Source organism: Rhyacophila brunnea, unplaced genomic scaffold (genome assembly GCF_057557595.1).
Source record: "Rhyacophila brunnea isolate RB1 unplaced genomic scaffold, BYU_Rbru_1.0 scaffold_6, whole genome shotgun sequence".
NCBI lineage: Eukaryota > Metazoa > Arthropoda > Insecta > Trichoptera > Rhyacophilidae > Rhyacophila > Rhyacophila brunnea.
Genome location: NW_028233276.1, coordinates 21,188,204 through 22,332,041, shown reverse-complemented (window position 1 = coordinate 22,332,041; position 1,143,838 = coordinate 21,188,204). Strand labels below are relative to the sequence as shown.

Here is a 1,143,838-nt window from a genome sequence, read left to right as displayed (position 1 = left end):
CTTGCCAATGTTTTATACATGGAACTCAGAAATATTGGGAACTGAAATAGGTACCTAATGGGTAAGGAGAAGCAGGCACCGATCGTGAGTGCGCAAGAATACGGAATAAACGTAAACACGTGTTAATACGTCATACGTCGTATACTGACAACTTTATTGCTCTCAGTCTATGCAATGACGCTTATTTAATATTGGTGTATTGACAGTAAGTTGCAACGTTGCCACTAAAATGCGTGGTTCATTTTCGTAGGACACTCACACATTCAAAACCCTGCATCAAAATGTACTGTATTGGGATATAGCATATCGGAATTCTATTTATTAATCTGTTCTGTGATTTTATAGCATGTTTCCACACTACCCAAAAGAGTACCTAATTAAAGCCATCGACTTTTTTCTGTGGACACGGCAAGGCGACTGGCTGAAACTTGTTTTATATTTATTTTTACTTGCTGAGTCACCAAAATTCTTTTATTAACCACTACCATAAGTTCGAAATACCTACCTATTCGAATGTGTATTTCATGTATCTAAATTGTTTTTTTAATACACACAATGTTTATACCTACGTAGTTTTTTTTAAAAATCACAATAATTATGTTTTCATTACGCCTAGATTCCGATGATACTAAATTATAATATAATATATTATAATAATTATATTGACAGTTTTGACTAAACCCATTATTATTCGAATTTGACTTTGAAGTCCTCGAGATAGGGTTTGCTCTTTCTTCTTCGCGTGAGGTTATATTCTACTAATCTATTTTCCTTTTTCTTGTCGTTGGTCATTCCTCCGTTTTCGTTTACTGGTCATACTCGCGCGTCTATTTTTTATGTATAGAGTTTGGCATCACTTTGTCTTCATTAAGGATTTGACTTTCTTACTGTTTACATGTTACGTCTGACAGTTCATTCTAACTATCAAAAAAAATATCTTGGACGAACGTTAAGTGATAGTTAAGTGAACGTTAAGTGATCAGTGATTATGGCGCAACATCTGAATGGCCGTGAGGAGGATATTCTAAAAGCAATGGACACCAGACGGCGCAGCAGAACTGCTACAGGAGGAAATGTTCAACGTACGAGCGTCGATTAAGATGCTGATGTTTGAGGTATCCTCGTTACGTACCGTATTTCAGCAGGGGGACCGGCAAGGAGTGGCACAACGCCCAAAAAAACAATTCTTGGCGGCCCCTACGGTCGTAAAGTTAGGTCTAAATGACAAGTTGCGTCGGTGCGACCACTCGTCATCAGCTAACCATCTGACGGAGAGGACCATCGCGGCCCTCCAGAATGCAATGTTTTCCCAACGGGACAGCTTCTGAAAGGGTATGCAAGTGTTAGAGGATTGGGCAACCAATCCTCAAAACATCATAACAGCGATGAGCCTGTACCAAAAAATCGAAGAGGGTTTTGGGGACAACGCATAATAAAATTTGCGAGAACATGACTCAGATCCTTACCGGAAGGATACCTTCACTCGGGAGGCACTATCAAGGATTCCTCCGAGCTGAGAGTCCCGGAAGGCCCTCGAACTCACATTATGGCCGGGGTACTCCCAAGGGGCGACGTCCTGTGGGAAGGGAGTTCTCCATCGGAGGTACGGGCTCCACCAGGGATCCGTACTCTAAGCGAAGGTGACCGCATCTGTACGAACAACAACATTGGGGGCCGCCTAAGAGACTTTCGGGGAATCTGGATGGCGTAGTGTGCCCCCCCCCCCCCAACATTGGTATAAATAATAGCCCCGCATACCTTTTGTGCGGATACCACCATTGGTAAGTCCTTCTTTACTTTTACGGAAAGATTTTCAAACGCAACAATCAGCAGAGATCGAGGACTTAAAGAACTCAGGGGTTCTAGAAGAAGCGGGTCAAACCCCCAGTTTTTTTCTCAACCCTGTTTCTGATCAAGAAAGGAGACGGGGCCCTATGCCCTGTTTTCAACCGAAAGCGTTTGAATGCGTTACTACAGCCAAAGCCATTCAAACTAATTCACCATTACGAGGTTCCAACCGTCTTACAAACAGAAGACTGGCTAGTAATAATATATCTAAGCCAGGCGTCTCTCCAGGTACCAATTGCTTCTCAACATCGTCGATTCGTTCGACTAGCCTACCAAGGGGAGCTCCTACAATTCACGTGACTCCCGTTCGTGCTGCCAACCGCTCCGATTATGTTGGCATCCCTGACCAATTGGGTCGCCGAATGCCTACGAAAGAATGGCTGAGAATATTCACTTACCTAGATGACTTCTTAGTAGCTAACCAATCCGAGAAACAGTCTCGGTTCAGGTGATATACAGGATAACCTTCCTACAGTCTTTAGGGTGGTTAATAAATATTAAAAGATCCTGTCTGAACCCAAGCTAACAATGAGGGTCCCTGGACTTCACGTAGGACACACACAACAAGCGGAGGTTTCTGTCGCTAGAGAATTGTGTAGCACTCCGTCACCATCTGCTAATGCAGGTACAAAAAGGCAGTTGGTCCCCCAGACAGGCACATATCCAATCCCTTCTGGGGCGACTCAACTTCACATCCTACCTCCACGAGGAAGGTTGCATTGCCGACGGCTACAACGCTCCAGTCATCAATATGGCCGAGGTCCCATCCTCGCCAATTGATGACAATCCCACCACAGGCCCAACGGGACATCATGTGGTGGCTCTAGGCGATAGGATCCTCAGAGTTGACATAACGTAGGTACAAAAAGGCAGTTGGTCCCTCAGACAGGCACATATCCAATCCCTTCTGGGGCGACTCAACTTCACATCCTACCTCCACGAGGAAGGTTGCATTGCCGACGGCTACAACGCTCCAGTCATCAATATAGCCGAGGTCCCATCCTCGCCAATTGATGACAATCCCACCACAGGCCCAACGGGACATCATGTGGTGGCTCTAGGCGATAGGATCCTCAGAGTTGACATAACGTAGGTACAAAAAGGCAGTTGGTCCCCCAGACAGGCACATATCCAATCCCTTCTGGGGCGACTCAACTTCACATCCTACCTCCACGAGGAAGGTTGCATTGCCGACGGCTACAACGCTCCAGTGATCAATATGGCGAGGTCCCATCCTCGCCAATTGATGACAATCCCACCACAGGCCCAACGGGACATCATGTGGTGGCTCTAGGCGATAGGATCCTCAGAGTTGACATAACGTAGGTACAAAAAGGCAGTTGGTCCCTCAGACAGGCACATATCCAATCCCTTCTGGGGCGACTCAACTTCACAACCTACCTCCACGAGGAAGGTTGTATTGCCGACAGCTACAACGCTCCAGTCATCAATATGGCCGAGGTCCCATCCTAGCTAATTGATGACAATCCCACCACAGGCCCAACGGTACATCATGTGGTGGCCCTAGGCGATAGGATCCTCAGATTTGACACAACGCAGGTACAAAAAGGCAGTTGGTCCCTCAGGCAGGCACATGTTCAATCCCTTCTGGGGCGACTTAACTTCGCATCCTACTTCCACGAGGAAGGTTGCATTGCCGACGGCCACAAAGCTCCAGTCATCAAAATTGTCGTGGTCCCACTCTCGCCAATAGACGACAATCCCACCACAGGCCTAACAGGACATCATGTGGTGGCTCCAGGTGATAGGCTCCTCAGAGTTGACACACATCAATCACTTCCTGACGACAGACGCGGCTGACACAGGCTAGGGAGCCCAACTGAATGAACACCCCTTATCAGGTACGTGGAAACAAGACCAGTTAGCATGGCATGGAATTCCAACAGGAAGGAGATGTTTGAAATTCAATCTCAGATACAATCAATCATAGGATCAGATCTGCTTCTGCAGACAGACAACAAAACAGTGGTGGCATACATCAACAACGAGGGCGGCACAAAATCTGTCACCCTCCTAAACCTATGCCGACAGATACTAGTATTTACCAGTCGAGCCAACATCACGTTTACTGCACAATACTTCCGCAGAAATTACAACTGCGTGGCAGATCATCTCTCCCGCAGACAACCCATTCCCGAATGGCACCTCATCAACACCGCAACCACTCCCTTGTTTCAAAGATGGAGTGTTCCCGTGGTGGATTTATTCGCAAGCGAAACAGCACGTGTCATTGCAACGTATGTGTCACGAGATGTTACAGACAGTGGCGCGCTGTTTCACGACGCCTTCAGCCGAGTGTAGGACTTCAGACTGGCGTGGATAATTCCCCCACCAAACATACTTTCACGAGTCCTAGCGCACCTGAACTCAGCAAAAGGGAAGTATTTACTAGTGGCACCGAGCTGGAAATAATGGTTTTGGGGAGTGGACTTACGAAAAAGGGCGATAGTACCTCTTTATACAATGCCTCACCTACATACGACACTAGTAAGTATGGAGACCAACCGTCCACCTCCAAGGACCCGGGACCTGTCCCTTTAACTATGGATAATTTCGGGTGGTGTGGAAATAACATCAAATTGAATGGTGGAAGAAAGGGCACTTCTTACTTCCAGATGGCGGCCTTCGACTCTAAAAACTTATAAACCAGCTTGGAACAAATGGAAGACAATGACATGGGTAACATGAACCTAATAGATCATAATAGCCCTCAACCAATGGAGTTGGTTAGATACCTAGGCTACATGCACAACATGGAGGGTTTGTCGTACATAATCATCCTGGTGCATAAGTCAGCCATAGCCACATTTTGCAAACCGATTAGCATTGTAGATATCAGCATCAACGTGGTAGTACAACACGTAATGTTACAGGCAATTTCAGTACATAAAACGAAACCCGTCAAACCACCGGTTTGGGATCCAGGACGAGTGGTAGTTCATCTTAGGAAAACAACACCGGTGGAGTACAACCTATTCGAAACCTCTCACAGGTACTCGGCTGCTTCTCGCATCGGAACGAAGGGTTCATGACCTTACACTACTCAGTAATAGCAGACAATGGATTAGTGGAAAAAAGTGACCACATAATTGTATGGCCAATGTTTGGCTCAAATACAGATACCGCCAAGCATCGTCGATCGGAATAGAAGCTAAGCGCTTCCACGTGTCAAAACATCGACCCAGTATTCTGTTTACGGAAACTCGTCTGCATGTCAAACCCAAGGAGAGGGGAAGGTGGGGATATTTCGGAATTATTTATATCTTCAAGAGGACCACCAAAACTAACCACCAGGCAGTGTCCGCTCAGTGGTGGCTTCCTTAAACTGTAAATATACCCAATAGATGATATTTTAAAGAGAGGTAACTGGCGTAGTGAGTCGACATTTCACGACAACTACCAGAGAACGATGAATACACCACTATCAGAAGCGGAAAAGAACCCATTAACTTCTCTATTCAACCATATACATGGAAAGTCACGATGGTCTATACCTCGTCAATGAATCATTATCACATACAGGAATTTGGCATACCCAACACCAGGTGATAACAAACAAATATCTCAAGGACTTCAAAGTCAAATTCGAATAATGAAAGGAGTTTTACCTACCAATAAAACTCTTATTATTCATGTTGACTTTGAAGTCCAGGTAACTTCTACCTGGTTCCTTGAGTCATATCATACTGTCTGTCAGATGTAACATGTAGACAATAAGAAAGTCAAATCCTTAATGAAGACAAAGTGATGCCAAACTCTATACATAAAAAATTGACGCGCGGGTATGACCAGTAAATGAAAACGGAGGAATGACCAACGACAAGAAAAAGGAAAATAAATTAGTAGAATATAACCTCACGCGAAGAAGAAAGAGCAAACCCTATCTCAAGGACTTCAAAGTCAACATGAATAATAAGAGTTTTATTGGTAGGTAAAACTCCTTTCAATATAACATGGGTACCTACCTAGATTTGATTTTGATACGAACTTATGATGTTTTTATTATTCGTCTGAGTGCACCTTTACTACAGTATATGGTCAGTACACTAGTCCTAGAAGCAGTGTTGCCAGCCCTACTATAATTATAGTATTTGTACTGTAATTTTGGTCCGTGTACCATGTACGATATAAAACAGGTATAGTACGCCCAAAATACTAAAATTTTGAATATCAGAAAAAATATGTAAAAAGTACTAAAATTTCGATATCTCCGTTCGATAAATTGGTGCAAGGTACTATATATCGCAATAGGTATAAGAAGATTTGGAGGACTTTCAAAAAAATTGCTCTAAAAACGTAAAAAAATCCCTTGACTGGTTTAAAATGAAATTTCTTGAATTCTTCGGTAAACAATTTTGGTCGGAAGAGGTACCTATCTAAATAAAAAGGGGGTCACAGAGTTTTTCAAATTCTCTGTTATTTTTTTTTGAGAAACAAAAAACCTATACATTTTCAACATATGACAATGCGTACTATATTTTTTCCCTAAATACTATAATTTTGGAGGCTTTGTACTATAATACCACTTTGAAAAGATGGCAGCACTGCCTAGAAGTATGTTTAGGGGTGGGAATTAATCGCACAATGCAATAATCAAAATTCACAAAAAAAAATAACTTTAACATTTGGAAAATAGTTTTCACATATATTAAATGATTTCACAAATAAATAGATGAACTCACATAAAATAGTTTGTTTCACAAAACAAAAATCATAAATCACTCATTGTAAATATAAATTCACTCAATTTTGACAACTGCACACATTTGTAAAATTGTTTTCACCGATAAATAATATATTGCACAAAGAAAAGGTAGAAATTCACAAATGTCAAACTAATAATTGTAGCAATACAATTTTATTAGAAAGCAATCGCAAAAATGATGCTTAGGTGTCAATATAATAAATGTTTAACGCAGTAATATAAATATGTATATATTTTATTTGATGTAAATCTACATCCAAATAACACCACCTAGGTATACTTATCTTTTTCGGTTCATCGATATAAATTTTGGTAAATGTGGCGCAGATGCCGTCATGAGATTGTATAAGTATCTTTTTTGAACTAAACCTAATCCACCCTAACCTATTCTAACGTAACCTAACCTAATATAACTTAATCTAACCTAACCTGACCTGACCTGACCTAACCTAACCTAACCTAACCTAACCTAACCTAACCTAACCTAACCTAACCTAACCCAACCTAACCTAACCTACCCCAACCTAATATTACCTAATATAATCTTAGTTTATGAGTATTTTAAATTAACAATTATTGGATCGAAAAGCCTATGCGCCGACAGAAAAAGATATTTATTATAATTGTCTACATGGAATAAACTGTTTTCGTAAAAAAAAATCATAAAAGCTCATGATGGCATCTGCGGCACAATTACCTAAGTTTTAATTAACGTCACTTTTTAAATAAGTATTTATAGTATTATTTGAATCTGAAAGTAGGTACCTAATACATACTTATGTTTTGCCAAAATATTGTTTAAAATCATTAATCCTAATTTTCATAGTGTTTATATTCTTTTGCGATTAATTGGGTTACAATAGAATATTGATACGTGAAGACTACTTTTTCCTTAGTGCAAATCGATCATTTGATTGTTGTAGTTGATTTGTGAATATCATCCATTTCCGATGTGACGAACATCTTTTTAAATGTTGTCAGCGCTTTGTGAAAACAGTCTATTCAATTGTGCGAATATTTATATTCCCCTATGTTTAGTAGTATATCAGTCTATGGTCCTAGTCAAACTTTGTCTACGGTGTTGGCAATAGACAAATGCTTCAGCGTAATATTGTCTATTACAGATTGTATACTGATTAAAATATCTGTCACTGACTGAAAATTAATTAATACATTTTGTGTTTTATATTTTTTTATACTAATTTACATCGTACATCAGTAACATGGTTTAATTTATGCCAGCCACATTATCGAGAAGTATGGTTTAAGTCATAATTTCTTTCATATTAAGCGCTTTAATTTTCTTATACGTAATATAGTTTTTAGAAAATGTTTTTTTATGTATTTTTCTAGAACGTCCGTAAAATGTATATTACAAATTACAATCGTGCTATACTCAGTTATAAAACTACACTAGTACGTGTATTTCTGTTAATATCTAGGAAATCTATTGAATGACACTTTTATTCAATATATTGATTTTTTGGCGAGGTCTTTTAATTTTGCCAGTAGATGTTAAAATATTATTTGAAAATTAAAATAAATAAATTATTACCCTTCTCAATGACTCAACTACTTTTTATAGTGTTCATAAATATATACGTAACATTAGTTTTTCTTGGGTGATTCAGCCTAAGTACTTACCTATGTTTTATATGCTAAGATTTTTAAATTTTAGATAAATTTAAAGAAAGTAGGTAGGTAATTACCTACCTCGATAATCATTTGGCAATATCAAGAAAATAATTTTGTAATACAGATATATTAATGCCATCGTATGATTGTTATCAAACCAATAATATCACTACACAAGGTTTTTTTTAGTGTTAGGTCCTAAATTATTTAATTGGTACATAAGAATGTCATGTTACCATCCACAGAATGTAGTGTAGATTAACCTAGAGTGTGCTATAAATGAGTTAACTCGCATCATCATTATCAGTATATAGTATGTTGTCTGTTTGTTTGTATGTATTTTCAAAACAATATTTATCATTTTGGCGTGAAAATATTCGCAAAAGTCCCCCTAGAAACATGCTGATTTAGTAAATTTCACAAATTTTCATAATTTTTTGCATACTTATTAATTTTAAAGTGATTTATTTTATTACGAAAATAGCCTGCATACGGGTACCTACCTAGTAATATTTTCACAGCGGTGAAAAGGTTTAAATGTATACTTGTATAATATAAAATTCTAAGTAGGTATCTAGCAAAAAGTTTAAATGCTACTTATAGACCTTTTCCACGACACAATGCTTTAGTGACTTATGCGGTTTCAAATATTAATTTATTTGTCATCTATTGAATACAAACCGAACTTGGTTATTACGAGGAAGATAGGACTGACTTAATTTGCTTGTTATAAGCATTACTCGTTATATTGTTATATAACATTTTTCGCACCACATTCTATTTAAGCATAGAACATAAGAAATCTGAAAACCATCGTAAAAATCCCCGAAACAAGCATGGCATTCATAAACTACAAAAGAAGTTGTTTATTGTAATGAAGTGCTTAGCTGCCTACATCACAAAGCTTGAATTTTTTACATGCAATTTCAACCATATGCGTAGATACTTTTTCAATGCTGTCGGCGAAAAAAACTGAGTATACGGGTGTCCACAGGGTGGTAATGATTTTTTTAACCATTCACCCAACCCATTGGGTAAGTGCACTGGATGAAACTTGTATTGAAAAAACAACATGTATTTTTTTGTCCAGCTGCAGAATTAAATTCGCAACCCATGGCTTTATAGAGGACTGCTTTACCAACTCACGCCATAAGTTTACTGACATATTAAATGACATTAAATTACATAAAAAGTTAATTAATAAAGATCGGTTAACGTAATTTAATACCTACTTTATGTTCTCCATATTATTATGACAAAGTATGACTTTTTATCATCTCTAATACAACCTATACTTATTTAATAAAATTCCTTGTTTTAGGTTTCTGACCACGCCAAAGCATGTTTCTAACATTTTTTGTTATGATAGCAACATGGTTGAAAGCGTGGCAGTTACGGTCGATCAGAACAAAACTTTTGGAGCATATATCTGCTGATTCTTGTGTCGTCTTTTATAAAGTACCAGAAGATATTGAAGGTTTGTAGCTTCTTCCCTATTCATTCACTGCTGTAATACAAAAAATACATTGGTACTTCCCCTGCAACTAGACATCTGACAAACACATGTATCCCTTTCCTTATCAGAATGGAGAATAGAAGTTAGCAGAATGACTTAATCCCACCATCACTGACTTTCAGGTGCGCACACAAATATTGTTCAGGTGGGTCCATTTTGAAAAAAAAATATAGGCGGGGTTAACAAAATCTAGCAGGTGTCACTGACTTCCACATTTACCCCGCCCGTAGAACACCTTACAATATACACTCTTCCAGGTACATTTCCCATACCCAAACACTTCGCACTTTGAGTATAGCGATAAACATATGATTGTAAATGCTGGTCTAAGTATATTGACTACAGTCATTATCCGTACATTATCACCCCTTTTTTTACAATGGTTAACAGCATGACCAACGCATCAATCGCGTTTGACTGGTCGATCGTACCATAGGCCCCATAAGAAAAGAACCATAAAAATGTTAAAAGCTATTAGCGAAATATTCAGATGTAATTATAATATGATTTCATTGTGATGCTGATGATTTTGTTACGCCTACGATGGCCGAGCGGCTTGCGCGTCGGCTTATAATATTGCGGGAACCAGGTTCGAATCCTGGGTCTGGGAAATTCACATATTGTTTTTCAATTTGTGTTTGAAGTCAGAGTAAGGACCTAATAGGTTGAGCAAGTGGCTAACATTCATTTCTCGTGAAAACAAAAGCCTCCACTCTGTGTAGGCCTATATGATCCTATAGGATCAGACATGGTCTAAAAAAAGTGATTTTGAAGGGGAACCATTCCTTCTAAAATTAACCATGAGGAAGCTCGCGTGACCTCGTCGTATTGAATCACTCGCGGCCAGCTGCAAGGGTGAGAGAAAAAGAATTTGTGAATCCTCGTGCATTAAACTGAGGTGTAGTTTACCCTTACCGTCGAGCGATAGGCTTTTGCACACGAGGAGAATGGTTTGACGATGAGTGCAATGAGTGACCATCTTTGTGATGGTCTAAGACAAGTAAATTATTTAATTTGGAATGTGTCCTCAGCCAATATATATTATAATATGTTTGTTTATGTTAAAAAATGACAATATGAGTGTGGCAGAGCACCGAAAGTTTTGATTCTGAATAGTAAACCACAGCATATTTGAAATTGGACATACCTATTCTACATATTCTTTATTATTCTTATAACTAGCAAAATTCTTAAAACATTGAAAATCATCCCATAGAAGTGATTGTGAAAGTGGAGTGAAAAATCAGCATAAAAGATAGCTTGTTTACATGCAACCAGACATAATTATAATATATCTCCTCACCTTTTTGACATTTTTATTTTATTGATTTAATTTATCAACCTTATAAATTTGAATGCAATTAATGGTAACTGTATTTTTATATTGTAATGTTACGACAAAAAAAAATGTACACATATATTAAAAAGTGTCCGGGGTCGCCCATGACCTATTTTTTTCCATACTTAAACTCTCTACTTCCTTTATATTATTTCAATAGCAATAGTTTTCACAAATACCAAAACATTAATATATACACCACAGCATTTTTTTTTGTATCTAGTAAATAGATTTTTGGTATTAGTATAGTCTAGTATAATATTTAGTGTTTGTCGGCTTTTAATTCAAAAATTACTGGACCAAAATCGATGAAATTTGCACAGCTTATCGACTACATTATTGATACCAACTTATTTCGATTTTCAAAATCTCCAAATAAACTTCTCGAATATAACACACTTGGAACAGAAGAGGTGAGGCATAGGGTTTGAGAAGCGCACACATAGAAATCAAATAAATTTTTCATCAATGATTTCCAATAATATGAAGTGAGGTGCGGGCAGAGATGTGTGTGCATATAAATCGAATAATTGATAAAACAAATTAGTCTATTTCTTCATTGTGTATTTCTGTATAATTTTCTTCCGTATCTTATACGGACATGGTAATCTCTACTTAGTAATGAATCAATTAACTGTGCTGTATCTAAATCAGTATTAATCAAAGGTATAATACCCAAATAATTATTTTTAACTGTTATCGTTGCAGAATGCTCCAGGGCCTGTTCATCTTTGTGCGTGGCTCCAAAAGAAGCTCACATTTCTGAAATATTAGAAGTAAATGGGTCAGCATGTGCTTGTTCCCTTCGCCCAACACCACGCCTCTGTCTTTCATCGTGGAGGGCTCCCCCCCTGTCTCCCGCACGCTTGGCTCTCTTGCCCAACGTCGGTAGGACTTCTATGAAGTTACTGGAATGCGGAAGCCGTCCTGGGACTTCAAGCAGTGCAGCTAGTGATTTAGAAGAAGTGAGCGTCCTACTCGAATGTAACCTCGGCGGCGATCATTCGGAAGAGATAAATATATTGCCTGTAAGTCATCAAGATAATGTTGAAAGGTCGTCAGTAGAAAATATTTGATTCCTTATTACAAGTCAAACAACATTGGCTCATGCTCGGAGGTTTAAATTGCTATCGTATGGCTCAGAATAATGCCAACTAATGGCCAAAGTGACAAATGAACTTATAATAATCTTAACAAGGAAGTGCCAGTAATGAGCAGAATCTTCATTTTTCATTAGTGCATGGTGAAATAAAATTTGTTTAATGGCCCACGTGCTCGTCGTAGGTCGAAATTGAGTTTTTATTGTATTTTCAAACCATGATCCTGGACACTCTTTAAACGTTGTAGATAATCTATTTATATAATTTTGAAGCCTTATTATCCTTTATAGTTATTTTAAACATTTGGTGACTGCATAAAGTATTTTTATTACATAAAATAGTATTCTTTTAAACCTCTCGCTCTAATGTTTCAGAATATAGTCATATTTCGGTACATAACTGTGCAGTGGTGTTAAGATTTTTTACATTTATTAATTTTTAAACGCATTTATAAAATCATTAGTATAATTTATTACGAGATAATTTTTGTAAAATATTCACGATAAAAAATTATGTTGATAATCTCTGTGATCCCAAATTTGACAAGAATTAGGCATTTTATTATTCAAAAAATCGGCAAGATTAACACATTTGAAGATGATTCTAAAGATACTTATTATAAGCTATGTCTTTGACCATTCAAGTGTGATAAACATTTTATGAATAATGATTGCTTTATAATAATTATTGACCTAATAATAAGGTAGTGTTTTTTTGAAATACGCCATTTCTTTTGTCATTCCCCAGTGGTTAAGCTACAACATACGGCCGTAGCCATAAATTGACAAACTATAATTAAAGTAGGGAGTAAAATTATGTTAACGCGCGTGTTTGAACATGTACCTAACCGAATTTTTTTTTTTTTTTTAACGGTACATGTTCAAACACGCGCGTTTATATCATTTTACTCCCTACTTCAATTATAGTTTGTCAACTTATGGCTACGGCCGTATGTTTTAGCTTAACCACTGGGGAATGACAAAAGAAATGGCGTATTTCAAAAAAACACCACCTTATTCTTAGGTCAATAATTATTATAAAGCAATCATTATTCATAAGATCTTTATCACACTTGAATGGTCAAAGACATAGCTTATAATAAGTATCTTTAGAATCATCTTCAAATGTGTTAATCTTGCCGATTTTTTGAATAATAAAATGCCTAATTCTTGTCAAATTTGGGATCACAGAGATTATCAACATAATTTTTTATCGTGAATATTTTACAAAAATTATCTCATAATAAATTATACTAATGGTTTTATAAATGCGTTTAAAAATTAATAAATGTAAAAAATCTTAACACCACTGCACAGTTATGTACCGAAATATGACTATATTCTGAAACATTAGAGCGAGAGGTTTAAAAGAATACTATTTTATGTAACAAAAATACTTTATGCAGTCATCAAATGTTTAAAATAACTATAAAGGATAATAAGGCTTCAAAATTATATAAATAGATTATCTACAACATTTAAGGAGTGTCCAGGATCATGGTTTGAAAATACAATAAAAACTCAATTTTGACCTTCGACGAGCATGTCCCCCCTTAATATATTGATTTAATATAATATTTAAGAAAATTTCTTCGAAGAGAATATAAATAATACATCGCTTGCCTCCTTACTCCAATGCAAACAAAAGCATTGAATTACTTTCAAAAATTATAAGATAGACTTATTTGTCAGGAGTGTCAAGCTTCAATGCTCTCTTTTCGTTTCAGACATGTGCACAAAAAATGTCAAACCGGTTTGCATGAGAGAACAAATCTATTTCGACCAAGGGTGTTTAACGGCCCACATGCGCCACGTAGGTCAAAATGGAGATTTTATGGTATTTTCAGACCATGGACATTTATAATTATTGACCTAAGAATAAAGTAGTATTTTTTTGAAACACGCCCACGCTGGCCGTGTGGCTTAAATGCCGGCCTATAGAGTCGAGGGTCCCAGGTTCAAATCCTGGGTCTGGCAAGTAAACATATTGTTTTTCAATTTGTGTATGAGTCAGAGTATGGACCTAATAGGTTGAGAAAGTGGCTGACATCCATTTCTCGTAAAAACAAAAATCTGTCAATACAAACCTCCACTCTGTGGAGGCCCATATGATCCTATTAGGATCGGACATGGTCGAAAGAATTTATATTGGCATTTCATTCCAGCAAAACGTTTAAGGAATGTCCAGGCTTATGCTCTGAAAATACCATAAAACCTCCATTTTGACCTACGTGGCGCATGTGGGCCCTTAAGAAAACTTTGCCTAGATAAATAAACCTTGAAACTTGAATGTGAAAAAAATTACATGCATGCATTGACCATTATGACCAAAAATGAAACATGGTCGACTGAAAACATTTGCATTAGGATGCAAATGTAGCCAGTGGAAGAAAATAAATTGTTAATTATTGTATTTATATTGATAGGCAGACAATTATTTAGAATATTTCGATGAACAGTCGGAAAAATAATATAATGGCATATCTGTATTACTTAATCCTCAAAAGATATAAATAATGCTCCAACATACAGAATATTAATTTTCTGTGGCTTTCATGCACACTAAAAGTATTGCAGAATTGGCTACAGACAGGTGTTATACTAAAAACTCATAATACTCTCTCTAATTAAAGTAAAAACTCAGCATGTAATGGCATTTGAATAGTTAAAAACCATGTACGAGTATGTCATTTCAGTGAAGATTTTATGAAAATATTGGCACACACTTTGGGACCCACTGCCATAATGTATACATTGTATAAAAATCATTATCTTGTATCTAGTTTTTTTAATATGTTATCAAAATTGTTTATTTGTTTAGTATCAGTGAATTAAAGTCAACAAAATAAATTAAATTGAATGATATTTTTGTATGCTGTATCACAAGATGACCTTTTTTTATCAAATATATTGCAACAATGTTGCGTTTTTATTGATTTGCTGATTGTTGTAATCAGGAGAGCGAACCGTGGAAAGTGCTGGCGTGGCGGGTGGCTGGATCTCATTTGGCATTGGCGCTTCGCGGTGACATTCCCAGCCTCGCCTTGCTAGCCTCCTCCTTCATGAGCTACGAGGGACCACTCCAAAGATTGCAAAGTGAGATATGGATACTTTTAATCAACCGACTACTTTACTAATCGGCATTAAATCATTTTTTTTAAATCCAAATTCAATCTATTTAAAAAATTTGCAGTCACGATTAAATATCTGTGCTAACATAATATATTTTATAATATAGGAACTTTTAGGGCTCAGGATAAAACAGGATCAAGCCTCATCACTAAGTAAAGAAATAAATATAAAATCTTGTTTTGGAAATTTTAAGTGTTTGGAAATACCGTAGTACATTTCACCTGCCGGCAGCCAATCGTTGACACTTTTCTTCCTCAAGATATTTTTTGAAATATTTTTAGATAAAAAAATACTGCAGACTAAAAACACCCTTATCGGCTTATTTAAAACAGTTATTTTACAAATAGTTTAGAGGCGATTCTTAAAAATGTTACCTATACTAAACTCAATTTTAACCAAAATGAGGGTTAACACTATTTTTATCCCAAACCTTCACATGATGAATGGAATTTTTGTCTCCGTCTATTTTTCTACTTATATTTTATATCCAATGTATATTCCACGAGAGCATGAAATGAATGCAGACGTTTTCTATTACATAGTTGTTATTCGAGTATAAGAGTAAGTTAACTAACTCCAATTTAATACTAAGTTTTAAAAAATCAATATGTTTTCAGCTGTGAAGTTTGAAGGAGCACCGATTCCGTTGACGGAACAGGAAAGCGTAACCGTTTCAAGGGCAACCGTTCACGGTTCCCCACGCCACAGAACCCGATTTATCTCGACCTTAGAAAACATTACCAATAATATACCAATTGAACCTTCACCCGTCGATCAGGCACCGAAGCAAAATCAAACGAACCACACCAAAGAAATAAGCATAGTCATACACAGCGATTCAATGGATATTACCGGAAATGGAAACATCGAACCTGACTGCGAGGCAGTCAAAAGTGTTCATGATGTTGCTGGTGGCGTTGCAATGTCTGAACATAAAAGCGAGGGGAATGGAGACATTCAAGAACACATGAAACAAGTGCCGCTCACTTCTCGCAAATCCGATTTAAAATTAGAACTAAACAATAAATCGCTGCCTGAAAAAGCGCAGCCGAAAACGGTCACGGTATCTAGTAAATCTAAAACTACGGTTTCTCATAAGAAGACCGTCACGAAGACCATGGGTAAAAAGGCAAGCTCCAGATCGTCTCTTCTCGATGAACCGATCTCGGCCGCAGAGAAATGCAACAAAGGCGGGGCTTCTTGTCCCATCCTGCCCACGGTGAGGCCGCCCAATGTTTTGGTTTATTCCGACAGCGCTGTCACCAGAGAGAATATTGCCAGATCGTTGAGAAGCGTCCTGGATTCCGATAGGAAAGTTATATTAATTTACTATGTTGTTTTGTTCCTACGCACGATAGATAGTATTTTATAATGTATGAATGCTTCTACAGATATGCCGTGTACTGCACGGGCGACGAGAGTTCATTGGAAGCAGCGGGGCCTGCCGGATCAGCTCTTCTGGTTGCTGGGGGAGCTCTTCCGCCTCGAGCGTCTGCCGCTTTACTAAATGCCCTGCTCGGAGGGGCGCAAGTTTTATCTCTTTGTTCCGATTTACTTCTCACTGTGTTGCCGTATTACCGTACTGCCGAGGTAGGTGCTGCTTTAATCTCTTATACATATTTCAAATATATGAATTCATAGTTATTGGGCAAATTGAAACTGGAAGTATTGTATGGCAGTTTAAATAGTTCATCAAATACACCTAGTATTAAAATAAAAGATAGATATTTCACCAACTCTCACTTTATTTAGGTAATGGTTATATAGATTTTACATATCGAGAAATATTCTGTAATTTTCAGGTGCGTGAGAGAGAGCTTGTTAGTTTCACATATGAAAAATGGCGGTCTGTAAAGTTACTCCATCACGTCTTCTGTTATCAAGCGTCACCGGCAAAAAGACAATTTTCCGCTACGCCTGCAACTCAGTAAGTGATAATTATTGTCATGAGTTTATTTTTAATTATTTTGTTACACACAGCAATGATATACCGGGGGTCCCCATTATCCGAGTTTTCACAGTTACGAATTTGCAGACAAATGCAAAAAAAACTATAAAAACACATAAAAAATACAAATGCAATAGCGCACAGTCGTCAACTATCCCACATTCCTACGCCATTTCTGTCTTGCTCATGTGTATTTTTCTTTTTAAACATGTCCCAATTAAACCCATTTACTAAGTAATTTTGGTCTCCATTTTAAGATTATTCGCTTTGAGAAGTATTTTTTCGGTACCAATTATTCTCGGATAATGAGGACCCCTGTACCTGATACTTTTCAATTTTATATGCTCTAGTGCAGATGTGGGCAATCCTTTCGCTAATTCAAAAATTAAAATATAGTAAAAAAAATCAGTAAAATAGAAACTTTCCTGGCAAATGCCATCTGATACTCACCTTCCTAACCTTTCCCAGAACTCTTTTTCTTAAAGGGATGATATCTAATAACACAGTTTCATGTGTACGATTTACTTACAAAAACCAGTTGTTTTTAACATTTTTTTCCAATTTCAATAACAATAATGTCAAATCTAATTTCTAAATGTTTAGATAGATTGATTTTTGCTCACTATATTTTGCATACATTGAAAAATGGGTAACCTATCTCTGTCCTAGTGTATTAAAATAGGAAAACCATAAATTATTATAGTTTATTAACTAGTATCACAGACAATTTTTTTAATATATTATTTTATTCCCACTGAGATGAAATGAAATCAAAATGACATTTAAACAAATAAAAATATTTTTTACAATGAAAAACATTTTTAATCCCATGTTCCATCATTTAGACATCAATTCCATTTATGGCTGGTCATGCGTGACCCCCATAATCATGTATTAAAAGATATACCTTTGTGACCACAGCTCAGATAGCGCAAAGGTTTATATATCCATAAGTAATAAGAAATAAAATAAAGTCATGTAACCAGTAGTCAACTAGAATTGATGGCATGTAATAGCACAACACTGTATGCATTCCAGTCCGACGGAATATAAAGGGCATGGCAATCATGTGCTGCGTGTGGAGGTGTTGGCTGCGGAGCAGACTTGGCACACTCCTTCGCTTCTCAGAGCAACCGATGACCACTCCGGAGGAACAGCGGTTTTCTCACAGGTTACATTCATTATTAAATTAAACCAAATATATTTTTAACAATCTTATATGTGTACCTAAATGTGTAATGTTAATAAATTAAAAACCGTTTTCTACCTATGACTGAGAAAGGGGTTAATAAGACGAATGATCAAATTAGTCACGCATTTTAGATTCATTTGTAGCCTGTTTAAAGAAATAGTATCTTTTCCAAAGTTACCAATTGACCTCTAATAAAAACTTTCTATGCCTCATGATATTACTATGGCAGTATCTGACAAGTTGCAGATTTTTAACGACACATATTGAATGGCTTAGTATTTCATAATTATTCAAACAGATGTCACTGTGTGCTTAATTTTTTCTTTTTCTTCTTTGCCCATATCCGCCCCTTAACTGGAGCATATGGACACCACGCGGCGCCTCCAAGAATCCCTGTCGCTCGCCAGTCTTCTTGCTTCGTTCCAGGTCAAACCAGCATCCCGTAGCTCCGCCGTATACACTCTGTAGATTGTATTTAGCGGCCTTCCAGGACGCCGGAATCCGGTCGGCTTGAAGAACAGGCAAGCCAGGTTAAAGTTCTCTTCTGGCATCCGCAGCACGTGGCCGAGCCAGGTCCAACGTCGCCTCTTCACTTTCAGCGTGATGAGAGGCTGCTTGGTACGTTCTCTTATCTCCTCGTTGCTCCTAAAGTCATACCACCGCACACCCAGTATTCGTCGCAAACATCTGTTTTCGAAGCTCAGTATACGGTTGCTCTGAGCCTTCGTAAGGTGCCATGATTCGCTACCGTAAAGCAGCACCGTCAGAATGCAAGCGTCGAATAGGCGGCATTTGGTTTTGACCGAGTACAATCGTGAGTCCCAGACATTTCGCATCGAGTTGAATGTTGCTCCAGCCATTCCCATTCGGATAGCGAGCTCTTTCTGCAAAATGCCATCTCCCGTGATGTGTACCCCCAGGTACTTGAAGCTGTCGACGCTCTCGATGCTCTGTCCATCGCTAATCAGAGGGAAATCTGGATCAGGACAGGTGCTATTGCACAAGACGTTGGTTTTCTTCGCGTTGATTTTCAAACCAACGCGAGAGGAGTTGTTATGCAACCTGTCGATTGTCTCTTGAATGCCCTCGATTGAGTTGTCGAATAGGACAGCATCATCGGCGTATTCCAGGTCGCATAGCTTCACCGTGGGGGTAACAGGTATGCCTCGGTCGGGTGGTATTGACTTCCGTAGTATGAAGTCAAAGAGAATGATAAAGAGAAACGGTGCAAGGACACAACCCTGTCTGATTCCGGTCGTGACCCCGAACCATTCCGTGACAGTGTCTCCAATTCTGACACAGCATTCGCTATTCTCGTGCAGGCTTTTGATTATGGCAATGATCTTGGGAGGGATCCCGTATGCTCCCAGTATCATCCAGAGGGAGGGGCGGTGCGGACTGTCGAAAGCCTTCTCATAATCCACAAAACAGCAGGCCATCGGACTGTTCAACTCATGGCTCTGCTGGAGAAGACATCGAAGGTTGTGGATTTGGTCTGCACACGCTCGACCAGGTAGAAACCCGGCTTGGTTTTTCCTGAGGACGTGCATTATTGGGTCCCTTATTCTCATCAAAATGATGTTTGCCAAAATCTTTCCCGGAACACTGAGTAGCGTAATGCCTCGGTAATTGTCGCAGCTTAGAGGGTCACCTTTTTTAAGAAGTGTGATGATTTCACCGTTCACCCAGTCCCTTGGGCAGCGCTCTTCTTCCCACACCTTTGTCATCAGATGAAACATAGGGTGCAGGATTGCGCTCAAGCTGTACTTGAGGAATTCAGGATGAATCCCGTCTCCCCCCGGTGCCTTTCCGTTCTTGAGCCTTTTCACAGCCGATTTTATCTCGGTGTGCGTGGGCGGGCAATCGGAAATGTCGGTCGCTCGGGGAATGTCCAAAAGTAAAGCTTCCGCAGATATGTCAAAGGGATCCAAGGGGGGTGGGCGGTTCAGCACTCCGCAGAAATGATTCTTCCAAATCTTCTTGACGCATTCTGCGTCAGACTCTATTGCTCCACTGGGACCACGAATGGCTCCGGGAGTCGGTGGTCGCCTGCCGCAGACTTCACGGGTGATTCGGAAGAGTTTCCTGGTGTCATTTCTGCTTGCTGCCTCCTCTGCCGCTTCAATTTGCCGGTTCATAAAATTGCGCTTGTCCGACCGCACGGATCGTTTGACTACCCTGTCTTGGGTCTGGTAGTCAGTCCGGCGGTCCTCGGTTCGGTCGGGGTCTCTCTCCTCGTCTCTCAGGGCTTTAAGCCTGGCTCGTTCACCAATTTCAACCCACGTTTCGTCAGACATCCACTTTGGCTGCTCACTCCTTCTGGTACCAAGGACGGTACGAGCCGACGACACAATCGCACTCTTTATGAGGCTCCAGTCCGCCTCAATGAGGTCGGATTCAGATTTGTGCCGCTCGTAGATACGATCTACACTATCTCGTACAGCAGTTTCGAAGTCGGTCCGAATTCTTCGGCGTCGGAGCTTCTCAACGTCAATTCGTTCGCACTTTGGAGGCCTCGCCTGGCGACTGAGTTTTACTCGGATGTTTCCAATAAGTAACTCATGATCGCTATGGATATCGGCGCCTCTGTAAGTACGCACGTCGAGAAGTTCCTTTCGGTGCTTCAAGCTGTATAAGAAGTGGTCAATCTGCGTCCTCGTGCGTCCATCAGGAGACGTCCACGTATATTTGTGAATGTCTTTGTGGGGAAAAACAGTGCCTCCGATTGCAAGCTCGTTCAGAGTGGCGAATTCTACGAGCCGCTCACCATTATCGTTGGGGTCACCGAGGCCGTGTCGTCCCATCACCGTGGGGCCAAGCACCGGGTCTGCTCCTACTCTCGCATTATAATCCCCCATTACAATCACGCGGTCTCTTCGGGGGATGGCGGAGACTGCCGCGTGGAGAGAATCGTAAAAAGCATCCTTTGTCTGCGCGTCGGCATCCTCAGTGGGGGCGTAGCACTGAAAGACGGTCAAGGAGCTACCAGGCGTCTTGAAGGAGGCACGTATCAGTCTCTCCGAGATTGGTTCCCATTTCACGAGGCAACGGGCCGCTCTCTTTGACATCAACACTGCCACTCCCTGGCGATGGTATTGCTCCTGACCTGAGTAGACAATAGAGTAACCCTCAATCAACTTTCTCCCGGCTCCTTTCCAGCGCACTTCGCTCAGCCCTAGGATGTCCACACCATAGGTGTGCATGATGCGTGTGGCGTGCAGGTCCTTTCCGGGGGTACGCAGGGTGCGAACATTATATGTCCCAATGCGCATACTCGAGTTGTTAGAGAGGATTACTCTACCTGTTTCATTGTCCATTTCCATGCAAGGTCGTCGTTTTACAGAGCCGGTTGTCGTCCGAGGCTGCTGTGTAGGTGTTTTGTTAATCTGTTTCGTTTAAGGAGGCAAGGTGATTAGCCCAGCGCTCCCGAGGCCTGAGCCACGAGGGCCCTGAAGGTCGGCTCGACCAGGTTTTTCTGTCGGGGATTTCCTTCCCTTAGCCAGAAGGCCAGTTTTATGGCGCCGGTCACTCGCCCTTCGCCCCCTGCTGTTAGCTACAGCGTACGCTGCATTGCCCGGAGGTCGCCACGGGGAGGCCAGCAGATGGGACTTGCTGGCAGTTTGGCATTTCCCAACTTTTGCTATGAACACATCTACTGGCGTCAATGTGTCCACTTAGATTATGCAAATCAATCGACAATGGCTAGTAATTTGAGTTTAAAGTCGGACGAGATTACCTGTGAAATTTGTATGTGCGGCCTGTCGATCACGGCCTCATAGAGTGAGAAAACTCGTTGAAGGCATAGAACCGGTTAAACATAGTCTACTATGGATTATTGAAAATGTTCGTTGAGAGTGCTCCATCCAAATATATTATTTTAAATTCCAGGTTAAAGTTTCGATAATTTTGAATTGCAATCGTTTCTATATCGTAATAATCATTCGTAGGTCCATTTGGAATTGGACGCTCGTGAATATTTGAGTACCGATGGCACGGCTGCGGAGACGGCGAGACTAGGGGTACTCCGTAAACTTCTGGGGGCGCTCGGCCTCACTACAGCTGCCTCGCCTCTCAACTTGTCACTCAACTCGGAGACGCTCTACACTCCTGCCTACTTTCTTGGGACATATGAGGTACGTTGCAAACTGTTGCAAACTTCAATTTTTTTGTTTTAATCTAAGAAACTATAAGATTAATATTGAGAGGAGAGAAAAGGTAAAAAGTTAGAATTAGGATTAATTCAGATAGCTAATAAATCAATAAAATAGACCTTTACCTTAAGTTTTGTTTTATGATAAACATTAAATTATTGAAATATTCTTGGAAGTTCAATATTGTTTTGTTGTAAAGATGTTTTATACATTTCAAAATGAAGGATGTCATTTCAAATGGGTCTAACATTTAATATAACAATTTACTTTATTGAACATACATGATTTGAAAACACCTCAGGGGCTACCTACTAGAAAAAATCTTTGAAAAAATATAAAAAATAGTTTATAAAACAATTTACCCTCTATTTTATAAATTGTAAAAGGTTTACCGACTTAATTATTTATTTATAATGTAGTCTGCAGGATAGGTTTGACACTTGTGTTGTGTTTAGAGACTTTTTCATTATAATTATGTTATTTTAGATATAGCAATACTAAACTATAATTACATACCTCTATAGTGATATGAATACAATGTTTTTACTATTTCCAGCTTATCAACACCCTCCCCCGTTAGTTTTAGTAAATATTGCTTCACAAAATTACAGGAGGACTCCATTTGTTTCCCTGCATTCAACATTTATTATTATTATGTATTACTATGTCTTATAATTTAGTTACGTAGACGTAGGCTTGTCCTCTACATTCCATTATCAATTCACATTCTGTAATTGAATATAACCTAATACACTTCCCACACAAAAGAATATACACATTTCGCAAAACATAATCGACTCCTATAACATTTTTCATATAAATGTATTTGTTTTGATTTGCGTAAAAGTTTTGCTGGTATATGTTCATTTTCACGAGTGTAGTAGGTTGTAAGCTCAACACCGATGAGCTATTTTTCTAATATTTCTCAAATCTTTAACATCACCGCTTATTTTAATATATTATGCATGACACAAATGTACTTTTCCTATTGCTCTCAATTTTAGTGTTTCCGTAAAAACACAATCGATTCATATATCTATGTAATTTACCTTTATAAATCAAATTGTACCTTGACTGCATACGTGACGGCATGTAGTCTATCTTGAAGACCTTTGAAGAAAGCTGGAAAATGCAATCAATTTTAAAGGTTTCGATAATATAGAATGAATTTTGTATTTAATATTTAATTGAAAATTCTACCTACGTATTTTCATCTAATACGCTGTCTTCGAAAGTGTAAATAGATTATGTTGTTAAAATTTTATTGTAAACCTGCCACCATTCAGAATCCGTATTTCATTGATTTATTTTAAACCGTTACTACAAATTGAGAGATTGAGCGATAAATTCAAAACACGGAATTGTGATCATTCGTGTCCTACATAATTGTAGCTTTAATAAAATTCTACATATTTGTGAGAGTTCTAAAAATTTCCTGTCATGATGGATGCATATATATTGAACGTTTTGTTATGTTTGTGTTGTTTGCACCGTAAGGAGTCGAAGGAATAGGTACTGTTACACTTTATCCATTATTATCCTGCATTTTTATTAATTATTTTTAGACTTTATTTTTTTTCCGTCTAAATTTTGATAAACATGTGTATGTATTTGATGCGGCAATATAATGTCAGAAGTATGTATCTGGGAATCATTCAGCCATTCGATATTCAACAAAACAGATGGTATTTTTATGTCATACTGACCAATATCAAAGTTTTGTCGATTATAATTAATGTAAAATTACTTTTATGCCATTATCTAATACAATATTCAATATTACACACATTATTATATCCATCTGTGCACAGCGAAAACTTGATTATACATAATTACATATTATGTCTGTTTAATATTTTTATTTACAGTAAATTTTCCACATTTACATCTTGTGACATTGCCAATAATCGGTCTATAAAATTGATAATATTTAAGACAAAATTGGTCATAAAGTTAATAATATTATGAACTCGTCAGAAGGCTAAGCCTACAACAAATTCGCATCATTGAGACATGTATAGGATACAAGATACAAATCCTACAAGCAATAATATATTCTTTGTAATTTATTCTTTGATTATTTTTTTAGAAAAACATCGCATGAACTCAGTGTCCATAGTTGGGTAGTTTTATTGATTTATTAATTTACATTTCATAGATGACATAGTAGTTTCGTTTAAATCATATTATATTATCTTTATGTAAATATTTTTATAAACTATTGTGTCTAGATTGACAATGGCTTAGATGTGTTTTTATTTTGATCAAATTCAATGTTTTATTATCATCAAAGAGCTTCTTTTGTCACAGTAAATAGTCAACAAATTAATACTGACCAATACAATGATATGTAATTGACTTATTTAAAATCTATTGATTTGATTTTTATCTTATATGTTCTTTCTTTTGTCTCACGTACATACCTCTACATTTATTTTAAATAAGCAATTCTTATTGTGCTGAATCTGAAGATACCTAATGATCGACGTACCAAATTCTTCCTATGATCAGAGATACCCGCCGGTTGCATTGTTGTGCGTTATTCTTTATTAGATGTATTTGTATCTGGCAGAAATATCTAAATATTTAGTTATAATTTTATTAGTATTTATTCCACATTATTATTGTATTCCACCTGAGACTTTATTTTTCAGTCTCAGATGTTAATATAATAATTGTGAATAAGTACTAATAAAATTATAACTAAAAGATTTGAAGCATTAGTTGTTTCTAATAATATGCCGTTCCATCAAGAAAACATATTTGTTACTGGTTATTTAATGAATTCTATGAAAGATCTTAAATTCATCATTTAGGTATAAGACTCGTTGTAAAAATCCATGCAAATTTTCTTTTTCATCCAATATTGAATTGTATTATACACGACATCATAATAAATTTAATATCTTATCTACTTTCATTAAAAATATAACACATTTATGTTATTAAATACTTCTTTACCAATCTCATTTGGAAAATTTTAATATTGTATTATTTTTTTTTAATGAATTGATTGAAGACATGATTGGCTTTTCCACATGGTATGGTGTAATTATTAAAACATGTTTTAATTTAGATGAAATTCTTTTAATTTCCAATTGTCGAATCAATACAAAATATTATGATTAAATTACCTTTTATAGATTATAGATAGTCTCATTATATAAATAACTGGTTCTTTCATGGAGAAAGTTGAATAAGCTTACCTGTATCTATTGGGAAAGTACAACATTGCTGTGTTTCATCAAATGAAATGGTTTTCCTTTAGCGTTTAGCTACAACACTAATTCTTCCATATTTTGTCAAAATCATTTAATAACACATCCATTAGTGATTAATGCATGCGATAAATAAGTTTTCTAAATTTACTGACATGTATGATGATAATTTTAAAATAACATGAATATTTAGGGCAGCTAATATATTAATAATTAACATTGTGATAAGATACGACAAATTATTTTATTATTCATTTTTACAAATTTAATAATGATAATAAGAATTTAAAATATCAATAAAATGAATTGACTTTTCCTAAAATGATTTACAATGCCCTTGCAAATACTTTGGCCATTTGCCATTTCATACTGTAATATGAAAAATACCTTGATGTGGGCAAAGATATACAAAATACAATATAATGTTAAATTTCAATTGATTTTATTTTGTTCGTTCAGTAGTCATCTGATGAAATACTACTCATGTCTTCTCGTTCATATTATGTTTACTCTATAACTCTTCAACGACAAATAAACAAAATTAACTTTTGTATAAATTTGTGACGTGGTTGGTTGTAAGGCTGGTGATTGGGAGTGGTGGGAAAGGCGTTTCCCCAATGGACATTTCCCCGCGTGATGCAAACCCGCGGTAAGATCACTCACCTTTATCCGAAGATTATACACTCCTTTCTTTCTCTCTCTTACTTAGCATCCCGCTTCCCTGTTGTTTTTCTCTCTCTATCTTTCTGTATATCTGTTATGTTTATTCATTGTTTTTTTTTTTTTTTAATTAATCTACGGCTGATAAGTGTGGCATCTATATTGCCGGGCTCTGTCTGTGCTTTGATAAGGAATATTGAATTTGAATGTACATATATAATTTTCAAACAATTTTTATTTTCAAATTATAATGAGATTACTCCTAAGATATTCAATGAGATTTCATCGCCTTACTTAGCAAACCATTTATGTAAAAATTGCCAAACATTTCATAATACAATTAAACCCTTCATGCTATTTGGCTGTCCGAAATATCAACACTGTACAAGCCATTTTTAACAAAATGACATTTTTTTTTCAGATAAGTATATATAATATAGCTGATAAATTAATTGGAACCCAGCTTATTATGTGGCGAAAGTATCTCACGGAAGGATATACATTTTTGTATTTCCTGAGCATTTTACCAGTTAGCATATATGTACATTGTTTTTACTTGGCAGCGCAGCTATACATAATAATTATCTTAGACATTGTATTTCCTCTGGTTCTGGGGGCAAAATTATTATGTCATAGTTTGACAAATGAAATTTGAATTCTACTGTGCGTACAGAATGCTGCTCTTTTTGTGTATAATTAATTGATTTTGTAGAAAGATGTCTTTGAAACATGCAATTTAATTGCTTAATATTATTATTTAAAACATTAAATAGTATTCAATATCAAGAATTTAATGAACTGAGAACTAATATAATGGAAATAAATAAGAAATATCAATGAACTTCTTGGCTGGAATTTAAAAACTATGATAAGTGAAATTCAGCTACAACAAAACTGACATAAGGACTTTTGTCTCGGAAGCACAGTTTTATGCTCAAGTTTTTTCATTATTTTGCACTTCAAGTTTCAATTTAATAACATCTCACTTCGGTGAATTTTTCCACATAAAAGGTTTCTAAATCGATTTTTTGCTATTATGTTATGGGTTAAAGTTTAAAGCATGAATTGAAACATTCGTGCATATTTTTTTATAATTACTAATACTATTACTTTCATATTAACATTTATCTCAATTCAAAAGAATTTAGTCACTTATGATTATCATTTATCACACAATACAATAGAATTAAAACATACCCAATAGTATTATGCTATTTATAATATTGACAGAATGATTTAAAATCTAAAAATGTCAGGGATTCTAGACAAATACTTATTTGGTTATAGTTTACTTTTATTAAAACATAATCTACAGTGGAACCCCGAATTTACATGCCGGGAATTCATGTTTTCCTGCTATTTCACCCGCAGTCCCGTCTCATTTTTGTACATTTAATTCCCAGCTTTACATTTTTATTTCTTGCAATTTACGCATGAAATATCAAAAATTCGATTTATTTGAACACATTCAATTCAATACTTCATCTCAATCATTGAAATGAATTCCAGACGCATGTGTGCATTTTTATTTATAAACATGTCTGCAGTGGCCAATGAAGGTTGCGACTGTATAAGTTTTTTTTTTGTTTACACATGTTCAAATAACATCTCAGCAAAGAAAATATTGTCAGTTAAAGAGGAAAGGAACATTCTAGAAAAAGGGAAAGCACACCTTGACATGATATTCTCTAAAGCATGTTTTTTAATATATTTTTTTTAAATTTCCAATAATTTACATTTTCTTTATAAGTATTAAGGTTTTTTTTGTCAGTCCCTTCAAAAACGTAAAATCGAGGTTTCACTGTATATGACGAAGTATTATTGAAAATGTTCACAATCTATTGAAAATAACCAGGATATTAAAAATAAACAATAGAAAACATATTGTACCTATTGCTATTAATTGTGTCAATATGAAAAACATTATTATAGATATCATTTTTTTCCCGTCACAATAATTAACAAAATGATCAAGACTGTTTTGTAGATCCAATGCAAAATTCATCATATAAAATGAGCTGCTCTCAGTTGACCGTAGGATATTTTTATGCACTCTAGTATCATATGAAATTTAATTAGCCATAGAAATAGATAAGATTGGAGCACATTATTTACTAAAAATAACTTTTTTAGTATCTCACTATAATATATAGATGAAATGTACAAATTGTGATATGAGTATGTATCTATTATTTTGTATGATAATTATGGAGATCTAATTAATTAATAATATAAATTATACGCTTTGAATGTGTCGATGTTTGCACGCACGTAGTTAGATCCACCTCTGTATAAGAGTCCTCACAAACGTTTGCATGATAATACTTCCAAAATTGCATTGCCAATGAATTTATAATTATGTGTTATTTTATTTTAATAGATGTTAATTTAAAATGCATATAATAAAAGTTACTCATCCATTGTAAGACAGCAAAATATATTTTATATTTAATTTTATTACGTATTGTAAGGGTGATTTTAGTTAAAAACAAAAAATAATTGTAAAAATAAATAGATACATCTCAAATCTTTCTTTCACACTGGCAATTTTTGATATTGTTTTATAAAAATAATATTCTACTTGATAATAATATATTGATGATGTCTTTAGTAGGTATTGTCAGAGATTTTATTACATTTGAATTATTTTTATGTTTATTTTGATGTCCAATTATAATAATATGCATGATTCCCATTATACACCCAATGCCTATAAGTATATATTTAATATATTACATTGAAAGAATTGGTATGTCAGTAATACCTGGCATAGATGGGATTTCTTTGATTGTACATTGTATTTACTGATTCGATTCTACACAAATATTATTATAATAAAAACTAAAGACAGACAATAAGAAGTTGTTTGCCGGCTGAATTTGGAACTAAAACCACCATTATTTAAAAACTATTGCCTAACTATATTAGACTTAATGACTACTTTTAGTTAAAGATCGTGAAAAGATCCGCCAAGTAATTTTTCTCGGTAAAACAACAGCCTCACTTGATGGCAACTGATATTGGCCATAGTATAGTCGATGGATGAAATTTTTACAAATAGATTATTTAGTCTGAATTGCGTACTCAAGATGTCAGTGCAGTACATTGTAACCCAATTGAAAAGGTTAATTTTATTTTCAATTATTATTTTATTCGTGGTACCTACATGTCTTTTCCTTAGCTATAATATTATATGTGAATATGGAATAAAAGTAAAATAAAATTTTATAATCGATAAAAAAATTAATTACATTTAAACCAGTCAATTGCGATTTCCATATTTTTCTCTCTTTAATTAATCTATTAATCGAAATGTTAGCAAACCTACAGTGGTGGTCATTTTGAAGTTGTATGCATAGCTGTATTAACTGTTGTATTGTAGCGCAAGCTGGAAGTGGCGGAGTCAGTGGGCGTGGGTCGACTGCAACTCGTTCAGCCCAAGGAGAAACCGCCCGCAGCCTCGGAGACCCTCACGCCTCTCCTGCTCCACGCTTGTCCCGATCATTTCTCTACTCTCGACTACTTCCAAGTGAGTATCGTTCTGCAGATATAAAGGTTTTTATTACACACAATCAGAGCTGGAAGTAGATCCGTAACTGAAACTTGGAACATTGGCAAACTCTTAATTATCTTCGAACTCGAACCTTCCATTCTGAATCTTGTGAACCCGAATCGGAAATCCATATCGCAAATCGGAACTCCTTAAAAATTCCAGGGGTTTTGTTGTTTTTAATGTTTTGTAATATTTTTATTAAACTATTTTTGGTCATCCTCTTTTATAAAAATAAATGTATTAATTCATATATTACCATTGTGCTTGAATAACCACAAATTGCGGTATCCACATGCCCCACGTGTTAAGGATATCTTGAAAAAATAGTGTGGACTTATATTTCGAGTTTTCAAATTAAAATAACCATAACATACCTTTAATGAGGTCATCATCATCATAAGGGCGTGACAACCCAGTGTGGGTCCTGGCCTCCTCCAACAGCTCCCTCCACCTGTCCCTATCCAGTGTGGCCGCTTTCCAATTTGGTACCCCCAGAATACGGCAGTCACTGGCAGCTCCATCTAACCAGCGAATCTTTGGCCTCCCTCTTCTTCTACGTCCTATTGGATTGCTAGACATCACTCTCTTTGCCGGTTCATTGTCATGCATACGGTGCACATGACCTAGCCATCGCAGTCTCCCAATCTTAATTGATTGAACTGCGCTGCGATCTTCGTACAGCCCATAGAGCTCAGCATTATATCTTCTCCTCCAATTGGTGCCATCCCTGATCGGTCCATATATACGGCGGAGAATTTTTCTTTCAAAGATGTTCAGGGCTCGTTCATTTCGCAGAGTTAATGTCCAGGTTTCCGATGCGTAGGTGAGCACTGGCTTGACAAGTGTCTTGTAAAGAGTGCTTTTAGTTCGACGAGATAGTAAGCGGGACTTAAAATGTCTTAACAGACCAAAGTAGCATTTATTTGCAGACATGATTCTCTTGTTGATTTCTTCTGTAATATCATTATGTCGAGTTACAAGAGATCCAAGGTATATGAAACTGTCGACCGTATCAAACTTGTATGCACCAATATCTAACTTTGGTGCGACTTCTCGTGGTGTGACATAGACAGGCATGTATTTAGTTTTTGCCTCGTTTATTTGTAAACCCATTCTTTTGGCAGAGGCTTCTAGTGCTGTGAATGCCTTTTTCAGCGCCAATTCTGATATGGCAATGATGTCGATATCATCAGCATACGCCAGCAGCTGCACAGGCTTAGTAAATATCGTGCCGCTGCCACGGGCATCAATCTTTGCATCCCGTATCGCCTTTTCTAGCGCAATATTGAAAAGAAGGCATGCCAGAGCGTCACCTTGCCTTAGGCCATTCAGTGATACAAATGGCTCGGATATTTCCGCTTGAAGCTTTACCCGGCATTGTACTGGTGTCATTGTCATCTCTACAAGTTTAATTATTTTCGTCGGAATTTCAAATTCCCGCATTGCTTTGTATAACCGGTATCAATTAATGCTATCATAAGCTGCCTTAAAATCGATGAACAGGTGATACGTGACCTTTAATGAGGTAGGTATTATTAATTGTAAGTGGGTAAATACCTACTTGTACATTCAATGTTTCCGCTGCAACCAAACCCAGAAAAATTTGGGGGTTGTAACAGCTCTGGATACAATGCTAATGACATTTCAGCAGAAGTGGAAGGTTATTATTGCATATTGTGGTTATTAAACACAAATCATCATGACATTATTAAATATGTCTCATTTTTATGTTGTGCTTTAGGAACTGCGCACAAATCATCTCGGAAGATTGGTTATATATTCTGAAGTCCTATCTAGTACTCAAGACATTTTGAACGAGAAGCCTCGAACGCACGGGCTAGTTGTTGTAGCTGATCGACAAACAAAGGTAAATTATAATCATGCCTGTAATATACTCAAAAAAATTAACAAAAACTAGAAATAAAATAAATGTTTCTGGAAATTCTTGACTAGTAAGATTGTTTTGTTGAATTTACTAGGGCCTTGGACGCGGTGGAAACATTTGGCTCAGTCCTCCGGGTTGCCTCATGTTCTCCCTGGAGGTCCACACTTCGCTCTCTGAGGGCCACATCTCATCAAGGGCTTCCTTGATGCAGCATTTGGTCGCTGTCGCCGTAGTCTCTGCCATCAGGGACATTCCCGGTTATAAAGATTTCGATCTTAGGTTAGTGATGTTTTCACTCATTGGATATTATGATTAAAAAAATTATTAATAAATTCAACATTATATAAAGTTACTATTTTTATTTTTCTTTCAGAATAAAATGGCCCAATGATATATTTTACAGTAGATCTGTGAAATTAGGCGGTCTTCTCCTTAACACTAGCGTTACTGGAAACCAAATGGTTTTTAACATCGGTAAGTTTGTAATTAATTTTTTATAACATTGCTCCTCAAATTGAATTTCATTATCAATATAAAATATTATAAATTTCATAATAGCGAAAATGTAATCATCCTGTTATGGTTCTTTCATATACACCAACAATGTATAATTCCTTGAGACTTTGATCATTACCTAGTTGTTTATAATATTATTTTTTGTGTATGTCACATAGTGTACTTCCTTTTCCATTTTTTATTAACGTTTCGGGCTCCGTTCAGAAACCAGTCTTTTTAGATATCTCTCATTTATTGCGAATGGCCTTTGCAGTGATCTCAAAACTTTGAGCAAACAAAGAAAGGAAAAAACACACAGTGACAGCCGAAAACAAAATTCAATGTTTTGACATTTTTTTTTAACGCTGCTACAGCTCTATGAGTTTTGGCCTCCGCATAGCTTTTATCCAATATCCTGGTCCTCAAACACCTGTAACTTCTTGGAATCACTGACTTAATAGATTCGTAACATGATATTGGTCTCACCAGTGTTTTATATGGGCGGCCTTTTGTGTTTCTTGATAGTCTGAAGGGTTTACGGTGACAATAAATACCTTTATAGCACATATTAGAGCGCTTATGATCTTTCTTTTAATTGTGACAATAACAGTAATCAATATTGTGATCCTTTGATCATTTCTTTCATTGTAACTAATTTTATCCACTAGCTGGCATCAATACAACAATGTACATATATAACTAAAATTGTGTTTGTGTTTTTAGGGATTGGCATTAATCTAGACAATGCGGCCCCCACAGAATGCTTAAACAAAATAGTAAAGGCGTTCAACAGTCAGCTAGCGCCATTGCAGCGTGAGAATCTACTCGCTCACATCCTCAATCGCTTGGAAGAGATGTACGAAACAATTCAAAAGACTGGAAACTTCACAGAGCTTTATGATCTCTATTATAAATATTGGTTGCACACGTAAGTGGAAATTAAACTATTCATTTCGGTTGGACAGCCAATACCATCCTGGCAACATGACAATGTGTAAATATTATGCTTGTATCTAATCAAAATCCATATGATTACAACCAAGAACATTATTTTTAATTACATTAGATAATTACTTAGAACATTAATCTATTCTGAATTAAAAATCTGTAATACAAAACATACAATAAGAAGAATTCTTGAATAGACTAATGTTCTTGGTCGTTCCCTCGTGGCTGAGGATCGTGACCACCCTAAAATTCAGAGATCTTCTGAGCAACCAAGACTCTCCGCCTCTTTCGGTTCTTTGCTTTTCTCGGGGCAGAGTGAAGTATGCCCCCAGTAAATACTTTCACATGATCATTCCAGTGCACTTACGTTCGTTCACTGCTTAGTCTTACCTTGAGGCTACCCAAAACCATTCTCCAGGTTATCCAGTCCACGAAGAATATTATGTCCGTCTCAGACATATTGTTGAGAGCAGTTGACTGGTTCATCCTGTGCTCTGTCCAAGAAATACAAAGCATTCGGCACCAACACCACATTCTGAAGGCATCATTTACCTTCCGCTCTCTTGCCCTGAGGATCCATTATTCGACACCATACAAAAATATGGAGAACAATAATGTTTGCACAAGCATCATTTTCATGGTAAGTAATTGATATTCCTCGATCCTTATAATATAGTGGTAAGAGGTGTCATTGCATCTTTCGCAATCTGTGTGCACCTTCTTATTTCTGCTTCACATCCGCCCTTTTCACTAATGGTCAATCCCAGATATACAAACTCGTCCAATGTTTCTAGATTTCGGAGTATACTTGCTGCGGGTAGAAGGTTGTTAGCCCAATCGATAACCATTAACTTGGTCTTATTCCTATCGATAAGAAGGCTGTATTTGCTACTTTCTTTCTATATCGTGTGTATCAGCTCTGTAAGTTCTCTTTGTGTCAGCAGTGATTGGCGTAGTATCATCTGCGATTGTTAATTCATGGAAAATATAATCCAATAAATTTAACCACGCACATCTCTTTCAAACAGTCTTCTTTATTGTCTATATTTTAGAATATTTCCATGTTTTTTTGCAGTGATGAAGAGGTGGCAATAATTCAGGAAGGAGTAAATGGCAGCGAGCCACTCAGCTGCCAGATTGTAGGACTGGACGAGAACGGTTACCTGGTGGCTTCGGGTCCCAACGGAGAAATCGCTCTTCGACCCGATGGTAACTCTTTCGATATGATGAGAGGACTCATTGCACCCAAATCTTCAACTTGAACATTATTAATTGACAATCTCCATTCATATTTACATTACATGTAAATTGTACGTAAACAGTTTTACATGTACATTACGGCCGTGAACATTTATTCAAGTAGCATTAAGACCAGATGACATGTTCTTCTTCTAGTATTTCACAGTGCGGTAATTTGTATGTATTTTAATAACATTTGCCGTTTATTTGAGATGCAACGCTTTTTGAGATTTGTAGACAGTAATGTTCCAATTAGATTGAATTAGACCATTTGACATTGATTCGTATCAAATATATCTGATAATAATGATATTTAAGTACTTACAAATACCTACTTACCTACCTTTGAATCATTCAAAATTCTTTCTGTTCTTATATAAGATGAACATTAATATCTGCAAACAAGCGTGGCATCTCAAATAAATGGCGGTTGTTTTTAAAATACATACAAATTACTACTCCGTGAAATGCTGGACAAAAAATGTACCATCCGGTCTCAATGATATTCTGCCATCTGTTATTTGAATAAATGTTCACAACTGTTTACATACAATTTACCGGACACGACATATATGTATATTAGTTATCAGTTATCAAAGCAGTAATAATAGTTATGAACATATATTTCGATCTTGAGTTTGAATGCTACGTATTGCTTTATATTTTACACTTGCGTACATATTATATAAATTTTAAAAACTACCTACATTGCTTTGCATAGCTAAAAATATATTTAATTTTGTGTAAAATTTATTTGTAGAGCAGTTTTGATAGTATCGGTGGATCGTTTGCTAATAACCTATCCTATATCGGTTACTGATAATGTATATTCTTCATTCACCTACATTTACAATAATTTCATGTATTGATTTCAAATCATGCCAATACTGCCTTGATAATTGGAGTTAAAATAAACAATAATGTATATCTCAAGAGTTCTAAATCATGCCTTCTTTAGGTAGTCCGAGAGATCATTAGATAGTCCATAAGATTTTAAATGAATACATTAGTAATAAAACTTACGAGCCAATTATTACTGCAACCTTTCCATGTTTAAAAATACAATTCCATTGTAATCTTATGGTGTTATGTCAAATTGTAGATGGTTATTTCAGTATACCAAAATGTGAGTTCATATTTGAAATTTCTAATATTATAGAAATAAGGGAATGGTTCAAAACCACAACGATACTAATAATTCACTATACTTAATACAAAATATGTCTAAAAGTGACTAAAAATTAAATCTTTGCAAAGTATGAAATTATGGTTGTGTTGTTGTTAAGAATACTTCAGAACATAAACACTTATAACATTGATTTTAATACGTATGTATCATGTATTACATACAATAAATGCAAATTTCCACAGTGCAATATGCTGCTCTCATTGTAAATGCCATGCTCACTTTTAGCAAGACATATCTTTGAAAATATTATGTATCGTGAAATAATTCCTATTCATTTTAATGTTTTAGCAATAATTTTGTTATAATAGTTTAAAATACATGGAATTGTTTTTCTTTTTTGTTAATATTCACTGAATATTAGTCAAGACTTACATTGTTTTACTAAAATCAGTTTTAAATTACATACATAAATTAATGACGAGCTTGATTAAAAATAATTGAATCTGATTACGATGAGGATGATGACTTAAAATTAATTGTGATTCCGTGAGTATAAATAACTACTTTTATTTCAGGGAATCATCAGTATCTAAAAACATTTTGCAGTAGATGTGCATTTTTTGTTACACACTATTTGGCACTGAGTATACATATTATGTATACTATGGCCCAGGTGCAGAGACATTGATAGTAATGCAATTTATAGTTAAACAAGAAATAAATGCAGCATGATGGTTTCTTGCATATTTTTTTTTTTTTAGAAATCCATGAGCCTCCCCGTAATGGAGGTTGTATTCACAGATATTTGTTTTTACGAGAATTAGATGCTAGCCTTTTGCTCAACCTATTAGGTCCATACTCTGTGTTCAAACACACATTTAAAAACAACAAGTGATTTGCCAGACCCGGGATTCAATCTCGGGACCCACAATAGCAAAAGTATGGAAACTGCACAATCGAAATTTAATAATCATAAATCCATACTTACATTATATAAACTATAAAATAATTAATAGCTGTACACACTTCGGATAGAGTAACTCTCTAGCATTCCGTCCAAAGGCATTTAAATATTTCAAGTGGTAACACCACTAAGCCTATTTATAGGCGAACCTGAATTTCAAGTTAATCTCTCGTCTGGATACTGCATGGCTTTTATGTATATATTTTATATAACATCGAAATTTTACAATCCATACTGGACTATTATAATGAAATCGAATAAGGTCAACAATCAAATCAAGTCAGATGTTTTTTCATATTGTCATCGATAATTGATAATATAAGTAAGCATACTTTTGTTTTTTCACTAAATCTACTTAATATTTTATTCATTTGAATTCTATATTCTTGATAAAAAGTTATTTTTTCTTGCGTTTCTAAATTTTGCTGCAAAATGTGGTGTTAGTCACGAAATATCCGATTTCGGCTTTCTGATGTTAGAAAAGTTTTTAGCTACATATTACAACCGGATGTAAATAAAAAGATATTTAAAAGAAAGTTTAAATCTTAAACCCAATTTAGGGTCTCTGCATCTTGCCCTATGTATGTAGTAAGTTATTCTGCCAATAGTTTTATGGCTATAATTTATTTTCAATTTTTAAAACAATTGAACCTCGCCATTAGCATTTCTTAAGCATGTAACATGTATGTGATTATTTCTTGCATTTAAATAATGTCGTTGTTGAAGTTGATACTGTCAACATTTTCAAGTTAAGTTTAACTTTAAATGATAGTCAATTCTAAAATAATGTTGTATTTTTCTGATGTTTCTATAAATGGTGTTATGAATAATATTCACTATATATTTTATTATAGTAAAATTATATATTTTATTTCTATAAAATTTGTTTTTTTAGAGATACCTAGATAAAATATAGTTTCATATTTAATCCGCTGTTATGCAATATGGAAAACAAATTTTAACTATTAACAATTTTGCTTATGTTTATATTCAAATTTTAATAGATATTTATTAAAAATTTATAACATTGCAACGCAAATAATTCATACTTGGTAATTGTTTCAATATAACTATATTTTACATGCATTATGCCACTAAGTAAATCCACCATATATTTGAATTATCAAAATGCCATGCCGGGTTCAACCTAGTTCCCTCCAATTTTACCTATGTAATGGCTGTTAACTACTTACACTATTCCGCAATTCTTAATTTTAATTAAAATATTTCTGAAGAAGAGAGTTGTTTAAGAAGGTACATAACTACTATATATAAATTTCTGCAATATATAATTATAAATAAGTACACCACATGCTTCCATTTCCATTACATTAAGTTTCATATTTTTAGGCACCAAAGGGCCCCAGCGCCAACTGCTTTGTTTAACAAACCAAAAATATTTGAATTCAAATTTTCGGCACATCTTCATGAAAGAAATTTTTAAATTAAAGATTTTCAATTAAGCCTTTCGAATTGATTGTTAACAGCTATTTTGAGCTGACCAGGATAGCCCATTTGTGCATTCCGTGGGTCACAATGATATGGTGATAGTTTTTTCAAACCTCTGAAGGTCCTTTTAGACGTCAGTGCTGTTATCCGTTCGGTCGAGGTTTCCGTTTTGGTTCGTTCAGTTTTGAAATGGCGGTGTATTCAGACGATCAGTTTAGTTATCTGTTCAGTCTCAGTTGACAGTTCCGTCGGGAAACTGCAATGTATATTTACGTATTTTTTGTCCACCAAAAATGACTATTATTTTTTAATAACTTTCTAAACATATTGGTTGGTATAATACAGTTCTTATATTTGAAGAATTCAATCGATATTAGAAAAATAGTATGAAAAATACAGCAACAGTAATTTACACGTCAATTTATCTAGCAACTCTAAAAACGGATACGATAACTGATGTAAAATCCATCCTGTCTCGTTTCCTTTACGGTTTTAGTCGGCCGCTTCAGTTTTACATTTACACATCAGTATAACTGACAGCTCGACTGAAACGGAGACTGATTGCACAACAAAACTGATTGTTTAAAAGCACTTTAAGCATCTGGTCAATTTCAGACAGGCAAAGTAAACATTTTAATATTGTTGCTTAATTAGGTGTGCTGTTCAAATTTTCAATGATTTATTGTTTAACTTTTATATATATAAAAATAAAAAACAGCCATTGATTATCCTTATCCGGAGAATTCTATTTCTTCATAAATATTTTTTTCCTATACTGATATAATAATCAAAGTACCTACATACTGAAAATTGTGATTTCTCGTGTCAAAACATTTACATATATATTACACACGTTAACAACTGACACGTTTGCCAAGTATGTTAAGAAATACAAACATTTTATTTACATAAATCATTAATATATTAACGAAATAACATACCAAACCAATTCAAAATACATACTGACTTATATACCGATACGTTGAATTGTTAAAATACAATAGAACTATGCTACGTTTTGTTAGTGACCTATTGAACTTTGACAAAGGTCGTGAGTATAAGGAAATATTTTTATAGAAATAAATATTTGTTTTTAGTCAAATAATAATGGAATTCTACCAAGAAAATGCCAACTCAGATAACTTCTTTATCATTTAAGTGTTGTAATGGCAAGCTTCTAGACTATCATGTACAACTTTTGTGAGTTAATTTTTATGATGTTTGTGTGTTTTAATGTTCGCGTTTTTATTGTTTTATTCTTTTTATTGTTGTTAACTATTTTTATTTGTTTACTATTTTTACTTGATCACTTGAAATAAGATAGATAATAAAATATTTATGTCTAACTGTTTAACTAAATTAAATGGGATTATTTATTGTTCAAATTATATTTGTGTTTTATTTCACCTACCCATTCTAAATATTGCACATTGTACTTAATTAAGGTGAGCAACGAGAAAAAGCGGAAGGGTGGGCCGACTGAGACAACCTGATACAGCATGAGTGATATGACACCAGACAATTTTCATATACAAATTAGAGAAGCTTACTTGCGCATATATCTATACAGCCACTGCTTACTGATTTTGTCTCTTCTTGGTGGTTCTCTTATGGCTGAGAATCGTTACCACCCTGAAATTCAGTCATTTTCTGAGCGACCAAGACTTTCCAATCCTCTGCTTTTCTCAGGGAAGTGAAGGCTGCCCCATTCGGATCTTACTATAGATGTCGTGTCAAACTACATACAAAAAAACTTTTGATTATCCCGAGCCTTTGCATAGTAAAAGATTCAGATACAGTCTATCTATGGGCTTGTTTGCACGCGTTTTGTAGTAATCATTATTACTGGCACTAATGCCGACACATATACATAGGCCGAATAATAATAATCATTAGCAAAAATGCCAGTGCGAGTGAATAGAAATCCATCCTATTTACTAATCGTTGGTACGAACCCCCACCATAATAACTCATACTCGCAATACATTAACCACTCAAATACTGTTCAGTGACAAATAAGAGCAGATGCATACTTTTTGTGACTACTGTAAACGCTACTCGGCATTATAAGTAACTTAGTACTAAGCTCATGTGTACAAGCAAAGTGTAGGTAAATTCAATTAAGTTGTAATACTCAAGAGACAGATGGCTTTGTTAGTATTTTTTACTTTTGAAATGTCTTTAGATGATTAAAATCTATTCATCTTAAGAAGTTAAGCTTTAAATAATCACTCATTATGTGGTCTTCACATCTGCGCATCTATTCTATACACAAGACTGCTTTCGGCCCGCTACGGCAGCTATCTAGGGTAGGAAAGTGTCTAAGTGTTAGCACTTATTGTAACAATTACACTAAGTTAGCCGCCTAAAGAGACAAAACTGACTATCTCGCCCTGAAATTTAGCATAGCCAAGAGAGGTGCTGTTAAAACATAGCACTTATTGTAACAATTACAACTAACTTATTGTAATTGTTACAATAAGCACTAATACTGCGATACTTCCCTACCCTAGATAGCTGTTGTAGCGGCCGAAAGCAGTCTTGTGTATAGAATAGATGCGCTGGTTAGGTAAAAGTTCCCCAAAATTTCATCACTACTTTAGAATCTAGATCAAACACATTGAATTAACATGTGATTATCGCCAGATTCTGGATTCGAACCTGCACCGACGGCTTCAGTGGCAACTATTTCACTGTGGGTTTGTTTTTATTGTAGAATGATGGAAAAATTAAAAAAGGTTATTACTTATGACATATTTTTATTTTTTACAAAATACATTACAAAATTTATTTTACAATTCAAAATTTCAAATAATAGTAGGTACTTGCTACAATTCATATTGTAGCCACGTATGATGGCTGTTTGTAATAATATCCTCTGCAAATCTTTTCTGAAAAAAAAGGATACAATCGGTGAAAATGAATTAGTTTTACAATTACAATTAAATAAATGGCCAGACAATAATTGTTCAAACATAATATATTATATAGTCGAAAAGTGAACAAAATGCATCTGTAGATGCGGTACGTATTCAGACAGGTATTAATGGAAATATTTAGTTTTGGGATGTACCACGAAGATCAACAAAAGGTACTTAGTTATTATTCTTTTAGGTTTGACAGAACTTTTGGACGATAACTTACAGGAGCCAAATAATTGGTCCGTAGTTAATATATCGGACTTACATTTGGATTACATGAATTCATTTCTCGCTAGTTTCCTCGAGTAAGACCCCAAGCAGGCGAGGACACCAGCAATACTTATAGACAAACCAAGGCAGAGGGCAACAAAGTCGCCGAAATCAAATCCTTGAGATGCTTCTGCGTATCCAACACTAAAAGTGCAGATAATGAAAAAAATCAAAGTATACATTTCGGTATTGCTTGGAAGTTCAATTCGATGTTAAATAAAACAATATTATGATTTCTCGAATCTCGTGAATCTGACACTCATCTGACAGTGACAGTCGAAAAGGCGTAGTGCTGCCAATAGTGACAAAACGAAAGATAAAATAAAACCACCAAACCTCTTTTGACAAGACAATAAATTTTTATATATAATTAATAATAATAACAATAAAGTACTGTGTTCATCTTAAGTAATTATATGAGGTAATATCAATTATTAATAATAATAGTTATCAAGGCTTTTTCAAAAATTCAAATTATGCTGCGTTGAATTATTATCAACCTAACATTCTTACATATTACCTGTAATAACAGCCCAAGTAAAAAAAACTAAAGTTAACAGAAGGTAGATAATAAAATGTTCAGATTAAAATTATTGCATAATAGTGCTTTAAATATCTTCGTCATGGATTAAAAAATCATGGTCACCGTATAACTAAAATAAAATATATCATCCTACTATTACAGCAGGACACTTTTTTGATACAATGTGAAAGAGCTTTTGTCCTGTGTAATGTTAGAGACTTCCATTTTGATATAGCATAATACACATTTAAAAACTCTTCCAAGTATTTAATTTTCAATTCAGAGCAGATTTAACTACAAATACAATACAATATTATTAATAATGATCTTTATTTTTTTGATTATAAAGCTTATAGACAAATTGTTCTGAAAACTTGTATGGAAAACAAAGATTTAATACAGCAATACTGTTATTATTCTCTGACTTGCGTAGCGATAAAACCATTCCAGTACCTAGGTGCAGCGTTGCCATGTCTACTGAAATTTCAGTAGATCTACTGATATTTTTTGCCAATATACTGAATTTTTGATTTTTTTTCGAAATTCATGAAATCTACTGATATTTGGCTATTCCCCATATTTTTAAGTCAACTGATGGTGAATTTATTAATAAAGTTGAAAAGATTTACGCACGCCTTTGTTGATTTGGATACACGCTTCTAAATTAACAAAGGACGCATTGTTACGCTACCCAATACTGGCATTTTAACCCACTGACATCATCATTGCTTAGAAAATAATAAATTAATACCTACCTATTATTATTTATTACGTAAAACGTCACACCATAACGTAACATGACTCATAAATCATTATATTTTAATGCTATGCTATGTGTGACCAGCAAAAATAAAATTTAATGGGGATGAACAATTGCATCATTGTTAAGTGATAAGCTGATAAGAAGGAAACCAAAGAACAAGAGACATTATTCAAACATTTCAATCATTGTTAGTACAAAGGGTTTTTGTCCACAAATATTTTTTTTAGAACGCAAAAAAACTTTTTTCTTCTGGTTTCAAATATTTTTCTTATGCACGTAAGTTCGAATAAATGATACTTTTTGGATCCGGCTCAGGTACATAAAGTAAATTTGAACATTTAATTTGGTTAGGTATTGATTACTGAATAGCAATTCTAAATTTTAGGTCAGGTTTCTAAAGAACCTTTCAGCAAGTAAAGGTGAATGTACATAATTATATGATATAACAATTTATAAGTCTTCCGATTAGTGAGAGCGCCACATGCTGATTTTGATATATCATTCAATATTTTTTATACTGTGGTGAGCTTAGTACTAAATTCGAAAACGGGACAATTTATGGTGGCATATCTATAACTAAAACTTTCTCATGATATTTAGAATGAAAATAAAACTGAATAAAACATCGCGAATGGAGAGATTTCCTTTCTATAATAAGGAATTATTTTAATTACACCAAACAATGGGATCTCGAAACTCGAACAAGGAACAACTGGGTACCTACCTAGTACCTACTTTTTATAGTTTTGTTTTCATCAGATTGTTTAGAGTTTAGACAGTCGAAAATGGTTTCTACTGTGCCCTTAATTTTCAGCAGTTTTATTCTAGCATTCTCCGATAGCAGCAGTTATAGCAATATTAAAATTATTAATACAAGTTCGTTAATATTGATACCTATTATTTTTGAACTTCTTAAAATATTTTTCCTGATTCATTTGTTATTCAGAAAACATTTTAAATTGTCCTTAGTAGTAATCGTGAAACCAGTGATATAAAAATAACTAGGTGCCTACTTAAGTTTAGTGATAAATCGTATTATAAACTAACATTATTTTGTGTAGAAAACAATAATAACGAAAACAAACAATAAATAGATGGTGATGAATAGTTTTATTATTGTTATTTTATTTCATAATTATTATTACAAGACCATAATATTCTAAAGTGCATCAAGGTCGTTTGTTATCTGCACAAGGTGAGTTCTTTCCTTATTTTTTAATCATACCTATCTGATATACTTATTGCATTTTCTAAAATCTACTAATATTTGTGTTTTCCATAATATTTGTGAGAAAATTCATGATTATGTTAATAGTAAACTTGACATGATTAATGCACTGAAATGAAATGAAATGCAATGAAAATTTGGAAAATAAGTTTGCAATGGAATATTTCTTAAAGCCCTCGCTAATTATTTTTGAACTTTCTGATTTTTTTCTAAAAAAACGAGACGTTAATTACCTTATGCGGTATTTTACTCTAAAAAAACGGGACGTTAATCACTTTACGTGTAATTTTTTGAAAATCCAGAAAAGAATTGGTCATTCAATGAGTAGGTATTCAGAATCTGAAATCTACTGATATTTTGTCAAATCTACTGAATTTTTTTGTCACATTCTACTGAAATTTTAAATTTTGACTTGGCAACACTGCCTAGGTGGGTAGTTGGTCAAAATCGCAATTGGAAACTAATTAGCGGGTCAAATACCTACCTATTTAATATTTCACTGCCGCAGCAGCCGTATATTTGATTAAATTCTCCGAAGGAAACAACTACGTACACGACATTGATCAACTCGTGAATACATTTTGCTAACTTTCGCCCATCTATAAACATATTTTCATTTGTTTGTGCTTTTGATTCACTATAAGCTATCATGGTGTAAATATGTCGCACCCCCAGTAAAATACTGTCGTAAGTCTGAAATGGGCGTTTTAGAGTTATGGATGTGGTTGGATTCGTATTTTTTTTTGCTATTTTAATAAAATACTATCGTATCTCAAACTCAAATAGTGTCGGAGAGAAAGCACTTAATACAGTACATTACTTTCCGAAAACTGTTGAATAGATAATAAAATAGTGTTGTAACTAAGTTACGACAGTATTTTACAAGAAGCTTTCTAAAAAACTAAAACAATACTTTTCAAAAAAATACTGTTGTAACTCTGTTTCTACAGGAAAATCTTGAGATACAGCGTAATTTTCTCACTAATTGCATTGATATTATTGTTCCAAAGTATTCAAACAAAAAAAAACTGAAAGCAGCAGAGGCAACAATTTTTGTTATCAACAATTAAATGGAAGTAAAATACAAGAAGTATGCAAAAAATACTTTATCAACACATTTGGGGTGAGTGAAAAGTACTGCTCCACTGCATGGAAAACAAGAGATCTTCTTTCCGGAACGCCAATTCCAGAACAAAGAGATCACAAAAATCACAAAAAAATTAGTGATGTTTAAAAAAATGATATAAGAGCTCACATTAAGTCTTTCCCAGTGATCGAGTAACATTATTTGCGTGCACAGACGTCCAAATTGTATTTAGATGGTAAATTAACAATTGCTGAAATGTATCGGTTATACAAAAAACAACCAGCTGACAGCAATATGCCATTTGGAAAAGAACACTATTATACGCATCTATATTTAATGACGAATTTAATATTGGCTTCTTTAAGCCTAAAAAAAGATTTGTGCGTTGAATGCGACCTATACCTACAATAATTCTTCACCACCAGATGAAAAAAAACAACTTCAAGAAAAATATGAGACACATCAACCTGGAAAAAAGAGGCAAGGGATGAAAAGATCAAAGACGTAGCAGAGTCCCGAACTAATGGCCAAAATAGCGTCATTAATGTAGCTGTATATGATTTGCAGGCTGTTTTACCGCTTCCTTGCGGAAATGTGTCAACTTTCTATTATAAACGAAAGTTTGGCAATGTACAATCGTACAGTCTATAATATCACTGAAAATATTGCAAACTGATACATGTGGGACGAGAGTCAAGCTGCATGAGGATCCAATAAAATTGGTAGCTGTGTACTCGATTACAATGCATGTAAAAAATATCACCACAATGAGCATTTTATTTTTTACAGTGACAATTGTGCCGGGCAGAATAAAAATAAATACATTGCTGCAATGTATTTATATGCCACCGGGAATTCACAAAAAAATACAACGATCTCTCATAAGTTTTTGGTCACCGGGCATAAACAAAATGAAGGCGATATCGTCCATTCTACAATTGAGCAGCAGAAAACCAGGGCTCTAAAAAGTGGACCAATATTTGTGCCCAGCCAAATGATTACCATTGTACAAACAAGTAAGAAAACAGGACAACCATACATAGTTAAACCCATGACGACAAATAATTTTCTCAACATGAAAAAACTAGCAGATGAAATCGGTAAACATTACAACACGGATGAAAATGTAGAAAAAGTTTTGTGGCAGAAGATTAAAGTTATAAAAGTAGACAGAGACTATCCATACATTATTTTTTTTAAAACCAGTTATTATGAAGAATGTAGGAAATTGAATGTTCGACAACAGCAAATAGGCAAACCGTTACCAATGGATGGTCTCAATATATCCAAAGCATATCAAGAGTGGCCAAAAATAACGACAATTAAAAAGAAGCATTTGCTTTCCTCTGCACCGCTAAACACCGTGAATTTTATTATGATTTTTTGCTTCTCTTCCAAGTGATGTTTAAAAATTAAAAATCGTATTTAAAAAAATTATTTTCCCATTAAATTAAATAATTAAGTATTTTTTTGTTGTTTTGAACTAATAATTGTATTTTTCTTTTTTTTCAATAAATCTTTAAAGATTGTACCATAACTTAATATTTTGAAAACCTTCCTTTACAGTGCCTAACAAATTAGTTGAAATTATTAGAGTGATGGTAGGGAAATTTACATAGAAAGTATTGAGTTGATTCAAATTTTACCATAAAATTGTCAAATATCCTAATAAAATACAGTCGTAACTCAGAAATATTCAAATATCTCCGTTTGTATATGTTTTAGAGAAAAATGATGAATACAGTTGAAAATAGATCATGTTTTTCCATAAAAATGAGTAATAATTTTTACATTCAGACTTTTCCTGTAATTACAAAGAATATTTGAAACTTCAAATGGCTCTCCTGCAAAATGCCAATTTTTGACTTACTACAGTATTTTACTGGGGGTGCGATGTATATAGTACGAAAACATCTTCTTGGCTACGCGTTAAAACTGTGAACTAACATGCTCCGCCCATTTTTAATCGCACTTCCATTATAAACTAATAAGCTCCACCCATTTAGTAAACAACAGCGCCTGGAAGCGTAGCCAAGATGTTTTTGTACAGTAGGTACCTACATAAAATATATTATTATATTTAATTTAATAATTAGTATATTATTTATTTTTTCTCTCCATACCAAACTATCTCGTTTCCTTATTAGTTTAATTTCTAAATTATAACATAATATCAAGCCAAATTATTTTACGAGATAATAACATTGTTGTCCTGTTAAAATCGATTGCCCCTTTTAAAAAAACTCTTCGTTGGCAAATTACAACAAAACTAAACTTTATTAAATTACATTTAGACATCAAAACCCGCAGGTTGCGAGTTTTCAATCACTGATCCTAGTGCTGCCATCCAGTGGCGCACCCAGGATTTATTATTGGGGGGGGGGGGCAAGGAGGAGAATGTAAATTAGTCCCATAGCCTCTTTTTCTTCTTCATATAAATATTTTTACATATTTTCACAATACACGGCGATATATTTGTACAGTTTCTCCTAGTTTTTATTAAATTGGAGGCATAGTGGCGGTAACCGTTGAGCGTGTCATCAGCGACTGGCGGATTAGAAGTGAACAGCGACCATGCTGGACATGTGTACCTAGTATGCTAAAAGATTACTTAAATAATATCGGCTGTGCTACCCGCTTACATGTATTGGTGCTGCCTAGGGGTAGCCACTCAAAATACCCACTCCTACATAAAAAATGTTAGTACCTACCTAGGTAAAAGTTGACGTACATATTATTATTATATTATCTTGTTGGTCGGGGCATATCCTGTCACAAGTTGTTTTAGTTTGCCAGTCAGACGTACAGTACAGTACTCAGTGATCAACGGTCATCCATATATTAAAATAAGTTTTAAATTATATTTGTTAATACATACTCTCTATTAGTATTGTGAAGCTTGATTAAGATTTGATTTTTGAAATTTGTAGATAGTTTTCATCTCACGTTACTAAAATAATTTTGATAAATAATATTAAGTAGGTACTATGATGTATGAGGTGGATTATTTATTGAAATATAAGTTCAGTACATTTACATTATTGAAGATAAACTAGAAGTGAAACGATTAGGACCTTACCAACCTAGTGATTTAGTTATTGTGTATGAACTAGTGAAACCAAAAAAAAATGACATTTAAATCGGAATGGTTTACTAAAAAAAACGTGGTTGACTGCAAGTGTATCCTTAAAAAGACTATTTTGTTTTCCTTGTTTAATTTTTGGTGGTGAAAGTGTTTGGGCTCAATCTGGTTATTCAGATTTAAAACATTTATCAGAGAGGCTAACTTCACACGAAACTTCGTCGTCTCACATGAAAAATGCTGTGACATTAAAACTTTTTGGTAAATCAAACATTGTTGAAAAATTAGACAGTGTATATAGGCGTAATATTCAACGCCATAATCAAGAAGTTGACAAAAATAGATATGTACTATCAAAAATAATTTCTGTGTTAAGACTTTGTGGTTCGTGCGAAATTGGAATCCGTGACCGCGATGAGACTTCCGAATCCTTAAAGCCGGGAGTGTTTCGCTCAGTGTTCCAGTTACTATGTGAAGATGATGTAATATTAAAAAACTATTACGAAAATTCGCCGTCATTTAAAGGGACTTCAAAAACAATTCAAAATGAACTTTTGGACTGCATGTACGATTTATATAGAGAACTCCTCAAAGAGTAGATACCTACCACGAATTTTGTTTCAATCCAAGCTGATGAAACAACCGATGTTTCTTGTAAAGCACAGTTGGTTATAATACTAAGGTATATTACTAAACTTGGGACGGTTACTGAACGACTTGTGCAGTATTCTAAACTAGTGGATAAATCGGCCAGTGGCCTGACAGCAGAAATAAAGTTAGTACTGAGTGAATGTGGAATCAATCGCGAGAAATTGATAGCTCAAACCTATGATGGGCGGCAGTAATGAAAGGTAATTTAAATGGTGTACAGGCACAGATTAAGGTTGATTTCCCATACGCACATTTTGTGCATTGCTGCGCTCATTAATTGAACCTTGTAATGCAGCAACTGTGTTCGAAAACACACAAGGAACTAAAAATATTCTTCGGTAATATTTCTGGGTTCTCATCATTTTTCTCAATGTCCACGAAACGCACCTATTTATTAGACAATGTTGTGAACCAGAGGATGCCAAGACCTAGCGCAACAAGGTGGAAATTTTCTGGGCGTTCATACGCTGTTTATGAAAATTTGAATGAGATGCGGGAGTGTTTTTTGAAATTTCAAGAAGATCCAGGGTGGGATGCGGTAACTTTAAGTGAAGCATGTGGACTCTTAAATCTTTTATACGATAGGTTATTCTGCTGTCTTCTTTCATTTTTCGCGCAAGTTATGCCGGAAGTTGACATTTTATTTCAAAAACTTCAAAAAGTTTCCATAGATAATATTTCAGCAAACTTAGCTATAACACACGTTAAAGCAGCCATATTAAAAATAAGAGAGAAAACGAATGAATTGGGAGACCTCTACGCTGATTTAACATGTAAAAGAAATTTTTCCGCTAGTGATTTAAAGCGCGTGATGAAAGAAGTATGCGATGTCATTGTTGTGCACGTCAGCGATAGATTTTCGAATACTGACCATCTTACCGCTGCAAGATTGGTGGATGTGAGATGTTTCAAAGATTTTTCAAAAAAATTTCCCGATAAAGACTTTGATATTATAGCGGTTAAATATTATCCATTTCTACTTTAAAATAAATTAAGAACAGAATTACAAATTCTCTATGGACATGACGAACTCACTAGTGATGTAAAATCCGCCGCTTCTCTCTTAGCGTCATTGGACGAGAATAATGTAAAAGAGATATTTACTGAAGTCACCAAACTTTTAGAAATTATTATTACGATCCCAATGACGACTTCAGAATCAGAAAGGTGTTTTTCGACGCTGAAACGTATAAAAACATCTTCAAGAAATACAATCGGTGAGGAACGGCTGAATGCGCTTTCCATGTTATGAATAGAAGACGAATTCAAAAAGTCCGTTCCTGATTTCAACAACAAAGTGATTGACCGGTTCGTCAAACTAAAAAATAGAAGAGTAGAATTTAATTATAAGACTATTTCGGACACAGGAGGCATATGAAGATGAAGTAATAGCTACAAAAGGTATGTTTTCTTTGAATTATTTATAGAATCTAAAGCAACAGCTACTATACAAAATAAATGACTTAAGTAGACACAATTAATGTTAGAATTCAAAATAATAATAAAAATAGAATATACGTTTTGATTGACATTAATTATGTATACATATATGTATTTCAATGATATTTCACGCCATCTGACCCCACTTACTAAAATATGCTAGAGCCGCCACTGATTGGCGGTCCTAAATTATTATCAAAAAAAATTGGGATAGCCATTAACTCTGGCTAGGGGCGATATTTTCTCTGGTGATGCCATAGAGCAGTCACGTCTCGAAGGGTATGTAGGTAATGCGCTGCTTAGGTGTTCCACACGTTAAGGACCGGCAAACAGACAATGAATAAATAGAGGATAATATAATTTTTCGAAGAACTGTTTCGTGGGAAAGAATTTCGCCTGCGGCGCTGACAAAAGATTTATATTATTTATTATTTGACTTGTCCTACAAAGACCTATAATATAGTCTGGCTGTTCAGACTTCAGATGTGCTCCAAATTTGCAATTGTTTACCCTTACAAGTAGAGCTGAATTTACCAAAGGGCTAAAGGGGCTACAGGTCCGGGACCCTAAATTAGTAGGTCTCTGGAACCTGAAAAATAATTTGAAATCACAAAAGAAGCTTGCAGCAAAGGAATACACAAATGTACGAGCTTCTAGAATTTTGAATATAAGAGCCCAATTATAAGAACATTGATGACAAATAAGTGATTTGCAAAAAAAGAGTAGGTATTTTACAAAAAAACTACATTTAATGTGGTATTGGGGGGGGGGGGGGTAATGTGTATTAGCGCAGGGCCCCTTCAAGCGTAAATGAAACCCTGATTACTAGGCATATCGCCCTTATGATATCCGAAAAATATCTAACCCACTTTGATATTTTTTGAATATTCAGCGCTCCGGCTCGTAAGATTTTCTATTTCGAGGGACAGAGGCAGTCCAAGAAGTAGATGGGCTGACGCCGTAGAAGTGGACTGGATTCATATAGGAAGACCCGGTAACTGGAGAAGTGTGGCGAGAGACCGGAGTGAGTGGAGAGCGATTGTGGAGGAGGCCAAATCCCACCCCAGGTTGTAGCGCCGTGGAAGAAGAAGATACCTGTAAGATAGGTGGCCGCGTGGCTTAAGCGTTGTACTATCACGCCGTGGGTCCCAGGTTCGAATCCTGGGTCTGACAAATAGACATATTGTTTTTCAATTTGTGCGTGAGTCAGGGTATGGACCTAATAGGTTGGGCAAGTGGCTGACATCCATTTCTCGTAAAAACAAAAAAAAATCTGTTAATACAAACCTCTACTCTGTGCAGGCCCATATGATCATATTAGGATCGGACATGGTAAAGAAGAGAATAATACGCGGACCAAAATTATAATACAAATACTATAATTATAGTACGGCTGGCAACACTGAGTCCTAGCTACAACGTTAAACTGTGTTGACAACAGTACTATAGTTATAGTACTATGTACTATATTTTTGGTCCGCGTACTATATTACGCCCAAAATAGTATAACTTAGAATATTGGAAAAAATGTTTGTTATCTTAAAGATTTAATTTCGATTAAATTTCGTAATAAAAGAAAATTTGGCGAGTCAAGTTGTCATAAATTCATCGGCAATCATTTTTGGTCGGAAGAGGTATTAATAGAAATGGCCTCGAAATTTCTCAATTTGTCCATATTCTTTTTGTGAGAAACACAACACCTAGATACATCGCACCGTGAGTGTAAAACCAAGGCATCTGCAAAAGACATATTTTGGATATATTAGGGTTTGAAGTCTTCGTTTTATTAGGACTAAAAAAAACCATAATATTTGGTTTATATCTACATTATATTGCATGTTCTTTCAGTTACTTCACTTTTACATTATCAAGTTCACGACTTTTGCAGCTGTTTTGCATTTAATCTCGAAATTGAAAAATTTGCTGATGCCATGTTTTACACTCACGGTGCGAATTTTCAACGATGACAACGTGTACCATAAATTTAACCGAAATATTTTTCTTGGACCCGTACCAGTGTTGCCATATTTTTTTATGCTGGTTATAGTACAAAGGCGTAAAAATTATAGTATTTCTGAAAAATATATAGTACAGGAACATTTTTCGTCTTAAATCCTTTAAAATTATAGTATTTTGGTATATTTGGCGTAAAATTATAGTATTTTACATTTTACGCGAAATCAAAATTATAGTATTGTACTATAATTATAGTACGGTTGGCATCACTGGCCCGTACTATAATTCGGCGACAAAAAGATGGCAGCACCAGCAGTGTTGCCAACCGTACTATAATTATAGTATTTGTACTATAATTTTCGTTTGCGTAGGTACTATGTACGATATAAAACAGGTATAGTACGCCCAAAATACTATAATTTTGAGCAATCGGAAAAAAAGTTGCCAATAGAAGAAAAACAACGCCAAAATAATCCGTGAGAAGCAAAAAAAATAATTATCCCCATGTCTATAAAAAAGGTGACGTTAATTACTTAACACAGCGATTTCTAAACTGGGAGGCGGAGTGTTGCAAAGGGAGGCGCGAAAAGTTTAACACAATTAATGTAGCCACAGGTTTCCCGTTTGCAAATGCATAGTTTATAGTAAAACGGCCGCTAGCTATAAACTACACAAAAAACAGTCCTATAAAAGGTTGTTTGCCAACCTTTCTGCAAATATGGAGACTAATTTTAGAATCCCTCACTTCTATACTATTGTGAAGCGCAATGGCTAGGTATCTCGTAAAAAAAATGAAATAAAAGGGTCAAATTAATCATAAACTTGAAATTTGAGGTAAATTTGTTTAGGGACGATAATTTTGTTGTTAAACTTGTCTATTTGGTTGAAAATTAAAAAAAAATCAGTGAATAAATCAATCCATGGACCACTAATGCATTCACTGATTTAAAACGACAAAGTGAAGGCATTCATAAAAAATTGGAGCTTAGGAAATCAAAATGGCTAAAAAAAAGTTCGCCATATCTCCATTATTTTTTAAATGATCTCTACGCCAGAGTTCTTGGTTAGTTTGCTAATGCACTTTTCACATTGTTTTATTAATAGCAAAAAAAGCTGCTTTGTTTCGGAGCTATTAAATATTTTAAATATATGGTTGAAAAATACTGACTCGGGAGGTCCGCTTCGGGATGTGGGGTCCATGATAGAATCCATTTGTCAATGAACAAAGATGAATTTGGCTTGACTATTGAAATTGACTGTGCTAATAAACAAGCACATTCGTCAAAAATTAATGTAATGTAAGTAGAAAAACCTTGTTTGTTGACTATTTAAAAAGGTGTCTGTATTATTTAATGAAATAAGGGGGGGGCGCCTAGATTAGATATTTTTAAAAGGGAGGCGTAGTAACATAAAGTGTGGAAACCACTAACTTATCATTTGAATTTTGTCTAAAAAAACAAGACATTAATTACCCTTCATGGATATTTTGTCTAAAAAAACAAGACGTTAATTACCCCACATTTAATTTTTTGAAAATGCAGAAAATTATTGGTCACTCAACGCGTACTATATTTTTTGCTGAAATACTATAATTTTGAAGGCACTGTACTATAATTCCACTTTCAAAATATGGCAGCACTGAACACTGGTTAAACGTCAAAACTTTTGTCCGACTAAAACTTGTCACTTATCGGAAGCGGGAGGAATCCCTCGAAGTTATTTCTCTTCAGTTTTTGTTCTCGTATATTTCCTTATTTTGTACAATTTTGCTCTATATCTGACATAAAGTGATGGAACTTCCACGAATATCGCGAGCTTTGAGGGCTCACCTGTCCCTAGCCCCCAAAAGACAGCTAAAACCGGCGCAGGATGTCCTTAAACATCGGCTAAACAAATCCAAACAGGATACCACGTAAGCTGAAAAATAATATAAATATATTTAAATTACTATTTAATATCGGGAAAATACCGATTTCTCTATATATACTTATAACCTAATAATATAGTGATGTGTGGCAGTTCTTCGAATAATTTTGTATCTGTCAATATGCCCATTGCCCTTCACATTTTATGCAGTTTTTCCAAGGAAGTTTTATATATTATTTAAAAAAATGTTTACATAATGCACATCCTACAAAGCCAGTGTTGATAGAAAATTTGTATAAACTATGTTGCTTTTGACAGATATCACAATGACATATTTCACAATATTTTCTGACATTTTGAAATTGTTGAGCAAGTCGAGCTTTATCAAGATAACAATATAATATGTCTGTTTGATTTTATCATATGACATAAACGAATATTGTAAGATTGACAATATATTTGGTTTCAATAGAAAAATAAAGCTAATGAGATTGAACAAAAATACTTCTTTCTATCACCGGCATCAGTGGCAAGGCCCACTGAATTCAACAAACATATCAGGCAAAAACTATACTGTGCTTAGTATGTCCCCGTAAATCAACTTGTAAATATGTGGTATACAGTATTGTTTTTTTTTCACTGAAAAAATGTTGGTCTAAAATCAAAAACTATAAAAAACAAAACCTAAGACTATTTCTGAAGTTCTGCTTTGTTTATACGTAACATAAGACCATGACCACAAAAACGAACAATATAGCAAACAGCATTTACCCAACATCTTGATAGGTTCTTTGACACTGTATTCGTGACCTTCCAACAAAGCTCTTGATAATGTGTCATAAGTTTGTCACTTTTTAATGAATTTTACATTTCGTTAGTGTTTTCTTAGTATTGTCAGTATAGCAGAGAATATAGTGAAAATATTGAAAAAATAGTCTGGCATTTTATTTTATTTTATTATTAAATACTGTATGGAATTTTTAGTAACTGCCAAAATAATCAAGTTGGTATTTAGATTATTTATTATACACAGAATTTAAGCAAATTATTGTCTACAATCCAGCCCTTTAGGGTCAAAGAAATGTATTTAAATGTTTAGCAATTTTGAGTCATGTACAAGTACTGGACATAAAATTGTTCAATGCGAGTCTCCTGATAACACTGATGTTTTTATAATTAGAATCAAGATACATTAAAACTGTGAATTTTTTGTCTCCTAGAACTTAAAACTATAAAAGTATTCATAAAATATAATGATCTAATAAAAATCTGTCTTCCAAAAAATTCTGTTTTTTTTTAAAATTAAAACAAAAAATTAAAATCTTTTTTATGCTTGATTATATTAAATGAAAATTATCAATACAATTTCATTCACCCACTCAATAAAAAATATCATTATAAAAATTCACTCGCAGAGGCCTTCCACTATTCGGCTGAGAGCCACAAGGCTAGATTTCAACATTTGGGTTGTGTGCGTTTAAAAACAACAAAATTTACCACATGATCAATATTTATTTTTATAGGGATTTTACAATTACAACAATGCACATATGACATGGGACTAAGGGATTCATTCGTTACACTGGAAAGATTGAAAAGAAATTATTTAACGGTTGTTGGAATAGGTCCCACTCAGTCATGAGTCAGACATTGAAGAAGGCCCTTGCCGTTTACCTGGGCTGCGGTTTTTTTGTATTTTCCTATCAAAACAGTTGTACTGGAACCTAATTTTATGAACTGTATTTTTAACGACAAAAAGTATGGAGTTTACAAAATTAATTAGTTATCTTGTAAAACCCAATCTCAATAATATGTCAGTTTGCTTTTTTTCTGTTGCACTATTATGTTAGTCACACTATTAACCATCGGCAAACTTTGACACATCAATTGGAGTCCGTTTAGCAACCAATCCTCATTAAAAAATCTTTTAAGATGTCTCTGGATTTTGGATATAAATATGAAGCAGAGGTGATGGTTTACTAATTTTTCTTTTTACCATTGATTAATGCAGGAATTTTGTTATTGTAGAGCTTTAATATGGAAGGATTTAAACACGCTAATCGCAAACGACGAAGAGTGTGAGAAAGGAGTACCAAAAATGCTACAGCAGTTACGATCGCTTACACAAGACTTGGTTGGACCGGAGCAGTCTCCTGAAATTGTGGATGACACTGCCATATTCCTTCTGAGATTGTTTCTCAATGAATCGATTGTTTTATTGAAGCATCTGGCGAAGATGAAACAAATGTTTGGACAGTTCCCGACATCCAAAGCTAATAAAATATGTGATGTAAGTTTAAGTAAATATATGACCGATACCATAAGGATACTCTAGAATCCTCTAGAACACTGCAATCACGATTTACTAAAAAATGTTTGTCTTGCGTAAATTTGAATCATAAACACCAAAATTATTATAATTATAATAGTCAGCGTTGATTTAAGCCGATAACTAGTAAACTATTGGTTGATTCTGAGATTATAATACAGCCAAATGTCACGACAGAACGTGGCAAAAAAATTTGGTTTTTCCGCAGTATTCTTTTTCTCGCTCTATGAGGCCGTGATCGACAGGCCGCACATAGAAATTTCGCGAGTTATCTCGTCCGACTTTAAACTCAAATTACTAGCCACTGTCGATTGATTTGCGTAATCTACAACATTAAACACACAGTGAATGAAATACGAAGCCATACATTATCGGTATTACAGTGATTTTAGTAAGACCTTCGCTCTACATTCAACGTATGTCGTTGAAAATCTGCGGCCTGTCAGATACTACCATAGTAATATTGTGAGGCATAGAAAAGGTTAAATACCACAACAGGCCCAGTGTCTAGTGTAATAGTACATAACATTAAACTACTATAACATGTACTTGTACATTAGGGATGTCAAAAAGTATAGATAATTTTTTTTTCATTATGGTACTTGCTAATGAGTGTTTTTGCTGTGGTCGATACTGATACCAGTAACAATACGATACCAATATCAGGTATAAATACTTTTTATTTCCACTTCCCTACTTGTGATATCAGTGGCGGCTCGTCCATATGCACTGCGGAACTGCAGCACCCCCAAGCAAATTGAGAAAAATGTAATATTATAATATACATAAATTTATGTATATTATATGAAAATATCAATATTATTAAGCGTGTAATAAGCTCGCCCGCGCAGCAATACATCCAATGTCCAATAATATTATTATACACCGCGGTAGGTACTTGATTTTGCACAGTACCGATTTCAATAGAATATTCTCGAGTGGGCGAAGGAGGGGCGCGGGCAGCGGTGCTTGCAGCTGCAAGCCTAATCGGTACTGCCGGTCAGACAGTCCGATTTCTGTATTTCTCCGTTTCTGCATCGCACGTGAGCACGCGCGCCACAGCGAGGAAAGAAATATAGCTATAATGATTTATTAACATTGTTAAAATTTATTTCTGCAAGCAATTTATGCAAAGCTCTTTATTATAATTATTAATATAATTAATTATTTATATTTAATTTTGATGTTAATTGTAAAATATAATCCAAATAAACATTTATTTTTATTTTTAATCAACCGCAGCATCCTCAAATATCTTATCCACGAGCCGCCACTGGATATAATAGTAAATTTATTACTTTGATTGTTTTCAGATTGTAATGGAAATATCCGCAAATATATCGCCCAGATGTAAAGAGGTTATAGAAAAAAATGAAATTGCATCTGGGGGGGAAACACCCAAAGAATGGGGTGAAAAGATTAAATGTAATTTTTCATCTACAATTCCTTATACGAGAGATACCTCACGACTATCGGATCTAAGACCAAAACCTTCTACATCTAGTAATGTAATAAAAAGCTTCACGATGAAGTATGACAAAGAAAAAGAAATGAAAGCGAAAAGTTTAGCTAATTCGAAGCCTTCAAGCTCCATCCAAAACTATTCAACGTACAACTCCAGAAATGGTGATTTTGAGGTACATATTATATCTATTTTATAAATTTAAGATTTATATATTCTAATAAACTATAACGCCTCCTACTTACTTCATTTATATTTTGTATATTTTTCAGTATGATAAATCGTGGCTCGACAAGGAGTTGGAGAAATTTTATTCTACCGGTAATCCGTGCGGAGTTTCTAGTGCTGAGTTTTTGGATTCCATCGTCACGATGTTGCAATCCGCAAAGTCTAATGATGAATTACAAAATGAGCTATTCGACCTTCTTGGCTTTGATCGATTTGAACTTATACAGACAATTCTTCAAAACAGATCCAATATCGTAAACAGTACATCGAAATCATCTGTAGCAAATGGTAATAACAATTAAGTCATACGACCTCATCATCACGTTTAACGCAAAATCTTTTGCCCCACGTATAAAATATGTCACTTTCATTAAAAAACAAATTCGTTCGAAATGGCTGATTTCAATGTTCTCAAGGAATTTTTTATTCTGAGAATAAAATGAGCTTATGTTTTCATGATGCTCTGCATGTTCTGCAACTGCCTCCCCGCATTTTCCAATTATTATCAATTCACAATTCATTATATAAGACCACATCTTAGCGTAAGGCCTCAGTGGCAGCGTTTTGCAGTGTGGAGCATACAGCGTGCATATTATATTATGAAGAATAAAGGGTATCTCAATACCTTGAGCTATGCAGACAATGGACTGCAGGAATCGCTGAAGAAATGTTACTATGACATTTTAAAGGAGTTACGATCCTCAACAGTCAGGAACACTAAAACAATGATATTGCATTAACAGCATATGATGATATTTATTTTTCAGATATCGACAAAAACCAGCCTCATTATTTGTGTCAAGTGACTGTTCAGTCGGAGCATGAGAAACAACAGTTGAAGCAACTTCGTAAAGATGTGAAGAAGTCTGGCAAAAATATGAAAAACATTGATGAAGATGATGAGGATTACAAATTTAACCCCGCTCAAATGAGAGCTAGACGGTAAGACTCCAGTGTTGTAATATATTATGTCTAATTCCAGGGTAGTGCATAGTTTGTAATTTGATTGACATTATTTAACATGTCATTATTTTGACAATAACAAGCTATTTTCTATTTTAAAGGCAAACAGCTTTAACAGCACCTGTCAACAACCTTCTTATGATGCCTAGTACAAAACTCGAAAAGCAAAGAGCTCTGCCGACTAGGATTCAATACCCAAATGTGTATGACGCCCAAATTCAAGCCAAACACATGGCAGGTACAAATCATCTTTTCTAAGAATAAAAGTTTCTTGGTAACAAAGAAAGAATAGAAACATCTACACTTCTCTGTTCTTCTAAATGGAAATTGCTTATTTACAAACAATGAAATGATTTCATAGAATTTAAATATTCAGCAAATTCATAGCTTACTACATTTATTGTGATATAAGAAAATATTATGATGATTCATGAATATTGTTTTGTAATCAGGTTTTATAGCCGATGCGAAGATGATGCTGCCGGAGGGTGTTGAAAGAACTGACAATAAAATGTTTGAAGAGGTCGTAATACCTTTGAGTGAACCGCCACCTGTGGAAGTCGGAAAAGATTTGGTTGCCATTTCTTCATTAGATGAGGTACCTACATAACTTTTGTGTATGTCTGTTGGATTCGAATGTCTTTGGGTTAATCAATCTATTTAGAATTATTTTACTGCAGTCTAAAATAACGTTAATAACTGTTTCCTGTGGGTTCGTTTCAGATTGGGCAGATGGCGTTCGAAGGCACGAAATTCCTCAACAGAATACAATCCGTTGTTTACCCCACGGCGTACAATACAAATGAAAATCTCTTGATTTGCGCTCCAACGGGGGCGGGCAAAACAAATGTTGCCATGCTGACAGTCGTGCACCAAATTCGACAGCATATTGAAAATAATGTCATCATGAGGGACAAATTCAAGGTAGGTTGTTTTTTTATAATATCTATATTAATATTGGATTAAATTCAGATGCATAAATTAAAATTATCTATCCTATAATGTGTGTTATTATTTTTGAATGTATAAACCAGTACATATACAATACAAATTTTATTACTGGCTATTAAATGAATATACTAATTTATTACAAAGTACTACATAATGATGTCAGCTGTTCACATTGTTTCGGCACGGTATTGAATTGATTTTTTTTTCCAATGCTTTTTAATAGTAACACAATCTGGGTGATCATAATTTGAATAGTAAAAAACTCTTGAACTGTATGTATTCATCCATTTTATGCAAAGGCATTCACAACTAGGGATCCCGAGCTATTTTCGATACCTATGAATCCCGGGATTGATAAACATAATCCCGGGATTTCGGGATTGATTTTTTTATCAATTTTTATGGAAAATAAAATAAAAGCGAAAATAAAACAGAAAAAATACTTTTAATAAAAAATAACTACATTAGAAATAAACTGAGTTTGAATGAAGTTTGATTTATACCCATGTGTAGGTTGCCGATTCATTTTATTTTTTCACATGCATTATTAAAAATGAGAAAGATTGGAAAAAAACAATGCTTCGTACTTTTAACAAAGTAATTCTACCATGATATCATACGTTTTACGGCAGTTTCATATTTAGCTGACTAATTATTAGATTTATGAAGCGGAAAGGCCATAAGTACGCCATGATTATTTGCTTTACTATTTTAAATATCGCTAATCCATTCATTATGTCTTTACTATCAGAAACAGCAATCTCATATTAAATTCACATTATTATTTATATTACAATATTATTTACTCCATTAAACTTATGTATTTCCAAGATTGAACGTATACAATATTAACAATAAATGTCTTAAATAGTATAAATTATACTAGATTTATTTTTGACCGATTTTATCAACGTTATTTGTAAATATAAAAATTTTATATTAATGGACAAAAAATGCCAATCCCGGGATTGTCAAATTGTAATCCCGAAATCCCGGGATCAGAATTTTGGCTCGGGATTGGATTCCCTATTCACAACATGCTTATTGATGACAATTTAATATAAGATGAATATAATATGATATGAGTTGACCGTTTCAAATTCAGTTTCAATATATCTTCAAACGAATGTAAAATATCTTCGCATGTTTTAGATTGTGTATATTGCCCCGATGAAAGCGTTGGCTGCTGAAATGACAGCCAGTTTCAGCAGGAAACTCAGCTGCCTTGGCATTGTTGTCAAAGAGTTGACTGGCGATATGCAACTGACTAAATCAGAAATTCATCAGACACAGATGCTGGTGACGACTCCGGAAAAGTGGGATGTTGTCACTAGGAAAGGCACAGGTATTACATTTTTTTTCCCTAGAGATATCATTTGTATGTTTTAACCACACCAGTAATACAGTAAAACCCCATTAATTCGAAATTGACAGGACCAAAAATAATAAAAAAAATCAAATTACAAGAAAAGGTTTTTTTTGTTGCAATTTTTTAACATTGTTTCTGTTTCCGAGATAAATTCATTCTTGATTTTATGAATTTTGGCGAATATTTTGATTTATGGTGAATTTAGAATTAACCGTTTTCGTATTAACAGGGTTTTACTCTATGAAAATTATTGGTTCCAATTCCTGCTGATACACATTCATTTATTACAAATTTAGTATCGTAGTAAGAAGTTTCATTGTCACTATAATCAAATGTCACCTAGTTTAATTTAAAATATAAATGTATTGCTGTGTGCATCCTAAATTAATAATTTGTAATGTCCATGATATTACTATGCCAATGACAACTGGTACTTAATTTATTTTTCAGGTGACATTGCTCTTACATCATTGGTGCGTCTTTTAATTATTGACGAGGTGCATCTGTTGCACGGGGAGCGAGGGCCAGCAGTGGAAGCTCTCGTTGCCAGAACTCTTCGCTTAGTGGAATCATCGCAGAGCATGATCCGTATTGTCGGACTATCGGCCACATTACCCAATTATATTGATGTTGCCACGTAAATATGCAATGTTTTAAATATTTAAATCATGTCATTTTCCTTAAAAATCAGATATAATAGTTTGGTTTATCACCTACTACTCAACAGCTACTCAACAGCTACTCAATTTTACTGAATATCATGTGAAAACTTTTCTATTCTATTTCTAATCTATAAGAATTGCATTAATAAGAAACGTACACATTCCAAAAATTTGTTATTTTTTTTCTACATTTGTATGTTTTTTTTTTATTCTCAGTTTTCTACGGGTAAATCCGCATATTGGATTATTCTTCTTTGATTCGCGCTTTCGTCCAGTACCTCTTTCACAGACCTTCATAGGAGTCAAAGCCACAAAGCCAATGCAACAAGTATGGATTGCTCAAAAATAAATTTTTTTTTTACTAAAAACTGAATTTTTATTATATTACTTGAAGATAAAATTTACACAAATTACAAATATTTATCAATCTGTCAAATCAAACAATTTAGTTATATTCCAATAATTATGATAAGTATGTGACAAACGCCATGACAAAGTTAGGAAACTAGATTTTTACATTTTTTCATTTGGTTCTGTTGACATAATAATTTATTATACTCTGAAGGAGGTTTGAAAGTTTGTCACTATGCTATGGAGATGCACATGTGTGCAAAAATTGTACAAAGCTCACTGTCAGTTTTGACTATCATAAAGTTAGCTGCATAATAAAGATATAAAACCTAATTGGCTGCATACCAATGTGCCGACCAATGAATGAATGGCTTTGATTGCCTTACATGAAATGTCAAAAACTATGAATCAGCCAAAGTGTGTCCTTTATAATATATCAATGCATTAATTGAGAAAAATTTCCATAGACAATTTTTTATCTATTTATTTTTAACATGATTTTTTCAGATGACTGACATGGATACAGTTTGTTACGATAAAGTAGTTGAAATGGTCCAGAAGGGTCACCAAGTGATGGTGTTTGTGCACGCTCGCAATGCAACCAACCGCACTGCACTCGTGCTTAAAGAGATGGCTCAAAATAAAGGGCAAATCAGCTCGTTCGAGCCGGAAGACTGTGTAGGATTAGTCGCCGCCAAGAGATCTGTCGCCAAAGGAAAGAACCGACAATTGGCAGAACTTTTCCCATACGGCTTTGCTTGTCATCATGCTGGAATGCTCAGAAGTGACAGGTATTGCAACGATTTAGATTCTTTTTACTTCTTCCATTGTGTTTCTTCCATGTCTAATTTTTGTTTTAAATACAACAAACTACAAAATTATAACGATTCTCGATATTTATGAGGTTTGCAAATTATTTTATTGTCAATCGGAATTATGAGGTTTTTGTGGATTAATTTTTGAAAGTCGTAGGTCAAAATTGAGTTTTTATTGTATTTTCAAACCATGATCCTGGACACTCCTTAAATGTTGTAGATAATCTATTTATATAATTTTGAAGCCTTATTATCCTTTATAGTTATTTTAAACATTTGATGACTGTATAAAGTATTTTTGTTACATAAAATAGTATTCTTTTAAACCCATTTTTTGAATAATAAAATGCCTAATTCTTGTCAAATTTGGGATCACAGAGATTATCAATATAATTTTTTATCGTGAATATTTTACAAAAATTATCTCGTTATAAATTGTACTAATAGTTTTATAAATGCGTTTAAATATTAATAAACGTAAAAGATCTTAACACCACTGCACAGTTATGTACCGAAATATGACTATATTCTAAAACATTAGAGCGAGAGGTTTAAAAGAATACTATTTTATGTAACAAAAATACTTTATACAGTCATCAAATGTTTAAAATAACTATAAAGGATAATAAGGCTTCAAAATTATATAAATAGATTATCTACAACATTTAAGGAGTGTCAAATTTGCAAATGTGTTAATCTTGCCGATTTTTGAATAATAAAATGCCTAATTCTTGTCAAATTTGGGATCACAGAGATTATCAATATATTTTTTTATCGTGAATATTTTACAAAAATTATCTCGTCATAAATTATACTAATGGTTTTATAAATGCGTTTAAAAATTAATAAATGTAAAAAATCTTAACACCACTGCACAGTTATGTACCGAAATATGACTATATTCTAAAACATTAGAGCGAGAGGTTTAAAAGAATACTATTTTATGTAACAAAAATACTTTATGCAGTCATCAAATGTTTAAAATAAATATGAGGGATAATAAGGCTTCAAAATTATATAAATAGATTATCTACAACGTTTAAGGAGTGTCCAGGATCATGGTTTGAAAATACAATAAAAACTCAATTTTGACCTACGACGAGCATGTCCCCCCTTAAGTGTGCAAGAGTTTTACAGAGGTAAGTATTCAATGATTCATACTAGCGTATACAATAAAGATCTCAGTTTTGACCAATATGAGATGACAATATTATAATTTGAATAATTTTGATTAACTAAAGAGCTCATACACTCAGTAAAACTACATATTATGTACCTCGAAGTTACCATCTTTGGATTTATCATAATTTGACAACACCACGGATTTTATGAAGAACAATAATTTACAGAACATAATTCTGACGCACTTCGTGCTAATTTAATTTTATTAAATCTTTTTTAGAAACCTGGTGGAAAAATGTTTCTCTGACGGTTATATCAAAGTGCTTGTATGCACATCAACTTTGGCGTGGGGTGTCAACTTGCCAGCGCATGCTGTCATTATCAGAGTAAGAATATATTATTTTATATTATTTACAACGGTTCTCACTATGTATTACAGTATTGAATAAAACTTTATATCTTTGTTATCACGATTTATATAATGGTTTTCCATCATGTTGACAGAACTCATTTAATAATGGTGGATGTTTGTTTTGTAGGGAACAGAAATTTACGATGCCAAACACGGGTCTTTTGTCAACTTAGGTATACTTGACGTGCTGCAAATCTTTGGGCGTGCTGGTCGGCCGCAGTTTGACAAGTCGGGAACGGGCATCATCATCACAGGCCACGACAAGTTGTCGCACTACCTCTCGCTGCTCACCAACCAGTTTCCCATTGAAAGTAATTTCATCAACTGTCTCGCTGACAATCTCAACGCTGAGGTAAACAAATATTTTGTTTCTACGGATTGCTCGAATGACAACATTAATTTCTCTCATTTTTTTGGCCACTCAGTCAGCTCGTTAATTTATTTGTATTTTATATGGTTACATAAGTAACCCTACAATATGTGAAACATAACATAAATTTCATATCAATTCAACAGGTCGCTCTGGGGACTATTACAAACATTGAAGAAGCAATCGAATGGTTAAGTTATACTTACCTGTTCGTCAGAATGAAGAAAAATCCTCAGGTGAGTTTCTCGTTTTCAAATATTTTGTTATATTTACCAGTGGTGTGCGGTAACTTTTGTTTGTAGGCAAGCTGAAAAAAAAATACATATAGAGGTACTTACATTACCTACTATATTTTTGTCTTCTTGGGCCACTAAAGGTTTTGTAACTGATAATATCTTAAAAGAAGGTGTAAGTTTAATACTATGTGTTTTTTTTCTTTCTCACCTAATTGTACAATAAGTACATAATACTGTCCATATATAGATATTTTATCGAGTATTTTTGGGCATGCTCCGCATCGACAGCCTCGCACGCTACTAATACGTACCTACAAATATATCAAAAGCGCATTATTATTTTGCGCAATCTTATTTGATCACCTTCATGAGATCATCAAAGTAGATTCAGTGTAGGTTTCTCTTCAATTAAATTGCAAATACTTATATATTTATATTTATTATATTTAATACAGAAATAATAAGAATTATAATGAAATGAAAATTATGTTTTTGAGATTTTCCTTTCAACAGCTAGAAGTTTTTTTGAGTCCACTCGAAATCTAAAGAATTTTGCGCTGGTTAGAATTGTATGTTGATAGATTTCCATGAAGCAATAAATACATTTTATCTTATAGATTTGTTTAATGTGTTTTAAATTGTTGATAGGTTTACGGGATTCACTACATAGAGGTTCAAGAAGACGGCAGATTGGAGAAAAAGCGAAGAGAGTACATCCGATCGGCAGCTATGGCCTTAGACAAGGCCTGCATGATTCGATACAATGAGAGAACCGGTGATCTTAGTATTACCGGTATGTATAATTTTATCCACTCTTCAATTCACAATCAACTATTCCAACTCAATTCATAACTGACATGACAACATTGAAAATATATGGCTGGAATTAGAAACTTTCACCACACCATTCATAAAAGATTTTTGTAATAGGTAATAAAGGTGAAGTAAGTAGGTACTCATGCATTGTTGATACCAAAGATGTTAAAAAAAAATCCTTTTCTATAGAGATGGAGCCAAAATGTATAAAATTGAAGCAAAAAAAGGACCGCTGGTATATGTACCTATTAAGCTACAAGTGACTGGATTACAGGTAGGGCCGTCTTTCGATACGATACCGATATCAGGTATCGATACTTTTTCTTTCAATATGACGGCCTTAATTGCAGGTTTATTTGAAGAGAACTTCACACTTCTACTTTGACATTCCAATATAATTTCAGATTTACCCAATTATGTAGTTAATTACATACATGTATCTAGGAGCGGCATGCACAATCTAAGATTTCGATCCTAAGGATAAGTCGCCGAAAAGCATGACTTAACTATAGACAATCCTGAGTATAGAGTTAAGGAATCCTTAACCATAGACTACTTTTGTTATGAACACGCCTCCTTCTGTATTACCATTTACCACTGACAGCTGCTGTCAAAATAAATTCGCATGTCTATAAAACAGTCCATACACTCAAATTCATTTAACAATGTATCTCAATATGGATATTGATAGTATTAATCGTTTGGCATGTACTTGCAGAATATTATTTTACTTTTATACGCCAGTCCGCAGATAGAAGGTGATAGAATGACACTTGACGCTAGTGTTACCATGTTAAAAAAATATCTTGCGGTGCCTGTGGAATCACGTATAATGACTTATAACGGGAACATAAGAGTATTATAATTAAATATTAATATGTATTTATAGTTATTGCATTTATAAAATGCAGTTGTCATATTTTTGTCATCGTTTAACAATTATAAAATAATTTACCTAAACTATAGGAAAGAGAATTTTTAAATATGGTATTATTTTCAATAGAAATGATCTTAACTAAGGACAATGTTTCTGCATAGTGTTTTCTGCTAAGGAAATTTTAGTTATGACAAATGTTTCTGCATTCCGCTCTAGGTGTTGAAATTGCCAAAATATGCCTTGAATATTATATAAATTTGTAGGATTGGATAGTATGTTTTTAAAATCGATTTCAATTTGGCATTTCACTCATCTCACACATTGCCGTATCAAAGCAGACATTTGAATATAAAATTTAACTATAAATATCTGAGGAAAGATACTCTCTCGTCAATTTTATGTAGTCGGCCAAAACCATTACTTTGACCATTATTTTTAATTTGAATAATCACCTAAAACACCAAAAAATATGTATGTCGATTATGTAGTAAACAAAGCAACAGACTTCAAACAAGAATACAAGTTAATACAATGACGCATACGATACTTTGATTAAAAAATGGAACTGTCGTCAAAATTCGTAATACGAAATACATAATAATTATGAGACTTCTTCTATCTAGAGTTCAAATTCACTTTGAGTTATAACATTTTTTTATGATTTGAGTTTTTTTTTTCAGATCTTGGAAGGACAGCGAGTTATTTTTATATAAAGTATGACACTGTAGAGGTATTCAACGAGATGATGAAGCCTGTCATGGGTGATGGTGATATTCTAGCGATGGTATCTCACGCTCAGGAATTTACTCAGTTGAAGGTATATTTTGTGAATATAATAAAATATAAAACTTTACACATTTGTAGGACATGGATTGTTAAATCAGTGATTCCCAAATAGGTTCAATGATACCGGTCGTTCGGTGAGAATTTGCAACTTTTAAAGATCATACAACTTGTCACTTTTATTGTAATTGAGTAAAAACAATGTCTCGTGTGAGTCTTTCACCAAGGATTTACAGTAAAGGATGTTGCACAGATTCATTGTTTTTCTTTTTAATTTCAGGTCAGAGATGATGAACTAACGGAATTGGATGAATTAACTTCCGACAACTGTGAAGTAAATGTAATCGGAGGAACTGAAAATCTACATGGGAAAGTTAACATTTTAATTCAGACTTATCTATCAAGAGGCAATGTGAAATCATTCTCTTTGATTTCCGATCTCTCGTACATAACGCAGGTATTATTAATATTGTAGCAAAATATATGAATACTGTTTATAATTTTGTATTGTATTTTATTATGTATTTTGGTGCATTGGCTATAATGCCATAATACAAAAATTTGAATGTATTTTTTTTTTGTATTGCAGAATGCCGTCAGAATCACCAGAGCTTTATTTGAAATTGTGCTCAGAAAAAATAATCCAATTATGGCCGGAAGGTTTCTCATACTGGCTAAGATGTTAGAATTGCAACAATGGGATTCCGAAAGTCCTATGAGGCAATTTAGAGGGCTGCCTTTCGGTATCATAGAGAAGATTGAGAATAGGAAATTGAGTGTTGAACAATTGCGGGAGATGGGCATCAGAGAACTCGGTAAGATATTTCACGGTTTTGAACCAATTTTAGTTCTTTTAATTACTAACATGTTCTATTATACGATACTATTCCTTTCGGCAATGTATTTTGCAGTATTTATTTCTCAGGTGAACTTTTACGCAATCCGAAAATGGCCCAAGAAGTGAAGCAACATGCCGCTGAATTCCCGTTAGTTGAAATGGAAGCCACCTTACACCCGATCACAAGAACTGTGCTGAAAATTAAATTACAAATCATGCCTAATTTCAGGTACTTAATCATTTCACAATGTTAAAGATTTTTTGACAGAATTTCAAATTACAGTTGCAATAGGAACTCGTTTTTTCAACTATTTGTAATAATTAAAATGTATTAATAAAGTTTGTTGTCTTGGAATAAGTTACACATTGGTGCAACGTTTATTTATAAACAGGATTACATTATGAACCATTGAAACAATTGTTCCATTTGCACAACTATAGATTCATTTTTAATAATGATTATTTGTTGGTACATATAAGTCCAGACTTGTGAAGGAAATAATTTTGTTTACTTTTGCTCAGGTGGAATGATAAAATTCATGGCAAAACTGCAGAGGCTTTCTGGATCTGGGTAGAGGACCCTGAGAGTAATTTCATGTACCATTCAGAATATTTTCTATTGACACGGAAACAGGTTAGTGGACAATGATTTTTTTTTTATAATAACCATTTATAGATGTTACACCGAATGTGCGAAATTGACTATTACATGAAATGGACAAAATTTTGGCTAATTTATGTAATAGTCAAGCCTGTTGCCTTATTCATGAATTAGGTAAATTTTCTGCTGAGTACATGAATTCGCCAGGGTATGGAATTCTTGAACTGTCAACATGACAGAAGGAAAAGTAAATTTAATATGGATGGTTTTATTATATTATTATTAGGTTGGGTTAGGTTAGGTTAGGTTTTGTAATTCTGAATTAAATTATTCAACCGAATGTCCATTTTGAGGTTAGCTATCAAGTGTCAACAAACTATCACAAACATTCAATCGACCATTGCACGATTGATACTTTGAAAATACTTTTCAATAAAATTCTTCCGTTATCATATTATAGTTCTAGATTTTTTTTGCGCATAGTAAATGGATATGAACGTCATTGTAGTTATTGATTGGTATATTTTTATTTATTTATAAAAAACAGTATTACGGCATTACAGCTATTGGCCAATGCGCCATAATACATAATAAATACAAATGTATAAAAATATCTTAATTACAAATAACAATAAAAAGACAGCATGTGTAAATATTAATGAAATATGATAATTTATACAATTATAAATTTAGCCTATTTAATACGTCCACAAACATTATATAGTTAATAAAAAACAAATCAACCTTTATGGTGCCATCAAATAAGCTAATTGCACGATACACAGCATCATGAAACACAACATCTGTCCTGCGACGAGGTATCTTGAAGACCGTGGAGCTACGAGTGATATTGGTGGGAACATGAAAATTAATATTTGCCAGTATATACGGATTGTAAATGAACCCACGAAGAAGTAAAAAGAAATGCTTTAAAAGAACAATCACTCTTTGGGTAGACAGGGATTGCATTGATAGCATACCCAGAAGAAAACGAGTCGGGAAATTCATTTTATTGTCATTATCATAAGGAAAGAACCCGTATGTTCTTAAATAGAGAAATCTAAGAAATCTATTGTGGACTCGATCCAACTTAATTGTGTGGATGGACCTATTAGGACTCCAAATAATGCTGGCATATTCAAGAATACTCAACACAAATGATACGTATAATGTACGTAGTACTCGGACGTTTTCGAATGATTTTGAAACCCTCATTACAAAACCAAGCATTTTGCTAGATCTAGTACTGATGTCAAGAATATGCTGATCATCTATTTTGACCATAGATAATATATGTACATATTGACCAATGCATGAGCATTTGATACATTTAGTTTAGTTGCAAAAAATACCACCGTAGCGCTACTATCTAATTTGTCCAATACATGAACAAGGCAGAAAAATTACTGCCGAATTCACGCACTCTCCAGATATTTTGTCTCATTCATGAATAAGGCAACGGGCTTGCATTTTTCATGATTTAGGCAAAATTTTGCCCATTTCATGTAATATTCAATTTCGCACATTCGGCGTAACATAGACATACATAATAGTTTATGTCAACATCAAACATTATTATAAAAGTACAATAAGTTATGAGCAGATATTTAAATTGATGTTAATAATAATAATTGGTGAATTAGAAATATATTATGTGCAACAGAATGTTTTTTTTTTTTAATTATTAGGTATAATATATTAATAACATTCTTTGATTTAAAGGTGTTTTCCCATGAGCCTCAGGAACTGGTGATCACCATACCATTAGTGGAACCACTGCCGCCACAGTATTACATCAGAGCTACTTCAGACAGGTAAACTAAGCTAAACCTCACCGAGCAATCCAAGATAGTATTAATAGATTAACCAACATATCCAAAGAAATGAGTAATGAATACTAACTTCTAGTAAAAGGTTTGAATTAAATAATAAAGATCTACTCAACCAAAAATGTAGATCCTTGTTAGTTTGAGAGGGATAGGAATTAAACTCGATTGCGACGATAGTATATGTCTTTAAAAATGATCTATAGTACCAATTTTCTAATACTTTGGTATTGTATTATGTATATTTAATTATCGTTTTCATTACTGTTCACTATTAATATTGTGTATCCACTTTTTACCAAATTAATATATTATTATACACAAAACGCCCGTTTACATCATACCGTTATGCTGTAAAAATATTGTATGTGTAAATAAAGTATTTGAGAAGATATTGCCTCATTCAAATACATAATATTATGTCCATTTCAACTTTTGCAATCAAATCTTTTCAATTCGATTTTCTGGAAACGTACAAAACTGGACTTGCAACATCTGTGCATAATAAGTATCTACATATATTTTTTATGTTCATTGATAGGTGGCTGGGTGCGCAAACATATCTTCCCTTAAGTTTCCAGCACCTCATCCTTCCAGAGAGCCATCCTCCCCATACAGGTATTTTTTATACGCAATATCACTCTGAATATTAAAACTATGTATTAAGCTTTTTATCATCATCAGGCCAGGGGCTGAACAACCCAGGATGGGTCTTTGCATCCTACACCATCTCTATCGGTTCCAATTCAGACTTCTTCAAATCTTTCATATTATGTAATCCATCTCCAAAATTTCTATAATGTACAAAACAAAGATGTTGTAAAAACGTTCATTTATAGATATGAAGCCTGAACGTATGAAAGTGAACACTGGGATCACTAATTTCCATACAAACTGAAAGGCTACAGATGAGTTTTATTTATTTTGCATACAAAAATGGCACTAATGTCAAACTGGAACTTGTACGGGGAACGAGTTTTGTAGGGAAACCACAAAAGGTTCCACCTGGAAGAAGACTCAACATTTTTGGTGCAAAATTTGTTTAACCATTGAATAAGATAAACACATCGTAAATTGTCCACAAAACTATCGTTACAATAGATGTTATTGTGGATTTAATTTTTTAGATTTGCTTGAACTACAACCTCTCCCAGTGACAGCCCTGAACAATCCGTCATTTGAAAGTCTTTACAACTTCACACACTTTAACCCGATACAGGGGCAAATATTCCACTGCCTCTATCACACGGACAACAATGTTCTACTGGGCGCGCCAACTGGCTCCGGCAAAACCATTGCGGCCGAGATTGCGATGTTTAGAGTTTTCAACCAGTACCCAAAGTGCAAGGTTTGTTTTTAAAACATCCCTTCTTTTTTTTAAATTCCTTTACTCAGTTTTTACACATCTTATTTAAGATCGTATGCTCAGAATCTGCAGGTCTCTTAACAAATTCTGATCACTCAACAGATTGTAAGTTAAATATATACACTAAATTAATGAAAAATACTCTTATAATTACTACTTCTCCCTGTCACATCCCGGCATTGCACCATAGGGCAAGCGCAAGTTCGCGTCACTTCCCTTGGTCCATCGCCAAGTCTCAGGCCTACCACTTTTATAATAATGTAATTAAAATGCAAAATTTTTTCTATAAATTGAATTATTTGAAATTTTTACAGGTTGTGTACATTGCTCCGTTGAAAGCTCTTGTAAGAGAAAGAATCAATGATTGGAAAGTTAGATTAGAAAGAAAAATTGGCAAACGAGTCGTTGAATTAACAGGTACGTTAAATGATATGTCTATACTTGAACGATTACCTTTTCCGTAGGATCCTAATATGTAAACTCTATCTCAAACAAACAGGCGATGTCACTCCGGACATGCGTGCAATTAAAGAGTCACACGTGATTGTGACGACACCGGAGAAATGGGACGGAATTAGCAGATCGTGGCAAACGAGGAATTACGTGAAAGATGTCGCCCTTATCGTTATTGATGAAATACACTTGCTCGGTGAAGACAGAGGACCAGTTTTGGAAGTTATTGTATCAAGGTAAATGAAATGATTTATTATTATGTGATATTTCATATTATACAATATTACTTGATTTAAATTAAATTGAAATTGATTCAACTTTCAAAATTTGATTTGTCTCGACATCATCCTGAATACTCAGTATGTATTGTCTCATGTAAACTCAATGAGTGCAATAAGAATCTATTGCACAGTTTTGCCTACTTGCCACTGTCAAAGTGTATCAATCACAATGGCCGCGCGGCTTAAGCGTCGGTCTGTAGCATCGTGGGTTTCAATTTGTGTATGACTCAGTATGGACCTAATAGGTTGAGCAAGTGGCTGACATCCATTTCTCATAAAAACAAAATCTGTTAATACAAACCTCCAGTCAGTGGAGGTCCATATCGTCGGTGTTTTGTAAAAAGGGCGAATCAACCATTTTGGCGAAATCGAGATTTTAATGAAAATACAATATGTACCCCACTAGCTTTGTTGTGTAAAAACGGCGAATTTTTATCTCCACAGAAAAGTACTTAAAAACGATAATCGACTAAAATTAAACTAATTAAAATTACGAAATAAAAAGCAAATGTGACATATTAGGCCTTTTAAAATATTATATAATAATACCTATTATAATGACAGTATTCTTTCTAAGCTTTATTATAAACTTGTTAGATATTTATAATCATCCACAGGTAAAAAACAAATAAATGTCAAAAGTTAAAAACCCTCCCCCTGTAAAGTAGCATTTTGGTTAATTCGCCCTTTTTACAAAACACCGACGATATCGTCTCTGTTCTGGCAGAACACACTAACTGGAGAATACTAGTTTTGAGTAATTTGACTTTGAAATTGTTAAAATGTTTGAAATGGTCTATCATGTGAGTTTATTAAGTAATCGTTAAAAGGATGACTTTAAAATAAAGACTGTTTATTTATTAAGAAGGTTTCCAGACGGTAAAGTTTGAAATAAGGAACATTTTGGTATAACTAACTCAATATGTCATTTTTTCGAATTAGTGTCTTCTGCCAGAACAGTGACGATATGATCTTATTAGGATCGGACATGGTCGGGAAAGTGTACTCAAATTGCCAATAAGTTTTTTTAAACAACTGCTGCTTGTATTATGTTTGCACTATGTAATATCTCGCTTAACAACTGAGAAACGTTCTTGGAAAATTTTCCGTAAAGCGAAATGCCATAATATATAATGAATCATTTATTTCCACACAATTCCGTTAATACATAAACATACATATATTTTTATGAACATAATACTTATTTCTGATATTGAGATTGTATATATCTAAAATGCTCTATGATTAAAAAAGCTTTGCTACATCGAAAATCCATATAACGAGTGAGCGGTCGATAGTGTTCTGTCTTAGTCATCAATTGAAATGAAATAATTTTGTCTTTGTTGCAGAACAAATTTTATTGCTTCACACACATCGAGAACATTAAGAATTGTCGGATTATCGACTGCATTAGCGAATGCAAAAGATTTGGCAAACTGGCTCGGCATTGGAGCAGTAGGTCTTTACAATTTCAGACCATCTGTAAGGCCAGTTCCTTTAGAGGTGAGACAAACTACTGCCAGCATATATCTTTCAAGTTACACTTTTATTTCTGATTGGTCTAACTAATGAATACTGCATCAAAAAAACTGAAAATACACACTGATACTATAAATATTCTTTGTTGTTTTCTCACTAAGGTTCATATATCCGGTCACGCAGGACGACATTACTGCCCACGGATGTTGTCGATGAACAAACCAACTTTCCAAGCTATCCGACAACATTCTCCATCATCACCGTCATTAGTATTCGTCTCCAGTAGGAGACAAACAAGGTAAATTAAAATTTTGGCCATGACCAACATATGTAATATCACATTTTACGAATTGTTAATAAACAATAAGACTGTAATATTAAAATATATTTTTCTGTTATAGACTTACAGCATTAGACCTTATATCCTATCTAGCGGGTGAGGATAATCCTAAACAATTCTTACACATGAGTGAACCAGAAATGGAACAGATTCTCTTAAATATTAAAGAGACAAACCTGAAACTGACGCTGGCTTTTGGCATTGGAATTCATCACGCAGGTTTGCAAGACAGAGACAGGAAAACTGTTGAGGAACTCTTTGTTAATCAAAAAATTCAGGTTAGCCCATAAAATATTCACAGTTTTTAACTCTCTGATTTGTTATACGAACCTACCATAAGAAAAACTGTTTCTACTTTTGTAGAAAGATACCCACATATTTTAAATACCTACTATTGTTTTCAGATTTTAATCTGTACCGCCACCCTGGCTTGGGGTGTTAATTTCCCGGCACATTTGGTTGTTATTAAAGGAACAGAATATTACGATGGAAAGTTAAAGCGATATGTCGACATGCCAATTACGGATGTATTGCAAATGATGGGAAGGGCTGGCAGACCACAGGTATTTTCTATCGATTATCATACTATCTATTGTTTTGTTCAATTGCGACAATTGTTAAATTTGTGCATCTCACAAATATTTTATAATCTTGGCTATAAAACCAATTTCCATTGGGTCCCTTTTTTTTATACTCATTCATTTAAAAATATTGCCCAACAGTGGAATAAGAGTGTTATAAGAATCCATATATTCCGTGAAGACGTAGGTGCAGATTTGAATCCAACGTCCAGCAATAATTTTATTACATATTCTTTTTTCAACATAGAAACAAGGATCCAATTGGGTTATTGGTGAAGAACTATTCATTGTTAAAAAAAATTAATATAACTCCCACTCTGTGTAACCCATAAGCTTGGGAGCAAATATGATTAGATGGTAATATTATGTACAACACAAATTGTTCATAACACATTTTAATTTTTTTGAAAAAATATAGGTACCTACCTCATATGTAAATTAAAATGTAAATGATGAAATTTATTGTGAAGTTAATATCTTGTAATATTATCACATCAAATAGAGTTTGTGTTGTTCACAGTTTTCAAGGTTAATTAAAGTTTAATTTGTTTTTCAGTATGACAACCACGGTATAGCTGTTGTATTGGTACACGATGTTAAAAAGAGTTTCTATAAAAAATTCCTTTATGAGCCATTCCCAGTAGAGTCAAGTATACTGGGTGTCCTACCAGATCACATCAATGCAGAAATTGTCGCAGGTACCAATAACTGTTACTTATTATTTATTCTATCGCCCTAAATTCTTTTCTTTATTCTCAAATCTGTTAAATATGTAACATCCAAAATAATTTAAAAATATTAATTCATATTTGTAATTATATTTCTGCTCCATGCCGAGTAAATATCTACAAACACATTATAATGTTTGTGTTGTTTTAATGTATAACAAAACACTTTGCTTCTTTCTACGTTGCTTAATGTTTTGTATTTAATATTTTCAGGCACGGTTCACACAAAACAAGACCTACTTGACTATTTGACTTGGACCTATTTCTTCAGGAGACTTTTACAAAATCCTTCCTATTATAATTTAGATACTTTAGAGCCTCAGGATGTCAATCATTATTTATCGAATTTAGTGCAAGGCGCTTTGAACACATTGGCGTCTGCAAATTGTGTAGAAATTCAAGAGGTATGATTTTTAACACATTGCAATATATTACCCAGATTAAATTAATATTTTTTTTATTAAAATGTACACCCAATCCTCTTTTTGCATGGTTTCGAAATAACACGGTTTAAAAAAAGTAGTGATTATTTTTTATTTGCACTGATTTTTTTGCTTTAACACGGTTTAAAAAAAACTAAAAAGAATAAAAATACGTATGTATGTATGTACATATTTATCAAAAAATTGCGTTGCAATGGACCGCACCCCACTGATGTATACATATCGCACCGTGAGCACCAAGGCAACTGGAAAAGACATATTTTGGATATATTAGGGTTTGAAGTCTTCGTTTTGTTAGCAGAAACAGAGTTTCTAAAAAAAACCATAATATTTGGTTTATATCTACATTATATTGCATGTTCTTTCAGTTACTTCACTTTTACATTATCAGGTTTACGACTTTTGCAGTTGTTTTGCATTTAATCTCGATTTTGAAAAAATTGCAGATGCATTGGTTTTACACTCACGGTGCGATATGTTGTCACCGGATGCCACCCAGATATACATACGTACATACATGGCCCCACTAGTCACAGTTCGATACAAGAGATGCGCCGCGTGCTTCGGCGTTAGTGTCATTAAATATTTCCAGCGATGATAGTGATTTACATGAACAGCAGTAAACGGGCACGTTTATTGTCAAGTAGCGACACTGAATAAATATATTCGATTTATTTTTGAGTTCAAGAATTTCATATTTTGAGTTGATTTTAACTAATGGAACCTATCTACCATTTTTGTATGGGTACCTTATCTTTTTTAACACGGTTTTGTTTTGCACGGTAGTCTTTGGAACGTATCCCCCGTGCAAAAAGAGGATCGGGTGTATAAATATAACATTTTTGTTGGTTTGTTTTCAGGATGATAGAACAATCAGCAGTACTTGGACGGGTCGTATAGCATCATACTATTACCTTTCGCATCAAACCATGCGTCATTTTTCAGACAATTTAAATTCTGATATGAAAATGGAAGATATGTTAAAAGTCCTTAGCGATGCTTATGAGTACAATCAGTTGCCTGTTAGACACAATGAAGATGGACTAAATGGGTACAATAAACTTTATTGTTTTGATATTACTTAAGATTATTTATACTTCATTACATTATTTCTTTATGTTCTGATTGTATTTGTGTATTCGGATAATCCACATGAATTTGAAGGATTTTGTTTTTTTATTTGCGGAAACTTTGTTATAAAAGTTTTTGTTAACGGTGGTAGATATTTATTTGTAGAAAAGCATTAACCAATATCTGCGTCATTGTTCAATACTATTTTTAAGTTGATTTTTTGAATATTGACTCGGTGAATTTAGCAGATGGAAAGGAATGAAGCTATGATACTGGATAAATGTTTTATTCTGTTTTATTTTAAATAATACTGAATACAATATATTTATGATGATCTGTTATTTTTTCAGTGAACTTGCGAAGCTATGTAAAATAGGTGTGGACCCGTTGACATTGGATTCTCCTCACACAAAAACATTCCTGTTGCTCCAAGCACATTTCTCACATTTACATTTGCCGTGTACAGATTATCTCACCGATCTCAAGTCTGTATTAGATCAAGCCATTAGGATATTACAGGTAAAGAGCTTACAGAATAATGCATGCCTGATGGTGAAGATATTCCCGTTTATCAAGTTTAATTCAGTAATGGAAACTATCAAGTTTGTTTCTTCAACCAACACTTCAATACAGGCTTATAACGTTAATGAGGATAGATGAGTTAACCAGATGGCTGCCAATGGCATCTTAAGACGCGAAATTTTCCGTGAACGGAACGCCGCTCATACAAAAATGACATCTTTAAACGGGATTTTACGTAAACGTTTAACGTAAATCAATAATTTTAAACATAAAAATAAGTTGAACACACAACGACATATATTGGGAATATCGTCACAGACTCAGAATTGAAACAGCTTTTTTCCGCTTTGCCGCTTGAAATGTAAATTGATTTTAATTTTTTATTTTTGCAATAAAATTCGCGGCATGCAAGTTACTGCCATACATGCACCTACCGGCAGTAAAAGGTTAAACACAAAAGTCGCAATGTTTCGAGACACTTGTTTTCATAACAAACATTTTATGAATAAAACAAAATATGTATGATTCTTTTAATTGATAGATATATTATGGATTATGTAAATATTAAGCATTTTTTTATATACATACATATATTATGTTTATTTATCCAATCTTAAGAGGTTATCTTATAACCCATTGCAAACAAAATACCAAAAATACGAATCATCAAAAGTAATTCTCGTCTGGTTTTTTATAATTATCTACTATATCTTAATAATATTTAACTATTGATATATGTAGCTATGATTTACTTCAAAATTATGTATATCGTTATACATCAATAATCATTATTGCATTATTCTGGGACTATTTCTATAGAAATGCGGAAGCCCCTCCCATTTTCGGCCTATCCGGCTGTAACGCTCGACCGCAAATTTACATGGCCTTGATATTTTAACACATGATTTTGGCAGGTTTTAGAACTTATGGAATGTGTATATATTTTTTGTTAGAGTTTGACCATATGTGAAATTTCTTTATGAAAATATCTAGGCATCTCATATTATGTCCATTTTGACTTTCTCAAAACAGGCAAAACTGGACATAAAACGTCCATGCATTAAACCTATCAATATTATGTGAATAGAAATATGCAAATACTTTACTACTATTTTCTTTCCTCAGGCAACAATAGATGCGTGTGCAGAACAAGGATGGCTGTCGTCAACATTGCAAGCGCAACTCGTCATGCAGATGATTATCCAAGCCCAGTGGTCAGACGAATCACCCCTCATTTCCCTGCCACATGTGAAATCTCATCACCTCTACCTGTTCCATCTGATGTCCAAATCCACCAATAAACCGTGCACGGTTCCAGCAGGACTAAAGATGGCATGTCATAGAAATTATGAGGGTCTTGCTACAGTGCTTAGACAGGAGTTTGAAGATAACCAAATTAATGAAATTCATAAGGTACCTATCTACCTATGAGTTATGTAATATTACCAAAAATCCAACCGTATTATGATTATAATTATGAATGCTGGTTTATTGCTATAGTGGTACCTAGGGATTCCAATCCCGGGATCCCGAGCTATTTTCGATACCTATGAATCCCGGGATTGGTAAACATAGTCCCGAAGATTTCGGGATTGATTTGTTTATCAATTTTTATGGAAAATAAAATAAAAACGAAAATATAACAGAAAAAATACTTTTAATAACAAATAACTAAATTAGAAATAAACTGAGTTTGAATGAAGTTTGATTTATACCCATATGTAAGTTGCCGATTCATTTTATTTTTTACATAAATTAATAAAAATGAGAAAGATTGGAAAAAAACAATGCTTCGCACTTTTGACAAATTCATTTAACCATAATCTCATACGTTTTACGGCAGTTTCATATTTGGCTGACTAATTAGATTGATGAATGATTTTCTTTACTATTTTAAATCTCGCTAACCCATTCATCTAGTCTTTACTATCAGAAACAGCAATCTCATATTAAATTCACATTATTATTTATATTACAATATTATTTACTCCATTAAACTTATGTATTTCCAAGATTGAAAGTATACAATATTAACAATAAAAATGTCTTAAATAGTATAAATTATACTAGATTTATTTTTGACCGATTTTATAAATGTTATTTGTAAATATAAAAAAATTATATTAACTATGGAAAAAATGCCAATCCCGGGATTGTCAAATTGTAATCCCGAAATTCCGGGATCAGAATTTTGGCTCGGGATTGGATTCCCTAGTGGTACGAGGGTGGGTCAATAATTCCTTAGAAAAAAGCATTAAAACAGTTTTTATTTTTGTATTTTTTTTTTATTTCTCAACATAATCTCCTTGGAGCTCAATACACTTGGTTAGACGTTTCTCAATTTTTTTTAAACCGTCAGAAAAATAAGTTTTCGGAAGGTCTTCAAAATAAGCATTTGTCCGATCGATGACTTCTTCATTTGAAAAAAAAACGTTGTCCACTTAGCCATTTTTTTAAGTTTGGGAAAAGGAAAAAGTCACTGGGGGCTAAATCTAGCGAATACGGTGGGTGGTCAACCAATTCGAACTTCAATTCTTCAATTTTAGCCATTGATCGTAAACATGTGTGAACACGGGCATTGTCCTGATGAAAGAGGATTTTTTTCCTGTTTAAATGAGGCCGTTTTTCTTCAATTTTGTTTTTTAGCTGGTCCAATAAAGATGCATAATAATTCCCTGTTATTTTTTTTCCTTTTTCCAAATAGTCAACGAAAATAATTTCACGTGCATCCCAAAATACAGTAGACATAACCTTACCAGCTGATTTTACGGTTTTCGCCTTCTTTGGACATGGTTTGCCTTCGCAATCCACTGCTTTGACTGTTCTTTCGTCTCGGGAGTATAGTGGTGTATCCATGTTTCATTTACAGTCACAAAGCGATGAAAAAAATCATCCGGATTGCGTTGCATGAGCGACAACAGGGCTTTAGAGGCCACCACCCTATTGCGTTTATTGTCGACTGTGAGCAAACGCGGCACCCATCTTGCAGAAATATTTTTCATGCCCAACTTGTCATGTAAAATAGAAATGACGCTACCTTTTGAGATCCCTGTAACCTCAATTATCTCACTCAACTTTAATCTTCGGTCACTTAACACCATATCGTGGATTTTATTGATCATTTCTGGTGTAGTCACCTCTACAGGACGTCCTGAGCGTGGTTCATCCTTTGTTGATGTACGACCACGTTTAAATTCATTTAACCAGTTATAAATAGTTGCAAGTGAAGGAGCAGATATGTCGTGAACTAAATCCAACTCATTTTTTATTTCCTTTGCTGTTAACCCTTTTATATTAAAATGTTTAATAACAGCTCTAAACTCAATTTTCTCCATTTTCCATTTTTCCATTTTCCACAAGCAAATTTTTTTTTTAAATGTACGAGAAATACACAACAACCCGACCAATCTGATTGAAACTTCGCAGCATACTGAATCGGTAGTGCCGCTGCATGAAAACAAACCGCTTACAGTACTAGTCGCGCCACCTGTCGGCTTTTCTAAGGACTTATTGACCCACCCTCGTACCACAGTAAAATTAATACAATCAGCATTATTCAGAGTAATGTGTTCTAAATTATTTAGTAGAAAATATTAGTTATTAGAATAGTAGTATTCAACAATAACTGTTGTGAACAGATTAAAAGGTAGTTTACAGAATAAATAATTCTGACAAATTAAAAGTCGAATCGTTTGCCTCTATTATTTTCATTTTATGTTAAAAGGTAATATGCAGTTGGCCAACGCTCAGTATAAGAATTAATGTTCGGGGAATGTGGAGTGACAGTCCAATGGAACAAAGCAGATTAGTTCCCCAACCCGCCAAGAGAGACGAATGGTTTGCCGTACATGCTGATCAGGTACATATTATCAGTTTTATTTTATCACGGATTTTTAAGATCATCTGTGCTTAAAACACTTCGCTAAAATAATTATTTAAAATAGTACAGAGGGTCCTTATTATTCAAGTCTGCGCAGTTACGAATTTGCAAAAAACACAATTAATAGTGCACAGTCGTCAACTGTCACTTTCAATCCCACACTCCTACGGTATTTCTGTTTTGTTCATGTGTCTTTTTCTTTTCTAAGAGTGTCCCAATTAAATCCATTTTCTAAGTAATTTTGGTCCCTGTTTTAAGCAGATTCACTGCCCGTGTCAAGAAAACACCTACATAGCATTGTGTAAATGTTAGAAGGTGGTTAACTGTAATATAAGAATCGTATTAAATGTAAAATAGAATTTTTAAATGGGTGATTTCATTTTAATTGACTTTGAATCCGACATGTAGGTACTCAAACCTTGCATGGGAAGAGAGCTGGCATAGCACATAATGATTTCAATAATGTCATATTTTAGGACTACACTCTGGTCATTGAGATGTCTCGGCACGGTGACAGACAGGCTGCGGTGCATTGTCCAAATTTCCCCAGGGGCAAAGATGAAGGCTGGTTCCTCACTCTTGGCTCCAAGGAATATAAAGAAGTACTGGCACTTAAAAGAGCCAATTTCCGGGGGTCCAAATCAACGCAACCAATCAACTTCTTCACTCCATCACGACAAGGTGAAATATATTTGGATACAGTACAGTAAAACTGAAAATCGCAAAAAAATTTTGAATTACGAAATGTATGGGGGGAAAATATCAAAATTTAAAAAAAAAAAAAACAAATTTTGATTTTCATTAATTTTGTTTACGATCATAGATGTGCCTACGAAATTTCCGATTCCATGTGTGTTAATGGGTCATAAAATGTCAGGATTATTTATATTACCTTCTTAAAATAAGTAATTTATGTTTTAAGAAAAATCACTCACAATTTTCAATGACTGGCTCATGAAAAAATAGTGTACTTTATTACGATTTATTGAATATTTTTGTATACCAGGACTCTGAAATCATTTCGAATTACGAAATTCGAATTAAAGGTATGGTTTTATATGAAAATCATGTTCAAAGGACTTTTTTTGCGAAAATTTTGAATTACGGCGAATTTTGAATTATCTGTGTTCTTATTAATGAGGTTCTACTGTATTGCCATTTTAACTTGGCTTATTATAAAAGTGGCTTGGTCACGGATGGGGTGGCGAATTAGTGGCCCGCAGTACAACAGTCGAAATCCTAGTTAATCAATAAATATATTAATGCTATAATCACTATAAACATCATCATTTTAAAATTGAGAATAAAACCATATTTTGGTAGTGTGTTGTTCGTGGTTATAGCACTTTTTCAATTTATTATTCCTTTTGTCAACATGTGTATTATACATTTAATTTAATTGCTGTCTAATGTTGTATAGTAAAATATATTCAGTAAACTTCCCATTGGAGTTTGCAATTGACTCATAATTTTGGAGAAATATTTCACCTAATTTAAAATCTTGATGCAGTGGAATAGTAGTAATATTATAATATGCCAATATAAAAACTGTGAAACAAAAGTAAAGTTATTCCTTTTTATGATATAAGTCTTGTGTACAATAATATCAGTGATATAGGCCTCTATATATATAGGATATGGTTTTAATCCGCCACTTCATTTAACGATATGAGTTAATATTTGTTATCCTTCTTATATTTGCAGGTCGTACAACTCTTACACTGTACATCATAAGTGACTGTTATGTGGGCCTCGACCAGGAGTATAATATTCAGTTAGATGTAAGAGAATCATTACCAGAAATAAGCAACTCGGAACATCCCATCTTACCAGAAAAATCTTAAGACTATTTTATTGGACTGAATGATGTTTAAAATATAATGCTTGAGAATTTCATGATTGTTCCTTGTATTCTCTGATGTTTCGGGTTGATTGCAGACTCTAATCTCAAGAAAAGAAGTGGATGAATTCTTCCATAAAAAATTATATACATTGTGACTATAATCGAGAACATTGTCTGCTGTGTTTATTCGGTGCTGTGATATTTAAAGAAAAATAAACAGTTTATTGGAATTTGTAGTTTTTTTTTATTTCCACACATTTTATTTCACACAATATGACGTATTATTTTATCAAAGACTTTTAAAAGTTAACATCTCTTTGTATTAAGGCATAAGAAAATATCCTAATATTTAGGTATGAATATCAGACGATGAGACAATAATTATTATCATTATGAAATACAATAGTCGAAAATGCTTATGAAAATAATTAATAACAATAATTCTTATGAAAATTTCAATACACCTACATAATATTATTGAAGGTTTGACGTAAAATAATTTTATTACATATAAATATTAGTACCTAGTCACTAGTGCAATGTTATTCAACAAGACATAATAATAAAAAACAATTTTAACAGAATACAACAAACATAAAAGATATACTTAATAATAATTACATTAGTAGGCTGCACAACCATACAAAGTTACATTGTTGAAGATACGTCTTGTAATATCTTAAAATGTGCTCTAGAAAGTATTTATACAAAATTGTTTTTGTTTGTTACAAACAGAATTTTTGATAAATTCGCTCTCCTTATTTTCGCACTAAAATAGTCTTTGTTATCAAATTTATTAATTACTATTTATAATGAAAACACTGGTTTTTTTAAATAAAAAAAAAGAATCTTTAATGTAAGCCAAATATGTATTCCACAAGTGCAATAAGTTTTATTGGACGGAGCGAAATATATGGAATGGTGCGGGCATCATCACATTACATCAAACAAATGAAATGCAGATATGTCTATGATATTATTTACAATTTCGTTTATTCGCAATATTATGGCATATGTATATAAAAAATATAGATAAAAAAAACAACAAAATCGGTCATTTACCCGGTTCAACTGATTCATAAAAAAATAGAAATTCTATACAAAGCATCGTTAGCTTTTAAAACACAAAAGATCTACATTGCTTGCAGACTCAATTGCCATAACAACAGATTTTAGACTAAATGTTTATACCCGATGAATACTTGATTGACTTTCAATCTGTTAGACCTGTGTTAAGCTATTTTATGAATAATTAAAATTATTTCGACTTCTCACACGAGTCTAATTGAAATGAAAAATTTGTGAAATAACTGAAGTGCTGAGGATCAAATGTGTACAAGTGACATGTAATTAAAAAAAAAAATACCTAGTCAGAAACAGTTATCACATCACCTATCGATGTATGAAACGTGTAACTGTTTTGAAAGAAAACATATAAGCATTTTATTCCCAATATTGGGGTACATAATATATCCCATAGACGTGTTGTAAGAAATGTTATTATATTCATAGCAACCATAATATATAATTTGAATGTTTTGTCTTGACTTGTCCTCCTTTAAACACTATAAACATAAAGAAATATCAATATTTTTTAAGAAAGTAACCTTATTTATAAAATAGTAGAAATTACATTCGTATATTTAAAGTCGATTTACTCAATTTGGATCACAGGTGCACTTGTAATTAGTTCAATCATCAGCAGCTCAATTTATATTTATTCAATACAAAATTAAGAATGTAGCATTCTTTTTATTGAAAATACATAACTTGTATAAGCTATTAGAAAAATCTTGGACATAGTGGGATTCAAACACAAGTTTCGCTCGCCGAGTGCTTTATCAACTAAGCCAGTGTTTCCCAACCTCCAATCCGCTACCAACAGATTACTTTCGGCCGGTCTGCAAATAATAGGTTGGGGAACACTGAAAGCTACCAAGTACATATTTTCAATCGAGGGTATTTTATTAAAATTGATAAAGACACTAAGCAAATTTGCAAGCGTAGATTTGATATAAAGGATAATAAAGAAGAAGACATATTAATAATTAGTCGCAATATTGTTAAAGACACTATTTCTGTTAATAAAATATTAAATTCATTAGTAATATGTATGATCATAAATAGTATCTCAGTTCTAAGAAGACGCTATCCGCAATTGTAGAGTAGTGGATGTCTACTCTGTAAAATTTTGCTTATGTATATTATTAAAGATCAATTATTTATCATCGCTCTTCGTATTCTTTTTAAAATAATCTGGTTAACCTGAATTTCTATTCCGTCTTATCAAGCTTCGTTTGCGCTGCGGCTATAATCATCTGTTGCTGTCGTTTCAAAATGTTATCTAGTTGATCTGAAAATGCATCAAATGAAAACTTCATTTCAAATCGTTTCCTCCCCGCCTCTCCCATTCTTTCCCTGAGGTTCGGGTCCATGACTAACCTCTTGATAGCGTTAGAGAAATTAGTAGCGTCGGCTTCGCACAAGAATCCGGTGACCTGCTGAACGATCGTCTCCATGGGGCCTCCCGAATTAACGGCGACAACGGGTTTACCGAAGAACATCGCCTCCAATGGTACGATTCCAAAATGTTCATTCGACGGTGTATATATAAGAACGCTGCAATTGTGCAGCAGTGACATTTTTTCCTCGTCTGATGGGGATTTTAAAAAGGTAATCTTGTGTATGAGACCGAGGCCGCAGGCTTGGTTGTACAGCTCCACATAGTGTTCGAGGTTTTCAAGATTAATTTTGTCATATCCTCCCGCCATTACTAAGTGAACTTTTTCCCAAACCTCTTCTGTTAAATTGTCTTTCAACAAATGAAGCGCTTGAATTGCTAGTCCCAGATTTTTTTTCCTCTCGTATCTGTTAATTGAAAGTAGTATTATGGAATCAGGCTGCACATTCAGAACACTCTGTATGTCTTTGATATCAGTCTTTTCGAAAAATTCAGTATTAATGGAAGGGTAGCAAATGTCAGGAACGTCAGTGATAGTTTTGAAAGCGTCTTTGTACACTCTTGCTGTATATTTACTGTTAACCAATACTTTGTCCGCTCGCGCCGTGCTCTTTTCTTCTACCCAATTGAGGGGGTATCGATAGAATTGTTTCAAAAGTCCGCCTCTAGCACTTAACAACTTATCTGGGTGATGGCAATAATATATAACTCGGAAGTTTTGTTTGGCCATCTTCAGAAATGGAATACAAACCGATATCAGGTCGCAGAACACCAAGGAGGGCTCCTCGATGGGAATTACATACCAAGCTAGATAAATAGCGGCGAACACCATTCGAATATATGCACACACGGCCTGAAACCGTCCGAAGATTGATCTCGGTATCCAATCTCCGACAACGGTGACGGGCAATGTCCCATTGCGGGTTTCGTCGAAACAGTGACTTGCGTCGTGATGATTTGTGTAGAAACTTACTTCGTGCCCTCTTTTTTTGAACGCGAGTGCGGCATCCACGACTAGTCTCTCAGCCCCTCCGATGCCGAGGTCAGGATGCAGAAATATTATTTTCACCATTTTAATTCACGATCAATCGCAGCTTTGCCAACATGTGTTCTGAATATTAATTGTATTTCGTATCTACTATTCTTTCACTTCCTTACTTGCGGCAGCGGCTTTCATCTTCGTTGCAGCTGGTGTCAAAACAAACATGAACAAACCTCAGAACAATATTTTTTCATGTGCTGCCAGCACTCACACACGTCAACATAATAATATTTTGATATCGGTAATTACCGGACATACCGCCGATTCCCTGGGGTAGGTACGTTTATTTACAGAAGTAAAATTGGGTTAACTTTGCATATCAATTATTTATAATTCGGAAAAAGAGTCTTTTCATTTTCAATGCGCTAATCATAGATGTGTACCTATTTTTAGTTTGGCAACTTCAGTTTGTACGCACACCAGTGCTGCCATATTTTGAAAGTGGAATTATAGTACAGACAGTGTTGCCATCTTCTTCTATGCTGATTATAGTACAAAAGCGTAAAAATTATAGTATTTCTGAAAAATGTATAGTACAGGAACATTTTTCATCTTGAATCTTTTAAAATTATAGTATTTTGGTATATTTGGCATAAAATTATAGTATTTTACATTTTTCGCAGAATAAAAATTATAGTATTGTACTATAATTATAGTACGGTTGGCATCACTGAGTACAGAGCCTCCAAAATTATAGTATTTGGGGATAAAATATAGTACGCGTTGTCATCTGTTGAAAATGTATAGGTTTTTTGTTTCTCAGAAATAAATAACGGAGAATTTAGTAGAATGTGTAGATTTTTCACCGCGGGCCGCAGGTTTCCAATTTTTCATGGTCAATATTTTGCCGCGGGCCGCAGGTTCCCCATTTTTCATGGTCGGCTCGTTTTTAAGGAAAAATATTTTGCCGCGGGCCGCAGGTTCTCTATTTTTCGTAGTCGGCTCGATTGCGAAATGGCAAATGCGAAATTATAGTACTTTTATATTAAATTATAGTACGATATTCAAAATTATAGTATTTTGGGCGTACTATACCAATTTTATATCGTACATAGTACGCGGACCAAAATTATAGTATAAAGCCTCCCCAAACCAAAGCGAATATTCGCGGCGAATATTCGCAGCGAATTATTCGCCAATCAAGCTCGTATTGGCTTACGGGACAGAGCACGCTTGCGCGACCGCCTTGCGTCTTGAGTGCGAATTTGCAGCGATTTTCGGGAACTCTGTCGACAGCGAATTTATTCGCGGCGGACAATTTCGCCAAGGGAATTAGTAAAATCAAAATGGCGAAGACATTGAGCAGCTGATCGAGTTGGTCCGGAAATATCCAATCCTTTATGATTTCTCTGACAGTGACTACAAAACATAAGAAAGAAAGATAAGATATGGGATGAAATTGGCAGGGAAATTGTAGAAAATGGTATGAAGGTCGTCATAATAATATTATGTAGGTATCTTTGTCTAACCAAAGTATGTAAAGTTTTTTGACAGGATGAATACGCTATTATAAATAAATAACTTTAATCTAAGGTCCCGATATTTAAAAAATACATATTATTAATTTGCGTCATGCACAGCCATTAATAACAGAAGCTTTATAACTTTGATTGTTAGTGCACTGACAGTTCTAACTTATTGCGATCGTTTGACGTTTTGGTTTCGACTTTCGAGCAGTCATATCAATAATGTTATAATTAGGTATCATGTACAATACCTACTTCATCGGTATCGGTCACGTAAATACCCATTTTATATTCGTTGATAATATTTTTTTAGGTTAGATAGGTACCTAGTCTTTAAGATTATTTTTTTGCATCTAACATTATGCAGCATAGCATTTCTATTGTAGCTAAAGATATAATATACATATAGGTAGATAAGTAGGTACTCCATGTCGTCATTGTGGTATTTTGTAAGGTTTTAGACCAAAAACCTTCCATACTACTTACTATCGGGTTATTTACAGTAGGACATACCTAGGTTGTGTTTGTTTTTTGATCTCAAGAGACCTCAATCACAAAAACGATATTATGTACCTATATACCTACTAGGTATATATTTCCTTTATTATGTATAGGTATATTGAGCTAATAAACTGGTTTTGCCTAGTGCCGACCGCGAACCAAGATAATATCTACATGTTCCATGTACCTACCTAACATAACCAATGTTTTCTGTTTCACATTAATTTGTATACCTACAAACATTTTAAACTTAATTGAGATGTTCTTAAACTTCTGTTCATGTAATATTATGTAGGAAGGTATATCTTGGTCTGCATTAGGCAATAAGATTAATAATTTTATGTGCATGTAAATATAAAGGTCAGGTACCTCCTCTAAGTACATAATATTATATTATCATCATGGATACCTACCTGAATGATGTTGGAGATATACTAATGCTTTGTGATGAATTTAATTTTAGCAAAGATCTTCAACCTTTCAACGTAGGTACAAAGCACCAGAAGAAATTAAAAATGAAACCGCCGGCATTAACAGGAATAAAATAATATTTCATCATAAACATCAGTCGGGGTCATTCCACTGCTAGATGAAAGCCTCTTCTAGCTCCTTCTACTATTTTCGGTCTCTAGTTCTTCGCTGCTACATACTTTTATTGTACTTCACGTGAACAAAGAGATCAACTAAGTGAAGTGTCAATCAACAAAAGTGGCATTTGTGCACAATGTTAATGAATTTTCCAAAACATTAAGTGTGATAATATAATATACAAGGATGAATAAGGCGTGGGCGAGGGCCAAGGTCCATTTTATGATTCCTCTATTGATGTACCTATTTTTATTAAGAAAAATGTTTGCCGTAGAATGGGGTGAATACTGAATAGACCCTTTTTAAAATTTCTATTTTTCTGCTACACATTATTCGGACAAATATGAATGACTTAAAACCTGTTTCTATGGACATAATCATACTCTAAAATATTTTTCAACTACCATTTATTATCAAACAGCCAATTTTGAGTGACGTCTCTTTCTATCCAGCGTTGGGGTGATTATAGACATGGCGGGTGGATAGAATCGAATAATGGTAATTTCCTAATGTTAAAAATGTAATTAAGTACCTACTGTACATTACAAATTTATGTAGGTACATTTAAGTATGTAAATCAAAATCAAAAATATAAATTTAAATGTTATACAACACAGTATCATGTAAGTATTTAAAAAAACATATACTTACATAAACATCTATTTATCCAAGAATTATTTGATACTTGAATCTGTATTTTATATACCATATTCGATGGATGTATGTGGTGTATTTTGTAAAATATTTGGTACGTATGTATTATTTAACTAAGCGTATTTAATTTGCTACGTGACCTGTAGCTCTTTTATAATCACAAATTATTGTTGAATGTTCCGAAAATGAGTTTATGTGCCGAAACAGCTGTCAAGGTAAATGACTCAGTTAAAGTAGAATTAACAAAAATAACTATATTTCAAAACCATTATAATCCATCTACCATATAAACACCATTTCAAGTAATAAAGAAATAAAAAGTCACCTAATTAAATAATATTATACTAGAAAAAATATACTATCTATATACCCACTTAATTTTCATTTAAAGTTGTAAAACGCCCGGTTACTAAATAGAGGAAGGACAGAGTCTTCTGGCACGACCGAATCACATTGGAACGGTGTTATTGTCATTTGAAAGTAACAATACTGACACCTAAATGAGTCGCCTGCACTGCCAGAATCATCTGAACCCTGTCTACCTATCTATATACAATTTATTGTTATTTTTTTTCATATTTGTCCATTTTATTACAATATCGTGTTACTTTTAAAGCTCATTGTAATTCTAATAATTATATAAATATTTTTCTTGTATTCTGTGCAAAAATGATTATTAAAACTTTCTTAACCTAAACCAAGTATTTTTTATTGAATGATCCTGCAAAAATATTCAAGTACAGTTAAGTGACATATTTTGTTTCGGTGTATAAGCCATAAATAAATATACATAAATTATATTTAATATATACATGTATACTGTATGTATAGCCACGGTTGGTCTTGCACTTGTTGCTGTAGCTATGCGATCTGGTGTGGTCCATTATCCAAAAACACTCAATCACATCCCTGGTCAAACAGCGGGCAGCCGTGTAGTGAGTCTGGCTGGCCTATGGTTTCACTAGAATGATTTCAATATACACAGTCTGTTAATTTGATTATGTTTTCGACTGAAAGTTGTAAAAATATTAGAAATCAGGATTTAAATAATTAAAAAACTGTTTCATTAAATATCATATTCATACCTATGCAAAATTTTGATTCCTTTGAAGTACCTATACAAAATACGGATGAATATAAACCAAACAAAAATATTTGTTACTGGTACTGCCATAGTAAAGTAAAGTTTAACATACTTCCCTAATAAAACAAAATTCCCAATTCTTGTCGTTCTGTAGATGTTTCATTTCAGTTTTTACCAACGATCCACTAAATATGAATTGGTCATAAACACTCAAAGGAAATCTGGCACTCACTGCCAGAATGTCCATGTCAGACATGTCAGATACCTGCATAAAAATAAATGTCATGTTATGATATTATACGTAATGAATATGAATGTATCAGAAACAACATAGATTTTATTACGAATTTCACATTTACAGAAAATTTTCTGCGCTCATTTTTGAAAGTCTCCAAGTATGACGGGTATATTCGCACATGGGTGCAGTTAATGCACCCAATGATTTTCGGGAAACCTGCCCTTTCTTGAAGTCTGAAATTAAAAAATATTTTTACCGACACAAAATAATATTCCCGTTAAATTCTTATTGAGTAGGTAATTTACTTGTTGTGTCTATGCGCAGTTACTCTAGTTACATGACATGTACATTGTAATATTGTATAAATTGATCAGAGGGTATCAACACAACACTAAAGACTGTCAGCGCTGTATGTAAGTATTACTAAGCACTGCTATTATAGCATCGGACACGTTTCCTATGCATCTGCTTACTGATGCCTGGGTCATTGCGCAGAAGACTTGGCCTACCCGTTTTTGGTACGCTCCCTCTGCGTAGAAACGCAAAATAGTCAAAACCTACAATTCAAATAACGGAGACATGTTATTTCAATAGCATATTACCTTCAAATCCTGTTAACCCTTCATGGTATATGCTTATTTATAATATGTGCAGTTATGAAACTGAGTAAATCTATCTTACCTATGAGCCATGGCAATCTTGCCCTGTTATAAAGTAAGGTTATATTAAATATCGATGTAATTTGTCGCACGCCATCTCATTATATCTTCAGCGTGTAATAAGCATTCAGAAGACGTGTACATTTTGTCAACACACAACTGTCACTTTGACATTCGTATATGTATTTAGTCTATGGCTGCATCCAATGCTGCCACCTTGTTTCAGATAATTAAAATACACTTTACGCAAAGTGGGTAAAAGTTGTAGCAATTCTGAAAGCGCTTTAGTGTACGTGTATTTTTTATATTTAATTCGTGAAATATTAATAATATTTACAATTTTAAATCTGGCGCGTAAATAAAATTATTTAGTCTATGGCTGCGTCGCTGACGCTTTGGTGTGGGGCCAAACGCGAAATTCGCATCAAATCCAAGCGGTAGCGACAGCGATAGCGAGGGCGTTGCGAATTCGCTGCGAATATTCGCTTTGGTTTGGGGGATGCTTAAATACTATAATTATAGTACGGTTGGCAACACTGACGCACACGACAAGCCTTGCCAACCGGACTATAATAAATTAATTATAGTACCTACAATATTATAGGTTGGTATCATTGAAACCGAATGAAACAAATCAAAACAAACCATAGACAATATACGTACAAATTGTATGAGTAGAAAGTAGAGGTGAGTTGGAAATACTGTCACCAGTTTGTGTAAGTACTCAAGTTTCGGATGAAACTACCCATACTAAGCATTTGTGGCCCAATAAACTTATTCCAAAAAACTTGTGATGATATCATCGCGAGTCACTGTTCTGTGCACTCGCCAGTTGGTTGACATTAAATGCGCACGAAAGAAATAGCACTTGATATAGGGATATATTTAAATTTATTAGTCTATTGCGTTCGAATGTATGAATAATAATAGGTCATAAATTTTGTGTCGCAACGATTGATATACTACTAGATGAGCAGTTCCCATACAAGTGTCATTTTAAAAATGTACCACAGAAGATATAACGAATATCGTCTTATAATATTTCCTTGTAGGTATAATGCGTTAAGACCGTTAACATGGATTCCCGAATTTCACCCGTATTGCCCTGGCTGTAAAACTAAATTTGCGTTCTTGGAATAGTGAACCTAAGGGTGTTGCAACGCAAAACAGACAGAGCAAGTCATCATGCGCTGACTATTAGTTAGAGTAAGATGCAAGCTAGACCGGGCTTACTCAATAAGTTTTAACAAATGCCGACTCGCTGAAAATCGGGCGTTATTTTAAGAAGTTAGTATATTATGATTCATCCAGTAGTATATCAATGGTCGCAGCACAGTGGTGACATGACGCACAGGCAGGCTTGTTATATACCGCTCAAAACATGTTTAAATCACTGTTATTCATTTTTTTAAACAATAATATTGTAACCTAACAGAAAAACAACTCGTAAATTAAAATTTTTATAATAAATGGGACTTTTCGACAAGCGGAGCTCAGCGTATTTTTAGCGATTATATTGAAGCCGATACACAGTATGAGTTCCCTGAGCCGATACGTATTTTAAATACTAATAATATGGAGTTGGTTTCAGTTTCAGTTGAGTATGAAACTTTTGTCGCATACGCACGCCAAACGATCTATATAGTATTCCAAATACTAGTCTTCAAAATCGACCATTTATTTCCATTATTCAAAATTCACAAAAAAATAACTTTAACATATCTGTACCTCAGAGGCAGACGGATGCAACTCCATTTTTGGGGAAAATGATTTTTTTTTTTTAAGAATCGTCATGCTAAAGGCTTTATTTATTCGAGGCAGAGAGATGGAAGTCCTAGTCCAAGATATGCATAGAATAAAGATGCAAGTGCCATACCTACAGAGGCAGAAGGATGAAAATCCAATAATCCACTAAGATAAAATTCTCTCAAACCGTCTGCAATATGTACTAGACGAGAACCAGCTAGGAGAACGAGCTTTAGAGGAGGATACAGCACTATGGACCATATCCAAGTCATCAGAGAAATCAGAGCGGTAACAGGAATACAAGCTGCCGTTATCCATGGGTTTTATAGACTATGAGAAAGGGTTCGATTCCATAAAGAAATTTTCAATACTCGATGCACTCAGAAATCAAAGAATCCCCGGGCGCTATATAAACGTGTGGCGTCCAGGACTTGAATAAGTACATCTTTTAACCATAGATTGCACGTGCCTTCAGCCGTGTAATGTCTTCTTGTTTTCTTAATTAATTTTACAGTTGTCAGTTGCGAGGTTACGGAAGTAATTATTTTTCAGCTTGAAAAGGATGCAGGTAACCCATGGCCCTTCCTTGTTTGCTTATGTCTCATGCTCTCTTTAACTTAAAAAAGTTATATTTATACCTATAATTTTTATAGTTTGTTTTATTTTGGCTAGGTAAATAAGATTCAAATCCACATTTAACAAAATATCTTTAGAGGCAGAAGGAGGCAAATCCACACTACGTTTTTTTTTTTTTTTTTTTTTAGATATAAAATTGTATTATATTTATTCCTTTCTTACATATTCCAGAAGTACTTAAATTTAATTAGAATAAAAAAATAATGATCATTAAATGTATATTTTCTTAGAAGTTATGAATATTCGTTTAAAATAAAAAATGTTTTTTGGCTCTCCTGAACAATTGGGTTTTTGGCACTTGCATCCGTTTGCCTCTGAGGTACAAATATTATGGAAAGTAGTTTTCACATAATATATTAAATTATTTCACAAATAAATAGATGAAATCACATAAAATAGTTTGTTTCACAAAACAAAAATCATGACACTCATCGTAAATATAAATTCACTCAATTTTGACAACGGCACACATTTGTAAAATTGTTTTCACCGATAAGTAATATATCGCACAAAGAAAAGGTAGAAATTCACAAATGTCAAACTAATAATTGTAGCGGCAATACAATTTATTAGAAGGAAATCGCAAAAATGATGCTTAGGTGTCAATATAATTAATGCTTAATGCAGTAGGTACCTAATATAAATAGGTATAAGTATTATATTCGTGCTGCTATCGTTCATATGTTATTTGATGTAAATCTACAACCAAATAACACCACCTAGGTAGGTATATCTTTTTCGGCTCATCGATATAAATTTTGGTAAATGTGGCGCAGATGCCGTCATGAGATTGTATAACTATCTTTTTTGAACCAAACCTAACATAACCTAACCTAATATTACCTATGATACCTATAATGTATGAGCATTTCAAATTTTAAAAACAATTATTGGATCGAAGAACGTATGCGCCGACAGAAAAAGGTATTTAGTATAATTATTGTCTACATGGAATAAACTGTTTTCGTAAAAAAAAAACATAAAAGCTCATGATGGCTTCTGCGGCACAATTACCTAAGTTTTAATTAACGTCACTTTTAAATAGGTATTTTCTAAGTGTTTGTATTATTTTACGATTAATTAGTTATGCCGGCGCTCCATTGGCACGCAAGTCAGACGATTTACAGTTTACGGACTTTTTTTTCGCGTGGAGCACCCCAGGTCTGCGGACTTTTTAATCCGCAGACCAGGCTCGTTGGATTTCAAACATGTTTGATATTTTACCTCCGAGTTGCCAGACTTCGTCCGTCGATCGCAATGCAAATTCGATTTGACATTAATACGCAATCATTCGGACCGCAAAAAAATCTGTAATTGTTTTAAACATTTTCATTGATTTATTTGTTAATTTACACATTATAAAATGAGAGATTTACCAATTATTTTTTTATTTGTATTTATGAAATTCATAAAAGAAAACGTAAATCTTGTGTTGTTTTCACTGCTATATTATTTTACGCAAGTCTACATATAAATAACACAAAATTATAGGGTTATCAGAAGACATTACGATAATCGCAATTTTTTACTTTTGACAGCTCGACTTTTTTATTCGTTCATTGATCAGTAGCAGGGCATAGACAAATCGGACGATTTATTGTCCTCGGACTTTTGGCTCGCCAATGGAGCGCTGGCATTACAATAGTATATTGATACGTGAAGACTAATTTTTCCTTAGTGCAGATCGATCATTTGAGAGTTGCAGTTGATTTGTGAATATCATCCATTTCCGATGTGACGAATATCTTTTTAAATATTGTCAGCGCTTTGTAAGAACAGTCTATTCAATTGTGCGAATATATTATTATTCGCTATTGACTCTGAAGTCCCTTGAGATGTTGATCGTTATTTTTGCTTTGTGTTCTTCTGTGCTGGCCTCTTTTTACCCCATTTTCTTCTCGTTTATTTATCTCTCTGGTTGCTTATCTTGTTTAGCAGGCTGGCATGACCGACGCTTCTATCGTGGCGTCCTTTGTCTTTGGTTATTCAATTTCATTAGTTGATTATTTTTTTCTTTTGTCAGAAGCGAAAAAATTTTGTCAAACGTTAAAGAACAGTTAAATTGTGAAATTTGTGCATTAACATGGAGCGTAATGAAGCCAGCAACGTCGCGGAGGAACTAGCGATGGAGACCGACTCGAATGAGTCGGAATTACTATTAGACAATCCAGTAGGTGAACTGAGGGCATCAGTAATGTCACTGGATAACAAGGTATCTCAGATTTTTTCAATCTTAGCCCAACAGGGTCTGCCTGCAGTGGTGCCTACTCCGCAGAGGCTGACGGTAAACATCGACTCTCCGGTAAGTTTTTTACGGCCACCCGTAAGGCCTGAAACAGCAGAAAAACCCAACAGGATTCCGTTTCCTGTATTTAGTGTCGTAGTTCAGGAGCCCGCTTTTCCGACGCCAGACAAAGCTCGGGTAGCGGAACTTACCAGACTCGAACTTTTCGACACAGATAATTGGGCGGGGGTTCGCTACGCTGAAACCCAAAAACAATATTTGGCGGCCCCGTCTTTCGTTGAGTTGGGACTCAACGATGAGTTACGCCCCTAAGATCGTTCATCGCAAACGATACATCTAATGGAGCGTACGATCGCCGGCCTCCAAAATGCGATGCTCGCGCAAAAGGAGTGTATTCGGGACGCGTTACAGCGAGTGGTCGATTCTGTCAGCAACCACACTATCGGTACGGCTCTTTTTGAGAAGGTCGTAAAGGAGTTCTGGACCTCTTCAGCACTCAACAAAGTGTCTGAGGACGTCACCCGAATCCTTTGTGGAAAACGGGCAGAGTTGGTTCAGACGAGGCGGAAGAAAATCCACTCCGTTATAAAAGACACCTTCACGCGAGAGGCTCTTAACAAGATCCCACCTAGCGCCGAACATATCTTCAATAAAGATAAACTGGCGGTGTTCCTAGAAAGAGGTGGGGGTCGTGAGAAGGTCTTCGATCAGACCACCAAAGTGGTTGACCAGGGCAGGGAGAGTCAACCTAGCACTTCGTCAGGTGGACACAAGGCCACCTTTCGGAGGCAGGGATACACGAGGAGGATACCACACCAGGTTAGGGGTGGCTTGCCGAGAGGCCCACGCCCATCCAACCGAGGTTTTCCCAAAGATAACCGAGGTGGTGCGAGGGGCATTTACCCTAGACGCAGGTGACCAGGTCTCCCTCACCACGTTCAAAGGGGGACGCCTCCAACATTTCCAGGAAATCTGGCAGGTCAAGGGTGCACCACCACCATTATTAAAAATAATAACGGTAACCCGTATTCCATTTATAAAGAAACCCCCTCTAATGATGCCTTCCGTATAATTCCAGAAGGATTTCCAAACGCGACAATCGCCGGAGATCACTTCACAAATCGCGAAACTGAAGAAATCGGGAGAATTGGAATCGGGAGTATTGGAATCGGCAGAACTATCTTCGAGCTTCCTCTCAACCCTGTTCCTAGTAAGGAAGCAAGACGGCAGTCAACGACCCGTCTTCAACCTAAAACGCCTAAACGGTTTCCTACAACCAAGGCCGTTTAAAACTGTTCCACCATTTAAAGGTCCCAACATTCCTGCAAAGGGAAGACTGGTTAGTAAAAATAGACCTAAGCCAAGCGTACCTACATGTACCTATAGCTATACAACATCGCCGGTTTCTTCGGCTAGTTTACCAAGGAGAACTCCTTCAATTCACGTGCCTTCCGTTCGGACTGTCGGCAGCACCAAGACTGTTTGCCTCATTAACAAACTGGGTGGCCGAACACCTCTGGGGAAAAGGTATGAGAATCGTCACTTACTTAGACGACTTTCTGATGGCAAATCAGTCCAGAGAGATTCTTCTGTCGCAACTGACTTATATGATAGATTTCATGCAGGCACTAGGCTGGATAATCAACAAGAAAAAATCTTGTCTGATTCCAAGCCAAGAGCGGGAGTTCTTGGGTATCACGTGGGATACTCACAACAATCGGAAATATCTATCAACAGAGAAGTGCACATCACTTCGTCACCACCTGCAATTGCAGATCCAAAAAGGCAGTTGGTCGCTCAGGCAGGCCCAACGCCTCCTCGGGCGACTCAACTTTGCAACCTTCGTCACTCCACAGGGGAGATTGCATTGCCGACAACTACAACGTACGAGCGCTCAATTATCAAGGAGCCACCCTCACAAAACAACATCGATTCCACCACAAGCTTGAGCGGACATCATGTGGTGGATTCGAGCGGTGGGCTCCTCAGGAAAGATTCACAGGGCAACCTACAATCACTTCCTCACCACAGACGCAGCCGATTCAGGCAGTTATACGAGTATCACCTATCAGGTACATGGACAAAACGCCAATCCACGTGGCACTCCAACCGAAAAGAGCTGTATGCAGTACTCTCAGCCATACAACTCCGGGAGCAAACGCTCAGGGGATCAGAATTACACCTACAAACCGACAACAAAACAGTGGTGGCCTACATCAACAACGAAGGGGGCACAAAGTCCGCAACCCTACTAAGTCTTTGCCGACAGATCATGGAAATCGCCAACCAGGCCAGTATATCATTGACTGCACAATATCTTCCAGGAAAATATAACTGCGTGGCAGACTCACGCAGCAAAACTATCCCAGAATGGCACTTAGTTATGGCGGCTACAGCTCCTCTATTTCAAAGATGGGGACTCCCAGACGTAGACCTGTTCGCGTCCAACACAGCCCATGTTGTCGCAACGTATGTCTCACGAAATCCGAACGATGCCCTTGCTCTGTTCCACGATGCCTTTAGTCGACAGTGGGACTTCAAACTAGCCTGGATATTCCCGCCGCCGAATCTAATTCCACAAGTATTGGCACACCTGAACATGGCAAGGTGAAAATATTTACTAGTGGCCTTACTAATGGTGGAAGAAGTGTTTTTGGAGCGCAGACCTACAGCAGAGATCACTGGAACCCCCCTACCCGATCCCGCACTTGGAGTCATTTCTAGTGGATACGGTGACAAACCATCCACCTCCACAAGTCCGGGACCTATCACTCCAGTTATGGATAATTTTGGGTGGGCAGAGTTAGTTTCTAGCTGGTCGGTAGAGGACAGATCACTTCTCACTTCCGGCTGGCGACTATCCACTTTGAAGACTTATAGACCTGCATGGGACAAATGGAAGACATGGTGCATGGCCAACACGATAAGCTATAATACCCTCGAGCCGATTGAAGTGGCTAGATACCTGGGTCACTTATACAATAAGGAAGGTCTTTCATATAAAACCATTCTTGCACATAAGTCAGTCATAGCTACCTTTTGCAAACATATGATCAGTAAAGACATCAGCAGTAACATAGTAGTGCATCATATGTTAAAAGCCATATCCACCCGCAAGACTAGACCTACAAAACCACCGATTTGGGATCCAAGAATAATCGTGGACTACCTCAAGAAAACAACACCACTAGTATACAACCTATATGAAGTTTCACGCAGAACAGCTATATTATTATTACTCGCATCGGGACGACGGGTTCATGACCTTATCCTACTCAGTGTAGCGGATAATGGCCTAGTAGATAATGGCGACCATATAATTATATGGCCAGTGTTTGGTTCCAAAACAGACTCATCAAGGCACCGCCAATCTGGATGGAAATTAAGCGCTTCCAGTTGCCAAAACATCGATCCAGTATTTTGTTTACGAAAACTTATCTGCGTTTCCAATGAGAGAAGAGAAGAGGGTGGTAATATTCCGGCATTATTTATCTCGTCAAGAGGCCCCCCAAAACCTGCGACTCGAGCAGTCATCGGAAATTGGGTGAAGTCAGTACTCGCTGATGCAGGGGTAAAGGAATCACCAGGCAGTACTCGATCAGCAGTCGCCTCTCTAAATTGGTTAGAGAATTACCCCATAGATGACATCCTGCAGAGAGGTAATTGGCGCCAAGAAGCTACTTTTAAAACATTTTACCAGATACCGATAGACACACAGACTTCTACAGCGGGGGAACAAAATATGTTGACCTCTCTGTTGCACCCAGATATCTCAAGGGACTTCAGAGTCAATGGCGAATAATGAAAGGAGTTTTACCTACCATTAAAACTCTTATTATTCTTGTTCACTCTGAAGTCCAGAGAACACCTACCTGGTTTCCTTGAGACATATCAAATTGAATAACCAAAGACAAAGGACGCCACGATAGACGCGTCGGTCCTGCCAGCCTGCTAAACAAGATAAGCAACCAGAGAGATAAATAAACGAGAAGAAAAGGGGGTAAAAAGGGGCCAGCACAGAAGAACACAAGGCAAAAAATACGATCAACATCTCAAGGGACTTCAGAGTCAACAAGAATAATAAGAGTTTTAATGGTAGGTAAAACTCCTTTCATTATATTCCCCATTATTCGAATTTGACTTTGAAGTACTTGAGATAGGGTTTGCTCTTTCTTCTTCGCGTGAGGTTATATTCTACTAATTTATTTTCCTTTTTCTTGTCGTTGGTCATTCCTCCGTTTGCATTTACTGGTCATACCCGCGCGTCTATTTTTTATGTATAGAGTTTGGCATCACTTTGTCTTCATTAAGGATTTGACTTTCTTATTGTCTACATGTTACATCTGACAGTTTATTCTAACTACCTATCAAAAAAAAATCTCTTGGACGAACGTTAAGTGATAGTTAAGTGAACGTTAAGTGATCAGTGATTATGGCGCAACATCTGAATGACCGTGAGGAGGATATTCTAAAAGCAATGGACACCAGACGGCGAAGCAGAACTGCTACAGGAGGAAAAGTTCAACGTACGAGCGTCGATTAAAATGCTGATGTTTGAGGTATCCTAGTTACGTACCTTATTTCAGCAGGGGGACCGGCAAGGAGTGGCACAACGCCCAAAAAACAGTTCTTGGCGGCCCCTACGGTCGTAGAGTTAGGTCTAAATGACAAGTTGCGTCGGTGTGACCACTCGTCATCAGCTAACCATCTGACGAAGAGGACCATCGTGGCCCTCTAGAATGCGATGTTTTCCCAACGGGACAGCTTCTGAAAGGGTGTGCAAGGGTTATTGGATTGGGAAACCAATCCTCAAAACATCATAACAGCGATGAGCCTGTACCAAAAAATCGAAGAGGGTTTTGGGGACAACGCATAATAAAATTTGCGAGAACATGACTCAGATCCTTACCGGAAGGATACCTTCACTCGGGAGGCACTATCAAGGATTCCTCCGAGCTGAGAGTCCCGGAAGGCCCTCGAACTCACATTATGGCCTGGGTACTCCCAAGGGGCGACGTCCTGTGAGAAGGGAGTTCTCCATCGGAGGTACGGGCTCCACCAGGGATCCGTATTCTAAGCGAAGGTGACCGCATCTGGACGACCAACAACATTGGGGGCCACCTAAGAGACTTTTGGGGAGTCTGGATGGCGTAGTGTACCCCCGCCCCCCAACATTGGTAAAAATAATAGCTGTAGCCAGCATACCTTTTATGCGGATACCACCATTTGTCAGCACTTCTTTACTTTTACGGAAAGATGTTCAAACGCAACAATCAGCAGAGGTCACTCTCGAGATCGAGGACTTAAAGAACTCAGGGGTTCTAGAAGAAGCGGGTCAAACCCCCACTTTTTTTCTCTACCCTGTTTCTGATCAAGAAAGTAGACGGGGCCCTATGCCCTGTTTTCAACCGAAAGCGTTTGAATGCGTTACTACAGCCAAAGCCATTCAAACTAATTCACCATTACGAGGTTCCAACCGTCTTACAAACAGAAGACTGGCTAGTAATAATAGATCTAAGCGAGGCGTCCCTCCAGGTACCAATGGCTTCTCAACATCGTCGATTCGTTCGACTAGCCTACCAAGGGTAGCTCCTACAATTCACGTGACTCCCGTTCGTGCGGCCAACCGCTCCGATTATGTTGGCATCCCTGACCAATTAAGTCGCCGAACGCATACGAAAGAATGGCTGAGAATATTCACTTACCTAAACGACTTCTTAGTAGCCAACCAATCTGAGAAACAGTCTCGGTTCAGGTGGAATACAGGATAACCTTCCTACAGTCTTTAGGGTGGTTAATACATATTAAAAGATCCTGTCTGAACCCAAGCCAACAATGAGGGTCCCTGGACATCACGTAGGACACACACAACAAGCGGAGGTTTCTGTCGCCGGAGAAGTGTGTAGCACTCCGTCACCATCTGCTAATGCAGGTAGAAAAAGGCAGTTGGTCCCCCAGACAGGCACATATCCAATCCCTTCTGGGGCGACTCAACTTCACATCCTACCTCCACGAGAAAGGGTGCATTGCCGATGGCTACAACGCTCCAGTCACCAATATGGCTGAGGTCCCATCCTCGCTAATTGATGACAATCCCACCACGGAACCAACGGGACATCATGTGGTGGCTCTAGGCGATAAGATCCTCAGAGTTGACATAACGCAGGTACAAAAAGGCAGTTGGTCCCTCAGACAGGCACATATCCAATCCCTTCTGGGGCGACTCAACTTCACATCCTACCTCCACGAGGAAGGTTATATTGCCGACGGCTACAACGCTCCAGTAATCAATATGGCCGAGGTCCCATCCTCGCTAATTGATGACAATCCCACCACGGGCCCAACGGGACATCATGTGGTGGCTCTAGGCGATAGGATCCCCATAGTTGACATAACGCAGGTACAAAAAGGCAGTTGGTCCCTCAGACAGGCACATATCCAATCCCTTCTGGGGCGACTCAACTTCACATCCTACCTCCACGAGGAAGATTGCATTGCTATCATTGACAAAGCTCCAGTCATCAAAATTGTCGAGGTCCCATTCTCGCCAATAGACGACAATCCCACCACAGGCCTAACAGGACATCATGTGGTGGCTTCAGGTGATAGGCTCCTCAGAGTTGACACACATCAATCACTTCCTGACGACAGACGCGGCTGACGCAGGCTATGGAGCCCAACTGAATGAACACCCCTTATCAGGCAAGTGGAAACAAGACCAGTTAGCATGGCATGGCATTCCAACAGGAAGGAGATGTTTGCAATTCAATCTCAGATACAATCAATCATAGGATCAGATCTGCGTCTGCAGACTGACAAAAAAACAGTGGTGGCATACATCAACAACGAGGGCGGCACAAAATCTGTCACCCTCCCAAACCTATGCCGACAGATAGGTACTAGTATTTACCAGTTGAGCCAACATCACGTTTACTGCACAATACTTCCGCAGAAATTACAACTGCGTGGCAGATCATCTCTCCCGCAGACAACTCATTCCCGAATGGCACCTCATCAACACCGCAACCACCCCCCTGTTTCAAAGATGGGGTGTTCCCGAGGTGGATTTATTCGCAAGCGAAACAGCACATGTCATTGCAACGTATGTGTCACGAGACGTTACAGACAGTGGCGCGCTGTTTCACGACGCCTTCAGCCGAGTGTAGGACTTCAGACTGGCGTGGATAATTCCCCCACCAAACATACTTTCACGAGTCCTAGCGCACCTGAACTCAGCAAAAGGGAAGTACTTACTAGTGGCACCGACCTGGAAACAATGCTTTTGGGGAGTGGACTTACGAAAAAGGGCGATAGTACCTCCTTATACAATGCCTCACCTACATACGACACTAGTAGGTATGGAGCCATCCGTCCACCTCCAAGGACCCGGGACCTGTCCCTTTAACTATGGATAATTTCGGGTGGGGTGAAAATAACATCAAATTGAATGGTGGAAGAAAGGGCACTTCTTACTTCCAGATGGCGGCCTTCGACTCTAAAAACTTATAAACCAGCTTGGAACAAATGGAAGACAATGACATGGGTAACATGAACCTAATGAATCATAATAGCCCTCAACCAATGGAATTGGCCAGATACCTAGGCTACATGCACAACATGGAGGGTTTGTCGTACATAACCATCCTGGTGCATAAGTCAGCCATAGCCACATTTTGCAAACCGATTATCATTGTAGATATCAGCATCAACGTGGTAGTACAACACATAATGTTACAGGCAATTTCGGTACATAAAACGAAACCCGTCAAACTACCGGTTTGGGATCCAGGACGAGTGGTAGATCATCTTAGGAAAACAACACCGGTGGAGTACAACCTATTCGAAACCTGACAGCCACCTACTCGGCTGCTTCTCGCATGGGGACGAAGGGTTCATGACCTCACACTACTCAGTAATAGTAGACAATGGATTAGTAAAAAAAAAGTGACCACGTAATTGTATGGCCAATGTTTGGCTCAAATAAAGATACCACCAAGCATCGTCAATCGGAATGGAAGCTAAGCACTTCCACGTGTCAAAACATCGACCCAGTATTCTGGTTACGGAAACTCGTCTGCATGTCAAACCCAAGGAGAAGGGAAGGTGGGGATATTTCGGAATTATTTATATCTTCAAGAGGATCACCAAAACCAACCACCAGGACAGTTATAGGGAATTGGATAAGGTCAGTACTGTTGGAAGCAGGGGTACAAGAACCACCAGGCAGTGCCCGCTCAGTGGTGGCTTCCTTAAACTGTAAATATACCCAATAGATGATATTTTAAAGAGAGGTAACTGGCGTAGTGAGTCGACATTTCACGACAACTACCAGAGAACGATGGATACACCACCATCAGAAGGGGAAAAGAACCCATTAACTTCTCTATTCAACCATATACATGGAAAGTCTCGATGGTCTATACCTCGTCAATGAATCATTGTCACATACAGGAATTTGGCATACCCAACACCAGGTGATAACAAACAGATATCTCAAGGACTTCAAAGTCAAATTCGAATAATGAAAGGAGTTTTACCTACCAATAAAACTCTTATTATTCATGTTAACTTTGAAGTCCAGGTAACTTCTACCTGGTTCCTTGACTCATATCATAATGAAGACAAAGTGATGCCAAACTCTATACATAAAAAATAGACGCGCGGGTATGACCAGTAAATGCAAACGGAGGAATGACCAACGACAAAAAAAAGAAAATAAATTAGTAGAATACAGTCTTTCAATCTCTTTGGTAGAATATAACCTCACGCGAAGAAGAAAGAGCAAACCCTATCTCAAGGACTTCAAAGTCAACATGAATAATAAGAGTTTTATTGATAGGTAAAACTCCTTTCATTATTCGAATTTGACTTTCATTTTTTATTATTTCTCGAACGTATTGGAGACAAAAAGATGGCAATACTGTACCGCACACGACACACGTCAGTTTTTAACCATAGATAAGGTTTTAGATTAGGTACACAGTTTTGACGTATTGAATTCATGTTAATTGTACCGGCTTTGTTAAAATTATTACATTTCACTTCTAAACATGCATTTATTAAATTATATCGTCCCCATATTACTGTGCGTAGTAATAATTGTAGCTGCTGACGATAAACCCAAGAAAAAGCTACAGATCGGTGTGAAGAAGCGCATTGAAAACTGCTCTGTAAAATCAAAAAAAGGCGATCTCTTACACATGCATTACACGGTAATAATACAATTTTATTGTATTCCGCTGTTACCGTCGAATCCATCTGATAAATTTATTATCTAAAAGCTGCTGTTTTATTAACTACCTAGAGAATTAGCCTTAACTTTTAAAACTTCTTTTTAGGGCACTCTTGAAGATGGCACTGAATTCGACAGCTCTCTACCTAGAAATCAGCCGTTGACATTCACTTTGGGATCTGGACAAGTGATAAAGGGATGGGATCAAGGGTTGATGGGCATGTGCGAGGGTGAGAAGAGGAAGCTCGTAATCCCACCAGAACTCGGATATGGTGCTTCAGGAGCTCCGCCAAAAATTCCTGGTGACTCAACTCTCAATTTTGAAGTTGAGCTGATTAAAATCGAAAGAAAGGATGAATTTTAATTTAATTAAATGTAATTTTTTTCAAATAAATATATTTTTGTAATCAGATTTTTTTTTAAATGATCATTGATGTTCTACTTAAATTACTTGTGTCACAAACAAGTTTTACGCTTTACATTCGTGATGGGATTTGTTTTATGAAAATATTTGGATTACTAATTCAAAACTATTTGAAATTGCAGATAGTTAAAATGATCTTGCATTTACAGCGATCAATCCAAAGATTCAGAATAAAAGGAGATTTTCCATTAAAAAATAATGAGGTAAAAGGCTATTATTGGTAGCTATGGAGGTCCTAGCAAATTGTTATGTATGCACACTCCTGTGGAAATCGATGACATTTCAGTTTTCCGATGAAAATTAATGGCAAGCCCAAAGTGAAACTAATGAAAACATTTGTTCATAAATATAATTTTCCTCAAGCCTTTAGATTATGATATCATTGTTCTGTTATTTCCGAGGTACAAATTACAATAAATCCTGTTTTTAAAGGTTCACCTTATTTATGAGATAGGACAGGGATGGCGAACCTATGGCACGTGAGATTATTTTGCATGGCACGCGAATGTTTCATTTTGAAGAGAAAAGAAATTACTATTTTATATATATTTAAATATATAAGTAAATTAGGTACTTAATGACGACATGGCAATGAGTATTTTATTTGGTTTTTCATATTATTTTCACCAATCCATGCGCAAATGGAAACAACGAAATTCATACATGAACAACAAATTGCATTGTATAAAAAATAGCAGGCAAATCCTTTTCCAGAATAATCATTACATTTAATGTGTACAATTGCATAGTCGGTCCTTAGGATCGGGCAATTAAAAATAAAAAAATATTCAATCAATGAAATTAATTATCGGCAGTCATTAAAATATAATAACTGCTTGTTATTTTGCCTCAAACATAATCTCTAAAACTGGAAAACCGTTCAGTGATAGAGAATATAATATGAATGAAGAGATAGGATGTACTTATAATTTCTGAAAACATAAAACAAAATTTAAATCCATTAAAATTTAAAATCCATCAAGTACGTACCGAAAGTTCCATACAACAAACGTGACCACCTAATACTCAGTTTTCAGAGTAGATGGTAGCACGGTCACACACGAAGTCGCATGATACAAGGCCATTTCAATGACCAATCAGAGCTCACCCATGGTCCAGCCAATCAACATTCGAGCTTTCGATCAGTCTTTTCAAATTTCATGTCAATTCTACATGATATTTTCAAAACAAAAGCAGTCGGCAATATTTTTCGAGTTGACATGTCAAGCAGTCAAGTGTCAGAATAATATTGCTGTTCGGCGTTTTTAAACCATATTGATAAAAAAGTTTTGCAATCCGATGGCTGATAAAATAAGTTAATGGGTAAGTCTACTTTTATTATATTAGTTTATAGGTATTATACGCTTGTATGCCATTTGAAATTTCTTTGCGGTCGTCGCACCGAAATAATGATGGTACTTACCTATTGTAATTTTCACGTTTGCAAATCTACCAACGCAAACATAAAAAATAGATACCTACTGTACGACAACAGGAAGTCGCCCGTGTCACTTATAGAATATTTCTCAGTGTATTTTTTGAGAAAACAAATCCCGCGAAATTAGGTTTTTAATTTATAACAATTCTATTCTCAGTAAGTAATTAATTTATAAATCTAATTATTGTTTGATAAGTATCAATAGAAAAATAATTTCACCTCATTACTATTATATTAGGTTAATTAATACAGCGTAATTATTGAATTTGTAAGGAAATCTATCATTGAACCCACATTAACTGATAATATTGCTGCAGGTATTTATGAATTAAATAATTAGGATAACACAAATTATGACTAAATAAGTAGAAGTGAAAGATATAACATATTCAATATTATATTGATGCACAGAAATAGTCAACCAGACCTTTTTTTAGGTACCTACCTGCTTTGAAAAGGGGCTGTATTTCTTTGCTAGGTAGGTACATATCGTCGTCATACAAGAGAAAGTGACCAAGTGCAAAATAGTAAATTGTTCAGGAGAGCCATTTTAACATTTGTAATCGATCTAAAAAATCCTTATATTGCATTCACATTTCTGATTATTTTTGTGGGTGTAGATATGATATTTACTTTTAAAATGAAATTATAATATTTGAAAAAATCACTTTTATTCTAGCTTTTAAAAATACGAAATGAAGTTGGTCAGTTTTACCACCCATGAATTAATGTAAAAATTGCAGATAGTCACTTTTCATTCTTGGAATACAGGTAAAACAAAAATGAAGTATAGGTATTTTTCTTTAAATTGACTTTATTTTGAGTGCATTCTGAATAGAATGGCGAAAATAGAATACAATTTTTTAATTTTCTATGGAAAATATACCCAGTTGCTTTACATGAAAAAGTACAAAAGTCACAAAAATATAAGTACATTAAAATAAATTTATGTAAAAAAATACTCTGCTTCAGATTGAGAATCCATGTTTGGTTCTGGTGCTCTGTCTGGCATGTTATTTTCAGCAAGTTATCTGTACCATCCATGATAATCACGAGAAATTGCTTTAGTATCACACAGCTTTACAAAATCTCTCTTTTTTAGCCTGGTTATATTGAGTTCTTCTTTGAATAAGTATTTTAATGGGGGAACAAGTGGTGGCCGACCTCGCCCAAACACTGACAAGGTTTGAACGCCGTCGTTATAATATTTTATGGAGAATGTGTCCTGGTCTGACACGCTCATACCGATTTTTCATTATTTTGGCAGCAAGTAATTTAAGATCTTCTTCGACCATATCAGCCCTTTAATTAGAGCATATGAACACAGGCACCTCCAAGAATCCCTGTCGCTCGCCAGTCTTCTTGCATTGTTCCAGGTCAAACCAGCATCCCATAGCTCTGTCGTATACACTTTATAGATAGTATTTAACGGCCTTTCATGACTCCGGAATCCGGTTGGCTTAAAGAACGGGCAAGCCGGGTTGAAATTCTGGTACAACGTTGCCTTTTCACTCTCAGCGTGATGAGAGACTACTTAGTGCGATCTTTTATCTCCTCGTTGCTCATAAAGTCATACCTCTGCACACCCAGTATCTGTCGCAAACATCTGTTTTCTAAGTTCAGTATACGGTTGCTCTGAGCCTTCGTAAGGTGCCATGATTTGCTAAAGCAGCACCGTCAGAATGCGGCATTAAATTTGGTTCTTAACTCATTCATTGCATATGGTATCGCTATTTTTATTTTTATTTCGTTGGGATTGAGCTGCTCTGAAAATGTTTATTTTTATACGATGTATAAACAAATAGATTCCAACTCACCTCTGAATTGGTTTTGACACATTTCCACCATTAATTTACTTCTACAGATCATTTTATGAATGAATTCTATCACTTTACAATGAGAGAAAATTGATACGACAAACGTTTCGTAAGAAATAAATGACTAACTTCACTACTACAGAATAACTACTACAAGGAAAACTGTCACTTGGTCATTTTTTATTGTAAAAGATTACAAAAAGAAATGACCATGTGCCTAATAGTCAATTTTGCTTGGCGAAAAATGTGCCTTAATGCAGATAGTCATTTTGATAAATTCGAGATAGTATGTTTCCAGGCTGAAATTCAGTTGGTCATTTTTTCCAGACAACCATTATGTTAGTAAGATGTCAAATAGTCAATAAAACCAATTTCGTAAAAAATGCACTTGGTCACTTTCTCTTGTATGACGACGATATTTTGAAATATTTGAACTAGGTACAAATACATATTTTTTTTAAATAATCTCAAATCAGATATACTAGGTATTAGGTACATTGTATGGCTGGGAACTTTGCTTCCAATATTTATATAGTTAAGTGTATGAATTTAATACCTATTGGTCAAAATTGGATAAAGGCTAATGTAGGTAATAATATTAAAAAATGATAGGTATTAATAATTACTATTTTTGGCATGTAAAGTATTGTGCTGACGATTGTTATATAGGTAACTTCTACAAAATCGTTTGCTATTGATTGGCTTTAAAATTACAGCTTGCTTCTAAGTATTTTTAAAATTGACTAAGAATAAAATTTATAATGACGCTAGATTTTACTTGGCTTGCTTATAGAATTAATGTAGGTATAAAAAATGCAGGATTTTATTTATATTAAGGGGTAGACTGATTCTATTAAATTTTGTAGAACTTGCAAAAGGGTAACTATAAATTTCCATACATCTAAGCTTACGGGCTAGAAATTTGCCTCGCAGTCGATCTGTTCATGTTTGCATGAATCAGCCCAATGATGATTCAGGCCTCATGGCCTTGGATCCTCTGAGGATGCCATGGTTTAGGCGGTATCAGTACGTACCCTCGGTTGATAGTATTAATATTTATTATTATTAAAAGAAAGCAGATTTGAAAAATGAACAAAAGAGTGTCGTATCCTTCAGAGCAGTGCTGCCAACTGTATAACTGTGTATAACTAATAAGTGTCATAAATGATCACTGAAAATTTTATTCACACTAAGCCACAACATGCAATTTAAAAGAATGATGATGAATAAATCATAGATGGTATGTATTGAGATTGGTTTATTTCATTTTTATACTTATTACATAAAAAAACTTAACACAATAAAGGCAGAAAACCTTTAAAACTAAAGCTTAAATCACACTAACCGATGCGATATCCACCAACTGTCTGGCATAATGGTCGGTATCATAGAAATGACAATTTGTATCTGTTGGACAGTCTGGAGTGCTATAAAAGATTTTATTCTTGCTGAACCAGTCTTGAAGACTTAGTCCTGTAAAGGTTTACTGACAATGGTCAAAAGGCAAACAACACGCGAAGTGTCATGTTGACGTTTGCCTTATAATTTTCAATAGGACATAATTTATTACTTGAACAGAGAAAAATATAGCAATCATTACAATTAGTAACTTGTTACTTGTCCAAACACATTCTTTTCGGTCTAACGATAGTTTTGAACACTAGAAACATGGTTTAATTATATACATCCCCATAATTTGAATCGTTGCATGTAAAATTTTTTATGATTGTCCACGATGATTGGCATGTACCTATCTCCGGCAATTACTAATTTGGCTAATAGTAGAAAAAAAATTATACATATATCTACCGCAATATTATAGAGAAAAAACTATTACAAAACTCATTGAAGCTGAAGTGGTGTCACAAACTCATTCAATCATATTGAATTTCTATAATACCGTATTTCCTCGATTATAAGATGTTTTTTCCTATTTTGACGTCTCTGAATTCAGGGTGCATCTTACAATTGCTGTAAAATTCCGCGGCTGTGATGAATGATCACTGATTACTAGTAGTGGAGGGGTCCCACGTAGACACGTTTGAGTTTGAATAAGATAAAAGTTCCTAATTACCATTTAAAATGTTGGCAAGAAGACTATATTATGATGCTGAAAAGAGAAGTTACTGTGTATGCAGAAGAGCACGGACACAGAACTGCAGGACGTAAATTTGAAGCGACGAATTTGAAGGTCGTAATAAATGAAGCAAATATTTGTTAGAGAATTGATTGACATTTTTTATTATTGGTATATAAAAATAAGGGTGCGTTTTACAATTTAGGAAATACGGTAATTGATTAGCAACAGATACACCATATTGGAATTTAAAACTACAGATCCTGTAAGTTAACTGATAATTCTAATACATGGTGGTGGTGACATAAGATTTTCTGATGGTAAGTTTATAGATAAAAAAATATTTAAGTAACTAATAAATATCTGAAAATATATTTCATTTTAACCAAATGTTTATCATTACATCAAATCAATAGGAAATATATTTCGTCTCTCGCTCATCCACTCATTTAATAGAAAAATCTATGCACATTTACACTTGTCAGCACTGAATCTAGAAATCAATATTTTTTAATTGCTTTTCGAATAAGCGCCATTCTTTGCTTGTGCGCCTCTGTTACGGTAGCACGCTTATAAGGCCGCAATTCATCAGTTCCAAATCCAGGAATCCACATGTTCCAGTTTCGCTCTGAATAAATAAGAAAAAGTAATATGAGTCATTAAAATAAAAAACTACACACCTGTTGCATACACCAGTGGCGAAGAAACGCCTGTTGGATGGAGTTGCGGTGGATAAACGAAAAAAAATGCACTGGAGTCATACTTATGGAAGCTGTAGTTAAATTTTGATTCATCCTCAGTAGGATATCAACATATTATATAACATAAGTATGTGTGCATTTTAAAATATGTGTACATTTGCATTAAATAATAAATATAGTGAATATTTTTAAATTTCTACGTTAAGTGGTGGTTTTGCTTATGCGATAATCGCACTGCATTTGAAGGCTCTGTACACTCTCAGTAATCCGCCGCTCGATTATCCGACAACTACTATAATCCGCCATTATTTTTACTAGTTGAAAGCACAAAATCAAGCTTTATAATTCGCCGGTATTTGATTGTCAATTTCAGTAGTCCGCTGCGTACAAGTATACAACGCAGATGAGACGGGTTTATTTTGGAAACTTCTACTTCGTAAAACGTACATTCATCGCGAAGAAAGTAATGTACCAGGGAGGAAAGTGCCCAAGGAACGCATCACAATTATGCCATGCTCCAATGCAACCGGGACACACAAACTGAAGCTTTTGGTCACAGGGAAAGGCAGGAATCCTAAGCCATTCAAGAATATCTGCCTCACTGAACAACTGGTTGTGTGAAGTGATTTACTGTTTAATATTTAGTTTAATACATATTTTATACATATTTATAAGCTTAGTTTATAAATATGTGTAATTTAGTAAATACTTGATTATGATTATAAATAAAACTGTAATTTGCTAGTACAAATTTCTGAAAAAATCTATTTTACAACGTTTTTCTTAGCTCGTATTCTTATTTGTCCGGTACAAATCTTGCAATCGATTTTTAACTAACTTCCCGACTAGCTAGACATTTGAAACTTTTAGAATATATCAGAACACAATGCCAATGCATTTTTTTAATACTTTTAGCTATCTTTAAGTAGAATTTATTTCATTTTCAGTTCGTTCTGTTTTGTATGAAAAGTTATTTTGGAAGAAATCTGTAAAAAGTAAAACTATTATTGGTTGCTATGTGTATACTAAATTATTAATATATACGTGCGTTACTATGGAAATCAATATGGACTGTCAAAATGACATTTCAGTATATTTATTCAGTATTTCTATCAAGTACAAATTTTTTTGATCGTTTAAGCTAGTCAAGTCAAGTTTATATGATTCAACAGAAAATTTTAAAACGTTGTATAAGTTCTTTTTATCTTGTAATTATTTAGAAATATGTACCTGTTTTAATTTTTACTTAGTTTTGTATGTATGCACTATAATCCGCCGCTTACACTAATTGGACACTTGTCTGGTTGGGGTGGCGGATTACTGAGACAGTACTGTATTAGATTATGTAAATATATTTTGACCTCACCGGGATCGAACCCAGAACTCCGGGATGGAAGGCCAGCGCATTACGCACTGCACCACAATGTATAATAATGAAAAAAATAATTGTTACAAAATCACTGCCATTTTAAAGAACCTACACATTCAAATCTGCAATGCAATCATCGCAGTGCAATATTTCAGCCAAAATTTACACTAAAATCACTGCCATTTTGATAGCATTGATTCAATTTTGATAATCGTATGGATAAATTTAAATTGAATTTTTCTGCGATGATCACATCACATAAGTAAAATCACCACATCATAATAATATATAATTATTATTATATTTAAAATAATGATTGTGACTAGACATCAGTGGCGAAGGGTGGAGGTAGGCTGTTAAGATTCGCTATAAATAGTGCACAAAAAATTTTGATAGTCATATGTATTTGTTTTTATTGAACTAAGACTACAATTTACAGATGGTGTTAGTTAGTTATTAAAAATCAATTACACCCTGCCTAAACGAAACCATAATAGATTTGGTCTAATTTGGGCGATACGACAAAATTGTGCACACTTTTTCATTCATGGTTATTTGTTTTTGTTGGATTAAAAATACATATTACACATATTGTTGGTTCATTTTTTTAATTCATTAAGTCCTGCGTAAACCAAACTAAAATAAATAAAAAATATTATTCTATCTATAAAATACTCATAGTTATGTATGATTTAATTGCATAATTTTAGATATTTTATATATAGACATGTATTTTTTGACTATTATCTATTATGGCTTGGTTTCTCAGGGATTAATTGAATTTTAAAATCTAACCAACGCTATCTGTAAATTGTAGTCTTATTTCAATGAAAACAAATATGTATGTCTGAAAAAGTTTAATGTGCACTATTTATGGCGAATCTTAACAGCCTACCTCACCCTTCGCCACTGCTAGACATATTGCCTTAGATTTTTTTAATCATTAAGTATTTATTTAACTTCTTCCCAATTTCTGATGATAGAACCATCTTTTGCTTTTATCAGAAATTGGGAACACTTGTTAAGCCGAGTTGAAGAGTTCTACATCAATCTCTACAGTGATGACACTGACAATACGACTATAGACTTAGATCTTCAGAGAAATGGAAATTCGGAAGACCATACTCCCGAATTTACATCCTGGGAAGTAACCCATGCTTTAAATTACATGAAAAGTGGGAAAGCCCCGGGGGAAGATGGTCTAACGATAGATATCCTCAAAAAAGCGGGAAAGGATGCAAATGAAGTGCTTGCACAATTGTTCACAGCCTGCATACGCAAAGAGGATGTCCCAGAGGCATGGAAAAATGCCAGCATTGTCATTCTTCACAAAAAAGGTGACAGAGAAGACCTAGCAAATTATCGTCCAATAAGTCTACTCCCTATTCTCTACAAGAAGTTCACAAAAATTCTCTCAAACCGTCTGCAAAATGTACTAGACGAGAACCAACCGAGAGACCAAGCCGGATTTAGAGGAGGATACAGCACTATGGACCATATCCAAGTCGTCAGAGAAATCATAGAGCGGTGCCAGGAATACAAACTGCCACTATGCATGGGTTTTATAGACTATGAAAAGGCGTTTGATTCGATAAAGAAATGTTCAATACCTGACGCATTCAGAAAACAAGGAATCCCTGGGCGCTATATAAATATTTTCAATAATATATACAGTAGCGCAACAGCATCTGTCAATCTCCATAAACCATTGCGCAGATTTCCTATCAGCAAAGGAGTCCGACAAGGTGATACAATCTCACCTAAACTATTTACAGCCACCCTTGAAGACTAATTCAGGCAACTTGACTGGAATGACATAGGGATCCCCATAAATGGAGAATACCTAAGTCATCTGCGCTTTGCCGATGACATAGTAATTTTCTCGCAAGACTCAGAAGACCTCCAAAGCTGAATGCAGGAACTCGCTGAAGTAAGCAGCAAAGTAGGTTTGAAAATAAATGTAACAAAGACGAAAGTCATGTTCAACTGCTTTGCGGGCCAAAAAGAGATCCTCATCAATGGCACTCAGCTCGAACAGGTGAAAAGCTACATTTATCTGGGACAACAAGTGTCTATAGATGGATGTATATTTGATGAAATTGTTCGCAGAGTAAAGAACAAAACGTCCGCAAGACCTAGAGGTCGCTGGATCGATGAAATGATAAAGTTCTGCGGAAGTACGTGGCAACGCAATGCACAGGACCGAGAGAAGTGGAAGCAGCTTAAAGAGGCCTTCATCCAGTAGTGGATAGATTCAGGCTAATGATGATGATGATTTAACTTCTTTGTATATAATTATTATTTTAAGTAATATTGCTAAATTATGTATACCTTCAAATTTTATTTTTCAATTTAAATCATAAACAATAATTATAGCCGGATTTCAAGCCACACATTTACAGTGAATAGTAAAAATTGACCGCCATTGATAAGCTGTTATTCTCATACAATTCTCTCTTAGCAAATATACAATTGCTTTTTTCTGGTTGGTATCGGTGCTATCTAACATATTAGCATATCTAGCAAGCTGATTCCTATAGATGTGGATATTTTTTTATCATGTCATCATTTTGGTTTCATACATTTTTAATTTTTCAAAAATGTTATGTACATGGAAAAAATATATTCATACCTAAATGTAATTGCACATCTTTAACTTCTACAGTCGGAACATGTCTATGCTTAGCAAGAAGACAAGCGGCATTCATTGTGCTATCGATGAAGTCATCGGCGAGTTGCAACAAAAGCTCCTCTACTTCTTCATCAAGCTGCTCCGTGGGGTCCACCTCCCGAACAAGCTCTTGAAGTCGGGGTCTCGTCACAATCTATGAATCAAAATATAATTTAATTCAACTTATGGTCTGATATATTATAAAATTTAATTGTTCAATAATTAACAAATTTAATGAAACAAATACTTCAAGATCTAGCTGTGGGGGTTAATATGATATTATTATCCAGTCTAAGTATTCTATTTGGAGTTATTAGAAACCAAGGTAACAAAGTCACACTTTACTATGGTTGCCATAACTTTTTAGACTCATTATTATCTGGATACACGGCCTGCTTGAATAGTGTCTGTTGGGATTGGAAATAAATAGGCCATCTTTATCTATCTCAGGGATTCTCAATTTGTGTGCCTGTGGCTTATTTTAGCATTTTATATTTATATTTGTAAGTATTGTAAAATTTAATGAGGTTGCCAGCAACTTGTTGCCAGTGTGGAAATGGCATAATATCCACTGTGGTTCATGTAGTGGCATTGACCTGGGCAGGAAGGCGATTCACGAATGAAGCAGTATCACCGGTTGCGCAACCTAAGCGCAAACCTGCTACAACGCAGTATATTAAATGTCAACTGGCGGTGTCGGGTACCGTGTGCATTTTAACTATACACGCTTTGCCGATAGAGGCGCTAGTAACTCTCCATTTGACTTTGACATATTATTAAACGTCAAAAATTTGTACGTAGTGAGCAGGCTGTTATTCTATTTTTTCTATCTTTTTACTTATTTTATAGCAATTTTGATGAGCTATTACGGCGTCTAACTCATATGTGGTATTTATTTATAGTTACTGAGATATTTAAAAATCTCTTTATTTTAAACCAAAGCTCACCACTTATCATTATACTCTTTAATTATGGTGCTGGAATTATATTATTATATATAATATATCAACGGTATAAGCCGCGTTGACACGGTCCAAGTACGATCCAAGTAAGACGAACTAATTAACTAAGTAACTAATTCAGGAAGTCAACACCCATGATAGAATTTTTTCCAGTTTTGGTTGCATTGTATTCCAAAACTCTTCTGTAAAAATCGTTTCCGATTTTATTAATGGAAATTTCTCGGTGTACATAGTAAACGAACCTACGAATAAAAAAAGACAAGAAGGAACATACTGATTCATCGCAGTAAAATCTGGCAATCAAATTCGCCATTTTGAAAAGCGACGATTTTTATTAGTTATATGAAGTTGACCTTGAATCTTTAATAAAATAATACACAATTAAAAGATTTTGAAATAGAAAAAAATACATTTCCAAGCTTTCAGCTGTGCTCACTCATGAATGTCATTTAGATAAGTATATACACATTTTGATGTTATCTTGCAAAGTAAACAGTTATCTGTTCTTTACACTATAATATGTACATGCGAATGTAATGAATAAATGTGTGAATGTGTACCATCGTATTATTTTCTCGAAATCATAAACATACTATAATAGTTTTTGAGTATCAACCTATGTTCAATTTGAATTTGGTTATAATAATAATATACCCGTAGATATATCAATAGTATGTTTGCTACGAAATCCACCCAAGTTATCAGTATGTACTTGCACAGGTTTGATTAAAAACTATTATGAAATTATCATTTTAAAAATAATACATATATTATTTTGCCAGCCCTGTTTTCTGATCGGCGGAACGTTGTCCAGGTGTTTATCAAAATAATAATAATGTTTCTTGAAATAAAATCTCCGATGATTAGTGATTTTTGCGAAAAGATCGATTTAAATTAACGTGCTAACGACGCCGAGGTCCTTTTTATACTAAATCATAATTGAACATCTAGGTCTTCAGCGCCCTCTTAACATTGATTAATAAAAATAATTGCAATTGAATTTTTGTGTTGATTTATTCAATTTATTGGATACATTAAATATATCATTGGTATACCTATGGTTGAACATGCGACTTAATTTACTTTGTAATGTTTATAATTGGATACAATTGCGCAACCAGCTGCAGAGCTTGACATTATTTTTTTCAAGACGTGCCCAAAAATGAAAGAAATGAAAATACCAGACTCGAAGTGTCAGTCTCGAAAAACTTTTACAACAATTTGAAAACATTTTCATGACATTGCTCTACTTTCGTGGATATTTTCAGGAAACAAATACCTAGGTATGTACGAAAATCGAGCTCTGCCTATATGGTATTACCATTATTTATTTACACAGTGATTCTATTTTGTATTATAATCCAGATCGATGGCTTTGCGTCCACCAATACAATAATCAAATTTATTTAAAATTTAATTGTCATTTAGTTGTAGTAGACGTTGTATTTTCTTACAACATATAAATTATTCACAGAAGCAAATAAAGACGTATTATTTAAACTAGCCGAAAACCCACGTTCGACGGTTTTATTTGCTTTGTTTCTCTCCTGTCAAATGTATGCAAACTAACCTGAGTAGGTTGATCATTGATATTCACGCTGTTGGATTTCCCGGCCGTTTGCGATTGGTTTCCCATTGGACTATGCTGAGATGGAGAAGCCTGCATTGTTGTTGATTGAATATTCGATCCTACTTGGTTTAAATGGGTTGCTGCTGAAGAATACTGTATTGCAGAGGACTGCTGGTTCATCGCGACCATACTAAACAGGAGGAATTATATAAAGTCTACGTATTCATATAAAATAAGGTCATTCTTCATAGAATCTGAAAGAATTTAAGTTACACTCGTTTTATTTATTGACAATTCTATAAAAATATTGTAGACGTTCAACAATAACCAACATTAAAAATGACAATCAGTGCAGTGCAACAAAGTCAAAATTCAAAATTTCAGTAGATTTCAGTGTTGCCATATTTTGAAAGTGGAATTATAGTACAGTGCCTTCAAAATTATAGTTTTTCGGCAAAAAATATAGTACGCGTTGAGTGACCAATAATTTTCGGCATTTTCAAAAAATTAAACGTGGGGTAATTAGTTAACGTCTTGTTTTTTAGACAAAATATCCATGAAGGGTAATTAACGTCTCGTTTTTTAGACAAAATTCAAATGTTACGCCTGTGGTTTCCAAACTTTATGTTACCACGCCTCCCTTTAAAAAAATCTAATCTAGGCGCCCCCCTTATTTTATTAAATAATACAGACACCTTTTTAAATAGTCAACAATGTACCTACTTACGAATACAAAAATTAAAAAAAATTAACAAGGTTTTACTACTTATATTACATTAATTTTTGACGCTTGTTTATTAGCACAATCAATTTCAATAGTAGTCGATCCAAATTCATCTTCGTTCATTGACAAATGGATTCTATCATGGACCCCACATCCTGAAGCTGACCCCCCGGGTCAGGATTTTTCAACCACATATTTAAAATATTTAATAGCTCCAAAATAAAGCAGCGCAGGTGCCTTTTTTACTATTAATAAAATAATATGAAAAGTGCATTAGCAAACTAACTAAGAACTCAGTAAATAGATTTTTGTTTGCTTCAATATATCTGGCGTAGAAATCATTTAAAAGTGAGACATGGCGAACTTTTTTTTTTGTCATTTTGATTTCTTAAGCTCCAATTTTTTATGAATGCTTTCACTTTATCGTTTTAAATCAGTGAATGCATTAGTGGTCCTTGGATTGATTTATTCACTCATTTTTTTTTTTTAATTTCAACCAAATAGACAAGTTTAACAACAAAATTATCGTTCCTAAACAAATTTGCCTCAAATTTCAACATTATGATTAATTTTCCCTTTTATTTAATTTTTTACGAGATAGCCATTGCTCTTCACGATAGTATAGAAGTGAGGGATTATAAAATTAGTCTCCATATTTGCAGAAAGGTTTGCAAACAACCGTTTATAGGACTGTTTTTTTGTGTAGTTTATAACTAGTGGCCATTTTATAAACTATGCATTTGCAAACTGCAAACCTGTGACTACATTAATTGTGTTAAGCTTTTCGCGCTTCCCTTTGCAACACTCCGCGCCTCCCAGTTTGGAAATCGCTGTGTTAAGTAATTAACTTCACCTCTTTTTAGACATGGTGACTATTTTTTTTTGCTTCACGGATTATTTTGGCGTTGTTTTTCTTCTATTGGCAACTTTTTTTCCGATTTATTAAAATTATAGTATTTTGGGCGTACTATACCTGTTTTATATCGTACATAGTACGTAAACTAAAATTATAGTACAAATACTATAATTATAGTACGGTTGGCAACACTGGTAGATTTTGACAAAAAATTCTGTTGATTTCATAAAATATCAGTAGATTTTAAAAATGTAGTATATTAGATGTAATTTAAAACTAATAAGGATAAAAATAACTAATAATATTAATTTCTTGTAAACAATGATGATATTAATGGGTAAAATGCAAAGAGATTGGTCTCTTTGGTAAAATGGCGCTCTTGGGTAGAGTTACAATGCTTTCTTCGTCAATTTAGAAGTGTAAATCGTGCGTAAATCATTTCAAGTTTATTATTAAAATAATCATCAGTAAACTTACAATTATGGAGAAACACAAATATCAGTAGATTTCTTCAATTTCGAAAAAAACTCAAAAATCAGTAGGTATATTGGCAAAAAATATCAGTAAATCTACTGAAATTTCAGTATGTTTCAGTAGATATGGCAACACTGAATCAACTGCACGTACCAGTGCTGCCAAGTCAAAATTTGAAACTTCAGTATATGGAAAAAAAATCAGTAGATTCGACAAAATATCAGTAGATTTCTGTTTCTCAATTTTCACGAGAAAAATTTCGCCGCGGGCCGCAGGTTCCCTATTTTTCATAGTGGGCACGTTTTTTTTAAAGAGAGAAATATCGCCGCGGCCCGCAGATTCCCAATTTTTCATAGTCGGCTGAATTTTTTTAGAAGAAATAAAAAAAGGAAGGAAAAAGAAAAGAAGGAAATTTATGACGCACGGCCAACTGACCAAACTGACGGTCCGATTTGATTTGTTTGATTCAGATTTACTGGAAAATTGAGTCAGTGCTGTCGCAAAGCAACGAATATTTTCATAAGTCTGTGGTGTCGTTGCTAGCATTTTTTATTTCCATCAATCTAGCATTTTTCAATTGGAACATAGCTCAAGCAGCATACATGAAAATAAAATTACATGAAAATGACGCCCAATATTGACACGGCATGAATTTTTAATTGTACTATAAGAATACTAATTATGGTCATTTGTAAGATGAATTTATAACCCTAAACAGCTGCTGTCAACATAGTTAATTAACTTAAATATCGTAGAATTAACCAAAAATGTTTTTAATACCATTCCAGTGGTACCTATTCAGGTAGGTAGGTACCTAAACGTGTGAACAAAGATCTAGTATTTTTTCTGGCAACACTTACTTTTGTTTGGTAAAACCACAGCTGCCCTACGAGTGAGATCAGCGATAGCGCACCTTGTGCATGCGAAAAAATTGTATAATCTCAATCAGGCTATAGTGGAATATCGGCATGTAATTTTTCAGTAAAAATGCGAATGCCGCATTTTCCATTCTAAAATTATATCTATAATTTCATCATGCAGCTCTTTATTAAAATGTGCATCATGCACTTAATACATAGTGATCATCTACCTGTCCTAAGTCTTTTGATTCTTTAAGATTAATTAAGAATAAAGTATTTTTCCTATGAACAACGTGCTCATCTTTTTAAGTTGACAAGATTTGTATTTGAAGTGTTTCTGTCAGCCTTGTATATTGGCTCGTCTCACTCTCCTTGTTATCCGGCCAAACTAACTATTGAACCTTATTTTCAATGCGATGCATGGTGCTATATTTCAATTAGGTAAATGTAAAAAATAAGCTCGTACTTACCAACCTTTTACGCATCATACCACTAATTATATTATTATCTCAGAACACTTTATAGGTATACTCTATATCTATAAGAATAGCTTTTCAATCAGGGTCTTGTAACAATCAATTGTCTTGTAAATTTACTTTTTGTGTTTCACTTGTGTACCCTTTAAATGAAAATTATTGTATATTATGTACATAAAAATATGGGTAATTAAAAAGAATCAGAAGCATATTATTTATTTGTGTTTATTAAACAATAAAATTATTGAGAAGGAAAATACAGCAACGAATCAAATCATTTCATTCAATTTAATAATTTACAGGGTGAATAATTAGATTATGTACATTAGCATAAAAAATTCCACAATGTTTCCATTAACTAAAAAATACAATAATTGTACAGTCTTAACATTTTATTTATAACTAGTACTTCACATTTTAAATATTTTTATGTAAAATATGTCTTTGGCAAACATTCATAGATCTTCCTCTTCAAAATCGCTAACCATTCAATCTGCAATATATCTCTTAAAATATGTTAATATGATCATCAATTGAACTCCATAGCGATCGTTACATAATGTGGCAAAATACCTTTTCTAGGTGTACAATCCTCCGAAGTTAATACAAAGAATATGAATGGACGCAGAATAAAAGGCATATTAACCCTCCAAGAGTGAGTGCTGCCATGCGATAATAGTAAACATTGCTCCATTAATGACCCGATCGATCAATAAATGCTTATGAATGAGAGTTGAGAATCATTAGAGAACAGAATTGAGTAGCTTAGTATCAAAGTGGGACAAACGCCACCTCCCACCACCACAAATCAACCAAAAGTATCAAAAACGGTAGTTTTCATACAGATTTTTGAGTTTAAAGTTGGCATGTGTACTTTTCACACATGTTTGCAAGTCTCCTGTAAAATTTTGTGAATGGCTCATGTCACACTTTGATACTAAGCTACTCACTGATCACTGAAAATAATATCAAAATATAATAAACATATTCATTAATTAAAAAAACCTACTAAAACCTTGCTTGCTAGATGGAGCTGCTGTATACTGGATGCAGCCACGATGGAAAGTATTGATGGCGAAAGTGATGAAAAGACAAATGAAAAACGTAATATTGATAGTGTGACCATGTTGGGTGCACTATAAGGCTCTGTCCAGCGTAGGCAACTCAAACGTATAACCGTGTGTGAAAATGTTCGTAGACAATGTCTTTTTTTGGTTATACATTTATATGGTTATACGTTTGAGTTGCGCGCGCCACTCAACGCTCCGCTGAACGCGCGTACGCTGGACGGGGCCTAAGATATTTTTTATACAAGGATTATTTTGATGTAAAGTATATCAAGTTATTATTATATTTTCTTAATTTCCCTTCCGATAAAATCTTGCCAAAACAATTCAGTAGTAAAGTTGTCATGGTCATGCGAACAATGAGGCGGGCAGAAGAACCACTTGATGTAAGTTAGGTAGTTTATCAGATTGCTGCATATTTATAAAAATAAATGGTGATGTATCATTACCGCTTCAAAGTCAATCATATATAGACTTTTTAAGAGGAGTAAATAGTTGTTAGCTATTTGCCCAACCCATTAAGTCCTCGGTCTGTACAGATATAATGAAAATTGATCGCCGACAAAAAACATTGTTAAATTATAAGGTACAGGATTTTTTAATATATTTTTTGTTGGCTGCTGTATTATACATTATACAGGAATAGATGTTATGACAAATCCATTGGTATAATAAAATTATGGGAACGTATATTTTACAAAACGTGATTAATGCAATACATATCAATGTAGTGTATGTAAACCTAAACGTTTTTTTGTTCTACATACATAACATTAAGAAATACAGTATGTACATTTACATGTCACAATTTCACACTTGTTTTCGAAGTAATCATTAACAGCACTGTTTTCCAAGTAGGTACACACCACCAGTGCAATATACCACGCTGTCCATGGTTACTTTAGTTGTTGCTTCAGTGATTTTGATAGTGAAACCACGGATGGCTCCATATGCAAGAAGATTTAATCGACATATTGAAAGGAAAAAGGACGTAATCCATACAAATCAAATTTTACAGGAGGCACAAAAATGTTTTTGTTATGGTTTTCGGTCAACGTTAAAATACAAAATAGACATAACCGTGAAGTGCATGATAATTAATAAATTGGTTCTTATATCCCTAATCTGATATTAATTATTGAGTTAACCAACAAAAATGATGGTAAGTAATTTTCTCATTTCACATACTTCTTTTAAAAATTGCCAGTTAAATTTAGATAATAAATCGGCAATTACAGCTTACATCCTTTGGATACAATGTATATTCAGTCGTATACGTCATTATGTATTCAATAAAACCTATATTGAAAAAACTGAGGGTTATGTCCTCTCTTTTCTAAAATCGATATGGTCACATCATTTATGAAGATATTGCAAAAAAAAATCTCATCCTTGGAGGTTAAAAGAGACATACTAAGAATAAATTTGCACTTGAGAAACAGAAAGTGCAGTGTTCACTACATACTATTACTGTTGTGGATAATAATGGGAATACCCTAGGGGCGGCATGTTATATAAAAGTATGGTGAAGCAGGCTAGTATGGTGAAAAAGTATGGTGAGGTGGGCTGATAATCAAGTTGCGGCAAAATTTCCACGTTAACATAATATTATATGGGTACGTTATAATGACCAAAGTAAATCCTCTGTGATGCGCTGCATTTTTTTTTATCGCGACACTATTTTTCGTAAGTTGTTGGCTATGGTTGGCCTGCTTCATTCAGTTGTATGAGAAAGTCGATTCTTTGCCCCTCTTTTTATTTAATATCTCTATGGGAATACCATAGGTAGAATGAAAAAGTGTTCTCTATTTATATTACAAATAAACCACAGTTATTTGACAAAATAAGATAGGAAATAGTATCAACTTACGAACACAAAATATTATACTATGCAAGTATTCCTCCCATTGAGGATAATATGGTAGATAAAACCAGCCATTGATTATACATTTGTAAATAATCGATACAACAATACATTGCATCACATAACAGTATAAAAATCCAATTATTATCTGTAATCTTGTTTCATTATTTCTGTTGCTACTATAAAAATATAAAATAAATATTGTAGAAAGCATAAAATAGATTTCGATAATAGATTTTAATAGATACTGAAAATTTCAGTCGCTCCTATACAAAATATATACAAAATAAGAATTCTGTAGTTATTGAAGTTTTGCGTTTCAAAAAATGTAAAAACATGAAAGATATGAAAGAAAATATTATGTACCAAGAGCCCGATGCATAGAATGTCGACGTTATATAAAACTAACGAATTACGATTGCTAAGAATATATGAGATTTACCAAACTGGTTAATAACATAGCAATGTTGCTTTTTGTGATCAAAATTGCTGCCATTTTTTTAAAATTACATGTTCATTAATATTATTGACAAATCCACAAATTCTACAATGTTTGTAATTCCCACATGTAAATTATTCATTCATTTTGAGTTGGTGTAGATACCTAATTGAATAAAATCTTGATTTGTCCGAAACTATATTATTTGATTTATGTTAACAAAATGGAATTATTTAACAGCATATAAAAATGCATAGACTGCGCTGGATTGGCCACGTGCATCGAACGCTGGAGGTTACCAGCAAGGCTGTCTATTACGCGTCCTCTAAGGCAAGAGAAGACCTGGATGGGCAAAACTGAGATGGCTGGACTGCGCCACAGGAGATTTAAGAATGCTCGACCAAAGCAACTGAAGTGCCGGCACTGGATAATCCAGAATGCTAGAAGTTTTTGATAGAGGTCATGACCCGCCAAGGATTGTTTTGCCATAAATGATGATGATGAATTATTTGACAGCAGCTGTCACTTTTGTTTAAATTTCACCGTTAAGGGTGCCACCTGTTTTATCATTATTTCTTATTTATCTGTAAATCACCTGACCAACGCATAATGGGATTTATTTAAATAGGTATTATTATGCATAAGGCCCTAGCAAATTTTTAAATGCTTACCTAGCAGTGAACTGACGAAAACACACTAGCATAAAATTTAGTATTATACAGTAAGAAATCAGTTTCATACAGTAAATGAAAGTAAAACGGATGACATATCAACTTTCAGTAGATAAAGAGCAAGATTGGAACTATGATTGCATGCAAACAATGTTATTTATATTAATTATTACATACATATATTTGTAACAAACAAAACTGCGACAATTCTAACAATGCTACACCTCTGTTAGCAAATCCCACAATGATCACTGCAGACAGGACAAAAGATTCTTATAGTAGGATGCACATTGTTAGATTAGTTGCGATGTATATGCAATATGCATTTCAGCACCGTACGATAGATACATGTGATAGCTATGATGTATAATTTCAGAGGCAATACTAAATAATCAGATAAAATCGCTCTGTACTACGTTTTATAAATTCACCTGACTAGTGTTTGGACCCTATTGGCGTATGTACATTAATTTTATAGTCACAATTGAGGGCAGAAAAAAACTAAATTTTCAAATCTGTTCATGGACCTATTAGGGGTCGCCCATGTATGAGTCACGTCCTGATGGGTGGGGTGATATGTGAAAAGAGAGATATGGGGATTGTAGAAAATTAAACAAAAAAAGGGAGGGGGTGGATTAAAAATTATGACATTATTAGACAGTGGGATACAAAAATTATGACAATAGGGGGAGGGAGAGTTCAAACGTGTGACGTCAATTATAGACTACCTCATACATTATTACGAAACTTCACAAAACATATTTTTTATAATGAAACACTGTTTGTAGTTAAATTCTATCAAATTTATTATTTTGCACAATATTGCAATTGAAATATCTTGCAGTTCCACATCTACAAACAAGATAGCGTAGCTTTGAGATTACGTTTTTAATTAAAATTGATTATGTATCCGTGTGTAAATGAAACAGCTTCAATCGTATTCATTGAAAATAAATAGGTTACGAACATTTTGACTGATTTAGTGCTGATAAAGAGATCATAAAATGTAAACGGGATAACATATCAATATCTCAAAATTGCGATAGTTATTTAAAATGGTAACAAAATTATTACTCTACACCTATACATAGTATTATATCGCAATCGATAACTTATTACAAAATATAACAAAATAATACAAACATTTACAGGGTTATTATTTCTTGTAAAAAATTCAAAAATAAGAAATATATGACCTAATCCTTCGAATGTTCTACACATTCTCCAAAACATTGATTTGTAATTGCACATGTACGAATGAAAAAAATTACATCATCAATGAGTTTGTAATCTCTAAATCAGTGATTCACAACCTTTTTGTCAGTGGACTCATTTATCCATTCTTTAATTGTTTGCTGGCCCACACAGTGAATAAGTATTGCAGATAATGATAAATTCTCACCCAAGTGGAGATATATTTGAATTTTAAATTAAATAGGTACATACCGGATATTTGAGTAACTCTGCATTGCTTATATTTATGTACAAGACGAAAGTCAGTGCCAGTGTTAGTGAGATCACTTATGTAGACTAGCATCGATAGGTTTCGTCAATTTGGACAGATCTTATCCCACCAGATTTTGCTGGTGTATAAATGTAGTCTTATCCAATAAATGCGTTGTCGCATGCAGGTATTATGCAAGTAGATAAACTAAAACAATTTAAACTAGGTTTCACTGAAAACCTAGTCTAGGTAATTTTTGGAGTAAACTGAGATTTTTTTATATATTTTTCATTGCAAATTGCATGGAAGGTCATAGGTTGTGCACCACTGTTTTAAATTGATTGAGAAAAATAAACTCTTTCGATTAACAAAAATTTGTTCCACATGTGGGATAATTTTTGTTAATATTACCACCTTAAAAAAACTTATCAATTAGGTAGGTATGTGCTTTCCAGAACAGAAAAAAATCCTAACTAAGGCCAACTGAATATGTTCACATTATAGATTCTTTTGCCGGACAACGCGTGTGGATCACTACAAATACTTTTTAGACTTATACATAATATTAGGACACTTTTACTGGCAAAGACATTAATTAAATTCACCTCACTGCTGATCGGTACATTCACAAGTTAGATATATATATATATAAACAAAGGAAATTCACCACCAAAAGTATAAATCTACATTTATGGCAGATTTCAATACTGCTCATGATTTTGCTAATACAATAAGCTAATAATATCATGTTTGATAAAACAGCAGTGAAGCGTCATCAATTTTAAATAGTTCGTAGTATTCTGTAGGGCACGAGTTTTCAAACAAATTAATTTTTTTACCACTAGCAGAAATATGATACAACTTTCCAGGACAAGATAAAAAAGGGTTGCTCAGCAGGTAACGTTGGCCTTCCATCGTGCAGAATCAAGAGGACCAAAGGTTGGATCTCATTGTTAAAATGTAAAGAATAACAAGATATTAACGAAGCACTGTCCATTTCACTGTGCCGCTATTAGCCCACTATTTGCACACAACCCTAATATAAACCCAAACAAAACTCATTTAATACTCGAATTACTATAATATAAAAATCATTATGAATTTTGTTCACATATAAAATTAAGGCTTCATTGTATCGCACAGTGGATGACAACTCGCTCACCACTCAGCATCACCATTGGCTTTTTGAAACACAAAGTCTTTGCCGGACAAGTTCATTATTCCGTCCTTCAAATAAAATTTCCATTTATTTCGGCTTCTTGTTATCTGAAAAATACAAGTAACAATTAAATTCTTTGTAACTAAAAAAATTGTATGTATGTACTACTGTTTTAATCATGGTTTTTCCGGTGCATTATTACGGTCTAAACAGACCCAAGATTAATTTTATAGATTCCAAAATCTGCGCGGTTTCCGGACAAGCATGATTAAAAATGAAATTAAGAGCGCAATGCAGAACCATCTGTCATAACTAAGACTTCCTTTGCTCAAAACACTATGAAGAATCACTAAACGTAGCCCGTCTTAGTTATGAACGAGTCGTCTATGGTTAAATGGCTACGTTCGCTTTTTCTATTGAAGATAGTCAGATCTTAAGATCATCCTATTGAATGATCAAAACCAATATCTACAGTAAAACCTCGTTAATACGAATTCCATGGGACCGAAAATCGAAAAAAAATTCGAATTACGAAATGTATGTGGGAAAAATATAATTTTAATTTTTTTTTGATTTTCATTAATTTCGTTTCTGATCATAGATGTGCCTACCGAATTGGGTCATAAAATGTCAAGGATTATAAAATTTTTGATTTTTTAAGAAAAGTCTAACAATTTTCAATGACTGGCTCATGAAATAGTATACTTTATTACGATTTATTGAATATTTTTGTATGCAAGGGACTCAGAGATCATTTCAAATTACGAAATTCGAATTAAAGGTATGGTTTTATATGAAAATAATGTTCAAGGGACTTTTTTTTCGGGAAAATTTCGAATTACGGCGAATTTTGAATTATCAGTGTTCTTACTAACGAGGTTTTACTGTATTGCATTAATGTTATCTGAATACGAATAATAAAAATTATTTCATAATTATTCACACTGACGTTTCATTTCGACATTCGATTTTACAAAATAAGACGCATGTACAGAATCAACGAAGGTAAAGGAGTGTACTGTAAAATGGGATGATTAAACACATAAGGGTGATTAGAAACAATTTCTGGAAAAAAGTTTACTGATCCACAAAATATATTAACGGTCCACATGCCCAATGTAGGTCAAAATGGAGATTTTTTATGGTATTTTCAAAGCATGAGCCTGAACATTCCTTAAACGTTGTAGATAATCTATTTATATAATTTTGAAGCCTTATTATCCTTTATATTTAATTTAAACATTTGATGACTGCATAAAGTATTTTTATTAGATAAAATAGTATTCTCTCGATCTAATATTTTAGAATATAGTCATAATTCAGTACATCCATGTGCAGTGGTGTTAAGATTTTTTAGATTTATTAATTTATAAAACCATTAGTAAACTTAATGTTAACATTATATAGTGAAATATTTACGATAACATATTATATTTAATAATTTCTGTGATCCCAAATTTGACAAGAATTAGGCATTTTATTATTCAAAAAATGGGCACGATTAACACATTTGAAGATAACAAAATTTAAAGATACTAATTATAGGCTGTCTTTGACCATTAATATGTGATAAACATCCTATAAATAATGATTGTTTTATAATAATTATTGACCTAAGAATAAGGTAGTTTTTTTTTGAAATACGCCATTTCTATTAGCATTTCCCAGTGGTTAAGCTACAACATAAGGCTGTAGCCATAAATTGACAAACTATAACTGAAGTAGGGAGTAAAATCATGTTAACGCGCGTGTTTGAACATGTACCTAATCGTATTCCTATAATTTATAGCTGTTTCATTGATAACAAATGTAAAATGATTTAGTGTTTCTATCCACCCCATTTTGAGAATGATTAGAAAGGTAAGCAAAAATGGCAAAATAAGGTTAAAACATAACAAGCACAATAAATATCAGTCCGAAAATAAGCTCTATGGCCCTCGACTCGTGGTTGAAATTTCTAACTTTGAAAATTGGCTTATATTTCATTGAGATACACATCGACAAACTTCAAAAGTGTTTCTATTCACCCCATTTTACATGACGTATGAGTTAATGACTGTTGACAATTATTGACATTATACATATATTTACATTACATTAAGTCGACACTGATGCAATGCGCAAGGAAAAGCCCTCATCTATGACCATGGGTTTACATTCAAAATGTATGTAAATGTATAATTATATCTGTGATATTTTTACGGATTCAATAACCAATGATTAACTTTAAAAACTTGCTTTTATTTAATTTTTATGTTTATTAACTTATTCGTTTCATATTAAATTCTATATATTTATAATCGTTACACTATTCATTATAAATTGTATTTTTACTGTGTATTTATGGTGCATTGGTCAACCATCGTTCTGTCGTAATACAGTTTTAATGAGAAAAAAAATAATTTAAATGCACTACCTTATCATATTGACAGACGACAACATTATCAGTGTCGAACATGTCGCTAGGGTCCTCCTCAGAGACATCGTCTCCCGAATTGAGAGGTTCTTCGTCAGCCACACCCTCATCTCCATCCTCCCCATCATCATCGTCACCCCCTCCGCCATCACTGCCTAGCCCCGATCCTGCTTCTGCGTCCTCATCTGACGCAGCTGCCCCTCCGCCTCCCGTGTCAGACATCTCGTCCTCTGACGTGTCACACGCTCCGTCCAGTTGCGACTTGCTTACCGCTGATGCGTTGCTCACTGCACATTTAAAATGTTCATTGTATTCATTCATAGAGCCAGGATGCATAAATATCGCCGTTAAGTTAACCTAATTACGCTCGAATCACGTATCGAAGTGCTGCCATCTTTAAAGTGACTCTTTCATTAAAAAAATGATAATTGCAATGACACTACATCAAACACACTAGCGGTTACCATTATAATTTTTATATGTGTATAAATATTATCCATTGACAACTGACATTCAGATAGATTGTGTTAATTATTAGAGCTCGTACGACTAGTTTTGGAATCCGCTTTATTCCAAACTGTCGATTTTACCATAACCAATAGAATTGTTCTTGACATTTGTTCTGATTGGTCCATAACATACATTGGGTTGCGAATGTTAAAAATTATGCCTAAATCACAAATTATCATTTGCCAGTCTTCTTTCATATTTTCTCAATTCAAATGTCACTGAAAATCATTCGAGATTATGTTTGGGTAAGAAATAAGTTGCTGATTGTAATTACGATAAGGATATTTTTGTTTCCTATTATTATTGCCTGTTCGAGATAAGATCATATGGGCCTCCACAGAGTGGAGATTTGTATTAACATATTTTTGTTTTCACGAGAAATGGATGTTAGCCACTTTTTCAACCTATTAGGTCTATACTCTGACTCAAACACAAATTGAAAAACAATGTGTATTTGTCAGACCCAGGATTCGAACCTGGGACCCACAATGTTATAGGTCACTGCTCGGCCATCGTGGGCGCCAAATCCTATCGGCTTATTGGTCTTAATCATGAAATCAATAATACATTAGAGAAAATTAACAGATATTAGATTCAAACCCGCAACCCACACTTTTATATAGGTACGATTCGTACTCAACACTTTTTCTGACAGTTGAAAAAGCTACTAGGTATTATCAATGGAGTTTTTATTAAATGCGTTTCATTGTTTTAATATTATGTAAAGTTAATATATAAATAGATACACAAAGTTTGGTTTTTAGTGATTAATAACATTTTTGCGAAGTTTTGTGGCTTCAAGACATAATCGGCAAGATATAATATTAAAAATGTGTATTTTTGTAGTTGTCAGTATATTAGTGATCAGATATCTATTTTGAATGTATCAAATTATTCGACTGCAATAATATATTCCCAGCGAATCATATTCCAGTAAACAACTCGCAATGGAAAAGTATTCAAATATCTATTCCCATAGTCTCATATTACATTACGACTGTAATAATAAATAAACTACTCGAATTTAATCTGCTGACTCCTTCAAGATAATTATGTACTAGAATATAATGTTTATGTATTACTTTTGACTGTATAAATAACGAAGAATGATTTATCAAAATGTCACTCGAAGATACGTAACCAGTCTGTTACCATCGCAGTCTCGATATCGCTTCGCTCAACATCTGATTGTACCGAAGTGCGGACCTCGGCTCCGTACCTATCATACGTACTGTCATTGTTATCTGAACTGCTGTAACATCTATTGTACCGACCATTACGCTGCCAATAAAACTCGCTCCTGCATACGCCATTTACGACTTCTTCATCATCATCCTACAACCTACCCCAAATTTTCTTCAGTTTTTAATAAAATTTTTACCAATAATATCAATCGATGCGCAAACGGAAATGTATGCATTTACAATAGATTAGATTAGATTCATTTAATCAGAGGTTGCAAACTAGTGGTGTAGTAGTAAAAATATTTTGAAAATAATATTTTATTTGTGTAAAAATTATACATAAAAGGGTTTACAGAAATATATCAAGCATATATTTTATTTTTCCTTAGTGTGTTACATCAGGGGTTGCAAACTTGTGGTGTAGTAATAAAAATATTTTGAAAATAATAAAAAACTTTTGTAAAAATTATACGTATAAGGGTTTATAGAAATATATATATATATATATATAGAAAAGAACCTCACCTGCGTTAGGAAGCAGACAGGAGTACGCGATGTAATAGACGTTTCCAAACAGTTGAAATGGAGATGGGCGGGGCACATTGCTCGCAGAAAGGACGGGCGGTGGACAAATGCCGTCATCCAGTGGTACCCAAGGGGCACGAAATGGCCCCAGGATCGCCCTAAAAGCCGCTGGATTGACGAACTGGTAAAGTTCGGCGGAAATACGTGGCAGCGATTTTTTTTTTGGGTTTATTTCTTATTTTGGTGGGTGGTTCTTTGCTTTGGGTGGGATTTTATTTCAGTATTTCATGTTTGATTGATAACGACACAGGACCGAGAGAGTTGGAAGAAGCTTGGGGAGGCCTTCATGATGCAGTGGATTGACCCGGCTGATGATACAGTATAGAATATTTGAAAAAAATTTCTTAGTGTGATATATCTTGAAGCATGGGATACACAGGCCCAAATTACAGTCGGGGCAATAATATCTCGTTTCTCTCCTCACTTTTTTCCCTTTATCATCCGTTTTGGAACAGCAAACAACACAGCGTTTCTTTGCATTTGCTTTACTATGCGTTGGCGGGATTGTATCAATAAAATGTCTCTCAGTAAGACGTAATGGGTTTGGAGTTGTGGATGGTCTTCCTCCTTTCGCTGAAAATTCTGGCGAGTGATATTTTTCTAAGTATTGATGAATTACTTTCACCCTAAATTTCGAATTACTTCCTTTTCCCCCGTTCTTTTTATATAAAACAAATGCGTTCCACAAAGCTTGTTCGAGCAAATGGAAAAACATTTTTTTGTAATATTTCTTACCCTGTTTCCGCGTAACAGGGCAGATTGCCAAATGTTGATCAACGCGGTCAACGCCTCCCATAGTGAAATTGTAGTCATTTGCCACAGTAGGACGTTGTTTACCCTGTCCTACATATATCATGGTGCAACTATGGATAGTGGAAAGGAAAAATACATCTTTTTTGTCCCTCCATCTCATCACCATCAACTTTCCTTTTCTGTAGGCTTTAGTGTACCCTCTAGTTACCTTCTTTGGAAATGAAATATTTTTTGGTACACCTTTACGCCTAAATCTTAGAGTCCCGTATGTGTCAGTTTTATTTGAAGTGAGTATCTCGGCTAATTCCGGCGATGTATAAAAATTGTCCGTGGTAAGACAGTAGCCCTTGTTCAGCAATGGTTTCATTAGGCTCATTACTACTTGGGATGTAACAGGGAGGTTTCGATATTGTTAATCAAAGAGAGTATTTTTTCCAGTGTAGATTTTTGTAGACCATGTGTATCCAGACGACGATTCGCACAGCATATATGTTTTTATGGCTCTATGTTACGACGCTACTCCCTGGGTAAACGTCAGATTTTTTTATTCAATATTTGAAAGCATCTAAGTGACACTTTTTGAGCATAGACAATCTTTGAAAAAATGCTATTATATGGGTAACACGCTATTATAACTACATATATAAAAATCTTTTACAATGAAAAATAGATTACAAAAATCAGTATAGCATATTAGAGTTCGCCAATGCATTTCATAAAATTTAAATAATTATAAAGTAACCTTCGACACAAAGACACTCGTGCTTAAACCTTCATATAAAAACGCTTCAAATAGGTAGGTAAGTATGCGAAAATAAGGAAAATTTTTCAAAATAATGTTATAGATAATTTAGCCATGTTAACTAAACGATATTGTTATTATTTCAGATTATTCCGACTCAAATTTAATCAATAAAATAAGAAATACGAGTGAGATGAAATGAGCCATTGAATGGCATTTATTTACTCTTTGATTAGTGATTGTTTTTATAAGATAATAATATTTATCCATAGTCAGTATTCCGTATTTGTATTCATTTAATTAAATGTATAATAAATAAAACAGGCTCCAGTTTATGAGCCCCAAAAACATTTCGCCTCCACAAACAAATGGCCCGGTCAAATAGCCTCGATAAAACGGCTAGCACTGATTGAAATTAAACGTCACTGGTTTTCATTAAAATGCCACTTTTCCTACTTAAAACTTACCTTTCGGCATAATATACCTATCATAAATATTCATGAAGCGTGTTTTCATATTACATATACCAAACTAACCTCATAATTTTTTTAAATCTTAATTTTCTCGGTTATGCTTTCAACCTAGGGGTAGACTACAACTTAATATATTATAACTACTATCTTATTACTTGTCTTGAAGGCCGACGAAAAAACTTTGGAATATGTAAATAAGTGTTTTATGAAACGTATCTGCATTGCAACCGTCGGCTTTCGTGGACGACATTAATTATTATTGTTTCAAAATTAGCCATTTACAAGGTTGAAAAAGACGTAGCTTTATTTAAAAAGAAATAAAAGCCAAAATATAATCAACGCTCGAAAGAAATAGGAACTTGCATATTTCATTACGCTTCGACATGATAACAAAATATTACTATATATTATTATTGAAACGATCAATCGTTATTAATCGGCCGTGGCCGGCGAAGGGATACATTATATATATTATAATATTCTGCCGATAACTTCACGTCGTGGCGGAGGCCAACCTTAGTCTATGGGCCAACCTATCAATATTGAACAGTATTGCAAGCTGTCAAAAATGGCAACTTATCGGCAGAATAATAATAAGTATGCAAGTAACAATGCCGGATTATGAGTACCAATTTCAGTTAATAACTATCAATCCAACCATCTCCAGAGTGAGAGAGAATTCTCGTGAACGGGATTCAATAAGGTATGAGAAATAATTTATCTGTGATATTGTACGTTTATTGATGGAAGAGAGGGGAAGACAACTAATTTGCGAGCATCTACATGAACATTATTCGCATTTATAAGGTTTTTTTTATCAGTATTGCCATTCCATAATATGTTTTAAGCTTACTAGGTACTTTTAAATTACATATTTGATTATATTGGAAATCACATTCATCACACGCAAATGGGTCTTCTCCTGAATGTGTAAGTTCATATTATGAACTTACACATTAGAACTTTAAGTTCTTTCATTGAATAAGTTTATGTAATTTGATAATGTTTCTGATATTTCTTCGATATACCTTCTGTTGTAAATAATGTAATTACATTATTCTATATACTGTAAACATCTCTACAGTCTTTTGATGTTGGGAAATTGAAAAATCAAGAGTTACGTATTTTTATCAACATAATGAATAGCTAAAAATACAATGTTCTAAAAATCGGATGATCTTGATTTTTTTTTCTAGCAAACGTATATAAGTAAAGACATCTTATCCGTGGTAAGCTCAAAATACCTAAACTATCGACTTACTAACTTTTGGCAGCAATGTATTGAATAGGTTGTTTCAGAACTCATAAACTTACACATTCAGTAGAAAAACCAGTTGCGTGTGATGATTGTGATTTGAAATGTAATCAAATATGTCATTTAAAACACCTTGTAGTCTTAAAATATGTTGAATGACAATTAATACTGGTGCACACCCTCACAAATGCGATTTGTGTTCATATAGATGCTCGCGAATTAAATTTTAAAGACACAATGACGCATTCTGAAGAAAATCTAATAAATGCAATGTATGTTCATATAGATTCTCGCGAATAATATGCGTACTTGCTAGACCGAGGATTAGAACCTGAGACCCTCGACGCAATAGGCCAACTCTTAAGCTGCGCCGGCATTTTTGGTGACTGGTGAAAAACCTTATAAATGCAATGTATGCTCATATAGATGCTCGCAACTTAGTCATCTTAAAAACAAACAAATGACCAATTCTGGTAAAAAACCTTTAAAATGCGATGTATATTCATATAAATCCGTGCGACTTAGTTGTCTTAAAACACATGAAATGAATATATACATATATAGAACATACTCGTGAAAAATCTTATAAATGCAATGTATGTTCAATTGGATGCTCGCGACGGAGTAATCGTCAAACACATGTAAAGATACTTAATGGTGAATAACCTTTTAAATAAATTGACTACCTATACGGAGCCTCGGCACAACATTATCTTAAAGTTCATAAAACGAAACATGAGAAAAACCATTTGCGTGTGATCTATTTCATTTTAAATGTAAACAAATATGTCATTTAAAAACTCATAAACGTGATGAATTTAAATATAAATGTAAACAGATATGTATGTCGGTACGTTGTTTAAGAACTCATAAACTCACACATTCAGAAGAAAACCATTTGCGTGAAACAATTGTCGAAGCCGTCAGAGGCAATAACTTACCTACAAAACTTCATTTGATATCGATTCTGAAGAGTATAATATGAAGTTTTTGTCTAACACTTCTCTCCTTACATAATACCTACCAGAACTACAAGCATACGTTGCACCATCTGGAGAAACAGAGAAAAAGAAAAAAATCATAATACCTATGCAAATATTATTAGGAAGAGTTAAGTGCCTGCAAGGTAACTCCTATATACAAAATAAATATAAATGTCATTCCAATATTATCTTTTGAAGAAAATATCGTTGCATAAAAATATATTGCATTTTTCAAAAATATGCATACCTAATTGTATTCTTATAACTTATTTATTTTTATTGCGGATCATATTGTTAAAAAACAGTAGGTACCTAAGAATAATTATTAATTACTGCTTTTCCCGTATGCAACTGACATTGATATATTCAAAATCATAAATAAAAAGATAAATGTTAAGAATGTTGAATGTTTTTGTAATTTTGACACTTTTGTGTAATCAAAATATCAATTTTAAGGTAGTCTATTATAAACTAATACATACGTCACAAGGTAATAATTTAATCACCAAATATAATTTATATAAATTAATCGAACGTTTTGACAATGCCCGTGTTTCCCAAGGAATAAATTCAGTTTACTAAAGTGGAATATTGTTTTGATTCCAGCCTGTTTTCACGCTGAAATGGAGGCCTTTGGAACAGATGATCAGAGCAGGATTACGCATTCGTATGGACTCGGGTGTCGACACGCCCGAGGACCCACTTCCTGGTCCATCTCGGACACAAAGGAGGTCAACAGAGTGACCGGTGTGGAAGAAGAAGTGGGTGAGGTCGTTCGTGGTAGGCGAGGACATGCAAGGCGTACCTAGTGCTCGTGTGACTGAATCGTGGTCAACAGCAGAATAAACTCCAGCACCTGGGCAGTTTACAGTAGTGTCGGGTTGGCTGGTGAAAAACATTAGTCTGTGGGACTATTCGCATAAATAGAGGTCTTCAACTTGAGTCAAGTCTTTGAATGGAAGGGCGAGTTGGTTATCTGTATAAAAGGAGATATTAGGTATCTTACATTCTTGGAGAGATAAGCCCATAGTGAGGATATCATCTATCCATTTCAGCGACATGATTTAGGCCCCAATTACAGAAATAAACGACAAGTATTTTAGCCAACGTAATAATAATTGTATTGTTAATTAGGTATTAAGTTAATTAATATTTCACTGTTCTCTGTGACCGTAATTATTGTCTTCGCTTATAATAGCGGTTATTTTTATTGTCTACGATTATAATAGCTGGATAGCCATGGTTGTCTATGCTCAAAAAATGGCATTTAGATACTTTCAAGTGTATAATAAAACAATCTGACGTTTACCCAGGGAGTAGCATCGTAACATAGAGCCGTTTTTATGCCAAATCTGGATCTTTTGAGGGGTATGTATTGTATCCACCCTAGTTTCCCCTTGTACAGCATAATGCTCTCATCAATTGCTACATTTTTTTCCGGTATGTAACTTTCCTGGAATTTTGTTTGAAGATATTGATAGACAGGCCAAATTTTATTTAGTTTGGGATTGGGGTGTGAAGATTCATCATATTCAGAATTATTACTAAAGTGAAGAAACTTTTTTATCAGTATAAATCTCCTATATGAGAGTGTTCGAGCAAAAAATGGCGTAAGAAATACAGGATTTTTAGACCAATACATTTTTTCTTCTGGTTTCTTTACTATGCTTTGGACTAAAATTATGACAAAAAAGATTCTCATTTCATTTTCTGTAGTCGGATGCCATAAACTTATGAGGCTGCTGGATGAATGTGGTGTTGTACTGATAAATTGCTCAGCAAATATGTTAGTTTGCTCCACGATCAACTTCAAAAGATTTTCATCAAAGAAGAAATTGAAGAATTCGAATTCCTCCTTATAGTTATTCATAAATTCGGGAACGCCAGATTTTTCCGTAAATTGAAACGGCTGCTGCGAAATGTCGTTTTCCGGATTTATGTCAACCCACTCCTGAGAACTTGTAGGAATGTCTTCTTCGACATCGCTTACATCGTCTTGCGAAGACGAAGAGTTGTCATCTATTGTGGTATCACTCCCGGAGGTGCTAATATTCTCATATTCACTCTCACTAGACATGTTTTACTGACTAAAAAAGTTCACTGGTAAAATATATGGGTTCAAAGTCACCAATAAAAAATAAATATCAATATACACACACAAAAAGTAAGTCAGTATAGTATTCACATAAAAATAAATGTCATTATTCATACAAAAAACAAATAAAACTGTACAGGAAACAAAAAACGCGCTTCAAAATAATTACGCACTAAAACGCATGTATCGCGCCCCTGACTCGTAGTACTAAGTTGAATGAACCTTACGAAATGTCTCCAAACGACTGCGCACGTCGACTAACCTTGAAGAATTAGCTGTATATGTGAATTGTATGTATGTATAAACCCATAAGCGTATCACGTTCGTTTTGTAGACATCGAGATGTATTTTTTTCTAAAGCGCGAACTTGATACGGGTTAGCGCGCCAGGGCTACGTCACAGAGCGCGTATTGCGTACGTTCAAAGAGGTCGGGCGGTTAAAGAACTATTTTTTAATTTTTGTCCTGCTTGAATTACTTGAAAAATTGCTCGGCACGTCAGACAGTCAAAAAATAATATTTGGGAAATTTGGGCACGTGTACGTAAAAAGGTTCACCATCCCTGACCTAGTCGCTTCTATATTTCTTTGATCAATATATTGATCGAGCTCATCATTTTCTTTCACATTACTGCATAAAATTTCCTGATGGTTTAAATGCAATAAGTGGAAATCGCTATAAAAAATAAACATACGAAAACTAGATTGCTGTCCGGATAACGCCGCATTGATATGTTGCTGCAGTAAGGTGGCTGCCAGTGGCTGAGGTAGGTTCATGGTGGCGGTGATGATAGGTCCGGTCAACACCTGCAAAAGAAATTGGGTTGACAAAATATCAGAGTATAAAAATACGCAATTAACCTTTCAATAACAGTTTTAAATACCCAGTGAATAATTAGTATTGTTACCAACACAATTCATACTGTATCTTCAAGGCATGTTATAATATATGTGGCTATCGATGGTTCCGTGAGAACCAAGCAGTGTCAGCAGAATCCATGACATACGACTCATTCTCAAATTAATAATATTTATTTTAATATTGTTTAGTCTGTGCATTTTCCTTACAAACATTTTTCACACAATCGAATTACTACTTAGTAAGCACTTTTTCACCTCAGCAACATTTATTAATGTTTATCATATTAAAAATGTATTTTCCCACCAAGTCCTGAAATACGCAGTGAAAGCATTTTCCATCGTGATGGGTTTAATAAAAAGGCTATCATGATGGAACAAATTTCACTCCGTATCGTCGCATCGAAGGCTAAACTCTCTCACTCCTCATTGTATCTAAACCGTGTAACTGTCATTCTGCTTCGGGGTATCTAATATTATGCAATATTGCCTATATGTACCCATGCAAACTGTACATGATAAACTGCAAATAAATATGCAATCTATATCATCCTCAGACTTCAGTTCTTCACCCTCCATCGCTCATCCACCTGACATATTGCCAAAGTGGTGATTTCAACTACATCCCCAAATATAATATGCTGTTATTATGTTTGGGACTAATTTGCCCATTTTGCACCGTTGGCACTGCCTGAACAGAATACAAGGAAACTGAGAGACAGCGTCTGAGCGGACAACACGAGCGCCATTTTTTAGATGTCTGCCTGTGACCCATGCTAGCTTTATTGGGGGCTAGGGGAAATATTCAACCATCTTCCTAGCTCCTCCTGTGTACATGATACTTGCTATAATTGTTAATGTTGTAATCAATTCGTATTATGATGATAAAAACATTAATTACTTACTTGATGGAGTTGATTGTTTTGTAGAGCTGTGGTCGGTATTTGCAACGTGAACACTCTAGGCACAGAACCTGGCACTCCTGCTTGTGCGGGTAACGTTAACTGCAAGAAGACAAATAATAGAAGATTTTGAACTATTGAAGGAAGATGTACATCAAACTCATTGAATCAAAACACTTGATAGTGATTTTCAGAGATGTTTTAATATAGTTGAGTAATTGGTATAACCATAGAATGGTTAATATTTTTATGTTGGCAGCAATGACTATATTTTTTATATCAGTAGTGAAGGATGGAGGTGGGCTGTGGAGATCTGACATAAATAGTACACACTAAACTTTGTCAGTCATATTGATTTATTTTCATTGGACTAAGAATACAAATGGTATTGGATTAGTTTAAAAGAATCAATTGAACCCTTCCTTAAAGGACCTAATACACTCTATGACGATCGGGCACATATATGTCAAGAGAGTTTTAGTGTCTATGATTATTCTATGCAATTCCGTTTACAAATAAGCAAATATATGTCAAAAAAATCTATGACAGAGGCGTGGGCATAGGGTCTATGACACCCGTATGTGCCAATCCTAAGCAAACCATAACAGATATTTTATAGATAGATGAATATTTTTTGTCTATTATGGTTTGGTTTAGGCAGGGTTTAATCGAATTTTAAAAACCACCTGCAATTTGTATTCTTAGTTCAGTAAAAACAAACAAATAAGTATGACTAAAAAGGTGTGTATTATTTTTGCTGGATCTATTATGGTTTAGTGGTTAGTCTAAACAGGGATTAATTGAATTTTAATAACTAAGTAACTAATAATTCCAATTGCAATTTGTAATCTTAGTACAATCAGTTTAATGAAAACAAATAAGTATGACTGAAAGTGTAGTGAGCTCTATTTATGTTGAATCTTCACAGCCTACCTCCACCCTACACCTCTGGTGTCAAGAAAAATCTTTTAACAGTCTGTATGACATTTTTATTAGTGTGGCTACAGATGAACCTGCAAAGCGAAATGACTTGCAGCTAATTTAATCATTAGTCTTAGTAACTTTATTATCAGCTTCACTTACATGTGACTGGTGTTTTGAGCTTCTTATACTACATAGATCAATTATTATGAGAAGTCTTTCTTACCTGTACAGGAACTTTAGTGAGTGGGTCATGAACCATAAGGTTGGGTTGGTGATTGGATTGGGTACCGGAGGCTCCCTGCTGAGAAGGCACGTTACTTGTACTATTTGAATTATTTGCTTGGTTCAAGTGGTTCATCCCCTGATTCGAAACAACGTGATGCTGATCGACTATGTTCACGGGTCCTTTCCTAATTGCACCTGAAATTAATAAAATATTGCTTTAAAATATATTCATTTATATGAATGTCTGCCCATATAAAACATAGTTGAGACCAGTATTGTGCTAGGGTTCAGAGACAAGGAACAGTCAGTGATACCCAGACGAACATTGTGTGCAATAGCATCTGACCTGATTTCTCTTGATTGGCAAGAGGCAGAACATCGGGAATGTTGATATTTTAAAATACTTGGAGGGGGGTACAACCTCAGCCTGCGGTGATTGTATAAGAGCGATCTATGCACCTCAGTTTTGACATAGCAATAGACAGTTTGCACTATGCTCCGAAACCGAGCTACAGAGTGATAGAAGACTGTTAAAAAACCCAAACTCCTTACCAGATTTATTTCCATTAGCTTTCATATTATTAGCTACAATGGGCGGGGGCTGGTGCTCCGGTGGTTCAGGATTCTGTTCCACCGCTTTGCTGGCCGTCAACTTCGATTCCCATAACTGCCGAAGCTCCTGAAGCACTTGCTCATCTACTCCATCATCCAGGAAGGTTTCCCTTACTCCAGATATCACGTCTTCGATCACCGTGTTGTAAAGTTTTAACTGTAAATAAAATACGTTTGACTTACCACTCACATCATGGGAGCAATATTAAAATACTCTGGATTGAATTATGAAATGGATAAATAAAAAATAATTTACATGTCGTTCAACAATGTATTTAATTCAACGAGTTAGTTTCAACAAACGAAATGTATTAACTTTATGAATAGGTAGGTAAAAAAACATGAATGTGGCCAGGTAGAAGTGAAATTTCTTTGGCCCCTCTTCACATTGGAACATGCATCCCGAATATTGACAGTGGGTGATCTATCTCATCCACTCACTAGCCAGCATTCTATTCACTATGTTGCCATGTTACTAACTTTAATACCTAAATCTACAAATATTTTGATCAGGAAATGATGACCAATAAAATAAATACATTTATAATTAAAATTTCGCACTTGCGGTAATTTACTGACTTATTTATTTTTTGACTTGAAATGGTAGTTTCTAGCGATGGAAAATACGTGACACGCATGCCTAACTTGACATATTAAAAGTTTTCTACGGCACGCCAAAGAATTCCTTTTTTTTTTTAAATATTCTAAACATTTATAGCGGAAAAATATGAAATCAAAGCGAAATCATGTCGATATATAATTATGTATATTGTGGGAACACTAGACAGTTAATGTTCTATATTGAATCATGATCTTTTATTTTAGTCAATTAAGGGTGGTTATGGTTTGCCATTTTACTTAAATGTTACGGTCACTTGTCATAGACATTTTTTGTTCTTGTTGTTTACAGAATTTGTGTTTTAGGTTTTTTCTTGTATTGTGCTGTTTTGGTTTTCTTTATACTCGTTCAGCAAAGAAAACCATTGTCAGTCAAGAGAAAATGAACAGTCTCAAAGACATAAAACACATTGACATAGGCACTAAACCAATTTGCGTGATTTTTTAAATTTATGTTTTTCCTCTACTTGTGTTTTTTGTCAGTTCCTTCAGAAAAGTAAAAAGGGGGTTTCAATGTATTTTCTTAACACTAGATGTCATTTAATTATGATCATCATCCATCGTCATATTCATGCTCTGCACGGTTGGACAGGCTGGCGGTTTGAACTAAAAGCGATTCACGCGCTATGCATAGTATGGATTCTGTACGTGGTGGTGACGTGACAACTTTTTCAATCAAACACATCGGCGACATTCATGCTGAGCAGCTTTCAACTTTGTTCAAAATCAAATTCAAATTTCATTATTTTACATATAATGAACATAACAAATTATAAATTCAAACCATTCACGACATGACATAAAATAAGTGTTAACATTTTTTTAAATAAAAATACAGAGAAATGTGAGTTAATAATACAATAAGTGATAAAATAAGAAATAAAATAACAAAAGTAAACGTAGATGGAAGAACACAGAGTGAACTATTGATAGACCCTATCTTAAAAATTTATAAAATAACGTCGACCTGCTCATGTAAGTGGAATATATCAATATTCTAAGCGATTTCATTAAACATGGTTATTAGCACTCCCTCAGCAGTTTATCGTGGTCGAATTACACAATATTACTGGCCCCTGTGGTGTTGTGACAAATTTTTGTTGCACTCGGTGGTGGGGTTAATGGATTTATTCTACACAGGGAACTCAAAATTAAAAGGGAACTGGCTTACCCTACTGGGTGTGGTATAACAGGCAACGGATCTCGAGTATGGAAAAATATGGGATAATATTAAAACACGTTTTAGAATTTGTTGTTTTCAATAGTTACGTCTGTATGATAATAATATGCATTAAAGTTTGTTATGTAAATGTAACGTGCATCCAATATTGAGTGCCGTCAGCATGCTTTGTTATATTTGGATTTTACAGCTTGACTGCCATAAAATACCCTGCTTCAAAATATTGGTCCATGGCGATGGCTTTTACATTCATTTTTATTTATTAACCTGGCACTCGCGGGCTATTGTAGTATGACGAATTCACTCTCCGCGGTGACGGTTTTTGTTTAATTTAACTTCTGTGTTTCATAATAAAAATGGTAATAAAAAATGAGTTTTATGGCTCTTTAGGCGCCTAGACATGTTCAGATTATTTTACAACATTAAAAAACCGTAATAAATCAGTCATAATGTCAAAAATATCCGAAGAAATTAATTCTATACAAAGACTCACCATTTAGAAGATTTCCGCCATTTTGTTTTATGTATATGGAGCACTGCAAGGCTTGTATTTTGTTATTCGTCACGCTCGTGCTTGACGCGAGTATAGAAACACTTCACAAATGGTAATAAAATCACACATAATGTTTTTTCCCTGAGTAGGGTCGTAAATATAGCACAATAATTTTAGACTAAACAAACTTTTAGGCAGACACTTAAACAGCTATTAAATATTATTACTGAGTTACATATTTATTTTTACTTTTCACATTTAAAATTGTTTTGAAGAGTGGTAGATTTTATAACACGGACTGAGACATAAAGCCACATTGCAAATACAACACATATATCTAGATAGAGATGTTTTTTTTTTATTAATTTTTGAATTTCCGCACACATGACAGCGTCTTCTGGGCTTTTTATTATTTGCCGTGGGCGGAATGTGTTCCGGCAAATGATCTGTTAAAGTTCTAGGTAACAACCTCAATGGATTTTCACTAGTCGATGGTCTGGGTTGTGGAGTTTTCGTGATTTTCACAGCGTACTTAGCAACTAATTGTTTTATCACGACTAACTGAAATTCTCCTAAAGTTTTTTTACTACCAGTAACAGATTTATACATATAGAATGAATTTAATAAATAGAGGTCAATCATGTGAAATGCTACTTTTTTGTACCATTTCACAGATTTCCTCATGCACGACAAGCTGCTGAGCATCATGTCGGCCTTGTCGACAGTCCCCATATTTTTATTATACTCTAAGATGCACTTTGGCTTCATAATGGGTTCTCTGGTTCTAAAATTAGTTTTACCGGTTGGACCGAAGGAGTCATCGTGCATGGTTGTAAGCATGTGGACATCTCTTCTGTCACACCATTTGAGAGCCAACAGTGGGCTTTTTGACTTTGCCTCTGTCTCCCCCTTTTTCAGCTTTTTGAAGCATGGCATTTCTTTGCGATTCTTACGTACAGTCCCACAAGCATTGGTTTTATTTTCATGGAGGTGTTTGAATAACTGTGGACCGGTGTACCAGTTATCGCACCACAACGAATGCCCTTTGCCCAGATACTCGGTCAGCAGCGTTGTCACAACAGCTCCGGAAATTCCAAAGTTTTGGCTATCCACTATGTCTGTCCCGTCACCACAATAAATAATAAAATCTAAAATATAACCCGTCATAACGTCACACAGCACGAACATTTTGATACCGAAACGATGACGCTTCGATGGAATAAATTGTTTAAAAATAAGTCTCCCTTTAAAAACAATAATGCTCTCATCGATACAGAGATTTTGATGCGGAATCATCGTGTCTTTGAAAATTTTGCGTGTATGCTCTAAAAGTAACCTAATTTTATTTAGTCTATCTGAGGTAACACTTGTTGGATCGGAAAAATGGAGCATTTGGAGCAATAACTCATATCGGTCTCTAGGCATTGTCTGACCGAAAATGGGTGCACTTAAAAAACAATCCGTACTCCAGTGTTCTTCTAGTGACAAATGTTTGTTTCGTGTCATGAGCATTGACACCGCAAAAAATGCATATAATTCTGATACAGTTGTATCGATCCAATTATGAGAACGTGATTTTGGTCCAAGTTCTTGAGTATTATATTGATAGTGAAAAAAAATGTTTGTTTGTTGGACTACCTTCAACATTATATCACGGTTTAAAAAATGTTCAAAAAAAAGACACTCAGGCGAAGTCTCAGTCAAATCGCTGTTTGCTATGCCGGATTGAAAATCATCAAACTCATACACGATCGGGACATGGGGTCCGGATGTCCATGTTCTCAAGTGTTCAATTGGCTCTTCTGATATATCTACATCACTGAGGTCAGATGGTTCAAATTCTTCTTCAGACATTTCGTAATCGGAGTCCAATTCCTCACTTAAACCAGCCATATTGAAGTTTGAAAAAAGTTTTCAACCAAACACTCACACGATAACAAAGGTAAAATAGTCCAAAAAAATATAGTCAAAACACCTTATAACAGTTTAATACACATGAATGGAATAGTTAAAAACACATAAACAATAACACAGACAAAATATTTATAATAAAATTCACACAATACAATAGATCGCGTAAAATACGTAATATTTTGTATGGAAAAACGACAAGAGCGATTCCTTGCACAGTCCTCTCACAACAGTGATATTACGCATACTGCGCAAACGCAGTAAAGTGGCGCGATGTTTCAAGCCAAAATTAAATGAGCGTAGATTGACGGCCTGTCGAAGGCATGTCAAACATCGAAGTTTTAGTATTGTAACATAATTTATTTGACAATATTATATATATGTCACCGTTGGTAATGAAATAAGGCAAATTATGGTAGAGATTTCAAAATCATGCGTCATGTATATTCTACATAATCGACCGGCGCATTTTTGCGTACAACATTGGCGACAGAAGCGCTGTAGCCCCGTAGTTTTGCGCAATTTCGCGTACTACTTTCGTGACAGAAGCGGGCGCCGGGTTAATCTGTTCTGTGATTCTACACTATTTTTGACTAGACTGCCACAAAAGGAGTTTGACTTTATTATTCAAATAAAATTGTAATAAATTGAAATCATACGAAGTAGTGATTGACAACAGGATGCCAAGCACTGGTGTGAAGTTGCTGGTTTCTTTCAACTGACAATGTTTTTCCTAGGAACACAATATTTGGTTATGTGCCGCAGGTGACCGCATGAGCATTTATCATTTTTTTTTTGCAGAAACAGTTTATCCCATGTAGACAATAATTGTCTGTACAATTATTATATTAAATACTTTTTTCTGTCGGCGGAGATGCTTTTTGATCCAATTGTTAATTGAAAGTTTGATATTTTCATACATTTTGATGCATCATTATCACACACTAAGGTTAGGTTAGGTTAGATCAGGTTGGGTTTGGTCTATAAAAAAAAGTTTTAAAAGGTCATGCGATATTTTCATACATTTTGATGCATCATTATCACACACTAAGGTTAGGTTAGGTTAGATCAGGTTGGGTTTGGTCTATAAAAAAAAGTTTTAAAAGGTCATGCGGTCATCTGCGGCACAATTATCCAATTTTTTTCTTGGGATAGACAACACTAATAATATTATGAATGACATTATCACATCTTCGTAGTAACATCAGTATTGCAACAAAGACATAAATTTTTTCGTTTGTAAGTAGGTACCCACACCTTATTCAAAAAGATGTTTCGTAAAACTTTTTGTGATATACCTACCTACCTATATATAAAAAGATTTAGACAAACATTGTTAGGTATGTATTACCTATTGAAAAAATATCCGAGGCATGAATTTTTGCGGCGTTGAAAATTACTGATTTTAGAGACGATTTGTTTTTTTAGCGGTTTACCTTTGTACGATTTCTTCACTGATAAAGACCTAGGGTACATACTTCGTAGTTACTGGAAAATCTAGAATAACGCTGTACCAAAAAAGTATAAATATTTTCACACTTTTCATTGATGTGAAAATATATTTAAACGGGTGCAGACAAAATACAAATCGGAATTCGGCGACATTACCAAGAAAATAATTATCGGTGCATTCGTCCTTATTCCAAAGGTGAAATCAAGGCTGTCAGATAAAGGTGATGTGTCAAGAAAATGACAACATATGGGATATACACACGGTTAATTGTATAAAGAATACTCACCACTGTTGTCTGACTTAGTGACATTGTTTTGATTTACGTCAATATAACATGAACAAGATTTAATCCACCTAATTCGCTAGTAGCCGGACTCGAAGGAGCCAGTCGCGATCGGATCACAAGCGCTTTTATACTTTCTCAAACGTTCCCATTCCACAATATGAAATGTTTCGTCACATCCGTATGAGCAAAATTAATTCAACTTCAGTTGGTCACAATGGAACGCGCTATTTGTCATAAATTTAAAAAAATACATTTTTAATAAAAATTTATGAACGTCAAATAAAAATTATAGATTAGATAATTATATTAAATAATATTTGAATCACACTGGAAAGATTATAATAGTTTTCCAATACCTGCCACAAATTTGTTTATTAAATTTGGAATTCGTATTGGTGTTTGATTTATTTGCTAGGTACATGTAACCCAAAGAGATTGAAGACTGGAGAGGAAACATGCCATCATTTATGTACTAAAAAATACGAATCGGAGAAAGACAGTTGGTATTCTGGAGCTGCTACTTAAAGTTCCTGTCGTAAAACAACATGACGGATATAATATTGTTATTCTCTTGATCTTGAAAGAAGTAAGATATTTTCGTCGACGTTTTAAGTAAAAAAAACCATGGTCTCTTGCAGTACAATATGATGCAAAACCAGGAGAAATGCCGACGTATCTTTTCACAGGTATTTATAATAATAATATTACATTATTCTTTACGTTTATTATCAAATGAGTGTTATATTTATTCTACGTTATTATTCGGAAAAAAAGTGTTTATTAATGGAAGAATACAAATGAGTAACAGCATTTCGGAACAATATGCATACTATTAATTATTTATACATTGATAGTTTTTCCTAAAAGATCTTTTACAATAACAATTCACAACTTTTACATCAAACGTCAAATGGTTGTTTATTGCGAAAAATCCAGGACCGTGTGCATAATATTTATTATTTTGAACCCAAAATTTACGATGTGTTTTTCAAAGTAAAAACTGTTAGTGCTAGTTAATGACATTCATTATTTACATAGATTTGATAGTGTGGGAAGCATTTTTTGGAAAATGATTTCATCAGAGGTGGACACATTATCCTATCATATAATCAAATTTTCAACATACCTACCTGTATTTTGTGTCTAATAGGTTTATATAAACAAGTAATTTTATACACAATATGTCAAAAACGAACCCATGTTATATTTTTATTTCATAAAATATTTTCAAAATACACATGTGTAAATAGGTAGGTAATATTATAATAGACTTTTTTTTTGTTTGTAATTAAGTAACTGTAATTATTTGTGTTTTTTATTTAACAGTTTTATCTAAAAAATAATGCTATGTTATTTTATATAGAACAATATGTAAAAACAAGACCATATTTCTTATTCCAATAATTAACCATTTGCTATTAACTGATTTGTGTTTAATTTTTCAAAATATTGTTTTTTGTGTTATTAAAAATAAAATACTTACTTCCATTTGCATTATTCTTTCTTACCCTGAATCCTAATAAAGTTTTTATTGCGGGAACTTTTTATAATGAAAATACGTTTATTATAAATTGGTTGTAAGCTGAAGTGTTAATAAAAAAATACTCAGTGGGGCGTTTTTATGTCCGAGTATGGCCCATTTGCAGCAAAGTGTACCTAATTTCAGAGAGATAAAACTTTGTCTCACAAAACGAGTACGCACTGACATTTGTGTGTTACCTCTGTGGGAGGAGTCCAATCTCTTTGACGTAACCTGATTAATGTTCAATATCGTTGCTTCCACTGCAAAATTACCTAACTGCAAAAATGTACTTTTACAGGAAAGTGAAAAAACCTTCCCATTTTAAAACAACACGGATTTTTTTATTTTAATAAAACACGTAAATCATGAATATTTTTTTAATTATCATTTAATTCTTAAAATCTTCAAAAATTTTAATAGTATAGTGACAGTGTTAGTTATGAATTTTTGCTTTGAAAACAATTGTCACTTATGGAATTTTGCACATGAAAGTTACTACCTAGTAATTACGATTTACATAATAGTTAATAACCATTTGTTAATACTTGGCGAAAAGAAACTAAGTATACCATAATTGAACAAAAAAAATATTTAAGAAATTCTTAAACACAACATTAGACGTCTTTGGTCTATCAAATATTAATGATCATAAAATAATATAAAAATAACAATGTTCTTAGACACTTAAAATAATAATTAATGGAGAAGTTTATCATAAAACTCCCAGCTGAATTTCGGAAGGACATTTTTCAAATCTTGAAGATGTTTGAATTTTTCTGGTTTAATTTTTATCTTTCTCTTGTACAATTGGGCTGGTCGAGTGTCTTCGTTTAAGGTTACCAATGGCTTTAATAATAGCTTCCATGAATCACTATAATTAAGTTTAAAGTTAAGACTACCAGCTAAATATTGTAAGCATCGTAAATCTGCTACTGTTGGGTCACCTCTTCTGAGACCTGGACGAATTGAACTGAAGACATTAACATCATCATAATTTAAAAAATAGTCATAACTTAAATACTGAACTATAAAGGGTTGAGAATTTCTAGCTTCTCTGCACACTCCCACATAGTCAGTTGGTAAGTAGATTTCCTTATTTTTAAGTTTTCGTTCAATTAGGCTATGACAGCTATCTACTTCCATTTGAGTATGACCTTTTTCTAAATAGTTATGCACTATTTCTAAATTTATATGGGTTAAAGTTAAACCAAGGAGCGCGTTTGAAAGAGTCGAGTTTTTGTTTTGGTAACCGCAACCATCTGTGTACAAAACTATTTTTTTGGTTTGGATGTTTGCTGCTATGTATGATTCTAGAAATTTCACAAGTATTGTAGAAAATATATTGGCAGTCAAACCACCTTCACACTCATCCCATAGGTAGCAAAAACAATCCTTTGTTACCATGTTATAAATAGTATAATTGTGGACACAAAGTTTGGTTTTATAATAAAGTGCACTCGCTTTCAAAAAAGGGGCCAGTTTTACAGCTTGCATATCGATAGTGAACATGGCTATCTCTGCAGGTGATTCCATTGCTTCTTTTTTATCTGCAGCCTTTGATTGTCTCGCTTCTTCTTTCTTTTTGATGTGTTCTTCGTATAGTTCATTGGAGAGGTTTGACTGTTTAAAAGCGCAACATAAATCGCACTGGTCCTTCTTTGGTTGGTAAATAGCAATGTTTTGTTTATCTATTTCACCAAAAAAGAATGATTTTTTCATCAGGTATGCACCCAATTCTATGCATCTTTCTTTATAAACTCTATAAAGCGACAATTTAGAGTCAAATATCGGCTCTAGATAGAGTTTAGTAGAGCTTGCCCTGCAATAATGAGACGGAAGCTTCGGTAGATCTTTTAAAAAATTTATCATTAAATCTCGCCCCCCTTCCATAATTGAATTATTATTGCGTCTACGTAGTGGAACCTTTGAATTAGATTTTTCTGTTTGCATACCATTTTTGCTAGCTGTAATCCAATTTGTGACAGTAGCTGGGTCTAAAGCAAATGTACTGACAAATGTTTTCTTACAAACTTGCCTTCTTTCTTTATCAATTTTCAAATAGTATACATGAGAATATTGCCTTCTTGACTCAAAGACAGAAGGACGCTTTGTAGGAATACTATCTGTTAAAGAGCTAATATATATTTTTTTCATATCCCAGTTCATATTTTCCCAAAAATAGGTAAACATTTGTTGCCTCTGAACATCGTCAAATTCATGGCAATGCCTGTTTTTAGAAGTCAGGCATTTCTTTGATGAACAAATGGGACCCATCTTTTTCAGTGCCTGGGATTCACTCAACAAGTATTTTCCATCACTTTGTTTTTTTAAACCGATGTATTCTTTTCCTTGCATTCTCTTTCTTTTGTTAGTTTCTCTTGCAGATATTTTTCTGACAATCGTTTCATTTTCCAAGCCAACATTTTCTTCTATATTATCAACACTTGGAGAAAAAATTGTTTTCTTCGGGGTGTCGTCATCGGAATTTGAATCATCCGAGCTACTGCATTTTGATGCAACCTCGTAATCGAGATCTAGGTTGAGAGATACGTCTTTCTCTATAATAATTTCGTTTGTAGAATTCTTTGAATTGTTACATTCTGGTGCAGCCTCGTAATCCGGATCTAAAGTGTCAGACACTCTTTCTTCAATAACAATTCCATTAGTATTTAATTCAATCTCAGGATCATCGTAAGGAAATGTATAAATATCATCCATCATTAAAAGTTTTTCAATATCAGTGGCAGACAAGTTATTCCCATTCATTATTTATGGTGCAAAATTTGATAACTGCAAAAAAAAATGGCGGTTACAAAATATTCTAACCTGCAAAAATCTGTAACTGACATGTTCAAGAAATTGTTATATTTAAACATAACTTGCTAGTTATAAGTGTATTTTGTGTGTAAATTAGTTTTATAAATACCTTAAATCTCTGTCACAGTTCATTTCCAGTTGTAAATTGTATTTATAATGACAATTTCGGAGTTTGAATGCAGCACCAACATAATACATCAACACTCTCAAGACAAAATGGCAGATAGATAATTTTGCAGTCACAAATGAGGAGCGTTCAGTTAGATAATTTTGTATTTGAATTTATTTAAAGAAACCATATTTTTGTTTGTTGTATAATTTTGCACAGACATAGGGGTTATTATTGCATACAATATTGTATCATTAGTCCAAATAGTGAAAATTGTCAGTTAGGTAATTTTGCAGTGGAAACAACGATATGAAAATACTAGGAAATACAATTATAACTCATCAATAATTAATAGTCATATGATTATGCAAGCCGTACGGCTACAGACAATAATAATATATTGATTAGACATGAAACATAGAATATAAAAGGCCATTAATAATAAAACGGTGAAAATCAAAGAGATCAGACTGTGGAGAGTGAACATATCACAATTTTCGTGCGAACCAATACGAAACAGAAAAAAGTCTGTTGGTATCACTGTAAGCTGCTACTTCACTATCGTTTGCTTTTGTGTTGTAAAAAACATGGCGGATGTTGTTAAATGTTGAGTATTGTATTTTACAAAGATTTCAGATGTTATTCGGCTGAAAAAGTGTTTATTAATGGAAGAATACAAAGGAGTAACAGCATTTCGGAACAATATAAGGTAAACGTACCAGTAGTTGACCATCTAAGAAAAATATTCAACAAAAATAACGATGAACGTTTAGCATTAGACGGAATGTTGGCAAAGCAAGTCTACTCATAATGGATCAAATGTCTTAATTAATATGACAAGACAAAATTAGGAAAGGGTCTGTTACAAAAAAATTGTGTTCAATTTTTCAAAGCCATGTTGCTGTTTTAGTAGTTGACCATCCAAAAAATTGAAAGTTCCAGTAGTTGACCACTATATTTTTCAGTAGTTGACCATATCTAATCAGGAGGCTTCGTGGCAAATCTGTCATCAGAGTTGCCTGACGGCTTCCTGTCAGACCACTCTAGCCCATAGCTACTTGAATCAACTTGGTAGCAATGGGCAGTTCAGTAACAAGTTACATAGGAGAGGATTTTGTTTGACAGCAGCCAATCATCAGCTTTGTTCGGGTAACAAAAGGTGCAAAATTAGTTACTTCAAAGTAAAAATACAAAAATATATTTATTTTAGCAACTAAGTACATACATACCATATAGTAAGGATTCCAATCCCGGGATCCCGAGCTATTTTCGATACCTATGAATCCCGGGATTGGTAAACATAATCCCGAAGATTTCGGGATTGATTTTTTATCAATTTTTATGGAAAATAAAATACAATCGAAAATATAACAGAAAAAATACTTTTAAGATTTATACCCATATGTAAGTTGCCGATTCATTTTATTTTTTCACATAAATTAATAAAAATGAGAAAGATTGTAAAAAAACAATGCTTGGCACTTTTAACAAAGTAATTCCACCATGAGCTGATACGTTTTACGGCAGTTTCATATTTGGCTGACTAATTAGATTTATGAAGCGGAAAGGCCATACACCACGATTTGCTTTACTATTTTAAATCTCGCTAACCCATTCATTAAGTCTTTACTATCAGAAACAGCAATCTCATATTAAATTCACATTATTATTTATATTACAATATTATTTACTACAGTAAACTTATGTATTTTCAAGATTGAACATTTAACATAATTAATAATTAATTAACAATAATAATTACAAGGTATAAATAACTTTTTATTTACAACGTTTTTAAATTTTCTGTTGAATTATTATGCTCAATATGCTCAAATTTGTACTTGATATGAAGTAAATAAAAACAAACACAAACAAAATATAGAATACTGAAATATCATTTTGACAATTAATTTTGATTTCCATAGTAAGTTGCTAGAACCACCGTCTTAGTAACCAATAATAGTCTTTAACTTTTTACGGATTTTTCTGAAATAACTTTCCATACAAAACAGAATTAACTGAAAATGAATTCAATTCTGCTTAAAGATGGCTAAAAGTATTAAAATAATGCATTGGAATCGTGTTCTAATATTATATTCTAAAAGTTTCAAATCTCTAGCTATTCGGTAAGTTAGTTAAAAATCGATTGAAAGATTTGTACCGGACAAACAACCACCGGACAGATAATAATACGAGCTAATAAAAACGTTGTACCTTAGTATACAAATGTCTTAAATAGTATAAATTACACTAGCTTTATTTTTGACCGATTTTATCAATGCTATTTGTAAATATAAAAAAAATATATTAAATATGGAAAAAATGCAAATCCCGGGACCAGTCCCGGGATCCCGGGATTGTCAAATTGTAATCCCGAAATCCCGGGATCAGAATTTTGGCTCGGGATTGGATTCCCTACTACATAGTAACGCATAGGCTCAGTACTTACCAAAATAAAACTTAACATAAAAATCCTTAGATATTCCAAATAAAGTCCAATTCCGGAATTAAATAAACATTACGAGTTTTGTTTACTTGTGTCCAGTGGCGGCTCTAGCATCTTTTAGTAAGTGGGGTCAGATGGCGTGAAATATCTAATAAGTACCTACCTTATCAATATTAATCAAAGCGTAGAAAACATATCTTTTTGTACCTATTACTTCATCTTCATATGCCTCCTGCGTTCGAAATAATCTTATTGCTACAAGGAAAACAAAATACTCTTTTCAGGATACACTCGCCGTCAACCATGTTTTTTTGGTAAACCGTTCGGAGTTAAATGCTTTTTTTTTGTTTTGATTAATTCATACATAATAACTAAATCTGTTGACGGTGACTGCTTGGTGAGGTCCTATTGTTTCACTTCTAGTTTGTCTTCAAATGTCAATGTACTTGTAACTGATATTTCAATAAATAAACCACTTCATTCATCATAATACCTAATATTATTTATCAAACTTATTTTACTAACGTGAAATTCAGCTATCACAACTAGTACTTTACAATTAATATTTAAGTAGTACAAATTGATATTGATTTAATTAACTGAAATAGCACATACCCTTTGTTATTATTATTCAAGATATTTTAAATTATTATAGTATGTATTAACAAATAATATATTTTAAAACTTAAGGAGATATATTACATATTTGATCACTTACTGGCAAACTAACTAATAAACTAAACCGGTGGGTCATGGGATATGAATTTACAGCCGACCGAAAAGTTAACTTCATAATATATTATAATAATAATACGCCCACTATTGCCTACTCACACATATGAAGGACCAGGTATCTGCTACGGTGTCCCCGGTCCAGCATCGGTACATGTCGGTACATCGGTACATGCACGATGATGGCACGTACAAAGTTGCCAACAGATGTACTTATTATTCAGCTTCCTTGTGAATTTTGAGAATCATAACTGGCAATCGCACATAGCATCTCATAATATAAAATTGCTTTGATTTTAAAGGGGCCACCCAATTTGGACCCCAGGTATATCGTTGTATTGTACTATGTAGGTAGAGCCAAAACTCATATAGAGCATTAGGGTTGGGCCAAGAAACAAGAATCAAGGATGGGCAAACGGTACAAATAAAATATATAATTAATTTATACTTAAGGCCATGCATTAGTTGAGGCACGGTCTAAAAAGATCGTTGCTAGGCGATGCGCGGATTGCGGGTGGCGGGTGAAAATGACGCCTGTCAAACGTAATATTATTTGTCATATAAATCCAACATACGTCCATTTTATGTTCTGTTTATTGTTCTATTAGTAACAATAATAATATATTCATTGACATGTTTTCTTTTTAAAGTAAATGGGTAACATTTTTAGTCATCTTTACACGATTTTAGAATTAATTGACCCGTCGCCATCACGCAGCAAAGTGACGTGGTTCCGGGTCAACATTCTCTCACTGAATGGCAGCGAGTCCAAAATTTCGTCGCGCGTACAGTTGAAAATTATTTGGCGTTTCACTGATGCGTCACCTTAACAAAGTCAATGTATTGTGGCAGGCATGTGTAACATGAATATGTAATTGAATATTAATTAAAGAATGATGGGGGGGACTGTCCCCTCGGTCTCTTAAGGTGGAGCCGCCCCTGCAGTTGTGTCGGGTCATTTATGTGGGATACTACCGCCTTCCATTCATAGCTAAGTACATCGGGTCGCTCTGGCCATTTCCATAGTCTTCCGCACTTTTGCATCGATGAAATAGTAGCTTTTACTTCAAAAATATGGACGATTTTCCCCGGGAAGTATTATAATATAATGTTCATTAATGACTTTCATAACGGGCAGCCATCGAGTTTTAGGCTTAAAGCTTTCATCACTAGACTCATGTTATTCACTCTCCGCTGAGTCTGAAATGCCAACACTTGGGTTAGAAGACTCAAAATAAAAACGCATTTTCTTCTTGACTGCTTTCAATTTCCCCATTTTTTTCTTCCTTTGCTTGCTCATTCAGTTCTTTCTTTATTTGCTTCTCTGCAGCTTGTTCTTTTTTCAACCGTTCCATTTCTTCTTTCTTCCTCTTTTTGTTTACGAAATACTCCTGGCACAGTTTACCCGAAACACTGGTGGGGTTTTTTTCCCCTTTTTGCTTTCTTCTTGAATTTTTCTTCCCCTTCACCGGGGAAAAAATGTCTCTTGAATGGACTACAAACATTTGATGGACCAGACACGGGTTCACTGGCGATTGCAGACGAAGTATCAAAACAAATCCTTATACCAGCCTCAGGTGCACTGGCGATTGGAGCAGTGCTCGAAATGGAAAATTTCACGAACAGGAACGCTCTATAATTTTCCGAAAAAAATATGCTTAATTTTTTTCGTTACATAACATTCGTACGTACTTTGGATGTATAAATGCAACAATAAACTTTGAACTTCTTACGTGGATGTATATTGAGCAAGTGGGCAAGGATTGTCAGCGCCACAGGAAAAAGAACCTCATCTCAACAAAGTATACCGTCAAAAATTGTATTATTCTTTATTCTTACTTTATCTACCACCCATATCAGCAGGCATGATACTTCTACCACCACTCGTCACTGCTTATAACTTATATTACTGTCTCATTTGGGATAGTTCAGTTTGTTAATTAATTAGACTTAAAAAAAACAACATATCCACATACCTACCATAAAGATTCAAATTAAAAATTAATTTAAATATAGCAAATTTTACAGATTATAGATTCAAGACGAGCACAGAATATTAAAAAAAATCAAAGAAATAGTATTAAAATAGTGTTTAAAAAATAAAGAAATAGATGCAGCAACTATTAGAAAAAATAGTAAGTACCTATACAGAGACGAGCAAATACAAAATTTATACAGTACATATCTGTACACCGATAGAGCTAACTACGCCATTTAATTATTTAAGAAGTTATAAAACTAAGAATTTGTAAACCGTTCACATAAACTCGTTCTCACGCAGGTGGAATATACCAATATCCGAAGCGATTTGGTTGAACACAGTTATTTCCTGCCCAATCATTATTAGCAATTGCAGATTAGTTCTGCAGTACAGTATGTAAGCATACTTAAGATAAATCAATCGGATAAAGCCATGGATGGTATCCACACAGCTTCAAACAAAGGATCCTCAAAGATTTCTTTTGAACCTTCTCCACCATAAGGGCTATTAGGCCATACCTACTTCTAAGAAAAGTTTCAAGCCATCATCACCAAACAACGTAATTATAGCATTTTAAATTACCAATGGTGTATCATTAATTATCGGCTTTTGAGCTTTGAGAATCGATGTCTCCGCCGAATTTTAGGGGCACATTGGTACGACCGCGTTACAAACACCCGAGTTCGTGAGCAGACACAACAGCTTTCGGTGATTGAAGTTATCACGAAGAGACGATTTACGTGGTTGGGACACATATTTCGGATGCCGCCAAAGAGTGCGGCACTTCGTACCCTTGTGGCACAGCCTCAAGGGTTCCGTCATCGTGGCCGCCCCTCCCTCACCCTGCAGCGGTCTGACATGGCGGGAGGCGCAGGAGTTGGTGATGGACCGAGGGAAGTGGCGCCAACTTGTGCTTGCCCTATGCCCCAATGTTGGGACGTGACAGGGTGGAATAAGAAGAAGAAGTATCATTAATTATATAAGATAAAACATGACGGAAGGTGCAACTCGAGTTGCTAAACACGATTCCTATTGAATAATATAAAATTGTCATTAATCAGTAGGTACCCACCTATATTCAACATTATAAGGACTAATATTGTAGTGTATGTAGGATGTACCTATATCATGGGCCCCAAATCGTGAAGCAGGCCCCCAGGCTAGGATCTTTGGTGGGGCCCCCTTTCCTGTCGCAATAAGCAGTATGTACGCGGTAACAATAATCTGTATATTTAGTGTTTTATTGTATATTTTAATACATCCATAGGAATTATGGAGATGTCGAGTATTGATATACAATTAAAAATGGTATCGTATAACCACATAACTTTAAATAATATTATTTTTTTTATTGACTTTTTTTTACTATTAAAGCAAATTTGTGATGTGTGTTTATCTCACTTATCTGGTCGATTCGCCTCGCCGGGCCCCTCCTGAGCCCGGGCCTCCAGGCTAGAGCCCTCTCAGTCCCCCCTTTGTGGGGGCCATGACCTATATGTTACAATGATGATGCTTTGGTTACCATTATTGTAATATACCTACACTTACCACCTCAGATTAAAGAACTTACCACCGTATTTATTTAATCTATGACTACCACCTAAAATTATTAGATGTCCGCACTGAAGACGTACCTACCTAATTTGTGAGTGTATTTTAAACTAAACGACTCAATCTATGATGTTTGTCCTTACTCATTATTATTGCCACGGTGATGAATGATGATTGATGATAATACAGAACAATAATTTATTATTATGAGAGTAATAAATTTTTAGGATATTCCTATTTTTTTAAAACAAATTTACAAACAAAAAATAACTAAAAGTTCTTTACATGGTAGGTATGTATTATTTCTATTATTTTTAAAGTAGCAAGTTACAACGTATGTAATTATAACACAATAGAAACGTCCCTTAAAAATAAACTAATTACGGTAGGCTATTCAATAGTTTCATACCAAAAACATTTTTGTAGGAAAATGGCATAATGGCATTCATTATTCATTGTAAAAATAAGGGTTTACGACACGTCATAAATATCTTTTAAGACGAGTCAATGTTGTTGAAATGATATTGAATCAGAAAACCCTGTTTCCACTGTATTGTCGATCTTAAATGCTTATCGGAGTGAATTCTTATTGTTTTAGCAGATTTACACGAAGTACCTACTACTTAATTAAGCCTTCATTAAATTTATAAATATCCACTCATATTTATCATTTTCAAAACGATAAAATTCTGATTGTGGCCACTGGCCAACAGAAATCAGTTTGGATACCAACGACAAAATATATATATATAATATATAGAAAGGTATCGCCTAGTGAGATGTTTAACGGCCCACGTGCTCGTCGTAGGTCAAAATTGAGTTTTTATTGTATTATTCATAAGATGTTTATCACACTTGAATGGTCAAAGACATAGCTTATAATAAGTATCTTTAGAATCATCTTCAAATGTGTTAATCTTGCCGATTTTTTGAATAATAAAATGCCTAATTCTTGTCAAATTTGGGATCACAGAGATTATCAATATAATTTTTTATCGTGAATATTTTACAAAAATTATCTCGTAATAAATTATACTTATGGTTTTATAAATGCGTTTAAAAATTAATAAATGTAAAAATCTTAACACCACTGCACAGTTATGTACCGAAATATGACTATATTCTAAAATATTAGAGCGAGAGGTTTAAAAGAATACTATTTTATGTAAAAAAAATACTTTATGCAGTCATCAAATGTTTAAAGTAACTATAAAGGATAATAAGGCTTCAAAATTATATAGATAGATTATCTACAACGTTTAAGGAGTGTCCAGGATCATGGTTTGAAAATACAATAAAAACTCAATTTTGACCTTCGACGAGCATGTCCCCCTTTAAGAGAACAAATTTAAATAATACAAAATGTTTTAAAAAACAAGCGATCATCACTAATAAGTATATTTTAGCGGAATTGTACGATTTAAATTACCAAATTTTATCATATTAATTTTACCACAGAAAACTCAATTCATTTGCCCGCAATAATATACGTGGGTATAAAATTAACACGGCGATTAGATGGCGATGAAAATAAATAAGTTTTATCACTCACAATAAAATATAAGTAATAAATTAGTAGGTAAGTAAATTCGCAATGCATATCAGTCAAAGGTAAAAGCGAGACTGTACTGAGATCGAGATGTTTCATACTTTAGAAATTATTATACAAATATGTAGGTGCCTACTTTATTTTTTATTGAATTTAAGTTATTTAAGTACAAAAGGTTTTCAAACAATGTCAGCAAAGGCACAATTTTTTGTACAGTTACTTTTTTCATGTAAGTATGCAATTATTTGGAGTGTTTAGACAATGTATTTAGGCACGGATGTATCGACACAAAAAAGAAAATTGAAAGAAATTTAGGGATGTCATAAATTTTATTTTTAACCCTTGCACGCCCGGCATAACATAACTTCGTTAATTTTTAATTTTGAGAAAAACTTTAAAAGATACATTCATTTATAATTATCTCAATCTAACGAACCGCAACGCAATTTTAAATTAATCCACGAGCCGGAACGGTATATTTTGGAATTCCACGAACCACAACGGCGCTCCGGTGCGTTCCTGTCCATTCCGAGCGCTGGATTGGAGATGAATCACCATCACAAGTCGTTAGACCAGCCACAGGTGCCCTAGCGATTGGAGATGAAACATCATAATAATTCATAGTATTCCAGGCGGTCAAAGACAACATATCATCGGATTCCTCTTCTTGCAATGCCTCATCGATGAGTCTGACTGGTTCAGGTGGAGTGATATTTTCCAACTCATTTTTTTACTTTTCTTGACAGTGCGAACAGTGACTTGTCATCTTGATCAGGTTCGTTGTTTTTGCGGAATGATTCAAGATTATCCTCATCAGTGTTTTTACTCAGGAATTGCAGTCCTATCTCTAAATACCGCTTGCGTTCCTCTGATTGCTTCCATTGAAGGCACACTTTCAGATTCTCCTGGTACTGTTACAGCTTGAGGGCTCAATGGACAAAGTCCACATTTTCGGAAATTTCTTGAAGAATTCTTTTGTACTTGTAGAGGACTGTCATTGGTGTGACAGCCCCACCGACACTCCCTGTTTATCGTCGGCATTTACCTGCTGGTACACTGTCTTGTTTCCTTTTTTGGCTAAGACCCTGCCCCCTAGGGGCGGCAGGTTATATGAAAGTATGGTAAAGCAGGCAGCTTATATATAAACAGTATGGTGAGGTAGGCTGATAACCAATTTTCGGCAAAACTAACGTTAACATTATTAATTATATGGGTACGTTATAATGACCAAAGTAAATCCTACGTGATGCCCTTCATTTTTTTTATCGCGTCGCTATTTCTCGTAAGTTGTCAGCTATTAATTGTTGGCCTGCTTCATTCAGTTGCTATGAAGTTGCCGTACTCGTAATATTATTTTCAACCCAAAATTTAAGATTTGTTTTTCAAAGTAAAAAATATTAGTGCTAGTTAATGACATTCATTATTTAAATAAATTTATAATTAATTTCAGAGTTAAATATATTTTTAAGAATACGTACAAATAAAAAAATGTATTTATATGAAGCATGTACCTCATATAGTATGTGTGGCAATTTTGTAATGTTATAATCGTTTTTTTTTGTATGAATATATTCATATAATATATTATGCAGGGCTTCTCTGATAATATTATGCGAAAGAGATGAATACCTATTGTAACTAAATATATAATCAAATTTTCAACATATACCTGTATTTTGTGTGTAATAGTTTTATATAAACAGTATATAATTTTATGTATAAACAATGTGTCTAAAATAAAACCTTGTTATATTTTTCTTTCATAAGATATTTTCAAACTACAAATACCCACCCCACATGAGTGAATAGATAATATAATTAACTTTTTTTTTGTTTAAAATTAACTGTGTGATTATTTTTCAACATAATATCTGTGTTTTGTATTTAACAGATTTATTTAAACAACAATAATATGTTATTTTATATACTTACTATGAACAATGTATAAACACAAGATCATATTTTTTATTCCAAGATTTACCCATTTGTAAACATGGACGTAGGTATTGTTATTAACCGAATGGACCTATTTAATTTTTCAAAATATTATGTATTGCTATTAAAAATAAAATACTTCCATTTGCATTATTCTTTTTTACCCTCAATCCTTATAAAGTTTTGTTGTAAGAACTTTTCATAATGAAAATACACTCATAAAAAAAATACTCAATGGGACGTTTTTATGTCCGAGTACGGCCCACTTCATCTGTATGCAATTGCCTACAAAACGTGCTTCAGTCTGACATTTACGTGCTCTGTCTGTAGTAGGCACCATGCAATGTCATTGGTAAAAATATTTTTTATAAGAATTTATTGATATGCGATCGTTCAGTTCCATCCAATCTCTTTAATCAGTTCAAGTGTGAACTAATTAACATGATAGTAATTAATGTACTCAATGAAAATCATAATTTTTCAGTAAAAGGTTTATAAAAAAAGAGAATTCTGTTACCCACAACAAAATTATATTTGAATTGCCGTATACGTAATGATGCTCAACATTAATTGAGTTAGCATTTACTTGGTAGAATTCCATTTTACAAGAAATGAAAATATAATTAATATAAAATTCTACAGGAAACCTGTAGAATTTAATATTAATTATATTTTCATTTCATGCTCAACATTGTGAAGAAGGCGCCATGAACATTGGCCGTCGGCCGACATAGGATTGCCGTCGACACAGTGTCAGTGTTTCAACACGCATCTCAAAGGCGCAGCATTATTTACCTAATTATGGTGTATTGGGTATTGAAGGGGAAATAAGATTTTATCTTTGGCAACTATATTAACAACTGTCAAAAGTTATTTCGTCTATGGTCAAATAAATCAGTTTCACCTAAAGTCAAAACAATATTTTGACAGCTTTATTTTATATTGTAGGTAGAAATGTCGGAGGTTGACGATTATTGGGACGACAGTGATGTGAAGGAGAAAGCGTTGAGGTTTGAAGATGACGAAGTAAGAGATAATAAAACGTATTCATTGCTCTTATGTTAAGTATATACATTAAAACCATTTATCCATATTGCCAAAGAGATTAATATTGGATACCAAGATACTACTTGTCTGTTTAGTTTTGAGCTTGAAGATAATATTTCTAAAGGTCTCTATTTATGGCACATTACCACAAGGCATAATTAATGTCATTGTGAACTATGGTAGCCATTAAGAAGAGGTAATCTTATATTCACTAGGTACCTGGGGCCCGATTTCCTAACTATCATCTCGTATGACACCAGACGACATGACGTAATTGTGGCGTCAGCCAATACACGCTCGAGCGGGCGGCATGTATTGGCTGACGTCACAATTACGTCATGTCGTCTGGTGTCACACGAGATGATAGTTAGGAAATCGGGCTGCTGAACACGCAATCTCATTGATTTTTCAGCGATCTTCTCAGCAATTCAGGAAACTGGGAGCAGAAGTCAGAGCCGGATTAGATAATACATCTACGATAGGAAGAGATGTCAGTTTCAATGCGCCAAGGCAGTTCATGCTACCGCTTCATAATATAATGTCCGATAAATCATTAGAGATGAGTAAGTGATCACAATACTTTATTTATCAATTATAAATATTGTAATGCCACATAATCAGAATCGGTTTCGTCCACTTTGAGAGCCTTCATCAACTGACAATAAACATATTTCCGAGAATAGAACATAATAAAGAAATCGATATTTCTCAACGAAAATGTTTTTTAACAAATGGGGAATTCAAAAATGTGACATAATTTAGATAGATGCTAAATGATTTAGTCACCAAGTGTGACAGTGGGAGAGAGAGGGTGGGTCAAAAATATCAAAAAACTTGTGATAGACGACCCGAAACTCTCTCATGGGAAAATTATAGAATGGAAATTTTAGATTAAATTATAGAATGTAGTTTTTTTATTTATGAAGAATCCATTCAATACTGTTTGCGAATAATAATTGTTCCATTGTTACCAGTTCAACCATACAAAAATTCTAATCACTATCAAATGCAATATGTACAATGAGTTCATGATGATCTATTCTAGTTATCTTTTCTCTTCTTAGTCGTTCCCTCATGGCTGAGGATTGTTACATCCTTGACATTCCGTCATCTTCTCAGCGACCAAGACTTTTCACCCCTCTCGGTACTCTGCTTCTCTCAAGGCAGAGTGAATGCTGCTCCCCAGTAAGCCCCTTCATATGGTCCCTCCAGTGTGCCAACGCTTTTTTTCTTTGCCTCCCCTGGAGGTTACCAAAAACTACCAGTCTCTCCAGATAATCTGGTCTGTGCACAAAATGTCTTTGTCTGGTTTGTCCTGTGCTCCGTCCAAGAAATACAAAGTATTCGGTGCCAACACCACATTTCGAAGGTTTAAATTGTCTTCCAATCCCTTGCCCTCAGAGTAAATGACTCGACATTGTACAACAAAAAAAAGAAAAATTCTAGATACGTATATATTTCCGTGTATAGCGTGAATATGTTGATAAGTCTAAAAACATCAATTCTCAGGGAAGTTATTTGTACGCTTGGCTTTCTATGGTAAATCAGATTATATCATTTTGGATGTTTTTAAATTTTAGTAAAATGTTTGTAAATTCGCAACAAACTAAAATTTAAAAATATTTCTGATTTACCACAAAAAACCAACCAGGTATTGTAACCTGCTTTGAGAATGGATGCTTTTAGACTTATCAACATGTTCACGCCATACACGGATTTGTAGTCCAAACTCTTCGGAATGGAAGTTATTTGTGTTTATAACTACGAATGCTTAAGTTTAGATTTCTGCTTGTAATATTCATCTCCTTAAATTTATTGCATGGTGTAAATTTGTTGCTTCACAATATTGCCACGAATTTGACTATAGAGATGGTTAATTAGAATTCATATTTAATTTTATTTTTCAGTTCTTTTAGCTCAATCTGGACTTTTCCCAACTAGTAAAAAAAATGTTACACCTGATGATTCTGAACAAATAATATCGATTACTTTGAAAAGAATTGTTGTTGGACGTCGGTACTCGTTTCATAATTACAAAAGCCTCAAATCCAAAACACACTTATTGGATGGCGCAATCGCAATAGGAGATGGAAATGCAATATTAGCGGTATGCTTTGATAATTTTTTTACTGGTTGAATTCTTGTTCAATAATTAATATAAAATCTGTATTTATTAAAATTGCATTTACGTGGTAGAACTCCATTATAGTGGTTTTAAAGCAAAGCTTAGCTTTAAGAAAGTCATCTTTCTGGTGACAAACCCATTTTACCGTTACTAGTGAATTGTAACCTGAAGGATCGTTCAACATCCACATATTCAAAATTGTAGAATTAACAAAAAAATTATATCCAGTGAAGTTCGAAATTTTTCACTGCGCTGTGGAGACGACCCTACGCGCAAAATTGTACAAAGCTACCTACTCACAGGTTTGACTTACCTACCGCAGAAATATTAGTGATAACAATACCTCATTGGCTGCACACCACCAATACCTATATGCCGACCAAGGAATTGTCTCAATTGCCTTACAAAGTATCAAAAACTGTATGCATCAAACCTATACAAATTTAGCTAAAAGCCTATCCTGTATAAGTAAATCAATAATTATTATTCAACCACAAGTAATTAATGCCAGGTCAAATCAAGTGAAATGAATCACTTTTCAAATTGTTTCCAATTCAGTTTCATTTGAATTGATTTATCACATTCTTTCAACCATATAAAATTTATGTTTTAATTTTAGGTTGTTCTTTTTCTTGTCCAAACACTAAAGAAGAAGTTGGTTTATCAGCTTTTTTCATCTCGGCCCACCGCTGTTAATCATTATGTAAACTATCTAATGACAAGATTAAAGACACATGATTTAACAGATTTATTAACGTAAGTTTACTTACCACTTACACAATCTTATAAACTGTGCCGAATCTGTTGTGACAAGTAATAACATATTTATTTTATTTTTAGGATGCTTGGTAGGAGTGGAGAAGCTGCTGTAAGATATTTTGTTTATTTTAATTTAAGTATTGAATAGGAAGTAATATCCATGCATGTCTTGAATATAGAAAATCATCAATGTTTACTACACCATTTTAATTTTAAAATGTTTAATTTAATATTAATGAAAAACCATATAGATTGAACCAAACAAGAGCATTGGCATATGATTCGTAAATTCCATGCCCAAACCTTTCAAATTGTTTGATGTGACTTTATTTAAAATTCTGATGATTTCATGGTTATTTATATAAACATAGTGAGCTAAAATGTAAAATTGTAATCATTTACTGTTATAATTATAATAAACTAACTGATAGCGGTGCGGTAACTTTCAGATCAAACAATACCAAATGATTATGCAGTCTTCAGCGTCTTCACCGGATTTCCTCTTAAATAAAGTGAAAAACCTTTTATCAAATCACTTTACACAGCCCGCTGTAGATCCAATTCAAACTAAGATGCTTACTAACTACATCAAACTAATCGGTTTGTATTTTTCAATGAAAATTTTTACGTCAACCTATACTTTACATTATACAATACATGTTTTTAAATTGCAAAGAGTAGACAACCAAACTTATTATTGGTACATTTTATGACAGTGGTGGCAAACCTATGGCACACCTCTGATTTTGATCGATGTACAATGCTTGAGACTACTGTAGCGAGAGAATGATTCATACGATCGGAGCAATGTGTCAATTTGTGTGTAAAGAACAAAACTAAGTAATACAGCAACAAACAATTCCATTTCTGTTAACAAAAATTGCTATACCAAATAAGAAACAAAAACTTGGTGTACGTACAGATTTCACTTTAATGTTAGGTTACGTGTAGTGAAAGTGTAGTGATCACTTAGCCTGCAGACATGATGACCGCCGGAAGAATGCGACAATCCAGTGGTATCCAAATGAACTAAGACAACCGAAAGGCTGCTCTGGGGTATGCTGGATTGACAAAGTATTGAAGTTGGGTGGCAACAGAGAACAAGAAACTGAGAAGAGTAGAGGGAGATTGATAAGGCCTTCATCCAGCAGTGGATTGAAACCGGCTAATGATGATACATGTATTGTCGAACAAGAACTTCTTGTCCACGTGTTAAAACTGTGAGCTAACAGTCACCTCTAGTGCAGCTAATCCCACTTCCGTTTTCAAATGAGGAACGCCCCCAAATTTATCATTTCATTTTACGCTCCCATGTGTACAGATCTATCAATTTACGTAATTTGAAGCTTTTTATAATAAATACGTATAAAACGTCTGGAGTGATGTTAAAATTATTATTAGTAAACTTTTGGCTTATTGCGAATAAGAAAAAGAGTTGTATCTAAAAGGAGAGCCGATACATTATTTAAACACGCCTCTAGCACACGTTGCCGCCATGACAGGTACGTCACTGAGAAGTCTTCTATATGCGACTACAGCGACTTCCTATTGTCGCCGATTTCTTGTTGTCGGACGGTAGTGGATTGATTCGATTGTCATTTATTTTTGAAACTTTTTTTTGTAGAATGGCAGAAATGTATGCTAATCACAGACTTGCACAACAAATCTGTTATCCAAAGCTTAGGATATTGTTGTGGACATCATTGGACGGATGGGGCTGGTAAAATTGGTTCTCCGCAGTCATTTTGTCAACAGCAACAGGTAATATCGCGTCAGCACTGTTTTAAGTTTATTGACAGAAATCAATACATGACAAACCACGGTTGTTTATGCATTAACCTGCTAATGGACATTGCTCTAGATACATGTTTGCGGAATAAGTCATGAACATGCAGACAGAGACTGCAATATACGCCCATATTGCAATGTAGGTAGAATTTATTTTTCAACCATATACAGTGTGAATATAATTATTGTCTGTGTGATGATATATAAGCGGACAAGTAACATATTATTAATACGGACAAGGAATGATAATTTGGGCAGCAAACGAGAAAGTGAGTTAATAATGCCCGCAATATCATCCATAAACAATAAACACATTAACTCCACCTACTTTCTGAGCATGAGAAAAAATTGCATCTGTGCATATCAATGGTGACACACTTCAACTAAATCATTAATTTCTCAATGAGACAAGAATACAATTTGTATGAGCAGACCCAGGTGTCTATGAGAAGCATAGTTTACGAGGACCCTTTCATCCTTCAGATGCAGTGTCTATTAGTAAGTCAATGTTTATGTTAGGTTTTATAAAAAAAATCCTAATCTTTATTACAATTTATTTTCTAACATTAAAACAAAATGAAATTAATAAGTAGGTATTATGTCATTACTATGAAATAAAGTAAACCAACAGGATAATAAAAAATTAATACTATGTATTGACTTTTAAATTTTAATTGATGAGAGTTTTGTACTATTCTGTAGTTATTCCTTCCTATAGATACAAACAGGGGCGGCTCTAACTTAAGGGTTCATAGAGATTATCCCCACATCCATATCATGTCAAAAATACACGTCAGATATTTTTATTATCAGACATAATATACCTACTTCATTACATGATTAAATGAACTACTTATTTAACTATTTATTTTATCCATCCAAACCAGTAGTTCTCATGTGTGGTCTTGGTGGCCGTATGCGGCGTATTTTGCTGCGGCCACCAGCTCTTTATAGAATAATAGTTCGATAAATAAACAACTACAAAAAAGGAACCTAACAATAATAGAAACCACGTTCATCATAGACAAATTAAAAACCACAGTGAAAAGTCTCGTCTCAGAGTTGCAAATGACAATTTTATCTTTTAGCGATTTCATAGAAAAAATTACGAACACAACTTCTAAATTAAAATTAAAACTCTTTCTTTCGTAACTTCGCCTTTTCAGATGATGACAAATTACTACAAACGAGATTAGCATCATTTTCAGTATTTAATTTAATTTAATTTAATTAACGTGGCTAACATTAAATATGCATTATTGGAAATGAGTCTTGGCCAAGTACCTAAAAACCATCTTAATAATACCACGGTTGAAAATTTTTGGTCAAAGTTATACGTTGACCAAAAATCAACTGAATTCAAAGAATTGGCAACAATTGCTTTATTCATATTGTCGATTTTTCCTACTGCTATATACTGTGAAAGATCATTTAGTGTAATGCACTTCATAAAAAAAAATATCGAAGCCAGTTGACAAATGTTAACTTAGAAGCAGACTTATATTGATCCATTTTTTTAGTGAATAAAATTTAGCTTTAATTTTTTCAGTCATAACAAAACTGAAATTTGGTGCGGCCACCAGACGTTTCCATAGAACTGTCAATGTCAATTGTGCGGCCACAGCTAAATTTCACGTGAGAACCACTGATCTAAACTCATCGCTATTTTATAGAGATATTTATTATTATTATACACATAAATAAAGCAATGATTGTAAATTACGTAATAACATAATGATATGCGGTATTAAAATAATAAATTAAATTTAATACGCTCTATTTCACGGTGACACCTATGTACAAATTGAGAAAGCTATGGCGTCTATTTTTCACTGACCGGGGGATGACTCGGTCAGTGCAAATCTCGTTCCATAAAGGATGCAAACTCATTAGTGTTAGTATACGGCATACGCATACTGGGTAGCGATTAAAATAACCCCTAGGTGAGTAAAAAAGCTCGCTGTATGTCGTTCTTCAAAACCGATAATGGTAAGTGTATACTAATCAGTATTGTTAATTAAGTTAATATTTTTAAACACGTTTTAGATGTGAGACTCAGATAATCATATTATTTATTCTGAAAAATTATTTATTTCCCAATAATTAAATCATATTATAAGTAGATTAATACATAATGTATATTATTAGAAAATAGGTAGATGTGTATATTTAATAATTAATGACTAAACCCCACCACCTAGAAAGTGGTTGAGCCGCCACTGGGTACAAAACTCTCATCAGTTAGGATTTAACAGAATTTATTGGTAAACTTTATAAGCTAGCTACATATATGTGTTAATTTATTTAGATCAGTAATCAACAATATGATTGGACTGCAGTAACAGTTCAGGCAATGCTCAAGAACTGGGAAGTCATCGAAACAATGTTTATAAAGAAGGTTTGTATGCAATCAACTAATTAATTATAAATGTTATAGGATCACATACTTTCTTTAGTACCTTTTAAAAACTATATTTAACAAAAATTAAGGCTCGTTTCATCAGTCAAATCATTTTTCGAAACAATTAAATGGCTATTAAAAATAAAAATCAAATTTGAAATGTAAGCTATTAGAAATTTCTAATGTATATGTACTGATGTTTTTTTCCGATGTATTACAGAATTTTCTGGGGCGGTCTACCATGTCTTGTAGTATATCACTCCCAAAGGTTATCGCCAGACTACACGAATTAGGTGCTAACTCAATTTTGTTGGGCATTTATTTAGACCACATAAGCTCTGCTGATCAAAGGTTGGAATTGGCCAAAAAATTCAAGGTAGGTCATTGTTACATAAATAATTGCAATTACTCCATAAATTGATTTGGAGTCTTAGCAACTTTTGGCAGTAACCCCACCATATCACATCCATAATCATCTTTTACGGACAGGTAAATTTGAAAATTGTAAATTTATTACTAACAAAAATGTCTAGTTACAAGTCTTAATTCTTTCTAAAATGAAAAGAACTTGCCAATCGAAGAATTATAGAATGAAGTTATGATAGTGAAGATTTAATCAACGATATAGATACAAAGACTTTCTTTTCTAAGACTAGACTTTCTTTAGACTTTCTAAGTCTAAATCTTCGAATCTGACGATTGATAAGACTCGAAAGGTTTTCTACAATAATTTTATTATATCTCAATTCAAATTATAGAATGATTTTGTTTGTTTTTCCAGGCTCATAGAACAGTGTTAAATTGCTTTGTCACTCAGAAAGATCGTCAGGCTCTGACACAGTATAAGATGACACTTCATCCTCAATCTGAAGAATATTTTCTTGCCGAAAATGCTTTGAGGGCATCTGTAAGTTCTAAAATTACTTTTCACCTCTTTATTTTTTATTATTAGAGTCTTCTTTTACTTCACTTTTGGTGTAAAGGCTTTTGCTTATAATTTTTCTCATAGCAACCAAATATTATGGAGTGCAAGAAAGAGAGAGAGGATAAAAATTAGGCAGATTTTTCACTTATTTGAAATTTGAGTAATTGATGCATTACAAAGTTTGAAAAAAAACAGCAAAATTGCAATTCCGCATTACTTAGGTCTTATAACACTGGCTATATTATAATGATATATAGTTATCCAATTGAGCTGAGAAATTGAAAAATTTGTTCTAATAGGTAAATGCCAAAAACCCTTGTATCATCGGTATGGCCCCTACAAGGAGGGGCTGACAGGGCTCTAGCCCGGGGGCCGGTCACACAAAGTCACTTTTTTACTTGAGTACTATTAAGATTATAAAATATGTGGTTGAGCGATGCGATTTGATGTGATATTAATACAGTTAATTGATACACTTAAATGAAAGTTCACGTTTAGAATTCGGGAAACGCTACGTAGAGCATCATACTGCCCTTGACTTTGGCGATAAATAGGGACATCTTCCAATGATCCTCGTCTGGGGGCATGCTTCAGGATGTGGAGGCCATGATCATCAACTCTAAATGCAATATCATGCAGTTCATTATATTATGGTGCTAAAATTTTGGAACATTGATAAACTTATTTATGATTACAGCCCAAATAATATTATTGGTTTTTTCCAAAGATGCTGCATGTAGAAGATAGAGCATTCTTTGATTCCTCCAACAAGATAGCTGAATTAGTTTCTTATATTTGCCAGTTGCTAGACAACAGACAATCCATATTGTTTTGACATTTGAAATGTTCTATGAAAGTTAAGCTGCGATTACATTATTATCACGTCACATGCTGTCACGGCGACAAATTTAGTCTATGGTTTCGTCATTCCGCAGAATATTTTGAATGATCACTATATCTATAAATTCAATTATGCAAAGTGCCAACTCTAATTTATTAGTATTTTGAATTATTATAAAATAAATACGAAGAGCAGGGGTTTTGACGCGAGTCGAAAATGTTTAGACATGCAGAACATAATAAAAAACGTTCATTGAATCATGGGGTTGGCAATATAGCGCGATACGCGTGAGGTGACCTCATTGTTCTGGCCATTTCGGCAGATTTTGCTAACTGACAATATTCATTTAAAGGTTCAAAATGTGCTACGGGATGGGAGCATCAGTCTGATAACATTTTAAATACCAAGTGCAACCCTGTTGGGAATTTTGCGAGATTGACTTGTGGCTGACTTAATTAGTAAACCATGGGTCCTTTAACTCATTTGGTGCTGACAACGCAATGCGACTGGCGTGTTTTCATTAGATGGCCATTAGATATACAGTATAACCCCTATTTTGCGTTTTTTAAGGGACTGAAAAAAAAAACCTATTTGGAGGGAAAATGTAAAAGGGGGGTATTGAAAAAAGAACATTTAAATTTTATGTTTCTAAAAAAATAACGTTTTATTAAAAAACAACATTCAATTTAAATTTTTGTTGAAATTTTTTTTATTTTTTATTAAAAAAATCATGTATATTAGTTTGTTGCATTTTTGTTTTTTTGTTATGTAATTCTCTTTCAAGACTATTTATAAACATTTAAAAGTGTCATCTTGAATATCATCAAAGCTTGTAAAGTAGGTTTTTAAGCCCCTGATGAACATCATTGCTTCTTCTTTTGTTGGAATATCAACCTCTTCTTCATCAGACAGTTCTTCAGCAGACAAGTCTGCTGGTGTTAAATGACTCAACAATGTCATTAACTTCCACCAAGTCTGATGTCATAACATTGGAGTCAAGGTTTACATAATTCTCCAGGGATTGGTCTGAAATCCTTTCCCAGCCTTCTATAACATCACACTGGATATTTTCATATATTTTGAATATTTCCGACGTAAATTGCGGGAAAGAAAAACGTAAATACATCGGGACTGAAAAAATTACGCGCAATTGCCGGGAAAACGTGAATTCGGGGCACGTAAAAACGAGGTTATACTGTAATTAACATGATATTTAAATGTGGTAATTAATTAGTAATTATCTGGTCAGCAGTGAATGTGATAATTATTAAGGTTAATTGCCATATCTTTTGGCTCCATCTCTATAGAATAAGGTTTTCTTCAACATCTTGGGTTTTTTCAGTTTCTTATATTTTCGTTGTAGGTTTGTGAAGAGGTCATAATCAAAATGTTTATACATCTGAATTTTGTTTTTTAGACCATTCAATGGAAAAACTGATCAAAACATACAAATTACTAATTTGAAAGTGGAGAGCGCCTTCCTCAATGCAATGAACAAAATAAATGGAAAATATGTGTTTTCATAAAAATGGAGATGACATTGTTTATTAATGGTACATTACGATCATTCCTGTAACAATATAGTTATCCATTATATTACATACTGATGTGATGACATATTACACTTATTAAATATTTTTTATATGAGATAATGTTGATTTATTTAAATATGTAGATAATATAATGCGACTACTGTAAGTGTAGTTACCCAATAATCAAATAATTGAGGGGATCGGGAGTAAATAATGTTACCTGTCAAATTAATATTAGAACGCAGATTCAGACTGGGCACTAATTGTTGTAATATTTTCCTAAGCAACTAAATTGGGTGAAAAAATAACAGAGAATGTGGTTTATTCATTCATTAGAATTCATCGAACATCAAAAGAATAAAAATATTTTTGTTTAAGGGGGGACATGCTCGTCGAAGGTCAAAATTGAGTTTTTATTGTATTTTCAAACCATGATCCTGGACACTCCTTAAACGTTGTAGATGATCTATTTATATAATTTTGAAGCCTTATTATCCTTTATAGTTATTTTAAACATTTGATGACTGCATGGAGTATTTTTGTTACATAAAATAGTATTCTTTTAAACCTCTCGCTCTAATGTTTTAGAATATAGTCATATTTCGGTACATAACTGTGCAGTGGTGTTCAGATTTTTTACATTTATTAATTTTTAAACGCATTTATAAAACCATTAGCATAATTTATTACGAGATAATTTTTGTAAAATATTCACGATAAAAAATTATATTGATAATCTCTGTGATCCCAAATTTGACAAGAATTAGGCATTTTATTATTCAAAAAATCGGCAAGATTAACACATTTGAAGATAATTCTAAAGATACTTATTATAAGCTATGTCTTTGAACATTCAAGTGTGATAAACATCTTATGAATAATGATTGCTTTATAATAATTATTGACCTAAGAATAAGATAGTGTTTTTTTGAAATACGCCATTTCTTTTGTCATTCCCCAGTGGTTAAGCTACAACATACGGCCGTAGTCATAAATTGACAAACTATAATTAAAGTAGGGAGTAAAATGATATTGACGCGTGTGTTTGAACATGTACTGTTTAAAAAAAAATAAAAAAAAATTCGGTTAGGTACATGTTCAAACACGCGCGTTAACATAATTTTACTCCCTACTTTAATTATAGTTTGTCATTTTATGGCTACGCCCGTATGTTGTAGCTTAACTACTAGGGAATGACAAAAGAAATGGCGTATTTCAAAAAAACACTACCTTATTCTTAGGTCAATAATTATTATAAAGCAATCATTATTCATAAGATTTTTATCACACTTGAATGGTCAAAGACATAGCTTATAATAAGTATCTTTAGAATCATCTTCAAATGTGTTAATCTTGCCGATTTTTTGAATAATAAAATGCCTAATTCTTGTCAAATTTGGGATCACAGAGATTATCAAAATAATTTTTTATCGTGAATATTTTACAAAAATTATCTCGTAATTAATTATACTAATGGTTTTATAAATGCATTTAAAAATTAATAAATGTAAAAAATCTGAACACCACTGCACAGTTATGTACCGAAATATGACTATATTCTAAAACATTAGAGCGAGAGGTTTAAAAGAATACTATTTTATGTAACAAAAATACTTCATGCAGTCATCAAATGTTTAAAATAACTATAAAGGATAATAAGGCTTCAAAATTATATAAATAGATCATCTACAACGTTTAAGGAGTGTCCAGGATCATGGTTTGAAAATACAATAAAAACTCAATTTTGACCTTCGACGAGCATGTCCCCCCTTAAGTAAAAATATCTAAGTTTCTCAAAATTAATGTGTAATTATTCACTGTTAGACACAATATTTCTATCATCAATTGCAGATCTGGAGATTTGAGAAATTCTGAGAAGAAATATCAATTTTTAAATAAAAAGATTTTTTTACCTCGTCTTAAGTCCACTATAAGATTGGTTTGTGGAATCACGTGAATAGACCACCAAACAGTGCTTATGTTGTATGTAAATATTATGTTGTATGATGTGTAAGGACAGCCTGCAGTGGTAAACCTATTATACACAGCAGAGTGTTTAATAAGTAGTATCGTCCTGGACAACAAGACCCTGTTTCAGATCCCAGTTGAATCTAATCTGGAACGGAAGGAAAACCTATATCTAAAAAAGCTCTAGACCTTGATTTGAACAGGAAAATGAATTTCTAGACTGGCTTTTTTAAAGGATTTTTTTTTCATTAAGGAATTTTTTATAGGAAAAGTGGTTGGATGAGTCTTAAAAAATGGCATAATGCTGCTTCTAATTAATATTTGTACTACTTTCAAATGGCATGCTACCTACTCATTATTATAAATATTTCTTTAGTTTTTTGCATCTAAGTAAGTACATATTCGTTTGCCACCATTATCAAATTTCTCGTAGAAATTTTACAGTGATTATTTTAACTGATATTAGTATAGGTATATCACCAAAGAATATGGACTATAAATAGAAGGACTCTTGTACCTGATTTCTATTATGACATTTGAAAATATTTTGTAAGCGCATGGAGCATGGTTAAACTCTACAAATGTTAGGATTGCTAGGTTACCATTCCGATTGTGTTACATTTGCAACGGCGTCCGTTTTTTATGTTCATTGTGATTACTTACTCGAGTGCAGTTATAAACGGATTTTACATGATTTTTCAAGTACTTAAATAATAATTCCGGAGTATAGTATTATTGGCTGCTTATCTACTCATCGTGACGGATTGTCTTTTTTGCAATTTGCTAAATAAATGTCATGGCAGTAGTGTACTGCAGATGAACCTGCAATGTGTAGTCAATTGTAGCTAATTTCAAATGTTCACCATTTCTCCATTTTTTTTATTGCTTTAATTTCATGGATTTAGGCTATAATATCTCTTATATGTTTTCAACATCTTTGTACATATATATCAGTAGTTATAAGTACTTTATTTTTTCTAATCTGGGAAAACTTATATTCGGCACTCGAGATTGGCGAAGAGTCACAAAAAAGGAATCGGGTGTGGGCAGAATTTTTTTTGGGTGAATAACTTGGTTTTAAACCTGAATGTGGGCTAATATTTTTGAAAGAAAAAATATTTAGATTTACAACAAAATATTAGTCACCGAAGAACATAATAATAAAAAAAGAAAGGGAACCTGTTTATGTTTACGTGCAAAAATATTCGTAATAGTGAGTGGTATGCAAATGGTGAATATTGGAGGTAAATTATAAATTAGGTACCGCATTATGTGCCTGTTAGTATTAATAATTGATTATTATAAATTTACAGACATATAAGTACCTATATATTTTATTTCCGCCCTGCCATGTCCATACATAAAGTGATAGTAACAATAAAATAATAAAATACAATTTCAAATGCAATAGTTGTTCTTATGCAATGATATGATACATATTGGTGAAACCTCAATAATTACATGCAATGTTTTTTTTTATACAAGCATAAGAGTTGACCAGTTAAGCAGACATATTCATTAGAAAAACCGAGGAAAAACTGCAACAAATACGATATTTCCGAATCGACAAGTAGAAAGTATAACCACCCAAAAATACCATGTTGGTGAGAAAACTGATGACTAGCGATTTACATCACATACTTGTTTTATTAGAAATTTAACAACTTAAAAACGCTCCAGTGAAAATCTATTTTAATGTGACTGTCATGCATTTACAATTACAAGATATTACCACCCAAAACCATTTACTGGTGACAAACCATTTGAATCAAATGCTTGTTCATATTATTGACGACCGTCTGGCTGACACATTCGCAATATTGCAAGTGTGATGAAGAATTGAAGATTCTTTCGCGCGCCACCAAAATTACCTCGCGTGCCATAGGTTGCCAAATAGGTGCCGGAGGACATCCCATTTGAATGAGTCCAAAACGTTCAAAAAGACATAAGCGCTTTTCACACGATTTTGTTCGTGGCTTGAGCTTGGGCTTCCTTCGGCATTTTGGGCACCCAACGAGCACACCTTTGCATACCCCAATTTTTCCCTCAAAATTACTTACTGACGTCTGGGATCAAAATTGCAAGCTCACTGACTGTCGGACGGCGATCTTCACCACCTTTATCATTGATTTTCTTCAACAAAACGTCACCAATTGAGGACCTCCTTCCTCTCCCCTCCTCATCATGAACACTCGTTCTACCACTCAAAAACTCAGTACACCGCTTCCTGACATTCCGCTGGTTCATCACATTACCATAATTGGATGTGAGACGACGATGGATTTCAACAGGGTGGACTCCCGGGTTGGGAAACCGAATGATTGAACGCACCTCGCAGGCGGATGGATTCGACAGCGGAGCGTCCATCTCAAAGGGACGCAAAGGTCATACCATATATTAGTCTATGGGTCATACTGAAGCAGCTACCGAGCCGGCTCACCTCTCGTGCTGCCATCTTTTGAGAAATAACATCCGCGTCTCCTAAAATGAATAGAGGTCTATAATTCTTGGACAACCGTCGTATGTTCATTTTGATTTCTGCATTAAATGTGAATTACGGACAATTTTTTTGATAATATCAAAGAGATTGGACATATTATAGAGAATGTACTATTTATTTACCGAAAACTTTTACCGCAATTTTTGCTTCTTTAGAATAAAAGAAGAAGAAATAATTTTTGTGTCAAATTAATTTCACATGGTTTATTCAAATAGCAACACTAAAATTCTAAACGTCAGTGGGATTAGTCAATTTGTTTATGACTGGCTGTCTAACGATTGTTAGTTAACTTTTTCGTGAAAATTACACGTCGAGGCTTTTCAACAACATACATAGATCATCTTATTATTAGCTGTCATTTGGGTAAGTTTTATATATTGAAACATTCTTGTTACGTGTCGCTTAAATAGGTCTCTACATGTGACTGGGTTGGTGTAGTAAATATGACAATTTACCATTTAATAATGTAAGATATAAGCTAATTAGACGAATAATAATGCCTAAATAAGCCTGAGCTATTAAATGTGGTGGAAAGACCCGTCTCTGCTGTATGGATGACATTTATATTCTTTAAAACCTCTTAAATATCATTTCACTTTTTGCACAAATCCTCTTCAATTCACACCAACAATGCTAATTATTGCGTCTGTCTGCCTTCTTCTAGTGCACGCAAATCCTCAAAACAAAATAAAGCTTTTGGAACTGGTTATAGTTTATTTAGTTAAATATCCTTTTCAAAATACATTATAACGGAATACATTTATTATAGATTAATTATAGGCTCACATTTTTAGTCAACATATTCAACAGAAGCCACAATGGAATTGAAAACTTAAAATATTTTAATATCCCAGTAGAAACAATTAATAATTTCATACCCCTTTGAGAGTTGTTTGGTTAAAAATCCACATGCGAATACGGTTTTTTCTCGATTTACTGGCGTAAAATTGAATTTGAATCCCATATCAAAGTCTCTAATAGTAGTTATCAACCTGAAGACCAATATTATTATAATATTATGTAAGTAAATAAATGGGATGATCAATTTCCAGGTTAATCCGGGAAATGCTGTTTACTGAAGATAAGTACAGTACAGCGTAATGATTGTCAAAAGATTATTGTTTATTAAATATTGACAATGTGGTGGTTTAAGTCTGGGTGACAACCAGTTAGTAACTGACGGGGTCCGATTGTAAGATGTTAACTACTCTCTGTCCGACTTGTTTCACCCGTCCTCGTCGCTGGTATGACCTTCCAGAAACTAGCCAGCAACACTTCAGATAGGCAGGATTATATATATATTTTTTTTCCACAAAACAATTAAATGTAATATTAGATATTTGCTGTTACTCTGCGTATTTAGGCCAGCAAACACTGGTTCTGGTATGTTTTCAAATACTCCAAAAAGTGTTGGTATCAAAAAGTATCTAATTGCCTACTTGATAAGTATCTAAATGCCTAAACCCATCAATATCTCAACTTGTAAACATAAGGAATTGCCGCACAAGTGTCCAAAGAGGTTTAATCTCTTTGCTAGTGTCATAGTTTTGAATTTCCTCGATACACATATTCTATTGAGTAGTGCATGACGATTTCAATACAGCCTTCTATACAGGACACTCATAGGAAGTGGCATGGTGTTTGTTGACTTTGGCAGGGCTGTTTTTTTTAAATTAATAACTATGTCCCTGCGTTTACGTACAAGGCAGTTGTTTGTAATTTTGAACAATCACAAACACCCGGGCTTTGAGAAAATCACATAAATATTGTGTCCTCACTGGGAATCGAACCCAGAGCTCCCGGATGGAAGGCCAGCGCCTTATGCACTGCACCACGAGAGTGGCAGAGCGGTTGCATGATACGCTTACACGCAGTAGTCTGCAGCTCTGTCATATGTCGTCATCAGAATATGAAAATTCTCTTGCAATGTTAAAATTACTTAATATACAAGAACTTCTAAATTATTGGGTTTATTCTTAGTGAAATTAATATATGTAAAATAACCCCCTTTTTCTCTATGTAAGTACTTATTTAACGAGTTAAATTTGTAGAGTAACTAACATAGATTGTGCAGTTTCATACACCTAGGTACCAAATTTGATTGACTATAATCATAAATGCAGTACTGGTATCCAATTATTTCTAAGAGCGGTTTTACATATCCGATACAAAGTTTACAATGTAACAAATGTACCCTTTTACACGAAGATACTCTTGTTTAGTAAGTAAACTCAGTATTGGATACGTGCATTCTCTGTATAAATCCACTCTCAATACCAATAAATTTCACTTTTGATTCAGCGTGGTACATCTTTTTATTAAGTATGGCTAATGCTATCCCATTGGATAGGTAAGAAGTGACTTGCCCTCATCCCGTCACCACCATGCTAGATTTTATTTTTAGAATGACTGTGGGTTCCATGCCTAATTGGAATGTATGACTACCATTCGGTGCCTACATGTACAGTCTCTGTGGCTCGCCAATCTTGATGCCGTAGTTAAAGATGTCAAAAATGTATCATTATGAATACTAGGTTCCGATAATACCCCTTATTCACCGTAGTGTCAGCTGAGAGGAGATGAACAATGTGTAACCGAAAAGAATAGTCCACATTTGGACAATTATCCTTGCGGGATTAATAGGTAATAATATTACTTCCGTAAAATCTATGTATTTAATATATTTTAAAAACTAAAGGGCTATGTAATGTGAATGTTGTATTGTTTGAGATTTTCATGGTTGTTTATTATCGTATTTGATCTTTAGGTTGTCACCATTTACTATATAGTATACGCTTTCAGCTAAATTCACATAGATTTGATGTATACAAATTTTTTGTCAGTTTGTAAAATATTCGGGGCTATTCATTGGTATTAACAGTATGCAGCCATTGAGGTGATGATTAGTATGGATCGGTTTTCAGCCAATGACGTTATATATTGCTATGATGCAGGTGGGAAATGTAGGATTTTTGTTTGTAACAGCATCTTATCACCATGTGTTCTTGCTTCTTCTTTCATCGATATTTCAGCCACGTTGCAGTGGCCATTCTCATTTTCTCACGATTCGTCTCTGTACCAAGCCTGAAACATTGTGGAAAGAACACAGTGATAATACAAATATCTAATACAATAATGTGAGTAGGTTGGTCATGGCCCCCACATACTGAAACGGGGCCACAGGTCAGGATCTTTAGCGGGCCCTCCTACAAATCACTAATATCAAAGGTAGTCTGACGCTCTACAGTGTTGTTTTCTAAATGGTGTTCGAGGTCAATAAAAATTCAGTGTATTTTTAGAGATTTTTAACACATTGAATTACGGAGTTGTCGAGTATCAACACACAATAATCAAAAATTGTATCGTACAACCATATATTTTAAAATGGTTATAGCGACTTTTTTTTTACTATTAGAGCAAATTTAAGATGTGCATTTGTTTCAATAATGTGGTACTCGATACTAGGTCTTCTGTGCTATGTGTGTATACTGTCTCTTCCCACAGTGTAGTATAATAAATTTTTCAACATACTCATGTTATAGGTATGAATAGATTTATTCTAAAACTGTATTCTTGCTTGCGATTTTATAGTACATACTGTTAGGTAAAGAACTTTCGCGGGGGTCAGGGTGTAAATATTATAGTATATGCCTGCAAATAATGAGAGATCCGTAGTTCTGCAGACTGCCATTTAGACATCAAACATACAATAGGTATGGCAATACTTAGTAATTAATTATAATTGAATTTTCCTGTAGATTCTCATTAGTTATGGCAATATTTGACTCATTATATTCGACTGAATAATATCTCTAATGTTTTTATAAAGGTTATTTTGACGAGGCTCAATGAAAACCAGTAATTATACATAAATTATTCATTTATTAGTAGTGATAAGTACACGAAACATGCGGAAAAACTTATACTACCAGAATAACATTACATACGAATAACATTGGTGTTAAAATTTATATAAATCAAAGTAATTTTTGCACGATCATTACTAAACATATCCAACGAAATTACAATGCATTTCACCAAATTGTATCCATCTTCAATGTATCAATTGATGTTTAGCGGATTGGTATAAATGCATTGTTGTTAAAATGACTGTAAAATAACTTAAAACAATTAATACACGCTGGTATTTTTTCAATACACACAGCGTACAATGGGTGGCAAAATGTATAGTTTTTTTTCTCGTCATTAATTACATACAGCGTATTGTCATTAGATCTTGTAAACCTCACAAATCCAAAACAACCATTTATTTAGAGGCAGTAAATAAATGCTGTCTAAAATTTATGTTCTAAATTTAAAAAAATGAAAATAAAGAACAAACTGTATTTATTAGGTTTATACCCCGTTTACACGTGCATAGTTATAAAATGTATGGGGAGACATGTATTATCCTGTAATTGGCAAGATTGCATGCATGAATCAAACAAGTTTGGACAGTTCTGAATTCAATGCGCAAGTGAGATTATTTTCGATCTGCGCCTGTGCAGTAGAGCGATAGGGGCAAACATGCCGGTAATAAAACGAATTACTCATTTTGAGCTTAAACGATTTTCAATACAACCTGTCAGATCGTACTATAAAATGACAACATCGCGCCTCGCTTACTCTTGAAGAATGAGAGTGGAGAGACAGTAACACTTTTACGTGTAAACAGTTATTGTCATGATAGTTTAAAATAAGCACTATTGCCGACAGTAATTCCATGCACGTGTACAGGCGCTATTACAATGTTTTTCATTGTATGGACACAATTTAGGATGTATTTGTGGATTCATCTTTGAAATGATAAGCGTGAAATAATTTTACATGTCAAATATTCGATAATACTACTTAATGTATTCAATAAAAATCTAATTTTTAATTAAAATGAGATTTACAAGATAAACCGATGCTATGTAAAACATTCAGTTAACAGCAACTGATAGAGAAACTATTCTAAATTACAGAATATTACTAGGTGAAAAATGTACAATAATTTATTACAGGGTAAATATGTCGTATCACACATTGTTGATATATATTTATCATTATGGAAATAGATTGAGATTGTCCTGACAAGAGCATTCTGAGGAATCCCTTTTTCTGTCAAAAGACAACATGCTTTTTTCCATAAAATCAACGCCATCGAATGAGAGCAAGTACTCTATAGAATTTGAATTAAAATTTTAATAGATTCAAGTTTTGTACTTTTCCTTTTAAACCCTTATTACGATCCAGCTTATGCTTACGCCTTAAACTAAAAGCATCTTCTTGCAGAGTGCACTCATCAATGGCAAATGTACAATAGACACAAAATACAGTTAATTACAATTTATATACCTAATTCATACATTACAATGTCTTGGAAACATTATTACCAGGTAAAGAATTACTCATGAAGGGAAAACGCCTCAAAAATGTCGACAAACGATTCAGATTTTTATACCATCGATATGTGTTAAAATCACAGAACATGCGTCTATTTAAGAAAATCTTCACAAAACGAATTTCTCTTGATAGAAATATGGTGTTCCTCATAATATTCTAGTTGAAACAGTTTACACAATGATAAATGTGTCTTTACGGTACGGCATATTTACCAATTACAGTGCTTATAAACAAAATCACAATATAATATTTCTTGTCATTATCAACGTTGACATTGAAATTTTATTATGGAATTAGAATTCCAAAGGATGATTCTCAAAATGTTATTGAGCCGGACTCGCCGATTGTTGCTGAGTCTCCAAATTCTTAATGAGTTGAGCGAGCCAGTGTTTTGTCGACTTGTCTTCTTGCAGACATATTGTGAAAGTCGTATCCCGCAGCTGGTCCGGTAAACACTGTCGCAAGGCCTCCCTCGCTCTAGGATTGTCTGAAAGTCTTAAATAACATCTCACAACGTGCTTCAATAGTCTCGCTGAGGGGTCCTTGGCGAGCGACAGAACCATTTTGCCAAGAATCATAGCTACATGTGAAAATCTGTCATAAGTTTGACATATATAACTCAATCCACTGTCGTCCAAAAGAATTTTTTGTAAAATGAATGTAGCAACCGTTTTAGAGAGCTCTGATCCGTTTTCCATTATGCGTAAGCACAGGGGAATAATTTCTGTTGACAGTAAGAATGTGATGACTTCTTGTTCGTCAGTTTTCACCAATGCACCAATCACACCGAGACTGGTAAGGCGTAAATATTCAAATGGCCTTGTTTTCGATACAGTGTGTAAGAATGGATATAAAAATAGTGGGATATGTGCTTGTAAAAATACTGATCGAGTCTCAGGGTGCGACGCCACACATTGCATCAATGCCAAGGCATTGCAAACTCGATTACTTTGATGAGCAGTCAGCGTTGGCGGAATCATAGCGACGTAAATATTTGTAATCTCTTGAAGTAACGCAGAGATTGTTCCGAATGAGTGCCATAGAACTGGCGCGAGATCTGGAACGACTTCCCGCTTCTTGCTGAGTTCCAGAAGAGCATTTTCTCTTGTTTTTGGACTGCACAATTCCAATACCCACTGATAAATTTTGTCCAGATCAGCGGCCGACTGTAGGTTTGCGGGACTCGGTAAAGTGCTCATATTTGTTGTGGTTTAATTCACGTAGTTTCATAAAATTGTAAAATGAAGCGATTTAGCAATTTTCTAATATAACAATTATTATTGGATTCCGGTACAACGAAAACGTAAACTCAGAAAATATACGTATAATGTCACCCAAGCACTCGTTTATCAAAGTGACGTAATCGCCGAATGGCGAGCAATGTAGTCGTACCAACGCACCAGCACAAATATAATGTTACCCGTACACAAAAATTTTTACAGAATAATCCGAATGTAATATTTGGTTATTTTTGTTTTTGGTTACCGCAAAAATATTTTAAGCATAACGTCAATTATTTTAAATGTAAAAATACATTTATTTAATTATTTGAACCATACCATACTTTTCGTAATGCATAAAAACCAGATTATTATTAATAGTATTATTGCTCTGAGATCCATATTTTGTTTTACACAAAGAGCAGTCGTCAATCTCCTTGGTTTTACATAATAAAATCAGATTTAAAATCGCTTTGGTTTATATTATGCTTTTCACTAAAAAGTACCTACTGCAAAATAATTTTAAATTCACGTTTTAATTTTTATGGAACAAATTTAACACTGCTAAAAATAATTCCTGTTTTTCTCCGAATTTATTTCAGCACTTTCAGCACTACACAGAAAAAGTTTTTTGTTTTGTAAAATGTTTAGTTTGGCATTATAAAATTATAAAGGCTGTCAATGATCAGATTGTTGAGAGACAATAACCGCACAACAATAAAATCGTGTTGCACCCACGAACCACTTCTTTTACATCATTATACAATTAGGTACCTACCTAGAATTTAGATCTTCCTTTCAAAGTTAATATTAAATAAACCTTTTCGCGGTACACCGAGGAAAAAACTTATGATGATCTAAGATTTTTTTCAAACTCGTTACTATTTCGGCTGAAAGAAATACCTTACCATTACATCACCATATTCGACCTTAGAGGATCATTTATGGGCCTCTGTAAAGAGATTTTTGTTTTTATGAGAAATGGTTGTTGGTCATTTCCCAACCTATTAGGTCCATACTCTGGATCCAAATATAAGTGTATTAAAAAACAACAAGTGGATTTGGCACAAACAGCATGAAGACATGGGATTCGAATCCGCGACCCACAACATTATAAGCCGACACGTTACCGCTCCACATCGTGGGCGTGAAAGCAATAACCAGATGTAATAAAGCATATTAGTGATATCAGTGGCGAAGGGTGGAAGTAGGCTGTGTAGATCCGACATAAGTAGATACTGCACACTAAACTTTATCAGACATACTTACTTATTTTCATTGAACTAGGAATACAAGTTACAGATGGTGTTGAATTTTAATAGTTTTTAAAGTTCAATTGAATCCTGCCTAAAGCAAAATGTAATATACATTACTCTTCTGCAACATCTTCTTGGCTACGCGTCTAGGCGCTGTTGTCGACTAAATGGGAGGAGCTTGTATGTTTATAATGGAAAGTGGGAGGAGCATGTTAGTTCACACTTTTAACACGTAGCCAAGAAGATGTTGCTGATGAGTAGATAAAAAATATTATTCTTCTGTCTATAAAATATCAAAACACTCAAATCATACATAGTTTTAGATATTTTATAGATAGAAGAATAATTTTTATCTATTATGGTTTGGTTGCGTAAGGCTTAATTGAGTTTTAAAAACCAACTAAGACCACCTATAATTGGTACCTATTCTAAATTCGACGAAAACAAAAAAGTATGACTGAAAAGGTGTGTAATATTTTTGTCGTAACTCCACAGCGTACCTAAACTATTATCGTTTGGTTTATATCCATCTGCAATTTGTACCTATTCTTAGTTCAATGAAAACAAACGAGTATGACCGAAGTTTAGTGTGCACTATTTATATCGGATCCCCATGGCCTAACTCCACTCTTCGCTATTATTATTAGCTTATTTTTTATAAACATAGGTATACAAAAATATTAAAATAAATACCAGAGAAATTTTTGAAAACTGCATAACTACAGGCAAGTTCCATGTGAAGTGAAGAAACCATTTCTTTACAAATGTCTGAAAAAGGTAGGACTTTGCCCTGTTGGTATCCAACGGTCTGTACTTTGCAAAGTTTATCATTTTTCTGAGTTCATTTAATGATGTGGGAATTTAATCTGGTACCATTTTTTACCATGAGAAACTTTAATTGAAAATGAGAGCTTTTAAATTAAACTTTCAATCTAAGGCACTATTTCCGCATTTAGTCCAAGCACTAACTTAATATCTGATGCAATGTGTTTGAAATTTGAACATATAAGGCCAATCGTCCTTTTAATTTGTATCGTGGTTATTTCTACACTTTGAGAGAAGAAACAACGAGAGACGGCCACCTACGGTAGCTCAGCTTCAAAGTGTCCGTCTCTGAAGTCGTGGATTGTGGGCTCAACCCCGCGGATGGAAAAATACTCCATGCTATTTTTTCAATGCGCTTGATTCAATCCAATGGCCCAGAGTTGGGTGAATGACTAAAAACCATATCTCGTAAAAAGTCTTGTTAATATAACCTCCACTTTGCGAGGCCCGTATGCCCTGTTAAGGAGCTAAACTTGTATATATCTTTACAATATTTTAAACTACAATATAAAATAACGGATAGTATTCGTACAGACTCAGGTAAACAAGTCGTTGCCATACCTGAATAACGTCGTTCAGCTGTTAAAACTTCCAATGTGACAAAGTTGACATTATACAGCATAGATAAAATAAATGTAGACTTGATTTTTTTTTACAAATCTATCATTTCGATACTAGGTATAGACCAACTAATATATCAAGTCTTCTACGTCACAGCGCTGCATGTGCTGCTATTGTTACGTTTCGTGGCTTTTGCGCGCTGATACTATTACGTCACGTTCTCTTTGTGTGTTGACTTGTCATAGGGAGTGCAGTTAAAGACATGTATTTTCTTTTTTGTGGTATTGAAAAAATCGGCAATAACCTTCGTGGTGGAAGTAGGCTTATGCTTAACTCATTTAGTGCTGACAACGCGACTGGCGCGTTTGCATTAGTTGGCCATTATATATAATTAACATAGTAATTAAAAATTAATTAGCAGGTCAGCAGTGATTGTGACATATTATAATACGTCTTGGGGGGTTGAAAAATAAAATGACGCTTATATTTACTGACAGCATTTATTTGTTGTCAAAGCTACAAAGTCCAAGCCTCTGGGTATGATAGGTGTGATGCAAAGAGCATATGTACAAAGTCTTTTGGATTTTTATTGTAATACATTTCATATGTGTCAACGTAGTTTCCACGTTTGACACTTCTAACTTGCATAAATTATAACTGATGCAAGTATTTTAGACATATTATGTCATTGAGACAAAGCCCTAAACTCCTCATTAGTACGCGGGTTATGGTCGGTTAAAGTTCACATACTGACGCAATTCGGGCATATCTTATACTCCACTTTCGTTTCTTTGCATCCCACATTCCCCACATATACGCGCTGTATCATTTTGATAAATACTATGGACCGGTGATTTTTCAACGGGGTATAGTTACTATCTGTTAAAAAATTGCTAATACTTTTGTACACCTCAACTCCAGAATTGCACTCCAAATGGGACTGATTTGAAAGACGTATTCAACATCAAAAATACTCCGATAAACGAATATTGTATTTGATAGAATACATATTTCTTTTCTTCAATAATTGACGTTGGAAAATTGCTTTGGTCATCTTCTTAAAAATATTTTATCCTCTTTTACTTTGAAAAATAACGCTCATACACACACTATTGAAATAGGTACTTACATAATATTGTAGAAATTGTTACAATGTAACGCTTTCGTTAAATAACTACTTCTCGTAGATTAGTATAAGTAGGTACCTACGTAAAAAGTTGTAGTATGTACATATTATGCAAAGGTTATTTATAGTATATCAGTTACTTACATTTAAAAGTTTACTTTGCTCTAGGCATAATACAATTATTTAATTTTTAAAGGTAAACTAATAATAAAATTGGTATTTGCATTTTGAGATTGCTGTACCTAAATTAATGATCACAATATTAGTCTAATCGATATTTTGATCGATTCAATATTATATGGCAAACAACGGAGCATTTACCTCATAACGCACGAAAAAATAATAATATAATAATTTGAAATATTACGCGGGAATCTTGTACCTACTTAATAAGCGTTTGTGAGTTGTTATTATTCGCGCCAGTCAAACACAGTGCAGTCGTGAAATGTCGTCTATGCTCGTAAGCTCGGATCGGGATGGACAGTGTACCAAATGAGGTAAATATTGCACAATTTACATAAAAGCACATTTATGGTAATTATACAGGTTATCGAATTGATTTTTTAAATTTATTAGCCGAGCTCGCGACATGCTCTTTCGGCCCGAAAACAATAATCACCGTGAAGTGACATATTATTTGGATTAGCTTCTAATTATTATTAGTTGCAATTATTGCGGATGGCAACTATCCTTTTTTCAGGTACCTGGCTGTAGTGAAAGCGCTTATGTTAGGTACCGTCTTCGCAAGGAGAAAGTTTAAAAACGCGCCAATTCCAAATGAAATCAACCGGGCTGCTTTGGTCAATCACTCACAATTATACATGTGCTATCAATATATTATTACCATCGTAACACTATAATATATTATACACTGATGGTTTTACTTAACGATGTGGTCTCATATAAACGAACAGATGATAAAAACACAATTTTGACAAAATTGTCACATCGGAGGTTTTAACAATCTAACGACGATAAGCGGTATGTAAATCGCGGAATTAAGGCGAAGTCTTCACTGAGCCTTTTTTAAAGAGGCCCCTAGCGGAAAAATACGAAGCTTGCAATTTGAGACATTTTTTTGATAATTTACAATTTCAACTATATTAATAAATAAATATGTATCTGAAAACATTAAAAATAAAAATATTTTTTATTTTAAGTCAAAGACAAACTTACAATTGTAAAAAATGTAATAAAATGTGAATTTGTTCTATCGGTCCGCACCCTATTATTGCATATATTTTATAGTCATATTTATTATTAAAATTTAGTTTATTAAGTTTTCTAAGCATCACCTAAGCGATTTTTGACAAATTCATAGTTTTATTATTTTTTATATCTATTTTAAAAAAACATCGATTTTTATAAAAAATATAAATGTGTATAACTTGAAATCCTTTTTATTTAGTAAGCGATGCTTAGAAAACTTAATAAACTAAATTTTAATAATAAATTTGACTATAAAATATATGTAATAATAGGGTGCGGACCGATAGAACAAATTCACATTTTATTACATTTTTTACAATTGTAAGTTTGTCTTTGACTTAAAATAGAAAATATTTTTATTTTTAATGTTTTCAGATACATATTTATTCATTAATACAGTTGAAATTGTAAATTATCAAAAAAATGTCTCAAATTGCAAGCTTCGTATTTTTCCGCTAGGTGCCTCTTTAAAAAAGGCTCAGTGAAGACTTCGCCTTAATGGAATAATTTACTATTATATTATTCTAGTTAAGTAAAAATGAATTTATTTTGTATTTACTGCAGGCTAGTTTGAAAATTTAGTTAATATGAAAAGTCATTTGCAAATTCATTACATTTTAATAGCACGGTCAGGATTTGCCATTCTCCCGTCGCAGGTTGTCAATGTGGGGGCGTCGCGACGCTGTAAAACGTTCCCTCCCGCAGTTGAAAGCCGGCAGCTTATGCCTCAGGACGCGTCGCGACGACGAAATATCATTAACACCGGTGTAAAGTGTTTACGCGCGTTAATTTCACTAACACAATAAAGACGAGATGCTCTTAAGTTCAACGTAATATTACTAATATAAAACAATGCACAGCTTAAAAAAAACTCTTTTAAGTTTAAATAAATTAGTTACGTTGTAAAAATAAATGAAAACACTCAGATATATTCATAAAATATTCCCAATAATCGGCATAAAACTTATCATCTACTACCTACAATATTATACAATATTTTAAATTCTATTTTTTCATTCATCATGGTGTCCTTATAACGTTATCAATAAATTACCTCATCGATTTATAATAGAACATCAGTCCGTGTGTTGTATGCAGATTAGAATATGCTCAGTTTTCTTTAATTATAATTTTGTAACAAGTACCTACGAACGTATATCGGTTGTCGGTAATTTTAATCGTCTGCAAGTAGGTATAAATACGGTAGGAGCAGAGATGTATTGATATGGCAGACAGGGCAAATGCTTAGAGCGGCGAATGAGTGAGGGCGCCACGCCGGGTGCCCATTTTGTTGACATTCTGTGAATTTTGTACGTGCATTTGACACATTGCTATGATTACGTATTATGATGACAACGACCCGTCCATCCAGTATTGGCAATGTCGACGAATTTCCTTCAGATCTGATTTAGCGATTTTTGAGCATTCGTTTGATCGGTTCAATCAAATATCTGTGTTCGCAAATATATAAACCAACTGGAAACTTTGTTAAAAGTGATCTGTGGAAAGTTTTTATAAATGAATACATTTCACTGTGATTATTTCTGACGCCTTTCCAGAATGCAGCTTTAGTAAAGTTTCAATAACTGAAGAATATGAAACTTTTAAATTAAGTAGGTAATTGAAATACTTTTGATATCTTACCGCAAAAAAAATATGGCCGCGTAACATTGAGATCAACAAAATAACGCGTTGTTAGTGGAGCATTACATACAGCAATGTTCCAATTTTATTAGATTCAATAAGACCATCAGTTGGTTATTGATAGTTATCTGACAATAACACTGTCATTATTTATTATCACATATTTGATAGGTACGAACGACTTGATACTTACGAGCACCTACCAGAATTTTGTATTTATAATTTACTATTACCTTTCTTTTGTTTTTCCTTTTTATTCCGATGGGTTTTATTACGTGTTTTAAAATATTTTATTTAGAGATGAATTTGTTCTCAATACTATACGGCCATATATTTCGGATATAACAACTTATGATGAACTGTAGTAAATCCAACTGCATATGTAGAAAATTTCGGATACAGTGCTCTCGAGCGTCGTATTTTTTGGGGGGTAATTTAAGCAATTTGCTTGCAATGCATAGATACTATCGATTAACGCACGTTGTTAATTATTGCGCTTCGGGTTTTAACGACGTCTGTGAGCGTAGAACAAGGAGAAAGATAATTTAGTATATGGAGATACCTACCGGAAAGGATTAAACACTTTCTAGGACCAACAATATACTGGCGAGGTTGTATATTTGGCTATAGTAAATTTAATTTGATGGTACTTACTCCTGATAAGACCGTGTTAAATAATTTAATAACTAAATATATACTATTACTAATACGTCCTGAGTGGCAGCGTTCGGTGTAGCGTTGAGCGTTTTGTGCAACTCAAACGTATAACCGTGTGTGAAAATGTTCGTAGACAATGTCTTTTTTTTGTTATACATTTATACGGTTATACGTTTGAGTTGCGCATAACGCTCAACGCTGCGCCGAACGCTGGCACTGAGGCCTCACACTAAGGGTGACCGTAATGCTCCTGTTAGTTAATTTGAATACTGAAATTAAATACATTGTATTTATTTTAAATAATTAACACATTTTTTAAATTGTGAATTTTTCAAACATTGATTTGTCACCTTATAAAAACGTATTAAATTATATTTTAGTAATAAACGTATTTACACGCGTATTTATTAATTATTTTTTTTTAAAACATTTAAAGGTATTAAATTAGAGTTTTTGCTAAAATCGTTACTCTCACCCTTAAATACGATTATAAAACTAGCATTTTATATTTTCTTCCTCATTGTTTTAAATTTTGAAGGGTGGGCTCAAAAAATAAGTCTAGCGTTGTCATAAATATGCGTATACACCTATTTAATACAACTACTTTTAAGATATTAAATCTCTATCGTTTTGTGTCATTTATTATGTTAATGTCATCCGTTGCGGCCCATGGTGACACGGTAGCGTTCGGAAGGTCTATAGGCTGGGTCAGATCCAGGGTTATTATGTGGCCACCGTTCCATCTCTCCCCACCCTTTAAAGTGAAATTGATCGTCAAATATATACATAAAAACACTCCTGGATACGAGAAAAAGCATATATAGATAAATACATTTACCGACCCGTTTGGACAGCTTGATTGGTTTGGTACCTACACAAAAATCATGGTTCATATCGTTGGGTATATTTTTGGAAAAAAAAAACTAATATTATAGCTCAATTTGTTTGGTACCTAGGAATCTGGTTGTTTTAAAAAAAATGTATGAACAACGATTGTCCCCCGAGGCAGATCGAATTTCAGAACATTCCGCCATTTTAAAAAGAAAACTTAGAACGGTTTTCTTTGGTGATATTATTATTGTTGAAAATGGAGGGTTTCTTCGACGAAATTGGCGGTTACAACAGCTATCAATGTACATAGACGTGGGGTGTGGACGCTAATATTAAATATATTTATTCAGTGGACAGTATTGTGAATTATGACAATGACATAACAGTGATTGGCCAATGCCACATAATACACACTACACAAAAATTATAAATAGTAAATTCAAATAAATAACTAATTCTAATATTTTTAGTAGGTACCTTTCTCACATTCCCATTTTGCCAAGACCGGTTTCATCTTGCGACATTATTATATTAATAAACCAATGGCTAAAAAGTAATATTGAATTTGTTTGTATCATTATCTCCTTTCGGACGTTGGGCACAGTTTGTAAGCATTATATTGCAATTACATCTGACTCGAAAAATCATAAATCCACAAGGGAGTTCTTCTAACTGAACATGGCTTACTCTCAATTTACTTGAGCAGTGTTTACTATAAATAACGCTTGACCACATTTACCAAAGTTGTAAATAAAACCGGAACCTTACCTTGGAACCCTGAAAATCCCTTAATTATCTAGGAACCAGGCCCCAGACCTCGGACCCACGACGCTATAGGCCGACGCTTAATCCGCGCGGCCATCGTGGGTCTGGCAAGCACACATATTATTTTTCAATTTGTGTATGAGTCAGAGTATGGACCTAATAAGTGGAGCAAGTGGCTGACATCCATTTCTCGTAAAAACAAAAATCTGTTAATACAAACCTTCACTATGGGGAGGCCCATATGATCCTATTAGGATCGAACATGGTCGAAAGAAGAAAAAGAAAGACCCCAGACCCTTGAATCAGAATTTTGAGAACCCCGAACCGAAACACTAGAGCCAGATTTTAGAAAATAGAAATTAATATAGAATTATACATTCCGACGTAATGTTTTACATTTTTTTACTAGTGTGGTTGAATACCTATAAATTGTGCTGTCCATTATTTTCTATATTATTATGGTAAGCAAAGCGTGAAGAAATCTATGTACTTTTTGAGTTTTGAAATAAAATAAAATATCCATAATATACGTATAATATAAACCAGGGTTCAGATTTTTCATTTGATGGAACCGAACCCCATTTGATTTTTCTGCAAGAATCGAAACATTAAAAAATGGGGTGCCAACTTTACACAATCAACATCTAATGTACGAGCATGCTCTTCACGGACAATGTTTTATGTCTAGAATCGGTTGAAAAATGCAGTATAAATGTACGGTTTTCAGACAATATTTTTTTCTGAGCATAAAGCATATAAATGGTCCATCTCTGCAGCATTATCTGGGAATGACAAGTACGACCTCTAAATTGTGGTCGACTCATTCAAAAAACGTTGCCCGAATAAGGCAGGCGTCATGATATGACTAAAACTGGAAAAATCGTGCGTACTCTGTCTCACTGTTAATATCTTTTCATGCCCCCTACTCTTTGTGACTCATAGTTTTTTGACTCACGTTTCCAAGTTGTGATAGTATTCTATTCCTTGATGACAGACGCCTTACGGAAACCCTTTTTTACCCTATTATTACGTATTACAAATTATAAGTATGTATGACTCAAGGGAAAACTTGGTAATATATTTTTAAAATTTTACTATTTCACGAGTTCTTACCTAATACCTAAAAAACGCACCTAGCTCCTTTTACGCAAATAATAATATAAATAAAGTTCAAATCGAACCCCTATAAATCCCGGTAAATTGCGATGTAATCTATTCGCATTCGCTATGATAATACTTTATATGGGTGTTTACTATCCCACAAGTGCGAAATAAATTACTGCGGGTTCATACTTACTATTTATAGTAAATTAATGTCAGCCGAAAACTACTTATGAGTATATAATATTTATATCTCAGTTATAGCGAATATACCAAATTTTATCTTACTCATTGAAATAATTACTTCTGCAAGTCGTTATAATATTGTTAAGAAAGACACCAACATATAAATAATATAACATTATATCCATATCATTGTAATTTGATGATTTTCTGCGGTCAACTCGGACGTTATCAATGTATTATTATAATTATAGTCCGTAGCATTAGTTCCCAATTGGTGGGTCGGCAGAGTTATAGGAAAGTAATATCCTCGCAACGAACCGGGTAGGCAGGGGGTGTTGAGAGACTTTTCGTATACACACTATGAGAGACGTAGTTTATTTTGTTGTCCGTCTAACTCAGAAGATAGTATACTCGAAAGGTCATGGTGTTAAACCCAAAAGTGGTACTTGATGGTAACCTAGCGCGTACCTCGGAACCGTTTGCGTAATTTGATATACACAGTTTATTTAGTGATTATACCTGAAATTCATACATGAAAATTTACAGTAATTATTATACAGACTTGTTTGTGATTCATTTAATTGTTTTTTTCAATTTAAGCGGAGTGGTTTGTTTCACGATAATATTGGATAACCATTCTCGTACCCAACGTATTTTTTTAAAAGTATAATCCACCTACGATACCTACCACGGAGTGTGTAGTAGGAAATTATTCTTTAGCAGATATCTTCACGAACATAATCAAAATGGTTAGGATTTTAAGAAAAAATCTAATAAACCTTGTTCATAAATAACCTGTATCACGCGAATGCGTGGCAGCTTGTTTTGTGATTTAGGGGTGGATGGTCGTGATTTCGTCGTCCCAATTTTGATTGACTTAACTAGTTCTAGTTCTTTTTTCCCTTCGATAATTTATTAAACACTCTCTGATTAAATATTTTATCAGATAATTATAAACAGAATTGTAAACCTATTCCTCATTGTCTCTAGAATCTTAAGTGGGTTTTAGACTTGTAGTCATAAGCGGATGTTTAAATTCCAATATTAATATACAAACATGATGAATTTATTCGACATTTCTTGACATGCAGACGGATTCAAATTGGAAATATTTTCTAGGAAACCTAGTATATTATGTCAAACGACAAGCAATGGTATATTATTGATGAAAATATATATATATCTTTCTATTAAAGTAAAGTGAAATTCGCTCAAGCTAAAGTGACACAATTACTATCGTCGTATCGGAAGCGGATGTGCAGCTTATCTAGGCGGAATAATAATTGTCATATTTATCGCAGTAAACAACTATGTTTTTTTTTTTGCCAAGAAATAGTTTTTACTTACGTTATCGTTTATTGTCAGCGCACTGTGAACCGAGTATTATTTAATATTTTATTATAAAACTCAATGTAGTACTTCATCCATATGGCTTAATACCAACTGGGACAGGTTTCGTCCTCTTAAGGACATTTTTCAACTTATGATTGTCGTGCGATATTTACCTTTATTTAATTGGTTTCTGTTGTTTTCCTGCGTTATTGAGTAAATATAGCATTTCATTAAAAAGTAAGTCTTCTTTGTCTTTAACAAATAGGGATTTATTTATTACCTATATCTTATTCGATTGACGTTGTTTTTGCAAAAAAAAAAAACGTATTGGCCGATAGTTGCAGTATTTTTTTTACAAAAATATATCGATCATTAATTTATGTAACAATATAATGTATAAATTGAGCTGTGTGGTAGAAAAACTGGATAACCCACAAAAGTGTGTTTTGGAGATAGTCGAGATCAAAGTTTTTTGGTTTTTAAAAATCATCAAAAATCGTTAGCAGTGAAAGACTGGCCAATCAACATAAAATACAAGTTGAAGGGACTATTTGCTTCATCAGTGAATATATTCAATAGGACATTATTTTCATTTCGATCAACAATTTCAACATAAGCTTGAGGTTCACAAGATTAGATTGTCACTACTTATTCTACAAAAATCACCTGGGTTTCTTCAATATGGAATTTTTAATTCTTGTATTGCTCCCAAGCTTCTCTAACGGCGGCCATATTGTTGTGGTTTGTCCTTTTTTTCAACTGTAAAGTGGGTAAATCTGGGATGTATTTTTGTGTATTAATTTGCGATTATATTGAGATTCACGTCACGTATTGTCACGCTGTCACGGGGACAAATTTAGTCTATGATTTCGTCATTTTGCAGAATATTTTGAGCGATCACCACCTCTGTAAATTCAATGATGGAGAGCGCCAACTCTAATGTTGAATTATTATTCACTCTAATTTCAATTAATTTTAATAGTTTCTACATATGCGTACTTTAAAATTACTTGCGATATTATATCCGTAGATAATATTTTGAACAGAACCCAACCTGCAGACCATAGATAATAGACAACATTATTATAGAAAATACATAGTGCTAACCACTAGCCGGTAAAAACAAAAAACACGTGATTTTGACATGGCTTGAAAATGTATAGGCATGTAGAAAATGATAAAAAGCATTCATTGAGTCATGCAGGCGTCGATGCAGTGCGATACAACGCGAGGTGACCACATTGTTGTTCTGGTGATTTCGCAGATTTTGCTAACTGACAATATTCGTATAAAGGTTCAAAATGTGCTGCGGGATGGGAGCATCTGCAGTCTGATAACATTTTTAAGACCAAGAAAAACGTTATCATACACCCTTTTCCCGTAGCGGCAGCTTACTGTGACGTCACGTGATAGTACGCGACGTGCATCTCAATATAATCACAACTTTACTGTCATCTACTAATATTTATGTTTTCACTAAAATCATTGATGTATATAAAGAAAAATCTTTAATCGATAAAGTAGTTGACTCAAAACATCACATGCTGTCAGATATCCAAATTTTCGACCACACCCCGCAATTGTAGTTTTGTTATATCGATAGAATTAATTTATTAATATTATATAATTATAAAAGGAGCATTATCTAAGTAAAAGTGGAATATAGGATAATATATTATTATGTGGTTATGATTAAACGAACTTTATCATGAATATTATCATTACATGTATGATTATCTTGTGGGTTTTCTTTCTTTTTAAATATTCTTCAGTTATTTTATACTAACATAGTATCTAAGTAGGCAGGTACTTCATGATTATTCCGGTCTACATGATTAATAACTTACGAACAGGTGAGTCGAAAGAGAACGCTCAGGTATTACATAGGTACTTTGTGGGTAATTAATTATTCCACTTTGCTGACGAAAATTTTGTAAATATGTAGGTATAATAAATCGAGTAGGTATTAGGATTAAATAATCACTTACCTACACATAAATTATTTATCAAATTCAACGACATACACATACCTAATAATTTTGATCGCTTCAACTTAACCAGAATTCATTAATGTAGTGTAAATTATGAATGGATACGTATATAGGTACTTTCGGTTGAAAGTTTAATTAATTTTGCACACAAATTCTCACACGATTAAGTGGGGTTGAATATTTGAATTGTACTAGAAATGAAAGGTATTACCAGTATTGCCACTATTGAAATCTTTTAAAATCTAAAAAATATATTGACTAACAAACTTTTAATTGCAGTGTTTTGTCTATGAAAAGACTGTGTATTGATTAAAACGTATCACTATTCAATGCGAGAAGTCATTGAAAACTTTTTAATGATGTTCGAAGCTATTTCGTTTTTGAATTGCATTCTACGACACCTTTGTATTATGCATAAAGGTGGTTAATAATTTTTATACCTATACGCAGTGTATTAAAACAAAAATATAATACGCCATAATGTCGAAGATGGTGCTAACACCGGAGTCCGTCAGAAGGTAAGAAACACACATAATATATAATTAAGTATATAGTTGCCATATTATATCATTTAAGCATATTTAATCAAAAAAATCCAATACAGCATATTATATTATACAACATAATACGTAGGTACTGTCTAAATTTCGAAAAATGGGGTACCTTTGGGAGCTAAATCTAAACAATCTGTAGACTTTGATGTGCGTGTTATTATTATGTACCTTTTTTCTTATTCTGGAAATTAATATTTCATGATTATATAATATAACATATTATGTATTATATTACTATCATTAAAGGGTATTAGGTATAATCGCCCGTCTTTTGAAATTGCCACATTTCAGTACGTCAGATTTAGCACATTATTTTTTTCTTTGTTCAATACTTGCGATATAACTTATATCTTATACATAAATAACATCATCTAGTAAAATGTGTTCAAAGTTTTTATCGGAGTTTGCAATCGACTTGTAATTTTTGAGAAGTTGCAACATTTTGCGGTCTGCATTTATTATGATGTATGTATTTTATGATGGTTTAATATAAATTATTATCGCAAGGTTCATTCTTTCCAATTATAAATAATACAAAATTAACATTGTAATGGATAAGAACAGACGCCTAAACAGTGAATGGCGTGAGTTCAAATTCCACACGGTCCACATGTATGTTTCCGAGTTTTTCAAAATTATATGTTCACAATTGATTTTCTATTTTGGAATCGTTATTCAAAATGTAAATCAGCTGTCTTACAGCACTTGTCTTCTCGTCGACGTGTAAACTGATAAAGTTTTTCTGTTCTTCGCGAACTATATTTTAGTGTTTCGCCAAAAAACGAAAACTATCATAAATCGTGTCGCGACTGCGAAAACAGAAAAAAAAAACATTTGAAAAATCTTTGAAAGTTTACGTTTTGTGAAAACAATCTTACCCATCTGCCTTGTTTTCACATCACGTGTGAGCAAAGTGAACACAGAGTAATACGATCTATCTATTGTATTATTCGTACATATTGTAATGATCAATTAATACATTTGTTGTAGTTTTTAAATATCGAATATTCTATCTTTAATTAGTGTGGTTCCAGAAATTTCAAACCAATTCTGTTATGTTCCAATTTAAAATTAGAGCAAATAATCAATCAAATACAATTTCATCTCACGTTCTTTTTTTTAATAAATGCTACGTTCATAATTGTCGTAGTTCGCAACTTTCAAATTGAGAACATGACAGATTGCGTTCTGTACGTGGATTTAAAAATTTAGATTTCGATCTCGTATAAAGTTATGTTCAATCAATCATCTGGCGAGTTGTCCATTTTAGGGTAAACAAGGTGAACACACAGCATAACAGGTAGGCAAAATGTATATTTCCTACCTTCGTGTATACAATTAATTATTATTTGACACATATTTAAAGTTATATTTATAAAAATTATGTGGGTAATTAATGATTTTTTTTTGTTTAATATACCCATATATTTTGTAAAATTAAAAAGAGAATGTTAATTGGTACATAATTAATTATTACCTGGTATATTGTAGCACTTTTACGAAGGAGACGTCTATTGAAATATTTAAAACCTATTACTGAATGGTTATCACCACAAATTGGAATAGCATATCTTAGACGTCATTTTTATAAATTTTCATGTATGCTAGCATGTTGCGTTGCCCCTTCTAAAATAAAACAGTGTAAATTCCCTCAACACAATCTTATTAAATTTGTATGCCCATGTTGTGGCCGCAACTGACATCAAATTTCCGATTTGTATCTTTTTGACTTGTTTTGTTTTTCAAAGAACAGATGTCACTCGTTCAATCTTAGAAATGACCATTTTCGAACAGACATAATCTTTTATCGGTGGAAAATCTTATCGTATCGTAGACAATATTGTTTCATTTGAATAAAAATAATGAAGTTTATATTTTTTAGTGTTGAAAATATTAGTTCAATTTACTATGAAAGGTTTGGGAATGTCCTTTTGCACCACATAATAAGATCACTGATTATAGCTTTAAGTTGTAGCTAATATTTTTTTACCATGTTCGATCCTATGAAGATCATATGGGCCACCATAGTGTAGGTTGTATTATTAGCAGATTGTAGTGTTTTGATAGTTAAAAAATAGTATTTGGGAAATTTTGGCTCACGCACATAAAGAGACTTGCCAACCATGATATAGGGTATCATCCCGGAAAACAAGTCTCTGTGCCGGAATTTTGAAGAACACCGGTGCGATTTTTCTTTATCTTAATTGGAAATCTTTGATACGTGAAAGCCGGTCGTACAGAAAAATGGGAAGAAAAGTGAAAAAAAAATCAATATTTAGAATCTAGGCTTCAATCATGGAAGCTGTAATGCTGGGTTTTACGGTCTGTTGGTCTGTATGAAGATTAAGGTGTGGTTCCATCAATTATCGTTCCATCGAAGTTATATATAGTTAATAGAGTTCCATCGAAGCTTGGGAGAGTACGTTGGATAGGTCATGTGCACCGCATGATCGACAATGAACCGCTAGAGAGAGTAATGTCATGTAGTCCAGGAAGAAGAGGCATGTCCAAAAATGGGTGTAGGTGGAGATTATGTCAATTGTCGTATGTTTAGGAAAGTTTCCACTTTGATTAGGGATGGGTGGAGAGATTTGTAGGAAGCCGACGATGATGACGTTAAAATATTTATGTTTTCAATTTCAATATTGTATGATTCCGTCGGCCATGGCGGTTTTAACAAGGGTAAAGCTTTTCCGTTTTATGCGCAAAGTTGTAATACGATATCGGTATAAAGTATAGGTACACATTAGAAACAAATATTATTACTTTAAAAATGTCCATAAACAAACGTTGCGCCTCGTTTACTTTCACCACGCATGCCCAGTCGTTTTAGTCCTTTATCTGCGCTGAAACATTCGGAAAATACTGAATATCAAATTATACGCTTCTCACCACCTCACCCTAGAGAGTAAGGTTTCCTTAATTAAAATTTCTCAATATTTTTTTTAGTACGCACGATTTTAATTAAATGTGTACCGAATGTTTTCCGCTTCCAAGGGCCGACGATACATAATATCATACTGTGTAGAAACAGAGGTTATTATACACTGCTTTACGGACTCGAAAGCGTCATCTTCCATACCCGCTCAGAGCGTATTATGGACACTCAGGGCACTGCGCAACGCCTCCAAGAATTCTTATCGCTCGCCAGGTCATGCTAGCATCCCGTATCTCCGCCGTATATACCCGTAGATGGTAGTTATTGTAGATCTTTTATGATTTTACCTTGTTCTTCAAACCAAGCCGTCACCATGACATCCTTTTTTGCGTTGTCCTGGATGATTAAAAAAAGGTGCATAAGCCGATGTATGAATAAGCCAGGTCAGGAGTGCTTAGCGGATGTTTTACTCACTGAACCCCACATTATAGTGTGTCGTGACACATTGAAAATCGGCAATCATCAACCGACAATTAAAGAAGATAAATATGTCCGCGAACAAATTGTATAAAAACTGTTTACAAACATTTAAAATGTTTTTTTATGTAAATGTTTATTTGTGTTCCGCCGCTGATAGGAAACATGTGAAATCCTTCTTTCTTGATCGTGACCACCTTTGAATTTTGTCATCCTTTAAGCGACCAAAATTTTCCATCCCTCTATTTTTTATTTCCGCTTCTCTCAGGGCAAAATTAATGATGCCCCCCCAGTCAGCTCCTCCACTTGGTCGCTCCAGCGCGCTGATGCTCTTCCTATGCTTCGCTTTCCCCGGAGGCCACCCAAAACCACTAGTCTCTCCAGGTTGTCCGGTCTATGCCGGACAATATGTCCAAAAAACTGCAGAATGCATCTCAGACATATTGTCAAGAGTCGTTCCTTTATCTGCAGTCTCTGGATGATTGCATGGTTAATATAACCACACACTTTTTAATGTTTCATTTGAAGTAGCAACGCGGGATCTCGTTGAATGTTGTTTTGATTAAAACGCGCCAATATGCACGATGTGGACTATATTAAATTTGATAGAAATGCTTGCAGGTGTGCACGGACATTTGTACGAGGGTGGGTCAATAAGAAAAAAGCATTAAAACAGGTTTTATTTTTGTATTTTTTTTTTATTTCTCAACATAATTTCCTTGGAGCTCAATACACTTGGTTAGACGTTTCTCAATTTTTTTTAAACCGTCAGAAAAATAAGTTTTCGGAAGGTCCTCAAAATAAGCATTTGTCCGATCGATGACTTCTTCATTTGAAAAAAAACGTTGTCCACTTAGCCATTTTTTTAAGTTTGGGAAAAGGAAAAAGTCACTGGGGGCTAAATCTGGCGAATACGGTGGGTGGTCGACCAATTCGAACTTTAATTCTTCAATTTTAGCCATTGATCGTAAACATGTGTGAACACTGGCATTGTCCTGATGAAAGAGGATTTTTTTCCTGTTTAAATGAGGCCGTTTTTCTTCAATTTTGTTTTTTAGCTGGTCCAATAAAGATGCATAATAATCCCCTGTTATTGTTTTTCCTTTTTCCAAATAGTCAACGAAAATAATTTCACGTGCATCCCAAAATACAGTAGCCATAACCTTACCAGCTGATTTTACGGTTTTCGCCTTCTTTGGACATGGTTTGCCTTCGCAATCCACTGCTTTGACTGTTCTTTCGTCTCGGGAGTATAGTGGTGTATCCATGTTTCATCTACAGTCACAAAGCGACGAAAAATTTCATCCGGATTGCGTTGCATGAGCGACAACAGGGCTTTAGAGGCCACCACCCTATTGCGTTTATTGTCGACTGTGAGCAAACGCGGCACCCATCTTGCAGAAATATTTTTCATGCCCAATTTGTCATGTAAAATAGAAATGACGCTACCTTTTGAGATCCCTGTAACCTCAATTATCTCACTCAACTTTAATCTTCGGTCACTTAACACCATATCGTGGATTTTATTGATCATTTCTGGTGTAGTCACCTCTACAGGACGTCCTGAGCGTGGTTCATCCTTTGTTGATGTACGACCACGTTTAAATTCATTTAACCAGTTATAAATAGTTGCAAGTGAAGGAGCAGATATGCCGTGAACTAAATCCAACTCATTTTTTATTTCCTTTGATGTTAACCCTTTTATATTAAAATGTTTAATAACAACTCTAAACTCAATTTTCTCCATTTTCCATTTTTCCATTTTCCACAAGCAAATTTTTTTTTAAATGTACGAGAAACACACAAACAACCCGACCAATCTGATTGAAACTTCGCAGCATACTGAATCGGTAGTGCCGCTGCATGAAAACAAACCGCTTGCAGTACTAGTCGCGCCACCTGTCAGCTTTTCTAAGGACTTATTGACCCACCCTCGTATCTTGGTCTGTATCTAATAAAACGTGATCAAGCCCAGTGGCAGCAACTTTTACATAATAATAGAACATTTTCATGTCTCAAAAATGAAGGGGGGAGGGTGTTGTGAACGTTGGAAATCGACAATGGTCTTTCTCTGGAATGACTTTTCCTTCAATATTATTACTTTCTCTTTGAGAGACGGAAGCTCCGTCTGTACGTGCGCTATCTCCGCTCTGCAAAGTACAAGAGTACGACAACATAATATCCTTCGTTATTCCAGTTTTGTTTCCTCTCTTCGGTCCCCTTAACATTAAACGTGCGGCAATAAGACGTTACGTATGAGATTTATATTACACTCATAAAAACCCCAAAAAAATGTTCACGTTTAGTTGATATACTTACCAAATTCAAATTTGCACTTGTGAACTAGTTAGGTATTGTGTTTACACTACTTGGCTAAGATTGAATCGTTAGCAATATTGTTTTATAAATCATAGAATATGTTGTAGAAACAATATTCAAATTTACGATCTCAGTCGATAATAAAGTAGGTACATACTAAAGTCACAAAAACAGTTGACATAAACTGATGTTAACTGAACTTATCATATTATATAGATTGTAATGTGTACCCAGTCAATATTAACCCTTTCAATCAAGCAGTTCAAAGATAATCTCTCAATTGAATAATCGCTCCTCGCATTACTGTTTTCCCGTAATATACATAAAACTACCAAACTAATAAAGCCACACTATCATATAATATTAAAATATACGTGAAACAATAAACAACCATAAAAACAATCTTGTGTTTATTAATCAAATATTTGTATCCAAATAAAAAAAATAAAGATAGTAGTTTGATGTAATATCAAATTAAAATACAATTGAAATAACGAACAACTGCAACTATTGGTAATTAACTACAATGAAAAAAAAATGCATTTTTGAAATATGATATATTTTATTATTACCAACGTCAAAAGATCTTCGTCCAAATCGTTTTCTATCAATTGGTAAAATCAATAAATTTAAGATGGAAAGCTTTAGCATACCCACAGAAAAAAAATAATAAGATTAATAAGAAATATAAAAAACAGTCGCCGTACACAAAGGACTTGAAGCCAGATTCCGTTTATTACGTTATACCTAGTGTTTATGTATATGATAAACGGTAATAATATATATTATGATGCAGGCGTAACTATTGAAAATATGACCGCCATATTTCTCTACACTCTAGAATTTTATCTTGGTACAGCCTCACCTAGAAGGCTACCCTCTTCTCATTAGTTTTATCTTTCCTGAACACACATACACCATTACGATTTGTAATGATATACAATGCTTAAACTCTTAAATTTCCCGAAATTAAAAAAATACTAAAACTGAACAGAATTTCTGTGGACTTGTAACTTACCTACCACTCGTAGTGCGTAGAATGATAGATGTATCATACCATTTATTTTTTGAACAACTTATATTGAAAGTAAATCTGATTTGATTTAAGTTTTGAACTGTTTCAATTGAGTAGCATATATTGAGAAATATTTCAATATTATATTACACGGAAAGCCATATGAAATTTTACCTTATAGTTTTAGAGTATCTACGTACATACAATGGGGTCAGCTAGTTTCCCAGCGAAGCACTCTGTTTATATTATAAATAACATTGTGAAGTCTCTTTATGAATATACTACCAGAGCATTGTTAGAATGTGCTCCAAACTAATTCCCGATTTAATTAAGGGATGCTTTTCTCAATATTTAAATTTGATCGTACTCGACATTCTATAAGGGTGGGTACTTAACGTCGGACATAAATATTTCCATAACCTTCGACATTTCAATGGTCCACCAAAAGTGAGTTGCGTATTACGTACAATTTGCGGTCGTAAATAAAGATTCATGAACAATCCACACGATATACATATTTGAGTATATAAATAAGTAGAAAAAATTAGTTGCACATCATGGAATTGTTGTTCTTTCTTTCTGACACTACATCCTCGGCAGCCCACTCGCTTTGATGGCCACCAAGTCACTTAAGTCGGGGTATTCGTTCTTGACCATTAAACGCGAGACGAATTGCAGGTTCATCATAGACGTTGGGTTATGATAAGTCTGACGACGTCTGGCTAATCAAAGACCTTAAGAGCTCATAAAAATAGCGACGTCGCCAGATGCTATCTTCGCTGATGGAGTCAAAGATTCTGCGTTCTAACATTTGTACCTTCTGGGAAGCACTGTCGGTTCATTATTGAATAGTTCTGCCAGGAATAAAATTCAAGTCACAAATCTTTTAATATGCGACGGTTACGGTTTGTCAAATTTTATCAGACTGACTAAAGACTTTGGTGAGTGACACATGTGATATGTAGATACACCGACGCAATATAAAGAATTATTGTTTTAAATCGAATTAGCTTTAATCTCAATGCGAAACAATCATAATTACACATTATTCAGCTGTAAAATAAATCTAAATATTATCATCCACCTAAAATCTAAACTGTGCGCCCGCACACAAGCTTTTACATGAGAAATTGATTTCCGCACGTAACTAATTGGGTTAAAATCGTACATAAAATCTATGAACTGAAAAATACATTGCTTCACATGAAAATAAGTTAGTACACGTCGACAAAGTGAATGAAGTTTTATTTGATGATCCACAAGTAATAAAATATTACGATTAAAAAAACTTCATTCTATTGAAATTACATTTTCGGCAAATTAGATTAAAATAATAATTAATAATTAAATTATATTTGCAACATTATTTGGCGCAGCTTGCTTATCGATTTAAAAAAAATATATTCCCACCTGTTAACTAACTAACACTAACACTAACACAACTAATACTTTTATTTAAAAAAACATATAACTTATTGGTTTGCGTCTACAATAATAGATTTCTTCTATACATATTGTATAAACGGGGTCGAGAACTGAAAAGGGTTAGAAAGTTGTGCACTAGATGCTTACCTACATCATATAAATGTATTATATTTTATATTGTATTTACGATTTTTGTCGTTCACCATCTTTCAGTCCTTGTAAATTCGTGTATGATTCTGATTTTACCCAGAGATTATTTTCACCGAAATTCGCACATTTTTAGTAAAATGCTTTAATTGGCTCAATGCCAGCTTCTCAAATATATATATGTACCTACTTAGTGAATTGTTCTGTTGATACGATAAAATAGTTTATTGCAAAAACGGCTCGTGTTACTAAACGTGATATCAAGATAATAAGTGGACATCGCTATAAAAGGCTCTACGTACGAGAGCACTTGACCGTTGAAGTATCCTCGAGGTTGTTCCCACGACGTCTCACAATTTGCTAAATATACAAATGGTTGTATGAAGAAATACTGTCATACTCATAAGTAGGCTTAAGCGTCAAATATATTATGATCACGTTATGTGCTGTCAATTACTGTCACAGTAAGTTTCCGCTACTGGAAAAAGCGTGTAATGTCGTTCTTGGTATTTAAAATGCTCCCATCCCGTAGTACATTTTAAACCTTTAAAATAACATTGTCAGTTTGCAAAATCTGCCGAAATTACCAGAACAACAATGAGGTTACCTCAGGTGCACCACGGTGCATCGATACCCGCATAACTCAATGAACATTTTTTTATCATTTTCTACACGCCTGCACATTTTAAACTCATGTCAAAATCGCGTGTACTTTGTTTTTAGTGATTTTCCTCTATGGATTTTCTACTAAGTTATTATCTATTATGCCTGGAGGTTGGGTTCTGTTCAAAGTACGTACACATAAAAAATGTTAAAATTAATTGAAATTAGTATGAATAATGAATAATAATTCAAAATACTAATACATTCGGGTTGGCACTCTTCATCATTGAATTTATAGAGAGAGTGATCATTCAAAATATTCTGCGGAATGAAGAAACCATAAATTAAATTTGTCGCCGTGACAGCATGTGACAGTACGCGACGTGCATTATAATGTATTTGAACCTTTACCATTCGTCCGGGTTTGAGAGTCCCTCCCGAATCTAGGTTTTAAATTTAGAAGGTATCTAAAGGTAATTTAAATAACGAATCACATGTATTTGATTCGTCGGAGCTTTGTAGCTTCATTGTAGAATAATTCTAATGTATATTAATTTAAAAATTAATCTTAATTTCCATGATATTATTTCTATTGACCATTTCCAGTTATACCTGCGAGCAGTTGGTTGCCTGTAGATAGATATTTATGATTATATGAGTAAAACTTTGTACGATAACTTTAAAGTTAAAACCACTGGTCAAAGTTCATAATATGAACAAATCATGTTCTATGTATCACACCGAAGGCAGCGGAGATTTGGTAAAACCACTGTTACCGCAATGTCGTCGAAACTGTGGATAAGCCCGCCGACAACGTTGTCTTCGAAATTTGGAAACGTTCCACCGATGTGGTACCTTATATTTTAAAAATGGCCGACGGTACAAGTAGCGATTGAGAAACGTCAAAAATTGTAATTGCAGCAATTAAGTTTCATGTTAATCATTAATTACCCAAAGGAAATTCTATCCCTTCCGCCATTTCTGCTCAGTAATTTTAAGGTCTGCCGCATTCAATAATTGCGTAAAATCAAACGATAAATTTTGTAAACTTTGAAAAATTCACAAACTTTTCTTGATAGGTATATTAGCTCAGTTTCCGGCCTTGATCTCTACGTTCCACAAATATTATGAAAACTAGCAACTACTACAAACATTAATTAACAATTAAGTGTTTAAATGAATTAAGTTGAATTATTTTTCCTCATAAAATTAATAGAAGTTGAACACTAATTGCATAATATTTTAAAATCAAAGCAATATTTATATTTCTTTTATTGTGTTAACTGTCAATATTTATATCATACCAAAACTTGTTCTTGGTGGGAGACTATGTCTAGTATATCTACATTCAATTATTATACAAACTTATGTGTACCTAATGTTTTGGCGGTATATTAATTTAATGCCCGTGCTACTTTTGAATACTTTTTTTTTGCATGTGTATGTAGGTATTGGACTTAGGATAAACTGAGAATTACGATTCACATATTGTATTCTGGGCAGTCTTTTCTTCGATACCTCAAGCAAATATAATATTATGAAGGTGGTATATGCAGATACTTGAAATACTATGTGTACAGAGTGTGCTTGTTTTTGTATCAAGAACTGAATTAATTGAGAATTGTGTTCTTTATGGTTTTTCAGGCAGGCGGCCCTTGCAGCTATGATGATGGAGCTGAGCCACTCGCTGACGCTGAACGAGGATGCTCTCCAGCAGATTCCACCGGCGAAGAGACCGCTATTCGTCTTCGAGTGGCTGCGATTCCTCGATAAAGTGCTGGTGGCAGCCCAAAAGGTAAGCACCCGTCAACGTCAACGTCAACGAAACTCACGAAATATAAAATAAAATAGATGTTCACAATCAAAATCTGTGATATTTTGGATTTAAAATACCTACCTGTTTTTTATTTGTAATATTTTTTCAATATGTACTTACAGGAATCTAACTTTATGTCTAGCTCATTTGACGAATGAGACAAAACAAGAATCAAATGCACTGAATGAAAATTTTATTTCACTCAGCCTGCGCCATTTTGTGATTATATTTTTATGATAATACTATGTAACCCTCAATATAAAATATTTTCGCATTAAAATCTCCAAATTTAGATTTTATGTTTTCTATTTCACGTGTACTCCGACATTGTACAATGTATTCCGTTAGCCATAAATTATAATTATTACATTTCTGACACAGACTCGCTTGGAAATTATATATCTATTTTCATTTTTCTGGCTATGGCATTGTGTAATCATAATATTTGACCATCATTTGTCGCATCAATCATTTTTGCTTGTTTGCGAAAAAATAAACATTTTCGTCTGTTGTTGTTGTATCAAAGGAAATGAACATTTCCCTGCAATTAAGAATATTCTATTACGCTAAACGCGATAGACGTTGCTCAAATTTCCTTTGTACCGTTATTAAATAACGTTTTGGTCATTTTATTTTTTCTTCTACAAATAAAAACACTTTCTCTGACCGGAGGCGTATTCCGCTGATCGAATTAAAACTCTTCTAATTAGATTTGTCTTGTTTTCTCTTGGTTAGAAATTCTGTGCGAGAAGGGGCGAACCCCTTATTTTACGTAATGCGTGGCATATATCAATCACTTAACGACGTTTAGCTTTTCAACTTACTTATCTAACTCTACCACCAGATAGATTCCCTATAATCGTTAAAGAGTCGTTGCAAACGTTGAATTATGCTGGCATGCTGCAGATATCATACTATCAATATGATTGACGGATTTTAATGGTTCAATGGTGTAAGTTGACTGAATTTGAAAACATACAAGCAAACTTAAAAATATGTAGTAAATATCAATAGCTAATACAAACCTACCGAACAATCTAAGTAAACAGATCTTCACGTAGACAGTATGACCCGGCAAATTTTCGAAATTCAACAAATTTAGCCTTTGTAGCGACCAGGTCGGCCCAACAGCAGCTGATTGATTGAACTGACTCGAACAGCTCTTCCCTTTTCGTACATACTTTAGTACATTCCCACAGGATGTGGTTTGCATCCTGTTTTTATTCGTCACATGTACTTGTTCAACGGGTAACAAGAGTAAGCTCGTAGCGCCTAGTTTCAGTTAAGAATTAACTGGTGTAATGGTGGATTTAAAGCCGTTATCTCTTTTCGCCATTTGATATTTGGGTAAAAATATATGTGTGCATGTGTTTGGCGAAGGCATAGAATTTTTTCTGCCAGACACATTATTTTTAGTATAAAAGCACTAGATTTAAAAAAAGGTTTCTTATTCAAATAAAAATGTGTACCGTTTAAGTCAATGGCTATATTAAGTATTGTTTCATATTGATAGCCATATCTGCTACACATTTCATTCGCAATATGGGATGAAGATTTAAGTGATTTTCAAGCATATTGTTTTGTGTGTACCATGCGAATTTATAGGACTCCCGCATATGAAGTTTGATATTGGTGAAATGTTACATTACATATTTTTACGTTACGTCTGACTTACTAGTAAAAAACAATCATTTTAGCTCTTTTTTTTATTATGTAGTGATTTAGCGTTAATATATAAAATTGTTCCACCGTCGTGCGAATATTAAACGAAGCTATACTTTTGAAATGCTTCTCTGTTTTATTAATGGGGTACGCTGAAACCTCACTAATTAAAAAATACTCAGATTACAAAAATGTGGAAAGTTTTAAGTACTTACATTTTTTTTTGTAAATTCTCCGTTGTCCCTGGACACGAGTTCGCAGAATTCGAGGGTTGAGAATCGTTGACTGATTGTTGCATGGTGAATATTCTAAATATCAGGGTACTGTTAATACGTACTGCAAAACTTAAATTTTTTGTAATAAAAATTTGAACCTTTAAATTTTCACTGCGAACCGAGAAAAGAAATAATTGCAATAGTAAATTTTATGAGTCTCGCTATCAAATACTACCATTTTTTTTTGAAATATTTTCGATTGATAAAATGAAAAAGCTTGCCCATCTCGAAATCAATTTTGCACTTATTATAAATTTACCGAAAAACCGTAGATTTTATATAAAACGGGTACTTACTTACTTTTCATGCGTTTATGGATGCCCGATACAGCTGACAAATGGCTCCTTCAATGGTCTTATTATTGTACCTGTGGATTGACTTCTTGTTTTGTATAAAACCAGTGGCGAGCGGTGACTTTTGATAGTGGGCATTCTGTTGAAAAAAAATGTACATAAACCTATTATATTATTATCTACTTAGGAGTTTGTAACTAATTGAACCTTGCCGCGAGGTGTAAATACCTTAAATATTTTTTCTTTCTTACCACAAAATCACACGAAAATACACATTCTTATAAATATACCCTATCTAGTGTTTCTGGGGATGATTTGCATTCACAGTATCTATAGACCGCATGTCACTGGTATTCACCACATACAATAATTTTGTTTGACTCACTTGTATCGAGTATGAGTACTGAGATTTACGATGTGTAATTATTATCAAAACTGTGTGAAGAGGGTGGAAAAGTATCTACATATGTATTGCAGGAACATGAGAGATGGAAAAATTGTGATTGGGTACAGGGGGTGAATCGTGATGAGCGGGGAGCAATTATTATAAATGATGATGAATTACCAACAAGTAAACGCTGAATCTCTTAGAAAGATTTATTGCATTTTACCTGGTTCAGTCTTATTTTAAAGTGATTAATTAATCGCACAAAATTCTCGGTCTATATTTTTTTAAATTTTCATATTATTGTTACTATGTCTATACGTTTCAAATATTCTTTTGTGAGTTGATACGTCAAAATACGTTCACAGTAATAAATAGTAAAATATCAATGAATGGTATCGCGTTAAGAACCGCCAGTTTTACAACAGTGAACAATCTTCATATGCGATCTTATATTCTAATTGCTGAGGGTCATAACCTCAATTGACTGAAGCAATCAATGTTCTTCATATACATATCACGTTATACTATAACTAGACAGTGCTGCGCAAAAATAATATTCCAGGCAAATGTATGCCACGATAATTTGTCGATAAAAATTGCTACTACTACTATTATTCCATAACTATTATTTATCGCAAGGACAATTTGATCAGTAAATTAATGGATAGAGCCATCACACAGAAAGTGAAAGATGTGATTTCGAATCCCTCACGGTGATTTTTTTAAAAGATGTACTTCTAAGAATTTTCAGAACCGAATTACATTAGATTTTTCCAAAGTATATAACAGTTCTGATTAATACTTACATAATAAACAGTAAGTTGTATGTATATAAAAATAACTCACTATAATCTACATAATTAGTTGCCTTTTTGATTTTTTCGTTATTTGATTAATTCTAGTAAGTATAGTTTTTTTGTTATAGTGAAAAAAAAACTCAAAAAAATGATAAAAAACTATGGCTGAGTTCCATTTTCATTAATATACATATATTTTTTTTATAAGATTCCAACTCAAATTTTAATTTAAACTATTGATGAGTAACGGAATTGCTCCTCACTCCACAAACCTCACGATTTTCACATTAAAAATTCTCGACCCCCCCCACTCAATTATATCTCGGAATTATTCCCTATCCCTCTCCCACATTAAAAAGCTCCATTTCTACCCCTACCAGTATTGATAATAGTGATAAAATTATATTAACTCAAACGTAGATTTCGATAATCATACTAGATAAAGCTCGCCATATGAGTGGAAACACTTGTCGTAAAATAATCTTTCCATGTGGCAAACTTATTTAATAAATTATAGTGAATCAAACCAGATAAACATTGAATCTCTGGGAATGCTGAAACTATTTAAGGCTATACTTCAGCTGGGGCTCGGTCTAAAACGATCGTGACTGCGCGACGCGAAGATTGTGCAAACGACGCGTGCAGAACAAAGCATAATTTGTCATAAAAATTCAAACATGCGTCAATTTAGTGTTATGTTTATTTTTCTATTTGTAATAATAATATATTCATTGACATGTTTTCTTTTTCAAGTAAATGGGTAACGTTTTTTAGTCATCTTTATACGATTTAAGAATTAATTCCCCCGACGCCATCACACAACAAATTGACGTGTTCACAGCTCGACTATCGCTCTCCGATTGGCAGCCAGTCCGAAATTTCGTCGCACCTGTAGTTGAAAATTATTCAGCCATCTCAAATAATTACTGTATTAAAATAAACTACAATTTAATATATTTGCATACATTCAGTTTTTAGAAATACGTTATTTTATTCATTATTTATATTTAGAGGTGGGGCTAATGATGTTCTTACGTTTGAACTATATGCCTCAGATTATGCCATGTATTACCTAATGAATCTAATGTGTCTTACTGAATTAATCAAATTAATGGCTAAGTAGTTTGTTGAGATATATATGTATAAGACGTGTCATATTACACGTATAGAGTGGCAGAATACAATATTTTGTATGAAATTATTCCCAGAAGCTTTTGTCAAATATTAAGCTAATCCTAGTTGAGCTTTTACTCTACCTTCTATTGTTGTTTGCTGTTGCGAAAACACTAATTCCATTCGATTTAAGCCTGAATAAACACGAAGTCCTACATCCACTTTACGGTATATTAGAATAAATTAGTTATTTCGTCGAAAGACAAATATTTTTCTACATTAATTTAGGCATATATGTATATTCTTTCTGTTTGTCTTTCGTCGTAGCTTTGTGACATAAATATAAACATTTTAATTAAAATTTATTTCATATTTGAATTTGTTTATACGTGTATATATAGTTACGTGATAAATGTAAGACGTTCACTACATGAAATTATGAACAAATAAAGAAAATAGGTAACAATGTACACATCAGATTATACTTACGTTCAGCAAAATTTAAACATAAAACATGGTGATAATAATAAAAAAATCACGATTATAAAAGTACGAACGACTCGGAACAGGGATAAATATGTCAACATCACGCATAAGTCGAAAAAAGACGCAGGTAATTAATTATCCCTTTCCTGATTACTGAGGATGACAGTCACTAAAATTAAATGCTTTCTTCTTCCATCTTGAGTAAGTTATTTTAACCATTTTTTGTTACCTGCTTTCTTCGGCGCCACTAGTAGGTAATCACCTTCTGTTCCATTTGCTTGGTTCTCTCGTTGAATAATGCGTTTCGTGTTGATAAATTAGTGATTTTGGTGGGTATGGCCATCCATGAAAATAAGAATATCTTTCGCCAACACACCTCGAATGATAAAATGAGAACAAGTAGTCTCAATCAGTAGCAATTACATTTTTTTTAATATGAGGTATGAGAACAAAATATATACAACTCCATCATATTGTATTAATACGTCGCAATAGCGTGAATATTCATCAAACGAAAATCCATATTCATAATTTGAAAACACATAAGAGAAATATATAACCACTCGTAGAAATCTTTTTCCCATGCGCCCCCTGGGTACCATAAAGAATGCTACATTCTAAACCTTGTGAATTATTCGTTTAATAAAAAAAATAGTTTATTGAGTGACCACAATGTTCAGATTTACAGATAACGATTTGATTTACCCAAAAAGCTAAGGAAATTACATAATTGTTCCACTTTGAAATAATCGCTTTTGTAGATTCTTTTGTGTGAACAATATTTAGAAATTACAAGAATGAATATAAAGTATGAAATTATACCTAGGTATTCTTGATCAGACGTCTTTCTTTTAATATCCGAATGTTAAATAGATTACTTTACCAAGCGGTTAAAAACCGAGTCTTGAAATAGAGTGTTTTGCAATGTTTGATAAGTTTCCATCTCACTTAAAATGCCAGCTTTTGTGTTCACCGAAGACTGTCGCGCTGAATTTCTAAGATTTGAGAATTAATTTCGAGCATTTTAGAATTTATTGTGGGCCCCATTGTTTCGAAATATGAAGGAAAAATTTGCATGGGCGCCGGGACTCGAACTGGGGATTTGTGAACGACTTTCGAAATATAATTAAATGCCTCCAACCTGTTTCCGAACAACGATTAATTCCGCTTAATTTATTCGTGAAAAATATTATGGAACGCTGTTAGCTTTGTGTAGTTACTTATTGAGTTTTGAAATCGGAAACTCTTGAAGTGTTTTACTTTCTTTAGAAGTGTAATTGTAAAATCCATCTTTAACGAGTTTTCATGACGTAGTGTAATTTTTCATTTCCCCACTGGAGTCATATTTTTTCAGTCTTTATTAAAAGTACTTATAACTTTTTGGCCAACATTTAAGTAACGACGCTGTTTCTACTTTAATTTTCATTTTATTTTTTAAGAAGATTTAATTTTTTATTTCAGTTCATCACAACATACCTACCTACTAATACATTTACAAAATAATTTAGTAGACACGAGATACTGTGTGTTAACTGCATTAGTATTTTTTTATAATTTTTCCCAATTAACATTTATATTTATAATAAAGCAGCAATGTATTAGCAAAGGGGTGTAGGACCTAGGTTATAATCCCGACAAAGTTCTACCAATCTACCAATGAGTAAATATATATATATAAGTATATATATAACATAAGTTAACCAGACATCGGTAACCCGACAAAAATACTGTCATGTTAAACGATCTACGTGAATTTATACATTTTGCTTCCACTTTTAATACCGAATATATCGGTAGTATCTGATTTTTAAAACCGGTATTCCGGTATGGAAAAATACTGGCATACCGGTTTTGAAATACCGGTATTGCAATCCCTAGTTGAAACTTAAAACTAACTTAAACTGACAACGTAGACTGACTTCACCGTGTATCCGTATAATAAATCGCCACCCAGATAATATTTTACAAGCGGACAGCTTCACAAGCTTATTAAAAAACTATTGAGTACCTACTTATCTACTGCAAATCGCTATGACAATATTACAAAACAAATTGTATATTATTTTGTGTCACCACAAATTACGTTGGATTACGTTGTAGAGCAATTTATACGGATTGAAAAATCTCCTTTAGAATCTATTATAATTCGAGTTTACGTTTTAGTAATTTTACTTTAAAGCAATTCGGCTTGTCGGAATTTTGATCGACACCCCTTACAAAGCGGGTATTCTAGTAACGTATTATCTGTTATTTCTCTCGAAATTTATATTTTGTATGGCAATAGGTAGGTAGACAAATGATGTCAAACAATTATTGCACTATATTAGTAGGCGCTCAAAAAATCTAATTTTATTGTCCCATTATGTATTATAAATTTAAACACTCAATGCTTTAAACAACAAAATTTGCCTATCTGAATGTTTAATAATGATTATAAATAATAAAGAAATAATAAGATAATAAAGATGAGATAATACACATTAATTCAGTGCAATTTATGTAAACTCACGTTAAGCTTAATTTAAAATACATAATTATTTGGTTCTCCCGAGTAAAGTTAGTTATTTTGTAGATATTAACATATTACGAATGAAGTGTTAGGTAATAAAAATATAAATATTTTGTCAGATTTTCTAAAATAGATACGTATCATTAAAAAATGTGTCAGCGTAATGTCAAGGTGCAGTCTGGCTGTATAGAAAAGCTCTTAAATGCCAGCGTAAAATAATGCAAAAGGTCGCTAAATGTTAACGGCTCTATCCGGCGATCTCTGAACAGCCATTCAAATAACACGAAAATGTTCAAAGCTTTCAATATTATAGTGTAAAAATGTCAGATTTGAAATTAGAGAACATTTTAGTGTTGTCCGTACTGTATAGATATTATTTAGACGTGCTGTAGTTTGCTGATGGACAACAAATTTAGCTTTTTGTGTTGGTAAGATAGAAAATCGAGAGTTTCTATTTTTTAAGCTCTGCGACCTTTGCTAATTTTTTTAACCGGAAAATTTATTTGAGAAATTCCGTTAAAAATACCTCCGATTTCTCGACTTAGTAGTGGTATCAAATTTTTCTGTACTAAGTTATGAATACAAATATTTATAGTAAACTCAATAAATATCTTAATTGATTATGTTGTTATTAGAAATGTCACATCAATTTTCGGTGTTTTCCGACATGGCAAATTCTAAATTCGAAAAACAAAATGACACGGCAAATAGAGGAATCTTGTATGGTCGAGTCCTGAAAGAAAACAAATGTTAAACATTATCCTATAAGTTTGACAGATAAGTACCAGTGTCGTGTTTTTAGATTATATTTTTATAGTAATTAGTGAGAAAATATGATTTAAACAATTTTTAACGCGTTTTTGAAAATGATATGTAGGTATATCTCTGAAAATGTAATTTTTTTTAAAAATATGAGCGATTTACATTGACGAGATTTCGGGAGTGCAAAATTGATAATATTAAAAAATCAACAAAGTCAAAAATAAACTAAGAAATAAGTGTGTTTTCCAAGAGATTTTAAAGTAATTGTAGCGATTATTGTAGCTTAATAATAATATTCTTATCATAAATATTATATCATGCATTGTTTGTTTAAATATTCACCACTGGGGAAGTATTACTATGTAAACTTGTAAACTAACTTTGAATTTATCGTGCTGATGGGGTTTCTAGTGCAATGAGAAGCGTATGCAATCCGCTAACAATGCAGACGTCTTCGCCGCATTATAGTTTTCATTGAAGTCACGTGGCTTGAGCCGCAATCAATACAACTTTCTCTGCTCTAGCGATCTCTCGTATGCCAAACTAATAGGACCAGCTGATTTCAAGCGTGTCGATACCTACACACGTACTTTTACCTAAAATAGATAAGTAGTTTCGATTCACCCCGTATAAAGAATAGAGAATTCGTATTTGGAAGCACGCAATTACGTAGTTACGTACAAAAATAAAGCGTAAGAAAAAATATTCTTGGTAGTAATAAATAATTTATAAGGCATTTATCAACAGTGATGTGATTTCGCCAGTTTCGCAACGGCTCGCAAGGGTATGTTGTAAGATATGCCTATAATGTACATATTTGCGAACCTGTTCTTAGCATCGAGACAGTGCGAAATATAACAATGTGTGTTTGCATGAAGTATTATTACAATAATGCAGTGATGGACAAATACTAAAAATATTTCCTGGGGGTTTTTTTTGCATTATCCCCCACATTAAACTTAATAATTTCGTAATTCTAAAATGTTTTCTTTTTTTCTGAAAGGAGAGATGAGTTATCAATTAGGTTGTTGCTAATGGTTTCTATGGACGCTACACCAGGAGATGTCACGGAGAGACAAGGCTTTCGAGATGTGGGTATATAGACGCATTCTCAAATATTCTTGAGGATGACAATATTTATGTTGATGTTTTCAATCGAATGGGAATGAACCGAAAATTTTGCGTAGCTAGGTCACGTTATGAGAGGACAACAGTATAGCAATCTCCAAATGACTTATCATCCAAGGCAATATGAACGTTAAGTGTAGCATATGACGACGCCGAATTTTTGGTTTAAGAACCTCCGTGATTGGCACGGATGCAACTCCACCGAACTGTTCCGAGTAGCAGATGACAAAGCAAATATCGCCCTGGTGGTAGCCGACTTCCGTGAGGGGATGGCACCATAAGAAGAAGAATAGTTTTTTATGTGCAGATACCTTCTGATCTAACAAAAAGTCTTGTTTATTTCTTAAATTGAAGTTATGAATAGCTTAGGGACTTGGAGACCCAAAGCACTGATTGATATTAAAACCACCGTGATAAAAAATAAAACTAAAATCATAAATTTCATCTATCATCGCACCAAGTAAAAACATCAATGTATTTCTTTCCTAGAATCACATCCTGTAACTAAAAATAATTATTACTGAGGATGACACATGAAGTAGTTGTTTATTTTTTATCTTCGTGTACGTACTTATCTGTTTGATTGGTTATGGTATAGGCCACTTTGATGTTTGTTGCAGGAATTTTGTTGTGCTTTCGGTAATATTGTATAAAAAAATGTGAGAAATATGCATCTTTTTAAATTGTATGACTAGTTCGAACTGTTTTGAGGCCATTCTTAAATCTTATGAATGGATTGCGTCAAATAAATCGCTGGCGGCTGTGAATCGCTTGAATATAATTATAATACCCGCATAATATGTTTGTTTTGTGAAAATGTGGAAGGAAAATTTATGAGAATCTTCTGTGAGACTTTTTTTTATTTTTACCACTGTACATGGGAACAGTACCTTCTTATCAGTAAATTATACGTAGAAAGTATCGTAACTTTTTGTTTTATTTTATCTATATGCATTATAACAAATTGTATACAGTAGACATAATATATTTAGTATTATATCGTATTATATATATTAAACGAAATAAAACTCGATCATTCTTCTCGAAAGTGAGTTTTGAAAAAAGAGGCTTTCAACATAGCACGCTACAAATCAAAGATCAACAGGGTCAGATAGTGGCAAACAAAGAGCAAGTGCTAAACATATGGAAGTCCCATTTTGAAAACTTACTTCAACGCTCTGTACCAGATGAACCTTTGGAATCGCCAGAAATCGCGACAGCAGAACCTCTTATACCGCCACCAAATAAGGCAGAGTTGATGGGAGCACTGAGTTATTTAAAGAATAACAAATCGGCAGGAAACGATAATATTCCATCGGAGCTTCTCAAGCATGGAGGAGAAACCTTTCTTAGTGCCATGCTTGAGCTACTGCAACAAATATGGGAGGAAGAAAAGATCCCTGAAGAATGGAAAGAATCACTGGTCTGTCCTATCTTCAAGAAAGGGGACAAACTCAACTGTGCAAACTACCGTGGCATCTCTCTTCTTCCTACTGCATACAAAGTTCTGTCGAACATTATTCTCGAAAGAATTCTACCATATGCCGAAAACATTCTTGGTGACTACCAATGCGGCTTTAGACGAAACCGCAGTACTACCGATCAAATCTTTACACTGCGCCAAATCTTTGAAAAGAAATGGGAATACGCCCAAGATGTACACTGTCTCTTTGTAGATTTTAAAACCGCATATGACTCTATTGATAGAGAAGCTCTCTGGAATATATTGAAAGAATTTGAAATACCGTCAAAACTTATAAATATAATAAAAGTATGCATGGACGGATCCAGAAGTAGAATTCATATGCAAGGTAGTATATCAGAATCTTTTGAGGTGACAGCAGGACTAAAACAAGGCGACTCCTTATCACCCATGCTGTTCAACTTAGCTTTAGAGAAAGCCGTTAGAGAAGCTCTGAAAGCAGAAGGTGGAGTTACCCTGAATGGGTCCCATAAAATATTGGGCTACGCAGATGATTTGGTGGTGCTCGGAGAATCTGAAGAAGAAGTCAGAGATATTTTCACTCCTCTGGAGGACACAGCGAAAAGGTTGAACCTACGAGTAAATGTGGGAAAGACCAAGTATTTGAAAATGACAAGAGGCATTGAACCCTCTGGAAACATTGGAATAAGAAACTCCTCGTTCGAGAGAACCTCTCTCTTCAAGTACTTGGGCTCCAACATTACCTCTAAAAATGAAATGTCCCTAGAGCTCTCTGACCGACTGAGAAGTGGAAATGCAGCGTACTTCGCGCTGAGTCGTCTGTTCAGGTCCAAAATGCTGTCCATCAAAACGAAATTCCGGGTGTATAACGTGGTCATCAAGCCAATCGTCATGTATGGATGTGAAACGTGGGGTTTAACAGAAAAACAAGAAAAGGCGCTCCAAGTGTTTGAAAACCGAATCCTCCGGAGAATACTTGGACCCGTCAATGAGAACCACCGGTGGCGCATCCGCACAAACGCTGAGCTCTTCGACCGATTCCAACCTAGAATCACTAATATTCTGAGGTCAAGAAGGCTCAGATGGGCGGGCCACGTTGTACGATCTGAAAGATCTAGAACTCTCTATAGGATTTACAAAGGCACACCAGCTGGCACTCGACCTCTTGGCCGCCCTCGACGGAGATGGGCGGACAACATTCAAAGGGATGCGGAAAGGCTGGGGATAGTCAACTGGGAAGAGAGAGCGCTGGACAGAGATTCCTGGAGAAACGTTGTGCAGTCGGCCATGGACCTGAACGGCCCCTAGCGCCAGTTTAATAATAATTATATCGTTGAGGATTGCGTTGCTTTTGTGTAGAAAACCCATCATAAACCATCCGAAATTCCCTCCATGTTTTCCATCCATTTCTTTCTCACCACAACAAATATACAAAACAAACCACAATATGGCCATTGTTTTGTTTTTGTAGTGTTCGTTTCGTAGTTTTGAAAATTTCGATTGACGGTGATTAAGTGATGCTCTGAATCGTTATTGATAGCAGTCTATGAGTGTTAACCGAACCCATATTAGGTATGCCGAATAATTATTCTTAGTAGTTAGCTTTCGAGAGAGCTTTTTTGTGCCGCAGAAAAAGTTTGGCTCACTCGTATCAGTGGAACGCGCATAAACATTCCTAACTACTCCAGCGAGAGTTTTATTCAGAGCTTTTCAAAATATTTTTTTTCGAATGTTTCTACTTTATGCCATAAATTTGAACTTTGGTATTAAATCAAAACGAGCGACATAAATATATTCCGGAAGAAGGACCAGGCAGTGTATATATTAGGGTTTACAATCTCGCTCGATTTCTTGTTCTGGAAACCATGGGTTGCATACTTTTTTTTATATAAAAATAGTGTATTTTTTAATTTAAAAAGATAATAAAGTTTATCAAAATTGCCATCAAATTACTTTTTTTAATAATCATGGTAGGTTGACGTTTGAAGATGGTTGACTCTTTAGCACGTGTTTGTTTTTTCGGAATCACAGGATCTGTAACTTTTAAATTTATTTTAGTTTATTTAACTATGAAACTTCTTCTCTATACAATAATAAAAGAAATGTTTTTAAAAGTATGTATTATCGTATTACTCATTTTGTGTAAATCACCAATCATGGGATAGTAATACTTAGTGACTTCTGTCCCAGTGACGTGAAGTCTATAGATGCAGAGCATGCTCAGAAATAATCGATAAAGTCTACTATATAATATGCAGGTATTGGTTGTGTAGTAAATTTTACATAACTTTAGTTCTTGAAGCTGATAATACTATGTTAATATTTATAGAGCTTAGAGAAACTCCCATTCCGCAATACCTACTTCAGGCCATAATCTTTCATCGGTCGTGCGCCAAGATTCAACTAGTTACAAAACCCTAAGTAGATAATATATAAGCAAATACTAACAGCATCTCCACTAGCAAAAATCACCGCACCCCACTGCTGGTCATAGTATGTATAAACTGTAAAGATACGATAGGTAATATATATAAGTAGATAATCTATTCGAACACGAAAAATATTATGATTCGGTTAAGTTACTCTTGCATTACAAAAATCTATAGAAATTCGACGAATAGTACAAAATAATCGTTTATCTAGCTAAAATACGAATAGAAGAAATAATAAAGCTTGTTATTACGTTATGTAGCTATTTCTGTATGCAAGAGGTAAACTATGGTATGTTCAAATTTGGTGAATTTGAGTTATTACTTTGTTGATATTTCATATTTAGTGCATTATAATTTAATACACTGAATAAGGTTTTAGCAACAAAGGAAAATGTTTTGAGAGGTAAGCAGATATTCAAGACCTTCATTTGCCTTCCAGATTCCGGAATGAAAATTTTTCTGTCATGACAAATATTGAATTAAGGTACGAAGATACCACGCAGTATGCTTTGCTCAAATGAACTCAGCATTTATTCCATGTCTTTGATCATGCATCTAATTTCCGAGCCATACGTCATGACTATTGGTACGATTGGTGTTTTGTATAGGATGCATTTAAAGTGCTCGTTCAATATTTTGAATCACGGCATCTCCGTTTAATAAAACGTTGCTTAGCACAAATAATGTCAAATCCATACACGTTAACAAATAGTATAACTATTTGATACTGAAATTACATTTTTATTCTAGTTATACACGTTTTGTGAATGCGTTTCGCGGGGTTATAGGTACATATTGTGTATTTAGATCTTATTAATTATAATATTACTGCTTTTGGTACAAAAATAACCTATAAAATTGTCATTTAAAACAAAATATGAACTTTCTAATTAAGCACTTAAGTATGGAATACAACCGTTAGCCTCCAAATGTGTTTGCTTATCAGGAATTTTGCGATAATCTCCCCCATTTTACCCGCTAATGAAAATATGGAGTTTATACATCTAATTAGGTCAAAAGCTAACAATGTGTCTACCCAAACCAACCCGACACCTTCCGTTTTTTTATGAACTCGGAAATGCAAAACGATTTGATTTATTTTATTCGTTTTTTATACAGAAGTTTTATACCCTTTCACGGTTTTGTGTTACTGCAAAAGCTGTATATAGGTTTCCACCGCGTTATAGAAAATGGTATTACAACGAATAGAGCTACTGCCTATTACAGGTTATATTATCAAGTTGAATGTATGTCTTCGTAAAAAATCGAATTTTCTCTAGACACTTACTGTTTCAACAGAATATTAATTAATTACTTGCATGTATGTGTTCTCCGGACAATTCGGTACAACATTGCTGATGGAGAAGGGTGAAAGGCGAGGTTCTTGCACTATACAATGATAATAAATTGGTTAAAAGAATTAACCACCGATAGTGTTACGCCCTAACATCCTCAATTAGGAGGAGGAGAGTCCATCATATGGCAGTGGATAAAGAGTAGCTTTGATGATGATGTGTGCTTTTTTTATAAAGATTTGTGAAACACATGAATAACCAAAACATCACGCTGTATTATGTAATATGTAGACCGGTGCAAAAGTGTACTCTGATGTGCTTCTTGAGTATTCGTATATATTGTGTAGTGCTTAGCATGAATATTCACAAAAACGATTAGCGGTCGAAATTTATGAAAGCTTTTAGTACGAGTACCGGCTGACTTTTAAGCTTTCCGGTGATCTTACTTTTATTGTTACAATTTTTGAGTCAACGTACCTCATTAGCCTAATTACCACAAAGTAATGAATGTTTGTAGTTTTAATGCCTATTAAAGAGGAGCACTAATGTAGTTAATGGTTATTAAGGATGAAAGGAGGCAGGGTAAATATTATCCGTCAACTAACAAGGGACAGAGGATATGACTTACATATTCTCCGCACTGCCACCTTGTTTGCCCTAGTTAAATCGGTAGCCGAATATTGTGCCCTAGTTAGGAGATGTATTGCGCATGTCGGTAATACATACATACAATTAACGCTGTCTTGTGGTTTCGTTTCCCTCTATTCCCCGCGCAGGCATACCGCGCTTACTGGCTTTTACATTCACTATAGCGGGAGGGTCGACAGGCGAGTGGTGATGGTCGGACGCCACATTCGGTGGTTAATGTCGACGCTGACATAAATGATTTAAATAATTGTAAGATTTTTGGTGTTTTATTAGATTTTCTTCCAACAATGTTCATGCGTGATACAGCGACTGTAAAATAGTATCAGACAGTTTTGCAGCATTCGCAACTACTCTTCGATTGTATTCCGTTGGAAAACCTTTGTGGACGGCCGGAGAAATGCCTGTTTTGCCAAATTCCAAACGATCAGCTTGAAAATGTCTGACACCGTGATTTACAGGTACCTATATGACGTGAGGAATTCCCACTTTATGATATTATACTAAATGGCGAACACTTACCCCATAAATATAGGCCTTATCCACCTACACTGAAGATTGATTAGTAGTGCCGATTTGAATCTCCCTTGCTTGTTTACTTCACATATTCACATATTGGTCACACTGCATGTAGATTAAAATATTGACTTGGAAGTGGATTATACTAATATTATCACGTATGCTGTATGTATGACGTATATCCATTATGGCGTGTTATATATGTTTATTGGTTGAACTCAAAGCGGTGTAATTTTCTAGACTGGGAATAAAGTTTAGACTGAGCGGAGATAAATTGTTGATGTTGTGATGCAGTAAATTAATCCACTTACGAAGTAATTTTAAACTTTTCACAGCAAGCAAAGTTTCCGCATTTTCAACACTATTCTCTACACGAGATAATTCGTACATGCTACATTTTTGTATGCATTGTTCGCTTCAGCCTTCATCCGTATTTACTCAGTAAGAACTACATAATACATACCTACTTGCAAACATATTCTATGGCAATTAGGACATTGGATACCGCGTACTTCCACCTCTCTCGACGTTTCGCTGCCACCTCAACCAAAGGCTTGTAGTTGTTCGTAGATTCATTTACTTTTAAAGTTAGATAGGTAGGTACTACGTCCCCACATCCTGAAGCGGGCCCCCTATTTATCACTGAAGTTAAAGACAGTTTGACGCTATGTAGGTAGGTTGTCAAATTTGATTTAAGTATAGCACACTACACTTTGTCAGTCATACTTATTTGTTTTCATTTAACTAAGAATACAAATTGAAGTTGGAATTGGTTAGTTTTTAAAATTTAATTAAAACCTGCTGAGACCAATATATAACAGTAGGTGGTGGGCTATGAAAACCCGACAAAAAAAATACACACTTGTCAGATTTCCTTCCACGGCCTACCTCCACCCTTCGCCAGCGTTTTTCAAAAGGTGTTCGAGGTAAAATTAAGCGTATTCAGTGTATTTTTAGTGTTTTTTTGTATATTTTAATACATACTCTTGAATTATGAAGTTGTTGAGTATTGACACACAATAATCAACAATTGCATTGCATAATCACATATTTTAAAATGTTAATATTCCTGAAGTAAAATAGCGCCGCAAGCGACTTTTTTACTATTACAGAACATTGCCATGTGTTTAACTCAGTTATCTGGTCAACCCGTCACGCCGGGCCCCCCCTGAGCCCGGGCCCTCAGGCTAGAGCCCTGTCAGCGCTCCCCTTTGTGGGGCCATGGACTACTTACAGCTACTATTTTTTTTTGTACGTACACATATTTTATTAAAAACGCAGAACTATATTTTTATGTTACCTTTATTGTTTCACTGGTGATGATCGACTACATGATTTAGATACTTTATTTTATTTTAGATAATAATTATATCCTTACGGATGATGTCGGCTTGTATCAACTACTGTTCAATGACGAGTAACCGAAACAGTTTATAAACTCTACTGTTTAGTTCAGACCAAGATACATATGCCCGTAAACAAATTATATAAATGTTTGGAATCGTTTACCGCTGTACAACAGCTGCACGTGCACAATCATTTGTTTGACACTCAACGTACATCTACATCTGCAAACATTGCTATGAAATTAGGCGTAGTTTGGACAGTTCATCTCATACTAATTTGCATGCTATAATCAATACAACTTTTTACAAGGCCACGTCTCGCTATTTCCGATGAAATAGTATTTTTTCCACCAAATATGGCCACATTTTCTTGTTTGACAGTATATTTTTTTTTATGCAATGCATATTTAACTGTCTACTGACATAATTATTATGTATGTTGGTCTGGACTAGACATGATACACTTATCTCTTCGAGCAGCGTTCGCAATCATATATTTAACAATACAATTGTGAATGTTGATGAAGAGAGTACGGACCAAAAATATCCGTGAAAGTCTCATGAAATAATCATATGTACTACATACTTACTTCATCCCGTTACCAAAGACTAACGTGTAAGCCCACAATCTCCAGTATTTGTAACATGGTCGTACCTACCGGTGTACCCCAAGATTCAGAAATCCATTTTCAAAGCAACAGTACCACGTTTCTCGGCCACACATTAGCACATACGCGTTGATATACCTGTATTACAATATTAATACGATTTGACTAATTATCTTATTTACGTGCTTATTTTGTGGCACCAGTTTCATATATTTTGCAAATATATTTTTTTTCATAATGCGAGATATCCACCCACCGATAAATGCGTGTAAAGAAAATTTATGATTCATAGTACTTACAATGGAATCCCTTCCAATGTTGCATGACTGTGGAATCTGATTCATTTCTGCCTTTGTTGTATATTTTTTTTGTTACATTTTTCTGGCATATCTACTTTTTTTTTGTTTCTTTGAATTGGTATTCTGTCGTATTTGGTATTGTGTCGGTAAATATTCCGGTTGGGTATTTAATTGATTTTATATATTTTCTGAATATAACTGAAATGTAATATGCAGAAAGCAGCCAGTCCAAACATAACACAGACTGAGATAAATGGGTACGTTTGTGTTATTATTTTAAACTTCACTATATACAGCATTATTATCTTTTTAAATAATATATACTCGTATATCTCTGTCAGTGTCAATAACTTTGCTGTAGTGTGACTCTTTTCTGAAAATCAAAGGTGGGTACTTATTGTTGTAGCAATCATGGGTGACATATTTTGTCAAAACAAAACAATTAAGAGAAATGATGGTCAGAATCTCCTCAATCATAACTAGATCAGTAGGGTCTGTTATGATTTGTTAATTGCGACAATGTCTCTTGTAATATATGGATTGCATTAGTATAGATAACAAGGGCAATCCATAAATCCTCACTTACTCATCGAGTCAATTACGCGACGCACTAATATCGTCACGAGTCCTTCACTCGACATAGTCAACCGTCATTCCACTCGAGTCCAGTCTCACTTCATTAATAAAATCAATCTCTTTATCACATCGATGTCACCAGTACATCCGTACCCGCGATTGTAACCTCATGCTGTTATCTTTATTATATTCTTGTGACGACAAATAAACTCTCCCCGAAACTTACAAGCTGCAACGACTTTATCTTCACTCACTTCATCATCCCCAAATTATATAGTGAAATATTCTTTATGGATTTGTAGAACATTTTTGTACGAAGGGAGATTGAATGATGTGTGCAGAATGTAGAGAAGGCATGTTACATCATGTTAAACACGATAACTCATTTTTGACCAATTGTGAATTTGTTACTTTCTGCATAACTACACTCAATAATTCTATGTATCGAGTACTATACTTTTGTGTTTTGTTTTAGTAAATATAACGTATTTCTATCAAGAAATGACAGTTGAAACTGTTCAAGTGATTTGCAAAGTTCATTAAGTACCCATAGCAATAGCATTGCGTGAATGCCGTTAAAATTTCCGGCCCGTTATTTGAAACCAAGTCAATTTTAAATAAATTTCCCGCGCTTTTCAATTACGCCTAAGTGATTTTATTATCTGGTAATAAATTTTTATGGGTTTCCCTTCGGAGTTTTCCCATCCCGCGCCGAAGGAAGGGAATAGCCTCATTTTTTGTGCAAGGGTCATTCCGTTTATTGTCGTTTGCACTCTACTCCCGCGTTTTCACAATCTTGTTTTTTATGTTTTTTTTTGGTTCCCTTATATTCGGTCCTTCTTTGATGCTGTTGTTATTATTTTCAATTCTAATGGTTGACTTCTAGGACGTTAGCCCTGGATTATTTTTCATCTCTCTTTCCACGAAGTATTTTGTATTAGGTAGTATTATTTATTAATGTCGTAAAAGTAGCGGCCGCTAACGGATTCTGAATAGAGATTTATGGAAGATGATTACTGTGACATCATTTTTTTCACATAGTGAACTGATTTCGTTTTTACTAAGCGGTGTCGAATATATCATAGAAAACAACATACAAAAGTGGGTGTATGATGTCTTTATGTAATATTAAAATGAAGCCGACTTGTAAATAGTCATAAATATAGGTATAACAGGCATGTCCAACTTGAAATAGGCTGTGATCTACTATCCAGTATCAAAACTGACAGTGATTTTAAACCATTCTTTCCAGTTGTCATTATTCAACCTTAACAAATGCATTATATTTTCCTGTGGACTTTGAGGTGTTAACAAATTAAATAACAATCACAAAGACTCAATTTAGAGTTTATTATATTTAGAGACAATTAAGAGTTTTGGTCTTCTTTTGGAAACTCATCGTTAAGCTATTCTCATATTATGAAAATAGTCTACTGCGTGACGGTAAATGAAATTTATGCCTTAGTTTAAAGTATGGGGATTCACATCTTCTCTTTCTTTTACTCCTGAGGTAGGCCGTGAAGGATACAATACGAATCACGGATATATAAATAGGAATTGTCAATTGTTCCTCTTCAAAACTCAATTCCTATGGGCCTATCGTGCTATCGACCAAAATCTATCGCGCGATTAACGCATCGTACGTCTATGGTATTGGTCGGTGAACAGTCGATTGCGTTGCGGTTTAACGGCTGATTGTAAATATCTTGAAAACTAAATAGAATGTACTTTATAGAAGACAAACACGACCACTAATATGTGTGGTGAAACAGTAATCAATTAAAATAAAACACAATATAGGTATGTAGTACTTACTCATTACGCATAATTTCATTATCATCAGGGCCGGCTTCGTTCGCTTCACTGGGGCATTGTCAACTCCCATTGACATCGACGAAACTGGACTTGATGATTATTATATTGTGTGGAATAAGTATGTACTATATATTGTGTTACATTTTAATTAATTCAATGCATTTCCAACAAGAATTGACAGTTATAGAAATTAACGAAGTAATTATTACCAACGGAGAGTGTGTATAGTCTGTTATGATCAGTGATGTAGTGAGTTTTTCCAGTCACTTGGTTATAGCTTTTTGCTACATCACGCTATATGGAATATTTAAATTTTTACAATTACAAATCAGGCGTGTTGTTTTAAGTATTTTTTAAATTTATAATAATTAGTATTATGTGCACCATTGTGGGAAATGCTATCTACGTGCTGCATGTCTCACATGGCAGGAGGAGCGGCACGTGGCGATCGACCGATGGGAATGGTACAGCCTTGGAGAGTCTGTCCAGATGACGCGATTAGACTCGTGAGTAATAAATCGCGCGTTTCAGATGTACCTACAGGTTCCGATGCTGTAGCGTGGCAGTAAGTAAGTGCTGTTATACAGTTGCAGTGTAATACCAGCGGAAACTTAACATTTTCATGCAGATTGGGTACTAGATTTCTTTTTTTACTAACTTGTATGAAAAGAGTGTGTTCCTCATTTTCCTTTCCAGTGTATCTTTATATAAAAAGGGAAATCTTGAAAGAAATTTTAATACCAAACATAAAAACGTGAACACACAGTATCTTTTTAACGTCAAGGAAAATGAAAGTAAGCACAAGTGCTGAAAAATAAGCCAGATTAGATAGAGACGGATGCCTACAACCTGTCACAAACCGTTGTCCAATTCGAAACAATTATCGCGTTTCATTCTTTACACTTTTATATTAATTCGTTATATTCGTTTATATTATTATTTTCTGCATAAATTTAACTAAACTTTAATGTAACTTTAATTAAACATAAAAAAATATAGCCGAGCTTTAAATCTATATTAGTATAATAGTAATAATAGGTATTGTTAGACTATATTGTCATTTGTCACTACATAATTAATATCATTTTATATAGTAATATATTAGTTTTGCCAATCAAAACAGCACTAGGAGGACGTACTGACGCTCTCAGTGTTTTCATAGATTTTCTATTCGGCGATAAGCGCCCTAAATTATATCTAACAAAAATCCAATTATTTAAAAAAAGTAGTCATTTGAATATATAGGGTTATATTTTAAATTGGACACTTATTTAGTCTTATTCCCGCCTTAGTGAAGGTCGAAAATTAAAAGGTATCTTTGAGTGCTTAGTCCAAATAATCTATAGACTTTGTAGGAAAGACGTACCATGTCTTTATGTTACCCTGTTTCCTCTCTTTTCAGAAATTAATATTATTTATTGACCACATAAAATATATTAATACCATAAAAGGGTATTATTGCAAATTGTTGTGTTCAAAAATGAGAATAAAACCATATTTAGTGCATTCGATCCCATGATTTCAAATTGTTATTTTGTGCATTTTATATTTTCAATTATAGCTATATTTTTGGTTATGTCGTTCTGTATTTTCCATGATAAATATATTTGTATTTTATGACAGTTTCATATACTATTATTTGAATGTTCATTCATTCCTATTCATGTTAAGATGAAAATGAAATTCTGAAGTTCTATTATAAAACAAGGTTTGATAATAGAACTTGATTTTATACAGTTGCCGACAGATCGACGATGACGAACGTGTTACAAAATTGTATTTCACAATGAAAATTATTCTTTTCTCTAATTTATTATTTTAGATTTTTTTAAATACAAAAAATGGACCTGATAAATAGATATTATTTATTATTTTTATGATTTGAATATTTTTATATGTAGTAACTAATTGTGAGAACTGTTGGTTTTGTTAATTATAAAGCTTTGATGTGCGCATATTGATGGGTTATAAGTGTGTAAGAGTTTTACATAGTAAATGTTATTTTAAAATAATAAAAATGCTAATAGTTTTTCGAACCATGGACCCTGTCCCAAACCGGTATCGAGTTTTTGAGAACGATATTTCCTTAATCGAAACATCTGTCAATATTTTTCGTAACCTATCAAACGGTATGTTTAAGTGTGTTTTAATCATTATTATGGAATGACGTAAATGCCAGTCCAATTGATGGAATACTACTGTATATGAAAATATACTTAGGCATTTGTTAGTGTCAAGTATGTATTATAACCGAGTATATTTTTTTTCCGACCATGTCCGATCCTAATAGGATCATATGGGCCTCCACAGGGTAGAGGTTTGTATTAACAGCTTTTGTTTTTTTACGAGAAATGGATGTCAGCCACTTGCTCAACCTATTAGGTCCATACCCTGACTCACACAAATTGAAAAACAATATGTGTACTTGCCAGACCCAGGATTCGAACCTGAGACCCACGGCGTGATAGTCCAACGCTTAAGCCACGCGGCCACCGTGGCTAAATTTATGGAGTTAATAATCAATACAGATTCAGTCTGGAATTGTAAATTGTAATCTATCACTCTTGTATCGGTAAAATATATAATTTAACATAATATATATTAGACGTCTTTAGAATTCGTTCTTGAAACTAGAGTCTACCCACTGAGAAGCACGTTCATACAAAATTAAAATTTATTGGCACTTTTATTCCTACGCTTGGTTGAAGTTTACAGGGAACGAAAAGCAACCGACTCTATATTATGAAACATTATTGTATATCATTACAGTTTGTTAGTTTTCTTTCAAACTATTTCGAGTGTCTACTCCAAAAACATGACTAATATATTGCCAAAACTTTATTTTACTGTATCGTTAATAGAAGAAATACGTACTTATTGTAATTATTATTATAATGAAAATAATATACTCTTAGTAGAGTTTATGTTACGTGTTTTGCATTATTTTTGAATTGTGAACAAAATCAAAAGACAATAAGTATTTACTAAGTTTAATGAATTTGGCCTGTAGATAGAGAAGACTTTTTATACTAAATCCGTTTTAGACATTTTGAAGTCGGTTCGATTTTCAAAACAAACGATTATAATATATTATTGTTGTGTTAGTAACACGTTCATTATTTCATTCTTCTATTGGCAGCGTCGAAACAAAATGGCGGCTCGTGTTCGCGTGGTTTGAAATTGGCGGTGTATTTAATATTTTCGGTGTTTTACATGGTTAATCATCTTACAAATAATGATCAATGTATTGGTTTTGGCTACCTACATAAAATTAAAGTATCTTTTCACGATGCAAATTGGCAAACAAATGTCATGGTAGAAGTATGAAGTTCTCTTCATATAACACTATAATGCTAAGTCACTTGTGGCTAACTTAAGCAGTAGAACAGAGATTCTTTTTTTGCTTAAATTTCATACATTTCTATAGAAGTAGGTTGTCAGTATCTTTGGCGTAGTTGCATTTAACGAATACTTAGTGCATTTTGGCCGCCCTGCGAAAACAAGCCAAAACCTGTACCCGGTGTTCAAATGGACTTCCAACATAATTTTTGCGGATGTACGTGAAAAAGAAACGAACAGCGTATAGGCCAAGAGGAGTGGTGTCAGTTTGGAAAGACCTTCACCTACCAGTGAATGATTTCAGGCTGCTGATAATGCTCTACTAACGTTTTAATGTTTGAGTGACGATATGTATAATGCGGACGGATGATCATAAATGCGTCATATTAAATTTGAACAATGTATTCTACAGCGTCCATTTTGTCCTGCGTACAATTTACTTACACGCCTATAAAATACGTGTACCTACTTAATAACGAAATATCACGGCGTTATCTACCTGTGTCAGACTTGTGATGAATAGTGGAATTTTGCGGATGTTTTCCCACAACAATGGCGATGATCGAAACCTACGAAAGAATAACAAAACAGTAGTTTAGCTAATAAATTATCCACCCTTCACAAGCCTCACAAATTTTGATCAGAATTCCTGCTCCGCAATGTGTGTAAAATTTGCCGTAAATTCTGTACTTATAAATTAAATGGGTGATATTTTGTTAATGTGTACCGTGTAGTATTTCCGATATATCCTTGTTAGTTTGAATTATATACATACTCCATCAAACGAGTGTTTTCCATTAGGTACGCTATTCTACGCGTCCAATGCGTAGCCGTAGCACTTTGATACAGGCGCTCGAGGGACGGTAAACGGCCGAGCACCTATCGCCGTCCCTCGTAGAAGGATTTTCGGTGCTACGGTTGTCAGACGTAGACCCCTTTTTGCATGGACTAATTGGATGATTTCACATATATAAAAGCGCGCTATGAATATAAAACTGTTTTGTTTTTATTTTGGTCAATTACAATTTTACCTCATGCCTCGTTATAATTTTATTACTGTTAATAGGTATAGCTTCAAAAACAATAAACAAGGTATTTTATATTATATTATGAACATCTACAATTATTGACCACTTGCGGACGCAGAGAGTTAAACTATTGATGTGTAACATGTAAGATTTGTTGTAATTATTTTGAAGTGCAGTTCAAACAAATAGTATACAATATTGTTTGTAAACTTATGCCGCTGCACGAATGCACGTTTACGATTGTTTGTTCGAAATTCAACGCATGTTCACATCTGCAAACATTGCTATCAAAATAAATGTAGTTTTGACAGTTCACATCGCACCAACTTGCGCGCTTTAATCAAAACAATATTCCGCGAGACCACGCGTTCCTATTTCCAATGAAACAGTAAAACATCTCGTAAACCTGACCACACACGCTTGAAAAATAATTTTATAAAAAGTTTGTAGTTTTTATACCATGTTTACTTGTTAAAGTTTGAGTATGGAGTTTTATTTAAATGATTGTATATTTTGTAGCTATATAAAAAGGTTTATAGGTAAGTCAATAATTGATTCCAAATAGTATTCAGTTTTCATTGATGATTAAATTTATATGTATTAAATTCTATTTAGATTTAGAGGCTAGAGTTAATTCAAAATGTCAATGTGAATGATGAATGCGGAACATTATTTACCTATAAAAAAATTATACCGCCTGTAGAGTAATGCTTCATAACTTTACACTCTGGCACTAGGATGAAAATTATATAATTATATTCTTAAGTTCTAAAATTCTAGTTTTTTTTTTTATAAATATATTATCTATTTTGTATTTATTATTACATATTATATTAATTCAAGTGAATATCATTTGATTCAATTTTATGTGAGCGTAGTCAGGCAAAGAGCGTAGTAAAAAGTGCAAAAAAGTACAAAGCTATAAAACGTACATATGCATAGATTTACTGGCACCAATAGCGTGTTAATTAAACTATTTATTATTAAATAATAATAGTTCCTTATTTAAGCGTAAGCAAGATTCGTTGTTGTTATTGTATGGTGATTTTTGATAGGTTGTGAAAATTGGTAAACGTTAAAATGCTCTGCCCGGTGTAGTTCGTATTTTTTCCGGGAGGTTCACCACTATCGTTCCACTGTTCCGCAAGTTTCAATATTGTGTGAAAGTTTAGAAGCCGTAATTTCGCAAACCGCGTTTCGCTTTACATATTGTATAGGATTATTTTGGCGTGAATCGTCGGGTTTTTCAATTAGAAGTTTTTTTTATCATAATTTCAAGATGTCTGGCGTCCCGCATACAAATGTACAAGTTGTTTCGTTAGCGCTTACATCGCTACAGCACATTTATTCAAAATAATTAATAAAAAGATAATTTAAAAAATAATTTCTATGGGATCCAATCACATAAATATGTATTGATTGTTGTTAAAAATATAAAATAATTTATCTCGTGATTTTTATTTATCTATTAGTTCACTCATTAGACAATTTAGATATCTGATATTGTACCTACCTAAGTATGTGTTTTAAATATAGAAGTATTTTAAAATGTCTAGTTTTACGGGTTAAATTATAAATTGATATGGAACATAATATACACAACAACGAATATTTTCAAAGATGATAGGGAATATATTTTGAGGGTATGTTACGTTTATAAATGTTTAGGAAAATACATAAGTAATTCAAACTAATTGCTTATTTTTATTAACTAATTATAACAAACCAATTAAGCTTTTGAAATTTCTTCGTCTTGGCGTACCTATTCATCACTCTTCTTCTTCTTCTTCCACGGCGCTACATCCCGGGGTGGGATTTGGCCTCCTCCACAACCGCTCTCCACTCACTCCGGTCTCTCGCCACACTTCTCCAGTTACCGGGTCTTCCTATATGAAGCCAGTCCACTTCTACGGCGTCAGCCCATCTCCTTCTTGGACGGCCTCTGGGTCTCTTCCGTTGGGGTAGCCACTTCGTCATGATCCTTGGCGCTCTAACTTCAGGCATTCTCTCCACATGTTCCGCCCATCGTAGTCTTTGGGACTTACAGTATATTATGATTGTTTGCTGTTCAATCAGCTCTTCCAACTCGTGGTTCATTTTTATTCTGTAGTTCCCATTTTCCAACGTGGGTCCAAAGATTTTTCGTTTTCTATTCATCACTCATCAGTAGTAATATTGGGTTATCTTCTTATTTCCCGTAAATATATCTGACAAGCATGGTTACTCCCACAGTCTATCTCTTTCAAAAAGTCACCCTTCGCCACTGACTCGTACATACATACCTACATTGTAGTTTTATTTACGTTTCGCTCTACACATTTGTGGGACTGCACCTGCCAGCTGTAGTTTTTTGTTTTATCAATAATGATAAATCTTTTGTTGGAAAAAGTCAATAATTATTGTCGATCCTAATATTTTATTACAACGTTTTTCTTAGCTCGTATTATTATTTGTCCGGTGGTTCTTTGTCCGGTACAAATCTTGCAATCGATTTTTAACTAACTTCCCGACCAGCTAGACATTTAAAACTTTTAGAATATATCAAAACACGATGCCAATGCATTTTTTTAAAAATACTTTTAGCCATCTTCAAGTAGAATTGAATTAATTTTCAGTTAATTCTGTTTTGTATGAAAAGTTATTCAATATGACATTTCAGTATTATTTCTATCAAGTACATTTTTTTTTGATCGTTTAAGCTAGTCAAGTCAAGTTTACATAATATGTATATGATTCAAGAGAAAATTTAAAATCGTTGTATATAAAAAGTTCTTTTTATCTTGTAATTATTTTTAATTTAATTTTATTAAATTGAAATACGTATTCACGTTTTCTTTATTTTACGATTGAATCAATTGATCGAATAAAAACGCAATTATCAATTTAATAAACGATATAATATATTTAAATAAACTATTTTTTATTCACTGCATAATACACACTATTAAGTGTTGTATTCGTTGTTGAACTCACATAATTCGATGAACTTTAAAACATACGTATTCGACAAAATATTGACACACCGGGGGACTCCAACCTGCGTCTATCGGATTCCCAATAAGTAATCTCGCAAAGTTTTAAAAAAAAAAGCTCGTAATTAGTAAACATATATTTCAAAGTAAATATCGACATTACGGTGGCAGCGCGGCTTAAGCGTTGGACTATCATGCCGTGGGTCCCAGGCTCGAATCCTGGGTCTGGTATGAACCTAATAGGTTGAGCAAGTGGCTGACATCCATTTCTCGTAAAAACAAAATCTGTTAATACAAACCTCTACTCTGTGGAGGCCCATATGATCCTATTAGGATCGGACATGGTCGAAAAAAAATATCGAGTCGTTAGGAAATATAAAAAGTCTTCGCCACTGGTTAACGCTATGTACCTAAGAGATTTAGGAATGGAATTTGTATCCTTTGTAAAGCCAGAAAAAGTTTTGTCGTTATTACGGATTTATAGTGTCTCTGCAATGCGAGTGCTGTCGATGCGATATTTTTGTAGCTATTTTAGAAAGTAGAACAAGATATGTGTAACTTTTTTTGTAATGTTTCCTTCCTTCACGTTGCTTGCTGTGTTGTTATGGGATACTTCAGCGTAAATAAATTGTGTGTTTGTAATTATTCATATCGGCACTGGATTGTTCAATACGGAGAAAATTCTTTCAGGAATCCAAGACCCGTCATGGGTTGAATTGCCAAAATGATGGTAAATTTGGCCGAGTGTGTGTCCTCATCGAAAATCAGCAAATAGTCGAATATGGTATATTAATAATAATTATTCATTGATTTCGTCCCCTTCATGCCCAGACACTCGACACCCTTATTCTAATTATGTATACCTAGCAGTAAAAACTGGTGAGCATTGTGGGCATGCCCACCTACCAGTTGCTGCGACCTGTTGCATCTACAAGTATTTCTGTATGTGTCGCCACTAGATATGCACTACGAAAAGAATTGAACATAACATTCCTTTGTTATGTTTCGTTACCATAAATAGCTCATTGAATTATTATATCTATTGATAGTATTTCACGATCTCCAGAATACGTGTATTAATTAAGGCGCTAAGTACCAAAATAATAAAAACTGACATTTTTATAGAATAATGTTCTACATACCAACGCCAATAACTTCAACTATAATCTAAGTGCCTCAAGCAAGTCAAAAAAATACAGCAAAATAATTAAACCTGTCGACGTTATAACTCCGTTGGCGTGTTTTATTTATAATGGTGTAAGTATCACTGCAGTGGTCAACGGCATTCAATATAAAATAGCTGACGATGGTATGTTGACACTTGCGAGTTCTTAATACCTAAAATTATAGAAACTGCCGTGATTGCTTCACACTGTAAAACTACATTTTTCAAAAGGTCTGCTTCATGAAATTTTACTGCAATGACTCGCTATTTTGTAACTACAGGCAATACTAGTTTTTGGTACTTAGAGCCTTATTTAATACACGTATTCATGACGTTGATAATATCAAATGATAAAAAAAAAATCATAACACCAGTTTATAGACGACGCGTACACCTTGTTGGAACGACATATTATGTGAACAAGAATTAGATAAAGTTTTCCAATGGCTTTTTATTTATTGTATGTAGTTTAGTTGCGGTTCACCCCAAAACTTTCGCTGGTAGAGGTCTACGACAAACATGCGTGTACAAAAATGTATAAGCGCGATCGCGCCATGAAAATAATAATTATTGTAGCTAGCCGCTCGTATGTATTGCCAGCCATATTTGCTCACATGTAATGGATTTCCTAAGGGATGCTGTTTTTCTCCCTTGTGGTTATCTTTATTTGCAGGGTTCTAAGAGGCACTTTTATTTCGAATTAAGAATAAGTACACGGATACACCAAAAGATGCTTTTTAGTCAGATGAAAATAAATAATGGTAATAAACTATTACTCTAATGTATTTGTAGTTTGAAAAGCCTTCATTTAAGGCATGATCCAGATGATTTAGAGTCTATTATGTATTATCTTTATTTGGAAGTACTTATATTTGTGAAAAAACGTTTTCTACAATGAGCATTAATAAATAAAACCTAAGATCAAAACTAACAGACAACCATATCGCATCTGTTTTGCGTATTCACATCACAAAATTTGAGCTTAGATTGCAGGACAAAATGAACAATTGCGTAAATCACATGGTGAAAAAAATAAATAGGTATCATTTTTTAGTATATTAATAAGAGTAATAATAATGTATATTTAGTTGAAAATATAAGTTTACACAAAGAAATATTTTCTTATTTTTTTGCCTTTAGTATGTTTTTTAAAAACAGAAAATATTTACAAAAAAAAGAGCAGGGCGGCCCGCCAAATATTTTTGATTTCAAAATTGTCCCTTTGACGAAAAAGTTTGTGAACCCCTGATCTAGACACACCAGAAGAGTATCGACGAATATTATATTCCCGACGTGTAGGTACGCGTAGTGAAAACCGATGCAAAATAACAAAATTTGTCACAGTTCATTAGCATATCAATAGTAGGTATTTAGTATATCATATACCTACCTATTATTTTATGGGTTATTGGGGTGTTGATCAAAAGTTTGTAATTTTTCCGGGAACTGTGATAGAATCTGTATACTAAATATATAATCTGTTTGTGATTGATTAGTGACTGTGTCAGGCCGGGAAGTGTTTGTGGCGTCCACTCCTCAGCTCTGTAATTTGGAATTACTATGGCACTGTGCTAGCGTTTTAGTTTCGTACGTGTGTAAGAGATGCACCTTGATTTTTTAAAGATGGCAATTGGCTGTAAGAATGTGCACGGTGTCAGGCAGTTTATTGGTTTCGTTGCCTTTTGTACCTATATACCATAAGGCGCATGAGTTCCAAAGTAAGGGCACAGTGTACCTACTAGTATTTTGGCTGTGGAACAAAGTTTCTTTGTTAATTCTACGATGGATAGTATTTTAGTGAAAAATAGGACATACCTATAAGTCTTACAAACTTGTCTCTTTGGTGTTAGCATAATTCTCCTTCATCATTGTGGGAACATTATGGATGAGGTTCGTGGTGTGAATGGGTTCCACCCCTCTGTGTACCCAACTTAAAGTTTGAATTCACGACGAATGTGCTTCATATGACAATATGTGACGCTTCTAACAAGAAAAACGCAATTACATTAGTGATATATATTGGGCAACCGGATAAGTCATGTTTCCAGTCGCAGAAGTGGTCATGTTTCCCATTAATCGCCACCTAAGTTGACGCTACGCACATGGTTCATTTGCTAATAAGCCACTTACATATTATGCGAAACGCAATTGCTTTTGTGATTCGTCTACACTTACAATCTACATGAGACGATAGTATACATGAAAAGGCATGATTGTAATGAAAGGATAGATTAAAGTATTTAAATATTTCAGTAAGTATACTTACATAAAATGCGAGACCACTGTGCATTATAATTATTGTTATACAATCCTTGGGAGAAAATTCAGGATGCCGTCTTTCTAATGAAAATATTCTGGAACCTAAATTAAAAAAAATGATAAATAGATTTCTAAAAAGATATTCATCATTTGAGATGCAGTACATAAGCAAAATTTTTAGGCGATTAAAATCGGCCATTATTTTGCTATCTTGCAATTTTAGAGTTTGAATTTTGAATAATTATTACAATTTTTTCCGATAAAAATACAAGAAACATATCTTGATTGTAAGTAGTTTTGATATATTATCTAATTGTATCTACTGCTATTTATTATAATAATGTACCAAGTATTTTTGCAGGGGAAAATAATATTCGTATCAGGGAACCCACTTTGAGTGATTCGTATCTAGGGCTAAGGGCCCTCGCGTACGTATTCGAATCGGGCCTCGCACCTGCTAGGACCGGCTGTGATGTTGACAACTCCAGTCAGGTCGTACTTTATTTTGCCGTCTCTATACAAAACTATTGTGACATCTCTTGTATTGTTCGACCGTGTACAGCGAATTTCTTATGTGTGATTGTGTATAATGGGTGTTTAGTGCTGTAGAGATAGTGTCCCTCAGCAATTATTCGTACCTACACATAATCTACTGCCGAATAGGGACCTGAGATAACATGAGAAGGCGGACACAAAATAATGAGCTTTATCATGTAACAGCAAAATTTTACGTTAGAATTTATATAATATTATAATTATTATCGTTGCCTATGATATGTAGTTATATATTGTAAGAAGGGTATAATCAAGGATGGTGAACGTGTGACAGTCGTGTCATTAAGTGACATGTGCGAAAAGTTAGAATTTTTGGATACAAAAGTTTCGTAATTTTTAAAACTAAATTTATCGAAATATACTTAATCTCTCAATATCTACTGGCTTGTTCTATCGGCGTCCAAATAGATCACACGACATTTTGAATAATATTTTAGTATATATTTACTCTTAGTTTTATGTGAAATTTTTCGACCATGTTCGATTCTATTAAGACTATATGGGCCTTCCTCCACCGAGTGGAGGTTTGTATTAACAGATTTTGTTTTTACGAGAAATGGATGTCAGCCACTTACTCAACCTATTAGGTCCACACCCTGACTCAACACAAATTGAAAAACAATATGTGTATTTGCCAGACCCAGGATTCGATCCTGGGAGCCACGACACTATAGGCCGACGCTTAATCCGCGCGGCCATCGTAGGTGAATGCAAAGTAATATTATTGCAGAGGTACTAGAAAAATTGCTATTTTGACTACCTTTTAGTAGACAACTATTTTCGTCGGGGAATTATTTCAAATCGAAATTAAAATATCGTTTTGGTAATGATTTGACTGACACGTCATGTTTTGATAAGTCCTCAATTATTGATAATTGGCATCAAACAAACAACAAAATTTGTTGTAAAATAATAAAAAGTAAGTATGTTTGTAATATTAATTCTATCGACCGAGGGTCCTTGATGGAATTTGAATTTAAATTTATTAGAATTTAAAAATTTTTGTCTACCTATTATATATTTGTACTACTACTATTTGTTAAATTATTTTTACATGTAATTTGACACATTTGTAGAAAAAGGATTGCCATCCCTGGTTTAGCTGATGATATTTCCATTTCTCTCATTCTAAATAGGTCGTTTTCCACCCCATAGCAATAACAATAAGTATAATTTTATATAAACTCAAACGTAATGACTAGAGGGAATCAGCAACTTGTTAGATTATAATAGTTTGCGTAATGCTGGTTGTAGACGACAGGCGAAAGTTTTGATCAATATGCCACTCAGGTACTATTTTATCATCCTTAAAGCATTAATAACTATCGCACAGCAAAACTTTCTCTCTCCAGTTTTCAGAAATATCAGTTTCTGTCAAGTTTTAGGCAAATTTTTCAGACTGCCATAAATTCTTCTAACTTTGACATTCTAACCCCCTGGTAGACTTATTTAAAAAGTGCCTATACTATATCATAAGTCCACAAAGAAGAAGAAGAAGTACTTAGCGCTTTAATATCTGTCTTGCCTTCGAAAGCGGGGGTTTCTTTTGTTTAATTAAGAAAACTTTTTCAATTTATAGGTATTAATATTGCCGAGTAATAATTCCTAAGTGATTTTTTTAACAACGTTAACTCTCTACTGTTATAATTAATAACAATCATCTCCATCAGATATTATATTATATACCCTACCTACGTACTATTAATGAATGGTGGAAATGGGTTGTGTAGATCCGACATAAATAGTGCAAACTTGGTTTGCTTTAGGCAGTGTTCAATTGATTTAAAAAAAAAACTAACCAATACCATCTGCAAATTGTATTATTACTACAATAAAAGCAAATAAGTATGACTGACAAAGTGTGCATTATTTTTGTCGGATGTTTACAGACTACATAATAATATCATACTATCATACATACTATCACTACTATTATGATAAGCTCTCATTTGCTGCTGACTAGATAATGATTTTTTAATTACCACCTTTAAAATGCACGTTAATTACATCCATCGGCCGCCTGGTCATTACGCGCCGGGTGCGTCTTCAGCGTCCAAAGTATTAATTGAATTTAAAAAATAAACCAATATTATCTGTAATTTGCATTATTAGTTCAAAGAAACTAAATAATTAGTATGACTGACAAAGTTTAGTGTGCACTATTAATTTGTGTCGAATCTCCACAGTATACCTTCTCCCTTCGCCACTGCTATGTACTTAGTTAGTTTTAATTGAGTGTACTTTTTTATTCACAATAGTTATTATGTTTCCACATCCGTCACTTGTAATTATGCGGTCTTCAAAATATCCCATTCCTCATTCACTCCTCTGGTGTTGCTTCATGCTGTCTGTCGTACGGCTGGGATTTTTTTTATTCCTCCATTGAATATTATTATGTACTATGTATGTATATAGAAGTTTGTATCGTTTCTAATTGTTGAAATTGTTTGAACAATTTCTAATTGTTTTTCCCATAGATTATCATTTTTTTCTGTTCCTTGTTCACATGCATCGCTTATCAGCGACTTGTTCTCTGTTTAACATTTTAAATGTTTTATACATATTTTAGACAGTTTTATACAATGTTTATTTCTTACGGACAAATGTATGCTACTTTAAGCACTATTTATGCCTGTAATGTAAATTGTTCATTGCATTTTAGCATTTGCTCTATCATTCCGCTAATTTTCAATGCAACAATGGTTTTATTTCTAAGTATAATAATAATTATTGCATTGCAGAGATTCGTGACTGTAAAGGGAAACCGCGGAAAGTTGAATAAGGGAAATGGGTGGGGTAACCAATATGACGTATTATTGTTTACGGTATTTTTCTCGTTGAGTTTTATCTCTAGTGACATTATTTACGTATATAATATACTATATACTTTCCAATAGGTATATTTAGTACTTTGCCTTGTATGCCCATTATGTTTTATGTAGTCCTGTCAAAATTGATTACACATTGACCGCCGAAGCGTAACGGTATCAATTTCATTTTATAAGTAGACAGGCGCGCATAAAGTAGAATATCCTGATTTATCGTGTTTATTAATAATAACAGTAAGTGAACATGGTATACTGCGACCAAACCGCATTCAGAAATACATAGTGTTCTACTGCATCTTGGTATATTATATCCACTCCTAAATTGGAACATAAGGACACAATACCTCCAAAAAGTTTCGTTTTTCAGTACTATTCTTGTGTCTTCCGTGGTCTAACCAGCCTTACAAAGCTTCGGTGTATACACTATACATCATGTGGATGGTAGGTAGTTTATTATATATATAGTGCGTGGTCTAGCCAGGTCCAACGTTGTTTCTCCACTCTCAATGTGAATTTAAGTGTTCTATGTGTGTATTAAAGTGTTCTGTCATTTGTATCGTCATTCAAATGTAACCCATCGTACCTAATTATCCAGGAAAATTAAATATCCAACTTGGTATTTCTGACACAGTAAACTATCACCCCTTTCTATTCTAAGCAACGTTCGTTGTCAGCTTAACAGAACACACTTACGTTCGTATTCATACACGTGACGGAACACTTCAAATACATTATCTCCTGAGAATGGCCTGTCTAATGAGCCCGAAAGTCGAAGGAATAAGGAGAAAGAACACACGGTGACAACTCGAAAGCTAGACACTATAACTGACAACCGTGAAAGTCTCCAGCAATCTATTATAATGTAAGATCAATCGTATATCTACCTTATACATATATTATTTAAAACACTAATTGTAATCACTTTGTCAGTCTAATAATTATTCGAGTATTGATCTGCCATTAAATTGGCTGTCCTCTTTTCTTATTGGCTAGTTAACAAGTAAATGGCTTAATAATGATTACTTTTACATATTTAAAGCATTCTGAATACTCCAAAGTGCCGCTACTGACGTTTTTTAGATACTAACTAGACTTTATATGGTAGGTAATAATGTATACAATTAGTAAATTATATGCCTTTTATGTAAATATGGAACATTGTATCGGAATAAACTATTTTACCGCTTGAAGTTCAACAAATAATTCTAACTATCTGAAGTACTACATTTTGTACTTCTTTAATATAATACGGTACGGCGGAAATAATGTTATTTTTATACCGCACAAAAGTAATAAACCACCGTAACGGCAAATATTATTGTAAACCGATCATGTGGATGGTCAGCTGACTGACGCTCAACATGGTTTTCGATCTACTCGATCAACAGTTACTAACCTCATGGAGTACACTGAATACATATCTCGTTCACTAGACAATCATTGTCAAGTTGATGCAATCTATACGGATATGTCAAAGGCTTTCGATCGAGTTGATCATGATATTCTTTTAACTAAACTGAGTGCAGTAGGCGGATCTATTAATTTTGTAAATTTTTTCAAATCTTATTTTTCGCATCGTTGTCAATATGTCGAGTACGCTGGGTGTGCATCTGAAGTCTTTCAAACTCTTTCTGGTGTTCCCCAAGGATCAAATCTTGGACCAATTATGTTCCTCATATTTGTCAATGATATAGTTAAAGCCATGGATGGAGTAGAATTTTTACTTTTTGCGGATGATTTGAAATTATATGCACCAATTCACAATGAGTTGGACTGTTGCATGTTACAGAGAAATCTCTGTTCAATTGAAAGTTGGTCAAAAAAGAATAAATTAGAATTTAATACTGACAAATGCTTTTGTATTACTTTTTCTAGGTCAAGAACTCCGATTAAATACAATTATATTATGTCAAAAAATTCTTTAAAACGTCAATCTGAGGCGAAAGATCTTGGGATAATTTTTGATTCTTCATTATCCTTTCACTCGCATATAACTTCCACGGCTCTACGTGCGAGTAAGCTTCTAGGATTCATCATGCGACAATCCAAACCATTCAAGAATCCTAATGTATTACGTACACTCTACGTCTCATTAGTGCGTAGCATTCTTGAATATGGGTCGATTATCTGGTGTCCTTATGAGGTTTCCTATAAGCTTATTTTAGAACGCGTCCAGAAGAAATTTCTTCGATGTCTTTATTTTAAAACATTTAACTATTTTCCTTTCGATAATTTATCATATGATTATTTTCCGACTGCCTTTCTACAAGGCATGCTTACTTTTCACTCTCTTGAATCTCGTCGGTCTCTTCTGCTGTTGAAACACTTTTGCCTGTTATCGCGAGGGATGGTTTCCAATCCTGGTGTCCTAATGAATTTGAATTTCCTTGCGCCTGTCAATTACCTACGTGGTCGCAGTCATGATTTATTCTGGATTGGAACCGTTTCCTCGTGTCAAGCCAATCAGGCACCATTAGCGAGGGGTGCAAGACTAGTAAATGCGCTCCCTAAAGATATAGACATTTTCAGTGATGTACTTTGCATTTTATTTTTGAAACTGTATTTTTCTCTATAAAATTGTATATTTTCCGTTCTCAAAAATTATATTTTTCTGTATTAAATTATACTTAAGTATGTTTTGATTATTTTTTTTTTTTGTTATTATTATTGTTATTATATATATATTTCTTTTTCTATATTCTCTTCTCTCTTGTGAGGGTAATGTTTGACTTATAATGTAAATCTCATGTTGTGTACGTCTTGAATTTAGATTTGTTATGTCCACAATGTTTTGTATTCTTAAATAAATAAATAAATATTTAGTAGATACATACATATTCTAATAATTAGACGACCAGACTTGCCAATTTATACCGATCGTCTTGTGCATCAACTTAAAATAACAAAAATTATTGAACGCAACAATTCAGGTACCAATTGGATCGTTTCGACGCTTGTTGATATTGATTGTTGGTTTAAAATGTAAGTATGCCAATAATATATTATATCTTGGCTGTAGTGGCAAGTCGCTAATTGTATTTACTATAACCACATTTTGTTTCGTATAATTATTTTCGGTAAAAATAATGAATAAAATCTGGTGGCAATTATTATGAAATCAAACGTCAACATGACAGCATTGAATTGACGGCATGCGTCTAGAGGTAGCACCCAACGGATTTGGATAGTTTTGGCAAGTCTCGGCAATTTTCAAAGCATTCGTTGGTTGCAGTCGTCCCGTTGAATTGGGCAATAATAGTTTTTTTTTTTATTCTATGTCGCTCACGACTTGACGTAAAGATTAAAAGTGACATTTTCTCTATCGAGTCAGATCGATGGGAGTCAGCGAGTATGCTCGAGCAATTTAGCAATTCGGTTCTCACTTTGCAGTACCTATACTTCATTATAGACTTAAAATTAAAAATATTGAAGTTGAAAAGGCTGTAGACATAATATAATAATTTTAACGTAGCAAGCGAGGCGATAATTTTGTAACTCAAATATAAAGTGGGTATAGATTTTTGAATTTTAGTTGCGCTCGAGAGGTAATGTTGATTTACGTAAAAATATTTTATAAAAAGGTCAAAATTCACGGTCGGAAAGAAAATCCGTTGATTTCATATATTTTAACAAGCTCTACGGAGAGAGGGTGCTGTAGGCTTCAATTATAAATATATTACATTTCTCAGAATTACGTTCTTTAAATACTAAAGTATGTCAGCGGACCATTGGAAATCAAATAAAATTATTCTTGATATGAAGGATAGGTACTTGAAGATTTTATTGTGAAAAATTAGTTTCAGGAATCTTATTTTATTATTTTATAGGGTTCAAGTTGGGGTCGATCCACTTCTGAATGAAGACCTCGCTTTGATCCTTCCATTTTTCTCGGTCCTTCTTCGTTGATTTTATAGGGCCTCTCCAAATAATTTGGAACCTAGATAGAGTGAGTGTTATACGATTTTTGTCTTAGGAATTGTTCGATTTTGGAATCAAACGTTTTTATTGGTAACATGTTCATGATTTTCTTCTTATATTAGTAGCCCCAAAAACAAAATGGTTTGAAAACTGCTATGTTTACATAACCTACGTATGAATTTCTTGGTGTTTTACGTAATCATTCAACAATCTGCCTACAATAAATTGACGAATGACTATTTTCCACAGGTACTTATTTGTCTAAAAGATCAATAAAGCGTCAATATTAGGTGAAAGATCTTAACGTTATTTTTGATTCTTCTTTATCTCTTCGATCTTATATCATCTCTATGGCTCTACATTCAACCAAGTTTCTAGGATTCATCATGAGACAAGCTAAACCATTTAAGATACTAAATGTCATACGTACCTACACTCTGCGTCTCGTTAGTGCGTAGTATTCTTGAATATGTGTTAATTATCTATAAGACTATTCGCTGCGGACCTTTTATTTAAGGCTATACTTCAGCTTTGGCACGGTCTAAAACGATCATGACTACGCGACGCGAAGATTGTGCAAACGACGCGTGCAGAACAAAACATAATTTGTCATAAAAATTCAACATGCGTCCTTTAATATTATGTTTATTGTTCTATTAGTAATAAAAATAATATATTCATTGAATGTTTTCTTTTTCAAGTAAATGGGTAACGTTTTTTAGTCATCTTTACACGATTTAAGAATTAATTTCCCCTACACAAAACAAATTGACGTGTTCACAGCTCGACTTTCACTCTCCGATTGGCAGCGAGTCCCAAATTTCGTCGCACCTATAGTTGAAAATTATTTGCCGTTTCACTGAAGTATGCTCTTAATATTTAATGACCACATTTAAATAACATGCTTATTATATCTAATGGCCACCTGATGGGCAACGCACCAGTTGCGTTGGACGCACCGAATAACAACCAAAAATTGCTAAATGTGATAAATATATCACATTAATCACTTTTCGTATTCAGGTAGTTAATTATTACAATAAGTTAACCATCTGAACTCTCTAAAAGTGCTATCTTTTAACAGCCCCTCTCTTAGCTGTGTAAACTTTTAGAGCGAGATAGAGTACGTCAATTACATAATATTGAGAATAGAGATGCCAGATGCAACTATTCTGAAAAATAAAAATTATAAATAGATCCCCGCGAGCTGTGCTCGAGTGACATTATTTACGTGTTTTTTCACTCTTCTGGGGGTAATGTTTATTATATTTATTTAACTTGCTTGATTATATCCAGTTATTTTTCAATTTAACTTTCATGTTGTGAACGTCCTGAATTCTGTTTTGTTATGTACGCAATGTTTCTTTAAAATAAATATGTACATTTTGAATTAAAATGTCTGATTTGATACTGCAATATGTGAAGGGTGAAATGTCTTATTAAAACTAACCAATCCTTCGAATTTAAGTATTCAATGCTTATTATTACAAATCAATGCTGGAGCTGGAGTGATTTTGGAATATTATAACCATTGCAGTATTGATAGTGCTGATCTTATAATAGATGGAATCACTGTTGCGTATAGTTATAAGATAGCTAAATAATGCCGGCAAAAGATTATTTCCTTTGCCAGTAATATTTTGCCTGTCTAGTTACAAATTCAAGTCATAGTTTCACATTATTTATGGAAGAGCGCGATAGTAAATGGCATGTCAGAATTGCACCTAGAAACAATACAGTGTTCTACTGCAGATGTACATTTTACCTGAAAAGAAATATGCGAATGCAACAACGTTCCGTTCACTGCAGCTGCTAAATAATGAAGAAGGTGATACCATGTACCTCGAAAAGAAAACTCACTATTTAGAAGTGAAATGTAAGAAATATCGTTAGAAGGTCTGTGTATAGTGTATATTATGTACATACAGGATTAACAAATAAGAGATATATTCACTGAACTTTTTTCTCAATAAGTTGATGCTGTATGCCAGGTTACACCATCTTGTTGGTATCAGATTAAAATCATCTACTTACTTCATGCCAGAAAAAATCAGTAATCATGTTTCTGTAGAGTTCTCCATTGCCATTTTCGTTTACAAAAAAATACGGCCCAATCCAGACAATAAACCGTACCAAACTGTTCATTTTTATGGATGTAAAGGTGTTTGAAGACTAGCATGTGGGTTTTCATTACTCCAAATGCGATAATTGGGCTTATTTACGAAGCGCCATTTAACCAAAAACGAGCTTCATCGCTGAAATTTTATGAACTATTAGTTTATTGTTTCAAGTTGCTCTAAAGCCCAATCAGCAAAATTTCGACGCACCAAATGATCATTTTATAAGTTTTTGTATTAACTGTATGTTATACGCCATCAAATGTAAATCTTTATGAAGATTCCATGTAGTGCCATAAGAAACTTCAAGTTCTTGAGGACGGAATATAATTAATTGATTGTTCTCGATTTTCATCCACATTAACAACATCGATATTTTCAGCAGTACATACGTTTATATTTTTGACGGGTTGGATTCTTAACACCACAAACATAACCATTTGATTCGATTTTTCCAATTAAATTGCGAACAGTAAGCTCTGTAGGTCAATTATTTTGACTATAAATTTCACGTAATGCCCGAAACGTAGCTCGAATAGATTCAGTATTGTTGTAGTAAATTTTAACAATTTGTATATGCTGTACAAACTGTGTATCTTTCTACGATGATTTGCCAAACATTACTGACACAAATATCAATTTAGGTGGGAATCAGAAAAAATGGCTGCTATGACGTTTTAAAAATCTATAGTACTATGATAATCCTATATATTATTATAAAGTGCAATGGGATTCTTCTAATATATAGAGCAATTTGGATTGATTGCCTATGCACTTGTTTTATAAGTGTATTACGAGCGTTTTGGGACTTATAACTTTAACGAAATGTCCACTGTGGACGAGAGCATTGAATTTATGATGTCTGGAAAATATGCTTTTTATGTTTTTAACAAAATAAAAATAGTTTTCCAAATATTATCGCGAGCGCTAATCTGGCTCCGCTGGGACGATATCGTTTTACGGACAAACATTTCTACCCGATCCGTATTTTTGCGGGGCAAAACTATTTACGTTTTTGTCGATTCCGATCCATATTGCGACTAGGCGCTATGACTCTACTTCAGGGGTCGGCAACGCAGCGCCGCGGAGGATTCACGATGCGCCCTCACTCGAAGAAACAAGGAAGTTTCAGGTATCCGCGAGGGAAATTTTAGAAGCCGTATCTGGCCACACTGCGTATGAAACTGACGTATATTTGACATAGCTCGCGTAATAATTTTATTGACGGTAGGTATATATTTAAATTTAGAAAAACGCTATATCTACAGATATGTGTAGTTGAATTTAATTTGTAAGTTGTAAACAGTAATCATTGTGTTATGACTGCGTTTGAATAATGTAAACATACAAAAATAGTATTTTGAGAGAGCTTCGAATTAAAAGCCATTGTGCAGATTGAATAACTACTGAAACTTTTCTCCCCCGGTTTTCTCCTATCCAGAGAGAGACAGACGGTGATTTAAAACTGAGCTGGTGTATATTTATTAGATATAAATAAATCATCATATATATTATCAGGTTAGCCGATTTTATTTAGACAGGTTCTTGATGAGATTTTAAGGACAGCGTAGGTCAAAATGGAGCTTTTGTTCTATTTTCAAAGCATGATCCTGGACACACCTTAAACGTTGTAGATAATCTATTTGTATAATTTTGAAGCCTCCATTATCCTTTTTATTTATTTTAAACATTTGATGACTGCATAAAGTATTTTTATTACATAAAATAGTATTCTTTTAAACCTCTCGCTCTAATGTTTTAGAATATAGTCATATTTCAATACATAAATGTGCAGTGGTGTTAAGATTTTTTACATTTATTAATTTTTAAACGCATTTATAAAACCATCAGTATAATTTATATCGACAGTATTATAGTGAAATATTTACGATAACAAATTATATTGTTAATCTCTGTGATCCCAAATTTGACAAGAATTGGGCATTTTATTATTCAAAAAATGGGCAAGATTAACACATTTGAAGATAATTCTAAAGGTACTAATTATAAGCTATGTCTTTGACCATTCAAGTGTGATAAACATCCTACGAATAATGATTGCTTTATAATAATTATTGACCTAAGAATAAGGTAGTGTTTTTTTGAAATACGCCATTTCCAGTAGTTAAGCTACAACATACGACCGTAGCCATAAATTAACAAACTATAATTGAATTAGGGAGTAAAATGATGTTAACGCGCGTGTTTGAACATGTACCGTTTAAAAAAAATCGGTTAGGTCAAAATCGTATTTAATAACCTATGTAAAATTTTACACTTCATAAGAACACCTGTAAAATATGTTTTAGTTTAATGAAATGTGGATGTTAATTGTTAGATATGTGAACAAACTATTTCTAAATATTAATGATAATACATTATTTTAGATCCCTTGTTATGCTAGTACACTCTGTGGAACTAGGATGATGTTAGTTTATTATGTATACCAGGAAAGTCGATATGAAAACACATTTATTTTGATAAGAATTTACACGAAAGCACATTCATTTTATATGGCAATTATAAACGTTTGTGGAATTGATTTTTTAACTTATTGGTGGGGCTTGTTTTGTTTTGGCGCCATAATGTCCGTAATCTTCCTCAATTTTATGCGCGTCTAACCGTCGACAGTGATTTTTAGTTAGTCAGCAGATTATCATAAAGGAGATGGCCATTCTGCTTATACTTAGGACTTGAATATGTGGCAATCTCAAGAATTTCAGCGTACGCAATATGTCAAGTTAGTTGATCACCTCTACGCCGAGTGTACACAACTACACAGTTCAAAATAATCGTAAAGGTTCGACGTACATCCCATATTAGTTGGTTTTACGGCCGACTCTTGCAAATATGTTACTTTCCCACCCTAGGCCCGATTTATCCCGAGGTACTTTATGTTATGTACTTACTTACTTGCGAAAATTACGAGATTGAGGCACCATTCCCGATTGCAATAATGTAAAAGTTTTCGCAAATTTAAGCTTATTTATGTGGTGTAGGTATATGGGAAAGTAGTGCCATATTAAAATGGAACAAGGTTCTCACGGTGAAAACTCTGGGTTTCTCCATCTGTATTTATGGTGCTTACTTAGAGGGTCATAAAATAAAAATAATCAAAATAAAGACACCATGTCTGTGAGATGTGGTGGCGAATACGTGTGCTTAAGATTCCACAGACGGTAGAGAAGATCTCCGTTCTAAAAGAATTAAACGAAAAATGCCAGATCTCTAAAATATGTTTTCAAAGAGTACTGAAGTTCTTTGGCCATGTAGTTAGAAGGTAAAACAATAATTTGGAGAGAGGCATTATCAGCGGATCGTCTAACCAGGTGAAAGAAGCTATGGGTCTATCAATACCATCAGCTATGCGGATGGCACAATGCTCCAGCTATGCATACAATGCTCCAAATCTATGAGATTTTCAACACTAATCCATCTATTCTATAATATAAAAAGATAAGCTAACATCTGCAAAAGTTTTTCTGTTAAAAAAATGTTAATGACGTCATTGATCTGAATCCTTCGTTAATGTATTCCCCATGGACGACTTCCCTAGATATAAAAAAATGAGTCTCGTCGATCTACTTTTTGAGATAATGGAACTTACATATCGCATTAGTGCGCATCGTCGTTTTGGGCGTGTAGCGAAGGCTGAGTGGGGGTGGCGGCGGGTGGTAAACCCCTTAGGCGTAGTGTAATATAGTATTACATATATATATATATATATATATATATCTATATATATCTTGTAATGTTTATGAGGAATTCTTGTAACCATTCACTTGAATCAATTGGGTCACGAGTCTCACAAACTGAAACAAAAACAACTTTTGAATTTGTGCCGGCTTCGGGAATCAAAATCGCGACCCACGGGTTTGGACCCGGTCGTTGTGCCACTACTTCACTACGCATTGTGTGAATCTCTGTTTCTATTACGGGGTTAGGTTATCATATCATGTTTATATAAGTTGGCCTTGTGTTAAGTTTGTAATAGATCTATTTTATTTCCTTCAAAAAAAATATGATACAAGTATTTTTTTCTGTAATGGTTTATACTTTATAGTATATAAAAAACTATTCTTTCGCAGAAAAGGTTTATCGTTTATACTGCACATAAATAACATTTTTTGAAGTTGATATTTAATTTTTTTGTACTCGGAATGTTAATGTGAACGAGCTATATGTTTTATCGTAAGGTAATTTATCCCGACTCTTTTCTGAGTTTCGTGGCCGTACGTATAAATATACATACCTAATACCTACTTTTCATATAGTTTTCCTACCTTCATATTTTACGCTCGGTATGTTTTTACGCTTTGTGAAGAATTAACTACCCACCTAAGGAAGTATTACATCAAAAGCGTATTGATATGGATGCCTACCTATAGTAATAGACCTTTGAAATATGTATGTAATTAGTTTTTGGCCTTTTTCTACATCTGTGGTGCCACAGACTGGGGTGGATCTTTGACCAACCCACACAGACTCCAATATTCTGTTTCTGGCTTCTACTCATTACTGATCAACCCTCATCTCTCTCAAGTCTTTCTGGATATTGTACACAAAGCTACCAAAATTGTCTTCATTTCTGTCGTGCCGCCTTAATTCAATTATACTTACTATTTATGTAATGAAAAATAGACAACGTTTCCTCAAATTAAACTCTTGCATTTATAGTTAGGGATTGGGGTGTAATTTAACAATAACCCGAATTACCTTTTATATGTTCATTTTTTTTTTAATATTCAGCCACGGATGGAAAACTTTGTTCACTGATTGAACTTTGTTCAATGTTTTCATTCATAGGGATTGTAATACCGAATGAAAACGTTAATACCGGCATTTCGGTAATTATTTCATATTGAATACCGGTATTCGACGATTCAAAATGACAAGCAAGCTCCGTTCAGAAACTTAAGACAAAGGAGGTTTTTAAACATATAAATTTTTAAACATTAATATAAAACCAAACAAGAGCTTTTTTTAAAAGCTGTTAGCGAAAATTTGTATGTGTTAGGTCCAAAACCAAAGTTAAAACAAGTGGAGGATTTTCTGTTATTTTATTTTGTCACATGATTAAGACATTTTGGAAATAGTTTTTTTCAATATCTGTGCTTTATTAATACTGAAAATACCGGTATTTTGAATGTTTAATAGCGGTATTTCGGTATCCGTGAATACTACGATATCTGTTTTAAAATCCCGGTATTGCAATCCCTTCACGTACAGATACGACTTCGACGATACGACGTTAGATGCACACGATGTTCACTTGATTATACGTTACCACAAATAGCAATAAGTCACAGGTTTGGTGTTTAATGCAGGGATTGTTTGGACATGGGGATGCTATGCGTAAATGTTGCAGGCCCGGCGGTCCGGCAGCGAAGGAACGCACAGGAGTATGAAGTGTCGCCGACCACGTATCGAGGTACCTTTTTGTAGACACAGCTTTGGATTACTATCAAATCTTGGAATTAATTGTTATTGCAAGTGATATGGCTACCGGGAATAACTTACCTACTAACTTGAAACATTATTAAGTTATATCCGATTTTGTGACTAATTACTTAGGAGTAGGCAGGTTTCAAAGATGCTATCTACTCACCGTTTCTCTCGCAGGCGAAGCCTAGGAGATTACAGTGTCGAACTGGCAAGAATCTATTGCTGTCGATAAATTTACATTTATTCTAGCGGTTATCGTCTATTTTCCAGCGCAGGTCTTTACGAAGAATATTAACTCAGTAGTGTATTTATTTACCTGTCTAAGTGAAATGATTATACTTAATAGCACTTTCACATTGGTGGTATTAAAACAATTTAATTATGTCGCCAGCGAGTTTCACTGAGTTAACCAATGATGTTGAAAAAAACCCTTATATAGAGATAGAGGTTAAATGTATGAAATTGAATAAAAAAATAAATATTATTATGGTCTACTCACTACTGATTAAGTTAATCGGATTGAAAGTTCTCATTTAAAGAGAACTTTACAGTTATATTATGATATTACACTGTACTTTCAGATTCACCCTATTAATAATTAATTGTGCACGTGATTCTATGTACAAATATTGCCAAAATAAGCCTTGAATACTTAAGAATTTGATAGTATATAATTAAATTCGACTTCATTTCGACATTTCACGCATCTCACATATTGCCGTATCAAAGCAGATATTTTAATATAAAATTTAGCTAAAAATACCCGTGGATATATACTCTTTCATTCACTTTATGTAGGCAGTCGAAAGCAATAATATATTGACTATCATTTTTCAGATGTATACGTATGTAAAACACTGAGAAATACGTTATGTACGAGTATGCAAAGAAACAGAAGAAGAAAATCCCCTTCAAAATTACCAATAAAGATTTGTATAAGCTCCTATCTACAGTCCAAATTCCTAATTGTTAACAGATATTAATTTATTAATTAAAATAAACCACAATATGTTGTTGGTACTTATTTTACAGAATTTAATAACGACCAGGACCGGGTTTGTCCGCTTCATCAGTTCAAAATGTCGTATAGAGATGTATGAAACTGGTCCCGATCAGTATTAAATTACGTAAACGTTCAATAATTGATTATGTAAATCTTACCCTCTGCTCTATACTTGAAATTGTATGTAAGTAGTTGAAATTGAATTTTTTTTCATGCCATATTGTTTTGAATTAATATTGATAATCAATGTAATATCAAACCTTATGAGTGACACGCATAGCCGTAAAAATGGCTATTGTATTCTGTGTTTATACAGGAAACATCCAAGATTTTGCTAATCGTTTTGTGTTATAAGATTATATACTGCAGATGACTGTAATTTTTTGGTAGTAGAGAAACCGACAAATATAACCGTCGAAATAACGACGAGAGTTTTAACTGCAACACTATAGAGTTAAATCTTTAATCTAGGTTTCATGGACCTCCATATCGTGGAAGTGTCTTAATAAACTTTTTATTATTTTCTTTTACGACGATTGGTTGTTAGGATTTAGATCAAGCCATTGGGTCCTTACTTTGATTGAAAAAAACCCTAAGTCACAATTCAAAATCGTCTAACAAAACTGTAAAGCGTCCATAGTTAATTTATGTATTGGATTTCAAGATTCTAAGTTTGTGTTGACTACACTTTGAAGAGTATTAAATCCATATACTTGTTGTCATTCAATGGTCTCGTACCAACCGTCTAAGTAAAAAAAAGCAACACTAGGGGAATACACCCTTTTTATTGAGTAAGTAGATAGAGGTATTTGGGGTTTGTTCTTTTTGTTTCGTGGTGCGCATACTGACGACCGTCAAAGACTGCGGTCCCGCGGGAGTTTGGCGAAATGCGCGCCCGGGAGATCCCCGAAAAGGTTTTACGTTTTACTTTATGCCAGGAGTTCGACAGCGTTATTGTCGCCGGCGATGGCATTATTATTATCTATTGATTCCGGCCATAGAGTCGATTTAGTTACTTTTGGGGCTTAGTCGCGAGATTCAGCCACGGTGTACGAGTCTAAAAAATAAAATCTATCTATTTTATGGATGGTTATAATTTTATATTATATGTAGAATTTAGTAAAATTTAGCCAATGTACGCCATGCTTGCGTTGCTCAGTAGCATGTGTATCAACATTGTAAAGGCCCAAAAACTGAGATAATCAGAAAATCGTACTAAGTAAGTAATAATGTAGCCTTCATTGGCTACACTGTTTTTGCTCATATAGCCTCCGAAAGTTTGAGAATGTATTAACATTTTAACAAAAAAAAAATAAGCCATTCGCCCAACATAATGGGTCCCCCTGGTATGGATTAAACACATATTAAAAAGGCAACATGTTTTTCGCTAGACGTGGGATTCGAATTTGCACCCACGACTTCAGGGACCGGCTCTCTACCATCTACTTATTTATCTTTATTAACACAACAATATTTTAGAAATCGTTAACATATTTAAATTGCACCTATAACCGATTTGACATATTGTATGTATTTATAAGACAGCTTACATCTAACTTAAATCACAAAAGAGAAAAGGGAAAATCATCTGAGTATAAATATGCTGTGATCAATCAAAAAGAAAATCGACTGTAGGGCTATGTCCGGTCAGACATATAAAGTCGTCAAAGCCGCAACGGATGGCTGACTTCGGAAAACATCATCTGCGCATGCGCCGATGCAACATTGTGCTATTTTATTTGCGACCTGTGTCGAGTCAAACTTGTTACATGCGACAAGCAGAAATTTCTTTTAACCAAAAATGTTTCACTCACGATGTGTGCGGCGGTACATTAGGTTACATGTGTTTTGTCGCTTCACGATTCACGTCGATAATTTCGACTTGCAGCCGAGACGAGTTTGTATGTGCGACCCGGTTTACAATCACTAATAATAAAAGCTCAAGAAAATGGTATACGTACATTAGTTTACGGTCAATATGTCACAAATACAAAATGTAGAAAAACACTGGTTTATTGGTTAGGCATGTTCAAGTATAACGTTTTTTTAATATTGTTTTTATGCCGCAAACAATAATTCACTAGCCCTGCTTCATTTCTCTCTCCATTCGCGTGACACAGTTTATGATATCATTGTTTTCACCCCCAGATGACGGGGTTGAAATATTTTGGCGAAGGGTTGGAAGATGGGGAGAAGGGCTGGCTATTTGTTCTCGATACGATTGAATATTTTATCAGATTCCTCATGCTCCCGTTTCGTTATAAATGAACCAGGCCTGGATGGCTTTTGGGATTTACCTTTTTGATAAAAAGTTCCTCTCGTATCGCAATGCGGTTACATCTATGACACATATAGTTAAATAAATAGGATTATGTTCAATAAAAGATAATTTATAACATAAATTAAACAATGATTTGAGAACAGTTGACATCAACACACACATTTATACGTTAAACAAGATTCAAACATGTAACTACTCTGTACGAAGAGATTATATTCCATGTAAATTTTGTGTAAAGTGTACACTTGACATATTAATAAAGTATTTTTTTTCATGGAATATAAATAGTAGCTGATTTTATAGTAAGACCTCATTAATTTACAGAATATTGATAGCAGTTAAGCATGTAAAATTTACAATCGCGTATTTAACTTTGTTTTTTTTTATGTTGATTTATTCAACTTGGTTTCCGGTACATTTGACTTAGTTCAATCCGCAGTACGTCAATTACTACAGTGTCTAATAATTGCAATTGGCTTGTTTATATCACGAATTATAAAGTGGGTACCAGTGATTAAGACTCGACGAGAATAAGAATATTTATCGTTTATCCTTGACTCATTAAAAAATAATTTGTTTACTATATTTTTTTAAACATACCGATTAACTATTCTGCTTGTGTTGTGATGAACTAATAAATATACTTATACAGATCTCTAGATGCTATAGTGGGATCAGCAACGCGGCGCCCGCGGGCGCCAGTGCGCCCTCGGAGAATATTTGATGCGCCCTCAAGATACCATCAAATTATAATACTGTCACTCCACTAACATGTTGAATTTCATAAAAAATGGGCAAGTTTAATGATTGAAATCTAAAGATGCAAGGAAAATAACACAACATTGTTGACATGATCAGTGTAGTAAATGCATGCATAAATGTAAATTGGCATTATTGAAGACATCTAATAAAAAAATCATTATCTCATTTCCCAAATCTTAAAAAAATTAAAAAAAAAAGAAGTTGGAAAAAGAAAAATCTATTTGTACATCATATTATATAAAGATTATGGATACTCTCATAGAAGACTTTGTGTTATTAGAACCAGCGGTGAGATTTTTTATAATTCCGTATAATATTACTGAAAATGATATAACCTAGTATGATTTCAACATCTTTTTGAACTTAGTCGAAGAGAACAGTTATCCTAATTTAAGACATACTGTACTACGACATATATTTTTGTGTGTCTCTGTTTTCTTACATGAAATGCTTAAAATCAAAATATCAATCAAGACACACAGACCCTCACCTGGATAATTGCTAAAGGACAGGTAATTTTAATTAAGTACCTGACTATAATAAGTTAGCTGAAGATTTACAGTGCCAAGTGTCGCATTGATTTTTTTTTTGCATAGTATGTATTCGTATATAAATATATGTACTTATGTATAATTTAATATAAGAACACCCATTTTAAAATACACAGTAACAATTAAAATTTATGATAATGTTGAAAATTTAAATATGTTGAATTGAAATTATTTAACTTTTTTAGTATATATATTTTGGATTTTTTATTTTAAAGCTTGAAATATCAGTTATATGTTTTTATGTAGATTTATGTCGATATGTATGTATCTTCTCTTAAATAAATATTAATCGATTGATTAAAATGTGTTTAATTTATAGAACTACATAATATTATAATGCACATTTCTGTGATTTTCGGGGTTATATCAAGATTTTATGTTTTATTGGGATTTTTAACAGTAATTGACTTTAAAGAAAATTATCATATATATGTATATAATATATATTATGCGCCCCCGGCTATGTTCATAATTTGTATTGCGCCCTTCGTGGCAACAAGGTTGCCGACGCCTGTGCTAGACTATTAAAATAATGTTTAAAATAAACTTAACTGTATCAGATAAAATTATCGCACAATACTTACGGTGATTGTATGTGTATTATATAGAAGTATGTAGAATCTCAAAGTTACTATCACCGCCTGGTGGTGTGAAGTGTGAAGACAAGGTATATGGTGGAAGTGAATGCAAGTAATAGGGGCATAACTCTAAACAGTTGATGTCTAATGAACAGTATGTACATTAATGCTATATTAAATTTCCCTTTGCTGTGGTTCAACTAATACATACATACATAATTTAAACAGTAATTACCTCATCTTCCCGATCTCACTGTTTGTTGCCTTACTCAAAATGATACATAATGTAGTTACATGCATAGTCATATTCATAACTGTTTAACAGTGTCTTGTTACAAATGAATTGTTAATCTTCGTAATAATGTCTGTAGGTACACCTCTTCTCTGTTTAGCCCGAAGGTAACATATTATATTATAAATTACCGTTCGAATAATATAATAATGCGTAACTAAATATTATAATTTTACCGAAAAAATATAAATAATCTTAATAAACAATCATTTTTATTTTAAGATTTTCTGAAATTGAAATAGGTATTTTTTGCTGCATTAACGTGATCAATATTTAGAAACTGGGCAATATAATATTATTATCTCGACACGATTTTTATAAATTTTCTTACTTACTATGATGCAATGTTAATGCAGGGACATTGAAATTGATTCGAATAGTGAACATATACAATTCTGTGTGAAGAGTAGGTTCAGTTGGAAAAAGGTAAGTGGGTAATGTGCATCTTCTTTTTTCAATGGACGTTATAGTTAATTTCGATCATTGGTCATCTTTGCTACCCCTCTTCCGAACGCATACGTGGACACCAAACTGATCTAATTCTTCGTGAGTTCTCAACCGAGGACAGTTTTTGGTACCTGTGTCGCTGGCATGGGCTGATTATGACCTACCAGTTGAGCTTCAGAAGTTTTATGAATGGGGAGAGTTTCGAACCGTAGTAACCACATAACAGTTTAATAAGATAAATATGCGACAGTCAGTCGCCGTGGATCATGGATTTGAAGCCAGATTCGGTTTATTAGTTTATGACCGACCGTCAGGCCATAAACGCAAGACATACAAAGCGTGCCAAGTGTCCTCAAATACATTTCCAATATTTAATGCGCGTTTTGTTTACGTGACAGACTTTTACATAATTTTATAATACGGACGCAACTATTGGAGATAACATATTATTATTGTTTAACATGTGTTTAAGTTTATCCCATATTTCTACACATTCGAGAATTCAACCTTCGTACAGCCTCACTCAGAAGGCAATCCACTTCCCATTATTGTTGTGTTCCTCGGGTGCAACTCATCCTTACCTGATCATCCATGCACCATCTTCGTTTACGGGCATATATTGTGTATTATGTACAAATAGATATTAAAAAAATCACTAAGAGGTTAGTAACTATTTGCATTATCATTTAACGACTTAAAAACAAAAAACAGCAGTTCCCATTTTCGTATAATGTTGGCAAGTCATTTTAAACGAATACGTTTTAAACATATCATTCTTATGGGTATAATTTTTGAAAAAAGTATTTTTAAATGTTGTTTGTATACCTAGTAATAATAATGGATAACATTTTATAATACTTTTTTAGAAATTAATCCTATAAGAGAAAAATAAGACAAATTTATTGACTCGCCAACGTTTAAAAAAATGTAAACTTTCTAGAGCCCGCACTTATACAGTACCTAACGTCTAAGGATGTACAGGAGGACCTCGACTTTCGCACATAATTGGTTCCTGAAAAGGTGTGCGAATGTTGAATGTTCGAAAGTAGAGGGAAGTAAAAAAAAAAAAAATTGTGTGTATTTTGAAATATGTATTTATCAAGTAAATATAAGATGTTTAAGAGACATGTTTAAGTGGGGTTTGCGGATGTTTCCCTTAAAAAGTTATCAAGAGTTAACTGTTTGCCACTCTTCTTTTTCTTATTTTAAATGGTAAATTATTAACTGCTGGCACGAAATGTAAAGTGAACCAATCTTTTATTATTAACGCAGTAAACCCAGTTTTTTTTTTAATCTTTATTTGATTACTGGAAGCAATTCTTTATCCTTCCCTTTCAATGCCCTGGGATTTTCTGGTTGATAAATTAACATTGGCATCAATTTTAAATCACCAGCCAAGTTTCCACCAAGAAGCAATATCAATCGGTTTTTAGAAGGTTTATGCCCAGGGGCAACTGATTCTTCCTTAGATAAGAATGTACGACTAGGAATTTTTTTCCAAAATAAGCCTGTAGCATCTACATTAAATATTTGGCTAGAAGAATATTCTCCATCTTCAATAATTTTGGATAATGAGGAAATAAATTCTCCGCGAAAATCAGCCGATTCTCCAGTGAATTTAATATAAACCAATCGTTACTTACTTGAAAAATCGTGTTAGAATCTTATTTTAATCTAGCCTTCCAATCTTTGTGCAAACTAAGAGCCTTCGCTTGAATAATTGAAATATTCAGAGGGACATCTTTTTGATGTTGGTCGTCGATCCATGATGACAAATATTTTTCCATTTCATCCATAACTATGCCGTGTCTTTTGGAAACAACCTTTAAAGATATATTCCCACAATTTTGAACGTATTCCTTAATTTTATTTTTATTTTTCAAAATTGAACATATCGTAGTAGACGTGTTTGTATCATACGAACGTCCGATTGAAGACAAAGATTCACCGCAATCAGAACGTCGTGTGAAGTTTATAAGTCCTTGATTTCTCTTTGTTCGTATCAACACTGCAGTTTTTCTGTTTCTCACTCTTGTTTATAAATCTTTAGGGTGAAATATTTCAAATGAATAAAATTAGCAAAACGCATAACATAACACGCCCGCACGCGCTCCTGCGCAAGACTAAATCCTAGCTAGCTCACAAAGTGACGAGTGCGAGCAGGATGCAAGTAACGCAAGAAATGCACTTGCTTGTGAGCGAGCGAGAAGGGGATATCTTAACCCCACGGCCAACGCGACGTTTTAAAAAAACCTTTTTTTTTTAAATGTGCAAAATAGCGAATTGTGCGAAAGTCGAACGTTCGTAAGTCGAGGTCCGCCTGTATTTAATTTTTTATATACCTAAGTAAAAATAAATGTGTTGAGTAGATACTAAATTTAACCAGAGATTGGTTATATAGGTACTTAATGCCATTGAAGCATGACTATGCTATCCTTGATTGATATTATTATTGTGATTGAATAATCTAATATGTAGGCTAGTAGGATAGATCCTTGAATCTAAGTAAGGACCTGCCCGTCTTCCTCTCTGATGCGGCCACCCCGTTGTAAATATCTCGTCAAGGTTAGACATTTATATTGCTTTGCGTTCGGTACTCCTGAGAGGATTTATGTTTTTCGTTTTAATGTAATATTTTCGGGGAAATCACATTTTCCGGCAAAATAAATCACCCTCAACATTTTCGTGGCCATTATTATTTTTTTCTTGTAAGTAAACATGTTTCGGCAAACACACCTCAAGGAGGCAGTGGCGCGCATTCACGTGTACGATGGCCATTCGACTGAATAAGATAGTACCATTTTAAGATCACATTTCAATATATTACAACAAGTACCCACTTTATCAATATAATGCGATTGTTATGTTTACTGACCGTATATTAACTTTATTTTGACTCGATATATGGATGTACACTAGGGCACGGATGGAGAACCTTTTTTTCTGTAAGTCTGCATATTGTATGCAAAAATATTGAAAAAATAGTCACCAAAAATGATTAAGTAGGTACTTCTAAATGTATACACTCGATATGCACAAATATATATATACAATTTAGAGAGATATTGGTTGTTTGTCTGGTGGCAAATTATTTAGTCTCAGTTTATAATTGAAGATTTTTTGACGATAGTTGAAGACGCGGCTGACAAGAGAAATCTACTCATGTTTTAGTCAAAGCATTACTTACCAATAAACTTTTTTTCCTTTCCTTTTGAAATAATTCATCGACGGAAATCAATAGGTTTTCGTGGTTATTTATCAAAAAATGATCAAAATGACGGGTTGCAATTTTTTTACTGAATAAACGTATGGGGTACCTAATTAGTTCCAGTATTTTAAAAGTATATTCTGCAATAATTATTACCCTTTTAACAAACATATTATTGCTAATGGTATATCGATAAAAATATTATTCAAATTGTCGCGTAATCTGTTTGAATGTCAATAAAACGTATTACCAGCTAAAGTAAATTTTAACTATCAGTATATTTTAGATGACTCAAGTATAACAATCTATTACAAACAAATTTCTAACTTTGCCTGGGTGTCATGTGACACGCATAATATAGATTCGCTACCCCTACCCCTACCTCTAGTAATGTTTTTAATTTTGTTCGATTAATTTTTCATTTAACTCGAAAAATACAAAAAAGTGATAATATCTGAATTTAAAAAGGACACTAAAATGCCTGCAAATTGTAAAGCGTTCATAATTATTTAATATTTATCGCAGAATAATGTCAACTTAATCATATTTTAAGATCTTACGAGACACTTGTTCTAATTAGTGTTTTTTTCTCTTTATGTAAAATTTCGCACAGACTGTTCATCATAATAAAAAAGAGTAGGTATAACTTAAAAGTTTTTAATAAAAAAAATACTTACATATCTATAAAAAATATTTATTTAAATAATACTTGTATCGATATTGCCTACCTACATTTTTTTGACAAGTCATAATGTATCCACCAGTTCCGTTTCATAATCGGGCTCGAGAGTTCTAATCTTGAAATGCCGTGTTTGAAAATTCTTTACCGAATTGCAATCCCTAGTGTGTTATGTAGTTTATGTTTATTTTTCCTGATCTCGAGACATCATAACAGTGTGGTCATATCCACTCCCATCACCCCTGTGTTTTTATCCACGAGATACGTCACCTCTAACCTCATCTGCTTTCATAAATCGTCAGTTAGAACTTTCTACCGTATTAGGTAGGTACTGGCTAAGCTGCATCACTTATTTTAGATACTCCACCTTTTTACGTAGCCAATTGGGTTATATATTTACAGTTTTCCTACTCTACTGAAGATCTCCACATTTCTAAGACACGGCGCCGCTGTTTCAAAGTTTACAAAGTACGACAGGTGAAAGCTGTTCATCGACATTGAAATGTACCAGGCAGTCAGTAAAGTCTTACGAACGTACTCCCTTGCAAAGCTAAGCAATGAAATGTTATGTTTTCAGTGATTTGTTTACCACAATAAATAAAACACAGCATATATATTACATATTATGCATTTTTTGTGATAAAATGTAATTTTGGCACACCAATGGCTTAACAAATCTGTGACGGGCAACATGTGTATTAAATCGGCTCCATGAAAAGAATATTTATTTTGTACAACGTTTTATTTAATGTCGGCTTGTACAATGCAAACACTTACACATTGTACATGCTTTGAATCGTGCCAAATTGTCAAAAGACCTTCGTGTGTTATTCACCTGTAAGTATAGCGATCCATTGTAGTTACATGGTTATTGATTCAATTTCAGATGTGTTGGCATTTTTCACTGATGCGTAGGGTTTCGAGATACGTTTTCCCATAAAAATGTTAACTTAATGAATTAAACGAAATACCTATTATGTTAATTATGTACGATTTAAAAAAAATAGTTAGTTATCAAGCTTTCAACGGCGTAAGAAAAGCCACGAGAATGAATTTAAAAAAAATTTATGTCGAAATAATAGATTTTATACAATACCAAAGTTGCGTCTTGCGAGTCTTGCGACATTAGATAATATATGCAATGTCGCAAATATGCAATATTCTATCGTTTACTAGAGCCTTGCGAGTACTATTTTTTTCGATATTCGATGCACGACAGAGTTCTTTCGCAATTACCATATTTGTAAGGGATCTTGGCATTGCGTTTGATAGTAAGCTGACATTTAGTAAAAAGGCACTACAAATGCTGGGCTTCGTCTTGCGTACTTACTGGGTCTTTTCAGATGTTACAGTACCTATTCAAAATTCTCTATAACTCCTTATTTAGAAGCCGACTTGAGAGTTTGTCTACCATAAAATGGTATTATTTTTAACTTTGTTCTTTGTTTAACATGAGATATTAAAATTATTCCTCTGTGAGCGATATATCCATCATAGTTAATTTTATATTATTGACACTTTTAAAACAACACTTTTATATTATTGAAGAATTATATTCGATATATTTTTTCTTATGGTTTGAAATCGGTTCGTAATTTTGTAGAAATTGTAACGTTTTGCGATCCGTATTCAGAACGATATCTATAATCTACGATTATTTACCATACCATAAAATGGGATTATTTTTAACTTTGTTCTTTGTTTAACATGAGATATTAAAATTATTCCTCTGTGAGCGATATATCCATCATAGTTAATTTTATATTATTGACACTTTTAAAACAACACTTTTATATTATTGAAGAATTATATTCGATATATTTTTTCTTATGGTTTGAAATCGGTTCGTAATTTTGTAGAAATTGTAACGTTTTGCGATCCGTATTCAGAACGATATCTATAATCTACGATTATTTAGTAGGTATGTATATATATTTTGTAGTTGTCTTTATTGTTATTGATTCTATCACGTATTCGTACTGAAATCTTATAATATAACGAATTAAAGTGAATTAGTTTTACATCACTTACGGATGGATTAAAATACGTTTAGTTGCACTAACTATCTGGTGACGTGTGTTTTTATTGTCACCCGAGGCTGTAATAGAATTTTCACGCGGAACTTATGCGGTATCTGCGCCTGCGCAGTTGAATGATAGTGGCGAACTTTCCGCTATAATAATTATATTAATTAATAATTCTAACTACACCGCGCAGAGCGTTTTGACGTTTTCCAGCCAGTGAAATAACAAAATTGTATGGTACAATGACAACAATGCGTCTCGCTTAGACCTTGTCCACATGGCGCGTTTTGACTTGTGCGCATTTCAGGTACATGTGACCTCATTGAGCCGTCCACAAGTTCTCGCGCCGTGACGATTGTCGCGCGCAGTCGAGGTACAGTGACCTCATTGAGGTGTCCACATTAACTCGTGGCGAGACTCGCACCATGTGATGCGTGAAGAATGGTATTGGCGACACAATCGACACTGTTTCTTATAAACAGTTATTATCGCGATAGTTGAATTTACCACAGCACAACAGTTTTTCGTATCTGTCAAACTAACTACCAATGTTGTATGTGATACACGATGTGAAATGAAATAAGTATTGTACTTATATACATATTGCGTACCTTTGTAGGTGCATAAGTAGGTACCTGTAATTCTTCTGATGTCTTTTAAAGTGTAAAAATACCAGTGCTTTAAAAGGATGCGATATTATATTCTTTTTTGGCGAAGGAAGACCTCGGTGAAATCATATCTCGCTTTTTCTCTCCGTTATTGTATTTTTCTCGTTTGTTCGGCATTTTATGTGTCTACTTTAAATTGTTACATTTTTCCATTTCACGCCGTGTTGCCTAACACGCTGTCAACCCCAATTAAAGATAAACCAGTCAGTGCTTTGTTATTCAATTATAAAAAAATAAAGTATACAAATAATTCAACATACAATTTCACTCCGGTTGTATGATGTGACAGACAACGCACTTTAGTATTTAATAAAAAATATATGTTGGTATTCATAGTATCTATTAGATATATATTTTTTCAAATTTGTAACCCCATATTTGTAGATAGGTGTTTTTTTTTCTGTCACTTTAAACCTTATTTATTGGTATACGTAATACGTTAAACCTCTAATTCATTTCGTTCAAAAGGATCAACAAAATTCTCGAAGCGCGATCAAGGAATACGCTTTGTGTATCCATTTAGTTTCTTTTGGAAACTTGAACAAAATGAACGCCTTTTTTAGTAAGTATATAGGCACATAAATATACAATACAATTGTTGTGATATGTACGGAATGTGGGTCGAATAACGAAAACTCACTAAACTAATTTATAGCTGTGGATTGCTGCCTTGTTATTTCCTATGTTAAATGCTTTTGACGTTACGATACAAAAATGTGGAATCGGTATTTGTAATTCCTTCTTAATTAAGTATTGCAATACACAGGTCATACTAATATAATGTTTCGGATTCGAAGACACTGCTTAAGATGAATGCGCCGTCTACAGACGCATCTAGTGGAAAAAAAGAACCTTGTAATTTGAGTCATTTCTTTGATCATTTACATTTAAAATTATAAACATAAAATTAAAAAAAGTTATCAGATGTGAATTCGTTAAAAAAATCATATACACACACTCAGGCTGAGAAAAGCATTGCGACCTCATCGGTATCGAACTCGGGGGACCCAGATGAGAGGCCAGCGCCTGACGCACTGGGCTACGTGGGGTTTATTGTTACATTTATTATTTGATGATCATGTTTATTATTAAAAAGTGGTTTATTCAGTTTTGAAAAAAAAAAACAAAATTTTGTGTCATGGACTAATTTATTATTAAAATCGCGGTTTCGTCTTCGAGCTTTGTCTAACGGTGTTAGCTGGCTAACCATAATAGGAAAGAATATTATCATTCGCCTCTGAATTCACCGACTTCGCTTTTAATCTTTTTTTAAAAAGAGAGTTAGTTAGGAAGCTGTACGGTCAACCCTTATTTAAGATAATAATAATTTGATGGACGATAAGGTAAATATCAGTGATTTTATGTACTAGGCACATTTTAATTACTTTTATTTATCGTAAAATCAATATCTGAAAATGTTGATGGGTTATCTGATGATGTCACAAGTAAATGTAGACCATTTTCGTATTAATTTAAATATAGCATAAATACCTATGATTTTTTCCATGTCATTTTCTATTTGGCTTACTTGTCGGCATTTTGTTTTGGATCCAGATTCCAAAACGTCGATACGGGAGGCCGCGTGTACCCTTTTCTCCCAACGACTGTCACATTATAAATAATAATATGAATATATCCACAATTGGCGGTTGGCGGGCATGGAATGGTATGAGGTTTCGCAGATATTGTCACACCGTTCAAAGGAAAATGAGTTCGGCCGAGGGACGGCAGTTATCTTGGTAAAATGTTTCACATTTATTTACATTTTCAAAATACAAAGGGGAAAAATAGTTACAAAAAGAATTGGACAGTGTTGTTGTTTTAAAATATTGTTCTTTCATTTGTCAGTGAAATCTGACCTTTTTTTAGTTTCCACAAAAATATCATATCTTATTATTTTTGTACTTCGCGATATTTGTTTTTAAAATTACTCCATCAAAAGCGCCATCGGTGTTGGAAGTACTTTACGCAAACCCCGAAGTCCTTGGATGGAAGGGGGTGGAGGCCATGGAGGGCATGAGGGGCCCTGGGCTAAAACGTATTGGGTGGCCCAAACTAATCAAAACGTATTAAAAAATGTGTCCACAGTCTCTTTATGGCTATATTCCATATTTTATATTTGGGTCTCGGGGCCTCTGTGCTAGCCTCTGTAACACTATGGTAAATCCTGCCCTGGTTACGATACTTTTTATTTTTGGAATTCTGTTATATTTGGGTTCATAGTTCACGTTAGTACTATTGACGCACATTGGTTGAACACCGACGATTTATTTTTTGTATCTTCATTATATTTACTAACCGATGTTTTGCACTTTTAAATTTGAGCATTTTTACGTCGCGCGGTAATTAACTGTATTCTTTATCGGTTGTGAATTTGCCAATGTGCATAGAAGTCTGAAGACACCGAAAGGCGAATCTCGGGTAGCAAAAAATCTTAACGGTAAGATATAAAACTCAATTAGAATTTAAATTCAAATTCAAATTCCATCAAGTATTAGTAGTTGATAGTATTAATATCTGTGGTCTTTGTTTAATGTATGAAAATTGCAGACGTGATATTATTACGTTATATATTTATCTCGATTTATCTGTCTGTAACACAGCACATAAGGCACACACTCTGTCTGCGAATTGAACACATTGAGCGCATCGACAAGAATTTTGACAGGTGACACTGTTATCTGTTATTTTTTTCTAGTTTTTATTCGAGTTCGAAATTTTAATTTATTCGTGTAAAACGATAAAATAGATTGCCCTCGTAAATTATATAAAACTAAACACCAAATACTAATGGTATGATGTATTGTGTCACTAACTGAGAGATCAGAAAACTGTTCACCTATCTCGAATTATCAATTTTGCACATGTAATAAATTTACCAAATGCAACAAATATACACGGCTACTTACGATTGTCTACCTATGATGTGTTTATGAATGTAGGTATATTTCAACTGGCAACCAATTTGAAATAGAATGTCTTCGACGTACCTATTGACCTGGCCTAGTCTCATTGCAAAGTAATTAAATAATCTCACTGAATTCTTGTTCTATTTAGAAATTATTTTACCACATTAATACCACATAGGTATATGCAGGGCTTTATTGTGTCTAAAATTCTAGGTTAGATTAATTTCGTTTTTGTGTACTGGCAAGTCTTGATCGTGGCATATATTATGTTTGATCACAGACCTAATATAAATAAAACGCTTTTATTGTGATGGTATAACTGTTCAATTTATTTTTACTGCTATTGGCACTAAACAATCAACATAATATATATGTACCATGTCCGTTTTCTATTTACCAAATAGTTCCACATCACAATATCTTGTTTTAGGGCTGTTGCGTGGAATATTTCCATAATGAATTCACATGAAACCCACCGGAAATATTAGGAAGTCATTAAATATTCATTGGAAGAAGAAATTAGGTCAGTAAACTTGTGGAAACGCTCTTTGTATTATAAATGTAACGTGAAGTAATATTTTGCTACGGAAGGAAAGTGGGGAATTTATTATTCTAGTAAGTATCAAATAGGTTACTTAGAAACATACTCAATTAAAATATCGATATAGGTCTATTATCTGCTAAACTGAAATAACCACGTGACCGTTAACTTTTCGTGAAAATAATCGATACAATTGATTTGCAATACCTACTCGTGACTATGAAGTACTATTTTATTGTATGTTTGTAGACAAATAAGTTAATGTCTCAATACTGTATACTAGTGTACCTATACTATGTTTTTTTTAACCATGTTCGATCCAAAGAAGATCATATTAATATAGACCTCCACAGTGTGGAGACTGTAAATTTAGATTTTTGTTTTTACGAGAAATTTATGTTAGCTATATGCTTAATATATTGGGTATCTGGGTATCAATCTGGGTTCAAATACATGTTGCAAAACTATACAATACAATAATCTGTACAATTATCTGTACAACAATCTAAATAATAATCTATAAAATAATCTATACATTACATAATGTATACAACTACCTACCGATGATAATAAAATCATTTATGGGTCTCCATAGAGTGGTAGATATTTGTTTTTACGAGAAATTTATGGTGGCCACTTGCTAAATCTGTTAGGTTCATACTCTGACTCCAAACACATATTGAAAAACAATATGTGTATTTTACCAGATCCAGGATTCAAACCTGGGGCCCAGGACATTATAAGTCAAGCCGACGTGCCCTCAAGCCCTCGGCCATCGTGGTTTTATGGTTAGACCTACGTTAATTGTTTATATCCGAACTGGGGCAAAATAAACTGAAAAGCGAACAATAAAATAAAAATAAATACATTTGAAACAATTGCGAATGATCTGAGATCATACATTAATCATTTGATTCTGAGCATTTATAAAATCAAATAGTTTCAAGCGTACGCATTATTATATTATTTTAATACAACATAAGTCAAAAACAAAACAAACTTATAGGCAATCTCATTTCGCACTGTCTGGGGATGGCTGATAAGTGATAATATTATCACACATAATACATCTATAATATGTATACTGCTTTCTATATAATTTTTAAAAATACCCATCTACTTGTTTTTCCTATTTATAAAAGAAAAAACGTTGTATTTTTAAATATTATATTTAAGTAAACAGTAGTGGGTAGTTGTGAGTTTTCTAAATGTATTGTTTGAGATTGTTTTTTTACTCCCTTCAGTAGTAACTTTCCTTAATTTCTATTCGTAATTTAATATTAAATTTATTGCGAACGTTTATGTATAGATAAGTACATAATATATTATTTTAAATAAAATATTTTTTATAATATTGCATTAAAATGCACCGGATTTTCTCATCAGCAATTGGATTAGCGCCGCCACCTGCGCCTCTAATTCGACGGAAAAGTTTCAATGAATAAATTTTCTCTAAGCATTTCCGCGGTTTTTTCTTATCATTGTTACGTTTCAATACATCCGAAAAATACACAAACATCAAAATTTATATCTACTCTATGATATAAAAAGATAAGCTAACATTTGCAAGGTTTTTCTGTCAAGTTTGTATGGTCAATTTATTTTACTTTCGGTACACATGTGCTAACGAGGTAACAATGCATTGTATTAACATTTTTTTAGGGGGCAGTTCGGTACCTCAAACATATGTTTTCCATACAACGTTCTTAAAAGTAACTTTTTTATGAAGTACTACGATCGGGCGACAAATCGTGTTTATACTCAAATACAACATAATTTTGTATTCTATCAAAAAATGTTAAATTAAATAATCAATGCAAAGGAAAATGAGGGAAAAAGGACCTTTGCGATCTCTCATTTTAATACAAAGTATGAAAAGAGATAGTGCTTATATATTGCGTCGAATTGGAATTTCCTTCGGCGAATTTTATAGGAAAACCGCGGAAGGATTTATCTGGAAAAAGATTATATCTTTGATTATATCCCTTTTTTCCTTTATGTGTGCAAATATATTATAATACGTGTGATTTAATACTTTAACCAATATAGATGACCTACTTTAAATGCGAGATAATTTTATTTATGTGCAGTCATGTTAATGTCTGTGATACGAGGGTGGGTCAATAAGTCCTTAGAAAAGCCGACAGGTGGCGCGACTAGTACTGTAAGCGGTTTGTTTTCATGCAGCGGCACTACCGATTCAGTATGCTACGAAGTTTCAATCAGATTGGTCGGGTTGTTGTTTTTTATTTTCGTACATTTAAAAAAAAAATTTGCTTGTTTACAAAAATGGAGAAAATTGAGTTTAGAGCTGTTATTAAACATTTTAATATAAAAGGGTTAACAGGAAAGGAAATAAAAAATGAGTTGGATTTAGTTCACGGCATATCTGCTCCTTCACTTGCAACTATTTATAACTGGTTAAATGAATTTAAACGTGGTCGTACATCAACAAAGGATGAACCACGCTCAGGACGTCCTGTAGAGGTGACTACACCAGAAATGATCAATAAAATCCACGATATGGTGTTAAGTGACCGAAGATTAAAGTTGAGTGAGATAATTGAGGTTACAGGGATCTCAAAAGGTAGCGTCATTTCTATTTTACATGACAAATTGGGCATGAAAAAAGTTTCTGCAAGATGGGAGCCGCGTTTGCTCACAGTCGACAATAAACGCAATAGGGTGGTGGCCTCTAAAGCCCTGTTGTCGCTCATGCAACGCAATCCGGATAAATTTTTTCGTCGCTTTGTGACTGTAGATGAAACATGGATACACCACTATACTCCCGAGACGAAAGAACAGTCAAAGCAGTGGATTGCGAAAGGCGAACCATGTCCAAAGAAGGCGAAAACCGTAAAATCAGCTGGTAAGGTTATGGCTACTGTATTTTGGGATGCACGTGGAATAATTTTCGTTGACTATTTGGAAAAAGGAAAAACAATAACAGGGGATTATTATGCATTTTTATTGGACCAGCTAAAAAACGAAATTGAAGAAAAACGGCCTCATTTAAACAGGAAAAAAATCCTCTTTCATCAGGACAATGCCCGTGTTCACACATGTTTACGATCAATGGCTAAAATTGAAGAATTGAAGTTCGAATTGGTCGACCACCCACCGTATTCGCCAGATTTAGCCCCCAGTGACTTTTTCCTTTTCCCAAACTTAAAAAAATGGCTAAGTGGACAACGTTTTTTTTCAAATGAAGAAGTCATCGATCGGACAAATGCTTATTTTGAGGACCTTCCGAAAACTTATTTTTCTGACGGTTTAAAAAAAATTGAGAAACGTCTAACCAAGTGTATTGAGCTCCAAGAAGATTATGTTGAGAAATAAAAAAAAATACAAAAATAAAAACTGTTTTAATGCTTTTTTCTAAGGAATTATTGACCCACCCTCGTATATATGTACTTCAACATGAAAACATTTATACTTACATAATTAAAATTGTACCGAATATGTCATTTATATTTACCTACTTAAAAACTTGCGAAATTATTAAAATCATTTGCGTTCAAGTCAGGGATTTTTAGTCATACACCATTTCCATAACACGCGTAACAGTATGTATGTATCTACAATTCTCCCTACCTACCTTCCGAAATTATTTTATTTATTAGGCTAATTTTAGTGTTGAACAAATGTATTAAAAGTATAACATAAATTAAACTTAGTCTGAAGCCACGCTATTTCTTTATAGTAACCAATCAATGAATATATTACCAGCCACCCACTAACGGAGGTCAGTCATCATCAGGGCGATCTTTACTTTATCATCTGCTGCCCGGAACAATTCGGTGGAGCTGCACTTTACCAATCACGGAAGTTATTTATCAACGGAATGCGGCGACGTCCTCTGCTACGCTTACCGTTGGTCTTTACTTGGGTGACAAGTTGGTGAATGCTAAACTTTTATCCTTACATGATAAATGGCCGAGGTATTGTAGTTTTCTGATTTTGGGACTACGCAAAACTACCATTCGATTGAGAACTACAACATTAGTCACCCGGTTAGTCGAAGGAATTTTGAGGATACGTCTATACAGCCACAACCCAAAGGCTTCAACTCTCCGCGACATATCCTGGTTTAGCGTACATACCATGCCATGCCAAAAGATTGAGAGAAAATAACGATCCATACGCAGTCTCACACCTAGGTTAAGGCCTGGATTCCTAAGGATGCGTCTCATTTTCAGAAAGGCACTTCTTGCCATCTCAATTGTAATTTTTATAATATGTTGAGCAGCTCCCATTTCTCATTGACCCATGTTTCTAAATATTTATAATGGTTCACACTTTCAATCGAGCTACGGGATTTTGGTTTAATCGTATTAACCCCGATAACAATAATGAATGATATTGTATGATACCAAATTAGCACTTATTTTCCACTGTACATAACGTAGGTACTCACACTGTTGAGTTTTAATTTGTTTAATGACTTGTTACGGCTGAATGTTGTCTCTGGTCTGATACCTACCGTAGGCTTTGCAATTCTGGCATTCCGCTCGGTTTCCTGATCCCGAAATAAAAATAATATCGGGAATATTTTAATAAATTCCCGATAAAAAAACTTTTGTCAACTAAGGATAGATAAAGTAGCGGTTAATTTATTAATACGATAAATACCGAAATCTCATATAAATTCCATTCTTCCTCTAACTTTCATGGGATTACGGCCGCGAATGTAAATAATATCCATAATGAGGTATTATGGAAGAACAATGTAGCTAGGCTTAATGTGATTATCGGGGAACACAAAATTGATATGTCTCGGCTTACCCTACCGGGTGTGGTATGAAAGATTTCGTATCTCGAGTGTAGAGAAACATGGGATAAACTTTAACACGTATTAAAGAAAATAATATTATTTTTAATACTTACGCTTGTATCATAATATGCATTAAAGTTTGTTACGTAAACAAAACGCGCATTCAGTATTTGATGATTGTCGGCGCTCGTTGTGTGCTTTGAATTAGGTCATAAAATAATAAAATAGCTGATCTGTTCTATGTTGATTATTGTTAAGGTTGTTGTCGAATGCACTTGCATAAACAATATTGCAACGCTTTCTCTTGCTCAGCGCCTGTGCTCGCCCCTCCGGCTATGTCTTGTTTTATGTCAAAACTATTGAACCTCACGCCAATATAGTTTGTTTATATAAAACTTCGCATCAATTATATCATTAATCAAGAGAGTGCGACACGTTGTTGGATATATACATAGTTTTATTTTTTGTTTTTTCAAACTAACAATTATATTGGGCGTTTTTTTACTAACCGCGGGATCGAAACCCCTAGTTATCGATCCTCCCACGACAAAACTAGTATCACCCGTAATAAAATTGAAACAAAAATGTGATATTACTTTTACGGTGTCACAAACCGAGAAAATGTCGTAAACTGGATTTGTAAAGCTTATCGGTTTTGTCTTGTCAAAATGCAACCCCCCCGTGGAAAATGGCAGAAGGTTCCGCGACACAGCGATGCAAGTTGTATTTTATTTCCCCCCCTATGTAATATTTCACCTGCCCTTAAGGGCGACATAAATATTGACATACGGATGTTTGTACCAGGTGTAAGGACACCCTTATGTTACGGTATGTACCTATAGCTGATTGGAAAACATTGAGCAATGAACAAAGTTGTTTTTTTTCCAAAACGTTTATTATTACGAAAAATGTTTTTGAGGTTGGCTACATTTTTTATTTTATGAGAATTTTAACAGTGAGATGTTTTGTCGCCTTATTATTTGCAAGTATTTTTTTTTTTTGTTAAATTGGATTGTGTATAGAATAAGTTATTAAAGGAAATTAATAAGTTACGCACGTTTCGATTCCTCGAGGTAATATTATATATTAATAATTTATAGGCGACCCATTTCATACAGTACTTTTGATTGTCATTGTAGTGCCAATTTTGCTTTTGCGGAAAGCTTTTTGCTCTAAAAGGCTTTCAATTTTATAAAATGACCCTTGTCACAATTTTAGCTTGTTTCTACGTACGTAGTATGTTGTATTCAATATTCTTATTGCTCTGTACGCACGGGTCGGAACCGGTATAATTGGTTCCGGTTCGGAAACTCCGCATTACGACCACTGTATTATATGACGCAAAAATATGATTCCGAAAGAAATGTCGACGAAGAACAAGATTATAAATGAAAGTAGATACCTCAGACAGCACAGATGTTTGAAAACCACTAGAGACGCTCATTATATACAAATACTATATTACATTAAGTAATATAATATTTCGTTGTAAATAATTACAATATAATAGTTTTATGTAAATTTGTTCATTTTAATATTCTGGAGATGTGTGCGTAGGTTTTCGTGGCGAATCGTCTATGTACTGTATTACTGTGATTTTCGGGGTTTCTCGAGTTGCCAGTATTTCGACTCCCCTGATGGGGGGGCAATCATACGGATGTGTTGCGTCCATCTGTGACTAAATCTGAAAATCACAGAAACGTGTTGAATTTTTGGTATGGTTTTCTACAAATGAAACACCATATTAATAACTATTTATTTATTTAACGTCCTGGCTTGGGTGGGGACTTCGTCACCTTTTCAATCTTCAATTCAGTGGGGTGCGAAAATTATTATCCGTCATGTTAACTTATTGTAACAATTAACCGCCTCAACACATAAATATGATAAACTACCGTTGATAGCCGCCGATAGCTGCCTTGTGTATAGAATTTACCCACAGATGTGCCTTGCTTTGCGACGGTTCCATAGTAAAACAAATTAGAAAAGCTCCAATAGTATTGATAACTACCTGTGGCATAGGTACATATAGTTATTGTTAGCGTTGTGACCAATTCAGTAGAATAATCATAATAAATTATGGTATTATTAATAAAATATAAATCATGTTAAATATAATTTGTTTGCTTTACAGTCTGACATCAAAGGCTGCCAACAAAAGCTGGTGGCACAGCTGACGGGGCTGGTGAGCGGAAATGGCGTGGAAGGTGCAGGTCCTGGGCCTCCCACCAGAAAGCTACTCGCACGGTGCCTGGCGACACTTTTCTCCGTTGGCGATACATTCCTGCTATTCGACACTGTCAATAAGTGCAATGATATCCTCAAGAACAAAGACGATTCACCGAGCTTCTTGCCTACCAGACTGTGAGTAAACTTATTTTTATCTCTCACTATATAATATATTATTATAAAGAAGTTGTTTTTTCAACCACGTCTCATCCAGGAAGACTGTACATACTATGATCCACATATTTTTCATGGTTCAGGTTGTTGGCTGTTCGATAATCTCCATTTAAGGATGTGGCCAGAGTAGAAGAACAGGAAAAAAATACGAACACCCATGTTCTATATTCATTTTTTTTTGTTGATTTCACTGTCATGCAATGAAGAATATCACACTCTAAGGCGATATTCAATTCCAGCCACATGAATTGTGAAAAAAACGACGTAAAATTTTGAATCAGGAGTCACACCGAGTGGTAACATGTCAGCCTATAATGTCGTGAGTATGGACCTAATAGGTTAAGCTGACATCCATTTCTCGTAAAAATATAAAATCTGTTATTACAACCTACACTGTGTGGAGGAAGCCCATACAATCTTTTTAGGATAGAACGTGGAAAAAAATAAAATTGAAAAAGAGTCGCAGCGTTAAATTAAAATAGTCCAAAATGAATTTTCATATGATTAATAACACTTGTTTGTTACTTTTTCAGAGCTGCAATTAGCTGCGTCGGTTGCATGTATGAAAAGCTGGGCCGAATGATGGGGAGGAGTTACGAGGAGACTGTTCACATTCTAATCAGATCTTTAAGAAGTGCCGAATCACAGACCAGGATAGAGATCATGAACACTCTTGAGAAGGTACAAGAGAAATTCTTTTTTCTTCTACTTTTTTCATATTAACTACCTATAACGAAGTATCATGATGACCAAAAGATTTTATCTAGATTGGGAAACCATATTTTTGTTATTTATTTCACATTTTCTAATCAGTGTGTATTAATGTAGTTGCAAGATTTATCAATAATAAATGAACCGGAATCCAATAATCCTTGATAAAAGAATCTGTCAAACACCTTAATTCTGAAAGTTAAGTAATATCCCGTTATTTGACAGCATTTCTTTTGAGTTTCTCAAGATCAGTAATGCATACGAGATATTTTTCGGTGGCGCAAGAATTTCAAAATGAACACCGGCCATGAGACAGTTAAAAATCAAACATAGATATTTTCTCTTGGGCGAAAAATCATGCACACCACTGCTCTAGATCAGTACTTCTCAAACTTTTTCATACCACGGGCCCCCAAAATCAGAAAACAAAAATCCTAGACTCCCCTCCCCAAAAATTTTAGTCTTTAGTAACCAACAGTACTTTATTTACCATTAATTATTGTTATAAGTACCTACATTTTTATTAATAATAATAGATTTCATCTACTTGCTTGTAAATCAAAAGTTCAAAAAAAAATGCAAAAATTAACTTAGAATTTATTACAGCTATACCTACAGCCTATGATAATTCGCAGGGTTTGCTCCAAAGTCACCGTTGAAAGACACGACCTGTATTTATTTTTTATTATCAGTAATGATGAAAATGCTATTTTGCATAGGTATGTTCTCGCAATTAGGAAAATATAAATTTTGTATAATATTTTGTTTAACTAAAAATCTAAATTACTTAAAAATATTAGTAGATTATTTATTCATATCGGATAAAGTATTGTGATCCCGTGAAAATTCGACCTCAAGATTTTGACTGATTTGTATCAGGTATCATTCTGAAATTCTGTTCAAATTCAATTCTGAAATATTTCGCGGCTCTCTGGCAGGAGCTCCAGGGCCCCCTAGAGGGCCGCGTCTCCCAGTTTGAGAAGTACTACTCTATATGGTCAATTTGGTAGCCACTAGCCACTATCAAACCTGAGTCACAAAGTTTATACTATATTATAATATATTTTGTCTTATAATATATTTTGTCTTTGTCTGTATCAGATGGCAGAGAGACAAAAACTCGTGAAGTTAATAGCTTGCATCTTTTATTCTATAGTTTATTTTGATTTTTTTGTCATTTTAAACATTATTACCTTACTGTCATTCGAGTGATGATTGCGTGTAGCTAGAAAAAAACTCAAATTACAGATTTATTATTAAGTATTTTCCTTTTATCTTTAAAATTGGTTCATCCTCTCACATAATGAGTGTAAGTTACAACACTTAAGTTGGTCAGAGTGGATAAATGTAGGTCATACATTATTGCATGTCAGGTGTGGTCTACGGGCAAAACAAACTACTCCGGCGAATAAAACTTTATGTACAGTTGTGTTGCCCCCTTGGGGACATATTATGTATTTTGTTCACTGCCTGGAATTAAATGGAACATCAGGAGTAAACTTATTCCACTGCTCTCTGCGTTTGCAGTGGAGACAGTTTGACAGAATGAAAAGTGTTTTCTATCTATTTTGCTCAATGCTAGAAATACATATTGTAGAATTAATTTATTAAATTATTTTTTATTGAAGACTGAATATTCACAAGATAAAAGAATGTTCTTTTTATTGAACATCTGATAATCCTCAGAAATATATTTACATAAAAATATTCTAGAGAAAAAAATAGGAGCGAATTAGATTCAACTTTTACTTTCTGGGTGATGGTTCTTATCCATTCAAATAATCTATTGCTATTTGGGGTATTTCGAATTACTTCAGGAAATTGCTACCAACTTTGTAATTTAATTTAACATAATCATATTATTGATATTAGCTGGTGTTAGGAATAATTTAAATTTTTGCTTATGACATCCCTGCATATGCTTATAAATAATAATAGATCATTGAAAGTGAAAGACACAAATTCAAATATCACCCAATTCAAATTATTTAAAAAAATAGGTTTGATTATAAAGTTTTTCAAAACTATGTATTTACAAATAAATGTATGTGGATATTCATTTCATAATATTTTTATATGTACTACTTATATAAAATTATCATTGAGAAGCTAAGCCAAAAAAGTTTTGGAAACTATGGTTAAAACATATTACTGTGATTTTTTCATTGTTTTAGGTATGTTGTGGAATGGGAACAGCAATCTCTAATGTTCACAAAGAGATATACAAAGCAGCTCGACAATGTCTGACAGACAGATCAATGCCTGTGAGATGCGCTGCAGCGGGTTGTCTATTGTCTATGATCGAATACGCCCCCTTTCTCTACACAACCGAGCTGGAGAATATGGCTGCCCTTTGTTTTAGGGCATTTGACGGCAGCACTTATGAAGTCAGGTTAGTTCATTGTTTTATAATTATCCGGCAATATTATTTGGACATAAGCAGTTTAAACTTCAATGAAAAGCTATCATATGCGAATTATAAAATTAAAAGTTAGCTTTAATTTTAAATGGGAAAGTTCTCTAAAAGTCTTATTGTTTTTTGTGCATTCAGAAAATATAATGGCATAACAGTGATTGGCCAATGTGCCACAATATACAAAGTAAAACACAAAACATCATCCCCATTATCAATCTATCCTCTGCAATTCTCCTCCGATCTGGAATTCCGATCGCTTGTGCATTCCTGCGACGCCATCCACCCGACGCATTTTGGGTTTTCCAATACTCCTCCTTCCTCTGCTCAGGCGGCTTTGGCTCGAAAAAAATCCAAGTTGGTCGGCTGAAGTCCATTCAATCAATATGACCAACTACAACCCGATACAATTATCAATAAGTTAAAGTAGCTATTTGATTTTCCTAATTACTTACTAATATCTTTGCAAAAAGAAGATATTATATCTATTTCCAGTACAAACAGCTCGACAGTTTTTTGCGAATATCTCAAAATAGCGGAATATGGAGGTAACCGACTTTGAAACTGATGACTTTAATTTGTAATAAAATTTATACAAAACATTAGTATGTACAGTATATATATACATGCAAACAGAAAAAGTAAATGTTGAAGCAACAAAAAAAATCAATTACCAAAAACGCGTTCACAAAATTGAAATAATTCATTAAAAAAGAATTCAATCTTAATTTCAAATAAGTTAACTGCACGTTAGACAGCATCACAAAATACTATGTTACTCCTGCGGTAAAGCAGATATTTTGTGCAACTGTTTTATAGATCCCTCTTATATCGTATGCTGTTTTTTTAGGTGTTCGGTGGCTGGACTATTGGGATCATTGATTGCGGCAACGCAAGCTGGTGAGCTAGCAAGTCTCACTGCAAAAGGTGCTGCCAATCAAGGTAAATTGATAATACATTATTTTCAGAATTGAAATACAAAATATAATATTAATGCTCTCTAAGTTCATAATATGTTCTTGATTATAAATTATTTTTTAAATTCCAGCTCAACTGAGTAAAACATCAAAAGGTGGGACGTCATTGGAAGAGGCTTTGAGCATTCTGATGGGTGGATTTTTAAGAGGAGGAAGTTCATTCTTGAAAGGCGAAATTATTAAAGCAGGGTCTGGAGTTAACCGGGAAGTCAGAGTTGGAGTGACACATGTAAGATTTACATATTGCCATATTATTTAGAAGTTTTTATATTTATATTACATGTCTTGGTGACAAACATGATGGTGAATTGAGGGTTTATGTCAGTTTAATCCAGAGCTGGAAATGAAACTTATGGAACCTGGAACCCCAAAATCTCTTAATTATATTGGAACCAGAACCAGATTTTCCATACAGCTATCGTGATCCCTTATCCATCAGAAATACTCTAATAGATAGCATTATGGCACTTGAAATCGCAATTGCATAGGGCAAATTCAATTACCAATTGGAGCTCATCCACGGCTTAGCCTTTTAGCACTCGGGCTGCGGGCTGCGAATAGCATTTTATATAATAATATTGTACAACAATGATTAGTTAAATGAAATTGATTATTGAATGGACAATAAAATTTGGATATGCTGTATTTCAAATGATATCATCATGTTTCTACTTTATTGATATTTCTGGGTATGCTCCACAACCACAGCGTGTATGGTTCATTCGCCACCCTGATAAACACCTTATTTTTGAGTTTTGAAATTAAAAGAAAATATCCATAATCCATCTTTTACTTTAGGATATAAATGTAGGTAAATATTAGTTTTTTTTAAAGATCCGTGCGACTGAACCATATTTAATTTTTCCACTGAAATCGAATCTGGATTCGAGTTCTGACAGTTCTGGATTAATATCACTGTAACACAATATTATTGACCAAAGTTTTAAGTAAACTACCCTTTAACAAAAATAATAAACACAAAAAATATCTCTTACAGGCGTATGTGATATTTATGCAATCAATGGGTGGCTTATGGCTGGAACGTAACCTGACAACATTACTCATGCACATCTTGGACCTGGTCGCGAATCCGAAGGCAGCAAGTTCACATGTGGACGCTGTCTATTCCAGAAAATGCATCAATTTCATCCTGAGAAGTGTGCTGGGCAAAATGCTTGGGGAAAAAGCCCAAGCATCCGCATGCAAAGAAATTGTCCAGATAATCGTTAAGCAGATGAACAGCATTGACTTTAATCCTGAAAACGCCAAGGATTGTAACCAGGAGACACTTTTTAGCCAACACCTGTTGGTGTGTGGATTAATGGAAATTGGTAATCTGATGCTGGGACTTGGAACGGCTGCTCAGAATCTCCTCACTGATCAGTCTCTCAATATTATTGAAGCTATTAGTGCTGTAAGTATGAACTATCACTAAATTAGTGAATGAATTTCATTGTTAACATTAAATATTATTTAAAACTGAATATAGGGTAAGAGGTACAATCGTGGGCCACCCTCCAGTGATGGGCCACTCAGCAGTAAAACACAAAAAATAGGTATTCAAAAACCTAAGTTATGGGTATTTGTTCCTTGACTCACAACATCATATACTTCGGTTCTAGCATATTATTTCCTGTATAGGTAGCAGGACTGACTCTATAAGTGACCATTTTGTATACCAAGTCACACGTTTTGCATTTTTTCTAACAATTGCTTAACTTTTTGTTAAGGAAATAACATACTTTGGAAGGTAAGATCTCTTTAACCATATTACTAATTATACTTTTTATTTAATAGTCGTTATGCTGGATATTCAAACATATAATTATGTTAAGTCTACGATAATTTTAAATTAAAATGACACATCTAACTGGGTGGCCATTTACTGCACTAAATATATATAGCAGTTGTATGATGGGCCGGGCTGGCCCATGACTGAAAAAATGGTTTTTTACTTTTAGTTAACTTTTTTATGCTAAATACAATATTTATAATGCACTATGGTATCTGCCGTTTTTATTTTTATTTTATTTTAATTTTAGACAGTCGTTGGCCACGTGGCCGATCACTGAATTTTTACTGGCCGATCACTGTATTTAGAAACATTTAACTTCCCATTTCTTTCAGAATATCAAAATACTGAATAATTTAAGTTTAAATATGATGTTTAAACAATAGATGATGCTGTTGCATACTTTTATAAAAATGGGGGATCACTATGTGAAGTTGCAAAAAAAAAGATCGGAGTGCCACAATACACAATACATTGGAAATATTTTCTATCCGAATCTGGTTACTCTGTGAATAGAGTTTCCTATATTATTTATCGAAAGGCTTAAGTCACATCTTATCGACCAAATTAGTGAGCTTTGTCTAAAATTTTATTTGAAATACATCTTATAGAACTATAATACTAATGCATCTAGGATTCTTCAGCCTATAGATAACTGTTTTCCCTCCAGTTAAAGCTGCAAAATATTGCAAAATGCTGTTTTCATCCTTAAAGATTTAACGAATGTAGTGGGCAATTAAACAGAAGAAAAGCTTAAAAATATTCAAAATACTAGCTGAGGTAAACAAATAAAACATTTTATACCATACCTACCGATTGCGGAAAAACTTAATCAAATTAAGTCATTATCTGACAACAGCAAGAGCATAGAAAATATAACCCAATTAAATGTATCTAACGTGTCAGTGCCGTCAGAGAATGCAACATGTAAATAGATACTGAACGCATGTAAGAAATAAATAAACATATGGTTAATATATCTACAGTTCTAATTCAAACATTATCATGGCCTCAGATACCAAAAATAAACAATAAACATGTTTTACAAAGAGTTCCATTCGCCATCACTTTGCAAAAATATAGAGATATTTAAGATCAAAAAATGGAAAACAAGAAAAGTGCAGAGGAAGATAAAAAGAATAAAGGCAAAAACCACACATTTTAATGAGGCAATTGAAAGTACAGGCAATTAAAAATAATAATGTTTAAAAAATGGCGGCCAAAATCGTTGTGCGATTTGTGAAATAATAATAAAACATCTTATTAAATTAGAATTTTCAGTGTATAAAGATAGCTTCCATTCAAAATCTCAGCAGGTCCATGTCCCAATTGAGATTGATGTTTTATTTAGTGACTCAGGTGACGAAGTATTCAACAGATAGGTCGATAATTTTCTAAGACCTTAGAATACACTCTCTGTCACTCTATCCTCTTTTATTACATCAACGGTGAGATAAAGGAGTATGTTTGTTGATTATATCATAAGATTAGACACGTTGATTCAATATTTTATTGAAAAATATGCCTTAGTTGTTTAATTTATGCAGAAAAAGATGGGTGGCCCATCACTGTCTGGAAAGTGGCCGATCACTATCTGAGCGTGGCCCATCACTGTACTTTTTGCGATTTTTTTTTCATTTATATTTTTTGTAATCACCATGTTTGGTATTATAAAATATGTACACATATATATCAATATACATGCTTTGTAAACACGAAAAAAATTGCATTTCAATAAAACCGCATTAATAAGCTTGTTCTGACCGATCAAAGCAAGCCATTCGCTTAACTGGCCCATCATTGTACCTCTTACCCTATTACAATTTTAATATTTTCATTGGTGCAGGTATTGGTGCATCCGTGCCATGCTGCAAGACTTGGAGCAGCGTGGTGCTTGCGGTGCATCTGTGTTGCCGTGCCGACTCACATCACGCCTCTAATCGACCGTTGTGTAGACGCTATTGAAACAATGAGGACAAGCCCTGAAGCTATTTCAGGTAATATTTTATTGTATGAATCGATGCATATACATAATTCCATGGTTGGTTGGTGAAAAGGAACCGTATTTTAAAATTAGGAATATTTCAAGAAAGTACTGAAATTTGATCACTATCACTCCGTATGCACTATGCGGCCACGATAATTGTTACCAATGCTAAAAAAATGCTGTGTAGGTATTATAATTAAGTAATGGCATAATTGAATGAGTTGTAAAAATGTTTTTTTCTCGTTTTATCAGGTTACAGTGCAGCGTTGGCAGCGGTGTTAGGTGCAGTACGTCTGTCTCCTCTGGGAGTGCCGCACAACCGAGGCAAAGTGATCTTCAACACTGCTGAAGAGTTACTCCGATCTGCAAGTCAAAATAGTCGACTATCTCTTAACAGAACACATGCTGGATGGTTGCTTATTGGAGCTATCATGACGCTAGGTAAGATTTTTTTTACTTCTTCTTTGTGTACGGCCTTCAATTTTTGTTTCTCACCAGCTCTTTCCAAAACTGTACAAACTGTTGGTAACCATATCCATATCATTCAATACAACCAGATTTCAAACAGTAAACTAATGTTTTTTTATGATATTCTTGTCAAATTGACTTTGATTGCTGACCAACAACATAATTGACCATTTCTTGATTTCTTATAGGAGTACCAGTGGTTCGTGGCTTGCTGCCCAGAATGTTGCTATTGTGGAGAAACAGTTTCCCCAGATCCAATAAAGAATTGGAATCCGAGAAGGCTAGAGGTGATGCTTTCACATGGCAGGTAAGAACAAAGATTAACCTAATCAAATTTATCAGTTTATTATAATTGTTTTCAATTAATGTGTATCACAGTAGAATTTAATTCATCATATTGTCATTTTAAAAGGAAAACTCACAAACCACAATATGTATTATGCTTTCAAAAGGAGATAATTAATGTAAGGCTTTCTTTATTTCTACAATTTCACTCACTGAGTTTTATCTTTTAAATGATGATGTACATATGAAACAGTTCATGCAACAAGTGTCTTTGCTTTGAAGTTATAATTTTGATTATGTTTTTAGGTAACGCTGGAAGGTCGGGCGGGTGCTCTGTCTGCTCTGCACAGTCTTCTTCTTCACTGTCCAACGCTGGCCACAGATGACGTAACCCGACGACTTACGCAGCCTGTAGAAAGTGCCCTTGCTATGCTCACAAAGTAAATACATATTAATATTATATTAACTAATAAAAATATAATTTTTCCTTTACGGTCCCATAAACTACGATTGATGTAATGTGATTCTCATGTGACATGTCAAATGAAATCATATAAATTTTTGTAAATCATGGATCGTCAGTTGAAATTAATTGAAATGTTTTGTTCAGCATCCAATCAGTCCTGCGTCAACATGGCCAGCGTCTGAAAGCGGCTGCAGCTCTAGTGCGTCTCCGTCTTTATTCGTGCCTCTCCCTTCTGCCCCCTGCCCCCGAGCCGTGCCATGCACCTCTGCTCCGGGCTCTGGTGGCCGATCTGGCTCTTGCCGACAGCGCTGCCAACACGGCCACTGACAAGAGAGGCAGGTCTCCCGACTTGGCCGCCTTGGGTATTGAGAGGGTCGCCGACACCGATCATGCAGATGTCGAGGATCAGGTAATATATAATTTGTCTCATGTGTCATTAAAACCAATTTTTGCTCTTCATTAACAGGATATGAGAATATTTTATTAATAGATTAGTTTCATTAAAAGTCTGAACGTGGCGGTAGGAATCTGCCACTTTATTGCAATGTGTGTATATCTTAATTTAATATTTTTGATGTGTAATTTTTACAGCTGCTCTCCTCAATGTCAGCGAGCGGGTCTGGTGCATTAGAGCATGATCCTTGCTGCCTGTACCAGCCACTTCCTCCCGATCAGACATGTCCCGGACCATTGCCTCTTGGAGTTGCTGTCATCGATATGTCAGTCATTCTCTTCGGTCTCATATTCCCCAGAGTGGCCAATAAACATAGGTGAGATTATTTTAGATTTAATCGGCAGCCAGAAAGTTAGCAATAATTTCCTAATATAAAAATTTATTGCAATAATCCAGTATATAAAATCAGTAATATGTTTGTTTCTCTGCATACTAAACGTTATTCATTGTGTTGGGTCTATTAAAAAAAGCCTAATGCAATTCGGGTCAAAGAAGCATACCTCATTTCTTTTTTACAGGAGAGCCCAAACACAAGTAAATGTACATTCCACTGACATTAACAAGAAAGTGTTTTCATGATCTTCATGATCTAAATATTAGATTATCTTTATATCTCTTTGTCACTTAACGTAATATGTTATTATTTTTATGTCCAGTAACATACTAAATAAATAAAATTAAGATAAGTATCTTTGACCCTAAGGTGCCGAATTTAAACCAACTGAATAATATAAAGCTTTTATCGTATTTTTAAGTACATAGATGATCTAATAACAATGTTATTTCTTTTTATTAAAATGTTTTATTCTTCTATTTCAGACTCCAAATGCTGGACCACTTTGCTGAATGTATTCGCCTAGCCAAGTCAACTCGTCAGGAAGCAATACAGACTAATGTATTTGCTGCACTGTTGGGAGGTTTGAGAGGATTAGCAGAAGCCAAGGGTCCTCTGGGTGGAGAAGATGTCAGAAAAAGTGCGAGCGCACTAATTATCGTAAGTCAGTGATTTTATATCTTTGTTGTTTAGCGGAACTTTTCAAACGTTTTGTAAAATTTCAGGGAACCCCTCCCTCTCTGGCTACCAATTATTAGGATCCAGAGTAGTCAATTACGAAATAAACCTGTAAAGCAGAATGGCGTTATATACCTTGGTATATTATGGCAACATTGTTTCTTTACAGGGAGGCTTGTCAAGCAGCAGTCCGATAGTGCGGTGTCTGTCAGGTCAGTGTGCGGGACGATTGGCGCAGACCCTCACCGCCCAAGGCACCTCTTCAAGTGGAGTGGCAGAGTCAGCCGCTGCAGCTCTCGCTGACTCTTTCAGTAGGCAGCTACGGGCTTGCCGGGCTGCCAGCCAAAGAACGGGTCTGTGTATGGCTCTGGGCGCTCTTTACAGAGCTAGAGGAGGTATCATGGGAGGCTCTGGGCAGTACGGGAGTGCACTTCCAGTGCTACTTGCATTGGCGCAAGATCAGTCAAGTGCCGATGTGCAGGCAAGTGTATTTAACCATTTAATATTTTCAAATCAATTTATATTTTTGTTTATTATTAGTTCATTAAGTTCACAACATGACATTGTCAAGTGTTATATACTTAATTTTGTTCATCAATATTGCAGGTGTGGTCTCTGCACGCCTTGTCCCTGATAGCAGATGCTGGTGGACCAATGTTCCGAGGATTTGTGGATCCTACTCTTACAATGGCTCTCAATTTACTCTTACTGGTTTCTCCATCTCATGAAGATGTGCACAGGTGTATCGGTAAACTACTGTCTGCTCTGATCACCACTATTGGCCCTGAATTGCAAGGTATGAAGTTTTTATCTTAGATCAGAATTATTCGAGATACTATTTGATTTCTAATCAAAGTGTAAAAGTGCAAAATGACAGTTTAAAATAAAAATGTTTTTTCTACTGGAAGATAATTGCACACTCGTAGTCTTCCAATCTGGATGTGGCATTATATTCAAAATCCATTTGTATTCATGACAATAACAACTAAACTGTAATTGTGATTGTTTGACTCGAAATAGGAAATACTGCATCGATCTGCACTGCACGTTCGATGTTCCTGTGTGCATGTGCCATAATGCAAGAAGTGGGAGCTCCGTCAGTTCAAGCCGAGGCTATTGGATGCCTTCAACAGCTGCATCTATTCGCACCCAGACATTTGAATCTTTCCACACTAGTGCCCACATTATGCGTAAGAAAAATTAAACTATTACTATTATTACTTGTTATTAGAATCAATATAAATACTATTTATAATGTCAGTATCAAATCGTCAGCTCATAGTTCCTTTGATACAGTTATGGTCCGAACTCATTACCATAATGTCACACGCTGTCACTGTGAGATAGAGATAAATCGTTGAGATAGAGATAGTAATTCACTATTTCTATCTCAACGTTTCGATGGTAATGTGTTTGGGTCATTTTGCACATCCTTTTTTAATCAGTAGGGCGGGCCTATTTATCAATATTGTAATTATTTATGAACAGCACAAGGTACAAGTGTTGCATACATAATGATATATTTTCTCCCGTGCCTCTTCTATTAAGTGCGGGGAATTTTTTTCACATATTTCATTTTGTCGGTGGGCTACTATATATGGCATGGTGTACTGTTTATTGATTGATTGTTAATTATTATAGATTAATGCTATTTCGCCATTTGAATACAATTTTCGAAAATCAACCTATACAATATACTGGCACCCTACAAGACTTTATTTTGCACTGTCTTGATAATTTTAAATATTATAGAATATGTAAATTTGATGATGATGAACTAATTAATAGTATGTACTTAAAATAATGGAAGCACTAAAGTACGATGACGTATATAAATCAAATACGTATTAAAAAATTCAGATGTATGTTCACATTATGATAATGTTATTCTTCAGAGAAATTTGTCAAGCAAGCACTTGGTGTTGCGGCGGGCTGCCATCTCGTGTCTGCGCCAGCTATCACAACGGGAGGCCAAAGAAGTTTGCCAGCACGCTCTAAGCCTTGTCGGAGAGCAGAATGTCAATGTATTGAACAGTAAGTCTACCAATTAATACACCATTGAAAATATATTTTATGTTGAGGTGTTTTCTATATATTTTTTGTCATTTTGTTTGGCTGCTGTGGTCTTAGCAAATTATATTAGTGATGTCCTCCCCTATTCACCCTTCTCTTCTTCATTACCACTTCACCATCGGCAAGATTCAAAAATTTATTCAAAAGCAAAAAAATTATACCAAAAGTTTTGTTTCTTTAAAGTTTGTCGTGGCCACTTCTAATTTATTACAGCTAACCAGTATTTCAAAAGCTAGTAGGCAAGTGTGGAGCGTAAATTGATTGAAAACGACATAACTTTTAGTATGCCATTTGCTTTGACTAGCAGAATCATCAGATAAATTTTCTGTAAAAAAAATTGTACTTCGATATGTTCCAACCAGTTCAGCATTACGATTCTCAGAATTGGCTTCAATTATATGGCAAAATATTTAGTGACATTTTTGTATAGAAACACTACATATTATGTTTATTTGACTTAATCTGAGCTGGTAGGCACATTTCATAAAAACTGGCATACTGGTATGTGAAGTCCACGAGTCGTTAATGCAATCAAGTAACAAAATTATTGTTAATTTGTGCTGAAATGCTTTTATAACTTATGATTTTAATATTCTGACACCAGCACATACAGTGGAGAGTGGTATTTACGTCTACTCCTGAATCCGTTGGTTGTTTCTTAGAATTCTTCGCCTAGCAAATCCATGGAATGGACTTAACTTGTTGACCGCGGAGCATTTAATTACTGTTTAATTACCGCATTTAAATAACATGCTAATTATATCGAACGGCCAATTAATTAGTGTAAAACAGGTGTACCGTCCGCGTGGAGAGGATTAATAGGTTGAGTAAATGACTAATAAATATTTCTCAAAAAAAAACTTCAAAATCTCTTTGGGAGGTGGAAAATTGTTGTTGATGTTGAATACTTACGTTCTCATTTTGTAAAATGATGGTATAAGTAATAATTCTTGTGTTATTTTAGATATCACCATAACGGATTCAGGCTTGCCTGGTACATTATTTGCTATGCTGGACACAGAGACAGACAGAACAGTAGTCCAGTACACTCACGATACCCTCACTTCCATGGTGCAAGTACTATCGGCTGGTCAGCTATCACAGTGGCTTTCACTTTGCAAGGCTGTCCTCACGGTTCAACAAGGTAACATATAATTTTAATGCTATTGACGAATGTCGAATGATGATAGACATGAATTCCAGATATGATCAAATTGCCGAATGCCCAAATTGATTTAGATAAAATTTAAAATATGTTTTCCTGTTCTAAAATAATGCATTTTGTAGGCTATGAAACAGATTGTAGTATTAATTTAATCGTTTCCATCAGAAACTACTGAAGAAACTCCGTTGGGAGACTTGGATGGGGACGGAGAGGGTGATGATGATCAGGCTGAGTTTCACGCTGACCAGCAGGTTGTTACGCACCCGCCAATACAGCCCAGATGGCCTACCAGGGTAAGATTGATAATATTGATTTGATTCTTCAAATATTTTTATATATCCACCTAATAAATATTTTCTTTTATGTTTTTATTATTTTCTGTCATATCACAGGAAAAATTTTGAATAATCATTCTCAATAATATGATATTAATTGACAAGTCAATAGTTTCGTAAACTAATGATTTAGTTATACTCTTCCCACTCAGTGTTTAAAATTGGACTTAAAGCTAACATCTGAAATGATATTTCTCAACTTCAAACATCCATAAAACACGAGAGAATGTAAGTTGCATCTTATGATATTCTTTCTTTCTGCATACTTGTGTTATCCACCAAAGCCTTTGGCCAGTGTGTTGAGATCTGTTGCACTTGCATTTTATCTCTGGGACTAATGTTTCTCTAGCACAGCTTAGGGATACGTTATTAAGAGAGCGGACATGATAAATTGGTTTCCCCACATTGCTTAATCAAATTAAAAACCTAAATAAAATTTTTCAACTGAACGAAAATATCGATATGTATGGTAAAAAGTTTGTGCATACAGATTATAAGAGGTTTTTACTGTGCATTCAGAATTTGTTGTGTACACATGCAACATAAAATTAGAAGGAACATTGTTTGGGGGAACTATACTTAAATGACTTTGTGTACATGTATGGTTTTGTTTATTTTAAGGTTTTCGCCATGGAGTGTGTGCAGCGAATAATGACAGCTTGCGAGACTGCCGGAGAAGCGCACTTTGATTTATTGCTTGCCAAAGAACAACAGCTAACCAGAAACAATGGTAATGCAACGTTACTATACCATTATATAGGTGTGTCGGAAAATATGCGAGTGGCATATGGTGAAATATTCTTTTTTTTCTCTTACAGTTGATTATTTGGTGTTACACCTTGCCGACTTAATTCGCATGGCGTTTATGGCAGCCACCAGCGAATCTGATCCTCTGCGCCTGGAAGGTCTTCGGTCTCTTCGCACAGTAATCACCAGATATTGCCGTGTGCCCGAACCCGAGTTTCCTGGACATCTTCTATTGGAACAGTTCCAGGCACAGGTACCCTATATTTGATATAATTATTCCTCCATTGAAATTCATACCAAAATAAAATTGTTACCGAGCTTGCAGTTGCAAAAAATGCAGATCTTTTAAATTCACATGTACATGTTTGATCCACGATATGGGTGTCTATAACTTATTCCTCCTCATTTTCAATAATATATATAAAACCCACCCCACGTATGAGAAATTCAATATTAAAAAAATAAACAAAAACAAAGGTAATGAAGAAAAACTTTCTTGTGAAAAACATTTTTGTGAAAGTTAAGTTGAAGAACAGGTTAATAAGACGACTGATTAAATTAGCCGCTATTCATTTTGCATTACGATTTATTTACCAGGGCCGCCCTGCAATAAAAATGCTTTGCTCGCCCAAAATAAATTTGTATACAGTGTTTCATAATTATTTAGATAAACAATTACATATAAGTGTCTAATTAAGTAACTGAAGCAAGACCAACTGAGCAGGTTGCTATTTTCTATTTTATTTATAATGGCAAGTTTGTATTACTCTTATCTATTATAGTAGTTCTCGTGTCATATGAAACTGAGAGGAGGTATCAGCAAGGTGGTCTATGCACACATACCCTGTCAAAGCAAGTATCAGCACTAATTGTCCAGGATGGATAGAATTTTTGGAGAACGCCATGAAACGTTGAGGGTTCTAGTGCCAGAAATGATAATCTCCCTAACAAAAAACATTGATTCTTAAATTATAGGTGGGCGCAGCATTACGACCGGCATTTTCTCCTGATACCCCTTCGCACGTCACCTCAGCCGCATGCGAAGTTTGTTCAACGTGGATTGGATCCGGAGTGGCTAGAGACCTTAATGACCTTAGGAGGTTTGACTTTTTTAATAGTATTACGAAACATAGTCTTATTTTTATTAGTAGATTTTCATTCCAACCATGTAGTCTAATTGCATGTTGCTCGAAAATGACAATGATTCAAATCTACTTTTTTAGGGTCCATCAACTGCTGGTGTCAAGTCTTCATAAACTGAATACAAAGTTGAATAACTCTGCACAACTCTACAATGAAAGCCTGGCAACACTGGAGAAACTTGCTATTCTGAAGGCATGGGCTGAGGTATGGCAATCATATTTAATTTAATATCATTTACTCAATCACGAAAAAAACATGGTTTTCAGTATCTTCTAAATATTTTATTACACGTTTGGGTAATTGTTTGCTCTAACTTCAAGATAGGTAGTCAAATATTTCAGTAACTAGCAAACTATTTTGAACTGCATTTAGTTATTTGTTATTTGTACATTGAAGAAGTGGCAGAATATACTTAAACTCTGAGATCTAACGTAGTTTTTAATTACCTAATTTTAATTTGATAAAACTGTGTTCAGTTGAAACCACTATGTATAAATATTTTAAATTGTCACTGGTTCTCTATGAAAATTGGACATTTTTATTTTTTTGCACATTCAACAATTGAGGCGCCTAATTACAAAAAGCGACAAGTCCACAATACAATATTTTCAGGAAACAACATTTTTATGTTTCAAGCTTCAATTATTTGTTTTAACGTGAGATTATTTTTTCCGTTGTATTCTATGTTGAAATTAGAACCAAATGGCAATTTATTTCAGCCGATAAACTCTTAAATTTAATAAATATAGGCAAAATAAAATTGGACGTAGCGCTACTTGTACCTCACTTTTTAATTTATTCCGCATAAGGCACATATTTCCGTGGCACTGTCATGAGTTTACCAGATGCTACAGCATGGGAGACGCCATTTCCAATATTGAACGTTCCCTTATTGGTTGACTTAAACACGCGCAAAATCAACCAAGCTTTAAATAATATGAAACACGGACTTGGCGCTTTTTGTAATAAATCGAGACTAAAATATTTTTTTCATAGGGTTATGTCGCGTTTTGGAATTTATAGATCAATACATATTGTGTAAGAATATACAAAGAATACATGCGTATTTTTTTCTCGATTTTGACCAAATGTGGAGTTATCGCTTTTTGGAATTAGACGCCTCAATTAATCTCCACCTTTTGTCCACTCCTAGTTTTACCATTGGTTGCGCGGTCGAATTCTTGCTCTTTACATATTCATGAATTGTTTTTTTCAATGTGTATTTGGACCCAAAGCATGCACCCTTTGGGTTGGGTTCACGTAGAAAAAAGTTTCATTCTGGATACTCATATGCAGAGAGTATTAATTTACTTGTATGACTAATCCAACGAAAAGGTTTATTAAAATTTTGTAAAATTATCCATCATATTTAGTTTCTATGTCATTAAGAAGTTGTTTCATTTCTAGGTGTATATAGTTGCAATGATCAGTAATGGAAGTGCTCCCGGCAGCGCAATAAAACAACTGGAAGACTTCCCGTCGGCTCTGAGCGCTGCCACAACAGATTTCAGCCAGATGGACATCAACTCTGACTCTCCTACCCAGATCGAGCAGCCCAACACAAAAATGTTGCAGGATGACGACTTTGGTAATTTCGAATTCAAAGGGGAGAGTTTGCTAAAGTTGGTGCAGCCCGAGTTGGAGAACCTCGCAGAGAATTGGTATGCTGCTCTGAAGGATCATGCTTTGCTGAGTTTACCGCCGGGTAAGATATTCTCCATATTTATTTTTATGGAATTTCACATAAAGGAAGAGTCTCAATTAGGAATAGTTACATATCTATTTTCTACTATTTTTAGAGTTTGGTTCTCAATTGCCTCATGATGGCGGAGCATTCTATACTGCAGATACAGTTGAAGGAGCGAGAGGACACTATCACGATGTTTGGCCGGCACTGTTACATGCCACAGCTCTTCATTTCAATAACCGGTCCAGAGAAAATATTGACCAAGGTTTGATGACTTTAATTTTTATATTTCACATTCGCATTATATCGCAGGCGGTGGTACATAGAACTTAAAAATCAATAGTTATATTAGCTTTGTCTTTTGTCAATTATTATATCTAATCATTTTTTAATCATTCAGGTAATACATTGAATGTATTGTATATATTCAACTATAAAACTTTAAATTACATCTCTTCATGCAAAATTCAATAACGCAGGTGTTAGAGGACAAATTCTTCTGTCACTGCGGCCACGATGAAATCACTTTGGAACGGTGTTTGTGTCATTTGAAAGTAACGATACTAACACCTAAATTAGTTGCCTACACTGCCAGAAGAATCGGACACCATTCTACTTACTATTTCCTTCACGCTGTCATGCTCCAGCATAGAGCAAGCACAATCTCACGCCACTTCCTTTGGTTCAGCGCCTCTTCCCAGTGAGACCTACAACGCGTGCATCTCTCTTGTAGCATCGTTGTAGAGTGATGGAATGTCAACTAAAATGCCGGACTACGTGCAGCTGTGCCATAAAGGCATGACGTGTAACACTCTCATGCGGCACGTAGAGCACATGTCCATGCCATGTAAAGTGACCATATCTGTCACTGTTGTAACCAAAGTTCAAGGGTCTCGACTTTTGAGTTTTGTGGGTACACTGATGCGGCTGTGTCATAATATATGGGTATTATGTAGAAGGATATTTATTGTTTTAATAATTTATAATTCGTTTTAGTTTCAGATACGAAAGAGGTGTCAATTGAAGCTGATGACCTCGATAATTTACCCAAATTGAAGTCAGATAATAACAATCCAGAACTTTTGGATGCGAATGACGAAAAGTTTCATTTACTTTTTGGTAAGAATAAAATAATTTTATTTCAACACATAATTCAAAATGTTAAAAATAGGCTAAAGAGATTTTCAATCAATAATATTATATTAAATTAATTTTGTTTAAAGGAATCTGTATGGAAGCATTATGCACGTCCCGTGATACTTCTCATCAAAATGCGATCACCTGTCTGCTATCTCTCAATACGTTATTGGACACGGCTTGCAACAGAACACGCCTCTTGAAAGATCGGTTAGTAAACAGCCAATCTAATAATTAATTATTATTGTTTATCTTAACAATTAATTGTAGTCATGTAAATTTGGTCTTCACATTTTTAATGTTACATTTTCTAGGTCCCTCGCTATTGAGTTGTGTCACGTGTTACACCGCACAGGATTGACACAAGAGAGTGCTCAGCCGTTACTTCTTGCTGCCGAAGTTCTTCAGTTGACTATCACTGCTGCTAAGGAAGATTTACAACGCCGCATGCAGGACAAAATCAAAGGTATATTTTTCCATGTGATGGTGTTGCTTTACATAGCGGGGTGTGGCACCTTTCGAAGACTAATAGCAATTGTATACCTAGTTTTGAGAACGGATACTTACGACGAATACTGATTATGTTATGACTTTGTCAGAAACAGGGAAATTTTGGGTTTGTCCACATGTAAGGTGTGCGATGCTTCATCTAAATCACATTCTTGAATTATATATAGTAAGTAGCCTAAGGGATGCTGCCATGGCCTGGGAAGACACATTTATGACTGGCTCTATAGTTATAATTAGTCTATACCAACAACTATAACGTATAGATGTATCGCGATGTGAGTGAGTATTACGAATTATTAGTTCTTCAAAGTGTCGTACCTAAAGTAATAGTTGTTGGTCATAGGGATAAGGATTCTTGGAAGTGTCGCATGGTGACCATATGTTCCACCTAAAAAGAGAAAGTAAAGTGACCTTGTTGTATGTCATGTTTAATTAGTAATTATTTTTTTTAATCAAATGAACTTCCAGATTTGTCTTGTGATGATAACACATCATCGAATGATCCGCCAGCGCTCGTATTAGAGACTGTTCAACTTTTGGGAGAAGGTGGACCGACGGGTGATTTACCGCCTGGAAAGTCTTTGCTGTTCTCCTGCCTCGAAGTCTGCCTGTGTTTGCTGGTGAGGCAACTTCCGTGCCTCAGTCCAAACAAGCCGAGTGGAAGTCCAATGGGACTGCCGGCCAAAGGGATCGGCCCGCACGGTCAGAGATTGGTCATCAAGGTGCTGGCCTGCATGGCCAATTTAACGGGGCTTGGCAGTCCACATGGTAAGTTCAGGAGATTATTGCATTTCTATCATATAATAGGGTTGCTTAAATCAAACAGAAAACGAATATTGCTAAAGGTTTTTTTTATCATATGCTGCTAAAAATGCTACCAACCCACAATGGTTTTCTATTACCTGTCTATTAATGCGATACTTTCAAATCGAAATAATTTTCAACTATAGGCGCGACGAAATTTTGGACTCGCTGGCACTCAGAGACCGAACGTCGAGGTGTGAATACGTCAATTTGTTTCGTGATGGCGACGGGGGTATTAATTCTTAAATCATGTAAAGATGACTAAAAATGTTACCCATTTACTTTAAAAAGAAAATATGTCAATGAATATATTATTATTGTTACTAATAGAACAATAAACAGAACATTAAATGGACGCATGTTGGATTTATGACAAATTATATTTCGTTCGGCATGCGTCATTTGCACCTGCGACCCGCAATCCGCGCATCGCCTAGCCATGATCTTTTTAGACCATGCCTCAACTGAGATATAGCTTTAAACATATTTCTCTTATCTTGCTGATGGTCAATGTTGTCTTGTAAGATGATATTTTATTTAATATAGATTTGTTTGTGTCCAGTGAGAAACTATCAAACTAGACTGGTGAGAAACGATCAAAGATTGGCATACCTCCTTGATTTTGAACTGCTATCAAATGACTAAAAATGTTGCCAAGTGTAGTAAATTTTTTATAGCATATCACTATTTTATAGCACTTGGTGAAACGAGTGTTGTATCTCTGGTTCATGATGAGAGCATCTATAAATAATAAAATATAGGTGCTTTTAAATAATGTAGAACTGATTTTTTTTCTATCCATAAAATGTTATGTTAAACAATCTGTCGAGGGAATGCGATGAGGAAGCAATGATATTCGTGTTCACGAAGTGACTAGTTAGGCTGTCGGGACTATAAAAGCCAGTGTGCCAATAAATGAAAATAATCTAAAAAAAATGATGAGGTGCATCTACATGTCACAAAGCAACACTTTTGACATGTAACATGTGAGTTGTAATTAGATATCACATCAGTTCTGACTGGACAATCACCGATTGCCACTTTTCAATAAAGCCAGAATAAAAAAAATGTCCCAAGTGTGATTCTATTGTTACGACATGCTTAGGAGATTAAACAAAAGACTCGTCGTTAGAGAAAAAATCCCAACCATAGTACAATATTTTTTACAGAAATTCAATGTAGGGTGCCTTGAAAAAATCTTTGTACACATAGGCGTTGTGAATTAGAAAAGTTTGAAAACCACGTTATAATGTGTACATACACTGACATGGTCTTATGTTATTCACAGGTGCTGTGGCAATATTGCCGACTATTTTATATCTGACGACAGGTGTCATCAAGGAGACCGGGCAGCAGGATAAAGTCCAGAACGGAACGGTCACTGCTGCAGTTGAACTATTGTCAACGATGGGCAAAGACAAACACTCGCAATATCCCGACACCAAAGAGCAATGGGGCTCCCTTATGCAAAGTGTTCTCGCCAAGATAATAGATCTCTCAAAAAATGGTATGCCAATAATTTATGTACCATCTTTTATTTATTATATTTTATCCAAATATGTTTGTTATCTAGATAAAAATTCTCTCTAGATAGACGGAAAAGTGAGGATAAAAAAATGCTACTAAAAGAAATGAATCAATTAGCTGCAAGTCATTTTACATTCATTTATTGCAAACTTCATACTGTATCTCTCGTATCTGTCAAAAACCGCAAGCATTTCATTTGTTAAGATTATGAAACTTGAATATGTTATGGTGAAGAATTCATGAAAGATCACAAAACCGTACAAAAGTAAATAATGTAAGTCACCACTGGATTTATTTGTCAGGGCTGCGTTGAGATATAAAACGCCATCTGACTAATATTTACCCTTGATTTTATCTGTAATCTTTTATTTCTCAGATGAAGAAGATGTTAAACTAGATGTGACAGTGACGATGCAGGCAATGAGTGCAGTTTTACCGTTTGCGCCGCCAACCCAGATGCTTCACTTCCCTTGCATCAATCACTTCAGGATGTGCCTGCAGAGTAACGATCCAACGGTAAGGCAATTAGTTCGATTTAAAAGTATTGTTGTTCAACAATCGTTCACCAACTGACCAGTTCATGAATTCATTGTAGCATAGAAATTTCATAAATTTTTCTATAGCTTTCTACTAGCAAGTTATCATATCACATGACAGATGTAGTGGTGTTTCATGACGCTATCAAACGTGTGTTTGTTTTATTCGATAGCATCATTTAATATTTTTTGTAACATAAAATTTTTATGGACATTTTTTTGTTGTTTGATTTGATCTGTAGTTTTCTCTGTTTATCTGCCATCCATACATACCTCTTATCATAATATTCATCTTGTATTTTCTTTACTTTTAATATTTTTAATTAATACAATGTATTTCCACCAAAAATTGACAGTTAACAAAATAAAAGAAATAATATAATACTCTAAATAGAACTCTTTTTAACCCTTTCGCTGCGAGCCATTTTCGCGGGAATTTATTTTCAGTCAAGTGATCTGTTAAAACGGTCACTACAGCTAAAACAGATCGATTCCAAAATTAAAAAATAGATTACTAGATGAACTATATATCAGTTATTCCAAATGCACCAAGAAATAAACTATATTCGTTACATTCTCACTAAAATAAATCGAAGAAAGTGAAGACGCTAAAAAATATCCAAGCTTTCCGCGTTCGCGCGTTCAAAATGGCGGCCGTCCACTCTTCACATAGACGGTTTCAACACATACTACCGAGCAATTCGCCGCGTTTGTATTTGTCATACACAGGGCTGTGCTGAGTACATGCTGTCGTAGTTGGTTACGGTCTATGACAGATATATTACTAAATCACTTGTGAAATAATCAGTGGGTTATCGCTTATCGCATTTAGTAAGTCGTAAACTCAAATTTTATTACCGTTTCAAATTCTGAACCTATATTTATTTTCGTCGCCATAAAATAATGTCATCCACTTATTCATTAGGATGTTTTGGAGAATAAAACACTAAAAATAATTACCGCACTGCTAAAATATTAATATAATATAATTTATGAGGCGCCGTCGGCTTTTTCATTGTACAAAGGGCCTGTCGAATAATCGCCAGGCATAATATGAGCATGTGAACAGAGCTAACACAGTTTTGTGGCACATAAAAATAAAAATTATTACCCATTATAATAATGTAAATATCAAATATGGAACAATGAACAAATCCAAACAAATTTACTGGAGAGCTGTGCATCGATAAAATATTTTCCAGCATTATTTCTTCGATAATATTATGTGGTAGTGACATTTTGGTGGGTGAAATAATTATTTCACTTATATTTATAATGACAAAAAATACTAAAAACAAATCTTCAAAATGTTTCTATCGAGATCACAAATCACTAAGAAAAAATACATAACACTAACGTAATCATAATAATTAATTAAAAGGTAAATAAAAATATTATCGATGCACACTTTTCGATGCATGACCAATGTTTTGTTTTGATAACCCTGGTGACGCAACTAGTACACCCGTCTTCGCAATGGCGCGCGATTCAAACAACTGAATAACGAGTGTTCTTTTCAAAAATATATTTCCTTGTGTTTTACTTGACATTTTTATGATCTGTTGCCTGATATGTCTACCTAAAGGTTTGAACTAATTTTTAAAGCATATTATCCACAAGTGTCTCTTCTAGTTTGGTCAAAAATACGAGATAAAGTCTATGGCATGTTTACATGCCATACGCAGTCTAAGGGTTAAACAGAAGAACGTTTGAAACTAGACTGGAATTAGAAGAGGCAAAGAACTGTTTCATAAGTGCAGGACAGAGAAATGATTTTGCCCAAATAATCGTCCACATTGATGGAACCTCATACACACAAGGATAAAGTAATATTTATAATTCCTGTGTATTGATTTATGGTAGTTTCGCGACTGTTAAAATTAGATTCGTAAACATAATGACTAGCTCACGAAGAAATACTAATATTGCGATTGTTTTATCAGGTGGTGATGAGGTGTGCCCAGTTATTGGGAGTGCTGTGGTCACTGGGCAGCGGGTGGGCGCGCGCCCTCGCCCCACCACTTCTGCGAGGACTCCGCGCCGCTCGCCGTCCTCCTTCTGCCATACATCTTCGCTCCGCTATCGCGCAGTTGACTGCCGCCGAAGCGCTTTTACCGTTCACGCCGGAACCTAATCGTGAGTTGTCGTTTTTAAGTTTTTACTTTGCTAATTGCTATGGAGTTTAGTAGATTATTTAATCCCTTACAGACCTGAAATAAAATCCTGTTTGTGTGTGTTTTGCTGTTGTTAATATATTATGAAAACTTATGGCCAGGTGCTTAGAGTCATACTTAACTGTCACATCACATTAGATGGCTGAAATCAAGCCATTTAGTAACTAGCAACTACTAAATAATGGTAGAATTGAGAAACACTAATGTTAGCCATTAAAATAATCAAGTATAATATACACAGAATTCAATGTATTATTATATTTTGTTTGAATTTTAATCGAATTCCGTCCAAATAAATTAAATAAGTACTATTGCTTGAATTCCTAAAAAACAAAAATCTATTGATACAACGTCTACTCTGTGAAGTACTGGTAATTATTCTTTACTTATGTTAGTTTGGATTATATCTCTGCATCTGGTCCTTAGTATGTTTCATTATAAATTGTCGAATAGGTCTTTTCATTGTTATCTCTGCATCTTTGGTATCATAGTAACCAAATGGTATTGTGTGCAATTTTATAAATAAAATGTAATTGTTGTGGAGGCGCAATAGGCTTCAATGCACATAGGCTTATCTAATAGAAGAAAGACAAACACTATGCAGTTATTGTGAGGCCAGTGCCAAAACAATTAAATTTTATCGTGAATCCTTCATTCATTATTATTTCTCGCTATGTCGATAAAGTTTGCGATGGTTAAACAATGTTATGAATTCAACGTAATATTATAATTAATTAAAACTGCACTTTAACCATGATCATTTACAATAATCCACTGAATCTATACATGACTGGACATAGAATATTTGTTGAACTACTCAAATCAATTCATCATATTGGGCATGTACCTACTATGTGAAAATTTAGCCGTTGTTTTGGTCTCGTTTACGTTAACCCATTCACTGCGTCCAACGCAACTGGTGCGTTGCCCATCAGGCGGCCATTAGATATAATTAGCATGTTATTTAAATGTGGTAATTAAATATTAATTAAAAGGTCCTCAGTGAATGGGTTAAAGTAATTAGATTTTGTCTATTTCCAGCATCATAATGAGAAATGTTAAATTCAATTTAATATGACGGAAAATAGATACAGATGAACAAATAATTTATAGCTTTTGTAAAGGTTTAAAGTTTAAACTATATATGTATGGGAATCGCGCTTGACATCTTTGCTGTAGATTTTCATTTATACCGGATCATATATTTACAACGTTTATATTACGATGAAACCCCCATTTTATGTTTTGAAGGGACTGACACAATCAGAACTCAATTTAAATAAATCGGTTTAGACATATTATTATGTCAATGTGTTTTTTCATCTTTTCGAGAATGTTCCTTTTCTCTTGAACTAATAATGTTATTCTTCGCTGAGGGGTGTAAATAAAAATAAAAACAACAAAAATTTACACAATCGCATTCTGTAACCTTGGTCTTGGGCATTGCAGACATGTCTATAAATAGAAACGCACACATCCATTTGGAATTCATTTTTATGACTGCCATGCATTGAATTGGATGTGCTCAAATAAATTGTATTTGTAATTTTAATATATAATTTTTAATATTATGTAAATTGCGAGAAATGAAATTGTAAAACCAGGAATTAATGTACCAAAATAAAATGGGACTGCAGAAACTACACGCAGATAGCGGCAAAGCGTGAATTCGAGCATACAAAATGGGGTTTTTATTTAAAAAAAATATCAAATGGTCATGCTTTATTCCTGATTTCTCATATTTTATTTGATTTTGTGAAACTATGTCATTAAACCACTACATAACAATATGTTTTTATTTTACTTAGAAGAATTGCTTAGCCAAAAAATGACTTAATATTATTAATAGATGGTTGTTTTGTTTTGTAAACTTCATTGTTTTTGAGTTCTCATTAGTTGTTGTTTTTGTTTTGCCACCACAGGAGATACAATGCGAGGCAAGTACATCATCTCATTTAATCATTATACCCCATTTACATATGCATAGATTTACTACTGACAGTATGTATGATCGCGGCCATAACAAGAAAATGCACATGTAAACATGTATTATCATGCAAGTTGCAAGATTGCATGCATGAATCAATCAAAAAAGTTCAGAGGTTTTTGAATTTTCACGCGACAGTTGGTATGTTTGATATCTGCGCGCCTGCAGTGTAGAACGATAGTGATAAATCTGCCGGTAAAAAAACGAACTACACCGCGCAGAGATTTATTTTGAGGTTAACCGATTTTCACTACCTACAATAATCCTATAAAATAACAACATCGCGTCTCGCTCACTCTTGAAGAATAAGATTGGCGAGACAGTCAGCACTTTTACGTGTAAACAGTTATTATCGCGATAGTTTAAAATACACACTATTGCTGCAAGTAAATCCATGCACGTGTACAGGCGCTATTTTCACGGTTTATAAACTATCATTTGCTACTACAAATAATATGTGTTGATTGATTGACCATACAAAAAGCGTCATTACAAAGTTTTACATCTGACTATAATAGATGTTTTTGGAAATAACAATTCTCCTTCTACCAGTGACATATGGTATGAACATTGTTAGAGTTGTCATTATCATCGCTGTGAGGGGTACTTCATGATCTTAATGGTTGAATTATCAAGATTGACTTATATTTAGTAGTTAAAAAATATTTCCCCCTTAAAATAAACCTAATGAAACAATCTTTTTAACCTTTTAGCAGCCCAGCTGATAATACTAGGTATAATCTCCAGGGCCCAAGAATTAAATAATATATAAAAAAAAAAATTATCAGTGGAAAATTTTATATCTAGCACTTACATATTATGAGACATCATTTGAAGTTCGTCGAAAGGGTTTTTCATTCATAATTTCACGAAAATGTCGGAAAATTTGCACCAAGGTTAGGGTTATCACAACACTGCGAATTTACAAGAAATAGTTCAAAAATATTTTTAAAAAATTCAAAAAAAAAATTTATAAAATTTATAAATTTTACAAATACACATTTTTTTTTGCAATATCAGTATTATTTTCACTGTCCACATAAACATCTTTAAAAGTTTTCTTCCGTATGGTAAATTTCGAAACACGGTTCAAAGCATAGTGCAATGTCACATTGCTTGCACACAAACCGCGTTTCCCTACGTTTCTTATTGTTTTTTGTATTATAACATACGTAACACCTTTTGGTGGCACTATTTTTTTTGTCCGTGGGTGGTATTTTACCCAGAAAATGCCTCTCCGTAAGCCTAGTGGGTAGCGGCACCTTCCGCTTCAAATTTGTCTTTGGATGTGTCTTGTGTTTTTGAATCAGTTGATCAATAACGTTCAACTGAAAGTCACCTAAGGGCTGTTTTTTACCAGTTTTTTGTTGGTACAATATATGCGCATTCAGTAATGATAAATCTAATAGATGGAAAAAAAGTTTTTTGTACCATTTCAGGGTTTTTCGTGATGAGTTTACGGATGAAAGCATCATGTCACTTTGGTCTACAGCGCCCATGTTTTTGTTGTAGTCCACGATGGACTCGGGTTTTGAAATAGGAATTTTTGTCACATAGTTTACTTTTCCCGTCGGTTTGAATACATTCTTGTGCACTGTGGTCAACATTGTCACGTCTTTTTTGTCTTTCCACGCCAATGCCATCATTTCGTCAGTGTGAAATGTCTCGGTTTCCCCTCTCTTCAATTTTTTTACGAATTTCGGCATCCCAATTCGATTTCTTCTCACGGTTCCGCAGGCATTTGTCCGGTGGTCATACAGGTACTTGAACAATGTTGGGCTGCTGTACCAATTGTCGATGAAAAGCGTATGTCCTCGTTCCAAGTACGGTTCAAGTAATGTCACCACAACGTTGCCTGATATTCCGATGTAATTTTTCTTCTGAATTTCTGTTTGTTTCCCTGTATAAATTATTATATCTAACACAAAACCAGTTTTACAATCGGCCATTACGAAAATTTTAATGCCGAAACGACTTGCCTTCGTTCTGATAAATTGGCGAAATAAAAGCCTCCCTTTGAAGAGAAGAAGACTCTCATCGATGCACAAATTTTGATAAGGATACAAGTACTGTTTGAAAGAAATTTTCAGCTCTTGCAAGACCTGTCTTATCTTGTACAATCGATCTCCGGGAATTTGGGTTTCATTATCGCTAAAATGCAACATTCGATGCAAGAGCTCAAAACGATTTCTGGACATTGATTCGGAATAATACGGTGAAAACAACGGTCTTTTGATAGACCAGTGTTCAGTAATTTTGTTGCGAGAATTACGTGACATGAGCATGCACACTCCCAAAAATGTGTATATATCGTCGGTTGTGCAGTCTATCCATCGTCGTAAACGATCACTTAGAACCGTGATATTTTTTGTAGCAAATTTAAATTGTTTATTTGTCTCTCGCACTATCATTTCAATAAAGAAAATGTGGATAAAACACTTGAAATAATCCATTTCAATTGCATCCGAAGCTAAACTATCTCCTTTGCATCCCGATTCAGTATCATCGAATGAAAATGCGCGCGGGTCAAATAAATCCGATTTCCACTCAAATGTCGGCCTTTCAGTAGCTTCGGATGTAGTTGGTTCATTTTCTTCAACTTCCAAAGTATCGTCAACTTCATCAACTTCGGAATCATCACTATCGTCTTCAGATTCAATCGTTTCTAAAAGATTGTCAATTTCACCATCTTCACAATATTCATCCATTTTGAATTGGAAAAATTGGTAAACTAAACTCGTAAATATAACACTTTTGTTTGTCCAAATTGAATGCAAAATATAAATAAAAATAGTCACAGTACTTAGTCACTCGACACTAATAAAATTTTCAATCTGAAAACATCGAAAATGTTTCAATTCAATAAGTATACTCGTAAATATAACACTTGTATACGCAAATCATACGCGAAATATAAATATAAATACTCACAACACTTCGTAACTCAACACAAATTAAATTTCAATAAGAAAAAATGCAAATTCTTTCAATTAGAACGCAAATCAGACTATCATACCGACGACCAATTATTACGCGATAGCGGTGCGAACTAATGAGTCAAAAATTTCTCAGTACATGGGAAGAAATCGGTAACCCTGAACGGGCCTCTCGGGAATCCCCTTTATTCTCGCGATGTATTTGACTTTTCAAACATTTCTGCCTGCAGAGCTTGCCCATAGATGTCAATACACGTATTAAAATTGAAAAAATAAATATATGACTCATATTAGGCTCAAAAACGGCGCGACGAGTTTCGCTCGTCACGGGCGCACGAAAGTAGACGCCCATGACGAGAACCACTCGTCAGTGGCTGTTAAAGGGTTAAGGAATTTTCGAAAAGATTTTGAATGATTATTTTTATTACGACAGTATGTTTAATTTAAAAATCATGAATAATTATTGGATTCAAGATTTACATTTTGCACAGCCTATTATTTTATGGATACTTAACTAATTCCATGTCTTTGAATCGTTTCGAATTGTAACTTCTTTTGTTGTTTTCAGTTTAGTGTGACACATGGCAACACATTAATTTGTTTGTATTCAGTGGTGTAGTGATTCTATTGGTTGAGCAACTTGATCAAGATTATGAAAGAAGAATGCTCTTTTTTTTCTTTAAAAAATGTTCATTTTAAACATCTTTCTACCTATTCCAAAAATATTATTTATGCGTCACAATTGCATATGAGGAAATTCTTAGTAGCTATAGCGCTCCGGATCAATAATTGTGTTGGCTATCATTCATAAAGTAGACTATAATTTATTTGAAGAATGTTTGAGACGTCGACGAACACAATATTAAAAATAAAACTGAATAAATAATTGAATAATTGTTTATTAATTATAGGTGTCCAAATGCTGTGTCTGATAGTGCCCATCTTGATTTCGTACTTGAGGGAGCCGGAGGAGTTGCAGACATCGTCATCCCATTGCAAAGCCCTACACGATTATAGCTTACAGTGGCTTATGAAAATTGGACCTAAATACCAACAGGCAAGTTCATTCACCGTATTACACACCGATTGAGTTTGTATTCAATACTGACAGATATTGGTGTCGTCTCCCAATCAAAAAAGTTAAATATTGTTGAAAAACTTACAATTATATTTTTTCAGGAGTTTAAAACATTGATGTCACAGTCTACAGAGCTGCGCACCAAATTGGAAAATGCAGTGAAAGCCAACCAACAGGCTACAAATAAGAATGCCAGGTTTATTGACAACTCTGCGCAGAATAATAAACCTGTGAAGCCTTCTATTAAATTGAAAACAGACTTCAGCAATTTCAGCTAGATGAAAAAAAAAATATTTTTAATTTCTTATATTCCTTTAATTTTTTTTTACTACGCTGATATTATTTAGTTAAGTCATAATTCTTTAAATATACCTACTTAAATAATTAGTTTAAAATTTAATACTGCTTTATTTTTAAGTTATTGATTTAACAGTGCAATAATATTTTCACTTGACAAAATTGACTCTTCTTTTTTAATTTCTTCATAATACGTTTTCGAATATTAACAGGAATTATTTTAATCTATTTTCTGTATTGCTTTGTCTTCTTTTTAATATAGATGGAACAGATTAATTATTATTGTGTTTTGTATGACAATGGTGTTTATTGAAGTAATTTTTATAATAAACATTAATTTTAACCTTCGTAAATTAATAAATTACCTAGTCAAAAAATGTACGCATGTATAGTCACGAACTCTCTTCCTTTTTAACTGTCTTCCATTTTATTATTGATCGTAACTTAGTGGAAAAACCGCAGGAAATTGTAAAAATTATATACCTACCTGACGATTTAAAAAATTACAGACCTTGTCAATTAAAAAAAAATAATTATTGTTTCCATAATACAAGAATTATTTGCGTAACAACAAAAACAAAAAAATATGATTTAATTGGTTTTTGTCATAAACAAGAATTATGCTAAAATATACCTTATGATGTGATGCAGCATGACTAAAAAAAGATTTTCCATTACATCAGAGGTTCTAAACATTTTCTATGCCCCTACACTCTTATAAAAGTAATAATATATTTGAAGATGAATTGGTATAATTTACACTTTCAAATCTAACTGAAAAGAGTTTTTCAGTTTGAGAAGTTGTGTGTAGATAAAATTTAATGAGATTTTTAATCCTGGCTTTCAATCATGAATTTGGTCAGGAAAATCAATTGGGCAATCTCTTTTTTTTCATCAAAGCAACAAATTCACATTTATTTCCAAGCAGTCATTACAAGTGCCCTGTCAATGACTTTGATTTCCTTTGTCATATTACCTCGATTTAGAACCCCTGCATTGCATGAACATTATCACATGATATAAGTAAAAAAATTAGGGAAATTAGGGAAAATTAAAAACAACGGTTTCACACAGATGGAGATTTTTCTACTTACCCATGGAAATCATTTTCATCTTTGTAAATTTAGATATTTATTAGTAATCATTTCAAAATATATGTAATGAATGATTAGTATTGCGAAATATTGATAGAGTTTTCCTTGACGCCGTTTTTCTTAATTTTTTTTTTATTTAGAAAATACGACAAGGAACTGAATGAAAATTTTAGTGATATAGAAAATTCTTAGCTGTAATATAGTTAGTAATGAATTATTTATTAATTGTAATGAACGGATCAAAATTGGGAATTGTGAATTCCGAAAGAAATGCACTGACATCTAAATGAATTTGGGTAGACTAGTGATAGTAAATAATTTATAACCTTACAAAAATGTTTACAAAACTGACTATTCAATATAAATATAATATACCTATATAAATATAGAACCATTAACTTGTTGTACGTAACGTAGTAGATTGACCAATATATAGAGATCTAAACCTTGTATTGAAACATGTTTTTATTGTGAATTCTAAAAGAAAAGGTAAAGCCTTTTTTGATTAGAGGAATCTTTGGGATAATGGTATTTGTGACACATTGATCAGGAAATTGAGAATATAATTCTTTATATGATGCATTTATTGTGGTGTTGAAAACACCCTATTCGGGTTGTAATACCTATGTAGTTATGGATCAAGCAACGTTTCTGTCAAACTGTGTCATGCAATTAACATAATTTTTTTTATATGCATACAATCAATATAATGTCATTTAACGACATAAAAATTGTATAACATAATATAGATGAATTCTTTATTATTACGCTTGAATCTTTCTATTTTGAGTTAAAGGACTAAAAGTCATTCTTAACATTTTTTTTTAATCCTATGCCGTTTGATTAGTTAATGTATAATAGCTAAATTACATGAAGTCACGCCACGCCGACTTGCAGTATCATGCCGATCATCTTCAGCAATCATAAATAACTATCTCAATGATTCAGGTACCAATTGATTCATCTCGGCACATGTTATGATCGTCTTATAACATTTATGTTTGTGTTGGTGATGTTTAAAATTGTCGGCAATAGTTATGAAGGTCTGGTAAAATTCGTGTAATTTGGGCGTGACACAGTCCAATTAATGGGCTTTTTATTTCTTTCAGTTGATTGACAGATCTTATTATATTGATGTGAATTAATGTGCATTTTGGAGAGCAATCATTGCGAAAATATGGGTAACTAATGAATACGAAATGGAATTAAAATGTTGAATGTGATGAAAAGATATATATAAACAATGTTTTATCATTTATTAAATGTAGTTAATCACTTAATCATGGTTTGATAATAATAATAAGATGCACAAATAGATTCCACCGAAACGTTAAGATCTTGTAGCTCTAGGAATAGAATTAATTAAATCCTTTTCTATTGCTTGTCTGTCATTTATTCTACGCGTGAAGAAGTTGTAACTCCTGTATTTTTATTTTGAACAACTTGAAACAAATTGTTATGCAGGAAATTCATAATATTAATCTGATAAATAATTGGTATTGAATGTGATTATATTGTTTGAATAAATTATTGTATGGTGGTGTTATGTTTATAATCAAAATGTTCCCTTCACACACATTTTTTGAATAGGTACCTAACTAAAATGTTAAAATATGTAGTTGAAATAATTTATTTTAAAATTAGATTACTATATGTAATAATTTTGTAATGTCAATTTCCAGCAAATGGGATTCTACTATTTTTCTTTATCTTTGGAAATGTGTACTTTAAATCCTGAAAAATAAATATATATACTTACGCATATTATTAATTAAATATAGCTCGTGAATATTTTAATTATTAAGTCATTCTCATATTATATAATATATTATTAACTAAATATTATTGGCTGACCGCATATAAATTTTGTCATAATCATTTGTTAAACACAACTGCACCTCAAAATGTTTTTTAAATATACATAGTATTTTTCTCAGGAAGGCCTAATATATTAAATAATAAATATTAATTTTTAATCCATATTAGTTCTAAGGAATACTAACTATAGAATGAGTATAGATGTCGAGAAAGCAAAGAAAGTCATATGGGCATAATTATATTATTCAATATTGATGTTTAGACTGACAGAAAATCTAATTTAGTGAATCATGTGAAAACTATGTTAATTTTTAATGTGTAAAATTAAATTGTGCATTATGGAAAGAATCACCATTATTGGGTTTCGTAAGGTACAGGTAATTAATACATAGGTATTAAAATTGTGTTCTTGTCCTTTTCAAGTTATTTTTATACCCTATCATTTGGAATTTTTTTTTATGTTCAGTTTTTTTTGTGTCTGTAATCACTGTAATTTGAAAAACAATTTTAATTTTCCATTTTAACATTCCTTAAAACTATCAAAATAATTTTTAATGCATTTGCTTTATGAGAACTTCACTGTTCTCAGTTTTTGTCTGTCGTAATTTCATATTGTGTTTCCTTCATTGTTTCATTGTTTTCAAATAATTTCTAAAACCAACCAAAGATTTTAGTTTTCATTTGTTGTTGATTTGAAATAAAATTAAAACAGGGTGTCTGTTGCAAGGAAAAAGTAACTATTATACCTATAAAATAATAAATTAACTTATATTATTATCGTAGTGTAATAAATATTTAAAATTATATTTAATAACAGATGAAATAAATAAATCATACACAAATTATTTTATTCAGATAAGCAATAAGTAATCAATTTTTGTTTAAAAATAGCCATTCATTTTGATTGTAAAATAATATGACAAGTTTGGCAATATTCCTCTATAATAATTATTATTTCACATGCATGTAAAAATAACATTATTATTTAAGTTTCAATAACAATCACAATGCATCTTTTTGTAATCAATTATTTTAGTCACCGAATAAATAAAATGTATGTTTGTAGTGTTTGATCAAAAAATAAATGAATTATGAGACTTGTTGAATTATTTTATTTATAAAAATCACATGAATTATTTATGTTACATTTGAGTTGTCTTCCCTGGATTCTGAAAATAAAAGAAATAGAAATTTTAGAGTGCTATAATATATTACTACACCATGTTCGATCCAAAGAGGATCAGTGGGTCTATTCTATACATATGGCAGCTATCGATGGCTAAAGTGATAAATATTATCACTATTTATCATATTTATGTGTTACAATAAATTAACTGTCAAACCTGTTTATCTCACTCTAAAAGTTAACATAGGCACGAGGGGCTGTTAAAACATAGCACCTTTTGACAGTTTAGAGTTTAGAGAGTTAAAAACGAACAAAATGTATATGAAAAAAGTGGACAGAAAAACACAAAACGTTGAAAGACTAATCGTGGCATTTAACACAATTAAGCCAACGTCCACTCAAAATGAGCTCAACATCAGGGAATTTTGTGTCTCAAAGGTGTACGCTATTGTCAGACGCAGCTATTGACAGTCTGTGTTTTTTGAAATTCTTATTTTAATAAGGTTTGTCTTCTTGCTTAAAAAAAAATTATTTTTTCAATTCAAAATTTCATCATTCCGGGAAATCCCGAATCTTGAGATTTTCTCGGGAAATACCTAACTCGACCGCTATGCCATTGTGGGTGTACAATTAGTCATCCATAAATAACAATATTTTAGGTATTTTATGACCCCTCATCTCCCTCTGTTACATAATCTTTTACCCCCTTTTGTGATGCCACATTTCATACAAACCCGCTATCCCCTCCATCCTCTTACCACGTCATTATATCACACCTTTTCCCCTCTAAGTTGTGACTTCACATATGGACCCTAAATGTAATATACTTCAATTAAAATGGTTCTATCCTTGTACAATCATGATGACCAATAAAACAGAAGTTCTACATTGCAAGTGTTTTCATAGATATAGAAGGAATGGGATTAACAATAATTATAATAAAATAATATATTTATATACCTTGCTGAGACAGCAATGCCATTGATGTCCCTCTCGACCAGATGGGAGGTAATGTCGCCAGAGTTAGATAGCCAGTGTGGCCAGGCATTGTTTGCGGAGCAGACCCTGTGATGAACTGAACTTCGGTGTTGGGTTTTTCTTCAGACTGATCGCTTTTCTGAAAATAAAGGTAAATTATGCACATTAATAGTTAATTAACAATATTCAACATGTCCTATTAAATCACTATAATTGCAACATACAATCTATGAAATATATGAACAATAATGAAAAGACTGTTTACTGGTGACAAATGAAAACTAAGATACCTATGTTAAAAACTTAAGTCATAATACAATCAAAATTTGGATTACTGAACTATACAAGATTAATAATCGGTAGTATCGGTTCAAGTAATGTTTATGCCAGCAATTACACTTCAGACATTTTACTGCACAAAGTTTGTATTAAAGAATGTCTCCAAATAATTAGCGATTAGCTATGATTTTTCGTGCAGTGTCAGTTTACGTCGTAAGTCGGAGTAAAGTATAAAGCCGGCTATAGTCTCGCATGTGTCACTGATAAAAATGAGTAAGAATTTTTAATTGTAGACTATTTTCTAACTAAGGGTGGAACTATTTTTTCGTACCCAAGTGACTGTAGGTCCCCCTTACCGCAGCCCTCTCCTAATATTGAATCATTCCATCTCACTCACATTATTATTATATCAAGTTCCAAGTTATTTATTTTTGGTAATCAATTTTTAATAATACCTACACACTAATAGAAATCGCCAATATAAATAGTTGCTGACATTGTTTTCCAGCCCCTTTATTTATACAAAACTCATGTTACGGAGGATTGTCTAAGATTAAGTGAAAAGCTATCATTTAATTTCCTTCGCTTCCTTGAAAGTATTAAATATCCTGTTATTCTTCGAGTATGGGTTATTGAGTTGCTTAAAGTGAACCAAACAATCATTGTCAAAAGGAAAGAAAGAGGACAGACAATGAGAATCGTCCAGGAGACAATCATTGATTGCAGGACGAGTACACTTTGCTGTTGTAGTGTGACCATTTGTTTATAGTTATTTATCGAGATTGGATATTATCATGTGTGATAATAACAAAATAATTTGTGCTTTGTCTATCAGTAGTTGTTTCATCACACAGTACTCTCTGTCTCATAAGTTGGGCGGACAGGGGACCATAAATCCCATGGAAATCTCTGTGGTGTCTGACTGAAAGTGGTTAAATTTCTGATGTATTATTTGAGTCGGTCTCAAAATTAAATGGCAGCTGTGTCCTGAATGTATCTTCAATTTCGACACTGTTTGTCATGGAGGTAGTCATTAAGCGGACAGAAGAGAGAATTTTGAAAGCAATTCTACAGACATCACAGAATAGAGCAAAACTAGTGAAATTTTTATTCTCACCGAGAGGATGCATTCTCAAATATTTATCGAATTACATAGTTTTTGTATGTTATAGTTATACCTTAATTCAATGTGTTGACCATAGGTGGAATAGAGTTTCTATAATAAAGCTCTAAAGTGAACAACATCTTTCAAGAAAAATGTATCTCATTCCAACGCATAAAGAATACATTCATTAAGCTTGGTAGATGGGTAAGCTACGAGGAGCATCTTGTATACTAAACTAGATGGCCAATTGTAACTGGAATGCCCACACTTCGGTGGTTGGAGGGTGCTAAGAAGGATGCTAGAGCGGTCGGAAAAGATACCTGGAGGCCACTGGCCCAGGATAGAGGGAGTTGGAGGAGGCTAAGATGATGATGATAATAAATTAACGGTGTAGACATCCTGAGCCAACACTTTTTTGTTGTAGATTGAATATAAAAATTGACCCGTATGATTCTACATAGGCTGTAAAAATAGCAGCGACAATCGACCTACGGAGTGTATAGGTCATGAAGTAGATATGTAAATCATGTCTATGTAGAGCATGTCTATGTAGAGCATGAGCTAGGCTAAGAAGCGGATAAATATCTTTGGAATTTATTTATCGGTTATAATCAGATCATTAGCCTCATGGACACCGTTTGCTTAACAAATTGCCACGTGCGCAACTGGTATAGTAAGAATGAGTCGAACGTCGCATAAACAAAACTCGCGCCATGTTTGACAAATGACGGCCTGTAGTTTCGTCGCCATCTTTATTGTCGGCCATTAATTACGCGGTGGGTGGCCGACGTGTTTATGAAAGGGATCAAAGTGTCAGCCCAGGTGTTGTCACCCTTTCGATTTTTCAAGAAGTTCTTCGGCGACGAATAAATAATTAGAAAATTATTTTCATCAATTTGTCTATGTTCACCAAATAAATAAGTTAATTAAAAGATTTATGACGGAGATATATGAATAATTACGAAGACATGAAAACATGGCACATTTGATAAAATTCGACAAGTTAATTAATAATTACCCAATCAGGAATAAAAAGTTAGATTATTAATTAATACCTACAAATATTATTTTTACCCGTGCCGGTCAACAAACTATCTATTGTTTTGCCAGATTTTTTTTGCGTTGCCGCGATAGTCGTCTGAAAAAGACTACCTATACAATATTTTCAAAAGCTTTATTAGTTTTACCACTATCACCATACATTATAAGAAACCATGGTGTATACACTACAAGCGTGTCTTGCCCTCTTCCAATAACTTTTTCTATCCTGAAGGATCCATTGCCGGCGCTTGTCAGTTGCTATTGTCTATTGAGTCAACAAGCTACAATTGGAACAACCTCAGAAACATACCTATTAAAACCTGGAAACATATTGGACCGAGTGGGATTACTCTGTGGGAATTCCAAATTATGTATGTTCAATAAATAGATTATTCTTAAACCCGATTCGTTAATAAATAATAATATAATTTCAAAAAATGATGAATAATGTGAACCAATTTAGATAATATAAAAAAAATAATGGCAATGACCAATAAATTTGATGGCTTAACATTTAAATTGCATGATTTATGTACTGGGAATTAATTTAGAAAATTACTATAGGTTAGTAAGTAGTCAATGATATAAAAATATAGAGTCCAGTGTTTCTCAACCGGTGGTCCGCAGAAATTTTCTGGTGGTCCGCGAATTTTCGACGTCCAAATAAAAGCATAGCTAAAAATTTCAATAACATCTTTAAAACCCGTGCACCTGCAAGTGTTTGGGTATTGTGTTTTTGTTCTTAAAACAGATTATTGGTTTTACGTGACGAAATCAACCGCGATCAAACGTTATTTACATACCTATTCGTATAAAACGTTACTCATATTTTCAGTGGTCCGCAGGTGTAAAAAGGTTGAGAAACTGAATATAGTGTGTTTTTCAGTATTGCCAGCGATGTCATTTTCAAAATTCAGTAGATTGAGAAAAATGTATAAACATCAATTATTTTACTTGATGATCAGTAGTCTTTAAACGTATTATTGATATCTTACAAAGTACCTACCTACATATCTTCAAAATATGTAATTGTGACCTTTAATCCAATATATATAATATGTATGTATATTATTAGTACATCTACTGAAGTTTCAGTAAACATGGCAACACTGGACCACTGTTGAGCTCGGTACAAAATGGAGGACGGCAAGAAATTAAAAAAACAAAATTATTATTGTAAAAAATATAAATAAAAGACTGAGAAGAAAGAAACATAAACGTCGGTATAAGCCAACTATTCTTGGTCAATTTTCAAAATATAACTTTTCTAAAATATTTTAAGCAGTGTTATTTTACTCCCTCATCTTTTTTAAAAGAATGTCCATAAAAGAATTGATATAAAACATATTTTGATAAAAACATCTTTGTCAAAGATCTTTTATAACATGGTAACTGTAATAAGTATAAATGGTATGTTTCTTATAGTGAAGAAATCTTGAATAGCGAATATACGATCGAATAATATAATATGCAAATATATTTTATTTACTCACAAACATGTATGTGCCACGAAAAATGTCACTGAATACGCGTTTGGCCTTTTGTCAAGCCGGAAATTCCAAAAATGTCGCGAGAGATTGATCTTGCGATTCGGTTTAAAAGGTTTCCATTAGCAGACTCATTCGCGCGTAAGAATTGGTTCTATTTTTTCCGAACGCCATTCGGTTGTATTTGTCGACTGAAAAGAATAATTAGGCAATTATCTGATATACTGTATTTAATCTGAATATGATTAAGAATTTAGGTACTCAAAATAATTATAGAGTTGGGCCCAGGTGTCGCACGTGGTCCAAATTGGGTTTTGTGGAATTTGCGGAATAATTGTAGAAAAGATATTTTTTTATACGTATGAGACTCTCTATTATTTCTTTATTATGTTAAAGAAATTATTAATGTTTTAAACCTCTCAATCTAAATCATCTATAATGGTGTATTCCAATCAATCTGTCACGGGGATAACTCAGGTGTGCCGTGAAAAATTATGGAAAACTGTAATAAGTGAAAATGTGTTATAATTTTGGTGTGTCGCGAAATCCTGATTAGTTTTAAAGTGTGTCTCTAACTGAATGTTGAAAAAACATTTATCTAAAGCAAAGCCATATTTTGAGACCGTCGTAATTAATATTATTTAAATGTTGTCATTAGCAAGGATTAAAGAAAGAGGGTGCAAAATAATATAACTTGTATTCAAAGTTGTTTCTTTAAAAATGACAACTATAAAAAAACTTGTACACATTTGTCTAGCTTAGATATTTATTTTATCTTATATAAAAACATTTAAGTATAATATACAAAATATTTATAATATATACACTATTTATAACATACAAAATATGTTTAATATACAAGTAAGGAGCTACATAGATTTTGATTCTAGTGTACAAAGTTTTGAGTAAATTCCAGTCCGTGGAAAAATAATCTCATCACATCTTGATGTATAAATTACGAGATACTGTGTATTTATAATATGTTTAGAATATTTTGCAATGGAATGACGTAAATATTCCATTTAATTGGCCATTGATGTGTCATTAAAAGTGTTATCTATAAATCAATGGCTGAATGATGAAGCAACTAAAACGTACTTAAACGCAATGAGAAATGTGCGGGTATAATTGTATTTATTTAATACATTCGTGAAAGCTGAATTGTACCTAGCTATATAATAAATGTATAATTAATTTAATATGGCTGTTTGACTTTTAACCCTTCACCTTGATAAAACTGCAGACTCCCTTCCAATATTGATGACTAGAGAAGGAGCACAGGAGACTGGTGAATGAGGCCAAGGGTTGAGTTGAGCTCCAACGCAACCGGGAGAAGTAGACATTGTTTGTCCGCAATTCATATTTTTTTTTCTCTGGCGCTACAACCCGAAGTGGACCTCGACCGCATCAAGCAGATTCCTTCACTGTGTCCGGTCCTCCGATATCTTTATCCTATGACGATGTTAGGTTCATCAAATAGCTTATAGATTTAATGATCACAACATCGTCATCAGATGCCATCCTTGCAAATGGGAAAAAGTATTATTTCGCAAGATTCTATGCCCAAACACAATTAAAAGCAAAAACGATACTTACCTATTTTACTACCACGAATTACATTTAGGTCAGACGAAGTGTAGGACTAAAAAAGTATTTATTTAGTACATCTGATGATGATCTTATTGCAATAAACAATAATTAATACATTGTGTTCGCTAGAGAAACAAGCGATGTTCAGTTATTATTATTAATTACAAGAAAATCAATCGCCCACATAACGAAATTACACATACATTACAGGTAGGTACATTTATAAAAAATAGTATATTTTATTCAATTTACCGCATTTGTTGTAGTTTCTCTTATTTTTTTTTTTAGTATGCAACATTTACATAGCTTTAATTAGGTAACTAGTAATTTAATAATTTAATCAGGACGAATCAGCTGTTGTAGCTCTCTGCAAGTGAATCTAAGTGTACACATATATTATTTAATACTAGATGCATGTTTTTTTTTAAATATGCATTCAATGAATACTCATTGATCGAAACTTAATAAAATTGATGAGCTAAGATTGCATTTTCAGTATTATTATAAGTTAAATTGTTGGGTATTTTAATAAGTAGGTAATTATTATTTAAATGTATGTAGGTAATCAATTAAAAATTCTAAACAATTTAAAGTATTTATATTTCTAATGTTTTTAATTGATATTACTTACAATACCTACTTGCTTCATTAGGTTTAATTCTTTTTTTAAACACGATAGTAGGTATGACGTTATGAGTATTGACATTAAAAATAGTCCCACAATGAAAATTTAAATCTACTGGCTCCGTGTACATCTTGCTTACAGAGCTTGAAAATGTTGATAAGGTTGCTCAATTCGAATTTAGAATCATTCAAAATTCAGTAAGTGGACCAATGCATATAATATATATATAAGTATACATATAGTATATAAAATCTGTTAAGTATTTTGAAAAAGGCTGTATGCAATGAAAGGTCGCGGATCAAACAGATGATGTGTTTTATAGAGCAGGGGTGGTTAGCTTGTTTGTTGTTGTGAACGCCTTTCAAATTCGTAAAAAAATAGCAAAAATCATAATTATTATTTTTATATGGGTTTTCACTATTATCTATGACTGCCTTTGTGAAAAGGGCAAATTTTTAATCAGCGTTAATCTACGTACGTCGATTTTATTGTCACCTACATTAATTTAAAATAAAAGAAAATAAATATTTTTTTTGGGATATTTATAAAGAATGTGAGAGAGGGAAAAATATGAAAATGTCATTGTGCTAAGATTGTGATAAGCATGTCCGGAAAAATGTATAAGTACATGTAGGTATGCAGTTGGCCGTATCACAATAATTTACCGTGAACTGTTGTATCGGAAGCCGATGGCCGTATATCATTGAGATAAAATTCATGCCTAAATAAAACACGTCAAAATGCGTAATAAAAACTACCAACATACAAAAAATAGATTGGTACGTAAATTAGATATTAATAAAATGATATCGTATATATTTACATAAAATTCTGAATGATTAGTAAGTATGTGCTCGTAAGTATCAAGCAGAACCTATCAAATACCTGATAATAATCAAATATTTGATACCAATAAATATCAAATTCCTCAAAGCGCACTGATAATGTGTATTTTTTGATCTCATTGCTATAAGGCCATCTATTTCCGGTACGAGAAGTATTGTAACAATTTTATTGTTATGATCTACATATTATAAGGCAAAAAATACGAACTAAAATGTCTCTCATAGTTAAAACGGCCGTCGGATCTCAATTTATTATCGATGTAATCAGAATTACTGTAGTAAATTTTACTATTTACGAAAATGCGAGAAGAATATCGAATATATTGTAAAACTCATTGAATTTCGTTATAAATATGATTATAAAAACAGATTCATCACGTTTGGCAGGTGCCGAGAGAAGTTTTTTTTTTTTTTTTAAATAAAAAAGCAATAAAATAACCAATAGCTCAAATCGGCTACCTGCAAAAAAAAACACGTCATTCAGAAGGTGTATTGATAATTATTAAGTTTAGAAACGGCAGCCTTGAGGCGAATAATCGCGCGTAAATTTAGTTGTAAGGGCACCCATCTTGGTAAATAAGATAGGTAATAAATACTTAGAAATGGCACCGGGGACATAATTATACGGCAGGCCGCTGGTTTGGGTCAGCGCAGTCACGTTTGCTTTGCCATCTGAGGTCATCTGCGTCCATCATCAAGCGAGACGTACCCCAAGCATCGTCATTGGATATGAATATGGTGTTTAAAAATGGTAATTTAGATTTTAGAAGGTGAACATATTATCTTCTGTACAGACCCGCCTCTTTCATACGTGCAAAATGTGCATTGCACAAAGTGGCCATTTTTTTTTATTTAAAACTTTCAACGTTTAATGACAGCTACGTTTAATAACGATAATCCTCTTAACAGATATAAACAATAATTTTCATAATACTATTATAGAAAGGAATGTATTATGAAGGTATATCGACTGAGCTCATTTACAATATTGCCCCATACAACACATGTGTATTTAAAGTTGGAAGTGCACTTCACAATACTTTAGGCGCAGGGATATGTTATACGTATCTAGAGAAATATCTTTGTTACAATTTAGTGTTTTTATTTGGGCAGCTAAGTCCCTAGGGGCAGGTCTGGTTCTGTTTATAATTTGATTGTTTATTTAAAAAAAATCAATACGTAATCACAGAAAGTCACACAGTTTTGTTAGTACGTTTTAGTAATATTTGCCAATGTCAATTAGATGCTAACTACTTTGTATGAAGTTTAGTATGAAGTATAGAAAATTAAAATAAAATACACATTACGATTTTTTAATCACCGTAGGTATGCCTACTAGGTACGAGTTTAAAAAAAAATATATGTGTGCGCAAACATTTGATTAATATCAATGTTATTTTTATAAAACACAAATCTTCCAAAACTTAAAATGGAGCTGCTAATTTATTTTTATTAATTCTATGTGGAAAATAATCAGATCAGTACATTTAAGGAGACTCAAAAGAGGATTGAGTTTTGGACAACTTCCTATGTACAATTTACTAATTTAGCGGAGTCAATTCTATTGGTACCTTTTCAAACCCCCCCCCCCCAGCAACTATTCGGAGATATTAATCCTTCACCTCTAGAAAAGACACAATAATTGTACGTTTTAATGGAAATACGCAGACATTACCTTATTTCTGTTAATTTAGGGATATTTAATACACAGTACGATATACAAATACCCAAACAGTGATCACTAACCATTATTAAAATATTAAATTTATTGGTGTGTGTAGTTAATAGGAATAACAATCGAAGTGGGCGTACGAAAGCTCAACGCATATGGAGATTTTAATAATGCAGATGAAGCGAAAAAATAAATTGCGCGGTCAGATGTCGCGGCGGTCGCTTTCCTGTGACGTCATGACACGTGACGCGTGACGTGTGACGGCATGGCGGGAAACATAAAGGGACCAACGACAGCGAAGCTTATTTACGGTTTTATTGTGAGGAGACATCTGCGCGCGCAGGCCTTCCTAATGAAAATATTGTAGACAAAACGGGAAATCCGCATTTAAATTAGATCAACACGTAGAATGTAGATTATAGAGATGAGCTTCAATGAAACGCACTATTAAATTCATTTTTAGTTTGTTTTGAATGCAATCGTTCTCAACAAAATATCCGAAGAAGGAACACAAAAATAAGGGAAGTGGGCTACCTTTGAGGTGTTATCAATTCTAGAGTGTTAAAAAATGTGGGATAAACTTAAAACAAGTGTTAAATAATATGTTATTTTAAATATTTACGTCTGTATTATTATATTTATTAAAGTTTGCCACGTAAACTTAGCATTTCTTGCACTTTATGGCCTGCCCGTCATTAAGTCATAAACCAAAACAGGCTACAACGACTGGCATTCAAATATCAACATTATTGACCTATTTAGTGGTTAAAGCGAAGTAAAACCATTATAATGATAGACCAACAAACACGAAAAGAAGAATAAAATGTATGTTATAAATATAAGAAAAGACATCGTCGTTTTCGTGTTTCTCATTGTTGAGGATCGCGACTCCTTTCAAATGTACCCCGTATAGATGATGGTATTGAGAGATAAGACACTGAATAGTAAAAAAATGCCTGATTATAATTTCAGAAAATTATTATCAGTTATCTACCAAGTCATAAAATTACCGTAGCCTGCAGGGTTAAAACGGTATGCTCTTGATCGTCGATGACAGGGGTAAATCAGATTCTGACATGGATAATCCAATGGCTAACAAAGAATCCTGGGAAAAAGGCAAAGATAAATACATATTGTGGAGATTAATATGTTACGCTTTGAAGCGAAAGGGTAACAATCTACGCAGAAAGTTAGTAACAATAACCTTGTACCTATATTTTTTGAAATTGTAAACAAAAAAAGAAATAATATAGAATCATATTTTACGAGGAAACTCTACTTACTAAATTCCTGATAATGTTGATAGATGATAGAGACATTTTGTAACACATTTGCAAAATAATTTTAAACTTACTTTTTTTTATGAGTAAGGCATAAAGTCCACTAAAGCGGACTTGCGGGGCGCTCGCGCATATTCTATGTAAATCATCGAAAATACAACGTAATCAAATACGCCAGCGCATACTGGATTTGACGACGCATTGTGCCCGCGTGCCCCATGATTCATCGTTTCTTGGCTTCTCAGCGATACGAATTAACGAAAATACAACGTAGTCCATTCATTGAACACAGCAAGCAAAATCACGCTCCTTGAAGCGTCGTTGATAGACGGGCGAGAAGCCTTTATTTAATAACAGTGAACCCATTGTTTAGTTTGCTGCGTGTCCAATATTTCGCTGGTAGAATGATGTCATGGTGAATATTAATTACAAGCTCCGAGAAATAATATAATATTTTTATTGCTTTGTTATGAGAGACGCTGAAATAATAATTATTTTGTGCTTCTTGGGCCCCTTATTACATAGGTGAAGGGTAATGCGCGGGTGGGAGGGGGCCTACTCAGTAGTGTGCGCACCGAGCGCTTTTTTGGTGGGCTTTATGCCTAAATGTTATTTCGTGTAAAACTTCATGTCCAGTCATAAAATATTATGTATCTACACTATCTATCATGCAAAATACAGAATTTCGGAAAGCCGCAAAAAACATACATATAAGAAAAAATGTTAAAACATCCTGAACTGACTACCTTTGCATGCCGGTCTATTGGTCTAGTCACTGAGCCACAGTATATACTGGTGTAATTCTTGCGAATTTTACGTAATAAAAAACATTCTAAACATTTGTCAACAAATGACTACCGTCTTTCTAATTTAAATATAAGATTATTGAATTTGGTTTATAGATAGCGCTAGGATTGCTTAAAAAGTTTCCTTGTGACGTCATTAAATCGTGTGTATATTCATCCAGTTTTAAATAAGTACATATATACATTTTAAATTACAATTTATTAGTGGCGTTCGGGCAGTTAAAGAAGCTTTTCAGATATTTTACGTCAGGGGCAATTATTACGTGATCGTAAAATAGGAAATCAACAATTTAAATGGTGATCAAAGTCAAGAGAGTTGTAATATAAATTTCACATGTTAATAATCATTATTTATCAATGCGGCAACAGGTTGTTTTTAACCTTTATCTTACGGCCATTTTAATATACGTGGCGGAATTAATATGCCAATGATATATGATAATATATGGTTGCCAACGTCTATTGATGCTGTCAAAAATAACGGAAAATTTGACGCTTGATTGATTTTTCATAATTGTTGTTTTCTTGTAACTAATTTAATATTGAGTATGGGTATTATAAAAAAATAATTAATCATATGTGGTCAAATAGTAATACGCCAATAAAAAATACACTGACTCCATTTAAACAAATATAAAATCTACACGAAACAAGTGGAGATATTATATGGGTTGGGGTGAAAAAATAATGGGTATGTAAGTGTGTTGCCTTCTGTGTGTGGTGGCGAAATATGTGATAAACTTAAACATTTTGGTAAAGAATAATTTATGTAATTTTCAATATCGACGTGTGATTCTGTCAATAATGACGACCAACGCATATATTCCATATACAAGGCTGCTATCGGCGGCTATCGAAGGTAGTTTATCATATGTATGTATTGAGGTGGTTAATTGTTAGAATAATTTAACCGTCTGAACTGTCAAAAAGTGCTCTGTTTTAACAGCACCTCTATTGGCTGTGTTAAATTTTAGAGCAAGATAGACAGTTTTGACGGCTAACTTATTGTAACAATTATAATACCTCAATACATACATATGATAAACTACGCTCGATAGCCGCCAATAGCAGCCTTGTGTATAGAATAGATGCGGAGCTATGTAATTTAAATCAAAATAGTAACATACATTTATTTTGAAAAAATCTGTGAATAAAAATACGATGCTCAGCGGGACTCGAACCCGCATCCATTAAATTAGTGCAAATGTGCTAAGTATACCGATTGAACGATGAGCATCATAATCCAAATACAATGAAATATAAAAAAAATATTTATTAACATCTTTAAGATCGTTCAAAATTTAGTTTTGACGTCTCTGTACCTATATGTTAATATACTTTTTGGTTTTTTATAGGTTTGATAAAAACAATAAATACTATACACGTGTATTTTTTACAACGTTTTTATTAGGTCGTATTCTTATTTGTCCCGTACAAATCTTGCAATCGATTTTTAACTAACTTCCCGACTAGCTAGACATTTGAAACTTTTAGAATATATCAGGACACGATGCCAATGCATTTTTTTAATACTTTTAGCCATCTTTAAGTAGAATTGAATTCATTTTCAGTTAATTCTGTTTTGCATGAAATGTTATTTCGACACCATTATCGGTTGCCAGGGGTCTGGGGTCCTAGCAACTAAATTATTAATATATACGTGCGTTACTAGGGAAATCAATATGAATGTCCAAATGTACATTTTTTTTTAATCGTTTAAGCTAGTCAAGTCAAGTTTATATGATTCAACAGAAAATTTAAACACTTTGTATATAAAAGTTCTTTTTATCTTGTAATTATTTAATATTATGTATGTTTCTGAAACTTTTAAAGTTATGAATTTTTATTAAAGAATGTTACATTCTTAAATCTAGTATATATTTCAGTTACGAAGTCAGGAAAATAAATCTAAAAAATTAAAATAAATTTTGGAAGTAGGGCGCGGAAGCAAAACGTAACGTAAAACGTTAGCAACGTATTAATGTGTTTGCTTTAAAATTAAACATTGTTCCCGTCTATCAATTCGGTCGGTTATAATATTCAAAATGCCAACTACACGTATACGTCACAACATAGAATAACAGTAGAACGAAATTATTGACAATGAGGGATAATACTGTCAAACCAAATATTAACGCCGGGCTGTCAATTTTGATTTAGTGCCGTTCCTCTCAGCGCTAATGAGAGAGGCACCAAGCAGCAGAGGTCTTGTGTGTCCGCGCCATCAGGTTTTCATCCCATTTTAGGAGTTCTTCGATGACAATCGGACATCTGTTGTGGCGGGAGTATGAAGGGAGCTGGTCGCTATCGATTTATTGACATCCGAGCCGCGATGCCACGGTGCAAGTGGATTGAAGCAACTTTACAATAATTGAGTTCACATATACATTCTTATTTGCACCTTGCATTCTATCATTGCAATAAATTTTTACAAGAACTATAGACGAAGTTGCTGAAGAAAACCATCTTTAATTAAGATGGAACCCAAAAATATGAAATTCAAGCTGAAAAAAGAATCAAATGCTAATGATATTAATACTATCGAGCGAAGGTACTTGATGGAATTTGAATTTATATTCTAATGGATTGAAGTTTTGTACTATTTCATTTGAGTCGTTTTTTGCGACCCGGATTTTGCCGTTCAGCATCTTCAGGCACTATGTACATTCATCAAAAGGACTCAACGAATACAATTAACTCTAACTTATATAACAAATCAATACAATAAAGTAGGTAAAAGTTTTATCACCTAGGATATTAAGTCAATAAAAATATATAACAAACAAATTATGAATAGTTGAAGTGTTTGTAAAAAACCCCCTACCTTATCAATACTCAATTATCAATAATCAAAAAACGACTGAAATGGGATAGAACAAAACTTAAATCCATTAGAATTCAAATAATAATGATTAAAAAATAAGCTAATTTCTAACCATTTTGCGGTGGTGATTTATTTGATGCAAAAATCACAATCGTGTTTTGAGATTAATTCGCATATTCAAGGTCGTGCTGAGACATAACACACCTGACATTTGCGATACAAAAATAAAAGATGATTAATTAATGAATTATCATTATTTAATTGAACAATCACGTAACTTACTTATTTTGAAATATATAGATAATCAATCGGAGCGTTGCACTAGAAATTTACAAGAATTGAAGACAAAGTCGTTGAAAAAAAAAGTTTACCCAAATTTTATATGAAATCGAAGCTGAAAATACGCTACGACTAAATCAGTTACACATTGTTTCAAATTGCAGATTAAATTATAAAAAATATCACACTCGTATTTTGAGATTTAATTTGCATATTGCCAAGGCCACAATAATAAATAAAATGCATTGTATTAGTGATACAAGCATAAGTTTTTATATAGGTACCTAACAAATCTTAATAATAAAACTTCAAATAAATTATACTTAATATGTAAGTACCAAAGTATGATAAGTTAACCTTCAACGTCTGAAGTGTATATGGTAGGAATAATGAATGGGATGTTTTTAGTTTATTTTGTGTTCAAGTATTTCGTCATGTGTAGGTATACGTAACTATCGATCGAACAAATCAATATATAGGTACTAGGCGATAGACGAACAGCCAAGCAGGTATTTTAAGTCATCTATTGAAATGAATATTGTCTTTTTTGGATAACGGTCAATGATTTCATACTATGACTATATTTGTATAGTTAATAAACAAATCATTGATTGAGTAATTTAAAAGTTACATCAATTCATACAGAAAGTGTATACGTAAAGGCGCATAATTATTTGTTTCCAGACGGGAACAAAATAAAATAAGAAACTAAGAGTTATTACCTAATTATTGAATAAAAAAACAGACAATTATAATTATGAATTGTCTAAATCAGACAATAATTTAATTTGATTTTGATTATTCATATTAAATTTGTTGCTGTTATGAACGTTTTTAAGGGTAGGCTTGTTATTTTTATTTAAAAAAAATACAATACGATAGATCTATGCCAGTTTTACATACCAACATACCTGTAACTGTTGTTGATGTTGACCATTCTACCATCCTCTCTACCCATATCCTCAGAGCAAACATTATTCATGAGTGAAAACGCGTTTTCGTGATTGAGACCGATAATAAAAATGCATACAATTCATGTGATATGATGTCACGCCATCAGCTATAAAAGGATAAAATTTAGCATTATGCATTTTTAATATGCATGACACCGATATCGGTTTAAAAAAATACAATATATGGCGCTTTAGGGCATATAGATAAGAAAACGATAGATAAGAAAACGTAGGTACCTACTATAACATTATACATTGGGACAAACTGACCGTCAAACCGGGACAATCCCGGAAAAATCGTGATGGTAATACCTATTGGTAATCCTATGTATGGGTACTTATATAACACGGCCGTCCTGTATATTATAAGAAACAGCATGATAGTTATATCGGAAATAGGTAATTTCAACGCAAGGTAACATGCGAAAACATAATATTACCAGACAATAATGTGCCGACTACCTACCTACATATCGACAATCGGAATCGAAGATTTTCATCATCAAACTAGTATAAACTATTATAAAATATGTCCCATTTCGTGTCTTTGACGCGTTAGGAACGTGGTGCTGGCGTAGACTGTTGAAGATATTATGAATGGAGTAGAAAAATCGCACCGTGAGTGTAAAACCAAGTCATGTGCAAAAGACATATTTTGGATATATTAGGGTTTGAAGTCTTCGTTTTGTTAGGACAAATAGAGTTTCTAAAAAATACCATAATATTTGGTTTATATTATCTACATTATATTGCATGTTCTTTCAGTTACTTCATTTTTACATTATCAGGTTTACGACTTTTGCAGTTGTTTTGCATTTAATCTCCAAATCGAAAAATTTGCAGATGCCTTGGTTTTACACTCACGGTGCGAAATAATCATACGATACCTACTTCAGGAACTGACCATCAGTAAAAATGTTTTCTTTCTGTCTGTGACGTATTGTAAAGTTCTTCGGGCACACTGGGGACATTTGTCAATACTATTAAATATAATGATAAAACGAACTTTTTTTATTATAAAAGTATCTAGGTATACAAAATAATAACAAAATTTTATTGTTTTAAATATATTAATTTACATCGATTGGTTTAGTTTGTGCAAGTAAGTAAAATAAGATAGTATTTTGTTTTGTTTGACGTACTATAATGTAAATAACATTAATAAACATGTATAAATAATCTTACAAGTAAAAGTTTCACATATGTACGCGTGTGTCGTTAGAGTGAAAATAAAAATAAGAACAAAACTTTTAAATTAATTATTATTCTGTGGTGAGGCACAACGGGTCTAAAGAGCGGCGTTGAAATAATGAAAAAGTACGGTGCGTCGAATAATTACAGAGGCTGTACAGCGGAGCGGAAACCGCAAGACGAAAAAATTGCATTCAGGAAATTGCAACTAAGAGGAGGGATGTGTAATTTGCGTTTATGGCATGGTGCCTTACCATTAATGCAAAAGTTGAATTAGTATTTGAATGCTAACTGACTATTTTAATTAGAAAACTGTATACCTACTTGTAAATCTACCTATATTTTGTAAATGTCTTGAAAAAAAATTACAATCTGTAATATTCCCTCGATTTTTATTAGATTATAAAAACATTGATTGTATTGTACTAATAGTAAGTCGTTGATCTCAATTTTCCCAGATATCAGTAATTTCCAATCCACGGGATCAACTAATCATATAGGATCTCAGACTTGCAAATCAAGTATCACATACATTTTAGTATTGAAACTGGTTGAATTGTATGTAAGTATAATTATTTAGTAAATGTTAAACTTATATTAGGTACCTGTATGAAATGCTAGTCATAAAGTTATAAAATAAACGTAACGGGGCCACGCGGATGATCGGATGTGTCAGGCTGGCGCAATCAGCAATCACCTTTGAAAGTCTTGCGCTGCAATTATTAACAGGTGCATCTAAACTAAACATTATCGCTAGCTGCAATGAAGCTAATTACCGCACACCTGTGGACGGGGTAATTTCGGTCAGTGATGTGATGCGCTAGGCCGTCAAGACGCGTAACACTCAAGCGCCCAAAACTAACCCCATATATATTTGCATATCATCGAGTGAACTAATATAGCTATGTACCTACTTGATCTTGATCTATATCGATCGGAACATACATACATGACAAGGAATGGGGTTTCAATAGCAAATGCTTGTAAAATATTGTGACAATGCTGAAGCTCGTTTAGATATAAATAAAAATTATTTCTATAGTTATACCAATTGAATATACCTACGTCGTCCGGTGCTCGAATTTTAAGATAAGTTCATCGTAGTATAAAAATCAAAGGATTGGAGCGGACTCATTTTTAAGATACTCCGTTCCAGCTCCGCTCCGGGTAAAAAAGTTTTAATAGGTATTATATACAAATATTCAAACATAAAAGAATAAGTAGTTTTGAAATAATTTTTAATATTCGTCTTTTTCATTACCTATTTAACAATTTTTTCATTATTTGCCTCTTCTGTCAAAAAAGTGAGGTTATTTATCACTCGGCAGTGTTGTCGTATTTCAAATAATTCCAGTGTTGCAAAGTGTCAAATATAATATTTTCATTGGATTTTAGGACGAAAATTTAACAATAAAAAATCATCCGGTGCAGTGGAGCACTACAAATTTACGGTGCTCTGGGTAAAACCCCATTGCTCCACTGCTCCGTGCTCCTGCTCCGAGCTCCGCCCCAACGCTCTGATACAAATACTGCATGATAGAATATCCTGAATATTGGTCCTCACTCAGCGGAAAAATTATACCGAAGAATAATATAATCTATTAAACTATTTTTTTTATTTAACGAATAATTTACAAGAGTTGATAACGTAACATTATTTTATTGAAAAAATACTATAATTTGAAATTTCAACTAGAAAAATCTTTTTGAAAGAAAGATAAGATTTTTTTAGTAGTTTGTTGAGGTGTTCTTAAATAATGCAAGAAGAAGATATTATTATGGTTAAAGATTTTATAAATGTTTTCGAAAAATCGTTTAATAGTTTAATAACACAAAAATACATTAAATCTACGAAATATTTAAAAAGCTTTCTCATATTTTGAGGAGAATTTATAAAACCATATTTTAATGATAAAATTAACGATAAAATAAATAAATAAGCTGAAGTCGTTCAACGAACTGTCCTTTTATATACTTTTTTGAATTGAAGTTTTCCTTTGAATTAAAAAAGACATTTATGTCACTATACAAGTGATAAACATTCATACTTATTGCTTCCATTGCTTCATTGCAGATATTCATATATTTAAGGAGCCGTATGAGGCTGCACTCACATTTCTCTAGTAGAGCAGCTGACTTTGTATACCTAATTGCCAATGAACCGATGGTTGGTTCATGTTGTTTTTTCAATGTAGTATTTGATCCGGTTCAAGAGCCCAATGGGTCGAGTGAATGATTATTAATTATATTACGTAAAAAGTTAATATAACACCCACTCTTGTGGAGGTCCATATGCTTCACTTAACATTACAATTTAATTTTATGAAGCTTCTTCCTGTGAGTCCAGGTTCCCCGATACCCTGCGTGCCTATTGGATAATCTGTTACTGGCTACAAGTAAAAAGCAGCCAATAGTGCATCGGATCCAATATAGTAGGTGTATAATCGCTAGGATGTCTTATTACACGTACGTTAAGTATTAATTGGTTTATCCAATTATGGCGTGACATGCCTGTAAGTCCATAAAAAGATTTTTCCGCTGTTTTCATGAGAAAACTATCAATTAAGGCCACTAAAGGTGACGAAGTTTTTTGATATCCAAAAGTTACACCACAGTAGTTAGGCATATAACTATATATACGATATAATAAAGAAGCATTTAATGCGATTTCTAAAAAATATAGGTACGGTAGATACCTGGTTAGTATATGTTTTATATATAGTACTTCTAATTTTTTAATTTCCATAATCTTTTTCATTTATTTATTCCGTATGTAGGTACATTAGAAAGAAAATATAATAAAAGCATAATATTAATAAAAATATAATAAGCGAATAGGTACATAATAAAACAAAACACAGATCATTTTAGTGAATAGAAAAACTATTCGAATGAGAATGAATCCTTCTTATTGAAGTAGTATTTTTCTACTGATGATGTAAGTATGTATGTACTTAATGTATAGCTATATAATACATATTAAAGTATTAACGCCATAACCCATAACTTCGGAATTAGTTTTTGCCAAGTTAGTACCTAACGTTTTTCTTTTTTTTTCTGTCTCGCCACTTCATTTCAGATTAGAATTTGGAACCCTCCGCAAACGCCCACGATTTATTTCTAACTATCGCTAGTCGTCTCTAGTTTCAAAGCCTTTCCACCATATTCTAGTCTCCGTCATACAGTCATTCCACGTCATTACTAACCTCCCTTTAAATTACTTCAGCTGATGTACTCACCTGCTCAGGATCAGGTGCCCTGTGATCAGGCATTCGTTTAATGTGAACAGCCAATCGCCTTTACGCCATTTAAGAATTTCCCAATGGTTTTTTTTTTTCTGTAGGACCCATCTTTTAAAGTTGATTCAAAGATTCTTCGCAATATTGTTCATTCAAAGACTGCTAACTTATTATCTTCAGTCTGGGATAGGTAACAAGTTTCACAACCATAAGTTCCATTAACCATATTATAGTTTTATATGTCAAGAGTTTAATTCTTCATCCCAGTATTTTCGACCGCAGAAGTCGCTTGTAAACGTACACGCAATACACAGTTACGATTAGAATATTATGAGCCTTAAAGCTCTATGAAATATAAGGTAGTTACGTACTCAGTTATATAGATATAGGACTTGGGGTAGAGTTCGTTGAAGCCGATTTTAGATAGGGCCAAGATCTATATAATATTATATGCTAGCTAATAATAATATTATATTATGTGAAAATGTTGTTGACAGTCTAAGCACGGTTGAAAACTTATTACGAGTGACGAATACTTAATAAGCGTCGATCCGCGTTCGATACTCGTTGTCCGGGGTGCGAATAAGCTATTATATGCAATAATTCCCTGCATTTAAGGTAAATTAGTACGGTTAGGTTAAGTGTAGTGCACTTTACACTTTCACATGTGTTTTACAGGGAAATAAATATTGTACGGTATTATGCACGCTATTCCCGACCATTGGTCCATTCAAGAAAATTCCAAATGGATTCATGATTAATTCAGTTTTTCACATTAAAACTACGCACATAATTGTTACGAGATAATATAATTACTGATGTACCTAATTACAATAGGTACCTAAATCTAGACTGTGAATCATGTACACTAGAGTAAGCGGCTTTTCTAGTTTCTAGTATGTGTGCGTAAGAAAATGGGACAAATGACTTAGAATGCCAATCTATAATAGGAACAATAACTAATCGAATCAACTGGTCTGAATTAGTAGATTTAGCGAAGTTGCCCAAAACTAGATTATTTTTTAGATTATTTGGATCACCTACTTTCAGAAGATTTGATAGTAATCTGTTAAGTCAGATGGTCTGAAGCCAGTTTGGGTAGGTATATATACCTAATATTATTAAAAAAATAGATGTGAAAAACTCAGAAAAGCGTAGTAAAAATGACGAGGCTAGATGTTAGCTATAACACCGCTGAAATATGAAATTTGAGTTACCGCATTTCCACCTGCCATGTATATGCAGCCGCGATTTGTACACGGCCGCCTTACATGACTCTATGAACTTGTCAGAATGAAAAGATTTTAGTGCCAAACTTTTTTGTCTCGAAAAGAAGCTGCACGGGACTGATGTAGCAACTATGCACCTTTGAAGAGTAATAATTAAAGCCATTACCCAAATAAAAAATATTTTGCTTCCAGTTTCAATACCCAAAATTTATCAGTATTTGAGCACAACGGATGAACGACTTCCAAATCCATTGAGAAACATACGCGTCGGAAGAGGAGACTTCGCTGGTGAGATAATGTGAGGATTGGCGCCAGTGAGCTGCTGCTTATTTGCGGTAACCGGACAAAACAGAACATCACAAAATAGAACAGTGACAAAACAGAACAGCCAGGGAAAAATAAAACATTCATATTAAATATTTATACATATTTCGTTTATTAAGTATTTAATCAATAAATAGATTCTAAAAAAAATAATGTTTTATTTTTCCTCTGGCTGTTCTGTTTGTCACTCTGTTTTTATCATGTTCTGTTTTGACACCGTTCTGTTTTGTCATGGAACCTTATTCACAACTGAAAACGGAGAGAATAGTAGCATTGAAGAAAAAGAAGATGTTTCGAGCACACGTTTCCACCTAACGAATTCAGTCTTAGAAACGTTGTTACAAAAATATAAGAATTAAGACATAATTTATTCATTCTTCTCCGAATTTGAGAGCAATAAAAAGTTATGATTTCTTAATCTGACAACGTATATTGAATTAAACATATTTACAACTTACAATATCGATACCGGGTAGCACTATTTAATGTTTTCCACGAAATGATTGACCTATCATTGTCTATGTAAATGATTGGTTTTAATAACGCTTATAAAATATTAATAATATCAATATGTCCGATCCCATATTTTACATTAATATAATGCGATTAAAATTCTGAACATTCAAGCGCCAAACGGGTTGAATGATAGATAATTATATGTTATGTTGATATGGGTATTTTATAGTGTTCATAATATAATACTAATATCATTGCTAAGAAATAAGTGTATTTATAATATTGTTATGACATCATACATTTTAAATACTTTCAATGTCATCGATTCCACTTAAGTTATGGAAAATCGATATGTAAGTACCTATTAAAGAAACTACTTGAAATCAGTGGCGGTTTTGGCGACGTGGAGGGATCCAAATTATAAATGATTGATAAATGAACTGATTTTGATGTATCCCGACATTAAAAAAAAATGTATTTTATTTCCGGGACCTCTAAATCACACATTTATACATATCGGTTCTATCTGTCAAAAGATACATTTTTGCGTAGGTACGTACGTATCTGTTTTATGTATTGTATTGATACTATCCGTGGCTTTATCCAACTGACTTTCTCTTAGGCATGCTTACATACTGCAGTCTGCAATTTAGAAGAAATCTTTATTTAGCTACGTATTTTTTTCGACATATACGAGGTATAAATGAGAACTCTGTCATTATGGGCAGTGTTGACCTATGTGTCCCTGATAACTATCTTAGAAATAGAGACCATCAGTTGTTTGTTCTTCCAAGGTGCGGAACCAACCTGGCACTGGTAGTGCCAATTGGGAGGGCGATAACTATGTTCAACGAAATTGCTTCGGGTGTTGATATATTCCACTTACGCGAGAATGAGTTTCGGTGGACGTTGTTTCATAAATTCTTAAAATAGGGTCTGCTTAACTCATCCGGTGTACTTCCTTGTACCTATCTAATTTATCTACTGATCTATCTTTTTTTTGTGTAATACTGTTTTATATAACTTTGTTTCTAAATGTCATGTTGTGAACGTCTTAAACTTATAATTTGTAATGTCCACAATATGTTAAAAAAAAATGAAATAAATAAATTAAATTGTATTACTTACACCTCGCAGAAGTTCATTGTAAATAAAAGCAATTTAATATTAAAACTATCGATCGAGTGTACTTGATGAGATTTGAATTTAAATTCTAATGGATTTAAGTTTTGTACTATTCCATTTGAGTCGTTTGAGTCATAATTTGTTTGTTATATTTTTTATTGTGATCCTTACTAAAGTTTTTACCTTGTTTATTGTATTAACTTAGGTATTATATAAGTTAGAATTAACTGTTTTCATTATCAGTGTGTATTTACCATTGGTGAGTGCGCATAGTGCCTGATGATGCCGAAAAGCGAAACCCGGGTCGCAAAAAACGACTCAAATGGAATAGTACAGAACATAAATCCATTAGGATTCAAAAGTAATATATATTTCAAACAGTTTCGGAGGCTCCCTTGCAGACTTGGTGGTAAACACGAGTGCCAGTAACACGAACGTTTAATGTAAAAGTAACCCTAATTAAAACATTTATATAAAGTAAATTACTGTAAATTAATCAATCCGAGATGATTCAAATATGTACCTATATTTATTTTATGAATTTTTTAAGCTGTGTGATATTATATGGATTGTAGAAAACGATGTGCATCATCATTGGGTTAAAGTTTAACCCTTAAGTTAAACCCCGCTGACGTAGTTTGCGATAGGTTTCACTAGTGGTCCATAATAACGGCGATGATGGTTGCAAAATCAACATATACAATAATTATTATCTGTTCTTCAACCAACATAATGCGAAAAAGTATAAGAATTTTCATTTACGATATAATGGTAAATCTATACGTAAAAGAATTATGTATGAATATAAAATTTGTATTAAATTTATTCATGACTACTCAAGGAGTCAATTATTCTCAATGCCAAATTTAATGCAAGTTCGTTTAATGAGCGTAAAATTATCTAGGCAGTGGATTAGAATCAATTACTATCAACGCCACGCGAGAAGATTATCAATTACATGTTTCATCTCGGATCAATTATTATTGAGCGTCGACACTTGATCAATTTCGAATTGTATTTATTTCTCTACAATAAGAAAAAAAAATCAAACACTTTCCATGACGTACGAATAGATTTAGATAGACAGAAGAAGGTCGTCGACGAGCTTTTTTTTTAACATGTTGATTCTTTTCGGGATATTAATTGAAGTATACACAAAATTGAAACGTCAATTAAATAGTATTTTAATCCAATGTCAAATGATAAAAATGCGATTGTGTAGTATTGAACATACATAATTTTGAAAACACTCATGAGAAAATAGCCATTATAAAAACCTTTTACGAAAAAAGTAAGACACCCGGAAGGAATCGAACCTGCATCTCTTGGGTATCGCGCCCTGTGCATTACCACTATGCTACGACTGCCATGCTTAATTGCGACACATTTTAACTATTGGTCTTTTTAATATCTGCCCATAAGCACTCCCCAAATTGAGTTACGGTAGGCGAACGATTTTTGTATTCTAAATTAAAGTATTTATTACTTTTTACTAACCGATGTCACGAATCATTTTAATATTTTCTGTTGTAACATACTTGAACTTGCTAATAATTTTAATTAACTATTTCGTTTATTCAACGAATAATTCAAATGATTTACGAATGTACCATTCTAATTATTGAACATATATAATTGTGAAAACATTCATGAGAAATTATAGTCATTAGAAAGTAGAAGAGTAGTATTGAGACTTCAAATAGTACACTTAAATGAAAGCTGAAGCTGAATAAGATGAATAATTAAATATTGGGGAAAAGTACCCCTCTCCTACTAACATACTACTTGCCGAAGCCAAGATAACATTACTAGAAGAAAGATCTAAATTTCTATGTAAAAACTTCTTGGTAAAATGTATGTCAAATCGTACTTTTAATATGAGATACAATGTCAATAGATTTCTACTAACAACTATAACGCGAGATCGTACTCGAAGAGATTTCAAATTTTAAAAGAAAGTATTCAAGCTGTAAATTGTATTGATCATCTGATTTTAAAAAGAGACTTCTACAACTTTTTTAATTATACCTATGAAGATATTATATATAACGTTTTAACTAATACGAAAATAAGAATGGAGCGGAGCTATCGCACTCCGATTCTCCCGACTTATTATTCAAGTCCAAATTCAGCAATCAAAATGTAGTCCAAATTTTTACGGATGGAAGCAAAATTCCCGATTCACCTTCCGTAGGTGTAGCAGTGTTCTTCCCCCAATCCAACACGTCGCTTAGCAAAAGCGTCCACAGATTCACTTCCATCTATACAGCAGAGTGCTTAGCCTTATGCGAAGCCACTAAAATTGCACTTAATTACAAAAATAAAAATATCAATATTTTCACTGACTCCTTAAGTCTGATTCACTCGCTCGAAAATCCAAATTTCAGCATCAAAACTAATGGCTACATTCTTAATATTAGAACCAACATTTTCAAATTTAGCAATATTAACGAACACGGTACAAATATACTGATATACTGGGTTCCAGCACATAAAGGAATTAATGGCAATGAAATTGTAAAATCAGATGAAAAAAATCCGTAAAATACCCATCAGAAAATATAAGAATTCCATACACAGATTTTAAAGCCCTGTTTAAACAAACAATGAGCGAAAATAACGGTAAATATTTAGAAAATTTTGGGAAAGAAAAGGGAACACACTACTATCAAAATTATTATAGTAGATCTCCTAAAACATGGTTTAGTAAACATTGTAAAATAAAGCGAGATGTAATAGTGACAATAGCTAGAAGCAGGACAGTGCATTACAGTCTCAACGAATCATTGTACAAAATTAAAGTGGTAGATAGCCCTCAGTGTCAGTGCGGGCATCCCACTCAAGATCTTAACCACATTGTCTGGTAATGTGATGCATATGACCAGGAGTAGGGATTCCAATCCCGGGATCCCGAATACCGGGATCCCGAGCTATTTTCGATACCTATGAATCCCGGGATTGATAAACATAATCCCGGGATTTCGGGATTGATTTTTTTTATCAATTTTTATGGAGAATAAAATAAAAGCGAAAATAAAACAGAAAAAATTCTTTTAATAAAAAATAACTACATTAGAAATAAACTGAGTTTGAATGAAGTTTGATTTATACCCATGTGTAGGTTGCGGATTCATTTTATTTTTTCACATGAATTATTAAAAATGAGAAAGATTGGAAAAAAACAATGCTTCGCACTTTTAACAAAGTAATTCCACCATGATATCATACGTTTTACGGCAGTTTCATATTTGGCTGACTAATTAGATTTTGCAGGTGGAGCAAGTGTTTCAAATATTTCTCGTAAAAAAAAAACAAAATCTGTTAATACAAACCTCTACTCTGTGGAGGCCCATATGATCCTATTAGGATCGGACATGGTCGAAAAATTAGATTTATGATGCGGAAAGGCCATAAGTACGCCATGATTATTTGCTTTACTATTTTAAATCTCGCTAATCTATTCATTATGTCTTTACTATCAGAAACAGCAATCTCATATTAAATTCACATTATTATTTATATTACAATATTATTTACTTCATTAAACTTGTGTGTTTCCAAGATTGAACGTATACAATATTAACAATAAATGTCTTAAATAGTATAAATTATACTAGATTTATTTTTGACCGATTTTATCAATGTTATTTGTAAATATAAACATTTTATATTAACAATGGAAAAAAATACCAATCCCGGGACCCCGGGATTGTCAAATTGTAATCCCGAAATCCCGGGATCAGAATTTTGGCTCGGTATTGGATTCCCTAACCAGGAGAGAGAGGTGTTAATGAATAAATTGGGAAAATGCAGGTTATTCACGATTAATTCGTTCCTGGCAAAACCAAATATTTCAGTTATGAAAATTGTACATGATTTTCTCCAAAAATGTAACGTAAATGTCAAGTGTATAGTGTAACAAAAATGTAATTCTGTATTATTAATAATGTAACTATTTATGTCTGTAGTTAAAAAAGTGTATGTATACTTTTGTTAACCATTGTAAAGCAGAATAGCCTTTCAATCAGAGAAGAGCTCAATTGCTTCCAAAAAAAAAACATGAATATGTATAGTTACTAACAAATTTCAAAGGAAACATAATTATTGAAGAAATTAAAATTACGTATAAAAAATTCTCTGTTCAAAAATATATAAAATTTACATAGGTTTCTATAAAATATTAATATAACATTAAATATGGCAAATATTATATTTAATACACAATGCCGGTTAATCGCACAGATAACATTTTCGCAAGAGGGCTTCCACGTCTGTCAGTGCCTCTAGATTCCAATTGTGTAGGTGCCCAAAATCGCCACTGGGTACAAAAAAATAAAAAAATTACGATCCTCAGTAAAAGTTACTCATACTTGACAGTCAGTTATTAGATTCTATTAATTTTAAAATGCTCATTAATTTAGACGATGACGAAATCATTTACTAAAATTTAAAAATGTATACATATTATAAAGAATGGATTATTTTGATGAGAATGGAGAGGACAAACCTAATTGATCATGGCCTTCATAAAAAAATCATTTTATAGCTTGTAAATACACCTATTTATAAATATATAATAGCATTCCATCAAGAAATTGACAGTAAAAACATTAATTATATACCCGTCATTCATTCTGACATGCAGGTGGTACAAAGTTTGTACTGTGTAATAGCCGGTTAGTTATATCAATACAATAATGATTAGGTATAACATGTAATTATGGGAGATGATCACTGAGCACCTGTGATCATATTAGAGAAAAGCTATTGATATCTCTAGCGTTGAGATTCGTATTATGTTGTGAATGGATATTTAGATAAGAGCTAATGAGTCATATTAACGAAGCAACAACTTTAATATTGCAAATAAAAAAATTGACACTAAAAAAGTTTTTAAATTAACAGGTAAAAGTGATCGGCGTCTTGCAAGTCTCGCATGGCAGGGGGTGCGATATATGACGATGTATTGAAGAAAATGGCACGAACTTATGTTTGTCCTATGCTTCGATACTGGAACGTGATGGGGTGAAGTAAAAAAGTAACGTAACAGAAATCTTTCGATCACATAACCAATAGGTACTAACTGAGATACATTTTAAAACGTAATACAATGATTGACCAACCCATAATACATACGTCATCTGCATATATATGAGGATTGTGTACTTTTGCATTATTTCTGAATTAATTTAACATGGTAAATATAATATTGTCATTTAATAAAAATGTCACACGTTGGATATACAGCGGAGTTATTATAAATATACATGTGACCAATAGAATTAGATATTAGTATATTAGAATGTAGGTATTTACCTATTGAATGTTTTTGACAAATTTACGTTACATTTTAATTATGTTATATTATTTTTGGATTTCCGTTTTTTGTAAACTATGAGAATATGAATTATTCGAGCCTATGGAACACACATGAAGAGATAAACGATATAATAATGTGGACGATGTAAATAAAACAACTTAATTATGTATTTTAATTCGAAACTGTCAATTTAAAAAAAAAATCTGTTTCTTAATAAATTATTTTTTTATTCAATAAATAATTCACATGACTTAAGAATGTAACATTCTTTATTGAACATACATAATTTGAAAACACGTCAGAGACATATAGAACAAATAGAAAAAAAAATCTTTTTGAAAAAGATTCAGACAAGCGCCTCCGTTAGTAATTCAAGTAGTAATTAATCAATACTACTGCAAAAAATTAACGCAATTGAGAAAATGCTTCAAAGAGAATTGTAAAAACAACTAGTTAATTTCATCGCAGTAAGTAGATCACATGGGCGCGTGTTCGAATCCCGCTTGCCGTCGAATTTTTAATTTTTCTCTCTAGTGATTAGGCATATATTATTTCTTCGAGGTGTTTTAAAATTATTATTGTATACTTCTCAATGAAATAATGGATTTCTTTCGGTCCCCTTTAATTAATTATACTAAAATCTCACAAAGTATCCTTTAGTTATAGTTTAAACCTAAACACTACGAATTGTTTCGTGTTTTGACTAGAATAATTTTATTGATCTTAGGATTATTTACATAAACCACGTATTACCTACAAAGTAAACGTGAGTGAGGCAGGCTGGCGCAAAATTACATGCTGTAAATTGAAAATTGCCATAAACGACTAATTTATGAAAGAAAATTATAGTAAACCTGCTAAACGCTGAAGATACTTCATAAATAAGGCAAAGTAACGGAGTGCGCACATAAATTCAGATCGACGACAGGCTCGCGTTGTGTTTGAATGTTTAATTTTCCATGCGCAGTATTTTCATCAAATCACATCATCAGATAGATATCTAGATAAGAAAACAGGAAAAAAATCGCGGTTTAATCTGTATTATCGATAGGTTGATTGCAAAATGTAATTGACCGGAGAAAAATATGAATGTAAATCGATCGATTACGGGCTACAGTAAATACAGAATGGAAAGTATACACTGTAACGTTGACTATATTCTGTTTATATAATCATCACGTATTGAGCACACCAGAATGTATTAATCGAATACATCAATTACTATATGAAGCGTATATTTCTTAAATTCACATATACTTAACATCTAGCAAAACATACGTAGGTACATAATATTTTATGTGTAATTTTAGAAACCATACAAAAAAGTGTTTAAAAATTTTATGACTAATATAAATCGACTAAATAAGAAGATACAGATAAATGCTGATAATACTATGTCAAATTTGATTTGGCCTATATTTATAATTGGTTAATAAAATTGGACCATTCAATGTTTTTTTTAATGTTATTCGTTATAACATAGGTATATTGAGTATATCGTTTATGTTTATAACATAGGTATATTGAGTTGTTTACTTTTTTTGAAAACCCCCAGAAACATGCCATTTAGAAAAAAACCTAGAAAAACCTTTGATTTTAAATTGGGATTTTGAGTAAGAGTGCGATTCGGAGTTTTCTTATCCATTAAGCTACAGATTCACCTGTCATTATTTTGAATAACTTGCTAATTACTACGCTACCTGGGACTACCAACTTTGGAATTTAAATCACTGATAGTATCTACTACCATGATTTAAAGTTGGCGTAAATTATAATCCAAATTTTAGTGGTGATGATCTTGAACTTACTATTAATTATTAATAAACATGTTTTGCAATCAATACTACTGACAATAAGACATATTATTTAAGGGCTATATTCATAGTCATAATCAGGTGTTTAATTGGCTTTAAATTATTTTTAATCTGACGCAATCGAAATGGCCGATTTAGAGGAAATGAGAAAACAAGCAATGTGTTTATTATTCTAGTTGGAACGTCTTAGTTATGCCAAACTTAACGATGACATCTCTGCATTTGGCCATAAGAATGTGTTATATTTAAAAGTAGTATGTATACACAGGCGTATTCAACATTGAACTCAGCAACAAAGTTTATACTTAGCGTAAAATTTATTTGCCTAGCGATAATTACAAGATTTAAATCTGAAAATTACTATTAAACGTTTCTAGAACAAGACGCCCGGAGCCGTGCGCGGGTCGCCTCTCGCCTGAGATATTGTAATTATTTACTGCTTTATCACAAACACGTCAAACCGACCCGTCTGCCGCGAACAAATCTTAATAAATGTTAAAAGGGGGCGGATCCGTGCAGGCTCCGAGAAAATATAATATATACAATATTTTTTTTAACGCGAAGCGTGTTTATTACTGAGTTACCGTTTTTAATCCGGATTAAGTGAACATTCATCATCAGTCAGGCTACTAGACGAATTTCTCTTCCAGCACTTTCCGTTGTAAAAAAATCTGGGGTTTATCTAACGCTAGTCAGCGGCTTTTACGGTGACCCTGTGATTCATCCATGCAATTTGTACTAGGGTACTAGTAGAAATAAGTACAACAAGAATTATTTTTCATAATTATCCAAACATACATGCGCAGTCAATTGTGGACCATTTGATGGCATATAAAATTATTTTGCTTACTATTTCAAGCCACACTAAGCCGGGTCTCACATCTAAACTCTCAGAATTGGTTTATGACTCAATAGCGGTCGGCTATAAAACACAAGAAAATATACAATATGACCACTATTGAATGCGTGTTTCGTTTACGTGACAAACTTTAATGCATATTACGATTTAGACGTACATGTTAAAAATAACATATTTTTAACGCGTGTTTAAATTTATTTATTTATTTCTCCATACTCGAGAATTGTATGTTTTTACAGTCACTCCCAGAAGGTAACCCATTTCCCTTATTTTTGTGTTACCTGGAAGACCCCTTTGAGACTGTTCACCTGGTGAATAATTTAGATTAAAACAGAAGACATCGCAATCCAAGACTCTTACTAACATCCTTAGTACCTTTAGCCATTTGTTTTTGTGCTCCTTGCGTTATGACGAATATGCACTATTCAATGTTACTCTTGTATTTTGCAGTGTTATTATATTGGTGGTATATGTTTTGCACGGTCAGTAAATTGAGTATATTATAAGTAACGAATAGGCAATAAACGTAAATACCATAGAGTCAAATAGACATCCAAAGATATGCACAAGTACTGATAATAGAACGAATTTGTAGGATACCATGAAGTAAAGTTAATTTAGTAAGTATATCCAAAATGTTATACATTTTAGAAATAACCAGTGGATTGTTTACATACCTTGTTAATCATCAGATACATCCAATACATTCTTTCGAAATGTTAAAAATAAACAAAATCAACGCCGACGAGTCAAATCAAAGAGGCTTTCGGGGTGCATAAAAACAAGATACATTAATACCGAATACCATTCGTCGAAAGCATATTTTTGTATGATCTCTCGAGATATTTGTGACTCAGATGTACAGAATGATACAAAAATATCGTGGGTACTACAACTAAAATTTATTATAGTTTTATAATAATTTATCATATTTTTGTGTTTGGATTCTACGATCAAGTTTAAGCTTACAAAATTCATTTTTAATTATTCGTTTTTTAATTTTGCTTTAGAACAATTCGCATAATTTATTGTATGTAAGTATATTATCATAATATTATGTATCTCAAATTTTCCGGGTTATTAAGAAACCAAATATTAGTCCAAATATTATATATAAAACATTGCTACAAGTGCTACAGTTTTAGGATGTAGATATAATCATTATAATCCACCAGCGATTCCCTTAAATTACAAATATTCGATGGAGTTTTGGGCCAGCCACGTGTTACATATTATACATGATAAAGGACAATACAGCACATCAACATTTTTTTGACTGGGAATGTCTTAGAAGGAGTTACCCAAAACTGAGATTGCGGTGGTTATCAAGGACAGCCTTAGTTTAGTGTACAGGAAGGGAACAAATGGTGTGGGAACTCAATGATGGCCATGACTTGATGATTGCAGAAATATTTTGCGAGCGCCGGTGAGTTATAAACTGAAGAAGAGGGAAAACATAGCTGAATGGAGGAATTTATTTGAGATGGTATGTTTTGTATATTTTGAGTACGTATCCATATTTTTTGATACAAGGTGTACATATTATATTCATCGCTCACCACTCTTTGCTATCGGTGGCCGAGTTGGGGCGATTATTTGTCAATGTTGGGGAATATCTCTCAGACACACGCATCGTGTTTCACGTTACAGACTTCCTTCTCTTCGGGACTTATTGATTTTTGTCGCCAGCACGCGACTTCAATAATTTGAGAGTTATACCGTTCCGCGACAATACAAAAATAATCTGAAGCAATATACTTTTGGTAAAAAAAATCAACATAAACGTGAGAACGAATAAAGACAGATATAGATGAAGAATAACAAGAAATTGGCTAATAGTTGGTAGAATATTGGTGAAGTAAAGATACAATTATGAGTTAAATAATATTACAGGTAGGTAGGTACCTAGTAATAATAACAACATATTACAAGTTGGAACATTTAAATAAAAGATGTGGGTTTACACATTCAGCATGGGTGATTGGTAATAGTGATATTTTCTCCTCTGTTGTGATCGACCCGAATAGAGATGATACGAGATGACACGATTTTTTTTTAATATTACGCATTCTTATTTAAAAAAAATTGTTGTAGGTACCTACTTTGGGTAGAACGTCGCGTTTTTTATTGAGATTAAATTGTTTTACTGTCGATTTGTGTCAGCTTTATATGTAGTTACAAGTGAAAGCTTGTTGCCATGGTCATATTAACCGGGCGGCGGATTAACCGAGATCAAGAAGGGGGGGGGGGAAACTTTTATCGCAGCAGTATAATGGTCGAGGAAATATTTTATAAGTATTTGAATTAAAAGCTGTGTTTATGCAGCTTCCTTTAATGAGAAGTACTAAGTGGTCCACAACTATTATAATATTTTTACGAATGATTCATTTCATATCTGCGAGTGTAATATATAAAAGTTTAACACATGCATTGACATTGCGTAAAAATATTATATGAAACCGGAAAATCGATTATCGGGGATTTTTTTCTCTATTTGAATTAGTAAATCAATAGTTAACAATTACGTTGCTATAGGATTGGTTTGTCGAATATCCGTTTTTTTGAAATCGACCTTTTGATGCAGAATGATTTTTTGTATCTAAATGGACCAGAACCATCCGTTTCTTTAAATCGCTTTGTTATGAATACAGCATTCATATACTGTAAAAATAACAATTTAAATACCTCCATGTATTTAAATATAGGGTAATGAACTTTCTTTTTCGTCTCCTGAACATTTGACATTTGGTCTATTCGACAAACCACTTCTACAGCGACAATAGTCAACTATATTATTTTTTACTAACGACGTAACGAAGTTTTTTTTATTTTTATTCACTCATTGTACTGTCAGTTAGATTTATAATAACTTTACTGTTTATTATTTTATATGGTAATATGAATGATTAATATAATTACCTATTGTCACGATGACAATATTGTAAATAGGTAGACAACGTAAGTATTCCTCAAAAAAACTCCATCAGGCAGTTAAGTGGTTTTTAAAGCGAGCCCAGTCCATCTCAGTGACGGTGTTGCTATCAAATCATTTTTATGTTACTTACATGTTTATTTTATGTCTCGGGATAACTTTTTTTGAATCTGCTTCTGTCGGCTGAAAAGATTGGCCACTAATCTCTTCGCGGAGGATGGTAAACATACTTCGCTTGTACCCTTTAGAGGAGCAACTCAAAAATATCATTGAATTTTTAAAAATAGTTTCACTTAGCTTTGTGGTAATTTTTTCTTTCTGTGACATAAACATTATCAGACGTCAGAAATGATTTCGGCCATTTTCTCTATGGGCCGATGCTATGAACAGATTGTTGAGTGCTAGGCTTAAAATGTATGTCTTTGAGATTATAAATATAAAGTTATGACGTTATTCCTCTGCCAGAGCCACGCTAACTAAAAATCCTCCCTTGAGCAGAGGTTGATATCTCTCGAGATGCCACATGGTGTGGCCAAATTATGCAAACTTTAAAGTCTTTATTACTTATAAATCTAAATAATAAATTGATATATACAAAGCATACACCATCTGATACAAAACCACAAAACTAAGGTGAACAAGTTTTATAGAATAGATCAAAAACACGTGACGAAAATCTGTAGAAACCATTCTAATCGCGATATAGGTCGAGTTAATTATTTATAATTACTTATCACATTTTTACAATAAACATCTTGCGGTACAGATGTACACACGTTAGCAGAATAAAGTACTGATGAATGAAAATAAATGAAGATTTGCGAATTGACCATTATTACAATGTTTGTAATTTCAAACACTTCCATTTGTATTAAGGCTACACCTTAGTTGTGTCATGGTCTAAAAAGATCGTGGCTAGGCGATGCGCGTATTGCGGGTGGCGGGTGCAAATGACGCATGCCGAACGAAATATAATTTGTCATATAAATCCAACATGCGTCCATTTAATGTTCTGTTTAGTTATATTACTAACAATAATATATTCATTGACATATTTTCTTTTTCAAGAAAATGGGTAACGTTTTTAGTAATCTTTACACGATTTAAGAATTAATACCCCCGTCGCCATCACGAAACAAATTGACGTATTCACAGCTCGACGTTCGCTCTCCGAATGCCAGCGAGTCCAAAATTTCGTCGCGCCTATAATTGAAAATTATTTGCCGTTTCACTGATGTATCGACATAAGATCTGTTTTCAAAATAATGAAATCATGAAGTGATTCAGGCAAAATCAGAATTATATCAGCAAGCAATCACATTTTTTTTTTTAAATATTTTTCACAGTGCTGCAATATTATGATGGGGATTCACGGAAAATTTAGCGCCCGGACAATTATTTCACCATAGCCGTAAAATTATGTTATTTGAGGAGATTTATATGGTTACTTCATTATTTACTTTATGGTAATAATGCTGCATTATTCAGTAGTAGTTAAAAATAAAATTCCATTGGTGTTACCCAGTGTCCGGGTAAGAACGGTGAATATTGCTATTATTATTCTTAAAGTTAAATATGTCAAATTACTAATGATACGTCATATAGCAGTGATTTGTAAGTTGAAAGACTCATATGGGTAAGTCGTGTAAGACGAATGGACATAACCGTCGTGGCATATCCTGGATAGCAGGCCACAGTTCGATTGTAGGACGGTATCAACAAGGAAGTGGTCGGTGCTGGAGGAAACAACTGGGGGATTGTGCTGCAGGATAAGAGGATATGGAATAAGTTATCGGTGCAAACTGCAAGCTATGATCCACCTTGCGACCCTGGGTAGAGCCATAAATGATGGTGCCTTATATATAATAATAAAGTCTGACGATTATCTTAATTTGATATTATAAAATTATGCAGACATAAAATAAAACACCACTTTTGATGACTCCAATATCACACCTATAAGAAAAATAATATCATATAAAGATAAATAAAAATGTAAATAAACTGACGTATTTTACATATTTTTCTAGTATCTACTTCTAACCTATATGTATATCTGTAGATACTTGCATTCACTGATAATATTATGTAGATTTACGTTTGAATTAACTTTAAATTGTTTCTGACATAATAAAAACGAAGAATCTCGCGTCGCTGTGATAAAAAGTGCCCCCATTTCACAGACCTCCATGATTATCATTTGTTGAGTGGTTATGTCGTCTCAATTTACATTTTATTGGTTAGAAGCATCTTGGAGGCTATATTAGATAATACGGGCACGCGCACACTGGTATGTGTGTACCTACTGTGTAATAGGTTACATTGCGTTTACTATGATGTCACAATATTAAAAACTAAATAAATTTATTATGTATGGTATGTGTATTATATTCATATAGAGTTTTAATTTGAAACAATTAAAACTATTATTTATTGGTTGGCAAGATTTATTTAGAGAATTAAAACTCACAAAAGATGAATAAAACATTCGTTTTCAAAGATTCATTGTTTACGTAGGTATTTGGTTGTAATTTTATTCATACTAGTTTTCTAAAAAATACGACGTCGAAATACGTATAGCAATTTAAAATCACTATTGAATAATATATTTTGCCCTCGTATAACATTTATATTATATAGTTTTATTAAAATTTAGTTACGGTTGGTAAGTTGTTTGTTTTCGACAATAGATACTGGTAAATATTATGCCGTTTTCAAAATTTTTAAAGAAACCAATTCTGATCGTTATTATTTTATTTAATAAGTATGTAATTTGTATGTTGTTTTGTCGGTTAATAAGAAGTTAATTTATATACTTACATATTCTAATTTTTAATCGTGGTATTGTATTAGTGTTTTTGCAGAAATACAAGTAAGCATTTTTATATCTAACACAGATATTAATTTTCTAACCACCTGATATGGAATAAATGTTATTTATTTTAGGAGGGCAGTATTAATACTTGTATATATAAATCTAAAATCAGTAAATTAATGTAGAGTTAGAAGAACGTTGATTTTTGAAAATAATTAATGTATTACCATTTTACAACAATCATAGTTTTTTACAAACAATTTACCACATTGTGTTTGAAGAAGACGCATAAATTAGCACTACGATTGAAATGCACAGCTTAATGCCTCGGCCTGAATTTACAGGCGTTGATTCGAATCGCGTTTTTCTTCTACTAATTTATGAATAATATACGACTTATCGTTATTTTCCTTTAAGAATTTTAAATGAGTATAATTATGTACTCAAAACTAATAGGTAGATATATTATGCAGTTATATGTATGTATTGTAGCTATTTAAAATTGTGACTGGAGTGTGCGTGGCGTCTAAGGATTAGCTACGAAGGTTTATGTAGTTAAGGATTGCGTCGGGAGGTCGTCGCGTTGACGAGGGACGGCCTCACACCGGATTAACCACATTTTAACAGGACAAAGGAACACTCACGCGTTGAGTATTTTTCACCGTTTAGCGGATAACGATACAGCTTATGTGCTGTTACTCAGATTCTGAGTGTCGACGGCCGAAATAAAACAAATGCCTATATGTTGACAATTTACAGAATTAATTGTAATGACTCATGTACTTACTCAAACACGCTTTAGTTAGTTATTTATTAAGTATCTATGAAATTCTCAATAATCTTTAATAATCTTGTACTAATATCAAATTATAAATATAAAATTTAGTAAAATTATTTGTTTATTCTTATGAATAATTAAAGATTTAAGAATGTAACGCTATTTTGTATTTAAAAAGAAATATGTAACTATTATACAACCAAAAGGATTCGAACCTGCGCCTTGCGGAATTCGTGCCCATGTGAGCTGACCACTAAGCTATGCGTGCCCTATCTAATTGCGATGAAGTTAATTAGTGTTTTTACAATCGGATTTTGTACCTATTTTAAATCAAAGTAGATATTGTAATTAACTTAATTACTAATCGGTGTCAGGATCACTCGAAATTTTTATTATAACGTAGGTACATGCACTTGCTAATAATTTAATAAACTGTTTTATTTGTTTAATGAATAATTTCACAGAATTTGTTTCTTGTTCTATAAGTTACCAGAGTTTTGATTAAAAAAAAATATTTATGCAATTCTTAGGTTCCAAGGTTTTCTGTTTAATACTGAACAGCTCTGGGAATGACAAGTTCTTAATTGATTACTGAAAAACCTGCACGATGCAGATTATCATTCACACACATTATGTTTACAAGTGAATTGTAGGAAATATTTCGAGGGTTTCGGTCCACCTTTGAACTCATCTCGCGAATTTGTCACGCGAGTCAATCTGGTACAATGTTTACAAATCCACGACTTGTCCTGACAGGAGTGACGGGCAGTGATGGCCAATCAATGGGAGCCGTGAGTACGTGAAAATCTCTTCAATTTTCAAAAAATCACGAGATTGAAATCGATCCCCTTTGTGGCACTTCGTGAATGATTATTGAAAAGAATCACGAGGAGATAAAGTGAGATAGAATGAATTTGAAAGCATGTGAAGCAACTCCTTTTGTTGCCCATTCTTCTTTTCATGCAGACCGAGTGGCGATTCATGACTAGTGTAAAGCTAACGTATCATGAGATAAATTTATGAAAAATGATATTTTAAATATAGGCATTTAATAAATTGACCACTGATTATTGAAGTATACACTTAGTGCATGCTTTTTGCCTAACTACTGTTATAAATACTGTATATTATAATGCTAACTGACAGCAGGGTTTGTGTAGGAAACCAATTCGGTATGTTTAGGATTTATGATATATACACAGGATTGTATCTATTTTCACCAAGTATAATATGACATATTATTTCCAGAGGTGGTGAAAATCTGAAAAGTTTAACCTATTAGTTAATTGAATAATAAACTAAGAAATAATACTGAATTATACAGTCGATAACTTTGTTGATGACTGTAGTAGCTAGGTTATCTAGGGGTAAAAGATAATCAGAATGCAAAATTGGTAACAGATAATTGACATTTAACAGTAAATTAATATTCAAAAAAACCTAAAAATATGTGGATATTATAATAACTTATTTGGATAATAAAGTATTTCAAGTACTATAAAGAAATTGCAGTGGGTACTAACATAATACTGATGAGATGACAGCATTCTCATCACGCTGATAGTGAAGAGGCGACGTTGGACCTGGCTCGTCCACGTGCTACGAATGCCTGAAGAGAAATTCAACCTGGCTCGCCTGTTTTTCAACCCAGCCGGATTCAGGCATCCTAGAAGTTATCTAAATCCTATATATAGAGCGTATAAATAGTATTAGCCGGAATGACGCAAGAAGACTGGCGAGCGAACTAGATTCTTGGAAGCGCCGTGTGATGTCCATATGCTCCAGCTAAGCGGTGGACATGGGCGAAAAAGAATAATACATACATATATCACTATTAATATATTGACCCAGTATTATACACGGCATACCAACATATTTTTCCAAACCGCTCAAATCTGGAGGTTTAAAAGTACTGTAATGAAATAATATACAAACGCAATCGATGGAATTGTATCCCACAAGTAAAGAAGTGAGTGAAGCCAGAGATTTTTTCTATATTTTCTACATGCAATTTAGCACGTGGAAATACAGCCTACGGTACTATTCTGCTGATTACGTTCTCGTATTTCTTGAAGCCTAAAACTATATCTGAAAATATGGCATAAAGTATCTTAGTTGTCAAGGTACTGCAAGCAATTATTAAAATAGTTTCCATGTTTCTTCTGCTGTATCGATCGTGAGTTACAGTCGTAGCATAGAGAGAAACTGAATGCGATGAAAATTCTATGAAAAATTACGGCGTTTTCTATCATTCAGCTACCTTTTGCTGAAGTAAGTGTTGCCGTGAATAAGGAAATAAAATATAACAAAAAAACGTTTATTCCGGTTAGCGGCCGAACCATATGACGAATTTGATCGTGATCGGAGATGTCGGTACTATAATGAATATTAAGAGTTTGATAATCACGCGTGATTATTGAGTTCTAATCTACAGAAGACGCTGCGTGCGAAAAAGTATAGATTGCCGTAACGAACTGTAAGAATAAGTACCCATTCATAAATTTAGAAAAACGTGAATATCGACTTTATTGCAGTATTATAGAAACATGAATGAGTTGTTTAATAGTTCACGAATTTTCAACAACTTTTTTTCCAATACTAATATAACTATTTTGTTCATGTGTTCATTTATAATATGTTTAATAGTGTATCCTATTTCATTATCATTATTATATGTAGCCCAATAAACCAGGGCAGGTCCTAGCATCAACCTCCCCCATCTGGCCCTATTCTGGGTCAGTGTCCTTCAGGTATCTGCGCTTACCGATATAGCACCTTTGTTGTCACCGTCCAGGATTCCTCTCGTCAGTTGAGCACTGACCATCCTTGCCACATGACCCATCAGAACCTACCAGGTTTAACGAATGCGGAGGTACATTCTTTTTGGAAGAGGCTGTAGAGCTCCAAGTTATGCCAATGCTGTTTAACACCGATCGGAAAATGATTGTCTATGATATTAGCTGTCTTTATAAATTTTATTCATAAAACTTGCCGAACAAAGAAAATTTCCCACTCCTTATTTTGGGTACGCTGTCTATACAATAGTTGTCTTTCAAATGAGTTGATTTTCTTTAGAAACATTTATTTATACTAATTTGTGGGTCCAATTACAAACTTATTCTCACTAGTTAATATGGTAATGCGTTTCTGCTATTTTTCTCGATCCAAAATAACACGGATATCACGCGGGATAATTCCGTATATAAGGTTGTCTACAATTGATAACACAGTGATAGCGGGCTAAAACACACGGCACTGCAGTCCGAGTACATCGATATGTTTTAATTGATTCCAAATGGTTCCGATTAGAATAAACAATTTGAGATTATAATCGGATGCATTTGGAATCAAGTATGACACGTTTAAAAAATATATTGCGGTAAGTACTATTCAACGAAACTTACAAGCACGCGGTAACTAGAAGTATACCTAATTGTCGTGCTCTATCTCGCTCTAAAATAATTAATACGGTCAAAAAATATCACGCGACAGTTCATAATCCCAGGTTAATCAACTGTCTGAATATGATACAGCATATTTTTATCACTTTTTTTTAATGATTTTTGAGTTGTGATATTACGTTAGAGTAGCCTTCCAATCAATTGTCTTTCTTTAATTATTGTGTTAACTGTCAATTTATGGTGGAAATTCATTGTATTTGTAATTTTATTAAAACTATTAATATAATACATTGTCTGTTTACACCAATGCCACTGATACCAAGACGACTAGTATATTATGTACAATCGAAGATACACCGGACGAATGTGGTGTTTCCTGACGCTGCCTATCGTTATAATCCCAATTATCTTCTGGCCAATACATCCTTGAAGGTAAATCATGTGACAATTACTTTCGAGACGATAGTCTTTAAACGAAACATCTGTGAATACTACTCAGGAGCCGCATAGAATTCTAGTCTTTGGTAAGGAGTCAAAGGAAGGAGAACCTCATCATACCGCTTCCGGATACTTTCAAGACAAGTCACCTGATTCCATTGTCTTCTTCCCTGAGGGCCATAACAGTTATAAAGCACCATTGAGTATTGAACATGTGAAGATTATAATTTTAATCTTTTAAACCTAATTTTCTTCTACGATTATTTGTACTTTTTAAGATATATACTGTAATACATTATGCCACATTGGCACAAACAACTTAATTGCCATGATATTTTATGGACAACATTGAGCTAAACAAGGCGGGTACGTACGTGTGTTGACTTATAGATAGGTAAGTTTTAAATTTAACGTATTTACATAAATACAATATAGAATTCGTTAAATAGTTTAAACTAGCTAGTTAAGATGTGATTTGAAAAGGTATGGCTTAATTTGGTTCGTTTTTAAATTGCCTAAACTTAAGCCATTAATTAATTTTAATGGCCCTGAATAGAACGGCAGTGGAACATGACATAAGACAATAGAATGCTAAAGGAATTAAAACGACTATGTATCCATGACCTTCGAAATATGTTACTTAACAGCGAAATGACAAGGCGTGCAAACAAACATATGTAAATAATTTGAATGTCATAAGTGTGATGATAAATGATTATCTATCACTTAAGGGGCAGTAATTGATTGCTACGCGGAAGACTTTTTTTATTAAAATATGCAATGTAAATTCTTAGATCCATAAAACGAATTTTAAATATTTGTTTTTTTGTAAATATGCAGAAAAAATATTTTTTTGAAAATTGTTGTTATTATTAGCAATATCTCCATATATCAACAAAGAATACTAAATAAATATAGTAGTATTTTATTTTTCGCTGTTTGCGAAGGGTTTTTTTATCAAGAGGTAATTAATTTAAATGCCAACAATGACTGATTGCCCATACGTTTGCAGACGAGACCATGCGTTGAGTTTTAAATAAATGATTATGTACGTACATTTGTGTAGTGGCAAAAGTTTATAAACCTTTGTATAATTTGTTTGCAGGCATATATATATATATATTGGTCTGGACTAGGTTGACGGCTACTTTATAGGTTCTAAAGATTTTAGAATTGGTAAGTTTTTTTAAAGACCTGTTTGTAATTATTTGATAATTTGCTTTATGAATAAATTGAATTATTTATTTTGGAATTGGATTTGATGTGAAATTAATGTAATTTAGCTTGTATGTTTTTTCCCTTTTTTCTAGTGGTTGTGAATTATTTTCCTATATTTTTAGTATCATATGATATATTAAACGAGACACACTGGCGACCGCCAGCTGGCTCTGCTAGTTATGTTAAATCATAACGGATATATCCGATAAATGTTTATATGTAACCATTCTAAATTCAAAACGTATTATTCTGATATCCACTTATTTTATAAAAATACAAGACATTTAAAAATGACAAAAGAATGTCGCTTATTATGTTACTTGCATACTATCCACTAATTTTATTAAAAAAAACGAACTTTATTCTTTGGTGTCAAAGAGTGTCATTTTATTTTTAAAACGTTTTTCTTAGCTCGTATTCTTATTTGTCCGGTGGTTCTTTGTCCGGTACAAATCTTGCAATCGATTTTTAACTAACTTCCCGACTAGCTAGAGATTTGAAACTTTTAGAATATATCAGAACACGATGCCAATGCATTATTTTCGCCATCTTTAAGTAGAATTGAATTCATTTTCAGTTAATTCTGTTTTGTACGAAAAGTTATTTCGACACTATCAGTCTTGGGTCCTAGCAACTAAATTATTAATATACTATATACGTGCGTTACTATGGAAATCAATATGACATGTCAAATATTTAGTATCAAGTACAAATTTTTTTGATCGTTTAAGCTAGTCAAGTCAAGTTTCACAGAATATTTAAAAACGTTGTATATAAAAAGTTCTTTTTATCTTGTAATTATTATTGATTGTTACGAATTTTAAAACCTATCAGAACAACTTGGGTGCCAAGAGAATTTTTAAAATGATTTTTCTATGTTATGTCATTCAGTTTCTTTAGATCTAGCTTAGATCTAAGGACTGTTGCTTATGAGTGGGTAACATAAACGTTATTTACTTATATACAAATTAATTTTAAATAATATTAAAAGTACAATATATTATGTATTTAAATTCCACTTAGTATATATACCAATTTTAATGTTCACTGCCGAATAGTAAGTCTCACACTATACCACATTTTTACTTTCATATCGAGTAGTTGCGAGAAGTTAGTATCTTATTATTTAATTATATTAACTTTTTTAATATCACGTTGTTAGATATTTTTTATAGTTCTATAAAATTAATTATTAATTAGTGAAGAGATACGACATTTAAGCAAAATTAAATTAATATCCATGCTTTCTAACATGAATAAAAAAATTAACAGCTGTCAAATGGCATGCTGATTTGAAGGAAAATAATACTTGAATAAAGAAGATTTTTTTTAATTTTATAAACCTACATATCATAAAGAAGCTGATTAATTACATACGCATGTAAAAAATACTAAAAATAAAAACAAGTATATTCTGACAGATTAGCCTTCTAAAATAAGCAGTAAGATATGTTTTTAAGAAAGGTTCTAATCAGCCTCCCGTGGATTGAAAAAACAGTGTTTCTTCTGTGTCGAAATATTTCCCTCGACTAAGGCATGGCAACATTGGTGTCGCAACTTAATCTCGCAATCTCGGATGGAAGTTGATCTGTGAAATTCCCGTCGTGTGTAACATGTTAGCGCGATTCTTCGGAAGCCAGATCACAATGGAGCGTGTATCGACCGCCCGTTTCCCATGGCAAATCGATATATGCTTCTCATCTTACGCTGAACACGGTGTCAGAAAATTTGTGAAATAACATCGAACGAATCATATATAATATAGATTATAGAGTGTGAGATAATATTGAATAATACCGCAGTAATAAACAGTCAATAAACATTGCGTATAGGCATCACAAAAAATATAAACATTGTAATAATAACAGAATACAGATTTATCTATGGGATAGAATTTATTTAGCGATGAAATTTAAAGATGGATTACGCGTGTTAATATCTTGTAATATCTTGGGGTTGCTGCCAAAAGTTGGTAAGGCGATAATTTAGGTATTTAGTGTTTATTATGTGTCTATATTACAAATATGTATGCTAGAAAAAAAATCAAGGTCATCCGATATACAGAATATGCACATAAATCACAAAGAAGTTACCAATATGCCTAATTTTAGAAGGCATGTCCAACATGAAATTGCAATTACTTCATATTTCAGACATACCAACTTTCGGCAGTAATTATATTATAATCATCTCTACTATATGCACCTGAAATCCTCCAGTTTATTAAGAAATATGTTTTTGTAAAACATTGTTGAGGTAGAAAATTTTGAAACAAATCGTTCATGATACATATTCGTTCTCAAAAATTATATTTTTCTGTATTAAATTGTACTATTTTTTGTTATTATTATTATTATTATTATTATTGTTATTAGGTATATATATATTTTCTATATTCTCTTCTTCTCTCTTGTGAGGGTAATGTTTGACTTATAATGTAAATCTCATGTCGTGTACGTCTTGAATTTAGATTTGTTATGTCCACAATGTTTTGTATTCTTAAATAAATAAATAAATACCTAGTAAGAGAGATCCCTCGGCAATAAAAAACAACATTAGGCGACGCGACTTTTCGAATACCCTGCAGTACACACAGAAAGGAATTCAAAAGATGTATTGGGTATTTTCCACGGTCCATTTTGTGGATTAGTATTGGAAAAAACACGACCGTTTTTCACGTTTTTCAGCAAAGCGGCCGCGTTATTCGAAAAAATTGCCTCCGCATTCACAAGATGACGGTCCAGTCAAGATAAGCGGCGTCAGAAATTAAAGCAATTTACAGATTTGAAAGAAAATGTTTCCCGAAAAAAAGCATCACTTACAACAATTTTAGTGTAAAGGCATCCATCCGACATCCATTGAATGCGGTCTTATACACAGTCAACAGATAAGGCGAGTTTCTCAAAAAATAGGACGATTAATGATATTATATAATTATTATCAGCTGGGGTCGATCCGCTGGTGGATAAAGACTTCCTCTAGGTCCCTTCGCTTCCATGTACACGTGGGTTTACGAGGGTCCCTGTGGTCGTTCTATGATCTATATGACGGCATTGTCCACCCAATGCACGAAATGTCCACTCCATTATGATTTCATCTACTTAGCGACCGCTACCACATCGCGTACCTACTTTTTTGGCTTCATTATCTATTTGTTTCTTTTCTGGTCCTTTTGTGTTATATATAAGTATGTTAATTTAATTTAAATTCAACAAATGTTTAACTTTAAAATAAAAAAAAACTTTTTTTTCATGATGAAGATAAAAGGGTAGGTTTATAATATTTTATGGCGGTGTATGCAGTGTTACGGACTATACTAGTGGGATTCGAGGGCGTAGATATATACCTGAAAGTGCGGGGGGGGTCCGCAGTTTCCCAGATCATCGTTATTTATTTATTTAAATAAAGCACATTGAGCACATAACAAATTATTAATTCAAGACGTTCACAACATGACATTTAGAATAAAAAGTACCAGCCGTACAGCCCTCACTATTGGTGCCTGGTGAGCCTGATATGAGGAAACAGCGTTCATCCAAAATAGGCCAAGGCTGCGACCACGCATGTAATTGACGAGTGCATAAATTCTTTCCAGACTATCGGAATTGGAAACTATACCACGTGAGAGCAGGGAAAAATGCTTTAAAAGCAGAAGTGACCTACGAGCTCCAAGAGAATGAAAGGCGAGCATGCCTTGAGGAAAGTTAGTCGGAAAATACTCGTTGGAGAAACTGTCAAAAGGAAAATAGTTATATACATTAAAATAAAGATGTCGAAGAAATTTCTTCTGAAAACGATCGAAAACAAGCTTGATATGAGCCAATATATACTGGTATGGCTATAATTATTTTTTCTGTCGTAAATAAATAGATAAAAAAGTCGAAGACATAAAAGTGATAGTATAAAAAAACGAGCTTCCGAGGCTTTCGAATGTCAGGTGGGTGATTTACCAATTAAGCTACCGACTCATTTAGTGTTCATGTAGATATTTTCTAATACTTAAATACGAATCTGATATGCTCCCAAATTCTGTTAGTAATATCTACCATATTTTCTCATTTAAATCAAGGTCATAAAATCTATCTGCGTGATTCAAAACTCTTACTGTGTGACCAGAAATTAAAAAAAACAGCAACATTTATTATAGTTTTATTTATGATACACTATTTCATATTAGATTAAGATTAGACCTATGTAGTTGTAAATACACTATGTTATTTTGCGAGAGTAATAAACAATGCAATACAAACTCTCAAAATTTGTTTAATGATGACATTCAATAGATAAGTCAAAACTAACAATACACCAAACAATAAGGTCAATTGACAGTAATATTTGAACCGGGATTCCGCGTTCAACTTTATGACGACCAAAAAAAAAACACAACGAATCTTAAACACGGACTTATCTTTATTTATCGCCGAGCCTATTAAATAAAAATATACTTTTAATTGCACACTATGCTTTATGTTGCATAATAATAAAATTACAATATCTGTTGACTTTACTTATTAAATTATAAATGCAAAAATGATAATTTCAAGATGACCAGAAAGTTTTACTAAATTTTCTGATCTGTTTTATTTGTTCAAAACAAATTATTAAACAAGTGATAGTACTGCTCCTTATGTGGGCAGATGCGTTTTGGAGTGTAACTTACTATTTGGTAGTGAATTTAATATTACACTAAATAGGACCCTAAATGTACGCCCACGGTGGCCGCGCGGCATAAGCGTTGGACTATAAAGCCGTGGGTCCCAGGTTCGAATCCTGGGTCTGGCAAGTACACATATTGTTTTTCACTTTGTGTGTGTCAGGGTATGGACCTAATAGGTTGAGCAAGTGGCTGACATCCATTTCTCGTAAAAAACAAAATCTGTCAATACAAACCTCCACTCTGTGGAGGCCCATATGATCCTATCAGGATCGGACATGGTCGAAAAAAAAAAAAAAAGGACTGTTATTATATTTTGAATATACATTATAATTTGATAGTCACGTTTATAAAATTTACTACAGCGATTAGGGATGGTTTAAAATGTATTATTAAATTTGTACTGATCGAAGAGAAGAATTATTTATTGTATTTTTTGTATATAAATATTAGATGCGGATTGGCCGAAAACTGTTCTGTCACAATATTGTGTTTAAACCATATTCGATCTTAAGAAGATCATAATATGGGCCTCCACAGAATGGAGGTTGTATAACAGATTTTTGTTTTTACGACAAATGAATGTTAGTTACTTGCTAAACCTATTAGGTCCAGACTCTGGTCAAAAGAGACAAAAGGAACATGTGAATTTTCCAGACCCGGAATCCACATTGCGAACGTAGGAGGAAGTAGTGACGTATTCAAAGTTATCATACTGAAGATTTCATGAACGATTATTAAGCCTTACCATTCTTTCATGTAACTCTTCAAATTAGCAAATTAATGTAACTTCATTCTTTCACGTAACCAAATTAGCAACATTAAAATGCATTCATTATTGTGGTCGGATACAGTACAGTAAAATTAGACATTATTTTTAATTACACAATTTAATAATGTTTTAAGATACCTACTGATTGAGAATCATCGATGACAAATGAATGTCTATCGAAACCATATTGAGTTGTGAGTCAGCCTTTGAAATACATAAGTAGGTATCCAATGCCTTGGCAAATTTGAGTATCTTTGCATTTAATTGTTCACAGGCACGCCCAATGTTATTTGGACCAGTTTTTTCTTGCTGTTGTGGTAACGCCCAAAAATATAAATAGTAAAAAAATACATTTACTTTAATTGTTTATAAACCTAACTTAAGAGCGGTGACATTGGTCATGTTAAAATATCCCTTTTACAGCTGTCTTCCATCAACTATTCGATAGACCCCTCTGAAATTTTGATAAAACATTCTTTTCAATCTTTTGCCGCTCAATTAAGGCGAAGTGTTACGAAATAGTATATTTACTAGAGACATCTAGCGAGAGAATATGAACATGGAATTTAGTACAATTGACTGATAATTAAACTTTAAAAGTGTTTTAATTAATCAATGCATACATAAAATAACAAAGAAAACATAATATATCTCCTCCTTGTGTCTTTTACTATATTGTATTGAATTCCATAATATATTATAAATTGCGTTTTGATCAAAGAATTTGGACTATAAGTAGAAAGAGTCCTAAACGTTATTTCTGTTATGACATGAAATTATTTAGCAAACGCGTGAAGAAGCATGGTTAAGTTAATAAACTCCACAAATATTAGCATCGCTCAGTTGGCATTCTGATTTTCTGACACAATGGCTGCCATTTTATATTCATTGTGATTACTTACTCGACAGAAGTTATAAAAAAACTATATATATAACCCAATGCCGAAACTATTTATCGTGACGGATTGTGTTTTTATACGCCCTGAAAATTGACAAATACATGTCATAATGTGAAGCTCTCTTCAAATGAGCTTATAATGCGAAGTCATAATATATAGCTAATTTCATATATGGACCAGTGGTCTATTTTTTGCTTCAATTTCATACATTTAAGCTATATCTCTATAGATTATAGAAGGAGGTATTCAACATCTTTAGTTTTGATCTATTTACATTTTATAGCTAGCAGTATTGCGTGCATTTTTTTGAAGCTGATATTCATCTAAATTTCAAAAAAATGTGATTTTCTTTATACATAATTAATGCTCTTATATGATCTTCCTCGTCTTAGATGGACAGCTCAATAATTGTAAAAAAATACCGAAAACAGTCGACGTATAAAAACATCTAAAACCTGAAGTGTATATTTTTAAGTAAACATGAATAGCTTAACGATCACAAGAAGGTAAGGATCGCGTATGTGCATAAATCAGTTAAATGTAAGTGAGTTTATTAGTCGGAAGTGTGAGAACTTCATTATAAATGGATGACCTTTTGGCGAGTGGCGAACTTAGAAAGCCAGTTGACCAAAATGTCATCGTACGGTACCTACCTCATAATATCTTATATCAAGTTAAAACTTGTGTGCTTTAGTTATTAATGCTCGAGTCAATTAATACAAAACCATACAAATAAAGATATAAACTCGCGTACAATGATATTATAAATTTGTTATTAACCACATTTTCCCCAAAAATAGTTAGCTGCGATAAAGATAAAATTTCTTTGGGATTTTGAAGGGAAATATTTTTGAAAGGGGAGCCAAGAAAAGTTTAATTAATTATGCGTAACAGAAAAATAAGGGCTAAATGAGCCTCATTTGATCACAGTATTAATAAAAGAATTAATTGAAATGACGCGTATGTGGTATAATTATAATATTATACTTATTACTTAGTCATAGATCCTTGACTTAATAGGTAGGTGATACAGTTTTTACCTACTTTATTGTATTAATTTATTATGTAAGTTAGAACTAACTATATTCGTTGTCGGTGTGTATTTACTTTTGATGAGTGCAAATAGTGCCCGAAGATGCCGATAAGCGAAACCCGTGTCGCAAAAATAACTCAAATGGAATAGTACAAAACTTAAATTCATTAGAATTATTATTGACAGCTGTTTCGTGTTCTAATCCCTCAGAGCGGTCTAACTAATATTCTCTGAAGCGCTTCCCAAATAATCCCAGCTACGGAGATGCAGGTTCGATTCCTGCGGGTTGTCTTACTTTTTTAAAAAAGATTTTTTATATTGGTTATAATACATTTTTTGAGAAGTGTTTTAAAAATTATGTAAGTAAGTCAATATATTATAATAATATGGAGTATCAAGTTAATCGAAGAACTCCTACTAGATCCGCTGATGTATGGTGAGATAATCTGAAGAACAGCTGCAAGGCGCCAAACTTACAAATGTCACGGCACCACTTAAGATTCCATTACCGAATTTGTGATACGAGACAATCAGAACTATTTAAACGGTTCACCAATGTAAGGTAAATGAACTATATGGATCTATATGGAATTTCGAGATTAATGTTTGTCGTTAATCCAACGGGCAACACACGAAATTATAGTCTAATTAAAGCTCCGTGTTATTTTTAGTTAGTTTTTTTTAATTCAATATTAATCATGCACTTAGTTTTTTGTACAAGGTAGTTCTTTCGTTCCATAAAGATTTTCAGGCTGTATTGAGAACTGTGTCATTATGTTTCTCCCTTAATTTCTTTAATGGCTAGAATTCGATATTTTGTGTAGTGTTCTTGTGTTGTTTAGTGTTTTTCGAAGTTAGGTCAATTTTTGGTTAGTTAGATTAATTTTGATATAAATTATTATTGACGCCAATAGTAAAAAAGTATTAAGAATAATACTGGACAGAGATATGCAAAAAAAACCATGAAATTCTGATGTACCTACTTTAATAAAAATAATATGAATATAATTGTTCACTCTTTACATTGATTATACAAAAATATACTAAGAAAGCCGACAAATACAACTAATTCTCACTCATTTTATTTTTCTCTATCGGAGCTATGTCCCAGGTTGGAATTTAGCATCCTTCACAAGTATATCGAGACCCTCGCCAATCTTTACCAATTTCCCAGATCGAATTTTCATTTCAACGCTTCAAAAATCTCCATGTACCCCCTATCAAAATTTTATAGTTACCTAACTAATTCCGAAAAAATGAATTACTTAAAAGAAAAAATGCACATAGGCGATACTATTTTATAACGTTTTTCTTAGCTCGTATTCTTATTTGTCCGGTACAAATATTGCAATCGAATTTTAACTAACTTCCCGACTAGCTAGACATTTGAAACTTTTAGAATATATCAGAACACGATGCCAAAGTATTTTTTAATACTTTAAGCCATCTTTAAGTAGAATTGAATTCATTTTCAGTTAATTCTGTTTTGTATGACAAGTTATTTCAACACCATTATTGGTTGCTAGGGTCTGGGGTCCTAGCAACTAAATTATTAATATATACGTGCGTTACTATGGAAATCAATATGACATGTCAAAATAACATTTCAGTATTATTTCTATCAAGCAGAATTTTTTTTGATCATTTAAGCTAGTCAAGTCAAGTTTATATGATTCAACAGAAAAATTAACGTTGTATATGAAAAGTTCTTTTCATCTTGTAATTATTTAATTTAACTTCCGTAAGTAAATATGTATATAACGTTGTACATGTATAACTCGGAAGAAAATTAGTGCGATCCTCGTGCTATGCTTCGTCTTCAAATGATCTTCAAGATGACCCTTTTGCCCCCCAAAACATTCAAATGCCTCCCCGGTGGGGCGTACGCCCCACGTTGGGAATCAATGGTCTACAGTCAATCGACCTCTTTAGCGGTCTTCAGCAGAGTAAGTACCTACCCACATGATAAGGATTTTTGGTGTCTTGACGTCTGGCATTCTTTAATAAATATGTTCCGCATTCTAAATTAAAAGCTTGTTACTTGCTACGACTAAAATTTCAACGGTCGGTAAAGACAAAAACTTGGTGGTGATTTTTCACAATAGCAAACACGCTAATAAATAGTTTAGTGTTCTCAATATTATGGCTGTCTTTGGTTAATAAACAGTTTATTCATTTTACTGTATCTAACAAGCTTAAAAGATATTAAATTAATGTACATATTAAGATCAGTACCTTTTCCATACACTGATACAAAGTATTGAATACAATGGCAAGTGCGTGGACGCTTTGACTACTACAACGCATATATTTGAGTCCACGTTCTATGCAATATGTAGGTACTTATTTAACTTAACCCCTTCGAATGAACATTTGATGACTTATTTACCTATCAACATAATCAATAATCTGTCGAAATATTATGAGAGCATTCTATCATTTGTTTTCTTTCGCGATCCAATTAAAAGAAACGATTACTTTATTTTCATGTCAGTTTATTTTTCAAATTTAGAATTTGCGTTTAGGTGTCTGTATTCTCTCATCTTACACATGTTGATACATTTTGCCCCTGCCTCGCTCTATCTTACTAACATGCATTCTCTCATGCATTACAGATAAGTCAAGACAAATATATTAATATGATATATTATGGAAAATAATTATTAAATAAAATTCTAATATCAAATTAAACGACAATAATATGCAAGACCAATAAAGTTATAAAAAAATCAGGACTGGTTTTGTCAGCTTTAATGGAAGATTGTCAATTGATAACATACTATACAATATTACAGAAATTTAAACATACTAACAAGTTTTAAAGTCAATAATTAAACGAATTTTTAAGAAATTCTATGTGAATAAATTAAAGACGATAATTCTAAGAATTTTTCTGTTCAACAATAAATCAATTAAACTTACCTAACTTTTCAGACAGCATGAGTGCATTCATATTTGGATAGGTAGGTACATAGGCTGCATAAAATTAATATTCATATATTATGTATATATAAAATGTCACGTAATTCACGTACCCATAATATTGTAGTAGCGAAGGGTGGGGGTAGGCTGTTAAGATCCGCCATAAATAGTACACGTTAGTCAGACGTATTTGTTTTTATTGAAATAAAACTACAATTTACAGATGTTGTCGGTTAGTTTTTAAAAATCAATTAAACCCTGTCTAAACCAAACAACAAAATAGTCTTGGTATACTTTGGACGATACAACAAAATTGTGCACACTTTTTAATTCATGCTTATTTGTTTTCGTTGGATGAATAACACATATCAGACGTCATTATTGTTGGTTCATTTTTATATTCTTTCAGCAATGCCTAAAACAAACTGTAGTAGATAAAAATTATTATTCTATATATAAAATATCCAACGTTATGTATGCTTTAATTGCATAATTTTAGATATTTTATAGGTAGACGAGTATTTTTTGACCATTACTAGGGTTTAATTGAATTTTAAAAACTAACCGACACCATGATCAAAGTTTGCAATGTGTTGTGCTGGCGACTATATCACGGACAAAATGTTGTCTCCATAGGTAGCTATCAAAGGAAATATAGATAATAAATCGGCTCCCAACTTAATATCGTCTCTGTTTTGGCAGAACATACTAACTGGAGAATACTAGTTTTGAGTAATTTGACTTTGAAGTTGTTAAAATGTTTGAAATGGTCTATCATGTGAGTTTATTAAGTAATCGTAAAAAGGATGACTTTAAAATAAAGACTTTATTTATTATACTTTGTTTATTTATTAAGAAGGTTTCCAGACGGTAAAGTTTAAAATAAGGAACATTTTGGTATAACTAACTCAAAATGTCATTTTTTCGAATTAGTGTCTTCTGCCAGAACAGTGACGAAATTATGTATTTAGAGAGTTCGGAAGCTCTTTGTCCACAGTCAGAAGATGGAAATTTTAGAGACGCTTTTCTGTACATCGTAGTCTTATTTCAATGAAAACAAATACGTATGACGGACAAGTTTAGTGTGCACTATTTATGGCAGATCTTAACAGTCTACCTCGACCTTTCGCCACTACAATATTGTATTATAACATATTAGATATTGTTAAATGATGAAATTGAATCAACAATAATACTTGGCGATTCATATTATATAAACTATAAATTGCAATTCAAGGGTTAAAATAATTGAGACGTTTGTATGTCCAAAAGAGGATAAGTTAATAGTAAGTCCATAAATACAAATAATTGAATAAAACATTACCGTTTCATATGTAAGATAATAATACTTAACCCGGTTAATAATATGACTTGTCCCGTTTTGATGCAAATACTTTATGAATGCACGCATTTGCCTTTAAACAAGCCAATAAATAAGAAAACTATTCTATAAACAGAAGTCGCATTAAAGAGATACATTGAAGCTATGTGTACACCTAGTAATCATATAACATTATCTAAAATTCATTTATGGATACATCATGTAAGAATGTCGACTACAAGACTTCCAATGGTTATAGAATAATATATTATTTAAATTGATTTATTATTTTAATTATTAAATAGGTACTAAACGCAATGAACATGGTGCACATTATCAGTTTGAATAGGAATTTAAATATTAATTATATTTATTGTTTATTTAATTATTTTTTTAGCTAGAAAGTATTGTGTCGAAAAATGGTATGAAAGAACACATAGGATGTTTGCCACCTAAGTTGCTAACACAATATTGATGTCCCCCCAATATAAAATATATTTTAATGGAAATTCAAGAAATAAAACAAATAATTAAAATAAATATTTTATTATACTTACTTACGTAGTAATAAAAATCATCTCATATTTTTGTATGCTGATATTTATACATCGATGGAATTAGCCAGCCACGTAAATACATGTTTAAATGATTAATAGCAGACAAGATTTTTTTTTACAATCCATGAAAAAAGCGCATTATAAGAAAATCCTTTAATGAGATTTTATAGCTTGCAGTCCTGGCCCCCTTTGTCATATGATGATTTTTTTTGGGAATATTCTATTTTTCAGGTTAGGTAGACTTTTGAGAGAATACATTTCGGTATTTTTCAGTAGCGGATTTTGAATTTCTGATTCCCCTCTCCTTATATCATAAAAATATATAGTAATTTCCCGAATACGCAGTAGAACTGCATAAAAATTTTTTTGATGCAAATTTTTCATTAATTTTAAAATATTATAAGTAGTTATTTTGAATGCAAGCTGTTTCGGTTCGGCTTAGATTAGGCTTCGGTTAGGCACATATTCAGAACTTTCTAAGACCTACGTACACTGAAATGACCGCTTACGATCACGATTGCCGTACGGTAGCGTGTGTGTTTAAAATGTTGTGGGTTCCGGGTTCGTATCCCGGTTCTGGCAAAAAATACATGTTGTTTTATTCAATATGTATTTGGACTCAAGAGTATGGGCCTAATAGGTTGAGCAAGTGGCTCTAAAAACAAAAAAAAATCTGTTTATACAACTTCTATGTCAGAATTTCTAGTAAATAATTGACACGTTTGGAGATAGCAATGTAGAGCAGTGATTGGAAAACTCGTAAAGGCTTGCGGGTAAACGTATTTAAATATTTTGACATGAGTCAGACATTCAAGCCACCCGCATCGTTCTTACGCCAGATGACTTTTTCCGAGCCATTTATCAATATAATTTATTTAATTAAACAATGGCATGAACAAGGGCTGGGGCGTGGGTGCCCACATGTTTTATTGCGCAAGCCTGGCACCGCTGGTCGAATGACATTCTGATAACGAACTGCGGACTGCCGTGATAACCGGTCAATGAGAGAGATATTTGACATGTGCTATGAATCACTGGACGTGAAAATAATATTTTGTAATAATTTATTATTGGTTCGCTGTTATATTCTCTCAATTCTTTTCTATGGTATGGCGGTGTGGACGCTAAACCAAGAAATGTCACGGAGAGTTAAGGCTTTCAAGGTGCGGTTGTATAGACGCATCTTTAAAATTCCTTGGACTGTACGGGTGACAAGTGTTGGCGTTCTCAAACTAATGAGAAAGAAGCTCCACCAGGTCCATGCAGGTCCACCGAACTGTTTCGGGTAGAAGATGGTAGAGCGAAGATTGTCCTGTAGTAGCCGATCTCCGTTAGGGGGTGGCGCAATAATGATACGAATAGTTCATTAGATTTACATTACGTACAACCCCATGTTCGACGTTGACAGGATCACATGGGCCTAATAGATCTTTGTTTGAACAAGAAATGGATGTTTGACAGTTGTTCAACTTATTCGCCAGATCCGGAATAAGAAAACGAGACTACATTATAAGTCAACATGTAGTATCCGTGGGCAATAGGTCAATAGGTATATGTAGGTCATGTCCTGAGACAAACTCTACTGCATTTGTCAACAAAAAAATCCCACACTGTGCGTGCCAATGATTTAGGTTTTATGTCGTTTTTTCAAATATTACGCGAGCCTGAAAAATTCTCCGCGTGCCTGACAAGGCACGTATCCTATACCTAAGTCGGCTCGCACATTGGAACTCGTCTCGCCTAAAAACGCATCGAATACGTCGATGTGACGTCATCGTCATTTAACGAAACAACATAACACGTGTTGCCAAATGGAGCTTCGCAGATCGATCGAATGCAACTGTTTCGTCTGAAAAAAACATCTGGCTGTTGCATTCGACATGTTGCATCCTTCTCGGGCTCCGAGTCGGTGGGTCGAAGTCACAAAGAAACACATGCGAATTGGTCATTCCTATACCGGCTCGCCGATCGCCGCATTGAAATATCAATACGTTTCGAAGGCTACGCGCGACTGTCGGTAGATAGATGTGCGAGGTTGTGTCATGCAACACTGGCCGCCTGTTCTCGGAAGCTTTGATTTATGGCGGTAAGGCACACGAGGCGATTTGTGATGTGCGAGCCGGCTAATGCTTAACACCGCTAGCCTAGAATATAGTAACCATGTTTTGAAATAAAATTATTTTTGTTAATATTATTTTAATCGAGCTATTTCCGTTGACAGCTGTTTCGGACTAGAAATTCATCTTCAGAACGGTTGATATATCTTAGTTATTACTAGTTATAGTTGACCGTTCCTTACAGTATGAAACATCTGTCTACGTAAATTATTTAATTTATTTATTAGAGAACATAGTACTGTGGCATTACAGTTATTTACCAATGCGCCATAATACATAATATCGATCGAATATGACTAGATTAAAGTAGAATTGACAAAAATAACTTTGTTACAAAACTAGTGTAATCGAGTTCTACCACGTAAACGCCAGTTCATCCAGCCAGCCAATTAGTTAATTATTAATTACTATTATTATCAATTAGTTCTTACTTACAATAACGTTAAAGGGTGTTTTGGATAATATTGAACATTTACGATTAACGATGACCAAAATCTGTGAAATTGATTTTAATATTAGGTTGTATTGCCCTGTAAAATGGACAAAGTTCAATGATAAATGATTCTCTGATACGTGTTCAAAACCGGAATTGGTGGATAGGTACTTGGCGGCATGCTGTGATAGACCAAGTATATCAGATAGACTGACAAATTTTGCAAACGGGTGTAGATTAGTCATACGCAGGAGAGATCTATACTTACTATATGGCCTACAAAGGCAAATATTGTAATATCCAAATTGTAGATATTAATTTTACAATGATTAAAATATTATTTATCAGTTTTTACTATAAACTTACTGAATGTCGTTTTTAATGTCAAAATCCCTCATCAAGAATAAAATAAACTTAAAGCTTTCTTTCTTTAGATCTTATATAATATGTTAAATTTGTAATTTATAGTAATACAATAATATTTAGCTACATAAGTATTGGGCACGCCCATTACGATATTATGTACTTAAACTCAACCGCAGCTTTAAGCTTAAATCAATAAACTTAAAGAAAAAACATATTTAATAGAACTGGTGAGCGACATGGATTCTTGGAGGCGTGTGGTGTCCATATGTCCATAAAAAGCGGACATGGACTAAGAAGAAGAAAACAAAAATATTATATAGATATTTACACAGTTAGTTTTATTGTATTTAATTAATTTGCATAAACAGATTGACATACGAATGTATCTGTTTCATGTATTATTTTTTAGTATTTGATGACGATTTTGGGGGCCCCCTTGCACGATTTTGCCTATTAGGATGTCCGATCCTAATAGGATCATATGGGCCTCCACAGGGTAGAGGTTTGTATTAACAGATTTTTCTTTTTTTTTTACGAGAAATGGATGTTAGCCACTAACTCAACCTATTAGGTCCATACCCTGACTCACACACAAATTGAAAAACAATATGTGTACTTGCCAGACCCAAGATTCGAACTTGAGACCCACGGCGTGATAGTCCAACGCTTAAGCCGCGCGGCCATCGTGGGTGTAAAACCCGTTGCAAAGATTTTTACAAAAATTATACTTAAAAACCTCAGATTGTGAAGAATACGCACATGTTTATGATTTTAAATTTTTTTAACGATTCCTGCAGTTTAAAATAGACCGTATTGTTCAAAGATGTCAAAAAGAGAGACAATCCTCAAAGATTAGGACCGGACGTGTGTAAACTGTAGAACATGATATTAAATATATTTTTTATTTGATTGCAATCAATAAGTAGCTAACGTATTACTTACTTGATTTTTTTTTTATAAAGTCCTAGGTTTCGAAAATAATTGTTTTAACGGAAACTTAAAACTTAAAACTCAACCGGAAAGTGTAATCGTATACTATTTTAATTAATACAGACATCTATTCGTGGTTGTTTCGATTAACTGGTGTAGTTAAATTCTGACAGTGGTTTCGCCACATCTTGTGGTCGAACGCGTGTCCCCACGTCGAGAGACCACGCCACGCATATTTGTCAAACTCATACACCAGCACTCCCGCAATTAACGAAGCATATCGATGACTGTCTTGAGATAGTACGAACCACTCTTCGTACCACGGCATAGAAAATCGATCCAGCTGATAAGGAGATGAATGATAAATTGATGCATGATTTAATAAGTCAATACCAACAGGAATCCGAGACACATATTCAATGAGGATAATCAATTCTGGTATTGAAATGTTAAGTGCAATTGATTGCATATGAAACTAGGAAAATCAATATGTACTTACTTACTTACTTTTTAATTGTTATACGTACGTATGTATGATTTAGTTATTATGTTCAATAATTTTTTCGTAAACATGAACAAAATCAGAATGGAGTTACGTATTTTTTTCCGACTTATACGAGGTGGGAATGTGTGACCCAGATAACTATATTGGAAATCGGGAACATAAGTTTTTTGTTCACCCAAAGTGCGGAACTAACATGTCATTGGTAATGCCAATTGAGCAGGCGATAGTTGTGTTCAACCAAATCACTTTAAGTATTGATATATTCCACCTACGTGAGTATGAGTTTAGGTAGACGTTATTGTATATATTCTTAAAATAGGGTCTAATTAATTAGCTCATTCGGTGTACTGACATTAAATTTATAATTTATGTATTTATTATTCTTTTTTAAAACCAATACGCTTAAATTTCTTTGATTTTTAATACTTTTTTAAAATTTATTCTGTCATGTTGTAAACGTCTTCATTTTATAATGTGTCTAATCCATAATCCGGATACTCTGGCTTCGATTCCCGGGGATGTCACAATATATTTATGAGACTTTCTCAAAGCATGGGTGTTTGTGATTGTTTCACTATGTATATACAACATACTGCATTCAAATAATATAATATGTATGCACAAAGTATCTGTGTAGGTAGGTACGTAGAAAGAAAAGGTTCTTGCAAAAGATCAGTGTACAAAAACTATTGTTATTAATGATTGTTGTTTGTAACAATCACGTGGTATACTACTATTCACCTTATGAAGGACTGCCGTAGAACTAATAACGATTTCAGTACTAGCGTAGACCCTAATTCAGGTAATTTAGAGAACTGAATTACAATATTATGAGAAATACAGTTTGACAGAATGTAAAAGAATGCAAGTTTGACAATAAATTGTAATACATACATTGGGCATACTACCATGCAAAGAAAGGTAGGTACGACACATTTTTACCATTATATTTATTATATTTATAACTTCACTTAATATTACTATTGATAATCGAATTGTTAAAAAACAAATAAAAATAGAGCGAACGTATGCGAAGGATTGTCCACCGACATCAAGTAGCGTAAGAATGCGTATCATGAAACAAATTGGGTAATTCCTAAAAAATCTGATGGTATAAACAAATACGTGAAACCTTTTCTACTAATGACTCTATGGCATAGCGTACACTGAAAAGTTCTAACTGACAAACAGATTCAAATTGTAATTCAATCAAGTACCTTCGGACGATAGTATTAATATTACAAACAGATTCAATCAGTCAACGAACTACGAGATTAACAGAAGTTTACGACACATGTCAGGGTTAAAAGTTCTCTATCTGATGTTGGGTTCCATTTATTAAACTAACTAAGGCCTAGCGAAGACCATAGTCAAGACAGTCTGTATTCAGACTTACCTATGTTGTAAAAAAAGCGAACACCGTTTTGACTAGCACATAACGCATCGTCAAATCGGTCTTTAGACCACGACAAATTTCTTGGTTAGTATGAAAATGGACGTCACAGAGGCTGCTGTCCTGAGAATAGTAATACGATAAATGAAGATGGTGTGATTATTGGATGCATTCTATATTATAGAGAAAGACTAATAAACGGAAAAATTTAAACACTTTACAGCCACTTACGAGATCATTCAAGAATTTTCCCGGATATTATTTTAGAATGTGTGTATCCAGGTTTGATAATTTGTTAAAATTGATCGGGTTTTACATTACTTTTCCACCTCATCCATTCATTTTTTCTGTTTGTTTCTCTTTCGTAAACATGGATTGCCAAATAGAGCAAGATAGAAAAATGTCTTTTCCCTGTGGACGCTCAGATACTTCTAGCAGTAAGAAGGCGGTTTGTCGTAGCTTGTGTGCTGTGACAAAGGGAAGCAGATAGCAGTTAGTCAGACTTGTCTGAAAACAGTTTCCATGGCTGCTAGACCATTTTGTCTATGAGACGTTTCGTCGTCGATGTGCTTATCTCCATTTGTTTTCATGTTCCGGACTGGACATGTAGACTGTCTAAATACAGTATTAACTATAGTCTGCACTAGGCCTAATCATTATGTATGCCACCGAGTAAGAAAGTTTATGAAGCGTTAGGGATGGAAAGGGTTAAACGTTCTCAAACACTTTAATGTAAAACTTACTGTTACTTGCTATAATAATTTGATATTTTACGACAATACAAGGCGAAATGCGGCAATTCATTGAGTGCGTTGGCGACCGGGAACGAATAAAATAATGGCCAGTCAGGTGGTTTATTACTTATTGCTATCTTTGTAATTGATGTGTCGGAGTGAATGCGAGAGACTCCGCTCAATACTTCACGGGGAAACAATTGCGCTTTGACGGCTACAAGCTTTCATAATGTTATCGCTTTGTAAGCGAAATTTAGCTAAGAATTAGATTAATAAAGTTTTGGATATATTTTGCAAGCAAAAGCGTAAAATGAAGCAAATAAGTGTCTCATTATTATATCAATCATGTTGTGTACTAAATAGTATAATTACACAACATTTTCAGTTTAAAATATTCTGGAAATAATCTTCACAATATATGAGAGGAAGAGTTCAACTTTCAAGAATATTACAAAAATATTCTTTATTGTAATAGTACCTACATTAGAATTAGAGCTCGACGATCTTCAGTTTTTTTTTAATTTAGCTAATTTGTAGAAAACTAATAAGACCTACAGCAATTTCAATATAATATAGCACCTTTTCCTCTCAATAAATAGATATTAAAGTATTTTTTATTTAACGAATAAATCGTACGATTTAAGAATGTAACATTCTTTATTTACCCGGAATCCGATAGATGCAGGTCGAATCCCGTCCGGCACTATATTTAAAAAAATCTAATACGTACGTTTTTAAGGTTTTTAACTTAAGCAAGTGAAAGTACGTTAAGACTAAAATTTGGAGAGATCCTGATGTCGGCTAGGAATTGGGTAAATATTATTACTTACCTTGATTATCACAAAAGCCGACAGCTGAAATTGACGAAATCTGACAGGCGCCTCAGTTGCACGGCTATTATTTAATTTCATCGTAATTATGTAGAGTGCAGGTGGGTAAAATGGTAAAGCACATTTCCCGGAATCCTATGGATGCAGGTTCGAGTCCTGTCCGGTATCATGTTTTTTGAAGTTATTTTATAATGGGTATGTTTATGGGGTATCTATAAAGTATGTATGTTAAAGAAATAATAATATAAACGTATCGTATTATTGCTTCAAAAAATACAAATAACATTTCATTAATTTATTTGAAATTTATCGAAATTAGCTCATAGTAAGCAGAATGTTAGAATATTTTCATTGGTCCTACAATTTGATGTGGATCCGAATAGGTTTCATAACAGTTTTTATTTTACGAGAAATGGTTATTTGCAACTTGCACATTTTGAAAAAGAACATAATTATAATTTGCTAACCACGGGATTCGAATTCGCGACTCGATATCACTCGTCCATTGTATTGCATTATGGATGAAAGATAATATATATTTTTTTTATTATATCACAATCAATTAAATTTAATAGTTTTCGGTTTGAGATAATTATCCACATGGTTCCACACTATGAAGTGATCCGAGAAGTTATGGTCGGTTTATACTGCAAACATTAAATAAATACTGTACAAAGCTCGCCAGAAGATACGCAATACAGCTTTAATGAATAACATTGTTTTAAATTACTTCATCCCCGTATGTTGTCCTATTATCGTATAACATAATTGAAATAAAGTCACGTCGCAAATTATAATGTACGAATAAATAATAGATCGGAGATAAAAACTGGACTGGTGTCATGTTGAGGAAACTTACACTTAACACGTTAAATATAATGTCCCAAACAGTGAGTAGACAACCATTCGTTGTCGACTCACAAGTAGACCGCGTTCTTTAAATCTTCAGTTTCAATAAAAACGTGAACAGGCATAAAATGAATCGAGCACGCATATAAGTGCATATACGATTTTTTATCCAGAGTGTTCTATCGCAATAATACATCGGTAAGATGTGTGAAGCGATGTATTATTGTAATCGTGATAAATTAAACAAAGCAGAGCCAGTTTGATTTATGTTTTAAATTCACGTATTTAGTGAGCCCCGTTGCTTCAGTTAAAATATTGTTTTAAGTCGTATGGAGAGAATATTAGGCGTGTCAATCACATACATCCATACATGTGATGGGTATAGTTGCTAGTATTACAATATTTCTACTTCAAATGAGTTAATCATTATGTCTTCTAGATATACAAGAGAAAAGAATGAAAACACAATGATACTTAATTAAAATAATACAAATGTTTTATATATATATATATCGATTAATTTATAACGATCAAGGTTAAATTAGGGAGTTCGTTAAGAATTCACGTAATTATTTAGTCGTTGATAGTGTTGCTAACACCATTCATAAAAAGAAATAATGCAAAATTTCAAAACTCCAAATTCAAAAAGTGTCTAGAACATGGTTTCCCAAACTATGGGTCGCGACCCACCAGTGGGTCGCGAGCGAATATTGAGTGGGCCCTCGCCACTGTATACATGAATTAAAAAAAATAGGAAGTGATAAATTTGATATGTCATTCATGAAACACTTGAAACTTTTATTATTGAAAACCAAGTGCAGCCTAAGATGAACGTACTGTCTGAAATTTCCAGTCATTTATCACTGTTAATAAATAACTATGACGACTATTTTGGGGTAGAGATGAAAAAGTTTGATTCGTTGCGTTGGATTTGTAACCCATTTCAAGACGACTTACCAACTAGTATGTCAACAAAACAAAGTGAAAAACTCATTGATTTATCAGAAGATACATCACTGAAAAATAGTTTCAATCGTAAACAGTTAACGAAATTCTGGCTCTCAGTTGCTGATAAATTATCCTTGCCTGTTCGATGAAGCTATAAAAATCCTCCTCCTCTTTACTACCTCATATCTATGTGAGGTCAGATTTTCGGCTATGGTTAACATTAAAACTAAATATCGAAATAAATTGGATATATGAAACTCACTGCGATTAAAAGTAACTAAAGTTGAAGTTGATGCTAAAACTGTAATGAAGAAAAATAAGAAACAAATACATCCTTCCCATTGAAATAACTTTGTAAAAAAAACCTTGCAGGTGTAGGTATTTAAGTAATATTTTTTTTATTTAAGTTGTGTTTCTTATTTCAACAGTCTTTCATTCATATTGGTAACACTTATAAAAAATATTTTTTTTTATTTCAATTAGAACAAATAAGATAGCATTAAGTAGTTCCACGACTCGCTACTAGGGAATCTGAGCATTACCAATATTTATGCCCTGACATCTAAGAGGTGGGTCCCAAGATTGGAAATTTTTGTTAGATGGGTCGGAGCCCAGTCAACTTTGGGAACCACTGGTTTAGAAAGCATTTCAAAAAAAATATATGATAATTTAATAACATTATTTTTACAAGAACAAAGAGAAAAGAAGAATTTGTTATTTTCCAACTGATAAAAATAATTCATCAACGTAAAAGATAATGCGAATAAGAAATTTAGTAATCATTTTCATCAGCCATCGTCATTAAAGGTCAGTGCCTGGAATACTTGGTATAAACCCTCCCTCTAGCATTCAAGTCATCCCCGTCTTCACAGTCTACAGTCTACTGAAAGCGCCGCCATAAAAATGGTAATACATATTTAATGTAGTAAAATGATACGTGGTGTATAGATGTATCAAATATAATATGTCCAGGTATGAAAATGTTATCAGCTTTCTACAAATTTTTGATTACATTGGAATTATAATGATCAATAACGGACGTACATTTTTTATTATAATCGTAAATTAGCCAGGCTAGTTAATAAATCAAATAATGACGTTTAAACAAACAAAAATGAACGAACATAACATATTGCATTGTAAGTATAATTTCAAAAAAAGACAACTGCTAATAGATTGATTCAAAATGACTATTTGATGTGTATTTACCGGTTTTTTTCATATTTTAATTAATTGATGCACGTAAAATATTAAACGGATTACTGCATTTATGTTTAGTGATGGGAAAAAACCGACACGGATGCAATCTTGGTGGTACGAGGGTGGGTCAATAATTCCTTAGAAAAAAGCATTAAAACAGTTTTTATTTTTGTATTTTTTTTTTATTTCTCAACATAATCTCCTTGGAGCTCAATACACTTGGTTAGACGTTTCTCAATTTTTTTTAAACCGTCAGAAAAATAAGTTTTCGGAAGGTCCTCAAAATAAGCATTTGTCCGATCGATGACTTCTTCATTTGAAAAAAAACGTTGTCCACTTAGCCATTTTTTTAAGTTTGGGAAAAGGAAAAAGTCACTGGGGGCTAAGTCTGGCGAATACGGTGGGTGGTCGACCAATTCGAACTTCAATTCTTCAATTTTAGCCATTGATCGTAAACATGTGTGAACACGGGCATTCTCCTGATGAAAGAGGATTTTTTCCTGTTTAAATGAGGCCGTTTTTCTTCAATTTCGTTTTTTAGCTGGTCCAATAAAGATGCATAATAATCCCCTGTTATTGTTTTTCCTTTTTCCAAATAGTCAACGAAAATAATTCCACGTGCATCCCAAAATACAGTAGCCATAACCTTACCAGCTGATTTTACGGTTTTCGCCTTCTTTGGACATGGTTCGCCTTTCGCAAACCACTGCTTTGACTGTTCTTTCGTCTCGGGAGTATAGTGGTGTATCCATGTTTCATCTACAGTCACAAAGCGACGAAAAAATTCATCCGGATTGCGTTGCATGAGCGACAACAGGGCTTTAGAGGCCATCACCCTATTGCGTTTATTGTCGACTGTGAGCAAACGCGGCACCCATCTTGCAGAAACTTTTTTCATGCCCAATTTGTCATGTAAAATAGAAATGACGCTACCTTTTGAGATCCCTGTAACCTCAATTATCTCACTCAACTTTAATCTTCGGTCACTTAACACCATATCGTGTAGTCACCTCTACATGACGTCCTGAGCGTGGTTCATCCTTTGTTGATGTACGACCACGTTTAAATTCATTTAACCAGTTATAAATAGTTGCAAGTGAAGGAGCAGATATGCCGTGAACTAAATCCAACTCATTTTTTATTTCCTTTGCTGTTAACCCTTTTATATTAAAATGTTTAATAACAGCTCTAAACTCAATTTTCTCCATTTTTGTAAACAAGCAAATTTTTTTTTTAAATGTACGAAAATAAAAAACAACAACCCGACCAATCTGATTGAAACTTCGCAGCATACTGAATCGGTAGTGCCGCTGCATGAAAACAAACCGCTTACAGTACTAGTCGCGCCACCTGTCGGCTTTTCTAAGGACTTATTGACCCACCCTCGTACATACTATCTAGTAGATAGATGCCTACTGTTTGTTTAGAGTTTAGGAATAAATACTATCCTTGAAAAGGATATATACTCTATACTCTATGGTGTATATAACATAATATCACGATGTATGATTGCAACTTAAAATATATGTGAAGTGGTCTAATAGAGACGTAATTACCTAGGTACCTACGAGAAAGTGTTTTTCAATACGCTTCTAAAAACATTAAAAACACCAGTAGCGAAGGGTGACTTTTGGAAAGAGGTAGGCTGTGGAGATCTGATAAAAAGAGCACACTTGTCAGGTATACTTACGAGAATAGTACGATATTTATTACTAATGAATTGGTACACACTAATAAATGATAACGACACACTGATTCAATGAAACTTCAAAAACTCATTGACGATATAAAAATGAGCGATGTATTTAAATTACGTATTTTTCAAAACATGTATACCCATAAAAAATCATCAGATAAAATTTATTTTTATTTATAACAACAATCTATACTTATTTATTAATATTCGATTAAACGCTGTTGATTTTTTTTAAATTATCTAATTATTAATGATTTTGGACAAAGTGCGCAGTCGTGACAACAATATTATGCGCGAATGTTTTAGGCTCTGCGATAGGAGCTTACCTTATTTCGTACAAATCAGCATACTTGCTGAGGTTACAAGACGTAGGTACAGTCCATACGAAAAAAATTTAGAATTATTTCACATATAATCGGAAATTTATTTACGTCGAGACGTCGCGGCGTTTATTATTTATTTACGGCGCGGCGCGCTGTGTTATATTTTTTAATACCTTTGCAGATTGTTTTGTAAACTGTGTAATACTGTAATATATTCCTACATATACGTCATCTCTCGTTGGCAAAATAAATTATTTTTATATAACATATAATAATGAAGTGATTAAGTATGTAAATATGTCAATATGCAATTAAAAAATATTTTTCTTAAGAAGGTAGGCTTTAAATAATCGCCTAGTATGGAGTCTTCGCCACTGAAAAACACAAATACTTAAATATTTTTATAAATTCAAAGATACACTAACAATTAATAATTAAAATGTTTTTTTGAGAGTTTTTGAATAAATCATAGTTTCAATACGTGTTTTTTTGGTTAATTCCAATTTGTTTTTTTTTAAAAATTCAAATTAACTTGAAATCATTTTTATTTATAACAAATCTAGGTTCAGTATTGCTACGATCAAAGCGCTCAACGAATACTTTATTGAATAACAACTAGTACAAGGGTTTTTAGGATGTTAAATTATCTTCCCTCCATTTGATGTTCATTCATGTGTAAGACTTGGCAATAGATAATGCCGGTATACCGGTTTCATAGCTTAATTATATCGACTGACAACTATAACTTGATGCGTACATTTGGCGCTACTGTTGCAATGCAACAAGTACCTACTATTAATTCTGAAAACCACCGCACCTGAAGGTATAGTTGTCAATCTCTACTCTACTTCCGCTGGAAAAATATAGTAACCAAAGTATCGTTGTTATTTTACGACCATCACAAGATATCGTAAATTTAGGGTGTGGCAGTTTCGTTTAGTAATTTGGCTTTGTGGATATTTTGCACAATTTAATGAGGTTACACTTCTTGAAACTTCAAAAGAAACTAATTCAAAGTAGGTATTTTTAATTACAGTTTCGTACAACACAATTGTTTAACGACTTCTATATATATTTGGAGACTACAGATTGTAGTTCTTAATTCGATCGATGGACAACTGTTTTACTCATTCTAGTATGTCAATATTTTTAAGAAATTTTCTGATACCCATAATATGCAGAGCTCGCTGGAATACCGCTATAACAAAAGCGAGAATACCGTTGAAAATAACGCCTTTTGTGTTTCTAAGACATTCTTATTTATTAAACAAATTGTAGTTAATTTTTATGGGCCTTGAATGGGCACGCAGATCACGCTTCTCCCAACCCTTTCCATTAAAAGTTTGTATGTACAGGCAGTGTAGGAAGCTTTTCAGGCTCCGGATCTAGTTTGACGGCTTTAAAGTGTTTCCTTTTGATATTATTCCACTGACATTGGCGTAGGACGAGGAACTCACCTGCTGAACGAGTGAGTAGAGATTGCTATGCCTTGCTACGGGTATCTCTACCTGCTACGAGTGCTGTAACTCATTTCTCAATCACTGAAAGGTGACACTTACCTATCTACATAATACAATACAAAACGTTTCCCGAATACAATGTATGTGTGTAAGCAATTAAGTATAAAGAAGAATACATAATACTTTTTAATAACATCGTATTATTTATTCAATAGATTTTTATTGCAGAAGTTTGAATAGAAGATGAAAAACTTTAAAACAATTTCAATAAGGACAAAAACAAAAATTCAAGCACCCTTATTACTAATGATTAAAAAATATGAATAATGAATATGAAAATTGAAAATAATAATTTGACACTATTACGATCGTGTCCAGAAAATTGTATATATTATGTAATTGGCAGTATTCACCGTGAAATGTTGTATCAGAAACCGGTGACCGTATAACATCAAGAAAAAATCCATGTAAAAATAAAACACAGTACGTAATAAAAACAGATATATAAGGGAATATAAATAAAATAGGTAGGGACATAAGTAAATTTTCTAATTTATGTCAATAAAGTCGTATTACGTTTATATAAAGTTCGGACTGATTCAAAAGTAGGTTAGCAAGTAGGTGTTCGTAAGTAAAGTCGAACCAATCAATATCAAACAAACTGTTTTTATTGAATCTAATAGAATTGAAACATTGCAGTTTGCAATACAATTTACGTGACTGTAACCCAGTGACGTCCCAAGACAAAATGCCGCCCCATTTTTTTATACTTACCGTATTTTTTATCACCCTTTCATGACACCAATATCTAAGAAATGGATACATTACTAACAAGACCTATATTTTAATTTAAATGTCATCTCTGATTCAATAGATAAATATTGCGAGTCCACGTTTTCAGGTAGGTGAATTTTAAAATACATGTGACAACTTCCCAAACTCGCGAGTGACTGGAAAAATATTTGGATACATTTTAAATTACGTAAGTATGTACCTATCTATATTTCAAATGTCATTCGGAAATCTGCGCATGTCATTGCTGATCACCAAGGACGCGACGTACAAGGTCAACGGAAGTAAACTAGACATCGCGAACCCAACAAAAAAAAAATTCAGTCCTGTTAAGCCTGTTATAGTAATTAATACACTTTGTTTCCAACCAGTGAGCTGATTTTTTTAATGGAAAGATATTTCCGTTATTACTAAGTTTAGGTAGCTATTTTCATATATACCTAATGATTCTCCTCGATATTCGGATCCTTCGGATGACTGCAGCCCCCAAGCGACGCTCAATCAGCCTAGCCCCACGGGACGTCACTGCTGTAACCTATTGCGATACCCACTTCGTTGGGTGCCGCTAGACTATGCGTCCTTGTGGCTCAACCGCACTGGTTCCGATTCTACTTACCCCGCAGTGCTGCTACAACAACGATTTACGCGATTCAGGTCTGATAAGATACTAAATGGTGTGGCACCGTATCGAGTTAAATGGCGCGATAGTATAGTGAACTAAGTAGGTAAGTAATAAATATGAAAGACAGGGGTGGGGATCGCGTGGTTGCGGTACGATACACGGGAGATTGGAGATGATTGTTACACTGTTCTCAACCACGGAACATAAGAAAACGTAGAAGAAGATGTTTGCCAGAGTTCATTAATTACTTTTACTATAAAGGTTACCCAAATAGTACCTACGCGAGTCAAATAATATAATAAAATGTTATAATATTAACCTAGTCATGAAATATGCACATATAATTGCTTTTTAAATGTCAATCAAACATTACAATCGTCAAGTATCGTTGGATTTGAATAAAATCACCCATACGTTTAATTAAACAAATTTAATATTACCTATTTTTTACATTTACATTAATTACAGGAACATTTTTTAAAAACGAATGCAATATTTATATTTTAAAATATGATGGGTATAATCAATACCGCAGCTTTGCGGTTAGTCAACCCGTTCAGTGCCGCAGGCGGAGGCGTACTCGAGACATCTCCTAAGAATAAAATATAAACAATGGCTCGGGCCAGACGCCTTGGCGTGAAGACTCCACCAAATAATCATGGCACACATAAGGGTTTCTTTGAAAAGATCTGGTTGATACTGTGGATTATCAATTGAACACATTTGCAGTACTCTCTCACATTTAATTGTATCTATTATAAAATGAGTAAGTACCTATACGCTATGTATTTCGTATATATAAACTGTAATAATGGCTAGGCCTACTAACTGCGCTATCGTGGACTGTAATTAGTGATGTATGTGGATGCTAGGGAAGAGAGGTTTAGATGGGAGTTAATCCAGGCGCTAACCTTGGTGTTGTTCGGCTTTATGGCTGGAGCAGATACCGGGTTATGCACTCACGCACTAGTATGCATATAGTTCTGTTTATCACTCGCAGGGTACACTGGAGTTTCGGGGTTAATGATGACACTCGAAAGGATACTCGGTTGACGAGTCACGTTGTATGAGTTTACGGTTGTTATATCACAACAGCTGGTATCACGCCAGGTGCCAGTTCACGGAGTTCGTAATGAGACTCGAATTGAATTATTGCTTGGACGACAGTAGGTATGACATATTTGTGCAGGTTTAAGAATTGGATTGGGATCATAATCGGCTCAACCATAACATATTTCACATAATTTATCAATGATAAGGACCGGTTTCTTCAGCTTCAATGAGACAAACTGATGAGATTAATTGAGTTTCGAATGTCACATTGAGTCTGACGAAACAGGTCCTAATCATTATGAAATGATGTGGTATAAGTTATGCGTATTCTGTTTTAGTTTAATTAATACGATGAATTTCCACCAAGAATAATTGATAGTTAACACTATTATAATATAAAATGATTTAATCAACGATAACGAAGGTAAACGAAAATAATTGTATTGTAAGATGAAAACAATGCAATCCCAATGTTTATGTCATGAATATGATCTTTCGGGATTGATCCGCAATGAAATATTTAATGTGTATGTATGAACTATATAATGAGAGTAAATTTCTGATGGGCAAGAGGATATGAGTTAATAAATTTGGACTAAATGACAAGGTGCGTGATCAGATTAGTCGGCAGTTTAGTTGAAACAGTGTTGAGACTGCCCAAAAAGATTGATTATGGTAAACGGACGTACGTACATACTAAATTATATTATAATGCATAATAATATGTAAGATAATTATGTAATGTAATGAAAAATGTACATAATATCGATTTTATAAAGCATCATTCAAAGGAATGACGGGCTGGACAAGTCGATGATAACGTGTAATTTGTACGTAAACAGTTGCACATAACGATTATGGCCGTAAACATTTGTTCAAATACCAGATGACAGAATGGTATTGAGACCGGATGACACGTTTTTCGTGCATAATTTCAACGAGCGGTAATTTGTACATTTTAGCCATATATTGTTTATTGATTTGTAGACAGTAATGTTCAAATTATGTATTCAGTTATAATTTAAAGACTTCCGAATCTCACATATTTAATATATCCATGGTAAAAGAAATCTAAATTGAATTGAGATGGTTAAATTTTCTTGCAAAAAAAACTCGAGAAACTGAAATTAACTTTTTTTATTATTCTTAGAGAGTTCTTGGGTTGAAATTCGTGGTTCTGTTCTAATATCAAAATTTGTCAAGATTAACTTCGAATAGGATATAGTACTATAACCAAGGCCTGAACAAAAACGATGCATTAGTGCGAGTGAGAAAGTATTCGGCACCCTTATAATCTCTGCGACACGCGCTAGAGTAAGATAAAAGGTCTACATATTTTTGAGTCAGTTTTCAAAAGTATCGCTGGCAAATCGTGGTGAATCGCTTCACGTAGCATCGATTATCTGCGAGTTCGTGTTGCTAAATTTGCTATTTTTTGTGTTAAACATAAAGTCAGTGGTATATATTTTTAGTTAATTAAGTAGGAAAGGTGGTTCTGCGTGTTGTATTAAAATATGGTAGCCGTACTGATAAGCAAGAAGATGGTATTACATTCCATAGGTAAGTTGATACATGTTCGTGACAATTTATTTGTATATTATTATTTATTTTAATATCAGTGACCTAGTGTTTCTTTAAAATAACTTAAATTATGGATATCTTTACCTAATGGTTGCATTTTGACCACTTAAAAATACTATATAACGTAAAAAAATATAAAATTATATTTTAATTATGAGCATCTAGTGCGAGCACTTTGGGCGAGCACTAGCGAAATGGTCTATGGTCTCGAATATTTGTAGGCGAATGCGTTCGCTCGCCCACAAACCAAACGCACGGCACGTAGCTTCATTTAGCAATGCAACGGGTGGCGTCTAGATGTATATATAGTCTATGACTATAACATATATGTCTTAATTGAAAATTAATCAATTTAGAGTTTAGACGGTCATTATGTTTTTACTTCGTCATTTTTGAATTAAGGGATTCTTGGGTAAATTTTATGCATGTGATGGGTCGACTGCGTGACACGTATAAATAAAAAAGTACACAATACACATAAATTGCTTTACGTTAGATCATTCTTAAAAAAGACTAAGAATTTGCTGACTTGATGACCCACAGAGAGACTTTCGAGCGTAGGCCTGGAAAAAGAGAGTGAGTACTGTCTCAAGTATAAGACCTGAATTTGCTTAAGGCTATTTTTTAATAGATTTCGTGAGTATCCATAGACAATATTTTTTTATTGTACCTACTAAAACACATTGGGCGAAGTTAGGGAATCGTGCCGTAACTTCGTCTATATAAAAAATAGTGATTTATTGTATTATTTAGTATGAAAAGGGTATTACTTCAATATAAATAAAATTAAACACTATCATTGTACATTTCATAAGATCTATAAGACTTCATATTGGTGGATATTTTGGTGGCAAAACGACTTTCTGTTAAAAAACCTGGCGAAGTTAGGGGGTTTTACGGTAACTGGATACAAGGGAGGTTGGTTGGGGCGGTATAGTCTGCCCTTTATTTTAGTGGTAAACGATATAAAAGAAAAACTTCTTCTATAATATAGATATAACCTAAATGTATGAAAGTGAAGCCGAAGAAAGGAGTTCATTCATTGTTCGTTGATAATGTTAATAAGTGGCACCATAGTAGCTTCAATGATCTTCATACGCAAACAACAAAATAAATAGTTTTATCTGGCACAAGAAAGGGATCTTGAACATACTCGTATTTTGCCAATATAAATAAAATAATGCAATGAGATGCCACAGATGACCGATTATTTATTAACCTTTTTATAGTTTACTTCTATGTTGAGCAAACATCAACCTATTGATTTTAAGTAGCTTACGATTTACGATTCAATAACGTTCGTAGTAAAGGTCTCGCAAAAATGGCTTCGTATTATCGAATATAGCACTATGTCAAAAAGACAGTTGATCATTTGCAATAAATCTCAGTACAGGATACAATAGCGCAAGACAGTGTTTCCTAAAGATAACACAGCTGCGGCTCGGTGTACCACGTACGTTTACTGGCCCATAAAAAACAACAGAAAATAGTTAAGTTAATTTTATAGCGCATTTATTGAGTGTGTTCGTTTCGTATGTAGTTGTACTATATATAAATTATATCTACAACTAAAAACATAAAGAAACTCGTAGTTAAAAATAGTGTTAGTCCGAGATACATAGGAAGTAGGTATACAAAAATAATCACAGAACAGTGCTAATGACTGACAGCCATAAAAAAACCTAATTAGTGGCGTAATATTGCATTCCGCAATCGTATTTGTTACCATTATTGAAATTTTGATTTCCCGATAATTATTAAAAAAATAAAAAAAATGGTAAAACAACGAAAACTGCACAATATAAATCGATAATCAATGTATTTAAACTTAAAACTCAGTGGTTAATTGAGTTAATTTGTGCATTGTGGATACAGTATACCTACAAGACATTAGGTATACTGAATTCGTATATTATTATTAACATGGTAATAAACATCGTATGGCGTGTGTTTATATTTTAGATGTCATAGTGAAAAAAGTAAAACGTAAGACTGACATACTTTCGTGTTGACATATATAATCGATTTTTAAAAAACAGTTTAATTATTTTCCGATTAAAAATGACACATTTCAGATATTCAGGCACACACATCACTAGTCGCGTCGTAAATAATATGTAGTTCGTCGATGAAATACAGGTAGCACCCGATATAATATGATAAGTATAAGAAAGCTTCAAAAACAATAATTATATATTTATTATTTATTGATTTGATGCTTCCAAGCATACATTTATAATTGTTTTAATATTATTTATTACACAGTTTTTTTAACAATTTAAAACAAATAGGTTTGTAGTCTTAATAATTATCCTTGGTTAGTTTTTGCACAGAATATAAAATCCGCTAGTCCGCATGTTATCATGTTTAATAGTAAAATCTGTCTGCATTTTAAAACTAATCATTCCCTCCAACGCCACCACACGTGATTTTGAACGTTTCAAAATAATGACATTCATATAATGCGACAAACCATTAAAAGTGATGCAAGAAGTATTATTTAGGATTATTTGACGTAAGTATGTAAGATAAAAAAAAAACAATACTTAATATTTTGCGACACATATTAATAATTAATATGAAACCAGATTTGTTTGTAAATCTGTAATTATTTGTATCACTGTTCGACCAGTTTTTGGAAGACATTATCTTTTATCTTTCGATTTTCCTCTATTTATGTTTTGTGAAGTTGGAAGTCTGAGGTACTGGGTCCGGGTACTATTAAATAAGAAATGCAGGCGTAAGAAATAAAACCGTCAACCATACACATGGAAAGTAAAGTATCGGATATTTTCACTATAAACGGTTGACCTTTTTAGCCGAACACCCCGGGCAAAGTCAACGCCGTGTCACAAGAGAGCAGGAGATCAGAAGGTGCCCATTGTTGGGTCAAGATGTAGAAATAGGCAGCCCCTTATATGGCCTCGTTTGTAAATGGTATTGCCACCAAATGCCGCGCTGCTTTTATGCCAGCCTGATACATTTCTAAATCATGATGACAGATGGGTGCTATGAAATACGAATAATTTATTCGCTTATATAGGTATGGGAATAATCAATCGTTGAACGAACGTTATGAACTAAAACTCTGTTTTGATGGATGGCGTATTGCAAAGGTTTTATGCGTTCGCGTTTTTATCACCAATAATCCTATTGCAATTGGGTTCAATATGAAAAGAAAGATGCTTTTGGATATATATAATTCAATGGCAAACGATACAGAGATATAAATTTATTTTATGGTAGCTGCGATATAATAGAATAAAAGCAACGAAATATAATAATGAAACGTACATTCATCGTGAATTTTGGAACTACACTATTTTCAATAGGTAAATACCTACCTACACCAACTTTAGGGAATCTAATAATCAAAAAACTTATTATTCGCATTTTTTCCTTAATTACGTATGATCTGCACAATCCCTATTATATATCACTGCAATTGTCCTCATTTCACTCACGTCCTGAATCCATGCGAACTTCTCCATATTAACTTACTGAAAGGCTTCACTGCCAAGTACTTTTAGAGAGATACCATCGACTTGTATAAGAAGTACACCGTGTCCGGATACTTGTACGTATGCAGTTCGCCGTATCACACTTCACCGTGAAATGTTGTATCGAAAATATATGGCCGTATATTAAAGACCGTCCAACCTCTTTCGGTACTTTATAGTACTGACATAAAATTTATGTCTAAATCAAACACGGTTCTTGTCTGTTTACACTTTACAGGAAGCCAGCAACAAACAAATTTTGAAAAGAGCTGATATACTGGATTATTTGTTAGGTTAGGTTTTCATTTTTTAATTCATGAATTTTGTCAAAATCAACGATGAACAATGAATTAATGTTCATATCGAATCTAATAAAATTGGAGACCGTATAGTGTACGGTCATCTCTTTCGGATAAGAAAGCTCACGGCGAACTGTGCCACGGTGAAATGTTTCACGTACAATTTACTTGTAACCATAATACACATGATACAATGATTATTTCATTAGGTTAAAAGTATTAAAACCATTAAAACACGCAATCAAGTAGGTAAGTCCGCGCGGACCTTTGTTACATAAAACATATATAAAAGGCTAAGAAAACTTATACATTGACATAAATTTTGCCCTGTAGGTATATATATATATACATATATAAATTCATCAGTGGCTATCTCACCATATCATGGACCAGTGTCATCGAGGTGGATGCAATGGCCGTTCTAGTAAACCTTGTTGACACAGTCCAACCACCGATGTTTGGGCCTGCCAGTCGATCTCTGACCGCCTGGTCTGTTATCCAGAATGCTCCTCGGCCGTTAGATAGTGTTCATTTCATTCGTGCCACGTGACCCGCTCATTTGAGTCGAATACGGAGACATATTCATATTGAAAAAAGATTAAGGTTATATTGTATACACCATTATCTTCCTTACGGTATGGAACCATATATCCTACGCAGAGCATTTCTCTCGAATACACACACGAAGGACACGCTCACCAGCCTCGCTGAGATTTTGTATCTGTATATTTAAACTATCAACGCATTTATCGCTTATGTCCCGTGTATATTATAACTTGGAAATCAGTACACCGGTACTAATGCGGTGATAACAATTTGGGCGTGCCTGCTGCTCTTGACATGGCCCTCATACAACGTTAACATTTTTTTTTGTTAATGGTGTTACTAATACATTACGAATTAAATAAACATACGACATTCTCAGTCGATACTGATACAATACGCAATGATACTGACCTCATCTTTAACGATGACTAAATTGGGCTATATTGGGTTATATTTAAAATGTCTCTTAAAATTTATAAGCATACGTAACTGTATGATCAGAATTTCCATCTGGTGATAGGTCTAATGGTAGAGGTCCCAGGAGCGCAAACTATCCGCAAATACCGTGGGTCTAAGCCAAATATGCTGCAGACATACATGTCGTGATTAAATTCCTCTTCACTATATGGGTGTGGATAAATCCAAACCGCTGATCATGTCGTTCACATCTGCGTCCTATATGCTTTCCCTGGAGGACTATCTGCTGTCTAAAGATGGACTAAGGCTTCATCGGTGCCTCTGTAGAGTTGTTGATAATATAATTTTATGTTACTGTGACTGTGGTTTGGTTAATGTATATCTGGATGCCGTCGACACCATGTCGCCATATGAGTGAATGAATGAATCATAATCGTACATATTATTTCAAATTCAAAATTATTTATTTTAAATATTATAATAAACACGATAAATTTCAAACTTAAAGAGTTCGCGACATGACATAACAAATAAGTTATAAAAATGTTGAACTAAAAATACAGAGTTAATATGAGTAACCGAGTAGACCTTATCTTAAAAACTTATAAAACAACGGTCATATCTCACTCTCAATTCAGTGGAATATATCAATATCTGAAGCGATTTCATGGAACATATTTTTTACCCACCCAATTAGTATTACCAATGGCAAGTTAGTTTTGAAACTTGGGAGAACAAACAACGGATGCTCTCGATTTCTAAGATAATTATCAGAGACACACGAGCTAATACTACCAAGAATGGCGAAAGTTTCCATTTACAGCGCGTATAGGTCGGAAAAATATAGATCACTTTTAAACATTAAACTACAGTATGTAAGCTTTAAAGAGGAATGCATAATCTTACTTCAATATGGTTCATATTTACATCCACATGGTTAGTATGAAAACTTGTATTATTTTTTATATCCGGCGATCAGGATTGTCAAGTAGCAAAATAAAATAAAACAGAATCCACAAGCAATCTGCATACAAGTTCATCGCTGTAATCTTTTCCAAAGTTCTAGTGTTTACCTGGAAAGCTGCGATAAAATGAATTCGCCACCCACGGTATTGGAAAAAGTTGCAAACGAGATAAAGGATCGTCGAAATCAGAAGTTGAGAACAATTGTCTACTGAAATATTAACCGAAAATAAAAATAAATCTTGTGTTTGAAACATTGAAGGAATTGAAGAAAACTGCAGTATTTTTTTTTTTAGAAAATATCGATATGGCAAAGTTTTCTCCTGTTGGCGATGGATGTGGGTTCAAGTTACATACGTTCAAATCTATTTATATCTCTGAAGCTGTTCAAAATTATGTAAGTATACGTATTTGATTAAAATGAAATTTCTTAGAAATTAAACGAATAATTTAATTAAAAATTGTTCACAATAGGTATATATGTCAAATAAATATATTATCTTGATTTATGTGTATAAAACAAATATATCGGATCCATATTTGTTAGTAAATATTGCCATGATTAAAATTTGAGTCAGAGGCTTAATTTGTAAATTTCGCCTGGGGTGAAAACGGGGGTTGAAGTTTTTTTAGGGATTTTTCGAATATTTATATTTATGAGGCTGTTATAAAATAATCTAACGCAAGGGAGTCGAATTCGCGACCCGTATATCACATTGGGCAGATAGCAATGCGGCCCTGCCAACTGAAAAAAACTGTTGACAAAGACTTTGGACGGAATTTTTAATGTTGGGAAAAAGAGCTGATCACAGTGAAGAATTTTTTTAAATATAGGTACCTACAACATATTTATGAGTGGGATTTTGGATAGAACAATATTTGGCAGGTAGATGTCATTTCCCTCCATTTTGGAAAGTGAAAAAACATGTTGTCACTTTTATTTTGTTGTCTGGTTTTTCGTCTGGATTTCAGGACTTGGAGGTGAACAAATAACACACCGGAATTGTTTTGGAAACGGAAAGGTATATTTACGTTAATATTATATAATAGTTACATTTTTAATAATTTATTTTATGCCGAGGACGAAATGTACGTGTTTGCGATTTGGCTGTTTGCAGCGTTCTCCGCCATCTTGTGTTTCGCTTTCAACGAGAGCGGCGACGTTGCACATATTGTTCAACGGTCATAGTCTATGGCATTGCCGGCTCTATTATTATTATTTATTTTCGTAATCAGCGCTTTACTATTTGTTGGATTTGATACCGACTCGGGCCTCTCCAGATACACAGAGACACCCCCAAATGGGGACCATACGGGGGTGTAACATAGAGTTAAAATATGTGCGACTCAGGAGAGTTCGTTTTCACTAAATGTGGCCGAACAAAATGTTGGATACATGATCTAAAATTCTAAACGTAAACCAATCAACGTCGTCAACTAATGTATAATTAATATAGGTAGATACATTGTTTAATGCCACGAGCTGTGGTGTTGTACTGACTTAAATCAAATAAGAAAAATAATCGTATATTCAAAAATATTATATAGTACCTATCTATAGTTTGTTACCACTGTCAGGTAAGAGACTTGAGCCGTGGTCCTGGTGTGTGCCGTACATACCACTAATTAGTCCATAAACATACCGATCGCTGATCAGCCAACGGTGATTACATATTTAGCTGAGCGCGCTAACAAAAACGCGAGAGAGATTTAAAATAAAAATAAAACAAAATAATAAAATAAAAAATAAAAAATAACCAAGACCGCGCGTGTAGACGCTCCATTATTTCGCATTTGTTCTTTTTATGATGATATCAGATTTATTTGTAGCTTGAATTTCGTGTAGGTACCTACTGGAAGATTTACACGGTGTATGAATAATACGCAAATAATTATGAAATGAAGGTAAAAAAATGGCAGGCGCTTAAATGTCAATTTTCTCGATAGAATTGTCATTTTCATGCGTAGTTTAATTTTAATCAATTATTATAAACGAGATTTTAATTTTGAAATTATATTAATGAATGGTAAATAAGGAAAATTTGCATAATTTAAATTCCGACACAAGCCAATAGTTTTGCTACATAACGAGAGTTTGGTAATATAACAAACTTATATTAAGTATTATAATAATTAAAATGAGAAAAGCGAATGAAATTATAATAAGTAGGTATATAGACTACCTATATCAGCGTTGCCAGATATAATCGGGATTTTTACCATGTGTAATAAAAAAAATAGTCGGGATTTAGGAGCAAAAAGCGGGACAAACTAAAAAACGCATAGTTCAATGTTTTTAATGTTTATTTCTATAATATGAATCATAAATGACACAATACAAACTACAAAACTCTTTAACTATCAAAATAATAATATAAAACAATATTTTTTCCCGACACTCGCGTATTTGTACTTGACTGAAGAGTTTCTTTCTGCCCCTTGACGCATTGGTAAAATTGAGCATATAAGTATATCATTCCTATTTTATCAACTGCATAGGACATCTGTTTCTTGCATCTGACCATTTTAAATTCATCTGAGAAAATATTCGTTCGATATAGTAATTAGATGCTGGTATGCTTAAAATAAGTGAAATTAGCTTGAAAATATTTTTATTCTCTTTTTCCGGGAATAACTTGAATACCCGATGCCATTTCTGTGCAGCTGAGTCTTTCGAAATTTTCGCAATCACATCAATAGAAGGTTTAAGCGAGTTAAATTCTTCATACATCAGGTTCATAATACGAGTATCTAATCCTCCATCACGCATCCATCGGGTTCTTTTGTCATAACCTAAACGTCTTATTTGTATTTGTTGAATAATCGTGAATTTAGTTGTCCCGCATGGGGAAATGTATTTTTTATTATAAAGCGGGACGTCTGACAACGCTAAACTAGGTATAAATATTATACCAGGAATATCATTGCTAGAAATTCGGTTTAGGGAAAATTAACCAACTAGAGATAAGTAACTACATTTTCATTTTAATGTAAGGGTTTTTAGCAGTTCCTTGTTTGAATTATGGTTGGTTATTCAGAAATTGATATAAAGAAAAATCTATTGGTGTTAGGTACGCATTTAATTGAGTATACACTAGAATCATTCAAAACTATGAAGGATACATCCCAATGTTATTAAAGATTATTTGTGTTGAATTGAATGTTCAAGGTTTATTAGGATACATAAATATTATGGATACAATTGACATTTATTTTTCAATATCGCAGTGAGCAGTTTTTTATAATAGCGTTTTTTTTTAATAAGATTGTGAATCTGTTAACGCGTGCAATTATGCGCATAGTCAAGTGCCCGGCTACGAAAAAATAATAAATCAGGAGAATGAAAATCACATTGATGTATTTAATAACCAATATTTTAGCCAACATTGATTTACTGTAGGATGACAATCTAGTTATGTTTCTTCCACTCATTTATATCATTAGTTCTTTACTGTCAACTACAGTGGTTTTCAAGCTTCTTTATTTCAGGGCAACTCTAGTTTATTAAGACTCTTTCATGGTGCCCTAAAAATATATATTCTGATACATTTTGTTATGCCTTGAAGAAATCAGCCACCGAAACACACAATACTACCATGCATTAAGATTGTTTGGAATTGTTGTTTTTTTCTGACAGCCTGCGGTGCCACGAAACGCTGCAGCACACGGTTTGAATACCACCGAGTTAATCGATACGCTTGTGGCCGTTGTATAATTAAAAAAGAAAATTACTACTTATAATACTTATATGCATAATTGTACCGACATAGTATAACAAATTAAGTAAATTGAACTAAGTATAGTAAAAGGAATTTGAGTAAAAAAATGATAATTATGACAAAAAAATCTCTCTAGATACGGAGCGCCACTGTTATGCGCCTATTGTTGAATATTTAATCGCAATTGTGATCGTCAGAATCCAACATAATGGAGAACAAAGTCGTTTGGTGCTGTGGTGTATTAGTTAGTGAGTATGTCTAATATTAAAGGTGGTAGGAAATCTAGCGGGTCTGAAGTCTAAGATCTACAGATAATATAAATATCACAGTTCAACTCATAATTTTATTTGAACTCGTCATATTTTGTGTCGCTCAGCTGTTCTCATGCCAATACAATTTATTGATCTAATACCCGAATGTCTCTTGCCGTTTGACCTCCACCCGATTTCTTTTTTTTTCTCGTTTTGGGTCGAGCAGCTGAGAAATGCGCATTTCGAAACGGTTGAAAAACAATTAAATTAAATTGCCCGGTGTTGCAATCATTGAAAAATAATAATAGATAAAATTTGCGTATTGTCTGGCTGATAAGAAGTAACACGTGGTTCATTACTGGCAGTAAATTAGTATTGATTTGAACATTTACAATGTGGTTTATATAACCCTATGCATATATACATACTTATTATATTATTGAGAATAGTATTAGAAATACTAAGCCGTATTGATTTGACACATGATAATGTGATTTAAATGATATATTACTAACTATAATTTAAGTTACCTACCTATTGTAACCTATTGTTGATCTAAAACATTTTTTTTATTCAATGAATCACATGATTTAAGAATGTAACATTCTTTTATTAAACATACACAATTAGAAAACACGTCTGAAAAATATAAAGGTAACAACTAGAAAAGATTTTTTTAAAAAATGATTATCAATAGTGCAAGTACGTTATAATACAAATTTGGAGTGATCTTGACGTCAGTTAGTAATTAAGGTAATTTATTACTATGATTCAAAATATTAAAAAATCCGATTGCCAATAAGTGACATAATTCAGAAAGCGCTTCAGAGAGTATAGTAAAAACCATTAGTATTTTTATTCGAAATTAGAGAAGACACGCATAGCATAGTGCAGATGGGTGCGAATCGAGAGAGGCGTAGGTTCGAATCCTGCTTGGTGTCATATATTTTTTAAAAAATTGTTTCTAGTGATTATATTATATTTCTCAGAAGTGTTTTCAAAGTATGTATCCTCTTGTTAATTCTTCAGAAAGTCTTACATATTATACAAGAGCTCATTGAAATATACATTTTTTGTATAATACAATATAATGCATCATTTTTTAATCTTAGTGGTGTAACCTTTGTATAAAATGCATAATCTCATTTCACTGTTTTATAAAACTCGCATGTAAGATATTTAAATGTGACATACGCTAATTCTGCATTCGAGTGACAAATAATATTATTATATCCATAATTTATTTTTCAAATAATGACGGGTTTAGAAGGATAAAACAAGAAATTATAAATATCTTGTTGGGTCGCATTAGTATAAAAATGCTATTTTTGTTAGATTACGAGTGTAGCATACCAATATTACTTACATATCAAATTATTCTGCAAATTCACATAGTTCGTGATAATCATCGAATATATAGTTTCATGTATGTATATGCATACATTTTTTTCAAATAAGTACAAAACATACACATTTAATAAAAAATATATAAATTCAATAAAAAAATATAAGCAAGTACAAAGACGTCAAAATAAAAACCCTGATGCCATACATAATATATAATATGTCAATATTGATAATAATACATTGGTTAGAATTGGTAAAAATCTAGCCTATATTGACAAAATTACCACATTGTTATGTAAGTATTACAAATTGCCCAGGCAAGTGAAAATTGTGTGTTCAAATTATTTCAATTAGTATGTATTTTTCTGAGGCATTTTCAAATTAGGTACTTATTAAATTTTGTGTAACATTATTTTATGGCTTAGCCCTTTGGCCAGTGTTTCCCAACCAGTATGTCGCGACAAACTATGATTCGCAAATATTTAGATTCGTATTGTGTTATTATTTCAAACAAAACTATTAATTTCACAATGTTGGTGTCACAAAATAATAATTGGTTTTAAAGTGTTTCGTTAACTAAACGAAGCACTTTTTAAAAAATCTTTTTACGGCGTACAATGATGCAGTATTTATTCACTTTTTGCAACAACTAATATCTTAATTTTAAATTATAAATTGTGGAGCGATTAGAATGTTTCCAGCCGTTGAATTGTTGTGGAGAGGTCAATATCAGCTGTTTGTTTGAGGTCCCCGAGTTTTAAACGTAAGTACTTTTCATTTTCCGTGCCTTATGGTTATGAATATAATAAGATGAATCACCTTCAATACGAGTTATTCCATGCGTCCATTGGAATATTTGTAGAGGCCATTGTATCGAAACGATTCGATTTTATCAAATTTCGGCCGTCATAACAATTATTCTGCGGTATTAATCGGAACGGCCGAAATCTAATTCCTGACATTCTCACAGACAACTTCTCGGACAATGGTAATGCGTCTTGTGGCCAACGGACGCATTGCCGGATTTATAATTCAGGAAACGTCAAGCTTTATATTTTGTTATGTTACAAGCGTCACGAGCATTTACTTATAACTCTTCAAAGATATAACATTAGTAAATAGTAGGCAGATACCTATGTACTATTTTTTTTAAGTACGCCCAATAGCAAACCATATGACATATTAAAACGAAATATTATGATTTTTTGACAGATGTTTAGAAAATAGTGACAAAGTATCGAGTTGCAAGTAGGTTCTTAAAATTCGATATCTTTGGCGATGTTTATTTATTTAGACATGCCTATATGATAATCTATCGAATTTTCCCAGGGATATGAATAATTTTATGTTAAAAAAATAGTTATTCAATTAAGAAAAATGGTACTTATTATTTTATGCGTGAAATACGTACGTTTTACAAAATTGTTTAATTTATACCTGATAAATAATAATAAATGAACGATGCTCCAAATCATATTAAAGAAAAGTTAACACGTGTGCGATGAGCGAATAAAATCTACACCAAGTTTTATGTAAGTAAAACATTATCAAGCTTACTAGTTTTGTCAACATTTTAATATTTTTAGTAGAAGATTTAACAACATTTTCCAGAATTATATTCTAATTATAGATTTAGCAAGACAGACGATAAGTATAAATAAAATTTTAGATGTAAGTATAACATATACATATACAAGTTGAGAAACGATACATTCTTATTTAATTTTTGATCTCGTGTTAATAATTATAACCTGTACTCAGCGGTGTACTGCTTAATAAAATAATACCTTCCAAAAGCACAATATTTAAATGTTTAGCTTTTTCTTTAATTTAACCGCTTTAAATAAAGGCTTTAAAAAATGTATTTCTTATGCTTACTCATTTCAAAATTCGACTGACTGATCGCTTATGTCGTATTTTTACGCCCAGTTTACTGGGTATGAATGTATATTATGTAAGTATATGTATATATATATTTAACTAGGTACTCTTGATTTTTTTCTCAAGTTAAAAATAAAAACAAAACTTTCTATATTCACGTGATTAAAAATTAATATATATGGACATGGTAACCATTTGCTTCCTTTCTTTAGTTAGAAGCAGACTTGAGAGTGGGTCTACCATTTGGGCCCCGCATCAGTTGAAGTACGGCCTTATGGTGGAGAGAGTCGAAAAGAAATTTTTAAAACTCCTTTACTTTCGGCTGTATGGATATTATCCGTGGCTCTATCCGACTGATTTTCTCTTAGGGATGCTTACATACTGTAGCTTAAAATTTAGAAGGGATCTTTATTAAGCTACATATTTTTTCAGATTTATACGCGGCGTAAATGTAAACTCTGCCATTCTTGGTGGTGTTGGCTTGTGTGTCTCTGATAATTACCTTAGGAATCGAGGGCATCCGTTGTTTGTTCTCCCACGGTGCAGAACTAACCTGCCATTAGTAATGCCAATTGGGAGGGCAGTAACCATGTTTAATGAAATCGCTTCGGATATTGAATATTCCACTTACGTGAGGTGAATTTATGTGGACGTTCTTTTATAAGTTTTTAAGATAGGGTCTATCAAAGTTCACTCTGTGTGCTTCCATCTACCTTTATTTTATTTATTTTCTTATTTTATTACTTATTCTCTGTATTTTTATTTTTAAAAATTATTAACACTTATTTTATGTCATGTCGTGAACGCTTTGAATTTATAATTTGTTATGTTCATTATATGTAAAATAAATTAATTTGGATTTGAATTTAATTTGATTTGCATGTATAAGGCCCCACTACACTACTGATATTTTTATAAACATATTTATTCGTGTAGTTTTTTTATTATGAGAAAGTTTTGCGTTTGTTTACAATGCTATTTTCTCACCATACTGTCGTAATTTTGTCAATACTGTGAAAGACGCGTGCTTAAATCGAAGGAAAATTATTGATGATTTCATTTCTTCGACGGCTGGATTTGAAAACACTGATTTAAAATATCATAGTAGGTAGACACTGACAACACTACCTCAGCGATGACAAACATAATGTCGGAGAAAAAAACATTCCTCTAAAAAGACGAACGAAAGAGGTCAACGATGTGAAAAGCGGTCACAGTTGATTGACAGATTGTATTGATAAGATTCTCAGATTGGTGAGAGAGAAGATCCTACGAAACTCACGAAAATTGAACGTTTTGCAGGAAAACTCAAGCTACAGCGACGAAAGTTTATCAACTATCTTCCACTAATGTCATTATAACAGATACTATATTTAAAAGCATGATGTCGAAATGAATACAAGTGAGATCTCAACAATTCAGGGTAATCATAATGTGTCTGCAAGTGAATTGAAAACATTAATTTAATACATTTAATTGATCATTTTAATTTTAAATAATCAATACGTAAGTAGGTATCTAAAAACATTAAACAGATTTTTGTATACAAATTCATAGTTTTAACGTATCTTGATTCTAATTTTAAAAAACATCGTATTTTATAGAACATATAAATGAATATAACTTTTATTGCCATTGATTAAAGCATCTTGACTGCATCAAAGCTCTAATTATATAAATTAAAAAAAGTTATACACACTTAATTTTTTATGAAAGTCGGTATTTAAATTAAAAAAATAAAACTAAGATATTTTCAAAAATAGTTTTTGACCTTTTAACAAACTTACTAAACTGTGTACTAATAAAAGTCTATTTTCCAAAAAACGAACATTTTATAAAGTTTTTTTCATTTGTAAGTTTATTTTTTGACAGCTTATCAGTAAAATGTATTTATTTGTAGACTTTTCTAAAAACCTTGCTACTTGCGAGACTTTTAGCTGGTAACGTGGTACAATTAAAGAACTAACAGTTAATCCGTTTTAGGCCAGGCGCACACGACAACCATTTTTTCACGGTTTCCATTTCAATAGTTACACGGATGTGTATATTTCCTTTACGCGACGTGAAAATTTACTTAGTTAATGTACAGAAAATAACTTGCAATGAATTCAATAAAGGGACCTTCGTAAATGAGTCTGCTCAGATACATCTGGATGTACTCCTTTACAAATTGTATTTCTTGGTAAACATTTGGATGTGATTGGAAAATGAATTTTATCTAAATCGCAATAAGGGTCATTATTGAAAATTTACTTTCATGCCTTTACAGCATTGTCGTCATATTCGGCGGGTATTGGTTTAAATATTCTTACACAGGTGCACATAAAATGAATTTATATGTAGGTAGTTGAAAAATAAACATTACCAATATTGCACAATTATTATTATTATTGCAAAATTTATGTTTATCTCTTTGACTCATTCTGCTAACGTGCCTGTTTCGTGTACATATTTCGTCGTGTAATGAACCTACTACACTCAGTAGTATCGAATACGTTCTTTATAACCACACCTAGTAATTGGTATTCAAGCCTTTTTATTTTCATTTGCTTGTATATGGTTTATACACCGACAACGACAATGACATCATAGAAGAAACACGGAAATTTAAGATGGTTGCTGTTTCTGCAACAAGGTGTCGCTATTGGGTATTTAAAAATATATTATACTATGCAGAAGTGTACTATATTACTAATTTATGGAACAATATGGTATCTGGTCAGTTTGATCTTTGATATGGATAGTAGTCGTTCTAGCATGCGCTTAAGAATTTATGCTGGAATTTATGAACACGTAAAAAATTTGTGCGACTTGCTCGTATAAGCAACACTATTTGTACTTGTTCTAAATAAGACGGTTATAATATATATGATATGTGCTGTGTGATTTTGGTAAGTACATAGCTATATTATAAGAAAAAAAACAACCTAAAATAGATTCATACCGTTGGATTAACTGCCTTAAGGTGATGTCTTTACCTACCTGTGGGTCTATTCTATGCTTATCGACCGCTAAAGTGATAAAGTGATAAATATTATCAAACTTACGGTAGGTTTGTATCAAAATATTAGCACTTATTGTAACAATTCCACGAAGCCGGTTTTTATTGTTGCAATAAGTGCTATATTTTAACAGCACCTATCTTGCTGCTGTTAAAATATCGCACTTATTGCAACAATAAAAACCGGCTTCGTGTAATTGTTACAATAAGTGCTAATATTTTGATACAAACCTACCCTAAGTTTGATACTATTTATCAATTTAGTGTTCGATAAGTATAGAATAGACCCACTGAGGCACCTAGCGGAAAAATACGAAGTTTGCAATTTCACACTTTTTTTTGATAATTAACAATTTCAACTATATTAATTAATACACATGTGTCTAAAAACATTAAGTCAAAGATACACTTACAATTTTGTAAAAAAAATGTTATAAAATGTGAATGTGTCACAGGACCCCATTTTATTATTACATATATTTTATGGTCATATTTATTATTAAAATTTAGTTTATTAAGTTTTCTATGCTGAATCTAAGAGATTTTTTACTAATTCATAGTTTTAATATTTTTGTTATATTTCTTACTCCCATGGGAACGTGTAAATATTTGGAGTGTGTATTATGGTTATGAATATAATGTCACGCTATTTTACGGTTCACTTAAAACTAAAAAAAAATCGTTATCAATAATGAATATAGGATTTGTTGGAATGGGCATTTGTCAGGATAGCTCACAACCTCGTCTACATATGTTGTCTACACCCACGTTATTGAGACAGTGAAGAACCCAATGGGTTGGGAGAATGACTGATAATTATTCGTTTAAAAAAGTTAATACAACCTTCACCGCGTAAGGGCCCATATGCGCCGATTAGTATCGAACGTGGTTATTTACTCATTTGCTACACATTAAATCATAAGCGACAGTGTGAAAATGTGTCTTTACTGAACTAGACGCATAACGTAGGCCGTTCAGGATTTTGTCATTGTTTCCACACGATCACTCCTAGAAGAAATTCATCTATTATTACAGTAGGTACGGTTGAAAGGGGGGGGGGGGAGAAACTGGTTTCGCTAAGAGGGGTATACGTAATAAGCAGCAGGTTAATGATTCAGTGTAGTTTTAAAAGGTTATTGATTTGGTTTATACGTGTAAATATGAACAGAAAAAAATAATTACGTTTATAGAAGGATCACGTCGGAAGGAATAGTTTAACTTTTTTTTAGGTAAAAAACAACTTTTATAAAGTTTTATTGAATGTTTAGTAGGTACCGCCCCATTGAAAATGTCACTCAGTGTTGGATTCAAACATCGAATAGATCTATAAAAAGATGGTAGCATTTGATTGAAAATGCATGTTCATTTTATTTCTTAATATGTATTAAATATACTGCAACTTCAAGTAGAATGAATGGTCGTACGAAGATGTCAAAAACCTCTTTCGAATTCGACATGTCATTGAATTACTTTATGCATGATTGAGTTTCATATGCAAACTACGAGTTTTTACCGTAGAAAATCATTACATTCGTACGCTGAAAAGAAATGAGTTCTCGCAGTTGATCGGGCGAATCAAGGAAAACATATAAAACAAACAAAAAATATTAACTATTCAAGATATTCGGCACTTCCTTTGTAAATACGTGTAGAATCGGGAAAAAAATAATGATAATTTATATTGCATACTTTTAAATTTACATTTAAATGTTTAACTCTATAGTACCGACATGTCTGCAACATTGTTACCGTCCCCAGAAAAGTTTGGATTTTTATTATTTTTTAATGTAAAGCTAATGCGAGTTTAGCGGAGTATATTAATTATACATCATCTGTGGAACAGTGGTAGATTATTGTATTGCGTCATCTCTGGATATTGTATTATGTCAAAATGGATTTATTATGTTTAGCGAGTACCTAACAACGAATAGTATAAAAACTTCGTTAAGAAACCTCCTCAAAACCTCGAAACCCTAGCCTAGGGGCCCAGCGTGGCGGGTCGACCAGATAAATGAGATAAACACACATCTTAAATTTGCTCTAATAGTAAAGAAAAGTCGCCCGCTATTTTACTGCGAAATTACCATTTTAAAATATATGGTTGTGCGGGGCAATTTTTGATTGTTATGTGTTAATACTCGACAACTCCATAATTCGATGTGTTAAAAAATCGCTAAAAATACACTGAATTTTATTTGATCTCGAACACCATTTGAAAAACGTCACAGTAGAGCGTCAGACTGTCTTTAATATTAGCGATAGATAGGGGTCCGCCAAAGATCCTGACCTGGGGGCCTGTTTCAGGATGTGGGGGCTATGCTCCTCAAGGTATGGTAAGTATACGTATATGTTAATATGGAGAACGTTGTAATTGTGTTTTGAAAAGTGTGAACTTTTATTTTATTTAATATTAAGTAGGTACCTATCTTTTATAATAAAATTCTCAAATTTCGAGAGATGAAAAGACATGAAAAGAAATGAATAAAAACTCGAAAGTGATGATACCATTGTTCAACAGGACGTCTTTGATATTGATATTTCGCACTTGTTTCATCCGATACAATATCCGCGGAGCTTTCCTGATGGTGCGTCTGTTATATCCAAAAATGTAAACATTGAAAATCTGGATGAGGAGTTCGACAGTAGGGTGAAGTCAAAGCATGGTTTTATGTGGCGTACCGATCGTAAAAACTAACCAGCTACGCTTTTTGGTTACGCGCAATCTCCACTCGATTGTTTTTTTCGCGCGACGCTGTGATTGGTAAACAAAAACAGGGATTTTCTCGGCGACATGATTGAGACGTCAAGACGTCGCGCGTGACCAATCGCGGGCGACAAATTCGAACGGTGATATTATTAAAGCCATTTTACGAGTGTTTGTTTTTCAATTTAACGACATTTATATGCCGCAATATACCTATACGCTAACGATCAACATGTAGACATGAATACAAGAGTAGTAGGTACCAGGGCTTCCAGTCCCGGATAGAATTATATATCCCGGAAAAAAAAAAGTTTTATATACCTACCCTAATTACTTTTTTCGGAAAATCTCAAATAATATGATAAATGTAATGATTGATGTCTAAGTACAAAATTTTACGCAAAAAGAAAACAATAATAATTGATAAATATGACGTAATTTTATTATTGCAATTACATTCTAAAGCGACTTCCCATCGTGTCTCAAGCGCAGGGTGTTTAACATATTTAATGTATACTTCCAGCTGACAATGTCCATTTAAAGCGGACGAAGCCTGTCCTGTTTAAGGGGGGACATGCTCAGCGTAGGTCAAAATGGAGCTTTTATTCTATTTTCAAAGCATGATCCTAGACATTCCTTAAACGTTGTAGATAACCTATTAATATAAATTTGAAGCCTTATTATCCTTTATATTTATTTTATACATTTGATGACTGCATAAAGTATTTTTATTACATAAACTAGTATTCTTTTAAACCTCTCGCTCTAATGTTTTATAATATAGTCATATTTCAGTACATAAATGTGCAGTGGTGTTAAGATTTTTTACCAACTTTCTTTAACCTAACCTAACCGAAAAAAAAATCTTTTTTTTAAACGGTACATGTTCAAACACGTGCGTTATCATGATCTTACTCCCTACTTCAGTTTTAGTTTGTCAATTTATGGCTATGGCCGTATGTTGTAGCTTAATCACTGGGGAATGCCAAAAGAAATGGCGTATTTCAAAAAAACATTACCTTATTCTTAGGTCAATAATTATTATAAAGCAATCATTATTCGTAGAATGTTTATCACATTTGAATGGTCAAAGACATAGCTTATAATCAATATCTTTAGAATTATCTTCAAATGAGTTAATTTTGTCTATTTTTTGAATAATAAAATGCCTAATTCTTGTCAAATTTGAGATCACAGAGATTATCAATATAATTTTTTATCGTAAATATTTCACTGTAATAATGTCGACATAAATTATACTGATGGTTTTATAAATGCGTTTAAAAATTAATAAATGTAAAAAATCTTAACACCACTGCACATTTATGTACTGAAATATGACTATATTCTAAACAATTAGAGCGAGAGGTTTAAGAGAATACTATTTTATGTAATAAAAATACTTTATGCAGTCATCAAATGTTTAAAGTAAATATAAAGATAATGAGGCTTCAAAATTATATAAATAGATTATCTACAACGTTTAAGGAATGTCTAGGATCATGCTTTGAAAATAGAATAAAAGCTCCATTTTGACCTATGCTGAGCATGTCCCCTACGGGATAGGAGCATTTGTCTGATAAGATTTGAAATACCAATCGTAATATGTTTCTCGTATAGTAACGGCGAAATTCGGTAATTAAACTAGCACAACGTAGTATGGAGAGGTGTATGTTGGCCATAACCCGCAGACAGCAAAAGAATGGAATGGATAACGCGACCATAGCTCACAGACAGGATGGCTGCTGGAAAGCTATATGAAAAACTCCTTCAAGCGAAGAACAGAGACTCGTGGAGGGTGGAGAGATTTAGGAGGCCTCTATACAGCAGACGATTGAAATGGAAATTATATTTTCTATAATTTTAATATAGAAGCTGTCAGTTTCTTAACTTTTTTTTTCAGACGTACACAAGGTTTACAACAATACGATACTTTTGACAAAACACAAGTAAATAGTAACCATTTTCAATCCCAACATTTAGGGATCAAGAAATCGATCGTTATCCCGGAATCGCAAACCCTAGTAGGTGCCATTAAACTTTAACATCTGTGTTGATATATCTGGTATAGTTTTATTACATAGGTACACATTTGAAAGTATCACACAGCCATACTGGTTTGTTTGTAAATAAGATATCCTTTAATTAAATTATTGTGACATATATGTTGTAATTAATTTAATTATCTCAGATACGTTCCTATTAGTACATAAATGACGTATTAGGAACCGGAACTAACATCTAGACAATTCTTATTGCATGTACGCCCGAGAAATAAGCGATGCTAGGGCCAAGCCACAGTTTGCGTATTTTTGCTGAAAGATGCAGTACCGTGTGTCATAGCACTAAGATGTTTGTTTGGTGACATTGGCATTTATGAAATAGGTTTCTAAATAGTATCCACTTGTAAATAAGCTGGATGATTGAAATTGATGTTTATGGACAGCGCCATAACACTGGTAGTACAGAAACATCCATTATGAGACCACGACTCGCGAACTCCTGTACAGGGAAGACTTATGACTAATTGAGTCATATAGTATAAAAGCAAATAATTTTGACTATACATATAAGAGCCTTATACTTACGTTATGTATGTTACGACATTTGAAATTATTTAGCAACTACATGAATCTTGGTTATGTTGGTAAACTCTACAAATATTAAAGTTGTTCGGTTGGCATTCCGATTTATTTCTTCAAGCACAATGACTGCCATTTTTAATGTTTATTGTAATTAATAGTTCTATTTCAACTAAATAACTGTGATTAACTATTTTTTTTTATTCAAACGAATAATTCACAAGATTTTAAGAATATATCATTCTGATTATTAAACATTATATAATTTAGAAAAAACACTTTCTGAGAGAGTATGTTATAACCAATAGAAAAAATCTTTTTTGAAAAAAGTAAGCCACCCGGCTGGGAATCGAACCCTGCATCTCCTACGGGTAAACGCCCCAACCGGCGCATTTTATCCAATATGCTACGGTGTGACATACTAATAGCGACAAATTTAAACTATTGGTCATTTGAATACCTACTCATTAGCGTTCTTCGAATAAATAACTGTGGTATAATTGGCTGCTTATTTACTCATCGTGGCAGATTGTCTTTTTATACGCCCTGAAAATTGGCAAACGAAACTCATAGCAGTAGTGTAGAACGCAATACGAAGACACTAGTAGCTAACTTAATCAGTGGAGCAGAGGTAGGTACATTTTTTGTTTTAATTTCATACATTTTGCTCCATTTCTATAGAAGGTTTTTCAACATCTTTGTATAAACAAGTATTTCATGTATGCGTATTATTTTATTTAGGTCTACGAGGTGGAAAGAACATCCAAGGATAGGTATACGAAGAAAATATAAAAAAACATAAATTATTAAAAACTTTATACGTGCCTTATTTAAAAGTGATATTTTGACAATTAATAATATTAATGAAGTCATCCAAATGGCCAAAATGTTCTTTATTAAAATCTTGCAACAAATCTTCTCAAAATGTTCGGCTATATTGAAGGACCTCAATATATAATATGCATGCATAATTTATTGAATGATAATTACCTATTTTTCAATGCGTGATGTTTTGTTCATAAGTACCTATATCATACAATTTTAAAATTAGAACTGCGCCGGAGACTTGTGAGGATTTCAGGTTTCATTTTTTGGAAAATGTAAAATTATATAAGTACCTATACGATTGGATAATTCTACCTCTCACACTAGACGACGCTTTTGTTTCTGTATGAAATGCCTGTTGTACGAGTATTATTGATCATTTCGATAAAAATTGAGCTTGCATAATTTTCGCCCAAATTAACGAAAAACTCGATTCATTAGACTGGAAATGGCATAGGTACCTACTGTAAAATCTCTTAACAAATTAAATATAGATTATATTGATGAATATTTTATTAATTATGTCTTTAAAAACAAATACTAAATACTACTTTGTTGTATCTAATTGAAATTATAAAATTTCCAAGTTCATTCAGAAAGCTCACAGCGAACGTTTTCGATTGAGTTGTAAGCTTTTAAACGAAAAATAAAAGCTCAGGAGTGCAAAGTTTTGATTTTATTTTTACGGCTACCGGGATACGCGTAATGTATTCTTAAGTGTCCATGACCGCAGGTTCGTCGTGAGACTGACCGCCGAATTCGCGAACAAAATAATAATTTATTACAGGCACAACTAACGCAGGACGAGTTGGAAGATAATAAATAATACACTTAGCAGGTAATGACAAACGGTGTTGATATACTGCATCTGCATAAAGCTAATAAAACATTAATAGAAGTATATAAATTATACAGAGAAAAAAATACGATAGTAACCGCAAAATCAGTTAGCCGGTTTCTTAATTTGTTTTACTGCATTTGGTAGACGTAGACATATTCGTTTTCATTGAGCGGATTGCTCTTGATTGTTCACTGTATTGGCGAAATCATATACTTAACTTATAAATTAAAACGAACTGGAACATATTAGCTATTTTATATGTTACAAACTTTTCCTCATCGTAAAAATATTAAAATTAAAAATGTAGGTAAAGAAACTTTTTTCAATATGCAGTTAGCAGTCACAGCTATTTTGGCGTTTTGGGATTTGGTCTAAAAATCTTTCATTTTTTTTTAAATAAAGTGAGTAATGCTTATCAGTTAAAGTTTAAATCATATTGGAAGATACGCTTTTCAAAAAAGTGAAAAAAAAAAACAACTGAATCCTTATATATGTTTATTAGCTGTCAATTTCAGCTTCATTTGCTGTTGAAAAGGCTTGCAATTAAGGTGCGCAGAAGGCGGGATGCATGCATTTATTGTGAATGGTTGATATCGCCGACAGTGTTTAAATCGCGCGTTTTGTGTCTTCTTATCTAATTCGATGCCTCTTCTATTTATTGTATATGTTTTTTTTTAATAATAAATATAATATGTTTTAGGATATCATAATATTAATTCACCATTCGAAATGCATGTTTGTCGATAATATAATATTGTGTTCGTAAGATAATAATATGATAATATGCACGTATCACAAAAAGGCGCATGACATGGCTTATGACATGTTTTCTGGATTCCGCTCGAGAGTGCGACAAGTCCCATGGATATCGTAATCGTGACCGACCATTTCTCCCTCATTCTGAAGCGATGCTACAAGCGCGATTTACGCTTTACAAGGATACACGGGATATGCTGCTGGATGGAATAAATTATCCTGTCAAATGATAGGAGACTAGGTCACGTGGCGGTATGCACTGACAATTCGAAGACTAAAGCGAGTATCGAGTGATATTTTAATAAGAATAGTATTGCCATTAGATTGTCATATTAAATACCCACTTTAAACACGGTTATGAGAAGTATGTATGTGAATAATTTTCGTAATGGCCACTTTCATGTAAAGTTATAATAACAAATATGTAGACATACAATATAAGAGGTCTCAGATTATGGCACTTACGTTTGGAATCGATAAAGGCAATGCTGCTAAACCAACATGCAATTTAGAATGTTCAAACATGAAATTAAAGTATAAATCAGTATGGTGCACAATAAGTACTGTCCGCCGGAATGGATACGCCGAGCGTGATGTAATATGGGTTATTTGATTTTATTACTTTAGATATTTTTTGCTGATATTTGCAGCTTGGATATATTGATTCAATAAAGAAAAAATCAAACATTGCTAGGCCATTAAATAACATATTATTTAAATAAATGGTTTTAGATTCAATAAAGGTTGTACAAATTAAAATTCAAGAATGGTTGCTTATGTATTTTGTTATGAATCATCGTAGGTACCCCTGCTTTTTCTTACATGGTGATTATATTACTACAATATAGAGATACTGGGTTGTTAGAATTAACGCTCGAAATATAAAATTTTACGAATCGGAGAGCTCGATAATTTTCCGGAAGTATATTTCCTAAATTGAATAGGATCGCACTTAATACATTTGTATTAAAATAACACAAAAGTTCATTACAGCTTAATCGGACCTTTATCGAAAATTTTGCGAACCGGAGCTGTGTTCCGGTCCGCTCCGGTTCTTTTCGAGTGTACAATAATAAAGATGATGAAAGTTTAGTGCATAATGTGAAATGTAAACAAGTTTATTTTGATAAATACATTTTAGTATGATTGCATTAAGTTCAAGTACGTACATAGTATCTTCATATTTTTCATTTTTGGGAGGTTATAATTGAGGCGTCTAATTACAAAAAGCGACAAGTCCACAATTCAATATTTTCGGGAAACAACGTCTTTATATTTCAAGCTTCAATTATTTGTTTTAACGTGAGATTATTTTTTCCGTTGTATTCTTTGTCGAAATTATAACCAAAAGGCAATTTGTTTCAGCCTATAAACTCTTAAATCTAATAAATATAGGCAAAATAAAATTGGACGTAGCGCTATTTGTAGCTCACTTTTTAATTTACTCCGCATAAGGCACATATTTCCGTGGCACTGTCATGAGTTTACCAGATACAGCATGGGAGACGCCCTTTTCAATATTGAACGTTCCCTTATTATTATTTTTTTTTTTCGTAGGGTTATGTCGCGTTTTGGAATTTATAGATCAATACATATTGTGTAAAATTATACAAAGAATACGTGCGTATTTTTTCTCGATTTTGACCAAATGTGGACTTATCGCTTTCTGGAATTAGACGCCTCAATTATTATAATCAAGTTTGTGGCACCAACAGTTTTTCCGTTTTATTTTTGTTTTCAACGCCTCTTTATTTATATTAAAAGCTCCCATATTGCTTCCCAGGCTACTGCTTCCCCTTGGATATGTCCAGCACCCCCTGGACGGTCATCGCCCGCTTTGGGAAACAATGGTATATACTATACGGTAAAATCCATAAATATAAACGCAGAGGTTAATCGCATTAAAATAGTGCTTTCAAAAAATAACAACAATATGATTATAATAAAACACGCCATTAAAATAATGAGGCAGAGTGACTCTTAATGCATCATAGACATTGAGGGTCTTGATAATTTTAAATTCCGAACATAATAAGCATGCTATATGGGAAATTGGGCGGAATGTACGGCGGGTTTACGATAATGGCAGCTCACGGCACCTCAATGTTGTAACATCCCATATTGTTGTAGTGACTGTCAAGGTATTTTAACCCAAGGCAACCAATCACATTACCATAATAATACAAATCGATTAGAAGAAAAAAAATCAGTTGTGAGACTTTGTTTATGTACCCGTAATAAGAATAAAAAATTCTGCAATGTAAATGTTGATAAAATTGAAGGTATGGCTATTTGATAACTAGCTATAGAAGTAATGATTATAGTTATTTGGTATGCAAATAAAAGTTTCGTTTAACTCCTGCAGTCATATATTAAGTACCTACTAAAAATGACGTATAATTTTATTTTACTCTATGACCTAACAAAAAACTCGTTATGCGAATTGTTTATTCACGTGAGAATATAAACGATCTGCTGTATTAAACTAAGACCCAGTAATAATTGTTTAATTGTTAATAATAATTTAACTACAAAATATTTTAAATAAAACCAAAGACGACGAAGAAACCCTATTTCAATAGAGATCAGCGGCGGAGATTAAATATTATTTGATATGTACGACTCGCAAAAATAAGTCAAATCGAAGAATTTATTTATCATTCTATTGAAAACACAACGTGCAATATAGGTAGGTGCTGGCTAGGGGTTTAGTACCTATACATAATATGATACTTTTGTAACTATTTTTGTCTGTCATAGTGTACGTGCGAAAATACGGTGCCCTTGAAATGCCCAAGTGAAAGGTGTGAGGGAGGGACCGATGACCATTTCCGGAACTAGCATCACGTCTTTTGGTATATATCATGATCGTCTCAGGTAGACGAATCACAAAAGAAACTGCGTTTCTAATATTATATATAAATGTACTTGACGCCCATCCAGAATCAGGTTTAGTGAGAAACTAGCGCCATCTTTAAATAATACCAAATAATCAAGTCTGTAATCGTTACTCATATTTTTGTATGGATATAGGTTATTAGCGCCGCGCTTTGGAGAAATCTAAAAGATCATTATTGAAAGCGAATCCAGGTGCACTAGGCAGGGGGGATGGGGGTTCGGTTCAGGATATACTGTATTCGTATTCATTGGAAATGAGCAACCAACCAAATTGCGATGTAAAGTCGCATTGTTCGTAGTTTTTCTTTGTAGGAAATGTTACATAGAAAATGAACTTCTAACATTGTTTAGAATATTTACATAATCATTTATATTTGACCATGTCCGATCCTAAGAAGATAATCCGCAGTGTGAAGGTTTGTTTTGACAGAATTTTGTCGTTTAATTTTGTCTCCACTCCAAATACTCCCAACTCCAAATACACATTCAAAAACAACTATGTGTATACTTGCCAGATCTAGGATTCAAACCTGAGACCCACGACATTATAAGCCGACGCTGTTAGCCGCTCGGCCATCAACAACAGTATCTACATCATAATATGTACGTACAATATTATAAAAAACGTCAAAACATGCAGCCATCTAGTTTGTGCTTCCAGAGTATAGGAAATGATTTTTTATATGGCTAGTATAATCTGAAGGTTAGTATTTCAATTACAAATGCTATGTAATCGCTGTAATACAAAATGTTTGGGTGCCGGACAAAATTCCGAAGGCCGAAATCCCGAATGCTGAAATCCCGAATGGCCGAAATCCCGAATCGCCGAAATCCCGAAAGCCTAAATCCCGAAAGCCGAAATCCCGAATACCGAAATCCCGAACGCTGAAATCCCGAATGGCCGAAATCCTAAATGGCTGGAATCCCGAAGGCCGAAATCCCGAAAAATAAAAAAATACAAACAGCAATAATTGCGCAATCTTTGCAAGAGAGACAAAATCCATTTTTTCTGCAAAATTGTCTCTCCTGCAAAAAATTGCGCAATCTGCAAAACCCATTTTCCGCAAAAATGGGTTTGTTTCTCTTGCAAAAATTGCGCAATCATCGGGATTCCGGCCATTCGGGATTTCGGCCATTCGGGATTTCAGCGTTCGGGATTTCGGTATTCGGGATTTCGGCTTTCGTGATTTAGGCTTTCGGGATTTCGGCCATTCGGGATTTCAGCATTCGGGATTTCGACCTTCGGGATTCCGGCCTTCGGGATTTCGACCCAAACCCAAAATGTTTATGTGTATACACCAATTTTTTTATGGAAAAGCAATAAATGTACAGAATATATTGAGAAAACCTTCTTTTATAGAGATGGAGCCTACAGTGAAACCAATAGCAGCAAGCAACCTTTAGCGTTGTGGTCACTATGCGTGGGCACGAAACCCGAGAGATGCAGGTTTGATTAATTCTTTTTTCAAAAAGAATTTTTCTATTGGTAATAATGTATTTTCTCAGAAGTGTTTTCAAAATTATGTATGTTCAATAATTATAATATTACATTCTTCAATCGTGTGAATTATTTGTTGAATAAAAAAAGTAATTAATTAAATGCAGTAGGTATGTTATTTTAAAAAAAAAGTGGCGATAGCTTTGCCTGTTAAAATACGAGTTCGCCCCCTGTCACTAACTTTCATTGAATATTTCAAATGTCAAAGTAACATTGTTTATTTGTTGCATAGCAATGGGCAAATATGTGACAATCTGATAATTACTTCAGCTATATTCTTAAGGGCTAAGGGCCAAAGAAGGCTCTAACTCTAAATGAAACATCTTTGAGCTATACATATTTTTATATTTTATTAATAACGCATTAAAAAACTATACACGGATGATTCAAAATAGTTTCGCTCCATGTTCCACGAATACGGTGAACTAAAATTTATTAAAAATTTCACGTTTCACGAAGGCGGGACAAAAGTAGGTATCAATGAGAATGAGTGATGAGAAATCACCAAAGCATTTGTCTGGAATTTAGTGTCGGAAGATCCAGGGTTTACAGATAGAATGGAATCATCAAGAATAAAGCAATGCACAATTTTCACAATCGGGTAGCGTATCATGTCTCAAAATTCAATGATAAAAACTGACAATCACACAGCCTGTCGGCTAGGTTTGTCCCACTTGGCACGTCACCAAGCCGCATTCGCACCGAATTTATGAAATGTGAACCTTTTTAGTGTTCTCGTGATTGTTTCATAAGGTCATTCGGCCTGTCAAGGGGTTGATGATTATGGTGGATTGGACTGTTCTTTAAGGGAGTACATCATTTATATATATGAGTATTAGCCAATAGCAGTGATTACGTCTGTACGTTAGTACAGAAGTTATTTTTTACAAACTTATACCTAACACACTTTTTACACAATAAATTAAATCGAACACATTTTATGAAAGTTGGTAAAAATATAATATCTCTGAAAAAAGCTAAGATAGACATATTTTTGGTATTGAATTCTTCAAAAGTATCGTATTTTCGTACATTTGGCGGAAAATTATAGTAGGTACTAACACTTACTATTTTAGATTTTGCGGGGAACGAAAATTAATACAACACTTTTTGTATCATAGTACGCTTGGCAAAACTGCTACAGTAACGACCCCGAAACGTCGAGGGAAAAAGAAGAAAAATATACGGAGACCGCGCAAAAACTGTTAATAAAAAATCATAATTAAATACAGAAACTTAAATTGGGTCTTAGATGTGGACGGGATCAAACATACTTTATCAATCATGCGGCAATCGTATGCACAGTTAAATGGTTATATCTATCACTTGAGTGTCTTATATTTAGATTATGGTATAATGTTAGAGTGCTAAAAGATAGCATATTCGAATCCAAAATACAACTATAAAACCTAGACTATACGTGGTGAGCGATAATATATTAAAAATAATTGCAATCTCACCAGAAGATGTCTTACTAACAAACATAATTTATTTCGCGGTCGTAAGTCTTAATTTCAAGATTATCTCCATCGATTCGTTTTTATGCCTCGATGGCTGATGCAGTATCCTTTACTATACTCAATACGTAGGTATTGGCTAAACCTTAAAAGCCTTTTTCGAATGATACATTAATTTAAAACAAGGTCGTTTGTAGGGGTTGCTTAAAATAGAGTTTTGAAAAAAATCCTTGAGCACCATTCAAGTCCAAGTTTACAGACAGAAAAATAATATCGTTATCGAAATGTAATTTACAAACAACATAATATATTACAACAATAGCAATATTTAACCAAATACTACTGTCGATTGAGGATACGTAGGCAATTGAATTTCTAATAGGATAGATAATAATTATTATTGATGCAAGTTTTATACATCTCCTTAAGAATGGTTTTGGCTACACGAATTTTTCCTTCCTGCATCTTGAACAAGCAACAGCAAGAACAGCAAACCATACGGTATATGTATGCTATGGGCGGTCTGACAAAAGTAGTGTACACTTTTTCAGTCATACTACTTCAGTCAACTAGTCAACAGACAATGACGGCGCGGGACACAGAGGAAAAACGCAACTACTAAACGGTGTAATCGGCGTAATTAATAGGTTTAAAATATTATTAAATTAATCAAAAGTATACAACAGTTACGAATTATTACACCAACCTTTTCGATGGTCCAACGGCTAACATGATATAATGTTTAAATAAAATCGACTGACTTTCGTGAGCATGATTATCCATAGACAATAGGATGCAGTCCATTTATTGACTAGAGCGCATTGTGTTGATTTATTATCTGCCATTGTTTTATTTTAACTGTTAGATATATTATGTTTGTTTGGTCCTGGGAAAATGTTCAATATTGGATATAAGTAAGTTCGACTTGACGACTGTCGGACAGCGAGTGCGCTCTGATTGTATTATAATATCTAGATCGTAATATGGATCATTTTGTATTTGCTATTATATTTCATGAAGAGTACCTATTTGTAGAATGGAAAAGCAGTGCATGACAAAATACATAATATGTGTACATAAAATTCAATATTTGGGTAGGCTTTGAAAATTATCAGTAATTGTAACTTGTTTCTACACAAAGAATTTGGAATACACTTAAGAACAAAATGGCAGCCAGTGGTGACGTTTTGCTTTGTATACTAATTAACGTATGGTATTTTATTATTCATTGTATAAACAAATAGTTTTATATTTGTAACACTAATTAGAGACATTCTCTCAGTGTGCCAGTGTCAGAGCGATACTGTCAAATGAATTTCGGAGCAGACTATGATGTGTAAAGCTTGTTAAAATGAAACGAGAAATGATTTGCATAGTGATTTAATTATTAGCTTTCTATCTTTTTGGTCATTCTCCATGGCTGAGGACCGTGATCACCTTGAAATTTTGTCATTTTCTGAGCAACCGCGATGTTCCACCCCTCTTGGTACTCTGATTCTCTCAAAGCAGATTGAAGGTTGCCCTCAGTAGGCTTTTTCACTTAGTCGTTCCAGCGCACTGACGCTCTTCCTCTGCTTCGCCTTCTCTAGAGGCTACCCAAAACCAGTCAGTCTCTCCATGTTATCCAGTCCACGTCGAACAATATGTCTAAAAAACTGCAAAATGCATCTCAGATATATTGTCGGGAGCCGTTCCTTTATCTGGATAATCACTGTAGGATGATACTCATCTCACACATCGTGATCTCCTGCAAACCTCCTAAAATTACCCGAAAGACGGAAAGATATATATGACTCAACTTCTTTCTCAAGATCTTAATAAAACTTCTGACGGTCTCTAAAATAAGAATATGAGATATTATACTGAAAGACGAAACGAATGGGTTATTAAGCAGACAAGAGTACGCGATGTAATAGACGTTGCCAAACAGCTGAAATGGAGATGGGCGGGGCACATTACTCGCCGAAAGGACGGCCGCTGGACAAATGCCGTCATCCAATGGTACCCAAGGGGTACGAAACGGCCACAGGGTCGCCCTAAAAGCCGCTGGATTGACGAACTGGTAAAGTTCGGCGGAAATACGTGGCAGCGAACGACACAGGACCGAGAGAGTTGGAGAAAGCTTGGGGAGGCCTTCATCCAGCAGTGGATTGACCCCGGCTGATGATGATGATACTGAAAGCAACACTTCTTCAAAAAATATAACTCTAGTCCGTCGCCTTAATATGTTAGTTTCTTGACTTAGATGATTCTATCCTCGAATTACAATAAAAGCAATGTTCGAATGAATAAATAGGACTGTGCGGAGGGTAAAAATAAATCAAGGAAATGGTTCGCGGTACAATTGTTCCGGTTGTGTTTGCGAAAGTCCGAGTGACATTTACAAGAAAGGTTACTTGAAATAGAGACTTGTTCGATACTTTTAAGTGTTGTGATAAGAAAATATTTTACACAAATAATAACAATTCACCGCGCAGTAAAAGTTTATAGCTCGAAACAAAGGAAAACTGTCCATTTCATTTGTCTGTTTATTAGAACCAAATGCCATTTATGCATTTTTAGCAAAACTTAGGTACTACTGTTATTAATACTAAGTATATGGAAATGCGCATTCTGTCGACGTATTGTACGAGTAGATATCTTAAATAGCTATACATTTGTTTCAATCAGTGATACACTTGTCTACTTGCAAATGAAAGATCAAGACATAATGCGACATGTTACATATCCAGACGTCAGTAGGACATTGCGAATTACGTAATTTATAATATAACGTAAGAAACTTGAGAGATTAACTTATTTCTAATGTAATATTGAGATTAAATCGATGAAAATATTGTAATGTAAAGATTTAGTTTCAATTTCAGAGAATGGCAAAGGTTTTTTATATTACTACATTCTCCGTAGCATATTGATACTATTTAGAATGCATTCATGTACGATTAGTCAATAAATTGAAAATCCCATCGACTACAATTACATACTATAATAATATAAATTAGATAATTTTGAATATTCATAGACTAATACCAAACATATATAGGATATATACTAAAAGTATTATTAATATAGTACACTACATAGTCAAGGCATGTGAGTATTTGACCAAAACAGCTGACATGATTTTTAGTTTTATATATTGTGCGGTTTCACGTGGTCGACAAGTTCGTCAAAAATCAACAGAAACTTCCCCGATTACTGAATGTAGCTACATAAACTTTTTATCGAGAGTCCATAGTGGACAACGCTTACCCATGTAATCACTAATAAAATGTAGATTTATTTGAATAATTCAATGTACACACCCGCAATGAGCAATATGATATAATTCAACTCATAATGCAAGAGAAGGCAGCAGAATAGTACGCATAATGAGATTCTCTTCATTACACAATTTCCGTAAGTGGCTCAATGTACAAGGGATCTGATTGATTGGCCCAGAATAGGGAGGTGTATCTACTGCAAGTTCGTTGCCAATCTTCGATATAAGGCAATACTAAGAGAATGACAATGTGCACTATGCCAGTATACAACTGACACATTATACAGTTACATACTTAAATACAGACATACTAATAAAAATGTAAAACCTGTATAAAATTTCTAAAATGTAAAATTTTCATATATTTTAGATCCGCATGTACGTACATCGTTCAGCTCTTTCAAAATACATACGTGTCCAGTAACTATGCAATCTTCAATGCAAAAACACAAAACAACACAAGAATATGGAGTTTAAAAAGCTGCAAGTCGGCCGGCATGCGTAAAGTCAGTCGTTTAGCGTCCGTTTAATTCAAAATCAATTAAACCGCGGAAACAGCTTGTCGATTCAAACGACAGGGCGGCAACTTCTATTCTATGATATTACAAAAAAGTATCAGAGACTATTATGTTAATCCGGGTTAGGACAAGCACCTCTTTGCGAGCAGGTGTTACTCGTATTTAGAGATGATATTTGGTTTGAATAGAGGTGAATAGATTTGATATCTAGTCAATATGGATGCGGCGCCGGATCAAGAGAGATGGAGCCGGTGGAGGAAACAAAAGGAGACATAAATCATGCAGATATAATAAATAATGGGACTTAGTGATACCTACTCCGCATTTTTATACACCAACCTCACAGATTCCATATTTATTCACCAAACCTATTATATCCTTGTTCTGTATCAAACACACGTTGAAAAACGACATATAATATATTTTTGGCAGTCAGTTTAGCTAACCTGAGTGACATTTTTTTCAACGTCCTTTTGATATATTCAGGCAATATCTCTATAGAAGATTATCTTCAATGTCATTGGTTGATTCGTTCATTGTTTACCCCTCAATAATTAAAATATGAAGGGAAATAATGTCAATTAATTTCACAAAGAGATAGTTGAATAATTCTAAATTGAAAATACTGTATGATACACTGCATTCCTAACACTGCTATTAGGTTCAAAAATGTTTTTGGCGTAGGTAAGAACATTTTTGATAAAACCTGAAAATGCTGTGACTGTTGACCATATATTAGAAAAGAGGTAATTAAATATTACATTTAAATATTAAAAATAAGTGTAGAATAGTACCATTTTAATGCTTTAAAAAATTAAACGTCTAATACGTATCAGTGCGGTTCAATCACGATTGAGTGAATATAATAATGAAATTTATTAAATTGACTCTGCCTTCGGGGATTAGGCCGTAACCGGCTTATGGCAGTCTGATAACTAGGAGCAGCTTCAATTAAGTCTATCATTATTAAGTTTTATTTTATATATTTCTGTGTTTACTTACAAATTTGATGAGTTATAAGATTTGTAACAAACTTTTTATCTGCCAAATCTGGCCAATTTCGAAAAGGCAGGCAGTACATGGTATCGTACACCACCATCAGATAATATAAATCGATACCAGAGCATTAGGATTCAGTCTACGTCTGAGGATGCTCGAACGTCTCTAAGAGACAGCTTTAACTATTGTAACTATATTACGCTGTAATTGTATTGATCTTTAAAAAAAACCGTTCTCCGCTACAATTTTGATTATTGGACCTGCCCTACACAAGATCACCATGATACACAGACGCCTGTTCGGGGCCTGTTCAACATACATCAAACGTAAGGTAAACAGGAACATGGAGGTTCCGCTAACCAGCGTCCAAAGGCCGACCGACGACGCCTGTAGATGTAACAATACCTATATTGTTTTTCAAACGTTGTGTTAAGAAACGAGCGAATTTCAATGGAACGAATAATACAGTAATAAAATATAAATATCTTACCTTAAACTTCACAAAGTCCAACTCCCTGACAGTGAGAGGCCTACTGGCTACCTTCACTTCCATCTGCAGCAGCTCCATGGTCTTGACCTCGTGGAATCCTGACGAGAGCAGAATGTCACAGGTTCGCTGCACCTGTTCGATACATGGACTGAAGCTGCAAAATCGCCCACCTAGAACGGATAGAGACGATTCGATGTGAGAACGTTTGTACGACAGTACAAAAAGTTGTAACCGAAAAACAAAATAATATTACATTGATACTGTTGAACCAGACCTCAAACATTCATTATTAATCGGTCCAAAAGATTTTGAGGTCTAGCGGATGATAAATTTCATAAAACTGTAAAGCTTTAAATATAGGCATTTTTAATTAACATGAAACGACTGTGACCGAGTCTATATTGGAAAAACTTCGTGATAATTTAGTCTTTTTGTTAAAAAACAAATCAGTTATCTGAAAACTAACCATTTTCCTAATTTGTTAATCACTTCATTCACAATATTCAAAACTTCATTAAATATAATAATTTAAAAATTCGTCATCGCGCTAATGAAGAGCTCAGAACTCCTAGAAATACAATGACAATATCAATAAGAATTACAACTAATTGCTGTCAACTCCTCACAATTTCTTATTCTTACTCAGTCTACTTGAGTGTAACTTCGAAATTTTATGAGCTGTCCCTTTCTCAAATTAATATACCTACCTCTTTTTCTACCACTCAGCTCGCATTGATACTATAATTTTCTACTAAGTTTTTACAACTATGTATTTTTTATATTATGTAGACGTCCATTGAGGCCAAGTAGAAAAAGGAAATCAAACAAACATATTTTGACTTATATTACTGACTTTGAGATATATTCTAATGGATTTAAGTTTTGCACTATTTCATTTGAGACGTACACACAGTGTGTATTTGCCTTTTGGTGAGTATACACAGTGCCTGACGACGCCGAAGGGCGAAATCCGGGTCACAAAAAAAGACTCAAACGGAATAGTACACAACTTAAATCCATTAGAATTTAAATTCAAAATCCATCAAGTACCTTCGGTCGATAGTATTATTATAGGTGTAGATAATATATATTTTACTTACGATGTAGTGAAGTAGGCACACACACACACACACATACTAACTACATGCATAAAGTATATTTAAAGTATAGTTGTTTATATTTATTATAAAGTTAATTTCAAGTGATAATGCATTTAAAATAAGAGGCGATAATAACAGATAAACAGTCGTATTAAAACCATTACAATACAAACCCTTTGACCTCTTTTGAAATCACTATTTAACATTTTCAATTGAAACAAGAAACTTGTAAATCTTGTAAGGCATCATTATGGTAAGGTATTTGAGTTATTTTACATTATTTGTGGTTAAACAATATAAACTTTGCAGAGTTATGTTATTATAATAGTAGGTACGGCATAACAACAAATCGACACAAGGACGCCACACAATAATGAGATAATAACGATAGCCTAAGATACAAAATAATAATTATTTTCAAAACGTTATAAGCCTTTATGGTATATATATATACTGCCACCTTGAAAAAATAAACCCGCCAATAATAAGAAGTTTTTCCAGAAGGAAAACTCGAATAAATCGATCGAGACTATGTTCTGTATTGAATTCATTTACGAGGCAAAATCGTTTATAATATTAATTTACACTTAGAAAATTAATTTATATTATTAATAATGTTGAGAGTATATACCTACATACTGATGAAGATTCGACATAAAACGATTACTTTACGGAAACAACTAGAATTTACTAAAGATAATAAATTGAAAACAACCCATAGATAAGTGACGAAAATATTATAACATGATAAATTATCCATACTTAATAAAATGTTTTTGAGATTGAGATTTAAAAGTTTCTATAACAATATTTAATTTAACATTACTTAATTTGGGAACACCTCATAACAGTGGCGAAGGGTGGAGGTAGGCTGTTGAGATCCGAATTTAATATAGCATACGCAACATAGACAGTCATATATATTTGTTTTCAATGAACGAAGTAAGACTATAATTTGCAGATGGTGTAGGTTAGTTGTCAAAATTCATTTAAACCCTGCACATAATTTTAGATATTTTATAGATAGAAAAATAATTTGTATTTGGTTTAAGTACAGCTTAATGAATTAAAAAAAAAATAACCAACACCATCTGTAATATTATGTATTCTTAATACAATGAAAACAATTAAGTGTGACTGAAAAAGTGTGCATTATTTTTGTCGGATCGCCCATAATGATATTAATTGACTATTAGTTTGGTTCAGGCAGGGGGGTTTAATTGATTTTCAAATCTAACCAGCACCATCTGTAGTTTGTATTCAAAGTTTAGTGTGTACTATTTATGTCGGATATTAACAGCCTACCTCCACTTTGCCACTGCCTCATAAACATAAAAATCAGAAAATTATGGTGCCGGACAGGACATGAACCTACATCATTTTAGAATTTTCAATTTAGAATAAATGGTTTAGTGTCCTTAATAAAGTAGATATGACATATTAATATCCAATATCATTCATTTTATTTTTATTGTTATTGAAATAATATTATTGGATGGATAATTCAATGTATTGGTTGATTATTTATGTCATCTTTTGAATTTGTTTTGATAAATGCCTGTTGTATAAAGATTATTTAGTTGAAAATGTCCCTCTGAGGCGGACGAAACTGGTCCAGATATGATTAATAAAAGTGGAAAAAGTACTATAAAAATTGCGTTTTATTAAATTAAATTAATAATACAATGTATTTCCACCACGAATTGAGAATTAACACAATAAAAAATACATACATAGTATACCATTATACAAATAATTTTACTAAGATAGATTGTCATATGAAACAGATTGAGCTGTCCGTCTCATCTGATAGAAACTTGGCATAAACCAAGAACGTTTCAACTTCTAAATTGCCCCTCGGAGATATTTGTTTAGTTATTCTGAGCGAATGCAATTTGCAATACGCAAATAAGCGATTTCAAAGATACCTACGTAAGTACAAATATGAAAAAAATGAAAATAAACAGCGGACGCCATGCGAAGATGATTCAATTGCTCATAAATTACTCTGTGAGAGTACATTTATTGGAAGTGGCGTACATTTCAATTCAATGGGGATATTAATTTACGACATAGACACATGATTGAGCTTTCTAATAATGTTGTAGGATGTATCTATACTATAATTTCGAAAATATGTTTGTTTGTACCGTCGTGTCGGTTTTTCTTTATACAAATCCACACGCGCAGTCAGATTTCGACAAAATTTGGATAGTGGACGGAGGCCGGCGAGCCGGAGTGCGTGGTGGAGGTCTCGAATTTCAGATTTTATCCGTTACACCCCGGGGACAGTTTTACGGTTTTTGCGGGAAATGCCGCCGCGTACAGGGCCTCGAAACGCGGAATTTAATGCTGCAACCCCCATTTTTATTAAAAATGTCGCTAGAATGTGTACATTAAAAAAATATTGGCGTTTATTTCAGCTCGATCGGAGGTCAAATGGCAAAGTTATATGCAAATAATTGTGTTATTACAGCCATCAAGAGTGGGGAGTAGTAAAAATTTATATATTTTGGCACCAAATGGAAAAGCCACAAATATTGTATATCGAAAAGCCCTGGAATGATGGAGGGGATATTTATATTATGGATGGATATTTATATTATATAGAAATAATAAATTGAATATGTACTACTTTTTAAGATATTTAAATGCAATACATGTATAAAAATATACTATATTATGTTAAAAATAATAATTTATAATATTATATTTCTTTATTTTTTTTAAATTTAATCCTTTGCACTCTACGGATTGAATTTAGAATTTTTATTTTCAAATATTAAACCTTTCCACTCCTGGGCAGCGCCGAGTGATATGGCTAGTTTTATAAAGATAACTCGTAGAAAATCGGAAACACCATATATTAAAAAAACAGTGACATTATTTTTTTAGCGTAATGCCTTGTTTACACATTCTTAGTATTCATCACTCTCATTAATGCTGTCATCTATATAAGCTACATTAGTAACAACGTCAATGCGAGTGAATTAGTAAGTAACTTATCCTACCGACACCCCTACGTATACGGTCAACTGTTCAGTAGTACGATTTCAATAAATTTTAATGACGCCACAACGCTAATATAAATGCTGGAATCGTAATTTTTTAGTTATACCTATAAAACATTGATTGGATTTTTGTTTTTTCGTTTTATTATCTTTAAAATTATTTAACAAAGACAATGAAGTCAAAATAGACAAAAACGCAGCTCCGACCTTTTAAGTAAGAGGTGACGCTATTTACTAATCGTTAGTACGTACCTCCACTATAACTCCAGTCACGAGTTTTCACATAATGAATAAGATTTTTTCTACAGCTACCAACCGGGAAATTAATGGGAACTGGCTTACCCTACTGTGTTACCGATTTTTTAATGTGTGGAAAAATATGGTATAAACTTAAAGATGTGTTATTTTCAATAATTACGTTTGTATCATAATAATAGGCATTACAGTTTGCCACGTAAATATAACGCGCATTCAATATTTGAGAGCTCTCGTGTTTTACTTGGGTATTATGGCTATGGTTTTTACATTTTTGTCTTATTGACCTATTACTTGGCTACCAAGCACAGTAATGTAATACAAAAAGATAATAAAAAGCCTTCAAGATAAAATGCCACATCATCTTAGATATGGACCGTCGAGAAGGTAATGAGACAATGTCCTAAATAAAAAGTCAGGTTTTTTTGTAGAATAACAATGGTTCTAGTTTTAATCCATATGCTTTGATAGACATCTATTTGATTTCTTTGCATATTCTGGGCACGTCAATGGCGCAATGATTACCTGAATTGGCTACAACTTGTTTATAGCCCCTCGTATGCGTCGAAGAGCCATCTTATCGATATGAACGAGTCTGCAAAAAAATGACAGCATGCGATCCTGATTTATCGCTACTAATCGCTTTAATCGCTGCTCGGCTCAGCACAGCGGATGACCTATTGGGCTTAAGCATACGATGGTTATGATTGGTGAAGGTGCAACGTCGAGGAAGTGAACATGGCATCCGCGTCACAAACAATGAAACCAATACTATTATATCGATGTATTTTTGATATTTTTAAAACATTCAGAAGTTATAAAAATACTAACTATAACCTGTGTAACAATATTACCTATTGATCTATAGCTGTATCGACGTAGATGGGATGATCACATTACCAATAAGGAGATTTTATGACAAAAGAATATGAATTATGATAAGATAACTTTTAACTACTACAAAATATAGAAAAGCTACATACTTCGGCCCTATTTTCCACGGAGAATGCAATGAAAAGTAGTGGGCAGTATTGTGTATTGGAATTGTTTAATAAAATGCCTCAATGTTTCAATTCTAGCAAAGAACACCAGCACAACTGCGAATTGCTTTTGCCGTACCCATGGTGCTACTGTAGATTGATTGAATGATGTTACATTGTACCTAGAGATGGGTTTCGGGAATTCCCGAGAAATTTTCGAGATTTTCCATCCCGAATCTCGAGAATTGAAATTTTTAACATTTCGGGAAATCCTGGATCTCGATAATCTTTTCTCGGGATTCAGGATTTCTTTACTATCAAATATTAATTGAAAAAAAAACGGTTTTCTATATGAAATAAGTGGACAGAAAACACAAAACATTCAAAGACTGATCGGTGCATTTAACACAATTAAGCCAACGTCGACTCAAAATGAGCGCAATTTTTGCAACATCAGGGAGTTTTATGTCTCAAAAGCGTATGCGATTGTCAGACGCAGCGGATGACAGTCTGTGTTTTCTGAAATTATATTTTAATAAGTAATGTTTTGAATTATTTTTGTTTTCCTACTTCTATTTTGTTTCTCTTCTTACATAAATAAAAAAAAATCATTTTTGTTTGGAATTTGTCTGTTTTTACACTGATTTCAGAATTTTTACAGGTTTTTTTTTTAAATTTCCCGATATCTCGAGAATTCTCGAGAATTCTTTTCTGGCAATCTTGAATCTCGAGAATTCAAAATTTCATCATTTCGGGAAATCCCGAATCTCGAGATTGAGATTTTCTCGGGAAATACCCAACTATAATTGTACCTAGTATAATCACGATTAAATTTGCACTCCAATACGGAGCTAATTCCTTAATGTGGATGTATACATATATAGATATGATGAATGAAATAATGATTGTCATTCAATTCCTAGACAATTGAGAATCTAGTTCGGCCTTGGGATTCAAATCAAACACAGATGTCACCAAATAGTTCTACAAACTAGAAAGAAAAAATAAACAGTACTTAAGCTACCATTAAATGGCTGAATAATGAGATGAACGTAGTTGTTCAATTATTATTAAGAAGTGCGTTCACAGTTTGCAAGAAACTCGGCGGGAAGTTGCGACATGCAATTTAATTGATACATTACATTAAATGTCTCATGCGAATTGCCTTTAACATTATAAGTGCATGTAATTAATTTGTAAGTACGCGGAGACATGTATTTATGAAGAATACAGGAACGACAACTCAGTATAGTATAATGTAGGTATTTAGTGTATGTTGTCATTGCTAATTACCATCTTCTTTTCTTTTGAGAAAATAAATCTGTCAATCAGGAGATGCTTGAATATAAACATAAGCAGCATTAGTCATAGACGTCAATCACACTAATTAAACGGGTTTCGCAAGACATTAAATTAACCTGACTCAACAATGTGATTGGACCTACTTTTATATTTGTAGGATGTTCAATAATATTCAAATTAATAATCAATAATTATTCAGCGATATATTGTTCCTGGAAATCGGCAGACATACAGCTCGAAGAGACAAATTCAAGTCATCCAGTGGTATCTAAGCTCACGTCAACACGTCGAATTTGTATGTGTGATTTGGTTGTCATTCATCAAACACATGTACAGTGTCACTAATTTATCTGGAGAATTGATGGGGGAGCCACAGTCGAAAACTACCAAATCAAGACTTGCAAATGAATAGAATTTGACAGTGGAATAACGTATTCAATATGGCGTTATTGTAATTTATTTTTTGTCCTCTACATATAAGTTTGTGGGATTGTAATTTAATGTACATATCATTGGTGCGACATTTTTGATAGGTAGATGAAAATTATCTGTTTGTCGTATGACGTAACAATTTCCAGTTGACATGCGCCGTAAATTTCGCATCAGTGAATGTGCAGATACTATTTTTCATTCGTTTCAGGTAGCTGCGTGACGAAACTGTCCCGGCTCTTCATATCCTTTGCCTTATTACTGAGGATGGTGAAATTACAAGCATTGCCAACAATTTCCTTCAATCTAGAGCGATCCTGCGCTGATCTTGTCGCAGCGTAACCTCCTTCTTCCGACGCTACCAGAGATCACTCCCTTCTCGAGGCTTCTCGGATCTTTTCTTACCACGTGACTGAAGAATTGGAGAATGCGCCTTAAGTAGTTGGCCAGGAGACGATATTGATTGTTGCCATCTCTGCCGGTTTTTATGCGCTAGCACCACATCTCAAACTCGTAAAATTTCTTCCTGTCGGACTCTGAAAGTCCAGGGTTCAATACCGTGTATTGAACATATTGGCGTTTTAACGCGTCTTTTATATGTGATTTTCGTGATACGATTCTTTCATATTTTATTCGCCTGATCTTCTTCTCGCAGCATCGATCACTCGTTCCAATTGGTTTAGTCTACCAATCCCTTAATACGATAGGAATATGACAGAACATAATATTATGTAATACAATTTACAAAATCTAAAAGGAATGTGTGTACCTACTTAGCTAATATAAAGTATACCACGCAATTGACACGATTCTCGACTGAAACACTCTCAATTAATTTGCTACTTGTATAATATTGCTTTGCTTATTGGTTTAGGTTTAACATTCTACGGTGGGACATTTAAATCACTTGAGTCAGATGAGTTAAATGCTCCGTTTGCATGTGATTATAGCTCATGAAAGCTACGCATTAGACTCTGTAATGATACGGATCTAATAAATAATTATACAGAGTGGGAAGGAAAAAACTGACAGAGTTAATGTAAGCTTAAGAAATTAATACGTTACTTATACACATAAGATGAATGGCGGTAATTTTGCATTATACCAACATCCATTTAATATGACCATTAAAAATATAACTATACTTATAAGAAATAAGGAATTTGAGTTGTTTGTTGTATTAAGTAATTTGCTGATGCCTATTGGCAGGGCGATAATAAACTGAGTTCAACCAAACCTGTTAACATTCATGTACTATTTAGCTAATAAAGCAATAGGTATATAGTAATACTATTCAAAGCTAAGAACGAGTCGATTTGAATACTAATATAGAATGGTAATTATCTATTTCGATAAAGCCGATGTGTTTTAGGCGAGTGTCACCCAGTGACAGTTGCATGAGAGAGTTGCCACGCGGGCTCGGCTGCGCCATCATTATTATGCAATAGTGTGTGTGTGTGCGTGTGTCGTGCGTTACAGACAGAATGACAGACAGTCAAATCGAGACAAATATAATATAATGTAATATGATATTTAGTTTACTTGTACCTTCTTTGTTAAAAATATATTTACACGTATTGCGCTAAAAAGCTCAAATACTTCAAGTTATCAAGAAACGCAACATTTCACATATTACATAAAACGTTGTTGAGGTCAGTAGTACGAGTTTACGGTTCAGAAACGGACATCACATGTTACATGTAGGGATTTGCTCATAGAATATTACGAAATATTTTAGGTCCTATCTACTAGGATAGCATCAGATGGCGATGTCCCTACGACCAGGATCGTAGGTCAATGATAAATCTAAGGTCAAATGGAGACCGGGTATTGTGGAGACGGATTGTACGGACGGACGGAGGAATTAAGGAGGTCAGGCCTCGATTTGGACTGTGCCGTCATATAAGAAGTAAATGTTTTCAGATTACATACATAACCTATGTGAACGCTGGGTAGGCCACGTGATTCGTATATATCAACCACCGACGAAACTTGCTACATATACCAGTCATAAAACCAGGGAACACAGAATTAATGCGAACTGAAAAACCTAACGGGTGTGCAAAGAATATGTCATTAGCAAAAGAATAGTCATTGGCGTATTTGAAGGTTACAACACATACTATTGCACGTATATGATTTTTAATTTTCGTAGGATACTCACACATTCAAAACCCTGCATCAAAATGTAGTGTATTATCGCGTATCTGAATTATATTTATTAATCTTTTTGTGCATAAAACGGATATTGTAGAAAGATTTACTAGCGTTCAAAGTAATGAACTGGAAAAGAAGAACGAAAGATCTGAAGAACACCAGTAAAGAAGAAGAAAATTAAATTGGAAACCAAAGCTAATATAAGAATACTACAAATAGTTATTTAACTTTTCAAAAGCTCACCCAGTAGGTATAAGCAAAGCGGATTTCTTTGAGCTAGTCCATAGAGATGCAAGAATAGAGATATCCGTAGATTTATTTTAAAGGTAGACGCACAAGAAAGGTAGATTTGATTAATTACGTTGGTTATCTCGACCGTAATCAGCACGCGTATTGAGAGCATGAGATGTGTCACTATATCATTTTAATATTGCAGATGCTTAATGTGAGTGGGTAGAGTATAGTTCTGTTAATTTACTCAAGGAAAACGGCATGAAATTATAATTGCATATAAGTCCTTACCATAGTACATTAGGGTTTTACTTTGAAATTATTAAAGAATTTAAAGGGAACTACGTCATTATATTTATTTGATTTATTGGATGAAATTATAACCGTGCAGTCTCGTTGTAAAATACGAAATGTAGGTACAGTTCAATACAATTTATCGAAATATTACATTTAAAAATCTAATAAAAACAATAATACGGCGAATTTAGATATCACTGTTACCCAGAAACATTCAGTTTTGAGTTAACTATACATTTTTATAACTACTCAATCCTCTATCTATTGAGTGGTAAAATTGTCGTATCTAAATTAAAATTCATTCTGGAGTTATTCACAGAAATACGATCTTATTGCTAATGAAATTATGCATATGGACTGAAGTAGACTGTAGTGAAATACTTACTTACTACAGTTTTCAAAGGCTTTATATTTATTAGTTTTAAGTTTGCCCTATTTATACAAATAATGTCAGCCTCAGTTTTTCAGTGTGATTTCTGGGCTCATTGTTAATATTTTCCGAAATTATCTTTACCTCTATCAAATATTCTATTTTATGTTTTATGGTTAAGTTTTTTTTTCCGACCATGTCCGATCCTGATAGGATTATATGGGCCTCCACAGAGTGGAGGTTTGTATTGACAGATTTTTTTTTTACGAGAAATGGATGTCAGCCACTTGCTACACCTATTAAGTCCATATCCTGACACATATAAATTGAAAAACAATATGTGTACTTGCCAGACCCAGGATTCGAACCTGGGACCCGCGAATTTATAGTTCAACGCTTAAGCCGCGCGGCCACCGTGGGTATAATGCTTTAATTATCTCAAAATTATGATTTTTCACATACTACTGCCTGGTTTCAGGATGGCGTTATATTTAAATTAAATGAATTTATTTTAACTTTGGGAATATTTCTAAAAAATAATAAATAACTCTATATTTTGTAGTATAGCAAATGTAGGTATACCTACGTACCAGTGGCGAAGGGTGGAGGTAGGCTGTTAAGATTCGCTATAAATAGTGTACACTAAACTTTTTTAGTCATATGTATTTGTTTTTATTGAACGAAGACTACAATTTACAGATAGTGTTAGTTAGTTTTTAAAAATCAATTAAACTGCCTAAACGAAATCATAATATTTTTTGTCTAATTTGGGCAATACGACAAAATTGTGCACACTTTTTCATTCATAGTTATTTTTGTTTTCGTTGGATTAAAAATACATATTGGACATATTGTTGGTTATTTTTTTGTTAATTCATTAAACCCTGCCTAACCAAACTATAATAAATAAAAAATATTATTCTATTTATAGAATAATCAAAGTTATGTATGATTTAATTGCATAATTTTAGATTTTTTATAGATATACATGTATTTTTTGACTATTATCTATTATGACTTGGTTTCTCAGGGTTTAATTGAATTTTAAAAACTAACCAACACTATCTGTAAATTGTAGTCTTATTTCAACGAAAACAAATATCTATGTCTGAAAAAGTTTAATGTGCACTGTTTATGGCGGATCCTAACAGCCTACCTCCACCCTTCGCCACTGCTACGTACATAGGTATTATGTATTGTGAATATATTTTTCTGTATCCATAGTGCCACTGCAGAAAGATTTACATAAGTATTATATATTGTAAAATGCAAAACAAATATTTAAGTTTGCTTTGTTTGCGTGAAAATGATTTCGTTGAGGTAACGTTATTCCTGCACCTGGCTAGCCTGTTCTTCAAACCAACGGGTTTCCGGCGTCCTGGAAGGCCGCTAATTACTATCTATACCTATAGAATGTCTTCGGCGGATCTACGGGATGTTGCGGAACGATGCAAGAAGACTGGCTAGTGACGTGGATTATTGGAGACGCCGTGTGCGGACATGGTCGAAGAACATTATATCTATATGATATAATATATAACCATTATTAAGCCCATATTGACATAACGCTCAGAAAACTGACAACCAAACCAAAGAAAACCATTACAACTGCGAATCGCTTTTTGCCGTACCTACCCATAGTGCCACTGCACCCGCGGATTGTTCATATATGACAATACGCAATAATGTTATGATTAGTGATTAACGAGATACGGTGGTGCGTATAGCAAAAAACGCCATAGAACCAACAGAATATAAAATCATTTTTTTCTGATGATAAAATATTCTTTGTGAACATTATACTGAAAAATGAATGAGGGAGGAGGGAAAACCTTCTGGCGTCATTTATGGTCTACTTATGAAAAATTCCATACAACATGTGGCTGATTTTTTGTCACCGATTCACGTCGTTTTTATGCAGAAATGTACTATCGGACCCTCGACGCTTTGGTGGCCTTAAATATACTGAGAAGCTTATTCCATCCGGTGATTGAATTGCAAATTCAGCCTTATCCCATCGTTTACTAATCACTAACCGTAATAGACATTATAATATATTCACAATGATAGCTACATCTATTGCTAGTATTGTTATCGTGGAAGTGTAGTGGTCTTTTGATGTACGCACAGTACAAAAACATTTGTAACGATTTGCTATACTTTCACTTGGCAAGGAAATGATTTGTTTAATATTCAATATGACTCTAAATCAGCTATAATGTCGGCCCATATCGCTGTACAAGACATTGTTGATTTTTTTTATATCACCGATTGAAGTCGCCGCTGAAATCAATTCTGCAAGGAATATACGATTATGTACATACATCAATTAAACTTTCCATATATCATTCGGGTATATCATATTATTTAATACTAGGTTTTAGAAAGCCCATCTAAAGACTTACACAAAATATCTAAATTATTGTTAATTACTACATACGTTATGCTGGTACCTATCTATTATTTAGAAACGTGTCTCAGTTATTAAAACAGATTGCATAAAGTCCCCATGTAAAGTTGGTAGGTATGTAATCTCATCATATTTTTTACCATTGCCAAGGAACATGTCTTCCATAGGTATGTAAAAATATTATGTGCACAATTAATATTTAATGAAGTCATCCAAATAGCTAGAATATCTTCTGAAACCTAATTTGAAAATACATGTGACAAATATATAACTACTAGAAAAATAACAACATTTAGCGAGATTCGAATCCGCGCCCCCAGGAATTCGTGGCCACGTGCCCTAACCGCTAAGCTATGTGTGTCTTATCTAGTTGGGACGATATCAACTAGCTGTTATTATAATTCTCACGAAAGCGCTTTCTAAATTACGTTATTGTTTTGGCAATAGGTATTGTTTATTATCCCACGATGGCCAAGCGGCTTGTAATTTCGTGATTTCAGGTTAGAATCTTGGGTCTGGCAAATAAGTAAGTACTCAAATTGTCTTTCAGTTTGTGTTTGGAGTCAGAGTATGGACTTAATAGGTTGAGCAAGTGGCTAACATCCATTTCTCGTAAAAACAAAAATCTGTTCTCGTAGTAGATTTTTGGGTTTCCACCGTGTGTCCTAATTCCTTATTTACTCGACGTTTCGGGCTCGTTGCAGAGGCCATTATCAAGAGATGATATGTTTTATGATGAACATGTAGTGTAGGTATGTGAATATAAACGTTGCTTTAAGAATGTCAAAAGGAATCCGATTAGCTAAGAGCAAACGTTGCTCAGAGTAATCTGTCAATCGTTACGACCAGGGATACCGGCTCGAATATTGGATTTTGCTGATAGTGCCGGAAGCCATGACGTTTTTAACCGTAATCCATCATCCCTATTAATATTTTCAGGGTTTCTATGGATTTCAATGGCCTTCTTTACCAATCGTGCGAAATATCCTTTATTCCGACCCAATATGTTGGTTTCAAGGAGACCCAAAAATCTACTACGATAAAAAACAACCGTGAAAGCCTCAAACATTATATAACAAAAATCTGTTACTCTCTGGAGGCTCATATGACCATATTAGAATCGGACCAGGTCAAAAGAAAGAAAGAATTGTTTGTTAAATTACAATAGGTAAATCTTTATGCTTGGAAAAATTTTCCTCGTTATTTAGAGGAAACACCATAATATATATATATATATATAACACCACGTATAATTGAATTATTTTCTATTTTTCTGAGCGGATGGCAGCAACGATACTTTTATTTGTTCATATGGAAATCTCAAATGAACGTGGTATTGCAAAATAACATACCATTACGGCAAATTTCTTCTTTATCATAAAAACGCAACCAAATTCGTACAGTGATTACAAAAACTTCAACGAAATCAATAAACAATATTATTTAATACGTCTGAGTAGGATTTGGCACTATATATTATTTGAACGGCGTAGCAACGTGCTTACCAAACCCTACAGTGCTGTACCTACTGATGGCGCATAACTAGAATTTGGCAATGCGGGGGGGGGGGGGGGGGGGGTAATTGAGATTTCCAAAAGCTACATCGTATTTCAAGACAAACTAGTCTTGCCTAACCGTGTCAGATAAGTAAGGGTTTACAATATGCAACTTGTTTGGGTGCAAATCATTAGTTATTTTTAAAAGAGTGTTTGATTTCAGATGACAGATTGCCAATATTGAATTGAATGAAGATGCCATAACCTAACAGTTAACAAAGCAACTACGCATATCTATTATGAGCATGATGCATTTACGATATGTTGTATATAATTTAATTGGCTCTGGTCATATATCTGTTGATTGAGTGAGTAATGATTACTCTTACCTATTTTTTTTAATATAATCTGGGGGTTTAGTATATTTATAAGGTTAGTGTATAAGTGGTAGTGTGTCCCTTATCATATATAAAAATAATATGTCCCTATAGAAATATAGGTATGCAGTATTTTTGACAATTTTATTGTTCACACGACTGAGTATAGTAATGAAACTTTGTACTATGGACATTGTACAACACGCATGCGCCGGCAAATGCCTGATCGATTGTTGACGCCGAATAGATGGACCCGGTAATCGAACATGGACCTCCGGTGTACCGACATATTATCGCACCATGTGATCGACCTATTTTTTTCTTCAACTAGAGAAAAAAACTTATTTATGGAACGTAGATAGGAATGTAATGAAGGGGAAGAAAACCATTTCATTAATTTATACTAAGTTGTTGATTATTATTTAGTTAAGATTTTTAGTCAAATATTAGATTTTTAAATAAACAAATATTTATTTTTACATAATATAGTGAACTTTACGAAACATAATTTAATAAAAAAAGTACATGGAAGTATCTACACAGAATGAGCTAAGTAGTAGACTATTAATTCTCTGGATATTTTATAAATCAGGAAATAATTTTTAAAAGTAGTTACTTAACTCCAAATAAAAATATTTTTACTGGCAATGCTAGATCACTTCCTATAGAGTGTTTTACATTATGTGATTTTTAGAAATCACTAAATTCAACATGAAATCGCTTAAAAATCACTCACTAGATATGGGACCAATTTTCAATAGTGGATAAATCCAATATGTTTATTTTCAAACAGCGTCAAATCAATTTCAACCAATCACGTAATTGCAAAAACTGAAGTCATTCTCTTTAGTGCCACGCATTATGAATTTGATAAATAAGATAACGTGTTTGTTTTATTCCTAGTAAACCAATGACATTAATGTCATTGTAGTAAACACAAACTTATTAGGAAAGATGATTGAAAATATCGCATTTTATCTCTTTGCAAAAAGTGGATTTGACTAAATATGAAAATTACCTCATGAAGTAAGATATCAGTTATACAGTTTGAAAAAGGTTTAAATTACAACAAAATAGTTTTTTTTAAATTTACTGAATTGCAAAGATCCAAAGATTCGAAAAAAGATCGATATGGCTGATTAGAAATTTTAAGTACCTTCGTATGGTAGTAAAATGCAGTTTATTCAGTCAATTTAATTACAAAAACCACTTGATATCATTCTGATACTAGCTTATTAATGATATAGAATACAAATTGACAAAAAAACGTTCTTTAATTAATGTTTTCGAATTAAAAGTAAGTAGTATGGTATGTGTATAATGCGTAAGAATTCCACTACCAAAGATCCTCGACATCTGCAGCGGATTCCAGCGACGGTCGTGGCTCGAACAGCTCGCGGCGTAGCGCGAGCCAGACGTCACAATAACTTGGACACAACTTATACCACCTTCTTACCTCTTCTTTCCTCCTTACATCTTCGGAGTATAGCACAATTCGACACGTCCGGAATCACTTCCTCAAAACGTTAATATGCACAAAGATTTTCTTGTCCACGGACACGGTCAGTGAATAAATTTGAATATAGTTTAAGGATCAATATTTGTACATTTTAGGAATTCTATCGAAATATAATACAACACATATGTTTGAGAAATTATGGAAAATTGACGTAGGTAGTAAAATAATATATATATAACATAATATATATTGATAATAAAATATTTTTTGGATACGCTTAGACCTCTGATTATGTAAAATGAACTACAAACTAAAGGCACAGACATTGGTTTATCCAGGGTTACACTTTTATTAAGGTGACAGCCAAGGCGATTTTTTTACCACCATGCAACGGCAAACTTTGATTATTGTGTGTCAATATTCGAAAACTTTATAACTGAAGTGGAGTTATTGAAAAATACAAAAAATCGTTAAAATACACTGAATACCCTTAATTTTACCTGGAACACCATTTGGGGAACGTTTCTGTAGAGCGCCACACTGTTTTTAACCCTAGCAATTAATAGGTAGGGGGCCCGACAAAGATCCTGGCCTAGGGGCACGCTTCAGTATATGGGGGCCATGGTGACAGACAGCATGCTTAAATATATGAAGGCGCATTTGGTAATTTCTCGACTACAATATACACACTGTGTGTGATAATTGATAATATATGAGCGGAAATGTGCGGACACATTGGGAGAATATTAGCGCATGTACACGTGCATGAATTTACTGTCAGCAATGGCATGCGACAATAACTGTTTACATGCAAAAGTGCTGATTGTCATGACAATCTCATTCTTAAAACGTAAGCGAGACGCATTGTCGTCGTTTAGTGTGGTGCTATTTTTGACAGGTTGTGAAAATCAAAATGCTTTGCGCGTGTATTTCGTATTTTTTTCCGGAAGGTTTGCCGTTATCGTTATAACACATGAAAATTCAAAAGCCGCTGAACTTTTTCGATTCATGCATGCAATCTTGCAACTTGCACGATATGTTTTGCATTTGGATTTTATTGTTATGGTCGCGACAATATGTACTGCCTCGTGTAAATGGGCTATTAGACAACAATGCTATATAAAGCAATACAATTTTGGAGTCTTGAGGCTGTATGGACTCGTAGCTCTCCGACTGATATCGATTCTTCTAGGTATGTTTACATGATGTAGTTTAAAGTTTAAAAGAGTTCTATAATATTATGTATGTACACATATTTTTTTCAGACTTATACACGGTTTAAGTAAATGGAAACTGCCATTCTTGGTAGTAATGTGGTCAAAGAGATAAATAACGCCTCCATTCTAGACGTACTATTATGTAAATGACGATATTTGATGCCATTCGAAGTTATAAAACAATTACCCCCTGATAAACTAATCCGGACATTTATCCCCGGAGAATATCCTCCAAGTAATAAACCATCAAATAAAAATTTAAAAAAAATATTTAAATAAAATTTCCTTGATACAACAAACAAAACATACAAAAACATATTAGACAAAATAATTAATACCTTATAAATTAAATTTAAAAAAAAATACCTACCATTATCGCCGTTCAATGATGATAGTTATAGTGATCGTGTTGTCTTGCACAAATTGCAAATTTTGTACCGACTATATTATTTTAAAATTGGTACTACTGTAACATAACCAATTATTTAGGTATATTGACAGAACATAGATTTAAAAATATAGCTGGATACGTCGGAGTTGTCCAGATGTTTCGTCATCGTATGATAAAAAAAATACAAGGTATGTTGGTTGGTGAGTTATCTGTGTCCGTCCTGAACCGGTCAGTCCGGTATAATCATTTATTGACAGGCGGTGATATACCGATAGATGATTTATTCTCGTAAATTGGGTGATGTAGGAAAAGAAAGTTTACGATGACTTGAATTGTCACAGATTGGTAGATACGAGTTTGTAAGTATTACACATTACACACAGTAAGTATAAAGTATTTTGTCTTCGCCAAAAATACTTTGTTGACATTTTGCTATAGATAGAAGAGAAGGCATTCAATCACTGTTTTTTTTTCTGGTTACTACTCAACTTGTTTTGACGACAGTGTTGCTAGAAACACATAAATATCACGTTACGTGAGCGGTCGTGGTATAATAATCAGAACATTCAACAATATTATGGGAATTGTCTGTTAGGTGGTACCATTTTAAACCACTAACATCAAAGATACGTGAGAACACGTGACTAAAAAATGTGTAATTTTCATAAAATAAAAAAAACTCAATTCGGCTTAAAATGTGATAAATTTTAAATAAAAAATAAAACAATATTTCAGCCTTTTTGCCAGTAGCGCATGCCTACCATGAGGTCATGTGACGTGATCGTTATGTGTTCCTGGCATTATAATCCGAGCCAATATATTGTATATGCTTGTAATTCGTCCGGATTTAGTTTTGGGCTGAGTCTGGTTGATCCAGATTAAATCCGGCGAATTGTTAACATATTATATAGGTCATAAGACGTAGCATAAGGAAGTACCTAGGCGTATAATACATATTATTTAAAAAATGAATAATACGATTAATTAATCTATTTACTATTCTGTATATCATTATCGAGTGCACTATATTAAAATATTATGGCGTCATTGTTATGGTATGTTACATATTATTTAAGTGGTACCACATTGTGCTATTATTGTGTGATTGATTGCAGAGGTCAAGCAGTTCCGACTTTTTTCTTTCGAATGGTTTGCATAATAATACCGTAATTACTGGGCCATCGAACCTTGGAATAATAATGTAACGGTGAGATGGAAATTTAGCATAATGTTAACATTGAATGCCAACTCCTAATGGTGGAGAAGTCCAGTAGGGAAGTGTGGTACATGTTTTGAAAGTGCCGCCAAAATTAGTGTTATTCCATTAGTTTACATTGTTTACAATATCGTAACATTTTTTTGATTTTTGAAAGTTGAGAAAGCTGTTGATAATAAAATTTTCGTGTAAGATTGAAATGAGTATAATACTGCAAAATACAACAAAGCGGTCCTGTTACTCCAAAGCGTAAAGCATTGGCTTCTCTTTTGGGGGATTCGCGTTCATTTCCCGGTGAAGTCACAATACAGTGACAATAGAGTGAAATTTCAGTATTCTATATTTATTCAGTATTTCTATCAAGTACAAATTCTTTTGATCGTTTAAGCTAGTCATGTCAAGTTATATGATTCAATAGAAAATTTAAAAACGTGGTATATAAAAAGTTCTTTTTATTTTGTAGTTATTAAAAATTTTCTTGCACTTATTTCGTTTTCTAAATGTCATCACACTCATCACTCATCGGGTAATTATATTTTGTTGTTGACCAAGTGATTATAATAAGTATACGGGTATTATGTATTACCAGTATACCCGGCAGTTATTTTTTTTAGATAAATCTTTTCAATATGAACACACATACTAATTTCCTTCTTTAATTACTTTACTGTATGTGTAGATACTGTTGCTATATAAAAAGAAGAATACAATAAAATTGTACTAGGTAGCACACAAAACATTACGTTATTTTGGTAAATAAACGTAGATTTATACAAAATATAATACAAATTTAGTCAAAATAATCAACTATACAGATATAATTATTACTTTATAATGACCAATTAATCACTCGGTTCGTAACATATTTATTTTTTAAGAGTGGCTTCTCCAATGAACCTGAAACTTGGAAATAAAAGGAGAACAAAAAATACACAGTGACAGTCCAACAACTAAATATAACGAATACATATTATTATAGCAGTGTTACGTCAGAATTTTTAAAAAAGTGTGAAACAAACTGACATTATTATCTCAATGTTGCAGTTAACTATACGTTCGTGTGGTAATTGCTTTATCGCCCAATTGTGTACACGTAAAAATAATAAACTAAAAATCCATTTAGAGAAGTGTTAACTAGATAAGCTGTATTTTTGTAGGTGCCGCGGGTAATTTGTTAATTCCCAAATGAGTGAAGCAATAGCATAACAACAGGCCTCTGAACTGATTTATATGCAATAATTGAGATAAAATCAGTACAGAAACGTTTCCAGGTGTTGTTTTCTTAAATATTATATTTAAGATGTAATTAATCACGGCGTGCGTTGTCAGTAAGAGGTGAAACTAAAAAAAATGCAGATAAATAATGATTATATCACTGAAAGCGCGGGGTAAGCACATTTGTGTTGATCAAAGATTACCAATTGTAGAATTTTCCAGAAACTCATGTATCACTAAAATAAATCTTGAGATTGTCATTGATTTAACTTTAATTTTATAGAGGATATTTGTATTACACCTCAGCAGTGAAGCGTGCCTATTGAAGGCTGAGATAGATAATTGAAAAATATCTAGGACAGCCATATTTATGGGATTTGAATTTGAATTATGTTTCATCTTCTGTATTTACTAATACAATTTATAGAACATAAAATATTATATTTGACTTTCTAATAAAAAGATATTTCACTTAAAAAAGACAACATGCATTAAAATAGATATTTTATAAAAAAAGTGATGCCCAACCGGGTTCGAACTCGTGCCAAAATATCTACGGCTTTACTGATGTTTGTAAATGAGTCATTCGAAACATTTTGCAATCTATGTACCTACCAGTGATGCCAACTGTACTATAATTATAATACAATACTATAATTTTAATCCTGCGAAAAATGTAATATACTATAATTTTACGCCAAATATACCAAAATACTATAATTTGAAAGGATTAAAGACTCAAAATGTTCCTGTACTATATATTTTTTAGAAATACTATATTTTTTACGCCTTTGTACTATAATCACCATAGAAAAAGATGGCAACACTGGTACCTACTTATATTTAACACGACGTCAATTTTATACGAAGATTTTGTGTATTACTATGATATAAATTTTAAAATAATAATATAAATATTATTTAGTATTGTAAAATAAGTTTAATAAAACCGAATTTCCATGTCCGACTTAAAATTGTTTTTTTTAAGGCGACAGAGTGGAAAGCACAACCCCTATTCAGAATACACAGAAAATAACCTAGATTATACCGACTAATTGGTAGGGCTCGAAATGGACCGGAGCGCCGTTCCGGTTCGTAAAATCCCCAAAATTATCGCTCCGTCTCGTGGAACAAATAATTTGATCGCCTGAGCGAGATAGGCCATAATATAACAAAAAATCTAACACGCTCTCTTCGTAAAATTTTCCATTTCGTATATAGGTAATTATTATACTTATAAAAAAATCAATAATATTTTCGGAATACATTTTCTTTTTTTTCCTTTTTTAAAATCGTGCATTTTTCTTACGATCATAGTAATAAGATACTGATGAGTAATAACCATACTATTTAAATCCGGATAATCGAAAATTTGTGTAGTCGAGGTTCTACTGTATGTAACAATATTTATTATGTTTTACCATGGGTTCAAACCATGTCCACATGATAGATTAAAAGTACAACGGCGAATTTACTTATCTCGTATGTTAAAAATATTTACTATGTACCTAGTTACATTATAATAACATGTAGACATAAACATGATCATTATTAATATCCCAGCCATATGTGTGTACGAATGCAACAAATCAGCGATGCTTTCGTTTGACATCTGAATTATTTAAGGCCGGGTCGGAATCCGCGGCATTTCGCCAGGCGTGGTCAACCCGTGGGCCGCGACCCGCCGCCGGCCACGTCTTATCTGCGAATCGTCGCCTCGCCGATGCGCTCGATTATTTACGATCGCTGCAAAGATTACCGGGAAGGCCAGGGAGGAACTGGTTTAGCGTGTGCCATGGTGGTCGAAACTACCCGATGATGATAAGAACGCTAATGAAGGTGCTGTATCCTAAATGTTGAAGGGATAATGGTAATAGCATGCGTAACTATTTTTTTTAATGAAACAAGTATCTTATTAAAAATTGATTTGGCATAAGTTATTATTTAATTAATAGAAGGAAAATTAGGTCGAAATAATTCATTTAACTAAGAAAACTGAGTGGTAGAGATGGACCAAAGAAATTGGCGAGACCCTTTGCTACTACTATTTTCTAAAATTGGAGCGTAACATGGTCAAGTAAGAAGGAAGGATTGCATTTTAAAAGTATATAATGTAAAAGTAAATTATCACTTTCGCTGTTAAGCGGAGTCTATTTATGGTATGGGGAATGGAGCCATGGATGCTATATTAACAGAGTTTTTACGATGAAAAGTTCGAAGCCCTTCGAGAAACCTATTATGCCCTTGAATCAAAGACACATTGAAAAAACGACGTATTTTTTTAATAACCGTCATACCTACATCTACAAAAAAATGATTATGCAAAATGAGGACAAGTCAGCAATAAAAACCGCAAGGAAGTTTTTAATTTAATACTGTTTTGACTGAACACATCAAATTAAACAATGTAGCATTCTTCACTGGAAACACATAATTGAGCTGGGTCGAACACAAGTATTTTGCTTGCAAGGTGATAGATAGGTTTGATCAGTCCAACGAGATTCATAATTTTGAAAGCGTTTTTCGAATAAATACGTTTTTAAGGCTTTTCCAAGTTATGTGTTAATAAGGAAATTCTTTTGTTTCCGAAACTTTAGATAGAAATATCCAATACATTTCAAATTTGTATAATTGACGTTACTTCAATCAGTAAATCACAGATTAAAAAAAGAATATTGAATATATCCCTTTATATAATGTAAAAGTAGGTACTTATATAAACAAAATAAAATGACTGAATCATATGATAACTGCCACGAAATGAAGTCCTGGCATTGTAAAATCGGTCCTGCAGACTGGTTCCGAAACGAGGCGCCGCCCTCGACGCCCACGCCTTAGGGCGGCGCGCCCTACTCCCTACGCCCTCGATGGCAGCCCGCCCAACATTTCATCTGGTCGCAGATTTTATCGTCAGCGCAGATAGCGAAATGCACCATCGCTGGTACATCGATGCCCTGGGCCAATTTCGGACGAGAGGGTTCAATATCGACGAATGGAAAATCTTGAAAGAATTATAGGGATACTTTTACAAAGGTAACAAAAATCATATATTTTTGGAATCGTTATCATCACTAGGCAGAATCGAGTCACTATTAGATGAAGGCATACCTAAGCTACCTTTAACTCTTTTTAATTTATCACATTTAATGTTTATATATTATTATAAATTGTGGATAAAAACTATAACTATTTTGTCAGCACGCTTTGTCCACCGCAGAGAACTGTAAGTTCTTAAAAAAAATTTCATTCATACAAAAAATATAAAGAATAATACAGTTTGTTGCTAAAAAGCAACACCATGCAATTAAATCTCTCGGTCATTGAGTTTTCACTATCACATATTTATTTTTTAATCAATTAGTCAATCTAGCAGGTTTTATGGCTATCCTGTACCCGTCTAGAGCTTTATGGGTACCTATCACTGTGAATGGAAATAACATGGAAAACAATAACTTTTGGAGTGTGGATTTATTTTAATAAAACAGTTAATTTACCCTGTGATTAGAATATATGTTTTAAAAACATATTGAAAACTTCTACATTGATAATAATTGATAATGTATTAATATATTTTATTCATTCCTCTTAAGGTTTCTTCTTCTTTTTAAGACTAAAACAGGTCACGTGAACTAATGACAGTGTGCAGTGGAAACATGAGTGTAAAGTGAAACAATCACAAACATCAAGAATATGAGAAAATCACATAAATATATTGTGGTTTTACCAGGAATCATTCCTGAAGCTCCCAGATTAAAGGACGGCCGCCTTACGCACTGGATTACGAGGGCCTTGTTATATAATAATACATTTGGCCTACAAACGATTTAAGTCTCGTAGATAGACACATTATTTTGTAACTACATCCTAATTATTTTATGCAATATTTACTATACGCCAAAAATTTTATATGAAATTAAGAAACAAATTAAAGAAACAATTAGTAGGTATGTAACATATTATGATTATAATAAAATGGAGTATACAATTACGATTATTTAAAATTTAAGCAATCCCTGTGGGTCTATTCTATACTCATCGACCGCTAAAGTGATAACGTGATAAATATGATCGAACTTATGGTAGGTTTGTATCAAAGTATTAGCACTTATTGTAACAATTACAATAAGTTATTGTACTTGTTGCAATAAGTGCTATATTTTAACAGCAGCAAGAGAGGTACTGTTAAAATATAGTACTTATTGCAACAATTAGAACCAACTTATAGTAATTGTTACAATAAGTGCTAATACTTTGATACAAACCTACCCTAAGTTTGATAGCATTTATCACTTTAGCGGTCGATAAGTAGGTATAGAATAGACCCACTGAAACGATTGCAATTTAGTTTCACGTATTCTTATTTATTAAGACTACGCGATAATACAATAATTATTAAGTTATGATTTGATCACCCCAAAGCGAAGAAGTATATAGGGGTAAGAAGAGTCATCTTATGAGGCCATCTGTGGCTGCCAGTGCCCTCCCACGGGGTTTTCAGACCACCATACAAAAACAGATACATGGGAGAAGAACTGATAAACGTTAAGAAAACAAAATTATAAATTATATTCAATTCTACTAGTTATTTTATTAATCGATAGCTATTTCGGCTGTAGTCTAAATACTGAGGTTCCAACCAAAACAGTTTTATCGAAAAATTCAACCCGTAGAATTTAATACTTATAGGTAATTTACATTATGATTTTGTAAACAAAAATTCTTAATTAATTAGTAAGTAAATTATTGAATTAAATACATTTTAAGAACCATTACTGTTTTCGTCTGTTATGACATCTTAAACTGATAGTATTTGACCTCCTTACACCAAGAATTAAAGGTAAAAAATTAAATGCCTACTTACCTATATTATTTTGAATACGAATTTGTTAATGATTTCATTTTGATGAGATTCTTATAACATTTTTAATACGGGTAGGTTCTTTTTAGCCGATAGTAGGTACCTAATAAAAATTGTTATATACAAATACCAACTGGGGATCATTATATATAACAGATTTTCTGTCCACAATACAATTTATATTTTATATAGTATTATTGCAGATCTCCAAGCCAACAACACATATTCCGAGAACTAGTAGTTAATGTCAGTTCGATAAATAAAGAAAGAGATAAATATGATATTATGTCCTATTCAGGCAGTTAATTATCCCGGAAAGTTAACTGTCAGGCGTGATATTTTTTAACATGGCCAGTCAAAACCGCGTTAACAGGGAGCTGTCAAAATAAATGACGTTGAATAGTAGGTACCTACTGCAAAATATTGGTAACGTGTCATACTTGATTCTAATCGGATGCATTTGAGTAATGTCGTGTAATATTAGTGTATATAATAATTGGTTTTTAGTTAAATAATTCTAACATCCTTAGAAATGACAATCTATCTATATGATATGAAAGGAAGAGTTGTTAGTATCACGTACTAAATGATTTTAGTTATATAGTTGAAAAGTAGGTTAAAAACAGCGACATGGAAAAGGCAAACGTCCAAGAATATTGGTTACAATGACAGAGAACGTGGCGGCTGTTGAGCTGAATGAAAGTGAATGATAAGAAGTAGTGTAGTGCAGATAGCTAAATTGGTCATCAACCTCAAAGGATAATTTAATAATTCCCAGGTGAGGTTGTAATCATGCATGTAAGATACGTAGGTGTATGTTTAAATATGAAACGCGTGACGGATCGGCGACCCGCGAACTATGAAGCGCAAATTAAGATATTCTCCATGTTGTGATGATACAACACGACATGGTCTAAGTGCCGTGAAGATTCTTGTCGGACGGATGATACGGCGATGTGTGTCGAGAATGTGGATTTTTACTCGAACGCCGGGTTTATATCATAATATCGGCGTTGATGGTAACACTGTTTGACATACATTATATGTAGGCGTTGAGGAAATTTCAGCTCTTATAAGCAAGATTTTGCACGAAAGACATAATTTTTAGGAAAATGCGTAAAACATTATTCTTTTTCAATTTTAATTAATGTAAAAGTCTACACTAAAATTAGCACTAGCAATTCCATAATACCGCATGATTGGTTGATTCCGAAATTCCGGAATAGAAAATGCTACAATCGTAGAGTATCGGGATTAGCTTTAATACTATTTGTATCTAACAAATGAATGTAAACGAATGACGAAAAATCAAAAAAAGGTTAGATTTTAAATACAACGATTTAAAAATAATTTAAATTACAAATTTCATTACAAACACTAATATCTCTTACAACAATATAGAATAATTCCTTTCTACTTAATAATGTCACTTTTATATTATCATTGATTGAGTGAACAGATATAAATACTTGTAGTTTGTAGGTATACATGTCCAGAGACGTCCATAGACAAAATGCCGCCCCTAGGCAGCATCAAAATGCCGCCAATTTTTTTTATACAGTTTTATCATCCTTTCATGACTCCAATATCTAAGAAATATGTTGTATGGATACATTACTAACAAAAGATATACTACTGAAATATACAAAATTAAATTTAGATATAAAAAGCGAATAATTAATTATAATATAGGTAATTATGTTAGACATTTACCCAAATCACCAGAAGTCTGAGCTTCTATTTGGTGGATATTTCTGACACATTTGGTTTGTACCATTTAGCAATATACAGATTTATTATTTTCACACCATTTTTACTGCTATTATTTATTGTACAACAATATGTAAACAAAATAATTTTATGTATTTCTATATAGGTACCAAATGATTCTCCTCGATTTGCCGCCCTTCGAGTAACTGGCGCCCCCAAGCGACGCTCAATCTGCCTACCCCCACGGGACGTCACTGTGCATGTCATAGGTCTATAAGAGCTCAAAAATGAAAAAAAATGAAACTCCGATCGTAAAAACTGTTTTATGGAATAATACAAAACTCTCATCGATTCGAATTTAAATACGGTTTCCTTCAACGATGTAAGTATTATTTTTTATAATTTATTTTCTATTTATCACATTTAAAATATTTATCTTCAATTATTGCATTACGCATTAATTTAATATTGCCATTAAATTTAGATGAGAATAGTCGAGTAAAATTTATCAAATATGATTCGAATGTAATACTTAAAAAATACTTATTTAAACTGTCATCAGAGTGTCTACAGCTACACTCTACACTTTTGTAATTAGATTTATTTTAAACATAGATATTTGTAAAAAATGTACGCAAGTAACGATTTTGAATCAACCCAAATCTAATAAGATTGAAATAATTGCAACATACCAATACTGGAGATAAAATTTAGTATGACGAGCAGGAAATGCCAATAAAAACAGTGTATAATTGCAATTATTATAGCGTCATCCGTAGTCATTCAGTAAATAGAGTTATTAGATTAGTGCTCCCACGAACACTAATAAATAATCGAATTGGTTGCAATAGTTTTTATAATAATTAAAAAAAATATATAATAAATATAGAGATAAGGTAAAAACTGTGAACTTTATCTGGTAAATATGTCAATTGGTCTCGCTTTATCGATGTGCCCACAAGTGCAGTCGACAGCGAAAACGTACATTAAACAAAATAGAATTTATAAAAACTCACAAGTTAAAAAAATGCTTCCTTCAAAACGTTTATAATTGAAATCAAACGCGGCAAGGTTTTTAACCGGCGAGATGCTAGCCGCAAATTGATTACGGGGCGGCAAATTAGTGACAGTATGAAAAAAATCTGGACATAAAATTTTGCAATAATGTGCTGTTTATTTTTTTAGACACTTCAGGATGTTATAGGTACTCAAAATGCAATTACCTAGACAATTTGCCATTTTTTCGCAGTCGATTCGACAATGCACTGAAAACGAAAATTTAATTCTTGTTAAGAAGTACATAATTGCAAAAATAAAAGTATGCAAACTACATAAGAGGTATCTGCAAAATTATAAATATCCGTAAAATTAACTCAATTAATAAAAAAAACCTACTTCGTAGTATCATCGAATGAATTATATTAAGAGCATCCATTCACCGATTAAAAGATGTTTAATAAGGATCAAAATCTAAGAAAATTATGAATGGAAACAATTGATTACCTACTAAGTTTATGGTTTACGATATTTTAAAATATATTTCACGAACAAAAGATTCTGTAAAGTACGAGAAATTCAAAGTTTCGTAGCCAACGTTCCCATTAATTTTCGTTTGTACCTATATGCGGATTACAAACTCATTTTAGGTAATTGTGCATAAACACAATCACTGCTAACCTTTCAATTACCCTTTAATTATTACATTTAAATAACACGTTAATTATATCTAATGGCCAACGACTCCAGTCGCGGTGTTCGCACTAAATGAGTTATCTCTTAAACTTAAATATTATTTACTTATTTAAAATAGTATTCTTTTAAACCTCTCGCGCTAATGTTTTAGAATATAGTCATATTTCAGTACATGCATGTGCAGTGGTGTTAACATTTTTTACGTTTATTAATTTTTAAAAGCATTTATAAAACCATTAGTAATTTTTTTAAGTTTGAACATGTACCGTTTAAAAAAAAATCGGTTAGGTACATGTTCAAACACGCGCGTTAACATCATTTTACTCCCTACTTTAATTATAGATTGTCAATTTATGGCTACGGCCGTATGTTGTAGCTTAACCACTGGGGAATGCCAAAAGAAATGGCGTATTTCAAAAAAACACTACCTTATTCTTAGGTCAATAACTATTATAAAGCAATCATTATTCGTAGGATGTTTATCACACTTGAATGGTCAAAGACATAGCTTATAATTAGTATCTTTATAATTATCTTCAAATGTGTTAATCTTGCTCATTTTTTGAATAATAAACTCATCAAATTATTATGATACGAAAGCGAAAATTGTATAAGCCCCGTTCCCGACTTAGTGTTTTATCTGTTATCGCCAGTATCGCACACTACTTTCTACAACATTTCAGTGTGCAGGTGGTGGAAACATTTATGTGGACAAATATCTAGAAGTATATTCGTAGCAACTGATTAATTATTGTATCTAATTGATATCACGTGAGATCCTCTTTGTCGAAAGCTACCATATTTATTATCAAATTAGAATGTATACTTATGTATTTTTAGACGTTCATAGCAAATTGAAGCGAACATTTTCTTCTTCCTCCGCTAAGACCACATCTAATATTTGGGCCAAGCATGTGGCTACCACGTAGGGTCACTCGCCTGTCTTCACATGTCATTCAAGCATCATAAATATCCACCATATACCACCTGCGGATAGTATTCAGCGTTCTTTTGGTAAGCTGAAATCCGGAATCTGAAAGGCAGATTGTGACTTTCTTGACTCATCCACAGGACATGGCCAAGGTAAATCCAAAGTAGCATCTTCCCCGTAGATGCTTGGCGAATCATCATTGTAATTTTTGTGTATTGCGTTATACCTATTGTGTACTATTTATTTCAGAATTTACCACAATCCACACCATAAGTGAATAATAAGTGAAAATAATTAATCTAACGAGACGTAAAATATATTACTAACTATAAATAAGAGCGTATATAATTAGGTAAACAATAATGACGTGTTTTAATTTGCACCAACTGAGTTAAATGCGACAATAGAAAAAAGTATTATCGGTAATTATATTTGAGTGACGTGTATTGAAAGTCAGATAACTTTTTTCTATCTTATTTGAATACCTAACTCTGATAATGCTGATGCAAAATATCTATGCGAAAAAAGAAACAATTCGGAAGTTCTTTCATCGGCTTTCCGACAAAGTCAAGCGCAGTTTTGAATGAATTGGCAATTTACATTAAAACACTTACGGAAAAACTAACAGAGGATTGAAGATAGTGACCTTTTTCAATCTGCATTAAATGAACGACATTAATTCTTTATTAAAATATAAAATTCTTGTTTATATAATCACAATGTTATGTATTAAAAAAATATTCAGTCCAATTAGAAGGTACTTACTATAGTTGTGGTTATGTGTAAATATCGCGTATGTGTTACGTGTATAGTTTACTGGGAAAGAAAAAAATTAGAGAGGATGAAAGAGAAAGAAAAGTTTTCTAAACCAAATTTTTGACGATTTTTATGTCACAAAATGACTTGTTGATACAGTCGTGAAAAGGCGAACTACTCGAGCATACGCATGACGGAAGCCGTTCGGTATTTTGTCACTGTTGAGTGTGATTTTACCAAGCGCTGTGTATGACGTTATTATGTTCAGTTTTTGATACGAAGGGGGGAGGAAGATGAGATGTTGCTACATAAAAAAAAACTATGAACTAATTATCTATGTAGCCACATATAAGAACTTGCCATCTCAAAAGTGAAGAGTTTGGTTGGGGTGTAATAAAATCAACTTCGGCAATGACTTAGTTATGAATCATTATAACCGAACCTGAATTATTCTAACTCACGTTTGAATTAGTTTCCATACCTAAATTTTGTTTATATCGAAGGGATCAACCCTTCGATATGAACGTAGGCTGTTAAGATCCGACATAAATAGTGCACACTAAACTAAGTCAGTCATACGTATTGGTTTTTATTGATCTAAGTCCAAGAATACAAATCGCAGATAGTGTTGGTTAGTTTTTAAATTTCAATTAAACCCTGCGTATATCAAGTCATAATATATAATAGTAAAAAAAAAAAATCTAAAATTATGCTATTATCTATGTATTATGTTTGGTTTAGGCAGGGTTTAATGAATTAAAAAAAACTAACCAGCACCATCTGCCATTTTGAATATTAGTTAAATGACAACAAATAAGTATGACTGACATAGTTTCTTGTGCACTATTTATTTCGGATCTTAACACTCTATATCCACTCATCGCCACTGGTTCATATAAATAATAAATAACTGTAGTGGGCTGTTTTCGAAAACGTTAATGTTTTTTTTTTCAATGTGAGTTAGAATAGTTGTGCATTTGGGTGACAAATAAGTCAATCCAAAAAAGATGAGTTATAAACTAGAATAATTAAACACTATTATATGAGGCATTCAATATAATAGTAGTCAAATAAAAACAGTGGTTGGTTCGAGTTTTTGTGGTATGCTGTGCGCTGAATGCCATTAAAAGCTCTTTACCGCGATGGACTGGTCATGTTTTGTAAATTTTCCTACATTGAGTCACTTATGAAGCGTGTAATTATATCGCGGCGTGTCGACTCGGACTGACTTTTTGTCATAATACCTCGCCGACGCTTTCGGCGCACGCGCTCCCGTCATAATTTAAAACTTTTTTAAATCTCTTGTGCACACGTTACCGGATAGACTAGTTCTAATTGAAGATGTTTTTGATTGAAAATAAAGAAAGGAAGGCGTACGCGGTAAATGAAAATATATACGTTGGAAAATTCAATAAAATTGTCGATTACGCCATAGTGCCTTAAAGCTCAAGACATGCTTAACGTTAATCTCAAAACGACTTGAACAAAAAAACTGTAAAAAGTATAACATTATATACATAATTTGAAAAAAAAAACTTCTGAGAAATATATAACGAATAGAAAAAATACGACTCCCAATAGGATTCGACCCTGCGACCCCCGGGATTCACGCAATCGCGATTTCGTTACGTTATAATAAACATCTGAAGTGATCCTGACACCGGTTAGTAACTAAGTTAATTCAATACTTTGATTTAAAATATAACAGCCGATTGTCAATTAACGTTATTTAGAAAGCGCTTCATAGAGCATTGAAAAAACCAGTACTTAACTTCGTCGCAATTATATAGGGTACGTATAGCTTAGTGGTCAGTACACATGGACGCGAATCTCGGGGTGTCTTTTTTCAAGCGGTTATATATATTTCTCAGAAGTGTTTCCAAATTTTGTTTTTTTGGCATTCAGAGACTTACTGCTTATGGGGAAATTTTGGTAGCTATTCGTTCCATTTATTAGATTTCTCTGGATACGACAATCTGGATCGTGCCCTGGAGTCACAGCATTGGAGGAGAGTGTTCTGCTACTACTCCACTGTGAGCGCTGTGTACTTTATTGAAACAATATATATTTCAATATATTACTTCATAATAAACAAAACATCTTATTCAAATATAAATCATTATACAGGTATGTATTATTTTACATAACAAAATTGAATAAACCACAATCTTTCTAGATCAATTTATTTAATAATAAAATAATAATTATAGTGAGTAATATAAATAAAGTGTTCCTTGATTGACATCCTTAAATTTTGTGTATATTCAGTATTGAAGAGCATGAAAGTCATTAAAACCCATTTAGTGCTGACACCGCGATTGGCGCGGTTTGGAGCAGTTGGCCATTTGATATAATTAACGTGTTATTTAAATGTGATAATTAAAATGTAATTAAAACTTCAGCAGTGATTATCATCTAACACCATCAATAATCTTGTTAGTAATAAATTAACTTGTTATTTTTGCTTTTTCATCGGCGGAATTTGGATACCTACGTAGTTGTCAAAATAATTCGCATAAGTAAGTCATTGACAGGTCGGTAGCTTAACGGATACAATCGCTCACCTGGACAATAGATGAGGTGAGTTCAGATCCCACTCAGGAATATGTTTATAACGTTTGAGAAAAAATATGTATTCAAATTAATTTAAAATAACAACTTACACTAAGAACAACTTTAAAATTACAAGATCACAATTTATACCACCAATGAACAATTAATTACCTCAGTAACGTTTAAAATCAGGTGAAATAACCAGAATTATGTTTGCGAATACTGCTTGAACGAATATATAAATTTAATAGGCCAGAGTTGATACGATAATTAAATCTCAGGTAATTAAAGTAGGTATGTAATGGAATAACCAATCAAGTTAACGCTTCATAAACATGCCGGGTCAATCATTAACTGTTTGCCGAAGATTATGAAGTGCAGGTAGTAAGTATAAACATAATAATATAACCCATGGAAGGCCAGTAAAAAGTATTTTTAAAATTAAGTTATACACTATATGTAGTCTACAGCAGTGTATCTCAAAATTTTTGGGCCTGTGACCTTGTTTTTGCCCTCCTCCTCGATAATAGTATTTCGGCATTATTAAAAAAAATATTACAACGCAGAAATGTAATTATATATTGTTTTATTTTTGTGTGTGATAAATTGACGTTTCCATTAAATAGTCATCCTTGTGACTAGTGAAAACTAGCAAGTTGTTTAAAGTCTGGTTGCAATGTTGTCAGTGACAAATAAAAAAGGTCGCCTCTATTCATGGTTACGAGATTTGAGAGTAGACGAGTATCTCGACTGAATTCAGATTCAACAAAAACATATACAAAATAAGCCTTCACCACGATTTTTCAATACTTTTCATCCATAATTAATTATTTTCGTTTTATTTTATTGACGAACTATCGTATTACTTTGCAGCTTTATGAGACTTTCTTGTAATTTAATTTCAATATTAATTCCATTCAGATTACATGGGTTTATGGTTTATCAAATTTTAATTGTTTTCATTGTTTTTTTTAAATCTATTTTTAGTTTATTTTTTTGGCCACATGACCCCCGGCTGAGAAATTGCTAAGTATAGGTATCTACCACTTAATAACATTGAAATGTCTGTATTTTTGTTCTCGTTTATTCCATTATAACTCAAAAACTGCGCTAGACGAATGTCGATGAAACGTACAATACATTGTCAGTATAAATTTAGTAGATTTTATCTTAATATCTTAAAAAAATTCATAGTTACAAGACACAACTGCTCGTGAAGTGATAACATAGCAGCGTTGGAACGGTGTGGTGAGGGTAAAAAAATCGCATGCCAATATCCGCACGTTGCCGAATAATGCACTTGGAATAAAACATTAATAACAAGTGTGTAAAGTGGGTTAATATCAGAAGTAATTGGGGGGAGATGAATTGAGGTGCGGGAAGAGGTAGCTTTGGTATTGTCATCGCAAGAAAGCTCGATTCGATATAAATATAAAAAAAATCAAGTTATTATACACAACACTTGAAATGAGGATTATTCCAAAACTCTTTGTTGTCAGTGGGGTAAAACAAGATATTGTGTGGCGAAAATAAATATATTTTACCAGTGCGCTGATTTTAGTGTGAACCATCACCATCTCGTTAGAAGATTTAAAATTAAAGAAACATGAAAGGGGTTTGTTATTAATTTATTATGATAACAATAATATGAAAGTAATGTGTGGGAAGCGAGTGCAAATATTTCTCCGAGGTGGTAAAATATGTTTTTACATCCGTAGACTTAAATCGTTTAAAAATAATGCATATTATAAACTGAGTAATCGAGTCTGAAAGGTATTAATATTATAACGAGTGTTTCAATAATACATAGCGTAGTCATGTATACTAATAATTAAATTTGAGTACTGTCTGAGAAATGGTAGGTACTTATATATAAAATATGATGTAATAACACACTTGCAATAATTCATAATGAGCGAGGAAAGTATTAGCGGTGAAAAGACAAGGTGCGGTTAGATGGTTGCGCGGCTAAATCCAACCGTTGTCAATCTTGTGGGGTCACTCAAGGAACTGAAGGAAATATAATGGCTGGTTCAACTCATTTCATTTTCCTTCGTTGCGGGTGAGTAGGGTTTTGCACGTGGCAGCGTTTGTGGTACAGCTTACCGCGATGTACCTACTGATTTTTGATAAGTAGGGTTTGGAGCTGTAGTCTGTATGGGTGACGTTGAAATGCGGTCGATAAAAGCTTCATCAAAGTAGGTACGAAAATTGTTTCTGCCTTGATTTCTAATAAGTAGGGTTAGGCAAGACGCGGCCGGGACAGTGACGTCAAGTGGTTAGTCGAAACGAAATATTACTCTTTTCAAAGCGCACATGCGCCGATGCAACATTATTCTTTTCTACCTGCGGCCCACGTACAGTTAAATTTGTTGCATGCGAAAGCATACTTATGTATTTTTAACAAAACCATCGCATTGATTGAAGTACATTAGGTTGCATGTTTTTTTATGAATGACAACTAAACCACATCGACAAATACGACATGTTGTGGTCGAGACTAGTTTTTATGTGCGACCGGGCTTATGTGCAGGCAAACTGTGATACTAGAAATAGTTTCAAAAACCTAAGGCACTCGCAAGATTTCCTCCCAGCACTACATACGCCAAGGATTGATAGAGATGTCGATAAAGTATAAGAATATAGAATGCAGTAGGTAAGGTTATCATGGCAAAAGTTTGGCGCCATTACTCGAGCAAGATTTGGAGGTGATAAGGTCCGGCGACAGGACGAGGCCCGCGTATCTCGCCACCCAAAACTTTACCCGTAATTAATACGAGTAGCCTTTCGAGAAAACAGAGGCGGATAAATGGGGCCCATGAAATTAATGAATACACTCGCTGATATTTTTATATTTATTTACTTGTACATGTTCTTCTACATATAAAAGCTCGACCAATATTTAAGAAGGCGTAAAGCAGAAATAGGACGGTGCGCACAGATTATGAAATGATGGTGCATGTTGGAAATAATGCGGAATAACCAAAAAAACCAAGGGATGAGGGAGACAGGAGTAGGCAATGTGACAGTGTGACAAAGTTTATAAGGACCGCCTAAAACTCACTGGATCGAAGAAGTCATATTCGCAGATGTACATTTCAGCAAAATACTAGTGATCGACAAGAGCGAAATAGGCACGATGAAGCCTTCATCCAGGAGTGGATTAACCCTGACTGATGATGATGAAGTTGATGTAAGTTTATAAAAAAGTGATATCGTTACGCAAAATATGATTAAAAGCCTGTATTTTTTTTTAAATATCGGAAAGCTCAAGTGTAATAGGTAATACGTTGTCAAAATTTTTGTTGAGATTCAGCGTATAGAAAATACAACACAAAATATTTGCTGAAAAATCTGAGACACCAGTAACCGTGTAGGTACACTAGCAATATTGGAGATTGGCGAGGCAGAAAAGAGCCAAGAAAATTCTGAATAGCTATAGGTATACATCGAATCACCCTGTAACTACTTGTCCTTAACCTATTAAGGATAACACAATAATAGTTATACTTTTCAATTAAATATAACTCAGATATTTTTTAATTGATAGATTTTTTGCTTACACACCATTATCAAGACTATAATTTTAATAATACGTAATTGACTTCAACGTAAATGTAATAAATGCGGCTATTAGTTTCAATGTCAATAGTCTCCATATTTCACCATTTTGAGATAATCGTAAAAAATCGTCAAGTACATATTAAGACTTAAAATATAATATTTTCTTTTTGCAAACATATTAAGTCAACAATTAGAAATTCCGAAAGAAAATGTCCTTAACCGTGTCCGGAAATTTGTACGTATGCAGTTCGCCGTATTACACTTCACCGTAAAATGTTGTACCTATCGGAAATATATAAAAATATTAAAGACCGCCTAACCTTATTAGGTTGTATAGTACTGAAATAAATTTCATGCATAAAAAAAACATGTGTAGCTGTCAGTATATTAGTGATCAAATATCTATTTTTAATGTATCAAATTATTCGACCGCAATAATAAATTCCCAGGACTCATATACCGGTAAACAACCGTTTACCTATATCAGCAGATTGATTAGCGATATTAAATACGGGATCGCAATGGAAAATTAGTCTAATATTCATTCCCATAGTATCATATTATATTATAACTGTAATAATAAATAAAATTCACAGCTACTCGTATTTAAACCGCTGACTCGTTCAATATATTTATGTACTAGAATACAATGTTTAGGTATTACTTTTGACTGTATAAATTACGAATAATGATTTATCAAAATGTCACTCGAATATACGTTTCCAGTCTGTTACCATCGCAGTCTCTATATCGCTTCGCCCAACATCTGATTGTACCGAGATGCGGACCTCGGATCCGTACCTATCATAAGTTTAGTATTGTAACATAACTGCTGTAACATACTAGTGTACCAACCGTTACGCCTAATAAAATTCGCTCCTGCATACATCTTCGACTTCTTCATCATCATCCTCAACACCATAACCTACGACACATCGACGACTCCCGACGTGATATGAACACGCATCGAACACCAACACATGGTTCATGTCGGTTTACAGGAAGCCAGCGGCAAACAAATTTTGAAAATAGCCGATGTACCTACCTACTGGATTATTTGTTAGGTTAGGTTTTGTTTTCTTTCTTGAATTAAAATAATGATAGCGTTATTATCAGATATTTGAAACCAATCAATATCAAATTAATGTTCATATTGAATCTAAGAAAATTGGAAAAAAAATATTGTCTGCAATGCTCCACGAACAACACGTAATTTTTTCATTTCGGTGGTATATACGGTCGTCCCTTTCCGATAAGAAAGCTCACGGCGAACTGTGCTACGGTGAAATGTAATACGTACAACTTAACCGTCCTTAACACCCAATTTATATCTACGCACTACCTACTAATATTACTAGATACTTTTATAAAGTAGTGTTGAAAAAGTGTGAAGAAATAAACTGGTTTTGACTTTTTATTATTAAGAAGTGTTTTTAATGTTTGTTTGAGTATGCATTGTTTAACAATGGTTAGTCCGCAGACGGTTATAAAATGTAGATTGGTCCGGTTTATTAGAAGGGCAACTTCCGATTCGCTATGTGATAAGAAGAGACCTTAAATAAATAACCGGTGCGATATGCTCCGTTTATACTTTGTTTTCTTACGTAAAGTTCAATATGTTTTTAACGTTCAGAGAGCTTTTAAAAAAGAATGCTTTATGTAATCAGATATGAAATCGGCTCAGAATAGTTACCATACTGGTATCATTATAATAAATTAAAATCAGATATGTTCGCAGTTTACGATTTAGGTTTATCATCAGCCGTCGAAAATATACTTCAGTAATGTTAGATGAGAACACATTTAATATAGTGTAACACATGTCCATCATGGTCTTATTCTTATTACCTTATAATAGGTATATATTTGTCTTGAATTATCTATAACGAATGTGAGAAATCATATGAAAATATGTAAACGAGAGCGAGATAGGGAGACGACATATTAAAAATACACATAAACTCAAATTGTAAATTTGAAAAATATATGAATATAGGAATCGTTTATTTTAATCGGGTCGTGAAAGAAAACACATGATATTCTCATAATAGTTTGACAGATGCTTACAGTGCAGTAATAATCATATCGAGTATGAGTATACATATCGAAAGTATTAAACGACATTACAATTAATTTGATCGACAAATAAGTATATTATGGTGCCGGATGGAAAACACGATTTTGAAAATGACATATCTCTGATAATGTCAATCTATACGAATAATCTCGAATCAAATGAAAGTAATATCGGAAATGGATAAATCGAAGGGAAAGTGTTAGTATAATAGGGATAGGGGTGCAATATACACAAGCAATCAAAAAATATGGACATTATGGATGAGGAAGAACCATCAGCCAAGCGTCGCCACTTGACAAATGAACGTGTTCAGCGAGGTTATGTCGGCGAACAGCTTAGGGTGATCTAAAGCAAACATTCAATGAACGAGGATTACGATATTTGACACATGTTTTTCATTCACAATATTGTGAAAAGGTAAAAGAGGATCGAATATATTAGTATGCCATTTTCACTTATATATTAAATTTTAGCGGGTACTTCCTAATATATAATATACACAATCAACATCACAGAAGCTTTAGACCTAAATGTCCAAAGGGTATTTTTTTAAGAGGCAGATCATTGTATTTTACACCGGCAGTTCATTTGGGTTCACAAAAAGGCGGTGGATTTCATATTTTACGTCGATCATCGACACGCGAGCGAGGAAAGACTTGGCGCTGCTGAGACGAGGGGCGTGTCTGCGAACGCATCGTCCACTTAGCACTTGTTAAGATTTTGCCGCTGATGGATTTTACCATTAACTAAATAACTTATGGCAAATGCAATACCGGTTATTGTGGATCACTGCACTTAATCAAAGATATTTAAATAAATATTTTAAGATATACTTATTATTATTTATTTAAAAAAATGTAAATGTAAAAGTCTATACGCCGTAAATAAATCGATGAGCAGAAATTGGGTATACCTACTGTCCCTGTGTTTCGACGTATGTGACACTGTCCTAATATATATATATATATAATTGTTTTCATTATCAGTATGTACATAGCTCTAGAATACTACAAAATATAAATAGCGCTAAAATTAAAATCCCACGGACGTCTATAAAAAGGTTACGTTGTATTGAAATGTTGATATGTGGTATATATTACGCTAAATTTTATTCGTGTGTGTCTGTGCGTGAGAAATGTCAAAGAAGGAGAGCATGTATTTTCCACCTATATGTCACCCTAATTAGGATCAAATAACCAGTATAACAAAAATTAGATGGTGGTAGAGTTTGTATAGTCACCATCTCAAAATTTTTAAAATGGATCTTTATTTTTTGGTGTATAAGTTACCTACTAGTAATAATAATATGTAAGTACTTAGTAGATATTATATAAGTATAGTAAAATATTAATTTCATTATAAAAATACGTTTTATAGGTACTTATTTAAAAATAAACGATATTTACATAATTGCTTCCGAAAATATAAACAAAACAATTTGAAATAAATCATAGGTATATAATTATTTATCTCAAAGCTACATATTTTGGCTTATGCTTCTATTAGTACTGAGCCAACGATTTATTTTACCGTTTATCAGAGATTGACGCATTTGTTTTGGATTCGAGTTGCTATGACTTCATTGCCTACTAAATACTGTTATTAAATAATAAAGAATTCAAATTCAATAGAATAACAACCCCGGTCGATAGTATTGGTTTAAAAAAATAAGAATGTATAAGAATCCGCATAATTGAATAACGACCAGAACCTATTCTATTCTATATATTGCTAACTAAAACAGTTCAGTAGTTGACATCGACCTCAAAATGGACAAAATAGGTTCTGATTGTTATTAAATTATGTGGATTATTAGATATTATATTTTTTATAAGGGTACCGAAAACGCAAATGATTTAATAATGTTTGAATAGGTACCTCAGGTGACGCGGATTATTACATTTAATTCGCATTAGTCATAGGTAAGCCGATAGCTCAATAATTGCCCTCATAGTCCAGTATGTAAGGTACTGGCTTCTCAGACTTAGACTCAGACTTAAGGTCACTATATATATATATGCTATTTTTCCAAAACCTGGGTGATTATGTGATTGTTTCAATTCTACTACTACACTGTTATCATTGGGTCTCGTGGCCTGTTGTACTGTTAAAAATAATATATATATACTGATAATATATGAGTTGCTAGAGTCATAAATCATGTTTTGCAATTTTGTCATTATTTAGTTAAATATACTAAGTGATTCTAAATAAAGAAAAAATGTTGACTATCAAAAGCCACTTTAAACCATGTGAAAATCGTTGATAAAGTTAATTGTTGGTATCATAACTTACATTTTTCAATGAATAATGTGAGTTCTGTCATCAAGGCCTATCTGGGGAGCTCTATTTCTCATAGTGTGCTGTGTGTCTGCAGCCTTAGGAGTATTATATATATTTAAAGAACATGTAAATAGACTCACTCACTCATTAATATTCAAGGGAGTTCAATACTTGTCTTTTAATTACAAAAAAAGTGCTCTGGTGTTTTTTTGCGATTATCTCAAAACCCGATTTTTGGAATATGTGAGTTATCTCGTCTTATAATGTCATTGTCTCTAGGCAACTCATATATACTTTTATTTTCGCTGATGTCTTTCCAATTAAATACTTGCTTTTTTATGTGCTTCCCTATTTTTTGCAATTACTTTTGTAGTATTTTATTCCCTTAATATAACTCATAGACATATTGGGTAGCAGACAATCATATTATTGACAAAAGCATTTATATGCAACCGCGTATTATATACACATTTTAGTTTTCCCATAGTTAAATGTGAATGAGAATATTATAAAACTAAGGCTAATGATACAGAACACATTACACAATTTGGTTTAATGTGTGTGGAGCGTAAGGGCCTACTGATGAAGTGAAATAATAAATAAGAACGGTTTTATCATTATATTGACTGGCAATAATAAATATTATGACCTTTTGTTGGTTAGACGTAAACACGCGTTTTACAACACACAATTAAGATTACCCACCTTAACGACTTTACATAGGAGTGAATAACTTACAAAGAGATAGCAAATCCACGACTAATATACCTAACCTACAAGATGTACGAAAAACAATTTATTTACTGACTTATTTATTGTTGATTCTAAAGAAGTCTCATTTGAGATCAAATGACTTAATCTTGAATATTATATGGAATGACTGTAAAAAGATGCATTTGCGAAGGGTGTCTGTTAAAAGTAGGTAGGCGGTGGTAGATCCTAAGACAGCCATATGTACAGTACTTACTTGAATTTGAATTGTTTTTCAGTATTTTACAGTCAGTCTTAGAGCCCCATGCAGAATCCAAGATTTCGATCTTAAGGATAAGTTGCCGAAAAGCATGACTTAACTATAGACTATACTGAGTATATAGTTAACGAATCCTTAACCATAGACTACTTTTGTTATGAACACGCCCCCTTCCGTATTACCATTTACCACTGACAGCTGCTGTCAAAATAAATTCGCGTGTCTATAAAACAGTCCATACACTCAAATTCATTTAACAATTTATCTCAATATGGATATTGATAGTGTTAATTCGTTTGGCATGTACTTGCAGAATATTATTTTACTTTTTATACGCCAGCCCACAGAAATACAAGATGCCAGATAGAAATGACGCTTGACGCTAGTGTTACCATGTTAAAAAAAATATTTTACGGTGCCTGTGGAATCGCGTATAAAGACTGATAACGGAAACACAAAAGTATTATAATTAAATATTAATATGTATTTAAAGTTATTGCATTTATAAAGTGCAGTTGTTATATTTTTGTAATCGTTTAACAGTTATAAAATAATTTACCTAAACTATAGGATAGAGAATTTTTAAATATGGTATTATAGAAAAAACGAACGAAGCTTTAAGACGAGGTGAACCATAGACAACATGATCTTAACTAAGGACAATGTTCCTGCATAGCGTTTTCTGCTAAGGAAATTTTAGTTATGACAAATGTTTCTGCATTCCGCTCTTAAGCACCGAGGTGAGTGGTTGCAAATAATCAGTCCCGTGCGGCTCCGTTCGGGACGAAATATGAGCAATTAAATATTCATTCTGTCGCAATACAGCACTGTGGAAGTTGGCCGTGCATAATCCACGGCTGTACAGACACGGCGGATGGAGGAGGGTGTATTGTACAAAAAGAAATATATTTTACCTTTTTATACCTAATAGATATTTCATTAAAAAAAGACATTCTAGAAAATTGTGTTATCACGACAGTCGGGCGTTTAGACCGCCAGACTACTTCGGCCGGGCGCGCCGAAATAAATATATATATTTTACTAAAATTACATCGTTGTACGGACCTGGGTGCCCATTAGGTTTCAATACCTATAAGCTTAGGTGATAGTATGCTACTGATGTTGACATTGTGTGTGTTTTTTACAGTACGTAGGTATGTGCTGTTTGGATGAAATGTACCAAATTAGTTGAATCCTTTGTCAGATTGTGTTGGTGACGTTAGTATAATAGCCGCATACGTATAAGTGCCAATAGCTACATGTTCGTCTAGGTAAGCAAGTCGGTAGTTAATTTATAATGATAATATTTGACGATATTCAACATGCTTTGTTTATCTTGCGTTTTATGCCCTGATCATTAAGCCATAAATCAAATCAGGCTTTAAAATCTTGGCCTATGGCGTCCGGGTTCCGCATTTGTATTTTATTAATCTGTTGTGTGGATGAGATTTTACGCTGTTTTAGTAATTATACAAAGCTTTCAGTCACCCTGTATTGTAATCGGTTTAGTTTGTGCGTTATCGTAACTCGAAGTATCCGTGTGACATGTCTATAATGAATGCAACGCTGAGAGATTTGATATGCCAATATAGCGAGAAAACTGATACTTAATAAGTGCTAAAATAGGAAACTGCAGACAATCACGCAATCTTTTTATACGCCAAGGTTTAATTAAATACTATGAGTTTATTTGTACCAAGATTTTCTGAAAATTAATGTACAGTACATTGGCAATTGAGTACGAATATTAAACAGAAATCTGACGTACATAGGTGTGAGAGATATAATTCATATTCGGCACGTTTGTGGTAAAACTGATACGTGCCTGAGGAAATGACATGCAAGCATGGCAGATGTATTTAAGTGAAGATATTACATATGTCAAAAATTTGACAAGCGACACGAATAAAAATATTCTTAAAAATATGGCTTACACAGTACACACTTTAGATCGGCGTTTCTCAAACTTGATATAGCTGTCACTGCGGATAGGTATGCAGGATTATGAAAAAAATGTTAATTAGTTTTGAGAGTTAAATATACACACACGATTTTATGTAACCGATGATATGCACGCATTGCATTTGTTCAACAGCGAACAATATAGTTAAATACTTTACAGAGAAAAATATGCATTATGATTTTTTGACTCATTTCTATTTACACATCCAGGCAGCAAAATAATGAATTATACTTATTTATTTTTTGAAGATATACCTACATAATATTTTCGGTATGATCAACCGCGATCTGGAAAATTATTTTTGCGATTAATACAACTTTACGTTTAAATTTTAAAGGATTTGGGAAGATTTGTTTTTGATAATTACTCTTTCAGATATGATGGGAAAAGTCACTATTATTTATATTGTGAATATAAATGAAGATTTTTAATTGAAATAATAAAGTATTCTAACAAAAATATTAGACACAATTTTCTGCGTGCTGATTTATAGATAGTTTTTATATTTTTCTTCTACGTAGAACGCCTGATTTAAGTATTTATCTTGGTGTTTTTATATTAGTTACTTGATAGATACCAAGTCTTTAACGATATTCTGGATATAATCGACTAAAGTGTGAGAATTCAATGTATTATAAGACATAGAATTAATAAAAAAATGATTGATGGTTTTAAAACATGATCTAAAGATCATAAAAGGTGTTAAAAGAGATTGATCTCTAATAAAAAGTAAAATAAAAACAATAATTGAACATAATATGAACTTAAATGTACAGAAAATACCAGCATTTACTTTAACATTAACACAACGGAAGATGTAAATATGTACAATGAAAGTTTCTTTAAAGAAGACGATAATAATTTCTTTGTCAGACATTAAGTACAACGCACGGCGGTTATATCAAAATGCGTATTAAAAAAGCGTCGAGTTTCCTTCCATAATGGGAACTAGCCAAACATGGCGGATTTTATTATTTCCCTGTTATCTTTTACTACAGAAATGCATCTTTGGAAATGGTTTGATAGCAAATATATCTGCAAGAACAACAAATTGCAATCTCCTAACACGGACGCTAAATAAATAAATGCGCATATACAATTGCCTATAGTCGATAAAGCTAACTACATATCGCGTAAGCATAAGATTGCTCACAGGAGAAGCTTGCTTATATAAGAATATTCATAAAACATATACTTAAGACATATTTATTAAATCTTATAAACATAACATAAATACCGTATCAAAATAACTTATCGTTGGTTAAGAATACTACACACACACACACACACACACACATGTGCACATGTCTTACTTGATTCTAAATGCATCCGATTAGAATCCCCAATTGGATAAAACTGCCAACTGCAGTGTCGTTTGTCTACATCCTTAGATCATAATTGTGCTTCGAGTTAATAGATTTTTGTTTTTACGAGAAATGGATGTTAGTCACATGCTCAGCATATTATGACCATGCTATGACTGGTCCTAACACACATTGTAAAACAAATTCGAACCCGGGACGCACAACATTATAAGCCGACACGTTACCGGTCGGCCATCATGGGTTACATATTATAGGTACTACATATACGTATAATTCGGAATCACTTGAAAAACAAATCTATTGGAAAAAGTCTTGAAAAAAAAAAATTGGCGGCGGGCAAGACTCGAACCTGTATCCACTGGATTCAGGCCAATGTGTTATACATATTTAGAAATCTGCATCATTAGTAGATTAGACTAGTAGCTATCCGACTGAAGTGCTGTTAGGTATCTAAATATTATTTCAATCCTAAGGCAGTGATTTAAACGTTTTTGGTTAGCAGAACCCTTGGAGCATTTCTTAAAATCTCGGGGAGGCTTAAAGAATTAGAAGGAGGATTAAGGGATAGATTAAAAAAAGAGATGTGTAAATCAGTAAGCAACTAAAGTGCAACCCAGAAGCAGACTCAAATTGCCGCCTATAATTTCTGATAAATCGATCCATGCAAAGAAATAGTCAAAAATTGTATTATTCGCAGTCCTTCCTTAAATTTCCGCTTTTTTATAAAGTGCTGCCTTTCAATAGCTGATGTTAAACTTTTCTTTACTCTATTACCAAAAAGGTTATGCGGATTCACGGCGGAATAGCTGGCACTACTCACAGAACCCGGTTGGGAATCACTGTCCTAAAGAGTAAAATTCGTGCAACTGCTTACATACATAATACAATTTTGGTATATTTTCGATGTAAATGTCTTTGCCACGGCATTTGTGAGGAAAAGAACAAATTAATAAATTTGCAAATACTACGTCACCATATTTACAATTTTAGTAACCTCTAGTAAATTTCAATAAGTAGGCACTATTGGTCGCAATACATGAATATTAGAATGTACAATATTTAATAGAATGACTTGGTAATTAATAAATATCGATAAGTCTCATGTAAGAATACAGCGTCGAGTTGATAGCTAATAATATTTATAGAAAAATAAGTCTTTATATCGAGAGCCGTTAAGAAAATACCATAAAAGGTAAGTTTATCAATGTGTTTTGCACGAGCCTCCATAGAACAACATAAAACACTTCTCTGAGAAACTTCAATCGACTATATAGGGTTTATGACAGCGCTATTAAACTGAGGGATCAAAAACAATCAAAGTCAACGATGAATTTAGTTACATTTTCCACAGAAATACACCCGTTCGTTATATACTAAATGGCATTGAGTTAGAAATATTTCAAGCCGAAGATAATGGAGCCTAGTTTTGGATAGACCACGTATTTTGCATATCGTTAATCAACAAACTTATTGTGCATTTGAATGATTTATTAAGGGTGTATTGATAGTAAAATTATGATACTTAGTAAAGTATATAATATAAAGCACACATTGTTTTTCAATTTGTGTTTGAGTCAGAGTATGGACCTAATAGGTTGACCTATTACACCCATTTATCGTAAAAACAGAAATCTGTGGTTTATGATACTATTAGGATCGGACATGGTCAGTATGTACACAACCAAACAAGACAAAAATCAAATAAACAAAACGTCACTCACCCTTGTTGTGGCATGCATAATGTTTTTTTTACAAACTATTCCGATTTCGTGATGATAAAGTTTTATTTATAATATGTAGTACCAAGATATATTAAAATGAAGTAGAAAAAAGTCTAATTCATGATTACATTAGCTGTAAGAAGTGTCTCATCAGCCGCATTTGACGAAAAACGCGGAATTTCAGGCCGTTTTAGATTCAATCACTCAATTCCATAAAATAGTGAGCAGATTTAGTGACAAAATAATCACCAATAAATCAATGATTATATAGACGAATAATGACAAAAATATTCAAAAGTGTACTTAACTGAACAATGCAAAAGCGTCAACACTAAATTTATTTATTTGTATTGAGATAAAAATGCCATGCATTATCGATACAGAAGGAAAACGTGTTTTTTATACAATGAACTGTTATTTGAAGTATTTACATGAGTAATTAAGTATAGGGAAATTTTTTGAATTGGTTCATTATTGACATATCAATTTCATTGGGTATTATTTATATAATGATCTACATAACAAAATATCAAATGCTTATTAGGCCGAGAATTTTTTTTGTAATTCACGTATTAAACTAGAGTATAGTATATCTTAAATAAAAAAACATTTTCGGGAAAATATAATTCAAGTTTTTCCATCGCCTTAATGTTAATGTATTTACTTACGGCTTCATTGTTTTAAGAATTTTGGGGTTCTGTTATAAACGGACTCAAAGTTTGAATCGGGCCTGACAGATATGATAATTTAGGTACACAATCAGTACTTAACTCAAGACATGCTGAATCTGAGGTACACAAATATATTAGACATTCCTACTATCACGAGTGAGAAGTTATTCGGTATCTAAAGATTACCAAAAAAGGCATGACCCTCACTTGAATATCGCTGATGTATACCACATGTCAGCGTTACCACGACCGGGTCGCGGCCGGATTTATAATGTCATGTAAATAATTTTCCCCGTCTAATCTCTTACACGCTACTAACTAATCTTTATCGCAAGTGCGGCGCACATTACGCTCGGTTTACACGCCACCACAGAGCAAAAATAAGGTGAGATCCTAGCCTAATATGAGAAAAACTCAGCTTCATCTAGGTATAGGAGGTTTAAAAATACCTCTACCAGTGCTTCCGCGATATTAATTATTGATATTATGTTTTCACACTGATGCGATAAATATAAACTCATAGTAATCTTGTTCTGGACTATATAAAATGATATCAAGAGATTTAATGTTTACCCACTTGGCGGCAATTAATTTTGAATTAGAACGTTATAATACATTTCATACATACATATCATTTGTAAAATGGATTATCACTTGGTTATTTATTACAAATAGTTAGGTATTATTTCTACGACACGCGTTTTGCGCACACGGTGAGATTTTTCAAATACGGGTCCCAAAATTTACATTTGAGTTTGGTCAAATATAAATATCAATACAAATACAACTCAAATGTAAATTTCGGTACCCATATTTGAAAAAACTTATCATAAGCTAAACACAATATGTTGTAGAAATAATATCTATATGTGTTGTTATACCGAGTGATAACCCATTTTATAAATTATTATGAATTACCACCCAGGTAAACGCCGAGTCGTTTAAAATAATGCATTCATCACTTCAGCATCATCTTCTGCCGGGGTTTACCTTAATTCCTTCCACTCTTAGTTCCTTAGTTCTTCACTGTCACGGTGTTGACTCTTTCACCCATTTCTACCAGCACTTTATAGTATTGATAATAATTATATTACATAAACAAAAAAATGTTAAATTTTGGTACTTTTACTTAATGAAGTGAACGAAGCACGTATTGTAAAATACTTCCGTATACATGCTTGCATTCTAACGGTGCTATTTTACTGTAAGACAGCCATGGTATTACAAAGATATTGATAAATAAAGGTCGCGTTAAGTTTATTTCATCCCTTTCTATCTTATTGCGTTGTCACGTACTTTCGCAGTGTAATTTACGAAAGTTTCACATACTTTGACGAGTTTATTGACATACGAAAAAAATAGTTAACAACATTTACTGTTCAGATGAATGATCCGCACACACGATATAAAAATGAGTGAGAACGTTGCTCCTGGGTAAGCTTTAAAAGTGATTTAAGTACACATACTTTCTAGGCGTCCTGTGAAGTTACAGATCGTTCCGTTATTTATAGCCGCAAACAAGATAAATAGGGAAGATTCACACGCGATAGCCGACGATGAATCACGAGATGTTGCCAAGAGATGAGAGCAGTAAGATAATACCGTTCGTTCTGCACTAAATTAGCCGGGATCACAATATCTGCGGACGGACAGCAGCCCAACTACCTCCCAGGGGACACTGTGTCCAATTTACACACGTCTACAGAGATTTAGACATTGCATCAACATTAACTAGATGCTATCTATCCATTGACACGAAGAAACTAAATAATCTTTGCACACATTAGGAAGAATAACATACTTCAAAATGTAGGAACCAGCAGGTGCAGATAAATACCACTGGTAAGTTAATTTAACTAACTTAAGCGGAAACCTTTCCAAATATTGGCAGACTTTAGAAACGCATACCTACCATTTAAACATTTCGTTTATTGACCCGCAAGATAAAATTGACCAGCAGTTTTGATACTTACATTAAATTACCACGTTCGATTCTAAGAGGATCATAATGGGTCTCCACAAAGTGGTGGTTGTATATTGTATCAACATTTTTATTTATATTTTTCAACATATTTTTTTGAGATTTTTTCTAACTGGTGTTTCCAAATTGTGTATGAAATGCATATTTCTGCAAATATATTATGAGAAAGGTAATGGAACTTACTTTTACAAATTAAGATATAACACATAGGTATTGTGTGTATTACTTAATTCATATAATTTAAAAATGATCAAAACCGGTTCGCTTGCTTATAACGATATTTATAAAAACTATTTATATATTATGTGTATAGTATATTAATAAATCGCGGAAATGTTCCGAATAATAAATAATATTTTTGATAATCAGTGCAAATTATACACATATAAAAGACACACAAACCTCCCAACCTTAAAATTATTTAGTAATTTATATGGAAATTAACAGAATTATAATTATTAATAAACATTAAAAACTATAGGAAGTCGGTATATCGTTTATAATTTTTTGTTAGCTTTATCGCAAGTTTTTAGTTTTACCATGCGTCGATGTCTCTATTTGACGAATCGTAGCATGATGATAATAATGGTTAGTGGGTGGGGTATTATGGTTTTTGGCATATTCGTCATAAATTTACAGAATATGGTATAAGATGGAGGAATAGGATACAATATACATTGTTAATTAATATTTTCGGCAGTAGTCAGAAGTATAATTACTATTGCTCTACCTTACTATAAGGGTTTTAACACAACAATTAGGAAAGGTTTTTATAACATGTAGGGATGAAGCTGTTTCAAGTTATATTGTATTAGCGATTAAGATAAAACATGTTGAAATTAATTGTATGTACTTTGCTAATAAACGTTTATTAGGCAGTCGTTGTTAATAATATTAACGAGTGACTACACTCTATAATGGTTTAGGTAGGTACTTGCCGTCTAAGATATAGTGATTTATCTACTGAGATACAAAGTACCGTGTGATGATCAGCTGTTATCGCTGCGTTTTAAATCAAACAATTGATCCTGGATATGTTCCACGCTCCATACACCTGTCGTCAGGTGTTGGGCTTCGCACCTTCGCGACGGGTGTCCGCGGAAACCGATAAAAAGCGTCGCAATAATAAAAGATGCTCAAACAAAATGTGTGGCGGCAAGGCCAAAGAGATATAGTTACATCTAGAATTAGGGATGGCTATCGATTCGAATCTGTATCGGGACATAAATATCAGTATTAAATATAAGGGAAGAGCTTTTTAAGTCCGTTCGGCCCTCAGTAGAACTGGTGAGCCATTGTGACTAGTTTTATACGAAGGAAAATTGCTCTAATAGATTAAATCATAATGGGAATCACGCATATTGTGGTGCACGTCAACCACGTTTATGGAAGACAGCGTCTAGGACACTCTGCATAACATAGAAGACGGTAGCAGTCGTTTCGCCATGGTATACATCCGCATAACGGGTGTGAAGGGAAAACAGGTGGTAGTGAATGTTAATATCAAGATAATAATACTGATATAATTTCTTACGTTCCATTGTTGGCGATTATATGAATGGGAAAATAATGTATTTTTAAAGATAATTATTGTGCTTTGGAGGGAGAATTTTAAAAAGGAATGTTTGGAAATATCGAAAAAATTGTGGATACGCCCTACTTACAAATGTTTCTAGCGAAGAATTTCAATGGACTTTATACCCATTTGCTTAAGATATTAAAATGGAACACCCTCCGATCAATTGACATCAAATACAATTAATACATCATTACGATACGAGTTTCATTAAAAATCTGTCCGAAAGAAAAATGCCGCTGCAATGATGAAATAGTTTCACGGAAGAACGCGGAAATCAAATGCTCATGATCTAAGAATGGAGTCGGCTTTGAGGGTTTGCGCTATTTTATTTTATCTGCATTAGGGGTACGCACGCAATCAAAAAAGTTTGGAGATCACTGATTTAAATAATAATTATTCACATGTAAATTAAAATAAAATGTTTTTCACCACGCATCGAATTGACAAACTACATCAATTGGTTTAATGTAAAAAAAAAACACTAATGTAAGACGTTGGCCAATAAATCTTTAAGTAGAAGATAAAGGAGTATTAATATTGTACATAAACATAACGTGATCTAAGCGTGAAAGATTACAAACTTTGCTTATTTATTTACATACACAAAATAGGAATTATTTTTTTTATGATATTGTGAAATACCAATATATGTACGTCTATTAAAGCTACGTATACAGTGACGTCCCGTGGGAGTAGGCAGATTGAGCGTCGCTTGGGGGCGGCAGTTACTCGAAGGGCGGCAAATCGGGAAAAATCATTAGGTATTATATATAAATAGGTAGGTAGGTACCTAAACTTAGAAATCACGGAGATACCTCTCCATAAAAAAAATCAGATCACTGGTTGGAAACAAAATGAATAAATTAACATAGAATGTTTAACCGGAGTGTTTTTTGTCGGGTTTGCGATGTCTAGTTTACTTCCGTTGTCCTTGGACGTCATATCCTTTATGACCAGCAATGATACGTGCAGATTTGAGAAAGATATTTGAATTATAGGCAGGTACATACTTACCTAATTAATTTATCCAAATATTTTTGCCAGTCACTCGCAAGTTTTGAAAGTTGTCAGATGTATCTTTAAATGTATCTGAAAACCGTGGACTCGCAATATTGTCTATTGAAGTAGAGATGGCATTTAAATTAGATTTAGTGGCATATATTTTGTTAGTAATGTATTCATACAACACATTTCTTAGATATTGGAGTCATGAGATGATAAAAAATACTGTATAAAAAATGGGGTGGCATTTTGGCGCTGCCTAGGGGCGGCATTTTTGCTAGGTACGCCACTGTACGTATATAATTCTTTCCGCACTCACCTTTTCTCGGGACCAGGAACCTTCTTTGCCTAGCAATCGATCAACATTCTACAGCGATACGATACTGTCAATATTATCGAAATATCGTAAGCATCCCTACCGAGAATCGTCTCCGTTGACAATTCGTCGCTGGAGATGCGTCGATTTTTCCTTGAGTCATGTCGGACGAGATGGTAAAAAAACATGTAACACGTGTCGGCGTTTCTTCAGTGACAAGTAAAGGCAATGACGCGATGGTTTATAGATCGATGTTGTCAATGTCATGTATTACATTGTAAACTTCAATATCATTAGGATTCACTGATCGCAGACTCGCTCATGGCAGTCAACGAATCGTTCAAATATTCATACTCCAAAAAGTGAGCTGCTAAGGTAAAAACCTTGAATGGTTTTTTTAAAAACAAAGTCTTTTGATTATTTTACGATATTTGAGTTACTTATATTGACAGATATTCATACTATAAACCAGCGGTTCCCAACCTGTGGTACGCGTACCACCGGTGGTATGCGAGTGGATAGTTGGTGGTACGCGAAAAATAATCAGTAATGGCGGGCATAAAAAGTTAAAAAAAATCAGTCATAAAAATAACATTTAAACTATGGTATTTTTTCTATAATTCATAATTTTATTTAATAATATACAGTACAGTTGTTAATATGTACAGTCGATGATCGAAAATCCAACAATCAATATCGTATTTTTGGAGTGCACTTTTAAATTTAGCGCGTTAGCTATCAGTAACTTGAGATGTCGCCGTCCGGTATAATATTACCGTGTTTAATTAATTTTATATACATATGTTTTCTATTAATATCGGTAAATTTTGGAAAAAATTGCCTGCGGCGCATTTCATTTTTTTTATACAAATAATTTAATTTAATTCTATGTAATTTTTTTTTTAATAAAAATTAGTTGTTAAAAAAAACTTCTTTAAATGTCCTGGTTTTGAATTTCGACAAGAAATGAGCTTCGGCACCTTTTATTAAAAAAAAAACATTGTGATAAATGTAAAGTTCAAATGTCTCATTTTTATCAGAAAAAATAAAACCTTTGGTATTTTAATTTCATAGTAATGGTATATGAGATCATGATATGATCTGATGGGCCTCCACAGAGTGTAGGTTGTATTAACATATCTATTTTTACGATTAATGGATGTTAGCCACTTACTCAACCTATTAGGTCTATACTTTTGTCCAAACACACATTGGAAAAAAAACATGTAAACTTTCCATACATGGGATACGAGCCCAGGACCCAGGACAATATAAGCTGATGTAGTAACCACTCAGCCGTCGTAGGTGTGCAGAATTTACAGTCGTATAATATCTATAAGTAAATCTACTCAACTTGTTAATTGGTGCTCTTGCTCTATTCTCAGCACCTGAATCGATATTTTTTACTAGTGATTTTTTTATATGACCGTGTGAGTTTCTATAAAAAAGTAACGTTAAACAACGTAGCAGTAAAATTTCTTATTTTCTGTATTGAAGGAGTCACCCTTACATATACAGAGTTTGTTCAATAACCAGGTATAGGTTATTGGTAATTGACGACACCTGTATAAAGTGTCATCGCGACTAAGATAAGGTGTGATGTTTTTACACCTAGCGTACAAGAAAGAGCACCACTGTTGATAAAGCCCATATAAAGAGAGTCTATTACAGTCGGCGACTTTTTACCAAGTAGGCAATAAAACATTCATTTGTGGTGTTTGGAAATAAATCAAAGGCTGCATCGAACATGTGTCCGCGGCGCTGTACCTGCGGGACATTACGAATTCAATGCGCGTCTCAAAGAACTGGGCGAGGAATCTGAAGATCTCGGCTGGATTATTAAATCAAGAGCAATAATTTATTGCCCAGGAAGATGTTTGATGTTATTAATAAAGATAAGTGTAATGTATGAACAAAGTGTTTGAGTATAACAAGATGGAGCATTATCAAAAAAATGTATTAAAACATTATGATGGAAATTTTTGTTTAAAACAGTTTAGTGTGGTAAATTTGGTTAGCCAAAACGAAATTAATATTAAGTTGGCTGATTGGAATTGAAATATGACGGTTTTTTGTAGCCACCATCTTGTTTTTTATGCCATACGTGTGATTGATCATCTAAATATCTTGGCAATGTTCTGATGAATCTATACACTTGCCTCTCTTGCCTATAAACTAAAATTCAATTTCATATTAAAAACCATTTGAGAATTTATCTATGTTAAAATTATTTCAGAGTAGTTATTTTTCACTGATCATAACCGCGTATCATCATTATTTATCAACCAGTGGCGAAGACTGGCGGTTGGACGGACGGAGGTAAACGATTATAACAAACGAATGTATTAAAAACACATTTCTAGGCACTGATAAATGTGTTATAATATTCTGCATAACCTGAATACACGCAATTTCTAATTATGATTATTATTGTATATTTATTATTATTGTGAATACATTTTACATGGTTTTTTCGAACGGGTACTCTAGATTTGTATGTGTGGTATGTCTCGATTTACGCGATATGGTTGTATATGGGCTACTACTACTTTATCCGGTTTTTCGGGGAAAATATCAATGACATAAAATAAGGGATGAGTCTACTATACTTTTAATAGGATTTTTTTTTCATATCCCTGACTGGTGATAATCGTAGAACCTTTGAAATATTCTAATTGTGTCTCTGTAGTGATATCTACATTCTGCCACACATATAGATGAACGTATTAAAAAAACCTGTAGCTTCCTTCTCTTGATCAGACTAAGTCCACCGTTCTACTTATTCCGCTTTCTTGCTACATGTTCAAATAACTACATAGTAATAATTAAACTGATATAATAAAAATGGCACGTATTGTCAGTACATAACTGGTTCGTTAACCGTACGATATAGTTAACAGCTAATAAGAATTAACACGTGTTAACTATCCGATAACGATATCCATAAGCAATATTGCAAAGTGTGATTCAGAATTACAAATTACAAGATTAAGGGCCGCATTAAGAATAAATTAAAAACGCGTTGCGTAGAGCTGACACAACTGGGGCGTTACAACACGACCGTTGTTTATGATCGACGAAATATATTTCAACATTATTTGAGTTTTAGTTAGTTACGAGCTGCGGACGCCGGCCGTAGCGGCTCGTGGAAAATTATTTGCACAACAGTGCGTGCACGTGCCATTTTTTCGCTGTCTCGGAGCGACGTTTCAAACTCAACAGTTTGCATAAAATGTCTCACTTTAGCTGCACGTTTTGTAAGCTGATACACAATATTGTAATTAAGCGGGAAACTTAATTTGTCAATCTGAGTTGGCATTGTTGAATGATAACATTGTTAAATGTTGTTTATAATAATACCTATACCTACAATAGGGATTGAAGATAACTGCACTGATTATCATACCGATCAATTTTCGACTGAATATAGTGGATTCGTTGGCAAACTTTATGAGTTTGAACTTGTTACCCGAGCAACATGTATATGTGGCGGAGAAGTACAGAATAAAAACCATAATTTCTGGAAGTGACCTGAAATGTGTACCGAAAGGAAGTCGGTCAAATTAGCTGTTGGCCCAGTCTGGTTCTGAAATTGTATTACTATTGGCAACCGGCTTTTCTGGTTGGATCTCTCAAAATTTTATATTTTAACGAATAATTCACGTACGTTACTCTTTATTGAACAAACATAATTTGGAAATAGTCTTGAATAATTACAAGATAAAAAAAACTTTTTATATACAACGTTTTTAAATTTTCTGTTTAAATATTATGCTCAATATGCTCAAACTTCTACTTGATATGAAGTAAATAAAAAACAAACAAACAAATAAATAATATAGAATACCGAAATGTTATTTTGATTTCCATAGTAACGCACGTATATATTAATAATTTAGTTGCTAGGACCACCCCCTTAAGCAATAATAGTCTTTTACTTTTTACGGAGTTTTCTGAAATAACTTTTCATTCAAAACAGAATTAACTGAAAATGAATTCAATTCTGCTTAAAGATGGCTAAAAGTATTAAAAGAATGCATCGGCATCGTGTTCTGATATATTCTAAAAGTTTCAAATGTCTAGCTAGTCGGGAAGTTAGTTAAAAATCGATTGCAAGATTTGTACTAGACAAACAACCACCGGACAATCAAGAATACGAGCTAATAAAAACGTTGTAAAGAATGCTTCATTCGCAAATAAATTATTTAAATTCGTCGTAATTTTAAAATTTTGGTATAATTTAATAATTGTATGACCAGTTTCAACTATTTCAAGGCCACCTTTTAAAACATTTGCGTCGAAGAAAATCGCTGCTGATCATATGGCATATAACAATGTAGACTGCACTGGATTGGCGATATATAAAAAATGCCTGAAGAGGTACAAATAAGATGGGCTTCTTACACATTCCCTGAGGGTAAAATAATATCTGGATGGCCGAAACTGAGATGGCTAGGATGTGTCATGTAAGGTTTTAAGATGATCGGCAAAATAATTTGCGTTGTCTCAATCAGGGTGTAGAGTTTCTGGAAGAACTCTAAACTTACCAAAGATCGTAGAGCCAATAATATTGATGCAAGGTTGCAATATTGAATCGAAGAAACTCGCGATATGTATACCATTTTTTTCGATTTATAGGTATGGCCTGAAAATGCAAACTCAGCCATTTTTGGCAGTGCTGACCTGTTTCCCCCGTCGTCTTGATAACCATCTTAGAAATCAGAAACGTCTCCCAAGGTGCAGAACTGACCTGCCATTAGTAATGCCAATTGGGCTGGCAATAACTGTATTCAACCAAATCGTTTCGGATATTGATATACTTATTCCATCTACGCCAGGATGAGTTTCGTTGAACGCTGTTTTATATATTTTTTAAATAAGGTATAGCTACTTAACTATTCGGCGAAGGTACCTACTTCCATGTTCTGTATAATTTTTGTATTTACATACTGCAAGTTGGTATACTGTTTTTCAAACTGTATTGCTTTTATTTCAATGTTTTTTAATACTGTTTAATATTATGTCTTAGTTTTTTTATGTCATCTTGTGAACGTCTTGAATTTGTAATTTGTAAATCTCACTATACGTAAATAAACTAATTTGAAATTTGAAGACTTTTAGTTATCTGAAAATAAATCTGAAAATTTGTGTTGTACTTAGGTATAATAAAGGTGTATCGCGAATGTATATATTATATTATTATTGTATGAAGTTTCGTCATAACTATAAGTTGATATTCTCATTTATAAGTTTCTTATCTGATAATCTTATTCTGGGAATTAGAGATACAATTTACAGCGCCGTTTGGTATTATGCAATTACCCTGTTGCATAAATTAAGAAGCTATCTATAAATGGTGATATATAAGATTCCATAATCCAAATATTACGATGCAATCATAATAATTATGATATTAGTAATTCCGTAATAAACTTGTAAATGTGTGCAGGAAATATCATTCCAATGGTTATATACGGGTAAATTCCGCTGAGCAACGAGCATTTAAGTCATTTCCGTGGCCCAAATGAAACGAAATTGCAACGCGGCGGTCATAAACGCCAGGAGATATATACGGTAGATGCACTAAAGAAACTTGTCTTGTAATCAGAACCGCACGGCGATCGATAAAGTCCGTTATTAGGAGAGCATGAAGGGTATAACGACTTCACATAGTTACGACATGAGAGATACATAAGAGCGAATTCACAGTAGAATGAATGCGAGAGTGCTAGTTTAAGTAACCACCTAGGCTAAATGCTGCGCGCCTGATACTATATAATTTCGATGTGACTTATGGTATTAATGCAGATGTGCTAATGACACCAGTATTTGGTTATATAAGAATATGCAATGCATCTTGATAACGATATTGGTTATTGGACATTGTAAAAGTACAAAAACAAAACGAAAATTGCAGATGCTCATTACTGACGACTTAGTTAGTTAAATTGTATTCCTTCATCCATTGTTCCTAGAAAATGTAATCTTCTAAGTAACTATTTCACTATTTCAAAATACTTAAAAATTGGTCATTTTACAGCCTTTTTTAATCATCATAAAATGTATGTGACTTTTCGGGGAATCCAAGGGGCACTACGCAATATTACGGATTTCATAGAGGGAGTATAGCCGCGGTATGAGAAAGACTAATAAAAGATTTAGCACTGGTTTAATAAAATCGATTGAAAAGAGATAAAATAATGTTGATAAAGATTTCATCGCAGTTAAATCTGCTGAGCGCATTTTATTTCCGCAGTAAATTGAATTTATTTCATTGCAGAGTAATAGGGTAATAAAATAAAACACTGACACCGATACTGACGTGACTATAATGTACGATTATTATTAGCAGTGCGTTTTATACGTTGATAATTAATTTATTTTTGAACCAATTGCGATACAGTTTTTAGCAATACCATTAATTATTAATTTAGTAGGTACCTTTTTTGACATATTATGCACTCATTAACTAACTGATGAAGTTTTAGGAGATCTGGTTGTAAAGGAACGAGACCGCTGCAGGAGGAGACCAGGAGTTGAGATGAAAGTCGGATTGGTGGATGCCCCGATTAATGGACGTTTTTATTGCAGTGTAAACAGTCGGAGTATGTTACTGGTCCGAGGTCCGAGGCTCAGTGGATGAGATGCTTTGCGGGGTGTTGCGGAGACTGAGATTTGACTGACACGAAGATTACTGATCGGACTGAGATTAAGATTGATACTAAGACTAATTCATCAACTATGACTCGCTATTTATATGCATGAATATTTGGTAAATTGCGAGTCTTTGTTGATGTAGTTTGCAATTGGGAAATTTGCTGGCCTCTGAGCCATCGAAGAATGTCACCCGTATAGATTATACTGACTATAGATACGAGGATTATCCGATAGTTAAATGACTTACTAATTCTTACGTTGTTGAAATAATCCTGACACGGCCCGAGGTCGTCGACCGCTTCAAAAATGTCGAAATATTACTATCTTTGGTTCTATTTTGGCGTAATAATATCCATGATAAATATACTCCTTTCAATGTATGTGTTTTCCAGGGTCAGTACACTGGCATACATGTGCGATTATTCCTCATTTTAATATTAAATGATTGCCAAAAGCTATACTGAATATTTGCATATTATAAAATTCATAACTATTCTACAACCAACATTTATGGCTGCAATTTCATAGCGCTGTATAGTATGTAGTGTATATGATTGAAGCTAGGGGTCGGGGGGTTAATAGATAATTTAGGGGGTCTACACAAGACTGCGTTCAGCCGCTACGGCAGCTATCGAGGGTAGGTTTGTATCGAAGTATTAGCACTTACTGTAACAATTACAATAAGTGCTATATTTTAACAGCACCTCTCTTGTCTATGCTAAATTTTATAGCGATATGGACAGTTTGAACTGTTTAGACGGCTAACTTATTGTAATTGTTATAATTAGTGCTAATACTTTGATACAAACCTACCTTAAATAGTTGCCGTAGCGGCCGAAAGCAGTTTTGTGTATAGAATAGATGCGCAGGATTATTATTCTATTCCTATAGTGTTACCCAAGTTGCCGCCAAAATGGAACTGAAAATAGTAATATCTCACGGCTTCGGTAGGGTTGATAATACCATTACATAATATTATACCTTGCTCCTATTATGAGTAAATGAGTTGGTGTAGTCATAAAATAACATTCTAAACATGTGGGTTTAATTGTAGGTGGGTAACAACTTGTGATATTAGATTTATTTGTGGTTGATTAAATAAAAATATTAATTTAGACTGGTGTGTGTGGGTGTGTAATGCGCGTGTGTTACACCCGGAGGCCTGCGAAGGACTGAACTCAAGCGGGACGCTACATATATTACATTCGAAAACAATATTATGCGTGTACGGCAGACAACGAATTTCTAGGATGTGATAAATTTGGATTAAATATGTGAAGGTCTGGAAGGATTCTATGAGAAAAAGCGAAGAAAATAGCCTGGGTATAAATGGAGTACGATGATAGGTACTCATTACTTAGACGTACTACATAAGTGCACACTTTAGTTGCAATCAAAATCGTTGCATTGGCCAAACATTATCATAGAAATATAATACAATATGCAATATTAGATAGAATGAGTGTACAATCCAGTTGCGCAACAGAGGTCAGACCCCAACGGCGATTTTGAATTAGTAAAAGCCACTTCTAACGGCCAGCCGTCTTGTCTTATTGACCCTTATTTTACTGAGTTAAGAACCAGATTACATTACAATCAAGACAATCAAACTATTCTACTTTATCATAATGGATATCAGTTGCTGGGACTGCGATTAAGTAGACACATTAACTATTTCACAATAGTTTAACTAAACAGTCATTAATGTTATGTGTTAGTCGGTGAAGTATTAATTCAGTGATCAGGAGATATCAGGATGTATCCCAGGATGATTAAAGAAAGATATTGGCAGAAAATCTACCTACGCACGTGGGGAACAAACCTTCTTCACAATCGCCCAAGGAGAGTAAACTATGTCCACTATAATATCTAGCCTCGCAGGCGAAGACGAGCATTAAAAAGTGGATAGCCCTATTCGGACGATTATCAATTAACTGTAAATACGAAAGTCATTCAAATGACCAGAATGTTTTCTAAAACAGGAACGATTTTCAGCGCGTAGTACGAATGAAACTAACGGTATTTGCATTTTGTTTTGTTTGTCTGTTATCGACTTCAAAATAATGTTTTTAAAATTGGAACTCAGGAAAAAATTGCCGTGCGCATTTCAGGCTTCATTTAATAAAAAAATGTAAAATTACATACAATATATTAATTAAATTATATTAATCATCATAATGGCTGTGTCGTAGTGTTGTATAATTTCGCACATTACCTTTTTGGTGTAGGTAAGCTGCAAATATTTTTACATTGAGCAATCAATCAATACATTTAGATGAAATTTAGATATCAGGAACGCGGGAGATTGAAATAGTAAACGCTACGAGAGTTGAAACTCGATGACTGGGCGTGTCACTGACTCACATAACAATGCATTTTATAATGGCATTCTGACCCTAGATGGATTAGATAAAAAAACGTTGTACAATATAAAATGTTTTTATTAAGGTGACTGGGTAGAAAAAAGGGAGGTCAATTTTGCAACTAATCGAAATAGCAAAGTTAGTTAGTTAGATCTATTGTAAATAGTTCAATCGGTAAAATATGTCTATCAATTTTTATTGAAACGTATACAGTGGCTTGATTTTTTCATTTTTTTATTGACATGACTTTCGTTTTGCATTTAATTTTCTGTACTCGATGCTACCAGTTATTTTAATATATTTTCTTATACATAATTTTGGAAACACCTCAGATATTTATACATATATTTGAATATTAATTAGTAATTACTATCGATCGAAGGTACTTGGTGGATTTTGAATTTAAATTCTAATGGATTTGTACTCAAATGGAAAAGTACAAAACTTAAATCCTTTAGAAAATTTATATTTGAGTTATTTGACCATATCCGATTCTAAGAAGATCGCATATTACCTAGGTTTCTACAGAATGGAGGTTTGTATAAATAGATTTTTGTTTTTTACGAGTAATGGTTGTTAGCCACATACTTAAACTATTAGGTCCATACTTTGCCTCCAAACACACATAGAAAAACAATGTGTATTTGACAAACCTAGAATTCGAACCTGGGACCGACGACATTATAACAGAGGCGTAAGCCGCTCGGCCGTCGTATAACTACTATCATGCAACTACTAGAAAAAAATTATAATCAATGTTATAAGTTATGTTATAAATATAAGTTTTTTTTAGAATTATTAATAGCCATATCCTTGCTTTTCCGTACAAGGTGGTGGTTAGTAATTTTGAACAATCACAAACACCCAGGCTTTGAGAAAAACACATAAATATTGTGTGTCCTGACCGGGAATCGAACCCAGGAACTCTCGGGTGGAAGGCAAGCGCCTTAGGCACTGCACAACGAGAGCCGCCTTATATAAATATAAGTTATAATAATACTATGAATATAAAATCTAGTAAGAGAATACAATATTATTTTACTCGTGTGAAGTGTCTATATATTTAATGAGTAAGTTTTTTTAACTGTCATCATAACAATAACGCATGAGAAGTATAATGAAATTATATGTGATCCAAATACGTCGACTAATCCGCATCGGATCAAGTCTCGTTAATCAATGTATTAACGCATTTTAGGTGGCATTGTTTCCATTGTTTGGCAGCCGTCGAAAAAAAAAATGTTATTTAATAGTCACAATGATAAGCGATACACAACGCTGAATGACAACTGAAAGCGGTATCTATTTATATTGTAATTAAAGACTACGAAAGCCGGCCAAACAATTACTATATAAATGCTTTTGTTATTGAATGTCATAATCGATAAGGGCTCAAACCCTCGGGGCATTAGAATAATAATTGTTATTGTGTCTTGTAATGGAATTTATTGTTACTATCTGGACCGCGGATGCTGTGACCAGTATTAAATATATGGCTATATGTTACATAAGGCACGAAAATATTTGTGACACGTAAATTAATATGCACGAAGTGATTGAAAGAAATGCTCGGTTTTTAGAGGATGATAATGGAATACAAGAAAATGAAAGCCAAAAGTGTCAGCCGGTTAATTTTTTTTGGGAAGATTCTGAGCACTTGGTGCGATGGTGCGAATGGTAAACACACATATTACAGCTGCAATTAGCTAGAGGTACATGCGACCTGTGTCATCCACAAATGACCGTGTTTGTATCATCAAATCCCAAGGGACTCGATTTTTTTTTTTTTTTAGGAATTGGTATTTCTGCCGATCTTGCCATTGTACCCAGTGATAAGGATTTGTGTGTACACGCAACCGTATAAATATATTAGTAAAAGCCGGGCACTCGATTCGTTTACACACGTATTCCGTATAATTGTATTAGTAAATTCCAAGCACTCAATTGGTTTATTCCCGTGTTTTCATTCAAAAACATTTATTCCAAATGGCAAGGTAACGTGACAGAGACTCTACGACACTCGAATTCATGAGCTGAAGCGTCAGTTTTTGGTGATGGATGTGGTCATGAAGAAGCGATTCACGTGACTGATACATGTGGTCCGGACATGGCCCGCACAAAGGAGGAGGGGGGGGGGTGACAGGGCTCTAGCCTGGGGGCCCGACGTGAGGGGTCGACATGATAAGTGAGTTGTGTAGATACACATCACAAATTGTCCGTAATGGGAAAAAGTCAACTCCATAGTTCAAGTGGATTTGTTCAACAATACAAAAAAATCGCTCAAAATACTGCCTTTTCAAGGAAGAAGGCAGTAACTGACTCTCATTCAATTTCGAGATAAATTACATAATGTGTTTGTACTTACCTACTGTGAATTAATAAAAAAACGGTGATATTTTTTTATTAGTAAGATGTCAAAATACGAACAAAGTAATAAAAGTAATAAACAAGCAGTAGGTAACTGCAATAAATAGGTGCAATGACTGCCTTTTTGCTAAGAAATGTGTAGGTATTATTTTAGCAGATATCCAATTTTTCACTAGGATTTTAACGTTATTTTAGTGATAATGCTGATTTTAAAGTGAACAGAATATTTAGCTTTCAAAATTACCTAACGGATGGCAATCATAACTCAATTTCACAAATTTTGCTAGTTACTGCCTTTTCCTTGGTAGGATAGAATACACCGAATACCCTTAATTTTACATGAAACAACACTAAGAAAACGATTCTGTAAAGCGTCCCACTGCCTTTGACTTTAGCGATGGGTAGAGGGGCCCGCCAAAGATCCTAACCTGGGGGCCCATTTCAAGATGTGGGGCCATGGCTCTGGAATGAGGAATGGCCGGATGATAAAGTTATTTTCCGCACATTTGTGATACAGCTGCACCCTGACTTTCAAAATCAATATACCATGCCGCAAATGTCACATGGAAATTGTGCCTGGTCTATTATCCGATGCTAGTAGAGTTGGCCCTTGTAATCCAGTGCGTCATGCACTGACCTTCCATTCGGGGTATTTCTGGTGAGGTCACAACATATTCATGTGACTTTATCAGTCTGGGTGTTTGTGATTTTTCACTTATATTACTAACTATACTACTGTTATTAGGCCTCATGACCAGCTATAGTGCTTAAAGAGATATATTCATGGCCCCCATATCCTGAAGCGGCTCCCCTGGCCAAGATATTTTGTACCCCCCCCCAACCTATCGCTAAGGTTAAGGGTCGTGCAATGTTCTACAATAGTGATTCCCAAATGGTATTCTATGGAACTTCAGGGTTACATGTAAAAATACAATGTATTCCGTGTATGTTTTGCAATTTTTGGTATTTTTAAATAAATTCACTTCAATTGTCGGCACTCAGCATCATGATATTATGCAGCACCCCTATTATCGCGACCCCTATTTCGATAGCCAAGTAACATGCGACCCTTTGCCATATTGGATAAATAGTCATTTTTATTACTCAGGAAACTAAACTAAAAATAATTATAAAATAAAATTCTACCCGTGCAATAGCGCCTTTTTTACTATTAAGGAAAATTTCTGGTATGTTTATCTCACTTAACCGCTACGTCGAGCCCCTCTTAAGGGTAGGCTAGAGCCCTGTCAGCCCCCCTTGTGGGGGCCATGTATATATTATATGTATAACAATTGATATATTACAGTAATATAAAATGTCATGTTTTTTATTCAAAAATACTATTGAATGGTTACCACACAGATAAATAAAGTGTTGATGTATGTATCTACTAGTTAGAATGTTTAGTGAGAAAATGGTTCAGAGCTATTTTGATTGAATACAGTGTACGCTAATTAAAACACAAAAAACGTTTCCGAGAATTTATGCTTGTGATATAAATTCATATTGCAAATTTGATCAATACATTGTAATACGTGTTATAGCAGCCACGATTGTAGAAAGTATTGTGACTGGCGAGGTATAATGTAAAGAATATCAGATATGAATTGACTAAATTAGGACTACAATGATATCAAATATGTAGTTATAATAATAAACAACAATTTTTATTAACGATTGATTATATATTATCATATAGGTAGGTACCGTTCATAATACTTTTAAATATTATGAATGCAAAGAAGAAAATAAATAAAACATAGATAGAAACAAATAATTACTAAAAAAATCGATTTATATGTATGGGTATATTTTCTGAAAGAAACTTTTTGATAACATTTTATAATGGTTTTGAATATTTATTTTTAATTCTATGAAATTCGTGTTATTTATGTTGACAGCTATTTAGGGCTATAAACAAATCCTCAGGTCTATCTAATATAACTGCATATTTATAATTAAAAATTGCATTGTCATCACATGGTCTCAGGATTGAATGATTCTATAACCAAACTATTTTCTTCTTCTTAAATTGTGGAGTGATGTATCAAAACATCTCCTTCGCTCGCCAGTTTTATTTTAATTTTTTATTTTTTTTAGTTTAGTTATTAAATATATAATTATTATAATTACAGTGATATCTAGTTAAGATGCCTCGAAGGCTAATTCGTATTGGATTATAATTGGAATTAGGTTGTATTAATACGTTACGTGTATGCCTCGTAATTCGGATAATAGATGTCTCTATGAAATCGCAACTTTTGATATGATCCTCCTTAACGCTTTCGCTGCTGAAGAGATAATGAGATTTTAATTGCCCCCTTTAAAATGCACGTTAATTACATCGATCGGCCGCCTGGTCATTACGCGCCGTGTGCGTCTTCCGCGTCCAAAGTATTAAATAACGAGTTTACGGAGTTTTGATCACAGCAGTGAAGTATGTGATATCAATTGGTGGATTGGGGGTAACTGAAAATATTCAAGAAGAATTGGGGAAGAAGTCATCTCAAAGTGAATAAGAAGCGATGGATGATATAATAAAATATACAAGTCGCCAGCGTAGATACAAGAAGAGGAATCGATGTAAGTAAAAGGCGACCAGGTTAGTTGTCAGGTAATACGTAATTGTTTCTCCTGTTGAGCGCATCGCCGCATCTGATCAGTCCGAGATCTATCAGCTGATAAATTAAATGCAACTCAGGGGTACCGAACATGTGATTCAAGAACAAAATATAGGAACAAAGATTAACATTTGAAAACTAGAAAAAAAGCCAAATGGTAACGTCACATTGTTGTATGTGGCGATATGCTGATACTGTAGGGACTGTTAGCATCTGTCTAACTAATATGGTAATATCCTATCACTAGTTAATTTTTTACACGACCCGATTAAAATAAACGATTCCTTTATTGCGTGGCAATTTATTTTTTAAATTTAGAATTTGCATTTACGTCTTCCCCCTTTCTCGCTCTCTCTCCTACACATTAACATAATGTTTTCTCTTACGTGTTACAGACATATAGATAAACCAAGATAAATATATTTTGAAAATTGAAGAAGACAATTTTAAGTTACCTATCTAAGCCGCGAATTTTAGAAAAAAATAGGAATACAATTTTGTGCTCGATCATAAAAGTAGGTATCATTATTTTAATACTGCAAGTTTTAATGATACTCATTTCATGGGTCTATTTACCTGACTCGGTGTAATTTTATGTATCTACTCGATTTGATTTAATTATGATTTTGGTTGTTTTATTATTTTTGTTAGTTTTTCCCCTGCAGAATTGGAGGTGGGGGTGGGGAAAATCTCTTCAAATTACGTAATCAATTCCGCGACCAGTCAGTATGTCTCAAGTGGGCAAGAAATACGTCCGAATGAACATGGTGTGTAAAATTACCACCTCCGCTCCCGTTATGTATATGCAGCCACGTCATAATAAACTAAAGAACAATATTCTTTAGGTTTTTGTAGAGACAGCGTTAGGTTATTATAGTGAAAATTATGGCACGGCGAGGCTTCAGGACCTTCAGGTACCCTTTGAATACTGACACAACAACAATACAACATATTTGTAGTTATTGTAACTCGAAATAGGATATACACATATTGTCTCATGGCGTATTGTTTTTTCAGTGTATGTTTGATACAGTTCAAGGACCAAATTTATTTATTACAACAAATCGAACATTGCGAGATATAAATTTCAGACGTTCTCAAAAATGCATTGGAATACAATTAATATATTCCACATACATACAGAATAAAAAAAACGTAATAAGTAAATATACGGAAAAGATCTGTTAAAATAAGCTCCATTATGTGATGAGTAGAGACCGGATTATATGCATTTGCATATTTAGCCCATTCTCACCGGTTATTGCATATTTTACCTAACATCTAGTGATGATGCATATTTTCGCTATATTTTATATTTCGAGGCCATCAAAGATGTAGTAAATGACTTCGATAGTGCAGAAGCTATGGCAATTTGTCAGTCCAAGGAAGTATTTAACGATTCTAGTATGAAAAAGAAACATAGCTGCCATTTTCCCGCATACATGCGAGTATTAAAAAGCTGGAAACTCAAGGTTTGGCGTTGACTGAATCTATTCAGTAAACAAATAAAATCCGCCGAAAGAACTCCGCATTGCCAGGGTATTCCCGCGTTAACTTTGTGTCAAATTGATAATTTTATAAATGGGACGGGTGAACTTTTGCCAGAAACAATAAGTGCTAACATAGCACTCAAATTCAAATACTGCCCAGTTACAGTTACCTCAGATGTGGACCGGTCTTTTCCTTAAAATATTTAGAGTGATCGAAGACACAATCTTACTAACGAACATTTGGAACAGTACATGATTGTTAACGTTTACAAGAGTAGGTAACAAAATGTTAAATAATTGTTAATTAATAATAAATAATTATCGTCGATTTGATTTTGAAATAAAAAAAAAAACTAAAAATTAGTATCTTTTTATTATTTAATGTTGCATATTTTGACACTTTTAGACACTTTCCATCCATATTTTAAACATTTTTTATACATATTTAAAGCTTTTTATATTGTATATAATCCGGTCTCTAGTAATGAGTATCAATCAATGGTGGACGCACATATGCCCTTCTTTGGAGCTACAATTATTGTGGTTTTATTTTTATTTACCTAACTACACTGTTACGCTGTTTATTCTTACGTGAAGTTAGCTAGGTGTACCTATCAGTTAATTAAAAAATGAATCTAATATTTAACGAAATTAGACTGAAAATGAGTAGTAGATATAGTTTACTTACGTAATGTTTTTCAGTATGATCAAACATAAGTGATGCCTTTTAGTAATAATTTATTTTATTCTAGCTCCAAAGTGCACACAGTGTTGTTTCTTCCACACAACCCAGAAATTTCTTGTTTCGTAATAACATCAGTGGTTGGCGACCAGTGAACCCGATGATGCTTGTCAAGAAACACAGGAGCGACAGTTCGTCCGTTTGTAAGCAGCCACCGCGGTGTAATTAATCAATGCAGAGTCATGTTGATTGGACAGTGAGACTAAACCTTCGATGCATAAAGCTTTACTTGTCAAATGTCATTATTTTAATATGTCAAATGGGGTTTTGTGTGAAGAAAATTCCATTGGATTTTTCATCCCTGTATACAATAAATCAACTATTACGTATAAGTATGTATTTTAAAAGTATAAAAGTATAAAAAAGTAATATTATTAAACACTAAGCCCGTTCGTACAAAGAAACTCGTCTTGACTGCAGCAAGTCGAATTTGATGATGCAATTTTGTTGCCAATCACAAAACACACGTAACTTAATAACATCATCATCAGCCAGGGTCGATCCACTGCTGGATGAAGTCCTACCCTAGCTCTCTCCACACTTCTCTGTCCCGAGTGATTTGTTGACACGTACATCCACCGAACTTTATGAGCTCGTCTATCCAACTGGTTTAAGGGCGTCCCTATGGGCATTTACTGCCTCTTGGGTACCACTGTATGACGGCATTTGTCAAGCGGTTTTCCACTCGCTGAGCGACATGTCCGGCCCATTGTCATTTCATCTGCTAACATAATGTACTGCCGCATATTAAATACGGCGCAGACAGAATAGCAAAATTTCGCATCGGCGCATGTGTAGTAACTGGTTTTTCATTCGTTTCGACTACTCGCGTGACGTCACTGTCCTAGCAAGGTCTCGCAGAAGAGAGTTGCAACATCGCGCCCAGTTTTGATTTATGACCGTATCCCAGTTGAGACGATATTCTATGCGCGACTGGGCTTACATGTTATGTGACTACTAGTATGGAATAGAAAAGTAGATAGAAGGTACTTATTCAAATAATGTAATAACTATGATTACAGTTTCAATTGTTATTTAATAAGTTTCAAACATCTGCATACGTATTTTGGACGAATCTAAATTAAATCATTTAACAGTATCGTCACTCACCTACAAGCCGTCTGATTTGGCTCTTTTAGATATTGAAGAATGCCTATAAATTTTGTAGCCATATCGGTGGTATGGTATATACGGATGTAAGCAAAATATTATATTACAAGCTATTTTCACGAAAGAAAACACTGTAGCAGGTAATATCAGGTAGAAAATAAAATATGTTAATTAATAAAATTAAATGCAATTTTTTCATTTGGCAATATTATAATCTAATGCTTAATTAGGTCTTTGATTTGATATATACAATAAAATCTTGTTTTGGAAAGAAAGATAACTTCATCAAGATGAAATTCTAATTTAAAAGAAGCTTGGTTAGAAATTGTCACAAAGACGACCAGGAGTATTGGAAATCCAGGAAGTGGGTGCTATTTTTTTTCTATATGATTAAATCGAATTAATTTGAAAGGAAAGAAAATATGCAAAAATTTCACAGACAGCGGTCTATAATTCGGACGGAAAAACAGTAATCTAAATATTACATCAATGGTATTTAGAAACTTTGAGAATATACAACTTTGTTATTTGATTTGATGTAGAAATTGTTAAAAAATATTATTTTAGCGTAGATATTAAATACATTAAGAGGGGAGATTTTTTATGGCTTTCTGAAAAAACCTTGACTCAAAGTGCATCCAATAGCATAATATTATTATAATGACTATTTTAGAAACAAAACATTATGCAGATAATGAGCTTTACTATAACTCCTGTTTTTTTAAAGTGGATTTTAAAAGTTTTTGTAATGAGATGCTTACAATAATAAGAATTGAATATCATAATATTTCTTCATGTAGTACATGGCATGTGTTACATACCTACTATATATTAATAATAAATAATCACGACCAATGTTGCAACAATGCGAATTAATTTAAATAAAACATCTTCCGAGCAAACAACGTTTGTAAATAATTCTACACTAAATCACTTGCATACTGTAATTTTGCTAAGAAACACATATCATTATAATATACAAATAAATTAATGCTCCGACCTAGAACGGCGTAACGCTGTTGTTTATTTCAAACATATAATTCCGAGTATTTATTGTTGGGCATAGAATCGAATCATATACAGTATTATTGATAATATATTCAATGATATAAGATCGATATCGGAACAATAATGATTTAACAAGCATCAAAACAAATACGATACTAGCAAAGGCCTGTTGTTGGACGAGCCCTATTACAATGCCTGCAATAATATTTTAATATAACCGTTCTCTCAACCGGATTATTATTATGAAAGATAAGAGATACATAATTATCTTATACCTAGCCATGGTCATCAAACAAAATAAAAGTATTGTATTGATATACATTAAGTATCTAGTGAATTTATCTCACCTTAACGTTCCACGATTGCATAGTGACAAATCACCTTTGAAGATGCACGTCGAGGATTCGAATTGTACATCTAGTAGAATGAGCGTTTTGAGAAGAAAATACTTGTCATATATTATGTTCACGTCCATTGTCATTATTTAGGAAGGGAAGCCATCAGTATTAATATTATTATTTATTGTATTTATAATATATATACATATATATATTCACAACTGCATGCATACTCACGTACATATGTATACACAATATCATGGCCCCCATATCCTGAAGCGAGCCCCCCTACCTATGGCGAAGGTTAAAGGCAGTGTGACGCTCTACAGTAGCATTTTCCAAGTGGTGTTCGAGATAAAAAAAAATAAGTGTATTTTTTTTTCGACCATGTCCGATCCTAATAGGATCATATGGGCCTCCACAGGGTAGAGGTTTGTATTAACAGATTTTGTTTTTTACGAGAAATGGATGTCAGCCACTTGCTCAACCTATTAGGTCCATACCCTGACTGACACACAAATTGATAAACAATATGTGTACTTGCCAGACCCAGGATTCGAACCTGAGACCCACGGCGTGATAGTCCAACGCTTATGCCGCGCGGCCACCGTGGGTGTCATTTGGGTATTTTTAGCAATTTTTAGCAATTTTTTAATACATTCACTTGAATTGTGGAATTGTCGAGTATCGACACAATAATTATCAAAAATTGCAACGCAAACCATACATTTTCAAATGTTACTTTTTTAATATTAGAACAAATTTGTGATGTGTGTTTATCTCATTTATCTGATCGACCCGACACGCCGGGCCCCCTTGAGCTCGGGGCCCTAGGCTAGAACCATGTCAGCCCTCTTATTGTGGGGGTCATGCACAATATACACAAATATATACATAAATACATAAATACAAAACTTACTTAATATTATACATCTTTCTGGGATTTAAAAATATTAAGGAGCATACTACTATGTAGGTTAACATCTATATTGATAAGGTCATCTCTGGAGTTGCTTTTGTTGTATTTGTTTATCTTGACTTGTTCCATGAGGCTGAGTCGATGGTCTTTGTCACATAGATGTACAGGTATATTGCCTTCGTTAGGAACTACAGAATATATGGCTATTCTCTAAGTCTAAGGCATAAATCCCACCAAAAAAGCGTTCGGTGCGCTCACTACTGAGTAGGCCCCCTCCCACCTGCGCATTACCCTTCACCTATGTAATAAGGGGCTCAAGGAGCACAAAATAATTATTATTATCAGCGTCTCTCATAACAAAGCAACAAAAATATTATTAAATTTCTCGGGGCTTGTAATTAATATCAGGCAGGCAATAACTAAACAAAGAGTTCACTGTTCTTAAATAATGGCTTCTCGCCCGTCAATCGACGACGCTTCGAGGAGCGTGATTTTGCTTGCCGTGTTCGATGAATGGACTAAGTTGTATTTTCGTTAAGTCGTATCGCCGAGAAGCCAAAAACGGTGACTCATGGGGTAGGCGGGCACAGTGCGTCGTCAAATCTAGTGTGCGCTGGCGTAATTGATTACGTTGTATTTTCGATGATTTACACGCCACTTGTGAAATTTTGCGCGAGAGCCGCACTCGCTCCGTTAAGTGGGTTTTACGCCTAAGAGGTATCTGGAGAATAGGGAATCCGCCTTACCTATTTGGCCGTAATAAATGACTCGTAACTGACTCAATTAAAGTAGAATTAAAAATAACTTTGTTTCAAAACCATTATAATTTAATAAGATTTAAATTTATTGTAAAATGCATTTTTAATTAATTCTAAAGATTAATTTATATATGCGAAATTAGCTAATACTCGCCGGTATGATAACTCAATGCCATGCAGTCAGTATTAACGTGTTTTCAACTGGACGTGTAGTACGCAGTCTTAACATAGCAATAATATAGATGGGATCAAATTTACACATGATCCTCGCAAAGAAGTCAAGAACCGTGGCTGGGGTGTAAGGGTCAATAGTTTATTGTCTTTCTTATGACAAGTAGCCAAGTCAACCAGTCGCTAGAGTCCCGCAATAAGCAATATTTTGAATTATGGCCTGTCAATGTTCGTATTTTAACATGCGTCGTTAATAATAAATGAGCGTTTGGTTAGTGATAAATTTATGATAATGTATAATTTCTTGACTATCGATTTACCGTGGTTGAATTAACCAGGCGGCAGATTAACCACGGTGAAAATAAAACTAATACAAAACTAGGCTTATTAATTTTTTTACAAAAAATTATAAAGTAATAAAATGTCAAAATTTATATTATGTATATGCCCATATGATGCATAAATGGAGCTTGTAAGAGGCACACCGAGGAGTCATGTAATATATTGTATGCCTCCCCCGGAGGAGTTTCAGCCATACACCAGGCCAAACCGGAAGTTATTGTGTGGATTGCCGGTTTCACTGTGACCTTTTATGCTACTAATTCTGTGCAAAATGTTTTACTTTCTTTTTTTGCTAGCGCCGTATGACTATATAACAATATACAATATATATGGTCACGATGGTAGAACGGTAACGCGTCGGCTTATAATGGCGAGAAACACGAATTCGAATCCCGGGTCTGGAAAATTCACATGTGATTTTCAATGTGTGTTTCGACATCTAATAAGTTAAGCAAGTGGCTAACACAAAACAAAGATTTGTTATTACAACTACCCTAATCTTATTATGATTAAACATGTAGGTTTATTATGTATGTGTATAGTGAAATAATTTTACAGTGTCATTATGGGTTCCTACCTACTGCAAAAGCGATCGCAGTTGTATTAGTAACGTGTGCTTGCACAGATACACCTGTATAATTCAATGTAACGCACTAGATACTAACGTACTAGATTTTATTCAAGAATTAACAATTGACACCATTAAAGTGATACTGATATAGAAAATTAAATAAAAATAAGTTTTAAAACACTGATCTTATAAATTATAAAGGATCAAAACGTCTATAATAGGAAGATGTTGAACTATTGCTTATCGGATTGATAATAATTGCACGATTCAACCCTTTCAAAATATGCCATTGTCATAGATCAAAGCTTTTTATTGTGCATTGTATCAGTGTCTCCATAAGAAAATATTATGAGGTATTTTTTCCATGTATTTTTATGGCATGAAAACTAATATACTTGATGCCAATTAAAAAAAATGTGCAGACTGAGAAAAATGCCTTATTGAAAACAATTCGTCTACCCGCATCGAGTATTGCTGATTTGAATTCGTCCAGGGCCTATGAAATCGCCTTGCAAAATATAGATCTTATAATTTGATTTAAATGTCTAATATTATAGGTATTATGTAGACAATGATAAATCAACCACAATCCTAATTCAATATATTGCGAGAAATCACTGCATTATTCTTCCCAGTGGGTCCTATTCTATACTTATCGACCGCTAAAGTGATCCAGTAATAAATATTATCAAACTTAGTGTGGGTTTGTATCAAAGTATTAGCACTTATTGTAACAATTACGATAAGATGTTTGTAATTGTTGCAATAAGTGATAAATTTTAACAGCAGCAAGAGAGGTGCTGCTAAAATAAAGCATTTATTACAACAATTACAAACATATTATTGTAATTGTTACAGTAAGTGCTAATACTTTGATACAAACCTACCCTAAGTTTGATAATATTTATCACTTTAGCGGTCGATATGTATAGAGTAGACCCACGAAGACTATATACACGTTGATATTATGATATCCGATCCAAATGTGTGTGTTCTTACATTTTTTTGTACATTTGCCCATCTGTTCTATACACAAGGCTGCTATTGGCGGCTATCGAGGGTAGTTTATCATATTTATGTACCGAGGTATTATAATTGTTACAATAAGTTAGTCGTCTAAATTGTCAAAACTGTCTATCTCACTCTAAAAGTTAACACAGCCTAGACATAGCACATAGCACTTTTTCACAGTTCAGACGGTTACCTTATTGTAACAATTAACCGCCTCAATATTTACATATGATAAACTATCCTCGATAGCCACCGACAGCAGACTTGTGTATATAATAGATGCGTTAATCCACTTCAAGGACACTGTGGTTTCAGCGCATGGCTAATAACTATTCCTCGTAAAAAGTCTATTAATATAACATCATCTCAATGAGTACCAATATATTATGTTTCAGAGGAATCATGGTAATTTTGATTTTCACTTTGCTTGATTATAGATAAAATGTAGATAGGTACCTATATAGAATTTGTAATACCGTTGCAATGAAATATAGTAGCAGACTGCTTAACATTACCTCTTGCAAATATGGTTCAACCAAGACAAAGGATGGCCATTGTCATACCAACTACCGTCTTTCACGCGCATGCGCGCCAACCTAGATAAGTCCATTAAACTTAACTGCTCCATTTCGCATTCTGCATAATACTTTGTTCTAGAATCTACACAACTTTGTACCACGGGGTATTGTGCTAGTGTTATTTATTTTGACAGTGGCAACGAACACCATCTGCGTTGGATTTGTCGGCTTAAATTTAGCTTTCAATATATATTTAATTAACATATCAAGAAGGTTAATCAAACGATAAAATACGGAATACGACATCGAGTAGTACTTACCAAAGAGTACAAATTAATCATGGGAATGCCCTGAAATTTGATAGATTGGCGAGTTGTTTAAGGTTAACGCATACGGATAACAATAAATAGAAAAGTGTACACCGAGCGAAATGGATTGTGCCTCTCAAAAGTTGACCTTACCGATAATGATAATATATTTCAGAAGGAATAATATCGCTAGCATATAAAATGACATAGCTACTATCAAGCGCAGAAAGGCTACATACTTCGGCCATCAGTAGTATAGGGTGGAGGTAGGATGCTAAGATCAGCCATAAATAGTGCACACTAAACTCTGTCAGTCATACGTATTTGTTTTCATTGAAATAAGACAACAATTTACAGACAGTGTTGGTTAGTTAAAAAATAAATTAAGCCTTGCATAATAAATAATAGTCAAAAAAATACTTGTCTCTCTATAAAATATCTAAAATTATGCAATTAAATCATGCATAATATTGTATTGATGTAATAATATTTTTTATCTATTATTGTTTGGTTTAGGTAGGGCTTAATGAATTAAAAAAAGTGAACCAACAAGATGTGTAATATGTATTCCAAATCCAACAAAAACAAATACCTAAGTATGAATGAAAAAGTGTGCACAATTTTGTCGTCTCGCTCAAAATATACCAAAAATATTAGGGTTTGGTGAGACAGGGTTTAATTAATTTTTAAAAACTAACCAATACTATCTGAACATTGTAGTATTAGTTCAATAAAAACAAATACGTATGACTAACAAAGTTTAATGTATACTATTGTATTGCTGATCTTAACAGCCTACCTCCATCCTTCGCTACTGTCAGCCATAGTTTCTGAAATGATATGAATGATATTATATTCCAGCTTATAATGTAGGGGGCGGTATACAGAAGCAAAGACGTAAGTACAATTATAGGTGGCCCGATGTCAAAGGGTTGGTGATCTGAGACGACTGGACTAGGAGAGAGAGATGTACCTACTGCAAGTTAGTCACCAACTTCCGATAGACGACGATACCAAACTATGATTCTATTCTACATCCACATTTTGATATTATTATAGTATGTGACAAGGAGTCTATTTTAAGTCTATGTGTCTTCTTTGTATGATTCTGAATAATATATAGTCTTACACTGTAAGAATTTTACGAAATTGCAAAAATGTTATAAAAACATCGTAAAAGATTTTTGGGATTTCTATACGTGTTCTTCATCTTTCTTTCCTCAACGTTTCGGGATCGTTGCAGAGGTTTTCACAAAGGAGCCCGAAATGCGATGAGAATCAAAAAAACATGATTTTGATCGTCAAATGTATTATGCATAAACAATCGTTACGTAGGCAGGTACTTAAACTTTTATAAATTGGTGCCAATATAGTGATAATAAATTTTAATACTACTATGAAGGAAAATTAAGAAGTATTTAAAATATTTGTTCTAACGACAAAACAATTAGATTGTAATATTAATATTATTGACTGAAGGTACATACTTGATGGAATTTGAATTTAAATTCTTAAGTAACTTAAATGGAGTACAAAGCTTAAATTCATTAGAATTTACAATTAGATTGTTCTCTAATCTGTTTCTCTAACGAATCTAAATATATACAGGTAACTTAATTGTACCTTATAGAATGATAGGTAATCTGATTATAAAAGTAAATATATGATAGGCACGTCTATCGATTTCCGAATTGATGGCATATCACCACGTTCTTGATCTTTAGATCAAGGTAGGAGATATAAACGATAAAATACCACGTAATTGCATCAAATTCTTGTTAGTATTCCCCGGTAAATGGCGTTTGCAATCAAACTACTCTGCGTCGGCTGGCTCAGGTGGTCATTAATAACGACAAAAGCGCGATAAAGATGGTCAATCAACGCGGAGGCTTCATTCCAACTTTAAAGCTCTCGTATGCAAAAGCTGCATCGCGAAATCTGACATGTAGAAATGCATGTCAACTTCAGATCCGGATTTACGAAAAGAAATATTTTTGTGCATGTATTTTCGTTGCCTCTTTTCTAAGTTAAAATACGGTAATAAGTTTTGATTTCGGTAATGGATATTCAAGATTTAATCCAAATATACCTATGTTATGTTCATACGGTGGAGGTTTTTTTAGGTAGCAAATAAGGTAACTTTTCATTTATTTACGGAAATAGGGTGAACTGGGTGGGGAGGTATGACAATATGAATTTTGTTACCATATGTTCACCACAGTTAAAATTTTATGAACCACATTAAAAAAATGAATTGACATATCATTATTTATTAGGTGTTACTTTAATATTATAAACAATATTAATTTTACCTACGTGGAAAACCATTATATACAATAAAACAATTTTACAATACTTTCATTTCCGTTACAATTTCCATTTAATGTACGAAACCGGTCCCAATTTTTAAAAATTACGTAGCTAGATAGATGAAGTATCTACGTAGGTATATTTAAAAAAAAAATATTGACGAACATAATGCTCTTAAAGTCCAATACGTAAAGCACTGGCTTCTTATCCTGAGGCTTCAGGTACGATTCCTGGTGAGATCACAACACATCTATCCAACATTCTCAAAGTCTGGGTGTTTCTGTGATCGTTTCTATAACTATTTTACTACTAAAGCACAACTGTCAGTGGGCCTCATGATCTGTAATATACTAGTGTTTAAACGATACGTAAACTTATTTTCCATTTGTGAATTTATATTCAAAGAATTTATTAAAAAACGGCTTGAAACCGAAACATACTAGTATAACACTGTAGATTTTGTACCTACTGTATAAAATAATGCTGATTTAAAAAAAAAATTAAACAATTTAAAAATTTAAAAACATACAACATTTGAAACTTCAGAAATATACCAAGCAGAAAAAATCTAAGAAAAAATATTGTTATTCAGTTTAATGTTTGGTGACAAAATAAATGTCCTATACATAACTATACATATGTTGTGTTATTTAAAATTCGGACAAAGTCAGGTGCCCAGGTGGTAGAATAAAAAAATATTAATTAAATTTATAATATTGGGTGGCGTGGTAAACATTTTTAAGCGTCCGTGTAATGAGACGTGTTTTCATATTTTCGTTTATTAACCTTACTTTTCATTGACCTCCTTTTAATCTTATTGTCATTTCTGCGAACAGTGAAAATTCTATCAAAAATTCAAGTCGAGAGCTTTTTTATATGTCTTCTTTATAAAAAAAAATTGCCACGTTTACAATGTGCTACGCCAACCGGGACGTTCTGAGAACCAACAAAACTTTCCTGCGTGCCAAACGTTCGACACCGCTGGGATAACTGGCATGTTTCTAAATTATGAATGTCAATAAATAATGATGCATTCTTTAATTTTCTATATTATTTATTGAATAAATAATATTTTAACAACAATTTGCATCATCCCTTTATAATCCTGGCCTGTGTTAATATTTACAATGCAGAGCGAGTTTTTCTCACGGCAAGAGTGACAGAGTGAAAAGGTAGTTGAAAATTTGCGAGCGGACCAAGACTGAGGACTGCACACAAATGAGGGGCGATAGACGTAGAAAGCTATTGGCACGTGACGTCAGTGACGACCAAACACTAACGTCGGACATTGCGTCAAATACTTTATTGGTGTATTTTGAAATTGACTAGCTAACTATATTTATTTCGTGATAAAACGTTTAGAATGAAAGAAGCAATCAAGAGGTAGAGTTATAGTAAGTAATCATTTGAGAAACAATTAATATACTTATATGACAGATTGCGATGATAAATATATTGATTGAAACTATCAGCTGGGCAGCAAAATTGAAAAATCATTTCAAGATAGTAAAATTAAAATGAGCAAAAATATCATTATTATAATATTCCATAATCATATTATATAATATCATAATATATATTTAGACATAATTTTGAAATAACTAATTCAGAAAACATACATATTAGAAAAAAAAATTACACCAATTATTGTATATTTACACTTTGATATTTGGCTGGATTTGTCTTTCTTCATACAAATCTTCTTCTTCTTGCAAATATCAATATTGACATGTTTTAGTAATGAATAGTCATTTGAGAATAATGGCTCATTATACAGCGTTTTGAACACAGATATGTAGAATATAAACTAGCATGCTTAGCTCTGAAGACGATTAACACAACTTGGTTACTGGTGCTATCATCAGCACTTCAATTAGATTAGGTAAATCACCATGTTTGATCCTTAGATTGTATTAATAGATTTTTGTTTTTACGATAAATCGACATTAGCCACTTGCACAAACAATTAGGTCCATACTCTAGGTATAAACAAACATTGAAAAGCTACATAATATGTATTTGACAGTGCTGAGATACGAACCCGGAATCACGACATTATAAGTCGACACGTTATCGCTCGGTCAATAACCTATATAAAAGTTTACAAATTTCGTTTTTAGACAATGATTGAGGAGTTGAAGATTAAAATGACCCATGTGCATAAATTGCGTAAATCGGCGTCAAAGCTAAATATGCAAATTTATTAATTTTATAATTTTCAACGTAAATCAGGTTTACTTTTAATAAAATTATTCATCATTCCGATGGCGATAAAAATATTGATATGCATTTATGGTTGTGTATGAAGGGGTACAAATCTATGCCATCAAAATACTAATCTTATATTATATAGAAGAATCATAAAAATGTTATCGAATATTAAAAATAATCATAACGCATGAATAAATATGCGATGTTTTGAAAACTGGTCCTCAATCATTTTGTCATTTGCACCCCTTTAATCCTCAGTTCCTCAAATATTTTGCGTGTTATACCATTATTAAGACTAGGTATAAACCGGCACCTTTTGTGTGTTAGTATTCAAATTAATAGGCTTCTACGTAGGTGGAGTGGAAAAGAAAACCAACAGAGATATATTGCAATGACCTTATTGTAAAATACAAAATATGTAGGTATATGAGATATTTAAAACAATGCCGATGCGGATAGATTTATACTTTCGAGAAAACGATACAATCACTTCTTTAATGCTCCAACTACTTACCTAAATTCAATAAAGGTGATAATGTGATCTGTTTGTAAAGTGACCTCTTTCCCGCGCATATAAATCCGATTTTAATTGGTCGTCTGGATTCGCGAATGGATATTTGATTACTCATTCGCGCAAGCCTTTCTTATACCCCCGTTTCACTACTTCACACATCATCAATCGAACATCTGACATGATAACATGTAAACAGAAGAGTTCTACCCATAGTGATATAAGTAGAAGTAACCGATATAATTAGGGATTGTAATTATATTGGTATTATTAAATTGAATACCGGTATTCATTAAAAACAGGTCAAGACAATTTATTGTTTCACGGTGCGTGAATTGTTTTTTTTCATTGGTGTCTACTTTTTGACAGTGATTTTTTTGGTTCATCCCAAATTCGGCTTAAAACCAAAGTCTGGAGATTTTTTAAGCTCTCCTTGCAAAAAAATGTATTCTATCTAAAACCGAAGTTGAGAGCCTTTTCGTCACATTTATTAGTATTTTTTGTTATTACTTCACTGATGTCAGTTGATTCAGTCATTTAGATAATATATACCTAGTAGTTTGATTTTTTCTGTTTTTTTAATACCGAAAATACGGATTTTAAAACAGGTATTTAAATATAAGCGATTGACGTGTAAATTGACTGTGAGTACAACAATTTGAAGGATATATTATATTATATAAGTAAGTATATTAAACGTTTGAAAAACCTCAGAATAATATTTATTGGAAAAAAATCTAGAGTTAGACTGAGAAGGATTCACATGACTTCATTAACTCTTTTATGTAGGTACTATTTCATTTGATTCATTTTTGCCACCCAGTTTTCGCCTTTCAGCATCTTCATGCCAATATAAAATTCTTCTTCTTCTTCTTTCACCCTGTCACGTCCCAACATTGGGGCATAGGGCAAGCACAAGTTGGCGCCACTTCCCTCGGTCCATCGCCAACTCCTGTGCCTCCCGCCATGTCAGACCTGCAGCACGTAGGTCGCTTTTGTAGCATCGCTGCAGGGTGAGGGAGGGCCGGCCACGGCGACGGAACCCTTGAGGCTGTGCCACAAGGGTACGAAGTGCCGCACTCTTTGGCGGCATCCGGAATACATGTCCCAGCCACGTGAATCGTCTCTTCGTGATAACTTCAATCACCGAAGGCTGTTGTGTCTGCTCACGAACTCGGATATTTGTAACGCGGTCGTACCAATGTACCCCTAAGATTCTGCGGAGACATCGATTCTCAAAGCTCAAAAGCCGTGACTCTTGAAGCTTAGTAAGATGCCATGTCTCACAGTCATACAGGAGCACAGGTAGCACGCACGCGTTAAACAAACGACATTTGGTCCTCACAGAATACAGCCTTGACCTCCATGCGACTCCAAGTTGGTTGAACGCAGAGCCCGCCACACCCATGCGGATTCCAAGCTCACTAGAAATACCACCATCATCGGCAACCGTGGCACCCAAGTACTTGAATTTGGACACCAGCTCGACGGGCAGACCAGAAACCCGCAGAGGAGTGTCGGCGTCGATGCAAGCAGCACTGCACATGGATTTGGTCTTAGCGGCATTCAGATGAAGACCCACACGCATCGAGTTCTCGGCTAGCCTGTTCACGGTCACCTCCAACCTCTCGATCGTCGAGTCAAACACGACTGCGTCGTCTGCATACTCCAAGTCGCACAGTCTTTCTTCGCATAGATCGCTTGTGTCATCATGATGTAGGCGTATCCCACTGTCGGGGCAAACCGTCTTACGCATTATGAAATCCATCATGATGATAAAAAGAAAGGGCGCAAGTACACATCCTTGCTTGACTCCTGACGTGATTTCAAAGAGGTCAGAGGATGTTCCGGCTGCTCTCACGCGACACTCTGTATTGGTGTAGAGAGCACTTATCACGGCGACCAGTTTCCGTGGGACACCATATCCTAGCAGAATTTGCCACAGAGATTCACGATGAGGACTGTCAAATGCCTTTTCATAGTCCACGAAGCAGCAGGCGACAGGTATATTCATCTCTTGGTACTGTTGCAGAAGGCTTCGGAGAGTTGAAATATGCTCTGAGCAGGACTTCCCCGGGACAAATCCACTCTGCTGCGCACGCAAAACGTCCAGCATGGGACTTCTAATCCTGTACAGGAGAATCTGCGCCAACACCTTCCCGGGAACGCTGAGGAGAGTGATTCCTCTGTAATTATTACAGTCTTGTGGGTTACCCTTTTTGTGCAGAGTAACAACGGTACCATCCCTCCAGGCTTTGGGGCACTGCTCCCTTTCCCACACCTCGTGCAGAAGGTCACACAAGGACGGCAATACAGCGCTCAGTCCGCAGAGCAGAAATTCTGCATGGATGCCATCATCTCCAGGAGCTTTCCTGCGCTTCAGTCTTTTGACAGCCTCTTTAACTTCAGCAGTTGTCGGAGGATCTTCACAGAATCCCGATGCAGTAGTGATTCCGAGGGCGGTGATCTCCGACGGAATATCGAAGGGATGCAATGGAGGTGGGCGATTCAGGACATCACTGAAATGTTGGCGCCATAGCTCCTGGACCTTTGCAGGTTCGGTGACTGTCACTCCGTCAGAGTTGCGTAATGCAGTGACCACTGGACGTTTCTTACCGCAAATTGCTCTGGTGATGCGGAAGAGAGCACTTGGATTATTCTTGCAGGCAGCAGATTCCGCATCCCGAATGAGGTCATCCAGGCGTCGGCGCTTATCGCGGCGGGCAGAACGCTTTACCACGCGGTCCATTGTCTGGTATTCCGCGCTGCGCTGTGGGTCGTATGTACCATTGTCTCGCAATTCTTTCAGGAGCTTCCTCTTCTCAATCATCTCCCATGTATGAGGTGACATCCAGTCCGGTCTGTGCGTATGCCGCTCTCCTAATGCAGTAGTTGCGGAGCTCATTATAGCATCCCGGAATAATATCCATTTTCCTTCCAAGGGATCCGAGTCGATGGAAGACGTGAGAGTTCTAGCATCATATTAGCGCTTCTGCAGCTCCAGCTCATAGGTTGCATGCACACGGGTACTTTTCAGTTTTTCCACATCGAGTCTGACCGTCCTTTTGGGTTTTGGGACTCGTTTGAGGTCTATACGGGATTTCCCGACCAAGAGTTCGTGGTCACTGTGGATGTCTGCACCTCTATATGTCCGCACGTCTAGCAGTTCATGCCGGTATTTCGCTTTGACCAAAATGTGGTCGATCTGGTTTCTTGTATTACCGTCTGGCGATGTCCATGTATATTTGTTGATGGTCTTATGAGGGAAAAGACTACCACCAATCACAAGACCATTCATTGAGGCAAAATCTACCAGACGGGAACCATTATCGTTCATTTGGCCAAGGCCATGTTTTCCCAGCACAAAGGGTCCACGCGAGGGGTCAGATCCTACTTTGGCATTAAGATCACCAAGGATAACTGCATGATCACAGCTGGGGATATTTCCAGCGGCTTCCGCCAAACTTTCGTAGAATGTATCCTTATCTGCATCGCTAGCAGCCTCTGTGGGAGCATAGCACTGCAGAAAAGTGATGGAGCCCGACTTGGTCTTGAAAGTAGCGCGGAGTAGACGTTCGGAGATAGGTTCCCAGCTGGTGAGGCACTTGCAAGCTTCCTTGGACATCAGTAATCCGACTCCACTACGTCGCAATGTGGCGTGTCCGGAGTACAATAGACGAAACCCACGAATAAACTTCTCGCCAATGCCAGTGAGTCGACACTCACTGATCCCGAGAACATCTAACTTGTATTGAGAAAGTATTTCTGTTAGATGCTTGGGCTTTCCAGGGACATTTAGAGTACGGATATTGTAGGTTCCAAAACAAAATCGTTTACCGAATTCAGGCGAGGTCGTCAAGATGGAAACGGGGGTCCGAGGCTTCCCTGTGCTTGGATTAATCTGTTGTTTTAGGGTGTGCAGGTGATCATCCCACAGCACCCGAGTTCACTGGTGGGGCTGCCACCTTAGGGCCCGTGAACATGCCCTGGTTTTCTGTAGGGGTTTTCCTTCCCGTAGCCAGAATGTACCAGTTTTTAGGCGCTGGTGATTCGCCTTGCACCCTCCTCTATCTGCTACAGCATGCTGCATTGCCTAGGGACCCCCACGGAGAGGTTAGAGGTAGGATTTGTTGGCAGAGCTATCATGGATAGTCGACATACTCAGCATTTCAAATGGAAGCACACCTGATCTGGCATCAAGGCATACCCCACTGAAGTCATACCAACCTTTGGTCCTAATAAAATAAATATAAAATAGAATACAGTTAATGCTGGTCTATAATAAAATAACGTAAACACATTATTACTAAGTAAAAAGCAAGTACAACATTAAGTGTTAGAAATTTGAAGTGTTTATGAATACAGTAGTACATTAGTTGATTCCCACACATACACAAAACAGTAAACTTCAATACATTATTTCTTAAGAATTGCCTATGTGACAATCCAAAAATTTGTTACGATAACTAACACCTATACGTAAAATTCTCAAACATTATAGATACCCACTGTTAATATATTTCGCAGGGTTATTTAAATGGCATTACTCATAAACAATGGAACTAGGTAAAGTGTTGGATAGTTAATAAAATTATGTATTGAGGAATTTCATAAAAACGGATTAATAGTGTAAAAGTACAATCCATTGTAGGTGAAGCGTATGCATCAAATGTGATACGAAATGTCAGGCTTTAAGTGGATATACATTAGTGGATCTATTTTATACACAAAACGGCTATCAACGGTAGTTTATAATATTTATGTATTGAAGAGGTTAATTGTTACAATAAGTTAACCGTTTAAAATCTAAATAGTCAAAAATTGCTGTTTTAACAGCCCCTCTCTTGGCTGTGTTAACTTTTAGAGCAAGATATATAGTTTTGAAAGATTAGACGTCTAACTTATTGTAACAATTATAATATCTCAATACATAAATATGATAAACTACCGTCGATAGCCGCCGATAGCTGCCTTGTGTATAAAATAGACCCATAGGTAGGCTTACGTCAAATCAATTAAAATTTATATTCAAATTTTATCAAGTATCCTCAGTATTTATAGTCGATGATTCATCAAATAATTGCGAATAACTACTATAGTATATTATTTGAAATATATTATTTTAATTGAGCTTTAATACGCAATGAATATATTTTGATATGTACTTTCTCGGTTGTAATGAATATCCTTTCCACCATGTATCCATGTAATCATAAGCCCGATTAGGGATTCATTAGAGAACAGAGGAGGTTGAGGATGCGTGTCTTTGGCGTCACGATTTACGGTAAATCGAATCTCGCTTGACTTGATTCCCTTTTAAATCGGTATTATACAAGTCAAATAAGGGAAAGGAATATGCTAATAACATTAGACAGTTCTGCTAAAGCAAGTGGATAATGGAATTAATATGAGTAGACGAGTCATAAAGAATTGCCTAGTAAAAGAACTCATTTTACTTATAACAACAAACACTTGATGGCGATTTATCGGTATTTGGTGTAGTTGAATTGGTAGCAATAGAAAAAAATATATTCTATAAGTTGCTGTATTGAGAGTTGGCAGCAATTTTTATCGTTCCGTTATTATATGCAATATGACATATTATGTTGTACGATGACCGTTATTATGTGGTGAAAAATTCGTGATGAATTATCTAAATATTCTAAATAACGATTGTATGGTGTATTTGTATTTGGTTGCATGTGTGTACTTACAATAATTAAAGCGGCTTATCTTTTCACAGATATTTAAAGATGTAGATGTATTATAATTCGAATGCATTGTTGAGGTTCAAGTCAAATATGTTTTGTATTTAAAATATTCAGTGCACTTTTTTCTCAATTGGCTCAACAATCCGGTTTGGATTTTGTCCGCCTCACGAAGGGGTTTCAGGACATTTAATTTTACGAGAAATGGATGTTAGCCATTTGTTCAACCTATTAGGTCATGTGAATTTTGCTAGACACACGATTCGAACTCGAGACCCTCAAATAACCAAGCAGATACGTAATTAATAAAATGTAAGTAGGTAGGTACCACACATTCATAACAAATTCACGTTTACCAAGATTTTATTTTGACCAACTTCACTTTCGTAAGGTTTTTTTCAGTCTTTATCAGAAACGCTATTTAAAATAAGAAATTTACTGCTTCTGTGAGTCAGTAGGTATGGGCAATCGGAAGGAGGGGGGGGGGGAATGCTCAATGAAGGATTCTACCAGCCTACGTGTGAGTCCCTTCTTTTTGAGATATTAGTAGGTAGGTACTTCGTTGACTTTAAATTGTAAAAAAAAGTATACAAGAATTTTCACGTAGGATCGTAATGTGAAAATTAAAGATATAGTGTATCTGCTGACAAAAAATAATAAAGGCATCATAATGACATATACGTTTTCAATACCTACTCTTCAGATTATTCAGGCACCACCTTTAATGATTTCCCTACAAAATCTCAATGCAATCATTAAAGTATGTATTAGAACTAAATGTAGGTACCTCAATGACATTATTAACAACGCACTCAATACAGTAGCTAACAAGTAAATTCGCGCATACGACATTCGCACATGTATATAGGTAGACGTCACGCAATTTCCATTATGCGATATCAGGCATCGGGAATTTATAGCAATATCACCTTTATTGTAATGACTAATGACGTTAGAACAGTGTTTCTAGTGTCAATGTTAATTTGAGCGAATCCGATCGAACCGAACTATTCGGCAGGCCCGACAAAAAGCATCGGGAATTTATAGCAATATCACCTTTATTGTAATGGCGTTAGAACAGATTATGCCATTCGGCAGACCCGACAAAAAAGTGAGTGTCATTTTTTCCCAGATGCTTCGTCCATACTAATGTCATTTGTCATTGAGGTACCTACACGCTTTTTATTTTTTCTCGACTATGGTGTGGTCGATCACAATCGTTTCTGCGATCAACGCGTTTTGTTAATATATTATGCATCTGCATAGGGTTTCTTTGGAAATCTTTGTTTTGGATGCAGTTTCACGATGAAAAAAATCCCTTCTCATTGTCAACTCGATGTAATAATGTGTCGTTGAAAGTCCGCAAGGAATGCAGTGAATAAATATCAAACGAGCTGTTTATTATCGACGATCACACATTGCTTGATGATATCGTAGAGTTATTTGTTATATTGTGTTTACGCAGTGCCGTGGACAGATACTACCGTTCAGATACTGTAATAATAATAATGACACACCAAAGACGTTGAAGCAGTGGCGAAGGGTGCCTGTTGCAGGCAGACAGGCTGTGATAGGTAACATAAAGAAAGTCCTAGGATAAACATATCTACATGACTTAGAATTGAATTTTGTTAATCTTCAGTACCTATTTTAGTGAATAAAAAATATTATACTTCACCTTTTTATAATAGATATTTCACGAAAAAAAGGTAGAAAATTCTACTGTCTCGGTAGTTCACCAATTTTCGAAGGGACCGTTTTCCATCGAACTCAGCCCGAAAAAAATAATGAATATATACACAAAAATACATCACTGTAAACATGTAAGACTTTTATATCCATGTCTGTGTGCGTATGGTTTTTACAATACATGTGTAATCGTTTGTAGTTAGTTGAAGCGTTTGTTAAATTGTGTTTGTGTTATCGCTCGTTACATTTATTGTTATCTACGTTATTAGTAGAATTGCTACGTGCCATCTGGTTGACAAAGTCGACAATAAATTTATAATAGGTACATGCCTATAGACAGATGTCGTTCGTAGAATATAAAATAATGAAATTATTATTTAAATAAGTACGCTGATAGGAAATTAAAATACATTTTTATGATAGGCTTTAAATAATCGCTCAGTATGGAGACTTCGTCACTGCGTTGAAGGAAGCCTTTAATAGAAAGCGGAGCTTGAATAGATTTAAGAAAAGCTAGAAATATACTGACTAATGATTAAATTAGCTACATTGATTATAACAAACTTCACATTACATGAAATCCCCCGTATCGTATCTGTCAAAAACCTCAAGAATTTCAGCGCAATTTTAGCGCCTTGGAGGAATAAAAAACGTCCCATCATAAGGTCGTATTTCTATTGACACGGGGAACAAATATTCGACCCATAATCAATATAACAACTTACTTGGCATTGGAAGATACTTGTTAGATATAACGCGGAAAACTCAAAAAAGAAACCAAAGGGTAAGCGGCATATAAGAGAATGCGATATGTTAATGATTGCTAGGCTGGTGAAATGGCAATGACTCGGCGAGTGAACAACCGTTGGATAAACGTCATAAAGTAATATCTAAGAGGTACTAAAGGACGACAATGACGCCCTGATATCCGTTGGATCGACGAACTTATAAAGTTCGACGGAAGTATGTACGTGGCAGCGAAGAACTAGAGACCGAAAAGAGTGAAACGAACTAGGGGAAGCATTAATCCAGTGGTGTGTCAACCCCGGATGATGATACTATTATGCCTACTACGTTCGTTTTATTGTATTTTTATGTAATCAAGAATTAACTGTATGTATGCGTTTTGGGTATGTTTTTACCATTAGTGAGTGAACATTGGGGTTATCGATGTAGGGTGTTAAGTTCCGACACATATAGTGCAAGCTGAACTTAGTCAGTCATATATATTTGTTTTCATTGAACTAAGACTACAAATTGCAGATGGTGCACGTTAGTTTTTAAAATTCAATTAAACCCTGCCTCAACCAAACTATAATACCTTCTTTAGGTAGTTGGGCGATCCGATAAAAATAGTGCCCATTGTTTCTGCCATAATTATTTGTTTTCGTTGAATTAAGAATAAGTACCTAAATATTAGATTCGTTATTTTTTTAATACTCATTAAGCCCTGACTAAGCCAAACCATTTATAATGTATGATGTAATGGCATAGTTTTAGATATTTTATAGAATATACGATTTTTTTTTGACTAATTATAATCTATTATGGCTTGGTTTGCGCAGGCTTTAATTGAGTTTTAAATACTATTTGCAATTTGTAATCTTAGTTCAATGAAAAGAAATACGCGTGACTGACAAAGTTTAGTGTGCACTATTTATGTCGGATCTTAACTACATACCTCCACCCTTTACTACTGGAGCCTGAAGATGTCGAAAGGGGCAACCCGTATCGAAAAAAACGACTCAAATGCAATAGTACAAAGCAAAAATCAATTAGAATTTTAATGAATTTATGATAGTTAACTGTGCGATAATTAAAAAAAAAATTATCAGTGCTGTCAAATGCTTGTATATTTATTATTCACAAAATATAATACGATTATAATATATTCTGTTATATCATTATATTCTTAAAAAAATCTTACTCGCGTTGTAAATCGATAGCTATTCGATACTATCGCGATGTTTTATCATTTGTTTATCGATCGCATATCAAATAATATTGTATGAACTTGTAGTACAGCACGGCTTGCGCTGGCTTTTCAGATATTCGATTGTAATCTTTCAGAGATATCTGTCCGGCTCATATTTTTTTTTCATCTTAGTTATTATCATTTCGTTTGAGATTCAAATTATTCGCCGTATCAGATAAGCGGGGGTTTGAATACGTCAGTGATGGATAACCGGTGACATGAATGGCGAAGTTTGACAAATTACGGAGCACGTCACTGAAGGCTATATTTCGATTTTTTTTACGAAAAAAAAATTGACGAGTAAACCTATGTACTTATTAGTTTTTTTCTGAATGTTACCCATTATAGTATAAAACCCGTTACAAAATATTTGCTTTAAAAAATAGACGATATAAGTACCTATATTTATATTATTGACGATTCTTTGTGCAAGCCCAAGGGGTTTTTATAAATTCGTTTTTAGTTAAGGAGGAACGTAATGCTACTGGCCGTAATTTAAGAAATATTTCTGATAATTATTCAATAGTCATTTAAAAAATAAATACGAGAAAAACCTAACTAAAAAAATAGTAACTTATTTCGTACGCAATTTTTTTGTGTTTCGTACATATAAGATAATGACAATTTTCACGAGAATTTTTCGTGTTTGGGCGTTCAAAGATAAACTAACAATTAAACAACCAGTATAAAATCTGCTTTCATTGAATAGCCGATTTGTATTAGTATTTATGATTATTTTGTCATTAAAATGTGGTTTACATAAAGAGATTTTTTAATTAATTCATAATATGAATGTAATTAAAACATAACATCGATTTAAAAAAAATATGTATAACTTAAAAAGTTTATTTAATTATATTGAATCGAGGAGTACAGTCATAATCATGGACCCCACATCTTGATTCGGATTTTCAGGCCAGGATCTTTGTATGACCCCCTATCAATTGCTAAGGTTAAAGGCAATGTGACCTTTTTTATCTATTATAACAAATATATAATGTAACTTTATCTCACACATCTGGTATTGATGCACGATGCCGGGCCCACATTAGCCCGGACCCCTAAGCTAGAACAATGTCAGCCCCTCTTGTGGGAGCCATGGTCATATTACTGGAACTTAATTCAATCATCTAGCTACAGCCCCCTAAAATCAGTTGGATTTCGAAAATTATAGTGGAAAGCTGCAAAAGCAACGAACTGAGATAAGTGAACGGTGCTTAGGGAGGCTCTTGTTCAGCTATACAACACATGCAGATAAAACAAATATTGCTGAACGGATACTCGTTGTATCCCGTAATTTATAATAATGTATAACATTAGGCTGCCAACAATTTGGTGACAATGTTATTAATGCGATTCAATAGATTTTAACGAGGAGAAAAATTTGTAACATAGAACGTTGTCCGATACGAATTTTCAACGGAATGCAGACAACACAGTGTCTTAACCAAAAACTAAATAAATTAATATAGTATACATGATATTATGACATATAAATCACATATTATTTTATAAGAATGACTCATAGTCACGAAACGATCCGTAATACGTCATAGATGTCACAAATAATCATTTTTGATATACTAAATCTTCTAAACGTACCTCTCTCTCTTATCGGTATATTCGTGCTGGGACAACTATTAATTGTGATGTTTTCTTTCTGAGTGAGTTTTTAGTAATATTTTTGAAATTTGACTATAAAGCCTTCGATCAAACGAACTAATAAATTTTGCGCAGAGACGTGATGCATATTTGGCAGACACGCCTCACTCCGACTAATTTTATGGATGAGAAAATAGTAAGATCAGACTGATGGCAATCAATAATGTTTATAGCTGAATCAAAAAAGAATGAATACTATTTCGACGTAAGTAAGAACTAATATTTCGATGCGAATTTGTGATATTTCATTTGACATGGCTTTTTAATAGATAACCTTCGCACATTCTGAATAAACGAAAAATCAAACAAATATTCACGTAAATAATTCCATCATCAAAAACATTCATTGTTTTATTTGATTGGCAGTCTAAATAGTGACACGATTATCGAAAGCCCATTTTCCTGTTTCACCGAAGTTTCGACTTACGTATTATGGTTTTAGAACAGCTGGATTAAAATAAGAATCAACAAATTTAATGGTGTATGTTGATTTCGCCCACTCAGTTTGAAAGTACGCAAGAATCAAGAATCACAGAGCGTCATGATGTGACCAGGTCTCTTGCATACTGGAAGCAATTATAGATATCCCACCAGAGATAGTCCAACGCTATTATTTGACATTCGACGGGACAGTAGCGGAGGATGGCTTTACAGATAAATAATAACAGTATCAAACAGATACATATAATTTACTGTAAATAGTTGCTTTAGTCATTCTCTCAAACTATTGAGTAGGTAGCAGTGGCGAAGGGTGACTTTTGGAAAGAGGTAGGCTGTGGAGATCAGAGAAAAAGAGCACACCTGTCAGGTATACTTACGGGAAATAGAACGATAATACGATATTAATACTGATGTATAAATACACACCAATCTCAACGTCACACTATTCGCCTTTTAGGCTTATAGATTCATATGAAAAAGCTAGACTACCCCGATGCCATTGTCAATGTCAGTTCATAAGAAAAGTAAGCCAAAATCATCTCGAATGAATCGATATTCAACACTCGCTAGACAACACGTGGCGCTGCTTGACACTTATTTTTTTATTTATTCTAAAATCTGACGATAGATAGCTCTCATTTTTATTTTTTAAATATTAATTAATTATTCTGACGATAGATTGGTACCCGCACATTTTTTATTTATTTAAATTAAAATACTTCTATATATTTTTCTTGGAAGGTAGGCTTATATAATCGCCTACTATAGAGCCTTCGCCACTGGTAGGTAGGTATAGGCACTGAATTAAAATACACCTGGTACATACTAAAAGCCTGTCGGATAGACGAACTCATAAATATCGGTAGATGTGCCTATGTGGCAACGAAGACTTAGGGCGTGAGTGGAAGGAGCTAGGGGAGACTTTCATCCAGCAATACATTGACCCCAATTGATGTGATATTCGGGGAAAAATAAATCCTTTAAAATATATTTTGTTTTTACCAAATCTAATAAATATAATCTGTACATATTTTACGATGGCCGAGCGGCTAACACGCGTCGGTTTATAATGTCGTGGGCCCCAGGTTCGAATCCTGGGTCTGTCAAATATACATATTATATTGCAATGTGTGTTGGAGTCCAAGTATGGATCTAATAGATTGAGCAAGTGGCTAACATCCATTTCTCGCAAAAACAAAAATCTGTTAAAACAAAACCTCCACTCTGTGGAGGCACATAATACGATCTACTTAGGATCGAACATCGTTAAAATATTGGACATTAGTTAAATACGCTAAATTAATCATAATGCATATTTGAAAATAATACGACACCCGGCATGAAAAGATTTTTTCTAGTGGTTATATATATTTCTGAAGTGTTTTCAAATTATGAATGATCAACAAAATAATGTTACATTCTTGAATCTTGTGAATTATTCGTTGAATAAAAAAAATAGTTAATATAACAATATGTACCTACCATAAAAATATTACCTATAATATAGATATTTTTTTCGATTTATTCATCAGTATGTCTGTAACGCATGAGAAAAAGCATTTATGTAAATGTATAGGAGGGAGCGAAATAGGGAGGAGACGTACACGTAAACGCAAATTCTAAATTTGAAAAATATACTGACGCAAATAAAGAAATCGTTTATTTTAATCGGGTCGTGAAAAATACAAATGACAGGATACCCTCATAATAGTTTGACAGATGCTTACTTTGCAGTAGGTACTATTATAGTGGAACAACATAGCCTTGAAATTGTGCAGATTGCGATGTCGTCTACTGCACACGAATTGCATGGGGTAAATTTAATTATTTTTACCATTATTATTTCCGACTGCTCTTACATGAAGCCTATTGCATCGTTTGCTCTCTGTCGGCGTCGCTCTAACTACGTCATATTTTCTGTAAAAAATATCGAACTTGATGCTTATGTCGTATGTTTATACTTATAGCATATTGTCACATCCAATAATGTTGACTGTAATTTTTTTCTAATGTTCTAATATTACTTTTGATACAGTGATTTGTAGCCGCCACTGTCATATTATAGCGAATTTCAAAAGTACACAAAGACGTTGTGCGATAATTAAATACGCCAAGCATTAAAGGCAGGCAGGTACCATTTGATATAGGCAAATAAGTGAGAATAGTGTCGAACAGTGCGTGGGAGTCGTATAAGGAAGACAGTCTTGGACGAATCTCCCCGATCGATCTACGCCCGGATTCGAACCAGGGACGATCGATTTGCAGTCGACTGTCTCTTGTAATCATCCGCGCTGTCAACAGCAAATTGATTGATGCAAAGATAGGAAACAAACAACAAGACAAGTATTCGTTGCATATTATTCTTCGAAAGGTTTTTGAATCTGTTATAAATATTATAAAAATTAGGTGCATAACGGCTGCTAATTGTTTAAATTATTCTCATACAATATTGATAGATACTAACAAACAGAGTAATTACATCCTATCCACTGATGAAACTCTCATTATGAAATCATATTCTCTATCATCGGATATTATCTGTAATTGTGAGTTTCTTTCCCAAAGTTGAACATTTCCGAACATTCTACATTGTTATGAGTAAGTAGAACGCAGAAGAAAAGACTAAATAATTTCTACTAGTTTAACAAAGAGTAATTACAAGATAAAAAGAACTTTTTATATACGTTTTTAAATTTTCTGTTGAATCATATAAACTGAAATGTCGTTTTGACACTCATATTGATTTCCATAGTAACGCACGTATAGGTATATTAATAATTTAGTTGTTAGGACCGTAGCAACTAATAATAGTGGATTGGATTACGGATTTCTCCCGAAATAACTTTTCATACAAAACAGAATTAACTGAAAATGAATTTAATTCTACTTAAAAAGTGCATTGGCATCGTGTTCTGATATATTCTAAAAGTTTCCAATGTCTAGCTAGTCGGGAAGTTAGTTAAAAATCGATTGCAAGATTTGTACTGGACAAACAGCCACCGGAATACGACCTAATAAAAAAATTGTAAAAATGGTCACCGTATGTATATGACATATTGCCAGTGGCGAAGGGTGGAGGTAGGCTGTTTGATAGTCAGACGTATTTGTTTTTATTGAACTAAACTACAATAATTTACTGATGGAGTTGGTTAGTTTTTAATAATAAATTAAACCCTGCCCAACCAAACCATAATAGTTTTGGTATATTTTGGGCGATACGACAAAATTGTGCACACTTTTTTATTCATACTTATTTAATTTCGTTGGATTAAGGATACATATTACACATATTGTTGGTTCATTTTTTAATTCATTAAGCCCTGCCTAAACCAAACTATATGTAATAGATAAAAAATATTATTCTATATATAAAATACCAAAATTATGTATGATGTAATGGTATAATTTTAGATATTTTATAGATAGAGTATTTTTTTGAATATCTATTATGGTTTGGTTTCGCAGGCTTTAATTGAATTTAAAAAACTAACGAACACCATCTACAGTCTTAGTTCAATGAAAACAAAATATATGTATGTATGTCTCCACCCTTCGCTACTGTGACATACAGGCATAATATTAAATTATTACACCTAGTGTTTAGGTGTATCCCATATTCGTCCACACTCGAGATCGGTTGCCTGTTACTCGACACCCGTTAGGCATTTAATTCCCATTATTTCTGAGTTCCTTAGTTTTTACTGACTCATGGAAAAACTGTTTTATTATTATGAGGTTTACAAGATAGGCAGACGCTACGATTTCTTTGATTTTTGAAACAAAGTGATAATGAAATGTTTACGTTTAAAGAAAGATATGTACGTATGTATTCGATTTAAAAATAGAACACAAAAAGCAGTTTGACAGAAGCGGACTAAGGAGATGAAACAATAACGTCAACTAAAAGAACAAAACGGCAAAGTCGATGTGCGTTAAGCCGTTTGACAGTTTATTCAAATTGTGGCGCGATGCTCGTTACGCGTCCGGTGGCGACACCGCCTTCATTACTCACGGCGGCCATTGCATCGTTTCCATCATTAGGCTGGCATAAATGGCGAAATTGCGGATATCAGTGTCAGGGATTGTTATGTTACAAAGAGCGCGCGCCTTCGCCCTGCTGATTGAATGACTTTCAGGTGGCATGACGGGACGCGACGGCCGCCGCGCAGTAAATGCGAGCGTCAAACATTTTGCATTGTTCCACGGATAAACATAATTCTCTGCAAGTATCTTCCGATAAGAAAATTAAGGCAGTATTACACAAAACCACTGCTACTTGAACGACTTCAGTCGTAATCGAAGTTCTAAAAGAATGCTTTTGACTTCATTGGATTACTTCTCTTGATTTCTCAACCCACAGAATGTCACTTCTCATACTTACTATCTATCACATACGAATCCAGTGATCTTCTATGGAGTAAGCAGGTGCATTGATTAAGGTCGACATATTCTAAGTTGCTATAAAAGCGAAGAACAGAGAATAATACAACCTTTGAGGGTACTTTCGTGGAAAGGAAATTGATACGTCTGTAGCGCTGGTGCGGTAAACCTAAACGTTAGTAGATGTTAGATGTAGATGTACCTAAACGTTAGTAAACGTTAGTAGAATAGACAGGAGTATAGTACTCGTGAAGCATTTATCTATTTATTATAGCCTAAAATAAATAATAAAATACAGTCTTATCGTTTTTTTTATAAACCTAATAAATCCAAAACATTTTTTTCCCCAGGAGATGATAAAACGCGTATAATTTACGTTTTAATATAAATAAAGAACAAACTCTATACAAAAGACGATTGTATTTAAAAGGTTTGCACGCTCAGTCTCATTGGTTTGCATATTTTTTCGAAGGTTTTTTGAATTAGAATTTAGAGGTTTGTGTGAATTGACTTATTGGTGCAAGAATCTTACATAGATGTATATATTTTTTAATCAAAATAGGATTCATGAATGTTATAAAATAGACGGATGTATTGAATTCTCAATCAATTCGAGATAGAAAGTGTGACGTGGCGGCATATTATTTGCCTAGCTAGAGACTCTAGAGACGCCACTATATAAATCGAAGACGGTGTTTATTAATTTTTAAAATTTTCTATCAATTCATTATTAATAAAATTATCTTCAAAAGAACCAAATATTTTCCAAAAGTCGTAAACCAGATGGATAAATTGCTAAACTTTGAGTCTCATAAAGAAACATTTGTCAAAGTATCGACATTCCTGAATTGAATTGAATCCCTTATTCTCGTTTTTGACTAACATGTTGAAAATTCACTTCTAGGTCGGTACTAAACTTCGGTAAGTTTCTATTTTTAATAAAAAAAAAAAATATTAATCATCTTTGCATAATCGTAGGAAAATCTGAGGGTTAACCAAGAATAAAGAAATCCTTCGCGAGATCGTATTGTTGTTCGTCGATGTAATACGGTCTTGTGACAGGGGGGGATTTTGAAAAGACAGCCTAGGATACCAGGTCGGTGGTCGTCCGTAAGACTAGTTTTAGCCATGTCGTACTATAGTAATAATATGTAGAATAAATACTCTAGTTTTTTTTATAATAGCAAATTAACTAATAGTTTTTCTCAACATTAAAAAAGACACCCGCTATCTATCCACTTGTGTGGTAAAAAAACGGAAAACCAGAATCGGCTATTGAGTATTTACACATTGACATGAATAGACAAGAAGCTCATATCCGAAATAAGTATTTTGCAGAAAATGAATTACGTATCACATCTTTCGGAGTAAATTCACATTTGAGTATATTCATAATAGAAACCTAAAATTCCTAAAACCAAAAAGCCAACAAGCGATGTATGGGGCGCTACGGGCGGCCGAATACGCAATAATTCAAGATAAGTGTGACGAGTTTGAGTGTATACGGCGTCAGTCCAAATATAAACAAAAATTGAATTATATGTGTGAAATTAATAATAGGTAAGTAATTTACGATTATCACTTGTGTATCGGTCTAGTATGTTTAGTGAACTGGTTAAGCTTGCGTTATAATTTTAGTCTTACCGTAGTAGAATGTTTGAACGTGTTAAGTCGGCTTACTCAAATAGAAAAAAAAATAGCTTGGGGCCGAATTATATTTCAGCACACTGACGAGTGGCGACTATACACCTCGCGGCGGTCCTGTTAGTGTTATATGTGAACATACGATACACAATTGAAGAGTGACATTCCAAACCGGCCTAAGTCTAAAAATCTGATTTTGAGATAATCATATTTTTGTGATTTGCAATTTACCTCTTAACTTTTCGGTACTATAATGTTTGGCAATTTTATAGAAAATTCAAAGACTCGAAAACATAGTATATAAATAACTTTAAAAAGTATAGTAAAACTCCAAAAAAATTCATTCAAAAACTGACTTTTTTTTCAAAATGGCCCTAAGTCTGTACTAAGTACAGTTTGGGACACAATAAAATAAAGTTTAGTGTCTTTTGTGTATACAATTATGATTGTGTAATAGAATGTGGTCATGGACAGTTCTGTTGGGATGATTAATGAATAAAAATTATATAAAATTTCTTTCACTTTGATGCATTTTTTGATAAAAAGGTAAACATTGTAACTTTTACAGCATAATAATATATTATATAATAATACTACAATGTAGGATCATTTTCAATAAAAAAATAGTTTACTGATGTGCACATGAACTTATAAAACACAAATTCTCTAATATTTCGTCTGACATTTCTAATCTGACGTGTTACAATATTATATTATGGCCGCTTGAAGCGTAAATGTAGCAAAAAGAGTTCAACTGCGCATGCGCATATATCCTTAGGCCAGTTTGGAAAGAATCAACCGTTACCTTAGTGCTGTTTTGAGAAAAAAGGCACATTTCGACATCAAATTTAAGAGACTTAGGATTTTTAGTGAGAATATAGATCTCAGCACACTCTATCGGATTCCATCAAAACATGAAAATTTGTAATTTTGGACTAAGGCCGGTTTGGAATGTCACTCTTCAATTATTAGAAGACGCATAGGAAAAATTATGACCATACTTTGTGCCTATGGTTTCTTGGCATCTTCTTACTCTATATCGTTTAATGCCATGACCTCCAAATATTACATACCAACAAATACTTCTTCGATCCCTCGCGCAAATACACTCCTTGAAATGATTATTTTGGTATTTAAGAGTGTTGTTTCTCTTACCTTTCTGTTTTAGAGCTTTAACTGCATGCGGAACACCAAGCCAAGGATGAGGAAGGTCCAAAAACACTGCGTCAGCCTTTCCATCAAGTTCGTCTCCAAAACCGGTCATGCAAACGTCACGATGTTGGGCCTAAAGAAATGAATATTTTTGGTGAATTATTTTTAAGTAAGTAGTAGTGATCAATAAAAACTTTAAAAAAAGTTAAATGACCATTTCTGGTATTAGTCGAAACATAGAGGTATCGACAATGGAGGTTATATTAATAAACTTTTTGCTAGGCATTCACGTAATTCATTGGTGCCTTACTCTGGATCAAATTAATATTGAAAAAAAACATGCCAGACGCGGGATCTGCACCAATGACTCACGGGTTCAGACGAGCACACTTTGCCACTACTCCACCGTTGGTGTAGATTTTAACAGTTATTATTAATATATAATTTTTAATCATTTTAACAGCTGATATTAGAATATTTTGGAAAGAAAAAAATTACATACCGTGACAAAGTTACCAATGCCGTGATTTTTGAACTCTTCCCCAGCAACTTTTGCTCGGTTTTCGTGAAAGTCAAATGTATACAGATGGCCTGAAGGTTTTACAGCCCTGATAAATGCATGGGACAGTGACCCACTTCCTGTTCCTAAAACCAAAAAAAATAATTTGCTCATTACTTTTTAGGTAGGTATCAAAATTTCCTAATATACCTGAGTGACATATCCAACCCAAGGGACTTTGGGTTGCCCCTGTGCAACTTCTCAAAAATTGGCATAAAAAATTTTTCTCTACATACTTATATAATTTTTTGGTGTTTTTATGTATTTTTTCTATTTTTCTTATGATTGCCTACTACTTAATATGTGTTTTTCTTGTTGAACTATTTTCAATAACTCTCCAATATATTTTTTATATCTGTACTTAATTGATCTAATTTAATTTGATTCATTATTTTTGTGTCTGTCTATAATTGGGTTAATCAATATTCTTTTATTCTATATTCTCATTATACTTATTCTCTGTGATCGATCCTGTTGGTTGACCTAAATAAATAAAAAAAATAACAAAATATTTTTAAAACAGCATCCCTGCAAGGAAAGTCACCGCACACTGCTGATATTCACCTCTATTGCACATTATTATTATTGCAATGCAATATTATTCAACGACTTCTCCTTACCTGCTTCAATGACGACGCTTCCAGGACATATTTCCAATTGGAAGATGATCATACTGATATCTGGTGTATAAATTATTTGAGTTCTGTGTGGAAGTGTGAGCGTCCATAATTCTGGTGTTGGTTGAAGAACGTGAGCCCAACCTTTTGAGAGTTCAACCTATTTAAATTAAAAGATAAATGAGTAAGCAATTCAGATCAGGTTTATAATATAGAAGTAGGTAGGTATATTTAATTTTATTAAATACATAAGTACCTACCTACATTTTTTTCTGCCGTTGATTATGGGAAAATTAAATTAATTAGGTCAATAATATTAAGTAGGTAGTACCTAGTTATTATAATCCATAAGTAAGCGGTGAACAAATAGATACACATGATTTATCCATATTATGATTTAAATTTAAAGTTCATATTGACATTATGTTAGCCCATGTAAAAGACTCTTTTATTTCCTTTAGATAAACTCAATGCTTAAATAGATGAGAGATTCTTTCTCAATTGCCACATTTATAATTCTACCATTTTACAGATTATTTTGTTACTGGAAATGGACATTACTTTTCTTAATGGTAATTATATTTCATTGAATATAACCAAGAATTCTTCCCTATGAGAAAATAGGCGAAAGGGATTAATTTACGTAAATTGAACACACATTAAAAGTTTAGAATGCATACAGTTTTAAAAATACTTTTTAACTTACTTTGCTTCCATACTTTTTGCCAATCAAGTTCTTCACTTTCAAGGCACCGAAAGCAGTCTGGAAAACATTTTCTACCATCACTTCTCTCTTATTTTTTATTTCTGGATACACATCAATTGCGTACATTGTGTTACTCATGTACAAAATTACTGTGTCGCCTTCGTCAATAACACCTTTGTTCCTTGCAAAACTCATAGTTTCTACTGTGTTGACACTTGGAAACTTAACCTCAAAATTGTACAAGTAATATATCAATAAATAGAGCGACAACCGCTAAAGCAATTGTTAGCACGGTAAGTTGACGCACTTTTTAAAGCATACAGATATTTTTAAATAAATAAACTGATTAAATTACAATATTATGTTTGTTAAATCAGCACATTATTTTGACAGCTCTAAGTCAACCACAAACAATAATTAAATGAGCGTCGAGTGAGCTAGTGTTTCGCTCTGGCGGCAGCCGCGAGAAATACAGATTTCATTGTTTGTGGAACGGGGAACAGAAATAACCTCAAATTATTGAACTGTTGACGTTTTCAGTTTTCCGTACAGAAATACTAGTTGTGAATGTGAGTTGAAGTGGTCAAATTATTTCATGCACTGCCGGAGAAAATGAAAACGCAAATATTTGAACGCAAGTAAAGCGTAATGTGTAGAAGCTTCGTTAAATCATTATAAATTACGATGCGTAAACCATTTGTAGTTGTAAAAATGGAAGCTTCAAAGACAACGAGCAAAACCAGCTCGTTGAAAGCTCTTCTCCTGAAGGCGTGGCGTGAGAGATGGACTGACTTGAGATGGGGAATAAACATCAAAACCATCCTGCCTAGAGGAGTCAGCGGGGATGTTTACAATTTGGCGGATTGCATTCTTCAACAGGCGATGGTGGGATGTGGTGCCAACCAACTTGTCATTTCGTATCTGATGCATTCTCTCAGCGCTCAACTGGTATCGTACGCCGCTGTACTTCAAAGGATTGCTAAGTTCGACGCCTTTCACAAGCCTCACTGCGTTGTGAGTCTCCTGGAGTTTGTTGAAAGCATTTTGGATGGTGTCACTTGCAGAGGAAAACTAGAAGAGGGACTTTTGGCTGCTGCCGTTCTTTCAATCGTTCACTGGCTTCTCCAAGTCTACCACTACACATTGTCTAAATATCCATCGTCTGTCCCCACTCATTCTCCTTATTTGGAGTTATTTGATAAACCTGCGTCTCTGTTAAACAGCATCGTTAATTCAGATTTCTTAATTGCAATGCTATATTTAGCGAAACAGGAAGATCAAGAGCAATATGCAGATGTCATTAAAAAGTGTCAAGAAATTAATTCTCTCATGAACATGAATACACAATTCAAAGCCAATGTTTCTATTGATGACTCTCTTAAGAAATTGTTTAATCTGGAAGTTGATAAATTCTCTCCGTTAAATGATAAAGTTGAACCGGTGACATATTGCTTACAAGCTCTTCTCGCTGTTGAGCTGCTAGCTAACCCCAATGCTGATACACAAGTTTTTGTGAATGAACTTCTCATGGTGAAACGTATAAAAGGGTATTCGATGTCACGACTTTATTGTGAGTTAATGCGCGCATGTCTTATATCGCTGAATGACGTCAGCGGGAGTCCATCCAAGCAGTCCATCTGGGGGGCTTTCACTTTCTTAAAAGTGCCTCAAATCATTCATCAGCTTCACGCAACCGTACGGAATTGTGATGATAAGTCAGATTACAGCACTGAAATAGTTGAGGCATTTGAAATGTTACTACAGTATACACCGCTGCTCGATATCCTGGACTCAAAGTGCTCATGTAACTGCATACAATCCTTATTAGACGGTCTCGTAAAATTGTCATTGGTGTCCGAGCAACATCTTACGTATTTTAGTCAGAAGAGAGAAGTCACCAATACTAGACTACAAAAACTGGAGCCTTCTGGTTTCCAAGGTTCCATACCGACATTTATAATGAGAGCCGAGCCGACTCTTGCAGGAATATTGAAAACAATGAGTGCCGACTTTGTAAAAATACAAGACGCTCTTTATAGCATGCTTTGTCAAGTTCTCAGCGGAAAAAGCTTGGAAGTCATACTGGCAGTAGCTACTGTTGATGGAAAATTGAAACAGTTTGTGTCTAAACTTATTAAATTTAATGAATGCTCTCTACAAGTTAGCGGAGACATCGGCAAAGGTTCTCAATCCAGAGTGCTATTATTTGATATATCATTTTTAATATTATGCGCAATTGTTCAACAATACGGAGCTGAAGCAGTATTGGAAGAAGGCGGGGACTCATTTTTCGAGCAGTGGGTTAGAGATTGTATGGTGGAGAAAGGCGTTCCGAAGTCTCCTGATCAAATGCTTCAGAAGTGTGATCTCTCCAAAGTGGATATACTCATTCACCAACTTAACTCTAATGATTTTGATTTCAAGATCAGTCCGATGAAATGTCACGACCTTTGTATCAATGTCTGCGGGGCGATCAAAGAGGTTTTGTTTGCTTGGGAACAAGGATCGTTGTCAGCCACTGACGTTAAAAGAATTTTGGACGCTTTGAAACTGAAAATGGCATCGTTAGCTGTTTGCGCCTCTGCTTGGCTGTGCTCATACATGCATATTGTTCACCAAGACGCCCTTCTGAAGCCTATGAACATGGTTCAGCAGTTCTTGACACCGCTCAGTGAAATCGAATTGGCTCAAAGCGACAACTTGAACGAACGGTCCGTGTTGATGTTTCAAATAATCAGAAAAATGCAATACGATGTCCACCCCCCGACAGCTTCAAAGGCGAAGATTTTATCATTTAGTCACAATATTGTGTCCCGTCAACCGATATCTGAGCAGCTTCAATCGGTGTGGGATGCGGTGAAAGACAGAGGCTGGTTGCACATCGAAGCCACTCACATATTCGAAAGTCTCCTCAACACAGGGGGACCCATTTGGTTTGTTACAAATTTAGTAAAAGAAGTTTTAAAATTCCGCTACCAAGAAGACCTGGACAGAGCCATCGACTTGGCTTTTGCGATGTTTCATTTAAACATAGAACAATGTACGCAAGCTTTATTACTCCAAGTTTTACCTCAGTATTTGTACAATAGCCAACAGAGCGAGGAGCTTGTCGAACCGCAAGCGTCATACTTGGCAAAGTTATGCGTGTACTCAATTTATGCGGCACTCGAATTCAGCCATTCGAATCCGGCTGCTTTGAATTCCCGAAAGCGACCGAGATATGAAGAGGCGGAAGATATTGAAGCGCTCTGCCCGACGAATAAAGTGAGACGTCTGAACGATAACACCGCTGAAAGCAGCACATTGTTTGCGAGTACATTACCTATGCAAGGTGGACAGAAGTCGGTGATTTTGAAAGAGCCGCTCCAGTCAGCGCTGCAGGACTTGTATAAGACTTTCTCGCAGCTGGTCGGCCGCGATGGAGAAGTTTCACCTCAAACTCACTTCATATTCCAATTCATGGTGTTTATGGTTCAGTGTGGTAGGGATCGAGCACGTGTCGTTCTTCAAGGAATGCCCAGTGATTTAGTGGCAACATTAGTGAAGTCTTTACCTGAACTTTTTAACACTGGACTCTTGTTAAGGTTGTATGATGTCGGTACGATAGGTGGAAGAAAGGCCACGGCGAGAGATTTATGTATATTACGGAATATGCAGCTTAGACCAAATTAATTAAATGATTGCATTGTTCTTAGAGTTACTGTTTTATAACTAAAAAGTGGAATGTGATTGTATTATATGTATGTCCATTGTCATTAATTTATATTTATTGACATATTTTTTGTTTGCTTGTATCCATATGCATATAGGTACCTAACCAGACTTGTTTTAATGATTAATAACCATCATTAATCTTTATGTTTTGAAGAAACTTTAGATATACATATTTTTTGTTCTTTGCATATAAGTAGTTAGGAGTTGTAACTATTGTTTTTTTTAAGTATTGTGGGACTATTCTCTTATATTGGTAACTAGTTTTCCTTTTTTTATAAACTAGTGAAACTGAGCGATTTTTTATGAGCAAGGTTTTGGTTGATAGCAATAATATCAAATGTAATTAGTTACTAATTTAGTATACTTACTTACTGACTACATAGAGCAGTTTATACGAGGTGAGTGACTTTTGTGTGAACAGTTCTCACACTAGTAAGTAATTATTAAGGTTTGACAATTTTTTAGGAGACAATCATATTTAACAATTTAATTTTGCCTGAAGTGAAAAGCAATGTCATTTAAACAATTTATATTTACTTAGGTAGTACATCTGTTAGAACATAATATTGGTAGTCATGTGCATTTTTTTTTATTACTATTGTACTGAGAATCAAAATTGAATTGAGTACCTTGGTATCAAAGTAAGACAAAGGCCACCTCCCACTAAATTCATGTTTCAATTGATTATGGTAGTGCAAGTGATGCTTTTTTCAAAAAATCCACCAAAAGTATAAACAACGGTAGTTTTCATAGAGATTTTTGAGTTGAAAGTTGATATGTTATATGGAAAACGGACACTTTTCACACATGTTTATGAGTCTCCTTCAAAATTTTGTAAATGGCCTATGTCTCACTTTGATGCCAATGTACTCAATTATCGACATACTGGAGCATGAGGTACAGATGTCACTATTTAGAGATGTACAATATCTTTAAATGCTCTTGAAATTAAAGTAAGTAATAAGTCTTACGGTACATTTTTTTGAATGTCCTATTGTCTCCACTATTAAGTTTTTTTTTTAAATCTATTTTACATTTCATCGATGTCTCTTAAACCCTTTTAAATTGTTACTAAGTAGATGTGTGATGTGAGTTTAATGCGTGATTTAAATCTACCTTAAAAATAAGTTTTATGTTTTTATATCACTTCAGTAACAGATTAACAGAGACATCGATACGTAATATAATTGAGTAGTTGTCACAATTTACCTACCTACAGTGATATTGCGGAGTTGTATAGTTACACCAATACTTAAGTGTTTAAGGCTACAACAATCTGTACGTACTTTGATCATAATATAATATCACATGTCATCTATCGAAAATTATGAAAGCAGATCGGCAAATTATATAGAGTGAGAGGCTTTTGCATTTTATAAACCGTCAAGCAAATTTAATAGTTTCTATGCTGTTATATCATATATTACCATTTTAAGTAATAAAATTGAATTTTTATATTTTACCTATATTACATTTTAAAAACTACCTTACTAAGTAATACCATCGATTGGCTAAATTCTAATTCAAATGATGAAAACCAGACAGAGTCACTGACTCATGTTAGTCAATTGTCATGATTGAACATGAACAACTTATCGGTTGGTAATATTATCATTCATATTAATATCAAGCGTTACAGTGTGTTTCTGATAAATGGTTATTTGTGCTTCATATATTCATCAATTTATATTTAATACCATATTATTAATATTATTATTTTATTAATTCCATTACGTATGATCAGTGTGCACTATTTTTCAGATCACCGGAGCTTAAGTACCTCCTTCAAAATTTCATTCTTTGTTACTGGAGTTAGGTTTTATTGTTCTATAGTAAAACCTCTCACCAGTTAAATGCTTCCATGTTCTGGTTATTTTAGTATTAAGTTTTAGCAAATCACTTAGATAAACAGGTTTAAATTGTTTTAATTGTTTTTTTTCTTTTTTAATGTATTTTCTGTTTAGTTGAATGTTTTTATCTGAAACGTGGCTGTTGATCAATAATAATATATATATCTACCAATCATTATCCTTCAATCGTGACGTGCTGTTTGGTATTTGGTAAAAAAATTTGTAATATTTATAATCTTGATTTATTAAACGTTTAACAAACTGGAGCGTCTTTTATGTGTATGAAAATCTTCTATCCTTTTAAGTATCACTTATTTATTTACCTATTGATTCAAGTATTTCTACAAATTTAATATATTATTATAGGAGCAGACTTGTATAATATTTTTGTAGTAATGATTTTAAATTTTTGATATCACTCATTATAAGTGTTGCATGGGAACAAGGAAATTAAGTATATAGAAAAGAAACAACATATTATTACAAATTCATATGATGTTATCATTAATAATTATCTCCTAAATTGAATACAAAAAATAAAATAGGCACTAAGTGCCTAAAAATAGAAAAAGAAAGTGATTGTGCAGAAAATTTCTATGTGCCATCATCGCACATATTCTAAAATTCTGCCAAAAAAATATATTAGAGCTTCTATAGATATTTAAAGATAGTTCTGGTTGTAAGAGGTAGCTGGACTATTTTTAAAATAGGCACTAAGTGCCGTTTGGTTAATATGAGAGTTGAGACTTAGTTCCTCGTTTTCGATATAGAGCCTGGCAGTTGGTCTTTATTTTAAGAAATTAGTGTTGCGACGTAGTGCTTTTCTAAAATATCGTTCAAACATGTTTTTCTTACAATGTTTAATTACAAATTGTATTTATTTGTCTTCTAAGGACATTAAGATTGTATGTTAAATCTATTGAGATGATAATAAAACAGTACTTTTGTGAAAAATAACGAATTATTCACTAAAACCCCTACATATCAGATTCAGCGTTTTGGTACTTAGTGCCTATTTTATTTCATGTATTCAATTAGTCCCTTTCACAGACAAATATCAAAGAATTATGTACATTTTTCTTTGTCGAATATCAACAGTCAGAACATAATATTATCAATTCAAAATATTTTTTTTCAATAAACAATAAGAGAATTGTCAGTATGTAGGTAAATGTTTTTCAGGTTTCAGGATGACATGGGTAGTAATCATAATAATATATAAATAAGATAATAGTTTTGATTCATTAAAATTTTATTCAAAATTTACAAATGTCAAAAAATAATTAAATAAAATATTTTTATTCCTAAGCAATTAACATAACATTTTATAGGTAGGTACTTATATAAATTCTTATATTTTTATTAAATTTCCATACTTACCTATTTAAATAACATTTTTATTTATGTTTATACACTTAGTCCATTTACAAGACCATTGAAATCTGTATTATTGGAAATATCATTGAAAGCTGTATTATTCGAAAGACCATTGAAAGCTGTATTATTCGGGTGGTAAGTAATAATGGGTATCTCGGATATATGGATTTTGCCTTCATTTTATTTTTACCTTTCGATTGATTTTCAGGTTTCAGGTCAGCATAAAAACACATGGCATTATGGTTACTTAGGCACTTATATTGATCTTATAGTAATAAACTTTTTGTACTGGGATTTTATAATCAAAAAGTACCTACCTACTGGAATACAAACTTCATGCTGTTAGAAGTTTATATTCTCAAACGAGAAAGTGAATATGTGAAGACACACAATGGTAATATGAGATAGGTAAGTAGTGTTTGAAATTAAGTAATAATATCAGACTGCTTAATACCATCCTGGAAAGCAGGGCCAGCATGTAACAATTGCAAAAAAATATATTTTACTAAATATAGTAGAGATTTTTATCAAACACAATAAGTTATAAAATATAATAATTTAAAACCTCAATATAATAATAATTAAGTACCATTCGATAACTTATAATCTCTAAAAGGAACACTTTTCATCTTATAACAACAGATTTTTTTTAAATTGGCACATATTTATATACAATTCATATTTTCCTTTTATTTTTGGTTTATACAAAACAGATGTTACCGGATAATTATTGCTAACTTTTAAAATTTAAGATTTTCATTTCATAGAAACTAAATTTATAATTTACTAAATAAACTTACAGTTTGAGATTTTTTCAGGTACAGCAATGATTTTATCGATTTATTGTTGTGAATGCCTATTGGTTATTCCTCTCGTACATAATATATTAGGTATTATTAATGTTTACAAAAAATCAAAACAAACGGTTACGGATTTTTGCCCATATAGCGAAATCAATAACCGTGTTAGTTTTTTCCATATGCACATATAAGACCAAATTAATATATTACATATAAATATATATTTTTACATAATAATCTAATATAAAAGTTTACACTGTTTACAGGGTGGGGATTATTTCAATTCAAACATAATTTTTAAATTGTATCGTGTAGTCATTACCTATACAATTCGTTCAGGATCGCTGCAATAAAACCATACTTACTAAAAAAAATATTACCAGGAACAATCAGTGATAGCCGGGTATACTTCTAGGCCTTGTTAACATAATAAACTACGTAGGTATCTACTATTAACTATATTATCAAAAGTTGACTCAAATATTTTTCAAGTAAAAGTCTCATTCATTTAGTACACGTGTAAATAAAAGTGAAATGAATTGCCTACATTATAATAATTAATTTCTTTTATTTTTTAAATTATTTTTAGACGTAGGTACTTAATGGCCTAAAATAAATAAATTAAACTTATTGTAATGGTACAGAAGTAATGCCATATTGTTGAATAGTATTTGAATATTTTGTCGATAATTTAGATAAAAAATAATGTTCATCACAGATTATTTTATCCAGACTCCACGAGGCGCCGTTGGTTGCCTGATGCTAGGACGTAGAAGTTCCCGGATTGTGAAGATTTCTTGGGCTTGGATTATTATCTAAAAAAGAATGAGATTAAAATTTACGAGGTCTCACGACTTATAAATTGGGAGCCAGTAACCCGAATACGATATTGACTTTATACAATACCGACTACAGTCAGTGGTGTAGATAAGTAAAACATCTAAGATTATAAATCTAAAATGAATAGGTTTTAAAAACTAGCACACAATAATTTCATCTAGATATATACACACTGGTCACTGCCAATTAAATTTTACGTGATACAAAGTTATTTTATTTTTAGGTATGTGAATATGAAGGAGAATGAAATAAATCGTTTGTAGATAAAACATATTAGCAAAAGATAATACAATAATAATATGTTCTTTAATTTTTGATTTTAGCTAACAATTATTACATAATTGGGAACGTAGATGTAAATGCAAGTACATACGTATGTATTAAAATTGTCTGCTTTTGATTGCATAAAGGTCATTATCGATTGCCTACAAATGGTTACTAGTGTTACTTCTTAACTATACAATAATGAATGCGGTTCTACTCACCAGTTGATGGCGCTTCTGCATCCATCCTGTCAATAGGCTCTGGAAGCGGTAAAACAATTCTTGGCGGTGGTGGAGGCTGCAGCGGAAACAATCTGTGCTCCGGCCATTGCACCACACCAGTTGCCAAAGCGTCCTCAGGCAGGCCATGATATTGCCCATGCGGCACGTGCTGTTCCGGAGACCAATCGAAAGCAAACACAGCCTGTTGGTGGCCATGTCCATAGCCCCCAATAGGTGTTCCACTTGGAGTAGGAGGTGTCATCGTAGCATCCCATTCCTGTCTTGACAAATCTGGGACTTTCTGTAAAGCTGCTTCGGACCAAGGTGGACTAGGGTTCCATTGGTCTATGAGATCCGTGGGGTCGGAAGAAGCTGCTACGCCTAGTTTTGCGATGTATCTTCGAGATAACGACGAAGAAGAGTTTGTAAGTGCCATGAGTATGCTTCCTCCTCCAGAGTCTATTATGGCAGGAGAAGGACACGGTGACACGGGCGTTAGTTGGTGAAGCTTTGACGGGTTTGGAGAATGCGATTTTCGTTTGGGATGCGGTGTAACTGGAGACAATCGCACGTCTTCTATGGGCAGGTGTTGATATCTATAGAACAATACAATTATTATAATAAATGAGTAAGTTAACCATACAATTTTAGCATAATACCTATACTGTGACTGATGCCTATAGATAATATTATAGCTTGAGAGATACCGTACATACGAAGGAGATAAGGTCGTGGTACAGTTCTGTTCTATATAGAAAGCGAGAGCTTTTCTTAGCTTCTCTTGATTCTAAACCTTTCTTCTAGTTATGCGATATCAAAACAAAATGTACATCTTCCTTCTTTCCTCGAGCCCGAAACGTCGATGATATAAGGAAGAAGTACACACGGTGGAAACCCAAAAATCTATTACGATAAAAAACAACGAAAGCCTCAAACATTACAAAAGAAAATGATCAATTCCAGTGTGCGGCACATATGGATTGAAATATCAAATATTTTTTGGTCATTAATTGAACACCCTCATTAGCTTTATCAGTAGATATTATTAATATCATTGGTCACAGGTAGGGGTTGCAATTTAGATTTAGAATTTAGAATCCGAGATTAGATTTTTATATATAGGTATTGTGACCATTTGGCCTTTAATTTAGACAACTAACAGTCCAATATTTTCTTTTTAAAATTCTCATTTTTCTTCTATTTAGAATTTCATGCATATTATATTCGATGTAAATTTAGCCCTTAAAAATGAACCCAAAGGAAAATAATCGATTGGCAGTCCGTAAAAGTAAAAAAAAACAATGCTAACGGATCTGATAATATACTCTGTATCCAGTCAGATAAATTTATGATAATATAATGCTCGTAATGTATATAATATTTGTCAATTATTATTTAAAATCGCTTTTCTCACCTGTCATCCAGGTTATGTACTGAATAATCAACTGGTCCTGAATCAGCCCTTTCGTAAGGGAAACCAACCAAATGGGGTGCGGGAGTAGGTGGAGCAATACTCTGCCTGCCTCCATTGATGAATGCAGGGACTCCTGGATGGAGCGGCTGCTCTCCCATCGGGGGTGGAATGCTTTGTCGTACCCCATTCAAGAAGGGAGAAATACCCGGATGTGGATGAGGGGGCGGAAGATCCGCGCTGTTTCGCCCAGTTACATCATATCCGGCGAGGCCATATTGCATTTTGCTTTGGGCACTGTAGTAGTGATACAGCCAGGGGTTGGCCCGCATTATTGAGGCTTCGCGATCACTGCAGAATAAAAGAATAACATACAAATATTATTGCATTAATTTAAAATCGTAATTCCCAACCTTTATCAATAGAATCTAAAAAGTTAACCTACAAAATATAGGTGCGTTTACAGGTAGGTAGTGGCATATCTAGGCAATGTGCGGCCTAGTAACCCTTAAAGGAGATTCAAAATGCCACATCCTATTACTCAAGAGTCTCATAAATAAGGGCGCATTGGTTATAAGATAACTCGCCTACCAAAAATTTGATATTATCTTTAGTTATCTTAATATACCTATTTCACGGCCTCTACATCCTGAAGCAGGCCCCCCTACCAATCGCTAAGGTTAAAGGCAGTGTGAGGCTCTACAGTAGCATTCTCCAAATAGTGCTCGAGGTAAAATTAAGGGTACTCAGTGTAGTTTAGCGATTTTTTGTATTTATTAATACACCCACTTGAATGATGGAGTAGTCGTCAATAATCAAAAATTGCATCGCATGATTTTAAAATGTTAATTAATATTCTTGAAGTAAGAGAGCATTACTATAGCAAATTGGTAATGTGTGTTTATCTCACTTATCTGATTGACCCGCGACGCCCCCCCCCTGTCAAGCAAAGCTCAAAGCCCTGTCATCTTTGTGAACCTTAAACTATTGTGCTATTACTGTAACGTTATCTTGCAAATTTTAAATACTTTGATAGAAACAAAATGCACGGTGCGTAGTAGGTGTTGATGTCCATTACTGCCTACACTGCCTACAGAATTCTTTATTACGTATTTTCATTCATTGCAATTCGAATTCATCTCCGATGTAAAAAGATTTTTTAACTACATTGCCAAGAAGGTTTCACGTTGTACTTTTTTTGTTGTTCGCTAACTTTTGCGAAAACTAGTGTCAAACATTGAAGGCCACACTGGAAAAGATTCTAGACCACTGGATTATCAAACCAAACAGTTATGAATACTATTTTTAAATACTATTGACCGTGGCAGCATTTTCGTTCTCAAAAAATACTGTAAAAAAATAACACTATCTGCCGATCTGCGTAAATGTCAGAAAGTAGCTGTGTTTTCGGTAGGTACCAAAAAAATTTCCCAATTTCAGTTATTTTGTTTATTTACATGTATACTGAGATAAAAACGGTTCTCATTACTCGTAATGGATTTTATTTAAATTTTCACTACGTTCAATGAGTTTCAATTACAATTTTCTGGAATTTTCCCATTCATGTGGCATTTCCCAACACATTGTTCTTGATTGATTTAGCAATATTCTACCAATCGCATGTAAACAAAATAACGATTTGCGCTACACGGTAAATAATATGCACAGAGCTCGAAATTGACCGGTGCGCATTGGAGCGCCGTTCCATTTTATGAAGTCCCTAAAATTACCGCTCCGTCTCGTGACTGTTTCAGCTAGGCCTATCTAGCTATATGTTACTAAAAAACACATTATCTTGTTATAAACTATACATTATAATTAGATAACTAGGTATGTTAATATTTTTAATAAATTATCGAGCGCTCCGGTTCGTAAAATGTTCCATTTCAAGCGCTGAATACGTAATGTATTAAAAAATATATGAATATTCTAAAAAACCTTAAGTGTACCTACATATTATTCGACCCCTGAGTGAAAACCGTATTTGTGCGCGTCGCGATTTTCTCTTCTGCGGCCCGCAATATATTATTGCGAAATTATGCGATGATTGCTTTATGAGTGTTATTACAGCGGTTGGATGAAGTCGTACGTTAGGGCCGCTGTCAATAGATTGTGATGCGTGGGTGACTTTCCCATGCACTCATATTTTACCATATGCCAAACATACAAACATAAAGAGCCGATTACATACAATTTGATTTATATATTTGAACATCGCAGCAGTTGCAGCCAACACTAAATGGTTGCGTTGAAAAATAATTTTTTTTAACCGAAGAAGGCGTGTATGGTAAAACAGTGAGATTTTTATTCCAGTATATTTCGTTTGACATATAATAGGTTTTATTTTTATTATTATCGTTTTGAGTATGGGTGTATATCCCAAAAAAGCTACCAACATAAATAACTTAAATATCGGAGAATTGACAAGAAATGTTGTGTAACTTATTATAATAAAGATCTCGTGACAAAAAAGACAGAAGAATAAATTATCACGTTTTCATGTCAATAATATTTTTATAGACTAACAATTAATAATGTTGCCAAATCCAAGAGTAAAGGACAGTTTGGTAAGCATGAGTTATTTATAGGGCCAGATAATTTGGAATGACACCTTTTGTGCCCAAAAACTGCGTTAGAAAGAGTTATTCTATGACGATGTTACGACTATTTTTTAGTAGGGTTGTTTGTGGAAAATATAATATGACTATATCAATAGAATTATACTTAGCACAATGTATTCTCTAGTATTGTTGCAAATTGACTGAGTTTGGGAAAGCACTCTCGTATATAATAATGGTACCTATATATAATTTAGCTTAGAATATGGCGCGAATATATTCAGAAGACGGAAATTATGCAGGTTCAGGACAGTGTGTTCGTATATTGGGTATTTAATTTGTGAAACTGATCAAAATAATTGAAAACTTTAGAATATTTTATTGCATTGTAGAAATTAATGCATTAAAATAGGAAAATAACACTTTTGGGCCATGCTTAAAGAATAATAATTTGAATAATTATCAACGTATCGTTTCTGTAATGCACATTATTTCTATCTTGAGAAGAGTGCTAGATTCCGTTATGTTGACTACATTAATTTAGAATATTGTATTAAATAAATATATATATATATGTATATATATATATATTTCCCAATAGGTATCAGCTACGACAAAATAAACTAGTCATGCGTTACTTATTAACAATTAATGTATGTAACCAAGAATTCCGTAATTCTTTTTTAAGGTCTGCATTAATACATACAATACGACAAAGTCGAACGCATAATTTTTACTTCGCTAGCTTTCGGGAATCTCTGTAAATTTAGATACATGATTATGAATATCTTGTACATAAAGCATAGGAGCATTTATTTTTATAGCTAATACCTAGTGCATTATCAATTAACACTTTGACTAGATTGCAACCAGATTTTTGCGCTCAGCGATCTCAATCCTACTCTTTCGTTCTTCGGATGTTTCCGTCATTATTTTCAAAAGTCCACCTCTTTTCAAATTGTTCAATTTCGTAATAGCATCCCGGTGTACTGTTTGACTTAAATGCCTTTTTAAAAGATACAACCTTCATTCAATCCACTTCTTTCCAGACGTGAATTATTCTCCTTGCATATTTGCTGTGAAGCATATTATGCATTTGACACAATCATCAGCTGTTTACGAATATACAAATATATCAGCAATTCTTATTTATTGCATTGAATGAATTGAAGATGGCATTTCTGTTTCGACGATTTCAGAGAGCCATTCAGATTTAAATTTATCGCAGGATTTCTTCTTAATGTTCGCATTTCAAATCCACTCCTTTTTGACATTTTTATGGGATAAGTTTTCTACAATCAATAAATATAATTATTATACTATATACGTAACTGTGCAAGCAATCGTATTGTACACTTGAATTGTTTGTTACGTACACTGAACGCACCTGTAGTTATTGCTACAATCTGACAAAGGAAAATTTATTTTACAATATTTTTGTGTGAGGTGAGGTGGTGTATTGTGTGAAAACATGTGTGCGGTCACATTTTGGTAGGTGTGCGCGCGCACACGCGCACACCTTAGAGGGAACATTGGTCACGAGTAAATAATTAAATGTAGTAGGGAGAGATTTTATTATTATTATTTGAGGCTGCATACGGGCGGCACTGACTAAGATGTATGATATAAATTATAGGTACATTGAAAACCAGAAAATATGGATAATAATAAATTTAATTAATGAAAGCTAATTAAAAAAATGTCAATGTACGCGTAATATACCGTTGGTATTGAATGGAAAACAATTCCACAGAGTGTGGATATGCCTTTACCGAGAGAGTTTCGAACAAAACCATCGTTATGCTGGACATTTATAGAGTATAAGTGACTTGTCTGGCAAAGTAAACCAGCTTTAATAATAGGTTTTAAGAGAAATAATATGATTTCTCTATTTAACTGCCATGAAATATGAAATAATAAGCAAATATTTATGTGGAGTCTGATGTGTAATAACACACGTCTTCAAAATGGCAGTTAAAATAAGTAATATTCACGTTTTATGTACGATTTGATTGATTATTATTAATAATTTAGTAAATGAGTAGATAGGTACCTATCTAAAATAATTTATATAAAGCATATATTACGTCTCTACCCACTCTTTCTGTAAGAAATGATAAATCAATCAATGCAATGGAGTATTATTAAAAGTCAGTTTATTTTAAAGTGAGCGATTCAAAAGATATTCACAATTTCTAATTAAGATTTTACTTGGTGGTACCTAATATCACTCCCCTCCATATTGGCGTGTGTGTGTGAATTTTTCAACTGTCACTTTTTGTTTTGTTTTCTGGTTTATCGTCTGCGTTTTAGGATTTGGAGGTAAATAATTGATACACCGGAATTATGATGGAAAGCGGCGAGTTTATTTACGTTAATATATACTATATGGTTACATTTTTTATCATTTAATTCTACGGAGCGCAAAATGTACGCGTTCGCGATTTTACTGCTTGTCGCGATCTGCCCGCCAAAAAAAAAAAACCGTTGGACTCGCGAGCTGTGCACAATGCGACGTTGCCATACGTGTTTTTTTTGGACAATGTTGCCGGTCAGATATTATTTATTAGTGGTATTATACATTATTTAATTATTTTCGCAATCAGCCGTTATTATTTGTTGGCTTTGATACCGATTCGGGCGTCTCCAGGTACACAAAGACACACCCAAATGGGGACCATACGGGGGTGTCACAAGCGCACCTCTCTGGAAAGGCCCGAATGGGGTCGGGCCAACTAAGGGCTGATTACGATAGCGTGTGTAACTGGACAGTGCGGTGGCTTGATAAGGGGTGGTTGCGTCTCTAGACGTTGAAGGATCGAAGCCCCACCGGTACGTCGGCGGCCGGAGAGACTCGGATGCAGCACTGTAGCATAGTGGTTCGCGGTTCCCGGGCCCACCGTAAAGCTGCTGAGAGGAGGGCGTCGCGCCCAGCCCTCTCAACACCCTCGGACCGTCGGCAAACGGAGAGTTTCGGATGCAGCACTACGCCGCTTTGTGGGCGTAGTGGTTCGCGGCTCCCAGGCCTACCGTACGGGCGGATGCTGAGAGAGGACGTCGCACCCAGCCTTCCCAACAGCGACCGTCCGAAAATCAGTCGATCCCTCACGAAAGTGCATACCGGCACATTACTCGACCCCCTTTTTTTGCTCGCTTGCCCTGCCGCGGCTATCGAATTACACGCACTGCACTGATATTATACTAATATAATATGCGAAAACTTAATTTTATACTTAAAATGGCTTTAAAGTTTATAAAAATAATTTTAAAAATATATCAGGGGCCGAAATGGACCGGAATGCCATTCTGCCTCATACAACTGCTCCGGGTTGTAAAATTTTCCACTTCAAGCACTGAAATAACTTAATATACATCGCTTCCAAACACAAAACACTTAAAACTAACTAATCTATGATGCTAATGGCTGAGGATGCTGCTTGGCTGCTTTCCGCTGATGGAGGCTGCTTTGCTCAGCTGAAGAAGGCCGCTTTGTAGCTCTCTTCATCATGGTGCATCTGGGCCAGGGCTGATTGCAAGGCTCACAGACACGCTGCTGTTGACGAAGAGGGCTCAAGCGGCTGATGATGCAGGGCATTTGATGCCGTTTTCCCTCGTTGGAGCCAGGGTCTTGCCCGATACACTCGTCCGTGGGCCAAGTTCGCTGGCGGATGCAGTTGGTCGGGAGTACATCGGGAGCCATGACTTCGCAATCCGGGTGTTTCTGCTCTTTTCTTCACTGGCTTGGCTTTGGCAGCATCCTCTTTCTACTGCTTATTATTATACTTTTGTTGAGCGCCACCAGAGGCAAGCCTCTGGATGTTTCTTCCTCGCCGTTTCCTATTCCGGTGTTTGGATCTCAGGGTGTGTGTTCGGGTGAAAGAAATTCCACCTGCTTCTTGATTCCAGACGATCAAAATCAAGAAGCGTAGTCCCACGTTGACTGGGGCCACTTATCACTCCCCTCCATATTGGCGTGTGTGTGTGAATTTTTCAACTGTCACTTTTTGTTTTGTTTTCTGGTTTATCGTCTGCGTTTTAGGATTTGGAGGTAAATAATTGATACACCGGAATTATGATGGAAAGCGGCGAGTTTATTTACGTTAATATATACTATATGGTTACATTTTTTATCATTTAATTCTACGGAGCGCAAAATGTACGCGTTCGCGATTTTACTGCTTGTCGCGATCTGCCCGCCAAAAAAAAAAAACCGTTGGACTCGCGAGCTGTGCACAATGCGACGTTGCCATACGTGTTTTTTTTGGACAATGTTGCCGGTCAGATATTATTTATTAGTGGTATTATACATTATTTAATTATTTTCGCAATCAGCCGTTATTATTTGTTGGCTTTGATACCGATTCGGGCGTCTCCAGGTACACAAAGACACACCCAAATGGGGACCATACGGGGGTGTCACACTAATTTATGATAATTTATAAAATAATATGTCTAGCATTAAGTATTCACCACTGGATGACTTCACACACCATTCATCAACTTTTTTTAAGGTGAATATTACATAGGTATAACAGATTAATAAGATACAAATTTAAAGATAGTCATCAAAGACCAAGATATTGAAGGCAAATTTTATTTAAGACTTGATTAAGTAATTACTTCAGGCCATAAATATTTGTACTACAAAGTTTCCAGAATATTCATAAATAGTACCAGTATTGAATGCGAGTTTCGGTTAACATTAATTCATATATACGTAACTATGGAAAATAACACATTCTTTAATACCATATTTCTTTACACTCGAGAAATGATCATTGTTACTACAATAATTATACTACACCTAGAAGGTAACGCACTTTCCATTATTTCTGTGTTATCTAGTGAATACCAGGTGATTGATACCGGTAGTCCCAGAAGTACCCGACCTTGCGTATAGATAGCAGTTGTTGTTTGAAAATAATAACCATGATAGAAAGTACCAACTTTATAAAGCCTAAGATTGAAGTTTGACGACGCTACGTTGTTCAGTAATTATTTGTCAGCCATAAACAGTGAACGCTCCCAGTGAATTTGTAAACATGGAAAAAATTGGTCATAGTTATGTGATACAATACTTTCATTTGAAAGGCTTCAGTCCAACCAATATCAAAGCGGCGCTAGATTCTACTCTGAGGGTGTCTGTTCCTTTGTTTACAATAGTTACATTTTGGGTGGCTGAGTTTAAACGAGGCCGTATGAGCTGCCAAGACGAACATCGCAGTGGTCGACCAAATGAGGTGACCACGCCAGAAATGGTAACGAAAATCCACAAAATGGTATTGGATGAACGTCGACTAAAATTGCGTGAGCTAGTAGACATGGTAGGCATTTCAAAAAGTGTTGTACATCACATAGTGACTGAAAATTTGGATATGAGAAAGCTGTGCGCAAGGTGGGTGCCGCGATTACTCACAATGGAACAAAAACAACATCGTGAGGATGTTTCAATCGAGTGTTTGGCGAAGTTTCACAGCAATGAAGCAGAGTTTTTGCATCTATTCATAACCATGGATGAAACATGAATCTATCACTTCACACCTGAGACGAAAGAACAGTCAAAACAATCGACTGAAAGGGGAGAATCGTCTCCAAAGAAGGCGAAGACAGTTCCATCTGCAGGCAAAGGCATGGCGTCAGTTTTTTGGGATGCACGTGAGATAATTTTCATTGATTATCTTCAGAAAGGAAAATCAATCAACGGCGTGTATTATGCAAACTTATTGCAGCGTTTGAGTGATGAAATCAAGAAAAAACAACCGCATTTGGCGAAAAAGAATGTTTCGTTTCATCAGGATAATTCGTCAGTTCACACATCCGTTATCGCGATGGCCAAAATCAATGAGTTAAAGTTTGATTTGCTTCCTCACGCACCCTATTCGCCAAATTTAGCCCCCTCGGATTATTTTCTGTTTCAAAACTTGAAAAAATGGCTCGGTGGTAAAAGATTTGCCAACAATGAAGAGGTGGAGTCTGCGGTTGATGGCTATTTTGAGGAGCACGACGATTCTTACTATAAACAGGGTATCGAAGCTATTGAACATCGCTGAGAAAAGTGTATCGGCCTAAAAGGAGACTACGTAGAGAAATAAAAAATAGTGTTTTCTCTGTTAGGTCGGGTATTTCTGGGACTACCCTCGTACGCTTATATAAATGTATTCATAACAAATCACACGGAAATTAACTAATACTCACGCATTCGAGGTGCTAGTGATAATTTTAGTTGCACTTTGTAACATTTTTTTGAATGTTACATTCGTAAATCTTGAGCGATTTTTATAGAATAAAAAAAATAGTGTCATTAATAATAAAATTCATTAAAGGTCTTTCAACAATTTATAATTAATGCGAATGTAACATTCAAACGGATGTAGATATATTTTGAAATTATGTTTTTTGTGAAAGATACTACATTAATAACTTATTATTAAGTAAGAATTTAATTAGAAACTATTGGGTTGACATTAAAGAACCCTTCTCGGTTGGGCCTCAATACCTTGCATACTCTTGCAGTGAGGAAATTATGTCACTATAATATGGCACTTATCCAAATACATGACGATAGAAACACTAGATTTCAGAAGTGGGTAACCTTATCGGTGCGTCTGTAAGAAGATACGATTCTCAGTCGTGGAGATACACGGGATGAACTTAAACACTTGTTAAAGAATATTTTATTTTCAACATTTACGTATGTATCATCGTAATATTATATTAATGTTTGTCATGTAAACAAAACACGCATTAAATAGTGGTAATATCTGACGATATTAAGCGAGTTTTTCATTTCTTGCGTCTTACCACTATGTTTACTAAGTCATAAGCCATATCTGACTTTAAATTCATCGCCTATGGCGAATGACTTTCGTATTAAGGACCCAAGTGTGTCACATACGTCAAAATAGGGATTTTAAGGTATTTTCAGAGTATAAACCTGGATATTCCTTAAACGTCGTAGAAAACCTATTTATATAATTTTGAAGCCATATTATTCCTTTATAGTTGAAGTATTTTTATTACATAAAATAGTAATATTTTAAACCTTTCGATCTAATGGTTTCGATTTTAGAATATAGTCTTAAGTCCATCCATGTGCCATGATTTTTTCACTTTTGCAAATTATTAATAAATTTTCAACGCATGAATAAAACAATTAGTAAAACTATTGTTTAAAAAATTATATAGTAAAATATTTCCGGTAGAAAATTATATTTGAAATCTCTTTGGACCCAAATCTGACACAGATGCAATATGAAAATGCAATATGGGATAGAGACAATAAAAACTTTTCTATTTCGTTAGCAAGCACAAGTGAGATGTAAAATAATGTCGTTTCAATTTAAAATTCAGTTAAATAATAATTGTCACTAATTCGAAGGAAAACACAAAAAAATCTTGTACACACTTACCCCCTTAATGTTATAACAATATTAATATTCACACGGTGCTGATTCGTCAACCGAATTATTGCACTGAATTAAGAGTAAGGTGGGGGTAAGTATGAAAAAAATTATCGTCGGCCGATGATTTATTGCTCAATATACTTTGGATCACTTCATAATCAAAATATCGATCTTACCCGCCAGACCTGAGGTGCAAGCCGTCCAGTGGTAATAAATAAATAAATAAATAAATAAAATATAAACAACACATACCAATAATAATACGTCGGATAAATAATACAAAAAGATCGTGCTCGATCTGTGAAACTGATTGTGATGTTTAAACGTCTAATAAAGGTTTAAGGGATATTTATTATAATTTATTGTTAGTAGATAGCACTCTTTCACTCTTTGGTTGTCTCTGGTATACATTATCTACAAGCTGTTCATAAAATGGCCACATTGAATTTTAAAATTATGCTATTGCGCTACTAGTAAAATCTTTAGTAGTTCGAAATTTGAAAAAAAATCTTCATAAATCACATGCAGACAATATCATTATCAATTATCTAAAGAATATATGGGGGAGCCACTATCAAAAACTAACCAATCAAGAATTCAAGATCAATTCAAAATGGAGTCCATATAGTAGTTCGTAGTTCCATTTTTGACCGTTATTTAGATTAGTTTGTAGGACTGTACCTACCTAGCTTAGCCTCAAATTTTATTAATAACGGACTAATATATTTTCGAGCGTTTTAAACTGACATTTATTTTTTATAAAATACAAAATATTTTAGATAATCTTCATGCTTTTTTCTGTATAGTATTGCACGTCTTTCAACCACAAATGTTTTGGATGTTACGTGGGAATGTGATAATATGTAATTGTTGTGTGTCATATACAAATTCATGCATAAAACATCACTTATGGTGGCATATTTTTTTGCAATTGATTTAAGCAGTAATATATTTTATTATCAGGAGCTACCTACTTTTGTCGAGCTTCTTGAGAACAGCTGCTTCGTTTGGCTCAATATTTTTTCATAAATGTTTTCATATTTTACCTACCTATTTGGGGGCCCTGGGCTACAGTCCTTTTAGAATTTTAGATCAATGGTAAATCTAGCACTGGATACGAATCAAAGTAGTCAAAGATAAACATATAATTAAAAATAGAGCTGTTATAAAATATGCCTCAATAATACAATGAATTTCCACCATAAATTGACAGTTAACAGAATAAAATAATTAAAAATATAGTTTAATAAGTTTTCTAAAAGATAGAAGAGATTTTTTAATAACTCCTTTAGTATTTTTATATTTAATTTAGAAACATCGATTTTTCGACAAAATACAAAATACATATAACTGGAGATCTTTTTCACTTATTTATATCGAATCTAGTTTTTGTGTGGTTGAAATTTTGAATCACACCGTTTTAGTAATAATGACCAGTGCAACTCCACGTAACTGTTACTGGCAACAGTCAACGATAGAAAAATCGCATTAATGGTGGCCGACCACACATAAGGGATGACACACAAAATAATATGCAATGGAAAAAAATTAACTTATATGTGAATCACGTGATAATAATGTGATACTTTATGGTTATATTTTAAACACACTATAAATACCAGTTACAAGTACGGTGAGTACCTAAACTTCATTTGCACTCTTTGTTGTTATAGCGATCTGTTATTACGGGTATATTAATGTTATGAAGTGGTTGCATTGGAAATCGCACCATTTGTACTCATTTATGTTTATGGTGTGAAGTTAACCAGCCTGATTCTGAATAAACGGTTGAATTAATCTTCTTCCTATATAATTCACTGCATTATGATCCATTACTATCGAAAGACGTTTTGCCAAGCCGAGATGATTTCTTCGCGTCTGGAAAATTGTATGTATGTAGTTGACCGTATTACAATTCACATTGAACCCTTGTATCGAAAACAGATGGCCGTATAGTATAAAGATAAAATTCATGTCTAAATAAAACAATTAAAAATACGTTAGCAAGTTGGTGCTGGTAAGTATCATGTCGTACCGATGAAAAATCTGATAATATTGATAGCGTTCAATCGTCAATATTAAATTAATTGTCTTATTAAAACTAATAAAATTGGATTTAATTTTTTGATCTAAATACAACACTACACAACGCCATGAAACAATGGCAGTGAAATAATCATAGAAATATCCAGGTTTTGGGAATCACATATTATGTAGATATTAAATATAATGGCCTCACCGGGGTCGAACCCAGAGCCACCAAACGAGAAATCAAGTGAGTGAAATGTATTTGTATACGCCATATGTAATTATTTATATGAAGGTAGAGTATACGTTTTATACCTTTTTTGTCCCTTTTACTGCACTGTTACGCCTCTATCCCTGATTACCTCGCATAAAATAAGATCAAATCATATTAACTTGTATTAATATAATATGTAGTAATAAGAAAATAAATAGATAATAAATGTACAAAACATGTATATTACATCATTTTTATCCTAGGACCAGAGTGCAAAGTTATGAAGCATATTATACTTCTACATAACCGAAAATAATTTTGAGAACTAGTTTTCGATTTAGTATAAGCAAAGAATTACAATTTTTTTAAAGTTTCTTATACTTGTTTAACAATATTGGCACAGGAAAATGGCTAGGCGTGCTTAAAATAACTTTGATGAATAGCATAATAACTTTTCCCATATCACTTTTAATGCTTATGCAACGTTATTTTCATGACGTCTTTATTCAATTATGAAAATTAACGTCAAACTTTTATCGCAGCCCCGAGGCGACTCAGACGTCTCTGAAAAATATTTTCTACTTAAATATAAATTAAATATTTGTTAATTTGCAAATACAATATTTATGATGGCTGGATTATAAAATAAATCTCTAGCCTTCGGCAATAAATTATAGATTTATGTTAGGAATTCCGTTACCATTATTAATGTTATTTATCTATAATTTTAAAGGTGAATTGTTCATATTTAAACACACAAAGGTTATTGTTTTAAAAATAAAAATATCTACAACTTACTATTTATAGTAAGTTACTATACCCACTTGCATATATTTACATTTCAATTTTCGGTCGTAAGCGGAATATAATTAATATGGGGCAGCACAAAGTGGAGGTTATATATGAACTGATATTTTAGGTTACATGTAAGTTGTACGTATGCAGTTCATCGTGGGATACTTATTCGTGCGCCGCAGTACGTGAAACATGAGTTCGTATAACATTTTATCAAATGACGAGTTCTTCTGCGGCGATAGTTTGCAAATAGTACTGTTCCAATTAGATTAACCCATACCTAACCTAACCTAACCTAACCTAGTAAAGACATCTCATAAAATTCGCCACATGTTGTAGCATACGTACAAATATACTCCACGGTGAAATGTTCAATGAAAAACTCGTCATTTGATTAAATGTTACACGAACTCATGTTTCACGTACTGCGGCGCACGAATAAGCAGTGAATTGTTTACGTACAAATTTCCGGATACGGATATTTTATGGGTAACGATTTTGAACCATTCGCCAAACATATGGAGTGAAAAAAACATTGAATCATGTTATGTTGTTTATAAGATTAGTAATATAATGTTTTATTTCTGTCATACAGGCGTGTAGATGTTTTAGGTAGCCTGCAGGGAAAGCGAAATATAGGAAAGGTAGTGACCGAGTGAAAGAGCTTTTCATTCTACTATGAGAAAAGCAGAGGGCCGTTGGGGGTGGAGAGTCTTGGTCGTACATAAAATGGCTGCACTTGAGTGTGGTCACTATCCTCAGCCCAGACGGGACGACCGTTACGTTAGCCTGTGAACTTTACGGAAAAAGCGTTATCGAGGAATTATGAGAAATCAAATTATCTTGTAATAGAACGGTAAATAGGCATACACGTATGATAAAAACATATTATAGAAATAAGAAAACATGACGTAGTGACAAATTTCCCTATCCAGGATTCGACTCGTCCGGGTTTCTTAGTGAAGAAAATAAAAAATCATTTTGACTTTAGCACAGTATTCCACTTGCAGTACGATATTATTTTTATGTAGAAAATATATATACATGTAATAATAGTCTCGTCTTTCGAAAAATTGTTGACAAATGAAATTCTTGAGAATACGACTGTTTTTCACTATATTATAATGTATATTGTACGTACCATGTGTAAGTTTTACTTACTACCAGTATTAATACGTATACGAATGATATAGAACATAAATAATTATTATACCAATTCTATTACTTTTGAAATCAGGTTAAGTATGTTTATTAATTACCATTTCAAATAATAAAAAAATAATTACAAGATAAAACGAACTTATAGTTTATACAACTATTTAGTTATATACAACATTTTTAAATTTTCTGTTGAATCATATAAACTTGACTTGACTGGCTTAGACGATCAAAAAAAATTGTACTTGATAGAAATACTGAATAATGAAATGTCATTCCATATTGATTTCCATAGTAACGCACGTATATATTATTTATAATAATTTAGTTGCTAGGACCTCGTAGCAACCAATAATGGTATCAAAATAACTTTTCATACAAAACAGTATTAACTAAAAATGAATTCAATTCTACTTAAAGATGGCTAAAAGTATTAAAATAATGCATTGGCATCGTGTTCTGATATATTCTAAAAGTTTCAAATGTCTAGCCAGTCGGGAAGTTAGTTGAGAATCGATTGCAAGATTTGTACCGGACAAATAATAATAAGACCTAAGAAAAACGTTGTAAAATAGGTTTCGAATCTGGTTTTGAATAGAAAATATTCAACAGCTTGAGAAAAACTAAAAATTCTTGGGTATTCTTGAGAATCTCTAAAGACTGAGAAATTTACCTATCAACCTTTCTATCTAATTCTCATCAAACGATTAATTTTGTAGAATATCATACAGTTATATACCTAAGTTAAAATTTATATTAATATTACATGTATTGCCGTAATATAGATAAAAAAGCCGCAGTAAGTATCCTTTTAATCAACATATTAATCTATTTATTACAATGCCATCTTGTGTGTACATAACAATGATGTAATATTGATTAAAGCCGGTTTTGTTGTAAACTGAGACTGGTTCACCAATTTTAACGTTTAAATGGTAGGTATGAAAAATACATAAATAGTCTTTTTTGGAATCTATTGTATAATTTACTCTGTGGAGGCCCATATGAACTTATTAGGATTGGACATGGTCAAAAAAATATAGTTAATTTTTGCTGGCCCTCCCTCACCCTGCAGGCACTGCTTCAAAAGCAATCTACGTGCCGCAGGTCTGGCATGGCGGGATACGTGAGAGTTGGCGATGGACCGAAGTAAATAGCATGCACTTGTGCTTGCTCTATGCTCCAATGCTCAGACGTGACAAGGTGAAGTAAGTAAGTATAATTAAATATTGTTTAATTGTTGAGATCAGATATATAATCAAATTTGACATTAGAAATGTGGCAGTAATATATTTTAGCTGCGACGTGTTGTACAGACAGTAGCTAAAAATAAAGTAATTTGTCGAGTGTCTCGAGGCGCGGTTTTTGGTATCACAAAGGTAAGCGTTTAGCCTCCGCAGACTTTTGCGGTTTCGGTTCACACTGCATCCTCATCATAAGCCGCATTCACTCAGAGATTTTCAATGAAATCTAAATAATTATTACCCCAAGGACAGGGATTGTCAATCAGTATATTTTTCATCTTTTCTTTTCTAAAGAAAATTTCTGGACGTTTTTCCGGATACGTAATCTGTTGATAGTGTCATGATATTCACTTGTTTATTTTCAAACTGATTAAAGATCAGTTAAATAAAAAAAAGTTACTACAATATTAATCAATATATGTCTGATTGTTCATGGTTAGGTTAGAATGGTTAGATGGTATTACACGGAATTTGGTTAGCAATATTATGTCGCAAGTACACTTGGGCCTGAATCTATAATTTGAAAAAAAGCACTGTAGCCTAGGGCTTTTACATAATTGGCAGTAGCCTCAGAGCTTAAAATTTAAATAAAATTACAATATAATAATTAATTAGTATTTTTTATTATTTTCATGAATTAAACATTGATCAATTACTATGTTCATAACTTTCCGTCGGGATCACTATTTGTAATTTTTCATTATTTTAATTTGGCATGACGTCCAACTTCTAAGTTTGGTTTTTTTGGTATGGATAGATAATTGATTAATAAACACAAAACTGTTTTTATGGTTGTTTATTGTTTTATATATATTTTAATATTACATATTATGGCTTTATTATTTTGATAGTTTAATGTATATTGCAGACAAACACAGTATACGAAGAACGATTGTTTAATTGAGAGATTATCCGTAAACCGCTTGATTGAAAGATATTTTGATATTGACTACTCATTATATCTAATACAATATTATAATACGATAAGTTTGAGTGACGAGTACTTCATTATCGACTGAGATAGTTGGTTCTATATACACTTTCGCGAATGTCAATAGAGTATGTAAGATTATATTATTTTATTAGATTTTGATTAAATTTAATAACACGTGATTATTGAAGTCTCCAATACGTTCCAAGATCTAAAGGTAAATGGACCTTGAGTACATCTATTTAATTTGCTTATGATGAGTATTTTATATTGAGGAGTTTATTTAAAATTATATATACCGCAAAATAATATACTGATTCAAATGATTATAAAATGTAGAAGCAACCCTTGGAGTGGAATGGAGTTTGAATTAATGTTTAAATAATTACAAGATAAAAAGAACTTTTTATATACCACGTTTTTAAATTTTATGTTGAATCATATATCTAAACTTGACAATTCTATGTATTAATAAATACTTTTTTTTGTACTTGATAGAAATACTGAATAAATATAGAATACTGAAATGTCATTTTCACATTTCATATTGATTTACATAGTAACACACGTATATATTCATAATTTAGTTGCTAGAACCCCCTTAGAAATCAATAATAGTGTTTTACTTTTTACGAATTTTTTTCCGAAATAACTTTCCATACAAAACAGAATGAACTGAAAATGAATTTAATTCTGCTTAAAGATGGCCAACAGTATTAAAAGAATGCATTGTCATCGTGTTCTGATATATTCTAAAAGTTTCAAATGTCTATTTGTTCGGGAAGTTAGTTAAAAGCAAGACTTGTATTGGACAAACAAGAAAAAAATTGTACTGGACAAACAAGAATACGAGTTAATAAAAACGTGGTAAAAAAGGTGGTAGCGTATTATATATTGTATTCTATCATATTACTTGTAACGCCCACAATGGCCGCGTGGCTTAAGCATCGGTCTATACATAGCGTCGTGGATCTCAGGTTCGAATCCTGGGTCTGGCAAGTACACATATTGTTTTTCAATTTGTGTATGAGTCAGAGTATGGACCTAATAGGTTGAGCAAGTGGCTGACATCCATTTCTTGTAAAAACAAAAATCTGTTAATGCAAACTTCCACTCCGTGGATGTCCATGTGATCTTATTAGAATCGGACATGATCGGAAAAAAACACAATGTATTTAAAATCAATTCAGTTGCATTTTGTATTGATCATTTTACACGATTGATAAATAGTTAGTAATGCACTATACTTTTGTCAATAAAATTTGACAACATACGTCCATTGAAAAGATTATTGGTATTTTAGTCATATGTTACGTTTGTTCAATGTAATGATAATACATAATAGTTATATACCCCTGCTTTTAGAGAATAATGTACATTCTGGGTGGTTTGTTACGCGACAGAGGCGCCAAGGGTTTTCCCGACACGCCCACCCTTCTTGGCGACCGCTTCGCTTATAAAACAACGCAATATAGTATGCACATTGCAATAATTGTCTCTAGACGCCACACTTGCCATTACAATGTTATTGTATAAGTAGGTACATTAAAAAAATAGTGATAAATTATAAGTAATAAATTCATATGTTACTATAAGGGAGGACGTGCGCCGCGTAGGTCAACATGGAGCTTTTATGGTATTTTCAAAGCATGATCCTGGACATTCCTTAAATGTTGTAGATAATCTATTTGTTTAATTTTGAAGCCTTATTATCCTTTATATTTATTTTAAACATTTGATGACTGCATAAAGTATTTTTATTACATAAAATAGTATTCTTTTAAACCTCTCGATCTAATGTTTTAGAATATAGTCATATTTCAGTACATCCATGTGCAGTGGTCTTAAGATGTTTTACATTTATTAATTTTTAAACGAATTTATAAAACCATTAGTAAAATTTATGTTGACACTATTATAGTGAACTATTTACGATAAAAAATTATATTGATAATCTCTGTGATCCCAAATTTGACAAGAATTAGGCATTTTATTATTCAAAAAATGGGCAAGATTAACTCATTTGAAGATAAATCTAAAGATACTAATTATAAGCTATGTCTATGACCATTCAAGTGTGATAAACATCCGACGAATAATGATTGTTTTATAATGAAAATACCACACAAGCTCCGTTTTGACCTACGCGGAGCACATGGGCCGTTAAGTGGATCATTTATTAATATGAGCCTTTACAGAGTGAAGGTTGTCTGAACACACTTTTAACGGGGAATTGTTCTTCTTTCATTAATTGGGGACTTGTACTAGATTAAACATACCTACGTTGAACCAGGCGCGTAGACAAGGAGTTTATATTCGCGAACGAAAATAAATTGAAACAATATGGCATGATCGACACAACCGGACACTAGCAGTCATTATAATAAGGATATTTAGAGCAGGCGCATACAATAACGACTTGGGTGTTGTAGTAACAAGTAGGCAACCATCTACAGCTCAATGGTATAAAAACACTACAACCAAAAGATATGGTAAATATACTCGGTAAAGTACTACACTGGAGTCCGCAATTGAAGCGACGAGGCGCGGGAAGTAGTACGCAGGATAAGATTAGAAATCGTCGGCGCCAAGTTGTCGCATGCTACACAGTATATGTGGACAATGATTTGACATTTTTTGTCATGCGTATACAATAAAAATTATATATATATAATTCTATTACATATGTATTAACTCGTGACCCATGGCTTCAAGGATGGCTGCTTTTATCTATAGTTATTTATATATAGGCCACCATCGGTAGGTAATACAATAATGTGTAATAATAATATTTTTGCTATGTTTCTATACAAACTGTCTTCGTCGGTTTCGAAAAACACACACAGGTCAGGGTTCGATTATTGTTATGGACAGACTGACTCTTTAAGGTCATAGAATATTTGAATATAAAATCAGTAAACAGAGCTTCTAGAAGACAAGTTTTTTAGATTCGTGAAATTTTTGACTAATGAAAAAATTCTACGATCCGAATGAATTTTAAATTATAACCCCTTGTTCTATTATGATATTTTGTTTGACGTTCATTCAAGTTGTATTTGAAATTTGTTTGAGGAGATTGCCAAATGACATTAAAAAATTACAAACGTAGGTCTTCAATGTAAATCTAATGACACATATTAATTAGATATTTCATTTTTAGAGGTATTTGTATTTCTAATATTCTTCTGATACCGTACCGAAGTGTTAAGATGTTTCTCCCGAAATGGAATAACCTAAAAGGTACCCGTACAAACCTAGCGGAAAATAGTAAAATACAATCTTATTGACTTACCTAAATACTTGATTGGTACAGACGATGACAGGTTGTTGACTGTTCTCCATGTTGTCCTTCACCTGAAGTACGCTGTGAAGATTTAGCCAGTCTCCAGAACGTCTTTGCAGTCTGACAAGCATGATGCATGATCTATCTTGCTCCGATTGAGTTACTATAAAAAAGGAAAAGTAAATAATAATTATTTTTTAATATTAACATTAATTTAGGTAACATCAGGACTGATTGAATATAGGCAACAAGGCCTGACAGAAAGTTGGAATGAAACGAAGGAGGTTTAATACTAATATCGGCAAGCGTAGAAGAATGAAAGGTTTACAAGATTTTTACCACGTTTTTATTAGCTCGTATTCTTGTTTGTCCATTACATTTTTTTTCTTGTTTGTCCAAGATTTGTATTGGACGATTGAAGATTTTTAACTAACTTCCCGACTAGCTAGACATTTTTGAAACTTTTAGAATATATCAGAACACGACGACAATGCATTCTTTTAATACTTTTAGCGATCTTTAAGCAGAATTGAATTCACTTTCAGTTAATTCTGTTTTGTATGGAAAATTATTTCGGAAAAAAAATCGTAAAAAAAAAAACACTACTATTGGTTGATAAAGGGGTCCTAGCAACTAAATTATTAATATATACGTGCGTTACTGTGGAAATCAATATGAAATGTCAAAATGACATTTCAGTATTCTATATTTATTCAGTATTTCTATCAAGTACAAAAAAAATATTTATTAATACATAGAATTGTCAAGTTTATATGATTAAACAGAAAATTTAAAAACGTGGTATATAAAAAGTTCTTTTTTCCTTGTAATTATTTCTAATATGTATCCGTTTGATGCTGTTATGAATTATATACGGATCACACCATAGTATATTTAAAGCAATATAACCAGATCTCTAAATCAGTTCCATCTCGTTAAAAACCCTGTGTCCATATGGAATTATAAGTATTAAAACAAAAATATACAGCTGCGATATTTGAGGTTGAATTGTTGTCATCTTAAAACATTGAAAAAGTTTACCATATATGAAAACTAAGCTTTTAATCCAAAGTTTACCATAAAATGGAGGTATTGAAATTTGCAGTGAGGTTTTTTAGTCGTCAATACGCGGTATGATGTGAATAAATTTGAACATATAATTTACCTAGCATGCCACATAAATGCATTCACCATTTAGTAGAGAATTATTATAATATAATATCATCGCAATATTTTACACAGTTCTGACTTTGCATAGTCGTTAGAAGTTGATTTTCTATGAACAAAATGCATTATTGCTGAATATATGCGAGATAATTAAGATAAATGAATATCTTATTACGAGGTATAATTTATATGATATTAGCGATGATGATAACACTACATAAATTGCGACGATTTCCTTCATGCAACTTAAAATTCCTATTCATTTTAATGCATTAGAAACAAGCGAAATACGACAATTTGCAATAGAAATAGCAGTGTAGGCGGAGTAACCATTATATTGTGTACATTGTACAAAATAGTTAAAGACCTTATGAGAACGAACTAATCCTTCAGTAAACTCTACAAAAGAGCTTATGTTTTTTTTGTGAAATTTCAATCAAATTTGTTGTTGATTGAGGGACTGAAGGTTGAATTAGTATAAGCGATTATTGATATGCTTTAAAAACGATTTAAGAGCAGTTTTAAAATCATTACATATATATACTTATTTATTCGTGAAACATGATTGAGACATGAAATTGATTTGTATGATAAAGCTATAAGCATTTTGATATTTTCATTGAATTACATTCTACAGACTTCTGAGTATAATGCATATGATATTGCACATACATAATTTTGAAAACACTTATGAGAAAATATATTATAACCAATAGAAAAAAATCTTTTTGAAAAATAATTATGTTATTGTTTTCATATCGATGTATTATTTTTTAATGTTTCTCCTTCAAATAATAAAAATATAAAGATGTATCCATATTTAATATTGGAATAATAATATATTGCACCATTTGAGAATAATACCTCAATTACAGAATGTTGAAAACAGTTACGCAGATTTTCAATCGTATTATTAAGTACTGAATTTGGACGCCGCTGTATCGCTGAGTAATTAATGTAGACGGCTATTTCGGGCTACAATCCATCCTCATAATAGTTGAAAGATAACTTAAGTTACATACATACGTATAGAAAACGGAAAACGTTATTAATTCTTGATTTGAATTCTCGTGGTGCAGTGCGTAAGACGCTTGACTTCTACCCGAGAGTTCCTGGGTTCAATTCCTCGTCAGGACAAACAATATTTATTTATGTATTTTTCTCAAAGCCTGGGTGTTTGTGATTGTTCAAAATTACTAACAACCACCTTGTATGAAAAAGTAAGGACATGGTTATTAATAATTCTAAAAAAAATATAGTGTCAGAGTGTAGTACCTAGGTGTTTTCAGAAGGAAGAAACTTTGTACACGACAGTGGCGTAGTAGTAAGATTTTTATATAAGTACATTGAAATAATGTATTTTTTTTAAATAGGATACAAAAGATACTAGTGGGTGGGTGGGGATACATATAAGATACTAGACCGCTTTGTTCCTACGTACCCAGCTACTAAAATATCTTTGACTACCTATTAAAACAGTTTTAAGATAAGACTATCAAGTAGATTTATCCATGTTTTTGTTGAGTTGAAGTGTTTCTAAGATGGAAAAAAACCATCAAAAAACTCTTTTGTCTATATAATTTACATTTCAATGTCCTTGGCCATCTACATGATACGTTTTTTTCCTCTCCGTTGTTAGTTACCTTCATTAATCAACCCCCTTTTACTCATTTTAACCATCTCATTTAAGGTCATCTGACACTCCTATTACCCCGTAGCGGCGCATAACATAAAATACTCAAGAGTGGTTGAATGTTTTTAATCCTTGTGACATGACTTACTAGACTGAGTCACAAACTTTTATAAGAGGAACGAAATGAGATCACTTTACAATGTATGTAATAACAGTTATAAACATACTCAATGGAGTATATATTACAGTCATAACAATCTGGTTCATCTTTATTAATTATACTTTCGTAATCTTTTTACATAATATATAAATAAGTTATTTTTTACCATATTGTCTAATTATTAAAATGTCGTTGTTATAAGCACCTACCTATCTAGATGTTTGCCCTTTAAAAGATCCTCTCGACTATGCAACTTATTAAAACTAAATAAAATAACAATATGTAAGTAATGTTTTGTTACGAAATGCATTGTTGTAAGAAAACGAGGAACTTTACAATTAATGAATAATAAATTGTTTGTGGTATTCATTTTATTTACTATTACTGTTGGAATACTGTTAAAATAATATATTTGTTACTTCATTGATATTATTAATTATTAGTTAGTTATTTTATTACCAAAAGATACATACATATAAATTCGAAAATCACAACAAAAAAGAATACATTGTTGAGAGATTAATGAATAATACTTCTTAGGAAAATATTACGAATTTACAATACAAACCCTCTTGCAAATGAAAAACCTTTTGAAATATATCAATTAGAAAGATTGAAAGAGCAAAGTGGAGTATGTAAAATTTAAATCACTTCCAGTATGACATTTGTTCAGAAATATTTCAAATATTTAAGTATATATTTCTGAGGCTTTTCTAGGGATTGAAGAATACTACGTTCGTAAATCTTCTCGAACAAAATAATAATAATCTACCCTGGAGTAGGCTGGAATGCAACATTCACTTTAGAGTTCAACACAATTATTGTATTAACAGTGGTTTGTAAAAGTAGGTGTAAATAATGCAATTGATATATTTCAAACTAAATAATCATTTTTTTCAAGCCAAAATCAAAATTGTTCTTGGATCCCTACTTATTATAATAATAATTATTACCCGCAATATAATAAAAATAAGTAGGTTTGTTATACTGTACCTACTTATATTTCATATTATTATGTAATATAGATCGGATTGTTATTAAGATATTTGTATATGATTTTTTCTGTTAGACAGTTAATATGAGAAAAATCTGTTCTTTATATTATTAGTAATTATAAATACATATTCATAATACAAAATGTCTATGTTGTTAATAGCGTGAGAAATTTTGCTCTCGGTAATAATACGTTTGGTCACACTTAACCGCAGTTTTTGTTTTAGTTAGATTGATTAATCGTTCGATTGAACCATTAAATCGAAATAGTATACAAATAAAAATGAGAACAATTTCGCCTAATAGGTACATTAATTTATACTGCATATAAAATTATAAATTTTTATTATTAAGTTATTTATGCTATTTTGTTGTTGACAAAAGTATGATTATTGATGGTTTAAAGACTATAATAACTCGTATTCTACATAATGTCTCATCGTAATTTTATATCACATCTTGAGAATAAAATATTGTTTATCACACTACTGCATGTACTGGAAATATGTACAAAAAACTGACCTATAATATCATTATTATGAACACATGCTAATTTTTATGGTATATTCGGTTTTGCCATGTCTGTATCAAATAAATTAAAAAAAACAGTGTTATTTGTATTCGGTAAAATATCTTATATATCCATCAGGGGAATTCTGGAATCACTTGTAGATGCTAAATCTCGCAATAATTCGTAAGTGAAGGCTTGGTGTTCATAACTAAATTCAAAGAGCGGAGTGTCTAGATATGAAAAATGGATCTGGAAAACTGCAGTATTTGGCGGTTAGAGCGACGAGAAATTGTCATTGTCACCATAGATTTTATTACCCCGTCTCCTCCCGCCGCCTTAAAAATCAATAAAAAAAATATGGATATTTTTCAAAATTGACCTCTACAAATATTTTTTCTGTGTACGTGTCTGCTTATGTACGTATATGTACTTATTGATGCGATGGTGTTTATCTCTCGAAGGATTTGTATTATTTATGGTTCCTTGGCTTTTTCCGCTAAAGATAATCGTTAGGTATCCAATTTAAACGAAGTCGGTTAACAGTATGTTATTAGGGTTTAAATTGAGCTTAGTTCACCATCGAAATGTATTCGCAAGGATTCAATCGTAATGGCACTGCTTGAGTATACGTATCTATAATTTATAATTACGACAGTATAATAATTGCTGGGCAATCTAATTTTCTGTTATATAACAAATTAAATATTGTTTCTGCATACACATTTTAGATAATGAAGTGTTTGATTTCTTGGAGAGATATTTTAATTAACTTGAGTATACTTGGTAAATTATTCTACATCGACTGCTTGACAGAATATATGCAACATAGTGCTGTAAAATGAGCGCAATAACTATTTATAATAAAATTATGATGGCGTTATAGAGAATGTGATGATTTAAAGAAAAAGGAAAATGGCTACTTGTATAAATTAAACGAATTATAAATTATAATACACGTGAAACTAATTTATACAACAAATGTAAATTAAAAAAAACAATGTAATGATAAAGACATAATTAACATAACTCTGTAAATGGGAGATGGTGACCAAACTGCGTAAATGCTGCTATATTGATGAATTAATAAATTCTGGCGAAAGTGCATGCTATAATGTGGAAAATATCAATAGGTATGCATATAATAATCAGGGAATACTAAAATAAGGGAACTAGGCTGCCTTTCGGGTGCAAGAAGCTGTAAAATTTGAATGTGGAGAAATATGGGATAAGTAAACTATGAAATAAACAGGTGTTAGAGAATATGTTATTTTCAACAATAATGTCTATATCTTGTTGACCGTATTGCATTTAATTACTATTTAAATAACATGCTAATTATATCGAATGGCCAATTAATGAGGGCACAAACTAACGGGTTTGCCGTAGGAATATTGTATGATATATGATATAATATGAATTAAAGTTCGTTACGTAAACGAAGCACTTATTCAATATGTATTGGTAATATTTGAATACACTCGATGATCTTTATATTTCTTGCTTTTTATAGCCTGCATCATGCAATTAACAGAATTTGTCTTCAAAATATTGGCAAATGGCTTTCACAATCCTATTTTATATATCCGTTCTGTTGTAACGATGAACCAAGCTAGATTTCATCTATTAATTGGTGTTGTTGTTTTTATTTAATAAAACGCATTTTTTTGTAGTGTTTATTCCACTTTTAATCAATAGATTAGGACCGGTCCCAGTCCGGTCAGAAATGTCCCACTGAGGCGGACGAAACCGGTCCTAATCTATTCATTAAAAATGGAATAAGTACTACAAAAAAAATGCGTTTTATTAAATAAAAACAACAATACAATGCAGTTCCACCATGAATTGACAGTTAACAAAATAAAAGATATTAATTGGTGGACTGCCAATGCTCGTAGTCCAGTGCGAAGGCCCTGAGTCCGATTCTCGGTGAGGTCACAATACATTTATGTGATTTTCTCAAAGCCTGGATATTTGTGATTATTTTTCTTATATTACCAAAATACACTATTCTTTCACTACAATGCTGTAATTGGGCTTTATGGTATGTTGTAGTGTTAAAAAAGAAAAGAATTACTACCGTGAAATTATTAATGTGGTGAATATATTAAAATAGCCATCCTCAAAATACTGTATTGACTTTTGCGGATTAAAAATTACGTACTTACTAAGTACACTTTATTCTCTATTAATTTTTAGTGTAAATAGTGTATGTTATTCTTAAAAAATGGCATTTAATATCTAGCTACGTTTCTTATGAGAGTTGTTAATTAAAATTTAACATAAGTCTTGATAGGTACTTATTCAGAAAATTAGTTTAATATATTTTTTTTCTGTAATATGAAATATTATTATAAAGAAAATATTTCGGTAAAATCAAAAGTATCCATGCGACACGGGGAGTTATGTCGATCTGTCACGCGATGGCGCCGTTCGCTTTGTCTTCCTAATGGTGTATTATTATTTGGTTGTTGATGTAAGATGTTAGCAAAATGTAACATTAGTCGAAGCAACATCAAAGTGAACAATAGTAACGAAAAAAATATCTCCTCGTGTATCTATCGTCTTAATAAGCTGTTTTTTCCTGCTAGAGTTGCCAGTTGACCTTTGATGCATAAATCAATCGATTGCTGGCTGCTTCAAGATCGAATTCAGACATGAAAACAATGTTTTTTTTTCAATACACTAAGGCAAGGATATATGATTGCTAAATGTTTTATTTATACTACGAACATCAGATCTTTTAATAAGACATTTATTATTATTTGAAATTCGATGGACATTACACCAAGAAATACTTGTGTTATCAATAATTGAGTGAGTACTCTGTTCGATTAAGTTATGAATATTCTCAAATCATTCACATCTATCTATGATTCATGCGAATTATTTCTACTAAGCTGTCTAAATTATGTCACATTTTAACTCCCCTAAATTAAGGGTTAAACAAAAATTAATATAAAATTATAAATGAGTATAATATTTACACGGAATATTCTATTCTATTATATTTTCCTGGTTTTGTGACGTCACATTTTCGTAAACTTTCTTATTTCCTTCAACATAAATCATCACATTATATCATTATATCCCATCCATCATAGTAATATGAATGACCTCTTATACAGAGCTCGAAATGGACTGGAGCGCCGGTCCGGTTCATAAAATCTTCAAAATTATCGATCCGTCTCTTGTAAAAAATAATTTCACAATCTGAGCTAGATAGACAATATAACAAAAATATCTATCACGCTTATTTTTAAAAAAAATATACATAACATTAAATAACTATTTTTTCATTTTTTTTTCATTTATTTTTTTAACATATTGTGGACATTACAAATTATAAGCTTAAGACGTTCACAACATGACATTTAGAAACAAAGATATATAAATATAACAGTATTACATTAAAAAAAAGAGATATATCAGTAAATGAATTAGATAGGTACAAGGAAGTACACCGGATGAGTTAAGCAGACCCTATTTTAAGAATTTATAAAACAACATCCACCTAAACTCATTTTCACGTAGGTGGAATATATCAACACCCGAAGCAATTTCGTTGAACATAGTTATCACTCTCCCAATTGGCATTACCAGTGGCAGGTTGGTTCTGCACCTTGGGAGAATAAACAACTGATGGTCTCTATTTCTAAGATAGTTATCAGGGACACACAGGTCAACACTGCCCAGAATGGCAGAGTTCTCATTTATACCTTGTATAAGTCGAAAAAAATACGTAGCTAAATAAAGATTTCTTCTAAATTGCAGACTGCAGTATGTAAGCATGCATAAGAGAAAGTCAGTTGGATAAAGCCACGGATAGTATCCATACAACCTCAAGTAAAGGAGTCTCAAGAATTTCTTCTGTACCCTCTCCACCATAAGGCCATACTTCAACTGGTGCGGTGCCCAAACAATAGACCCACTCTCAAGTCTGCTTCGAACTAAAGTATTAAATAAAAGTTTTAATACCGTAACATCTGAAAAGACCCGGGAAGTACGCATGACGAAGCCCAACATTTTAAGCGCTTTGTTACAAATGGTAACTATATGGCTAATAAATGTCAGCTTACTCTCAAACGTAATGCCAAGATCCCTTACAGATGACATTCGTGACAGAACTCTGCCAAGCATCGAGTATTGGAAAAACAACACTTTTGAAGCTCTGGTAAACGATAAAGATTGCATTTATCAATATTGAATTCTAGTTTGTTACGCCTGCCCCAATTTAATACATTATCTATATCAAGTTGGAGCTGACAACAATCGTCCAAGGTGACAACTTCCAAAAAGAGTTTCAAGTCATCAGCGAACAACAAAAACGTAGCATTTTTTATTACCAATGCTATGTCATTTATAAAAATCGTGAACAGCAACGGCCCTAAGTTTGAGCCCTGGGGGACACCAGAAAATGTGTAAAAGGTCTGTGACTGATAAAGGCCGTACGATACGTATTGTTGACGGTTCCTAAAATAACTCCCGAATAGCTTCAAAAATCGATCCGACAATCCAATAAGTTGGAGTTTTTCCATCAGGATGTCATGATCGACCTTGTCAAATGCTTTCGAGAAGTCATCGTAAGAACAGTCAACCTGGTGGCCATGTTTGGCTATGCTATCTAATAATATGTTCGGCAAATTATTGAGCGCTCCGGTTCTTAAAATTTTCCATTTTGAGTGCTGTTCATATATAATATGTATAAAACTGAAATCATCTAATTAATGATATAATTCATAATGTGTTCTCTTATAAATAATTATTATGGTACATTTAGAAAGTTCTATAAAAATCAACATAATGATGTTATATCTGATAATGGTTTAAAAGTAGTTAAAATTAATTTCAATAATAATAAATTACCAAACAGAATTATTGTTAAGATTGCTAATAAATGTTTATAATAAGTAGTAATACTCGTAATATTGACGGCTCTCACGGCGGTGCAGTGCGTAAGACGCTGGCCTTCCACCCGTGAGTTCTGGGTGCAATTCCCGGTGATGACACAATATGTATGTAATTTTCTCAAAGCCTGGGTGTTTCTGATTGTTCAAAATTACCAACAACTACCTTTCACGAAAAAGCAAAGACATGGTTATTGGTAATTCTAAAAAAAAATAGTAATAAAATTACTCACTTAATCGATGTTTTACTTGTGCCTCTCTCATGCTTTCCCAATGTAGAAGCTGATACCATGACACGCCTTGCAAATCAGCCTTATCCCAGCCCAAATGCCATTCGCCGCTGTTGAAAAGAAATAATATTCATAGTTATAACCACCACAATGTTTCCAGAAAAGTAAGTTTAGAAGCTAGATCCTGGTTTCCTGCCCCCTAGAATGCGTGGTTTATATATCTCAGTAATAAATAAGTAACCCGTGAGATGATTTTTTGCAGCGCAGCATTTTTTTAATGATAATATGTAGAAGAAACCATTTGAAACCAGTGAGCGATTTCATATACCTAATTCGCATTAAGCCTCAGTGACTTTGATAGTCGCGAGAAGGAAATAAGGTAAAGAATTTCTGTAAGTCGCTTGTCGTTTGTGAAACCAAAAACAAAACCTCGTTAAAATGCTGATATTATTTTCAATCTTCCTACACAGTGTCTAAACCTGAACTTTCAGAGAATCCGGTAGGAAAACATTCGACGCGTACAAAAACGTGTCTATACTGGAAAAACTTGCCATCAAAGCAGGTCTTTCGGCTAACTGTAAAGTACGCTTTCTTCAATTTTTCGATCATATAGTAAAAATATATCCGAGCAGCCTGGAGAGTAGAGTGATCTATGGATGGAAACGTCGAAGAAAAGCGATCGAGATGCGCCTTCCAGATAGATCGACTGAATTAATAATTAGTGAAGTAGTAAGATCAGCGCAATGCCATTTTAGATGAAAGATCATTGTTGGCAATGCCTGTGATTTCAGTGATCATCATCCTCGGGAATGAGCCGAAGGATATAAATAGAACAATTAATAATATATTACTGTCCAATTAAGTATTATAGACTGAATTTTCAAAAGGTGAATGTAAAATTATTAATAACATTGAAATTCAAAAATGCATTCGTATTAAAACCTTGTAATGATATTAGTGCATAACAGAAATATTATTATCTTTTGGCTAACCTAAAAGGCAAACGAAACAACAACCAAAATATAAAATCGGTAGTGCTCATAAAATATAAATACTAATGTAGGTAGAAGATCAGGCGAGATGCTGCGCTTTACTCGACTTGTTTTGCATAAATAAATACGCTTAAATAATAATGACAAAAGTCATGTTGTACATATAAACTTATTCCTACAATGCAGAAGATGGCATGCCCATTGTATGCAAAGCGAGTTATCTGACGTATTCCAACAATTTTCGTCGTTTTTTTACCTCAGCATTTTCGTCGTTCTTGTGTTATTTAAAGAGCAAATACGATAAGTATGATGCGAGAGATGCGTCATTCGTCATTATTCTGTACAACTATGTAATGAATACATATATTTTTTAATATAATACCCCGTTTATACGTGCATGGATTTACTGCTGACAGTACGTATTATCGCGGTCATAACAAGAAAATGCTTGTATTATCGTACCAATTGCAAGATTGCATGCATGAATCAAAAAAGTTCAGCAGCTTCTAAATTTTCCCATTTTCACAACCGGTCAAATAGCACCATAGAATGACAACTTCGCGTCTCGCTTACTATTGAAGAATGAGATTGGTGAGACAGTCAGCACTTTTACGGGTAAATAGTAGTTATTATCGCGATAGTTTAAAATACACACTATTGTTGCCTGTAAATCCATGTACGTGTACAGGCACTATTATTCTAGAATTAATATTATTTTGATCTGTGTGATCCTAAATTCATTAATAGAATAATCAGCATAAATTAGAATCAGAATGAAATTATAATATAGTATAAACAAAACATTGAGACTTTACCATATTTATTATAGTTATTCAATGTTATGTTTTGAAGTTTTTGTTGGATTCATACTATAATATGCAACAATATAATATGACGGCACACTTCTTAACTACTTTCGGTACTCCTCTGGTCTAGGTTGATAAATCTATGATATATTATATATTATTTAATAATATAGTACTGTTTCTTTCCTATATTAGGTGGAATACCATCTGAATGGTGCAACTGAAGTACCATTTTTGGATGTTATCCAATAAGAAAGTTCTTTATCTACTGGTATTCCGACATTTTTTTATTCTTCCTGAATTAATTGTTATTTTATGATGTGCACGAACAGTCTCAATATCTGCTTGTTAGATATACCTACCTACTTATTATTAAATAAGTTTTCAGTAAGATTGAACAAGACAGGTATTATTCTTGTCCTGTAGAGCTGTTTTATTGTGACATTTATGTGAAGATTTTACGATTGTTTGTACGTCGTAAATCTTGTTATTTATTACTTTAGGTATAGTACATTTCATACCAGTAACAGTACTAATAATTAAATATACGAGGTGCGTTCATTATATTACCTACCGCAGCATAAAAAACAATGACAGTTTTTTTATGCAGCCGTAATAATTATGTTGACAGTTAATGAACATTGTCAAATACTTCTGCAACGACGTTAAACCTTTTGAAAAATATACTCCTAGTATCATAGGTACCTAGTGGTCTTCTAAAGTACTTTCGGCATTCACGAAACACCTCTCGTATTAGGATATGTCCAAAATGTCTCGAATTATTTTCAAACTGTACCCGCCGAGAGATGCATTTATAATATGTCCGAAAAATTTTCAGCCGCCTATCTATTAAAATTAAATCTCCCCATTTACATTTCTTTAGATGTTGGTTTTCCGGCTCGCGGCTAAATCAAGCAATTGCTTAGCAGGCTCATATGAGGATCAACTTGCCAAATTGTTACTTTGTATATCAGAATCGCACTGGGCTGAAACTGTGCGTGCCTGATCTTAAGACAAGTCACAATGTGCAAGGATTCGTTCCAATGCTTTCATTATTTTGTTTTATACAACGTAGATAATATATTGAACGTCCTGCGTATTTAACATTAACATAATAATTATGTCAAAAAGTCGTAAATCAAGCGATTAACATCTCATTTGACACCTGTCAACTACTGTAAATTACCATACCTAATAAGCAGCGGTAGCACCCATGTTGACACGTTGAACGGTCACTGCTTCAAATAAGATTTATTTTTTAAATTAAAAGTATACTAGCGGAACCAGTCAGTGAAAGCCAGTTGGCTCGCTAGACTTTGTATCCATCTTGGCGCAGTTTTATAGGCCTAATAAACCTGCCGACAGACGTCGATTTTCCCATAGGATGGAAATACTTTCATCTAGCATTGGATTAATACAGGTTAATAATTTGTATTAAGATTAATTAAATCAGATTGGACAAGCTTTCACCCAGCAGTGGATTAATCCAAGTCTATTGATGATAATAATTATATGAATGGGTAGTTAGGTATATAATATCACCAGCTGTAAAAGGCGTCCTTTAAAATACTTTGGACGCTGAAGACGCACCTGACGCGTAATGACCAGGCGGCCGATCGATGTAATTAACGTGCATTCTAAAGACGGTAATTAAAAAATCATTATCTAGTCAGCAGCGAATGAGTAATATTACTATATAAATAAATAATTGGGTATAGACTATTCATTTCGTTCGATCATTCAATACTAAAACAATAATTGTGAGCCTTTTCCATTTAAGAATTTTGACATAGGTATTACGTCCATTCTATTCTATACTATCCATTCGATCTCTTTCATTGCGCGTCTCTCCCATCTTTCCATGTCGGATTGTGAAACTTTTAATTACTAAATTTATCTGTTACCAAGACACTAACTTTCACATGCATTCGTGAGTACTGGAAGCACATGTTGGTGAAATACCCTGCGCCTGAAGTACTAGTGGGAGATTGTTCTTGAAAATTACATTCAGGCGTCAGAATGCACTCTACGCTTACTTGCCGAATAATTTCGTCATACATACTACCATCTATGGACACTTGCTCGAAATAGATGTGGTTGTATACCTGTTAGTTGGATCTTATTGATTACGATTGTCTTTGGTTCAATTAAATGATTCAACAGACAAAAAAGTATTAAAATTAATTCATGAATTTTATCAATAATTACATTTATTTAACCTTTGATCTTTATTAAGAAAATAATTATTTTTTTATTAGATATCTACATACGATTTATTTTGATTATATGATTATGATTGATATATTTCATGACTTAGATAATATATAAGAAAAACGTAGTTTTCTCTTGTTATTATTAGTTATTCGCTAAGTCTTTCTAAAATGAAATTATTGCACACGATAAGCCGTTCACTGATAGATATAGTTACATTATTGAAGAATCTTAAAGCAAGTAACTGTTTTTCTCTTGGAATGTAATGGTAAAAAATGTTGATTGACGTAAAAAGAAACTAATTTTGCTTTTAACACTTTAGGATGTGCAATACTAAAAAACTGAGTGCTCTAGATAGATGTGTAAAAAAGAGTTCTTAATAGTTTAATAATGTTCTTCTGTATAGATAACAGCTGTGTCTTGGCATGCGATTGATAATATTTTTTTTATCAATATCAATATATTACTACGTTAATTTAAAAGAAAATATAAATCTAAGAAAATGAAATGTGAAAGTATTTTTATACAGAGTCATTAAAAATATTAAAAAATATAAACAATATGCATAATAAGGGATAAGGGATTTATGCATAGTTATTCTTATGTACATTATTGGACTTATGTATTGAAATTTAATGTGAACGCATCTAAGTACATTCCATATTAATTTCCATTCCAAGTATATTCTAAGTATATATCTTAATAGATAAGCCAAAGTTTACTCTATTTATATTAATTCTTCCGATTGTGATAAAAGAAAAATATGGTTTTTTCGATATATTAGGTTTATTCTTATACAAAACTTTTAATCATGCACGTATCTTTTATACGTCATTTTATGCGGTTAATATATTCGGGAATTATGAGGTTACAATAGGTTACGTAAATTATAAGATAGTTTCAGAGTGATCTTCATCTTTATCTATTAGGGAGAGTCTATTGCCTCCATTTTCTAATCTTAATACATATTTAGTCCATGCGGCGTAGACAGTAGGTACATTACACCAAACAAAATCATATCGTAATGATCAAGTATCTAACTAGAGAATATAATAAAATATTGAAATAAGTGTATACTTAATAATTTAAAATTTCACTATAAATACAATTTTGTAAAACGGTTTTGAAAATTTTCTTTTAATAATATATTACTGACAACAGTCAATGTATTACTATATTAACGTAGGTATTTTTCAACATCAGAAAATTATTGTAACGTAACCTAACTTAAAAAGAATTTGTTACATGGATACGTGAATATAATCATTTTTAAATTGCGTTCTTAGCATTCTAAGAATTTGAATAATGTAATTATTACAATTTTTGTTGAACCAGTCTAGTGCCATGATTTGTTGGTATGTCTATAATGCGAAGTGTGAGATGAACTCACACATAAAATGATATGTATTAATATTCCTTCTAAAAAGTTGTTTTTGTGGTCGAGATCTTGATTAGAGAGAAAACTTAAAGTAAGTACATCATTATATTTATATCTTTTAACTTGCGATGAGACAGAAGTGTACTCAGAATAAATTGCCGATACTTACAAATTATGGATAGGTTGATATAGGTTCATATGGAACGTGTTTTTAATAATATAATTTGTAAATTATACGTTTTAAATTCAATAGCATATTTTTTTTAAATTCTATGTATTATAAAAATAAAATAACTTTGTTAAAATGTTTTATGGCTAGTAAAGATTGCATTTCTGGAGAATAGAGTTAGATAGAATCAATTAAATCTATGCAAAATGTAATTGAATTTGCATTAACAACAAAACGTAGGCACTAGGTATCTCACGTTTAGTAAGAATTTCTTGATTGATAACTAAATTTTTACTGTTTTTATTTATTTATATTAAATCCGATTTCAAAACAGTCAGAAGTTGAATGGTACATTTATGAGATTTAAATAATATGATTTATTGGTAAAAACAATACGGATTTAAAAAAAATCGTATAAAATAAATCTTGCAATTTCATTCGTATAATTATTATATATTTTCAACCCTATAATTTCTGGATCAAGAAATCAAGTGGGTTTCCGGTTGCGAGCCCTAATATTATTAACCATTTGCTCTACAATACAATATTTATACATTTTGCTCGCTTCCTGAATTCTTAACAGATTTTTGTTTGGAGAAATGATTTTTAGTCACTCATACAACATATTATGCATTTATATGCTATGAATGTTGGCCCACATCTAAAAGAAGGCATACATATTATGATTTGTAGACCCTATGGCATATTATGTATGTCTACAGAGTTTTGATGCGAAACTTTTTAAATAGTCTTTAGTTTAGATCCAAAGACACGCAATCGGTAGGTGTTTTAATTTAAATTTAATTATTTACGTTGCCAATAATATTTATTATTATTATAATTAACATATTATTATAAACATTGGCAAAAATCATACTAAATTTAGCGCCCATAGTGTAATATTATTTAAAATGTCTGATCTTTAATTTGGATATTTTAAGTAATACAGAATAGTATAAGAAACAGTCCGAATACTAATGCTTATTACTAATTCGGCCTGTTTACATGTCGTGGCGGTATTAGTGAGAATATTGATTACTAATGATTAGAACTAATAAGAACAAGCCTTTAGATTGGGTAGGGGAATTGATCGTGCGTGTTCATTGAATAGGTAAAAATGTGTACATTCTCATACCTTCAGAGTATGACTAAACAAAATTAACGAAATTATACGAACTATTATTTGTCACTTTATGTTTAAATATCTTTATACTCATTTACTTACATGTTTTCTTTGAGAAAAAGAAATAAGAAAAGAACATCTTAAGATCATTATTAAAAATTGTTAACAATAATTATTTATTTAATATTAAATAAATATTCATGTATAGTACGTTCATGTAAATAAGAATTCGCGGCGCTTAGTTGGTCCAACACTACACCAGAAGAGCACCGCTAATGACGTTTTAATGTTTCCCATATATCACTTTCTGACTTGAGATGAGGTGCAAAGTATTGAGTAGGTATGTGTTTTTTGCCATCTTCGGTACATGCCTACACCTCGAAACAGTATGGCAAATCATGATAATTACTTACAAATCTTCTTTTTATTGTTTTAAATGAAGTTTGTAAAGCACACATTATTATTGTTTTCTACACGCATTCCTTTCTTTTAAATGGTAAAGTATAATAAATTACAGACATATTATTTAGTTGTAGTGGATAAAAATCATGATGTGTGGACAGACAGTTTGCTATATTATATAAGTTTATATTAGCAAATATTTGATACTACTGAGTAGGAATTTTGTTTGTCTATCGAATAGAGTACGATATACAAACCACGTAATATAACCCACACTGTGTAAATGGCGTTAATATGCTTCACTGAGGAGTGAAAATTGTCATAGACTCTCATTTTTTACTTCATCATAAATCACGGACAAAACGCAAGATTTGACTATTTTTCTTACGATCATTATAAGATAATGAAAGATTTTTATTTTTTAGTCGCCGTATAAGTGGTATAATATACTAATAATAAGTGGCTATCTGTGAGAATCCATTCACTGCGGACCTTTTAATTAATATTTAATTACCACATTTAAATAACATGCTAATTATATCGAATGGTCACCTGATGGGCAACATATATATATATATATATGATTATATATTCAAAATATGTATATATTTGATTATATATGAAAATACCTCAGTAGGTCTATTCTATAAGCGGCTATCGACGATAGTTTATCATATTTATGTATTAAGGTGATTAATTGCTACAATAAGTTAACCGTCTAAAGTTTAGACTCTAAACTGTCAAAAATGGTACGTTTTGACAGCCCCTCTATTGGTTGTGGCTTTAGAGCGAAATATACAGTTTTGACAGTTTAGACGGGTGGGTTACTTATCGTAACAATTATAATATCTCAATACATAAATATGATACGCCTTGTGTATAGGATAAGCCCACAGATATATACATACTATAAAAATCTTTTATAAAAGAATGTTACATTCTTAAATTTCGTTAAATAAAATAAGATAGTTAATTAAAATTATTAGCATCTGCAAGTACTAAGTAACTAAATAAAAATAAAATTTGAAAAGATCCCGACACCGATTAGTAATTAAGGTAATTAATATGGTGGTCCACGATAGTCGAGCGGCTTACGCATCGGTTTATAGTGTCGTGAGTCCCAGGTTAGAATCCTGGGTCTGGAAAATACACATCTTGTCTTTCAATATTTGTTTGGAGTCAGGATATGGACCTTATAATTTGAGCAAGTGACTAACATACATTTCTCGTAAAAACAAAAATCTGTTAATACAAACCTCCATCCTCTGGAGGCCCATATGCGTTTTGCCCGTGATTAATGATGAATTTAAAAATGAAAGTCCATGAAAATTTTCACTCTTCAGTGAAGCAGACTATATATTTAGATTATATTTACACAGTGTGGGTTATATTAATATATATTTTTCACAAAGAATAGTTGTTAACCGTTTGCCTAACTTATTGGCTCCATACACTCGATCAAACACAAAACAACTATTTTTACCAATCACGTAGGCTAATTAAATAAAATTAAATAGATACACCTAAAATCAAAGTTTCGTATGCGAATGAGTTAATTTTGACTTAACTTAATATTATGAAATCGTAGCCTTTTGATCGAATTAACAGAGATATATTTTATTTTTTTTTCCTAATTGAATTGATATAATAATATACTTAGTCAAATTTAAAAAAATCTATCTTTTTTTTGATAATAATTATTAATGCAATTCGGTAAGGATGGTTTATAAAAACTAACTTAAATATTTTAAAGTCAGAAATCAATTAAAGTTTCAGTATTCTTACTTTTTGTCCACATGAATAATCTTCATATCCATGGAGTGGATGGTTGTGAAGACATTGGTGGCGCCTTGGACGACGCACTCTCTGGTCTCCGGCATGGCCACAGGAGCACACGCTGCCAAAAAAACTGGCTCGTTCCGGCTGCACAGTGGGAGGAATGATAAAAAATGTCCTCGCACTAACACCACCTAGAAAATAAAATTCAAAGTAAATTAACTTCGTATGTGGCGCCAATGTTTTGACAAAAAAAGACAAAAAAATCATCAGTATTTTGGATACTACAATTTGATCTTTGCGTTATGTGTAAACCTGGATTATTATTTTGCTTGTAGAAAGGTAGAAAATATTTAAAAATGCTGAAGAAGACATTTCTATATCTATAATCGATTTAACGTGTGGATGTTTATTTGACTTTGAATTTATAAAAAATATCCATTACGACATAGATTAAACAGCGGTATTATATTAAGAACGCTATATAGACCCTTGTTTAGAGTACCGGACCGACCCAAATTTGTAAAAAAAAAAATGTGATCATATTAGAACCTATGTAGTCTGAAAGAGATGGTATCACAGAACAGATTAATAAGTCAGTGGCCATGCACCTAGGTTTTTATGCAGGGTTCGTTTTATTACTTTAGGTCATAAAGTGCAAAGGGCATAAATCGCGCTGACTGCCTTCAAATATTGAATGCGCATTTAGTTTATTTGATAAAATAAAATGTATTACTTTAACTAGGTAGAGAAAATAACATATTATTCTTTAACAAGTTTTTTTTCTTCATATTTTTCAAAGTCTATATCCGGTAAGGTAAACCAGTTGAAAAGGAGGGATGATGTATTTAGAATTTATTTCATGATACTAGATGAAAAATATAATATAACAAGTGATAGATATTACTATTTATTAGAGACAAATGATTACATTTTTTTTATAGTGAGAATTTTTCGAGTTCTCTTTAGTAGTTCTGATGATATTATTATAGTCAGCATTCATTAGGTGAAGACGTTATCATTTTTTAATGTGAGATAAACTGTTTTATGCTTAAATTAAAAATGCGTATTGTTTAACTAAAAAAATGTAAAATCTGGTCTAATAAAGCCATAAGGTTAAAGGATTGTAAAAATAAACACAGTTATAGTACATGTTCTTAAAATGGCAAATGTTTCCCGTTTCGATTTCACTAGCATTAAAATAATTCCCATACATCACTAAAGTATTACAATATTATGCAGTTTCACTTATACAGATACTTATTCATTTGCCGCGGTGATTAGTGAAACCATATTCTCAGAGATCATTTTGTGAGGATTGGTCCGCAACAAATAAGATGACAATATCGTTTTGCGGTTACCGTTTATATTCTTTTCTTTTAAATACGACTGCTTAATCTGAAAACCAGCTAACTGCACTTTTGATCAAAAATTAGATTCTAATGGCATTTTCTTATAAAGCATGTTTTCTATGGTCACACAAAACTTTTAAACCAATAAATAAATGCGTTATCGTTCTTTACACAAAACAGCCAACTGCATTGTGGACTTGGTCATGCGTTGCTTAAAGGCCGTGCACTAAAAGACAGTAAATGAAAGAGCGAATACGAACATTACAACTTTTGAGAATGACGAAATTTAAGTTTAAAAAATAACCAAAGCATAAAAAATCTTGCAACTCTTCTTATTTTAGTATTGTAATATCCAACGGTGGTTTACCGCATAGAAAAAAATTTCACAGGGGGTCTAAAAACCTGCCAGCTTCTCAAACCTTCTCGTAACCTAAAAATACCGATGTTTGAGAGTACGGTTCGTGGAAATGCTTTAATCATCTGTAGACGATGTGCATGTATTTTTTTTTGTTGCATTCGTCCGTTTAAGATACTCTTAGTTAAAAATAAAAAGGTTAATTTGCATATAGTTTGTGACTTAAAGTGAAAGGTATGAGTCAGGGTATGGACCTAATAGGTTGAACAAGTGGCTGACATCTATTTCTCGTAAAAAAAACAAAATCTGTTAATACAAACCTCTACTCTGTGGAGGCCCATATGATCCTATTAGGATCGGACATGGTTGGAAAAAAGAAAAGGAGTAGCATTCTAAGTCTGCCTAAAGCCATTACTCTGACAATATACCCTCTTAAAAAAAATTGGTTAACGATTGATTTAATGTTACATAGTTTATGTTTTTTACAAATATGTATATAATTGATATCATGTCCTATTTATGCATGTTAGAAAATATGGTACTGTTCGGTAATACGGCATACAGCGGAAAACGCATTTTGAAAATACCCGATATACTGGATTATTTGTTAGTTTGGGTTAGTTTAGGTTGGGTTAGGTAAGATTAGGTTAGGTTAGGTTTGGTTAGGTTAACCTAACAAATAATCCAGTTTATCGGCTATTTTCAGAATGTGTTTTCCGCTGTATTCCGTATAACCGAACAGTAACGAAAATATTAGGTAGGTATCTTCTTTTATTGTATTAACTGTCAATTCATAGTAGAAATGCATTCTATTACTATTTTAATTTAATAAGACGCAAAATTTTGTATAGCACTTTTTCCACTTTTAATAAATAAATATGGACCGGTTTTGTCCACCTCAGAAGGACATACGGCCATCTATTTTCGCTACAATAACTTCATGGTAAACTATGATAAGGCGAACTGCATAAACATAATTTACATGTAACCGTATTATAATAAATAAAATGATATTAAAAAAAATATATACCTAATACTTAATCCACGTAGTATTAAGGATCAGTACCTACAGGCATACCTGGTCATGCTAACTTGTTATTTATAAAGATATTATAATAAATAAAATTATTTTGTTAAAATAGTTTTTACTTTCGGTGAGATCAGGTCCTATTATATATTGGAAATTTATGGGTTATATTACTGCGATGGCAAGCACACACAATCTTTAAATAATACACTCATCTCAATATCCGATATGCGGCACTAGAATTATTACATTGTTCATGATGCAGTCAATAATTATTGGATGCTGCCTTACTTATTGCACTATGGCTGCACAGTGATGCAACGTTGCATCATAAATAATGTTACAATATTGTGAACATCTCAGCTCACTAGTCAGGTGTCATTGGAAAGAAATCAACTGACATTTATTTTGGAAAATATATCCAGGTAAGGTAGACAATATTAATAATAAAGTCAAATTGATAATTAGAATTTAAACACATGAATGAAATGAGTTATCTTCTCAAATACACTAATTTAGTGCTGCATCATGCTCTAATCGAAACTTGGATGTGGGAAGCATCTCTTCAATTTTGCTTCTACTAGTAATGTCGAATGCAATTAATACTAAAGTGACTATTACTAATTATTACTGAACCAAAGAGGTACATAATGCTTATGATATTACTATTATTCAGACATAGCTGCGGGGTACAGAATTGAGAATACTGCAAAGAAACAAAATTACAGACACCAAGGTACACGCACAATGTTTCTTGATCTGTTTGATGTTGTGATTCCACAATAATGGTTTTATGTAAATATTGCTTGCAATTAATAAACCTGTCAAATCCGGGAAATTTGAAAACGAAATTACGTTAAAAAAAATCGGTGTGTGTACTTATGTACGCGTGTTAGAAGTTATACTTCTTTGGCGTAACAAAACAAAAGCAAAACTTGTGATAAACTAGATTCTTTGACTAGCTCTTAATTATCTTGTTAAATTACGCACTCAAGAAAAAAGACCGCTTATTGGAACGCCGTTGGTTTATTTCTATACACTTTTACTTATAATACTAAATTATATAATGGTTTCTCGTTGTTTTTTATTGCTAAAGTACCAACTGTCACTGACGTTTAATCGTTTGTTTACGTAAGGAATTGCAAATGGCCGACATTGAAGTTAAAGTCCCTCCACCAAACCCGCCCCGTACCACCCTCGGTCTTAATCGAGAGTATCACGGGACCCATCAATTGGTGATGTGAAGCATCTAAGAATTGGCCTGGGAGTGTCCTGGGAGAAGATGCCCAAGACTTAGATTGCTACGCTCAAAGTGAGCTCTGACTGAGTTTACTGAGTTTACTCTAATGCAAAGTGCCAGGGAGAGAAAAAGCACATGGAAATTACTAAAAAGAAAATGAACCTCCGACAATAAGAACAATTATAAACTATTATATAATACTGTATAATCGTCACGATTGCAGTATCATACTATGGCGTAAAGATAGTGCGTTCGGCTGATAACCGAACAATCGGTGGTTCGAATCCAATCGAGTGCGTTTTTTTTCGTGTGAAAAAATAAATTATGTGTTATATGTCACACGCCAAAAATACACTCTGATCTGATTTCCCAAATGTGCCAAAATAAGTATAACTTCAAAAATAAACAAAGTATTATTCTTTACAAAATTGTCAACAATCTATTTTATACGTGTTTTTTGTTTTTGTTTAATTGAATACCTCCAGTAGTCTGAGGAGGAGATTATCTTTATGAAAACGTACGTCTTTTTATATAGTGTTATATAAATTGAAAATAATGCAAATTGATTACGTTGCTATAATGCTACTTCTTAATAATTTAAAGTTGAGCCCAATTGGACTCAAGCAAGAAGCAACACGGCTTGCGTTAATTTGCTGCAAATTGAAGCTCAGTGGATCAACAGAGGATCACGCAAGATGGAAAGAAATCGCTGTAAAAGATTTAGTTTAAACGGTTGCCAGCCTCAGTAACGAGGCCAAAAAATAAGAAGAACCGACATATTAGATAGTAAGCCAGTAAGATCTGATCCCACGGCTTATTTTTGGAAAACTATAACATAAAAGGGGAAGCGGCGAAATACATTAAAATATTAACTTCATAATTATTGAAAAATATCTATAATTAAGAAAAAATACATGCAAATAAATTAAGAAGAATACCTACCCATTACTGTGTATTTGAATAATAGACATCAATATGAAAACAACCTCCCCTTTTCATAACTCTTCAGAAAAAATGAAATAAATTTTTAGAAGCCAATCTTTGTAAAAATACAAATTATTCACAATCCCCAAACGAAGACATCAGGGTACCACGAGAGTACAATTTTTGTTTTACCCAGTTTAAATAATGAAATTTCTTAAAATACATCAACGTACATTCTACAGTAAAAATAGGGCTGTATCTAGTGACGAGCTTTCTTCCTTTATTTTAATACTTCATCTTTGTCCTTCCAGAGGACTGGGAGTTTTTGTGTGTTTAATGTAGAAGAGATAGTTTTTTTTCAGATTTTCGAGTACCTCTTGTTTCGCATGTTGTTATTTAGCTCAATCATTTGCGTATCTTTTATTACGGCAAGTGACTAAAGAAACTCAGGCGTCTTTACCAAATACCATGTTTTCAATTTATAATAAGCATTACCGTCACCTGACCTCTCCTATCTTTTTCGGAGTGCCGGATCTGGGAGGTATCAGTACTTACACACAATCACTGCTGACTAATTATTATTATTTAATTACCACATTAAAATATCATGTTAATTATCTGTAATGGCCAGGTAATGCAAACGCGCCAGTCGCGTTGTTAGCACTAAATGAGTAAACAAACTAACGTCGGTATGGAAGCCCATATTTAGTATATTTAATTAAAATTGGTGCGTATAAAATTATGCAACTAGATTTTTTTTCAATATACATTGATCTTATTCATTGCAGGGAGAGCAGTGAGTGAGTTTAATGATAAATAATTTCAATGGACCATGTAAGACGAACAATCGAACACTGAGATGCGCGGTTTCTAAAATAACAGTGTTTAAGTTTTGTCACCGCTCCATATTACAAAGGTTATTATTTATATGTATAGAAATCTTTTGACGTTCTAATAATTATTATAAATTATAACGCAATCGTCTGCATTTGGACATCATATTTGTGTTGTAATATAATATGACACATTTACAGGCAACTTAAAGTTTTTAAAGTTCATAATATAATTATTATGGTAGGTATTTATTTATTTATATACGGTGCATGCACATATGAAACAAAATATATAAAATACAACTACAAATAAAGCACACAGAATAATAACAATGCAATATTACAGTCATCTACAATTTATACACATTACATTACATCAACATGTTTGATCCAAAGACAACCATAGTGGAGGTTGTACTACCACTAGTGACCACAAAAATGTATTGAGACCTCACCAACAATCGAAATCGGAACTCCTGAATTAAAAATCAGTACCTCACGCGTTGGACTACGAGTGCCTTCTACCAGTGAGTTTGATATTTATATACTGCCCTACTAAGTCATAAGACAGTGTTTTTGATTTTTGTGAAATGAGAATCCGAGTTCTCAACTAGTGTTACTCTTTTATTATGCAAAATTATTGGATTGTTTTATCATACTTTCTAAATAGACAGTGTATATTTTATATATATTGTATATATTTTATATAATATCCAACAATTGTACATAATATAAGAGCAACGGTAGTTTAAAACTTGGTTCTCATTTCACTAAAACAGTGTATTTTTCCTTAGCAGGGCGGAATAGATTTCTGGAGACAGTGTTTAATGAAATATTGTATTTACTTGCTCGGCTCCGGGTTCTAATCGCAGTGACGTCACAATGCATTTATGTGATTTTCTCAATGCTTGAAATTATATATTTTTATTATTAATGTACAACTACACTCCTTGCTGTACCTAGTGTTAAAAAGAATATCAAAAGTCATATGAGTGTAGAAGGCCAGAAAGTATTAAACTATCTATAGTTATCGGTAGTGGGTCAATAAACCATATTTAAAAGTCAACGGGGAAAAAAAAACTTGAAATGATCTTAAAATGGTTAATATAATAATAATCAATAAGCAAATTCTAAAGTTATAACAAAAAAACGGTGTGTGTACTTATGTACGCGTGTTTGAAGTTATACTTATTTGGCGTAACAAAACAAAAACAAAACTTGTGATAAACTAGATTCTTCAACCAGCTCTTAAGGCGAAGTCTTCACTGAGCCTTTTTTAAAGAGGCACCTAGCGGAAAAATACGAAGCTTGCAATTTGAGACATTTTTTTGATAATTTACAATTTCAACTGTATTAATGAATAAATATGTATCTGAAAACATTAAAAATAAAAATTATTTTTATTTTAAGTCAAAGACAAACTTACAATTGTAAAAAATGTAATAAAATGTGAATTTGTTCTATCGATCCGCACCCTATTATTACATATACTTTATGGTCATATTTATTATTAAAATTTAGTTTATTAAGTTTTCTAAGCATCACTTAAGCGATTTTTGACAAATTCATAGTTTTAATATTTTTTATATCTATTTTAAAAAACATCGATTTTTATAAAAAATATAAATGTGTATAACTTGAAATCCTTTTTATTTATATTAATATAAATATTTTATTTATATTTATAAAAATAATTGATTTGATATAAATAAAAAGGATTTCAAGTTATACACATTTATATTTTTTATAAAAATTGATGTTTTTTAAAATAGATATAAAAAATACTAAAACTATGAATTTGTCAAAAATCGCTTAGGTGATGCTTAGAAAACTTAACAAACTAAATTTTAATAATAAATATGACCATAAAATATATGTAATAATAGGGTGCGGACCGATAGAACAAATTCACATTTTATTACATTTTTTACAATTGTAAGTTTGTCTTTGACTTAAAATAAAAAATATTTTTATTTTTAATGTTTTCAAATACATATTTATTCATTAATATAGTTGAAATTGTAAATTATCAAAAAAATGTCGCAAATTGCAAGCTTCGTATTTTTCCGCTAGGTGCCTCTTTAAAAAAGGCTCAGTGAAGACTTCGCCTTAATTATCTCGTTAAATTATACACTTAAGAAAAAGGACCGCTTATTGGAACGCCCTTGGTTTATTTCTATACTCTTTAACTTATAATACTAAATTATATAATGGTTTCTCGTTGTTTTTATTTTTAATGTACTAACTGTCACTCTGAAGTTTAATAGTTTGTTTACGTAAGGAATTGCAAATGACCGACAATAATAAATTCGCTGCCTAGGCAACGGAACAATTTTAAACTATAATATTATACTGTATAATTGTCACGATTGCAGTACCATACCGTGGCGTAAAGGTAGTGCGTTCGGCTGATAACCGAATAATCGGTGGTTCGAATCCAATTGAGTACGTTTTTTTTCGTGTGAAAAAATAAATGATGTGTTACATGTCACACGCCAAAAATACACTCTGATCTGATTTCCCAAACACGCCAAAAGAAGTATCACTTCAAAAAAAAAAATCAGCAAGCTTAGGGCCAGATGTCGAGATGTCACTGTTTTTATATTGTGTCAGGATTGAAAAATGCTATTTATACACGTAGATCCCGAACATATTCTATTATAATATTCCGATATTATTTTGTACGCAGAACACAATATCTAACGCAGAAAATGAATTATGTGTTAGATAATATATTTAAGTACTTATTTTCGCAATTCCACTACTAATTACAGGCATCACTGGTCACTAAAAGAAAAATTTCTGTCGCTAAAAGTTAAGCTTGGGTTAAGATTATTTGTATGCATAGATAAGTATGACAAAGCATCTGGGCATTAAGAATCACTTTTCCGTTAAGATTAAGTTAGTGCCTAGTTCTCTTATTTTTTTGTAATTAAATTTTAAAGTTATATGTAGTCGTTTTATAATAGACTTTCGCAATAATTAAATGTTTTATTGTTGCAATCTGAATCGAATTCTAAAAATAAAGTCGTTGACTCAAATGTCTCATTTCACTTTCAAATAGTTGACAACTTTATAAACTAATCTGATGAAGCGTGCGACAGCTTTTCTAAATTAAGACGTTTTCTACTCTTCGAATTCCACAATTAATACATTACCACGGTGTTTTTTGACACAATCTTTTTCATGGATTTTTTAAAACTTTGTTACAGAATGTGTAATTAAAATGTATACATACCGTTAAATAAAAAAAAAAACGTATACTTTAGATACGTAATTATTTTATTTATATAATATACATTTTAAGAGAAATGCTTCTTGTTTGTTTCTTATGGAAGAGTTTGTGCTGTCTTTTAAACAGGTCAGAACGCTTTGTTGATTGCTGTAATTTTTATTTATATTTATATTTTTATTTATTCTTAGCTCGTATTCTTATTTGTCCGGTACAAATCTTGCAATCGATTTTTAACTTACTTCCCGACTAGCTAGACATGATATATCAGAACACAGTGCCAATGCATTTTTTTAATACTTTTAGCAATCTTTAAGTAGAATTGAACTCATTTTCAATTAATTCTGTTTTGCATGAAAAGTTATTTCGACACCATTATTGGTTGCTTCTGGGGTCCTAGCAACTAAATTATTAATATATACATGCGTTACTATGGAAATCAACATGACATGTCAAGATGACATTTCAGTATTATTTCTATCAAGTACAAATTTTTTTGATCGTTTAAGCTAGTCAAGTCAAGTTTATATGATTCAACAGAAAATTTAAAATCATTTTATATAAAAAGTTCTTTTTATCTTGTAATTATTTGTATTAAGCTAATATCATTTATTTTAAATTTATTCCTGTTCGTTTTGTCACTGAAACTCTTTATTCATTCGAGTAATGCCATGATAATTCCTCACACAATACGTTGCAATATTAAAGCTACCAGCATATTATGTAAAATAAATGAACGCGGATTCGGAATAATTACCTCTTTTACAAAGTGCATAAGTATAATCATTGTTCAACTAAATATATCTAATCGCATTATAATCGTACGATAAAATATTTGGACATATTATATTAGCATAATATAATAACAGTGATATGCTTGAATATGGAATTGACATATCCACCCTTATTACAATGTTGGTAAAGCTCATTTTTTAGTCACGCCCATCTGTATTTATCTGTTTATTAAAATATGCACATACTCGTCATTGGGTACTTTATCAACTTCATTAAGTGGTTATAAGGATTTCTTAAGACTTAAGTTTGGTGGAGCTACCTAGCAGTGATATGAGGCGAAAAGAATGAGCCGGAGGATGCGTTAAAAACATTATTACATCATAAAGAGAGTCACTAGATCTCAGAAACATTTGAATGTATTTGAATTGTCTAGTCGAAGGATAATTTTATTCAGAATTAAAAGTTTCACACCGTGGAATGGAAAACAGTACGTTAAGCATCGCGCGTAAAGATAAAAGGATGATTGAATGGATAAAGGAGCAAATGAGAGTGTGTGACATAATTAAGTTTGCAAAAACTCTTAAATGGAGATGGACCGGACACATAGGATGGCCGCTAGAAAAATGCAATAATTCAGCGGTACTCGAAAGATATGAGACGCCTAAAAGACTGCCCTTTCGTTGGACAAGTCACGCTAGATTGACGAAATAAAGAGTTCAGTGGAATTACATGATAGCAAAGAACAAAGAGCCCAGAAAAGTAAGCAGAGCTTGATAAGGCGTTCACGAAGCAGTGGACGGAAACAGGCTGATGATAATGTTGACGATGGTTATGAGACATACTTAGAGCCATTTTTAACATTATTTCTGGAGGTCTCGGTCTGAGATTTCTAATTATTTTTTATCAAAGCATATTTTTTCATTATATCATTATTTAATTATATATAACTATTTTCAGGAACAGATTAAACCATTCGATGGCCCTACTTGAAGCACCAATTTGAACCCAAAAATATTTTAAAGAAATTTAATATTAAAAACAACGGTAAAAACTTGAATTTTAAATTCTTTTATTTTTTAGTTGGAAAATTATTAATGAATACATCGATTTTTAATATAAAAATGTTGTCGCAAAGTTGACATTATTAATTATACAATAAACTAAAATTTACATACTACACTGTTTGTATCAGTTATTAGTAGTAGTAGTTATAGTAATACTTTCATAATTCATATAAGTATTTTTTAATTATATTGTTTTTTCTTTTATTTTATGTGTTTGTTTAAACACGTATTTACTTTTTGGTCTAAAATATTATAGTTCCTTGTAGTATGCCCCAGACACGTGCCTTTCATGCATTATGGATAAGGCAGTCCTGGTCATATTCTGGTGCAAAGCAAATACGTCTTCGATAATAATTTATCATCAGATATCATCCAATAATAAAGTGAAATCTTCATTACGGAAAGTATATCATCGGAAAATTCAAATAAAAAAATACACATGTAAGGAAATATTAGTGTAAAACGTTTTTAAAATGCATCTGGAATGCCTGATGAGTTGGGTGTAAAAACACTACCAACTGATAAATTTGACTCAGATCACGCCTTTGAATGCATTCTCAACAAAGAAGACTTGAGTAAAGTGCATAAGAATGCAGCAAACACTACCTGTGATACCATATGTTAATGCAACATCTTAATATACCAGAGCTGCAAGACTTGCGCATACTATTGCCTCACTATTACAATCAGGTCGATTTACATTTCATAAATAAATTCAGGCCGTGTTTATTTTTTGTTCCTTTCGTTTGTCATTTTGCATCAGTTTGCACCTACTTTTGCTGAGAATATAGTTGTGTCTTCTCCATTTAGCAACTCGGTAGCTTTTAACACGACTCAAAAATACATCGTGCATATTGTACACACTGTTACTATCATAATAATACTTCTGTGAGATTTTTAACCCGGTTATGATAATCATTTGAATCAGCCAAAACCAACCTTAAAAATGTAGAGTTTTAATACATGGCGCCAAAATATGACACATAAATAATGCAACACTAAGTAATGTAACCAACCACATTTATCGCTGGAAGTTGATTCCTCTGATTGCTATTTGTCAATGTATTCGATAACTGTAAAAAACGTGTACTCGTAGTATTTAATACACAATTTAAATACATTTGTTTGAATAAATACCTTGTGACAATGTGGTAAATTCAATTTTTAAAAATACCTTACCACCCCTAAACACACACTCTCACTAGAGACTGAAAAAAATAGCATGAAGTTCTCTAGGTTACAATATATTATGTACGAGCTTACGAGCACATAGATAGCATATTTTAAAACTAGTATTTTTTTTAAATTACATATTATGAAAAGAATACAGTTTTATGGATTTGAGAAAAGTAGCATTAAAGATGGCGTGACCATTTTAAATTTGGAACACGTAAAAATATTATTAAAAAGTATATGTTCCGAGTAGGACTTGAACCTGAATCGCTGTGCGAATCCGTTGGATTCCGGCCAATGTGCGTTACCAGTTATGCAATCTGCATAATTACAATCACGCTAGAATTTACTATAATCAATGCATTGGACAAGATCACACCTTGGAAGTATAAATGTGTTACGGAAAAATAAATACCACGGACTTGTAGTAAACTTGTTAGTAAATTTCTAATTCTGTTATTTTACTGGAGACGCATATTGTATGGAATCCGATAGATGCACTTTGAGTCTCACTCGCAACAGCCATTTTTTTCTAATAACTAATAATATCTGTACCTCAGAGGCAGACGGATGCAAATTCCAAATACCCAATTGTTCAGGAGAGCCAAAAAACAATTTTTATTTTAAACGAATACTCATAACTTCTAAAAAATATACATAGAACGATCATTATTTTTTTTATTCTAATTCAATTAAAGTACTTCTGGAATATTATGTAAGAAAGGAATAAATATAATACAATTTTATATCTAAAAAAAATAAAATAAAAAACGTAGTGTGGATTTGCATCCTTCTGCCTCTAAAGACATTTTGTTAATGTGGATTTGTATCTTATTTACCTAGCCAAAATAAAACAATTTATAAGTTAAAAAAATTTATGGGTATAAATATAACAAAGCAAAACACATTTTTTTTTAAATTTTATTATGTCATCATCATCATCACCAGCCTGAATCTATTCACTGCTGGATAAAGGCCTCGCTAATCTCCAAGCTGATTCCACTTCTCTCGTTCCTGTGCGTTGCGTTTCCAAGTTTTTCCGCAGAACTTTATCATTTCATCGATCCAGTGGCCTCTAGGTCTACCTTGCGGATGTTTTTTACATCTTGTATACCACTGGATAACTAAATTTGTCCAACGATTGTCCTTTCTTCGAGCCATGTTCCAGCCCATTTCCATTTGAGGTTTTTAGCAAACTCTATCACATCATTAATCCTTGTCTGTTCCCTTATCCACTCATTCCTTTTTTTGTCCTTTTGCGTTATGCCCAGCATGCACCTTTCCATACCACGTTGTGCTACTCTAAGTTTCTGGATCTCTCTTTTACTTAGGCTCAATGTTTCACACGCATGTGGTTACGGGAAGTACACACTGGTTGAACACTTTGCACTTTAGGCATTTTCGAAGAAATTATTCAGGCGGCCAAAAGCACTCCAGACTAGCTTTACTCTGCGAACAATTTCATCAAATATACATCCATCTATAGACACTTATTGTGCCAGATAGATGTAGTTTTTCACCTGTTCGAGCTAAATGCCATTGATGAGGGTCTCTTTTTGGACCGCAAAGCAGTTGAACATGACTTTATTCTTTGATACATTTATTTTCAAGCCTACTTTGTTGCTTACTCCAGCGAGTTACTGCATTCTGCTTTGGAGGCCTTCTGAGTCTTGCAAACTACTATTTATTGTTATCGGCAAAGCGTAGATGACTCACGTATTCTCCATTTATGGGGACCCGTGTCATTCCAGTCAAGTTGTCTAAATAAGTCTTCAAATGTAGCTGTAAATAGTTTAGGTGAGATTGTATCACCTTGTCGGACTTCTTTGCTGATAGGAAATGCGCGATATTTTATGAAGATGTTGTTGCGCTACTGTATATATTATTGAAAATATTTATATAGCGCCCGGGGATTCCTTGATTTCTGAGTGCATCGAGTATTAAAAATTTCTTTATGGAATCGAACGCTTTCTCATAGTCTATAAAACCCATGGATAGCGGCAGCTTGTATTCCTGTTACCGCTCTGATTTCTCTGATGAGTTGGATAATATGGTCCATAGTGCTGTATCCTCCTCTAAAGCTCGTTCTCTTGGCTGGTTCTCGTCTAGTACATATTGCAGACGGTTTGAGAGAATTTTATCTTAGTGGATTATTGGATTTGCATCCTTCTGCTTCTAAGATAGGTATGGCATTTGCATCTTTATGCTATGCATATCTTGGACTAGGACTTTCATCTCTCTGCCACTAATAGATAAAGCCTTTAGCATGGCGATTCTTAAAAAAACTCATTTCCCCAAAAGCGGAGTTGCATCCGTCTGCCTCTGAGGTACAGATATATTATTTTCAAAAACAAAAGCTGTGTACAATTCATTAAAAAAATAAGTTTTAATAAAATAAATTTAACATTTCTCTTTGAATTATCATGAAGCATGCAAAATTATATTGACTGTGCCCATTCTATGTTATCAACTTAGGTAGGTTTAATATTTTAGTCAATCAGTACTTTCGTTATTCCTAAAATCATTCATAAAATAAATAAAAATAATGATGAAGAAATATTTATTAATCTATATAATATGTTGCCAAAATTAGAATCTCTATGTTTAATTATTTATTTTTTAATACATTGGACGCTAAAGACGCACCCAGCACGTAATGATTAAGGTGGCCATTCGATATAATTAGCATGCTATTTAAATGTGGTAATTAAAAAGTAATTATCTAGTCAGCAGTCAATGTGTTTTAATCTAAATTTATAATACTATCGTATTGTTGAGGGTGGAACGGAATTTATTTTATTGTGTGTAACAGAAATATTAATTGTATACCCACCCGTATACAAACTTATTTTAAGAATTTATAAAACTCACCCTCACGTAGGTAGAACAATATCCAAAGCGATTTGTTTTGTATGTAACCATACCTTCAGAAAGTCAGTTGGATAAAGCCACGGAGTCTCAAAAATTTCTTTTGAACTCGCTTTGCCAAGTACTTTAACTGATTTGATGGCCAAAAATCGACTCACTCTCAAGCCGGCTTCGAACTCAGGAATTATAAAGAATTTTTAATATAGTAATACCCTATAACTAAATTAAAGGACGCAGAACGAAGTCCAGCATTTGTAGCACCTTTTGACAAGTGATAGCTGTATGAACGTCAGTATACTGTCAAGAATGGCCCCTACATCCTGAAGTGGGCCCCCAGGCCAGGATCTATGGCGGCCCCCCTACCTATCATTAAGGTTAAAGGCAGTGTGATGTTCTACAGTACCTAGTATTACCCAAGTAGTTTCTACGGAACCCCAGGGTAATGGGTATTTCGTGTATTTTTAGCGAGTTTTAAATAAATCCAGTTGATTTGTTGAGTTGTGCCACACCACAGCACTGATTTCGTCCTCCTTTTGGAGTAAATAAGTAACATGCAACCCTTCGCCATATAAAATATAATAAAAAGCCATTTTGTAAGTCAGGAAACACACTTAAATTAAGTACTTAATTATAAAATAAAATTCTACACGTAAATTATCATTTAATTATATAAATCATCATATCACACCAAATTACATCACGCAGCCACATATTTAAAAATGTTAATTATGACATTATTTTTTTTACTATTAGAGAAAAAATATGGTGTGTTTTTTTCACTTGGTGGTGGTTTCACGTGTGGTCGACCCGCCATGCCGGGCCCCCTTTAACCCCGGGCCCCAAGGCTAGAGCTCTGTCAGCCCCCCCTTTGTGGGGGCCATGCTGTCAAGTATAATGTTACGATAACTAGGTGATAGTATGTGATTTAAAGTACAAAGGGAAATAATAATAATTAATATGGCAATGAGATGTTATTTTGTCGTTAGTCTGACTGAGAAGTACAGTGCTTGACCTGCATCCTGTATGGTGTATCTCAAAGTTAATATTTATTAAGTAGGTAGTTATGAGTATCACAATGAAATAAATTTATAAATAAGAAACCATCGCCAAATGTGAAAAATAGCCTCATCCAAATAAGGAGACGTTCGGAGACGCGCAGATCTCCATAGCCTTGGAGGATTCGTAACAGTTACGATAATAATAATGTATGAAGAAAAAACGCGATAGCTGGTGAATGGAAGATCCGGCAGTTGTAATCGCAAGGTTATTAGGTATAGCTTTTTCTATTTGCCCGCACTGTCTAAGCTGTGACACGGTAAGGAGTAGGTATAGTACCTACGTAATTTCGATAAGTATGTTTTTATTTGATGTTAACATTATATAAATTAACATTGACTCATTTTAATTTCTTTATTAAAATTGTATTTATTAAGGAAACAAATAGTTTCATTTTGATTATAAAAATATGTATTAAATAATTACAAGATAAAAAGAACTTTTTATATAGAACGTTTTTAAAATTTCTGTTGAACCATATAAACTTGACTTGACTAGCATAAACGATCAAAAAAAAAATTGTACTTGACATGTCATATTGATTTCCATAGTAACGCACGTATATATTAATAATTTAGTTGCTAGGACCCCAGAGCCCTAGCAACTAATAATGGTGTCGAAATAACTTTTCATACAAAACTGAATTAACTGAAAATGAATTCAATTCTACTTAAAGATGGCTAAAAGTATTAAAAAATGCATTGGGACCGTGTTCTGATATATTCTAAAAGTTTCATATGTCTAACTAGTCGGGAAGTTAGTTAAAAATCGATTGCAAGATTTGTACTCGATAAACAACCACCGGACAAATAAGAATACGAGCTAATAAAAACGTAGTAAAATAAACTTAGTAGTTGGACGTCATACCAAATTAAAATAATGAAATATTACTAATAGTGATCCCATCCAATCAAAGTTTCACATGTCTAGCTAGTCGGGAAGTTAATTAAAAATCGATTGCAAGATTTGTACCGGACAAATAAGAATACGAGCTAAGAACAACGCTGTAAAATAGAATAGTGAAAAGCTATTGTCACCAGCAAAGTTTTCATATATAAATTATAATATAGTTACGCCTAACAAGAGAGAAAGTAAGAAGAACATAAATAATATAAAGAAATTGCATAAGAAAAATGAGGTACAGACCTACAAACTTATCTGTAGAATGGCCAAAAATAGAACTACAAACTACCATAGAACGCAATTTTGTAAATGTCATTTGAATGTTACATTTTGTCCAGTTACAAGTCTTGATTGGGTAGTTTTCGACAGTGGCTCCCCCATCCCATTCTTTAGTTAAGTTTGTAGGTCTGTAAGCTTTAAAATTGACGTGCTTACAAAATCGGTTTTGTATTGCTTCGAGAAGGTTTATGTATGTAACGTACTGTGATTCCACACGATAGAAGCAAACTCAACCATGGATCGAACATATGAGAAATAAAGTACCTTCAGAACATCAGGTGATCTGAATGGTTTAGAGATTCGAAGAATAAAACCTAGTAATTGTAATGCTTTGTTGACAGTTTTGATAATATGTGCGTTAAAATTCATCTTATTACCCATTATGACAACCAGGTCTCGTATTTTTGAGCTGCATTTCATTATCTGTGTATCTATTCGATGTATGTATTTTATCTATATTATTGAACATATTACTTACTTAAAATAAATTCAGGAAAATTATATAACTAATTTAATTGTAACCGACGTTTGGTGCTAGTCAAGCTTATTATCGATATTCTTGATATTATAGATAACGTCACTGTTTAAACGAAAATACTGGCAAGAGTGTGTGTAGTGAAAGATATGAGTGTGACTCTCACTTGGTTCAACCTTTTCGCTAGGATTTTTTTCTAATATGAAATTATGTTTATTCTTAAATTGCGTGTTTCTATAATAAAGAATTTAACTTACTTAAATCTTGTAAGTAATCAGTAGGTATAGAATAATTAAATAATAATCGTGTAAGTATATTGTTGTTTTAATTTAATTAATAAAATGCTTTTTCAACAACCACCAGGGGAGTATGGAGAAATATGGGATAAAGCTCAAAAATCGAGACCCTTGGGATATTGATTTGCTGAGGTATACGTGAGTGAGACACAATTATTCGAAGCTGACCAGAGAATAGAAAAATAATGAAAAGTGGCTTGCATTCTGGGTGAGGCTGTAACATGGTTTAAATCTTGGGTGTGTCAAAATGAGATAATCATAAAAGCGTGTTAAAGAATATGTTATTTTCAATTATTTCACCTGTCTCATAATATGCATTAAAGTTTGACACGTAAACGAAACGTGCATTTAATATTGGTAATAATTATTTTAAAACACTCGACGCACTTTGTGTTTCTCGAATTTTATTACCTGACATCATAGAGTAATACAGCTTTTGCCCATGGCGACTGGTTGTCACATTATTAATCTGTTATGTGATCAACACCGTTATGTTAACTCACATACTTCTTTGGTATCCAGATATACATAGAGACACATCAATAATATTGTATAAAAATAGCTAAGAAATCGCACTATATTTAGTATAAATTATTTAATCGATAAAAGCAAACTAATCATGTTTATACTGAATAGTTGATAGTAAAGCTGACAAGTCTTTAATATAATCTGAATCTGTCCTCTTATTCCAAAGAAACTGTGTATCTTTGCGATCCACTTCTCGTAAGAGTAAAGGCTGGAGAGTGGTGGTTCTCATATTTATGCAAATGGTCATAACATCTGCAGTAAAAGCTTGGCGCAAAACGGCACTTCACCAGATCATCCAATGTAGATAGATAATAATATACCATCAAGGATTCTCAATAAAAATGCGAGATTAAAATGACAGATATTTTCACAAATTTAAAATTTATTATAATATTGAGTTGTTTTCGTTGTTTAAAATTGAACTAGTGATTGTTTAAAATGCATTTATATCATATTTTGGTATATCTAAAGATTTTTACTACACGTATTTTTCTCACACATACTTGATAAAGGTCACCATGTGGTTTATTTGATTCATTGATATTGTGATATTACAGCTTTTATTTGGTGTACTACGTATTGATTAAACTTAAGTGAAATATTATAAAGTACAGAGTAAATAATATTATATAATTATGTACTTACCTATAAATTAACAGAGAAAAAAAAACGTCAAAATGTTTAATTCACAATGATTTATAAAATGTATTTATAGATACAAAAACGTGTTCAGCTGAGGTGGTAAAATTTTACATTAAAGTTTATGTAATAATTTAATAAAATTCAATACTGCGAGGTGAGGGTAGGAAAAGAGCTGCCATGAGAAAGGGATTGCTGATAAAATTTCCAAGCTGCAGTAAAGTAGAGGGGGTGAACAAAAATTAGGTACAAAATTTAATCATTTTTTTAATCTCAGAGAATACTATTTTTTGATTAATCACTAATTTAAAACCATACATATTAAGATTCTGGAATCAATATCATTTTTCCAGGGCGTCGAACCGTTTTTTTCCCGTTCCGGTTCAGGTAAAAAATATATATAACGCTTCGGTTCCGGTTTTCGTCCCGAAAAAAATAACAGTTTCCCGGTGTTCGGTTTTTGGTTCAGCTTCGAGTGGATGGCAGTGAGTAACCCAAAAGGAGTCCAAGGTCCAAGATCCAATACGTACTACGTGTTGCTCCTACGATAACTGAATGACAACTTAAGTAAAGAGATAGATCATGTAAATGCACGTGTTTGAACATGTACTGGACCAAAAAAAACCGATATTTTTTTGCGGTTCGGTTAAAAAAACGGTTTTTCGGTTTTTTATTTTTGCTTTCGGTTGGAAGCCCTGGTTATAACTGTATACCATTAATAAGTATACGCTTAATCCGACAATAGTATAATAATTATTGTCAAACTTTCAATCTTTAAAAATCAACAATATGTAAAAAAAAACCAATAATAAGAATCAGAATGATCATTCTGGCCGGTTTTCGGTAGGTAAGGAAATGATGAATAATATAGTAATACATAATATAGATTGCGACATAGAAACTTATCTTTTGACAGCTTTTCCTTAAATGTGTTTATAGGATCTAGATTCTAGAGCCATTTTAGCTAAAAAATATTTGGTTAACAAAAACATATTATAATACCTTATTCTGTGGCACCTACAAGGTATCTCAATAAAATAAATAAACATGTACAGGTAAGACAAAAACCATTTATTCGAGTGAATGAAGAAACAGTTTGGAAAAGGTGAATTTCTCATTTCGTTGGCAAGAGTTTCGAACTTCACTTTACCTCGTTTCTGATGCAAAATTATTCCGTTTTGACAAAATTTATATCTGATAGAGAAGGAATGGCTGCTGAGTAAGAGCGACACTCAACACTGGCAGAGGAGCATAGACGTAAGAACGTTGATACCAAAGTAGGTAAACGGTATTATTTTTAAGAACTATTTTTCATACAATATTATGTATCTAAGTCAAACTGCCGGCCATCATAATAGTTGTAGTATGTTCCTATGAATGTAATCAATATTATTAACTGTGTAAAAATCCCCACTGCAAAAATAACAAATATTATTTATGTTTCATTAATAAATGTTAACATGTAAGATTGTAAGGTATGTTTGGATCCATCCTATACAGTCCTTATTACGTAATTTCATTCATGCCCAACATTTGCAAGAATCTTAAAACAATATCTAAAAAAATATAATGTCCCTACAAAATCTACGAGTATCATTTTAATAACAACCAGAGAATATATTTATACACAAGGCGGCTATAGGCGGCTATCGAGGGTAGTTTATCATATTTATGTATTGAGGTGGTTAATTGTTACAATAAGTTAGCCGTCTGCGCATCTATTCTATACACAAGGCGGGTCTTTTTTGGCGCCGGTACAACTGGACGCCACGCAATTCGAAATTAAATAGACGTTTTAATTAATTATATATTTTGATTTACTAGTTGGTGAGATTTTAAATATGCATACGTAAATAATGATTTAATCGTTCATATGTTTAAGTTCCAACGAAAAACGAGTTTTTTTTAATTTTATATAAACCCTTATGTATGGTAATTCTCAATCCGCAATAAAAGAAACATTATGTTAAGAGTAAAATTAATTAAAACTACTAAGTAGTAGATAGAAACTGATTAAAATTCCTCATCTACGTTCTGTATACGTGTCTACGACAGTACGGCATCCAATCGTCCTGGCGTCCAGTTGTCCCATTCTCACAAAAGGCTGCTATTAGTATATCATATTTATGTATTGAGTTATTATGTTTGTTACAATAAGTTAGCCGTCAAAGCTGTCTATCTCACTCTAAAAGTTAACACAGCCAATATAGGTTCTATAAACTACCCTTGATGGCCACCAATAGTAGCCTTATGCATAGAATATGTGCTGAATCGTCAAAAAATACTATGTTTTAATAGCACCTCTCTTGACTGTGTTAACCTTTAGAGCGCGATGGACAGTGTTGACAGTTTATACGATTAATTTATTGTAATAACTAACCGCCTCAATACATAAATATGATAAACTACCCTCGATAGTTGCATATAGCCGCCTTGCGTATAGAATAGATGCGCAGGACCGGGTTTGTCAGCTTAGATGGACAATATCATCTGATATAATTTAAATAATTACAAGATAAAAAGAACTTTTTATATACAACGTTTTTAAATTTTCTGTTCAATTATTATGTTCAATATGCTCAAATTAATACTTGATATGAAGTAAATAAAAAACAAACAAACAAACAAACAAAAATATAGAATACTGAAATGTCATTTTGATTTCCATAGTAACGCACGTATATATTAATGACTAGGACCACCTCCTTAGCAACCAATAATAGTAGATTGGATTACGGATTTCTTGCGAAATAACTTTTCATCCAAAACAGAATTAACTGAAAATTAATTCAATTCTACTTAGAGATGGCTAAAAGTATTAAAAGAATTCATTGGCACCGTGTTCTGATATATTCTAAAAGTTTCAAATATCTAGCTAGTCAGGAAGTAAAAATTGATTTCAAGATTTGTACTGGATAAACAACCACTGGACAAATAAGAATACGAGCTAAGAAAAACGTTGTAAAAAGTAGATTTGCAATACATACGTATTGCCACAATAGCTGTGTCACCGGTCCTGAACATGAATTAATGTAGGAAAAGATAACATAGATAATATTTATGATAGTTTATTTAAAATTGACGACTTAATATAAGATAATTATTATATTATACAATTGGTTTTTATTAAAAATGTACTTATTAAATTATCTTAAAGGCAAATATCTCTCCTTATAAAGACAGCAATAAAGGTCATATCGGCCATCGACTTGACAACAATAATTTATTAACGTGATATTGTCCCGAAATAAATCTCAGTTTAGTTAGTCCGCCCCTGTTTTAAAAAAAGTACCGGAGCGATCAGGCCTCCGTCCAGTATTGCTCAGTAGCACCTCGGGCGATGCGAATAAATTTGCATCGATTTGGAATCACATTATTTTATATCGCAAAGATATGCGATTGGGTTAAAATGGCCGCATGAAAAAAATATTGCACCCCTCTAAAATAATGTGGCAATATATTTTGGTAGAATTATAAATTTTATGGAATATCAAATTATTTTGTCTTTCTTTTATCTTCCATCTGGTTAGTAGGGTCAAGGAAACTTATCTCAATTTCTAGCGATTTTGAGTATGTATGGTATTGGAAATAAAATAATATAATATTACATAAACTATTTTTTATTCAACAAATAATTTTCAATATTTAAGAATATAACATTTTTAAATCTTGTGAATTATTCGTTTAATAAAAAAAAATATTAAATTATTAGCAAGTGCAAGAACGTTAAAACAAAAAATTAGAAAGATCCTGATACCGGTTAGTAATTGAGGAAATATAATACTGTGACTTAAAATACAAAAGCCGATCTATTCTATACACAATGGTGTAACAATAAGTTAGCCGTCTAGCTAAACTTTCAAAATTGTCTATCTCGTTATAAAAGCTAACACAGCCTATAGAAGTGCTGTTAAAACATAGCACCTTTTGACAGTTCAGACGGTTAAAATATTGTAACAATTAACCGCTCAATATATACATATGATAAACTACCCTTGATAGCCGCCGATAGTAGCCTTGTGTATCGAATAGATACGCTGAGAGTATTGTAAAAACTATTACTTAGTTAACTTTGTCGCAATTAGATAAGACATGTATAGCTTAGTGGTCAGTGCACATGGGCGCGAATCGCAGGAGCGCAAGTTCAAATCCTGCTGGATGTCGGATTTTTTCTAGTGGTTATATATTTCTCAGAAGTATTTTCAAATTATATGTAGAACAAGTATTACTTAGATTACAACGGATACAAATATTGTTCAATACGTATCGCCTGAAAACACTTTTATGTTAATACCAGCGGAATGTAAATTTACATATGTTTAGACTGGAGTGGAACTGGAAGTGTTATATAGTGATGAAACCTAAACATATTAATGTGAAGTAGGACAAGAACTCAGAGTCTACAAATTTGGCCCGGGTTATAAGACGGTCCAAAAATAAAATATATTTAAAAAATCTAAATACTGAGTGACCGAGTAAGTAACATGCCACTTAACTAGTTGAATATTATTAAAATTTGCTTGACAGCCTGATGGTGTTTTAAAGAGTGTTATTGTGGGCTACGAATAAAATCAGCAATAATGAATGATTCCATAAACAATTAAATATTAATGTTCGATACAATATTTTAAGCATTCAGACATAACGTAAGGAAGAGAAAGAAAGCGAAGTCATCTTGAATTTTGTATTTATCTTAGCCGAGTATTGTTTTGTGTGCTGATGTTACCTTTTTGTCTTTGGGGTCTTCAAGGCCCAATGTTTGGATGTATATTTTTTTGCTTATCCAACATTATTAATATTTATATTTTTTTATCATAAGTCTTTATAAATCTATTTGAATTTGAATATACAGTATACACGTATTTGTTTTATTTAGTATTAATTTAGTTTTCTGATTATTTTATTATATCTTCAGTCTAACAGTAGTAGAAAATTGTATCAATAGTAAAAAGATTACAATTACATAAGTAAATATTGATAAAAGACTCTCGATAAGCATTTTTATTAGATATGTCATTGTCAACTATTATAAAATATAGAATATTAGAGACAGTCATTTAAACTAACAAATTTAAAGACAAAGTTTTCACATTTCTATTAAAAAATAAATGAATTAAATTTAGATGTTCAAAGAACTTGAGAGTAATCGAATTTAGGTAAATAGCTTGCATTCAATTAATATTAATATTTTAATTTAAGTTGTGAGGAAATTAATCATCACGAATTAGAAGACTAGAATTAGAAACTTTATGATAAAAAATACCCAATATTAAAACATATATATCCCTTTACTGCATAGTGTCGCAAATTTGCGACATTTCAAACTATTTCTATATAGCCAATGCCATCTGTGTAAATTATCAAATAATATCTTTTTTCGATGCCTAAAAAACTGTTTTACCATAAACATCCTACTATACCGATTTTGTTTGGATATTTCAAGAAATAAAGCATTTCTGCATTATAGTCTCTGCATTTCTGCTTTGACAGTTGACGAATTCGTATGTACGCGAAAATCCGCATTTGTAAATAAATAAAAAAAAATATACAGAAGATTGAAATAGGTTGAATAAAAATATCTACACATCAAATAAGGTGTGTACATTAGTTTTTTTATAATTGTTTTCATTTGGTTTTGTATTTTGTCATACTAAAATGTAAGATTTCCAAATGTCGTAAATCTGCGACACCACGCAGTAACATACAAAATTTAATGAAATTATTTTTCCTTCATTCACAAGGCATTTTGACACAAAGAAAAAATTAAAATTTTCAAAAAAAAAATCATGCAGTAAAGGGATATTATGACACGAAAAGGTAAAAAAAATGTATAACTTGGAAATATTAAAAACATACATTAAAATATTAGAAAAATTATAAAACACATATTGAACCAAATATGATTCGACCGTTTTCGTTTTCCGGGATTTTTTTACCTCTGATCTATCGACCCGAGTACCAACCTTTCATAGATAATAGGCAATCTATTATCTTTTTTTATTTAATCATGGTAATAAATAATATTACTATAGTGGAATAATTGAACATACGCAGATACAGTTTCTTCTGGTGCGCGCAAATCTAATTATTGTTAAAAATTTTCTTGCATCGTTTTATTTCGCTCAGCGTCTCTCTAACTACGTTATATTATTTTCTGTCAAAACTATCGAGCTTTACGGTTATGAGGCATAATTTTAACACGATTCATATCACAAATAACGTTAAGAATTGCTAATTTTTTTTTACGAATCTTAACATATGAATGTTTTTAGGGTTTCTAAAAATTTGTGTAGATTCAAGCTTGTATAAAAATAAGTTTAGGGAATTGACATTACCATATTAACGAGGGTTGAATTCAATAATAACTATTAATACTAATGTGCTTTTGCAGCTTTATCACATATACTTTATACCAATGCATTGCAATCTGGTTATACTGAAGATGTCCCTTGCAAATTCTCTTGAACCTTTGACACGGGTGTTTGAGGGAGGGGGTTCGCATTCAGGCAATGGGGACACAACAATGCGAAGATTTTTTGACGATATTTTTATTTTAAATTCACAAAAGGAACATGCGACATATGTTACGTAGTAAATACTTATGTGAATACTTAAACATGTATGTGCGTACAACAATGTCTGCTGCATTGTTCGATCCGTACAGATTGTGCCTTTTCCATTACGCGTTTAAAGATTTAAATATTGATTAAATTTCAATTTGAAATAATCCCTACAATACCCAAAATGGTCGACCAATTTGCTAACCAACGTTAAGAAATACACTTACTTGTATGTACCAACTTTATACTTTGAATATATTATTAATAAGTAACAGAGAATTCGAAAAAATATAACATATAATGCAATAATTAATTTTAATGTTGTTTCACAATTTAGTAATATCATCGCCAATAAAATATTTAATTTGTATTTTTTTAATTCGAATCAAATATCTATTAAAAAGGTGAAAAATCTAATGTACAGTGAAATTAATTATTATTTAACGGTATGTTACAGTCCATTGTAACTTGTAACTACTATAAAATGATTATTATCATTATGTACAATATGATATAATACCAAAACGAACTTTTATCGTCCGCATAGTATTAAAATTAGTTATCTATGTTTATATCTATAAACGATAGTCAAAAAAAATATAGAAACCATTTTTATAATATTTTTTATGAATATACTTTTATATGTAACACTACAAATCAAACATATCAATCATAATAAGCTATCTCTATAATAAATATAATCATACATAAGCTATCTCCAGCCACTATTTTTTAAAATTTTGTTATCTATTATTGGCCAAATCTTGGCATGCCGTGAATTTGTATATGCACCTGTATAATGTATTTTTTTACCACAGTTGACAAGTTATAAGTGGATCTTTTAAATCCATTTTTCGTTAATATAATACCCATACCATAGAGGCCCGTAAATTGTAATTATCGACGTATTTTATTTATACCTAGGTATGTATAGGTAACTATAATTTATTTGGTAATTTTATATCAATCATCAACCCTCATTCACCTTGAAACGGTATTAAAAAGAGTGATCTACGCTCTACAGGTCTTAGTGTGGTATGGTGGGAGACGTCGCATCATACTCATCACTCCATATGTTTGGCGAATGGTTCAAAATCGTTACCCATAAAATATCCGTATCCGGAAATTTGTACGTAAACAGTTCACCGCAGGACACTTATTCGTGCGCCGCAGTACGTGAAACATAAGTTCGTGTAACATTTAATCAAATGACGAGTTCTTCGTTGACCATTTCACCGTGGAGTATATTTGTACGTATGCTACAACATGTGGAGATGTCTTTACTAGGTTAGGTTAGGTTATGTTAGGTTAGGGTTAATCTAATCGGAACAGTACTATTTGCAAACTATCGCCGCATTTTGTAAGATACGTACAACTGTATTCCACGGTGAAATGCTCAACGAAGAACTCGTCATTTGATAAAATGTTATACGAACTCATGTTTCACGTACTGCGGCGCACGAATAAGTGTCCCATGATGAATTGCATACGTATGACTTACATGTAACCGGAAACGTAGGATATGGTGGTAGATCTAGGGTAGTCGCGTGATCTTGCGTTTGCCCTGCGCTCGGATACTGGAGCGTGTTAGTGTGAAATAGTAATATTAGTATTTAATATCAATATTTTAATTGAAATATACCATTAGTATTCAATATTACAGATATTCAAACTATAGTTATATAATATAATATACAGTATGGAATAGTTTATCGAATGTTTTGAACAATTTTCCTTACGGAATCCGAATTCAAACGATTTTATGATCACATAGGAGCGAGCGGGTTTCGCGCCTACTTGCTCTGCGCGTTGACTTCACCCGCCATTAGCATAATTGAAGTCTTCATTCCATTCGCTAACAATGACACTGTACAATATTGGCATAAATCACTTGTTCTTCGACGGGGAGACCTCGTGAGGACAGGGCACTGAGACGGTAGCTTCGTGCAAGGTAACCCTGCGATTTAATTAATCGGGTACCTACCGACTATGAACATGGTAAATGCTAACAATCATAAATTATTTTACAACAATATGTATGTAAATTTAATTATTGGCATGTTTTTGCATATAATACAATACATACTTACTAGTTGAAAGGTTTCCAATTATTCTTTTAAGAATTAGAACTACGTACATATTACGAGGATATACATTTAAGTATTACGATATTCGCTGAAGGAAATTACAGTTTAACGCAAGAACCATTTCTATATGAAAAAAATATAAATGCTTCCTGTATCAGAGTTTGTATGGTCACTTTTGTAGGTTTAGTCGCCATTTATGTGAAGTAAGATTTTGGTTAACATGTTGCATCAATTATAATATTATGGTTCATGATTAACGTAACAATGTTGTAAATTACGATTTATAAATTATTTGTAAAACGAAATACTAATTTGATAATATCTGTCATGTACGAATAAAATTTCAATTCTAAGCTCATTCAAGTTTTTTTTGTAATTGTTCTCTTATATTGGAACAAATTTGCTATATTACTGTCGAAGTTAAATACGAATAAACCTTAAAATTACTTTTTTTAAATAACTTGAAATTGATCTTTTTACGCTAAACGCTAGTGAATTTTCTTATACATCATGGAAGTTGGAAGATAAAGTGATATTGTGTTAAAACTGCTAGAACTTTAAATTGTACGCAACAAACTTGACGAAATCTACATCAAAAAGTTATTCATCAAGTCTATGCTATCAAAAATAAAGCTTAGACTTTTTAGAAAACTCACTTTTTACATTTTAGATTATGTATAGGGAGTAAAAAGAGAGTATAAAGTGAATATTTATAGTGTTTTTTGACAGTGCTGTAAAGTAGAGTAAAGTAGACACTTATTCTACAGTAAATATGTCAAAACAACGATTTAATATTGTTGTATGTTATAGTGTTAATGGCGAATATAATATAAGAGTGAGAGATTTATAATTATACATAATATCACTTCTTAGAAGTCAGTAACCATGATAATATAATGGTACCTAATACTATTTTGAGTTTTCCCCTTTTCCAACTGTAGTAAATTATTTTCTTATTAAATATTTTATCATGTATCTACGTATGTGATTAAAATGATGCCACAGTTTGAGGGCGTTTATTTTGAGCCAGGGTTAATTAAGACAGTCTCTGCGGAGTGTACATTTACGGGTCAGTGTTGGATTTTCTCGTATCGAGATACGTTCTCAGAAATTGTGCATTTATTTGCATTGACACTTATTTATTATGCTGGTGGTAGCCTCAAGATATGATCGGTTGATATCGGACCATACATGGACCGTTCTCTGTCATATGTTTATAAATCCAATGGATCTAAAAACAGACGTGTCACACTAATTACATGCACAATATTAGAATTATTAATAGATACATCATTATTTACATATCATAAATGTACTGAATTGTATTGAAAACTAATAAAATTATTTATTAAGAAAAAATATTTAAAAATACCCCAACAAAATATTATGTACTAAATTAGTATATCATCTAGTAAAAATATAAATATCTTAACAGTTTAATAATTAATATATTATGAAAACCTATATATATTTGAAATAATAACTAATTACTTTATTTATTGATTTATCTGTAACTCATGAGTGAAAACACACGTAAATGTGTAGGAGAGAGCGAGATAGAGAGAATACGTATTATTAGGTAAGTTGAAAGAAAAAAACAAATTCTAAAAATGAAAAATAAACAAAATCATATATTTTAATCGAGTCACGAAAGAAAATACATAAAAGAATACTCTCATAATAATCGAGAATGTTAACATACAGTGCTGTCATCTGTAATATTTTCTAGTAAATTATATTTGGTTCGAAACTACACTATTGTATTTTTTTTGTTATTTTTTAATGTTTATAGTATTAGTATAATTGTGTAACTCCTTCTTTTCTGGATACATCGGGCTCATTCAATCAAAGAATACTAATTATTATGTTCTTATATTGAAAAAATAAATTAAAATACTTATGATTGGATTATTCTATCATCTCAAATATAGTACACATTCGTTTTCGTAGTAAAAATGAATGATTTTTAATGAATAATTGTTAGTATCAGCAATATTATACTCACCCTTTGTTTCATTCAATTCTTCTACATTGCACATCAATTTAATAACTTAGGTACGTGTTTACTAAAAAATAATTGAACATAACTATTTAATACTTTTAAGATTTTAGATGTTAGCAGTAGTATTGTTTCATTATCATGGTCAATCCTATAATGATCATATGGGAGATTGTATGAGCTTAAAATAAAATTAAAAAACTACATGTAAATTTGTCAGATCCGGAATTCAAACCAATGATCCACGATATTTAAGTCTGACGTGTTACTGCTTAAAAAAATTTAAATCAACGGCCGCTGTCTGGTATAATATGTAAAGTTGCTAACCATCTCGATTTGACCAGGATTATTCCAGAAAACAAGGACCGAAAATTTGGAGGACATCGGTGCGTTGTGAGAAAAACTTAGAAAATGTTAGGAGTCTGATTTAATCTTGAAAAAAATCTCTAACATAGTAGTAGTTACCGTAGTAGTAAAGTACATATAAATTTTTCTTTATTAATATTTAGTTAAGTTATATTAATTTATGTAACTTAAGTAATATATAAAATTGAAAGAGATGATTGTTTATACTTAGGTATATTTAATAATATTTATAGAATAATTCAGAACCTTTTTTATGAATATATTCCTAAAAAAGTAATCGCGCATATTTTCACAACAAACACTTCTACACATCAATATAAAACAAGTAGATATTTCCTACCTTTTGGTCTCCAAAGCGCATTTGTCTTCTTGCATTTCTGGAAACATTCATTCTGCATAGGAACATTCTGTCTTCTCCATCGGTTGGAGTTTTGCATAATTCTGCTTGGACTGATTGCTGGTCTTGCTTGTCTATGATATCATACACGCTGTCTCCATGGATTAATAGGTCTTCCTGGAAACAAAAATAAATTTAAGCCATATTACATTTTATCACTGAAAAGGAAATATTATAATATTATGGTATATTAAGTCAGAATGTACTTTAATTTTTTGATTGTCATCACACTAATTATATTTATTTGGAAATTTCAAATCAACGTATTTCAAACATAGATAATGTATTGGTCTGAATCGTGAAATGAAAAAGATTGTTAAAATATTTGTCACATAAGAAAATTAGTTTTAACATCGATTTTATCGCGCGTTTCGATGCGATATCGATGCGTTTGTTACCATTGAGTAGAATTAAGATGTTGTGAGGAATTAATCAGATTGATATAATTTGAAAATGGGTAGAGAAGAGAGGCCAAAACTATATAGGTCTGTGATGTAAATTAAACTGATTAAAATTAATGAAATAAAAAACGTATTTTTTCCTTCCATGAGTTTAGAAATATTATACGGATTAATACGTCTCACAAGTAAAAAGACTAGTTCAAAATTGTTATATTATTAAACAAAATAAAACAAAAATAATATATTACAGATATTTATTTACTGAGATCGTTAAATAATATTATTCTAAGCCTTTAATATAGATGATAATAAATTGAAAGCATGAGGTATTGAATAACGAAAGTTTACAAGAGCTTTTATATGACTAAGAAAATATAGTATAAGTAAGTAAAAATATTAATAATTAATATTAAAATGAGATTTTTATTAGGGCATATGTGTAGCAAAGAGAAAACATGAACTCCCATGACGTAAAACGTAGAGCTTTCAAAATGTGGGCAGCATGACGAAATAATAACATGTCATTACGGCGTTCACGTCAAACGCGAGCTTTTTGGCGAAGTTTTGAAACGGTGTATTTTCAAGAATCCTGCTCGGTCCAGTTTATTATCTTCGTACTACGTTCATAATAATCTTATTGAAAATATCCAGTAAAATATATAGCTAAAAATCTTTATTGACTAATAAATTTATATCATTTACTTAATCGAAATGATTATAATTATAGAAACTACCACCATTCAGAACTCATATTTTATCATTTTGATGGATTCTGAAATCTTAGTGCGGTTTAATTAGGTAGTACCATTCACATGGTCACTAACGTTAATACAGGAACTTTATTGAAATATGTGTATTTAAATTTACAGTCGCCTTACGATATATATTTTCGCCTTCGCCTAATGCCGGGTGTGACACGGGGTAGATTGGATGATGGGTTTTATTATGTAGTTTTTTGTAAATTTTCCAGTATACGGGAAAAAAATATTACATCTTGAAACATCTATTGTTTACTTGTAGAATGGTGTTTTATTTAAATATAACGTGACTTAGTCACAATGAACTAATTTAATACAGGGCTAAACATTTGATTATTTGAAACATCATGATTATGTATATAGTGAAGAAATCTAAATACAATGTGCCATGACATGGTCGTTGCATACTTTAGCACTAAAATATTAACATGGTGTATATCATATTATAAAATAATATAATCTAATAAGTTTTATTCAGACTATATTATAAAAATAAAATTACAGGATTAAAAAGGCACATTAGGTATACGAAGGTATATACTAAGTATGTCCAACGCGTTGATCCCCCATAGTGATTATGTCGTGAAAACGGAAAAACCGTGTACATTTAGTTGTAATACAATATGATTTGATTGAACATTTCAAGAGTAAGCATTTAGCCATTTCTATTTTTTACTTAACCAGCTTACTTAAAGTAATTTTCAAATTAACCAAAAATAAACCCACGTGGCTTAGACACTTGATTCGTATTGCATCGCTTAAGACCTGCCGCAGAAATGAGAGAAATAGAAGGAGTTAATCACAAGTACACTTTGAGCACACTAGGAAAATGCCCACAGGATGACCAAAACTTATAATTTTCACGTCGAATGTGAAACTAAGCATTTCTTTGTAATGTTTAAAGATGGGTGTTATTGTTTAATATATAACGCCTTAATGGCATCAGTTAAATAATATTATTATAGTACGTTTATTTAAAATGATTGTAGGAAGTGGTTGATCACTACCAGTTTTGATATTAGATCTTGAAGTTGAGCATGCTTAATATGGAGAGTATAGATATACTGCGATGGTCCATCAACGTAAACACCGTGTACTTATCCAACCTTAGTTTACGCGGACGAACTTCAGTTGGAGAAGTAGAATGGACAAGTGCATAGATTTTGCCTTAATCGTCCGGGTGGTTTTCTCTTTGAATCTGCGACTTGCGAGCGTCAGGGATAATTATGTCTGGAGCTTTTCCAAGAGATGCCCTCCCAGTATTTATTTATATGGTAGAGACATACTCACCCAAACTGAGCGATAATTTTAAACATATTCAGGTATGTTCTTATAACATATATTTTTTTTTGAAAAATATTGTTTGTAACGTATTGTAAACATACTTAGTTACGCTGTTCGTCGGAGAGAAGCAAAGACGTGGGTAAAACTTTTTTTATAGAGATTGTGCCTAAATATATAAATGCGGAAGTAAAGAAAATTTACAATAATATACATTATCAGTGTGGAGTTCGGTAGTTTTGAAAATTCGTCATAATTGAAGAAGCGTCGAGTAAGAGAAAGTGTTGCAACAGGCTTGATGTAAGTAAAGTCGGCAATAAAAATCGTATGAAATCACATTCGCTTTGTGTAGTTTGTGCACAATAGAAGAAATTGCATCTAGAACAATTTTATTCAACCCATAATATGCATTGAGGGTTAAATTATTCCATTTTACAACGTTTTTATTAGGTCGTATTCTTATTTGTCCGGTGGTTGTTTAACCAGTGCATATCTTGCAATCGATTTTTAACTAACTTCCCGACTAGTAGACATTTGAAACTTTTAGCATGCTTTTAGCAACAATGCATTCTTTTAATGCTTTTAGCCATCTTTAAATAGAATTGCATTCATTTTCAGTTAATTCTTTTTTGTATGAAAAGTTATTTCAGAAGAAATCCGTAATCCAATCCACTATTATTGGTTGCTAGGGGTCTGGGGTTCTAGCAACTAAATTATTAATTTATACGTGCGTTACTATGGAAATCAATATGAAATATCAAAATGACATTTCAGTATTATTTATATCAAGTACAAAATTTTTTGATCGTTAAAGCTAGTCAAGTCAAGTTTATATGATTCAACAGAAAATTTAAAAACGTTGTATATAAAAAGTACTTTAAAATTAACTAAAAAAAACTATTAAAATTAATGTTTGAATTCTTAAAGGAAACAATATACTATTATTGGCCTCATAATTAAAAACTAATATTTCAATAACCTCTTTGATTTCAAGATAATTTGTTTCACACAATCAGCGAACCTATATAACAATTGACACTATTACATGTACAGATAATTAATTGCGAAAACAAATTATAAAATCTGATTTTTTTACACACGTAAGTCATTGTTTTATTAGTATTGCATATTTTGTTTTCCAACCTTTTGAACACCTAACATGTTCGACTTGTACTGAAACCAAAACATTCATATTTTAATACAAATATTTCCATAAATGCTGGTGTCAGTATAGACCGCATATTGATAACTAAATACACTGATATAAACATACACCGCACAGTATTATGATGTCACAGCTAGTCCATATTATATTACACAACTATCTATTACATACCTAAAGATTAATTTATCATATCTACAACTTTAAACCTTATGTAATTAAAAGTAACTATTATGATAGGCACTAAATGCATAAGTACTTTCTTTAAAATATGTTGTACTTGTTGGATTTCAAAAAAAAAATAAATATATAATATACCTAAAAATAATTATAAGTTGTTATGTCAATCGATTTTAGTGACCCGGGTTTTAATTTTCATATTTATATCTATGCGTATGTGTGGTTAATTATTACACCTTTGGGATGCAGGGTGTGTGTGAAGACTTGTAGTGTGGATTGAGATTGCGAGTTTGTTTACTAGCTTAAGTGCAATGACATTAGTACAGGAGTGACATTTATACACAATACAATAATACAAGATAAAAGCCGAATGAGATATTCAACCCGGGGCGCGGTCATACAGAGTGACATCTCCATTCAATTGTGATGGGATATTTATTGAAGCCTTTACAATCGAATAATGCTGACACTGAATATCCCATGAATTCCGTCAATCATTTTATTGGGTATTGGCTGGATGCATGAGAAATGCATACTTATTAAAAATAATAACTAGTTATTGAGGTAATCGTTCTTATTGTTTGTTAAGGAAATTCATGTGATAAAAAATATTATAATCGCCGTCAGCTATCTCATCAGGTAAGCGATAATTGATACAGCTGACAGCATGTGAAAATGTAGATTAAAATAATAATTATTGAATATTTGAGATCGGTTACTATGTCGCAGTTTTATGTGCTGACACATCTTGGTACTTACAGGACTCGTTGGTTGCCATATACCTATAACTGAAACATATTAGAGTTCAGTTATACCGGTTAGAATATATATTTTTTTAAATTTAGTTTACTATGAATATCAGTCGCTATAGCTTATCACTGGTGGATTAAACTATTTTATAAAAGCTCAAATGCCAGTCATCCGGGGGAGATTTACGTCATAATTCCGCGTCGGTTTGGATCGCTAATCACACGTTGCGATTTTATTTGATGCGTCTACTCGGTATCACGTGATACATAACTTCGGTATTGTACAAGAAGACTATTAAATACACGCGTATTTACAGGGATACAAAACGAGAGTGTAATTAAAACCATATTTTGACTGGTATTATTAAAAATGATTTAAGTGATGTGGCGATTTATAGAAATAATGTCTGAACCAGTTTTAGAGAAGATTATTTCTCATACTCTGGGAAAAATAAATTCTCCATACGTCAAAACAATGGTAATTATGGCTATCAATATTTTTTTCAACTCAACCTTAAATATAATTTTAGATTATAATTTAAGATTTGATAAATATGGCGGCCAAAATTTCAATTATCTAATAGTTATCATATGATTTGATTGATCTTCAGTTTAGGCATGTATTTTATGATGCTGAAAACTAATTCGAACTAAAACTTGATATTTGAAAAATACCAAGATGGCGACCAATATTAAAATTTCTGTATGATCATCTTCTGATTTGATAGATTTTCAGTTAAGTGGTTACTGCCAAAAGTTGGTAAGTCTAGAAATCATATTATGGAGTAATTGCAATTTCATGCCCTCTACAATCAGGCATAATGTTATATATCGGATGACTATTTTTTTTCTAGCGTACATATTTATATAATATAGACACATAATCCGTTGTAAACTATAACTACCTAAAATATCGACTTACGAACTTTTGGTAGCAATCCCACGATTTAAAGTTAATTAATTCCAATTGGAAGCCCATAAAATACCAAGATGTTGAAAAGTTATTGAATTATTTAATGAAATTAGAATAATTCATACCAACCTAATGATTTACTGAAGTATTTTATTTAGATGGTAGCAAATGCTTACAACGTTGTCCACCTAAATGTCAAATTATAATTATCAGTATAATTAGCATAATGTGAAAACACCATAATATTATATTGTTATACTAATAGCCAGATAAATTTTAAAGCATGTGATTAAATGGATTTATTTTATAAAATAATAATTATTTTTTATCTTAATATCACTTATCTTTTATCAGCGAAATCCAAAAGCCATATGGCTCGCGTTCATTATGAGAAAATTATTAATCCACATCTTAAGATAATGACAGAGTAAACATAACATCCAGTCTCATTGAGTCATTGCATTGCAATCTTTTGATATTACATTAACCCTAAACTACAGTTACAATGATGATGTTTTTTTTATCGACAATCATTATAGCAAAAATGATTTTTTTTCTTGGTCAATTGATTTTGAATAAGGCGGTCGAAATTAATGACCATTGTGTATTTCCACTAAAATAAATATGCAAAAAAAATACAAAACTAAGTAGGTACTTAATTGTACTATTATAAAATGAACTTTTAAGGGACGGCATCGATAATTTATTTAAATACAATAACGTGGTACATACTTATCAATTATTTTCTGAATAAGATAATGTTCCAGTAGTATTTTAAATATGCATCATTTGGAAGCATCTCCGAAACTTACATTCTTGCAAAAATCGTACTTTACCAATAATTGGTTTATTAATTATTGACCCACCTGGGTCCTACCTAATGACAACGAAATTAACCAGAAGTCATACCACTGAAAACGCTTCTCAAATTGCGTTAATATTGAGAATCTGATTTTGTGGTTTGGATAAAGGTACCAATAATAGGTACTTACCTTGATTCATAGCCGATTTGTAAGTTAAACATGAAAGACATTCTGTCATTATTTATTAACTAAAATACATACATAATGAAATATTGATTTATTTTTCTTGCACATTAAAATATCACATTATAAAGTGTTTTGTCTTTTCCAATTACTAAATAAATAAATATACTAGATTTTGGTAACTTCATGAAGCACCAATAATGGAAACATCTAGGTTTGAGAACATCACATAGACGTAATATTATGACCTCACCGGGAATCCAACCCAGAATCCTCGGTATGGAACCATAATATTGAACTACGAGGGCTTAAAGACAAAGGTACCTAGCTGGATTTTGTAAAAAATAATTATTTCTTCAGACGAGACGTTTACGATAATATGATACAACAGTAAGTTACTAACTTATGGAAGTTAATTCATGTATGTCTAAATGCAGCATTCGAAATGAAACATTTTGCAAACCGGAGCGTTTGATAATTTTTCGTAAATACCAACATATTTATGTAATTCTATTTATTTTATATAAAAAAATAAGTTTTTATTATATGCCTATCTACCTACTTCAGACAGTCTTATTGAATAACAGTATTTAAACTTCTGGCATGCAAGATAATATCATGCACATGTAACTTAAAAAAACGGTACAATTCGGTTATGAGGAATACAGCGGAATAAAAATACCCAATATACTGGATTATCTGTTAGTTTGGGTTAGTTTAGGTCAGGGTAGGTTAGGTTTGGTTAGGTTAACCTAACAAATAATCCAGTATATCGGCTATTTTCAAAATGCGTTGCATTCTTCATAACTGTACAGTACCAAAAAAAATATATAAAGTTAGTGATTTTTTTTTAAAATTCACGTATAATATTTATTTTTTTCACGATCGATCGATATTCTCATGAATTTCACAAACCAAATCCGCGTTCTGGTGCGCTCTGCGTGCTTCTGGTCCATTTCGACCCCTGTCTTGCTTGATGTCTTATACAGTTTTTAACGAGGCATATTAGAATTTAGCGTACAATTTATTACTGAAATTATCTATGCATATACCTATATATTATGTGAAAGATTGGAAAGTATAAAAATTATTCTTCTTAGGTAGTATGAATTTTTGGATTTAACAAATAACATAACAATTTAAATTTACACATAAAGCTTAGATTATATTCACATGTTTTTTTTTTTTTTAATAATCTATTAATAGACTTACAGCAGGGTTAAACTGGGAAAGTTTACGCTAAAAGAAGCTGAAGTGGGTGTGCCAGCCTGGAGGGGAACATGGGTGGGCGGGTTACCAACAGGGGGTGGACAGATGGAACGGATAAGGCTCGCTATTTGCCCATGGCAAGGCTTTGACGGAAATGGCATCACAGAGACGTGACTGTGAGGGTGGTTTCTGAGATGCATTACCTTGATGCAATTGCTATTTCCAAAGAATGCAGATAGGTATATAGTAAGGAGATACTATTGAATCGTATAGAAAATTGCAAATTTTTTTTACTGTTAAAAATATTATGCACGGTGGGACTCGAACCGCCATCCACTGGATTTGTGCTAACGTTCTTTACCTATTGTGCCACGAGCGACTTATTTAATCAAAGTAGAAATAGCTAGTATTCATATATTCTATTATAATAAGAGTACGCGATGGGATATAGGTCGATAAGCAAATAAAATGGCAATTGGCTGGATATGTCACTCGGCGAGTGGATAACCGCTGGAAAATGCCACAATACACTAGTACCCACAAGGACGCCCTGAAACCCGCTGGGTAGATGATCTAATAAAATTCGTAAACGTACTTGGCAGCGAAGAATTAAGGACCAAGAAGAGTGGAGGAAGCTACGAGTGGCCTTCATCCAGCAGGGGATCGAGCCCGGCTGATGATGATAATAATTAAAGTAACGGAAATATTTTAAATTTATTTAACGTTTATTGTGTTATAAAGTTTTATAAGAGACGTTAATTTTGTACTGTATTTCATGATGAATTGCCAATAAAAACAAAAGTAGTTAACCTATGTATTGACAATTAAAATTAAGAATATGGCTTGTTTTTATGACCTTAGCATAATTTTTATGGTTATGTAATATTTCACACATGTATTACGTACGTACTTAAAATAAGACGTTTAGATTTAATGCAATTAACTTTTAATTGTTTTGTTGGCCTTAATTGGCTGACATTCGATTTACATACTATTTTTGCAAAGGGTAAGTAGGTACTTACCTATTAATAATTAAAGGTCTATTGAATTTATGTTTAAACCAAGATAAAGTTCCGTGTATGGTTCACAAATTGTACATAACACCGATTATAAATTTATTACATACATTAGTAATTTTTATAGATCAAATTAATAACATATATTAAATAGCTTGCGTTGCTTATCAAATGAACGCAGTAGTGTACCTAGTGGCTTGTGCTAAAGTCATGGTTCCCACATCCTGAAACGGGCCCCCCGACCCATCGCTATGGATAAAGGCAGTGTGACGCTCTACAGTAGCGTTTTCCAAATCGTGTAGGTACGCGGTAAAATTAATGTGTACCTAGGTATATTTAGTGTTTGGTTTGTATATTTTAATACCTATATCCATTTGAATTATGGAGTTGTACTGTACAACCACGGAATTCGAACGAGCGGAGCTGTTTGCCAGGGTCCGTCCTCACACGGGCCCAATTGGTCATGGAGATCTGGTAGCAACCGAGGCCAACTTTGCAGCATTTGAGAAATTTGCAGCGTCGTATGGGGAGCGGGATAGTCCCGACTCTTCTGTAGACTCATCCATTTCAATTCGTGACACTCAGTATGCGGGTACACAAAGCACTTAACGCCAGTGGACAGTAGAGCCAGTCCAAAATAAAAATTTTCTTTCTTAACTTTCTTCTTCAAGCACTACGGTGCATGGTTGCAGCATCAGTCCCGTGCGGCTCCGTCTCGGGACGGAATGAGCACTTAAAATCACTTCTTTCAGACACGTTTAAAGAAACTTGCGGCCGTGCATATCCACGGTTGTGCATATATGACGGGTGGTGGTGGGCACTTTAAGGTATGTACATCCACTTAATTTAAAATAATAATAGTATTGGAAGGAAAAAAGCTTTTTTTTTTTACTATTAATGCAAATTTGTATTGTGTGTTTATCTCACTTATCTGGTCGACTCGCCTCGCCGGGCCCCCAGGCTAGAGCCCTGTCAGCCCCCTCCTTGTGGGGGTCGTGGCTAAAGTAATCTAGTTTAGCAAAAAGTTTAAGTCCACCATCATGTGAATTTAAACCCAAAGAATATGTCGTTTGGTGGAAAATATTCGGGCACCCGCGACTGACCAGTTCGGTTCAAATTTCGAAAGTAAAAAAAGATTTTTCATATTAGGTACATCTATTCTTACTAGATATTAACAAACATATTAATGTAGTTGTTTGTGTGTTGATTTTTTGTTAATATATTATTATATATATAAAATTCCGATATATTATGTTCATATGGAAACATTTCAAATTCAATACGTATTATTTTGATATTCACTCATTTTATACAAGATATAAAAAAGATGTAAATTAATGTAATTTAATATCTCACCTGTATACATCAATGCATGCATACTATCCACTCATATAAGATTAAAAAAGGCATATCCCATTTACTGTCACTTGCATACAAACTACGTTTATGTGACAATTTTTTCTCAAATGTCAGAACGTTCTATTTTTAAGACGTATTTTAATTTATTGGTTGGTATGGATTTTAAAACCTATCGGAACAGCTTGGATATCCTACGAAATGTATTATATCTGCCAATGTATGATAAAATTTTTATTCTGCTTCGATCTAATAACTATTACTTATTTAACACAATGGCGTGTTGAGTGGGCAAGCTAAACAAACTGCTTAAAAGAAATTAAAATAGACTACAAAAGCATAATATGCTACTATGTACATCGAAGTGATTGGACGTACCTGAAGTCATGTGATGGGATTATTGGTTCAAGTTCAGCGCTTATACATACATATTGTACGTTTTGATAAATCTCTACCCTGTCTCGTTCTGTCTCACATTTTCATATGTTTTCTCTCATGTGTTACAGATAATTCATTGCAAATATATCTAAAATAATAATGACATTAAGTATTTACATTCAGAAATTAGATTTTTTATGTTTGACATAAAACATGGCGAAATAGAATTTATCATTTTATTCTAATCATACAATGAATAATTTAAATTTCAAAAGTTATATCCGACCGCTAAATGTGTTAAAAGATGATTCGTAAGAAAGAATTTGAAGGACTTAGTCAAAATAAAATAAAATAAAATGACCCAAGTATGTAGAAGGCAGCTCACATCATTTTCATCACTTGTAAGTTGTAATCTCTTAACAAATGACCTATTTTTATTACTTCTTGTTACTAATTTGTGTACCCGGTTCAATAAATCCGACACAATTGCTTAACAGTCAGACCAAAATCTCCCGTTGAGGTTACTTTTATACAGAGTATTAATCCTTTACAGTTTACACTCTCTTACCACGTACTATAAGGCCATTATTTGCAATAAGATATACTTAATATATTTTATATATTACGTCAGACGTGCAACTATATTATATTTAATATATGTGTGGTGTATTACTTTTATCAAATAATATTATAATATGGTAGTGACTGACAGTTTTAAAAATATATTTATTATATTATTTTGTTGATAGATCCAGAAAGTTAAAGTTGCACAGTGTGGTATGGGGAGTTGCATGGTAAACTTAATGCGTAAGAACCAAAATTGGAATAATTGGATAATGGAATAAGCAAGAATAATATGCGATGTAATACAGTTTGCTACTACAATAAATGGAAATAGGCAGCAAATCACCCATCGGTAGCCTAGAGTAACGTTTAAAAAGTAGACCTTAAGGCTGCTGGATTGGCGACATAGTCAAGATAAAGGCAAAGTACATGCAAATCCACGATGGCCGTGTGGCTTAAGCGTCACCCTATAACGTCGTGAGTCCCAGGTTCGACTCCTGGGTCTGGCAAGTACATCATATATTGTTTTTCAATTTGTGTATGTGTCAGAGTATGGATCTAATAGGTTAAGCATGTGGCCAACATTTATTTCTCGTAAAAACAAAATCTGTTTATATAAAACCTCCACTCTGTGTAGGTCTATATATTCTTATTAGGATCGGACATGGTAAGAACACACAGCTGAGAGGAATGCCATACAATTTGAGAAGTTTTCATGAAGTATTGGGGTTGTGCTTCAGTCTGATGATGACAATATTAGACTTGCTAGTTTGAACTGGATGATGCGCCGTTTATTTAAATGTATTATCATAAAGAAATATTATCATTTATATAATCTTTGGGGCGGTCCTGACTTTTTGATAGATTTTTCTGGTTACGGTTTTTTGAAAGCTGCGTCAAAGTGTGAAATTTGATATAAGTATTATAAATTTCTTTTAAAAAATATGGTAATCAATTGAAAGCTGTAAATCAAAGTACGGGTGTCAAACAAAAGTGGTAGATGTTTACCAAGTTTAAAACCAGACTATTTATTAAAAGATATAATAAGGCACGGTCATACCTTTTGATTTAAAATAAATTATTGAATATAAGTATGCAAAAAGTTGATGCGTAATTTTTAATGAAGCAATATCTAATCAAAGAAGTAATTAAAAATATGAAGTCATTAAAAAGAAAGCAATCTGAATTACCTTCTCCTAACAAGTTTTCATTACAATTTCCGTCAAATAAAAATTAGTAGAGTAGGCATATGAACGTGTTGACTTCGAGACCATTAGGGCAAAAAAAAACACTTAGACTAGTAACACAGCGACCAGAGTTTTAGAGTCCAGACTACCGTTGTCACTGGGCACTGTTAAACTAAAATGATGATTAATGTTTTCTGTAATATGAAAGAAAGACCACAGTCATGGCGGTTTGTGTTGATGGTGCCGACATTAGAGACTATTTCGGTAGCCGCTCAACACTGGCCTTTTGTGACCCGCTCTCGGCGATTCGAAGCAATCGCTTTTTTTCAGTTTCTAAGTCTTCTTGTTCGACAAATTCTTCGCCGTATAAATACACCCTAAGTGAAATTCAATGAGGCATATTTCAAAGGGTAATATTGTAAGCTACTTCTTTCTTTCAATCCTAATCAACTTTTTTCCTATTTGTATCGAATTAATGTTTAAATGCGTCGTAGTAATGATGATAATCTAGTTTGACTTTGGATTATAACTAAAACTTAGTAAATAGTTTTTACCAATAATCATTCTATTATAAACGATATGTTACAAAGTTTTAAAAATACTACGTGTGTATTTATATCATTATAATGTACATAAGGCCCTTAATAAAACATCATTATATGCAGAATTTTATTTTTAATAACGTATTAATACTTTTTTTATGGGAAATTTATAGTATCTTATTTGATTTTAAAATTGGTACTTATATTAAAAAAATGATTATGCAAAATACTCTTTAAAAGCTTATTTATTTATTAAAAGTGATATCACGATTGCCAGTTATTTATAAAAATATGTTTTCACTGTAAAACCAAAAAATAAAATGAAAAAACTGCAAGATTAATATCGAAGCTTGATTAGATATTTAATAAAAAAGCTAAAAACTTATATAATTTTAAATACAACTAAAAAATAAAAAAAATATTGTAACTATGAATTATTAAAAATTCTTCGTTGTACCTTTGATGGAACTTTTTGTTTACATGTACGTTCATAAGAAGATTTTGTGGGTTGTACTAACAGATTTTTGTTTTATGAGAAATGAATGTTAGCCACTTGGTCAACCTATTAGGTCCATACTCGACGTCCAAACACACATTGAAAAACAATATGCGAATTTTTCCAGACCCGGCTTTTGAACCCGGGACCCGCGATATTATAAACGATGTTGTAACCGCTCGGCCTTCGTGGATGCGTATATAATTTAAAATTTATATCAAATATCATTTCGGTATGATCACAATATTGGAGCTTGATTTGATATAAATAGAGAGATTTTCATGTCACATCTAGAAATTTTTATTTTTTATGTAGGTACTTAAATTATGTTTAAAAAATATATAAAAAAACCTTAAAATTATGAATTTATTAAAAATCTTTTCTATACGTCAAAGAAAAATTAACAAACTAAATTTTAATAATAAACATAACTACGGAATAATTATTACGTTTTTTTTGTAAATTGTAAGTATATATTTGACTGTTTTTTTTCTTTCGAATGTTTTAGATATATATTTATTAATTAAGACACTTAAAATAATGTATATTCTCAAAAAATGACTCATATTGAAGGCTTCGTATTTTTCCATTATTTCCATAGGGTGGTGGTTCACCTTAACATGTAGTGAATTTATCTTTAAATTAACACATTATATTTCATATGATTTTTAGTAACTTGTATATTGATTAATTAAAAGACTATTAAACGTAAATAATTTAGAATACATTGTATGTAATTTACTTGCTTCGTAATTCGGTCACTAGATATCGCCAGTAGTATAGATACATTAGTTACACAGTTATTAGATACACAGTGGCACCATGGACAATGCTGGAGTTGTAGTGGTAATGCTAGCATTCAAACAGAAATTAAAACAAACAATTCCACTACAACCGCGGAACGCTTATGGTGCCACTGTATACCGATTTACCTTTAAGTACTACAATCCAGTTGCGAGGGGTGGAGGTAGTCTTTGACATAAATAGTGCACACTGAACTTTGTCAGTCATACTTATTTGTGTTCATCGAACTTGGAATACAATTTGCAAATGGTGCTGGTTCGTTTTTAAAAATCAATTAAACCCTGGCTAAACAAAACCATAATAGTTTTGGTCAAATCCCACAAAAATAGTGCACACTTTTTCAGTCATACGTTGAATTAAGTATACATATTAAAAATGGTGTTTGTTAGATTTTTTTTTAAATTCATTAAACCTGCTTAAACCAAACCATAATCGATAAAAAATATTTTATAGATAAACGAATATTTTTTGACTATTATCTACTAAGGCTTGGATTAGGCAGGGTTTAATTACGAGTTAATTAATATGAGTAGGTATACACTTAATGCCAATACTGCAGTACAATTTATACAAGTCTGCAGTAAATAAATTATTCTTATAATCAATTATTGTTATTGGTTACATTTTTTGCAGTCGTTTAAAATTGATTCATTTTATTATTGACAGCAATATTTTATACTTCATTAGATTATATAATAAATTATAAATGCTATTTACAAATAAATTAATAATAATGCTTGATTTTCAACGAGCTCAAATTAACGATTATATTAAGCACTTTTATATAAATATTACGACATTTAAAAAAATAGTTTAATTTATCATATAGCTCAGTATATTCCCATGCCATATTAGAGTTATGTATATGCGCAATTCATGGCTGTTCTCATACCAAAAATTCTAAATACTTGAATAGATAATTGTATACAATAAGCATAGAAAATCAAATTGAATAGTAGGTATCCGTCAAACGATTACCGGGCCATTTTTCTCAGCCCGCGGGTATATCTCAATACACAGATTAGTTATACAATGACGGATGTTTACAGTGGAACTAAACCACGATTTAATAATCTAATACTTTTATTATTCTAGAGCTCTCTAGATTTAGCCAGCGATTGTGTGCCATATTTATTATGTCTGTAGGTCCAAAAAGAATTCTATCCCTTTATCGTTCTAATTTTTAAAAAAAGTAGGGAATTTAAGAAATCGTGACCCTAATATTGTTCGATTAAGGAGTAATTGATTATTCCATTATACTATACCAATATCGTTATTTTTTCAGTTTAATAAAGTAGTATATTAAAGATAATATAATATTCCCTAAATGACCACCATATATTTTCCGACGCTCGGCTTTATGGCATTATTTGAATTGTGTAAATATAAGTTATATAATATCGTCACTGTTCTGGCAGAAGACACTAATTCGAAAAAATGACATATTGAGTCAGTTATACCAAAATGTTCATATTTTGAAACTTTACCGTCTTGAAACCTTCTTAATAAATAAACGGTCTTTATTTTAAAGTCATCCTTTTTACAATTACTTAATAAACTCACATGATAGACCATTTCAAATATTTTAACAACTCAACTTCAAAGTCAAATTACTCAAAACTAGTATTCTCCAGTTAGTGTGTTCTGCCAGAACAGAGACGATATAATCTTATGTTTTATCTAAAATTACAATGTGTTTGAAATAATCATTGATATTAAGCATGTTAGTAACTTCACTACATACTACATACTAAATTTAGTTTTAACAATTTTAGTATATTTTTAAATTAATATTGGGTACGTATAATACTTATATGTTACTAGAAAATATTACCAGGTGGTAGTAAAACCTGTAAACATCCTCATTCCTCAGCCTGGATGAGTATGTCTCCTGATTTTGCCAAGCATGTCATCGCTGAACCCATTCATTTATTTGCGGCGTCGCTTAGCTGATGGTTCTCTCACATCCGTAATGTTTATATTTTTTTGATTATTTGTGTATGTTTCTTAAGCTTTCAATAGGTTGAAGCACCCTATCTCTATTAAAATTACCCTTAAATCTCTCGGATAACGCAGCAATTTCTCAATATCCTAGTCACTGATACATTGTTACCACATTGTAACCATCTGCCAAAGTTTTATGAGAGAATCATTTGTTTTCTTTCACGACCCAATTAAAATAAACGAATTCTCTAATTTTTCAAATTTAGAAATTGCGTTTAAACATGTATGTTTAATATGTATTCCTCCTGTCTAGACTTATTTTACACGTCATTTTCATATGTTTTGTCTCATGCGTTACAAAAAATTTAAGACAGATAAATGTATTATAATATAATGTACCTAATTGAACGTATGGTGGAAATAAATATGAAAAATAAATCAAGCCTATCTATCATCAGCAAGATTTTTATTGGTCATATGAAAACCTGGAAAAACTTATGGGGTTTGGCCAGATCGAAGGTGCAGAACTGGGTATCGCTAAATGCCGAGAGAGGTAGTGCCAAACCACAGAGAAGGCTGGCAACCAAATGTGATGAGGTCTCAGTAAGTAAAAAGACTACACACATTTTATATTACAAAAAGCTATCAGTGATCTGATATATTCCCCGATCTGCCAGTGTATGTACACGACTAGTTTCAAATCACTATCTTCTTAATCGATACAAAATTGTCGCCCCGGGTTTATTTACAGAATTTTTATAAATACACCATTTACACTCGATACTCGCTTTTTACGATCCTAAAAAGGTTCATTTGCATAAACATGACTGAACCGGACCTGCACTAATCGTAATATGCGGATATTATATCGTTATTATCACATTATAAAAAATATATTTATATACCACGGCCAATGAACGCTGTGAGCTAATTAATCAGAAATATGACGTCACTAATCACGTATCTCTCTCATACTAGTTACCTATATTAATTATTAATATTGAACATACATAATTATTTTGTACACTAACACTGTATCCATCGAATTTGCTTTACCAATTATTAAAAAATCTTTACAATATCGTGCGAGGTGTTATCTTAAATTTCGTTAACATTGGTGATAATCTTTTGAGATTTTATTTCAAAGTATTTACCTTGATTCCTATATGGCATCAGGATCTTTGTGCTGGAATCAGGTTCGAGTTTCGCACGAGGGTATGTGTGATTCTTATTCTAATTTAATCTATTATGAACAAGCTTTGATGAGAAGAGACTTTCTCGCTTGCTGTAAGACGCCGCAAACTTTTTAAAAGGTGAGAAATGACTGAGCGATTCAACCGGAGGGTTGGACGGAAACGTCAAACTAAAAGGAGTTTTTTTACTTACTTTGTAGTAGGTACGTAGTGTGATGGAATATTTAAAAAAAATTAAAAAAACCTTTTTATTTCGTACAAACAAAAGTAAATGACAGTTAATTGACTATATCTAATGAATATATATATAACCTATGAATATATCTATTATGTATGTATATATCTATCTTTGATTGTATTATCTACTTATTTTCTAGTTTATATAATATTAATTATTATTATTTTTTATATTTTTGTATAATACATAATATATTAAGATTTTTTATGTTGTATATAATACTATTAGATAATGTTTATAAATTAAACAGTGATATGTAATTAGTTTGTTTGGTTTGTAAAAACCCCTCTTCGGGTGAAGGCCTCCTCTAAAGAGTCTTACTGGAATCTGTTTTTAGCTATTTGTAGCCAATTTGGGCCACTGTCTTTATGATGTCGTCTTGCCATCTCGCATGGGGTCTTCCTCTATAGCGTTACCCTTTTGGGCCATTCCATGAAGTATTATTATTTATTAATTATTTTTGTCCATCTCTCATCTTGTAGTCGCGCTACATGACCCGCCCATTTCCATTTAAGTCTTTGACCATGGATTAGAGCGTCTTTGGCTTTTGAAATGTTTCTTATTTTTGGGTGTCTTATTTTTTGTCTTTTGTTGATATTATGATGGAATATAACGTTATATAAAATATATATGGCCAAGTTGTTGCAATTAAGAATTAAAAATTACTAAGTAGTGAGAAGCTACATAAAAAAACTAATGGAAGATCCTGGAAAATCTTTTATTTACCAATCCATATACGTATTCCGGATCAAAATATCGATATATTTATATTAGGAGTATTTTGTATTTACTGGTACACGCTATGAAAGATAGGGTGGAGGTAGGCTGTTAAGATCTGCCATAAATAGTTCACACTAAACTTTATCAGTCAATGTATTTGTTTTCATTAAAATAATACTACAATTATTTACAAATATATGGTGTTGGTTTATTTTTTTTTAATTCATTATGCCCTGCCTAAAATATATTATGTAATATGTATTCTTAATCCAACGAAAACAAATAAGTACGAATGAAAAAATATGCACAATTTTGTTGTATAGACCAAAATATACCAAAACTATTATGGTTTGGTTAGGCAGGGTTTAATTGATTTTTAAAAACTAACCGACACCATCTGTAAATAGTTGGAGTTTTAGTTCAATAAAAACAAATACGTATGACTAACAAAGTTTAATGTGCCACCATTCGCCACTGATGAAAGATACTTACATTAAATGTATTTTTTTGGTAATGTAAAATAAATATTTGTGACTTTAAAAATAATCCTTGAATAATACTACTAATGCCTACGCATATACGACACTTTGGTAGTACGCAATGAATAAAAAAATCTTCTATATCTTACAGTATTAAACATTGTATCTTTAGTAATTGTAGGTTTAGTTTAGAGGGTGTATACGGACGTTGAGTTTTTTTACAAAGTTTATCGTTTATCTTGATCATTTTCCCTATTCCCTATGCGACCATTGACCTTGCATACTTAATAATTTATATATGGACATAAAAAACAGTTGTGTATTGCTAATTTAAAGACAGGTGCCATAATTTAAGTCTGTAATTAGCTTCCTTATACGAAATCGTCGTAATGACTTTTGACGATTTCTATGATGAAGGCAATTGCCGCATAATATTGAAACTGAACATATTATAGTCAGTGGTGTTACAGCGATAATAAAATCTGTTCATTTCTGTCAAAGAGCATAGTTTAGTAAAAATCTTAACCTTTTATAAACATACATATTTATATATCACTAAACTAATACTATAAATAATTACAAGATAAAAAGAACTTTTTATATACAACGTTTATAAATTTTCTGATGAATCATATAAACCTGACTTGACTAGCTTATTTATTATTAACATGTCATATTGATTTCCATAGTAACGCACGTATATATTAATAATTTAGTTGCTAGGACCCCAAACCCCTAGCAACAATAATGGTGTCGAGATAACTTTTCATAAGAAACAGAATTAACTGAAAATGAATTCAATTCTACTTAAATATGGCTAAAAGTATTAAAAAAAATACATTGGTATCGTGTTCTGATATATTCTAAAAGTTTCAAATGTCTAGCTAGTCAGGAAGTTAATTAAAAAATGATTGCAAGGTTTGTACCGGATAAAGAACCACCGGACAAATAAGTATACGAGCTAAGAAAAACTTTGTTATAATAATTATAGGAACCTCTCACGCAAAATGTCTCATTTTACAAAGGTCGTAATACCGCCATAGTACATAATATTATGTAGTGCTCATAATATCAGAACCATTAAATATGCACAGTCATGAACACCCCCGAATTACTAGTTATTTATAGAAATCATATTATTCAGAGACTTGACAAAAAGTTGAGGTGTATGTTTATTGCTGTGCGTATAAAGCTGTTTTTTGATAACGTGGTAGAACTCCATTGATTTCGGAATAAAATACAAAAGCCGATTGCCAATAGTAATGCCATTTAAGAAGCGCTTCAGAGAGTAATGTAATAACCATTAGTTAAAGTTCATCACAATTAGATAAGATACTTATAGAATACTGCCCTTCCCGGGAAGAAGGCAGTAACTCGCAAAATTTGTGAAATTGAGTTATGAATGCCATCCGTTAGATAATTTTGAAAGCTATATAATATTCTGTTCACGTTATAATCAGTATTATTACTAAAATACCGTTAAAATCCTTAGTAAAAAATAGACATCTTCTAAAATAATACATTTTTTTAGCAAAAAGGCAGTAATTGCACCTTTTTATTGCAGTTATTGCTTGTTTATTATTACTTTGTTTGTATTTTAATATCCTACTAATAAAAATTACCACCGTTTTTTATTAATTCACAGTTCTAATGTTTGAGAAAAAACACATTATGTCATTTATCTCGAAAGTGTGTGAGAGTCAGCTACTGTCTTCTTCCTTAGAAGGGCAAAATAATGATAAGTGCACGTGAGCGTGATTCCCGAGGGACGTATTTAAAAAAAAAGAAGCTTTTTTTCTATTGGTTATATATTTCTCAGAAGTATTTTCAAATTATATATGTATAGTAATAATAAATATTTTTGTTTGCCACTGTATATATATGTTCGTAATAGAAGAACTGTGCAGTTTCACATTCAATTTAGTTGAGGTCTTGTGCTCCGAAAATTGAAAAATTAATTCAGACGTATTCAAAATAATCAATCACCTGTGTTTCATATGAGCTTAACAGCAGGCATTAATTATATGAAATACAAATGATCGACTGGTAACGAACATATAGATTCTCATCACATAACACCCATATAAAGATACTACACGATAGAACATATTATCTAGGAGTAAGTTAATATTTGGGAATAAACATTTCCTGAGATTATTATTTTAATTTGTTATGTCGGGAGACCCAAGAGAGATATGTATAATTTATAAATATTAATTTTAAAGTTACAAAATAAACATAATGGTGGGGACTTGATATTTGTTTTAACCTCTACCATCCGCCACGTCTTCACACCCGTTATGTGAGCGTATTCCGTGGCGTAACGAACGTCGTTCAATATTGTGTGTCCCAGGAGCAACTTCTTAAGACCTATTACGGTGATCTATTAGAAAAAACTTTCTCCACCAAACAATAGTACATAATATATAAAAGAGTAGCGAAGGATGGAGGTAGGCTGTTAACATTTAACACACTAAACTTTGTAAGTCATACATGCGAACTAAGAATACATAATATTACGGATGGAGATAGTAAGTTTTTTAAAATTCAATTAAATCCTGCCTATATCAAACCATAATGCATAAAAAATTTGTTTCTATCTATAAAGTGCCAATACATGATTTTAGATATTTTATAGATAAATAAATATATTTTTACTCTTATCTACTATGGCTTGGATAATGCTGGGTTTAATTGAATTTTAAAAACTAACAAACACTATCTACACACTGTATTCTTAGTTCAATGAAAACAAATACGTTTGACTGACAAAGTTTTGTATACACCCTTCGCCACTGATATAAAGAAAATAAAGAAAGTCCTTGTCCCGGATCCCGGAACCTTAATTTTAAAGGGCACCAACCTGATATTAAAGACACGGAACCTTCAGAGAAAGCCCCACGAATAGAAAAATGGGAAGAAAAGCTAAAATTCCTAATTGGAATGGTTATATTTTCTTTTGGCACGTCCCGAATGTAACAAATATTTTTTATAAAAGTTCATATTAGTTTTTCATAAAAGTTAATGATAAAAAGGTTTACCATCGTTGATTTAGTAAATACAAGTAGTAAAATGTCTAAATTCGCCGAATAACTATTTCGCTAATATGAATCTTAGGTTTATTTCATATATGAAATTAGAGTCTGAAATTTTATCATATCTAAAAGTTAAATATTTTAGAATTACGTTAATTTATATTATTTAGAATGCAGATAATTTAATCCGATTGCTAATGAGTATACATTATTATATTATATGAGACAATGGTACTACTACCTATTGACATTAAACTTTTGGATTTCATTTATCCAAGCCGAAAAGTTCTGTCACAACAAAAAAAAAGACATAATAGCAGTAGTATTAAATAAGAGAAAAAAACTTACCATAGAATGTCCTAAGTACTCAGCCGCGTTGTCCGAAATGTAAAGCAGCTTGCCATTCTGTGTCATCATCATTAGAAAACCACTCAAGGCCTGCAATGAAGAGAAAAAAAATCCTTGAAAAACTGAAAAGAATTATTATAACTCATCTCTCAAAAAAATCGCACTGCTATTATAAAATGCCTTTTTTATATAACACAAAAGTGATAAAGTAATAACTACTTACGTCTAGAATTTGTCACACATAAAATTAAATATTTTGATAAATAAATTATATAAAGTACCGTAAAATTTCCTGAAATTAAAACTATTTAAATTATTCATAGTGATCAAAAATATTTTTTTTTAATTTTTCAATTTCGTGTTGCTGACAGCTATTTCGGAACATTCATCATATTTTTATCATGTCATCTCCTTAGGTTCGTTACCATTATTGATCATGTGTTATCCGAAAAGTTCGGTAGAACTGCACTCATATTAATCACGTAGGTTCTTATGCAAGGATCTTTCATTCAATAACAAGTTAAGGAATACTGTATCTTTGTCATTGCATTATGTGACCGAAGTACTGTAAGTTATCTGGTTTTGACATTACGCAGAACTTGTTGGTTTTTACCTATTCGATTGGAAACATCAACATTTTTCACCTGGTCAAGGAATTTTAAGGATGCGTCTATACAGCCACATATTGAAAACATCAACTCTCCGTGTCTTCTCCTGGTTTAGTGTCCACACAGTAGAAAAGACTGAAAGAACATAATAACGAACCATACACAATAATAAACCTAGGTTAAGGTCTCGATTCTTAAGGAAACATCCCATTTTGAGAAAGGCATTCCTTGCGATCCGAAGTATAGTTTATCTAGTAATTCTAGGAGACCAGTCTCAGGAGATAAAGGGTAAAATGAATTCATCGGTTACATGTTAACTCAATTAAGTCATATCACCGTTGGTATACTGAAATCATATGGCCATATAGCATTAATATTGCGTTATTATATATACTAATAAATTTACAGATTAAAATAATTTGTTGTAGAGTGCGTATAACCACATTTTTTAAAGTTAACTATACCGGTCCTGGTTCTTGTTATATAGTGTGTAATTATTATATTACTGTATCTTATTATTAACACCTAATACAATGTTCTCCCATCAATATTTGATAGTTAATACCATTAAATTGCACTATTACTTATAAAAATCACCATTACATAATATTTTGTTTACTGTATTGTAATGTATATATAACTTACTTAACCGTGAAATGGTCTAAGAACAATGCAATCTCAATACTATTTAGCCATCTATTTTCGGCACACCAGATCACGGTAACCTGTGTACAATTTTTCGGATCCGAAATTCATCATCAGAATGTTTGACATATAACCAACTAAAATTTTCACATATTGACATTATAATATTTATTAGAACTATAATGATAAATCAAATATATTATCCACAAATTGTATTATATTATGTGAACTTCATTCGTATTTAAATAAAAGTTGTTTTTTGTTTTATTATTGTTGATTTTAAATTGATTGTTGTTTGTCGAAATATTAAAGCGAATAAAAAATATCCAAATTATAGTGTATATTGCTAAATTTAATATAATCAAGTTTAATGCATAGCTAAAATAATCAAATTTGAATGGATGATGTAACATAAGTTGAAATTATTTACGTCTATACATACTAGTAACTAGATACATAACGTACTGGAATAAACATTAATTAATTCCACCATGAGAGAAGCTAAAGAATGTGTGTGTTTTGGATGTCAAACGATTGCTATTTCATAGTGGTTATGATCCTCAGCCACTAAGAATTAACAGAGAAATATAAATTGGCATTCATTACAACAAGTTGCAGTATATGCTATAGATTCATTGTTAACAGACTCTATTCTTATAAAAATTGTATTAAAATTCAGTGCTAACTTTATAATACAATATTTTATTTGATAATTCACCTGTTCAATACATTATTAAAAAAAACAAGATATCCACTACAGACACATTATTTCTACAAGAACAAAAATAATGATTGACCCACGTACCACAATTCATTTTAATATCCTTCCTATATCATCAAAATCATTGAACATTATCTAACTTATATGACGTGAGCTATTAAATTATATAGATTAAGAACCTGTACAATATTATAATATTATTTGCAATTAATTAACTTCTAAAATATTTACTGTTGGTTATTTCAGTCATTAATTAAATAAAAATAAACAAAACACTATAAGTACCCATATAAAATTTAAAGGGTAATTTGTAAAGGCTAAGTTTATCGCATTTTTCATTGAAAATGTATAACTTTGTAATTTTTCAAAAACGTAAAATTTAGAAATCATCTTTGACCAACCCAGTGGGATTCGAATGCGCAGATTTTGTTTAATGGGTAAGAGCTTGTCCAAAAATGTGTCTCGATATGGCGCGAGTGCGTGTAAATAGCTCAATGTGGTCACCTATACTTCGACCGCGCGCGACGAGTGACACGCGGCGATTACATGTGGACGGCTCAATGAGGTCATATAGTCACCTGGAATGCGCACCGGTCGAATCGCGCCATCTGGACAAAGCTTAAGGGCTCTGGCTATTATGCTATTGATTAAACTTCTTTTATGAGAAAGGTTTTTAGCCATTAGCTTAATCTACTGTCTTGTTATTCAGAATGAGAGATATATAGACAAAAATAACATGGTACCTAACTTTCTCAGAAATCAGAACTACTTCGCCACACGCATAAAATAGTTTGATGACAAAGCACCCGTGTATTTTTGTATGGTACCTAATAAAACAGTAAAAGTGGAGAATATGTTCTTCATGAGTCTGTACTTTTTATATTTATATATATTTATGGTAAGTACAAAACCGGTAGAATTTCATTAGAATTGTTTTAAAAATCCCTGGAGATCGAGAAAAGTTACTGCAATGATAAATTTTATAAATCTCTACCACCAAGTAGGCATTTAAATAGTTTGGATTGAAAAAGCTTACGGATCTCAATATAAATGTATACGTATCATTCGAAAATAGACAATTTTTTCTTAAATTAACCAAGAACCACAGATAAAAATTTAGATGACTCTTCCACATAGCTAATATAATATAATGAAAACGAAATATAATAATATATTAGGTATGAGACATTTATTTATAAAAAGCCGATAAGTCAACTTATAGTCAATAAGTATGTATCTCCGAAAACTGGTAAATGCAATGAAATTAAATACAATATACCTAACGAAGATAAAAGAAATCAATAAATTATCATTAAATAAATAAATGTTTTTAAAAGTTTATCGGCTAATATAAATATACACATTGTAGTTATCTTATTGTTAGATACATATAATACAAACATTAAAACCAACCCTGTATGTTTGTGGAGTTATTAGTATTTGAAAAAAGATGTTGCATAATAATTATGATTCTATATTTAGCTAGTTATGATCGATATTTGTTTTCGTAAAAACATTAAATCCTTCATAGTTTAGCTGTCAAAAATTATTGTATAAACAACAATGTATCACCGATCGTATACGGTAATTACAGTTATTGATCAGATTGTATGGAGGTTATATTAATTATTTTAACCCTATCTATTAAAGTCGTTAGTTTCCGTTCTCACGGCAGTAATAAACCCTTAGAGTTTGCCCCACCTACAAGGGTAGATTTCTTTCTACCAAGGGGTGGTGTATATCATATTCATTATAATTCAATATGTGGTAGTATTAAATATACCAAAATCCACATTTTGAAAATTATTAAAATTAAATTCTATTTTATCATTGGTATGTTTTCCGTAAATATGTTGATTTATGGATTTTTTATGTGTTTGGTAATATTGGGTCAAAAAAGCTAATTTTCGAGACATGTATCTTTAATAATGCTTTGCGGCTATCATTTACAAGCTCTAACATCATGTTCTGGAGGTATTTTACAACGTTTTTCTTAGCTCGTATTCTTATTTGTTCGGTGGTTCTTTGTCCTGTACAAATCTTGCAATCGATTTTTAACTAGCTTTCCGACTAGCTAGACATTTGAAACTTTTAGAATATATCAGAACACAATCCCAATGCATTTTTAAATACTTTTAGCCATATTTAAATAGAAAGAACAGTTAATTCTGCTTTGTATAAAAAGTTATTTTACACCATTATTCGATGCTAGGGGTCTGGGGTCCTAGCAATTAAATTATTAATATATACGTGCGTTACTATGGAAATCAATATGACATGTCAAGTACAAATTTTTTTGATCATTTAAGCTAGTCAAGTCAAGTTTATATGGTTCAACCAATGACATTAATATGGACGAAGCATCTAGAAAATAAAATGACACTCACTTTGTGTCGGGTCTGCCGGATGGCGAAATTTATATTTTAATATCGGTATCCTACGCTCAAATGAACATTCTGCTTGCAAGCGGTCTGGCGACACCGCTGGGTCTGCCCATACAAAATTTCTGACTGTCAGGTTTCGACTCCACCGTTATTATTATGTTACAAAATGCCAATGTGCCTAGTTAAAAATTGTAAAAAAATCTACTAAACACTCCAAGAAAGATGGGATATCACTTTGCATGTGTTAGTATTATTTATTATTTATAAAATGCCATTTTAAGATATTGATGAATGTTTATTCAATGCAATTGAATGACAGGAACCATTGGACAGTCAGTCGCCTGTGATTCGCTGGGCTCACTTGCGTCTAATCTCCAAGAAGTCGTAAGTAACCGAGAATCTGTTTCTAACGCAATGAGTCATGACACTAATACGCCATTACAATAAAGGTTATATTACTATAAATTCTCGAAGCTTGTATCGCATAATGGAACGGATACGTCAATGGTCACGTGACATCTACTTATACATCTGTGAATGACTTCCATGCACAATTTCTCGTGCGCGCCGGGTATGAAGTGAGTCGTCCATTTAATATGTCATTGGGTTCAACAGAATTTAAGAACGTTGTATATATAAAGATCTTTTTATCTTGTAATTATTTAGTATTTAGCAAAGACAACAAATGTCATTTGCAAAATTGACTGAGGTATTTCTATGTTATTTCATTCGATGAATACTGAATAGATACATACACGTAAGAGTTATCCAATAACTATACAATGTAGTGCAGCGTGGCGTAACATGTTGCATATTGAGTATATAACGCACAAAAAAACTGCAAAAGACACAAATGGATAAAGAGGTAGATAAACGTATGGGATGTAATACGGGTTGCATAAGCTGATAAATAGCAATCGGCCGGACACGCTGGATAAATGCTACTATACAGTGGTACCCGAGAGGCACTAAACGCTATAAGGATGCCCTAAAACTCCCTAAATCGACGCAGGAATCAAAAAGAGTGAATACGGGTAGAAAGGGCTTTATATAACAAAAACTAATTTATAAAACTGTTAAACAACCCAACTGAATAGGTCCACGATTGCAGTATATCACCGTAAGTTTTATAAATATGACAAAATTAGCCATTATTGTGACCAATTTGGACGGTCCGGTGGTCTCAACAGCTAACTTACTTTTCTCACGTATTTTTTCACAAATTTGTTGTATTTAGAAAATTTTCGGTGTCATACTGTCAACGTTTTGAGTTAGGTTTTGTTATTTAACACGCCTAATTACGCCTTAATGAGCTCCTCTCTTCCATGCACACTTTTAACTTAAAGTCGTGTAAATTAAGTTAAAGCACGCGTCTTGAGTGCGTGGAGATTTCAGTCTTGGGTAACTGCTTCTGTTCTCACAATAAAACTTAGGGTACCGTGATAGCGAGTGTGGTTTGGTGAGCCATTCATTTCAATGTATATTTTTTTGCCACATGTGCATATTGGATGAATGACAAAAACATGCTCATTGACCCTACCAGCGAGAGAGTAGATTTTATAATAATAATGTGCATTCATATTAATCAAGATTGATGGTATATAAAATGATAATCAATTAATATTTAATAACTGGGTGTTTCTTCAATTTGAAACTGATTACTATTAGCATATGCAATGCTTGGTTTTACTCCCCGTGTAATATTATCCAGGGTTTTATAGTGCAGGCTTATTAAAACATCTTTTAAGGCTTGCTTTACCGTTCTGCGGGTCGTGTTTCCCACGCGAGGTGCACACCGCGCCATCACACGGCAATGAAAAAATAGGTGTACGTAAAAAAAAGACTTAATAAATGTTAACTCCATATAATCATCTGACCACAAAGCGTAATCCATATATTTATATGAGCTATAGGTTTTCTATCTATTAATATCGGATCAAAATATCAACTAGTATAGGCAAGCGGTAACTAGTTTGAAAAAAATCAATCGATGGGAAGATTTGTTGTAGAAAATTCCTTCTTATAATAGTATAATAACACTTTTTTTTTAAAAGATAACCTCATTATATTACAAATTATGACGTGATAATGAAATTGCATAATATTGTATTGTTACTTATCTTTCCACTTAGAAAACAGCTAAGTAATTAATTTTATGTAAGCGTTTATGTTGTGCGTAATATGACATAATCCCAATATAATCTAAAGCATCAAAATGAGACGTTCACATTGTCAACGTAGTAATTCTCAACCTTTTTTACTTGGCGCAACCTTTGCAGTATTTGGTAAAATCTCCGGGAACCCCTATCCAATTGACACATATTGTTATAAGTGCAAAAGGGAAAATTACAGAATAATATATTAAATTAACACGATCGATTGGAATTTGATTTTATACGATTATTTAAGATTTGTACAACATAGTTCAATTGAGTCATTTTTTGTGACACAGATTTCTGACTGTACCTGTAAACATTTACCATTGGTGAGTGTGTATTAATAGTGCTTAGAGATACTGAAAGGAAAAGAGTCGCAAAAAATACTCAAAACTTAAAGAACATAAAATATGCGTTCGAAGCAGTAGACAGCCACATACTGCAAAATGCAGCTGTGAAGGAAACAATGACGTGTCATTTATCATTATTCCTAGTCTCAAATTGTACGTAAATCGAATACCTGCTATATTTAATTACTTTCCGTACGTATTAAAAACTGAAAGCGGAAACATGCACAGATAATCTATGAAATTTGCCTATATTGTATTATATTACTTTTATTTTTCAAGATATTACTGTTAGAAAGAATAATGATGCATTAGTATTGTAGTCCTAACATCTCATCATACAGGATCTGGCCTGCTGTCGGACTCCAACTTTCAACCTTTCGATACTTCTTACAGCGTTCAAAATGGAAACGATTACGAACCGGAGCGCTCGAAAATTTTCTAAAGTTATTAACATAGTTATCAAATTTTATTTGTATTTTATAAACATAAGTGTTAGATTTTTTGTTATAAGGTTTATCTAGCTCAGACGGTCAAATTATTTTTCCCACGAGACGGAGCGATAATTTTACCAATTTTTCGAACCTGAACGGCGCTCCGGTGCGTTCCGGTCCATTTCGAGCCCTGACTTCTAATCTATTTCATTTTAACCATAAATTGAATCACGCTGTAATCCTCTTTTTAAAAAATGAATAGCGTTTTTTGCAAAAAGTTATTGGATATTGGAACTCACCCTCTACCTCCTAATAACGGCACGCCAAATGGCTATACACCATCCTATGGTTTATCCAGTGCTCGAAATGGAAAATTTTACATACCGGAGCGTTCGAATTTTTTTTCGAAATACGCACTACACATTGCCTGCTGACTAGATAATTACTTTTTAATTACCACATTTAAATAGCATTCTAATTATATCGAATGGTCACCTAATCGTTACGCGCTGGGCGCGCCTTTAGCGTCAAATGTCCTAATTCTACGTTAATTAATCTACTAATTAACTAATTGCAGCATATAAAGGAATATTTATCTAATTTTATGTAGGTCCAGGTTCGAATCCTGGGTCTGGCAAGTAGACATATTGTTTTTCAATTTGTGTATGAGCCAGAGTATGGACCTTATAGGTTGAGCAAGTGGCTGACATCCATTTCTCGTAAAAAAACAAAATCTGTTAATACAAACCTTCACTCTGTGGAGGCCCATATGTTCCTATTAGGATCGTATAATATTTTTATTTTTTCCCGATACGACGCGACAATCTCGATAACATTTAAACTAAATCATAAACCGGAATTGCGCTCCAGTGCTCTACCGTTCATTTAGAGCCCTGGATTTATTATTAGATATATAAGTATTTAATTTAGTTAATTTTTTTACAAGTGCACCTAATATCAACACTAAGTCGTTTATTTTTTCTTCATACTTTTCTGTTAGGTACGTACGTTGATATTTTCGACATTAGTTTCCTAGTTTTTACTGATTAATATAAAATTTTAGCTAGTTATTTAATTACACTGTATAATTTTTAACATTATTTATTATTTTTACCTACGTATTATTATGTATGTATATTTTATCTGAAATAAAGTGAATAAACGTACAATTATTAGGAATCGTTAGTAGGAGTTATTATGATAAAAAGTAGGTATTTCATGTAATCTATTTTATGCAGCAATGGTTACGTCTAGACTCCAGGTTATTGCTATAATTTTCTATTGGTGTAATAATGGATGAAAAAATCTTCGTAAATCTTACTTAACGTTCGCGAAATTTGCTCTGAACATCGTTCATAACGGTTCACTCGAACCCGTTTTTGATTCATTTAATTGGTTCCCAAAAAGTCTAACTATATTATCTTAACATATTATTATTATTATTATCCTCAGGTGTTTTTGAATCCGGGAGGTGTGTCATTGTGAATTAGTGAATAATGGCAACTTGAAACATTTCAGAGAATAATTATAATTATTATTGCTTAATGTTTTAATCAGTAAGTAATGGGTGTCTCACCTTAGTGAATTAAGTTTTTTTTAAATCTACAGTGCTTAGAAGTTTTAAATATTTTAGTAATTTTGTGTTTATAATAATTAATAAATCATTTGAAGAATATACAACAATATTTATCTATCATTATAATATCGTCACAGTTCTGGCAGAAGACACTAATTCGAAAAAATGACATATTGAGTTAGTTATACCAAAAATTTTACCGTCTAGAAACCTTCTTAATAAATAAATAGTCTTTATTTTAAAGTCATCCTTTTTACGATTACTTAATAAACTCACAGGATAGACCATTTCAAACATTTTAACAACTTCAAAGTCAAATTACTCAAAACTAGTATTCTCCAGTTAGTGCACGATATGAAACATGATAAAATATTTTTTTCCAATTATGAATAAAATTGTATTATATGTACATTACAATATGTTAAAAACTAATATAATCTTTGCCGGTGGTATACGATAGAGATTGAAAAAAATAATATACTTATACATTTTTTTTGACCATGTCCGATCCAAATAAGATTATATGGGTCTCCACAGGATGGAAGTTTGTATTAATAGACTTTTGTTTTAACGAGAAATATACTCTGGATTTGAACCTGGGACCCACGACAATATAAGCCAACGCGGTAACCACTCGGCCACTGTGGGCGTGGTACATATTAATCACCGCATTTTTGCATTCAAAGTTTTTTATAATATTTTTTTCAAATGGAGTATTTTTATACAAAAATACTACTAAAAAGTACTCAGAGAATTTAAGCCAGTTCAAAGAATCATTAATGTTGAACACATTGTGCTATCTACTATTTTTATTTTATCAAAAGTTATCGCGATTTTAAAAGATCAATTTTTCGGACTTTACTATATATTTTTTAATATTTTTATATTAAACCATTATCACAAAGATACAAGATAAAGTAATATCGCATTTACGATACAGAAGACATCAATAATGACGAAAAATATGTGCTTATAACAATTACCCGTTTTAACCATTTTCTTACTACGGATTACGAGTAAGTACAAATTCCAAGTAGATCGGTGAAAAAAACATCTTGTTAATTTACTCAAGAATCAAACCCATAACCATCCAATCAATAGAACAACACAATCAACGTTGCTATATAATGGTTTCATACATTAAATATTTAACAGAAATATCAAATCATGTTAAATAATATAGACAGCGTCGTAAAACTATTTATGAATGCAAATGAAATGAACATTATGATAAGTATAAACTCAGGCATCTAAGTCATACGTAACAAATTAATAAAATATTGAGATTCATTACTACGTGCCTTATAATACGATATATAATAAATAATTTATAATTAATAAGTATAATAAAGTTTACAATCAGTGAGCGTATGGGGTGCTTATACAAAAATATTATAAGTGAGGTATTTATTCCTGAAGCTTAGAGGTATAGGTAAATTATTGAATATTATGTAAGTACTTCCTCCTTAAAGAAATATATCACAGAACAGATTAATAAATAGAATTTCGATAGGCTATATCCAATGCACTACATTTTGACGCAGGGTTTTGAATGTGTGAGTGTCCTACGAAAATAAAACACACATTGTAGACGTGCAATAGTGTATGTTGAAACCTTCAAATACACCAATATTGAATGAGCGTCAGTGCATAAAACGAGAGCAGTTGTCAGAATGAAATACAAGCGTATTTTTGACACGTGCTTAAGTTTATCCGATATTCTTCCACACCCGAGATCGGTTGCCTATTCCTCCACACCTGCTAGGTATTTCAGCTTCCATTATTTTCTATAATATATGTTTGACCAGTTTTGATCTTAAACAGTTATTAATAACAACGATTGTGTAGTGATAAACTGTCTCTAGAACTGATAAATATTATTTTTAAATCAATCTACTTACACAGTTATACATATTTTCTAACCGCCACTAAATTTCATTGTAGTATAAAGATGCCGTGAATTCACTCTATTATTGTAACTGTAAATTTTTAAATTGTAATATTTTAATTAATTTCTCAATATTCTAAGATTTGAGTGCGTATAAACAAATACCTCATCGAACATCTATTAAAAATTATTTCCAAATATGCAATAAAAATAATCGAGTTCAATAATAAACACGATCGATTAAAAGTAGAGCTGTTCGACGAAGAAAGAGTATAGTGCCCGAACGCGCCATATATTTTTTTATGGGTGCTTATCATAATTGACTGAACCACGTTATAGAATAGAGCCTTAGTATAGGTTGATCAAGTATTATTGTATTTTTTATTGTAATATTATATTTTCATAACTATACCTATGCTAATTATTATAATATATATAATATTTTTATATGTTTTTAATAAATTATGTAGGATCGACTGGAAGGTAAGAGGGGGCGAGGTAATTCCCTCTTCCTTCTAAAATGGAAGGACCAAATCAAGAGTGCCACAGGTTTCGTATAGACAAACACCCTGCGTGGAGATGAATGCCGAGCGGGATGGAGCAAAGCCGCAGAGAAGGCTGTCTGATAGCTAAATCATCCAGGTTATAATCCTCAGTCATAAGGTCCCGATAAAGAAGAGGATTAATAAAGAAACACACAATTTAATAACATTACATAAATATTAAAATATATGACACTTTCGTAGATTAACCGCAATGTAAATAAGGTTAATTATGTTGTATGATTGTGTATATTGGTACTAATAAATTATTATTCATAAAGTAGTATGTTGGTATCGTCATTGAATAAACTGTACAATAGTAATAGAATCACACGCCATATCTCGATTTGATGACTTCGGTGGGCTTGATACGTGCAGCAAGATTTTAAATTGACATTGAATGGTCATCAAGCTTGTAATCTTATAATGGAGAAAGTCATAGTACACTCTGGGTTGTCGGAGTCTAAACTTATGATCGCTCAAAGATTTTTAATTTCTATGTTATGATCTGTAATAAATTAAGTTAGATAAGCCGAGGAAAGATTAATACTAAACTTAGAAGAAGGCGACGACGCATTTCGTGGCTTACGAACCTGAGTGATTGGTATGAGTGCAACACCACCGAACTGTACTGGGTAGCATAATATGCTACAACAAAGATCGCCCTGATGGTAACCGTCTTCCGATAGGGTATGGCACGATAAGAATAAGAATAAATTAGGTAGGTAGGTGTATTTAATATGTATAGAAAATTGATAAAATTACAGTTGAATATTTTATTTGAAAAATTCCACTAAATATAATATTAGTTAAGCATTTTGTATTATAATAAAAATAGCAATAAATTGATTATTATTTAGGTGTTTTAATGCTATATTCATTATGTAAATTCGTTTGATTCCATTAAATTAAATCGATGTTTAATTATTATAAACATTCATATTAAAATACGAAATATCATGAAGAAGTAATTAAAAATATTAAACAATACAATAATATACCTTACACCTTACTTATTGTTATTTTATAGATAAAGTTTATATTAAAAAACTATGTTTTACACATTTTTAATGAATTTGTCGGGGTAGTACAGAATAAATTATTATAAAGTTATCCCGAATGACCTTGCCAATATGGCTATAATTTAAAAATGTTATATCTGAACCAACCTGTGTGAGATAATGGGCACAAAACAATAATTAGGTTCATCCCACCGTGGCGCCCCTTTAAGCTCATTTTTTTTATTCCCGCTGTGAGATCACAATCTGTAAATACGGCGTTATTTTTACCATCGGTTCTCCATTTCCATACATCATAATAATATTCACTAAAGTGTCAAATTTTGGTGCCAAAAACAACCGAACTTTGTAGTTCTGTTTCACTTTTTACAACATTTTTTGTTCTAAAATTTGTATTTTTGAAATTATAGTTCAGAATTTTACACACGTATGTCTATTAAATAAATCTTGCATATTATTTATTGATAAAAAAATATTAATAAGTTTAAACAAAAATATAAAGAGATCCCAAAAAAGTTCACACGGTATATTAATTCGCTATTTGGATTGACAAAAATGCATTTTTATTATTAAACGAAACAAAAGAAAAAAGGGCGTAATCCTCATTTTTTTCAAAATGAGATATATTGTATAATAACCATGTACATGACTAAATACACGTTGACGCCAATTTATTATCATAGTTTAGCTGCCAATTTAAAAAAAAAAGTAGAAAGTGAAGTCGGAAAACGACCGTCATATTTGTTGGGTTTTCTTTAATTAATATCAGATTAGGAATATGAGAATCAAAATATTATTTATCATGTACTTCAAGGTTATGTCTATTTTGTATTTTAACTAACAAAAAGTTTTTGTGCCTCATGTAAAATTTGATTTGTGTGGATTACGCCCTTTTCCTTTCTAAATTCGATATACATATTATGACATCATATTAGTTGGTATTATGATATGTATATTTGATTCAGAATGAGATGAAAAAGTACTGGCTATATCAGGAATTTTCAACATTTTTTAATTGTTCACCAATTTTAACGTTTTTTATGAATGAAAAATTTAAATGTTCATAAATTGGGATAACGAAATTAGTATAATATTTAACAGAAATGTTAATGTCTTAAGATTTTCATTGTACTATCTTTTCAATGAGTAAACAATAATTATTGCAACGTTTTTTGTAGGCCTGTTTATAAATATATGCATTATAATATAATATGCATATAAAATGATACATGATAAGGCCTCGATTAATTTGATCATAATATAATACTATAAGGTACAGAATACGTGCCGAAGTAATTTCTCAGAAGCTCTAACAATAACCCAAAATATCTACTTATTATGTTGTACGCGCCTAAAATTTTGGCAATGCGCATTCCTTCGCTGAAAATCGGTCAATCAAAATGAATGTATTGGGATTGGTGTTTTGTATAATAACGGATTTTTAATTTAGTTTTATTTCTGCACAATTGCATCCAACAGAAACATTCAAAGGTATTATTCTGTGAATTAGGTATATTAAACTTACTTAGTTTTACCTAATCATAATGGACACGAGAATAATATTATACTACATCAAATAAAATAACATTCAATCATAAATAAAACTAAAATGTAATAAAATATATTAACATTTAACATTACTTGTACCAAAATAAAATTGTTAAAACTTTGAGGACCGTATCATGTTGCGGAGTGAGAATCTCAGGTAATGTACACTGAGGTTTACGTACTCCAAACCAGTTTTTTTGAATAAATCATCATATATTTTAATATTGTTATTATGAAATAAAAATACACATGTTTTTTTCTAATAAATACATGTGTTATTGTATCAATAAATGTGAAGTCTCACTTAACTCGCATAATTGAATCTAGATTACATCTTTTATAGCCTAACTTTGAATATTTAATAAGTTTAATTCAATGTTATTTTAGGCCCAAAGTAAACGGAAAATATTTATCGTTGAGATATTAGCATATCAATCATTTGGAGGAATTTAATCGTAGAAATTATATCCATGAAACTTGTTATTTGTGGTGTCAAGTGATGGTCGACATTTAAATATTTTATTAGACACAAATTGCTTATTAATATAATTTATATACTTCATGCTAGTTATCTTATTTTATTAGAAGTGATTGCTAATATCATGTTTATTCATAGTTTTATGACATTAAATACTATATTAAAGATAAATATAAAACCGTATCAAATATTTCATGAATTTTAGTGAATATAATAGGTGAATTTGTTAAATGATTTAAATGCAGGTTATTAGAAAACAAAAATGTCTTTAAAGAATTTTTTATTACATTACGTTGCTATACAATTTATTGTATGTTATCTAGGTTATGTATTACTTTACGATATACTTTTAATAAAATTGTTTATCTTGTATGAAGGAATGACGACTTACCTGAAGAATTAATAACATTTGTATGTAGGCCTATACAGCACCTACATAATTAATCCATATTCGATCCTATGAAGATCGTATGAGCCTTCACATAATGGTGGTTGTATTTACAGATTTTTACTATTTACGAGAAATAGATATTAGCCACTTGCTCAACCTATTAGGTATATACTCTAGGTCTGAACACACGTTGAATAAAACAACATGAACAATTTTCCAGAACCGCAATTCAAACCCGGGACCCACGACGTTATAAACCTGACACATAACTACTCGGCTACCTACGTATTTATCGACATTACTTTTAAAATAGTCTAAAATATAGCTTTATCATCTGTAAAAATTTCTACGATACCTTGTTATAATTCGATAACAATAATGATATTATGCAGTAGCGTGTTCATATTGCAGCAATTTTTAGGATTTCACATTTTAGACTTCTTTTTCAATATTTTTTAGAGAGGGGTGTGTTTTTTAACCGACGAGTTATGGGATTTAAGCATTAGTGAAAAAAACGATCATTATGTGAAGTAAAAATAGTCATCGAGATACTTAGATTGTGGTGAAGTTTTATTTATAAAATATTATTTAAATAATTTATCAAACAAATATTTAATTATAATATTTGTACCAAACGACAAATATGTTAGTGGAACCTATAATAATTTGGTTACGTCTTCTTGACTTTTCACAATAATTTTATTTTTTAGACCCAAATTTGTATTAATCTTGATTGAAACTTAATTTTACAACGCGTTTTATGTTAATGAAAAAAAAACATTTTGAAAACGGTAATATAGTTTTAGTGATATTTTAAATAAATATTGATGGCATTTGCAAATTAATTTCTCTTAATCAATTATTTGTTTCTTTTTTATATTTTTTCCATTTCTGCAAATAATTTCCATTAAATAATGTGTTTCTAAGGTTATTCAAATTAAGATTTTTAAAAATTAATAGTAAACAAAATAAACCAATTTTGGTTTTCTTATTTTTTTTAATTTGCTGAGATTGTGGTGATAAAATAATAATTAATATTATAAATAGGTACCTAATGAAAATAAAGTATTATTAATTAGAATTCCTTGATCACTCAAAAATCAGTAGAAAATCTCCGTGGGATATTCTTTCACCGCAGTCGGGTGTGTTGGTGATTTTTTTATCTTATTCAAAGGTCAGTGTAGCCAGTAATTATCAAGTGTTGGAAACTATTTATTTTTTGAGTACCTCGTTTTCTATTCTTTTAGAGTTTACCGGCGATGAGAGATAAAAAGCGTATTATACATATTATTAATTGATTTTTCAAAGAGGCTGGTCCGAGACGGAACGGCTCTCAGTGTGGATTTATTTTTTCACACTAGCAAGGCGCGCCGATTTTTCGGATTAAGTAATGACTTATTATCCAGTTTTTGTTTGGATAATCTACCAAAGAAAAATAATAACAAACATTCCATTTGAATTATGAAGTTACACATGATTTACCATTGATGTTTGATTTAAAAGTGAAATTTTAGTTTAACTATTATAATATTACAATGTTTATCTAGCACAATATATTATATATTACTTATATATATTGTATTAACGCGAATTCCATTTAGAACACAATGTCTTTCATGATACGATCATTAGAAAGTCAACGTTCCTTATCAGACTAATATTTTATTTTTAAAATTATAATTTTCTTTGTTAACTCGCTAAAACTACTTCAAACGGTGGGTTTTCATTATGCATCAAGATTTGCGTAATACAAAGCTTTGTGCCATGTTAGCTAAAGTAATTTTAATTTCCCCGAAAATCCTTAATTTGACGTTCCTGTAATATTATTATTATGATATTTAACCGGTTAAGTGCCCAAAGCGTCTTTGGACGCCCTAATTACACCAATTCTTATGTTAATTACTATCAATTAACTAATTGCGGCATAGAAAGGATTATTAATTCACATGTTTCCTTTAAATGTGCCATTTATAACAAATACTTTAATCCACCTTGTTCACAATTACGTATATCTTCTATATAATATGTATTATTCTCATTGTATCTTCGTTGTTATTTCTTGCACTATATATAACTATCAACAATAACACCGATATATTATATCCGAGGTAGGGAGCTAAAATTTGTATCTATTTATTGACTGAAAAATCGCTAGTGATTCCAGTAACACAGAGCCGTTTATGGGGTGGCCCCGGTCCTTATTTAGATATTCATGAGAGAGTGCCTTGCTTAACTTATAAGATAAAAACAATCTCCCCCTACCCTCTACCCTAAATAATAACAATCGATAAATTAAATTAAAGCTTAAAAATGAATTAAATTTCATAAAAAATAATTACTATCTTAATTTGCAAAATAAACAGTTTTCGAAACGAAACAAAATTTACTGCCGTTCTTATTATTGAATTTAACCGTTTAGTTTATGTTTATAGTAGTATTACAAAACATGAATTTATAATATAAGATCTATCGGATCGCTGATGATTTTTTTGTGTCATTAAGGATTTTGAGGTTGATTCTTGTCAAATTTTAGCTCTCTACCTCAAATATCTACCACGTGTATAATCTTGATTAGACTATACAAAACATAGCGTCGAATATTTTCATACACATGCTGCTTGTAATAGTAAAATTATATAAAATTATTAATTGGTGATTTGACCATGGCTTTTTTTATGAATGAGTCATCTTGAACGTACAATTAATTTAAAATATTACGACAAATTAGTTATTCGTTCACTATAAATTATTATTATTAGTGATAATTTATTATAAGTATATACCTCTACAAATGGTTCACCGTACTAATTAAACTGCATGCTTACATTTTTTTTAGTTGCGTAGATGTAATTAAATTGATTAAAAATAATATTGTAATTAAGTTGATTAAAATTTACTGGTTTACATGATTGTTAAGCCTATAATGTTGTGTGGTTATATAGAAAGTATTAGCCTTGAGTATATGTATTCGATATACAAACAAATTAAATAAATTAACTGATATGTGGTCAACAATATATTGTAATAGTTATATGTCACAGTTTCAATTTTTGGCTATAAAATAAAGTAATGATGCAACTTTATTATTACATTCTTGAAATTAAATTAATATTATATTAAAATTGAGTATAAACATATGAACGTAAAGCTAAAAAAATACTATTAAATAATTTGCATTTAAAATTATTTCGTAGCAAACGTCACACTCGTACTCTGTATAATGTACTAAGCAGCATCAGTGATGAAAAGCATTGTATTGGTGGTCAAAGCTTAATATAAATTTTATTTTAATTTAGTTTTATGTTATATTGTTTGCAAGCTTATGCATTATTATAATTGAAATTTACTTGACCCAAACAAGGTCTGGTTGATGTTATAAATTTGAATTTTGCACTATTCACAAAACACGACTGAATTTATACCGAAAGACTAAAGTTAGAAATAACACGCAAATGTTTCTTGGATCTGTCAAAGTCAGTACTCATTTATATATTATATAATATCTCATTTAACTTATGCCATCAGAAAGAATTATTTAAAAATTGTACCCGAGCTAAGTGATTTATTTTATTAACTATTAAGTTAAACTCTGATATTCGAGTCTATAATTAAACTTAATTAGTTTTGAACTTGTGTTTTAAAGTAAATATGCTTGGAGAGATTTTCCCTACATAAATAATTGTTAATTATGATTAATTGCTAATTCCCTTGTAAATTGATCCAAATTTTTAATCTCTGTCGTCCATTCGAAAGTGACCTTACGTTCAACAGCAACAATATGTACATGAAGAAAATAAAATTCAGAATAATTGTATTTTTAATGATATTATTAATACCATATAGAGTGGAGTATATACATGGTTTTAAAATCTGAATATACCATTTTGAAAAGATAAACGTTACGTTCACGCATATCCACACGGCTTAGAGGTAAAGTGGATGCATCCAAAAACAACATGGTGCATCCAATTAATGCAATTTTAAAGTGGCATGATAATGTATGCCTTTGGAGTGTTTGCCATACGCCACAATGTCACTTCTTTGGCACAAAACTGCTTGCGTACAACACTACTATTATACATACATCAGTGGCGTGGTATACATTCAAGTCTTCCTGTTTTCTTTTTAATTGATATTTGTGTTGGTTTGTTGATTTAAATTTATGTGAATTTACGATTGTTTTTATTTCGGAAAATATATTTCAGACCAGTACGAAACGAATAATAAAAATATATTATGTAGGTATATTAAAAAACACAAGTTAGTACTAGATACATTTATTTATTATTAGTAAGAATCGGTTTCTTTTACTCCAAAGAACATTGTCAACTGGTAAAGAATGTACAAAAATACAAAAATTTATACTAATAAATTTGTAACATAATTATAACAAAAATAATTAAATTTCTAAGAATTTTTTTGTTCAAAACTAAATATAATAAATTTACATAGGTTATCAACAAGACATTACTATATTTAAATTAAGGTTTGTATAAAAAATGAGTATATAATAATTTATAACATTCACACCTGCAGGTTACCTTCGGATACCTAGGGAATCAAGTCAGATTTCTTGGCGGTTGAATTTAAAAACATAAGTTTCTACGTGATCACAATATTTTTATTTAAACACTTAATTTATATTAGACATTAAAAATAATAAATACAATATTTGAGTCTGTTATATTATAATACATTGTTATTTTTAATATGTACGTTGGTAATTAGACTTTATTGTTTTTATTTTATTGTTTACCGTGAGGCACTTCAAAATTAGCCAGTGCTTTGGGTCTTCAAGTCCCTAAGCCAGCCACTGATATTTACTGTCATTCATTTAGGATTCATATGTCGTAAGCATATTGCGAAAAGTGGCCAATTATTTTTTTACAATTTTCGTGCGATCATTGTGCTAGAAGATTATATTTTATTGGAATAAATAACCATGTTAATTTAGTTCCCAAAATATTTTACTAAATCAACATTAGCATTTTGATTACTTACTTACTCACGTAAATAGCCAGCTAACAAAACTCTTTATAGCTTATATTATAAATAAAATATCACATTGAGTTATTTTGTCCATAAAAAATGTAGTTTTTTTCATCCTAAATGTTTAATTTGTGAAAAGCACAAAAAGGCTAAACAATCAGACGTGGAATATGAAGCTCACATAAAAAGAAAATCAGAATAATAAAAAGCAAAGGAAAATGTTAAAACAAGAGCAGCCGTAGATCAAACCTATTACTATAACATATTATATAGATTGGGGGTTTCTCTTCCGTTGCTGATGATTATTTTAGTAAGCCACTGATCCAATAACGCAAAACGGCCTTATATCGCGTTTAAAAGTGATATAGATTAACATGCAATCAACGCATGCGTCCAGGATTTTCCTGTCGCCGCGCTGTAAGCCTGCCGTAACACCGACCTCCGTTTAAACATGACAGTACTCTACGATTTATTATATTGCAGCGTAATTGAATGAATTTTGTACAACACTACTTGCATAATGGAATTGCTTGTTCAGCTACCTATCTTAATAATCAAATTCCATCCGTTAGAATGCTTCCATTTTGTAACGCAGCGTTCAATTTACTAAACGGTGCTAACTATTTGGAATATGTTGTTTTTTCAAATGAAAAATATGTTTTTTATTAAGAACTATGGAATATTTTTCGTTGTCATAATTTAATAGTAGTAGTACAATATTAAAAAGTATGTACATTACGTAATTACATTTATTTATTATATTTTCCGTATAAGACTAAAAAGATTTAGCGTAAACCGTTACTTTACTCCTCTTTTTGCCAATATTACCTATTTCATCGTCATAAAAATTAACTAAAAGCTTTTTTAATGTTTCATTTATTTTATTGAATTAAGGCATATACAAATTAATATTGTTTTACAGCATAAAACATTTATTGATATCACACTTTATTCAAACAAATATATATACCTAATATATATTGGGGTAAAGTAGTTCTTTGAAGGGGGTTACTTTACTTCACCAACTTTAATAAGTTACGTGCAAAATATGAATATAAATACTACTGAGGTAAAATATTACAGTGTTATATGAATAGTTACACTTATAAGATAATATATTTATTTTATACACAGAATCTTTCAGAAATTTCAGGAGTGTCGTAGAATCTTCTATTTAAAATATTTCTCAACTCCTTGATGCCAAAAATGATGTCATTCTATTCATACATCATTTTATCCGTTTGGCTGGCCCATTTTTAGCTCTTAAATGACTTTTGCATTGCACTTATGACTGGTTTATTATATTTTATAACCGTTATCAACCCTAATCACTCATATATTTCAATTATTCAACAAAGCTCTGTTCTTCTGGCGTAAATTCAGTAAGTGCACCAGGTTTATGCTGATGTTATTCATTTAAATTATTAAATATGGGCCCGTATGTATGAGATTCCGAATTTTTTTATAAGCTAACCGATTTTACACCATATAGCGTATAGCACTGTTTGTGACGTAATTAATCTGACGTCACACGTCATTCAAAATGGCTGCTTCATCTGTCACTTTTAAATGTCATTTTAATAATGCATTCATTGCAACAAACGTATACTTGAGGCCCTCGTTCATTTTGTATACTCTGTAAAACATTTGCGAACTTTAAAAACAGTTCCTAGTCCTGCTGTTTATTCATTTCATTCATTCATTTTTTCTTATTCCGTTCGGACATATCATAATAAAAGTGATTGAAGTGAAGTTAGTCATAATATAACTGTATGTATTGCCACCAAATGGAAATGTTTACTGGTAATACTCCTATCCTTTCGTACAGTAGAATTATAAAATAAATGTGATAAAATAACTGATAAATTATTTAAAAGTTCATAATAATTATTCATTTATAATTATTAAATTTATATGGTACCGTTCGCACATTTTCAGACACATTTACAATTTCAAAATTTTAAATTCATGATGTGAATGAAATTTTATAAGTTTGCCATTATATGGACGCCATGACACGTAATGACGTCACATCATGACGTCGCTAACCAATGGATTACATTTGCACTCATGACTACAAATGAGCAATATTTAGCCTATAAAGTATTTGGGAATCTCATGCATATGATCCTATGGCTTTTGTGGAATTGCAAAATATTATGCTGTTCTTCTATGCGAGATTACTCCAGTTATAACGGCTCGAAGAGATTCATTTAACCTTAACTAGGCAGAGTAGAAAAGGAAATCAAACAATCATATTTTGACTTTTCTATATCGGGTAGGCTATTAAGATCAGCCATTATTAGTGCACACTGAACTTTGTCAGTCATACGTAGTTGTTTTCATTGAAATAAGACCACATTTTATGATGGTGTTGGTTAGTTTTTAAAATTCAATTAAACCCTGCATAACCAAAACATAATAAATAATTGTCAATCTATGAAATATCTAAAATTATGCAATTAAATCATACATAACTTTTGATATTTTATAGATAGAATAAGATTTTTATTTATCTATCCAACAATATGTGTAATATGTATTCTTAATTCAACGAAAACAAATAAGTTTGAATGAAAAAGTGTGAAAAAATGTGTTGTATCACCCAAAGTATACCAAAACTATTGTGGTTTGATTTAGTCATGGCTTAATTGATTTTTAAAAACCATCTGTAAATTGTAGTCAACTAAAACAAATACGTATGACTAAAAAAGTTTAAATGTGCTCTATTTATGGCAGATATTAACAGCCTACCTCCACTTTTCGCTACTAAATTACCTATGTATATAGATAGATATAAAATATTAGATAATCACAGCAGATCTTTATAAATAAAACATTGCCGAATACGTATTGATATAAATAGAAAATAATTTGTTAGTTTACAGATACACGACGATGTTAATGCGCAGTAAATCTTTATCAGTGTTGTTATAGCCGCTGTGAAATAATTGGTTTGCGTAACATAAATTGATTTAATTAGCATCCAAGTTGTGAAAAGTGAGAAAAAAGTCAGCACCTGGGTACGAAATAACGTAAGCTTAACAATAGTTTCCGGTCACGTATATCCGCTGGTAAATTAAAAAAAAAATAACTGGTGTGTCGAAATGGTACAAATAAACAAACCGTTGACGATCAAAAACAACCGAAAAAAGTTATGGCTATTTAATAAATTCGACGTGCCTCTTTGTATTTATTGGGGTAGGCTGTCTGTCGGCCCGGCTTTTTGATCATTTTTTTATTCATTTTAATAATAATTAAAATATAACTTGTATTTGATAAACACACTATTGGCTGTATCGGCTTGTGTTGTTAATTGCTTGATTTAATTCGTGATGTATTTGATACCATTTAGTTTAACCTTTGATCGTAACTTTTACTTGACCGTGTACCATAGTATTCATATAATACAGTGAATCAATTATTATAGATACATACGCGAGTAAAATGGAACAAACATATTTGCATCATATCTAAATAGAATACGAATATTATCAAAGGCAATTTTATTTGATGCAGACGATGCAATCGATTCATCAAAAGTTTAAAAAAAGGGTCTCAAAACAGTTAATACTGATCATACAATAATTAACAAATTATACCAAAATCTTAAAAAAAATGCGTAGGTACTTCTCAAAAATTTAGTATAAAATATTACCTAAACCATAATAATTAAATCCTTGCATCTAATCGAAGAGGCCTATATTAACATTAATACTGTTTCATTAATTGTATCATATATCATCACTGTTATTGTCAACTTAATAATATTTTTTATTTACAAGATGTGATTCTAGAAAAGAGATACATTGATATTTCTACTAGGTATCTACATTTTTATTTTATTGTTTATCGTGGGGGGTCTCGAAATCAGTTTAAGTTTCTAAACATACCACTGAGCATTGCGTTATGTATTGTTTAAATATATAAAATAAGTAAATGAATTAGAATGAAACAGAATAGAGTCTTCATCGTGCTTACCTGATACTATTGTTAACCGTAATAAAAAATAAGGGTAGCAGTGATAAGCTTATTTTATAAAAATTTCTCTCACTTTGATATTCATTTTACTACAGATACACATATAAATTATAATGAAATCAGCCCTAAACGAGGCATTTATATTGTACTGGAAATAACGGCTGCCAAAGAGATGGTACTCTACGTCAATTAAGCTAAGACGAAATACAAGTCTAAATTTATTGAGATCCCTTCTACTTCATAATTTTGTCAATGGTTATGAACTTGATAATGATAATGAATTCATAAGTCCATAATCCATAATCATGCATTATTCCTCATAACAACCTATTCATTAATAAGTTAGTAGAACAATTATAGTTGTAATTAGGCGTCACATATTGGTATAAAAACATATTAAAAATACTTTATAAATCTCTCACCAAACCAATATTATCCCACTGATTAGAAAAATCTAGGTTGTATTAAAGAAGAAGAAGCTTGATATATTTGAAAGCTCAGCATTGTCATGCGTCTTTGGAACCATAAAAGTCGAAGAGGCACGTGGCGAGAAAGGTACAACCATGAAATATGAGCGTAAAACTGAAGCTGGAGAAAATTTTCGCCCAAGTAGTTCTTTTCCATAGAGTGAAAAAAGGAAGGGGGGTCAGGAAACCCATACATACTACGGTAGATTGTAAGAAAAGACACAACATCCCTGAAGCGTCTGCAGTGGATGGAGCTTTTGGCAGATATAACTGGTAGAAACGTTTACTGAAACCAGCTAAGACCCACGTGGGTTGTAGTAATAATGATGGTGGTGATATTTTTAAATTAAAAATAAACTCCGGTTAACTAGAAATGCGTAGAAAGTAAGCAAAGGAACAAACATGCATAACAGTCTCTTTTTTAAATATTCAAATTAGATCAAATATGTAACTATATTAATATTTTAAATTTGAACAATGGTCTCAAGTACCTCAGTATTCTCTATTAATATCATATAATAAAATTTAAAATGTAGGTTGTTAAAAACCCCTCAAAATTGTGTCATTATTTTTATGCTCATATCTCAAAGTGAATGTGATACAAAGAAACACTTTTATCTTTGACGCACTCAAATACAGAACTACAGTATAATTTTACTCGAATTCTAGACGACTCAATTATTACATTTATTTTATTTTATATTTAATACATAAATAATATTATTTAAATAAAACTTGTGTACTATTGCTATGTGTGTACGTAATTTATTATAAAATACATAAAAAATGGATTATACTACCGTAAATGGTTTCTTTCTTAGTCTCTATCCGCATGAACTGCGAATCATTTCTATTTGAATTAAGTATTTCTGATTTGAAAAAGAATATTGGAAACTGAAATGAAAAAACAAAATTTGCTATGGTAGCAGCTGTCTATCAACCTATTTGCACGTGATCGAAATGATGCTATCTTTTTTAGTTTAATTCGATGTGTACTCTTTTAATAAAAAAGTATATTTATGAATGATAAAATCAATACCCTATTTTAATAAGGAAACAATTTAAAATTTTATGGTTTTGAGTTCATAATGTTATTTGATGTAAAAACGTCTTGTCTTTAAAATTTAGCGGAAAAGAGAGTCAAAAATTTCTTCAATGTGTCATAAAATCGAATAACCTTTTCTGAGATTAATCATTTATTCAATTATATAGTGAAATGCCTGGTTTAATTCCTTATTAAACTGTAAAATTTCATTGTGCATTGCTTAATTTCCACTAAACTAAATTTAATAAATCATATATTTTCTTCAAAATCAAGGTTTTAGAATTAAAATGAGAATTTCTGCAAAAATTTAAAACGCTATTTATTTCCTATCTTGGAACAAGACTTTTTGAGTTGTTTCCCTTTTGAAATATATAATATTTTTCAACTAAATCACTTCGGATATGTATATATTCCACCTACGTGAGGATGAGTTTAGGTGGACATTCTTAAAATAGGGTCTTTTCAGCTCATTCGGCGTATTTATAAATATTACTGTTACTTTCGTGATCACTGTCAGTTTTTTGATGGATCTCTACATTGTAAAGGCTTTCTATGGCGATTATAAAGGAATTGTTTACATGTTAGTTATTACTCTTTGAATATAATATGTTAAAAATGCACGTGATTGCACTGCTTCGACTTCGACTGCTTAATTTGCAAACTGGCTAACTCCATTTAGGAAAATTGTTCAGGAAGGAGAAAAAACATAATAATTTAACAATCGAGCAGAATTTAACAATTCTAAAACAAACCTTTTTACAAATAAGTTGCACTATGAATTATTACACTATTAGCTTCCCTTTTATATAAGAAAATTTATATAAATAACAAAGTTGTTCCATTTACGATATTGGAAATTTGGCACCTGCAGTTGATTGTTTTGTTTGAACAACAATAACGCATTTATTTAAAGTTTAGTTATTTGAAATTTTGTGTTAGCATAGAAAACATGCTTTATATCAAAATTCCATCAAAATCTCATTTTTGGTATAAAGTGAAGTAGGCTGGTTTGCAAATTAAGCAATCGAGTTACGAATTATTTTTTATAGGTAATTAATTATCGCCGGGTCATTAAATTGTTTATGGTTAACAAGCATCAGGATCTTAAAAACCTGAATGGTAGTGAGCGGTTACACTCGCTCCTACAACCCCATTGAATTTGCCATCTTTAGAAGTACACGTGGGAAGTGTTAAAAAACGTGCGCCGCTGTCTGTAATAGACTGTCTCTTTAATTGAAGCCTTAGCCATAATGAATTATTATTATACAGCTTAAGGTTTACTTAACACTTTATTTTACTTGCAATTTAATGTAAATACCTCAGAAAGCTTCATTACCAGTTCGGAATGATACCTAATATAAATAGAGTAACTATTTAAATAACTTAAAGATATTAAATTATTTTAATAGATTTAATTTTGTAATATTCTATTTGAGTCGTTTTTTTGCCACCCGAGTTTTGCCTTTCGGCTTCTTCAGGCATCAATGGTAAATATACACTGAAAAGAATCCATTAGAATTTTAATTCAAATTCCATCAAGTACGGGGTCGATAGCATAATAATGACATTAAATATTATTTGAATTTGCATTAAATTACTAGAACTCCATTATGATGGTTTCTAAAGTAAAATTTCGGATATTTGAGTGTACAGGCAAATCCATCTTCAGAACGATCCAAAATTCGGATATCTTTTTAAAATAAAATAAGAATTTTACTATGATTTTGAAACAAGTTGTGATATCAGATATTTAAGGTTTTTGAAAATTTGATGTTACTTTTGTATCAATGAATGATATTACTATTGTTTTGTTAATTTTACGATATACATACTTACATGTTTGTTGGATTAGGTAAGTTTAAGCCATTAATAATTTATTTATTAGATTACGTTTATTAATTATATTATTTAATTGTGAAAGAATTTAAAAAATGGATGGGAGGCTTCGTTAGGAAAGTAAAAAAATATTACCTCTTGGTTCAAATTTCTTTCAAAGTTTTCTCTATGTATATAATTGATTAGCCAATAGATCTGCAGTAAAAAAAATGAATCAATAATATAATATATACACAAATATTATATTAACTCTTAATTCTTAGTTATAAACCATTGTAGTAACTATAGTTATAATTTGAGGATAATCTGGACCATTTTACGGCGTTTAGACGGACGTCGACCAACATGTGTTTCATATGAATGGCTGAAGTAAAATACTATTTAAAACTCCTGCATCACGGCAGCTAGAAAATTCAGTAAGTATAAAGCTGTTTATAAAAACCTTTATATATTTTATTGGCTCTCTTTACTGCTTCATAATATATTATGCCAATGAGCCAAATACTCCCACGGTTCCCGCAATCAGCAATCAAATTGGCGACATCGCAGTACTGCACCGTTGAGGGATGGCCTTACCTCCGCGCTGACAATTTGCTAGCAGTAAACACTCAAAAGATCTATACAGACCTGTTCATATAAAGACTCCAGTTACTCAGACATTTTCCAATATCAGTAGCCAAATAAATCAATTAATGAACAGTATTTGTTTTTCTCATCATTTGAGATATGAATGTTTATATTACGCCTTGTTAATAAATATATAATAAGAATTTGATATACTGAATTAAGATAGAGCTTTCGAACAAATATCAAAATTAATTCGTGAACGAAGTCTTCAAATCCAATTGACGAGACATTATAGTGCTTGGTAGTTTTAACACGCTCTGGAACAGGTGTGCAATGTTTTGGTGGCCGTTGGCGTAATTTATTAGTTTGAGATTAATCAACGAGCTGTCGTAGGTATTTTGTATATTGGTTGTTTTTTATTGCATTTTTAGTTTTTATTTTTCAATTTGCTTATCGCGATTAAGTGCGTGTGAACTGATTTCGGAAACGATCTGATGGAAAACTTGACATTGGTGAAGATTTATTGTTTTTATTTTTGCACTTGGCGTAAGTAATGCAAAAACAACATTTACATTGCTTTTAAGATTGATTAAATACAAACAACATTTAAACATGTATGACGTATAATATGATATACAATACTTGAAAAAATATTGTATCTTTATTTATTAAATTCATAGTAGATACCTACACTTTAGTTTTTAAAACAAAGGTTTGTGACAATTTTTTAACCAGAAGACCATTTATAATCAAGGTGGAAGTGGAAAAAGTGGTGACAATGAATAAATGATACCCATTATTTGTTTTCAGATCAGATAAAAATATAGAATTGATTTGAAAAACAACTGTTAAGAAGGGTTTATTTTTTCATAGTTTTGTAATAATTTGATAAAAGTATATTATATTTTTACATTACTTACTTGTAAAATTTCCAACGAGAGTGAAAATATGCCACGACCTGGGATTACGCAAATAATAAATTGATCCGTATAAATTATAATAATTTGGGTTTGTAAAAGATTTATTTTGAAACAGTTTACCATAAGTTACACAATATTATTTTTTAAGTCCTAATAAAAATTGTACAAATATACGCAACGCAACTTAGTCCGGATTATTAGGATAGTGCTGATTAGTGAGTTAGATTAGTGCAATAGTGAGATACAGAAAATTTTACCAATATTACGTGAAATGTAGGTTTCTTTTATTCCTCCATCATATTCCGAAACCATATTAAACTTGTATAAAAAACAATTCTCATAAAAGTCTATTGATGTACCTTATACACTGTGATACAATGCCATCTATAATTAGGCTGCGGCACGAAATTGTGAGCATCTATAGTAGTGCTAGTTATTAGTTTAACTTTGAATGCAATGCGTTAAATGAATATATTCGTTTGTATATTTCATTCATACTAATCTATGTACCTTTTTTCAATATGCAATAATAAACATTTCTTATACACAGTTTACCATATTGCATTCAAAATATAAATAATAACTTGCACTAAGTTTAGAATTCGCAATTTTTTGCCGTGGTCTGACTATGTAGGGTATTGACTATGATCGGTTATATAGTTTACGGATATTAAAATTTTTATTAATTTATGACACAGTTTAAACTTTAATTCACTATTTATAAACGTAAAAACACATTACAATATTATAGATATATAAGTAAAAAAAATACATTCTTAGTTTGGGAGTGGAGTCAGATTTGAAATTGTTATATAGTTTTATAAGAAGCGATAAGTTAGTTACTCAGGAATGTCAATTAATTGCTTTCCGTCTGGTGAGAGTCGATAGTCTGATAATATATGATCCACTTAGAGATTAGAATGAAGAATTTGCAATATTTAAAACAATAATATGTTTTGTTCATAGAAAAAAAAATAATAACGATGCCTTCCATAGTATTGGTAAGAAATTATATAAGTTTAATTTTTCAATACAATATTATTAAATGCCTTGCGATGTGTTAGTGCGCTGCCGTGCATTATCATTCGGTGGCCGTATGCGTCGGGTATATACCCACTTGCTTATGCAACCGGCGATATATGTATACGAGTATACCCTATCCTCAGCCGGTGCTCCGTGATTTACGCTTCTCGCATACGCCCGCTCCAATAAGGCGATGTACTCTATTTCAATTTTAATTGGACTCTGTGTTAAACAATTTTGCACAACTCTGTTTTTGCTCTACCGGGCTCATTGTTTTGGCGATGTGCTAAGAGCGTCGCTGTAAGTGTCGATGGTGTGGCACTTTTGTTAAGTATGGACGGGGCTTTACCGTTAAATTGTTTTTTTACTGAATCAAAAATATATTTTAAAAATTTTAAAACTAAAATTTGGCCAATTTGATGCCAGTGATGAATTTTACACTACTTGTCAACACAATAATACATTAAATGATGCTTAAAATTCAAGTTACGGTATCTTCCAATACGATGTAACTTTTAACATATTATGTATGCTCCACCCTGTAATTTATTTTATTAATTAACCCAGTATCTTTTTCTGATTTAGGTAATAATGTTGGTATTATATGAACATATATTATATATTATCTTATATACACATATAAGAAAAATAGTGCAAGCTATTTAACGGCCCACATGCTCAGCGTAGGTCAAAATGGAGCTTTTATGGAATTTTCAGAGCATAACCCTGGACATTCCTTAAACGTTGTAGATAATCTATTTATATAATTTTGAAGCCTTATTGTCCTTTATGTTTATTTTAAACATTTGATGACTGCATAAAGTATTTTGATTACATAAAATAGTATTCTTTTAAACCTCTTGCTCTAATGTTTTACAAAATTGTCATATTTCAGTACATCTATGTGCAGTAGAGTTAAGATTTTTAATATTTATAATTTTTAAACGCATTTAAAAAACCATTAGTAAAATTAATGTTAACATTATATAGTGACATATTTACGATAAAAAATTATATTTTATAATCTTTGTGATTTCAAATTTGACAAGAATTACGCATTTTATTATTCAAAAATGGGACGATTTACACATTTGAAGATAATTATAAAGATACTTATTATAAGCTATGTCTTTGAAAATTCAAATGTGATAAACATCCTACGAATAATGTTTGCTTTATAATAATTATTGACCTAAGAATAAGGTAGTATTTTTAGTAGTAGTGTAGTATTATTTGAACATGTACCTAACGGTTTTTTTGTAAACGGCACATGTTAAAACACGCGCGTTACCATCATCTTACTCCCTGTTTCATTTATCGATTGTCAATTTATTGCTACGGTCGTATGTTGTATCTTAACCACTGGGAAATGGCAATAGAAATGGCTTATTAAAAAAAATACTACTTATTCTTAGGTGAATAATTATTATTAAGCAATCATTATTCGTAGGATATTTATCACATTTGAATGATCAAAAACATAGCTTATAATCAGTATCTTTAAAATTATCTTCAAATGTGTTAATCATGCCCATTTTTTGAATAATAAAATGCGTAATTCTTGTCAAATTTGAAATCACAAAGATTATAAAATATAATTTTTTATCGTAAATATGTCACTATATAATGTTAAAATTAATTTTACTAATGGTTTTTTAAATGCGTTTAAAAATTATAAATATTAAAAATCTTAACTCAACTGCACATAGATGTACTGAAATATGACAATTTTCTAAAACATTAGAGCAAAAGGTTTAAAAGAATACTATTTTATGTAATCAAAATACTTTATGCAGTCATCAAATGTTTAAAATAAACATAAAGGACAATAAGGCTTCAAAATTATATAAATAGATTATCTACAACATTTAATGAATGTCCAGGGTTATGCTCTGAAAATTCCATAAAAGCTCCATTTTGACCTACGCTGAGCATGTGGGCCCTTAAGGGATGGTTTTGTCCAATATTTTGATGTTGCTTACTAGATTCCTGTCAAATTTAACTCCCTTCTTTGCACCATGACCACGAATCAAATGGATTGAAATAATACTGAAAGGACACAACTGAAAAACTGAGATATTGAGCTTCAAGGTCTGTACATATATTCAGATAATTTATGTAAATGTTGTGAACATGAAAACTATTGATACAGTTATATGTCTTTTTTATTAATCAGTAATACAGTTGGTTCCTTTTCACATTGTGACATTTTTCATACAAACAATCACTAGAAATTATTTTACAAAAGGAACCAAAGGGTGATTTTCTTTTTTATTATTCCATATTACTTCGAAAAGTCGTAAACTATTTATTTATCATAAATATCAAACTGCAAATAAATATTTGTATATCTTTAATAAACTAAGCAAAATAACTTACGATAAAGATAGAGTACTCCATATCATCAAAGAAATCTTGGCCTCTTGCCTCTTGTATTACTTTGATACTGAGTATGACAGATACTTTGCAGTTGATTCCTTTTTCATAACAAAAATTTAGATGTTTAAAATATCTGTCCGTTAAACAAAATGAAAATAATGTAAATAAAATGGGACTACACCGAACGTAACATGGATTTTTTAGTAAATTGAAATTTGGGATATTAAATGTAGGACTAGTTTTCATTCACATTTCAAAATAATTAAAAACGTTAGTTAGGTCCTTTATGTTTATGTAATTCTAGTTCTTAGACTAACATATCGCACGCGTCACTTTTCAGTCTTTCAATATCATATTGGCGATAGGAAATTTATTAGAAATATAGATAGGTAGATGCGCAATATTATCGTAGGTATTAAAAAAACTAATTTCTCACGTTCTACCTAAGTATGCGCTTGTGAGATTTGGCTGGTTCCTTACCGACGATGTTGTATGGATTACGCCACAACGCCGACGACCTTGCCGTGGGAGTCTGGTAATGATCGATGACACTGGCATAGATCATTGATCGAAGACGATGATAAATGATTCACAATCTACCGGCTGATACATCGATGATTGGTTAACCAATTTTTAAAACAAACCTTGAATTCATATTTTTCAAATTGGTTTTCGTAATAAATCTTCAAAATCCGGCAGACGCTAAATCAAACATTTACCATTTTGAAAAAGAAAATTTTGAACTCTAGGGTCGTTTAAAATTAATTTTGGTAATTAAGCTTTCAGTTATTTGTATACACATTAATTATAAATTGAACATATATTTGACCGAATATAATAATAATATTATAATAGTAAGTACTTACTCGAGTTCAAATTTGACTGTAAATACTGGCTTAATGGACGCGGCATGTAAATATAATCATTGTTTATATTTTATTCTTTCCTTATATCATTGAAAAATAAACTCTACTTACATTGGAATACGGATCATTATTGCATATCAATGTTTATGTCTTCACAGCATTCTTGTTATATTTTGCGAATAGATTTCACGTGTGCATAATAATATGTTTTATTGTTTTTAATTAATTAATTATTAATAAAAATCTATTAGTTCATATATTATTTTCTTTTTAACACTGCAAAAGGCCTAAAGCCCTAATGACAGTAGTGTATTTAATACATATTATAAGTGAAACAATTACAAACGCCCAGAATTTGAGAAAATAACATAAATATATTATTGTGTCCACACCGGATTTAACCCGGAGCTCCAAGGTGAAAGCCCATCGTCTTACGCACTGCACCACGATATATTGTATAAAACATGGATTTGTATATAGCATATATATAGAACATATTAAGAAAATATGGAATATTTTTTATAGATAATATTTATATGTACCTAAAACTGAGCTCTACCTGTATTTCAATAAGGATGATCTGAAATATCTGGAAAAAGGACTCATATTTCTGTTCTGTAGATATATCAATGTATTCTGCTAATACGAGTACATTTCCAGGTGACAAAAAGGTGTGTTATTAAAAATGAACTCTGCCTACACTACAATATGTGTGATTATTATAAACTCGTGTCTTATGCCTTATCACCTTATCTGGTATGTCTACTTTAGTATTGAAAGATTGTCCTGGGACAAGGAATGCCTGTAATGCTTCAACTTGTCGATGGCAGGCCAGTTTATATTTAATAAAAATATAATATATATTTAGGTTATTTTTAATTTGTAGTTTGTTTCTAATATTTTAGAGAAATCTTTTGATTTATATATTTTTTTAATGATATATGTCATACCTAATAAAAAACATAAAAAAAATTCTCAAAAAAGTTTGCCTGGGCGTTGATTTCTAGCAAAATGTGTCGCTAATTTCAAAATCAGCCAAGTTCACCTTTAGGTATTTTTGATTTTTTTGTGAATTGTTGAAGAGTTACGGCTTTATAATATTTCTGCATTATCAAAATGTGGAATTTATTAAATTTAAATATTCTATACTCGAAATAATATAAACTTTCACCCTTGTGACTGTGTATTTGAGAAAACAAAAAGCTGTTTTTCTCCTATTCATCTATTATGGACTTGGCTGATTTTGAAATCTAGCGATACAAATAGTCAAGTTTTAATAAATTAATTTCATTGATAAACATGGTGCACATACCTTGGAAAAACCAATATTTGGAGTTGGTGAATGATGACTAATATCGAATCTCTTGAACACTGCAAAAAAAAGAGATACATGTTATATTTATAATAAAGGGAGTATATTTAAATGAGAAAAATTCTACATGTAAATATGTATTGATAACAATTTTTCAAAAAAAAAAAAAATCCATTAGCTAAATTTGCAAACCTCGGATAACGTAGTTATTACAATTATTTCAGAAGAATCATACGGTAGAAGGTAGCAGAAAACATCTCAGTTATATCCATACTAAAACTACCTTCATCCTATCTAATTACGATAAATTTAACAAGTTTTCATAAATCTAAAGCGCTTTATAAATTGCGTACATTTTAGTTATCGGCTGTTGTGTTTAGAATCGAGGTATATCAATATTTTTTCTTGTACATACTTACTAAATCCCTTAACGCACTTTAAATCCTAATTAGTTTAAAGTGTGTCGCTAACTCAAAAAGGGTGAAAAAGACTGCTTTATGGCATTAGCAATAGATCATATTATTTATAAAATGTAGATCGTTTGTATTTCTATCGCATTTAATTAAATGTATTTTTAAATATTAATTAAATATATGTAACAAAGAAAGTTAAAAAAATGTCTAAATGAGTTTTATCAATGAAGCAAAATTGCAGCATGAAAAAATACACTTGAAAGCAACACTGCAATTTTTACAGCGATGAATACGATGTAATTGCATCAAAAATAATCAAAATAATTACTTATAACGTAGCCAAGTACGAGTGGTGATAAATCAGTGTTGTGTACATTGCATACTAAATAACTTGTATCATAGAAATAATTACTTTTGTGCTGTAAATATTATTCACTATTCATTTTATTTAATTAACCCCGTTTCTGGTTGTCCATCTCGCAAAGTTGATTGATAAACAAACTAGCAGGGAGTCATGTAGAAAAAACGTCTAACAAATGATCACAATCTATTCTCACAGTATCACTTCGCATATAATAAATATATTTTTTATAACCGATATCTAATAGGTGTTCGTAATAGAATGCACTTTTTTATAATATAGGTAGGTATACAATGTGTTTTAATTTTCAACATTGGCTTTGTACTCTTGTTTTCAACAGTCTAATGAATTCTAATTAATGAGAGTTTGTACTATTTAATATAAAACTATTTTAATGACATGAGTTTAATTGTTTAACATATTATATATATCACTTATACCAAGTCTACTTTTTATAATGCCATCTCTCTAATGAAGGTCGACCACCATCAGAACTAACCTGCCATTGGTGATGCCAATTGGGAGGGCAATAACTCTGTTCAACCAAATCGCTTCGGATGTTAAGGACCTATATGAGGAGTATTAATTTGTAGGTGGGCGTTTTTTTATAAATTTTTAAAATAGGGTCCACTTAGCTCATTCGGTGTGTTTCCACGCTTTATAAATTTTGTACATTTTACTTTTATACTGTTTTTTATAGGTATTATGTATATTTCTTCTTTAAATTGTTTTAAAACCATTTATTTGTTTTTAAATGTCATGTTGTGAACGTATTGAATTTATAATTTGTAATGTTCACCATATGTAAAAATAAATTAATTTGAATTTAAATTTGAAGACGATCTTTGCTTTCTCATATGCTACCAGGAATATTTCGATAGAACTGCAATCATACCAATCAGGTATTGATATTTCTTTGGATAACATGTTGAGCAATGCTATATTTGTGTCCTTTCATAATGTGGCCGAAGTATTATAAATAGTTGTCTGGTGTTGATACAACGCAGTCCTTTCCTATTCATTTGAGAACGTCAATATTTCTTTCATAATACAGATATTTTATGTGGTTAATTGAATAACATATATTTTTAATAATATCATTAAAAATGTTTTTTTTCTGACTTTTGCCGCTCGCTGAATCATGCCGCACGGGTGTTTCGCACCACTAACAACCCCTCTTGAGGCGCCCCTGTACCCCTCTGTTTTGCTATAAATACTACTGTCATTGTGCCCAGAATATCCGAGAATGTGCTCCGAGAGGGAAGAGATTCTTAAGTTGATCCAACCAGCTGCTGGGCCCATAGGGGCAAAAAACAATTATATTGCATTAAAAAAATGCGGCATCTTATTGCGGACGTGAAAATGTTTTTACATAGTTTTGTTAATCCGTATTGTTTCAGCTGTGTTTTTTGTATCTTATATATTACCATTACATTCATTTATTTGTGTTAAGTTTTGTTAAGTTTGCCTTTCTCTGCCATGGCAGTTTTTATTAAATTACCTACGTCTTTCAGTAAAATCAGTCAAAGCTCACTTGAGAGCTGCTCCTGAGACATTCCCAGGCGTAAAAAACTGCTGATGCTTCACATGCAAAAGATGCACCTCGTGATACGCTCGATTAAAATCGACCGTGATGCAGGGTGAGTTGGTTTAGAGGGTTCCATATTTGTGTTATCATTGGGCCTATTGGCTTGTTGTAGTGTTAAAAAAATATATATGTCTATATATTATATTTAATGATTAAGGCTATACTTCAGCTGGGACACGGTCTAAAACCGTGAATACGCGACGCGAAGATTGTGCAAACGACGCGCGCAGAACAAAACATAATTTGTCATAAAAATTCAACATGCGTCAATTTAATGTTATGTATATTGTTCTATTAGTAATAATAATAATAATATATTCATTGATATTTTTTCTTTTTCAAGTAAATGGGTAACGTTTTTTAGTCATCTATATACGATTTAATAATTAATTCCCCCGTCGCCATCACAAAACAAATGGACGTGTTCACAGCTCGACTTTCACACTCCGATTGCCAGCGAGTCAGAAATTTCGTCGCACCTATAGTTGAAAATTATTTGCCGTTTCACTAAAGTATGCTCTTATATATAATAGTCGGCCCTGGTATGTAAGTATACCTAAAAATATGCAATAATGAAAATGCGTAAATCGAACACGTGACCACTCGTCCACCTAGGATGCCGACAGATTTTTCACGACGACAAATCATCCAAACAATACGTATTTTCCAGAGATTTCACGGCATTCTTCGGTACATTGTAAACCAGATAATCACGCTAATGCGGTTGTATAGAAAGAAATGTTACCTACCGCAGTGCTCTTTGATATTTGAATCAGATCTCAATAATAATTTCATATCTTTGTCTGGCCGCTCTGTTCTCCATTGTTGCTCAACGACACACACAAAGAAACTGTGATAAATTGCTGAGACTCACTAAACCTGTTGATAATGTTAGCAGATACAACATTATACTACACAGAAATCAGTTCGACTGTTCTTTAAAATGTATTGGTACTAGATATTAAACAATGATTTACGTTAAGGCAATGATAGAAAATCTAGATGACGTTTATTAAATATGTATATGTGATATAACCTAATCTAACCTAATGATATCGTGTCAAATTGAATAATATAGATTTGCAAAATTTTAAAATTATTATTAATCTTTATAATAAATCCAACAGTATTTGTCTGGTTCACATAATGTTAATTATGTTACATAACTTAGAATAAGTTAAAAGACTTAGATAATATAATTCAGGAATGCGTCAGAATTATACAAAGTATTATAAAAGTATTAGAAACATCCTCAAAAATAAATTGGACTGAGTGAGGTTATAACATACGTTTTTCTTGCCGGGAAAACCAATTAAAAGCTCCTACGCAATAAGTATATTTCAATAGGTTCCAAATTTATCAAGATTTTTTGTAATAGTGTTAGTAGTCTGAAGCTTTCCCAAATTTGTAAAGAAGAATGGTATATTCTTAATAAATGTGAATATTCAGTTATGACAACATTTGTTATAAGTAATACTATATAGTTATTATTGCAAATGTTCACTATTTCGGAAAATTTTTTGCTTAGAAAATCCATTAATGTATTAAAATAAGGTTTATTTACAAACAAAATATTGTTTTATCTACTGTAGATAGTTAATTATTACTGTTGGTGAAAAAACATTGCATATTGATAGTCTATAAATCTTTGTATGGTTGGCAGCACTGACAAAATATCACAATTGGATTTGAAGACCTTATTTATTTTTCTATTTTTGATGTCACATTTATTAAAGTGATGTATTATTAAAATCATCTGAGCTAATATATCAATAATTACGTATGTATAATTCTGATAAAACAAACACTATCCATTAAATAAAAGTTTATTGTCAAAAAGTAACGTTATGAAAAGCGATGAAGTTAATAAATTATTAAAAAAAAAACTTTATGTTTACGGCTTATTCAATTGATTCTGTTATTGTGTATTTTTTAACGTATTGAAATGTTATAAACGAGTTTCAAGTGAGCCACAATGGTGTATCAATTGAAATTCAATTGTTCAATTCAACATAATAAACTTTGTGTTTTGCCGTTATCGTACGTATTAATAAAATACTTACAATATTCAGGACTGTATTAAGTAATTACCATGTAATTGCATAGGTATTTAATAATAGGTATATATTACTATTTTGTTATAGATAAAGTGATCCATAAAAATAAACCTATGTACTTATACATGTTTAACTTAAAAAAAAAAAAAAAATGTCCCTCTGAGGCAAACGAAACCGGTCCTAATTTATTGATTAAAGGTGGAATAAGTAATAGTTTTATTAAATTAAATAACAATACAATGCAGTTCCACCATGAATTGACAGTTAACAAAATAAAAGAAATTAAAAAAAATAAAGCCAAAGATCATCAAAGCAATGAAAAAATAGTTTTATTTAAAACAAAACACAATATTATTCTATAATTTTTAATAACAATCAGAATTGGTTTCATTCGTTTAATATGATATTCTTCTGTTCAGTAAGACAACCATTCTGATCACTAATAACTTTCGTGAAATATTAATTATTATAACACGCGATAGTGCATTATTTTTGAATGTGTATTTGAATCCAAATCATGGGTCTAATAATTTGCGCAAACTTTTAACATCCACTTTTCGTAATAAAAAAATGTTACGAACCCTCTTTGTGAGTCAGCTTAGCCACCGGATTTTAGGATCAATGAAAGAATAAATGAGCATATTATTATTATTCTTAATATATTTTAATGTAAGAATATTGACTTTTATTATGTTGTACAGGAGAAAAACAAATTAATATTTAATCACAGATATAATAAAATATATTTCCTAATTTTAAGTCAGTAATAAAATATGATAAATTAATTGATGAATATTGTAACTAATTGGTCATCTTATTAAAAGTTCTCGAACATATCCGTTGACTATTTATTACAAACAACTTTCTTCATAAATTTCATGTTACGTATTAAAGTCAGTTTTGAGTTATGTCTTCGCTCTTAAAATTAAATATAAATCACGTAGATAATTAAATCTGTCAACGCGCTACGATTCAACACTGGCGTACTGCTCATAGAGCGATGAAGGGAGAAAAACGTAAGTACGAGTATATTATAAAGAAGATTCATAAACTGCAATAACATGTTGTTGAGTCGTTGATATTGAAAAATGGGCATATAGGTAAGGTGACCAAAATTAATTACGTTAATGTGTTAATATTATAACTGACAATCCATTAATGTGAATTTATAGATGCCTGATGTATTTATTAACCATATTATTGGATATGTATAATTTTTTTACAAAGATGTCTCTTACATTAAAAAAAAACAAATATGCTAGTGGCGGTCTATCTTTACATGCGATAGATGCAGAGCACGCCGTATAATTTTATTCTAAAGTCAATAAACTTTTCTTATGTTTATCATTAGATTATCATTTCTCATGTTTATTATGCTTTGAATTCACAAACAATACTCTAAATACATAGTTAAATTTAGTTAAATTATTTACTAATAAATATTAATAGATAGCAGTACTACCTGTCTCTTTCTTATAAGTTTACGTATATGTTCTGTTTTGATGTTTTTGTTCTGGTTTTCAGACAGTGAGAACTAATATTACAAGTATTCGTTCATTAAATCGATAGCTTGACAGTGTGATGACAATATCAGAATAAGTTAAGTCTAAATTAAGTTACATTTTGTTATGAAATAATCATAAACCCATTGTAAATGCGTCACCGTCATAGATGAGAAGTATAAAATGTCGGTTTTATATAAACCTACCTGTATGTTAACCTGAAAAATTTATTTAATTGGGATACTAAGACAAAAAATTCAGTTATTTTGAAGTGCATACGTTTGGAAAAAAACATTACAATTTATTTTTTTGCCATGAAGCATACTCGCGCCTAGTTAATATAATCTTAAATATTAGTTCTTGTACAATAAACCATGATTATTAAAAAAAAGTATCAGATAAAATTGCATAGGACATAAGTGTAGTAGTAATCAATTAATCAATACCTCAAAAGTTGACCGACTTTTTTATGGACTAGGAATGAATTAAATTCTGCTAATACAGTGGATATTGATTTTAATATTAATCTAATTTAGATCGCAACCAAAAATAATGTTGGTTTTGTTATACTTTAATATTAAAGTTATGGACTATTATTTTCTTTGCACAAAATATCATACCATTTGAATAAAACCACCATAGAAATATTATAGAGAGGATTGTTGTTCTAAGTGTGTATTTTATTCTAGTAGTTTTGTAATATAGGTTTAAAATAAAAGGCTTTATATTATTATCAACAAATTTAGTTATACTTATCGGGGAAAAAAATCGATTATATTTTCTTAAAAAATAATGTATTTTTAATGAAAGTAAAGGGGTGAGCGGCTCTTTGAATTACGAACGTGGACAGTTGAGTCCGCTGTCGTAGGGTTGAATTAATCTACCCTATGTTCATCGCTCTCAAATGTTGTAATACAATATGAAGGTATGTTAATCGTGTGTTACTTCTCAAATTAAAATTATTTAATATTTCCGTGAATACCAGTATAACGCAATGATTTCTTGGTTCATATAAAGATATCGACACTTCTCCAAGAACTTGCATCGTTGCCTCGAACCAAGTCTATTAAATGCAAGGCGTCGATAGCGCATACACGCGTTTCTGTAGAACAATGGGAGGGTAGGCAGTTCGAAGCCGGGGGGCAACTTTATTTGTATCAACCTATTTATGTAATAATTATTTAAAATACCCTATACTACGAAACGCCATTGTGTTTTGAATGTATCAATGTGGATTGAGATATTGTTTGAGCACATTGATAATAAATATATTTTTTTTAAATTGTCAAATATTTATTTGACTGCATATTATAATACATCAATATAATATTGTATTCAATAAAAAAAAGAACAAAAACAAATTTAAAAATCCAGCTTTCTGTCAAGAAAAACAAAAGAAGTGATGTTTACAAAACGTTCATTTGTTTAATTTTTTCATGCCGATCTAAGTGCTCGATAGTAACAAAAACGAGGGTTTGACGATTTTTGACATAAATTTCTGCGAAAAGTCGTGATTTGAACTTATATTTACGGTGCATTGCATATAAAATACAATCATAAATTGCATATCATTACAGCCAACTTGTCGTTTGGACGACTTTGATGGGTGAGACACGTGTATTAACGCATGAATGAAGACATGCCGTGAAAATGAACGTTACTTATGAGAATTCCGACTGGCGAGGTTTCTATCGGATGATATTACCAACATACTAGGTACCTTGGTTCAGCCAGGCTTAGCGTATCGCAGCAAAAGACAGCCGGGCTTGGAATACTATATTACTTTAGGCTACTGGGGTAAGCCCAAGATTGTGAAGACAATGATGATGATGGGTATTAATGATTTGTAATGACAGATACATGCTATTTTGTTGTTCAGAAACATGTTGTATTTTAAATATATTATTCAGTAACTAACAATTTTGTATATTGTATGTAATACTCGTATGTTTAGGCGTGGTATATGTGAAACTCTTTAAAACGGAGTAGTGACAATCATATGGAAATCACAATATTTAATCTTGTGAAATTGTGGTGTCTTACACTGTATTATAACGTGTACTATTACAAACATCATACAAGGTGTGCTATGTATTATAAATATATATTAATTTAGTAATATCACATTGGTAACTAAATCATGGAATTAGCTTAGTAAAAAACAGTGACTTGGGTATGTTTTTGTTTAATCTTAAAGATTTCTTTAATTTTTTTTTGATCCTGAAAACAATATAATTTTACTATTACTAGTGTAGAAAACTCGTCATATTTTGAATTTAGAATAGTTAAATAGGTTATTATTAATACTGACAGCACTATGCTCATTATAAACAAGTGGCAGTAAATCCCCTGCTGAAGTCTTGGGTCTAGGTTCAAATCACGTGACTGTCAAATTCAAATATTGTTTTTCTTTTCAATATGTTAAAACAACAGCTAACTTCAATGCGTCTGAAAAGTATAGAATCATTTTCCGGCGCCTTCTTAGTCCAACGTATAAGGCACTGGCTTCTCATACCAAGTACCTACGCCAAGTTTGATTCCCAAAACAGTGTGGTTACAATATAACTACATATATGATTTTTTTAAAAGTGAAATTGAAAAGTATCTACAGAATCAGAATCAAGAAAAATATTAAAAAGAAAAACTTAATAGAAAATTAAAAAATGAATAATTTATTATGTGGTCAATTAATTTCGTCTATCTATCTATACCTTTACTTCAGTACCTAAGGTATGGGCTTTTAATTCAGGGGCTCTGGATTTAATTCTCGGTGAGGTTAGAATATTCATAATATTTTTTCAAACGCTGTTGCAGTGTTAAAAATAATATATATCTATATTTTATATTTAAACCCATTACGCCGACGAATAAAAAAATACAGCAGTTACTATACATCAGCTGTTTAATTATTCAGAAAGATCAGTACATACTTAATAATTATTATGCTAAGTACCCCAAGTCGTGAATATCGATTGTCATCGCATTTATTTATAAACATGTATCAGGATATAATAATAAGTAATAAGCAACGAAGGCTGTAATTTAATTATTACTATCTCGCGTTGATCCGGTTTGACTCCTGCATAATATTAAATACAGAGTTCCTTTATCTTTCAATAGTCAATTAACCGCTATTACAAGCAATTAAAGTGCAACCAGTATGTACCAAAGAGTGACGTATTGTTTATTGAAATTTATTTGGTACAAAATCAAGTACAATAGATAATTTATTATACACTTAGATTATATTACTGATTATGTTCGTATTAATTTGCCCTTGTGCAATGTCGTAAATATTTATTAATATTATAGTTGCGACATATTATTAATATTAAGTAGGCACCTATTATTTTATACTAATAATTAAATTTAAGTGACACTGAACACACACAACATATATCTCTTTTAAATTTATATATTTTTTTATCACTTGGTATCCACTAGGTATAGATATTGTTTCCACGACAAGTGCTTTGCTTACTTGGTAAGCTTTTTCGTGTATGACTACCGAATATTATACCACTAATATTCCATTAATTATTAATTATCATGAATTACTACAAAGTAAAGGTTAAATCTTTTGAAACATTTTTTATTGATTATCTGTTCCGTTATAACTTTTAAAAATATTGTACTTAATAAAATTCATGAAACTTGCAGAAATTATAAACTACATTACCTGTATCAATTTGGTAACAATACAGCTCATCACTACCATGAATGGCAGATTTCACAATTACATAGCGTATAATAATTCTGATAAAGTACGTAAGAAATAGATCCCTTATAACTACAGTATTAAAATACCACCAAACTACCGGTTTACTGAACATAATTTGAAAACAGTTCAGATATATGTTTCGCTAGATTTCAAAATCAGCCAAGTCCATAATAGATGAATAGGAGAAACACAACTTTTGGTTTTCTCAAATGTACAGTCACAAGGGTGAAAGTTTATATTATTTCGAGTATAGAATATTTAAAATTAATAAGTTCCACATTTTGATAATGCAGATATGTTAGAAAGCAGTAGGTCTTCAGCAATTTACAAACAAGTCAAAAATACCTAAAGGTGGACTTGGCTGATTTTGAAATGTAGCGACACATATACTTTCATATTATAAAAAATCTTTTTTGAAAACAATCCAATTAAAAATTTTGAGCTACGGTTCAATTAAATAGTCGTTTTTCTATGAAATGCGTTCAAATCAAATTGCGTTAATTTTTGGCTATCAGTTTTTGTATTTTATATTACTGTATCAATTAAGTGCCTTAATTAATAACCAAATGTTTTCAAATTATGAATGTTGAATATAAAGAATGTTACATTATCAAATCTAATTTACTGTTTGTTTTTACAATTGAAATAAACTAACAAAAAAAGTTTTCTCTTGTATAGAAAGAAGCCTCCCACATTTTTACCGATTAAGTACATACCTATTATTATTTACAAATTGTATATTGTGTGCAGTATAAATAATGAATCATGTATATTAATCATATTAGGAGCGGCTATCTTTGATATTATACCGTTAATGAAGTTTAATAATATAGGATAATGTTTTTTTTATACCATGCCATACAACTTTGATATATCGACGAAACTTACTGTATTACATACTATGATTTATTATATCATATTGGCTAGAAAATTGTAAGTTTCAGACTAAGTATATTAAATTTATAGTATTCTTATGAAAGGTCAGGAACATAATAGACAATACTAATTTTGTTCTTTATACATTCTAATATTTCAATGTTGGCAAGTATTAAAAAAACATATTCCCAAATACACTTATTTTATCAATTAATATTTGGGTGGTCTGGAATTATTTTTGGCAACCTTTTTGCTTGGGCATCTATTTTTTTGACTTACTATTCGATGCAGAATAAATAGACATCTGGGTCTATTAAAAAGCTGTTATTCTTCGTAAACAAATGAATGCAGAATTGGTACACATTAACTATTGTACACTTAACTATTGCCACATACAATATACATTGTATATCTATGTGTGTTTGAAACATTAATTCTTTGTAGGTATTTTGCATTAAGTGTGCATATTTCATTTCTTTCATCTATTCTGCTTAGATATCTACTTCAATATTATCATTCCGTTGGCGGGTCTTGGCCTCCTTCAAAAACTTCCTCCATCCCAAACAATCCAGTATCAGACGTATCCACTCTGATATTACAATTATTATGTAAATCCTGAGTTACAGTGTAAGCCAATAATCTGTATCAATAATATAATAACTACTAGGTATAATAAATGCAATTTATAATAATTTATACCCTCTTATTAAAATTACATTTATAGAAGTACCTATATATTATATAGGTACATGTTAAACGATAAACTTGTTTCCAATTATTTTGAATACAAGTACATAATATAATTATTTGAATCATTTGGTTGGTATTAGATTATCAAAAGTCTTTCACATATGCATTTTAAGAAGAATGCAATTGTATAAAACTTTATAGTATAATAGTGTATAATTTTATCAAAGATTAGTCTATGATGCAAAATTTTTTGTAGTGCTACTGATGAAATTTTAAAATTCAGTAGATTGACAAAAAAACACATGTAAGTGTAATCTCACAACTATCTTTAAAAATTAAGGAAACGTGACCTTTAATGCAATATATATTCATATTATTATTAGTACATCTACTAAAATTCATTAAACACAACTACACTGGCCCAATGTTCTTTGACAGCTCATTACTAGGTGGCAAGAAATAAACCAAGAAAATTATTTATTGTAAGATACGAAAATTTTTAAGTATTATTATAATAGGTACTTATTCGCCACCCAACGTACGAGCTAATAATATTATATTCGTTGTTTATTATTGGAGATGAAAGAATGTTCTTAAAAGAAATGCTATCTTTATCAAAAATCTTTGATAGTCTAATACCGACTTATAATACTTTAATATGTGACTTCGTCAAAAATTATCTTTTAATACAGTTGAAACACAAAACTAAATAGTTATGCTACTTATTTTTATAATATAATATATAACTGTGTTATGATTATATTATATTTTGTATTGATACCGATATTGAAGCGTGTTGAAAACATGAAAAGAAAAATAATATATGTAATAATAAGTTCAACTACAAAATCTCCATTTGATTGTTGTTGTTTTTACAACTCTATCAAAACTTATTATCCGACAAAAAATTGTGAACAAAAAACCACCTGTTAAGCGATGCAACAAAGTTTTCACCGACTACGAAAAGAATGATCAAAAATAAACAGAAAAAAACTGCATCGATTACCAGTTTTGGTTGAACACGATTGTTGTACGGCATTTCTAAGGCAGTGATAATGAAACATTTATCCAGGGATTTAAAAAAATATATCAATGGTTATAAAGTTATATCTTTTTCATCGTTTTTAATATTGCCGATATGGAGAATTGACTTTTTTAATTGTCTTTAGTTAATTTATCGGTTTAGGTGTTGCTCCCTGATTTTTTTCTTTAATTGTGTTAATTTTCTATTTTGGTGGAAAAACATTGTACTTAGTAACTACTTTAATACAATTATATCTAAATGTTTTTTGAAAAGCTGGGTAATGATTTATTTTTTCCGAACTGAAAAATTATTAAAATTTTATTTAATTATCGTACATATCTATAAATAATTTTGCTTATAAAGTTTCTTAGTATAAATAGCTTTTTTATTAATTATTTATAATATTGTATATCTGAATCTGTAGTATTGTATATTAGTCATTGTACATCATTGTACATCATATATTCTGAATTAGTACAACAATTTTCTTATTCTCCTTTTATTCGTATGTATTCATCCGATTACGATAAAATTTTGATCAGTTGTTGTCGCACGCCCGCAAAGGTTTCTGAATTAGAAAAATCTTCTTATTCTTCTTCTATTCGTATGCGTTCCTATAAAATTCATTCAATTGCAATGAAACTTTGGTGAGTTTTCGTGCACACGCTCACAAACATTTCTGAATTAGAAAATCATCTTCTTCTTCTATTCGAATATGTTCCTATACCATTAATCCGATTGCGATGAAACTTTTGTCAGTTATTGTGCGCACACCAGCGAAGGTTTCTAAATAAGTATTAAATATATAAAATACAAAGTTTGTTGTTTGTTTGTTCCATCCAATTTTGAATTTTTTACTACATATTAATACTATTAATAACGTTTGCATATTTTGGATTCGGTTTTAATTTAGTGTTCTTTTGTTTAACCTTTACTCCTATTAGAATTACTTTCATATTGCCATATTGTATTACACAGATATTTTAATATTAAAAAGATAATTACTTATTATTATTTTTAAAATATCTAAGATAAATGTATCCACGAAGCGACCCTATCCGAAGCCGGGTACTTCAGCTAGTATCTTTATACAAATCGATGTTTATTAAAATAAATATAAAAAAATATTAAAACGATGAATTAGTCAAAAATCTAAACGGTCAAAAATTGAAAACTTAATAAACTAAATTTTAATAATAAATATGACTATAATTTATATAATGTAATAATAAGATATGACCCTGCAACGAATTCACATTTTATGACATTTTTTTACAATTTTAAGTTTATCTTTGAATAAAAAAAATCTTTTTAATGTTTTTAGATACATATTTATTAATTAATTCAGTTGAAATTGTAAATTATCTAAAAAAAAAATCTCAAATTGCAGGCTTCGTATGTTTCCGCTAGGTTCTTTGCTGACATGCCTCTCCCCCTTAAGAAATAGTAATCATATATTTTAAATAATTCTGTTCTCTCTAATAATATGGTAAACCAACGTATATTTATAAATATTTTCGGTGATGGGTAACAGTTTTTATATAATTTTGTGTTTATTTTTCATGTACTTTAAAAATATTACTGTTTCTTATATTTAGACCGAGAACGAATATTATACCATCTTGATGCAAGCAAACAAGTCATGAATAGAACAGTGATAACATGTTATCGAAGTAATTTTTTTATTACTAATAGAATCGACATTTAGCATTGTGTTTATCGCCACCATTGGCTTGCATTCTGACAGTTTTCCATCACTTCAAACTAAACGGTTGATAGCTCTAGGCAGAAACAATTTGTACTTCGACGGTAGCAATACTGTCGATTCTATCTGAACTAAAATCGCTCGGAATTTCATGCCATCAATAGGTTTAAATTGAACGCCAAATAGACAGGTCTGTTTACAAATTCAAAATAATTCATTTTTTAATACATGCACTTTTATAAATGCCGCAAACACAATTGTGAAGCATTGATATGTATATATTAATACATTACGTTTCACCAATAATGTAACTGTATGTATTCTGGATTTGAAAAAACATATTATTGAACGATGTTTAAAATTTCAAGCTTTGAAATCTAGATCTAATCTACATACTCATGGAACCGATGAAATAGTTACGTGTTTTAAAATATGGTCAAATTATGATGAAAATAAGATGTACTTAGTATTATTTGACACTTGGGTCGCAACAATCTGTTCTTTCATTCTCAATATTTTGAACTAACCGTAGAGAACATTCTTAACATATTATAAATTTATTCGAGTTCCAAAGAGTAAATGAAATAACTGTGAAATCTCAAGGAATTTAATTTAAGAATATAGGGGATATAATTTAATTACTTATCATGTCCGTTGTAATGGCGAATTTCAGGAATATTGTCTATTATTATTATTATTATGCAGTATTTAATGCAATATAAAAAATATTAATATTCTGCGTCAAGAGATTCACCCCTTTTGTTTTCTGTTAAAGCAAAAACGTGTATCTTCCATCCAAAAATTAACTGATACTTACAAAGTATCAGTTTTCTAATTTTACTATGCAAATAATAAAAAAAAATATTTTCTTGTCTGTGATTTTTAAAAAAAATAATTTTAAGGTAATTTTTCAGTATCTATATTGTGTTCAATATCATGATCATAATTTCGTCATTAGACGTCCATTTTTTTTAAACCGTGTTGGATCCAAAAAATATGGGCCTCTCCAGAGTAGAGGTTGAGTTAATAGATTTATGTTTTTACGTGAAATGGATATTAGTCACTTGCTAAACATATAAGGGTCCAGACACATAATGAAAAATAACAGGTGAATTTGCCAGACCCACAATTTGAACCCGGGACTGTCAATATTATTGACTTAACGGTATGACAAAATGATCTTAAATTAATTTTCAAAAATGTTTTAGAATTTTGCGGTAGGTTTCAAGATATCAATATAACGATTGAAATAAAAAGCATAATAAATAAATATTATGTAGGTACCTACTTATGTTTCGCCAATAATATCTAATAAAAGGCTTACAAATCTATTATTTACATAATTTTACCTCACAAACATACTTATTTATTATGCAGGAATTAAGGATTAAGAATTAAGGTAAGATTAAGTATTAAATAAGAATCAGACCTATATTCATCGGTTTTTCTAGATAAGCAATCTGCATCTTACTGCACCACGCCAAAATTTATGAATAACTATGCATCCGTGGTCTCAAATTCCATTACCATCGGCAACCATCTTTTGTTAAGACGATACTTCAGTGAAACGGCAAATAATTTTCAACTATAGGTGCGACGAAATTTTTGATTCGCTGGCAATCGGAGAGCGAACGTCGAGGTGAGAACACGTCAATTTGTTTCGTGATAGCGACGGAGGTATTAATTCTTAAATCATGTAAAGATGGTTAAAAACGTTACCCATTTACTTGAAAAAGAAAACATGTCAATGAATATATTATTATTGTTACTAATAGAACAATAAACAGAACATTAAATGGACGCATGTTGGCTTTATAAGACAAATTATATTTCGTTCGGCACGCGTCATTTGCACAATTCGCGCATCGCCTAGCCACGATCTTTTTAGACCATGCCTCAACTGAGGTATAGCCTAAATATTGACTAAGTTTGAATGGAATGTTCTCATAACAAAATTCTACTGTATAATTCAAAAGTATAAAATTAATATTATTTATAATACGTCCCAGAGATGGCGATACGTGTTCCAACTCTAACAATGTATGTTAATAAAAAATGCTGGTGCCGTACTTACAAATAAATGTTGTTTTACTACTGAATTTGCAACACCTGTATTATTGATAAAAATCTTCGTGGGAAAGTGCTACCGGTGTTACGAGTAATAATCAGCGTCGGGCGTGCTAGCTAGCGGGTATGACGGTCTACTATAATATATGTATTGGAGCTTTGAAGAGCTTTTATCCCTGGTACCGAGTTTTTTTTCTTACTTACAGATAATTTCGTAATAAGTACTGGTAATTTATAAAAAAAGTTAACAAACTACTCGGTAAATTCAACATAAAATAAAAACTTTTTATTTCTCCCTACCCAAACATTAAACTGAAATCTATTGGTTGGATGTATAGTTGAGTTACATCACACATCAGACCAGTCGCGAAGGGTGGAGGTAGCCTGTTGGTTAGTTTTCAAAATTCAATTAAACCCTGTGAAACCAAGCCATAATAGATAATAATCAAAAAATACTCGTTTGTCTATAAAATATCTAAAATTATGCAATTAAATCATACATAACTTTGGATATTGTATAGTAATAATAATATTTTTTTATGTATTATACTTTGGTTAGGCAGGGCTTCATGAATTTAAAAAAATGAACCAACAATATGTGTAATATTATGTATTCTTAATCCAACTAAAACAAATAAGAATGAATGAAAAAGTGTGCACAATTTTGTCGTATCACCCAAAATATACAAAAACTATTATGGTTTAGTTGAGCAGGGTTTATTTGATTTTTAAAAACTAACCAACACCATCTGTAAATTGTAGTCTTAGTGCAATAAAAACAAAAAGGTATGACTAACAAAATTTAATGTGCACTATTAATGGCGGATCAGCCTTCCTCCACCCTTCCCTACTGCATCCGACATACATCGTCCAAATAATAACTATTTGACTAATGTAAAAACGAATTATTTGTACTAAAAACGCTTAAAATTTATTATACATAACAAACAATATTATTACGCCCACGATGGCCGAGCGGCTAATGTGTCGGCTTATAATAGGTTCCAGGTTTGAATACTGGCTCTAGCAAATATACATTTTTTTTCAATGTGTGCTTAGAATTATTGCAGTATGGACTTAATAGGTTGACCAATTGGCTAACATCCATTTAATGTAAAAACAAAAGTCTTATAATATAAAAGCTTCACAATGTGGAGGCGCATATTATCACCTTCTTAGGATCGGATGATCAAAAAAGTATCTTCCTAACTAAATGAGATTATTATGTTTCACAAAAAAATACCTTAAAATTACAAACGATAATTGATTTTTAATGTAAAGTACTTATGCAAAAATATTGAGCAATTTAAAACGAGGCAAAGGGAACCCTTTATAATTTTCAACTCAAACGTTCAATTATTTAAGAAAAGTATCAGGAATGTATTTCGTTCGGTATCTTTTGGAATGCGGAGATTGTTTGGGAACAGAGCGAAATTTTGTTCCATTGTGGGAGTACAATTTTTTCGCATCCACTTGCACGAAATCTTTGAACATAATGTGCACGTATAGAAATATAGTCGTACAGTATTTCTGACGTAACAAATCGACAGAATATAATTAATTTTACACTACATCTATTCAACTTTTTTATTTAGGGATAATGTATCTGTTTTCGGTAACCGGATAAAACAGAACAGCCAGGGGAAAAATGAAACATTAATTTTTGTGGAATCTATTTAGGTTAGGTTAGGTTAGGTTAGGTCATTATTTCGTTGTACCTAGTCATCCAATCATTTTGAACATTTATTATTATATTGATTAAGATGAGATATCCTAAGCTTGCCGGCAATGTCCCGTTTATTTGAGGCTTTCCAGCGATTAGGAATGCAGAAATTAGGTATATAATTTGATTTATTATTTCGTATTGAAAATCTGTGCTATTAAAAATTTATCAACATAATAGAAATAGGACAATTTCAATATTAAATTTATATTTTTCCTGAAAGGTCATAGTTATATTTATCGTTGTTATGTTTTGTCACTGTTCTGTTTTGTCATGGAACCCTATTTTCACAGTGTTTGCTTGTATTTTCTCTGGAGTCTGGAAATATTTTTAGTTTTGACTAATCCCTAGAGAAACTTGTCAATACTGTACATACTTTTGTAGTTTTCAAACGTATGTCATCTTTGAAGTGAATACTGTTACAAACTCATACTTGACTTGCATTCATCGTTATGTGAGCCGTGTACCAAAGTATACCAAACTATAATTTACACTGAGATCTATTGCAGCCTAGCAAACTTAAAAACAAATAATACATTGAATATGCATTATTTGAAAACACCTTAGATATATTATTATACCTACTAAAAAACATTTTATGGATTCACGCGAATTAAGCTGATAAATTAAACTTAAATACGATGAATTCAACTAGTCGTTCTTACATCAATCAAATTGCGTTAAAGATGATTATCGCTTTTTGTGTTTTAAAATTAAGGTATCATTAATTAATTACTAACCGACGCTTGGATCTCTCCAAAATTTTTAGTTATAACGTACTTGCACTTGCTTATAATTTATAAACCATTTCTTTTATTCAACGAATAATTCATATGGCTGCAGGGTGTAAAATACAAGACACACAGAGAGCTTATACTTAAAATGAAATATGGTAACTGTTCGTAGTTAATGATTATAATATTATATTGAAAAATGACAACACGTTAATTAGTATGAATAAAATATGCGATCAAAATTTTCATTCAATTTCAGGTATAAGCAATAACTAGCACTACGATCAAAACTCACAATTTCGTGTCACGACATATAAACACGCATTGTCTCTTTCGGGTTTTTTTTCTATACACAAGGCGGATATCGACGGTAGTTTATCATATTTATGTATTGAGGCGGTTAATTGTTGCAATAAGTTAACCATCTAAACCTGTCAAAAAGTGCTATGTTTTAACAGCCCCTCTCAGCTGTGTTAACTTTTAGGGCTAGATAGACAGTGTTGACAGTTTAGACGGCTAGCTTATTTAAAAAACTATAATACTTCAGTATATTATATTACTATAATAAACTGTCGTTTTTAGCCGCCGATAGTCGCTTTGTGTATAGAATAGACCCATTAATGTGGTTTTCATTGTGAATTGAAATTATGCTTCTATAATAACGGGTTTGCTTTAATAATGCTTGCAATAATCCTACCGAATAAGTCAGGAGATTTCTATATCTCCGGTTCAGTTACTGGTGGTATTAATTGAGTAAATCTGGATGATCAAATAATCATTCAAATGATGATTCAAATTTTAAAAGTAGCTCGTCAAATTCACAATATACTGCCATGACAACTTAATGTGACAATACTTTTACACGTTGTGAAATTTTGTCCACCTCGTTTAGCGGTTAATACCCAATTAATTTAGATATATATAATTATTATTTTAACCTTGCTGAAACCTGTACCAACCTTGCTGAAAATAGTTAGCCTTTCTGACGTAGACACAAATCAGGGCCATCAGCTGAAGCTGCGAAAGCCTCTGTCTGGTGGAAGGGGGGAGGGGTAGCAGGTCTCGAAGGTTGGCAATTTCTGCATTAATCAAGTCCCTTCGTAGCTTGCTAGCACCCTTCGTTGATTTGTTAGTGTCAAATCTGTAACAATAAAAAATAAAATCTTAGTTTAATTACATTATATAATACGCACGCATGCGTATTTGTTGCGCGATCGCATAAACAGAATACATACGCACTTTCGTATGAATATTATTACCATAGGCCATTGAATATTGCTACATGTAGGACATATCGGGAGGCGCGAGAGTTAGCGATGGACCGAGGGAACTGGCACGAACTTGTGCTTGCCCTATGCCCAATGCTAAGGTGTGACAGGTTGATAGTAGAAGAAAAATATTGCTTTGATAATGATACAAAAACAGTATTATTATTAGCTAAATATTATTATTGAGTGAGTCGACAAGAATGTTCATAGGTGGCGCTGCCACCTGATAATTTTAAGCTAGCAATAGATAATCATTCCTTCTTCGTTATAACCTTATGAATGTGGATCGTGATTAATTCGAACGTTGTACTGTAACGTTCTGGATCAGCTTTCTGTAGTTTACCCTATAATTTTAAAGCTTTGCAGTGGATGTTATTGAGTTACGCAATTTCTTTACTTGATCACGTCACCTTAATGGTGTTTGCTCTCTACCTCTTTTATTTGGCGTATTACATAGAACAATTAATTTTACGAAGCTTTTTAGGCTACGGTAAACAGTAGGTAGGTATGTACGTCTAAATAATCGCAAAATATGAAACGGGCACACATTGGACAGTATTTCGCTGATGCGAAATTAGCGTTGGTTCTCTGTTTTGTCCAGAACACCCTTAATATTCATCTAAAACGTTTCGAAAATGTCATCTATCCTCTATACATTTATAATCATGACACTTTGTATGTGATATTATTTATGTATTTGCGTCAGCGGGTGTTTTTGCCTAGTACACAGCTTCACTGCTTATGAATTCATTACAAAAATAAATGAGTTTATAAAAATATAACATTATGAGCGGAGCTATTTGCCCGGGTCCGTCCTCACACGGGACCAATTGGACACGCAGATCTGATAGCAACCAATGCTAACTTTGCAACATTCGAGAAATTTGCAGCATCATATGGGGAGCGGGATAGTCCCAACTCCTCTGTAGACTCAATCATTTCAACTCGTGACACTTAGTATGCGGATACTCAGGGCGCTTAATGTCATCGGACAGCAGATCCAGTCCATTTTTTCTCTTTCTAAACTTTCTTCTTTAAGCATTAAGGTGCATGGTTGCAGCATCAGTCCCGTTCAGCTCCGTTTCGGGACAGAATGAGTACTTAAAATTACTTCTTTCAGATACGTTAATAGCATCATGGAAGGCGGCCGTGCATATCCACGGCTATACATACATGATGGGTGATTGTGAGAACTTTTTTTTATCTGTCTCGATTTATCTATCTCATTCTCTGTAACGCAGGGAAAGAAGAGAGGGAATGAATATAAAAATGTGTAAGGAGAGATAAAACATATTACGTAGATGTGTGTTAGAGAGGGAGAAAGGGTATATTAATATAGTCGTTAGATACGGCAGAGCATACACGTAAACGTATTGAGAAAAAGAGACAGGCAGAAGACATTAAAAGGGGTAAGGTGAGAGATGTCTGGTATGTAACGCATTAGCTGTCTCTCTCTGACGCAAATAGATTTGCACGCGAAATAGTTTGTGTTCACCTGATAATTTTTCTAAATGTACGTATACGTATATATTTAATCGTTTAAAATATAAATTTATGTAGTTCATAAATGAAATAGGTATAAAATTTAACAAAACATTATTGTTTATAAATCGACATAGTTTTCGAAACTATTAAGTGCCATTAGTATCAATTTATAAACGATTCAAACTTTAAGTGCTCGTTTTTCTTTCCCATATTCCCACAAAAGACGCGACCCCTAACCTCTGTCGCTTGTAAGTTTCCTCAATAAAAGTGAAAATTTACAACGGCCGACATTAACATATTTACAATACCACAGCAGCTATTAAAACATTATCTGGACATTGGTTGAAATAACGCGTCGGGGATAGAAATAAATAGCTCATTTTATGTTTATTGTTCTGTGGGAAAATTTTATCATTAGTTTCTTCGGATGTGATCTGAATTTTTTATCCGTTCTGATTCTCTTTTAGATCGATTGATGATACGTTATCTGTGAATTAGATATATCTCGAGTCAGATAATCTATCATAAAATTGTAGTGAAACTTTTCGAGATGATAAATTGCAATTCGAAGTTGTATTCTGATAAATAGTTCTGAAAAGATTTGGTTTGCTTAAACTTTCATATTACTAATATTAGAAGAATATATCATCATCAGCCTGAATCTATCCACTGCTGGATGAAGGCCTCTTCAAGCTTCTTCCACTTCTTTCGGTCCTGTCCATTGCGTTGCCACGTACTTCCGCAGAACTTTATCATTTCATCGATCCAGCGGCCTCTAGGTCTACCTTGCGGACGTTTTGTACTAGAATATATATTTTGTACATTTTGGAGGTTTGTAGAAGAATATATATTTAATAATATTTACAACATCTACCAACATATTACTATTATTCACGAATATGCTAGATATAGATTAATATTTATGAAATATTACAAGGTAAAATAACTGGTGTCCTAAAATTATAAATGCATTGCGAAATATGGACTTTTAATAAAATTATAGCACAAAAAAAAATATATATGAAATAACGCATAAGGAAATATATAACAGTATTGGCATTCTCCAGCTAGGTACATCCAATACCGTTTTCCTCCAATTTTCGAAGCTCAGTGTATTTAAATCAAACTCGATACTATATTATCCATCGTGGACGGCTCTCGTAGTGCAGTGCGTAAGGCGTTGTCCTTCCATCCGTGAGCTCCGAGTTTGATCCCGGTGAAGACAGAATAATATATTTATGTGGTTTTCTCAAAGCCTGGGTGTTTGTGATTGTTCAAATTACTAACAACTACCTTATACGAACAAGCAAGGGTATGGTAAATAAATAACAATAATAAAAAAAATATCTATCGCGTACGTGGTCAACTACCCTTTCGTATAACTTCCGACTGCCCGAATATCATTTTCTTTGTCATGACTCGTTTATCTTGTTAATATGGCTTAATCATAAGCAGTTTCAGAAAACTGCCTAATTTGATTAATATGAATAGATAGTTTTCTTAAAACGTTCTATAAATGAAAACAAGCGGGATGCATAGCTCGAAGAAATGAATATTTCACAAAATTTAAGAATGTAATAACTACTAGAAAAAATCTTGAAAAAATATGGCGGCGGATAGGACTCAAACATGCATCTATTAGTTTCCGGCCAGTATGCTTTAACAAAATTTGAGAAGCACTTCAGTTGCATGAATATGAGTTAATTTTGTCGTTATTATGTAGGGTGCTAGTGGTAAGGCACATTAGCTGGAATCCAGTGGATGCAGTTTCGAATCTTGCTGGCGCGATATTAGTTTCAAGATTTTTTCTAATAAGTATGTTTCTCAGGTGTTTCCAAATTATGTATAAGTATACTACATTTATATTTAATATTAAATATTAATTAATGAGAAGCTACATCATTGAAATAAGATAAATTTGTTTCTAAATTCACTTTGAAATGAAATTATTGTATAATTTTTATTACATGTAACATTACAATAAAAACAATTATATTTTTTTCTTGAAATGAAATGTCCCTAGAGCTCGCTGACCGACTGAGAAGTGGAAATGCAGCGTACTTTGCGCTGAGTCGTCTGTTTAGGTCCAAAATGCTGTCCATCAAAACGAAATTCCGGGTGTATAACGTAGTCATCAAACCGATCGTCATGTATGGATGTGAAACGTGGGGCTTAACGGAAAAACAAGAAAAGGCGCTCCAAGTGTTTGAAAACAGAATCCTCCGGAGAATACTTGGACCCGTCAATGAGAACCACCGGTGGCGCATCCGCATAAACGCTGAGCTCTTCGACCGATACCAACCTAGAATCACTAATATTCTGAGGTCAAGAAGGCTCAGATGGGCGGGCCACGTTGTACGATCTGAAAGATCTAGAACTCTCTATTGGATTTACCAGCTGGCACTCGACCTCTTGGCCGCCCTCGACGGAGATGGGCGGACAACGTTCAAAGGGATGCGGAAAGGCTGGGGATAGTCAACTGGGAAGAGAGAGCGCTGAACAGAGATGCCTGGAGAAACGTTGTGCAGTCGGCCATGGACCTGAACGGCCCCTAGCGCCAGTTTAATAATAATAATATTCTTTTCTTATCTGCTTTGTAGGTATAAAGTTTTATAACTTATATTTTCTGTCCAGATATTATAATGATAGTTGCTAAATTTGTATGTTGCGTTTTAAAAAAAACTCTTAAATCAGGATATAATTTTAAAACGTAGTTTTTTTTAGCTAGATCATTCTCTAAATAGTTGTCGTTATATGATTTTCAGAACTCACCAAATTCAACACTAATTTACTTAAAAGACCTACTAAAACCTGCGTCAAATTCATTTCAACCAATCACTTCATTGCAAAGGTAGACGTGATTTTGCTAAATGCCATTACATTATTAATGTGACCAAAGAGACGACGTTTTTGATTTTTTGCTAGTAACCACAAACTTTTTAGGAGTGATAATATCACATTTTCTCACATTGTCAAAAATATAATATTGTAAATAAAGTATTTAACTATAATATATACTAAATTATTTGAGAAATAGACAACAATAAATTCTTTTTTATATTATGTATATTTTAGAGCCCAAATAAAAATGTCGATTTTCGGAGTAAGAAAAATTCTTATGACAACTTGAAATTAGTAAGTTGTCAACTGTAAATATATTTATTACATACGATACTAAAACTTAATTTGACTTTATTAAGTATTTATTTAGAGACTAACCGATCAATTATTGATTCTTCTAATACACATTCCGAAGAAACATTATTCTAAATTAAATTGTATTAAAAGCCCTAACAATAATAATTTACAAGTTATTAATTACAATATTGTTCAAATTTCATGTAGAAGTCTGTCGAACATGTAGGTGTGTGTGTGGCCCTCGCCTCTCGCTCTTGATTAGATAAGGAATGTAATAGATCATGTAATTTCCGATTGTTTACGATCTAATAAATCATTTTGAGAGTATGGCCTATTTATATTGCCGCATTAGTCGTGTCCGTAAACGTTTTAAAATTGTTCTGTTTTATAACAGGATCTGAGTATTTTCACCTCCTTAAACTACCTATAATATGCATAGCGTACTATTGTTTTTAAAACTAGACATATACTTTGTTGATACCAGTGATACGGTTGATTTAATAGTTGGCACAAAATATTGTATTTATAATAATTTAAAAACAAAATTGTAAAACGAATATGTTTTATTTAAAAATTGAAACAATGATTACGTTTTAAATAAAATATTTTATTTATATACTTAAGTTATGCATTATATATTTATAAGATGTAATCGTTGTATAATTAAAAAAAACATGACAACCATTAATATACCTCGTATCCAGAAATTTATACGTATGCAGTTGGCAATATCAGCTTTACCGTGAGATGTTGTATCATTAATAGATCCGCCATAAATAGTACCTACACATTAAACTTTGTTAGTCATACGTATTATTTTTTATTAAACTAAGACAACAATCTACAGATGGTGTCGGTTAGTTTTTTATAAATTAAATTAAACCCTGGCTAAACTAAACCATAACAGTTTTGGTATATTTTTGGCGATACGACAAAATTGTGCATACTTTTTCATTCATACTTATTTGTTTTCTTTGAATTAAGAATACATATTACACATATTGTTGGTTCCTTTCTTTTAGCTCTGACTAAACCAAACTTAACAGATAAAAAATATTATTCTATCTAGTAATGTATGATTTAACTGCATAATTTTAGATATTTTATAGATAGAGGAGTATTTTTTGACGATTAATCTATTATGGTTTGATTTCGCAGGGTTTAATTGAATTTTAAAAACTGACCATCACCATCTAAACATTGTGAACATCAATGGAAACAAATACGTATGACTAACAAAGTTTAATGTACACTATTTCGAGTGCTTAAAGTCAGACAACGTTATCTACAAAAAAGTGTTTTTTTTTTTTTTGAGATACGTTATTTTACATTTACGGCTACATGATAGTCAAACAACGTTATGTCAATCTTTTCTAATTTCTTATTAAATCGTCAGTAAAGTTTAACGCTAACTACATAAGTTACCCTTGTTTTCATATTTTTTTAAAACTATCCCTATAAATTTTAACATCATCATAAGCAAGATATATGTACAATACACAATAAGTTATAAAATATTAACATTAGGTTTTAGATAAACATTTCCCTTGTTGAGTTACGAGAATCTAAAATAACGATTTTTGGCTCTCCTGTAAAGTTGCACTTTTATAGATAGTGTTGTTTGACACTAAGCCATCGATTTATGACGCATCTTAACAGCCTATATCCACTCTTCGTCACTGATAGATAGCCATATGGTATTGAGATTAAATTCAAGTCGAAAGTATTAAGTCATGTCTTAATTGTTTTACTGTTAGATATTTAATACTAATATATATTTAAAAAAAATGTTATTATTGAATCTAATAAAATTGAAACTTTACTGTCTGCAATTCTCCACGAATGACATGTTTTTTTGATCTTATATTATATTCGAAACAATCATGCAAAAATTAATATTTGGACAAAATGGGACTCAATTCTTTGTATAATTAAAATATATTTTTATTAGTTGAACATATATTTTTTTTACAATAAATACTAATGTTTTCTTTAATAAACAGTATTTGATTCGTTATAATAAATACACAATAAGATATTTCGAGTACTTAATCATTACACACTTTTATGAATGCATGCATACTTATATGTCTGCTTTCGAGATTGCAATTAATATTACAGGTATAAACATGACATTACGTTACCTACATTTAAAAAAATCTGTGTGTGTACTTATGTACGCGCGTTAGAAGTTATACTTCTTTGGCGTAACAAAACAAAAACAAAACTTGTGATAAACTAGATTTTTTGACTAGCTCTTAATTATCTTATAAAATTGCACAGTCAAGAAAAAGAACCGCTTATTGGAACGCCATTAGTTTATTTCTATACACTTTAACTTATATTACTAAATTGTATAATGGTTTCTCGTTGTTTTTATTTTTAAAGTACCAACTGCCACTATGACGTTTAATATTTTGTTTACGTAAGGAATTGCAAATGGCCAACAATAATAAATTCGCTGCCTAGACAACGGAACAAATCTAAACTATAATATTATACTGTATAATCGTCACGATTGCAATATCATACTGTGGCGTAAAGGTAGTGCGTTCAACTGAAAATCGTTGGTTCGTATCTAATCGAGTGCGTTTATTTTTGTGTGAAAAAAATTAATTATGTGTTACATGACACTCGCCAAAAATACACTCTAATCTGATTTTCCAAACGCGCCTAAAGAAGTATAACTTCAAAAATGAAAAAAACTTGAGGAACTGGATGTTGAATCTCTTATTTTCACTGTCTGGGTGAATGCTTTATCGCCTGAGCTACTAGCCTCATAATTACTCAGGCAATTTGCCAATTTCACTATTAAAAGTAACTATTATTTGATATTTACAAATTATTATAGTTACTTTAATCCATACTTTGGTATTCATTGCCAAAAATAAAAGAAAATAAAAAGAGTGACAGAAGTTGACTGTCGCAACTGAAAAAAGCTGTATTTTTAACTGACGACAATTACTGATCTTAACTACTTCTTATACTTACATATACCCCATTAAATATATATTTCTATAAAGTGTACAAGTATGAAGAAACTATGTAATTTTCAGTTAAGATATAGAATAGAAAGTGAGTTCAATCAGCTGATAAAGTCAATCATAAGAAAATTTGTTTAAATCATAATTAATAACTAATGAGTATCTCAGTCTTTGTTTATAGTAGACATGTGAGTAGAGACATTTGCGTATGATCTATGACCCTTGCCTTCTGGCGAAGAAATGGATTCTGTTGCAAATATTTTACGAGAAATCGAAGAGTCATTAGCGTAATGCAAAGTAATGGAAAAGCTATTTTCTTTAACACACAAAGATTCAGCGGCTTGCAAGAAACTTTATAGTTACCTACCTAATATCTATCATTAGAGGCACATTTTTATTAAAATAATAATTGTATTTTATTTAATTAACGCTCATAATAACCAAATAAACTGAACTAAAGACTAAACGGTTTTGGACAAAGATGATACAAATCGAAGATAGAGCAATCTTTAGTTCTCTTAACAAGATAGCTGAAGCAAAATAAATGTCGGTTTGTCATATTTCCCTGTTGCTATGCAACAGACCAACAACGATATTTTGATATTTAAAAATAATATTCTACAAAATTTAGTGACGGGGCGAATTCATGTTTTAATGGGTAAAACTATCGACAAAAATACGTATTACATTTACCATATAAAGTCCAAAGATACCGAAAGAAGTAACCTAATTCAAAGAAATCACTTCACATTCTACCAAATACATTTAGAATTTAGATTATAAAATTGATATGAAGTTTTTTTATTTCTTAATTATTGCTATCTCGTATTATTGATATAGGTACATTATAATTAATTTGTTTCACAATTTTATCTTATTTACTAGATTTTAAAAATCAACTTAAATCATAAATAAAAGATGGCTATGTTTTAATTTCCAAATAATTTATAAAGTGGGTACCTAATTCAGATTAAAACAGAGCATAATAATATGAATAATATTTTAAGTTATTTTAAATATATTAAAATACTATTTATCATCTTTTAAAAGTAGGTCATATGTTTAGTTATGTTTAATCGTAAAAAAAATAATTCAATGTAGGTACTATACTTTTCAAACCTTTCTGACCTTACCTCAGTTGTACTTCAATTTCATACATTTAGGCATCATTTACACAGAAGGTTTTTTCAATATCCTTGACTTTGGTTTTATTTTTGACTACATATTTGTTTTATTATTAATGTGATTAGATAATATTAATAATGTTTCATACACTTAGGCATAATTTCTATAGAAGTTTTTTCAATATCCTTGATTTTGGTTTTATTTTTGACTACTTATTTGTTTTGTTATTAATGTTATTAGATAATAATTATGAATGTAGACTTTCGAAAGGAAATTATTGTAGAAAATTTTCGAACTCAAACGGAATCTGGAGAATAAGACAAAATGACATCAAACTGATGTGGCTCAGGTAGGAAATATCCACCGTAAAAATAATTCTCATAAAACCTTCTGACAGGAAAAACCATGGCTCAGTTGGATTGATAAAGTAAAAGAATTGAAGTTGCTTGGAGTACCTACAGAATTATTAAGACATGCGTACGGTTTTAAGTTTTAATAATTTTATTTAAAATATTTTTTCCGACTATTTTAAATGAATTATGAAACTATTTATAATTTTAATACATTTAAATAAAGATGTGTGTCCAGAAACGCCACTGTCGAGTCGTCTCTTCATAAATGTGTTCTTAAACGAACATACGTTTGGAAAGCGCACTATGTGACCTATGACTTTACATACGATGAAAACATACAGGTTGGATAGGAAAAATAGTTATTTAAAAAAAAAAATGACAAATATTAATGATCGACGTTTATACATTTTGTCGCCATAAAAATATTAAGATTTAATTCATTACATAGTTTTTTACCACTCTCAAATGAATCACACGGACATTTAAATATACTTCATATTTCTTTGAAAATTGAGTATAACTTTAGATTAATAGAGTGATATAATACCAATCAAATTTATTGTTAGATGTGATTTTAAAAGTAACAACCCCTAGTGGTGGATTTAATGATGTAGAGGCCCGACGCATCGACTGATTTTGAACCCCCCCCCCCCCACGATAAAAATAAAATAAAAACCATAAATCTTGTTATCGAGGATGAATGACAGTGATGACATAAAATAATATTAGTGCTTTATTGTTTGTAAATACGTAGGTATGTGTAAGTTTGAGTGGTTATTTTATGTACCCCTCCCCATTTGATGTTAGTTGCAGGTATTTTGTTATGCTTTAGGTAATATTATATACTCAATTTGTGAAAATCCTCTTATTATCTCGAACATAATTTAATATACATTGCTGTAAACCACAACTTTAAAAAAATATCTGCATGTAAGGTATCAAGACAAAGCACCATTATTATTATTATAATAAACCTTTTCAACATGCATAATAACACATGTTGCCATTCCCTACTTTTGATAATCTATGGCTATGTATGAAAAAGAAATTTTATGGTTCATACAGAATTTAAAAAAAAATCTATGACTGTAAGCTATATGACAATAGTCAATATTTAGGTAAAGATAATTGAGAAGGGTAATAAAATTCATATCTCAGAATAATAGATCTAAATACGTAGCCATATTATTTGTATAAAAAAAATATTGATTCATCCATTAGACTGACGTCATTGAGTTTAATATACCAGACTAGCTAAGAGATGTCATGTTTCGTAAAATAAACACACGTCTAGAGTGAAAGACTTAAAAATGACAAGCAATTCCTAAAACTACGTTACGTACTCAAGCAAATATGAAGGGGCAAAATCAAATGATTGATGTCTTATGTTTCAGGTTTTAACTTTGATATAATAAATAATAATATGATTATTTTTTTTTGTTTCGGATTAAAAATGAATAGTAAGTCTAGTCTCATAGGCCTGAGTTGATTCGTATAAATAAACTTTCGAGTAAAGCATTTCGACAAAAAACTGTGAGAGACGTCTGCGTATTATTAATTAACTTTTTACCTATATGCGTAGCCATTTACGTACTGAAATGAAAACTTTCAGTATTAATTGTCGCTGTATGATTGGTTTGTCGAATAGACCAATGTTCAGGAGACGAAAAACAAATTTGATTGTCCTATATTTAAATACATGAAGGTATTTAAATTTTTGTTTTTACAGCATATGAATGCTGTTTTCATTACAAAGCAATTTAAAGAAAATGATGGTTCTGGTCCATTTAGATACAAAAAATCATTCTGCATTAAAAGGTCGATTTCGAAAAAAACGGATATTCGACAAACCAATCTATAGCGACGATTTGTCACGTTGATTACGTGTACCAACATATATTTAACTTTTATAAATATTGTATTGATATGGCGCATTGGCCAAATAGTTGTGTTGCATAATATTTTACGGAAATAAATAAATAGACACATCATATCCAGAGTTGAAGAACCGAACGTTAAAGGAACGTACAAAAAGAAGATTGGATGCTTTAAAAATGTGACTGTATTGGAGTAACATTGAGATATCCTGTCCTGAGCCGATCATATTACCAGAAAGTCAAGAAAACTTTTATCTACAATAGTTCGCCCATATTTTCTGTAATGAAAAGTATGCTTTTTCAGAGGGAGATAAAGAGCAGCAGAAGCGTGGGTTGAAGAAGACACTCTTGATTACACAACCTTCATAAGTGGCTTAATGTCCAAGGTGTGATACGGTGGGATATTAGATACGACTTAATACATCGCGTAACGATTAAGGTGGCCATTCGATATAATTAGCATGCTATTTAAATGTGGTAATTAAAAAATAATTATCTAGTCAGCAGCCAATGTGTTAAAGCACACTTGAGTGCATGGCGGCTTCAGTCTTGGGATATTTTCAGTCATAAAATATACAATTAGTTGACATCAAACGTATGGTTCTGTGATACGCCTGATTAAAACCGGGTGTGGCACGTGTGGGTGTGGTTTTGTTGTGCCATTCAATCGCCACTTCAATACCTTTTGATAGAGAAGTGTAGGTACTGCAAGTTGGTGGTTTCGATATAAGGCGGCACAAAAAGAAGAATAAATAAATATAAGATCGCATCTCAGGCAGACAATTAATTAATTCAAACAATATTATTTTATCAAATATATAATAGGTATCCATCAATAGTGTTTATAGATAATTAACCTTTTGTTTCTCGGTCTTTCTGTCATAAATGCAATATCCAAGTTTTACTTCTAATTGGTTAGCTAATTGATATTTACTCATAACTAAATTTAATAAATATTTAATTAAACGTGTATTAGGTATGTAGTAGCAACTAAATAAAAAAAAACCTTCCACGATATATACCAAACAACCGTTCTCTTTAAGCTTTATTATTATCTGCAAGTGTTATTTGTGTTTGCCGTGTGCGAAGTGCAATAGATAAAAATCGAATGTTCCCACGCTCGATTTACGTGTTCAGATACCGCAAGTATGTGCACTTTGAGAGGCTGCACCGTGTACACAGTACCTATCGAGTAGAGACTGGATACTTAGAACTTGTATTCCATCCAAAGTGTGTGAATGGTGTTTCGCTATAGAGATTAATGCAACCATTTTAGGCAGGCTACAAACGATGCCATTTGCATATGCCTTATTTATGTGCATAATTATATTTACGCACCGATCTTCGCATTAAAGACTTGTGCGTGTTAATGATCATATTGTATAAGATTAATATGCAGAAGTAATGTTTGAAGTGGCTGCACGATTTTACCGCGTACTTTGCCTAATTCGTATTAATAAACTGTACGTACCTACATAATACTTATTGGAGAACAATTATGGAACTATGTAAAATTAATATCATGTAATTAACCATACATAATTTGAAAAACTGTGAACTAACTCATTCAAAAAAAAAAATGATTAATTTGGTGAATGGTTACTATTATTATTGTGTCTTCAAAAATATGACGTTATCAATCCATATTCTCTTATTTTCGATTTAATTGATAGGAACAATTTCTAATATGATACTTTATTAAATTTGACAGATCAGAAATATTATGACGTCTTGCGCAATGACGTGACCATAACCGACCATAGTGACATTAGCTACGAGTAGGTATTATTTTGCTTGGTGAAATATTGTTTCGTGTTGTGAATTTCTTCCGTTTTCTATGTGACTTGTTGTCAAAACTAAGTTTACGTATATTTTTAAAACGTAATTCGTTATTTTTGTTTGGTATTATTTAGTTTATGTGAAAACTATTTTCTAAATTCTAGGGGATTTAAGTTTTGTACTATTCCATTTGAGTCGTTTTTGTGACCCGGTTTTCGCTTTTCGGCATTTTCAGGCACTGTGTACACTCACCAAAAGGCGAATAAACACAGACCCGGGTCGCAACAAACGACTCGAATAGAATAGTACAAAACATAAATCCATTAGAATTTAAATTTAAATTCCATCAAGCACTTACCTACCTTCGGTCGATAGTATTAATATTTTCTAAATGTTTTAATATTCATTGCTGATGAATTTAGACTAACCTGATGTACGATTAATTCCCACCCATTTGAAACACCTCAGATATAATATAATATTATATTTTATACGTACTAGAAAAATCATTTTTTTTAATACGACGCCCAGTGGGACGCAAACTCGCATGCACTTGATTTGCATTAATGTGCTTTAAAAATTGAGCCATATGGGTCCTATCTAATTACCACAAAATTAAATAGTAGTTTTTACATCATGAAGCGCTTAACAAATTGCTCTAATTTTTGGAAATCAAAGTACCAATTACCTTAATTGCGAACCGGTGTCAGCATCTCTTCAAATTTTGGGTATAACATGCTTAAAGTGCTAATATGTAATTTAATAAATTATTTTCACTTGGTAAAGCAATTGGCGCGAATCTAGTGGATGTGGGTACGACTCCCGGTGGGCGTAGTATATGTTTGTTGGCATACGTATAAGTGTTTTCAAATTCTTTATGTTCAATAAAAAAAGAATGTTACCTTCTCAAGTTTTGTCAATTATTCGTTGAAAAAAAATAGTAAATATATATAAATATACATGCGTATAATATTAGAGTGTAGGTACTACTTAAAAATATGCCCACATCGTAGAGTATATTGTATTCCATTATGTAATATATAATATATTATAAAACTAATGTGTCTTATAAATATGTTTCCTGTGCAATGACTTTTAATGCTGCGGACCCAAAAAATGTTTTAAGAGTTCAATAAAACTGCCAAAGCAAACATCTGGCGTAATCTTTACTCGCCATAATGTTTGTCGAAACCAAAATCTATGTCACAACATGATCTCGAACTTGGAATAGATTTTATCCTTCGATAATTTGCCATTAAAACGTAACACATTTATTATACTCACTATCATTCGGATAAAGAGCAAAATGGTTCTAACAATTATTTGCCTCAGGGTTCCGATTCTATTAACACATACAATTTCCCACCGGTGATTCGTATAAATGATATTGAAAAAAAATGACTAATGCATAAAAACGTTTCTTGATTTTGGACTTAGTTGAAATTGTTTATTTAAGCGACAGCAGTGACCATGTTATTTTAAAATATATATTCATCATTATCAGCCTATTTTAATCAACTGCTGGATTAAAACCTCTCCAAGCTACGTTCATTATTCTTGGTTATATGTTTTTCGGTGTCACGTAAGCGGTTTTTATATCGTCTTACAAAATATCTCGGGGATAGTATTGTAAGAACGTCTCTCGGATATCTGCAAGATACGTCGTTTTCTCCAAATTATTCTGTTGCGTAATAAGAAGGGATACGAATAGTATGGAGAGAAGAGTAAACTCTGGTGGCGTCGAAGAGTGGAGGTTGTAAGAACGTGCGCTTTCCATATGGGGCGCGACACCAGTAAGAAAGTGATTGAATCAACAGTAACTGGAGGATCATCTCCATTGTGGATGTTGATATAATTACATCACATACTCTCGTTTGCTCGCTTGTATATTATTCAAATCAAATTTAAAATCATGTTTATTTATATAATATATAAGAGAACATTATAAAATACTGACGATAAGAAATCATATAAAGAAAAGTATGTAAATGAAAATAGTTACAGTATGTCTTCTTTTAATATATTGTCAGTGTTGTTTATAGTTTGAATATAATAACGTAGTAAAAAAAATAATAATAGTCAATATTCTCCATACAGGATTTAGTCATATTATAGTATTTATTATAATACCTATACTTAGGTAGTTGTTCAATTTCAAACTAATTCGATCATTTGATAAAAAACGGTTTTAATTGTAAAGAAATACGATGCATGGTTACATTTTTTTTTAAATTGCAATATATTTTTATTTGTGCACAGTTGAATTGGTAAAGTTCTTTATTTAAAATATTTAAAGTATTTAAGGTATGATTATTGTCTTTTAATTTTCATTTCAGCATGGACTATTTTTGTTTAATAAAATAGCCAAAATGGAATACTGATAAAATAAAACTTTAACTGAAGAATTGGTTATAAGAACAATGTACTTCATATTTATTGTACGAGATTTTCATTATTAGGGTTGTCAAGGCCTGAACAAAAACGATGCATGAGTGCGAGTGAGAAAGTATTCGGCACCCTTATAATCTCTGCGACACGCGCTAGAGTAAGATAAAAGGTCTACATATTTTTGTGTCAGTTTCCAAAAGTATCGCTGGCAAATCGTGGTGAATCGCTTTACGTAGCATCGATAATCTGCGAGTTCGTGTTGCTAAATTTGCTATTTTTTGTGTTAAACATAAAGTCAGTGGTATATATTTTTAGTTAATTAAGTAGGAAAGGTGGTTCTGCGTATTGTATTAAAATATGGTAGCCGTACCGATAAGCAAGAAGATGGTATTACGTTTCATAGGTAAGTTGATACATGTTCGTGACAATTTATTTGTATATTATTATTTATTTTAATATCAGTGACCTAGTGTTTCTTTAAAATAACTTAAATTATGGATATCTTTACCTAATGGTTGCATTTTGACCGCTTAAAAATACTATATAACGTAAAAAAATAGAAAATTATATTTTAATTCTGAGCATCTAGTGCGAGCACTTTGGGCGAGCACTAGCGAAATGGTCTATGGTTTCGAACATTTGTAGGCGAATGCGTTCGATCGCCCACAAACCAAACGCACGACACGTAGCTTCATTTAGCAATGCAACGGGTGGCGTCTAGATGTATCTATAGTCTATGGTTGTCACCAATACTTTTTGAGTTGTCAAAACACGCGGTGATAATCCCAAAATCTATTATGCATTTTATTTTGTTGATCTAATTATCTATATTGAATAATTTATTAGTCACACTACTCTGCCATTCAGTGCAATAATTATTATGGTAAAAATTGCCTTTTTTTTAATAGATCGATGCTCTGAGCTTGTTAACAAGTGTATTTTTTAACTAAGCAAATAATTATTAACTATTGACTAAATGGATACAGTTTTATAAGCGGTAAAATGCCTCTTTTATTATTGCATTAGTAAAATAGCGATTCCAATGCTATAATGTTAGTATGCAATGTGTTAAGGTAACAATGCGATTCCTACCATTGTCTATGCATAACGCAATCAAAGACAACAACAAGTTAGCCTCCATTGTCGTTGTTTGGTTGGCACCAATGGAGGTGCGGAACTAATTACAACGGAGCTCGGTTGACATTTCGGCGGGAAAACGTTTATGTATCTAATTCGAAGATTGTCTATGGTTAGGAGACTGGCATTTATATTGTCAATACTTTGCTAGATGTAAAAGGTTTTTTCTTGTATACTAAATGACTCAATAAAATGTTTGAACTTTACCAGGGCGTAGGTATCTAAAAATACATTCAAAATATTTGCCAATGGCCAATGGGTGTTGCAAGTAATTATTATGATAGTTTTAGGCACTCGCGGTAGCCTACTGGTATAGCGGCTGTCTGTAAAATGTATGCTTCTAAAAGTTAGGTGAATGGCTAACGACTAATCTACTAAAGCTTTCTGATATAATATTTACTCTGCGAATACCTGTATGTTGTGGGAATGATACGTCGCAGACCATACGCATTCAAACAAAGTCTTGCGTTGGTTATACTGTATAAGTGTTAATAAAGAGCATATATTGAATGGGTTAAAACAAGAGAACACTTAAATAAATGAAGTGGGTGTGACTGTAAGAAAGTACAATTCTCGAGTGTGGAGAGATATCGAAAATTCCTGAACACGGTTAAAGAATAATAATATGTTATTATCGGTGGGTAATTAACTATTATTCACATTTTATATAAAAAATACATTATATAATTGAAATAACCATTATTATTTAGGAATTGGCTAATTATTAAAGAGAATAGCTTTTTGAATAGAATCTTATGCCACGCCATTAAACGTACATTAGCAGTTTATTTCCTTCGCAGCCATGAGGTGTACTGGTTTGGACTGATTGTAGAGTCACATTCACAATTGTTTTGGTTTTTTGAAAATTATGGGATTTTGCTACAAAATATTTTAGGCTTAATTGTGTCTTTATTAACGTCTCTATGCGCAATCTTCTAGATGAAGATTGCAGTCATTTTTTTATGTCCGCCTTATTCACAGCACCTACAAAAGATTGTAACCGCGTACCTACTATGATCGAAAAACTGACGTAGATTCTTCAGTAAAAATCCACCATACTCATTGTATTCATACAATGTGCCAAAAAAAAGAAAAATTGATCTTGTTTCTATTCTGATCTTCGTTTAATTATAGCCATCGCGTATATTTCTTTATTGAAATACTGTAGTATTTTTATTAACACGTATACCTAATGAAATTATAATATTTTGTTGTGCAATTTCAATTATTACATTAATATTGCCATATGACACTTTATTGAAGTATTTAATTTCTAACAATAAATAAGATTCCTAAGCTTTTTAAATCCATTAGTTAGGGTACTAAATCGTTATCTATTATTTCTTTCTATATTATCTTAACAATTTTATGTTAAACTCATATTTCAAAAGCTTCTATTATCTTTATTGATTAAGCGAAAGTTGATGACTCTGCACCATACAAGATAATAACAAAGTTATAATAATGGAATGATATTTTGAGTTCGTGTGTATTAAAATTCATTTAATTTACAACAATAAGAAAAAAATACTAATATTTCTTCTTATTCTTACTGATGATGTGTGGGTCTTGGGCTCTTTTTGCAAACTTCTTCCTTACAGCTTTGTCCAAACTTTGCTTTTTAAATCCAAAGCCTTATTATAAAATTCTTAGTTAAAAGCTAAAACAATCAATTGATTCTAAAATTGCATTAATTGTAAATACACCTTCAGTCTCGTTAACTATCTGAGAAAGAAGCTAAGTGGAAGATGGTTTCTCTGTTTTTCGATAAAGGGTAATAAGAACACCGGAGTAAGTTGGATTTCGTACACAGATTAACACTCAACTACCAAGAATTATGTTTTACAAAGGAAATAACAAATTTAGTAAAGTAACTAGATTTTCATTCGTTTAATACCGTAGAAAATAATGTTTTTTTTGGTATTTTAAATGAATACAATAGTTTATCTGAATAATAATTACTGTGGCATTCTACGCACTTTGTAAAAATATCTAAAAGGAGCAATTGAATCGATTAACCGATTTGCTTTGAGAATTATTTAGAGCAATGTTTTTTTTTCTTGTATAAGCATATATATTTTAAATATTTGTAAATTAAACTGTAAAAAGCAAATAGTGAAATAAAAACAAACTAAAGTAAAAAAAAAAAAAAAAAATCATGTTAACAGTTAGTTGAAAAATATATATAAAACGGACCGAAATTAAACTCCGATTTAATGCTATTTTACTAACAAACTTTGTTGGATTTGATAGTTTATGATTACACATACGATATCTATTTAGAAAACCAGCATCAAATGAAAAATCGAGATAACCAAATAATTTAGACTATGAATAGAATAAGCCTTATATGTTATATCTGTTAATTAAGTTAGAGAACTCCACAAATATTAACATCGCTCAGTTGCCATTTCGATTTTCTTACTCACGTAATATGGCGGAAAATTTTATTGCCCAATGTGATTACTTTTGCAGTTATAAACTGTTTTACAAAAAAAAAACAGGATTATCAACTAAATAATAATAGAGAAGTGTAGAATTACTGACCCCTCATCTACTTATGATGACGGATTGCTTATTTATAGGCTCTGCAAATTGGATAATTTGCAATAGTATGAAGTTATCTGCAAATGAACCTAGAATGCAAAGTGACGGAGATAGCTTAATCAGTAGACCAGTGGTTTCAAATTTCATACATTTAGGCTCTACCCATAATACATAAGGGGTATTCAAAATCTTTCGAGGTAGGTAACCAACTTTGAAACTGATAAATTTGATTAAAAATGAAGTACGCCTGATTTGATTGATGTATACAATGTGTGGTACCTACGTAATTTTTATCCAAATTGGACTTAAGACACTCTGGTTCTAATGCACAGATTTTGTTTATTCTAAATGTACAATAATCAAATTTAAAAAAATATGCGAATAATATCTCACGTAGATATTTAAATTATTATCGAATACATGACAAAAATTCATTGAGTTATTTCTTGAAATATTGAAGTACGTATTGAATGAACTAATGTTTTTTTATTACCGTTATGTCATATGTGCCAGTATATTAACGCTATTTAGAATATGTGATTAGAGCATTTTACGATGGTATGATCATTTTAACAAGTAGTCGTCAGTCGCATAAGTTGTTTGGCTTCAATCATCAAGTTCAAATGATTTAAAATAATATTGATTTAACACGATTTTCTCCATTACGTGTCTAGGCTTTCATTATGTTTACAAACACGGCAGATAGGGGCCGACACAGAATAGAGGTTTGTATTAATAGATTTTAATTTTTACGAGAAATTTATGTTAGGCACTTGTTCAAACTATTAGGTCCATACTCTGACTCCAAACACAAATTGAGAATCAATATATTATGTATTTGCCAGATTCAGGATTTAAACCTTGGGTCCACGATATCATAAGCCGAGGCGTAAGCCATTCGGCCATCATGGGCGTGGTGGGCATAGTGATTACAACTAATCATTAAAAACCTATATTTATAATATGTAATATGGAAGTCCAGATTATGCTCCCGCTTATGAAAACCAGGCATTACTTCGGATGAACACATTTGCATGTCTTGTCGCGTATTTAGTAAATACGTAATATGTTCTCTAGTACTATTACCAAGTATACTCTTAGTTTTTGAGTTAAGTTAATTTACTGATTCAGTAACATCAAGGTGATTCGTACTTTTATGTTTTCATGCATATAATATGAATAATGATTAATTAGGCATATTTTTTTTTACTAATTTTTAAAACTATAGACGTATCCCCTTTTTCTTTCGTGTATAGATATATACTTACTTAATTCTAAAGATACTTTAAGTTATTAATATATTATTATCTATCGTTTTATATCTGGTTCATGTAGCATGATACTTTTAATAGGTGAGTCACCCATTTTCAAAAATCATCTTGTCGAGTTTAACCAAAAATAAAAGGAATATGTAATTTTATTTCTTATTCAAAGTGGCACAAACATGTTCTATAAACATTTCCATAACTAGTATTTTGCAGTCAGTATAACGGTTGAAAAATATCACCCAATTTCAAAATGCATCTTGTCCGTCTGGTGGCAATGTTCAAATACCATCTTTTCCATTGTTCCAGAGTGGGTATTTTGAAACTTCTTTCGACCGTGTCCGATCCTAATAGGATCATATGGGCCTCCACAGAGTGGAGGTTTGTATTAACAGATTTTATTTTTACGAGAAATGGATGTCAGCCACTTGCTCAACCTATTAGGTCCATACTATGTGTACTTGCCAGACCCAGGATTTGAACCTGGGACCCTCGACTCTATAGGCCGGCGTTTAAGCCACGCGGCCATCACTCACTCTATAAATATGAAAAAAGGTATATCATGTTCCGTAAAACTTTCAAGTGTTTGATTGGATAAGCTCTGTAGTTAAAATATTAAAAGCACCCGCCAAATGGCCCAAGAAAAAAAATGTTATTCTTAAATGTAAAGGTTCCATACTTATTTTTTGTAAATATCTTAAAACAAAACAAAATGGACAAGGTAAATTTTGGAAATAGGTGACTCAGGTATACCTATGTGATCTTCCGTTCAAAAAATTTGAGATAACAACTTGTGACACAAAATATTTTGTCGACCATTCTACTGCATTATTATTTTAAATTTAGTTTTTGCATATTATAATTAATTACCTATGATTTTTTTAAATGATTATTCGATTTTTATTCTTCAAATATATATTATGCAAAAAGCATTTTATAGTATAACAATATATACGATACTCGCTTATAAGAAAAATCTGCCTTAAGACGTATTGTATTGCATAAAACGGTATTTAATATTCATAGAGGGAGATTCGAGGTGGATTAGAGATCAAAAGTGTATGTGGCTACTGCCGCTGAATTAAGATACTAAAGCGAAGAGAGTAAATTTGTTTTTTATACCTGTTACTCATCAAATAAATGTTACAGCTGGGTATTACTGCCATTGAAAATGTTTTTGTCATAATTCAAATAATTAGCCGGATTTAAAACTTACTGCGGAGATTAAATTTAGTACCTATCGATTTTTAATTTAGACATCTTAATGGAAAACAGAATTAGTAGTACCTCACTAATATGAGTTTTATTGCGGTTTCGAAAAAGAGTTCTTGTTCATACATATGATGATGATTGTTATGCAATTGAAATGCATATTTTCAAAAACCGATAAGTTCATATTTATGATCAAAATAAGGCCCACTATACGGTATATTTAGATTTTGGTGAAATGAGCACCCAAGTTTTAAACTACATTTTCTCTTATATTAAGTATGTAAATGATTAGATTGCTTTGATATAATCTCTAAATATACACTCTATTTAATGATTTTGACTAAACAATCCAATATTTTTACAGCGGCCACCAACAGGATGATATTCGCTTTCATATCTGCTACTTGTAACAGTTCGGTGGAGTTGCACTCGTACGAAACACGGAGGTTCTTAGGCCACGAAATGCGGCGTCGTCCTCTGCTACGCTTATCGTTGATTTTTTTCTTATTACAATTGCAAATAATATGTAATTAAAAAAATGTGAAAAAATAGTCGTCATGTGATATAAATAATCTTTAAACTTCCTCTAGTCCTACTACTTGAAATACCAAGCATTTTACTGTGGTTAAGTGAATATGAAATGTTAAGAGCATACATAAGTGAAACGGCAAATAATTTTCAATAGTAGGTGGAACAAAATTTCGCAGTCGTCGCCAATCGGAGACTGACAGTAGAGGTGTGAGCACGTCAATTTGTGTGGTGGCGTCGGAGGAATATATTCTTAAATCGTGTAAAGATGACAAAAAAACGTTCCGCATGTACTTGAAAAAGAAAACATGTCAATGAATATACCATTATTATTACGAATATAATAATATACATAACATTAAAAGGACGGATGTTGAATTTTTATGACAAATTATATTTCGTTCGGCTCGCGTTATTTGCACAATCCGCGCATCGCCTAGTCACGATCTTTGACCATGCCTCAGGTGAAGCAAAATAAAATATTAATATTTGTGTTATAAGTTCATAATGATTCGTGTTACGCATTAAAACATCAACAAAAAACAGACGTGAATATATATTTTTTACAGTGGTATTTATAGTAAGAGAGGTAATAGATTATTATTAAATTGCGGTATCCAATAAAAATTACTAACGTATCGATGTGCAATCGAAACTAATTAAAACTAGAATATTACTGCACAAGAACATTATTATATTGTTTTTTTAATCAAGGCGGAAACAATATAAGTAATGAACATTACTTACTCTGCGTATGTTTCCGCTATCAGGCGCTTGGATTAGTGTATTGAAATTAGTTCCAAGTACTTACTTATATTTTTTGTATCAGACGAAAAGTTTACCACTTACTTTCGGTATTCTAGTTGTACGAAGGTTAGAACAGACATCTTGACATTGAGAAGTCTTCACTTCAAAGGTCTAACTAAGTGATTCCATCTTTGTCGATGACTCGGCAGTTTGGGAAACTAAAATCGTTTGATGGACCCGATCTTACTTGTCGCTGGTAGACTTTTACTAAGCTAGTGCTGCTTCTAAAAACGTAAAATAAAACTAAGGATGCACGTGGATTCGTTTTATGATGTAATCTAAAATTATGAGAATTGAATTGATATAATTTCTTAATCTGGTTTGCTATAAAGTTTACAGATGGTTGATTTTTAATCTTGTTTTTTTTTTCATTTATAAAGTTTCGGTTGTTTACCGAAACGTACGGACAGGTCTGGTAAGAGGGTGACTGGACCGATTGAATTAAATTGAGCATCGCCTTTTGAGAGGCCCTCGCACCCTAAAGCGTCAATTACATTGAGCTACTTAACGAGCTGTTTGTTGGCGAATTTACAATCTGCCTGTAAAGTCGCACAGTGTAATTATATAACAAGCTAACAAGCAGATTGTAAGCAATCTACAGAGAAAAGTTGAAAGCTGGTCAACTTACACGCTACACGCTAGCGTGTGGGTCTACTGCGTCTGCGCAGTAGAGTGTAGTAGCAACCTCCTGGTAAAAAAACGAACTACGTTCTGTCAAAATAGTCGCTGGCTTGTGGTTTCTCAGCGAATGGAAAGTTTTGTGTGTCATCATCACAATCACAGTAGCTGAATTTCCCGTTTTTAAATTCGCCAACAAACAGCTCGTAAAGTAGCTCAATGTAATTGACGCTTAAGTGACTTCAGGCTATAATAATTAATTAATTATTAATAAAAAAGCAAGCAAGTACCTAGTTAAAAAGATGAAAATGTGCCGATATAATATATCGGGACATTATTATATTATATAAGAAAAATATCATTTTGATTGCGTAGTACCTACATAGTTTTATTATATTATCAAAGTATGCAGTAAATGTTTATAATACAGTTATCAATAGTAAGGACATTTTCAACTAAACTTATTAAATTGTAATACTATCCTTAGGGACCTTGGGCCTCACAGGTAATATAAGACGCAGATGCAGAGATAATATAATACGAAAATATACTATCTTATGGAGTAAACATTTCAATACGAAATTCCCTAGAAAAAAGTTTACCGAGTAGGATTCAAACTTAGGTACATATTTCACGGTCAGGGTGAGTGTTATTTATATTTTCAAAAATAATAATAAATAAATCTTAGATATTGAATTTAAAAAAATGATTATATTGATGTCTTTTTACTACAAGGGTATTTTTACAACGGCATTTATAATAAGGAAATGCTGAAGTATTTTATTGAATCTATACCTACTTAAAATATTATATTTTATTTATCATTTACTACTAATATACAATACTGATTTGTTTAAATTTAGGTTTATGTTTTTGTCGTTTCTGTTTAAACTTAAACAATAGTCATTTATTTGAATTACGAATATTGAGAAACCATCAGCGTGTGATGAGTTTTTCTTGTAGGGGTGCTTTTGAAACGTTGTATAGTTACTATTTACTACATATATGTACTAAGTGGTTTGTAACTAATTAAATATTGACATGCGTCGATGAATTGGTATTACGGAGTAATAGCATTGCAATATTCTATACATATTTACATACCCAATGTTAATAATAAGATTTATGTAAAAATTATTGTTCAGTAAATTGTATCATGCAATTCTACAATAAATACATCATATTTTTTTTACCATGTCCGATCCTAATAAGATCATATGAGTCTCTAGTAGAGTGGAGGTTTGTTTTAATAGATTTTTGTTTTTATGAGAAATAATTGATTTTAGCCACTTGCTCAACCTATTAGGTCCATACTCTGACTCCAAACACAAATTGAAAAACAATAATGTAATATGTATTTACCAGGGCCACGATATTATAAACCGACGCATAGGCTACTAAGACCTAGGCCGTCACGTGTGTTATTATATTCATTTATCGAATATTTCTGGGACGCTCTCCATCTTAAGAGCGTACATAAGTGAAACGGCAAATAATTTTCAACAGTATGTGGAACGAAATTTCGCAGTCGTCGCCAATCGGAGACTGACAGTTGAGGTGTGAGCACGTCAATTTGTTTTGTGATGGCGTTGGAGGAATATATTCTTAAATCGTGTAAAGATGACTAAAAACGTTCCGCATGTACTTGAAAAAGAAAACATGTCCATGAATATACTATTATTATTACGAATATAATAATAAACATAACATTAAAAGGATACATGTTGAATTTTTATAACAAATTATATTTCGTTCGGCTCGCGTCATTTGCACAATCCGCGCATCGCCTAGTCACGATCTTTTTAGGCCATACCTCAGCTGAAGTATAGCCTTAAGCATCTATGGATCGCACGTCACTTGTAGGTATTTTATACCCGATTCATGTTTAAATATACAATATTACATACATCTCTCCAATCCACGCATGTGCCACAATACACTACCTTATATTATTATCTGAGATAACATCGATATAAAATCTATGTACTTACTAGCGAAAACAACTGGATTTCGTGTACTTCTGGATTTTGAGTGTAGGGATTATGTCATGAACCTTAATTACACGTATAATAAATATTAATAAATTATGTGTGCAACATTTATATTAACCTTATAATTAGGTATGGAATAATTAAACTAATAAATTTATGAATAATAAAAATACCATTTACAATCACGTCATCAATGTAAGTAAAACATCGTTTTATTACTCATAAGAGTCATAATTTTGCTTTGCTCATATTATCTGTAATCTTAAATTTAATTGCTAAGCAATGTAACCTTGTGAATAAGTGATAAGTTGTGGGAAAATACGTTAGTGTAATGTGAATAATACTTTTAAATAAATATCTAGTATTAAGTTAAACGATAAAAATGTTAACATTTTAAATTTTAAACACTCATTTATAGTGAGCTTTCTCAAAAAATATGGGTCGTAAAGCTTATATGTGGTGAATACCAGGTAATAAACACATGTGATGTACAAATAAATAAACGGTGAATCTTTTGAAAAGGTTAACCTATTTTACAACGTTTTTATTAGCTCGTATTCTTATTAATTGTCCGGTGGTTCTTTGTCCGGTACAATTTTTGCAATCGATTTTTTACTAACTTCCCGACTAGTTAGTCATTTGAAACTTTTATAATATATCAGAACACTTTTGGCCATTTTTAAGTAGAATTGAATTAATTTTCAGTTAATTCTGTTTTGTATTAAAAGTTATTTCGACACCATTATTGGTTGCTGGTCTGGGGTCCTAGCAACTACGTGTGTTACTATGGAAAGGCTTCAAATTATTGGGTAAGTATATATATGCATTAACAGCAAGTATTTTAATAAAAAATCGAGCAAGTATTTTATTAAAAAGGTGGGAACTATTTAATATGAATAGCAAGTAAAAATGATTATTGGTAAGTATTATAATATAACAATGAAAGTATTTAAATTATGATAGGGAATTATTAAAACAATTTCCGGGAATTATTTAAATAATTAACGGTAAGTATAAATATCAATTTGTCAGTATAAAATCTATTTTGGACAGATTTTTTCTTTTACAGAAATAACTTATTTAGTAGCTTCCTTATTATGTGAAATTTAGTAGGACAGTATTGTTCTTTCTATCTGGCTCTCCAGAACAGATTGTACTATTAGAATGGTATTTCTCTATTATTTCATCCCTTACGCCCATTTAGTGTAGCAGCATTTGTGTATCTATAAAATGGCTCAATGATGCAATGCGAGTCTCCTGAGCAAGCTTCTAGTGCCTTTAAGATACTATTTCATTTTAACTATCGGCTGTAACTTAACTTAACTGCACCTTCTGAACCACCAGTTGTAGGTAGCTGTGTACACTCTTGATCTAAGCGCACTTCAAAGATATATGTAACCTTACCTTATGAGATTCAAACCCTTAATCTCTACTTCATCGCGGAGTTAAATAAATTGTAGTGTCTATTATATACATTTTCAACTTTGCATAATAACAAGACATACTTCAGACTTGTATAGTGCTTATTACATATTATTTTCAGTATCAGAATTAAATAATAAGACAGACTTCAGTTGTTTACAATAAATGTATTTCTTGTGTTCAAAAATTCACAATAATAATCAATTGTAACAAACATATGACAGAATAAGACGTTTCCTTCAATGATATATCAACTACATACAACCTATAACTAAAGACGACCGATGTCGATCAATGTGAATGATTGAAAATGATAATCTAGAATACACACCCAGTCAAACGATAACATAAAAATCTTTTCCTTTAATTACGTACAACCTATTACTAAAAACGTTTATGAAATTCATAAAAGAAAACATAAAATATGTGTTGTTTTTACTGTTATATTATTTTATGCAAGTCTACATATAAATAACACAACATTTTAGGATTATCGGAAAACATTCCGATAATCGCAACTTTTGACAGCTCGATTTTTTTATTCGTTCGTTGATCAGTATCAGAGCATAGACAAATCGGACGAATTATTAATTGTCCTCGGACTTTTGGCTCGCCAATGGCAATACGTTTCACGGTCTTGTTTACATTACATACTGTAATAAATTAACAATATTAAATTATTATCTGATTCGGCATTTACACTAATAGTAAAAATAATAATATACATATTATATAAATAATTAGGATACTTATTTATATATATTATTGGATAATAAGACGTTGAAAAAAACCTTTTTTGTAGTGATGAGTAAAAAACATGTAAAATATAAAAAATCCACGAACCCTAACTAATTAATTTAGCACACAATTTTAATTGAGATAAACTTAATATCATACTATTAATTATTGTTGTACCCAAACTGAGATTCATTTTTTTTTTATAAAATTAGACAATAATAGGTAATAAAAATGTACATAGTTTAAAAAAATGATTTCTGTAATATTTGTACTACCTACCTAGAAAACCTATATTTTTGATCAATTATTAATTTAATCATATTCGCATTTATTGTGTGAAATGTCCATCTAGCTCTTTTTTCTGCACCTCTGCGACTTCTTATTTGATCTTCTTTTAATAATAATATAATCATAAATAGTTTGTTCTTACCGATATTCATGAATGCATAGACTAATATACTTTATATGCGATAATGGTAACCCTAAAATGCCGTGCGCCCCATTGAATGTTTTTTACTTTTCATACTATCAAAATAATAATGGATATTGATTTTATCTATTGGCCCATGTCATTTAAATAATGATTATTTATTTTTACTACTGATTTTTGAATATTATTTCTTGCTGTACCATTATTTTACATTCAACATTAAAACTGGCGGGCTTATACCGATACTTTGAAATAAATACTTACCATTCATTTAAATTTCTGACAGTTGTTATTTAAAAACTTTTCAAAATTGTCTATTAATACTTGCTTGAAAAATGCACGCCCTATGGAAATCAATATGACATGTGAAGTACAAATTTTTTTGATCGTTTAAGCTAGTCAAGTCAAGTTTATATGGCTCAACAGAATTTAAAAACGTTGTATATTAAAAGTTCTTTTTATCTTGTAATTATTTTAGTATAAAATAAACGATGTGATGAAAATGAATCCATATGCTAGACAAAATTCTGCAAAAAACCGATTTTGGTGGTTGTTGACTTGAATGAAAACCCTGGGTAAGAGAATACAAAATAGTTAATTAAAATAAAATATTACTAAAAAATATAGGTTATAAAATTATTAAGATATGATAGTAACACACCCTCAATAGCACGACACAAATCTGGCTAGCTCACTTGTTAGTGCACGTACCATAGGGTGGTTATTAAATGTTTATAGTTTTTTTTGGAAATGTATACAATGTGAATTAAAGTCTTAAAGAAAATATTAAAATTTATTTATTTATTTTGTTATAAACACGGTTTTTTTATCATTTCAAACATTACAGGGTTACTACATTTAATTTTTATTAACTCTATATAAAACGGATTATTTATTTAGGAACTTATTTTTTGATATTCAATTGATAATTTTTATTTATTTAGTTATTAACTTGCACACCATAAAGGAGCGTGGGTTTTATACTATATTCCTAGAGGAGCCGAATCGAACTACATTACTACCTTATTAGAAGGACAGAATCGAACTCCCGCACTACTCATTTCGGGAGAGGAACTTTTTTAAGCCTCCCCCCCGCTCCTCAGAGGCACCAACTGATTAGCAGTGCGTCGCGCGTTATTACTTAACATTTAATTTATTATAAAATCATTATTCTAATCTATAAACAACTAGGTAAAATTATTCAAAGCATAATTACGGAAGAAAGCTACGGAGAAAGTTAAGTATTTAAGAAGTTATTTCAATTTCCAAATTATAAAAACATTGCGAAGAAAAAATTTATATAGGGATCTCCCGCCGAAAAAATTTCTTTCTTTGTTTCGAATCGGTGTGAGCGGTGCACACACACTATCAAAATAGTCCCGATTCACGCATATCGAGTGATTGACAGAATACGCAGTGCAGTGCGTGTATTATTTTAAATTTACAGATTTTATTTAAACACGTTATTTATTTTAAATTATAAAATGCAGCTACTGAATTTAATTATACAAAACTAAACTACTGAGTTTAATAGTAACCCTCTTCGGTAATTTTGCTATACATATTATTATATTTTAATGAATGCTTATATTTATTTATCGTAGTTCTCATTCTCTCCGGCATTCATCTCCTTTACAGTATATCAATTTTACATCTTCCTCACATACCAGTATACATAATTATTAATAAGATATTTCTTTATTTAAAACTTACGTGCTAGGTACATACCATATTATTGGAAAACATAATTAAACAATTTAAATATTTTCTTAATCTATTGACTCCATTCGTCACCTCGCATACTTGTTTCAATTTACCAAATTCTTCCCACCTAGTGTACACCAGTGCATACACAGGGCGAGGACTTAAACTGAAATAGAAAGATAGATTGATGATTTTCCAAGGGATTTTAGTTACGAGTTTTATAAAGCCGCCGGGGTAAAGATTAGGTGACAATGTTTGGGCCATCAAATATATATTATATTATCATAGATATTTAAACGGTATTTTATGTTGGTGTTAATTGGAATTAAGGTTTCCAAAAATAGGTAATTTGACAAAATTACGAATGCAGGTGCCAATATTACCGTGATTTTAAAAACGTTTCCGTTGCATAATCTTTAGTCAATTTAATCCTAATTAGGTAGGGTGTAGAAGGCTTAATTGCTAAACAACAATGGCTGGAATCTGGTAGATGCGGGATCGATTACTGCCCAGTACCATAATTTAAATTAAGCATGTAAAAAAAGAAAATATAACTATCGATGCAATTGGTAGATATACATAATATTATATTTCACGATAGATAGTGTGAATAGACTTGTTACGAGAAATAGTTATTTATTAGTAAATTTCAACGCATTGAATCTATGCACTGAATTAAATACTCATTAATTTCTATATTTATTTTAATAATATGCGTATTTTTCACGCGCGAGTTTCGAGCGTACTAGCTACTATATTTGAATATAAATATATAAACAACTAGGTTATCTAATTTTACCATATGAGCCCAAGACCCAATATAGTCAGGCTATGACGCGAAACTCAAAGCTTCGATAGTAGTGCTAGTTATTGCTCGTATTTAGAATGCAATTCGGTAAACTGTTTATAGAAAATGATGATTATTGCATATTGCAATACATGGTAGTAATTTCAATGAAAGATGCGATTGAAAATCTTATTTTTTTGCAAACAGTACGTTACCGCATTGCATTTGAAGATAAGTAATAACTAGCACTACCAGAACTACAGAATGCATACCACATCCTCTGGGAATGTGCTCCGAGAGGGAAGAGATGCAAAGTCGGTTCGACCAGGTGTTGGGCCATCGCCACAATGCCAATTATATTGCATTTAAAAATTTGTGGCGTCTTACTGCAAACGTGAAAATCTTTTCACATAGTTTTGTTTGTCCGTATTGTTTCAGTATAGTTTTTTGTATCTTGTATATCATTAAAGTAATTTATTTTTGTCACGTTTTATTCAATCGTGTCTTTCAGTAAACTCAGTCAAAGCTCACTTGAAAGCGCGGCGATCTCAGTCTTGGGTATCTGCTCCTGAGACATTCTCAGGCGTAAACAACTGCTGATGTTTCACAACCAAACATAGGGCCTCGTGATACGGTCGATTAAGACCGAGTGTGGTGCGTGGCGGTTTGGTTTGGAGGGTCCATTTTTGTGTTGTGTCCCTGTTCTAGACCAAACACACATGGACAAAAAATGTAATTTATGCTAGAGCCGGGATCGAATCCGTATAATGCTTAAAAATATCACAAAACTTAAATAAACAGGAAATAATGTACTTAGATATTTTCTGATAGGATAACGAAAATTTTATTTTAGAATCTCAAACCAGTTACTAAGTGATTAGAATATAAAAGTCAACTGCCATGCCGTGCTGTGATACTATGTAGGGTACTATAAATCAGAAAACGGTTATTTTGTTACATACAGCTTGCGCGCGCCTTTTAGTGCTTCATTAAATCATTCGATTATGCGACCGTGAAATAAGAATTAACTGCCTAATAAAAAATAAATCATAAACCCAACTCGAAAAGTGAAAATTGTTTAAACAGGCGATGATTTAACAAAATATACTGGATAAAGTCACGACAATAATGTGGTTTCTTTAATACACAGTGTTTTTGTTATCACATATATTTAAATATGTATTATATTATTAGGGTTTTTGAACACCGAGCTTAGAGGAACGAAGAAAATACAAATTATTCAGGTAAATAGAATATTACTTCTATTTCTTCTTCGTCAGGACCTCATCACAGAGGATCTTCGACTGCCGAACTGTTTTTTCAACAAGTTGGTCTCTCACCTCTTGGCATTATACGACATGCAATGACTTGTCAAAAGTCGGATTGGTACAACCAACAGAGGCATTTAATGTTTGCTTCAATACCCTGACGCGGCAGGTCTAAAGGATATGACAGCGTAGACGACACAAACAGGCACTAATTATCCGAATAGTTATGAGCGTTAGGCCACTAAAATTCGATACCCATGGATGGCATACAGTGGCAGTGGAGTAGGCTATTAAGATCCGGCATAAATAGTACACACTAAACTTTGTCACATATATTTATTTTATAGATAGAATATTATTTTTTGACTTTTATCAATTATGGCTTGGTTTACGCAGATATTAATTGAATTTTAACAATATCTGCAATTAAATTTGTAGTAATAACAATATGGAAATACATATAACTGACAAAGTTTAGTGTGCACTATTTATGTCAGATTTTAACAGCCTACCTCCACCCTTCGCCAATGATGTGACATGTTGCTCAAGTACATCATGTGAAATATGTTTGGATATACATATATATATCACTGTTCATTACAATAATATTATTAAATCTAAAATTGTATTACTTATCTAAATCATGCACATATTATATATATTTATTGTTGCTATATGAAGTAAGCATATATTAATATATGAAACACAGTATCAAACAAAAATTCTAATAGCTTTTATATAATAATTTGACAATTGGTATTCTTAATTGAATTTATACAATACATATTTATTGCAATATTAAAGTTGTCATGACAAGGGACCATAGGTGATGATTTCGTAAAAATCAATCTAGGCAATTCAACTAATTCTTCTCAAACACACAGTATGGAGTCGAAGTCCATGTAAAAGTTACACGTAATAACTGAGTGAGTTTAATATTAAGAAACTGCATGTGTTTACATTGCATTACTTGAATTTTGAATCGAGACTGTGTATAAGCTATTTTTGACTTGGGACCCCCGCGTGTGGTCATGTTGGAAGTGATTGACACCAAAGTGGACATGTCTTGAATACGTTTACCTAACACTTGCCTCCATTGTGGTGTGTATTTAATAAAAGAGATGAATGGTTTGTAAGAGTTATTCAATATATTTTTGTGTATTCATAATAATCATTCATTGTTGTAAAATATTCAAGTCAATGAAAAATTGTATCTAATAGTTATTGAATGAAGAAAAATTTAATATCGTTATTGTTAACTTTTTAATGACATATATTATAAAGAATATTCGAAACGTTTGCAAAAAAAATAGGCAACTACGATTTCCAAAGATTTTACAAAAAAAAATCAGTATTTTCAACAACTAAAAACGTTGGGAATTACTTTATTTAGAGCTTATATATTTTGTGATAATATTTATTTTATGTAGATCTTTGTATGTACAGCGTACTTACAAATCGCCCCCTTATAGCCAAAGAAACGTATCTCATTTTCTACAGGAGACCCCAAACACAAGTAAATTTACATTCCACAGACATTAACAAGAAAGTGTTTGCAGGAGATATATATTGACTTATCTTTTATCCATTGAATTTTTTGATAAGTTTCTTTGTCACTTAACATAACATGTCATTTAATGTCCAGTACCATACGTAACTCAAAATTGTTAAAAATTAAGATAGGTTTCTTTGACTCTAAGGGGCCGAAATTATATTCACTAAGACTCACCGTAAATAAATCGATAGTAGTTACATAAAGATGGATTCATATATATTTTTTGACCATATTCGATCCCAAGAAGATCATAATAATAGGCCTTCATAGAGTGGAGTTTTCTATTAACAGATTTTTGTTTTTATGAGAAATGGATGTTAGTCACTTGCTCAACCTATTTGATTCATACTCTGATTCTAAACACATATTGATAAACAATATGTGTTTTTACCAGATCCAGGGCTTAAACCCACGATATTATAAGCTGACGCGTGAGCCGCTCGGCCATCCTGGGCGTTTAATAATGATGGTTAAATCTACGGGGAAAATAAAAAGGAGATAAGTAAAAAATATAGAAAAATGAATTAATTATGATAATATAAGTAGGTATATATGCGTACAGGATAAAGGGGGTGAACATAATTGACGCTACTAAACTAGTGAGTGTCATAGTAGACCTTATACAAAATAACTAATATAATAAATAAGTAATAAACTTTTTTGACTCTCCTGAAAATTTGTGAATATACATCTCTTTTATCCATTCGCATACACACATTATAAAATGAGAGTATACGTTATAGATTTTATTTCGAGCGCAAAACTCATGGTAATCTGCAGAATATAATAGATATTATAATTATGTAGACCGTGGAAAACAAACTCTTGACACACGGCTGTATGTATGCAGGTATTCTACGCCTCATTAAGTGCCCAGATATAATGTACTAAAAAAAATGTATTCTTAGTATAATAAAATAATAGTAGGTACCTAATCATCTGTTTCTAAAAGTATAAAAGCTATACAAAGAAAAAGATCATACGAAATAAATATTATATAATATATAACATAGGTAGGTACTTACCGCAAAATAAATATTATATGAAAAAGAATAGTATTTTGTTCTACAACATTTACTAACAGGTGAAATGCGTAATATTACGACAATGCAATACTAGTTGCGAGTATGTAATAATAATAGGTATGTGAATTTGATATTTAATTTCATTATGTGGAAATTATTTTAAGTTTCAATAATATTTTCATTAAACTATAATAATAAATCACTTTAACGATGTCTGCGCTAATTTTGTGAACTTTGCTTTATCGCTTTCTTTTAGGCTGAATGACAGTTTGCGGAAATTAAAACGCAGGGTTGCCAAAAATATATGACATTAAATTATATTGTTTTTTTATTGTATTTATAGTTTACTTGTTGACACCATCATAATAATGTACAAGAAAGGTTTGTGAACCACTGCGTAATTGAGAATAAACTTAATGTAAACGAAGTCCCGCTATTTTGAAAAATTGAATTTTGCGCCATTATCAAAGCCCGATCAAAAATTTTACGAATGCGGTGAAGAAAAACAGTCCGTTACACGCCATACTTTGTGACGTCTTGTGTCATCAAAACGTATTCTTTCAAAAATGTAAACAAGTCATTGTTCAGGTACACCCCAAAACCCTTATCTAAAATTAAGTTTTATGTTTGCGTTGTATTTTGCTTATATATTTTTTTTGTAAAATAAATTTATTTGGGGAGTTTTCGCCTACACATAATTATTTTATTTTTATTATTATTTACCGCTCAAATGTAAGAATCAAAATTCTAATTCCTAATTTCTCTCGTTCATTCGAATGTGACCATAATATGATTAAATTGTCACTATGTAATCGAATATACATTCATTGATTGCAATTGAATGTGATTAATTATCTCCTATATATTATTATCCTTAGAGATTTTGGAAAATTCACTAACGGATCATTTAAGCGACATTTTATTGTTATTTTTACATCTTCACTTCGAAATGTGCGCTACCGATTCATCTACCATTTGAATTGACCACATTTCAGAAATTTTCAATGATTTTACAGGTACGTGACGTTTATCTCCGATATTTTCTTACATACCGTATACGATTTGCCATACTTCTTTTAACGCACAACAGAATGACGTCTTCGTCGCTTAAGACTTTCTAATCCTTTATTTGACAAACGAATTCGATTATTTTTATTCAAATATCGTAATGTAGGCATTGGCGCACTTTTTTCCGGTGAAAAAACCATAATCCTGGTACAATTCACTACGTGTAATATCTTTTGACAGAAGCGTGCGCCACTGTCCGCCATTTCATAGATAACATGATATTCCAAATTCGATTTTTTTAAATACTTCTTTGTGGCTGTTACGCGCTATTTTTTTTATTGAATAATTACCTAGGCTACTAATTTCCATAGATCACAATATAGTCATATAAAACTAACAAAGTTGCCATTGCAAACAATGAAAGAAATTAATACGAATTGTTATTGTTATCAAAATGAGTCATATTGTATAATATCTACCTATTTTTATTGTCCCTATCATCATCAATCTTGACCTATCCACTGCTGGATGAAGGCCTCCTCAGCCTTATTCGACTCCTTACTTACACATGAATTGTTATATTTATCAAAATCAGTGATATTATATTATTATCTACCTATCTATATATAATGCCATTATTATCACGAGCCTCAATAAATCCACTGCTGGATGAAGGCCTCTCTACGTTGATTGTATTATTGACAGTATTGAATTTCTAATGTTATTTATCTACATATTCATATCGTCATCATCATCAACCAGGATCAATCCACTGCTGGATGAAGAGTTCCGCAACCTGATTCTACTACTATTGGTTTAACGAATTTGTGATATTACACATATTTCTATCCATCTTATCATCATCGACTTGAACCAATCCACTGCTGGATAATGGCCTCCCTAGCCCGAATCTACTCCTTTCTGTCATATGAATTGCTGTATTTATCAAAATCGGTGATACTATATTTATTTACATATTCATATTGTCATCATCATCAACCAGGATCAATCCTCTGCTTAATAAAGACCTCCATAGACTGATTCTATTCTTTTTTGTCATATGAATTTCTGTATTTATCAAAATCGGTTATATTATATTTATCTACATATTCATATCGTCATCATCATCATCACATCGACCTGAACCAATACACTGCTTAATAAAGACCTCTCTAGCCTGATTTTACTCCGTTATGTCATATGAATCCCTGTATTTATAAAAATCGGTGATATAATATATTTTATCTGCATATTCATATCATCATCATCATCATCAACCAGGATTAATCCACTGCTTAATAAAGACCTCCATAGACTGATTCTACTCCTTTTTGTCATATGAATTTCTGTATTTATCAAAATCGGTTATATTATATTTATCTACATATTCATATCGTCATCATCATCATCACATTGACCTGAACCAATACACTGCTTAATAAAGACCTCCCTAGCCTGATTTTACTCCGTTATGTCATATGAATCCCTGTATTTATAAAAATCGGTGATATTATATATTTTATCTGCATATTCATATCATCATCATCATCATCATCATCAACCAGGATTAATCCACTGCTTAATAAAGACCTCCCTAGCCTGATTCTACTCCTTTCTGTCATATGAATTTCTGTATTTATCAAAATCGGTGATATTATATTTATCTACATATTCATATCGTCATTATCATCATCATCATCATCATCGTCCTGAACCAATCCACTACTTATTAAAGACCTCCCTAGCCTGATTCTACTCCTTTCTGTCATATGAATTGCTGTATTTATCAAAATCGGTGATATTATATTTATCTACATATTCATATCGTCATCATCATCATTATCATCATCAACATCATCGACCTGAACCAATCCACTGCTTAATAAAGACCTCCTTAGCCTGATTCTACTCCTTTCTGTGATATGAATTTCTATATTTATCAAAATCGGTGATATTATATTTATTTACATATTCATATCGTCATCATCATCATCATCGACCTGAACCAATCCACTGCTTAATAAAGACCTCCTTAGCCTAATTCTACTCCTTTCTGTGATATGAATTTCTGTATTTATCAAAATTGGTGATATTACATTTATCTACATTTTCATATCGTCATCATCATCAACCAGGATCAATCCACTGCTGGATGATGGGTTCCGCAACCTGATTCTACTACTATATTATACCTATTTCTATCGTCCTTATCATCATTGACCTGAACCCATCTACTGCTGGATAATGGCCTCCCAAGCCTGATTCTACTCCTTTCTGTCATTTGAATTGCTGTATTTATCAAAATCGGTGATATTATATTATATCTATTTATATTTCCATTATCATTATGAGCCTGAATCAATCCACCGGTGGATGAAAGCCTCTCTAAGTTGTTTGAATTTCTGTCGGTCATATGAATTGCTATATTTATCAAAATTGCTGATATTATATTTACCCATTCATAATATCGTCATTATCATCATGAACCAATATTAATCCACTGCTGGATGAAGGTTATCCCAACCTAATTCTACTCTTCTTGGTCATATACCCATTTATATCGTCATCAACCTGTATCAATCCACTGCTATATGAAGGCCTCTTAAAGCTGATTCCACATCTTTAGGTCTTATAAATTCCTATTTTTATCAGATATAATATGTATTGCTTCATTATTTATCAACATTTGTCTCGATATGAATGTCCCGCACCGGGAAACTATATTGTTCAAGGTTAATTTTTAATTCAAAATATGATTTTTAAAATATTACTCTATGGCTCCGAGCATTTATTTTTTATAGACAATGAAACAAAATAATGTCTAAATTTATTTTTTATGCTGCTAACCTTTTTCTATTATGTAAATGGGACCCGAAAGAGATTAATATTCGCGTTATATTGGATCGCTATTTATGATAATCACGATTGAGATGTATAATTATTTATCATATTTAAATGCACATACCTATACATATATTGTATTAAAATTAAAATGACAGTGGTAGCAATTGGCGATTGCCAGCTGTTCTGCTAGGCCTAGCAGCCTGAAATGGTGTCAGACGATATTGACAAGGCCAGACTCCAGAATAGACTACGCACATGACTCCAAATTTGTATTGGCAGTGACGACATGCAGATCGTAAAACTGACAAATCAGCTAAATTTTCAATTGTCTGACGTGAAAAAATCCATCCCGAAGGGTAAACTATGGCGCCGTCTATACACGCTTTACAATTTTTATATTAAAATCCAACACCAAGTCACTATGACGAAAAGCTGTCTGCAAGACCTAGCGAGACAGACTGGCGAGAGCCAGCTGGCTCAGCTAGTTACTTTTTAATTAACGATTTTTTGAACAAACTTAAGATTTTATAAGTTTATTGACATATAAAATATTAAAATTAAAGTCAATGTTTTATATTATATTTTTTATGATAGCGTAGTATATTGGTAACGTTGAATATAAAATTATTATATAAATACACATGTACCTAACAGTAAATCAGAATAAAAGGAAAATCTTCTAAAGATCGAGTCTAAGTCTAGTAAATAATTATATGACAGTGTATATAATAAAAAAGTTACAATGGTTACTGACTGCAAGTCATTTTATATAGTGGATTATGTTTAGAAAACTTCACACGTATGTTCTATTATCAATGCTTTGGATTAGTATTACAAGCCTATTTAAAAGAATGAACTTAATTATATACATGAAAAATCATGTAACATCTAAAATAGTACGAACCTTTGAAAGTAACTAATAAAACAATTCACCTAAAATGCATTATTTACAGGTAAGGGGTTATTTTGCCCTAACGTGGCTGTGGGGGACATGCTCGTCGTAGGTCAAAATTGAGTTTTTATTGTATTTTTAAACCATGATCCTGGACACTCCTTAAACGTTGTAGATAATCTATTTATATAATTTTGAAGCATTATTATCATTTATATTTATTTTAAACATTTAATGACTGCATAAAGTATTTTTGTTACATAAAATAGTATTCTTTTAAACCTCTCGCTCTAATGTTTTAGAATAAAGTCATATTTCGGTACATGAATGTGAAGTGGTGTTAAGATTTTTTACTTTTATTAATTTTTAAACGCATTTATAAAACCATTAGTATAATTTATGACGAGATAATTTTAGTAAAATATTTACGATAAAAAATATATTGATAATCTCTGTGATCCCAAATTTGACAAGAATTAGGCATTTTATTATTCAAAAAATCGGCAAGATTAACGCTTTCGCTGCTGAAGAGATAATGAGATTTTAATTGCCCCCCTTTAAAATGCACGTTAATTACATCGATCGGCCGCCTGGTCATTACGCGCCGTGTGCGTCTTCCGCGTCCAAAGTATTAACACATTTGAAGATGATTTTAAAGATATTTATTATAATTTTACATCAAATTATTGTATATAATATTATTTTAGATGTAAAATAGTTTTTTTTTTCTGTGTCGACTGAGATTTCCAGTGCTAATTTCATTGAATTTAATCTTGTTAAAAATCAAAACAAGTTAAAAAAAAAAACATACTTTATATGGGAACTAAGAAATTAGATAGCATACTAGTAGAGCACTAGATCGCCAACAAATTTTAATTGAATCCTGTGTAGGATCTCAATTTCATGTTTCCGTATATACTGGGAATAAGCAAAAAAAAAACATTTTAAAGGACATTTTTATAATAATACAATAATAAGGTGATGAATATACGCCAATTCGGAAACTTCGGAACACTTCTGAATATAATTTCATGGTTCTTTTAACATTAGTGCGTCAGACTGTAAACATAACCCTGCTTTGAAGTATCCATTGCAAGATGATGATGAATTATCAAAGAGCTGTCAATCTGTTTTTTTATTAGCCTACGGCAAGCACTATAATTTCAACAAAGTGCGGTTTTGTTAGATTTTCTATTATTACTTTTTATGGATGGCAATGTAAATTCAATTTAAAGATGATTGACGCGATGATACAATAATAGTTGTGTTTGGTTTTTTTTTTCATTGTAATAATAATTATTTGATGAGATAAGTCACGTCATTGTTTGGTAATTTTTCAAAATAAAAAAGAGAATATTTTCCTATAATTTGATTATCGACCAGCAATTATTAATTTCACAATATTTCATCGAAAACATCTCAAAATGTAAAAAAATACATAGGCATGATATCAAATATTCTATATATTTTCGTTATATATTATATAAAATTTGTTTGTAATTTAGATGTTGTGTACAGTGTTTGAAAATAATTAACTGAGATAATAATTAAAATAAATAAATCTACACTATTTGAAATGATAACTCTCTTCTAGCTTTCAATGTAGGTATTAATTTAAAATGATAAATGATACCGTGAGCTTTAATTACAGTCCTTTGACAATCTGATGATGTGTAAATGACTCTCAACACGGAAGAGATCTTAAACATTTTCATCTTTATCTCCCCTTTATAAAAATAACAATTCTAAATCAATTAACATTTTTTTTCATTTATTCAATTGTTGTTTTTATTAATAAAACGCAATTTTTTATGTGGTACTTATTCCACTTTTAATCAAAAGATTAGAACCGGTTTCGTCCGCCTCAGTGGGACATTTTCAACTGAATACATTTTTTTAAAACAATATTTATCAAACAAAATCCAAAGCGATAGAAATAATATAACAATAGGTACATAAATAATTATCTGTCCAATAATACCTTCCCAATAACCAATTTATTTAAAAGTAATGATGAATAATTATTAAATATGACCTCTGGCTTGGTGATAGATGAAGCCAGTGTTAAAAAACGCAGGGTTAAATTATGTTTTCTGGGAAGAGTGTTTTTTGTTTTCAAAATTTTATTTTCATGTATTAAATCGTACTAAAGTATGTTTTGCGATTAACGGCATCACATATACGTATGTGTAAAATGCAAAGGTATTTTTTGAATATGAAAATTTGATGTTTCAGGTATGTCCTAGGTATGAACCCTGGGTCTGGCAAATACACATATTGTTTTTTCAATTTGTGTTTGGAGTCAGAGTGTGGACCTAATAGGTTGAGCAAGTGGCTAATGCCCATTTCTCGTAATACCAAAAATCTGTTAATACAAACCTCCACCATGTAGAAGCCCATATGATTCTAGTAGGATCAGACACAGTCAAAAGAAAAGAGGAAACATTTGATAAAAGAACAAAAGCAGAAAATGCCTACACTTAAATAACCATCATGAGCCTGTGAAACCAGTTAATGCAGAAGTGGGATTATTTAGTATACTATCACTTAAGTACCTACTATCTTCTATTGTCATATTATATTCCAACACTAAACTTAAACGAGATTCAAAACCACCACACTCAATAATTGCCATTAACTACTTTTATACTAAATACTTCGCTAAATTCATATGTGACTTTGGGGTTATACGGGTTTTGTAAAAGTAATTAAAATACTTTGAAAAATATGCTGCATTGCGTCAAATGTAGTATCAAATAACACCGAATATGACACTACTTTGATTATAATTGAACTTATTTATACCACTGACTATCTTTTGAAAACGACGAATAGGTTGCATTAATTTATACGTGATTAATTTTCGTCATTTGAAATATTTAAAAAAAAAAATACAGTTTGATAAGGTGTGTAACGTTAACACATCACTCTATAAGCGGATTAACAGGTGAACAGAGCCGTTATTTTCCATTGGCACGCGACCATCTTCTGGTTTGACCAGCGGCATTCGTTTAGCACGATAAGCGTCTAATATGTCCCGTGCCCACCGAGACATCCGATAAAAAACGACTGCGATAATAATTAAATATATAAATAAATGTCCAGTGAGTTTTATAGTGAATATTATGTAGTTAACAACTCGACATGAGCCCGTATACTTTTCTAATATATGACACCGCTTTTTGTATCCAGTGGCTAACCAAGGCAAATACGAAAACTAGCTGTAATAATAATATAGACTAAAATAATTATTGTATATCCGGTATTCATATAATATAATTTAAATATATTTCTCATAATATAACATGTTAATATTATAAAACGTATAAAAAGTAAAGTTATATTCCAGAAAAAGTAGCACAATCAATTATTTAGATTAAGTTTTTAGATTAGGCTAGATGCCATGATACATTTATAGGTTAATTATTAAATCCACGCATCCAAGGCCTCTTTAATGATTTTTCATTTATGCAATACGAATTGAAATTCTACATATTTAGAATAAATTTAGTATTATATCATTTTTTAAAACTGTTATTTTTTAAATATTATTTAATGAGGTACCTACTGAGTTTTTACTACTGCTTCTTCACTATGTTCGATCCTTAGATGACCATATGACCTGGGACTCGAACCGGAGCCGCTCAGTCATCGTGGGAGTTTTAAGCGAATTAAAATATTTTATAATAAACGAGAGCAATAGGTTCAGGTGAGTTATCTCTAGATCGTTTGCAGAGATATTTACAAAAATACTGAAAGGAAAATATTTGCATTTACAAATACAAATTTATTTATTTTTTTTTAAATTTATAAAAGACATGAAAAATTATATTTTCAGAATGTTCACGACATGACATAAAAAAAAATGTTAACAATATTAAAATGAAATGAATGGTTAGTAAAAAGGTACATATAAGCACAATGAGTGAACATCTTAAAATCTTCGTCAAACTATTTTATCGAGCCCATTCATTGCCCTTTAAATTAGCATTGCCAATAAAAGGCTAGTTTTATACATTGGGAGAATAAACAACGGATGTTTCCTGTTTTTAAGATCATCAGAGACACATAAAAAGACCACCAAAAATGGCAGAGTTTCCGTTTACATTTATTTTAAGTCGGAAAAAATATCTAGCTAAAAATATAGATCGCTTCTAAACTTTAAACTACAGTATGAACTTATTCCACTATAAGGTCATACTTCAACTGATGTGGGGGCCTACTCTCAATCATTTTGTATACATTGCGATAGACACGTTGAAGTCACGTGACATAAAGTCAATAAAAAAAACATCACCATTCTTCGGCGAATAATTGGATAAATACGCTAAGATACGTGGCGCGCTGTGGCATATTTTTTTTAACATATGGTGCTGTAATTTGTAGGTATATATTTATAATACATTCTAACATAATATGTCGTTAACAAAAATAAATTATGTTTATAGAATATAAGTGTTTATTTAAATAAGTACGTGAATATGCAATTAAAAATTATTTTTCTTAATAAGGTAGGTTTTAAATAATCGCGTAGTATCGCGAGTCTTCGCCACTGATGGATAATCATATTAAGTTTATTTAATTAAGCACTATGATACTTTCACATTGCTTTTATAGACAGGTATGTTAGTTCAGATGAATTTAATCACTGCTGATGTAAATTGAAACATTAAATAGATAAACAAAAATCAAATTAAAAAAGAAAGTAATCTATTTTCACGTGAGAACTTTTATGATATGAATAGACATCAGGAGAAGCATTATTAATCAATATACTGGTTTATTTGTATTGAATAATTTCACTACAATTAAATTTAAGATACGATTTCCGTTCTTTAATAAGTTATACGAAAAGCTTTTATACACTTATTTATGTTATCAATGTCTTCAAGTAAAAACTTGATGGTGTATGTGTGATAAGTTAAATTTAGTAAATAAATTAGAACAACTATTTTACTCATTTTAAATCATCCAATAGTGTAACAGCTTAAAAATCAATGTGTTAAATTGTTATTATAATTTACTACCTACTTCAAATACTAATATACATCTTATCTTTTAAGGTCAATGGTTGTTAATTAAATTTTAGAAATAATTTAAAGAAAATTAATGAGAAGTTTTATTTATTATTGAATATTATAGATAACATCTCTATATATATAAAAATCTCGTGTCACGATGTTTGTGGTCGCACTCCTCCGAAATGGCTCGACCGATTTTTATGATTTTTTGTTATGTATATTTGTTAAGTATGAGAATAGGTCAACAAGTATATTTCATACCGCTAGGTGATTAGGGTATCTCTATCCAGAAAAAAAAATCTTTTATTTTTTTGACATTTTTTTTTTGTATTTTTTTTATTATTTGGCATCAAAAAATACCTATAACCCCAAATTTTCACCCTCCTACCCCCACCCTCCCATTTTTTAATCACGATTTTATTATTTTTGTATGAACAAATTTAACCGTCGTTCGTATTTCAAACAGAACGAAATTATTTATGTTGTTGAATGACAGATAGCGCTACGTCCGAGAAGAATTCAATAGAAGCGTTGCGTCATTTTGACATTTCATTCGGCATATCACAACGTAGTGCGTGCAGAATTTTGTACGATTTATTTTACTTTATCTATTTTTGTGTGCGTGTATTACAGTGCACAATGCCAGCAAGACGCAAGGGGGGCCATTTGGGCCGTCGAACGAATACAGCATTAAACATGCGAAATAGTAGAGCAGAAAGAACAGACGAACAAATCCAACAAGATAACAAAAACGTGCGTGTGAGCATGTCGCAATTGCGTGCATCTCAATCACAAGAGGCACGAGCTGAACGAAATCAACAACGACAATTGGAACGGAGCCAAGCGCGCCGGTTCGTAGTTAATACACGCGGAGCAAATGACTGACAACGCCAACAAGTGCATCGAGCATTTACATTCGCTTCGTTCCTTCATCTCGCATTCGAGTACGAGCCAGATATTGAATATTCCGCTCATCCAAAAGTGCTGATTGGTGCTATGGACAAAAATGTCCCCATTGTCATGCGCTCAAATTCAAACATAGTCAGCCGGGATGTGTTGCGCATCAGGAAAAGTGCAACTACCAGAAATTGAGATACCACCAGAACCATTGAATGGCTTGCTTATCGGCACGGTTCCAGATTAAAACCTGTTCCTGAAGTCCATTCGCACATTCAATTCATGCTTCCAAATGACTTCGTTCGGAGCAACAGTAATAGTTCACAACACTGCGGCAAATGGTCAACAATTCCATTCTACCTTAAAAATCAAAGGCCAAGTATACCGCAAAGTAGGCTCATTGCTGCCAATGCCAAGCAAACCACATAATTTTTTACAAATCTACTTCATGGGCGGTGAGGACATCAATCGTGTGGATGCATATTTCGGCTACAGTAACCTCAATTCGCCTAATGCCAAGCGCATCGTCGGCGAACTAAACGCCCTATTGAATGAGCACAATGAATTATTGAAATTCTTCAAAGCACACATGCATGAATTGCAAAGTGACAATCACGCTATTGTCATCAATCCTGATAAAACATAAGCTGGACAGCACGTGCGTCGACTCAATGCGCCTGTTGTTGACGACATTGCTGGAATCATGGTTGGCGACCGCACATCGACGCGAGAAATCGTGGTTCGAAGAAGAAACAATAATCTGGAGTTCATCGCTGACACACACCGTTTATACGACGCTCTCCAATATCCGCTAATTTTCTGGAAGGGACAAGACGGATATTGCATAAACATTAAACAACGAGATCCCGCCACAGGTAATTCATTCATTATGAACATCATTACTCATTTTGAATTGAGAAAATGAATGGTTGGTGTTTTTTTGTTTTTATCGGCGGTCATCGTCTACAGCGCTCCATTCCTCTTTCTTTCATAGATCCCATCCCCACACACTTACGATACATTCATATTTTTTTTTATTTAACAACCAAAATATTCACTAGAAATAATTTATATGGCAGAACAACGTTTGCCGGGTCAGCTAGTAGATTTATATAAATTTTGTAGCAAGTATTTTATTCACAAAATTCTGTTGAAAATAACCAAATTCAAATACCATTTCTTTTTTTGTGCCTCACCAGATTGCTGGTAAACAAATGTATATTATTCCCGGATATTCCTACTAACCCATAAAGATTCCATTCATATTACCATAGTAATTTATTGAAAGTATTAACTGAAGAGGTTTCCCGTTACTTGTCTGGCATAATTTAACTGTGTCAGTTACCTTCCCATAGGTGGGTTTTAAAACACTAATAAAGTAAACACAATTATTAACAGTAAGTACACTATATTGTAAAAGAATATTTTTATTACAATAATATACTTTTGTTAATTTTCTTAATCATCATTTTTTTAAATGTCAATCGTAAACCATACGGACGTATTTATTAACATCGTTGCAAAAAAGATAACTGATTCGCCATCCAATTATATACACTTGAAAGCTTTACACCTGTTAATAGCACGGCCAATTCGGTGGCGTACAAGTTTATTTTACTTAAAAGGGGGGACATGCTCAGCGTAGGTCAAAATGCAGCTTGTGTTCTATTTTCAAAGCATGATCCTGGACATTCCTTAAACGTTGTAGACAATCTCTATATATATAAAAATCTCGTGTCACGATGTTTGTGGTCGAACTCCTCCGAAACCGCTAGACCAATTTTTATGAATTTTTTTTATGTATAATTGTTAGGTATGAGAATAGGTCAACAAGTATATTTCATACCGCTAGGTGATTCGGGTATCTCTATCCAGAAAAAAAATTCTTTAAAGCTCGACCGATTTTTATGATTTTTTTTATGTATATTTGTTAGGTATAAGAATAGGTCAACAAGTATATTTCATACCGCTAGGTGATTCGGGTATCTCTATCCAGAGTTTGACAATTTTTTTTTTGTATTTTTTTTTTATTTGGCATCAAAAAATACCTATAACCCAAAATTTTCACCCTCCTACTTCCACCCTCCCATTTTTTAATCGCGATTTTAGTATTTTTGTATGAACAAATGAACCGTCGTTCGTATTTCAAACAGAACGAAATTATTTATGTTGTTGAATGACAGATGGCGCTATGTCCGAGAAGAATTCACAAGAAGCGTCGCGTTATTTTGACATTTCATGTACAAAGCGTTTTCCTAAACATTTTACCAACGACACGATCACAAATGTCGACGGATATCCAATATATCGTCGAAGAAATACTGATAATGGCGGACAATCATTTACGCTAAATATCAACAACGCAGACATTGACATTGACAATCGTTGGGTGGTACCATATTCGCCTCTGCTGAGCAAAACATTCAATGCTCATATTAATGTTGAGTTCTGCAGTTCGGTGAAGAGCATCAAATACATTTGCAAGTATGTGAATAAAGGCAGCGATATGGCTGTATTTCAAATTCAAAATACCGATGTGAATGCTCCTCGATTGAATGACAACGACGAAATAATGCGCTACCAAATTGGCCGGTACATCAGCTCCAATGAAGCTGTTTGGCGTATCTTTGGTTTCCCAATTCATGAACGGGACCCAGCAGTTATACATTTAGCCGTCCATCTTGAAAACGGCCAGCGCGTATTTTTCACCAACGAGACAGCATTTGAGCGTGCCATAAATCCACCAAAAACTACTCACCGAATTTTTCGAATTGTGTAATCGTGCGGATACTTTCGGTGCCTTTGCACGAACATTACTCTATTCCGAAGTACCTCGCTATTTCACATGGAATCAAACAAAAAATGGATGCCCCGCAAGCAAGGCACACCAATTGTTGCGTGCCCCGGCCTATTCAAATCAAACACTTTGGGCCGAGTATATACAGTCAATCCAAGGCAGATTGAGTGTTTCTATCTGCGACTCTTGTTGGTTAATGTCACCGGCTCATTATCATTTCAAGATATACGCAAAGTGAATGGGCAACAGTATCCAACATATAAAGATGCATGCCTTGCACTCGGCTTGCTCGAAGACGACAATCACTGGGACGATATGCTTGCTGAAGCAGCATTGGGCTGTACAGCAACACAAATTCGTCTACTATTCGCTATAGTGTTGACTACATGTTTCCCGGGACGAGCAGACACGTTGTGGGATAAGCACAAAGATTCAATGACTGACGATATATTGCATCGAATTCGTACACGGTGCAACGATCTAACGATTCCATTCAGTGACGCTATGTACAATGAAGCATTGATTACTATCGAGGATCTTTGCGTTGTCATTGCCAATTTACCACTCAGTCATTTCGGTATGAGTTCGCCAAATCGAAGTACTTCTGATTTAATGGACACCGAAATGAATCGTGAACTGCAGTACGATACTGCAGAAATGGCAGCGATTGTTACTCGCAATGTCCCACTACTGACTCATGAACAAAAAATCATTTACGACCGCATTATGCTGGCAGTTTTGGCGGGACAAGGTGGATTCTTTTTTTTTGATGCACCAGGTGGAACTGGCAAAACATTTCTCATTTCGCTAATTCTCGCCAAAATACGATCAAATAATGGCATTGCATTGGCTGTTGCATCATCTGGCATTGCAGCAACTTTATTGGATGGAGGCAGAACAGCTCATTCAGCATTTAAGCTGCCACTGAATATTCATAATAACCCAGACGCAATGTGCAACATAAAAAAACAATCGTCCATGGCCACAGTGCTGAAACAATGCAAAATTATCATCTGGGATAAATGCATTATGGCACACAAACATTCTCTTGAGGCGTTGAACAGAACACTCAAAGATATAAGAAACAACGACAAACTATTCGGCGGCACTCTGTTACTCCTTTCAGGTGATTTCAGATAAACACTTCCCATCATTCCACGTTCAACGTACGCTGATGAGATCAACGCTTTGAAATCATCGCCACTGTGGCGTAATGTTGAAAAAGTCCAGCTAAAAATAAACATGCGCGTGCAAATGCTACAAGATTCATCTGCTGACACATTCTCGAACCAATTGTTAGATATCGGCGATGGAAAAGTTGCTGTCTATGAAAATACTGGATGCATAAAATTGCCCACTAATTTCTGCAGAATCGTTGATTCGCAAAATGCTCTCATTGACCGCATATTTCCCGATGTACGCACACAATACATAAATCATGCGTGGCTAGCAGAAAGACCTATGTTGGCAGCAGCAAAAAATGTGGACGTTGACGATTTAAACTTCAAGATACAGCAGTCGTTGCCAGGCGATTTGGTATCATACAAATCGATCGATACAGTTTGCGATGTCAACGAAGCTGTAAATTATCCAACAGAGTTTTTGAACTCACTGGATTTACCAGGCATGTCAACACACCTTCTACGACTGAAAGTTGGATCTCCGGTTATTTTACTTCGGAATTTGAGCCCACCACGGCTGTGCAATGGCACGCGATTGGTCATTAAAAAATTGATGAAAAACATTATCGAAGACACCATTTTGAATAGCAAATTCCGAGCCGAAAATGTTTTGCTGCCACGAATTCCAATGATTCTTACAGACGTGCCAATTGAATTCAAACGCGTTCAATTTCCTATTAGATTGGCATTCACAATGACAATCAATAAGTCGCAAGGCCAAACGATGTCTGTTTGCGGCTTAGATCTGGGCACACCATGTTTTTCACACGGACAATTGTACGTGGCATGTTCTCGCGTGGGCAAACCATCGAGCTTATTCGTGTTGGCTAAAGACGGACTGATAAAAAATATTGTACACTCAATTGCTCTTCAAAATTAATATTGATTTTCTTTATTTCATTTTCCTACTTTAGGATAAAAAAATTATATTTTTTTTTCACTTTACATTTAACTTTTAAGAGATCAAACAATGAATATGTTATCGGCGGTCATCGTCTACAGTGCTCCATTCCTCTTTCTGTCATAGATCTCATCCCAACACACTTACAATACATTCGTTATTTTTATTTAACAACCAAAATATTTACTAGAAATAATTTAGATGGCAGAACAACGTTTGCCGGGTCAGCTAGTCTATTTATATAATTTTGAAGCCTTGCAAGGGAGAAGAGCGAGATGTTTTAAAGAATACTATGTTATGTAATAAAAATACTTTATACAGTCATCAAATGTTTAAAATAAATATAAAGGATAATAAGGCTTCAAAATTATACAAATAGATTATCTACAACGTTTAAGGAATGTCCAGGATCATGCTTTGAAAATAGAAAGAAAACTCCATTTTGATCCACGCAAAGCACGTCCGCCCTTAAATAGTTTCATGACTATGTTTTGTTAAATTATTAATCAAAGCTATTAACGATAAAATGGAATTAAAATAAAATTGCTATCTACCTGATATTTCTAGTACTCTTTCTTTCCTGTTTTCTATTCATACCATCTAGAAGGGTTCATGCTAATGACCACCTACAACCAATTCCTATAGAAAATATTACATTAATTCCTATATTATAGATTGATTCAAACTTTTCCGAGTCGCGATTCTCTTTTAAATTAATACCCAAGTAACATGTGCTTTTAACATGGTAAGTAAAATGCATTAAATATAAATTGACTGACTGCTTAATCTACAAACCGGCTAACTCCATTTGGAAAAATTGTTCAGGAAGGAGAAAAAACTTTTGACTGAAACGACTGCGGAAATTAAAAATTCCAAAAATACAATTGGAAATATTTTTTTTTACAAGTAATCTGCACTATGAATTAATTAACTATGTTAGCTTCCCTTTTTATGTAAATAAAATTTATATAAATAGCTGAGTTGTTCCATTTAAGATATTGGAAATTTGGCACCTGCAGTTTTTGTGTGAAGAACGATAATGTATTTATTTATAGGCGTAGGAGTTTAAAATTTTGTGTGAACATAGAAAATGCTTTATAACAAAATACCATTAAAATCTTATTTTTGGTCAAAAATGCAGTTGGCTGGTTTGCAAATTAAGCAGTCGAAATATTAAATAAATTTTGTGAATTAATCACGATATTATTCCTTGATTTATCTGTTTTTTTAATTAAAAACTAATTAATTTGTAATGTGATTTTAATTTAAATAATTTATGTTGCAGAACTAAGCCACATCTAAGATTGTTGGTAGATGGCACTGCCACTAAATATTTTTCTAGTTAATAAGTTATTGAAGGACATTGTCAAGAATTCATAGCTAAACTATGTGATTGATAGATTTATGGATGCTGCATGCTTTAAATATACGACAGAAGACAGCGACCATATTATTGTGTCCAATTTAGCTTATTTGACTTTGTTAGCACTGGTGAAATTGAGTTATTTTCGTAATCTGCAGATCCATTTATACTTCATTTATTTTAAACTATTATCAAATCTAAAACAATCACCGTATTTACTACAGATTAGTTTCGGCGACCAGTTGAGATCTTACCAATTCCAACAGCCAACGATATTAATTTTTGATATCAACGGGTGCATCTCAAGTGTTTAAGAAGCACCTCAAAATAAATAATAAAATTCTACACCACTGCTTGTGATTATTACAAAATATGAAGAAGTTTTATAAAACACATAGTAGGTAATCGTTAGGTGCGGTGATTAAATTGGATTGGTGCTGATATTGAGAAATGAGGTATCTAATTGACGGCAAACGTGCAAGGTGACGGTTAAAACACTGGCTACCATAATAGATTGTAGTTTCTACGAAATGTAGTTATCGATATAATTAACAGCAGTAGTCATCTGCAAGGTATTGAATCATCTAAATCGTTAATGGTTTTTACAACACTCAAAAATATTAACAATATTATTCTAGCAAATTTACCAAAGCATTAAAATAATAACATAATATTATGTTATTAAGAAAACTAAAAACACTTTATCAGTTATAAGTTTTCCTTAATTGTTTCCTGGTCCAAATTTCAAATAATAATATTTGACTAACCAATTTATAATAAAACAATAATTAATGTATTTTATATAAAAAAAAATCTCATTCTCTTTGTTCCCATCTTCTAAATATTTATGTAAATTATTCTTTGTTTATTGTACCTACATATAAAGCGTCATAGTAATCGAATGGAACTGTTTTAATTAAGTTGTTCTTAAGGGGGGACATGCTCGTCGAAGGTCAAAATTGAGTTTTTATTGTATTTTCAAACCATGATCCTGGACACTCCTTAAACGTTGTAGATAATCTATTTATATAATTTTGAAGCCTTATTATCCTTTATATTTATTTTAAACATTTTATGACTGCATGAAGTATTTTTGTTACATAAAATAGTATTCTTTTAAACCTCTCGCTCTAATGTTTTAGAATATAGTCATATTTCGGTACAGAACTGTGCAGTGGTGTTAAAAATTTTTACATTTATTAATTTTTAAACGCATTTATAAAACCATTAGTATAATTTATTACGAGATAATTTTTGTAAAATATTCACGATAAAAAATTATTTTGATAATCTCTGTGATCCTAAATTTGACAAGAATTAGGCATTTTACTATTCAAAAAATCGGCAAGATTAACACATTTGAAGATGATTCTAAAGATACTTATTATAAGCTATGTCTTTGACCATTCAAGTGTGATAAAAATCTTATGAATAATGATTGCTTTATAATAATTATTGACCTAAGAATAAGGTAGTGTTTTTTTGAAATACGCCATTTCTTTTGTCATTCCCTAGTGGTTAAGCTACAACATACGGCCGTAGCCATAAAATGACAAACTATAATTAAAGTAGGGAGTAAAATTATGTTAACGCGCGTGTTTGAACATGTACCTAACCGAATTTTTTTTTATTTTTTTTTAAACGGTACATGTTCAAACACGCGCGTCAATATCATTTTACTCCCTATTTCAATTATAGTTTGTCAATTTATGGCTACGGCCGTATGTTGTAGTTTAACCACTGGGGAATGACAAAAGAAATGGCGTATTTCAAAAAAACACTACCTTATTCTTAGGTCAATAATTATTATAAAGCAATCATTATTCATAAGATGTTTATCACACTTGAATGGTCAAAGACATAGCTTATAATAAATATCTTTAGAACCATCTTGAAATGTGTTAATCTTGCCGATTTTTTGAATAATAAAATGCCTAATTCTTGTCAAATTTGGGATCACAGAGATTATCAATATAATTTTTTATCGTGAATATTTTACAAAAATTATCTCGTAATAAATTATGCTAATGGTTTTATAAATACGTTTAAAAATTAATACATGTAAAAAATCTTAACACCACTGCACAGTTGTGTACCGAAATATGACTATATTCTAAAACATTAGAGCGAGAGGTTTAAAAGAATACTATTTTATGTAACAAAAATACTTCATGCAGTCATCAAATGTTTAAAATAACTATAAAGGATAACAAGGCTTCAAAATTATATAAATAGATCATCTACAACGTTTAAGGAGTGTCCAGGATCATGGTTTGAATATACAATAAAAACTCAATTTTGACCTTCGACGAGCATGTCCCCCCTTAACTCACCATTCATTATAACTGGATAGTTTTATTGCTATTTGTATTATTTTCTAAATGTATTTTGTATGTTTTATTGTTCATTTCTTGATTGTATTTATTTTTCCTTGTAATCACCTTTAATGTGACTTTCTACTGTTTGATTTAATAATGCTTTAAGTCTCCGCCTATTATTAAGATCATCATTTATTATGGAGTTCATTATTATTAATATTATTATTTGCAATAGTAAAAAAATAATTAATGTAATGTAAGTTCTAAATTAAATAAGATAGCGTTTACTTTATTTTAAGAGATTCAGCATTTTTTATATGGTGGTAATTTATAAAATAGCTACGTGGTATTTAGAACATATAAAGAATATTTGAGTGTATGCTATGTTATTATCATCATCATAGTGGTTCAACAACTCAAGGCGGGTACTAGCCTCCTCTAAGAATTTTACCCAATTCTGGGTTAGTATTCTCCAGGTGTCACCGCTGCAGCTCTGGCATCTCCGTTGACACCGTCCAACCACCGGAGTCTGGGCCTACCAACTGATCTCAGACCGTCCGGTCTATTCATGATTCCCTTCGGCGGTTGGGTACTATCCATTCTTGCTACATGTCCCTTCTCTCGGAGCTTTTATTTTGCCGAATACGCCATTCTTCTCCATTTAGTATGGATCCATATACCTTACGTAGCACCTTCCCTGGAATATATCGAATGTACTCACATTGGTTCTATTGACAGTCCAACACACTGACCCGTAGGTCAATGTTGGTCGGATCAGCATCTTGTACACATGATTTTTTGTTGGGAGGAGAGGATGCAAGATTTTAGCTGATTTTGAAAACCAAAATAGTGCCCGTTCGCTGCTGTAACTCTCCGTTTTCTTTCTTCACTTATGATATCCTTGTTGGTTACCAGAGAACTAAGCCCCGGTTACTGTGGTATACAAAACTGGCGACACATTCGAAGAGGTAGTCGTTGATTCGGAGGTCTGGAGAATTATTTACTTGGGTATTAAGAATGGGCATATATTTTGTCTTTATCTAGTTTATTTTGAAGCCCATGTTTTTTGCGGATGCTTCAGGAGCAATAAAAGCTTCTGCTGGCGCACATCTGGATATGGAAATAATATATATTCCATCCGCTTAGGCAATAAACTGTACTGGTTTATAAAGTATATTTCCATTTATTTCCACTTTTGAATCCCGCACAGTCTTTTATAGGGCAATGTTGAATAATATACATGTCGGAGCACATTTATAGTTTAATATAATGTTATTATAGTTAAAAATGTCACCTAAACTCAAACATAATTTTGATTTCCTACGCAAATTAATTGATACAACTCACCACGTGAGTAAAACGCATGTCATAAAAAAGATTTTCATATACCTATGGCGATAAAGCCGTTTAAAAAATAGTATATACCTACTTAGTGAAATTTCTTTTTAAGTTTGAATATGAGCTACAAATTCATAATGTCACTTTATGTCAATGTTTAATATTGCAATACTTGCAGTGTAATAAGTAATAACACCAATGTTGATTGAATAAAATCGCAATACCACTGATATGCTTATTATAAATCACAACGTTAATTTATAGAAATTAGCACTGCCTCTCTGATGTCACTCGTTACTTAGCAACTAGTTTGATATGACATCTGAACAGGCCATAAAGCCTTCTGCGAAGGCTGTATTGCGGAAACGCAGACAGCAGTATATATACAAATACTAAGACTTGTTCAGTAACACTTTGCTAATAATATTTTGTTAAGCTTTCGAATTATGATTCGCAAAACATATGACGTCATAGTATTATATAGGTGCTTTATTAAAATAATGTTGTTGGCTATGTAATGATACTTTATTAAAAATATAACTGTATTTGTATTTTTATTTATATTTTATTCAGTATTTTATTATCAAATCAATTCATTGTTGGATAAAGGTCTCTTCTGCCTTTTAGAAATTTTATACCTCTTGGTTACTACTGAACGACTAGATTTTTCTGTCCATTGGCTCTTTTTAGACCAATTGGTCGGTCAACTCTATTAGATCGCATAATATCCTTGTGTGTTTTATTGTCCAATTATTTATTATTGCTTAACCTTATTTACCTCTCCATATAATACTTAATTTATGTACAGTAATAACATTATTTAGATATATGTGCTTTAAAGCAGTGTTTTTTAACCGTTTTATACCTGCGGACCACTGAAAATATGAGAAATGTTTTGCGGACCACGAACGCAGAAATTAAAAAGAATATTATTTATTTGATACCGTATAATAACGTCTGATCGCAGTTGGTTTCATCACGTAAAACCATATATATATATTAACAAAAATGTGATGCAAAAAAAACTAAGGTACAGGTGCACGGGCTTGGAAGATTTTATTGGATTTTTTAGCATGTGCATTTGGACGCCAAAAATTTGCGCACCACCAGAAAATTTCTGCGGTCCATCAGTGGTCCACAGACCATCAGTTGAGAAACACTGCTAGATCGTAAAAAAATTATATACTTAAGTAAAACTCAAGTTTTTTTAAATTGATCTTTATGAAAAAGTAAAAACTCTTAATTTATAACTAACTTAAATAATTTTTCCCAAAATAATGAAACAAAAATGTAAAATAAGATTTTTCAAAATATATTTTACAAAATGAATATATTTTACATAATTATAGGTGGGCGATTTTGTTTGGATATCCAGGACGTTAAAATTTAATCGGTTTGAAGAAAATACAGGAAACATCTAGATATTGATTGACTATTTCAAAGTATATTATGTAGTTATTATAAGATTTCACCAATGTTGGAGATCTGAAGTTGGTTAGATTACGTTTATACTCTATACATTGAAGTATTAATTTAGTTAATAAATCTGACATAAATGAGTTTCTACTACCTACTACGAAATAACTTCATAGAAATTGTATCAGGAGATTGATATTTACAGTGTTGTTCAGATTCAATCGTATGAAATATCCATTTGTAATAATTATTTCAATCCGTCGATTTTACACAATTTTACATTGATTGCATACATTACTTAATAATCTAATCTAATTTAATTCCTAATTATTTTTTGTTAAGACATTTTTTGCGTGATTTAATGGCAATACCCGTTGATATTCAATTATATTTCTTTTCAACCGTCATTTAAATTAATTACCGAAAATACTAATCGCAAATTCTTTTGTCGGTTCTGCCATTGATAATAATTATCGTATGAAAATGTTCTTAGAATTCCATAGAGGTGCGCTGATCGATAGTGAATTAAATTAGACCAGGTCTTACGCGTTTTTTTTGAGATAGTGATTGTTCTATCAACCATATAATACGATCGCGTTTAAAAACCGATTCGTCTTCATCAAAACTTTTTTGTACTTTCATTTGCATTTGTGCTTTAACATACGAATGAGTAGGGTAACGAACGGTTGCCTTACATATTTCAGTATAAAAATAGTAAATAACCACAATATATTATAACAAATAGAAAATAAAATTCTACAAAATAATCTGAATTAATAAGTACTTAGTTAATATTTTATACCATAAAACTGTTTATATATTAAACATGCGATTAAAATTTAGATGCGTCTATGATTCTGTGAATGTTGAATGAATATAAAGATACTGACATAATGACGAATTACATATATACTCGTATATTGACTTACAGGACCAATATGTACTAAAAAAGATAATGTGGGAAAGGATACCAAAGCTCTACTGCTGACTACAGACGAGCAGCGGAGAACTCAGAAACAGAAAAATAAAAAACCAAAATACGATTTGAAATGCAGTGTCATCAATGAAGAGAATGTTATATTTATAACATAAATATGACATTATTTGATAGCGACCAAAGAAAATTTTCAATGCCCATATTTGAGGTTTCACGTAGTTGGAATATGTGTTCTGCATACCGCCAGAGAGTGCGACACTTCGTACCTTTGTGGCACAGCATCACGAGTTCCGTTGCAATAGTCAGCCCTCCCTCACCTACAGCGGTACTACAAAAGCGATCCACGCACTGCAGGTCTGGCATGGCGGGAGGCGCGAGAGTTGACCATGGACAATGTGCCTCAATGCTGGCGCATAACCGGGTAAAAGAATAAAAATAAAATATTAGATTAAAAGCTTTATTAAATGAAATGGTAATTTTACAAAAAATAGACCACATAAATTTATGAAAGAGTTAGGGGAATGAAAAAATAAAATTTAAAATATTGTTTATTACAATTCAGGATACAACTTGTAATGATACTCAGGATTTTAAAAAAGAACGTGGAAAATAACGAAAAAAATATAGAGTAAATGAGGAGATTTTCACATTTAGAAGTAAATGAAATAGGTATGGATTAAGAAAACATAAAAATCATGTTTGATCAAAACAGTTTTATACGAAAAATAATAATTGTTGAACATTCGCTAAACCTATTGGGTCATTGCACAGGATTAAATAATACACATGCGTTTTTTCACACAAACGCGGGTTCGAACCACGACTCACGGCTTCGTTTTTAACAGCCCACATGCTCAGCGTACGTCAAAATGGAGCTTTTATGCTATTTTCAAAGCATGATCCTGGACATTCCTTAAACGTTGTAGATAATCTATTTACATAATTTGCTGCATAACTGCAGAAAGTATTTTTATTACATAAAATAGTATTCTTTTAAACCTCTCAAAAACAAGACGATAGAAATAAAACAATTTTAAAGAAAATTGTCATAAATAATCTAGTAAATTTCCTTTCTAATGTAATGTTGCATGTGATAAATATTAATATTTCAATAATACATTTTTAATACAGTACATAGTATATTTCACTATACAATTAAAAAACGGGATACAAAAAATATATCGGAAAAAATGGTCACCATAAACGACAGAACAGACGTAATATAATGATAAAAAATCTATGTCTCTTTGTACGAATCCCAGCAGGGTACTTTTCAAGTCTAACTTGATGATCTAACAAACAAAATCTAATAAGAGACAGAATCAGCTTTGATTTTTTATAATGTTTATTTTTACATAAAACTTTTGTTTGTTTTATTTTATGAACATATTATTAAATATATAAATTAATTATACCTATATAATTTAGTTCTTTGAATATGTAATGTAACTATCGTAATTCGTATTACGAATTAGTGTATAGATTTAATAAAACTACCTAGGTACCTATTACTAATGTCATATGTTTCATTTCCTATTTGAAAGACAAAGCTTTGCACATTATATAAATTCCAGCTAAGTATTTCTTTTTAATTTTTCAAGTGCGTTCAAGTGCGAGGGTTGGAGCATATAAAAGGTTTGTATTTTATCCGTGCGCTAAACTCTTTTCACATTTCGAAGCATTATTTATATAATTCACGTAGGTATGTAGTTCGAATAGCATAGCAGAGCTAAGAGTCTAGAAGTCACATTTGCAGAAGTTTACACGACGTAGATTGAACAATCGTAGATCTTTAAATATATATGAACTCCAGTTGTTTAAGAATTACGTACTTACCTACATATATTTAAAACCAGACAGCACTGAACTTCCATATTTTTAGCAGGTGAAACCGTTTTAGAAAGATGCTAGTGCTTATGATGCTAGGTAAACTAGAAGCTACTGAGTAAGCAACTCATTTTTTTATTGTTTGGTGATTGGAAATTAGACATATATATTACAAGCATCTTTAGCCAATAATTTAGTATTTGCGGTGGAATCACAAGACTTCTCTCACCCCAAAAAAGTTAAAAGTGAAAAAATCTGCTATTATACTTCACACTATTATACTATACTATCATACTGGCAACTTTCACAAGACAATATAAGAGAAAAGAGTGTGATTTTTTTTAATCTGTAAAATTTAAAAAAAAAAAACAATAAAACTGTGACTTCTAGACTTTCAGCTCTAAGTTCGTATAGATATTAGTTGTCTTATAATATTAGTAATATTATTCAATAACGATGAGGAATCTACTTAATATAATATAATATATATTCATCCGTTAGTATTTGTAGATATTTTAAAATACAATGTTAAAATATTTACTATTAATAATCTAATAGTTATAAGTTAATAGTATTTTTTCAATTACTAACACAAGTATATACTTATAAAATACGTATCGTTAGTAGTTAGTTATACAAGAGGTATTCAAACAACAAATATTTATTTTAAAATGCCAAATTTACATAGCGCAAGGCAACAGTATAATATACCACTCAGATATAATCGAATTGCTATTTATATATTAAAAAAATACAAAATCAATATTGTCGTTGAAAATTACATAAATTTAATCCAGTAAGTACTTGCATACTATGATTGTTTAAATCTATTTACAAGCATTCTAACTATTCGGTCAATACTACGATTTATTCTAACGCTGTTTGGATTGTGAGTTATATTTTTGGATGAAACAATCAGACGTGGTATGCGTCTATGGACAGATAATGTTTTGAATAAGATGGAACATTCGAATTGAAAAGAATATATAAAGACAAGCGTGCTTTATGCAGGTTAGAATAATTTTTGAATTGTCTTGACTAGACGTTTTTGAAATAAGGGATAAGGTACAATATACGTTATCAATGCATAAGCTTGGTCAATATTTGGTTACTTTACAAAATAGATAATACTTTTACCTTGGACCCTTTTAAATATTTACGTTAGTACTTAATAACTTTTACCAACGTTACTAAATTAAAATTGAATTTATGTCCAATAAAAATTATTGGATAACGCGTTGAAAAAAACATAAAAAAATGTTAAAAGTATTCTTTGTATGCCTTTTAAGACACAAAATTCTAGAATTACAACGAAATGAATACCTATGAAACTGTTCTATAATGTACGTTCAATAAATAATGTTACATTTTTAAATATTATTTGTGGAATAAAAAAATAGTTAATTCCAATATATTTGAATTATTTATGTTGACAGACGTTTTGGGTTAAAAACCCATCTTCAGGTCGATCATACGATCACTCATATATGTATAATTTTGAAATACCTCAGATAGATACATATTAGAAAAAAATATTTGAAAAAATACGACGCCGGGCGGATCGAATTAAGATTAAAATTAAAAAAAAAAAGATTTTTTCTAAAATATTATATAATGAAGTACTCGTATTTACAGATTCTGTACGATCAATAAAGTATATTACATTCTCAGATCTTGTCATTTATTTATTGAATAGAACAAAGTTTTACATCTAATAGGTATATTATATTTTTTAAAACAATGAATAACTGTTACATCAAATTATAATTGTTAAATTAGGTGTTTTAATTTATGAAAAAATTCAACCTCAATGAGATCCTACGATACGAGACAAAATGTTGCCTTTTCAAACTTCTGGAGTGACGTCTTGTATCAAGTAAAGATCGAATAACATAATAATTCATATTGTTATATGACAAAATTTGTCCGATATACCTACGTTTAATTTATAAAAGGTTCAGTAGTGCATTATTTATGTTAATATTCAAAAGTAAAATAAAATAAAAATAAACAGACGACTTCAAGCTTATGTCGTAGGCCTAGTCCATATTTTTTATGCACTCCTATCCGGGTGAATTGTTAAAAAAAAAAAAAACGCGCTAGATGCTACCTTGGAATTGATTTTTTTGTTTTGATTTAACTTTCACGGTAATAATGGTTCTTTCAAGTACCAGCGCAAGAGGTCTGACGCACCACTACTAGTGTTAAAACAAATAAAAGCTCTGGATGATTGAGTGGCCGGTACTCTTTTTGAATAGTGATTTTTTGTATGTTGCATTAATTTAATACAACTATAATAATATAATATATTATGATAATAAAAGTTGCACCTACATTGGAGTAGTGGCAAAGTTTACGAATTTTAGACATGAGTCCCGTATTTGCGAATTATTGTTTATGTTATTGTTCCGATCAGTGTATAATGCGTATGGTAGGTGAATATTAAACTTTGTATAAAAACTATTCGAAGGGTGTATATAAATCTATCCAAATGTTTACATACATTTAATATTTTCTATTAATTGATTCTATAATTTAATTTAATTTTGCTATGGCCAAAATATTGTAGGTTTATAAAATTAAAAATGATATTGCGATGTTTTTTAAAATAAATATAAAATAATTAAAAATATGCATTATTCAAAAATTATTTCGCTACATTAGGGAAAACTTAATAAAATAAATTTGAATGGTAATCATAACCATAAAATATTAATTTGGTTCCTTTAACGAATTTACATTAATTTCATAATGTTTTTTGAAACTATTTTTATTTATATCGAACCAACCATGATCCAAATACCAAAATATAAATAATCATAAAAACAAACTGCAGTTTGATATATGAGGTACTCATAATATTTTAAGGTAGATGGGACCCTGTTGAATTTAGTACCAAAAAGGTTAATTTTATGTCATACAATATTTTTTTTGTATCAAGCATGCACTTACGAAATATTTTTTTTGGACCATGTCCAATCTTAATAAGATCATAATATGGGCCTTCACATGGCGAAAATTTGTTTTTACGAGAAATGGATGTTAGTCACTTGCTCAACCACACTCTGACTTATAACATAAATTGAAAAACAATATTTGTGTATTTTTGTCACACCCAATATTCGAACCTGGGACCCACGACACCATAAGCTGTTCGGCGTATACTATATAAATCCAAATAATATGCAAATCTTTTAAATCGTCCGACAACTTCATTTGTAAACTCCGTTAAACTATCTTATAGTAATACGAAACGTGTAATTTTACTTTGCGTATGAAATAACACGTATCAAAAATTATAGGTTCCAATCCAATAAATAGTATTAATGGTAGACATACCTACCTTGAGCGTACGGCGTATTAAAAATAAAACAAACTTGTATGTACGATGGCTAACACTTGCTATTGAAAGCTGCCAACATGTCACGTACATTCACAGTGATGATCAACCAATAAATTATACATAAAAATTGATTCATTTTTAGTAATCTTAAGTTTTGTCGGTAATCACAGTAGATACTGTTTGAGAATTTTACTAAAAGATAATATACTATGAAAATTTACATCGAGTTAGTTAGAGCGTAGAGGAAAACAAAAACAAACATTTTTCCTTCACGTGTGAATATTAATGTGTGCAGACTAGAGTATATTATAATACATATATTATATTAATATTAATACTACCGACTGAAGGTACTTGATGGAATTTGAATTTAAATTCTTATGAATTCAATCTCTGTACTATTTATTTCATTTAAGTCGTTTTTTGCGACCCGGGTTTTGCCTTTCGGCATCTTCAGGCGCCGTGTACACTGTACACGGCGCCTGAAGATGCCGAAAGGCAAAACCCGGGTCGCAAAAAACGACTTAAATGGAATAGTATAGAGCATGAATACATTAAAATTTATATATATATAATATATCCATATCCAGTCCTAGGAAGATCGTCAAAAAACAGGGAAAAAAACTACTGAAATATTATTATTAGTTTTTTTATAAATCATGGTGAGAGATAATGTATTTATCTAGCGCTAGCCTATATACATAGATTAACTAAAAATATGTAATATCGTCAAAAATAGCCATTATCTGTATTTGGATATTATTAAATTATTATAATAAAATTTACTGTCTAACGTGGTTTTACTTTTTTACCATGTCCGATCCTTAGAAGATCATCTGGGCCTTTATATAGATTGTATTAAACGATCTCTATTTTTGCTATAAATGGATGTTAGTTGTGTACTTGCTCAACTTATTGAGTTCATACTCTGGTCGAAACACATGTCGTAAGTTTTAAGCCCCATTATAGTGGAGTTTTTCCACGTAATGGACACTTTCATAATAAAGAATGTTTAAATTCAAATGCTCTTTGAATCAAATTTTCCTATGTTTTTATTTGTCTTAAATGGGTATTATTAAAAAATTCTGTGAGAGTTTTTAGATGAAACCTTATAACTGTCTGCAGCCATTTTTATTACCAATTAATTTTCAATTATCCAATGGAAAATTCATCTTAATAAAACAGAATGAACATATTTAAAAAAAGATAATGTTTTCGCCTAATCCTTGCATTCAAACTTTCATGCATACCTCCGGTATAACAATAATACTGACAAAAGACACCAAACCCATCGAATGAAGTGTTAAAGTAAAGTGCTCTACAAGACGTGAACGTAAATTAATAGGTAATTCAAAATTTATTAGTGTTTAATTCACCTCAGACAATGCACAATATAACTACAAGTAATATCCAGCCCTTTCTTTGCTACCCACCCATCCATACAGTCCACTTAAATTACAAACATAGAATATTATCACATATATATCATAGCTTTCCACTAAGAATTAATAATCAGCATACTATCTTATTATTGCTAATAATAATTGTATTTGACTTTTGGTTAAATTAAGAAATATTACAGGAGAGCTAATCGTACAACTTGCGATATATTAAACATTCGCACCGTGAGTGTAAAACCAACGCATCTGCAAAAGACATATTTTGGATATATTAGGGTTTGAAGTCTTCGTTTTGTTAGGAGAAATAGATTTTCTAAAAAAAAAACATAATATTTGGTTTATATCTACATTATATTGCATGTTCTTTCAGTTACTTCACTTTTACATGATCAGGTTCACGACTTCTGCAGTTGTTTTGCATTTAATCTCGAAATTGAAAAATTTACAGATACGTTGGTTTTACACTCACGGTGCGAATTATGATATCATTAAAAACCCACTAAAATACTCATTGTTCTATATAATAAAATATTTCACATGCATGCTAATTAATTGATTAACACACGAAAAGATTAATAATTAGTAGTACCAATCCATTTAATTACAATTTAAAATTACTGCAATTGTTCTGCTTTCATGTTTTTTTGTAAAAATATTTTTATTTTGATAAAAATAAAATGTAGACAATCACTACAATTCAAACACGTCCGAATAGAAGTCCGACAAACATAAAGGGTATAAAAAACAGAATTATGTGATGGTAGTGTAGCAACCTGTAGAGAGATTATTGATTGGCATATCGGTCCATTTTTTATGTACTTTGTAACAGATATTATTACACAATTTTATTTAAGAATATATATTATTATTATTATAAGATCCAGTTAAAATAACATTTTTTTTGGTTTGGAAAGTTCAGATGTCTAACTTTGATGCTAGTTAGAATTTTTAACATTGATTTTATAATGGTTGATTGTAAGTCTAAAGCTTTTTATAATTATCTGGGGTTACTGAATCAATTAAAATGTGTATAAATACAGATGACAGAGTGTTTGTGAAATAATCTCATCATAATTTGCTTTTAAAGTTATCAGTAGTGATTAAATGATTGACAAAATTAATAATCTTCATAGTAAACATCTTATAACTCATTAATTATACTCAATATAATAGTATAGTTGATGAGAAACTAAACATTCCCTATGACTATATATAGCTTTGCTCAAAAGTCTGCGTAAACTATGTCTAAATAAAACATATTTTAAAGGTATATACATTGATTAGTAAGTATGCCATATATATAGGTATATCATCATCATTGATAAGGATTTTTTCTTTAGTCATTATTATTGCCCCCAATTTCGCATAGAGTTCGGTTGCTATTTTATATTTTGATGACTTCATCATCAAAACTATCATACATTTAATCTAATTTATACTCAATATTATTATGTAGTGGTGATTTTCTTTGACGCAAATGTCGCAACTGATTCATCAGAAAAACTATACGGTCTCCAAATAGTTTAAATCAGTAAGATAATTATTAAATTATATCAAAATCTATATTAAATTTCTCATAAATAAGTGTTATTATTTTATTATTAATATCAGTTAAGATTTTACAGAACAAACGCTCAACTTTCTTTCAGTAATGTGCAAATATTTGACGTCTTGTGTGTTACTAAGAGACAGCAATTAAGGCAGAAATCGTTAATATTATATAATATCTACTTACATATTTTCTAGTTAATTTTGTGGACGTGAAATATTATTTTTTTATCGTAGGGGCTTTCACAATCAGTCAGTTCTATTCGATACTAAATGTGCCACTGTTATTATGTACACTACTCACTTTACATGAACTGTCAATTTTTGGTAGAAAGACACTGTAAATTAGAAACATTTTACATAATTTAAGATCATTTTGGATCAGTTTAATCTAATTTAATAAAATATTCATAAACATAATGTGGAATAAGTTTTATGTACATGTTCTGTTATTAAAATCTTAAGTAACTACAACTTTTAAGTTAGTCACCTGCAATTTGATTTTATTTTCTTTTACTTATTGTACCATGCTATATGATAAAAAAATCAGTGAAAAATACCCAGGAACTAACCGAAGTAACATTCTGCTATACAATATCGACTTCTTTGAAACTAAGCCGATTGTTAAACAAACTAGAACTGTTGTTAAACGGCCAAAAGAATTCAACAAACACTTAGCTAAGTATGTGGTCTACTTGTAAATATTTCCTTGAAAATTTACTGTGAACTTAATATATGTATACTATTTTGTATGGATACTATATACGTTAAATTACTTTAGAAAATTTGAATATAATCAAATAATGTACATTTTTATACATATACGAGTATGTCAGTATTGTTTTATACCTCGATTTATTTAAACAATATAATTTTTAGTGTCCACTAAGGACATGGCTTGCTGGAATATTATTAAATTTCAAATATAGAGCAGAATTAAACATTAAGGTATTTTAATATTTATTAGCAAGTCTAATAAAAAAAATATCATAACTATATAATATACTACTTAGAAAGGTTAAAAAGCTTATACTAATTTTTCGTTTATTAAAATTAAATATCGCAAACTTTAACGTTCGTGAAATAGTTCCAAAGTTTTTGACAAAAACATGCTCATATTTTTGCAAGTACATTTAATAAAGTAGTGTTATAAGATATACCTACGTAAATTATTTATTAAGTAGAATAATAATTTATACATATTATTGATAAATTTAAAAAATCTTACAAAGAAACATATTTAAAAAAAGGGTTGAACCATGTGGGAGGGAGAAAAACTGACATATTTCGCTATGTGCGTTTACGATTGATGCGAATTAATTCTAATAACTTCATTATCTGACATATTTCAAATTATACCAATATAACCTTGCAATTAAATTAACGTAATGAAATTACTAACATAAGTAGATGGTGTCCGGAGTTGAGTCTTACACCCCAAACCTTTTTTACAAATTTGAATGTTTATGAGGTGTTCAAAGTTACATATTTTCAATAACAAGATTCTCACTTTCTTAAAGCATGTGTAAATTCAGTATTCATTAAAATATTAATATAAATAACAATTATTAGTGTTTAATTTATGTACATATGTATATTATTGTATAATATAATGAAAAGGACCATTTTCATTCACCTAAAAGTCAGATACCATCAACCATATTTATATTTATTTATGCAAATGATTTGTGAAAAGCTATAGAAAACAAACAGTCCACTTCGAGAAAATATGATTTAACGTTATTCATTGTATTTAGTATTTACAAAGCTTCTAACAATGATAATACAAAGTTCATTTTTTTGGTGAGTTAGATTTTTACGTAGGTAGTTAATTCTTTTAAATTTTGATTTAACAAAAGAAAGACTCGTCAATCATAAAAATGTTTCTAACGATTCAAAGATACACTACAAGATTGACCCCATTAGATTAATGCAAGGAAATAATATATTTCACCTTTTTACGATTTTATGATTTCCTAATACCGCGAGCAATTGTCGACAATAAAATTAGTTTATGGAGGTAGCGGCGTTCAACTATTTAAATATTTTTATCAATTTAATTTTTAACATGTTGTGTCTTTAAATTTTAATGTTTCCATACATTTTGGCAAACGAAAAATATTTTTTGGTTTATTTTAGACGATTTATTTGCACACATTCAATTTTCATCATCCAAAATGATAATATTATACAAATATTATATATTATTATTTTCGCAAGATGTTAACTCCATGGTGGCCGAGCGATTATTACTGATAAATATATATTATATCCTACCGCATTTCAGAAAAGTCATAAATAACATGTCAGTATTTTCTACTTTTTTTTGTAATTAATAGTAATCAAACATATTATGTATTCATATTTAATTATTTACGAGTGGTGAAATTTATACATAATTATAAATCCAAGACGTTTACAATATAACTTGAAAAAACAAAGGAATAGAATCAGTATTACAACAGTACATGAAAGTACGTCGAATGAGTTAAGTAGATCTTATTTTAAGAATTATTCATAAAATAACGTCCACTTAAACTCATCTTCATGCAGCTGAAATATAGCAATATCCGTAGCGATTTGTTTGAAAATAGTTATTTCCCGCTCTTTTAGTATTTCGTATGGCAGATTATTTTTGCGCCTTGGAAAAATAAACAACTGATGTTCCCGATGTCTAAGATAGTTATCAAAGACACATAGGTCAACACTACAAAAAATAGCCGAGTTCGCATTCGCACCCGTATAAGTCGGGATAAAAATGTAGGCAAATATCTACCTCCACAAAAAGATGTTTTAAAAATCAATTTAGTTATCTATGTATGACACTATCTTTACGATAACTTAGTATACTAATGCTATGATTACATTATGATGCACGTCGCGTACTGTCACGTGACATCACAGGAAGCTGCCGCCATGGAAAAAAATGTGTAATGTCGTTTTTCTTAGTGTTTAAAATGTTATCAGATTGATGCTCCCATCCCGTAGGACATTTTGAACCTATAAAGTTTTAACGGACAATGTTCGTTTAAAGTTTAAACGAACATTGCCCGTTAGAAAAATCTGCCGAAATCACCAAAACAACAATGAGGTCACCTCACGCGTACCGCACTGTATCGACACCCGCATGACTCTATGAACGTTTTTTATTATTTTATACCTGCCTACACATTTTCGACTCGTGTCAAAATTGCGTGTTTTTTGTTTTTAGCGATTGGTACTATTTTATATAGTAATGTTGTTTATTATCTATGGTCTACAGGTTGGGCTCTGTTCAAAATATTATCTATGGATGCAATATTGCAAGTCATTTTAACGTATTCACACGTAGAAACTGTTAAAATTAATTGAAATTAGCATGAATAATCAATAATAATTGAAAATACTAATACATTAGAGTTAGCAGTCTTGGCACTCTCCATCATTGATATTATAGATATAGTGATCGTTAAAAATATTCTGCAGAATGATGAAACCATAGACTAAATTTATCGCCGTGACAGCATGACAGTACGCGACGTGTATCATAAAGCATTTGAAGCCTAACAGGTGTTTAATATATATATATTGCATGTAGTAAAATTAATATTCAAAAAGATATTTATAAAATTACGTATTTAATTTAAATTGATTTTAAATCTCAGATATTTGTATAATATTACGTCTGAATCAAATATGTACATACGTAGTGATGCTGTACTACTGAAATGATTGGCCATGACTGGTCGTGAAAGCTTTTTGATTCTTTAATGGCATCATTAATGACAAAAGTGATGTTTTGGGATGAATAAGTGCTTCACAAAGCGAGAATAAAAATACCTACCATAAACGCGATAAAAAACATAATAAAATAACCAACGCTATGTAGTTTGTTTGTTTTGAAGAGAAAAGTTGCAAATCATTATGGCGGAGATGTTTTCTAAAACATCCAACTTTTGTAATGATAAATATTAACAAAAAAGTGAGTTTACGAATAAACAGAAGTTTATAATATTATTAAGATGAAGCAATGGAATTGGACATAGTAGTATAATATGTAATTTGTTATATTGTATCGTTCATCCATGTTAAGAGAAAAATGATTAATTTTTTATTTTTAATGGCTACTGTTTTTTTCTGGCCAGTCGTTATTTAATGATGTTAGACTTAATGCTTTAGATTATTAATTATATTGCAGATTTTTGTATTGTACAAATTTTTTTAAATATTTAAAATTATGTTTTATTATATGAACACATATTACGATTATGGCAAATAGGGGTTTTAATTTGTAATTAATGCAGTTATAAAATCAGTATTAAGTGAACAATATCAATATAAACTATATTATGATCCATTGAATCTCATGAGAATTTTTATCTGATTTGGATAAATTAATAAGATTTTTAGTTTTTTCTCTTAAATAGTAGGATTGAAAATGGGCAACTTGGCGCCCTTAGGAGTAGCAAATCCTCGAGGACACCACAAAATTTGTGAAAAATTTTAAAACATGTTGGCAGCGGACAAAGAGGCCCAAATAAATATTTTGGAAGATCACAATAATCGTAAAGTGGACTATTGCAAATCAAAAGATGAAGATAAAGCTGTTCCTAAATGCATATAGGAAAAACCTATATGTGAGTTAAAACCTCTTAAAAATCAAAAATTGAAAAATTATAAAAAAAATAAAAATTGCATTTCAATTTTGAGTAATTAAGTCATATGTGTTTCAAATTTTATTTCAAAATATTAAGTAATAACCTCTCCACGATTTTTTTTCACTTCAAAAACACTTAAAATGCGTTTTTCTCAAAACTCGATTTATGGCACTTCTTTTGCTTTTGGGGCGACGAAATAATCTTACTACGTACTGTATTAAATTTCAAAACAATTTAGTGAAACCTTATTTAATTAGGGTTTACGTGTACCTACATACATTCATTTAAGTATATTATTATTACTACAGTATTATTTATTTAATTTATTAATGAGCAATATGGTTCATTCAAATAACTGCTGCTAAAGAAAAAAAATTATGTCATTCGATTACGTAGTAGGTAGATTAATACGATTTATATATATATATTTAACCCCATTCATAAATTATCGTAAAAAATATTAATTTACTACAGCGTCAGTCATTTTTGACAATATAACATATTTATAATACGCAGTAAATAATAATTCTTATGAAATGATCTTTGACACACCTTTGATGAAATTCTGTGGATGTATATTATTATTGTGAATAAACTCAAACTTTCGAATAGTGACTGATGGCTAGATAAGGGTCCGATGTGATTATTATGAAAATCATTATTTGGAGAAAATAATTAATTATTATATAAGTACTTAAAACAGTTACGTAGTTTTATTTCTTAAGGGATAATTAATAATAATAATTATATATCACAGAATATATTATACAAATTAGTTATCTAATTTATTTTACAAATAATATTAAATTGTCATTACCAGTTTATGTTTCATCTTTCAGTGTCATGAAATAAAAGAAGATAATTTTAAAAAACAAAATTACTTTTTTAATCTTATGAGATCTCCGAGCATTAGGGAATAGGACAAGCAAAGGGTCACGCCATTTCACTCAGTCCATTGCCATGTTTCTCGCCTCCCACCATCTGAGATTGCTTTTATAGCACCGCTGCAGGGTAAGAAAAGATCAGCTACGGCGACGGATCACTTGAGGTAGTGTCGTAATGGTACGAAGTGTCGCAGTTTTGGAAGTTTGGTAAGATGCTGTTACTCACAACCAACTAATTACCTTGCCTTTGTGGAGTATTTCCACGTTATTAAATTAATGTTTGCTAGAAATATTTTAGTTAAAAAACAGTACGCAAGGCTTGTTTGATTTATAATTAATTGGAATTGATAATATGGGTATGATATTGGATAACAGAAGCATTTGACATCTTTTCGCTCTCCATATCACGTTTATTAAGATTATAATATGTGTAATGTTTTTAAAACACAACACTTTTTCAAAATATTTATATATAAGTAGAGATAACGGGTTTCAATAAAATTAGTTGCCATAAAAGGAAGTAATAGTTTTTTTGCAGTGAAACTGTTTTTCCCTAACTATTTTACGTGTAACTTCACTTAATGAAAATCGAAAAAAAAAAACGAAAATTTAAGTCAAGCTACTTGCTATGGTAAGAACGGTGAGTTATTCTCTCTATGTCACACTTGCAGTAAGTATAAGGCAGTCAAGGAAATGGGTAACGTCTGCATCGCGCATTGTGGACAAATAACTTTTTGCTACGGTTTGAGTGAGGTGGATGAGTCATTAAACATAATATATCTATCAAAAAATTTGAGTCTACGATTGACGAAAAATTTATGATGATTACAATCAATCATTTACGTATCATATTATTGTTATTACAATCCGATAATTTCATTTTAAAATTAATATCAAAATGAATGTTTTTTATTAAAATGTAATTTTAAAATCTTCGTTTATTTCTTTGTGTCAAGTATTAGAATATTTCCAACTGTAAAATGATTGCTACAGTCTTTCTTTATTAATTTTTGCTATCTATCAACAAGTCATGGTACTTTAACAGTTGGTTTTTGAGATACTTATACCACATTCACCAAGTGAATTAATTAAAAACGCCCGAATCAAGTACACAACGAAATAAAAAATGTTTTCCTAAGTTTCGCTACCATCGTACGTATTCTACACATACAACTTACATTATTTAATTGTTAATATATATACATTCGTTAAGTCGTTAATATTTTAATGTTGATTATGAATTGAGATATACAATGTATTAAGAGTAACCCATCATTTCAATCGTAAAACCAGTTAAAGCTTAAGCGATTTTATTAACACTATTTTTAAATCTATTTACGTAAATAAATATAAAAATACTGTGAATGAGTCATCATTCGTCCTTAGTGAATCATGATCACTTTCATGACCTTGAATTAAATTCTCAACCGGAACAACTTTTATAACTATATAATATTATTTACTATACTCATATAACAATTTATATTATTTTATTTCGTTGATTCTATGAGACACGTGCATTTTAATTTAGATGTCGGATTATATGGTAAACTTATGATTTGAATCCTTCGAGATATTTAAAGTGGTCTTTATTTAAATAATCTATATCAATATTTTTCTCTCTTTAAAAAGCTTAAAAAAATATTATTTCAAGTATCATTGTGATTCTGAAACATATAATAATATTACATGAAGATAATGTGTTCCTACAGAAGAAAATGTAAAAAAAAAATATCGTGTGATATTACACAAATAATTTTTATAGAACCCTGCATGGCCCATCCCCATCCATCCCATATTCGATTAGTACCTACCAGTGGCCAAGGGTGGAGGTAGACTGCTAAGATCCGCCATAAAGAGTGCACACTAAATGTTGCCAGTCATATGTATTGGTTTTCATTGAAATAAGACTAAAATTTACAGACGGTGTTGGTTAGTTTTTAAAATTCAAGCAAACTCTGTGAAACCTAGCCATAAATCTATCTATAAAATCTCTAAAATTATAAAATTATGCGTTTAAATCATACATAATTTTGGGTATTTTATAGACAGAATAATATTTTTTATTTAATATAGTTTAGTTTAGGCAGGGCTTAATGAATTAAAAAAAATGGACTAATAATATATGAGGTGCCTAAAAGCAAAGGCAGCTTTCTACCACGTAAGTAGTTTTGAGAAAAACGTCAAAAACTGATAACAAGTCTTACAATTTAATTTAATCTATGTGAGCTATACATTATAGTAGAATATTGTGTTTCAAAGTCAATTTAACTTTTAGAACTCATTAATTTTATTCCATGACTAAGATATATGCATAATAAATTTCAAGAAGGCTGCATTTGCTTCTCACCCATAAAGAAGTCTGACTTTGCTTTTGACAACTTGAAAGAAAGACATGTTTGCTTCTAAGTTTTTAACTTGTCAGCCATGTTTTTTATTATAAAAATACTCAAAGACAAATATTGTAACTTGAATAAATGAAAAAAATCTTTACCTGCACATAAAAGAAACAAATTTAATAAAGTCATTTATTTCTAATTATAAGATATACCTAATAATATTACTTACAATGGAAAGGATTTTTTGTTTGTCAAATTGTAAGAATTACATTGTTCAAAACAAGTTTTGATGCTTGTCTTATTAGTCTTATACCTCGAAATTTTACTCATATTTCTCCTCCAGTTTTTTGGACATCTTGAACGTTTCCTAGATTTATTTGAAGCTATTTCCAAAGGGTGACTTTCTATCTTTCAAAATTTTGTAATTTAACACTTAGATTCACAATTTTAGCACAATAATCACGATTATAAGCCGCAGAAAAAACTCACACGGCAACCGCCAAAATGTACTGAGCGACCATTTTGTCACGTGACTTTTTGTATGGGACGAAACATTAAGAGTGAAGAATTCTGGGTTTGCTTCTGAAGCTAATTTTTAACAACGATTTTCTATTGAAAAAAGCCGAGTTTGCTGGTAAAACATCAGCTTACAACGTGCAGAATTTTTAGCTCTATGATTCTGCATTCATATGTTAAAAAGTCATTTTTTACAGAAAGCTGCCTATGCTTCTGACCCCCTCATATGTAATATGTGTTCTTAATTCAACGTAAACAAATAAGTATGAATGAAAAAGTGAGCACAATTTTGTCGTATCGCCAAAAGTCTACCAAAACTATTGTGGGTTAGTTTAGGCAGAGTTTAATTGATTTTTTAATACTAACCAACACCATCTGTAAATAATTGTAGTCTTTGTACAATAGAAACAAATACGTATGACTAACAAAGTTTAATGTGCACTATTTATGGCGAATCTTAACAGCTTACCTCCACCTTTTGCTACTGGTACCTGTTTTATGATAAAGATTTAATATTATAGAGAAATGTTAAAATGTAGTAATATTACTTTAAACTGATATGAATAAAGTATTAACAAATATCACGGTAACTTGATAATATTATTATCATGGGAATGTTTGGGCTATAGTTTGATTTGTGCAGAGATAAATAGTTATTTATCCATGCTCCAATAGCGAAATCATCAGACAGATTTATTTCATAACAAAATCCATCAGTTATCTTTACATGCTGAGATTTTCCAATCGATAAACTTTACTCATCGTTTATTCGTCAATCTCAAAAACCACTTAGTTTATGGGAACAACCTTGTGGGAATAATTCGACTCAATTTAATTAGCCTTATTTCGTCAAGTATCGAATTTTTTTTGCTCGAATGATGATTTATTGCTTATAAAAGCAAATATTAATGGTATTACATATCAAATGATGGGTCGGATGAGTTTATACCTTGCACAATAAACCATTGACGTACAATTTGGACAAATAATATTGTATATTAAATACATTTAATTAATTATACTTCTATAGAGAGAGTATTACTTACAAAACTATAATATATGTAAGTGAATTCGTTATCAAAATAGATCAATAACAAGATCGCAATTTTTTAACACGCATTGTTAAATGCTGCCAAAAGGTGGTAAGTCGATAATTTAGGTATTTAGAGTTAACAACGGATTATATATCTATACATAAATATCTATTAGAAAGAAATCACGATCTACCGATAATAGAACATGCACATAAAGGACAAAGAAATCATTATGCCTGATTTTAGAAGGCATGTCAAACTTAAAATTGCAATAACTCCGTAATATGATTTTGAGACTTACAAGCTTTTAGCAGTAACCCCACTATATATAGACGTAGTTAATTTTTTAATCAATTTATCTAAAATACACATTATATTATAATTATTTTGCTTATTCAGAAGTTCTAAGAGAAATTTGAGAAACACAACTTAATAAAAACCATCTCAATTAAAATAGGCTGGTCATATTCAATGAATGAAAGAGTTTGGAAAGATTTGAGAAGTCATCTGGGAGACCCAAAGGGATAGATTTCGGAGGATAGACAGGATTAGAGAAGACTACTTGAGGAAGCCAGGGCCCACCCCGGACTGTTGCGTAACAAGTAATGATGTTGATTCAGAAATACAGTATATATTATTATGACATAGTGGATCTTGACCAACATACTACAAAACATTATAAAAGTAAAAAGTATACAATATTTTTATAAATGGTTAAGTAGAGATAGTGCGTTGGAAAAAAAATGTAACTTAATAATCTATATAATATATTTGATACATTGCAAAAAATCTCAATCGTTTTTCACATTATATTAATTGGATGATATATAGCATCATACAATATTACATTCTTCCTGCGTTGGAATTTTTTGAAGACCCCAGGACGGGAGTGATATCTGTGGGAATAAATGTATTTCATGTGGCCATATTTTAATGCATACGTGTTAGCAAAATAGGACAAAAACGCTGTAAAAATATGAATACGAATTTAAGTAGGCATAATATATAGAGTCATTTTGAATCACAATCAATTTCAGATCCTATCCAATGAAATATTTCATTGAATATAATATCATATGAATCAATTAAAAATATAATAAAAAACATTTCAGAATATCTAGATACTTATTTCGTTTTGCTAATATAAAAATATATCCATATTATTCCATTTAACAATTTTTCGCAGATATAATGTGACATATTATTTTATTAATTAAATCAATGCAAGATAGAATGAAGAAGAAGAAGAAAATGGTTTTTATCATTCAGAAAACTCCGCAGGTGTGCACACATTTTGACGGTTAGATATGTAATAAATAAATAATAATGCGTACAAAAATATATAAAGTATTATTACAAGTATTTTAAAATAAGATTCAAAATAATAATATTTATTACCAACATATATTTTAGATAGTTACTAGTTAAGTCTTAATAATACAATATTAAAATTTCATAATACGGAGACATGATGAATTAAAAATATGTACTTTTGTATTTTTATAATACAATTTTTATATTTAATAAATCTGTTACAGAATCAGAACAAAAATGTTTTAAAATCGAATATGATTAAAGAACAACAAACTTATTTACACAAGTTTTTCTCATACGGTGAGAAATATATAAAAAAAATAATAACATCATTGGAAATACAAAATAATTTTATTTTGTAATGCCCAATGTAAAAAAAGCAGCAAGAAAAAATATATAAAAACAGAATATTTTTTCTGTTAATAAGTTTAATTAAAACTATTAATAATTCAAAAACTGCTACTTACGAGATGTCGAAAGCTTTTAATAATAATATTTTAAGCATTTAGTGGATGATCAAACTTTAACAAATCTGTTACTTAACGTTATTAATTAATTGCTGATTAAAACTTAAGGTTATGCCACTGATTATAGAAATAAATTGGCAAATCAAATAGGCAATAATCATTTCATCTTACCTTGTAAACATTTTGTAGCTCGTGTCAAAACGTTACCACTTGAAGTGTCCGATAGTTTTTGACGTTCTCATATTTGGCAGAGCACAAAAAATACACTCAGTTTATTTTCTTTATTCACTGTAAATAAATACACACTAGTCGATGATTTCACTTTTTAGCTTATTCTGTTTTTTTAAATATAAAATATGTGATAATAATTTTATTACACACATGGTGAGATTTTGATTAATGTCATTTTACTGTTTTTTACGTTATCTTTTCCTATTTTTCAGATAAGATACAATTATTAATTTGGAATTCCTCATAAATATCAACACTGCTCCTTTCAAAAAGCAATTTGTTTTATTTTTTTCGGTAATTCAAATATTAAATGAGGAATATTATGGTAGATGATTTCATATCGACTATGATTATAATCTATAATACAGTAAATATATATTTATTAAACTTTTCAATATCAAATAATATATTGAGTAGTAATTTAATTAATTATATAATACTGTATATATACAACAGTAAAGACTAATTCTAAACTAGATTATTTTTAATATCTATAAATTTTATTGAGAAAATTTTAAATTAAATATTTTTTTTATACAATCTGAATAATATAGGTATACAAGATTATACATATTAGAAGTATAATGTTATAAAATATGATAATATGAGTTTGAATCCCACATTGTTCAACTTTTTTCTAATATTTTGTTTTTTAATAGTTTTTAGTTACGAATAAATGGAATAAGTACCGTTGACACCTCATTAGTGGTGGATGGTTCACAGAGCGGAGTTTATATTGACAAACTTTTTACGAGAAAACATTGTTACCCATTTAACCATTTAATGGTTCCATGCTTTGGTGATTTGGAAGTATGGTAGCTGGTAATATTACGACATAGCAAGTGTGCACCAGTGGCAGCGGCCACGGCGAGGAGTCGTGATGATGGAGGTCGTGAGACGCCGCGACGTTTCGCGGGTGGCCGCCCCTCCCCGCGGCTCCCGGCCACCCCGTCACCGCGAAAGCTCCCATTGTTTTATTTTTTCATAGTGGTGGTGTTGGATTGTATTATAGAGATCGGTCGAAATCGAAAGTGTACCAACACAATGGATGTGGAAATTAAATCAATTTTGACACTTTCCTTGATGATTAACCGTAAGTAAAGCAACCGCCAAAGAAACGAATGAAAAAAATGCAGAAAAAAATACTAAATAAAATATTCATACAAGTTAGTTATTATTTATTTATAAATTAGTAGAATGTCAAATGAAATATCTCAATACATACTAGGTAAATAATATTTTATTAAAATTTATATAGAGTCTAATCTTAGATTATGATAAAATTCCGTATTTTATTTGTAATTATGCAAAAACCACTGCATGTATTTCGGTATTTCACGAAAAACCTAGGCACCAAAATTAATAGAGAGGTACTTTTGTAAACATATGACGTATCATTTGGTTTAATTTATACACACGTCGGTGGCTATCGACGATAGTTTATAATATTGATGTATTATCGTATAATAAACGGAAAGGCTTTGGTTAGATTTTTAAACTAGGCACCTATATGTAAAGTTTTTTCATCTGATATATTACTCGGTGATTGCCGCATAGGAATTATAAGCTTTTTGTCTTACTGGTAAGTGATTTGATGTATAATAATAATTGTTAGTTATGTATGATATTTAAAAAAAATATGGATCCACTCAATAATATCAACTCATTATTCATCACATATCATGGTATCAAGACTATAAAATATGGTAATTATCATATATTATGTGGTCAATTAATAACAAGTCATATGTCAATCTTAAAATATATCATTAATTAATTAGAGTATACGTTTTATAACTTTACACTTTTTACTACACTGGTACGCATCTTTTCCTGATGACTTCTCATAAAATTAGATCAAAATGATATTCACTTGTATTAATATTTGTAGTAAGAAATGAATAAATATGTAATATTTGTAAAAAAATTAATTTTAGAAAATATACATCATTTTCATCCTAGAGTCAGAGGGCAGCGTTATGAAGTGGCAACTCTACAACCAGGTGAATGTTGAATATTTTAAATGAAGGTGGTATATTATATAATTTGTGTTTTAGTTAAATTAGACTGATTTCGCCATAGGTTCAAAAATCTAAAATATTTTTATTATAATACTAAGAATTAGGTAGCAACAGATTTAAAACTCCCAGATAAGATGCTTAATGTATCGACTAATTAATGTTTTTTTTTAAATTTACTTCGTATGACATTAATTTAGAATATCTTAAAAACAATGCATTTTTTACCATGAATAAAAACTAAATAACTATGTTATCTATCAAACTATATATTATAAAATGAGTTAATTTAAAATATAAATATTTACATCGTAAATTGTTTGAAATATTGCTTGTGGAACAAGCTCGTTGTTATTTGAATGTATGGAGAAATAATGTGATATGCATTTCCAATCGTTGACTGTATGTATTGCAAGAAACGACACGTATATTTGTTTTCTATTCGGAAGTTTTACTAAACGATCGATGCGGCATAAATCAATACGACTTGGAAGCTCTCTCGCGCATGAAAACAGATATGAAAAACTAAGTGGATGCAGTGGATGTCATTTTCCATTCGGTAGTTGTTTAGCTAGCATAAATAATATTTTACGAAGAGATGCATTAAGATATTATTTTTATGTTTTATGACCAACATAATAAATATGGCACAAGTATTCACTTTTTATATTTTATATCTCATAATATTATAGAACTCAAGTTCCATAGGCACAATTCATATATATGTCCTATATTTTTCCTTCTGGGTGTAGTTGTAAGAATGTACAAATTTTGAGTGTGTAGAAATATGTGGGATAAATTTAAAAGCTTATTTTATATTTTAAATTTCATTTATTTTGTTAACTGTCAATTCATGGTGGAAGTGCATTGTATTGTTGTTTAATTTAATAAAACGCATTTTTTTGTAGTACTTATTCCACTTTTATTCAATAAATTAGGACCGGTTTCGTCCACCTCAGAGGGACATTTTTAACTATGATTCAAATTGAGTTGAAAATGTCCCTCTGAGGTGGACGAAACCGGTCCTAATTTATTGATTAAAAGTGGAATAAGTACTACAAAAAATGCGTTTTATTAAATTAAACAACAATTAAAATTTTTACCTGTAGTTCTTACTTTTAATGGTTTGCCCCTCATTAAGTAATAATACAAAACTGCCATCATAGTATTGGCTTCTGGTGACTGGCTTTCGCATTTCAATATTTTTAATCTGTTTTATGAGTTTTTCTTTTATTTCACATACATAATGGCTGAAAATACAAAATACGAGTCACTAAAATCAAGTCATGTGGAAAATATAAAATTTATATGGACTGAAATATAAAGTAGGTATTAAAAGAAAACGTTAATATTATGACGTATTTATCGTAAAAAATATATGCATATTTAATTTGACAATTTATAAATATATATTTGTTAATTTACAACAACAAAGCATAATATTGCAAACAGTAGTTTATGGGTAATATATAATTGATTTGACATTATTAACTTTTTCCCCAATCGCCAATAAGCATGTTTTCATTTTTCAAGAAAGAGTAAGCAAACATATAAATAATCTTGACACAAGTTAAGCGCAGGTTGACATCACGATTGGTCGTATGAAGTAAAAAAAAATACAGGAAATTTCATTCAAGGTGAAACTTTTCATTCCGAAGAGGCTATTTTTATATTAATAGCGTTTAATTTTTCAATGCTTTTTTAATGTCTATGATGACACTCGTAATAATAATATAGCTGGTAATCCTAAAAAGCTTTATTAATCAAAGTCATCGGATTACACAACGTTTATGAATACACATCACATATATACCAGTGATTAAGCTCATAGAAGTTAATCTCAGACATTTTATTAGCTGCATATCGAGTCGATCAAATGCTTGCTTGTTGAGAATGAAAGTACTGGGAGAACTCAAAATAATTCTTAAATGTACAGCACTTTCGTTACTACTATACTACAATGTTATAAAAATCTTATTTTATGAAAGTTTTGTACTGTTTCATATGAATTCTGTTACGCATACGTCTCATAATTTACATTGATTAGAGTTGTTTACTGTTTACTTACCATAGTCAAATATTAAAAGATCTGTTACAATATCAATTTTGGAAACGCAACGTGGCACAGAAAGGTGCATGTTGGGCATAACGCGAAACGCTCATAAATAAAACTAACGGATAAGGAAGCAGACAAAAGTATGTAATTCGATAGAAGTCACAAAGTAAATGAAATGGGAGTTGGCTAGATATGTCACTCGCCGAGCGGATAGATGCTGGACAAATTTCGTCTCAAAGGGTACTAAATGACTACAGAGATGCCCCAGACGCCGTAGAATCGACGAATTCATAAAGTTTCGTAGATATACGTGGTAACAAAGAACTAGTTACTGATAAGAGTGGAATAAGCTAGGGGAGGTCTTTATATAGCAGTGAATCAACTTCGGATGATTATAAAGTTTTAAATCAGCATTTTCTGTTGAATTATTATGCTCAATTTGCTCAAACTTGTACTTGACATGAAGTAAATAAAAAACAAACAAATATAGAATACTGAAATGTCATTTTGGTTTCCATAATAACGCACGTATATATTAATAATTTAGTTGCTAGGACCATTCCCTTAGCAACCAATAATAGTCTTTTACCTTTTACGGGTTTTTCTGAATTAACTTTCCATGCAAAACAGAATTAACTGAAAATGAATTCAATTTTGCTTAAAAATGGCTAAAAGTATTAAAAGGATGCATTGGCATTGTGTTCTGATATATTCTAAAAGTTTCAAATGTCTAGCTAGTCGGAAAATTAGTTAAAAAATGATTGCAAGATTTGTACTGGACAAACAAGAATACGAGCTAATAAAAACGTTTTAAAATACTAAAGCTATATCTACCAGTACAAAACCGAGATATTTTGTCAGTTTTGCATTAATTTAGGCCCTGAAAGATAATTCTATTTTTAAACGAAAAGTTTTCGACGTATATGGATAAATTGATGAATTTATAGTCATTACAAAATTATTGAAGATTATTTTCAACCGCTTATTCGAGTGATAAACTCATTTTATAAATTATTGATTCAAATTCAAAACGTACATATATTTACAAAAATACGATGAAACGTCTTATAAATAATATAATATGGAGGGATCTAGAATTTACAAAAATGCATTGTAAAAAAGTGAGTCATAGATTTTGAAAGCAAGGGAATGTAAGGAAATTGGAAGCGTTGAAATGTAATGTTGGCTTCACATACCTTGAATTCTTCGTACATAGCACAAAACAACCTAATCAATCACCTAGACTCTAGAGACTTGAAATAAAGGGACACATGTGATAATGAAAAGTGGTTATGGGTAGACTTCAGAGAAAACTGAGAAGAAGAAGACCGACAGTATGTTAAAGCGATTAAGTCAAGGATTTTACTGATGATAAACTGAAGGGTAGAGAGAATGGGTCATGACCGTTGGCCATGATTGAATAAAGAAAAAGAGATTAAATAAAATTGTCTAGTAGTGGCGAAGGCTTATTAGTTACAGATTAATAAATGCATCAAAACGTAATATAATGTAATAAGTATAAATTATCTACCTACAAAATGAGCTGCGTCATATAATTAACCAAAAATATTCGTGCGTTCAATGGTTGTAATCATTTGTAGGTATAAAAATGTATCATATGTTTTATATATAGTATCGTGAGGTCTACCGGAAAATTATCGAAGTAGATCATATAACTGTATGAAAGTTGATGGTTTTAGATAATTAGCCTTCAAACAAATAATTATTAATTAGATCATTTAAAAACGCTGTTTTTATTTGTAAATACATACTTTTACTTTTTTGTCCAGGATTTAATTAAATTAAAAAAAAACTTTATTCATCAGCAGTAAAATACCATATTATTATTATTACTTTCTTAAGTCTTGTAAGTATGACTGAAAAGTAACTACCTATGCACTATGGCCCGATAGCCTACATACTTTCAAAAGTCACTCTTCGCCACTGCTATCCTGTAATACTTTGTTAGGTATTTAGTTTCTGGTCAACGTGTATACGCCTAAAGGCCCGAGTAAATATAAAAATTACGTCATTATGTAATGATTACGCATGGCCCTTGTCAAAATAATCCGGCGCTGTCATCCATCAGTCAGATTGATTGGTGAGGTGATGATTATACACGCATATGGTGTGGAGGTACTTTTAAAGGATCTTCCTCTTTGATTGATCATTATTACGGGGTATCGCTTTAAGCTTGATTGAAATCAACAATCATTTAATTATATGGTATTTATTGGTGCCGCTCAAAGCTATCGTATGAAGTCTGTTAATTGTAGACATTTGTATTGAAAGTATTTTATGAGAGACATAAAATGGCGATATACCAACTATCTAGCAGTGGTAAATATTCGATACTTAGCGATTATAATATTTAACGTTGACACGTAAAAAATACTTTAAGATTAGACTTTACTAAACATAAATTATACTTATAAGTATCTAATGAAAATGCATCGTGAGAAACTAGTGTCACATTTAAATATATTGAGACTGAAATAGTAATTAATATTTGTTTGATTAGATTATTATTAGCGCATTCTTGAGAAAAATGAATAAATTTATGTAACGTAAATATTTAAAATATAGTAATTCGTTCATTTTTTAAGCTTCAGGCTTAAGGGTCGGGCCTATAGCATCATGGGTCCCAGGTTGGAACCCTGGGTCTGGGAAGTACACATATTGTTTTTCAATTTGGGTATGAGTCAAAGTATTACGGACCTAATAGGTTGAGCTAGTGGCTGACATCCATTTCTCGTAAAAACAAAATCTAATAATGCAAACTACCACTCTGTGGAGGCCCATATGATCTTATTTGGATCGGACATGGATACAATGGTAGTGCTAGTTATTGATCATCTTTGTAAGCAATACAGTTACATATTCACAATAAATGAAGACTGTCGATTGCATATTATTGCCATTTACTTCAATATGCAACAATCATCATTGTTTACAAACAGTTTACCATATATATTTTTTTAGAATTATTAATAACCATGTTCTTGCTTTTTCGTACTAGGTGGTTGTTAGTAATTTTGAACAATCACAAACACCCAGACTTTGAGAAAAACACATAAATATTGTGTTCTCACCGGGAATCGAACCCATAACTCTCGGGTGGAACGCCAGCGCCTTACGCACTGCATCACAAGAGCCGCCAAGTTTACCATATCACACTCGAAATATGAGCATTATCTAGCACTACCGTCAAAGTCTACAGTTTCGTCTCACGTCCTGACTATAGTGGTTTATGCTGAGTATGAAAGTTTACATGGATGGTATTATGGAAAATATAGCAGCTGTATAATAGTGATGACACATTGTTCACTGTCCTAGGGTGTATTGTAAATCTTTTTGTAACTGAATACGATATGTAGCCTTGGTTAATGGTATCTATTAAATACGTTTAATGAAATCAATACAAGTTCTACACCTCTTTTAATTGGAAATATCAGGTTTGATAAAAAGTTTTTTTGAGAATCTTACATTTTTGAGGTGCTAAATTTAAAAAGAAAACAGTATAATTTTCCATACTTTTGTAGTTAAAATATTCTATCTACAGATTAATATTTGAGTATTCATCTCAGGCACCAAAAATATAGGTTTAAATCTCATATCCGGAAGAAATCACCTTATTTTTAAATTTGTTTGATCAATCCATGACCCATTGGGTTGGGCAAACTTTCCACATACATACATTTCATGAATTAATTATATTCTATGAACTTATTAATAATTCTTGGAAAACATTATATTATAATATATATGTACTTAATACTATTTATAGTAATATTTCCCACATAATTTAATAGTTATCAGCGCTTTTTTATTAACTCCAATAAAATATTTTCAACCGAAAGTATTTCATCAGTTGATAATGTCCTATTGATACTGACGTAACCGGTCCTGACCATTATTCAATGAAGTATTAAGCAAAACAGAATTGTATTAAAAATTAAGTAGAACAAAATTTTAAGTAATATAATAATAATATTATAAACAATCAACTTATATAATATATATATGAGACTTTCTAGTTTATTTTTATTGGCTCTACGGTAGAGTAGTTGATAGAGCGCACGTTTCTGAAACCATACGGGTTCAAATCCCTAATCTGATGATGATTACATGTTTGCGTTGAGTCAGTAACTGATGGGTTGTTCGAATGACTAATATTCATTCCTCGTAAAAAAATCTGTTCATATAACCTCAACTGTGTATTAAAATAAATGATAAAAAGTGCAGTGAAACAGTAGTGCAATAGTAGACGTAAAATGATCACATAAAACCCAGGCTTTGAGAAAACCATATTAACATATTGTGACATCACCGGGAATCGAATCGGATGAAAGGCCAGTCTCTTACGCATATGCTCCGATTAGGAGTTAAAACGCTATATTAAATTTAAAAAAAATCGTTATTATTCTATGAAAGTAAAACATAATATCGTCACTGTTCTGGCAGAATACACTAATTCGAAAAAATTACATATTGAGTTAGCTATACCAAAATGTTCCTTATTTCAAACTTTACCGTCTGGAAACTTTCTTAATAAATAAACAGTCTTTATTTTAAAGTCATCCTTTTTACGATTACTTAATAAACTCACATGATAGACCATTTCAAACATTTTAACAACTTCAAAGTCAAATTACTCAAAACTAGTATTCTCCAGTTAGTGTGTTCTGCCAGAACAGAGACGATATGGTAATAGCTCAGGACTAGTTTTGTTTGCTTTAAGGTTCATTGTCAACGAACAAAACCTTTCATGATCGTTATTAAGTGACTGTTTTATTTGACATACTTACCTAATGTCTTTTCACGACTGATGAAAAAATGCCATGAAAGTGATTTAAATATTGTCATTATAAACAAAATAACTTCAAATATCATTCAGATAAAAGTATTCAACAATATTATACTTGATGAGTTGACAATAAGTATCGTGTTCATAATGTACATACATTGTACATAATTTCACTTTCATGAATGCTATATTATATATATATATATATATATATATATATATATATATATATATATAAGTTACAACTGCCTTTTTTAAGTTTTAAAAGTTGTAGGTACTTAATTCAAATCGTATAAGTAATTTGCAATGTTCGTTTGCCGACGGGTTCGCAGTTTTGCCGCGCATTTGGTTCTCTGAGATAAGCAACTATTTTCGTTTTAAAATAATATAATCTACTAAATTCATTTATATCACACAAATAAAATATCAAATTCTTTCAACTAATAATCAAATCTTTGTACAAATATTGATTTATAGTATATATTGTTTACAAAACTCTTGCAACTCCAGTGGTAATATAATATATTATATTTTGCTTTTCAAGTATTTTGATTAATTGAAATATATTTTTTTTCAATAATTCCTCTATATACTCCAATAAACCGATATACATGAGCCTAGTAGGCTTAGCTTACTTAGTTTTTGAAAACTATTTTAAACACGTATTAAACACTCTATTAAAATTATCATTCACATTTTATCTTTTAAAAAGTGCTAAAATATTAATTTCCATAAATGCTTAAAAATGATACTTATTTTATAAAATCTATTTTATATGTTTAATGTTAAAAGTATTCATTGAATAACTAATTTTTAACGTATTGTTATTGATTTCTATATCATAATATATGTCCTCAGAGTCAGTGTGCTTTAAAAGAGTTAAGTAGGTATATATTTAGTTCCTAAAGTATCGTATCTTTCAGAGTTAGCTTATTTTTATAATCTGTACATAACATAAATCTGACCTAAAACTAAAAAAGCCATAGGTTTATAAACACCAAGCGGCTGATAAATCTTAAATTGTGTTTTCTCGGAAGTGTTCTTTTTGGATTTGAGATACACTGACTTTCAGATACAGATATAAAAAACACGCTTAATTTGGAAAACAAAAAATAATGCCAACAACATTATAATATATTGGTAATGTAGGTATATATCTAGTAATGATTAATCAAGTCACATGTCTTTGATTATTTATGTTAACTATAAAATTATTTGATAAATGGGTTGAAATCAAAACCATTTGTTATTTAAACAGTAAAAAATGTCGGCAAAATTGCCATAAATTATGCAGTATTTTTCTATTCTATTTGTTTGGATCTATTACATTTTTCTTAATTTAATTTATCTTTACACACACTCACTCAAACACATACAACACACATACACACAGAGACACACGCAGTAGTACAGTATGACAAAATTAACGACGTCCTAATCATATGTATTGTAATACAACTATACATGGATGCGGAAGTTCCGAAGCGTGTTGAGAAAAATCACGCGGCGACGGCGCTTTTCGGAAACGGAAGTCGGCGAACCCTCCCGATTGGCGGCGGAGGCGTCCGACGTGCATCGCGGACTCCGCAACACTGCCTCACCATTTTTATCAACAAAGCCTTCGCGGCTGGAGGCTGGGCAAAAGCAATGCCTGCGCACTCTTTGAGTATCACTTATTCTTAAACGCATAATGTAGCCTCCAAGTATCATGATGATGTTGTGAAATAGTTGAGATGGTTTGATATGATTGTCAAAAACATACAACCAATTTAAATCTAGCCAGCCTATCAACCTTGTGTCGTTAAATCTTGTTGCAGAGCTTTCACTGTAACTTTAAATATGCTTTACTGGAATCAATACTAGAAAACGAATTGGCAATACCGTATAATAATATTACTCGCTAACAAAAAATATACTTAAAGATAGTTTTTATCATAAAACTATTACTTTAATAAGTAAGTATATAAGTATAACTGTTTATACAGTATTTTTTATTTGTGATAACATAATAATGTTTGGTTAATATTGCACCAACATATTGTTTATAAAATATATTTTATTCTTTGATGGTTTGTCTTTTATATATTATCATGTAATTAAAATAACATTCACAATACAAACATAGATTTGAAGCATTATAATTTTTGTTATGTCAGTAGGTATTCTTTTAATTTATATTTATTTGGTTCAACAGGTAAATAATAAGAAAAATGTAGAAAGGTAAATAATACATTTCATTTATTCAATTGAAACAATTTGTACATATTGACACTATCTAGCTTAGTAACGTTTTACATGTGCTTATCCTGCAATTTAGTAGCGATGCAGCCCTCAATTTGCTTATTGACAAAAATAGGGCTTAGCGGTTTGAGTGATGCGATGCCTTTGATGGGGCAGTTCAGGCCCTTATTTCGATGTTTAGAAAGAAATATTACTTAAATTAGCTTATAATTACCATAAAAAATAATCGATATATCAAATGAAACTTAAATGAATAATGAATTTGACGCCATTAATTGACAAATTAAATAAATGGTTTTTCAAACAAAATAATTATATTTTAGGAAATTTTAGCATGAAGAACCCAAAAACCAATTAATATTTTATTTTTTATTAAAATTACTCTAAGAATAAATACATTTTGACAATCGACTTAAAATTACATTATGCAAGATTGTAATTTCTATATTATTATTCTGTTATTATTAAACCAATATATTACGATTTATAATAAATATTATATGAGTAGCAAAAAAACATGAAGTGTATATTTCAACAATTGATTTACCATTAATGAGAATTATGTAGAAAAAATAGGAAGGTAAATCGTTAGATAAATAAATATTTCAATTTAAAATTTTGTGTTGATAAAATATTAAATTTTAATTAGGAATATTGTATATAATATACATAAAATATGCTTGATTTATTCACTTTCACGGTATAACGTCATAATTAAAATCAAAATGTTCACACTAAACCCATAAAATTTGTCCCATAAATAATATTTGAAGTAGTTACCAAATCTTTTTCGAAATCTCGTACATAAATCTTTGTTTTTTTAATTGAGCATAATGCATTACACTCAGGACCGTTTATGAGCGATAGTTTGATATTTATTGTTTTTTATATGGCAATAATTAAATTTGTTGCCAGTGACACAAATTTATTCAGCGTCAATGATAAATAGCGAACAATAATTTCACTCCTATTTGCATATTAGTTGGCCAGATAAATATTTGAGTGGCCGTTATTTATGACTTATTTTGTTACCTCGTTATTTTTCAGTATGACAGCTTTTACGACTGCCATACGAACTTTTTCATACCGTGGATGAGCATCAAAATTAAACATTATATTATAATGAAAAAATACTATTGTCTAAAATAATTGATACAAAGTATCTGTGGTTGAATCATAGTTTTACCTAGATACCATATGTTTTAAATAATATCTAAATCGTTATGTGCTTTTGAAAAGTAGATATCTTTGATTTTTTAGCATATCTACATGAGTGTAGTTTTAATAGATTTTTCTTGAATCGTTCATCTATACTACTATAAAATTATTTAAAAGGTTTTTTTTTATTATTTAGAAGTGATATAAATGGATACAGCATATTATATAAAACAGTACCACTAAAATGAACGTAATTGTATTAGGCTAAAAATCCATATTTACTAATTACAAATTACTGCTACTTCACTATATTACGCTTCAGCATTTAAATATATGTCAAGAACAAGCTCAATTTCTGGCGCAAATTCTTCTGTTCTTCTTTTCATACCATATCTGTTATCGGTCGTCAGCGACAGCTCGGCCATTTACTCCCTATTCATCGCTGCAATCGCTATAAGTAGGGATGGGATGCTTAGCTCAAACTAATCTCTGAAGTGCTGAAGCCAGGACGTTCTTCTTCTATCAAGATCTAGCCTACCAGAGGTCTTCTTTTCGATGATAAAGTGCAGAATTTCTCTCGAGATGCCACATGAAATAGCCAAAGTATGCCAACATTCTTGTTTTTATCTACCTGATTAGTTCTTTAGAATTTTTTATCCTCAATATCACCTCAACATTTGTAACTGTATGTTTCCAGCAAATATGCACTACACCCACATTTTAAAAGCTTCAAGTATAATATTATAATAATGTATGTTGTACACTAGAGGTTTTGCATATACACCAGGTAGCTATATAGGCCACATTAGACTAGCTGGAACGTACCCAATATACCAATCTTTAACATAAAAGCTACTTTAGTAAATTTTAAAATTCCTGGATAAAACTTGTATGTTGTCAAAGTGTTCCCAAGAATTGAGTAAGATACCATAAATCAATCCTAGTGAAGAATTTCATTCTATAATGCGTAGGTTAATAATTTTGAGTAAACTTGTCATTAAATAGAAACTAAATGAGAAAACTGTAAGTATATATATTATAGACAATATGTAAAACAGTGTAACGTCATTTTCAATTTTATATGAGACGTAATAACGTCCTAATGCAGCGTTACAAATAATATAAAACTAAAATGTATTACTTAGTGAACGTGATGCCTAACATCCGTATTATTCTTTCTATGGGATGGATTTATTTTTCTATGCTTATAAAAACAACTTAAAACAAGCAGAACCTTATATTATGCAGTCCTAATAAATAAATATTATTATCTCACGATGAAAAATATCATGGTCAAAATATGGTTACTCTAGCATACAATCTGCAATTCAAAATAATACATTGTATAATATACGTAATCAACACATTTTAATTACAATAAAATTAGTTAATTTTGTATGCTCACACAAATATTATCCAACTGATAATTATCTCATAACATATATTTACAGTTAACAATGTCCTTTTACGTACACATAACCGGTTTTGGTTATCGTTTATATACTTTAGATTTTGATTTTATTTTAAATACCATCATTATTATTTGTTTATTTATAGAATGCAATATTGTATTTAATTAACCTGAAGTGAAATTTAATTTTATTATAATATGTTTTTCGAAAATATAAAGACGCTTTGGATGTTCAAGATTTTGATCAGTTGATGGTAATCTCAGATCAGCATCTACGATTGGGGTTTAGCTTGAGATAATTCGACCATGTACTCGCATATAGTGTAAAGAATGAGATGGTTAGAATTATTAATTCTAATTAAGATAATTATTAACAATATACCTGTAGGTACTTGTATATAAAATTTATCTAAAGAATAATACTTAACAGAATTACGTGATTTACGAATATCAACAGTTTGCAATAATTTAATGAACGTAGGGCTTTTTAGCTCTAAAAATATTCATTATAAAATATAAACTTTAAAGTTGAATTGGCTCTAAAATGTATGATAAGTTAGTTACAAAACATATACTTTACTAATTTTCAGCGAAATCAAAGTTCTGTTCTGAAGTAAAGATATTATTATAATACATAGTTCTGAAAATAATTTCATGGTAAACCGTACCTAATTGAATTTCTGAAGATATTTATTACTTAGTCTTTTATCATACGTTATAACATATATTTGTTAAACAAGAATATAACGGCATGTATTATGTAATCAAAAATAAGTGAGATATATTATATACCCCACGATGGCTGAGCGGCTTAAGAGCCAGATTATAATATCGTGGATTCCAGTTACAAATCTTGGGTCTGGCGAATACACATATTGTTTTTCAATTTGTTTTGGAATCAGACTATGGACCTGATAGATTGAGCAAGTGGCTAATATCCATATCTCGTAAAAACAAAATCTGTTAATACAACTTTTATTCTGTGGAGGCCCATATGATCATCTAAGGATAGAACATGGTGAAGTAGTAGTATCTTCTATCCCTTTTTAAAAAATGTATTGGTAACAAAAAATCTTTCTGTTTAATTATTAAAGAAAATAAGAATAGGTATATTATTTTATGTTTTACATAGAATATTTTCTAAGTATTTTTGGTGACTATTTCAATTAAATGAAATATTCTAAATTAATAACGTAATAGAAATCGTGAAAGAGATACTTTACCTACGCCAATTCGCGAATCAAGGTCCCAATCAGTCATCGCATATTTTTTGTATCAAAACATCTTTTAACATTTACACAGCAATAAAACAAAAAAAGGAGATTTTCTATTATAAAAGATCCATTACCAAGTTATGATTGATAGCGTCATAAGTCTTAAGTCTCGAGTCTTTACAAAATGTAATCGTTAGAATAAAACCAAGAATACGATCATTCGTCATAATGGTTAGTCATAAGATTTTTGACCCCATTGAATAAACAACGTGACATAACTGCAAAGACAGATAGCTATAAATTTTATCATTTTAATTCTGAACCGTAAAATTGCGAGATCCGGTTTGAACCGAACACGTGGCTCGCCATTTTTTCATTCGATTTATTTTATTGTGGCCGCTTAGAATCAGACCATATTTTGCACGACGCAAAAGTGAGTAATATAAAAGAGAGACGCAAATACTATGACAGTAACAACATTTGCTTATTTTCATATGTATTATATTATTTCTCTCTCTCTTTTACGTATTACTTTATTTTTATATTGTTTATAATGTTTTATTAGATTTGTAAAAATACCAAGAGAGTCAAAAAACTGGCGGCTCTGCGCATCTATTCTATAACCAAGGCTGCTATTGGCGGCTATCGATGATAGTTAATCATATTTATGTATTGAGGTATTATAATTGTTACAATAAGTTAACCAAGAGTTAAGAACCACTCTAAAAGTTAACACAGCCAAGAGAGATGCTGTTAAAATATAGCACTTTTTAACAGTTCAACGGTTAACCTATTGTAACAATCAACCGCCTCAATACATAAATATGATAAACTACCCTCGATAGCAACCTTGTGTATGGAATTGATACGCTGAAGTCTTATCCAGGAGATCCGAGTTCGATTATCGATGAGGTCACAACATATTATGTGATTTTCTTAAAGTTTAGTTGTTCTTCTTCTTCATTTCATAATCTTCAATTGCTACAAGACTTACTCCAGAAGTTGGAAAAAACATCCCCGTTTTCCTTATCATGAAGAATTTCATTTAAATTGCATTTTAGTGGTAGGTAGGTATTTAATATCATTTTACAATTATTCGTCGAACATTTGTAAGCTGTGTCATAAAAGATCCCCCATTTCACTACATCGTCGTTAGTATACCCTACTTTAGTTCGAAGTCTGTTGAGGGCTTTCCATATACGGTACTCGGGACTAGCACCGGATGTTTAATGCTCTGATAGTCTTATCCATTATTTGAGACACTTGGAAGCTAATTTAGTTTTCCAAGCGGACAGTCGGTTGTTTTTTGGTGTGACATCAGAAGAAACATTGTTGCTTCTGGATTTTCACCTTATATCCAAATACTACATTTCGCTGGTCACCTTCTTGAGATGTATTCTCAGCGCGAGTTGCAGTTCGGATACAGGGAAGACGATTCCAGAAACAACTCGAAACTTTTTGATTGAGTTTGGCTCTAGCCACCCCGTAACATCCGACAGGTATCACAAAGTCCATCGTCAACGTATTTTATATGTGCTGACTAGTACCATATCGGGCAAAAGTAGAAGAGCTGAGACCTTGAGTGTGTGTGTTTGAGCTCTTCATATACTGCCGTAATTAAGTTGTTTCTGTGATTGTTTCATTACTACTATTAGACTACTGTCATATTGTTAATATTAATGTGATGTAGGTGTATGTGATGAGCGGCTTTAAAAAGGCAAGTCAATAATGTGTGGCTTATATAGCCTTATAAGATAATATTGATGTTCGGGGGGAATAATCACATATGTACGTCGAATTTTAAGATTTTTTAAATTGTATTTATTACATATTTAAAAATTTTCTAAAAAAAAAAAATAATATTGCATAAATCAATGACCCATTTTAAAATGATAATTTTAAAATTGGGGAATGATTTACTTGAAAAAATGTCACCCGACTGCGTCCTAAAAATATGTGATTGTCCCACCGTCCTTCGATATGTAAATTCTATAAAAAAGTTTTTAATCATTTATAAAACATAAAAAGATAACCGTCGTGGTCAACTGGTAAGATATCATTGAAATGCGGACAATATCAAATTTTAGAGGCATATAAAAAAAAAGAAACACATAACTATTTTTAAAAATTAGTAAAACCGCTTAAAAAAAATCAAAAAAATTAATAACATTAGACAAAAGTTTAGTACCTACTTTTATGTTTTTATGTTATATTTGGGGCGATTCTTTTTACTGTTATACCCAACATTAGTTTCAATATATTTTAGATGAATTTATTTGAGCAAAAGTCAGCAAATAATGATAGTTATAATTAATTTAGAGTAACCATACTTTTTTTAATATATTTTCCTTATAAACAAGGACTTTTGATTTTATGACATTATTTTATATTATTAAAACATCTATCTACACAATATTCAGGTCCCGGCTTCAATTCCTAGGTCTATAAAATTTACATGTTATATTTTCAATATGTGACCCAACGTATGGAACGACTGTGAAGTCACTAACATCCATTTATCTTAAAAACAATAATCTGTTAATTCAATCTCATCCCCATATCTCAGGCCCATATGATCCTCTTAGAATCAAACATGGTAATATATGTGTGGATGGATATATTCAAATCCTATATCTGTAAAATAAAATATTGTGAAATAGCATATTTTTTTCAAATTATTTGATTAGTAGCATCAAACAGTACATTCTGACGCGGGCATAAATAGTCGTTGTGGGCTTCAACTTCACGCGTTTATTCAACATTTTCATTACCTCTAAAATGTACCACAAACGTATCGATGGGCGAATAAATTTTCACCACTTTGCGGGTGTCACAATAAATATGTCGACGCACGTGCACGCGAGAAACCCGCCATCTATAAAGGAAGCTCGGTGTTGTCTTGAAGTAAAACATAAGAGGTACAGCCCACTTTATCACACGTTTGATGCCCCCCTCCACTTTTACTTTGATTTTTAGCGAATGATTTTCATATAGCAACGACTGACAGGAAATAATAAGTACTAACACGGTAAGAAGCAATTATTGGCGTCAGAAGCTTGCCCCTTGAGGCGTACACAAAAATATAATCGTTATTCCAAGTTATAACTTGTGAAGTATTTTTATTAATGATATTTGTATTAAAATTTGAAAGTAATGACTGTAAATTTTCAGTATAATAATATAATATATTTCATAACTATTTGCAGCGCAAGAACTCAAATATTACAAATAAAGAAAATTAAAACGGTTTCATAATAAACATGTATCAATTTATTATGAATAAAAAAGTGTTTTATTTTTTTACATACCTAATAATTATTATAACAATGACCGAGTGGCTTATGCGTCGGCTTATACTGTAGGAGGTCTCGGGTTCGAATCCTGGGTTTAGCAAATACACATATTCTTTATAAATTTGTGTTTGCAATCCGAGGATGTACCTAATAGGTTGGGCAAGTGGCTGACATCCATTTCTCGTAAAAACGATAACCTGTCGCTGACACATTCACTGCTGACCAGTTAATTACCACAACTCGGTCACTGCTAAAGATACGCCTGGCGTGTAGCAATTAGCAGGATAATTAAATGTGGTAATTAACTGGTCAGCAGTGAAAGTATATGTATCTAATGGCCACACGAAAGAGTTAATATAACCTCCACTCTGTGGAAACCCATATGATCATATTAGGTCCGATAAAATAAGAAAATAACCATAAATACACAATGATAGTCAGTGACGTCCCGTGGGGGTAGGCAGATTGAGCGTCGCTTGGGGGCGGCACTTACTTGAAGGGCGGCAAATCGAGGAGAATCATTCAGTATAATATATAGAAATAGGTACCTACCTAAACTTAGTAATAACGGAAATATCTTTCCATTAAAAATTGAGCTCACTTGTTGGAAACAAAATGTATTAATTAACATAAAAGGTTTAACAGGTGTGATTTTTTTTTCGGGCTCACGATGTCTAGTTTACTTCCGTTGCCCTTGGACGTCACGTACACGATGACCAGCAATGACACGTGCATATTTGCGAATTAATGGCATTTAAATTAGATTTAGTGGTATATATTTTGTTAGTAATGTATCCATACAATACATTTCTTAGATATTATTGTCATGAAAGGATGATAAAAAATACTATATTATAAAAATGGGGCGGCATTTAGGCGCTGCTTAGGGGCAGCATTTTGTCTAGGGACGTCACTGATGATAGTAACGTAAATATTTAACTGGTGTATAATCATACAGGTATAAATTATCTGTATCCTTGTTTAGTGTAAGAACATTATTTTTAATATATAATTGGTTCCATATTCAATAATTAATAATTGTATCATAATAAAGAAACTCAAAATCAGATGGAAAGATTAGCAGAAAAAGAACAAATGGCGGGTTGACAATGAAACCACCGAGCAAGAAAAGGTTCAGAACAATATAAAATTTCAAAAAATGTTTTTTAGTCGATATCTATTTTGGTTGTAATACCATTATTAAGATTGTGAGAATAAATGATTTGTCCCTGCATGAAAGAAAGAGACAAAATATTTTTTTACATTCACTCAAGACATTGTTTCAAAAAAATACATAAAATTAGTTAGTTATCATATTATTATGTTATTAGGATTTTACTTTATTTTCAGTTTTGTTTATATATTTTAATAGCATCATTCTATTATAGTGATATAACAAAACGCTACATTCTTCAAGTATAATATTTTATGCTAGCAAGTTTGTAGGAAATACTCATTTGCTTTCTAAGAGCCAATGTTCTCTGTCACAATTAATCACAGAAATTCAGTGGCGCTTTCCATTAGAGACACTTGGTAATTTAACTATTTTGTCCACTTTAGGTCAAAGCGTAGGCAACGAATATTATATCACTTACCATGTATAGTATCTGCTTAAATATTGTAAATAGGTACCAACACATTGGTTAAAAATATTTTTGTTCATCTCAATTCTTCATTTTCTAAAACTCACTTGGAAAAAATGATCTCTTTCTATATATATTTACTATTTGCTAATATTTTCTTTTTATATTTATGTACATTAAGTAAAACTAGGTACTTTAAAAAAATGATAATATCATGTAATGGATTTAAGTTTTGTGCTAAAAACTTTATGACCTACTTATCAAGTCAAGGATCACAGTAAAAAATAAAACAAACAAATTATGAATAGTTGAAGTATTTGTAAAAAACCCACTTAATTAGTAATAATGCATTCAATAGGCGTTCAAAACCCTAAATAATAGATAATTATATAACTACTCATAGGACCTATAAATAGCGTCGTGGGTTGCAGGTTCGAATCCATGGTCTGGCAAATACACGTCATGTTGTTTTCAATTTGTGTTTGAGTCAGGGTATATACCTAATAAGTTGAGCAAGTGACTGACACCCGTTTTTCGTAAAAACAAAATCTGTTGATACAAAATTCCACTCTGTGGATGTCCATAACATGATCTTATTAGGATCGGACATGGTCAAAAAAAAAGATAACTACTCACCAATAACACAATCAATAGGCGTATAATCGTAATTACGTAATCGTAATATTAATGAGGTTGGACATTAATATTTCATACTACATCAGGCAGGGGCACTAAACAAATTATTTTAAAATTTTAATTTTAAATTAATTTGTTATTGGAAAGGTATTATTGGACGGATACTTTATGTATCTATTGTTATTTTATTTCTGTCGTTTTGGATTTTGTTTGATAAATATTGTTTTAAAAAAAATGTACTCAGTTGAAAATGTCCCTCTGAGGAGGATGAAACCGGTTCTAATTTATTAATTAAAAGTGGAATAAGTACTAAAAAATACGTTTTATTAAATTAAACAACAATACAATGCAGTTCCACTATGAAAATTGACAGTTAACAAAATAAAAGAAAGTAATATGTAAATGGCTATGATTTAGAGTATTGCGTCACTGTACGGCTTTATTTATATTACAATTTATTTATTAACAAATATGTCCGGCGACAATGGTCGAGTGGCGAAGGTAGTAGCCATGCTGACAGTGCGTTAACGCATATTGTGTCGCGTGTTAACATCCTATAACTTCAACATCTCCAACGGTAATTCTCGCCAGTGCGCTTATCTTACTGGATTTCAGACTCGCATAAATATTTTAAACTAATCGAACGGCTTCCCATTGTCCCCCATGCTTATTGTTTTATAGATAACACATATACTATTGTGCAGTATTCATTATATATTCAAATATTTAGGTAAACATGTCTTATTCTCTCCTTCTAAAAAGGTTGCAATCGGCTAACGGTAAATTCTAGTATAATAAGTTTACTACATTACATTTACATCACTATGTTCGATTCTAAGAGTAGGTTGTATAGAAAGATTTTTGTTTTTACAGGAAACGGATGTTGATTTTTGATAAATTTAATCTGTAAGATCCAAACTTCTCTACTTCGATCACGTTCGCTACTTAGTTAGCATATGGACATCATACGGCGTTATCAAGGATCCCTATTGCTAGCCAGTCTTCTTGCATTTTTGCATGTCATACCACCATCTCGTAGTTCGTAGTATATAATCTGTGGATGGTATTTAAAGACATTCCAGGATGTTTGAATCCAAATGCATGCAAGGTAGGCCCCTTGTTAAGGGAAAAAATCCCCGACAAAAATATCTGATCGAGCTGACCTTCAGAGCTTTCACGACTGAGGCTTAAAATACACATAGATAAAACAATATATACCAGACTTGGGATTCAAACCCATCACTTTATAAGCCTAAACGTTACTGCTCGCCTTTTGAGGATGCTAAGGTAAGTCTATACATACATAATTTGGAACATATTATGAGTATTGGAAAAAAATATTTTTGAAACATTTATTTTGTACCAATTTATAAATTCTACATTCCATAAAATATCTGAAACCAGAAATGGGTACTTTTATGAGTACATACGTTTGACAATAATTACGCTTTTATAATATGTATTTATTAGAAAAATATCAACGTTAATGATGACCGAGCGGCTTGTGCGTCAGTTTATAATATCGTGAGTCTTAGGTTCAAATCCTGGGTCATATTATTTTTCAATTTGTGTTTAGAATCAGAGTATAGACCTAATAGGTTAGGGAAGTGGCTAACATTCATTTCTCGTTAAAAAATATCGGTTAATACAAACTTCCACTCTGTAGAGGCCCATATGATCTTATTAGGATCAGCCATGGTCAAAGAAAAGATAACTAGGAAAGATAACCTAACCTAACCTAACCTAACCTGACCTAACATTCATTTCTCGTTAAAAAATATCGGTTAATACAAACTTCCACTCTGTAGAGGCCCATATGATCTTATTAGGATCAGCCATGGTCAAAGGAAAGATAACTAGCGTTGGGGTATAGACGCGTTGGGGGAAAAAACAATATTGGCGTTATATAAATTAACACAGTTAAAAAAATACTCTTAACAGAATGTACCTATGTAGAATTCATTTTCCCATCACTTTTATTTATATCTTTCTATTTTTTTATTATGACAGCATAAAAAAATTATGACATGATTCTGGCAGATTAAAACTTGCGGCAGACTAAACATTTTGTGTAATTAAATATATTATTTGGTACAGTTCGGTTATGAGGAATACAGCGGAAAACACATTTTGAAAATACCCGATATACTGGATTATTTGTTAGTTATCCAGTATATCAGCTATTTTCAAAATGCGTTTGCCGCTGTATTCCTCATAACCGAAGTGTACCTATTATTTTTCCTGAGTAGGATACAATCCGGATTTCTCTCTAATTAGCGATTGAGAAAACATCAATTGTTTCTACACACGTGCGGGTATACATTACAAAATTTGGCAAATAAATCTCGCTATCCGAATGGAAATGGCTGGACCAACATTCAATTCGACAAATGTCAACAGGTGAATAACCCTGTGAAGTTGATATATTATTAGGTATATTTTTCCAATGAATATATAATGTATATGAAAACCATATTACAATTGAATAACGTATGCATAGTTGCACATAGTAACCTTTTTACATAAAAGCGTATCGGATCCTTGGATGTCTATGTAGGATGGCTACTTAAATACCGGTCGTAGAATGTGTAGTAAAAGACAACATCTCAGCATAGCAACACTGACCTGGTCAACGCGTTTTGTATTGTTTGTATCACTAGACAAACCATAGACACAATATTCTGATGTATTTTTAAAGATAAATGTTGCAAACGTATTGCAATTGATTATCAATGATTATAATCATTTGAGGCTCATTTTTTATCGACCATTCCAAAAATAGTGTATACCTTAGAAAAAGTATTTGGTAGTCGTTTGCATCAAATTAATCAGTCACGTCGCGTACGGGTAGGCAGATCATGCGTTGTTTAAGAGTGGCACATTAAAAAGGGTGGAAGGAATGAACAGATTATTACAACTTATGAGAGCAATGACGGTTTTTCAAAAAGTAGATGATGCGGTCGCTTCGTTATAAATTTCCAACATCTTAGTTAAAACAGTAATAGAAGTAAAAACATCCTGGAAAACTATCTTATGTTGGTATTGTAATAACCCAATGACGGTTTATCGTACAGAAAAAAAATATAATATATAAAATAAATAATGTATTAATATTCTCTTTGTACCTACTATTATTTTCCAACATATAACATTACAAAAAGATTTTTCTTTGTCTATTATTTGTGTATTATATACATTTTATTATTATGTTATCCAATATTATCATCAGCAGCAGAAGGAGTCAATCCGTTGCTGGACTGAAGCCTCTTCTAGCTCTTTCCAATCTTCTTGTTCCACAAAATTTTATTAGTTCGTTAATCCAGCGAGTTTTAGGGCATCCCTGTGGTCGTTTAGTCCCCTTAGATACCACTATATGACAACATTTTTAAACAATTGTACTCTCGCCGAGCCTTATATCCAGCCTATTGCGATTTCATATGATTTTCGACCTCTATCACATGACTTACTCTTGCCTGCCTCCTTGTCTATTAATTTCTTGTGCTCTAATAATATTTATGGGATTTCACTTACATTAATGATCAATGTTTTAAACCCATGTGTGAGTACTGGTAGCAAACATTATTGGAACACTTAACGCTTAAAAGTCAATGGGAGGTTACTTTTAAAGATATTATTCAGTCGCCCAAATCTGCTCCATGCCAGTTTTGTTCTGCGAGCAATATTGTCATACGCAACATCGTAAATTGACATTTATTATCCGAAATAGATGTAGTTGTTGACCATTATGTTTGAATGTTATTGATGAGAATCGTTTTTAGTTCAACAAATTAATTTACCATTAGTTTTGTTATTAAAATATTTACCTTTAAACCTACTTTGCGGCTTTCATTTTAAAGTTCCTGAATCCTGTTATGAAGGTCATTTGGGTCATTTGCGAAGACAACAATCGACTATACTGCAATAAAAAAATTAATGTGTGTTTTATGTTTAACTTTAAAACAATTGGTACCTATAAAAAAATATTTCAAACTTACAGCCTAATAGAAAAAAATCTCTGAGAGAGTTCTTCAACATTATAAAGAGCTAATGTAAATAAAAAAATTCTAATAACTTTTCTCAGTAAGATTTGCCAGTCAGTGACTACATATTCGGTATGGATGTTTTGAAAAAGGTCATTGGGTCGCGTAGGAGACTCCCGCCCGGGCTGGAGACTTGCGAGTCGTTCCCACGCCCACTTATTAGGAAAAGGCATCTAGCTGGTTTATTATTAGCATATATATACTGCATAATGCGTAGGTTAATTTTGATGCCTTTCAGATTGATTGATAAGATATTTCTGGGACTTAGATGTAACTGTCCGTTAACTCTATGCTAAATTTGTTTAGCTATATCTTATTTAGCTAGGAATGATAAAGTATAAAAGAAAATTAATCAGTAGTAAGTATGTACGACAAATTGTGTAAATAACAAGATTAATTGATTCACACTTACAAATATTATAGAATATATTTCACTGAGTTTAAGAAGATTTTCTTATTTATAACTATTATAAGTATCATAAGACATATATAATATTAAAATATTTATTAGTATTGTATTTTTTATATCTTAGTAAAACTTGTATTAACAAAACCATGGGTTTCTTTTTTACTTGTTCTAGTTCCGATTGATTCAATTAATTCATACGTTTTCTTAAGTTCATTGAATTATGCGTACACAGGATTCGTTGATTTTAAAATATACCATCTAAAGTTATAGATGATTAGTAATATTTTTATATTATAATATTACTTAGAAAATAACATTAGTTTTACTATAAAAAAACGATTTGAATAAGAAGTTTAATGTATCAATAATAATTACAAGATAAAAAGAACTTTTTACATACAACGTTTTTAAATTTTTTTGATGAATATAAATTTGACTTGACTAGCTTAAATGATCAAAAAAAATTGTATCAAAAGTATTTGTGTGATAGAAATACTGAATAATGAAATGTCATTTCATATTGATTTCCATAGTAACGCACGTATGTATTATTTAATAATTTAGTTGCTAGGACCCCATAGCAACCAATAATGGTATCGAAATAACTTTTCATAGAAAACAGAATTAACTAAAAATGAATTCAATTCTATTTAAAGATGGCTAAAAGTATTAAAAAATGCATTGGCATCGTGTTCTGATATATTCTAAAAGTTTCAAATGTCTAGCTAGTCGGGAAGTTAGTTGAAAATCGATTGCAAGATTTGTACCAGATAAACAACCACCGGACAAATAAGAATACGACCTAAGAAAAACGTTGTAAAAATACACACACCTTCATGTATAATAATATAATATAATATCATCTTCATGATCATAATTTGTGGCACTACAATACTTGGCTTCTTTCAAAAACTTCCTCTATTTTGGACGGCCCACTACCGATACTCTGCAGTCGCTTTGACCGAGTATTTTTCGAGCATCTCCCATGGCGCAGTCTAGCCATCCAGTATTCTCTTCCATCGGGAGTTGCGTATATAGCGCTCTTTGCTGGTATATCCTCCGGAATTCTTTGCATATATCCGATCTAGCGCAGACTGCATTTTCATTTATCACATAATCTTTTTGCTCCCATAAAGCACGAACATATCTTTATAGTGACCTCCAAATGCCACTTTTTTGAACAACCCCAAAGATTTTTCGTAAAACTCTCCTCTCAAAGATATCCATATTTATCTTATTCTGTTTGCTGAGTGCCTAATATTATAATCCATACGGTAATATTGGGTGCAGGCGAGTTTTATATAAAAGTGTCTTGTTTTCAGAAGCCTTTGGAGACCAAAATACCACTTGTTGACGAGATTGATCGGGCAATTAATTGCATCGCGTGTGTTATTAATATTTGTGAGAAGGGACTCTATATAAATAAATGAATCAACCGTTTCAAAAGCATCGCCACCAATTATACGGCTGTATTATCATTTATTGCACTGTGGAGATCTGGTATGTATTTTGTTTTTCTTTCGTTTATCCGGAGTCCCATGTTTCCAGCAGCTATCTTGACGGAACTAAATGCTTGTTTGAGGGTCTCTGATGACATAGATATTAATAAATTATGTTAAATAATGGTTTTTTTCGATGTTGGAAAACCTATAAGTCCCCAAAAAGGGAGATTTTATTATGTTATCTAAAAGTATATAAAATATTCTAATGATTTCGTCCGATGCCGATTTTACACAGGCCGTGGTACTGAATTACGAATTACGATGGCAGTGCTAGTTAGTGATTATATTTTAATCTAATGGTAACTTGTTTACAATAAATGAAGATTTTGGATTGCATATTTCGTTCAATATGCAACAATCATCATTTTATATAAACAGTTTACCATATTTCTTCCGAAGTAAGAGCAGTAACTGGTACTGCTATAGAAGTTTATAGTTTTATGTCATGACCTGACTATAACAGTTGACCTTGGAAATTCGCCATGCATTGCACTAATATTGTTGTAAAACAATGTCAATTCTTCATGGAGAAAATGCAATATACCTATGTAATGCTTAATTTACCTTATTTAATGAATATCTAGGCATTCATCACAGCTTAGATTAGTTTGCTAATGAATGCAACCGGTTTACATTTTTACCTAGCGCCTGCGGTGGCCGAGCGGTAACGAGTCGGTTTATAAAATCGTAGATCTCGGGTTTGAATCCCGGACTAGACAAATTCACATGCTATTTTTTCAATATATATATATAAAAATGAATGTTTGTTTGTTTGTCCCGTATGCGCTCTTATACCATTCATCCGATTGCGATGAAACTTTGGCGAATTGTTGAGTGCACACCTGCGGAGGTTTCTGAATTAGTAGGTACAACCATATTTTCTTCTTCTTCTTCTATCCTATCTTCTTCTATTCGTGTGCGTTACTATACCATTCATCCGATTGCAATGAAACTTCGGTGAGTTGTTGTGCGCACGCCCGCAAAGGTTTCTGAATTATTACAACCATCGTCTTCTTCTTCTATTCTAATACGTTCCTATACCATTCATCCTATTGTAATGAAACTTTGGTCAATTCGAGGGCTTAGTGTCAAACAACACTATCTACAAAAGTGCAACTTTACAGGAGAGCCAAAAATCGTTATTTTAGATTCTTGTAACTTAACAAGGGAAATGTTTATTTAAAACCTAATGTTAATATTTTATAATTTATTGTGCATTGTACATTTATCTTGTTTATGATGATATTAAAATTTATAGGGATAGTTTTTAAAAAATATGAAAACAATGGTAACTAATTTACCTAGTTAGCGTTAAACTTTACTGACGATTTAATAAGAAATTAGAAAAGATTGACATAACGTTGTTTGACTATCATCTAGCCGTAAATGTAAAATAACGTTATCTAAAAAAAAAAAACACTTTTTTGTAGATAACGTTGTCTGACTTTAAGCACTCGAATTATTGTAGGCATGCCCACAAAGGTTTCTGAATTAGTACAACTATCTTTTTCTTCTTCTATTATATCTTCTTCTATTCGTATGCGTTCCTATACCAAATTTGGAAAATCCATGCTTCTCACATGGACAGCTGTATGTGACCTGCTCACGCGTTGGAAAACCTTCTGATTCATTCGTGTATTATATGTTAAGATTCAGAACATGGACCTAATAGGTTGAGCATGTGGTTAATGTCCATTTTTCGTAAACAAAAATTAGTCAAGAAACTTCTTCATGAGGTGACCCAGGTCCACATAGAAGAGTAGAGCCACATAAAATAAGGAGTATTATTATTACATATATATATATTAAATTCTGATTGGGCTCTTGTTCTAACATGCATCAAAAATAATATATAACTAGATTTATATTGGTAATCATGAATTGTTTTTAAAATAATTTGATACCAAAACTAGTTTTAATCCAATAAATTATTGAATGCTACTTTTTGGTAATGATTTATTCATTATTAAAAAAAGATGCCAATATTGAAATCACTGTTGTGAATTTAAGAAATAAGGTAAAATATATTCTTTATAAAATCGTCGAGATATCGTCTTTTAAATCAACACTCAAGATGACTGTATGAAATTTTTAACATGGATCATCCTTAACAAATGATCGTCTTCGTATGTTGACAACACTATAATGGGCCGCAAATGGGTGTAACGTTAATTAGCATAATGTAAAAAAAGTGTATTTAAATAGATTTTTGACAACCGCACAATAAATAAAAATAGATCTAAAGCCTTCCAACCGGCCAGTTGAACATAAATCACTTCCAGCCAGTGGTACCCAACTGGTGTCTTGCAAACCTTTCATAGCCATGAAATCGCATATAAGTGCCCGTATAAAAATTCTCCCGCAATAAAAATGAAAACTGATACCTACTATCAAGATAAAAATACATAACTGATAATATAAAACTTTCTCCTTCTTCAATTATGCTACAATCTACATCGATCTCCGTATCTCTCCTTCAGTCATTCACCAGGAAAAACTTCCAGCCGTACCCCTTCCCTACACTCTCTCTCCAGTAAAATTTCTGTCTATCTTCCATGAAAATTCATCTAGGAATTTATTTGGTATGCTAGAGTCGCGCATCTGTTTTATTTGTTGATGTCGGGGTATTTTACCACGTTTTTTTTAGCTCGTATTCTTGTTTGTCCGGTGGTTGTTTATCCAGTATAAATCTTGCAATCGATTTTTAACTAACTTCTAGACTAGCTAGACATTTGGAACTTTTAGAATATATCAGAATACGATGCCAATGCATTCTTTTAATACTTTTAGCCATCTTTAAGTAGAATTGAATTCATTTTCAGTTAATTCTGTTTTGTATGAAAAGTTATTTAGGAAGAAATCCGTAATCTAATCCACTATTATTGGTTGCTAAGTTTTGTAAATTTTGTAAATAAAAACTCTTGCTTAAATAAAACAAAAATAAAAGGGTAGGTAATAGTTATAGTTATTTCTTGTTGGAAAAACATGATAATTAAATAGCAATCAATGCATAGTTTTATTACTACGGCCAGGGTGTAAAACAGCATAACTAAAAAAATCAATAGAAGCATTTTTGTGAACTCTGAAAAAACAGAATGACAGAATGAAACCAATTGTCATCCAGTACCTAACTAATAATATAAGTCATCCAGTATTACAGTCTGGTTTGTGTAATTTTTATCCTTCTTTTTAGAGGTGATTAAGCTTGTTTACATTATCCAAACATTTTCCAAACAACATTTGACTATATGCTTATATAAAAATGTATAGAATCTTATTAACTTCTTGAATCGGTAATAAAATGAAAAAGTTAATCGCATGATGCTTTTATATCCCGTCCACAGTCAACTAAAGTTTTATATTTTTGTCAGCTCAGATGTAAGCATTGTGATTATATCTTTCAATATAAATCATTTATTAATACCTACGTTTGAGATACCTAGTTAAATTAGCACTAATATCCCAAAGGTTGAAAGTCACTGGTTTGTACCATACGGTTTGGTGATCCAGATTAGTGGGCGATTTGCCTAAGGCGTCTGTGTTTATAACAAAACCGCCTGCCTCAAATGAATATTCATATATAATATTATATGCGATAAGTATGATATATACGACCAGGTGTTATTTTTACCTCGTATTTGTGGCTTTTATTGTGGAATCTCTTTTGTTTTTTTATAATACCCTCATAAACTGTTTTCGTTAAGTAATGACTCTTAAAAGCAATCTGTACTTACAAAAGTCATATTATAGTCATCATAAAATATGTTGTGCTCTTTTTTAAAACAAAATACATGATAATGGTTTCATGATTTTTTATAGACGTTCTTTTGTATTATTTTTCATGAAATAAGTTCTTAAAATTAGAGTACATTCATAAACCGGTAGTTACTAATAATGTAAAAAATTTAAATATATATAATCTGGTCCCAAGTTTTCAATATATTTGATCCCGAAAAAAGTCAGTAGTCAGTTTGCTAAAAGAACATATAAGAGCTTACAACCGAGTACCAGATATAGCAAATAAGCCCAGGAATCCAAATAGTTAATGCAGTTTATGTTTTGGGTACTCTTGAGGTATCCAGGAGACTAGATGAGATATTTTATTTATACAGACACCTAGTCTATTCAAATTTCAACAAATGTGTTTTATATAAAGAGTGCGATACTTCGTATTCTTGTGGCACAACCTCAAGTGTTCCGTCGGTGGTGGTCGGTGGATGGCCATCCCTCACCCTGTAACGGTGGTATAAAAGCAATCTACGCGTTGCAGTTCTGGCATGGCGGGAGGAGCGAGAGTTGGCGATGGACCTTGGGAAGTAGCGCAAACTTGCGCTTGCCCTATTGCCCAAGACTGCAGCGTGACAGGGTGAAAGAAGAGAGAATATTATATACGAGTATATTCACCTCTCATGACAACTAGTTATAGATACAGATTTTATTTTAGACTTTTAGTTCAAATATTTATTGAGCTTTGAATAGATAGATGTCTCTATAATTATTAAACTAAATACATTTTAATAATAAAACCTTCTGCATAGGTGATTAAAAAAATATAATACACATTGAGAGGGTACATTCATATTTATGTTTCTCATTTTTATAATATCCAGTATAATCATTTCATAATTTGTTGCCAAACTGATATAAAAATAATTATAAGATAAAAAAAACTTTTTATATAAGACGTTTTTAAATTTTCTGTTGAATCATACAAACTTATTATACTATTAATAAATACTTTTTTGTACTTGATAGAAATACTGAATAAATATATAATACTGAAATGTCATTTTGACATTTCATATTGATTTCCATAATAACGCACGTATATATTAATAATTTATTTGCTAGGACCCCTTAGCAACCAATAATAATGTTTTAGTTTTTACGATTTTTTTCCGAAATAACTTTCCATACAAAACAGAATTAACTGAACATGAATTCAATTCTGCTTAAAGATGGCTAAAAGTATTAAAAGAATGCATTGTCATCGTGTTCTGATATATTCTAAAAGTTTAAAATGTCTAGCTAGTCGGGAAGTTAGTTAAAAATCTTCAATTGTCCAATACGAATCATGGAAAAATAAGAAAAAAATTGTACTGGACAAACAAGAATACGAGCTAATAAAAACATGGTAATGAAAAACGTGGTAATAATAATATGTTCATTATGAAAAATTACAATGCTATAATATATTTTTTCTAAAGAAAATATAGAAATATCTGTATAAGAAAATAACAGATAAGGAAACGTTTGTTCATTATAAGTATTACGTTATTACCGAAGTTCTTTGACTGGCATGTAAATGGTTATCAGATGGACTTAGCTTATGAATACATTTTTATATGGACTTATTAAAACACTTCCGACTTGACCAGACCTCATAATAATATAACGTACGTAATGAAAGATCACATGCGATTATCCATATCTAGATACTGGTAAATAGAAAATATTAATTACTGTCCTAACGCATACTTTGTAAGTCAGATTTTATCTTTGAAATATTATCATTATGCCAAAGTAGCATAATACGTTTTGCCTTTGTTATGCTGGCATGTGGACTGCTTTCTGCCAACAATAATGATCTTTAGCATAATTAAAACGCTTAGCCAATTTAAATAACAGTAAACTATCTGCTTCTTTAATATTTTGAACAGTATAATATACAAAATTGATAATGTTAGACGCAACAGTTAGTGCCTAATTAATATTCAGTCATTATTATTGTTTCATTAAGCAATACGTTACTATGGGTACACAAGAAAGAATATTACAATATTCAAAATAAGTATTACTGAGTATGTACTTATATATATATATATATTTGACATCATTGCATATAATAATATAATATTTTATGTAGAAAAATTCATGTTATCTTCTTATTTTATTTTAACATTGTAACATGCAGTGCCGTCCCGCGAAGAGACGGCGAATAAGTCTACAAATCCATAGAGGTAATACAGTCGCTGTTTTAGCTACTTTCTATGTATCCAGGGGACTGGAAGAGGTATTTTATCAACCTTGAATTTCAATAGTTTTATAATTATTAGTTTATTGGTTTATACATTAATATAAGTATGTACTTATATCATTTAATTTTACACATTTTCTCACTTATTTTGTTTCTGTATATAATTTATATAGATATTATATTATAACACTCACGATAGCCGCGTGGCTTAAGCGCCGGTCTATAGTGTCGAGGGTTCCAAGCTCAAGTCCTGGGTCTGGCAAGTACACATATTGTTTTCCAATTTGTGTATGAGTCAGAGTATGGACCTAATAAGTTGAGCAAGTGGCTGACATCCATTTCTCGTAAAAATAAAATCTCTTAATAATAACCTCCACTCTGTGGGGTGTCATATGATCCTATTAGGATCAGACATGGTCGAAAGAAAGAAAAAGAAAGAATCTAATGTATTAATTATTTATATAATTCTTAATGTTATATAATAAAATGTAACTATTTGTTTCCAATAAAAAAAATCCTCATTAATAAAATATATTTAAATATAAACATTATCTTCTTTATCGGTACTTACTATTATTTTCAAACATCGTCTTTTGTTTTCAATCTTTGTCTTTTGTTTGTGTTTGTGAGTTATCTACATTTTGCATACAAACTATTTTAACCAACCAACGTGTGTGGGTCCCAGGTTCGAATCCTGGGTCTGTCAAGTACACATATTGTTTTTCAATTTGTGTATGAGTCAGAGTATGGACCTAATAGGTTGAGCAAGTGGCTGACATCCATTTCTCGTAAAAATAAAATCTGTCAATACAAACCTCAGCTCTGTGAAGGTCCATATGATCTTATTAGGGTCAAACATGGTCGAAAAATTATCATAATCAGCAGCAGAAGTTGATCCACTGCTAGATGAAGGCTTCTTCTAGCTCCTTTTAATCTTAGTAGTATTATTTATTTATTAATTCTTTGAGTAATTCTTAATCTAATATAATATGTAACTGTCTGTTTGCAATTAAAAGAATACAATTATTAGGAGATATTTATATATAAGATGAGTAGTTCATATCAAAAGAAAGACAGAGAATGGTGACCAATTGTATCGTATGATATTTTATTTCGGTTAATATTACCAATTGTTTCATTTAGAAATCATCATAAGTATCGATCGTTTTCGTGATATTTAATAACTTGGTTGGAGTCCAATATTGAAAATCTAATAAATATTTATGAGTCAAATGCCTGAAGCCGCTTGTCTATCTTTTTAAAACCTTCTTACGGAGGTGTGAAACATTTTTATAAAGCCTCTTTTATTATCATCTTATCGTAATACAACGAATTGATTGCCTCATATGAGAATTGGATATTCCTAATAGAGTTGTTAAAAATTGGGTAATAACTCTAATTTTGATTTATTTGATGATATGGGAAATCAATAACGACCTAATTTAGTTTAAAAAAACCGTTAAAAGATTTATGATTGCAGATAATATGAATAACTGGAATATAATATATAAAATTTGTATCAGTGACCATTTCTATGTTAGAGTGTATTAACTACTTATACCTACATTTGGAAGATATTAAGGCGTGTAATAGCCATTTTTTTCTATAAAGTATTGTATTAAAAGTCTTTCAGCGCTAAAGACGCGCAAGGCGCGGAACGATTAGGTGGCCACATTGGATATAATTAGCATTCCATTTAAATGTGGTAATTAATTAGTAATTATCTAGTCAGCAGTCAATGTGAATATGTTTTTTTACGAGAAATGGGTGTTAGCCACTTGGTCTGCCTATTAAGTCCTCACTCTGGGTCCAAACCCATATTGAAAAATTTAATGTGATTTTTTTACCAGACCTGGGTTTCAAACCCGGGACTTATAATATTATTAGCCGACACATTACCACTCGGCCATCCTAAGCGAACGATAATTTAGTGGCTAAATACTTCTGAAGATGCGTTTATAGTTCGATCTATCAACATCAATAGTAATTGACGAATGAACACACTATCTTTCAACACTATTTTGGGGCAACAAAAACATATTACCTGTAAAATTCCGCGATTTCATATTTTTTGTTATATTTTATTATCCTTGTGAATGGAAATCAGTCAACCCCGAAGACGCTTCAAAGTTTCGTAGGCAGTAAAAAGCTTTTTATTTTCAGCCGCTCTACTGATAAAGCTTTTCAGCCAGATTTTATAAACGAAATCTCACGTTAAATTAAAATCAATTACACGCCTAACTAAAAAAGCTTTAAATTTCAACGGTCAATTAACTTAGGCATAATACAGTTAAAACTAACAAAAAATATGTTTAACACCTTTATAATCAAACCATTTTATGTTAAAATAATAATTATTTAGAACTTTAAACTTGTACTAACCTGCGTATCTGACTTTCGGTAGCATACGTTATTTTCTTTATTTAACTGTCTCACCTTTTTAAAATCAATAAGTTACTACAAACAATTTCGTTTTATTAAGCTCCAGCATCAGAGCATTGGGTAAAACGAGTAAGTATCATTTTTTAACCCCTTGGGACCTTTTTTTATGCTAGACATGCGGCGCATAGTTTATACTTGTAGTCTCGCTGCAGTGATGGGATGGTAGTTCAATGACCACGATGACGAAAAATAAATTTAATTTTTAAACAAATAAGAAAGAGCTTTGAATCAGACTGAATAAAAAATATGTTTATTTTTAATCCGAGTTTCATTTAGTTTTTAAAGTAAGTATAAATTCAAGTAAACACTTAGAAAACTGGTAACTGCATTGCATTCTAAGATAATCACTTACTAGCACTACTATCGTAACTCACTATATAGCCTCAACACGACATAAGTATACTTATATGAACGATGTTAGTTTATGATTGAACCATGTCGGAAAACGCAACTGATTCAGATTTGCGCAAGTTTCTGCTAAAAACATATTCACTTACACCTCCAGCATATATTAAAATATTTTATTATTGCTCGCACAGTCAAAATACTTGTGCAATATTGCATGTATGTACTTGTAAAAAATTATAATTCGTAAGTATATCGCTGAAGTATGCAGTTACGTGTGTAGCAAACTTTATATAATATCAATGATCTACGAGTGCTAAAATATATCTTTGTAAGTCTATCATACAAGCGAGTGTTTTTAACTGTCAACATTACGGGTTTCATGGGTTACAGCAGGTTGTCTACAGTAATAATAGTTAAAACTTAATGATGGAAAAATAGGTTGATAATAGTGGTATCCTTTCACATTTATTTTCCCTTTAGCATTTACAACCTACTAATTAATTACGTATTGTGAATAAGTAGTATTATTGTTATGCAGTAGCGTATAACTAGGAGAAAATTTATTGTTTGATGTGAGTAGAGTTGGGTATTTCCCGAGAAAATCTCAATCTCGAGATTCGGGATTTCCAGAAAAGAATTCTCGAGATATCAGAAAATTTAAAAAAAAAACTGTAAAAATCCTAAAATTAGTGTAAAAACTGACAAATTCAAAATAAATATGTTTTTATATTTATGCAAGAAGACAAACAAAATAGAAGTAGGAAAACAAAAATATTTCAAAACATTACTTATTAAAATGGAATTTAAAAAAACAGACACTGTCAATCGCTGCGTCTGACAATCGCGTACGCTTTTGATACACAAAATTCCCTGATATTGCAAAAATTGCGCTTATTTTGAGTCGACGTTGGGTTAATTGTGTTAAATGCCCAGATCAGTCTTTGAACTTTTTGTATTTTCTATCCACTTTTTTCATATAGAAAATTGTTTTTTCAGTTAATATTTGATAATAAAGAAATCCCGAATCCCGAAAAAAGATACTTGAGATCTGGGATTTCCCGAAATGTTAAAAATTTCAATTCTCGAGATTCGCAATTGAAAATTTCGAAAATTTCTTGAGAATTCCCGAAACCCAACTCTAGATGTGAGTGATAGATAATCTATATAGAACTCACCGTGTCAACGAAATAAATTTCGTAAAATAGTGTTTCATATAATATAATGAATGCTAGGTTGTACTTACTGAATATAATGATAGTAATATTTTATTGCGTAGGTTTAAATATCTTGTAATTTAATAGATTGATAAATACTGTTATGGGCACCACAGTGTTTTAAGAAATTTGCAAAGTAACATCGCGAAATACTCTGATAGTTTATTGTCAACATATAAGTTCTTTTTTGATGACCAATTTCACGTTTAATCGCTCAAGATAATTGGTAAAGGGGCCGAAAAATGCGGCGTGAAATTTGGTGTTGCAATTATCTGCAAATTTTACAATGTCCAATAAACCTCCAGAAATTTTGACAACACAATTTAAATTCTTTTTTCTTTTACCATCTTGTATTTAAATACGAGGGTGGGTCAATAAGTCCTTAGAAAAGCCGACAGGTGGCGCGACTAGTACTGTAAGCGGTTTGTTTTCATGCAGCGGCACTACCGATTCAGTATGCTGCGAAGTTTCAATCAGATTAGTCGGGTTGTTGTGTGTTTCTCGTACATTTAAAAAAAAAATTTGCTTGTGGAAAATGGAAAAATGGAAAATGGAGAAAATTGAGTTTAGAGCTGTTATTAAACATTTTAATATAAAAGGGTTAACAGCAAAGGAAATAAAAAATGAGTTGGATTTAGTTCACGGCATATCTGCTCCTTCACTTGCAACTATTTATAACTGGTTAAAAGAATTTAAACGTGGTCGTACATCAACAAAGGATGAACCACGCTCAGGACGTCCTGTAGAGGTGACTACACCAGAAATGATCAATAAAATCCACGATATGGTGTTAAGTGACCGAAGATTAAAGTTGAGTGAGATAATTGAGGTTACAGGGATCTCAAAGGGTAGCGTCATTTCTATTTTACATGACAAATTGGGCATGAAAGATATTTCTGCAAGATGGGTGCCGCGTTTGCTCACAGTCGACAATAAACGCAATAGGGTGGTGGCCTCTAAAGCCCTGTTGTCGCTCATGCAACGCAATCCGGATGAATTTTTTCGTCGCTTTGTGACTGTAGATGAAACATGGTTACACCACTATACTCCCAAGACGAAAGAACAGTCAAAGCAGTGGATTGCGAAAGGCGAACCATGTCCAAAGAAGGCGAAAACCGTAAAATCAGCTGGTAAGGTTATGGCTACTGTATTTTGGGATGCACGTGAAATTATTTTCGTTGACTATTTGGAAAAAGGAAAAACAATAACAGGGGATTATTATGCATCTTTATTGGACCAGCTAAAAAACAAAATTGAAGAAAAACGGCCTCATTTAAACAGGAAAAAAATCCTCTTTCATCAGGACAATGCCCGTGTTCACACATGTTTACGATCAATGGCTAAAATTGAAGAATTGAAGTTCGAATTGGTCGACCACCCACCGTATTCGCCAGATTTAGCCCCCAGTGACTTTTTCCTTTTCCCAAACTTAAAAAAATGGCTAAGTGGACAACGTTTTTTTTCAAATGAAGAAGTCATCGATCGGACAAATGCTTATTTTGAGGACCTTCCAAAAACTTATTTTTCTGACGGTTTAAAAAATATTGAGAAACGTCTAACCAAGTGTATTGAGCTCCAAGGAGATTATGTTGAGAAATAAAAAAAAAATACAAAAATAAAAACTGTTTTAATGCTTTTTTCTAAGGAATTATTGACCCACCCTCGTATTATATAGAGAATTTTAAATTATATTGATGGTCTTTGTAGGTATCTATACTAATGTATTTAAACCATCATCTACAATTAATCTTGATCAACTACTGGATGAAGGCCTCTCCTTTTTGTCTCTACTCTTCTCTGTCATTAGTTTTTCATCACCACGTGTTTCCACTAAAATTATTATTATTAACGGAATCTTGGAGGTCTTTTAGGTGTTTTTGGGTACCACCGGATGGTAAAATTTTTTTAGCCATATTTTATTATTCAAAAATCTGACCTAACTATCTCCAATTTATTCTCCATGTATTGACATTATAACATTATGTTATACCAGGCCTATTAAAAACATATTTAAATTGTCATCATCGGCGGGGGTTGATCCACTTTTGGATCTCGGCCTCTTGTTCTTTGCTGCCTTTTAGATTCACCTAACGTTATTAGTTAATCTATCCAGTGTATTTTAGGGCATTCCTATGGTTGTTTGGTGTTCGTTTACCAAGTATGACGGTATTTTTTCAGCAGTTTTTCACTCGCTGAGTGACATGGATAGCCCATCGATATTTCATTTGCTTATTGGCCTCTATCACGTCGTATATAATAGTGTCAGATTTTTCTGACAGTGCAGGCGACTCATTAGATATCGTTACTTTAAAATGGCACTAACACCGTTCCAAAGTGATTTTGTCGTGGCCGCAATGCCATAAGAATGTGTCCTTTCTCTACACCAATGGTTTACAAACTGTATGTTTCTACGCTCCCCTTAAAAATAGAATATTGGTGCTCCTCTTTTAATTCATAAAGTAATTATACACATTTTTAAATGGTAAAAAATGTATAAATACAAAAAATAAAAATAACGTAATTGACAGAAAAATAACAAAATAATTTGTTTTTAATGCCTTGGGTGTGATTATTTATTATCAAAAAGTTTATCAAACCTAAGTCTCATTAAAAAGTTGAGGAGAGTGATAATCGTAGTCTTTTTTCTACTACTAAATGGGCAAAATATTTAGATTTAATTGCAGCTAATGCAAAAAATCCTCTTTTGCATAAATATGATGTTACGAATAGCCGCATTATTTGCATTGCTTTGCTTGACTAAGTATTATATTTTTCGCTTCGTTTCAATCAAAATTGAACTAAGATTTCACTCTAAAATGTTTGTTGCAATGAAGTACCTATCGTATGTTAATTTCATATTTTTTTCCTTTTAAAACGTATTCAATTGAAATTCTTGATCTTGTTCATCGAGAAATGGATTCTGTATCCACGAAATCTTTGTAGATCTTCTAAATAATGTCAAAACTGTATTAGCAACAGACAGCAATAGATACCCACGGTGGCCGCGCGGCTTAAGCGTTGGAGTATAAAACCGTGGGTCCCAGATTCGAATCCTGGGTCTGGCAAGTACACATATTGTTTTTCAATTTGTGTGTGTCAGGGTATGGACCTAATAGGTTGAGCAAGTGGCTGACATCCATTTCTCGTAAAAACAAAATCTGTCAATACAAACCTCCACTCTGTGGAGGCCCATATGATCCTATCAGGATCAGACACGGTCGGTATTAGCAAACCATTCAAGTGTTCAATATATAATTTTTTGTTTGCTCCAATACGCAAAAATCATTGAATAGTGGAAACAAGTCGAACATATTTTTTTGTAATTATGACTTCGTAGTTTACCTTTTTATGAATGCTTTCACTTTGTTTTTTTGAATCGGTGAATGCATTTGTATTGGTCTATTCAAAATACTCAATTTTCCAAAAAAAATATTAGTTATTGTTTTGATGGTTACTGCGACCAGCAGTTATAGCGGTAGTTTTATGAACTATGTAATTGCAAACTGCATACCAATAGTTACATTTCTGTTAAACTTTTCGCGCCTTCTTTTGCACTAGTACTTGTTTACCATTTTTAAAAATGACGCTGGTTTTTTATGTATTTATAATAATATCCTTCTGCAACATAATAAGAATTGTTACATGACATACATGTTTTGTTTTTGGTCATTGTTATAATCTACATCAAGTTAGTATTGCACATGTAATAAGTCAATCATTTTGTTTGACGTTTATAAATTGGTATACATTTAAGCCATTTACATGATATAAAATATAATTTAGATTTGCCAACGGCAGATGTGGGTGAACTGCCAACTTCAACCAATCACAACAATCTCAGTTGTGAATATCATTACGCTTGTATGATACCTTCGCGGTACATTTTATTCAATTGATCAAAATTTTTTATGGAATATTATATCATCGATACCCTGGATCTATATGGAAAAAACTTAAAATTTCAAGGTTTTAAGTTAACCTTTTCAATACCGGCAAAAAATAAATAGAAAACCCTCCCACACCGGCATGATTTCAGAAAAATCTTTCATTACATAGTGTTGTACTAAAATGCTTACAAAAGATATATTTATGGAGACATTGGAATACAACTCAGATTTTTTGACAATGCAATCAATATTTATTTATTGTGTTGTATTTTTGCCAGCATGATCCTTTGTGAAGAGGCACATTGCACTCTTGACAAAAGTATCTGGCCTCTCCTCGCCTCTTACTTGGCAGACTCGCGATGGATACTGTTTTTTTGCAATCTGTGGAATCACCTTCAGAGTATGTCTGGACATTATTCCACACAATCTATTATTGCCGGTGAATTCATTTAATTCGGGATTCGGAGTATCTGAACTGTCTCCAAGTGTCTCCAACTCTCGCCAACTGTCTGCAACTATCTCCAACTCTCGCCAACTGTCTCCAACTCTCGCCAAATGTCTCCAACGGAGTGAAACTGTCTTCAACTGTCTCCAACTCTCGTCAACTGTCTCCAACTGTCTTCAACTCTCTCCAACTTTCGTCACCTGTCTCCAACTGTCCCCAACTCTCGCCAACTGTATCCAAATGTTTCCAACTGTCTTCAACTATCTGCAATTGTCTAAAACTGTCTCCAACTGTCTTAAACTGTCTCCAACTCTCGTCAACTGTCTCCAACTCTTGCCAACTGTCCCTGACTGTCCCCAACTCTCGCCAACTGTCTCCAACTGTCTGCAACTGTCTCCAACTGTCTTCAACTGTCTCCAACTGTCTTCAACTGTCTCCAACTGTCCCCAACTCTCGCCAACTATCTCCAAATGTTTCCAACTGTCTTCAACTGTCTCCAATTGTCTAAAACTGTCTCCAACTGTCTTCAACTGTCTCCAACTCTCGCCAACTGTCTTCAACTGTCTGCAACTGTCTCCAACTGTCTCCAACTGTCTTCAACTGTCTCCAACTGTCCCCAACTCTCGCCAACTATCTCCAAATGTTTCCAACTGTCTTCAACTGTCTCCAATTGTCTAAAACTGTCTCCAACTGTCTTCAACTGTCTCCAACTCTCGTCAACTGTCTCCAACTCTTGCCAACTGTCTCCAACTGTCCCCAACTCTCACCAGCTGTCTCCAACTGTCTGCAACTGTCTCCAACTGTCTGCAACTGTCTCCAACTGTCTTCAACTGTCTCCAACTCTCGCCAACTGTCTCCAACTGTCTGCAACTGTCTCCAACTGTCTTCAACTGTCTCCAACTGTCTTCAACTGTCTCCAACTGTCCCCAACTCTTGCCAACTATCTCCAAATGTTTCCAACTGTCTTCAACTGTCTCCAATTGTCTAAAACTGTCTCCAACTGTCTTCAACTGTCTCCAACTCTCGTCAACTGTCTCCAACTCTTGCCAACTGTCTCCAACTGTCCCCAACTCTCACCAGCTGTCTCCAACTGTCTGCAACTGTCTCCAACTGTCTTCAACTGTCTCCAACTGTCCCCAACTCTCGCCAACTATCTCCAAATGTTTCCAACTGTCTCCAATTGTCTAAAACTGTCTCCAGCTGTCTTCAACTCTCGTCAACTGTCTCCAACTCTCGCCAACTGTCTCCAAATGTTTCCAACTGTCTTCAACTGTCTCCAATTGTCTAAAACTGTCTTCAACTGTCTCCAACTCTCGCCAACTGTCACCAAATGTTTCCAACTGTCTTCAACTGTCTCCAATTGTCTAAAACTGTCTTCAACTGTCTCCAACTCAAGTCAACTGTCTTCAACTTTCGCCAACTGTCTCCAATATCTCCGATTCGAAATTTTCCGAATTTTTCAGAAAACAAAATTTTTCTAAAAATTCTATAGATAGCCTGAAAATATTAAATTAATTACGGCCAGGAAAAAAACCGGAAATTTCCGGGTCCGGTATGATAAGGGTTAATAATGCCATTCAATGTAGAAAGAACTTATCTTTATAATTCAATAAAAAAAATCAAAAATCTCTTCACGGGCCAAAAAATCGAATGGAACCCTTTCTGGGATTATTCATTAATTCAATTATAAACGGAAATGTCTGAGTTAATTATTTGTTAAACTGTAAAATTTTACTCTGCATTGTTAAGTTCATTTGAACTAAATAAAAAATAAACACATTCCTTCAAACATCAATTCATCATCATCATTGAAATGAGAATTTGTGCAAAATTTTCAAAACAAGGTGTTTTGAGTTGTTTTCTTATACAACTAGGGTATCGATATGTCAAAGTTTTGGAATTAAAACGATGGAAACTGAATAATATTTGACAAACAAAAATAGTGAAAATAATTAATACTCTCGAATGATTTATACTTAAAAAAATAATATATTTAAAAAATAGAACAATTAGAATATAAATAGTAATTAAATAACTACTATTTATATTGAACACCATAAGGATACTTTAATAATCGGTGGATGGACGAATTCAAAAAGCTCGGTGGATGTACGTGGCAGCGAAGAACTAGGGACTGAAAAGATTCGAAGGGGCTAAGAAAAGCTGTTATACAGCAATGGATCTGCCCCTGCTGATGGTAATGACAGCATTATGGCGTAAATGGCAATATTTTACTCTTAGCGGTTCTGGTCATTATTTAATGTGTTAAGAACTGTTTTATGTTTTGTATTATAATATATGTCATTATTTTTAAGATTTATAAAAAAACATAATATAAACAATAATAATACCTATACCAGTCAATGAAATTAGTTGAAAGCATTTACTTGTTTCATTTATTTTTATTTATGTCGGAATAACGTATACACAAGAATGATATATTCTTTGATTGGGTACATACCTAATTAAAATAAAATATAATATTTAGTAGGTACATATTCCACACTATTGTGTGGAATAATAATTGGTTTTTTATATTGAATGATTGTATAGATTGCAAAGTAAAACATAATCATTTAGTAAACTATTTTTTTATTCAACGAATAATTCACAAGATTTTAGAATGTAATATTTTAAGTATTGAACATACATAATTTTGAAAACAATTTTGAAAACACAAAAAATGTATTATAACCAATAGAAAAAATCTTTTTAAAAAAAGTAAGACCCCGCAGCAATCGAAACTGCATCTCTCGGGTATCCCACCCGCCGCGCATAGATCATTATGCTAAAGCTGTCATACTAATTACGACTATTGGCTCTTATAATACTCTCTGAAGCGCTTGCCAAATTAAGCTACGAGCTTGGTTGAGAATTATGTGCATAAAATGGTCTACGAAACGCAGTTATTGAGGCCATATCACCGACCTTAAAACCGGACAATCGACAGACAAGTATAATATTTATTGTCACTGTGTTTACTTCTGTTTATGAAATCTTATTTTATTTCTTATTTTATTACTTATTGTATTATAAACTCACAATGTCTTGTATTTTATTTGAAAAACTGTTAACACGTACTTTATGTCATATCGTAAACGCTTTGAATTTATAATTTGTCATGTTAATTATATGTAAAATAAATAAATTTGAATTTGTATTTGAAATGTTACACTTTGTTGGACAGCATTCCGTTGGCGAATACAAAGATGTAGTACCTATAAATATTTAAATTAATGGGAAATGGCAGATTTTTCCACTTTACTAATGGGTCCTTGCGCACTGTGGTAGTCGATCGTAAAGTGCAAAATATTGCTGAGATGTGTTTACGACGCCAAGCTGCGTACCGACGCTAATCAGCCGAAGCCTTGGGCTAACGAGATGTGGTCGTAGGTCCTATTTGCCATTATTCCGTTCATCGACTGGCCTACTCAGTTAAATGGCACACTGTGGGCTATGATGACAAGACTTTGGAGGTATTTTAACAAATCAAAATAACAATGTAAGCCGCTGAAAACATTTATGATTCTATGATAATATCATTTCACAAAGACAAAAATGTATATAAAATATTTAGCTTTGGAATAGTTTAGATTTTAAATCCAAAAAGCTTTGGTTCATACTTAAATAATTAAGTTGCACTACACACCATTACAGTATCATAATATAAAATTAAATGCAGGGATTAGTGGTAGCGGCAGTCGTAATTGGAGGGTATTTATTAAAAATAATAAGGTCGTGGATGTAAAGCCGAAGTAATTTTTAAAAAGTTTTCGTACATAATATATTTTCATGTACATTTTCATACGGGTTTAGGTCGAAATCCCGAATGGCCGAAATTCCGAATGGCCGGAATCCGGAAGGCCGAAATCCCGAAAAATAAAAAAATACAAACAGTAATAATTCTCAACAACTCGAAAGCAAAAAAAAACTTAGTTTCCATTTTCTCCTGTAAAAAAATTATTGCTGTTTGATTTTTTTATTTTTCGGGATTGCGGCCATTTGGGATTTCAGCATTCGGGATTTCGGCCGTTCGGGATTTCGACCTTCGGGATTTCATCCAGCACCCGTCTCATACAAAAAGTATTTAATTACCCTTTTTTCATCATATTTGTAATAAAAAAATAAATCAACTACAAATAATAAATTGTGGTGATTTAAGAATGTTGTTGACAAAAATATAACAGAACGCAAAATGCATCAATTTTTAATGTTATTTATAATATTTTTTTCTAATTAATACTTTTATCTATTTTAACTTTCTGTGTTAATGTAAAAGTTACTGTAGTTGAACTTTGTCAATAATTTTATCAGGGCATCTAATTTACTATGCTCCATAGGTAGATACAGATACATACAATAAAGCAAATTTGTCACTACATCCTTCTGTTTGCTTTATTAATGAAGCAATTTCCAGCAGGTAGATCAAATTAGTTTGCGAATCTCCTCTACTGCATGATCAGACTATTTCTCTACTGTTTGTGCAAATATTGAGGAAATAATTAATCTAAACGTAAATCATCATCAGCTTTTAGTTATTTTTATCAGTTCTGATTAAAATATTATTATATTACCTTTTACAATGTTATGAATTTTAATAAATAGTGTGTTTTACATTACCTATCAAATAGTTGTAATGTTATTTATGTTAAGTAAGATTTTTGCCTTGTTATAAAAGCATTTATAAAACAATGATTTATTTCAATCTAAAGATGACACCGGGCGTAGGACGTTATTGATATAACCCCGAGCAACTTCGCCGTATTTGTAAATAACTTGCTGTATTCATATCTCACAAATAACCATATGGTTAGGCATATCGTTTATCTCGTGTGATTTCCGAGGCGCGAATATAGGATTTAATCCGTTTATAAATAGACAGGATATTCAAAAAATCATTGCAGGGATTATATTTTATATTAGGTTGATTATTGTTTTTTAAGTTTAAACAAAAGTTATTAAATAAACCATTTCTTTTATTCAACGAATAATTCACAAGATTTGAGAATTTAACGTTCCATATTTTAAAAATACCTCAGATATGTATACCAATATATGCACTAGAAAAAATCAGATTTGATATTTTGATAGGCAATTTGATAAGCATTTCATATCTACTAGTTTAAATTATCGTCATTAATTATAAGGCATTTAGTTTAATTTGTTAAAGCATATTAGCGCGATACCAGTAGAACCAGTAGACATACAGGTTTATATCCCATCAGGCGTGGTTTTTTTTTCAAATGTGATTTTTTCTAATAATTATATATCTGAGGTGTTTTCAAGTTATGTATTTTCAAAAGTTATTAAGGTGAATACGTTGCCTACCAGAGACATCTGGTGAATAAAATACGAAGCTTATAATTTGAAAACTTTTTTGACAATAAAATTAACATTTTATCGTGTTTTTTATTAATAAATACGTATCAAAAAACACTGAAAAGAAAAATACTTACAATGCATATTTTTCTGCTAACGAAAAAATCGGGGATCCTTGAATTTTGTTTTAAGATGCCGTGTATTTATAAAATACTATTTATTATATTATGAGTTTATCCATATTATTTAAATTTGATAATGATAACCGAATGCAAGTGAACTTAATATTCATGGGCAGTATAAGTAAAAAAATATATTATTGGGTACAATTTTTAGTTAACGTAAGAGGCGCATTTTTTGTTACTGTCCCGGGCACAAAGACACGTTGCTATGAATGCCCCTAGTTAGTTATATATTTTACCACGTTTTCATTAGCTCGTATTCTTGTTTGGACAGTACAGATTATTTCTTTTGAAGTACAATTTTTTTCTTGTTTGTCCAAGATTGTTAACTAACTTCTAGAGCAGCTAGACATTTGAAACTTTTAGAATATATCAGAACACGACGAAAATGCATTTTTTAATACTTTTGGCCAACATTAATCAGAATTGAATTCATTTTCAGTTAATTCTGTTTTGTATGTTCCGTTAAAATTCGTTAAAAGTAATATTTACAATCACTATTATTGGTTGCTAAGTGAATCCTAGCAACTAAATTAATAATATAATATATACGTGCGTTACTATGGAAATCAATATGAAATGTCAAAATGACATTTCTGTATTCTATAATATTTATTCAGTATTTCTATCAAGTACAATAAAAAGTTTTTATTAATATATAGAATTGTCAAGTTTATAAATGATTCAACAGAAAATTTAAAAACGTGGTAGGTATATATTATAGGTTCTTCTTATCTTGTAATTATTTACAGTTGAAGTTATTTTTATTACCTAGTTACATTTCTTCTGAAAAAATCAGTCTACCACGTATCACTCTTTGATCAAAGATATGAGGTTTCAGTGAATTATTAATATGATTGAGCAATATTTTTACAGTGCAGTAATTGCACGATCAACGTGTATTTATATAAAATATTGTATTGTATAAATGTAAAGCAATATAATATTGTCTAAATAGAGTTCTCGAAGCTTTCTACTCATGTGTCAAAAAGCTTTCAACAAAGGTTCAACTTGTAAAAACTTTTCTCATCGCCTGAATAATATTAACAATGCTTATGTTGGATTTTAAATGAATCGTTTAGATTCGTTTTTGTATATATATAATACATAATAACATTTTTTATATGCCAAGAAAATAAAAATATTTACAATGAAAACATTCCATTTCTAATGTTCTACTTATCGATTTCATTGTATATTAAAATTATTTATCCTACTGTCTGACAAGTTTTTCTTTCTAAACTAATGCTTATTAAGCTGTTCATTAAATTTATATACTGTTATTATATTTATATAATGTTAATTATTATAAAAACAAAACAATGAAATGGTATTATTTATATTCATAATTGGAATTTACTTAATATTACATATGTCAAAAATATGGTATTATAGTTTATACTTGCAGGTTATGTTATTTCATAAATATTTGAATATGAAAAAACGCTTTGATGTTTGCCTGATCTATAAACTTTTCAAACTTAAGTGGTAATTAATGATTTTGACCTCTTCTTTTTTGACTATTGAACATCTGACATTTCCAAATAACGAGATTTATATCTTCATTGTCGCTTCCGCATTGGCATTGAGGATCAATTTTTTAACTAAATGTGCTAGGGATGCTGCTAGATTGTAGTAATTACGACGAGTCATTAGATATTTTAAGCTATTTACATGTACGTACATGATGGATGAAAATATTCTTCAATACTGGAAAATTAATGACTTGCAATAATAAATACAAATATTTCCTGAAAGTCATACAAATACAATATTAATCATAATGATAAAAACCATTTTTTATAAATATTTTTTATTTTGCCTCAAAATAAATTATGAACTTTATTAAAAATGAAACAACCTTTCTTTTGAGATATTAAAGATGTTCTGTTATTATAGAAACAAGTTGAGATTAGATCCGTGGCCGTTATCTGAGATAGTAAGCTGAAATAAGGTAAGAATGTACACCTAAATTTCATTATTGATAAAGAAAAATCACCATCGAACATAATGGTGCGGGGTTTTTTTAGGGCGATTTATTTAGATGCTTTTGAAATCTCATCTGACTTAGCTTCTAATTATCATACAGTAAAATTTAACATTACAGTTAAGAATTAGAGCAATATTGGAATGGCCAGGGCCTACACTGGGTTTTAATTTATAAAACAGACATTTATTTAAAAATAAAAAATAAAAAGTAGAGGTAGTAAATAATACTTTCAATAATTGATTTTCCTCAAGAGTAGACATTAATTTCGAATAAACTTGATGTGAACTAGTGAACGATAATATTGGGTCTTTTAATATATTTTAATATAATATCAGCTTTATTAGTATGGTTGATGGTACTTTAAATGTCATCTGTGATTCCTACATAAATTGAATGTGTCCTTTCCGGGCTGACCTACCGCAACTTTTCACGCCGGCTGTGGATAATGACACACTTTAGGTGGCAGGAGGCTTCGCTCACATAAACATTATACAGCCTTCGTGTATTGGGATATTATGTGTAAGTGTGAAGAAACGTAATCATTATACGATCCACGCGAATTGAATGTAAAAATCAAATTATTTGTCGATTTTCTCCGACAATAGATTTTCATTATAACTCCTGTTATATAATACATAATAATATCAATAATCATTTCAGATGTAAATTTTTAAATCACTACTTACAGATTTAAATAACTATCTTTAATTTTATTCGTATAATATTAAGCAGTATCTTTTTTATCAGTTTACTATCCTTATATTACTCGGGTTATTAGGTATATAGTTTATTTTAAAATAACATTTTTTAATATAATACTTTGATTTAGAAAAAAAGGTATTGCGGTGACAATATGTGCGGTTACACAATTAAAATTTGATCTCTTACAGATATAATATCTTCTTCGTCACAAAAAAATATTGTCATCAATGTGAATTGTTCACCAAATGATTTTCCACAGTTACATATTTTTTTATTACTATAAGTTGAGTATAAGTTCCACAATCTTCTATTATATTTATTTGGCGGGAACGTATGTAATGAACAAAGAAAAATTACAATCTATAACGATGACGATTTTTGTTCGATCCAAATAAGATCATATGGGTCTCAGCAGAGTGGAGGTTTGTTTTAGCAGATTTGTTTTTACTAGAAATGGATGTTAGCTACTTGCCTAACTTATTACGTCCATATTCTGACCCAAACACATATTGAAAAATAATATATGTATTTGCCAGACACAGGATCCGAACCTGGGACCCACAACGTTATAGGCCGACTTTTAAGCGGCTCGGAAATTGTGGGTGTAATCGATGGATGACGAATTTACTGTGAGTTATTATTGGCTTAAATTATTTACAAGATGAATATTAAGCCTTATTTTCTTTATTCGTAATCGTAATCCATATATTGATATTATATAATCAACACTTTCCTGTTTTAAAGCGTTTTATTAATTTTAATTAGTATTTTGAAAACGTCTTTTGGATCAATATAAATTATAATTATGATAATATTATATCATTAATTTTAATCCAATAATTAATTAGATACTTATTAATAATTCTCTGTCTAACCCTTAATATGAATTGTATATTATTAAACAAGAATATTATGCTAAAATAAACAATGATCAATAATATATTTATTACCAAACATATTTTGATATGAATATATTACTTGCATTAATAATGATTACAAAGCATAAAATCATAATATAAAATCCATATGCCTATGCGTAGTGAAAATGAAAAGCAAAATATTATGTTGTTTCTATCAAGAATGCTTTTGTACGCGCTAAACGTTAATAATTTATTCTGTACGTAACAACTTATTTGTATGGAAAGCATTTTGTAATATTAATGTAAAACTAAAGACAAATAATATATTTTACCAAGATATATAATAAGCATTACATATGCACTTTCAATATATTAATTTATTTGCAGTATATACAGTCACCTTTCCTCTACTTATTTTTTTTTTAAATGCTGATTGGCGATTACAATCAAATACATTATAGCGCCTCTACACGTGCATGGATTTACTTGTATTAAGAGTATGTATTTTAAACTATCGCGATATTAACTGTTTACATGTAAAAGTGCTTACTTTCTCGCCAATCTTATTATTCAAGAGTAAGTGAGAAGCGATGTCATCATTGTATGTTACTATTTGACATGTCGTGAAAATCGGTTAACCTGAAAATGAGTCTCTGCGTGGTTTAATTCATTTTTTTACCGGCAGGTTTGTACTATTGTGCAGGTGCAGATATTGCACGGTCCAATAATTGTCGTATGGAAATTCAGAAGCTACTAAACTTTTTTGATTCTTGCGTGCAATCTTACAATTTTCACGATAATACCTGTATAGTCACATATGTTACACAATCTATCAATAGACAAAAATGTTTGCTTAGGTTAAGGATAGTTGGGTTAGATTTAACTACATAGTTTCAGTGCATATTTTCATCAATACATTTCAGAACTTTACAATATATTACAATAAAACATAATAGTATTCCAATTAATTACCCTATTTTTTGTAGTTAAGATTTATACAATATTTTTTTTACCAAGAATTAATAAATAACGCCATGAAGGTGACAAAATATAATACTTAAATTACCATGTATTTCAATTATTAACGTATGTCTGCTACAGACCCAGAGCAGATGAAGACCTCATGACGCTTCTAATAATTATTACAATTTGCCTGTCTCCTGGATTTTTTCTAAGCCGTGTCATCATCCCTTAAAATTGGTTCGGACTGGTTGAGTAATTTAGTAAAGTGGCGAGTAATTTAGTAACTAAACGTGTATGAACAGTCAAATTTAGTCGAGTAATTCAGTAAAATAATTTAGGTCGATCCATTTTATTTTATTTTTTCGACCGAGTAGCGACCCCCACAACCTCTCACTAAATACTTAACAAGCCACGAGACAAGCCTGAACACGCTATTGTTAGTCAAGTTCATTTGTTGTTGTAGATTTTCTTCCTCCAATTCTGCTAATATATGAAGTTATATTTTTTTTTTATTATAAAAATCTTAAAAAAAAGAATGTTAAAGGTATTCTTAAATCTTGTGAATTATCCGTTGAATAAATAAAAATGGTTCATTTTTGCTTTGTTACGTTGTGCTCTGTTCATTTTGACACGTCACTTACTAATGTACTGTTTTCGGACACTTTTCTGTTACTAAATCACTAAATCACTAAATCACTCATCACTTGACCAAATCACTCGACCAGTCCAAACCAGCCAACGCCACCAGATACACTATATGAATTAGTATTTAGTGACTATCCACGATACCAAAATTCAGTTAGATTGAAGAGAAGGCAGACCAGGTTGAGACCCTTCTTTATTTGCTATGTATCGTATAATACACATTTATTTTGGATAAAGTTTAACAAGTCATATATTATAATACATGTAGTAATACTCATTATGCTAAAAATACATGATAGTATCGCTCATACTAACGATCAAAATATATTGTGCAATGTTTTAATATAAATAATATGAGTTGCTTTTATATATTTTGCACCACGATAAATTGCTGAGTAATCTCTTAACAATTTAAAGATTATCTTCGTAAATCTTAATATGCAAAGCTTAATACTTGAAGTATAATCCTGAGCTTTATCAAAGCTTATATTTTAATACTCGTACCGTACAGATTTCATGATATTGACACATTATTTTACGAATAAATGTATAACTATCATATTATTGTGATTGCTCTCATTCCGTTTGAATATTTAACTAGTTGAATTAATCCAAATACACAATTTATCCTAATCCTATGTTATGTTGTGACCAATATACTGGTACGATATACTGGTTTATGACTTTATAATACATTAATTATTATGTAAGTGTAATTTTATTTTATTATTTTTATCAATAATATAGTATATCCTTATACAACAACTTTATATATAAGGTAATTCCATGTTTTGTTATCAGTTATAAATGGCACGATAATTTGTCATTTTTTAACAGTAGAAAAATCCGAAGAAAAACAGTGGATACCACTTATAATAATTAAATAATCATAACCTTGCCGGGAATCGAACGTGAAACCTCTTGTACAAGAAGTCAGTACTTAACGCATTGAAGTACGGGGTAATTATAATCCATATAAATACAAAGGCATTAAAGAAAAGTGAAGGTGTAGCAAAAAAAGAGTTTGGGCTATAAATAAAAAAATTTATATGATGTTATTTATTTATTTTTATAATGTAATCACATATCGTCAAATTCCACATATTGTATGATTTTCCTAGAAAACTTTCTGCTATATACCAAACAAATGAAAACACGATGACATACATTAAGACTTTGCATGATATAATCTTTTACATTATTTATTTACGTTTACATTTACGTTTTGTGTTGGTGATATATATAACATGTCTGCCACCATACAAGTGAAATGATACCAACAAAAATGATTAAACAAATATTGTTTTGTAAATATTATATCATTTATATATTGATAACAGTATATTATAATATGCGTCCTCTTATTTATTGAATATTTTTTGTATGTCAACAAACGTTGGCTGGTACTGATTGATTTTCCGTAGGTTTCCGTATGTTTCCGAGATTTTGACTCGGGAGTTCACCAACTTTGGTAGTTCTGTGGACTGAGTAGCCACTGTTAGTAGGGAGATATCAGGGTCGACTCTTGTCAGAGGTCGAGCTCTTCGCTGGATGGCTCCCGCGGTGGTCAACGTAAAAAATTGCCCACTCCTTCTACATATCATGTCTCTACGAGAGTCTCTTTCCCGAACCGCCTTGGAATGATATTGAAAATTCAGGGAAATAAAACTCAATTAAAATAAAATATTTTATTACAACTAATATAAATTATGCATTTAAAACTGTAATATTATTATAATCAATTTGTATTAAAGCAATACAATATTTATTCAGTTCAGTCAAATTATTAACAGTTAACACTATTAAATAAATTATTTAAAGTGTTTATTAGATAATATCTACTTATTTTATTTGAGATTTTTCTTAAATCTAATTGATTAAATTAATTTCTCTTTAAATATTTTTCCATTAGAATTATTTTTTAAACCCTTGATTTACTCTTTGGTATCTTCATGAAGTATACACACTCACTGATGGAAAATATATAATTGACACAGAATATCGCTACTTACTGTTCATATACTTAACTAATCTATTAAAATATTGTAAAAATAGATTATTCCTTAGTAAATAATTTTCCTAAGGCCTTGAAAAAATTGAAGAATGGGAAATTATGTACATATTGTACATTAAAATACCCATTATTGATACACTGAACAAATCTATTAAAATTTCATTGGTAGTAAGTATCGTATTCTTTATTACCGTACATCGTGAAAAGTATGTTTATTATTATTGTGGTAATATAATTCGACTGTAGAAAAGAAAAATGACGTAGCTTTCAAAATAAGTTTTATTGGATAATAACATTTTGTCCAAAGGATAGCTGCAACTGCCGATTTATTTTATAAATTTAGCTGACAATTAAAAAAAAAGAAGGAAATGATGTGGGAATAACGACTTAACCATAATTTTTGTTAAAATTGTTAAAAATCAATAATTAATATCAGATTAGGGATATAAAAACCAAATTACTAAAATTATCATGCAATTCAATGTAATGCCTATTTTATATTTTAACTTTGACCGAAAACCATAATAAATACGTTTTTATGCCTCCTGTAAAATTTGATTTGTGTGGATTACGTCGTTTTTCCATTCTACAGTCGATTAAATTCTATACAAATTAAATGATTTTATGGTATGATGTATACGTAGATAGAAGAATTTAGATCAATATGTGTGTAAAGGTTTATGCATCAAATAGAATACGTTTAAGGCTTTTTAAACATACAATAATGAAATATTTTATATTATTCGTTTTACAAATTTTACCAAAAATTTTAATGCGATTTGCTGTCATTTCATCACATTTTTTTCTGAGTGAGAGTTTGTTATTCTGGTCTTACCTCCAATTCTGTTGATGAACTTTTACCGAAATTTTCGGTTTTTCCCCAAACCAGCGCACCTTTTAGTGCAGCCTTCTTTTCACACAAAATAACTATTACTTATGTTCGGACGCCGGCCATGGGTTTACACCAACTTCAGAGCAAACCTTTTACGACTCGGGGTTAAGTCCCAGCACAGTGAGCGCATATCGAGAGAATCTGTGTTCGGCGATGATATTGCATCCGAGATGTGTAGTAGCCGTTCGATTGGCAAATAAATAAATTCGACAATATACAAAGTGAGCAAAAAGTTAGCTCCCTATTGTCTCCGCAAAGGCAAATCCCATGCAAGTTTTATCTCCCTTTGTCTTTTCTGCGTACGAGAAAAATGCAGCAAATATTTCATCTCCAAGGGTTATTCTGGAACAAATAAATGGTATGATACAGCCATAGAAAATATATACAAAATTAATATGGGAGCTTACTAAAGCTCATTCGTACTAAGTACAAAACTTTTTTTTAACATAAGATACGTAAATATACTGTTTCTAGATGGATTAAAATTTAACTAGTACCTACGCTATATTATTATAATTTCTTTTGCGATATTAGTTATCAATTATTCAGGGTATTCATATATCAGGAAATAAGATGGACATTGTATTATTTAAAATAAACCACAACACAGAAAAAAATACTATTATGATTTGTTTTAATTAAAACATTATTAAAACTGATTTAACATACACAATTCGGAATATTTCAGAAATATACCTATTACAAAAAAAGATTTTAATAGATTTTTTAAAACTCGATCTGGATATTTTTAAAAGCCTCATTTAACATTACATGACATTTTCTAGCAAATTGCGGTATATATCATCAACGTTTTATGTCACTATTTTGAAATGGGAAGTATGAAGTAAAAACTATTTGTCGTAACTTTTTCTTATGTAGAAAAATATCCCGGAGCTGGTTTTTTTACTCAGCGGCTCAAATATTAATGCCAAATAGGTCTCAAACCTATGTTCATCAGATTCTGGTCAAAATACCTAGCCAATCACGCTAAAATTAAGTGATAAATGTGTGTCCGAGACATTAGCGAATTTTGTCAATAAGAATTGTGACAATCTTGTGATTTTGAATAAAACTATTTTATTCATTAATAAGTAGGTACATTTTTTCCATATTCCTTTTCATCCATATTACTTTTCTATTCATTATAATACCGGTAATAGTACTACAAAAATAAATTATATTATGTTAGTTGAGTACCCCCCTGGCCACCTTCCGCAGCCCGACTGTTATGACCGATGCTAGAGCCCCTATCCACACTTTACCACACGCGTAAAATGACATTCTTTAAATGTCATTATTTCAAAAAGTAGATCGACGATACCCATATTTCCACTAGGAAACTGCTCGTGAGGAATCTATAAATGAATTTTTCAGATCGATTGGATCATTATTTTTTTGTGAAAATTTTAAAGTATTGGATCACACTCAAGAATATACTATCACCACGTTAGCAGCTATGTACTGAGTTTGAAGTCTTTAGGTATGCATACGGAAGTTTAACAACGTGACACAAAACCTAAAAAAAGTTGCAAATCTTAGTTTATCTTTTTATACATATTATAATAAAGAAAATTTAAATGTTCATTTATTTGAAATTAAAATTAGAATTACATTAATAATGATTAAATTTAATGATAGGCGAATAACAAAATTCTTTCCCATACAAGAATATCAAAGCTCATATTTTCAAATACGTAAAACAAAACACAAAATACAAATCTTTTAAAAGGTAGGAGTGGTAAATGGTCAGTCCTCGCCTTAATTATAGGGCCAGCTAATGAGATCCAAAGATAAAGAAGCTAGGTGTCTTGGGCGCAGGATAAGATGAACCCCATCACTTTACGACGCAGCCATGATAGCTATTATTATAACATGTCAGAATAATTTATTAACTGACGATAGATTATTTACTAACATCATGATAATTGTCAGGTATATAGCGGGGTGTCAATGTTTATCATAAAGCTATGGAGTAATGAATAAAGGTGTTTTATAAATAAGTTAGTGCCGATGAATACTGATAAATATCTTTAAAGTAATAGACAATTCTTAGACTTAGTTGTAAATCAATTAGTATGTATGATGTTCTATCGAAATAATAGTGTACCCATTCCTACTGTATTGAACATACATAATTTTGAAAATACTTGTTGTTTATATTGTTTTCTAAACAGTGTCGAATATCTACAACCAGTATATTGGAGCGGTGATGTACTATTAAAAATATTTATTTTACATACATATAAAGAATACAGTAAGTAACTATTTTTTTTATTCAACGAATAATTCACAAGATTTAGGAATGTAGCATTCTAATTATTGAACATACATAATTTTGAAAACATTTCTGAGAAAATATATTATAACCATTAGAAAAAATCTTTTTTGAAAAAGTAATTACTTCAATAGTTAATTAAAAATTATCAGCAAGTTCAAGTAAGTTACAACAAAAAATCTTGGAGTGATCCGTGACGTCGGTAAGTAATTATAAGTAATACCTACTTTGATTTAAAATACAAAAGCCGATCGCCAATGGTAACTCAATTCGGAAAGCGCTTCAGAGAGTATTAAGAGCCATTAGTTAAAATTTGTCGCAATTAAGTGTGACACCTATAGTATAGTGGTCTATGTGCATGGGCGCGAAACCTGAGAGATGCAGGTTCGATTCCTACTGGGTGTCTTACTTAAAAAAAAAATCTATTGGTTATAATATAATATTTTCTCAGAAGTGTTTTCAAAATTATGTACGTGCAATAATTAGAATATTACATTCCTAAATCTTGTGAATTATTCATTGAATATAAAAAATAGTTTCATACTGTATTATTTATACGTATGTAAAATATATATTTTTAATAGTAAATCACCGCTTCAATATAGTGGTTGTTAGCTATTCGATACTGTTTAGAAAACAATATACTTACTGCCGTCTTAACATATTATATTCGTTAAAGTTTAAAAAATCTATAACTAAGGTTTTCGACATGAAAATGCTTTTAATATTAAATTTATGTAACTATTGATGGAAAAATATACAAATCAAACTTATTATTAAATATATGTGTAATTCTACCAAATACATCTATAATAGTTGTGCAATGTAATACGTGTTATTGATAATTTAGGTGTTTTTAATTGTTTTAAATAATTAATACGTATTTAAAAACATTACAAAAAGTAAAAAATATTTTAAAAGTTAAAGTAGAAGAAGAAACCGTGAGGGGTGTAGAGTTTTGGTCGAACGGAAAATAGCTGCATTTTGGGATGATTACTATTATCAGCCATGAGGGAACGATCGTGAAGAAGATAATACTATTGAAAAATAATATTATCTTAACTCAGTGGAGAAACTAATATTATTAGTTATCATTTAAAATTGAATTGGATTTCGCTTATGATTACCTTTCAAATATGACAAACGAGTATTATTAGTACCGGTCAAGTATCGACACGTATCGCGAAAGCTGTAATCCAGATAAATTAGATTATAAATGAAGTAAAAGTTGTTGAAGATAAAAGCTGTAGGGTATAAGTACTTAAACTAGTAACTAGTTAATAACAATAATTATTGCTAAAGACTTTGTGCTAAACAGGAAATACTTTATCCATGGACCTTATGAGTAATTTAAAATGAATTTATTTTTTATTGTGCCAATAATAGTGGCAACAATTATTGTTGGAAAGAGGTAGGCGAAGGTTAACCTAAAAATAAGTTCTAGGACAGTCATACTTACGGTGCTTGAAGTTGAATTCTGCTTCAGCTATTTTACTCATATACCTATCTATTTTTTTAAATTTATAAAATATGCTATAGAAATATGTATGTTTGGCAATCACACCCACCCCGCGCTACACCCGGTCTTAATCGGGCGTGTTACGGGATCCTGCGTTTGATGTGAAGCATCAGCATTGTTTTATGACTGGTAATTTCTCAAGCGTAGTTACCCAAAAATTAAGTTGCCACGCACTTGTTTGTATTTTGAGTTTAAAAAAGATTTTAGAATTATTTATTATTAGAAAGATTTTTTAAGGGAAGATAGAAAGAGGGCTGATCCAGAGTCTTATGGTACTAATTCCAAAGTGAACATAGTTCTCAATAATGAGAATTAGGATGAAGACGAAGATTCATATTATGTAGGTAGTATGAAAAAAAAAAGATTAATGGGATCGCGCCAACTAAACAGTAAAATATGTTAAAACGATTGCCTTCTGATCCTTGTGTAGTGGATTCACATCACTTGGTATGGCTGCATTCACATAGTATTATTTTGCAGTCAATGTGTGTTTAACCTCAGCGCATCTATTATATTACACAAGACTACTATCGGGTGCTATCGGCGACTATCGAGGGTAGTTTATCACATGTATGTATTGAGGTATTATAATTGTTACAATAAGTGCTATGTTTAAACAACACTTTTCTTTTATTGTATAAACTTTTAGAGCGAGATAGACAATTTGACAGGTTAGACGGCTAACTTATTGTAACAATTATTATACCTAAATACATAAATATGATAAAGATACCCTTGAAGGTACCCTTGATAGCCACTGATTGCAGTATTGTGTATAGAATAGATACGTAAGGTTTGGTTAAACGAATGGTTAAAAATCAACATATATGAAAAAAAGAAAGTGTAAGTTTATACACTTCGTTACTTACTAATAACTTAAAATTTATTCTGAACAAAAATATCGATGTAATAATATTCATTAATTAATGTGCCATAGTTATTATTATTATTATTCTAAAATCATTTTTTTATTGGCTCTATAGTTCGATATGGGTTCCGAGCCGCCTCAGGAAGAGATTTATTTTCCGTGAAACAATAATATGTGAATTTCCAGATCCGGGATTCGTCACACCCGTATTAAACATAGGGAACATTTCAACAGTAGACAACGCCTGTATTTGATAATACATATTTTGTTCAACATATTGATGAATTGAAAGAATAGATCTCTTACAATAAAAATGAGAAGGTTAAGTTATTGTATTAGAGTAGCCAGATACATTAAAAATAAATATTTAAATTTACAAAAAAGGTAATATTTCGTTAATGACAAGAAAACTAAAATAACACAGAGAAAAATATACAAATTTGACGATTGATTTTCATTAATTTACATTTTTCTCTCTCTTGAACAATAATAATTTATAATATTATCAGATACCCAACATCTAACTTCTGACTTGTGAGCTTGTGATTTATCGACGTTTTTCGTTTCTCGAGATTGGAATATTCTCGAATTCAAGAATATTTTTTCTCTAGTGACATATTTAAATCTTGTTGTAACTCATCTGAACAAATCCGTTTGAGATCATATTATTTAAGACCCTTTTTAGCCAATTTAAGATTCAGTTCTCGAAGGATTTTTTTAGAATTACGTATGCCAAATGTTTTTTAACACTTTCAACTGCAACTTGCAAATATTTTATCCTTTTCAACTTTCTTACCATTTGTTATTTTTGCCTGGTAACAATTTCTCAAACTCAAAAAAAAATGGTTAATTCTCGTTAACAACGTCTAATTACTATTAATATTTACATAATATACATAATTCTGAAAAAACTCCAATATAATAATCCAATAAAATAGCCAATGGAAAAAATCTTTTTCGAAAAAAGTAAGACACCCGGCAGGATCGAACGTGCGTCTCTGGGGTATCGCACCCTGTGCATTACCACTATACTACGAATGCCATGCTTAATTGCGACAAATTTTAACTATTGGCCTAAGCGCTCTCTAAATTGAGTTACGGTAGGCAATCGATTTTTGTATTCTAAATTAAAGTACTTATTACTCTAATGTCACGGATCACTCCGATATTTTTCTGTTGTAACTTACTTGAACTTGCTAATAATTTTTAATTAACCATTTATTTTATTCAATGAATAATTCACAAGATTTAAGAATGTATATTATTTACAAAAGGTTTATTTTTAATAAATCTTATCAAAGGGTATTTTTTTTCCTTTTTAAAATCCATAATTATTATAACTAAAAAATGCAGTATATTTCTTAAAATGTATAGATTTAAATTTTTTATTTGTGGTGTAGGTTTATTTACAAAAGAAAATTTTTACATAACCTCTAAAAGACTCCGCGTCACAGTATTTATACGAGAAAACCGTTGTGTGCGCATGCTTAGAGTATAGCAATAATAATATTATTGTAATCATATTTATGGACGATTAGAATGTAGGATAAAGCTACAGCATAACAAAAGTGAGTAAAACTCGGAGTTTCAGTTAGAAAGAAGTGAAATTCTTGTGTTTATCTCGCAAAGTCTACCCACTTGAACAAACCTTTAGACATTTCTCCTACATAATATAATAGTATCTTTAGCTTACCGTTTCATGCACATGACTGTATTCTAATAAATAATAACGTATTATGTGTATTAAATATACCTACGAAAATACGGATCCTTTTTAAATAGATGGTAACTATTAGTAATTTATAATATCCATCCATTTTTACATGGTTAATTATATTTTAGTATATTTTATCTTCCCATGTATTTGCATTCTAATAACAATAGAATGCATATATAATAATAATAATAATATGTTATCACAACAATCAACCAAGATCACGCCGCCAATATAACTGGTTTGCATCATCACGTACACGTCACATTTAATTTTGACATCTTGCTACTTTCCATAAAAGTCATATGATTGTTGAAGTACTCACAATGCATTAGAAAACAACAATATTATAAAATAATAGTTGCATATTATAAAACATACGAATATAATATAAAGTTTCTAAAACATCTATCAACAAATAATAAAAAGTACCTTTTTTGCTATTCGTTGGATAAATAATTAGTAATTTATGATTATGTTACCTTTCATCATAATTTAAGTGTAGTTAATGGTCCACTAGAAATCACGTAACCTATGGTTTTGGAACATTACAATTTATTCAAAACATGTAATAGTAAATCTATATCTTTTTGTTTTGCAGTGAAAACAAAGAAAGCATTTTAAAAGTTTTCTATCCGGAAAATGATTTAGAATCTGATATCATAGAAAGTTGTCATTCAATTAAAACAAAAAACTTGTAACTTTTATTCCGTGACTAAAATTAATTGAGAAACGCTGCTCTATGGGATTTAGGATAAAATAAATTAATTGAAATGCTGATACAAGTGGATAATGCAATGCAACTACTAAAGTAATATTTTGATGAACTAAACAAAAATTATTATTTCATATGGTCGCACTAGCAGTAAGTAACACTTAGCTGGCCGACCTACCAAGCCACCCCTCCCCCTCTTATGCGGGCCATTTTCATGTTCCTTATAAAATTTAGAGGCATCTAAATAGCCATTTACTAGGAAACTTGCTCAACAAATTAGGTTTCTTTGCGTAAATCCAAACACATATTTATTTTTCGACTATGTCTGATCCTAATAAGATCATATTTATTATGGGCCTCTACAGAGTGGAAGTTTGTATTAACAGATTTTTGGGTACAGTTCGGTTATGAGGAATACAGCGGAAAATACATTTTTAAAATACGCGATATACTGGATTATTTGTTAGGTTAACCTAACCTAACCTAACCTAACCTAACCTAACCTAACCTAACCTAAATTAAACTAACCCAAACTAACAAATAATCCAGTATATCGTGTAATTTCAAAATGTGTTTTCCGCTGTATTCCTCATAACTGAACTGTACCGATTTTTGTTTTTACGAGAAATGGATGTCAGCCACTTTCTCAACCTATTAGATCCATACTATTCGTACGCAAATTGAAAAACAATAGATGTACTTGCCAGACCCACGGATTCAAACCTGGGATCCACGATAATATAGGCCAACGCTTAAGCCGAACGGCCATCGTGGGTGCTGATAACATTGAAAATATTATCTTTTTTACATTTTTTAGAATTATTAATAACCATGTCCTTGCTTTTTCGCACAAGGTGGTTATTAGTAATTTTGAACAATCACAAACCCCCAGCCTTTGAGAAAAACACCTAAATAATATTGTGTCCTCACCGGGATCGAACCAAGAACTCTAGGATGGAAGGCCAACGCCTTACGCACTGCACCACGAGAGCCGCTTTATATTTATGACATTGAAAAAAAAAAACAATATTTGCATTTGCCTTTGACTCTGCTACGGTATTTGTCAGATAAAAATGCATGAGTTAAAATTTGAGTATGAATATTGATATCAAGAAAAAATATGAATGACGAGTGAGTATGAGTGACGAGTAATCACGATATTACTATATTTTAATTACCTAATAGTGTAGTCAAAAAATATCGAAGTTTTGAAATATGAAATCCACGTTAGTATATAATGGGAAAGTAAGATATTATTTTCACTTACATTATTTACCATTAGGTAAAATATTTATATATATTACATAAATCAGAAGAGCTGGAAAATGAATATAGCTATAATAATTTTATATGATCATTATAAATATGATACAACAAGATCATTACAAGACACTGCCTATTCTGATGAGTTTTAGATGGCGTATGTGTTACAAAACACGTAATAGTTCTCACCCAATGGCGTTTCATTTTACTTATAATGTTTAAATTTAATGTAGGAAAGTGTAAGTTATACTTAGACGAGTGAGATCGTGCCAATTGTATAAAGGCAATCGTTTTAACAAAGTCTATACTTAAAACTGAGCTAGCCAAGGCATAATGAATGTATTGCCTATCATTTCGCACCACTGCCTTGTAATTGTATCGTGATTCGACCGGTGAGATAAGGAAATTTATCTATTTAGTTAATAATCCGTTATATTTCATTCCGTAAATCAATGAAAGTTGATTCTATTTGAATTGATTTTGATGTAATTCATTAAAGTCATAATGGAAATTTATGGAAGAGTGTCATTACATGTTTTTACAAACTAGAGGTGAGTTGGAAATACTGTCACCAGTTTGTGTACTCAAGTTTTGGATGAAACTACCCATACTCAGTATGTGTGGCCCAATAAACTTATTCCAAAAAACTTGTGACGATATCATCGCGAGTCGCTGTTCTGTGCACTCGCCAATATTGCGTTCGAATGTATGAATAATAGGTCATAAATTTTGTGTTGCAGCACATTGGTGAGATGACGCATAGGCTTAGACTTATGACCGCTCAAAAAAACATGTTTAAAATTTTTAAAAACATCACCAGCATTCATTTTTGTTAACAAGAATATTGTAACGTAACAGAAAAAACAACTCATAAATTTAAAATGTGTTTAAAATTTTATAATAAATGGGACTATCCGACAAACGGAGCTCAGCGTATTTTTAGCGATTCTATTAAAGCCGATACACAGTCTGAGTTCCCTGAGCCGATACGTATTTCAAATAATATTAATATGGAGTTGGTTTTAGTTTCAGTTGAGTATGAAACTTTTACGCACGCCAAACGCTCTATATAGTATCCCTAATACTAGTAAGTATTTTGGAACAAGTTTCTATACTAAGTATTTTTTATACTAGTGGTAAGTATACTTAGTTTTCAAAATCGACCAGTTTTCCCATCTCTAACATAAACCTACACTCTGTGAAGGCCCATATGATCATCTTGAGGTCGGACATGGTCAAAAAAAGAGTGTGACTATGGTCATCTAGTAACAGATTACTAAATGCAATTTTACTAATAATTCACTTATTCAATTCAATTTTACTTATCTAAAACAGTAAAATGATAAATAAATATTTTTTTAATACTTAAAAAAACTGTTATAAAATCTGCTTTCGCAAATGGATTGCATCTTATTATTTATTACATTTATTATATTATAGAGATTTTTAACGATACAATTTACACCATTTGGAAAACCATAGAAACATACTTATAAGAAAAAATATCTCCTCCGAGTGGGATTTGAACTTGCATCTATCGAATTTCGGCCATTTTTTTACCAAAATAATATGTACCATCTTTAATTGCAATAATTGGCAATATTATTTCATAATCAGGTTATTAACAATTAAAAGGTAGTTAGTTACTTTGATTTTAGACATCAGGATCTCTCAAAATTTTAGTGTACCCACATGATAATGATTTTTATCACAAACAAGATTTAGTGATGTAGTATTTAACGTATTAAAAACATTTCAAATACATATAATTATAACCACTAGATTTTTTTTTTTAAAAAGATTTATTCTAGTGGTGATATATATTTCTATGGGGTATTTTTGTTCAATTAAGAATGTAACATTCTTTTAAATCTTATGAATTATTCGTCAAATAGTTTATTAAATTATTAGCAAGTGCAAGTACGTTATAACAAATATTTGGGGAGATCCTGACACCGATTATTAATTAAGGTAATTAATAATTTGATTTGAAATTCAAATGCAGACTACCAAACAATAACGTAATTTAGAAAGTGCTTCTACCTTCTCTCTTCCACTGGTTAATTTTGTTGCAATTAGATGGGACATACATAGCTTAGTTGGTGCATAAATATATTTTCTATAAGTCGTTTAAAATTATGTATGTTCAATAAAGAATGTAACATTCTTAAAATTTATGAATTATTCGTTGAATAAACAAAATATTTATATTTAATATTATGTAGTATTTGATATTGAGGACAGGAATAAAATGTAGTTTGAGACGTTTGAGTTCTTGTGAATTGTGATTTTTTTTAATTATCCATAGTTTTATATATATTTTTGAATACGATACGATAATATATGAAAAGATATATTCAGATGAAATTCAAACTAAGTGTCATAAATGAATACCGTACATTATTCAGACAGCCATTTTTCTCATCATATTTTTGCAAAAGCTCCCCCGGCCAAAGTGGTCAAAGCTCATTGGCGTTATACCGACTCTAACAGTAGGGGCCCGTAACACATTTTTTAAACACCTCTGATTTATGTAAACACGTCTCCGTACAAGCACACAACGCTGTCCATATGTATCCCGCGAGATGGCTCACGCAGCGTGAGACTTGTGTGAAACACGACGTCCGGCGAAATGACTTTATACAATAAACTTTTACTTTGTAGGGCGTCGTAATTGTATCAAATACGTTTTCCGACGCAATGCACTAGAAATTGATCGGTGTACATTTTACAAAGCGTGTCATTGTTTTACATTTGCGTTTGGATAAGTGTATCATTATTCTGATAATAATATTATTCCTAAACATTTCTCTACTTAAAAGATTGTCGTTCGTATGGTTTTATGTATTAACATGTAAAATAATATTAATTTTCCACAGTTATTATTATTAAAAAACTCTTAAATAGTTAGTAATAAGACATATTTTTCCACAATTAGGTACGAAGCGTTTTTTTAATTAATGCTTTTTTGCGGGTGTCTGGAACCGGGAAATGATATCAATATCATCGGTATATTATACCAAAAATTGCACAGATTTATGAAATATAGATACTAACACTGACTTCGAATTTTGCGTCACGAATATACTTTTTGACGGTTACATTAAGCAAAAGGCAGGCAACTGAGTCCCTCTGTCTAATACCAATCATTCTCACTAGAGGTGGTGATAATCTATTTTATTGAGCGAAAATGTGCACGCATACAGTTGACCATATTACAGTTTACCATGAGCTGTCATATAGGAAATAAATATATATCCGTATAGTATTGATATCAAATTAATGTCTAAATAAACACTTAATAATACGTAATTAAAACCAACGGAATATAAGGTAAAGACAGGAGAAAATATCGCAAATATTTATTTAATAGCAAGTCGTACTTACCATATTAGAATCTAATAAAAATGCAATATTACTGCCCGCAATTCACCACGAATAACGCGTTATTTTTTTATCTCAATGCTATAGGTACAGCCATATATTTCTGGTAAAGGCTCACAATGAACTGTAGTACGTATAATTTACATGTAATAAATATAACATATCCACAAGTTTGTGGAGAATATTTAGCTGTCTCATGGCGGTATTTAAGTGATTTCTATTTATTGTTATCTACTGTTTTGTTAGTATAGTTAGTTTTTTTCTGCTTTAAAAACGACACACTGCGATAATCATAATGGGTAAATATAAAATTATTTTCCTTAAATGATAATGCCAATTATTCATCTTGAAACAAATAACTTTCTTAGTGTATGTTAGCTTTTTCACTCCTCGTAGTTAAGTTGTACCAATGAAATATTTATGAGGTCGTAGGACAGTTGCGCGCGCACGTTGGAAGCTCAAAATAACAAAGTGTCTCATGTGGGATTTACAGCAAAACGTTTTAATAAGATCTCACATACTTAGAGTGTACATTTCAGTTCGCCGAGAGAATTCAGTATATTACCTTTTATTTATATTTAGCGTACTATGCTGTGAGGTGACTGTTTTCTATTCTTATGAACTAATTAAATTACAATTCAATGTATTGAATATAACACACTATATTATTATATATGTTAGTTTAAATCATTTATTTATTTATACAAGTACCCTAGGCACACATATACATAATTTGACTTACTGAATAATATATCATATTTAACTAAAAAGATTTCCATTATTTCAAAATTTCTAGCTGTAATTATTTAGTAATTTAGTAAACTAGTCAAGATGTTTATCTAATTAATTGTTAAATAAATTGATTGAAATTTTAAATTCACTGATAAATGATTTCAGATGCAAATCAAATTTAAAAATTATCAACATGGTTTTAAAATACATATTATAAATAATTTAAGCAGGCATCTTTAGCATTGAAAAAAATAATATCAGTTATGTAAGAATATTTATAAACATGTAAAAATTTATTAATGTGTTGCATATAATAGTTAATTGTATTAAAATCATAATATTATTGTACATATAAAATTACATTATGAATTAATAAACAGCTAAACAACAACAATAATAATAATAATAAAAGAGTAAAACGGAATAGCAGTGAGAAAAGGTATAAAACGCAATGATATAAGTACATATAGTATACAAATCTATCGATATCCTAAGTTTCTTCTAGTATACAAAATATTATCTCCTTCAGTCTCCTGAATACCTCAAGAGTACCCAAAAAAAGCGACTGCATTACCACGTAGGATTTATGTGTTTATTCAATGTATTTAGTTTCTAGTGGAATAGTACTCATCCGTTTTATCAGTCAAGCAATGACCGATCTCAGACACACAAGGGACAGATACTATAATTTGATCTTCTTCTTATTGTGCCATCCCCTAGCGGAGGTCGGCCACCATCAAGGCTTCGCGTGTCGCAAGACGCGCGTCAATATCATTTTACTCCCTATTTCAATTATAGTTTGTCAATTTATGGCTACTGCCGTACGTTGTAGCTTAACCACTGGGGAATGACAAAAAAAATGGCGTATTTCAAAAAAACACTACCCTATTCTTATGTCTATAATTATTATAAAGCAATCATTATTCATAATAGATATCACACTTGAATGGTCAAAGACATAGCTTATAATTAGTATCTTTATAATCATCTTCAAATGTGTTAATCTTGCCGATTTTTTGAATAATAAAATGCCTAATTCTTGTCAAATTTGGGATCACAGAGATTATCAATTTAATTTTTTATGTAAATATTTTACTAAAATTATTTCGTCAAAAATTATACTAATGGTTTTATAAATGCGATTAAAAATTAATAAATGTAAAAAATCTTAACACCACTGCACATTCATGTACCGAAATATGACTATATTCTAAAACATTAGAGCGAGAGGTTTAAAAGAATACTATTTTATGTAACAAAAATACTTTATGCAGTCATCAAATGTTTAAAATAAATATAAAAGATAATAAGGCTTCAAAATTATATAAATACATTATCTACAACGTTTAAGGAGTGTCCAGGATCATGGTTTGAAAATACAATAAAAACTCAATTTTGACCTACGACGAGCATGTGGGCCGTTAATAATAATCAGGAACGGTTTCACCCACTTCCATATTTATATTATTTATACACGGCTAGTCCAACAACAAGGAGATGTATTTTATTCTGCATTCAGTTTGTAGATGTACACTCCTAGCAATGAGCAAGTCTCTTATGGCTCCGAAGATAACTTAATACTCTGATATAAAGGCCAGATTTGTTATATAGAAGTTTTGTAGAGCTTTACTTTTTCAAGTTTTAATAGGAATACTAATTACTAATATTCATAAAATAAACTATAAGCTTTTTGACATTAAAATAATTGTATTCAATAAAACTCATTGTTAATTTGAATAACTTAAACTGCACCCATGTTACACATCTCTGTTATATTCAATATACCACCGTATAGTTTCTACGAATGAAATTTATATCTCTGTATCTATTTGTACAGACATATTTATGGGGTATTTCCACGTTTGAATGAAGTCGTTCAATCTCCACATTTTTCCGAAAAATAATTAACTTCATTGTGGTCTCGTGCAAAGTGTCACTGAGGCCACCTGGTGATCAAGCCGTCCATTAAGAGGATGGCGGAGAGATAACCAACGCGAACTATAGCCTGATCAGGGGTAGATAGATTACTATAACGTTTTCTCGAATTTATTTATATGCTTATTATAATATGGAATATTTTTCTGATATTAATATTATTATTTTAAATTTTATAAAGATGTACATAAAATCTATTTAATTATTTTAAATTGCAGTCGTGAATGAAAAGTTTAAATGTACGTAAAAGACTAATATACTTAAGCTGACGATTCAAATTCTTGAGTTTGCTTGAGAAATAATCCAAACTGCAAGATAAAGAAAATAATAACCATGTTATATTGACAAGCCAGATTATCAGATAGATGGTGTGAAACGATTACTGTAGCTGTTTTCTTGAATCCAAAAATTACTATTTATGAAAAACTATTTATTTTTCTTATTACCATTATTGTCGTTCACCATTACTCCTGCGTTTTTATATGACATGCCAACATTCCGTAAATCTACTCTATTTTTTATTCTGAATTTAATAAATAATCCTTTTATAATTATGTTATTATATTTATTGAGACTGTATTAAGGTCCGTTACTCCGATCCGGTACTCAAAATACTTATTTATAATATTTACATGAGGCATATTTTATAGATTGAACAGCGCGGCGTTTATAACACAAACGGTACTAATAAAATATATGACCGTGATCACATACATGATGACTTTTTTATTGTTGCGACGGTAGGTATAGCTGAAAGCTATATGTTTATCTCTAAAACAAATTGTTGAGTGTCTAGGCATCTAGGAATCCAGACATACTAAGAAAAGTACGGGGTTTCGCGGTTGTAACGGTGCAATGATAACTTCATGTTTGTCATGAGAAATATTTATTCTTTCTTTCTCATCTAACCATGTCCGATCCCAATGGGGAGTAGAATTTTATATTAACATTTTGTTTTTTGTTTTTACGCGAAATGGATGTTAGCCATTTTGTTTAAACCTATTAAGTCCACACTTTGACCCCAAACACAAATTGAAAAACAATATGCATATTTGCCAGACCCAGGATTTGAACCTGAAGCTCACGACATTATAAGCCGACGCATAAGCCGCTCGGCCATCGTGGGTGTACAATATGTAATGAATAATATTATATTATAGATGTTTCTGTGCCTGAATAAATCAAAATACTAAGTAAATTGAGCAAAACGTAATATTATTAATATAAATATACAAATTTATACAGTGAGTATAATATTATTTAATTTGACATAGTTTTCTCCCCCTGCCCTGGTGGGAGGGTCTTTATTGCACTGGCAGTATATTTCAAAGCATTAAGTGAAACCCGCATTGAAACCGGCGGCGAGAATTGATTTACATAAATATTGAATTTATTTATTTATTTATTTCGCGTTACGCCCGTGATATAGTCACTTATCCCGCAACTCCACAAATGGATGGCGGTAATAAACATAATTTATCCCTGGTATGAAATCTGAAATGTTTCCACAGAGACACTCCTGCCCTGATTTATGAGCTTAATCTTTTGAGTGTATCAAAAATCGCTTTCAATTTGCCCGTTTGCGAGAACACATTGTCACCAATAAGTGGTAAAATAATACAGTGCGGCAAACACTTAATTCACAAATGAAAATGTCAATCTCGCGTTAAAACATTACTTAGTAATTTCAATACAATTCAATAAGACATTCTGGATCTAAAAGAAATATAAATTTTAATATTATACTCTTTTAATATTTGTCTTATTAAAACTCTAAAATTGATAAGTTGCATGGTCTATATGTGTCACCTATATCGTATAATATGTAAACTAAAAATACCACAGTTACAAAATTAATAATACGTAAAAAACATTAATTTGGTTTGCTAAGAAAATCTCAATTAATGGTTTAACTTTTATCAAATCAAATCATATTTTGATTTAATTTCCATGAATAACCTTGAGTCAGTGGTAATGATTTGTAGTAGAGATGGTACAACTGGTCGATTTTGAAGACTAAGTATACTTACTACCAGTATAAAAAAATACTTAGTATAGAAACTTTTTCCAAAATACTTACTAGTATCTGGAATAATATATAGAGCAGTGGTTCCCAAAGTTAACTGGGCTCTGACCCATCTAACAAAAATCTCAAATCTTGGGACCCAACTCTTAGCTGTCTTAGAGAAAAGAGGGCATAAATATTGGTAATGCTCAGATTTCCTAGTGGCGAGTCGTGGAACTACTTAACGGTGTCTTATTTGTTCTAATTGAAATAAAAAAATATTTTTTTATAAGTGTTACCAATATGAATGAAAGACTGTTGAAATAAGAAACACAACTTAAATAAAAAAAAATATTACTAAAATACCTACACCTGCAAGGTTTTTTTACAAAGTTATTTCAATGGGAAGGATGTATTTGTTTCTTATTTTTCTTCATTACAGTTTTAGTATCAACTTCAACTTTAGTTATTTTAATCGCAGTGGGTTTGATATATCCAATTTATTTCGGTATTTAGTTTTAATGTTAACCATAGCCGAAAATCCGACCTCACGTAGATATGAGGCAGTGAAGAGGAGGAGGACTTTCATAGCTTCATCGAACAGGCAAGGATAATTATCAGCAACTGAGAGCCAGAATTTCATTAACTGTTTACGATTGAAACTATTTTTCAGTGACGTATCTTCTGATAAATCAATGAGTTCTTAACTTGCTTTTGTTGACATACTAGTTGGTAAGTCATCTTGAATTTTTTTTAGGAATTATAAATAGCTGAATAAAATACCAAATTTATCACTTCCTATTTTTTTAATTCATGTATACAGTGGCGAGGGCCCACAAGATTCGCTCGCGACCCACTGTTGGGTCGCGACCCATAGTTTGGGAAACCGTGATATAGAGCGTTTGGCGTGCGTATGCGACAAAAGTTTCATACTCAACTGAAACTAAAACCAACTCCATACTAGTATTTTAAGTACGTATCGGCTCAGGGAACTCAGACTGTGTATCGGCTTTAATAGAATCGCTAAAAATACGCTGAGCTCCGCTTGTTGAAAAGTCTCATTTATTATAAAATTTTAAACACATTTTTAATTTATGAGTTGTTTTTCTGTTAGGTTACAATATTCTTGTTAACAAAAATGAATAAAAGTGATTTTTTTTTTTAATTAAAACATGTTTTTAGCGGTCATATAACAAGCCTAAACCTGTGCGTCATCTCACCACTATGCTACGACACAAAATTTATGACCTATTATTCATACATTCGAACGCAATAGACTAATACATTAAAACATACCTATATTTAAGTGAGCTCCTTCGCGCGCATTTAATGTCAATAATGTTGAAAGTCTACCAACTGGCGAGTGCACAGAACAGCGACTCGCGATGATTTTTTGGAATAAGTTTATTGGGCCACAAATACTACAGAGTATGGGTAGTTTCATCCGAAACTTGAATATACAAACTGGTGACAGTATTTCCAACTCACCTCTAATTTGTAGTATTTAAAAATAACAATTTTTTAGCTGCCATTGAGTATTTTCACTACTTGTAACTTATCAGTAAAATTGTAGTAGGTATGCATCTTTTCTAGAGCTATTTATACAAATATCAATGTGTCATTCATTTAATAAAATTATATACATTTTTAATTATTTTAATGTTTACATTTTAGCAGAAATTATTCTTCGTCGTCACCTCATGCTTAAATATAGTGATCTAGTCTAGATTCTAGTTGTCTGAAAGCTTTCCATACCTCCATCCTCCATAGATCCATCTCTCTCGTTATTCATTGTCACACATGTCCTGTTATATCAGTAAAAATCCTATAGAATGCCAAATTAGATAAGTCCATCTAACGGCAGGTTTCTCTCAGTCCACCCTTTGTCCTGATCAAATACCACGAGTCTTTTCGAAGTCTAATCCTCCTTGTGGGGTTTATGTTTAAGAGATTTTAAACTATTGAAAGTCTACCTTCAATCTGGATTTTTTTAGACATGAATTCAAATACGTCTGGAGTCTGTATACAAATTACTAGATAACATATTATTTAATAACTTGCAAATAATATTATTTTCAAGTATTAGATATTTTAAATTGAAAACCAAGACTATTATAATATTTAACCAAACAATTAATTTACCTAAAATATTTCTGTTTTTATTACTTATTATCACAAGTCTAGTTACAATACTGACACAATTTAACTTACAACAAACCACTTGCAATACTTACAAGTTGTAACATTTATAAAATAATCCCTCGATTAAAATTAGCAACAAGAGAATTAAACGCAATAAGAGAAATTGTGTTTTTGCCAGTTAAATGATCGAGTCCCTTGAACGAAAACAATATTTCTCAGTCATTATTATCAGAACAAGGTATCTCTCCAAGCATCGCGTGATAATCTCAATTATGTAAGATTATTTTGCAACTTAAATTCAACTAAGATAATGCATTTATCAGATAAAGGAGAAAATTACACAAAGCTGTTTTCATATTTCATACTTACAAACAGCTTGTACTCTTGATATTATTTAGACAACACACTGGAAACAAATGTGCTTTTATAAATTTAATAAATTTATATAAAATTATGTAAACATAAAATATTAATACTATCGACCTAATGTACTTGATGGAATTTGAATTTAAATTCTAATGGATTTAAGTTTTGTACTATTCCATCTGAGTGTCGTTTTTTGTGACCTGGGTTTTGCATTTCGGCATCTTCAGGTACCGTGTACACTCACCAAAAGGCAAATACACACTGACAACTTATTTAACTCCATTAATTCCCAATACGTTACCATTGTTCCCAGATTGGATGATTTTACACCTCTTGAGTGTAGTATTTTTATTGTTTCTAATTACTAATGATCTATTATTAGGTTTTGACGATTTATTATATGCTTAACGAGTGTATTATTATTGATAAAGTAGGGGTTTTTTACAAACACTTCAACTATTCACAATTTATTTGTCTTATTTTATGATCCTTTTTGTGATCCTTGACATAATAGGCAGTTTTATCTACTTTATTGTATAACTTATATAACTTTGAGTTAATAGTTTAAGTTATCAGTGTTTATTTGCCTTTTGCTAAATATACACGGGGCCTGAAGATGCCGAAAAGCAAAACCTGGGTCGCAAAAAACGACTCAAATGGAATAGCACAAAACTTAAATCCATTAGAATTTAAACATACAATATTTGGTAATTTTAAAGAAATTTTAAGCTGCTACCCTAATCAATAATCCAAATTGGAATTTTCAAAAGTTAGCAAAAATAAGTTGTCTAAAATATGATATTGTAACTAATCAATAATAATTATTTTATAGGAAATTATAATAACATATTGTGTTAATATAATATAATAACCTTTTCTGGTGCACAGATTTATAAGTATAATAATTACAAGATAAAAAGAACTTTTTAACGCGTTTTAAAATTTTCTGTTGAATCATATTATAAACTTGAAAATTCTATGTATTAATAAATATAGAATACTGAAATGTCATTTTGAGATTTAATATTGATTTCCATAGTAACGCACGTATAATATATTAATAATTTAGTTGATAGGACCCACTTAGCAACCAATAATAGTGAGTAGTAAATATTACTTTTAACGATTTTGTTCCGAAACATGCAAAACAGAATTAACTGAAAATGAACTCAATTCTGCTTAAAGATGGCCAAAAGTATTAAAAAAATGCATTCCTGTCGTGTTCTGATATATTCTCTTGGACAAATAAGAAAAAATCTGTACGGGACAAACAAGAATACGAGCTAATAAAAACATGGTAAAAATAGGAAGAAAACTTTTCGGTTACATTTTTGTTAAACCTCTTAAGTTATGTTGATCGCCTGACTTCTTTGATAAGAAGAATATATGTATACAATATATTAAGCCATGCTGTTTATATGATTATATTTTAATATTATTTAATTTCATTTCAGTATATTATAGCCTTACACTTTGGACACTAGATGTCTAGATACTTGCTTTCTCCGTTGCATTTCCGTGCTATATGTTTCACACCTTAATCATGTAGCGATATAATTGCTGATTTATCAGATATATATTTTATGATCTCGTTCTTGCCACGCATGCGCAACCTGCGGGATACCATTCAACCTACTAGAATGCACGCAACGCTAATAGCATGCATTATCAGTCATATGTTTTATGCCAAATGAAAACATCCCCTGAAAAGATTTCATAATTATCTAATTAAAATAGTTTTCTAATAAAAATAAATCGTTAAAAATTGTAGTCAAAAATCAGTGGAGCGCGTTAGCTTATAATGCATTCACATGTTATCCTTCTATCACTGGATCTCAACCTTTTTCACGCCATGGCCCTCTTTTGTAGTAGCCAATCGATCCCCTGTATGTTAGCATAAAAACATTTTAAATAAAGTGAGACAAAAATACAATTTACAACTTAATCTTGAAACATGTATAGCTCAGCCAAACATCAAAGCGTTTTGTGTATCCAAAATCATCATGTTTCTGACGGAATGTAACCTGCAAGTATAGATTCTAATACTACATAGCGGAAGCGAATAGGTAATATTATGTACTTACTTATTATGAATATGATGTTTTTTTTTAAATAATAATTAATAATTAATCTTGTACAAATAATATGTAACAACTATATGTATAGCTAAATAAGCCTCAGCTAAGATTTTGTAACTAAATAAAAATAATTGAAGTGTAACAACATATTGAAAATAAAAAATTAAAATGTTACACGTTTATCGCTTAATTATAAATCTTCTTCCACTATGTTTATTTTTGTATGTGAATTAACAATCATCCTATATATTACATATTTTTTTAATTCTCCAATATTGAGATATTTATATTGAAAACTATTTTGCTCTATGTACATATACCTATGTCAGCTATAGGTAAATCAAGAAAGCTCAAACAATTCAGCAAATAAACTTGAAGCCAGCAATCTATGAAAATATTCTGAAACAAGTCAATATTTATCAACAAGAGGAATGTAACATACTCGGGGGATGAATAAATGATATTAGTATCTAATTAATGAGTTAAAATGGTTAAATAATATTTTAAATAATTTTAAATGTTATTAAAATTTGAATGGATTCAAGCTCTGTACTATTCCATTTAAGACGTTTTTTGCGACCCGGGTTTCGCCTTTCGGCATCTTCAGGCGTTGTGTACACTCACCAAAGGTAAACACACACTGACAACGAACACTCTTAACTCTAAGAAGTCATAGTAAATCAATACAATAAAGTAGGTAAAAACTCCATTACCTACCTATCTAGTCAGAGGTCACAAAAAATATACAATAAACAAATTATGAATAGTTGAAGTGTCAGTAAAAAACCTAATTAGTAAAAACCCTATCTTATTAATAACAATACACGCGATAGCATATTATTATAATAAATCGTCAAAACCTAATAATAGATCATTATTCTTTATATACAATAAAAATACTACACTCAAGATTAAATGGAATCGTACAGAGCTTGAATCCATTAGAATTTAAAATCAAATTCCATCAAGTACCTTCGGTCGATAGTATTAATATTAAATGTTATTATTTTGTATTTTACAATCATCAGTCTCAGTTAAGCTACTCTGTATAATATATTATATTAATAACAATAATTATAACATTATAGAAACTCAAAATGTAAATTTTGGTAATCAAACTTGATAAAGCTCAGCACGTGAGCGAAATACATATTGTAAAATAATGTATGTTGAATACCAAGTAAGAAACTTATGTTTAAAATTATCACCGAATAAACGCTAAAACTCTCTAAAATACTGGGACATCATAAATTATTTTATTGTAGGTAACATAATATTAAATACCTGTTTATTATCTCAGTAATATCTGATTTATATGTATACATTAAAATAAAATATCATCTGTCGACAAGCAATATTATATAGATTCCCCTTTTCGATCAATACTCAATCAAGTTCCTTTGATGTTGCGAAAGTACTACTGCAGGAGTAAGTACGCAATAAAGCGACACGTAGAATTTGATAACACCTCAATAACATAACGATGCCTCTGCGAGAACAATAATATCGCTGATTTGTACAAAGTACTAAGTATCCGTTCGGAGAAATCAGATCAGAACCAAATGGGCTAACTACTTATTATTTATGTGGGGTGATTCAGGATAAAAAGTTATATTTTTTTCAACTGATTCATGATATTTTATGAAATGATTTTATTACTAAATGATATCTATTTAACTATACTATAAATAAAAATAATAGCCCCATCGCATAGTGGTAATACTTAAGAAAAGTAAAATATAGTATAATGCGTCAATTACATTGAGCTACTTTACGAGCTGCTTGTTGGCAAATTTACATTATGCCTGTAAAAACGCACAGTGTTATCATCGACCAAGCTAATAAGCAGATTGTAAACAATCTACCGAGAAAAGTTGAAAGCCGGTCAACTTTACACGCTACACGCCGGCGTGTGGGCCTAATGCGTCTGCGCAGTAGAGCGTAGTAGCAACCTCCCGGTAAAAAAACGAACTACGTTCTGTCAAAATAGTCGCTGGCTTGTGGGTTCTCAGCGAATGGAAAGTTTTGTGTGTCATCATCACAATCGCAGTAGCTGAATCGCCCGCTTTTAAATTCGCCAACAAACAACTCGTAAAGTAGCTTAATGTAATTGACGCATTAGACGATTAATATTTGGATAGAGATATTTTTAATAAATTTTGAATGTATTTTTATTTTGATCTGCAATGTTTTTTATACTTTATGGATTCTGTTGTTAAAAAATATGATTTTTTCAGTAACCTGCATTTCTATTCCAACATTATTTGCTTGAAATGATTTACTCCCAAGTCCCTGAATATTGTAAAATTACATTTATTTAGACGTCAAATTTGGACCATGTGGGGGAAACACGTGAATCGTCATTTTTTTATATAATATTTTATTGAATACAAAGTGGTTCACATGTATGATAAATTTAAGGAGATTTAGCAAAAGAGAAATACTAACATATTACAATAATTCATAATATTTTAGTATGTATGGATGGATTGGTAAACTAGCAAATAATATATTTGTCTGAGATGGCAGCATCAAATACCTTAATTATAAATAAAACTAAAATATTATCCTAATGTTGGTGTGTCTCTTTTATAAGTTATGTGCATACTATTATTTGTTGTTTTGTACATGATTATTCATCTAAATAATAACCAGGTCATTGAGAAGTTCTTCCTCGAACGATTTATGAGTGACTTTGAAGAGAGCATTTCATTTGTTATACCAGACGAAAAGGTATATAGCTATTGTGGGTGATGGAAGAAACAAATTATAAATGCATTTAAAACTAATGAACTCCATACAACGATTTTTTTTTATAATTTTTTGTTATTTAATTATTAAGAAGTTCAATTATTAGTATTCTTAAATTGTATTGCATAACAACTTATTTTAAGCTTTTGTGCTAATAATGTAAAATGTTTTATATCTATAGACTCGATACAGTACATGTTATATTTACTATTTTTTACGATTATAATCTAGTCAGTGAGCTTTGGATTAAAAACATATTAAAAAGAAACTTCTTGTGATTTTTTTTCTTGGCGCAGTATAAATACCATACACCTACCTACAATTTTAGCGGGCTTCTTCATTAAACTAAAAGACTACCAAAGATTAATTGTTTCATACTTTATCGTAGAATTAACATAGCTAAAGTATATTTTAAACCTATGAAGTAATAAATCTTTTGTAATTCAAATCACCCTTGGATTTGAGCAGTAGCTATCAGAATCCAATAACTTTTGAAAGGAGACGAGATTCAAATAAAGTAGCAAACGTACAGTGCAGCGCGATAATTCCAAATTGGACGTAAATGTGTCGGCATCACAGTAGCGTTCCTTTATATTATGATGGAAATCTATGATTTAAAATATATTGTGGAAAATAGAATAAAAGCACTTATGGTCAGTTTATTATGGATCATTGAGTAGCATTATACTATTTGGAATGATGCCTATCAGCCGTTGGAAAAAGTTTTTTTTTATTAATACAATAATCTCTTTTTATTGGTTATCGTATAAGAACTTTATCAGTACTTAATATATTTCATCGATTAATATTCCAATATTATCAATAGGCGTTTATTTATTCATTTCAATATGGAAAAAAATGTTTATAATAAATAAAACATTAATTTAAAAATCTCTGTTATATATTAAACTATATTCAGTTATATAATTAGGTCAATAGTAAGATGAAGGCAATTCATGATTTGAAAATGTAGTCTTATCACGGAATACTTCGCATTTATTGGACAGGGTACACGATAAACCCGGCAATCATTCAAACACTCCAGATAAAGGTACGGCTTTAATATTGCTCGACGCATCTAGCAGTTGGTTTGACATATTATTAATTTGGCGCAGACGAGATAACCTGGAGAGACTTGTGGTTTTGGGTAGCCTCTAGGGAATAAAAAAAGAGCGTCGGTGAGTGAATGAGTTTACTGGGAGTAGTTTTCACTCTACAATGATAGATGCAGGGAGACGTGAGGGGTGTAGAGTCTTGGATGCACAAAAAAAAACTGAATTTTAGGGTGGTCATGACCCCACCCCAATCATAAGAAAATAAAATTATTATTATGTATTATATAAAATTCTGCAAATTAAAGATTTTAAATTTAAACATTTGTGTATAATATGTATATGGCCGGGACACGTATTCCGGATGCCGCAGAGTACGGCATTTCGTACCCTTGTGGCACAGCTTCAGGGGTTCCGTCGCCGTGGCCGGCCCTCCCTCACCCTGCAGCGGTGCTACAAGAGCGACTTAAGTGCTGCAGGTCTGACATGACGGGAGGCGCAGGAGTTGGCGGTGGACCGAGGGAAGTGGTGCCAACTTATGCTTGCCCTATGCCCCAATGTTGGGACGTGACAGGGTGGAAGAAGAAGAAGTATAATATGAAAGATTGCTACATTGAATAATGTTACTGTATTCTACTTATTCTACTAAAACACAATATACCAATATATCAGATTTTGTAATTATTATAATTATACTTTTTTATGGAAATATTTAAGAATATACTAGGTATGACATTAATAACATAATAATTATGATATTTACAAATATTACTATTTTGAAAAATAGATTTTATTAATACTTCTACGATATCCATGAAGTATGTTTTTCCGTGAATATTTATTGTATTTTCAAATTATCTTTCATACATATATTTATTTTGAAATGTTTAGTTATGTATTCAAATTAGAATAAGTAATAATATCACAGTGAACGTCTTGACGATTAAATAAACATATAATTATAATAGGATGCCTGTTTCAATAATATATTTGACCCATTATAATTTAATTTTTGATACACCTAATGAAAATGTTAGAAACACCACTGTAAAAGTTGTAGGTCAGACTGTATGTGATTCAATTACTAATGGAGCGCGGATAACAAAAGAGATGTGAACTTTATCTCGTTCTCATTTTCAGATCATTTCAACATTTCGAATTGAAAGAATTATTGCCGATTTGATATTATAATACTTCCAATCGATTGATATAGATCAATAAAAAATAATAAAGACAAAACCATTTTGAAAATTATCTACTCGAGATGATAAAAAATAAAGATATTGCTACGAACATTATCAGTTTATCAAAAATACTTAAAAATAAAATATTATATAAGTTCAAATTGAAAGAGTCTTTTAGAGTTAACACAAACTTTTAAAATCATAAACGACTTCATTATACTTTTCTTTTCCTTTTTTTGTAAAATATTACCATGGTAATTATTATTTGAAAACTCAAATGATGGTAATAACTTTGAGTAAAGAAGCATTATTTATTATAATATTTTGATGTTTATCAACAATATATTTGACCCGGCTTAACAGAGTTTTTATAAGAATATTATGTTTATTAAGTTATCATATTATTTATGAATATTAAGTCTTTTTAATGAGTAAGTAAGTAAGTGGGGGAAAAACTGAAAGAAAAGGTTTGCTAACTAGCCATTTGGGATAATTCCACTTATCTAGATGGTATACCTAAGCTTAAAATAGTTCTACTTCTATAATACATACTTAGTGTTTGAAAACTGATGACGGCCTTGCTCATTTGCTTTGTCTTTAATTTATTTTTATTTTTAAACTCATTTTAGGGCCCAAGTTTTTCATTTAAGCCATCAAATTAATGACAAAAGAAGTTTAGTGTTTTTTGCGTAATTTTTAATACAGTACAGATTTATTAATATCATAAAAATACCCACATCCAAGAATCAGACATATATTTTTTATTGAAAATGGACAGTTATATCTACATGTTAATATATAACTACCATTTTGTTACGACTTAGTTAGACACTACTTACTAATCCAATATATGTTTAATTCACAATGGCGACCATTTTATTTTCCAGATTATTTAGCCAGTAAAATAAATTCTGAACTCTCCCACATTATGTAAGAAAATATATTATCAACAAATTCATCACATATGATTTTCGCTAACTTTTTACTTATCTAATATTATTAAGTACATATTATATTTATAATTTTATGACTCGGTTTAATTGAATACATTATAATGCATGTAACCCTACATGCTGTATTATGTATATAAATAAAGAGTGGTAAACTGAGCTATGGACGTTCAACGTTCAAAATGGCATTGAAGGATAAAATCAGATATTTTAAGATATCCGTCGGCGAACAAAAGTCATAGACATTGCCCAATGACAAACGTCTATTGTATCGCCATACATTAGTAGTAGTCAGCCTGATTCTTAATAAAAGAAAATTTTTAACGGTGTGAAATTGATGTTCTATAATGAAGACCTCAAACAAACCATTGAAGTATTGGAAGACCCTAAACTTAATACTGGATGGGCGGATAACGGTAGAAGACCCATCATTCTAAGTTAGCGGTAACTTAGATAAAAACCCAGTGTAAATACATATAAGTATAACCCTTATATCCTGCAGATTCTGCAGGTTGGAGAAGAGAAAAATTCATCAAATATAATATAAAAAAATGTATTTTTAAATATCCAGTTATGAAGAAAAAGTCTCGGTTGAAGTTGAAAAAATATGGTTAGTAACAATAAATACGACATGCAATTTCAATATCTTATTTTTGACATATGGCATGAAGAATTTTAATCGTTTTCGTTTTCCAATCAATATATTTGTATTGATTTATAAAAGGCTTGAAGATATGTTAGCAAATGATATGTCATGTTAGATTCGTAAAAAAGGAGTTTTTTTCTTGCATTCCATCACTATTTTCTTCTTATTGTGTTTCTCAAACCATTCGTGTAAATTATTGCCTACGAAATATGAAGGTATCAATATACATAAATATCAATTATTCGAATAAAACAAATAAACTAAACTCAGACAATATATTATTATAGTACAAATTTATAGTAGTTTAGGTTTAGACCATTTAATATTTAAAACAGTATTTAAAAAATGCTTTAATATTTTTATGTTTCTACACATACTTACTTTTATTTCAGAATTATTATCAAAGAAAAAAAAACATCCCTTTCTCTCCGGTCATTCTTCTACAGTATTAAACTACTTTATTAATAGCAATGCATAAATTATGAAAATAACGTATATTGACATATTTCACATAATTTCCATTTTTCATGAAATCTTATAATATGATTTCTAGTTTCCTCACTAAACTTAAACAATTTCAATGTAGATTTAATTGTTCCTGATGTCTAAGTTATTTCAAAACTAAGTAGAGACTTTAAATGGGTAGTAAATATTTGCAATACAAAATGATTCAACAATGCAGACAATATTCTGTTGTCAGCAATCTGTGCCTCTTTTAAAATTCGCTTTTATTCGATTCTAACTTAAAAACGCCAGCATTTATATTTTATAAATATTAAATACACCGTTTGGTAATAATAAATGAGTAACTGTAAGCAACTTGAAGTGAACAATTATAATAAAATACGAGTTGTCATTAATTTTAGACATAAAAACAAACCAAAATGTAAAAAAATACCCTGTAAGGGTTTGTTTTATTTTTTTGGTTTTAAATAAGCTTTAATAATAATTCTAACCAGTCTAGTTTAGCCCAGTGTATAAGGCACTGGCCTTTTCATCTGGGGTTGCGGGTTTGATCCTGGTGAGATCTCAATATATTTATGTAATTTTTCCGAAGTCTAGGTATTTGTGATTATTTAACTTCTATTACTCATTATACTACTGTTTTACTACACTACTTAACTGCCATTATGTTTCATGACCTATTATAGTGTTAAATAAAATAACAAGTCGTCAACCACCTTAGTTTGTATTCGTAATATCGAATCCGTTACGTGTATTTTCCATCAATTAAATGAAAATTCAATCGGGTACTTTTCAAATGAAAAGTACCCGATTTTTCTATGATGAAGTTTAATTATTAAACTGTAGTCACTTATCTAATAATGTCAATTTTTTAATTAGAAATGTTTTTTTTAAATAATAACTTAAATACATAAATATTTCTTTTACTCTAAAATATATTTAGTATAAAAATATATTTTAGAGTAAAATTATTGAGAAACGATGATGAGTGCGAGTGCTCTGAAGTTGCTCCCTACTATCAGGCGGTGTATGAAATCACTTTGTTTAGCTACATGTTTTTTATTCGCTCGGCTTCGCATCTCACTGGATATTATTGAGAAACTGTGTAATTGAATCAGATTGCATTTGATACGGGGCCCAAAACAAAAAGTTAAACCATCACACCTCAAAACTTACCGGCATTAGACAACAGTTTGGGAATATTTTATAAACAAACTTATATAATAAAAGAAAGCACACGAAGCCGATAGCCTAATTATTAATAAACATGTTATTTAAGTATGAATTTATGCGATACGATAATAAATTGCCTTACCTTCTACTCGCCAGTCATACACTATGTACTCTAGGGTAACCCCGTCTTACAAACGGTCAACTTTGTTTCTATGATGGCAAAATATCTCAGCTTTTATAAAGTTTATGGTGGTGAGGGAGAAGATCTCTTCCCACCAAAGCTTGGTCGTAATAGATTGAAACAGAAAAAATAATCACTCACAATACGTTACGCCACAGTATACGCCCGTATAACTGGTATAATGTAATGGTTGCTGGAGGAAAAATAAATAATTAACTAAATATGTAATTACTAGCATTTTGAATTCTCATTTTATATTTATTTTAGTTAAGTAAGTATATTAAATTGATTAAAAAATGTACTTTAATACAAGCGTTTTTATTTTGTTTTCAGCTATGCGTGAAAAAAAATACACAAAATCTTCCGGACACATATGTCTCAATATAAATGTTTACATAGTAGTTTATATCATATTAATTGGCACGCTTTAATCAAAACAACATTCGACCAGCTTCACATATTTGTGTAGCTAGATTTCAAAATCAGCCAAGTCCACCATTAGGTATTTTTGACTATTTTGTAAATTACTGAAGAACTACTACTTTCTAACATTTCTGCATTATTGGAATGTGGAACTTAATAATTTTAAATATTCTAAACTCGAAATAATATAAACTTTCACCCTTGTGACTGTGTACATGAGAAAACAAAAAGCTGTTTTTCTCCTATTCATCTATTATGGACTTGGCTGATTTTGAAATCTAGCGACACATTTCCCCTCTCCCACCAAACATCGCATGTGTATCAATATTGTAGCACAATGGATACCAAAAAACATGAACATTAATATTAAAATATTTTTAATGAATGTAAACAATGTTCGCAAAAAGTTTTATACAGTAGTTATTTGTTCGTGTACTTAGTTATCTTGGTTTGAATTAAGCATGATAAATAATAATGAAATAATATTACACAAATAATTATTGTAAAATGTAAGTCATAAAACAAATATTATTATATATTGAAGTAAAACAAAATGTTCATTCAAATCAGAAATATTGATCTGACTAGTAGGTTATATAAAAAAACAGATCACATAATATCATATTGGTTTTCATCATCATCGGGCCTGGATCAAACCACAGTTGTATGGTGGTCTTTCAATGCTGAATTCATTTTTCTTGATCTTGTAAATTATTTTACCGCATACTTCCACAGACAATTATTACTATCTCGTAGATCCAGTGGGAGTAATCATTTCTTTGTTAAACAATACAAAATATACACATTTTAGACAAATAATTACAAGATAAAAATAATTTTTATATATAACGTTTTTAAATTTTCTGTTGAATCATATAAACTTGACTTGACTGGCGATCAAAAAAAAAATTGTACTTGATAGAAATACTGAATAATGAAATGTCATTTCATATTGATTTCCATAGTTACACACGTATGTATTATTTAATAATTTAGTTGCTAGGATCCTCTAGCAACCAATAATGGTATCGAAATAACTTTTCATACAAAACAGAATTAACTAAAAATTAATTCAATTCTACTTAAAGATGGCTAAAAGTATTAAAAAATGCATTGGCATCGTGTTCTGATATATTCTAAAAGTTTCAAATGTCTAGCTAGTCGGGAAGTTAGTTAAAAATCGATTGCAAGATTTGTACCGGACAAACAACCACCAGACAAATAAGAATACGACCTAAGAAAAACGTTGTAAAAAAAATAACATGAACGCTCGGTAATATTCTGATTAAATATTACAAAAAACTTTGTTTACATATCTTTATGTGATACAAATATATATTATAATTGACTGAGTTGTGATCATATGGGTATATATCTGTTAAATCCGTACGTGGATAGGTTTATACTTACACAAAAAGAAATAAAGGTAGTTTAACAGTGAAACCGCTGGACAAGAAGAGGTTAAGACATTATGTACCTTTTGAGTACTAGATTTATTCTGTAATTAATTTTTTGAAATATGTGCTGTATCAATTTCCATTTATGGTTTTTATTAAAATTTATTGCATACCCTTGTTTCCTCCTTTGTCTAATTATTTCATTTTCGTCATTACGCGTTAGACCCAGCATGTATAATTCTAGTCTAGGCTGTGCCTCATTTTACAAAGGGTTAATATTTGGTATGCAATATATTATGCATTTATATATTGCCTTCAAATCATTGTTTTTAAAGTGACAAATATTTTGTAAAAGAATGTGCATATTGTTATTTCAAAGCGTAACCGACCATTTAAAAAATAAACTATTAAAATTTTGTAATATCAATTTTCCAATTATATTAGAAAAAATATATTTATCCGATATCATTTATTTGGTCCGTATTACGGGAAAAATGTGTGGGAACTGGTAAATTAATAAATAATTTGAGGAATTTTTGACATCAGACACAACATTAAGCGAAGAATCTAAAAACTTGCGTATAGAAAAAAAAGCGTCTCGGTTATATTATATGGGAGTAGAAAAGTAAGGATACCGCTTTACTTGTAATATTGTAGCTTTGTAAACAATAAACATGTCTTTTTTATTTCTAACAATTCAATCATTTAAATATCAACTGAAAGAAATATTTTTTCCCTTTTGTTTTCTTCCACTTTACTTTTCCCTCTGCACAGCTGTCATCCAAAATTGCTTGGTATCTTGCATTCTTCTTTAACATTCCAATTTTACCAAAATCTTTATTTAATGCAAAATATTACCACATTTTATTCAAGAAGATACGCAAAAACCATCGTAATATGCAATTCAGTGCCGCGGCCTGACTAAATACGGCCTTTATACTAGCCAGAAATTATTATTTAGTCTTGATAACAGATGACACTGAACATCTTAAAGAAGTGAAGCACAGGATGTAGCATAATATTATTATGAACAGTCATAACATAATATGGGTTTTGAGCTCTGCGTCATGCTTAAAAAGCCATAATACTGCAAGAGGCATTAGCGAGATATTCTTCTCTATGTTTCTGCATTATAGTATACGATTCTGTAGTAGTAGTTTTATCCGTGGCCTAGAAAGCCTCTAAAGATTAATTGTTTGGAGAAAATATGCCTGGTGTGATTAATTAAAGAAATTCACTAGACAACCGATATCATCCACCACGAGGGCTTCAGATGATAGGGGGAAGATTGATCCAAAATGTCAGTCACTATTCGTAGATTATTACGATCTTCATTCTTGTGAGTTTTGATGAAGAAAGCTTTTTTTGTCAAAATAACGATAGTTTTATAGAAATCGGCTCAATTATATTTAGAGAATATACAAATATGAAAAAACTAAATCACTACATTTTTTGATAAACCAAAAATAATTTGTATTTATTTATTACATAATTTATCCAATTATAAATATTTAGGAGGATTTAAGGAGAATTTACATTAAATATTTTCCAGACTATAAGATATACAAAAGTCTGATTATATGTGAGACATAGATTTGAACTGTCAGTATTTACCAGAAACTACCGATATTTTAGCGCAGAATATTGTGAATTCTTTTAGATTATCTTGCAAAGACTACATCTAGTGACGTCGCTATTATTATAAGCTTCACAAGTTGTTTAATGATCAAGGAGTTGTCATATTTATCATAACTCAACTAGGTACAGCGAAAGGAACAAGTACTAACAAAATATTTCACGTGTGAAGATCCATAAAAAACTAGTTAAGGAACGCCACGATTTTGGCGGCTTACTGATCTACAAGGAGATTTTCTAATGTTAGGAATAATCAAATGGATAAGAAGAGTGAAAGAGTCTTATTGAGGCTGTCAATGTTTACGTTGAATTATCATCTAGTAAAAAAGATATTTTGTAATATATAATATTATTATTTTAATCTTTTAAAGTACTAAAAAATTTAACTGAAAGTTTAAAACTAGCCTTATCTTGCCAGTTACTCTTAGACAACTGTAAAAAATATTTCATGATGTCTTTTAAAGTCTTATATTTGTTTTTTTTTACATTACAGCGTTAAAGAACACTTCAATCAATAAGATATTTAAGAAGTGAATTGAAGAAAATAGTTTGACTAATAAAAAGCTTTGTCGGCTTTGGTCACACCTCTAATACCTTCAATGTCATGGCTTCCTCCTACCAGCGGGGAGTTTCCCCTTAATTTAAATAAGGTTCTGTAAATAGGTTATTGATTTAATGATAGGTATTCTATGATATATTAAAAAATATAATAATAATTAAAAAGAACGACGATTATTTTTTCTCAAAACTTTTTTAACTGAATTAAAGACAATGCCTATACCCACTACATACATAATCAAATTGTAATACATATTAACATTAACTTAAACAGAAAGTGATATTATGGTAATTAAATTCCCCCTACCCCTCCGCTCCATAATGTATATGTATTATTTTTCTTACGGTAAATTCGGACTCACATACGGGGAATGATTCCAGATGAGATTTTCTTAGATTCAATCGATTCGTCAGAAAATTTAAAGGAGGCCATTAAACAGTTCAAAAAATCAGTCATAAAATTATGAAATTATAGTTAAATTATAAAAAGATCAGTATTTGTCACAAACTGAGTTATAAATATTATATCAGTCAGTTTTTCATTTTCAAGTTTATATAACTAGATTAAATTTATAACAGTGAATTTATAACAGTGATTTCCTATTTTTTAGTAACAAACAACCCTCGCCAAAGAGGAAGTTTTGCAACTTTCAAAATACACAAGTATGTATGGTTCTTTTGAGGGTAGTTACTCGTAATATAATATATTTAATCTATATATATTATATAAAACAAAGTCGGGTTAGTTACACCATTTATAACTCGAGAACGGCTGGACCGATTTTTATGATCTTTGATTTGTTAGATTTGTCTCTGCCCCGAATAGCAGAATAACTATTAAAATATCGGATAAATTACGGAAAAAATACATTATGAAGACAATTCATTTTCTCATACATTTTGACATTTTGAAAAATGACCTCGCGCATTCGAAAATAAAAGAAAATCACCAAAAATTTAAATCCATATACAACGATACATGACAGAAAGAATAAACAAGAAACAAATGAAAAGCGTTGTGTGCATTATCTATCCTATGACAGTTGATCTTTTTTACTTCTTCGACAGCGTCCAAAAATAAAGCCAAGGAAAAAAATTACATGATCTCATTACTGGTATTGCTCATTATTTACCTACCAATTTCAAAATCCATCCTTCGAACTTCATTCGACAATCGATCTACGTGAATAATCGAGCCGATAACCAGCTAGGTGTGCAAATAGCTATTTTGATCGTGATTTTCAAACGGTAAGTTGCCTTCGAAGATGTTCACTTTGTGAGGTTATCAAATTTGTGATTGTGTGTGCATCGATAACTGCTTCATTATGTAATTTTGAATTATGTGATTAATTTTCCAGTGTTTATCATTTGATGATTCGTCAAAATGCTGACAACTATTTGCTTCGATTTCGTCGATTGCTTAAAATCGAGACGGAGCGCCTTACTTTCATTCGGTTGAACCAAGCCAAACTGCGATCGGAGGAGTATATTCATTTACGCGATGTAATCAGCACCGTAGGAGATGCAGCTAATGTTGGTCGATTGACTATTCTATCGGCGATGTACATTGGCAGCCCACGTCATATGCATGAATATGCGCAAGATGCAATGAAATATGTTCGTCATTACGGTCGTCCAGATCTATTCATCACCTTTACATGAAATCCGAAATGAATAGAAATTGTTCAACTGCTACTCCCCGGACAAACATCAAGTGATCGGCACGTGTCTTCAAACAAAAAATCCTGTCGCTGATGAACTACATTGTTAAGCATCGCGTCTTTGGGAAACTCGATGCTGGATGTATTCGATTGAATGACAAAAACGAAGCTTGCCGCATGCACACATTCTTATTTGGTTAGTCGAAAGAATTTGACCAGACCAAAAAGATGACATCATATGTGCCGAGATTCCTGATCCCAAAACCGATCCAGACCTGCATGATATTGTAATTACTTAAATGATTCATGGATAGTGTGGCGCCATCAACCCCCCCCCCCCCCAATCAGCGTGCATGGTCGACGGCAAGTATTCCAAGCGTTATCCATGAAGTTTAATGGCAGAGACTATCACTGCCAATGATGGTTATCCACTGTATCGGCGTCAATCACCCAATGATAACGGTAGAACTATCACAACGAAAATGAAATGAAACGATATCGTGGTCGACAACACTTGGATTGTTCCGTATTTGCCACTTTTTTCCAAAACATTCAAGGCGCATTGCAACGTGGAGTTTTGCAATTCAGTGAAATCCATCAAATACATCTGCAAATATGTCAGCAAAGGCAGCGATATTGTAGTTTTTGGCGTTCAAACTCCCAATACCAACGATGAAATCACACACTATCAAGTTGGTCGATATGTGAGCTGCAATGAAACAATTTGGCGTATTCTCTCGTTCCCTATTCATGAACGTCATCCCACTGCTGTACATTTGGCGGTGCATCTGGAGAATGATCAACAAGTTTATTTCAACGCATCGAATGTTGCTCAACGTGCTGAAATATCTCCAGCGCCAACATTGACCAGTTTCTTTTCGATTTGCCAAAGCAATCCGTTTGCACAAACGTTGTTTTACTCTAAGATGCCACGTTATTACACTTGGAACGCTTCATCGAAGAAATTTCAACGTCGGAAGCAAGGCGATGCGGTTTCTGATCATCCGGATGTGCATTCTACTGATACTCTTGGTCGCATTTACACAATTCATCCCAAGAATGGCGAATGATTCTACTTGTGGTTGTTGCTGGTAAATGTTCGTGGGCCGACATCATTTGAATCACTTCGAACTGTCAATGATGTAGTGTGCCCAACATTTCGTGCTGCATGTCAAAAGCTGAATTTGCTTGAAAATGATACTCATTGGGACATGACAATCGCTAAAACATTTGTTTCTGCATCTTCAAGTCAGATACGCACATTATTTGCTATCATTATTTCGACATGCTTCCCATCGAATTCACCTGAACTGTAGAAAAACTAAAAGGATGACATGTCAGAAGACATTTTACATCGAATTCGTGTCATTTCAGGGAATCCTGATCTCGAGGTGAATAAGGAGATATTTAACCAGGTTTTCCTTTTGATCGAAGACATGTGTTACCTCATGTGCGGCAGTTTGTTAGTCAAGTTAGGAATGCCAATGCCACATCGTGGAGTGAATTACGCTTTCAATCTAGAATTGGAATGTGAACGTGAAAATGATCGAGATGCATTGAACTAATTAGTTCGAACGAATGTACTAATGTTGAACCCCCAACAGAAGGCAGTGCACGATACGTTAATGAAGGCAATTGATGATGGAAATGGTGGCTTATTTTTCTTCGATGCGCCCAGTGGAACTGGGAAGACATTCCTCATGTCATTGATTTTGGCCACTGTTCGTGTGAGATCCGAAATTGCTGTAGCAGTTGCTTCTTCCGGGATAGCGGCCACGTTGCTAAAAGGATGCCGAACGGCTCATTAAGCGTTGAAATTGCCGTTAAACCTTCAAACGACTGAAAAACCAATATGCAATATTGCGAAACATTCAGCAATGGCCACAGTTTTGGTAGCAAGTAAAATCATCACCTGGGATGAATTTAGAATGGCGCACAAACGCGCATTGTGAGAGATGCTTTGGAGGCGCAATGATTCTACTATCTGGCGATTTCTGCCAAACACTACCAGTCATTCCAAGATCGACCGCTGCCGATGAAATAAATGCTTGTCTCACATCATTGACTCTGTGGCGCTATGTGAAGAACCTTCAGCTGACGACAAACATGCGAGTTACATTGCTAAACGATCCGTCTGCCGAAGATTTCTCTAAGCAATTTCTGACTATCGGTAACGGCCGTGTTCCTGTCGACGAATCAAACGGATTGATTTCGTTTCCGCTGATTTTTTGCAATTTCGTGTCAACAATTGGTTGAGTGAACGAGCAATTCTTGCGGCAAAGAACAAAGATGTGGATCACTTAAACTTCACAATTCAAAATCAAATCGTTGGTCTACTGCATTCCTTCAAATCTATCGACTGTGTAAGTGCTCGGCCGTAGTAATTTGGCGGGCGTGGTGCGGCGGCGTCTTGCAAAACTCAAACGTATAGCCATGTGTATTATGCCCGAAAAAATACACTGTCTAAGAAAATTTTACACACGGTTATACGTTTGAGTTTCGCATGGCGGCGCGCCACCCCCGCGCGACCACTACGTTCTTGCACTAACAAACGAAGACGAAGCAACCAACTAGCCAACTGAATTTTTAAACTCATTGGATCTTCCTGGCTTCCCACCGCACAATTTACAACTGAAGGTTGGCTCGGTAGTCATCATGCTTCGAAATCTGAACCAACTAAAACTATGTAATCCATTTCATTTTGGTTTGATTTTTGCACATTTATTGAACTTAATTCATTTTAACTTAATAAAAAAATGAATTTAATTCAGTTAATAAGTTAATAATACAAGATTATTGATTCTGAGGCGGTACAAAGTTCGCCGGGTCAGCTAGTATAAATATAAATATAAAATCGTTAATATATAACATCGATGTAATTTTATTTACTTTTTTACTTAATAATATATCTGGCAAACTTTCTATATTTAAATATTCAACGTGATCTCGTAAGATGTGACATTTGAACAGAGTGTTAAGTCCATCAAAAAGTGATTGCATGAAAGCAATAAAATTGCACTAACCTATCATATTATTATATTATGTTTGTAGGGTTTGCTAAATATTCTGATATTTTTTTCGGGAAAATTCAATATTATACTCCTCTTTTTGTATATGGAGTGGATTTGGGCACCTGAATAATATCATCAAAAGTGACCTCACATTGTGTCTTAACACAATCACTGCTGACCTTTTAATTAATTTTTAATTACCATGTTTAAATAGCATGTTAATTATATATAATGGCCAGGTAACGCAAACGTGCCCGTCGCGGTGTCAGCGCTAAATGAATTAAGTCTATAGTGTTCAACCAATGTATACTACTAGTGCTCATGTATGCGTGTGAAACATGGACTCTTGAGTAATACAAAATTTAAAAGAAATACGAGTAGTGCAACATGGCATGAAAAGGTGCATGTTGGACCACAAAAGAAACCAAGGAATGAGGGATAGATTTTGCTAAGCAGATAAAAACGCAATGGGTTGAACGTTTCAAATGAATAACCGCTTGACAAACGCTGTCTTACAGTGATATCCGAGGGGCACTAAATGACCACGGGGATACTATAAAACTTGCTGGATAGAACAATTCATAAAGTTTGGTGCATGCATGTGGCAGCGAAAAATTAATGAGAAAGAAGGGAGTGGAGATTACGAGATGAGGTCTTTATCCAGCAGTGGATCGGCCCCGGTTGGTGATGAATTGAAGGAAAGTTTTCAAATTCACATCACTTTTGTTGACTTTGGCTCAATTTGTAAAATTGAACATTGGTGTCGTATTTTAATAGTGAACGTATCAGTGATATGTTAGATATTGTGATTTTGATGGGAAAGATACGTAGTAATAAAAGACATTGCATCGTTTTGAAGCAATTATTGACGTTGATAAAGCTGAAGAGACAGCCGGCCAACCACAACTCTGGTGGATTTAAGGAGAGGAAAAGAATCTTCAGACTCTTAACGTGTCCAATTAATGGTAAGAAAAGCCAGCTACTAATCAAAAAAACTAGCTTACTAAAATAGGGCTAACCCTATACCGGTAGAAAGTATACTCCGAACTTTAAGAATATCGGACGAGTTTGCATATTTGGGATCAACTATTAGTGAAATAAAGGCACACACAGATTGCGAAAAATACGTTGACATGCCTTACCACTATATAGAAGGATCAATGAATTTCAACTGCCATGAAAGTTATGTTTTTTAGTTAATTCCTTTTTTTATTCAACGAATATTCTTAAGAATTTAAAATTCTAATTATTGAATTTTGAAAACACTTCTGAGAAAATATATTAACCAATAGAAAAACTCTTTTTGAAAAAAGTAAGACACCCCACTCCACAGGAATCTAACCAGCATCTCTCGTTAGCCAATAGTAGATCAATTTAGAAATTTGTCGTAATTAAGTATGGTGCCTTTAGCATTATGGTCAATGTGCGTGGGCGCGAAACTCGAGAGATGCAGGTTCGATGTATGATGAAAATTATATTTGTGCCAACATTAGTGTTCGCAATTGTTTTATAAAGAATCGAGTAATAGAGTCTAATAGCAAGAGAGAGAAAAGCAATTGATGCCTTCGAAATGTGGTATTGACGTCGAATGTTATTTATTGGAAAGAGCACATGACGAATAAGTCAATCATCCAGAAACGCATTCTGCAGTTTTTTGAACACATTGTTCGGCGCGGACCAGATAATCTGGAGACACTAATAGTTTCGAGTTGCCTCCAGGGAAAATAAGCAGCGGAGAACATCAGCGTGTTGCAGTGACCAAGTGAAGTGGGACAACCTGCACTCTGGCCTGACAGAATCAGTAGACCAAGAGGGGTGGAGAATCTAGGTCGCTCAGATGAGAACTGAATTTTTGGATGATCACAATTCTCAGCAATGAAGGAACATAATAAAAGATGGGCAAGACATACTTCGGACTAAATTTATATTAATAATTATTATTAATATTAAACTAACAGAAATAGGTACTTACGCAAAAAAAAAATATATATATTTTAACTAGTGGTATATTTAGCAACCCTGCAACAAAAATATCTTTCTTCAGGGCGTTTAGCACCCAGCTCACTCTATAAATATTTAAATTAAACAAAAAAGCCATTATAAAAGTGCGAGAGTTGGTCCGAAGGGTTACAGCAAGGGGTCATAATGTCCATCATAAATCCCAAGCCACTTACCGTCTTGTCTGTTAAACACTTCTTCCAGGGATACCTGCAAATATTTATATATAACATATAAATTTAGTTTGCCTTCAAATTCTGTTCTAAATATTTAAAAAATATTTATTTGTTACATGTATGTGGAATATATCCGTAATAAGAAAATAACCTTAAAACATACCATGGACGATTAAAATGATTATTTAAATATGTATGTTTCTTTTAATTGGAGTCACGATCAAAATTTAAAAAAAAATCTCGTTTTATCTCATATTCATCCAATTATTTATATATTCTCTACCTGATTACTTGTACTTTTTATTCTAAATGTCATGTTGTGAACGTCCTGAATTAATAATTTGTTATGTACTCAACGTGTCTTTTTTTAAATAAATAAATATAATTTATAACTAATTTATAATCAAAAAAGTAATAAATTATTTGAAATTCTAAAGGAGACACTCCAGTTATATCGCATTATTAAACATTAGTGTTGTTAAACAATGTGTTCATTATTGTTTTTTAATGCCATAATTATTATTAATCTAATAGGGAGATGATGATGTAATAGTTTTTTTTAATTAAACGTATAATTTTGTATATCATGTTAATATAATGTAACATTATTAAAATCATATACCTACTAACAAAAATTATTTGAAATAAAATACGATACCGAGTGAGACTTAAACTAGCATCGACTACATTCACGCCAGTGTGCTTTACCAACCTTTTTCGTGTGGCAACTCATGTTTTCAATCTTAATTTGGTAAATCAAACACATTTAAAAGATACATAAAATATAATTTTACATATAGGTACTATATTTTTCTCACTTCGTCTATGCTTAGCGTTTACATAATATAATATTATATTCACAATCATTACATTTTCTGCGGCTTATCAATTATTATTACACTTTTATTTACTAAATTGTTTAAACGTTTAATTTATCTATATTATATTAATTTGATTTTATTTTATTATTCTCAATATACTGATAAATTTTCTGCTCCCTTGAAATGTTCACCCTTTCCACCGGTAACTGACTATTTTTTTTTATTTTAAGTGTTTTTTATACTATTAATTATTAGTTTTATATTGTAACTATTTCTTCCCATTTTTAGTAAATTTCTCTGAATTTTTGGTCAACATGATAATCGAATGTATTATATCTCCTGAGTATCATATAAAAATGAGTAAATACGTCAATTTTATATTAAATAAATAAATACAAATATGAAAATTCTTCCTAAGAAGGTTTAAATTATTAAAACAAGTGTAAATATTTCGTTTTTTTGCAATTAATATCTTTTTTAGTTTACTGTTAGTAGTTGATATTATAATCCTTGTTATAGCATTTGAGATGGAAATCCATGCTTTATAAAATATGTGTTTTTTTTTTGTTTTTTTTTTTTTTAAATAAAACTATATTTCCAATATAAGTGTGTTTATTATCAACAAAACAAACAATACAAGGTTCGTAAGTTATATATGTTTATAATATATAATATATACGTACTTGTTAATATACATAGTCATGAAATAGAACATTATCTACATAAGTGTTGAACTCCTCCTAAAAAAAAACTTCTCAAAGATATGCAGAATAGCGAAAGTTTTAGGCCTTTGACAATGGAGTAAACATGTTGAATATATATGCTATACTAAAATATATTACAAGTTTCATACTCGGCCGATATTATTAATTGACTCCATCTCAAATCTTTTTTATACATTTTCTTTAAAATGAGCTAGTCCTTTTCATTTATCTACACACACCCTACTTTTATACAAGTTATATTAAATATATATGCATATATTTAACCGTCATCAGCCGTTACTCGTTAAAAAAACAACACTTACATTTTTTTAAAATAATCATCTTTCGTGCGATTGTTTGAGAAAATAGAATTGAAAAATAATTTAATATTATTGTTTTGTTTGATATTAAAAATGATATTATGTGCATTGGCAAATAACATAAAAAATGTGAAAATGTGACACATTTTTTTTAAGATTTATTTATTATCAAAATATTTTAAGTAATTTAAATATGTAAACACTCTTTGAGCATTCATTTTTATGTATATTTTCGATGAAAATAACAAGCATTTTTACAACAAGTATCCTTGTTTTTAGCACATTTTAAAATTAATATTGCATTTGAAGTTAAATAAAATAATAATTATGACATGATTTCAATTAATTTATTTCTTTTTAGTGGAATTACATTTTTTGTCGTGTCATTTTCACTGCTATGAAAAAACTGATAATAATGACACATTAAAAATTTTCAACAAATTATCTTACGATATACACATTTCTAGAAAATTAACAAATCAATTTATTGTATCTAATTTAAAATATGATATCATGATATTAATTGTTATATATTATAACACCTTGTGCATTAAAAAGATATTGTAAACAACGGTTTTTTTTTTATTCTATACTGATTTTTTATATTCCAAAACGCATATAAATAACGGTTGTCGATAACATTTAACAAAATAGAATACAAAATATTATTATCGCTGTTCAATGAAACCAGCTATTTTATACTATTCAATAAGCGGCTTTTATTAATATTTCAACTAAAGTGTTTCAAATATCTTTTATTATTGTGTTTAAACAACTATCCTATATTTTAAATTACGTAATATAAACTTATATTTTATTAATTTTTTTAACATTACGCAACCGGTCCTCCCCAAAAGGTCAACATCTCAAATGTTTTTTTTTAATTAACATTATCTCTGTTGAAAGCCTTAGAATATATTTTTGGATAATTTTAATATTGTACCAAAAAAATGTTTTAGTAATATACAAATACACAGATAAATATAATTAAAATAATCAATAAAGCCTGATAAAAGCTATTTTTACTACATAATCATTAAATCTTTTATTTAAATAGCACGTATCTTTAATTATTTTGAGAAAATCATAATATATGAGTAATACACGTGTCTTAAAGTGTTTTAAAAAAATCAATAAAAGATAAGAAATGCTTATTTTTTTCTATTACAGTCCGCATTTTTTTACATATAAAGCTAATATAAATTTATTTCAATTAAATTCAAGGCAATGATTTTTTAAAAAAAAATTAAATGCCAAACCAATTTTTGTAGGCAGTTATAATTTAAACAAAAGATCCACTGTATAATTACATTTTTAATACAAATTGTGTTTAGTATTAAATAAATATGTTTTATTATCCTGGAGAATTAACAAAGATTGCATACCATATTTTTTTATAACAAAAATTATGCATATTTTTGTAATTGAGCATCAATTACATTGAGCTACTTTACGAGCTGTTTGTTGGCGAATTTACAATCTGCCTATAAAGTCGCCTAGTGTAATCATCGGACAAGCTAACAAGCAGTAAACACTCTACCGAGAAAAGTTGAAACCGGTCAACTTTACACGCTACACGCCGGCGTGTGGGCCTACTGCGTCTGCGAAATAGAGCGCAGTAGCAACCTCCTGGTAAAAAAACGAACTACGTTCTGTCAAAATAGTCGCTGGCTTGTGGTTGTGGCTTCTCAGCGAATGGAAAGTTTTGTGTGTCATCATCATAATCGCAGTAGCTGAATCGCCCGCTATTAAATTCACCAACAAACAGCTCGTAAAGTAGCTCAATGTAATTGACGCTTTATTGTTTTATTGTGTTAATAATTTCACAGAAAAGTGGAAGAGCCTTAATTTTGTAATGCTATGCAACTTATCAAAAAGCATCTGCTGCATACACATTTAAATTTTGAAATATTTTTTCGCACATACCATACCTTATTCTGATACATTCATTCTTTTTACAATAGACACCTATCAAAATAATTCGACCGAATGTGCCTAAGAAGCTATTATCATTACGTTTAACGAAAAATTCAAATAACATCGTGGATTTCAATTATTTATTTCTCGCCACAAACCAACGGTACAAGCGATGATATTTTCATCAAAAATATTAACAAGTAGCGCGTACGTTTAATTTTATTAAATAACTAACTATTACATTATTATCAACCTGATTAAATTTTGAGGAATAGTTATTACATAGTTATGATACATACAATTTCAAAATTGAAAATCTTCTAATAAACTTAACATTAAAATACTCATAATAACGTCTTGGTGATTTAATTTTCTGGTGTGAAGTTGTGAGTCGAAGTGGGGCCTACATGAAGTTCCCTAAAAGAACACGTAATTTAGTCAAAACATATTCCATATTTTTATAAAAATCAAAGACATCCAATGAGTAATCCAATGTCAGAAAATAATATGTTAGAATTGGTAAAATATAGTTTAAAGTAAGCTTTTACAGTATTCATAATTTAAAAAAATGAAGTTTTAATAAAAAATACCTTTTCAACACAAATATTCAGTTTTTCGTAAAATTAATCGATGCTAATATTATTTATAAAGTTAAAAGAACATGTAAATTATAATAATAAATATAATAAATATTAATAACAAAGACATATATTAATTATACCACATTGTTCATAACAAAATAATTTTGAAGATATAAAAGTATTACTTTTATAAAATCATATATATATATAAAAAGTCTAAACGAGTGTAATATAATGTAAAAAAATATTTTAACTTGTATTAGATGAATAAAATTAAATAAAATGAAATCACTGAAAAATATAACAAAAATAATGTGGGTGAGTACTTACTTTGATTTAAAACAAATTAGTTTTTTCGGAAATAAATAAAATAATATTTTTTATACAACCACATAAAATTTATGTTTCTACAAACCAGCAATACCTACATCTAAGACAATGCTTCAATTTAACATCGATATTAACAAGTACCTAACATTTATTTTTTGTCAGTTATTATAATATAATATTGTGATTTACAAAAAAAGGATATTTCGATGTTTTAAACTGAATGAATAGGTTATTTTCCTTTTCAATAGCATTCATTGTAAAATTTTATATAAATCACGATATTATATCAACTTTGAATGAGATGTCCATTTTGTCTTTGAAGGTTTATTTTAATTTGTGAACAAGAATGTGAATGAGAATATATTTGATAAATTGGTATTTTATTGAATTAATTGTTTATAAAATGTAATTATTCCATATAAGTATTTTTAATTTACTAATTAATGAGAAAATATTTCCTGTATAATGAAGTAGTATGATTGATTTGATTATGGAAAATGTAATATTATGAAAATATGCGAAAGGCCGTACGGTTTCTTTTTTTATTTTATATTATATAAATCACACAATAATATTTTAAAGCTTGACATTCAGAATTTTATATATATTTTTTTTTTCAAAAAATCTAGTTACTGTCATTCGTTGACAAACTATTGAATTCAATGTCACAGTATTCATTGATTTTATACAGCAACATATTATAAACAACTTAAACCATCTCATATATTATACTTTATTTTCAAAACTTTAAGAGATATCATTTTTATTAGGCCGAACACATATTTTCATTAATTAAAATGTTTTCTTGAAGGATTTTCTAAGAATCACCAGCATGGCATTTTAAAAATATGTATATAATTAATAATGTCATTGAAAATTTTCGTAACTCAAAAAATTACATAAATAATTTGAAAACATCAGCGGACGGGACTCGAACCCGCAACTATTTGACTTTGTTCAATGTGTTTCACGAATTGAGTCACCTGCGCCCTACCTAATTACGACTAAATTAACTAGTAGTATAATATACAACTCTGAAGCGAATTTAAAATTGCGTTAATATTGGCAATCGTCTTTTGTAGTTTGAACCAAGGTACCATTAATAGGTGCTTACCTTGATTCCTAGCCGACGTCAGTCTCTTAAAAATTTTATCTTAACATATTTGCACTTGCTAATAATCTTCAAATTATGTATTTTTAACGAAGAATGTCACATTTTATTGTCACACTTTATTGTAAAAAGATTATCATGAAAATTTATTCATAAAACTGTATATCCAGATTGACATTAGTGATATTATAGTAAACATTAAAAGTTTTACTGGCCTCTTGAATAATTTTAGGTTAGGTTAAGTAAGGTAACCTGATGTAACCATAACTGTTGATTCATCGAGTATCCTCGGTATTTTTAATTGAATTATGTAAAGTATAATAACTGTTTGTAAGGATGTGTGTATACTTACCGGTCTATGTTTGCATGCCACTTTGGGTGTGGTTACCGTTACTGACGTTGGTATCCCCGATAGCAACCTTAGCGTCTCCCAACGTCGGCATGCCGCGGTAACGCACTAATTCAACATTTGTTTTATGTTATCACCTGAAAGGCGACAAGCAGCGCGATGGAAATAGACACAAATGAAAAACGATTCAAATTTATTGGTCTATCGAGAATTGACATAAAAAATATATTGGAAGCTTTGCATGACGCGGTGGATGAGTGACATAATATCCACTTCTAAATTCAACAATAACGGATTTTCAAAGCCTGTCTCATAAATTTAGTCACTTATTGTTATGAGTTTTTGTTCTTAATTTAAATTATATTACGAAATGAATCTCGTAAAAAAACTAGTAATATTATAAAACGTCATTAATTTGAAAACTATTATTTTAAAAAAGGCTTTAATGAGGATGCTTCTACCTATCAGAGGCACCTAGCGGAAAAATACGAAGCTTGCAATTTGAGACATTTTTTTGATAATTTACAATTTCAACTGTATTAAGTAAATATGTATCTGAAAACATTAAAAAGAAAAATACTTTTTATTTTAAGTCAAAGAGTTACGTGAAAATGTGAATTTGTTACATATTTACGTACACAGTTACGTTATTTTTATTTCCTCGCACAGATTTTTGACTAATTCATAGTATTAATTTTAAAAAACATCGATTTTATAAAAATATAAATGTGTATAACTTGAAATTCTTTTTATTTATATGAAATCTTATTTAGGTATGGTATTAAATGATTTTATTGGCTTACTAACGCATAATATAAATCTTATCTTGTATTTACTGCAGTAGGTAAATTTTTAAGTTTTGAAGTGATACTTATATTATATTTTTTGTCATTCTCAATAGACTTGATACTTTGAAAAGTTTTTTTATGATCAAAAAGCGGCAGCCGGCGTGGAGAAACCGAGTATAAAAGTAACATTCACTTCGAAGTTTCCACGATAACATAACACCAAAGGACACAAATAAATCACATACAAACGGTACAACATATACCCGAGATATTCACCCCGGAACATAAAATACTATACAAATAATATTTGCAGGGAAGGAAAGCTCAGAAATGCTGTAGAGAATACATTTCAATAATTCGAAAGAAGATTGATGGATTTTTAAAAGGGGAATAAGAGAATCAGTTTGCGTCAGGGTGGATTCTAGGGGTTACAATCACAATAATTGTACTACAGAACAGCAATTACCCATTTAACATTAACGCCAATTCATTATCTGTAAACATCGAACATGCTTTAAAGACACATCTTCATTTTATTTTATGTGTCATATTTTTATCTAAATGTATGCAGCTATTGATGCATTTGTGAAAGTGTATGTATCGTATTCAATAACTAATCTCTTATTATAAATTATTATGCTATTGTCATTTTTTATAAATTATTATCAAATCATATAGATTTTTTGTATAGTTTATAGTATAGCCTTAGTGGCAACAATAAATTTAACATAATATGTATTATTTCGCTCTACCTTGATTTTGTATAAATAACACCAAAACACTTTATCGAATTCATAGTCAATTAAATATGTTTATTTTTTTACTAAAATAGTAGTAAGTATGCTTTTATGATTCCAATATTTATAGGATTTCTTTAAACTAGACGATTTTTTCTTCATTAAATACTTCCAATAATTTCTGATCTAATGATAAAAAAATGATAATAAGAATTTCAGAACAAAATCAGTGGTGTTCTCCATAAACACATTTCAACAACAATAAACTCATTAAATTCAGTATTATAAACAAACTAAATAAATAAATATTATGTTTGTGTTATTTAAATTATAAAAATACTGCAAGTTTAAACTGCGTTTATGGATAGCTTTGAGTGTGATTTTGTTTATATTTTTGATGGAGTCATTGAATACAATAAAACACATGTTAGTTTATCGCAGTTGAACAATATAATATCTAAAAGCATTTTTTCACTGGGTTAGTTTTGAGCACAATTATTATTATTATTTATAAAAAGTCTAACTATTGAATGCAGTGTGGGTGTAAATAATTTCATTGAAATTGTGACCATATTTTAAATTGTTACTTTTGTACCTGGTTTCCCCTAAATTTGCACAAATTATCCTAGAATAAAAAAGATGTCAATATTGTAGTACGGTTTGGGGAAATTTTGATATGGTTTTTTTGTAAATTTACTGTTAAATGTGGGCTCCATGTAAATTTATATGCCAGTAGATACATATACATCGGAGATTATGATTGTCTGAAACTGTTTTTTTTTTCTTCTTTTTATTAACGTCTATTTCAACACTGAATTATTTTCAATGCAATCATCATGCATTTATAACTTTGCATTAAATGAAACGCATATTTTCTTTATAGTTATATCACTAAAATACCAAAATTAATAATTAATGGGATAAGCATTTCCTGTATTGCATACATTAAAAAAACTATATACATGTAATACTTTATTCTCAGTTCTAAATTTCAACCGGTAATAGATTTAAACATAACAAAGTTTATTGTGTAGGTTTATATTAGATACTATTTAGTAAATAATGTAGTTACTTTATTTTGTTTACCCATGAGATGATTCTACTATGGATTTAATTTATATAATCATTTACCCTTTCCGGAAATCAAAAGATTCAGAAAATAGGTAAGTACCTACCGTACATGACATAAATCATTTATATATACATTTAAATTTAAGTCATAATTTTATTTCTTCTCTAAAACAAAAATCAAAAGTTATAGGAGAGTAATAACTTTTGCTTATTTTTCTTTAATGGGCTATACAATTTAATATAATAAAATGAAAAATTTGGGCAATAATTTTTTGTCTAACTTATGTAACAAGATAATATTAACGTCAACTATGGCAATTTATACGGTGATTATTCTAGCAAGTTTATCTTCGGAAAATATGCGTTTCGTATTAAATCAGAAAGTCTAAAATAAATACTCCATTGAATTTTCTACTGACAATCAAATACAGGTAGCAGTTACCTACGTTCATACAAAAACATTGGTCTATTTTTACTGTGTTTAACTATAAATTATATCAAGCCAATACATCAAAAGATATTTAAGTCTATAATTGAACTCAAATTGTAATTTAATTTTTAAAACGTACATAAGTATGGCGGTATATACATTATTTATTTAAAAATGTGAATATAATCAAATACAGTAAATAATACTTATTATTGTAAATTTTACTTTTGGCGATATCACATTTTTTTTTAATATTTTATTGTGGATTGTCTATCACAATAAATAAGTAGTTGAATACAGTTAGTCTAATAATATATTTTAAATAATTAGTAGTTATTTATAATAATATTCTTTTTTAAACATTTGGTAAAGCATGAAATATATTTTCATGTAAGGCAGATATTCAAATACGACGGAAATAATTGCTTTTAACACAGTACAAAGGTTTTCACATTGATTCATGGTAGACATTTATTAGGCTTTCTAATAGTAGGTATATAGACAATGATGGTTTCCATGTAAACAGGGAAGGTTATATAGATATACGCTTATAAAATGATATATAAAAATACTGATTATTTTTGTTACAGTTTATAATACAGACTTTTTTCATATTTAAAAGCTAAAGTTTTAGGTAGGTAAATAAACACTTTAAACAGCAGTGTTTCTTAATAGTATATGATTTGACTTAATATTGTTTACAATCAATATTTTCAATTGGGGTAAAAGATAAAAATACTGTACATTTAGAAAATTATTTCATTATGAAACATATTGAAATTTAAAATTCTGTGAAAATATTTATTTTTTAATTATTATTACCAACTGATCGCAATAAACCTTTTTCTTCACACATTAAAGTTAAAACAGATTTTTTTTTAAATTGTATTTCGTTGATACTCATATATAGTGCACATATACTATATGCCACTCTATGGTGAATTAAAGGTTTTTCTTGTCGTAAATATCATTGTATAAGCGTTAGGTGAAGCGAAATAGACAGAGGCGAAGCAAAGTTGCCAGGTCTTCACATAAACAAAACAACAGCAATTTGGAAAGTAGGTTGGTTCTATTACTAAGTTAAAAATAAATTTCTTACCAAACAGGAGTCCCAGTATAACAATGCCAATCACACCCATTATAATCATCATCTGAAATAGTCAAATACATTTTTAAATGATTAACTTATCACGACTGACAAAAGAGGAAACAGTTGTTTTAGTAGTATTCCAATGGATGTATAAATAATATGCCCTTTCACATGATAAAGGATGTTATTTATGGAAAAAGTAAAATACTTTTGAAATGATCGACTGTTTTCGAAAAGTAATAAATATTAAAAATTTGGTACATGAAAAATTAGTACCTATCCTAATTATTCATTTTCCGACTTATATAAGTTACGAAGTTGTAAAATTAACTCTTTTATATTATTCAGACAATCCCGAAGCCTCACAGGGCCAGCCATTGTGTGATTTACAGGTGAAGGTTTTTGTAGGTGACCCGGTGAAACACGTGTGAACACTTTTAATATGTGTTTATTTGATTTGATTTTATATAATGCTAATAAATGAACGTGTATGTAGCGGGGTAGAACAACTCGTGTGTGACTGTGTTGTGTTGGCAGTCCCGAGGCCTACCTTGGAATGACTTGAGCCGGGACGCTATATTATGTCAATTGAGAAAATCTATGCAGTATTTTATATTTTTACATCAATCAATATAAATATAATAATGTAGAATTTTTACTTGAAAACCACCGGGCTAATAGTCATAGATTTGATTTTATATAATGCTAATAAATGAACGTGTATGTAGCGGGGTAGAACAACTCGTGTGTGACTGTGTTGTTGACAGTCCCGAGGCCTACCTTGGAATGACTTGAGCCGGGACGCTATATTATGTCAATTGAGAAAATCTATGCAGTATTCTATATTTTTACATCAATTAATATAAATATAATAATGTAGAATTTTTACTTGAAAACCACCGGGCTAATAGTCACTTATATTATAACATTTATATCACTATGTTCGATCTTAAGATGATCATATTTTGTCTCCACAGAGTGAAGGTTGTAATAACAGATTTTTTGTGATTCTACAATAAATTTTAACCACTTGTTTAACCTATTAAGTCCATACCATGACTCTAAACACATATTGAAAAACATAATAACAATTTAAATTCTAATGGATTTTAATTTTTTACTATTCCATTTGAATCATTTTTGCGACCCGCGTTTCGCTTTGCCGAAAGAAATAGTAAAAAACTTAAATACATTAAAATTCAAATTCAAATTCCATCAAATACCATCAGTCGATAATATTAAAATAATAACAATTTGCTATTTGCAAGGGATTTGAACTTGGGACCCGCAAAATTATTAGAGGCCAGAGAAACAATAACCTATTACAATGTAATTTTTTTGCATAATATATTATTTGATGTTTAAAAAATTGTATGTGTTTGACAGTTGAATAATTGTGACACATATTAACATTACGTCAATTTACTTGTCGGGCTCCAATGCCCCTACAAATTAGGAGGTCCTAGTCTGTATCGTCTTTACCCCATGATAAATACGGGCCTCACAACATATCGCTCGCGATGGATATGTGACAGAATCACATGTCCAAGAAATGTTGTTTATTCATAATAAGTTTTGATCCAGATCATCAATATATAGATTGAGCAAATGGGTAGCATTGATTTATCTTAAAAAATCTGTTCAGAATTTTCATCCAAGATAGAGCCAATGAATATATTGTAATATACATTATTATGTTCATATCAAAGACTAATGAGCGTTGTTTACACAAATTAAATAGTTGAATTTGTTAATGTATTTTAAAGAGGAATAATTATTTATCCTATAAAACGATTGAATATGACCGGACTAATGAAATTCGATCAATAAATTATTTTTTTTATCAACTAAATATTGTTAATTAAAAATGTATTTATTTCACCTTTAGATTTTGCAGCCAAAATTTGTTTTTTAATTTTCCGGCCTGCTGTTCAAACTGTGACGCTCCTTGTTGAAGGGCATCTGAAAATTTCCACGAAAAAAACTGAATAAAAATTCAATAAAATAGTTAAATATGATATTATAGATACAAAATATTAGTCTTAGAGCTTTTCACTATTTACCACTTGACAATGTTACAATTATCAATCACACAAAAACATCGTCTCTCTTAGGATATAATTTAACTCAAAAATTAAACGAAATTAACAGTTTTATGTCTGCAGTGGTAATTTAAAAATATGTAATTTTTTCTAGCAGAACAGGCCATGACAATCATGCATAAAATTAGTGATATAGTAGAAGTACCAGTGAAATGATCACAAAAACACCCAGGCTTTGAGATAATCACATAAATATATTATTACCTCACCAGGAATCGAACCCAGAGCATCCGGACGAGAATCCAGTATCAATATTATTAAAAAATATATAATATTTTTACCTGCTCTGTCGTCCAGTTCTGATAACTTCTGATCACGTTCTAAGACTTTCTCTACGTTTGTTTTCATTATGTCAACAACCTGAAATTGTAAAAATATTATATTATTTATTTTTATTTAAATAAAAATGTGTGCAGTGAGTACAGGAGTGGACTGGCCCGGCAGTATACCGTGTAAATCCTAGTAGGATGAAGAGTCCCAAATATATTTTTTGTTAAATATTTTTATTGAAAATATTGAACAATTCTAACCAAACTAACCAAAATTTGTTTTTTTGTCAAAGTTTTATCATTATCCGAGTTGTTCAATAATCAACAACAAAAGCCATTTATCTTTATATATTCTTCTTCTTTTACCCTGTCGCGTCCTGGCATTGGGGTATAGGAAAGGCACAAATTCGCGCCAATTTCCTCGGTTCATTGCCAACTCTCGCGCCTCCCGCCATGCCAGACCTGAAGCGCGTAGATCACTTTTGTAGAATAAGGGAGAGCCGGCCACGGCGATGGACCCCTTGAGGCTGTGGCATAAGGGTACGAAGTATCGTGCTCTTTGGCGGCATCCGGAACACATGTGAAGCATCTCTTCGTGATTACCTAATTCACCGAGGTATGCTGTGTCCACTTACATTTTTATAATATTATACACATTAATAAAAGATATTGATTTTTTACGTAGATAAATAAACGTGCGTATATCTCTAAAATTTAACTTTAGGTGGATTGACAAGAAAAATTCCTGGGGTAGTCTCAAGTCCCCAATCAATCCTTGTAGGGTTAAACAAAAAATATTAAAAAAATATCCAAATTGATTTATTTTTTAATTCATAAATTTAAAATATTTTTTAATTATTTCAATTTTTTAAATGTTTTCTATTCAATATAGAAATATTTTTTATATTACATTTAACTTAATATTCAATAGGTATTAAACTATAGAAACTGCATCCATATAGTCGTATTAAGAAATATTGTATGACAAGTTTTGAGTAGATTAAATTAACCTCATCGACTTGCGCCTGCGTTTGCTGCAGTCTTCGTTGTGCTGCTATCTGTTGTGGTGTTCGCGGCCCCCCGATGATCTCCCCATCTGGCCCTGTCTCGGCCGCAGCCGGTGCGAGCCCCCCTTCAGCGGCCCTGAAATATACATCATCACATATCACTATATGACAAATCATAAATAAATTATAACCACAGAACAAATTAATATGATAGAAATATGAAAGCCAGTTACCATTGGCAAAAACTGAAGCCATTTTTTGGTTTATGACTTAAAACAGATAGGTCATAAAACGAAAAATATACAAAGCATCCGGAGTGTCCTTAAATATCATTAATATTGAATAAACGTTACGTTTACGTGACAAAGTTTAATGCATAATGATACAGATGATTTTAGGTTCCTCATCTCCACCCGTCATGTATGTATATCCGTGGATATGCAGGTCCGATTTCCATGATGCTTAAAACGTGTATCAAAGAAAAGATTTTACGCGCTCATTCTGCTATTTCGATACGTAGCCGCATGGAACTTATGTAGCAACCATACACCGTGGTGCTTAAAGAAAGAATTTAGAGAGAAAAGAAAAGGGTTGAACTGGCTCATTTAGTTTCGGTGACATTAATGTCCTCTGTATCCGCATTCAGAATATCAAGATGATTCTACGAAGGAATCGGAATCAATCCGATTAACCTGCTCTCCATACGATGCTGTAAATTAATCATGTTATTTTAAATATAACCTATTCTTTTACACGTGTTTAAGTTTATTTCATATTTATCCATACCCGACGATTATACCTTCATATAACCGCACCCATAACGTTACCCATTTATTGTATTGACTGATGAAAGTTATTATATTTCCCAGTTACTATTGGGCTAATTATGTTTTTTTATTAACGAATAATATGCTTATTACTATATTATATAAATTATTAAATGTATAATAATAGCAAATAATGATTAATACAATTTTATATCTACCAACTAGCAAGTATTATTATATTTTTTTAATGTGCCCATATTATCACTCGTAACTCTGTGGACTTCATGCTATTCTATCTTATGATAAATATGATGCTTTAGGATGCTGCGTATCGTGCGGATAAACTATTTGATAGCATCATTAATATTAATTTATTTTTCTTAAATTATTATTTTTAATTATTGTATAATTAATTTTTTCTGTATTAATAGTATTCACTATATGAATTATGATATATGGTCAATCGCAGTTGTGCCAAAATACTATAATACACTGCATAAATAAATAATCATTCAAATCTGCTGTATAAAAGATATGTGTTTAAATTTGACATAAGCAGGTACTTCTATAAAAAGTTTACTATATAAACATAATAATATCTACTGTTTTCTGTTTTAGTAATTATATAAAGTTTATTTAAAATTTTATAAGTAAAAATATTATAAGTAAAAGCTTATTCTATTTCGGTTAGATGACAAATAGATCATTCCACTCAATGAGTATTAGTTTTTTACTAGTTGACGCCCATAAATGTTTTCATTCTATTAGTATACACATCTATTTTAAATACTGCAAATTTCTTGATAACCAATTCTGATAATTATTGATAAAAGGGGCAAAAGCTTTCGTCAAATGGGAAAGTTCATTTTCATTTGACGTAGGCTAGTCAGTCTGATATTGAATGAAGTTTATGTGTACGTGAACTCAAGTAGATACTTTCACACCCACACACACGCGCTCATAACATCACGTTCTTGAATGAAATCGATATAAATGATACATATATTTGGCATGAATTAGCCTTTAATTAAGTTGTATTTAATAGAAAATCAAACCAATAATACGTTATGAAACTAAAATCAAAAAAATTGTAGTAATAAATTAGAATAAGTTTGAATTAAAATGAAAAAAAAATTAGTATTACGATTTCTTGTACTAATTTAAAAATAGTCTCAAGGTAAACCCCTTAAAATAATTATTATTTTATTTTATTAAAATATATGTATGAATTTTAGTTTCTTACATTATGTATTTGATATTGGTAATATTTTATGACAGAGTTAAAGTCAAATTAAATACTTTGCATCAATATAATAATGTAAAGCGTCTATGAAGAATTGTTACAAAAATAATTATAACGTATTTTCTGGTTATATTTAAAGAATGGTCAAATTACGAGAAATATAGAAAGAACGGTTAATATTTTTTATGTAATACAATTATTTTTGACTATTATTTTTCTGTTTCGAATTATTGTATTGGCGTTTTTAAATCTGTATTTATATTTTTAAATATTTATATAATTCAAAATTATTAAGAGTAAATAAGTAAATATTTGAATTGTTATGATTTATAACAAATTTGATTGATTATAACTTCAATCAGACATCTTTTTGTTGACTGCGTTGTTGAGAAATAACAGTTATGTTCATGTTTTAGTTAAATTTTCATATTACGGTGTTAAAATTAAAGTGACATTTATAATTCTATATCGATTGGCGGTCTCATAAAACACTCTACTTACATTTTATTTCAATTGAGCTGCTACTATTTTCCAATAACGCACAACGATGAGGTTCTACCCCGTGAAAATCACCAAACAATTCTAGCAGAACGATTTCCACTAGAAACTTCCCGGTTATGTGATCACTAGAGGGAAATATTCGAAATTAAAACTGAGATATCGAAACGCAAAAGTGCCTTACAGAGCAAACTGCTTAGGCGTTTACGGAAAAGAGTAGTACAGTCTACACAATAGGAATCGATCAACGCAGGCGTATGAACTTTTGCGAGCTTTTACACCTACAAGAAACCACTCGAGTTGTATAATTTGGCAAAATGTCATGTTATTATCATCATCATCATTTTCATCTGAAACCATATTCAAACAAAACTCTATATTTATATATATATAACAGCTTTTTAACGTTTTAAACCAATTTGATGCTAATTTTTTGATAAGCAATAATATTAACTTGGCTATCATTTATCTAGCTTACGATCATTATCTTTAGTTGCTTATGATTTCTTTGTTTAACATTGATACTAATTAGCAAAAACTCACAAGAATAAATAGTAAATTACAATTATCATCTTTAATATAACACACATTTGTCCATCCATTAACTGGTGATTATATTAACTGTACTTTTTACAACGAATAATAATTGGCACTAGATACAAACACGCTTTGAACTTTGAAAAATAAAGCATGCATTTTTCCAGCCGCAAGATGGAATCCACAACCAACTAGTTGAGAGGTAATCTTACCAACTAGATTACCGTGATTCACCAAAGTCCCTTTACTAATTTTTACAAGGACGTATTCAGTAAAAAACGTTTTTATACATTTTCAGTTTGATATGTTAAAACAGAATAGATTGTACTTTACCACTGTGGTTAACGGTATCATTGTATAATTTTAGGGTACTCTTATACTAATAATAGAAAATTTATATAAAATTATTCTTTACGTGTCACCTAATATATTATAATATTAAATACAATAAAATAACCTGTAGCGGCCTCAAAAACATACATACTAGAAAAATTGTTGAAAAAAATTTGGACCAAATATTGTTAAAAAATACATCTTTCGCATACTGGTGAGTGCTTTGTGCGACATTTTTTTGTAATTATTAAAAATAAAAAGTGTAACTATGGTTTTTTAACTTGGAGTAATACGTTATTATTTACAACTATTTATGTCAAAGATTTAACCTAATAACCATTATGTATATTGTTTTTATTTTTTTATTTAGTAATTAAAAATATAATACTTGCTTGCACTGTACATTTGGCGTCGGCGTCCATCCTGCGCATGCGCCGAGGCCTGCGGAGTAAGCAGTGAAGGATCAATAAGCTTCCATAGACCGCGCCTCTTGCCCCCGCCCCTCGCATCGCCAACCTTTAAGGGAAATGTCAACAGTGCGCGTGACCGGAAATAAGTCGATGGCAACACTTCGGAAAATCTCACCGGAAGTTGTATTAGGACAATATTTCGAAGTTTGAAATGTACACTAATTATTTTCATAATAGTACGGTCAACAAAATGGAATCATTGTGGAATTGGGATCATAAACTAAGCTTCTAATATCAGATAGTATGCCAATTTGTTTAGTTTCATAGTTATTACGTTTATAATATACGTGCATTATAGATCTGCTCAAAATACGTAATAAAGAATTCTGTAAAACCACATAGTCATGAAATCACATTTTTTTCTTTTATTACGTACCTACCAAATCAATTCTATGGATCTGTGTTTATAAGCACATAAGTGAAACACTGTTGTTTAGATAATATTATGTTATAAATATTACAAGTGTAAGTTATATATTTATAAAAAGTGATGAAAACACACACAATTTTGACTTTTGCAATTATTTAGAAAAATATTTATAGGAATACTGCATGGCTTATATTATTATTTTTAGTTACTAGTTAGTGAATGATTATTGTCTTTTTTTATTTTATTTATGATGTTTATGTTTTACACATTTATATATTTTTTTAAATAAATATAAAAAATATTAAAACTATGAATTAGTCAAAAATCTGTACGAGAAAAAATAGAAAACTAAATTTTAATGAAATATAATAATAAAATATGACGATAAAATAATAGAATGTAATAATAAATCTTGTGACAAATTCACATTTTATAACATTTTTTTTTACAATTGTAAGTTTATCTTAAAAAAATATTTTTCTTTTTAATGTTTTCAGATGCATATTTATTAATTAATACAGTTGAAATTGTAAATTATCAAAAAAATGTCTCAAATTGCAAGCTTCGTATTTTTCCGCTAGGTGCCTCTGCTGGTATGCCTCTCCACCTTAACATATAATTTTTTCTATTCACTTAATTTTACATGTTGGTTAATTTTCCGTGAACCATGAAAAATAAATCAACGTTTCAGCCTTTATTGTAGGGTGGGCGTAGGTAAAAAATGGCATAGCTAAAATAAATAATAATTGTTGACATCACGTCTCACAGAGTGGCATCGATCCGAAAGATCGTCGTATCTGTAGAAGTTCGTATACATACACATACAAATAGTAATGGGCGCACACCTACTTACAAAAGTGTAGTTACAAGGTCCAAGTCAACCCCACGGTTCACACAGGCAGTAGTGCAAAACATACGAAAGAGCATTTACACGGGCCGAGCGCGTACAAATCAAAATGAATACGATGGCTTCGTAATTACATAGATCATCTTAGATTGTGTAATCCACTCTATAATCCGAGCCAATTACTGCCCGCCCGGGACATTACGGCATTGTGGACCGGCCAGTGGCGCGACTGTGGGTTATTTGGTTTGAATATTTTGAAAAAATGCATATGTAATCTTTAAACGTTTTACATAATTATTTCAAAAATGATATCTGTATCCTTAAACCTACCGCCAATGTTGACAATCGCATTACAGTAGTAAAATCAAATAAATGCTTCATATGGAAACAATTGTATCAATTGATCTTTCAGTATCCCAGCTCATTTAAGTATAATACATAATCCTAAATGTCTATGCGGGAGAAATAATTAAGATATAAATCACATTGCCCGCTTTATGATTGTCAAAGACGAAAGCTACTTGAAAATATAAGTAGTCAAAATAATCAATTTCCACTTAATTTTCAGATGTTTATAGCTCAGCCAAACATCAAAGTGTTTATATGTATAAATGATTATAATGCCATATGGTTGATGCTAACATATCATATTATATTTCTACACATATCCATTATGAATAATATGTATATATTTTTTGTTTTAATAATCAATAATATTATATAGATATAATAAATATGTATAAGCGTACACCGAAATAAGCCTTAGATGAGACTTCTAGCTTAAAAAAATATTCAAATCCAAAAACAGTTTTGACTGATAATTATATATTGGAAAAAAATACATGTCTTATAAATGTTAAATTATATGATAGGTACATTAATTATGATAATAAAGGGACCCTTTAATATATTTGTATCTTTTTGAAACAGCATATTGATAAATATTTTCCCAATATATGAAAGGATTTAAGAATTTAAATTAAAATGAATATTATGATGCTTTTCAAAACATTAATATTCTTCATGTTTACATAATAGTTTGTAGTATGGTTTTAAATTTTTCAAATTCTTTTGATATGAAGTAATCAATTTTCGGAGGACTCTAAATAAAGGAACGGCTATCAATAATATGTCTAAAAACCATTCTGTATTTTTTCGAACATAGGTATTCGTATTATTCGTCATGTATCGGTGATTCTGGACAGACTTGTAGTTTTAGGTAGCCTTCAGGGATGACAAACCAAATTAAACGTACCGAAACGCTAAAGCAACCACGTTAAGGAGCTTATTAGGATAGCTTATATTTTTTATATACTTTGAGAATTGTGGTGTATTGACACTTCGGATGAATTTCGATATGTAAACATAGTAAAAACATTAGTCAAAAATAAATAAAAAATATATATAAATATTACAGTTAGACAAGTAAATATAAGTCTTAAACTTAACTATATAGATCGTTTGAATGGACTGTCAGCAATATATGGCATAATGTCATTGGGCGAATAAAGCCACTAGGAAGACTAGAAACTCAACTCGATATAAAAATGAGGTCTAGTAGGTAGAATCGCTAGTCTTCTCTCTAATATGCCTTTACGGTGTAAACATCTAGAGGCAATGATAAAGTAGCTATTTGAATTCTGATTCAATATAATTATTATATAATTAGTTATCTACTGCAGTTGAATAAATAAGATATTTTGATAATGAAGAATCTTTATTCCTAGTAATATAATAACAAATTTATTATAAAATAATATTTTAAAAAAAAACCTAAAGCAAATTTAAATATTCATAATGAACGCCACTGTTGAAAAAATATAAATACACAATACTATGGGAAGCTTGACCATACTTGTATTGCCTCCACATACGGTACATGGCAAACAGTGTAGAAGGGTTCAGCAAACGTGAATACATTTTACGTTTTTATAAATCACCATAATTAAAATTATTATTATAATATTAATAAATATTTTCATTCTATGGACATAATCTTGGTCGCATTTCACTTACTTATAATGAAAGATGACCATGAATAACTATAAACATGTACATAACACATAAAGTTTTTCTAAGCTGTAGTAGGTATAAATGTAACCGAGATTCTCACGGCTCTCTTGGCATCATTGTGATATAAATAGTTTTAAGAATATATGGGTGTCGTTTTTGAGGATTGATGAAATACCTATATTTAGTGTGAAGCATTTCAAAATACGCGTCTATTCTTACTGATTGTCTTAATTTTAATAACTCTCGTTTTAAATTCTTTAAAATATTCTTTAATAATAATTAATGTCACTATTTATGGTATTTCCCTCAAAATAATATATAAATAGTTAGGTAAAAATACAGATTACCATTCTCCCTTTCTACTATGCTTTGATATTAAAATGTCAACTGCAAGGTAATTTTTTTTTCTTTGATAGTATTTTGATGGTTCGCATGTTCTATAGTGGTAAAAATTGAGGATTTGCGATATCTTTGATGCCTAATGCAAAATCCAATTTTTCGATCGGATAAGTCGCCAAAAAGGATGACTTAACTCAGACTATACTGACTATAGAGTTAAGGAATCCTTAGCCCTAGACTACTTTTGTTATGAACACGTCCCCTTCTGTATTACTACTGACAGATGTCAAAATAAATTTGCGTGTCTATAAAACAGTCCATACACACAAATTCATTTAAAAATGTATCTCATATGGATATTGATAGTGTTAATTCGTTTGGCATGCATATGCAGAATATGCATACACAGTTTGCACATACGCAGAAGTATGAAGATAGAAATGATTTCGTTCAGCGACTTGACGCTAGTGTTACCATGTTAAAAAAATATCTTGCGGGGCCTGTGAAATCGCGTATAATGACTGATAACGGAAACTTATGAGTATTATAAGTAAATATTAATTGTGTATTTATAGTTATTGCATCAATAAAGTGCAGTTTTCATATTTTTGTCATCGTTTAACAATTACAAAATAATTTACCTAAACTATATGAAAGAGAATTTTTAAATATGGTATTATTTCCAATAGAATAAGCGAACGAAGCTTTTAAGACAAAGTGAACCATAGACAACATGATCATAACTGAGGAAGGTATTTCTGCATAGTGTTTTGTGCTAAGGAAATTTTAGTTATGACAGATGTTTCTCTTCTGCATTCCGCTCTTAAACATAATTTCGATTATAAGTCGATTTCAAATTGGAATGGAAAATTTTCTGAATATATACACTGTATATTTTTAATATTAATACTATCGACCGAAGGTACTTGATGGAATTTGAAATTAAATTCTAATGGATTTAAGTTTTGTACTTTTCCATTTGAGTCGTTTTTTTGCGACCCGGGTTTCGCCTTTCAGTATCTTCAGGCACAATGTGCACTCACCAAAAAGTAAATACACACTGACTATATTTTTATTAATACGGACTATATAATTTTAAATTTTTATTTAAAATATATGATAGTGTAATAATCACGGACATGACAATAATATTGTGATGTATCAAAATATCACTGAATTCTCAATTTTATACGCTGAAATTTACAATAATACCTTATTCTATAGAAAAGATTTTTTATATAACATCAACTTTTAAAGGCTCATAATATATTCCATATAGGAATGAAAAACTTAATTTACTATAATATACTGTGACAGTGACTGTGACTGTGATATAAGTGACATTTTTTTTAGTTTTTTATGGTTCAAGGATTTTGGGTCAAAGTGTACAAGAACGGCTTTATACATATGAGATACAAGGTATCGGATGGAAACCAAATATTATTTTTGCTTTAAAACACAGGCTTCGGATCTCCATTTAAAACATTCAAGGAAATGATGATCACTACTGCTTCTCAAGAAATATTCAGTTAAATGCAGATCAATAAGATTATAATGGGAAAAATTTTAAAATGTCGTGTCTACACTATACATCGCGATATTCCTTGAGCATAAAGATGTTACTTTTACACGAATATTTTATTACAATTTCTATCTCTCTGATAATATAACTACTGTAAAATATATATTGTGTCGATTTATAGTGTCATGGGTCCCGGATTCGAATCTTGGGTCTGGCAAAATTAACAATATGTTGTTTTTTTCAACTTGTATATTTTAGAGTCAGAGTATGGGTATAATTATTAGGTTGAACAAATGGCTAATATTCATTTATGTTAATACAACAGCCACCCTGTGAAGCCCTATATAAGCCTCATAGAATCAAACGTGGTGATGTAATGTAATGTAAAATATTATTTGAATGAAAATATTTCACTACATATATTTATCGTAAGGCCTGTATTAAATAAAACACTTAATAATAATTAATTAATAATAATTTAATTATAATAATTAGACAATAATAATATTTTGTCAATCGGTTGACTAAAATTAAAGTATGACCGCTTGTTTATAGCACCCATCTTTGTTATTATTTTTCAATACGAATGACATAAGCGTCTGACATATTTGCTATTGTTTATATTCTGTATCCTCTAAATATACTATTGGCGATATCTGCACAATATTATGTACTGATGAATTCATGAACTCTTCTTTTAATAATAACGATTCAATTCCATATTAAGAACCCATTTTAAAATTCATTTAATGTAGGTACTTATTATCGCCGCTCATTGTCATTTTATGCGATTAAAATTATACAGATTGGGCAAATAATGAATCATCACAATAATAATAATTAATGGAATCAATTTGGTCAGTTTATTACAGACTAGCGGTTTTTGATAAAAATGGGCTAAACTAGTTAGGTTTAAAAATAGACTTGCATTGCAGCTAATTAAAATTAACTAACTACTGAATATGAATTCAAATTTAACATAGCAGTATATAACTCCCAATTTACTGACAAAGATAATAAAATATGTTTCCTTTAAAATATTCAAAACTACGTAATTACCGTAATATTCTTACCAGTTCCCTGATTAAGACTGAAATATATAGATACGAGTATATGGCCTTAAAATGAAATGTTAATAAATTATCATCAATATGTTATTATATCAATAAAAATAATTAAAATCAATTTCTTTGAGTGTTATAAATGTGTAACATATTTCATATCATCAAAGTAATGAGAAACTATCATGAAATATTACTCTTCAATACCAACAAATCTCTATTCAGTGGCCTGTTTTCAAATGAAACAAATTTGAAGCAATCAACTTATTAATTGTTTATACTATTCGTCTTATAGCTTTATTTTCGTAACGTTAAAGTATATTTGCATAATAAATTATACTTTTATATGATAAATTAAATTTATTTTAGTGAATGTACAAATAACTTTCCACAATATTATAACGACATACTTATTGATACTTTCATACATCTCAACGTACGTATATTTAGAAAACTAATACTATCAATACTTGATGGAATTCGAATTTATTTAAGTTTTTAACTATTTTTTGGTATGAAAGCCTCCCCTAGCTGTTTCCACTCTTCTTGGTCCGTAGTTCTTTGCTGCCACATACATCCAGCAAACTTTATGAACTCGTATATCCAACTGGTTTTGGGAGCGTCTCTGTGGACGTTTAGTGCCCCTTGGGTACCACTGTATGACAGCATTATTTTGTCCAGCGGTTATCTTCTCACTGAGCGACAATCTGCTTAGCAACCTCTATCACATCGCGTACTCTTGTCTGCTTCCTTGTCCATTGGTTTCTTTGTGATCATTAAGCATTATGCTCAATATGCACCTTTCCATGCCACGTTGCGGCACACATAATTTTTGGTTTTCTCTTAGATTAAGAGTCCATATTTCATATGCATACGTGAACGTGAACGTTGGTTAAACACTTTCGCTGAATAAAAATTACTATTGATTGATTTTAATATAATAAAATTATTAATCTTAGATATTGTTAGCAATATGATATTGAGGTAAATATGAACAACGAAAATACTATATGACCATAACTGCGTAAGTATGACGTAATCAAATAAAAATGCTGTGAAATAAACTATATTATATTATTATAATTATAATATTTTAGCTACAAATAAGTACAAGGGAAATGATTATGAGACATAATAATTAAGAAATAAAATTCAATTTACAAATATACTAATAATATAAATAATAATCTATGTTAAATTTTGCAGATCTGCTGGATCCTTTTGGGAAGACAAGTGGGTCTAGAGAAAGATACTTCAAATTCCATGGACGTCCAAGCGCATGTAAGCCGCTATCCCAAAGGAGATAAACGAGATATTCATTTAAGATAGACTTGTGGCGTTATGCATAAGACACTATCTTAATTTATTTGGCCAAATTACTAACAAAAGTGCTGACAATCTCGACAGTCTAGTAATCACAGGAAAAGTCGTAGAATGAAGTTGAACTTAACCTTTGAAGGAAGATATTTATGTTATAATAATTTTTATACATACTAGTTCTATTTTTGGATTTTTTTGAATTTTAAATTTGAATTATAAAAAGGTATGCTATAATTTTCAATATATTGTCAATCATAATATTAATATAATTTCCACTTAAAAGTCAGGTCGTGACACGAAACTGTAAACTACGACGGTAGTTCTAGTTATTGCTCATAATTTGAATGCAATATTATAAGTTGTATATAAAAAATGATGATTGTTGCATATTGGAATAAAAGGAAATTATTTGAACGAAATATTTAATTAAAAAGTTTCATTTATTGCAAACAGGTCAACCCATTGCATTCTAAGATAATCAATAACTAACACTATCATCGTAATTTTCAGTTCAGTACCAAAACCTGAATATAGTCGGCTTTGTATTAATCTCAATAGTACCTATAAATGAGTTTAACACATCATGTATTAGATAGTTTTTTTTTACAACCCTATGCCTTAGATTCAAATAAACAATTAATTAATTATTGGGAAAAAATTTATATCATTAATTGAAATTTGCGAAAATATATACCTATTTAAGTGGGATATAATATCTTCCAATCCTGGTATTACTCACAATACTTCGAAATCGGAAACCATAGATAAGATACAACACGAGTCCCGCCGCCAGGCCTCACGTTAAACTTTTCGGTCTCTAGAACGTACCATGAGTTTCAATGATTGTAGTAGGTAGTGAAACAGTTGTGTATAAACCGAGATATATATTTACACATATTACACTCATTGAAATTATTTAGACAAACCATGAAGCGTATATATATCCATACGTTTCACAGATTTTACTGAGCGTGCTACAAAATTAAGCGAGCTTTGACTAAGTTTAATGAGCTTAAGAATGGTAGACTGAAAATGAGAATAACAACTAATATCAAAAATATGTATATACTTGCGCTTAAATAATATCCAAACGGAATTATAATCCTTACTAATCCAATGACAAGTACAATATTCTAATCCATATTCCATTATAAGTGGTATTATCATCAAGGAGGATCAATCCATTGCTGGATGGAGGCCTCTCCTAACTAATTGCACTCTTATCGTTTGGTATCATAAAAAAGTGGAATAACAAAAAAACGTTTAAAAAGTGTACAGTTTATCTTATTAAAATAATAATATGATTTAAATCGGACTACATTTTATATTACATATATTATATTCCGCTACTTAGAAATTAATTACCTTCATTTTAGTCGGGGTTTAAGATGAGAGATTTAGATCATCGCTCCGTACGAGTAGTGGGATATCCACTCATATGCTGGTAATAACCGAATCTATATTCTCACGTTTATAATATGAAAGTAGAATGATTCCATTTGGCAGGTCGACATTAGACTGACAGCTAAAAAAGGAACGAATATTTTACAGAGGTGAAACCAGGCATCTAATTTTATTATTGTTTTCATCGTATGTACTCCCAGCTGGAGCCAATATGGCTGCCGCTCCGAAGGTATTTTAAAATATGCCTACGAATATTTTTATTGTTAACCATTTTTGGAAAATATATTTAAAGATGTACATAAAATAATTATTCAATTATTATTTGTCCATAATAATACGATAAAAAGAAATATTTCTTTATAATTCATAGTTTTCTTAAATATAATTTAATATATATTTAACATTTTACGATGAGATACTTTTTATGACAGTAATTAATTCCTGAAATCTTGAGAATTACTATATTCAATAATTTATATTATTTTATTTTATTGGGGGGTATAGTAAATAGTTGTTATGCTGAGTCAACCACTTCAGCCAGGTTGCGTTTAGAGGTGTCGATGTGATATTATGTAGGTCTTTACAAAAGGAAACGTGCGTAAGCATTTATATCATTTTGTATAAAGCACAATTATTACACTTCTGGTGATATTACATGGCAGGATGCACAAAAGTATATTAATCTACACGTACAAGTTTATAATGGTACTTTTAACTTGATATTTTAGGAAAGGACGAGTGTCTCGCAATGTCTATATTATATATTGAAGCTCTCTTGACAACTAACGTTTTTGACGTTTTTAAACATAAGAGCAAATCGTTAATTGAAAATATATAAATAAATACGTACTAAAAACTTGAGCCAGCAGCTTAATTGTTATAACACTCACCCACCAAGCAATAAAATATGTGTATTTGACTCTCACTTGGTGCAAGATTTTTTCCAGGTTTTTTCTAATAGGAATGTTTCATCATTATTTTATAGTTTTCACTATAATATTTATACTGAACTCTGTAATATATTAATATATATCCAATACCGGTTTTGTCCTGGTGGACATTCATAATTATTGTGTTTAATTATTTGTGTGCTAAATTTATCAATAAAATATTAAGTTTGTACTAAATTAATTAAAAAGTTAAGTTAATTTATTATATATAAACAATCACGATGGTCTAGTTGGGAGTTTGATATCGCAGTTAAAAAATAGCATGACGTTTTTCAGTCAGTTTATGATTTGGGCGAATGTTGAATTTTGCTAACAACTCACTATTCCTCGTAACAAAAATATGTCCATTATAAACTCTATAGAGATTAATTTGCTTTTTTGTGAGCTTATTTTAGCTATTTTGCTTATTTTGTGAGTTAATTTACTTAATAAGTCTACGAGAGCCGATCGGCTAGGTGTTGATTTACAATGTCGTGGCTCTAAGGTTCGAATCCCGAATCTGGTAAATTTACATGTTGTTTTATACTGTGCGCTTGGACCCAACATCCATTTCTCGTACGGGTAAATTAAAATATTCTAATTTATTGTAATTCAACTTTTCTGGAGGCCTATGTATTTATGATCCTATTAGGATCAATCATGGTTATGTACTGAAAATGTGAATATTTTTATTTGACATGCTTATTTTTAATAATTTTCTATTTATTTAAAATTTAACTCAAAACCCTTTTCTGTATCTAAAGTTTGATAATGATCTTTTAATGATCAATTTATTGCAAATCCCTCTGATACTTTTTAAATATAAAAAAACTTGATCCACTTCTGATGTTTTTCATGAGACACCGCACGAGGGCATATAAAAAATATCTACCGTTAATTGATTTTTGTTAATGCTTTCGGGTTTGAAAGTTCCGCAGAAATTTTACCTCATGATTTATTTTGAATGCATCAATGTTATAAATCATGCACTTTGTAAAGTAAATAAATTTTCGTTCGGATAGGCAAATAAAAAAACCTAAAATTAATATAATATTATTTAAAAAGCAATTATATTCAAATGTGTTAGGTAAAAGTAATTTGTTAAGTTTTTTTGTTATCTATTTGCATAATAAATTAAATTATTTTATTGTAGATAGATTTTTCAATTATTTAAAACTGAAACTAATAAATTTAAAAAGTTCATTCAATATTTCTTGAGTAAATAAATAACATACTTTTATCTTGATTTTTGATGTAATAAAGCGGCCAGTTTTTCTCCAAACTCATGTTTTGTCTTATTTACGTGTATGTATTTAATTTGGTTATAAGTTTATACGACATTACAAATCGTAATAAAAATTTCAAATGAATAACAGCTATACACAAAATAAATACTATATTAAAATACAAATTTTACAGACAACTGAAGGGAAAGTTTTTGGTTTTGATAATGTATGGCTTCAAATAAGTCTCATTAAACTTGATTCCTTAGATCTTTCTAATACGTATATTTGTGAGGCTTTTTGAAGCTATTTTTTTTACAAAGTAATGGTTTTATTATTATATTAAGAAGAGCATGCTTTTGCGTAAAAATATATTTTTTAACATAAGCTAGCGTTTGTTATTAACTTTAATATTCTCAGAGTTTTTAAAATTTTAAAATTTATTATACGTTTAATAGTTTTTAGACGCTCGTTGAAAGGTCAATTTTCATAAAAATATATCGCGCGATAGTTAACCCGGATCTAAACATATTATACATTGCCCCATTATAACTAGAATAAAACTTTAAAAGGCTTATCAATAAATGTAATTATAGGCACATCTAATACGTAAACTATATAATTTGGAGCAAGTTTAATCCTCACGAAACACTTCAAATTTATAATATTCTCATGGATTTAATGCGAGTTTTATAATATAATAATTACACGTGTGCCCATCGTTGAAGTAAAATTGCACTTCCCCGCTAGAAAAAAGCGTGTTAATAACACATGTTTAAAATTTCATGATGTTACAAATAGCCCAAATGAGAGAACCAAGCCGTCTTTCACTTTAAATTGCATTGAAAGTTTCATAGTAATCATATTTTTTACACAGTATAACTGGATATACCTAATATTATAAGTTTCATACGTACTTGTAAATATATATCAGTAAGTACTAGATGCCAAACCGAAATTGAAATTTTTTTTCTTCGTCGATATACTTCTGTATTTATCGTTACACATTGCCAATATTTTTATTAATGTGAGTTTTGTAACAAAGTGGATAATATGTATTATGTCGAATATTACGAAATAAATAATGTGAAATGAATACAGTTTAAATTATCTTTTCAGTATAATTACTTTTTACTTTTACTTCAACAATAAAACATATTATTACATTACATTTTGTAAAGTACATAGAGAATTAATAAATGGATAAAAAATAATAATAATAAAAGAAGTAAGACAAGGTGTAAAATTAAACTATGTTAGTAAGTAATATAATATAAAAACCAAAAAACTAAAGATTTCTTCAGGAAAAAGGCCTCTCAAGAAGGCAAAGCAGAGGTAGAGAGTAGGCGCAACCAAGTGAAGGAGCTGATCGAGATGGGTTGAAAGTCTTGGTCACTTAAAAGATGATAAAATTCAATAATGGTCATGATCCTCAGCGATGAAGGAAGGACCAAGAAGAAAAAAAAACAAATAATATGTATATTATCTAAGAGACATTCGAATTTGCGGATTAAAAAATTTGGATTGGAAAATATTACTATAGTAATAATATGAATAATAATTTAATTAAGTTATATTACTTGGATTTTAAACATAAATTCTGGATGAGCTTATTACATTTCTCCAAGTCCAGTATTTTCACCTCTACCAATCACTGAGCATTTCAGCAACATATAACTTTTTTGTGAATGAAATTTTATTTAAAAATCTGCAGTTGGCAAAGTTTGCTGACAAAATAATTACATATAGTTTTTATTAAAATGTGTCACTGTTAATTTATAATATTGAATGTTAAATTTAATGTGTTCGATTGGAAAAATAAAGGTTGCCGTCATGCATTTAAGGATTAAGCTTGAGAAACATCGGCTATCTCTCTACGGTTACCGTTGATCTTACCTAGAATAATGAATGATATAGGAAATGTTATACTTCTTTCTCTAATCATGCGGCCTTTATATATTCGATACAAAGTAGAATTTCTCGGTCCTTTTCTATTTATTTTACGATGTCAACGTTTCACATATTAATATTATACGTAATTTTTAGGATATTATAATACATTTCAAATGCTTTAATTAGCTTTTTTTTATGATTTAGCATACATGGTTTAAAATAATTGAGAGGACATAATAGTGAAACATAAACAGTTGTGACAAAGAATTACTTTTAGAAGTAGGTTTACTATGGGCATCATAGTGCAAAGGTAGATACTTGTCAGTCATACTTACGGAGCGTAATTCGAAAATAATAATACCTAATAATTTATAATTATAAAACAACATTTACATAAATAGTCTTTTAAACACTACAACTAACACAGGTCATTAGGTCCAATGACAGTAGTGTATTTAGTAATAAAATATAAATAGTCACAAACACATAGGCTTTGAGAAAATCACATAAATATATTGTGACTTCACTGACAATCGAACTCAGAGCCCCCAGAAAAAAAGGCCAGTACCATACGCAATTAGACTGTGGGGCCGATATGAAGAAGAAGAAGATAGACTACCGGGCAGGTTACCTTTGGGAAAATTTAATATAGTTTATTAGTTAATAGTTAATAGTTTCAGGATGAGAGAGAGAGAGAGATCATCCGTCGCATTTTCTACTTAAGCGTGTCTAAGTCGTTTGTTTTTATAGTTTTGATAATCAATGGTGTTACAATCGAAATAGTTTGTAGAATTTAATGTAATTTATAATAACATTTTGTTTTACAATTTTTGTTTTTCCATCGATCCATATTTTGGCACATTATTGTATTGTAGGCTTTAGCATTTGTTTTCTTGACGGGTAGGCTCTAGCGCTGATAGAGGTGAGCGGTGAGACGAGAGAAAATCAAAGAGTCGCCGCCTTTCAAGATGTAAGTACATCCATCGCAAACTAACAACATCGCAGTTGATATTATACAGGGGCATTAAAGTGGTTCGATCACGTAAAAATAATAAATATCATATGGTATTGGCTCACAATACAAGGTAATAAAATAGATAATAGAGACTCTTCAATATATAATTTAAAAAACACAAGACGGTAATATGTTTCGTATTTTAGAAAATTATTAAACACTTAATAAGAATATACAAAATTTAAAAATATTACAAACATTTTATTAAAAATATATATCACTGTAATACCTTTGACCATGTCCGATTTTTAGGAAGATCATAATTATATGCCCCAACAAAGTGGATATTTATTGTTTTTACGAGATATGGATATTCTGTCCATATTCTGACTCAAAAAAACGCATTGAAAAACAATGTGTGTATTGCCAATAGTAGCTTGATTAAACCTGTCACCTTGTAGCATGGTGATTCATAGATAATACACGGACGGAGCGTAAACCCAAGAGATGCAGGTTCGATTCCTGCCGGGTGTCTTACTTTTTTCAAAAAAAGATTTTTTCTATTGGTTATGATATATTTTCTCATAAGTGTTTTTCAAAATAATTATGTATGTTCAATAATTAGAATGGTAAATTCTTAAATCTTGTGAATTATTCGTTGAATAAAAGAAATAGTTAATTATTCTGTTTTAGTTGTCACGAAGATAAACGATTTATTTCTAAGGGATGCTCTCTCTCCCTCACTCCAGTAACTAATTTGCACCTCTATTCTATACACAAGGCTGTTATCAGCGGCTATCGAGGGTAGTATATCATATTTATGTATTGAGGTATTATAATTTTATTGTTACAATAAATTACTGTCAAAAGCACCTCTCTTGGCTGGGTTGACTTTTAGAGCGAGATAGATAGTTTTAACAGTTAGACGGCTAACTTATTATAACAATAATTATAATACCTCAATACATAAATATGATATAAACTACCCTCGATAGCCGCCAATAGCAACCTTGTGTATGGTACAGATGCGCTAGAATAATTTCCTATTGCTTTGTATATTAGGAAAACGTATTAACTTAATTAACTTTACTTTTAAATATATTTTTACATGTTGCATGGTTTCCATTACCATCATAATATTCAGGCTGTCTACTCCTTGACATCTCTTGTTCTTTGCTACCATGTTATTCCGCTGAACCTAAATAATGTAAAAAAATAATAGTAGTAATTATCATTATCGTAAATTATTTAATTAAAAATCAGATTGGTGCAATTTAAATAAAATTTCCACTTGATGCAATTAAATTCTGAATTTCATACTAAATATACCTAATAAATATTATAATTTGATGAAAACTAAAATTGTTAACAAAATACATAATAGGTTTGTCCCACTTATTTATGTACTTATATACTTTTTTAAGAATATGGTTATGCATATTAGAATATGTATGGATATTATTAACTCGAGTTGCGTGATTGTGGTTCGCAACCAGCTATTAACAAATGACTCCCCAACGCAATATAATTGATTAAGCGGCAAACCTTTTTACTTCTCTTGAAACAATTCGCCGACCTGCCCTTGCCGACAGATGCTTACAGAATTAGTACAATGATGTTCCTTATTAATTGTTGCCCGTGCGGAAATAGCAATACAAAAGCATTCAATAATTTGTATGTTTTTATTCGTTAAAAATATTTTAAAAGAAAATTTATTCACCTTTTATATACCATTTAAAAATACTTTGAAATACATAATAAAATTTATTCTTTTAGATTTTATAAATAGTTAGTGATTTAACAATATTGCAACACTGACTTGTCCCTATTTTTGGCTAGTTATAACGCCATATCATCAATGATTTAGACATAATCCATTTACTGAAATTATATAGCCAACCTTTTACTGATATCTATATACCTTTCCTTGTGAGTGGGAGTAATTGTAATTTCTTCCGCTTTAAATATATATTAAATACTTATACAATTTTTGGTAATTGTGCCGCAGATGGTGTCATGAGTTTTTATAATATTTGTTTACGAAAACAGTTTATTCCATGTAGACAATTCTTTCTTCTTTCGACCAAGTCCGATCTTAATAGGATCATATGGGCCTCCACAGAGTGGAGGTTTTTATTATCAGATCTGTTTTGTTAATGTAGACAATAATTATAATAAATACCCTTTTCTGTCGGCGCCTTTTTGATCCAATAATTATAAATTTTAAATTTGACATTTTCATACATTTTAATGCATCATTATCACAAACTAAGATTATATTGAGTAATATTAGGTTTGGTTGGTTTGGTCTAAAAAGAAAGTTATAAAATCTCATGATGACATTTGCGGCACATTTACCCAATTTTTCCGTACTTGACTGTAGCAATTAGTTATCTTGAATAGTTGGCTCGTCTTAAAATCACCGTGAAAGTAGTGCGTAAAAGTGATCAATCCAAAACTTCTCACCGTACCTTGATAAGTCTCAAAATTTCTAATTGTTTCATCTCCTTAAGTTATTTTATTTAAATCCATCTCGATCCAAATCGACATAATGTAGCATCTAATCACCCGCCATACATAACCTAACACTTTTCGATACACACACACATTATATTTTTTAATGTGCGTTAGCAGTCATATAACTAACAATAATCTTCACCAAATATCTTTGAGAACATTCCCTGCAACTAGTCTGAAAAATTTATAAGAGAAGAAGAACTATAAGATGACCTCAAAATTAAATAAAAATTAAATTGTATTGTCTCTTTTCAGACAGTGATGTTGTGACAAAACATACCAATGATTTTATGTGGAAGAAATAGATATGTATCCGTAAAATTTATTTGTTGTACTGTAAGTGCATAAGTTTTTAATATTTTTCCTATTAAAACATAGTATCGTACCATACAAATTATTACTATGATTTTCTTTTACGTTTTTAAATACCTAAAAGTTTATAATAATCATATTATTAATTACTTCAACAGGACGTGACATACCCTGTTTATCCATGATCCTCGATAAATTGATACCGGGCACTCTCTGTATGACGTAATCAATAACCATTGGCCTCAGTGCCGGCGTTTGCCAACATTTTGCCTCGGAGCCAAATGTGTCGAGCCGGTGCAGTGTTATCGTATATTATTCTTGTGTATTTAATGTGAGACTGAATAGTTTTTACAATGGGTGGTCCATAAAAAATTGAATCATTTAGTTGGTGATAGCGGGTATTGTTAAATTAATCTAATCTAGTTTAGTACATAAACAACTTAATACTTATGTATATATATTTAGAGCTTAATTTACACTCAATTTATTGGTGTATAATATATTTTTCTTTTTCGAGGTTTCGTTATATTAAGGTTTTTGGATAAAAAGATAATAAGCTCATAGGTTCATTGTTGTGAAATGCAGAAGGCATTGGATTCCTGTATACCGGAGTTCATATAATATGTCCTATTCTCAAGTATGAATGTTTCTGTAATCGTTTCACTGCTGAAACTTTAGTACTATAATTATTGGGCCTCTGTTCCAGTGTAGTATTAATATATATGAATAAAATATTTGAAAAAATAGGCTAGGTTTCTTTTTAACTTAGAATAGATTGATATTGGTTACATACTTTCTCCAATATATATATTGAATCGTGTCCAATCCTAATAAGATCATATGAATCTCCACAGAGTGGAGGTTTGTGTTAACAGATTTTTATTTTTACGCAAAATGAATGTTAGCCACTTTCTTAACCTATTAGGTCCATACTCTGACTCCAAACACAAATAAAAAAAATATTATGTCTATTTTCTAGACTCAAGATTCAAATTTGGGACCCACGACATTATAAGCCGATGCGTTAACCGCTCAGTCATCGACTCATAGGCAGTGTAAATGAGAACTTTGCAATTTTTGGTAGTATGAACTGTATGTCCTTGATAAATAAACCTGATATATAATTAGGTCAACATTACACGTGTTCAACCCTATCGCTTTGGATAATGATATGTATATTCTACCTGCATCAGGGTGAATTTAGTGGGATGTGATTTTAAACATTCTTAAAATATTTTCTATGTACTTACTCATTCAATGTAGGTACTTACTTCCATGTACTTTTTGTACTGTACTTTATGTACTGTTTTATAACACTGCTTAAGTATATTTTTTTTTGGTTTTTCAAATCATGTTTTGAGCGTCGTGAATTTTAAATGTGCAACGTTCATTATAATATGTAAATAAATACATCTGCATTGAATTGATGAATTTCCTAGTCTGCGTAACCCAAACTACGCAATCAACTAGTATCTATCTTGGATAGAGGGGGACTTTTTATTTGAGTATATAAGTTCCATAGTCTACTCGGGCTGTTGCGTAATGAATTATGATGGCGATAGTATATATTTTGAATCGTACCACATTATATACTTATTAACAATATGAGAGATATATATTGAAAAAAATAAGTGTCATAGTATGTTATATTTGGTAGTTATTACTATATAACTGTCACATGTCTATATAATTACATTAATCACTTAAAATAGGAAAATACTTCGAACAAAATTAAATAAAATGTATTCATACATTACATTTTCATATTGATAGCTTTTTGCGACCTTGATTTTATCTTCCTTCATATTCAGATTTTTCAAATTATTGCCTGTACCACATTGAGTAATATATTATTTATATACATTTTATCTACAACAATGGTCACCAAATGTTAACGGTAGGTATTTTAAAATATCCTAAGCCATTTTTATCATGTTTTTATTAGCTCATATTCATGTTTGTCCGGTACAGATTTTTTCTTGTGCAGTACAATTTTTTTCTTGTTTGTCCAAGATTTGTAACTAACTTCCCGACTAGCTAGAGTCTAGACATTTGAAACTTTTAGAATATATCAGAACACGACGACAATGCAATGTTTTAATACTTTTGGTCATCTTTAAGCAGAATTGAATTCATTTTCAGTTAATTCTGTTTTGTATGTTTCGGAAAAAATCGTTAAAAGTAATATTTACTACTCAATATTATCGGTTGCTAAGTATGTCCTAGCCATTGATATACTACCAATGGTCGTAGCAACTAATATATTAATATATACGTGCGTTACTATGAAAATCAATATGAAGTATCAAAATGACATTGCTGTATTCTATGATATTTATTCAGTATTTCTATCAAGTACAATAAAAAGTTTTTATTAATACATAGAATTGTCAAGTTTATATGATTCAACAAAAAATTTTAAAACGTGTTATATAAAAAGTTTTTTTATCTTGTAATTATTACGATTTATCTGCAAGAAATATACTTACGTTACTATTTCCACTAAAAACGTTAATCGCTTTAATATCAATCGGTTTAACATGTTTTTGTTCTAACTGAGGTATGTTTTGATATTTAACTGCGTTTGCATCTACTCCAAATGGAAAATCAGTATCTTGAGAACCTATCAATAAGGAAGTATAGAATATTATATTATACATTAATTTTACATTAAGTATGTCCCCTCCTCCCGCAATAGTATGAAAAGTAAAAATATAATTTTATTTTATGATATAATCTATAGATGTAAGTATGTATTGTAATATGTACAGCAAATCTTAAAATTAGGTACTGATTAATAAATTTAGAAGACTTTATCAGAGTCCTAATTTATTATTATTCCTTAGATTTTTTTATAAACAATTTGCTCATAACTAATAAATTAAATATTACAATAAGATAGAAGTGGGATAATAACATATTTCATAATATAATGACATGGTAGGTTATACATTTCACACCCAATCAATTTGTGCTTGTTGGTGTAATGATAATCACCTCTAAAATAAGTTAAATTTCAATATATTATATCTTCCCACGTTGCATCTTTATTATATTATTATGATTTTATATTTTAATATACCTACTCATAAAATTAAATTTTAATATGTGTAAAAGGGTGGAGTATACTTTATAAAATAACATAAACACCATTATATGAAAAACTTTCAAAAGTGGCAAAATATTTGATTCTAAAAATATGGTTTAACACTCCATTTATTTAAAAAATATATTTAATCAAATATAATTAAATTCGACCACGATGGTGGCACGGTAACTTGGCCGCTTATGAAGTCGTGTATCTTGAGCTATATTTCCTGGTCTGGCAAAGTCACATTGTATTTTGTCAATGTGTGTTTGGACCCAGAGTAATGGCTTTATATTATGTGGATCAAATGGCTATCTTCCATTTTTCATTAAAAAAATATTAAGAAACCTTTTTGTGAGGTGACCAAGATCCACATTGATCCAGATTGTTGTTCAAAAAAATCTTACAGTAACCTAACCTCAACTATTCTTAGTCAATATCCAATATTTAGTTGGACCACATATACACCACTGGTTACTCCGTGTCGCTCGCTAGTTTCTTGCATCTTCTCAGATAATGCCAGCATTCAGAAGGAACCAAATAACAGTTGGTAAATTATAAAAGTATTTTAATATTATCTTATTACTTGTCAGCCAAGCGTTAACATATCGATTTATATTATCATAGACCCCGGGATTGAATCTCAGGTCTGGGAAAAATTACATGTTTTTTAATGTATGTTTGGGGTCAGAGTATGGTCTTAATATATTGAGGAAGTGGCTAACATCCATAACTCGTGAAAACAAAAAGCCGTTAATACAAACTCTACTCTGTGGAGGCCCGTAAGATTCTCTTAGGATCGAACATGGTGATATATTGTGTTGTTACTTATTACTTGTTACTGTCACTAAACATGATATAATTATAATAATATAGTGTCGATAACATTAAATTTAGCAGTCTACCTACTTATTTTATGGTGTAAACTTAAACAATTTGTCGTGCAAGATTTTTTTTAATCAATGTAAATACTTTTATCGGTTTGTTTCTGTGAATTTTTGCGGTCATTTCCGGCACTTGTTAAGATAGCGTAATATACATACTTTGAAAAAAAATCAATTTGTCAACTAATTTAATCACTTGTCTATTACATCCTAAGATTGAAAATATTACATGTTTTCCACTTATTTTATGCATTGGTTATAATAAAATGAAATGAAAATCATAAAAATAATTTTCAATATTACTAATTACAATTCTCTTCTTTTCGGGCATTCCCCTATGGGTGAGGATCAGACGTCCCTGAATTACAATCATCTTCTGAGTGACCAAGATTCTCCATCCTTTTCGGCCCTCTATTTCTCTCAGGAAAAGGTAAAGGCTACCCCCCAGTTAGCTCGTTCACTTGGTCTTGGTCACTCTAATGCACTTCTTTGCTTTGCTTTTTATAGAGGCTACCATGAACCACGAGTTTCTTCAGATTATATTATATTTCGCGCCAAAAAATATGTCAAAAAAATGGTCTCTTGTAGTATTTGGGTGATTGACTGGTACGTCCTGTGCTTTGTCCAAAAAAATCGTCCCATTCGGCGCCACCATATTTTAAAGGCATCAATTAATTGGTTTCCGCTCCCTTTACTTTCAAGGTTAATAAAGGCACTGGAAATCATACAAAAATAGCTAGAACACCAATGTTTGCACAAGCATAATTTTCATGGCAATTGACATTGTTTGATAACTTCGTAAGGTAAGACGTGTCATCACATTTATCGCAATCTGTGTGCGCTTTCTTATTTCTGCTTCACATCCACCTTTTCTACTAATAGTCGTTCCTAAATATATAAACTCGTCCGCTGCTTCTAGATTTCGAGTGCATTTACTGTCGGTAAAGGATTATAATTATTTAATTGTTATACAATTTATATTTTTTATGCATTATTAATATGCTAAACTGTGGCCTCATTTAAACGATGCAATAGCATTCATAGTTTTTTTTCTAATTGTGCTTAAAAAATAAATCATGTAACATTTTGTATTTTATTCTTCATCACTCCACCCTCATATAAAACGTTGGCAAAACACATAAAAGAAATAATATGTGTTATTATTGATTTGTGAAAATTGTACGTTGGCCGGCCTTATTGGGAAACGATATAATAAAAATGGGAAAGAGGCTATTGTTTATAATTTGAAACGAAATGTATTAACAATCATTCAGATCACCCACTGTCATTTCATAAAGCAATATTAGCTCAATCGGCGATGGATTATTTCATTTTTATCGGCGTACAGGCGATTGAACGCAAAAAGGATTAACAAACATTCGTTTCAATATTCCACAAATATAAACATCTAAATATACTGATGCTACCTGAAAATTAATAAATAAAAATATAATTATTGGTATCATTAATAATTGGAATTGTAATTATAAGGAATATATTATCGAGAGAAAAAATACTAAAAACACACAAGAGCTTTTTTTGCATTAATAGCTTTTAATATTGAATACTGGATATATACAATTTTGATTGTGTTATTATTTGTTTCCCCATGTTTGGCTCACCAGACAACAAATAACGAGGGCTGTGCGGCTGGTCAATGCACTGCCTTGAGAAGTCGGTAGACATTTTAGCGATGCAATATATATTTTGTTTTTAAAATTCTATTTTATTGTTTAATTTATATTTGTCTTGTCTTTTTTATTTTATTTCTTTTGCTATAAAATTATTTTTTTTATTGTTTTTTCTCTACTAAGTTGATTCACATGTACTTTTTTTATTCTAAATTATATGTTGTGAATGTCTTGATTTAATAATTTTTAATGTGTTTATTTTTAAATAAATAAATAAATATTTAGAATGTTCACAACATTAAATTTAGATTATAAGGCTTAAAATCATATACACACTTTTAAAAAAACTTCAGAAGAATACATTACATTAAGAATAGATCTTTTTTAAATATCGATATATTATAATACCTGGTGGGATATAAACCTGCATCTAAAGTATTTACGAGCATTGCCAATAATTATTATGAAATCTCTACCATACATATTCACGACAAAATAATTAACTTATAACTATGCATCCGAAGTGTAACCTTAAATCAATTATTAACAGAATATTTTTTAATTCAGCATAATATGATAGAATAGAGAGCAATATAAATAATTTATTTAGTTTTTCTTTCTTCCGGTTTATAAATATAAAATTTAATTGTTAATTATCTTGAAAATGTTTTTATTTCACGTCTTTTTTGATTTTCACTATGTCTACTAATTATATAAAAAAAGTCATCATTTTCTAATGCACCAATATAAATAGGACTCAACTGTGATGAGCCGAAAAGATTAAGTATTTCGATGCACTGAATGATTGATATACCTATGTGTAATTATATTTTGTCAGATAATATTTTAACATCTAAAAGCAAATACTTGGCATCATTAAGCTGTACATTAATTCTTTTCCAAACGATATATACCCAGCTCAATCCTCGTAGCAATACTTACTTAAAAATAAGTCTAAGCACACAATAGGGTAACTCTAATTCAGGGGTTGCTTACCATTTGCAACATTGTACAGTAGAAAATAGCATCACCATAATATCTCCGTATGACGTAAAAATAGTATTAGGGTGTAATCGTGGAACTCAGAAATGAAATACCTGATGGGTGCGGAGTAATAGGTAAGCGATCTCGAGTGTCTAAAAATATGGGATAAACTTAAACACGTGCTAAGAATACGCCTGTCCTCAGTTCCGGCAACTGCTTGCGTTTATGCACTGACGGTCATTCAATATTGGTGTATTTTAAGGTTGAAACACACACTATTGCACATCTATAATATTTGGTTCATTCCGTAGGACACTCACACATTCAAACACCTGCGTCAAAATGTGGTGTATTGGGTGTCTATCGGAAATATATTTATTAATCTGTTTTGTGGGTGTACTTTAACCGTCAAAGTATTATTCAATGTTATTTTACACACGCGCAATAATATATAACTTAAAATAATTAAACGTAGTATTCATTCCTATAAGTATATAGGATATATGTATGTGTAGTGTATGATGTATATATATATATATATCGTGTAAAGTTAAATTGTACATGAAAGTTTTGTGAAACTTCCATTTTTACTGTAAATTCACAAACTTACAACTTGCATCATTATAATAGATCTAAAATATATTTAACAAACTCGTCTAAATATTTTATATTAGTACAGTTAATTTTACTAGAATAAAAAAATATAAGTATAAAATAATTATTTCATTTTATAAAAGTTCAATAATTATTGCCTAAAATTAAAACAAACATTTTCGTAAATAAAGCAAATGAATCTGTAAAAAGTGGAGGTTATATTATAAACATATTTTTTATGATGAAAGTCGTTTGCCTAATCCATTGGGTCATTTCACTGGATTATACATACACGAGTAAAAAAACACAATATGCATAATATATCAGAATTAATTTCTGCTAATTATTTATTAGTGCTATTATGGCTTGCATGCCTTCAAAATAATAAATTTGTATGATAATAAATTGTAGAACGGGATTCTAAGTATTTAATATTTTTTTTCTTTTGTATAAAATGCACCATTGCTTTTAGTTGTACAAACATATTGATCATAATTTGATGATCATAAATCAGCTACGCATAATAAGATTGACGATCTTTTATTAAATTATTTTTATGTCATCTTTATTTGTAGCTGTAACATTTTACGCCGCTCGAACACCATTAGTTCTAGATCCATTCTCCGAGGTATGTATCGGCTGGTTCCGATAATCGACGCCGGGACCGTCCGTGGGAATGTTGTTGTCCAGCCTATCGGCGCACAGCTCTGGGGTCACGTGTTACACTGACCTTTAATCCGACAGCAAGCGCGTCCGCCCTCGTAGGGTTATCGATTCGCGCGCCAAGGGTTATCTATCACTATCGAAATCCATCATGGGAGAAGAAATCGCCTAGATCGGGAAATACCCTCACGATTCACATAAACTAAATCAATATTTTTTTGTAATAATTATTGTTGTTATAAATATTCTGGTACATGGCAACTTAGCAACTCTGTGGTATTTAATAATCTTGATAACAGATACTGTTTATAGAATCATTGTACTATGTGAACACAAAAACATATTGATCGTAACGTACTTTAATAATTATTTAGGTAATCTAATTCTCAAACTGAACATTAATATTTTTATTGAGTTGTTCGGCCGTTGTTTTTTTGGGTTTCATTTAAAATTAAGTGGAAAATCATTATTTTTTTTATTACATTTTTTCTTCTTATATAAATAATTCAATAGATAAGTCATTTTTTGATAAGGTTGAATTCATTTTCACTGTTGCGCGGCGCTACTGATATTTATTTTAGTTACGATTATTGGTAAATAGTTTCTAACTATATATTATAGAGGTGGCCAGTTTTTTGCACTATATTTTCAATATTTTAGTTTGCACAATTTGTGGCAATTGCTTTGTATTATAATGTTATACTATCATTCTTTTACTGTAGGTATAACGTAAACAATAAATAATCTTTTGATAATGAGACTTCAACACTGAATATTGTAGGTACTACTTTTAAGTACCTAGGTAACAAATACATTATTTTCATACCGCTACATTGTCAGTATTGCGTATATAACTAAATGTGAAAAAACCTAATACTTATAATATTATATCTATTATTAAAATATATAGACAATTAATATTACAATTATTATTAAGACATTATTGTGTATGTACTTGTAAATACGTAGCATATAATTAGTTCAACAATCAAGGTTTTTTTTTAAATCGATATTCCAGATTATGAGATGGCTCCTCACCTAATGTTTATAGCTTACAATCTTATAAAGATGTAAAATTATTATGATATTATCTTTTGATGTGGTAGGATTTTTTTTTTGAATGAAACACTATTTTAATCAAAATAATATAAACTTCACCAGCCCTGTTTCGGTAGAAGCAATCATGGGCGGTCGAGAATTGGATGGGTCATTGGTAATTGTATCACAGACGTAAAAAACTAAGGTCTCGTGCAATAATTTTAGTATTTTAAAGTATAATTACAAAATTGTTTTTAAATTATGACTATTCCTAAAAACAACATAATATTTTAATACACAATGATATATTTTAGAAAATAGCAATATAAAATATTGTCGAAATATAATATAAAGTATAATAGTAACATATATCAACATAAAATGTAACTAAAGATATCATACGATAATTAAGTACTCATCACTTGAACTTAGCATATAACATTGTATTCGATATAATGATTAGTCGATATCAAACCTTTCAATCAAGCAGTTCACAAATAATTTCTCAATCGAAAAATTGTTTCTCACATAGGTACTGTGTTTGTCCGCAATAGATATAGAATAAACCGTAAAAATTGTTTTGTGTTTATTAATTAATTATGCATCTTTTAATAAATTACACTTAGTCGTTGGACGTCAAAACCAAATTAAAATATCAAAAAACTACAAAATGGTGATCCCGACGGAAAGTGATGAACAACTTTACTATAAAAGTAAGCAGTAGATTTTTTTTTATAACAGAAAAATATGTAAAAAAAAGTGTTGCTGATGACATGGCATTCAAATATAAATACTCATTTCATTTCTAATTTTCCATAACGGAAAAACAACTTTTTTGAATTTCCATCAGTTATTATTATTGGATAGGCTATGTCATGTTCAATTAATTGGTATTATGCTACCCAATATTCTACCCTGCCGTACATATATATAAACATCGCATACAGTTCATGTTAATCTTCCAACTTTTTAATTGAAAACAAATAATCACACTTACAAGCTAAAATTGGGGTTACTAAATTCTTAAATTATGACGTAACGTGAGATATACAAAATATCAAAAAAAAGAATTTTAAAATAACCCTTTTTTGCTAACGGTATAATTGTATATTATATCATTGAAAAATAAATGCCATTTAAGACTAAAATTTTCAAAATTTCTTTATGGTATATTATTATTTTAAAATCGAACAAAAAAACTCCTAATTAAAGATAGAATTACAGATAAACAATGTTATTAATAATACATACTGATTGTTACAGAGAGTTGAGATTTTCTGAAACTTAGGAAAATTCTATTATAATAAACAGCGGAAATACCTGCGTAGTACTTTGTTGCGAACCCAATAAAACATTATTCCAAAGTTGACAGTTAGAAAGTAGTGAGATTAAAATATGATTTGTGAAAAGCAATAATGAACCCAATAATAATGATTTAGGTATTAAAAATGTCGAGATGGGGATTATTATTATAGTTCCCTTTCTATTTGAGTTATTTATGTTATTCATTGAATTGTTCTTTAGAAGTATTTCCCACGCCGTTATAGACATTTTATGACAGCATCTCAAATATTATTATTAACAAGACGTTTCTATTACGTCATATGGAAAAAAAATCTGTGGTTGCAGGGTAAAAGTTCTTTACTCGCGTTTTTACTAAATTAATATTTTAATGCCAATGAGTGTAGAGAATTGCGCTCTTTTTTGTGTATCATCGATTTTGTCACATATAAGCAAAATAAATAGATATTATAATTTGTAGAGATAGCTTAAATTGAAAAAATAATTTTTAACTCTAAGTAAAATTACTTATTAAAAACATTGAATATAACACAATATCAATGACTTAATTATACATAAATAATGTAGAAGAAATAAAAAAGATACACCAATTAACTTGTTAGCAAGAGTATTTTTAGAACTGTAATTTATTTCAAAACCGATTATCTCAATTACAAACCAACTGACACACCTTTACCCTGAAACCACAGAATTTTAAAATGCTTCAAAAATATACGTGGGATAAATATTTTGGATCGAGCAGAAGCTTAATACACATCTTTCACTTGGCATGTGAGTGCTCTAAATCAATTAAACTGCTAACTTCCTGATAATTACACTATCTGAGGTGTCACCAATTCATTAAATATGGGTAATGACATTACTAACATGATGTAGCATATTATATATTTATTTATATGGCATATATATTTTTAAACAAATAATACTGTATTTTAATGAACACTAATTATTATACACAAGACTTAATATTGCAGCATAAATTATAATGTATATGATTTTCGGTAATGTATATTATTTTGTTTTATTTAATGTTCTTTTAATTACCAATAATACACGTATATACCATTAAGTTGACCTAAAATATTGAAGATGAGTACCAATATATTGTTGCTTAATTAATTTTAAAGTACATTGGTACTTGAAAGGATAAGACCTCCCAGGTGGTGTTAAAACAAAGGTCAACGAATATACTATGCAATGGTTTAGTTCAATCGGTTCTAATTGATTATTCTTTGAAAATATGATTTACCTACCTAAATTACCTCAATATGAATGTACCTAATAAATAATCCTGCACATATGAGATTTAAACTGTTTGTTTTCTTATAAAGTTAATTTTCTTTTCCTGTTTATGCTGATTTATATAACTGCACTGGCGAAACAATTTTTTTTTTATATTACACAGCAAAATGATCGGTCACTTGATATTGATTGCATATAGATATTAAGTATTTAATAAGATAAATGTTTCTTTGATATTATAGTTAACTTCATTAAGTTATTTTAAAATTCTTTGTCTTACAAATAAAGAAGGGTAACAAATTATGGTGAATACTCCACCTACCTGAGGCACCTAATGAATATTATTATTTACGAATAGTACGATTTGAGATATTTTTCTGATAATTTACATTTTAAAGTATTTTAATTAATAAATACGTATCTAAACCAATTAAAAAAGTTTTTTTTTTATTTAAGAACACAATTTAAAAAAAAACATTAGAAAATGTGAATTCGATAGAGATTCCCATCTTAAACATTATATATATAATTTTGCGATCATGTTTATTATTATAATGTTGTGTATTTAATTTTCTCTAATGTATCTATTTTAAACTTATAGTTTTAATGTAATTTTATATTAATTTCAAAAAATATATCGATTTTTATTAAAAAAATATATATTGTTTTGGTATAACATAAAACCGTACCGAAATAAGACGTTCACATTTGGCATAAACATATAATGAAAAATATGAGATAATACATAAATATAATAAAACAAATTGTTGAAAAAAAAGTACAAAAAGTGAAAGTACAAGGAAGTACATCGGGTGAGTTAAACACATACACCTTAATTTAATAATTTATAAAACAACGTTCACCTAAACTCACTCACATAATGTGGTAAATTTTGATATCCGAAGTAATTTATTTAACATAGTTATCGCCATTACAATTGGCATGGTAGGTTAGTTTTGTAACAACTGATACTCTCGAGTTTTTAGATATTTGTATCAATTTAAGGGCGCACATGTCAATACTAGCAAAAAATGCACAGCACCACGGAAAACTTCTTATTTAAATTACATTATGTATAAGATGAATTCAGATGAATGGAACCACGGATAGATAGCATTGATAATATATTTATTTAAAAAAAAACATGACTTAGTCATCTTTCCATATAAAACTAGCTATTGATGAATAATCGATAATTGCAACAACAACAATTAAATGAATATTGGATCCCATTGATTGCAGTTCCAGGGGTCTCACATCACTCACAATGGCTCGCATGCAATCATCCGTGGTCTGTTAACTTATACGGCCATCTCTAACGTCGTGTCAATTGATTGCCGATATTCAATTTCGCACATTGGATACGTTCAAATAACTAATTACTCGCCGATCTGAGCGAGCAGTCATTACTCAAGCCAGCGATTCGCTCTGCGCTTGGCCGCGGTACATAATCGTAAGTTGTGCGCAGGTTAGCCTATAAATAAGCACACTTGCGCGCACAACCATCCGCCGCAGCTGGGAATCAAAAGCTCTATACTTAGATACTTTGATCCAGAGCTTCAAAGCTGAGTTTATAATCATAACATACCCGTAAGTACTATCACCATCATAATAATATTTAGACCGACTATTTTTTATAAATTTGAAATTTCGCACTATTCTTGTGGAATTACGCCTTATTTACATACATAATGTTGATCTATATAAGTATTGTTAATGTAAGTAATAAGTAATGTTACCGATGCTATTTATTTTCTACGGAACGAATAAAGTCATGTCAGGCTCATCGAATCGTTCAATCTGGTCGCCACACAAGTCAATTATTCGGCGTTTAGTAATTTTGCAGCATCGTTCTGCCAATGTGAAGATCACTTTACTTAAATTGTTTGCATAAAAGCTTAGTATTAGCTTTTCTTACCGATTAGAATTTTTAATTTTGCTTTTACGTGCTCCTTTATCCTATAGACATGTTTAACTTAAATTTACATATATCCAGTCAAAGCACAGTTAAGTGCATAGTGGCCGCCCACAACTGCTCCTAATACATTTTCACTTATATAAAAATTGCCGTTGCTTTACAACCAAACGTAGCGTCCAGTGATCGCCCGGTTAAGAACGGGTTATAGTACAGTGTGGATCTGGTTTAGTAGGGCCATGCGCTTTAACGTTCTTTTGAGCCTCTTCCAAAAAACAACTGCACAACTGTGTACTCCTTTCATGTTAATAATATAAATGTGCTTTTTCAAATGGTAATATTTGTTTAAAAAATAATGCTTATTGTTAGATTCCGACCGGTATCAATTGTTATATCACTCCCCGAGAAAAAATCCTGATCCGTAGCTTCTACCGTTCATTTTAAAGTAACTAAAGCCCAAAGTCATTATATTTACTAGATATTGATTATATCTACTTTATATGACTTCAGTAGACATTTGTTTGGATTGGATAAATATTTTTTCAAGATTCAATGTCAAGTGGACGAAGAAGGGTTTTACTTTTCCTGGTTAGATAGTTACTGGTGTTCACTACTTCATAGAAAGGTGATGCAAATATCAATGTGCACAAAAATCCTTACCCTCTTTGTTTTAAAAACCTTTCGTGTGGCATAAAAGTTATAATATCCTTAACCTTAAATACCTTAAAGTTACAATAAGCCACAAAAAAAATTGTTAAGTATTTTTTTTTTTTACAGAAAAATGATTATGATGATTATGGCTCTTCTCTATATCTGTTCAGAGCAGAAACAGATAGGAAATGGTTATCAAAATCATCTATGACAGTCAATAATAACGGGTATGGAATTGCAAACAGATGACAGATTTCTTTATTTTGCATCATTTTAATTTGTTTATCAGTTATAAAATAAAAATATTCAGAAAGTTCTGCAATTATTAGTAGGACAGAAAAAAAATTGACAATTTAAAATTATTAATTACATTTTTCTCAGATCTGTGTATTACATTTCTACATGCTTCCGCTGAACATTATTACTTATCAATTCAGTGGTTTCTATCCACCAGAACAAAGATAGTAAAATAAAATATACAGATATAGGAAGCCAGGGAGAAGACATATATTATGAAATTACTGCACTTTTAATTCATTAAAGTATATTATTTGTAATAATGCTTATTCAAATTAGGTTTAATGTTAAACATTCTATATAAGATGTTTATAGAAAATAATTATTTGATTGATGATTTTAATTGATCACATTTATAATACAATAAATTTGGTCTTGTGTTCTTATTTTCCGTAATATATTCTCATTCTATCGGAAGTGTAAGACTTTAACGTAAGCTTCACTAATGTATACTTTTAAGTACCACTTTCAATCTCTTGGTACTTACCGTCCTCTTACCATTGTATTTGTTAATAATCGCCTTGTATTCCTGCCTCTACTGTATTATTAACGGTTCCACTTTCGAATCTCGGCATTTCCACTTTGTCGTTTGATTGTCATCTAACACCAGAAGTGCATTCGCGAATGCGCGAACCATTATTCACCCAAGTTTATGTCATACACACCATTTCAATAAAGTGGCGTGCTAAATAAAATTTAAAATAAATTAAAATATCGTATATTATCACGATAATTTGCAAGGTATGATATTTTTGAAATTAAGTCGCCGAATATAGATTTTATTTTCGATAATTTTAACAAATAAATTATACATACATACCTTGAAGACACCTCAGATATATACCCACTAGAAAAAATTATATTTAAAAAATATATATAAATCTCGACGGGATTAAAACCTTTATAACCATTGGTGTCACGCCAATCTGTGCATTAACCAATTATGCTACGAGCCTCCTATATAATTACGACAATTTAAACTAGTAGGCCATACATAAAATTTCGTTATTATTAACTATCGGTTTATGCAATGGTTATACGGGTGCAAATCCCGTCGAGTTTCGTATTTTTTTTCAAATATGATATAAGCCTCTTAGGATCAAGCGTGGTGATGTAAGGTAATGTAAAATATTTTTTTAATTAAAATGTTGCACTACATATTATATTTATCGTAAAATCTATGGCGATATTCCATGAGCATAAAGATGTGCTATTACACGAATATTTTATTATCATCCTATCTTCCTGTTAAAAAAACGGCTATAAAATATAATGTATTGTGTCGACTTAAATATAATGTCGTGGGTCCCAGGTTTGAATCCTGGGTCTGGCAAGTATATATATATATTGTTTTTAAATTTGCGTATGAGTTAGAGTATGGACCTAATAGGTTGAGCACTGCGATTTTTTTGGCCGATGCATACAACATTGATATTTTTATTGAATTGAATTATATAAATTTAGAGATAGCAAACATTCTATCTAGTTTTGTCGATATTTTTGACCTTGTACATCATTCACGCGGGGGCAGTTTCTTCGTCTATTTCAAAGTTGTTTCATAAATATCATCAAATTTTATGTTTCGGATATTGTGGCCCCTATCAATTTCAAGTCCCTCCCTGGACTATAGCCCCTTTGGCCTTATTTTAAATGTAGCACTTTTAACCTAGCTAAAATGTAAGTATAGTTTTTTTTGGTACTGTTCGGTTATCAGGAATACAGTGGAAAACACATTTTGAAAATACCCGATATACTGGATTATTTGTTAGTTTGGGTTAGCTTAAGTTAGTTTAGGTTAGGTTAGGTTGGGTTAGGTTAGGTTTGGTTAGGTTAACCTAACAAATAATCCAATTTATCGGTTATTTTCAAAATGTGTTTTCCGCTGTATTCCTGATAACCGAACAGTACCTTTTTTTAACAATTCCATGTGAGTTCCTATGTTAAGTAAAAATAATGAACATTTACCCAAATAAGAAGACTAATATTTATTTATAATCAACGTCAATGATGGGGACTCTTTTATACTTCAAACGCAATATTTATTAGTAATTAAATGTTTTCGCTACGTGTTTTATATTTAATTACCTTCAGATCCATGAATATAAAGAAAATATGTTACTTACATAAGCAACCATTGATTTAATCTTATTTTTAACACAATGCTTACGGGCCCTTTTAATTAATTTTGTAATTAGCAAAAACACAATTTTGTGCGGCCCGTAAGCATTGGGTTTTAATTGTAAAAATTATTTTCAGACGATAATAAAATCATTATTTTTGTATTATTTTATTTTGAGTTTTAGAATAACTATATTGTTTTTTTCAAAACATAGATTTGGCAATCGGCTTAAATGCGTTTTCTCAAAACACTAATCATACATTTTTAAACTGTTAAAGAAAGTAAAGAAATACAAAATTGTTACACTTTCATCAAACAATAGTATATACTTCTTTTGGATAATGAAATTGAGTATAATAGTATGGCACTGATCTATACTGGTTAGCAAAAATTACGGTACACCACTGACTGTGCGTAGGCGCAGATAATTCCCCGCATTTTGCATACACAAGACATGCGAAATGATCATCAAAATTGGAGATGTCATGCACATTTGTTAACTCGGGCCAAATAGAGAAATCTTAATTCAGGTTTATCTGGGAGCTTAGCCATTTACGGTTACGTACGTATCAATAAAAACGAGTGCTTGCCTTTTCATATTTTCGTATTTGCTTATTCAATTCATAAGTAGTATGGAGTAGGTACTAGTAATTTTATATTCAATGGTAAATATTATAAAATGAGTGTTTATCTCAAAATAGTTTTATAATCGTAAACAACTTTTATTACATATATAACAGGAGTATCTGCCAAATATACATATAATGCTAAATTACGTTAAAAATGATATGCGTAGACCAGAATAGTACAATATGCAATGGTAAAATTATGGAAATTGCACAATATAAATCGTATAGTTAGTTGTAATTTTATTATACGTGTCAAAAAATCCCTACATATTTATTTGGTCATATCACAGATCTCCATGAGCGGAAAAATTGTATCGGAAAAAGGTGGCCGTTGAGATCAAATTTATGTATAAATAAGACACTTAAAAAATACGTAATACAAAAGAAAGACAGAAAAAAATAAGTAGGTAAGTAAGTAAATTAGAAATACAATCATATCATATAAATATTTATATAGAATTGAGATTCAAAAGTAAGTGCTCATAAGTATCAAGTAGTATCTATAGTAAATATCTGATAGTAGTGCAAGCGTTATTATCAGATATTTGATAACAATCAATATCGAATCAATGTTCTTGACATTACTGTCTGCAATGCTCCACGTAAGCGTGATTTTTTATCTCAATGCTACACGGCCCACGGTGAGCTGTGCTATGGCAAAATATAGAGTATACATTCTACAGCTTTTCACGTTTTTTTGCACTTTTTACTACACTAATACCTCTCTTTGCCTGATTACCTCGCATAAAATTAAATCAAATATATTAACTTGTACTAATATACGTAGTACCTAATAAATAAATAAAGACATAATATATGTAAAAAAATATTTTTAGAATATTTATTAAGTACACCATTTTCATCCTAGAGTCAGAGTGCAAAGTTATGAAGCATATACTCTACGTACAATAATTTACATATAACCGTAATAATTATCATCATTAAAGATTTTGAATAACATACGTATTTCTTATCTGAACACAACTTTGTTAATTTTTAGAACCATGTGCATATTATTATTAGGTATGTAGTTTGTTTTCAGTATATAACAACTCGGAATAATAATTATATAAAATATGAAATGGACAAAGTATTTTTACTGGAGTACTAGTACAAGTAATAAAGTAGTAAAGTATTTTTAACTAAAATCTAAGTATTACGGTAGACATAAGTACCTATCGATATTGTTATAAATTTTGTTACTTCCATAAAATTTACAGAGCTTCTTACACATTTTATTTCAAACATTTTGAATCTTTATTGCACTCCGTTAAAGACGAATAGGTCAATATTGAGCAATTTTATCTACACGTAATTATTATTTATGGCATACCAAAGCTCTGATATACATTAAATAGGCATCGAAAGCATTTAATAATATGTGCATACAACATAAAAAAAAACGAAAAGTTATAAGAAACCATATACTAAATCGTTTAATTTAAGAAACATAATAATATTTATACTCAAACAATATAAAATTTCAAATAAAAACTAAGTATTGTTTTTTAATTCAACGGTACCCTGCAATATTAAAAATAAGTTTTAATAATAATAAACATTTTTAATTACTATACATTTATAGAATTCTATAAATAGATGTCATACTAACAGACTTTTCACTAGGATTGGTTCTTAATTTGTTATTCGTCGAACGCAGGGGGGACATGCTCAGCGTAGGTAAAAATGGAGCTTTTATTGCATTTTCAAAGCATGATCCTGGACAATTCTTAAACGTTGTAGATAATCTATCAATATAATTTTGAAGCTTTATTATCCTTTATATTTATTTTAAACATTGATGACTGCATAAAGTATTTTTATTACATAAAATAGTATTTTTTTAAACCTCTCGCTCTAATGTTTTAGAATATAGTCATATTTCAGTACATAAATGTGCAGTGGTGTTAAAATTTTTTACATTTATTAATTTTTAAACGCATTTATAAAACTATCAGTATTATTTATGTCGACATTATTATAGTGAAATATATACAATAAAAAATTATATTGATAATCTCTGTGATTCCAAATTTGACAAGAATTAGGCATTTTATTATTCAAAAAATGGGCAAGATTAACACATTTGAAGATAATTCTAAAGATACTGATTATAAGCTATATCTTTGACCATTCAAGTGTGATAAACATCCTACGAATAATGATTGCTTTATAATAATTATTGACCTAAGAATAAGGTAGTGTTTTTTTGAAATACCCAGTGGTTAAGCTACAAAATACGGCCGTAGCCATAAATTGACAAACTATAATTGAAGTAGGGAGTAAAATGATGTTAACGCGCGTGTTTGAACATGTACCGTTTAAAAAATAAATAAAAAAAAATCAGTTAGGTGCGCTTACGAATGTCATAACAGAAATAAGATAATAATATATTACTCCATATGTTTATAGTCTAAATTGTTTGATTGGGACGATGTTCCTTTTTGCCATTTAATTTACAAGCTGACGTCTTCGCGGTAAATAGCTTGCTATGCAATGAGACGCACCTAAGTGGCCATCATTCTCTTTGCTCTCGTAATATTATTAACACATTTATTTATGGTATTTTATTCCACCACTGGCAAACTTAACGAAATCTGATAAACGCGGGCAGGGCACATAGCAGTTGGTCCATAACATTTTATTGGTTCAGCATTTTACACGACCATAAGCGAAAGGTTAAATACAATAAGATTAATATCTATTGTAATACTCTTTGGTCTCTACAGCGCGAAGTTTCTTTTTCTCTGTTTTAAATACCCGATCGCGGTGTGAAATATTACACTATAAAGCTCAAACGATAACGCAGCCGAGAGCTTTTGGTCCGAGGCAAAAGACGCGAAAGCTACATTGCCATCGATTACCTTTTAAAACAGAGAAAAGTGAGACTTTCAATATCAGTATTGTACGTGATGCTTTCTAATAGTTGTAAATTTAATATTTGTACTTTTAAATAAACTGGATTGAATAATTATAAACGTATTAAAATAACATGTTAATAAGGGTTAAGATATCGTAAAATTTGCGATAATTATAATACCGATGAACGAAATCACACAAAAGTGAACGGGTAACTGATTAGTTTCATGATTTCGAAACGAGTGGTTGTAAGTACCACCTAATATAACACATACTGACATAACCCAACGTCACCTAATCTATCACATATTTCGTGATTTATGATAGAAACCTATAAGTATTGCAATTATAGCCGTTTCAGGTAATTATAAATCTTCACATTATAATATTATTATCAGTGTTCATAGGAATATTACCATTTTCGTTTCAAAAAGCCGCATATATATCTTTTTTTTTAATGTATGTTATCTATATAGACTTTATTTTTTCGTAATTCTACGATATACATATATATATATATAGTCAGCATATGCAAAGATGGATTCATACTCCGAAATAGTTGTAAATATAAATAACTAAGATATCACAGAGTTAACAATAAAAACTTTTTTTCAAAACCTGGAGTTTTACCATGTAAACTAATTACTTCTCTGACGAGGAATAGTTCTTGATCATTATTTGATCAAACTGTTTATATTTTAGATTCAAATATTAGTTCTTTCACTAAAATACGTATTAATTTAATACTTTCATGTTAATCTTTTATTTATATATTTGTAGCAATCACACTACTCAGCATTACAAGGGTAACACTGCAATATTCATGTTTTGTTGTCAAAACAAAACCAAAGTGGCGGAAGCGATTGTCAGCATTTCCTCAATCATAACGTATATCAACAGTATTTATTATGATTTATTTAATTAAAATGACTTTTTTAATGTACTGATTTCATTTGATCTATAACTCGTCACCACTCATCCGTCACTCAACTCACTACTCCACTCGAGTCCGTCACTCAATACATTCACCTGCTTAACAGTAGATCGGTAATCGTCACTATCAGATCGCGGCTCGATCTGAGCGCAAGCTCATCGCAATCACTCTGCACCGGTAATCTTGCTCCGACCATTGTAACTCTCTGTACATCAAGACAATAAACATCTATATTCATCCACTACCGCTGCTTTTATCATCTTATCACCCCACCCTCTCCCTCTCCAGCCCCAAATATTCAAAAATTTCTTAGTACCCACATTAAATCATTATGAGAAATTTCAAGCTTTGACTTTTCTATATAATACAAAACTCATCGCGAAGAATATTCTGGTATTAACACAATGCTTACGGGCCCTTTTAATTAATTTTTAATTAACGTGTTAATTTGCATTTCAAAAGTAATTAGCAAAAACACAATTTTGTGCGGCCCGTAAGCTATGGGTTAAGTTTTAGTAGGTATCTAATTACAGAGAAGAACCTATATATGATCTTATTCTAAAATTTCCCTTCTGAATATCATTTAGACTTTAATTTGTATTGTAATTTTGTAATTTCAAATAAAGTATACCTTATTTTGAACTTTTTATTTTTTGAAATATTTAGATTAAAATATTTATAAAAATCTTATGTTGAAATATAAAAATAAATCTGGTCATCTTTAATATTGTCTAAAATGAATTATGTATGAAATATTTTATGAATGAAAACTTTGAATAAAAAAAAATATTTTTCAACCGATCCAGTGTTTCGTTGTAGTTTGGACAATTCTCAAATCTCTTATTATTACTGACAAGTGAGATCCTTATGCAAAGATCTAAATAAAAATTGTTTATTAGTTTGGCATTCATCTTGCAGTAAATTCTTTGATAAAAGATTAATTACTTGGATTAATAGCGTTGCACACTATTTCCTAAGATTTATTGCCAATAAGTAATACCATCACAGTATCAATATAATTCGACATTCTACTGTATCATAATAATATGTAATTGTAGCTATGTATATTGAATAAATTGTGTGTATATTTTTCTTAGTAAACATTAGGTGAAGTAAATATAACAATAATTACTCTGCAAATGCTTTTTAAACTGACTATTTTTCTCAAAAGAATTTATATTGTAAAATAACTTTATTTATTTATGTACCTTTTTATTTTAAATGTCATAATTATTCTAGATACCAAATGTTGTAGTGTTTTTAATATTTATATGGTAGGTATACTAATATTAGTTCTAAGAATCAGTCTAAAAATCAAACAAAACTACTGGTAGGTATTATGTGTTAAACTTTAAGCGAATATGTACGTCACTTACTATTTTATTATTACAACGTTTTCCTTAGCTCGTATTCTTATTTTTTCGGTGGTTCTTTGTCCGGTACAAATCTTGCAATCGATTTTTAACTAACTTCCCGACTAGCTAGATATTTTAAACTTTTAGAATACACCAGAACACGATGCCAATGCATTTTTTAATACTTTTAGCCATCTGTAAGTAGAATTGAATTAATTTTCAGTTAATTCTGTTTTGTATGAAAAGTTATTTCGACCATTATTGGTTGCTAGGGGAAGGATCTGGGATCCTAGCAACAAAGTTATTAATATATACGTGCGTTACTATGGAAATCAATATGACATGTCACAATGATATTACAGTATTATTTCTATCAATTACAATTTTTTTGATCGTTTAAGCTAGTCAAATCAAGTTTATATGATTCAACAGAAAATTTAAAAACGTTGTATATAAAAAGTTCTTTTTATATTGCAATTATTTTATCGCTTTGTCGATATGTATTTTAAAATACCCGAAATTTCATGTAATATTTTGCTATATTTTGAATGTTGTATGGAATGTTTATAGTTCGAATAGAAACTCACTATGTACTTTATGTAATATACTACTGGCTAAGTAATTTTTGTATTATTAAGTATGAAATTAAATTAAATCAGGATGTAAGTATGAGTGCTTGAAGATGATGGGCATCTGACGACATCGTTTTTATAATAAACTCTCCAATCACTTCCCTGCGCCTAACATCGTCAGATTCATCCAAACACAACGTCTGTGATGTACGCAGGGATTGACAAAGTACCCACGAAAACTACCACTTTGATTAACTGGAAAATAAAAGCGGAAGATGGGCAGAGTGGCGAAGTCAGCTTGAGTCGGCCAATCGTCCATCCTGGATTGTAATGGAAAATAAATCTATTCATTGCGTAATCAATTAATTGTAAGAGATAGGTTGGATTCAAACCCACGGCGTCATTTTAATATTAAATGTAAACTATATCACTTACTTATCACTAAAAATATATTTTTACATTTTTTAATTTTAAAAAAAATCTCATAAACAAACTTATTTAATAACTACGCTATCTGAGTAGTATCAAATTCCACCAAAAGAGCCACCAGCTTTATAATTTTAATTAAGGTAATGATATTACTATCATGGTTAATATTCTGCACTCGTGAATAATTATAAATTAAAATACAATTTGATTCGAATCCCATTCGGTCCAATTTTTTTCTGCGATGTTTTCATATGTATCAATCATGTGTATTCAGTGTTGACTAATAATAAATAAATATTTATTTTTACATTTAAATAACGTTAAGACTACTGATATTTTCAGTTTGAATAATTATTATTAGCATTATAACAGACGGAGCTTTTTATATAATGTGACAAAACTCACATATCTCTCTAACATTATAAAAAAACCATTCATAAATAAATTTCTACGACACCATTCATAATTAATTATTAGTATTCTGACGCATGTGTCACTTGAAAACAAACAACCGAGAGTTGACAAAAATCGAGCATTTTTTGCAATACCATTGTTGTATACATGAAAACTCTCATCCGCTATCTAATGAAACGCATTAGCAATATGTGTAATTAGCAGATATCTGTCAATCATTATACTTTGCTATATTGATGCACATACGTACACCATGTGCAGAAACGTGGTATCACTTACTTGCCACACAATAATTAAAGTCTCTTTATGGCCGAGATTAGACTATGAAAAATTAAAGATTAAACGCCAGAGTGACAGTTGGTACTTTAAAAATAAAAACAACGAAAAACCATTATATCATTTAGTAATATAAGTTAAAGTGTATAGAAATAAACAAACGGCGTTCCAATAAGTGGTTTTTTTTTTGAGTGTGTAATTTAACAAAATAATTAAGAGCCAGTCAAAGAATCCAGTTTATCACTAGTTTTGTTTTTGTTTTGTTACGCCAAAGAAGTATAACTTCTAACGCGCTTACATAAGTACACAAATCGATTTTTTTTAAATAAAGTGTAAACTTACTATCCATATAAGGTGTTCTTATAAAACAAAGATATGTATATAATATAAAAACCTATAGTTACTCATCGAAGCGTTAAACGCATTGTAATAGGGAAATTTTGGATTTTTTTTCATTCGCTCTACAATCCAATGTCGATTGAAGTTTAACAGTATTTTTTTTACATTAAATGGGTAAGTATTTAAGTATACTTATTCAATATTTATTATGTCTATACTCTTGCTCGAAACACACATTGAACAAATACGATGTCTATTTTAAAGGCCCGGAAATCGAGTTAAGTTACCACTCGGTCATCGCGAGGAGGTAATTAATAAGACATCTTTAAATGTGGAATCTGACAAATAAATCAGTTTGCAAATATCTAAACTAAAGTATAATTAAATTACAATATTGTCGTCTAACTATATTATACCGTTGACTGATCTTAGTCTCCTCCATAACATTTATCCATCCTTAATCTTCCAGTTATCAAGTTATTTCAGCTCAGGATCTTCCAGTTTTGTCCGTCTAAGTTTTTCTTTTAACCTCAAGGGATGCATACATAGCTTGCTTTTTTGATAGTTTTTCTAGCATTATAATAATAATAATTGTATATTATATCATTGTAATACAACATAAATACAGATTAAAAATATCAAATATTAGCTTATTACCATAAATATTTAAATAGTGCTGTTATAGTATGTTAATATTTTCATAAACACAAGACTTTTCAACCATAATGTATCAACACGATTATGATTTAAATTAAATAAACCTTGATAAGTTCAAGCATAATAAGCAACAAAAGTCATCCACCTTATATTATTATTCAACCATGTCCGATCCTAATAAGATTATATGGGCCTCCACAGAGTAGAGGTTTGTATTAACAGTTTTGTTTTTACGAGAAATGGATGTCAGCCACTTGCTCAACCTATTAGGTCCAGACTCTGACTTACGCACAAATTGAAAAACAACATGTATCCTTCCCAGACCCAGTATTCAAACCTGGTACACCATGACGTTATAGGCCGACGTTTAAGCCGAGCGGCCATTGTGGGACTGATCTTATAACAATACGAAATAAGTTGAAATAAAATAAAAAAACTTTCTATTAAAAAATATCAATTTTTACTATGTACGATTAATAATTATTATGTTATCTACGTATTCCTATTTTTTTTCTTGTTTATTTATTTCTTACTTCAAGAAACTATTATACAAACAAGTCGTTTAAAAATAAGGGGCCTTAAAATGGTAAATGTTCAAAAAAATATTTTATAATGTCATTATGTCCAGAAATTTCTATAAGATATTTACATGATGATAAAATAAACAAAACTACTGACAGCATTTAGTAAAGTTACAACTTAAATTTGGCGTAGCTATACGAAAATAGTGATGATTATCCAAGTAAACATAATAACATGATTGTCCAGTACAACCAGTTGGCGGTTGGCGCCACAATCTCTAAATGATATGATATTTAGGATCTCCCAATAATGTTAGTTATAACGTACTTACACATGTTAATAATTTAATAAATTATTTTTTTATTAATCGAATAATTCACATTATTTAAGAATGTAGCATTCATTTATTTGAAAACATTTCTGAGAAATATATAAGCACTCGAAGAAATCTTTTTGAAAAAAATACGTATGTTTTTTAAAGATTTTTACTAGTTATAATTTTTATGTTTCTCAGAAGTGTTCAAATTATGTGCGTATGTTCAATAAAAGAATGTTATATTCTTAAATAATGTCAATTGTTTGTTGAATAAAGAAATGGTTAATTTAGAGATATTACAATATATTGTTGAATATTTTCATTTGAGTATAAAATATTTCGTTATTATTATATAAGATAATTAAGTGAATAAGGTGTAATATGCAAGTAGATGTTAAAATTAAAGCGTTACACTTAAGCAGACGTTTCCGTTTCTTACTTTGTTGAGGTTAATTGAAGTCTCGTTTGGGTGTTAGCACTTCGGCTGTAGCGAGCACGCGTTAATTTTGTCTAGAAAGCAATAAATCTACCTCATACACTCTTGTCACTTAGCAACCCAACCACTAAACCAATATATTTTGTTTCCACCGTACTTAAATTGATTTACAGCCATCTCGCCGAGACAAAATTCATGGCCAATATTGACGATTTTCTTTATGGAAATACCGTATTTGATTTTTATTGGTGTTTGAAATGGTGCGTATTCAAACATTTCATACAAATAAAATCTTTTTAATAATTTATAAGTATGCACTTACTTATTATAGAGAGTAAAAACTTTAATGTGTATAACTACTTTGCATCTACGTACCTAGGTATTTTAGGTATACAAGAAATAAAATTAATTAATCATCGAATAACTTATATGTTTTAATCGTATAATTAAAACTACAATAAACGAGTGGTAAAGTGTAGTACACCGAGCTTTAACAATAATAAAATTTTAAATATATCCAGCTTCTTCTCCGTTGATGAGACCCATTATTCCAATCCATGGGTCAATATGGGTCTTGTGAGGAATTTGTAGAGATTTGTAAACCGTTGCAACATGTATTTGCAAGTATAATTATTGCTCTACTAACTGGTTGGGTGAATTAGCTGTTTTTAATTTCAAATATATTTGATTAACTTTACATATTATAAATTCAAGATATTTAAAGATTATGAACAAATGTGTCACAATATTTATACATAAAACAGAGTCATCAGAAGAGTAAAAATAAACAATTATATAGAAGTACACCGAATAAAATTAATTCTGTTCTAAGAATTTATAAAATAACGTATAGGTACCTAAACTCATTCACTCACGCAAGTGGAATATATCAATATCCGAAACGATTTGGCTAAACATAATTTGAAAGGTGGATTACAAAAATAACACAATATGTCATAACTGAACCATTTCACAGGAGAGCAAAAAAACTAAATAGAATCTCTACCATGTAAATTATGTTTTTTTTTTTTTGATATGATACTATACAATATGTGATTTTTTTCAATGAGAAATAATAATTATTAGAACTTTCAAAGTACCTATCAGAAAAATGTGTAATAGACAGATGTCATTTGACATAATTAATATATTTCAATTAAAATTTTAAATTAAATATGAATTAAATTTGCAAACTCTTTTGTCAAATGATTTTTTTTTGCTGGAATCAAAGAAACTTTAACACATTTTAACTCATGTCATGGGTTGTTTTTGAAAAACGGTGAATAAGAGCATATATACAACATATTTTAAAACAAAATGACTTATAAATCTCAAATATGAAAAAAAAACTGACATATTATGTTGCTTTTGTAATAGATCCTTCATTTTTGCCCTCTCAATTGGCATTGCCAATGGCAGGTTAGTTATGCACCTTGGAAGAACAAAAAAACGGATGCTACCAATTTGTAAGATATTTATCAAGGGCATACAGGTCAATAGGTACTACCAAGAATGGCAGAGTTTTTATTTACACTACATATAATAATTTTATTTTGGGTTTGAGTCCCGGACCTAAAATATTCACACGTTGTTTTTTAACAACTATTGACCTAATAAGTTTAACAAGTGTTTAGTATATATTTCTCGTAAAAAGTTCCATTAAGAAACCATATCGCAATGTTGAGTAATGAAATTAAATGCCTAGTAATAGTTCAAACTATGAATGAAAATATTCTTAAAATATTTTTAACATTCGGCAATAATATAACAACAGAAGTTTTTCAATTATATGATTCATAAAAACGATTGTTCATTTATTAGCGGAGTATTATATTATATGCCTCCAAAGAGTTGTAGTTATATTAATTTATTGGAATGTCATTCGCAGAAAGTCTTTGCTCTGGTTCAAATACAATTTTTTACACATCATTTTATCCAGAATATTAATATGTAGGTTTATAATATTGTCAATTTCCACTTTTATTTTTCCATCTCATAACCACGGAAATGGGGAAAATCTTTGAGTAAATTAATGAAAAATAAATTTAAAACTAAATTTAGTAAAATGATTTTTTATGTTAAATGTGCCTATTACAAATAGAATAAATCAGTTTCAGGAAATATTACTAATACGTACATTTATTAATTAAGTAGGTATGGCCGTAAAGAAAACCTTTTTACATTTAAAAGCATTCAAATTATGATTAAAAGTGTAAATTGACAAAAATTCTACTCTCCGCTCTAAGATATATAAATCAGTTTTACTGGTAGTAACACTTTCAGGTCCATATTGGCATGTCATAAGCACAATACTTGACAAAAATATAAACGCTAATGAATTAATTGATCTTGCTGGAAGTCGTATTTTTTTCTATTGGTTACTTATATATTATTTTCCAAGTGTATGTTAAATAAATATTATTTATGTGTTTCTCGCCAATTTTGTTAAAATTATTATCAAATTCAAATTTATTTATTTACGTATAGTGAAATTGACATGTTATAAATTAAAGATGTTCACAATATGATATGGAAGATGGAGTAAAGAAAAAATAATAGGGTACCTACTCCACATATTCATAATTATCCTAAAGTAACTAATATTTTCAACAAATCACTATGATCTACTCAATCCATGTTAGTAGAGAAATCTCAGCTCAAAAATCAAGTACTTATACGGTCGCAGTTTTGGGGACCAATTGAGATATTTTATAATATAAAATTGTGAAACAACAAACATATTATCACTTTGTTATTTATTTTAACTAATTCTACCCTGTTAGTATACATATGCGACCGAATTTAAAAAATTCAATTGAATACATTTTTTGATAATTTTTATTAATACTTTGGACGCTGAAGACGCACCTTGCGCGTAATGACCAGGTGGCCGATCGATGTAACTAACGTGCATTTTAAATGTGGTAATTAAAAAATCATTATCTAGTCAGCAGCGAATGGGTTATAACTTTAACGTTTAAGTCCATTACATTAAAAATGTATTTTTCTTTAATTTAGAATTTTGAAAAAGTTTAAATTTGAGGGAAAACTTATATAGAATACATGTTTTTGGAAGGAATTTTTATTAGTACATAATATTTTATGAATTTCATTTTTAAAATAATCATAATTCAATGTAAGTTTATTCTAATTTATAAAACATATTTTTTATATAAGTAATATAAATAAATATAACTTGAAATCCTATTTATATTATATTAATTTCAGCTTTGCGATTGTGACCGTATCAAAGATCGATTCGATATAAATAAAAGAAATCAAGTAAGTACCTAATAATACTAAGTTTTATTTGTACACATTGAATAAGTTAAAACTATGATTTTTTTCAAAAATCTGACTTTATTAAAAACCCTTTTGGTTTAATAGTGATAAAATTGATCATTATTATTTTATGGGAAATAAGTACAATATATTTCCTGTGTTTTATTTTAAAGAAGAAATAATTAAATTATATTATTTTCATCACTATATTTTTCATTATTTTATTTTATTAGACTACTACTTAGGTACTATGTAATTAATGTTATTTATTTCAAGTGAGCAGAATTTTATAGCTTTTTCATTTTTATAATGATTACTTAATTAGTTATGTTCGTTTATATTTTATACGTTCTATCTATATATTACCTGCACATATTTTATTATTTAAATATATATTATAATATGACACAATTGAGAGCTTAACGAGTTAAGTTAACTAACCTGCCATTCAACCCCTCATTTCTAGAGTCGCAATTATCACCTCGAGGCATTCCTAATCGCTGAAAGATGAAAGCATCATCACTTAGCTAAAACCGGCAATGCCCACCACAGAAAACTCTGCTAACTGGGTCTAATAGGCTAGCACAGTTTGTTTTGGACGAAATCTAACGGACTGCCACGGTAGGCGGTAGCACACTTGGTAAATATTGAATAACAAAATATAGCATGTTTTGGATATTTCATGTTTATGTTACACATTTTTAAGAGCTCGCTATACACAATTTGTAATGGTTCAGGCTCACAACACTGTATTTATATTATAAAACCACAGATATCAAAGAATCTACGTAAATCCTGGAGTAATAAAACACTTTATACTATTTTTTGTAGCAACTCCAGCGTTGATAAAAGAGAAATAAATTATTCTCACAAATAAATAAATCTATCACCAAACCTTAAATCGAACAGTCGAAAAATAAACAACTAATGGAATAAATAGTTGTACAAATCATTATTAAATAATAAACCATTATTTTTTAAATCTTTTTACCCAAAAATGTAATACTATAGTTAAAATACATTCAATAAATAACTGTCAATCTACAAATTGAACTGTTTTTGATACCTGTTCTCGTCACATATAATTATAATATACATTCCGACAAATATAAACTTATACACCGATATTTCTAATTACATTCAAAAGCTGTCAGTATTATCATTTTATTTTTCTTTTTGAAAATATGGTCAATATCAATGTAAGCAGTTGATACATTTATTAGTACATCATAGTGTCGTATCAATATTATTTTGGTGGCACTGCAAACCATAATCATTCACAATGGCTAAACGCGTATATTGAAAGCAGTCCTTTAGTGGTTAATACTAATAATACCATCTGTTTAACAGTGTTATATTAATTAATTGAGTCAATATTTAATTGGTAGATTTCCATGTTACAAAATGATAAAATAACTCATTTTATTGTAATGTATCTATTGTCAATTCGTGGTGGAAATGCATTGTATTATTAATTTAAATAAAACACTTTTTAATAAAACAATTTTATGGTACTAATTCCAATTTTATTAAATAATCAACTAGACCGACTTAACGATGTAACGATTATGTAGCCATTCGATATAATTAGCATGCTATTTAAATGTAAAGAAAGGAATCTAAAACCGAAAATTCTAATTGTTTACATAAACCAAAAAAAAATCAAGAACATTCGAATAAAATAATTGTTTAATCACTAATACGTTACAACATAATTACTTCTTATTAATTTGTGGAGTATATTTATTTACTCTATATGATAATCCCGCATCAGACTATTTGAAAAAAAAAACAAAGCCATCTCATATTGTTCAGTTCATCTTGATATTTTGCATATTTTGGCATATAATGTCTGCAGCGCGTAGATTGTTATAATAGCAACGCTGGAGGGTGAGGCAGGATCAGCGAAAATGCCGACATCTGTAAATGCCACAAATCCACTAAAGTTCGCACTGTCGTAATCACGATTAATGTGTTTCTTCGCAAACTTTATTATTGTGACGCGGTCGTACTAATATATTATCTCAACGTTCAGAAAAGACATTGATTTTCCAAACTTTACGTTAATATTAAAGCAGGCACGAATGTCAAAATTTTGATAATATTATAATACAACGGCTATATTTATCCAACGCTGAATTACTTTAACGTTTAACGCAAACCCCGCTATACTATGCGGATGTCATATTCACTAATAATACTGCTATCGTCGGTAACTGTAATTAGAGTTGGGTTTTTGGAATTTCCCGACGGGAATTTTAAAGAAATTTTCGAGATTTTCCATCCCGAATCTCGAGAATTTAAATTTTTAACATTTCGGGAAATCCCAGATCTCAAGAATTTTTCCTCGGGATTCGGGAATTCTTTATTGTCAAATATTAATTGAAAAAACGATTTTCTATATGAAAAAAGTTGATAGAAAACACAAAACGTTCAAAGACGTTTAACACAATTAAACCATCGTCGACTCAAAGTGAGCGCAATTTTTGCAACATCAGGGAATTTTGTGTCTCAAAAACGTATGCGATTGTCAGACGCAACGATTGATAGTCTGTGTTTTTTGAAATTCTATTTTAACAAGTAATGTTTTGAACTATTTTTGTTTTCCTACTTCTATTTTGTTTGTCTTCTTACATAAATAAAAAAAAATCATATTTTTTTGGAATTTGTCTGTTTTTACACTGATTTTAGGATTCTTACAATTTTTTTTTAAATTTCCCGATATCTCTAGAATTCTCGAGAATTCAAAATTTCATCATTTTGGGAAATCCAGAATTTCGAGATTGAGATTTTGTAGGGAAATACCCAACTCTAACTGTAATACCTAAGTATTTAAACTTAGTATCTAGCTCGATAGAAAATTGTCACTTAGTTATACAAAAATATGCATGTTTTGTTATTACACAAGATTCTTGGTATTTGTATAATGATATTAACATTAAAATACAACCTCACAGGCGTATTATTTGATAGTGCCAATAATTGTGTACAAATTTATTGTTAGCCTCATGCGTGGTGATTTGCAGCTAAAATAATGCCGCCTTCAATCGCATTCTTACACGCAAGGCAGCTTCTTTAAGGAGTATTTATATTAGTACTTATAGTTGAAATGAAGGATTCGATCTTGAGAAGACGACGTTAGGTTTATTATAAAATTTTATTCATTGATCATGTATGTGTATATAAATATATATATTATTATAGATTTGTAGCGTATGGTAATTATTGTTTATAAGAATTCTGTTAAATAAAACACATATGCGTGTAACTATTTTGTTTGAACATATTGTAAACTTAGGGTTTTTAATTACCTTAATCTTGTTAAATAGCCGCTGAAAATAGTTTGTAATATTACAACGTGGTAGGTATTATATATTTTATAAATATTTACGTATATAATATTAGTAATATATAAGTGCGGTGAGTCAAATAAAGTCCAGAAAAACATTAAAGACCTGATATTATTACGTAATACTTTCCCATTATTTCTGGCCATGCTCCACATCAACAGGATCTATGGACCATCTATTATAATTATTCAATTGACGTACATTACTTATTTACTTTACCCTGTCATGTCCCAGTGTTAGTGCATAATGTAAGCACAAGGTCGCGCCAGTTCCCTCAGTCCTTCGCCATGTAAGACCCGCAGCGCGTAAATCGCTTTCGTAACAGCGCTGTAAGTGAGAGAGGGTCGGCCACGGTGACGGAACCCTTAAAGTTATGCCACAAGGGTATGGTGTGTCGCACTATATGGCGGCATCCGGAACACATGCTTCAAAAAGCGTTTTTTCGTGTTTACTTTAATTTTATAATTTGAATAAATATTAAACATTAGTCAGTTTTTCCCGGCATTAAGCCTTAAAGATTCAAACCGATATTTCAAATGAGGTGATTAATCTTTTTTTTATATACGAGGGTTATTTACGTGGAAGGTTTTGTCTAGGGGATAATTATTGTTCTGTTAGCGTGTGAAATATCCACAAAAATTTTAATTTGTGAGCATTTACCTTGATTTAATTAATATTCAAAATAAATAGATAATTTTTTGATTTTAAATACGATACCCTTTCTCCGAAACAAAATATTCTAGTCGGTTTTTAAATATGACTGATAACTTTAATCGACTTTAAATCAAGTTTTAAAAAAAGTACTAACAGGCAATTTGTTAGATGCACGTTTCGTGCATATCTCCACTTTTTTACACACATACGTGTGAGAATAGTATTGAGAGATGAGAAAAGTTCTCACGCGGCAGTGCAAAAATACCCCAATCAACGAGACACAGTTATTAGACGCATCAGAAACAATGATGCAGTTTTGCATATGCGTATAATACTATGAGTAACATGTAAAGCGTATTCCAAACCAAAATACACCTATCCGTTAACAAATTAACAACACCACATATGTATAAAAACATTCTAAATGTTTTGATACAGATTTTTACGTGTTTTTTCACTTAATTTACACTGCAAAAATACAGACAAAAAAGCAAGTATGGCCATGTTTGGGAAAAGAAAAAATTATATTTTATCAGAAGTAAAGACATGTGGTCTCATGGAATGTTGTATTGATAAAAGCGCATACATTTTTAATGTGAAGTGTGTAAGCTATATTTAATTTGATAGCAATATTTTCAGATGTGAACGTACGCCATTTTCAAATAATGATTAATTACGGACATTTGCATTGAGACAAATGTTTAAGGACATTTGTATAAATCTATCTTAGTCTGTATAGTAAACGTATCTATGTATATTGAAATTGAAATAAGTAAGTATATAGTGTCAGTTGAAACGACGTGAATAATTTTGGGATCGTTATGAACTCTTCTCGAGTCGTTGCCTCATCACTGAGGATCGTGATCTTCATCTATTTTTCCAGTTATTCATGTACTCAGTCAGCTCAGGTTCATGCCAATTACGAAGATTCTGTCGCATTCTTATTTTTTTATAATTTTTCTTTACAAATAAATCTATAATACGGAATGAATTACAGTTAATTAAGAAATTAGTTTCAGTCTTTTTTCAGCATATTTTTGTATATGTTTAGGCTCCATCTATCTATATTATTATAATGTTTTATTGAATTTGAAGTTAAATATATTATTATTTTTATTCAATAATCATTTTCTTAAACTATAATGTCAAGTAGAGAAAATAGTTAATAGTAATATCGACGTGCTTTTATCATTCTAAGATACTGATGTTGTAATCATAAATATTACAAAATTAACAGATTTACATAGTTTTCATTTAGCATAAAACTACTGTAAGATAATTCTTACCCTTTATACAACCAAGTAAATCGTGATAGCAATTTGATCAATATGCATTAGTAATGTTCCATATAAACGACAATGATTTTAACTGCCATACTAAATACGGAAGTTTTCAGTTCAGTTCAGTTTTAAGTCGTAATATGAAGTTATATATATGTGTATGTAGAATTCTTATTTAAAAAAAAAGAAAATTTCAGTGATTACTTGTCAAATACATTAATGTTCATGTTTTTTTGCAGTTTTTTTTTTGTATTTCAAAATAAGAGTTTTTACTATTCTTTTTTAATTTTAAAATATAAGAGATAATATCCGTTGATGGCGTGAATATGTTGATAAATCTAAAAACATCAATTCTCAGAGCAGCTGTTTGTATTTTTGGCTTTCTGTGGTAAATACTATATGTTTTTAAATTTTAGTAAAATGTTTCTAAATTCTCAAAAACTAAAATTTTAAAATACTCCTGATTTACCACAGAAAACCAACCTTACAGATAGCTGCCATGACAATTATTGATGTGTTTAGGCTTATAAACACGTGTACGCTATACACGGATATTATTTTCTCTGCAAATATCCTTGATACAATAAAATTTTGCACCTCACTGTACATTAAAACTTGTTTATATAATATTTTTTTAAAATACGTAACTAAAATGTATATACTGAACGTGTGGTATCATATATTTATCCCAGTAAGACTATTTAGAGGAGGCTTTCACCCGAGGAGGGGTTCTTGCAAACCAAACTAACAAGTATCTTAGCATTAAAAATATTATTTAAGTTACAAATATATAATATATGCTAATATAAACGTTACATACCACTATTTAATATATACACATTATTTAATAATATTATATACAAAATAAAAATCTTAATATATATATTTATTATACAAAAATATTAAAAATTAATATTATATAAACTAGACAGAATAAGAAAGAAATGGAAGAAAATACAATCATCGTTAGATAAATATATAGAATAGATATAATCATAGGTTATTATATACATTAGAATTAGTCAATTCACTGTTATTTACTTTTTTGTTTATAAGAAATAAAAGCCTTTTTTAATTTAATTTTTTAATTTTACTTATTTTATAATGTAGGTATATATGTATATATAAAATAACTGCTAAAGACACTTTATGGAAATTAAATTTAAATCTTAGTTAACGACAGTTTTGTAATGTTTTATATTGACCAGCCTTAGCTAACTGGATCTGGCATAACCAATTACTGTGAAAAGGTAAGTAACTCGCATCAAATTAAGCATACCATATTTTTAGTGGGGAACTTAGTGGGAAATTATTATAAACTTGACGAAAGTAAAATTATATATATATTTCATTCAGACTTTCTGATTTCTAACTTTCTATTAATTAAAAAATTGATAACAATATACCTTTATTATATTTATTATAAGACAATTTATATGTCTTTAATGTCATAATCTTAAGAACCAATTGATTAAAAAATATTGTTCGTTTATTTAGTGTTTTGTTTTAGTAGTAGGATACGGAATAGATACGGATACGGATAGAGGAATACGGAACTAACTGCCGTTTTACAAACAATAATGAAGCAGTGCGGGTCCAAAGACTGCTACTTAATATCAAATGCTTGGGGCACTTAACCCTCTCTGGATGTAAATAACCATTTGTTTAAAATCAACATTAATTTATCATTTTGTACGTAAAATACTAATAATTTATTGAATTTTTTGGTTAGAAGTGTATTATTACGGATTTAAATCTCGCTTCTGACAAAAATTTTTTGACCATAGTGTGACATTTAGACACGTATTGATTTCTGCATCTAATCATTCAAGTAAATATTTCCTATATGCGACTATCGCCTGCTGCAAATAAATGTCTTGGCTAAAAAATCTCAGTTTGAGCTCAGCACTTTGTAAGCACTATGAAAGTATAGCTAAAACAATCGTCAAACTAATGCACATATTATGTACATAATATATCACAATATTATGAATTATTCTATTTTTTCTAATCAAAGAATGTAGGTCTTTGACAAGCTAAAAAATACCGTAATGTTTCAAAAATCAAAATACGCAAATTTTCTTCACTGATAATTATTACAGATCCACTTCCCTCTTATTAGCGAATGACAAAACATCGAGAACATCAACAGTTTCAAACACCTGGAGGTTCACATCATGAAAGATGGCATTTTTAAAATAGAGCTCGCTATCTGAATGGAAATGGCTGGAGCAACATTCAACTCCATGCAGAGTGTCTTAGACTCACGAATTTACTTACTGTCAAAACCAAATACCGATATTCGACGCTTGCGTTCTGATAGTGCTGGTTTACTTCTTCTTCTTATTGTGCGATCTCATAGTGGAGTTCGGCCACCATCAAGGTTATCTTATCTTTGTCGTCTGCTACCCGGAACCGTTCAGTGGAGCTGCACTCCCACCAATTACGGATGATCTTAAGCTACGAAATGCGGCGCCGTCCACTGCTACGCTTTTCATTGATCTTTTCTTGAATGACAATGCTGTATTTTTGTCATCTCATAATGTGGCCGAGATACTGTAGTTTCCTAGTTTTGATACTACGTAGAACTTCTCGGTTCTTCCCCATTCTATTGAGAACTTCAACATTTGTCACCCGGTCAGTCCAAGGAATTTTGAGGATGCGTCTATACAGCCACATCTCGAAAGCTTTAAGTCTCTGTGACATCTCTTGGTTTAGCGTCCATACTTCCATACTATAGAAAAGAATCGAGAGAACATAACAACGTACCATACGCAGTCTCAGACCTAGGTTAAGATCTCGATTGCTAAGTAGGCATCTCATTTTGAGAAAGGCGCTCCTTGCGATCTCAATTCTAGTTTTTATTTCCTGGACTGGTCCCATTTCTCATTGACTCATGTACTTAAATATTTATAATGGGTCACACGTTCGATTGGTTCGCTGTTAATGGCAAAATTTGTATTGGTTTAGTTTTGTTTTCTTGAGGTTCATTTTTAAACCATAAGAATTACTGACTTTGAAGCAGTGAATAATGGCATCTTACAAAGATGAGCAACTGTATACTGAGCTTCAAAAATAGATTTTAACGATGAATACTGGGTGTGCGGGTGGTATGACTTTAGAAGTAACGAGAAGAAAAGAGAACACACCAAGCAGGTTCTTATCACGCTGTGGATGCCAGAAGAGAACTTCAAATTGGCTTGCCTGTTCTGCCTTAAGGCCGCTAAATACTATGCATAGAGTGTATACTACTGTGGAGTTATGGGATAGTGATGGGGATTCTTGGAGGCGCCGTGTGCTCTAGCTAAAGAGCGGACATGGCCGAAGAAGAAAAAAGGAGAAGAATTATTATTACTTTCTTTTTTTAATAGTGTCAACTATCAATAATTATTGATAGAAAGACATTGTATTACTTTAAAACATAATGTGTAGTAGGTACTTATTCCACATAGTTTAATAACCATCTGGACCGTTTGCAATCAGTTTACAACGTTCCATACAAGCGGGCCAAACCCGTCTTGATGTTTATTAAACTATTTGCATTAAGTACTTCATTGTATTTAATTTTAAAAAAATACCTTTATTATTTTTATCAATAAATTTGAATAAAATTATCTAGGTACACGTAGCCAAACTGGGTTTTCAAAACTTGAAAACTACAGCTTATAATAAGCAGGCATGGAGAGATACCAACGCTAATAATTAGGTATGTAATGCACTGGACTTTCATTGAAGGGCTCCAGGCTCAATCTTGTTGAGGTCACAATATATTATTTATATGTTTTTTTTTAAATTCTGGACATTTGATTATTTCACTTATATAACTACAGTACTAACTGTTTCACTACACTACTGTCATTCGGCATCAAGTATTAAAAGTAATATATTTGTTTAAATTAAATAATAATTAATATATTGCACGCTGCCAATATCCAGAAATGATTATAGAGTCATTGATGACGTTTATGATATCGTATCAGCACAATCAGTGCGCTTTTTAATCGTATCTAAATAATATCTTTATATATATTTTATAATATAGTTACATAAAATAAGAGGTTACTCATTGTTCTCAGTGATTTGCGGGTTAACTCTGTTCCCAGCCTCCGCTGGAGCATGTTCCCCTCGGGAGGAATCCCACGCTGGTCTGCAAAATTACCCGCTCGGTGAAAAAAAATATGAGAGGCAATGTGGTAAAAAATGACAAAAATCCAAAAGGCGCCCTCCGGCCAGAACGTGCTTGCATAATTTTCTCCCGTCATTAGCTGCTCGCTGATTGCTTAATAGAAAATTTTGATATATCGCTCTATCGATATCAATTTATTAGTGACATTTGAATTAGGAATATAATGGCGATTCTGTTTATAACGATGGTAATTTTAAATAAAGCTCTAAAGTTTACAGTACATTATATTAATCAAATATATGATATTAATAACTTGTTGAATATTGCATCGCAACCAAATAATGTAGCAGTTTTTATAAATTCTAAAATGTTGTCTACAAGATACATATGTCTTGATCATCACACAACTTATTCTCTATATTACAGACATGGCCATCTTCAAGTTAGTATAGATAGTGTTTGTTAGCTTTTAAAATCCAATTAAAACCTGCCTAATCCTATATAATATATCCTAGTAGATAATATTTAAAAAAAAACGTTTATCTATAAAACATCTAAAATTATACCATTAAACCATAGGTACATAATTTTAAATATTTTATAGATAGATTACAGGTTGGTTAGGCATAGCTTAATGGATTAAAAAAAAACTAAGCAACACCATCTGTGATATGATTCTTAATTCAACGTAAATAAATAAGTATGACTAAAAACGTGTGCACTATTTTTATCGGGTCGCCCATAGCATACCAAAACTAGTATGGTTTGGTTTAGGCAGGATTTAATTGAATTAAAAAAAAAAACTAATCATCACTATCTGCAAACTGTATTCTAAAGCGTCAATGACATTTAGCTACTTTACAAGCTGCTTGTTCGAGTATTTAAAAGCGAGCGAGTCAGCTATTGCGATTGTGACGATGACACACAAAACTTTCCACTCGCTCAGAAGCCAACATGCTTGCGAGTTGAAACCGTCATTTTTGATACAAATTTGACAGGATGTATTGAGTAGTTCGTTTTTTTTTACCGGGAGGTTGCTGCACAGTAGACCCACACGCCAGCGTGTAGCTTGTAAAGTTGACCGGGTTTCAACTTTTCTCGGTAGATTGTTTATAATCTGCTTGTTAGCTTGTTCGATGATGACACTGGGCGAGTTTACAAGCAGATTGTAAATTTGCCAACAAGCAGCTTGTAAAGTAGCCCAATGTCATTGACGCATTAGTTCCAGTCGACCGCGATCGACGCGTTGGACGTGCCTGATCTGTAATATTTATTTGAACATACAATATTTTTACAGCATAATAGTATTATGCAAACGGTCATTTTATGTAAAAAAAAAATTAAACATACAATATCTGTATACTAACTCACGTATGTATCCAGGTTGGACCAGTTAAAGAAAACTAAAAGTGGCAGATACATGCTACTGCTAGTTGTTTCTATCTTGAGGACATGGGAAGATGAAATATGAATACGTCATGGTGTTATCTTAATAAGGTTTATGAAGAAAGTCATTAAGATCTCTGGTTTTAAGTTCCCTCAAACGAGAAGGGACGAACAACATTAAAAGTGATAATAATAGGCTGAGTGTGATAGAGCGGAGATAGAGAGCTCGATACAAAGATCGAAAATGGTTGGTAGCATAAGACTATATAAATAACTTAGCTTAATTCAGTTAATTTATCCAAGTTAATAAATCAATAAAAATATAACTATTTAGTAGATAATTACTGAAGAAAGGGTAACTAAGTAATTGATACCAATATGCCTCTGGACTATAGTCGTAGAAACGATACATGTGGCGGAGAATGATTTTGACTGTTTAAAGTATTTAACCAGCTGTGGTCAATGAAGACATTAAAATATAAAAGAATCAAAAGTAAGAACGTACCAACGTTAATATTCAAAATAAAATTTATTTCGTTTTTGTTTATTTTAGGAATAATTATTACACATAGCAACATATTGAGTAGGTACACATAGCAACTTAATGAATTATGCAATCAGAGCATATTTTTTTTAATCTTTATGTTTTTTATAATTAAAAATCACTTAAATCTTTGAATACATTTACTATAAAAATCAAGAGTTTTCGTATCAAGAATTCTAATCTAAAATAATAACCGATATAGTAAGATTTTTTATTTAACAATTCGCAACATGATTAATGTAAAATCGAAATGCCAAACAATTTCAATATTAACATTTATGCTAAAATGAAGTCGAAAAATACGTATTTAAAGTACCTTTATTTTTAATACTCAAATTTGAATGTATATTATAGCTAACATATTCGTTTTAATTGATTTATTATTGTGTTCTAGCAATTAGTGGTTGATATCGATTAACCTCTAAGCTACGTATTAATCGAATGGTTTTTTTCTCATTAGGCTCGTTTATTCATTTTGTTAATTATTATACTTAATCATATCATGAAATTGATTCTTGGCTAAACATATACAGGTTATCTCATTGATTAGAAATAGCGAGAAAATAGGAAGTAATTAAGGCCAATAATTGATTTACTAAGGTATCCTAATATTATTATACGTCTATGTATCTGAAAACTGTGGCAAATAATTACTTATCTATACCCACCCGTTATGTAATGACCAAATAGAATTAATATAATAATTGCAGACAATACAGAATAAATTTAATAGCGCATGTACACTATGGATTTACTTGCACCAATAGTGTGTATTTTAAACTATCGCGATAATAAATGTTTACACGTCAAAGTGCTGACTGTCTCGCCAATCTCATTCTTCAAGAGTAAGCGAGACGAGAGTTGTCATTTTATGGTACTATTTGACAGGTCGTGAAAATCGGCTAACCTAAAAATCTCTGCGCGGTGTAGTTCGTAGGCACAGATATTGCACAGTCCAATAATTATCGCGTGAAAATTCATAAGATTCTGAACTTTTTTGATACATGCATGAAATCCTACAGCTTGCACGATAATACGTTTTTACATGTGCATTTTATTGTTATGGCCGTGATAATACGCAGGTACTGTCAGCAGTAAATCCATGCACGTGTAAACGGTATATTAGTAACAGATATTATTATAAACAATAATTTTACTATCGGCATTAATATTTTGTTATGAAGAATGCAGATTGACTTAGGCCTTGGTCACTCCCAATATCTGTAATTATCTCCAGATTTCCTAAATATTTAAAATGTCATATTAAAATCAAACATAAATGTTTTCATAAAAATGAATAATTCTAAAATAGTACGGCTAGACCTACTAATAAAATCATAGAAAAGGCAATAAAATATAGACGTTATTATTTTTCCATGGAGTTTTCCGTAGATGGCAACAAAAAATATTGTAACTTAGCTCATCTTCTTCCTATTCTCCGGCACTACATACCGGTGGCTACTTCCACAAGCGCTCTTTATCGACTCCCATCCCTCGGCATTTCTATCATACACCAGAAATTTAATGAATTATAATCTATATTTTTTAATAATAACATCTCATACTATATTGATAACAATTTAAAGTTTATTTATATCCAATAATAACAATAAATAAACATAACATAGCTTCGGATTGTGAGAACATGGTCTTTTAATATGATTTTCCACAATTCAGCTATAAGTGTTAAGTTATTAAATAGAGCCTTCATGGGTTGCGTGTGCATTTAATATTGCAATTTTATACAAACATAATATAAGATAACGAGCACAACGATGAAAACATAAATTGATAGTGAAATCCAATACTCGCTTTTTGAAATTAAAAGGAATAAATTTTAATTCCAGCGCATCTTCTGTACGAGTCTAACATAAATGTATTATGATTTTTTATATTTCATATTGTTTGCAGACCCATGGAGTAAAGATTTTCTTGTTAAAATTAGTTTTTTAAATAATATCGTATATTTATGGCGGTAACCACACCTTCGACAGTCTCTTCTGTAGACATTGAGAAGTGAATTTATCCTATGAGTGCCCCGAATTTGTTATAATAAGAACCTAATAGAACTTGCCATTCATACCATCTCGTAGCATATCCGCTCATAATAGAATTTTTACGACGTCCAAATAGTTATTGTGTGACGTCTGCAATTTTTAAGAGTAGACATAATATGTTGAGAGTGGTCAACAAACACTGAAGTCATCACGCTCTCAAGTATATTTTTAATTTATTTTATAATAATTTTTTTATATTAATAATAATATTAATAATAATTTATAATATAATATAATTTATTTAACTATTTTTTTATTCAATGAATATTTCACAAGATTTAATACAATCACTGCTAACCTTTTAATTACCACATATAAATAACACGTTAATTATATCTAATGGCCAACGACTCCAAACGCGCCAGTCGCAGTGTTAGCACTAAATGAGTTAAGAACATACATTGCGTGGGCGCGAATCCCAAGAGACGCAGGTTCGATTCCTGCTGGGTATCTTTTCTATTGGTTATATATATATTTTCTCAGTTTTCAAAATTCTGAATGTTTTTAATTGTTAAAAATGTTTATAAGAAAGGAGCAAAGAATTGTAAAATAACTAGAAGAAAAAACAATTTTAAATAAGAAGATAAACAAAATAAATAGAGCTTGTTACTAACTGAAAGATCTTCTCGCTCATTGGCTTTTGTCGGATAATCCGACGGTAACTAAACCGATAATAGCCTAATATTGAGTTATTAATAATCAGGAAGGACATGAAGTATTAGGAATAATATAATATAATACTTACCACTACCACCCACAACGGAGGCGTTTTTTAAGAATGTTAAATGGAAATATTCCTAAGTCATCCACATTCTAAGAGATTCATTTCCACCTATTATTGACCATACAAATCAAATTTTGGCGAGATATGATACAATGAAGAGCCTGTAGCCAGTTACGTTGTTGATTTTATTCCAATAAACGTACTGATCAAGTGCAACTGTAGTTCAGAGAAATATTGTTTTTCACCAGTAATTCTTATTTTGTCAAACAGCCATTTAAATACACTATGCTATAATATGTGCTATAGAAAATAAAATTTAATTACCATACTAGAATTTTAAATAAATGAATCGAGAGGAAAAAATATCTAATAAATAACGTAGGTGCTCAACAAAATGTGTTATCTTTTAACACAATTCATTTAACTTTTAATTTAACAAAAATAATTTAATATATATTATTTGATAAAATATTATTTTAAATTGAAAATATTATATATTTATATAATAGCAAGAATTAACCGTAGTTATCTAAAACAATCTCGGTTCAGAAAAAACGCTGGCTAATGGTGGTAGCGAATCATGGAACCTTACAAAGGCTCAGAGCAACTGTATACCAAGCTTCTAAAACCGATGTTTTCGACGGATAATGGGTATGCCGGGATGACTTTAGGAGTAACGAGGCGATAAGAGAACACACCAAGCGAACAACCATCACGCTGAGAGTGAAGAGGCGACGTTGTACCTGGCTCAGCTACGTGCTGCGGATGCCAGAAGAGAACTTCAATCTGGCTTGCCTGCTCTTCGAGCCAACCGGATTCCAGCGTCTTGAAAGGCCGTCAAATACTATCTATAGAATGTATATGGCGGAGTTGCTGTAGTATGCTGATTTGACCTGGAACGATGCAAGAAGACTGGCGAGTGACAGGGATTTTTGGAGGCGCCACGTGTTGTCCGCATGCTCCAACTAAGGCTGCGCGCAGACGGCAAAGCGAAGTTTCGGATTCATCCGCCAAACGTCGTTTACGGGTCGAATGCGTTTTGTTTGCGTTTCGTTTACGGCGATATATCGACGATGCTGTCCAAACATCTGGACAGAGAAAACACAGTTTTCAAGGAGATTCATAAACGCCTTTTTTTGAAACTGCACCCTGCTGCGAGAGTATTTATCTCTCATTACAGTGGTGTACAAGGGTAAATAAATCAATATAAAATCAGTACATAATATTGCATTATACCTACATTTATTTTCCCACTATTGCTTCTTTTGGAGCTGGACTGTTTTATATCGATAGCGTTTTGAAAATTACCTATTATTGTGCCTATTATGTATCATCATAAACTTTGTCTGATCAATACTATCGACCGAGGGTACTTGATGGAGTTTGAATTTAAATTCTAATTGATTTAAGTTTTGTACTATTATTATTTATTAATACAATAAAAAAAAAGATTATAAGTTAATACACGAAGAAAGGGTAAAAACCTTATTACCTAGATACCCACTAAGTAAAGGATGAAGTATAAAAACATAATATTGTGAATAATTTGAATACTTGCATTGTTTCTAAAAACTTGTTGTAAATACTATTAATACATTCGGTAGGTAAGCAGTTTTACAAAATAAAATAAAAAGTTTTGACACAGCACAGCTATGAGAAGAAGTATTTCATCAGAAGAAAGGCTCGCCATAACTAAAAGGTAAACTAAACTAAACTAAAAAATATACATATACCTATACAAGTACATAGACACATACCTATCAATAGTAGTAGGTAGGTATTCATTATTCTCACTACAATATATTATTATTGGTACCCGTTTACATTTTAGTGTATATATATATAGATCATCTAGATGAACAGATTTTAAGGGAGATATTTCAAATGTTTATTTATAATTTATTTTTTAAATATTTATTTGATAAAAGATACAATAGGTATAATAATATAATACATTGTTCTGACAAATTATATACAAAACATGTATAAAATATTTTAATTAAATTATATCTGTTTTTTTCCCCATTGCATAAACGCCACTGTGAAATTCTTGATGACACTAATTATTAAGAAAGAAGGATTTTTTCAAATTTTTCGGACTAAAGTAATAAATTATGTCATACAATATGTGCCTTATTGTGTTCTGCAAACTGATAGTAGTAGTCTTTGTTTTCACCCCTAGTGTTATTATGGAAGAATTTATTTATTGCACTATCCGAAGAATTTAAAAAAAACCTTTTTTTGTCTCAGAGGCCAGTGGCGAACTAAGATGTAAACATTACCTACATATTATTAAGTATTTCTTTTTTACCGTTTTACCTAGATATTTTCATAGTGTAGAAATTATTTCAAATGACTTTCATGCGGATTTTTGTTAGCTATATGCAAATGCAGACATAGTCCAAATAAGCATTAAGCATTCAAGTGAATCTTTCTGGTTGCAAACAATTCATCATGATTGGGTTTTATTTTTACACTGCCCAGACACGTGGTATGACTTAGATGGTAACCGGACAAAACAGAACATGACAAAATAGAACATGACAAAACAGAACATGACAAAATAGAACATGACAAAACAGAACATGACAAAACAAAACAATAACAATACAGAACATGATAAAACAGAACAGCCAGGTTTTTTCCGGGTGTTCTGTTTTGTCACATATTATAAATAAACATTTGAAATATCTCCCTTAAAATCTGTTCATCTAGATGATCTATATATATATACACTAAAATGTAAACGGGTACCAATAATAATATATTGTAGTGAGAATAATGAATACCTACCTACTACTATTGATAGGTATGTGCCTATGTACTTGTTGTTTTAGAAACAATGCAAGTATTCAAATTATTCACAATATTATGTTTTTATACTTCATCCTTTACTTAGTGGGTATCTAGGTAATAAGGTTTTTACCCTTTCTTCGTGTATTAACTTATAATCTTTTTTTTTATTGTATTAATAAATAATAATAGTACAAAACTTAAATCAATTAGAATTTAAATTCAAACTCCATCAAGTACCCTCGGTCGATAGTATTGATCAGACAAAGTTTATGATGATACATAATAGGCACAATAATAGGTAATTTTCAAAACGCTATCGATATAAAACAGTCCAGCTCCAAAAGAAGCAATAGTGGGAAAATAAATGTAGGTATAATGCAATATTATGTACTGATTTTATATTGATTTATTTACCCTTGTACACCACTGTAATGAGAGATAAATACTCTCGCAGCAGGGTGCAGTTTCAAAAAAAGGCGTTTATGAATCTCCTTGAAAACTGTGTTTTCTCTGTCCAGATGTTTGGACAGCATCGTCGATATATCGCCGTAAACGAAACGCAAACAAAACGCATTCGACCCGTAAACGACGTTTGGCGGATGAATCCGAAACTTCGCTTTGCCGTGTGCGCGCAGCCTAAGGGGCGGATATGGCCGAAGAAAAATATTTAATTCAAGTTTCGTCGGCGAGGACTAAGGAGAAGAGATTACAATGACGGTCAATGAATAAACTAAATATTGTGATTTTATTTAGAAGTATTTTATAAAAGATTTCTTAGAGGTGATATAAAATAACACAATATTATTCGCTTTATTTTAGCAACACAAGTCGAAAAATGAAAACAATCAAATTCTAACATTAATTCCTTATATTGTAATGAAACCATTTGTGTAGAGTTTTACGATCTTTATTCATCTAAGAATAATAATGAACTATAACCCAAAAACCGTTAAGAGCATACTTCAGTGAAAGAGCAAATAATTTTCAACTATAGGTGCGACGAAATTTAGGACTGGCTGCCAATCGGAGAGCGAAAGTCGAGCTGTGAACACGTCAATTTGTTTTGTGATGGCGTTGGGGAATTAATTCTTAAATCGTGTAAAGATGACTAAAAAACGTTACCCATTTACTTGAAAAAGATAACATGTCAATGAGTATATTATTATTACTAATAGTACAATAAACATAATATTAAATAGACGCATGTTGAATTTTTATGTCAAATTTTGTTTTTTTATGCACGCGTCGTTAGCACAATCTTCGCCTCGCGTAGTCACGATCGATTTAGACCGTGCCCCAGCTGAAGTATAGCCTTAAGGACTCGTAATATATGAAAAATCTCTGGCAATCAGACTACTATGATAAAATATATTATCATCGAAAGATCTTTGTTCACCAAGTACCTTCAGTCTATAGTATGAAATAGTTTGTTGGTGCATTATAATACGAGTACATATACCAATACAATTAAACAGCTATCGTTTAAATTCATATCTATTCGCAATAATTATTTGCAACAAAGTCGACTACCCATAAAGAGTGTTCATTTAGTAGACTCGATCCAGAAACCCACGTATATAAAATAAACATTTTGATTGCAGCTTACCAACCTAAAAACATCTGATTGCAAAACCGTAAACAATAAAATATACACATTTAATAACCCATTACATTTTCTATCTTTCACTTAATCGATAATAGGTTACTTTGATAATGATTCTTTTAAGAGGCGGAAACAGTAAATACAACAGGTATTTGTTAAATTTCATACGTTTTTTTAAATATCAAAGTATAAGATTTATTTAACATTATGACATTTTTAGTGATCACGAAATTAATGTCAGTATAATAATAGTAGATATTCATTTTTATAATCGTCATTATCAGCAGTCTGGATCGATCCACTTCTGAATGTAGGCCTCTCCAAGCTTAGTATACTTCATGGTCATATACATTACACCGCAACGTACTTTTACATAACTTAACTATTCTGTCGATTCAGCGGCTTCCTGGTCATCTTTTGAATGTTTTTAAGACAACGGTTATTGTAGATACTCATCAAGATCTTTCCAAATAGTATCAGTTTAGTTAGATTATAAAATATAGATAACAAGAGTGTATTTTAAATGTCCGAAAAATATTGAAACATATGGTTTAAACGATATTTTAGATAATTGAATGAAATAATAATCTTCTTCTTCTTATCGTGCCATCTCCTAACGGAGGTTGGTCGCCATCAAGGCGATATCTCAGGAGTATATACCTAAGACTAAGGTCGTCACGCACTCAAATATGCTTTGACTGAGTTTACAGAGACTTTCTAATAAAAAGTGCTCATGGAAGACAGAAGTACAGTGAACTTACAAAAATAAATGATTCAAACTATTTAATATATAATTCAAAATTTTAAGCCTAAACTGTACGAATATACAAAAGCATCAGTAGAGATATTCACGTACGTAATAAGTCGCTCCACAATTTTAGCAACAATAAACGCATTGAAAATGGCTTTGGTATACCGACTTCTTCTATACAAATATTAAATGACAAATAGAGATAACCACTTCATTTTATACTAGTCAATTCTTGTCTAGTTTTAACGACATCGTTGATCTACTTTTGATCTTGTAGATTAGCCTACATATTTTTTTGAGGATGCTCACCAAATATATCGGGAAGCTCTCTAAGTTTGTTTCAACTAAAAGCAAAAATCAGATTTAGTTGCCATATTGGACAATTTTAGTGCTCTTTAATAACATAATCACTGCTGACCTTTTAATTACCACATTTAAATAACACGTTAATTATATATAATGGCTAAGTACTCCAAACGCGCCAGTCGCGGTGTTAGCACTAAATGAGAAAATGCGGCGACAAATGGACAGCTAAAGGATTTCATCTCTCTGTTACGCCTTTATTTTTCATAAATAACTTACAATATTTAATTCATATAATATAGTTTCTCCGATATGAAAGCATTATTTCTCTTTTCTACTGACCGTACTAGTCTCATTTACTTTTAATGAACGCACATTTTCTCTGTTAATTAAAGTTGCATTACTAGAATTGAAATGATTCACTGTTATTGGTCCATTATTGTCCTCCTTCGACAAAACAAGTTCATTGATTAGCCACTAGCTACAATCTAACAGCACTACTTAAATTGAATTAACAAATTACGAGAAAGCTATTTCCCTTCGATTATATTTTATAAACTATCTTAAAAGTGTTATCTTCGATTTAAATAATAATGAATCTGGTATTTATACGTTATATTATTAAGTGTGTTCATATTATCGATAAGAAAGTTAAATGAAAATTGTACGTATGCAGTTCGCCTTGTAAATTATTGCCGTGAGCTTTTGTACTGATAACAGATGGCAGTATAATATCATTGAAACCAGAGCGTTGGAGCGGAGCACGGAGCAAGATCACGGAGCAGTGGAGCAATTAGGTTTTACCAGGAGCAGGAGCGGAGTTGGAGCACCGTAAATTTGTAGTGCTCCACTGCTCCGGATGTTTTTTATTATCAAATTATCGTCATAAAATCCAATGAAAATATTATATTTGACACTACAACACTGGAATTATTTAAAATACGGCCTAGTGATAAATAACCTCACTTTTTTATCAGAAAAGGCAAATAATGGAAGACGATTTGCTGACGGAAATTTTATTTAATAGAATTAATAATGAAAAGGACGAATATTAACCTCATTTAAATACTACGTATTTTTTAACATTTTTATACATATAATACCTATTAAAACGTGTTACCTGGAGCGGAGCTGGAACAAGTATTAGGTCCCGGAGCGGAGATGGAGCGAAGATGGAGTGGAGCAACCCAAAAAATGGTCCGCCCCAACCCTCTGATTGAAACCAAATGACGCGTGTTCCGTGAAGAATTTGACTGAATGGTCATTCTGTACGCAAGTGCGTAAATTTATTTCAATAATTGGTTTGAATATCCAACATCACAAAAAATGATACTTACCACAAACACATACTACACAAATGTAGAAAAAATTATATGCGATTAATTATAGAATATTAAAATTGTATATTTTTCAATATTATAACAGTCGATAAACCAATTAATTAGTTCCATTTTATTAAATTTTACAATTAACTCACTATGAGATCCAGAGTGACCCAACCACGTAAAGCGCCTCTTTGTGATTGTATATAACCAAATGTCAAGTAACAGAAGGTTGTTGAGTTTTCCATTACAGTGATCACATCGCAGATATTTCAACATGTTATCTGATATCAGCATGTGGAGTACTAGGGTTTGCAATTCCGCTCAGTTTATTGATTCTGAAATTGCGGGATAAAAATAATGAAAATCCGTTATTTGGATATTCTGCACCTGAAATAGAGTATCATCTATAACAACTAAACCAATATTTCAAAGAGAGTGATGGTTTCTAAGCGATGGTGCCCACAGAACGCGTCGAGCGGGCGAAGTCGGCGTATTCATAACCATAATCACACGTCTCTCGCCGCGCATTACCCTTCACCTATGTAATAAGCGGCCCAAGCAGCACAAAACAATTATTTTTACAGCGTCTCTCATAACAAAGCAATAAAAATATTATAATATTTCGGGGCTTGTAATAAATATTTACGACGACATTATTCAACCAGCGAAATATAATGACACGGAATAAAATAAAACAATGGGTTCTCTGTTATTAAATAATTGCTTTTGGCCCGTCGATCGACGACGCCCCAAGCGGCGTAATTTTGGTAGCCGTGTTCAATGAATGGACTTCTTTGTATTTTCATTAAATCGTATCGCCGAGAAGCGAAAAACGGTGACTCATGCGGCAGGCGACGCGCAAGGCATCGTTAAGTCCAGTGGGCGCTGGCGTATTTGATTACGTTGTATTTTTGATGATTTACGCGCCACTTGTAGAAATTTTGCGCGAGCGCCGCACTCGCTGCGTCAATGGGCTTTATGCCTAAAATTTAACAAATATTGAAATTAATGGAATTTTCGGCTTAGATAATTATATTATGAATACCAGAATACCTTAGCCGCTAGCATTACCCTAGCAGAAAACTTTCCCATACTACATCATAAGAGAAATATATTTAAATACGTAGTTATCTCGTACTACCATCTTGATACGTGGGTATTGACTTCCTCCAGCATCTGCCTCCATCCAGATATATTCAAAGATGCTTCTTTTCAGTTTAAGACTCCAAAGATCTTTAAATCTACTTTAAAACTATCCTTCCACCTTATACTTGGTCTATTTAGTTTGCATCCCGGCTTCTGGGTCTGGCTTTTAGTTTCTTTAATCCAACAATTATTGTGTATCTCTCTTTTAATGTTTTTCGTAAAATAAAGGATTTCCGAGCCATGCATGATAACTGAACAAGATGCATTTCTAGTATAGGTTTAATGCCTTTGAGCGTAGTAGGTACATTACATTAGCACACCAGATTTTATGCAACATGTAGATACGAACCTATTTTTTTTATTCGTATATGGTAAGTAAGCGGTACTATGTCTGTATCCACGCTGTCTATACTATACAATCGTCCTCCAGTAATCTCTATCCTGATATCTCTTACTCCAATTGGTCACACTCAGTCTCTCTAACGATATCCACTCATCCCTTCCAGGGGCGACTCAAGGGCTGAGTGCCTACTGGGGTTCCTTCGTAACTAAACCAATTGCATCTAACGACATCACTGGTCGATCGAAGTCGTCGCACCATCATGGCATTAAGTATATTTAAACTAAATTTTGTTAATTATTTTAGATAGCGATTAAGAGTTTTTTTTTGTACATAAAACAATAGTATTGCCAGGTAATAAATCATAATTTACGTAAACCAATTTATATATATTTCCGGTATTGGAATCGAGAATTCGAATTCAAGGATTAAAAGTTCTGCCCGGATTGCAATCCCTAGTATGTAGGTACCGAAGTTTTCTGTATCGATCATTCTCACATAACATGCATGTTAAAAACGTATGAGGAGACGAATTCAGGCGTGTCACTTGTAGCTGCCCGATTCGTTCGTCTTTGTCACTGTTTTTGACGTTTTCATCTTTCGGTTGTGAGCGGTTTAATCACACGCCAACCCCGCGGGCGCCGGTGCTTCGCCGATGGACAAAAAAAATACCACGGCCCGTGCGGAACAGGTTAGAAGAGCAGTGTGGCCAGGACATAAACTATAATTTATGGCGCATTATTTATAGTCACGTTTTTTATGCAAATATGATTATATTGATAATACGATGATGCTTAACGAGGAATGTATAATGCATAAATTTTGTTATATTAAAAACGTCTCTAATAAATTTATAATAATATTAATGACTGTATATGCTTCAGACTTTCACGGTTGTTTGTTATCGTATTTATAGATTTTTGGGTTTTCAGCGTATTTACTTCTTCTAATGACTCAATCTCTTGAGAATGGCCTCTACAACGAGCCAGAAACGTTTAGCAAAGAAGGAGGAAGTACACACGGTGAAAACCCAGAAATATATAAATACGATTAAATGAAAACTGTAACTTTAATTTAAAAAACGCAGTGGTGGTGAGTATCACGATATGAATATTGCGAGATTTTTTAAAAATATAATTATTATGAACCATAATGTAAATAAACTGTTTCATAAAGTAGTTCTATTATTCCATAAAAAAATGGCCAGATTTGTATATTTCGTGTATTGTTGTGTTATTTTGTTGTTTAGTATTTTGCAGGTAAATTTCGTAATTGTGTTGTCTATGCAGAGTTTCGAGAGCCCATCGCTTTTTTCTGGTATCAGGCAGTCATCAATAATATTATACATCGTTTGAGATGAGACAGTAGAGAGAGCACCATCCCCAGTTTGATTTTTTTTATATATAGGCTTACAGCTCTCCTTGGCCTGTTTTAGCGTCTGTTGCGAGATATTGATTTAAGTTATAGTTGTCGTAAGTGTAGCAGATATTTTATTGAATGTTATTTAGCTAGGATACTTTGAGTTACTTGAAAGATGGCATATATGGTGATTTACTGCAATATCTCAAAACTAGTATCGTCAAACAGTGTGATACTCTCCATGATAATATACAAATCAGAGACACATTTAAAATCAACATGTGATTTTTACCAGACATGTATTTTAAACCTCCGCCAACGGCATCAGATATGGGCATTCTAATACTACCCTCTATATAAATGTACCTCATTAAAAAAATATATATTGAATGACTTTTCCAATGAATACACACAATAATATTGATATTTAAATCATTATAATATCAAAAAAAAGATAAATAATATTCCACCAAGTACAAACCTTTAAAATATTTAATTAGTAGGTATTAATTTTTTATGGTATTTAATAAAAAAAATGATTTTGGTGGAATTGGATCAAAGTGTTTTTTTTTGTTTATTAAAAACCAAAGCAAAATATTTGTATAAAAAGGTAAAACATATTATGTATTTAAATGCGTTATGATATTTTTATAAGTATTTATTACAACGTGAACCGTTTGAAGTAGTCTATATTTGACATTATGCTTTTCGATTAAATCAATAAGAGCTTTTTTGTTGTGGTATTACTATTTTGGGTGCACACTTTAAAAGACGATCTCACCGGGGTCACCGAGAACAGTATGGGGCTATGAGTTTCGTCTGATATACTGACCACATATAAACAATGGAATTACTTATCTTGGTTCGGTGCGTCGCTGAATTATTTTTTCGTATCGTTTTATTTTTTTATGTGTATGAATGTTTTTCTGTAATAAATTGTCTCATTGTCTATTGTGCGGATCAGCGTTATTTTCAATCGAGCATTTTAAGCATACACTTAACCCTCTACATTAATAATTGCATTGTAAAAATAACTTTATAATTTCATTACAAAAATAACTTTATAATTTTAATATAAAAACAGCTTTATAATATTTGCAATGCATTTTATTAATTCGACACATTCGTATCGAGAATCATGCACTCACTGTTCTTTCGTCGATTAAAACATGGCAGACGGTATAAAAATGAAGATATGCGACTATTTAATTCGAACATTGTAAACATATTATATTTTTATCATATTAATACTTAGTTATATATATATATATATATATATTATTATAATGAATTTAGTGCCAACACCGCGACTGGCGCGTTTGGAGTAGTTGTCCATTTGATATAATTAACATGTTATTTAAATGTGGTAATTAAAAGGTCAGCAGTGATTGTGTTAATTGACTGAGGATGCGAGATGGAATTTAAAATTAAATGCAACCCCCGGTTTTGCCTGTGCCAAATTTACACTGACAACCAATACGGTTAATTCACTAAAGTGACTACTTTAATCATTATGTATTTGCCATTGGTGAGTATGCATAGTGCGAGAAGATGCCGAAAGACGAAATCTGGGTCACAAAAAGGCTCAAATGGAAAAGTACAAAATTTTAATTCATTAGATATAAAATGACGATAATCTAATTGAATAAAAACAAACCATTATGTAATACTTATTCCACATAGTTAAATAATAATCAGGACTAACTTTCGTCCGCTTCAATGGGACATTGTCAACTGAACTCTTATAAAATCCAAAGATGCTAAAATCAAGGTCGCTAACAAAATACGATCAATAATTTAAAAATACGATTCCGTAAAATTTAGGTAATTTCCATTCAGTTACTATTTTAAATTATTAAAACTTACATTAACCTTTCAGTACCTAGACCTATATATAGATGAGAGTGCTTGAACAAATATTATTTGTTATTTTCAATGTTATAAAACATGTTTCATTATTCATGTAAGACAATAATAAGCATTCCAATAAAAGGGTTAGGTTGGTACATACCTCCATCGACAATGCATAGTTTACCTTTAAACTTTGCGTAAAGCTTTACAAGCCTTTCTCGATATGGGAGCTTTTGTTTTTATCGACTGATTTGATTGTCATGAGATTGTTTAAATTATTTAGACTCGCAATAACGGTATTTTTTAACTTTCTTCCATAGAACCTACTTGTATGTACTACCACTAGGTACCACTTATATTAAATATTATATAATATAAAATGATTTAAAATCTGATCACATTTTGTATAGGTATAGGTATCAGTAATCAGGTAAGTAGCTCAAGTGTGTCTATGTCAAAGCAAGTTTAAAAGTTCTATTTCTTATATTGAAAGCTATTCACGAATGCTTCACTATATTACCCTCAGTTGATCATTTGATTTATAATTATTAATGATAATTGCTTAATATTTTCAGAAATATCTTTACTACTTAATATTAACTTCGGGTCATTTATTATTAGGTGGCAGTTTTGCATTTGATAAACTTTGAAATAACGGACATCTGTAACTACATTCCACCTTTAGTAATATTAATGTTAAGTTACTAAGTTAACATCAATATTTTATTACACACTTCAAAAGATTTAATTTTTGTTTTACACGTTGATACCACCAATAACTAATAATAATTTGCACCGTTATGTTTCTCTTCTTCGAATTAGGTATATAAAGTTTTAAGTAAATTTTGAAAAAGAATTTGAAATTAATTTATAATTCTTCTTCCTCAGCGCTAGATTCCATGTTGTGAATGGCCTCCTTCAAATCCGCTCGATTCTGACTAATATTCCTAGCCAGTCCTGTTCAGTCGTTATTTTGGTCTTATTATCAAAAAGGATGAAAACCACACAAGAGGTGTATGGAAAAGGATAAGAGACGTGCCTCACTCTCCTATGTGTACATTTAACTTAAAATCATGTAAATTTAGTTAAAATACATTGAGTGGATAGCGAGTGGAGTCCTGAGATATTCTCAGTCACAAAAAATAGGCTTCACATCAAACATAGGATCCCGTGATACACCTGATTAAGACCAGGTGTGGTGCAGGACGGGTGTGGTTGGGTAGGGCCATTAGCTTCAACGTTCTTCTCATCGTCACTAAACTTTGTTTTTAGTCACACCCTTGGTCGCTTCCGCTGATCTACTCGCCGTTTATGTTAAAACTTTTTATTTAATTTCCCTACATATTTCTCTAGCGACTAAGTATTCAATTTCACTTAGGTACCCACTGCATTTATAACAAATAAGCTTATGTTTACGTATTATAGCATAAGGAATATAAATAAATTAGTAACGTTATTATGTTTACATAAATGAACACAAAATATTTATCATTAATTAAAGTGGAATAACATTTACAGCAATTTTCCGCGCCAATTTTACATACAATTTATGTTTGCGCCTGACTAGGTAACATGCTAAATGAAAGTGTTTTTGCTATGTTAAAGTAAATTAATTCTTGCATACCTACTATTTTATTTTCTAGTGATTTAATAACATGTTGACTATATACGTACTTTTATTTTATTTAGTTGAGTATTTATTTTATAAAAAATATACATATTCAGGTAAGAAAATAAATATCCATTTTATTGAATATATTCAATATGATTTTTCTATCAATATTTAAAGCATGAATGTTTTTAATCTATTTTCTTCTTTTTCATACCATTTAATATGACTTGAGCATATGGTTTAAAGTCTTTGAATCAAGGGGTGACATCCATATATTAAAACTCAAATATTATTTACCTTCTTACTTTACCCTATCACACTTTGGCATCAAAGCACAACACAAGCATAACGTCATACTTTTAGAGTGTAAGTGTAAGAGTTAAGCGTCACCATGTAATGTCGTAAGTTCTGGGTACAATTCCTGGGTGTGGCAAATACACAATATATTGTTTTTCGATTTGTGTATGGACCTAATAGGTTGAGCAACAGGCTAACATCCATTTCTCGTAAAAACAAAATATATTAATATAACCTCCCCATTCTGTGTTGGCCCATATGATCCTCTTGGGATCGAACATGGTGAAGTTAATTAGTTAGTTTTAAGTGTAAGTTTAAAGTAGCAATGCTACAGGGTGATATACGATCATACACTATGCCGAATGAGGCAGTTGCATCATCATGAGAAAGCATATTCCAATTTAGGGGTTGACCGTCTTATGTTAAAATGATAAAAATAAAGGACTCCAATCCACAACCTTACTCGAATTCTGGTGTAATTTTCTAGAGGCCTAAGAAGGTTCTGGTTCCAACTTTCAGAAGTAACCAATTTCCGAAGGACGCCATATTGAGAAAGATATGCCAGAGCTAGTCACGGGAAATGCTATCAAATACATTCGTATAGTTCACGAAGCAGCGAGGAAAAAATACAGTCTTCTCATAAAAGTGCTGTAGAAAACATCGGAAAGCTAAGATGTACTCCAAGCAGAGTATTTTCATTACGAAAGCGCTTAACAAAATTGTGATAATATCTAAATAATTCTATTGTATATATTAATACATTTTTCTTAATATTTTAACAAAATAAGTTAAATTTTTCAATCAATTTTTATTTACACCCTCAGCCAACATATTATGTAGCATATTTTTATTATTTAATGATAACTGAACTAGATATACTACCCTAAATAACAATAATCTTAAATAGAAATTCCTCAGTACAGTGTAGAGCCGGCATTTGATGATTTTTCTTTTTAACACTTTTACGGGCTTTTACTTAATTATAATACAAACCTACCATGTTTATATTTACAAGTGTGCGTACACTTGGTCAGGTGCTCGGACACGCGTATGATTGTATACACACGCGTCGGTGTGTGCACATATTCAAGTGTTTACTCGAACTTTGCATTATCAAAAGCCGCAAAATGTGCCCAAGCTTTGAAGTGTATATGGAGTTTTTTGATTTAGTGGTTTTATTGTTTGTGTTAGTGATTATGTGCGTGTGTGCCTACGAGCCAGGCGTGGGAACGATACAGTTCGAACGAGCCAGTTTACGGTTTAATTAGCGGACTCCGCCACTAAATCAGGGCGGGCCTCGGACCAAGCCCGGCGACCCCTGACGTACGAGGGTTATCAACATAATTGAGTGTGGAATAAAATACTTATGTAGATGTTACCGATTTAGATTTTTAAAAACTTGGAATTTTTTCATTAAATTTTAAAATATACGAATGCAAATATATTCATTCGTTGAAAGTAATTACATTGGATTTTCATATTTATCTAAAATGCATAATATATATATATATATTATATATATCTGTTCTTCTATATATTATATTATAAATAAAATATATGTCTAAAATACAATTATTTCCGGCAGGTTCGTGTCACTAAATCGACAATAGTTTCCAAATATATTAGGCGATTTATTTTAAAATGGTAATTAATTTAAAACTCAATCATCCAGCACTCAGAAAGTCTTTACAAAAATTATAATTTTTAGTCGTATAGTCTTTTAAATGGAAATAAAATATTTCACTGTTTAAAACTATGAAAGCTCATCCTTGATTGTTGCACTGGACAAGCTTTTGCGTTTTATATACCTAGGCATAGAATCATTCTTTGATGCATCTTAAACTACTTGAAATACCAGCCTACCATTTATCTTTATATACCAATACGATCCAAGACTTGCAAAATAAAATGCACATATACAGCACAAACGTCAAGATCATCTGACTTCTTTGAAAGTATAGTTAATACGTTGAATCCGTACTGTAGGCGTATCATTGTCGCACTTGATCATTATCATGATGTAATAAATAACAAATGAACATTAATTTATTAGAATTAACCAAAAAACGTTCACTGGATAAATAAAAAATATAAGTACTAAAAATAAACTTTAGATGCACATGAATAAATCAGAAATTAAAACAATGATGGACACATCGTATTTAAGTAATTGTGATAGTTTAGGTTCATCAATATCAACATAAAAGTTGTGGAATTTATATTAATAATTACTTTATAATATATTATCTTTATCTTTTATTATCATTATCGCATGAAGACGTATTAAACATACACGTCATAAACGCAAATTCTAAATTTGATAAATGGGAGGAATCGCTTATTTTAATCGTGTCATAAAAGTAAACAAACGACACTCTTAATATATATATTTATATATATCAACAGATTCTTACAGTGCGGTAATAGCATAAAAATGAAAAAGGACGTAACCCACACAAATCAACAATTTACAGGATGCACAAAAACTTTTTGCTATGGTTTTCGGTCAAAGTTAAAAATACGAAATAGACAACCATGAAATTCATGTAATATAAAAATTTGGTATTTATATTCTTAATCCGATATTAATTATTGTGTTAATTAAAGACAAATCAGCAAAAATGAAGGTTACGTCATTTTTCCCAGTTTGTTCTAAATTTTGAAAATTGGCATTTGCAGCTTACATCCTTTGAATACAGCATGTGTTTAATCGTGTAAAACGTTAATATCCAATAAACCCTTTTTGAAAAAACTGAGGGTTACGTCTTTTTTCCTTTCTACAGTTGATAGCGATTGATTAGAGTATCGAGAAATTAGTGTATTATCCATGAGATTTAAGTGTAATTATAGAACAAGGTGCCATCACCTATTGCAACCGTAGACAACATACACAATCAATCAAAAAAAATAGAAACATTATGGATGCGGAAGAACCATCAACTATGTATCTCCATGTGATATATGAACGAGGTCAGCGATGGCGTGCTCGGTGATGTCAGAAAAATTACAGTAAGTTAAAACAAACACATAGAGAGACAGGAAGAAGACGTATGAGAATTTTGACAGGTGATACTGCTACCTGATAATATTTACTGGTAATATACTAATTCACTTGTGGGAAGATGTCATTCAAAGTATTGCAAAAATAACGAATATTCAGTGAGATATTATATTTTTGTGTTTAAATTATTTAGAATAAATATTTCATATTACTATGCTTTATTTTAATAAATTATAAGTAGGCTGTAGTCAAAATACTAAAAGTGTTCGAAATAATCTTTAGTTAGGTACTATTGTAGGAAAAAATCTCCAATTTCACTTTGGGATTTGATCTTTTCCACCGTATGGTTTGTAAATAAATAATATAAAAAGTGTTTACCAGTTTGTAGATTGCCCTCGCGATGCTTTGAACCCATCTGCTTATGTTAAGTGCTCCGCGGAAGAAAATAACACATGTAAGTATAACAAGACTTCTCGTGAGAGGTGAACACTGAAATTATAATTATTAACTGGTGATATTTAGTAGATATACATATTAAAAATGTGCGTGTGATGTTCTGCCCTTAATATTTGTTTTTTAATGCTTTCTATTATATTCATAAATAATCCAGTTTAAATGAATGCATTAAAAATATACATTTCCACATGATTCTTTTATTAAAAAAACTGTATTGCAATGCTGAGTCGCTTAAATATGTTATAACAAGATTTATGCACATTTATAACTGTCATAAATTCTAAAATAAATGAATATAAATTATACTCCTGGCCCAAACGCAGTTAAAATATTCATACTTTCATTTGTATAGTCGTTTTTATGTGTGCATTTATGCGTGTTTATTTTTATTTCTATCTATTACGATAAATAAAAAAATCTGTCGAAACTCTTCAAACCAACCCGCCCCACACCACGCTCAGTTGTAAGCGTATTACGAGGTTTTACATTTTGATGTATAGCCTCAGCAGTTGTTTATGCCTGGAAACATCTCAAGCGGATTTCCAAGACGGAGATCGCCACGCACTCAAGTGGATTTTGACTGAAATTAAACTGAGATTAAATTTAATTAAAAAAATGCCCATAGGAGAGACAACTACGGATAATTAACAAAATGAAATGATTCTAATTAATGTAGGTACATAATATATGTCAAAATAATACGCACATATTAAACAATGTGAAGAGATCTGACAAAATCGACGTGTACTCTCACACAACCGAATGGGTAACATAATAAATGTAGCTTGCATTCAATCTATTGTACATACTTACCGATCCAACCAGCAGTATTCGATAAATATTGAACCTATTTTCATATACATTCACACTATAAGTAATCTAACCGCTTTTACTTTGTCTTAACATATTATTACTTGAACTATTAGCGATGCCACGAATAAGGGTCGATTCCTTTTTTTGCACACTAATTTGACTCGTTCTTCTTTTTGCAAAATTAACAGAAGAAAATATACCATTATTCGATATTCCTTTTTACAGAATGTTTATTTTAGTTGTGTACATTGTAAATGACCAAATCCATGTGCAGTACTGCATGCATCGACGCGTGACACTTCTCTGCGGGTTTCCGGTCTGCCCGTCGAGCTGGTGTCCAGGTTCAAATACTTAGGAGCCACAGTTGCCGATGATGGTGGTATTTCTAGTGAGCTTGGAATCCGCATGGGTGTGGCGGGCCTGCGTTCAACCAACTTGGAGTCGCATGGAGGTCAAGGCTGTATTCTGTGAGGACCAATTGTCGTTTGTTTAACGCGTGCGTGCTACCTGTGCTCCTGTATGGCTGTGAGACATGGCTTCTTACTAAGCTTCAAGAGTCTCGGCTTTTGAGCTTTGAGAATCGATGTCTCCGCCGAATCTTAGGGGTACATCGGTACGACCGCGTTACAAATACCTGAGTTCGTGAACAGATACAATAGCCTTTGGTGATTGAAGTTATCACGAACAGACGCTTTACGTGGCTGGGACACGTACTCCGGATGCCGCCAAAGAGTGCGGTACTTCGTACCCTTGTGACACAGCCTCAAGGGTTCCGTCGCCGTGGTCTGCCCTCCCTCACCCTGCAGCGGTACTACAAGAGCGACCTACGTGCTGCAAGTCTGACATGGCGGGAAGCGCAAGAGTTGGCGATGGACCGAGGGAAGTGGCGCCAACTTGTGCTTGCCCTATCCCCCAATGTTGGGACGTGACCGGGTGGAAGAAAAAGAAAACATAGTACATATTAAGTAAAAGCACTTTTTAAACTACTGATGGTTAACCTCTTCTATATAAAAACAGTTATCATAACATTACATGCATCACAATACACAGTTCTTTTACCAGTGGTGACGATTCATCCTCATAGATCCTCATAGAACTCATAGATGAATGATTTTTTTTACCATATTGAATTTACACGGTTGGCCGCAATAAATGGCTTGATGAGCTATGCTGTACTATCATTCTTCTAACGTAGACTTTCTCACTTTTTGTATATTGTCATCATTATTAATAATTTGGTTAAGCATTTAAGCATATCTCTTAAGACGTGAAAGAATATTAACATAATATAAACCGCTCGTGAAGACGACAATCACGATTAATGAGGCATTTACTGAGAAGTCTATATAAACTATAATCATATAAAAAAGTAACTCTTTTTTTAGTAAACATTAAATAATTAATTATTTAGCGATTTCCTATCGTAAGTTTTCTTATATGTAGGATGGTTAGCTGTAGAGGGTTAAGGTCTTGAAACTCCGTTTGGTTGTTTTATATATCGACCCTGGCTGACCAACAGGGTTGTAGCTGAAATAATTAGAGTAATCTTTGTTAGTTTTTGTCCGAATACTTTGCGGTATTTTACTCACCATTTACTGCATTATTTAAATAATTGGATGGTTAATAATTAAAACGACTGAAATATATAGTGTTAAAATTATTTAATAGAATTGTAACTAACTTTATAGTTCGTTATAAAAAAAATGTTAAAAAATACCATGCTAGTTTCAAAGATATTTTTTCGAGGAATGGTTGTCAAGCAGCTAGGCCCTTGCACTGGATCAAAATCATAATAAAAAACAACATTATTTTTTTGTTCCGCCTTGAGATCAAACCCTCAATCCAAGACTTTATATACGGTCGTTATATCAACCCAACTAGTGTAGTTGCATATAAAATATGTAAGATGAAACATAGGTGCCTACTGAATATTGCTAATATAATTATTTTGCTTATGCAATAATTTTTCTTTCTCTATCTTGTCACCCGGGATAACTTAATTATTGATAGCGCGGTTTTGAAGATTTAGATTGCAACGTAGACGCAGTAGACGGAAAATTGCATGTTGACTTCACTTGATCAAAAGTAAAACCAAGTGGGCAGGGCGAATGACTTACAACTAACAACTTGAAGAAACAAAAATTAATAATCTAACCTCCACTCGATGCTCATATACTCCAACTAGAGGTAAACAATGTTATTCACTCTTTCTATTTTACCTATTATATTAACCATAATAACCTAATATTATGATCTAAAATATCAGATCCTTTAAAACTTACTCTCTTTTATTATTATATAAACGTTTATAGTAGTAAACTTCATAACCTCTGCTTGTGAAATCATATTTTGATGCATGGCTTATGTAAATTAATTACTTTTTACCAATATAACCATCAATAGTTTAAAATAACTCTAAGGACGAGAACAGTTGTGACTGTCTTAAAAATATTTAGGAGAAAAAATAACCACACTAATATTATATCAATATTAATACTGTAGGTGCACAATATGAATTTTACTACATTTAGAGTCTATCGTGATTAATTGCAAGCTATTCTAAGCGAAGTCTTCGCTATATTTTTTACTAATAATCTAAAGAGAGAAAAGGTTTATAATAATTCAATAAAAATAATAACACAGATTAAAATCATTTATTTAATTATGTTTAAAATATATTTCAAAATTTCTTAAAATAACATCTTACAGTTTTCAGTATATAAACAGTTTGATTATTTATTATAAATAATATATTGTTTTATAAATGTATTATTACACTAATATATTACAAAAAAACAACAGTCTATCAAAAATACAAATGAAATATTATAATAATCATAAAAAATCGTATGCATCATTATATTAATGGAAAAATATTTGCAAAAAAAGAAAATCAATTTTGTTTATAATATAGGTAGGTATATATCTTTTTTCATTTGGGGACTTATAACAATATCATGATAATAAAATTAAGTTGGAATCAGTACTTATATTATTTTTTATAGAATCAGATGTATATTAATAAATATAAAACTATTAAACCCTTATTGAAATAAAATTTATATTTTTTTTGAAAGTCATCCCCATTAGGGATCATTGAAAAAAGGTATACTTTAATATTTTTAAATAATATATAAAATTCTTATAAAATGAAAGACTAATGACCTTAATTTACTTATAAATATACTGTAATTTTATCCTTGGTTTTAAATAAATACTTTTTACACTTATTATTTAATTTACACAGTAAGAATAATGATCTCATAGGCATACACTTAACATTGTTTCCTTATAAATTTAATAACCATCTATAATATTATGAACATTCATTCGCTTACAGTATCATATCATTGATATACTTATAACATACTACATATTATTATTTATTACATTATAATTTATTATAATTGGTAGACTTTGCATTTAATTACAACATAATATGTTATTAAATTGTACATTAATTGCATAACATAAAAAAAATATTTAATAAAATATGAAATTGGAATTAATGGGATTAAAAAGTTCTAAGTGAATCGACACTTTTCTTTTATTTAAGATTTTTTATACAGTGATTTTAGATAGGGTCTACTTATTATGATGTTTTAAATAAATGGCGGCACTTGCAAGAAGATCATATTATATCAGTCATAGCTCTACTGTTCGGGGTTATATTATATTCGTTCATCTAACCATGCAACCATGCGTAAATTCGATATTTAGATTCCAAATAAAAATCAATATGTTTCGTATAATTTTCAATGCTCTAGCTAATACGTTTCTTAATATAATAATTACCAAATTGTATTAAAATACATTGCACACAGGATTCATTAAGTAAATGCAATATGTATAAAATAACATCATATATAAAATATTGCTTATGTACTCATTTATTATACATTACTTATCTAACTAATATATGAATAAGAAATCTTTTGGCGTATCAATAATAATAGCTATAAACACTTAACTCAAAAATTCTTCAATGTTAATCGAGGTTTTATGCGTACCAGTGCGTTGAAGTATTTATCTACTATTTTTTATTGCGCGTTACGATGCTTCGATGTCTCCTTCTGAATTACCTGTCTGTGGATGTGTAGAGCTTTCACCAACAGGCACTTGATGAGACATTATCTTCTGCCTAACAGAATTACTATCACTCCCATTAAAATCGTCGTCTCTACATACAATATGCAAGACTGGTTGCACATTTCCTGAATGACTTACATAATGTTCTGGCAGCCAGTCAAACGTAAACGTGTTTTGCAGTCCTCCGTATGCATGCATTACGCCAGGAGTACCAGTTGGAGTCAGGGGAGTAGGAACAGCATAGCTTAGTTCTTGATAAGCCTGAGGAACTTTCTGAAGAGCGGTATCTGACCAAGGCGGGCTTGGATTCCAGCGGTCGATGAAATCAGCGGGATCTTCAAGCCCTGGTTTTGAAGGATACCTCGATCTATCAGCTGGAGTGGTGAGTGCAAGAAGTGTCCCACCTCCTCCAGCGTCCACGATTATGTGAGAGTCTTTCGTTGAAACTAGTTGCAGTGGTTCAAGTCTTGAGTTTGGTTCTGAATGTTTCCGTTTTCTGTGATGCCTATAACTGGAAATGGGCTCACCTTCCCGAGATTCACTCAAGCGGGTGTCAACTGAAGATTGCGGAACGTACCTGCGGAATAAAAAAAATGTTAAATTAGTTACCTATATTTTTTATTTGAATTTACTATGGCCTAAATATTTTTGAAACTTATGCTAGAAACACATTACGCAACACGCAAGTATGTGTACGCTTACATGCCGTGAAAAGTGGTGACATATTATTTTACTAGGTAAAATGTTATCAGACAGATGTCCCCATCCAATAACACATCTTTAGCCATTAGCGAATAATGTCAGTTAGCAAAATCTACCAAAATGTATGACAACCACACTAAGGTCACCTCACGCCTAATCATGCTACACCACCAATGTCACGCGTAATAGAACTTTTTTTTTATTTATTGAAAATTTACATATTTTTGAATCACTTAAGGTCACACTTATTTTTATTTTTAGTGGTTTAGACGTGAGCTACAAATAGCAGGTAATTGACACAATGTTTTTGCAGTTCGACAATTTTTAATATTGGATGTTCTGGTTGTTCTAGCACGTAAACTCATGTGACGTGATAGTAATGTGTTTCTAGAATGATTGTTCTCGTATCATGTCTCGTGAGTGGTAGATAGGTCATGCACTGCTCAGAGGTGGTAAACATACTAAATTCAAGAGAAAGTTAAATAATTATTTTATTTTCCAAATATTATGTATGTGAGTGCAATTATATTACGACTAAAATTAGGAGGGATCCAAACGTCGGCTATGAATTAATTATATTACCTATTATTGGTACCATGATTCAAACAACAAAAGCCTGTTGTGATGTGATAAAAAATGACTAAGTTTAGTATTAGTTAAATTCGTCATGATTAGGTGTAAGTGGCTAAATTGGTAAATTACATTGGCCAGAATCTGCTGGATGTAGATATCACCTTATTTTGTTTAATATTTGTTTCCAATAAGTATGTTTCTGAAGTATTTCTGAATTATGTGTCATAATTAATACTAGCGATAACCTACGGCTTCATATACATAAAATACGTATAGATATACAGAAGGAAGAAATAAACTGAGTCCATTGGATTTTTTTCAAATGAATGAGATAGATAATGGTTGGATCTAGCTACGCGCCGTTATACCTGCCCTGCACCTGTGCTCGTCACCAAGCCGCTGCTATCTGACCACATTACTTACTCGTAATGAATTATTTAGGTTAAGTAGGTACGTTATTCGACATCGGTGGGGTCTAAGTTTACGTCCTTCTATCCGCACCTCACCTCACTACTCTACCGCTGTTATCTTACCACTTTACCAAGGTAGTTCATTATTTTAAAGATTTCAAGACAATCATATTGTAGCATCGGAATCTTTTGAGGTATCGGCATAAAAGTCTACTAAATTGGTACTGGTTTCATAATATCTGAAGATTTCAGATTGATAGCTCAAATAACTACTCTCCAACAAGAAGATTTAGGCAAAAGCCGGAAGGCGCTGTTGTCGACTAAATGGGAGGAGTCTGTTAGTTTATAATCGAATTGCGGTTAAAAATGGGAGGAGCTTGTAATTAACAGTTATAACACGTAGCCAAGAAGATGTTGTTTGAATATAAACGTAAGCTTGGTGCGTTGATCGATTTAAAATGAGTTGTAAGGCAATTACTGGTAGAGTAATATGATAAATAGTATCATGTCATTTTTAAACATTGTCAGCGTTTATGACTCTTGAAATTAGCTTAAAATATGTAAATAATACATATGTTTATTTAATTTAATCTGAGCAAAAAAAGATAGTTTTTTTGGAAGAAGATTGAATGGGAACACCATTTTGGAATACCAAAAGATGATAACATCAATGCTCGTCTACTTTTACATTCGTGAGAAAGGACTGCATATCCCATAGTCATACGATGAAAGCTCGTTATTTTTTTCGTACATAATGAACATCTTAATTAAATTTCCGCACAGGTGTATACGTTTGACCCGTATCAATCATATTTTTTCTATTAAATCAATTAACGCCCGCGAGTGTGCTAGACATGTCTCACTCTTGTTCGTGTTCTATCAATTTCGTTTCCAATATGCATGCAATTACTTTAATGCTGCGATTTTAGAATACTACGTGATTGGAAAAGAAATCACTCGTGAAGCTTTTTTCTATCCAAAAAACCAGAAAGCTTCAAACCCCCTATAACACAGTTGCGTACAAGATAAAACGGTATGTAGTGGGTACATTATATTATTATTTAATACACAAAATCATTCTCAGCCAGATTAGAACCACAGTTAAATGAAGGCCATTAAATTCGATTAAATGGTTTATAGAATTTTCTTTCTGCTATGACGCCGTATATCATTATCATCATATGCCGCAGTACGGATCCAGTATTAGATGAAGTTCTCCTCTATCTCCTTCTACTTTTTCAATCCCTAGCTCTTTGCTGCCACGCACTTCCACTGAACTTTATCTTCGTCTCTTCAACGGATTTTAGAACATCCCTGTGAGTATTTAGTGCCCCTTGTTTAGTGTTTTCAACTGTCATTCACAAAAGTATTTACCAGATAGAGTAAAAAAATAAACTGGATGGAAGAGAAAGTGCTAGATTTTCTCAACATTCAAAAAGTGTCTAAAAACTAGCATTTCAAAAAAATATGTTATAATGTATAACATATTTTTTTACAAAATCAAAGATTAAAAAAACACATAAAATGAATGCAGGTGCGAAGTTTTATCATCATATTTACATATCAGCATGTTTATTTCCAAGCAAATCTGACATAATATTTTAGCTTTATGATGAGAAATTATAAGATGTTTGGGGTATCGGAAAACACTAGATTTAGCCATACGCCAGATAAAAATTTTGCAAGCTAGATAGTTTAAAAAATTCTAGATCTGGCAATAAAAACGCTAAGTTGAAATGCTGCGGTATGGTAATGGGTTCCACTGTATGACGACATTTATTCAGCGATATATCCAGTCCATTGCTATTTATTTCATCTACTTTTTAACAGATGCGGGCGATAATAGTTTGTAATTTGCTGCTAATTAATTCTCAGTGCATAGTATATTGCAACTAATTTAGTTATTAGTATAATAATTAGTGTAATAACTATTTTGGCTCCGTCGGTACAAAGAGAAGGTTTTTGTCAAGGTCTTTGATATTTTTTAAATTAACTCGAATAGGGCAATAAGTATTCATTTTAACTCAGGAAAAATAGCAATTAGATAGGTAAGTAAATTAATATAAACCACAATGATATATTTCGATTGTTTCACTAACATGGATTAATGTATTATGTTGTGATAGTATAGACAACTTTCGTTTATAAATATGGAGCCTAAATTTAATATGATAAATGAGAGTGAAACTGAAAAAAGGCTTATTCAAGCTAATGATTAAATTATCTACGTACAATTTCGTACTATAAATTACTTTATAGTAAGCACTTATGCTTTGTGACTTACATCAAGCTTAACACAATCGCTGCGGACCTTTTAATTACTTTTTAATGACCGTATTTAAATAACATGTTAATTGGATCGATCGGCCACTTAACAGGGACACGACAGCCGTGTCATCCGCGTCGAATGAGTTAAAAAAGTTTTTTTTTTATATAGTGCGTCATCATTATTTAGATAAACAATATTGCATACATTTGCAAATACATTATTAACAATTTTGAACAACCCATCACGTATGTCATACATAGATACCAAAATTGTTCTGGAAAAAAATTAATTCTTCAATTGTCCAGACATCACGATAATCTACAAATATGTTTTAAAAAAAATGGTTAAAGTAGACATAGTTTTTTATACATAATAAATTTTCATAATTTTTAGTAACGTCACTGGCATTTTTATTATTTAGAGCTGAGAAAGTATTCCTTTGAAATAAATAAATAATTTTCACTATTTTAATATAACTAATTATGTATTATTATTAATTTAATTGGCGTTCATGTCGTAGAATTCCACTAGTGTTAAAAACAAAATTTTAAACTATTCTTTAAATGAATAATGCGGCCGGAATTTATTAGTTAAAGAATCATGCGGATAATATGTTTGAGACGCATTCTCCATTTTTTTAGATATAATGTTTGACGTGGACCAAATAATCTGTAGAGACTGGTGACTTTGAATTGCCTCCAAGGTAGGCAACGCAGAGTAATAACAAGTAAATGAGCTGACTGGGGACAGACCCTGAGAGAAACAGAGGATCAATCGGGGTGGAAAGTGTTGGTCGCTATGAAGATACTAAAATTTCAAGGTGGTCACAATACTCAGTCATGAAAGAATGACCAAGAAGAGAAATTCAAGTCCAATTCGGTGTAAATGGTAAATTTTGTCCTGAAGTTGTTCCAGAAAATTATATATAAACAAAAACTGAATATGATAACTGTATGTTTAATTATCCTGGGTTACTCGATTATATATATTGGGTAAAATTAGTAATAATTAACCAGTTTCACATTATTATTGTAATTCATCAAACTTGTGATGAGTAGTAATTATTTAAATTCTTAGGCGATATCATTTTTTATTTGTGTTAATTTAAAACTTATATAATCTATACTTTTATTGATTATATTATTCAATATGATTGTGAATATTTATGAAATCAAAATATAATTTAAAGATACTCAAAGTTCAATAATGAATATAAATTAAACAGCATGGAATATATCGAACGTCGAGACAGATGAAAACAAATCAGTATGCGTCAATCAAAACACCTGATGAGTTTTTGACGCTTCTGATAATATAAGACAAAAATCACGATATGAAGAACACACTAATTTAGTATAAAAAAACTCTAGATAAAATCTTATCTGTATACTCTTTTAATAGTTTTCATAAGGTGTTTGGTGTATTTAATTACAAACATTACTTTTAAAATGAATTGCTGTACTTTATTTAGTGAATATAAATAAATAAAGTGTTATTTAGCTAAGTATTTAAGCATAGCATACTAATACGCAAAAAAATCATTAAGTCATAATTTCTTTATACAGTTTCCCCACAGATGAATAATTTATAAAACGTGCAACTGTGAAGCCGCGAGTCTGAATTCCGTTACTGGCAAAGATTACATATTCTTTTTCAATGTATTTTTTAATAAACAGTAGATTTGGTAAATGGCTAATGGATGTTTCTCGTAAAAAATGTTTTTTTTATAATCCCTTCTTCTTATATGCTTATAAGCATATACATATATACTCTATAATACGTAAAAACATTTTTTTCGCCTCTTAGAGTCAAATAAATTTATGTATTTATTCTCTATTTTACAGTAGAGTCTTAACACCAGTTTTTTTTTACATTCTACTGATATTGACAAGATTTATAACATAATAAACATAAAGAATTGAAATAAATCTTTTGTAAAAAAATCCTTAACAGAATTAAAAAGACTTTGTCGAAATTTAGATGTCTATAATAATTGTGTGCTTTAAGGTAAATCCGGTGGAGTTATCTTAATGAAAATTTACAAAAATAATTCAATGAAAAATCTCATTTTATAACTTAAAAGAGTTTAGAGACTAACTAGTAAAATTAAAAGGTTTTCAAAACAACAAAATATTTAACTATAATATGTAGGTAATAGTAATAAATTATAAATTACAAGAATAATATTAAAAAGTATATATAATTAAACTCTTTGAGAAATTTGATAAATTTAATAGCGTCAAATTTTTTTTATTGATATTTTTACACTTCTTAATCAGAATGAAAACTTGTACTCAAATACGATACACGTTATTTAAAATAATATAAGTATCCTATCCCATTATGAGAAACTGTAAACATCATGCACTTTTTCTATTATCTATTCCCTAACACGTATCCGCATTGTAAGCAAAGAAGGCATATAGTTTCAAAATGAACTTTTAGTTTTCAAAATGATAATATTCTTACCTACTTAAATACTTTGACAATCATATGAAACTCAACAATAATTATAAAAATATACACAAGTACATATTATATGAAAAACCTCAATTGAAAAAAACCTAGAAAGGCAATTGTAACACAACAAAGTGCACCAATCAAGAGGCAATTTGATTTGTAAACAATTAAAGAAAATGGTGGAATTTGAAGTATGTTGCTCAGTTAAAACGTAGTAATAAAAAATAATTTGCATGAATCATATACGGATCGATAGCTAAGAAGCTAAAGCACTCACTTGGAAATCGAAAAAAGAGAGTTTGAGTGCCTCTTGATTCAACTTTTTTTCTAATAATATTATGTATGTTACTGAGGTATTTTAAAAATATGTTTTTATATGATAAAGAATCTTGTGTTTAGTATTGAATAAAAATATAATTATTCAGAAGTACACGAACGTCACTAATAAAAGTTTAGCTGGTGCCAAACATCTGATTAAGTGAGTAAAGTTATTCTTAAAAAACATGCTTATTTTGGCAACGTTGGAGTAAAATTAATCATGTGTACATATTGCCACCAAATGAAGATATCAGTTTACCCTTCAAGAATAATATCAGTAAATTTACGTATGCGTGGCGAAGAGTGTCTTTCGAGAACTCGGAGACGTGACGGATTTCCCGTTTTACCATGTAAACCCATCCTTGTTTCTTCAAAAATCCACATAGACTATCTAGTTTTTATATAATATTATGTAAACTACTTTAAGTAATGACTGAATATTCGTGTTTTCATTTCTACTATAAAAATGAAATTTTTCTCTCACGTGCTTTTATCTCTTCGAAGAGTTTCAGAGAGTTAGAGATATCAATGCTACAGTTTTAAAACTGGACGACTAGAGCGTAAATCTACTTTCGTCTCCCGTATCATAAATCATTGAATCTGTCACATTTTCGTCATTATTTGTTTGTACAGGCATAAGAAATGACGTCTCATACAATTTATTTGTTCGGCCATCAATAAGCAGTATGATACGTGAAGACTCCCCGGGGTACGGGTATGTTATACTCGGTAAAACAAAAAACATAAATTTATCAAAGGAAACAAACACAATAATATAGTGGTGGTGCAATATACAATATAAAATGGACCAAACGGTACTTTATAAATCTGATTTAAACATAAACTGTGTATTCTCCCATGATTGTGTTACACCCAGAGCTTGAAATGAATCGTAACACAGCTGCGATTCATGAAATCCATCTGACTTCGACTGCGTCTCGTAAGAAAAATGAAAAAATAAAAATATAAATTATTTACTAAATGTCAAACTAGATGGCCAGTACATTGACGTGTGCTAATTTTTGAGAGTACATTTGATTTTGTTACGCCTGCGGCACTGAAAATCATTTTCTGTCATGATCTTTAGTAGATATTATGTGTATCAAAGTTTTAAAGACTGTTATTGTATTTATCCGTCTAATAATATGTATATAATTTAAAAAATGAGTTTTAATATATTTAAATTTAAATATTTTCGGAAAATTATTCGTTTCCTGTTTGTAATTTTTTAATTTCGAACGCCGATTACAACCATTGCCTCATCTTCTAATATATAAAAATTAATATTTGTGTGTTTGTTTGTTCGTATTTAATGCGCAGCCATACCGTTCATCCGATTGCGATAAAACTTTGTAAACTTATTGCTTGCACTTGCGGGAAGAGTATAGGCTATACTAATATATAAAAATGAATGTCTGTCTGTCTGTCCCGTATGCGTTCCTATACCATTCATCCGATTGCAATGAAATTTTGGTAAGTGGTTGTATGCATACCCATAAAGGTTTCTGAATTAGAAAAATCATCATCTTCTTCTTCTTCTTCATTATATTTTCTTTTATTCGTATGGTTCCTATACCATTCATCCGATTGCAATGAAATTTTGGTAAGTGGTTGTATGCACACCCATAAAGGTTTCTGAATTAGAAAAATCATCATTTTCTTCTTCTTCTTCATTCTATCTTCTTTTATTCGTATGGTTCCTATACCATTCATCCGATTGCAATGAAATTTTGGCAAGTGGTTTTATGCACACCCATAAAGGTTTCTAAATTAGAAAAATCATCATCTTCTTCTTCTTCTTCATTCTATCTTCTTTTATTCGTATGGTCCCTATACCATTCATCCGATTGCGATGAAACCTTCATCAGTTGTTGTGGTAACACCCGCAATGGTTTTTGAATTAGTACAAACATCTTCTTCTTCTTCTTCTTCTATTCTATATTCTTCTATTCGTATGCGTTCCTATTCCATTCATCCGATTGCAATAAAATTTTCGTCAGTAATTGTGCCAACACCCGCAAAGGTTTCTGAATTAGTACAACTATCTTCTTCTTCTTCTTCTTCTTCATTCTATCTTCTTTTATTCGTATGGTCCCTATACCATTCATCCGATTGCAATTAAACCTTCATCAGTTGTTGTGGTAACACCCGCAATGGTTTTTTAATTAGTACAACCATCTTCTTCTTCTTCTTCTTCTATTCTATATTCTTCTATTCGTATGCGTTCCTATTCCATTCATCCGATTGCAATAAAAATTTCGTTAGTAATTGTGCCTACACCCGCGAAGGTTTCTGAATTAGTACAACCATCTTTTTCTTCTTCTTCTTCATTCTATCTTCTTTTATTCGTATGGTCCTTATACCATTCATCCGATTGCGATGAAACCTTCATCAGTTGTTGTGGTAACACCCGCAATGGTTTTTGAATTAGTACAACCATCTTCTTCTTCTTCTATTCTATATTCTTCTATTCGTATGCGTTCCTATTCCATTCATCCGATTGCAATAAAATTTTCGTCAGTCAACACCCGCAAAGGTTTCTGAATTAGTACAACTATCTTCTTCTTCTTCTTCTTCTTCATTCTATCTTCTTTTATTCGTATGGTCCCTATACCATTCATCCGATTGCAATGAAACCTTCATCAGTTGTTGTGGTAACACCCGCAATGGTTTTTTTAATTAGTACAACCATCTTCTTCTTCTTCTTCTTCTTCTTCTATTCTATATTCTTCTATTCGTATGCGTTCCTATTCCATTCATCCGATTGCAATAAAATTTTCGTTAGTAATTGTGCCTACACCCGCGAAGGTTTCTGAATTAGTACAACCATCTTCTTCTTCTTCTTCTTCATTCTATCTTCTTTTATTCGTATGGTCCCTATACCATTTATCCGATTGCGATGAAACCTTCGTCAGTTGTTGTGGTAACACCCGCAATGGTTTTTGAATTAGTACAACTATCTTCTTCCTCTTCTTCTTCTATTCTATATTCTTCTATTCGTATGCGTTTCTATTCCATTCATCCGATTGCAACAAATTTTTCGTCAGTAATTGTGCCAACACCCGCGAAGGTTTCTGAATTGGTACAACCATCTTCTTCTTCTATTCTATCTTCTATTCGTATGCGTTCCTATACCATTCATCCGATTGCAATGAAATTTTGATCAACTGTTGTGCTCACGCCGCAAAGGTCTCTGAATTGTTACAACTATTTTCTTTTTCTTCTATTCTATCTTCTTCTATTTGTATGCGTTCTTATACCATTCATCCGATTGCGATGAAATTTTGACCAGTTGTTGTGAGCACGCCCGCGAAGAGTTCTGAATTAGTATAACTATCTTCTTCTTCTTCTATTCGTATGCGTTCCTATACCATTCATCCGATTGCAATGAAACTTTGGTGAGTTGTTGTGCCCTTGCCCGCAAAGGTTTCTGAATTACTACAATCATCTTTTTCTTCTTCTATTTGTATGCGTTCTTATGCCATTCATCCGATTGTGATGAAATTTTGACCAGTTGTTGTGCACAAGTACGCGAAGGTTTTTGAAATAGTACAACCATCTTCTTCTTCTTCTATTCGTATGCGTTCCTATACCATTAATCCGATTGCAATGAAACTTTGGTGAGTTGTCATGCGCATGCCCACGAAGGTTTCTGAATTAGAAAATCATCTTCTTCTACTATTCGTATGCGTTCCTATACCATTCATCCGATTGCGATGAAACTTTTGTCAGTTGTGTGCGGTTTCTAAATTATTATTATATAACATACAAAGTTTGTTGTTTGTTTGTTCCATCCAATTTTGATTTTTTTTTTACTACATATTTATAACATTAATAACGTTTTCATATTTTGGATTCGATTTTAATTTAGTGTTCTTATGTTTGACCTTTACTCCTATTATAATTATTTTCATATTGCCATATTGTATTACACAGATATTTTAATATTAAAGAAATAATTACCTCTTATTATTTTTCAAATATCTAAGATAAATATAACCACGAAGCGACCCCGTGCGAAGCCGGGAACTTCAGCTAGTAATATTATAAAGTAGGTAAGTACTACACTGTATCAAAAAATAAAAATACCCACTTTTTCCATGCGACACTGTTAGGGCCCTTTTTACATCACCAGAGTAGTAAAAAGTCTGTGCTTTTGTTATTATTTAAATACAGTGTCCATTATAATTATTTAAAGTCAATACTTTAACTTTTAATATTGAATCTAAGAATATTTGTAAGTGCCTATTTTAAAAAGGTTCTAATGACACATTTGTCTTAAAATTTCCTAAAAATATTTTTATAGAGAATAAATTTATCTGGTGAAATTTCACATTACATTACATTGTTAGATCCTAATGTGTTCATAAAGGAGTTTTTATTAACAGATTTTTGTTTTTGCAAGAAGTATGTGCTGGCCACTTGCTCAACGTATAAGACTCAAAACATACATTTAGAAAAAATATGTAAATTTGTCAGACTGCGGATTTTAACCCAGAACCCACGATATGATGTATGATGAGCTGACACATTACCGCTTGGTCATTACCGAACTTCAAAATGAATTCAAGTAATGTTATGTCGTTGCTTACGTGGAAGTGTTATATACAGAAGAAATAACTATTACACATTTTATTCTAAGTACCTAATTAGTAATTATAGTATTTTGGAAAAGTGAATAAAAAAAATGGTCACGTCCGTTTCTGTGAGAAATATAATATTAATACAAAAACAAACGATTTTTTCTTATAGTCTTGATAATAAGTGTAACAATAACTACCGTAGCTGTTGACTAAAAAACTATTCTATAATAGTATGAAGATTTTCAATACAGTCCGTAAAACTTTTGAAAAACAAAACTCCATATGCCTATTTCGTAGCCATAAAAATAAAATTGTCCTAACAATGATAGAAAAGTATGTAATATTTGTACTTGTTTTATATAAAAATATAACTGCCAAGCTCAGACGGTTAAATGGGGTATGTAACTGTCTTTAAACTTGTGGCATGCAAGATAAGAGCATAATGTTGTTGGTGTTACAGACGAAAATAAAAGTTTTCCTCTAGTCATAAATATATTTTTTTACTTTGATATCGTATCATTTTTTAAATACCTATATAAAGTAAATTAATATTATTACTTTTAATAATTCATGAACCGGAATGCAATATTTCATTTTTTCGCGAGACGGAACTATAATCTCAGGAATTTCACAAACAAGAGCTGCGCTCCGATGCGTTCCGATCCATTTCGAGCGCTGTTAAAGCACAAATTATTTGATATAAAATACCTCCTATAACTATTAGCCCAAATATTTTAAACGTCTAGGTAGAGAAAAAACATAGAAAAGTAAATAAAAAAAAGGTAAATAAATTGGCTAGCACCAAAAAGTTGGTTAATATACGCTCCACTTTACGGAGGTCCATGAACATGGTATTTACCTTTTTATATTATTTTTCAAAATATAATCATATATCGATTAATAATATAATATATAGTCATCATTTTACAACAGCAAAATAAATAGACTGTCAAACGATTATTAAATAATACTTAAATAAAACATACATTATGTCATAGCTATTTTAATAAATGTTTTCATATTAATATTATTATTCACATTATCACCGTCGCATATTACATATTATATTCACACTTCGGGCAAATCTACCAGCATTCATGGAGCAAAATATCTCACTAAACCAGTCTATAATGTATAATTATTATCTTTCCGTAGTTTTTTTTTATTATTGTGAATAACTCATATTACATTATTATTTCTTACCATTTTGTCGTTGCTTATGAAAACTATGAGTTTGTTATTGATTTAATAAAATTCGAAAATAATTATGATTGGTCATTTTTATAGTAATTGTAAAATTAGTAATTTCAAGATAGATATTATTATAATATGCCCTTTCATTTGATCATAAAAAAGACTATTGAAATGATCAAGAATTTCGTGGATAGTATTTTTTTCTGGTTCTCGATTTAAACGAAAAAATTTAAAGTTCGAACTCCACCAATCAAAAATATAAGTTTTTATATGTATACCTTCATAATATTAATTTAAGAAAGATAAACTGAAATATATTGCTCATATTTGATAAAGGCATTCGTATGAGCAAAATAAATATCGTATAATAGCTTAAATGTATGTAGATAAAAGAATCTTCTCACTTTTAACAACACATCATATCTTAAAATACTTTTCCTATTATTAAAATTTTATCCTAAGTGCGAAAATTTGTTTTTTTCTGTTTTCATCCATATCTATCTATAGGTATCAAGTATTCATCTGTAAATCTACATACTAGGATGCAAGATAGTTATTAATGTAATAATCAAGATTGTTAATACCCAGTAAAATAGATCGCAATATTTATAAAATGTGAATAATAAAATGAAAAATTGGGAACTTTCATTCGGCAGTTAATTTTCGTGAAAGTTGTAATGGATTCTAGCATGCGTGATGACAGCAATAAAGTAGCATCCCTTCTAAAATCTACTCCAGAACCCTAAAGAGATCGGAATCGTGATTGATCTGACTCATAGAGATATGAGCAGAGTTGACTACGAAGCATATCATAAAAATTTATTATATCGTGATACCTATTAAGATTTTATAAAAAATGTGTTTGGTTTAGCTCTAGATTTTAGATAGTAAATAATAAGTAATAATAATAATTTTGTCTGGCAAAATAATTTGTCGTGCTCAAATAGTGAAAAGGGGTGAGGCACCCTAGGCTGCAAATAGAGAGCAATGGAGTTACTTTCCGGATTATGCAGCCGTGATCTGTTGAGATGAAAATGAACTTGGTGTTTGTTCCTTCAACATGTTGGTAATGTTTGTCAACATTTTAAAGAAAAATTACAATATTTTATTATTGAATGTGCTATAAGCAGTACACCGATATTTTCTGAAAAATAAATTACACCGCTTCTCTCTGAAATTTCCGTGTTGTCAATATGTCCCTGAAAATACCTAACTAGACGGTATTATAAAATACACACCAATAATCAAGACGAAGTACCCAAAATGTCCCTCGTTCCCCCCTTCGAGAGTGACTACTTATTAAAAAAAAAACTATAAAAAAACAACAACCCATGGGAACGCTATATTAAATATATTTTGTGTCGTAACAATATAGTACCTACGTACCATAGAGTTATCTTTCATAAAATTGTAATATTACTCAAATTCAAACCGAGACAAGTTTTAATATGGAGGGTAGCGCGATTGGTGCCGTTAGCGATGCAATATGAGTACATTATATTTATGGTGTTGCGATCATTTAAGTTTTCCAAACTTTATAAAAGATATCGTAATCTAGGTCTATAGAGAGGATAAATAGAACATTAAAGAATTTAAAATTTAAACTCACCTTTCGTTGCTGGAGAAAGATGAAGAGTGTCTTGAGTAGTCAACTGGTCCCCGTTCCGCCATAGAACCCTCAAACCCAAAACCCTGATTGACCATCACTTGTCCACCGGAATGCCTAAGAACAGTAGTCGGAGGATGCTGCCTAGGAGACTGAATATCCAGGTGCGTTTGCTCAGGCCCGTTAATCATGTGATGATGAACAGCATCCTCGTTGGAGTGTTGAGAGTACGGTGATTCTTGATTTATCGTATAAGGTGAAGGAGAGAAGGAATTCACTGATGGATGATAGTAGGATTGAAGCTGGTTTGTGTCATACGCTAAGCCATATTGAAGTTTGCTTTGGACGCTGTAGTAGTGGTATAGCCAAGAATTGGCGAGCATTATTGTGGCTTCGTTGTCACTGCAAAAAAATAACAATCCATCAATATAGAATACTAATACCTAGTAGCTTAATTCCTAATGATTTTTTATCGCGTAATAAAAACTTCCGTACTATACATTTAGTATTAATATTAGTCAAGTATCTCTACACTAATTTGAAATCATTAAAGACCATTTAATACGAGCAGTAAAAACACACCGGTTCATCTACTACTGCCATCAAACATAAATATTAGTTTATAATTAGCCTATCTGCACGACCGTTTTTTCGGTCGCGAAAGGCGACAGCAAGGAGTTACTCGCTGTACCAGTTGTGTTACACAATTGTTTTATATGCGTTCAGTCATAAGGTTTGTCTTTTCCGTTCAGTTTAACCGCGTTTTGGCGGTCACAGGTAATTTGTAAAATTTAGAGGAGGTCGGTAACCGGTAATCCAAAGCGTTTTACCTGCTCATATTAAGTCTTACATATTATTGTTAACCTAATTATTATATAAAAAACTATTAATCTGTGTACGCAATGTGGCATACTAGGTATTTTATTGATAAGGTGCAAATGATGTTGGTACTTACTTTAAAACTTGATTAGTGCAAACGATAACAGGCTGTTGGTTATTTTCCATATTGTCTTTTACTTGAAGTACTGCATGCACCCACAACCAATCTCCAGAATGTTTCTGAAGCCTCAGAAGCAGGATGCACGATCTTTCTTGCTCAGATTGCGTAACTATGAAAAGAAAAAAATATGTATCAGTTTTAATTATCAATATTATAGTCTTCATTATTTCTTACTTAAATAATAAAAAAAACATATTCAATTCTGACTTACTTAATCTATGCTTTGATTGGGCCTCTCTCATGCATTCCCAATGGAGAAGTTGATACCATGAAATTCCGGTCAGTTCTGATTTCTCCCATCCCAAGTACCACTCGCCACTATAGAAAAAAAATACTCCATATTAAAAATGTAACAGTAAAGTTAATAATGTAAAGCTAACATATTAAACAGTGTACTTAATTCGATTTCATAATCAGTGTTAGTCCGAATTAAAGTTTGTCTATGATATAAATTAATAGCAAAAATAGATATAATCAATTTAATTATTATGAATATAGCATTTTAACGAGTACTAGATGTTTTCTTTATTAGTATAGTAAAATTTATTCTATTTGAAGTTCTAGTAATATTTAATATTGTAACATCCGTAAAACCGATTTTTAGGCACGATTTATAATATTTGATTTGATTATTTTTTAACCACTATAAACCGCATTTAAGTGGTTCTCATAACATTTAAAATATTATATTATGTTATAAAAAATATCTTTGTTTATTATACAAACACAAACATCGTCAATTAATAAAATCACCTTTTATGAATAGTAACTAAGTAATATGATAAATTTCATTTAAATATGTTAATTTTCCGACAACTTTTTGCCATTGACTTAGGCATTCCAAACCAATCAAAGTTTGGTTATAATTTAATTAGCCGGTAGACTTTTCAATTTAGATTCCGTGGGAACGTTCATGTATTACCGGTATGTTATTATTATCGGTAAATCGATATTCACTTTTTCTATCGTCTAGATTACTACACACTCTACAAGAAACACCTCGGTTGTTAATTATATATAGTTTATGATTTCTTCGATATGAATTTATTTTAAACACTGAGAGATAATAATATATTTAAATGAACTCGTAAATCTTCTAAATTGAACTTTTAAATGATATAGTTATACTGAGTATTACTTTAGTATGGTATGACGTAAAGCAAACGTAAAGGATAATCCAACAGTTTGGTAAATATAATAATATTACGTTTGAAGTCTTTACGTGAATGTAACAATAATAACTAAACGGTTACTCATGCTATCAAAAACTAAAACTAATTAATCAAATTAATAATGTATCGGTGCTGTACCATAACACATTTTCTTATAGATAACATATCGACATTAACACTACTGTCATTGCAATGTCACCTTAGGTTACCCAGCCCATTAAAAAGTAAATATTTCAGTTAATATGCATTTCGTTATCTTTATATTTCGGCTATTTTTAGAATCATCAATATCAATTAAAATCTTATTATTTTCAAAATCGATGGCATTATCCAGTAAATAAATATACTTAATCGTAAATAAAAATATAAATTTACATTGCATACAGAGTGTGGCAGTCCATTACGAAGAAAAAACGTAGATCTAAAACTATATGCAAAAAAGAGAGACATCCTCAATTTTGAGAAAGATATATGAAAGTAATGGGTGAGATCAAGATAGTATTATGACTTAGACTGTAAGAATTTATAGAAATACGTATAATTTCAATCAATTTGTGATGCCTTTTAAATACGGATTTATATTTAACCTACTAATCTTATATGGTAACCTAAGGTGGCTTCGCCAGAACGGATAGAATTTAGTAGGTTTGTAAAGGGAAAGTTAATATAAAAAAAGCTTTTTCCTTTACTATATGAAGACAGAATAGAGTGACAAAATTAAATATATATTATCAAAATCATTTAAGTACTTACTTTTTATCTATGTGCTTTATTTTCATGTCCATAGAGTGTATTGTAGTGAAGACGTTTGTAGCTCCTTGGACGACGCATTCTCTCGTCTCTGGCATAGCAATAGGGGCACAGGCTGCCAAAAACACCGGTTCATTTCGACTGCAGAGCGGTAAGTAGGAGAGAAAATGACCCCGAACCAACACCACCTGATAATAAAAAATAAGAATAATCAGCTTTATTTCATACACACTGACATCGCCTTTTTATGATGGAATTCCTCTGGATGCAATTCAAGCTACATACACCTTCGGTCATAAAACCGATTTTCAACGTATTTATTTCCTCTCCCAAGGCGTCGATTTCAATTAACAAATTGATCACGAGATAGATATTTGTCGATCGCACCATAGGAATTGAGTCGTGAAAACGTAAAACCGTATACATTTAGTTTAAACATGAATGAATTTAGAGTTTGAAGGGGAAGCATTAACTATTCCATTTTTTAAATGTCCTCAATTAATTTTAATTAATCATCAATTAATAATCAATTTACGTAAGAGTCGTTTTCAAATTAACCACAAAGAATCTTGCGTGATTTGATTCATATTGCATTACTTGCGGCCTACCCCGCAAGAATAATTGAGTCGCTTAGAATCATAACTCACATATTGCAATTTTGTCGTTTTTTAGTTAAATATGCCAAGTGATTTTAAATGAATTAAACTATATACCGAAAAATAGTTGAGTATTAAAAGTCAATTTAAACCATGTGAAAATCGTTGACAAAGTTCATTGTTGGTGTAATATGTCGTATATTTCAAAGAATAGAGTTTTGTCACCAACGCCTTCCTAACCAATCGGGGAGCTCTATTTCTCATAGTATGCTGTATGTCTGCAACGTTAGGAGTATTAGGTATATATATTTAAAAAAAAAAAAAAGTTATTCGACTCTCTCACTCATTAATATTCTAGGGAGTTCAATACTGTTCTTCTAATTACAAAAAATAGTGCTCTGTTGGTTTTTAGCGATTATCTCAAAACTTGATTTTTGGAATATGTGAGTTATGATTCTAAGCGACTCAATTGTAAGAGAAAATGTGAATGCTCGAACTTTATACTGACTGAAACGTGGATTCCTTTTATTACTATATAGTAGTCTCTTTTCACAGTAGTATTATAGTTTGACGATGAGTATAGCAAGTATTGAAAAGAAACCCCATTCTTTACGTCGAATAGAAAATTGAGTATTTCTTTGAAATTATAAAAAAACGAGTATGTTTGCTTAATTTTTTACCCTTTCGTATCCTGAGCCAAATACATTACGTTCGCTAAAGTTAAATAATTATAATGACAAATTATGGTAGATTAATGCCAGTTTTGATACTTGATAGTGGATTACAGACTACTTGAAATTCTATTTGTATATCTGAATCCACTTTTGCCTTTGTAATGTTCTTTTGCTCCACGTTTTTATTTTTGTTCTATAAAAAGAGTTTATTTGAATAACTTATAACTAATTGACGTTTAAAATATCTGAAGAGTATATGAAGTTTCCATATTGTATAATATATATATGGGGTCAATATACTATAAATATGGAGTATAAATAATAAAAAATACCACATTTACTAAGAAATATAACAAGTGTAACACTGCTGTTTTAATTTATGAAAAAAATATAAGCAATTTATTTGAAACAAGTAAGTGTTCGAAATATTCGTTTATCTCTGTCATCTTCTCATTTAGAAGGTGTGTCAAATTTATAAATAAAAATAGTTAGAGAAATACTCACGTACGTTAAAAGTTAGTCATTATAATTCGAGGCCATGGACCCTTCCTATTACTGCGGTTCAAGCGATTAATTAAAAGTGCAATGGGCGTACTTACGATATAAATTAATCTACCACTTTAGATATAGCTATAATATAAAGGATTTTTATATTTAAGTGTTGTATGAGTTTAATACTATATTCAGTCAACTATTTGTTATTATATCAGGTAGCAATAATGTATATTCTTTTTCTCATAAAACTATCTGTATCAACTGCTGGAAAAGAGTGTCTCCCATTATCATCTACACTGTTCATTCCTGCACACACTTGTATATTATATTAATTTGGCCAGGAAATCACTCCGATATATTTCTACCGTGTATCTTGCTTAAATAATGTAAAACATATTGATAGTTCTGTCTTATTTTTATTTGCATTTGTGTTAATAGTATTTTAATTATATCAAATACAATAATATCATTAAAATATAATATTAATGTATACTATATTTGAATATACAGTAATATTTATAAAACGTGTTTATTATGAATGTAAAGTCTCAGTTGGAAAATAAATAATTATGTAAAAATGATAAATTGTATCTTAAAGTATCCAAAAGTATTGTATTGCATTTTAAATAATTTAAATAATTATTATAATATCATACCATATTTAGTTTACGTGAATTTTATATTATTCGCATTATAATAATGTTAAAAATTCAAATCCTTTAATTTACGTGGTTATAATTGTTTTTATAATTGTATATATGTAATATAATTACTATATATTGCTAAAGTGGAATTTGGAATTAAACTTACCATTTTACTGAAACCGAAGAATGATGAGTTAAAATAAATAAGGAAAGTGTTACAAAATTGAACCCCCGTTCTTCCAGAAGAGAAACGCATTATAAATATAAGGAATGACTTGAATGGAGTTAATAAAAAAATTCTCACGGGGAGAATAATAATTCTTTCGATGTTTGCAAGGTATTGCATGGCCTAAGAGTCAAGTGTACTAATATGTAAGACAAATCTGAATAAGTGGGATATCTTAACGCGCAAAGACGTTTCGTGTGAATATGGAGAGGATGTAGGTTGTTATACGTATGTATTATGTATAACTATATACTATATTATCATCATCATACCAGGGTCAAAATAATATATATGAAAAAAGCAAGTTGAAAGCAAATGACAAAACGATATATCTGCGCTACAATGTTTATACAGGAGTGACATGATTCCTGATAGGTACGTTAAGTAATAATTATAGTAAATTTATTTTATGAATATCGTTTACATTATATTTTCCTAACATTTGAAAAAACTCAATTAAAGTTCTGAAAAATATCCTCAAAAAAATATTATTTTACCGGTGCAGAATATTGTGACTTCAGTTGACCATAACGTGACAGTGTTTAATATAAACTTGTTGATAAACAACAATATATAATATTGACATCTTGTAATTTACTTAATTATATTTGATAATTGATAATATCTTCGAAACATACGTACATATCAGAAAAAAACAAATTAAAATAATTACAAAATAAAAATAACTTTTTATATACAATGTTTTTAAATTTTCTGATGAATCATATAAACTTGACGTGACTAGCTTAAACGATCAAAAAAATTTGTACTTGATAGAAATATTACTGAAATGTCATTTTGATATTCATATTGATTTCCATAGTAACGCACGTATATATTAATAATTTAGTTGATAGGACCATCCGCTTAGCAACCAATAATAGTGTCGAAATAACTTTTCATACAAAACAGAATTAACTGAAAATGAATTCAATTCTACTTAAAGATGGCTAAAAAAAGTATTGAAAAAATGCATTGGCATTGTGTTCTGATATATTCTAAACGTTTCAAATGTCTAGCTAGTCGGGAAGTCAGTTAAAAATCGATTGCAAGATTTGTAGGTACTGGATAAACAACCACCGGACAAACAAGAATAATAAAGAACTAATAAAAACGTTGTAAAAAATATGACTTATACCTACCGAATGGTACGTAATATGCAAGAAAGTTATATTTTAATGCGTGTTGTCTTGCGTAACGGATCGAATACAACAAAAAGTTTGCATGTTTGTGGTCAAATATTGAAGAGTTAATAGTATAAAGATTTTTGTTTTAAAAATCTGTCTATGTATAGTTTGGCGAAGGCCGTTGGAGTGAATTAGAAAACGTTGTCATAACTTACAAAGGTTCATTAGTTTTCGGCGCTTTAAGTCTTAACCAACAATTATTACGATATTAAATTTGCCGCAAAAATTACATCATAAATATATCCATGTTACTTCATTGTATACATGCATACAAACTACTCTTGAGATATCAATTTTTTTTTAAATAAAATTTATATACTACTGTTACCATCATAATAATGTATCAGTAATGAATGTAAGCTGAAGTATTAGTATGGCCGGTAATTAATTTGACATAAGTAACACAATCATTTTTTTTTTTTTTTTATATCTTCTACGGTTTTGATTTAGTATTACAAGAATTTTAATAAAACCCTTATAACTATCGGTACTCCCTGTTGAAGACGTAAATTCTTCTATAATTGGCTCTCCCAAAAATAATACGATCAATCAAAACAACTTGTTAATTAAGAGTTAATTAAGACAGCCTGGTAATTTCTGAAGACTAGGAATTGATTTTCATAGTTTCAACGTCAAATTTTATTATTTTCCGTATGTTTATCATAAGATAATATTAAAAGTATATCAAAAATCTGTGCTAACAAATATCTTGGCCAGTCAACCACTGGAATCATGGCCCCCACAAGGGGGGAGCTGACAGGGCTCAAGCCTGGGGGCCCCACTTGGCGAGTCTACATTCAAGTGAGATAAACACACATCACAAATTTGCTCTAATGATACCGATAATGATCCTGTGGCGCTATTTTGCTTTAAGAATATTACCATTTTAAAATATGTTATTGTGTGATACAAATTTAGAATATTGTGTGTTGATATTCTAAAACTTCATAACACAAATGAATTTATTGAAAAATACAAAAAATCGTTAAAGATACACTGAATACCATCAATTTTACCTGGAATATCATTTGGAAAACAATTCTGTGAGCGTCCGTTTTTAATCCTAGCGATAGGTAGGGGGGACGACAATGATCCTGGCATAGGGGATTCCCTTCAGGATGTGGGGGCCATGATTGGAATATTTCATTATAATTAAATAAATTCAACCTCAAATTGAAACCTCGACAAATAATTCTCTGCAATATAATCTGAACGCTGAAAATAATCTGAACGAAAAGAGGTTGTATTATATTTAATTATGAGTATATTGTTTTCATCGACGATGGAAGGTATATCTATATTTAATAACAAATCATATGGTACCTCTGTATAGTTCTTATTATTCCTATATCCATACTTAATATCAAATACTGAGCTATATTATAAAGAATGCAGTAAATATCTAAGAACTAGTTCAATTAACTCCTGGACAAAATGCTTCAGATAATAACCATTAGTATAATTTCCTGAAATAAAAATTTATAAACACAACAAATCTTTTCTTCTTTTCTTTCGACCATGTCCGATTTTAATATGATCATATGGGCCTCCACGGAGTGGAGGTCTGTATTAACAGATTTTATTTTTACGAGAAATGGATGTCAGCCTCTTGCTCAACCTATTAGGTCCATACTCTGACTCATACACAGATTGAAAAACAATATGTGTACTTGCCAGACCCAGGATTCGAACCTAGGACCCTCGACACTATAGACCGGCGCTTAAGCCACGCGGCCATCGTGGGTGTAATACAACAAATACCTAATAATAAATTTATTTGATAAAATAAATGTTACCATAAGATCTGTAGGTATCATAAGAAGAATACAAAGACCGACAAAAACCTCAGTCACAATTTAAAGTTAAAACATAAAATGTCCGCAATATTACCAAAAACAGATATCACCTTTTGAGATGGAATTGCACCAAATATGTTACGGAAAGCCTTCCGCTGTCTGATAGTCCCTAATATATGGTTTTCCTATGAAAATCATTCAAGCAGGTTATCATAAATATTATTCGTTTATGATCTATATTACGTACAAGCTCGACACACTGCTTCTTTATCTCTTTACTGTTTATATGAAAATGGCTAGACTTAGGGTTTTTTTTTTGCTTAACTTTCATTTTAGGCTGTAATGTTAATATATATTTATCCCATTTAATCGGGTGAAATACATTACTTTATTTACATAGACAGCTACTAATATCGAGCTATTTTTTCTCACATATATACACATATTATATTATATAATATACTCTTTATATCCTTGTAAAAATCAAATTACGTCATTATTGACTAATAATAAAAATAAATTATTTTTTCATACGATATTAACGTCGCTACCTACTATAAACATGTATAATGTAATAATAATTATTAGTGATCGATAAATCATGCACACTTTTCAGACAGCACACGTGTAGGTATATAATAATAAAAAAAATACTTTACGTTATCAAAACTATCATAATAATTTCAATATCAATTTTAATTAAACTATCTATTAACATTGATAATGCGATGTCATAAAAAGGGATACAAGCGTTTATTCAATTTTATCTTAAAATAGTTTAATTATGATTTATGCATTAGATTGCATAATTGATGTTATTTGATACGATTATCATTGATTGATTTTTTAATAAAACTTCTGTCGTCCTTACAGCTTTCACCAGTAGGATATATTATGTTTCAACAAAACATCAAATACAGAAACAAAATATATTATTTAAAATTCAAGTAATTAGAATTAAGTATGCAATTAATTAGTAGCTTAACACAATCGCTGCGTAACTTTTAATTACTTTTTAATTACCGTATTTAAATAACATGTTAATTGGATCGATCGGCCGCTTAACGGGGACACGGCAGCCGTGTCATCCGCGTCGAATGAGTTAAGCTTGAAATAGCCATAAAAGCAATGGGAAGTACATCATTATGGCCTCCACAAGGGGGGTCTCACAGGGCTATAACTTAGGGGTCCGGGTTCACGAGGGGCCCGGCGAGGCGAGTCCACCAAATAAGTGAGATAAACACACATCACAAATTTGCTTTAATAGTAAAAAAAGTCGCCTGCTTCTTTCAGTAATGTTATTATTTAAAATTATGTGGTTGTACGGTATTTTTTTAATTGTGTATCGATACTTGACAACTCCATGATTTAAATGGATGTATTAAAATATGCAAAAGGACACTAAATATACACATTAATTTTACCGCGTACACCATTTGGAAAATGCTACGTAGAGCATCACACTATCTTTATCCTTAGTGATATGTAGAAGGGCCCGCCAAAAATCCTAGCTTGGAGGCCCAGTTCAGGAGGTGGGGGGGGGGCTTATACATAATAATTATATAGACACGTATTATATTTACCATATTAATTAAAAGTAAAAAAAAAAGAAATAATATATTATGTAATTTTTCTTTAAAAACCTTTTCTACAGTACACACGGTGATCGAACTAGGTCAGTGTTTCCCAACCTTATTTGTGCCATACCCCACTTCAACGCTTCAAAAATCTCCATGCCCAAGTTCCACAGTTTGTGATATCAAAACGATTTCTTTCTTTTCAGTAACAAATCATTTACAGCGCTAAAGCGCCGCATTCAACTAAATATTATGATAGAAATAGCAATAGCAATTTTCTTGGAAAGTCGTGGTTGCAATATCAAAAAAATATTTTCGAAAATGCGTTATTTAACAAAAAAAAATGTACCAAATATTGATGATTTGCACATTGCCCTCCAAAACATTCAAATTTCCCCCCGGTGTGTCGTACGCCCTACGTTGGGAATATGGGTTGGCTCGAGCCCATGTCTGGCATTTATTCTGTTTTCAATGTTCTGTTGTTTTCAATGCATTAATCAATGAGTTATACCGATCCTAAGAAGATCAAATAGGCCTTCACATACAGTTTTGTATTAACAGACTTTTGTTTTTGTGTTTTTCTATGAGAAATGGATGTTACCTACTTGCTCAACTTCAGATCCATATGCACATGGAAAAACAATATGTATATTTTCCAGACCCAGGATTCAAACCTGGAACCCACGATAATATAAGTTGACGCGTAAGCTGCTTGGTCATCGTGGACATGTTTATAGGACGTTTAATTGCCGCGGTTATAAGTGAGTGTATGACTACTAATACTACTCAAATTTAAACATAGTACAGTAATCAATGGATATTGTTAGCATTTATTTACGACGAAATTAACGAGTTATACACCCCAAATCAAACGCATATATTCTAGTTTAAGCATACATATTTATATTTTTTCATTTTTCAATAATCTAATGAGTAACTTAATAAATAACGTAAGTTTTAAACTATTCTAACAAGCATTGTAGCAATATGAGTTATTTTAAAGTAGCACAAATAGTTATATTGTATTTTTTCTCTTCTCACTGTCTCCGAATTGAGTTGTTGCCATTGAAGTAACGCACGAGACGTTCAAACAAAAGTATCCGTCAGATGTTGAAGTACGCGGACATATTAAATCCAACTTACGGTTCACCAATCGCCGCTCGTTGATTCAAAGTGGCATATCAAAACGGAATGATTGCATAATGATGTCTGTTTTTTCTCGGCCCGCCAAATCAATTCTACAACATTCATATCTGATCTTAACTAAATCTGTTACTTACTAGAAACATTATTTATCCAAATTTATATATCAAGACAGACAAAATTATTTTTTATTCATTCAAATTCCATACGGTCTTCACTGACCAGGATGTTGGCTTTTGGTCTATAAATTCTATTAAAAATTTACTTTCTATCACTTTTCTTCTGTTTCATTCATATAAATAAATTATCACCTATTTATTTAGAATAATTAATAATTATAGTTATAATAATTACAAGATAAAAAGAACTTTTTATATACCACGATTTTAAATTTTCTGTTGAATCATATAAACTTGACAATTCTATGTATTAATAAATACTTTTTTTGTACTTGATGGAAATACTGAATAAATATAGAATACTGAAATGTCATTTTGACATTTCATATTGATTTCCATAGTAACGCACGTATATATTAATAATTTAGTTGCTAGTAACTAATAATAATGATTTACTTTTAACGAATTTTTTCCGAAACATACAGAACAGAATTAACTGAAAATTAATTCAATTCTGCTTGAAGATAGCCAAAATTATTAAATGAATGCATTGTCGTCGTGTTCTGATATATTCTAAAATTTTCAAATGTCTAGCTAGTCGGGAAGTTAGTTAAAAATCTTCAATCGTCCAATATAAATCTTGGACAAACAAGAAAAAAATTGTACTGGACACAAGAAAAAATCTGTACCGGACAAACAAGTATACGAGCTAATAAAAACGTGTTAAAATATACATTTTTTTTAAACACTTGATTTTTATTAATATGTTAAATATTTAGTGATATCAAAAAAATGTGTTTTAATTATGCCATCAAACTACTATTTTCTAAATTTTTATATCAATAAATATTAAATTAAAATTATTTTATTTTACTCATTAGTCGTCATATGATTTTGGATATTTTTTACTTTTTCTCTCGTTGACGTATTTGTCACAAAAACATAAAATTATGATTGAAATTAGTTAAATTGTTGTAGAAAGATATCTTGTTGTTTTGGTTGTGATTATTTTAATTCATAACAATAAAGCAAATAATGGTGCTAATGCAATTTTGTTCTAATAAACGTATAAAAGGACCTCTAAACGATTAAAAGATAAGTAAATATACAAAAGTACATTATCCCATAACGCATATATATTTTAGTTTGTCCATACATAAGTAGTTAATTTTCAAAAAATATATTCTTACAATAAATTAATAAATAAATGTGGCCAACCATAACATTATTTTTTTTTTATAATTCCACAGTAACTTGTATCACAGAAACAGGCATATAATATGTTAAGCTAGAATCCGTTTTAGCGTTAGTGATTGTTCGTGCTTATCCCTCTTTCCCGTACATTGTAAGCATACTCACACTAGTACCCACTGATTAGTTGCTGAATTATAGCTATTAAAAAATCCTATTTTTTTCATTTCAACCCAATTCTAGGGTGACACACTATATGTTCACCGATTTCATAGAAGTATTATACTTCAAAATTGTAGGTGAAAGAATAATCGTTTTTACCTATTTACGAAAATATTTCATTGTACCTATAAAATTTGATAATTATGTTGATGAAATATAATTAACTTCATAATGTGAGTAATGAAATAGATACTCGAATATCTAAACTATTAAGATTATTATAGTCTGTTATAATTATGGACATGTGAATATTTTCTTTTAAATTGCCTTTTTAGTCGCTCTAATTCAAAATAATTATACATTTATCATATTATTATACTAGGCAGAGATTGTTAGCAAACTAGTTTAATACGTACAAATTCAAAGTTCAATCGTGATTTTTTTAAACTATTCACGTAGATACCTACATATGATTTAAAATTTCAGACCTTGGCAAATCACAGACTATTATAGTTCGTCAATAATTTTACTATAGCCAGCACTTGAGCAGAATTTTATTAGCTGCTTGTTATATTATAATATTCATTCATTCATTCTCTCGTATGGTGGCAAGATGTAAGATTTGTATGAGGATATAAAAGTACTCACTGAAACAAAACCACAAAATTACAAGTATCCACGATAAATCATCAATATTTTCCTCAGTTTATATACCAGCATATTCATTCAGATGAACTAATTATTTTATCAATCCAGCTACCTATATCAACGTAATAGCGCTTCGCGAACATTTTTTTTACATCGATTATCTTGTCTTACTATGCCCAACATGCATATTTCTATCCCACGCCACTTTAAGTTTCAATATAATATTATTGGGCACTAATATTTCCAATTGTTATAATATAAGAATACAAAAAACACACGTTTACATTTAAATCGTATATTTATTTATCATCAAATAAACTTACTTTTAATGTTATAACATAGTTTAATCCAGGCATGTCCAACTTCAAGTACGCTATAACCTAGTATTAATTATCAAAAATAGTATTCATCTAGGTAGCATACTCTCCAATTTTCATAACTTGAATAAACTATACTGTTCGGTTATCAGGAATACAGCGAAAAACACATTTTGAAAATTCCTGATATACTGGATTATTTGTTAGTTTAGGTTAGGTTAACCTAACAAATAATCCAGTTTATCGGCTATTTTCAAAATGTGTTTTCCGCTGTATTCCTGATAACCGAACAGTACCGAATAAACTTATTATAGTTTGCTGAAAATACTTAAGCATTACAAATTAATACACAACGAAATACTCAATTTCATATCCGTCGTGAAAATTATAAGTTCTCCTCTTATTTTAGGCACACACTGGACTTATCGTCAAACTATTATCCTACTGTGCAAAAAGTGTACTACAAGATGATAATGGAAAACTACTTGTCAGTTTAAAGAGCGGGGGTGCACGTCATCTCGTTCTCTCGCTCCTGCGGCATGCCGCGATTGATGAAATATAAATCAAAGGGTACAACAACGTCAAACAGGGTTTCTCGTAGTTTCTCAGGGTTTTTCATTTAAAAACGGCTTTCACGGATGCTGGTTGACAAAATATAAATAGCAGTAGACAATGTTACGACTGCATTATATAATATTACGCTTACATTAATTTCAAGACTAAATTTCTTTGGTCCTATGGTGATATCGACCAAAGTCCATCACGCGATCTACCGGTCGATCGCAATCGACGCCTTGGACATGCGTGGCTATAATCTATTCATTACTTAAAATAATTATAGTAAATAAATAAATAATATTTAAGATGAACGTAATTAGAGCATAACGGAAACTGGTGACTATTGCTTTTAGTTAATTAGCACAATCACTGCTAACCTTTTAATTACCACATTTAAATAACATGTTAATTATATCTAATGGCCAACTACTCCAAACGCGCCAGTCGCGGTGTTAGCACTAAATGAGTTTTAAGTAATATTTTGCACTTACTTATAATAATAATATGACACGGTATTTATCTACTAAATTAAAAATGTCACCTTACCTACATTTTCTAAATGTCAGTTGATCCCATTGTCTGGTGTACTCTCGCCCTTCGTTTTACTGACCATATAAAAAATATTCATGTCAAGCGTATTAACCAAAGTTACTTAGCTAACAATATAAATTCCACCTCTAAGCGTATAGCTAACGATTAATTCTCGTAAGAAAAAACGACATATATTCTTTGTAGTATGTACTCATAATAGTTATATTTTTAACCATATCTGGTCTGTGCCTGGACATGGTTTAAAATACTAGGCGGTCTAGTTAAATAATTTTCTGGGTCTAATAAATTCATTTATTATTGACATCAGCATCTACCCACGTATCAATATAATCAATCATACTGTGTACAAAGCAAGTAATTTTTATTATTAAAATATTACAAACCGTCACACTGACTTAAGAACGTTTATTGTTTCTATACAGCGAGTGATATATAAGGTCGTTTTGATTGATTAATTGTTCATTATTAAAATTAATACACGACGTTAACCGGTTGCCAAATAGTAAAGATACGTTTCATTGAATATTTTAATATACCCATGTGCATAAGTACGTACCTTTTAAGTGCTCTTACACACGAGTATTTTTTAACAGTGTCTATAATATCTAATATGTACCATAATAATTATATTATTGTTATGTATTAATCCTTACACGCAGGTATTTGAACGCAAATAGGAAGCGTTGCTAGATCGAAATGCAAAATGTATATACCTAGTTATTACATGGGTATGTTAAAATTCGTATATTGTGAAATACGGATACAATATTTAGATAGAAATATACAGAGTGATTCGATTTGATTTTTTCAAATAGAATAACGAAGATATATGATGAATCTAGCCGCACGCATATCTATTCGCATATGACTTCACTACTCCATTGTTGCAAGTGTATTATTTTCGAGATTTTGCATCTTTAACTTCAGAACTGTGTGATATGTTGAATATTGGTACAGTAGATTTTTATTTATAACTATATAATATTTATAAGCAAATTAAACTCTCAAGACAATTATTAATGAAAAATACCATACTTTGTACTCATATATCAAGGAAATATATAGACAGTGTGATTGTATTATTAATACATATAGATATCAGACCCTGACATTGGCAATGACTATGGTGAAAGCACTATTATAATTCCAGTCCAGATTCTGATGTTCCTTAATCAGGATTATAGCATTCTATCAGCCTCTCTGCGTCCATTTATTTTTCTCTTTTGTGCAAAACATTCCTGAGACATGTCAACTATCATCGTTTCACTATTATAAAACAACTCAATGCAAAACTGCTATGTTAGTTAACATATAATAAGTGTATATCAATCGATTGTATTTTTTGATGCAACGCCATGTCAAATTATTCCATACTAAGCTAAACTATAAAATATAAAGCAACATACGCGATACGAAGCATTTGATTTTTACGAAGCATTTGATTCACAGTTTTACATTTGCAAATCAAAGCTAGCAACACACTGCGTATCACAATAAAAAATGGAATATTTATAGATACATATCTCATTAATGTATACTTGGAAGATATAAATAAAATAATCGATTGCGGTTAGCTTATGACAATATAATATGACATTTTATCAATTAATATGATAATATGTTATATATATCACGGGAAAACCTTATAAAAATGGATAAAAATAACAAATAATTATTAAAATATTCTTCCAATACTAATAAAATTCAAAGTATTATTGTCAAAAATAAGTCCTAGAAAAAATGTACAACATTGAAAACTTCGCATTCCGAGCGGTGAGATTTTCGATCATCATATCGACACAATTATTGCTAATCATATTTTAAAAAATTATAACAGTCAAGTATACATTTGATGTGAAATTTCAATTTCCATAAATATTGGCAACAATCTTTTGTAATTTTAAATCAAGGTAACAATACGAAATTTGATTCAATACGGGTTAGAATTGACTCTACTACTCTATGTGGATTTAGGCCGCCTCACGAAGGGGTTTCTTAAAAAATGTTTTACGAGAAATCTAGCTTCAAACACACATTGAAAAACAACATGTGAATTTTTTCCAGACCCGGAATTCGAGCCCAGTGGGTCTATTCTATACTTATCGAACACTAAATTGATAAATAGTATCAAACTTAGGGTAGGTTTGTATCAAAATATTAGCACTTATTGTAACAATTACACGAAGCTGGTTTTTATTGTTGCAATAAGTGCGATATTTTAACAGCAGCAAGATAGGTGCTGTTAAAATATAGCACTTATTGCAACAATAAAAACCAACTTCGTGTAATTGTTACAATAAGTGCTAATATTTTGATACAAACCTACCCTAAGTTTGATAATATTTATCACTTTATCACTTTAGCGGTCGATAAGCATAGAATAGACCCACAGGACCCACAATAATTATAATAGGCCTGACGTGTGGCCGTTCAGCCTTACATGCATCATTATTGTTTTATTTAATTTAATCGCTCGAATTAAAAGTGCAACATTCTTTATAAATAAATATACGTAATTTGAATTAACATTGTTTTAAAACACAACTATTGGGAAAAATAAAAACACAAATTGTACTGATTGGGACTTAAAAGCACATTTTCTAAGATATAAGATTTTGGGATTATTCTACAAGTTTGTTATTAACTCATTCGCTGCTGGCTAGATAATGATATTTTAATTACCACCTTTCAAATGCACGTTAATTACATCGCTCGGCCGCCTGGTCATTACGCACCAGGTGCGTCTTCAGCGTCCAAAGTATTAAGTGAAGCATATTATAGACTGCCGTATTGCATAGTTGTGAAATCGAACCCATGAACCATGGCTTGAGAGACGGACAATCCACTCACCAGGACACAGTGGCTATTTTTTACTCAATAAAAAATCTTATTTAATTAAAAAATGCAATATTTTTTATTGAACATAGTTAATAATATCCAGACGGATTTAGTAAAAAAAACTGGAAGATATTTTTCTTATAAGTGTTTATCAAATTATAATATGTCAAATATTGTAGTTTGTTCATAAAATAAAACTGTAATTAAATTATTACAGAAAATATGGAAAATTTCCAATATCCAATGAGCGCAAATAGTACCTAATTGATAATAATTATGACTGCCGTCATAATTATTATAATGTGAATTGAACAGAGTCGAGCAAGATGATTTATAAATAACCGTGATTTGTTATGGTACAAGAATTGATATCACTCATTTTTTTATTGCAGAGTTTATTGAGAATTTGAATGCCACGATCAACATAGTAAACCTGTTTTTTACAAACCGCAGAAATAACACGGGTTATTTTTTTAATCACGGCATACGCCCTTTCAAACAGGATCTTCTAATAATAAAAAAAAATCTCTCTCGATCCTGTTAGATTATCTTCTTTATTATGGGATTCTCAAAATCCCAGCGATATTTTTAATGTAAATTGATAACTGATAATATCCTGTTTTTTTTAATTGACAGATACTTTCAATTTATGTAGAGTAATTTGAATGACAGATTATTATTATTTACTTTTTAAAATCTACATTTAATATTCCATAATTTTAAGTATATTATGTATTATACAAAAATATAAAAAAAAAAAAATATTATATAAACTAGAAAATAAGTAGATAATACAACCATAGATAGTTATACGAGTAATATATACATAATAGATATATTCATAGGTTATATATATATTTATTAGATAAAGTGATTTAACTGTAATTTACTTTTGTTTGTAAGAAATAAAAAGGCTTTTTATTTTTATTTATTATTTATTATATTTCTGTATATATATATTATTGGTTTGATGTATCTTTATTATTCCATTTTTTATAATAATACAAAAAATACTCAGTCTGTGGATTCAACGTTTGCTTTTTTTTAAACGTTGTATGCACTAAATAAGATATTAGTATTCACACTTGACAATGTTTACAGTGTTAGAACATATATCGTAAAATTGGAAAATTATTTTTTTATATTATATCGGGGTGAGTTGTATAGTAAATTCATCCAAAACACTGACACTACTCATGGCATCTGTCAAAATATTTACTTAGGTATAATGTATTCACAAAATGTATTATTTATTGTATTTCATTTATTTGTATGCAATATAAAATAAAGCTGTATGTCATATTATGTGTATTTGATTATTTTGACAGTTGACATTTTTGTTTCTCAGTTCTGCCACTATTTTGTAGTGACGCTGTTCACTAATTGACAGTTTTCGCTGCTTAACATTCAGCTGCATTTCAGTATGACTAAATATCTTCAAGTTCTTTTAAAAAACGTGCTACCTATCTAAATATATTCTACTTTTTTGAATATGGTAAATATGTTTTTTATTATGAAATAAAGATACGATACTACTACGCGAAATAAACAAACAAGCGATTGTAAAGGTCTTGGTCTGGTATAAAATAGGTATATAATTATCATGACCACTATTCTTGGGTTCACATATTGGGCACCCCATATGGAGCTCGTCACTTTAAAAGTAAAGATGTAGTACGTCAATTGATATTCGAAGAAGCCGCTATCTGAATTATGCATCCATTTGCTGACTCCAAACTGACTCACTTTAGTCAAATCGATAATGATGCTTAACTCAAAGAATGTGAGTGTTGATTTTCTACGAATCATATATCAGCAATAATATTACACATTTTCAATATAGTAAGAATCAGCAAAAAAAATATAACCAATTAGCATTAAATTTATATTTTCTTTAACATATAAATCTATATTCGGCCAAAATATTTTTTTCTTATTTATTAACATGTTTCACTATAATACTGAGGCACGTATTATAGAGAGGGCTATTAAAGTACTAATGTCGCTATGCAAGTATCGTCTAGTGGCAGTAGTGTTTCATTTATTTTCTACCAAAATCCTTATTAAACGTAACGCAGTTTAGTTGTTTCTTCATTTTTCTATAGTTAACACATCCACGTTAACAATAATAAGTGTTATAATGTTATTTTAAATCAGATATTTTGCAGAAGAACATTTGTACAAAAAAAATATCGTAACCGTTACGTCTATTCACAAATGACAGAAAAGTATTGCGACCAAATGAAATTTTCATTGGTCAGCACTTTGCCAAAATGGTAACTGAAAACATTGTACGAATTAAAAAAAATATCGCATAGTACCTAAAAAATATATTTTTAATAAGTATGATTAAGATACACCTTCCAATCATACGGTATAATTCTGTTGATATCTACCACAGAATATATTACGAGTAATACTATGAAAATGTAAAGCCAGCCATCATAGACCAATATTTAGCTATAAAATGCTTGTATTACAAAGTCTTCAGTAGGAAACACAAAAATAAAGGGAACTGGCTTACCCTTCCGGGTGTTTCCGTTAATTTTGTGTTTCCAGGTCTTCGGGATATCCCAAAATATTATAAATATTGAATGTGCGTTTGATTTACGTGATAATCGAAAACGTTTATAGCCGTAAATATTGAAAAACTATTCTTTAACACGTGTTTAAGTTTACTTCACACTCTGGAATAAAACCTTGTTATTTATTTTTAATCCTATATTCCCTGGTATCTACTAACTATGCTAATGCTAATACTAATTTATTCAGATTAATAAAACGTCTCTTAAAAATAAGCTACAAACTGTAATTTAATTAAATTTTACTACGAATAAATGTTTATTTTTTTAATTTTATTTTTGTGAAATATCATTACTTTCAAACAATCGTTGTCTTTCAAATAAATTACATTATATCCTACGATATTCATAATATTATGAGCATCTACAGAGTGGAAGTTATATCAACAAATTATATATTTTTCGGATGGATGTTAGACACTTGTTCAACCTATTCTAAACAAGTCAATAGTTTAGAGTCTAGATCCATACATATATTGAAAAACAACGAGTGAATATTCCAGATCAAGGTTTCGATCCCAAGACATACGACATTATAAACCGATAGTTACCACTCAATATTGTGTATTCAAATAAAAAGAATTTATTTATAAATTATAGAATTTATTCGGCTTAAATGATTTTCTTTTATTTATTAATCTACCTTATGGTTTCGGTCAATTTGTATTCGTACTATATATACTTTAACGTATAATTGATAAGTGATAGCGCACCTTTCTCGAGTCCCTTAATATTGTTGAATCGAGTGAGCAGTTCCCACGCTTCAATGTGATATCATTTATTATTCGCGAGTATTCCTCTACAGTTCCGGATCTACTAAGTAACGTAACGTAACTAACATATCGAGAATGGAATAAATTGAGTCATAAAATCAAAGAAGTCGAGGCGTTTGAAAACATTTTTATGACGTGTGGAAATTAGCTAATATATTGCTAATGTATTATATGAATGATTTTTAAGATAACATTAATTTATTCAAGGTATTAGCAGATTGTATACGAATACTTTTCCAAGTATTTTTTATGATACAATACATACACAACAAACAAAACCAACACACAATCGGTCTTAATCGAACGTCACAAGGCCCTACGTTTGTAAGTGAAGCAGTTTTTTAGGCATGAGAGTGTTTCAGGAGCAGTTACTCAAGACTGAAGTCATAACGCATTCAAGTGTACTTTAGCTGAATTACTATTGTCTTGTTAATAAAATATGTCATTATGAGAGAGGAGCACTAAGAAATAACAATAATAAAAAAATATAATACATAACAAAATCAATTCAAAATTGATATTATAAATGTAAATCAAATCAAATCAAATTTATTTATTTAACATATAATGAACATAACAAATTACAAATTCACAGCATTCACGACATGATATATAATAAGTGTAACAATTTTTTAAATAAAAATACAGAAAAATGTGACACTAATAATATATATAAGATAATACAATAAGTAATAAAATAAGAAAAGAAATAAAATAAAGCAACAAAAATAAAAGTAGATGGAAGCGCACAGAGTGAACTATCGATAGACCCTATCTTAAAAACTCATAAAACAACGTCCACCTAAATTCACCCTCATGTAAGTGGAATATATCAATATTCGAAGCGATTTCATTAAACATAATTATTGCCCTCCCAATTGGCATCACTAATGGCAGATTAGTTCTGCACCTTGGGAGAAAAAACAACGGATGCCCTTGATTCCTAAGATAATTATCAGAGACACACAAGCCAACACCACCAAGAATAGCAGAGTTCACATTTACGCCGCGTATAAGTCGGAAAAAATATGTAGTTAAATAAAGATCCCTTCTAAATTTTAAGCTACAGGATGTAAGCGTACCTAAGAGAAAGTCAGTCGGATAGAGCCACGGATAATATCCATACAGCCGAAAGCAAAGGAGTCTCAACAACTTCTTTTGGACTCTCTCCACCATAAGGCCGTACTTCAACTGATGCGGGGCCCAAACGATAGACCCACTCTCAACTCTGCTTTAGAAAGATATTTTCACGTCCACAGTACGTGAGTAGCGACCAGGTCGGACGGCCTGATGGGCCCAACAGCTGGTTGTACCGACTTTACCATCTCTTCATTTTCCGTACACATTTCAGGACATTCTCTGAGGATGTGGTTTGCATCATGTATTTCATCGACACATAACATAGTAACAAGTCTAATATCATAGAGTTTGCAGAAAATTTAGTGTGTCCAGTCAAAAATTTACTAGTTCCAGTGGCCAGGAATCAGTGCAGATACTTCCAATCTGCATTGAATATTAGGGGAAACAAATGTGTGTATCTGCCCTTGTTTAATGCATCCAATATAGAGTGTTATTATTGAAGTTATACTTCTTTTGGAGCGTTTGGTAGAGAGTGAAATTGAGAGCTGCGCGCGCACACCGTTACGAAAGTACGCGACATCAATCAGTCAGCTGTATACAAACGCAAGATTGATAGTAGAATTGTTCCGTAGACTAGGCAACAAATTTATTATTGTCGGCCATTTGCAATTCCTTACATAAACAAACGATTAAACATGAGAGTGACAGTTGTTTCCTTATGCCAAGTGAAGGAGATTACTGGGAGGCAGCCTTCACTCTAACCTGAGAAGTAGGTTACCGATAAGGGTGGAAATTCGCACAAAAGATGACTGATTGCCAAGATATTCATAATCATTGAGGGAACGAGCAACACAAATGGGGATATACAATGATAATATTATGTTTTTTTAATCAAAATGAATATTCAATGATTATTTTTTTGATAATTAAATTGAGCTGAATAATATAAGAAATAAGAATGCAATAAATTAAGCTGCTAGTTGAAGTGCTCTCACGTGACCGAATCTATAAAATATCAACATGAGTAGTAGTTGAATCGTCACTTAAGTGTTGATCCTCTCATATGAATTACGATGGATGTAGATTTTCTGCCTTATTTGATCCTAATTATTATACGTTAGACGTGGCAACTGGAAAAATCTCAAAAGTCTCAATTTTTGATTTATACAAATCAATATTTCCCCCAAAACTTAGGGATAGGTACGCTGGAACGACTATACTAAAAACAACCAGTCTAAAACGCGTCGAATCTTAGTATGGGATATTATCACAAATAGCTATTAATAATTCGCGTCAAAACAGTATACTTGCTTATAATATTATTCTTCAAAGAATGTTCTATGCCTACGTATAAATAACTAACGATTTTGAAAAGAAATTAAATTATAGCACTGAAAATAGTATGGAAAAATAATTAGCATATAACTCAACGAATGACAAAACATTACTATAATGTTTCATAAAACATTATGGCTTTCAAATTTTTTTATTATTTCAATTAAGCAAAATGACTTGTTTCAATATAAAACTAGTTTACTATAGAGCTAGTTATTTTTTTAATGTTCTTTAATTTTTGAGAAGTGGATACGAATACGCCGTACACCATGTAATATTCCAAAATATATGATTAAGTACTAGTTCGCCATAAATTTTACGATGTGAATTTATTTGAAGGCTTATGTATGATGTCATCGGGAGTGCATTTGATAATAGACATTTTTTTGTTCATAATCAAACTAAAACATTCGTAAACATTGAAAGCGATGTCCTTGAGACTATATTTTTTTTAATTTGTTTGTTTCCACTGTTACTAACGAGTTATAAAATGTACAAAAATATTTTTTTAAGTGACGCTAACTCGTAATTTATCTTAACTTATGTATATTATATTATAATATAGCCAAAAATTTCTCTCATAAAATTTAGAATAATAATACATGCTTTCATGTTAAAATGTTTGTATTACATTTAAGTAACAGGTGATAGGGACTTCTAGCAACAGAACGAAAACATCATACTGATACATGACACATGTTTTTCATGTTTCCAAAATGCCACCTTTTAGACGACAGAGGGGTCACTTTTCGCCTATAGTGTGTCGTTACACCTTTCTTTCCATATACCATCGTCATCGCATAGTGCTACGGAGATAATCTTCAGCATATTCTTTTCAAATATATCCTCTAATATATTCTCCAAATCTTCTTTTGATAAAGCCCAGCATTCCGATTCATACATAAATATGAACTTTGATAGACCTCTGTTTCAGTTTTTATTTAAAGGTGTCTTAATATGAAGTGTAAATATAAACCATAGTAGACTTTCAATGTAGTGTTCTTATTAGCTGATATCGCTTTAGGGAGGTTCTGTTATTTATAAGATCAATTTATTAAACTATTTTAAAAGTCAAATTTCATCCAATAAGGTATTAAATAAACTATTTTCTTGGTTTTTCAAAATTGCATATTTTATCATATTTTTCCACACGTTTTACTGATGTATTCGACCAAAATTCTTATAATATATACCATCTATTTGATACTGAACAAAATCAGCACTTTCTATATGGTTGAAAACTTGTGTACCTATTGTTTTATGTAGATTCAGGTCATAGTTTTATTCACGTGGTACTGGATATATTTTAAATGTATTACTACAAACGAACAATAAGTTATCAGTTTCCACGTCTAAGTGCAACGGAGAGAATGCATCTTGCTACAGCGCTCGGCCGCCTTCGACGCCCGCAAAAGTAAATGTCAATTGCACACTTAATGGATGCGCATTTGCATATAGGGCGTGCACTCGTACAGCAAGGAAAGCGGAAATGGAAGGTTCTAGCAGTGGTATCCCGCGCAAAAGCCTCGCCGATGAGCTAATTATTGCAGCCTCCCAATGAGGTCTGAACCCAGAGCGGGTTATGGTGAAGTCGTAACTCATTTAGGATATTGTTTTTTAAAGCGATGAAAAGGAATAAAATATTACTTGTAAAACAATCATTTTATTTTTCATATAACAAGTAAGAATAATTAAGATACAAACATAAGTATTGTTAGACTATTATTATATTATGTTAAAATAATAAGGAGTATTTTTAGATGTAATATTTTGAGATAATTATAAATATTGATATACATTATTTCTACTGATTACTTGCTATAATATTACCATTATTAATACCGAGTTACAATATGCCTATACACAGTTGATAGTGTTTCATTAAAATAATGGGAAATTGTTTGAAAAGCATGGAAAATATATTACAAATTTGCAAATCCTACACCATAATATTATACTTGCTCTCCAAAAAGAGCAGAACTAGGCAGCTGGTAATTAATGTATTAACATATTACTAATATAGTATTCAAATAAGATTTTTTTTCAATAACAGTATTTAAACAGTCTCATTTTAAAACGGGCAAGTGCTATAAACAACTTGAGATAAAAATCTATGTGTCATTTTTGCGATTAACTTATAATAATAAGATACGTTTTTAACTATTTATTATGTACAATATTATATATGTTTTAATACGTTAAATAAATATATTTTTCTTTTATACATAGTTTTTATAACAAAGGTTGGGTATTTTTTAAATCACCAAAAATTTTAACCGATATAACATTGTATTGAAAGTAAAGGAGTTATTATAAAAAATCGTTCGACATAAATTAGCAAGCCGATAGTACTATGATATTGTTAATACTAACTCATTTATAATATAAATTCGGCAATATAAATATAAAATCTATAATGACTAATTAATCAACTGATTCATATAATACTAATTCAAAATAATTTATTATTAAGCATTGTAATTCAAAACAAACGCTTTGCATATATCAAATTTTCTATTGCAATTCAATTATATGCAAGCCCGAGTACATATTCGCGAACTGAAAATGCCTCGAGTGATTATAAACAAGCATCACTGACGTTCAATGCACAATATTTCATATTCCTTTCGATGCAGATTATTGTTTTGCTCCATAGATGGTATTGAAACAAACATTCCCTCGTAAATTATTTTGTTATATGCCATCATCCTTCCACCCGAAGTTCATCGAGGGGAGACCCCATAATATAAAATTAATCTATTCAATAACTGCATATTGAAAATCTCAATACGTGAATAGGAGTGTCCACAGCTTAAGGTTTGTCGAAGATATAAATCTTTGAAATAAGCGATTCTGAAAATGCTTTATTTCCTGTTGAGAATAATTTTCAAACTGTATGTTTTCATTGTCATAAGCGTAATAGTTCATGCATAATTTGGAATAATTCCATTAATATACAATTTAAAAATAATCCTAAAAATATATCAAATTGAACTATTACCTACTTTCATTGCAATCAGAACGGTGAATTTTACCGATTTAGCAAGTAATAAATAATAATCATGCGGATTTTTTATGAACTACGGATTTGAGGTATTATTTCAAAATTTACAACAACTTTTGTAATTTGAAATCAATATAATATCTATACGAACTTTGAGTTCTAGTCGGAGTCCAGACCTCTCTTATTGATTAATTTTAACGTACTTGCAGTTGATTTTTTTATCATTAAGCTATTTGATTATTAGAAAAATAACACGATTTAAGAATGCAATATGCTATCTTCCCAAGAGAGAAATATTCTATAAAAAAACGAATTGCCCCAAAAACCCACATTTTCTAATAGGTAGCTATATTTTTGTGGCTATTCCAAATTATATGAGTTTAATAAAGAATGTATAATTCTCAAACCCTGTGTATATTTAATTAATTATAATATAATATATAATAATATATTATATTGTACTTACACTGTATTATTAATTTGATCGAATTGAATCCTTTGATGCACGTCAATTATTTTAAAATTTATAAATTAATTGCGGTGAAATTTCATTTTAATTATTTTACTTACCCAGCGCAGTCTACTACTACTATTATGAGAATTGTTATTCTCTGTATGACACCGACAATTTATCAAAAGCAAAATGTGTAATCTTTCAATTTAGCACATTTATGTAAAGTCGGCAATACACATTTATTTTGACTTTTGATGTGAAAAAACCTTCTTTAGCCAAGAAACTGCGTTCAAACTTTAGACTCGTGTATTACTGCCGCCATGTGTGTTACCTCTATAGTACCATTACATTTACTTAAGTGTTGTACTATTCCATTTAAATCCGTTATAGCGACATAGGTTTCACCCTTTATCAGCTTAAAGTAATATGCAAAATTCAGTTAAATATAAGTACATTTTTTTAATAATTTATAAGCTGTGTACAAGGAATCGTTAAAAAGAATCCAGCATTTTGTGTTTTAGGAATTTTTTATATGCCTAAAATATTGTGGAAAGATAAAAAATGACATGTATTACAAAGAATCACAAATGAAATTGAATGTATTACACATACAGAACTTGCAGATATCTTGGGTAGTAGGACAAGTGATGCATGCTGAAAATACTACTTCTTATAAGCAGGTCTAGGCAGGAAACTAACAACATGGCTGAAAAATCAAACCTTTTGTTTTTGTATAATCACAACATCGTTTCGCGGTCAGTAGTGTCAAATATACACATTCATTTGATCCTTGTCAATTTTCGTAGATGAGGCGGTATCTAACGTAAAAGAAAATAATGAATAATGTTGAATTATCTTACCTTTTGATCGCCGAACCTCATCTGGCGCCTCGCATTTCGTGCGACATTAATTCGGCAGAGGAACATTCGGGAATCGCGACCGTTGGCGGCGCCAGTCGTCGGCGTCGCGCCGCCGGAAGTCGTCGGTCTGCAGAGTTCCGCCTGCACGGCTTGGTGGTCCTGCTTGTCGATGATATCGTACACGCTGTCGCCGTGAATCAATAGATCCTCCTGATAAAACATTCAAATTTCAATGTGTAATTATATCCATCGTCTGGAAAGTTTCGTCGCTTCAATGAGCGTTTAAATCATTTTCAATTTCCGTTTTCCTATTGTTTGATATAATATTTCGTATATCTTTTGACGTAACTATAATAACACCGATTTTTCTGTATTTTATTAGAAATGGTAAGATGCGTTGATTGATATATTAAAACTTTAGAAATGATGTTACCGGCTTAAATCAATGCAGCTTAAGAATCATTCACACTACTTGTTAAAATAACATTGTGTAACTACGCGAGACTATTTTATCATAAGTCTATATCAAATTGCGTAAAACCTAGTCTCCATAGTAAAAAAATGTTTTTATTTTTCATGAACATTATCAAAATCGGTTCATTTGCAGTACTGCATTATACGATGTGTTAAGTATATTAAAAAATAAAAATATATAATCTGATAGGCTTACCATAGAATGGCCTAAGTATTCAGCAGCATTGTCTGATATGTAGAGTAGTTTTCCATTTTGCGTCATCATCATCAAGAATCCATTCAGAGCCTGTTTAAAAATAATAACCCTTAGGAAATTCATAGTATAACATTAATATAACTTAACATGTTTATAGTTAGCAGAAAGAAGACTTTATCAAAAAAAATCCTTGAAAATTTAATACGTAAATTGCAAATTGAATCCGTCTTGTTATATGCATTTTATAGTTCGGTGTAGTACTGAGCATCTGATTTATATACCTTTTTGAGATTTGAGAATTCTCTAAATCAAGAATATTTTTTTTTTTTTATTTCTCGATATTTCTCCAAATTGTCGAAAAATTAAATAAATTCTATTCACAATAAAAGTCGAGAGCCTATTTTAACTTTTTCAGCTAAATAAATACCAAATCAAAGTTAATGACTTTTTTTAGCTCTTTCGACAGATATAACCGAATATTCCCGGTATCAAAATTTTGAGCAGCTTAGCCTAGCAACCTAGCAATAATTTCTCGATAATTTCATTGATGATTACTCGATAAATGAGATTTTTTTTTAATTTTGGAAAATTGATTTCTCGAGATGCGAGATTGGCGTTTTCTGATTACTTCTCGATCACTACTTTTATTATTGTGTTAATTATCTTATTATTTAAAAAAAGGGCATTAAGTATGTTTTCTATTATTAAATGTTGTAGTACCTAAATTGTAGTCAAATATTTTATTATAAAATTATTTCAGTGCCATATTTCCAATAATTTTAACAATTTTAACAATTCAATAATAGTTTTAGCATAGCATTTTATTGTAAACAGATTATATAATACGTATATTATGGTAAATATGAATTATCATTATCTAATAATAAAATGTGTAACTTTAAATGTAATAAAATCACCTGAAAACAAATACCTACGCATTGTGTTTCATGACGCGGCCATAAAATATTAATATTACATATTATGTTGTAAAATATAATAAGTACTCACTTTTGAAAATCCTATATTTGGAGTTGGTGAATGGTGGTGATAATGGTGCGTAAAATCGTGACACTTTAACACTAAAAACAAAGACAAGAAAACAAAAAGATAACAAAACAAAACCAAAAAAACATGTATATTAAAACAAACGATATTATTTTGTGAGATACTGCTACTTGCTTTTTACAACATTTACGTTCGTGACAGAAAAGTAAAATGGAAGCGTGCAGTAGAAAACAATAGAAACATAATTATTCAGACTTTACAGCGTCATAAAATAATAATTGTTGTCAAATAATGAATGATTATAAAAGACGAGTAAATAAATATTTTAAATTTAATTATAAGATAGCCTTTCTTTGTCATATTTAATGACACTCACCTAATTTTATATAATAATAATGTATACATAATTTCTTTATTTTACCACGTTTTTTAGCTCGTATTCTTGTTTGTCCGGTACAGATTTTTTCTTGCTTGTCCAAGATTTTTAAATAACTTCCCGACTAGCTAGACATTTGCAACTTTTAGAATATGTCAGAACACGACGACAATGCATTCTTTTAATAATTTTGGCCATCTTTAAGCAGAATTGAATTCATTTTCAGTTAATTCTGTTTCGAAAAAAAATCATTAAAAGTAATATTTACTACTCACTCTTATTGGTTGCTAAGTGGGTCCAAGCAACTAAATTATTAATATATACGTGCGTTACTATAAAAATCAATTCAAAATGTCAAAACGACATTTCTGTATTCTATAATATTTATTCAGTATTTCTATGAAGTGCAATAAAAAGTTTTTATTAATACATAGAATTGTCAAGTTTATATGATTTAACAATAAATTTAAAAACGTGGTACATAAAAAGTTCTTTTTATCTTGTAATTATTTTGCTACCAATTTAATTTTTTTCCATAGATGGATAAAGTTTAAAAATTTTGAAATCGATTTTAATTTTGTGCTCTTTTGTTTGACGTTTACTGCTGTCAGAATTATTTTTAGTCATTCATTATTCATCAAATACGGTTAATATTACATTTAAAATGTATGTATTATTGTTTTAAGTAAAATAAATATATATTGATCAACAAAGCAATTTCGTGCAAAGCCAGATACTTCATCTAGTATATTATATTATTGATAAAATTGTCATATATTATAAAAACGACCTATTTAAACCACTTTACAGCGGTTTGTGGTTTTAAAGATGTGTAGTTTACAGAAGCATCGATCAGTGTTTATATTTTATATGCACGTTCGTTAAATATATTAAATTGATTGAATACGAGTTATTTGCGGTCACAAATATACTTTGTGGTTTATCAATATCTAAGGCATTATATTATTAAGGTTGAATAAATTTTAAATTTGATTGACACATTGTAAAAATTGAACGGCAAAAATTTGTAAGAACTATAAATTTAATTAACATATTTTTATAGATAGTTCTACAATTCCATTGCTATTTAAATTTAAATAATTCTGTAGTGTGATATTGTTAGCCTCGTTGTAACTTATTATAAGTGTGATTTGTTAATATAATCGCGCCTGTACGCGTGCGTGGATTTACTTGCACCAATAGGGTATATTTTAAACTATCGCGATAATAACTGTGTACACGTAAAAGTGTTGACTGTTGCGCGAATCTCATTCTTCAGGAGTAAGCGAGGCGCGACGTTATCATTATTTGGTACTATTTGACAGGTCGTGAAAATCGGTGAACTTCAAAATAAGTCTCTACGTGGTGTAGTTTATTTTTTAACCGGCAGGTTCGCTATTGTCGTTCTACTGCGTAGGCGCAGATGTTGCACGGTCCAAATTCAGAAGCTTCTGAACTTTTTTGATTCTTGCATGCAATCTTACAATTTTCACGATAATACGTGTTTGCACGAGCATTTTTTGTTATGGCCGCGATGATTCGTACTGTTAGCAATAAATCCATGCATTAATAAACGGCTTATAATGTTGAGTGTTGAGTTGAGTTTGATCATACATCCAAATTAAAAACATTATTGCTATAATATATTGAAACTCCGTCATTTGTTTAAATATCTATAAAACTTATTTTCTTTGATTATTATTATGTCGTGTTATGGCCATCTTATTTTTTTTATTATCATTTTGACTATAACATGTAAAATAAATAAATTTGATTTTGAATTTTAATTTTCAGACTGGTAACTATATTTTATTCTGGTTATCAGATACTTAAGCCAAGTGATAAAATATGACAATTCCAATTGGAAAGATGTCATATTCATGATAAAATGAATAAAAAAAATCTTTTAAGCCGGTTAACAATACAATACTTAAATATTAAATTACATTTAAACAAAAAATGATATAAAAGACAAAGCAATCGAAAATGTATATTAACTAGGGACTGCAATACCGAATGAATATATCAATACCGGTATTTCTTATTGAATACCCGTATTAATACTGGTATTCGTCAAAGCATATTACTTATAGAAAAAAATAAGTACCTATCAATAAATATAACTATTAAAATCTCTTTGAAACACTATTTTATAGCAATCTGAAGTACCTACTTGCATGTATTATGTTATCCTTTATAAATATGAATAGGTAGATCATAATATTAATTTAACTGCTAATTTTTACAAAAATCTGGGTACAAAAAAATCTCTCACAAATTCAACGTTTGTCGGCTACACTACCAACGTTGGATCAATAGTCATAGAATAATTGGAAATATTTTCTTTTTCGAAATATATTTATTCATCGCGACAATAATTCTATTCTATAGAGAGATTCTATTTTCATAATTATTGTATTAAACTTTTATTAGTTTAAGTCAATATATTTCCGTTTGGGCAGCATAAAAATTACATTAAATTTAATATACAATACAGTACTATGTAATGAAAAAATAACATTAAATTCATTTTTTAAACATAAACGTGTATGCTTTCTTAATACCAAAAATACCGGTATTTCGGTATCGATAAATAATTGAATACCGGTTTTAAAATACCGGTGTTGCAATCCCTAATATTAACATTGTACGTCTTGTGTTAATAATTTTTTTATTCTTATAAATTTTCTTTATGTTTATAGTGTAAGTATTAATAAATGACACTACGTTACGTGGTGATAATCTAATTTATGATACAAAACGCATACATAGTAAATAAATGTTATCTATACATTTTGACAATATCAAAAAATTAATCATGCAATTAAAAGTTACACAATAAATTATATTATAAGCTTATTTTATTCACCTTGCTGAAAATAGTTCGCTTTTCTGACGTAGACACAGATTAGCGCCATAAGCTGAAGCTGCGAGAGTCTTTGCCTAGTCGAAGGAGGAAGGGGCAGCAAATCACGAAGGTTGGCGATCTCTGCATTAATTAAGTCTCTTCTCATCTTGCTAGCGCCCTTTGTGGACTTTGTAGGCTCGAAACTAGAAAAAAAATCTGAATTAATAACTTACCTACATTGTTTATAAATAATAAATCGACTCGTCATTACTAATTTCAATATTGATGTGACAAAATATGTTTTTTTTATTTGTTTTTTTTTAAACAATGAACTTTACCTACTTTGATATATATTTTATCTTTAATATATTACATAAATTCGATTTAAACTTCTATTTAGGAGTATTTTCTTATCTTTTTAATGCGTACATAAATATAGAGAAACAACTACAATTTTAATTACTGACCTTTTTTTATTTATTTTACAACGTTTTTCTTAGCTCGCATTCTTATTTGTCCGGTACCAATCTTGCAATCGATTTTTAACTGATTTCCCGACTACCTAGACATTTGAAACTTATAGAATATATCAGAACATGATGCCAATGCATTTTTTTAATACTTTTAGCCATCTTTAAGTAGAATTGAATTCATTTTCAGTTAATTCTGTTTTGTATAAAAAGTTATTTCGACACCATTATTGGTTGCTAGGGGTCTGGGGTCCTAGCAACTAAAAGTATTAATATATACGTGCTTTTTTATGGAAATCAATATGACATGTCAAGTACAATTTTTTTTGATCGTTTAAGCTAGTCAAGTCAAGTTAATATGGTTCAACAGAAAATTTAAAAACGTTGTATATAAAAAGTTCTTTTTATCTTGTAATTATTTTAATAATAACTAGTAAGATGTTATTTTATTCACTAGCTATTATCGTCAAATTGAATCATATTGATTTTAAAATACGATATTTAGACGAATAATTATATTATGATAAAATGTTAACATAGTCACTACTGCATATACGCAAAGTGGAACGTAACAATATGTATTGCATACTGAACTCAATAATATGTATAGAAACATTTAATGTATTTTATATTTTTGTTAAATATTTTAGCAAATATTTGCATGGTCTACTGGTCACTGTGATAATTGTATTTATATAACATTATTAGGTCAGAATTCAATACAACGAACGGACAAGTTATATAGATATTGTTCAGATACCGAGAAAAATTAATATATAATACATATTATCAATAAAGGTTGAATAGCATCTTACAACTAAAACTCAATACATACAGATATATTTTGTTTATTTTACGATAAAAGGCAAATAGAATTAGTTTGTCGTAATTACTTATTGGTTTTTAATTGAAATAAGCTTTTAAACTTTGCCTTGCATGTAATATTGTACGTAATTTTTACAGCAGTGTATTGTATTAATTTATTACTTACTACTTCTACAACATATTGAAAGTATAAAATTTTAATATAACCTTACTATTGTAACAATATAATTCCGTAAAAGCTCAGTTACCTATAACTCTCAAATTATTATAATGAAATAGAGACTATTTTTATTAAAATAATAATATTTTTATTCATAAATAATATCTTATTAAACTTTAAAATATTTAGCTGTAGTATAAGTTCAGTCGTGAATAAAAATAATTTAAACAAATCTAAATTATGTATTTAGATTTTTCAAAACACGCATTATGGCATGAATAATACATAATAAATATTCTTTATAATTTTTTTAGCACCACGGATGCATGTTGGTAAGTTTCGGTTGGCCTTAGTATTGTTATAATTAGTTATATTATAATAAGTTATTTAATTCTCCATTGGCTGTAATCCGAAGGATTCAAAAATAGGATGGGGGTACACGTATGTTTTTCTTTGATGTATTCCAAATTATGTCATATTCTTAAATTCATTGTAATTTCAATATTCATTAAAAAATAAATTGGCCAAGTCCGATCCTAAGAAGACCATATTAGGCCTACACAGAGCAGAGGTTTGTATTAACAGATTTTTAGTTTTACGTGAAATATATGTTAGCCACTTGCTTAACCTATTAGGTACATACTCTGACTAGCAGACATTGAAAAGCAATATGTGTATTTGCTAGACCCAAGATTCAAACCTGGAACCCACGATATTATAAACCGACACGTTAGTCGCTGTAAAATAATATAATTTGAAATATTTTTTTTGCAGCATTTTAGCATTTTAGAATTATTGAATAATATATGAAATCAGTTTCTTGATTATTATCATAAACGACAGCTTTTGCAAATTAAATACAACATAATATGAAGAAAAAAATAAAAAAAACTTGTGTGGTCTACACCACAAAACGATTTGTTGATTTCTTTTGCAAAATTATGTGTGGAATTCCCATTTCACTTAATTCAAATGAATTCGAATGATATTTTCCCGTGCGACTAATAATTTTATCTTTTATCACCAGACAGCAGATAAGTACCAGACAATTTGGGGGTACGACCTCAAATTTCAACAGTTGAGCGATGAATATTTTTATACATTATATACAAAGTGTGTTCACATAATATTATTTAAAAATAACTATATAATGGCATTTTAAAATAGCTTATTTAAGAAGTGCAGCAATGTTAAATAATAGAACAGTTTTCAATACCAACTAATGTTTTCTAAAAGCGTGTGTTTAATCAAATTCAATATTGAAAACGAGTCAACATTGTACCATGGCATTATAATAATAAGTACATTGAAAAGGTATCCTACAATGTTAATAAGTACTAATTCGATCATTTTGACTATTAAATATAAAAGAGTGCTCAATTTTATTAAATAAGATTGTGTGTTTTCTGTACAGTCAGATACTTAACTGTGTATTGGTTTTTACAACTCCTATATTATTTGCTTAATTTCATATACAAACTAAAAACACGTATATCAATCAAAATAACATCCAGACGCACACGTTGATTCGTTACGTTTATCAACAAATTTTAATTTTGCGTTACAATAAATCCATTTAATGGATGATACTCATAATATGTTTGTTAAACTCAATTTTCAATACAACTTAACGTATTAATATGTAAAGACTTGTTTTATGAGGGTAATTTCAATACGCAGGTGCCAATGCATCGATAACACTATCTTATTCAAAATTTTGTGCGGTCAAGTGCTCCAAACATTTAGTTACCATTTAACGTTCTTAAAAAAATATTTTTTTAATAATTCTATCGATCTGAAACCTTCACCAATAGATTTTTCATGGTTTACAATTTCCAATTAAATAAAAAATACTCCAACCTGATATTATTTTAAGTCAACAATAATCAAATGTTTAATCGATAAAGCTTTAATGATATATTACAGTGCCGTATTTACAATTGGTTTACTTTTAAAATGTATAGGTATCTGGGCAATGTTTACTCTCATTTATCTCGGTTATTTTCATATTTTATTATGCTTTGTTCCCTTTACACAAAATTTATGTTTATTTAATTTGTTTAATCGTACATTTATCAAGTGTTGTAAAAATAACTACAAAATTATATTCCATACCAAACATTTTTCGGTTTATATGAAATATTCATGAATTGAAATTCGTGTATTTCGAATTCGTTCACGTACAGGGTGTCTGTAAATTGTCGCAAATATTTAAAACATCATAATGGCTATTAGTCACCGCATAAATTGATCGATAGCTGAATAATTTCTGCGCGCGGTTAATTGGTATGCCTCGCTGGTCACCCACTGGCCACGCCGAATAATATGTTCATTGAATAATTCTGACGGATTTTTTTTCTTGATCTCACACGCGATTGTTATTTGACACACGATCGACGTATTATTTTTCTTATGCAGGGTTGACTGCACTTTTAAATTTTCAATTTCGATAAACTTTTCAAATAATTGTTTATTTTTTTCCAATTTATTATAAACGTGCGTTCTAATGATAATACGTAGGCTGCAAAATAATTCAATTATACCTACTACCATAGCATTATTTTTCTACTCGAGAAAATATCCCAATCATACATTTCCACGGTATATAATTTAAGAATTGATACATCAAAAGTTGTATCAATTATTATAATAATTATTAGAAATGTTGGTACTATTTTACGACTGCATTTTAAAAGTACTCGGGGTTCTTTAAACAAAAGTAAATTCTCATTATGAATACAGAACAACAACCATATATTATGTTTTTTAATATTGGAGCATTTTTTGCATTATGTCCATGTATTATCATCATTAACGAATTGCAGTTATTTGAATACATTTTATTTTCGTATGTTGCGATCTCTTCCATAAAAAATATTTACAAAAATAAATAGGTTTTTATAAAATAGGTATTACAAATGGAAACATTTTAATTTCACTATTCAAAATAAATAAACAATGCTATAATTCCAACTCAACATAATGTAACATAACGACATTCAAAAGTGTACAAAGTATTTATCGAATCAAATGTAAACCAGTGTTTTAATGGGGTATACTTCTTATCTTCAAGTCTAGTAGGTATAACTCAAATTAATTGCGTGGAATCATAAAAAGAACCCAATATTGTAATGTGTAACTTAAAATTTTACTTAAAATCTGACACACCTTTTTTTTACTTTATAATAATAAGTTTCATAGATTTTTTTTTAAATATAGACATTAAGGAAAATATCAGATATTTTATTGTCTTATAAACTAAAACTACTTTACAAAAATTGTTAATGCGATTCCTCCCTTAAACAACCTTTCTTATTTCTGAAAACGGACGGACGGACGGAGGCAATGAGATCACATTAGAATATTATACTATAATGACATTACATTATTTTCATATTAAAAAGAAACACTTGGTTGAATACTTATGTTTTATGTCAACTCTTGGATTATACAAAAGCAGGTGACGCTTGAACGGTTGGTATACATTTAATGTCTTTAGTATATTTTAAGTGAAGTATAAATACTACCTTTAATTCTAAATTTCACATAAAATATCGTGACTCTGGATCTAAACAGAAAAATAAATATAACAAGTAAACTTTGACCGTCTTTATTCCTAAAAACCTAACGTTGTAAGGTAATGGTACTGAAGGTGGTAATAGGCCGATGAGAAAAATGTGAACTGGTACTTGGTATGTGCTTTGAGACTGGAGTTTGATAGGCCTAATAAGTAAATAACCAAGGAAAGAAGAAAGTTCTATACAAATTCACCAAACATACAATTTAATAATGTGAGTCACATATAGGCAACCCTGATATTCGCACCCACCGCAATGATAAGATCTTGCCAAAGGATGTGCCACCGTCTTTTGCTAATAATGAATAATTCTATTCCCAGGACAATACTAAACTTGCTTCACGCTCATTTGCCTTTGCGTATGGCTCACTTACCCAATAGCCACCAGTAGCGTGGAATACCTAAATATGACATTAATTTTATTTTTAATTACTAAATAGTTTGCTATTTGCTTTCACGTGGTAAATACCTACCGCAATTTATGTACTTTCCGCGAGTCTGCACTGGCATGATTTTATTTATATCCCATATTATAAACTATCATATCATTTAAGGTATTTTAATCAGTCACTTACTAATGATTGCAGAATCTGAAGAATAAACTGGCTTTCAGAAATGACCCTGCTCATAGACATCTGGATCGATACAAGCAATATTTATTATTCTAGATAAAGGTAATACAGACGAATTACGTTGAAAAATTAACTCTACATACATTGCAATCAGGAATATTATTTTAAAATCTTTATTCGCTGCATATGTTTGCATATTGCATTGTAAACAACACATCGTATAATATATGTGTGTACCGGGTGAAAAAATCATCATACATTGCGATAATAATTGTGATTAAAAAATGTTCGTATTCTGCTATCGTATCAACTATGATAATATTACTATTTGTATGAGATGTCGTATCCTGGTGGTGTTAAGGCCATGCATTAGTTGAGGCACGGTCTAAAAAGATCGTTGCTAGGCGATGCGCGGATTGCGGGTGGCGGGTGAAAATGACGCCTGTCAAACGAAATATTATTTGTCATATAAATCCAACATACGTCCATTTTATGTTCTGTTTATTGTTCTATTAGTAACAATAATAATATATTCATTGACATGTTTTCTTTTTAAAGTAAATGGGTAACGTTTTTAGTCATCTTTACACGATTTTAGAATTAATTGACCCGTCGCCATCACGCAGCAAAGTGACGTGTTCTTGGGTCAACATTCTCTCACTGAATGGCAGCGAGTCCAAAATTTTGTCGCGCGTACAGTTGAAAATTATTTGGCGTTTTACTGATGCGTCACCTTAATAATTTTAATTAAAAGTTTTAGTTTTCTTATGAACTTTCATAAACCATGTTTTTTACTGTCACACGTATACAAAAAAACCATTTTCTTGTAAAACTTATATTACTCATTTATAGCCATACGTATGCCTTATACCGCTTATACTGACCAACATATTATATATCTCCATAAACAAATCATAGGTACAAATATCCAATAAACACAATATGCTCTAACACAAATCCACTAAACGTTTGTTGTACTTCACACATATGTGTATGAAATTAACATAAGTCCACACCTGCAAACATTATGTCGCTATTACTACAGATTTAAATTTTAATTATATAAAAAGCTACTACCACAGTATCATAATAAGAAGATTTTTAAATATAAATCCACATGTTTTTCTTTCAAAATATAATAAATAATATCGTCGTTTGTATATAAAGAATTAACAATTACTATATACATTTTTAAACCATTTTATATTATATTCATTTGCTTCCAGACACTGTAGTATCTTAGAATAAACTAAATATTATTAGATAATATAAAATTTACTCATAAAATAATGTTTAGAGACGATTATTCTGGAATTTTAGTTAATTGTTAAGCTTGATATCGTTACAAAAGCTTCTCTGTATCTAGTATGATATGAATAACAATAGTGTAGCAAATGTAGATATTTTTAAATGACCTCATATGGGTTTAAATTTGAAACGTTTTTATAGCTAAATCATTTAAAAAGGTAAATTACATCAGTCGACATCGATAGAAAAAAATATATACCAACTGGTAGATTTCTATTCCATGACGAAGTTACATTTTAATGAAAAATTAGTTTCTTATACTGATTATATTTTAAATATAAAGGTTTACAAATTATGTTATTTGACATATTATAAGTAACATCAGGTGCTATATTAAGTTATTGATATTATTATATAATTTACATCAATTAATTAAAATATTACACTGATACGCTACTGATCATGACACTTTCTTGGAAGTTATTCTAATTCAGACTATGTCAAAACTTTATCTTATCTTGTAATGAGAACGTGTGCATCATTTTGATTCAGCTGATATCAATGATCCCATTATCCATTAAAATAATGTGGTATCATAATTATCAACGTTCAAAAAAATTAGTGACAAAATGAATCGCCGGATCACCTTCGTCAACAGGTTCTATTTGTACATCCAAAGGCTTCTAAAGAACAAAAATGTCTCAAGGAATACGAAAACAACTTTATATAAAACTTTCCTGCACCCAGTATTAACGTATGCACTCGAGCAATCAGCAAACAGGATGAAAGAAATATGAATTTCATTGCGAGGAGAGTTTTTAGAAGAATCTTTAGGGCTGTTCAAGGAAGTGGCATTTGGAGGTCAAGGTATAATGAGAAGCTGAACACACTCTATAGGGGCGAAAAGATTACGTGGCATATTATGAAAATGCAGAGACTGAATTGGTCACGTGCATCATCCGGTATTCTATATTTCAGAAAGGAGGGCTATATACGCAACTCCTGGGGAGAATAACCGGGACGACCGAAATTGATTGCCGCAAGAGATTTAAGAAACGCTTCTAACGCTTGGTCAAAACAACTGGAAAGCGCTGGATTGTCTAGGATGGAGGAAGTTTTTGAAGGAGGCCAAGACTCGCCATAAATGACGATGATGAAATTGAAGATTCTCATATATTTCATAAAATATGTCGACAATAACATATATTATTATAATTCCGTATTTATATATTTATAATTATACGAAAATCACAAAACCTATTTCGACATTTAATGACTTGAAATTTATTACAAAAAAAACTAAAGGCCAAAATAGTACCAGTAGATTAATGTTATTCTCCTAATAAGCCACTAGTTCTGTATACTTACGTATAATTATTTTTATATGGTGTATTTTTTATACCAAATGTTTTATAACGTCCTTGTTTTTACAAGCGTGGTTTTTTGATGTAGTTATTTTATAATTCGTATTCCTTATATTTAAAGTAGATTAAAAATATTAAATTTACAAATATTTGATTCAAATAAAAAAAAAACTAATAAAGAAACGCTGGGAATTATATTTATTGTTTAGAACATTTTCGTACTCACGTTAAAATTGCAGGTAGTTACATAATATTGTATTTTGTTTTTTGTGTGTCAACATATATCATTCTTCCCTCGATATTGCAAACTCTTTCTCCATTTCCATTCTCAAAAGGTTATTCTATCTTTTGAGAATGACCCCTGCAATATGGTACGTAGTATGTACATATGACATAACAACAGAAATCAAAAGTCGCAAGTTATATATTAGGCATATAAACAATATTTTATTTCAATTTGTAAACCGTTACATTAAAAGTGTATTCTCAATTAGTTAGATAATAAACATTGCCAGACGATAAATCTAATAGTTATCAGACATAACATGTAAAAAAAAAGAGATTTCATAAACACAGACTAAAATGTCGTTGATAAATCAACTCTACCTACATTACAATCACGGTTATTGCTGCAATTGTTCATTCATGTATTTGGCCTACTCTTGTAACGTGTTCATTTTAATAGTGAAAATATAAAATGGAGTATGTATACTGGCATTATAAATTATCAATGTTTTCAAGAGACAAGATATACCTAGTATATGATATCAAATACATCAGAATATTAACTAAAACCATGCTTTTATGACCACTCGTAAAATTTTTGCTCACTTACGTACTGGCAACCTGGATATTAACACTCTTGATAGAAAAATACTCCAATATATTATTTACGGGTTTATCAGGAACGGTAACATTTGGAGGAGAAAATACAATGTTGATTTCTACGGATTATACAGATATCAAAGTGCAATTCATTCAATTAATGTTAGAAGACTGCGCTGGCTAAGTAATATGCACTATATGAATGACAACTATAATTATGACAAAGAGAGTAATTTAAAAGAATCCAATAAGATTCAGAAGAGCTTGTGGCAAGATAGAGCTACGAGTTTTTGTCGTAAACTTGGGGTATATACCAAACTGAAACGTGGCAACTATGGATGCATTGAAAGAATTGAAGATAGTTGTTGGAGAAAACCACAATATACATTGGTTTAATGTGCTCCTGATGATAATGCAGGTCAGAATAATAATTTATAATATTATAATAAATTTTGGTAATTTAATAAATCCTACGTTATATATTAGACAGCTAATTTAATTAAAAATCGGTTACATACATCACTAGACATTTCAATGATAATTGTCATTCTATTCTAATACACAAATAAAACATCTAAGCGATGCTACGTTTTGCATACAGAACATATTTTTATTCAAAAAATGTATCCAGCCGTTGCGAAGGTGATTTATTAGGTGGAAAGCAGGTATTGTATTTTTTATATTAAGTTGAAATAAAACCAAAAGTACCTAATTTATCAGTGAACTTATCTTATTTTTTATATAAAATATTATATAATTATTGAAATAACATTTACTAAGTAGAGTACCAGTTACCATAATACCACAGTACCTAATAATATTAAATTTCACAATTTTTTGTTATTTTAGTCGATAGCTATTTTGGTTGTACACCATTTATAAGATTAGATTTTTAAACAAACGGATTATTCTTGAATATATAAATATTTTATTTCCAAAAATAGACGAGATTTTCCTTCTTATCCATCCTAATAATTGTTTCAAAGATTATACTAGTAATCTACAAATTATTGTATAATTAATTTTTGAATTGTATTTTATTTTTGAATTCTTCATATTTTTATGAAACTTCTGTACCTTTAAAAATAATATTTAAATTTCAATCAGCAGTAGGTACTTTTGTACTATAAAATTTTATAAGGAAACTTTTTACAGAACCTATTTATAAAATTTTAGGTAAATGTAATATAATTTTTCATATTAAATATTTAATTGACAAATAGGTAGGTACCATAATTTCTATATAAAATAAGTGTATACTACTAAAATGTCTTATATACAGTATTTTTGAAGTAACTGTATTAAAACTTAATTAGTTTGAAACACGCTTGAGAGTCGGTCGATTTATTTGGTCGTGTATCAGTTGAAGTACAATTTCATGATACAGACAGTTTAGAATTCAAAAAATGAGACTCCCCAACCGACTTTAACCGTATGGGTACTATCAATGGTTATGAAAACTCTGTCAATCTTGCTAACATTGATCCGTATGCTCTTGATAACAATATCTAGGAAATAACAAAAAAATGTTATTTCGTCTTCTAACGCACAGAACTAACCTACTATTGATGATGCCATTTGGAACGGCAAAACTGTATTTCACCAAATTGCTTTGAATAATAATATAGTACACATGAGTGAGAATCATTTACTATGGATATTGTTTTAAAAATGTTAAAATAAAGTTTATTTAGCTCTCTCGATACGTATACCTTCATACTTTAGTTTTTTTATATAATATTGTACTTCATTAGTAGAAATAGATGACATATTGGTTTTTTTAGACGTTTATTGATTCTCGGAATAGTCGTAAGTACATTTTATCTCCAGAAAAATATTCTTTTTTTCATAACAGCAAAAAAACCAGAATCCGTTTTCATTTTACCTCAAACATGTCAATCAAGGTGCCGGATATTTTCTCGGACTCAAAAATAAAGTACTTACAATTTTCAAAATAAAGGTCAAAGGTGAGTTTTTGATATACTCAATTCAAATGACACTGTGCTCACATTTAATAATGAACTGTCTTCTCAAAAATGACTGAAGTTAGTATGGCATTTTTATTGTTTGATTATTTTGCGTACATAATATTACATAATTATAATATAGATTATACTTAATGTCATGATGCGAACGTTTTTGCGTTGTAATATCTAAATTATTTTTTTATAAATAAACGAAGTTGAATTTTCTCGTATAATTTAAATAATACATTTATTGGATGTAACATGTAGGTATTTGTAAATGTTTTCACAAATATTTCGACCACTTTTTTAATGTTATTCAAACAAGTAAATTTGTTATACTTTTGTTGATTATAAAATTCAATTGTTCTCATTTTTTTATTAACAATTTAAATATATATTGGATTAACTATGAGATGTTTCTTTCATAATAATGTTAAAATTACTTTTATTACATACTACCAATATTATACCTACGTATCAAATAGTTATTTTATAGTAAATGAATTTATTTAAATACTTTCAACTATGTGTGTCCGTCGGATTATAAGAGTGAATCGGTAAAAACGTCTTACAATAACATAAAAGGGTGCCAACACACATTGACCTTACAATAGTTTATTAAAACTTAATTTTCAATAAAATATGATATATTTTAAATAGTATGGTAAAGTTGATAGATTAGCCCTATTTTTTATCAATTTTCCAATTTATTTAATATAAAGAATGAATGGCAGTTTATTCAAAATATTTTCAGGATACATTAATTAATATTTCCTTGTTTACATCATTACGGAAAGTACATATTTCTTGCAAAAATAACACTTTTTTTTCTTTTGTCTAATGTTTATGGTTGCATTTTACCTATACCTACAGTAAATTCAAATCAAATAGCAGGTATAATAACCACATTTTTTTGTTTAGAATTATATTCTATACATTAAATCTGCATAGAAACTTTTAATTAAATATAAAATGATTTTAAGTGTATATTCAACTTAATGCATCAAACATAAATATCACAGGTTTTGCAAAACCATATATTATTAAATTTATAAACCATTAAATATTTTTAGGTTTGTAGCTTATCCATGCGTTGGTGTCTTTTTCATTCGATTCTGGTAATCACAAGTTTGAATTTTTCATTCCCAACTATAATAACCCCTGTGACATTATTTTTATAAAATTATAACGGTTTCAATAAACAAGAATAGCGATAACACATGATACATTGTGTACTGAATATTTTTTTGTTCGTATTATTACATAGTTAAATCAACATTATATAATATGTATAGTGTTGTTGAATAAAAAAATGTCTACGAATCATTTAATTTAGTTTTAAAAATTTACTGAAATTTTATATCCAATATCATTATTTATTTAAATAGATCATTATAATTACGCCCATTAAATAATGGCGTGGTTGTACAATGATTATATCGTTTTAATTAATAAAATATAATATTTTTTTAATTGATCATATATCTTAACTATAGAATATCCCTACTCATATTTATCAAAAACACGAAAAAAAATATTAAATAAACATAATTATTCTCAAATATATATTTTTTAAATTTAGTTTTGTTTAAATATAATTATATGAAATACTCACCGAGTAAACATTTTTATCATTTATTTCAATCCAATGTTCTCACACCTATGTAGGTAATAAAAACTTCTACACTATGTATTTGCAACTAAAAAAAATGTTTTAAATTGTACAATACAATTTTTTTAAATACCACCACTTGTTTCACACCTATAATTATGTTTTCTGCACAACTAATATTATTGGTGTTTTATATTCGGTTTTATTGTTTTAAATTTTACGAAACACTTTTCACTTGAGTTATTATTTAGTGTAAGATGTAATAGTACGTTTTATACTATACGAATTCCACAATGCCACTTTTAAATAAGTTTATTGTCCTTGTAAATTGTACATCTTAACAAAAAAAATACATTCCTTTAGATTTCAGAGAGTCAATGACATTAACGAGACTGATAAAAATCACCAGCGCCGGTATAAAATGAGATCTTTATCAATCATAATTGTAACTATATAACGTTCCACAGGTTTACCAAAATAAAAGGTAATAAAAACTAACCAAAATCCTTGCATCACTGTATGCTTGTCTAACAACAACTGTCATGGGTTTAATGTGTCATTATTTTAGGGTCGTAAGGCACGTGCCTCGAGTGACAGCGACAGAAAAGCCCGCGTCCGAAATGTTACGGGCTGGTTTTACAAAGTCCGCTCTTCGCGGGTCCAGCGAACTGAAGTGTTTCGGCGCCGGCTGAGCCATACACTACTGACTCTAATCTCCTTTCCGAAAGGTACGTGAAGTATCCTTCTTTGATAGCGCTCGGATTGTTACGCCGGAGGACGGTCGCGATAGCTACTCGCATCTCTCTATTATTTGTAGAATTTTTGCGCTTAACGATAAATTTCGTATGCAAACGGAAATAAAATAAATTATTGCCTATACCCAAACTACTTATAGACGACATAATATAATTTTAATTAATATGTAGGTACTATCAATGGAATTTGAATTGATTTTTTGCTCGACTCGAGTTTCACCTAAGCAACTCAAATAAAATAGTAGGTACAAAATTCAAATCATTTATAATTTATTTTATTTTAAATATTAACAATTATTTATTAATAGTGAAAACTGCAAATATCTATTTAATATGAGATTTTTTTTATTATGTATCTGACTCGATTTATTACAAAATAAAATGTTGACTCACTGGTTAAAACAGTCTACCAGCAAGCAAAATACGTGTTCAAATATTTTTCCGTAATAAGTACCTACGTACATTTCTGACGTATTTTTTATCCATAAAATATAACTTTTATTAGTGGTTTAACTATATAAATTTAGTTTGAGCCTGTGGCTTGTTAAAAATGCATGTTGTTTTTTCAATGTATTTTTATCCAGCGTAAGGGCACATAGTTTATGTTACTCCACTTTCAGTAGTCATAATATTATCCGCAATTTGTGCGTAACATTTTAATGGGTTGGGTGAATGGCTAACAACTGCCCCTCGTAAAATTTCTTTGAATATAACATCTACACAATCGAGCCCCATATTGAACTTTGCGTACTTTCCATCTTTTGGAGTTAAAGAAACAATTAAAAAAAAATACTTAAAATAATAAATTCCGTAGTTACGTAGTTATATGACTTTTAAATACCAAAACTATTTTAGTTAACTATATGACTGATATGTTATAACATAATTAAATTATTTGCTACAATTTTGTTGAATTTAATATTTTTATTTTTAATATGAAGAAAAGTTCCACAGTATTTTCTTTATAACAATTGAAAGAAGAGTAAAAATATAGCTATCTCTTACAAATGAATTCAGCCCAGGTAACATCTATACTAAGTCTCACCTCACCTGTAAGAAGTCAACCAGCCTGCTCACTCAACTACAGATTTACGGCAGTGAGACATGAGACAACATAATTACTACCAGAACAAATGCGCAACGTATAAGCAAGATGACCATACTTTCCTCGCGTCTTATAAAATCAGTGTTGATCCACTTGGTTGAACGAAGATAAAAAACCAGCGGATTGTATTTTTCGCGCGCTCCTATTGGACAGAAGAGAGGTTTCTAGGCTGGTTCGAGGAGGCTTCGCCCCTCCGCGAAAATACCATACGGGAGGGAAATATATAAAAATTGAAATTCGCGGGAGTTTAAATAGTGTTTTTATGGTAATTTCCCGCGCGGAAAGTATAGAAGCGTGACTGAGCTCCCATTGGCCGGTAGCGCTGCAAGTATGAGGACTGTGGGAAAAATTCCTCACAAGCCACCGTCTGCCTGCAGCTAGGGTATTCCCAATCTCAGTTCTTTTATTTAATATCGATCTAGTATAAATTATCTATCGTATAAATATTCTGAATTTTCAGCAAAAATATAATATTTACTTACCTAATGATATGATGTTACCGTCAGTCTCTAATTTTGAAGTGCCAGTTTGATATATTTTTTATTATTATCAACTTTTTGGTACCTAATTATTCTTAATCAAAACACATAGGTACCCACCTTATTGATAAAAACTTATTATCTTTCTCTTACTGGATATTTTTCTCATATATAAGAAACATGAGTACCTACCTACTCCAATATGCAATCATCTTTTGATTGATCAAAACTCTTCACACCTCACGAATCTGTCTTGCTATCAAGGTAGTGTAAAGCTTTCTGCGAGTAAACTCCTTTATTTTATCACTCCAAAACGAATTTATAATAAAAAGTAGAAACTAATTAATATCAAAATACTTGAATTAAAATATAACGATAATTTTATAACAGCTTTAGGTATGTCAAAAAATAATATCTACCAGCATTAGTAACTTAATATATATAATATATACATATTCAAAAGTTAACCCTTATAATATGTAGGCATATTATACAAAATTTTTGTAGATAGCAATTAGTCTAGTACTCAACATAACATTTTTCATGAATCGTTCGTTATTTTTATTACAACAGTTGAAATACAGAGTTTTTTAACTGGTGCTACATACCAATTGACTCACTTTTAAACGAAGACCAGATTACGTATTCTACGTTATATTATGGTCGTGCACTATTTCTACGATGATAAAATTATTTTTATTATTTTATTTTATATCTTATTTCATTGACAGGTAAGTGTACAACTACATTCAGTGTGCATATAAATCATTTTTTTTCCCATAAATAAATTTATATCATTTTTTTTTTACTTTATGACAATATAATAATTTGTCAATATATCCTACTGATTAGCTACATATATTAATTTAAACATTCAGGAAAGTTTTCATTGATGGGTGAATATAAATATCTCAGTTTTAGCAGTGTAAATAGAAATACATATACTTATCTAATGTTACAAACAAGTAATATTACCTACCTAATACTATGACAAAAAATATCTGTAAGTATAAATAATGTCTGATTTTGTATGTATTTTTCTAATGAAACTTGTACTATAAAACATAAATAAATAGTAATATTATCATCTGTCACCTCGATAGTATCTACATTTAAATATTGTAAGAAGAAGTTTGTCAATATCAAAAATTAGCTATAAGATATGTAACAAACATTATACTTGATACTATATTCAAAGAAGTCAACGGCCAGGTAGAGTATCCTCCAGATAACCTTGCCATTGTACACAGTGACAAGGATTTGTGTGTATACGCAACCGTATAATTGTATTAGTAAAAGCCTCTTTTGTATTACTCACGTACGCCGTATAATTGTATTAGTAAATTCCAAGCACTTGATTGGTTTACTCACGTTAAAAAAATCTATTCCAAATGGCAAGGTTACGTGACGGCCACTCTAATGCCGTGCGCCGGGAAAAGCAAATGAGAGCAGTCGGACCTCGTTCCTTACCGTGATGATTTGCTTGATTTTAATTTTCTAAAATTAGAATTGATAATTTATATTAAAAATAGTTATAGCTAGTTATTATTTTAACTTGAATAAAACAATATTTAATAAAAATAGATTTTTTGATATAAATATAAAATGAGTATTGTATATCTCTGAAATACAAGATGTTTTTTTCTTCAATACTACCCGTTTTATATCCTCGTTGTGCATTACTATATTTAAGCGCCAGTTAAGAACACGCACATTCTGCAAGTGAATTTAAACAACAAAAAATCCTGTGAAATTGTATATTAATCTCCACTTAATGGAGTCATTTTGTGCGAATCGCTCTTATCGAACACTTATATGTAGAAAGTATCTAACTATACCATAATCTAATTAAAATAAATTATCGTTTTTAAAACAGTGAAACTTAATTATAAACCTTAAAATATATGAGCAAATCAAGTCTATTAGAAATCCTATTTACTAACGTTGGATACCAGATTTTCAGTTTTTGTAAATAAATCAAATAAAACATGACTTCGTTATGTATAATAATATACGAATTACTATATTTTGAAATAACTGACTCTAGCATTAATGAATATTAAAACAGTGGAATCCCCGGAACGTCGTCATTTTTAATGGGATTTGATTCAGATTCGGGATTCTAATGATGCAAAGGCAAAGGTCCCATGGTTTGGTTCTACTTTCATTTTAAGCTGTGGTATAAGTATAAAATATTATTATTTTTTGTATTAGCATGATTGTTATACCAGTATTAATAATACGAGGTTATTATTTTTTGATTCAGTCAAGCATGACGTATCTTCAATAATTTGGATGGCTTAGTAGACTTTCATTTAATTGTTGTTTTCATGTTTGGGTTCACGAATATGGCTCAGTGCTATGAGACAGTTATATAACTGTACCTATCAATACCTACGATATATTATTCAAAATGATACGCTTCATTATTATATTTAATAACAACCTGATTATTCTACCTTCCAACTTTTGTCAATCTTTCAAAATTATCCTTTACCATCCTCCCCCCCCTAACCATCCAAAATGTCACAAACCAAAAAAATGCATGTCTTGAGTACCTTTTTTTTTTTTTGTGATTTTACCGAGGCTTTGACTGCGACTCGCTGTCATATCGCCTCTTCTCTTCTAGAAGGGGATCCGTCGATCAGGTCCTCACTCCTATTCTGTTAAATAACTTTACAATTTTGCCTAACTCTTCCGTCTTACCCACCGCCAGGACACCCTTCAATTCGTCGACATTCTCATAGATATCTGCAATTCGCAGCTGTACTCTGTGAACTTCATATTTGGGGCATTGCAGTGCTATATGTACAATGTCCTCTAAAACATGACATTCATCGCAGAGCTGCGATTCGCTTCTTCCCATGAGGACATCAAATCTTTTGCCCATGGTGTGCCCTGTTCTTAGCCTCAGTATTAACTTAAGCTCATTCCTCGTCAAAGAAGACTCTACAAACCAGGGCACCTCTCGTGGTGTTGGTAGAATCGACTTACTCCATTTCCCCTTTTCTAATGATGCCCTATGGTGAAAATCTATCCACATACTATGGCACATTTTCTTTATAGCCTCATTCCAGTCCAGGTTTTCTGGTATCCACTGATATGGTACCCCTGAATGGCCGGCTACCTTTGCCAGCTCATCTGCCCTTTCATTTCCCTCAATGCCCATGTGCGATGGGATCCATTGAAGGCATAGATCTCCTCCTCTATTTTTCTTGGCGTCGATCTGGTCAAGGATGTGGTATGCTATGGTTTTACTGTTATGTGAGCGAATTGCTGCGGCAAGATGTTGTAAAGCGCTTTTAGAGTCTGTTAAAATGACAGCGGATTGCGCCGAGAAATCATCGCTTAAAGTGTATTTAATTGCTTCGTTTATCGCGATGAGTTCCGCCGTCATTATTGGTATTGCTGGGTTTAGCTTCCAGCTCTTGTTTATACCTACTTCTGGTATCACAAGAGCTGCTCCTGCTCTATTCTGATCTTTGGATCCATCTGTATAAAGGTGGCTCCATCCTGCGTACCTCTCTGTCAGCATTTTTTCGACACGCTCTCTTCCTTTATCGGATACTATGCTCCGTTTTGGTTTGTCTATTCCTTTGACCTCTAGTTGGATAACAGAGCTGAGGTCGTAGGTACCAACTGGCCTCCTCAGCGAATACATACCTAGGCATTTTGTATTTAATACCTCCCAACTTTCTGTGGCTTTTAGGATTCCTACCAGTAGAGGGAGCTTTCTTTTCTCATAATATGTATTGCTTTCAACAAGCTCGTATAGGAGTTTCACCTTTGCCAATATGGGGTTATCTATTATAGATTTCCACTTCATCCATGTCTTGGTAGCCAGTGCCCATCTCCTGACATTCAGTGGAGGTACCTACATGTTATATATAATGTGTGATAAGTAGGAATAGTGTAAAATCGGTGGTAATTGTTTTTATCTGCAATATTGCAAGTTGTAATATATTACCTTTAACAACAAAAAATACGTAGGTACAATGTCTAAATATATATTTAACACCATAAAATAAATTATGACAGTTTAGTTGGAGGATATGAAACTATGCTGTGTTTCAACATTTATTTTAATGACTACAACTTATAATTAACTATTTCTTTTATTCAACGAATAATTCACAAGATTTAAGAATATACGATTCTGATTATTGAACATAGATAATTTTACATAATTAAATTATGTATGTTCAATAATCAGAATGGTACATTCTTAAATCTTGTAAATTATTCGTTGAATAAAAGAAATTGTTAATTATAAATTATTAGCAAGTTCAAGTAAGTTACATCATATAAAATATTGGAGAAATCCACGATGTCGGTTAGTAATTGAAGTAATAGATATCTACTTTGATTTATTAAAACAAAAACTGATTGCCAAAGTAGCTTGATTTAGAAGAACGCTGATGAATAGGTATTAAAAAGGCCAATAGTTAAAAATTTGTCGCAATTAGTACGTGGCCTTGTAGCATAGAGGTAAATGCAACGGACGGGGCGTAAACCCAGGATGCAGGGTTCGATTCCCTGCCGAAGTAGCTTACTTTTTTCACAAAGATTTTTTCTATTGGTTATAATATTATATTTTCTCAGAAAGTGTTTTTCAAAATTATGTATGTTCAACTACAACTTACTTAAATAGTTCTAATGTTATATTTATTTAATTTCAAGTTATAAAATAATATGTTTTTTGTATTTTAAATAGTATTGCATGATATTAAAATTTAAAGAAATGGTATTTTATTTATCCATAACCCATAGTCCATTTTATTGTTTTTAAATAATCTACTATTATCTATCGTAGTATATTCTTGGGTTTTCACCGTGTCTCCTTCTTCCTTCTTTACTCGACGTTTCGGGCTCGTTGCAGAGGCCATTATCAAGATATACTACCCAAGAATATACCAAGATATACTACGAAAACCCAAAAATATACTACGATAAAAAAACAACCGTGAAAGCCTCAAACATTATATAACAAATACTATTATCTACATTGAAACTTGTTATTTTATAGTATTGCTGTCAAGAGATGGATACCATTATTTACAATAATAGCATATTATTACAATAAAGTGCGTAACATACTTTGATGTTTTCACTAAACCAAAAAAGTCGATGATGTGTTTCAACATGCCTGTTTAGATCATTTTAACTTGTTTCGATTAAGACATTTAATACTTCATTGTTATTATAGCAGGCTAATAACGCGTTTAATATATCACACATAATAACTATTCAGGTGAAATAAATCATAACATTTTTTTAAATATTTTATTAGATAAAGGCGTTGAGCAACCTACGTCTGATAATAAAAGTGTTACTTTTAAATGAATCGATTCGTTTTTACGATTTGATTTATCAGTGGGCTGATTCCGAGACCTCAAAAGATTTCAATAGTTGTTTGACAAATAATCTAATCAGAATTAACGATTTGGTCAAAATACAAATTATAATTCCGTTATAATAAATACTGATTCAACTGTAAAAATCTTAATACTAAATCTCACATTATGATTGTATTTAATATTGGATAAAACATTATTTTAAGAGGAAACTTCGATGAAACAAAATATCGCCCCGAGTTTCGAGACACCATTTTTCATAATAAAAACATCGTATTCTCTTAAAATAAAATATGAGTATTACTTAAGAAATACAGTTGTATTTTTGAAAATACTTAGTACCTATATTATATATATTTATTTATGTAACTTGATTTTCTTATATAATCGATCGCAAGTTTAAATAAAATGAGAACTTTTAATTATTTAATTATGCGAATCAACTATTTTGTTTTCGATTTATTTCAAAATTATGGCACAATTTAGTATTCTCTATCGCAAAACCGTCACCCACAATGGTCAAGCGGCTTAAACGTTGGCTTATAATATCGTGGGTCACAGTTTCGAATCCTGGGTCTGGCAAATACACATATTGTTTTTCAATTTGTATTTGTAGTCCAGGTATGGAACTAATAAATTGAGAAAGTGGCTAACATCCATTTCTAGTAAAAACAAAATCTGTTAATACAACCGCCACTCTGTGGAGGCCCATATGATCCTCTTAGGATCGAACATGGTGAAAAAGTCGTAGTATCGCAGGACTCTACCCAGTTTTATCAATGACGCATGCTAAAGCAAAGACGCCAGATATCGATCCACATTCAAAATACGACATGAAAACTCTATAATTTCACTAGAAGAAACTATTATTCTAATCAATATTTTCCCAAACACAAAAATAATGATAAAAACAGCTATAACTTTAAATTTAGTACACGAAAAATTAGGATTTAAGAAACTTACACCGCCCGTTTTACCGCCAAACGTTTTAGTGATTTGCACATTACAGATCGGTTTACGACTAGTATATAATTACTCTCATCCTTCTAACTTTTTTATAGATTTATTATATTTACGAATATTTTTTTATTATGTATACCTATCTACTCACATATAATATATTCATTCAAACTATTTATTTGTTAATGGGAGGCATATTAATAATGCAATAAGTGTGTCAGCGAAATATTTCATTATTAATCGAGACAGTACACCTAGGAGATAGTAAGTATATTGAATTTGTACATGCTGAGTTTATACTTTATACATACATAATAACATGATCTTATCGTATTCATAAACACGTACTAACTTTATTATTGAATACAATATTTTACTATGTGACGAAACTAATTATGTATTTTATTATACCTATATATATATTTGGTTCTCTTTTTTTTAATTTATAATTTTTTACAATATATGATACTACTCGTCAATACTACAACTAGATAAGTCTGATTTAATCACTGTTGGGAAAATGAAATTTAAACTTTGCTTGATTAACATAAATCTAAGTTATAATTATTATTTTAAATAAAAATGGAAAATTGTGATTATCTAATTGGAAACAATTAAATAATGGCCAATTATATGAAAAAATATTGTAGATTATATTAATTTATTCATTTAACGCATTTATGGTTTTAAAGTTATCTAATATTTTCAAACACAAAATAAAACAGTTTCCATTAACTTCTGACTTACCTAATTTTATCATTTTGTAATGAGAAGAAAATGTAGAATCATTCAATAGCTATCTCAAAAACAGTGAAAATCAAGTTATCTAGTTGTAGTATTTAGGTGATGATATTATGATATTACATAAGGCACACGTTATTATAATATTATAAAAGGTTATTATGTAATATACTTATTACATAGATTATAAAAAAATACAATATAATATGACGTTTTAGGGCTAAAATTATCGTTATCTTGGATGTGCGTCAAAAAATACGTAGACCTACGTTATAAACCCTATCACAATAACAAACCAGTCGTTATTTCGAGACCCATCGCCAAACAGAACGAATCCCAGTTAAATCAGGACGTGTACCATACGTCTAGTTATAGTTGAAAAGCGTGGCGCAGAAGAAACCATCTCACTTAGGTACTTAACTTCGCGTTAATAAAAATAATCAAAAGTTTAATTATTGAAACTCAAATTCATCTAAGCATTATATTATTTTTGTACCGTAAAAATACATCAATAGTATTTTTTAAGAACGAAGCCAAACATTTATATCTTAGTTATTATGCAGAAAGAACCAACTCACATTTATTTTATATCACCGCACAAAATAATGGTGATAACACTCATTGTAGACTTAATATGACTTTTTCACTTTATCATTATTCTGTGTATCGGCACATCTTCAAAAATAATAGTTTTGCCAGTGTAATATAATGAAATTCCGGCACTTTTACTTTTTCCGACTGATAGCGCTCCGAAGAGGGCGTAGCGATTGCAAACAAACCGATAATTTAAGCGAGCAATTACTAAACCAAAACCCACAATTAAAATGTTAGCCTCGATTTTTTCAGAGTGTCGATTTTACACACGAAACGTTAACTTGGCCGACCGATCGTGGCAGGGCTGCACATCACATTTCATATAAATATAAATACCTATACAATATAGTAAATATAATAATAATTATTGAAAATACAAATTTGTTCGAGCGGGTCCACCTCGGGCAACAAAATTTCAATTGACTGTGGATTTATGACGAGATTGCTCTCAAATCCAAAATAAAATAGATAGTATGTGCCCGAATCTTCAAAAGCGACCTTCCATTATATCTTAAACGTAACGTGTTCAACCAATGTGTCCTACTAGCGCTCACGAATGCGTGTGAAATATGGCCCCATAATATAATAGAAATGCAAAAATTACGAGTAGTGCAATGTAGTATGGAAACGTGCATGTTTGGTATGACATGTCACTCGGTGAGTAAACAACCATAAAAATGCTGTCTACAAGAACGTCCTAAAACCCGCTGTATGTACGAACTAAAGTCTGGTAATTTTAAATTGCCTTTGTAATTTTAAATCAAGGTATAAACTTTGATTTATGAATGACGTTCGGATCTCTCAAAATATTTGATATCGCGTACTTGCACTTGCTAATAAATGAATAAAATTACATTTATTCAAGTTAATTAATTATTGAACATTGATAAAGTATTTTTCATTTGAATAATTAAATCATTTATGTAACACTAATAATTACTTATTCTATTAATGCCATTCTTGAAATAATAAAATAATGAGTAATCAATAGAATACAAATAAAGATTCATAAAAAGTATTTTAGTGAAATAAATTACATTAGATCTAGTTTATTAATAAAAATCTCGATTTTAAATTGCACAACCCTAATTTTTATTATAATTACAGTTGTTCTGAGCGAAGTTAAGCACCACACCCCTTTCTCATGTTTAAGCTTTCATCTAATATAGATCATATGAAATACATGATTTGATGTTTATCTTAACTATGCCGCATTATTTATTGCAAACTAGTTTACGAAATTCTGTTTATTCAATTTGTTTAGTTATAAAAATAATAAAATAACCAATGATAATATCAAAAAAATTTGAAACTAACCGAAACTATTAATTTATTTCTTGCTTAAAAATATTTGAACAAATTCATAGTGCACGAAGGTTAAGTTTTTGTACTACAGTAATAATATAATATACCTCACTGTCATTGACCCTCTCAGCTTCCCTGAAAAGATTTACAGCAATGATATTTTATATATATTTAAATTCATGGATTCATTTGATTATTTTCACAGTAATAATAAATTAGGGTACGTTATTTTGTGATTAACAAAATTTTCTTTGGACTAACGAATGGGAAATGACCAAGAATTTTCGCGTACTATCAAAACCAGAAAACTGCAGTACCTCGGCTATATTACGATATCTGCATTTTGTCTTTCTTTTTATCTTTTCCTACAGTTAGTATCATGTGTGTACTAAATCTCATTTCATAAACCCCAATGGATGTATCTCTAAAAAGAAAATAATATGATAAACATTCGAAAGCTAGTTGTGATGTGCAAAGCCTTTGAAACCATTTTCAGTTTTTTACGTTATGATAGTCACTACATAAAACGGAAGAAATACAAATCCAACTGGGTGCCTTCAAATATTACCAATATTAAAAACAAATTTAGCTTACGTAACAAACTTTTATGCATATTATGATGATACAGACGGAATTATTGAAAATTACATATTTTTTAATACTTATTTCTCAATACTCGAAAATTATAGCTTCTTAGAGTCTCGCCCAGAAGGCAATCCTTATTTTTTGTAGTTGCCATTGATGTATCCTATTATTCATATTTTCTTCCGGTTCCTTTTAAATAGAAGGTATTTTGGTGTTTGATTCTTTCGTTCTTGAGAGCGCCTGCCCAATTAGTCAACTAATTTTTAATTATAATATCTGACATTTATTTGAATATTATCCATGTCATATAATATGTAGGTTTATCCGAAATATTTTGATCATTTTCTCTTGTATATACATACCTACATTTTATAGAAGTTCAACTTCTAAAGCTGTAATAGTTATTTATTTAGGTCATTTGAAAATTCTAAGTATTGGAAAAACTCAGTTGGAAAATTCACTGTCGAAGCAAAACTGAGAATTGGTAAATCCATAAAGACAAGAAATTCAATTAATTCACAATCAATTCGGTGATAGTTTTTTTAGGATCTGGCATGTAATGCCGACAAATTCTTGATCCGATACACGCATTCAAATCTGTTTACACCAGGAGAACAACATTCAGGGCCTTATACAAACCATATATTTGAGATGCGAATAATTTATTTAAAAAATAACGAGAAAATTATTATTAATTTTCGGTAGGTACATTACCAAAATATCTTAAATTTATTCAACATAAGCCCAGAATACGAATATTACTAGTAATTTGAAAGACTACATTATAATTTTTGGCTCTAAAACTTAATGTCAAAGATTTTTCTGGTTGGGTTAATTTAATTATAAATCATATTATACACAAGTTATTTTAGTACTAAACTTTTGAATATTTAAAGCTCTGAAATATAATATAAGTATAGAGAACTTTAATATAGGTACCAAATACCAATAAAGGTAATTTGTATTGACTAAACGAAAGAGCTCACAAAACTACTCCTTAAAATTAGACAAAGTCCATAGGTTTGTGTAATTGGATTATAAAAAAAAAGACATAGTTTCTGTAATAAAAACTATAACGTATTACACTGCATCATACGGTGGAAGGTAAAGGGTAACATATAGAGTTTTTTGGCCAGGAAACAGTAAATTAAATCAACTTTAGGGACGTTGGAGAATTAAAGGGAATGTGACGAGACAAAACGTAGCTAAATTTGGTCACCAACCTTCGATGCAAAATGGTATCGCAAGGAGAATATAGATTATGGCTAAATGCAGAAGGATTGTGAAAGTTTCTCTTAACTAAGACGATCGAAGACGAATAATAATAATAAACACATCATTTGTTTTTCACTTGTCACCGATTTCTACGACATTAGATTAAGCATTGTTTAATGCCACTTAAGTATGACTATACATTTGGCAATTAAATATTATTGATATTTTTTTATTATCCTCTAAAAACGGAATGTTTTTATTATAATAAAAGATGGAACACTCCTGCAATATATAGTTCATTGCTTCTTAAAGGTGCGTAAAGTAAGCGACGATAAACATTTTATTGAAATTTAAATGAAGAAAAAAATATTTTTGCGATTAAAATATCAGAACCGTATTTAAATTATTATAGATCAAAATTAATGGAGCTTGATAATAATTTGCAAAAGAATCGACGTATTTGCCGTAGCCGAAAACTCTTAATAATATTTTGTTACAAGATTGTATTGTACCATATTTTTAAACACAATTTAGCGCCGCCGACTGAACTGCAGATCGACTAATCAACCTGACAACTGGACGATGGACATCTGGGAGGCACACAAATGACTGAGATGTACCAAAATATACTTACGTTACGATTTGAACCAGCAAGTCTAATACAAACTATTTATGTATTTTTTTTAGCTTTACAATATCCTTTATATTCTTTTTAACGCTACGATAGGCCACGAGGCCCAATGATAGTAGTGTAGTGAAACAGTAGTGGAGTAGTAGAAGACAAATGATCTCATAAATACCCAGTGTTTGATAAAACCACAAAATACGGGATTTGAACCCGTGACACACCACTTCAGAAGCTAACATGGTACCATTTCATTGGTTTAATATAATATATTTTTAAATCGCATTCAATTTTGATTTGTAATTGTAAAAAATTCGTCATATAAATAAACATTTCTAAGTAAAAACAAATAAATCATTTTTCGTTAATATAAATTAAAAAAATGGAATTACTTTTGATTCCTAACAATTTGTTTATATCGCACTGATGTATATAGATATAATTTTAATTTATAAAAATACAAATATTATATCATAATACTAAATTAATAATATCATTTGGTTAATTTGTATTGAATTGATTATGGGGTTTCCTAATTTAATACGGAGCGTCTAGTTACTCCAGTTCCCGAGCCCTGCACCATGTCATCAGTATCGAAACGCGTAGCAAACGAAATAAAAATAAACCGAGAAAGGTAATTTGTTCACAGGCAACATATTGGAATCACATCTCCAAGACTAATTTCCGAACTGAAAGGAATTCTCAGTTTGATGTACGCACTACCAGCAAGATCTCAATGGAATAAGTATGTACTTGCTTACATTTTTGGAGTAAAAACTTTTTGTACTCTCACCTGGTGGACGAATGCAATACGGTATGGAATTTTAGGAACAGGTATGTAGTTACTATTTTTGTTTCAAATATACGATGCCTAACCAAATATCGAAGGGTTAGTATTTTATGTCCAATGTTGTATGTTTTGAGAATATTCTAATTAATTTAAAATGAGACAATATGTTATATCGGAGATTTTTATAATTAGTTAGACATTCGGTTAAAAATAAACAATTTCATCTTTTAGGGTTGATCTGTTACTAAAAAAAGGTTTTTTGGCATCTTCCATTTCTCTCAGTCTTCACTTTTACTCGGCTTTGTATTTCTGCCAAATTTAATCAATTTTTTGACACTGTTGTGTGCTCAAGAATACCCAGAGACAATACAACACACCAATTTGCCTAGATAGTATTCAAAACTGGTCCAATAACCGTATAGATTTAATATTATTATCGAATTATATAACATACAACCAAATTAACTCTTTAAAGTAAAATTTGTCAATGATAATTTATGTTATGTAACATTGTTTAGTTTACGTTTAAAATTTATATAGTAAAAAAAAGAACCAACCAACAATTTGTATCAAAATGAGTTAAATAATATTCATTTCATTGAACATACCTAAATAACATAATAACACATCCGTGGTGGTTTCATTTTAAATAAAATTAATCAGTTTTAAAACTACAATACTACGAAATTATAAAAAAAAATGACAATTTTACTGTCGATTTGTTCACACTTTAGTGATTTGTAGCTATTATCGACGTTGAGGTTGAAGTAGGGGGTCGTCTACAGTCTACAGTTACACGATGGTCCGTTCAAGTTGAAAGATGTTACGTGAATCTTAATACCTTCAATAATTATGCAGACGCCAAAATAAAACGATTGTTGGAGACTATGATTAAAATGAGTTACGATCCTCAACAATGAGGGACACAAACATAGAAGATATTAATAAAACAAACGTGTTTCTATATGTAATCAAGTGAAATTGTATGTTGATATCTAACAATCAGTACCTCAGTAATAAGTTATGTATTTTTAGTGGATTTTAATATTACGTGTAGTTTTATAAATTATTAGTTAATGTAACATTCTAAAATCTTGTGAATTATTAGTTGAATAAAAAAATTGTCAATTAAAAATTATTAGCAAGGTCAAGTAAGTTACAACAAAAATCTTGGAATGATCTGTGACGTCGGTTAGTAGTTAAAGTAATATCTACTTTTATTAAAAATACAAAAGCCGATCGCCAATAGTTTGTCAATTTGGAAAGCGCTTCAGAGAGTATTAAAAGCCATTAGTTAAAATTTGTCCCAAATTAAGTATGACGCCTTTAGCATAGTGGTCTATGTGCATGGGCGCGATATCCGAGACATGCAGGTTCGATTCTATTGGTTATAATATATTTTCTCTGAAGTGTTTTCAAAATTATGTATGTTTTATAAATTATTAATTAGAATTCACGTTTTGAAATATTTTTAAAATATCGAAACATCTATTTTTATGTTTAACAATACTGTCATAATATAATAAATACAATATAGGTATATTGAAATAGATATTTGTTTTAAAATGAAGCAATTTATTAAATTAATTGCCTATCTTGTAGAAATTCGTAATAAAATCAGTTGCGAGGAATTTTATCAAATAATTAAATCGTGATTTAATCAATTGATCACCTAACTATTGATATAATTTTTTGTTCATAATATAATAGGTAAAACATAAATATGTAATTAAGCCGATGTTTAAAATAAAATGTGTTTTATAAAAAGCAGTGTGGCCGCCAACCCATTAAAATAATTACATTTATCGGCTATTTTTATTGAATTATACATAATTGATCACAGGTGTAGATTTTTTTAGATCAGAATTCATTTCTCTTTCACTTTACATTCCAGGATTTACGTGTAAATTAAATTGTTTTTATGAAACATAATCGATATGTATGTACAGCTTGAAATTAATCATAGAAAACATGACATAAATAAATAATAGTAACTACTATGAAATTCACTATGATCACAGAATAACTTTTATATTTAGAATAAATAAAAAAAAATGTTTACGGAAACAAAAAAATATACCATCTGTTGCAGCAAATTTACCGAGTATCCAATTTTATTGAGAAAAGTTCTAAATTTAAATAAAATAGTTCCTCATTTTACGAAACGATATGCCCATTAGAGAGAGTACGTGACATAATACAGGCGTTCGAAATCACGTACAATTTATTTAATTTACGTTAATTTAATTTGATGCGATTTACGTGATGTAATTATTTTCTATCTATAACACATTCCGATATAATTATTTTGGTATTTTAATAATGCTATGTTGTTTTTTTTATAGATTTACAAGTACTAATTATTTATCCCATAAAAAGCAGTGTTTATTTCAACCACTAATGGAAGATCTTTAATATTATAATTTTTAAACCGGTCTAAAAAATCTTTGCCGAGACAAAAAATATGTCTACTAATAACACTAATATTTTGAATTACCGTAATGTGGGGTAGGGTGGCTTTGGCCCTGAGGGGAAATTCTTCTTTTGACCATGTCCGATCCTAATAGGATCATATGGGCCTCCACAGGGTGGAGGTTTGTATTAACAGATTTTATTTGTTACGAGAAATGGATGTCAGCCACTTGCTCAACCTATTAGGTATATACTCTGAGTCATACACAAATTGAAAAACAATATGTGTACTTGCCAGACCCAGGATTCGAACCTGGGACCCTCGACTCTATAGGCCGGAATTTAAGCCAAGCGGCCATATTGGCTCACAATCAGAAACATGTTGAAACAGCGATATCTGTGTTATTTTTATTTAAAATGTATGTTTTTATGAATATTCCAATAGATTTAACTACTGATACCGTATTATGAAGTTTTAAGCAATTTATCTGCTATATCTTCGAACCTGTCAGATCAAATTTGGCACGTCTAAATTTTGATAAAAAGGTCTCTCCATAAATTATGTTCACATCTACGAAGTGATCGCACATAAACAGGTGTGTTAAACGTTTATGAAGGAAGGAAGTGGATTAAGTGGATCAAGTGGATGAAGTGAGTGAAGTGAGTGCAGTGGATGAAGTAAATCAAATAGACAAAATTGGATCAAGTGGGTGAAGTATGTGAAGTGGGAAAAGTGGGTGAAGTGGGTGGAGTGGATCAAGTGGATCAAGTAGATCAAGTGGATAAAGTAGGTGAAGTGGGTGAGGTGGGTGAAGGGTGTGAAGTAGGCCAAGTGGGTGAAGTCAATCAAGTGGATCAAGTAGATGAAGTGGATCAAGTGGATTAATTGGGTGAAGTGGATGTTACTAAATAATAATTTATTTGTTGTTTTTCCTAAAAATCAAAAATTAAAAAACATAAAAAATACTATCAGTTCACTAATTTCGTACAATAATTATTTTCTCATCATCATATACCCCGTACTGTGCGAAATTAGTTAATAAAATATACTGTTAATATTATTTTCGGAAAATTATCGAGCGCTCGGGCTCGTAAAATATTACTTTACAAACGCTGGAACCCCTGCTCTAGGCCATAGGTTACAATATTTAAGCTTGATTCAATAAAAATAAAAATGAGTTCAAATTATATACCTATATGCATTGTTTTGAAAAAAATATTTTATATAATATATCGTAGGATCGTAGATGTGGTTTTTTCACATCTGAAGCTGACAATGTTTACGTACTCTACCAGTTGATAAACAAATTGACGTTAAAAAATTAGTACATACTGACAATAATTTATACGTTTTAAATAAGTGATAAATGTTCTTACAATGGGGTTAGATTTTAATATCTGCTTAAGGGCGCCATTTTACCGATTATACGTCACTGATTATGTAACAAGTTTGTATTGTTAATTCCCACGAGTTCGCAAACGCCACCTTACATAATAAGGCAAATCACTCTTTTGCATTTTATCTCGTGCAGTTTATGATGTGTATTTATTTTTCCTGACACGTCCATCAGTGGCGAGATATTTAAAAAGAATATAGTGTTACCATTATGATACCCTAATAACTTCATAATATGTATTTTTTAAGATAGGTGGCCGTGCAGATAATATGAACATAAAATAATAATAATTATTATTGTTACTGTAAAATCTGAAGTGGAAACGAATAGTTCACACACCAAGAATATTAACTAGGAAACAATATATATATCTGTAATGTTTTATTAATAAATACCAAAAACACAGAGTCTGATAAAGGCAAACCGAAGGGAGTCCGTTTCGAATCTGCGCATCTATTCTATACACAAGGCTGCTATCAGCGGCTATTGGCGACTATCGAGGGTAGCTTATCATATGTATATATTGAGGTGATTAATTGTTACAATAAGTTAACCGTCTGAACTGTCAAAAAGTGCTATGGTATAATAGTACATCTCTTGGCTGTGTTAACTTTCAGAGCGAGATAAATAGTTTGACAGTTTAGACGGCTAACTTATTATTACAATTATAATACCTCAATACATAAATATGATTTGACGCTTTTGCCTGTTATCGCGAGGGATGGTTTCCAATCCTGGTATCCTAATGAATTTGAATTTACATGCGCCTGTCAATTACCTACATGGTCGCAGCCATGATTTATTCTGGATTGGAACCGTTTCCTCGTGTCAAGCCTATCAGGCACCATTAGCGAGGGGTGCAAGATTAGTAAATGCGCTCCCTAAACACATAAACATTTTCAATGATGTACTTTGCATTTTGTTTTTGAAACTGTATTTTTCTGTATAAAATTGTATGTTTTTGTTTTGGAAAATTATATTTTTCTGTATTAAATTATACTTAAGTATGTTTTGATTTTTTTGTGAGGGTAATGTTTGACTTATAATGTAAATCTCATGTTGTGTACGTCTTGAATTTAGATTTGTTATGTCCACAATACTTTGTATTCTTAAATAAATAAATGATAAATTATTACCCTCAATAGCCACCGATAGGAGCCTTGTGTATAGAATACATGCGCTGGATTTGTTGGTACGGTTCGGCATCTACAAGATTCTCAGCAACCACATCCATATGTAGAGTTCAATATGCACCCCTACTCCTTATAGTCGTATTTTTTATAATAATAATAAAAATACTTATATAAAATACCATTTGAATCAACGCTCCAAAATTACACCTTTCGGTTCAATAGATTTAGTGTTATTGATAAAAATGAAGACTACAGTAAGTTTATGGTAGCTTAACTAATAATTTTGATTCCCCAGAGATATAAAACATCATAGCACCCAAACCAAGTATCGCATGTTGCGCTATAAACGATAAACCAATATTTAGTTGCAAATCTGTATAATTTTGTTTGGAATTCCTTCTGTAACAGCTACTGTAAACCGCTTCAGTATTGTGAGAATATTCAGAGAATTGATACCATAAAACTTGGATTGCCAACCATTTGGTAAATATATATTTCGCAATATATTAAATACATGATTACATTATGTATTCAAAAATTTAATAAAACCTTCGCTATTTTGTCGGAGCCTAAATATATGAAAGGGAAACTTTTAAAAAAGCTACAATAATATAAAAATTATTTTTTGGTTAATGCCATAGTGTTATCAAGCACAAATATTTATAATTACTAGTAATTATTATTATTAACTGCATACATGGATAATTAATATATTATGTAATATCAAAGTTTAAAATAACAGTCCCGATTAATAATTCAATGTTTTATTTTTGGATTATGTTGGATGTATTGGATGTGTATTTGGATTAATGGCATGAGTGTCTTCGTCTTCTATTCCTTTTTACCCAGTACTTAATTGAAGGTCACTGGTTAGATTATAATATCGTCTCTAAAAACAATTATCATAATTGGATGATTCTGCGCCGCCAAATGGACGCCAGTACAACTGGGTGACGGGATAATAAATTGGACTAGAGATAATTGGGCGTAGCACAGATGAATGAAATGCTGATAAGCTACACCGCAGCTGTATTGCGCAATAATAGTTTTAAATGCATAAATATACCGCAAATTGGGCACTGTACATCAATAAACTTTGGATTGACACGGTATACTGTATGTAGGTATGTGCACCTTCAATATTGGAACCAAACGATCACCAAAATTTACTGTTGATGATTTTGTCAATATCTTAGATTGCGCATTTTGTCCGTTATCCAGTTCTCCTGGCGTCCATTCGGCATCACCCAGACAGCGATGCCGAATCATCCTAAGCCCTACAAGTGGATATCATGAATAATAATAGAGCAGTGTGTCATTTTTTTGGAAAACATGGGATTTCAAGGTACAAGTAGTTTCTAAGTCGGGTAGGAATAGATACCCAGACAAATGTGTTCCATGGAAGATAAATACCTTCGCATACCGTGACGAATAATGTAGCAAAAACTACTATGTAAATTGCCAAAGAGAAATGTTATAAATACTATGATAAATTATGATAATAGTATGTATATTTACTTCGTCAATATTATTGTTTGTAGCATAATCTTAAACTTAAAGGTTTGGTATCGCCACACTAAAGGATCAAAGAGAACGTCCAGTGTGGGAATCGAGATGAATTTAAAGGTCTACACTCCTCACGCGAGCCTGATTATCGATTCTTGGAACACTCAACGTCATTTTAATGATACTTACCTGCCAAAAACTACATTATTAATATACACACATTAGTTCCCATGTTTATAAAAGCCTTTATTACTACTTATAACGGTTTATTAAAATGATTTTACATTACATTGTACAGGTACATTAGTAATAATAAAGTTATAGTAGTATTGACATGGTAGATTAATGGCAGAGTGTTATGAATTTGAATCCCGAGTTTAGAAAAATTCACAGGCTGTTTTTTATTCAATATATATTTGATCCAGATTCCAGTATATAGACCCGATGAGTTGATCAAATAACTAACCATAATCTCGATAAAAAAAACTTTTCTCTAACCGTTGAAGCACTTAGGAGCAAAATGATAAATTACCATTTTTAGTGTAAAATAATAATGTGTTAATCCTGAAATGTGTTATTATTGAATGGATTATTTTATGTTACAATATACATTGATATAATGTTTGAGGCTTTCACGGTTGTTTTTTTATCATAGTAGATTTTTGGGTTTCCACCGTGTGTCCTTCTTCCTTCTTTACTCGACGTTTCGGGCTCGTTGCAGAGGCCATTATCATCTCTTGATAGTCTACCCAAAAATCTACTACGATAATATACATTGACCATACCAAACACAAAATGTTATCGACTAAAATCAAAACATTCACACTATGGTTAAAATGAAATAAAAGATGGCATAAATAATTACTGTACATAATAATAGCATATAATTGGCAGGCAAATACACCGAATTAGCATTGACACCACGAAAAAACCGCCCGGACTTTGGCGCCCAGACATTGGTTTGGAGGTGTCATTGTTTTTGTTGTATTTTATATTCATCTTTTTATCAAGGAAGTAGGGAATAATATCTTTCAATTCTGGAATCACTAAATACTCAAATAACAACAGAAGCGCCCTCGCCAATCCTCAAGTTAAATCATTGATATTTTATAAAACATCGTCCACCTAAACTACACCAATATCTACAGCACACTTATTTCCCTCTCAATAGTTATAGCCATATATTACATGAAAGTAATGAAAATAAAAACGACATCGCGCCGTCCACTCGACGCAAAATATGCGTCATGAGAGACTGTCAATCTTTCCTTCTATGCGAGCTTATTTGACGGGTAGTAATCCATTACAGGCCGCGCCGATTTGTTACCTTTTACTCACTCGTTGCTTTATGACAGCAATGAATATATTAACGAGCCCCATAAGATCTCGCTCACCAAACACTCTTAAATCAAACCGTATAAAGGAATGCGCTTAATCAATAAAGTGATACAATTTAAGATGTAAAGGAAGCGAACGCATTCTAGGACAACTAAAGCAAACATTTACCTACAATGTCGTATATTGTGTTAATGATCTTTTCTTGAAGTAAAATGGCTTCAAAAGTTTGTAAATCATATTTACCGAAAACTGAATGACAATAACGCTCGCTTCACATTAATACGGTTTCGACCGTACGGCAAAAAATCGAACGGCGACATTCTTTTAGTGGCGTGAAGAAGAGCATGGCCCTTTTCACATTACACGGCGGCGGTTAATAACTGCGCCGTATAGCAGCCGTCTATTTCCACTGTATTCACAGTGTCCGGGCGGCTACAGATGACTCAGTGGTGTACGTCACCTAATGCACGCTTTCACATTAGACGGTTTTAAATCGTACGGTACATCATAACCCTCAACCACAAACTGAGCTTGTGATGGAAAAAAAACCATGCATAAACCGTATACTTAGTGTGAAAACAGCGTGAACTTGTTCCCGATTCGGATTTTTACCGTTCGACTTTTTTCCGTATGGTTGAAACCATATAGTGTAAAATAAGGGTAACTGAGTTTCCTAGAGTTTAGAAGAAAAGTATTGAACTCCCTTGAATATTAATGAGTGAGTGAGTTAACTTACGTTATTTTTTTTTAAATATATATAATACTCCTAGTCCTAAGGCTGTAGATACACAGCACACTATGAGATATAGAGCTGCCTGATTGGTTAGAAACATAGACTATAGATACATCGTTAGAAAGGCCTGGATGATAGAACTCACATTATTCATTGAAAAATGTTATGACACCAACAGTCAAGATTTTCAACAATTTGCACATGGTTTATAGTGAGATTTGATTACTAGCTATTTTTATTTATATAGATTAATGTCTTTAGAATCATACAATCATACAATCACGTATATGTAACTCAAAAATGGAAAAATTGCTAAATGTGAGTTATGACTCTAGGCGACTCTCTAGTTATTATTTTAAAAGAACGTGCTCTCTAGCTAGTTCGTATTCTTCATGGTGGCGTAGGGTTCCCCCCTAAGGCTTCAGAATCTTAACACTGCATTCCCTCTTGCTCTCACCCATTTAAAACTTGCAACAGTCAAACGCGATGACACAATGCTTTCCGTCCGCGAACGACATGACGTGAACGCCAGCATAAAGAATACGGACTCTAGCTATGTATGATTTTACCCTAGATCTCTTATTTAAAATTATAATTATGATTTAATGGCATAATTTTAGATATTCTGTAGACAAAAGAATATTTTTTATCTATTATAGTTAAATTTAATTAAAAAAAACTAGCCGATGCCATCTGCATTTTGTTTTCTTAGTTCAATGAAAACAAATAAGTGTAATTGATAAAGTATAATGTGCTCTATTTATATCGAATCTCGACAACCAACATCCACCCTTTGCTACTGGCACATAATATAATATATACAATATTCCAAGTATAGATAACACATAATTATTTGTTTAATGCACATGAGCCCAAAACACGAAGAACGAATAGAGCAACTTCGTTTTATGCTGCTGTGTATCGACTAGAATTAGTAGATTTTTTTTTAAATTGTATAACTATTCATAAACTACTGGGCTGGAGTGCTTTTGACCGCCTGAATAATGTCTTCAAAAGTTACCTCCAACTGTGCCTAAAGCGCAGTGTTCAACCAGTGTGAGCTTCCCGTAATCACATATTCATGTGAAACATGGACGTCAGTAAAAGAGAGATCCAGAAACTTAAAATAGCACAACGTGGTATGGAGAAGTGCATGCTGGGCATAACGCGAAATGACAAAAAGATTAATGAGTAGATTAGGAAACAGACAAGGGTTTGTGATGTAATAGAGTTCGCTAAAAACCTCAAATAGATATAGGTTGGACACATAGCTTGAAGAAAGGACGTTGGACAAATTTAGTCAAGAGGTACAAAACGTCCATAAGGTAGACTTAGAGGCCACTGAATCGATGAAATGATTTAAGTTCTGCTGAAATACGTGCCAACGCACAGGACTGAGACAGGCATTCATCTAGCAGTGGATATATTTAGACTGATTATGAAACTAAACTTGCAACTTTACTCAAAACATTAAATGTATTATATATTTATTTACATTCAATAATTTATTAATTGGATTTATGTATTTTTATTTTTACGTATTTATGGATTGTCGTCAAATAAGAATTTATAAACTACGGTTTTTATGATTGGAAACTAACACAAATATAGCAGATCAGTGGGTACTAAATATTATTTTTTACGGGTTAACTTTTGAGAATTATTGCTCGAATGAAGGTTTACTTTTAAAAAAATATAGATGCAACGGCATGTAAATAATTGCTGACTTTTGTTGTCTTCGCAATTGAGCTGTTTACTTTGATAGCATTCCTGTTTGCTATCTTCGACATTTCAAACTGCAGTTTGTTTTTTTGCTTCAGGATCGATTACACAAATTCGGATTACCTGACAGATTGACTTGAATGATCGTTTTTTCATATTTTACATAATGTATTATTGAATCTTCGCTTACTTTTAGGCGTATTTTATAAATGCAATAATAACATGATAAATTTTAATTTACTGATATAGTATTATTATACTATATCAGTAAATTAAATTACTATTTTCTTGGCTTAAGCTTAAGCTTGGCTTAAGCTTAAACTCCAAATAATCATGGCTTTTTTCGAAATTCAACAATGAACTGTTACCAAAATTACAAGTAACTAATAAGTATACACATTGTTACGTATCGTTCGCTTATGATCGCTTACGATTGGATCGCTTCTTCTGTTTTTCTTTATAGTTTCAGAATAGATAAACTATCTTTCAAACTCTTATCCCTATTCTGAGGACACTATACGATCATATAATATATTGTATTATACAGTATTATATTGTATTATACAGTATTATATAGTAATAGAATTTAAGTGAAAACTAATTCAATGGCATTGCAATAATATGTAATTACTGGTTTGTATCGAGAAATCTCTAGAAATTAACTTGTCGTATATTTGAGAATTGTCATTTCACAATGTTTACGGGCTCTTTTAATTATTTTTTTAATTAACGTGTTAATTTGCATTTAAAAAGCAATTAGAAAAACACAAATTTGTGCGGCCTGTAAGCATTGGGTTAAAGGCAAGTTGAAACGGAAAACTGCCGACTGGAATTGAAATTCGCCTTCAAAAAATCGCATAAAAATTTCTATATAAAAAAAAACCCTCAACCTTTTGGTAAGAAAACTTAAAAAGGTTTTCGAATTTGATCTCAAACGGATTCATCTGGCAGAAAATTTAGGTTAGATGAGTAAAAAAGGAAATAATGATATTTCTCGAGAAATCAATAAACCAATCTCAAATTCTCGAGAAATAGAAAAGTCTAAATGTCTAGTGGCAAAATATGTGGTTGGCGAGAGTGCAAACAATATAGGTGCATTAGATGGGTCCACCACTCACCGACGTACGTTACACCATGCTTTGTAATGGTTAGCTATGTAAGAGTATGGTTATAAGTGGAGGCGTGTTTTATAATTCGATAGTGACTACCAAATGAGTAATCCTAAATAAAATTATGAAAATGAATACTTCAAATCTCGTAATTAGAACAGTAGTCATAATCATGGCCCCACAGAGGGGCGTCAATAACGATATAGCAGAAAGACTACCACATCATGTTTGACTGTTGTGATTTGTGTGTATTGTACACACACTACAGTATTTCCTATGTCTTTGTCAAACTAAAGACATATGGATTAATAAAATAATGACTAATTAATAATTAATTGCAATCATATTTATTTTATTTATGATTTTAGATATATCATATAACATATCGTGCTTTGTCTATTATATAATATTATGATGAGTTTTTATATCTTGGTATTTGGCTAAAACAGATGTGTCAATTCTGTTACTTGATTCAAGTTGTAATATTCATTTTGACGCAGCTCCAACATAACACCAAGATTACAACTCGAGTAATCTGATACTCGGTTTTTAGCAATTTTCTTCGCTGTTTTAACGCAGTCATAAGATTTGACTTTATGATCGCCAAGAAAAAGCTTTATTGATGACGTTTACTGCACATCATCACAATTTTACGCTCTGTGTTTATATTGTCTGCAAGATAAGTAAATAATAAAATAAAATTACGAACGGTCTGTAAAACTAAAGACAACTTACTTAAACTTTAAGCAACGTAAACACTGTCTGTAATTTTTTAGGGGTGCATCATTATGTCAAATATTAAAATAATTATTATTTTAAAATTTTCGCACTCATACTTAATGTGTAGAGATTATAAAAAAAAACAATCTTAATGTACTTATTTAATATTTTGTTCGTAACACATCAGAAACATTGGCATGCGGTGCATAGAAGCTGTGGATGCGACGCATGCCTTTATTATTCCAATATATTCATACAAAAGTATAAGTAATATAATAAATATAATAACATAGTAGCTACCTGGTACTGCTTCATATGGGATCAAATGTAGTGTGGTGTGGGATTTTACAATTTGATAGTATATTTTCCATTGTTTCACATTATTTTAAGCATCATGAACGTATAATTTAATTAAAAACTAATGACAGTAACACTACATTCATTTGTTTTGAAAATTTTTCATTAAGCATTCATTATAAATAATGTAAGTATTTTTAAATTGGACTTACAAAAAATGTTATAAGTATCTCAAAATACCATTTATAAAAATATACTTTTCGAGAGCATGCCCAATCTCAAAATACACGTCATTGATCAGAACCACGCTCATTAGAAAAATATTTACAATGAATGGAACTCATAACTGTCGTATTCCGGGCGCTGTGCTATACCGTTTAAGCTACCGACATACTCACCAATCACTATGAAAATTAATAACAAAATACTTCTAATGTGTTATTTCAAACTCCTGAGATATTCATTAGTGTATTAATAATATTGATACATATTGAAATAGAGGAATTTACAATTAATAGGTAATTAATTCTAATTGAGAAAAAACAGATAATGAAAGACGATTTGCTGCCAAATTTTTTTTTATAAAATTAATAATGAAAGTGACGAATTATAAACATTTTATTGAAACTACTCATATTTTTAAAATTATAACATTTGTATACTTACATATAATATATATAAAAACTTTTTACCCAGAGCAAAGCAGACCCTGGAGCGGAGCTGGAGCAAGTATTAGATCTCAAAACGGAGCTGGAGCGGAGCAACTCAATAAAGGGTCCGCTCCAACCCTCTGATTTAAACTATTCAAACTATTGTGTATTTAAATAAATAAAAAAATAGTAACTATCTAAATTTGAGACGCACACTAAGACTAAAACGTGAAAGTTTCAAATGATATAATGATTCCATGGAAACTCATTTATTCACGGAAACAATTAGAAATATTATATTTGAAAGTAAGTTCATATTATAAATTAATACTATTGCCATGTAGGTAGTAGGTATTATTTTTGAATACTTATGAGGCTTTGATTATAATGATTCCCTTTATTTTAATTAGATTTATATTCACGCAAATATATGTATTCTTTTGTAGTCTTGATAATGACGTTAAAACTGAAATACATATAAATTAATAAACCAACCGGTACAACTTAAAAAATATATCATTTTGTAAAGTGTAATTCTATCAAATAAATGCTTAAAATAATAATAACATACTGGTATACAAAATTATACAAGAAATTAACTGATAATGATTGATTATCAGTGTACCTCCTTCATTATTTTAATCCTCATAAGACCATAATACATACCATGCTGGATAACTTTCACACTGCACCATCCACCTGATACCTCCACGTTTCTACATGTATGGAGGACCCCTTTAGGGTAAAGTACAAGCAAAAATATGGATGCCACATTCATGTGTCTTATAGTCCACAAAGCCAAATGTCCTTCTATCGCCGCTCGATGAATAAAATGCTCTGTATTTATCAACTAAAAATGTTAAAATTACCAGATGGGCGAGATAAATGTTGGTCACGCAGGATTAATATTTATAGTCGTGATTCGAATATTTCAAAAACCATACCTAATGTTGTTTCTTTTGGGCCCGATTCCTCTGAAATCGTTGTAACTTTCGACTACCTGGCAAAAAGGTGACTTGGACGACCCTTAAGGTAAAACCCAAGTAAATGCCAAGCATTCCGCCACGGGCGAGAATGACAGAGAGGGGGTGAGCGTTCAGGGGTAGATCGAGAGGGACAGCGATAAGGCTGAAAAGGGGACATAACCAGTGGTGATGACTGCCAGGTCAGTAAGCCCCAGCCTTCGATCCGCGATGGACTTCGTATCCCGCTTAGAGTCGACTTTGTGAAAAATATAATTTGTGCTGTTTACCTACTTTCTTTGAAAACGATTTCTGTATTGACAGGAATCTATCCGGTTAGTCAACACGTGCTTACTACGTACCGACTTCTTGTAACGGTTAAGTGACGCGAATCGTGATTTGCTGGCGACACAAGGCGCCCAGAGGTGTCTAGATAATTTAAAAATCGATAAATTAACTTAGATAACTCTTCTATAAATAATAGTGTAGCCGTGCGATCACTGTGAAAAAAAAATATAAATGAATCGACTCCTGAAAATTTAATTAATATTCAGCAATCTTTTGACCGACCTTTAATCTCAAATGTGCCTGTAACTTTATAATTGTGTCCTGTGTGTTGTGTTGTGTATGTAACTTTTTGTGAACCATAATCCGATTGCAATGAAATTTTGGTAAGTGGTTGTATGCATACCCATAAAGGTTTCTGAATTAGAAAAATCATCATCTTCTTCTTCTTCTTCATTATATTTTCTTTTATTCGTATGGTTCCTATACCATTCATCCGATTGCAATGAAATTTTGGTAAATGGTTGTATGCACACTCATAAAGGTTTCTGAATTAGAAAAATCATCATCTTCTTCTTCTTCTTCATTCTATCTTCTTTTATTCGTATGGTTCCTATACCATTCATCCGATTGCAATGAAATTTTGGCAAGTGGTTGTTTGCACACCCATGAAGGTTTCTAAATTAGAAAAATCATCATCTTCTTCTTCTTCTTCATTCTATCTTCTTTTATTCGTATGGTCCCTATACCATTCATCCGATTGCGATGAAACCTTCATCAGTTGTTGTGGTAACACCCGCAATGGTTTTTGAATTAGTACAACCATCTTCTTCTTCTTCTTCTTCTTCTTCTTCTTCTTCTTCTATTCTATATTCTTCTATTCGTATGCGTTCCTATTCCATTCATCCGATTGCAATAAAATTTTCGTCAGTAATTGTGCCAACACCCGCAAAGGTTTCTGAATTAGTACAACTATCTTCTTCTTCTTCTTCATTCTATCTTCTTTTATTCGTATGGTCCCTATACCATTCATCCGATTGCAATGAAACCTTCATCAGTTGTTGTGGTAACACCCGCAATGGTTTTTTAACTAGTACAACCATCTTCTTCTTCTTCTTCTTCTATTCTATATTCTTCTATTCGTATGCGTTCCTATTCCATTCATCCGATTGCAATAAAATTTTCGTTAGTAATTGTGCCTACACCCGCGAAGGTTTCTGAATTAGTACAACCATCTTCTTCTTCTTCTTCTTCATTCTATCTTCTTTTATTCGTATGGTCCCTATACCATTTATCCGATTGCGATGAAACCTTCGTCAGTTGTTGTGGTAACACCCGCAATGGTTTTTGAATTAGTACAACTATCTTCTTCTTCTTCTTCTTCTATTCTATATTCTTCTATTCGTATGCGTTTCTATTCCATTCATTCGATTGCAACAAATTTTTCGTCAGTAATTGTGCCAACACCCGCGAAGGTTTCTGAATTGGTACAACCATCTTCTTCTTCTATTCTATCTTCTATTCGTATGCGTTCCTATACCATTCATCCGATTGCAATGAAATTTTGATCAACTGTTGTGCTCACGCCGCAAAGGTCTCTGAATTGTTACAACTATTTTCTTTTTCTTCTATTCTATCTTCTTCTATTTGTATGCGTTCTTATACCATTCATCCGATTGCGATGAAATTTTGACCAGTTGTTGTGAGCACGCCCGCGAAGAGTTCTGAATTAGTACAACCATCTTCTTCTTCTTCTATTCGTATGCGTTCCTATACCATTCATCCGATTGCAATGAAACTTTGGTGAGTTGTTGTGCCCTTGCCCGCAAAGGTTTCTGAATTACTACAATCATCTTTTTCTTCTTCTATTTGTATGCGTTCTTATGCCATTCATCCGATTGTGATGAAATTTTGACCAGTTGTTGTGCGCAAGCCCGCGAAGGTTTTTGAATTAGTACAACCATCTTCTTCTTCTTCTATTCGTATGCGTTCCTATACCATTAATCCGATTGCAATGAAACTTTGGTGAGTTGTCATGCGCATGCCCACGAAGGTTTCTGAATTAGAAAATCATCTTCTTCTACTATTCGTATGCGTTCCTATACCATTCATCCGATTGCGATGAAACTTTTGTCAGTTGTGTGCGGTTTCTAAATTATTATTGTATAACATACAAAGTTTGTTGTTTGTTTGTTCCATCCAATTTTGATTTTTTTTTTTACTACATATTTATAACATTAATAACGTTTTCATATTTTGGATTCGATTTTAATTTAGTGTTCTTATGTTTGACCTTTACTCCTATTATAATTATTTTCATATTGCCATATTGTATTACACAGATATTTTAATATTAAAGAAATAATTACCTCTTATTATTTTTCAAATATCTAAGATAAATATAACCACGAAGCGACCCCGTGCGAAGCCGGGTACTTCAGCTAGTTAATAATAAAAACCGTTGACCTTTGCGTCGATTAATTGGTGCGTTCATCACTTTTATCATCCCGGCATCCTATATTTACCCAACTGTCAAGACAACCTTACACTGAACGTGCTATACTAAACCAAACCCAGCTTCGATTGACCGCCCTGAACAATTTACATCACTGAGCTAGTCGAAGGGTGGAAGCTGGTCGTGTGACTCACACGTATCAACCGACGGCACGCTACCAGGGCGTCATTAACGTCAGGTCAACCGGAAAGTTGAGCGCGGAGGTCGGATCGGGCGGTGTGGCCCCGACTCCCCTCCCTACCGGGACTTCCGGGGTGTCACACCTATGGGCATTACCTATCAAACCATGAGAGACATCTTCATCCATGCTTAACTTTCCTCGAACCTTTCCCTGCACTAGATATTATCTGTATGATTTCACTTGATTTTCGTCATTAATATTGTTTTGTCTTGGCCTCCAAGCTTGCCAAGCTCCTCCATGCCATTGAATTAACCACCCATATCCATCCATGTAATCTACAATTCTACACCACCATCAAATATTCTATATGATTTTATCGTAATTATTATTTAATTAATATTTAACTCTTCTAAACAAAATATGTGACTGGCGGTGTGGGGATAACTCATAAATGAGCAATTTCTTCGAAGGTTGCTGGTTATGTAAATTTAATGACGTTCAAAGTGGTTTTACATAAATCAAATATAGTTAACTCAGTCATAAATAACTCTTAAGTTCCGGCTGTTGATTGAGCTGATTGATAAATGAGTTCTTGGGGAATACTTTAAGAATAAATTTATGGTTATACAAATTCAAATTAGACTCATTAGCATAATCAATATTCGTATTTGATTTCAAGCACCTTCACTAAAATGCGTTTCAAATTATTCACAATTATATTATTTTAGGATTCCATAAACATTTTCCTTGGGTGGGTTGTTATTGTCATATAGATACGTATTAATTAATATCTTCACCTAAATCAGTGTTTTTCGAACTATGATTGGCAGAAATATTTCAAAGAAGACACCGATCATTTTTTTGTGCTGTGTCATTTTATAATTCAAAATTACATCTACAACTTTATATGAATGTATCATGGCCGTGTATCTTTATATTTTATTGTTTTTATTATAAATACATTGTATGTTTTAAGGATACCCTGGCTAAATCAATTTCTCAAAATCGTAATACTAATAAAATAAATAAACTAATAAAAATAATAATTCTGCGAGTTAAACACTCATCTATACAGTATAATATAATATTTAAATTTTTATTAATATATTTTACAAATTATTTTTAAGAATAATTTATTGAAATAAAAAGCTTTAAATTCTAATGGATTTAAATTCAAATTCCATCAAGTACCTTCGGTCGATAGTATTAATATAAAAAGCGTTAAATTAATAAAACATTTCCTTATATGTGGCCTATTCAGACGTGCATGGATTTACTGGCGGCAGTACGTATTGTCGTGACCATAACGATACAATGCAAATAATAGTCGTATTATCGAGTATGTCACAAAACTGCAAGCATGGATCAAAAAAGTTTAACAGCTTTTGAATTGTCACGCGACAGTTGCAATTTGCATGACGTAATTATGTGAATGCACAGTAGAACCATATAATGGCGAACCCGCCGGAATATACCGTGCAGAGCATTTTGACGTTTACTAATTTAAATTAAAAATTCCAAATTACACAACGCATCTCGTTAACGCTTGAAGAATTAGATTGGCGAGACAGTCAGCACGTGTGCGTGTAAACCTTGTGTAAACAGTTATTATCGCTTTAGTTTAATTTACACACTAGTGTCAGTAAATCCATGCACGTGTACAGGTGCTATTAGATATGTATATAGGTATAATATCTACATACGTCAAAATGTCACACTCTTACATATTATTATGTATTATTTAATTATTCAGTCTGTAATAAAAAATAATGTTAATAATTAGTATATAAAAGGACACCAAAACCATAATTTTAATAAATTCTTTAAAAGGCCATCTATTAATACATTTAGTAATATTGATATAAATTTTATAATTGAGATTGTTGCCATTATTAGAGGAATATGAAAACACGTCGAGATGGATAGACTTGAGTCGTTAGCGTATATGGCAATTTGGCAATGCATTTTCCCGGCTTTCGATTGATATGGGATACTCTATCCAAAAAAATCAGGATTTTTTTATAATATATTTGTGTAGCTATAGATATTATTAGTGAATAATGTATTTTATAAAGTATTATTCACAAGTAAGTAAGTAAGTAGTAAAAATCGCTCGGTGAGTTGACAAACGCTGGCTAAATGCTGTCATACAGTGGTACCTACTCAAGGGGTACTAAACGACTATAAGTACAATTAACTACGAATTAAAAACGAATAATTCACAAGATTTAAGAATATATCATTCTGATTATTGACTATATATAATATAGAAAAACACTTTCTGAAAGAGTATATTATAACCAATAGAAAAAATCTTTTTTGAAAAAAGTAAGCCACCCCGGCCGGGAATCGAACCCTTTTGGAGAAATTCCACGACGTCGGTTAGTAATCGAAGTAATAGTAAATAGTTACCTACTTTCATTTAAGAAACAAAAATCGATTGCCAAAGTAGCTTGATTTCGAAGAGCGCTTATGAGTAGGTATTAAAAAAATGACCAATAGTTAAAATTTGTCGCAATTAGTATGTCACGCCGTAGCATATTGGATAAATGCGACGTTTGGGGCGTTTACCCGTGGAGATGCAGGGTTCGATTCCCGGCCGAGGGGGTTTACTTTTTTCAAAAAAGATTTTTTCTATTGGTTATAATACGAGTATACTCTCTTAGAAAGTGTTTTTCTAAATTATATATGGACTATATATAAGTACGCTTTAAAATCCGCTGGCAAACTTATATTGTTCGGTGGATGTAAAAGCGGCAGCGAAGAACTAGGGACTAACAAGAGTGAAAGAAGTTTGGATAAGCCTTCATCTAGTGAATCGACGAAGGCTGATAATGATTGTTAAAAATAATTAAAAATTACCGTTAACTAAAATTCTGTTACAATCATTAGTATCAAAATCACAGTTTCTATATCCGGTAAAATTTAACATAGGTTATGTTTATTTTTTTATTGTATTATTAGAATAGAGAACAATCGTTCTGACATACCGTTATTTTGATCGACAGGGAGGTCTTTAAGATAATAATATAACCCCTAAAGATGCGTGTGTTTAGAATTGATAATAAATTCATATCGACTTGCCGCTATCATAAAAATATTACAAAGCTAGCCGCTAATATGGCATTGTGTTTTAATTACGTGACTTTACTTATTACGTGTCTATCACATTTAAATCCATTCAACACCTGCTCTATGAAACATCTTTTATGTGTGTTTACGCCATATTGGATATTTAACTGAGTTTATAATCTATAATATTATGTGCCCACGATGGCCGAGCGGTAACGTGTTGGCTTATGAAGTCGTGGGTCACGAGATCGAATCATAGGTCTGGCAAAATCCACATTTTGTTTTTTTAAGCTATACTTCTTTTGGCGCGTTTGGAAAATCAGATCAGAGTGTATTTTTGGCGTGTGACATGTAACACATAATTTATTTTTTCACACAAAAAAAACGCACTCGATTGGATTCGAACTACCGATTGTTCGGTTATCAGCCGAACGCACTACCTTTACGCCACAGTATGATACTGCAATCGTGACGATTATGCAGTATAATATTATAGTTTAGAATTGTTCCGTTGCCTAGGGAGCGAATTTATTATTGTCGGCCATTTGCCATTCCTTACGTAAACAAACGATTAAACGTCAGAGTGATAGTAGGTACTTTAAAAATAAAAACAACGAGAAACCATTATATAATTTAGTAATATAAGTTAAAGTGTATAGAAATAAACCAACGGCGTTCCAATTAGCGGTCCTTTTTCTTAAGTGTGTAATTTAACAAAATAATTAAGAGCTAGTCAAAGAATCTAGTGTATCATAAGTTTTTTTTTTGTTTTGTTACGCCAAGGAAGTATAAGGTAGCCTTACCCACTGCACCACGAGAGCCGCCTATAAAATTACGTCTTTACGTATTATACGTCAGGAATTGCAAATGGCCGACAATAATAAATTCGCCTTCTAGGCAATGGAACAATTCTAAACTGTAATATTATACTGTATAATTGTCACGATTGCAGTATCATACTGTGGCGTAAAGGTAGTGCATTCGGCTGATAACCGAACAATCGGTGATACGAATCCAATCGAGTGCGTTTTTTTTCGTGTGAAAAAAATAATTATGTGTTACATGTCACACGACAAAAATACACTCTGATCTGATTTCCCAACGCGCCAAAAGAAGTATAACTTTTTGTATATCGTAATAGTATTTCAATTTTTCAAAAATATTATACACAAAAATATTTCATACAACGTTATAAAAATGCATACATGTGGATAATTAATAATATTTTAATTCATTAATAATGACATTATGATAATCAATTAGTGGATGTTTTATTTGCTCAGTCACTGATGTATTTTTGTCGATAACATTTTTTCAATCTTTCAATAAAGGAAACAAAATGTCACAATAAGAGGACGCCGAACGTGATTTGCAATTCTGCCGGTCTCTCGGATTAAGACAATGGTTAATAAATTGAATACTTCCAACAGACTGTTTGATTGTTACATTATAAACGATCATCACAATAGACAAAGAGATTCACTGTCTTTTGAAAATCATTACAAAAGTTCAAGTTGAATAATGTAGCAATGCAAAGTAACATTTCGCTACAATAGTACGCTGAATGATACTTTGACTATTCGATTACTTGATTACTACATATTATGGAACTTTCTAGGGAAGATAGCTAGATCAATCATTCAATAGGTTAATTTGATTATTTTGGATGGGCATCCATATACGTCGTTCGCTGATTCCAACCCCTCCAAGGCAGTGGCGAAGGTCCACCCTTGAAGTTATTATTTACATAATAGGCAATTAAAAAATACTTTTATTAAGAAGGTAGGGTTTAAATAAACGCCTAGTATGAAATCTTCGCTATTGTATGGCACCAAAGATTCTGACCAGGTGGAGGAAACTTGGAGCAGGGTGGATAGACCTTGGAGCAGTGGCGAAGGGTGGAGGTAGACTGTTAAGATCCGACATTAATAGTGCACACTAAACTTTGTCAGTCATACTTATTTGTTGTCATTGAAGTAAAAATACAATTTGAAGATGGTGTTGGTTAGTTTTTAAAATTCAATTAAACCCTACCTAAACTAAACTATAATAGTTTAGGTGTGCTATGGACGATCCGATAAAAAATCCGTTGAATTAAGAATACATTACAGAAATGGTGTTGATTAGTTTTTTTTAACTCATTAACCCCAGCAAAGTCAAAGTCAAACCATAATCGATAAAAAATATTCTTCAATCGATAAAAAATCAAAAAGTATAATATAGTTTAATGACATAATTTTAGATATTTTATAGGTAAAGGAATATTTTTTGACTATTATCTACTCTGGTTTAAATTAGGCATGGTGTAATTGAATTTTAAAAACTAGCAAACAGTATCTACACATTGTAGTCTTAGTTCAATCAAAAAAAAATACTTTTGACTGATAAAGTTTTGTGTGCACTATTTATGTCAGATCTTAACAGCCTACCTCCACCTTTCGCCACTGCTCTAAGGTCTACTCATCCTGCTCCAAGCTTCCTCCATCTGGTCAGAATCTTTGGTGCCATGCAATGGCGAAGATTTCATACTAGGCGATTATTTAAACCCTACCTTCTTAATAAAAGTATTTTTAATTGCCTATTAACGTACGTAAATAATAACTCCATTATTTTATATTCTACAATAATTTATTTTGGGAAAGAAAAATTTTTCTATAGATGTGTATTATATTAACTGTCGGTTTGTTTAACTAGACAGATATCTAGCTATTTATACTACCTATCTATGTTATATTATAGTTTTTTTTTCATATTCCAAATGCTTGAAGATTCGTACGTGCTTAGATTTCTTTAAATCTCAAAGATATAAAGACACGCGTCTGGTGTAAGATAAAATGTACCGCTCACTAGATAAATAGTAAGTAAGTACTAAGCGACAATAATCTTTTGTTTCAAAAGTGGCTTTGTTTAACTCGTTGAGTATCTTAGCTAGAGCTTTTCTTTGACTGATATATTTAGAGCATACTTAGAAACAATTAAGTAACTATGCACCAACTTATAGTATAATATTTGAAAACGTAATATTGTCTTAATTGAGTGTTTCACAAGCCAAGTGAACCAAGTATATTCTGGTTAGATTTGAGTAAACTAGGTTCAAACATAATATTTCAATATTTCTTATTCTGTAAGGGTATGATTGCCTTTACAGAATAACTTAAATGTACTCAACATAACACTTCAGAATTGTGATCACACCTTTACAGAATTACTTTAAAAATACTCAAATATTATGTTTACTCAAAATTGACCAAAATGGACTTGGTTCACATGGCTTGTGAACCACTAAATTGTTAATAAATTCTCTCAATATGAACATATTTTTAACGAATTAGAATGACAATTTTTTAATTCAAAATTGTGACCAACGATTATTTTAATTGGCTCCACAATCCTATGCGGATCTGGGCCGCTGCACAAAAAGGTTTCTTGACATATTTTGGTTTTACTAGAAATTGGTGTTAGTCACTTGTTCAACCTATAAGGTCCATAATCTGGGTTGAAACACACGTTGAAAAGAACGACATGCAATTTTTTGGTAGCCCGGAAACCCTGGACCCACGACATTAGAAGCCTGATGTCTAACCACTCGGCCATCGTGGTTGACCTAGCATTAACTACCATAATTAAGATTAGACTAAGGAATGCTTTCATAATTATTTTGTAGCAGTTTTTCGTAATATCGTTATTAATATTTTAACTTTCATAATATTATCTGTTTTTATATGAAATATTTCTCATATTGGTTGAATACGTCGTAATTTTAACCATTATTGTCATTGTCATTAGCATGGTTCTATGATGGCTCGTTGCTTTTGAAAAAATAAAACACTATTTCCACAATACTATTTTACAATACTTTTTATAAAGAAACACACCATTTATTTATTTAACTTAATGTGAGTATGTACATGAATTAGTTAAAATATTGAGATGCTGATTGTATCTTTTTATATACTGTCATATAATCAGTACTGACACGCAAACAGTTAACAGCTATATCTAACGGTTAATATAATTATTATAATTAAACAGATAAAAAAACAGGAAGTTGACTCGTGGGAGGTGATGCAAGCAATTCAAGATGAATTCGGTTCCTTTGAAAGCTTAAAAAAGCTCTGTACCGCAGGTCGGAAGTAACAATCGGATATTACAGGTGGCGACTTTTCGTTTGAGATGCCGCTTCTTAAAACAGTCACTGAATTCTAATAGAAAACGTTAGAATTCTGTGAATAATAAATAATATATTTCGATATTTAATATTTTTACCACTTCAAAAGCTTTTATTGTTTTAAAAGCCAAATGTGTGTCAATGAAAGTATAGGTATATGTAATTTATTTTCGGCAAAATTAGATTTAAGCTAATCTGGCTTTGAGATACAGATGTTATATTCACACCAAAGCTACGAGATACTTGCTTAAGTGAAATGATTTAAGTAGGTATCTATTATACAAATGGTTTCTTCGTATATTCTATAGTGTACTATACAATGAAACCTAAATTAACATTTATTTTCTGTAAGTACATAAAGTTGTATATTAAATATTATACTATTATTTAGTAAGTCTTTGGATCATATTATCATAATATTACGTAACTTTAAAAAAGTGTACCTTCAATTTAGTAAAGCTTGTGTAGTCAATTATATATTTTTTTGTATAATTTATCGGGCTTTGACTGCCATGCCGTCTCTTCTATTTTGTGTGATGATTAGTTGTTCAGGTCTTTTCTCCAATTCTGTTAAAGAACTTTGCAGTTTTACCGTACTCTTCTGTCACATTTATAGTACTCGTCACATTATAATTACTTCTATAATATCATCGGTGTGAAATCGTACATAGTAATGTAAGTACTATATTACTATAGCACCTAAATGTATTTAAATGTAAATATAATAGGTAATAAAAAAATTTTATTATTATAGTTTTTTTGCCCGCGTCTAAGTTTGTATATATAATATTTCTTATATTATATTATTAAAGTCTTTAATATTAGTATTATAACGTCTGTACACGTGCATGGATTTACTGGTACCAATAGTGTGTAAATTAAACTATCACGATAATAACTGTTTACACGTAAAAGTGCTTACTGTCTCGCCTATCTCATTCTTCAGGCATAGGGGAGGCGCGTTATTGTCATTATATGGTGCTATTTCACTGGTAGTGAAAATTGATAAACGTCAAAATGCTCTGCGTGGTGTAGTTCGTTTTTTTCGACATGTTCGCCACTAACGTTCTACTGCGCAGACGTAGATATCGCACGAGTTCCAGCTGTCACGTGAAAATTCAGAAACTGCTGAAATTTCGCATGCAATCTTGCAACTTGCACGATAATATTATGTGTGTGTATGTGCATTTTTTTGATATAGCCGCGAATATACGTATTGTCAGCAGTAAATCCATGCACGTATAACGGGATATTATATTAAGTACTGTCGAACAAAAACTTTTTGTCCACGTGTTGAAACTATGAACTAACAACCCCTTCAATGCAGTTAATTGCACTTCCGTTTTCAAATGAAGAACACCGCCAAATTTATCATTTCTTTTACGCTACGTGGTGTACAGATCTGTCAATTTACATAATTTGAAGCTTCTTATACTAAAAATGTGTCTAAAACGATCAGGATTGATGTTAGAATTATTATTAGTAAACTTATGGTTTATTGCGAAGATGAAAAGGAGAGCCGATACATTATTTAAACACGCTTCTAGCACGCATTGCCTCCATGACAGGTACGTCACTGAGAAGTCTTCTACATCCGACTACAGAGATTTCTTGTTATCGGACAATAGTATGTTATTTTTTACATAATGTCGTTTTAATGTCAACTGTAATATCGGTTACCAAACTATCTTTTTGTGTGTATAAATAAATAAATAATTTAAATAATATTGGCTTTTAAATTGTGTAATTGAATAATTAATAAAGTACCTTATTCTTCTTTATGCTTATGGTTATGAAACGTCACACGAAGAGGCGTATAGATGTTAACCAGCAAAAATATTAACAAAAGCCAATGCAAGCCATAATAAATCTGACATAATGCGATCTATAAAAGGGGTACCTATATAATTTTTCATCTCTAATATAAAAGATTTGGTAAATTTTATCACAAAAATATAAAAATAATAATATACTCCTCCTACAGTGTGAGCCAGTTTCGAAATATAATTATGACAGATTGCCGTCAAAGCCGTGTGCTTTCACGTTGTTGAAATTAATTTATGGATTGGTGTTTTTTGACAAAAACCCGATATTAAAACTGACAGCCGTTCAAATCGAGATTTATTCCGCAGGATTTTTCACAGTGGCAATTCATGAGAAGGGTGTTAATTTTTGAATAATATCAAAATCACAATATTATCACATTAAGTCGGACTATGTTAAGATCTTCACGATACCCCATCGCAGGACGGATGCAATATTTCATGATGCTGTGTATCGTGCGATTACCCTAAAGCACCATAAAAGTTTATTTATTTAAGACTATATAATGTTTGTAGACTTGTCAAATATTTAAGTTTATATTATATCGGGTGTCGTATTTTTTTCACAAAGGATTTTTTATATTTCTTAGAAGTGTTTACAAATTTAATTATGTAGGTACTATCACTTCCCTCCATTTTGAATGTGAATTTCAAACTGTCACTTTTATTTTTTAGTATCTGGTTTATTCGTCTGGATTCGGGATGTGAAGGTGGATAATTAACACACCTACGTCACAGTACCTAATAATATGTTCAAAAAAATGTGACATTCTGAAATCTTATGAATTATTCATATAACATCATATGGGGCGTCACAGGGTAAAGTTTTATATTAACAGATTTTTGTTTGTACGAGAAATGGATGTTAGCCACTTGCCCAACCTTTTATGTCCACACTCTGCCTGCAAACATTTTCCAATATTTAGATTAGAATTTACCGATTGTTATAAATAATTACGTTTTTTTATTCATTTTATGACTATTTATAGCTTTGTATTGTCTTGTATTATGTATTATGGCGCATTCGTCAATAGCTGCAATGCCACAACACTCTTGTCTAATAAATAAATAAATCATCATAAATTTCCGTGTATGCTATCCTGTCAGGTAGGCGAATCACAAAATAAAGTATGTCACTCATATTGTATATACTCAAACTCACCCTTCACCCAGTTTATATATTAGATTAGTTATCATAAATCGGCAGTTTTATTTCAAAATTATTGTTAGCAAATGGATACCTACTTCCAAATCGAATTTAATTTTTAATTTGTTCTTTATGGCATGTATTAGTACGTGTAGCCAATATAATTGTTATATTCTCATATTTATTTTTGTTATACCATCGTATTTTAACATGAGGTTTTCGATATATGCCATCAACTGACCACGGCTTTATTATAACTGAATAATTACCAATCCTTAAATCAAGTACATGACGAATTAAAAATGACGTGTTCGGATTCATAATTTCCACGGTCATATTATCATGTGTATTTTTCACACAATATTTTTATTTCAACGATCTTAGTATAATATATTTATATTTTACCATATTAGTATTTCTTTATTTTTACGCCACTGGTTTTGGTATATGACATTCTGACTAGGCTTTTAACAACTTCTTTGACAATAATAAGATGATGGAATACGATATGTTAGAACTATATATTTACGGGACTTTTGTACAACCACATAATAGAATATAGTAGACAACCATGTTATAGAAAATGTCATTCAAGATCTGAAAATGAGGATATTATCTAATCTCTTAAATCAAACTAATATACCTACAAAAAATATATTACCGCGAAAGATAAAGAAATAATATTCATAAAGATACGAGTATTTTGAATCCAGGGAACTCAGAAATAATGTGAACTGAAATACTTAACGGGTGTGGAGTAAAAGGCAACCACAGAACAGAATTTTGAGTTCTCTGCAGGCAACCGATCTCGAGTGTGGAAGAATATGGGATATACTTAAACACGTGTCAAGAATACGCTTGTATTTCGTTCTAACAACTTCTTTCGGCCTATGCACTGACGCTCATTCAATATTGGTTTATTTGAAGGTTACAACACACACTACTGCACGTCTATAATGTGTGGTTCATTTTCATAGGACACGCACACATTCAAAACCCTGCGTCAAAATGTAGTGTATTTGGGTATAGCCTATCGGAATTATATTTATTAATCTGTTCTGTGATCGCATCTAATTATTTTATAATATACCTACATACCTATATATGAAAAATATAATAAATATACAGATGAGTATGTTATGTATGTGTAAGACGTTATTACTTTATAATATTAAATAACGGAATGTTGTTTTCAACTATTAAATATTTGTATATTAATTACCAGAAAATTAGTAACTTGCGACTTTCTAAACGGAGCATATTATGAACCTCTGCAGAGTAGACATTATGTTAACATACTAGATTTACGAGAAGTTATTGTTAGCTATTCACTTAATCTACTGGCTTTTTGCTTTGTATAAAACACACATTTTAAAAAACGGGATGATTTTTTTATGCGCGGGCACGGGATCGTACCAGCAACCCACAGCTTTAGAATCGGGATATTTTAAATTATTTTCATGTACCTATATCTATACCCACCCACCAACCAATAAACACGTCCTAAAAATTAGCAGCCTGAAAGTATTTAAAAGCTCGAGCAAATTGGTGTAATTTGTTATTTATAAATCATATCCTGAGGGTCGTCGATGACGTCATCGCGAGAGCTTTTTGCGAGAGTAAACGGCCTATTATAAAGGGCAATCCATTTAAAAACGTATTCGCTAAAAAAGCGGGCCGAGCAAAATAATCTCTGACGGCAAACTTCGCTAATATTATTAACACCTTATAAATAACAAACCTCTCCTCAGGTTTAACACTTCCAAGTTGTATCGTCAATTACAATTTCATAAATATTTTTCATATATACGTATTATCAATATTGTACAAACCCGAAACTATGTATAATAAAAAAAATATCAAGCTTACTTATAGTAGCCAGTTTAAATCTAGGCAAAGTCCAATTAATATTATTTAAAATTTACGATATTTTTTCGTAATTAGTGATTTCCAAACTGGGAGGCGCGAAAAGTTTCACACAATTAATGTAGCCACAGGTTTACTGTTTGCAAATGCTTATTTTATAAAACGGCCGCTAGATATAAACTACATAAAACAGTCCTATATAAGTTTGTTTGCAAACTTGTCTGAAAATATGGACACTAATTTTATAATACCTCACTTCTATAGTATATTGTGAAGCTCATTGCATTTATAGGTATAATTTAATATTTAAAAATGTGTATTATTTAATGAAATAAAGGGGGGGAGGCGCCAAGATTAGATTTTTTTTAAAGGAAGGCGTAGTAACATAAAGTTTGGAAACCACTGGTATAACTTATACTATAATATTATATATAACTATAATATTAAAAATGATTATTATCACGGGATTCAAATCAAAAATCCTACACCACTGTATTTGATATTTTCGACATCAAACCACATAACTACATATTTCTTGTCGTATTACATTTTTTTGGGTTGTTACCACTACTTGTGTTCTTCATTATTTTTTTTCTTGACGTTTCAGACATATTTTGACCATACCGAAATTAGATTTGATATAAATAAAAAGGATTTCAAGTTATACAAATTTTCTAATTTTTTATAGAAAATGATGTTTTAAAACATCAAAACCATGAATTTGTCAAAAATCTTTCCTGTACATTAAAAAAACTTAATAAAATAAATTTAATAATAAGCTGTGATCCTTTACCGAATGCATATTATGCAACATTTTTATTTAAATTGTAAATTTATCTTTGACTTAAATTATTATATATTATCAAAATATATCAATTGTCTCGAATTTAAATATTTATTATAAATTTAATTTGTAACAAAATAGAATATGGAGGCCCACGTGGTTCAGTACGTAAGGCACTGTGATTATCATCCGGGGGTTCCGGATTCGATTTCTGGTGAGGTTACAACACATTTATGTTATTTTCTCAAAACCTGCATGTTTTGTATCTACTACTACACTAAAGTTTCACTACAACTCCGTTATTGGGAGTAATTGCTTGTTAAAAGAATACATATTGATACATTTTTTGACCATGTCTGATCTAGACATGGGAATATGAGCCTCCACAGAGTAAAGGTTTATATTAACAGAGTTTTATTTTTACGAGAAATAAGCATACACGATAGAAATACTTGCTCAACCTATTTGGTTTATACTCTGATTCCAAACACAAATTGAAAAACAATGTATTTTGTATTTGCCAACCCAGGATTCGAACCTGGGATCCACGATATTATAAGCCGATGCATAAGCCGCACGGCCATCGTAGGCGATAATATGGATATTACATAATACATATTTTTATTAAACTAATTATAAAATTGTATGATCATGTATCAAGTTTTAAATAAATCTTGTTTATAAATTATGAATAAATTTATTTTACTGGATAATTTTTATTTATGTTTATGAAAGGGTTATGTATGAATTTTCTTGCGAAAGGTTGCGCAAAAAAAAGATAATACATAATGATAAACATTGCCCGTAATTTACTGCGATATATGATGCATTATACAATTTGTGCATGAAATTTTAAACCAATTTTGTGCACAATACTAATAACTGTAACTAAATCATGGGAATATACAAGATTGCATATGAGACCAATATTTTAAGCTATACATATATGCCGATATAAACGTTAAATCTCTCGAGTTAAATTCATATAATTTTAATGTTATTGTGGGGTAATTTTAAGAGGTCTGTGTAAATATTTATTATGAGAATACCAAGGGCTGAATCGCGACGTGGGAGGTGAATGTATAAGCTATACCTAATATTACGTTATATTTAACTATTTATCATTATACGATGATACATCTTACTTATTTCATATTGTCGGTGTTATTAATATTGATTACAACAAAATTCAATTAAACATATTATGTCTTACAGGCATGGCCCCCACATCCTGAAATCAGTAACTGGACAAAACAGAACGGTGACAAAACAGAATAGCCAGTAGACAAATAAAAGATTTATTTTTCTCGTATCTAATTATTTATTAAATACTTATAAAACTTAAATTTATAAAATAAATATTTTATATCTATAATCACTGTTATCTGCTTGATTTTGATAATCATGCACAACTCCACATGATTATTAAACTCATTATTTCATTGTACCTCGTCACCCAAGCATTTTGAACATATTAGATTGATTAAGACGAGATATTATTCCTACCTAGCTTGCCGGCAACACCAGGTTGAATCCCGTTTGACTGAGGCTTTCCAGCGATTAGAAATGCAGAAATGCAGAAATTATATACATAATACGGAGTATTGAAAACCTTTGTTATTAAAAATCTACAGATATATGACAATTTCAATATTAAATGTCATATTTCTCGTAAAATGTCATTGTTCTGTTTATCGGTGTTCTGTTTTGTCACCGTTCTTTTTCTTCGTGTTCTGTTTGTTCATGTTCTGTTTATTCATGGAATCCCTGAAAACGGCCCCCAGGCCACAATCTTTTCCGCCCCCCCCCCCCTCTCCTCCCCCCTCCCCTCTCTGTAGAACCCAATGGTTTCGTGAGGTAAAATTAAATGTATTCCGTGTATTTTTAGTGAATCCACTTGAATTATTGAGTTTTTGGCACTCGGCATCATATGAAACACTGATTGCCACGTCTTTTTATGGTATCCAAGTAACATCATCAAGCAACCCCTCACCATATTGGAAATTCTAATCCTTTAAGTATATCAATCATCATAATATCACATCAAATTACATCGCACGACTATATATATTTAAAAATGTTAACATTCGTGAAAAAAAATAATGCCACAGATGACTTTTTTACTATTAGAGCAAATTTGTGATGTGTTTTTTTTGCACTTGGGTGGTCGAGCCGCCACGTCGTCCCCTCCTAAGATCGGGTCCCAAGGCTAGAGCCCTGTCAGCCCCCCCTTGTGGGGGCCATGCTTGTAGGTAACGGTGAACACTTTAATCACATATACTTTGCAGATGATATTGTTGTCTTTTGCAAAGGACCCAGATGACCTTTATAACAGGATTCGGAGGTGAGGTTTAAAGATAAATGTCTCAAAGACATAACTAATGATAAACTGCTTTTCTTAACTAAAATTTATCCTCATCAATGACACTCAATGAGAGCGAGTCAAACAACTACGTCTATCTTGGGCAAAACATGTCAATAATTGATGGTGGTATGTATGACGTGAATTCTCGCAGAACCAAACTGACATTGAGCACTCAAAAGTGACTTCATATTATGTCTTAAGCGTGAAGTGTTCAACTAATATGTGCAAACAGTGCCCACGTATGCATGTGAAATATGGACTCTTCGCGTAAGAGAAATCCAAACATTACGACACTAACTATCATAATAATTTTACACAGTTGTTCATCGCTAGATGGCCGGGTATGGGAAATATACCATGAAAATGCCTGGGTCCGTGGTCGAAGCTACAAAAATAGGTTAGTAGTAGACGAGCTAAATGCTGAATTAAATGGCACCTACGAAAATTTGTTAAACCCACCCCCTCCCGCCGCCTTAAAAATCAATAAGAAAATATTACCCCCCCATACCATTTTCCATTGCCTGCATCTACTTACTTATTTATAATTTATTTATTTCTAAACCAAACTTATAATAATTATTAGATGAGTTGCTAACTGTTGCTATTTTAATAGTACCTAGTTATTATAATATAATTTATAACTACTAGGTATTGCTATTTGATAATAATATGTTGTACCTATATTGAAATATTTTTCTTTGCAAAATTTAAATGCTTCCTATCTCAATGATCTCATAGGCATCCGACAAGTATTCATTAGTTGCTAGATATGTGTTTAAAATAATATGTATCTTCCGAGAGCTTTTGTTTTGACACTTTATGCGCGGGAAACGGATATCCGACTAGTCAATAGTCATAAAAGCAATCCGTGCATTGCGAAGTTTATATCTCCGCATAGAAAGAACTATCATTCATAGTATTATACCTATTATTTTAATGACAAACGTTTTAGCCGCATATCGAACAAAACATCGAATAATCTTTCAAGTGCCCAAAGTTCCAGTTTACATAGTGAAACTAGGGTTCATACTATCAATGGCTATATAAGGTTCAAAATCTATAATATACTTACTACCTAATAATTGTGTTGTACATACTGGTATAAATTAAGCGAAAAATTAAATTAATAAGACATATTATTATGTTAAATATTGCTTGACCACGCGTTGAAATCAATTTATCAAACTTATTCTCAATTCCGTATTATTTAATTGTTCTTCTTTGCTGGTAACACACTATTTTCTTATGTCTTATACCCATATTCAGTAATTTATTGGTATAAGTATATTATTTATTCTGTAATCTACGTGTACCTATACTATTATGTAGTTGTTCGTAATTTTATTTACTTTTTAAGTTAGAGCCACTAATTTAAATTTTTGCATGGACACGTATGTTATTAAAACTACTGTTTTTTATATTATTTGTATTGTTTTACTAGTTATGTTTTTATAATATAATTAAATGAATTTTGATAGTTGTACATCCTTCCGAATGGACAACGTTGACTTATATTATCAACTGTATGATACGAGTGACTTTTATGGTCGACCGAAACAGTTGTTTTGTTTTCTGCCGATATAATATACAGGTGGAGACGAATATAGAACTACGAGCTTTGCACTTTGTACAGGGCTCGCACATCGTACAACCATTAGATGGTTGAGCTATGTACATAGGACGGACGAGTCACGCATGACAAATAAACTGACATTCGGAAAACCGGTAGACAAACATTCTGTTGACCCCGTTCAGGATGGAGGGATAGTTTTGAGATCGATTTAAATAAACTGGTCATTTTTAACTAGGGGGAAATGACTTTGGACAAACCTGGAAGGGGACCAAAACCTACATAGGTATTGTAGTTCCAGGAAGAAGAAGATATACTACATACTACCAATTTGGTAGGTTTCAAGGTTAAAATGTTAAAACTTATTGACTGTATAAACAACGTTGATGGAAAGGTAAGGTTAATTACGGGTAGTTAATTACATGCCCACATCCAACCGTTGCCTATGTAGGCAGAGATGATAATATATTCAAATCCAAGTAATATATTTTTATTTTCTTAAATGTATACATCAGCTGTCTATTTTTTATTTACGTATTTAACGCGGACGTGGTAGCAGACGTCAGTAATTATATAATAAAACCTAATGTATTATATTTAATAAACGGATATTTGCTTACTTTTATGTGTCGTAATAGTATATGAGTAATAAATACAATAGAGCCTCACAAATTAGTAAACTCTTCTGTGTGTGTGTGTGTATTTTTTCGGTCAATTTTAGTTTAATACCTAAATAAAAATGGTTCAAGTATACCTACTTAAATTAACAATGTAGTAGAATTTCATACCAGGTGGCAACACTTCTTTAATCGTGCATTCGAATCTTGTTAGTAGTGAGCAGGTACTTAAATTGCGCACTGGCGGGCTGGTCGCGCCTGATTGTTGATACGACTCTATCACACTCTGCCCCCCTGTTATCATTTCGGCCCATCAGCTGGTACTCGAAACAACTTGGCTCAGGCTTCGAATGTGCTCTGGAGATAGTTGGGCAGATACCTCCTGCGTTGTTCTGTTCCCTCGATCGCCATACTCATCGGCCATTATCAATACACTCCACAAGATGAGCGAAGAATTAAACAGAATTTTCTTTCTGATCGTTTTAGTTTCATAACGACGTTGCAACTGCTTCTTGGAAATCTTAGCCATTGATTAAAATACTTAACAATATAAACGTGATGGTTTTTACTACACATACGTACCTGCTTATTATTAAATTTATCTTTTAAATAAAAAGATTATCTCAAAGATTTGCAACAAGAAATGTATTCTTATTTTTACTATATATTATAATATGTATATAGTAGTATCCTAGTATAGTGCGCACATTTCTATCAACGCTGGGAAACGAAATTGCAATAAACTTGAAAAACCAAATAATTCATGGTATGGTATTGTCAAGAAGATGAATCCGTTTATGCGTAGGATGCCTTTATGTAGACTTGCAAAATATCTCAAGTAAATCATATCCATAAAAGTGCATCTCTCATATTCTCACTGTTTAACAGAATATAAACGCATTTCAGGGGTGTCGAACTAATCGATAGTTTCATAATTATTTTATAAAATAAGAAACTATCCATAAAGTGTTTATTTGTATTCCAATCCATTTATTTTATTTTTGTATTACAACTTATTTTATAAATAATATCAAAGCTCATCACTGATTAACAGTACTAGTGGCTCATAATTTGTGGAAACCTTTAAACGCAATATCCATATCTACTTAAGGGGGAGAGGCATGCCAGCAGAGAACCTAGCGGAAAAATACGAAGCTTGCAATTTGAGATTTTTTTTTATAATTCATAAATCCAACTGTCTTAATTAATAAATATGTATCTGAAAACATTAAAAAGATTTTTTTTTAATTCAAAGATAAACTTACAATTGTTGAAAAAATGTAATGAAATATGAATTGCAGGGTCATATCGTATTATTACATTATATATTATGGTAATGTTTATTATTAAAATTTAGTTTATTAAGTTTTCAATTTTTGACCGTTTAGATTTATGACTATTTCATCGTTTTAATATTTTTTATATTTATTTTAAAAAACATCGATTTTTATAAAAAGATAAATTTGTATAACTTGAAATCCTTTTTATTTATATCAAAATTTATTACTTATTTTATTATTAATTTATTATTACTATGATGACTATGGATACATGAAACTAATCAAAGATATAATAATTCGTAATTCAAATATCTAAATGCTTACCTGATTATTCACCCCTGATATTCTTTTGTTTGTTTCAAGTATAGCCAACAAGATGTTACACAAAGATAATAACATTATGGCAACCCTTTGACGGTATGACATTAGCGGCAAACTTTTGTTTGATACAAACATTAGAGGCCTACATTATAGTCTAAAATGGCATGCGTATAATATGCCGCGAAACAAGTAAAACCTTTATATTTCAAATTTTACAAATAAGGTGTGTTTGCAGCTTTTCAAGATGGAGACTTTTTAACGCATGCATTTGATATTTTGAATAAAACAAAAAAGACTTGGGAGATTTAAAATAGTTTTAAATAGGTTAACGGATTATACAGACATACAAACTTATCTGAAGAATGGGATGGGGGAGCCACTGTGGAAAACTACCCAATCAAGACTCATAACTGGACAAAATCTGACATTCGAATGAAATTATCAAAATTGCATCATATTATGATAGTTCTTAGTTCCATTTTTGGCCATTCCACAGACAAGTTTGTAGGTCTGTACCTAATAAATTAATGGAGCTATTTTGGTTTATCCAAATTTCAAGTTGGAATAAAAACATATAACGAATAAAACTATATACTTATCGTCATCACCATTATGTCATTAAATTATTTTATAATGACGACCTCAGAATATACGATAATTTAATTGAAAATACCTACAGTGTTTTGAAAAACCTCAAAAAATGTTCACTTATATTCAAAAAAACCCTAAAAACATCTGTAGGTACCTAGTGGATTCGACTTTTTTGGTTGATGGCTCTATTCATTAACGTATCTACCTATTTATTTATTTATAATGTTATTATTCATTATTTTATTATTAATCATTAAATTGAATCTCGGTACCATTTGTTGGTGGAATTTAAAACACCCTAAATAACGTAGTTATTATCAATTATTCACAACAAAGACAGTTGGATCGGTAGTTTTATTGATAGTCATCGCCCGAAGAGTTAAATATGTGAGTAATAAATCAAGTAGTAGGTAACTAAAGCTCTTGTAACATTTTCCAACATCGTTTTCATATAATTAAGCTCTTACAGGTTTTTAGTTATAAGTAAATTATTTGTCGATTTATTTTTTGCTAATCTTTTGAGATAACTACTTACGCATTGATTATAAAATTATAAAATATATTATTTGCAGTGTTGAATCGACAATAAATTCCGATCGTGTACCCTTAAACCATTTCACAGAACTCTGTGTTTTGAAATTCAAGCTAATGATGGCATGCATACCAAAGCTATGTACATTATTAGATATACGTATATAATATTGAAATTAAGTATATAATATTATTTTCAACTAAATGATAAATGTTATTTAAACTCATTTACTAAAACAAAATTCAAAATAGTAGATTTTTTGTTTGATTGGCTCTTCTTGGCTGTCTTAACAGATTTTCTACGATAAATGAATGTAAACTAGTTTTCAAACCTATTATTTCCATGCTTTGGGTGAAAACAACAACATATAAATATGCTAAACCCGCGATTTGAACCCTAAACCTACGACTTCACAAGCAGACACGTTACCACTGGGTACTCCTATCATAATTAAATCATAAAAAAACTCATTGATATACTTCCAAGAAGTATATCAACATAATATCGTCACTGTTCTGGCAGAAGACACTAATTCGAAAAAATGACATATTGAGTTAGTACCAAAATGTTCCTTATTTCAAACTTTACCGTCTGGAAACCTTCTTAATAAATAAACAGTCTTTATTTTAAAGTCATCCTTTTTACGATTACTTAATAAACTCACATGATAGACCATTATTTCAAACTTTGTAATAACTTCAAAGTCAAACTACTCAAAACTAGTATTCTCCAGTTAGCGTGTTCTGCCAGAACAGAGACGATATTATTTAAGGTTGACTTTCGATTCATTATAAGATTATTAAATAGGTACATTGGGATCCATTAATCTTCTGCCCGAGCTATTTAGACTTCATTAAAACACATAAATGTCAGAAACAATAGACCATTGTGTTTATTGAAAAGCACAATCAACTACTTACGTACATATAATAGATAGATCATGGGGCGCCATTTCAAGATTTCTCGATAATTCAAATGAAATATCAATAAGTACATCTTTATCATTTCATTTTAATTTTGAAAACAAATAAAATCTTATCTCTCATAGAAGTAAAATATTTAATTGATTATAAGCAATTATCATCAGTCATAATTTTATTTACGACGGTTATTTATCAAAAATAGCAAGTCATCTCTAAATAAAGAGAGTTAATTAAAACAATATTATTTCAATAAACCATTTCCCTTATTTAACGAAAAATTTACAATATATATTTATACAATTTCTTTTAATTATTATTATTATTATTATTACAAATACAGAGATCCTGACGGTGGTTAGCAATTAAAATAATAATTGATACCTGCCTTGATTTACGGCACAAAAGCAAATTTCCAAAAAAATAACGCGGTTTTTTAAGCGCTTCCCGATATAAAAAGTACTAATTAATTTCATCGTAATTAGATAAGACACACGTGGCTCAATTGGTAAAATACATTGGCGCGTGACCGGTGAATATGGGGTCGTGTCCCGTCAGGCGTCGTATTTTGTTTAAAAAAATCTAGTAGATATATATTAAGGTGTTTTTAAATCATATAATAATATGTTCATATTATAGTCATTTGATTATATAGATCAATTTATTAAACTAATGTCACAAGAATACTCCCTGCTCGCTACTATTACTTAGCAATTCGCTTATTTTAACTTATTTCCATTAACGCTTTCGCTGCTGAAGAGATAATGAGATTTTAATTGCCCCCTTTAAAATGCACGTTAATTACATCGATCGGCCGCCTGGTCATTACGCGCCGTGTGCGCCTTCCGCGTCCAAAGTATTAATAACGTCAATATATTGAAAACTTTTGATATTCTTTTTACTATAATATTATGTGATGCCTCTTCAGCAATCGAGACCTTCGCCTAGATCTAAGACTGCGTATGGTTCACTGTTATACTCTCTCAATCTTTTTTTATCGTATGGACAAAAATCCAGGGGTTGCCACGGAGAGTTGAAGCTTTCAAGGTGTAGCTGTATAGACACGTCCTCAAAATTCCTTGGACTGGCCGGGACAGGGTGATAAATGTTGAGGTTCTCAATTGAATGTGATAGAACGTAGAAGTTTTTCCTTGTACCAAAACCAGAAAAATACAGTATTTTGGCCACATTATGGGAACCGAATTTACGGCATTTTCCAACTCATTATTCAGAGAAGGATCAATGGTAAATATAACAGATAACGACGCTGCATTCCGTGGCTTAAGAACCTTCTAAGTGCCGCTCTACTGAACTATTTCGGGTAAAAGATGATAAAGCAATGATCGCTGTGATGGTAGCCAACTTCTGTTAAGGAATGGTACGATAAGAAGAATATACTATCTGTAGTACCTGAGAGACAGTGTATCTGAAGTGCATACATCATTATTTTATATCATCTAGGACCTTAATAGTGCTAAAATTCGGGATTAACAGTTGTATTACGAATAGATTCAAAAAATGAATTGGTTCCGGAAGATATTATAATTTAGATACCTACTAAGTCAATACGTACTTTAAAATTAGATTTAGCTCCGAAGTACAGATACTTATTAAGTATAATAATTATCAAAAATAATAAACTAATGTGAAACACGCCAACGATTAATATTCTATAATGAAAACTATAATAAATTATGAATAACTTTGAATGCCTCAGAAACATTACCATAAAATTATAAAAATATTTGTAAATGATTGTGAAACTATTGGGTTAAACTAACATTCGCTACAAAAAAAAATCTGATATTACGTATGTTTCTGATGTATTCCAAATAATGCACGTTCAATAAATAATGCTACATTAATTCATTGAATAAGACATGTAATATACCGTCATTTAAATAACTCATTAATTACGTATTTTTCATCGCCGAAAACACCATCGTTTTTTGGTTTAAAATGACAATTTTTAATTGATAATTAATTATACTAAAAATTTAAGGTTTCATTTTTACTTTCCTTTAAGCCACAGATCCATACATATTATATTATTAGTTCACAGGTAGGTAAATGTTGTTTTTTTACATTGTACGTTTTAAAACTGTAAAATTCAAGGGGACATAGCCGTATTATGATAATTTTGAATTCGTGGGCATTTATAATTAGGCGCATTATTCGAACGCAAGCGTTTTGTTCGTAAGATCGTCGTCATTACACGATCACGATTTAAAAGCTTTCTTGTCATGCGGCGGTGACACTGAACACGCTTTCGCTGTCATAGACAATGCCCAAAATAATCAGACACTCATTTCACGCAAGTGGAGACCCCAAACTGCCAGAGACAAGCGATACACAACATATTTATTAACACACTCGAATAATGGCAGAAAAATGCAAATTTCAAACTGGTTCGAATCAGTTTAGATTTTTTGTGCACATGCCCGAAACCGAAATTACTGGAATGTGTCACTTATCGATTTTACTCTAAGCTGGCTCTCACATCTAAACTCGCCTCGTCTGCCGTCACAGCCATAAATAAAACCTTCCAAGAACGTCGATCCGGTGTTGCATATGAAGACCGCGCATATCCACCTAGTGACAGTCACACGTAACCTTCAAAACGTATAGATATTTGTATGCTGCGATCGGCGAGCCGGTATAAGAATGATCAATTCTTAGGTGTTTGTATGCGTCCTGGCGTCTTCGACTCGCAGCCCGATAAGCATGCAACTTGTCGATTGCAACAGTAGATGTTTTTTTCCATACTAAAAAGTTGCATTCGACCAATCTGTGGAGCTCCATTTGGCAACGTGTGTTTTGTGAATAACGATGACGTCACATCGACGAATTCGACACGTTGCAGGCGAGATGAGTTTTGATGTGAGAGCTGGGTAAGTCTGCGCGCCCATTAGCCGGTCAACCGGTGCGACTCGGCGCAATGACCCATCAACGGCTGGTCGGTGGGATAACCTCCAGACGTTTTCGACGTACAGTGAACCCCTATGACCCCCGTGCGCACCTTACCATTCCTTATTACTTCCGCATCGCTACTCCCACTTTACCCCGCTACCCTCACTTCATACCCAAACTACAATAATCTACACGAACTGCATGTGGCTATGCTTACCCACCGGCCATCAGTTTGATTTGAATCGGCTAGCCGTCGTAATGTGCATGCAGGCTTATTAAAAAGTATCAGTTAAAAATGTCCCTCTGAGGCAGACGAAACCGGTCCAGTTATATTTAATAAAAGTAGATAAAATACGATAAAATTGTCGTTTTATTAAAATAATAATTATTATTAAAAGGCGTTAATTTGACTCTGTATATCATCATCAAAATTACGTTTAGTTACGTCACCTGCCATTGCAGCCATTTACCTTCGCTTTGAGGTACTTCCACTGAATTTACATAAATATACAACATTGTTTAAAAAGAAACAACATGTGATTTTTAACTAGACCGTCTATGATTCCCACAATTATCAGTAACGCAACTCACTAACCTCTACTCCACAGTGAAAACTACATAGTTACATTATTATTAAAATTTGAAGGCGTCCCTCGAAAATGGGTCTACATGCAACGATCAACATTTTTTAGGATAAAGAAAACACACGTAAATAAATAAATAATAAGAATTTCAGTGATCTATGGTTAAATTTGTAATCATTTACATTGTATTAATCATGAATTACTGAAATTCTTGTTATTTAATGTTAAGTTTAGTTTTTTTTGCATATAGACCCCTATTGAAGGGACGCCATCATTTTGTTTTCACCCTGATCCTGTGATCTACCACAGAAAATCATATGACTTTTTTTGGTACAGTTTGGTTATGAGGAATACAGCGGAAAACACATTTTGAAAATACCCGATATACTGGATTATTTGTTAGTTTGGGTTAGTTTAGGTAAGGTTAGGTTTGGTTAGGTTAACCTAACAAATAATCCAGTATATCGGCTATTTTCAAAATGTGTTTGCCGCTGTATTCCTCATAACCGAACTGTACCCTTTTTTTGATTATAACAGTATAGAGTATAATAACATAATTTTCAATAAACACTATTTCTACAGAAAACATATTGAAACAATACACGGACTCATCGGTAGTAGATTAGTGATACCTAGTTATTGTAATATATTCATAATAACTGAAGGTTAATTTTATAAATAAATAAGTTTAACTAAGAAATTTCATTAGTCCTGCAGTTTTACATAATAATATATTATCTTCTACGAACTTGTTTATGATACAATATATATATATGATACAATAATTACGCATCAGAAAATATTTGACTATCACCAGTCAATACATTTACCTACCTATCGCTAAATAAATTTAACTATATTTCTTTTTTTGTTTACAAACTTTTGAATTTTATTATAAAAAATATTAACGTTTACAATTTAGAAAGATTATCTATCGCTGCTCAAAGTTATGGATATGCATACGAAGCATGTAATGTCCATGATCACTGCACCACCCAATTCAATGAGATGTCTATTAACATTTACATAAATCAGTACAACTTACTAAATACGTATATTTTTGCTAAATACCTAGTTATTTTAAACTATTTCGAACCGTTTTTGTAATAATTCTTATCAACTGTTATTCGGTAGGCAGTTTAGTTTGTTAATTAATTTCCAAACATTTGTAGATGATCATTATTTAAAGGTTTTTTATTTAATATTCAATTTTACACAAGATTTAAAATGTATCGTTATTTTATTGAAAATGCATAATTTTGTAATTCTTCAAAAATATACTTACTTATTAGAGAAAAAAATATAGAACTTGTGAGATTTGAAGTCAAATCGTTCCTTATTGAGTTGTCCTATCGACTAACCTACCGATTCATCGATCATTTTTGCATTATATTATAAGTTTTGGTTATAATATAAGTACCTTATATACCTACGTACCTACCTTAGGCGGATAAATGCAATAAAAGTACTTAAATATCTGATACGCCGTATTACTAAAGATTTCAGTAGACAACGCTTCAAGCGCCACAGGCGAAAAATACTGATCTATTCGAAATATGCTGTCAGAAAAATGATATTATTTTTTTTCTTTTATCTAGCGCATATAAGCAGTGCATGGTTTTTCTGCCCCCGCAGAATGTCGCGTTATCATCTAAATCAAAACTTGATATTCACTATGCGGATACAAAGGACACTTAATGTCACCGAGACTAGCTGAGCCAGTCCAATACTTTCATTTTCTCTCTAAATTCTTTCTTTAATAATATCACAATCAGTGCTAACCTTTTAATTACCACATTTAAATAATACGTTAATTATATCTAATGGCCAAAGACTCCAAACGCGCCAGTCGCGGTGTTAGCACTAAACGAGTTAAGCACCACGGTGCATGGTTGTTACATCAGTTCCGTGCGGCTCCGTATCGGGATACTAGAGTGATCACGTAAAAAATTTTCTTTCAGCCACTTTTTAAGCGTCATGGAAGGCAACCCTGCATATCCACGGTTGTATATACATGACGGGTAGAGATGGGGAACCTAAAACCATATTTTGTACTAAAAATATTCTATCAATTAGTAATATCATATAATATTTACAGATATTGAAGATGTCGAAAGGCGAATCCTGGAATACTAAACCCAAATCAATGAATGGATGAAAATGGAATGATACAGAACTCTCATTATGCAGATTTTATGTTATATTAAGATCGCCTAAAAACTTTGTGACAAAACAACAAAAATCTTATTATTGTTTCTAAAAATAAGTGTGTACTACGTGTCAAGTTTCTTATTAAACTTTATTAAAAAAAAATGTAAATTAATAAAATGATTTTCATAATAATTCCCGAACCGGAGCACCACTGTTAATTTTTCGACGAGACGGAGTGGTAGTCTCGAGGATTTCACGAAACGGAGCTGTGCTCTGGTGCGTTTGGATCCATTTCGAGCGCTGAGACAGACCGTATAGTGAAATAGTGTATCAGCACGGAACTTTTGTGCTCATGCAAAGTATTGCGACAAAACTGCAATTTCAAGGAGATAAGAGGTACAAGCTGACAAAGATGGTGCTTTTTGCCAACTTCTAGGGCTACATCCTGTGGAAGAGGCAATCTGTCTGCAATGTTCAGTGTTTACTTCGCAGTCACTCTCGGAGGCGCCGCAGACTGTTCAAAAATATTAATAGATTTAGACATTCTTTTATTATAAAAGCGTCATCAATATTTAAACTGCTCTTCCATTATTGCAGATATTATGCACAATGTCAAATTCGGTGAACGGCTTATTACTGATCGACACTTTACATAAACCTTTAAAAAGATCTCGAATGTAATTCTGAAGAAGAATATTTCAATTTGCAGCTCACAAAAACTTAAAGAGACTCCGATGTAATTATTCTAGAATACAATTGGATATGGTAATATTATTATCGATACAGTGTTTGACAATAATTCATGTTGTCCACTATATCATCTTCACCCTATTGCATAGGTATAGCCAGGGCTTTTTTGTCATGTAACGCGGTGGAACAGCGTTCCGGCACCTTTTTTCACGGTATTTTTAATGTTTCAAAAGAAATTAGACGAAAAAATGTTCGCGTTTACATAGTACAAGTTAATTTTCCTGAATCATCTCACATAAAAAGACATATCCTGAAAAACTATCGCGTTTGATATATTATGCATTAAATTCTATTACAATTTCTTCAAGTGAATGTGAACGCGAATTTTCGCAAATTAATCTAATTATTACTCCAACGAGAGCTTCGTTGAAAACCAAAACAATTTCGGCACTTTTCTTCATCAAACTCGTTGGAACACCTTTAACACTTTTTGATCCTTCAAAATGTTGATTGGTGGTTACTCAGTAGAAGACATTCGGCCAAAGAAAAGGAATCGAAACGATTTTGCAGACGATAATTAGACTGAACTTTGGAAATCACCATGGCCCCGACAAAAGGGGGATTGACAGGGCTCTAGGCTGGGGGATCGACCAGATAAGTGAGATAAACGCACATCACAAATTTGCTCTAATCGTTAAAAAAAATCACCTGCGGTGCTAATTTCCTTCAGGCTTATTAACATTTTAAAATATTTTGTTGTGTAATTGCATTTTTTGGTTGATACACTAAATAACTTTAATTTTACCTCGAACACCATTTGAAAAACGCTACTATAGAGCCTCACACTACCTTTAACCTTGGTGATAGGTAGGGAGCCCGCTTCAGGATGTGGGGACCATGGAAATCACTATATACTTTTATTCAAATATATAATGTGAGTGAATTGAGTTCCGACACCATTTTTTTTAAAGCCCTGTGTATTCTCCTATTGCAAAAGGCTGTAGATACGGTTTGTTCTATTGTTTCCTCATTCCTGACAACGTACTTGCCTGTAATAAATAATTTCATAACAGCATTAACTTGGACAATCAAAATTTCAACATTTGTAAAGAAGGGGAATACCATGAGATGTCAGAGGAGCGGGTCTCCTAAATAACTACCACGAAATATTACGGCTACAGTGTCCAACAATTCATATAAAATCCGGGGGTTAATCTGAAATTATAATATTTATAACCGACAGTTTTCGTATCAGTTACTATAGTGGTTTATTGACTGTTACCAGAAAAAAGTTAATCTGATTCTTTTATCGAGACCTGTAGTCAATCTGTCGCATTTGTTATTCGGTGACGTGTGCTGCATCTCGCTTTTACCTGTGATATGCTATACACCTGGACTGGTTTTTTCTCTCGCTTTAGCTGACCCGAAAGCAATTCTTCAAACATCAAGTCATTTTGTTGAGATAGTGTCTTGATTCAGGTGTGCGACATGGATGGGGCGGCGAGGGTGACCATGCGTATACGCAACGTATGTCTTAAAACTATGACGAATTGTATGGATCTCTACAATAATATAGTAGGAATTTGTCAGTCAAATTTCAGACTAAAATCACAAATTTCTAAAAAAATTCGTACCTGCTTACTGTAACTGTAAGCCTTAACAGGTTGAATGGACAATATAATATACATACTAGGAGTTAGGATCTTTAGATGAGGAAGTGAATGGTAAAATCATACCACATAATTTTATTTTTACGACTTACGATCGAAATACGCATCTTTTTAGTATTTCGGTGTAATTTAATGATTGTACGACTATTTTAATCTGTTTCGATGCCCCCTTTTAGAACTTCTGACAAATCGATTGTGTCATATACGTCAAAGGAAATTGCCGCTGCCACCACGTCCAAAACAGAATTATGTTTACGTGAAATTGCGCCAAGAATTATTGCGCATTACCTCGACAGTTTGAATCAAATATTAAATATGCTGCTAATCATTTCTCATTGGATGTTCATTTGTAGCAAACTTTACCCAATGGCCTAACTGAGATAAAACTTCTTGCATTCATTCTACAAGTCAGCATCATCATCATCATCACTCGAGGTCAAGCCACTGCTGATGCACTCACTGATGAAGACCTCTCCTAGCTCCTGTCACTCTTCTCGTCCATAATTCTTTGCTGCCACGTACATCCACCGAAATGTATGAGTTCATCTATCCAGAGAATTTTAGGGCGTCCCTGTGAGCATGTGCCCCTTAGGTACCACTGTATGACGGCATTTGTCCATCGGCTGTCCACTCATCGAGCGACATTCCAGCCCATCGCCATTTCACATGCTTAGCGATTTATCATCGCATCTTGCTGTCCATCTACCGCAAATTAATTATAATGTCGCTTAATACTTTCTATATAATCGATATTTCACAAATCTAAATTAATATTCCACAAAACTATTCAAATCTGTAAGATACTCATAGTACAGTTTTAACACGAAATAAATGCATATTTACTCACTAATTACTATGAAAATATCATCTATAACCACGACACTGGAAATCATATCAGCTGTCAAACTCCAAGACTGATTGTCATTTATTTTCTTTCACTTATTAGTTGACGTGTCAGTATATTTTCAAATTTAGAATTTGTGAAATCCAAGAAAACATCGAACAGTAATGTGACATTTCAAATAGCATAGACATTTATTGCATGATTATATGACGTATATTCATTGTTAATAATAATATTAATGGAGAATTTTAATAGGTACTTACTATCAATGAATAATTTCAGATACGTTATACCTAGGATATTATAATAATATGTATTACATAGGTACTACCATATAAAATATAGGCTTATCCTGATATAGTATGTAATAGTATTATTTTTACATTTAGGTAGGTAGGTAAATGAAATTAATATGACGTTTATTACAAATAATTAATTCGCGTATTTATTGTAAATTATGAATATTGTAAAAAAAATACATTACTTACGTATCATTTATTCTTTATCACCTGTAATATTATAATAGTCAATTATCACTATTTTCCGCCATAATTAGGTAGGTGCTATAATTAAGTAGTTACTACTTTTCCATTTTTGTACGTGATAAAAATAATATCATTTTTATTTCCTCATCCAGATAATTTGTTAAATAATAAATTAAGCATGTTGGAATTTATTCAGTAGTATTCTTAAGAACCTACTAATTATAAAATAAAATACCATTTTGCTCCTAAGCAATGCATATGGACACACCCCTTCAGAGTGGTAATAATTCTGAGTATCTTAAAAGACTTATTACGAGAGATAGTTTTTACATTTTTTGAAATCTAATGAGATCTTCCCCCATTGAATAAATAAAACGTATTGTAACGCAGTATTCTAAATGTATGAAAAAATAGACAATCCTGCTGTGGCGATGGGTGGAGATAAGGTGGATCCACCATAGATAGTACAGACTAAGCTTTGTCAGTTATACGTATTTGTTTACATTGAAATAAGAATACAATTAACAGATGGTGTCGGTTAGTTTTTAAAATTCAATTAATCCCTGGGAAACCCAAGCCATAATAATACCATTAAATCATACATCATTCACCGCGGAGTATTTAATTACAATTATTAATTACCACATTTAAATAACATGCTAATTATATCTTCTTCATCTTATTGTGCCATCCCCTAGCGATGGTCGGCCACCATCAAGGCGATCTTATTTTTGTCGTCTGCTACCCGGAACAGTTCGGTGGAGCTGCACTCGTACCAATCACGGAGGTTCTTAAGCCACGAAATGCGGCGCCGTCCTCTGCTACGCTTCCTATTGATCTTTCCTTGAATGACAAGTTGGGGAATGCTGTATTTTTGTCCTCTCATAATGTGGCCGAGGTATTGTAGTTTCCTGGTTTTGATACTACGTAGAACTTCTCGGTCCTTCCCCATTCGATTGAGAACTTCAACATTTGTCACCCGGTCAGTCCAAGGAATTTTGAGGATGCGTCTATACAGCCACATCTCGAAAGCTTCAAGTCTCCGTGACATCTCTTGGCTTAGCGTCCATACTTCCATACCATAGAAAAGAGTTGAGAGCACATAACAACGTACCATACGTAGTCTCAGACCGTTAAGATCTCGATTGCTAAGGAGGCGTCTCATTTTGAGAAAGGCGCTCCTTGCGATCTCAATTCTAGTTTTTATTTCCTGAGACTGGTCCCATTTCTCATTGACCCATGTACCTAAATATTTATAAAGGGTCACACGTTCGATTGGTTCGCTGTTAATGACAAAATTTGTGTTGGTGTATGGTGTCGCTGCTTTTGATACTAGTAATAGTTTTGTTTTCTTGAGGTTCATTTTTAAACCATAAGAATTACTGACCTCATTAACCTTTTCAACCAGTTGATGTAAACTCTTTAAACTATCAGCAATCAGCACAGTATCATCGGCATATCGTATATTATTAATATGTTTGCCATTAACCATAATACCCACCGATTCACTTTGTAAGGCTTCCTTGAAAATAGCTTCCGAGTACATGTTAAATAGCAAAGGTGACAATATACACCCCTGTCTTACACCGCGACGAATTTTTACCTCTCCACTGATTTCGTTTTCAATCTTAATATTCGCTGTTTGATTCCAATATAAGTTAGCTATCAGTTGAATGTCTCTTGCGTCGATGCCTTTCTCCTGTAAGAGTTCGATAAGTTTAGGATGCCTAACAGTATCGAATGCTTTCTCGTAATCGATGAAACACATATAAACATCAACATTAACATCTGGGCATCTTTGCACTAGAACATTCAAGCTGAAAAGTGCTTCGCGAGTGCTCAAACCACTTCTGAAGCCAAATCGTGTGTCATCCTTGTCTTCTTCGCATTTTCGAAAACTCCTATTATGGATGATTTTCAATAAGACTTTTAACATGTGGCTCATCAAACTTATTGTTCTAACTCGCTGCACTCCTTTGCATTCGCCCTTTTTGGTAGAATGATGAATGTCGATTTCAACCAATCATCGGGAATTATGCCCGTTTCGTAAATTTTATTAAACAAATCAACAAGAATTTCTAATTGGTCTTTTTCTAACAATTTTATCATTTCGTTGTAAATATTATCAGGTACGACAGCTTTACCATTTTTAGAATTACGTATTGCGTTTATTATTTCTGCCCTATATATGCATGGGGTTTGTTCACATTCATTAAGAGTATAGCCAATAGGTCCCCTATCATCATCAAACAGATTTTCAATATATGTCTTCCAACGAATCAGCTTCTTTTCTATATCTAATATAATACGCCCATCTTCGTCTTTCAAGATAGTTGATGAGGTTCCTTTCGTAATTCCCAATGTTTCCTTTATCTTCTTGTGCATATTAAAGGAATCGTATTTTCGTTGGAGATTTTCAATTTCTTTGCATTGGTCGGACATCCATTCTTCTTTAGCTATACGAATTTTACTTTTTATGGTATTATGAATTCTCCTATATTGAGTTTCATTTTTATTTTTCCATTTTCTTCTTTCGTCCATTAAAGACAGAATCTCATCTGTCATCCATTTTTGCTTCTTAGCTGTTCTTTTATATTCTGATTGATTATTAGATATGGAGGAGAACACATCTTTTATCCTGTCCCACTTGTCTGTTATGTCAGAGGATGTAATGACTGAAGTTTTTATTTGTTCTATTTCTGTGTTCAGTGCACTTTTTACTTGTTGTTTGACTTCGGGATCCTTCAGTTGATTAATGTCAACACGCTGGGTTGCGCGTGGTTCCCTCAGTAATCTTTTTAATCTAATTTTTACTGTAGCTACAACAGGATTGTGGTCAGATGAGATGTCAGTACCTGGATAAGTTTTAGTAGATGTTACGCTATTTCTGTAACGATTGCGAATTAATATATAGTCTATTTGATTTCTTACAATGTTATTGCCATTTTTTTTTTTTTCTAGATGCCTTCATGGATACCTCGCATTTACTATCGAGGTTTCTTAAGGACTTTGGCACGCAAACTACTCTACTTGATGCTAGTCAAATGAAAATTGTGCCGGCTGAGAGAATATGCCTTATTGAAAACTGTTCTTCTACCCGCATCGGGTATTGCTAATTTAAATTCGGCCAGGGCCTATGAAACCGCCTTGAAAAAACCCTGGAAAATTCTTAGTAGCGCAAGGCGGAGGTGATTCTGATGAATATTTTGTCGTATTCATTGGGAACTGAGGACTGCGATTTGTAGTCGAGTGGTCCCCGTGGTAAAAGAAATGTCGCATAGGACTGATATTTTAAGCATTTACTTATCCTATCTTATATGATTGCAGTCACTGGATCTGAAAGGCATGAATCGTCTTTACATGTCACCATTTATTATTTTTATTCTTTTTATTACATCAATACAGAAATTAAAAAGTGCATCTCTTCCGGCCTCGTTTGCCATGGTCCCCGGAAGGTCTCGAATGTCCGCATCTGCCATCTGTAATAAAAAGTTCAGGTTGTGCCGCTCCTTGCTAAAGATTTGACAATCTAGGAGTAAATGTAGGACGTCCTGGTCGCTTCCGTCGTCGCATGGACACTTTCCATCAGATGTTATTTTAAACCGGTGCAGGTATGCTCGCATGACTCCGTGACCTGTAAGAATCTGAGTCATCTCAAAACACAGCCCCTTATGCACCCTGACGTCTCGTGCTGCTAAAATTGAAGGTAAAAACTTTCGGGTCAACTCCCCTGTCGATGAGTTTATGTATCGTGAGTTCCATTCGTTTTTCATCATATCTGAAATTGTAATTTTCGCGTAGCTTAGAGGAAATTTGTCATAAGCTATCGCGGTCTTGGGTTCAGAGGCACCATGCCGAGCCAATTTGTCAGCTCTTTCATTTCCTTCTATCCCGGTGTGTCCTCTTATCCACTTGAAGTGCACCTCGGGGTGGCGCCGTCTCAGTATTGCGGACACGCTGTGAATAGAAAAGACAATCGGATTAGTAGACAAGGGATCTACAATTGCTTGGATTGAGCTTTTGGAGTCCGAATAAATACAAATACTATTGTATACTATGGCTCGTAAGTACCGCCTTGCCAGCTATTGTACGGTAATGCAGGCCGAACTCTGTGCCATCCAATGCGCTCTGGAGTGGGCAGGCTCAGATCCAAACCAACGAAAGCTCACCGAAAACCATAGTATTTGTATTTATTCGGACTCCAAAAGCTCAATCCAAGCAATTGGAGATCCCCTGTCTACTAATCCGATTGTCTTTTCTATTCACAGCCAGTCCGCAATACTGAGACGGCGCCACCCCGAGGTGCACTTCAAATGGATAAGGGGACACACCGGGATATAAGGAAATGAAAGAACCGATAAATTGACTCGGCATGGTGCCTCTGAACCCAAGACCGCGATAGCTTATGACAAATTTCCTCTGAGCTACGCAAAAATTACAATTTCAGATATGGTGAAAAACTAATGGAACTCACGATACATAAACTCATCGACAGGGGAGTTGACCCGAAAGTTTTTACCTTCGATTTCAGCAGCACGAGACGTCAGGGTGCATAAGGGGCTGTGTTTTGAGATGACTCAGATTCTTACAGGTCACGGAGTCATGCGATATACCTGTATACCTGCACCGGTTTAAAATAACATCTGATGGAAAGTGTCCATGCGACGACGGAAGCGACCAGGACGTCCTACATTTACTCCTAGATTGTCAAATCTTTAGCAAGGAGCGGCACAACCTGAACTTTGTATTACAGATGGCAGATGCGGACATTCGAGACCTTCCGGGGACCATAGCAAACGAGGCCGGAAGAGATGCACTTTTTAATTTCTGTATTAATGTAATAAAAAGAATAAAAATAATAAATGGTGACATGTAATGATGATTCATGCCTTTCAGATCAAGTGATTGCAATCATATTATAAGATAGGATAAGTATATGCTCAGAATATCAGTCCTATGCGACATTTCTTTTACCACGGGAAAAAACTCGACTACAAATCGCAGCCTCAGTTCCCAATGAATACGACAAAATATCCATCAGAATCATCACCGCCTTGCGCTACAAAGAATTTTCCAGGGTTTTTTCAAGGCGGTTTCATAGGCCCTGGCCGAATTCAAATTAGCAATACCCGATGCGGGTAGAAGAATAGTTTTCAATAAGGCACATTCTCTCAGCCGGCACAATTTTCATTTGACTAGCACCAAGTAGAGTAGTTTGCGTGCCAAAGTCCTTAAGAAACCTCGATAGTAAATGCGAGGTATCCATAAAAGCATCTAGAAAAAAAAAAACAGTTGTGCCGTCAGCGCTGTAAGGATTTTAACTCATTTTTCCGACCATGTCCGATCCTAATAGGATCATTATGGGCCTTCACAGAGTAGAGGTTTGTATTAACAGATTTTTGTTTTTTACGAGAATTGGATGTCAGCCACTTGCTCAACCTATTAGGTCCATACCCTGACTCATACACAAATTGAAAAACAATATGTGTACTTGCCAGACCCAGGATTCGAACCTAGGACCCACGGCGTTATAGTCCAATGCTTAAGCCCGTGTTCTATTCTATTAAAATGTCATTGGTAGGAATCGGCGATTGCCAGCTGTTTTGCTAGGCCTATCAGCCTGCGGTGGTGTCAGACGATATTGTGAAGGCCAGACTCCAGAATAGACTACGCATACGACCCCAAATTAATATTGGCGGTGACGACTTGCAAATCGTAAAACTGACAAATCAGCGAAGTGTCAAACTACGTTAAAGTTCCCACCACCACCCGTCATATAAGCATAGCCGTGGATATGCACGGCCGCTTTCTATGACGCTTTAAACGTGTCTGAAAGAAGTGATTTTAAGTGCTCATTCCGTCCCGAGACGGAGCCGCACGGGACTGATGCTGCAACCATGCACCGTAGTGCTTAAAGAAGAAAGTTAAGAAAGATTTTTCTTTGTTTTTTGGACTGGCTCTGCTGTCCGCTGACGTTAAGCGCTTTGTGTACCCGCATACTGAGTGTCACGAATTGAAATGGATGAGTCTACAGAAGAGTCGGGACTATCCCGCTCCCCATACGACACTGCAAATTTCTCGAATGCCGCAAATTCAAATAGCGTTGCTATCAGATCTCCTTGATCAATTGGGCCCTTGTGAGGACGGACCCTGGCAAACAGCTCCGCTCGTTCGAGTTCCATAAGCGGGCAATCCCAGAGGATGTGTTCAACATCTTGGTGGTCGTGCCCGCAGGTACAACCCGGCCTATCTACTATCAAGCCAAACTCGAGGAGTCTGGCGGCGAAGTTGCCATGGCCGGTGAGGAACTGGCTAATCCAGTGCGAAACTGTCTGAGCTGAATGAAAATCCATCCCAGAAGGGAAAACTATGACACCTTCTATGCATACTTCACAATTATATTAAAATCCAACACCGCCAAACAGTCTGCAAGATCTAGCGAGACAGACTGGCGACCGCCAGCTGGCTCTGCTAGTAATAATATATTACTGTAGGTATTAAAATGACATCAAACAATGACTTACAATGGTAGAGTATGATAAGGGACGGCTCTTTGCATAACGACAACACTGCCCATGGGAGAGAGGAGAACAGACGTGACCCTGCCAGTTTCGATGCCCTGCACTATTATTATAGCCTCTTTTGCATTTTCATAAATTTAGCCCTGTTGTGTGACACAGTACTGCCATGCAATATTAATTAAAGGTTATTCCACTCATCTCGTTTTGTTCATTCAGAATCATTAATAAACTCTGTCAGCGTAAAAAGAAAAAAACCCTATTATTTCTATTTATATTTTCTATTTCTACTTGAATGTCTGTGTACCATGTCTGGCAATACTATAGGTAACTACCCACTAAATTTCACCTCATAGTTATAAAAATACAGACCCTAGTCTCAACTTTCACGCGTCTATTGGTGTGATTTACATAATTGAGAATGCTCATGGTCGCCGCATTTCTTTCGGACGGCGGCGCTGATACAGATCTGAATTGGAGGCTATTGACGGAAAAAGAATAATGGAGGAATAGACAGGAGGACGGACAGCGGACGGCCGTCTGAATGCGGCCCATTGTTAGGCCGACGTGCCCATTCTGTGGGCCCGTTTCCATTCGCTCGGCCCGGACCTGTACTTTTTTAGACCCCCGATGATATATTCTCAACGTCGAATTCCGCGCAATCGACATCCGGAACATTGGTATTTATCCGAAATAAACGAGAAAACTATTGAAATATTAAATGTAACATGTAAGTATCCCTACGTATTAGGTATAACAGTTTGATCATCACCATCATCCAGAATGGATACTGGCTTCCTCCAATAATTCTCTTCATCTGTAACTATCAATGACGTCCCATGGGTGTAGGCAGGTCATGCGTTACTTATGGGCGGTACGAATGAATACAAATATTGCAACGTTTGACAGCAGTTGCGATGCGGTCGCTTCATTATAAATTAATGTTGAAATCTTAATTTAAAAAAAAATCGAATAATAAAAAATCCTGACAACATAACTATTGTAATACATATTGTAATGATGGTTTATCGCAGAGAAAAAAATCGCAAGTGTGTCTCCAAAGTTTTCAGCGCCACTATTTGATAGTAGATTTCTTGAAAATGCTCTAATACTCTAGTTCTAGTATATTATGTGTATTTCAATTTAAAGATTTATGCTGTATTTCTCGATAATTAAATAGTATGTACTTATGTCTTAATGAATTTTCAGACAAATTGAAATTAAAAATGAAAGGGGGTGGTATTTTAAGTCTGTTTAAGGGCGACAATTCGAATTCATCAGTAGATCATAGCTTATTGGCTTGCTCTTCTTGTATTTTTTAAAATCACATCCATTGCAGGCTTGTTGTTGGATGCACATGACTTAGTCAACGCAGTCTCTCAATCGTAATTGATTGAACTGCACTGGAATCTTCGTGCAGGCTTTGCAGAGCTCCACGTTATTCTCGATAAATTGTCATTATTGTGAAATAATAATTAGTCCTTCCGACCTTTATGTTTTAAATCTGCCGGCCGAAAAAAAAATTAACGTCAATTTTAACAAATTCCGTTCAGAATGAAAGTTGAGACATCAGAACAATAATACTGTCGAGACCTATTTTTAGCTCATTATCGGGAAATTTAAGTAATTCTGTTCAGAATCAGAATGATGTCAAGTCTTTTTTTAACCGAGAAATAAATTTTCATGGCCACCAATCTCTCGATAATCTAATTGGTGATCTAATCGGGAAATGAGAATTTTCGAAGTTTCAGAAAATTTATTTCTCGAGACTAGAGATTAGAATCTCGTCAGAATCTCTAGTCCGTACCCGACGACGTGATTTTGTGGGCGCATACTGTTATTTAGAATATAATTCATATGCAATATTATTTATAAAACACTAATTACTTATTAATAATTGTGCTCGGTACTATTTATTATCTGTATCAAATAGTTTTTTTTTTAATTTGATTTTTCGGCATTTTCCGGCACTTTATTAGCATTATACCGACATCTGTATACAGCCTGTGAAAAGTCTAATCGTTTTGAAAATGCGCCTAGAATACGTCAGCTAAGTTTTAGTGCCTATATATTGTTATGATGTTTGAAAGACACGCATATTGGCAAATTTTCGGCATGGAAAAAATGCTTGCATTAAAAATCATTCATAGTTTCGCCTAACTAGTAAGAATAATATTCGGAAACACAGTCAGATTATTAATAATAATATTATTATCTATTCAGAGTAATATAAACTATTTCTGCCTATCCATAGATGGCTATTTTCATACTCTATTTTTTACGTTCCAAACTATTTTAAGATTAGCACGCACGTCGCACTCCTAGAAACACGAAAATAGATATTTTTGTTTATATCACAAGCGTTTGTATTGGATGATTCTATTTTCACACTGTATATTGAATTCAAACTCTTTATAGTTATTTATTAATAAAAATAAAATTGTTAGTATACTTACGGACGCTAATAGACGTCCGCAATTAAGTGCATTTAATAACAGAAATGTTAATTATTATTATCACAATTGAGTTATCAGCTGTCTTCACGATTAATTAGTCTGGACTCATTTTCTTTGGTACCTAGGTACACGTAGGTATCTATCAAAATTAAATAATACGCTGCGGACGTAAGTAATAACACATTTTTATTCTCAAATTTTGTTGATATTATAGAAGGTATCATAAAGAAAAAATAAAAATGATTGACACGATCATGTCATTATTTATAAAATTTAAAGAAATTTTCTACTACGCTTCTCTAAAAATAATATTCATGTCCGTAGGTTTTTACTATGTGTCACATTTTGATCTCTGAGGTCACGTGATTATTTTCCTCAAAACCTGACTCCGCTGCTGCGATCCATTTATTGCTGACGTGTTTATTTTTCTTTAAATTATTGAAATTTCGGTCAATTTCATTGAAGTTTTATAATATTTATGTATTCGGCAATTATTTTTTTGTGATATTTTGGCTTTTTAAGTTCAATTCTATTTCACAGATCTGTCACCAGGTGAGCTCAATGTTTTTAAATTTTAAATGTCACAAACAGCTGATTGTGAAATGTCAATTTTATAATATTTTGTGAGAATATTGAAAATATATCACGGACACCATAAATACGGTGCTATTTATACTCAAAGTTATACAATGAAAGAGGGACAATTGTGATTTTTTTTATACATTACCTAACACCTGCAGCACGGCAGGTTGTAAAAAACTGTTCTACACAGGATGTACACCAACTTATATTAATTTTCAACTTGTATGTTGTATAATATTGAAACAATGTCAATATTATTAATGAAAACATAAAGCTGGTAGGTAAATTTATAATTTAGTTTTCCTTGATATACTTCTGTTGTGATGTACAAATTTTGAATTAAATTTTTACTGTGCATAACCTCAAAAAACTTTTTATAATAACTTCATTTATATTCGCTGCTATGGTGCGAGGTCCCTAGATAATCTACAGAAAATTTTCCCACCAGCCACCAACTTCAATAAATTCTTTGAAATGTACAAATTATAATTTTATTTTATTTAAATTTCTTTTTTCTTCAATTTTTTACAGATTCACTTGTTCAAACATTGATTACCTAGGTACTCAATCTATGTTACAATAATTATGTCCTTTTTTGAAAAGATATTTTGAAGCAATTGTCGCTGTATAATAAAATGTCTTCGTATCAAGATGACGGGAGTTCATCGGACGACAGCATCCGAGTATTCCCACAAACGTATATAGTTCTAAAATTTACTCCCAAGGCCAATGAGAAAGCGTTGGCTTGGTTTATTGCGAAGATTAAAGGCAAAAGACAAGATGGCGGTGCTGAATTATTAGTGCGCAGACAACCATATAAGGAAAATGAGGTTTGTATTTGACATAAGTAATTAAAATATTCTGTGCAGTGTAGTTCGTATTTCTTCCGGCAGGATCGCTACTATCGTTCTACTGCACATGTGCACTGCCATGCAAGTACCAATTATTGCTTGAAAAGTCAGAACCTTTTGAACTTTTTTGATACATTCATGCAACTTGCACAATAATACGTATTGACACGTGCATTTCTTGTTATGGCCGCGATAATATGTACTGTCAGCAGTAAATCCATGCTCGTGTAAACGGGGTACAACACGTGCATTAATATTATTATGTGATTTGTCGATGAGTATCAGGGAGTCCTAGTATGTTGAATCCTAACAGCCTACCTCCACCCGTCGCCACTGCTACACTGTCTCCGTGACTCTTGCCATGTCAAACTTGTAGGAGGTAGATTGCGTATGGTGAGGGTGGTTCAATATTACTTATTAACAGATCACAAATAAGAAACAAACTAATAAATTACTAACATCTTGTTACTTTAAAATAATAATTATTTAACTATTTCTTTTATAATATCGTATACTTCTAATTGTTTTTTTTTTTTGTTTTCTGACAGGGTCTTATACTTCATATATCGGCGTCGAAAATAAAATTTCTCCAGGTCGCTGAAGAAATTGAGGTGGTCAAAATGGACCACTCTGGAGTCATCCGAGAGTTTGTAGTCAGCCAATTGGAAGAGTTTATAAAAGAGGGAATGCATGTGGACGATTTTTTAACTACCGCCGAGAGACAAACGATCGTGCGACATGAATTAGAAAATATCAGAGCCCTCGCTGATGAGCTTATCGTTCCTGGCTACAGTGGCAGCATCATGTATCAAGGACAATCCATAATACAGGCCCTTATGAAAGAAGGGGTTTTAGAAAAAATATATGCATTACATGACGAAGAAGCACTGAGAAAACTGGGATCTAAATGGTTTATGGCACTTTTTAGTAAACAGCCGTATGGTAAGTAATGATAATATTTTGTTTTCACTTTTTAAACATATATTGCAACCTCAGGTAACTGACTTTAAGATGGAAAATTTGGCTCAATCACATATGCCTCTTTCAAAATCCGCTACGATTAACTGTCATTTATGAAACAGAATCAATGTGTCTATCAATTCCCGCTATAACACTACTTACTGAAACATTCAAAAACCTTTTTAGTTCAAAAAGTTTTTATTGATTTTCTCAACATAATGAAAGTGAGCGGGTTTTGTAACTTAGCCACACATATAAAAATAGGCGTTGTGTTTGTATGATCGATTCTGTTTCGTTTTTCTGTCTATCTTAGTCTGCATTTAACAGACTGTTGATTTAACTTGATGTGAATTTTCTATGCATAACAATATATTTCATTTTCTGTGAGAGATTTCACATAAATTATTATATGTACCTTTTATAAATTATTTTTACTCATAATTGATTGACAAACATTCAGTATAAGCGACGCGCACCAAACCAATGCAAGAGAGTTATAACTTATAACTCCACACTACAGCATATGTATATCAATGATATTTATTGCAGAGCAATATACTTTAATGTTATAATATCTTATCTCTTTCAGAGGAAATCCGAGTCTATTTTGGAGAATCTGTGGCGTTATATTTTGTATTCATAGGATTCTATACGACCGCCATGATATTTCCAATGATTCTCGGTTTCTTTCAACTATTTCTGAGTTACGAAGCTTTAACATTCTTCTGCGTGTTCAATGTTTTATGGGTTATCGTATTCTTGGAGGTAAATATTCTATAAAATTATTTTTTGTTTGTTTTTTTTCTCTACCTTGTTTTTTCTCTAGTTGATTTACTTGTACTTTTTATTCTGAATGTCATGTTGTGAACGTCTTGAATTTATAATTTGTTATGTGCTCAATGTGTCTTTTTTTTTTAAATAAATAAATATTTATTGTAATTCCCATTATTATTGTACATATTCAAGTTTTGTATCTTTCTTATAATATATTTTTTGTTACAATTAGTAGTTAAATATCAATTAAGTATATTATTTCGGTTGTCACATTATAAAAATAAACAATTTATCCTTGCTTAACTCTTTCACTGCGGACCAGTTAATTACTATTTAATTACCAAATTTAATTAACATGCTAATAGTATCTAATAATGGCCATCGAATGGCAATGCATCAGTTGCGTTGGACGCACTGAATGAGTTAAGTAGACAATATCTTCTCTCTCGGTCACATTAGAAATATTATTTCAAACCTTTTGTTTTGCTCATGTCACTTAGATGTGGAGGCGAAAAAGTAACGAACTGGCATTCAATTGGGGGACAATCGGCATGACGAGCTTGGACGAACCTAGAGCCAACTTTCGCGGAAGAATGGGAATAGATGGTGTCACCGGAAAAGCGCAACCCCAAGCACCAAGATGGAAAACCAACTTAAAAGTATTATTTTGTTACTTTACTCAAATGAACTTCTCTTTTGATAATTTCCTTTCATTTTCTTGGTTCATTATACATAGCATAAACTTAATTTCGTTACCTACTCATACTTGATAAAGCTCACGATGTTGGCAAAACATGTGTCATAAAAAATTAATATTTATATGTAGTGAATACCAAGGTTATTTGCTTACCTACTTTTAAATCCTTCAGAATTCTATATTATAAATATATCATTCGATATATCATAATTCTAATTACTTACCTACCTATTTTCTTATGTCTTTCCCTTGTATTCCAGTGGTTTTTATTGCATATTTTTGTGTTTTATTCAGATATGAACTCGATCTCAATGCTTTACGTATATCTGTTTCCGATAAAATACTTCTTGGTGAACAGTGATACAGCAAACTGCATACCTACAATTATTTTTCGGACACGGAATACCTGGTGATAAATTCATTTTATAAACAATTTTATATCTTCAGATGTACTGCGTTTCTCTACCAATTGTTTTCCTGTGGCTGTGCGGAGGTTTTGTTATCATGCTGTGGTCGTTTTGGGCAGAAGATGAGTTGAAACTGCAGCTGGAACCCGACAGTTGGTTGATAATGATCCCCAGTATCATATACACGGCAATTGTATTCGTGGTGAATTTAATATACAGAAGTTTTGCCACATATCTCACGGAATGGGGTATGTTATAATAAATGGTTTCATTATTTATGTTGTACTCTCTTAGTTACAGTCTCTTTATATTAATTAATTAAAATAATAGTAAGTTTAATGAAACAATCTATGAAACACCACTGCACAGCTAAATGTACATTGCTTCCTTTCTGCATATATAATATGAATGTTACGGACCAAGTGCTTAATTGGTCATTATATACAATACATAACGCCCAGGGCATTATCTACATATACATACATATTCCCAATTAATGATTTGGTTCATGACATATATTATAATATTCTTATTATCTTTATGATGTTAATGGTGTGCTTTTAATTAATTTTTTTTGTAGAAAATCACCGCACCCAGTCGCAGTACGATAGACATAGAGTCATCAAATTAGTTCTCTTTGAATTCGTTAACAACTTCATGTCACTCTTCTACATAGCATTTGTAATTCAGGATCCTGAAATGCTCAAACAGCAAGTTGCCATTATGCTTATAATACTCCAAGCCATCAATCACCTACAGGAAGCCATATTACCCCTTATTTTACGCGGATCATTTAATAAGGTTTACATTTTATATTTTATCCATTAGGGCAGTGTTTTTTTACTGGTGTGCTCTGAAAATCCTCCTACTGTAAATTAAACCAAACCATAATAGATAAAAAATATTCTATCTATAAAATATCTAACATTATGTATGATTTAATGACATAATGTTAGATATTTTATAGACAGATGAATATTTTTTGACTGTTATCTATTATGACTTAGTTTACGCAGGGCTTAATTGAATTTTAAAAACTAACTAACACTCTGCAATTTATATTCTTAGTTCAATGAAAACAAACAAGTATGACTGCACAAAGTTTAGCATGCACTATTTATGTCGGATCTTAACAGCCGACCTCCAACCTTCGCCACTGACGTATAAACACCATAATATAACATCAAAGATTCTAACAACGGACATCCATGACATTGATTGTGAGATATATAATTAGCTAGGGACAATCAAGTGATCATTGTTTGACAGTTTATCTACACGAGTATTATTGCGCCCGTACACGTGAATAAATCTACTGCCAGCAATAGTGCGTATATCGCGACCATAACAAGAAAATGTACGTGTCAACATGCATTATCCTGCAGTTGGCAAGATTGCATGCATGAATCAAAAAAGTTCGGAAGCTTCTGAATTCTCACTGTCAGCAGTAAATCCATGCACGTGTAAACGGGGCTGCAATTATATTATTATGATCACGTCACATACTGTCACATGCTAGTACGGCGACAAATTTAGTATATGGTTTCGTCATTCCGCAGAATATTTTGAATGATCACTATCTCTATAAATTCAATGATAGAGAGTACCAACTCTAAAGTTTTAGTATTTTGAATTATTATTCATGCTAATTTCAATTAATTTTAACATTTTCTACGTGTGCGTACGTAAAAATTACTTGTGATATTGCATCCATAGATAATATTTTGAATTTTTTGTGTCGATATAGCGCGGTACGCGTGAGGTGACCGCATTGTTGTTCTGGTGATTTCGGCAGATTTTGCTAACTGACAATTTTCGTTTAAAGGTTCAAAATGTGCTACGGGATGGGACCATCAGTCTGATAACATTTTAAATAAGTAACAAGAAAAACGACATGACACATTTTGTTCCTGTAGCGACAGCTTTCTGTGACTGCATGTGACAGCACATAACATGATCATAATGTATTTGTTTAGCATGACAATCGATCAGCAAAGTAACTTTTCTCATGTATCGAGCGTCATCAGTGATTGCTTCGTTCCCAATGTATTGCACTTTTCATTGCACAAAGTTGAAAAACACTGCATTAGAGGCACAGAAAATTTCTTTTTTTTTTGCATTGTACAACCACAGCTTATAGGGAATATTTGCACATTATATTATATTATTATGTTCTTATCAACTCACACATTTAATTTGCTTTCATAAAATATGTTAATTACCCGCTGAATATACCTACATAATTTTAGAAACATACAAATCGTAATTTTCTTTTATAAAAATGTTTGCACCAAGTGGGACTTGACCCCACAACCATCGCATTCCAGACAGAGTGCTTTTATCAAATTTGAATGAAATTTAATATATATTTTTCTATTTCTCGAAAAAAAACCTAATACATAATATATATTCCGATGTTTAAAGTTATATATACCTACCTATCAATTAAAAATTTTACATTCTTAAATCTTATTTAAGTAAGAAAAGATTTTAAAGTACTTTATATTAATTATTTTTATCATTATGATTGAAATATTTTAACAGATACAGCTAACTAACTGCTAAATAAACTGTCTCTTCCAGCTGGATAATATCAAAGGCTTACTATCTAATGAGAATATGACAGTAAAAAAACTCAAACAAAGCTTTTCATTTGATGAAAACCTCGCTGCCCTACCAAACATCCTGCAAGACGTGGAGTGTCTTCAGTATGATGATTCTCGGATACAACAAGCCAATCAGGAGGGGGCAATGGATGAATATGAAGGAACATATGATGACTATTTGGAATTATTTATTCAATTTGGCTATGTTGTATGTAACCTTTTTTAAAACTAACTGTTTGCGCCAATCCTATGTTAATTCCCCAATCTATCTTGTTGATCAACATTCAAACGATAAACACCAAACTACAGGGTGTTTTAACTATGTTAAAAGCACACACTAAATCAGCTAGCTCCGAAACTATCAGGAGTGAATTATGATACAACCTAAATAAACCGTGTGTGACCGTCGTGAAATCAGAGTGAGGGACTTCCTTTGCCTACAAACAACCTTTTGTCCCGAGGCTTTTCCACAAGAACCATCCCAAATACAACCCATTAAATTATCACCACTAAGATAAACTGTCGCATCATTCTTACTTTGTAATTATATTATTATTCATTTTGTTTAGGTCCTGTTTTCGTCTGTATATCCCTTGGCAGCGTTTTGGGCTGTGGCTAATAACATATTGGAAATCCGAGCAGATGCTTTCAAATTGTGCAAAGTCTGCCAAAGGCCTATGGCTCGAAAAGTTAAAGATACGGGGGCGTGGCAGGTAACTTTTTATAATACAATATTAAATAATTATTTTGTATAGCAAGCTATAATAAGTACAGATAAACAAAGCTCTATCCTGTATGTTCTCTCAGTACATACCTGACCCACGAATAACTGGTTTTATACAAACAAAACACCTTTCTTTATTTAGATGTCATCCAAAGTATGATGCCAAAGTGGGGGGCGAACGTCCGACATAATGTGATAATTTGTGAGGATGGGGATAGGGGGATAGCTGTTGTTGAAATTGTGATGTCAAAAACTAACAAGATTTTAAAATATTGAAAATTGTGCAACATCGTTTTTGGACAACCTTTATAACAGTATCTGTACTGGAATCATTATACAGTGGCATGGCACAGCACGGCACGATGGATTCGGCTAAAGCCATTTGCAGTTCTATTGGTATTGTTTCCTTCAATGCTGACAAACAATACTAATACAACTGCGAATCACTTTTGCCGTATCCATGGTGCCACTGTAGAACAATTCCAGTAAACCTGTTTTAATCTATGTTCACATTTTTCCCAGAGATCCTTTGAAATCATCGGCGCCATGTCCATCATGACGAATTGCGGTCTCCTATATCTTTCTCCACAAATCAAGAGCTACGGAGAAAGTTTGGATATCAAACCGGTCGACTGGTTCTTCTATTTTGTTGTACTTGAGCATCTGCTTTTGTTTGTCCGATATATTTTACATCAAGCAATCCCGGACAAACCAGAATGGGTGCGGGTCGCCTTAGCTCGGAGGAATCATATTGCTAAACTTGCCCTTAAAAATGAGGTAAAATATTACTTACAAATTGATATTCCTATCGTGAGATTTCTAATATATTGTAGCGAAAGCACTCATGTATTATTTATTGATAAAAGTCTTCAAATGTGTTATTATATCTCTGTTAGTTAGTAAACCTATAAATTTGTTAGAAGATTAACTGTTTTTGTCTTCTATGACACATTTAAAGAAGAACATCCGCATATTAGGGATTCCAAGATTTTAATAAATATTAATTTTTTTATTAATCATCTGACAAATAGCGAAACTAGATTGCGCAAGACCCCACAATGCAGGAGCATCTGGTGACCATGGGGGCCTTTTTTATAATAAAATTACATAAATTCTTAAACTATTCAAAAAATTACTAGTGTTTTTATGATAAAAGGGAGGGGGGACCAGAATTTGAAGTTCTGTTACTGCAAATTAATGCGACAATCCAATTTCCATTATAATGCCATGAGGACTAAATATTTATAAATTGTTGAGTGATATAATAATAATAAAATTATGTAACTAACAATCTCCCAGTGGCGAAGGGTGAACGTAGGCTGGTAAGATTCGACATAAATAGTGCACATTAAACTTTGTCAATCATTTGTATTTGTTTTTATTGAACTAAGCTACAATTATTTACAGATGGTGTTAGTATTTAAAAATCAATTAAACCTTGCCCAAATTGTTTATGTTTCAGCATTTTATTGGCTATTCAACAAAATAATGCACACTTTTTCATTCATACTTATTTCTTTTCATTGAAATTAGAATACATAATATTATTAATACACACGTGTTGGTTAGTTTTTTTTAAATTCATTAAGCCCTGCCGAAATCAAACCATAGTAGATAAAAAATATTATTCTATCTATAAAATATCCAAATTGATGTATGGTATTTATAGTAACATAATTTTAGATATTTTATAGATAGACGATTATTTTTTATCTATCTATAATAGCTTGGTTTTCGCAAAAAAACTAACCAATACCATCTGTAAATTATTGTATTCTTAGTTCAACGAAAACAAATACATTACTCACAAAGTTTATTGTGGACAAGTTGTGTCAAATCTTAACAGCCTACGTCTATCCTTCGCCACTGCAAACTCTGATATTAAGTCTTCTATACCCGTGTGACAAAAACTGTAATTTTTATTGGACAAAATTAATTTTTTTATTCTGTTTTTTTTTCAACAGAGGTTGCAGAAAAGCACTCGTTTACTCACAAGAAAGTACAGATCTGTTTATGGTACTACTAAAACGAAACTATAATTATTTGACTGCAACCAATAATGTGCCTTATGGTTGTGCCTGTCCCGAATTACTTCCCGGTCAGAATACCTACATTCAGTAGTGACAACAAAATGATGTAGATGACTACAGACAGGAAGCTAAACCAAAACTATATACAGAAATATAAACCATAGACTGGTCAACATAATATTCTTTCTTCAGTCATAAATAATGAAAATACTTTATTTACCACTGAAAATACAATGCAAATAATAATTAGTAGCTATTTTAATTTTAATTATGTAATGAATTGTTAAGTTTTAAATTTCACACAATGTTAAATTAAACTTCTCTCTATGTATTGTTTCTAAGCAGTCATAATATTATCTTCGTGATATGAACGATCCGATACATCTAATCAATAATAATTCTAATTATCCAATACAGGTAATACTACTTAAGTAAAATATGTTTATCTTTCATGACAAACGCCATGATTAAGAAACATAATTTATAAATGGCTATAATGTTGAGAATTCCTAATAATTTTAATAATTTCTTCGAAAAGGTAAGTATGTGATTATTTTATTGGATGTATTGCCATAATTATGGCAACTATAAATATTTACTACATATACTATTAAGACTGCATTATGTATTTAATTAATTATTAACGAAAACGTATATGCCAAATGTGTGCTAATTTGATGCCCTACTTATTTATTTTCAAATATCTACAAGTATTAAGGATGTTATGGTCAAAATGACTTATGTATGGGGTTTGATTATCTAGAATGTCATCTGAGGCATCCGTATTTTACTATCAAAATATTTATTAAAACTTATTTTTGCGGATTAGGGACAAACATGTGAAGAAACCAATAAATTAATTTTTCTAAAATTATCAATGAAATTGCAAATTATCACGATCTTTTTGGATAATATCATATTATGATGTAAAAGCAGAATGATTTATACTAATGTCACAATTATTTTATTATTGGGCTATCCCATATGGATATAATATAACGATATTGCATATGATAAGGGTGGGGTCCGATATAATGTGATGATTTGTGACAGACAGGATAGGGGCGGGGGAGGGGGGTTGTAAAAAATGTGACATCACAAAACCGCTATAAATAATATACTCATTTTTTTCTGAGAATAAATTATTCCATGAATATATTATTATACTGTAATTGATCATTATCAATTATTTTTTAATAAAATCGAGGTGTTCAAAATATGACATAATTTAAACAAAAAATATTGAAAATCATATTATGTCATTTATGGACAACCCATTCAGTTTTATAATTTCTTTTTTGACTATATTGTATTACTTTAAAATTGGGCAAGATTTTTTTTACCATCACTAATATCTTCCGTCCTGTACAGCAGAATGATTTTTATCTCAAATATTTTTTTTGCATTTAACCAAATTAGTATTTATTTATGCCTAGTTATATTTCTTTTATAAATATTTTTTTCTTTTGTATAAGGTGTGAGTTGCAATATTATTATATAAAAATAAAAGAATGGTTGTAATTAATTTTTCACTTTAATATTGTTATTTAATAATAAACTGTGCATAATAACAAAAAATATATAAAAATGTTAACAAAAAATGACAAGGATTTTAATTTTATTTACTTTCAGGTTATTGGACGTTTGTTTTTATGGGATCATACACACAAGCCATGATAAATAAAATTAACATATCTGATAGGTACTATGAAATACAACAACCATAAAATTAACCTACTTCCCATTTACTGTATTATATTCTTATTAACAACATAAAAGGCTACCACAAGACACAGTTTCTAAACTTTTTACTTTTAAATATCTGGAAATCACTTAAGTAATAAGATATAAAAGACAATAATTTTATCAATCCATTATTATTGATTCAAAGCAACTTTATCAAAATAAGCTGTATATATACGAGTATCACAACATTATAAAAAGTAAAGTAAATTATGTAAATTACAATCATAGCTCCTAAGTGGAACGTAATACGAACCTCCAAAAGGTAAAGGTTATAATATATAATGTTTATAAATACAGAGATGACTTCAAATTTAAACTACCTACCCTTAGCATGAATTACCATGTTGCTGTATTGATCGTTTGATCACTGAATTATTGTAGTCAGTTATATCCCTTGGCAAACTGATCACCCTTACATGTCCGAATACGGCCCCAGCCAAAATTTTTAATCAATAAAATTTAATATCAATAATTAAACAAATAAACCAGAACGGTATTTTCAATGAATTGACTGTGCTTAGCATGCAAGAAAAAAAAGCGCAGCAGGCAAAAAAAATCTTCCATTGAGTGGTAACATGACAAATTATATGAATGAAAACTAAAAATATATGATTATATCAATGATTATTTGACCTCCATTTTCGATTCACTGTCCCTCTAAATGTGACACCTGGCAATGCCTGCCATACCTGCATTACCCCACGAGATGTAACTGAATGTACAGAACTGAACTATATAGTTAATTTATTAACTGAACTGGACTTAACGAGATAGAACTCCATCATAATGATTTTTATAAAACTGATTGAATCATGTTGTGTGTTTTGCAATAAAACTGTAAGAAATGTTACCAACACAACTAAATATTATAATTTTATCCATGACACGTATGACAATCACATGTTATTAAGCTAAATAAAAGTTGAAGTTGGCTGATCTTGTTATGTAATTTGTTTACGAGTACAAACAAACTTTACATACTAACCAATGAGAATCCTTAGGTATGCTAAATAGGTTATCTTAATCCAAATATTATTATATTACATCATGGAATGGGGCCACTAGGGGTCAAATAAAATATCAACAAATAATGCTTGTTCTACAACATTTTATATTATTACTCTGTCATGTCAATTCCTTAATGAACACATCAAGTTGAGCAGTTAATACATTCCCTGCAGTTCGTCCTTTAAGAATTCTTCTCTAAGAAACTTTTACAACACCTCGTTGCTTGATGGAAACATTTCTCGAATCCATGAGAGTCATCGTCCTAAAATAACATGAAACATTAAAACTCCGATAGACATGAACAGTGTAACCAGAAGACCAAATTAACACTCCAGTGTAAGGAACATAGAAAACACAAACAACTCAAACACTTTTTCTATTGTTTTCATATTAAGAGGAAACAATATGATTGAAACACAAAACATAGAAGGGCGGGCTTTGAGACACTATTTTTGATAACAAACTTCTGAATAAAACAAAATATTATGATTCTTTCGAAAGATAGATAATATTATATATTTCATATAAGATCATAGATAATATATTTCTGTTGATATTTTCTATATATTTAATTTATTTATCCAATCTTCAAATGTTATTTTATAACCCAGCGCCAACAAAATGGATTTAATATCATTTCATGATGCAGTGTCAAAATTATTGTGTTATGCAAGAAATAAATTTGCAATAATTTAAAAAAAAATAATAAATAAAGTAATTCTCACATAATAGGGATCTCTTATGATTTTGTCACCTTCTGGATCAAAATCTCCGAGCATCAAGAGTTGGGCTTTACTGCCTTTGGGAGCACGACGCCTCAGTTCCTTCATATTGTCTTCATCCATACCGAAGATGAAATTGTAGTGATGGAAATCTGCCTCTTTTATCTGAGAGAAAAGAAATATTTCTAAATACCAAAGTAATACGGAATAAAGAAATATACCCTATATTGCAAGAAATACAAGCAGAAAAGAAATATACCAGCATATTTATTTGTATCGTTTTATCGAAGTCAGTGGTGCATAACACCATTTTTCAACCAAGGACTATCACTATCAATAGAATTTTTTAAAGTACCACTCAAATTGGATTTTTAAATGTTTCATGGCATTAATGGGTTAAAATCACTTTTTCAAATGTCGATATTCTTGAAAAGTGCTACCAAAAAATGATGCAGGATCCGGGCCATAAATAGCCCTCAGATATCACTGCTTTTTGTCAAGTTTTCGAATATTTTTGTCAGGTTTTAGAAGTTATACATGTTGTGTAAATATACACTATTTTTTGTTAGATATTAATCATATTATTATGAAATTTTTGGAAATATATGCCTTTCCCTCATTTTGTTCAAATTAAGACATTTGATAAAAATCTTTAAAAATCACCCTATTGTAATGAAGGTAGAGTTTATTTTTTAATTACATTAGGTACATATTATGTATTTTTACAATAAACAAATTACTGTGTACAGCGGTAGCTGTCATTAATGATATAATACAGAAGTGAATTACATCCATTGACAATGAAGTGATTTTAGAGTGAAATTTAACAATATGTGCAATAAAAGATACATACTTGCCTGGCTCTATTGGAATAGTTCACATGGTGTGTTTTCATGGTTTCCAGTGCCCTGTAGTCAGGGTGATTGCCAACATGCCACGACCCTATGCCGGCACTATCAATCTCCCATTTATCGCATTGGCCTGCGTCTTTCACCGTTTTAATAAACACTCCCTCAGCTATTGGTGACCTGCAGATATTACCTGAAATAAAACACATCTATCTAAACAAAGGTAGTTACTATAAATTATTGAAATCATTCCCAATCAGACTTGCTTTGAGTCTATACTATGCAATCATCTTGTGAAGAATGTTGAAAATAGTTACATAGAATTTATAATCGAATAATAAACTCTAGGTTGATTGACTCAACCCTTTAATCTTCAGCTACCCAATTAATATTAACATATGTGAAATATTTTAAATGGTTATAGTGCCGCAGATGCCTGCATGAGCTTTCATATTTTTTTTCTTTTACGAAAACAGTAGTTTATTCCATGTAGACAATTATATTAAATACCTTTTTCTGTCGCAGATGCTTTTCGATCCAATAATTGTTAAGGTACAGTTCGGTTATGAGGAATACAGCGGCAAACACAATTTTAAAACAGCCAATATACTGGATTATTTGTTAGGTTAACCTAACCAAACCTAACCCAAACTAACAAATAATCCAGTATATCAGGTATTTTCAAAATGTGATTTCCGCTGTATTCCTCATAACCGAACTGTACCATTTTTAATTTAAAAATTGATATAATCATAGATTTCGATGCATCATTATAACACACTAAGATTATGTTAGGTTATATTGGGTTGGGGTAGGTTAGGTCAGGTTGGGTTTGGTCTAAAAAGAGAGTTGCTCATGCAGGCATCTGCGGTACTATTACCTTTTAAATCTCAGTAAAGTGCCTAACTTAGGTGCTTATGTGATCTTCTTTATTCTATTTTTGCTCCCAAAATATGGTGGTGATTGGCTACCACACTGTCTAGTCATATTAATGTTTTTTGCAGGGATTGACAGCTAGCTATTCTATCAATACCATTTAAAGAGACGATAGCTATTTTATTATTATAGACCACCCACGCCTTGGCTCAAGTTACGTTTTATTGAGAAAAAAAACAAATATTGTTTACGTAGCTGCAATTTAAACCCAATGCATTAGCAAATACGTCTAGAGGCAAGATCTAAAAATAGATAATTAAAACGTACTTTTTGCGATTAATGAAAAATATCGATAAACGTCACAAGAGCAAAAATAAATGGACCATGCGTGCACGTATTGACATGGGTCATTTAAATATTAACAACAAACAGATTCGATAACTTACCTAGACAAATAAATAGGGCTTTCTTCTTGTCACCGGACGCCATGGTTCTGAATAGAGGTAACAGCTTATTATTCGACAGATAATACTCAATTTCTTGAAGTCAGCAAACTGGAATGTATACGCACAGAATACCGCATTCAATTTGCCGCAGAATTGTTATGCAGCGAAGAATGCAGATTGCGGATTATTTTGACAAAACCAAAACGTCAAAACATGTCAGTGTTACCACCCTCTTACCACCATCGTCTACATCTCATAAATTTTGCATTTTCATATATAATATTATTTCCATGATTACAATTTACTCAAAAATTATAAATTTTTATACAATGTCTTTTAATTATTTTATATCAAATAACATCGTGTAATAATACGTCTAAAAATATATTTATTATTTTATTACTCCTCATAAAAATATGCACACTAAAACTGCCAATTATAGCAACTAAATTCTTTATAAAAGCTCAAAATTATTTAATATTTTACGTGTTTTCTGAGTAATTTCAATTTTAAAATATATAAAAATTACTTATAACGTAACTCTTACATACTATTTAATATTTTTAGGAAATTTATAATATTCATTTCTTGAAAAAAATATTATTATTGGCGGTTTTATCATAGCGTACAAAGATTTTTTAAGCAAGGCTCTGTACTTGTGAATTAATGAGAAGTCTTACCTATCTTAGTAAATATGATTTACTTACTGTTAAAAATACTTTTTAACAATATAAAAAAATACCAATGTCAATTCGATTATTATTTGAATTCCAATTCATTATTTTGTATTTTAGTAAGTGCGATACTTTATAATATAATTACAAAAACAATAATAATTATGGATTACCGATAGTAACACTACGATCGAATCCAGGGGTCTTCAAACTTTTTCATTTTGCTGCACCCTGAATAGATTCCAATCATTTGCAGGATGGATGAGCTTGTTGTCCAGCACGCAGTTTCCAAAATCTTGGAATCAAACTATATTAGCCTTAACTCACCACACTTAGTATATAAGGTGAGTCGGGGTAAGTGTAGCTACTAAAATATTTCAGTATCTAATACAAATTGGATGATACCATGTATGGAAAGGTGATAGCAAAGTCACCGATTTATAAAAATAATCAGAAATGGTGTTGATACCATGTTTTTTGAGGTGACTACATGGATTATTCTCCAGACGACATTTTGAAGTCGACGAGTGAGATGACAGCTCGTCGCTATAGGATTTGTTTCCCGAATAGACCAAATGTCAATTTTACAGGAGACGAAAAACAAATTTCACTGTCGTATATTTTAATATCAGTAGATGTATCAATCATTCTTTCAATATTGTATGATTGCAACATTATCTAAGAATAGATTCCAAGAATAATATACTGGTATAAATCATTAAATGCACAGAAAATGCGTTTTATTTACAAGTACTCACTGTGGATATTCGGGAAATTTTTAGCGCTCTCTCAGAATAATGGATATTCGGGACAAAACATGGACGTTCGGGATTTAAGACCGTAGCGTATTGCTGCACGGCCCACAGATTACTGAGTGGTCAAAAAGTACGCGCCTCAAATGTTATATTTATTTACACGATAATTGTAAATATTTACCTATACTATTTAAATACTTAATGATCGTAATTACCCAAGTTCGTATGTAATAATAACATGCGGCAATCGTTTTTTCGGTTTTTTTTCGGATTAAGTAATAAAATAGTTTTTAAGTAATTAACTATTTTTTTATTGAACGAATAATTCACAAGATTTAAGAATGTACCATTCTAATAATCGAACATACTTACATAATTTTTTAAAATAACTTCTGAGAAAATATATTATAAGGTATCTACTACTTCAATTACTAACCGCCGTCACGGTCATTTCTCCAATATTTTATGATGGTACTTACTCGTACTTGCTAACAATTTTATATTAATACTTTTTCCAAAAAAAAAAAAAATCTATTTATACCTATATATCTGTATATTATTATATCTAAATATTTCTATAATTGACAATTAAACTTATTACAAACCACCAAATAAATATTATATATTTACTATTGTAAGGAATAACAACACAAAATAATAGCATGTATAAATTAATTACTATTAGCTGCTAATATTAGGTAGGTACTAATATCCACCAAATAAATTGTTACTAACATACATATTATATTAAATTAACTATCAGCGCATTCAAAAATAAATAATAGCATCGCCTTTATTTTCATAGAAATACCTAGATTAAAAGTAAAATAAAGACAAACAATGTTTGATTAATAATAATTTGAAATAATAATTATTTTTTACGTCATAGTAGTTGCCGGGTCATACTGTAGAATTCATATAACCGTTGGGATTTTGTGTCATTTATCAAAACAAAATGCAGTTATTTAGGTTAAAATAGTCACTTCCACAACTCTACTGTAAGTTCAGGGCGAACTGGTGATGTATCAGCTATGAATGATCTCTTCAAATTTGATGAATTCACTATTAAAACAATAGTAACGTTAAAAACAATATCAATAAGACGAAATTTGAAAGAAGTCTCCGGACGGCCGAAACATATGAAAGTGGGCGTGATTGTTTTAGAGCTAGACAGCGTGAATGTGGGAGCGAGATGCACGGCGTGAGCGCGGTTTGATTGGCTAAAGTCATATTCGGGAAATAAACACTCAGCCAGAGATATATTTCGACCGAAATTAACTTGGATATTCAGGTACGAATAGTTGGACATTCGGAAGAACACCACGGAGTAATTGTAACTTAACATGGCGTATTCGGGTTTTTTAAAAAAATATCTCTGTTCCTAGATAAAAATATATTGTTTTTATAAATGATTTCGGTAGAGTTCGATAACAGAAAATGAACTGCATTAAAATGTCGATTTCGACAAAATGGATATTCGGGAAACAAATCCTATAGCGACGAGCTGTTACTAAACTATTTTTCAAAACACGGAAATCTGCACATTATGGATGTAAAATTTGGTGGGTATATGTGTTTTGATACCCTGCTTCACGTGTTGTTATCGTTTTACTTATTGATAAGCATTTAAAAGCTTTAATCGAGTAGACACACTTTCCCCACGAAAGTAAACGCATGGGGTAAGTGTGCCTTTGTGTTGTGTCACACTTCCCCCATATATTTTCTATGACTTCGCATAGTCATTATTTTCTAATGATGGGACACGATGCATTATTTAGATCGATCGAAAAAATGTTCGCAATTGAAATAAATTGTTTATAATTTTATTGTTTTAGTTTTATGTTAGCTAAGTAGGTAGGTACTTGGAAGAGTGCATGTGTTTCAATTTAATACATAAATTTTTAAAATAAGTGCTTATCTAACATGCGATAATAATTAATGTGCATTTTTTTCACATGTAAATATAAACGAAAGACAGATAAAGGAACTTACGACCAAGGAAAATTACAAAAAACAGTTGAATGTGTAAAAAAACAGGATATGTCATATGGATATGTATAATCATGTTTACGAAAGAAGAGAAGACAGTTTTAGCAGAAGTACAATATTACCCAAAGAGATTGAAACATCTTTTGCAGAAAGTTTGCATACGTTGAAAAAGCATGTCTCACAAAAAAAGTAGTCCTCGAATTAATTGGACAGTATATTATTAAAGAAAATAATATTAACACACCGTTTAAAAACGAAGTACCCGGACACAATTGGTTTATAGGTTTTATTAAAAGAAATAAGTTACTATTTAAAGATGATGCCTACTTAAACCCTAACGGCTAAAATTATTAAACATTGAACATGCTTTGCACACTGATTCCCCGAATGCTGGTTGTCAAAATTCGAAGGAAAATAAAATAAATTGCGGGGCGCGGGTCACACGTTATTCCCGAAGCGCCGTTCGCGGCGAACTGAAGCCACTCCAGCCCGCGCCGCGCTACTTTCGTCACTTTATTTTTTGTTTTCGTTACCGCTGCCTGTGTGATGTTTTCGTAACGAATCTGGCCGGGTGGTCAAGACAAAAGCATGTTCCATGCTAAAAACCGCAAGCCGTATGTTCGAAAAAAAGTTTGCGATCCTTTTGTAATCAATTGGTACTATAACTTGTCTTATTAAACAGTACAATCATCAACCTGAATTTAAAGGATTTTCCACAATGGTTATATAATGTTGACTGTCAACTTGACATAACAAGTTTTTCCCATGATCCTTCAAAAAGTAAACTCGTTAGTGTCATAGGATTTCCGTCAACTACCTACGTTAATTAATAAAAAATACGGCGTTTTTCTTTCGGGACATCACTAGCGCTTCATACATTAGTATAACACGCTTACCCCAAAAAAAATGTTTTAGTCCATTTTGTTGAAATTCTATACTGTAGTTTTAACTCTAGACTCAATATCCATTAAATGAAATATTACCTTTCTATGCATACAATACATTATGGTTTTGAAGTACTTTTGGAATAAATATGATTTTAGTTACACTTACCCCAATATTGGGGTAAGTGTAACAAACTGACTAGTGATCAAAAAATATTAAAATGTCGTATTATAGTAAGATATACAGTGGGTTCCTCTATACATATTAATTGTAATGCTTTTGTAGATCCTACGGTAAAGTTTTCAACTGTTTAAAACACACCTATTCATCATGAACCACGTTGAAATTCATCTTATTGAATTATATGTCACACTTACCCCGACTCACCTTACCGTCAATGCAGCAGTAATGTGAAAATATTTACCAAAAACTTGAGACATGTATTGGTTAAAGTTTGCAAAATTGTTAGCATTCTATACATATTTTGTAAAGTTATTTATTTTATTACATAAATAGTTGATCTACACAGGTATCCACACCTCTTGTAAAAAACAGCCTGCAGCATCTTTTTTTATATTGGTCTATTGTTTTCGGGGTCCGTGTTCTGGATCCAAATACACAAATTGAAGGAAAGCCAGTTCCCATTGATTTTGTATTACCCGGCTGTGGCATTGACATGGTAAAAGTCAAAATGTTTTCATTTGACTTTAAGCTTGAAGAACTCTCAACAATTTTCTGTGGGGCAATTTGTTTTTTAATGGCTCAATTAAAAATTATTCGCCACCGATATTAAAGGCAACATCGATAATATCAAACTATGTGACCTCTAGAAGACAAAAGTCAGACTGCGGTCCTCATATTCTATATACAAATAGATATCCATTGGGCGCTTGCTCTAACATTCCATATACTACATACTATATTGATGCGGCACCCCTATGCATCCAGAACTGAAATATCATAATACAAATGTTATTATCCAATATTATGTTTATTACACAACTAGGTAACTATTTATAAAAAAACTGCTTATTTTAGGTATAAAATTGATTTATTAAAAATATAAATAGTATATAAGTAGTATAAAAATATGATAGTATAATCAAACACAAAGCTTTAATCCACCTTAATCACTATAAAATTTGATAAAATACAAATAAACAACATTATTAAAAATTATAGGTCATAGTTAATTACAATTTTATTATTCTTTCATAATACTTCTCGTTATATAAAATATAGTCACATCTTGTTTTGTAATAATAGCATGCTCATATTTTATTAGACCTTAGTAAATATACCATCCAAATAAATAATCTATCATTCTTCTGTAAGTACTTTCAAAATGATTTTCTTATGTTTGCCATTTCAGTCTGTAGAAGGCTTTACATCCTTTCTTAATTTGGCACTAGATGTCTCGATAGACGACAGCCATTGGGTTAACTCCAGAGGACATTGAGGTTTCACTTCAGTTCCTTTGAGGCCTTTGAAAAGTGCATCAACCTCAACTCCGATGATGTTCTGTTTCGAAAGAGCGATGGCTCTCACAAAATTGTCGCTGACAGTGATAAACTTTTGCTCAATATAAATAGCCTTATCGTCCCAAAAGATCAACTATAAGATACAAAAAAAATACATTATGAGTTACACTGTCACAAAACAAAAATGCACTAAGATTAAGATTTTTTTCTAAACCTTAAATAAATGGAAAATAACTGTAAATGTAAATTTGAATTAAAAGTCAGACTAATGTGGTACCTATGAATATTACGGTACCTACATCATAGTCTGAATACGCTAGCAGGTTCAACCAGGGAACACAGCAATAATAGGAAGTGGATTGCCTTCTGGGTGAAGCTGTACCAAGGTTTAAATCTCGAGTGTGGATAAAATATGAGATAAAATTATACATATGTTAAAGAATATATTATCGTTTGATTAACTTGCAAACTGCTTATTATCTATATTTTAGTAAAATGTTCAGGAGAGCATAAAAACTGAATGAATTCAGTTTTAGGCAATATTTTCTAATGAATTTCACATAATATTTTATATAAACAACAATTTTTATTGATTTGACATTCAAGATTTAACAATAATTTTAACCATATCTCGAAAAGTTCAGATATGAATTTTATTATTCTCTTTCTCCTGCCAACATGAAGTTTGCAAGTTAAGCAGACAATATTATTATTTTCAATAGTTACATAATATGTATCATAAAATGCATGAAAGTTTGTCACGTAAACGAAACGCTCACTGAAATATTGGTAATATTATTTGAAAACACTTTGTGTTTATTGCGTTTTATGGGCTAACCGTCATACAGTAATAAACTGAGTCTGGCTCCAATTCCTAGCTCCATGGAGATTAGCTTTCACATCTTTAGCTTATTAAGATTAATAAGCTCTGTGGGTTCAATACAATATGCGATCTACCCAGGCAGCGTACAATGGTAGCCATTTTAATGTACAGGATTTTACATGTTTGGATCAAAATATCGACATATTATGAATGAACATATTGAATAGGGTTGCATAAGCCACATAGGTTAAGCCCACTAGTGAAATTATGACTTATTTTGTATGTGAGTGCCTCAGAATCAATGGCGGACTAATGTAGATGGAAGCCCCAGATGCTAATCGATTTCTAGGTAATATGTGTTTGCAATTTATCACAGGATTTTAGCCCACCTTATTACATTCAACTTGTGCAATATCGTCAGTCCCTATTAAAAAAATCGGATCTGCAAAATGCTATTTTTCAGTACGAGCAATCAAAGATGTTTCATCAAATATCCTTTGTGACCTATTGCTTGCCATAATGAATAAAAATACGGGTTATAGAAACTTTTCTAAACGTTTATAAAAACATCCGTCTGTCCGGTGAACATAGCAGCAACTGTCAGATCCGACGCATCTTGCTCACCCACGCCCAGCCAACAATGTCGGTTGGTAAGAACCGACATTGTTATTCGGACACTCTCGGTAGATCCGTCATTTTTAACTTGAGTATCTCGAAATTTTTCTAACAAACAAAAAAAACTGTGATTGTGGTATAAATGTTTAAAGTGTTAAAATAACTTTTACGTAATAATCCGAAAGTGACAAAATTTCAGATCTGACTTTTTTAATAGGGACCGATATGAGTGTTTAAAATACAATAATACAGTAAGTTATACCATGAGGGTTTTTCCACTTAAAATTGTTAGATTATGAAAACTATGTATTGGAATTACACAAACAATCGCTTAATGTGCTTGAAGTGAAACTTCCACTACTCAAAGTATATGAATAGCTAGAAAATAATGCTTCCACATCAGCTATCAATCATGCCACTACAAAATGAAAAATTAATATCTATTTTATGAAATGGGTGACAGAATTCAAGATTGATCATAAAATATTATAAAATAAATGACACCAGTTTTAATATAAAAAAGATAAACTATCTACAAGAAAGAACAGATGAAACATACATGGAGTTCCACTGTGTGTAGATATTTTGGAGAAAACTTTTTCGTTAGATCCTAAAGCCATTCGCCTAAACTATTAGATCAATGTATCGAGTTTACGCCAAGAGTAAGCGATCTTGCCGTCAGAAATAGTTGATATTAGTAGGTAATAATCAATCTATTCTTACCCTTGTCTCGATTCTATAAGCTGTGAAGATAGGAATTGTTCTTCTGTATCTTATATTGGATGCTCCCTGCATAGCATGTCCATCGACAGCCTTTATATTTTCATAGATTCCAGTTCTGTCATAAAAATGAAAGCGGGCAAAATCCAATTCTCTGATATACCGTGCATTGTTCATGTGTCGAAGGAATATATCCACGTCATTCGTTGTACAAAAGCCTGCAATAAAATAACATTTTTAGATTAATTTTTTTATGAAACCACATTAATACATGGAAGCCTGATAATGATACTCCATTTATTATATCCATCCAAATATAACTCCGGAAGCTTTATTTATCTACTTACTAAAATGATAAAAAGTAAAGTTGTGTCTGCAGAACACACATGGTTGAAATGTACAAGTCATTAATTACAAAATTCTATACCTATATCCAGGGCTTTTTTTGTAATGTAACGCGGTGGAACGGCGTTCCGGCACCTTTTTCATCGTATTTTTAACGTTTCAAAAGTAATTAGATGAAACAATGTTCGCGCTTAAATAATACAAGCTAATTTTCCTGAACCATCTCATATAAAAAGACAATAAATATATCTGAAAAACTATCGCGTTTGATATATGCATTGAATTCTATTACCATTTCTTCAAGTGAATGTGAACGCGAATTTTAGCAAATGAATCTAATTATAACCCAAATAAGAGCTTCGTTGAAGACCAAAACAGTTACGGGACTTTTGTTTATCAAACTCGTCGGACCACCTTTGACACTTTTCGATACTTCAAAATATGTTGATCGGAGGTTACTCAGTGGAAGACATTCGGCCATAGACTCTTAATACTAAGAAAAGGTGTCGAGACGATTTTCCAGACGAAAATTGGACTGAACTTTGGAAATCACCATGGCCCCCATAAAGGTTGGGGGGCTGACAGGGCTCTAGCCTGGGGAATTGACCAGATAAGTGAGATAAACGCACATAACAAATTAGCTCTAATCGCAAAAAAAATCGCCTGCGGCGCTAATTTCCTTCAGGCGTGTTAACATCTTAAAATATGTGGTTGTGTAATTGCATTTTTTTGGTTAATGTTTGTTGATACACTGAATATCCTTAATTTTACCTCGAATACCATTTGAAAAACGCTACTATTGAGCGTCACACTGTCTTTAACCTTAGTAATAGGTAGAGGACCGCCAAAGATTGGGTTTTTCTAATTTTATTTTTTACAACTTTAGTTGTAAATATATAATATTTGTATTCGTTTGTTTGTTTAATTTTTTTATGCGCTTCGTGGCATAGGAAAAGTTGCTTTAAAAACTATATTTAAATATAATTTTCTTTAGTAGGTAAGAAGTTTAGCAAGAAGTGAGTTCCGGCACCTTTGTTTTTTAAAAAAAAGCCGTGCCTATATCATTTATTCACAAATCCTCATTGTTTCAATATTTTGCACAGGAAATGATATTAGGTTTGTGATAAATGAAATCAATCACAGAGTAATCATTACTAATACGTACTTCTATGGTCTACTACTAATAAGCAAATTAAATCAAAAGAATTATCCAGAAAAAACAAAGATCTGTATAAAACTTTCAAGAGACCAACGCTGACATAATTATGTAACTGAGACACGGACCACATACTCCACAAATTGTCAGTTGTGTTCGAGCGCAGATCGTTCAGAAAGATACTTGGGGCAATCTGTGAAAATGGAGTATGACAACGCAATTAAGCTGAATCATGTACAATATATCGTCACTGTTCTGGCAGAAGACACTAATTCGAAAAAATGACATATTGAGTTAGTTAAACCAAAATGTTCCTTATTTCAAACTTTACCGTCTGGAAACCTTTTTAATAAATAAGCAGTCTTTATTTTAAAGTCATCCTTTTTACGATTACTTCATAAACTCACATTATAGACCATTTCAAACGTTTTAACAACTTCAAAGTCAAATTACTCAAAACTAGTATTCTCCAGTTAGTGTGTTCTGCCAGAACAGAGACGATATGTGAAGAGCTGGATATCGTGAAATTTATAATGATCCAAAAACTTTGCTGGGTGGAATACGTACAAAGGATGAACGAAACATCAGCGTCAACATATCGGGATACCATACTTTTGATTGTAAAGCTGAACTTAAACCAAGAACAATCAACTATTAAGGGCTTGCATTAATATTGAATTTATTATATTTTATACATCCTTGTCCGTCATGGTTAAAAAGCTATGTTTCCGTTTATTCAGTCAGCATTCTTTGTAAACATTATGAAGACGACAAGCGCGGTTGTGGATCAGGATATGGAGAGCTGACTCATCGGTGAAGGGTGAAGAGAAATTTTGTTCTTGGCGACTCAAATGACGTAATCAATCAGACCGAGTCATGAAATATAATATTGACACAGACTTATTTATATTCACATGTGACTCATTTCACATGACAACAACACGTACCTATTGTTATACTGTTATAAAAATGAGGTTTTTTAAATAATGCATCTGTGAACTCGGTTAGGTACTTATCTTATCGCAGAAATGACCAAAACTTGCCACAACAACAGCTCACCTTAATATAGATAAGTAGATATGTTGTGGTCAAAGCGACTTTTAAAAATTATGATAGCATACCATATAATATGAAGATTTAATTACTTATTAGCTACTCAGGTTATGTTTTATATATCATAAATTATAATAAATGGGTAAGTAATTACATACCTACTAATAAGTAAGTATATGACAATGAACATATTACTTAAGTTGTATCAAAGATGTTGAATCTTCTCCAAATGGATTCTTGAAAATCACTGAAGTGAGTTCCAGTTTAATATAAATGGCTCTAATTCAGCAAACTCACAGTTTAGTTGCCAATAATAACGTATATGTATGTAGGGTGACCAAACGTCCCATGTTTATAGGACATGTCCTATTTTTTTTTATTTTTCTCCAAGTGTCCAGATAAAAGTGGTTGTGTTTTATTCAGACATGAATTTTATGTCAGTACTATACGACCCAAAGAGGTTGGACAGTCTTTAATATACGGCCATATTTTTCCGATACATTTCACGGTAAAGTATGATACAGCGAACTGCAAAGTACAGGAACTAAAACAGAATCCATATTCACCAGAATTTGTATGAAAATTAAAGTTCACAGAGCTCCATCTTTATGGAAGAAGGTTTTTTTCGCCAATTTTGGATTATACCAATAATAAAATGATTGAATTATTATTTTTTACCTAAGGTACCTAGTTATAAGGCTTAGAACGGGGCCGTATAATAATGTTAGATTACCTTAATCAGGAGGCCGTATTCCAATAATTAAGAAGATTTTGCGAATAACGGTGTTTATTGAAGAAGGCAAACAATTATAGAGCTATAATTACTATAGGTATACTAGTTAACAGTTGAAATAAAATCGGGCAGGTATCTACAGGTTGTGGGTTAAAGCCCAAGTACCATAAGAGGGCGGGTCCACGTATACAATATAATATAAAACATCTCCCCGTCTTGTTGATCTCTGGCCTTCCCAGAACCGCCCCGCAACTCTCTCGGTAGGTAAGTAAGTTAACGATTTTTAAAGCTATTTTTTAAACAAAAAATGAAATCTTAATATTTATAGATTTTCAGCTCCGTTTATTTAGCCGCCAAATGCCGGTTCTGGCTTGTTTTCGGAGAGGGTCTAAAATGTTTATATCACTAGGTAGGTATTTATTGACTATTCATGACAACACTTTGTGGTTGAATGATTAAATTTAATTGGAAAAATCGTTTATAACAGAAATATTTTTAAGGCAAAAACAAAATACGGTAAAACTCCAATTAAATAATATTCCAATTAGAATCCCACTAGGATCCAATGAGCTATCAAAAAATATTAGTTTTATGACAATACCTAATAGAATTACCTTGGTATTAACAACACTAAAAACTTGCACTTTGGCATGATTAATACTGATTTAAGTAACTGTATTGTTTAAATTTTTAAATCGTGGATTGTTTTAATGTTTTGTTATGACCCCTGAAATGAAAGGTTAATAATATGTTCAAAAATACATATTTACCTACTTAATGAATAATTTTGTGTATGTTATGGATACACAGAGAATCACAGAAAATTATTTGGAAAAGTAGGTAGGTACCTATATATTATAGATACGTCAAAAAAGTGCTTTTTAATCAATACTTTTTCTTTTAACAAGACCTACCTATATTTATTTTATTCAGAAACGTGTCTTTATTATTTTATACCTGCAATAAAATACCTGTTACAGTAAAAAATATATTATACCTACCTATTCAATTCCATACAATCGTGGTAGGTACGTATCTACTCTTGTATAGTTTTCGGCAAAGCTAACCATATTCAGGTCATGACACTCAATTTAATAATGTCATTAATGACACTGAATTGCGAATTACGATCGTAGTGATAGTTATTAATAATTTTATTGTATTTGAATGCAATGCGGTAAGCTGTTCGCAATAAATGAGTATTTTCGATTGCATATTCCGTTCAAATTATTATCATTTATTTCAATATTAAACAATTTAACATACTATTGCATTTTAAGTATACAAATACACTGCAGACAACACGTATTTAGGTAGGTATACTAGGTATAACTTTTTGCGGAAATACTATAAGTAAACTATACCCACTTTTTGTACTAAGTACAATTTTATTAATTATTGATTGTATGATAAAAAGATGGCTTCATTGACTGTTATTACCTGCTGCAAGTATTTAATTTCGATCAATTAATTCGTGACCTTGACCGTGGAGCTGTAGAGTGTACAGGTCGGTAGTACTTGAACAGGTATCGCTGACGAATTTAAAACAAGTTTGTTTTAAATATAAAAAAATAACGCTTGACCAACGTCCAATAGTCATGAAATTTTGTTATTATTATGAAGTTCTTATTTCACGGAAAACTTAATATTTTTACTAGGTATTATTAATGTTTAGGCTCATCTTTTTGAATGTGCTCATAAAATATAAATTATAGGTATATATTATAACATTTTATTAGTAGACGTATTGTTAATATTTTGCCATAAGTAAGTACATACATATTGCCGGATTACTTTGAACAAGTACCTATAGATAGGGTGAGATAATAATTAATTGTAAAATATTTACCGTAAATGGTTGATGTTTCGTTGAGGTTGCGTCTTTTGTCGAGCAGTCTGCCTAGTCCGATTGTAACAGCAATTCTAATAAAATAATTGACATCCCAAAAGATATAAAGGAGTCCTACAATTATCATAAATACACAAAACATTTTAAAATAAGTGGCTCACACTCCGGGAATGAAACCTAGACGTCTGCCGGTTTACAAAGGAATTGTAAATTAACTAATAAAATAACAATGTATAATATAATATAAAATAATATCGTTTGCTTTTTAGATAATAATAATCACAATCTTATTTATAGATAATGGAAGACTAAATGGATCTGCAAACAGAAATTCTGGTGAACGTCGTGCCGCAAAAACTTTAAAAGTGACGTTTAACTTTTAGTCAACTAACGGAAATTGATGTAACGTCAGTATTGCCATCTTTTTGTGCTAATTATAGTACAGAGATGTTAAAATCATAGTAGATAATTTATAATAATATATAGTACACTTAACATTTTTCGTGTTGAATCTTGAAAAATTATAGTAGTTTCGGGACCTAATATTATAGTATTACTTACTATTTTACATTTTTCTAAATCAAAATGATAGTATTGTACTATACTATAATTATAATACGGTTGGCTACACCTTCTAGTCTCTAGTGCTACGGGCCGGCTGTTGGCTAAAGTAACGGAGGTTATATTAAATTGTCTAACCCAGCGAATCTACAACTTTTTCATTCTGGAATTTTGCTGACGCGCAAGAATAAAAAGTGTAAATAAAATTTCACTTTGAAATGATTAAATTATCAAGAGAACAATAACCTTCTATTATTATGGTAAAAGTAATGTTTTATCATTAAAAAATCGCCTGCAGCGTAAAACTGATTGGTGTCTATTTATTATCTTTTAAAAATAATCTACTTATATGCAATCTATATGCTAAATATTACGTTTTTGATTATTGGTTTTCGATTGTTCAGCACTTTTTTTCTGGTTAATCCAATATTACAAATTCACTGTTCTCCTTAATCAGCAAGTAGGTATAATAAAAGTTATTGTATGATTTTTAAACTAATAAAAAAATAATGATCATCATTTCTTTCAATTTTAGGGATAATTTTAAAAATACATACTATCATTTTATTATTAATCCGAATTCTTTAAATCTCTTAAAATGGTAACCGAACACAGTTGAACTTCATATTTATAGGAAGGTTGGTAAGTAGTAAGTAAGTGTGCCAGTAGGTGGTACAATTTTTCATTATTGCCCCGGGCTCTAAAACACCTTGTTACACCCCTGAATAAATCATTTTTTAACAAAGATATAAAAAATAGCTTTATTAGTTTTTGAACATTATTTTGGTAACTTTCCTACTAAATTTAACTAGGTCCTTTTATAATCTTTCAAGCCAGACTGGTCAGCACGCCGGAGGGTGATAAGTGTTAATTAATAATTAATAACTCTTTTTTATAATCGGCTTTACAATCTAGCTCTGGGCTGCCTCACAAAGAGGTTTCTTAACAGATTTTTTTATTTACAAGAAATGGATGTTAGGTTAGGTTAGGTTAACCATCCAATTAGGTGCATACTCTGTGGACAAATCTAACTCTTAATGCACCATTATTTATGTAAAAGTAGAATGCATACTCTTTAAAAACTCTGCAAGTTTATTCAGCATTCAATTGGTCAAGTAAAGTAGTTTTTTAGTTAAAGCCAAAAAAACAGACTGACACCCCATTTTTATTATTAGTATAGTTTGTTTTCGTCGGTTCTTAGATGGGCTCTCCACCTCAGTGGCGCACCCAGGGGGGGGGGGGGGCAAGGGGCCTTGCCCCCCCCCCAAAACATTGAAATTGAAAGCCAATAGATTAGACAAATAACAACACGGAAAAAAAATGATTTGAAATTCTCCAGCACCCTCTTTCAACATAAACATTTCGTAAAACTAATGTCGGGTTTTTTTTGAAACTCAATATCTAATGGAAATATCAAAAAATTCTCGGTGTTCACCCGAATTCCGGAGTGGTGTACACAAGTGGCGCAGCCAGGGGGGAAAGGGGGCAAGGAGCCCTGGCACCCCTAAACATGACATTGAAAGCCAATAAACTATACCTTTGAGCTTAGACAAATAAAAACACGGCAAAAAAATGATTTGTTATAATTCTCCAGCACCTTTTTTAGAAAAATTTCTTAGATTTTAATTTCTAACACAAAAATTTCGAAACCCAATACCTAAGGGAACTGTCAAAGTCCACCCGAATTCCGGAGTGGTGTAGGTCATGGCTGGGGAGGGCTGACAGGGCTCTAGCCTGGGGCCCGGGACGTTTCGGGTTGACCAGATAAGTGAGATAAACACATATCATAAATTAGCTTTAATAGTAAAAAAGTCGCCTGCGGCGCTATTACACTTCATGGGCATGAACATTTTCAATTAAGTACTTATATAATTGTGCAATATATTTTTTGATTATTACGTATCGATACTCGACAGCTCCATTATTAAAGTAGATGTATTAAAAATCGCCAATAATTCACTGTATAAGTACCCTTAATTTGAACTAAAACACAATTTGAAAAACGTTAATGTAGTGTTTCAGTAGCAGTTAGCGGTAGGTAGGGGGCCCACCAAATATCCTAGCCTGAGCGCCCGTTTCAGGATGTAGGGACCATGGTATAGGTACACCGAGTGCAATAGACAAAAGACAGATAAACGAGAAATTAAGCTGTGAAGAAGAAAAAGAGCCTATGGGACTAATTTACATTCTCCTCCTTGGGCCCCCCCCAATATTAAATCCTGGGTGCGCCACTGCTCCACCTAGTTCATAGGTAAATTAATACTCACATGCTTTCTTACCAGTCTCACCGATTGGGAGCCACTGGATAGGTAGGTAGTGTCTAATCAAAAGATTTATACAAGCTCATGTCATGTTAGGCATAAAGCCCACCAAAAAAGCGCTCGATGCGCTCACTACTGAGTAGGCCCCCTCCCACCCGCGCATTACCCTTCACCTATGTAATAAGGGGCCCAAGAAGCACAAAATAATTATTATTATCAGCGTCTCTCATAACAAAGCAATAAAAATATTATATTATTTTGGGGCTTGTAATTAATATTCACGATGACATTATTCTACCAGCGAAATATCGGACACGCAATAAAATTAAACAATGAGTTCTCTGTTAAATAATGGCTTCTCGCCCGTCGATCGACGACGCTTCCAGAGCGTGATTTTGCTCGCCGTGTTCAATGAATGGACTGCGTTGTATTTTCGTTCATTCGTATCGCCGAGAAGCCAAAATACGATGACTCATGGGGCAGGCGGGCATAATGCGTCGTCAAATCCAGTGTGCGCTGGCGTATTTGATTACGTTGTATTTTCGATGATTTACGCGCCACTTGTGAAATTTTGCGCGAGAGCCCCACTTGCTGCGTTAAGTGGGTTTTACGCCTTAGGTACATTGATTTTTATACTCTTGATAGGTACCTACCTGTAATGAAATTTACTTAGATAGGTACCCACTCCCAGACATTTTTATCTATCTACTATTATACCTGCCGAGTACTCGCTGACTAACTATACTTATAGATTCTAGTTTGGAATATTTGTGTTTTGATCAACGCTTTGTTTATTTCCACGATACCTAAGCACAAAATTTAGTTACCAACCAATTATGTTCTAATTTCTTGTCTGTCTTTTTTTGTTCTGTTATAACTCAAAAACCACCAGAGCTGCACAGCTTGTAGACTACATTGTTGGTAGTCATGTAGCTAAAAATTTTGTACCTCGAAAGATTACGAAGTTACAAGACAAACTTCTTACAAATAGTAAAAAAATCATGACAAATAGGTAAAGGAATCAGATAGTAGCGGTGGAGTGGTGAAGTAAGGAGCAGGTAGACAGGCGAATGCATCTCTTGAGAATGGGCTCTATAACTGGCATGAAACGATGAAGAAAGAAGGAGGAAGAACATACGGTGACAACCCAAAAATCTATTTGTCTGAGATTATAACAAACAACTGTAAAAGTCTCCAACATTATATAAATAATTTAAAGCCTCCTCAAGCTCTCTCCACTCTTCTCAGTCCCTTGTTTTTTGCTGCTACATAATTACATATATCCAGCAGTCATTTTATCTGCGAGCTATATGTGTCTGGTATCTTCATTGAAGGGTTTTGGCATATCTAACTAATTATGACGCATACTCTCGTTTACTTCCTTACTCGTTCGATATTTTTTTTTGTTTTTACACGTAATGACCACCATACACCTATCCATGCCATGCTGTGCATCATGTCAAAAAAATCATAAATACAGCATTCTAAACTGACAATGTCGTGAGATAGGTAATAGCCATAATATAGAGATAGTTGTAGGAATTCGTAACTTATAGAATTGTAAGTACCTAACCATTACACTGAAAAAGAGGGGACATAGGTTATTACCAGGAATCACAAAAATAAATAAAATTTACTTAAAAATCCATGTATTTTTTTTAAATAATTTATATTTTTATTTTATTATAATATAATATAACAGATTTTAATCAGATTCATTTATTAATATCATAATTTTCTAATATCTAAGTTAAACAATATTTCTATACAAAGCAAAATAGTTGAAAAGACAGAGTCTTTTAAATGCCATGAGATTAACCATAATTTAACAATAGGTGGCCTTTGCCGCTAAAAAGGCATATTTATTAAAATCAAATATTAGTAAATACAATAAATAGTTTGATTATTATTATTAATTCATTGTGTTGAAAGTTTCAATAACTGACAAATGATTTGGAATAACCGAATATCTATTATTTTATTGTTTCAAAGACATTTTTCAATAATAGTTAATATTAGGTATGTATAGCCATTATAGGTACCTAATAATAATTTTATAATGATACTTATATTGGGAAAAATCAATAGACAACTTTACTATTAACAGTGCTCACTCTCAATACAATGCGATTTACAATATTTTATTTATTTAAAAAAATGACTCAAAAAAAAAATTATCTGTTATTTTTATTTCGGGGTGGGTGACTTTTTATGATTTTGCATGGAGGCGGCTGATTCACTTTGATTCTGGTGAGAGATCACTCGACACGATCCGGATTAAAATAAAAATATGCTAATATTGAACAGTACTATTTAACACAATAATATAATACCCCATTATACGTGCATGCATTTAATGCAGACAGTACGTATTATTGTGGCCATAACAATAAAATGCATGTGTGAACACGTATTATCGTGCAAGTTGCAATATTGCATGCATGAATCAAAAAAGTTCAGAAGCTTCTGAATTTTCACGCAATAATTTGTACTTGCATGGCGGTGAACATGCGCAGTAAAACGATAGTGGCAAACCTGCCGGAAGGAATACAAACTACACTGCACAGAATATTTTGATGTTTACCGATTATCAACCATATTATATCCGAACATGTCTGAATCTGTTAAATAGCACTATACGATGACAACATCACGTCTCGCTTACGCTTGAAGGATGAGATTGGCGAGACAGTCAGCACTTTTACGTGTAACAGTTATTATCGCAATACCTTAAAACCCACACTATTGGTGCAAGTACATACATGCATGTGTACAGGAGCTATAAAGTTTATAAAAATAATATAAATTATCTGCTTATGAAGCATAAATTTAACTTTCATTACCTACTAAGATAGACAATGGCATGTATTCTTTGGTCATAAGAATTAAGATGTTTACAAACTGTACCTGAGTAAGTAAACCTTGCAATGAAATAAATTATTGATACCTACCTACGTAGTACGTACTATAAAAATATGAATCGCAATAATTTGTATTATGACGTACATTTCAATTTCTTTTGTAGTTTCTGTTGAAACTTGAGGGACTGGACTCCATCCATGGTAATGGAACTGTAATGTAACAAAAAATATAAAATAAAATAAAAATAAAATAAGAAGAATACTTAATTATAAGTAGGTTCTCACAACACACGAATGTTGCAAGCAATTATAATATTATTATTGCATTAGTTCATAATCAGTAGAACCTACCTTTTTCGGTTCAAGTACTTAATTATTTTATTATTGTAAAAAAACAGTTATATTATATTACATAGTATAACTATATATAGAATTAATGAATTATAATATAGAGAAACTATAAGATGTAGTAATTAAGGAGTAAAACAAAATAAGTGACAAAAGGTGTAAAATTAAACTATATAAGTACATAATATGTACTTAGGGAAACCTACTAATATCAATTATATTATAATATATATTATATATAAACCAATAAAATACTAATTATAATTATAAAACTATTGATATTACTAGGGTTCCCTAAGTATATAAAAAAACTTTCTCCAGTCCCCTGGATACTTCAAGAGTACCTAAAACAGCGACTGCATTATCTCTTTGGATTTCAATACTTTTTTTTATTAGAATAATAATTATAAAATTAAATTATTATACTGAATGAAAAAAATATTGTTACAATAAGAATATACTTAATGTGTTTGTGCGTACATTACTGTAAAATGTAAAACAAACTCATTTATTTATTCCTCTAAATTAAATGTCAAATTCCACAGCAATTATGTAGGTATGTCTACTTTTTGTATTCATTTTAAAACATTTATTTCCACCAGTGAATCCTTGTAGAATAAAATTTACTAAGGCTCACCTACTTTTTCTAATTTTCTAGTCATCCAGTTATTTTTAATATCTGTTTAACTTATTAATTATGTAGATACGTACCTATTACCGAAGAAGCACTAAAACTACAATAAGTATATAAATTGTAATTTTTATGAATTCAAAAATAATTTTGGGTTAAAATAATAACACAAGGTTTTACACGTGCATGGATTTACTGCTAAAAGTACGTATTATCATGGCCACAACAAGAAAATGCATGAGTAAGCACATATTATTATCGTGCAAGTTACAAGATTGCATGCATGGATCAAAAAAGTTCAGCAGCTTCTGAATTATAGTGGCGAACCTGCCGGAAAAAATATGAATTACACCATTCATAGCATTTTGACATTTACCAATTTTCACAACCAGTGAAATAGCACTGAACCACGTGACTCGCTTACGGTTGAAGAATGGGATTGGCGAGACAGTCTGTACTTTTATATGTGAGCAGTTATTATCACGATAGTTTAACTTACACACTATTGGTGCCAGTAAATCCATGCACGTATACAGGCGTTATACCACTGTATTTTGTATATCATTCAATATTATTGTTATACTGTGATTATATATTAGTTCCAAATTCGAACAGCAGACAATTTATGTTATATGTCTATAAAACATATTATTAAATAGGTACCTAATTAGTAATGATTGGAGTACATGTATAACACAAAATTGTCAAATATTCATACCTTGACATACCTACATTGGTGCCATCTGTTGATAATTTGTAGAATTAAAATACATAATTTTTTTTTAATTTCTGTGTTCATTGAAGACATAATTTTGTAATTTTTTATTACACATAACTGCGGGTCTATTCTATACACAAGCCTGCTTTAGGTCCGCTACGGCAGCTAAATAGGGTAGGAAAGTATAGAATTATTAACACGTATTGTAACAATTACAATAAGTTAACCGTGTGAAATGTCAAAACTGTCTATCTCGGTCTAAAATTTATCACAGAGAAGAGAGGTGCTGTTAAAACATAGCACTTATTGTAACAAGTATAACTAAATTATTGTTATTGTTACAATAAGTGTTAATAATTCGATACTTTCCTACCCAATTTAGCTGCCATAGCGGACCGAAAGCAGCCTTGTGTATAGAATAGACCCGCTGAACATAATTATGAACATTTATTTAAGGTATAGATAGATCCATCATATTATCCATAAATAGATTCATTCAGATCAATAGAAACGGATTGCATTAACATAACTTATTTGGTTAAAATTGGCTGTTCAAGGTCAGGAAATAATAGAAAATTACTGTATTTTCCAGACCAGTAGCTGAACATTGCCTATTTTCACCGTCAGCAGAACGAAAAGGACTTGCTACATCAAAAATGGCCATAGTCTAAATTGAAGACATTATTAAATTATCTAGGATAAGTGAATATAATTTTCAATATAGTAGAAAATCATAATAATATATTTTATGTGTACCTATTTACAATATTCAACATCAATTGGGTGCTTCACATAGATAAAAAACACATATTATTTTAAGTTGCGTTGACCATAGAGCAATCTGCATGCCGCACTGTAGACAGTCAAAGGATTCAACCGATTTATAAAAACCTTTGAACCTTATTTTGTACGTAGAGTACGCAGTACCGATCCATAATCTTTTCAGACCGTGCATAATTTCTCTGAAATGTCTCTGAAATTTGATGCGGTATTCACATCAAAGATTTCTGTAAATACTTGTAAAATGTTTTCAGAAATCAACATTATCTCAATTATCTGAAAACTGTTCAAAAGGATAAAAATATATTCAGTACTCTTGCAGTTAGTTACGAAGAATCAGAAAATGTTTTTATACAATGGATATTATGTATTCAGATAATAGAAATCACGTTTCTGTTAAAAATGTGGTTAATTTGATGACAATTGAATTTTTGCCTGAGAACCAGATCTATCAGTGCAAACAAATACAGCGAATGATTACAAAAAGGAAATCAAAAGATATATGTAGTAATTAATAAGACAATTTGGAAGTAGAGAAGGCAAACTGCTTGATGTTTTAATTCCCAATGCTGACTGCATGTCTGGTAGATAGGAATGGGACGACTGGCCTCCGGACAATTGGACGCCGCACTGTCGTAGACACGTATACAGAACGTAGACGAGGTATTTTAATCAGTTTCTATCTACTAATTAGTAGTTTGAATTCATTTTACTCTTAACATAATGTATTCTTTATCGCGGATTGAGAATTACCATGCCTAAGGCTTTATATAAAATAAAAACCTTTTTTTTCGTTGGAACTTAAACATATGCACGATTAAATCATTGTTTACGTCTGAATATTTACATTCTCACCAACTATTACATCATAATATAATCATTTAAATATAAATAATAATATTGAATATTTTTTTTTAAAGTACCTATAAGTACCTAACGTTAATTTATTTTCGAATTCCGTGGCGTCCAGTTGTACGGTGCCAAATCGTCCTAGACCCCTGGCAGATGTAGTGTCAGATCAAGCAAAAAGGCACGACCTTCTGCACGCCCTATGCTCAGATCGTGTTGCATGACATGGTGAAGTAAGCATGTAAGATCATAAAACTATATACCTAGTTTCTTTTAAAAACAATGAAATAGATAGAACAGGAAATCATGATTGGGTGTATTACAATATTTAAATACTTACTAATATAATTACAGAAATATTTCGGAAAATATTGTACCTTTTATATACGAAAATGCTGGCATGCTATCAAACTGTAAAGCGTTTTTAATTGGATTTCTTAGAAATTCATTGTTAATAATAATATGGTAGAAAATTTGTTATTTACTCATGAATATTATCTACAATATACAAATTCTTATACATCTATATTTACATTTTTATATACCTAGATACGTTTAAATATCTCTACCATAAAATCCTTAGGACTTTTTATCACAAACTAAATATAATAATGATCACTTTAAGTTTTGAAGGCTAGCTTGAACAATCAAAGTACTGACTAAGTACTTTATTAGTCATGTAAGTAAAATTAATAATCTTCCACAATGTAGCACTGATTTTGCAAACCTACAAAATAATAATATTGTGGGGTGCATATTAAAACTAATTTATGACATGTAATTTTAATTAATAGTGTTATTTAACCAATATCTTACCTACTCCCAAAATTTCATAACATCATTGTAATAGAACATTAATTTAATATATAAAATAAAAACCATTAAAATGAATTAATCATTCGTAGATATATGTATTATACATTCGCCTGAACAGGCCACGGTTTTACCAATAATCTATGAATTCTTCACCTTCACAATAAATCAATTTACATACAACCAGAACCTTATTATTGAAATTCAATTAACGTACTTAATAAATCAAATAGTAAAATTACCCAAATTCCATGACAATACAACATAATCTGTAAGACAGATATATTTTCAATGCAATGCCCTCTATTGGTCCATTCTGTAAGTATTTTAACATTTATAATAAAACAAAAGTCTAAACTTGATTTTTCCAATCAACAATTTTGCCAATGTGTCTTATAGCATTCATTTACCATAAATAATAACGTATCTACAAACAACGGCGGATCGGATTATTTTGTTGAACAGTTAAAAAGAATTCATATAATAATATGATACGAGTATTACAGAAGTTTGAAACTGGTGTATAACATAATACGCAAAGATTTCTGGCATTTTAATGTATCATGCTTATTACATTTTTATCATGCTCTGAGTCATTCAATATTTGACAGCATGATTGATTCAGTACTATGTCAACATTTTTCTTTAAGGTTGATCGCTCATACTATGAGTATACTAAGCCAAAACAACATAAGACACATTATTTATCTTATGTTTACTTATGAAGTTATATTTTTTTTTGATAATGCGTTAATAAATTGTTAATTAATTTTCCTCCCCTGAAATGTTACAAATTGCTATTTATGCACATTTCGCGGGTGAAGAAGTACAAGGTTCTAAGTGTTTGTTTTTGGTGAAACAAAGGTAACAATGAGGCAGCTTATAATATTATGTACTTCACAAGAACGAACACTTAGAAGCTGTAGTATTAGGCTCGGGATTTGGCTTTCCAATCTTAATATGTATATTTTAGGGCTGATTGACCATAAAGTTTCTCAAGCCCATCTATGGCCGCCAATCCGTCCCTGTCTGCAGGAGATAATATATTATATTATTGCCTATTACTCGTATCATTTTTTAATTATTATGCATAATATTGTTCACCATCTTGAGTGTGGAAGAATATAATGTTAGTGGTGTTAGGTTAGGTTACAATCAACAGTTAGGCCTTTTAATTAATCAAAATAAAATAAATTTTCAAAACTTTCTATCTACTACATATTCATAGAGTACATCCCGTACCCAACAAATTCAAGGCAAGAAATCCATAGATTGCTTCTATTACATCAGTAAAGCCTACACAAAGAGTATGATACTTCTAAAACTAAAAATAATATTTTCTCTCACTTCAGTTCATAAGAACTCTTCAAAATGATTCTTATCACAATATTTATAATGAAAAAGTATCTTAATAATAAGTGTATTACCGTATTTTCTCGATTATAAGACGTATGTTTTTTCCTATTTTGGTTTCTCTGAATTTGGGGTGCATCTTATAATCGATGGCGTCTTACAATCACTGTAATACCCCGTTTACACACGCATGGATTTACTGCTGACAGTACGTATTATCGTGACAATAACAAAAGAAAATGCACGTGTAAACATGTATTATCATGCAAGTTGCAAGATTGCATATATTAATCAAAAAAGTTGGAAAGCTTATGAATTTTCACGCGACATTTGGACTTGTTCGATATCTGCGCCTGCGCAGTAGAACGATAGTGGCAAACCTGCTGGTAAAAAAACCAACGACACACGCAGAGACTCATTTTGAAGTTAACCTATTTTCACTACCTGTCAAATAGTACCATACAATGACAACATCGCGTCTCGCTTAATCTTGAAGGATGAGATTGGCGAGAGAGTCAGCACTTTTACGCGTAAACAGTTATTATCACGATAGTTTAAAAAACACACTATTGCTGCAAGTAAATCCATGTACATGTACATGCGCTATAAATTCAGCAGTTTTGATGAATCATCACTGTATACTAATAGTGGGGGGGTCAACACAGGTCTGGCACAGCGGACCAGGTAATCGAGCTACAGTAGCCAATCACTAATGCTCTTGATGGCACAGAGGATAACATTTTGTGGGAAAGTGATTCAGAAAAATCGGACACTGAATCTGAAGAAATTTCAGACTCTGATGGTGATAGATAGTACATAAATAATATGCATATTTTAAATCCTTGTTTTTGTGATTGTATGACTTGTCTATTTTAATAAAATTTACATAATGTTTTTATTTTTTATTTATTGGTACCTTTATAAAAATAAGAGTGAGTCTTCTTATAATCGATGGCATCTTATAATCAATGAAATACGGTAATTACTAAATATACCTGTATTAATAATAATTAATAACACAATTTTTTAGTACATATTTCTTTTTTTCTGTTCATTTTTTTTTGTTGAATACAATAATTATATTCACCCAAATTTAGTCAGGAACGACTTAAATTAAAACAATCTTCCAACGATTGCGGTGAATATAAAGACGTTGAATCTTCTTTCAGATGTAGACTTCATCCCTATAAAAACTACTGAAGCAACTTCCAGTTTGATGTAAGTGCAGATTTTATATGCAAAAATGTAGCAGTTTATTTCTCATTTGAGAATTCGTATGAACATTAGAGTATTATTTCCAGAAGTCCTTAGTTGCTTCCAGGGGACACAAAATTAATGGGAACTGGCTTACTCTATCGAGTGTGGTACAACAGGGTATGGACCTCGAGTGTAGAAAAATATGGGATAAACACGTGTTCCCTGGTGGCTTATTTATAATATGTTTAGGCACCATCTAAATAAAAGATGGTTTTCTTCTTAAATTATGACATTATTTATTATTATTTCATCTATTTACTCTATTCAGTGATTTCACCTTAAAAGACTTGAGTCAAATAAAACATTTTCAAATGACAAAATTAGCCTTGTTTTAAAAATAAATTTGTATAAAGCAGTATACACACAGAGAAAAGTTGACAACTTCATTAAACATTTAAGTATCAGAATTTATTTTGGCATAAATTAAGGTAGGTACTGAGGATTGAACGAATACATGTGCACCGGTGACCAAGTTGAGTAAATCGACTTCAAAGTAAAGTATGCAATTATAACGTCTAAATTACAGTCGTCCACATTGTGTAAGTGATCCATTTTATTTTATGATAAAAGATTGATTCATCATTATGTTTATTTATTATATTATCTTTTTAGTATTTTAATGAGATAAGTCAAAGCCATTCCAAAACATTCCAATTACATATGGTGCTAATAAAATAATAATGACATATTTTTATACACAGCTGGAGTACATGGAATTTAATATTCAGACTAAAATATTATATTTTTGTGTATATCCAACTCATACAAATAATATAATATCATATTATGGTGACATGAAAACTCTTAACATTTTTTTTACTTTTTTTATTTTCAGGTACCTATGTTCTGTTTTAATCCGCAGTATATTATTATTGATTTAAAATATGGTTCCGAACTATTTTTTTTAAATAATATGCCAATTCTATTTTTAGGTGCTTACCTATTTATTTAATCCTAGGTCATTTAATAGTTTTAATGGTTATTGCGTTACAGTGTGTTTATTTTTCAAGATTCTAACCATGCTGTGTTGCTGTTTTTATGATGTTGTCAACTTGTGTGTTACAGTATTTAATAATTTAAAAAGGAAGATTGTATTAATAATATTAGTAACAAAATTGTGGTTAGTGGGCATGTTGTTAGCAGCACAGAGTCAATAAAAATATTAATTAAGTATTAGTAGTTTTAGTGAAAATTATTTATGTAGATTAAAATTGTCTTTACACGTGTCCATTGGCTTTCTCTCCAATCTCTGTCACCGGTTCTGTAATATTTGGGAGGCACTGGCAGTCAGCAGGATTGCATTTGCACTCCGGCTTTCTTAACTTTGCTGAAGAAATTTCATTTGATCGAACCCATGCAGCAATCTGAAATAATAAATAATTATTATAATCTTTTATATTGTATTATTTCATATTAAACTTTATTAAAAATACAAATTAATGTAATGTCTTTCATTCCAGAACTGGAGAGCCATTTTTATTTTTTCCACGGAGTCGTAACGTAGTCTCAAAATGGACTACAAGTCTACAAGCTACAATAATTGAATCATACACACAATAGAAAGTTATAATTATTATTATACCTACTACCTACTATTCATTCATGCCATAATGCATTTTTTGCTGCAAAAAAAAATTTACTAGGTACCTACTACATCTTACACCTGTTTCCACTCAGCATATTGGCAATTTCAAATATATATAAAAAAAGTGTAATTGCCTATATTCCATACATTTTAACAAAATCAGTTTTTTTTGCGAATTACTTGCAAAAAAACAAATCATATACAGTATACACAGTTCAACGTGTGCACGATTTAATTATCCATAATGAAAATATACCTAATGGATAGTTGGGAAAAATATTTTTCCTGATGTGTACCAAATTATGTTTATCTACATTATGACATCTTGTGACTTGGTCATTGAATAAAAACTAAATTACATAATTGAAAATATAATAGGTAGTTATGTATGTAGGTACTTGGTATTATCTCAATTTCAATGTATCAATTTTATTACCTCTGGTGGCATTTCCGTAGGCATGACTCCTTTGCAGGTTCCAGCACATTGCACCTGATGGAGTAGACTCACGACCGTCGAAGCACCGCAACCGATTATTCTCTGGCGACACGTGGCCACTGCGTTTATGAAGCCGTCGGGAGAAATGAATTCGTGGTCCATGAAGATTGTTTTTTCGTCCCAGTATACTGCCTGAAAACATGTTTATTTAGCTAAAGGAAAACAATCAGGGACACTGTTTTCAGATTGAAATAATTGTCTTAAAGAAATATAATATATGTATCATCAGCCCATATTGACATGTAGATTGGAGAAAGTAAATAAATATGAGAGGAAACCGGATCACTATAAAAGGAAAATATTGATAAGGGTCTTCCTGGTTTATTGGATGAAGATCAAACGTAGTACGTGATGTGCAGTGACACGTGAAAGTGGGGTAACTCCGCTAAGCAGACTATATATCCCGGATGAAAAACATCGGAAAAGAAAAGAAGACTTGGACTGTGTAAAGACAGTGTAGAGAGACAAAGAGCATCCTTGAGGTTAAAGTAGTGAGGAGAGATTGCGACAGGGAGGAATAAAGACGTTCATGGAAGCAGCCAACACCCGCATTGGGCTGTAGAGTGTCAATGATACCGCAAACAAAAGAACGAATGCATTATTACAACTTTTGAAATCAATGACAGTTTTTCATAAAGCAGACGATGCGGTCGCTTCGTTAGAAAATGCCGACATCATAGTTTTAAAAAATGTAACGGGGGCTCCAAACCTGTCAGCGTCTCGGAACTCTACGTACCTAATAACGCCGCTGTTTGAAAGTAGGCTTAGTGGAAATGCTCTAATCCTCAGTAGATGACAATGACATGTGTGTGCTATTTTTTCAAAAATTTTGTTGCATTCTGTCTGTCTAAAGCCGGGTACTCATTAGCGAGCCGTAACTGTGACCGTTGCAGTTACAGTAACTAGTATGGACGCCAAATAATTAATTCGCAAGCCTAATAAATAATTATTGCGCATCTAGAATTTGTAACATCCAAGGTGGCCGCGAGGCTTAAGCGTTGGACTATAACGCCGTGGGTCCCAGGTACGAATCCTGGGTCTGGCAAGTACACAATATATTCTTTTTCAATTTGTGTGTGTCAGGGTATGGACCTAATAGGTTGAGCAAGTGGCTGACATCCATTTCTCGTAAAAAACAAAATCTGTCAATACAAACATATGATCCTATTAGGATCGGACATGGTCGAAAGAATTGGTTACAGTATCAGGAACGGTTACAGTTACGACTCGCTAATGAGTACTCGGCTTAAGGTAGCCTAAAATAAATAGATAGGTAGTAAAGGGTGTAGGTATTTACCTAACAAATTTGTATATAATTTGAAACTAAATTGAAAGAGCGTGGTATTCTAAATCAGCCTAAGGGCGGCACTTTGCCTTGGGACGTCACTGATGTTATCATTATGATACCATAAACATATACCTACAATGGGTTGTATTATCGAGTGATAAAAATAGCCCACGGAACATAATATTAATATGACTGCCTGGATTATTCAATTTTTCGAATAGGTGCCCTGCGGTAGAATATTTTTTCCCCCAAGTCCTCGTTTCTGTTTTTTATTGTGTAAAGCATTTTTTCTTGAGTTTTGGGTTAAAAATCGTATTATAGTGTTAGATAGTGTGCTGTGTTGTTTGTTTATATACCCTGTGATGATTCTCATGCCTTGGCATAATCTTTCAAAGGGCACTCTATTTTTATTTATTGTCGTGATGATGATTAACGGTGATGCTGTAACATCAAAAGCACGCATTGCAATGTCCTCTTACCCTCGATGTGATGACGAATGTGGTTCCTGGTTTTATGTAACGTCTGTAACGCACTGTGGTTGCAGCCTGCAGCACATTCCCGCCAGCTTGTCTTATACCGGCGTAGAGACCGCTCCGTTCGTAAAACTCCGCTCTTGCGAAGTCCAGCTCCCGGAGGTAACGAGCATTGTTCATGTGATAGAGGAGGTTGTCGATGTCGTTCGAGAAACACCATGCTGTAATGAAAAACATTTTGTTTAAGGAATGGTGACATTACCTAAGCGTATTGTGATATCCGGTCTAGCTACCCTGAAAGAGAATCTAAAGAACAAAAACCTCTGTCCTAGATAGATTCAAATAGTGAACGTATTCAAATTTAAAACAAAATGGAATGTCTCGCTTACTAGGTTTCTGGCAAATAGATAAATTTATACGCTATATGTATATTATTACAATCCTACAAACTTATCTGTAGAATGGCCAACAATGGAACTACAAACTACCATAGGACGCTATTTTGAAAATTTCATTCGAATGTCAGATTTTGTCCAGTTACGAGTCTTGATTGGGTAATTTTCGATAGTGGCCCCCCATCCCATTCTTCAGATAAGTTTGTAGATCTGTTCTACTGCTGTGCACCATGTAGATACTAGAGATTGAAATGCCAGACAATAATTTTGCGTGATTTCGGAATTAGTATGTCCATGTCGATTTCTGGTATTCCGTGATTGGTGAAAAACAATAAATTTTGCTTGAAAGATTGTTTTTCATACGATTCCGCGATCTCGAAAAATCACACTAATGTTTAAATTTACTATCAATGAATGCAGTGATCCATACGTCATATTATAATATTCTTGGAAAACGAACAAATTTGAGTTTTCCACTACAATAAATGAGTCCTTTTTTTAGTATTCTGAGCATCAAGTTTTAAAAAAATCCTCCACACGCAGTGTTTAATGTCTACATCAAACAGTAATAATTTTGATACCCTGATTCAATGCGAAACTAGCATTTTTAATTGTTCGATTAAAGGAAAAATAAATCATATGAAAAAATATCCCAAAATCACGGAATACCAGTATTTACAATCCCGGAATTAATAAACCACGCGGGATGTTGGCATTGCAAACGCCATTTAGGTACATTTAAAAAAATGTATTTACTTTAATAATTATATATATTTATACACCGCTCGAATTGGAAAAGTTTACGAATCGGAGCGCTCGACAATTTTCTGAAGATATTTTCGTAGTTATCAAATTGTATGTGTATTTTATAAAAATAAGTGTGTTAGATTTTCTATTATATAACCTATCTAGCTCAGGCAGTCAAAATATTTTTTCCACGAGACGGAGCGATAACTTTACCGATTTCACGAGCCGGAACAGCGCTCCGGTGCGCTCCGCTTCCTTCACCTATCAGTAACCTATATTTAACTATAATTATTAGATTCACTATTATAAATATAACTTATAAAATGAAACAAATTTTAAAGACTATTATGTTATTTTTAATAGTTGCATCTGTATCATAATAATATGCAAGTTTGTCACGTTGATGATACGCGCATTCAATATTGGTAATATTTGAAGTCACTCAGTAAGCTTTGTTTTTTTCACATTATATTTCTTGACCTTTGTTAAATAATTAACCATAGCTGGCTTCAGTCATGGTATATGGATATTGGCTTTACCTTTTCTATCGTATTAATCTGTTCTGTGAACATACAGGGCTCGAAATGGACCGGAGCGCACCGGAGCGCCGTTCCGGTTCGTGAAATCTGTAAAGTTATCGCTCCGTCTCGTGGTTAAAATATTTTGACCGTCTGAGCTAGATATGCCATATAACAAAAAAAATCTAGGCACATTTATGTTTATAAAATACCCATAAAATTTGATAACCATGTTAATATCCTCGGAAAATTTTCAAGCGCTCCGGTTTGTAAACTTTTCCATTTCGAGCGCTGTGAACATACCATTAAATGATTATGTAGATGTGTTCCATTAAGTACGCGGGAAGCAATTATGCGTAACAGCGTATTTCGAAATCAATTAAACAAGAAGGTTAGCAATCAATCTCAGAAGCCGTATAATTTAACGTAAATCTATCTTGTCCATTAAAATAAAAGAAATTCCTTTAGTACCTACCTACCTATCTTATTGCAAAATTGTCTATGTTTTACTATATTACCTTGGATCTTCGGTTTATTTGTTATTGCATCAGTGCCAATGATACAAGGTTGTGACATTTATGATATATTCACAATTATTGAATATAAATGACAAATTTTTGAATCACGATGTATTTATTAGAAACTTAAACAATGAGTAGGCACATAATGAAAAATATTCATTTATGTAATATACGATGATATAATATTAATTATTATCATGAATATCATTAATTTACATTTACAATGTATGTGCAATCATCTTGATAAAGTAGTTGCTATCATATCATAATCATACCTATCAGTTCAATGCACAATTAATATTTCGTGGAACTTAACTGTAATACAGACAGGTTTTCGAAATTGTTAATTTGAAAATCTTATCACAGTAATGTATGTACCCATAGCAATCAGTAAATGGGTTTGCTAGCGTCAAAGCAGTCTAATTATATATTTAGGTTTTTACACTCCTTACTTGCCACCCCAGTCGCCCATCGATAAAAGTAGTTAACCATTGAATCCATTGGTAATCAAAGTTAGAGCAAACGCATATTAATTGGGTACTCATCAAGGGGCGAAAATTCTAAAATTTCAAGTTATTTACATATCTTTTGTTGTTAATACCTACTCATTGTCATTGCCTAAGATAGTGGTTTACTTCTTAATGCAGTGAACTTCCTCATCTTTATCGCGTAGGTACCTATTATCAGTGGCGCACCCAGGATTTAATATTGGGGGGGGGGCAAGGAAGAGAATGTAAATTAGTCTCATAGGCTCTTTTTCTTCTTCTCGTTTATCGGTCTTTTGTCTATTACATACACCATGGTCCCCACATCCTGAAACGGGCCCTCAGACTAGGATTGGCGGCCCCCCTACTTACCGCTAAGATTAAAGGCAGTGTGAAACACTACATTAACGTTTTTCAAATTGTGTTTTAGTTCAAATTAAGGGTACTTATACAGTGAATTATTGGCGATTTTTAATACATCTACTTTAATAATAAAGCTGTCGAGTATCGACACATAATAGTCAAAAAATATATTGCACAATTATATAAGTAATTGAAAATGTTCATGACCGTGAAGTATAATGGCGCCGCAGGCGACTTTTTTACTATTAAAGCTAATTTATGGTGTGTGTTTATCTCACTTATCTGGTCAACCCGACACGCCGGGCCCCCCACAGCCCCGGCCCCCAGGCTAGAGGCCTGTCAGCCCTCCCCAGCCATGACCTACACCACTCCGGAATTCGGGTAAACACCGAGAATTTTTTGACAGTTCCATTAAGGATTGGGTTTTTAAAAAACCTGAGATTAGTGTTGTGTTAGAAATTAAAATCTAAGAAATTTTTCTAAAAGAGGTGCTGGAGAATTACAAATCATTTTTTGCCTTGTTTTTAGGCCCCAAGAGTTTATTGGCTTTAAATTTCAATGTTTAAAATCATTCTGATAATTTTCATGTTTGGGGGGTGCCAGGGCCCCTTGGCCCACCCCCTGGGTGCGCCACTGCCTATTATACCAATTGTACCTATTGCCAATGTCTATCAAGCCACACCAACCCCGCACCACGTGCAGTCTTAATTGGGCTATCATGGGAACCCACGTTTTATGTGAAGCATCAGCGTTTTTCATGGCTTAGAATATCTCAGGAGCAGTTACCTAAGACTGAGATCACCACGCACTCAAGTGTGCTCTGACTAAGATTAAAAATACTTTGAACTAAGTGTGCCCAAGGAGGAGAGGACCGCGGAGAACATACACAATATATTGAACAGTGAAACATAAAGCAGAAGTTAATATCTCGAACAATCTAAATGAAGAGATCTTCATGTTCGCAGTATGACGCCGCAAAATTTCTAAAAGTCATACAATTTTTGACCTTTGTGGCGACCAGGTTGGATGGGCAACTGTTAGTTGGACCAACATTTCCGTACACATCCTATTCAATCAATGTGCTTATGAACAGTCACGATTAGGGGAGGATTTAGCGGTATTTTGAGACTGAGTGCGCCCTGCTCTGACAAAAGCAAAACTTTAAAAAAAAGTCATAATTCTTGCCTACTATGTAATTACTACTACTATTTAACTGTGTCTTTATTACAAAGAGTAAATGCAATATTTATACCTCAGTAAACATCTGCAGTCAAACAATACTAGGTACATAACCTAGTAATGGATGCAGAATTATTATTACATATCTTCTTTCGTTTATAGAAAGTTCCAACTACGATCCAAAAGAGAAATGTGAAATTAAACGTAAACATAATATATTATTTAATGAAAAAAACATTTCTATCGGTAGTGGAAACAATGAACATTGATTGTGGCAAGACCTTCTTACAAATGCCTCGATCTGTGATACCTACATTGGTTGTAGATTTGGTGAAGGCAAAACGAACAAATTTAATCTGTATCCATGTGATATAATAAAAAAATTGAACAAATTAATGTGTTCATCCATTTAGGAAGTTAACTAATGTATTCATACCACTTTGATGGGTCTAGGACGATTTGGCACCGCGAACTGGCCTCCGCCGATTGGCCTCCGGTAATTGGCCGCCGGTACAATCGGACGCCAGCCCAATTGGACGCCGACCCAATTTGACACCGACCCAATTGGCCTCCGGGAGGATTGGACGCCGCACAGTTGAATTAAATGCGCAAAGGAATAGACTTACGTTAAGATTTGTTGGAGTAAGTAAGCAAGTCAGTTTAATATGCTTCTATCTTCTCAGTAGTTGTACCTTATACATTTCGCACTTGACACATTTTTAATATAGATTGAGAATAATTATTATGCCTTATGATGTTTATTAAAAGAAAATAAGTCTTCCCTTTCTAAAACTTAAAGATGTGCATAATCAATTAATTTATTGTCTATAAACGGGTACTTATTTATATTTACAACAAATATTAAAAATAATGTTAGATGTTAGAATGAAAACTACATTATATTTCAGCGTTTTATCGACTTAATATTATAATAAAGCTTAAACATGTATATTATTATGCATAAATGCGTATTTTAAGATAGTATAAAATTAAAAACAAAATATTAAGTAAGTTATCTGCTAAGTATAAATGTTTCAGTAGTTTGATTGATAAGCTACTTAGGTACTGGGAAGGTACTGGAACGAAATCCCGAAGGCCGAAATCTCGAACGCTGAAATCCCGAATGGCCGGAATCCCGAAGGCCGAAATCCCGAAAAATAAAAATAATACAAACATCAATAATTGCGCAATTTTTGCAAGAGACACAAAAACCCATTTTTTGTGGAAATCTATATTAAAAATGTGTCAAGCACGAAATGTATAAGGTACAACTACTGAGAAGATAGAAGCATATTAAACTGACTTGCTTACTTACTCCAACAAATCGTAACGTACGTCTATTCCTTTGCGCATTTAATTCAACTATGTGGCGTCCAATCCTCCCGGAGGCCAATTGGGTCGGCGTCGAATTGGGTCGGCGTCCAATTGGGCCGGCGTCCGATTGTACCGGCGGCCAATTACCGGAGGCCAATCGGCGGAGGCCAGTTCGCGGTGTCAAATCGTCCCATTCCCCACTTTGATGTATCTACTAAAATGTGTTTAAAATATATTTTTCTATATGAGAGTGCACACTTTATTAGTGTTGCAAATAAATCCCCGAATAAATCCATTCAAGAAGTAGTCGTCCCGGATACATGTTGGTCACAATATCATTCAGAGATTCATTGCGCTATAAGGGCTTGGCAACAGCCCGTAGTTATTGCAAGAAATACCACAATAATTGTGAGGAAAAATTGGGCTGTCGAAACTACCATCAACAATATTTGGAACGTGATATTCTTTTTTTTTAAGTTATACTTCTCTTGGTGCGTTTGGGAAAACAGATCAGAGTGTATTTTTGGCATATTGTGACGAAGTTCCGCGCGCCGATGTAACACATAATTTATTATTATGATTATATTCACTTTGGTGTCAAGGGTACATGCGCATGCATTATATTGGAGTGTATATTTATTTTTCATTGTAAAGATTGTGTATCAAGATTTGAGGCTATATTTATGTACCTAAGTATTATTTATGAGTAAAATTATATATTAATAAATAAATAAATTTTGTGAATGTAGAGTTGGTAAATAATTCAAAAATTTGATTATTTATTAATTCATCATGGGCACTTCTGAATCGATTATAACCGCTGTATGGCAAAGATGAGTTTTGGTCCAATACAATAGTCAATGCAATTATCATGTGCTATATGAGACACAGATGAATCGCGTACGATTTCATCAACCTAATCCACTGTAATATTAACTCATTTAGTGCTAACACCGCGACTGGCGCGTTTGGAGTACCATTATATATAATTAACGTGTTATTTAACTGTGGTAATTAAAAGGTTAACAGTGATTGTGTTAATAGACTCAGGTAATGGCTTATTTTGTTTTGTTACGCCAAAGAAGTATAACTTCTAACGCGCGTACATAAGTACACACACCGATTTTTTTAATAATCAACGTATTCACGAAATTAAGATAAATGGTTTTAAAGTTTTGTGATATAGGTATGCAAACTTTAATAAATTGATCCATCTTTTAGTTCCTGTTTAAATTTGTATTATTTACCACCCATTGCCATTAATCAATAACTTATATTTGCACGTTCCTTAATAATTCGTTAAGGCATAGTTAAGGCGTTAAGGCCTCAGTTGAGGCATGGTCTAAAAAGATCGTGGATAGGCGATGCGCGGATTGCGGGTCGCAGGTGCAAATGACGCATGCCGACCGAAATATATTTTGTCATATAAATCCAACATGCGTCCAATTAATGTTCTGTTTATTGTTCTATTAGTAACAATAATAATATATTCATTGACATGTTTTCTTTTTAAAGTAAATGGGTAACGTTTTTAGTCATCTTTACGCGATTTAAGAATTAATACCCCCGTCGCCATCACGAAACAAAATGACGTATTGACACCTCGACGTTCGCTCTCAGACTGCCAGGGAGTCCAAAATTTTGTCGCGCCTATAGTTGAAAATTATTTGCCGTTTCACTGAAATATCGCCTTAATGTAGATAATCAGTAGAATTTTATTATTTAAAATAAATTTGCGGCTAACTCCATTGGTAAGAGTGTGTGTAATGGTTATGTGTTTCCACTGCTTCACGCAAGGCCGTACACGAAATGAAATTAAAATATAGACTCAGTGTTATTCTTATTACCTACCTACCTAACCACTATTCTGAAAATGCATGAAGCTTTTCATTGATTTTTGTTTTCATGGTCAGCTTAACCGGTCAACGTATTCGATTCGGAAACGGTCAAGAAAGTCACGAATGACGAATACCTACCTATCAAATATTGTATAATATTCTATTAATTCGATGGAAGTACTAAAACTCAATAATCTCGATACGACATCATTTACGACACACCATTTTATTTACTTTTTTTTCAAATCTAACTTCATAATGTGCAATCGTGTAACCATTCATCGATTATACAATATATTATTTATGTTTTCTTTGTTATCAGTGGCAATGCCTTTGGGAAATCACACTGAACATTATATTTTATTAAATTTCATTATTTTTTATTTCCAAACAGGGAAAGTCTTCGATTGTACATGTTAATATCTTGCCAGTGGTGAAAAAGAGGTTTAGATTTTAGATCAATTTATTATTTTGGTAGGTATTAGTATACATAATCAGGGTCATTCAGAAAAAAACGAAGCACGGGGCAACCGGTAGATACTTTGAACCAAAATCCAAAATTATTAGGAAGAAAATATACAATCCTAGTTTTTTTTAATGGTAGGTATTTAATTTAATTTATTTGTTTGAAATTTAGTAATTATTTCGGGATCTGCAATCTTGTCGGTCTATTTAGTTAAGTTTATTGTAAAAAGTTTCTGTATAGTTCGATTATATTCGTTATAGAAAAGGGACAAATTAATAATATATAGTTTAAGTGCCTATTTAAAATATGTACTAAAAACTTTGGTACAGTTCGGTTATGAGGAATACAGCGGAAACACACATTTTGAAAATACCCGATATACTGGATTATTTGTTAGTTTGGGTTAGTTTAGGTTAGGTTAGGTTGGGTTAGGTTAGGTTAGGTTTGGTTAGGTTAACCTTACAAATAATCCAGTATATCGGCTATTTTCAAAATGTGTTTGCCGCTGTATTCCTCATAACCGAATTGTACCAAAGTTTTTAGTACATATTTTAAATAGGCACTTAAACTATATATTATTAATTTGTCCCTTTTCTACACTATTGCGAACAGATTGCAAACAAAAAAAGCAAAAATGGGCACCCTAAAATCATGAGGCCCCAGGCAACTGGCCCTCCTGCCCCCTTCTTATATCATGACCTGTACAGTGACAATATCATGTTAAAACAAGTTCTAAATAATAAATACCTATTACTATAAATATTGGTTATAAATTAATTATTGATTAAAAGTTATTGATTACAAATTTAAATAGTATCGTCTACATCAATTTAACCGTGGCCATACAATTGACATTGACAGTTCTATGGAAACGTCTGGTGGCCGCACCAAATTTCACTTTTGTTGCGATTGAAAAAAATAAAGCTAAATTTTATTTACTAAAAAAATGGATCAATTTATTTATAGGCAAGTCCATTTAATAAAAACATTTGAACATTTTAGTACATATCTATTTATTTAAAAATAATGCAAATATAAATTCCTCAGTAGGTACCTACTCCTTTTTTCCAATGCGAGCCGCATGGCTGCTTCTAAAGTTTACATCTGTCAACTGGTTTCGATATTAATTGTTTTTTTATGAAGTGCATTACACTGAATGATCTTTCACAGTCTACAGTAGTAGGAAAGAAAAATCGACAATATTAATAAAGCAATTGTTGCCAATTCTTTGAAATGACTTGATTCTTGGTCAACATATAACTTCGACCAAAATTTTTCAACCGTGGTACTATTAAAATGGTTTTAGGTACTTGGTCATGACTCATTTCAGATAATGCATATTTAACTAAGTACTGAAAAATGATGTTAATCTCGTTTGTAGTCCTATGAAATTTTCATTTGTCGTCATCTGAAAAGGCGAAGTTATCATTTGAGCGTGGAAAGAAATTTAAGACAAGTCATGTGTATTCAACCAATTTCATAATTTTATAAATATTTTTTTGAAATATTATTCTGTAAAGCGCTGGTGGCCGCAGCAAAATCCTCTGGTGGCCGCACATGAGAACCACTGGTCTACATTGACCAAGAAAGGTTTTGTTAATTCATTGATTCATTGGTCAATTTATTGTACCTATACGAGGCTTTAGCCACTACACATATATTGCTAATAAGTATTACCAGTACTGGGAATGCATTAAATCCTCACCTTTTTAAACAATATTCCTATACCTATCATTTATTTTAATATCTATTGGAGCCAATGACATTAATATTGAAGCTATATAAATAACCATGAATAATAATTTATTGTTACTTATTAGGTAAATTTATTTTTCAACAATATTTGCAATATTAAGTAGGTATGTAATTTTTATTGTAATACAATCGATGATTCTTATTCGCCCAATATTAGATATTAATATGGATTTATTTGGGGATATATAGTTTTACTAAAGAGGTTAAAAAAAAGCTGTTCATACTCACATTGCAACTCTGTCTTCTCTAAGATACATATTTTCGTCTTGAAATATCTTGCCTTGAAAACTATGAATGTGATTCTCATGAAATATGATGCATCGAATAGTAGGTACAGAAGCAGCACAACAAAAATTATTATAGTAATCCACATTAGCATTCCGCAAGAACCCTCAGCCGACATTTTTAATTTGACACTTCAGATTATATTCTTCCAAAAGTCTATGATTTTTTACAAACGGAATTAATAATTAATTCTTGAGTGTTTTACGTTTTCTTGAATATGTTCACACACTTAATTACCTACTAGCACACGTGTAGATATTTTACGTAATGTCTTTACACTAAATTGACTGCGACTATATTCGGAAGAAAAATATTCTACCAAAAATTGTTTGGCAATAATTAAAAAAAAAACTATGTCACGTTGCTTAAATATATTATAATAAGTAAACGAATATCCTATATCAGCTTATCCGCAATGCAACTAATACAATTTTATAATGAAATACACCGTCAGCAAATGTGATATTGTTAACAATAATTAATTATAATTTATAAAACTTGCAACGCAAGTAAATTTATTAATGTTTTTGTTTTTAATATAACACTGCCCTACTTATAATATATTTTTTCAATCCAATTGGTAACCCATTTGAACTTCACCAGTCATTTTACTTTTTTTACCGGCAGTGCCAATTATATAATAATTAAAATAAGATTTGTTTATGTTTGGTATTACGAAATCGTGATATCACAATAGTTTACTAACTGGCTTTGCCAAGTATGTGTAGGAATATAATATGATATTTAAAACTTCATCAAATAGCACGACCCCTTTTTCCATAACCTAAAATTTTCGTGTCACGAATGCCGTGTACTTTAAGTGCCGCGCACATCGAAGGCATTTGAATTTTGTTATATTTCATAGATTGGTTATACTATCACATAAATAATTAACGCGAATATATTATATTTCGAATATGTCGAATCGTTGCCGATCTGACTGACATTTTGAGTGGAAATAATTTTATTTCAGAGTTGTATGCACGTCAGCCGGTGATCGATACAGCTGATGTACAGTATGGCCAAGGGTAAACGCGAAATAAAAGTAGGGGATGAAAAGCGATGCGTACATCGCCAAGTAAACGGCGCGCTATTACTAACATGAAAGAGCTTTTCCAGCAGCTTACTAACTTTATGATATTTTACGGTTTAAATAATTAAATTGCAATACTATAGTAATCTTTTTTTGTACCAACTAGGAATATTTTTTTATACATTTAACTAGGTACGTGAATATTCAGCAGGGACGGATTAAGGCACGGGATTTAAGGGTCGCTTTATCAAATAGAGCAGACACGGTGCCTAGGGCGTAAGAACATTTTAGGGTTTACAATATTTAACATGAAAACTTTTATATTTAAAACCAACGATCAAAATCGAGATATATGCAGAATGCTTATTCTTGAAAACCTAGCAGACGGTAAACATAGCATACAAATATATGAAAATTCTTATATTTGTTTTCAAGAAATTACACGTGTGCTGTGAACAAATAAATTATTTGTTTTAAAAAAAAATCCGTTTCGAAAATATTACTGGCTAACACACAGCCGAGGCGGCCATTTCGTCAGAAAGGACCTAAACGTTGAAATCTTTGTCTAAAAATCAATAATAATAATTAGTGAATGAAAAATTCTTCCAGCATAAATTTTGGTACTTACATTTAACACAAAATACCGGTTTACTCCAGAAACCTATGTTGTTTCACCCAGTGACGTCCCGTGGGGGTAGGCAGATTGAGCGTCGCTTGGGGGCGGCAGTTACTCGAAGGGCGGCAAATCTAGAAGAATCATTGGTATAAATAGAAATATATACATAAACTTAGTAATAACGAAAATATCTTTTCATTAAAAAATTCAGCTCACTGGTTGGAAACAAAATGTATTCATTAACATAACAGGTTTAACAGGACTGTATTTTTTGTCGAATTCGAGATGTCTAGTTTATTTCCGTCTCCCTTCGACGTCAATGGTGACCAAAAACTGCACGTGCACGAATGATACAAAATACTGTATAAAAAAAATGGGATGACATTTTGGCGCTGTCCAGGGGCGGCATTTTGTCTAGGGACGTTACTGGTTTCATCTGTTTAAACTATTAGTGGAAATGGCCTAGTCCTAAAGTAACTCGTTGGCTAGAATTTGTGTTCGTATACATTTCAAAATATACCTACCTCGATCGACAAAGCGCTGCAGGGTTAAACTTTCTCTTGTGAACTCTCCGGATCATTTCAAATATTGTCACACTAGTTATTAAAACTTTTATAATATTATAGGTAATTCATCAGTTTGTAGCAGGCATGGTAGTGAATCTACTGTTTGAGTTCATCAGTTGAAGACATTTAAGTAGGTATGTAAGTCAGTGGCGTACTCAGGACTTAATATTGGGGGGGGGGCAAGGAGGAGAATGCAAATTAGTCCCATAGGCTCTTTTTCTTCTCCATATAATTATTTTTACATTTTCTCACAATACACGGCGGTATATTTTTACAGTTTTTCCTAGTTTTTAATAAATTGTGAGGCATAGTGGCAGTAACCGTTAAGCGTGTCATCAGCGACCGGCGGACTGGATGTGACTAACAGTGACCATGCTGGACATGTGCGCCTAGTATGCTAAAACATTACTCAAAAAATATCGGCTGTGCTACCCGCTTGGTCTAGAGAACTACAATATTTATGCCGAATTCCACTGAAAAAAATGTTATTTTGATTTACACCACCACCGACTGTAGTGGGTGTAGTCGTTCTTTTCGCCGAATGTTTATTGTCGATTTTTGGTTTTTTTATTGGGGTTCCATTGAAAATGTACAAAAAAAGTATTATTGCATTTAACTTACACACAAACCTACTCAACACAACACACTCTAATTTCTCGTTTATCGGTATTTTGTCTATTGCACTCGGTGTACCTACACCATGGCCCCCACATCCTAAAACGGGCCCTCAGGCTGGGATATTTGGCGGGCCCCTTACCTACCGCTAAGATTAAAGGCAGTGTGGAACACTACTAACTTACTACTTAACGTTTTTTCAAATTGTGTTTTAGTTCGAATTAAGGGTATCTACTTATACAGTGAATTATTGGCGATTTTTAATACATCCACTTTAATAATGGAGCTGTCGTGTATCGACACATAATCAGAAAATATATTGCACAATTATATAATTTAAAATGTTCATGGCCATGAGGTATAATAGCGCCGCAGGCGACTTCTTTTTTACTATTGAAGCTAAAACCCGACACGCCGGGCCCCCCACAGCCCGGGCTTCCTGGCTATAGCCCTGTCAGCCCTCCCCAGCCATGACCTACACCCAGTGGCGCACCCTTGCCCCCCCCCCCCAAAATATGAAAATCATCAGAATGATTTTACATATTGAAATCGAAAGCCAATAAACTATACCTTGGGCTTAGACAAACAACACGGCAAAAAATGATTTGTAATTCTCCAGCACCCTTTTTAGTAATATTTCTTAGATTTTAATTTCTCATACAAAAATTTCGAAACACTAATGTCAGGTTTTTTTAGAAACCCGTTCCCTCATGAAATTCTTGGTGTCCACCCGAATTCCGGAGTGGTATAGGTCATGGCTGGGGAGGGTGAACAGGGCTCTATCCTGGGGGTCCGGGCTGTGGGGGGCCCGGCGTGTCGGGTTGACCAGATAAGTGAGATAAACGCACATCATAAATTAGCTTTAATAGTAAAAAAAGTCGCCTGCGGCGCTATTATACTTCATGACTATGAACATTTCAAATAAATGTCCAATATATTTTCTGATTATTATGTGTCGATACTCGACAGCTCCATTATTAAAGTAGATGTATTGAAAATCGCCAATAATTCACTGTATAAATACCCTCAATTTGAACTAATACACAATTTGAAAAACGTTAATGTAAAGTTAAGTACAACGATTGAGATTTCTTTTGAGAGCCAAATTTCTTAAACTTAAATTATATACGTAGGTAATAAGTAGGTACACTGCTAATTTACTTAATAAACTTTAGTTAAAGTCCTAATTAAATTATAAGTAGGTACACTGAATAAAACTGAATATCATACGTAATAATGATCTTATTTATTAATAAAAATTAAATTGTAAGTAAGGTATCCATAAAATTGAATCATGACAATGACTGACAAACTCAATGTGAATAATGGCCTTGCATCTCCTTGTAAAGTTTGGGTAAGTCAGGTTCGTATGTTATTGATTTAATTTTAAGCACGATTCCAGGTTCTCATCAATAAATCAATTTCTCAATTTACTCTTGATTTCCTCTCTTGGAAATCTTTTTACTAACCACAAAACTTGTAATATTAACATTGTTGAAAGATTTAATTCAGTACCTAATTAAATACAGAACTTTATTTTTCTTGACTCTTCTCCTCAGCTGCTTTCTTCCTTGCATCATCGACAGAATATTTAGCGCAAAATTACGAGTTTTTAGTTGTAGTATCTCTCTAAATTTGAATGCGTCAATTTTTCCCGACAGGAATAAATACAGGTCGGGAAGCCATTTAAGTTTTGAATAAACGCGAAGTCTCGGTCTATTCAACATTACATTTACGGTTATCCTCTTCCATTTTCTTTGCTTCTTCTTTGTAGCCATGTCAAATATGACAGAGAGCATCTGTGGCAGAGCCGCACTCAAGGGGCCAAAGAGCCGCAGTTTGCCGACCACTGCCCTAGCCTGTGGGCCCGTTTCAGGATGTGGGGGCCATGGTGTAGGTACACCGAGTGCAATAGACAAAAGACCGATAAACGAGATATAAGGCTGTGTTGTATTGAGTAGGTTGTTTATAATTTAAATGCAATAATACTTTTTTTGTCCATTTTCAATTAATATGTTGGAACCTCAATATTAAAAAACCAAAAAACTGCAACATTCTGCGAAAAGAACGACTACACCCACTACGGTGGTGGTGTAAATCAAAAGAACATTTTTTTCGGTGGAATTCGGAATAAATATTGTATTGTTGTTTTAATTTAATAAAACGTTATTTTTTTTAGTACTTATTCCACTTTTATTAAATAGATTAGGACCGGTTTCGTCCGCCTCAGAGGGACATTTTCAACTAGTTGAAAATGTCCCTATGTATATCGCCATGTATTGTGAAAATATGTAAAAATATTTATATGAAGAAGAAAAAGAGCATATGGGACTAATTTACATTCTCCTCCTTGGGCCCCCTCAATAATAATTCCTGGGTGCGCCACTGCCTACACCACTCCGGAATTCGGGTGGACACCGAGAATTTTTTGACAGTTCCATTAGTGATTGGGTTTCTAAAAAGACCCGACATTAGTGTTTCGAAATTTTTGTGTTAGAAATTAAAATCTAAGAAATTTTTCTAAAAAGGGTGCTGGAGAATAATTACATATCATTTTTTTGCCGTGTTTTTATTTGTCTAAGCCCAAGGTATAGCTTATTGCCTTTCAATTATTTCAATGTTTAAAATCATTCTGATAATTTTCATGGTTAGGGGTGCCAGGGCCCTTTGCCCCCCCCCCCCTGGGTGCGCCACTGATGTAAGTAATTAACGCCTTTATGTATTAATGATTTATTGTGATGGAGCGGATTCTAAAAAAACTGAGACATCTTTACGCTAGGGCCCGCTAGGCAATACAATCAATAGTGTATTTTTATTAGTGATGAGCAGGCCATCATATTGAAAGAAAAATTATTGATAAGTACCCAGGTATGATTTACTGCTGCCAAGCATGGATGATACAATTTTTAAAGTTAACGTAACATACCTACAAATAATGACCGAATCCAATACGAACGAATTGCATCATATTGTATGACTATAATATATTAGGTAAGTATGTATATTTAAAAAAAAAATATTGCCTCTACGTGCTCATCTCTCTCGTGAGTACCTTAACTTAAAGTCATATAAATTCAGTCAAAACACATTTGAGTGCATGGTGACCTTAGACTTGGGTAACTGCTCCTGAGATATTTCCAGTCATAAAAAAAATGATGCTTCACATCCAAACGTAGGGTTTCATGATACGCCCGATTAAAGCCGGGTGTGGTGCGGGGCGAGTGTGGTTTGGTGAGCCATTTACTTCAATGTATGAATAAAATTTGCTACAGCTATCTAAAACAAAGCTTTGACAAGACAAAGTGCGTACAGAAACAATATTGAGTAGAGTTCCCGATGAAGCGAATTATAGTTACCTATACGTAAAAGTATCTGTTATTCTGTTTTTTTAACGAAGTCCGTTTTCATACGCGGAAAAGTTTTTTTTTTGGAAGTAAAGATAAAAAAGTGCTCGACTTAGATAATGGATAAGATAAGATAAATAATTATTGTAAATGCGGCCATCAACAAGCGGAAACTTCTCTTGGCGAAGCCCTGCTCATCACAGATCTGTATACTCTTCGAAGTGATTTTCTCTATGATATGCTTGCATATTAGAAGTTAGAATCATGGCCCCACGTCCATAAGCGGGCCCCCAAGCCAGGGCCTTTAGCGCCCCCCCCCCCCCCACATATCGCTAATGTTAAAAGCAGTGTGCTCTACAGCAGCGTCTGCCAATAATGATGTTCGAGCAGGGCTCGAAATGGAACGGAACGCACCGGAGCGCCGTTCCGGCTCGTGAAATTTGTACAATTATCGCTCCATCTCGTGGAAAAAATATGTTGACCATCTGAGCTAGATAGGCCATAGAATCGAAAATATGACATATTTATTTTTATAAAATACACATACGATTTGATGACTATGTAAATATCTTCAGAAAATTTGTCGAGCGCTCCGGTTTGTAAACTTTTCCATTTCGAGCGCTGTGTTCGAGGTAAAATTAAGGGTATTCAGTGTATTATTTTTAATAAACTACTCCATTCTCATTCAACTCGTATGATGGCAAAAAATAGATTGATAAAAAAAGTTTACAGTTACAATAAGAATAAGCAACCTGTAGGTAGAGACTCGCCACGTCAAGACCTTTGTATCAGCCGGGTGGATGGTAAAAAAAATCATACAAGCTGTCTCAATCATAAGTGATATTGGTTTATTCGAAATCATAAGATAGGTACAAGGTACACGACAAATTTAGTCACATTCATGTCACTGTGTGTGTGTCATTCATGTCACTTCATAATTATTGTCATAATAACAATACCCGACAAATGTGTATTTTCATTAGTACTCGTAGTATTAATAAAGGCTGTGTAGACTATAGAGTATAGAGTGTTCGTTTTTTTATATATTATACCTACTCAGTAGGTAAATGCACAAGTTTACAAAAGGCGTAGGTATGCACATTTTAATAACAATTTAAAGTTTTTACTTTATAGCAGGGAAAGGCATATTAATATAATGTAAATAAAAACGTAATAATATATTTATATACCTAGTATGTACAATAAAAAAGTTACCTCTCCGTTTTACTAAGACGTTATTATGGATTACAATACCGAAGGAATATATCAACACCGGTATTTCTTATTGAATATCGGTATTCGTCAAAACATTTAAAAAAAAGAATGACCTATCTATAACTATAAACACTATTAAAATCTATTTAAATCGCTATTTATGACACCCTAAAGTACCTACCTACATTAATTATATTGACCTTTTTTTATAATATGTATTGATCCTAATATTTTAGAAGTGCAAATTTTTACAAAAAGTCCGTGTACAGGAAAATCTCTCTCAAATTCAATATTGTTTGTTGGTCAATAGTAAGTTATAGATTAACTGGAAATGTTTGCTATAATTATTTTATTTTACGAAATATGTTAATTCATCGCGACAATTCTATAAGTAGTATATTTGAGGAATTCTATTTTAATATTATATTTTAACTGTTATTGGTTTAATTAAGTCGTTTTGGCAACATAAAACTTGTACACTAATTTTAATATACAATTATAGCAGTAATGAAAAAATAACATTAAATTCGATTTCGAAAAACATAAACGTGTATGCTTTCTTAATACCGGTATTTTGGATTTTTAAAACCGGTATTTCGGTATCGATAAATAATAATTTAATACCAGTTTTGAAATACCGGTATTGCAATCTTAAAATAACATCTGATGGAAAGTGTCCATGCGACGACGGAAGCGACCAGGACGTCCTACATTTACTCCTAGATTGTCAAATCTTTAACAAGGAGCGGCACAACCTGAACTTTTTATTACAGATGGCAGATGCGGACATTCGAGACCTTCCGGGGAGCATGGCAAACGAGGCCGGAAGAGATGCACTTTTTAATTTCTGTATTGATGTAATAAAAAGATTAAAAATAATAAATGATGACATGTAATGATGATTCATGCCTTTCAGATCCAGTGACTGCAATCATATAAGATAGGATAAGTCTCTCATAAGATAAAGCTCAGAATATCAGTCCTATGCGACATTTCTTTTACCACGGGAAAAAACTCGACTACAAATCACAGTCCTCAGTTCATCAGAATCACCTCCGCCTTGCGCTACTAAGAATTTTTCAGGGTTTTTGCAATGCGGCTTCATAGGCCCATTTCCTGGCCGAATTCAAATTAGCAATACCCGATGCGGGTAGAAGAACAGTTTTCAATAAGGTATATTCTCTCAGCCGGCGCAATTTTCATTTGACTAGCATCAAGTAGAGTAGTTTGCGTGCCAAAGTCCTTAAGAAACCTCGATAGTAAATACGAGGTATCCATAAAGGCATCTAGAAAAAAAAAATCCTAGACGTTGTTGTTTTTGACAATATTTGATAGTAAACATAATAAATTACAAAAAAGAGCAAGTCATGTCAAATGTAAACTTGTAATTTCAAAACAACTTTTTATAAGAAACCAAATTGAGTGTAGGTAAATACTTACTCACTGAGGTCAGGGCTCGAAATGGATTGGAGCGCACCGGAGCGCCGTTACGGGTCGTAAAATCTGCAACATTGTCGTTCCGTCTCGCGGAAAAAATATTTTTACCGGTTGAGCTAGAATAGAACAATCTAACACATTTATTTTTATAAAACACACATAAAATTAGATAGGTAGGTACCTACCTAACTATGTTATTATTTTCAGAAAATTAGCGAGCCCTCTGGTTCGTAAAATTTTCTATTTCGAGTGCTGACTGAGATCCCGTCGAGGTACTTATCCCGTGCGTTGCTTAGGGGTGGCACATTCTAAGAGGCGGCGTAAAATTAGCAATGGAATACGAATATTATAACAACTGTAGTACTGAGAATAGGTTCTGTGAAAATGAGTATTTTTTTGCCTGCGGCTCTTGTAGTATGCGAGGGGGTTGCATTTATCTCGCAGCGATCGACGATAAATAACAATAAAATAAATTTAAGTAGGTAGATGGTACCTACCTAACTGTTAGTACAACCTACTGACCAACAGTGAGGTCCCTAGATAAAATGTCGCCCATAGGCAGCGCCAAAATGCCGCCCCATTATTTTTATATCATCCTTTCATGAGCAGTGTCGCTAGATTTCAAAATCAGCCAAGTCCATAATAGATGAATATGAGAAAAACAGCTTTTTGTTATCTCAAATACACAGTCACAAGGGTGAAAGTTTATATTATTTCGAGTATAGAATATTTGAAATTAATAAATTCAACATTTTGATAATGCAGAAATGTTAGAAAGCATTAGTTCTTCAGCAATTCACAAAAAAATCAAAAATACCTAAATGTGTCTAAGATATGTGTTATTATGGATACAATATTACTAACAAAATAACAGACTGTAATTAATCGCAAATCTGCACGTGTCGTTTCTGGTCACCAAGGACGGCGAAGGGCAACGGAAGTAAACTAGATATCGCGAACCCCACAAAACCAGTGAGC

The 1,143,838-nt window shown here is 32.2% G+C and overlaps 18 protein-coding genes and 2 long non-coding RNA genes across 25 annotated transcripts; 7 read left to right on the top strand and 13 right to left on the bottom strand.

The window, feature by feature from the left end:
- Positions 1-7,691: 7,691 nt before the first annotated feature.
- Hcs (holocarboxylase synthetase-like protein) lies at positions 7,692-34,756 on the top strand. The gene is made up of 15 exons (XM_085956800.1): positions 7,692-7,831; positions 9,531-9,686; positions 11,773-12,092; positions 15,121-15,259; positions 15,913-16,606; positions 16,687-16,885; positions 17,098-17,222; positions 18,282-18,414; positions 22,383-22,568; positions 29,847-29,993; positions 31,759-31,884; positions 31,997-32,181; positions 32,276-32,376; positions 33,121-33,325; positions 34,421-34,756. The coding sequence occupies exons 2-15, from the start codon at positions 9,551-9,553 to the stop codon at positions 34,605-34,607; spliced, it is 2,883 nt and encodes a 960-aa protein (XP_085812926.1). The 5' UTR covers positions 7,692-7,831; positions 9,531-9,550; the 3' UTR covers positions 34,608-34,756.
- Positions 34,757-40,865: 6,109 nt separating this feature from the next.
- LOC147065411 (uncharacterized) lies at positions 40,866-41,635 on the bottom strand. The gene is made up of 2 exons (XR_015071805.1): positions 41,313-41,635; positions 40,866-41,017 (listed from the first exon to the last, which is right to left on the bottom strand). It is a non-coding gene; the product is annotated as an uncharacterized LOC147065411 (long non-coding RNA).
- Positions 41,636-53,676: 12,041 nt separating this feature from the next.
- On the top strand, positions 53,677-84,144 carry obe (activating signal cointegrator 1 complex subunit obelus). Its single transcript, XM_085957117.1, has 38 exons — positions 53,677-53,959; positions 55,942-56,203; positions 57,556-57,879; positions 57,977-58,220; positions 58,700-58,874; positions 58,997-59,133; positions 59,348-59,493; positions 59,619-59,819; positions 60,999-61,191; positions 61,666-61,852; positions 62,094-62,205; positions 62,736-63,019; positions 64,446-64,551; positions 64,705-64,929; positions 65,094-65,183; positions 65,832-65,976; positions 67,557-67,693; positions 67,940-68,116; positions 68,249-68,474; positions 68,585-68,726; positions 69,020-69,131; positions 70,821-70,912; positions 71,466-71,542; positions 72,052-72,272; positions 72,605-72,707; positions 72,790-72,979; positions 74,374-74,527; positions 74,665-74,801; positions 74,905-75,121; positions 75,248-75,406; positions 75,981-76,122; positions 76,366-76,556; positions 77,456-77,646; positions 78,017-78,185; positions 79,314-79,601; positions 81,913-82,047; positions 82,545-82,749; positions 83,773-84,144. The coding sequence occupies exons 1-38, from the start codon at positions 53,838-53,840 to the stop codon at positions 83,910-83,912; spliced, it is 6,558 nt and encodes a 2,185-aa protein (XP_085813243.1). The 5' UTR covers positions 53,677-53,837; the 3' UTR covers positions 83,913-84,144.
- Positions 84,145-84,912: 768 nt separating this feature from the next.
- Positions 84,913-87,832, bottom strand: Alg2 (alpha-1,3/1,6-mannosyltransferase Alg2). Its single transcript, XM_085957118.1, has one exon. The coding sequence runs from the start codon at positions 87,442-87,444 to the stop codon at positions 86,185-86,187; it is 1,260 nt and encodes a 419-aa protein (XP_085813244.1). The 5' UTR covers positions 87,445-87,832; the 3' UTR covers positions 84,913-86,184.
- A 3,484-nt stretch (positions 87,833-91,316) lies between these two features.
- Positions 91,317-92,765, bottom strand: LOC147065408 (uncharacterized). Of its 2 annotated transcripts, XR_015071827.1 has the most exons (4): positions 92,627-92,765; positions 92,067-92,178; positions 91,820-91,972; positions 91,317-91,584 (listed from the first exon to the last, which is right to left on the bottom strand). It is a non-coding gene; the product is annotated as an uncharacterized LOC147065408 (long non-coding RNA). The 2 variants fall into 2 exon arrangements; XR_015071828.1 differs by lacking the exons at positions 91,317-91,584; positions 92,067-92,178 and having other exon boundaries at positions 91,596-91,972.
- Positions 92,766-106,199: 13,434 nt separating this feature from the next.
- LOC147065407 (peptidyl-prolyl cis-trans isomerase FKBP2) lies at positions 106,200-106,875 on the top strand. The gene is made up of 2 exons (XM_085956594.1): positions 106,200-106,443; positions 106,570-106,875. Exons 1-2 carry the CDS (start codon positions 106,282-106,284, stop codon positions 106,825-106,827), a joined length of 420 nt encoding a protein of 139 aa, XP_085812720.1. The 5' UTR covers positions 106,200-106,281; the 3' UTR covers positions 106,828-106,875.
- A 4,501-nt stretch (positions 106,876-111,376) lies between these two features.
- On the bottom strand, positions 111,377-119,848 carry Taf12 (TATA-box binding protein associated factor 12). The gene is made up of 3 exons (XM_085957043.1): positions 119,493-119,848; positions 116,922-117,114; positions 111,377-112,847 (listed from the first exon to the last, which is right to left on the bottom strand). The coding sequence occupies exons 1-3, from the start codon at positions 119,679-119,681 to the stop codon at positions 112,720-112,722; spliced, it is 510 nt and encodes a 169-aa protein (XP_085813169.1). The 5' UTR covers positions 119,682-119,848; the 3' UTR covers positions 111,377-112,719.
- Positions 119,849-126,704: 6,856 nt separating this feature from the next.
- On the bottom strand, positions 126,705-150,141 carry TfIIA-L (transcription factor IIA L). The gene is made up of 7 exons (XM_085957042.1): positions 149,983-150,141; positions 143,982-144,198; positions 143,428-143,624; positions 142,284-142,382; positions 141,216-141,327; positions 131,943-132,229; positions 126,705-129,633 (listed from the first exon to the last, which is right to left on the bottom strand). The coding sequence occupies exons 1-7, from the start codon at positions 150,004-150,006 to the stop codon at positions 129,526-129,528; spliced, it is 1,044 nt and encodes a 347-aa protein (XP_085813168.1). The 5' UTR covers positions 150,007-150,141; the 3' UTR covers positions 126,705-129,525.
- Positions 150,142-165,505: 15,364 nt separating this feature from the next.
- Vps16B (Vacuolar protein sorting 16B) lies at positions 165,506-176,160 on the top strand. Its single transcript, XM_085957040.1, has 11 exons — positions 165,506-165,650; positions 166,084-166,234; positions 167,579-167,778; positions 168,416-168,552; positions 168,637-168,664; positions 169,005-169,155; positions 170,180-170,316; positions 172,652-172,741; positions 172,965-173,120; positions 173,526-173,651; positions 175,928-176,160. The coding sequence occupies exons 1-11, from the start codon at positions 165,579-165,581 to the stop codon at positions 175,946-175,948; spliced, it is 1,269 nt and encodes a 422-aa protein (XP_085813166.1). The 5' UTR covers positions 165,506-165,578; the 3' UTR covers positions 175,949-176,160.
- Positions 176,161-180,747: 4,587 nt separating this feature from the next.
- On the top strand, positions 180,748-312,700 carry LOC147065402 (HEAT repeat-containing protein 5B). The gene is made up of 36 exons (XM_085957037.1): positions 180,748-180,873; positions 211,665-211,815; positions 280,706-280,935; positions 281,508-281,655; positions 283,860-284,077; positions 284,949-285,040; positions 285,147-285,304; positions 286,073-286,489; positions 288,714-288,864; positions 289,107-289,295; positions 289,511-289,629; positions 289,914-290,047; positions 290,218-290,482; positions 290,665-290,843; positions 291,347-291,521; positions 291,709-292,020; positions 292,146-292,335; positions 292,560-292,729; positions 293,435-293,573; positions 294,577-294,756; positions 294,943-295,070; positions 295,734-295,842; positions 295,931-296,112; positions 296,835-296,959; positions 297,083-297,206; positions 298,410-298,707; positions 298,802-298,954; positions 299,686-299,808; positions 299,913-300,036; positions 300,141-300,292; positions 300,805-301,104; positions 302,429-302,647; positions 303,044-303,183; positions 305,147-305,339; positions 311,212-311,357; positions 311,480-312,700. The coding sequence occupies exons 2-36, from the start codon at positions 211,684-211,686 to the stop codon at positions 311,654-311,656; spliced, it is 6,291 nt and encodes a 2,096-aa protein (XP_085813163.1). The 5' UTR covers positions 180,748-180,873; positions 211,665-211,683; the 3' UTR covers positions 311,657-312,700.
- On the bottom strand, positions 186,074-187,238 carry Rcd-1 (Required for cell differentiation 1). Its single transcript, XM_085957039.1, has one exon. It carries the CDS (start codon positions 187,095-187,097, stop codon positions 186,222-186,224), a length of 876 nt encoding a protein of 291 aa, XP_085813165.1. The 5' UTR covers positions 187,098-187,238; the 3' UTR covers positions 186,074-186,221.
- Positions 312,701-315,396: 2,696 nt separating the features above from the next.
- On the bottom strand, positions 315,397-524,511 carry Trmt61 (tRNA methyltransferase 61). The gene is made up of 7 exons (XM_085957038.1): positions 524,085-524,511; positions 523,382-523,538; positions 522,705-522,847; positions 522,206-522,335; positions 423,361-423,530; positions 316,674-316,830; positions 315,397-315,756 (listed from the first exon to the last, which is right to left on the bottom strand). Exons 1-7 carry the CDS (start codon positions 524,277-524,279, stop codon positions 315,725-315,727), a joined length of 984 nt encoding a protein of 327 aa, XP_085813164.1. The 5' UTR covers positions 524,280-524,511; the 3' UTR covers positions 315,397-315,724.
- A 72-nt stretch (positions 524,512-524,583) lies between these two features.
- On the top strand, positions 524,584-530,591 carry MED24 (mediator complex subunit 24). The gene has a single exon (XM_085957036.1). The coding sequence runs from the start codon at positions 524,769-524,771 to the stop codon at positions 527,754-527,756; it is 2,988 nt and encodes a 995-aa protein (XP_085813162.1). The 5' UTR covers positions 524,584-524,768; the 3' UTR covers positions 527,757-530,591.
- Positions 530,592-533,142: 2,551 nt separating this feature from the next.
- On the bottom strand, positions 533,143-679,747 carry LOC147065399 (uncharacterized). Its single transcript, XM_085956976.1, has 10 exons — positions 679,674-679,747; positions 678,500-678,681; positions 659,080-659,138; positions 624,958-625,047; positions 602,962-603,135; positions 572,640-572,824; positions 563,777-563,883; positions 554,185-554,338; positions 534,565-534,912; positions 533,143-533,746 (listed from the first exon to the last, which is right to left on the bottom strand). The coding sequence occupies exons 1-10, from the start codon at positions 679,745-679,747 to the stop codon at positions 533,143-533,145; spliced, it is 1,977 nt and encodes a 658-aa protein (XP_085813102.1).
- A 172,554-nt stretch (positions 679,748-852,301) lies between these two features.
- Positions 852,302-866,281, bottom strand: LOC147065398 (neuronal synaptobrevin-like). 3 transcript variants are annotated; one of them, XR_015071753.1, is made up of 7 exons: positions 866,068-866,281; positions 863,560-863,692; positions 862,562-862,640; positions 862,061-862,140; positions 860,188-860,239; positions 856,066-856,199; positions 852,302-854,108 (listed from the first exon to the last, which is right to left on the bottom strand). XR_015071753.1 is itself a non-coding variant. In XM_085956604.1 (7 exons), coding segments are annotated over exons 1-6 (447 nt in total). In that variant the 5' UTR covers positions 866,070-866,281; the 3' UTR covers positions 852,302-854,108; positions 856,066-856,069. The 3 variants fall into 3 exon arrangements, 2 of the variants coding, with proteins under 2 accessions (XP_085812730.1, XP_085812731.1); XM_085956604.1 differs by having other exon boundaries at positions 856,066-856,170; XM_085956605.1 differs by lacking the exon at positions 856,066-856,199.
- An 82,303-nt stretch (positions 866,282-948,584) lies between these two features.
- Positions 948,585-1,008,953, bottom strand: LOC147065397 (uncharacterized). The gene is made up of 10 exons (XM_085956644.1): positions 1,008,771-1,008,953; positions 996,169-996,350; positions 992,927-992,997; positions 991,919-992,008; positions 991,249-991,458; positions 966,441-966,625; positions 964,727-964,833; positions 964,471-964,624; positions 963,519-963,917; positions 948,585-949,977 (listed from the first exon to the last, which is right to left on the bottom strand). The coding sequence occupies exons 1-10, from the start codon at positions 1,008,788-1,008,790 to the stop codon at positions 949,362-949,364; spliced, it is 2,034 nt and encodes a 677-aa protein (XP_085812770.1). The 5' UTR covers positions 1,008,791-1,008,953; the 3' UTR covers positions 948,585-949,361.
- A 70,569-nt stretch (positions 1,008,954-1,079,522) lies between these two features.
- Positions 1,079,523-1,089,791, top strand: Axs (Abnormal X segregation). Of its 3 annotated transcripts, none has more exons than XM_085956728.1 (11): positions 1,079,523-1,079,707; positions 1,080,653-1,080,951; positions 1,081,521-1,081,914; positions 1,082,522-1,082,697; positions 1,083,207-1,083,365; positions 1,083,851-1,084,058; positions 1,084,391-1,084,611; positions 1,086,394-1,086,624; positions 1,086,986-1,087,129; positions 1,087,663-1,087,917; positions 1,089,105-1,089,791. In XM_085956728.1, the coding sequence occupies exons 2-11, from the start codon at positions 1,080,757-1,080,759 to the stop codon at positions 1,089,177-1,089,179; spliced, it is 2,058 nt and encodes a 685-aa protein (XP_085812854.1). In that variant the 5' UTR covers positions 1,079,523-1,079,707; positions 1,080,653-1,080,756; the 3' UTR covers positions 1,089,180-1,089,791. The 3 variants fall into 3 exon arrangements, with proteins under 3 accessions (XP_085812854.1, XP_085812852.1, XP_085812853.1); XM_085956726.1 differs by lacking the exon at positions 1,079,523-1,079,707 and adding an exon at positions 1,079,896-1,080,091; XM_085956727.1 differs by lacking the exon at positions 1,079,523-1,079,707 and adding an exon at positions 1,080,118-1,080,398.
- An 894-nt stretch (positions 1,089,792-1,090,685) lies between these two features.
- On the bottom strand, positions 1,090,686-1,094,960 carry LOC147065395 (low molecular weight phosphotyrosine protein phosphatase 1-like). The gene is made up of 4 exons (XM_085956729.1): positions 1,094,817-1,094,960; positions 1,093,500-1,093,687; positions 1,092,650-1,092,811; positions 1,090,686-1,092,186 (listed from the first exon to the last, which is right to left on the bottom strand). Exons 1-4 carry the CDS (start codon positions 1,094,857-1,094,859, stop codon positions 1,092,106-1,092,108), a joined length of 474 nt encoding a protein of 157 aa, XP_085812855.1. The 5' UTR covers positions 1,094,860-1,094,960; the 3' UTR covers positions 1,090,686-1,092,105.
- Positions 1,094,961-1,100,290: 5,330 nt separating this feature from the next.
- LOC147065394 (protein THEM6-like) lies at positions 1,100,291-1,108,261 on the bottom strand. Its single transcript, XM_085956622.1, has 3 exons — positions 1,107,895-1,108,261; positions 1,102,762-1,102,976; positions 1,100,291-1,100,733 (listed from the first exon to the last, which is right to left on the bottom strand). The coding sequence occupies exons 1-3, from the start codon at positions 1,108,034-1,108,036 to the stop codon at positions 1,100,488-1,100,490; spliced, it is 603 nt and encodes a 200-aa protein (XP_085812748.1). The 5' UTR covers positions 1,108,037-1,108,261; the 3' UTR covers positions 1,100,291-1,100,487.
- A 10,008-nt stretch (positions 1,108,262-1,118,269) lies between these two features.
- Positions 1,118,270-1,135,081, bottom strand: LOC147065393 (protein THEM6-like). The gene is made up of 4 exons (XM_085956757.1): positions 1,133,978-1,135,081; positions 1,124,175-1,124,389; positions 1,122,348-1,122,539; positions 1,118,270-1,121,690 (listed from the first exon to the last, which is right to left on the bottom strand). Exons 1-4 carry the CDS (start codon positions 1,134,150-1,134,152, stop codon positions 1,121,544-1,121,546), a joined length of 729 nt encoding a protein of 242 aa, XP_085812883.1. The 5' UTR covers positions 1,134,153-1,135,081; the 3' UTR covers positions 1,118,270-1,121,543.
- Positions 1,135,082-1,143,838: the final 8,757 nt, after the last annotated feature.

Bases quoted from the DNA above. Each gene is read 5' to 3' on its own strand.
- Trmt61 (XM_085957038.1), bottom strand. From the start codon at position 524,279: ATGAGTTTTGCAAGGAACAAAGGTGTTATTGACGAAGGCGACACAGTA. The intron at 523,539-524,084 runs GTAAGTTAAAAA...TAATTTAAATAG, and splicing joins GCAAAAAGTATGGAAGCAAA to GTTGAACTCTCAAAAGGTTG. The intron at 315,757-316,673 runs GTATATAAATAT...TTTTATTTTCAG, and splicing joins GGCATTGCTGTCTCAGCAAG to AATCCAGGGAAGACAACTCA.
- LOC147065397 (XM_085956644.1), bottom strand. From the start codon at position 1,008,790: ATGATAAAAATGTTTACTCG. The intron at 992,998-996,168 runs GTGAATAAAATA...CTTTGTTTTTAG, and splicing joins AGCGAACTATTTTCAGCAAG to TGTTAAAGTGTCACGATTTT. The intron at 964,834-966,440 runs GTAAGTACTTAA...TTTTTTCTATAG, and splicing joins ATAAAGCACATAGATAAAAA to TGGCGAGTGGTACTTGGGAT.
- TfIIA-L (XM_085957042.1), bottom strand. From the start codon at position 150,006: ATGTCACTAAGTCAGACAACAGTG. The intron at 143,625-143,981 runs GTAAGGAGTTTG...TATTAATTTCAG, and splicing joins AGCTAATGGAAATAAATCTG to GTGCAATTAGGAAAGGACCC. The intron at 141,328-142,283 runs GTAAGTAATTAA...TTTCTTTTGCAG, and splicing joins AAAACAATCAACTCCATCAA to GTGTTGACCGGACCTATCAT.
- LOC147065402 (XM_085957037.1), top strand. From the start codon at position 211,684: ATGATGATGGAGCTGAGCCACTCGCTGACGCTGAACGAGGATGCTCTC. The intron at 289,296-289,510 runs GTAAGATTTTTT...GATTTCTTATAG, and splicing joins TGGAGCTATCATGACGCTAG to GAGTACCAGTGGTTCGTGGC. The intron at 295,071-295,733 runs GTAAGATTGATA...GTTTATTTTAAG, and splicing joins AGCCCAGATGGCCTACCAGG to GTTTTCGCCATGGAGTGTGT.
- MED24 (XM_085957036.1), top strand. From the start codon at position 524,769: ATGCGTAAACCATTTGTAGTTGTAAAAATGGAAGCTTCAAAGACAACG.
- LOC147065395 (XM_085956729.1), bottom strand. From the start codon at position 1,094,859: ATGGCGTCCGGTGACAAGAAGAAAGCCCTATTTATTTGTCTAG. The intron at 1,093,688-1,094,816 runs GTAAGTTATCGA...GTTTTATTTCAG, and splicing joins AGCCCTATTTATTTGTCTAG to GTAATATCTGCAGGTCACCA. The intron at 1,092,187-1,092,649 runs GTGAGAATTACT...ATGTTATTTTAG, and splicing joins TCATAAGAGATCCCTATTAT to GACGATGACTCTCATGGATT.
- LOC147065394 (XM_085956622.1), bottom strand. From the start codon at position 1,108,036: ATGTTTTGTGTATTTATGATAATTGTAGGACTCCTTTATATCTTTTGG. The intron at 1,102,977-1,107,894 runs GTAAATATTTTA...ATTTTATTGCAG, and splicing joins CGAAACATCAACCATTTACG to GCTTTTGTACAACGAATGAC. The intron at 1,100,734-1,102,761 runs GTAAGAATAGAT...TGTATCTTATAG, and splicing joins CTTATAGAATCGAGACAAGG to TTGATCTTTTGGGACGATAA.
- LOC147065399 (XM_085956976.1), bottom strand. From the start codon at position 679,747: ATGATTGAGTCTACAGAGGAGTTGGGACTATCCCGCTCCCCATATGAT. The intron at 678,682-679,673 runs GTTAGCATTGGT...TTATTGTTACAG, and splicing joins AATTTCTCGAATGTTGCAAA to ATTTGACACTAACAAATCAA. The intron at 563,884-572,639 runs GTAAGAATACTG...TCTTTTCAACAG, and splicing joins ATTATTCATGTGGACAAAAA to CGGCGAATGGCATTTGGGCT.
- LOC147065398 (XM_085956604.1), bottom strand. The intron at 860,240-862,060 runs GTGAAATAAATA...TGACTATTTCAG, and splicing joins TTTGGCTGCAAAATCTAAAG to ATGATGATTATAATGGGTGT. The intron at 856,171-860,187 runs GTAAGAAATTTA...ATGTTGAATTAG, and splicing joins TATACTGGGACTCCTGTTTG to TGCGTTACCGCGGCATGCCG.
- Taf12 (XM_085957043.1), bottom strand. From the start codon at position 119,681: ATGGTCGCGATGAACCAGCAGTCCTCTGCAATACAGTATTCTTCAGCA. The intron at 117,115-119,492 runs GTTAGTTTGCAT...TTTGATTCATAG, and splicing joins TCAATGATCAACCTACTCAG to ATTGTGACGAGACCCCGACT. The intron at 112,848-116,921 runs GTATGAATATAT...TTATTTATTCAG, and splicing joins AGATGTGCAATTACATTTAG to AGCGAAACTGGAACATGTGG.
- LOC147065393 (XM_085956757.1), bottom strand. From the start codon at position 1,134,152: ATGTCGGCTGAGGGTTCTTGCGGAATGCTAATGTGGATTACTATAATA. The intron at 1,122,540-1,124,174 runs GTAAGAGGACAT...ACATGTTTTCAG, and splicing joins CATTCGTCATCACATCGAGG to GCAGTATACTGGGACGAAAA. The intron at 1,121,691-1,122,347 runs GTAATAAAATTG...TTATTATTTCAG, and splicing joins CTACGGAAATGCCACCAGAG to ATTGCTGCATGGGTTCGATC.
- Rcd-1 (XM_085957039.1), bottom strand. From the start codon at position 187,097: ATGAGCACTTTACCGAGTCCCGCAAACCTACAGTCGGCCGCTGATCTG.
- Alg2 (XM_085957118.1), bottom strand. From the start codon at position 87,444: ATGGTGAAAATAATATTTCTGCATCCTGACCTCGGCATCGGAGGGGCT.
- obe (XM_085957117.1), top strand. From the start codon at position 53,838: ATGGAACTTCCACGAATATCGCGAGCTTTGAGGGCTCACCTGTCCCTA. The intron at 61,853-62,093 runs GTAAATATGCAA...TTTTATTCTCAG, and splicing joins AATTATATTGATGTTGCCAC to TTTTCTACGGGTAAATCCGC. The intron at 68,727-69,019 runs GTACTTAATCAT...ACTTTTGCTCAG, and splicing joins CAAATCATGCCTAATTTCAG to GTGGAATGATAAAATTCATG.
- LOC147065407 (XM_085956594.1), top strand. From the start codon at position 106,282: ATGCATTTATTAAATTATATCGTCCCCATATTACTGTGCGTAGTAATA. The intron at 106,444-106,569 runs GTAATAATACAA...ACTTCTTTTTAG, and splicing joins TCTTACACATGCATTACACG to GGCACTCTTGAAGATGGCAC.
- Axs (XM_085956728.1), top strand. From the start codon at position 1,080,757: ATGTCTTCGTATCAAGATGACGGGAGTTCATCGGACGACAGCATCCGA. The intron at 1,084,059-1,084,390 runs GTATGTTATAAT...TTTTTTTTGTAG, and splicing joins CACATATCTCACGGAATGGG to AAAATCACCGCACCCAGTCG. The intron at 1,086,625-1,086,985 runs GTATGTAACCTT...CATTTTGTTTAG, and splicing joins TTATTCAATTTGGCTATGTT to GTCCTGTTTTCGTCTGTATA.
- Vps16B (XM_085957040.1), top strand. From the start codon at position 165,579: ATGTCGGAGGTTGACGATTATTGGGACGACAGTGATGTGAAGGAGAAA. The intron at 166,235-167,578 runs GTAAGTGATCAC...TTTATTTTTCAG, and splicing joins CGATAAATCATTAGAGATGA to TTCTTTTAGCTCAATCTGGA. The intron at 172,742-172,964 runs GTTTGTATGCAA...GATGTATTACAG, and splicing joins AAACAATGTTTATAAAGAAG to AATTTTCTGGGGCGGTCTAC.
- Hcs (XM_085956800.1), top strand. From the start codon at position 9,551: ATGTTTCTAACATTTTTTGTTATGATAGCAACATGGTTGAAAGCGTGG. The intron at 16,607-16,686 runs GAAAGTTATATT...ATGCTTCTACAG, and splicing joins AGCGTCCTGGATTCCGATAG to ATATGCCGTGTACTGCACGG. The intron at 18,415-22,382 runs GTTACATTCATT...AATCATTCGTAG, and splicing joins GAACAGCGGTTTTCTCACAG to GTCCATTTGGAATTGGACGC.